Source organism: Malaclemys terrapin, chromosome 4, assembly GCF_027887155.1.
Source record: "Malaclemys terrapin pileata isolate rMalTer1 chromosome 4, rMalTer1.hap1, whole genome shotgun sequence".
Classification (NCBI taxonomy): domain Eukaryota; kingdom Metazoa; phylum Chordata; order Testudines; family Emydidae; genus Malaclemys; species Malaclemys terrapin.
The window spans coordinates 89,867,922-90,996,512 of record NC_071508.1 but is presented as its reverse complement, the minus strand read 5'-3'; the positions used below and the strand labels follow the sequence as shown (position 1 = coordinate 90,996,512).

Sequence of the window (1,128,591 nt, the reverse complement as noted above, 5' to 3'; positions counted from 1 at the left end):
CCAGCAACACCATCACAGGACCTAACCAGATCAGCTACATCATCACCAGCTCATTCACCTGCATGTCCACCAAAATATTATATATGCCATCATGTGCCAGCAATGCCCCTTTGCTATGTACATTGGCCAAACTGGACAGTCACTACGCAGAGGATAAATGGACACAAGTCAGATATCAGGAATGGCAATATACAAAAACCTGTAGGAGAACACTTCAAGCTCCCTGGCCACACAATAGCAGATGTAAAGGTAGCCATCTTACAGCAAAAAAACTTCAGGACCAGACTCCAAAGAGAAACTGCTGAGCTCCAGTTCATTTGCAAATTTGACATCGTCAGATCAGGATTAAACAAAGACTGTGAATGGCTATCCAACTACAGAAGCAGTTTCTCCTCCCTTGGTGTTCACACTTCAACTGCTAGCAGAGCACCTCACCCTCCCTGATTGAACTAACCTCGTTATCTCCATACTGATTTATACCTGCCTCTGGAGAGTTCCATTACTTGCATCTGAAGAAGTGAGGCTCTTACCCACGAAAGCTTATGCTCCCAATACTTCTGTTAGTCCTAAAGGTGCCACAGGACCCTCTGTTGCTTTAAATTATTAACGCTATTCCAGAACTCTCTTCACTTGCTTCATTTGCCTCTGTCAAACTGAATCTTGTTCTTTTTAAAGTCTATATGTTTACCTATAAATACAGGGATCAATGGGTATCCACAACAAACACATGGATATACAGATTTTAGGTATGACTGATACCAACCAGGAAGTATACAAATATTTGATGCAACACCATTGCTGCACCAAATACTTGTAACCTTCCCTGTATATAATTATCATTCCTAAAACCTGTACATCTACTTGTATATTCACCTTCATATTTATATGTAAATAAGTATGACTGGTGCAGTTGTGTATATTAGGTAAATGAAATTTTGGTGTACAATTGTTATATTCACAAGTGTTATTTATTCAGGAAATAAATAAGAGACTGACAAAATTAATGATGGGTGTAGTATGTTGCTTTATCTCAAGGATGTTTTTGTTTCATTCGTATTATAATTACTGCAGTGCATTGACTAAAGCAGAACACTTCTCAAATGGGTTTTGGGGCAGTCTAATCCAAATTGTGATCTATGCCGTATCTTGTATTTCTCATATTTTGTTTCTCTACATTATCAGTGTAGGGTTCACTCTTGTGAGTCTTATGCCGATAGGTTCATCTGCTGCTATTGTTAGTATGCTCTATAAATATTTTTGTTATGTTGTGAATTTGCAGGAGGGGCTTCAAGACCATAATAGGCTGTAGTTTTTGATGCATGTGTGACCAAAATGCCTGGATCTGTGAAGAGACCAAGGAAAATGTTTGGTTTCCTACTTGCTCATACCATCTCTAGCAGAAGCTTGAGTTGTTTAAGATGTAACTGCACACTACAACGCACAAGAACAAACCATGTTATACAATTGCAAAGAAGCCAAACAAAATAGAAGAAATACAGACTAGGGAAGAGGTCACAGCTTGGATTAGACAGTTCCAAGATTGGTGGGAGAAGTGCTGGACTTTAGCCAAATGAACAACGGGAATTGTGATTCTGAAGAAACAAACAACAATTTACCTTGCGTTAAAACAACATGCTATTGTATGTGCAAACATGTCAGTTTCCTATCTGTATAATGAAGGACCTTATGAGGATGTGCCCTTTCCTTACAATAAGAAAGGGAAAAATCAGAGGGAAAAACAAGAGAAGCTAATAATGTTTATTAGCTAGGAGAGAGGGAGATACAGCAAGCAACAACCAACTGCAAAATGCCCACTTTAGGGGAGCAAGGGCTTGTCTCTTCCAAATGTATAGGGCTAATTACCAGAAAGGCAAGCTGGGAAAGGTTGGTGACCCTATACTGCAGACAGTCAGAAGTAAGCAGGCACTCACAATGTATATAAAAGTAGCCTCTATGTGGAGGACGGACAGGGATACAGGGGCAGAGTTATGGTTAGAATCTGAACTGTAGGAGTTCCCAAAATTATAGTGTTTACTGGTTTGCTTTGCGTTTTTAAACTGGACCAGCCTGTTAAGATTGTTTTGAAGGACACAGAGGAGGGAGACAACCTTAATCTGTTTTAACAATCTTCTATCTCTGTTTCCATCTCTCACTTTCATTTTTTCCTCTTTTCCATTTTCTTTCAGCTTATACTTTTTTCTCCCATTTAATTCATCACTTCTTCATCTGTCTCTCCCACTTTGTCCTCCATTCTTTCAGTACTTACCAGGTCTTCTATATCTATCCTTTCCATTATCTCCTTTTCCAAAAGACCTTAATTTTCCACCTCTGACTCTATGCTCTCTCTCACACATCTATTTTCCTCCCCAGCCCATCTCAACCCCTTATTATTTCCCTCCATTGCCAAGTCTCCTCCATAACTCCTTTTTCAGTTGTCTTCAGGTATTGGTTATCCTTTCCCCCTCCTTCAGGTCTCCTTCCATTCTCCCCTCCATATCATTTTCTCCCTTGGGTCTTCCAAGTCTCTCTCCCTCTCTTTTTCCCCTTGCTTCTCCAAGGCAGTGGGAAACCCAGAATGTGCAAGTCTGACCAATGTGAGAGAGGCCAATGATCAAACGGTAGATTTGGAGTCATGCGCAGAGGTGACAAATGAAGTCACTAGAGTGGATGAGATCAATCAGAGATAGGATATGGTGGAAGGAAAGAAAAAGGCGCAGGACAGAACCCTATGGGATATCAGTAAAAAGGAAGAGAATTAGGTGCTGAAGGGCAAGTTGAAGGTGAGAAATCTGAGGTAACAAGAGACTTCAAAGAATGTGGTCAAAAAGGAGGAGGGAGATTGGGTGGTAGTTGGAGAGGGTTTTCTAAAGATAGGAAAGAGTATGGAATGTTTGAGGAGAGGAAAAGAAGCCACATGAGAGAGAGAAATTAAGGATGAGTAATAGGGGAAGGATGGTGTGAGGAAGATCAGGATGTGCGAGAAGATGTTACCTGTTAATCCACATACCAGAAGTTGAGAATGGGGAAGCTGCTTCTGCTGGAAGTGAGGCACTCATGCCTTCCCATGGTCATTCTTGCTCAGGTCGCACTTTGGGGTATTATATGCAGACAGATGTTTTTTAATTTTTAAAACTTTTAGTGTGAAAACAATGCATTGTTTCCGATGGCTTCTGTATGGGTGTCACAAATTCCAAATGACTCCACAGACAGGCTCAGAGCTGGGTGCTAAAACTTATGGCCCACCTCACTCTTACTGTTAATAGCCTTTCCATCATCACTCTTTTCAGTATAGAACAAGAAGGATGGAAGCAAAATGATACTATGGACCAGTGTGGATATAACTATAGTACATGTCGCTTGTAAATTTCTTTATTTTCGTCCTAGTGAGTGGCACCATAGACCTCTTGGGAGAGCATCTGCATTCCCAGGCATTTCAAGGTGTCCAAAATCTCATTGGTGGGTTTTTTGTTTTTTTTTTAGCTTCTTAGATGGTGCATCCACATGCTGAGTTCCACAGTTCTTTTGTGTAATGCACTCTTGCAATAATAGGAAATTCTGGGGAAATGCATGCTAATTCCTTCATTCATATGCAGATAATTAATTTATAAGGAGAGGCTAGGACCACATAAGACTAAAATGTGTTAAAGATTAATTATTGTTGCATTCAAGTTTACAGTTCCAGCCACCCTAGTAACTATGTGTTTTAATTAAAAAAAAAAAAAAAAAAACTACAACAAATTAATAATACCATAAATTACAAATAACACCCTTAACAATGCTTGCACTAAAACTGCCAATAGGACACAATCCTGACCCTTTCAAATTCTTCTTGTCTTCTAGCCTATTTCCTGTTCGGCAAGGTGAATTCCATTAAAAAACAATGATTTCCTGTGGGGGGGGGGGCGGGGAGGGAAGAAGACACTACCTGCAGGAAAGCAGGGGTTTCAAAGGGCCAGGACTGTAGCTCACACCAGAATGCCTTCCACACTTTAATGAAGCACAAATGTTAAAATAGAAAACAAGGCCAATTACCAACCAAAAAAACCCCAGAACAAACACCAAATCACACTTAATTGTTTGTAGTGGGAATTGCAGACACAGAATAATTATTTATTATTAAAATTTACAAAAAAGAAAAAACCTCTAATAAACATGGACTAGGATCAGTGGCAAGATGGACTCCAGAGGACTGAGCCATAACAGATGAACAGTTAACCAGAGCTGTCCTCTAGGATCTCTCACAGACTAAGAAACAAATCCCAATGAATGGACACTCCACCCCACACCCCGAGATCCTGCATGAGAGAGCCTAGAAAGTGATTAGAGGGGTGAGGGAGCATGGGCGATGGGTGAACGTGCCACTGGGGGAGACTAGCCCCCCCGCCCCGCCACCTCTGCCCAAGGTCCCGCCCCTCCCCTTCCGCTCCCTCTTCCTGGAGCGCACATACTCCCCTCCGTGGCCGCCCCTCCTCTCCCCCCCGCATCCCTAGCATGCTGGGTGGGCAGCATGGCCGGAGTGCCTCCAGCCCCAGAGTGCCCAAAGTCCCAGAGTGCTGGGTGGGTGGCATGGTCCCAGTGCCCCCAGCGCCGGGTGGACAGACAGGTGGCATGGCGTGGCCGCAGCCCCAGCGTCCCAGGCCTGCAAGCAGTGGCCCCAGCCTGCCTGCGCCATCCTCTTGGCCACAGAAGAACAGGAAGGGAACTGGAAGCAGGCAGGAGGGGGCCTGGGGACGGAGCATGGGTGGGGCCACACCAGGCTGTTTGTGGAGGCACAGCCTTCCCATGCCTATGCTACCCGCTGCCTATGTGAGGGAGCCTGGCACAGCCAGGGGAAAAAGCCGGGGGGTGGTATCAGGTGCAGGAGGAGTCTGCAGGGCTGCTGAGTGGGAACCTGGAGCAGCCTCCCTTTAGTCCCAATCTCCCCACTAGCTTCCATGGGTCTGTTCCCCATTCTGTCTCCCTTTCGCCCAGCATCTCCATTCGCTTTCCCCTTTCAGTGCCCCCTACTCTGTCCCTCACCTCCCAAGTTCCCACACCACCATCTTCTGGTAGCAACATTCATTGACTGCCTTCTCTTCTCCAGTGTCTGGGCACCAGAAGGAACAGAGATAATGGAGGCAGCCAGGCCACCTCAGATTTGGTGCCACAATGGTCCCTGAGAGATGGGAGGCCTGCCAGATGCCTGAAATTGCAGCTGGGGCACAGGCGCAAGATGCATGACACTTGTCAGCCCTGAGTGTGTGCCTCTACACTGAGACCTCCCTAGCCATTACTATGCTCTTCCTGTCATTTGGCCAAGCCCCTGCCTCATCAATCACTGCAGCTCTCGGCAGGCAGGCAGATGGTTGGTATCTGTTCCCTCTTGGTCACGTTCCCTGATACTTCGTTCTACCCTCAGCTTGACTCTCAGCAATCCCCCCAGGCTCTCTGGTGTGATTGGGTCCTATGATAGTGTCGCTAGAGTAGATATGGGGACAGAGTAGGCAACGGGGTTTGTTGCAGGGATTGGTTTCTGTGGTGTGGTGTGTAGTTGCTGGTGAGTATTTGCTTCAGGCTTGGGGGCTGTCTGTAAGTGAGGACTGGCCTGCCTCCCAAAGCTTGTGAGAGTGGGGGATCGTTTTCCAGAATAGGTTGTAGATCGTTGATGATGAGCTGGAGAGATTTTAGCTGGGGGCTGTACATGATGGCCAGTGGTGTTCTGTTATTTTCCTGGTTGGGCCTATCCTGTAGTAAGTGACTTCTGGGTACCCATCTCACTCTGTCAATCTGTTTCCTCACTTCCCCAGGTGGGTATTGTAGTTTTAAGAATGCTTGATAGAGATCTTGTAGGTGTTTGTCTCTGTCTGAGAGATTGGAGCAAATGTGGTTGCATCTTAAGGGTTGGCTGTAGACGATGGATCATCTAATGTGTCCTGGATGGAAGCTGGAGGCATGTAGGTAAGTATAGCAGTCAGTAGGTTTCTGGTATAGAGTGGTGTTTATGTAACCATCACTTATTTTCACTGTAGTGTCCAGGAAGTGGATCTCTTGTGTGGACTGGTCCAGGCTCAGGTTGATGGTGCGGTGGAAATTGTTGAAATCCTGGTGGAATTCTTCAAGGGTCTCCTTCCTGTGGGTCCATATGATGAAGATGTCATCAATGTAGCGCAAGTTGAGGAGGGGCGCTAGGGGAAGAGAGCTGAGGAAGTGTTGTTCTAAGTCAACCATAAAAATGTTGGCATACTGCAGGTCCATGCGGATACCCATAGCAGTGCTGCTGACTTGAAGTTATAGGTCATCCCCAAATCTGAAATGGTTGTGGGTGAGGATAAAGTCACAAAGCTCAGCCACCAGGTGTGCTGTGCTTACATCAGGGATACTGTTCCTGACAGCTTGTAGTCCATCCTTGTGTGGAATATTGGTGTAAAGAACTTCTACATCCTGAAAACACCATCCTGGCCACCATGGAAGATCACAAATGCATTGTAGTTTCCTCAGGAAGTCAGTGGTGTCTCGAAGATAGCTAGGAGTGCTGGTAGCATAGGGTCTGAGGAGAAAGTCCAAATAGCCAGATAAGAGTGGCAATGCTTGAGATGATATGGCGTCCAGGATTTCCAGATTTATGGATCTTGGGTAGCAGATAGAATACTCCTGATCGGGGCTCTGGGGGTGTGTCCGTGTAGATTTGTTCCTGTTCTATAGCAGGGAGTTTCTTGAGCAGATGGTGTCATTTCTTTTGGTACTCCTCAGTAGGATGGGAGGATAGTGACCTGTAGAATGAAGTGTTGGAGAGTTGTCTGGCAGCCTCCTATTCATAATCCGACCTGTTCATGATGACTACAACACCTCCTTTGTCAGCCCTTTTGATTTTAATGTCAGAGTTGTTTTGAGGCTGTGGATGGCATTGCGTTCTGTACAGCTGAGGTTATGGGGCAAGTGATGCTGTTTGTTCACAATTTCAGCCTGTGCACATCTGCAGAAGCACTCTATATAGAAGTCCAGTCTGTTGTGACAAGTCTGTCAACAACTTGTCAGCTGTTGGGAATGGGCCACATCCACCCTAATTGAATTAGCCTTGTTAGCACTGACCCCCCACTTAGTAAGGCAACTCCCATATTTTCATGTGCAGTATATTTATACCTGCTTACTGTATTTTCCACTCAATGCATCTGATGAAGTGGATTATAGCCCAGGAAAGCTAATGCCCAAATAAATTTGTTAGTCTCTAAAGTGCCACAAGGACTCCTCGTGGTTTTTACTGATACAGACTAACACGGCTACCCCTCTGAAATCACTCTCCAAATGGATAGAGATCAGATGCTGAATATGCTGAGAGGGAGGAGACAGAGGACAGCCTCATTCTGGGTTAGATTGTGCTCTGAGGGAGCATGTGTAGCCTGGCTACAGAGGAAGTAAAGCTTTCCCAACTCTTCTGTGTGGCTATGTTAGACCAGCCTGGATTGTGGATAATGAAGAGGGGCTGTGTGCCTGAAGCTCCTCTTGCCAGCAAATGGGTGGAGAGAAGATGGAGCCACAGCTCCACATGCCCCCCCCCCCCATGCCATGACCCATGCAGCTAATTGGATGCAAAGGGGTGAGGACACTGTACCCTGTAAAGGACTGTAGCAGATTACTGCCCACACACAGTGTGGAAAACACCAGAATAGCTGTGTCTCAAAGGCAGGGTGACCAGACGTTTTTAAAGGGACAATCCCGTATTTAAGCCCTCTTGCAAGTGTTCTGACTTTTTCTTAAAAACGGGGAAATTGTCCCGTATTTTCTGTCCCCCCCCGCCCCAATCAGTTCTGGTGGGTCTTGCAACTGGCCAGATCCTTGCTCACCAGCCACCCACCCACCAGCGGTGAGTTGGGGGGTCCAGTGGCTGACGATGGGGGTGGGTGTGCAAGGCTGGTGGCGGGGCAAAGATGCAGCGCACAGGACTGACAGATCACCCTGTTGGTCCGTCAGCACAGCCCCCGCTGCATGCTGGCTCTGGGCCAGCAGGGCTCTGCCCCCCCCCATCCTATTTCCAGCTAGCACTGGCTGTGCACTGCGAGCTGCAGTGACTGGTAAGTGCAGGCAGGTGGTGGCTGGTTACGTGTTGCCTATGCTGCCCACCCATCGGCCCTTTACTTGCTGCCCCTCTCAGTATCCTCTCCCTGCTTTGCCCCTTCTCCCCCCTTGCCCCACTACTCCTCCCTATCCCCCCCGGCAGGGCACATCCTGCTCCCAGCGCTGTGCGGAGAACCAGCCCCTAGTTGGAGCGCTCAGCTCACCAACAGCCTGGCGGCAGGCTTCTTCCTTCCCCACTGCCTCTGGCTAGGCCAGCGCCCTGGAAAAGGCCCAAGATCCTCCGGACCATGGCGCTGACCAGGAGGAGCTGACCCCTGTATGTGCTAAAGCCCTGCACAGTGCTGGCACGGGGGCTAAGCTCTGGAGTGGCAGGGGTGGAAGCGATTTGCAGCCTGTTTATGCCCCAAACCTGCAGGCTTCACAGCAGCCCCAGGGGCAGAGGCTTATCACCCTCTTCACCCACCCACCCCCACCCTGAGTCCTGCCCCCAGGGAGCGCGGGGCTGCTCCGTCCCCTAGGTACCCTCCCCTGCTGAGCCACCTCTCTGGCTGGATTCAATGAAGCCCTTTCAGTCAGGTTCCTTGGGCCCTGGTGCACAATGCAGCCTTAGGGCTTGACCCCTTCATACCTATCTGTAGCCAGAGGCGGCTGGGTTATGTCGGTGGCCAGCAGCAGCCTGGAGGTGTTCGCTGACTTTTGACACGGTGTGGGCAGGAAGGAACAAGCTGCTTCCAGCCACACGGGGAGGGGGGAAGATGAGTTCTGCAAAGACATGGGCCAGGTCATCCCTTCCCCCTCTCCTCCTTCCCTGCAGCTGGAAGCAGCTCCTGTCCCTTCCCTTCTGCATGGTGCTGAAAGGCTGCTTCTGGTCACATTCTGGTGTGACTCCTGGCAGAAATCTGGCATGTGACCCTGCATGCCCCCTCACCCCATGTGTTGCCTCAGGAAGACATGGCCCCAGGTACCAGAAGAGGCAGGTCCATCCCAGGGGCCCAGGCAGGCATGGAGGGTGGAAAGCACCGGGCAGGAAGGGTTGGATCGGTTGGTCACTCCCAGGCATGAGAGAAGTGTACAGGGGTGTGTGTGTGTGTGTGTGTGTGTGTCACCTCTCCCCACGTGTGTGTGCAGGGGATAGGTGTGTGTGTGCACATCACCCCTCCCCTTGTAAACCCTAAAGATTTGTAGTTAGCAATACCAGTTCGTAAGCACCCAGGTATCGTGGTGCTGGGTTCTGTTCTGAATAGAACAGAAATAACGTCAACCTTTTAAAATGTTCATTTTCATTACTCCTGACCTAGATAACTGGCCATCCCCCTAAGCTCTCCCTCTTTCCAGAACCTTGAAATGGCTGGTTGTATCCCTTCTGTTGGTAATTTATTCTGGGTCCATTGTTTATGATGTCATGCTTTGGTTCCTAATTTCTGATCCTGTGCTCTCGCCTTTAGGAAGCTACATACATTGGGATAGTGAGAGGGATGCAATAACTTGCCCAGATGTCCTTGATAATATCTTGATTTTTTTCCTTTAGCGATTTGGAGGCCAATCACACTTTGATACCATGTTCATTACCCGACCTTGGCAATATACCCAGTGGTAGCCTGGAATCTAGTGCATGTGACAAAGTCATAGAGTTTAAGGCTAGAAGGGACCCCTAGACCATCTAGTCTAACCTCCTGCATATCACAAGCCACCAGCTCCACCCAGCACCCACATACTAAACCAAACAACCCAAATTAGACCAAAGTATTACAGTTCACAGGAAACTAGACTATTATGTCTTGTCTAGTTATGTCTGTCAGCTTAGAAAGCACCAGCCACAAGAGTGATTGGTCAGAACTCAGTATTTCCCTACTTACTGAACACATCTGCTTTCTGCTGAGCATGTATTGACGGCATACCTGTGAGGCGGAGAACTCTCATCCTCATATGGGAGTTCTCTGCCTCACAGAGCTCAAGAGTCACGATCCTGGCTTATATTAGCACACTATTCTAATGCTTCTCTTGCCATCCAGTTACCTACAACTGTTCTCCCACAGAGGATAGTTAGCACTGAGGTGGTTGTGGCATCATCGCATATTGGACGATGAGCCTCTACTATTTCTCAAGGTCCACCTCCCTCTTTTGGCTTTTAAATATCAACTTTGGGCTTTCATTGAGTTCTTTAAGTGTCATTCCTAGTCCACGTTGTGCTGTGCCCTATGCCCACTCAAGACAGCATGTCTATCTGCTGATATTTCAGCCTTTGCATTCATGAAGGGGCATAGTGCAAAAGAAGACAGTCCCACACTCATTGTGAAATATTGTAAAAAGCATACCAATAAAATCTCAGGACTGGCTGACTTCTCTCCTTTCTGTCTGCAATTGTGATGCGGGGGCAATTTGCATATCTTTTAGCTCATCCCACTCATGAGGTATGTATGTGCTGAATTTCTTCTGCCTGACTGCCAATGCAGTGCTGCCTGCTGCCCATCTTCTAGCCACTTCCAGTCACATACTTCTGTCACTGTTGTGCCATCCTTAATATGGATTCCCCCTGTATCTTTGCCACTATTCTCATGAAGGAGACACTTGTAATTTATAAAACTAGAACAATGCTCACTTCTCTTGCACTTTGCCTTTTCTTGTGCCTTCTTACTCCCCTGCCCATCACCCCTCAGTTTTAGCCTTTTTAGTTCCAGATTTAAGTTTCTCCTAAGATTCCTGAATATCTTCCTAATAATGGCATTCCCGGAGACCTGATCATCATCTGATTATTAAAATACTCACTTCTATAATGCCTGCTTTCACGGATGGAGCCCTGTTACATTTTACCTGTAATATAAGCAGTGATATGAGTGTTATAACCCTGAACTGTCATAAGGTGGCAGCTGTCCCCTGTCTTGCTGCCTCATCTACTCTAAATCTCTCTCCAAAACTGATTTGGAATTCTCTCCCACCCCAATTTCTTTCCTATTCCTCTTAATTTCTCTGTTCTATTTGCCATTCATTTCTGTAAGAGTTTTGTATGCAATATGTATGAAAATCAGTTGCATTTTTAAAGACCATTACTGTTGTGCTTAATCATGCTGATGTGCATTCACCTGCACTTTAATGCTAAATAGCTACTACTCAGGGTTAGAAATTGGCAGTAGGAGGGTTATAATGTAAGTAAGCATCTTAAATCCAGAGACCTGGGATATGAAAGGGTGTGGTGGCAACTCCGGCATTATGCAATATCAAATCAAGCCGAGCTGCATTAAAATACAGCAGCCGCCTTTCATCTTTTACTGGCAGTTGCCTGCTTTACCAGATGCCAAAACAACTGATTTCATCACAGTAACAAGATTAAAAATGCAAATGAATCATAAGACTATGCAAAATATTTTCAATAAATAGTGAAACTACTCAAAATTTACATATTTTGTAACAATGTCAATGATTTTGTGCTTTAAAATACAGTAGGCCCATTCAGAGTTAAGCTTGACTTTGAAATTTCAAGGTTCCAAATTTGACTGATTATGTTTCAGATGTGAAAATACATTAAGTTGGGGGGGGGGGCTTGGGGAGGGTGAGAAACAAACGTCATAGGTCAGAATTGCCTGAAATGACGAGTGAAAAATGTTGTTTGAAATGTAATTTAAATATTTTTCACCATTTAGCACAGCCTTAAGCACTATTTGCAAAAACTTTGATGACATTGCAAATGTTTGATATTTTTAAAGTTTATGCTATTTTTAAAAAAAACGGTATACAGTTTTCATGAAAACTTTTGGCAACAATATTTAATCTACATATTGATCATTTTTGAGCAGCTCTATAAATTGGTAATACTGAAGGGGCCAGACTCCTTGCCTTTTGAACTGGGATCAGTGGGCAGGGTTACAGCCCCTTCCCTGTACAATTGCCAGAGCTGATTGAAAGCAGGGAAACAGGCTACATCACCCTCTACTCACGCACACCCACTTACCATCAGTAAATAGACAAGAAGGATTTTAATAGAGCTTTCAGATTCCTTTGTTAAAGATTCAAGTCAGGAAATGAAAAATATCAAACTTCTCATAATAGTGTTGACTTAAATCTGGTCTACACACAAAGTTGCACTGGTTTAACTAAAGATGTGATGTTAAACCAGTTTAGTTAAAACTTGTCAACTTTGTGTGTGGGCACTCACATTTTCAGTTTGTTATGTATTGCAGAGTTCTGTATTGACAAAGCATAACTTTTCCAGTGACAGTTTCTCTGAGGCAACTAGGTTTCAGCAGGTGGGGAGGCGTGGGATGGAGCTGTTGGAAAGTGAGAAGGTATGGTAGGCAGTTTGAAACTGTGAAATAAACTCTTTAGTTTGATGTTTCTGCTTAAAATGGTCAGTATTAACAATGCTATTATTAATATTAACAATAGTAATACCATTAATAATGACATTTAAAAGTAATCTATATACAGTATATCAGAGTTAGTACCTCATCACCTTGAGATGAATAGAGTGGTTCATACTTCTCAAAGCTATCATTTCAGGCTGTCTGAAGACTCAGGGCTAGTCTTCACATATAGTTGTGCCTGATTAACTCCACGTGTAGACACTCTTATTCCAGATTATGAGTGTGACACATTAGGAGTTGAGCAAATCATTGGTTTTTCAGTTCAGTTGCCAAATTGGGGTGGGGGCGGGAGTGGGAGGAAAACAGGAAAAAAAAAGTCTTTTAGAACTGAAAGTGTGTCTTTGTTTTTGTTTTAAAGTTTTCTTGCCACAGCAAAAAACAGAATTTACTTGTCAAATATTTTACTTGTCACAGATCTAGCAAGTGCTTTTATAAGTCTGCAAATGGCTAGAAAGTTTAATTATTGTTTCACAGGCATTTCTGCAGGCCAAGAAAAGAAATACAAGAGAAGAGGGTATTCTTGTTGGGTCTGTAACTACTCTTTGCCAAATACTTCTTCTCTCACTTCACTTCAAATCTTTCCACAGCAGATATTACTTTGCTGATTGCTAAACTGATTTCTGCTGTAGCTTCCCAGGTTAATATTGATTTCACGAGAGGAGAAGTTCTTTATCAAAAATCTTTGTCTCTTTTCCTCCATTTGCCTCTTGGTCTTTTCCCATTCCATGATTTCTTTAGGAACCTATTATCCATGTGAAGATGAAACTGTGCTTCCATAGAGATTTCTTCAAGTTGTTTGAGCAACCTCTTTATGCATGATTTTATCTGGCCATTTTATGTGAATAATAGCTTGAAGCAGCCATTGGTGAAATATTTTCCAGTTCTTCAATGTGCAGGTGCTAACTTGCCTGAATTTTGTAAAGAAAGGCAAGAATGACTATAGTATGACAAACATACACCTTAGTAATGTTTTCAGTGATATTCTTCTGTGTCTAACCCAGATGGCACAATTTTCAGAATGAAAAATAGGTCATGAGAAATCCCAAAATGTTGGGGAGGGGGATTCTGTTTTAGAACAAAAAATAAAAAAGTTTTGAAATTTCCTGTGGCAGGAAATTAAAAAAAAATCATTTTGAAATAATCAAAAGGAAATTTCCTCTGGGAGCCCAAGCTCCAAGGCTCCCGGCTCAGCAGTGGCTCCCAGGGCTTCCACATTCCCAACTCCACAGCAGGACATTCCAAGGCCAGAAGGGACCACTATGACCATCTAACCTGACCTCCTGTATAGAACTTCACCAATATAATTCTTAGAGTAGATCTTTTAGAAAAAATCCAATCTTGATTTAAAAATAGCCAGTGATGGCAAATCCATCACAACCCTTGGTAAATTGTTCCAGGGGTAAGTATGGCCTACATTCTTTCTTCCTAGATGTATATATTTAGTCATATTAAAAAGTATATTATTTGCTTGTGACCGGCTTACCAAGCAATCCAGATACGCTGTAGCAGTGACTTGTCCACTTCATTATTTAACACTCCCCCAATTTTTGTGTCATCTGCAAAAGTTATCAGTGACAGTTTCATGTTTTCTTTCAGGTCATTAATAAAAATGTTAAATAGAGTGGGGCCAAGAACAGATCCCTGCAGGAACCCACTAGAAACATTCATCCAATGATGATTCTGTTTACGATTACATTTTAAGATTTATCAGTTAGCCAACTTTTAATCCATTTAATGTGTGCCATGTTAATGTTATATATATATTTTTTAAATCAGAATGTCATGCAGTACCACTTCAAATGCCTTCCAGAAGTCTAAGTATATTACACCAGCGCTATTGCCTTCATCAGGCAAACTGTAATTTCATCAAAAACAATATCAAGTTAGTTTGACAGAATCGGTTATGCAGGACCAGCTCTAAGCACCAGCAAACCAAGCATGTGCTTGGGGCAGCACAATTTCAGGGTCAGCATTCCGGGCGCTCTCTGAGGGTTTTGTTCTTTTGCGCTCTTGGATATGCATAAACGTATGTTGACTGGCATTAATTCCATTGCCCATCTTTTAATTCTTGATTAATGGAGTCCTGTATCAGACATTCCATTTTCTTCCCCGGGATCAATGTCAGACTGTCATGCCTATGATTAGCCAGGTCATCCCATTTACTGTGCTTAAATATTAGCACAACATGAGCTTCTTCCAGTCTTCTGGAACTTTCCCAGTGCTCCAAGGCTTATTGAAAAAAATCAACATTTATGGTGCAGTGAGCTCCTCAGCCAGCTCTTCTAAAACTATTGGATGCAAGTTATCTGGGCCTGCTGATTTCAAAATGGCTAACTTTAGTAGTTGCTGTTTAACATCCTCCTAATACACTAATAAAAAGAACAGGAGAACTTGTGGCACCTTAGAGACTAACAAATTTATTAGAGCATAAGCTTTCGTGGACTACAGCCCACTTCTTCGGATGCGTTAGTCCACAAAAGCTTATGCTCTAATAAATTTGTTAGTCTCTAAGGTGCCACAAGTACTCCTGTTCTTTTTGCGGATACAGACTAACACGGCTGCTACTCTGAAACCTAATATACTAATGGAATGGAAAGTGTGTTATCATCATCATATGATATGAGGCTGGAAGCCCTGGAACTCCTGGAGCCTCTGACCCTGGGGTAGAGCACATGGCCACTTGCCATGGACCCTGGAGTCTCAGATCAAAGGCAATCTACCAGGCAGGCTGCCAAGGAGCCAGGCAGGTGAGCTGGCAGGAAATCAGGCGGATTTCAATACCTGCCTGTGTTCCATTGGAAGAGTCATTGAAGTCTTCACATTCCCGCAAAAGTTTGATTTCAATGAATCAGCATTTTCAGATGAAAAAATGTTCTGTTGGAAAGTTTCTGACCAGCTCTAAAAACAGGTCTTATATAACTGTAGGTAACACTACCTTGATCAACGAGACACTCATATTCCATGGTTATGAGGCACATCCTTTTTTGGGCATCAGAGGCAAAGCCATTGCCTCTCTGTCCTCAGTACTTCCTATTACACTTTGTCTGACATCAATTATACAAAAGTTAAAATAAAATATGAATTTACATAGTTACATTCTTCTGAAAAAGCTCAAGAAGCAGATCAGACAAGAGAGAATATGCATTAATATCTACCACAGATCCTGTTTTGTAATAGCTGAAGCCCTGAATCTCAACTTTGTCCAGGAAAAAAAATGCAGCTCCATACACAAGCCGACTGTTTTAAAAACAGCACATCAGAGATGTACAGGCAAGCTACACTGCAGCAAGACTGACTGGATAGTTTATATATCTAGCCCAGATTCTGCTAACTGTTGCACCAGTTCCCAAATATATGCCACTAAGTATATGTATGGGAGACAGGCTTTGTCATGGAGATATATTACCGCTTACACAATCAGATCTGCAAATAGGAGGCAATATGCAAGTGCAGTTACCAGGCACAAAAGTCAGGAGGCAAGTCTATGAAAGGGCTGTTGTCACCCAGCAAGGGACTGGTTGGAAACCAATTGTTTAATGTTCCTACAATTTTCGTACTAACAAACAGCTGTGGTTAACAGCAGGGTACATTCTTGCCATGCAGTGAGGCACTCACATAACATGGCCACTTAGCACAAAGTTCTACAAGATGATAGACCATTATCACAGGAGGCTTGTGTCAGCAACCAGTGCATAAATGTGTGCATATTCAGTTCCTATTACACACACCCTTGCTAGTATGTCCACCTGGAATTACCATGCTAACATCACCAATGAATACATGGACTTCACAGAAAACAAAGAGATGACCGGTGGAAAGAAATAGTCACAGTAGTGGGCCTAGAACTTAGGCACCTAAGCCACCTTATTACCAAAGAGAGGTTCCCAGTTGTGAGTCACAAGAAAAGCTAAGCGTCCCCCGACAGCCTAGACTTAGGCGCCTACCTCTGCAAGAGGGGCTCAGCTTAGGATACAGCCCCCTCAGTGCTGTCTCTCATTGACTAGTTTAGGTGGCTTCCCTACTACTGTGCTGAGTTTTGTGGATCACACTCTAAGGTGCCTAAGTAATTTTTTGTGAAAATGAGAGAGGCGTGTGCCTCACTCCACGCAAAGTGATGGTGGTGCCAATGTCCATCTTGTAACTTTTAGTTCAGAGTCTAGGGCACTCGCCTGGGATATGGAAGACCTTGGTTCAATTCTCTCCTCGGCCTGATGGGGAGAAAGGAATTCACAAGCGTCGACTTTCCAAAGTGCTGGGGGGGTGCTTGACATTCAGCTCTGCCCCAGACCTCACCCCCAACTCCACTCCTTCCCCCAAGGCCCCACTCCCAAGCCACCTCTTCCCACTCCACCCTCACCCAACCTCTTCCCACCCCCGCTCTGCCTCTTCCCACCCCGTTCCACCCTCTCCCCCGAGCGCACTGTGTTCTCGCTCCTCCCTCTCCCCCCAGAGTCTCCTGCACACCGCGAAACAGCTGATTGCAGTGGGGGAGATGCGCAAGGAGGAAGCGCTGATTGGCTGAGCCCACCGGCGGGCAGGAGGTGCTGGGGGGAGGGAGAGATTCTGATAAGGGAACTGCCAGTGGGTGCTGAGCACCCAACGTTTTATTTCCCGTGGTTGCTCCAGCCCCACAGCAGTGCTCTAATCACTGAGCTGTGGGATATTCTGATTTGGGGGTGGAGGGCTCCCTGAATTGCACCTGTTGATGCTGTGGATAAATAGTAAAAGAGTGATTGGCTCCCAGAAGTTATAGTTCAGGTGCCTCGTGTACTCATTCTCCTTTATGGGCTAGGTTCCTCAGCCAGGCTGCATCTCCCATGATACACCACAGCGGCTCAGTAGGAGGGTAAATCATAGTGCATCATGGGAGCTGTAGCCTGGCAGGAAACATGGCCAATTGAGAAGAATGGAGGCATGAGGCACTGCAGTGGCATTTCTCAGTTGAAATTTTCAGTTTTCAGCCAAAAAGTCAAAATATTCTGTGGGAACAAAAAGGCCATCTTCTGACCAGCTCCACTTTCAAGTGACATTTGAGGCTGCATGTGTGGCTACCAAAGAACAGAAGTTCATCAACACTGATATAAATGAAACCAGCTGACTGGCAGTGAGAGCTCTAATACTTCCAGGTTTGGTGAGGCTTCCTCCTCCATAAGATTAAATTAAATAAATAATTGATGTGTTGAGTTGGGCTGAATTTATCCAAAAATCTCATGCATGAACTAATCAGCTCTGAAGGTCCACAGGAGTTGAATATGGATTAAAAAAACTCAAAAAACTACAAAACCAAATATAGCTGGAAGCAAATGCACTTTGTTTCTCTCAGTAAGCCTTGGAAGAGCTATTTAGGAGGAATTGGGAGGACAGGAGAGGTCACATCATTACTTAAGCATATAATTATATAATAGCAGACTATCATCAGGCTTCCATGGTCATCACTGGAGGCAGCACCACACAGTAGCTAGTGCTGACTGATCTGGAGGAAAAAGTCAAATCACTCATGGATGCCAATCTGGTGATGTGATCAGAGAAGCTTGGACGTATATTGGGACTGATTTTCATTTACACCAACACCCTTTCCACCATTATGACAGTATAAAGTGGCATAAGTGTGCCTGAGAAGTCAGCCCAAAACCAATAGGTGCTAATCGTGCAATGAACCAAAAATTGCACTTACACCTGCGACAAAGTTCCTCCTCTATCTTGGTGGGTCCTGCGCTTATTGGCGGATTTTCTTGCCACAGAGATTCACCATGTGGGTTGGGGAACAGCCAGAGACCTTCCCCTCTGGGTGAACCCGCAGTCCAGGTCAATTGGGAGGTTTGGGGGGAGCCCAGGCCTGCCCTCTACTCCGGGTTCCAGCCCAGGGCTCTTTGGACTGCAGCTGTCTATAGTGCCTCCTGTAACAGCTGCATGATAGCTACAACTCCGTGGGCTACTTCCCCATGGCCTCCTCCAAACACCTTCCTTATTCTCACCACAGGACCTTCCTCCTGGTGTCTGATCATGCTTGTGCTCCTCGGTCCTACAGCAACATACCCTCTCACTCTCAGCTCCTTACGCTTCTTGCTCCCAGCTCCTCACACTACCACCACAAACTGAAGTGAGCTCCTTTTTAAAACCCAGGTGCCCTGATTAGCCTGCCTTAATTGATTCTAGAAGCTTCTTCTTAATTGGCTCCAGGTGTCCTAATTAGCCTGCCTGCCTTAACTGGTTCTAGCAGGTTCCTGATTACTCTAGTGCAGCCCCTGCTCTGGTCACTCAGGGAACAGAAAACTACTCATCCTGTGACCAGTATATTTGCCCTCTACCACACTCCTGTACCCCATTGGTCTGGGTCTGTCACATACCCCATACCACACCTAGTCAGGGGCAGGGCACAATTTGGACCTTGGTTGATTAACCCATCAGTTTAATTGGAGATATCTAGAGTTCATTCACTCTGGGCTAAAAGCATAGAATTTAGTGGATTACAAGAACTGTTCATTCCGATTTAAATATATTTATTTAGATGTATTTTCAAGATGTTCTTTGGTACCCAGAGCTAACACTTCAAATGTTGGGTCTATTGCATCCACCAAGATGTTGACAGCAGCCAGAGTTGCTGAAAGGACTGCAAGAGGGGGAAGATTGGCCCAGACAGCCCTTCATGGTGGGGGCGACAGCCAGGCCAAATTTGAGTGAGTGGCGGTGCAAGCTGGTGCATAGGGTCACTATGCCACACAAATTTGGCCAGGCCACCCTCCATCATGAAGGAGGAGTGGCCAGGTGAAGGGAAAGGGCTCCGTTATGCCACTTAGTTCCAGTAACAGGTTACAAAATGGCTTCTAAAATACATAGGCCTGTTAACAATTGTCTCCTATTTGAGGCCTTCTAACGATCCACATATCTATTTCTCCCCTCTTCCCCCCCAGACTCTTATTTCTGAGTGCTCCTTGGACATTTCCCTTTGGATTTCCCTCTACCAGCTCAACCTCAGCGTGTCTAAGCAGCCACTGGTTTGGGGTAACACATGAGATGCATTGCAAGTCAGCACACCATCAAAGTTCAGTTTCAAAGGCTTGTGCCCTTCCCTTCCTGACCATGAGACAGGCTGTGGAATGCTCAGGGTGAACTCCTATCTCACTTCAAGTTAATGGCAAATATCCCCTTCACTCTAATGGGACCAAGATTTCACTCTTGTCTACGGGCGCTACTGGTATCTAGCCAACAGTGACTCTTCTCTATTAATGTTGCCACAATGCCTAGTACTGCTGCTTCCCACTATTAGGGTAGTGCTACTGCAGGTCAGGGACAGTAACCAGAATGGACTAAGATGTACTTGGAGCTTTTTCATGTGCATTTCCCTTCCTTCGTAGCGGAGTTACTTCTGGCCGCAGGATGCTGAGAAGAATTTGTTATTGTGGTGGAGAGGTAGAGGCTGACATTTTTAAAGCATATTAAAAACAAGGTGTGTAATAATAAAACCCAGGATTTGGCTGGTATAAGAGCATGTTAAAAATCAGCCACCCTGCCTTGTTCTTACTGAAGCCAATGGAAATACTTCTATTGGGAGTTTTGGTATGGACTTCAATAGGAGCAAAAAGTTAGTTTTAGCTAATAAAAAAGCTTATTATAAAATAAGTCTGTCACATTAAAAAAAACCCTCGGGATTTGACTAATAAGAAGCCTATAAGAGTTCAGGCATTACCAAATGTAACACAAAGAGGCAAGTGTGATTTCTTTTTAAAAGTCATCTTTGACTCCTAAAATGAAAATCTTTTTCTCAGGAAAAAGGATTGCTAAATACATAAAAGATTATGTGAAAGAGACTGCTATATGTTTCATTTGTAGCTTTTTTTATTTGTAGTTGTCAGATGAAGGTTTACTTCCATGAACTAAGACAGTGATCAGATGAGAAGTCCCAGCTGAAGTTCCCAGTATTAGCAGAAGTATAGTTATTGCCTCCAATAATTCCATGTCTCAATCAGAAACAACCAAAATGAAAACAACAAGGAGTCTGGTGGCACCTTAAAGACTAACAGATTTATTTGGGCATAAGCTTTCGTGAGTAAAAACCTCACTTCTTCGGATGCCTCCGAAGAAGTGAGGTTTTTACTCACGAAAGCTTATGCCCAAATAAATCTGTTAGTCTTTAAGGTGCCACCAGACTCCTTGTTGTTTTTGTAGATACAGACTAACACGGCTACCCCCTGATACTTGAAACCAAAATGAAATTAGCCTAAAGGAGAACATCCCACACTCATTAGCTGAATGACTTGGCTGCACTTTAATGCAAATGAAAATAAAATTACATGTACACTACGCAAACTCCTCGGGAGTAATAATGCCTTATTGCAAAAAGAAAATCTTCCCATACCCAAACTAAACTCTCAGATTTGTTTGTGAGGAGGTGTGTGTTGGGATTCTGAACTAAACTACCTAAAACATTAACCCACAGGAAACAAGCTTGCAATCTTCAGAAATTGTGGACCACATTCTTCTTTCTGATCAGCGCCTTTGTGCCACTCAGGTAGCGCAAAGGAGCTGAAATCTCTCTATAACTGGCCAACAGAGAATTCCCTTAGTGGTGGAGAATTCTTAGGCCTGGTCTACACTACGGGTTTAGGTCGACTTTAGCAGCGTTAAACCGAATTAAGCCTGGACACGTCCACACAACGAGGCCCTTTCTTTCGACTTAAAGGGCCCTTTAAACCGGTTTCTTTACACCACCTCCGACGAGGGGATTAGCGATAAAACCGGCCTTTGCGGGTCGGAATTGGGGTAGTGTGGACGGAATTCGATGTTATTGGCCTCCGGGAGCTATCCCACAGTGCTTCATTGTGACCGCTCTGGACAGCGCTCTCAACTCAGATGCACTGACCAGGTAGACAGGAAAAGACCCGCGAAGGTTTGAATTTCATTTCCTGTTTGCCCAGCGTGGAGAGCACAGGTGACCACGCAGAGCTCATCAGCACAGGTAACCGTCATGGAGTCCTCCCAGGATCGCAAAAGAGCTCCAGCATGGACCGAACGGGAGGTACGAGATCTGCTCGCCATATGGGGAGATGAAGCAGTGATAGCTGAACTCCGTAGCAGTAAAAGAAATGGAAAAGTATTAGAAAAGATCTCCAAGGCCATGAAGGACCGAGGCCATAACAGGGACACACAGCAGTGCCGCGTGAAAATTAAGGAGCTACGGCAAGCCTACCACAAAGCCAGAGAAGCAAACGGAAGGTCCGGGGCAGAGCCGCAAACTTGCCGCTACTACGCGGAGCTGCATGCGATCCTAGGGGGTGCAGCCACCACTACCCCAACCGTGTGCTATGACTCTCTCACTGGAGAAACACACAGGGAAGACGGTTCGGGGAACGAGGAAGATGACGATGGAGGTACTGTAGGTAGCTCACAGCAGCAAGGAAGCGGAGAAACCGGTTTCCCCAACAGCCAGGATATGTTTGTGACCCTGGACCTGGAACCAGTAACCCCCGAACTCACCCAAGACCCTCAGGGCACACAGGAGACCTCTGGTGAGTGTAACTTTGTAACTATTTGTAAACATTACAAAAAAAAAGCAAGCGTGTTTAATGATTAATTTGCCCTGGCAATCGCGGCCAGTACATCTACTGGAAAAGTCTGTTAACGTGTATGGGGATGGAGCGGAAATCCTCCAGGGACATCTCCAGAAAGCTCTCCTGGTTGAAATGGGGTGATTTTATTAAGGGGGACATTCAGAGGCGCCCGTTCCTGCTATTCTGACCAGAAATGTTCCCCGCTGTTAACCACGCGGTGGGGGGGAGGGGTGAAGTGATCATCCCAGAGAATCGTGTGTGGGGGGGTGGTTTACTTGTGTTTGTGCCGCATGTTAACCAGGAAACCGCAGCCCCCTCCTTTTACATTGAAACCCCATTTTAAATGGACAACCCAATTCATCCTTGATATGGGAAATGCGCTGCTGTTTGCAACCTTTCCCGCATGTTAAGAAGGTTAAAAAAGCCAAAACACTGTGGCCTACGATGGCTGCCTGCAAGCCGAAATATGCGACCTTGTAATGAAAGACTGTACCCATTGTTCCCTAAAATGTGTCTTTTTTAACCACCTCTCCCTTCTCCTCCACCAGCTGCAAATGTTTCTCCTTCGCAGAGGCTTGTGAACATTAGAAAGAGAAAACGTAAGACGAGGGACGAGATGTTCACGGAGCTGCAGATGTCCGCCCAGGCTGATAGAGCACAGCAGAATGCGTGGAGGCAGTCAATGTCGGAGATGAGAAAAGCCCAACATGAACGAGAGGAGAGGTGGCGGGCTGAAGACGATAGGTGGCGTCAGCTTGCAGACAGACGGCAAGAGGCAATGCTCCGTCTGCTGGAGCATCAAACTGATATGCTCGAGCGTATGGTTGAGTTGCAGGAAAGGCAGCAGGAGCAGAGACCGCCGCTACAGCCCCTGTGTAACCAACAGCCCTCCTCCCCAAGTTCCATAGCCTCCTCACCCAGACGCCCAAGAACACGGTGGGGGGGCCTCCGTCCACCCAGTCACTCCACCCCAGATGATCGCCCAAGCATCAGAAGGCTGGGCTTCAATAAGAGTTAAAGTTTTAAAATGCAGTGTGTCCTTTTCCATCCCTCCTCCCCCACCCATCCCAGCTACCTTGGCAATTATCCCCCTACCTCTGTAAGGAACTAATAAAGAATGCATGAATGTGAAAAAACAATGACTTTATTGCCTCTGCAAGGGGGAGGGGAGGGTGGGGTTGGGTGGTTGGTTGGTTTACAGGGAAGTAGAGTGAACCGGGTCGGGGGGGGGGGTTGGAGGGTTCATCAAGGAGAAACAAACAGAAGTTTCACACAGTAGCCTGGCCAGTCACAAAACTCGTTTTCAAAGCTTCTCTGATGTGGAGCGCACAGCAAGCAGCAATAACAATGGGGATATTCTTTTCGCTGAGGTCTGAGCGAGTCAGTAAGCTGCGCCAGCGCGCTTTTAAACGTCCAAATGCACATTCCACCACCATTCGGCACTTGCTCAGCCTGTAGTTGAACAGGTCCTGACTCCTGTCCAGGCTGCCTGTGTACGGCTTCATGAGCCATGGCATTAAGGGGTAGGCTGGGTCCCCAAGGATCACGATAGGCATTTCAACATCCCCAATGGTCACTTTCTGGTCCGGGAAGAAAGTCCCTTCCTCCAGCTTTCGAAACAGAGCAGAGTTCCTGAAGACGCGAGCATCATGTACCTTTCCCGGCCATCCCACGTTGATGTTGGTGAAACGTCCCTTGTGATCCACCAGGGCTTGCAGCAGCATTGAAAAGTACCCCTTGCGGTTTACGTAGTCGGTGGCTTGGTGCTCTGGTGACAAGATAGGGATATGGGTTCCGTCTATCGCCCCGCCACAGTTTGGGAATCCCATTTCAGCAAAACCATCCACTATTGACTGCACGTTGCCCAGAGTCACTACCCTTGCTATCACCAGGTCTTTCATTGCCCTGGCAAATTGGATCACAGCAGCCCCCACAGTAGATTTGCCCACTCCAAATTGATTCCCGACTGACCGGTAGCTGTCTGGCGTTGCAAGCTTCCACAGGGCTATCGCCACTCGCTTCTCAACTGTGAGGGCTGCTCTCATCTTGGTATCCTGGCGTTTCAGGGCAGGGGAAAGCAAGTCACAAAGTTCCATGAAAGTGCCCTTACGCATGCGAAAGTTTCGCAGCCACTGGGAATCGTCCCATACCTGCAGCACGATGCGGTCCCACCAGTCTGTGCTTGTTTCCCGGGCCCAGAATCGGCGTTCCACGGTATCAACCTGCCCCAGTGACACCATGATTTCCACATTGCTGGGGCCTGTGCCTTGTGAGAGGTCTATGGCCATGTCAATTTCCTCATCACTCTCGTCGCCGTGCTGCAATCGCCTCCTCGCCTGGTCCGGGTTTCGCCTTGGCATGTTCTGGCTCTGCATATACTCCAGGACAATGCGCGTGGTGTTCATAGTGCTCATAATTGCCGCGGTGATCTGAGCGGGCTCCATGATCCCAGTGCTAGCTATGGCGCCTGGTCAGAAAAAAGGCGCGAAAGTAGTATCTGATGGACCAGGAGAAGGAGGGCGGGAGGGAGGGAGGGAGGGAGGGCCGAGTGACGACATGGCGTACAGGTACAGGAACAGGGAGAAACACAAACAACTGTCACACAGAATGGCCCCCCCAAAGATTAAACTGGAAACCCTGGGCTTAGCAGGCCGTTGATTTCACGGAGGAAGGGGAAGCAAATGAACACAGAACAAATCTATTTTTTACATCTTAAGGTGGCAGCCGACGCTGCAGCATGAGTGACAGCCATACCAGTATGATGATGATGGGTACCAATCATAATATACCATCATCTGCCAAAAGGCAAGGGGCTGCTGCTGTGTAGCAATGCAGCCCCACGTCTGCCAGCCCCACGTCCGCCAGCACCCAGCATTGCCCTCGGCCTCTTCTGGGTGCTTAGCAGACAATATTGGGCAATTGGCAGAAAATAGTATATTATGACTGGTAACCGTCATCATCAAAACAGTAGCATGTCTGCCCAGGTGGCCATGATTGACAGCCATACCAGTATGACGACGACGGGTACCAGTCATAATATACCATCGCCTGCAAGGGGCTGGTGCAATGCAGCCCTACGGCTGCCAGCCCCACGACTATCACTCATGCTACACCGTCTACCGCCAAAAGGCAGTTAGCAGCTGCTGCTGTGTAGCAATGCAGTCCCACGTCTGCCGGCACCCAGAGGACATATGGTGACGGTGAGCTCAGCTGAGCTGAGCGGGCTCCATGCTTGCCGTGGTATGTTGTCTGCACAGGTAACCCAGGTAAAAAGGCGCGAATCTATTGTCTGCCGTTGCTGTGACGAGGGGGGAGGGGCCTGACGACATGTACCCAGAACCGCCCGCGACACTGTTTTGCATCATCCGGGCATTGGGATCTCAACCCAGAATTCAAAGAAAAGGCGCGAACCGCTTCTCGGCTCGAGCTGTGGCGCAAACGTAGTATCTGACGGCCTAGGGGAAGGAGGGAGGGGGGCCGAGTGACGACATGGCGTACAGGCACAGGGAATTAAAATAAAGAAAGGTTGCTGTGCATCAGGGAGAGACACAAACAACTGTCACAGACTGGTCCCCCCCAAAGATTAAACTGAAAACCCTGGGTTTAGCAGGCCGTTGATTTGACCGAGGGAGGGGGAAGCAAATGAATACAGAGAAAATCTATTTTTTTACATCTTAAGACGACGGTGCAGCGTGACTGATAGCCTTCGGCATCTTTCTGGGTGCTTGGCAGCAAATACGGGGCAGTGTATGACGATGGTCTTCAGGCCTATTGCACGAGCTGCTGCTCAGGGAAGACTCTGCTAATGTGCGATGACCCGACTTGTAATAGGCCGGCTAACAGTCATAATACACCATTTACTGCCAAAAGGCAAGCCCCACGGCTGCCAGCACCCAGATCGCCGATGAAGGCTACCAGTCTACTGCACCGTCTACCGCCAAAAGGCAGTTAGCAGCTGCTGCTGTGTAGCAATGCAGTCCCACGTCTGCCGGCACCAAGAGGACATATGGTGACGGTGAGCTCAGCTGTGCTGAGCGGGCTCCATGTTGTCTGCACAGGTAACCCAGGTAACCCAGATAAAAAGGCGCGAATCTATTGTCTGCCATTGCTGTGACGGGGGAGGGAGGGGCCTGACGACATGTACCCAGAACCGCCCGCGACACTGTTTTGCATCATCCGGGCATTGGGATCTCAACCCAGAATTCCAAGGGGCGGCGGAGACTGCGGGAACTGTGGGATAGCTGTGGGATAGCTACCCATAGTGCAATGCTCCGGAAGTCGACGCTAGCCTCGTACTGTGGACGCGGTCTGCCGACTAGAGCACCTAGAGCATTTTATTGTGTGGACATACACAATCGGCTGTATACAACCGATTTCAATAAAACCTGCTTCTATAAATTCGAACTAATTTCGTAGTGTAGACATACCCTTAGCTGATGCCTCATCAGAGGTGCTGACTCCTGCACCAATAGCGTTCAGTATAAAGGAGTCTGAGGAGAGGGAGGGGCTATGCTCCACTCCACTGATCCTGAGCTGGCATATGGCTCCTTATCAAACAGCTTTGACAGGCTTTTTCTGTTATGTTAAATCTCTCCAAACGTTGGGGGAAATTGCGTGAAATTCAGGTTTCACTAGATGAACTATCATTGAAAGCTCAGGGGGAGTATACTGGCTGGCAAAGTATCAAGTGCAAACTAAGGGCTGGTCTACAGTGGGTGGGGGATCGATCCAAGATACGCAATGTCGAAGTATCTTGGATCGAATTACCTGGGGTCCACACGGCGCGGGATCGACGGCCGCGGCTCCCCCGTCGACTGCGCTACCGCTGCTCACTCTGGTGGAGTTCTGGAGTCGACGGTCAGCGCATCTTAATGAGACGCGATATATTGATCCCGGATAAATCGATTGCTACTCGCCGATACAGCGGGTAGTGAAGATGTACCCTAAGGGTCCCCGAATCGACACACGTACTCCACCAGCACAGGTAGGAGTAAGCGCCATCGACGGGGGAGCCACGGCGGTCAATTTGCCGCCGTCCTCACAGTGGGGTAAGTCAGCTTGGATATTCGCGTAGCTGAATTTGCTTATCTTAAATCGATCCCGCCCCCAGTGTAGACCTAGCCTAAGTTTGAATTTCCAAACTCTCCAATCATTTATTTTAACCTGGGGTCCACAACAGATCAAGTAGTTTTGAAAAGAAACTGTCGTGCCCCAGGCAGATTTTGTAGGAACAGCACATATGCTTATGAATGTCTTGGCACTGTCCTGTGCCTTGTAAATCAAAAGTATCTAATGGCAATTGTATGGGTGTCAATAAATCAGTTTGTAAGATCTAGAGAAAATTTAAGGTGGCAATTATCTCAGAACAGGGGACAGTGTCCCATCTCCGGCCGTTAGAGTCGCAGTCACAGATCGGCTACATGCCATTATAGGCAGTCCCATCATACCGTCCCCTCCAAAAACGTAACAAGCTCAGTCTTGAAACAATTTAGGTTTTTTGTCCCCACTGCTCCCCTTGGAAGGTTGTTCCAGAACTTCACCCCTTGGATGGTTAGAAACCATCATCTACTTTCAAGCCTAAATTTTTTGATGGCCGGTTTATATCTACGTGTTCTTGTGTCGACACTGGTGCTCTTAACTTAAATAATTCCTCTCCCTCCCTGGTATATATCCGTCTGATGTATTTATAGAGAGCAATCATATCTCCCCTCAGCCTTCGTTTGGTTAGGCTAAACAAGTCAAGCTCTTTGAGGTTTCTTATAAGGTAGGTTTTCCATTCCCCTGATCATTCTAGTAGCCCTTCTCTGTATTTTTCATATTGGAAGCATGTAAAGGTGGTGTAAAGCCAACTTTGCAATGCCTTCTTGAGACATGTTGTGTAATCCTGTGGCTCAAGCATCACTCTCTGTATTAGATGCAATAGATGAAAAAGAAACTTTTGAATAATAATCTATATTGAAATATATGTATTTGCTAAATGTAGATGCTTTTACTTTAATTACACACACACACACACACACACACACACACACACTTCTTCAAGTGCTGCGTGAAAATGACCTCCCTACAGCTCAGCCTTGTCCTTCCTCTCTGTGCCAGATTCTTTTCTTGAGTTGGCCAGTACCATCCTCCAAACATATACAGCTCCTGTGGGTTATCCCTCTCCCCTACACTATGTAGCCACTGAGCAATTCCCACTTGGCTCCTGCTTCCAGCCATTCCCCCAAGCCTTCAGAAATACTTTAATTATTTTGCCTGGAAAATCCAGTTAATTTTTCAAAACAAATTCTAGTAAATATTTTACAGGGGGAAAAAGCTGTTTCCCAATGTGCCACATTGCAGTCGGTGTTCTCCTGCACAAAGAGGTCCGTAGGCACATCCGTTGTAAGTAAAAAGGGTTTTGCAGGAGCATACAGAGGAAAGAAGGCAATACAATGTACTCCTGTGTTACCTTGTAGTGCTATTGGCATCAGCAATTCCTCTCTGCTACAAGTGAGAATTAGGGGGCATGGCATGGATCCTGGAACATTGGGTCAGAGTTGGAGAATAGCCACTGAGGAGCAAAATGCTGAATATATAGTTTGATGCTAGTGTAGTTCAGATAATCTGCAGTGCATATATATGTATACACACACACACACACACATATATATGTATAGTATTCAGTTATACTCATTACTTTCAGAGCTACAAGAAACCTCTAAGGAACAACTGAGATACACTGCTCTACCTTTTGCAGATTTCTTATTCTAATTATTTTTACAGAGAGCAAGCTGCAAGGGGAGTTCTTCTGTCTGTAGCACAATGACAAACAAAGTGCCAGAATGAATACTGAGCTGTGCACACTTATATAATAGATACACTTGCATATGCATTTGTGACTATGGTGTCTATATACGTACTGGCTGCGGTGTTCAAAACAGTACAGTAAAACTAATAGAAGATGTGTAGTTGAATCCCCTGAACTGATTTGAAAATCTGAATCTGTATTTGCATATGTGTATTGAAAGCAAAGAGGCAGAGACTGTGAGAAAAATTAATGTATGCCTGGGAATGCCGCAGAGTAAAAAAATTAAGGTTACAAAGTTGTTTTGAATCAAATATTTCTGCTTTTGGTCACTGGTTTGATTTTTAGTTAAACAAATCCTTACTAATAACTTCAACTGGAGAAATAAATAGGTAAAGCATGTGTATGCATGCATGAAAACTCCCAAATTTAAAAGTTTTCAGTAAAAAAAAAAACAAAAAAAGTTTTCAGTTTTCGAGTAAAAGGCAAAATTTTCCATGAAAAGCAGATACTTTCCATGGACAATGTGACAATTGCAATCCCAGTTTTCCATTGCAAAACAGCTTCAGCAGAAAATTTGTTAGTCCTTATCTGTCTGTTTTAAAAATTTCCAGGCATTCAGTGAAGAGAGGAAGGATGGTCCCATGGTTAGGGCAGTAGCCTAGGATACAGGAGTTCTGGTCTCTGCTCCACAGACTTCCTGTGTGGCCTGGGCAAGTCACATAGCCTTTCGGTGCCTCAGTTCCCCTTTTATAAATGGGAATAAGAGCACTTCCCTACCTCCCAAGGGTATTCTGAGGACAACTAAACTGAAAATTGTGAGGTGCTCAGATACTACAGTAGTGGGAGCCATATAAAAACCTGAAACAATCAGGAAGCAGAAACAATTTCACGTAACTTAGGTGACCACAATGCCAAAAATAGCAAAAATGCTAAGAGCCAGATTCTGATACCTTCCATGATCAGTCCTGTCACAAGGTGGCCACTTCCCAGGTGCCCCCTCATGTCCTCAGGTTGGCTCTGCCTCAATTTCTCTCTTCCAGAGTCCCCAGTAACTCCTAGCAAGCTTTCCAAGTAAATTAACCCCTCAAGGGCTATTTATAGAATTATAAAAGTCTCACAATCATAATCCAGAATTCTCTAGCACCCTCCATCTTCCAAGTCCCAACAGTCCATCAACACAAAAGTATGCCTCTGGCATCTCTCACTCCATTTAGATGTTCATATAGGCCTCCAGCATCTCTCACCACACCTCACCTGTATGGCTCTGATGTCTTTCACCACTTGTCAATTCCCTAATCTCGCAGGGTCTTGGGCATTGGTGCACCTCGGCCCCTTCTATTCTCTGCCTATGGCACATAATAGTTTAGTCACCTGAGGACTGTAATAGTTTGGTTTGATGTGTGGGTGTTGAGTGGTGCTGGCGGCCTAGGATGTACAAGAGATCAGACTGAATAATCTGGTGACCCATTCCGGCCTTAAATTCTATGATTCGATAACCATTACACTTGCTGTCAGGGCCCTAGTGCCACCCCACAAAAGCAGGCAGAGATCCACACACACACCCTTCTGCAGATGATGTCCCCAGACATTTTAGGGTGTAAAAACCTAGCTGAGAGATACCATAGGTGATGCTAATATTGTCAGAGCTCACACAGCTGATCAACTGTTAGCCCATGAATTATAAACAGGTACGGTGCTGGTCCTATGCTTTTTCAGTGTGAGTACAAGCATCTCCTGGGGGCGAGAGACCTGAAAGTGTCTTGCCCAGGTCCACTCACTCCCCTTTTCCGCCACTCCACTGCATGAGGCACCATGCGCGACACCATGCCATTCCCTAGTCCACAAAGAGAAACAAATTAGTGGGCTCAACAGAGGGGTAAATGGATGAAATGTAATGGCCTGTGCTACGCAGGAGGTCAGGACAGAGGATCTAATGATCCTTCCAGCCTTAAAAATCTATTAATTGTCATGAAACCGGAAAGCACCTTTATTACCTTTTCCCTGGCAGGAGCCTGAGTGGTTGCAGCTTCAAGGCTGAGCGTTCCAGTCTGAGTCCAGGGTAAGTGGGACAATCGTCATCACGACCTGTCAGAAAGCTTTACCAATGAAATAAGTCAGGAACCTTGTGCTGTGAGTAGGAAGATGGAAATGGGTAGCAAGGACCCAGTCTGGGGAAGAGGAGGCTGGAGTTAGGATTGGATAAGTTAGCCTGTCATCTGAAGAGGTGGGGGCCAGTCAGCAAAAGCCAGGAAAAGCATAATGTGGAACTGCAGGAAAAGGCATGAGTTTATGTGCTATCTGTTGGATTGTTGCCATCTTGGTGGAGGCTGCAGCCTCATGGTACGTGGCATGCAATTTTATGTCCATCACATTCATATTTTGGTTACAATTATCATTTAATCAGAGTTCATTGTACACTAGATGTATGCATCAGTATGTGATGTTTGATTATTAGTACCTTCTTTTCTTGAAGCACTTTTGTTGCTTGTGAATAATACTTGAGTGTTTACAGAGATAGATAAATGATCTCATGTATAACTCAGATTCATGTGTCTCATCATAGCTGCTTTTTGATTTTTCAAGTGTGGTCTATCTCCTATTTCATGCTTACACACACACATCATTTAGTGTACTCACAGGAAGGGTATCAACTCAATTGTTCTTTGCTAAATGCAGTTTAATTGTGGACCACAGTTTAACATGCATTGTTTTGACAGTGTTATGAAAATTAATTGGCACTGCTTTTATTTTACAGAAGTCTCCTCCACTGTTTCATTGCACATGCTCTGTGTCAGTGTACTGGATCATCAGCTAGTCAATAGCATATAGGACAGCATAATTACCACGTTGTTATTTAATTATATACCAGTGCACCTAGTAGCTGCGTTTGATATTATGTGATTGTATAGCAGCTAACCCTCCGGTGCAGTCCACAGCATATTAGTATTTTACTCCTTTCCCCTCTTGTGTATATGCATTAAGATATGATCTTGAAGTATATGAACACATACTAGTTGTTGCCATAAGATTCCTGCTTCACTCACTGTGTTGAACAAGAGCTAAGATGAGGTTGATCAAATTTCACTTTGGGTGGATAACTTCAGCTCACACCCACATGAACAGGAAAAAAGAGACACTGTTGGAGGCTGATGGTCTACTTCAAACATCACAAGACTGGTCTGACTAATAAGCGCATGGGCGTAATTATAAACTTAAAGGCCACCATCAAACAAAACATTTATAAAAACAACAGGTGAAAGGCAACGTGTTAATGCTGATGAAACTGTGAGGAAAGTGAATCTCCTTGATACTCTATGCTACATTGAGCATAGCAATTCATGAAAGAATACACTTGACCAAGCTGTTTTTAAAAGGCTAGATATTATTTAATTAATGTGATCGTGAGAACAAAACCAAAATAAATGACTTTAATCAATAATGTCATATGATCCTCTTATGAGTGGCGAGGATTTTATGGATTTTGTTAACATGGATGCCAATGAAACAACAGGAGATTTTATAGATGAAAAGGTACTAGGCACTCTACAGAGAACAGTTGCTGAAAATAAACAGATAGCTGAGGAGGAGTTACACTGATTGCCCTATGCACACAGCAGTATCCTTGCATTTTCTCCACAACAGTGAAATGGAGCCAGAAAAGTAGACTAGTCAGTGTGTGAGTAAAACTATTAGACAGAGAGTCAATTCACAGAGCAGACATTCCTGACTTAAACCAGAATTACTGAGGTTTTAAAAGATTATTTACATGCTCGTTTACTGTGCTGTCATTTTTATTATGGCTTTTAAATATGTATATTATGTATAGTATTTCATAAAATACCATGAACTGTCCTTTACTTAAAACAAATACCTAGGTCATGACTCAATTAACTTTATTTCCTGGGATGGCTACTTAATTGGAATGAATCAGAATCCACCAAAGCATCCCAAGTTAAACATCTATTGGTCTGGCCAAACATGAGAAAGCTTTAGTCACTTCCAAGTGGTAGAAGATAGAGCATTCAGGAGGATTAGAGCAACAAGGTGGGTTAGGTAATATTTTTTACTGGACTGACTTCTGAGAGACAAGTTTTCAAGCTTATACAGAGCTCTTCTTCGGGTCTGGGAAAAGTACTTAGGGCATGGCTACCCTTGCAGATGTAGAGCGCTGTAAGTTAAACTTGCCTTCGGAGATCGCAGTAGGGAAAGCGCTGCAGTCTGTCCACACTGACAGCTGCTTGCGCACTGGTGTGGCCACATTTGTGGCACTTGCAGCGGCATTGGGAGCGGTGCATTATGGGCAGCTATCCCAGCATGCAAGTGACTGCAACATGCTCTTCAAATGGGCGGGGGGTGTGGAGTGTGACAGGGAGTGTGTTATGTGTATGTGGCGGGAAGAGAGTGGGTTTTTGGGGGGCTGAGAGCATGTCAGCATGCTGTCTTGTAAGTTCAGACAGCAGCAGACCCCTCCTCCCCCCCCGTCTCGCTCTCTCACACACAGCATTCCACACTAATGGCTTGCATGCCGGCTGTCAGAAATGGAGCTTTGAAAGGGCATTTCCACACTCCTACAGGAGTTCAAAACAATGACAAGAGTGGCCACTTAACTTAAGGAGATTATGGGACGTTTCCAGAGGCCGATCAGAGCGCAGTAACCCAACACCTCATTCATACTGATGCCCGTGCGTTGTAGCCAAGGCGCAGCAAACGTTATTCCTCTCACCGAGGTGGAGTACCAGCAGCGCTGTAGCTGTGGAGACAGAGCGCTCTACGTGCCTTGCCAGTGTGGATGGGAAGTGAGCTAGTGCGCCCGGGGCTCCTTTATTGGGCTGTAACTTGCAAGTGTAGCCAAGCCCTTAGTATCACAGCTAAATACAAGGCGGAACAGATTGTTTAGCATAAATAGTTGACACATATTTCAAGGGATCATTCAAGGTAAAGTAGCCTGTTAGCACCTTACCAGTCAGAGGGGGAAAGGGTGGGGGAAAGATGGAGTGGGGAGGGATAGTGAGTTATAGATTGTTGTAATAAGCCATAAATCCAGCATTTCTGTTCAGTCCATGACTTTACTGTCTAGCAAAGTTATGAATTTAAGCTCCCAGGCACATCTTTTAAAGGAATTGTGCAGGTTTCCTTTGAGGATGACAGCTGAGAGATCAGATATGGAGTGATCGCTTTGTGAAAAGCGTTCAGCACAAGTGATAGGGTATTTTTGTCTTTATCATTTTTCTGTGTGAGCTCATTCAAAAGTATAGTGATTGTCTGGTTTCACCCACATAGTTGTTATTGGGGCATTTAGTGCACTGGATGAGGTACATGACATGTTGCAATAGGCATGTGTAGAACCCATGTTTCTTGAAAGAAGTGTTGAGTGGGGCATTGATCATTGGAGATATGTCTGCAGGTTTTCCATCTGTTGTTCTGGCAGGGTCTGATGCCGCTTTGAGTTAGTGTGTCCTTGTCTGTGAGGATGATGATCTGGGAGAGATTGGGAGGTTGTTTGAAGGCCAGAAGAGGGGTTTCAGGAAAGATTTCTTTCAGGAGGATGACTGTGCTTGGGATGGGGACTGGGTCTGAGATTGTTTTCTCCGCCTCACAGCTGCATGCAAGGCCTGAAGAATCAAGTTTTCATTATTCTGGATGTTGTAATTAGTTAGTTTCAGCAGCTTGTTGAAATCTTGTGCCTTCAGTGAGACCTCCCTTGTAGAATATGGAGAATAGAAACTGGAGACATCAACTTTGCCCAGTTCTATTTCTGATGCACTGCGTTCCACACCTGGGGAATGAAAAAAACAGAAACAATGGGATTCACTACTGAGGCCCTGTTATACGCTGTGGTACATATCCATCTAATACACTGTGTCAAGAACAGCCCAGAGGGTGCTGACAGATTTAATTACCAATCCAGTACTTTGATCTATGGAACGTCAGTCTCAAATCTGAACCCTAATGTGATGAGTGTGAGGATGAAGGAGACTGCATTGCTGTCAGCACCTCCTACTGTCCAGACCTCCAGTCATTTATAGAGGTCTTACAGAGGACTGCATGTCTACCACCCAGTCTGGAGAGGAAGAGGGTTCAATGACAGTGAGGAAAAAATAAAACGGGACGTTGAGAGCAGGAAGAAGTAGAAAACTGGTATCTCCAGAAATGATCATAAAAAGAAAAAACTCTGATTCATCCAGTAGTTTTGCAACATAAACAACCACCTGGCCCACAGTATAAAGTACAAACAGCCTCCTCTCATGTCTGCTTCACCCCATCAGAAAAACCTTCCCAACAATCATCTGAAATCAAACAACTGCTCAACTTAAAAGATATGCTTTGCACTGCACTCTAAAGGCTGTTAAACTTGGACTTTGGAAGATGTCAACAAGGAGCACTTTTTCTCCAGACCTCAGTTGTGTGTAGAACCCATAGCCAGATCCTAAAGTCCTCAAGGTTTTATAAATGAAACCCCGCACCTTGAATTTCTCCCACAGTACACAGGAAGTCAGTACAATTCACAGACCACAGGTATAATGTGCAAATGTGAGCTCACTCCACTGAGCAGATGGCCCACTACATTTTGTACTCGCTGAAGTTTTTAAGTGGTCTGCAAAAGTATCCCCAAGCACAGCACAGTGCATTAGACTGAGAAGGAAGAGACAAAGTCATGAATGATGGTGGCTGACTCCATATCATCAGAGAAAGGCCATGTCATCTTAGCTAACTACAGACACAAAAAATAGTGGCACATACCCACATTCATATGATTAACATATCCTTTTTCAACATGACACAGTTACCATTACTCCCTCATAATCCATGAGTAGATGACAGTCCAAAAGTATCTAAAACTGTAAATCATTGTGGCCAATAGAAGGAGCAGTGGAGATTTGTATAGGAACAGAATTTTGTTTCAGGGAAAAAATTGTGAAGGCGTACAATTGTTTTCTATGTCATCAATTGACACTTAATACCAGTTATACAGCAAGGTGAACAAAAAATTCTTTTCAGATGCTTAATCAAGTCTAATGATTGTGAATTTGCTCTGAAATTCTGCTCTGCTCCTTGGATTTATTGCAAAGTCTGCTAATCAGTTTCACCTCCTCCTTATCCAGATCCCTGTCTGAGGTAAACCCTGGAAAAACAAGAAAACTGCAGTACCCAAATCTGATGAAAAAAGTTACGTAAAGCTGAGTAACACCAACATATGGAGAGAATTACAACCTCAAATGCCTCACCTTTTCCCACAGCTGCCTCAAGTAACTTACATGTTGAACACATGATTTATATTGAAAGCCTAGCTCTCAGCCATCCAAGACTTAAATAATTTGTTGTGGCCTTCCGAATTGTTCAACAAAGGCCTAAAAAACAAGTCATGGAATAAAAAAATATTGTAAAGGTGTCTGAACCTATATTAAACCGAATGTTTTCTATAACCTCAATGTTAAACTTTTGTGGTCTTGGGCTGGTCCACACTAACCCCCCACTTCGAACTAAGATACGCAACTTCAGCTACGTGAATAACGTAGCTGAAGTCGAAGTATCTTAGTTCGAACTTACCGCGGGTCCACACGCGGCAGGCAGGCTGCCCCGTCAACTCTGCGTACTCCTCTCGCAAAGCAGGAGTACCGGCGTCAACGGCAAGCACGTCCGGGATCAATTTATCGCGTCTAGACAAGACGCGATAAATCGATCCCAGAAGATCGATTGCTTACCACTGGACCCGGAGGTAAGTATAGACGTACCCCTTGATTAATTTACACTAATACTTGGTGCGATAACACCAAGTTTGAGTCAGACTAAGGCTACATCTACACTGCAGGGGGGAGTCGATTTAAGATACGCAAATTCAGCTACGTGAATAGCGTAGCTGAATTCGACGTATCGCAGCCGACTTACCCCGCTGTGAGGACGGCGGCAAAATCGACCTCTGCGGCTTCCCGTCGACGGCACTTACTCTCACCTCCGCTGGTGGAGTAAGAGCGTCGATTCGGGGATTGATTGTCGCGTCCCAACGGGACGCGATAAATCGATCCCCGGGAGGTCGATTTCTACCCGCCGATTCAGGCGGGTAGTGTAGACCCCGCCTCAGGTAAATGTGAGACTAAAATAAGGGCTGTCATACAGAACAAATGAGTAGAGCTGGGTGAAATTTTTCAAACAGAATCTTTTTTTCAGTGAAAAATTCAGACTCTGCAACACAGAAACATTTTATGAATTCACATAAAATTCTCTGAAATGTTCATATTGAGGGAAAAGTTTTGATATTTTTGAACTGAAACATTTTGATTTTTTGATTCAAAACCATTTTTATTTTAAATGTCCTTTATTTTCACGTTTTAAAATTTAAAAATGAAAAAAGCTTGAACTTGAAACAAAACATTTCATTTCAGATGAAACATTTCATTCAGCTTGAATTTTTAATAAAAAACTTTTCAATTCGTCACAAATTTTGAAAAAAATTGGTTTTGGCTGAATCCAAAACAAATTTTTATTTTCGAGTTTTTGGGAGTTGCCAGAAAACTGAAAATTTTTGCCCAAACTCTATAAATGAGTGATATTACTGGCTGAAAGTGGTCATTTAGAAGTCAGTCATGTTGAAAGTAGAAAAAGGGACCCAGACAAGAGAAATGTTTATTGGCATGAAATAAAACACAAAGCTCTAGAGAGTGAGCAAGCTGCTCATGCTGACTGTAATGCAACGACTGACTGCTGTTTACTTACCAGGCGCTATGTATCTTTGGAAGCTGTCATTCACAAGTGGGAAATAAAGCAGTATGGGAGCACCTGGGTTCTCTCCATCTTCAAACATATAACACTCCTTTAGATTCTTCCTTTCTTCCTCATTCAACACAGGCTTAGGAAATGGGATTCCTTGCTCTGAGAAGTACGTGGAGGCCCGGTCCAGAGGCTAGATCACCGTAGAACAGAACAAACATTAGAACCAACAAATAGACAAAAGTCAGGATGGGATTGTACTGGGATGCCAATAGGAATGCAAGCGACTGGCGACACATGGGTTACATTAAAAGGGTTTAAGGTGACCAGACGTCCCGATAAATTTGTCCAGATATCCGCCGGCAGCGCTGGTTTCTTTTTTGCTCAACCGGTGGGACTGACTCAGCTTTTTTTTTTTTGCACCTTCCCCCGCCCATGTGTTCCGATATTTTCTTTCCCTCATCTGGTCACCCTAAAAAGGTGTTGTTCCGTGAAGGGCTGTCCAAAAATAATCTTACTGCACAAAACAGGAAAACACTTAGTACAGATTGCAAAGACAGTTCAAAATTATACTATTCATTTAAAGACACAAGTGGCCAAGAGAGTTGTAAAACAGGAATTGGACTGGGAACAACACAGCAAGAATTCAAAGGAAAGAATGGTGTTACTGAAGATAATGTCTGCATTTAAATATAGATGGGTCAGGGAGGTGGCCGGCAGATCTGGTTTAGACTCCGTTTTAGGGTTTGTGTTTGAGGACAAATCAGAAGTAGAACTCTCAGTCAAAATCTGACTCTAATGCACTGAAATCTAGTGAGCTGTTCTCATAAAACAAGTCTGACATTTAAATGGGAACACCAACAAGCATGTGAAGAATATTTTCATTCATTAAATCACACTTGGATAACTCAGGAAGTAAATAAATAAAAAAGACCAATTAAAGTTTTATCAAACTTTTTTTTCAATCACATGTGGACTGAAAATGAACATTCAAACCCTAATGGCTGTCAGAGAGTTGAATTTGTTCCTTAAAATATGGGACAGGTTTCTAATGGAAGTGGCATTTCAACCATCACTACTGCTTAGTGCCACGCCACACAATGCTTTAATTAAATGTAGTGCATAGACCAGTGTTCCCAAAACAGGGATACATGCCACTATCTACAAAGTAGTTCAAATTAGATCAAGATTTTTCCTCCTGGAATCACTTTTTTCTTCTAATATTTAAAAGTAGGAAGTTACTAACACTGGCTAATAAAGACTTACAGACAACTGGCCATTACTGAAGAAAACAAAGGAGAAGCTGACCACTCTTACCATTGTCTGTGATCCTCCACTGTAGTTCAAATGCAGGATGACATCCACTTTCCTCTCTGGTCTCATAAGTGGTGGGTAACTGGTATCAAAGAAGAATGCAGTATCTACCAGCTCCAGATGCTCTGCAGTGTGTCTCAGTTGATTAGGCAAAGAGTCTAGCATAGTGTCTGAAAGGTAAGTATTTCTTATAAATGAACCATTGCAGGAGCAGATCTGCTACCTCTTGAATTTCAAGGGTCAGACAGAAAAGAGAAGTACAGCTTCCCTCCCGCCCAAGGCATGCACAATTTCCTTTGCTTTGTGACAGCTATACCACTATAGCTTGCCCGTGCCATACAGCAGTGGTTCTCAACATTTTTTGCACTGATATCCCATGTTACAAGAGGGGAGAGTTTCAGGACCCCACCTCCTATCATTTGGGGATCCCTTTTTATCTAGGTGAAAAGGAAAGTTGTTAAAATCTAGCTGGAGCTATGGAATTCCCTTTCTCACTCCCCCGGAGGGCCATGACCCTCAGGCTGAGAATCCATGCCTTGACATGGGTCCTCTCTGATATAGATGGTCATTCCATTTCTGGTATCCTCCTATTACTTCACCCCAGGCACTGGCTCTAGTAGCCAGCCTCTCCTAGGTTGAGAAGGCATTTCTTCTGACCGTCCATTCAGTCTCTTCTGTCTGTTCATCAAAATCTATGAATCATGCCAAACCTGAGAGAGCTTTTCCATGTGACCTACAGCAAAATGAGTGGGGTCCCACTAACACAATTCTACTAAGCACTTTCAGCTCCAAACAATTCAATAGATGAATCAAATAGTTCTGTTAAAAATTAGCTTCAAGTTTTGCGATTTGGGGTGAACGGATTTTAAAAAATGAAGCTAATTCATTCTCCCTGTCCTATTCAGGATGCATGAGTTAAACATAAAGTCCATTCAGTTCTCTCTAAGACATACAAGTTTCCCTAACTAAATTCCAGACCCCCAAATTATCTCAAAGGAAGCCACTCAAAACTGAGTGGCAGAACTATACCTTTCCATTTAGAAAACTGCTCATGCTGTGTGTACTCGTTGTGCATCTGAAAACCCCTTAAGAAACTGTGGTACTTTGATACCGCTGGGCGATCCGTTAAAATATCTCGAAGTGCATTGGAAATGCCTCCTGCAGGAGTGTACATACAAGTAGCCATCTCATGTGGCCTCTCAGGTAGATCAGGCTCTTCCTCTGAAGAAAGGTGGTAGAAATATCATAAATTATCCATGTCGTAGGGGCAGGTAGGGGGGAGGTGTGGAATAGTCTTCTGCAATAGTAGTAATAATAATGATTTATTATTTATATAATTTTCTAAACATGCGCCTAAGGTCTGGATTCAAAGCCCGCTGAAGTCAATGGGAGTCTTTCAACAGACAAGAATGGGCTTTAGATCAGGACCTTAATGCACCTTCAGAATGAGGGCTGAGATTCAAATTAGACAATGTTGTCATATTCTTTTCCTTGGGGGAAGCAATTGGAAGAACTGGCCCAGACTATTTCATCTCCCTTGATCTGGGTTTTCTGAAGACCATTTGTGACACAATTTCACTGCCTGTGTGGTATATTGGATACATGCACTCAAAACTGTAGAAGGGCTCATTTGTAAAGGTCCAAATAAAATAAATATGTATACATTACAAAAAATAAAACAACAACATTCAAATCCAGTAGGCCTAAAGCCGATATTAATAGTTTCCTGGTCCCAGCAAAACTAACATTTCCCTCCCCTGCTCTACTTACTCCCACAGAGCCCCAACAGTAAGGGCAAGTCTACACTTAAAACACTGGACCAGCGCAGCTGTAGCACTTCAGTGAAGACACTACTGACACCAATGGGAGAGGTTCTCCTATTGGCATAGGTACTTCACCTCCAACTTCACAAGAGGTAGTAGCTATGTCAACAGGAGAAGCCCTCCTATCAACATAGCACTGTCTTCACCAGGGGGTCATGTCAGTTTAATTGGATCGCTCAAGGGTGGATTTCATATACTCATAAACAACATAGTTATAACGACATAATTCCCTAGTGTAAGACCTAGCTTAGGAAAACTGGGGAAATAGACTGACTTTGTAACGTGACCTCAAAGTCAGCAAATGCAGAGAAAAGGGGAGGCAAATTGTAGCGTCAAAGACCCCTCATTGAAAATGCCCTGCTATCAGCCCCACCCATTTACACCCAAAGGTGTTAGTTTGTGCAGTCCAGCTGACCTTAGTTGCCGCTGTTTCACACAAGGAATAAGGGAGTGTCCAACGTAGTCCAGGGGAAATGTTTAGAGTAAAAAGCAACATTTTGAATTGCATCTGGAAACAAACTGGGGGGTTAGCAGAGATTCCAGAACACAGGCAAAATATGCTTTATGTGGGAAGCAACACTAAGTGCTTTCCTGCATGAACACTAAGTTCAGTAGAGGAAATTCTTCTTCACGGTCCTTATGAGACAACATCTTGAGACTACCTCATTTTTCCTCAGCTCCTTTTCATTAGGCCCCACACTATGGCAACTCTCCTTCACTAAAGAGTATCTTATTATTGCTGCTTCAAGATCAATCAAAGAGAGTGCTGTTCAGCAACACAGGGATTGCTTACCTTTCCTGGCCCTGAGAATGAGCACACTGCCAAGGTATAGTTCTCACATCAGATGAGCATACAGGAGCAATCAAAACAAAATGGAAGGGAAAGCCAGATTTACCTATTTCAGTCACTCTGTCTTGGGTCCATCTGTGCCAGAAGTCCTCTGAATTGTCAGCTGCATGCCATGCATCCAAGAGATTCTTGGAAAATACACTACTCCACATTCCTATCAAGGGGAAGAGATTTAATAGCAACATATGAGTCCAAGTGAAGACTGATGCATTTGTAGTGAACATGACCTTTTGTCCCGCCCCACAAATCTGTTTCACGTTTCTTTCTAATTTTAACATATAGCCCAGGCTTCTACAACTAGATTCCTGGAGCAGGAAAAGAAGGCTGTAAAGCAAGTCTCTCCTGAGGGTGCAATGTCTATAGATCTTATATGAATTAAATTTGCAAAGCTGATTTACACCCATATTTATAATCACTGTAAATTATCAAAATAAGAGACCTCTGAAATTGGACTGTCACCTAGATCCAAATATTGGCAGATTCCTCAATCCAGCTTTTGCTCCTCAGCTGTTGGAACTCTGTATTTCAATGAGAGAGGTAGTTCAAAAATGGTAAAAACTTCAGAGGATATTTCAAAGTTGTTTCCATTTCCTAGTGTTTAACCTGGAACAATTTGTTTTTCTTTTTCCCTGAAATATGTCTTTGACAATTTTGAATTTTAATTTGTCCCCTTTCTCTTTTTTCCCTCCCTTTTTGTCATTGAATGCAGTAGAATAAAAAAAATCTCCAAAGTCAGGCTCCCCCATTCCCAACTTATTTTGTTTTTTTTCCTTTTGCCATTCTGTAACTTTTCCAAAGTGGAAAAAGTCTTGAAAAGTTACAGAGTGGCCGAAGGAAACAGAGAAAAGAAAAGTAAAAAAGTGTGGGGGGTGAGGGAGAACCCTAGATATCATTCATTCTACTGCATTCAGTAGCAAACAGGAATGGAAGGGTGGAAAAGTGGAAGGGAACACAGTTCAAAATATTTAGTTTGATAAAAACCCAGAACATTAAAAATACATAAATAACCTTTTTCAAAAGTCTTTGTTTTAATAGAAAGGTATTTTAATAAAAAAAAATTCAAATTAAATCTCTCTCTAATCAGCACGAATTCAGGGAATCAGCCACAGAGGTTATCATTAGAGGTGGATGGGACACAGTTTTCCCATCCCACAAATATTTTTGAGAGTTCACATTTTTCTGCCCATTTCTGAAAGTCAAAAATCTCAAAAATATTTGCAAATTAAAATTCCAATTTTTCCCCCACTTCAGGTCAATTGAAACATTTTGTTTTGATAATTTTGAAATTTTGCATTTTGATTTCAACTTTTTTCTTTTATTAGACCCTTTCCCCCATCCAATTAGATTACATTTCAAAACAAAAATCATTTTGAAGCAGAAAACCAACATGACAATATACTTTCCCATTTTGACAATTTCCAACTTTTTTTTTCCGTTAAGTCAGGAAATTTCACAGTTTCAGTTTGGACAAATCAGCATTATTCAATGAAAACAATTTGTCAAAAAAAATTCTGAGGTGCTCTAGTTCTTATCTCTCTAACAGCCAGAAGATATCAGACTTTTCTATATCTCTATTTATTCTCTTTTTTCAAATTTCTGTGGATATATAATTTTCTTTTATACCAGAGGGGTAGCCGTGTTAGTCTGAATCTGTAAAAAGCAACAGAGGGTCCTGTGGCACCTTTGAGACTAACAGAAGTACTGGGAGCATAAGCTTTCGTGGGTAAGAACCTCACTTCTTCAGATGCAAGTCTTGCATCTGAAGAAGTGAGGTTCTTACCCACGAAAGCTTATGCTCCCAGTACTTCTGTTAGTCTCAAAGGTGCCACAGGACCCTCTGTTGCTTTCTTTTATACGTTGCTTCTCCAGCTTCTTTCATAACCCCCCGTTTGCTACTATATATTGTTTATACATGTAACTATTCTTTAAATCCTTGAAGAGATGTTGGCATACAGTATGAATGAAAGACATTATTACTGGGCTTAGACATGCTGCTATTTATTGGGCTAAATTTTCAATGTTATCGTGCTGTATTCCTCAGGGTTCTAAATTAACAGTAGAGCTACGCCTAAGGGGCTGAACTGCAGAGATTTGGAATATAAAAGTGTGTGATGTTTTCTGCAAACTCAGGTGTTAAAGGTGTATAAAATCTCATATCTGCTCTGAATCTATCATTTGGAATCACAAGAAAATGAAACCAAGTGCAACTGTTTAGAACAATTAGGAAGATTTAGAATCACATTTAACTTTATCTGCTGCTCATTAAGGTATAGAAACATTTTCTGCAATTAATACTGCACCACTACAACCAGTCACAGAACAGTGGCTTGCCAGGCACTGGTTTCCATTGCTATTAGTGTTCTTATTAGGTAAACACTTTCCCAAATGAATAAGACACCTTGCATGAAGCAGATCCGAGATTCTGGGAGCTTCTTCATCAGCCGGCCCATGAAGAACTCGCTTCCAAAATCCTCCACACGAATAAAGGCTCCATATTTCAGGAATCCCACCTCATAGGGGGTGAACTCCACCCACTCTGCAAACAGAGCCACAAAAAACTATTTAACTGCATTGGGTAACTAGACATGGTGTTAGCCAACAGGTAAAGAGAGTTAAAAGTAGAATAAACCTTCTGAGTTTCAGCTTTTTCAGGTTATAACATAGTTCACCTTGGTCCACCCAGTCTGGGGGTTGTGGCGGCTCAAGGAACCCCAAACCCCTCCATGGGGGAGCCTGCAGCCAATCAACCAAAGTAGCAGAAGAGGGGCAAGGCTAGGAGCAATGGGGAGGAGTAATGAGTCAGCATGTCCCCATGGCAACCTATAGTGACAGGGCTCCTATGCAGCCCCAAATGACAATTCAAGTAGCTCTCCCCTGACAGGACCTAAAGGTGGGCAGCATTGCAAACACTGGGGAGCATCTCCTGGGGCATAGCCACTCTTGCAAAGAGAATGGATGGGAACTCTCAGTGGAATGGGATTAGTGCTCTGTGGATATAAACATTTTATTTCAAATGGGTAAAAGGTATATTTACAATTAATCTGACAATGGTCAGAACACTCATGTACCAAAGTAAATGTAAGCGATACATATAGGGTGATATTTGTCCCTATGCAAGGGCCAGCAAGAGGTCTATGCATCACTTCAATCCCATGTACACCCTCTAAATCAGAATTATGAATGTGTCAAATGAAGACCGAGAATAGTGTAACACCACTTTGTTTTCCACTTCCTGTCCATTTCAGATTCATTGATGGAGCAATATTGGGTCTGAAAGAGAACATAGATTCAACTTCCTTCTCATTGAGGAAAGGGTTCGTTCCTCCAATGAAAGGGAGACCAGGATGTAATTTGACTTCTATTCCTTTTGATTTGTCATGCAAAAGAAGCACTGAACTAGTGGTGAGTGATCTCCAAAAGGTTCAGAGAATTAGTTTCTTTAAGGGCCTATAAGTTCAGATACTTAACTGAATATCTAGACCTCTAAGGTCTGCAAGATGTGTCTGGAAATCTCATGAGAATGGGCTCTTACAAGATGTCCACAATCCCTGCTTCCAATCAGGCTGATGGAGTAATACTGGGAGAACAACCTATTTCACCATAATTCTGCACATTTAACTTCAGGCCCTGGCTAGATCCCAGTGTATATGTGCACACACATAAGGAAACACAATAATATATGTATGCTAAAGTATGCAAACTTTGTTAACCCTCCTAATAGGATTGTTTCAGTCACAGGGTGAAAGTTTGGAAGGTTCCCGTGTTATCCCATCGGTGTGTCCAAGCCTAAGTAGGAACTTCTTAGATTTAAACTCAGCTGTAACTCTGAAATATAATCATTACCTCTAAAATCTTTAGTGGTAATGTTGTCCTTGACATTGAGAGCCAGGTAGATGGGCAGTGGGTTCTGACCCCAATTCACTGCCCGTTGCTGATCTGAGAGTTTATGTTCATCTTTCTGTTTTTGAAGAAAAAATGGTTAACTGAGAAACAACAGCAATGACACAAGAATCTACTGTAATACTTGCTTATAGAATCACAGAGTTCTATTGGGCTACTGCAGGTACCGACTCCAGCACACACTGACAGGACTGAACTTTCTGCTAACCCCCACTCCTCCCTCAGGTCAGATCAACAACATAACACACAAGACAACAACTTAACACTAAAATAAGGATATAGCTCCATGTACTGGTGGAGGTGCTGCATACACTAATCATTGCACTACCACAACATCTGAGTTTGGAAGTCACTGAAATGTCTGAATTCCCTCCTAGGTTCTCCTCTATGTACTTCACTCACAGGAAGAGAGATTTGGGTAGAAGTCAGGGGCCTCTGAGTGGTCTTGGTTAAGATGGATCCTATTAACCAGCCTACACTCTATTTCAATGTGTGATACTAGAATTTGCAGACTAAACAGTATATCCTTAGCATTGCATTTTCATGTATTGTGCAAAAAATAGGATAGACAATGCTATTTCTACTGTTCTCCTATATTTGAATGTCATCTTTTTAAAATATGATTTTGTCAAGCCACCATGTCAATGACACTCCTCCCAAATTAATTCCAAAGTTTGTTTTTTTTAGAAAAAGCGAATATTGAGATACAGTAGAACCTCAACATTATGAACACCAGAGTTATGAACTGACAAGTCAACCACACACCTCATTTGGAACCGGAAGTACACAATCAGGCAGCACCAGAGACAAAAATAAAAAGCAAATACAGTACAATATTGTGTTAAACATAAACTACTAAGAAATAAAGGGATAGCAGCACTTTTCTTCTGCATAGTAAAGTTTCAAAGCTGTATTAAGTCAATGTTTAGTTGTGAGCTTTTGAAAGAACAACCATAACGTTTTGTTCAGAGTTACAAATATTTCAGTTACAAACAACCTCCGTTTCCAAGGTGTTCGTAACTCTAAGGTTCTACTGTATCTATAGTGGGGAAAAAAATCTGAAATGAAATATTTTTTAAAAACAATCTCTCAAAACAGCGAAACAGAATTTTATCAAATTTTACAAAATAACTTCTGGCCCGAGAATAAGAAAGAAAAATATCACATGAAAAAGGGGTTTGGCTTTGCCCATAAAATTTGAAAGGGCTTCTTTCACCATTAGTGTGGCAATACCACTGAGACACTATCATTTTTCAAGCTTTGCTTGTGCACATCTTACAATAACTTTCAAAGTTAGCCACAGAAACACCTGCTTGAGATAAAATCCAAAACAGCTGCCACAAGCTGATGAACAGCAATTTTAAAGGTCCTGTAAGTTTAAGGTCTGACAGAGCCATAGATCCACTATATATTTTTAATGATTGCATTGAACATACAATGTACTTTAATACAGTTGAACCTCACTAAGGTACACCTTGCTGAATGACACCCCTTATAACCACCACAAAAATTGACAGTCTCCAGTTCTCAGCAAAGATTTAGTAGCTGATGCTCTAGGGGAGCTTCAGCACACTAAGATTTGGTTATTTTTTTACAAAATATGCTACACAACATTTACTAGTATATGCCATGTTGTGGCTGTGTCGATCCCAGGATATTTGAAAGGCAAGATGGGTGAGATAATATGTTTTATTGGACCAACTTCTGTTAGTGAGCTCTGGCTAACTGTCTCACTAATCCAATAAAAGATATTACCTCCCCCACCTTATCTCTTTAATTTACTAATATACTCTGGATTACAGATGCTCTCCGGGTTACGCAAACGCGACTTATGCAAATCCGCACTTACGGAAAAAAATCCGTAAGCTAGAAAGTTTGTGGTTTTTTTTTTTTTTTTTTGCATAATGGTCAGGTATACGTTCCCGATTTATGCAAAATTCGAGTTATGCAAGGCATTCCGGAACAGAACGCTTGCGTAAATTGGGGAGCGTCCATATTAACTTATCAGTGGTTCTCAATCTTCTCCATACTGATACCCCTTTTCCATAACAAAAACTTGCCCACACACATCTGAATTCCCCTTTCATTTACCGGTAGTCAGGATCTAGCCAGGTTCCCCTCTGCCATTTCACTCTGTGAGAAGGGCAAGAGGGTTGCAACCCTTCACATTGTGAACCTCTGTCCTAAATAATTAGCCTGAAACTACAGTTGAGAAAATACATGAAAATGCAGTACGTGTTTCATTGCCCTTGATTTGTTTCTCTTCTGTTGTTCATTTATTCACTAAGTCACAAAATTTAGTAACTCTCTCTGTATCTCACTATCATTAGCATGTGATCATAAGGTCCTATTCTGATATTGATTTGCCATCAACACAGTGGAATTTCTTTGAGTGAATAACTCTATAAAGATATTGTATGGGTCTCTCTTCCTAGGGTTTAATTCTCTTTTAATTTTTAGAAAGAGACCATAATCCTTAGTGAAAAGAGGGATGTATACAGTACCCCATCATTCAACATGGATTCAATCATGAGCCCCCAGAGATCTATAAAAGATGTCTTGTATCCTGCTTGGGTGCGTTGACTGAGCTCCCTATGATAATTCTTCAGACTTTCCAAGGAAAAAGCACTCATTTTGGATTTGGATGCTTGCTTCCGAGCTTCAATGATTAGCTCCCCTAGATCCTTATGTGACCAATCATCATCTTCATACAAGTTTGTCATGGTCCTGGGAACAGAAAATACTATGTTAAAGACAACAGTGAATTAGAATTAGGAGCCTGTGAAACTCAAAGAATCTATGTGGCAAAGCTTCATGCAAACTTTTTTCAGATTCCCTTCACTTAAACTAAACTCACTCCACCTATGTTTTGTTTAGAGTTTCAGAGATGAACAAATTCCAAAGCCCAGAGGGAAACTCATCTGACAACATTGGGTTTGGGGTCAAAGATGTGCAAATCCACATGATTTCCAAGTTTCAACATGGTTTCCACTCCAACGCAAAAAAATTCAATCTAGGTTCACTTCAAAACTCAGCTTGAAACCTTACCCAGGATTGAGGAAATGTTCACAAATCTCAGGTAAACTCTCCTTGTTTCATTTAGTAATTTTTACACCACTCCATTCAGAATACATACTGTATGGAATGCTATCCAATGACTCCCCACTGGTATTCATGAATGGGGTTAAATTACCTAAAATAATGATTATTTTTGCTAGCTGAAATCTAAGTGCCAGGAAAAGAACTATTAGCTAGAAAATAAGAAAAAATTAGGTTTAGGTGAAAATGTTCTGAAGTACCTAAGTGATATAGGAGCCTAAGTCTCATTTTCAAAAGTGACATGGGAGCCTAAATCTCATTGATTTTCAATGAGACTTAAGGTCCCAAGTGCCTAAATCACTTTTTAAAATGGAACTTAGGCAACTTTGAAAATTTTACCCTTAGGCCGTGTCTACGGGGACTGTAGCTGAATAGCTAGGATGCTGTAGCTATGCTGGCATAACCCTGTAATGTATTTCCAAGCAGGATAACACATTCCTTGAGCACTTCTCTCATTCCCAGAAGCTTAGAGAAGGATCAAATAAAACCTTATAAAATGACCTCCTTACCATGTTGTGCCAGATGAGCCAGTGATGTATGAAACACAGTCCAGAACATTCAGTTTCTGAAGACCCAAAATGCTGCCATACATGGCTGTCAAAGCTCTTATCCCACCTCCTGTTGTTGTCACAGCCACAACTGGCACCTGTTCAACACACACGAAAGCAGAAAGTTGGTGACAAACAACGAGGAGCATTAACAGTTAAAAAGGAGAAAGATAAGCAAAAGGTGAGCAAAAAATGTGAGTGGTTACAGCATTCCCATAAACTCTGGCACAGCAAAATAATACAAGGGCGGCACTGCATATGCTTCATTCTAAATTGTTTGATACTCTCCTTGCTGCTGAATACAGTGAAGTTCAGATTCTTCCATTGTCAAAGTGGGTTTTTTTTTAAATATGTATGGTAATTGGGATCAAACTCAGCTTTGGGATTCTCCTAAACAGGGTATTCACCTGGAGGCCAACATAGGACTAGCCAGTCCAGACTAGAACATTGGTCTGTCAAACTTGAGATCTCCTTGGCCTGAACAGGACCTGGAGAGAAGACTTCTTCATGGAACACCCTTCTCCTGAGCCAAATGGGGGCCTGAAGGGGGTAGAACACTCATGTGCCTATTGTCCTGGCCTGGGGAAAGGAGAGAAAAGGATCCCCTGGGTATCGCCTTTCTACACAGGACACACCCTACTTCCTCAGTCCCCCTCCAACAACACACCACTCATCATAACTAGCACCAGCAGTGACTCCCACTGAAACACCATGAAAGATCTCCAATTGATTTCAATGGGCTTTGGACCAGCCTTTTTGTACCCAATAGGCTGAGCATTCATCTGGGGCAATACAAGACACAAGATTCTTCTGCCTCAACTACCTCATGGTCCTTCAGATCCTCTTCTAGCTGAAGAACCTTCTTCAGAGCACCAGCAACCACTTTCTTCCGACTCTTCAGGAAATTCTGTTCCTCTGTGCACAGGTCAAATCCCAAACGTACATCTAGTTTTCTTGAGCTGTTAAACAGGCCCTGAGTCCTGAAGCCAAGGCAAAACCCAATTATTACCTGTTGTAGTCAACTCTCTCTCTCTCCATATCTATATATCTATATAGATATATAGATAGATATAGATATATATATATAAAATCTTGGATATGTTTACAGAAAAGACATTCCAACACCTCTGTATAGACAGACTAATGTAAGAAATGAGAGAGAGAGAGAAAGCAATATGTGCTTAAATTTAATTCCATGAATGGTCAATGGGACTAGGAGCATGTTTAAAGCTAAGCATGGGTTTATGTGCTTTGCTGGATCGGCACCAAAAAGCTCAGCCCCTTGCGGGGTAGAGCCCTAAATTGCGTACCGTAGAAGAACAAGGCTATGGAAAGGGCGATGACACCAGACCAGCCAGTGTGTGTACAGATTTTTAATTGCTAGTTTGACTGGTGCTTCTATGGCATCTAATGAAAGAGTTTCATTAAAATGATTAGCCTATTCGCAATGTGTTGTGTTTCATTACATATTCTCATCTGCTGTTGAAATCAATTACAGATTATTATGTTTTGTTAAATGATTGCAGCAAGACATTATTCCCCGGCAAGAGCTCTGCTGACATTATCCACTTTTAAAGAACAAATGGCCTTCTCTTACAACTGACAGACCCCCATGCCTGTACAGAGCTCTGTTGATTTCAGTTGGGCTCTGCCGGGGTCCATCCACACAGATCCAAAAGCAAGATTGGGACTCTCTTACCATTCTTTTGTCTTCACATGCAAATCAAACGTTCTGGTCTGAAAATCGAGAATGGGAAAATTATAAGAGCCATCATATTTTTAAGCTTGTGTGTCCTCTCAGCCTTGGTATGAGTTTTACCTGCTCCACAATTAGCACTGAAGCCACAGAGCCTGACCATAAATAATTCGAGAAAGATAGTTATAGACAGACTCAAAACAAGAGCTGTGCGAATAACTGATTTTTTGGTTTATTGAACAATGAAAAAAATGGGGGGGGAGGAATTGTTTCAAATAGACCCAAAATGAATTTTTTTCCAATTTTTTGGCTAACCGAAAAGTTTTAAAAAATTGTTTTGGGTTGAATTAAATGTTTCAGTCAACACAAAATAAAATGTTTTACTTTCAAGTTTTTAAATCTTTATTACATTTCGAAACAAAGTTATTTTGAATTGAAAAATCAAAAGCCTTTCATTTAAAAAATAAGGTTTTTCATTTTTTTAATTTATTGGGGGTTTTTTTCAACTGAAACAACACAGCAAATTCAACACAAATTTGTGAAAAGTCTTCATCAACTCGAATCTGTATTTTTCATAAAAAAGTTTCATCTGAAAACTTTCACACAGTTCTATTCAACACCACTAGTTAATTCTCAGTCTAATATTTTAACTCAATGTTTCCAATGTTTTCAGGCACCTGTACCAGTTTAAAAGACTTAAGGCCTCAGCCAGTAATTGCTACCTTTAATTAAGCTATGGCATACCAATATATGCTCTAAATCCCAGGCTAATTAGTCATGGACATGAGTTAATAATGGGCCAGAACCTCAGCTATTATAAATCAGCATAGTTCCATTGAGGTCAATAAGAATATGCTAATTTAGACCATCTGAGATTCCAACCCTCTGGGTGCAAACTGATTTTTTACATGCATTTATCCTACATGTTTGTGTGGATTTCACTCTGGTTTGTTGTTGTTATTTTAATTTGGACTCCATTTCTTATCTTCCCTGATGAAAAAGGAAGACATGGAAGAAGTAAATCCCTCCCCAAAGCAGGCAGAGCTAGGCTGATGCACAGAGCACAAAGAAATTCTCCTATTATAGGAAAGTCTGGTAACACCACCTTTTATTAAGGTTGCCCGAAATTCCCATTATAGACCCTGTGTTTTCAATTGTTTGTAACTTTGCCAGGCTTTAATGTTTGGGCTAAAATTTTCCATGCTGGGTTTCTGCCTCAGGATGAATATTTTTGGAAAGTTTCAGACAATATGTTCAGTCATTTCCGGGAATGAGTTTAAGGAAAAATTAATTTTTTTGTTCATGTTAGAAAAATTCTTACAACATTTTCATTGGAAATTGCAGTGCCCCAATGCTTTGGAGCAGGGACTTGAAATTTGGCCTTTCTGTCAAGGATGTGCCATTTGTTATTCCCATGAAAATCCACCCAAATTTGACTAAATTGTAATTCTGTGAAACAAAAGCCAGACCAAAAGAAAAACAAAATTAGATTGGGATAAGGAGCTGGGGTGACAGGGTGAAACTGGGACTCGAAACTGTGAGGGAGGTAAAAAAGGAACAGAGTGGGATTTGGGACAGGGGTGAGACTAAAACTGACGGGGGGAAGGATACTGGGACTGGAAGGTGCGGGGGGAGACTGGGAGGCAGTGGGACACACACTGCAGGAAGATTGGGATTGAAGCTCTGAGTGGGTGGAGAATGGATCTGAGAGTTGGAGTGACGACTGGGACTGGCTAGGCAAGGAGATTGGGATTGAAATGTGAAGACGGTGTGGAAAAGAGGGCACTAAGCCATGGACAGGTGGAAAGAGATGAAGGAGAAGGGATCAATCTTGGTGGCAATGGACAGAAGGATCTTTGACCACTAGATGTGCTAACCTCCAGAGCTTGGAATGGGACCCAGTATTCCTGAATCTCTAAATTCCTCTGCTGTCAGCAAATATCTGTGAAACCCACTAGCAAAGGGCATGTGTCACATCCCCTTCTAGTGCTGCTCCATATAGAGAATGACAACCTACTACTGCTGTCAGTTACTCCATTAGCTCAAGAGGCAGATGTCTGGACAGTGAATGTAAAAGTTCCAATCTGATGATGATCCATATGGGTGTCAATATGATGCCATATGATGGAATTTCTGTTTTTTTCAGTTTGCCATTTTTAAAACATCAGAAATAACAATTACAAAAAAAACATTAAAAGAATATTAAGTTTTCACTGTCAAGCACTCACAAGTTAGGACATGCCACAATTAAGGTTACCGGTGCAACCTTAATTTGGCCTTTTGTGCATCCACATGATGATACAGTCTTAAATTTTTGATTACAAACTATTTTTCCTTACAGGACCCTGGTTCATTCAGTGCTCAGAATTGATCTGTTCTGAGGATGCATCTGGGTTGTATAGTAAAGAAGTCTTTTGTCTATGGGATCCCTGTCTCATTTGTTGCAGAAGTTGGAAGGTGTGTAGTGAATGGTGTGCAGAGAATTACAGGAAGAGAAAGGATGGTCTCATGATTAAGGCAGTTGAATGCTGTCCTGAAGAACTGGCCACTGCAGAAGTCATGGAGTTCTTGGAAAGTCACGGAATCCATGACTTCCATGACCTCCATGACAAACTCGCAGCCTTAGTGATGAGCACCATACAAAATCCCATGAGGAAATTAATAATTTTGTCTGTGGAGCAGGGTTTGAATAGTGGGCAGTAAAGGCTTGAGGCCACAAATTTAACAATGAGGAGATATCAAAATACTGAACAGCTGCTTATTAAATGAGCACCATCCATCCTGTGAGCTGAATGAGGCAAAGGTCCTGTGGAAAAAATAGCATGTAGTCGTATAATTAAAAACTGTATTATAATGCATATGCTTAAGGGAACCGAACTGAAGTTATACAGGCAATTTCCTAACTTTCAAGTGCTTGACTTTGCAACCTTCATGTTCTTTTAACATGTGTATGTGTCTGTGTGTATGCAACAACATATAAACTGACTGGAGTTTAGCAACAATGCAAAGTTGTTTCTCTGTAAGTTGAAAACATCCTGGTTTGGTATTTATTCTATCAAGACTGGTGAGTTGACACTCACCTCTCCTATTGTTACTTTATCTTGAATGGGAAGTGAATTCAGAGCTAGAGTCAGGGACTCACTTTCATCTTGACTTGAGGAAGTCTAAAAAGAAAATGGTAGGGGAGGTTAATTGTAATACAACAAGGAGGAAATGGTTAAACATTTCGCCCCCACACTTCCAAGTCCCCAGAAAAGATAAATGAATGAGCTGTGTTCATAAAGGTCCGTGATGATAACGTACCACAGAGAGCTGTCTCATCTTTGGTAGTGCAATGCCCAGTTCTGAGTGATTATACTTGATATAGTGGAATCTGGCAGGAGAAGCAGGACAAAGGCAGGAGCTCAGTGAAAGGTTCTGGGTTCCTTCATAGGATCCTTCCACTGTAAAAGCGAATTTTCTTTCTAAACAGGTGACAAAACAAACATTGAACCCATGATTATCACATCTTTAACTAATTTAAAACAACATTTCAGAGTTCTCTACATTGAGTTCATAATGTGGATGCTGCTTAATAAGCCAATAATGTTCCAAGACACCATATAAACCATGTATCCATAATTTTTTATAGCCATAATAAACATTGTCTAGGGGCCCAGTCCTGTGAGCACCATCAACTCCCAGTGAAGTCAATGAGGGGACTTGGCATCTCTCACAGTCAGGCCATAAGGCATTTACCCTGTAGAATACAAGGGAGTTCCGGATAAAAGGGATTCAGGTAATTGGGAGGATTGCCCTATAAGAGAGACATTCATTTAGTTATATTATACTCCAATACAGAAAAGCTCTTGTACTTTATGTTATATTAATTTTGACAGTCAGTGGTTTAGGTTACATAAATAATTATACTGATTTATATGTGCATCTTGGCTTCAGCTTTAGTTCCTTTATAAAACAAATCTCATTATATTCTAATGATCTGCACTATAATTCTTGCTCGGAGTGTTAGAGCATTGCAGTAGCAATTCTTTCACTGCTGGTGAGATAACACACATTCAAAACCACTGGTTTCAGTTGATTATAACTTTCTCTGGAAATTCCTGTTTCTGGAAGGGTGGGATTTTCAAACCAGCTCAGTGAAATCAATGAGAATCCAACCCTTCATCTACTTGATTATTCTTTAGTTAGCAAGGGAGTGTTAAAACATTTTTAGCTCTTATGCAATGTTTTAGACACTTTTTGCACTCAGAGAATTCAAAAGTTTGTCCATATAAACTTAAAATTGGTATTTACAATAGATAGGTTAGGTTTGGTTTGGGCCCACCTCTCCCCTCTCTATGAACAACAGGAAAAGTACCTCATCAATCCACATATTTAAGGCTATATAGGCCAACCATGAAATCCCTAAAAGGATTTTCTCAGTCAAGGAACTTGGGCTCTGATCTAGCATGAAAGCAAGCGTCCCTGACTTCAATGTGGTGAGCCGCGTGCTTACATGTTCTGCTGGATCAGGGATCAACACAGAATATTTTAAAAGTTGCATTGCAAATCCATAAGGCTATGGATGTAGAGGAAACAAAATGGCTATGCACAGCCCAAGATGTGTAATGAGTATCTTGGGTAATATAGAGTATATTTCAGGTTTCAAACTGCTGGTATTTGTGTCTGAAAAAGGGCAATTAGAAATTTTTAAATTGAGAAAAGAGTTTTGTTTCTCACCCCACTTACTCCCATCTTCTCTGAACTCAAACACCTGGAGACATTTCACTCCAACTCTTGGAATAGATCAGGCATGGAAAATTTCCTCTCCGTATATGAATGTTTCAGAAAGCTATGAGCATCCAACAACAACTGTTTAATTAACTACAGTTGGTGTTCAACTGTGAATGATGTAATGCTCCCTATATGTTGTCTGATCAATTAGAACCTGATCCAAAGCCCATAGGAAAGGTTGAGAGTTTCTCCTTTCCTTTAAAGCACGGAATGCCCTTACTGTAATGCATAGAAACAAATCACCCCAGAAATGGCAGATATTTTTCTGTTGAAATTTTGCTATAAAATTTTAACCAGTTTCATCCAACTCTACCAGTTAAGGAAGTACTAACCTGTGGGTTCCTTCTTCATCCTCCCCTCATTCACCTGAACTTCCAAACAGGAAACTTCACGAGACTGTAACAGAGACAATGAATAAAAGATAGATAAAATGAGACAGACAAAACTAAGTGTGATTCCCCTGCTAGTCTCTTGCTATAAGAACATAAGAACGCATATATTCTATCCAGATGGAAAGGAGGCGGGAGTGTTGTGCAGACCGCAAGATCAGCCCTTGGGAGGACTAATTACTTCATGATGCTCTGCAACAGCTTCCAATGAAAGTCTTTGGAGAGATTCATGTCTAGTCCTTGGCTGAAAGGATGGTGGGCTGAGACTTACTATATGACTTCTAGGATGGGTTTATACGGATGGAGAAAACAGAAGTATCCTCAGGCCTGCACCAAGGAGACAATAGATTCTCCAGGGGGAAAAATGAGAGAAAGCTACTGAAATAACAGCTGTAATTGAAAGGACCAGCCATAGAAGAAGCTTTACAGTTATATAGATATATTGCTACCTCATACCAGCCACACTGTAGGTAATGGTGTATGGGAAATTTTACAGCTATTCCAATTTTAGCTTGTCCCAACAGGAGTCACTCTAGATAATGGTGCGGGAACACTGGCTGTGAGGATGCTCACAGCTGTACCACTTCTAGTCTTTGCCATCCGGTGACACTCTGTGGGACTTTGGAGGAGCACAGCTTGGGACAGTTCACAGCTCTTCCAGTTCAGTTTCTCCTAACATGGGAGATGCGTGGGAGAGCTGACTGTCATGTTCACTGGGATCCAGTGCCAGCCTATTCCTCAGAAGAGATTTTGTGTTGGAAGGATAATTGTGGGGCAACTCATTCTCTGTTCAAAGCAGTATGATGTGCATTACTATACAGTAGAGCAGGGGTTGGCAACCTTTGGTGGTGTGCCAACTCTTCATTTATTCACTCTAATTTAAGGTTTCGCGTGCCAGTAATACATTTTAACATTTTTAGAAGGGCTCTTTCTATAAGTCTATAATATATAACTAAACTATTATTGTATGTAAAATAAATAAGGTTTTTAAAATGCTGAAGAAGCTTGATTTAAAATTAAATTAAAATGCAGAGCCCCCCGGACCGGTGGCCAGGACTCAGGCAGTGTGGGTGCCACTGAAAATCAGCTTGTGTGCCGCCTTTGGCACGCGTGCCATAGGTTGCCTACCCCTGCAGTAGAGGAAAGATAATAGAAAATAAAAATTACCACTAATACACCATTCGTAGCAATGTTTTCAGGAAGATCTGGACTAAAAATAAAAAGAAACATACTCAGTTCGTAACTAGTATTTAAATAATTTAAGGATATGAATTGCCATTTTTGTTCTTTATTTGTATTTTGCTTATTTTAATTTTTTTGTCACTTTTGGAAGTGTTGGGTCTGACAGTACAGGCTAGCAACAGGAGTAATTCTCAATGTATTTTCCAGTTTTCCTCACATTCCTGGGAAACGCTAAATAAATCTGCTTTTTAATGCTCCTACTATTCCAGTACTAGAGCTCTGCTGAGCAGAGACTGCTCATTGTGCCAAAACAGGGTAGTTTTCAAATGCATATCAAGCTGAGTTTGCTGACAGATAGAAACCACTGAATTTATTCCATTGGCCAAAAATATCCATACTTGACCCTGGAGTTCCAGAGCTGAAAGGCTAATGAATTAGTCCAACATGGCATAATAAGCATAAGGAGACAATTTTCCCCCATTCACTTTGAACATCAATAACAAAACTAATTTAAAACCGAGATATACATGCCCATATTATTTCACAGAAATGGGTTAGAATCTTTTTTAGTACTTAAATCTATGTTAAATCCATATACAGACCAACTGGTGGGGGAAATCAGCAGACTTCCTGCACTTCACTCAATTTTCATTTTAGCTTTAAAATTCACCTGGATGCCTAAGTGTGACCTCATAAAAACAACATTGCCAACTATTCCGCTACTCAATGCCATACAGAAACATCCAGCTAGTGTCCAGTGAGGCTGAACATACACTATCAACTACATCCACATAGGTCTGGCCATGTTGCTTTAGGTGGGAGCAGGTGTACGAATCATGTTCCTTGTTGTTAATTAATCTCTAACACCTCTAACAATTACGTTATTTGACAACGCTTGGATTTTACTCACCTGCTTTCCATTGTGAACTCAACCTCTAGCTCCTCCTTTCCCTAAAAATGAAAATGAATTAAGTCACTACATCATTACTCTTCTCCATAAAGGTACTGTGTAAACCTGACCCCTTGATATGCATAGAACTCCTGCAAAATAACTTTCCCCTCTCCTTGGTGCAAATGCAGGGTGCTTCATTTTCTTCAGTTTCAATCTAAATTATATTATATCCATTATATTATTCTGCTTCCCAGTAGCTGATTTTCCCATGACAAGGAGAGGTTTTTGAGAGAAGTCATACTTGTCACTCTCTTTTCCCTCTTTGGGAAACGATGAAGAGAGAGAAATATTTCTGAATGAGCAATAGACAGCTTCACCTGTCCTTGAAAATGTTCCTTACCTTAGCAGCAACAGTACCTAACCTGCTTGGTCACAAGACACCCTATAAGTCAACAGACATTAAACTTTCCTTTTAACTGACCTTACATTCTATTGACAATAATTTGTCACTTAAGAAAACATGAAATACGGGCCCAATTTTCCAATATATGTACCCAAATCTGAATTTGGAGACTTAAATCATAAAATTGGCATTAACATTCCTCAATGTTGATCTGAGCACCCCAGCATAGAATCAGTTTGTATTTACCAAAAAGACGTGAATTTAAGTCCTATTTAGACATTCATGTTTGAACATTGGGCTCACAGTACATAACTGCAGCATCAGTTGTTTCTGTGTCAGGGCAAAATAATACCTCATCCACAGATCAGAACCACTAGCTCCAACTGCAAAAGAACCTCTAATACCATTGGGGGGTGATACTATAGTCTTTGGCTGGTTCAGCCTTGCTATGAAGATCAGCAATAAGACAGACTTGGTCAACAGTGTCAAATTCACACCAACGTCCTTTGAAAAACTGTGTGAAGGTGCTTGCCCACACTTTAATTTTAAATACAGAAACAATGTTGAGATGTCTTACAATGAAGTAAGCTGAGAAGTTGATATGGGGAGATGGCTAATACCGTAAGTACACAGCAAGGAAAAAGCAAGTTCTGTATTACGAACATTTATGAGGAAAACTGAGACAAGTGTAAACTTCTCAGCAAGTTCTGCATTTGATTTCAATCCTCACCTGTGGATTCACCTGAAAGTTCAGCCGAACTGTTTCTCCAAGTTGGATTTTAGATAAATCAAAGAAAACAGTGAGGAGATGGTCATCTGGGGTGTGATCATCTTCATCACAGACTTTCAGCTCCAGGATGTTCTAGAAACAAAAGTAAAATCATGCGTAAAAGTATAGGAAGCAAAAGTTCCAGCCCTCACATGTGGGGAAATGAGCTGCAGAATTAAAAGGTGCGTGATAAAATAAATTATAAATAAATTAATGGAGATATCCTATCTCCTAGAACTGGAAGGGACCTTGAAAGGTCATCGAGTCCAGCCCCCTGCCTTCACTAGCAGGACCAAGTACTGATTTTGCCCCAGATCCCTAAGTGGCCCCCTCAAGGATTGAACTCACAACCCTGGGTTTAGCAGGCCAATGCTCAAACCACTGAGCTATCCCTCCCCCCACGACAGAGATGAGACAGAGAAAACAGGAAAGGGGATGTTTGGCAGTGACCCAACTGTGAATAAGTATATTTAAAATCTAAATAAAAGATTGCTTTGTTGCCTGCCCAGTTTTAGTGTCAAAAGCTAGAAGTGTGGTCAAATAATACGCAGCTGCCTATACATGAATTAAGACATGCAACCTCTACTGAATTGGCTCAAAGATTTATCTACAGTAATCCCTGCTATCCAAAAAACTCTATTCTTATCCCCTCTGTGAGAAAGAAATGGAAGATGTAATGTTATATATTATACATATTATAGTAACCATTATATGGTCATTGCCAAGTATATCCATCCCAAGTACTATAGTGGGGCAGGGAAATTACTGTTAAGCTCCTGGTGATTACAGGATCAATCCATATTCATTTATTTCCAGTAATCCACACTGCAGGTCAGCTGGTGGTTATTTTTGTACCCAATAAATGTAATAGCATATAATATAAAAGGAACTAGTATAATTACTGCATAATTATATACGCCCTATGTTCCCTCCTACTATGAGATGAAGAGGAGAACAAAACTGCACAAAAATGTGTGATGGGGCTGTGCAGAGGGGAAAATAGTTACCCTAAATATTCTCCTCTTCTGCAAACAATGTGAGGCTTGCTAACCAGTTTGGAAGTGTAATTCAATTTGCCATCAGCGAGCAATGGTAGGTAGGTGGAGATACATGTCCTCACATCTTGCATATAAAGGTATAAAAAACTCTGTAGTGGCAGCAAAGCATCTGCGTAGAAATGTGACATCTTGTGCAATACTAGTTGCTGCTCAATTGTGTCCACCCATCTTTTCCAGTATAACCAGCCCTTCCACATTATTCTGTTTGGTGTTCATGTACTACATGGGTTGTAGTGTGCACAGTTCACCAGCCTAGACCCTACAGCTCAGCATCCAGGTTGGGCTGAGAGGTTTCCTACCTTGAGGCTGCAGCACGCAGCTAGGATACAAAGCAGCACTTTCATAGCTGTGAAAAGTCTAATTTTACTATTTCAGAAATTGTAAGAGTACGAGTGTCATTTGAGGAGTTTTGCCTGTGGTATTTTTATCATCTAGGAAGAAAGGAGTTTGTAGAGTGCAGGGGGCAGAAAACTTGAACAACCTGACTCAGTCTGCTTGGCAGGACTAGAGATCTACCAGCCCATGACAGCAAGCTGTTCACAGTGCCTTACCTTGACCTGACTCTGAATCCTGAAGTGGAAGGTTTCATTCCATACTGGGTTTTTGGAGTTGACGACAGTTTTGGTCCGGGCCTTTTTGACTGAAGCAGTTGGTAGCCATAGGCTCACATAACAATCAGACTGGGTTACTGTGTAAGAAAGGTACAGATTAAATGGCAATGAAGTAATCTACTATATGTAGTATTAACTTATTTACCAAATTTACTCTATGTATACATGGAGATATAGAGAATTCAGTACACTACAGTAGCTGATTTTCCATCATGTCTGTCCAGTATGACACCCATTGCCCCAACCAATTTTCTTTTTTATCAAAACTATTAGCATTTTTAATTATTGGAAAAATAATGAATTAACTAAAACCTGTTCAAAATGCATAGCTATATTGTACTCTCTATAAAGGAGACAGAGAATCCGTTTTTATGCTTTGCATTATTTGGGGCTTCAAGGCTGAATCCCGACTCTGTCACTCCGAGTGCAGAAGGTCGAGGCCCGCAAGGATTCTAAAAATTAATACTGGCCACTCCAGGCTTGTATTAAACTCCCAAGGTTACAGCTTTTCCCTGACCTTGGCTTGGTAAATGCTGCCACCACCTAAATGCAAAAAAAAAAAAAAAAACCTTGGACCCAGGAAGGCGCACTAGGGAATTCCTCCCTGTGGGTTACCCTCAAGCCCTTTCACACACACCCTCTGGGGAAGAGCTGAGAAAGAAAACAAAGGAAATCAGCTGTTGCCACCAGCTAATCAAACAACATATGCACAAACCTCTTAGGACATCAAAAACCCAATTTTGTTCTTAAAAAAGGTAAATTTTATTAAAAACAAAAAGAAAGGAAATACATCTGGAACTTAGGCTTTTTGCTAGATCTTAAAAAAAAACAATTACAAAAATTAAGCATCAAGATAGCTCTCTTGAGGTTCATCTTAAAGGTTACAAGCAAAACAAAAGCATCTGGGGTTAGCACAAAGGAGATCCACAAACCAATATAAAGAAATAAACCTAATTGCATCTATTTAAACATGCCCTGTCCAATGATTTTTTCTTGGTATGGAAGATGAATTTTATACCTGGTTCAAACCTTACACGGCATTCATACTTATAGCATTTCTGCTCCGTGTCTCCTTCTCCGGAGAACAGACAGACAAAGGGAAAGCTTCTTTCCAAATTTTAAAAAGTTCTACTTTCCCATTAGCTCTTTTGGTCAGGTTCCCACTTCCTTTTCTTTACCTGGGGGACTTTTAACCCTTTACAGGTAAAGCAAGCAGAGAACAGCTACCAAGGCCTGGTCTACACTACGGGTTTAGGTCGACTTTAGCAGCGTTAAACCGAATTAAGCCTGGACACGTCCACACAACGAGGCCCTTTCTTTCGAATTAAAGGGCCCTTTAAACCGGTTTCTTTACACCACCTCCGACGAGGGGATTAGCGATAAAACCGGCCTTTGCGGGTCGGAATTGGGGTAGTGTGGACGGAATTCGATGTTATTGGCCTCCGGGAGCTATCCCACAGTGCTTCATTGTGACCGCTCTGGACAGCGCTCTCAACTCAGATGCACTGACCAGGTAGACAGGAAAAGACCCGCGAAGGTTTGAATTTCATTTCCTGTTTGCCCAGCGTGGAGAGCACAGGTGACCACGCAGAGCTCATCAGCACAGGTAACCGTCATGGAGTCCTCCCAGGATCGCAAAAGAGCTCCAGCATGGACCGAACGGGAGGTACGAGATCTGCTCGCCATATGGGGAGATGAAGCAGTGATAGCTGAACTCCGTAGCAGTAAAAGAAATGGAAAAGTATTAGAAAAGATCTCCAAGGCCATGAAGGACCGAGGCCATAACAGGGACACACAGCAGTGCCGCGTGAAAATTAAGGAGCTAAGGCAAGCCTACCACAAAGCCAGAGAAGCAAACGGAAGGTCCGGGGCAGAGCCGCAAACTTGCCGCTACTACGCGGAGCTGCATGCGATCCTAGGGGGTGCAGCCACCACTACCCCAACCGTGTGCTATGACTCTCTCACTGGAGAAACACACAGGGAAGACGGTTCGGGGAACGAGGAAGATGACGATGGAGGTACTGTAGGTAGCTCACAGCAGCAAGGAAGCGGAGAAACCGGTTTCCCCAACAGCCAGGATATGTTTGTGACCCTGGACCTGGAACCAGTAACCCCCGAACTCACCCAAGACCCTCAGGGCACACAGGAGACCTCTGGTGAGTGTAACTTTGTAAATATTTGTAAACATTACAAAAAAAAAGCAAGCAAGTCTGTTAACGTGTATGGGGATGGAGCGGAAATCCTCCAGGGACATCTCCAGAAAGCTCTCCTGGTTGAAATGGGGTGATTTTATTAAGGGGGACATTCAGAGGCGCCCGTTCCTGCTCTTCTGACCAGAAATGTTCCCCGCTGTTAACCACGCGGTGGGGGGGAGGGGTGAAGTGATCATCCCAGAGAATCGTGTGTGTGTGTGGGGGGGGGGGGTGGTTTACTTGTGTTTGTGCCGCATGTTAACCGGGAAACCGCAGCCCCCTCCTTTTACATTGAAACCCCATTTTAAATGGACAACCCAATTCATCCTTGATATGGGAAATGCGCTGCTGTTTGCAACCTTTCCCGCATGTTAAGAAGGTTAAAAAAGCCAAAACACTGTGGCCTACGATGGCTGCCTGCAAGCCGAAATATGCGACCTTGTAATGAAAGAGTGTACCCATTGTTCCCTAAAATGTGTCTTTTTTAACCACCTCTCCCTTCTCCTCCACCAGCTGCAAATGTTTCTCCTTCGCAGAGGCTCGTGAACATTAGAAAGAGAAAACGTAAGACGAGGGACGAGATGTTCACGGAGCTGCAGATGTCCGCCCAGGCTGATAGAGCACAGCAGAATGCGTGGAGGCAGTCAATGACGGAGATGAGAAAAGCCCAATATGAACGAGAGGAGAGGTGGCGGGCTGAATCGCGGGAAGAACAGAGCAAGTGGCGGGCTGAAGACGATAGGTGGCGTCAGCTTGCAGACAGACGGCAAGAGGCAATGCTCCGTCTGCTGGAGCATCAAAGTGATATGCTCGAGCGTATGGTTGAGTTGCAGGAAAGGCAGCAGGAGCAGAGACCGCCGCTACAGCCCCTGTGTAACCAACAGCCCTCCTCCCCAAGTTCCATAGCCTCCTCACCCAGACGCCCAAGAACACGGTGGGGGGGCCTCCGTCCACCCAGTCACTCCACCCCAGATGATCGCCAAAGCATCAGAAGGCTGGCCTTCAATAAGAGTTAAAGTTTTAAAATGCAGTGTGTCCTTTTCCATCCCTCCTCCCCCACCCATCCCAGGCTACCTTGGCAATTATCCCCCTACCTCTGTAAGGAACTAATAAAGAATGCATGAATGTGAAAAAACAATGACTTTATTGCCTCTGCAAGGGGGAGGGGAGGGTGGGGTGGGGTGGTTGGTTTACAGGGAAGTAGAGTGAACCGGGTCGGGGGGGGGGGTTGCAGGGTTCATCAAGGAGAAACAAACAGAAGTTTCACACAGTAGCCTGGCCAGTCACAAAACTCGTTTTCAAAGCTTCTCTGATGCGCACCGCGCCCTGCTGTGCTCCTCTAACCGCCCTGGTGTCTGGCTGCGCGTAATCAGCGGCCAGGCGAGTTGCCTCAACCTCCCACCCCGCCATAAAGGTCTCCCCCTTACTCTCACAGATATTGTGGAGCGCACAGCAAGCAGCAATAACAATAGGGATATTCTTTTCGCTGAGGTCTGAGCGAGTCAGTAAGCTGCACCAGCGCACTTTTAAACGTCCAAATGCACATTCCACCACCATTCGGCACTTGCTCAGCCTGTAGTTGAACAGGTCCTGACTCCTGTCCAGGCTGCCTGTGTACGGCTTCATGAGCCATGGCATTAAGGGGTAGGCTGGGTCCCCAAGGATCACGATAGGCATTTCAACATCCCCAACAGTCACTTTCTGGTCCGGGAAGAAAGTCCCTTCCTCCAGCTTTCGAAACAGAGCAGAGTTCCTGAAGATGCGAGCATCATGTACCTTTCCCGGCCATCCCACGTTGATGTTGGTGAAACGTCCCTTGTGATCCACCAGGGCTTGCAGCAGCATTGAAAAGTACCCCTTGCGGTTTACGTAGTCGGTGGCTTGGTGCTCCGGTGACAAGATAGGGATATGGGTTCCGTCTATGGCCCCGCCACAGTTTGGGAATCCCATTTCAGCAAAACCATCCACTATTGACTGCACGTTGCCCAGAGTCACTACCCTTGCTATCACCAGGTCTTTCATTGCCCTGGCAAATTGGATCACAGCAGCCCCCACCGTAGATTTGCCCACTCCAAATTGATTCCCGACTGACCGGTAGCTGTCTGGCATTGCAAGCTTCCACAGGGCTATCGCCACTCGCTTCTCAACTGTGAGGGCTGCTCTCATCTTGGTATTCTGGCGCTTCAGGGCAGGGGAAAGCAAGTCACAAAGTTCCATGAAAGTGGCCTTACGCATGCGAAAGTTTCGCAGCCACTGGGAATCGTCCCATACCTGCAGCACGATGCGATCCCACCAGTCTGTGCTTGTTTCCCGGGCCCAGAATCGGCGTTCCACGGTATCAACCTGCCCCAGTGACACCATGATTTCCACATTGCTGGGGCCTGTGCCTTGTGAGAGGTCTATGGCCATGTCAATTTCCTCATCACTCTCGTCGCCGTGCTGCAATCGCCTCCTCGCCTGGTCCGGGTTTCGCCTTGGCATGTTCTGGCTCTGCATATACTCCAGGACAATGCGCGTGGTGTTCATAGTGCTCATAATTGCCGCGGTGATCTGAGCGGGCTCCATGATCCCAGTGCTAGCTATGGCGCCTGGTCAGAAAAAAGGCGCGAAAGTAGTATCTGATGGACCAGGAGAAGGAGGGAGGGAGGGAGGGAGAGCCGAGTGACGACATGGCGTACAGGTACAGGAACAGGGAGAAACACAAACAACTGTCACACAGAATGGTCCCCCCAAAGATTAAACTGGAAACCCTGGGCTTAGCAGGCCGTTGATTTCACGGAGGAAGGGGAAGCAAATGAACACAGAACAAATCTATTTTTTACATCTTAAGGTGGCAGCCGACGCTGCAGCATGAGTGACAGCCATACCAGTACGATGATGATGGGTACCAATCATAATATACCATCATCTGCCAAAAGGCAAGGGGCTGCTGCTGTGTAGCAATGCAGTCCCACGTCTGCCGGCACCAAGAGGACATATGGTGACGGTGAGCTCAGCTGTGCTGAGCGGGCTCCATGTTGTCTGCACAGGTAACCCAGGTAACCCAGGTAAAAAGGCGCGAATCTATTGTCTGCCGTTGCTGTGACGGGGGAGGGAGGGGCCTGACGACATGTACCCAGAACCGCCCGCGACACTGTTTTGCATCATCCGGGCATTGGGATCTCAACCCAGAATTCCAAGGGGCGGCGGAGACTGCGGGAACTGTGGGATAGCTGTGGGATAGCTACCCATAGTGCAATGCTCCGGAAGTCGACGCTAGCCTCGTACTGTGGACGCGGTCTGCCGACTAGAGCACCTAGAGCATTTTATTGTGTGGACATACACAATCGGCTGTATACAACCGATTTCAATAAAACCGACTTCTATAAATTCGAACTAATTTCGTAGTGTAGACATACCCTTGGGATTTTACAGCTAACTGGCTTGCTGGGTGTCCATCAAAGGGAGCTATCCCTCCCCCACTTCATTTATCACAGGGGCTTCAGAAAGGGTTAATAGTCTACAAATCATTATGTATCAGAAAAGATTTGCCCTGAACTGATCAAGGAACCATCTAGTGTTTGGCTCTCACTCTGAAGGAGAAAGGAGGGTATAAGGATCCTCTTTTCTTGAACCAGCCACATGGCAGGATTTCTCCCTAGTGCTTACCAGAACTGGGAGGAAATGCCTTGGCAGCATGGCATATATGCACCATGCCCCCACCCCACAAAAAAATGTGCTCTGCTCTCTAAGGGGGTGCTCATCTTGTCAGCCAGCTAGCATATTTTCTGCTGTCAGCAGTGTGCGCTACTTGGGGGTACATTCTGTTCCTAATCAAAGAAATAGCAGGTACACTTGGCAGTATACTTCACTAGCCCCCTCTGCAACTATAGGATGCACGAACAGTGCCACTACCACCATTCCCCTAAGATCAGGGCAGGATTGTGACTAAGAATCTCCCAATGCCAACTGGCAAGGGGATTACAAAAATATCCTGGTCCTGGTACGTACATTCTTGTGCATTAACAAATATCATGAGAGATCTTAAATGAAAGCCAGGGTCACACTGGTCATTAATATTGCTGTAAAATGTAAGGAGTTATGTATGTATATGGAAAACATGTTCCTAAAGTCTGTTTCAGGGCATAGTTGACAAACAGGTTTCCTGCCAGACAAAAGATGTGTATTCACTTGTCTCTGCTGACATGTAAATTAAGTGTTGTAAGCCAACAAAATGGAAGCTCCATTTACATACAAAGTCAACAGGGGGATGTGAAATCAACAGGGAGACAGTACACCAGAGAATAGGCTGCAGGGGGTTATTTGATTCTGGGTACAAACAATGAACTCTGGGGGGAAACGAGGAGAAGGCAAGGAAGACATCACTTTATCCTGTATCTAGGAAGTAATCAGGCAGTTCAATTAGAAATGGGATCACAAGCTGCCCCGGTTGAAATGCTGCAAAGGTCATTTGGGGTGAGATAAACTTCTTTGATAGGAGGCTAGCCTGTTAAGTTTAGTCTCTAGAAATCGTATTATGCCTTTGTTTGATACATAACATTTTGTTGCACTTTGCACGTGGCTTTATTAATCTTCATCTTGTTGATTTCAGACCAATTCTCTAATTTGTCAAGGTCCTTTTGAATTCTAATCCTACCCTCCAAAGTGCTTACAACCACTCTCAGCTTGGTGTCATCCGCAAATTGCATAAGCTTCTCTCCACTCCATTATCCAAGTCATTAATGAAAATCTTGAATAGTACCTGATCCAGGAAAGATGCCTGGGGGAGCCCACTAGATGCTTTCTTCTAAGCTGAACTTCATCAGGCCCTGCTGATTTGAATAAATTAAATGTATCTAAATATTTTGTAACCTCGTCTTTCTATTTTGGTTTGCATACTTTCCCCCTGGTTGTTAATATTATGTGTTAAGTATCTGGTTCACAATTAACTTTTTTAGTGTAGACTGAAGCAAAATAGGCATTAAACACTTCATGCTTCCTAATGTCATCTGCTATTAGCATTTCTTCTCTGCTAAGTAGAGGACTTACACTTCCCTTCATCTTTTGCCTGTACCTCTCTGGTGCAAAGAGAATTCTAAAAAAATGTGCTAATGTCTCAACAGTTTGATGCCTATTCTTAATCCAAAATGCTTTACCTTTGCTTCCACTATTTTATGTCTGGAAAAATCAGTCCTTCTTCCAAAATCAAAGAAGACAGCATATGCAATATGCCTTCAACCACTGAATAGTGTCCATACAGGCAGCACACCTAATACTGTAGAAGGCTACTGCAGTATTGTATTACCTAAGCAAGGACTGTTTCATGCCTGTCAAAGGCATCAGAATTGTTTTGGATGCTTAGTGCTGGGTGCAGGAACCTGTTGCTTTTTTGGGCGGGGGCGGTATTTGGAGGAATGGCTGGTGTTGTATGTTGAGGTGGCTTTTCCTCTTCCTCTGCCCCTGTCTGCCTGGATAGTGCAGTGAAGCTCTGAGATGGTGCAATGTGACCCAGTGGGTGAGCCCTTATGGCCCACTTGAGGGTCACGGCCCATAGGCTGGGAAGAACTGATCTATAGTTTTGTTGTGAATCAGCTGAGCATTGGTAGGTCAGCAGAGGGAAGTTTGGTGAGTCTATTGATGGTAACTCTATAGCTGCTCTTTTCTCCCTGCTCAGGGAGGTGATGGGGGGCCAACAGGGGAGAATCCAGGGCAGTTGGGAGAAGTGCATCACAGAGGCAGGATTTCTGGGGCTGTTGGCAGGAGCAAAACATTTCAAGATAGTTGGAGGGTGTTATTGGAACCTACCAAGGTTCTACAACCCAAAGAGCTGTGACAGCTGAAGCCTGTATAGGGCTTGCCTGGGTTGGGGTGCACCCAGGATGGTACCAGGGAGGTCAGACTTTGCATTGCTACTCATTGAGGGGAAAAGGATTAAGTTTACTCTCAGGGCAGACTAAGGGCAGAGCTATACTACAGACCTATGTCAGTATAACTACATCACTCAACTGCATCATAACATCTTAACATAGCATCTTAACCTCCCATGTAAACAGCAGTATATTGGCAGGAGAGCTTCTCCCCCTAACATAGCTACCATCTCTTGAGGAGGTGGATTAACTATGCCAGCAGGAGAGCTCTCTCCCATCTGCATAGGAGCATCTTTACTTAAGTGCTACACTGATGCAATGTTTTTAGTGTAGACCAGCCCCAAGAGTCTCCATGTCTGGATGAAATGAACAGAGTCATTAAGGAACTGCTTGAAACTGATCCAGATCAACAGGGTGTCCAGAGAGACAATGCAAACTCCAAATGACTCATGAATTGACACTCTCAGCAGGGAAGCTGAGCAGAGACCCCAGCTCAAGAACAAAGGATTGAGAGGTGTGAGATGGGGTAATAAGAGTGGGCTCTGGAAGAACCATGCAGCTCTCCCCTGGAACTAATGAAATCAGAGAGAGACAGAGCCTGAAAATGGAACTCACTACAGGTTGGCTGATGAATTGTGGCTTGACAATAATGGACTATGCTTTAAGCTTTATTTCTCTATAAGGCTACCATAAGGACTTTAGTGCTGTGGTCCAGTTGACTAAGAAATCCTACTCTGTTTTGAAAACACTGCTTGGGTGTTGCTGCAAATACCTAGGGTTCATTGGTCCCTGAAGACTGTCCAAGTCACCACTAGGAACTTATCTCAGTCGCACTTGCTGAGTGTGAAGCAGGAGTGCTGAAGTCCACTCAGTCTAGGAGGCAGGGTGTGCCCTACCCTAAAGGAAGGTTGAGACCCCTTGGGGATCTGCCACACTGAAGGGGTTGCTCCAAGAGATTGTTTAGAAGCTTGGGCATAGCACTGATCCTATGGATCTGTGACAACAGCATAGACAGCTTATCCGCTTTTGTTTCAAGAGTACAAGATGACTGGTTTAGCAAGACAAAGAATCCAATTCTAGATTGATAGAGTTTTCCACAGGTTGGCAAGGAAATGCGTTAGTACTTGGTATGGTAATTGTGACTGATTCCTGCTCCTTTTGCTTGCTGAATATCCTCTTTTCTTACTAATACATCTGGCTTCACAACTTTCTGCAATGGGAACTCGTCAAACTGATGTATTTGCTTCTGTAGGGTCTGTCAGAATGGAGAAGGCCCTTGTTCAGGACAGCTTTGAATCTTTACCTCTGCCTACTCTTCATTTTTTACAAAAATTTTAAAAATACTACAGCATAGACCTGGTCAACATATTTTGCCCAAGTTTTGAATTTTTTGGGGGAAAAATTACCACGCCCTAAGCTGGTCAAAATAAACAGCAACCAAAAAACCCCACCAAAGTCATTGCAATTTTGAACATTCTTGAACAGTTTGACTGTGGAACATTTGCCTTGGGAACCTGCTGCCCTCGTCAGCAAAAGTACACTTTTATAAGCCAAGTTTTATTACGGTTTGCGTAATTTCATTGTTTGCAATTTTATCTTGTCATGTGATTTCCATATGAGCCCAAAAGTGCGGCTGATGAAATTTGTAAAACTCTTTGCTATGCGAGTGAAAATGTGCCTAAGTTTCAAAGCAGCAGAGTAAAATGAGGGTGCTCTTTTGCATGACATTGTGTTGGTTTCAGTCTGGTTGTTTTAATTAGAAATGGGCTGACGCCACAACCTTCACATCTGGATTTGAATTTGCCCCAAAGTCAGGGGTATTTGGTGTGGGGTTTTGCTTCAGTCAGTTATAGAATTATAGGCTAGCTATGAAATTTGGCTTCAGAACTGAGCTCCTTTATAGCTGAGGTATGTTCAGATCCGGGATTTCAGTATGGGATGATTTCTAGCACTACGCTGCTATATCGGATCATTCCCGAGCACTTTAGCTTCTTCAGGAGTGATGAGGTCTCTCTCTCTCTACCTGGTAAAAGAATTACAATTATTTTTTGATTGGGTTTATTTGCACAGCACTTTGCAAATATGACTTTGGCCCTTTTCACCATCATGACCATCCCAGGTCTTTTCCTAAAAGCAGCTGTATGCATGTTAAAGCAGCTGTATGCATGACACAATCTAAGGGAAGTTATATATGGATAAGAATAATCCTGTGGCAAACTTATACCCAAGTGTGAATGCACTTTGTTTCAGGCAATAGGACACAAAGGATAAATGTGAATCATAGGATTACACCACCCATTGTGCCCCACCCCTAAAACTGTATGAAGTGTACCCTAAAAAATGAAGGTCTATTACTAATGTATGACTAGCCAGCGAAAACTGCTGCAAGTGGCATGGAGAAAACGGGTCCTCAGTGCAAATCACTATATAGTGTTTATGAAGCTATTTGGAAAACTTTTCCATTTGAAATACACACCTACTCAAACATTTAAGCTACAGTACAATGGACACACCCAAATCTGGATATGCTGCGTCTTGACTTGTCCCATTTGGTTTTGCTTGTGCCTTTACACTGTACATTCTATGGGTAGCCCTGACCTTGGGAATCACAAAGTCAATGGTTTTACTCTTCCTTTCCTCAATATTTGGAACTTGGAAGTGACAAAGCTATCTCGGGTCTGTTTGGTGGTTTGATTTTTGTTTGCTGTCCTTTCCCTCATACAGATAGACAGGAAAGTGTAAACCCATTGCTACGGTTTAACATTTCTGCGTAAGACTCCTGCATTCTAAACCCTGCTCTGATTCCCTCTGTGACTCTTAGTCAAGTCATGTAACCTCTCTGCCTCAGTTCCCCATCTGTAAAATGGGAAGAATAATGTTTATCTCTCTTCCCCGTAGGGATGGAGGAGGTTGTGATGATGAATATGTCAGTGCTTTAAAATCTCACACATAACCACCACCTCCTCCAATGGTCCTAGTAACTACCATACCAAGAAAAACATTTTTAAATATTGGAAACAGCACAGAGGTTCCAGCACAAGTAGCTAAGCTCCTTACACCCTGCAGCAGGAGACGTGGAAGGGATGGGGGGAAGCTGTCCTTGCCCCCTTTTTAATATAAAATGAGACATTTCATTTCTGTGTGACCCAACAGATCACTTCATTGACCCTCCCCAAAATTCTCAGACCAGGCTTGTGTACAGTGGAGTGATCCCGCTTGGAGTTTGTGGAGAGCAACATATTGATTCACAGGCCCACCCAAAAATATTTAGGAGCACAGTCCTGTTATCTGTGTGGTCTTTACAGGCTACTGTACAGTACTGTGCATGTCTACAGCTTTGTATTCATGATAAATAATAGTAAATACATATAATTAAGACAAGGGTCAGGAGATCTAGGTTCTATTCTTAGCTCTACCACAGTCCCTCTGGGTGACTTTAGACAAGTCACTAAACCTCTTTGTATTTCATTTCCCATCTGTAAAATATATCTCATAATACTTCCTAGGAGTGTTGCGAGGCTTAATTCATTCATGTTTGTGAGGTACTTTGAGATCCTCAGGTGGAAGGCACTATAGAAATGCCAAGAATTGCTGTTATTACATTTTCTGCATAGCTTTCTTTTGTATTCTACCATGCTAGATACACGTACACACCAAAATGAAAAATCACTCAGTACTCACTTATTCACTCAGCTCTAATCATGGTATAGCCAGTCCCTAAAAGTGTGTATGATGTGTCAGCCCTAGGATCAGTGTTGGGCAATATACTAGAAAAAATAAAGTAGCATCCATATATAGGATCCAGGCCACTTTATTAGGCTATTACACAAGTTACTAATTATCTTTTGGTATAGAAGCAGGGTTGGGTCTTAATTGCACAGTACCATCAGAGATCATTACAGCAACATGATCCAAGTCTGAAAATACCACGGCCACACCGACACATATTGCTCAAGACAATAATACCGATACCAGAGCAAGGAACCAAGTTTGATGTCCCCATAATAGGTATCACACAAAAACATACCTCATCAACAAATCATGATAAATAATAGTACTTGGCACTTTTATATCTTTCATTCAAGGATCTCAAAGCACTTGCCATAGTAGGTCCACAAACCCCCTTTTTACAGATGGGGAACCCGAGGCAGAGTCATGAATAGAAACCAGGCTTCCAAGCTTCCATATATCCCTACGAGCAGATATCTGTGCAATGTCATAACACCTCAAGCACAGCATGCACCACAGGAAACAATGTATACCACTTTGGAATCTTACGTTTTTATAACACTACAACAGTTTATCTGACCAGCATGTAAATTGGAAAAAAAATCAAACATTGGAGGCCATATTTCTTCAAAGATTTCCAGTCACTCTGTAATTTTAAATTGGAGGTGATTCAGCTGCTGGTCTAGACATGTGATGGTTACAATCATGGCAACACATTATTATTATTTTAGAGTGGTAGCTGTGTTAGTCTGTATCAGCAAAAACAACGAGTCCTCTAAGATGCCACAAGGACTCCTCGTTGTTTTTATTATTATTGGTGACCTTAGGCAATAATGTATTGCACATTGTATGAACCAGTACATAATGGTGGACAGCAGGACATTCCCACAGTATGGGATGGATCAAGTGAAATTATAACGTGTATATATATTTCCATTTAATCTTCCATAGTGCTAATTTGCATGGATGCTATAAATAAGCAAATAGTGAATGTGCCTAAACACCCCAAAGTCAACTATCAGACACAAAGGGAATGGTGCACCCAGCCCCTAATCAAGATCATGTGCCATTGTACAACCACTTGCTTTAAAACCAGATCAATTTTATTGTGTCCAGATAACCACACTCTCACCCTCTTCCTGCTCCTAATCCCATGTGATCAATGAGCTGATGGAGAAATATTGAAATGTCAGTGATTTGCTGTATAAGTGATGTGCTTACTACTTGTGGTTGCACAAACCCAGAGTGTCCAAAGTTCACTGCCCTAGGATGATTCAAACAGCATGACAGACAGCTACGTCTTTATACTACACAACTTTGTGTGCTGTGCATAAGAGCTGATTGTTAATCCTATGGCTAATATGGTGGAGAACCATTCGAGGAGCAATAATGTGTGCCAGTGCATGCCATTAGTATGGAATCATAGAAATATTGGGCTGGAAGGGACTTGGAGAATTCCTCAAGTCCAGCCCCCAGTGCTGAGTCAGGACCAAATAAACCAAAACCATCCATGACAGGTGTTTGCATAGGCACCGACTCCGTGGGTGCTCCGGGGCTGAAGCACCCATGGGGAAAAATTGGTGGGTGCTCTGCACCCACCGGCATCTCCCCTGCCCCAGCTCACCTCCGCTCCACCTCCTCCCCTGAGCATGCTGCATCCCCACTTTTCCTCCCAGCGTGTGACGCCACGAAAGGGCTGTTTCGTGGCAGCACGCACTGGGAGGGAGCGGGAGGAGGGGGAACATGGCGCGCTCTGGGAAGAGACAGGGAGGGGGATTTGGGAGGGGGTGGAGTTGGGGCGGGGACTTTGGGGAAGGGGTTGGAATGGGGGCAGGGCAGGGGTGGGAGTGGTTGGGACAGGGGTGGAGTCAGGTCGGAGCCGGAGGCGAGCACCCACCAACTCTGGGAAAAGTTGGCGCCAATGGGTGTTTGTCTAGACTGTTCTTCAAAAATCTCCCATGATGGGCATTCCACAACCTCCCTTGGAAGCCCATTCCAGAAACCCTTAGAAAGTTTTTCCTAATATCTAACCTAAATCTCCCTTGCTGCAAATTAAGTACATTATTTTTTGTCCTACCTTCAGGGGACATGGAGAACAACTGATCACGGTCATCTTTATAACAGCCCTTAACGTATTTGAAGACTTATCAGGTCTTCTTTTTTCCGGACTAAACATGCACCGTTTTTTTAACCTTTCCGCATAGGTCAGGTTTTCTAAACTTTTTATCATTTTCATTATTCTCCTCTGGACTTTCTCCAATTTGTCCACATCTTTCTTAAAGTGTGGTGCCCAGAACTGGACACAGGACTCCAGTCAAGGTATCATCACTGCCGATTAGAGTACTTTCCATGTCTTACATAAGACGCTCCTTTTAATACACTCCAGGATAATATTAGCTTTTTTTTTTTTTTTTTTTTGTAACTGCACCATATTGTTGTCTCATATTCAATTTGTGGTCCACTATAAATCCCGGATTCTTTCCAGCAGTACTACGGCCTAGTCAGTTGTTCCCCATTCTGTAGCTGTGCCCCTCATTTTTCCTTCCTAACTTTCTGTTCTCCAAAATGTAGCAATCCCACCCAGTTTGGTGCCATCTACAGATTTTATAAGCACACTCCCATTCCATTATACAAGTCATTAATAAAAATATTGAATAGTGCTAGTCCCAGGGCAGACTCCTACAAGCACCCAACAGATAGGCCCTGCCAGACTGACAGCAAACCACTGATAACTATTCTTTGAGTATGGTCTTTCAAGCAGTTGTGCACCCACCTGATAGTAATTTCTCTAAACCATATATCCCTAGCTTGCTTATGAGAATGTCATCTCGGACTCTGTCAAAAGCTTTACTAAAATCAAGATATATCATGTTTACTGCTGCCCCCAGCCTCCCATCCACTAGGTCAGTAACTTTGTCAAAGAAGAAAATTAGGTTGGTTTGGTATGATTTGTTCTTGACAAATCTATGCTGGCTATTCCTTATAAACCTGTTGCCATCTACAAATTGATTGTTCAGTAATTTGTTCCAGTATCTTTTCAGCGTCAAAGTTGGGCTGACTAGTCTATAATTCCCTGGTTCTTTTTTCTTCCCCTTTTAAAAGATTTGTACTAATATGCCAGTATATCTATGTATTGTTTATTATACCGCCAGTAATTGGGTCTCTGATTTTCCTGAACACTAACACCACTGGCAATAACAGCAGTGTTGTTTTTGTGATATTTCCTGGGCAATGTTTATAGTGAGGTCTGGAAGGTCAGTGAGTTTGATAAGGATTAAAATAATCTGCATTAGTATCTAGTTATAAGCAACCAAGCCCCAGACATGGTCTAAAAAGAGTTGTATGGCTGTAGTGTGGGAGCAGAGAGTATCTAGGGCACACACAATGGGCCAAATTCACAGATGACCAATGGTGTTGTCAATTATATATTGGTAAAAAGATGCAAATAGGTATAAATAGGTGTATCTTACATACTAATGGGACAGTGGAGGGTGAGAAGGAGTAGCAAGAGAGGGTATGAAGATGCAAGATAAAAAGTCTTTAAATAAAGACTTCAGATTGTCTTGGACAAAAACTCTTCCATGCCGAATGAACGCTCACTAAAACAACCATAAAGAAATAGCGATGATAATTGCAATGTATCTACTTGGTGGGAGTTGCTAGTGAGATATTGAGGGAGTGGTGGTAGGAAAGGCCTTATTTAACATCTTCATTAATAATCTGGAAGAAGGAGTAATCAGATATTATATTGGGAGGCGTTCTAAACACGAGCTGAGACAGATAAATGATACAAAGAGATTAGAAACCTGAGCTGAAAATAACAAAATGAGGTTCATTATGGAAAAATGAAGAGTAAAATACCTGCAGAAAAATAACCTTAAATACAGATATTCAGTGGGAGAAAATAGGCTGGAAAGCTCTGGTGGACAAAGCCACCTGTGGGTGATAATAGACTGAACAGGAGAAGTTGCAGTCCCTCACCGTCTGGCTCTTGAGCAATGACCTCTGGAATAGTCTGTTCACTTCTGGGCACCACATTTCCCAAAAGATACCAACAAACTGAAGGGTGTTCCGAGAAGAGGAACAAAAATGGAGAAAGGGGGCAAGGACTGATTTATGAAGAATGATTTAAAAAGCTATGAACATACAGGTTGGTTCAGCAATAAGTAAGATAGATGTTCTATCTACAAGTATCCATAGGAGAGAGAATTACTTATAGTCATACACCAGGATTTGACTTGGACTAATGAGATGAAACTAAGAGAAGAAAATGTAATCTCAATATTAGGAAAGTGACACTATGGAGAAATCTCCCATGAACAGTGGTGGAGGCTCATCTTTCCAGAATGTCAAAACTAGACCAAACAAAACACTAGGGAAAGGTTCTGTAGGTAGATGACTTGGTGATCTAATGAAGTCTTCCATCTTTCTATGATTCTATGAAAACTGGTGAGGCTTGGGTTATTTTACACCTTTCTATTAAGTTACTTATCCACCTACACCCTTCCCTTTTGTTTCTTCACAGCATAAGTTACACCCAGCTGCCAACATGTAATTTACACCACCCTTTGTCACCTCTGAATTTGGCCCAAAGGGTTTAAACATTTTTTTTAAAAGACAGACATGTTAGTTAAAACTTGTTCAATTATAATATTCTACCAATTTTTATGTATTTCATGGGGGCAGTTGTATTTTTGTCATAAGAGATCCCGTTAGTACATACAAATTAGATGCAGTGAATTACAAATATTACTGAAATTAAACAGCAGTCATTTAGGCCCTGATCCTGCAGCTTGATCCATGCAGGTGAACCCATGGATTTAGTAGGAGCCCCAAGAACTTCAACAAGGCTCTGCACAGGGTCCATCCTCATTGTTTTAGTTGCAAGATTGGGGCTCAATACAGAAATACTTCATAGAGGATTTTTTCAGGGCAATGTTTGTAGTATTGAGTACTAGGTATGGTGAGTGAGGAGTTCTGCGAATGTGGGCATGGAAGTCAGAATCACAAGTGCCACCATTTGTACTGTCCACATTTCAACCCTGTGGATTAGTCACTTTTACTCACTCATCAGTAAACACAGATTATCTGCAACTCCTACTTGCAAAATGCTCTCAATTAATCTCAAAACATCCTGAATCAGATACCAAAGGATGTCAAACTAATTTGTTTACAGCACTAGCTTCCTGCATATTAATATCTGCCTCAGAAGGGGTGATACACTTTGTTTTCAAAACTTTGTTTATTTTCCTTCTTGATCTTTTGCACCTTGGAATTTTTTCTCTGGGAGCCTGGTGTTCACCAATTGAAGGATGTACCCAAGTCCACCAAAGCTCTCCTTTCACAAGCATTGTTTCAATGTTGTTTGTGCAACTTCTCATTATTCATGATTTTATCTTGCCACTTTGTGTGAATAATAGCTTAGAGGTGTTGTTGATGAAATGCTTTCAGCATTTATTTGCAGGCAATAACTTGTCTATGTTTCACAGAGTAAGGTAGAAAGGCTGCAACATGGTAAACACACCTTTTGTCCAATACTGTTTCGGTTCCAGACTCCAGATTGCATTCTATTATAGTGTGAATATGCCTTTTATATTCAAGCAATGACTTTAACAGGCAGCATGATCTAATAGAATAAGTATAGGACTGGAAACTTGGAACTTCTGACTTCTAATCCTGGCTCTTCCACTGCCTAGGCCTTTATCCAAAGATCTTCTTGAATTAGGAAGGGTAGTAATCCAATTGTAGGCAACTCCCACAAAAAAAGAAAATCAAATGCGAGGAAAGGATAAAGAGCATTGGCTTCCCTCCCTGAAGACATTTACGGAAAGAAAAGGAAAAGAGCTGGTGAAGGAATATGGTAAAGTCAATTTCAGGCAAGTGGCCAGGGCCCATTAGAGGGGAATTGTGTGGTGATAAGGACCCAGAATTAGCTTGACAGGGTGAGATATTCTTCAGGCCCATAGGCCATTTTAATCTCCTCAAACAGAATTGAGATGAGGGAGGAACCTCCTTTTCTGCTCTGGGAGAGGTCCTGAAGGCATCTATTCAGACTCCTGCACTGGGCCATTGGGAGAAGGGGCCTGGGCACTCACTTAGGGGTCCTCTCCCTTTACACTCAGCAACAGGAAAGGGATCTTTAGGTAAAATTTCATGTTCCTGATTACTTCACTCCCCTTCCACAGTGAGAGGGGAATCAGAAGGCTCTTCTTCGCATCATTTGTCAGTGGGGAAGCCCATAGGGGACCCAAACAAAACACCAGTATCAGGAAACTAAAACTTCTAGATGGTTGCAATTCTGCTCATTTTATCTGAACCAAGGTAGTTCGGGCTGGTTCATGTAAAGGCATTTTGGTTTCAGCCTCTCTATTTAAAATAGATTCACTGATACAAGACAAATGACCACCTACTGTGTTCTGAAGAAGAGAGATCATCATTGTTGACAGCACTTTCTACTGTACTATGAATTTCATGTATTGTTTAAGAGTATCATTAAAGTACTAATTTGCATACTTCTGGGGCTTCTATGAGAGTAACTGGGAATAAAAACAATTAGCCAAGTGAGGGCTCAATTATGCCTTGAAGGCACAGACTGCATTGGGGGAGGGGCAGTGCCACACTGCCCAGTGGGCACTGCGGGAGGTAGTGTGTTTCCTAAAGAGACTGGTGCCTTTTCACTGCAGGTGACCAAAAAGTCCTGGAGATTGTCATTATGGATAGCAGAAACTGTCTCCTCAGAACATAAACAAACAAATTTACACCAAGTGCTGGACTCTTTGAGAAAACACAACACATAATACTGGAAGAAATGTGAAATTAAAGCTTGGCATTTTTCATTTAGTCATATAACCTGTCTTAACCTATTTTGAGAAATGCACCAGCTTCCATAATAGCAAGGTAAAGCACAAGATGCTGTTTTTATTAAAGCCGTAAGTAAAATTATTACTACACATTTGCAGTAAGAAAATCCCATAAGAGAACAGATGTGAATTAGATTTCTTTTCCTTCCCCTCTGGCATAGTATCATCTATTCTCTTTAAACTAAGGTTATCTCAGAGAGAGATAATGCCTCTGGGCAGAAACAACTATGTAGGGACCAGAAAGCTCTTCAAGGCTCCCCTCATTATTTTCCTCTGCATTATTTTGTCAAAGTTTGGGATTTGCCCCCCTGAGGAAGATACTGGAGGTCTGACCCGTATACCCCACCAATCCCCTGGGATCTACTGTGGGCACATATCTATCCACATGAAGGCCTTGTGCCCAGGGCCAGCGCAACCCATTAGGCGACCTAGGCGGTCGCCTATGACACTACAATTTGCAGGGCGGCGACCGTGGCAGTATTTCGACGGCAGGACCTTCCGCCGCCTTTGTGGGGGGCAGCATTTCGGGGCGGGACCTTCCACCACCTAGGGCGGCAGAAAAGCTGGCGGTGCTCCTGCTTGTGCCTCTGCATTGGCTTTGGATTCCGTGAAGCTCCACCTTGGCTTCCTGACATTGTGTTTCCTTGGAAGCCACAAAGCCAGGAACCCTGGGGCTGGTGCCTCTCCGTCTGACCCCCACCTTCCTTAAAAGGAGTTCCTCAGTCCAAAGAGCTCTTCACAGGAAGGGAAATAATGCCTTTGGCTGTATTATATTTCACAGTACACAGGAGAAGATGAACATCCCCCCTCTCGACTCATGAATCCCTAGACCTGCAGACACCACTCTGTGCTCTTCAGAGGAATGGGGGACAGGGAGAGACAGCATTGTGAGGGTGCTTGACCCTTCAACCATCTGCCTGGGGAGAGCCACACAGAGAAGTTCCTGTCAGTGCATGGATCCTAAGGGCAGACTCTGAACTTTGGTTCTCTGGAGTGTTCCAAGGTACTTTTGAATCTGACAGTGCTATATGGTTTCGGTGGGACAAGACACTCTGCCAAAGCTTCTTGTGTACAATGTGGTAATTGGATTTTAGAATTTCACTGACAAAGGCTCTTATAATATACAAGCATGCATCTGACGAAGTGAGTATTCACCCACGAAAGCTTATGCTCCAATACATCTGTTAGTCTATAAGGTGCCACAGGACTCTTTGTCGCATAATATACAATGTCCTCTAAGTGTACACCTGGGATCTAGGTACAGCATAGGGATTCCTCTTTTCTTTTTGGTAACCTCTATTGTGTTTATGTTGCTTAGTTATACAGCCAGTAGTTTCACATCTCTGAGGAAGCTCTGGGAACTGGAGAGATACTCACACAGGTCGGCCTTCCGCAGATTTTTCATTCTGATAATTTTTACACTGAGCAAGTTGCAAGGAGAGGGCTCCATCTGCTGAACAATGACAAACAAAGGACATGGAATGAACATACGCAGAGAGAGAGAAATAAACTCCAGAGTAAGCTGAGTCAGCTATTGTGTCCTCTTAAATATTTCAATACTAATCACCAAAGAGTTTCTGGATGAAATTCTTCCCTGTGACATGTTCAGCTTCTTTCTCTGTGCAGGTTTATGGCCATGTAGATCTGTGCTGTGCCTGGAACCACTGGTCAAGCCTCCAATTTGCCCAGATTCTTCTCTTTTTTTTATTCTGGGTGAGCTAGGGGAGACTCCACTTTAGAGGTGTGAGGTTATTTATTATAACTTATTCCACTCACTAATAGTCAATAAAAAGAGCTGGGGAGAAGATTGTATTAACCAATCAATATGACAGGTGTGACTTAACATCTTATGATCCAATGGCATGGAGATATATGGTGGCTCATAAATGTATTTTGTTTTATCAATACCAGTTAATATATATAAAATAAAGACACCAGTTCCACTGATCTGTGCAAATTCAAAGGAAGTCATTTCGCATCCACCATTATTTTATTAAATTAAATTTCAGCAGACTCTTATTACTAACTCACTGAACAGCATTCCTTTTGGTTTGGGTTTTATATAATCATTCGCAGCTAATCTGGTGAATTCCATGCAGAAGCAGCATATTCTGTATAGGAATGAGCAATATGTCTTTTCCTTATTAAATCTTAAGTGATATTTCAAATACACTCTATATGGAGCTACAACTGAAAACCACATGAAAATTTCAACTATTTGAAAAATCTGCTGCCTCTCTTTTAGTTGAGCCTCTTCTAAGAAACATATTGCATATCCTTCAGAGTCTGCAATGGCTGGCAATTCATACCTAGATGCAGCAATTCCAGGGACCTCCAAAGCTGAAAGCATTTTAATCTAAAGCTCTGACGCTAGGAACTGTAAAAACTCTCATTCTCTGTGGATTGGCACAGAAGAGGGAACTGTAACACTCACTAACCAGTGGGCTACACACAAGTAGAGAATCTCCACAGAAACCATCACATTCTGACATGATGTGACTATTTTGCATATTGTACAGTCAACAGGAGATAATGAAGCAGGACAAAAAATGCTAATATCAATACTGTTGACATTCTGCACCAGAGCCTCAGCTGATTCAAATCACCATAACTCCACTGATTTCAATAAAGCTATGCCAACTCACACCCTCTGAGGATCTGGCCCAGAATATCAACAAAAGTGGGTCTCAAAGACTCAGACCGCTGTAGAACACAGGAAGTGAAACTGACATCTTTAGAATTCTCTCCCTCAGTATCCTTGGTTGGGCAACTTTTCCTTCAAAGAAGGAGCCAGAAAGAATATGTATTCTGGAAACATAGGGAAATCATTGGAAAACTGAAGGGCACTTAACAATCCTGTCAGGAATGTGAGACATAAGGCTGACTCGGGCAAAACTCTTATCTTGGGTAAGGATCAGAGAAACATGGCACATGTCCACAAGCATGGGGGGGTGGAGGGTAGGGCGTTCCGTAAATGAATTTCCATTTAAAGGAATTAAGATAGAAAATAATAAAAGTTCCATGCTCCAATCCACACACACAAAAAAAGAAGCGGAACTACACAGTGAAGAAAAGCTAGAGGAAGGGATTCAAAGCAGAAACAAAAGGACATTTCACCTATGAAGCAGGGAATGTTGCTATCACTAATTAATTATTCAACTTTTTGGTGATGAGCAAATTCAATCCCACCTTCCACCCCCACTAAAAACACACAAAAACCTAAGCTAGTTTGTTCTCCTGGTACTTTTTGCATAAGATCAGTTTTTTGCACTGCATTGTGCACGGATTCATCTGATGTCTATCTACATTTCACAATGGATTTCTTTGCATGCTTCATTTTGAAAGGAAGCAAGAGGGGGCAGTGGTAACATTTAAAAGGAAACATCTTTTCAGTTTCAGTTGTTGGTATAAATCATTATTGCAGGGTCACATGTGGACCCCCCAAATTTAGAGGAGTTCATTAACCCCTTAAGTGTTTTAACCTTTCCCACAGTTCCCCCTGTGTATCACCTCAGATGCATGAAAAATGAGGTCATTTTTGATTACATCATTTCTTATACTGTGTCCATCACCATGTCATCTGACTAGCTATTTGACACAGAGTTACGGTATTAATTGATCAAGCTGAAGGTATAGAGCAAACAAAACCCATCCAAGTGCCTTCACTGCTATGAAAGATGGTGTGGTAGGACAAAGGCTTCTCACAGCCGTAGCTAGAGAACAAATAGCAAGTCTACCTACTATAGATTGCTTCTGTAGTTAAAGCAGAACTCTGAAAACAGCACAAACTGCAGAAGCTGCCTGCACATCTGAATCTCAAATACTCTTATTTTGTTCTTTCTTACCTGGTACGAACTGGTAGATATCCCCATTGTGATCTTTGCTGCATTCAAGTCAGAGGCTAAAAGTGGTCCTTGAGCGTAGGTCACAGAGCTGACAGTGACTCCCAAAGCAGGTTTATACTCTTTAAACAGGTAGAAGTGAATGAGCAGGTGCTTTATAAACTGACTCAGAGCCCCACCCTTCCATGACTTCCAAAAATTAAGTAATTCCCGTCTCCTTTCTCTCATTAGGTGTGGGAACTGGAAAGATTTTCTTTGTAGGTTTAGTGATTGGGGGGAAGGGACAATACAGCAAAAGGGGCCCTATCCTTCCAATTATGGGTGCATAGCATATAAATAATTAATTAGATTTTATATTTATATAACCCCTTTCATTATAAATGATGCCAGAGTGCTTTTCAAACTAAAAAAGGGGGGGGAGGTGAAATGTCATGATAGGGGGCCACTATAGACCACCAAAAGTGGAGGGGGTGGAGAATGAGGCATTTCTGGAAGAGAAAACAAAAATAACCAAAACACAAGACCTGGTAGTAATGGGGGACTCTAACTACACAGGTATCTGTAGGAAAAATAATATGGCAAAACACAAAATGCCCAATAAGTTCTGATAATGTACTGGGAACAACTTCTTGTTTCAGAAGGTGCAGGAAGTAACCAAAGGGATAGCCATTTTAGACTTGATTCGACTAATAGGGAGGAATGCACTGAGAATCTGAAGGCTGAAGGCAATTTGGGTCAAAGTAATCATAAAATGATAAAATTCTTGATCCTAAAGAAAAGACGGAGGGAGAGCACCAGAATAAAGGCAATGGACTTAAAAAAAAACAGACAAACTCAGAGAACGGGTAGGTAAGGTCCAATGAGAAGAAAATCTATGGGATAAAGGAGTTCAGAAGAGCTGGCAGCTTCTCAAAGAGACAATATTAAAGGTGTCAAGGTTCCTTCCCCATTCTGAAATTTAGGGTACAGATGTAGGGACCTTCATGAAAACCTCTAAGCTTCTCTACCAGCTTAGCTCTGCTTTTGCTGCCACCGCTCCCAATGTGCTAACTCCCTTCCCTGGGTAGCCTTGAGAGACTCCTCCACCAATTCCCTGGTGAACACTGATCCAAAACCCCTTGGATCTTAAAACAAGGAAAAATCAATCAGGTTCTTAAAAAGAAGGCTTTTAATTAAAGAAAGAAAGGTAAAAATCATCTCTGTAAAATCAGGATGGAAAATAACTTTAGAGGGTAATCAAAGTTAAAGAGCCCAGAGGACCCCCCTCTAGCCTTAGGTTCAAAGTACAGCAAACAGAGATAAACACTCTAGCAAAAGGAACATTTACTAGTTGAGAAAACAAAGATAAAATTAACACGCCTTGCCTGGCTGTTACTTACAAGTTTGAAATATGAGAGACTTGTTCAGAAAGATTTGGAGAGCATGGATTGATGTCTGGTCCCTCTTAGTCCCAAGAGCGAACAACCCCCAAAACAAAAGAGCACAAACAAAAGCCTTCCCCCCCACTAAGATTTGAAAGTATCTTGTCCCCCTATTGGTCCTTTGGATCAGGTGTCAGCCAGGTTACCTGAGCTTCTTAACCCTTTACAGGTAAAAGGATTTTGGTGTCTCTGGCCAGGAGAGATTATAGTATTGTACACAGGAGGGCTGTTACCCTTCCCTTTTAGTTATGACAAAAGGTATAACAGGAAACTATCCCACATAAAGTAGAAACATGGACAAAATGCTAAGGAAGAATACAAAATAATATAACAAGCATTTAGGGACAAAATCAGAGAGGCTAAAGCACAGAAAGAGTTACACCTGGCAAGGGACATGAAAGGAAATAAGGAGAAGTTCTATTCAAAGAAAAATGTAGGTCCTCTACTTAGGGGGAAAGGAGAGCTAATAACTGATAGCATTAAGAAGCCTGAGGTATTTAATGCCTATTTTGCTTCAGTCTTCACTAAAAAAGTAAGTTGTGACCAGATACTTAAGGCAATTATTAACAGCAACAAGGGGGAAAGAGTACAAGCCAAAATAGAGAAAGAACAGGTTAAAGAATATTTAGATAAAGTCAGATGTAGGCAAGTCAGCAGGACTTGATGAAATTTACGCTAGTCTAGGGTACAAAAGGAACTAGCTAAAGTAATCTCAGAACTGCTAGTGATTATCTTTGAGAACTTATGGGTGAGGTCCCAGAGGACTGGAGAAGGGCAAACTAACCTACCTACTTCTAAAACAGGGAACAAAAAGGAACCAGGGAACTATAGGCCAGTCAATCTCACTTCCAGATCTGGAAAGATATTGGAACAAATTATTAAACAATTAATTTGTAAGAACCTATAGGTTAATAGGGTTATAAATAATCGGTTTGCCATGATTTGTTCTTGACAAATCCATGGTAGCTATCTAATTTCCTTCTTTGATAAGGTTACTGGGCTAATGGATAGGGAGGAAGTTGCAGACATGATCTATCTTGATTTTAGTAAGGCTTTTGGCACAGTCCCGAGTGACTTTCTCTTAACCAAAATAGGGAAATATGGTCAAGGTGAAATAACTATAAGGGGAGGATAAAACAGGTTGGAAGACTATCTCAAATAGTAGTTATCAATGGTTCGCTGTCAAATTGGAAGGGTGTATCTAGGGGAGGCCCTGCAGGGGTCTGTCCTGGGTCCAGTATGTAGTGTGAGGACAGAAACACAGAGACATGCTGTGAGCAGCAACTAGAGCACTTCCTAACTAAGACGTTCCTATTTTTATTAAGCTCCTCGCTGCAACACATCTTCGTCTTCTCTGGGAATTGCGAAGGACTAGGAACTCTCTAACCACTCCACACCTCTCTTTCTTTATATTAAAAGATTAAAACTTAATTGTACACCAATGGATATACACACAACAATTCAAAATAAACTTCAAATTCTTTAACACTATTTACACTACTATGTCCCTTTATCAACTGCATTTAAATAGTCTTGAACAGTATTCTAAAGACCAAGTCTTTGAGGGGAATCTGATCAGTCTTCTACACCATGTTCTCACTTCTCTTGAGTTTGTGCATGGAGTTCCTCACAGAGGGGGCTCACTTCCTGATAGAGTACCTGCAGGACCCAGATCCTCTTTTCATTGTGTTTGGAAAACATTGAAGATGAACCCAATTCCTCCAAAGAAATCCTCTTGGAATCTCCACTAGGTAGGATCTGGGAGTTTCCACCAACTTCTGAACAGTTCCAAATGTCTGGGAGCTCTTGAGCCAAACTTTGTTCCCTGGTTTCAGTTCAGATGGGGCTTTTGTTCTGTGTGGAGCACTGAAGTTTTGTTGTGGCAGGATTTTTATTTCAGCATCCTGTTTTCAAAATTCCTTCAGATCAGGCCATTTAGGTTTAAGCTGTATTGGCACCACATATAAAAGTGTCCTTAGTCATCCCAAGGGATCTAGGGGTTATAGTGGACCACAAGCTAAATATGAGTCAACAGTGTGATGCTGTTGCAAAAAAAGCAAACATGATTCTGGGATGTATTAACAGGTGTGTTGTGAGCAAGACACGAGAAGTCATTCTTCCGCTCTACTCTACTCTGGTTAGGCCTCAGCTGGAGTATTGTGTCCAGTTCTGGGCACCGCATTTTTAAAAAGATGTGGAGAAATTGGAAAGGGTCCAGAGAAGAGCAACAAGAATGATTAAAGGTCTTGAGAACATGACCTATGAAGGAAGGCTGAAAGAATTGGGTTTGTTTAGTTTGGGAAAGAGAAGACTGAGAGGGGACATGATAGCAGTTTTCAGGTATTTAAAAGGGTGTCATAAGGAGGAGGGAGAAAACTTGTTCACCTTAGCTGCTAAGGATAGAACCAGAAGCAATGGGTTTAAACTGCAGCAAGGGAGGTCTAGGTTGGACATTAGGAAAAAGTTCCTAACTGTCAGGGTGGTTAAACACTGGAATAAATTGCCTAGGGAGGTTGTGGAATCTCCATCTCTTGAGATATTTAAGAGTAGGTTAGATAAATGTCTATCAGGGATGGTCTAGATGGTATTTGGTCCTGCCATGCGGGCAGGGGACTGGACTCGATGACCTCTCGAGGTCCCTTCCAGTCCTAGAATCTATGAATCTTCCTGTCAGAATTCTGTTGGAGATGGTCTAGACACAAGCAGCATTAACTGATATGACAGGGGTACTTTATTGGGGTCCACTGATTTTTGCAGAAGTCTTTTTAAAGTTTGCCCTGCTCTCTCCGCCTCCCCGTTGCTCTGTAGGTAATATGGTCTACTAGTACAATGATCAAAATCAAAGTCCTATGAAAACGCTAGGAATATTTCAGAAGTAAATTGAGGTGCATTATCAGATACGGTAACTACAGAAATTCCATGTCTTGCAAATATTTTATTTAGTTTCTGTATGACTTGTGCTGATTAAGTCTGTGTAAGTAAAGCCAATTCAATACATCTGGAGAAGTAACTAACTACAATAATGTATGTGTGTCCTTTCCAGAAAAACAAATCTGTGGTTTTACACTGCCAAGAGTGTGCCGTCCTTTCAGAAGCAGGCCATCACCCATTTGAATGTCATTCTGGTCCTGTCGATATGGTAATAGGTCTCTTGGAAGTTGACTCCTTCACTCCCTCCCTCTTTGGCAGAGTTGAGTCAGTTTCTGGCAAGTATCATCCTTTAGTTGTTCATTTCTAATTTGCTGAAGGCAGCTGTCAATTCATGCTGATATTGCTGCAACAACAAAGTAAACACAGACTGACATCTTTCTCTAAAGCCTTTGCTTCTTCCATTCATGTCTGAACTATTGGAGGTCTAAATAGAATGTCTACTGTGCTCTCCCTAGTATGAGTGCTCTCCCTAGTACGCTCAATGTTCAAGGAAATTTCATCAGACGCAGTTGAAATCTTTGAATCCTAGGTGGAAGATCATCCAGCTTTTGAATCCAATAATGCCACTAAGGGCTTGTTTCTGTGTTAAAATTCCAGTCAGACAGACATGCAGTGAACCATTCACAGGCGCAAGTGACTGCTACACCTTTCTTTTCCACTCAAGAATATAGCTGCCTGGTTTCTGTGAGGCTTCTTGATATGAACGCAACAGGTCTACTTTTGTGTGAGTACTGCTCCTGAACCCTGTAAAAATATGTCCACTGCTATCATTGTGGAATGGTTTAACAAATATTGTCCCAAAATAGATGGAGATGTCAGTAGTTCTTTTATCTTATTAAATATGTTTTGTTGTGGACTAGCCCAGAGCCACATATTGTGACCATTAAAGAAATATCTTAAGATTTCTTGGTAAGAATCTCGCAAAATTATTTGTCATGCCCAGAAACATTTTTGGGTTCAGGTAAGGCAAGTAATGCTTTCAGTTTGCCTGAATCTGGCTGAAGTACCTGTTTGCTAATTATCGCTCTGACAAATTTTATCTGCTCCTTTCCAAATTCACATTTCTCATTCAGAGTGAGGCCAGCTTGTTGGACGCATGTCAAAACTGCATGTAATCATTTTCCTCTCTCCCATATATCAACACATCATCTGCATAGCAAAGGATGCCAGGCAAACCTGACATGATCTGAGAGATTCTCTTTTGGAAATGTTCTGGTGCTGAAGACATGCCAAATGGAAGATGATTGAAACAGTACCTTCCAAATGGGGTGATGAACGTAGTTAATGATATAGATTCTTTAGCCAGAGTGATTTGCCAGAAGATGTTGTAGCATCTAACTTTGAGAAAATTTTGGCTTCTGGTAACTGAGTTATTGTCTGGTCAACTGTAGGAAGCACGTCTTTCTCTGTACATGCTTTTATTAAGTTGTGCAAAATCCACACAAATTTGGATTTTGCCATGGTGCATTGGTATTACAACCATCCCTGCACACCAGTCAGTAGGTTCTCCTATCTGGGAAATAATCACCATATCTTCCATTCTCTTTAATTTTTCTTTTACTTTCCCTAGCAAGGATATAGGGATGTAGCATGGGCTATGAGAGCAAAGGGAGTCACTGATGGAACCAGTTTTATTTTGTATTCTCCTGGCGGCTTTGCTAGGCCTGTGAAAAGGTGTGGCTACATCTCCAGTACAGCTTGTGGTGGTGGTTTTGTGTGTGGGTTTTGGTTGTTGTTTTGTTTTGGTTTTGCCATTAATGCTTTCCAGTTTCTCTGCTAGGTGTAGTCCTTGTATTGCTGGCAATCCTAGTACAGGAGTTGTTAGTCCTTGTATTACATATTATTTTCCACTTTCCCCACTCACCCTCCACTCTGCTAGTCTGGGTGGAGGGGGTTTCTTTTCTTTCCTTTATTCCTTTAGAGAAAGGAATTCACTCACTTCTGACACCATGTAGTGTGAGGATATAAACACAAAAGGCCATGCTTTAAGCAGCAACTATAAAACTTCCTAACCAGAAAATTACCACATTTATTAAGTACTTTTGGGAAATTGGACTGGTTGGGGTTTTGTTATCTTTTGTTTTGGGAGGAGGGATGGTCCACTCATAACTCAAAATTAAATTAATCCAAAAATGTCAGATTTATTCTACATACTAAACTCCATCAGGACTAGTGGACAGGACTGTTTACACTAAATTGGTGTGCAAAAAGTTATCTTATTAGAGGGCGTCTCTAAATGTATTAGAACTTCCACAAGAGGTCTGGTGAATGTTACAAGCTCTTCCACGTCTTTGATTTTTGACTCCTTTTGCCTTTAAGATTGTCTCAGTGAATTATCTGAAAAAATCATGATTCCTCCCACCTTCATTTCCACCTGCCAACCTTGTAAGTTGCCAGCCACCAGAGCTCTTCCTTTGAGTTCTGGCTCCTGAAAGCTTCACCCTCCCATGCATTCCATCTGGAATCACTGCTCTCAGCCTCAGCAGGGACACCCTCACTGCCAAGGGGAAGTAAATGGTAGTCCCCCTGACCTCTGCCCGTGAACAACAATTGTTTGCCACCATAACCGCTACTGGAACCTGGGTCCAAACTGAAGCAGCTCCTGTGTCCATGTGCTTGCCCTCACGCTGGTGCAGGGATGAATTCTACAAGCCGTGGTGGATACAGCAACTTTGTCTGGACAGAGTCCCCTCAGAGGTAGCAGTGACTGAAAGGTACTGTGATTCTTTCTTCCAGCAGTGAAATCTTCACCCTTTCACAAGGGAACACAGCACTACAGGAAATGCCATACTGGATTCTATTTTCAACAGTGGCCAGTACCTGAAGTTTATGGGGGCATTGTAAAATAGAACTGGGTGAGGAAAGAGGTTCTGTTTTGTAGAAGATTTTGATATTTCAAAATCTGGATTCATTCTGAATGAAAACCAAAAACTTAATCATTCTCCACAAAAGAGAATACAACCCCAGGGCTGTCCTGCTGTAGGGCTGCCCCAGAGTCGCACTAGAAGCACTAAGGTTGCCCTGTCTGTGGTAGTCTCCTGGTGGGCTACCCTAGGGCCATAGACCCTGCAAGCACTGGAATTCATGACCCCAAGGCAGTCTTGATGAGAGTTGAGCTGACACAAAGCCATGGACCCTGGTGGTCCAAGCTGCCAAGGAGCTGGACTGGTAAGCATCTAGTAAAATGGTCAGGTTTCCAACAGACCCATCGGAACTTCAGCCAAATTGAACCTTCTCCACAAAATGGTTCAATTTTGCTGAATCAACAAATTCAGACAAAAAATATTGTAGCAAAATTTTCCCAGTGTAAAACCCCCATATAGTCCAATTTTGCAATAGTGTGCTTGTGGGAAAAGATCCTTCCTAATTCCAGGCAGTGATATATTGTCTTGTGCCCTGAAGCATGAGAATTGCTATCTGCATATGTTTATTCTATCTAGTATAACAGTGGATGATATTCTTAGTATTCATGTAAACGTCCAACCCCTTTCTAACACCTAATAAGCATTTTGTCTCAACATCATCTGTGGGAATAAGCTCCACGGGTTATTTGTGAGTTTTGTAAGGTTCCCCTTGCTCTTGTGTTATGAAAAGGATAAATAGGAGTGCCCAACTGATCTCTATATTGTACCATTTATTAATTTATATTCCTCTATGATGCATTCTCTTATTCATCTGCTCTCTAAATTAGAAATCTCTTTTAATAGCTGTAACTAAGAATTGAAAGGTAGCTGGCAAAATGATATAATAATAAATGAAGAGCATTCTGCCTATGCCATTGAAATCACTTCAAACCTGAATCTTTTTGTAGTCTGTATTTCCCCATATGCAAAGAGAAAATCATGTACCTCTAGTCTGAATGTGTTTTATTTCCAATTAAGAAACAACAAAAGTACATATATAGATTTCCATGATAGAGTGAGCAACTGTTGCTGACTCTGTTACGTACCGAGTCTGACCTGAAACATACAATTATGGCTGTCTCACAACTGTCCCTGTCATAGGCAGGGAGACTTCTCTACGTTTAAAGGTGCAGAACACAACGAAAAAACAGGATTACATCATATCCTTTCAAGTCCATACCTACTGCATAATAGGTAAAAATGGTGGCCCACTTCTCTTCATCCAATATTCAAGTAGTTCCGATTGACTGCCCCCCTAACACTGTTTCTCTGAGGGAACAGACTTATTTTTTGCTCCCACCCATGTCCAGAAAAGTCTTCCAGATGAGCTAGAAGTATCCTGTCCATCCTGCCTGAGCATGAGCAAAATACACTCCCATTCTCAATGTCAGTTCTGATTCACTGGCTCTGGGTTGTAAATAGGTAGCAAGAGTATGAGCCCGTTAGCTTCAGCTAGAAAATGCCTGGGGTTTCCTTAGAGGCTGCTGCAAGGCCTGACGGGCACCTCAGCCGTGTTGTCTAGTGTTAGTACTGGCTGCAGGAATAATTCATGATCTAGCTGCTGCAGGATTGTGGGAAGGTCGTCACAAGCAACTATCAACCCACAAAATGTTTCTAAGATAGGTGAGAGAGAGAGAGGAACCACCCAGGGCAGCCCCCTAGAAGAACATTTATATCAAGGGTTGTGGCTACTTACCACCTCCTGAAGATCAGGGAGAAGTTGAAGGGCCATCCAACTCCAAAAGAGATTAGACTGGTGGGGAGGGGTATTTTAGGCCACTTGGGGAAGGGGAAGGAAGGTGTTTCTACCTGAAGGCTGGGCAAGTTGAACACTTGTGACCCACATATTTCTAGTCAACATTTGGTCACACAAATAACATATCTTGAAAATCACTATCGAAGTTGCACATTCCTAATAATCTGCATGCTGCCTTATGCATGGCACCCTATGAAAAGATACACCTTGAAGTACTCCATTAATAATGTGTTATTTATCAATTTGTGTGGCAGTGAAAATGAGTTGTAACAAAAATTACTGAACCCTGTGATATTGTTTATGGACAGTGACAACTTTACAGATTTTTTTTAAGAATGCCAAAGAGTCATCAAACTGAAGTGCTAAGGGCAGCAGAGAGAGCCAATTGAAAATAACAGAGACAAGAGACAAATAATCAGATCAATGACGACAGACTCTTCTCCTGTGTGTCCGCGACAATGAAATAGTGCCAGCAAAATGGATTAGCTATGTGCTATAAAGACTCCAATTCACAAAGCAGCATTTCTGGCAGAAAACAAAGCAGAATTACTGACTTTTTAAAAGGATGATTTAGACACAGTTGTATTTTTGTGTGAGCATGTTAAAATACTTTTTAATGGATTGTATATTTTATTAACACAACAAGGTGCACTTCTTTAACTTAAAATGAATGTATATCTATGGATAAACTGATAAGGTAAGAAAATCTAAAATTTAACCTTGATGGTGTGAAGTTTGGTTGCAATTGAACCATCTGTAAAGTCTTAGTCATGACGTGATTTAGCAAACTCTGTTTATTTGAACCTTCACTTAACTGGGATGAACTGGAGTCCATGGAGGCATGATGATGAGGCTACTATTAGATATACAATATTAGCAAGCCATCAGAAGGCTTTGGTCTCTCTACATAGTAGAAGACACAAGAAATAGAATCCCAGGAGATTAAGTCTATTGGATAGTGACTATTTTATTTGGTGTTTCCTCCATTCCACTACTGTGCGCAAGGCCTGAACAATCAAGTTTTCATTATTCAGGATATTGTAGTCAATCATTTTCACCGGATTGTCAAAATTCTCTTCACTGAATGAGAGCTCCCTTGTAGTATATGGGAGCTTGCTGTTTCCTCCGTTCCACTGCTGTGCGCAAGGCCTGAACAATCAAGTTTTCATTATTCAGGATATTGTAGTCAGTCATTTTCACCAGATTGTCAAAATTCTCTTCACTGAATGAGAGCTCCCTTGTAGTATACGGGGAAAGGGGACTGGAGACATCAACTTTCCCCTCCTCCATCTCTGTGGGGCTGCGTTCCACACCTAAGAAAAAAATGTAGCAAGTTTTACCAGTGAAACATTACTGCAGTTTGGAGCTTATATCAATTAACAAGGCAATAATTGGCCAGGGAGGGAGATTTCTCTCTAGCAAGATAGCTTGCAAAGTTAATTGTCATAGGGATGTACAAGTATCTCTAGCAAAATCAATTTTTTCAATCTCTACATCACCACTCTCCAGAACTGATGAAAACCAGATTGCTGATAGGGTCAGGATGGGGAAGAACCCATTGTAACAACACTTACTACAGGTCAGCCCTCTGAGTATCATTTACAGGGGACCTACATGATCTGCATATCTGCTTCCCCAATCTAGAAAGAAAGATGCCTCAATGGTAGTGAGCAAAAACAAAATGGAATACTGAGAGCAGGAGAAAATGTAAAAGACAGGGGGCCACTCAAAAATGTATTATAATCAGTGAAACAATGACCCAGCCGATACAGGCTAGCCATACTGAAGGGAAAATGATGACCCATTCAGTGAGCAGATTGTTGATACCATTGACTAATATATGCTGGATAGCATATATAAATCTATTATTAATAGGTATTAGTAAGTGTTCAGCACAAATATCATTAAGCACAAATATAGCAGTTATATGGCCTAAATTCGCCTATGTTTTTTATATAATGCTGCTCACTTATTCTAAGTATCTCATAACCCGTTGCATCCCCTGAAGTAAGTTTTGGCTTGAGCAATTAAGAAAGCTGTCAAGATCAGGACAGATGAGTGCTTTACCATAGCAACAGAAAGGGAGTTACTCTCACAGGCCTGTATTGGAATGTCCCAAAGAAAAGAGGACAAGACATATGATTCTTCTACCCTAGTACAAACCTAGGAGATGCTTTCATGCCTGTTGGTGCCTGAAATGCAGGTGTTCAGAACAGAGAGAGAGAGAAGTACATCATAGTACCAGAAAAACAAGGTAGAAAGCTGATCGTTTAAATCTCGTTTCAGATGATGTACACAGTATCTTTTGCTTGTAAACTGGCAGGGTATAAAAACATGGCTCATGAGGTGTAACTCTGGGAGCACATCTTCTGCGTAAGGTGAATGTAACACTGCTGCACAAGATGGCTTCTCTGAGAGTGGTATCACATAGAACCTTTTTCCTGTACTATATTATTATTGAGTTATAGCAATAAACCTGACTGACATTGGTTATTTGGTCTCTTGAGTATATTTCATAACATACCAAAGTGTGGTCAAGCAATTGACTATACAATTTATCAACAAGGCTGAAAGCAAAGTTCTCAACCCATCAAGACCCAAGTGTGTGATACAGGCCATTACATGTGTGTAAAAAAACCCAAAACAGTAGATGTCAATGAAGCTTGTAGTGGTTCTAGTGTTTCTCCGACCCTCCATTTTAAGGATTTGCATGTTTGATTAAGTTAATTTTCATTTATACACAGCAAGACAACACCGTGTGTGTGAGATCAAAATAATTGTGTGGCTAAAATGAGCACTGTGCCTTTAATGATGGATGGTTGAGTGGCATTGACTCAGTGAAAATGGTAATTCTTGTCCGTGGAAAAGTTGATCGTATTGAAATGAGAAAGGAGGATACAGCCAACAGAGAGTCATCAGATATGAAATGGGCAGGACAGGCTGATCAAGGAGATAACATTACTGTCTGCTGATAACTTACCAGGAGCTTTGTATTTTTTGAAGGTGTCATTTACTAATGGGAAAAAAAGCACTATAGGAGCTCTTGGACTCTCAGCATCTTCAAACAGGTAGCACTCCTTCAGATTTTTCCTGTCTTCCTCACTCATCTCGATTCTGGGGAATGGGATTCCCTGCTCCGAGAAGTACTTCGCAATTAGGTCCAGAGGCTGAATCATCACAGAACAAAGATTTTAGAACTCAAAAAAGTGATAAAGACCAGGATTTCCTGAAACACAGCAACTAATGTTAAACTGCCTTTCTATACCTAAGGGGTTACACAGGAATTCCTATGGGCACACATGAGGTTGGAGAAAGACTACATCATAGAATACTGATGTTGCAGTTTATTTTGCTCCCTGTAGCACTTTAAACAAAATGAGAAAGCAGTTACAGTAGTATAGATACCACAGGCAGCTGAAAACTAAAGTATTAATTTAAATCTAATTTAAAGTAAAGTAAGAGGATTCCATAAATAGATTTTGAAATGGAACATCAGAGAGGAAAGCACAAAGAGTATATGTATCTTTCTAAGATACTTATATGGGCCCCATCACCAAAGTATCTGAGCACCTTACAATCTTTAATGTATTTAGCTTCACATCACACCCCTGAGGTAGGGAAGTGCAATTATCCCCATCTTCACAGATCAGAGGATGAAGCACAGAAAAGCTAAGTGATCTGCCCAATGTCACACAAAGTCTGTGGAGAAGCAGGGAATTGAACCTGGACTTTCCAAAGCCTGGGCTAGTGCTCCAACTATCAGTTCATCCTTCATCAGGATAATTTGTAACATGCAAAATTAGTTAATGAAAGACCTTGTAGAAATTTGAGTCCAAAGGTATTGAATTGTCCCATCTACCACAGAGTCAGCTGCCAGAAAACCTCATATCATCTAATCAAAAAGGAAGTAATAGCCATATAATTACATGTAATTTTGTGATGAACTAGTCAGAAAACTGAAATTTTTCCTGTAAGCAATTTTGAACGACAAAAAAAAAATCTTCATCTTAAATGTCTTAGTAAAAAAAAAAATCAGTTTTCTATTCAGAAACGTTTGAACTGATTAAAAGTGAGATTTTTTGTTTCAAATCAACATTTCAAATTGAAAGATTTTTCATTTCATTTAGACAACTTCACTCCTATGTCACAATGGAACTCTCCACAATAAGAGTAAACCTTGTCTGTGCAGGAGATATAACCTTCTCCAGGGGTGATCCAAGACAGTGAAAAGAACAACCCCACAAAGGACCATCAAAAGCCTCATCACTTTCTGCTCCAAGTCCAAGGGGAATTTCTTTGATCTTGCCTTCTCTAATAGGAATACAAATCAACAGGTACATTTATTTAACAACCACCACCTACCAAACAAGATACACCATGCACTTCTCCCTCTGGGGAGAATATGAGAGAACAAACAGCATGTGACAGATGTGTAGTCACATTGCTTAATGCAATACTAGAAGGCACTCAGATACTATGATGATGAGTTTCAAGTCACCATTTTGAAATAAAATGTTGGGGTTTTATGGTTTTTTATAAACCAAAAAGTTGAAATGACACAACTGTGTAAGTTGAAATAAAATGAAAAAAATGAGTTTCATTTCAAAATGTTGATTTGTCATTTGAGATTCAATGTAGGAAAATCTATTTTTTCTTGGAATTGACAGTTCCCCCCACAAAAAATTCAGTTTCAACACAACTGTACTTTTTGGTAGGTATATTTTCGTCATAAGAAATTTTTATCAACCTTAATAATTACTTTTTTTATTGTGTGTGCCTGTCAATTACTTTTCCTAGTTTTACTAGAAAATTACTAAGGAACACTGAGAATATCTTCATAAATTATCTTCCATGAATTTGTTGGAATAGTATAGATTCATAGATTTTAAGGGCAATTGTCATAATCTATTATCTGACCTCCTACATAACACAGGCCACAGGACTTCCCTGAATTAAGTCCTGCTTCAAGTACAATACACAGAACAGAAAGATTTATCAAACACCGCTATTTTTCAGCATTATTATTAACAATTCTACCATTTCGAACTAGTAATGGACCAATGCCGTTGTTAGGATTTCTTGTCTTTCCAATATACTTTAAAAACTCCTCCTTATTGTCCTTAATTCTGATGGCCATAGATTTCTCCCTATCCGATCAACCATTGACAGACTTAGGAATTAAAACAGAGAAGTAGAAGCATAGATAGTGTCAATTAAATAGAGAATTTAGGCCACAGTTTCTGAAACAAGGAGGTGTGCCATTGTCGAACTAGTAGTGCAAACTAAATGAAGTTTCATTCTTCTGGAATCAATTTCCACTTCTACTATTGGAAAGTTAGTAATTTTGGCCACAGGCACCGGCTTCTAATTTTCCCCAGGGGTGCTCAATACGTGCTCAGCCCCAGTTGTTGGTGATGGGGCCCACTCCGCCCATCGCCCCAATGCCCCACCCCACCTCTTCCCTCTCCCGCTCCACCCCCAACCCACCTCTTTCCCACCTCTTCCCCCCTCCCCCGAGCACGCCCCATCCCCGCTTCTCCCAGCGCCTCCTGCATGTCGCGGAACAGCTGTTCCGCAGCATGCAAGAGGCGCTGGGAGGGAGGGGAGGACTTGATCGGCGGGTGGGAGTGGGGGGTAGGAGGGAGCTTGGCTGCCAGTGTGTGCTAAGCAGCAGCTAATTTTTCTTCATGGATACTCCAGCCCTGGAGCACCCACAGAATCGGTGCCTATGATTTTGGCTACTAAATGCTAAAAGCTCTGAGGAAAATGGCCATAATGGAAAACTCTTCTCACCAATGTCTGTGATCCTCCACTGTAATTTAAATGCAGGATGACATCCACTTTCCTCTGAGGTAGCAAGAGTGGTGGGTAACTGGTATTGATAAAAAATCCAGTATCTGCCAGGGATAGAGGGTGCTGTGCTGTTTCAATTAGTTTGTTAGGGTAAGTGTCTATCACAGTGTCTGAAATACAAACATGTCCTGTTATAACTACCATAAGAATAGATGAGCTGCTTCCCTGATGATAATAATAAATGGGTCAAAGAAGAAAGGAGAATTCTGTCCCCACCCCATTGCTTTCTTTGGGTGTTGACACACTGTTGTACCACAGCAGTTCCGCCTTGACTTAGAGGAAAAAGTCTCTTGTTGTTCACTCCCTTCTTAGACTCCTCACATTGTTTTCAGCCTTTTTGTCTATCTATTTTGCCCCTCCCCCCAACTTTGCAGTCACTGTGCCTGGTGACATGCAACCCAACAAAAAATTAACTGAGACTCAACAAAGCAATTTCATTATGAACATTCAGCCCTGTACAAGCCAACAGACTGAACTTTAGTTCAAACTTCAGTGCTTGAGGAAGAGGATGTGGAATTTAAACATCAAATCCACATATTATCCATAGCACTCAGCTCTCCTCAGTGCATTCCAAACCATCTCAAAATATACCACTGCAAATCATGCTTTATTACTGTGCCTTTCCATGTAGAAAAATGCTCATTCTCCAGGTACTCATTGTGCATCTGGAAGCCCCTTAGGAAATTGGGGAATTCTGCAATTGTTGGGCGCCCTGTTAAGACATCTCGGAAAGCAGTAGAAAGGGCGCCTGCAGGAGTCAACAGGCGAGTCTGTGTCTCATGAGGCTTTATGTGCAGAACAGGATCTTCCTCTGCGGAAAGGGGGGAAAATCTAAAATTCTTAGTTTGTCTAGATTAATTTGGGGGTGGGGAGTTCTCTGCAGCAATAATAATAATAATAATTATGCAATCATTCATAAATTGAATTTCTGGCCAACCCATAAAAAGGATAACTGTAATAAGCTAAGGCCTCGAATCCAAATAAAACTCAGAGTGGGAGCAAAATGATAAAGAAACCCCACAAAAACTCAGTACATTAAATGAACTACTACCCATAAATATAACATTAAGTTTACAATTAAAACCTAATATTTTACACTTAACTAGAATGGTGTCCCATTTGTAATTTGGTGCAGAGACGCCAACTTTCTGATTTCTCAGGGGGTGCTCAACCCCTGCTCTGCTCTAGACCCCACCCCCTCTCCACTCCTTCCCCCAAGTCCCCCTCCGCCCGCCTCTTCCCGCCCCACCCTGCCTCTTCTCACCCCGTTCCACCCCCTTCACCGAATGTGCCTCCACCTCTCCCTGCCTCTGCTCCATTCTTCCTCTCCAGCACCTCCTGCTCTCTGCTGAACAGCTGTTCCGCATTCAGGAGGTGCTGGGGAGAAGGGGAAGGAACAGATTGGCAGGGCCCACTGGCGGGTGGGAGGAGCTGATCAGCAGGGCCCATTGGTGAGTGCTGAGCACCCACTATTTTTTTCTGTGGGTGCTCCAGCCCCAGAGTCCCCATGGAGTTGACACATATGATTTGGTGCAGGGTGCAGGGAATAGTATGCAGAGTCAAGGGCCCTCTATGAAGACAACACTGCTCCCTCAACTTTTGAGGCGGTAACTTGAATATTTTTCCTACTTCCTTTGCATCTCCCTTGCTCAAGGTAAAGCAGCTCCTAAATCAAGCAAAGAGATTGCTTTACAACAATAGAAGATCCTTTAATCCCTTTCCTGCCCTTCCCCCTCTGACCATGCTATCTTTGCAGTAAGGCTTTAAAATCTCTTCAAAATGAGTGTGTATTATTTATACATCAGACAAGTGTGGAGTACCAAGTATGGAAAAACAAAAACAACAGATGAATGAGATAAAAAAAGATAAACCACCCACCAATGTCTTTTACTCGGTCTCTAGTCCATCTGTACCAGAAGTCCTCTGAATCAAAGGCTAAATTCCAGAAGTACATCACGTCCAAGGAAAATATACCACTCCACATGCCTGTAAAGTGGAAGAGATTCAATAGAAACTAATTTGATGAAGTCTTGGAAGCATTTTAACTAAAAACTGCCTTTTGTCCTACCCCTTGAACATTTCCTTCCAAATTTTATAGACACCTTTGTGGGCATAGTTCCAATACTGCAAACACTTACACTTATTTGCACGAGTATTCCCATTGAAATCAAGTGTTTGCAAGCCTGGAGCCTATCTGAGCTACTGTTATAACTACTTCAGCTGTAGGAGCTTTAAATGCTAACTAGTTCCAAGTAAAGTCAGACTCAGAAAATGTTAAATTGTTTAACTACATAAGGTAGCAGTTTTCAAGTTATCTTCCCATCTCCGCTTTGCAGCTTCTTCATATTTCATCAGAAAAACATACATATTTTGTTCCTTTTTTAATATCTCAATTTCTCTTTCCCTTTGCTATTATTATTTAATTGAATAACATTATTAGCTCTCTGAAGATTGCATTAAAAAGCTGTTTTGTATTCTACTGTTTCAGAACATTACTGTTCTGTTTAATTATGTTGATGTTTATTAGGCTACGTTTCAATGCTATGTTGTTATATTCATCAGGATTCCAATAAGAGCCAAGTGGAAAAGAATAGAATAAGTCAAAACATTCTGTTTCATTTTTGGTCAAAATCTTGTATTGATTAACATTTTCTCACAAGCTATAGTTAAAAGTTAGCAATTGGACTATGCTCCAAGGTACACCCTGGCAGCCCCACCCAAACCTGATAACAAGGGTCGGTTGTGGGTCAGGTCAGATATGAAAACAACTCAAAACTCTCGGGCTCAGGTCATGTTCGGATTAGGCTTTAAAATTAGGCCCAAGTAGACCTAAGTCCGCAGAGGGCAATGCTGTAACGAGAAGACACCCTGCTTCACATTACCAAGCCAGGCCTCCTGAACCCAACCCTACTGCCACTGTGTCTCCTTTCTTCCTTCCCTCCCGGGTACTGTGCAGCAGCTGCAGGAAGCACAACTCTGCCCTTCCACCCTGCAGGCAGCTCCACACTTGGCTCAGCTGTGCAGGCTCCCCATTGTCTGTGTGGCGGCACCCGCAGGAGGTGGTGTGGGGAGCAGTGGGCTCACCCAGTGCTGCTGGGGCCCTGGGCAGGGAAGCCAAAGTGTGGAGCCGTCACAGATGGGGCATAATGCCGGAGGCCTGGCAGCCGCTGAAAGACTGAAACAGGAACTGGACCAGGCTCAGGGCAGCTGGAACTGATGCTGAAGGGGAAGCAGCCATGTCTGCTCCAGACACAGAAACTTTGCAAGTCCCCCAGTGGATGCAGTGCCCCCCACATGCACTGAGAGATCCTGGGCCCCCATGGAGATGCTCAGCGCCATGAAAGCTGAAGTAGGGGGACAAAAGATGCCAGTGATTGCGAGGCAGCAGGACTGCAAAGCCCAGCGTCGCCAGCCACTATTCCCTGGTGCTACCTGACCACCCCCAACCACCACTCCACCTACCAGCTGGAGGATCTGGAGATCCTGTTGAGTGACCAGGGCCAGCCCTACAAGACCATGTGTGCTTGGTGTGAACAAAGGAGCCAATAGGGCAAGCGAGAGCAGCAGCCACCTCCTGCCCACCCTGTCCATCTGACTGCCGCTCAGCTACTGACATACCCAGCCTGTGCTGCAGTGCAGCACCCCTGCAGCTCCAGCTACTACCACCATCCTCCCCCTGGGCACAGCTACAAGGGGTGCACTAGCTGTTGACTCTGCAGGCAGTGGCACCACTTGCCCCCTCCCATTCTCTCCCACACCTTCTCCACCCCCATTACACACGAGACCCTTGCAACCCCCGACCCAACTCCAACAGGACTTAACTGCAAGAGTTGGGTTTAGGTCGGGTATGAAAACAACTCAACGATCTCAAGCTTGGGTCAGGTTCAAATTTGTTGTGGTCTGGTCAGTTTCAAGTCAGGCTTTAAAAAGGGCTGAATTCCAAATAATTGTGACATAAAAGGTAGCAAATGCCAGTGTTGGACAAATCAACTCAAGTAAAGGTATATAGAATCTAGCCGCTGCCCTATGTTTGTGAGTTGCCTGGTTTCAGAGCACAGTTAAACCAAACATACAACAGGTTTAGTTACTCTAGGACAATTTAAATTCACATGGAAAATCATTATCTGTTAGTGACACAGGTGGTACCATACATAGATTTCTGGCAGGTGATTCCACACCAGTGTCACCAGTGATAGATCATTTGCTCACCAATGCCTAGTTATACACCCAGCTGTATTCTTATTAGCTTAACAATTGCTCTAGATAATCGTCACCTTCCATGTAGCAAATCCGGCTTTCTGGGAACTTCTTCATCAGTCTTCCCATGAAAAATTCACTTCCAAAATCTTCTGAGCGAATAAATGCTCCATATTTCCAGAATCCCACCTCATAGGGAGTGAACTCCAACCATTCTATAGTGAGAGCAACAAAAAAGGCTTTTACTGCAGTGCTAGACTGTGGGGGAAAGACACTCATATCAGATGACTAGAAAAAAAACAAGTGGAATATACCTTCCAGCATCAACTTCTTTGTGTATAATTATAGTTTTAAAACCATCAGATTTTGTTAAACTAGCTATATTTCTATTCAATACTGGTTGCAACACCGATGAGCCTAGAAAGCAAATTTTCCTCATACATCAGCAGGGGGTGGTCCCTCCATGTATGGACTGAGGTCCATTAATACAGCAATTTGGGAGGGGAAGGAGCTTGGACTGAACAAAGCCATTAGTACTCAGCTATAGTTGTTCATCTATATAGTTTTATATAGCTCAACTTACCATTGGAAAATCATGCTCTAAGAGTCTTCTAAGTGCCTATGCTCCAACAATGAACAGTACAGAACAAACAAAGGAACAGTCCAATTCTGATTTGGATGACATAATTAAATCTATACCCTCTGACGACAAGCTCATACTTCTGGGACACTAGAATGCCAGAGTTGGAAAAAATAGTGAGGTTTGGAATGGTGTAATAAAGAACAATGGAGTCAGAAAAATAAACAGCAATGGTGTGCTGAGCATGAGTTTGTTATTATCAACACAATCTTCAGGCAAGCCAACAGACATAAAACCTCTTGGATGCATCCAAGATCAAAGCACTGTCACCTGATTGATTATGCCATGATAAGGTAAAGAAGGGTCAGGGTCATCAAGATCACCAGAACAGTGCAAGGGACAAACTGTTGAACTGACCACGGGATGTTCAGAGCCATTTTTAATTTACATGCTGTTCAGCGAAACAATGCTGAACAAGATGAAATCAAAATTGAACCAAGCAAAGCTGAGACATCCATTTCATCAACAAAAACTAAGGGAAAACTTAGAGGAAAAATGTGATAACATTACATCATCACCCAATAATCTATTCAAAAAGTGGAATATATTCAAATCAGCCATTCTTCGAGCCTCAGAAGAAACTCTAAGCAAAAATCAAAGATAGCACCGGGATTGGTTATATTAAACCAATGATGAAATCAAAAAGATCCTCAAGGAAAAGAAAAGATGTGTTTGTGTCTTGGCACATAGACAAAGAATCAACATCAAAGAAAGATACATTCAAATATCTGCAAGCCAAGGATCAAAGACAGCTTTATGTTCTACAGGATAACTGGTGGGAAAAGAAAGCAGAAGAAATACAGCAATATGCCAGTACTAAGACCACAAAGTTGTTTTAGAACCATTTATGGCCCACTGAAATCCAGACTAGCTCCTTTAAAGAGTTCAGATGGATCTACCTTAATCAAGGACAAGAGGCATCTCTGAAAAATAAGTGTAGAACTTCACTGAGCTACTCAACCATCCCACTATGGGCAACCAACAGGTACTAGAGGAACCAACTCAGTACCCCATATATGAAGAAACTGACCAGCCATCTATCACCGAGGAAGTGAAAAAAGCTGTCGAACAAATGAAGTCAGGTAAATCACCAGGTTAAGACAGCATCCCAGCTGAAATCTTTGAACTTGCAGGCCCCAAAACTGTCAGCTATCTATACAAAATCATTAAGAATATCTGGGAAGCCAAGGAAATTCCTCAGGACTTCAAAGATACAATCCTAGTTAATCTATACAACAATAAAGGCTACAAATCTGACTGTGGTAACTACCAGGATATCTCCATGCTATCTATTGATAGTAAAATCTTTGTTTGCATTTTTCTCAGTCAGCTTGTGGAAACAGTATCACAGAAGTTTCTACCAGAGACCCAGTGTGAATTTGGAGCACCACAGGCCTGATATTTGTTTTGAGGCAGATTCAGGAAAAATGCACTGAGCAAAACATTGAACTGATGCTGCCTTTGTTGATCTGAACAATTTGTCTTGACAAGATGAGTAGAAATGGCCACTGGAAAATTCTAGAGGGATAGGTCATGTTATCAGAATGGGCAATGACAGTCTCCCAAAAAAAAAAAAGCTCTGTGGTGAGCTGACACTTGGAAAATGCAGGAAGGGTGGTCAACAAAAACACTTCAAAGATATCCTTAGGCAGAAACTGACCTTATGCTGCATAAATTGTTACAACTTTGAAGACATAGCCAAGGAGAGACCTGAATGGAGAGCAACTATCAGTAAAGGTTGTAAATACTTTAAGGAAGACAGATGAAAAAATAATTTTTTTAAAAGGACCAACCATCATACCAAGTCTTCAGTGGGAACTTGTGCATTCCTGTTTGAGATCTGTTCATGCTCCTCACAGATCTGAACTATACAGCCACATGACAACACACGTGATGCTGTGACGTCATCATCAGATACAACAGACATACATTATAGTTGAGGTAAAAGTTATTTCCTTCAGGCCAACACTGATAAGAAGCCCAATACTTCTATTTGCTTTCTCTCCTCTTGACTATTCATACTAAGCAAGCATAGTTAAATCAATGATAAGTGAGATGTATATTTGATTGGCATTGCACCCAAAGGTTCAAAGGTTTATCTGAGGTGTCTTGGGACTTCCTGATTCTACAAAATGTGTCTAGAAATCTCTCTGTCAAAAGATTTCTGGTACTTTTTGTAGTGAGGATAAACTCTGAACTTGACATGTCCTGTGCTAGAAATGAACTTTCATTTCTGGTCCAAGTCAGAACTCAAAAGACTACAGGCACCAAACAAAAACATTTAACATTCTTTTTTAAAACTGTATCCACAGTTTTTTGAACTTTAAAAAAGGGTTAGTTTGGGGCTAGGGACAAAGGGTTATAATGTTAGTGGAACTGGTTTATCACACAAAATGAATGAAGATTTCTTAGAATATAAATCACATACTCTAAAATATCACCATTACCTCTAAAATCTTGAGCACTATAGTTGTTTTTGAGGTTGATAGCCGTGTAAATGGGCAGCGGATTCTGGCCCTCATTTATTGCCTGTCGCTGATCCGAGAGTTTATGGTTATCTTTCTGTTTTTGAAGAAAAATAATTAATAGGAAAAAATGGATGTGCATTTGAATTTTTATAATGTAACATCTGAACTTCAGCCAGGTTTTCTTTTATGTTCTCAACTCATTGGGCTGTGTACAAATGTTTGTCTAGGCTATTCCAAACTTGCCAAAAGTCCCAGTAACAGCAGCTATTCTTTGATGCTTACATGTTACTAAGAAATGTGGTCAGTTTGATTGTAGATTCAAACAAGCACAGATAGGGGAATTCATGTGAAGAGACAGGTGACTAGAGTGCAGCAGGGACTGGAGCTGTCTAAGTTATGATCATCTTAGTCAGGTTATGCTGCAATGTTCCAGATATAGAAGTGCTGAGGTATGCATTATACTGGATCTGATGCATTAAACTTCTTTGCTTGTAAAAAGAAATTATTAGGAAATAACCTATTTTAGTCGGTTTTCAAATACAGTTATTTCTAAACAAAAAAATTTCAACCTTGTTAATGGCACTCATCCTAAGATGACATTGCCTTAAGTTTTTAAAACATTTTGGAGTTATTCCAGCACCAAATGATTTAATAAATCCATGCTTTACTTCCTTAGCTGTTCTAAAATTCTTTAGATATGCATATAAAACAGTAAGACCTGGCCAATATTTGGTGAATATATTTGACAAATTTCACCATTTTCCATCCCAAAAAAATGCATTTGTCAAATACTTTTTTTTTTAAACAGATTTAGCTAGCTGCATAGCTGATCTAATACCATTTGGCAAATACATTTCTCAGTGAGTACAAGTGAAATCCATACAATAATACATTCAAGGAATATTCTTTTCTGCAATTCAACTAGCTCTAAAAACAACACTGAAAGCATAGAAATAAGACAGTATTACAAACACACACGAAACAAGTGGTCTGTGATGTAATTAGGATTTATGTCACCTTCTTGAAGCCAATTTTACAGTGTCAATTTAGTTTTTAACCAAAAATGAATGTTTGAGCATATGCAATGTCCAAATAGGCATTGGAATTACAAAATGAATCCCAGGGATTCAGATTTTTAAAAGCAAAAAGTGGCAGCCAAAGGCTGGCATGTTGGAATTTCTTGGCTCGTTTAAGGTTCCATGGTACCCATAGGTCTGCGACATTTTTAAAGTGAGAACAGTCTTTGTATTTGAATATACAGTGGTATCTATTTGCAACAAAAGATCCTAACAAATTCTTTGCATCAATAACCCTACAGTGTTGTTGGATAGGCATCCCTTTCCGTGTTTATTTTCTGCTCATTCTTAGCGATAGAAGTTCACCAGGTTTCTGAAAATAATGGTATATTCAATACCTCATCATGTAGCATGTATTCAACCATGAGCCCCCACAAGTCTATAAAAGATGTGTTGTGTCCTTGTTGGCGCCGCTCTTTCAGCTCATTGTAATAGTACTTCAGACGGTCCAAAGTAAAACCCTTAATCTTGCATTTGGTCACTTGCTTCCGAGCTTTATTGATTGCTTCCTCCAGATACTTGTGTGACCAATTAGCATCTTCGTACAAGTTTGCCATAGTCCTGAGGAAGGGAGATAGGATATTAAACAAGAAGGGTAGGCCTACACTGGAGATGGAGATATAATTTCCAGCTTGGGCAGACATACTAGCACTAACTTTTATTGAGACAGCCTGCTAAAAATAGCAGTGTAGCTGAGGCTGCATGGCAGTGGGATGGGATAGCTGCCCTGAGTACACACGTGGGGTTTCAGATGGGATTGTTCTCATGTTGGCTAGCCCATCCTGCTGTCTGTGCAGCCATGGCTACGCTGGTCATTTTAACATGCTGAAGCTAGCGCGGGTATGTCTACCCAAACTGGAAATTACACCTCCAACTCCACTGTAGGAGGGAATGGTTAGTGTGCATGGCCGGGATGTAAAATCCCACCCCTTCATCTTCCTATCTCCAATCCTATCCCAAAGACAAGATCCTGTATGATGGATCTGGGGTATAATTGACATAATACAGACAGGTAATAGACATTTAAATAAATATACATTCTTAACAGTGATTTGAACTCTACTTCTGAGATCTAAGACACATACAGTATCCATTAGGTGGCACAGGCAGTTGGCCAGTGTGACTGCCCACCGCTTAGCTTATGGTATTTTTGTTCTCAGTGGATACAAGGGGAAATATGTGGGCTTATTTTTTATCTGTAAAGTGTCACGCAAACCAGCAGTGTTATATAACTAATAAATAAATAATAGTGGCATGCAGAAAGATCAAATAAAATCATTGCTCATGTTTAGCTTACCATGTAGTGCCCGATAAACCAGTCATGTAAGAAACACTGTCCAAGATATTCAGTTTCTGAAGACCCAACAGGCTGCCATACATTGCTGTTAATGATCTTGTCCCACCCCCTGTTGTCGTGATTGCCACCACTGGCACCTGCTCAACACACATAGGAGAAGACAGGTGAAAAACAACTGAATGTCAGAGATAAGAAATGATTTGTATGAAAGATGGAAATGGTAAAGGCATGGATAATACCAATATAAAATGATGTCAGTTTGTGAGCAATTACATGATTTATGTTAACTACTTCCATTCCTATCTCCTAACTGATGGGACAGTGAAGGCTCACATTCTGTTGCTTCAGATTTGTTTGTTTGTTTGTATTATACAATTGGAGACCAACTCACTATATTAGAATTCTCCTAATGTGCGTCATCTGGAAGTCAGCATAAAAATATAGGCATTGCCCTACTAGAACAGTTTTTTAGTCCATTATTCTGTCTCTGACACTGGTCAGGGCTTCAGAAAAATGCACAAACACCTTATAATAAGTGGAATTGTCATGGGGGCGCTTCCTGACTCCAACCTGATCATTACTTGATGTCCTTCTTAATCTTACTAAGCCATTTACTTCCATAACATCCTGTGACAGTGAGTTGCATGGCTCATTATATGTTGTGTAGAAAGATATGTTCATCTGCCTGTTTAAATTTGTTACCTTTTAATTTCATCATGTGCCCTGCTGTTCTTTTGTCATGGAAAAGAGTAAATGAGTAGAGCTGGGTGGGAAGCAGTTTTCCTGTCCCCCAAAAATTTTTGAGAGGGCAAAATTTTTTGAAAATCAATACCCCACCCTCCCACCCAAAAATCAGATTGCATTAATGGAAAACATTTAATTTCAACAACGTTGGTTTTGTTTTGATTTTGACCTTTGCAAAAAAATCATTAATTTTTTTTCAGTGTAACTTGCCTAAAAGTTCAAAATGACTTTTCATTTTGAACTAAAAAATAAAGTCAGCCAAAGATCCTCATTACAACAGACATATTCCCACCCTGCCTCCATCATACAAACTACCTCCACTCAGCAATCGCAGACACTCCTCTAGTGTCTACTACAAACCTCCTGCCTGACAAGCATCCCCCCCTTCCTTGATACAAATGAGCAGTGTACAAAAGGAAACTGTAACTCATGACATCAGGGGACTGTAGAGAGGCTATAAAGACATACATCACCTGATCTGCTCTGCCCCACCTCACTCACCATACTGCTACGGCAATTCCTATGCTCCCGGTCTCTCCGTCCAGTGATCTGGACCTGGCCTTGGGAGGTAACAGGAGGGAAAGGACTCCTGCCCTACATGGTGCTGGGGGTGGCGGTGGGTGGCTGGGACCCAGTACCCTGGACATCCTCAAACTTTTGCCTGGGGATGTGTGGAAGGGAGGAGGCACTGGCGGGCTGTACAACTCCTAGACTTGTTTCTCCCGCCAGTGGTCAGCACCTGTCCAGGGAGTGTCATCTCTGTTCAAAGCTACCAATAAATGCAGCTTAATATATCTGATTAATCCTGGAGCCACTCATTGCACTCCTTGAAAGCAAATAACCCATTGCTTACTTCTAAGGCTTCCTGTCTACTCGGAAGATGTACTGCTCCTGTAAGAAAAATGCCACCAGCTGAGCGCAGCACTACCATTGGGAAGAGGAGGGAGGGGAACACCCATAATTCAGTCCCACATACTTCATGGTCCTGCAGGTCATCCTTTAGCTGGAGCACCTTCTTCACAGCAGCAGCAACATACTTCTTCCTTTTACACAGAAAGTCCTGCTCCTCTGTGCACAAGTCAAACCCAAAGCGCACGTCCATGTCTTTTGGCCTGAAACACAAACCACAGCAAATTTTGTCTTCTTTGATTCCCATCCATCAGCTCAGCAATGACAAAAAATGTATGCACATATATTACTACTTAGGACCTATATAGAACAGACAATCAATAAACTCCATCATCAGACTTACACGACAGGCTATTTCCACATCTATATATAGACTGAGCAATGTAAAAAAGAGAGTGATATTTCTATTACTGGCACATGAGGAGCAACAATGTGGACAAAGTATAGGTCCCAGCATGCTTCAGGTTTCTTGCAAAAGGGGTCACAAAGGAAAGTATGACAATTTGGCAATTTTTCATTTGAAGGGTGATTTTTGAACTCTTAGTATTCCTTCTGTGTCAATCTATTTCTCATCAAACCACCATGAAAAATTCAAATAGCACTCCGAGTTTATAGTTTCATCTTTTGTTTTTTGCCCTTGCAATGAGGTTGTTTACAAAGAAAAGGTTTAGTGTTCCTGTTAAACTGAATTCTGCAACACAACCTTAATTGTGATACAGCTACCACTGCACCACCTGGTCAAATTCTGCCCTCAGCTAACTCATGAAACCCCATTGACTTGTGTGCAGTTGTACAGGTGTAGTTCTGTGTATAATCTGCTTCTATTAGAAAACAGCTGGATAACCCCACTCTGTGTGCACTTCTTACATTGGTTATAAACAAGTATGCTGGGCAAGGTCAATGTTCTATTTTCATTTGTTTATATTTCATTAGAACCCAAAATGTGGTAGGTGTTGCCTAGACATATGCACGGAGAGCTTGCAATCTAAGGCACAGATCCTGCAAGACCTCCCCTCCCAAGTAGACCTTCATGGCCATTCGGGCTAATCTAAGTGTCTGTCCCTGCAAACACTTAAGCACATGGACAATTCCAATGAATTTCCTCACATGAGTACAATTAAGCATGTGCTTAAGTGTTTGCAGAATTGGGACTTAGAAGACAAAAACACAAATGGTGATTCATATCTGTGTGTTTGTCTTCAAAAACTCCTACAGGATAGAATGTCAGAATTTCCCAAGAGGCTTTGGTCACATTGCCCTCTGGTGGTTGCAAACTACACAGGATATTAGCTGAAATGATAGTTCATGAGCATGGATGTTTCATGGGTGACTACTGTAATTTTCCATTCCCAGCCACTTTTGCAAAGCACACATCATTCACTTACCAAGTTTAATCTTTAAAAATAAAGTCATTTTAATGATTTTCTGAATGTAAAAATGTGTCTGAATATTTTCAGAATGGTAGGGAAAAAAACCCTCACACCCAAAAAAAGTCCCAAACAGCTGTATCTATTTTCTTCAGACTTTCTAATAAAGTTCACTTCTGGATTGAGATTAAGCACACAGCTCTTCCTCCTTTCTAGAAAGTGGAAGGGTATCGTTCATGTGGTCCTTTTTCTTTGTAAACTACAATACTGTCAAGATCTGAAAAACTTTTTCAAGGCTGCAGGGACATATGCTTTACTATGTCTTCTCTGATCAAGTCTGACTAAATAATATTCTATGAGATATTGCATTTATAGCCAGACAGGAAAAACTTTTCCCATCCTGCAAAAAAATTCAAGATTTTGAAAAAAAAATTCCCATCTTGAATCAGGATGAAAAGTCAGAATCTCAAAAAATTTCACAAAACAAAATCTGAAAAAATTTCAGTTGAAGAACTTTGTTTTGATAATTCTGAAACATTTTGTTTAGATTTTTGACCTTTAAAAAACATTTTTAACAGTACTATAATTAGCTTGAATTTTTAAACAAAAAGACATTTCACCCTGGAAAACTGGAATTTTTCATTAAGAAAATGTTGTAATGAAACATTTCAATAATTTCAAACCTTTTTTTAAAAAAAAAATCAAGTCAAAAAGTTTGCTGAAACTGAAACTTTTCATGAGAAAGGGTCCATGTCAATGAATTGACATTTTCCAGTGAAATAAGGTTTCATCAAGAATTCCCAACCAGCTCTAATTACAATATTACATGTAATATTAGTTTTACCTTGCAAGATTATTAGTTCATCTGAGGAGAAGGGAAGCATCAGTCAGTGTGTGTTTAAATTTCAGATTGCAGGCTAACCTCTGCTTTATGAGCCCCATGAAAATAATGACCATACTGAGCCAGACTTGCTTATGCAGAGGGAATCTTTGTTTAGCCAGCCACAGAAAGATTTCTCCAAGACAAGAGGATTCTACAGTGGTGTTGAGCCATCCTGGCAGTGCCTAAGCCACTCTCTCCCCTTGTCTAGAGCAAAGGGCATGGAAAGGGGAAATGGGGGATCGCCAAAAACGCCTTGCATCCCAGTGATTCCCAGCAGCCACAAGCTCCTTCAGGCCATTGGCACCTGGGGTCTGACCTAGCTTAGAGCAGCACCAGCATTGGGAGACCACATAGGTCACCTTTCCACCCTGCCCACACCCACAACTTGTGCTGGAAGACCTTCACCTGGACTCCAGAATCTGGCCAATTGTGTGTTATAATACACATAACATGTGCTCTTTTATGTTTGGTTGGTTTTTAAAGTGCAATTATTCTCCGATAAGCAACTGCAGAAATGGCAACCTGGGATTCCATGTTTACTATTTCAGTGATTCCATATCAAACATGCTAAGTTTACAAGTAAAAAGTTTTTTCCCTGACTTCTGGCTCTACAAATTCCACCTGAAAGTCAAGCTGTGTTCTTTTTCTCTTGTGCATCAGACCCAGTAATAAAGGTTCTGTCAGTCAAATTGTGCCTCAGTTACATATGTGCAACCTCATTATCTTCACATTATGCTTTCAGTGACGCCTGTGCAGATACAACTGGTTGAATCTAAGTTAACATTTCCTTTGATGATGCATGAGAAGCAATGGAACCCATCTCGCTTGTGGTCGACAAAACTTTTGTCTTTCAGGGCTGTGTGTTTTTTTAACACCTCTGAAGGACGAAAGTTTTGTCTTTCATTTGCCAGCGTAGACAATGCCTAAGAACCAAGATAAGAAATCTTACCAGTCTTTTGCCTTCACATGCAAGTCAAATGTTTTGTCCTGGAAATTAAGAAAGTAGATAAATTACCATCATATTTTTAAACCTTCCTTTCTCTTAGTCTTAGAGTGAGTTTTGCCTGCTCTCCAATTAGCGATATCTGAAATGTCTAATTATAGTATATACTCAAATAACTGCAAATGTATTTGCAGATAATGGAAAAATGCAAATGTACAATGGATAAAGTAATAAGTGGAACAGTCTCATGTTCTATTTGGAGGTTTATTGTGGCAGGATGTTAGTAATAGAATGCAATATTAATTGTTAGTTTAACAAAATACCATGTGTTAGATAGAATATAGTGGGAAAAGTATTATCAATAAATTGTGATTGTCTTCAATATAATGAAGAAAATCAACACCGAAGGCCTGATTGTAATTAAACAATGTACACTGAAATTTCATTTTATCACCAACAATAAAAGGCATTACCCCCATTTTTTATAAATGCATTCTGGTATGTGTGTGACAGAGGGATTTGTAGTCTTATAGATCATTTAAGTATAAAATCTTAAGGCTGCAGGTTTCAAATGGTTATCAGGACAAAAAAAATGATTGTTGCTATTTGGTCACTTTAATAAGTATGATGATTTTTCAGCAATTTTTATAAACCTACATAATCAGCTACACTTTGCACAACAATTATGATGTTAATAAACTTTCTCGCATTAGTAAAAACTTAAACATAGTTAAAATATTTATTCCAAAAGGTTTGCAGCACTCACCGTTGCTATGGTTATTTTCTTTTGCAAAGGGAGTGAATTTAGAGGCAGAGGCAGGGATTCTTCTTTATCTGAGGTCTGCTGAATTAAAAGAAAAGTGGAAACGATGGTGATTTCTCACAAGGAGAAAAGGGCTCACCCTCCCCAAAACACATGAATTAGATTGATGTTGCTGTTTACATTCTACTCCAAACAATATTTTCATTAAGGCTAATGATAACATACAACACAGTCATGCATCTTCTTTGGCAGTGTAACATCCAGTTTTGTTTGGTTATTCTTGACACAGTGAAACACAATGGCATCTCTACTCCTGAGGCTGGAGTCAGCATCCAATGAAATCTTCTGGGTTTCTTCATAGGATCCTTGGACTGTAAGTGTGAGCTCTTCCTCTAAAGACAAAAGAGAGTGAACAAGGAGAACCTTAACAGTAGTTGCCCAGAAATAAACTTTGCATGATTTATACACTGCATTCACTGAGGAGTTTTTTGCATTGTCCTCATAATAGTGATTGCTTAGTAAATCTAGAGACTGCCCCCAAAAGATACTAAAAATCCCATCTATCTAAAATCCCATAACAAATATTCAGGTAAATGAGGATTCAAATAATTCAGTGAGTCACTGAGTAAGTGCTTTAATTGGAGGACTCTAACCAAGATTTAGATTAGAAGGAATTTCAGATTAAAGGGGTTTTTTTTGGATAAATACGATTCAAACTAGATATGGGAGCCACTTATTCACTGCCATTCTATTCTGATATGCATTGTACTTTATGTCATACTCCTTATAAAAGCCAAAGGTGCTACTTGCAATTAAAATAGACTGATTTATCAGTGTCTTTCTGTGATAACTGCTCAGTAGCAATGGTGGGGGACATGGATCAGCATTCATGTCGCACTCCCTGTCAGTAGCCGGTCCGGCCCAGGGAAGCTAATGATCCAACCAGTGGACCAAATTCAGTGATGAATCCTGGTCACTTGCCACCTGAGGCACATTGCGCATACACTAACAAGCGGCAGCAATGGTGTTAGCAAAAAACGATCCTTCCATTCAGTGGTGCCAATTCAGATATTTCTTGGAGATGGGATGGGGGGAAAATTCCACTCCTTCCTCCCATGACAGGGGCCTGGTTCTGGGTCCCCATTCTCACAGAGACCCTAGGTCTCCTCAGCCAGAAAGTACCCTGTCTCTAATCCACACAGCACATGAGCCAAGCCAGTACTGCCAGGGGTCAAGTTCTCTGCAGACTCCCCTACACTCCGCAGTACAGAAACAGACTTCCCACACACCGGATCGCAATCTGCATCGAGGAGTGGGCAGGTGAAATTTAAGCAGCATTACAACCCCATGTGACAGGTCACAACATCACTCACTGAAATTTGGCCTGGCCACCCCTCTATCTGTACCCCAAATTTCATGGTGCCCTAGGCAGCTCCGTGCTGCATATGCAGTAGCACCAGCCCTGGCGACCAGCACTATTCCTCAGCTGTCTCCCGCTCCCCGCAAGGGGGGTGTGGGGCCCCGGACAACTCCCCCCACCCTGCCTCTTACCCTTCCCCCCGCTCCACCCCCGCCCCGCACCCATTCCACCTCTTCCCCCAGTGACCCCACACTCACCGGCAGCGGCGGGAAGCGGAGCAACCAGGCCCCAGCCCACTCTACTCCGCCAGCTCCCAGCCACAGCGCTCCACCTCCCGCCGCCAGTGAGTGCGGGGAAAGGATCGCCCCCCACACTCACCGGCGGCGGGAAGCGGAGCGCCGCGGCTGGGAGCTGGCAAAATAGAGCAGGCTGTGGCCAGGCTGCTCCGCTTCCCACCGCTGCGGGTGAGTGGGGGGATCCCTTCCCCCAAGCCCCCTCCCCCGAGCGACATGGCTGGGGCTGGGGCGAGGGGAGGGAAGGGAAGCAGAGCGGGCTTCTCCAAGCCCCCTGCTAATCCCCCGGGCCACTCTGGACCTCTGGGGCCCCCAAAAGTGCCCCCCCACAGCTCCTGCCTCCCAGACCCTGGGGGGCCTGGAGCCCTACACAGCCCCCCTGCGGTGGGGCTGCATAGGGCACCCAAATGGCTAGGGACGGCCCTGAGCAGGACCATCCCTGACAGGTGTGTGTCCAATCTTTTCTTAATAACCTCCAATGATAGGGATTCCACAACCTCCCTTGGAAGCCTAGTCCAGTGCTTAACTACCCTTACAGTTGGCAAGTGGCTCCTAATATCTAATCTAAATCTCCAAAAGTGCAGATTAAGCCCATTACTTCTTGTCCTACTGTCAGTGAGCAGGGAGAACAACTGAACACAGTCCTCTTTATAACAGCCCTTAATAATGGATTACTCATTTTCTAACTTCGATTATAACTACTGAATCATAACATATAAACAGCCAGTTCATGAAGCAATAACCTCACTTGTGGATTGTTGCTTTAGCTTCTTTGCCTGCCCATTAACTTCCAAACAGGAAACTTCACGTGACTGTAACAGAGATGACCAAATAAATGACAAAGAGTGACACAGGTGGGATTCTAAGTGAGTCACATTGTTCTCCATCAACTCCTCTGGTTGATTAAGCAGTGACAACAAAGGGAATCATATCTAGTCCTTAGATGGGGGGATGGTGACTGTGACATATTGTTTCCATGTTGGGGAGTATAAAGGAGGAGAAAATAGGAGCATCTTACAAGTATGAACAAAAAAGTAATGTACTCTTCAAGGGAGGGGGAATAATGGAATGGAAAGCTATTCAGATAACAGGTTCTTTTTAGAGAGAATAGCTTGAGGGAAGCTGCTTGTGTGTGTTTTATCACTTTTAAAAATTAAGCACTAACCACTTTAGGGAACAGCATAGGAGTAGTGGCTAGGGAAATTCTCACACTTCCATTAGGAGGTGGGAAACACTGGGTGCTCACAGCTGTACCACTTTCAGTCTTTGGCAGAAGGTGACACTCTGCTAGAGTAGCAGAGAGTTTACAGCTATCCCAGTTCCAGACTGTCTCTCCATAGGAGTGTGTGGTTCGAGCACTGGACAGCATGTTTTCCTAGTGCTAGCAGTAATACCAGTACTTGTTGTGTGGGACAGGAAAGATCTCAGGAAATAAAAAGATTACCACTAGTATTCCATTAGTAATGATGTTTTCAGGACAGTCCAGACTAAAAAACAAAATTAAAAATACAAATGTCAAGCTTAGAATTATTTAAATGACTCTAAGTATATCAGCCACAGACTTTTCCCCTCCACTTTTATATTGCTCACTTAAAAAAAAAAAAAATTAACTCAGATGTCCCAGAAGCGGGCCTGGTACTAGAAGCCAGTTCTAGCATATGGGTATTGTGCAAGTTTGCATGCACTTCTTTAACAGTGAAAAATAGAAGTTAACCTTTAAAGCCCCTGATATTCCAGCCCTGGAACTGTGCCAAGCCGAAGCTGTGCACTGTGTCAAAGCATGCAGCGATTTCTTATATACTCCATACCTAAACTGTGAAGAGGTTGAGATCATTAAATCTGTCTGAATGGTTCAAATCCAGGCCTTCATAAATGAAAACCAGATGCATTCATCTAAGATTCCATACTAGCACAATGAGGGGAGAATTTTCTACACTCATTTTAAAGGTGAACTGCAAAATGGAAATGAAACTCAAAATAATACCAGATTTTTGTGTGGGTGTGTGTGGGTGTGTATAAAAATTTCCCCCTCTCTGATAAATCAGGCAATTCCTGATCTATTCAAGACATCATATAGTGCATCATTCTTTGATATGACAGTTGCAAACTCACATTACAGCCCACGTAACTCATGTTATTAGTGAGGTATGGAACATAATCATAATAATTTAGAGTCAGATCCTCAAGTTCATGTACATTGTTGCTCCATTGACTTAAATGACTTCTACCAGTTGCGAATCTGGCCCTTAAGTATTAAATATGTAAATATGCTACCCAATATTCTTTCCTTTATCAGGCTAGCTGTTATATGGAGCTATATAGGGAACATGAGCATATAAAACCAGAGATGGATGGTACATTATTCTGGAGGGTGTGTGGAGATGCCGCAACCTGTGCCCTACACATTCGCAGTTACGCAAAGCTGATTCCAGGAAATGGACACCAAAGCTCCTGATATTTGGTTTCTGTGTTAGTAGTTAAAGTTGTAGTTAGAGAGATACTGTCATTACAGTTCTTGTTTCAGGAAGGGGTAGGCAATTATGTTGTGTTTAACAAATACAAGATAAGATGGATTCCTAGATAGATAAATATGTACTTTTTGAACTTTTTCACAGGAAGACCTGGCCTCCCTGTTTTTCAATAGCTGCCACACTGAGCTCAGTGGCCTCTTGATTCGTGAGCCTGCTGTGGACCTGATTCTGTTCTCAGAGACACTAGTATAAATCTGGAATACATGTACTGGAGACCATGAAGTTACAATGGTGTAAAACCTGGGTGAGCTCAGGATCCGGCTATAAGTCTGAGTTTTCATGTCACCTGCCTCTCATCTCCTGAAAATTCCACTGTCCTGTGAACATGGTAAAGAATCACAGGAAGTGTCACTTCTAACACTTTATTGGAATAAAGAAACAATTATGAGCCCCAAAGCTACTTTGTCTGTCCTTCTCCTTCACTTTCAAGCTTCTGTCAAGAACCTTCCCCAGTCCCACCATCATGCCTGACTTCCTGCTTCAGATGTAAAGAAACAATATACATAAAGCTTCAGAAGCCACCATCCCCTGTGCCTGTTGCTCTGATTTCCTTCTGCTGGACCCAAAACAGCTAACTAATATAATCAGCTGCTCTTAGCGCAGTAGGGGAAATGTCTAGAAATAATATAGCAGAGTTAAAGCAACTAAGGACCATTTATTTACTAAAAATTGCAAAAAACATGCTTTCACCTTTTGTGATTATTATCTTTTAACATTCACATTTTACACAACTTTTTGTACATCTATTTACATTTATTTCTTCTATTTTACATGTTTTTTAAAAATATTTTCCTTCACATATCCAAACAAGGCAGGGAGTGTGTGTGACATGAAAGCCTTTGGGAGGGGGGCTGAAGGGCCTTCTGCTGCAGTTCCTAGAAGACTGAAGCACCTCCTCAAGTTGGGACATCTGAAAGACAGTCAGAAGGAAGAAAGAATGTCAAGAGTCAACAACCCATTGGGCTCTCTAGGTCCCCGTAGCCTCTTTATTCACTGACAGTACCTTTTGGTTTGCCAGGATCTGCCACAAGTCCTTGCCTGCCCCTTGGTATCAGGGCCTAGGCTATATTAGATCACGGAGAAAGGGAATATTGGCCAAGCCAAGCCACCCAGCTAGCCTGGATCCTATCCCTTCAGCACTTCTCACAGGGTCGCCCCGTTTCTGGATCCTACCAGTGGAAACATGAAAGAGAAAGGAAACATGAGTACTGATTAAACACAAAGTTTAATACACAACAAAAATCAACACAAAAGGCACAAAACAACCACCTAAATAAAAATAACTTACCTCCTCAGTCATTGCTACCCAGGGGCAAGCAGTTGTCACCCACACACAGGCCTGGGTTATGGGCCCACAGGCAGTGGGCAATGTGTCTGCCATGGCTTGGCTCAGCTGTTGGTGCAAAGGCAGTCTGCAGGTAGGTGCATGCGCAGCTACTTGGGCTGGTCAGAACCAAAGTATCTGGTTCTTGGACCATACTATTGATATTGATACTAAGAAGTGGGGCTCTCTAGTGACAGGTATACATCTGTCAGACTGCAGGTAGTGATGTAAGGAGTGGAGGCAGAAGGCTAGAGAAGGTTTTCATCACAGTCACAGAAACCAAACCACCAAAATATTTTCTTCCCTTTAAATCAAAGTGAATTGGAATGAATGCATAAAATTAATTTCATGCTGCCGTCTGGTGATGAAATAGTATGGAAAATTCAACAAACATTTTTAGAAGTCAAAAAGCATAACTTTTCCACTGAGGTCACACTGCAGGCCAGAGTCATGAAATCAACCAATGAAAATGTTAAAGGATCACTGTACTGTGCTGCAACCACCTTCCTGGGCCTGTGATTACACTTTCTAAATAAAATTATTATTTTAAGATTTTGGTAAGAAAGTAACAGACCCATACAAATAAGCTTTTCTTAATAGCAATCAACAAGACCTTGATTTAAGCTGGGGAGACAACAGGCAATAACCACATCAGGCGAAATTTCTTTACATGAATGATGATTAAGGCTACGATTATGTCATGGAATCCGTGACTTTCATTGAGTTCCATGACATTTTCTGCCCTGGGGCTGGAGCTCCCAGCCAGCCGTGCCCCCACAACTCCCAGTCCCCGCCCTGGTGGGGGGACCTCGCAGTTGCCCAGCCAAGGCAGGCAGCAAGGGGCTGGTGGACCTTGCAGCTGCCCAGCCGCCGCAGGGGGGCGATGACTCCCCGCTGCTGCGACAGATGACGGGGGGACTCCCCGCAGCTTCTAAGCCGCGGCAGCCGGCCAAGAAACCCCGCAACTGTCCAGCAGCGGTAGTTGGGGGGGGGACTCCCTGCAGCTGCCCAGCTGCAGCGGGCCATGGGAGGACCCCCTGCAGCTGTCCAGTCATAGCCAGCAGATGGGGGACCCCCAGCTGCCACGGGGGCGAGGGGACCCTGCAGCAGCCCAGCCCCGCGGGCAGGGGGACCCCAGAGCTCCCATGCACCACAGCAGTGGAGCACCCGGGAGCCCTAGCAGCAGTGGGTGCTGAACCCACCTACCTCTTTTGTCAGGGATATTTTTAGTGAAAGTCAGGGACAGGTCACGGGCTTCTGTGAATTTTTATTTATTGCCCGTGACCTGTCCCTGACTTTCACTAAAAATATCCGGGACAAAAACTTAATCTTGATGATGATTACATTACATGACAAGCTACCATACTCAGCTATGGAAATAAGTTGTGTACATCGTTCCACTCAAGAATCCATAAGAATTTGGAAAAAAGAATTCTGGTGGGTCTGGATATTCCTTAGGCGGCAGCAGGCACATGGAACACATTCCCCATTGCCAATTTATTACTTTCCAAATTGTTTTTCTTCTACCAGTTAGAGAGTCTATAACATTCAAGGTTTTACTCACAGGTTCTGCAGTATGAACTCCACCTCCAGCTCCTCCTGTTCCTGAAAATCAAAAAGAAGTGAATGAAGTCAATATGCAATATCCCTTCCACATAAGGGTAACTTTGTTGATTGTATGAGCCTGGAACCACAGGTGTACAAGGAGACTGTATTGGCAGGAAAAAATTAGCAAAGGTTACTCTGAAAAAGCTCCCTGCACTTCAGTGGAGATGGAAATCACTGAATGAGGAAGAGACATTCTTAACTCTCCTAGCTAACATATCTAGCACCTTACCACAAATGCCATCATTGTTACCTGGAAATAAGACATTGGGCAGATCTGTTTCCTGCCAACACCCACCATCCTAGATATATTCTTCTTCTTCTATGATTCCCATCCATCAGCTAAACAGCAATGATTGGGCCAAATGAAGTCTTTCCACCACTGTCTGTCTTGTACCAGCTTCATGGCTTTCTTCATCTTTAAACCTTATTGTTCAATGTCTATCCAACACATCATCTTCTAGTCTAATTCTTCCACTCTGGTATGTATCACCATGTATGGTATCCTTTCCAAGTCCATTCTTGACACATGTTCAAACCATCGCAGTCATCTTTCTTGAATTTTCTGTACTAGCATTATTTTTTGCCCTTGGTGTTTTCTTATCACTCCATTTTTTATTTTCTGTGGTCTTGAAATTCTTGGTATGTCCTTCAGCTCCAGTCAGTTCATATCTGCTGTCAATGTCTTTCCTCATACTCCAGTGTTCTGACCCATGCAGCAGTAATGGCACAATTGTCTCATATATGCTGATTTTCATTTTTATGGAAATGTGTTTAGCTTTCCAGATCTTAGAGTTTTCCAAATGCAGTAGCAGTCAGTCTGATGCTGCTTCTTATGTCATCTTCACAATTCCCATTCTTTGATATTAGTCTTCCAATGTACACACATTTTTTCAATTGTTCTAGTTCTTTGTCTCTGACTGATCTTTTCCTCGTCTCCCAGTTGCCACAACATTTATCTTCTCTGTGCTGCTCTTCAGTCCAAATTTTCTGCTTTCCTGATCTATCTTGTCAGTTATTCCCTGTAAATCCTCCTTGATCAATGCTTTGAGGTCAATATCATCTGAGATTCTAAGATTATTCACTGTCTTCCGATATAACATGACTTCTCCCATTTCGTCTCTCAGTCCTACAGCCATTGTTGCTTCCAGTATCAAGCTGAACAAATCTGGTGATAGCATGAATCCTTGTCTTACTCTTATAGCCATCTTGAATCATTCTATCAGATTCTTGTCTACTTTCACTGCACTCATCTACATACTGTAGACCAGGGCTAATCAATAGGAGGAACACAGGCCAAATCTGGACTGCTAGACACTTTTGAATGGGCCCCAAAATCTTTTTATTTACTTATTATCTTTTTTAATTATTATTTTCTCTGGAGTCTGGACCTTGACTATATCTTGACCAAGAAATTTGGACCTTGCCAAAAAATAATAGACTACTCCCACTGTAGACGTTTTCTATCACCTTGATCAACTTTTCAGGGATGCCAGACATTTCCAAGACTTGCCATAACCCTTTCTGACACATGCAAGTTTGAAGTTTATGAAGTTGTTGTAACAGGTTTGGTTCCCAGAGAATGTTCTATTTCTCCAATACCTGTCTTATTACAAAAAGCTGATTTATTGTACTTTGTCCCAGTCTAAATCCGGCCTATTCACCTGCAAGCATCAATTCCACATAGCTCTTCATTCTCTTCTGCAAATCTTGGTGAATGCTTTTCCCAGCACAGTCTTGTTTGTGAATCTTGTTAAATAGCTGGTGCATCATCTTTACTGTGTGTTCCTCACCTACTTGCAGCAGCTCTGCAATTATTTTGTCACTTCCTGGCACCTTTTTGTTTTCAGCTTTCTATCAAAATCTTTTCTACTTCTTCTAAGAATTCTGGCATCTGCTCTCCCTCATTAGTGCCGGGAAGCTTCCCCAGCACCATTTCATCACCTGCGTTCAGCACGTACAGCTCTTCAACGTAGTCTTTTCCCAGCTATATATACTTTGTAAATTATCAGTTAGGAAAATTCTTTGAAATACTGGGCCCAACTTCCAAAACAGAGCACCTAATCTGTATGCTGAAATCATGCCCCGGATTGTGTGAATCAACATTTAGGTGCCTTGGTGCCAATGTGAGTATCCAGAGGTGGGATTTGGCTATTCTACTTAGGCTGCTCATGTTTGAACATTGAACTACCTAGGTAAAAATGATCAGCTGTTTTTATACTAGTTCAATCCAAACTGATTGGAAAGTCAGAGCTACTAACTCATGGGAAACAAGTTATGACAGAGTAATTCTGAATAGTGCTATCAGGTGCTCAGACTCTCTGGATAGTGCAACCTTTGCAAGTCAGTGGAGAGATCTGTTCCCAGAAAAAAAAAAAACCTGACCAACCATATCAAACCACAGTCAACTTCCACTGGTCAAGAATGTTGAAATTCTGGCCAAACTCTTCATTATAATAATGGCAGAATAAATTTTCAAGCAGATTTTTCCTGTAACAATCTAAGAAAGATTGATAGACGGATGGGGGCAATCCAATCCACAGGAAGGACCAATAAAATACAGTACAAGAAAATATTTAGACGGAAAACCCACAAAAGTGTCTCTTTCTTCAGTTCTCACTATGATTTCATTGCTCACCTGGGGATTCAACACGAACTTCACACGACCTTTATACCCAACGTGAAGTTTAGCTACGTCAAAAATAACTGTGCAGAGTTCATCATCTTTGCTGAATCTATCTTCATCACAGACTTTCAGCTCCAGCACGTTCTGGGAACAGAAGTAAAGGATTCTATAAATTATATAATTTCAAAGAACCCTGTTAGTAGGAAATCCTTGAGGCTATTCCTTGTTTAGTCTATGCACATAGGGCAAGTAGTAAAAGAAGGAATGGGAGAAGTGAGAGAGTAAGACAGAATGGGTGAGGACATATTACACTTATTCTGCTTTAAAGAAATAAACTGAGTAAGGGTGGGGGGTTCCATTCAGGCCATATGTATATGTATATGCATATGTATCTCTCTCTAGAGTCTGATCCTGGGCCTATGTAACTATAGGGTTCTGAATGAGAATAAAACATCGAAAAATGACCTAAAATAGTATTTCCATGCTTTAAAATGTCTCTGTTTTTAAGTCTATTATCTTGGTACCTTGTAGGACTAGAAGTAAGTTATGGGCCCCAGTAAGAAACTTAGAAACTTTCCCTTCCAATGGTATAGGATGTTCATATTTAATCCTGCAGAATTCGAAGATATAGGACTTTACATATTCATAACAATGTTATGGCTAGGAAAGCAGTCACTGGCCCAGGATTGAATTTTGCCTGTCCTAGACCTCAGATGGGGGTAATTTTCTGGGGAAGAAGGAAGAAGCATTTTTCAGATAGGTTGATTGGAAAATAAAATGGCTGCCCCTTGAAGCTTTCCAGGACTTGGGAATGTTAGAATAAGTTATTGGGGAGATGAATTAATGGGCAGAGGACAGGTGAGATATGCACACATCCATTAAGGGTCCTTCAAAGAGTTCCAGTAAATGAGTGGGTATTAATTGCAGGATGAAGTCTAAAGAAATTCTGTCTCAGTTTAGATCTGCAGGACCTATTTGGGGAACTTCAGATCCCTGACAGGAGTGGGGAGCTCTCGTGTATCATACCTTAACACGCCTGTCAATCCTGTAACAGAAGGTTTCATTCCAGACTGGATTTTTACAGTTTTTGATTGTTTTGGTCCGGACCCTTTGAGTTGAGGCAGTTGGCAGCCACAGTTCCACATAGCAATCGGACTGGCTTACTGTATAAAAGGAGATAAATTATAAGTAACAGTCTACCTGATGTGCAGTATCACTGAAGGAATTAGTGCATCAGACTCATTTAAAACTTAGTTGACATGAAAAGAGAGAGTACAGTAGTTGATTTCTTCCCAAGTCTTTCTGAGACATGCATCCCAGAAAGAGGAACAGATAGTACAATAAAGCAGTATATCCCAAAAAAGGAGAAACATCCTTGTGAAGGTATAAGGGATACCATTCCTCTGGGGTCAGCAGCCTGCAGCTGGCTGGCTGATTAGGCCCACCTACTGCACCTGAAAAAAAACTGAAACTTAATTAGCTGACCCTTATAAAGAGGACAGCAAGAAATAGAGGGGGACTGCAACATCCTCCAGAAAACTGAGGGACCAGGGCCATCTCCCAATGGACTGCTACTCGAGATATGCACTAGAGAGAGGAATTGCTCCAGAAATCAAACGGACAGAAGGGAGCGTGTGGAGTCCTTCATTGCTGAGGCTCTGAGGTAATAGCCAGGAAATATTGATTACTGAAGTTGCTGGCATGAGGGGGAGAATTGAGGGAGGGACTATTCGGCCTGCACAGACATTTGAGGGAAGTCTACAAGGTTTTGATTTGTTTGTTAAGAAGGCTTAAATAAAACAGCTAACCCTGCTGGAAACTGCTTCTCTAGATTCCTTCAGAGAGCTCAGACAGAATTAACCCAGGGAGTGAGCTGACTCAACAAGAGCAAAGCCTGGTCTGGTAGGAGGCAGGTGCTATAAGATAGGTCCCCCAACCATTTTACAATCCACAAAACACACCTCTCAGCCCTTTTCCAGCTTCTATACATCTAACTAGCTTTTTTCTTAAAACATTTATATCAGAAAAATAATTATGTGCAAACACACCTCTACATACACGTGCATTCATATTTACATAAACCACTAAGCTGTGTGTGTGGTAAAGTTGCTTTGTACATAACATACCCTTCTTTGTCCTTTACAAGATGCTAAGACTTTAGATTATTCCACCCGCATGACGTGCCTTTAAAACCTGAGAATGAGACGTGCCTGACAGTAATGTTTGACAGAGTTACATTACTAATGAGGCAAGAGGATAAGGCGATATCTTTTATTGGACTAACTGTAAGCTCGAAAGCTTGTCTCTTTCGCCCACACTAAGCAATTCTTTCAGGTCTGGGAAATGTACACAGCTAAATACAAGATGAAACAGATTGTTTAGCATAAGTAGTTAACACATATTTCAAGGGACCATTCAAGGTGAAGTGGCTAATTAACACCTCTGTGGTCATAGTGGGTTATAGATCATTGCAACAGAGACACTGGATTTATGGCTTACTAAGTCCATGACTTTTTAGTGTCTAGTGGTTGTTTTAACTATTTATGCTAAACAATCTGTTCCATCTTGTATTTAGCTGCGACATTCTCAGTACATTTTCCAGACCTGAAAAACAGCTCTGTGTAATTTTGAAAACTTGTCTCTCTTACCAACAGAAGTTGGTCCAATAAAACAGTGGTTCTGAACCAGGGGTCCAGGGCCACCTGGGGGTCACGAACAGGTTTCAGGGGAGCTGCCAAGCAGGGCCAGCATTAGACTCGCTGGGGCCCAGGGCAGAAAAGCCGAAGCCTTGCCACATGGGGCTGAAGCCCAGGTCCCTGAGCCCTGCCACTCGGGGCTGAAGCCAAAGCCTGAGCAACTTAGCTTCACCGTGGCCCCTGTGGCTTGGGGCCCCAGGCAATTGCCCTGCTTGCTATCCCCTAATGCTGGCCCTGGCTTTTATATGCAGAAAATCAGTTGTGGCACAGCTGGGCCGTGGAATTTTTATAGCATGTTGGGGGGGCCTCAGAAAGAAAAAGGTTCAGAACCCCTGCAATAAAAGATAAGACCTCACCCACTTTGTCTCTCTAACATGCTGGGCCCAACACAGCTACAAAACCCTGCAAACTACTTTACCAGTGTCATACTGTGGGCCAGGTAGGAGCAGGAAGCACAGTCACATGTGATTGCAGCAGAGGTTAGCAATAATCAGGAAGTGACCCAGCTAGTCAGCCCTACTTCTGGGTGTATTAATTACCCACAGAATTAACTCTGAGTGCCTTCTAGCACATGCCAAATCCAAAAACATTCTTCCCAAACCATGATTATTTATACTTGTTTATAATCTTAATTTATAACACATATTAATATATCAACAAGGCTGAATATAAATGTTAATGGGAGAACATGGTAAACTACCTGAACCTCCTAACCTACCAACAAGATTATTCTGAGTCATATTCAGCAGGCTCTCTAACAATGTATTACCTTTTTTTTCCTATCTTTGATTTGGGGCTCTCTCTTTTTCTTCCCTTAGTCTTTATATCTGGCATTTTTCTTTTCTTTTTTATTTTACCTCTTTCTTTCTCTAGTTTTCCACATTCTGTAGCTCAGGATTCTCTGAAGAACCTGATGCACCACTCAGAAATTCAGGAACAAAGTGACCACACAGATCATTCTCTTTTGCATCGTCACATTTACAACGGCATTTCAATAGGTCTCATTGCAGCCTGGGACTTGGGCCATGCAAAACCTGGTCTGGTGGAAAAGAAGCTCACTCCTCCTGACTTGAGCATCAGCCATCTGCAAGCTCTTCTGTGAGCTGGACCTTTTTAAACTCAGAGGGGGACCCAAATTCTTTCCTGGGAGAGTCAAATTAGTATCCACTCAGTGAGCTAACTTTACTTTCCACTTACTACAAGTTCCCTGCTTTTTAAGGCTATCAGTCTTAAATTTGCATCTAAATCCATCACTGATCTATGATCACAATCTTCAGTAAGCTACTTCTCACTAAAATGTATTGGTGAAGAAGATGGAACTTCATTCCCAATTCCAGCACTTCCATGATCAGACATCGGTAGAGCTCTGTTACCACTTCTATTGTGAAGGTCTCCTCTATCTTGGGCTCTTTTTTGCTATTATCTCTAGTGCTGTGATCAGATAGTGACAGTTCTTTAATTACCTCTGTTGTGGACATCTCCCCTTCCCTGATTCTTCTTCGTTTTGCATCATTTCCACCTATTTTTAAGGTCCACACAATGGCATATAGTGTTCTTTTTCCTGACTCTTATATTATTCGACTTTGTGGGTGGTGAACATTTTCCATGCATTTTGAGTTTTACCACATCTTCTGCATGTAGCTTTCTCTTTTTTGTTACTTGTCTCCAAAATGTTCTATATGATGAACTCAGGTGTGGTTTTCTTTGTGTTTATTTTTGAGCTTTGATGTTAAAGGAAATTGCATTAAAATTTGCATTATCAGGTTCCCCCCTTTGGGATTGTTTAGAGTTTAACATACTTTTCATTTAGAAACCTGAGGCTAGGTCTACACTACCCGCCTGAATCGGCGGGTAGAAATCGACCTCTCGGGGATCGATTTATCGCGTCCCATCGGGACACGACAATCGATCCCCGAATCGACGCTCTTACTCCACCAGCGGAGGTGGGAGTAAGCGCCGTCAACAGAAAGCCGCAGAAGTCGATTTTGCCGCCGTCCTCACAGCGGGGTAAATCGGCTGCGATACGTCGAATTCAGCTACGCTATTCACGTAGCTGAATTTGCGTATCTTAAATCGACTCTCCCCTGTAGTGTAGATGTACCCTGAGTAATCAGTTCTTCACTCTTTCATACATGTCTTTTTGATTGGGATTGAGGCCTGATATCATCATTATTTGAAAGAAAATCTGTCATAGTGAGATTTTTTTAATCCTAAAAACCACTGAATCATTTCATCCTTTTAACTTATTTTGGGTAATCTATTGTCCTTCTTGTTACAAAATATCAATCCATAAGACTAACGAGAATAAAATATATTATTTTAACACCACACAAAAAATAATTCTTGCAAGTTTGCAGCAACAAAATGCAATGCTAGCACAGATATACAATAAAGATGATTCCCTTTCCTTTCACCCCAGAAAAGTATTGTATGTTAGAATTATTTACCCTAAGATTATCTCTTTTTTCCTCCAGTTAGCTCCAAGATGCTGAAGTCTGACATTTCTGTGGGTATCCTGTAGTACATGGTACTGTTTTCTAGCACTATCATAAATACAGACTATGGTAACTCCATTTAGGATTGAAATCTGACATTACAGTCGATAAGTATGGAAGTCCATGTAGACTGTAGTGTGTCAGGTACCTTATGCTTTTTAAAATCCTAGTTATACTTGGACACCCATATGTGTACTTGTACTCTGATAATAAATAGTGTGCTATGGGAGCTCTTAGTGCTTGAGTGCATCCCAATGACAATAATACTTTTAAATACTCTCGTTGCTTTCAAGAACTATGAGAAACAGCTACCCTGTTTCCCCGAAAATAAGACAGTGTCTTATATTAATTTTTGCTCCCAAAGATGCGCTAGGTCTTATTTTCAGGGGATGTCTTATTTTTCAGAAATGAAAAATGCCTTATTATCGGTGGATGCCTTATTATCGGGGAGGTCTTATTATCGGGGGGATGCCTTATATTACAACGAGAGGCAAAACTGTAAGTAGGCCTTATTTTCGGAGGATGTCTTATTTTCGGGGAAACAGGGTAAGAACAGTAGAAATACTCACACAAGTCAGCCTTCCGGAGATTTCTCATTCTTATTATTTTTACATGGAGCAAGTTGATAGAAGTTTCTTCTGTCTGCACAAGAATGATTAACAAGACACACAGATACATATTAAGGTGTGGATTCATCAATAGACACGCATCTAATATAGAGGAATGAGACATAGGATGGTATGGCATGGTACAAAGGCTTTATTGGCCTGAGTTTGCAATAACCACATTACTCAAGAGAGGAAAAGGCATAAGCGAGATACTGATACTTAGGTCATCCGAAATAAGTGCTAATAAAATCTGTATATTTTACCATCATTTTCTCAGTATATTTAACTGAATTTTTTAAAATCTACTAGAGCTAAAAATTTTCAATTGTATACCCTCTCTACATCGGTGAAATCAATCTTACCTGTTTGTACAGGGCCTAGCACAATGGGGACCCAGCCTCATTAGCTTTGGACATTAACACAATATAAGTAATGGAACAGACCCTAGCCCCAGTTTCTCCTCTTTGAGCCACTCTGATGTTTCAAAGAAGGAGGACAGTTGTCATATGAACACAGCTTGGGATACCCATAGCATAGGTATGTAAAGCCAGCATAGTCCACCTACCCCTCTCCTGCGCACAGAATGCGGAAGAAGGCACGAAGAGGCAGAGCTGAAGCACAACGCACGCTAGCAATTCTCTGGCAGCAGAGCAGTTGCTAGGAAACGTACATAATTTAGAGCAATCCCTTTGCCCCAGCAGGAGAATTAGCTCTACATTTCCTCAGCTTGCCCAAACTCCACTCCACTGCACACTCATCCACAGAGAGCAAGATTTTGTGGCACCATGGAGTCAGAGACACCCTACATGGGCTCCAGAAATCCTACCATCCATACCCCAGTGCAGCAAAACTGCACCTGTTTTGCTGTATCCAAGGTCCTTCATGGCCACAGAAAGAACACTTTCAGTCTTTTTGTAGCAACAGTACAAACTCAAATTAAAATGGTTCAAATGACATAGTGGTCTATGCAATGCAGGGTTCAAACTGCCAAATTTAAAAGTACATCAAGTAGCTTATCATATATGCCAAAAGTTAAAGTATTTGCAAGTACATCAACAAACATGAATGCCTTAGGGAAACACTGAACAAGGTATGACTAATACCAAACATTCAGGACACTATTTATTTATTCATGTTCTGATTTACATGATACTGATTCTATTCTAATGCATATGTGGAAAACATGGAAGAAAATACTCGGAAAAAAATGCGTACAAGGAAATACTCACATAAGCATATACATCTGTGAGATAGTAAAGGGAAACAGGTTACTCATAGTTAGGGATAAGTAGAGCCAGAAAACAATTTAAAAAGTCAGGCTTGTTTGACAAAATACCACATTTTTCACAACTGCAAATGAAAAAGGGTATGGCAAGATCACTTTCTGCTAGCAGAGCTGGTCAAATATCTAAGGGACTGGCCTCTGTGCAAATTGAGCTCCTCCCAGATCCATCTCTGGCAAAGTGCTGCAGGCGGTGTCTGGCTGTATATTCTATTTATGTCCTTCACTGGCAATCTTGTGGTGCCATTGAAGTTTTGACAACCATGTGATCATTTGCCATGTAGCCACCTTCCTTGGCACATATGCTTCTGTATTTGTTGGTCTTCCATTCAAATAATATATCTATGCCAAGAAAGCCAGCAAAACTGATTCATTGCTGTTGGAGGCAATTGCTGGGTTAGGCTTCAAATATCCTCATTTCCAATCTTTTCCTGCCACTTGATATGGAGCAGTTGATGAAAACAACAAGAATCAAAAACATGAATCCATTGTTCTCCAGCCTTCCTCAGTGCCCATGTTTCACTGCCATACACTGCAGTTGGCATAAATGTAGTTCTATAAATCCACAGCTCATTAGCAAGTTTAATGACATGGCATCCCACAGAGACCTCTAAAGGGGCTGAAACATGGCAGCAGCTGTTGCTATTCAAGTGGCCACATTTTTGAGCATCCTCCAAGCACTGATTGTGACATTGCTCAAATATTTGACAGTTGCCACCTGCTCAGTGTCATGCCTGGACAAGTTAATACTGAACTGGTTGTAATCTGGAACTGGAGGCTGCTTGATGGTAATGACCAGTGACATCTTTTTATCCAGCTTAATAACCAGACCAATTCGCGCTGCTCTTTGCCTAACTAGTTCAGCCATCATCTGCAACGAAACACCAAACTGAGCTAACCTATAGCATATTTGAGATCTCAAAGCAGAATAACATTCAGCCCACGATGCCACTGTTAGCTCTTTCCTCAAGCTTATCCATCAGCCATTCAATGCCAATATTGCACTGGGTAGCAAAGGCCGGGATACTAGTGTGGCTTTAGTCCAGGTTGTTCCACTGTCAACCAGATCTGTACCTTGAGATAGCTTCTGAGAAGATGGAGGAGTTTAATAAACCCTGTGCAGCACTTTTTAGATTTCCATCAGGCCTTTGATTTGGAGCATCAAGTTTGTGGGATCTGATGAGGTGACTCAGCATCCCTGGGAAGGTAGTATCGTTGATAGAATGGAAAGCTGCATTTGAGTCAATGGCAGACATATGACATGGTTTTCTATCTCCACAGGAGTTTGGCAAGGCTTTTGTTCTGTTGTCATCATCATTCTTCAGGATTGGCACTGATTGGTTGATGGATAAGAAAGTTGAGGTGAGCTGGTCAAATAATATTGGGCAAAAAATGTACAGGGTTAATAATTTTGCCACATTTTTCAACTAAATTACTTGAGGTAAGGAAGTACTAGTTACTAAGGAAGTATTTACTGACTAGTATATTTTACAAATGGGGAACTGAGGCACAGAGTTGCTAAGTGACTTGCCCATTGACACATAGGAAGTCTGTGGTGGAGCAGTTAACTGAATGCAGGTCTCCAAAGTCAAAGACTAATGCTCTAACCATAGATAATCCTTCTTCTCTTTATCAATAACCAACAACTTTTCGGTCTTCCCTGTTAAACTCAGCAATAACCCTAGCATAGGCTAATAAGTTGGAGGCCAAAGCCTCTGAGTTCATTGGTTACAAACATCTCAGCTTTCAATCTCTGTATTTATTTTGGACATGGCTTATTACCTCATAAACAGGAAGCACGGTGTAATCACTATAATTACTACTGCCAGAATTGCTAAAAAATTAGGTTACAAACACAGGGCCTGATCATACAGTCATACTTCATGCAGTCATACCTCAAGCAAAAGTCCCATTAACATCTATGAACCTAATTGTGCAATGCTTACTTACACATTTATTCTTACTGAAGTCAATGGGACTACTCACATGCATAAGTGCTCATGTAAGAGTTGTACAATTAGGTCCTAGGAGTGTTTTGCTAACTGATGACTCCAGGCTCAGGCCCACATATTTTGGAGTCTCCCATGAACCCAGAAATTCTGTAATATTGTCTTTATCCTAATGACATTTAGTCAATGTACCCTGACTGCTCAGTACTGTCAGATATTCCATACACAATGGCCAAATAGGTTTCTTACACTCAGTTTAACAGTGGCAAAAGAATCCTTAGACAATGGACTGATATAACATGCAAAAAAAGAGGAGAAATCGATCTCAGATCCCAATAAGTCACCACTTATGAAAATATGGAGAGTCTTGTGTGAAAAATAAAATGAATCATGGGAAACCTTTCTATTATATCAAGAGAAAAAGGTAAATACCGAAGTAAAATAGCCTGCCAAATACAATACTTATGATAGAATTTTTTTCCCTCTCTTCTATATTTCAAGATCTTAAAGAGAGAGAGAGAGAGAGAGAGAGAGAGAGAGAACTAGGATATGTGCTTCTTATTTAAAATGTTATTAAAATAGAAGAGTAAAATACATTAAATGTTGATTCTGTGAAATCTGGAGCCCTTCAAGTGCAGACCACAGGCTCAGTTCTCAGCTCTGTCTGTCAGGTAGGTAGCAGCTAATAACCATTAAAGTGCATCAGAGCTTCCTGGGAGGCAGGATTTCATTTTCTTCTTTTATATGCCCCTTAACTCAAGCAAAGTCAACTGCACTTAAAGCACCTCTATTTGTATTTGCTGCTGTAACATACTTATTTCTCTCCCTTTGAAATGTCCCCTAAGGAGTTTGATTCGCTACTGTATTCAACAGAATTCAATGAAGTTACCCAGCATAAAAGTGGAGTAACACAGTGATGAATAAAGACCTGTCTCTTTTTCAGGGCTATGCAAACTACACTGGATTCAGATTGCAAGAGTTCTTGTGAAACTTTTCTTCACCTCTGATCTGCATAGGCCCACGCTCCGAGTTTCTTATTCTGATGGGTTCAAAAACGCAAAGAGAAACTGACCTAATCATTGCCATGATTCAGATGACTGTGCGTCAATACAGTGCTAATCTGCATGCTTCACATTCTTTTGACGGGGTGCAGTGCATTAAATAGCTGGATAATTATTAATTATTTTGCGTTTCAGCATGAGTACCATATTTTTTTGGGTCACAACCAACAACTTTCCATCAAATAAATATGTTTTATGTCAGCCACCTGATCCGATTTAAGTATCATCTGTACTAAAGCAAAACTGAAGTTGCCCTCAGAGTCAAGTTTTAAAGTATGGCACTTCTCTGAAAAGGTAACTGTGTAAAAATGGCATCATCTTATGTACAGATCTACCCTGTGTATCCATCTGCCAACTTCAGTGACAAAAATAAGGTTTTAACTGCTTTTTATTCCTATCAGCACTGAACAGCCAACCCACCTGAGAGAAAAGGAGTTGGATCCTAGTCCATCTTGTACATCATCAACAGAAATGTTTACTAAGTTCAAATCAGTTAACCTGTGCAAGTCCCTTGAAGACAGAAGTCATAATTTAAAGACAATGGGATTGTAGGGGTGTCATGAGAGGAAATATTTGGACTATGGATCCATTAACAAGGTGATGAAGTGCCTGGAGGATGGAACCCTGCTTGACACTGAGAGCCCAGGCTGGTAGTTAAAATAAACATGTTTTTTTACTTGTATACTGAGCACTCCTGATTGGATCATTTGATAGATAATAAAAAAGGAACCCCACTGTACCATTTTTATAGAGTCACTTTTGAGAAAACTCTGCGGTTTAAATCCTCACTGCACTCTTGTACATATACTTCAAACCCAAGAAGTAAAGCACAAAATGATTCCAGGATACAATTACTGTATTGTCAGCAGATTTTGCCACTAGCAATGAGAGTCACTTCTCCATGAGGCAAGGACCAAATCTCCACTTACTGAGGTGAGCTATAAATAGTCTCCAGGGACTCTCACACTGCAACATCACAGAAACAAGCTCTAGAAGACCTGGCTGAGACTGCCATCACCGATGACTGGAGTGACCACTCCATGCAGTAAGGAACAGAACTCTTCTTCTAAAGACATCTAACACGTAGTCCCCACAGAGCTATCACAGCTGACAGAAGCAGTATGTCCAGAAGGAATGCCCTCACATATTCCCTCACCATTATCACTGCCATCATATCCTCAGTTCCTTGTAACTTGCTCCACAACTTTACTCGTCTGCATAGTTTCCACTACACCAATCTCTCACTGAGACTACTTGGAAGCCTTTTTGTTTTTTCACTTCTTTAATTGTCTTCTCATTGTTAACGGATATATTGCCTGCCTAGTCTTTTGGATCATTTACCATACTCAGTAATTGTCTAACCTCTTTCTAATCCCATTCTCCTCACTACCATGCTTCTCTCATTCATCTCCTGGCACCTGATCCCTGATCTCCAGCCTTGTCTTGCCTTCAGCTTCTCCCATTCAGTTTTCAAATTTCACCATCCCACCCTATTTGGCATCCGTATTCTTTACTGTAAACTTTCCCCCTTGCTGGCACACCTGCTTCTCTCCCAGCTGCCCAGCATCCTCCTCACACTTCCTCCCTTTCTCACCACCACTGATCACATCTGCCCCAAAGCTGCCCCTTCTGTCATTTCCTCTACTTCTCCTTCCCTCATATGCACTTCTCCATCCTCCTCACCCCCATTGACTCCAGGCCTCCAGCCTCTTTCCATGAAGACCAATGAAACATTAATTTGTGAGAATTTTCTTCCACATATACGCAGTTAACCAAAAAACTTCCTCCTTTCTATATTACCAAATGAATGTGTGTGCAGAGTTAAACGCTTATGGCAGACACCAATTCCAAATTCCCACCCCAATTTCATGGTAAACTGTCAGGTCAAATTGAGCCCCAAGTTTAGATTTTGTGAAAAATAAGTTTTACTAAAATTTAAACCAATAGAAATGCTTCTATGATTTTTTTTAAAACACCACCAATGGCAATTAATGTAAATATTTTTTAAATAAAAATATTTTCTTTAGTGTTTGTAACCCAATTGTTATAGCATGTGGCAAACGCATCAGAGGGAAACTGACTAGAAGCTAAAGAGTAACTGACTGATCTATTTTTGTTATTCACAATTAGGAAAAAACGTCAAAAGTATAGACAGTAAATATAAACAACAAACTAAATCTGACTTCAAAATTCTTTCCATTTTAAAAAACTGAGGTGCTATTTATAACACAGGAAAGAAAATGTATATTTTCAAAAGTCATTATTTTTAACCTCAGTGTGAACATTTCAACAGTCATGTGTAATACACTGAATTGACTCAGAAAATGTGTTGTATATTTTTCCTCCCTCTATCAGAATAACCCTACTCATTCAAAAAACAATCTCACACATTCTGACAAAGACAGAAAACAAAATTTACAGTCAGCGTTCTTTCAGTGCCCATTGCAGGCTTTTCTGTTACTGGCTGCAAACAGTACTAAGTACATTCATGGCACTTAAAATAAGTAATAATAAATAAGTAGTAATAATAATAATTAATAATGATCTGGCATTGCATCCCTGATTTGAGCTGGATGGTCACCGTTTCTCTCAGTAGGCAGACAGCCTCTGCCCTGGTATATGACACTTTTGGTACATGCTACTGGTTCACGCTATAGCTCCTTTTTAGTTGCTGGATAAGTTCCTGCTGTTCTCCACTTTGACGTGGAATTGCCTCCTGAAAATGTCTGCAGTAACAATGGCTCCATCTTTTTCAAATTAAGTCTCATATATATAACGCTTTAGGCCCTGAGTCTGCACTGAGAACTGCACAGGCAGACCCTGGTACCCATGCAGAGCCCCACTGACAGCAACAAGGCTTTGCATGAGCACAGGAATAGTTTCATAGAGTTTAAGGCCAGAAGGACCATAGATACCCAAATATTAAGCACAAAGACTTTAGTTAGACCAGAACATTTCAGTTCTCAGGAGACTAAACTGTGTGCCACAGGCAGAGAACAGGAAAGACCAAGGTGGCAGAGGTCCTGTCAATGGCAGGGAACTGATTAGATGAGAGATGCTCAAAAGATCCCAGCAGGTGAACCATGCTGCCCCATGCTGTAGAGGAAGGCAAACAACCTCCAAAGACCCAGCCAATCTGACCTTGGGAGAAATTCCTTCCTGACCCCAAATGGGGTGACTGATGTGACCATGAGCACACGAGCAAGACCCACCAGCCAGGCATCTAGAAAGAAGATTCTCTGTACCACCACAGAGCACTTGGCCTCCTATACAGTGTCCCATCTCCAACAGTGGCCAGTCTCTGAAGATGTGAAAAAAACTCAGAACCTGCCCATATGGTTCTCAACGCAAACTATACAGTAGCTTCTATCTCTACTCTCTAGCAGTGGACATGTTGCCATAAACCTCGGAAAGATCCTTTCCCTCCATCCCCCCCAACTTTTTTTCCTACTGTAACTATAGGATGCAGCTTCATGCTAATTACTTCTCCAGTCTGCTCAGTGAAAATCTGAACTGCTTCTTAATAATAATCTTCAACAATGACTTTTAAAGGCATTTCTAAACATCACGGAAGGCCTTACAACAAAACTATTCCATACTCCAGGCTCCCTGGAAACCTCTGAAGACCGAGATAAAATCCCCAAATATATATCTCTTACCTTCAAATTTACAATTTATACCTGAAGAAACCTTCTCTAGAAACAATACCCCAAATACCTCAAACCTATATAAGAAATCCACATACAGGTGGAACAGGAAGTGGTTGTTTTTACTGAAGGCCAGATTTTGCTGACTAGTACCTTACTTCCTGAGTTGCACCACTGAAGTCAATGCAACTACTCTGGAGCAAGGTGCTACCCAGCATGACTAAGAGCACCAGAATCTAGCACTCAGGCACTTCTATGAGTAGAAGCACACTTTAGGACTGAATTGTGGAGCCCTTATTCACAGTGATGGGCACTTACTCAGCTAGCATCATTAGTTTCAAAGGAATTACTTGCATGACTAAGGGTTTATCAGTGTGAATAAGGAGTCCACAATCTGTCCCTTAAGAACTTCAGGAAACCCCATTTATTTAGAGGAACATTCCAGCTACAATCACTACACCCCCATCCCTCTGCAAGCCTTCTTTCCTTTGAAGCATTTCTTCTCTCGTTCACCTGCACATCTACCAATGTAATATATGCCATCATGTGCCAGCAATGCCCCTCTGCCATGTACATTGGCCAAACCGGACAGTCTCTACGTAAAAAAATAAATGGACACAAATCTGACATCAGGAATCATAACATTCAAAAACCAGTAGGAGAACACTTCAATCTCTCTGGTCACTCAATAACAGATCTCAAAGTGGCAATTCTTCAACAAAAAAACTTCAAAAACAGACTCCAACGTGAAGCTTCAGAATTGGAATTAATTTGCAAACTGGATACCATCAGATTAGGCCTGAATAAAGACTGGAAGTGGTTGGGTCATTACAAAACCTAAACTTAATTTCCCCAATACTAATTTCTCCCTACTGTTACTCACAGCTTCTTGTCAACCGTCTGTAATGGGCCACTCTCTTACCACTTCAAAAGTTATTTTTCTTCCCTTGGTATCCTGCTGTTAATTGACTTATCACGCTAGACTGACCTCACACTTGGTAAAGCAACCCCCATCCTTTCATGTATTTATGCCTGCTCCTGTATTTTTCACTTCATGCATCTGATGAAGTGGGTTCTAACCCACGAAAGCTTATGCCCAAATAAATTTGTTAGTCTCTAAGGTGCCACAAGGACTCCTTGTTGTTTTTCCTCTCATAGTGTTCCCCGTCCTGTCATTAGCCTCTAAATTCTCCAAGGGGGGAACAAATGTGTACACCTTACACCAATAGACACATTTCTGACACATTCCTTGTAGGGTATGCTTAAAATTTGTATTGCGTAGTGCACTTAAAGTGCTATGGCAAAGCACTACAACTACAAAAAGTAAATCAAATAAATTGAAATTAATAAATGACAGAGGCTCCGCTTAAATAAATCCTGTCTCTGAAGGGCTGGAGACACTGAAAGAATGCATGTTCCTGCACCAAAAAACACAGAGGAGAACAAGACATTTTAAAATGAACACAGAATAGATAGTGCCTAGATGCAGTATGACAATGATAGGCACACATTAGAAATATCATAGATAGATAGATTAGACTGGATAGATCCAACTGTTATACATACAGGTATTTCACCCCTAAAGTTAAATTGAATGGTGATTAGCAAATATGTCACTACTCTCCCGCCCACCCCAAACCTCCAGATTTTGTTCCTAACATTTTCTGTACTGAATCTTATAATCAGCACTGGACAGCATTTAATGATGTTCCATCTGTTTAGTACCCACCTGTCTCATTTTTTGTCCTGAGATGCTGCTTAGGCCCTGAAAAATCAAGAGAGCAGAAATGGTTACATTTAAAAAAATCTTCCATTTCTGCTTTTATTATAATTTCACATTTACAATCCCACATTAAAACCAAATTTAAAGATACTCAATAAGCTCTCGGAAACTATGATAGTTCCCCACTGCACTGAAGAGCAGGTTATTCTGCATACACTTGTTTTATTAATGTTGTTGGGCATACAGTTTAGTTACAACAACCACATGCAGTAGGAGGACAGCCCTTGCAACTGCGGATACCTGAGGAACAGCAGACTTGCTCTTCCCAGATCCTCCCTACAGTTCAAGCATAACTCTCGCCACTTCTTCTCATGTGAAATATCTGATTTGGAACCTCACACAATTTTGTTGAGCTTTGGTGGGGTTTTCCTTACCTGATTGGAACTTGAATTTGATCCCATTGCGCTCCCTGTTGCATACAAGTCTGCTGTTAAAGAGGGCACTTGAGTACTATGTCCCGCACAGCCGGCAGTGATTCCTGATAGAGATTTACAGTCTTTACACTGGCAGAAGTGGACAAGCAGGTGTTTTATTAACTGACTCAGAGCCCCACCCCTCTGCCATTTCCAAAAATTAAGCAATCTCTTCCTCCTTTCCTCAACCTATTAAGGCAAGTCTACTGAGTTAATGGAAGATGGGAATATTTCTTTTGCAGCTGCCTTGATTTACCGTACTGAGGACACTGAGATCAGTGGGGCCCCATCCTCTCAAGTACAGCTTTCTAGCAAAAAACAATAATAATTAATAATAATAAATAATGTAGTACAGTTATACGGCACCTGTAATCCCCAAAAGATATCAACACACATATGGCTAATTAATTTTACAGCACTGAAAAGCATACTGGACACTTTACAGTACAACTATAAAGTCCCTGCCCTGAAACTTACAATTTAATTTTAGATGTGACTAATGGAGATGATGAACAGTAGGGAGGGGACAGGATAAGGAAGGAAAAGGGTTACAGCAATAAGAACCTGCAGCTTCACAGTAAGAATTTGCTCATTTTAGTGGTTCAGTTAAAAGGAATTAATATATATAAATATAATTCATCCCAGAAGTAGTCCCTGCCAGCACCACACCTGAGAAACACCCTCTGAGGGACAATGGCTTCCCTATGTCCTCCATGCACCAGAGTGTAATAACTAGATCTACTCAGGAATTTTTCAACAAAATGACAGGTTTCAGAGTAGCAGCCGTGTTAGTCTGTATCCGCAAAAAGAACAGGAGTACTTGTGGCACCTTAGAGACATCCGAAGAAGTGGGCTGTAGTCCACGAAAGCTTATGCTCTAATAAATTTGTTAGTCTCTAAGGTGCCACAAGTACTCCTGTTCTTCTTTCAACAAAATGGTTTTTCAGTCAGAAAATGCCAATTTGTCTAAACCTAAATTTTGCATGGGAATGTGCCAGTTTCAACACAGCTCTTGTCAGGGAAGGTTTCTCAGGTCCAGGATGAAATTGCTGGTCAAAATCAAAGACAAATGGAGCACCCGTTCCCCACCCTCAGAATATCCAACAGCCTAGTCATTAGGATGCTTGCCTACAATGTAGGCGATGCAGGTTCATGTCCCTACTCTGCCTAGTTCACTCTTCCCTCCCCACCTGCTCCAGGACTTAGGAAGCCCATGCAAGGAAGTTATAGTTCCCTCCAGGGGCATGTAGTTAGTCCCAGTCACAATCTAGCTCATGCTGACTGTTATTGTTAACTCACTTATTGAGGGCACCAAAGAAAATCACTTCATAAACTATATACAACACCACTAAAATGCAGTCATCTGTAGGGTGGAGGCTAACAACCAACAGTACAGCACTTGGGAAGGGAGGAGTGGTAATTTTGTCCAATGACAACCCCTATTATTCTTACCAAAGTTTTTGGTGTATTTTTAGTGTCTGTGTAGTGCACACAGTTCATAAATAAGGCTACATTTATGTCACGGAGGTCATGGAAGTCACGGAATCTGCCTCAGCCCCGAGGCTGCGGGACTCCGGAGCTGGCAGCCAGCAGGGCCCTGGCAGGGTTCCAGTGAGAGCAGCAACAGGGGACCCCCTGTGAGGTTCCAGCGACAGGTGACAGACTCCTCAGGGTTCCAACGATGGTGACAGCCTCACACGGGGGGAGGGGGACGCCTCGGGTGAACAGCTGGGAGTGTCCCATTTTCTCTTCGGGAAATATGGTCACTCTGCAGCTCCCAGCCACCATGGACGGAGGGGCGGGGCTGCAGCTTCCAGCTGCCATGGGCAGAGGGGGGGCCCCACAGCTCCCAGCCACCAAGGTGGCAGGGGAAACCATGGAGCCGCAGCAGCAAGTCACAGACAGGTCACAGCTTCCATGAATATTTGTTTACTGCCCGTGAAAATCTGAATGTTCAGCCTCTGAAGGACTCCTTAGAAATGTATTTTTAAAGGACACTGAGCATCTGCATTGCAAAGAGAACCCAAACCTCCCCTTATCCCTGTTTCACAACACCTCCCTAAAACAAATCTATGTTAAATTATTATGAATAAATTTGGGTGGAGCACCCACAATTGAGGTGCAATTTCCTTGTGCATCTTGTAAAACTGGTTTTTCTAGTCTTTGGATGAGGAATATTTCTCTAGAGGAAATTCAAGTCACCATCAGATCTTTCACTGGTAGACTGTTTGTACTAAAAATGCCAACAGACTCATTGGACAAACCATTTATCCTGGACCAAAGGGGATATGACCCTTCTGTCCATGGCACAGCCAGAACATATTCTCACACTTGGAACAGAACTGGCACAGAACATTTATGTCATTCCACCTATTTCCCTGCCACTGCAGGAAAGTTTCCTCCATTACATTTTCCTGCACTTTTTATTTTGGGATAGCCCTTGGGTTAAGCCCTGCCTCTGACACCAGAGCTGGTTCCAGTTGTTGCTAAGTATTTGACGAATCCAGATTACCGAAGAAGAGCAATATCTCCTTTTCCCTTTTCTAACCATTCCTTGACTCTGCACTTCCTGGAGACATTTTAAATACGGAGGGCACTGACTGAATTAACAAGACCTCTGACACCTCTTTTCTCCCCACTCACTGACCTCTTTTACTCTCTGACTAAACATGTTTGGGAACCACTGTGACTTTCCACCTATTCTCCAACCTGTTCCTTAGTTCTATCCAAGGCTCTTTTTTTCCTGCCTCATTACACTTCTCACCCACACTCATTTCTTTAACCCCTAGACGAAGATCAGATGGGCTCAAACCTTGAGGATCACAATCCCTCAGTGCCCATCTCCTTCGACAATCTATGGAAGGAAATTGGAATGGTCCTACTGTCAAATTTCTTTTTAAATCTATACATTAGACCTACCCTTCCAAGACCTTTCCCTAGCTACTAGCGTGCACTCAGCTATCACCTCCCATATCAATGATCCAAACTCCCTCGGAAGCAAATATTTCTACTTGATACGCTTTGGGCCTTCATGGGCCAATGGATGAGAAATCTGTCTCCTGCACATAAGTTTCTCTGTTAAGTCTGACAGTTCCATTGTTCCAGTGGAACACAGCTGTCATAGAAGACCATGATCATGCAACGTAATGTGGTCCCTTTAAGTATCCTGGACTATTTCCATGAACACTTAAGCAAATAAGGTCTGAAACCTTGCATTTGGCCTGGTATTCCAGGGGAAACTGATGAAGAGAGAACAGCAATGGAATGATGTGGTCTCAGTGGCTGGTGCTGTTAAAGCAAACAAGTTACTGAGTTCTGAACCAATTTTTAAGCTGACTGTTTCATACTTGGGCATAGTTAATTACATCAACAGCAGGGGCGGCTCTATGTATTTTGCCGCCCCAAGCACGGCAGTCAGGCAGCTTTCGACGGCATGCCTCTGGGAGGTCCGCTGGTATCGCGGATTCGGTGACATGCCTGCAGGAGGTCCGCCGGTCCCGCAGCTTCGGCGTACCCACCGCCGAATTGCCACCAAAGCTGCGGGACTGGCGGACCTCTCACAAGCTTGCTGCCGAAGGCTCCCTGACTGCCGCCCTGATGGCGACCGGCAGGCCGCCCCCTGTGGCTTGCCGCCCCAGGTACGCACTTGGTGCGCTGGTGCCTAGAGCAGCTCCTGATCACCAGACCAGTATTCATAAATGCATGGATCACCGTGGAAAAGTCAATCTGACAGGAGGGGACACACTATTCATGCCATATGTAGATGGTGTTTTTCATGGCCATGGCTATTTGGATGTCCAGAAACACTGAGGAGTTCAAGCTGACACCATGAATGCAGGCTGTCTTAATAATCTGAAGGCAGACACCCTCCCTGGACAGCAACATTCCAACTTCCCAACTGCACACCTCAGTGCAGCTAGCTGCTCTTCATTCTGTCACTGATCTCAGCCAAGTCCTTGCATATGTGGAAGATGATGTTGTTTGTGCCTGATGGGGAGATGATATAAAGCAGGATATCATTTGCATATAGCTGATATTTTAAGTTCATGCTCATTTACAATCTCTCCAGAAGCTGCACACAGAAGTTGAACAAGATGCATCCCTCAGTGACTCCTCAGAGGAGGATTCTAGAGGCAGAGAAGCATGTGCCCATCATGACTGCCTGGGTGAGGTCTGGTAGGAACAATTGAAGCTATTTCAGTGAAGCCCCTCTAACTCCTGCTATGTCTCTAAGGTGGGAGAGCAGGATTCTCTTGTCAGTTGTATCAAATGCTGCAGAGAGATTCAACCAGAAGAGAAAGGATAAGTGGCCCTTGTCTTTGGCTAAAAAGGAGATCATCCATCTATACCACTAATGCTGTTCCATGTTCTGGCCTGAAGCCTGATTAAGTGAGCTCCAGGCTATTAGCAGTATCTGAGTGGAGTTGGGAGAGACCCTTGATGATGAGCTTCTGAATTAGGATTTGTAGGAAGGAAGGCTAGGAACTGAGTAACAGTTTGGAGAGGTCAGTTGCATTGAATGATTTATTTTTAAGTACTAGCCTAATCAGAGAATGCTTTAGAGCGGTAACAGATTTCACCTTTAGATATTCTGTTGACTAACCTCAGTTGAAAGAGGTGCATGGGCACTTGAATAGTTTTCAATTTATAAGAAGGATATAGACCTCAGTCTTTCTACTCTCCTCAAAAAGGAACATGATGTATTTTTCTCATCTGAAAATCACCTGGCCCACCAGCTCCAAATACCTGTAATACTAGCTTCATCCCTTCGCAAATGCGATTCTAGACCCAAACTTTGGCCTGGACTGGGGAAGGCTAGCTGCCATCATTTCTGACTGTCCCCACTCCATGGAATTCTGAGGTTCTTCTGGGAGGATCTCTATCTCCCTGGATGAATGGTCCAAGGTCACCTTAATTTTCTGGGTTCTCTTGTTAGTCAGTAAAAGGTACTTCATACAGCTTTCTGTTTTCCCATCTCAATCCTCAGAAGAGGCACACCACCAGCACCACCCTGTGGTCCTAGGTAGACTTCAGCAGCATCATACTAATTCCTCTGAAGTGGCTGAATCAATTCACAAAAATACTAGAAAATCTAAGATGAATCCCCATAGTTAACACTGGCAACCATAAACTAGGAAGATTCCTCATCTAAATCAGTTTGAACGGCATGTCTCTTTGTTTACATTCCAATTACACAGTCCCCTTATAGATTCCTCAGTTTCATGGCCAATCACCTTAATTTCCAGTAAAGGCTGGTTTGTGTGACATTGGGCAGGTCCCTCCAGGTAGGCACTCAGCATCGGCCTAACTTGACTTCAATGGGAGCAGAGTTAGGTAGGGTTACCATACGTCCGGATTTTCCCGGACATGTCCGGCTTTTTGGGCTCCAAATCCCCGTCCGGGGGGAAATCCCAAAAAGCCGGACATGTCCGGGAAAATCGGACATGCGGTCGGCGGCTCGGGTGCCGGGCCGGGGGCTCGGGGGCTCCGCCGGCGGTGCTCGGGGGGGGCCCGGGGCCGGGCCGGGGGCTCGGCCGGCGGTGCTCGGGGGGGCCGGGGGCCGGGCCAGGCCGGGGGGCTCGGCCGGCGGCTCGGGTGCCGGGTGCCGGGCCGGGTGCCGGCGGTGCTCGGGGGGGCCCGGTGCCGGGCCAGGCGGCTCGGCCGGCGGCTCGGGTGCCGGCGGTGCTCGGGGGGGCCAGGTGCTGGGCCGGGGGCCGGGCCGGGGGCCGGCGGTGCTCGGGGGGGGCCCGGTGCCGGGCCGGGCGGCTCGGCCGGCGGCTCGGGTGCCGGGTCGGGTGCCGGCGGTGCTCGGGGGGGCCCGGTGCCGGGCCAGGCCGGGGGGCTCGGCTGGCGTGCCGGGTGCCGGCGGTGCTCGGGGGGGCCCGGTGCCGTGCCGGGCCAGGGACTCGGGCGGCCCGGCCGGGGACTCGGGTGCCGGGTTGGGGACTCGGCCGGCGGTGCCGGGCCGGGCCAGGGGCTCGGGGGACGGGCTGGGGACCTGCGGTGCCGGGGGTGGGCCGCGCCTCCTCCCCCCCCACACACACACCCCCTGCGACTCCCACTCCCAACCCTCCCTGTTCCCCATCCCCTGACTGCCCCCCCAGAACTCCCAGCCCATCCAACCACCTCCTCCTCCCTGACTGCACACCAGATCCCCCCTGCTCCCTTGCCAGCCCCCTTACAAGCAGCAGGAGCTCGCAGCTGCGATACCCGGCCAGAGCCAGCTACGCTGCCCAGTGGCACGGCCCGTGCAGCAGTGTGACTGCGGGGGAGGAGGAACAGTGGGGGAGGGGCCAGGGACTAGGCTCCCCAGCCAGGAGCTCAGGGGCCGGGCAGGAAGGTCCCATAGGCCGGATGTGGCCCGCAGACCATAGTTTGCCCATGTCTGTTCTAGATCATCCTAATTATTCATGGCAATTGCCAAATACAAATAACACCACACCTTGAGTGGGCAAAGTACAAGGCCCAATGCCAAGTGTCAGAGTTTTGACAGAGTTCTAAATAGCTATTAGCTATTTATATTCAGTTTTAATTAAAATTAAATTTTACAGAAAAATTGCATTGCATTGCGGTTCTTCAGGGAGGATAAAAATCAATGATTTAAAAAAAAACAGATTTTTTTATTTAAATCAGATTTTTGAGGAAAAAACCTATCTACAGATTGTTTTAATTAAGATACATTATAACTCAAAGATATCTCATCATGGAATAGGGATTATAAATTCTAATTCTATAGTCTGAGACAATATATTAATAAAATGTTTAAGAAAAGTTTTGTAAATGAGTTCCAACAGTTCATGGATTAGGGACCCAATCCTATGGGGTTCCAGAGGCTTCTGTATGGATTATTTAAGTTAATCTTTCTATCTACCCAATGGGACTCAGTGCTCAGTCTAGAAGATAGAATCATAGAATCATAGAATATCAGGGTTGGAAGGGACCTCAGGAGGTCATCTAGTCCAACCCCCTGGCTCAAAGCGGCAAACAGGACCTAATCCCAACTAAAACATCCCAGCCAGGGCTTTGTCAAGCCTGACCTTAAAAACCTCTAAGGAAGAAGATTCCACCACCTCCCTAGGTAACCCATTCCAGTGCTACCATCAGATACCATCAGAGATGCTTAGTTTTGCAGTTTTCAAACTATGGATTTGTGTTTCCAGAGATAACATGCTTATTAACAGCAACAATTTTATAAATAAATAATATATAGAAGTGAGAAATAACTTCTCAACCCTATTGTCCCTTGCAAATTTGCGTACACAGAATCAATCCCTTACCTGCCTCAAAAAGTGCAAAGTTTCAAAAAGTTCAATGAATAGAAGATTGTTGGGGGCGGAATAGATCTAGACAAGAAGAAGAAGTCTGAAGATAAATGTGAGAAGGGAAGGACAGGCAGTAGAAACAAAAGTGAAACTGTTTGAGCAGCATATTCCAGAAGTCTTGATGTCTTTCTGTGTAGCCTTCATTGATTTGAGATCTACCATACCATTCTCTCACTAGAAGGGAAAACCTATAATGGCAGAAGGCCATAAAAGAGACCCAGTCTGGGAATATTTTAATGAAGCTCCTCTACTTGTGGGCAATATAGGTATGCGTGCAAAATGCAAACAGTGCAACAAAAAAATGCAAGGCCTGGTTGCCCAAACAAAACAACATAATGAGAAGTGTTCCTTCTCAGGAGGAAGCTGCATTGAAGATGATGAAAGGAACATGTCTGAACATGCAGGATCTTCAGGTTGGTAAACTTTTTTATTTCATACTTCTTTCTTAAGGACTGCCTGTCTTCCTTCTGGACTATTCTTGAATTCTCATGTTTGAGCAAAAAATATAGTTGTTACTCTATGGTACTATCAGTTTAGATGCAGTTGTGATAAAAAATAAATAGCTGAAATAGGCAGATCTTCCTTTTACAATTTCACCTTTAAAGTAGTACTGAGTGTCAGTGAATGCAATGAGTAATACTAAATGAGCAGTATGGTTATAATAATTAAATAACTGCATTGACTTATTCTGTTTAGGAGAATCCATCCTCAATATATAGGATTCTGAAGACTATCCACCTTCAAGATCACCATCATTTTCTATAGTTTCAGAGTTATCTGCCAATGATAGTGTTTTAATCACATCATGTATGTCACATAGCTAAAGTATATCACCTGTAGGAAAAAGGGGGGGAAAATCTCCATCATCCAGATACAACCATAGATAAATTTGTGATAAGAACCAGCAGATTACAAAAAGAGGTAATTGATGAAAAAATTGCCCGTTTTGTTTATGCAACAAACTATCCTTTCTGTATGATTGAGAACCCACACTTCATTAACATGGTTCAGTCATTAAGACCAGGATACAGTCCACGCCAACAGAGCAGATGTCACAGGCAAATTGCTGGATAAAGTGTAGGAAAGAGAAATTGAGCAGTGTGCAAAAGGTCTAGAGGGTAAAATTGTTAACCTGAGTCTTGATGGGTAGAGCAATGTCCACAATGATCCTGTGGTATGTGCTTGTGTGACAACAGAAGAAGGGAATATCTTCCTTCCAGAAACAATCGATACATCAGGAAATGTCCACACAGCAGAATACTTACAAGAACTAGCAGTAAAAGCTATAACAAACTGTGAAAAAATTCAAATGTCTAGTATGCAGCTTGGTCACACACAATACTGCAAATGTATGCATGATGAGAAGAAATTATTTAGAAGAGAGTCCCAAGCTAATGACATACGGTTGCAGTGCTCATTGATGCACCTCCTAGCCAAACACTTCAGTGTTCCAGAAATAAAGGCTAATGTTATTGAAATTGCAAAATACTTCTGTAACAACCACTTTGCACCAGCTGCTCTGAAAAAAGTGGGAGGAACCAAGCTAACTCTCCCACAAGACGTGCGATGGAACTCAGTAATGGACTGTTTTGAGCACTATATCAAGAACTGGCCTAATGCGATGACAGTTTGTGAACAAAATCGTGAAAAAATAGATGGCACTGTCACAGCCAAAGTTCTCAACATTGGGCTTAAGAGAAATGTTGAACACATGGTGAGTACCCTAAAGCCTATTTTTGTAGCCTTGAACAAAATGCAGGGAAATAGATGTTTTATTGCTGTTGCTGTTGAAATTTGGAAGGAACTGGGTTAGGTGGATGAGGGGAAAGCTGGGCTCTGTGGATGAGGGGAAAGCAGTGGATGTGTTATTTCTTGACTTTAGCAAAGCTTTTGATACTGTCTCCCACAGTATTCTTGCCACCAAGTTAAAGAAGTATGGGCTGGATGAATGGACTGTAAGGTGGATAGAAAGCTGGCTAGATCGTCGGGCTCAACGGGTAGTGATCAACGGCTCCATGTCTAGTTGGCAGCCGGTTTCAAGTGGAGTGCCCCAAGGGTCGGTCCTGGGGCCGGTTTTGTTTAATATCTTCATTAATGATCTGGAGGATGGTGTGGACTGCACTCTCAGCAAGTTTGCAGATGACACTAAACTAGGAGGCGCGGTAGATACACTAGAGGGTAGGGATCGGATACAGAGGGACCTAGACAAATTAGAGGATTGGGCAGAAAAAAACCTGATGAGGTTCAACAAGGACAAGTGCAGAGTCCTGCACTTAGGATGGAAGAATCCCATGCACTGCTACAGACTAGGGACCGAATGGCTAGGTAGCAGTTCTGCTGAAAAGGACCTAGGGGTCACAGTGGACGAGAAGCTGGATATGAGTCAACAGTGTGCTCTTGTTGCCAAGAAGGCTAACGGCATTTTGGGCTGTATAAGTAGGGGCATTGCCAGCAGATCGAGGAACGTGATCGTTCCCCTTTATTCGACATTGGTGAGGCCTCATCTGGAATACTGTGTCCAGTTTTGGGCCCCACACTACAAGAAGGATGTGGAAAAATTGGAAAGAGTCCAGCGGAGGGCAACAAAAATGATTAGGGGTCTGGAGCACATGACTTATGAGGAGAGGCTGAGAGAACTGGGATTGTTTAGTCTCCAGAAGAGAAGAATGAGGGGGGATTTGATAGCAGCCTTCAACTACCTGAAGGGGGGTTCCAAAGAGGATGGAGCTCGGCTGTTCTCAGTGGTGGCAGATGACAGACAAGGAGCAATGGTCTCAAGTTGCAGTTGGGGAGGTCCAGGTTGGATATCAGGAAAAACTATTTCACTAGGAGGGTGGTGAAACACTGGAATGCGTTACCTAGGGAGGTGGTGGAGTCTCCTTCCTTGGAGGTTTTTAAGGCCCGGCTTGACAAAGCCCTGGCTGGGATGATTTAGCTGGGAATTGGTCCTGCTTTGAGCAGGGGGTTGGACTAGATGACCTCTTGAGGTCCCTTCCAACTCTGATATTCTATGATTCTATGATTCTATGATAGGTCTTAAAAATAGAAATACTCAATGACAGAGTTAAATTACAAGCATTAAAAAAACAAATGGGACAAGCACTATCTCCAGCTCATTTTCCTGCAAATAGTCTTAATACTCGGTACCAGGGTCAAACATTAACGGCTGAAGCAGAGGAGTTGGCTATGACATGGACATCCAGCAATAATCCCTTCATAATGCCAACATAATAAACTTCAGAGCTAAGGGTGAACCATTCAAGAAATATATGTTTGCTGATGATGTTTTGAAGAAAGTCACACCAGTGAACTGGTAGAAGTCACTTAAGCACTTGGATTCAGAGTCTGTTGAAGTGATAATCTCACTTTTAACAGCAGTAGCTTCTTCTGCCAGTCTAGAAAGAATATTTTCTTCCTTTGGACTAATTCATTCCAAATTGAGAAATCATTTGGGACCTGAAAAAGCGGGAAAGCTTGTTTTTCTTTTCCAGATTATGAACAAACAGGAAAATGAAGGTGAAGACGACTGAGTTAGCTGCAGAAGCCAATATTTTAAGTTTCTCATGTTGACCTGGCCAACATAGTCGATTTAATTTTTTTTTAATATTTCATTTAACTATTTTAGTTAAAAACAATTTTAACAAAAACAAACCTGATTTTAAAAAACTTGAATGTTTAAGTAAATTAAAAAATTCATATGCTTGTTTTGTTAAAATATATTATATTTGCTGTTGAAGAAAAAATCCAGAGTACATAACATTGTTGTTTTAGTTAAATAAAACAATTTAAATGTCTGTCTGGTGATGTTCTCCTCCTAATATGGCATGGCAAGAAAATCCTCCAAATATTAACAGAGGGTCCTGTGGCACCTTTGAGACTAACAGAAGTACTGGGAGCATAAGCTTTCGTGGGTAAGAACCTCACTTCTTCAGGTTCTTACCCACGAAAGCTTATGCTCCCAGTACTTCTGTTAGTCTCAAAGGTGCCACAGGACCCTCTGTTGCTTTTTACAAATTCAGACTAACACGGCTACCCCTCTGATACTCCAAATATTAATGATTAACCTGTTGAATTGGAGATAATTCACCTTCCAATGACTTAATAAATATCTGCTTCAATTACCTTTGGTAAATGAAATAACCAATCATTCATTTTCTGAGATAGCTGTAAAACTAATCTGAAAAGTTTTCAAAATAAATCACTTTAAAAATGTACAGTATGTACCTTCTAACAATGAAACCTACATCTATCTCTGAGTTGTGAAGAATATGTATTAAGGTTATAACAACCAACAAGAATGCACTTTTATGTAGAAATCCATGATTAAATCAAGTCTTCCTGAGTAGTGATTTAAATCATGATTTTAATCAATTTGATTTAAATCAAATCCACCCTGCAGTTCTAGATATAAATTATTTTAAAAATAAGTATTTTTAATTATTTATTTGACGCATGTGTGTAGCAGAAGCAATAAAGCGACAACCAGTAGCGAACTGTGATGTACCCTGTACACTATCCATAGCCAAAATGTTATAAAATTGGCTCTTTGAGTTGATACTCAACTATCTACCAGGTACTTTGAACTTCCTGAAAGTATCATTCACCAATGGGAAGTGAATTACTATGGGAGCCTTTGGATTCTCTTAATCCACAAACATGTAGCACTCCTTTGGATTCTTCTTATCTTCTTTACTCAGCATAATTTTTAGGAAAGGTATCCCTAGCGCTGAGCAGTATTTCCCAGTCTGTTCCATAGACTACATCAGCACAGAAGTGGACAACATTAGAACAAACAACAAAATTAAGGCCAGGGCAGCCCTTCCTGGAGTGTAGAAAAATGCTACATTGCATTGGAACAGCGGTGGGAATACATGTAAAGTACAAGAGGAGAATATATATATATATATAATGAGAAATAAATAACAAACAACGTATATATCCTTTAAAACATCAGGTTAATAAATACTGAGAAGATTTTTCTAAACAAGAATAGCTCAACCATAGTTTGAAAGCAAGAAGCAGTAAAGACTGTTAGTAGAAATATATAAACAGGTAAAATAGCTGCTCCTGGCATTGACAGAACTAAGACATTGAGAAACCTGGCCTGAGCTAAAAAAAAATTATGTCCCTGTGTTTTATGTGACATAATGAAAAATCACATGACTCCCATAGTCTATAATTCCATACGCCTTCATATTACTTGCTATAGTATTTTAATTTCAAGTACAGACTTAAGTTATATCATGTCAAACTTGGAGAATTCTAAGTAGCAAGATGACATTAATGTTGGGTTTTTTAAAATATTATCAGAAGTAGAGCTCAGTGAATAGTGAATATATTCCTAAATATTTTACTTATTTTTGCTTTACAAAATCCAGGTACACAGGACTGGCTCTGTAAGCTAAGGAAATATTGAAAAAAAATGTTAAATAATTTAATTGAAAAATATTGTGAAATTCTTCAAATTATTTGACACATTTTCTACCAGCTATATTCAGGAGTAATGTTAGTAAATGTATTCAATCCCTTGATAATAGAAGAGCTAGGAAAAGGTTAAAGAAAAATAATTAGAAAACAGTTTGAGACACGATATTTGACAAAATAATAATATGGACAGACTTGATTGTTAACGCAATAATAGGGACCTATCCTATTCTCCTTATGCAAACAAAACTCTGCTCCAGTCAATAAGAATCTTGCATCCATGAAGTTTATGGAATCAGGCCTAAAGATATATTGCACCTAACTGTTAAACTGGAACACATATCACAATCACAAATGGTCTGAAAGTGACTTTTTACTGAAGACTTCAAATATTTTTCCTCTTAGGAGCAACTTTCCAAAATTTTCTCTGCAAGTTTAAAGGACAGAGTCAAGTTTGACAAGTACCAAACACTCCAACAGCAACAGGCTTCACTTAGAGACTGGCATCAAAGTACTGAAGAGGTTGGCCACCAACTATTCAGCAATATGATTTGCCACCAGAATCCCTATTCAGCTAGCCCCCTGAATAACAAATGTCTGACATATTGTACTTAGTCATCTATAAGACATCACTTGCACCAAGTACTAGCTTGCCTTCAGAACTTACCTCTGTTCTCCTTGACAATATATCATTTAAAAGCTAATATCTTATTACCCTCATTCATTCTCTAAATTTAGCCTACTTTCAGTAAGTGGACTGTTGACTGTCCAGCAGCCGAGAAATGTAACAGATTGCAAAAAGAATTTAAAACTAAAAACGTTTACATCTCTGACTTTTCTGTCATAGAATTTATGCATTTTTGGTGGATACATATGTCTGTTATATATCTGTCTGGTGCACTATTTTGTTTTTGATCTTTATGGGAGTTTATATAATTGATACTATAGGTCTGTCAATATTAGATAACAGGCTGTGAGCCATCTTGGTCAGATCACTGTTACAAATGCAAATGTATTCTTACGGTCCTCCTGTAATAAAAGGATTATTTTTACCCCAATACTAAAAAGATTACAAACCCAGTGAAATAAAATTTCACTGGCAGTTCCACATATGTAACAATGGCAAAACTGAGCCTTAAGTTCTTAAACTATGTCACACAACATGTCCATGAGGATTAATTTTCTATTACTTCTCTGACTAAAGAGGAAAGAATAGAGGGAGCATCATGATGCAGGAAACTCAGAACACCGGGGTGGTGTTGGGTACCCTCAGAACTTAAAATTGTAAGACAATCGCAGTCTTCATTTTTACAAGGGATACTTGTGATATAAAATGGCAGATTTAAGCATAGGGGCACATTTGGCATCTGTCAATCTTGACAGCACCCAAATAATTGTGGCCACTAGAGATGGCAGGTTTGAAAACGGGCAGTCTAGCAAAAAGATAAATCAAATTGAATAACCTCAAATGTTGTGCTCAAGGAGTATTCAAATGACAGGATGATATCCACATTCCTCTCCTTCCTCAAGGGTGGTGGACAACTGGTATTGATGAAATAGGCAGCATCAACAAGACACAGTCATCTTCTGATGGTGTCAGTTGAATAGGGAATAAGTCCAGCTGACAGTCTGAAAGGCAGATATTTCTAGTCATTAGTGCACCATTTAGAGACAGTGTCTAGGATTTTGTTCTCTAATGGAAGCAAAGGATAACAGAAACAAGGAGCTTTCCGATGTCCATATCTGATTACCCTTGAGATGCTGCTCCCTCATGGCATCTTAACGCTCCATCCTGAAAGAATCCCTTAAAGTAAAGGAGGATTTTGATCAGTGTTTTAACCTTTTAGTTCCCCCCACTGGTATACCAGCAACAAAACAACTGAGACTTAAGCCATCCTTTTCTTGGTGAATTCTTGCCACTCCCCCAATCCTCCCCTACAAAATTGGGGAGCTGTGCAAAATCCATGACGGTTTTCCCAAAATATCATGTATCCTATGAAAAGTGATTCCCACAAGAAACATTGAGGGTCTAATTTTCCCTCAGGGCTGATTAGTCAATAGCTCTCTATAATGCATTATGAGAATTAACCTTTCCTGCCTGTTTTATACATCTTTGTACTAAATTTATGGGACTATCTGATCTTAAGTACGCCTGGTGTACTTTTACAAATATTTTTTAATTTGCTAATGAAATGTCATACTCCAGCACCAGCCAAAAGGCCAAAACTTGCTCACTGAAAGCATATTAGAACATACCTGAAAGATATTATTTTAAAATTATTGGGGGGGAAGGGACAAGAAGGCAGCTATTTATACAAATTTTGGGTGTTACAATAGTTACATTTCCTATGTGGAGAGACATCTGTATTTGAAAGGTGTCCTTGGTGGGAGCAGAGAGTTCTAGCCTCTACAAGGGAGACAGAGAAAGGAGTGTCTTGTAGAAAGTAATTGTTTCAAGGAAAGGACACAAATACAGATAAGGCTGTTTTCTTATTGCTCAAAAGAGTGTGACAGAAGCGACAAAGAGGGCCACTGTGATTATAAAAAGAGAGCAAAACTATCTACATAGTTCTAAGCACTTGCAGTGGTGGCAGAGATCCTGCTAAAATAACCAAGTTAGTACAAAAAAAGCAAAGCAGAAAACTGTTTTAATTTCTCTTGGCAATTTCCTCAGTTGCCTCATTGGATCCCAGTGCTTGAACAAGGAAGCTGCTGATTGGTTGGGATTACCGTTCCACGTAGGAAATGGGCTCTGTTCATAGTAGTCTTTGTGCAGCTGGAGGCCTCTTAGGAAGTTATGGATATGATGGTGTTGTGGGCGATCAGTTAAAATATCCGTAATTATTTTAGACAGTATCCCTGTAGGATTTATCCAAGATGTTCCCAGGCAGGAAGAGTTCTTAGACAGAACATGCTTTTTCTCCGAAGAAGGGAAAACAGGAATCTTGTCAAGGACTACATTTGCTGCTTCCATGTACTTCAAAAGCATTATATAAGTAATTACATCCACAATACTACATTAAAGAACATTATTAAGATTGCAAAGTCAAGCACTCAAAAGTTACGAAATGCCAGGATTAAGGTTGCCCGGCAACCTTAGCTCAGCTTCCTTGTGTGTAAGCATTATAATATGGTCTTTAACTACATGATCACATACTGTTTTTCCCATAGCTTTGGAATTATATTCAGTGAGTATTTATTTTCTTTCATTCCTTTTCCTTTATTAGAAATGTTGATTCACCAATAATGAAGCAGCAGTTACTATAAAAATCCTACCAATATTCTTTATTTTGTCTCGGATATGTTGCTGCCAAAATTCATCTAAACTGCTCAAGACATTCCAAACATCAAGCAGATTCACAGCAAAGATGTTACTCCATAAGCCTGCAAGACCAAACACATCAGGGAAATATCAGCACCAAATCATACAAGATTTGCCCTTTAACCACCCACTAACATACAGCCCACCTGGTTGATGATCCCATTATTGACAATGGATATCAGGGTTTTTGTGATCTTATACCGGTTCCTGTAGACGGATTTTTTTTTTTTTTTTTTTTTTTGGATAATCACCTTCTAGGTAACAGATCCGGGACTCTGGGTTCTTCTTCATTAGTTGCCCCATGAAAAATTCACTTCCAAAATCTTCTGAGCAAATGAAAGCACCATATTTCAGGAATCCAACCTAATAAGGGGAAAATTGACACCATTCTAGAAACACAAAAATGAAATATTTTACCTGATCATGGAAGCAGACAATTCTGACTTCGGACAAAAAGCATCATTTGAAAAAAATGTGCTGAAGTCACTTAATTCCCAGGGGACTGTAACTCAAACTACCAATTTGTGGAAAATCTAACAGCTTCTAAAATATAGCTCATGCTGGCAGTGAACATATGGGTTGAACTCCCTATAGCAGGAGGAAACATTAAAATGCATTCATGGAGCAACCTGAAGGAAGCGCTGGACTGAGTAAAAATAGCTTCTCACACTTAAATAGGATGGTCATACTTGTCCAAGACAAGGGTCCATTGGAATCCATGGTGTTTGACAAATCATCAGATAGTTCTAACCTCACGTTTAATACACAGATGCAATTCCCAGTATGCCATGATCCAACAGAAGGCTGCTCAGGTCAAAAATGAACATTGCTAGCTAAGACCAGTAGTCAGCATCAGCCAGCTATTAGCTTATGTTTCATTAGGCATGTATTTCTGATTCCAACAGGCCTTTCTCTCTTGGCTATTAGAGCAAGAGGTACTATTTTGGACTTATGGGGTACCTTTCATCTGAGGATTTCAAAGCACTTTACAACTATTATTAAAGCCTCACAACATTCCGGTCAGATATGGTAGTGGATAAAACTGACATTCAATGTGATTTAGGCTCCTAAATGCCAAAGTCACTTTTGAAAATGAGAATTAGGCTCCTAAGTCACTTAGGAGATTTTGAAAATTCTACACGTTACTCCCATTTTATAGATGAGTAAACTGAAATTCTACAGGGATGAAGTCCAAGTTTACAGAGTTATCAGTGGCAGAGCCAGGAATAAAACCCAGAAAATTTAATTCCAAGCATCCTGTTCTAAACACTAGACAAAAATCCGTCTCTTGACTTAACCATGTGTGGTACGGATTCTCTACCATTTCTTACAAGTGGGCTTTGCAGCATCATGAAAAACCAACAAACATATAAAACATTTCTAGCCTATAAAAAAAAGTAATAACAAAGCTGTCAATCTTGTCTTAATCACTGGGTACTCAATGCCTCTCAAACTAAAACACAAGGAAATCTCTGCAATAGTTATTTTTAAAGTCAATAGTAGGTGTGTGGTTCTCTTTGACATTGAGGGCTAAGTAATACCATTTGAACCTCTAGAGAGAAATACCATTTGAACCTCTGGAGAGAAATCCTTTTCTATGCCAGAGAGCCATCAAGGAGCCAGCCCTTGAGATGTAGTGACAAGAGATTGAGCTGAGTCATGGTGCTGAATTCTTGGGTTAGAAAGTCCACTGTCAGTTAAAGTCAGTCCAGGAGGCAGTCACAGGAAAGCCAGATCTGGGAACCATACCTGTCTTGGCCATTGCAGAGCTATGAGGATGACCACCAGTCTCTCCTGTTTCTACTTGTTCAGGACCTTGAGAAGCAGCGGTGTTGGGGAGCAAGCATATAGCAGGATGTGAAACCAATGAGTAATGAGGACATCTCCCAGTGAGTTGCAACCGGGACTCCGCAAACAGAAGCACCAACACTTCATTTTAAATGGTTATAAGAAGAGATCTATCTCCAGAAAGGTTCAGGTAAGACAAATTTGCTGAATACCTCATAGTTCAGCACCCTCTCTTGGTCCTGACAGAAATACCTGCATTCTCTGTAGCCCTGGTACATAAACGGCTGAGATCGTTTTGTGGTGGGATATGCATCAGTTCCATAGTTTTATGGATTCTCCGCAGAAGGCCAGGGATCTTGTTCCTCCTTGGCAATATATATAATACATTGCAGCACCTGTTCTCCAGCATTACTCTGACTGAGTTCCCCTAATGTTGGATAGGAAGTGATAGCAAGTGTATCAGACTACTTTGAGTTCAAGAATGTTGATATGGAGAAACATCTCCTGGGGGGTCCATTTGCCTTGGGCTGAGAAGTCCTCAGAATGGGCACCCCAGCCTAACAGGGAAACATCTGTGATGATGAACTTTGTAGGGAGAGAACTTGAGACTGGAACTCCCACAGAGACCTTTTGGGGATCCTTCCAAAGATTGAGGGAGTCAAGGACCCTCTGAGGTATCCACACCTGCTTGAAAAGATTGTACTTGTTGGGTGTGTAGACAGACCTGAGCCAGGCTTGAAGACATCAGAAATGTAGTCCTGCCAGGGGAGCTACAAATGTACAGGCTGCCATGTGGCCCAAGAGTTGAAGACAAGTCCTTGCTGTAGTTTGTGGGCTCAGCTGTAGTGTGAAAATGAGGCTGGACATTGTAGCAAACCTGTGGGCAGTACGCTTTGAAGGTGGTGAAAGATGGAGAGGCTCCAATGAAGTCTCTTCATTCCATATGTATGAGTGTAGACTTCTCCACATGGAGACAGAGGCCCAAGCAGTGAAAGACGGGTGGTGCCTTGTTGGTTACTGAATGCACCTTGAGAAAGGACCAATCTTCAGGAGCCAGTCATCCAGGCAAGGGAAAATAATTATTCCCATCTGATGAAGATTCACTGCAATGGTTGAGAGGACCTTTGTAAAGACCCTTGCGGTGGTCAAAAGGCCAAAGGATGGAATAAGATATTGGTAGTGCTCCTTGTCCATGACAAATCATAGGAAAAGTTGTTGAGCAAAGTGCATAGCTATATGAAGGTACATGTCCCAGAGATCCAGGGAGATGAACCAGTCCCCCGGATCCAAATATGGAATGATCACTGCCAGGGTCACCATCCTGAACCACTGACAGAGGAGGAAGTTGTTTAAAGTCCTGAGATCCAGAATCAGTTTCCACCATCCTCTTTCCTTGGGAACCAGGAAGTATCTGTAGGAAAAGGTTTTTACTCTAAACAGCAGTGGAATGAGTTCCATCATCCCTAAGAGCAGGAGGGATTGTACTTTCTGTCTTAAGAGACCTCTGTGAGAAGGGTCCCTGAAAACGGATGGGGATGGGGGTGGGAAGGAGGGAGGGATACAGCTGAATTGCAAAAAGAAAAATTCCTGAAAATTCCCTTCTTTGACAATTAGCAAGGTTTCCCAGAATTCCTGCTAGATGGGGAAGCAGGTGGCTGGGTGAAAAATGTCATTTTTTTCACTTGGGAAAACTTCTTTTTTGCATAGTGAAAACAACTCATGAAACTGTTTGATTTTACAAATGTATGCCAAACTCATCATTTTTCACCAAAAGAATTATAGCCCAGCTCTGTTACAGTTCAGTGTTAAATCAAAGAGGATATTTCTAAGTGGCAAAAATGGTTACCTGCAGATGGGCATTCAGTTCTGGCTCCCAGTGTGTTGGGTAGTGGAAAAGGAAGGATTCCACTGAGCCAGAGTCCAAAACAGTTCTTTGTGTCTCTTCGTGTGATCCTTTCACTCTAAGCTCAAGGTCATCTTCCTCTGCAAACACAAGATGAAGAGTGTTCCCAAAACCATGATGGAAAGCGAAGAGAAATAGCCTCGTCGGCCGATCTCTTAAGTATCTCATTAGCCAGTAGTCATTTGGAGCTATGATGGAAAAGTCACACAAGGCACAACTCGCACATTGGAATTTCTTGCCATCTTCATACAGAGACAAAAAATTCCTTCTCCTGGTTTCTGGGAATTTTTCACAAGAGCTATGAAAACGGTTTTTGCAAGTTAAAATTTGACTTTTTTTTCAGTGTGTCAAAATGTGAAATTTCAGGAAAGCGATTGCAATATTTGGAGAATGATGGTGAATTCAGCACGAGGAAATTCAAGGTATTCCATCATAGATCTCCTGGAGAATGGCATTATTTGAAGGTGAAGGCACTTGCCAATCTGAAGATACAGTAAATATTTAATTTCTCATTAAACTATGTGTTGGATGTTATTCTCCAAAAGAGAACAGAGGTAATGGTTAATGTGAGGAAACAGCGTGGAAGGAATTTCACTCACACACACACACACACACACACACACATTTTACAGTCACCATGACTGCTATTCAAAAACTATGCTAAAGAAAGTTTAGGAAGCTTTTTTTTTTTGGACAAAGTGTGATTTTACTATCAGATTAACCTGCAGATGTACTTACCTTTTAAATACTTCATGCTCTTCCCCTTTGTCACACAAACTTCTAAACAGGAAATTTGATGGGCCTGTGACAAATGATTTAAAAAAAGAGAATGAACATTACTTTGAGTCATCCATTCCAAGAGAACTGCCTTTGGTGAAACTTTGCTCTTCTGCGATTAGTACCACGATCCCATTGCATTCCTTATCTAGGAACAACTCAAGAGTGTTCCTAACATATTCTTGTCTAGAATTACTTCAACTTAGTCCATATTATCTTTAACACAATCTTAATGCCCTGGTAGCTGCTGAGACCATATAATATTTCATAGGCAAATGATGATATACATCACTGGAAAAATAAATAATATGTCTGGAAAAAACATGATAAGCAAAGTCCTACATATTACTCAAAAAAGTATGTAGTAAAGTACATGGACATGGACAAAACCATTCACAAAAACTGTCTGTGATGGAAACTCATATTCCTGGAAGCGGGGTGGGACCTGCCACTATTCTTCTACTCGAGCGTTTAACCCCCTGCTCCCGTGATTGCCATTTGCACCTTCCCTCTGGGTAAAAATTTTATTCACCTTAAACTACATTTTAGAGAGAATGAGAGTAGCTGAGAAATCAACCAGAAATGTAACTATTACCACTAGGACGCCATTTGTGATGAGATTTTCTGGCTGGTCCAAGCTGAGGGGGGGGGGGAAGCACTTTTCACAACTAGTTCAATGTAATACAAATGTATGCACAATTCTTATTTTGCTTTTTGGTGAAGTGAGACGTTGTTTTCCATTTCAATAACTTTTTACAACATTAACATAAAAATCATTCCATAATGAGTTATGTTCTCATGTAAGTGGAATTTGGGAGCCTTGCCATTTTAGGGATATAAATCTATCAGGTTAGCCCTGGCCTTCCTAATGCCACTCCCTGTTCTGCTCAACAACATAGATTGAATTTAGCTGATATTTTGTGAAATAATGCAATCAAAGGCAACCAGTTTAGAAAGAGATGCAGAAGAAAGGATCTTTCTTACAGCAGACTGACTGGGACATAGGCAATGAGCCTAATTCTTCAGGCACCACAGATGAACAACTCCTACTGGCCTTCATAAGTTATATGATGCTTATATGCTGGAAAATCAGGCACCGGGTTACTCAGCTACAAGTGTAAGCATAGGTCATAGCAAAAATGCCTCTTCCCTAAACGCAGATGCTCCTCCCTCCTCTCTTGTTCCCGATCATTCCAGTCTCCCCACCATTTCAAACCACCACTTCAGGCAGACATCCATCCCCGTCCCTCTTCCAAGCCCCTTCATAGCCCGCAAGTAAAGACCCCTTTGATGGGTAGGATGCAATTCCTTTAAAAGAGGGGCCACTAATGCAGAGCCTCCATATGGTACAGACCTGCCTACCTGCTGCCGTGTAACAAACACCTCCTCTCTGCAGAGCTGAAGCCTTGGCATATGGCATCGTCAATAGAAATTCCAGCAAAGTCCATTAGAATCCTTCATCTATTGGTTTTTACTTGTCTCTGTTGGTTTCAATAGGAGGACCAGTAGCCTGCAGATTACTAGTAAAGTTGTTCAGTTTCAAAACCTAACAGGCCAACTGAAAACAGTACAAACTAATAGACAACTTTCAACTGGAATTTCCAGTAAGGATTCTCTAGCTCTATGGATCACAGGGTATCCCATATCACATTTCATAATAAATGCACTATATTCCAGCACGTCAAAGATGAACAGGCCTGTGACCAGCAGAGGAGAGCTTGTGGGTAGAAGGTAACTTTCAGAGAAACAGAAGATGTCTATGGGTTAAAATGGCTTGTATTTTTTCCTGGCTGAGTACAATTAAAAATCATGCCCAGCAAAAGCAAAGTAAAGGTCATTTCTCCAAGAAGACTTCAGCCTTGCAAACACCTTGAGCCAGTGTGTCTTCATTTGGTTCACTACATACTTGGAATCTGATTGGCGACGTCTCCTGGGCTCCTGCAGGGTATGATGTCCCTGCTCGCCCTCCCTGCCCAAGCAGAGACACCTGCCTCTCAGGGACAGTGACCATGCAGCGCGCACGGTGCCTCTGGGGCAGTTCTGTGCTGAGGGGTGGGGACGCCTGGAGGGCTCGTTCTTTTGTAGAACCCCCCCCCTCTAGTTTGGGGGCATTGCCCCCCCCCCAAACAGAGGCCAGGGGTGGTATGTGAGGGGGTGCATATGGAGTCACTGCCTCGCTCAGTCCCCCTCCCTGGCATCTGGGTCGCTACCTCTTGCAGGAGTGGAGGGGGAAAGGGATAGGGCGAGGGGGGGCCTCAGGGGAAGGGGCGAAGGAGGGGGCCTCAGGAAGGCACCCACCAGCAAAACCAAAAGTCAGTGCCTATGCGCTAAAGTCCTAGATGGCCTTGAATTTACTAGCATATTTACCTGTAGAGGAAAGAATTATAGCCCATGTTTTCAGAAGTAAATAGTGAGTCTGGATGCCTAACTTGAAATAACTCAGGACCTAATTTTCAGATAGGGTTGCAAACTTTCCAATTTCTTAAAACCAGACAATCCAGCCGCCCTCTCTCCTACTCACTCGCTCCCCCCTTCCCCCAGGACTCACCTGCCACCTGCAGAGCTGGGCTGGGAGCTGAAGTGGAGCCTGCCTACGAGATGCAGGTAGGAGTCAGCCCTGACTGAGAAGGGGCTAGCGTGGGTTGATGTCCCGGTGCCCCCTGTCCCCATGCCCTGGAACAGGCTGGTGGTGGTGTTTGCAGGCAGCCATCAAGGGGAGGATGGGAGGTGTTGTCAATCTATCTGACTGAACCAGGCCGGACTGGGAGAAATGCCCTTTCCTCCTGTTTCTGCAGTGGGGGGGAGGGGGGACAGACCCGAGGAACAGAGAGGAGGGTGGAAAACAGGACGCTATCCAAACACAATCCAGCAGCGTGGATTGGCACCCTCCTGGCTCACAGCCATGCTGCCCCCAGCTCTCTTCAAGTGCCCTGCTGCGGTCACACACACACCACCCCCACCCCCGGTTCTGGCACCCCTGCAAGCAGTAATCAGACTTTAGGTGTCCGGTCAGTACTTCTGACCGGACAGTGTACAGGTCCCCTTTCGACCAAACTTTCCGGTCAAAAACCAGACACCTGGCAACCCTATTTTCAGAGGATGCATGCTCAGCATTTTGGTCCTGATTCAGGAAAACACTTGAGCCACACGCTTAACAATCCCTACCCAGGAAAGGACTTTAGTAAATATGTCTGGCCTGTTGACATCAATCAAGGCCCTTTAAAATGTCTCAAGTTGAGCACCCAAAATCTCTGGTTACTTTTGAAAATCTGGGCCTACATATCCGGAAGGAACTCTCTTGCTCTGCAGAAGCGGAGATGATTTGTTTTCTGTTGATTCTTTGCTGGAAATGAAGAAGGTGATATTTGAGGCAAAGGATACAATTGATCCTTACTCACCAGTGCATAGGTGCACTAGCAAAACAGTTTAAGGGCTCTGAATTTTAAGTTCCATCATCAGAACACACAATGAAGAGTAGGGATTTGTTTTTCTTATTTTGAGGGGAAATGTATTTACAGTTTCATAGTAAATACTCCTACTTCACATGCAGAACCTGCAAGGTAAGCTGTATCACCCCAGGAACACAAAGACAGGAAAGCAAATGCAAGTAACATGCATCTGGGAGGGTGTCATTGCTTCTGTAGAATTAGGATTATTGTTTTGAACAAACTAAATAATGTATTTGTTAATTCAATGATCTGACATGCTATCTTAAATGACAGTGCCTAACTCATAAACATCAAAAAGGATACAGGTTATAAGACTATTTCTCTCCAGTCACTTAACTCCTATAGACAAAATATAGTTACCACCCTCTGAACATGAACTGCAGATTAAGGAGATCCTATTATAGCCAACAATGTGAGAGAAGAGACATACTGTGCATATTACTGGAATGAATGGCATCTAGTCTATGTTTTATCACATTCTTATGTCCTAAACCAGAGTAAAGTATCATGGAATCTGATGAATTATAAAGGGGTGCCAGTTAGAAGAAGCCAGAAGGTATGCCACGCTTTGTATACGCTGTATAGCGCACTCTGTACAATAAGGTTACACTGCTTCTCACACATTGATACACCTATCATCTACCTCACTAGAATCAGATGGGAGACCTGCTTCATTCTAGGCAAATACTATGTGAATATTTGTTTAATTCAATACACAGAGTGTATTTGCTTCCTTAATCTTAGTTATGTATTTGAATGGGAAGGAAAATAAATTTAATTAGATACCCCCATTAACTTAATTATATTTCTGCCTCAAAATAGTGTACCTACAGTAGTTACCGGTAACACCAAAAGGTAGTAAAAAATGAAGGAAGTTAGTGAAGAAAATATTTCTCTGATTTTTAGTGTACTGTGGGTGTCTGACAGCACGGTATGCACATGCACTGCTATTATAGCAGTGTCAGTCCCAGGATTTTAGAGAGACAAGGTGGGTGAGGTAATATCTTTTATTGGACCCAGCTTCTGGTGGTGAGAGAGACACACTTTCAAGCTACACAGAGCTCTTCCTCGGGTCTAGGAAAGGTACAGCTAAATACAAGATTGAACAGATAGTTTAACATAAGTAGTTAGCACATATTCTAAGGAATCATTCAATGTGAAGTGGCCTGTTAACAACCCTGTAGTCATAGGACAAAAAGTGGAGTTGGAGGGTTACAATGTATAAGCCATAAAATCCAATGTCTTTATTAAGACCACGATTTTTAGTGTTTTAGGCTCATCTTTTGAAAGTGTTGTGAAGGTTTCCTTTGAGGATGAGGACTGATATCTCAGCTATACAGTGATCACTTTGTGAAAAGTGGTCACCCACAGGCTATATGATGTTTTTTGTCTTGTATCATTTTCCTGTGTGAGTTCACTCGAGAGCATAGTGCTTGTCTGGTTTCACCCACATAGTTGTTACTGGGGCATTTAGTGCACTGGATGAGGTACACTAAGGCCTGGTCTACACTGGGGAGGGCGGGAGGGAGGAATTGATCTAAGTTACGCAACTTCAGCTATGTGAATAACGTAGCTAAAGTTGACGTACTGAGATCTACTTACTGCGGTGTCTTCACTGCAGTAGGTCGACTGCTGATGCTCCCCCGTCGACTCTGCCTACGCTTCTCACTCAGGTGGAGTACTGGAGTTGATGGGTGTGCGCTCAGCGGTCGATTTATCGCGTCTTCACTAGACGCAATAAATCGACCCCCGCTGGATCGATCGCTCCGGAGGTAAGTGTAGACATGCCCTAGATGTTGTGATAAGCATGTCTAGGACCCATGGATCTTGAAAGGTGTGTTGTGGGAGGTGTGTGTATTACATTCAGTTTCACTGTTTCTCCTGCACAGTCAATTTCTCCCTGGCTGAAAATAACCTTTGTAAACATCAAAGAAACAGAAAACCCTTAGTAATTTATTCAATTTTTTAAGCAAAAGCTAAACATCCTATTTAAAAGGTGCCCTATTAGAAACTGGATTTTTTTTAAATAGTTATAAAATTATAGTTGACAGCATCCTTTTAAGGCAGGGCCACCTGAGTTCAACTAGGGAATTGCAATACAATTAAGTGAATACATGTATTGTAAGTTAGGATGGAAGTCACACAAGAGAAAGAAAGAGTTTGAGTGACACTGATACTGGGCATTCTGGTTGGCTGACACAAATGTCATCTTGTGCTGGACAAGGATCCCTGGTTTTCAAATGGTTAATATGCTTTATGTTACTGAACCACATTCCCCTGTCACTGTATTACTTCTAAGGCTACATCACACCCAAGTTACATTTGTTGTTCTCTCACTTCTTTTAGGAAGCAATGACAATAATTGCTGATGCCCAGAGGCGCCTGCTGTGATATTAGAGCAGACTGCTGCTATCCACCAACTCACTAGTGCACATGGACCACCTATAAGACCAGCCTCACCAAAGTAAATCCTATGTATTATTTTGATACACACACATTTGTGCACGTGGATCTCAGATGGCCACATCCCTTACATATTTATTTAATTGAGGAAAATTAAAGTACACTGTATGCAAATATATAGTTTTTAATCAATTAGAACTTAATTACTTTTAATTAAGTATTTGAATATTTTATTAAGCCACATTTCTCAGTGGAAGCAATAGAGATGCAAATTTTTACATTTTAAAACAAAAACTGGTTTTAAGTTACAAGTACCCAACTGCAAAAAAAAAAAAAAAAAAAAAAAGGCAGCTGGTATCTTTGTCTGTTAGCATTAAAAACTTTTTTGCATTCAGACAATACAAAAGCAGCTCGGATTTACTTAAGATTTCCACAACAACAATAATCACCTTCAGCCTGAAGACAAATATGCCAAATTTTATCCCACAAGGAACATTTTTGAAAAAGATGCAAGCTACTGAAGATCTGCTCTTAGAATGGAATGGCTATTTCAAACTTAACCACAGCTTTGCTTCTGGACTGCTATTGTTAACCAACTCTGTCTGTTTGCCTTTGTATTCAGAACACTCAGGGGATAATCATTTGTACAAATTACTAGGTTTAGTGATCTCAAAATAATGAGATGAGATTAAATGAATTTAGATTAAAGAGGGGCCAGAACTGTGGAGTATGGATCCAGAATTTACCCAAACTCAGATATTTTCTGATTCTGGTGCATCTCCAATTGAGAACACTTATCTGTAATTATGCTTTCTGGAGACAGGAAAAGCAGGTGAAATAACTACATTTTTTACCACTCACTAAAACATATGTTTTCAAAGGAAAACTCTAAAGCTAAACAATGCAGAGCACTGAAGAAAGCTCATGCCCTTTTCTTTTGCAAATACATACACCCTTATTATCAACCCTAGGCACTTCTTGATGCCACCCTGACAGTACTGAATATGGAGCAAAACCCTCCTTTCCCCGAAGAATAGGCATCCTGGGGATTAGTTTACCAGCATTACATATTTATCAATGGAAAAGCATCACTGGCTTAATCCCATTGATTCACACATTGCACAGGAACACAAGAGCTCAGTAAGAACATACAGACATGCTCATACAAAAATATTTTAATGCTATTATTAAAGCTCCACTCACACACTTCACCCAGAAGTGAAGTCTAGCTGAGACATTCTGTATTTGGAGAAGCTACGAAACATAGTTGAGTTATCAGCTGTGTTGGTCATTTGCAGATACCTTAGCCCTTTGGTGTTCCTGTCTGAAGCTTTCATGTATTCAGTGTCCTGCAACCAGTCAATAGCCTAATTACAAGGCTGCATCTTATTTCCTTTTGGCATTCTTGAGCACCCTTCTTTTCATGCCCAAAGTAAGGGCTTTTAAAATAGCTTCCTTGTTGTTCATAATATTGTAGCGGCTTAATTCCAGCAGCCTATCAAATTCATTGGGTTGATATGTGAAGTTCATAGAATGGTAAGGAGATTTTTCTCCTTCAACAGGGAAGTTGCCAAAGGATTTCTCATCTTCTGTCTCACGCTCGACTCCTGCAGACAGAAAATCAGACAATAACAGTCTTCACAGATCCCCTTAACAAGATGCTCCCATGTTTGTGCAGGAGCAGAAGGAGGTACTACCATCACGGTTTATCATAAACCTGCCCACAAGTTGATGATAGATAGATAGATAGATAGATAGATAGATAGATAGATAGATAGATAGATAGATCGATCGATCATTGGCTCCACCAACTCTGCAGAAGGCTCTTTTGTCCTGTCACTGGGTGCAAGCAAGGTTCCTGACAAGGTGAAAATAGGTGTATGGTTGAAGCACTTTAACCACATAGGATTTTCAAGCCCTATACGTGGTTCCTATCTCACAGGCAGTGTGAATGGTTTTAATTCAGAACTTTTTCAGCTACAGAGGGGAACCCAGAGTCCCTTATCCCCAGTACTCCTCAGCTTTGCATTCAAACCTTTGGACAATACAATTCCATATGCCAATGTTGTTACGGTTCATAAAACCAAACACCACAGAGCCCATTGCCATTATCCTAATACAAAATTTCAGCTTAAACTCAGACTACAACATTTTAAAAATGAGGCCAAAGCTATGACAGAAGCCCCAACCCCGAGGAACCCAGAATCTCTGGTAATGGAGTAAAGAGGGCTTCTGAAAACTGAACTAACAGTACACCTGAACAAATATACTCTATATGACAAAAACTACTTTGGAATATTTGAATACATTAAAACAGTTTTAAACAGATGGTCTGTTCCACCACTGTCTGGCAGCTAGAGTAAGGAACACCCAACCTTTATATTTCTGCATTTAATATTATAAATATTTAATCACTTTAAGTAGCACATTAATCATATTTTCTTGTGATACTGAAGATGGATATTCTGGTGGCCGATGTCCAATATATATTTACTGCTCCAAATGATTCTTCTTGTAGGGCAGGTTTACACTACAAATTTGGAGCTGCGCTGCTGTAGCGTGTCTGGTGAAGATGCTGTAAGCCGACTGGATGGAGGTCTCCCACCTCTATGAGCTATGTCGGTGGGAGAAGCTCTTCTGCCCACATAGCACAGTCTACACCGGGGTTAAGGTCGGTTTAACTACATCACCCAGGGATGTGGATTTCTCACAGCCCTGAGTGACGTAGTTATGCTGCAGTAAGCATGTAGTGTAGACCAAGTCTTAGGTTCTTAGGGTTCAACGTTGTAAGGTGCTAAGTAACCCAGGACTATGGGGCTAAAAATGCTCAGCACCATGTATAATTGAACCTCGCCTACACACTTCCTTACCTGGTGCCTTGTATTTCTGGAATGTGTTGTTCACCAATGGAAAGTGAAGCACTATCGGAACTTTAGGATTGCGATCATCCACGAACATATAACACTCCTTGGGCTTCTGCTTATCTGTTTCACTCACAACAATATGTGGAAAGGGGATTTCCCGTTCTTCACAATACTTCTGGGCCTGATGCAGCACCTGAACTCAGAAGACAAAAAGTAAAGTTATTTTCTTTACTAGATGAGATCTAAAAATCAGGTGGTGCCAGATATTCAAAAGTGCTCAGCTCCCATTTAGGCATCTAAATAAAGATGAGATTTTTCAAGTGCACAGCACTCTGAAGTTCCCATTCTGACCTCATGGCCAGATTTACAGAAGAGCTCAAAAGAGTATATGTCTATATAGTGCTTAACACAGTGGGGCTTCAACCTCAGCCTCCAGGTACTATTGTAATATAAATGTTATCATCAATTATAACAATGTAGTTGTCTGATTTGGCTATTGTTATCTCTAACCACTAAAAAATGCCCCCCTCCGAAAGCCAGGGACAGAACCCAGGATTCCAGTCTCCAATATTCTATTGCTGTCTAGCCAACAGCTGGGCAACCCACTGGCAAAGTGTGCGTCGTGTCGCGTCCCCCTGTAGTGGCTGCTCCATACAGAGAAGAGCAATTATTCTTGTAACTCAAGTAAAGACTTGTGCTGGGAATGTGAAAATCCAGAGTTCAAACTCTGCTGATGATCCATATGGCAGAGGATTTTTTTTTACTGCAAGCAATAGAACTAATTTTTTCCAGTTTTCTTTTTTTTTAATTGGTTTATTTAAGTAACACAGCGAGAAAACATCCTTCAAACATGCTTTATATATATTTTTTAAATCTGTATATTATGGTGTGCCACATTTTGGTCATTTATCACACATTTTGATTGTTGGTGTCACACACTGGCAGTTTGTGGGATGAGAAATTTGCTTTGAAACTTCTCTTCCTTGTGTTTTTAAATCTATGTCAAGGGCCCTCAGAGCCCGGAATGTGCAGTGTCATGTCGAATTTCTAAATATACATAATGTTCATTTAACATGGCATTTTTAAGTATAGAAAAAATGATTCATCTCATATGGAAATGGTTATTTTTTAGACTGATATTTGTCCATCAGGAACTGGACTGAGACCATCAATTTATTTCAGGTAAATCACTAAACAGCCATCAGTTGGAAATCTACCAAATTGATCTTGGATTCAAACCAATTACTACAGGCTCATTGATTTTTAAAGCCAGAAGGGATAAATATGATTATCTAATCTGGTCTCCTGCATAACATGCCACAAAATTTCACCCAGTAATTTCTGCAGCAAGCCCCAAAACTTGACGAAAGGTCATATAATGCATTATACCCAGTAATAATTCTCTCAGTCATTGAGATATGTCTAAATAGGGCATTTGACCATTCTGATTTCATCCATGATGTCCTGGTCAGCACGCACATGTGTTTGCCTAATTCTACTCCTTTTTGTCTCTCACCTCAAATGGAGCTTCCCAAGAGTAGTTGAATGACAAGATGACATCTACATCTCTCTCTGGCTGAAGCACCAAAGGAAAGGGAGAATTGATAGAGAAAACCCCATCTATCAAGTACAGGCTGTGTTCCATTGGAGTTAGCTGGTTGGGAAAGGCATCCTGGTGAGTGCCTGAAAGACCCCAAAATCATACTGGTCACTGAAGTACACAAAACACATCAATCTAATTTCAGAGAAAAGGTGAAAATCATCTGGGACCCTAAGGAGAAATGTTTAAATACCCTGGAATTACATTAACTGTACTCCCACACCCCAACACCCAGACACCACCAAATCAAACTAAGTTACCTCCACCCTGGACTCTCAGCAAAACGAGACAAATCAAAAAAGATCTATATCTGAGCACCACAGAAAAGCTGATAAGCAAACACCACCACAGGAAACAAGCACCTCATGTGCATTAACTAATCTGTCCTCACAACACCCCTTTAAGGTAGGGAAGAGAGATTAAGTGACTTGCCCACAGAGAGTCAGTAGCAGAGCTCAAAACAGAACCCAGAGCTCTCTAATTCCTGATCCAGTACCCTAAGCACAAGCCCTTCCTTCCTTCTGGGACAGATAACTTTCATATATGGCAATTTCCAATACAGTCAAAAGGGATTTGAGATGTTTTTGCTCTGAATTATATAAGCCCAAGTCTGCTGTCATATATACAAGTACAACCCTGTCATTGCGGTTGTCTGTTTGTAAATGAAGACTGCATTTGGCCAACAGCATTTCCATTGGTGGTGTAGGTGACTTTACTCAAGGAGATCTGGTTTACACAAACCCCAGTGGCAGCAGACACAATATGTTTTAACTTGTTTAAGACAGCAACTGCATTTTGACCATCCTTCTATACTGCCAATTGAATGGTTTGCTCAGAGCAGCATCTTGCCCATTTTATAAGCTTTACAGCGGTATGTACTTAGATGACACATACTTGCACTGTCACTGCCCGGTCATCTTTCTCTTCCTAACTGTCCCCAATTCCTCTGACACACAGCCTGGTTTCTCTCACACAGAATCTTGTTACCCACCTTTCCAGGTCACAAACTCTTTGGCATTGACGTAGTCCCTGTGAAGGTACAGTCCACGCATGAAGTTAATGTTTTCCCCAGCAGAGAAGCGAGACTTAAATAAATCTTGAAATAAATGTGAGAAAGCTCCACCTGGCATGACCATTCGCTTTTCTAACTGTAAAGGGTCCAGAGTCTGGCGTCCACGAGCCTCATCTGCAAAAAGAAACAAACAAACCAGAATTCAGATCTCTTCATCCAAGCTCAAATTTCACTATTCCCTGAGCATTTTACCCTGAGTTCAAGACACCAGCCATTTTATACTGACATTTCCCCCTACAACAGCTGGGATTTTAAACACAACTGCTACTGTCTTTAGCAGGACTCATGTAGCTAACACCTCAAACAATATTTTTTAAATGACAGGTATTATTAAGCCCCCACCTACAATAGAATGTTGAGAAAACAATTAAGATAGTTGTCTCCAACCTTGTATACTAGAGTTAAAATCTCTAGTATACGTGGGGCCTACCCATGTCCCCACTTTGGACAGTGCATGGTTTTCACCTGGCTAAGTGGACACAGATAAGTACTATTTAAACTACAAACTTCAAACATATTGCAAGTGCTTCAGGGGACAACTGTGATATTGCCAAATCCTCTGACTCCATAATAGTTGTAGTGTAAATAAGTCCAGAATCTGATGCTGTCATGAAGTTTCAAAAAGTTGTGGTGCTGCCTAATTTCTCTTTTTCTTCATTATATTGGTAAGGAGAACCTGTATTATCTCTTGTATTACAAACTATTATCCTTTCTTATCTCCTCTGTCAGTCCCACACAATGTTCCCATTATCTAAACCAGGGGTCTCAAACACGCGGCCCTGCCAAACAGCTGTTTGGTGGCACTTAGGACTTTCCAGGAGGGAAGGGGGAGGAGCAGGGATGCAGCACGCTCAGGGGAGGAGGTGGAGAAGAGGCAGGGCCAGGGCAGGGATTTGGAGAAGGGGTTGGAATATGGGCAGGGAGGGGGCGGGGACTTTGGGGAAGGGGTTGGAATGGGGGTGGGGAAGGGGTGGGAAGAGGCAGAGCAGGGGTGGGGTCTCATGGAAGGAGTGGAGTGGGGGTGGGGCCGAGGGCAGGCTTTTGTATCTTTGTATGAAAAGGTTTCAGTGATGTGGCCCTCAGGCCAATGTACTAGTCCTCATGTGGCCCTCGTGGTAATTTGAGTTTGAGATCCCTGATCTAAACTAAATGGGCTACCAGTAGACAGTGCTGTTAAGACCCTCCTAAATTATCTTCTTTTATGTTGTGAGAAGGGGTTACTTCCTTGAATGGAGGAGATATTTTCAAGGCCCTTTCATATGACTAAGAAAAGCCCAGTCTCTGTCTATCCTTTACCTATAGCTTTGATGGCATCTTTCAGAGATTCTAGAAAGCCAACTTTTGAAGAAATGACCTCTTCCCAGATTTCATCTAGATTGGCAGCAAAGGCACTGGCCCATATTCCTGAAAATGGACAAGGAAAGTATTAATTTAGGTCCCCCAGACTTCTCAGGCACTGAACAGCATGACCAAACTCAATTTCACCACATCAGATATGCATCATATGCAGGACAAAATTGGGATAGGACAGATTATGTTCACAGAGTGTGGTTAGGTGCCTCAGGCCTTGACTACACTGGCGCTGTACAGCGCTGCAACTTGCTGCGCTCAGGGGTGTGAAAACGCCCCCCCTCCCCCCCGAGTGCAGCGAGTGCAGCACTGTAAAGCACCAGTGTAATCAGCGCCTGCAGCACTGCACGCTCGCTCACAGCACTGCACGCTATTCCCCTCAGAGAGGTGGAGTACTTACAGCGCTGCGAGAGAGCTCTCACAGCGCTAGCGGCGCTGTGAATTGCCAAGTGTAGCCAAGGCCTAACAGTCTCCAGGGACAACATCTTATGCAACTGTGCAGCTGTTGATATAAGTCACTAAAAATTAAATATCTGATTATTCTTAACCCTCTCATCAATGTGCATCAAGTTACAGTTGCTATAAAGCATAATAGAGTGTTTCTAGAAGCATCAGATCTTACCCTGCAGAAAACAAATTCTGGGCTCCAGATGTTTCCCAAGTAGCAGCCCATTGAAGAATTCACTGCCAAAGTCTTCTATGCGGATAAAGGCTCCATACTTGTGGGTACCAAACTCATAGGGTGTGAACTCACACCACTCTGTGAAAGGGTTAACCAAGATAATTATCTCACAAATACACTTGAATAAATGTTTTCATCCCCAGCCCATTCCTGTGAGAATGACTAAGAGAAGGGGTAGGCAACCTATGGCACTCGTGCCGAAGGTGGCACGCGAGCTGATTTTCAGTGGCACTCACACTGCCTGGGTCCTGGCCACCGGGGGGGCTCTGCATTTTCATTTAATTTTAAATGAAGCTTCTTAAACATTTTAAAAACTTTAGTTACTTTACATACAACAATAGTTTAGTTATAATATTGTAGATTTATAGAAAGAGACCTTCTAAAAACATTAAAATGTATTACTGGCACGCAAAACCTTAAATTAGAGTGAATAAATGAAGACTCGGCACACCACTTCTGAAAGGTTGCCGACCCCTGGCTAAGAGAATAATTCAGTTTCTTAACCCATACTAAAGATGTCTATTATGCATGAATAATGCATGAATGCCATAGGTGAAATTCTCCTACATACATCTTACGTATGGCGTGCGAGCAATATGATTGACAGGAGGTTTATTTAACAGAGATTCACGGGAATTCACTATTAAGACTTTTCACCAGCATCGCAAGCTGATATTTTTAATGGTGGCAAAAGGACTGAAGAATGAATGTAAAGAAGTATTATTGTGCCACTAACAGGAATAATTAAGTAATGGGATTTTCAAATCAGCCAAACAAAATTTCAATCCATCATATCAGCGTTTAAAAGCATGTTGGAGACAAAAAACAAATAAACATCAAATAAAGATGTGCATATCCCCACAGAGAGATACAGCCAAAAACAAACCATGTCTTGGCATTACAATTAGGATTGCCAAATACAATTCGAGAGAAGATGTGCTACTGAACACATCATTACACGTATTTAAAAGGCAGGGAAAGTTAGGTATACATAATGGGTGAAACCCCAATGGAGTCAATGGCAAATCTCTCATTGAGAGTTTAATGGGAACAGGATTTCACCCAGTACATTCAATGTAGCGAGGGTATGAAGGAGAATTTATGTTGCTGCCCACCATCATTACTATGCTGCAACAAGATTGGGAACAAGGACAAAAATAATTAAAACTGAGGGGGAAATGTAATTTACAGATTTTAGAGGGGGGAAAAAACACTTCACTTCATACCTGTAAATTCATGGCTACTGACATTGGGCTTCACGTTGACAGCTGCATAGATAGGGAAGGGGTTCTGTCCCCACCTGACTGCTGACTGCTGGTCAGACAACTTCGATGGATCCTGCTGGATATGGCAGGGAAATGTCATATCACTTTGGTGTTCAGTTTTGCCTTTAAATAGAAGGTTCCTCTTGCCCTTGCAATACCATGTGACTGATCTGACCAATCACACAGCATGAATAGTGAACAACTCAGAGGAAATTCTCAAGCAAATTCTCTTTAGTTTTTCATGGGCTTTTTAAAAACCTCATGGAGTAATTTGTCGAATTCATGATTTCATCTTTTGGTATTTCCACAATCCAGAAACAGAAATAACGTAAGAAAAAATTAGATCTCACAGTGTTTAGTACTCATAAATGGTTCCTTTAGGCATCAAGAGAGACAATAAAAAAACATAATAGCAAATACAAAGTACTAGACACACATACCTACTGAGGAAAATACTGTGAGCCAGGGATTCTGGATTTCTAATCCTACCCGTCTCTTATTCAGCATTTGGCCTTAGACAAGTAACATAACCTCTCTGTGTCAGAGCTACGCCATCCGCAAAAAGAGGTAATGCTTATCTATCTCAGAGGTGTTATAAAGATGAGTCAGCTCATGGTTGTGAAGCATTTTGAAAATACAAAATGTTATGTATTTATGATTATCATAGGATAATTACTATTACATTAGCATGGAATAGGTTTATGATTAACATAGGATAATCACATGGGGCTTTAATCACCGTTAGATATTATTTAAAGTTTTCATTTCTCTGTAAAATTCTGTTTCTCTCTGGGAGAAGTTTAAGAAGTGTTCCACAAGTCTGAAGAGATAAGTTGCCTGAGGCTTCAAACAGGTTTGTTAAACTCCTATTCTGAAGACAAATCATTCACAATCCAGGACTCTCATTACCTTCTGTTGTAAGAAATATTCTATGATAAGGCCCCACAAATCCGTGAGTGTGACCTTCCGTCCTTCTTTCTCCAACAAGACCAGCTGCTGGAAATAATACACCAGTCGTTCAGCAGAAAATGCCCCCACTTTGCTGCTGGTCACAAGTTTCCGAGCAACGCTAATTGCATCCTGGAGATCGTTGTGGGACCAGTGAGGGTCTTTGTAGAGTTTAGACAAACACCTAGTAAAACGTCCACCAAGTTTTTCAGTAAACAACAAATTATTACACAAGATGCCAAATGTCTGGAGAAAGATGGCTGCCCTCCCCACATTGTGATTTGAACAGAACTGAAAGTAACATCACTGTTTTTATTTAACAACATATTAAATTGTAGTCTATAGCACACCTTGGAATCTTCAAGGAATTTGCTTTCCTATTAAAAAATTTTATGATAGGTCACAGTTTGGGCCTCAAAATTGCATTCTCTTAAAGTCTTAATATCATATCTCTGTGTACACCCTCAGACTTTCAGTAACAACCTAATTAATTATTAGTATGAAGAAACTTTCCTAAAGCATTGATTACCATAGTCATCTAATGTCTGGGGCTTCCTATGTGCCCTCTTTTCTTTACCTCAGTATCTCAGACTACTTTAGGCACAAACATACCCCCTTTCCAGTGCCTTCCCTCTAACTTAATTCACATTATTTTTTCTTAATACCTAGACATACTTTGCACACCTTTCTACAGGCCAATTTATTTTAATGCTACATGGGCTTGTCCCTTGATTTTTCTGCTACAAGCCTGATATCACTAAAACCTCATTTCTTAGAAAGAAGACTTTCAGTGGCAAAGGGACTAAGGCCCCAGAGAGATGGATCTGACTCACTGAAACTGGAAGTAGTCTGAAATCTTTTGATAAGAATTATGTTAATGAAAATATTGCATGAATTGAAGAAAAATGCTCACTTAAAAAGGGGGGGGGGGCAAAGATATTATACCTTACTTTCCTGCTTCTCCTTTTTATCACTGATTCGGGGGAGGGAGGCTACTCAGATCCCCTCTCTCCCTGTGATGTACTCCCACAATGGAGATCAGCGGGGCACTTAAGCTGGAGCTCCCTCAAAATAAACAACAGGGAGCTGCCGATAGGGCATCCCCGGTGAGGGGCCCTTGATTCTGGAATTCAATTCTCCCTACTTGGTCTGCCAGAGCCCAGATTTCTTAACCTTCTGAGCATGCTACAAATCTCACCTTTTTTCTCCTTTAGTTAAGGCTGTTGAGAGGGGGTGGACCAAGGTGGGTTTATTTATGGGCAGTCCTCTGGGTATATTTATCCTGTAATTTTTAATTTATGGGAGAGGCACCCAGAGCTTGAATGGGCATCTATTGATGAACTTTAGAAATCTGAAGGATAATTAAATAAGTAACCAGATGAATAACAGACTATGGAAATATATGAGCTTATCACTGAATCATCCATGTTGATAAAAGTAAATTGTGTCAGAAGAGTATCATTCCCCAGACTATGCTGACTTGGGTTCTCAGGTCAAAGGACTATGGGGGAAAAGTTCCAGTGACATACCAGGTGGATCCTGAGATTCCACACATATACATCAGGATATCCAAGAGGTCAAGCTGCTGGAGTCCTGACAGATTGCCATAGAAAGCAGTCATGGCTCTCATCCCACCTCCTGATCCCACTACTGCCACTACAGGGATCTACAGGAATAGAAAAATGAAAGGCTATGAAAAACATGCAATTGAGTATACTGCATTACATACATATGTATTAAATTACACACACACATACAAGGTCATTTGGTTTTAGGTTTCATTTAATGGATTTTCTCATTATAAACAAAAATAAAATATGGGAGGTAGTAAGACAGATAAGTATTCCTATGAAAGGGCTCTGTTGACATGAAAAATCTGAGCCCACTATATCCAAATCTTCTGCTCATTTAGCCTCTGTAATTTTATCCAGGAGTATGAGCAGCCATTTTGGACAGAAAACAGAGACTATTAGCAGCTCAAATAGCTTTCTCCTGTTTTTTTCTGGGTTGTTTGTCCCTGTTCTGCTACTGTAAATCCAAACTGTGACTGTCTTGTATTCTGAACTGCTTTTTCAAAACCTGTGTGCTTACAATCTATTTTCCCATTAGGCTGAGGTTCACTGACAGTACAGTTATCTCCCCCTAAAACTAGTCACAAAGGACAGAGTTCTCTAAAAAAGGATTTCATACCTCATCTTTCTTGGGTTCCTCTGGCAAACCAAGTGTCTTCTTTAGGGCATGAGAAGCTATTTTCTTCCTCATGTCCAAAAATTCTCTCTCTCCTCTACAGAGGTCAAAACTGATGCGCACATCAAGATCCTGAGAGCTACTCCCACAAGCAAGAGGAGAACAAAGGAGAATAGGAATGGCAAAAAAGAGAGAGATGAACTTTCAGAGAGCCCTTATCACTTGAGACTACCTCTCTGATTTTGTATCCTGCCTCACCAGTTAAGACCAGCTGAGAAGAAATTAAATGCATTTATTTTTCCTTGGTTTTCATTCATACCTGTGTTGCATTCTTGTTTATGTTTTACTAGTATCTGATTTTAAAGAACCAAGCTGTCCAAGTGATAAGAGCCATGAAAAAAGCACAGTTTGTCCCATCTCTGGAACAGTTTTCTTACTTCAGCATTCCAGACCAAACTTCACACTTCAAGACCCTCTGAAAGGCCTCACATCATCAGGACCGCCTCACAAAAATGAAGCTTCCAAACTGCTCTCTTCCATCAGATAATTAAACATTAAAAAACAAAATAAAATATTTAAAAAATTGTACCTGACAAATCTGTTCAATCACCTATACAATTTCTCAGATGATACATGTGGAGAAAAACGTTTATACAGTCAAAAACGCATAATATACACTCTTTAGATAAATCTATTACAAATCAGGGAACAGTTAGAAGCAAGACATCAGCAAAACAACTGAAGTTAGTTCTAATGTTCTTCCACTCACAAGATTATGCAGTCAATTCACTTTTAAGCTGTATCCCTTCCCCAACCCTGCTTTCCATTTTGCCTTTTTACACCATAAGCTCTTTGAAACAGGGCTCTGACTCCTTACATATTTGCCGAATGCCCATGCATCTCAATAGAGCGATAGAAGTATTAATATGTCTAAAAGAATTGTAACAACCTCCCAGAAAAAGGCAGATATAAAATCTGGTTAGAGGAAAGTCCTAAACATTCAGCAGATTGAAAATATTTTAAATGTGTATTAATGACATGATGTGTGGTTTATACCAGACCATGCCTTAAACAGGAATCAGCTATACTTTGAAAAAAATATAATCTACCAATAATGACATACATTGTACAGGTTGGAACTGAGTGCTAGCTCTCCTGCCCATGCTCATACATGCATTAGTTTATGGATGAGTTCACATATTACCATTTGAAGCAGCTTTCATCCAGACCACATCACACAATCCATTGTCTACAGCCAAGCTCTAAGATACAACCGCATTTGCTCCAATCTCTCAGACAGAGACAAAAACCTACAGGATCTCTATCAAGCATTCTTAAAAGTACAATACCCAACTGCTGAAGTGAAGAAACAGATTGACAGAGCCAGAAGGGTACCCAGAAGTCACTTACTAAAGGACAGGCCCAACAAAGAAAGTAACAGAACGCCACTAGCTGTAACCTACAGCCCCCAACTAAAACCTCTCCAGTGCATCATCAAGGATCTACAACCTATCCTGAAGGATGATCCCTTACTCTCACAGACCTTGGGAGACAGGCCAGTCCTCACTTACAGACAGCCCCCCAACCTGAAGCAAATACTCACCGGCAACTACACACCACACAAAAACACTAACCCAGGAACCAATCCCTGCAACAAACCCTGTTGCCAACTCTATCCACATATCTATTCAAGGGACACCATCATAGGACCTAACCATATCAGCCACACCATCAGGGGCTCATTCACCTGCACATCTACCAATGTAATATATGCTATCATGTGCCAGCAATGCCTTTCTGCCATGTACATTGGCCAAACCGGACAGTCTCTACACAAAAGAATAAATGGACTCAAATCAGACATCAAGAATTGTAACATTCAAAAACCAGTAGGAGAGCACTTTAATCTCCCTGGACACTCAATAACAGACTTAAAAGTGACAATTCTTCAATAAAAAAACTTCAAAAACAGACTTCAATGATAAATTGCAGAACTGGAATTAATTTGCAAACTGGACACCATCAAATTAGGCCTCAATAATGACTGGAAGTGGCTGGGTTACTACTAAAAGTAATTCTCCCTCTGCTGATACTCACACCTTCTTGTCAACTGTTGGAAATGGGTGACATCCACTTTGATTGCATTGCCCTTGTTAGCACTACAAAAGTAATTTTCACTCTCTTGCTAGTCACCCTTTCTTGTCAACTGTTGAGAATAGGCCACTTCCACCTTAATTGAATTGACCCATTTGCACTGACCCCCCACTTGGTAAGGCAACTTCCACCTTTTCATGTGCTGTATATATATACTGCTTACAGTATTTTTCACTCAATGCATCTGATGAAGTGGGTTTTAGCCCACAAAAGCTTATGCCCAAATAAATTTGTTAGTCTCTAAGGTGCCACAAGGACTCCTTGTTGTTTTTGCTGATACAGCCTAACACAGAAAAATCCCTCTACACTAGGAACCTTTTTTCATTTGAGACAGTCAAGTAAAATGAACCGTAAGTGTGACTGAGATATGTAAAACAGTTACCAAGATAGTTTATAAATGAGAACAGTATTTGCTTATCATATGTTCTTTTAGGAATTTCTGGTATCTGACGCACCTCTCTTCAACCTTCACAGTTAGATCCACACCTTGCCCCTGGAAAAGAAGGAACAATCCTGAACCAAAGGATAGTTTTACAGACGGTCTCACCCATAAGCCATAAAGAATTCCCACAGCTTATCGTAAAGTAATTATACAAGATCTATCCAGAAGTAAAGCCAACTCAAAGACAGGCCATGTTATGTTTTCACCATACACAAAGAACAAATATATGCTTTAGTCAGAGGGAGCTTTATTGTAATTAAGAAAACAAGAAAAGCTAGCAATAAAGTCACCATAAAGGAACACAGTGGTGTACTGTGACAATGTATAGAATATGTGGGACACTATATTGTTGATACCAATATTATAAAATTGCAAGGAATCTGACCAGATACGCTGTGTGAGGTATCTGCCAAAATGTTACCATTTGCCAAGTATGATAATTTTGTTTATATGTTTGTATCACCTTTTATTAGGAGTTATAGATATGTAGGGTATTTCCAAACTTGTGCTTTGTTTCTGGGTGACACCCCCAGACAGATTGGCACCAGCACTGCTTAGCCTGTTTGATGGCCCTTCAAGGGTCATCACTTGTACAATGTATCCACTGAAAGGAGCCAGGGAATACACCTCATGAGTCAGCAGGACTTGTAGGGGCATACCTATGGACAGAGGCTTTAAGGCTTTTCCATGCCCATGGGCTGTGAAGCTTGTGTTTGGGACACAAAATACAAGCCACATAGCAATAGGAATATAAAGGGCAGCTGCATCATCTGCTTTTTGTCTTCAATCGTGCTTCTTACCTCTGGAGTAACTTTTCTACAAACTGAAGCTCTGAACAAAGGACTGAATGACCCATCCAAGCTGTGGATGTGTTCCAGAGGGATTTTCAAGCCAGCCATCTCACCAATACTACTAAGAACCTGATATATGGACTTTGAAGTCTCTGGGTGTATCTGAGCACTTTATCATTTAACAAGTCTCTTCCTGATCTTTCTTTTTTCTTTAAAATAAACCTTTAGTTTTAGGTTTCAGAGTGGTAGCCATGTTAGTCTGTATCAGCAAAATCAACGAGGAGTACTTATGCCACCTTAGAGACTAACAAATTTATTTGGGCATAAGCTTTCATGGGCTAATACCCTCTTCATCAGATGCATGTTTGTGGAAAATACTGTATTTTCCACATAAAGGGGGCTGTGTGATTTCTTTTTTAGCTTCTTGATAACCAGTATGGGGAATCAGAAGCACAGTTTGTGACTGGTTGGTAAGTTTAACTCCAGTGTTAACGAACCACCAGTTTGGGGAGTGTCTGCTCTCCCTTTTGCAGCCTGCCCTGTCCTTGGCATTTCCAGTGAGTGTTGTCCTAGGCACACCGGGTCACATGTACATCTCCTCTAAAAGTGCAAATTGAACACAGAACCTGTCACTGTAGAAAGTTCAGTCTTTAGAGATTTAATGATCTGACATCAATTTGAATTATTAAATAAATTAGTAAAAATTGTAAAGTTACTATAAGTAACGCAAGCTGGCTAGGAGAGAAGCCACTTGTTTTGGGGAGGCATTTGCAGACATCTAGCATAACCTTTGATCTGAGCAAATAAACTTTGGTCAGTTCGGTATACCACAAAGCCTGATAAGGGGAAGGATTCTCTCTCAATTTGGGGAAGTGAAATTAACTATTGTGTAAACTAGTGCATAAGTGGCAGACCATATTGTAAACACCTCTTTGTATACGCTGGTACAGCAACCCAGCACAATGGTGAGCATTCCCGGCTGGGCCCTCTGGGAACTACTGCAATAATAGATAATACAAATGTATTTCAGTGTAGGATGTTTGGTCTGAACGCTCATTGTATAAGCGTGTAGGATTTGAAATCAGATGGTATGAGGATACTTATCTGGAGCAAACCTGAAGCCATATTATGGAGGTTCTGCCAGAAGTTAAAAGTAGCATAAGGATTTTCCTTTTAATTGGCCACATTAAGTGTTAATATTTTCTCCAATTTCAATTTTTTTTTAAATTTAAAAATTACAAAATTTAGCATTTTTTTTTAAACTTAGAGAGTTTTTAAGGTGTTAGCGAGTTTGTGAAGTTACTGTGTGTTATAATAATCACTTTTTCAAGATTTTCAGGGTTGGATTTTCAACTTTTTTGTAAACCATTTTTGTGAACTACCAATACCTACAGAATCATAAAAATCCACATATGGCAAGAACATGACCGTTTTTGGTAACTGGAATGCTGGCTAGGACAATAAATACATGGATTTTGACAAATTTTAACAAAAAGAGCTAATTTAGTTCATTCACATAATCCCGTCTTCAGCATGTGAGTCAACACAGCAGAAGGTGTTGAACATGAAAGTTTATATAACAGAGGTTTTTGGACATCACAGCTCGTGTGACGTAAGATTCTGGAGGCTCCTCCTAACAGTTCACTGAAGATGACACAACACTGTGTGATGAGAAAACCCATCAATGTAACCATAGAGATTATAAGCACAAAAACATAGTCAGTACATATCTTGTGACAGATCCAAAAATCCCCTGTGTTTGACCTTGCACACTACCTTTGGGTAAAGCTCAATCTCTTCAGATGTGGAGTGATAAGATATTCTGCTAATGACTCTAAGGGGGGCCTTTGTGACTTCCCACTTTGCCACTGCGGCCAGTGAGAAGATGTAGACAACAAAGCTGCGGGGTACACCCATCAGCAAGGGCTGCCTGGTTCCTGCATGGATTTGCATAGTGCCCTTCCCTCAGCTATTGAATGGTTAAGACATTTAAACTAATATGCTTGACTTGATTGCCTATGTAGATGCAAAAAAAGCCAAGGGCCTGGAGGAGGGAGAGAGTAAGAGAATGGAAACATGAGACAAGCCACAGCCAGATAGACAGAGGGAGAAGCAGGTTTAGTTGCTGAGCTGCTGGATCTGTGCTCACCCAACACTAGCCTCTGTCTCCTCCTCTCAAGAGAGGAATAGGGCTAGCAAGAGCAATACCAGCTCTCTCTTCCAGAGTCCATGGGCATACAAAATACTTCTTGTGATTGCTCGTCTCAAGTCAACATGGACATCTCATTTCTTCCCAGCTCCATAAAGAGGTCCTTGACCAGCAAGACCAGACAGAGAAAATGCTGAACTGAACAGGGGAAAAAACAGGGCTCAATGAATTTATACACAGTTTTGCTTGTTTTATTCAATGCTTTAAATTAACCCATGAATTGTAGACAAGATTTCACTCTTTCCTCCTATTTACCACATCTGAGAGATGACCGCTCCAACTTTACTGTGAGGCAGCAATAACATGCGAGTGAGTGCTCATTAGGAGAGACAGACAGTATATAAGGGGTTAGTTACCGTGGGCTTCCGCAGTTGAATCCAGAAAATTTAGCAGAGCACATGTCTTCTCTCTAGCACCCTATCAGACAAGCCAAAGTGGATAGGATTTCTGAGCCAAACCCAATTCCAAACCGAAGGTCAGGTAAGTGTGAGAGGATGGGGTAATTAGTAAAGGGAAAATGAAAGGCACAAAGGGAGAGATAGTGGTAGGCTTATCCCTATCAGCCCCCTCATTCACTCCTACCCTTCACTTCCATTATAATATTGTCCCCCTCTGATTATCCCCTTTACATTCCTTATTTGCTCTAACAACCAACTTTCTCCTTATCTCCCTTTATTCTCAATCAAAAGCCTCTCCTCCTTCAATATTCCCCTTCCTCCATTCCTTATCTCTGACTCATGCACCCCTTTCTCTTCCCTCTTATTGTAGCACATAGCAGCTCCAGTCAGATCCAGGCATTGCTATACTAGGGTGCTATATAAACACATTGTAAAAAACAGTTTATGTCCCCAAATCCTTCTGTCTTTAAAAAACCAACGCTAACAGTAACAAAAACACAACATAGAGCTTAAAAGCACAAAGCTTAACTTAGTCCACCATTTCCATGCCCCCAAAAAACCTGTGCATAGAAAGAGAGACTATTACCTTTCCTAGTGGAATGCTAATTTCAACTTCCTGTCCAAGAGGAAGTGTTGCAAGAGGGATTGTTCCCGTCCCTAAGCGTGCAGTGTGCATTTTCAGATCCTCACTCCATCCCTCCTAGGAATTAAAATGCTTGGTTTACATACAGAGAAAAGTAACTATTTCTATATATTTATAGAAGCATCCTTCCATCACTCAAGGTGCTGTACACTTGTTATAAAAACATACTACTCAACTATGTGCTATTGACTAATAGAAAACCGTATGTACGCTGTTCAAATGAGTAAAAATGGCTGGTGGTTTAATTATCCAATAACAAAAACTTTATTATGTCACAGTTCAGATCGAGACACGCAATTCAGGAAAAGATGTACCGATAATATCTCCTTAAAATATCATTAACTTTGAAAAGTTAAAAATTACAAGCTAAAATTACATAAACAATTCTGACCTACCCAGTTCACACAAGTGGACCATTATACAGAAACATTCCCAAAGACCAGCAACTAAATAAACTTGTCCTTTGAACTGGATACATGGTAGTATATGAAGGCCCAATCCTATTTCCACTGAAATCAATAGTCCTCTTTCCTTTGACTTTAATAGGAGTTTGACTATGCCCTTTTTAACCTTTAATAAATCTATGTGGCTCATGTCAGCACCTCCCCTTCCCCCACACTCTGGCTCCATGCGCCAATCTCTTTGCCTAGACAGTCCCAGTTCTCCTCCACTCCAGCTCCTTGTCAGATCTGTTCTAGTCCAAATCTCCCCACAACTCTTCATCCAAACTCAGTTTCCCAAGCCCAACCAGTGGCTCTCAGTCCCATCTGTTTCCCTCCCTAGCTCCCAGTCTACTTGCCCAGCCAGTCCCATTCCATCCCACTCATAGTTACCCTCCTTTCAGCCTTCAGTCCCAGTTCATCCCCTAGGCTCCTTGTTCCAGTCCACTACCCCGCCTACCCCCCTACCCAGTACAGCTCTTGTCCCCTCTAAATTTGAGTAAGGTAGCTTCCTCCTCCACACTCCCTAGGCGTCAGCAGGAGGGCCATGGAGAGCCCAGGAGAGACAGGCTCCCTTGTTCCCACTTCCAGTGTCTGGCCCCAGCACAGTCTGCAATTGCAGAGATGTTCTGCTTAGCTCCAAGGTAGGGCATGCCCAATGTGGATGGAATTCTCAGGGAATTCAGCTACAAAGTTCTAGCATTTCTCTACTGACCATGTACAAACTGCAATTTTTCAATGGCTACTAAATTGGCCAAATTTGAGCCGATTTTCATAGGGATGGTGAAAGAAATATGCCTGACACAAATACCACCCTCCTGCCAAATTTCAAGTCCCTGCTCCAAGGAACAGGGGTGCTAGAGCTTCTCAAAGAAAGGGTCACCCTGGTGGGTTGTTGGGTTTTTTTTAAACATGGGCAAAACAATGTCTTTTTCCCTAGGCACATTCTCAGAAACAGCTCAATCATTTTGGCTGAAATTTTCCAATTTAAAGTTTGGTAAAGTTATAAGCAAATAAACAGCATCTTATTATGGGAAGTGTTGGGCCCTCTTAACAATAGTCGGCACTGCCAGCCCCACCCTATAATTATTTGTTGTGTATTCTCACATCCAAGAATTAATATAAATAGTTATTATTTTAACATAATGAACTTATTTTCATCAACGGGTTTAAGAGCTATGTCAACTTTGCCTCTAACACTACTTGTCCAACTGGGGTAGTACATGTAATTATTATGAATGGAACGGAAGTCAGGACCCTAGTGTAATTTTCAGGAGCCGAGGACCTGGCTTCAGAATAGATTTGCCTGGCTAGTGGATTAAGCCTCTGGCAAATGCTGTTTCTCACCTCTAGGACAGTTGTCGTTTGCAGCAGCTCCAAATGCATCTCTGGGCAGATTTCTCTGTCTACGTGGAAGAGAAATGGGATCTTCCTTCTCTCTTCTGAATCAGCACTGCAGAAAGTGGATGACCGATTCTCAAAGGCCCCTGGCACAGACAACTTGACTTGACAGTTCTCTGAATAAGGAAATGAAAGATTCAATCCACACAATTAAGAGCATAAAGACAGAAAAGGAAATCCCTAATATACTACTTTAGATTGCAATCAACTCTCCTCAAGTGACTAATGCCTCAACAAGAATCCCCTCCCAGATGCCAGAACTTCTCACATCCTCCAGAACAGATTTAACATTGATTCCCCAACACCCTGCCTGCAATGCTTCTCTGCTGATCATCTCCAGCTGTCAAACCTACATATGAACCCTTGTAACATTAAGATGGGTTTCCTGTTTTCCAGGTGGGTTCTGCTCATCCAACCGAATACAGATATGGTGGCAGCGGAGGTGTGTTAGCTGTGCCCCCAGCACTGCAGATAGCATTGAGGGACTGCATTAAGTGAAAAATGGGAATTTTGTTTGGATGGATTTTGGCAGTGAGGGGGTAGTGTTATTTTACAGAATACCTACAGAATTATCCTTGTTTGCCCCAGCTGTCATCCTCACAATCCCCCTTTTGTAGGAATGTCAGTATCTGCCCTTTGTCAGCCAGGTGAACAAAAGGTCCTGTTAAGGTCCCAAAGGTCCTGTTAAGCCCATATCAATGTTTTTTATACAACTCCATAACAAGGGGGAGTGCAGTTCCTCACCATATCCTCTGCCACTTAACTCCTGAATTGGATGTATATGTCAAAGGAAGTATATATCCATCACAGTTCAGGGCAACTGCACCTGTATTCCCCCCTCGCAGTCCCTTGAGTGCACCCATGCTAGGCTCTCAGCTCCTCAACTGTCCTCTCTTGGGCAGAGACCACATTTCTCTCCCTCTGGATCAGAGTGTTTCAAGGCTGCACAGTAGTTCCCTGCCTACACTGTGATATCCCCAGAAAGCCAGACTCCATAAACAGGCTAGCATCTGCACTTAGCTTTCTCTTTAAAGGGTATGAATAGATGTAATTGCCAGCAGTTTTAAGTTACCCCACAGCCCTTTTTAAGCAAGCACATTTATTCTTAAGGTGAAATATTACAGAGAAAACATATTAAAAACAATAAAGGAACCTATATGCATGCTAATAAACTTGCCAGAGATCACCCCTCAACTCCAGAAAGAGCTCTGTTACTAGTCAGTCCTTCAAACCCCACAAAGGGGTTTATCTGTGACCACAAGTTCATAACAGCCATGAATAGCTCAGTTTTTCCTTTACACAGCTTGGGCCTTTGATCCTGGCCTCATGGAAAAGGTGATCAGCAGACAAAGGCCCACAATAATACATAACCTTTGCATTTAACACAATGGACTCCAAAGATACTTAACTTAATTCAATAAGGTTTTTCAAGGCTATTGCAGGAAATTGCTATGTCTCTGACAAGACCTACCCTGTATTATCCATTTGGTCTTCTCATTTTTATTGATGGAGCCTTGAACACACAGGCAGGGATGAGCCTATGTGAAAAGAATGGGCTGTGAGAACTTAACTCTGACTAAGAAATTGTGTTCATTTCCTCACGGATGCTAATGCTAGTTTCTATGATGAGAAGTTGCTAGATGATTAATCCAAGGACAAAACTAAGGTCAGTTCAAGACAAATTTGTTCCTGCATCCAGAAGATCATTCCTCCTCAGCAAGACTCTCGTCGCAGTGCTCAGAATGACTCTATGGCTTGAGCACCTTCCTCCAACTTCTTATTCCTGGTTGCTTCCGACCTAAACCAGTGCCAAATAAAACTGGCCTGGAGAGATTGGCTCCTAAAATCATTTGTTATTAAGGAATGGGAATGGGAATGCACAGGAATGGGAATGCAGGAATGTGAAGAGATAGATGTACCACTATCATCTTCTATGGAAAGCAATGTGTACCTCAGCACTGGGAGAGGTCCAAAATACTCCCACCACCACACACACATTCTCCAGAAACACAGCTTTTCAAAATCTGCCCCACAGCAAACACTCTGCAATGAAAATGATCACCCCTCTGCCAGACACAGCAATTTCAAGTAATGCTTGCAGGTGACAGTGTAACATATGGAAAAAGTGGGTCATGTCATCCTTTACTGGTAGGTCCACTAGAGTATAACAGCCTACTACTGCAACCAGTAATGGAGTTATTCTTTAACTATTCTATAACTAATGGAGTTACTCTCTAGCTCATGAGGTTGAGGTCTCTTCTGTGGTATTTAAAGTCCCAGGTACATACCCAGCTGACACCCTGTGGGGAAGTGGGAGACATCACTACATTCGCAGCCAAAGAGAGAGTCTCTCTGATTTGAGAGAATGAAAGGGGAGTGTGGAAAGCAGTGCACCGCCAACAGCACAACCCACACCAAATAACAGTCCTCCAGCATGGTAAGTAAAATCACATCTTCTACTCACCACTAGAACTCCATTGGTAATGGCCTCAGTGTGGGGAGCTGTGCTGTGGAAATGAAGGGATAATATGAATGAGTTTTGGTTCCTTACCTACCTCTCTCAACTCTCTGCATTTGGGGCCTAAACTGTGATAGGCTTTTTATAAGCTATAATCTGACACTGAAGCAAATGCTTCCTTTATGTCAGACAAAAGTTTTCCACTGTCAGAGGAGAAATAGCATCTTGGTTTTATACAGCTGCTTTGGATTCTCCCACCTTGTCACAGGATAGCCAGAACCCAAGAAGGAAGGATTTGAACAGGATACCAGTCATCCCAGACATACTGCAACGAAACACTGGAATATATACTGTGAAATATCCAGCTGCATTAACCTGCCCTAGACACATCTAGGATACCAAGATTGTGACTTCCTCGGAGCAGTGCTTCAACAACCCCTTCAAACTGAGGAAGGGGCAGCTTTGTTGACACATATAATCGCATCCCCTCACATAGTGAGTGTACTGAGAAGTACTACAGTGGATTGTAAAGGGTTAATTCAAAACTAGATGTAAGTTAGCAGCACCTGGTGGGTACCTCACCTTTCTTCCAGAGAAAATTCCACATCCAACTCTTCTTTCCCCTCCTTTTCCTTGAAAGAAACCAGACACACAATGGGTCAGCTGAATATTGGAGAGCACATTTCATAGCTCCAGACCCATCCCAGTCCTTTTTTCCCCTTCCATGATAACTTCTATCCATAGAATATCTATGGATAGAAATTCCATGCTTGAATAATAAAGTATAGCAATAGGAATATACTACCAACCACCTGACCAGGATGGAGACCAGGGGAGGGGGGGAAGAATACCAAAGAAAACCCCCACAGTAGCATTTAATTTAAAAAAGGGGGAACGATACAAAAATGAGGACGCTATGAACATGAAAAGGAACAGTCACAAGAGGGAAATGCCTGCAAGCTGCATGGAAGCTTTTAAAAAAGACCATAATAGAGGTTTAAACTAAATGTATACCCCAAATAAAAAAAAACAGTAAGAGGATCAAAAAATGCCACCATGGCTAAATAACAGAGTAAAAGAGATAGTTAGAGACAAAAAGGCATCCTTTAAAAATTGGAAGTCAAATCCTACTGAGAAAAATAGAAAGGTGCATAAACTCTGGCAAGTCAAGTGTAAAAGTATAATTAGGAAAGCCAAAAAAGAATTTGAAGAGCGACTAGTATGACACACAAAAACTAACTGTGAAAAAAAATGAAATACATTAGAAGCAGGAAGTCTGCCAAAAAATCAGTGGGGCCTGTAGCCTGACCCAAAGTTGGGTAAATATAAATGTAACTTAAGGATCAATAGGTTCTTGTCCCAAGATCAGACCCAGTAAGATTATTATAAAATCATCATATAATTTGGGAACCCCGATGTGCACAGGTGCAACACTCACATGATAGGAATTCTTTATATACATACATATATGATTTATTAATAATTTAGCAAAAATTATACACACACAAACTTAACAAAGCAGATAGAGATAATACAGAAAGTACATTTGGACGTCCATACTTACACCCTTATCTTTCATACTTAACCATTATCTTTCTCATCACCGTCATCATCCTCATCTTCCCCGGTGGCCATCATTCTGGCCCCTCCCAAGGTCTACATTTCTCCAACCATTCTGCTGCCCCTGGGATGTTACTTTTATAGTAGCTTATGCTGATACTGCCATGACCAATACATATTCAATAGAGGTCCTTATTTGTATTTCCTTCCCTTAAGGTGTCCATTTTCTATAGGTTAGTATATGTATGATGTTACCCTATTAGTATACACATCAATTTGCTGTCATGGCAGCTTTGCGGTCAGAGGTCCTGTCCGGAACTTTCCGGATGCTGGTGTCAGCTATGTTCTGTGCTGGGGTCAGTGGGTGGCTTATGTAAGTCTTCTGGACAAAATTCCCCCTCTTGCATGCTACTTTCAGTTCCCTATAACTTATGAGTTACTTAAGCTTATCTATACCAAAGGTTATAGGCCTCAAGCCTCACACTATCTACTAAAGCCAAATCTTACAGGATAAAAGCCTGTAGGTTCCTTGTATTACTACTAAGCACAATAAATGAATATAATACAGGTAAGCTGGCCTACTGGGCTACAGGCCATTAGATGATTGAGGTGCTAAAGGAGACAAGGAAGACAAGGCTGTTGCAGAGAAGATAAATGAATTCTTTGCACCAGTCTTCATTTCCCAGGATGTGATGGAGATTCCCACACCTGAGCCATTCTTTTTAGGTGACAAATCTGAGGAACTCTTCCAGATTGAGGTGTCAATAGAGGAGATTTTGAAACAAATTGATAAATGGTAATAAGTCACCAGGACCAGATGATATTCAACCAAGAGTTCTGAAGGAATTCAAATATGAAACTACAGAACTACTAACTGTGGTATGTAACCTATTGCTTAAATCAGCCTCTGTATCAAATGACTGGAGGATAGCTAATTTAACACCGATTTTTTAAAAAAGCTTCAGAGGTAACCCTTGTAATTATAGGCCAGTAAGCCTAACTTCAGTACCAGGCCAATTGAAACTATAGTAAAGAATAGAATTATTAGACAGAAAGGTGAAGATAATATGTTGAGGAAGAGCCAACACAACTTTTGTAAAGGGAAATCACCAATTTATCACAATTCATTGAGAGGGTCAACAAACATATGGACAAAGGCGATCCAGTGGATATAGTATACGTGGACTTTGAGAAAGCCTTTGACAAGGTCCCTCACCAAAGGCTCTTAAGCAAAGTAAGGAGTCATGTGATAAGAGAGAAGGTCCTCCCATGGATCAGTAACTGGTTAAAAGACAGGAAACAAAGCGTAGGAATAAATGGTCAGTTTTCACAGTGGAGAGAGGTAAATAGCTGGGTCCCCCAAGGAGCTGTACTCGGGCCAGCTCTACTGCTATTCAACATATTCATCAATGATCTGGAAAAAGGGGTAAAACACTGAGATGGCAAAGTCTGCAGACAATACAAAATTGCTCAAGATAGTTACGTCCAAAGCTGACTGCAAAGACTTACAAAGAGATCTCACAAAACTGGGTAACTGGGCAACAAAAGAGCAGATGAAAATCAATGTTGACAAAAATAAAGTAACGTACATTGGAAAGCATAATCTCAACTATACATACAAAATGATGGGGTCAATTAGCTGTCACTACTCAAGAAAGATTGTGGATAGTTCTCTGAAACTGCTCAATGTGCAACAGCAGTCAAAAAAAGCTAACAATGTTAGGGACTATTAGGAAAAGGATAAATAATAAGACAAAATATCATAATTCCGCTATATAAATCCATGATATACCCACACCTGAAATACTGCATCCAGTTCTGGTCGCCTCAACTCAAGGAAGATATATTAGAATTGGAAAAAGTACAGAGAAGGACAACAAAAATTATTAACAGTATGAGGAGATAGTAAAAAGACAAACTGTTCAGCTTGGAAAAGAGACAAATTAGGGGCGATATAACAGAGGTCTATAAAATCATGAATGGTGTGGAGAACGTGAATAAGGAAGTGTTATTTACCCCTTCACATAACAAAAGAACTACGGGTCACCCAATGAAATTAATAGGCAGCAGGTTTAGAATAAACAAAAGTAGTACTTCACGCAACGCACAGTGAACCTGTGGAACTCATTGCCAGGAGATGTTGTGAAGGCCAAAAGTTTATCTGGGTTCAAAAAAGAATTAGATAAGTTAATGGGGGATAAGTTAATCAGTGGCTACTAGCCAAGATGGTCAAGGACACAACCCCATGCTCTGGGTTTTTAACCTCCCCCTGGCTGAAGCTGGGACAAGATGACAAGGATGGATCACTTGATATATTGCCCTGTTCTGTTCACTCCGTCTGAAGCATCTGTCACTGGTCACTGTAGGAAGGCAGGATACTGGGCTAGATGGACCATTGGCATGACCCAGTTTGGCCGTTCTTCTGTAACTTCTCACAAAGATATCTTTTACACTGGGCCATTACAGATATCTGAGCTGATCTGTTTCTGATACAAAGTCATGTAGCCTCTCATTTAGTCTAAATTTTTATTCTCTCCATTCTTCTTCCCCTTTCTGTGTTAAACTGCTGCCATTAGAGCACCTTTTCCAAAAAGTAAAATTATACCCAGCTTCATCAAGATAATGAGCACATATGTACCCTTAATGGCCATTTCCAACCATGGGCCTTCTGTGCCAATATTCATGCCTTGACTTCCCTCTACAGCCTGCACTCCTGCCACCTCAGATCTCCCCAGCTAAAATATGATCCAAGTCTAATCAGTGCTTAGATGGAAGACCTCTAAGAAAAATCTATATATTGCAGGACGTGGTGCTGACAATGAAGTCATATATCCCTCTGGGTCAGTAAGGATCCAGTATAGTTGAGTAGTGGTGGTTGTTCTGCTTAAAGTGCATGTTTTTACAAGAGTAGATGTGTTTGTTTCTCCCTCCTAGGAAAATTCTGCTTGAATAATTGCATTCCGTCTCCCTGAATTCCCCCCGCAATTCCTCGCTCGGGAAGAACAGACTGGTCTCTCAAGTGGGCACAGAGTTGATTGTGAATGGAGGTTGGGAGAGTACCACCATTCTTCTTCCACCAAATTGAGCACTGATTACAAATCCAAACCTCAAGTTGGGTTTGTAAAACCTGCCTGGACCAATGTATGAATTCATATAGAAACCACAAAGAATTCACTGTTTTCAGGTGAGTTTCATTCTAACCTGGAACTCAAGGAGTCTGATCCCTCACAGAGCAAAACTGAAAGAAAATTTACATGAACCCCTGCAAAACAAGACTGCAGAGTTTTGCACAACTCCATTGTTAATCAGTTCACCAGTCTCTAGTTTAGATATCAGCTGATACAGCCACCTTCTGTGCCCACTACCTCCTCTGAAGCACTGACAGCCTACAAGGCATAAACTGATGTTTCCCAAAAAGGACAGTATAGAGATTTTTTTTAAAAACACCCCAAGAAATCTCCAATACATCCTACTTCGTCAATTGCCTTCTATTTCATGAAGAAATGTGAGGAGGGATGTGGAGGCAATATGGACTTTAAATCTGAATATTTTCCTTAGGAATTTTCACCAGTGACTCAATATCAAACATCACCAATAATTTCTAAGGGTTTGTGTCATATTGTGAGTCCTGGAAGCCAAACAGGGGAGTTTGAACATGGTGCTATGGTGGAAGCTTTAAGAGCTAGTGCTTCCAAGGAATACTGGATAAAAAGCAGAACATGATTATTCAGTGTTATCTCTGAAATGTGATCCAGGACAACTGCTCAGGTTGAGACTTGTTAGCCACATTATCCTCCATTTTGGAAAGGAATATTTAATAAATCAACTCTTGCTACATACCTAATGTGGGAAGTAATCCTGGTACAACTACCAGCCTCTTCATCACATATCAATTACACATCCTACCTGCACTAGTCTTTTCCCTACTGGATAGAAAAATCTCACCTGGGGATTTAGCACAAATGTGTGGTTCAAAGTCTGCCCGGGGGTAATATTCCCCACATCAAAATGAATGGAGGCAGCATGACTCCTCAGCACAATGCCTTTGTCATAGAAGGTGAACTCCAGGATATTCTGCAATGGGAGAAGTGAGAAATCTTATCTAAACATCTTCCACAGTCAAATAATAAAATCTATCATAGCCTAATGTGGAATAAAGGGATATTCTCAATTCATTTGTTATTCTGTCCTTTGTCTTATCATAGAATCATAGGACTGGAAGGGACCTTGAGAGGTCATTTAGTCCAGTCGCCTGCACTCATGGCAGGACTAAGTATTATCTCTAGACAATTCCTTATAGGTGTTTGTCTAACCTGCTCTAAAAAATCTACAATGATGGAGATTCCACAACCTCCCTAGGCAATTTATTCCAGTGCTTAACCACCCTGACAGTTAGGAAGTTTTTCCTAATGTCCAACCTAAACCTCCCTTGCTGCAATTTTAGCCCATTGCTTCCTACCCTCAGAGGTTAAGAACAATATTTTTTCTCCCTCCTCCTTGTAACAACCTTTTATGTACTTAAAAACTGTTGTGTCCCCACTCAGTCTTCTCTTTTCCAGACTAAACAAACACAGTTTTTTCAATCTTCCCTCATAGGTCATGTTTTCTAGATCTTTAATCATTTTTGTTGCTCTTCTCTGGACTTTCTCCAATTTGTCCACATCTTTCCTGAAACGTGGCGCCCAGAACTGTACACAATACTCCAACTGAGGCCTAATCAGCGCGGAGTAGAGTGGAAGAATTACTTCTTGTGTCTTGCTTACAACACTCCTGCTAATACATCCCAGAATGATGTTTGCTTTTTTTGCAACAGCGTTACACTGTTGACTCATATTTAGCTTGTGATCCACTATGACCCCCAGATCCCTTTCCGCAGTACTCCTTCCTAGGCAGTCATTTCCCATTTTGTATGTGTGCAACTGATTGTTCCTTCCTAAGTGGAGTACTTTGCATTTGTCCTTATTGAATTTCATCCTATTTACTTCAGACCATTTCTCCAGTTTGTCCAGATCATTTTGAATTTTAATCCTATCCTCCAAAGCACTTGCAACCCCTCCCAGCTTGGTATCGTCCGCAAACTTTATAAGTGTACTCTCTATGCCATTATCTAAATCATTGATGAAGAAATTGAACAGAACTGGCCCCAGAACTGATCCTTGTGGGACCCCACTCATTATGCCCTTCCAGCATCACTATGAACCACTCTCTGGGAATGGTTTTCCAACCAGTTTTGCACCCATCTTATAGTAGCTCCATCTAGGTTGCATTTCCCTAGTTTGTTTATGAGAAGGTCATGCGAGACAGTATCGAAAGCTTTACTAAAGTCAAGATATACCACGTCTACCGCTTCCTCTCCCCTTTCCCCCCCCCCCATCCACTACCTTGTCAAAGAAAGCCATCAGGTTGGTTTGACACGATTTGTTCTTGACAAATCCATGCTGACTGTTACTTATCACCTTATTATCTTCTAGATGTTTGCAAATTGATTGCTTAATTATTTGCTCCATTATCTTTCCAGGTACAGAAGTTAAGCTGACTGGTCTGTAATTCCCCGGGTTGTCCTTATTTGCCTTTTTATAGATTGGCACTATATTTGCCCTTTTCCAGTCTTCTGGAATCTCTCGTGTCTTCCATGACTTTTCAAAGATAATCACTAATTGCTCAGATATCTCCTCAGTCAGATCCTTGAGTATTCTAGGATGCATTTCATCAGGCCCTGGTGACTTGAAGTTTTCTATCCTTTTATTTTCAAGCAACTAAAACATTTCCTCTACTAAGTTTGTGTTTTGTGACAAACCTCCACATGGATGCAACTTCTGCTGGCATGTGCCCCAGACTAGAGAATGTGGGACAGCCAATGCACCTAGGGTCAGTATGCATAACACCCTCAGTGAACATATGACACCTGAAGAGGTGAGGTAATCGATAGACACAGCAGGTATCTATGTGACATAAAGAGAGTGGCAATAGGGACTGGGGCAGTCAAATATACATCATATTCTCCCCAGTAACAGACTTGGGGTCTGGAAGGAGTGAAGGAACAAAGCAGGAGGAAGAGGCAGAACAAGAGGAAAAGTAGAGAAGGGGAGCAGACTTGAAAAGAAGGCAAGCAACTAGCATAGCCATGTGATGGTAGAATCACAAGCATAGTCCGCAGAGACCCCATTTAGTTCCACTCAATATATTAAGTTGTGAGAACAAACTCTAAGCTAGACAAGCATTTAAATGCTGCAGTACATTCCTGCTAATAGCCAACAGTAATGCTCTGGGGTAGGACACAATAAGCTTATTGGTCAGGGAGAGAACGTCAGACAGTTAGGCAAACACATTAGACAAGAACCAGTTAGCTATCAACAAATATAAGCCAGCATCCCCTGCAGTTGGGTATGAAAACTTTTCTCAGAGGTCTTGGCCTCCTTTGCTTTGTGAACGGTTTTGAATGCCATGCAATTCAGTAATCAAATGATACGTTGTGTCTTAAGTAAACGATATTATTTAGGAAGGCTCGGGGGTACATAAGTTTTTCAACATAATTCTAATGGCTGCTGCCCTAGCAAGTTTGAAAAAACAACAAGCAGCATTTTAGGCTTCCTGCAGAGTGGCTTCCTACAGAGAAAAGTTTTACAGATATTACTATGCTGTTGCTACTTGGCTATCAATAGGAAATCGATTAACTTTTGGTATAGTCTGTTGACTTCTTTTCACAGAAGGTTATGTTGTTAGCAGAGACTGATTTAATATACCTCTCTACAACACCTGTCATAAAACTCTTACAAACCAGCCCAGGACCCAAAGCCTTTCCACAAGGCAAACCAGGTTAGAGCTCAATCAGCCAATCCCACATGACATCCTGGTGAGGTACAGCATTCCCACCTTGCCTCTGTTCCTTAAACTCCTGTATGGGGATGCTGAATTTGATACCCCATCTCCAGTTATGTCTTATGGTTCTTTATTAAGGAGGAAGTGGTGTCTAATGATTTGAGCTTTGGATTGGAAACCTGATTTTTAATCCTGGCTTTGTCACAGACTTCCAGTGTGGTTTGGAGAAAAGCCACAACGCTTTTGGGCCTCAGTTTTCTCATGTATCCAACAGGAATTTGCTTACCCAACCACACTGAAATCTTGTGAGGATTAGTTCACACAGCACTTTCAGACGTACAGTTCTATATAAACAATATTATTCAACTTGCAAACACTTTCCTTTGAGAAAACTGCAAAAAGCATAATTTTTTCATCTATGCTGCCACCATCTCAAGAGTCCTTAAAAGGCACAGCGCCTACTTTTCCCTGCACCACTATTTTTCCAGACCCTTGTTTATTTAAAACAAGGCTTCACTGAAATTTACCTTGTACGTTTGTCGTCAGAAATACACCTTCTCAGTGAAGTGAAGAGCTTGATAGAGGCAGATCTTGAATCCCTACATTTTATTTCAGTATTTGTACCTCTATAATAATGACCCTTTGTTTTTTGAATGCTAAGACCCTTCCACTGCAGATGGCATAGAATAATCTAGCCAGCTCCATGTCAAAGAAACCCACCTCACCTTCACAGAACTGTGGATCCTGTATTCAAAGGTTTCATTCCACTCTGGATTACTGGAATTATAAACAACCTGTGTTCGAGATGTGACTGGAGATGCAGTTGGAAGATCCAATGCCACATAGCAGTCTGCCTTAGACACTGAAAGGGAGGACAGAAGATTGGCATCAGGAAAACCCTGAAACCATGAACCCTGAAGCTAGGGCCCTACCAAATTCACAGTACATTTTGGTCAATTTCACAGTCACAGGATTTTAAAAATCATAAATTTCATGATTTCAGCTATTTAAATCTGAAATTTCACTTTTGTAATTGTTGGGGTCCTGACTCAGAAAGGAGTTGTGGGGGGGTTGCAAAGTTATTGCAGGGGAGCTTGCAGTACTGCTACTCTTACTTCTGTGCTGCTGTGGGCAGTGGCGCTGCCTTCAGAGCTGGGCAGCTGGAGAGCGGCGGCTGCTGGCCGGAAGTCCAGCTCTGAAGGCAGAGCCACCAGCAGCAGCAGCAGCACAGAAGTAAGGATGACATGGTATGATATTGCCACCCTTATTTATGCGCTGCTGCCTGCAGAGCTGGGCCCTCAGTCAGCAGCTGCCACTCTCTGGCTGCCCAGCTCTGAAGGCAGAAACACAGAATTAAAGGGTGACATGGTTTGGTATTGCACCCTTATTTCTGCGCTGCTGCTGGCAGGGCGCTGCCTTCACAGCTGAGTGCCCAGCTAACAGCTGCTGCTCTCCAGCCACCCAGATCGGAAAGCAGCGCAGAATCAGGGTGGCAACCCCACAAGCCCCCTAAAATAACCTTGTGACACCCCCCCCCCACAGCTCCCTTTTGGGTCAGGACCCCAATTTGAGAAATGCTGGTCTCCCCTGTGAAATCTGTATAATATAGGGTAAAAGCACACAAAAGAGCAGATTTCATAGAAGGGAGACCAGATTTCATGATCCGTGATGTGTTTTTCATGGGCATGAACTGGTAGGGCCCTACTCATAGCTTTCTTCGCAACCATAGACACTGACTCCATGGCTGGAGCACCCACTGGGAAAAAATGGTGGGTGCTGAGCACCCACCGGCAGCCCCCCATCATCTCCCCCCCACCCCACCCTCAGTGCTTCCCGCCCAGTGGCAGGTCACACGAATCAGCGCCTCCCCCCTCCTCCCGCCCGCTGCAAACAGCTGTTTCATGGCGTGCAGGAGGCTGGGGGGAGGAGGGAAGGGAAGGAAAGGGGGGTGAGGACGTGGCACACTTAGGGGAGTGGGTGGAATTGGGCAGGAAGAGGTGGGGTGGGAGTGGAGCAGGGGTGGGAAGAGGAGGGGTGGGATGGGGTCTTGGGGGGGAAGAGGTAAAGTGGGGGCAGGGCCTGGGGTGGAACTGGGGGGGGGTTGAGCATCCCCTGGCACTTTGAAAAATCAGCGCCTGTGTTCAAAACCCATCATGTCTCATTATCCACTTTCTTTTCAGTCTTTAGTTCGGGCTACTGAATATCAACAACCTAACATTCAAAATGGCTGTCCAAACAAACATGTTCCTATGGAGTCAATTCCACTTAAGATGCAAAAAGCAGCCAAAGCACCAAAAATTGAGTTACTTACCTGTAACTGGAAGTTCTTTGAAACCTGTGGCTCTACTTGTATTCCACATGGGTCCAGAAATTCTAACAAGCAGTGTCCACTGGCCTGCACATGCACAGGAGCTCACCTCATGCTCCAGACTGAGGGCATAAAAGTTGATGCAGGCCTCTCCAGTGCCTCTTCATACCATGAAGACAGCAGCAGAGGGGATGGAGGACAAGTACTAGAATACACATACAGACCACACATCCAAGAACATTCAGTTACATGTAAGTAACTCCATTTCTTCTTCAAGTGCTGGTCCCTATATGTATTCCACACATGGCAAGCAGTGTTCATCCTGGAGGAGAGTGCGAGGATGCCAGCTGCAAAGATGCTTGAAGTACTGCAGCTCCCACTACTGTACCCCCAGCAGAGACCTGAACTAGCGTGCAATGTTTTGTGAACGTGTGAATAGAGCTGTAGACACAGCTTGTGCTTTCATGGAGTGTGCCCTTATCCCATCAGGCAGAGGGACAAGTGCTAATTGGTAGCACACTATGATGCACCCATAAATCCATTTAGCGATTCTTTGACAGGATATACTTTGTCCTTGTGACCTTTCTTCTACGGAAAGAAATAGCCTAGCCGATTTCTATTTGCAGGTAGAATGACCAGGCATGTCTGACATCAAAGGAATGAAGTCTCCTCTCCTCCACAGAGACACGGGGTTTCAGGAAGAAAATGGGTACGTGGATAATTTGGGTGACATGGAATTCAGAAATAACTTTGGGAAGGAATTTAGGATGGAGCAGAAGGGAGACCTTTTCTGTGTGAAAAATAACATATGTTGGGTCTGCCTGTCTTACCTTCTGGCTGAGGTAATAGCAACTAAAAATACAACTTTCATGGATAGGTGAGACACGAAGCATGTTGTCAAGGGTTCAAATGGCAGCCTGGGGAGTGCTGATAGGACGAGATGGAATCCCATTGAGATGCAGGTTTGACGACTGGCGGAAAAGTTTGAACTAGGCCTTTCATGAATCTCACTATTGTAAGGTGAGTAAAGATGGAACCTCTTTTTACTGGAAGAAGGCAAGCACTGACCCCTCCAAAATGGACCTGCAGTGAGCTAATGGAAAGTTCAGAGATATTTAAAAACAGCAGGTAAACTAACACAACTGGGATATCTCAGAACTTGGAGAAGGCTGCCTATGCTGTGCCCAGGTAGAGAGAAGCATCTCCATTTAGCTAGGTAGCAGGTCCTAGTTGAGTCTTTCCTACTTTGAATAAGAATATCTTGGATGGCTGCCAGGCAAAGATGCTCTAGTTCTGATGCCCATCCAAACACCAGGCCATGAGGTGGAGTGGGTCTGGATGGGGGTGTCTGATTATGCCCCCTTCCTGAGTAAGAAGATCCAGGAAAGAGCAGATCATGGGAGGAGGATGAACTGACATTCTCAGGAGTTCTGGGAACCAAAACTGTCTGGGCCAGTGGGTGTGAGGAGAATGGCTCTGGCCCTTTCATGGTGGATCTTTCTCAAGACCTGTGGTAATGGGAGAACAGGCAGAAAGGCATATCGGAATTTGTCCATCCATGACAACAGGAGAGCATTGCCCTGGGAGCCATGATCCGTAGCTCCTCTGGAGCACTATAAGGGAAGCTTCCTGTTTGTTTGGGACACGAAGAGATCCCATTAAGGTGTTTCCCACTGAATGAATCTCTCATTCAGGATAGAGCTGTGTATCTCCCCCTCACAGTCTGCAGAGAAGTGTCTGTTCAGGTTGTCTGCTAAAGAGTACTGAACCCTTGGAAGGTATGTGGATTGGATAATGATGTGGTTTCTGGTGCACCCGTTCCAAAGTCTGGCTGCTTCTAGGCAAAGGGGAAGAGATTTTGCTCTGTCCTGGTCATTTATGTAAAAGACCACGGTGATGTTGCCCAATATTTCTTGGACATGGAGAGAATAAATGAGCTGGAGAGAAGTCTGCATGCCACACAGTCTGCCCTCAGTACCAGTAGACTGATGTGCAGTCTGGCCTCCTGGAGTATCCAAATACCTGGTACGGTGTGGTTGTTCAGGTGAGCATCCCAACCCATAAGGGATCCATCTTTTATGATGGTGGTACTAGGGGCGGGAGTGATGAAGAGGATGCCAACTCTCATTCCATCCAGGTTTGACCACCAAATAAGAAAGGGAATGGTCACTGTTGTGTTGATGTGATCCTTGTCTGCTGCATAGACTGACCAGACCCAGGCCTGTAGGCAGCATAGATGAAGTCTGGCAATTGGTGTCACATAAATGCATGAGGCCATGTGACCTAGAAGAGAAAGGCACAGCTTGACCATTATCTTTGGTCAATAAGTAATCCGTGCTATCAGATTGCTCATTAACTGAAACCTTTTCTGTCTGCAGAAACCTGTGTGTGTGCACATACATGCATATAAACAGCCATTTGTGCATGGAGATTCAGTAAACATGCAACCGGGTAGTCAGGTACCCAGTTACCTAATTTGCACACATAAATGGCTGTTTATATGCACAAATGGTTTTTCAGGTGCAGCAAATGTGTTCATTTTTATAAATGCAACCACATTTGAAAATCAGGCTAAAGACAAACTCTAGTTAAGAATAACTTTAATTTGAAAATAAAAGCAATGTTTTCAAAGGGAGTTGACTAAAGCAACTGAACACTGTCACGTAATTTTGTTTAGTTTATTTTTTAAAATGGTCAGGAGAAGATGAATACAGTATTGAAGGTTTAAAAGTAAAAAGGGCCAGATTCACTTTGCACTCACCCTAATTTTTACACTAGTGTGACTCTGTTTACTTTGCTGGAGTTATTCCTCATTTACACCAGTTTAAGAGAGAAAAATGAAGAGCAACGTTTTTTGCCCTACCAATGTTGTCATTTTTAATTTACCAGAAATTAAACAGTTCCTCCATGTTACTAATGTAGCCGGAAACTACCATGGCTGCTTCTCTATTTTCTCAGCCTCAGTTAAAAAAAATTAAAACTAAAAACTTGTAAAAGTTAATTTAGTGTTCGTGACAGAGGCCAGACAAGTGCTATGGAAACTGAAGCGTTCTGTTCACAGAAGAACAACATTAGTTTGTATGATTTTGGTCAAGGACTTACACAGGTCTGTGCCATGAATGTTTCTAGCTCTGAGGACTTTCACTGTGAGATTGTAGTACGGGTGCTTCTCATGCTGAAAAGACAATTAACTTGAATGTTAAACTCAGCCACAATCCACCTTAAGAAAACTGCTAATATCAAACAAAAACAGGGGAACAGCCAGCCCATGGGTTGCTTAGCCTATGAAAACTAAGAACCACTTCAGACTGAGGAAGTGGAAGCTCATCAGGCTAAGCAGAGTAGAATTGGCCTACCTTTCTTTACCTACTTCAATCATCTGCCTTTATACCTCAGATTTGCTCAGGGCCGCCCGGGGGGGGCGGCAAGTGGGGCAATTTGCCCCAGGCCCCGGACCCCACAGGGGCCCCCATGAGAGTTTTTCGGGGATCCTGGAATGGGGTCCTTCACTCGCTCCGGGGGCCCCGGGACCCCAGAGCTTCTTCCGCTCCGGGTCTTCAGGGGCAATTCGGCGGCGGGGGGTCCTTCTGCCCCGGGACCCACCACCGAAGTGTCCCGTTGACCCGCAGCGGGGGGTCCTTCCACTCTGGGACCCGCCGCCGAAGTGCCCCGATGATCTGCTGCGGGGGGTCCTTCCGCTCCGGTACCCGCTGCCGATGACCCCAGACCCCCTGAATCCTCTGGACGGCCCTGGATTTGCTTACTCATCTTAAGATGTCAGTTGTCTCCATTGACTTGAGGACTATGAACCATGAGAAAGAACCAGCAAAGGGACAGGGAGTAGTTACAGTGGTCAGAATATTGCTATATAACCTGAGATTGAAGACTTTGTGATGTCTCATAGAAACATTCTATGAAAATGTTCTTTATATGCTATCCAGGAGTGCTGTGCTGCCATGCACTCATTTTAGAAAAAGCACTTCAAAACATTTATTTGCTAATAAATAACACAAATTATTGCATAGACTCAGAGATATAAAACAAGAAATGAAGTACACATTTTTTTATTCCACTGATAACAGGAGGGGTTTTCCATCGCTGTAGTAAATCCACCCCCTTGAGAGGCTGTAGATAAGTCGATGGAAGAATTCCTTCATCAACCTAGTGGTATCTACGTCGGGGTTTAGGTCATCTTAACTACATCTCTCCAGGGTGTGAATTTTTCACACCATTGAGCAATGTAGCAAGGTCAACCCAAGTTTTAGATGTAGACTAGGCCTCACTCTATATGCTGAAAGGGTCAGAGTTGGGACCTGACCCTGCAAACATACACTGGAAAATGCAGGACTTACTAATGTTAAACCTTTTACTGACATCAGTGGAACCAGCAAACCAATAAGCACTATGCTCAGGCCTGTAGTTTTACAGTTTCTTCATTCATTAGTTGCAAAATCATATAGCAAAAGAATTGCTAATGATGTGTTTACATTACCTGCCTGTCAGAGAACTCAGTATCTTTCTTCTTAAATAGCACAGCAGCCAGAAGTGGCAACTTTCGGGTTGACATCCAGCTAAGCAGCACAGCACGGAACATGAGAGACTGGGTCCAGGCACCTCCCAAGCCTGAGGTAAATGTAACAGAGAATGAAAGGTGTTTAAAACCACTGGGCTGCTCTGAGTTCATTAGCTGGTTCTGTTCTCTCCTCAATGTAGCTGTTACTCTAATATCCTTTCCTTGAAAGCATGCACACAGCACTGCTCCCATATTTCTTTAATGTTATTTCAAATCCTCCTTTTAAAACTAATTACCTGAGACAGTGACTTCAGACATTTTGAAGACGTCAGAGCACAGGAACTTCATTTGTATATTCCTAAATGGCTAGTGCCCATTTAAAAAAAAATCCCTGCACATTTCGCTGAGTGCTTCGCTGCATGTTTCTTAGTCTCTTAGCGCTGAAGAAATAGTTACATCAAATGTCCACAAAGTTCCCTAGTCCAGGGGAGCAGGTATTGAATTAAGGAATCTCAGACATCCAGCCGGATGTAACAGGAGCCAGGATATCGATGCCTGCCATATAACCCTGACCAATAGCATGTCAGGGGCCAACTAATAGTATCTTCCAGCACTCCTGGGTATCTGACCATTATTACACCAGAAGCATAATTCCTTAATACACTGTGCCATACAACTTCATACTCTCCCTTCAAATGCCTCCAGACTTGTTTTTTTCTCTTAGTTTTCAGTTGCTTACATTCATTCCCCCACTCTTGCTCTTTAGACTGAATTTGCTCCTTCAAACAGTTATATGTACACAGACTTAATAATAGCTATATGTGTCAGAGAAACAATGGTTCAGTGGTTAGGGCATTAGTCTACAAGATGGGAAACCTGGCCTCTTGTTCTACCACAGACTTCATATGTGACCTGGGGCAAGTAAATTCTCTGTCTGTAAAATGTGGATAATAATATTTTTCTCCTCACAAGGGTGTTGTGAGGACAAATACAATAAAGACTGGGCAGTGCTCAGATAGGAGGGCAATAGATAAGATATACAAAGTTAAGAAATGTAAAGAAGGAACTCACAAGATGTGAGTATCTGCTCATCCCATGATCTTTTACTGTTGGATCACTTATCTTCCCTCCACCCCTTCTCCACCTTTTGTTTCAGAGTTCATCCCAGGGGATGGGGCCACATCTTGTCTCTCTATGAAGCACCCAACACATTTTTCTACAGAAATAATAAGCAGTAGGTAAGAATGGGAGGGGAATTAACTTTAGCTATGAATTTCCTGATGTGAGTGTTATTGTCATCACAATGTTATTGACATGTATTTTTACATTAATTTCCTCATTCTTTTTCTATGCTTTAAAAATAAATCAATTCATGGAAGTTACAAAAATTTATTTTGCCTGAGACACTGAAAAGAATCTAAACAGACATTCTCCTCTCCCATATGCAAACAGAGCTTTGCTGGTGTATAAAAACACTCACTCTAGAGATTCAGTATTTAAAGGCTCATTGTTTACACAGCAGGCCATAAAGGCTTCAAAAAAAGAGGAATATGTATTACAACACACTCATTTTGAAAATGTATATGAAAGTAATGGAAGTGCCTGTCCTGCAAAAAGAATCCCCAAAAGACCCTGAAATTGAAGTCACAGAACAAATACGAAGTCCTATTGGAAATCTATGAAAAAGTATCTTTGTAGTTATTTAAGGCACAACTTTCAGCTTTAACAGACTAGGGTCCCTTGAAAATCTTCAGCTGGTTTCTACTAGGGAATTGGTGACTGCTGGTTTACACTAATCATAATCATCTCATTATTACCTTGTGCTCCCCTGTCTGTAGCATCCACGCATTGACATCTTGTCATATACTTAAAGCCTAAGCTCTTTGGGACAGAGACCTCTTTTTGATACAATGCCTAAAACAATGGGTCCACAATCCCTGAAAGAGACCTCATTACACCTCTACCTCAATATAACACGAATTCTGATATAACGCGGTAAAGCAGTGCTTGGAGGGCGGTGGGGGGGGGAGGCTGCGCACTCTGGCGTATCAAAGCAAGCTCGATATAACACGGTTTCACCTATAATGCGGTAAGATTTTTTGACTCCCGAGGACAGCGTTATATCGAGGTAGGGGTGTATTTGCATTGTGATGGCACCTACAGGTATAATAGTGACTCTAGCTAGTCAAGTAGATTCTGAAACGCTACACTGCATTTTTTTGGGCTACTGGTACCTGGGGTTCCTGTTCCTCTAACTGAAGCCAGAGACCAGTTGATGGATTCTAATGGTGCCTACTGGAATTTCCACTAGAGATTAGATTCTAATTGTCTGAGGTCAAATGTGACATCACCAGTTACATGCAGGAAAAAATGCAGCTTGAATGACATTCAGCACATTCATCAACAGCTGAGTGTCCAGGAGGAGTTTGAATATTGATCATTCATACTGACTCCCCAAATTATGTTAGAAGTTAGATGCAATTGCCCACACAGACTCATTACAATATTTCAAGCACAATGAATGGGTGTTTAGGATTTTTCTTCCAAACTTTGTTAGCCATAAAGTTTTCGGATTGCACATTAAAAAAGGAAAACAAAAGTATGAGAAGTGGGCCTTATTGCTCTGGAATAAGGATGCTTTCGAATATAAGGCCCGGGGTAGGCAGTCTAGAGACCTGGCCCATTCCCAGCTATGCCAGAGACTCACTGTGTAACTTCAGGCAAGTCAGTTAATGAATTATTAGTATCATGTTTTTTGAGATGCAGCAGTGCCTACAGGCACCAATCATAGGTCAGGGCCTCATTATGCTAGGTGCTGTACATACAACATGATAAAAAGACAGGCCCTGTCCTCAAAGCTCATAACAGAAACCTATGATGAGGCAACCCGACAAGGATTACAGCAGACACAGTAACAGTCAAAGTATCACATTTGGTACAACAGAGGCAATGCGTAGGGGTGGTATGGAGGATCAAGTGCCCTCCCAGATTGGCCTGCTGGAGGCAGGAAGAGAGAGAGGGGCTCTGTCCTTCTCTCCCTGCGCCTCCCCACTGCCACGTTCACCGCTCTCCCTGGCAGCCAAGTCGAGAGAGGGACAGAGCTGCTTCTGCCTGAGAGCACTTGGCTGGGAGGCAGCAGTGGCCCATTCCCTGCCCGAGCTTGGCTGCTAGAGACAAGGGCGGAGCAGCACGCTGGAAGGAGACAGGGGGCTCCGGCTCGCTCAGTCCCTGTCCTCAGCAGCAGGGCCTGAGTGGGGGGTGGCCCACTACCGCCCCAGCTACTGGAGACAGGGGCCAAGTGAGTCAGAAACATGTCAGGCGGGAAGAGGCAGTTCCGGTCAGCTGTGTGGTACAATAAGCTGCACTCACAGTTAAACCATCAGTAAAATGAGAACAGTAATACCTATTTACTTCTTAGGGGTGTTTTGAGGAAAAGTTTATTTATGACTGTAAAGGACTTTGAGATCATTGTATTGAAAATGCTAGAGAAGGGGCAGGACACTGGTTTTGTTCCCCATTGTTTCCCACTGTTCTAAGCAGACCTTGTGTACAACTTTTGATACTTTAAGAACTGATCCTTACACTAGGACTAAAACCACCTATAGTAAATTCTGTGAGCATGGCAGAATCATAAGGGAGAATACCGCATGGCACACGGGGTTGATACACTTGCCCTACACATTTTATACCTGCTGATCATAAGTAAGAAGTTCATGTGGTTTCCACATAGTGCCCATTTGTATGTAGGATAAAACCATCACAGTTCAGCACATCAGACATTACTGGCACTCTGCTTTCATCTACACGAGCAAGTGTTGCAGGTTAGATGCGAAGAGGAGCATTTTTCTTTCATCATAACATATCACCGCCTCCCAAAACTCAGAAGGCTATATTCCAAAGCAACACCCTTGCAACAAGTTGTAATTTGCTGTTATTTAAAGAAGGATGGTATACCTGTCAGTGAGGCATTGATGGATTACAAGAGAGATTTTTCCACACAAATCTAGCAAAAGGAAGTAGGATAATGCTTGGGAAAATTAGTAGATGCAGATTTACAAACTCAAAGGGGGTGGAAATGGACCCAAATCAGAATACCAGACAGGAATCCCCCAATTTTGGACCCACTTCCAGAGCTGAATTTTGTGACTGAGGCTCACCTCTACCAACTACAGCAGCACAAGTCAAGTTTTGTTAACAGAGATCATTTAAGCACAGACAAGTGTTTTAGCTCTCCTTCAACCAGGAATTGTGATATCAAAATGTATGCTAAATTGTTTCCTTTTGCTGGGAATAATGCAAAAGTTTACTTCACGGGGCATCAAGGGGCCTAGAAGAGAGACTGGAACTTGGAGTAGGGGTGGGAGAGATTGAAGTCAGATGAGGAATCCACAAGTGAGACCAGAACAAGAAGAGTGGGGATGGAAGATGGATTAGATGAGAAGCCTAGGGAGGGAGGAGGCGACTGGCTGGACAAGAAACCCAGGGAGGGAATCTGGGATGAAGAGCCAGGGTGGAGAGAAGACCTGGACTCCAATAGGGAGCCCTGAAGGGGATATTGGGACTGGCTGGTCAAGGAAGACTGAGATGAGGGGCTTGGGGTAGGAGACTGAGATCGTCTATGTGAGATTAGGATGAGCTGACACTGGGCATGGAAAGTGACAGATACAGGCTGGAATGGATGGGGCAAAAGGTCTATGACCATTAGATACATTCCCCACAGAACTTGGACTAGAACCCAAAATTCCTGACTTTCACCATTCCTCTGCTGTCAGCAAGCATCTGTGAAACCCACTGGCAAAGTGTGTGTCTCATCCCCCTCTAATGCTGGGCTACACGAAGAGGATGGCAATCTACTATTGCTATCAGTTACTTGGTTTGATCAGTGGCAGAGAGCTGTGCAGTGGATGTGAAGATTTCAACCATGCTGATGACCCATGTTGAGGATAATCTGCACGTTTTGCAGTTTAATTGGTTTTAAAACCTAGGAAATTACACACAAAAATCTACACTGAAATAACATTCCAATTGCAAAGCCAATCACTCAGAAGTTAGAAAATGTCCAGACTGTGCTACCTTAATTCACACCCCTTGTGCATATGCATTATGCACATTCTTTAACTACATGATCACATACTATTTTTTTCTACAAACGTTTGCCTCATCAGTGCACAGGCTAGATAGTGCTCTGAGAAAAAACCAAGTTTGTACATTAAAGCAGTGGTTCTCAACCAGGGATCCAGGTCCCACTGGGGGCGGGGATCATGAGCAGGTTTTAGGGGGTCTGCCAAACAGGGCCAGCATTAGACTTGCTGGGGCCCATGGCAGAAAGTCGAAACCCCACCTCCTGGAGCTGAAGCCGAAGCCTGAGCAACTTAGCTTCACATGTCCGCCTGTGGCGTGAGGCCTCAGGCAATTGCCCTGCTTGCTAACCCCTAATGCTGGCCCTGGCTTTTATATGCAGAAAAACAGTTGTCATGGCACAGGCGGTCTCTAGAATTTTTATAGCATGTTGGGGGGGCCTCCAAAAGAAAAAGGCTGAGAACCCCTGCAATAAAGGATGCTACTTCCCGCAGGACCCCTGCCTTGTTTGTTGCAGAAGTAGGACCATGTGTACTATTTGCTGATCTGAGACAGGCAGGTCTAAGGCCATCCAAAACTAAAGGCTTGCCCCCTTAGCTAAGGGGGAGGAACCACTAAGCCCAGACCACAAGTGAGAACGTGGGACAACAAATGAAAAAACAGGAACAGGAGTGAGGTCAAAGGTTAAAAATCAGAGGACCCTGGACAGCACCCACTGCCCCTCAAAGATGTCTTAGAAGTCAGTGGACACTGCCCAGAGGAACTCTGCCAGGAAACTTGATTGAACCATGCTTCCTCCTCCTGGTGTGATGGACAGCCATCTTAGCCAGTGCCAGGAAGAGGTTATCGAGGAGGTCCCACAATTTGTGAGGCCACGGATTGAACGTGCATCAATCAGGAGGTGCAGGGAAAAGTGCAACTAGAACCTCAGTGAGAGGTTCTGAAGAAGCCGGAAGAGGGGCTTCAACCTGACACATCCTACATATATGTATGCTAGCATTTCCCTCTCTCCACAAAAGGGACAGGTGTTAGGGGAGTTCATGAACTGCACCAAGTACATGCCCGTGCTCATGGCCACATGGAGGAACTGCCAACTAATATCTCCGGTGGGCCCTGGGACCAAAATAGACTGGCCCACCGGAGTCCCTTACCTTCCTCAGGTGGTAGCAGGTCCCACCACATGGTGTCAGGATGGGACACAAGTGTTAGCATATAAGCCTGTTTGTTAGCCTGGGATAGAATTTTGGGTTTGATTTTTTGATACTCATATCTTATACTAATGTGTGTGAACAAAGGGATTCTTACTAAAAACAAAGACAGGCACTGTAAATGTTGCTTTTGCCTAAACCAGATGGGTTTGTTAGTATAATGGAAATAGATAAGAGCAGTTAAAGTGTTACTGGGCATGGTGGGAATGTAAGATATGAGCACACACTTGAAGACTGCCTCAACTCCTTATGTCAAGATAAGGCCAAGTAACCAGTTAGGAGGGGCAAGGGAGGTTGCGGGGGAGGCATAAGAAACACTAAAAGCCGAAGAAAGGCCTGGCCTTGGCCAGAGCACAACCTCACTCCTTACCCCTCCCATGGGGTACAAAAGGGTGGGACGAAGACCCCAACTCATGACCCTCCCAAATGGAACATGACCATAAGTTGTAAGGGGTGTGACTAGGGGCGTGCACTGAAGATATATTTGGGCCTGCTAAGGAGGAGGAGGGGGGGGGAATAGGGAATGGGGAAGGGTGACATGGAATAAAGGCTCTGTGGCATCAGAGCTGGGAACGGAACACTGGAAAACAGATTCTGCCGGTCCGTAGAGCTATGGATATGTTTGCTTGGAACTAACCTCAATAAACATTGAATTGTCTGCACTTCAGACTTCTGGTCTTCTGCTTTCTGTCTGCATGACAAGAACCAGGGGAGAGGGTGAAGGGAAAGCCCTCTAATAACAAGGGCAAGGAAGGGGATGGTATGAAGCAAGATCACATACAGATGTTCTCTGGGCACAGTTCAGAGGCAGACCAGCTGGATGTTGGGCAGCTGGCACAGGTGGCCTGTTTAGGGTTGCCAGAGAGGATGGCAGGGCAGGAGCCCAATGGGGAGCTCTAGAGGGGTGGGCAGGGAGCAATCACCCACAGGACCTGCTCAAAGAAAGCAAGAGAATCAGGAGGCAAGGCTGCCCTCACCTCCTGGAGACAGGGGACATGCAAGGTGGGTAGCACCATGCGCTGACCAAGAGACGTGGGGTCCACCCAGTCCCTCAGTTCAATGCTGGCTTAGATCATTGGATTCTATTTCTGCTTCAGTCACAGAATTTTGATGCTGGGCAAATCACTTCAACCAAACTATGCACAGGTGGTCACAAATTCTGTTTCTCCTATCCTGAGTGCCTGACTGGAAACCCAGGGGTTTGATTTGCAGAAGTGCTGAACACTCACAGCTGCAACTGTAGTCAGTCAATGGGGGCTGTGCGTTGAACATATATAGTGCTAAGTTCTCTAAAAGACCAGGTCCCTAGGCATCTCAGATGAGGCACCCAATTTAGTGGACACTTTTTACTTTAATCTCTGTGCCTCAGCTCCCCACCTGTAAAATGAGGATAACAGTTGCCTTCATCTGACAGAGGTGTTGTGAAGATAAATCAAATAATGTTTGTGAAGCACTCCGATACTGCAGTGACAACCACCATAAAAAAAGCCCATGAGGAAATTCATTCTGTCTTCAGAACAGGGTTTGAATACTGTGCAGTAAATAAGATCTGATGTCACTCGTTGAATAATGAGAAAAGAAAATATTGAATAGCAGCTCATTAAATGATCACCATCCATCCAGTGCTCTGAATGAGGCAGGGGTCATGTGAGAAAAAAAATGGAATGAGATCATGTAATTAATGACTATTATAATGCACACCTATAAGGGGGCCAAATTAAGATTTCATGGGCAACCTTAATTTGGTCATTTCTTAACTCTTGAGTGCTTATCTTTACAACCTTAGTGTTCCTTTAACTTATTCTTGTATATGTGTAATACATATACATACACACACAAATAGTCTGAAACAGTTAATAAAAAAAAATAAACACAACATATTAAAACAGTTGTTGCTGTGGGTTTGATGAAACAAACACGCAACAAAGGAGCCCATACCAACAGCTTTGCTCTAATTAGCAAGGACCATCAGCAAATGAGTACCCAAATAAAATGGCTTTCCATCCCCTGGTTCCTGCAGTCTGATTCCCTACCTTGGTCCCTAGCTCTACCAAACCTGTTTATCTTCCACTGCTGTAAAGAAGGCAAGTGCATACAGAAAGGGAAAGGGGTAGTGTTGCTAGCTCAAAGCCTTTCCCAGACAGTTAAAAAAAAATTGGGATTTTCCTATTTTGTACCTCTGTATGGTTTCCTATATGCATGAGTGAGAATATTAATATGGGGTGAAAGCTCCCCTACCTTACGAATGCCAACCAGTGCTGCTTTTTCTGAGGTCTTCTGTTTTCATCGAGGAATGGGCAATCATGCAATAAACACATTAGCTGAATTAGTCTCCAGAATGAGTGAGGGGAGATAGTTAACAATGCTGATATCCAAACTGTCACAATGAGATTCCACAGCAAGTTCTGCAGCTTTAGGATCATAGAGTAAACAGAGCTCTGCCTATGGTATTTAACAGGGTACAGATCTAGTACTGCAATTTCTACTTCCTAGGGCAGCATGAGTGCTATTGGCATGCTGCCAGTATCTAACATTGAACAGCAGTGTTTTAGAACATCCCTTCCTCAAATTCCTGGGAGCAATATGAGGGGGGAGGGATAGCTCAGTCGTTTGAGCATTGGCCTGCTAAACCCAGGGTTGTAAGTTCAATCCTTGAGGGGGCCACTTAGGGATCTGGGGCAAAAATCAGTATTTGGTCCTGCTAGCGAAGGCAGAGGACTGGACTCTATGACCTTTTAAGGTCCCTTCCAACTCTATGAGATATATTAAATATGGAGATATACGAAAGGAAAATCAGGACCCTGATGCCCAAACTAGCTGTTTGTAATATACATACACTGCAGTGTATTGGCCTCTACAGAATCATAGAAATGGAGAGCAGGAAGTGACTTCAAGAAGGTAAACCTAGACCATCCCTGACAGGTGTTTGTCCAACTTGTTTTTAAAAACCTCCAGTGATGTGGATTCCACAACCTCCCTTGGAAGCCTGTTCCAGAGTTAAACTACCCTTTCAGTTAGAAAGGTTTTCCTACTCTCTAACCTAAATTTCTCTTGCTGCAGATTAAGCCCATTACTTCTTGTTTTCCATGTCCACTGAAGGTAAGGCAATTGATCACCGTCCTCTTTATAATAGCCCGTAACATATTTGAGACTTATCAGGTCCCCCCTGTATCTTCTTTTCTCAAGACTAAACATGCCCAGTTTTTGTAACCTTTCCTCCTCCATCAGGTTTTCTAAACCTTTCAACATTTTTGTTGCTCTCCTCTGGACTCTCTCTAATTTGTCCTCATCTTTCCTAAAGGGTGGAGCCCAGAAGCAGACACTGTACTCAAGTGAGTCCCCACCAGTGCCGAATATAGCAGGACAATTATCTCCAATATCTCTTATTAATACACCCGAGAATGATATTAGCCTTTTTTGCAGCTGCATCACATTTTTGACTCACATTCAATTTGTGATCCACTATAACTCCCAGATCCTTTTCAGTAATACTATTGTCTAGCCAGTTATTCCCCATTTTATAGCTGTGCATTTGCTTTTTCCTTCCTAAGTGTAGTACCTTGCACTTGGCTCCACTGAGTTTCATCATGTTGAATTCAGACCAATTCTCCAAATTGCCATGGTCCTGTTGACTTCTAATGTTGTCCCCTCCAAAGTGCTTGCAACCCCCTCCAGCTTGATGTCATCTGCAAATTTTATAAGCACACTCTCCACTCCATTATTCATGTCATTAATTAAAATATTGATTAGTAATGGACCCAGGACTGACCCCCACGGGACCCCACTAGATAAACCTTCCCAGTTTGAGAACAAACTATTGATAACTACTCTTTGACCACACTCTTTCAACCAGTTGTGCATCCACCTTATAGTAATTTCATCTAAACCACATTTTTCTAGTTTTTCTTACGAGGATGTCATGTGGGACTACGTCAAAAGCTTTACTAAAATCAAGTAATCTTCTAGGGACAGTGAGAATCATCAAGGACTGCAGGTTTCCTATGGTTATGGGAGATGTCATCAGGTGGCACTATTACGGTCTTTCAAGTTCTCTTACTTAGCGTGTGAGCAAATATTTGGTATTGGCTGTACAGTTAGTCTGGGTTATGTAAGGTTCCAGGTAGAGGGAGCTGTGTGAGCAGCAGTTTTTGCTCTCTGCCTTTATGTATAGTCAAATTCTTCTAGCAATATTGCTCTCTTGGAACTGAGCTGGTATTCCTGTGAGAAGAGATTGCTTGCATGCTCTTTGTCCCCACTCACCTGCCAGGACTAGGATGCTGGTATAAATAAAAGTTATATTTAGAACATACCCAGATGCTGCATCATAGATTCCTCCTCCCCCAGAGACAACCTACAAAGATCCAGAATTTTACACAGTACAGCTGGCCCTTTAAAATCTCTCCTGCCCTGCAGGGTGAATTCTACTGAATAACCAAGTTCCAGAGTTGCTCTTCCTGCAGAACAGGAAGCCTTTTAAAGAGACAGGGCAGCATATCAATACATGTTGCAGAGCGTTCTGCAGCCCAAGGTCCACAGAGAAGGATTTATCTTCCTACAAAAATGTGATGGAATCCTACATGAAGTGCTTATGTGCTAATTTACTGATCAGTGGGAGCATAAAGGACCCTTGCTTCAGACATGAAGTCCTGCTGCTCTGGAATGGAGAGTGGATGTGTGAAGTGTTTAGGAAGCCTAGGGAGACCTAGCTTTGAGGAGAGTACTTGTTGCCTTCCCATTTATATCAATCTAGGTTTATATATATACCCCTCACCATGGTACCTGAGCACCTGCTGGGAGAAAGGGAAAACTGCAAGAAACAGACACTGGTTTATTTAAGATTCGCAAAGGAAGAAAAAGGTCCAATTTGGAGAGGGAAGTATCCTGCCTTCCCGGGCCAAACATCACAAGGCCTAACCTGGATGTAAGGCTTTCTTAAAGCCCAGTCAAGAATATGTATAAACTTATGTAGAAAACAATAATAAAATTAATCTTCTAAAGTAATTGATGATAAAAAAACGTGATAGACTTCCCAATCCTGCAAAGAAAACCAGTCTGCATTGGAAATAATGAAAAAAGAGGTAGCACTGAATTGGTGATTCTCATCATGCCTCAGCTGGAGAAAAGGACATAAGAGTTGAGGATGCAGCCTGGCAGGAAGGAAGTTTAACAGCTCAGAACTGCAGTTATTTTGTACTCTGAACTCTAAAAAGCAAGATTCCTGGAGTGCAGATTGATTATATTTTTATAATTATATTATATTTGAGCAGTACTCCCTAGTGAATAGACAACTGGACTGAGACTAAGGAGACCCAGGTTCTAGTCCTGGTTCTGCTACTGCCTTCTGGATGATCTTGGGCAAGTCACTTCCCCTTTGTGCCTCACTTTCCCTATCTGTAAAATGGGGATAATGATACTGACCCTTCTTCATAAAGGGCCTTGAGATCTACTGATAAAAAGTATTATCGTAAGAGCTAGGTATTATTCTATTTACTGTTATTACTTACCTTTGACCAGAAGGCACTTAAGAATAGTTCTTTCTCCTCCGGTTTAAGTTGAACAAGCAACAATCAGTAAAGAAAAAACCCTCCACTTCAGCCTTGTGGCCTAAGAAGTGGCATGTTAGCAAAATTCTTTTTATTTAATTAAAAGGAAATACAGAAAATATCCTTTTCTTTATAGAAATGAAGTAGCAAAATGTTCTTGAAAAGTTACCACTACACTATGGTCTGCTTTGAATGGGGACATCAAACTTCTGTCATGACAGTTCAAATACACAATCAGTACATTCAGTTCAAAGTAAACACCATACGTGTGAATAGTGCTTATTCCCCAAAAACTTTGTTTTGATTAGACGTGCCCTGAAAGTCGCATCTTAAAAACTCTCTGCAAAATGAGGTAATTTCACCCCACAATATAACAGCAGCAGTTCACATTCATTCTATTTATTCACATTTAGTAGTTGCACCTATCACAAGCACTAGCTGCATCACACTAACAAAATAAAATTCTAAACAAGGCCTTGACCCAAATATCTTAAAATAAAATAGACTTCCCTAAATCTACCCACCTGTAGAAAAATAGCCTCCTTTCCTCCGCCCCAGGAAAAGTCTGAGGAAAACAAACTGATGAGTTCTTGCAGCATCTGAAAATGACCAATTGCAGGCTCTGGTGAGCCAAGTTGCAGCAGCAGCAGGAAGCAATTTCCAGAGTCAAAGATCCTTTCCTAAGAACTCCCAGTGCCTTCCCAATTACATTAGAGAGGAATTCGAGCAATTGCTCTGGTATCACAAGGAGAGAGACCATCTCTGAAGTTGCTAGGACCGAGCCATCAAGGTGTTTTATTGGTCAAAATCAACACTTGAAGTATTACATGCAGCAGATTTTAAAAGGAACTCTGGCATAGACTGAGTTAGGCTGTGTAGAGGAATGTGCCCACTTTATCCATGCCTTGAACCGAGGAGTCTCTGCCAACAAACCAGGATCTTTCTCCAGGACTCGGCACAGTTCCTGATTGGACTTCTACTTACAACTCACCTCTGGCAACCTGGCTTCAAATCCTAGATGGGTCACAATACAGAAGGAGTTTTGTGGCCTTAACCAATCTAGTCCCCAATGTTCACTTGTCTACATCACCCACACTTCAGCATCCTCTTCTCCCCAGAGACCCATAACTAAAAACATGTATCATCAGATCAGGATTGTTACACCTCACATAAGCATCTGTATCACCCTGCACAGCTGGAACTTTGATGCATCTGTGACTGTGCTGAATATCAAGAGAGGAACTCCTTTCCCCTCAAAACGTACACCTAGTTTGGTTTCTCGGTACTGAACATTTGGCAATGAAAGACAACTATTGTCATCTCTTTGGGTTTTACAAACTGTAGTGGAGTACAAAAGAGGTTGGGGGTTACACCATATCGGTTGTAAGTTTTCAGTGTGAAATGTAGGGAATTTAACTGTGCTCCCACTCAGATGAAAGTGGCTTGCAGCTACTTTACCCATCAGCATTCCTACTTTATTCCCGGGGAACTCTGCACCAAAAAAATTAAAAATTCTGCACACAATATTTTAAAATTCTGCAAAATTCTGCATATTTTATTTGTCATAACACAATATAATCACACCACTTTCAATTATTTTTGGTCATTTATTTCAAAATACCTGTCAGCAAGTATGTCTGTAACAATACAGACAACAAACAAAAAAGATTCAGAAAATGTTTTTTGAGAAATAGATTTCTTACTAGGGATATTAATACATAACTGAGTAATAATTCATTTAAACTACAATACATAACTGTATTTCCTGCACCCCTCAGAAGCAGAGCAAAGGCTTGGGGGAGTCGGGGGTAATGGAGGAGGTGAGGGAGAGGGAAGTAAATTGCTGGGGAGGAGCCTGCGTGTAAACTTGGAGGGTTATTGGGTATGGGTGGGAAAAGTATGGAACAGGTTTTTTGGGGAGGACAGGAATTGATTGTTAGGGAGCTTCCCCCATGCAGACCCTGGCTGACCTGTATCTTCAGGCACATCTGCCCCTGTCCCCATGTGTCCTTGCACATGCTGTGTGTGTGTGTCTCTCCTCCCCCACTCAGATGCCCACTCCCCCACGTCCCCATGTGGCCCTGCACAGCCTCCCAAGTGTCTCTGAGCCCCCAACTCAGCCATCTCCCTGTCACTATGTAGCCCTGCACTTCCCTCCCCCCGTGACCCTGCACCTGCACTTCCAGTCACCCCCTGCCCCAGTCTGTCCTCCCCCACTAACCATTATGAGCCCCTGTCTGAGCCCCAGGAGCCCCACACTGTCTGTCTCCCCATAGCCCTGTCTCCTGACCTAGCCCAACATGCGCTGTGAAGAAGGCTCTGCAGGTGCTCTCTCTTCCCTAGCTGGCCAGGAGCTGCTGCTCTGTTCTATCACCACAGCGCTCTCTAGTGAGCAAAAGGTACAACTGCAGAAACTTTCCGGCAAAAGCTGTTTTCTGCATAAAAAATTAAAACTATGCGTGGCTTATTAATTATGCATCCATAGTGGCACAGAATTCCCTCAGGAGTACTTGAACCATATGTCTTTGGTGCATTGCAGTCCATCTATGTCCTATGCCAAGAAGGTTCTCATTGCCCATTGCCCTTCTTCAGCTTCCTCCTGCTCAGAGCCAAATTTAGGGCCTTTAGGAGTATGTCCTTGTTGTTCAGAACATTGTAGCAGTTCACTTCCACCAGCCTGTCAAAGTCATAGGGCTCAAAGGTGAAGTTTAGCGTGCGGTAAGGAGAGTCTTTTCCCGCAATGACAAAATCACCAAAGGATTTCTCATCTTCTGACTCGCGTTCTATTCCTGAAACCAGAGAAAAATAAACTGTGAAAGTCTTACTAGAACCCTTTAATTGAATCACCAATGAAGGTCACAGATCAACTAAGCAGGTGTCAACTTTTGCTCACTCTCCTGGTCAGGAATTGCATGAGAAGAGATTTCAGCACTTCAGAGTAGGGTCACAATACTTTAGCTTTCAAACTTTGAGCCAAAGTACCATCTCCACTTCATACTTCCACCACCCTCCAAAAAACACAGATTAAAGAGAAAAAAATTGTTTTGTTGCAATAAATCACAGTATGGCACACTACAGGATTAAGCTATAATTTTGAGGTGAGAAATACTAACCGGACTTCAAGGTAATAAAGTTAATTCTTCCTGGAAGGGGCCGCCCACATTAGGATAACAGGTGTGTTTTTAACACCCTAATATAGACAGGGCCACTTGGGCTTTAACACGTGTTACCATAATATAGAAAAAGGCCCCCATGCCTTCTATTGTAACTAAACTTGATTTTAAAATGACTAATGGGGTTCTATGAGTAAAAAGGTGTTTCAGGTTCTCAGGTGGAAAAATGGCTGGGAATTCCTAAATTATAATCCTTGAGGCAACGCTAACTGATTGTATTTCAGACCTCTTTATAATGCAAATACAGTGACCATCACACCATCAGGATAAACCCCAGAAATATTAGTTCACATCTACATCTAGCCATTATATGTGGCAGAACTACTTGGTAAGGAAAGAGTTGGTTCATAAAGGAGCAAATAATTGTCTATTTAGATTCCCCCACACTTTACATAGCTTTTGGGACAGCCCTGTTCCTCCCTTCACCAAAATGAAACACTTCTGTTGCTCTTTCTGTAAAAAAGTAATAGAGCTCAATAGCTTACAGGGAACTAGGTAAGGGAAAGCTGTGATATTTTATGGTTAGAGAGACAAGGTGGGTGAGGTATTATCTTTTTTTCTTCAGGGCAGGTCTAAAACCCGAGGAAGAGCTCTGTGTAAGCTCAAAAGCTTGTCTCTCTCACCAACAGAAATGGGTCCAATAAAAGATTACCTCACCCACCTTGTCTCTCTAATATCCTAGGACCAACACAGCTATAACTGCATACATTTTATGGTTAGGAAAGTTCAGCCAGTCTCACATTCTAGCTGGCTAATCATACCCGAATACCTTAATCATAGGATCTTGATGCACATTCCCTTACCCGGTGCTTTGTATTTCCGGAATGTATCATTCACCAGTGGGAAGTGAAGCACTATGGGAGCTTTTGGGTTTTCATTATCCACAAACATGTAACATTCTTTTGGTTTCTTCTCATCTTCCTCACTCAAGATGATTTGTGGAAAGGGGATTTCCTGTTCTTCACAGTATTTCTGAGTCAACTGTAAAACCTGTGGTCACAGAACAAAAGTCAAATGTTAGGTCCTGTTTTACCCAGCGAAAACAGAAAAATAGAGAATATTTTTCTTCTAACGATTATATTTATGGCACTACTACAAACTATTCAATTTTCATAATTAATTTATGTTATGTAGCAAATATTTTATAAAGTAGAGGCAGCATGTTCTAAATCACAAGTTTGGGAACTTTTCCACTGGCTTCCTCTCTGACCTAGAACAAGTCATTTAACCTCTCTGCCTCGGTTTCCTCATCTGTAAAATGGGAATAAGTTACCTGACAGGGAGTTTGTGAAAAAATCAGTAAATATTTTTGAAGTGCTGCACATGTGTAGACATCCTAAGTATTATTACATTTAGCAAGTTTTTTAAAAACACTTTCGTAATATATTTCAAACAGAAAAGTTAGTCAGTCACTATCATTTTACATAGCCAAACCTACAGTTAGACTTGGAAGGATTGGACTCAGATTTCTCACTTGGCTAAAAACAAATAAAATGCTTTCATAATTAAAATTCAAAAGTTACATCGAAGAAAAGTGAACAGTATATTCTATGATGGGCTCGTAGACAAGTAATACACTGTGTTGCTGTCACCTTTTTCTGGCAATAAAATAAGGTGTTGACTAATATATGGATTGTATTACTGAATCTGATGGAGCTCAATTTCTGTAGACATATTTTGAACAGCAACTAGACTTGATGGTGCTAGGGAAAATATTAAAATCGATAAAAATAAAAATACTTGGAAATAAATTATGTCCCTTAAAATATACTACAAATTAAAATTGAATCATTTCAAGATTATATATATTGAATTTGACTAGCTGCATGTAATATTTTCTGAACATACATTTGTATACATGTATACATGAAGTTCACAGTGAATTGCCTGGTCTGACAACTGAAGCCTTGAGTGGCCTTAGAGTTACTACAACGTGTCCTACTTCAGGAGACTCCCTATTCAAACATCTTGGACTGATCCATGTTATGAAAAATGTATGTTTCCATGCTTCTTTCCCTGTCTAATGTGCTCACCTCAAATGGAGCATCCCAAGAGTAGTTAAATGACAGGATGACATCTACATCTCTTTCTGGCTGGAGCACCACGGGAAAGGGAGAGTTGATCGAAAAACCACCATCCACCAAGTACAGGCTGTCTTCCATGGGAGTCAGCTGGTTGGGAAAAGCATCAAGGTGTGTACCTAACAGACACCCCCACCCCCCAAAAAATCACCTTAGTTACCAAAAAGATGGGAAAAACGAAACAACCACTGAGACCTTAAGGAGAAACCTCTAATACATATTCTGTACTCCCACACCAAAAATCAGACCTGCACTCTGGATATTCCAGAAGCAAAGTAGAAAACAGGTCTGTATCACCAGCTGGGTGATATTATTTCATAGCCAACAAGTTCTCCGATTGTATCAAATTCTCTGCTGCTGGTGTAAATTTGGCAGCACTCCACTGACTTCAATGGAGCTGTTCCAAACTTATACTAGCAACGAATTTGGCCCAAAATGCTAAAGTTATGCATGATTTTAAAATATTAACAGAATATCCAAAACACAGTGATTTATTTCAAAATGGCTACCTTTCCAGGCTACAAAATTCCTGTTGTTGACATAATTTCTGTGAAGGTACAAGCCTTGCATGAAGTTGAAGGTTTCCCCAGAGGTGACACGGGACTTGAAGAAATCCTGAAAAATTTGTAATAAGGGTCCCCCTGGTATAACCAGACGAGTCTTTAACCGAGTGGCTTCCCGAAAATGGAATCTTTGGCAATCATCTATAACACAAGCCATGATAAAAACCAGAATATATTTAAAAGCATGCTCATTCAAACCTAGCATTTCAAGATACTAATCTTTTCACAAATGAAAGTTCAAACTAATGTCATATGACTGTTTTTCCCCCTACATATGTGGGCACTGTAAAAACGTATTAGTCTGATTTCCAAATTAACTGAGTCTTTACTGAAGTTTCGTCATTTAGGATGTCTTTCAAATCTCACTCATGAGTCATGTAGCCATTCCAAACTGATGCCAATGAAAACGATATGACATCATGGATATGCTCTCATATGGGACAACGGTCACTAGAAATACTGAACATTCACTACAATATTTCTTACGGTTACAAATGGGAAATAGCGTAGGGAAATCTAACACTGTGGTATGACAAATGCAGAGTGAGAGGAAGGATGTTCTTTCTACCTACCTATTGAAGGTACTTCTAGACCTCTCCCCATCACCACAATACCTACGCATCTCACAGTCTTTAATGTATTTATCCTCACAGCACCCCTTTGAGGTAGGGAAGTGCTATTATCCCCCTTGCACAGATGTAGAACTGAGGCCCAGTGTGACTTGTCCAACATTACAGAGAAAGTCTATGGCCAAGGGAATTGAACTCAGGTTTCTCAAGTCCCCAGCTAACACTCTAACCACTGGATCTTCCTTCTTCTCTTTGTAGTTTGGATACAGGACTGGGACTCAAGAGACATGGGTTCAATTCCCAGATCTACCATCAGCTTCCTATATGCCCTTGGACAAGTCACTTAACCTCTCTGCACTTCTGTACCACAGTTCCCTATCTGTAAAACAGGAGTAACAACACTTTCCTACCGCCCAGGGATGTCACAAAATATTGTAGTCAATGGAACCAGGTAAGGGGGTGGGGCGCGAGAGAGAAGTTAATGGTGACCATTATTATTTAGTCTACTGTGTAAATATATAGGCCATATTGTTGAGAGAAACTACATGACAGAGGAGAGTGGAATGCAGCTTTAGAGAAACTGTGTTAATGATCCAGCCCAGCTGAGGCTTGTCTGTCCTTGGACATTCCACAGGACTTCTTAAATTTTGGAGTTACATTTATGTGATCGTTCTGAAAAGAAACCTCTAGAAAACCCAGTTTTTAAACAAAAACTGACTATTTTACGGGGTACTGAATGGCCTTACCTATGACTCTGATTACATCTTTCAGAGAATCTAGAAAGCTCAGTCCTGAACCAACCATCTTCAGACAGATATCATCCAGACTTGCGGCAAAGGCACTGCCCCACATTCCTATAGGCAGAGGAAGGGGTAGTGGAGACAGAAATAAAGAAGGATTTAACACCCTCGTAGGCTTCTTAAACCCAGTGCAGTCAATAGAGGCTCTACCATCGGGTCACTGCCTGTTACCGACTGGGCTGGCCCTGTAGGAGGAGTTGAGCCCTACGCCTAATTATCCCTTTCCAAAGTGATGGGTTGGGCTTCGGGCAGTGGTTGGGTCAGGTTAGCAGGCATCAGGTAATGGTAGCTCAGGGATAGTACCATCCTGTACAAGGGAGTCTACTCTGTCAGAGAAAGGGAGATTAGGGAAGACCTAAAGGAGACATCTCTACAGAGAGGCCCAGTCTGGGGTACTCCCAAAAGAGAGATCTGGGATATGTTGTGTTAATTTTGATGGCATATATGGGCCCAAAGAGTCAAAGGTGTTAACATGACCCTGAAACTGTCCAACAATGAAGAGTTTTAAACAAGGTTCAGAGTTTAGTATAGAGAGTGCTTGCTTAGCACCATGGAAAACACAAACTGTTTAATAAAAGATTGAAATCATTAAAGATATAGAAAAAAAAAAAGGAAAAACAGGTAAAGCATTTGGAATGTAAAGTATTAACGAAGGCTTTTATTTTAACCATAACTCTTATCCCCTTTTCCTTTAGCTATAGAGAGATTTTATAAGGAAAACCCTTTGTTTGACAGTCTTTTAGATTATATTAAAGATAGTAATAACTGTCCCTTTTGGGGAAAAGAGAAGAGGTCAATTGAGATAGGCTGGAACTGTTATTGAAGTTCAATCCTGTTTGCTAAAGGCAAACACACACAAAAGGGGAGAGAAGAGAATAGCAGAGATGCAAAATACAAATTCTGTCTCTGATGTTGCATCCATTTGCAACCGCATTGCTAGAAAAACACAGGCACAGCACCTGGCCTTATCAGCCATTCCAAGTACCAGCATCAGGATGCTTAGGGAACAACTGCAGCTTTTGTCAAAGGCTCACAACAGTGTTGCAAAATATAGTCTTAGCCAGCTAAGGTGGACTCAGACAGTAGGAAAAGAGAAACGGGTAGGAAAGAAAAGAAATAAGGCAGGGAAGGAAAAGGACACGAGGGGTAGTGAGGAGACAGTCTCATATCCCAGTGTTTGGGATTCAGCCAGACCCAGTGGAGGTGGCAATGTCATTGGGGCCCCTCTCTTGGACGGTCTGGTAGAATCTCTCTGGTTCCGGACAACAAAAACCCAATGGTGTCACTGTGGACCTCAGGGTCTCTGGAGTCAATGGAGGTGGCAGGCCAGGATAGTGAAGCTCACTCCTCCTTCCCCTTCTTTCAGTTAGCAATTATGCTCATGCTCGATTTCCCCTGCCCCCCAAAGTCTTATCTTTTAAGGACCTGAAAGGGGTCAGATTCACCCCTGCGGCGCCTCCTGCTGGTTATCCTGGGAATTAGCTCAATCCAGCCTGGAGCACCCTCTGCAGGCCGGTGATCCACCTTGTCTTCAGCTGGCTCCCGTGTCCCTCCCAGGACCCCGGTGCCCCTTGCTCTGGGTGCTGCCCCTTGGCAATACCCACACATGCTGGGTCTCCCCTCCCAGGAGAACCCCCACTCACTAACCCCACCTCGCCTCAGTACCAGTAGGGTTACCATATCTAATAAATAAAAAAAGAGGACCCTCCACGGGCCCTGGCCCCACCCATTTCCCCCGGACGGGGGTTTGACTGCCGAAAAGCCGGACATGTCCAGGAAAAAGAGGACGTATGGTAACCCTAAGTACCAGGCCACTGCCAGTCACTATCAAGCCCCCGCTCCCAGTATAGGCCACTCATCACAGGCAAGGTTGGGTTTGGACCTGCTGCCTTGGCCTACCTCTGGGCTGCCCGCTGCAACCCCCAGTACCTTTGGCCTAATACTAGGCCGCAGCCTGGGGCTTTCCAGGCTGGAGCTCCCCAGCTCCTCTGCCTTTCCCCAGCCCTGCTCCACTCAGGTACCCTGTGTCTAACTCCCTGCTGAGTGCAGAGAGACTCTGTCTGAGCTTCTGGCTTCCTGCCTTTATAGGGCCAGCTGAGTCTGTTTGGGGCGTGGCCTACCTGCAGCCATTTTCCCCAAATCAGCTCAGCCTTCTCCCAGGGCAGTTCCAAACTCCTCACAGCAGGAGCGGGTATCCACCCCGCTACAGAACCCCAAAAGGAAGAGAAGGGCAGGATAGCCCATCCTTTCAGTTATTGTCCACCAATTAGGCCGAATTTCCAACACACTCATTTTGGTTCATTGATTTCCAGGCCCACATTTCTCATCTACTAGACATGATCTTAACACAGCCCTGGAGTTACATTAGGAGGCCTTTTTGTTTAGACTAAATCAGTCACAGCCAGTCTCCCTTTTACACCTTTCCCATCAACATGGATTGTTGTATGTGATTGGAACATTTCATAAACTTTTATCTGCTTTCTCACAGATGAGTTCACAATTAGTGTAAGTTTGTTGGCTCAGTTATTACAATATGTGCCGAGAGAGACCTGAAGCCATGACAGAAGGGTAAGAGGAGAGAACCTTGCAGGGAGCAGGAAGTCACAAGCAGGGGACCAGAGGAGACCCTGGTTTGAGTTCAGTGGGGAAGACACTCTCCCTATGAGCCAGAGGGAAAGGCCTACCTGGAGCAGGAGTAGGGTTGCCAGGCATCTGGTTTTCGACAGGAATGCCCGGTCAAAAAGGGCCATTAAAAGTCTGGTCGGCGGTGCAGCAGGGGCTTTCCCTAGCTCCAAACAGTTCCCGGAAGAGGCTGCCAGGTCCTTGCAGCCCCTAGACGCATGGGTGGCCAGGGAGGCTCCACGCGCTGCCTCTGCCCTGAGTGCCGGCTCCGCAGCTCCCATTGGTCAGGAACCGCAACCAATGGGAGCTGCGGGGGTGGCGCCTGTGGGTGTGAGGGCAGCGAGCTGAGCCTCCCTGGCCACCCATGCGCCTAGGGCTGCAGGGGCCTGGCATCCGCTTCCTGGGAGCTGCAGTAAGCACCACCAGGACTCCGCACCCCAACCCCCTGCCCCAGCCCAAAGTCCCCTCCCACACCCAAACTCCTCCCAGAGCCCGCACCTCACACTCCAATCCCCTGCCCTTAGCCCCCTCCTGCACCCCAAACCCCTCATCCACAGCCCCTCCCCACTACTCACACCCCCAGGCAGAGCCTGCACCCCCACACACACTCCCCAACCCCCTGCCCCAGCCCAGAGCCTCCTCCTTCACCCCAAACGCCTCATCCCTGGTGCCACCCCAGAACCCACACCCTCATCTGGAACCTGCACCCCTCCCCGCACTCCAAACCCCTTGGCCCCAGCCCCGCCCCAGATCCTACACCCCCCAGCCAGAGTCATCAAATCCCAGCACTTCAACCCCTTGCCCCAGACCAAAGCCCTCTCCTGCACCCTGGACCTCTCATTTCTGGCCCCACCCATAGTCTGCACCCACAGCCAGAACCCTCACCCCTCTCCTGCACCCGAACCCCAGTGAAAGTGAGTGAGGATAGGGGAGAGCAAACAACGGAGGGAGGGGGGAATAGAGCGAGTGGGGGCAGGGCATGGGGTGTTCAGTTTTGTGCAATTAGAAAGTTCGCAACCCTTATCAGGAGCAATACCTCAACAAGAGTATTAGGAACCCATGAGGGCATAATGGACTGCTAAGCCTTGAGAAAAAAGCTGAGAGATTCTACTTTTGAGTTAAACTGTTATTTTATATTAATAAGTCAGATCCCAAGAAGGGGTGAGTACTTCAAGAGCACCAGTTATGGTGGTTTGTTTAACTGAGCAAGGGGGAAACTGAGGCATGAGCAGGTTCTGACACTAGATGAAGCTTTCCTATTTCCCTTTCAAAGCAAGCTGCATTAGAGCATACCCTGCAGATAGCAGATCCTGAGCTCTGGATGTTTCCGGATCAGCCGCCCCATGAAGAACTCACTGTCAAAGTCTTCTGTTCGGACAAAGACTCCATACTTGCGGAATCCAACCTCATAGGGAGTGAACTCACACCACTCTGAGAGTAAGACAGCAGATCAACAGTTATCTCAGGAACACTGATGTGCAGTCTCATTATCCTATTCTTATAGGAGTGGTTAAAGAAGAGTCTCTGCTTCTTCCAGGATCACCTATCAGCAATTCCTTCCCCATAAAACCCCATATATAGTAGAACTAGTGTGGCTGTCTTGGGGGAACAGATAGTTGGATCTTCCAGAGAGGCTCTGTAGGAACTCCCTGTGCAGCAAGGTTTGGGGGACTAATCAAATCACTGGTATGCAGATCCACCAGCCATTGTCCCTTGCAGAGTAGGGGCACAAGAGCAGCAGGAATGATTGCTGTTTCAGGGTTGCAGCAGCCACCAAAGAGCTCCTCCACTTCTGCTCTATGGCCTGGGTTCGTGAATTCCTTAGCTTAGTCCCCATGAATAGTCCCTGCACCAAGCTCAGCATTAGCACGTTTGGATACAGAGGGGAAGAGAAAAAGGATTTAACATCTAGAACTGGGGAGGGGTAACCCTCTCAGATGAGAGCTCCTTAGCTATACCACAATTTAGGATTTCTCACTATATCTCACAATTATGGCAATGAGAGCAACTTGACTGTCTAGATGTTTGTCACAGAATGGGCTCCCTCACCCTGGATTTCTCTTTGCAAGCAGCCCTCTCACACTCTTATGCAAGTTCACCACAGTGTACTTTATTTACATCATCTTATGCAGCTTCATGTCCCATCACCATAAGGGACAGTTTCAAAGCACCCCTGTGGCACAGGAAAGGGAGGAGAAGGGGGAAGAAGTCTCACCTCTCTGAGATCCTGAGCTTCTTTGCCCATCCTTCCAGCCTTCCCCTCCTTTCTCCCATTTAATAGTTCCCAGCTAACATGCTGAATCCCCTTGTTAACTGGTTAACCACCCAGTCCTAATCAAATCTCTCCCTATTTGGTCCATGATGGAAACCTTACAATATAGTGAGCCAGGCCTAGGCTACTCCCACTCTGTCACATCGTTCAACGATGAAAACATTAGTTTTCATGCCTTCGGCGGCATGCCTGAGGGAGGTCCACCGGTCCCGCGGATTCGGCTGCAATTCGGCGGCAGGTACACCAAATCCACGGGACTGGCGGACCTCCCACAGGCACCCGCCAAAGGCAGCCTGCCTGCCATGCTTGGGGCAGCAAAAAAGCTAGAGCTGCCCCTGCTCATACAGTATCAAGATGATGCCTGCCTGCCTCTCCACTCAGCCAATACCAGCCTTCATCACCCACTCGTTCAATTTTCTAACGGGCACTTTTGTGCTTTCTCCCATGCTGCCCCCCAGATAGAGGCGAGGCATGCGGGGGGGCACACAGGGTTACGTGCCAGTGCCTCCCCCTCATTTCTGCAAACGCAAAGCTGCTCAGCTTGGAGGCTGCATCTCCAGCTCCGCTGACTCGGCAGCTGAACGCAGCCTCCTAGGTCCTAGTGCCAGTTGTGCTCCCCTTCTGTGTGCTGGGAGCCTTCCGGTCTTCTGTGCAACAGTGAGTGCTCGCGGTGGGGCTGGGTAAGTGGGGGTGGGGGGAGTGAGGGAAGGGGGGGAAAGGGGTTGGGGGGGGAGAGGCAGTGGGGAAGGAAGGGAGTGGAATAGGGTGGGGGAGGGGAATGTGGGACTGAGCGGAGAGGGATAGAGAAGAAAAGGGGAGGGATGGGGAATCACAGGGGAAAGTGAGAGCCCAGCATGCGGCATCCCCTCAGAAGCAGCTGGGGCTCCCCCGTTAAGCAGGCCCATCAAACCCTCACCCTGACAAGCCCTACCCGCTACACCTGGACCCTTCAGACAACCCCTCACACCCAGACCCCCACCCCACTGAGCCCCAACCAGCTACACCTGGACGCCCATCCCATCAAGCCCCAGTCCCCCAGCACCCGAACCCCCCCCCCACACACACACACACAGACCCTTGCCAAGCCACATCTCCCCACACCCAGAGCTCCCCTCCCCCGCTGAGCCCAACGACCATCATCTGGATTCCCTGCAGAGTCCCACTGCCCCTGCCCCAATGAGCCCCTGTGCATCCAGATCTCCCACTGAGCTGCCCACACCCAAATTGCCCCACACAGAAACCTCTCACCCCACACCTGGATTCCCCACACACTAAGCCCCTCCACACTTGGATCCTGCTGGGCTGAGCTTCCCTACCCACACCTGGTGGGCCTGGCACAGAGGGGCAGGGCCCCGGGGTGTTTCTGGGGCAGGCCCAGCTCTTGCACTGTGTCAGGGTCAGGTGCAGCCTCACTGCTGAGTCCCTGTACTGGGGGATCTGGGGGCTTCAGGGTGATCTCCCACCTCAATGCAGCCAGTGGCCTGTGCTCCCCACTGCTATGCAGGAGTCACATTTATTTGACAAATAAAATTTGCAGAATTTTAAAATATTGTGCGCATAATTTTTTATTTTTTTGGTGCAGAATTCCCTCAGAACTGGATCTTCAGTGATATAGCGATGAGGAGAACATAGGTGAAGGTGAACTTTGCCAAGCAGTGTCCAGTTTGACATATTAGCTATTGGGCTCCCAAATACTGGCTAATCAGCACCTCATGTCTCATGCTCATTATCCAAGCTTCAGGGAATGGTGGAGCTGCAAAGGGGATTAAGTCTCAGTGGGAGGGAGTTATTTACAAATTTTAAAATAGAAAAATAAACCTGTCTCATTTATACCTGCAAAGTCTTCATCACTAATATTGGGCCTCACATTGATTGCTGCATAGATGGGATAGGGGTTCTGTGCCCTCTTCACTGCTTCCTGTTGGTCAGACAGCTTTGACAAGTCTTTCTGGTTATAACAGGGAAAGAAAAAAAGCTTAATATTTTTGGTGCTATGCTAAAGCCATCTCGCCACCATGCTCCAGTATTCTGGAGCTCTCTCACTTTCCAACCTCAGCTATAACCATATCACAGGCTCTGAAGCTCCTCTCTCCCCAGTGTAGGGCTCATTATATTTTACTAGAATATTTACATGGCCTAGATATTTTGAATTTTACAGGCATTCTTCACTAGTTAATTGCTGTTTTAATCAGATTCCAATTTGTGATTTCATCTAACTGTATCATTTTACATTCTGTTTTTGAAAAACCATATTGCTAGACATACGCCACCATATTTTCTGAGCCTTAACATTCCAAATGGCTGTCAAATGAATGGCTTGCGAAGTAATTTCAAATAAATACCTAGCTCTTACATAGCATTTTTCATCTATAGATCTCAAAGTGCTTTATACATTAGGTAAATATCATTATCCCCATTTTATAGATAGGAAAACTGAGGCAAAAAACTCCCATGTTTCTCCCAAGACTCCTCTAATCCCAAGAACAATTCTATACAACAGGGGTCAGCAACCTTTCAGAGGTAGTGTGCCGAGTCTTCATTTATTCACTCTAAGGTTTCGCGTGCCAGTAATACATTTTAACATTTTTAGAAGGTCTCTTTCTATAAGTCTATAATATATCAACTAAACTATTGTTGTGTGTAAAGTAAATAAGGTTTTTAAAACGTTTAAGAAGCTTCATTTAAAATTAAATTAAAATGCAGAGCCCCCCGGACCGGTGACCAGGACCCGGGCAGTGTGAGTGCCACTGAAAATCAGCTCGCGTGCCACCTTCGGCACGCATGCCATAAGTTGCCTACCCCTGCTATACAATTTATGCATACACAAAGAGAAATCATTTTCCAGAGCACAAAAAGGTGGATATGTTGAGGTTCTAATTTGAAGGCAAACAGCAATACACTTCAGAGTCTAGAATTCTTTACCTTCTGATATAGAAAATACTCTATAATAAGGCCCCACAAGTCTATGAAAGAGACTTTCCGTCCATCATTCTCCATTGAGTTCAGCTCCTGGAAGTAATATTTCAATCGTTCTGACGAAAGTGCCCCTGCTTTGCTACTAGATACATTATCCCTGGCATTACTGATTGCACCTTGGAGGTCCTTACAGGACCAGTCTGTGTCTTGATACAGTGCAGACAAACACCTGAAAAACATTTACATCAAGATCAGTGAATGATATTAAACATCAAACTGCAGCTAAGTATTGTTACTATTGCAGTATTGAACTGAGAACTGTAGAACTCGGACAACTAGAAGACTAAATACTAAAGCTAACAAGCATTATGAGATGGAGTTTTAAGTTCTAAAATACGCTGGGGAACCTGAGACCAACCTTATTGTTATCACTCTGTCAGCTCATCTACCATTCAGGGTTGTTCTGGAGAGCAGATTAGCTAATGCTAATTAGTTTACAAACATTAGCTAACCCATCCTCACAACAGCCCTGCGAGCTAGGTACTGTATGGGGTTCCAAACAGAGCCAGGGTAACTGGCTTCCTTCTCTGCACAGCAGAGAATCTGGCTTTGCAAACCTCCCTACACAAGTGTATAAGCTAGAGTTTTAGATGAGGAGCAGTACATATTTATTTACATTAAGTTATTTACCATAACTTTTCCATAAAGGGGGTGAATTTTGAAGGTGCAAATGGAAGTTAAGTATCCAACCCTCACAAAACCTCAATGGGAGCTGGGCATCTACTTCCTCTTTGTGCTTTTGAAAATCTCCCCCAAAAAGTGTTTTCTTTCTGTAATGCAATTATATAGCTTCTACTAGACCCACTGCTGTAGGTATTAAAAATAGTAATGAAACTCTCTTTTTAACCACCCAGAACATGATGACTGTCAACATCTGATAGACAATAGCAATATATTGGACCTACTGTTTTTTAAAGATTATGTGCATTAAATCTAGCATCTCACTTGGAGCTACACAAACCCTATCCAGCTAGAAGTTTCAGGGCCCATCATTGCATATTACACACCAAGTAGAACCTGAAATTCCACACAGATACGTTGTGCTGTCCAAAAGGCTGAGCTGCTGAAGCCCTGACAGGCTGCCATAGAATGATGTCAGTGCTCTAGTCCCACCACCAGATCCCAAAACTGCTACCACTGGGACCTGCAGAGAGGCAAGAAACCAGGGAATTACACATTCTGAGTTAATTTTTGATCTGTTGTTTAATTTTATATTTATTTACTCTTTACTTATGTAAGGATGAGACCCTTAAAACACAGGAATAGTTATACTCCTGTTAATATACTGATTAAATTCCAGTATAAAGTTAATCATGACTGATATTTTAGTGATATAGATCATGTATTATAAAGATCGTAGTATTGTCTAGAGAGTTGTCCATTTGCTGAAAAGATGTGTGATGTATATTATGCTCCCCAAATGCTAGTCATTTAATCACACGCCTTGCAATAGCACATCAAACGTACACTGTTGTAAGCAAAAAATACTTTAATCGTTTCTGTAGCACTAGTACCTAAGACCCCCAAGCAGAGATCAGGACTATTGTACCAGGCACTGCGTACACAGACATTCCTGTGTACACAGACATTCCTTCTGCCCTTCCCTTACAACCATGAGCTTTGCTGGGTCCAAAAGCTGGCTTTATTTTAACATCCTGACAGCACATGATGCAGTAGCTTTAGATGAGAGAATCCAAAGAAATTCTGGAACCTCAAACCCCAGAAATTTTCATTGACCTTTTTGGAAAATTTTTTGGTTTTTGTTAAAATTACTTTTTGTTCCATAAAAGGAACACCTACAAAAAACAAAAAAGTCTGAAAAGATATCAAAATCTAGAACTCAAAATTCTTGGTCTCTAAAGAGAAACTCACCATAGGTGATGCTGTGAATGTTCCGTGAATGAAGGAAAGTCCTGTGGTTTACCTGCAAAGAGCCCTAAATGTTTAAATGATTACCCGTCATAGTGGCTCTACAGCCATCTCTAAACACTGTGCTTCATACCTCATCTTTCCCAGGGGCTTCTCTTAACTTAAGTGTCTTCATTAGTGCTTGAGAAACTATTTTCTTCCTCTTGTCCAAAAATTCTCTCTCTTCTTCACAGAGGTCAAAACCAAGGCGTACATCAAGATCCCAAGTGCTGATTACAGAAACAGGGGTTAAAAAGAAATTAGGAGTTTTCATAAATCTAAAGGGTTTGAAACCCCTTGAAAAAGGGTGTATGGTAATCTTCTCTAAGCAAATATTCTAGGCTTACAGTCAAATCACTGTAACAAACACAAAACTTGACAACCAATATTCAGTTAAAAAACAGAAGAGCGTTTTTTGGTTAAAGGTGAACTTCACTCATCCTCACTATTTTAGTTTGTGGTAAATTCAATCCTACAGTGTCCAAAGACCAGGATTTGATAGTTTCATACAAATGTAATTAAAGTTATGATTGGTTTAAAGAAACAGATAACTGGGCAGAGGGATGTCTTTAGCAGAGGGGAAGAGTCTCAGAGGGAGGTAGGGGGAGGATGCAGGTTGAAAGGCTGGATTCATTGTGAGAAGTACAGGGAAGGAAGGTGTCAGGATTAAGATGATAGTTTTAAAAGTATTTTAGTCGGTTTAAGAGAAGAAAACATCTTACTATGGGTTTGTAGACGAGGGTTGGATCAGAAACTAATAAATGCTATGTTAAGAGGCAATTAGGGATAGTTCTATTATATTTTTTTAAAATTGTAAGCTAACAAAACATGAATCTATCTACCCCTTACCCTGATCTGTTTTGCTTCTATGCGCTAATCCTTTCCCAATTTTTTTTTTTAAATTTTATTATCTCATTTTATTTTAGATTGTAAAGCTCTTTGTGCCAGGAGCTATATCTTCGTCTTTGTCTGTACAGCTTCCAGCACATTTTGGGCACATTAGTAGTAATAATAAAATACAAAACAGCCACTTTACGTTTGCACATTTAGCTGCTCATTTTTGAGGCCTAATCCCTAGGAATTTATGAAAAATTTGTTCAGATTTCAGGCCCTTTCCTGATATCAGTGCAGCAAAGAATAATTTCACAGTGAAAATCAAAATAGAATTTGGTTAACAGAAGAAAAATATCCAACAAGATTTTATTTTTTCATTCAAACCCAAGAAAGCCTCTACTAAAATGAATGTGCTTCGGGAGCAGTTAACACAGTCACTCAGATCATTCACTGTGAGAGTAAAGTATTTCCTCATCATAGGATCTGCAAGGAACATAGAGCCTCAGAGGCTTTGACTCACCTCTTTTCAGCCTTCACACTCAGGTCCAAACTTTGTCCCTGGAAAAATACAATAAATCCCTGAACCAAAGGTAGTTTCACAGGTGAGCCTACTAACAGGGCATGGAGAATGCCTTCACCATTATCAAATATTATGCAAGATAAGCACTTCCACCAGCAAAAGCAAATACACAGCACACCTTATTTTCTCCCTGTGGCTGTTTTAGTGCAAATAGACTTCTCTTAAAAGCTGTTACACTGGAGTTAGATAAAGTTGGAGGACAGGGGAAGAGTGCAAGTATTATTCCTCTTGTGCACTTTTGGCTTTTCCTTCCTCTCTTTCACAGTCTATTTAATTTTTCCCTTGCTTCTGCAAACTGATGGGCACTGATGCTCATTTTGTAGGAATCAGCCCTGAAAACAGCACATCTGAGAATGACTGTGTTGAACAGTCTGCAGTGATTAACTCTATGACATCATTCCAAGAAATGTCATCTTCTTGAGGTGTTAATTTTTAAAATTACAGCAAAACCTGGTAGATGTCAAGAGTTCAATTAAGTCTTCAGTTATGGCAACACTGGCTTTTAGTCCCAAACTTTAAATATGCCTACTTCTAAATGTTGGAACCTTTCTCCCAAGAGTATTAAAATACACACAAAAATATTAGTGGGTTACCTCTCCTAAAGGAACAGCCATGTCTACTTTCTGTCCAACAGGAAGTGATTTAACTGGTACAGTTCCCTGTCCCAGAAGTGTAGTGTGCTTTTCCAGATCAGAGCTTATTTCATCCTAGTAACGAGAAATAGTAATTCTACAGTCAAAGAAAAATAGTGTTCATTAAAATAGTAATTTCACCTGTGAAAATTTAGAACCAGAACTGTCACAAAGTGGAGTTATTCACATATTGCAACTCACTACAACTCTTCAGAAGAAGGTCTTATGATATCATGTACTTTTGACCACCTTACAGGCTCTCTGTCCACCAAGCCTTCTTTCTTGGGACTATTTCCATTATTCCAAACCTCTAAATTACTTCAAAAATCTAACTGCTCTCTTTTTAAAATCAACCTGTCATAAAAATGTTTCTCTTGCCCCCAAATGGGAAATTTCCCCCCAAAAGAGTTGCCCTGGTCTGAGGCCAGTAATGGGCAATATGCAGTGCTGCATTCCTAACGGGTTTAAAGTCCAATATATTGTGACATGTTTCAAATAGCACTTCATTCTAGCCCTGGAAGGTCCATTGATATCAGACTCTAAAGTCATGACATTTTGTCTAGAAAAGCTATTTTAATTCCTTTGGGGAGGTTCATTTTTTACATAGTTAGTAAAGCAAAGCTCCTTCAATTCCTACAGAATTTGATTCATGATAACTGAAGCACCTTGTTTTACAAGGGAGGGATACAAAAAACCAATCCCAATAGAAAAATATGTGTGTTTAAAAATTGTAAAATAGTTTTTCCGTAGCACGTATCACATGCCCAATATATGATAGCATAGCATAAAGGTTTGATAGTCATTTATTTGCACAACTAAATTCATGCTGATAAAAATCTTTATTCTATACCACACTAGTGTGGGTGGAGCTGGAGGGGGGGGGGCAGGTGTACGTACCCACAACGTTACAAGAACTTTATTAAGGTTGGACATTCAAGCCCTTAAAAGTTAAGGTCATTCATACAACTTTAATTCAGCCCTGTATTGCATGTGACACAGTCTTTAATAATTACACAATCACATACTATTTTTTTTTCCATTCCACCTCTGTCTCATTCACTCCCACTTTTTTCCTTCACCCATTCCAGGCCCAATCTCACCAGACTTGTTGTTCCGGTCTACTCCTTTCCCACCCACTTCCACACTGCTCCAACTTTTATCCACTCTGCATTCAAATCAGATGGCTTCCTCCTCCACATTGCCAGGGTGCCAGCAGGGAAGGAGTCACTGAGAGCATAAGGGAGAGAGGCTTCTTTGCGCTCAGTTTCAGTGATCAGACTCACTGAAAGCAGCCATTTCACACAGGATAAGTCCATTTTTGCCCCTGTAGCCTTGGGCTGTAGGGAGTATGCTCAGTCACACGGTGGGGAAGATGCATGTGCAGTCTGGTCAGCATTAGTAGCTGTGAGAGGCTTAACAAAGCTCAGTGAAGATGGAATCTCTGGAGATTTTAGCTGTTTAATATCAAAAAAGTCTCAGAGCACGTGCAAACTCTGATTTCTAAAAGGCCTATAACTTGGTCAAATTTAGGTGGATTTTCACAGGGATGGCAAAAGGCACATCCTGAGACAAAGACCATCCACTGCCAAATTTAATGTCCCTTGTGAAAAGCATGGGAGCACCACAGCTGTTCAAAGAAAAGGTCTCAAGAATTTTTTTAAATTTTTTTTTAAACATGGGCAAAAACATATTTTTCCCTTACCTTGTTCTCAGAAACAGCTGAACTGCTTTGTCTGAAATTTTCTAAAAGAATCCAGCCTAAGACTGATACCCAGCGTGGAAAATTTCAGACTGAACAATTAAAGTCTGACAAAGTTATAGGCTACTGAAAAGAGGATCTTATAATGGGAAGTGTCAGGGAACCGTCATAATAGGCAACACTACCATCCCCATCTGTAATTGCCAGTACTCCATGAGAAAATTGCTTTCAACACCAGTATCTGACTACTATACAATGGCAAACCAGAAATTGGTTTCCTCTAAAGAAATTTCTGGCATGATGATCATAACCATAAATCAGTACAAATTACTCTTCAGTCTATTTCATGGACCAGGAGACACCTTGCTTCGGAATGGATTTGTTCCAAAAGTGGTTGGTAGGCTATGTAGATGTCAGCACAGATGCTCACCTGTATGACAGTTATTGTTTGCTCCAGTTCCACCTCCAGGTCTGGACACATTTCTTTGTCTACATGAAAGACAAACGGGGTCCCAAAATCTTGTTCATTGTCTAGTGTGCAAGGAATGCACAACTGTTTCTCATAGGCCCCCGGCATTGATAGCTTGATCTGACAGCTCCCTGACAGTAGGGATGAGAGATTTAGATCAGAACAGTCACTGAAACACACATTGAAAACTAGAGAATTCTATTAGAAATGACAGCCAGACTACAGAGACAAAAACTAAAGCCCCCAAGTTTTCTTTCATATGACACTTTATGGAAAAGATGAAATAGCATTCCATTTTTATTAACAGATTTATTAAAAAGCCACTTCTTGAAAGAAAGTAGTAAACAACATGTTACATGGAAAGTGAAGCAAAGCTCCTTAGAATTGGATGGCAAGAGGCAAAATTCAGGTGAGGATCCAAACTTCCTCCAGGCTGGGATGGATGTGCTAAAGAGTGAGCAATAGAGTAGCTCTTCCTTGAAATATACAAGCAGACATACCCTTTTCACTCTGCTTTGACTTCTCATCTTTGTTGATTACACCTTGGAGACACAGGCAGGGATGAGCCTATTTGAAAAACAAAACAGCTCTGGTTATGAGATTCACTTCAATTCCCCACTGAACTATAATCCAGTGACAATAGGAAGTGGTTTAGAGCATTGATCCTGTAGCAAAACAAAGGTTTGGGGGGGGCAGATTTGTTCCTTCAAATGGACAGGGTTTGTAGGGCAGGGATTGTTGCTGTTTTTGAACTGAAAATCACTTCCCTACACCCTAACTTCCTCACACCCTATTCTACACAGCTACAGACTGTCAGGATACACAGACTTTTTTCTATTTTTTTATTTAAACTTACTAAGAATGTGCTTTATGTTCAATCTCTTTCCCCTCCAAAAATTTAGGGAAACTAAAAGCTGGCTTGATTTGTATTTAGATCCAAATCAGAATGGAACTGAAATACAAGCTGAGCAAACAGCCAGCTTTGCACAGACGGGAAAAATTGCTTGCGATCCATCCCACAATTCACAGAAACTGCCCCATTTCTGCCTATGCAAACACCTCTTACACTGTAGTCTCAAAACCCTGCCTTCGAGTGACCATGTGGAGAGAGAGGAGGTCGGTTTCCCACACCATTTAGTCCTTGGCTTCTCTGATGAGATTGGGGACAAGAGACTTCACTGATGTTAACTTTGCTCATTACATTTTATTAAAGCATCAACATTCTTCCACAACTCTACTGGTCCCCACAGAGAGGGTACATGTCTACCTTTGAGCTGGAAGGTGTGATTCCCTGCTCATGCAGAAGTATCCACTCTAGTTCTGCTCAAAATTGCATGCTGGAAATAGCAGCTCAGCCAGGGTAGCACATACCCGCCCAGCCCACCTGGGTACAAACTGAAATGGCTAGGCCAAGCCACCACTCATGCTACCCAGGCAACACTGCCATTCTTAGCATGCTAGCTTGAGCACAGCGAGTGCAGATACGTCTATGTGAGCTGGGAATCATACTTCCCTAACACATGGAACCAAGCAGTTGCTTAAAATGGAAGACTGACATGCTGGGAGGTGTAGGTCCATGCTCTTATGAAGCAGCCTATAGAATGAAAAGATTTGAGAATGACTGCACTAGGAAATGAATTGATTCCCACCCATTCAGTTCACATACAGGCTATTAGGCAGCCTCAACAGTTATTTTCAGACATGATTTACCTAGGCTGAATTACAGTCAGTGACCTAGAAGCAAAATGCTCCATATTAGAACTGTGCAGAGGATGGAAATTCCATTTTGGGAAGGATTTTGAGATTTCGGAGTTTGGCTTCATTCTAAATCACAACAAAACCCAAAAATTTCACAATTCTCCATGAAAGAAAATTCTTACAAATCCTTCATTTCTGATTGATCAAAACTTTTCTTCCCCCCACACCTTGACACCCAATTTTTCTTCAAGATGAAATTTCAGTGAAATCAGCATGATTTCACACAGCATTACATTCTCCAATAGAAAATGCTTCAGCCTAAGTTTTTTGGATCCCCTCCACTCCATATCCTCCTATCCTGTTAATTTCCTTAGCTAACCAGTCCTTCCCTCCATCCCTCATCTGCGATTGGGATTCTTCACTATATAAGATACCATTTTCATACTACCATTTTCTCTGAAGACTTAAAGAAATTGCCTGAGATCAGGCCCTCTGGCTTCAAATTTCAGATTCAGCAGCCAATGCTGCAATGATTTATCCCATTTACTATCACTAATAAGAAATGATTGGAAAGAACGTATGCTGAACTTGCATATTACAAAAGTACAAAGGAGCACAGGTAAGTGTCAAGGACTGGAGGATAGAGGGGTCCACAAAATATCCACTGACGCTCCAAAGGCATTGTTTTGAAACAGCATCCTTCCTTGGCTATGAAGCCATCTGACCTACTGGAAAAAATAACCCCCATCACAGGACAGTGCCCTAATTTCCAGAAATCCAGATTAAATATTTTTATATAAGCAAATGCAAGAAGGGACACGTGTGAGGTAGAGGAAATGAGATGCATGGATTTTGGGGACCCTCTAATTTTGAAGTGCTCATCCCCTGTTTAACCACTGAAAGCTGCATTAAGTAACAATTCTCTAATGAATAACCAATTATCTCCATTCACTCACCACAAGGACACCATTGGTGAGGATCTCAGTAGGGGCATCTGAGCTGTGAAGGTAAAGGGTAAATATGAAGGAGTTTTGATTTTAATTTCCCATTGGTCCCTCATTTTGATGCCCCTCACACCTCCCTTTCCATACTGAGTGCTTGGAGGCACCTTGTGTGCTCACGATCTGTAATCAGACACTGAGAATGGCAGCTCAGTAAACGTTTCCTTCGTAGGGCAATGGAAAAAATGTTACTATTAAAAGGAGAAACTGCTTCCTGGCTTTGTGCAGCTGTCACACGCACATGCAGATTCCCACCTCAGTTTCCAGAAAGGAGACTGGTTTCAAATGAAAAGAGACCAAACATAAAAAAGGTATTCTGGATAGGCAGGTGTAGTGTTAATTGTATTACAGGGATTATTGCAGTAACCTTCATTGTAAGCTAAGACTTCATCAACATGAGCTTCACCACAGCAATGGCAGATAGACTCCAGTACTGAGATTTCCCTTATTGGAATGCCACAGCAACAAGATTCCAGCAAAGTAATATTCCAGAGCACTGTGCCAGTGCCCTAAGGCTGAGGATGCCATAGCCTTGAAGGCATTTATACCTCAGAAATAATGCAAAGAATTGTAAGAGGTGAGAGACCAACACTTCATTCTAAAATAATGCATTAACAATGCACATTTACATTGAGCGGTGTACTTAGATGATCAGACTCACCATTTTTCTAAGTAGAACTCTACATCCAACTCCTCCTGAGCCTTTACAAAAAAAAAAAAAAAAAAAAAATATCAGACACTGAACAAGATAATCTCTGACCATTAGAAAGAATATGAAGCAGGTCCAGGTTCACCCAGCAGCTTTGCCTATAAGGCAATCTTCACATTAGGTTATATACTCTAGAGATTGTTTGGTTTTTTTTTTTTTTTTTTTAAGTGCAATTATATTCTGAAGTGACCAAGAAAAAAATGAGAGAGAAGGTGGGTGAGATAATATCTTTTACCCTATCCCCAAAAGCACATGACTAGTCCCATTGAAGTCAATTCATATAAATAACGCTCCATAACTGCGTAAGTGTTACCAACATCAAGGCTTTAATTTTCAATATACTGATCTTTGACTATAGCAGTTCTGTAGACGTCAACTAGGACACCCTACCAATAGTGGCATTTAAAAAAAAAACATTTATAATTTAACTCATTATAAAATGTAATCTAAAGTTATAATAGCACAAAATTTCAAGTAAGTTTTACTAAGCCTCAACCTCATTTAAATCAATTACTTAAAACTGCACCCCCCGCATTAAAGTCATTTGGTCCATTGGCTTAGGGTAGTCAAAAGGATCTACCAGGAGAGGACAGGAGAAAAGACAACAGACGGGAGTGTGTTGTGAAAAAAGCAGGACAGATTTATGTGGGACAGAGCTGTAAAATGCTTTGAATGGGAGAAGTTAGAAGTTTAGCCAGAGGAAGAAAGAAAGCGAGTACAGAAAGAGGCTTAGAGTGAAACTGTAGTCAAAGCAGTGGGACTGTACAAGGATTTTTTTTTTTTTTTTATGGTTTAGGAGAGGTGACATTGTCTCGCAAACTGATCATGCGACTAGGAGTTGAACTCCTGAATCCTAATCTTGATTGTTGTGTCCATGGGTATGTCACTTAGATCAACATTTTCAAAATCAGCTGCTAATTTTAGGTACCTCAATATCTGGGCATCCAGAGTCTGATTTTCAGAGGTGATGAGCACCTACAACTCCCATCAACTTTGTCTGGGTGTTCAGCACTTCTGAAAATCAGGTCCTACATGTCTCAAGCTGGGCACCCCAAAACAGAAAATCCTAGAATCAGAAGCAATTTTTGAAAATGTTTGCCTTAACCTTGCTGTGCCTGTTTCCTGATATGGCAAATAGGGATATTACTTACTAATGCATCTTACAGGTGGGACAATAGAATTATTTAGGACTTGTATAGATGAACGGCTAGTGTGTGGCAAACTGGGGTGTAAATCTACCTTGCACTAACTGTCTTTGTGGACCCTACTACTACGTGCTAAAAATTCCCCAGTGAATTTGGAGTAGGTGAAAGTGCACTAGAGAACTTACAGTGTGCTGGTAGCAGGTAGTATATACGTGGATAGTTGGTGCACAGTAGGCTAGTCTAAGGTAGTTTCACACTACAGCTTGCTGCAAACTAATAGTTTGTCTACACAAGCACCTTGCTAATGTTTAGTGCTGAACAATGCTTTGAACTTGAATATGCTAGAATATGCTAAGTACTATATACATACACAGGTTACAGGGGAACAAGGGGAACTTTGCTCTCAAATCTGTCCCTACTTTATTCAATGAAGCCCTTTTGAACTCCAATACCCATATGTAGCTATAATCAATTATGCTGCCATATGGGCTACCTATGTTTAGTTTCATTTCTTCAGCAATTTGCACTCTGAGCTCATTGCTGTCTTTAACAGCCTTCTGCAGACTTTGGCCCATCTCCCATTCACAGCACCCAGCAAGCATTCAGTAACTGATTACAAAGAACATAACTAATCAGGAAATAAATGTAGATCCTAACTCAACTGTATTTGGCACTTCTCCCTGGGGCACTAATTTTCAGTTCCAGATCCACATCAGTTTTTCAGGATCACAATTAGTGGCCAAGACCACACTAATCAGGCTCTGGGAAAAGAGGGGTAAAAGTGTTACAAAAGGCCCTCCGGGATCATGTGATCTGAGCTTCTATGTAGACAGAGCTTAGACTACTATACATCATCTAGGTTGCCTAGGTGAGGGATCGTTACTCCTCAGTAACAGTGTACACAGGTAAGTTTGCTTCTGAACTCAGCCATTCCAGCTTCTAAGTAGGATCCGTTTGAATAGTATTAAAGAAGTTAGCACACATTTCTTAAAGAAGGCTGAAATTGGTTTGTCTTTACCCAGGCCTATTGGGTATAACTTGGCTGAGGCAATGACCATGGATGGGATATCTTGTTGCAAAACAATAAGATTGGAACTAAAGTAACTGGACCAATAGTAGTTGAAGAGCGCTTACATCTCCAGCACGTGCAAAATCTGTGAATTTGACTGAATGTAGCAATTCAAGATTTTAACATGGGGACAGTGGTTATTCTTAAGTTTTGAACTTGTTAAAATTGAGAGGTAGTCTTTGCAGCAAAGAATATTTGATCCTTGCAAACTAATATATTATATATAGAGAGAGAGCCTATGTTTTCATAAGTGACTAGTGATTTTGAGTGAATCAATTTTTGGGAATCCAATTTGAGACACTTTAAAGGGACCTAATTTTCAGAAGGTGGGTGGCTCAGCACTTTTTGAAATACAGGGGCCCCTTTGAATTGTCTCTAGTTGGGCATCCAAAAAACTTAGAAACCACCAAAATCACTAGTGACTTTTGAAAATGTAGGGTGGCTGTATTTGCATGTAAACTAGCTTACTATATTTTCCCCAATATTTTGTAATTACTTCAATACACTGGGTCAATCCAAATGCTTCTTTGCCAGGGAAATTAAGATACTTTTTATAAAATGGCAGTTCTGAGCCTAGATGATAGCAGCTCTTGTAACATAAGAGATATTGCCTATGTGCTGTACTGCTTGTCTGGGCCCACAGAGGATACGAATCCTTCTATACCCAAGAGAGTCTCCTTTTATCGTAAGTAGTAGGGACTTGTGGTTTTGGACCAAAAGGTCCCTAGTTCTATCTATACAGAAGTCCACACAGATGTGGAATAACTAGTGAGCAACCTGCTCTAGAATCTGAACTCCTGGTTACACTGGATTCCACAGCACGAGTTTTAGTCAATTGGTGGAAAAGAGAAGAGTAAGTATTGTGCATGTGTAGTACTGGTGCTTAGTGAATAAATATCAGACCTGCTCAAACATGTGCAACTGTGTCACCCTCTACAGTTGGTTATAGGGGTTTTGGTTACAGCTGGACCACAGAGAACGTAAAACCTGAAGAATGAAGTGTGCATGGCCAGTGATATAACATTCAGGATACCAGTCAGCAAAGGAAGTGCGCAAAAGAGAAGTGGTCCCTTTGTTTAACATGTATGGGGAAGCATCTAATATCAGTGTTCCAAATAATGTCAACTGTCACCAAAATGGCTGCCAAGAGAAACTAAAACCCCTATAATCATAAGAGCATTATCAAAAGTACTCCACAATTTCTGCAATGCAGAGAGGTTTCTCTCAGTGTGATTGAACCTCTGTGTGGCTGTATTGAACAGATTTGTAAAGGTGCTTGGTCACAGGGTGAATGGTACCAACCTCTGGGTTTAACTTGAAAGTGCGCTTTAAAGGCTGGCCTGGCTTTATACCCCCCACATCAAAGACAATAGAAGTAAGTTCATCATTTATCAGAACGTCTTCGTCGAAGAGAGACAACTCCAGAATGTTCTAAAACAAAATAGAACAAAACAGTATTCAAGGGATGGGTTGGAATGGGGGGAAGATAGACACACTTTGTTCTCTCTTTCTGTGTGTGTGTGTGTGTGTGTGTGTGTGTGTGTGTGTGTGTGTGTGTGTGTACACATAGCTGATAAACAAAGGGCCATATTCATGTTAACAAAAGCAAGTTGATGGATGAAAGTGTTATAAATTACTTAGTATTGCTATTTGTTTTACTCTCTATTGTTTATAATACACCCTTTTAGAGGCCTGAAAAATTAACAGTCCTTCTGCAACAATTTTATCTTTCCCCATTTGTAGAATTTGCCCTGTTCCAAAGAGCTCATGACACAGTGGAGGATGTGGGCTTGTTAGCCCATACTTGGGATATTTTTTCTGAAAGAGGTTTCCTAATGTTTTGATGGTTCCTCTGGAAGAGGTTTCCTAATGTTTCCCAGTTAAAAGGAACACACAGGACCCAACTTGTTTGGAATTTCTTCTTAACTCAGCACTGGTTTGCCTGAGGAAAGATAGCAGTTTCCTCCCTTTCAGGGTGATTCAGGAGCAACCAATAACTTCCTGATCATCACTGCTACTGGGCAGAGGCAAGCCCAGCTGGGATTAACAGACAGGTGCACTAGTACACAAAGTACAGTTGCCTATAAATGGCCTGTGCAGTAGCGTCATGTTTCAAGGAGACTGCTAAACTACAGAAATGCTCCGGCGTAGCCTTAGCAGTAGCAGCCAGAATTTAAGTGTCCTCATGAATTAGGGGGAATATAAAGCTCTTTGTTATTTTATTGCTTTTATTTTGGTAATCTAACTCCTACCTGTCTGTAACTTTCTGCCTACTTGTCAGAGTCATTTATCAACCCAAATCACGCTCCCAGCAGCCACAAACAACCATGACACAAACCTGGGCCAGCTGGGAATCGGTATCTGTTAACCAATTTCTGCAGAGAGGGTTTTGGTGGGGCTTTTTTTTTTTTTTTTTTTTTAAATAAAGAGATGCCATCATCTTTTAAAAAAATAATATCCTTATTTATCTATCACTAGTGTCAACATAGAGCACTGTTGCAGACAGAATTTGAAAAGTTTTCATCATTCATGCTACACTACTGTCCAGCTTTGTCAATATGTGACAAATTTACTCTCTCTCCTCTCATGACTTTTAATTCTGTATTTCTGTAATATTGGAATTATTGCAGCCAGTAAAACAAACTCACAGTCAACTCATATATCACAAACTTATTTGAATTTAGTTGATCCCAGCATTCTTGCCCACACAGTGATATTACCCTAATGACTAGGACATTAGGCAAATACAACCATGAGAAGACAATAGCCCCAGGGTGGGAGAATGAATAGCCCAGGAAAGTTTACCTGCATTATCAAGGAATTTCCCGAAACTTTATGGGGCCAATATCAGATTGCTTGATCACGGTCTATGATGGTGACCAATATTGTCTCATTGTTTCCTTATATTCCCTGGTCTGTCTGTATTCATCTATTTTCTCTTGCTTTATGCTTTGATTATAAGCTCTTTGGGGCAGGAACTCTTTTTGTTCTGTGGTTGTATAGTGCCTAGCACAATGGGGTCCTGGTCCATGACTGGGGCTCTAAGACACTACAATAATACAAATAATATTCATAATATTCTTTTCTCCCAAAATGCATCAGACGGTACTAGAGAAAAAAAAATCCTTCTCTCTCCTTAGCTGTGATTTTCAAGGGTGTGAGCAGTTATGAATCAGCTCTTTTGGTGACTATGCAGGGACTTGGGGAACATGTTTGGGTGTTGCGAGCAAAGGGCACCTGCACGCTCATATGAGACATTTTACATGAAATGACTTTTTTTTGTAATAAAGATCCTTTAATTTTTTTTAAATTCAAGATCCTGCCACCCTTGGAATCACCAGATAATCTGATCTTCTCCATATCAAAAGGCTCTCCCTCACCTTGACAGCACTGTGGATTCTGTACTGGAAGGTTTCATTCCACTCTGGATTACTGGAGTTGTCAACAACCTGAGTTCGATAACTGACTGGAGATGCAGTTGGTAGACGCAATTTCACAAAGCAGTCTGCCTTGGACACTGGAATGAAAAGTACAGAAGAATGGTATCAGAATAATTCTAATCAGATATGTGTCATTGCTTTCTATATTCTATCATGTCACAGGATTGTGCAGAATTAATCAGAAAAAAACAGCTGGACTGGCTGGGAGAGTATTCTCATTAAGACACAAATATTTTCAACAGCAGCAAATTGAATTTCTTTTCACAGAAATAGTGCATTTTTCAGGTATGTCCCAGTGTTAAACCCCCTTCTTCAAAGGGACACTGCTGGGAAAAGGGCTAGTGCTCCAAAGAGGTTTCTTCTTCTGAAATTATTTTACTGCTATTTGGACAGTAGAGGGAAAGATCTCACTCTGCCATTCTTTAAGTATATTAGCTTATACCATGAACAGAACACCTTGCTTTCATGTGCAGTGGGATCCATGCCCCAGAAGCCTAATGCAAAAAATCAAACCACGTTTCTGAGTGCAACAAGAGTATCAGAATACGGGCACTAGAATAAATCTAATTCTAGTGTACTAAGGTAAAGTGCAACACTCAGGTTGTGTAACATGCATAGGTTTTCTGTTCTCCCTAACACAGACCATAAAGACTGCATAAAGACACTAGTGCTGAGTTCAGAGGATATTCCAAACAAGTTAGATCCTATGTGTTCCTTTTAATTGGGAAATGTTAAGAAATCTCTTCCAGAGAAACCATCGAAACATTAGGAAATCTCTTCCATAAAGTACCTACATGACAGGAAATTCTGACACTTAGATCCAAGCATGTGATCTAGTCCTGCATTCACAATCAGAATTTCATAGGTTTGTGAATTCTGGCAGAGACACACACTACTAAGAGCTGGAAAGCTCATGTGATAGAACTCAGTGGGTCATAATCTAGATAAGATACCCTCACAACTGTTTTAAATGTCTTCTTAACATATATTAAGCCATGAGGACCTACAGATTTTTTCCAGGTATCCCTGAAAACAGGATGCAGCATAGAAAGAAACTTGTTCAGGCAATACATTTTCTTTAAATTCCCACATAATCCAGCCTGGAGTAAAATTCTCTTCAGGCCTGTTCTACATGAGTCACATCTTGGCCTATTAAACCCTGCAGCTTGCCCAGGAAACATGGCTTTCATCTGAAATGCTTTTTGCTAATGTCCTTATTTCACTGTAATGGCTTCACTTTCAGGACTGTGCAACTAGCCAAGGTACAACGTCAAACAATGGAGCTTCAATGAAATACAAGCGATATTAAACTGAAGATTTGGGGGACTAATTCTTTTACCACTATACTGCCTCACCAAACCTACACAACTGCCATCTGCCTTCATCCTGTGGTTTATCCTCCACAGCAGGGCACTCCCAGATAGCTTCATGTTCCCATAGAAACTGTTTAAGGATGTGGGACTTCCCCCTTTTCCCATCCCCAAAAGGGAACGGTTCTAGTCCTCCAGCCAGAATACACCCCAGCCAGACTCCACCCCTTCCCCAATGAAGTCAAATAATTTTGGATGGCTGATTCGATCCACTTCAACAAACAATCATAATAAGGACTTGTCAAAGACAAAGAGAGAATCATACAGAGATGGGCTGAACATTTCAGTAGTCTACTCAACAGACCATCCACAGTCGATCGACGCGTCCTTGACCATTTACCTGAGAAACCCATCAAAGAGGATCTCGATCTCCCTCCATCAGTTGAGGAAGTTATAAAAGCCATCAAACAACTGAACTCTGGCAAAGCATCTGGAAAGGATAGTATCCCAGCAGAATTGTATAAAGGAGCAGGCCCAAAGGCTATCGAGGTGTTTCATGACATCCTGAGTAGCATTTGGGAGGAAGAAGAAATGCCACAAGACTTCAAAGATGCTATTATCATATCACTGTTCAAAAAACAAAGGCATCAAAGCTGACTGCGGAAACTAAAGTCATTGCTGTCCTCTGTACAGCTGGCAAAATACTAGCTCGCATTCTACTGAACAGACTCATAGCAGACATATCTGAGGAGAATCTGCCAGAAGCGCAGTGTAGTTTTAGACCAGGTCATAGCACTATGGATATGATATTTGTTGTAAGGCAGGTCTAGGAAAAATGTTTAGAGCAGAACACAGACATGTATGCAGTTTTCAATCGATTTGACCAAAGTTTTTGATTCGGTCAACACAGAGGGTCTATGGGCTATTCTACATAAACTGGGCTGCCCAAGAAGATTCATACAAATCATCTGTCTGTTCAATGTCCACACGACAGTACAAGTCCTCGCCAGTGGTGACTTTTACGAAGCATTTGAAATCTCAAATGGAGTGAAGCAAGGCTGCATACTTGCTCCAGTGCTGTTCAACTTGTTCTTTGCTTGTGTTCTCAACCATGCAACAAGGGACTTGGATCAGGGGAATATACCATCCCGCTACTGACTTGATAGCTCCCTCTTTGATCTTCGAAGACTCACTGCTAAGACCAAGACACTGGAGAGGCTTCTCATTGAGGCACTTTTTGCAGATGACTGTGCCTTGATGGCTCATAGACAAGACGACCTTCAGGTCAACGTTGATAGATTTCCTGAAGCATCCCAGCTCTTTGGCCTCACCATCAGTCTTGGAAGACAGAGGTCTTATTCCAACCAGCACCTCATTCCGATGCCCCAATGCCAGCCATCTTCATCCAAGGCACACAGTTGAAAAATGTGGATCAGTTCAAGTATCTGGGCACTACCATCTCAAGTGATGGTTCCCTTGATAAGGAAATTTCCTCTAGAATTAGTAAAGCCAGCCAGGCCCTTGTCTGACTTCGAACAACAGTTGTTAATCAACACAACATCCGTCTCCCCACCAAATTGAAGATCTACAGCGCAGTGGTTCTAACGTCTCTCCTACATGGATCGGAGACAGATTCATAGCTTTACAGACATCACATTAAACATGTGACCCTGGCTCAATAATGAGCATTCACTGTTAGAACAGAGTGACCAATATTAAGGTCCTTGAGAGAGCAAACATAATCAGCAATGAGGAAATGTTATTAGGTGGACTGGGCATGTCATCAGAATGGAAGACCACCTCTCCCAAAACAGATTTTGTATGGGGAGTTGAGTCAGGGCCAAAGAAAGAAGGGTTGTCCATATAAGCGCTTCAAAGATAATCTGAAGAGCAGACTCCAGTGGGCTGGCATCAAACTCAAAGAACTTGAGCAAATGGCTCAGAACAGGCTCATTGGAGGTCTCTGACAAGATCAGCATGTGATAAGTTTGAGCGGGATCGATGAAATTATCTCCAGGCTGCACGTGAAAGGTGCCACAGAGCTGCATCATCAAATAATAGAGATTCAGACTTCCCATGCCCTCAGTGCAGCTGATTCTGTGCATCAGGATTCGGACTGCGGAGTCATATGCGTAGCCATATATGAGAATTGCGACAATATCATCATCACCAGTGATAGACTACCAACATATGGTGTTATTACAGAATCCAGCACTTCAGCATTATCGTAGCTTTAGCTGTATAGATACTCAATATTTAAATAAATTTAGTATTGGATGTTATATATGAATCTAAAACAGACTACCTCAATCTCAAAATCCATACTAATTAAGAAAATACAGTAAACCCAAAATGGCTAAGGGGATTTTAAAAGTCATGGGGCTGTAAAAGCAAATATTAAAAAAGGGAAAGGAAAAGTAAACAAAAATGGATGGGAGGGCACAAAACAGCTTTACTTTTAGCATCATTCATGCACATTGTGTCCCCAAAGGCTTTACAGAGTTAAACAGTAAGCATAACAAAGGGAGAAAGAAAAGGGGGATTGTAGTCCAGGGAGAAGACAGATGTATAGAGGCTCGAACTAAGACGGAGAGTTGATGCAGATAGTTGCAGGAAGGCAAGAGTTGCAGGGTAGAGTTGCACTGTGGTGAGACTGTGTGAAAGAACACAGTGAAGGCCATGGCTGGATGTACACAGGGAGCAGAAACATAAGAGGTACTAATTTGAATCCTGGCTCTATTTCAGTCCTTGAAAATATATAAATACATTTTAGTAGGAAAAAGTTTTATGTAAATATATACTGAAAATGACCGATTCATAGATTCCCAGGTCAGAAGTGACCATTGTCATCACCTAGTCTGACCTCCTGTGTAACACAGGCCAGAGAACTTCCCCCAAGCAATTCCTAGAGCAGATATTTTAGAAAAACATGCAAGCTGTGGGAACGCAGTGTTACATCAACCAGAGGAAATCCGGGCTATACTACAGTTGTGCATTGTGTAAAACATGAGTCTGCACAACATTGGTCAAGTACTTACACAGATCTGTACCCTGGATGTTTCTGGCTCTGAGGACTTTTACTGTGAGGTTGTAGTAAGGATGCTTCTCACGCTGTAAAGACAAGCAGGTTCTGTGTTAAACTCAGCCTCAGCACACCTTCCACAAACATGCAAATATCAAGATAAGGGAATGACGTGGAACAACCCGCACAGGGTCCACGATAGGTAAATCTCAGTTTTGAAATATAAGAACTATCAGAAATTGAGAAAGTGAAGACATAAGGTAGTATCTCTGAATAAGGTGGGTGAAGGACAGAGACAGAGCACCTCAGTGAAGGGAGGCTGAGAATTAAATGAATTCTCATCTCACCACAGGTAAAAGTGATCTTTTTTAGGGTCAAACTGAGAGTCATAGAAGAAAGAAGAACTCTTTAGGGCTCACTGTTGTTACAGCTCAGTTTCAAATAGGTTAATTAACCCTATTACTGCTGAGCTACAAATTAGATATGTTAATTTTTAAAACCTTCCTCCTAACTTAGCGTGTCCCATTAATTTGTACAGAACACTTGAGCTACATTGACTACAAGTCAGTTGGCTTGGGTTCTGAGACTCGCTGCCATGGGTCTTTTTTATTTTATTTTATTTTTTTTGTAGTGTAGACATATCCCCATTTTACAGATGGGCACTAAGGATAAGATTCCTCCCCCAGCTTACCTCACAAGGGTGTTGTGAAAATAAGTTGTTTGTGAAGCACTCAGATACTATAGTGACGAGAATCATAGAAAAGCCTATCAGGAAATTAATAATTCTGTCTTCAGAGCAGGGTTTGAATGGGACAAATACTGAACTATGAAGATAAAACAAAATATTCAGTGCACTGAATGAGGCAGGGGTCCAGTGGAAATATACTAAGTGATCATGTAATTAAAGACTATTGCAATGCATGCAAACAAGGGGAGCAAACTAAGGTTGCACAGACAATGTTAGTAGTGACATTTCCTAAGTTTTGAGTGTTTGTCTTTGTAACCTTAACATTCTTATAATTTTCTTTTTAGTGTAATATACATCAGAGCCATAATTAGATCTTCTTCTCCCCTCTGCCATGTTAAACACATTTTGTTTTTGAAGCTTTTCTTAATAGGTTTTTCTTCTTTCAATATCCCAAACTAACCTCCCAACCTAAACCATCCGCCTCTCTACCTTCCCAATACTTGGTCTACAAATTTAAGGAATGAGATACATGGCTGTATGTAAGGTTATTTTTCCTTCCTCCCTGGTGGAAAATTGCTACTGCCCTGTAGGCTGTTAAATGCAGTAAGGATTTGGTTGCAAAAATGCCTGCCATCATGAGTGACTGAACTCTCCTGACTTGAGACATAAGGTTCCATAATATTGACATCTGGGAGATCACACAACACCAGCACCCATCCCACTCCTTCACTTCACTCTGAAGGATGTCAATGTACATCCATGTGTTGCAATCCCAATGATAATGATCCTCTCCAAGAGCCTCTGAGAAAAGATGTTTGTCAACAACAGTCACTCAGCTGAATCAACATTCTCCAAACAGAGGAACTTCCACAACATAAATTAAAGACTCAGGAGCATAGCAAAGATCTCTGCCAGCTATGAGAGCTAAGTCTGTTCCAAGTCCCATGCTTTTAAGTAAACTGGCACCTTTCTGAGTCTAATGCAGTTTTATTTCATCAGAGATAAGGTGGTGTCATAACACATTACAAGATAAGCATGCACAGTAAACCCAGAAATTAAATGTGACATCACCAAGTTTGCACTACCTGAGTCCCAGGGGCGAGACAGGCAGGGCCGGAAGAGTAGCTGGTTCCTAGCAGAGCAGCTGTTCTATATGAGGAATGAGTGTTTGTGCAACACATTCAAAGTGTGAGACAGCTCTTGGAATTGAGTTTATAGCCCATGTGCCCTTTCTCCATATTAGGCATATTGCACCCTAGGTGAAATGTACTTCCCTGAATGAGTGGCCCTTTTTTGTAGGGGACTTCACATTGCCTAGGATGGAATTCTCTTTCCCGCCCCCCACTAAGAACTGGATGCCACTTGTCCATCTGTGGACTGAAATATCTGCTGGAGCTCTTCTGCAGACCCCTAAGAGGGGCTTCCCAGCCACTGGATTAACACAGCTACAAATCTAGTGATTCTGTCTATAACAGAGCGCAGAACTCCTCGCCTTCCCCATTTTATATGGGTTCAAGGCAGAGACCCCCTTCACACACACAGTGGAGTAGCCTTTTGTAGGCCCTTGAACAATTTTCACCCCAAAATGATTCTCACTAGTGCCGAATAAAAAAATCAATTTTCAAAGGACATACCAACCTTAACTCTGCTTCATTTGGATTCAAACCTAAAGATTAAATCATCACTTTTGTTTGAGGCAATTTCAGGTCCTGCAAGTCTTACATCTTTTCAATCTGCCTCTGGATAAGCACATTTTTGGAGGGAATGAGTTTCATAACAAAACACAATGGACGGGTCCACGACCGGTCTTCTGGCTCAGTGAATTGCTAAGCGTAACAAGCACAGAAAATTGCCAGGTTTGCTATCTGAGTTTGGATGAGCTTGAAACCGCTAAGTGAAACTCAGTGGGTTTGAATCTGAATAAGCCGAAGGGACAGCATCTGTGCACCTCTAAGTCTCAACAGCAACATTTCACCTGTAAATAGTTAATGTGGCACAGAATTGCTCTGCTTCTTTATAGACAAAATAGACTATGGATGAGATTTGCAAAAGCATTTCCTCACCTTCGCTATCCAAACCCAGCCTCAGGTAGCTTCTCCCACACGTGACAAAGGCTGTGCTCACCCGGTTTTAGGGTTGCTTTTATGCATGTTTCATAACTTTTAGTTGCTTCTTTATCATGTGGGTGAGGACACAAAGGAAGGGCAAAAGTTTACATTACCTGCCAGTGAGAGAGCCCGGTATTCTTCCTCTCTTTCCTCTGGAATAGCACAGCAGCCAGAAGTGGGAACATGCGGGGTGACACCCGGCTAAGCAGCACAGCACGGAACATGGGAGACCTTCCCAAACCTTGAGGTAAACAAACAGGAGTGAAAACACCAAGTCACTGGAATGTGACCGGCTGCTTCTCCTCGGTCCTCTGAAGTGCTGTAGCTTTGTCCTGAGTTACACCCAGAGCTCTGCTCCAACAGGGAGAAGCGATCACGGGCGGCTGGGGGCGTGGCTTGGAGTTGCCGAACAATCCAGTTTACAGCCTCACTGGCAGGTTTTTCCAAACACTTTAGCAGTAGAACATAAGGGTGGCAAATAAAGTAGCTCGAGCAAGCGGAAAGAGGGTCTGACAAGAAGCACTATGTTTTCTTCCAGACTCTGCCACAAACTTGTTCTGTGACTTTGGGCAAGTCACGACTTCTCTGGGCTTCAATTTCCGGGTGTGTTGAAATCCTTATGTCACAGTTAATTAGCGTCTGCAAAGTGCTTTGAGATCCTCTGATGGAAGGCAACAAAGAAAGACTAGAGAATCCAAAGAATTAAGGGGATAAGGAAGATATTTACGTCTATTACGGGGCGCGGGGGGGGGGGGGTAATGAGGAAGGAGGCAGAGGAAATTATTAGTTAAAAATAACAGTTGTTAATAGCTGAGACACTGAAGTTTGGGATCTTAAAAAAAAACAGCAACCAAATTTACTGCAAATAAAAATCAAGAGGGGTTTGGACAATTAGAATGGGATTGAGACCTTGGGCCAAATTCTGCTTACTTTTCTCATGTAAGTAAAACTCTTTGACTTCATGAGATTACTTTGGTGGACAATGCAAGCACAATTTGGTCCCTTCTCAGTATGGACCCAGTCCAACACTCATTGCCATTGACTTCAATAAGCATTGGATTAGATGCTGTAAAAATTATTAAAAATAGGTACTAGAATACTTTGGAAAAAATATAAACAATCAATAGTTTCAGATTTTATCCCGGGGCTTTAAGGTATTCGTTAATGAATTTTCTGAACTACTGGCAATTAATTTTTAAAAGGTAGAGAGAACTGGGGAAACCTCATACATTGTAAAGCCAAACTTCAAGTCACCTGGTTATTTGTCCTGAATATAACTTAATTCCCTAGTAAAATAATAGGACAAACTGAGCAACACACATCTGAAAGTGCCTAAAAGATAATGGAAGCCTGAGCAATTAGCACCATGGCTTTGAATCATAGGACTGGAAGGGACCTTGAAAGGTCATCTAGTCCAGTCCCCTGCACTCATGGCGGGACTAAGTATTATCTAGACCATCCCTGACATGTGTTTGTCAAACCTGCTCTTAAAAATCTACAATGATGGAGATTCCACAACCTCCCTAGGCAATTTATTCCAGTGCTTAACCACCCTGGCAGGAAGTTTTTCCTAATGTCCAACCTAAACCTCCCATGCTGCAATTTAAGCCCATTGCTTCTTGTCCTATTCTCAGAGGTTAACAAGAACAATTCTTCTCCCTCCTCTTTGTAACAACCTTTTTATGTACTTGAAAACTGTTACGTCTCCTCTATCTTCTCTTTTCTAGACTAAACAAACCCAATTTTTTTTTCAATCTTTACTCATAGGTCATGTTTTCTAGACCTTTCTAGATCATTTTTGTGGCTCTTCTCTGGACTTTCTCCAATTTGTCCACATCTTTCCTGAAATGTGGTGCCCAGAACTGGACACAATACTCCAGTTGAGACCTAGTCAGAGTGGAGTAGAGCAGAAGAATCAGGGCCGGCTCCAGGGTTTTTGCCACCCCAAGCGGCGCAAAAAAAAAAAAGCCGTGATCGCGATCTGCGGCGGCAATTCTGTGGGAGGTCCTTCGCTCCGAGCGGGAGTGAGGGACTGTCCGCCAAATTGCCGCCGAATAGCTGGACGTGCCACCCCTCTCTGGAGTGGCCGCCCCAAGCACCTGCTTGGCAAGCTGGTGCCTGGAGCCGGCCCTGGGAAGAATTACCTTCATGTCTTGCTTACAACACTCTTTCTAATACATCCCAGAATTATGTTCATTTTTTTAGCAACAGTGTTACACTGTTGACTCATATTTAGCTTGTGGTCCACTATGACCCCCAGATCCCTTTCCGCAGTACTCCTTCCTAAGCAGTCATTTCCCATTTTGTATGTGTGCAACTGATTGTTCCTTCCTAAGTGGAGTACTTTGCATTTGTCCCTATTGAATTTTATCCTATTTACTTCATTTCTCCAGTTTGTCCAGATCATTTTGAATTTTAATTCTATCCTCCAAAGCACTTGCAACCCCTCCCAGCTTGGTATTGTCAACAAACTTTATAAGTGTACTCTCTATGCCATTATCTAAATCATTGATGAAAATATTGAACGGAACCAGACCCAGAACTGATCCCTACAGGACCCCACTCATTATGCCCTTCCAGCGTGACTGTGAAACACTGATAACTCTCTGGGAACAGTTTTCCAACCAGTTTTGCACCCACTTTATAGTAGCTCCATCTAGGTTGCATTTCCCTAGTTTGTTTACGAGAAGGTCACAAGAGACACTATCAAAAGTTTTACTAAAGTCAAGATATACCATGTCTACTGCTTCCCCCCATCCACAAGGCTTGTTATGCTGTCAAAGAAAGCAATCAGGTTGGTCTGACACGATTTGTTCTTGACAAATCCATGCTGTTACTTATCACCTTATCATCTTCCAGATGTTTGCAAGGAACAAATGAAAGGAACAAATCCAGCCAAATCATGATTTATTTTGATCAAATTACACAATTAGACATGAAAGGATTTGCAGTAGCTGCAATAAACAAATAGCATTGCAACAAGTTATCACTGGAGGGATTGTGTTTCAAGGAATGCTGGCATGCCTGGAAAGTTGGAATTCTTGGATAGGTGGGACCAGATAAGATGTTTGGTGGACTAGAGTGAGAGGAAGAGAAACTGGTGTGAAACTGCTTTGCTAGATAAACACTCAAACACCCCTCCCAAAATAGATGGGCTCTGCCCAATATTTTACTATGCAACAGCCACAATAAGTCCAAGAGTGGTGATTCCTATAAAAAGACCAATCTGCACAACCACTGCGAACAGAGATTGTGCATGATCAGACCCAACACTGAAAACAAATATATAAATTAGAAAGACACAAAAATGTAAGAGTAATTGTGTTGTATTATTGAAATGCCACACATAGCCCTACAGCAGGGGTAGTTAATTATTTTTGTCAAGATCCAAATTTCTTGGTCAAGGTACAGTCAAGGTCCAGACTCTAGAGCAAATAATAAAAGCAACAATAACAACAAAATAAATAATATTATCATTATTTATTATTAAGTATATAAAAAGATTTCATAGTCTGTACAAAAGCATCTGGTGGTCCTGATTTGGCCCATGGTCCACCTATGGACTATCCCTGCCCTACAGAATTCTACAGCAGACACCTGCTTTCAGCATAGGCTCCTGCAACAGCAGGCAAAGCCATTGAATCTGTCTAGGGGGTTTGACATTTATGCAGCTTCCATAGATAGTGGCGTTTCCCACTTTGTTGCAACTTATGACATTTTGGCTCTTAGACATTTTGTTTCATCTTTAAATTAACAAGACCCTATCCTGTAATTCTTACTCATACTAAGGGTATGTCTACACTACGAAATTAGTTCGAATTTATAGAAGCCGGTTTTACAGAAATCGGTTGTATACAGCCGATTGTGTGTGTCCCCACATAAAATGCTCTAAGTGCTCTAGTCGGCGGACCGCGTCCACAGTACCGAGGCTAGCGTCGACTTCCGGAGCATTGCACTATGGGTAGCTATCCCACAGCTATCCCACAGTTCCCGCAGTCTCCGCCGCCCATTGGAATTCTGGGTTGAGATCCCAATGCCCGGATGATGCAAAACAGTGTCGCGGGAGGTTCTGGGTACATGTTGTCAGGCCCCTCCCCCTCCGTCACAGCAACGGCAGACAATAGATTCGCGCCTTTTTACCTGGGTTACCTGTGCAGACAACATACCACAGCAAGCATGGAGCCCGCTCAGCTCACTGTCACCATATGTCATCTGGGTGCCGGCAGACGTGGGATTGCATTGCTACACAGCAGCAGCAGCTAACTGCCTTTTGGCGGTAGACGGTGCAGTAGACTGGTAGCCTTCATCGGCGATCTGGGTGCTGGCAGCTGTGGGGCTGGCAGCCATAGGGCTGCATTGCACCAGCCCCTTGCCTTTTGGCAGTAGATGGTGTATTACGACTGGTAACCGTCCTATTACAAGTTGGATCATCGCACATTAGCAGAATCTTCCCTGAGCAGCAGATTGTGCAATAGGCCTGAAGGCCATCGTAATACACTAACTGCCAAGCGCCCAGTATTTGCTGCCAAGCACCCAGAAAGATGCCGAGGGCTATCAGTCACGCTGCACCGTCGTCTTAAGATGTAAAAAATAGATTTGCTTTGTATTCATTTGCTTCCCCCTCCCTCCGTCAAATCAACGGCCTGCTAAACCCAGGGTTTTCAGTTTAATCTTTGGGGGGACCATTCTGTGTGTCAGTTGTTTGTGTTTCTCCCTGATGCACAGCCACCGTTCTTGATTTTAATTCCCTGTACCTGTACGCCATGTCGTCACTCGGCCCGCCCTCCCTCCCGCCCTCTCTCCTTCCCCTGGTCCGTCAGATACTAGTTTCGCGCCTTTTTTCAGACCAGGCGCCATAGCTAGCACTGGGATCATGGAGCCCGCTCAGATCACCGCGGCAATTATGAGCACTATGAACACCACGCGCATTGTCCTGGAGTATATGCAGAGCCAGGACATGCCAAGGCGAAACTCAGACCAGCCGAGGAGGCGATTGCAGCGCGGCGAAGAGCGTGATGAGGAAATTGACATGGACATAGACCTCTCACAAGGCACAGGCCCCAGCAATGTGGAAATCATGGTGTCACTGGGGCAGGTTCATGGCATGGAACGCCGATTCTGGGCCCAGGAAACAAGCACAGACTGGTGGGACCGCATCGTGTTGCAGGTGTGGGATGATTCCCAGTGGCTGCGAAACTTTCGCATGCGTAAGGGTATTTTCATGGAACTTTGTGACTTGCTTTCCCCTGCCCTGAAACGCCAGGATACCAGGATGAGAGCAGCCCTCACAGTTGAGAAGTGAGTGGCGATAGCCCTGTGGAAGCTTGCAACGCCAGACAGCTACCGGTCAGTCGGGAATCAATTTGGAGTGGGCAAATCTACAGTGGGGGCTGCTGTGATCCAAGTTGCCAGGTGTCACGGAGTATTGGGGGACTCAGGGCCCTGCACCCCCGGCTTCCTGCGATTCACCATGACTCTCAGCCAGCCAGTAAAGCAGAAGGTTTATTTGGATGACAGGAATACAGTCCAAGACAGGTCTTGCAGGCACAGACAACAGGGCCCCCCTCAGTTAGGTCCAGCTTGGGGTCCCAGGGCATCCCAGCCCACCCCCCTTTGGGGGGGGGTCAGAGCCATCTCTGCCTCCCAGCCATCTCTCCAGCCTCCTTCCAGCCTGCTTCCAGCCCTCCGCCTTCAGCGACCCCTCCCCCAGCCTTTGTTCAGTTTCCCGGGCCCCGGAGTCACCTGACCTCCAATCCCCTCCTGGGTTCTCATGTTACAAGCTCAGGTATGTTCCCTTGGGCCGACTCCCATCCCCCGATGCAGACCATCCTAGTCACACTCCCCTGTCAGCATTCCCACACCCCAGCAAGAACAGTCCCAGTTCGTCACATCTCTCCCCCCTTCGAGACCGAACTGAGCAGGGTCACTTTAGCCAGTGACCTGGGGAAGTTCGAACCTACCCCCGTTCCCACGGATGCCCCCGCATCCCTCCAGTTCCTTGGTGGGAGTTACACCAGGCCCCTTCCGTTCCACGCCCCCCCTTAGGTCGGGGGTGCTTGATGGCACTCGCAGTTCGCATGTGGGAAGGTTTATGCGGCCTGTGCCCTTTTCCCACCCCCATACCTCTGGGGTTCCAACTGGGCTGTGGTCTTCTCCCAGCGCTCCAGTCTGGAGGTCTGTGCTTTGGGCTCTCTTGGTTTAGAGCCGCCCTTTTAACCTTGGCCACCCTCTGGAAAGGATCCTTTATGCTGGGCAAGGGTCCTAAAGCTGTTTTCCCCTTGTCCCAGGCCTTCCTCCCCCTCTGACAGGGGTCACAGGATCCGCAGTACTGTCGGACAGTAACAAAGACCCCAGGCCAGTAAAAGCTCCGTAGCAGCCTCTGCTGGGTACGCCAGGTTCCCTGGTGCCCTGAGAGGGGAATATCATGGGCCCGGCACAGCAGCTGGCGGCGATACTTCTGGGGTACCACCAGCTGCCTCCTGATCCCCCCTGACTCCATTTTCCCTGGGGGAGCCCATTCTCGGTACAGAAACCCCTTCTCCCACAGGAACCTTTTCCGGCCACCTCGTCCCATGGTCTGTACCGCATTGAGGTCGGCCAGGTCCCTTATCTTCCGCAAGGAGGGATCTCTCTGCAACTCGGCCTGGAACTCAGCAGCTGGGACAGGGATGGCCACCTGCTCTTCCTTGCCCGCTGGGCCTGAAGCTGCAGCCTCCCTGAGCCGTGTCCCTGGGCGTTCCCTCCCCACCAGGTTAGGGTCCTGCGCCTCAGGCAAGGCACCCCCCCCAAGGCCAGGGCGCAGTGCCCCTCGCCGGCTCTGACTGCGGGTCACAACCAGTGCCTTTTGGGGGTTGCTTGGCCAGTTCTCCAGGTCCCCCCCCATCAATACCTCAGTGGGCAAATACGGGTGTACCCCCACATCCTTGGGGCCCTCCTTGGCCCCCCACTTCAGGTGTACCCTTGCCACGGGCACTTTGACTGGTGTTCCGCCCACCCCCGTCAGGGTCAGGTAGGAGTTGGGCACCACCTGATCTGGGGCCACCACCTCGGGCCGGGCCAGCGTCACCTCTGCGCCCGTATCCCAGTATCCATTGACCTTCCTCCCATCCACCTCCAGGGGAACAAGGTACTCTCTCCGGAGGGACAGCCCCGCGCCCACCGTATAAACCAAAAACCCTGAGTCTGGGGCATCCAGCCCCCTAGAGGAGCTGGCCTGGGGCCCTTCTCTCTCTTGAGCAGTTGATAAGCTGCCAGCCCCTCTTGCGTGAGAAGCCTGCCCCTCGTCCGTCTGGGCCTCTACCAAGTTAACCCTATGCGGGTTCGGTCTGCTCAGTCTGTCCTTGAGCTTGGGGCACTGGGCCCGAACGTGGCCTCTTCGGCCGCAGTAATAGCAGCTCATGTCCTGTGGGTCCCCTCGAGCCGGTCGGTTGTCCCTGATGCTGGGCATTCCCCGTGGGAGGGGATTCCCCATATTCCCCCTTTGGGAGGTCCCAGGGTGACTCTCTCTCTGCATCGCAGCGGGCCTGTTCCTTTGGGGCTCCTCCCTGCCACCCCCTGACCGGCTCTTTACAAACTCATCAGCCAGCTGCCCAGCGTGTCGCGGGTTCTCTGGCTTTCTGTCCACCAACCACAGCCTCAGGTCGGATGGGCACCGCTCATACAGTTGCTCCAGTACCAGCAGTTTAATCAGGTCCTCCTTCGTCTGGGCCCCACCAGCCCACTTGCTGGCGTATCTTTCCATGCGGACGGCTAGTTGCAGATATGAGATCTCAGGGGTTTTATCTTGACTCCGGAACCTTTCCCAGTACATCTCAGGAGTCAGCCCAAACTCACGTAGCAGGGCCTTTTTGAATAGTTCGTAGTCCCCTTTCTCTGCCTCTCCCAGTTGGCGGTACAATGCCACGGCTTTGGGGTCCAGTAAGGGGGTAAGGACCCGGAGTCTGTCCGCGGGATCAACCCGGTGCAGCTCGCAGGCCGTCTCAAAGGCCTCCAGGAAGTCATCCATGTCCTCCCCCTCCTTGTATGGGGCCATGATGCACTTATCAAAGCTCCGTGCAGTCCTGGGTCCCCCCTCACTCACCGCAGCCGGGGGTTCGCTGCCCTTCAATCTCGCCAGTTCCAGGTCATGCTGACGCTGTCTCTCATTCTCCTGTCTCTGTCTCTCATTCTCCTCCCGTTCCTGCTGACGCTGTCTCTCTTCACGCTGATGCTGTCTCTCTTCATGCTGTCTCTGTTGTTCACGATCCTCCAGCTCTCTCAGTTTTAGCTCTTTCTCCCATTCCAGCCAATTCCGCTCCCCGATGCCGAACGTCGCCGGGAGGATCCTCTGCTGGCCGGCGAGCTTCGCCGGGAGGGTCCCCTGCTGGCCGGGGGGGCCACGGCGCCTTCGGTATTTGCTGGGCTCCTCCCCACCCTTCCCTTAGGCATAGGAAGGAGGGGTCTCGGGAAGCCCTCAGCAGCCGGCTGACCACTCCCAGCTGGGACAGACACTGGGGCCTGCGCTGCATTTGCCAGGCTGCTTCCCTGAGACACAGGGATCAGTTCATTCGCGCGATCTTCCTCCTCCAGCCGGGCAATGAGCTGTGCTTTGGTGAGCCTCCCAATGCGCAGCCGCCTCTGCTTGCACAGCTCCACCAGGTCGCTCTTAAGCCGCTTGGCATACATCTTCCTGCTGGCCACTCACCGGCCTGTGTGCTCACAGCTCCCCACAGTTCCCAGGGGGACCCCTAGTGTGCCAGCCCTTCTCGAGGTCACCGCCTCTCTGCCAGGGTCGAGCTGCAGACTCCTCCGCCCCTGGGACCACTCGCTGCGATCCCCCCGGGGGACCCTGTTACTGCAAAAGTCCTTCTCGCTGGTCACACACTCCCAAGGGTAATAACCGTCTCTCTCCCACTCTTCAGCAGGCCTGGTCCCCGTCAATCCCCCTTCGTTTTACTGCTCCCCAGTCACTTACTGCAGGAAGCGCCGTCCACGGGGTGCAGTACATCCCACCGCTGCCACCAGTTGTCACGGAGTATTGGGGGACTCAGGGCCCTGCACCCCCGGCTTCCTGCGATTCACCATGACTCTCAGCCAGCCAGTAAAGCAGAAGGTTTATTTGGATGACAGGAATACAGTCCAAGACAGGTCTTGCAGGCACAGACAACAGGGCCCCCCTCAGTTAGGTCCAGCTTGGGGTCCCAGGGCATCCCAGCCCACCCCCCTTTGGGGGGGGGTCAGAGCCATCTCTGCCTCCCAGCCATCTCTCCAGCCTCCTTCCAGCCTGCTTCCAGCCCTCCGCCTTCAGCGACCCCGCCCCCAGCCTTTGTTCAGTTTCCCGGGCCCCGGAGTCACCTGACCTCCAATCCCCTCCTGGGTTCTCATGTTACAAGCTCAGGTATGTTCCCTTGGGCCGACTCCCATCCCCCGATGCAGACCATCCTAGTCACACTCCCCTGTCAGCATTCCCACACCCCAGCAAGAACAGTCCCAGTTCGTCACACCAGGGCAATGAAAGACCTGGTGATATCAAGGGTAGTGACTCTGGGCAACGTGCAGGCAATAGTGGATGGTTTTGCTGAAATGGGATTCCCAAACTGTGGTGGGGCCATAGACGGAACCCATATCCCTATCTTGGCACCGGAGCACCAAGCCACCGACTACATAAACCGCAAGGGGTATTTTTCAATGCTGCTGCAAGCCCTGGTGGATCACAAGGGACGTTTCACCAACATCAACGTGGGATGGCCGGGAAAGGTACATGATGCTCGCGTCTTCAGGAACTCTGGTCTGTTTCGAAAGCTGGAGGAAGGGACTTTCTTCCCGGACCAGAAAGTAACCGTTGGGGATGTTGAAATGCCTATCGTGATCCTTGGGGACCCAGACTACCCCTTAATGCCATGGCTCATGAAGCCGTACACAGGCAGCCTGGACAGTAGTCAGGACCTGTTCAACTATAGGCTGAGCAAGTGCCGAATGGTGGTGGAATGTGCATTTGGACGTTTAAAAGTGCGCTGGCGCAGCTTACTGATTCGCTCAGACCTCAGCGAAAAGAATATCCCCATTGTTATTGCTGCTTGCTGTGCGCTCCACAATATCTGTGAGAGTAAGGGGGAGACATTTATGGTGGGGTGGGAGATTGAGGCAACTCGCCTGGCCGCTGATTACACGCAGCCAGACACCAGGGCGGTTAGAGGAGCACAGCAGGGCACGGTGCGCATCAGAGAAGCTTTGAAAACGAGTTTTGTGACTGGCCAGGCTACTGTGTGAAACTTCTGTTTGTTTCTCCTTGATGAACCCTCCAAACCCCCCCCCCGACCCGGTTCACTCTACTTCCCTGTAAACTAACCACCCCATCCCACCCTCCCCTCCCCACTTTGAGCACCGCTTGCAGAGGCAATAAAGTCATTGTTGTTTCACATTCATGCATTCTTTATTAATTCCTCACAGAAGCAGGGGGATAATTGCCAAGGTAGCCTGGGATGGGTGGGGGAGGAGGGATGGAAAAGGACACACTGCATTTTAAAACTTTAACTCTTATTGAAGGCCAGCCTTCTGATGCTTGGGCGATCATCTGGGGTGGAGTGACTGGGTGGCCGGAGGCCCCCCCCCACCGTGTTCTTGGGCATCTGGGTGAGGAGGCTATGGAACTTGGAGAGGAGGGCTGTTGGTTAAATAGGGGCTGTAGCGGCGGTCTCTGCTCCTGCTGCCTTTCCTGCAGCTCAACCATACGCTGGAGCATATCAGTTTGATGCTCCAGCAGACGGAGCATTGACTCTTGCCGTCTGTCTGCAAGCTGACGCCACCTATCATCTTCAGCCCGCCACTTGCTCTTTTCATCCCGCCATTCAGCCCGCCACCTCTCCTCTCGTTCATATTGTGCTTTTCTCATGTCTGACATTGACTGCCTCCACGCATTCTGCTGTGCTCTATCAGCGTGGGGGGACATCTGGAGCTCCGTGAACATATCGTCCCACGTCCTCCGTTTTTTCTTTCTAATGTTCACTAGCCTCTACGAAGGAGAAACATTTGCAGCTGGTGGAGGAGAAGGGAGAGGTGGTTAAAAAAGACACATTTTAGAGAACAATGGGTACACTCTTTCATTACAAGGTCTCATTTTTCCTCTGCCTGCCGGTTTGGTATGAGAGATCACTCACGCAGTGCCCCAGGCAACATATTTCAGCTTGCAGGCAGCCATGGTAAGCCACAGTCTTTTGGCTTTTTTAACCTTCTTAACATGCGGGAAAGGTTTCAAACAGCAGCACATTTCCCATATCAAGGATGAATTGGGTTGGCCATTTAAAATGGGTTTTCAATGTAAAAGGAGGGGCTGCGGTTTCCGGGTTAACATGCGGCACAAACCCAAGTAAACCACCCCCCCGACACACACACACCCGATTCTCTGGGATGATCACTTCACCCCTCCCCCCACCGCGTGGTTAACAGCGGGGAACATTTCTGTTCAGAAGAGCAGGAACAGGCACCTCTGAATGTCCCCCTTAATAAAATCACCCCATTTCAACCAGGTGATCGTGAATGATATCACTCTCCTGAGGATAACAAAGAGAGATAAGGAATGGATATTGTCTGCATGCCAGCAAACACCGGGACCATACGCTGCCATGCTTTGTTATGCAATGATTCCAGACTACGTGCTACTGGCCTGGCGTGGTAAAGTGTCCTACCATGGCGGACGGGATAAGGCAGCCCTCCCCAGAAACCTTTTGCAAAGGCTTTGGGAGTACATGAAGGAGAGCTTTCTGGAGATGTCCCTGGAGGATTTCCGCTCCATCCCCATACACGTTAACAGACTTTTCCAGTAGATGTACTGGCCGCGATTGCCAGGGCAAATTAATCATTGAACACGCTTGCTTTTTTAAACCATGTGTAATATTTACAAATATTTACAAAGGTACACTCACCAGAGGTCTCCTGTGTGCCCTGAGGGTCTTGGGTGAGTTCAGGGGTTACTGGTTCCAGGTCCAGGATCACAAACATATCCTGGCTGTTGGGGAAACCGGTTTCTCCGCTTCCTTGCTGCTGTGAGCTATCTACAGTACCTCCATCCTCATCTTCCTCGTTCCCTGAACCATCTTCCCTGTGTGTTTCTCCATTGACGGAGTCATAGCACACGGTTGGGGTAGTGGAGGCTGCACCCCCTAGAATGGCATGCAGCTCCGCGTAGAAGCGGCAAGTTTGCGGCTCTGCCCCAGACCTTCCATTTGCTTCTCTGGCTTTGTGGTAAGCTTGCTGTAGCTCCTTAACTTTCACGCGGCACTGCTGTGTGTCCCTGTTATGGCCCCGGTCCTTCATGGCCTTGGAGACCTTTTCTAATACTTCGCCATTTCTTTTACTGCTACGGAGTTCAGCTAGCACTGATTCATCTCCCCATATGGCGAGCAGATCCCGTACCTCCCGTTCAGTCCATGCTGGAGCTGTTTTGCGATCCTGGAACTCCATCACGGTTACCTGTGCTGATGAGCTCTGCGTGGTCACCTGTGCTCTCCACGCTGGGCAAACAGGAAATGAAATTCAAACGTTCGCGGGTCTTTTCCTGTCTACCTGGTCAGTGCATCTGAGTTGAGAGTGCTGTCCAGAGCGGTCACAATGAAGCACTGTGGGATAGCTCCCGGAGGCCAATAGCGTCGAATTCCGTCCACACTACCCCAATTCCGACCCGCAAAGGCCGATTTTATCGCTAATCCCCTCGTCGAAGGTGGTGTAAAGAAACCGGTTTAAAGGACCCTTTAAGTCGAAAGAAAGGGCTTCATTGTGTGGACGTGTCCAGGCTTAATTCGATTTAATGCTGCTAAAGTCGACCTAAACCCGTAGTGTAGACCAGGCCTTAGTGTTCCTATAGAAGTGAATAATCTACAAAAAAAATGGGTTCTCTCTTGCTCCTCTCTTACTTTAGATAATATATTTTTATGGCAAAATCTGTTCTGCCCTTTTATATTATAGTATAAGGATACATATTACACAGGAACTGTGGATATTGATTGCAATTAATCTATTGGTTTAACCAATTTTTCATCATCTTTGGTGGTGATTACATTTTACTCTAAGATTCGAAATATTCTATTGTGAACAGAAATTTGATCAATGGTGGAGGGGAAGGAGTTTCCAAAAACATTTTTCTGGCTATTCATCAGAACTTGGAGTTTAGACTAGCCCCACACTACTTATACTGAAATCCCTGCACTGGGCTGAAAATTCACCATTCTGATTCCTCTATATCCTTAAATACCACAGTACTGGCAACAAATAGGGTCCTACCAAATTCACGGTCCATTTTGGTCAATTTCACAGTCATGGGGTTTTAAAAATCATATAATTCATCATTTCAGCTATTTAAATCTGAAATTTCATGGTGTTGTAATTTTAGGGATCCTGACCAAAAAAGGAGTTGTGTGTGTGTGGGGGGGGGGTCACAAGGTTATTGCGGGGGGCAGGGGTTGTGGTATTGCTATCCTTACTTTTGTGCCACTGCTGTTGGCGGCAATGCTGCCATCAAAGCTGGGCCCTTCACACTTCTGTAAACACAAGTCCAACGGTCAACTTTCCCACTCCAAACTGGTTAGTGACCGATCGGTAGCAGTCTGGAGTAGCCAGCTTCCACAGTGCAATTGCCATGCGCTTTTCCAATGGCAGGGCAGATCTCATTCTTGTATCCTTGCGCCATAGGGCTGGGGCAAGCTCATCATACAGTGCCATGAATGTGGCTTTCCTCATCCAAAAGTTCTGCAGCCACTGCTCATCGTCCCAGATGTGCATCACTATGTGATCCCACCACTCACTGCCTGTTTCCTGAGCCCCAAAGCGGCGTTCCACTCTGGTCAGCACCTCCGTGAATCCCACAAGCAATCTCGTGTCATAGCTACTACACCTGGCGAGATCAATGTCGCACTCCTCTTGCCTTTGTAGTTTAAGGAATAACTCCACTGCCACTCATGACGTGTTGGTCAGAGCGAGCAGCTTACTGGTCAGCAGTTCGGGACATAAGCACCAACTTTTCCAGGCACTGGTGGGTGCTTGCCCCCAACCCCACCTCGTCTCCACCCCGCCCATGCCTCCACCCCCATTCCAATCCCTTCCCAATAGTCCCCACCCCAACTCTGCCCCCTCCCTACCCCTATTGGACCCCTTCCCCAAATCTCCACCCCGGCCCTGCCTCGCCTCTTCCCCGAGCCCGCCGCGTTTCCCCCTCCCTCCCAGCGCTTGCCACCACAAAACAGCTGTTTCGCGGTGGGAAGCACTGGGAAGGAGGGGGAGAAGTGGAGCCGTGGTGTGTTCAGGGGAGGAGGTGGAGGTGGAGTGGAGGTGAGCTGGGGTGGGGGGCCGGGCGGGGAGCTGCCAGTGGGTGCAGGGCACCCACAAATTTTTCCTCTGGGTGCTCCAGCCCCAGAGCACCCATGGAGTCAGCGTCTATGGTTCAGGATCCATTCCTGCAGCCTGAAAGAGGCAGAGCGCGCAGTACACAAACCGTTGAAAGATGGCACCAAATATGGACGGAAGCACAGGGATTGCTGGAATGTGAAGCAATGCATCACGGATCACTGCAACAGGACCCAGGATGCTCTGCGACCCCCTCCGCCTTCCCACAAGGCTTAGCAGCAGAAGAAAAAGAGGTGCTCTGTGGGTTAGCTGCCCAGAGTGCACCACTCTGAATACCATTGCAAGTGCTGCAAGTGTGAACACACAACAGTGGTTTCCCTTCAGCGCTTTCTGAGCAGTGCTGTAACTGCTGGTGCTGTAACTCTGCCAGTGTGGACATGTCCTTGCATTGGTAGGAGCACCACTAGCGACTCACATAGTTCGGTGGACATAAGCTGCCTTACTTCCAGTGTAGACAATCTAACTCTGTAGTGTAGATGGGGCGTTAGTTTTTCAAAACTCTTTTGGTTTTTTTTCAGTTTCAAGTTGTTTCAGTGTCTTTCAATTAAGTCTAATGGTCCATCAGTGTCTTTTCCTGGGCTGTACAATACATGGGTACTCGAAGCTAGTTTTGTGTAAACAACTAGCTTTGGATGTAGCGCTGCCTGATTGCTTCCATGCCCAGTTGTGTGATGATGCTAAAGTTGCACCACAGTTACAATTTTCTATACATACACACCCACACATTCATAATCATGGTCTGTATACATATCTCATAATGACCATCAAGTTCAGAACATTACCATCTTTCACAAAAAAACTTATTCTACACATTTTAAACTACAGTAATACAGTATGCAATCAGTTGGTTTAACTGCTCATTTGGGAGAGGTGGGTGAGAAGCCCTGAACCTTTTGTTCTTCTCTTGGAGCATATGGACCCTGATTGTCACAGGAACCATCTAAAGACTTTGCACACCAGAGACCAGCTTGGGGTAAAAATAAACACAAAGTTTCTGTGATAGAAAAACCACAGATTCAAAGATGAAACAGTAAGCAAAAGCAAACAGAAAAGTTACACAGAAAATAAACAAAAATTCAACCTCCAGTTTTACTTTCACATTAGATAAAAATCTCTTTTCTAATACCAGTTATCAATTGCCTTTCAACAATTTCTCAGAGAACACCCGAACTATAGGAGGGATGCAATGTTCATGGACAGCCTCCTGTTGTCCCCCAAGTTCTGGATAAGAGATTTACGTCCCCAGCCTGCTTTAAAAGACTTTTTATCTTTCTGTTCTTTTTATCTTTTTTCCCCCCTCTCTCAGTCCATGGTGACTCATGGTTATTCAGAGTGGGGAAATTCTCTCTTTCCATTAATCTAATGATCCATCCTTGTCTTTTCCTTGGCTGGACAATGGGTAGTTATTTGAAGCCAGTTTTGTGTAAACACCTGGTTTGGGAGGTTTCCCTCTCCACTTGACTGCTCACAGCCCTGCTGTGAGGTGTTGTTGAAGTTGTAGTATAAATTATGAGCACAGTTTTCTATAACACAAATATACAGATTCATAAACAAAGTCTGTATCTGTATCTCATTACTCAGACTTCAAGGCCAGAAGGGACCATCATGATCATCTAGTCTGACTTCATGCATGTCACAGGCCACTCTGGCAATAGGCCCATATCCTCTGGCTGAGTTACTGAAGTTCTCAAGTCTTGATTTAAAGACTTAAAGGTAAATAGAATCCACCATTTACTCTAGTTCAAACCAGCAAGTTACCCATGTGCCCTGTGCTGCAGAGGAAAGTGACTCCCCCCCGGGGTGTCTGCCAATCTGACCTGGCGGAAAATTCCTTCATGATGCTAAAAATGGCGATCAGTTGGACCCTGAGGACGTGGGAGACCCACCAGCCTGATACCTGGGAAAGAATTCTCTGTAGTAACTCAGACCCCTCCCTATCTAGTATCCCATCTCCAGTCATTGGAGATATTTGCTAATAGCAGTCGCAGATGGCCCACTTGTCATTGTAGGCAATCTGATCATCCCATCCCCTCCATAAACTTGTCAAGCTCAGTCTTGAAACAAGTTAGGGTTTTTGCCCGCACTACTCCTCTTAGAAGCCATACCATCAAGTTCAGAACATTACAAGTTTTCATAAAAGACCTTACTCAATATGTTTTTATAATACAATACCACCATATGCAATCAGCTGGGTTAACTGCTCATTTTTGGGGTTTAAACCTTCTGCTCTCCCCGGGGGGGTGTCTGGATCCTGATTGTCACATCCCTCTTAGGAGTTTGGTGCTGGAGTTTTGTCCACGGGCCATAAAATAAGCTTCACCTCTGCCCCTCCTTTCTAGATACCTTGATCTCCCACCGCTCAATATGTTTAATCTCTATATCATACTCCTGCAAAATTATGCTTCAGCATAGCAATCTGGAGTCTGTTCCTTTTGTTCTATGGAACCATATGAATGGCAAATGGTCTGTTAACACCATGAATTAGTTATTGAATAGGTAGTATCTGGGGTGTTTTACAGTCCACACAATAGCATAACACACTTTTTCTGTGACAGAGTAATTCTGTTCAGTGAGAGACAGTTTGATCAGAAACATAATGGAGTATTCCCTGTTATCTTCCTCTGTTTGCATCAATATGGCTCCAAGATCCATGTTGGATGCACCAGTGCAGAATTCAAACATTTTCTTAAAATCTGAACTGGCCAAAATAGATTTCTTTGATAAAATTTGTTTCATTGCATCAAAACCCTTTAGACAGGTATCTGCCCAAAGCATTTTTTCTGGCACAGACTTGTGATAGCAACAATATCACTGAAACCTCCCACAACATTTTCTATAGTTAGCCAGACCTGTAAAAGATTGAACTAATTTTTTTTAGTTGTAGGAACAAGTCTGAGGTGGATTTGGCCCCCAGGTAAGGAATCTTTGCAGTGTAGACATGCCCACAATCAACGTGTCAGTGTACTGTTTGGGTAGCAAACGAACAAAACAAAAAATGCAGCAGCAAGTCCCAGAGCCCAAGTCAATTGACTCAGGCTCGCGCTTTGGGGTTAAAAATAGCAGTAGAGATGTTCCCACTCGGGCTGGAGCCTGGGCTCTGAAACCTGGTGGGAAGGGTGGGTCTCAGAGCCTGGGCTGCAGCCTAAGTAGCAATGTCTATACTGCTAGTTTTAGTCCCATAGCATGAGCACTGTGCGGCTGAGTCAATTGACCTGAACTCTGGGACTCGCTGGCACCAGATTTTTTATTTTTTGCAGTGTAGATATACCTAGTGAGGGCTGATTTCAGAGTGATAGCCGTGTTAGTCTGTATCAACAAAAAGAATGAGGAATACTTGTGGCACCTTAGAGACTAACGGATTTATTTGGGCATAAGCTTTCATGGGCTAAAACCCACTGCATCAGATGCATGCAGTGGAAAATATGGTAGGAAGATAGATACACACACACACAATATGAAAAAATGGGTATTGCTGTACCAACTCTAATGAGACTAATCAATGAAGGTGGGCTATTATCAGCAGGAGAAAAAAAACTTTTCTAGTGGTAATCAGGATAGCCCATTTCAAACAATTGACAAGAAGGTGTGAGTAACAGTAGGGGAAAAATTAGCATGGGGAAATAGTTTTTAGTTTGTGTAATGACCCATCCACTCCCAGTCTTTATTCAAGCCTAATTTAATGGTGTCCAGTTTGCAAATTAATTCCAGTTATGCAGTTTCTCATTGGAGTCTATTTTTGAAGTTTTTTTGTTGTGTGGTTGCTGGTGAGTATTTGCTTCAGTTTGGGGGGGGGGGGGGGAGGGACACGGGACTGTCTGTAAGCGAGGACTGGCCCGTCTCCCAAGATCTGAGAGAGCAAGATTGTCCTTCAGTATAGGTTGTAGATTCTTGATGCGCTGGAGAGGTTTTAGTTGGGGGCTGAAGGTGATGGCTAGTGGCGTTCTGTTACTTTCTTTGTTGGGCCTGTTCTGTAGTAGGTGACTTCTGGGTACTCTTCGGGCTCTGTGAATCTGTTTCTTCACTTCAGCAGGTGGGTAGTGTAGTTTTAAGAACACTTGACAGAAATCTTGTAGGTGTTTGTCTCTGTCTGAGGGATTGAAGCAAATGCGGTTGTATCTTAGAGCTTGGCTGTAGACAATGGATCGGGCGATGTGGTCTGGATGAAAGTGAGGGCTGCCTCCCTACAAAACCTTCCTCACATGTGTTTTGTGTTCCTCGCAGGAATTGCTAAATACAGCAATATCATGTATGTAGCTGAGAGCAAAGTCCTGGAACCCATGTAATACTCGATTAACCAGACTCTGGAATGCAGCACCTGTATTAATTAATTCAAAGAATAGCACTGTGACACAGAGGCCCATTGGTGGTTCACTACCCTGTGTCAGCAACTCTTGTCAGACCTGACGTACTCACTACATCTAACAACATGCTGTCATGATATATACTCAACAGGTGGCATGTAAAATATATCACTGGAAAACTAACAACTCACTGATGACTAATATTATTGCATCGTGTATGTACAGGTAACATATGCAAAATTACAAACATGCTGAAATTGTGTTCTTAAAATGTGGGGCAGGCAGGATATAAGGTACCCTATCCTAGGCAAAAGAATGTGGTTGGGCCTGCTTGAATGTAAGTCAGACATTGGAGATGCATTTACATAAAAGGTAAAACAAATACATCATGCTAATACAGGGAGGATCCAGCATGAAGTGTTCACCAGACTGCATGGCATCTCTTCCCAGCAGGAGAAAAGGAACCATTTGAGAATACATTTCAAACATTTACTGGTCTAAAGAAAGGGGGCCTGAACTTCAATTGATAAGCAACTGAATCTATACAATATTACTGTATTATACAAGTGTATCGTGTAAGATCTTTTGTGAAAGTCTGTGACACTGGTGATTAATATAGTTGCAAAATACATGTATTAACATTATGAGGAATAATGGATACTCACTGATATTATGCTTTAAAGCAGAGGTGGGAAAACTACGGCCTGGGAGCCACATCCAGCCCTCGAGCTCCTGCCGGGAAGTGGGGCCTGGGGCTTGCCCCGCTCCAGCCAGAGAGTGGGGTCAGGGTCTTGCCCCACTCCGCACAGCTCCCGGAAGCAGCGACACGTCCCCCCTCCAGTTCCTACACGTAGGGGCAGCCAGAGGGCTCCATACGCTGCCCCCACTCCAAGAACCACCCCCGCAGCTCCCATTGGCCAGGAACCACAGCCAAAGGGAGCTGCAGGGGCAGCACCTACAGACAGGGCAGCACGCAGAGGGGGGGACATGCCACTGTTTCTGGGAGCTGTCCACAGCCTGCCCCAGCCCTGATCCCCCTCCCACCCTCCGAGCCCCTCAGTCCCAGCCTGGAGCACCCTCCTGCATCCCCAACCCATTCCCACCTCAGAGCCCACACCCCCAGCTGGAGCCCTCCTGCCCTCCCAGACCCCAACCCCCAATTTCGTGAGCATTCATGGCCCACCATACAATTTCCATACCCAGATGTGGCCTTCAGGCCAAAAAGTTTACCTGCTTTAAAGTCTGTGTCCAATGTAGGGAGAAACAGGATCTTTTGCAGACAAGAGCGAAGGAAGCTATCTACTTGTCTCTGATGTAAATTAAGCAGTATGGAATTAAAACAAGAAAGCCCTGTTTACATATGAATCAGCAAAGGGATGGAAAGCCCACAGGAAGGGAAGAACAGCTTTCCTTCCCTGCTCTTAAAATAGAGACAATGAACTTTGGGATGATATAAGGGGGGCAAAAAGATGAGTTCGTTACTTGAGGGAATTCATGGGGTCAGGGCTTTGAAATCACAGACCACTGGGTCCTTCAATCAAGTGGCTAGAAGTCTCTGGGAACTACGTTTAGGTAAGAAACCTGCTTAGACAAAGATTGTAACTTGCCAAAATTAAGTGAAGCTTCTGTCTTTATTCCTTATTAATATCACTTAAACTAATGACTTTGTTTAATAAATTTGTTTTACTTTTACTATAAAAAATTCAATGCTGTGATTATAACAAGAGTGTTTGTCAAACACCAGTTAAATTAATGAGTTGCAGTGTACTGACTCTTTAAAGAAGCAACAAACTTAATTATTTCTAATAGTGCTCCAGGAGAGGGAGAGGCAGAGGCAGACAGTTCCAGGGAAATGCAGGATTAGGATGCTGTTGGGTCACTCTGTAAAAACTACCTGGGTGGCAAACCCAAGGTGACACCTGCATGCTTGTAGCCCAGCTGCTGGTGTCAGTGTTGTGAGTCACAGTGGCATAGCATTTAGAGCACCCACAGTTGCAGGGCAGGTGGTGACAACCTCTTACTGGTCTGGGTTGAACTTCAAAGCATCACGAGTACCGTAAACTTAAAAAGTCTAAAATTGGTAATGAATGCAGACCTTTTCTGTGACTCAGTGTCCCAAGGAATTTGCTAGTATCCTTTGGTTAAATCCACAGTAGTTAGATATGCTTAGCAGAGCTAAATATTTAACATATCTCCACACAAGGCATAGGGTAAGTAACTGGAACTATAAGAGCATTACGTTTTCTATAATCCACACAAAAACGTATGGTACAGTCTTTCTTGGGGACTAGGACAACTGGGAAAACCCAGGTGCTGTCTGACTGCTACAATTCTATGTATACGATTATATGTCTGGCATGCTTTCTTTGCACCTCCCCCTTGATCCATTCCCTCATTGTCCCTGTTGTTCTGTAAGCCCTGTTAGTTAGTGGGTGTTCCTCACTGGTATCAATGTGATGTTCTCTCAGGTGAATTTGTTAGAAAATGCCCTTTTTTGGCTTTGTAACACAGCCATGATTTCCTTTTCAGTGGGGTTAACTCTTCACTTAAAATTAAATCATCTAAAGGGGTGTCTCTCCCCCTCCCCCATTCTCAGATATTAAGTCTAGGAGAGGTGATACTTTGTGGTCATCACCTGCACAGTACATCATGTTCACTACAGCCTCCCTGTTACGGTAAGCTTTCAATCTATTAATACATACCCTTTGGGTGGGTCTTGACCATAGGGTTTCTGACTTTGTAAGTGATTTAATTTCATCACCTCAAAGAGACCCTCCCATGAGTTCTACCTTTTATGCTTTTTTACAGGGGTTCATACCAGAACCACATCATCTACATCAAAGACTCTTTCACTATGCTTTTTGTACAGCTTGACTTTCTCCAAGGTGATGCTGTTCAATAGCTCTGCCCTGAACTTAGATACAAATTCAGTCACTGGTTCCCCTTCTGAGTCAATGTTACCTTCCCACAAATCGCTGATCAGATCTAGGGGGCTTCTCACCTTCCTTCTGTATAAGAGGTCAAATGGGGCAGACCCTGTCAATTCTTAGGATACGTCTTTGTAAGCAAACAATAGGTAAAGCAATAGCACATCCCAGTTCCTTGCCTTCTTGTATACATACTGAGAGTATGTGTGGGACATGAAATTTGACCCACAATCTGACAGTATTTCTTTTGGAAAATCCACCCTAGTAAATACGTAAAGGACTTACACATTTGCCACTGTTTCTGCTTCTATATTAGCTAGAGCCGCTGCCTCTGGGTATCTAGTGGCAAACTTAACTACCACCAATATATATTTTTCACATTTTTGGATGGCTTAGGGACTGGACCAGTAATGTCCATTGCAACCCTATGGAATGCTTCTCCAATTACAGGTAATAGTTGCAATGGGGCTTTGTCATAGGTTTCACCCCCACTCTGAACTTTAGGGTACAGATGCGGGGACCTGCCTGAGAACCCCTAAGCTTAGATTAGTATGCTGCCACCACCAAATCATTTATGAGTCATTTGGAAACGGTTTCCCCCCCAAAATATCTCCCTCCCAAGTACTATAAAACTTCCCTGGGTAGCCTTGAGAGACTTCTCCACCAAGTTCCTGGTGAACACCGATCCAAACTCTTGGATCTTAAAACAAGGAGAAATTAACCATCCCCCCTCCTTTTCCCCACCAGTTACTGGTGAGTCCAGATCCAACCCCCTTGGATCTTAAAACAAGGTGAAAAAATCAATCAGGTTCTTAAAAAGAAGATTTTTAATTAAAGAAAAAAGGTGAAAGGAAAACCTCTGGGAGAGAGAACATACAAGCTTCTCTCACAGACAACAGATTCAAAACAGAGGATGTTTCCCTGGACAAAACCTTAGTTACACAAAAGAAATGCCAATTTGATTATCCCTCTAATGCACAAGACAAGTCATAAAAGAAAATAAACATAAACCTATTTATTTCTTCTCTAATACTCACTACTCTGATAGGAGGCTGATTTCTGGATCTTTTCTATCCAGCACAAAACTTAATGAACTGACTAAACAAAGGAAAACTTCCCTCCTTCCTCTTGAAAAATCTTGTCCCCCCCATTGGTTCCTCTGGTCAGGTGTCAGCTAGGCTAGGTGAACTTCTTAACCCTTTACAGGTAAAAGAGGCATTAACCCTTAACTGTCTGTTTATGACACGCCCTCCCAAATCTCAGACAGTGTTGGACCGCACTGGCTGTGATTTCTTCCTAGAACTTTAGGATAAACAGATTAATAAAACACATGCACCTTTACATATGGTACTGGTTATGCAAAAACTAACAATATTTTTCACATTTCAAGGACGATTTAACCAGTTAATTCTGGGAAACTTTCATGGGAGAGTGCATCAGCCACTTTGTTAGAAGCTATTGAAATGTGTTGCATTTCAAAATCAAAATATTGCAGAGCTAAACTCCACCAAAGAAGTTTTTTGTTTTTTCCTTTGGCAGTATGAAGCCACTTTAGCGCAGCATGGTCGGTTTGTAGCTGGAAACGCTGGCCCCAAACATATGGGCGTAAAACTGCTCCTACACCACGCTCGGATGCATCTGAGGTTACTAGGAATGGTTAGCAAAGTCGGGGGCCTTAGCACAGGGTCAGACATGAGTGTCGCCTTAAGTTTGTTAAAGGCCTGGTTAAAGACCAATAGTCTTTTTCTGCTTTTGGCACACATCACAGGTCTTAGAGCAGGGTTGCCCAGCTTATGGCCTGTGGGCTGCACATAGCCCACCAGAGCATTTCAGAAGGCCCACAGCCTGTTCAACACAATATATTAACTGCTGATTCATTAGCATTTTGTCATGTTTACACCATTTTAGTTTACACAAGTGTGTAAATAGACAATACTAAACATAGAAACAACCAAATACATACAAAACCAGTTGAATTTAAAATATAAATAAATATAGGTGACTTTAAATCTTACTACAATATGTAGAATCTGTTTGGCCCACACAAGGTTGTGCTTATATTTACATAGCTCTCCTGTATAATAAGGATGGGCGCCATGGTCAGTATTCCTTTACTACTAGATTTATACCATGCAAAAAAACATTTTCTGAAGCCTTTCAAATGTCCTCTCTACTCCTAGATGTCCAGAAAATGGACAGTCATGGGCTAAACACTAACAACTGCCCTGTATTTACTGCTCACCAAGAACGGTTTGTGGGGTTCCATATGGTCCCTGTTCTCGACCACTGGGGCTTCCCTGTATATCCTACCTGGTTCCATAAAAAAAAAAGACACCCCTATTTTCCTTTGTAAGGGCACTGCTGTGAACTGCCTTCCTAATGCACTCCCCTTGGGAAGGGTCTGTGTCCTGATCTTTAACAAATGCTACTTGTCTCCAGCTGATTTGGAGGCTCCCTCAGTAAGAGCAGCTGACCCCGTCTCCGGGAATGTGTGTCCCTGCCCTGCAATACAGGGAAAGCATTCTTCCCTGTTCCCTCTCTCTTCCTCATCTGGGGTAGACAAAGGGGATTCTGGGGTGCACACTTTCCCACTGCAGGTTACCACATCACTAAGTTTAGGCACAGATATGATACAATTTCCCTGCAAATGTTTTGGTTGAATACCATCCCAAATTCCCACTTTTCAATCATATTCCACCCCCTCCCACTGCAGCTCAAAGTGGACAAATTTATGCCACTTCTCAGGCATACCTCTGAAACTGATGCAAAAGATTTCCACCATGCATTTCACCAGATTCAGGTCCTGGAATACCTTAAAACTCATCAGCTGAGGCCAATGGTAGATGGCTTCACAGTCTCAAGTGAGGAGACAGCTATTCCAACAGGGTTTGGCTGCTCTTCTCCAGGTAGCTGTTTCTCTTCACTTCTCCTGCCTCTGAAGTTGTAACTAGACCAACACACTCATCTGAAATGGCTTTTCTTTGAGGAAGTGACCTAGCCATGGAAACAGTAGAAGCAGGCTTCCTGGAGTAAGGTTACACATCCCAGGAGGTCCAGTAATACCACAACACGAATGGGCCAGAGTAGTGGGGTCGGAGCATATGGTGGTCCCTATGAAATCCAGGCCTCTATTACCCCACATGGACTCTCTCCTAGAAAAACTCCCTGACTCCCAGTAAGGGGTTGGTAGACACGTAGAAGATTCTCTGCTGTGTTCAGCAGAAGAGGAGGAAACAGTACACATCCCCTATGGGAGGGGCAGTCCTGTCAGCTATACCCTATTTTTGTATCATGGATGTTGGTACAGAGACAACTCTCTAGCCTGGCGTGCTGGTGACTCCAAGGCTGGTGGTTTGGAAATCAACTCTTTGTTTTCACTTAGAGGTGACTCCAGTATCAGGCCTATCAGAGTCCTTCAACACCGGATAAGGTTTCAGTGCCAAGATAATATGAAGGCAGAGCATACCACAGAGCAATCAGTACTGGGACCACAATATACACACAGTGCAGAGGAGTCATTACCGAGGGCAGTGTGATCAGCTAATTTAGAGGGTACCATGTAAGCTGCCTTGGCTGTCAGTCCTGGAACTTCTCAGGCTTATAGCTCTTAGATGTATGTGCCTGAGAAATTACGCAGGTGACGACCCTTCTGTCTCTTGCTTGCATCTGAGCTCATCTTTGGCTTGGTGCTCTTTTTTGCCTGTCAGACAGACACCAATATAATGGTGGATAAATAGGGCCTGAGCGGATACAGAATGGGAGCTTGGAGGGAAATCACAGCTCTCTAAGAGACAGACCCGATGACTGAGTCCTGGTTGTAGCTCTCCTCTGCGTCTGAGAAGGTTTGCATCTGCTTCTCTAGGAGGAAAAGTTTCAGCCTCAAATCCCTTGCTCTCTGGTATGCTTGGAGAAAATGCAAGATGGAAGATCTTTCTGGGACATTAAATAAATAAATTAAATAAATAAATTAATGGAGATATCCCATCTCCTAGAACTGGAAGGGACCTTGAAAGGTCATCGAGTCCAGCCCCCTGCCTTCACTAGCAGGACCAAGTACTGATTTTGCCCCAGATCCCCAAGTGGCCCCCTCAAGGATTGAACTCACAACCCTGGGTTTAGCAGGCCAATGCTCAAACCACTGAGCTATCCCTCCCCCCCATTCTCAGAGACAAAGCAAGCATGCGGAGTGCCTGGCATTAATGGGCATCAAAGCATATAAAAGAGGCTCCTAGCTACTTAGCGTCTGCCATGATGCTAGGATACCTGTACAGGAGGGGCCTGGGTTAACTAAAACTTATCTATGTACAGTATATGAAATATATATACACACATTTGCCAAGCACAAAAAAGAACTTCATTAACTACACTGCCGCCAACTATACTAACTACATTACTATATACAAGGGTAAGTAAATTGGCAGTGTGCAAAGTAGACACTTTTACTGCTTCTAGCACTAAGATGGAACCTGTACAGGCAAATGAGGCATATTTGGACCCATTCTGGCCTTAGATGGTGGTGCATGACAGCATTTAGGGTGCAGGTTGGCCACAGACACAGCTGGCGAAAAGAATCCAATCACATGTGCCTGGGGCACATGCGCACCAAGAGTGAAATCGTTGTGGACAGGCATGTGAAGTATTAAGATTACAAGGGATACTGGCAAGTTTAAGCACCAGCACACTCAACTTTACACAAAACATGAAGACACAGAAAAGTTTCTCAGAACACATTTCTTTTACATTTCCTGACAGGACTGAGATGTATTTTTCTCTCCCAATGCCTTGACATATGTTCACCTGTAAAAACACTATACCACAGAAATATTGTCTATTTCATGTTAAAAATAGCATTATACAATCAATGTTAAGGCAGAGGGGAAGAATAGTCTTGGGGCTAGGGCATTGGAATGGGGAAGTCAGAAGATCGGGGTTCTATCTATTTCTGGCTCTGCCACAGATTTCTTGTGGGGCCTTGGAAAATATCAGCTTTAAACCTATGTTCTCAAACTGTTTTGTAGACCTCAGCAAGAGCTAAAAATATAAAGTCTTGCTCAAAGAAAATAACTTCAGTAATTAAGTTATGAATGTCTGACGTGAGCAAATGCCTCTTGAATGGGAGCAACTTTCAAAGCATAATTAAAAAAAAACAAAGGATAGAAAATATGAGCTTTAAAACATTCAAGTGAATAGTAGAGCCTCAGCTCTCTAGATGGTGCTCAAGTTCAGGAACCAACAGGCGAGAAAGATGGGCCTTGGCCCAGGTTTTTAAAAACAGGATAGTGCCACCTGCATTATTTTCAGTAACATGAAATGACTTCTGAACACTAATAGCAGGTAAATAGGAATAATACTGGGGATGTCAACTGTGTGTCACTGACTCTTATAGGAGCAAAGGAAAGAAAATATGTAAATCCAGAGCAGCTCAGCTAGTTACTATCATCCACACAATAAAATGAACAGACTGGTTCACAATATTTATTATTACAATATATTGCTTTAAACAAAACTTCCATATGGCTAGTAAATCTAAACCATGGGATGAGAACAGACAGCAGAATTGTAGCTCAAACCACACCTCTGCAAATGTATGCAAAAAAGCTGAACAGAGGCACATAAGCATTACCGTGAAAGAAGAGTACACTACAGACCCCAACTGTGAGAGAGTGCAGATTTACTGGCAGCAGATAGTCTGAATTACCTATCCTCCTTACCAATATCAGAAAGGTCTTGACTTCTGTCTGCAAAAACTCTAGGGCCTTGATACCCTTCTTTCACTGTCAACTCCCAAAACATCTTCCTCTTGTACCTGAACTAGTAGATAAACACTATAAAGAATATGTGCAAATTGAATACAAGCATGTATTAGGTTCTCTTGTTCAAATAGAAAGTTAAAAAAGTAACTCCATCTCAGCATAGGAACTCCCCTAACCTCTACAGAAAGGCACCACCAGCAGTATTACCCAAGACATCCAAGGTTATTGGCAACCATAGCCTTGAAACAAAAAACAGATGGCAGAAGGAGCAGGCTATATAACCAGGGTATATGAAGGTGAGGTAGGATCAATTATATCCTACAGAAGACCTGTTGCTAAAAGTGTTTAAAAAAAGGACTTAAACATGTAAACAGTGAAATTCAATGACATCCTGGGCAGATGGGTTTGTTTTTAAAATTTATTTTCTCGACTCCTTGTTTGGGGAGTATGATAGATTTTAAAAGAAAATGTGTATAATAATTGTGTGCCATGTTCCATATCATTTAATACTTAATTATAGAAGTATGGCTAAACTGGGATGTTATTACCCACATTCAATTACACTGAACCATGTGCTACTGCTGCCTTTATTCACTGCTGCTCAAATTCTTTGTACAGTAAGTGAACATGCAAGTACCCTTATATCAACTTTGCTACAGATTAAAGTTCATGGAAAAATAAGACAAAAGTATTACAGACTATGAAGTAGTATACCGCATCCAGTTTTGTGTATTTAGAATCCTCAGGCCAAAGGAAAAATTAAAAAAAAAAACACCACCACCACCAGCCTGGGCAGAAGGGAGTTGATCTAAAGCCCTCAGAGACATCGAAATGCAGTCTATATTTTACTTTAATGCTGGAGAGAGAACTAGAGACTGAAGAGCTATTTACATACATAGGGATCTCAAATGTGCTCTAGAAGCTCAAGCAAGAGATACATTTCAGTCCCTGTCAAAAGTGTTACTTTTAGGGAGTGTTCTTTTTGGTACAAGTGCAAGTGAGAGCTTCCCTTCTTCAGATAGTTGTTGCTGCTTCTCAAAAGCATCCACTCATGTTGGAAGTGACTGTACACAGTGCAAACAGTGTGTGAGCTAATTCATATTTACATACCTCTAACAAACTAAAGTCAAAAAGGGGAAAATAAATTCTTACCAGTGAAGCCTATAGTGTGTGACTAACTCCTATGGAACTTCTGTGTATCAGAAGGGGAGTTGATAAGCACTCTTGGCATCAAAGATAAAAGTTCCTTTGTTCAACATCTAGTTATTCCCAACATTGGGAGAAAGGTGAAATCAGACAATTGTTCAAGTATCAGGCACAAGAGCCTCTCATCCTCTTGCTTGCTCCCTCCCTCCCCCAACTTGGTGGATAAAAGTAGATTTCAATACAGTGTTAATACAGTTGCAGTGACTTTTGAAGGATTTTGCCTTTTGAGGAATATTAGAATGAGCCACAAACAAGGTCAGATCAAGAAGTTTTTACCTGAATAGAATTTTTTTTTTTTTTTTATACTTTAAAACATGCCCTCATTGGTAAACACCATAGAAGTGTTCAGAAACTAGGCTGCAAGGTTTGGAGTGCAATACAAGCTCATTGCTGATCAATTTTCCATTCTTCCTCATCTTGGTGTGTTAAGAGGTATATATAGTTGCCAGCAATTTAATAGCTAAAAAGTCAATTTTCGAATAAGTCAGTACTGCCAAGTCGTAGGTAGAGTCATTCCAGAGAGACGCTGGGTACAAGCTATTTGTAAGATGTTCCTAGCAACATGCCTCAAAACTCCAGAGCATCAATTTTCCCAAACAAGTCTTCACTTCTGTATTTCATGCGAGTGTTGTGGCTAATGCAGTCCATCTAATGTATGGCAACATGTTTCAGGTGTCTGCCGTACTGACTTCTTTGGAGCAGAAGTAGTGCACAACTACTGCATTAGGGTATCGGGCAAATGCACTGTGAAGAAACAGAATAGCACACAAGATCAAATGTCAGTATAATCAATACACAGTTTTCCCTGTTCACTATACAAGTTTGATTTTTGTTACAGTCAGAAAAGTGACTCCATAAGACTGCTATTTTCTTAATGAAGAGAATTCCTGACTAAGTTTCAATTATAGCATCAGTTTTATTGGTGATGTCCCAAGCAAAGAATTCAGCTGGACTTTGCAGCAGCGTGACTCAAAAATGCTAGTTAGCTAAGTTTGATTTGGAAGTAATTGCTATACAAACATGGAACCACAAAGTGCGATTTTAACATGATCAGTTTTCTAAGTCTGGCATGATCCAAATGACCAACTTGCCCAAAATGAAGCACATAGTCTATACTAACTGTAGAGGGGTGGCTCCAGCCCTGACACAGTTAAAACCAGCCCTGGGAGAGGGCTGGGAGAACAGCCCAAGCTGAGTGGGAAGCAGGCTCAGCTGGGGCCACGTCCCAATCAGGGCCCAGCTGGCCCTATAAAGGCTTGAATCAGGAGCTCAAGCAGATAGTCTCTCTCTGAACACAGAGAAAGACGGGCCTGGATGCAGGGAGCTTAACCAAGTGCCTAGAGTGGAGCAGGGCTGGGGAAAGGCTAAGGGAGCCTGGGAGCTCTGGCCTAGGAAAGCCCCAGGCTGCAGGCCTAGGGTAAGGCCAAGGGGGCACTTGGGTTGCAGGAGGCAGCCCTCGGGTAGGCAAGGTAGAAGCAGCAGGTGCAAACCCCCCTTGCCTGTGATGAGTGACTGATGCACTGCAGTCTGCCCCGGTGAACAGGGGCTAAGTGGTGACTAGCAGTAGCTAAGACTGAGGCGAGGTGGGGATAGAGGGTGGGGGTTCCCCTGGGAAGGGAGACCCTGAGATTTGAGGTTACTGCCAGAGGGGCAGCACCCCAGAGAAAGGGGCACCGGGGTCCTGGGAGGGACACGTGGCCAGCGGTAAGGTGGATCACTGGCCTGCAGAGGGTGCTCCGACGGCTGGAGAGCTAATTCCCGACAGAGACCAGCAGGAGGGGCTGCAGGGGTGAATCCTGCACGCTTACACTAACCCTACCTTCACCCAGTACTTCAAGATCATACTTAACAGGGAAAACTGGATCAATGCATACCAATAATTCAGTGCTCTCAGAGACAGCTGACTGTGCTCATTAAAGCAGCAAGCAGAGAGAGAGATCTATTCCTCACCAGATTCTGAATATCAGTCATGTTTTAGAGGGGATTAATCCCACCACCAGTAACAGTAGCTAAAGGTTGTTAGGTGATATATAAGATTTAGTTTGGAGCTGATGCACTGAACTGGGCGAGAGAAGGAAACATCAAAGTCTCTGCTCCACATCAGCCTGATTTCTTCCTGAAAACTCCAGGGATGAAAATGGTGGGAGGAGAATAATTATCGGAAGTTTTGACACAAATAAAACCATTGCTGCTGCTCAGATGTATTAACGTCATTGGCACATAAGGTACAGGTTGATTTTGGAGGCACAAAGTAGCCATCACCATACTTAAGGTTTCAGATTTACAAAGCCTTTATATTATATACATTATACTTTCAAAACTGAGAGACCACCTATAAAGATTTATATAAAGAAGCTATGTGCAAAACCAGGAGGCTGGTTTTGTGTATGGGATGTTTAGATGGGCTTGTTACTGGGCTGTGGACCTTTTTTCTTCTAGAAGCAGAAGTGACTAGCAATTGCTTCCCCTGCCTTTAATCTCGGGGTGACGTCCTTGTTACCTAAATAGAGAGTAGATGGATGGATGGGGGAGGGGAATTGTTTCTTGCCCTGGTGGTTGCACCAGCTACCTGGTGCAATGGAGGGAGGGATAGCTCAGTGGTTTGAGCACTGGCCTGCTAAACCTAGGGTTGTGAGTTCAATCCTTGAGAGGACCACTGAGGGATCTGAGGCAAAATCAGTACTTGGTCCTGCTAGTGAAGGCAGGGGGCTGGACTTGATGACCTTTCAAGGTCCCTTCCAGAAGATAGGATATCTCCATTAATTAAATTAACCCCAATGAGAGCCACTCCACATGGACCCAATTGTACCTGTTTACAAAGAGCTTTCAGATTCCAGGATGGAAAACAACTTTTTATAGTGCTTATCATCCACTCTGCACAGAGTTCTGAGCTCTGCAGACAACATCTCAGGTGAGGTCAGCATATCAACTACTTGCTCCATCAATCTTGGAAGAAAAGCCTCACGAAACTTGAAATTGCTTTACTGGGTCTATGCTAGAGGCTTGAAAATTCAAGAGAAGTTATTTTTGCAGTTCATTTTTTTTCGTCATAGGCATCAAGAGGTTTGGCATTTTTTCCAGCCACTCTGCTAAGATTACAGTTTCCAATTCATTGTACACTTCTGAAAGTTCTCCCTCAGTTGTTTGCTCCTGGATTTACACATACTTACTGCTCTGCAAAAATAAGCCAGACTAATTTGTTTTTGTATCACAGCCTCTTTAGGAAGAATGCTCTCCTAGGAAGTATTACTCACCTGTTTCCTATCTTCTTTTTACACACAGTGCACACTTTTTCCTCTGTGATGATACACTTCACCTGCTGATGCAAAATCCTCTCCTCCTGAACCTGTAGGAGAATGGAAATGTGGTAAGCAATGTAATGCCACACCTTTCTAGTCTGAATAGACAGAAGGATAGTATTTTTAACTACCTTTAGTTTCCCTCTATCCTGAAATGCCAGAGTTATGATTTGCTGATTACTGTGCATTTAGTAATCTTGGCTACACTACACCACCATCTAGAGGACAAGTTTCCTGTACTGGTAATGAAGAGCTCAATTTTTTACCGTCTTTCCATTTAACAGAACTTTTGAAAATTCACTCTGATAAATGAGGATGAAAGAGGTGGGTACAAACCCTCAGGAATTCTGCATGGAGAAGATTTTTGAGTACTTGGTTGAATCGCTTCTTCTGGGCATTTTCTTCAAGGACTTTTTCTAGGAAGATTCGAATCTCACTAATTTGAGTATTTGCTGGGAGCAGGTTTATAGCCTAGAAGGGACAAGGACAAGTTGTAAGAAAGACGAAGGGATATGGTAGGAAAAAGAATAAAATGAATCTCAGTCCCATTTATTTTTGGTCCAGATACTTTTAGGATCTGCTCCCAGGGCCTACCCTTAACGCCTGTTTTTCATTGTAATTCAAGATATAGCAACTATCTATCCACCACCTATAAAGGAAGGAATCCTTACCTTGGTAGTATCTAATTTGCTGTGGTGCAATTCTAAAACCTGCAGGGCAGCCTGGAGATTGGCTTGAGGCTCCAACAGTTCCATCTTGATTGGCCCCAGGCAATGAACACTAGGTGGGGATAGATACATCCGGAGCAGAGACAGATACACCTGTTTCACACAATAAAGACTGAAGTATAGCAAACAGACACCACTGAACTCTAACCGCTACAGGGCTAATTCTGCAATACACCATGGCATTGGCAAGTAGGGATTTTGATACAGATTTAAAATCTATTAGCATTAAGCAGCTTGTCTCCTGAACAAGTTTGTGCATTGATTAATTTCCAAGCCTTCAGCACAGAACAAGTTTTAGATATTAAAATTTGAAACTCCTTATTCTACAGCTCTGTTGCGTGTATTCAGACTCATCTGTTGTCTTTAGTAAGTAGCAAGTTTTACTACTTTTTATTCTTGTTAGCAGCATCAACACAGCCCAGAGGGACAGAACTGGATTCTATTCCTACTTGTAAAACAGAATTGTTGGCCAATGAAAAAGTTCAGCCATTTCCTACAACCCAGCAACATTCCAAACAGGAGAGAAGTTATGAAAAATGTACAAGTTCCTCAATAGTAGAAGATGATACAGAGGACCCTGCCCCTGAGAAGTTCTGAGCAAACATAGGTCTACTTTAAATTGGCTGAATATGGAGACAATAGTTATAATTCACGTATCACTCACATCAACAACAAGAGTATGGACATAAAGCTACTCACATCTTTGTTGCCATCTTTGCTTCTGTCATAGTGTTTATGGCAGTACCTACAACAGACGTGAAGTGAATGAAATGTGGGACTGTCTTGTAAACCAATAAATCCACACAAGCTATAAGTATTAACAATTTGGACAGCCTCAGCAATACAGAACATGTACTAAAAGTAGAGCAGAGCATTTACGAGGGGCACTTTTCATTCTCTATGTGATGCTGGTAAAAAGGGGAGATTTTAAAATTTTAAAAATACTTGTGTCAGTCCAAAATATTTAAATTTGAAATAGACAGTGAATTGAGTTCTGGGGTGTAAACACACAAAAACAAACATCTGAGAAACCTGACTTAGGTTGACTATCAATGCAGCCAAGGAAATAAACAGATAAATCCTGGGGTAACAGGCCAATGAATGGTAACGGAATTTAAAATATAAAAAAGAGGTGCCTGATCAGCACACAGCAGGGTGAATGCCTCCCAATAGGTGTTCCCTGAAGAGGAATGCACAAAGTTCGGTTTAACAGCCCCCATGTCTAGCTACAGTAACTACAATGTTAAGCGAGGAATGCAATGTGAGGAATGAGTTCCTGAAAAATGCAACTTTAAGCAAAATGATGTTAAGCGAATCCAATTTCCCCATAAGAATTAATGTAAATACAGGGGGTTAGGTTCCAGGGAAATTTTTTTCAACCAGACAAATTATATATAAATAAATAAATAAATAAATAAAAAATTATACACACACACCCCATTTTAAACAATTTAGTACTGGTACACAGCAATGATGATTGTGAAGCTTGGTTGAGGTGGTGAAGTCAGAGGGTGGGAAATTCCCAGGGAATGCCATACTGCTAAATGATGAACTAGCAATTGGCTGAGCCCTCAAGGATTAACTCGTTAACGTAGCCTCACACTCTACAAGGCAGCACGAATGGAGGGAAGGAAGATAGCATGGCAGACAGAGAGACACACCGTGTGTGAGAGAAAGAGATGCGCATTGCCCCTTTAAGTACGCTGACCCCACTCTAAGTACACTGCCTTTTTAAGTAGATCAGCAAGTTGAAATGGCAGCTGCTGCCACGAAGCTCCCTCCATCCCGAGCCCTGTCGTGTGTCCCCCCACCGCTCTGTGGAAGATGGAGTAAACTGGATGCAGGAGCAGGGGGAAGGCGAACACCCTGACATTAGCCCTCTCTTCCCCCACACCCTGCACAGCAAGCAGGAGGCTCCGGGGAGCAGCTCCAAGGCAGAGGGGAGGAGCAGCACATGGCAGTGGGGGGAGGGACAGCTGAACTGCCGGCAATTGGTAGCCTGCTGGGTGGCTGCCGCACAGGGAACTTAGGGGAGCAGGGAGCTGATGGGGGGGTGCCCATCCACCCTGGTTCCAAGCCCCAACCAGCTAGCTGCAATGGGCTGCTCTTCCTGCAAGCAGTGGACAAAGCAGGTGGCTGCCAAACAACGTTATAAGGGAGCATTGCACAACTTTAAACGAGCATGTTCCCTAACTGATCAGCAGAACAACAAAACAACGTTAACTGAGACGACTTTAAGTGAGGAGTACAAAGAAACCCTTTGAAGCACACCTGCCAATATCTAGGTGCTGGTTAGTTGTATTTTCACCCAAATGCTTTGAATTTGTTCAAAAATAGAGAGAGGAATCAGCCATCGATTCCACCTAGTAGGAGCAGCTGCAGCAGCAGACAAAGCAGGGACTACTGCACGGGAGTGAGTAAAATGTGGCCCTAGCTGGGCCACCCCTTCCACAGCACCACCTGGACTCCAATGGGGACCTCTCCCTCACCAAGAGACCCCAGGGAAAAACTGCAGAGGAACGCTGCAAGGAACTAAAGCCCACAGGAGCAACTGCAAAAGCAGCCAAGGCAGGGACCTTCAGTCATGCAGAGAACTTTCCAGTTTTGACTGAAATTTCTCTGCCATGTGCTGATTGCCTGTTTGCTCCAGCCCTCACATTTTCCCAGTCTCTTAACCTCAGTTTCACTCCATACCCGTCCCCCTCACCACCTTCCCTTTTCTTTTTATGCAACTTATCCGCCCCTCCCAACTAACCCCTCTCTCCTGCCTGCTGCCAAAAAAAATGGAACAATTATGACAGTGCTTCCTCTGCTTGTGTTGTATGCTTTCCCCTACCCTCTGTCTTTTCTATTTAGATTGTAAGATCAGAGCAGGAACTGTTTGCTGTTCTGTCTTTGTGAAGTGCTAGCACAATGGGGCCTCACTCTCAATTGGTTCTTAGGCCCCATCATAATAAACATGCTGTTTAACTACCATCAACTGCTAATGGAAAATAATCTCCTTGCTAACGTAGTTCTTTCTAATTAAGGAAGAATATTGCAGTAGAAGATTAATATTAACCCTAATGAGAGCTGTACATAGCTAAACAAAGAGAAAGCAACAAGTAATAATAGGGCACAAGCTAAGAGACAACAGGAAGTGCTTATATTACAGGGTGAAAAACTAAAAGCCTGTGAGCGACTGCTCTGCTATTCAAGACTGATGGGAGCCCAAGTAAAGAAACAGGTACTTGGCTTGAGGCACTGACAAATGCAACAGCATGGGAAGGCCAAGCCCCAAGAAATGCGGGGATGCTAGCTGTGATCAGAAGGCGCACAGGGAGAATCCTAACTAACAAGCGTGGCAGGTATGAGAGATCAAAAAGGTTACAATACCTATCATGTTCTAAGTGCACATATAACATTTAACAACCCCACCCCACCCACAGAGACATGAAGCAGCAATGGTTGGAGAAGCTATTTAAAAAAAAAAAACCTTGCAAAAAAATGGACATTGAGGGAGAGGCTTACATTTCAGCCATTTTGGTATCCTTCAGAATGTGGACATAAATAATGAGGGCTTGTTCATGCTTCCCCATACGACCCAACAGCAGGGCACGTTCTTCTAGGAGGCCTAGAGGGGAACATAAAGGAATAATCAGGCCTGCCACAGAAAAGGGAATATTCAAGCTCCACTACAACAACAGACCAAGGAACTGAATGGCATGGGGACAGGAGTGAAAAGCAGGAGAAAAATATAAATTGTGGCATGAACAGAAGGTCAGAGACTACTAACTAGATGATCTATCGGTGGTGTCTGACCAGGTCAAATACTATCACTTTACTGGCTCCTGAACTATTTTTGCCAGTGCCCCCCACCACCTTTTTTATTGAACATGCTTGGGATTCTTAGCAATGTGCATAGGATGCTTCAAGGGCCATTATTGGTCTGGAGCAATCCAAGCTCATCTACAGGTTACAGTATAAATTTAAAAGAGAAGTCAATCAGCAGCTCGTCTTATCCCACCACAGACCCAGAGGGGAATCCCACTATACCCGTCACAAAGCCCAAACAGCCAACACTGGTGCATGCAACAATGATTGGCAACTACTGACCTAATAGTTCTTTTCCATTTCAGTTACTATAAACAGGAAGGCGAGCACAGAAAGATATTGTTGTGCAACATGAAACTAAACAGACCTCAAGCTGAAGGAAGCTAGAGCATGACTAGCACTCACCATCAAAGGGGAAATCACTGATGAGACGACTAGGTTCATAGCAGCTAGAAATCTCAAGAAAACAGAGCAGCTTTCTCCGATACTCTCCCAGGTCTCCTTCCTCCTCTCCAGCAGGCACTGGAATTTTATCTGTGAGGGAGAGAAAACTGTCAGAGTTAAGTATCAGAGGGGTAGCCGGGTTAGTCTGAATCTGTAAAAAGTAACAAAGGGTCCTGTGGCACCTTTAAGACTAACAGAAGTATTGTGAGGTTCTTACCCACGAAAGCTTATGCTCCCTTCTTCAGATGCAAGGAGGGTGAGAAACCCTTGGTGTTCACACCTCAACTGTTAGCAGAGCATCTCACCCTCCCTGATTGAACTAACCTCGTTATCTCAATACTGATTTATACCTGCCTCTGGAGATTTCCACAGGACCCTCTGTCAGAGTTAGTGTCATATGAGTTCTCCCACAGTAACATAAGGGAACAGGGAGACAGAGCATTTTTCACTAAACTATTTTGCAAGAAGTCAAATGTTGTTTACAATACTCCATGCACTGGGGACCATGTGGAATAAAAGATGCATGAATAGCTCTTAGGGAGTTTCAGAGTAGCAGCCATGTTAGTCTGTATCTGCAAAAAGAACATATATGCCATCACGTGCCAGCAATGCCCCTCTGCCATGTACATTGGCCAAACTAGACAGTCTCTACGCAAAAGAATAAATGGACACAAATCTGACATCAGGAATCGTAATATTAAAAAACCAGTAGGAGAAACCTTCAACCTCTCTGGTCACTCAGTAACAGACTTAAAGGTGGCAATTTTGAAACAGAAAAGCTTCAAAAATAGATCCCAACAAGAAACTGCTGAGCTTGAATTAATATGCAAACTAGATACCATTAACTTGGGTTTGAATAGAAACTGGGACTGGCTGGGTCATTACACATATTGAATCTATTTCCCCATGTTAAGTATCCTCACACCTTCTTGTCAACTGTCTAAAATGGGCCATCTTGATTATCACTACAAAAAAGTTTTTTTCCTCCTGCTGATAATAGCTCATCTTAATTAATTAGCCTCTTACAGTTGGTATGGCTACTTCCACCTTTTCATGTTCTCTGTAGGTATATATATTTCTTACTATATGTTCCATTCTATGCATCTGATGAAGTGGGCTGTAGCCCACGAAAGCTTATGCTCAAATAAATTTGTTAGTCTCTAAGGTGCCACAAGTACTCCTGTTCTTCTTAGGGAGTTGGAGGACTATGGTCTCCTTTTTTGGACCACTTGATAATGAAGCAGAAAGCCTCTCTTTCCCAAACCCCGGAATTCAGGAAAGGGTAGTCTCAACTCCACACAACCATGAAAAGAAAAAAAAGTTTCTCATTGCTTCCTAGAATTTCCTTTACCACACGAAACTATAAGCTCCATGTAAATTCACCACTATTGTACTCCCTTCATCCCATATTAGAAGCATGCTGTGCTCTTTTCCCTAGGAAGTGCACTAACAAAGAGAACCTATAATTTAAATCATTAGTGACATGAATAATGGAGTGGACAGTTTGTTTATAAAATCTGTGGATGACACCAAGATGGGAGGGGTTGCAAGCATTTTGGAGGACAGGACTGGAATTCAGAAGGACCTGGATACATTGTAGAATTGGTCCCACACTTTAAGAATGATGTGGATAAATGGGAGAGAGTTCAGAGGAGAGCAACAAAAATGATAAAAGGTTTAGAAAACCTGACCTATGAGGAAAGCATGTTTTGTCTTGAGAAAAGCAAACTGAGGGAGAGCCTGATAACAGTCATCAAGTATGTTAAGGTCTGTTATAAAGAGGATGATAACTGTTGTCCTGCCTTTAGTGGACACGGAGAAGTAGTAATGGGCTTAATCTGCAGCAAGGGAGATTTAGGCTAGATATTGGGAAAGCTTTTAGCTGTAAGAATAGTTAAGCACTGAAACAAGGATCAAAAAAAAAAAAAAAAGGCGGAGGAATCCATCTTTGCAGGTTTTTAAAAACAGGTTAGACAAACACCTATCAGGGATGATCTAGGTATACATGATCCTGCCTCAGCAAAGAGGATGGACCAGATAACCAGTTGAGGTCCATTTCACCCCTACATTTCCAAGAGACTTCTAAGGCAACGTCTAGCCAGTGTGCTCTGCAATCTCCCCTTCCTGTGTCACTGCCTGTTGCAAGGCAAGGCAGAGCATGGTTAGAAGTACCTGCAGGGAAGGAGCTGAGATATTCCTTCATCAATCCCTGCACCTTCTCACAGTACAGCTGGATCAGACAATTGTGGAATTCTGAGCCCGTCTCCTCCCAAACATGGATGATGTGTTCCTGTGAACATAAACACACAGTTCATCAAAAAATGCTTCCTCTTCCTTCAGAAAGTGATTCAGTGCAGTCTATCAACAGTTCCACACTTTTCTCCATTGACCACCATTTAGGAATGTCAAAAATGGCTCGAGTCCCACTCGCTTTTCATCTCCTAACAACTGTATATTTTGTTTATTTCACCTCATGCTGAACTTAGTATTCTTCACAAAATTTCAGATTCAACACTCAAGAGCAGAAGCTTGATATAGACATGTTAAATTAGCAGCACTTTTTTCACTACAAGTTCTTACCAGGTAAGGGATGGCCAGGCTTTTAAAGCTTTCTATCAAGAAGTTGAGTACTTTGTCTCGAGGCAAGGATTCTACTTCAGGAAGGTCTTCTGTAAATATCTGCCAAACAAAATTTCTATTCAGAGATTGATTTTTAAAATGTAGAGTGTAATCTCATTCTTCTGAGGCATAAGGGTCAGAGGTATTGCAACACACAAGCCCTCAAATCAAATGTGGGAGCTCTCTGAAGAATGATAGCAGCAGATTCACCCACTTGGCGCTGCCTTGTATCTGGAATGAGCAGCAACACTCTCCATTGCTACCCTACGTATCACATACATCGCCTATTAAAAAGTGCACTTAAGCTTGTGTTCTACCACCAGAAGCTGCAGCAGAGAAGGAATGAAAAACAAGAGCATAAGTTATAGTTGGTATTTAAATATACCATATGAAACTATGTGCAACCACAAAATATCATTAATAGTAACATTACATAGGGCCCTTATTGCTGGTTACAGCAAAAGCCCCCTGTGCAGAGGGAACTGCATGGATGTGAAGCTTTAGTTGTAGTGAAACTATTTCCACATGCTCATCTTCAAGTAGAAGGCTATATAAGGAAACACGTAGGAATGCTTTATCTACCTCCTTCCATTACTAGAAAGATAATTTCTGCACTGAATGTAAGTGAAAAACTATACCATTGAACTCCAGTGCAATGTAATAATTGGACTCCAATCTCTACCCAGGCTTCTGAGGACATGGACAAATAACTGCTGCTATACTAATGGTATCAATAGCCAGATGAAAGATGCATCTAATGTAGCAACTCTTACCTTCAAACCATCATCAGGAAAGTCTCTGAGCACCCACGTGGAATAGAGGAACACCAAGTGCAAGTTTTCTGTGCCTGGAACAAGAACCAAAGTAATAACACTCACCACTTTCTGAATTACCAGTTCCTGCACAAGCAGTGATTTGCATAGTGAAATATTTTCACAACCTGAGATGCTAGAAGTTTGATTGAAGAAAAAACAGAGCTTGAATTAGAGAGAGCAAATTCTGTGCTAAGGCCCCAGTTTGCTATTCAGCTAGCTCCCGCTTGAAAATCAAGTCAGCCAGATACTATGGTACCATTAGACTTATACAATCACAAGAAAAACAAGATCCAATGGCTGGAAACTGAAGTAACAAAATTTAGACAAATAAGATGCTCTTTTAAAATAAAACAGAGTAATTAACTATTGGAACAACTTGCCATGGGTTGTGGTAGATTCTTCATCACTGGAAATTTTAAAATTTTTCTAAAAAAATATTGTCTACTTTAAACAGGAATTATTTCATGGAAGTCCTAAGCCCTATGCTAGATCAGACTAGATGGTCACAACGCTTCTGACCTTATAATCTCAGAGATGCCAACCTTGCTCTGAGTCTTAGGGATTTTTATGAAAAAAGTTAGGGAGGAATAGAGAAGTTGCTTGGACCTGTGCCAACTGCCAAAGTTGGGAAGCCAAATACAGACGGGAGTCTGGAGTAGCGCCTAAACGCATCTAATCCATATTAGAAGCACTTCTGTGCATATCAGAGTAATAACAGTATTCAAGATGAAGTGACATTTAGTAACAATAAACATCACTAGCCACAACCAGGTCAAACCATGATTTTGATGATATCCTCACTCATTTTTAAATCACCCACATCAGTCATTTTGATTAACAGTAGTGGCTGGTGAACTTTGGGGCGAGTCACTGCAGCATACCAAAAAACACACAACCACGCCTGCTTCCTCCCATGGCAATATTCCCCCCCCCCCCCCCCCCCCATGAAAGGTGCAACCAGAATTTTCCTGAGGGGCAACCCTCCCACCAGAGGCATGCACGTTTATATGAGGTTCCTTCCTTTGCATAGTTATGACCTCTTTCTCCCCCGTGCCTCCCTCCCAGAAACAGAGACCTCTGCCCCTACCTCCATCTGTGGCCAAAAGTTGCCTGGTTGCGTCCTTCCATCAAAACAGGCAGAAGGGGAATACTGGCCTTAAGAAAGCTGCCCTCTTACTCCGCCTAGGGCCCTTCATTATCTTGGCCAGGCCAGGCCTGGACCTTCTTTCCAGGATGACCCTCCTGTCACGTACCCTCTCTTCCTCTGCCCCTCTGGCTTCTCTCCCACAGACTGTGCAGTAAAGGTCAGCCAGAAAACAAGCCATTGTCAGGGGGTTTGGGGAACAGATTCATTACCCAAGCCTCATGTTGCACTTTAACGGCCCTATGTGGAATCCCCTGGCGCATTCTAGGTACCCAGAGCGCATTACCATAACCCAACAGCACCCTAACCCATTCAAAATTGCCACGGTTTGCTTTCTATCACGCCCTTACTGCACCACATGGGTGCTGGAGCAGAAAGCCCCTTGCAGCCATGGCACTACTTGCGGTGTTCATCTGAACGAGTGGTGGTGAGTGACTGATGCTTGCACACACTTTATATGTTATACATATAAAAATGTGTGTTTGCAAAATTCATAGATTTAAGCCAGAATTAGTAATTTTGTAACTACATGTACAAATTGGGAGGATTACAGAAAATATGGATGGTTGGCATCTCTGCAATTTATGAAAATTCACAAAAGAATCTAGGTAATGAGGGTTAGAGGCGTCCCTTTAAAAGAGAGATTCCCACTTACCCCCAGTTTGCACTCACCCAAATGCTGTAGATACTGCACTGTCCTTTCATGGCCCTTCAAAGGTGAGTTGGCTTTCTTTGATTGATCCACTAGCACCTGCAGAGCTTTTAGTAGAAGTAAGAGATCAATTCCATGGGGATTATCCTTAAATTTAGAAAGCAGCTTCCTGCATTCACTGAGAACTCGTGTTCCTGGGAGAGCAGGCCAACAAAGTGTGCTCCCCATTAGCTTAACCAATGCAGCAGAACAGGAAAAATGATTTTTACATGTCAACTTTTTGCTACACAAGCAGCTCTTGGCAAGGACATACTCAAGTATTTATCCCTGTTAATTGCCTAAAGTCAAATAATTATTTAATCAAGAGACTGCTACAATGGGTAGGCCATTCTGAAATACTGTTAGTTTAAGAATGGATAAACAGACTTGTCCGCAAGGGATGGGTTAAGACGTACAGCAGAAGTGTGCACTCCATTCACCCTTCTTCACTTACCTTTTTCATGCAGCCCTTTCTTCTCATACAGTATTATCAGCTCACTGTACTTGTGTGCCTTCTTCAGTACATGCTCACTCTCTTCTATGTGGCAGTGATTGTTCTCCAGACGTAGCAACGGTGCTACCAGAGCTACATTTGTCTGCAAGCAAGGGAAGGGCATTTAGAGGTTTCAGATTCATGAACTGTATACTCAGGCTCATAGTGTCCAACACTATAATCAAGAACACAGGAAGGGGAGGAGATCCAGAAAAGAGAAAACATCCATTATGGCACAAGAAGTGGGATTTTAACATATGAAAGCGAGTCCTCTACTCTATCCATTTTACATGCAGTTTAACTTCGGTGTTCAGTGAACAAGCAGATAGCCAGTGGCCTATATACCAGCACTTTTTTACTCACTATGGTGGAGGCCAGCTGTTGAGAAACATTAACTTCAGGTGTAATGGTCTCAGACAACTGTCTCCATCTAGTTAAGCACAGCAATAAGAGACAAGCATGCTTACAAATATGTAGGTATTTCTCTATACTTCAAAACAGAACATCGCTCTTTTTTAAGGAAAGGCAACCTTACAAATCCAGGGAAGTAAACAGATATGCTTGCCAAGTTCGGTGAAGCTGTCTGCTGCTAATGAAGAAATAAGATGAGATGAAATTAAGTTCCACAAAGCACCTTAGTCCATGAAGGACAGATGTTCACTTCAACAACCTCAAATGAAACTATTCCTTATCCCGTCTTCCAATTTTCCCCACCCCAAACTCCTAATGGAGTTTACTTTTTATAGATTTTTATAGGCTCGCTGGGTTAGGCAGGGAACTCACATGTAGGTAACACTTGAGCAAGGTGGTGTCAATGATTTGGAGCAACTTCTTTTTGGATTTGATGGTGGGTGTTCCTTCCATGAGGGGTGAGGTGCTGGACTGGTGGTCTGAGTCATTTAACTTCTTTACCAGCTGACTTCTTTTCTGCAGAACATAGAATGAGATTTTAGAAGTATTTTATTCCGCCATCCCTCTAATACAATTCCAAAGGAAAACATAGGCCAACCTAAACCCTCTTAATTATAATGCATTACACACACCCAGCAACTGTCCCTCCACAAGTATCTCAATTTAGATTTAAGAGGTGTCCATCCATAAATCTGGGTGCATTTCAAAGATTTAATTACTAAAACCCATAAAATTGGAACTAGTGTCCAGAGCGCAAGTGTCCCCACAAACAAAGTTCTGCCACCACCCACTTCTACTTGCTCTGCCAACCCTCTTGTCCGGGAAAAGCCTGGGCAAATAAGCTTCATCTGCAGTGTAATCTATTGGTCAATATATTTGTTCTCTAGTGGTCAAAGAGGAAGGGCATTACAGAACGGATGATTACTTCCTGAAAATAGCTTGCCTCCAGTCCTTCCCAGTTTATGCCAGGGAACTTTTAGCTCGAGGGCCTCAACTAATTTCACCTTCCATATCACACCATGACAGGAGTAGTCCCCAATGTATACTAATTTTACGCCACCAATTAATCTGAGAAGCCTACTGTTAATCTACATTAACCAAGTTTTATGAAAATTTAAGATTTGACATTTGTTTAAGAAAAAAGCGCAAATGTCCAGCTCCTTTTGGTGGTGTCTTTCACCATCTACCCTTAATAGGCCAGCATGTCACAAACTAGTGAGAATAAATCTATGAATAGAAAAAGTAACATTTAGTCACTACTTAATTATTTAAGTCTAGAAAAGTAAACTATCAAAGTTTGTCAGCATTGTAAGTACCTTATAGAAACCAGCCAAATTCTCAGCTGGTATAGCGCCACTGATTGCACGCTAGCTGAAGTTCTGTTTTATCATCTTTACCAAAATAGCTTGGCCCTATAAATCACAATGTAGTTAGGCTTTTTAGCTATCAACCAAAGTTATTGACAGTATGTTTAAAATTTACACTATGTACTAGGAACACCAATACTGCGGTCTGGGTCCTCTTCCAATTTTAATACACAATCTACAATTACATTAAACTGCTAAAATGCACTTCTGACCAGGCGTAAAATCATAAGAAACAGTTACTTACTGCAACTGTGGTTCTTCGAGAGGTGATGCAAATATGTATTCCACTTCAGCTCCAGTATTTTAGGTGCACATGCACACCTGAAAATTTTGCCTAGTAGTACCCATACAGGGCAGCACTCACACTTTGTGGCCATAGGCACACACTCCCCCAACCCCCCAGCTATATGAGACAGCACTGCCCCAATTCCCCTCAGTTCCTTTGCACCAAGTATTCAGAGACTAGAGTCCAATGCAGAGGGGATGGAGGGTGGGTTATGGAATGCATGCCTGCATCATATATTGAAGAACTACAGTTACAGTAAGCGTTTCTTCTTTGAGTAGATACGTCTGAAATACCTCCTTGCCTGAGGAGGTTGTGAAGGCTAGGACTATAGCAGGGTTTAAAAGAGAACTAGATAAATTCATGGAGGTTAAGTCCATTAACGGCTATTGGCCAGGATGGGTAAGGAACGGTGTCCCTAGCCTCTGTTTGTCAGAGGGTGGAGATGGATGGCAGGAGAGCGATCACTTGATTACTACCTGATAGGTTCACTCCTTCTGGGGCACCTGGCATTGGCCACTATCAGCAGGCAGGATACTGGGCTGGATGGACCTTTGGTCTGACCTAGTATGGCCTTTCTTATACAGCTGTGTGTATTCAACTTAGCTGCCTCACAAGCAGTACCCACCCCCAGGAGGCGGGGCTCAGAGTCTACCTAAATAAGAATCACCCTACCAAAACTTGCATCCGTCCTGGAAGATGCAGTAATGGCATAAAGGTTCATAAATGTATGGATGACCATGTAATAGCCTGTAAATGTCCACTATTGAGACGTCACTGAGGAATGCTATCGACGTTCCTTGTGCTCTCATTGAACCAGCTCACATCTGCTGAGGAGGCACAGCTGAAGCTATTTAATGTGAAGCCTTGATACAGGATGTTATCCATTTAGAGATAATCTGAAGAGACTGCTTGCCCTCCATACAATCTGAATATGACAAACAGGTAAGGGGAAGCACAAAATGGTTTATTCTTGTTCAGACAGAAGGCTAGACATCACCTGACATCCAATGTGTCAAGACGCTGCTCCTCCGGAGATGACCGCAGCTTAGGAAAGAAAAGAGGTAAATATACTACCTGATTCAAATGGAACTGACAAAATGTTGGATGTAGTCATAAAAAGTCACTTTGTCCTTAGAGAATTGTATATAAGTAGGCTCTACCATCAGAGCCTGCAACTCTCAAACTCTCCTTGCAGATGTTAATTGCTATCAGAAATCACAGCCTTCTGACACAAAAACAAAAGGCAAGATGCCAGGGGCTCAAATGGAGGTCTCATTAAAGCCACTAGGACCATTTTATGGTCCCATACAGGACCAAACTCACTGACTGGAAGATGGAGACGAAGCCTTATAAGAATCGTGCTATCATGGCATTGGAGAAGACTGATCTTCCCTGAGTGGAGGGATGAAATGCTGATATTGCTGCCTGAGGTACTCTCAACAAGCCAAGCACAATGCCTGAAGGTGCAGCGAGTATTCCAAGCTGGCTCCTATTCAGGATATGGTCAGTTGAATTTTGAGGGCTGACAAGCACACCAAAAACTTCTTCCATTTAGCTGAATAGGCCTTTCTGGTAGAGGGCTTTCATCTGTTGATTAGGACCTGTTCAACAGCTGCCAAATACCACACTTTCTCCTCATTCAGCAATGAAGCAGCCAAACCAGGCAATGCAGGGAGTTGAGTACAGAATCATAGGACTGGAAGGGACCTGGAGAGGTCATCTAGTCCTGTCCCCTGCTCTCATAGCAAGACTAAGTATTATCTAGATCAGTGGTTCCCAAACTTGTTCCGCCGCTTGTGCAGGGAAAGCCCCTGGCGGGCCGGGCCAGTTTGTGTACTTGCCCCGTCCGCAGCTTCGGCTGATTGCGGCTCCCAGTGGCTGCGGTTCGCTGCTCCAGACCAATGGGAGCTGCTGGAAGCGGTGCGGGCCGAGGGACGTACTGGCTGCCGCTTCCAGCGGGATAGCTCAGTGACTTGAGCATTGGCCTGCTAAACCCAGGGTTGTGAGTTCAATCCTTGAGGGGGCCATTTAGGTATCTGGGGCAAACATCTGTCTGGGGATTAGTCCTGTTTGGAGCAGGGGGTTGGACTAGATGACCTCCTGAGGTCCCTTCCAATCTTGATATTCTATGAAAGATGAGGCCTCACCAATGCTCAATAGAGGGGAATGATCATGTCCCTTGATCTGCTGGCAGTGCCCCTACTTATACAGCCCAAAATGCCATTAGCCTTCTTGGCAACAAGGGCACACTGTTGACTCATATCCAGCTTCTCATCCACTGTAATCCCCAGGTCCTTTTCTGCAGAACTGCTGCCTAGCCACTCAGTCCCTAGTCTGTAGCAGTGCATGTGATTCTTCCATCCTAATCTCCATGAATTTTTCTAGTTCTTTTTTGAACCCTGTTATAGTCTTGGCCTTCACAACATCCCCTGGTAAGGAGTTCCATGGGTTGACTGTGCTTCGTGTGAAGAAATACTTCCTTTTGTTTTAGAACTGCTGTTTATTAATTTCATTTGGTGACCCCTAGTTTGGGTGTTAACAGAAGGAGTAAATAACACTTCCCTATTTAACACTTCCTTTCTCCACATCAGTCATGATTTTATAGACCTCGATCATATCCCCCCTTAATCTCTTTTCCAAGATGAGAAGTCCCAGTCTTATTAATCTCTCCTCATACAGAAGCCATTTCATACTCCTAATCATTTTGTTGTCCTTTTCTGAATTTTTTCCAATTCCATATACTGTATCTTTTTAGAGATGGGGCGACCACATCTGGACACAGTATTCAAGATGTGGGCGTACCATGGATTTATATAGAAGCAATAGGATATTTTCTCTCTTATTATCTATCCCCTTCTTAATGGATTCCCAACATTCTGTTTGCTTTTTTGACTGCTGCTGCACATTGAGTGGATGTTTTCAGAGAACTATCCACAATGAGGCCAAGATCTCTTTCTTGAGTGGTAACAGCTACTTTAGACCCCATCACTTTATATGTGTAGTTGGGGTTATGTTTTCCCATGTGCATTACTTTGCACTTAACATTTAATTTCATCTGCCATTTTGTTGCCAAGTCACCCAGTTTTGAGAGATCCTTTTGTAGCGATTCGCAGTCTGCCTGGGATTTAACTATCTTGAGTAGTTTTGTATCATCTGCAAATTTTGTCCCCTCACTGTTTACCCCTTTTTCCAGATCATTTACGAATATGTTGAACAGGACTGATCACAGAACAGACCCCTGGGGGACACCACTATTTACCTCTTGCCATTCTGAAAACGAACCATTTATTCCCACCCTTTGTTTCCTATCTTTTAACCAGTTACCGATCCATAAGAGGACCTATCCTATGACAGTTTAAGTTAAGCCCATTGCTTCTTGCCCTATCCTTAGAGGTTAACAAGAACCATTTTTCTCCCTCCTCCTTGTAACAACCATTTATGTACTTGAAACTCTCCCCTCTCAGTCTTCTCTTCTCCAGACTAAAACCCAAATTTTTTTAATCTTCCCTCATAGGTCATATTTTCTAGACCTTTAATCATTCTTGTTGCTCTTCTCGGGACTTTCTCCAATTTGTCCACATCTTTCCGGAAATGTGGTGCCCAGAACTGGACACAATACTCCAGTTGAGACCAAGTCAGCGTGGAGTAGAGCAGAAGAATTGCCTTCATGCCCGGCTTACAACACTCCTGCTAATACATCCCAGAATGATATTTGCTTTTTTTTTTTTTTTTTTTTTGGGGGGGGGGGGGGGGGAGGAGAGGGCAACAGTGTTACACTGTTGACTCACTTAGCTTGTGGTCTATTATGACCTCCAGATGCCTTTCTGCAGTACTCCTTCCTAGGCAGTCATTTCCCATTTTGTGTGTGTGTAACTGATTGTTCCTTCCTAAGTGGAGTACTTTGCATGTCTTTATTGTACTATTTACTTCAGACCATTTCTCCAGTTCATTTTGCATTTTAATCCTATCCTCAAAAGCACTTGCAACCCCTCCCAGCTTAGTATCATCTGCAAACTTTATAAGGGTACGCTGTATGCCTTTATCTAAATCACTGATAAAGATATTGAACAGAACCAGACCCAAAACTGATCCATGCCGGACCCCATTCATTATGCCCTTCCAGCTTGACTGTGAACCACTGATAATTGGTTGAAAACCATTCCCAGACAGTAGTTATGCACCCACCTTATAGAAGCTCCATCTAGATTGTATTTTCCTACTTTGTTTATGAGAAGGTCATGAGAGATAGTATCAAAAGGCCTTAATAAAGTCAAGACATACCACGCCTACCGCTTCCTCCCTATCTACAAGGCTTGTTACCCTGTCAAAGAAAGCTATTTGGTTGGTAAGGTGTGACCATGATTCTGTCAGAGTAGGATGAGATGGAGGGGAAGGGGTATGGGAGGCTGAACTGACAGTGCAAGAAAGTTGGAGAACCAGCACTGCTTTGGCCACGCCGGAGCTATGAGGATGAGCTTGGCCAGGTCTGCCTTTAGCTTGAGGATAACCTCTGGGATGAGCAGGATCAGGGAAAGCGTACAAGAGAGACAACTGCCAGCTGAGATGGAAAGCATCAGACACTGAGCCCAGATTGAGGCTCTCTTTGAGAAAATAACAGATGTTTCCTTTCTCCCTCGTAGCAAAAAGATCAATCATCGGAATGCCCCAATCTGCGAAAATAATCACTAAAGGCAAGTATCCTCCGGGTTATTTGTGACTCAGGGAAGAATACCTGCTGAGATGGTATATCTCTATAATGGTCCAGAAAAGCATGGCATGCATTATAGATGGCCTGAAGCTCCAGCAGTGGATTCCTGCTCCAACCTCAGACCTTGAACTTGCAGCAATCCCAGATGCACTCCCCAGCCCATCAGGGAGACACGAGTGACAACAGTTTTGTTGGTAAGGGCCAGACGAAGGGAATGCCCTGAAACACTCTTGAAAAGCATCAAGCACTGCAATGAGTCCAGGACCAGTGGAGGGAGATGGACCAATCTGTCCAAGGAGTGAACAATCTGTCAGTAAGCTGTCCTGAGCTACTTTTGAAGGGGGAGAAGACACAACCTTGCAAACTGGACCACCTGTGTGCAAGCAGACACATAGCTCAAGAGCCTCAGGCACATCCAAACTGTCATGAAAGGCTGACATCGCAGACTGAGGAACAGGTGGCAAATCACCTGAAAGTGATCAGTCAGCAAAAATGCTCTGAAACTTATAGAGTCTATTAGGGTCCCAATTAACTCAATTTTCTGAGTGAGAACCAAAGATGACTTCCCGGCATTTAGGAGGAGACCAGACGGTCTAGCAAGCGCAGTGTAGTGTTGACATAAAGGATTTCCTCTCTGGACTTGCCTCTCAGTAGCCAGTTATTCAAGTATGGGGAGGTGTGGATTCCTTTCCTCCTGAGGTATGCAGTCACCACAACCATGCATTTGGTAAAAATACCTGAAGAGAGAAGAGAGGCTGAAGGGAAACACCATATACTGAAAATGGAGCTCTGCTTCGACTAATCAAAGGAATTTTCTGTGGCTCGGTAGAATTGCCACAGGAAAGCAGGCATCCTGAAGGTCCTTAGCAGCAAACCAGTCATTCTGAGACAACGCGGGGAAGATAGTCGATAGTGACCATTGAGAACCTCATGTATCTGATATTTGTCAAGGCCACAAATGTCAAGAATGGGTCTTACCTCTCCCTTGGATCTGGGCACCAGAGAGTACTGGGAATAGAAGCCCTGACTCCAGTGTTCTAGCAGAACCCCCTTCACTGTTCCCAAAGCCAGTAGAGCATCGAAGAAGGGGTGGGGGGAAATGGAAGGAACTGGATGGCACAGCCCAATCTGATCGTGCTTAGGACCCAACTGTCGGTGGTGATCAAGCCCCAAGCATTGTGAAAGCAAGCCAGCTTGTCCCCAAATCAGGGGACAGGGAGAAGGGAGCGATGACTGGAACACTGCCCCGGACTAAGGAGTCAAAATGAGTGCTTGGGGGATGCCTGGGGAAGGCATATGGACTGGCCAAACCCCTGAGCCAAATGCCTCTTCCTCTGGGACCTATGCCACTTTCTGGGGTAACTCCACTGTCTTGGAGGAGGGAAAGGCTGACCAAGTGTATATGGCAGACAATACTGCTGATGATGATCACTGAAGGGGTGCTTTTGCATTGACAGTGTGTACACCCTCACAGAACATAATGTAGCCCTACAATCCTTGAAGGAATGCAGAGTCATCCATTCAAAAAAAGCACTAGGCCACCAAAGGGCAAATCCTCTATGGCTTGTTGCACATCAGGAGTAGTGCCCAAATTCTGCAGCCACAACACCCTTCTCATGGTCACCGCTGAGGCCACTCTAGCCAAAGTAGCCACGACATTCAGCATAGACTTCAACAAAGTTTTAGCCACCAAGCATCCTTCAGTGATAAAGGCCCAAAATTCCTCTCTCAAGGCTTCGGGCAGCCGGCCTGCAACCTTAGACGCAGCCGTCCAGTTTACAAAATCATATTTGGACAGCAATGACTGCTGATTAGCAACACACATCTGCAAGGAACAGAAGGTGTAAATCTTCCTACCCATCAGGTCCATTTGTTTAGAGTCCTTATCCCTGGGAGTAGACTTAAATCTGCCCTGCTGAGCTCTATCATTCACTGCAGTTACGACCAGGGAATTTGGGGCCAGACAAGAGTAAAAACCCTCAAATCCCTGCACCAGGATGAAATAGCACTTCTCCACGTGCTCCGCAGTAGGTGCTATCAAAGTCAGCATGCTTCAGAGAACATTAGCAGGCTCTCAGAGCAAATCATTAAGAGAGAGGGTGACTTTCCCAGGGGCAGACAGATAGCCAACAGCTTATGGGTATTCGCCTGCAGGAACTCTGCTTGAATAGCTAGGGAAGCAGCCACACATCACAAGAGGCCCTGGTAGGTCTTGAAATCCTCTGGTACTGAAGGAGAGGAAGAACTAGGCACCATGGAATTGTCCAGGGACGAAGATGAAGCAGTTAAACATGCCCGAGATGGATCCAGCTCCAGGACTGACGGACCTGGACAACACTGGAGGCTTCGTGCTGGGAAGACTCCACCAATGCCTGGGCCTGTCACAGGCACAGACCTGCCCAGTGATCTTGCTTTAGAACAAGATGAAGAGCTGGACCTCTGCAGTGTCCCAGATTGCATGGAGGCCACTGGTAGAGACAGGGTATTAGTAGCCAAAGCACAGCAAGCACCGTGCATGGGGATCGTTGGAGATTGCTCCTCTGCACAATGTTTAAATCCTGGTGAGATCACCACCAGAGAAATACTTAAACGAAAGCTAACACTAATTAACTATATACAACTAGAAAAGTCACTAAGAAACAGAGGTTGCAAGGCTGGACGTCTGTGCGGTTCCTGACTCCGGCCAAAGGCGGTAAGAAGGAACTGAGACAAGTCCAGGTGGTACCACCCCCTCATATAGCCAGGGGAGGGACTATGACCATGAGGCACGAGCCCCTTCACCACTCTACAGGTACTGATAGGCAAAATTCTCCGGCTCCGGTTTACTGTGCAAACATAAAACTAAGTGGAATACACTGTTGCATCTACTCAAAGATCTGAAAACCACTCTGTAAATTAATTATATTGCAACTAAACTCAATTAATTCTCATCCCAGCACGTCTCCAAGTCCCAAGAAAACAGATGAGTTTTGCAGCATTAATTTGACTATCAGAATGCTCACTTAATAGCTCTCTTGTCCATTGCTTTAGTCCTATGTTACACAAATATCGAACAATAATTTTCAGACACATTAAAACCATCTATTTTTGGCTCCCCAGAAAGATTCAATGTGTATTTTTTAAAAATATTTACTGCCAACCTGTTCACTGTAATAAAGGGACAAATGTTCATATTTATTAAGAAATCCAGAAAAGGGCCAATTTCCCATTTGAATGTTGTAAAGTTAAGAAAAAAGTGAAGGAAACCCTCAAAATAGCAAGGATGAATGGAGACATTTTTTAAAAAGCTAGAGGCATTAAACAGCTTTCCAATTTCTTAAAATCAATAGAGAAGTTTAATTATTATTCAGCAAAAATATAAGTAGAGACACAAGCTATCCATTCAGTCTATTATACAGAAGGCTTCAAGGGAGAGAACAGTATAGTAGTCCATGGGAACCAGTGAGAGGGAAAGCATAGCTACCAGATACATTTAGGGTATGCTCCAAATCCAGCACTGTATTCTTCTGACATCTCCCTGCTATGCAATGCCCCCTTACTGAAGTTACCAGGTCAGGGCTGGGCATCAGAAGCCAAATTCCCTAGAGGTACATATTAACAGCATTTACCTGAGTTAGATAGTCTATGAGTGCTAAGTGTGCTTTCTCCAGCTCAGCCCCAGAGAGCACAGGCAGAGGATTAGGATACTGCAACTGTTTCCTGTAATCAGTGGGCAGCAAGTCAGGATACAGACCCATCACATGAGTGGGATCTAAGCAAAAAAACAACCAGTATTTGTAAGTTTCATAGCATCTTGTTTTCCAAAATACCAGTATTATATAGCTTTCCGGTAATAAGTGCAGTTGATCATAGACAAACCCCCAACACTTAGTAGTTTCATCTTCCTGGTGCTTTACAAATAATTGTCTCTACACTATTAAATCACTAATCAAATATCCCCATTTTACACACAAGGAAATGGAAGCAGAATTTAAGTGAGGCAAGGGGGAGACAGACAGAGCTGGAGCAGAACTCGTAAGTTCATGCCTTCCCCGACCCATGATAATCATTCTTTTGCTAGAGCTTAGTGCAGAATCCCAACACTAATAATGAGGTTCAATGGCAGGACTGTGAATTAATACTGCTGGTTGCAAAAGGCTCCTAAGAACAAGACACCATTATAATAAATCCAATGAGCTTCTGAACAGATTACAATGACAGATCTGACCAGCAGTTCCCTTTACTAATGAGTATCAGTTTCCACAGTTTACGAACTCTAAAGTTCATTACTTAGATTAGAATTTAGGACCCTCCTGGCTCCTGATCTGCTCCTCTGGTCCCAGGAGTAGATTTCAAAAGGTCCTAATGCCCAAAAGTGACTTAGGTGCCTAAAACTCACTGAAAGTCATGGCTTTAGCTGAAAGTTGACTATTCAGGAACTTTTGACATTCACTCCATTCATATTCCATTCCATGAAATGTCCATCAGGCAGAAAAACAGGTAGGGGCTCACTGATTTTTAGCAGTGGCTGGTGCTCAGACCTCAGAGTGAAGGCACTGGCAAGTGTACAGATGCCCCTTATACTTCTATTTCAACTTGTGACACTTTTTGTGTAGTAGTGTGGGGGGGGGGTTTCAGCATTTAACCAACAAACTAATCTTTGGGCTGCACAAGACAACACTACTTGTTCTCAAACAAAATCAAGTTCAGCACCAATGTCCATTTCAGTTGAGATTTACTGTAGTCTCCCCTCACCCACATTCTTCAACCCCAGACTATACCAAGTTACCTGTACCAAGCTTGGCAAAAACCTGCATGGATTCATCGAAGCGCTTCTGGCAGAAGAGGTTAAAGGCATAAAGGTTCTTAATGTGATGAATCTGTTGTTGCTTTTCACTATCTGAATCATCTTTCATTTCCTACACAAATACAAACCCAGGAATAATAGGAAGAATTCTTGTGTTTAAATATAAAGAGAATGGAGAAGAAAAACACTGACAGTGTTGAGCCTGAAATTCACTGCAGAGAATGGGAAAATCCAGGATTGAAGAGGTGACCAAAAGCACCTAAACTTCTAAAAACAGACAGCTTGTCAAGGATGGGCAGTACTGGATAGCAGAGTAGAACCCGGAGACAGGAAGATGTTAAATGGCTAAAGGGTTAATCAGGAGGAACTAGAGAGTTTGTGTGAAGTGGACATCAAGGAGGTTAAGACCTCAGGGCTTGCAACAGTGCTTAGTGGCAGCAGTTACCAAACAAACTAAGAGACTGGCCCATGGTTCTATACCCCAGCACTACAAATAGCGTATTCCACCTACACCACTAAAGAAGACAACTTACCGCCAACTGCAGAGCCAATTCAAACTGCTTGTCTTGGAGAAGCTGCTGGATCTGGGTTGCTATGGAGACTGGAAGGAGACGCCAAACAAAATGATTGCTGGCCACATACACAATATTCGTACTATAATTGGAAGAGAAAAGGCAGGTTACCAAGATGTAATAGTGAGGCAGGAACTCTATCCCATATTTTGCAAGAACAGTCAATCCTGGTTAACACATGTATGACTTAACCAGATATACTGAAGTGGTGAGGTTACTCAAGTTCTCCTTTCCCCTGCTCAACATGGTGGTGAAGGCAAAACAGAAAGCGATTAAACCACCACTATGAATTCCTGAGGACACTCAGGGTATGTCTACACTGCAATTAGATACCTGCAGCTGGATTGCAAGAAACAACTTCAGAAAGGAACTAAAAGGAAGAGACCCTTATCTTGGGGTGCTTACCAAAGGCTTGCTTGTGTATATTTGGGGGTACAAAGGGACACCCAGGCACCCTTCACTGAGGAAGTAAAAGGACAGTGCTTTTGCTTCATGCAAAAGGAGTCTCAACCAGGCTTGGCTGAAAACACTGAAGAGAACTTTGAGTGAGAAATTTCTTTGGACAAAAGAGTAATTTGTTAGTTAAGATTAGTTTCTAGAAAGCATATTACAATTGTGTTTTATATGTAACCATTTGTTTCCAATATTATTACTCATTATTTACTTAAATCTCTAGTCACTGATATTATATATATTTATAATGAAAACAAGTTTAAGTGTAGAAGTTTAACTCAATGTGCTCCTCTTGAGTTAAATCTTAGAAGCTGGTGTTTGGGAATAGCAGACCGGTGAGTCTGAGTATTCAACGGATAAAGGCTGGACGCTGCAGGGAACACTGAGTATTTGGGGGTTGTTGTGTGCCTGTTGCTACCTGTACAGAGAAAGTGAGCTCTGGAGAGCCTAGGAGGTAGTGCTTATGCTTTCAGAGGCTGGTGGTGGTTTCAGGGAGCTGATCACGCACACACAGACAAGACTACTTCACGCTAAGGGCAGCAGTAAAGTGCCTCACAATCCTGGGTACCCTCGTAAAGGGTCACAGTATTCCATTTCCACAAGAAGCTTGTCATCAAGACACTACTGCAGCCACCCCAATAATCAAGCTTGAAACAGGAATCAAAGGTTCTACTAGAGAGCAAGGGAACCTCCACTATGCCCTTGAAAGCCATGAGAGATCAGCTTATACATGTTCACTTTACTTTGATGACAGTAATGCTGCCTTGAATAACATCCACTTTTCATATTTAGAGCAACTTAAACACCCAATTAATCCTCAATGCCTACGCAAGGTAGGTGAGTATTACCTTTTACTTTACAGATGGAGAAACTGAGAAAGAGTGTTTAAGTGGCTTAGTCAAGGTCGGAGGGAGTCAGAACAGAATTAAGGATTTTCTAGCTTCCTGTGTTGTGCTCAGAACATGAGCCTCCCCAGCCCCCACCCCACAAGCAGACACATTTTGTTAATCTTAAGCCTTTTTAAAAATAAATTCCCAGAGAAAGTTTTGTGCAAACTTGTCAGTGCTTCTAGCTGCCTTCTACAAAAAAAAAAGGGCAGTTATACTCCCAAATCATCAGGTTAGATTAAATCAAAACAGGTTACATAACTAAGCAATAAGGATACAAGTATTCGGTCTATACTAGCCACTGCAGAGTGAAGAGAGCTGTGAGAAGTACAAAGGAATTTAGTTGCAAGAAAGCAGTAGAACACAAGAGAACAGTGTCCCTTATCCAGTAACCCTAAGGTCAACACAGCATGGTGTAGGGACAAGAGAGGCAGATTATTAAGGTTCTGGCTATGAGCTGTTGACAACTTCTGACTCCACAGGTCAGAAAAGAGACAACATGATGAACTCATGGTGTTAGTTTACCAGAGTTGTATTTCAGATTGTATGGAAGGGCACAATACACAGAAGCTGTCAAAGAAGAAAGACTAGGTATAGGGAGAGATGAAAAAGGAAGTGCTCTTGTACCCTCCGGAGGTGATGAAGCGTGGTCTTTGCAGCTCAATACTCTGCACCAGCAGCCGGGGTTCAAAAGTGCGAATCTCCACATACCTTGGTAGCACCGCAATGATGTATGGAGGCTGATGTTCTGTTTGGGAGATGGAACAAGCATGCATCAGATGGATTTCTCCAATATACCCTGGAAAGGGCCACAACTCACTACATAACTTCTTTCCAGAAATTTTCAGTACATTACGCCCTTCTCACCCATCCCCCAAATCCATCAATGAGCTTAATGCTAAAAATTAACAGCAATTCATTACTATCTCTCCTCCCCCCCCCCCGTTTTCCTTGCCACTTCTCTCTCACCACATGCAAATTCTGCAGTACTCAACTGCTCACAAAAGCCAAAAATCAGGTTTTAAATTACAAAAACAAGTGGCACATATGTAGTGTCTTATCTGTAGATCTCAAATCACTTTACAAAGGTGGGGTTATCCCCACCATACTGAAAAAGAAACTGAGGGCACAGAAGTTGAGAGCAAGGAAGTTGAGACAAAAATATAACCCATGCCGCTCTGCTCTAATCAATAGGTCATGCTAACTAGCACTCAGATGACTGTAATAAAACCAGTGCAACACAATCAAAGCCTCATACATTAAGCTAGTAAACTTAAATCTGCTCCACTCATAAGGAACAGAAAGCTGACAAATCCTGGCTTGGTTACAGCAAGGAAAAAACTTCTAGTTCTCACCCATAGCTATGGGAATGTCTGTCCAATTCAAGGCACCTTTCTGAGTACAAATCCCTTCTTCGTTAAGTACTACCGTTAGATCATCTTGACCAACTGCAACTTTTCCATCTGCTAAGGGAGCCACCAATGGTTCAAGCTGCTTCCCTGTGGGGAACAGTTCTTTGATGGACCCTTTTCCATCCACCTGTGAGAGGAAGGGGGGAGGGGAAAGGTCATTCAGCTTTCACTGTGGAGTTGTCATCTCAAAACTATGGAAGACTACTTGATGAAAAGACCGACTTTATAGCTTTTTTTTTTTTTTTTTTGGGAAAGAGTGATACAGGAGTCTCAAAATATCCACTAACACATGAAGGTAGCTTTGAAGGCTATTTGTAGGTCATCTTCTGTATGTATCAAAATATTACTTGTTAGCATTGCAATTTAAAAATAAAGTTGTGTTTTTCTCTTAATTTGAGGAAGCCTGTTCCTATTGCTAATAGACAACTGTAACTGGATGATCTTGTTATTTAGCCACCAAGGCATACAGTCTGTATAGCAAGATAATACTGATGTCAGTAAAAGTGTGCAGTAGTCCATGGATTTTCCTTGGACACCCTTCTCATTCATATATGGGCCTTATTTAAGTGACAGCACCATAGGTATGGATTCCATTTTCCTAAAATATCAGCATAAAATGATAAAGATGGAAAATTATAGATATGGTAATAGTTATGACTTTATTGTTAATGTTTCTGTCAAATTAACCAACGAATAGAAGGCACTATTTCATTTCATCCCTGCTGTGGAATCTGAAATAATTAACAGTGGATGAATTTAGATATTTAAAGGGATGTTGTCAAATTGAAGCTGTTTAATTTCAGCGAAAGGACTAAAATAATTTTGGTGAAGTTACTCTGCCTCTTGAATAACCTCGCTTAAAAAAACCCTACTGAATAGGTTATCTTTAAAATATTTTCCCCTCTTATGCTGAGGTGTAAATACACCAAACAAAAGGGAAACTATGAAACTGAGTTAAAGTGCTGCCCAGATGAAAAAATGTTTTCTTAATTTAATTCAGTTAAACTAATCTTAGGCATTACTTGCAACAGCAAGATAGTTTTTTTCTTTCAGAAAGACAGGCAATTTAAAGGAACATGCATGCTTTTGTGGAAGGAGGTGTCAGTTGAAAGACAGCATGTCAAAAATGGTACATTTTTATGATAAACAGTGTGTCTCTCACTCTGAATCCTCCCTCCCCGGGAGCAGTCTATGTACTCTCCCTAAAATTATTAACATCCCCTTACATCCTCAGTTCAAAGTCCTGTTCTTACCTTTATCAGATAATAGTCTCTCTTGAAACCTACACAGATAGAATTTTCACACCATGCCATAGACTTGGGCACATCCGGTACACTGAAGTCCCCCTGAAGGATGAAAGGAAAATAAGTCACATTGGCTGCCTTAGGAGCTAACTATGCCTTCCCCGGGCTCCTGTTAAACAAACTTTCCAGACCACAGGTTCATATTTAATTGCGGAGGAGGCAGTACAATAACACTGAGCACATAACCCTTTCTTCACTCTTACACAGTAGGAAAGGTTTCTTTTAAGATTGCAGTTCTGTAGCTAGTAGAGTCCTCAAACATTAGATATTACTGCAAAATAGTGATATGCTCATTGAATAATTCTCACTAGCATCATGTTTGCTGCAGGAAAGGGCAGGCTATATCTGTTTAAGAAGTGGAGTCTACTTTAGAATCACTCCCAACCCTTCCTGGCCAGGGAACGACAGGATTTAGCTAGAATGTCCCAACTCCAGTTTTCTGCACAGCGGCAGGGCATTCTGCAACTAGACAGTGTGACTTTTCTGAACAGTTATTTAATTGGGTCTCAAAGTGGACCAGAGCTAGAATGCAGAGGACAATCAGAATTGTATACAAATTGTATCTTTCTATCACTACACATCATCTTCAAGAAAGGAGTCAGTCTATTGGCTCCTGATGATTTTCATCCATATCTAGCTCCCAATCTATTATTTCAATGGTATCAACACTTTGCTTTCAATTGCTGCTTCTTTGTTAAACCATGCAGCACCAGCATTATCAAGAGCACTGATTCTGAATTATACTGCTGATTAAACTGGGGTATTAAAAACAATTTGATACTCTGGCAAGGGCTCTCATACAGTCTAGTGGTTCCCACACCACTATCTCACCTGTAGCTCATAGAACTCCCTGTCCTTCCAGAAATACAGCTGTAGCTTCTTCCGCACTGCCACGCACATCCTCAGCACCTCCTCCCCTGTATCAGAGTGCTGTGAAAACAGACAGCCTCACATGCATTAGGATTAGAAGGTAAATAAGATAATATAGGGCCATAAATAATCCTAAACCTATAGCACAACTGGCCAATGGAAGAGCTAAGTTGCAGCTGAGTAAACTTTCATGCTCCCATCAGGTCACCATGGACTATTTTCTCACTGGGCCAAACCCCAAGTGGATGTCAATCAAGGTGCTGAACTTGAGTTCAGATGTGCATGTGGCCAGAAGAAAGATTCTTTGAGATGCATTCTGAAATAATTAATGTAAGATAAATCCAGGCCACAATAGGTCTTTTATCAAGAACTCTACTGTTAATGAAAGCTATTAGGATAACAGCTCTGGAGACTGAATTGGGTAGCAGCAGTATAAGCTTACCCACATTTGCCACTGTACCTTAACCTTATTTTGGTGAGACTGCCTCTATACAGAAAAAGATAGGCCAAAGACTGAATGAACAGGCATAGACTGACCTTTCTGCAGAGACCAAACTTTGTGATGGTGGTTTATGCAATGAGGACACCTGTTCCATTTCCCCAAGGACAAGATGCACCAAACTCTTTCATGTAGTCAACCAGCCAGCCTTCAAGATGGTAATGGCTCAGTCACTACTACCCTGAGCTAGATCTGAAGAGGTGAAAGCCACCAATTGCCATTGCCCACTATTCAGCCATCTACTCCTACTATTTTTCCTGTAGCTCCAACAATGTGCTAGGTGCTGTACAAACAAAGAAAGGCACTGTCTTTCCCCAAGACCCTTCAGTCAACAAGAGAGAAGTTGTTTGTACCTTTTTCTCCTACTCTAAGTGGTCAATGGTGTTTTGCTGTCCCCAGTTACCCTTCCACCTCATCATTAGTTAATTAATTGCTTGACAGCATCATGGTAGGAATAGAAATATGGAGAGGGCAGTGCTTTACATATCAGCTCCAGGAGGGGTTCCACATGGAGTTGAGCAGGGTGGGAGAAAAAGATAGAGGTGGAAAATAATATTACTGGTGAAGTGGAAAGGACTGTGGCAATATGAAAAAGACAAGGACAGATAAGCATTAGAAATTGGCATTAGTCAGGATCTTGAATGTAAAGAAGAAACTAGACACTTATGTGGTGAAGGAGTGGGAAACAAGGGATTCAAAGAAAGGGAGACATGATCATATTAATGAACTATGATCTATGTTTTGTATACTAGTTAATTAGAACAGTTTGACAAGAAGCACCACTGCAAGTACACGTTAAGTCAGACACCCACACACAAAAAGTAAACCAAGACACTCTAACGCTTGGATTTGCATGTTTCATAAGATTTAGCATTAGCTGTATGTTAACACTAGAAGCCCAAGACTAAATAATTATAAGAAAATGTTTATCACTGGGCAAAAGTTTCAGCTTGCCTAATTACAAAGACCAAGCTTCCTGTGAAGAGTAAATCAAAGCACTAGAGGTACACCATCAACTTAAGTCTCCTCTAGCTATGAGCAAGGCTTGGGGACCAAAGTACAGGTAAACTAATGAACTGATTTACGTGTAAATAAGAGACCATTTTTATAAGACCGTAGGACCCGGATGAAGGACCACCTTATCCTTATGGAACATTATATAGATTGAATCAGCCATTAGTGTCTCCAAGACACTGTAGGTTAATGTAACTGTTACCAGAAACAAATCTTCAGAAAAAGATTGTGAAGTGAAAATTCAAAGAATCACTCAAATGGTGATTCCATTACCTTTGTAAGCCCCATTTTAAGTCCCAAGATGCGGATGGCTTCCAAATGAAAAAAGCACTCGAAGAACCCTTTAAAAATCTCATCACTTAGGATGAAAATTCAGTTAAGTCTTGAATCGATGGGTGAAAGGCCAAAATTACAACCAAGTATACTCTTACAAAGTGGAGGGAGGGACCAAGACCAACATTTTTAAAACTTGTATACCTGGAGTGAAGTTCTTAAGTCCATTGTTAAATATGTAAATAAGCAGCCTGATTTTCAGAAGTGCTAAACCACAACATCTCCTAATTTCTCATATAATACAATTATTTTCATTTTAAATTTAACATACCAAAACCTCTGAGAAATTTGAAAGTTAGTCCTTGTTATGAGATTTTGTCAGAACGCTTGCAACATTAACCTGCCTCCACTTACCTGTAAGTCACAGGTGAACAGAGATGCACCTTTTGCCTTAGAGACTGCGGTGATTTGTTGAAATGTCAACAGGTCGTGGACATAAATGTTATTTTCTGTTTTAGACAAAATTCCTAATTATTGTTCAATAATTTAACACATGCAACTCATTTTTAATTTACACAAACTATCACAAAACACTTTATAAATGTAAGTATGTTTACAAAGCAGATCCAAACTAGTGAGAGAAATTAAGAGTTTCAGGATAGGAAGGGGATGGGTTCCCCCCCATTTGAAAACAATCAGTGAGATAAAAAGGTTTCTGGGTTGCAGAAGACTCTCACACCAACCGTGGCAAGACTGCATGAAGGAACCAAGAATGGGTGCTAACAAGCAAACAAAGTGGAAGTAGGACAGAAGAGAAAGCAGGCCACAGCAAGTTCATGATGGAAGCTCTTATTTAAAAAAAAAAACCACCATTTTGAACTGGCTCCTGAAATTTGTGGGTGGTGAATAGAGTTGAAAGTTGGAGCTGGTGTGGTCAAGTTTTTGTACGCACGAGAACGCAGGCAGCAGCATTCTACACATGCTGGAGTCGGGATTGCTGGGACTTGGAGGTCAAAAAGGAGGGAGTTGTACCATAAGTAAAAAGAAACAAGGAAAATCATAATTCAAGAATAAGTTCACCCAACATACAGTACTCAAAATACTCAAAATTCTTGCATAAGTTATTTGAATATTAGTGGTCTGTTCCCCAGATGTCTTTACTGGCTTAAGAGTAGCCCAGCTGCTTCTTAACCTATAATGCATAACACTTCCCTGCAAATTAGAGGCCTGAATTCTAGACCCAATGACTTTTCAACAACTAGACCCTCATGCAGGTGTGAAGGACCTCCCCAAATCAAGAAGGTGGCAAACTGTTTTAAGAATAAGCCTTAGAGTAGGTGAGAGGGTGAATTATTCACTTTCCTTGGTACAACAAACAGATGTCTGTACTGCGGGCGAGGGGGGTAGAGAAGAGCGGGGTTCATGCTCAGCCAAGTAATTGCACCAAAAAAAGAACGAATTGAATACTACTAAAACATATTCTTCACTTACCTAACAAACTGACCAGAATTTTAAACTGGGAAACAACATGAATCTGAAAAGAGAATTGTATTAAAGCAACATCTCTACAAGCCAAAACACTCTTCCCTGCCCCCTGCCCCCCGCCCCTCCAACTTGGACAGGGATTTAATTAGTCTATGCAAATAGTTTTATTTACCCACATAAGGCAATGAAGATGGGGCTACTGTTACTTTCTGTGCAACATTCCTACAGCTACTGTACAATCCCACACCTATACTCATGAAATGTCTGATAAAGCTAGCTTATATTGTTTACAGGTCTGTCGCATCTTAGGCGCATTTAACATGTGCGATTTCAGCTGTACGCGGTCGGCAAAAACAAACCCTCAAAAAAGAGAAAAATAACAATTTAAATACTGTTTCTGTAGTGCGGGCGATTCCGCCCGCCATTACACTCAATGTAATTTTGACTATACGCGATTTTCGCTTTAGGCGGTGACTGCGGAACGTAACCCCAGTGTAAGAGGAGACAGACCTGTATATCCTTTCCTAGTGAGAAAGCTTAACAACGTAGATCCCTTTAACAAGATTTAACCATGTTCTGGTGCCTTACCAATAAAAGGATGTAAATGATTCCTTAAAAACTATTGTTCTTCTCCAATGAAAATGCAAGGTGCTCTACTGCAGTGATACATTCAATGTGCTCACATCTACTGAAATTAAAATGGTAATAAAACTGACAGCAAGTCAGTACACAGCTATTCTAGATTCCAGCCTCTAATAGCCAAAACAATATTTGCACTTTAATAGCATGTTTCATCTAAGGAGATCAAGTGCTTTACTTCATTAATTCTCTCACCAGGTCAGACAGCAATGTATTATCTCCATTGTACAAATATATACGATTTGCTGGAGGTCCCAGTGATTCAGTGAGTCAGGAAAAGAACCCAGAGTCCTAACTCCAAGTCATCTGCTGTAACCACCAAACCAAGTTCCTTCCTACTGTAGGAAGAGACTGTGGACAAACGCACAGTTAGGCTACTCTGTGCCACTCCCAACAAAGTTTACTGTTAAAAAAAGCCTTCTAGAGATTCCAGATTAAAGTATTTCACATTGCACCCTCTTAGTGAAAACACTAGCAATTTTCCCTAGTGTCAACAACTGCCATTTCCTACCTGCTGAATCTTTTTTGAGAAGTTCTTGTTGGATTTCTCTAGTGTCACTTCAAATCTGTTGCAACCTACCAAGCAGAGATTAACGAGTGACATAAAATCATAGTTGCCTTCAGATTTATTACTGCATAAACTTTTACTCTAAATCCCACAAAATTATAGCAGATTTCAAATTAAGCAGCTAATGCGAGAAGCTTGCATGTCTTGTAAGAAGTGTGTGCTTCCTTTTTCTTAAACCACTTTGGGGAATCTGAGGTTGTCATTGATATCTAGCTGGGGAGTCCAAAAACGTGGTTTAACTTCATGAAGTCAGCAAATCTGAAGGTCCCATCATTAGCTAAATCCTTGCCTTGTAATCTCAGATCCTAATATAATATTTAAAAACCCCAAGCTATGAAGACAGCACTAAAGCACCTTTTTTCCCAGCCAATCAAATACCAGCAACTCAGATCTCCAGGAAGCACATCACTGCAAGATGGACAAAGAATAAAATACTTCACTACAAGGGTTTAAAAGTTGTATGGATACAAACTTACAGCCACTTTCTGATGACGTAACCTCTCCTGGTATTGATGCAAAAAGGGGGAGAAATTTACCAAGTGAGACAAAAGACACTAGCAACTCAAGTCAGCATGATCTATTGAAACAGACTGCCTATGGAGGCTGGGAAAAATGAACTGGAATTAGGGTTTAGTAATCCAAGTGGCTACAATAGAAATAGCTTCCTTCTGAGAGCAGGTGTAATTTGGGACAGATGTGCCACATCTTTTTACTTTGCAATCCAATGAGCTATTAAATTAGGTACACTTAATAGTATAGCTTTCTGCACATTATAACTGGTAAATAGCTGAGATATAGATCTGTTTAACATGAGTAATTTTATATCTGATTCTAAATACAATAGGCGCTCTTTGTGGCATCACCAGAATGAACTAAGGCCACTTGTGACTGCTTCCTCAAAAGACAGAGAGGGGAATACTTTTTGGTCTAGATTAGAATGTTAAGATTCTGAACCAGGTTTAATTTTATTATGTATATTGATCAAGATGGTAGGCCTCGCGTTTTAATTAAGTTGCCCTTTTACTGCATTGCCAATCTGATCTATTCACTAGGTTCTGTTAGAGTTTATGCATGGTGGGTATTTTATTCATGCACATTACACTAATTTACTGTAAATACAAATGTGGAAACTGTTATAGTTCAGAGATTAGTATCAGCTTTGGTGGAATCGTGAGAGAAAGGGTAATTTTAAAGCAGATGGTAAACTCTATAAGACAGTAAACAGAAAAGAAGGAAAGGAAAGTAAGATCTGTACATACTGCAGTGGCCCCGTATAAACATTTTCATAAACTATAGGTGACAGTCTGCTGTTTAGTATACTAAATGTACCAGGATACCAGTATTCGAGTCACTGAAGAGTTGAGAATGATACATTGGCATAATATTGCGCAAAAGCTTGGCTTTGTTTGTACAAGCTCACCTATATCCTTCCTGATCCTGTAAAGAAGAAGGTGTCCTTGTTTGGTGCCAACGAGCAGCCATTCCTCTATAAGATAAGAGAATTTTTATCAGTACCAATAAGAATACGACTCTCAGCTAAAATTAATCTGAAAATTCTTCATCTTCTTAAACTGAAGCCCATTGTTGAATGGTCCAAAACATACTAAGGCAAATTTCAGCTGGGGAACATGCATGGCTCTTCCATTGTTTCCCTAGAGCAGGGATAGGCAAACTTTTTGGCCCAAGGGCCACATCTGCGCATGGAAATTGTATGGTGGGCCATGAATGCTCATGAAATTGGGGGTGGGGTGCAGGAGGGAGTGTGGGCTCTGGCTGCGGGTGCGGGCTCTGTGGTGCAGAAGGGTGGGATCGATGGATTTGGACGGTGAGAGGGGGTAAGGAGTACAGGCTCGGGGCAGCGCTTACCTCAAGCAACTCCCAGAAGCAGCAGCATGTCCCTCCTCTAGCTCGTACGCGGAGGCACAGCCAGGCGGCTCTGCGCACTGTCCCATATGCAGGTGCCATCCCTGCAGCTTCCATTGGCCCTGTTTGCTAGCCATTGGGAGCTGCGGTGGCAGCGCTTGGGGCAGGGGCAGTGTGTGGAGCCCCCTGGCTGCCCGTACACGTAGGAGCCGGAGGGTGAACATGTCGCTGCTTCCGTAAGTCGCACAGAGCAATCCCCCGACCCCGCTCGCTGGCAGGAGCTCGAGGGCCGGATTAAACATCTGAAGGGCCGGATGCGACCCCTGGGCTGTAGTTTGCCCACTCCTGTCCTAGAGGAAGTGCTTACATATGGAGTAACCTTTGTTTTGGGAAACAAAGGTTTCCAGGGATCAGGAAGTAAATATGAAACACAACCCCGACACAGGAGCCTACTTGCTCATAATTAGGGCCCTCCCAAATTCACAGCCATGAAAAACGTGTCCTGGACCGTGAAATCTGGTCTTGTGTGTGGAGGTCCTGACCCAAAAGGCAGTTGCAAGGGGGGGGGGGGGGGTCGCAAGGTTATTTTAGAGGGGTCATGGTATTGCCAACCTTACTTCTGCACTGCCTTCAGAGCTGGGCGGCTGGAGACTGGCGGCTGTTGACTGAGGGCCCAGCTCTGCAGGCAACAGCGCAGAAGTAAGGGTGGCAATACCATAAAGGGCGCCGTCCTTACTTCTGTGCTGGTGCTTCAGGAGGCTCTGCCTTCAGAGCTGGGATTCCAGCTAGCAGCTGCTGCTCTCCAGCTGCCCAACCCTGAAGGCGACACTGCTGCCAGCAGCAGTGCAGAAGTAAGGGTAGCAGTACCGCCACCCTCCCTACAATAACCTTGCAATTCCCCCCCCCGGACTCCTTTTCGGGTCACGACCCCTACAATTACACCACCATGAAATTTTAGATTTAAATAGTGGAAATCATGAAATTTAAGTTTTTACATCCTATGATTATGAAATTGACCAAAATGGACTGTCAATTTGGTAGGGCACTACTCATAATGAAGTACACTAAAAGGGAGAGAGCTCCACATTCTTCATAAATATACATAAACAGAAGATAAACTACTTTTCAAGCATTGGCTGCTGCATATAGATGCCTGGTCTAGACAGTGAAAAATTGGAGGGAGCAAGACAAATTTAGATACTACCATTTGTGAGTTCTGACTTTGAACACAGTAGTTAAACATTTAGAAGTCACAGTGGTCCACATGAATTATTCAGTTATGTCTGAAGTGATTACATAAGTTACAAAGAAATAGTATTTGAGTTGCGGTGACACATAAAAGTCATTTTGGATTTACAAAGGAGAACACTTGAAAAATCCACTGTTATTCCACACAAACACACTTTGGTACATTGCATATTAGAAGGCTTTGAATCTAAGTATTGCTATGCACCTCATCCACAAAAATCTTGTTAATGAAATTTCAATTAATCTTTAGCTTCATAACAGGGAAATCTTTACTTTACATATGAAATTTACCTTTCCCTTTTTCACACCATATTTTCTCAAAGCTACTTGTGATTTAACAAGATCTTGCTTCCCCTGCGCCTCCTCTTCTCCTATTTAATCAAGAATTAAGTCATAAAACTGGAAGGACATCTCTATTCCATGAGACTATGTTGCTCAAAAAATCCACAGGATTATGACTTCAATGAAACAAATACATTTGTTTTGCAATGAAGTTTCTCGATTTCAATGTTTTTCCACTGTATTAGTGCCTCTGTATGGAATATATTCAATTTAGCTACAGAATTTAAGTCTCAGTGTTTTATTTTTAAGGCTTAATCAAAAACAAACAAAGTTTCTGACAAAGTTACTCTTTTACATGAAAGAGTTTGTTCCATAATATAACATTTATTTGAAACTGCTCCAATGGTTTAGTATTAGAAAGAGTCCCAGAGAAAACTGATTAGAGCACAGACGAGGCAATCAAAGGTGCATGATAAATAAAACCTATTCACCTAGGTATCTAACAAAATTTGCTATGAACTGTCTGCTTGCTAAACTTTATTTGTTAATATCACAGCTTTGCTATAGTAACAAGCAATCTACAAATAAGAAACAATTACAGGAAGAAACTAGCTAAGCCATATTTATAAATATTGGACCATTTTATACTACTGTAAGTATTCACTGCACCATCTACAGTAATAATAGTAACTTGAATTGTCACTTAGGCCTGATCTATACTTAAAATTTGAGCCGACATAGGTTCGCATATCCCTGAGCAACATAGCTAATTCCCAGGGTAGATGCTGCTAGTTCAATGGAAAAATGTTTCCATCAATCTAGCTAACCTCACTGGGGGGGGGGGGGGGGGGGGAGGGAGGGAGGATAACCTATACCGATGGAAAATCACCTTCTGCCAGCAAAGACTGCATCTACACTATGACTTTTCATCAGCATAGCTACGGTGCTGTAGCTATGCCCGTAGATAGTCCCATAGTATAGACACAGTCTTAGGTAACAGTTCTAACCCACCAGGTCAGATTGTGTCTTAAATACAAAACAAAGTATGGGTTTATTCACAAATAAAACACACCAGGTAGGGCAAGGCAAAGTGACACTTGTTGTGCTACACAACATCACATTTTCTACCATTCAGACTCACACTTAAACAATGGAGAAAGAAAACATGGAGGATGATGCACAAGACCAGAACAAAAAAAAAAAATTCCATCCCACAAGAAACAAACCTCTTCAAGTATCAGAGACACTGATACAAACTGAGCGCAACCAGATCAGTCAGTTCACCCAAATGTTTAAAAACCAGACTCATAACCAGACCAAAGTGTGTCACTTCTACTACCCTTCAAAAAAAATAGTTTTGATGGGGGAAGGCTACAAATCCCACTGCAGCCCAATTCCAGTCCCCACTCTCTCTGTTCCCTGTAACGGGGGCTCAATCCCCGCTGGCCGTAGCCCTGGGCCACGCTCAAGGTGGGTCACACAAGTGGTTTATGGAGACCCCAAAATTCACCACAAAGTCTGGAGCGTGTGTTTTTAGAAAGAGCTTCGAGCCCTTCTTGTGGGGAACCCCGCGGACGGGAACAGCCGCAGCGAGCCGGGAGGCTGACGGCAGCGCAGTGTCACGGGGGCGTTTGGAGACGCTGGTCTCCGGGGCAGCAGGCTCAGCCACGGCGGTCAGGGCGCGGGGTCACAAGCGGGCCGCGGCTCGGAGCTGGTCCCAAGGGCAGGTGGAGTGACCAGCCCTCACCCACCCCGCCGCGGGGTCCCCAGGGGAGGGGCGAAGACCCGGGGGCCGCCCCGCCGCTCACCCCAGGCCGCCAGACAGTCTATCTGCAGCGGCAGCTTCTCCAGGATCGGCACCGGCTCGAAGGCGTCGTGCATGGCGGCGGCGGCTCTCCGCGCTCGCTCCGGGCCGGTAGCTCCGCCTCAGCCGCACCCCCGGGCCGGCCAGGCTGGAGAACGCTGCGTCTCCCGCCGCGGGGCCCCCGCGGCCCCAAGTACAGGCCCAGCTGATCCCAACCCTTCCCAGCAGCCCCCGCGCCCGGCCCGTTCCGCTTCCCTACTGGAGCCCCGCCCACACGCTCCGCCTCCTCCACAGGGTAAGCTCCGCCCCCGGCTCCTTTCCCGCCATAGGCGCCACCCCCTCCCCGAGCCAGCGGCCTCGCGCCGTGGGTGCCGCCCGCTCACAGCTCCTCCCCCCACCCGCAAGGCCTGTGCCCCTTAGAGGCACCTCCCGCGGACTCCGCTCCAGGGCCCTTCCCCCCCCCCCCCCCCCGCACGGGGCGAATCACCCCGGCTGCCTGCCCCCCTGCCTGGCACTGCCCCTCGCGATCCCCCCGCCCAGGCACTGCACAGGCACGTGGGGCCCGCCCGCTCCCCGCGGAGTAACTCAGCCCCTCTCGCTCAGAGCTAGTCTGTGCGCTGTGACTGTCACTTCTCAGCGGCATGACCACCAAGCAAACCCGCTGTTCACCACGAGTGACGTGCAACCTGCTGGCTGCAGCTGGAGGCAAGCGGCCAGGAACCCAGGCCCTGAGAGCCGTGAACGTCCCGTCCCTCTTAATAGGTATTGGGGGAGCGGGGGGTAGAAATATCGAAGGCTGCTGCCTCCTTAAATGGGTACAATGCTCGCTACTTCACTGCTGCTCAGCTTGGCAGAATCATCCAGCCACCAGCCTTGCAGCCGTTGGCTAGGAAGCAGTAAATACTGGGGCATACAGGAAGGCATCCAGTTAAAACACAAGAGCTGGCACAGGGAGTTCAAGCTGATGTTTACTTCTGACCGTTTCCCCAGTTTTTAAGGTACCAAGAGCCTTCCGGGGGGACGGGCGGGCGAAGGAGTGCATCCCACCCTGTAACAGGAGTTATTAGTCACCTGAGTAAGCATGACCCATCTCACACTAAGACCAAACTAAAATTTAAAAAAGGGCAGTTCCTTTCCAGCACTCCTAGACGTGCACATTCATGACCTCAGCATCATCTGCTTCCTTAGAGCTAAAACACCAAGGGGCAGCCTGTGTCTATGCACCAAAAGCACAATTTATCAACTTGCTAAGATCAGTTGGCCATCGAGCCTAGGATCTTTTCTCCTTTCCCTGAGACTTTAGAGTAGAAAATTAATAAAGCTTAAGAGTATCACGTTTAATAAAATGAAGCTTACATTCTGATAATGTAATCATGTCATGCCTTTGTAACCATTTGTCACCCTACTTTTTACTGCCTCTCGCAGTTAAAGTGAGAATAGTAGTGATGTTAGTGTACTGAAACAAACATATTACTCCCTTTGACTTCTGTACTATCCGTAAGGATGTATGTATCTTTATGTATCTACAGTAGTTATGATACAATTGTACCCTTTACTTCAGATGGTGGAAGCCAAACTCAGTCACTGTCACCCTCTTCAACAATTGTATGTGAGCCTTATTCATTCTCTTTCCCTCAAGAGTGGGATGGTTCTTCCCTTCACCATTTGACCCTAGTCTCTCCCTCATCTAATTCTACCAAGCTTCTACCACCTTCATCAGATCCTGACTTATACCTTCTTCGTCATGGTCACTCATTTTATGTGCTACTTTTGTCATCCACAGTGGTACCCAAACTTTTCCTATCATATCACCCACCACATTACTGCACAGTTGGCTCAGCAGAGGAGCTTGGGCTGAAGGTGGAGCTGGGGGCTGAGCTAGGGATAGGGGAGGAGCTGGGACTAGAGGCTGAGCTGGCCTGTCCTCAGAACTGATCTGGGGGCAGAATGGCGCTGCTGCTGGGGGCGCTCTCCCCCCTACCCTACCCCCACAAAAGGGGGAATGCCCTACAGTTTGGGAACTGCTGCTCTAACTGATCTATTGTTCCTCCCCATTCACTTAAATATTACTCTGTCCAATTTCTGATAACAAGAAAGCCCTCATTTTAAGGGCAGAAAAACCCTTTTTTGAAAAAAAGAGTAAGATAATATACTTGTGAACAAAGACTATTCAAATATTCTTTACTGACCTATTTAATAAATGTACTGTGCTTAAATATTATTTCCAGTTTACAAACAGGTTTAAAAAAAAAACCCAGAGCTTAAAAAGTTGCCCAACATCACAGAGGAAATCAGTTGCAAAGCTTTTAAAAAACCCATAGCAGTCCTGATTTCTACACCTTGTTCTAGCCCCTGGACCACTCTGCTCTCAGACAGCATTGGAAGAAAATGAATCTTGCATCTTCTCTCACACCCACTGTTGCCTTTTAAGTCTTCAAATTAAGCCATCTCTACCTTGTGCTTTAATCTAACCTGTATTTTTTTAAAGAGTGAATATACAGTTGGATTTTATTCACCACTGCTTTTGTGCAGTCAGAAAATGTAACTAAAGTTAATTAATCATTTTACAGGATTTTAGCTTCCTCTTTTGTGAAGTCAGTTTATATTGCACCACTTTACTCCTGGGGGAATTCTGCACCACTGTGTATGTGCACAATTTATGGCCCCCGCAGATTTCTTTGCTTCCCCCCAGAAAAATGCCTTTCTGACCAGAAAGCAAAGGGAAGCCACAAGAGCAGTCATCTGATCCTCCCCAGCAGTATGTTTTGGGGGCCCAGGGCAGCCAGCAGAGAAGTAAATCACTATGGGGCAGGAGGCAGGACTGGGAAAGACCTAGCTGGTGGCTCCTACCCTGCACTGGGTTCAGCTGCTAGTCCCGGCTGGGCTGGGGAGGATGGGACTTCCTCCTCCCCTCCAGGTCAGACCCATTCCCAGATTTCACCCCAGCTGCAGGAAGCTCTGCAAACTCCCCTTTCCTCTTCCTCACCCCCATCCACCCAACCCCTGTGCATACAGACCCCCTCATACCCAGACCCTCCCACCAAGCCTCACCCCCACCACACTCAGACCCCCCCCCCCAATGAGCTCCACACCCCCTGCAGCTGGACCACCCTGATGAGCCACTGCACCCAGCTCCTCCCCCCCACTCCCCACCCAGCTGCATCTGGATTCCCCACTGAACCCCCTACATCCATACCAAGCTCTATCCCCACAACACCCAGTGCCCTCCCCCCTGAGCCCCAACCACCTTCACCTGAACACCCCTGCAGAATCCCATTACCGTTTCACCCAGAACTCCCCCAAACCCCTGGGCATCCAGATCCCCCCCACACCCGTATCCCCCAATGAGCCACCCAGACTGCTCCACACAGAACCCTCTTAACCCACACCTGGATCCCCTCCACACTCGGATCCTGCCTTGCTGAGCCTGCCTGCCCACGGTTGGTGCATCTGGCAGAGAGGGATAGTCCCAGCGCTTGTGCTGGGTCAGGGTTAGGGGCAGCTTCACCACTGGGTCTGTGTCCCAGGGGGAGCTGCACAGGGATCTCCCACCTGTGCTCCCCAATGTCATACTGGAGCCTCCACCTTTTAACAAGTAAAATTTGCAGAATTTTAAAATACTGTGTGCAGAATTTTTATTTTTTTGGTGCAGAATTCCCTCAGGAGTAACCACTTGCACTGTGAAGTGCCCTACTGCTCATAAGACTACTCTCAAAAATAAGTTATCCAGAGTGATGGTACAGCTGAGCCCATAGCATTAAGCTATTTCATGAGAGGAAATGGATTCTCACCCCTGAAAGATATAGGAAACCCATGTCAAAACAAAAAAAGGGAAAGTAGCTGAGAGCAAGAAATTGTGTAGAATACATACTGAAACAGTGTGCATTTTGTTGATTAGGTGTAGTATCCATCCACAGGATGGAGAGACAGATTCAATATTGAATCAATCTACCACTTGAGAAGAGTCAAGTAACAGCATGGATCAAGAGCCCAGCATAGCTGTTGGCTGATAGTATGCGATCTCTGCTATATTTATTCTACTCTTAAACCTCTTGCATACCTAGCCAGTTTTACCAATTTTGAAAGTTGTTTGAAATACCTCTTATCTTAGATTCAAAACTCAAATGTGTGTCCTGGACAACCATCTCAAGAGCTTTTCAACCAGCAAGTGACATCACCATTATTGCTGAGCTTCATTTATAACAGGGAATCGGACAACTATTAGAAAGGAATCAGAGAAGAGGTAAAGAAGATAGCAGGCACCTGAGGGTTAAAAGGGAAATAGTAAACTAGAGCTTGATTATTGTTTAAAGAAGCCAAGTTCCTTGCAACTCTTCTAAAGAACGAAGAATACTTTCTGTCCATTTCCCATCACAAAGCAGAACTGCTCAGCAAAAGAAATCAAACTGAGTTAGGTCCTTCCAGTGCCCTGGCCTAGGTTTTGTTCAACAGACAGACAGACAGACACACAGACAGACAGACAGACACACACACACACCCACCCACCATGTTGCAGTTCCAGGGCACGTGATGATTCTTTGTTCCATTCACCTTTAATATCAAACACGAGTTAAAGAAAATATGAAGACTAGCACAAAAGAGCCAGTTAGCAGCAGCATAGGAGCCAGCAAACAGAGGAATTTGAGTGTAGAGCTGTTAGAGAAGGGAGGGAGGCAAGCCCCTGTTTCTTAAGGGCAGAGATTAAGTTCTTGAGAGTCTGTTTGCTTGCTAGTTTGCTGTCTGGCCTTTGATCCTAACAGAGCCCTGATTAGCAGGCCTATAAAGGCAGCCAAGCAGCCAGCCAGCAGCAGGAGATAGCAAACAGAGCAGAAAATGGAGTCTGGGAGAGGGAGTGTGGTGTTCTGAGCTTGCAGGGTTTGAATGGAGTTTAGGCGGGAACACTATGACAGACACAAAGGCAGCAGTGGTAGTGATCCAAGGAATGGAAGAAACAGTGAAGATGACTGGATGTGGACGCTGCGGGATGTACATTATCCTGGAGTGGGTACCCAAAGAGCCCAAAAACTTCATTTGTACGAAGTGCCGCCTGATAGAGCTGATGGAAGAGAAGATCCAAGGTTTGGAGATGCAGGTGTAAACCATGGTTGAGTTTCAAAGGGTATTCAAGCAGATGATGGATGGAAGGCGAGAGAAGGCAGAAGGGAAAACTCAAGACTCACAGATGGAAGCTGGACTAAAGAATTGTGAGGGTAGATGAGGAAAGTGGCCAATGAAAGCATGTGACTATGGTGTTACAAAACATGCAAACATGGTTTTCTCTCTAAGATAATCCATTTTCTAGACAAAGGAAATGCAGTAGATCGAATCTACCTGGATTTCAGTAAGGCATTTGATACAGTTCCACATGGGAAATTATAAATTAAATTGGAGAAGACCGGGATTAATATGAGAACTAAAAAGGTGGATAATTAACTGGTTAAAGGGGAGACCACAATGGGTCTCTACAAAGGAGAACTGTCAGGTTGGAGGGAGGTTACACTTGTGGAGTTCTTGAGAGATCCATCTCGGGACCAGTTTTATTTAACATTTTCATTCATGACCTTGGCATAAAAAGTGGGAGTGATCTAATAAAATTTGCGGATGGCAAAGTTGGAAGGAGGACTGGAATATCATACAAGAAGATCTGGACAACCTTGAAAACGGAAGAAAAAGAAATAGGATGAAATTTAGTAGTACAAAATGCAAGGTCATGCACTTAGGGACTAACAACAAGAATGTCTGCTGTAAGCGGAGGACTTATCAGTTGGAGGTGAAAAAGGAGAAAAAGACCTGGTTATAAGAATTGATCACAGGATGACTATGAGCTACTAACGTGAAGCGGCCATGAAAAAGGCTAATGCAAACCTAGGATGCATCAGGTAAGGCATATCCAATAGGGACAGGGAAGTGTTACTGCCATTATACAAGGCACTGGTGAGACTTCATCAGGAATACTGTGTGCAGTTCTTGTCTCCCTTGTTTAAGATGAATTCAGACCAGAACAGGTACAGAGAAGAGCTACCAGAATGATCAGAGGAAGGGAAAACCTACCTTATGAGAAGAGACTGAAAGAGCTTGGCTTATTTAGCCTAACCAAAGGCTGAGGGGAGATATGATTTCTCTCTATAAATACAATCAGAGGGATAAATACCAGGGAGGGAGAGGAGTTATTTAAGTTAAGTACCAATGTTGACAAAAGAACAAGTGGATATAAGCTGGTCATCAACAAGTTTAGGATTGAAATTAGATGATGGTTTCTAACCCTCAGAGGAGTGAAGTTCTGGAACAGCCTTCCAAGGGGAGCAGTGTGGGCAAAAAAACCTAATTAGCTTCAAAGACTGAGCTTGGTAAGTTTATGGAGGGGATGGTATGATGGGACTGCCAACAATGGCATGTGGCCCATCTGCGACTATACTAGCAAATATCCAGGGTAGGGAACACTAGATGGAGAGGGCTCTGAGGTACTACAGACAATTCTTTCCCAGTGTCTGGCAGGTGGATCTTGCTGACATGCTCAGTGTCCAACTGATTGCCGTATTTGGGGTCAGGAAGGAATTTTCCTCTTGGTCAGATTGGCAAAGACCCTGTAGGTTTTTGCTTTCCTCTGCAGCATTAGGCATGGTTTACTTGCTGATTTAAACTAGAGTAAATGGCTGATACCTTGTAACTTGAAGTCTTTAAATCATTATTTGAGGACTTCAGTAACTCAGACAGGTTATGGGTCTATTACAGGAGAGGATGGGCGAGGTTCTGTGGCCTGCAACGTGCAGGAGGTCAGACTAAGGCCAGAAGGGACCATTGTGCTCATCTAAAGTCTATGAGTTTGAGATTTTAGTGCAGTTCTCCCCCACAACGGCAGCTCTATCAAGGGCACTTTGAGCATTACATATTATCTCATCAATTTCTGAATCACAATGTGCTCAATTTACAAGTAAAAACCTGTTTAACTGCAAACTCCACATGGGATGTAAAAGTCAAGCTGTTGTTGCCTCCTGTCATTATCAGTAGTAAAGACTCTACAGGCCAAGTATAGCCTCACTCACACCCGTGCAACTTACACGTGCAAACCCGTGGCCTACAATGGGCATGCACATTTAAATTATTGCAAGTGAAACTTCCAGGCTAGAAAGTATGAAAGATGATTAAAAAACCAAAAGCAGAGACTTTTTTCCCCTGCTTTTAAAAAGTGAGAAGAGCATTCTGTACAGAATAGAAATCTGCAACTCAGACATTGATCAAATGATCAAAGAGCACCTGTTGGCCACAGGGATGGACTGGACAGAAAAACCGATCACTGAACCACTTACGTAACAGGTGACTTTTTAAACTCCCCCCGCCCCTTCTCCTTAATAGACCTCAGGAGCGGAAATATCCTAGCAGAACATATTAGCATCAAAACCTGCAAAGCTTTTGCCTGCAGGGGAAAGTAGAACTTGCTCCTTCTGGGAGGTGGTGCCAACTTCTCATGGATGAGTATGGACCTCTTGGCAGACAGGTCACTTGCACAGAGTAGAGTTCTACTGAAATATCTAGTTAATATTTGCTTAACTTCATAGTCAGACAAACATTAGCAAAGTGTTGCAGGAAAGTTTTATTAGGCCACGCAACACTTTGAAGGTATGAGTAAGTCATTTTTCAGGCATTCACCACATTGCCGGCAATGAGATGTGCCACAACAAATGCTAAAGTTATGCAACTGTTGCTCCTAGGTCAATGACATTTAAAATAGAAAATCTTTCCTACACAGTGTTAATAAAATTGCACTTGGTTTTGTTAAAAACATCAATATTGTAACTTCTTCAAATATTTCCTTTTTGGTACCTTAATTGATTTCCTTCAATTACTGGGGCTTCTTACTCAAAAACCTCCTCTCCTTCTAAGCCAGCTGTGCAGTCTCCATCTACTAGCCATTATTTCCAATTAAATGGGAAGCTTGTTTCTAAAATAACTCTTCACCAATTTCTTCTACCCTCCACCAAAAGCAGGTAGTTGACCTGTGGAAGTTAATTGTAACATTGAATTCATAGTCCCTCAGTCAGATGTTAGGACTTTTAGTTTGACAGATTCTTCAGATATTTAAAGTTACAGAAGGTGCTGGAACACACATTTAAATCACTTAAAAATCCAAACTTGCAGCAACACCATAAATTCAAACATTTTCCAAAGGTTTATCAATGTCCTTGCGAACCTCTTCCACAGTGAACTGTGTAAGATGCCCTCATTCAAATACAGTGTCCAGTTCCAAAGATGAAGATCAAGAGAGATCAGCAGGATGCACCTGATCCACTGGGGAGCCTACGGGAAACAGAACTTTCAAGAAGCTTCTTCTTCACTCCATTTTGGATCTTTCAAAGTGTGTAATCATTCTTTCCTGAAAGATTCAAAGGAAGGTCATTGAAGTTTGTAATTTTTGTCTCTGTGTTTACATCACTCAGAACTAAGAGCCCACTCTTCACATCTTTATAGATACACACATGCATTGCAAACAGTGATTATACACGGAATAAGAGATATATAAAGAGTGCTCAAATTTTGACAAGATATAAATTTGTCCAGTCAGAAATCTAACTGCACATATGGGGCAAAGTTACCTTTCTGAATATACACTGCTACTCCATCTCTGTTTCGATCAGATCATTACAACGTTAACTCTGAATGTGTGAAGATACCGGTCATACAGAACTTTGTATGCTGGTTAGAGAGAAGCACACTCAAATACTGACATAATGTGTTTCTCCCTAACTAGCAGGAGGTTTGTGTTTTGTCACTCCCAAATAGGTGAAAAGGGCACTCTTAAACAAACCTTAAAGTTTGGAACTCATCTAATACTACAAAAAGCGGAAAGAAAAATATGTGCTAAAGACAAGGAAAAAACTATTCACCAAATAATTTGTGGAGTAATCCATCATCTCTCTCATTAAGTCCTCTTAAGCAAGAACAATTTTTGCCTAGTGGTTCCAGATATAGTAGAGAGCACACATTTGTCAAGAATTCAATCAACTCATTAACATTCATAGCATTATTTAGGTGACTGATTTTATTGTAATTCAATATGGGGCATAGATTTCACATATTAACCCTTTATTTCCCCAAAAGCAACATGCAAATGAAGGTATTAACCAAAACTCAACTTCTAGAACAGTGGTGCACAAACTTTTCCAGTTGCCCCCACCCCACTTACCATTAATGCAGGGGTTCCCAAACTTGGTTTGCGGCTTGTTCAGGGTAAGCCTTTGGTGGGCTGCCATGTTTGCCTGAGCGTCCGCAGGTACGGCCGCTCGCAGCTCCCAGTGGCCACGGTTCACCGTTCCCGGCCAATGGGAGCTGCGGGAAGTAGTGGCCTGGCCCGCGCTGCTTCCTGCAACTCCCATTGGCTGGGAACGGCGAACCGCGGCCAGGGGTGCCGCTTTCCACAGTTCCCATTGGCTGGGAATGGCAAACCGCGGCCACTGGGAAGCTGCAAACAGCCGTACCTGCGGATGCTCAGGTAAACAAAGCGTCTCGCGGCCCACCAGGGGCTTACCCTAACAAGCCTTACCTGAACAAGCTGCGAACCAAGTTTGGGAACCCCTGCATTAATGGAATCGGTCTGTGCCTGCCCTCCATTACAGCACCGCCAAGGCTTTCCCAGCACCGGAGCTTGGACTAAAGGCAGAGCTGAGGGCGGAACTGTGGATGGGGGAGGAGCTGGGGCTAGAGGCAGAGCTTGGCTGGGGGCAAAGAGGAATCACAGCAGAGCGGAGCTGGAAGCGTGGCACTCCCTCCCGGCCCCCCCACGGGGGGTGGCCCAGGCCTGGAGGCAGAGTAGGACTGGGGCTGAATGAGTTTGGGAGAGAAGTGAAGCTGGAGGCGGAGTGGGGCTGGAAGCATGGTGCTCCCTCCCCACCAGGGCTGGCCGAGGTCCCACCGCACACACACCCCAAATGCTCCCCCGCCCCTCAATTTGGGGACCACTGTTCTAGAAATAGCTGCTAATTTATGTAATGGCATCTGCAAAGCCAGAAATTGAGCTGTTTTGCTACAACACACGTTACTGGAATTCACACACAAACGTGGCAGGAGATGGGGAAATGCAGCTTTACTTTGAATAAACATGCATGGCACTACTGCATGAAGGGAGAGCCTAGTATTTTAAATCATTTGCATTTAAAACAATTGTTTCATGATAAATTGCAATCTGCTGCACAGGTTCTACCATTCTTGAAAGTCTTTGGCTGAACACTAGTTTATACTGTTCATATTTAGGGCAAAATTACTGTATTTCATTCAATTATAACTTAAGTACTTCTCCTCTCCCCTTTCCTGCTGCATTTATAGGAACATAGAGCTCAGTTCTAACAGGCCAAGTCAACCTCTTTAATGAAAGACTCATGACACCCTTGGCATGTCATAAGACTTCAATTTGTGCTGAAGGCTTGTTTACTGACCTCATCTGAATCCAGAAGGGCTGGGAGAGCACTGCAGTAAAACAAACAAAGATTGTTACACAGACCCAAGGCACTAAATGACTGAAAATATCAATGTCAGTTTTAACACTGCCAGCTTTTTGACAGGGAGTAGGTTATGATGGAGAAGAGGACCAACCTTTCGCTAAAATTAGAGAACTGGAGGAAGACAGAGAAAGATATTAACAGAGTGAGATGGGACCTAAATAGTATCATCAAATACTAAAATCAGTTTCTAAGTTCTGCTTTCATTGTTCAGCTCTCAAATTCCCATTATCACTTGAAATCAGCCAGAAGGTATCAAAAACTCTCAAGTAAAATGCAAGTGTCTTTTATAGCCTCTTATTTACTTTATGTGGTGGAGAGGAGTATCTTGCCTTTTACTAGCTTTCAGTACCCTCTAATTAAGAGTGTTTTAAAAAAGAAAATCCTTACTCATTCTATAAAGACAAACTCCAGGCAAATTATGATAAATTTTCACAAGATACACCTCTTTTCCTCAGTGTAGTATTCTGAAACTTAGTATCCTATCATGTATAAACTGAATTGTATTTTTGTAAACAAAGAAGTGTATTTAAATCCAGGATCTGAGCCTTCTACTGGAATGCCAGTATCAGAATTGTAAGCTAGTATCCCCATCATGGTTTACATATGATTTAACAAAGATAAATTTTAGGCATAGAACACCAAAGTTTTTAAATTGTAAAAATCACTATATTAAGACAGAAGTGATACCGGTTGTGTACAGTGGGCTTCCATAATGCCAATGTCAAGTGTCACTAAACAGAAGGCTCAGACATTGTCTTAATTACCAAACTTAATAAAAGTTATCCACAATTTATATTATATTAGGAAAAACACTCAAGTGTACATCCAGAGCATACTATGAGGGAAACTAATCTGGTTTTAACTTCACACACAAAAAAAAAAAAAAAAAAAATAAGTCATTAGACATGGGATTCAAAACACAGGCAGCTAACACTGACTTCAGCTCATTATTCATAGTCATGAGGTGGTATACAGAAGCCAAAACAGGAACAAGTTTCTATCATACAAAGTATTACTACTCATTGTCAGAATCACACTGATTTCTCCATCTGCAGAGCACAAGAATGTGTCAGCTCTGTTCTGTATCTTTTAAATGTCTTGGTCCTTTAACTAGGACTAGGACTTTACCTATGCGTGAGACCTCTAACGATACAAATGTTGAATGCTTAAAATCAAACCAAAATATTGAACCAAAGACTTACTTGTTCTATGTAGCCTCACTTGTAGTACTGTTGATTTTCAACTTGAGGTCAAATCCTCATAAGGGACTGTTTGTACCTACCATTACCAACTTCAGTGAACATTTAAGAAGTTCCCAGTCCCCCTTTGAGCAAATACATTACATTTAAGGATAATTTCACCACAGCAGCAAGAGAAGGACAAACACCAAGATTTAAAGGAGGTGCAGTTTTGGATTTTTTTTTTAAAAAACCTTATAAACTCAATTAAGTATTACACATGGCTAAAAATTTATGCTTTGTATGCTGCGTAGACATACCCTTAAAGTCAGAGGCCAACTCCAGAAAGAGTTCAGCACTTGCCCAGACAGAGCCAGCATCAGAACTGCTGGCATTCTAACTATACTTCCAGTGCTTCTGACTCCAATGCAGCTACTACTGCTTGTCACAGTACAGATACTCACACATCAGTCACTGAAGAAGGAACATTCTCTTCTACCCACTTCAGATCATCTTCCTGCTAGAAGCACAGAAACAAAACATAAAAACCAAAAATGACAAGATTCTTTGAAGGGCTTTGCAAATGAATACATTTTCTCTAGCCTACCTGAAAAGCTCAGCATTAACTACAGTGGATGCTCACACAAGAAATGCAAATTGTTATTTTTGGATTAAGGAATCCAGTTCAGAGGATCAGGGAAGTCACAATACATTTTTTAAAAATTTTTCAGCAATTTTAAGCCAGTGCCTACTCAGCCAAGAATTAACTTAAAATGCTATGATAATTAATAAAACATTGTATTAACTCACAAAAATATGATTCATAATGTTGGATTTAAAAGATTAAAGACTACACCATATGTTAATGTAATCTTCCTAATTTTTGTTGAGACTATTAGCATTTTTATAGCACTCATAGGATTGTTGATTTATACATAAGAACGGCCGTACTGGGTCAGACCAAAGGTCCATCTAGCCCAGTATCCTGTATACCAACAGTGGCCAATGCCAGCTGCCCCAGGGGGAGTGAACCTAACAGGTAATGATCAAGTGATCTCTCTCCTGCCATCCATCTCCACCCTCTGACAAACAGAGTCTAGGAACACCATTCCTTACCCATCTTGGCTAATAGTCATTAATGGACTTAACCTCCCTGAATTTATCCAGTTCTCTTTTAAACGCTGTTATAGTCCTAGCCTTCGCAACCTCCTCAGGTAAGGAGTTCCACAAGTTGACTGTGCGCTGTGTGAAGAACTTCCTTTTATTTGTTTTAAACCTGCTGCCTATTAATTTTATTTGGTGACCCCTAGTTCTTGTATTACGAGAATAAGTAAATAATTTTTCCTTATCTACTTTCTTCACATCACTCATGATTTTATATGCCTCTATCATATCCCCCTTTAGTCTCCTCTTTTCCAAGCTGAAAAGTGCCATCCTCTTTAATGTCTCCTCATATGGGACCCGTTCCAAACCCCTAATCATTTTAGTTGCCCTTCTCTGAACCTTTCCTAGTGCCAGTATATCTTTTTTGAGATGAGGAGACCACATCTGTATGCAGTATTCGAGATGTGGGCGTACCATCGATTTATATAAGGGCAATAATATATTCTCCATCTTATTCTCTATCCCTTTTTAATGATTCCTAACATCCTGTTTGCTTTTTTGACCACTTCTGCACACTGCGTGGACATCTTCAGAGAACTATCCACGATGACTCCAAGATCTTTTTCCTGATTTGTTGTAGCTAAATTAGCCCCCATCATATTGTATGTATAGTTGGGGTTATTTTTTCCCCAATGTGCATTACTTTACATTTATCCACATGAAATTTCATTTGCCATTTTGTTGCCCAATCACTTAGTTTTGAGAGATCTTTTTGAAGTTCTTCACAGTCTGCTTTGGTCTTAGCTATCTTGAGCAGTTTAGTATCATCTGCAAACTTTGCCACAAGTTTGTATGAACTGACATTTTGGTTTACGATATATAATATTACTTAGGATGTTTGAGCACTGAATATATTTCTACTTTGCTTTGTTGCTGAACAGAAAACAATGGGCAGTTTTATCTTTATATTTAGGATATCTGTGAATTAGAAGTCATCTTTATTTGAATGTCCTTGCTGCTGACTCAAGAGTTTGAGGAACTCCTTGTTATTGCCAAAGCAGAACAGAGATTTCAGGGGGCATCAGGGTTCTACAGTTTATGCATGCTTTAGACAAAAATGAGCTCCACTCTAAAGGCTTTTGAGAAACAACTCTAATGCATTTTCTACCTCCTCAATGTGAATAAATCCTGAGTTTTACAGGGTTACATGTGGAAAATGCAGACGTCTTAAATGCACTCACAAAAGATATACATGCACCTCACGTGGTCATGCATCTGACTGAAAAGCATACAGAATTTGGAGACACAGGGTAAGTAGTGTAAATTCCCTTTGAATCCAGTTCTACTTCCACATATTTTTCTGTTTTGAAGCAATCTCAGAACCTGAGACACTAGCTACACAAAGGCTAAATTAGCCAGTTTCAGAGAACTTGGTGTAAATATGAAATTCAGTTCTGTCTCTAATGCATTATGTGCAAGTTCTCAAAGCACATACTGAATTCTGATTTACCAGAAAGCCAAGACTCAAAATCTGTTCACAAGCACCACGATTACCATGTTTTGACCCAAATCACTCACACTTCTTGGAAAGGACAAACACAGATACTTGGTCTGATCCTGTTACAGAGCTCCTATTTAAGTGGCTGCCAACTGAGTGATCTGGCATTACCTTTACCTAGTGATAGGGCCAAGGTGGGAAGAGCATACTCACGGCTTTGTTTGCTTTCATATTTCCATTTGGTTCTTGTTTTGTACTTCTCATTTTCATTCCCTCTGCAAAGGGGAGACAAGGTAGAAATGGGATGATTAAACTAGGTCAGTATGTAAACTGTAGATTGCATATCTATTAGGAATACTCCACTGAAACCAAAGATCATTATTTAGAGGAAAGGGCATGCTACCTATTTAAAAGGAGAGTCCCCTTTCCAGGTACCAAAAGTAACTTCTCAGAAAAATTCATATATGTTTTTAACAAACAATACTAAGGATTGGTCTGCATGGTGTGACAATGCTCCCTAGGTGGGTGTGGAAACAGCACTATGTTAAAGCGCTCCAGGGAACTTTAGTGCACACCACATTCACATACTTTAGAAATCACTCCCCTTAGTGTGCATTGCCACACTGTCTAGGCAAGCTCAAAGAGAAGCTCAGTGAACACCTATGATAACTATAACTCTAAGAGGGAAAGGATCTTTCTTCAGTCTACTTTATACATTATCCATTTCACTGTTCCTGTAGAACCAGCTCCCCCACCTTTTCTGTGGGCCTTTCTGAAATGCAAAATGATTAGCACTGGAGAGTTCAGGGCTTCAATCATCATTTCAAACCCATCTTAATTTGCTGTTCAGCAGTAGCATCTGAAAGTCCCCACCATCTGAAGGCTAGTTGCCTACATTAAATAAGTTGTTGAGCTCAGTCCAGTTCCTTGTAGAGACTGAACAGTTAGTGGTGGTGTTCCTCGAAGGCTAGGGTTAAGTCTAGTGACAGCGTGGAGAAGTTTACGCTGCTGGTGACAGTGCTGCTATACCTGTTCTTGATTAATTCAGCACTAAGATTCCTTTCCCACCCCCACAGAAAGGAAAATCAGAAAAATTCTGTTCCTACCTTTAGGGATAGTTATGAAATTAAAATAATTAAAAAGTTAGTTTAAGTTTGGTTGAGAAAATAATATATTTGCTTTCAGGTTTGTGGCCAGTAAGGAAGGGGCTCTCATTAGCAAGTAAAAGGCAGCCATGAGAATAATAAATAGTATTACTTGTAGTGTGGGAAGGAAGTATGGTTCAAAAACTAACTAATAAAATAAAGAGCTGCAGTAACAAGAATAAGAAAAAAAATGTCTTAAGAGAAACAAACACAAACCTTCCCACTGTTCTGCTGGTGAGCAAGGATTGGGGAAGGAGATAAAGGAAGGCCTTGGAGGAAGGAAAGAAAGAAGCAAGGAGAAACTGCTTCAAACTGGACTTTTGCTAAAACTAGCGAGTTAGCTGAAGGGTATAAAGAAAAGCTATGAATCTGAAGCTTCTTTGTCAGACCCCTACCTGATCATGCTGGAGCACACCAGGATAAGACGGTTTTCTCTAAGTCTGGCCTATTTGTAAGTATACTGATCACATGCTTATGAATACTTTGTTACTGTATTGGATGTAGTGACTGCTTACTTTTAGGCTGTTAGGTACGTTTAGAGCAACTGTATAAAACACCATTTGGCCTTTGGACTTAAAGGAATTTATGGTTAAATTAGTGTCTGGCGGTCTCCCACATTAATATTAATAATTCCAACATTACCAAAGCTTTCCTTTAACATGGGCTCTTTCTGTTCATCCTCATCTTCCTCAGACAATGGTGAGGAAGCAAACCTTTGGAGAAGAGGAAAAGAACAAAGGCACATGAGACAGACGCACAAAGTCAAAATATCTTACATAAATGTCATTTTGAAGAGACTGATTATCTTGCCATTTTTATCATTTGACTATTCTGGACAGCTCACTCTAATTGTAAGTTAGATTTTTGATCAACCACAAGCCTGAGGTAATTTAAGTACTCATACCATTCTTTTTTAAAGAAATGTCACTAAGGAGAGCCTATAAATCTACAAATGTTGCTTCCACTTTCTGAGGTCAGGAGAGAGACTACATGAACTATACTTCCTTCTCAATCCCTCTCCCTCTCCCTCTCCCCCTCCCCCTCCCTATATATATATATATATATACACACACACACACACACGGCTCACAGAGCCTGAAGAAAAGTTTAGCAAGTGACCATGTAGTACACCAGGACTGCTGGAAATGCTTTCTTTGGATAGACTTGATTTTAAGAATTCAAGATTACTTTAAGAAAGGTAAGACGCATTAAACCTTTGGCTGTTGGCAGACGGCCTCCACAGAACCATGATGACAAAAAGGATCATTGAGAACAACAGTCGCCAGATGGCATCATCCACCCACAGCTCCTGCCAGTCCTGTCAAGAAAAGTACGAGAAGTAAAACATGCCAGGAACAGAGACAATGCATGCCCTTAGTCCTCTTTTTTTTTTTTTTTTTTAAACTGGTGAACTAGAAATACCTGTGATAAGGAGTAAAGCTGCAGTTCTGTACTAAATGGCTTCACATAGGGTGTAAATTTCCATGTATTAAGACTTCACTGTATGCTCCTCTGCATGAAGGGGACTCTATAGGAAGAGCATTTGCCAGCTTCCCCAACCTCACTTCTTCTACCTCCAAATCCAGATTTTAAGAAAGGAAGTAGTAATCATGGAAACCACTTAGGTACAAGATGCAAACTCACCAACTGACAATCCACCAGCCTGAACTTCATGGTGGTCCAGATGATAAATACAATAGATGCTGAAGGCAAAAAAAAAAGAACACTTGATAAAACCGGTAAGTCAGACATGAATGCATGAAGCTTGTTACCTCTTAGATACTCTGGTGATAGAAAAACTAAGAACTAAGTAATCACTCCCCCGGGGACTTCAAAGGCAAAAGTCTTTTTAAACCATCAACAATTTACTATATCTTTTCCTGTTACATCCTTTTCTTCCAATCACAAAGGGACAATGATTCTCCAGAAGTCATCTCACATCAGTTAATTCAGCCACTGAAATTAAGAGCTGAATTCAGTGTTCTTGTTTCCCCAAAGGCATGCTTTCAACACCTTGTCCAAGACATGGCAAGGAATGATCCCCCACTACTTCCTTCTTCCCCATGGGACTATTTTTTGAAGAATTACATAACTTCCTTCTAGCAGCATTCTAGACAATGTAAGTTTAACATTTATGAAAACTAAAGTTCTTTACAAGCTACATCCACAGCAATAGTGAAGAATAGTCACCTCGAGCAAGCATACTTGCAATCAATTAGAACACAATACATTGCATGACTTACACAAAGAAAACCCCTCCATCTTATGAAAAAGGCCAAGGAATCTAATGATTGCACAGTATCAGCAGAACCTTGTTTTTAAAAGGTTTCATTCCAGAGACCTTCAGAGTGAACTGCACGTAACTCAATTTATCAGCCTTCGGAAAAAATTAAAAGTTAGGTTAACCCAGTCGGAAACTGACCTTATGACAAGAAGTCAAGATATTTCAGATCAGAGGCTTCAAATACTATATGCTATCTCTTCAAAAATGAAAAAAATATACCTCACATAAAAAAGTCTAAGCTAAACCTCAAACCTCCATTTCCCATTGTCATGTTACTTTCCTTCTTCTAGAAAGACAGATTAGGATACTGGCATTCAAAGACATCAGGCCTCTTTATCATCAATTACAAGTGCAAAATATTTTAAAGTAACCAAGCCTCCCACCCACCATTCCTGGAATTTAGATCTTATTACCCTGGACCAAAAGCAAGTTTTAATGCAGAAGCTAAGCGTTCCCCATAGTGGACTTTAAAGAATGGGTTGGGTTTTTTTATACTGGTTGTATTTTGGAGCGGCTTAGTTTCAGATGCTGCCAAGAATGTCAACCAAACCCATCTATTTAATGGGCAGATTTTGTAAAACAAGTGTCAAACATCTCAGTCCCTTATGAAAGTAGAGTTAAAAGCAATCTGCTCACTGCCTGGATAGGGTTTGTGGATGGGTGAGAAAAACTAGGAGCCTGGTAGCATTATTAGGTATGTCCTTGATGTTAACTAGATTTTATTTGATGCAAATAGGTACAAACTTTAAATTGCAATTTCCCATCCCAAAATAGCCTACCCTCTCCTTTCTAAAATGAGCAAACATTCTTTTTCCACGAAACCACTCTGCTCAAAGATTAAGCTGTCAGCATGGTGGAGCCATAACACATCTTAAAATCCCCTATTAACCAGTACAAAGTGATACTGCAGTTTTGGAGGAAGCCACTACCCATCTCAGCAGCAGCAGATTTCAGCATGGGATGTAGCTGCTAGCAAAGCATGAGGATATCTGGGGAGAGGAGGTGGGAGAGGAAAAGGGACCAAAATGAAAAACTCCAAAAAACTATTAAGCTTATTCAGATAAATGCTAATTTGAAGCTACAGTTTATGGGTAGTCAGAAAAATTTGTCAGAAGCACACCACTATGCAAGGCTGAGTGTTCAAGAGCAAACACTGAAATGCCAAAGGCCAATAAACTGACCCAAAGAAGAGCTTTAGTAAACTAAACCAGACCCATAATACCTGGAAAGTAGACTATTTAGTGAGGAATGGAATCCACAGCTCACCTGCTACTGCCAAGATAAGAGTGTTGGTGAAGTGCCGGTAAAGAGAGAGTTTCACAATGTTCCTCCGAAGTTTTAGCAGCTTCATCGTTTGAGTCAAGCTGATGAATATGTATGGCAAGTCAAGGAAAGCAAGCTTAAGAATCAAGTTCTTGATAACAAGTAGGATACAGCTTTTGTACACATCTCAAGCAACACCGTCATGCCATACAGACATAGCTCCCCTGCAACCCTTTCTAACAGCAGCACAACCACAGCGACCCAGCCCTCCCGCACAGCAGTAGGTGGTCATCCAGAGGCAGTGCTCCTGAACAGTGGTTTACTACAACAAGTTTTCCATACCCATCCTTTTACATCACCCAGCCCCATCCAGGCCTAGTACTCAGATATCACCACATCAGTAAGCTAGCCTGATGCAAAATTTCACAACTATACTACAACTAGCTCATACTCACGGGAAAACTTCACATGCATTTTGGAGAAGAGAAAAATAAGTTTAAAACCTGGTCATGAGATTAATATAAATGGACAGCACATCCATGTTTGTCTTTACCTACCTTGCCTGCAATTTTAATTGTACAATAATCGAACATGTGTTTAGACAAAAGACCGACATAATTGTAAGAGGAATAAGGGGGTTGCCCTGGCCTGGAAAGAGAAAGGTGAATTTTGGCATATCCTAATTTTTCAGGTTTGGTAGTTTCGGGAGCTTATACTAAATCTAGCCAAGACCTAAACTCAAAGGGGTCTCAGCGCAGCAGAAGACAAATGGCAAACGTGGAAGAGGAGGCTGGGAAGAGGTTTAGAAAAATGATTCAGAAAACTGCTTTAAAAGTTAACAACTCTTTCTTGTCCCCAAACTACTTTATGAGACCTGCAAGTTCTGAGAAGAAATTTTAGCACTAGTGTTGTCAAAATAAAGAGTTTTCTACCAGTTTAAAACAAAACCAAAAACCCAAAACCAAACCACCCCCAAAAAAACAAAAACACCCACAGTAAGGTCAGGACAGACCATAGTCCAAAAACTGCTGTTCTGACTACTGCTTCAGTACAACTTCAGAGTAAATTCACATCAATAATCAGAGAACACCACAACACAAAAACTACTTGTTCACTATGGTAAGGGCTAGGACCTGTTTCAAAACCAATTCACAAACCTCTGTTGGCAATTTAAAGTTTGTTACACAAGTTATGGAAATAGAGCTTACCTGAACCTTTAGGCCACAGGGCCTATGGTAGCTGTTCGACAAAAAGATGGCATGTCATTCAAGATGGCAAAAAATGTTTGCTGCGAAAAGACTCCCTGAAGACCAAACTCCAAAGAAAAAACACTGCACCAAATTAAACAGTGAAGAAGGATATCCACCAGCAGAGGGCAGTATCTAGGAAAGCCAGGGGAATAAAAGCCAAGGAGGCAAGATCATTCTGTGCCTAGAGATAAAGAAAAAGACCCAGTGAGAACAAAATGATTGGGAAAGCAAAGCACACACACCTCAAAAATCATCAAGCATTCAGTCCCAGGTTATCATTTTACCATCAGAGAACAAATACAGAACTGGAAAGCTATGAAGACCCTATGCTTTGCCGTTGAAGCAGAGGGTTTGAATTAGTGTTCACCACAAAGGACAGAGTATTTTGTAGCAGAGTTAAAAGCAGACAACGCCACACACAGTTCTGATCCCCACAAGCGACTGAGATGGCAAGAAGTAAGTTTTTAGAGTCAGGTGAGTAACTCATTGAAAAGGCACCGCTAATGAGCAGACAGCCTTGATGGTGCTGCGCTGCAATAACCCCACTTCTTACAGAAAGATTGTTATATATCTTTGCAGGTACTGTGTTGGTGCCAAAGACTACATGTTCCACTATTGAGCACTAAATTTAAACAAAATGGCACAAGTTGATGGAACCCACTAGGAGAAAACATACAAGATGCGATCAACAGTCCTCTTGCACATAAGAGAATAACATCCTGAATGAATTTGTGTAAGAAATTCACTTGTACTGGTCTCTGCACCAGGCACTGAACATTTCCTAGAAAAATTAGTCATATTGGGCAACTTCTGAAAGGATATCCACAAAATAATACAGGCATCAATCACTGATAGACCCAAGTTCGCTATCAGAGCCATAGTGCCATAGAAAAGCTGAAAGGGTATCAAATAAGAGACAAAGTCAAAATAAGCTGTCCCGAGAATTCAATCAAGTCAGGTGCAGAACCAAAGACAAAGACTCTTCTGATAAGGTAAGTTTTAGAGTGTGAAAAGCAGCAGTGCCACTGCAGGACTGATATTGTCCTAGTGAAGCCGAACTCCATCGACCTAAAAAATGACTACAATAAAAGCTTTAAGAATTAAAATAGTCTTCATCGGGCTATTAAAATACGTACCTTGAAAAATCTGCAAGAAGCACCCATTTCTATTTGCCAACGTGTTTTTTTCACTGCACAAGGCCCAGTGAAACCTCCCTTGACTAGTAGGCACAAATTCAAAACTTTGTCAATTCTGGACCCAAAAAACCCCACTTATTTTCAAGTATTCCTATTTCAAAGCACCAAAATTATTTTCCATTGCCAACAATTAAATTTTGGGGAGGAGACACGGCAAGAAATTGGGAAAATAGCTGGAAAAATAAAGCCTTCTCAACAACACTCCACAACTGTACTCTCTCCCCCCTAAGGCGCTGGGAATTTCATTCTCCAAATTTCCTTATTATAGCACAACCCAAGGATCCTTCACTACATTACAGTATATGTAATCACACAAGACCAACAATTGCTACACTGTAGCACACATGAAAACACAGGTAAGTGTCTACTGACCCCTATGACTCTAAGGACACCTTCCATGCCAGAAAATAATAAATAGAGCACTCCAGCCGTAACTACTTTGTGAAGAGTGACTCCAAGACGAGGCCTGCAGGGAAATATAAAAAAAAGTGAAAAAAGCTAACACACACACTTTGGCAAAAGGCACACGATTCAAGGTTTCTCATCACAAGTTATAGATCTAGGAAATTATTTTGTCATGGTGCGCTAGGCTCATGGTGTCATGTTAGGCTTTGTCCAGCCTTGAATTTAAAGGTGTGATTTTAAGAGTACAGTACAATGAAAGTTTCACACACTATGTGTAAGATAAAAACCACTTCAAGACCCAGACTTAATTTCAGACACAGAAAAAGTTTGTCTCACACTTCATAGGAATTTAAAATATACATACACAAGTGGTCTTCTCCAACCGCTTTTTGAACATTCAAAAGAGTTTTAGACTCTTTCATTGTGAGAGATAATGGATTAATCTCAGTCTAGTCTAAGAACCATAACATCCCCAAAATCTAGTTTAACATTTTCCTTTCTTGGCTTCCTTTAATCCTGGTTCTACCATCTTATGAAATACTTTTCTTCATTTATAGAGTTATTCTATGCCAAGCTTTGTCCCCCCATGTTCTCTCCCCTTTAGATTACACACATTTTAGTGCCTTTGGTCCTTCATCATAGGTCTTATTTAATCCTTTTGCATTTGTTGCATCCTCTCTAGTTTTTCCACATCTTTCTTAAAAAAGATCAGATCCAGAATTGCATATTCCCCCAAGTGAGTATCTAAAGTCATCCCCACCCACTCATCTCCATACTTCCTCCCATCTCAAGAAGATTCAGCAAATGCACTTAAGAACAGAGTTATCTCCACCTGTTTTAGTCCTGTTACTATCCACATTTAAAGGGTTTAAAGAAAATATTTTGAATGAATGATCACACTTCTACCATTCCCCATAACCCACCTACTTGCTGATATTCTCCCTCTCCTGGACACTGAGCACTTTGTACTCAATTATATTCACTGCATACTAGTATCTGTTCATGCATGCGCACAGCCTTCACACGCACCTAACTACATCATGGAAAGTGACAGCGTTAACAGAATCCATTACTTAGTGCTGTCAGCAACTATTTTTTTTTTTTTTTAAAACAGGGTTAATTTTTAACATTTTCAAGAAACATTTAATTAAGCTCATATGCATTACGAAATGTCATTTTTCAGTAGATAGGTCAGCTTCCTCACTGACAGTGTCTCTAATTTGCCTATTTTAAAAAGAGAAGAGTGTTGAACTACAGAAAGATTTTTGCCTTCTCTCTCTTTAAAATTCTCTTTCCATTCCTGGTTCCAATAGTTTTTGTATTTAACATTTTACTTCATTTTGTCTCACTGCAGCATCCATTTTCCAAGCTTGCTAATAACATTCAAATGTCATTTAGCCACTTTAAAGAAACATGTTCAGCCTGTAACATGAGATGAGGTTGTTACTCACTTAACTATCCCGTATCCCAGGCTCACGATGATGACCAGTGTTCGAGCCAGTGAACGTTTCACTGCAGAAAGCAGCTCTGCAAGTATCAGTGCACCTTGGACTACCAAGAACAAAGCACAAGAAACTTGGTTACTAAACATATAATTCAGGTTCTGAGTAAGTGCTGCAGGTAAGAGCAACACTACAGTGGTCAAGACTATTCCAAGAAACGCAGGCAAATTAAAATGCATCAGTATTTTTAATCTTTTTATTATCTACTGTTGGAGCAAGCTTCCAGGAAGAGCTGAATACTTCATTCAGCACCAAAGGAGTTAATGAGAAACTTTTCTCAGAAAATGTCTGTATGCGAAAGGTCTATATAAGATAAAGGTAGGTTTTATCTAATCTAAGTATCTTCTAGCAGAGAGATGAACTGAAGGTTATTTCAGTCCCATACCTCACCACAGGGTATACACAAGTCATTAAATCAGACTGAATACCTAATGATCTTAATTCAAGCAGAAACCAAAATATGGTAATGCCCTTCCCCATTCCTTCTTGCAAATACTTTGGATATAGCCCTTAAGCATCTCCTGGGCATTAATAGCATCCCAAGTAGCCAACTAACAAGATCCTCTACATTGTGGATCAGGACGTCTGCATGTAAAAATTCTGTAAGACCATGTTGTAGTTTCCACTCACTCAGATCCTTCTTTAAGATCTTGGTGCGAAGCCCTGTGCTAGTGCATCCCACCTAGAACCCAACACACTCCAATCAGCTTCAATTGCAATTGACAGTGAGTTGGTACAGTAATTAATTTTGGTTGCTACAAGCCTGAGCCAGATTATAATTAGTGATCTAGATAGGTGAAATGTCATATCCCAAAGCAAGTCACACAACCTATTAATTCACAACCCAGCTCCGTCTATAACTCAACTTGTTGCATCTAGATTTGGCATTTGTAATCTATTACCTTGTGTTTTAAGGCTTTTTGATGTACTATAGCACAAACGTCTAACTCATAAGGATGTATGGGTGAGCAAAACAGCACCAGTATCAGCTTTAAATTAGTTTAAGTCAGATCCTAAAATGTTTTTGAAATATTTTCTAAAATACTACATTATAGATTCATAGAAGTGTAGGTCTGGAAGGAACCTCAAAGTTATCTAGTCCTTCCCTCCACACTGGGGCAGGAAGAAGCATACGTATACCATCCATGACAGATATTTGTCTAATCTGTTTGTAAAAAACCTCCCATGACAGGGATCCCACAACCTCCCTAGGCAACCTGCTCCAGTGCTCAACTATCCTTATTGTTAGCAAGATTTTCCTATACAGACATAAATTCAATGTGCTATGTAGGTTAAGTCTCAGAGAATGTCAAAGCATTTTAGAAACAGGATTCAATTATCCCTATAAAGTAGGTATTATACCCTTTTTACAGATGGGACAATGAAGACTGAAGACTTCAGTTTACTAACTTTCCAGAGGTCACCCAGAGAGCCTGTGGCACAATTGGGAACAGAACCCAAAAATGTTGACTACTTATTCCTTGTTCTGAGGTGCCCAACTAATCAAATAGTTATTGAATATACATTACCTAATTAGTTATATATTAGGATGAGTCATTACCACCTTACCCTGCCCATGACAATGGGTATGACTACATTACAATCAGAGGGGTGACTGCAGAATATGTAGAGCTAGTTTTGATCTAGCTAGCTCAAACAATAATAGCGAAGCCACAGCAGCACATATTGGTTGATCAAATACATATCTAGGGTCCCGGAAGGGCTTGTACAGCTCCTAGTGCCGCAGCTCCACTGCTAGACTTATTCAACTGTCTAAATCAAAGCTACCTCAGGATGTTGACATGTGCTGAGTCACACTTCTGACAGCAATGTCAATATACCCATAATTATAAGCTGTCCTTGATACATACCAGATTCTCCCGTGTAGCGGATGTTCTGGAATTCTGCATAGAAGACTGCTTTCTCCAGCATTCCCAGGAAGATAACCGCACCAATCCAGAACTGGATCCTCAGGAGGTCCCGCCAATAACAGGCTGACCATGCAAGCCACAGAACTCCAAAGAACACATATACGATACACATCACCATGAAAAACTATTATATGAGGAGGGAAACAAGGAAGGGATTAATAGAATGGTTAGACCCAACTCCATTTCCACGGAAGGACAGTTTAAACATGGATTTAATACAGCTTTATTTTCTTGGTAAAGCTTTTGAAATGTCTATATCCAACTACTGTGGAAAGTTTAAAAAAAGTTCCACTTCACATTTCTTTCCTGGGGTTCTGTAACAATCTGGAGGCATGGTACAAATTTCTCACTGCCAGCAGATGGAATCAATGTAATTGAGTTTGAGTGATTCCATTCTTATATAAGAGGAGCTTCCCAACTTATTCTCGGCTGATTCTTCCAAAGGAGTAAAGCAAATATCACTAGCCTAAAAAAACTCCAATTAGAATCTGCGCTTGTACAAATCATCCCCCGAACACCAAGAAATATCACCCCCCTTGGACCTGTTTGTTCTTGTAGTTCCAAACTTCTCTGCCACCCTTAAGGGACATTTCAGAAACTTTCCTGAATCTATCCTGGAAAGATTTAAGGTAAGAAGCAGGCTTATTTCTCATACCATTCTGTAAAGCACAAGTTACGGGGTGATTATTGGAACCCTCCCCTCCCAGGTAGGAAAGAGGCTTGCTTTTCGTTACAGATCTGTTTGGTCATTTCCCCCAGTCCCAAAATCACCTTTTGACACATGTGGCCAGCAAACAAAGTTTTTGACCAAATCTGAGGTCATTCAAAAGAGATGAGTAAGACACAGGACCTAGAAAAAGTCTCAGAAATTAATCACAAAAGAATGTTCCAACTAACACTCTGCTGTTTTCGGTCCAAAGTGACTTAAGTATCTTAAAAAAGTCAAGTCATCAAGATCTTTCAGACAAGCATTGCATAGAAGCAAACTTGACATGTTGAAAAACAGATTTCATAAGTTATTTGATGGATTAGAAACATCAGAACACCAACCAAATCATGGTGAACTTCCAATAGATCACTGAGGTTCAATGTGCAAGAAAGATGAGGATGAAGACAATAAAGCACATAAAACAAATGGCCACTCAATATGTTCTGGCCATGTAGTTGATCCAAAGGGGGACAGCATAAGCACAACTGCAGTCTCTCCCTGCAGTGAACTGGTTTTTAAACTAGGCCATCGAGAGACAAACTGCAGAACCTCAACGCACTTCCTGATCAGGATAGGATTTTCTTCCCTATACACCTGCATGTCCAGGTTAGGCATACAATTCAAATAGAAGGACCTAGCCACAGCAGCTTCAGTCAAGGCCCTCCATCACAGGTACCTTCTAGACTTAAAGGCCCTTTTCCTGGATCTCTCACATTGGATCACTCACACAGGTTAAATGAGCCTTAGAAAATTCTGCTGGATGCTTTCTACTTCTGCAGAAAGTGAAGTGTGCAGCATCTCAATCACAACCAGAGACTACTGCTTACCCCCGCCCCGTAGCAGAGATCACTGCAATCAGCTAAAGAGACATTACTTTTTGTCAGTCTTTTTCCAAGGTCTCTATAAAGGGGATGAACATTTTGTTTAAGTCCCTTTACTTCTTCAACCAGCAGGAAATCACTTCATCTCCTGGAAAGAAACAACTAAGAACTGAGTCAGCTACAAGCTGAGTTATTCGGTCACTGTCTGGTGACAGTGAAGAACAGTAGGGGGTGGCTACCACTGAAGAGCAGAGAAAGCAATGACACACAAAATGGTAACATTAAGCAAAAAAGAACAATGAGTTTCCCCAGATGACCTAAGACAGGAGAGTATGTACTGAAAGTTGCAATTCACGAGTGGATAACTATACTAATGATATTGTTGCCTTCTGTCATGACTAGTCTACAGCAGCTATGTTATAGCACTCAGACAATAAAAAAAAATTAATACTGGAACATGCTAATTCCTGAACTTTGCAGAGTAGGGAAAATACATGAAAAATAATGTTCTTTATTCATGCTGAGCCACTAAGTCACTGTGGTTGACTACACTGCTCAAGAAAAAAAAATTTACTGGGATTTATGTCAACTCTGTAGGCGAACTAAAGAAAGCCAGTTTTACTTACAATCATAAGAGGATAGTCTGCAAGAGAGAGGTACTCATATGGACCCTTCAGTTCCACAGTCACTGTCAAAAAACAATCCAACTGGTTTGAACAGGAACCAAAACAGGGAACTAGAACAACCTAATTCTGACATCAGCACAATAACAGAGATATTCCAAATCTTTACATAGTGCAGCACCTCTTAAATGTAATTTGTACTTCAAACACAAAAGATTAAACCTTATATAAAACAATGAATGACATGCTTGTATTCAAAATGACATGCCCTGTTATATATAGGAGTCATTAGTGAAAAGTAAATTATATTAATTTGTGCTACGAAGAGCCTGTGCAGACGAGGGCTAGTTCAAGACAACATTTAAGCCTTAATTTTGAATTTCCTTATTTTTCTTAACTGCCTACGCTCTGTAGCCACTTTTAAAACAATTGTCATGCCAATAAAATTTTAATTTAAGATATGCTAAAGAGTTTATTATTTCCTCAATGGTGTGCACATGGTTCCAAGTCACTGCTAGTAGCAACTGCAAGGTGTTAATTTTGATCTTGCAATGCTACATCACTTGAGGCCTGGCTACTCTCATCTTTTCATGTTCTCTGAATGTGTATATATCTCCCCTCACTATATTTTCCATTCTATGCATCCGATGAAGTGGGCTGTAGCCCACGAAAGCTTATGCTCAAATAAATGTTAGTCTCTAAGGTGCCACAAGTACTCCTGTTCTTTCTACTTAAGAGCGTTACTATAAACAACTACATTAGTTGGGTGTTCTTCCGAGATCCTTACATGGAGGGACAATACTCAGAATTGAATTACTGACGACTCGATAGTTTCCACCATTAGTTTAACAGCTTTAGGCTTTGTCATCCTCCTGATACCACGCATGGCTCATCTATTGCCTTAGGCTGAGGGGAGCTGTAATGGAGAATGTAATTGTGTGTGAGATAGAAGATGGAAGTCTTTAAACTGACACTAGGCTGCACAGTATATATTACATAAAAGCACCTAAAGAATGTCTGATAAGAGCATTCAATATGTCAAAAATAAATAAGAGAATGAAAGATGGCTATATACAGCTTACTTGTAAAGAGACTCTCTTTTGGATCAGAGGAGGGTGCCATTATCTCCCTCCTTTTCATGTTGATACTAGACTCCTTCAAAGCTGAAATCCCAATTTGCACAATGAAGATATATGGCCCATCTTTCCGGGTTTGGATCACAGCATTTCTTGCCTGAAAAACAAGCTTCCAGATGTATGTACAGACCAACACAGAGCAAATCAGATCAATGAAAAACTAACATCTTCTGATAAGACTCCTGAAAAGATTTTAAGCAGGCACAGTATTCACAGATGAGGCTACAATCATGATGTTCTCCCCCAAAGCCCTTATGCTGGGAAATATGAATACGACTACATAACACGATGGGAGATGTCCACCTAGTGGATATATATTAATACTTTTCATTCAATCTCCAACTTGTTCTCACACTTGTAATACACTAGAGCCAGGCTCCTAAAAAAATGTGGTTTATATGCAATGCACTAAAAGTTAGTAAAGCTAATCAGACAGACTACCACAAAAGCTACAGTGATGTCAGAAAAGAGTAGCTTTCCTGGGTTCGGCTCCACTAACAAACACATTCACCAAGACTATTTTGCTTCTTACTCTCTGAAAGCAACAACAGAACTATACCGAGTTATTTGGCTTTGATAGTAGCAATTCAAATTGTATAACATGAAACAGCAAAGGTTATTGAGATGGACTAAGAACTTTCCATATTGATCATTTGCTGTAGAAATTACTATTGGCTGTGGGACATCCCTCATGCTTACAACTCAGATCTGCCAATAAATCAGATACTTGAGAAGACAAAATTATCAATGATAAAAATCTGTGAAAACGGATATAGATTATATACCAACATTAGTGTGTTAAAAATTTAAACCTAACTATTGTATTTAATTTTATTTCTGATAAAACCAGTCTGACCTTTAATAGAATCCAGAGAGAACATGGACTTAAAAGAACTAAACATTTCATATGAAGAATGTGGAACACCTAGAACTATTGCCAAATTACCTACGTTCCACATAATTATTACACTATGACAAGGCTAAAACATATCTAGCTTCCATAAAATTCAGTGTAGCAAAATTAATAGCACTACCGTTAATAGATACTAAAAAGAATTTGTGCAAATATAAACAATTTTATTTAGAGTTGCTAGATTCCACACCACCCTTTATGCCTAAAATCCTCAGATACTTACAGTTTTCTCTGCCACCATTGTGTGGTTTGTTGCATTCTCCTTATCTTTTAAGCTCTTTAAAACATAAAAAGCAGCAATTAATCAAGATTCCAAAAGCTTCCCCCCCACACACACACACACACACCACCATCAACCCCATTTTAAAATCATGTACACCAAAGAAACGTAATTACCTCTTGCTTTTCATCTGAGAGGTGTTCTAGGGGAATATACTCTTTATAGAAAATCTTTAAGATAAAAAAAAATATATATATATATATATATAAACACTTTCTTAGAAATATAAAGACAAGTTATACCAGCAGTGCTTCTGCTGTTAAAATTAGATTACAAGAAAGAAAGCACATTCTGAAACATAGCAACAGAGGGTTAATTTACAGGGAGACACCCTTCTCTCATTTCCCTAACCCAAACTCTCTCCACAGCTGGGATAAAGCTTTGTGCACTTGCTTAGACTAGCCCTTTTAGGAGACGGAATTACTAAATACAACAGGTTTCATTTTTTAGAAATGAACCGACAGATTTAATTTGAGGAGTAAAGAAGTTAATTCCCATAATAAAGTGTGCACCACTTAGAGAGTTCTAGGCACCTCCCTGTGAGAGGTAACTCATGAAGAAAAAAGTTGGACCCAAGCCGTTTTATTTCTTTATGCATAAAAGAGTCCTGAAAGGGTGGGTTTAGTTGGGTTGTATTTGCAGATTTTTTTTTTGCTGCTTGTTTTTTACATAAATTCAGATCTTGACTACCCGGAAAGACAGTACAGCGACTGGAAAACTAATGAAACTACTACTTTAGAAGACCCTGAAAGCTAAGCAACTGAGTGTGAAAGAGTCTTTGCCAGACTGTTTACAATCGTTTATTAGCTGATACACATTGGGAGAAAGGATGTCTTTGTTCAAGATTTTGGTTGTGATTTCAAAGGCGCCCAAGGAAAAGTCACATAGGGTATATGTCTACACTGCAATAATACATCCACAGCTAGTTGTGTCATCTGACTTGCGCTTGGGCTGCTTGGGCTGCGGGGCTACAAAACTGCAGTGCAGACATTCAAGCTCAGCCTCCAGCCCAAGCCTGAAGATCTACACTGCAATTTTATAACCCCAGCAGCCTGAGTCAGCTGACACAGACCAGCGATAAAGGGTTTTATTGCAGTGTAGACATACCCTTATGGTCTTTTGAAAATCCCACCCTTGCCACCTTGGCCATTCTATTAATATATGGCCTCCTAATACCTAGCTGAGATGCACAAGAGCTCTTCCAGTAAAAGCAGAGAAAACAGTTGACAGTTCTGATATTTCTAAATGTAAAAGCAGGCAACGTATTTTAAAACGTGTTTCAAGCCAGCTTTATACATCAAAGTAGTTAAAAGAGCACAAATATGATTTTTAAAATTTCCTTTTCCAGTCACCTTTAACTATGCCTCATTGCTTACTTAGTACACCAGATTCAGTAGTTAAGAGAAGTTTCCTGGTGTTCACTACAGAATGTCCTTTGTTTCAACTGGGAACAGTCTAATACAGATGCCAAGCTGCACATTTCTCCTTGAAATCTCTATGTACAAACTGTTAAACAAACAGTACGTTTACTGACATTTAGTATTAATAGAGTTGTGCAGATTCACGTGGCAAGATACAACTGGTCTAGGGCGTGTACTTGTACACGCCCCCTGGATTCCTTTCCACAAGCACATACCTCCACGTGTCACTGCCCACTTGGGCCCTCCTCTTCCCCCTCTTGTTTGGTCTTATGCTTTAAGTACTCTTTTGAAAAGGCAAAAGTTGCTTGAAGTTTCTAATTTATCGACAATGTGTTATATAATCTACCTATCCACCTAGTCTTTAAATTTATGTTTATTTAAATGTTAGTCTTGTACACTCACCTGGCAAAAAGCTGAGGGTATTATTCAGCAAGGAATGTAAACCCCAGTTTGCTGTGTACTTCCCACAGCCCTGCCAAAAGCAGCACCCATTCTGACTACATGGACACACCCACAACCTTCCCAGCAGTGAGCTCTATGCCATTCCCCAATATGAAGAAGACACGGTGTTGCCAATATGGAAAACTCCACCATTTAAGTCTGCTTTTTGGGGCCAGACTTTGAACAGTAAACATTAAATAAACCAAAACAAAGAAATCATGATTAACAAATAAATTATATACACACATAAAGATACATCTTCTCCGCTTTAAGGTAGGGGATATGTACTCATCAGCTAAGGCAGTAGTTGCAACAAGCCCCACTGTTCCAGTAGGAATCATCCCAATCCTTTCCTCTGAGTGTGGTATTAGAGAACATGGTGGGATTACAAAGCCTTCACCAACATCATACCTGTGGTTTGAAGAGCTCAGAACAGTTGGGGAAGAAGAGTGAAGCCATGGCATAGGATCCTGACCAACCCGTATGTGCTTCAGTAGTGGTTCCAAAATAAGACACTGCTTGATCATCCTGTCAGACACATAATATAAGTTATGTTTTAGCATTTGATATATAAAATGATTTTTCTCTGCAGCTAGAAAAACTGGAAAGCAACACAATTTCTCTTAACGTACAAACATCTATGAAGAGAAAAGGACATCTAAAACAAAAAAAGTATTTCCCATCCTGTCCGTACAAAATGAATCCACCCAAATTAATTACAAAGATATTCATAGCAAAAATCCTTCCATGTAAATTTAGAATGGGGATCAAAACACATCTTATAACTGAACTCTCCGTTCTCTAACCAGAGAGTGGCAACTAGTTCTGCCATGATTTTTTAAACATAATCTTACACAATTATATACATACAGAACTGAATGCAGTCTACAAAGTTATTTTCATTAAAGTTGCACTGTAAACTATAAATATACAACATGTATTATACAATACTAATAGTGAACATTTGTTACCATATAAAAGGAACCTAAGTTCAGAGCTAACTTGCTTAATAATCAACTGCACCTGAAATAAGATTGTACCACTGGTTTAAAAAAAAAAGTCAACATGGCTGTTAAGGCCTAAAGCCTGCAAACATTTACACCTGTGGTTAATTTTAAGTACATGAGTAATCGGGATGAAATCAGTGGGATTATTTATATGCTTAAATTTAGAGGAGAAGCATAAATCTGCAACATGGAAGTCTAAATTATTAAAATACCTTAGACAGAAGAGAGAATTTAATATAAAAAGTTATATTCAGTACATTTTATGAACCTGAGAATGAAAATTAAGTAAACAAGAAAACTATCACAAAGTGCCACACAAAAGTATCTAAAGTTGTATGTTCTACTGTATTTGAGAGACAGTAGCGTTTATATAACGTACAGACTTGTAAATAGCATATGCGATGGGGGAAGAATTAAGGTTGAATACAAACTCAGTTTAGGTATTTGCTGACCTTGGAGTGCTAAATTCTCTAATTTTTTTTGTACTGAATATTAAGTGTTTGAGTTTTTAATCAGAGTTGATGGGTTTGTTTGGGTTTTTCTAGTTGCTTTTTTATCCTCTGCATCTAGATGAAGAAAATTAGTGTAAACACTCAAGAGCTACTGGCCCGATCCAAAATCCACTGAAGTCAATAGAAAGACTCCCCTTGAATTCAATAAGCTTTGGGTTATGCCCTCTGCATTTCCCAGTTACCGAGGAGTCTTACCACCAGAGTACAGATGCCTTCCACAGAACAGCAGACTGACAGGAATGAGATATAAATGAAGTATCCAAGCTCAAATCCTTTAAGCCAGGGGTGGCCAACCTGAGCCCAAGGAGCCAGAATTTACCAGTGTACATTGCCAAAGAGCCACAGTAATACATCAGCAGCCCCGCATCAGCTCTACCCTCCCCCTCCCCAAGCGCCTCCCACCCACCGGCTGCCCTCCTGATCAGTGCCCTCCCTCCCCACACCTCCTGATCAGCTGTTTCTTGGCGTGCAGGAGGCTCTGGGGTAGGGGGGAGGAGCGAGGGCATGGTAGGCTCAGAGGAGGGGGCTGGATGGGGTGGAGTGGGGGCAGGGCCTGTGGTAGAGCCAGGGGTTGAGCAGTGAGCACCCCTCAGCACATTGGAAAGTTGGCGCCTGTAGCTCCAGCCCCGGAGTTGGTGCCTATACAAGGAGCCGCACATTACCTTCTGAAGAGCCGCGTGTGGCTCCGGAGCCACACCTTGGCCACCCCTGCACTAAGCCACCATGACCCAAAAAAAAACCCCAAAAAAACAACCCACCATGCAGTTCCAGATGATTCTTACCCCAAAGTTGGAGACTTCATTGTAGCAATCAGAATATCTAAAGTACCAGGTAACATTGTAACCCTGCAAGGGATCACAAGCCTTCTCGTCTCCTTCAACTACAAGGAAAACAAGACAGAAAAAAATATAACAAGCCCTCATATGCCAGGTTGACTCCTAGCTGTTAATGGACTAGTACCATATATAATGTTACTCCCCTGACCAACTACAATAAACAATGAAGAATAATAGGCTTATTCAAACAAGGGACCAGCAGCAGAAAAGCAGAAAGTGTGTTCTTCTGAGACAGTCACTATTGTTCAAAAGAACACAAAAAGTGACCCATATGGAGACTAGAATTCCATTCATTCTGATGTTACAGGATTCCATTTGGGTGACTGAAGATGTGTGAAATTATTCTTTAACACGGTGTCTTGGATTCTATTGACAGCTCTGCCACTGACCGGTTGTGTGACCATGGACAAAATTTCATTTCTATGTGCCTCTGGTTCCCCTCTGCCCTTTGCCTGCTCATTTATTTCAATTGCAAATGCTTCACAATCTGTCTTACAATCCTTACTTACAGCCCTGATTTCTACACACTACTGTAATGCAAATTAATAATTATAAGATTTATACAGAAATAAAGAGGGTCAAGTACTAAGGCTCTAGACACCCATGCCTTAAATTTTTAAAAACACCAGCCATCCCTCTCACCAACATATCAGATTTCTTTCCAAGGCTTGCCTCCACAGCAGCCTGCGTAACAGCCATCTTGCAGGGTGCTATAAAGTTCAATGGAACTTTGGGCCATTTTGGACTAGTGGGGAAAGCCTATTCCTGAGATGATGACCCCTCACAAAGAACACTATCATCAGCCACCTTGTTTAAATCAAGGTGGAGTCAGATCAAAGTGTAAATTTTTAACTGTGAGGATAATTTAACCATTGGAACAATTTACCATGGGTCATGATGGATTCTCCATCAATGACAATTTTTAAATCAAGACCGGATGTTTTTCTAACATATATGATCTGTGAATTATTATGGGGAAGTTCTATGGCCTGTGTTATACAGGAGGTCAGACCAGATAATGATGATGGTCCCTTCTGAGCTTGGAATCTATTAATCAAATGGCTCCACTGATTGCAAATGTAGCAATATGGCACAAGGAGAGGTGGTCTTCTCAAGTATCAGAGTATCAAGTCCCAATTAAGACTTGATATATCAAAACCAGCATCTTCCATCTGGAAACCAGTAGATAGCCAGGGCACATCATGGAGCACCAGTAACATGTGCTGCCACCAAGTACCACCAGTTAATAGGCAAGTTGCCGCACTCTACACAACCTTACATTCCCAGATTGACCTCAACTATAGCCTCATGCAGAGTCAACTGGAATAATCCAGTTTTGAAGTGACAAAGACAAGGATCACTACAAGAGGATTTGCATTTGAAAAGAAAAACAAAACACAAAAAAACCCCAACCACAGTCTCAGTCTCCTGGCCACACACAGATGGTAAAAAGCTCTCCTGGACACTGCTGCTATTTGATCCTCTAACAGCACCTGCAGACCCCATACTATTCCCAATGAAGGTGGGTAAACAAATGGTAGGAACACACCCACAGTCAAAAGGAGAGAAATCATCACCACCATATTACCCAATTGCTTCCCCCAACTCCCAACTGTACCCGTCTTATCTCAATTGAGCATCAGCTAGCTGGCTTCCACCACTGCCCCAATCTTCCTCTGACACTGGCCTTCCACCACTGCCCCAACTTCCTCTGACACTGGCCTATCATGGCTATATCAGGAGACAATGACAGAGCTGAATGTCATCAGCCTACTGAAAACACCGCAGCCTGTATCTTCTGACTAACCCTCCCAACAGCCCCACACATTCAACAGGAGGGGAGACAAGACAGATCCCTGCAGAAGTCCATATTATGGTACCCAAAGGAAAGAGAAGCAACTTTCCCATATCACTTTCCGGAAATATTTAGTCAAGAAAGATGGAAGCCACCCAAGAGCAGCACCATCCACTCCTACTGCAATTTGCAGCAAGTTAACACCACCTCTTAATCAGAGGTGTCAAAGGCTGCTAACAGATCTAACAGTATCAGTATGGGCACATGATTTTAATATACCAATGTAACCAGTTTAATATCTTTGGATAAGTCACAGTTTTACAAGCACTTTCATCCAAGTATTACTACAGTGTGATGACTACTAGGTTGAGTAGAGACTAGCATAACAGACTCATCCACCAAAAGCACTTACACTTCAGGAAAATTGTAGTGTTGCTGAAGAGAACCTTCTCAAAATGAAAAAACTTCTTCCCCTGCAAAGACAAACAAGTAAAGAGAAGAGGAAGACGATTGGATAGCATTAGATCATTTAAATAAGTAAACACTGCTTTCTTTCACCCAGAATTTCAAGCACAATAGTCAAGAGAACCCAAACTCTTGCAAGAAGTAGCCTGACTGATTTAGTATTTATGATTCTTCCACCCCCAATTCCAACATATCCAGCCACACCTACAAAAGAGCTCTTGCACAGGCGTTTTATTTAAAATCAGACTTTGCTTCTTTGGGAGCTATAAAAAAGGTCTAGATTTTGTTTTTTAAAAAAGCGTTTTAGCCCTAAACCTAACAGGAGCTGTGATCCTCTCTAATTTTGCTGGAAGACCTCAAGGATTTCTCAGAGGATGTGAACTGTTCGTTTTCACAGCTTGGCTGACAGTGGAGAGAAGCTGATTCTCTAAAAGAGAAGTCCTTTCACCAAGAGCTTTTAATCACTAACGTTAAACAGGTATAAAACACAGTTTAGCAGTCTGATAAGAAAGCCTTCCTCCTCCCAAATGCAGTTTTCATTTTCTAGACTCTTTTGAGGTCATTTCACTAGCACCAAAGGCAGCGGAGTGTCTTCTGGACTATACAAATGCAAAACAGGAGGGGCCAAAAATAAATAAATCTAAGTTTTCGGCCCTTCTACACAAATCGAAAGAAAAAGGGGCCCAACAAGCCCAACTTTGTTCCGTTTTGAAGGTCACCTTTAAGTCTAGGACCATATTACTGAGCAAAGACAATGGCAAGACTCTCATGCCCCAAGAAAAAACCCAACAGTGCAGCGAGCAAACGAGCAGACAACTCCGCGCACACGCTGCCCCGGGCGGGCCGGCGTCAGCCCCCGGCCACCCTAGCGGCGCTTCGCCGGGACACCCCCAGCGACACCTCCGCCTCTCCCTGCGCCGGGGCCCGCCGCACCGCAGCCCCCTCCCGCCCGGGGATAGGGCGGGGCAACGTCCCGTCCCCCTGCCTCCGCGTCCCGGATCTGCCCCGCCCCCGGGATCCGGGATGGAGCGACCCCCCGGCCCGCACTCACCATGGGCACCGGCAGCCGCCACTTGGAGTGCTGGGCGGCGCCGGCCGGGCCCGGGCCCGGGAGCAGCAGCAGCAGCAGAGCCGCCACCGGCATCAAGCGGAGTCGCCGCCACCAGCGCCGCGGAGCAGCCATCCTGCAGCAGCGAGTGAGCGCTGAGCTGGCCTCGCCCCTTCCACGCCTGGACGGCAGGGCGTGGCTGCTGGGTCGTGTCACTGCCGCCAGCGTCGGGGAGGGGAACGGGGGACGAGCTTCTCGCTCACGTAGTATTCATGCGTCATCACAACCTTGCGAGGCAGAGGGATGCTATCACTCTTGGAGCAGGTTGTGTTGATGTACTGAGGTGACATCATCTTGTTGCATCCCCGCCAGGGGCGCACAAGTAGTGTTGCATCATCCTAGTGATGTCGTGACATCAATTTGTATTGGTCCTGTCCCACCATGATAATAGTTACTATATCCCAGCAGGTGTCTAAATTGTTACAGACATACTTGCTGACAGGTATTTTGAAATAAATTATCCAAATAATTGAAACTGGCATGATGATATAGTGTTATTTTGACATAAAACATGCAGAAGTTTAAAATCATGTGTGTAGAATTTTTAGGCACAGAATTTCCCTAGGAATAAGAATCTTATAACGCCGCATACAATGCTGATACACATATTTTATCAGGACAATAATGCGCAGCAGATTGTGAGTTTTCAACTGATACCTCGCAATGCATGTCTTGTACAAAATGTATCATAGTTTTGTAAAAAGGATGAACATTGTGCTATAGACTGTCACTTTCATCTAATTGTGGCACATGATGAGGCGATGCAAAAGTTAGTCCAACTACACAAACTAAAAATAGGTTGGGCAGATTTTATCATCATACTTTCCCAGCCATTGAAGCCTCTTTCAGATTGTATTGGGGCACAGCATTGACACCATTTTGTTGCATATTTATTTACTTTTATTAGATTTCACTAAACAGTGCCTGGTTTTCTACTTTACAAAGAAGAACAAAGCTTAATAAGAAGTTAAAATATGAAATCTCCATATGCAGGTCCGTTTACAGAAAATGGTCTCCAGAAGAGTAAGGATTGCAGTTTTAGTTGTCTTAGAGTGAGGAGATGAAGTCTAATCCCATTATGAGGCTTTTGACTACATTAGAAACTGTCACAGGAGTCAGTCAAACCATTAAAAGGTGGGAGAAATTTGCCAATCACCACCACATTTTCTTTTTTAAAGTATAAACCTGATCCAGGGAACTGAGTCTAACCCAGGTCAGTGATGATCAAACTTGTTACACTCTGAAAGAGGTTTGGTGGCTTATATGAAATGAGTTGTTGGAAGGGACACAGTCCATTTCCTGGTAAACAAGTGACCACATTATAAGAACTACCACCAAATATGGAACTCACTGGTAATCACAGCAGAGATACTAATAACTGGCTGATCATGTGAACTGAATTCCCATCTGACTGTAAAGGAGGGACCTCTAGGGCAGGCAGGAAAAATTTGCCTCTAGTGAAATTGCTCTATAAATAAATTGTGGGTTTGCCCATAGGATTGTCAGCTGCAAGTCTGGTGATGCTGCCAGCACTTAAATAAAAAATGCAGGCTTGTAGATGTTTGCCAGCTGTTTGTTTTCTGAATACCTTCTCGATCCCATCCCTGATAGCAGTTCTCTGGGCACCACACTAATAAACATGTCATGCCATACTGTCATTTGCAGTTAATCTTTACAAGCAAATTGGCATTCAGATGAACTGCTGACTAAAGAAGAACTCAATTTCCCAGAATCCTTTCAGAGACTGTGGAGTCAAAGATTGTCATTGGCTGAAGGCTTCCCTCTGTGATTGGTACTGCAGGATCAGTAGTGAAGGTGAGGAGACATTTACCGACAGACAGAGATCAGATCAGAGCACTGTAGTTCAAAAAACACTGAGTTTAATGGAACCAGCTAAGGAAGAAGAAAGCAGGTAAAACACAAATAATTGTGCAATTGCTACCTACACATCTGAGCTGACAGGATAGTGCTTGCCTGGGGAGGAAGGGAGGGAGGGGAGAGAAAGGCACTTTTTCTTCCAGCACACTCTTTCCTCATTTTCAATTTTACTTTGCAGACTTAACGGCTGTCATCATTTGAGGACATCGTTCCTTTAACATACAATAAGAAAAGTTATGGGTCAAATATTTACAGAATAATATTGAGAAGGCACTGAAAATAGCAGGCAAACATTATTAGCAAACAACATAATGAGAAATAACTTGGCACTCAGATTTGTAAAAACCTACCTTTTTCCATGTTGATGTCTAAATATATTGAATATGTATAAAGTATGTTTGGTGACCAAATTGGTCTACTTTCATGGAATTGACACACAGAATGGTACAGCCCTTGCCCCAGTAGTTTATAATCTAAGGGAGAGGGGCGGCACCTGTGGCAATTCTGGGACGACAGGTCCCTCACTCCTTCTAGGAGCGAAGGACCTGCCGCGGCTTTTTTTTTTTTTTTTTTTTTTTGCTTGGGGCAGCAGAAATGCTGGAGCCGGCCCTGGTTAAGAGTGCTCTGAGCATGCCTACTGGATCTGGCTCCACAGGGAGATAAGTCGGGAAAGTCTAGTTTGAGAAGCCTGCTGGGGTTTAGGCGTGAGCTAGGGTGCTGAGCAGCTCTGCTGTGTCAGGACACAGGCAGTTTTATGTATGCCCACCAGCAGAAATTTAGGCCCCTACAGGTTTAGGTGGCAGCTGCTTGGTGGTCAGTGGTGCCTAAATTTTGGATTTAGGCACCCAAAGAAGCAGTTACATCCCAGAATCCCTTTGTGAATCTAGTCCTACAATAGCTGGCAGCAGAAGATGACTTCTTGGCAGAAAGGAGATGGGCTGCTTGAACCACCTGCCAGGCCTGGAAGTGTTTGGAAGAAGAGCAGCTAGTTTTTCTGCCACCCCCAGCTCCAGAGGTGGGGAAGCTGGACTGTTGGGGCCATTTGCTGAATCTGCAGGGGGTGTGAATGGGGGGATCCTAGGCCAAGCTCTTTCCCCACACCCCTACTACAGCTGCTGAGGCAGATCCTAGAGATTTAATTCCCAGTACAGTATGTGCTGCCCCAACTGCTTTGGTGGTGGCATGAGCCTGGCACTTTAGAATGTTTGTGTTATTTTGACATGCTGCCAGAATTTTCCTGAGGAATGAGAGCAAGAGAAGAGAAATGGTGATTTTCTAAAGTTTATATCTCAGCAAAGCCTGAATATTTCATGGCTGTCATGGAGCATCAGACCCTAGAGGAGGGAGGGCCCTTGCCCCCTCTCAGAGATTGCAGCCCTTCACCTTCTGGGAGGCAAAGCCTAGCAGCCAAAGTCAGTTGTCCAGGGCCATCGTCTCAGGTACTAGCACCCTGTATTAAGTGTATCTGGCAATAGTGCTTAATCCCTCAGGCAGCTGCCATAACCCATAGTAGGTGCTGGAAAGGGTAGGGGGACCCAGGCCCACCCTACTCTGCCGAGTCCGACCCAGGGCCCTGTAGAACCAGTAGTCCTGATTTCAGATTCAGACTCCTATCTCGACAAACAGATTCCCTGGGCCACTTCCTACCCTGGATTCTAGCTCCAGCAATTCCCCCAGGGGCAGTAGCCACCTGTCTCCAGTTGATTGGGGTCCTGCAGTGGACTTAGTGTGTTCAGCCTCTGCAGTCTGGGGACTTCCCAGCAGGCACTCACGGCCTGCATCCACTCACCTCCTCAGGCAGGCCATACTGAGCTGAGCTGCTTCCTTTTATACCCTATGACCAGCTGGAGCATGCTCAGCAAGGGTGAGGAAGCGTGGCCTCTTGAGCCCCCAGTGAGTGGTTAATCCCTGCTGGGCCAGTACGGCGTTAATACACCCAATCATAATAGGACAAAGAAAAAGCACTTCTCTACCCCGAGGTTTCTCTCCCTGTGGAAATCCAAAGACTACTGCAAAAAATGGATGTGTTCAAACTTCTCAAAAAAAGGTCAAAAGAAACTTTTATAATGAAACATTTTAAGCAGCCTAAATACAGGGGTCACTGTCAACTCTCTCTATAAAGATATAGATTAATTAATACATTTGCCATTGTATTTGTTTATTTCAACCAGCAGTTAGGGCTTGATTCAGGAATCACTTGTAGTTCTCTGGCCTATATTATGTAGTAGGTCAGACTTGATCATAATGGTCCCCTCTGATTTACAATGTATGAATCCATGTATTGACTATAATATTGTTTATGATCAGGCCATAGTTGCATATATTGCATCTATCTGCAATTTTATATGTTGCATGTATAAGCACGACCATCCTGAGTCAGACCAATGGTCCATTTAGCCTAGTATCCTGTCTCTAGTAGTGGCTATTGCTTGAGTTTCCAGGGGAGTGTACAAAACAGGGCAGTTGAAGTGATTCATCCCTGTTTTCCCCTCCCAGCTTCTGGCAGTCAGAGGTTTAGGCTCATCTCGAGTATGTGGTTGCATCCCTGACCATCTTGGCTAATAGCCATTGATGGACCTATCCTCCTTGAATTAATCTAATTATTTTTTGAACCCAGTTATACTTTTGGCCATCACAACATCATATGGCAATGAGTTCCACAGGTTAATTGTGCATTGCATGAAAAAATACTTCCTCCTATTTGTATTAAACCTGCTGCCTACTTTTTTTGCCAGGTGACCCCTGATTTTTATACTGTGGAAAAGGAAAATAACTCTACCTTTTTCCACACTATTCATAGACCTTGGTCATATTCCCCCTTAATTGTCTCTTTTTTAAGTTAAGTAACCCTAAACATTATGATATTTTCTGTCTTATTTTCTATCCCTTTCCTAATATCTCCTAGGATTCTGTTAGTCTTTTTGACCACTGCTATGCATTGAGCTGACATTTTTCAGAAATAAAATATAAATAAATATATGGAGATATACCTATCTCATAGAACTGGAAGGGAGCCTGAAAGGTCATTGAGTCCAGCCCCCTGCCTTCACTAGCAGGACCAACTACTGATTTTGCCTCAGATCCCTCAGTGATTCCCTCAAGGATTGAACTCATAACCCTGGGCTTAGTAGGCCAATACTCAAACCACTGAGCTATCCCTCCCCTACAACTAGCTGAATTTGTTGAATGTATGTTTTATAAGTGGCAGGTATTACATATTGACAACAAATGAGATCAAAATCTTTTGGAAGATGTAAGGCACTTCTGTTTTTAGAATGGTCAGAACTACTGGCCTTATTTTCCTCTGGATAACATAAGTATTTAGTTATTAATTAGCCATTAATTAAAGCACAGTACTTAATTACTAGCATCTATTTTTCTGAATTCTTTGGGCTCAGCTATGATACTTTAGAGGGCTGACTCTCACAACCCAAGTTGTGTTATCTGGGAACTTTTGGCCTGTTCTTAAAAGGGTTGATCATCTGTGAGTGAGAGTTGTATGTGCTCAGTACCTACTAGGTTCAGTTCCACTATGCCTTTGGGAAGAATAATTACTTCCGGAGATAATGGGGAAGCACACAATGGCTGAGCAGAAGAGATGTAATAAATTCTACAACAGGCATAGCCAGCACTCCCCTCACCCTGCCAGCTGTAGGGGAGGCAAGAGAAGGCATTTCTGAGTTTCTCCCTCTCCATTCCCACCTCTAGAAGTGAACCATTAACTGAGTCACTGAGACTGCTGTAGGACAACTCACCTCAAATTGCAGAACCCCCAAGTAGTTATTTGTGGTAATAGTCAGCTCTTTTAGTCACTGATTCAATGATTTTTGTCTAAATATCAAGGTATTAAATGGAAATCATTTAGTACTCAAAATCATAAGAATAATTCATTTATTTCAGTACGAAAGCTCAAAATGGTTCAGTTCCAATACTCTTTGCATTTCAGCGCTATGTAAACTGTAAGCAATTTCTTTAATCCCCCCTGCTCTTGTGCAGGGGCTGTCAATATATGATCATTTAGCAGGTGTTTAGAAAACAGACTTCTTAAACAATCTGTTTTCTTTAGTGTTCAAGATGAGGCTGTGGACAAAAGCAACTTTAAGAACTGCAACCACATTGCTTTCTACAGGTAAGGATGTGGGCTCCAACCTAAGGGTATTTTTCCACACACAGCATGATTGATTTATTTCATTATATTACATGGACATCTATAACAAGGATTCTAAATAAGGAAGGTGTTGTTGTTGTTGTTTTTTAAGCCAACAATATTAAAGTTAAAACAAAAAATAAATTACAGTTCATAACCATACCTTAGTTTAAAGCAACCAAAGAATACACAGAGTTTGAGAATGAATACGACTTTAAAGGAGAACTTTTCACTCAACAGCTATACCATTTTTGGAAATAATTAGTATATTCTAAATAGAAATGGGGTCAGACTGAAATCTCAAATGCAGCATCATCTCGTCCTCCCCCAAAATTCCAGAAAAATCTGAATTTGAATCTTTATGTCTTAACAAGCACCTATACTATTTACATTTGGATAAGACTGTAGGAGGTTGTTTTCTGGTTATTGTTCTTCTGTGGCCCAAAATGGCAGAAATCTCACAGAGATCAATTATTCTCCTGAGATTTCTGCCCTTTGGGGCCAAAGTTTTATAAGACTAACTCAGAGGATTTCAATGGTGCTGAACCTAAACTATAGCCATAGTTTAACATCAAATCTGAACTCCATGCCCTATTATTCTGATGAAATTACTCCAAATATAAATAGTCCCTTCTCCTATATCTACCTGAAATACATTTTCCAACTATTATCTGATTTTATGTGGAGAAAAGCAGTTGTACCAATTAGTCAATTACACATCTGACAAGGTTTTAATCTTACATGTTTGTTTGTCTTCTGCAGCAAATTCCATCCTAAAGGCCTAATTATGCACAGCAGGATAGCTTTTCTTGATTAGTAGTTTTTATGTTAAGTCCCCTCTTGGTTATGCTTTTAAAGACACCATTTTTAAATGAGTCTATATTTCTCCATAGTATTCTAATCTATACAAAATACAGATAAATCATGCATACATACACACAAGGGAATTGCTTCACCCACCAGTGTAATGCAGTAGCTATTTACCAGGGTATCTGAAGCCAGGAATATGACAGGAAGTGAAGTAAACTTTATCCATTTTAAACTGTCTTCAGGAGGAAGTTAAGGAGGCAGAATATGATTGCCTAACTTGGAATTTGGCCAGGGCACTTGGATTAACCCTATTATTGCAAAAACAGTTGTACTGATATTTTTAGTGATTATGAACTCAAAAAACTCCCTTTTGTAACTCATACACATGATATATTTTATAAACTTTTCAGGACAGGAACCATGTCTTTATTTATCTTTATATGGCACCTGACACAGCCCGAACTTAGTCCTGGTCAGGGCTTCCAGGTGCTATAAATAATTAATAATAATGTCTTAACATAATGAAAAATAGCAAGTATATGAAAAATGCAAGAGAGAGTTTACTCAGTAAACAATTCCTATTTAATGTAGTATTCCCTAACATCATGTAAACCATGACATTTATAGAGGCCAACAACAATTCTCTGTCTTTGCAGGCGTCAGAAACTTCTGCATCCTGGGAAGTCCTCGTATCAAGCATTGTTGGATTCGGTTACATTATGCAATGATAGTGTCAAACTCCAAATAATTAATGAGAAGAATAAGGTAAGATCTCGCACACTAAGGGAGGCAATGGTAAAAGATGAGACTGTGAATTGGGAAACTGAGTCCTTTCTCTACTGACTCTCTTTAAAATGAGACTGATAATATTTGCCCACATTTGTAAAGTCATTTGAGATCCTTGGATGTAGGTAGTGCTGTGATATAATGCAAAATATTATCATCACAAAGATGTCCTTTATTTTACAGATAATTTATATGAATATAAAGAGAGGCTCATTTAAAGAAATTAAATTTTTTTTTTGTTTTGTTTTTGTTTCAGTGACAATACAAAAAACCTAAACAGACGTCTTTTTACCTGAAAAAGGTTTTTTAGATTTAGGGCTTTCTCCCTCATTCCAAAATAACAAATTCAAGTCTGCCCAAATGGAATGAGAGCAAGGTGATTTCCTTTGTGTGCTGTAGTGCATGCCAATTGAAAAACTTTAGCTATAATGAAAACTCCTGTAGTTTTCAAAATAATAATCTTGCATCCTATAACATTTTGTCTGGAAAGTTTTCCTTCTCAAAATTTTACAAATAAGGAAGTTAAATGAGCAAAGACAATTGCTATCTCATGGTTCTAGTGATTTCCTATACAAAAGATCCAGGATCAGCCAAATTCAGCCTCTCACACTAATAGGAGCATAAGTCTAGTCTATTAAGTTAGCATTGTAAGCGGTTAGGGTGAGGAACTGCCTTACAAGAATCCCTACAGTCTGATAGAAGGAATGACAGAGACATTCCTCCATCCTAGAAGAGGTGGGGAAGGGAGGGGAGGAGGAATGCCATTGTGAAGATCTTGAATGTTCCTGCATGTAGCAGACACTACACGATGGGGAAAAAAGGAGTTATTTGGGGTGAGATAGAGTTATGTGGCTTACACTCCACTTTACATATCTCTGAATTACCAAGTTTACAAAGACCAGTTATAGACCTACTGGGTAGGTAATTCTACAACCTTTTTTTTTTTTTTTTTTTTAATTTCCCACTCTGCAGCTCTAATAGTGTAAGCACCACTGGGAGTACTACTGTAGATAGGGCATTGACATTTTTAACACCATGTCACCTAACCCTGCCTACAGCAGTTCTCAACGACTGAGCCTCGAGCCTTGTCGACACTAGTCAGGGCTGGCTCCAGGCACCAGCTTGGCAAGCAGGTGCTTGGGACGGCCACTCCGGAGAGGGGCGGCCGATCCAGCTATTCGGCGGCAATTCAGCAGACGGTCCCTCACTCCCGCTCGGAGTGAAGGACCTTCCACCGAATTGCTGCCGCAGATCGCGATTGCGGCTTTTTTTTTTTTTTTTTTTTGGCTGCTTGGGGCGGCCAAAACTCTGGAGCCGGCCCTCACACTAGTGCTCTGGCTGTTGTTGGTATTGGTGGAGACAGTAGTGGCAATTTCCTGCAAAATGCTAAACAAAGCCTCCGGTTTGGCTGTTTGTAAAAAATTCAGTCCAGTTTCACTTACAAACTAAGAAAATTTGTTTCTTAAAAACAGTGAAATAGACCTATCTGGTGAAAATTCAAATACATAGTGACTGTGTGCAGTTTTGGGCCTACTAAACTATGTTGGATCAGAAGGCAGACATAGATTTTTTTCAAAAAATAAATGTCTGATGATATGAGATCCAGAATTTCTAAATCAAAATATAAATCGATGCCTTTATCACAGTGTAGCACTAGCTGCTACTGTACCTGTTTGTTTATTCCCAGGTTCCTCTCCTAGTGGAAATTTATGCAATAGAAGGCAACATTTTCAGGCTTAAAATTAATGAGGTATCTCCTCTCAAATCAAGGTATGAAGTCCCTGATGTTCTCATAAAAGAACCTACCACTCAGAGGTAAGCTCTGGAAGGTGATATAGTCTCTTAATTGCTTATACCCCGTTCCCCTCAACTGTGTGTTCTCGTCCCTCTCATTTGAGTACAATTGTATTTACCCTCATGAATATCAGGAAGTTATAGGAATAGAAAAAAAGCAATTGGCTTATGAAGGTGAATTTGTGCCTAAGGATAAATGTTGCACATTGAGAAAGATGATATAGCCTCATATGTGAAACCTGTAACTATATGAGCCAGCCTGAAAGTGGGCTAGAGATCTTAGTATGCATCATTTTGACCTAATGTGTAGTCTAGTTGTATTGAGAAAATAAAAACTATTGAGAATGTTGAAGGAAACTTTGTAGCCAGCTATTGCACTGTTCAGTCTGTGGGCCAGATCCAGGAGTCCTTAGTGCTTATTCAGAACCCACAGTTATTTAAGAGAATGGAGTTTTGCTTCAATAGCAGTTTCAAGATTTGGCTTTATGTTACACAATTATCCTTAAATTATCTTTTGTCTAATTTGTCTAATTTTTTGTTTATCTACAATTATCTAAAACCTATGGAAATCCATTACCCCCCCCCTTTTTTTTTTTTAATTTGCCAGGCTCTCTATAGCCCAGAAGGAGGCAGGTATTCTGGTACTGACATGTGCCAGTGAGGACCGCAAGCTTCATATCACAGCAAATCCATTCCAGATAGAACTAGAGTCCAAGGGTGAGACCGTACTGAGCGTGAACACCAATGGCCTGTTGTACTTTGAGCATCTACAACCACCACCCCAAAACAGGTGTGAAATCTCCATATCCCACAGTGCAGTGTTTGTGATGCTGCTGAAAATAAACCAACAAGAATTCAGATCAGCAAAAATATGCAGTGCCACCATTTGTAATGCTACTATCTACATGCAATACTCTTGGCTTTGACATTCAGAAAAGTACCAGCACAACAACTAAGGACAGACTCTGCTCTGACTTACTCCCTGCGAGACCCCACTGAAGTCAGGACAGAATTTGATCCTGTGAGGACACATCCATCCTCTCGCTGATTGAGGGCACCCCAAATATTGAAGCCTGGGTTCTCCCTTTGCTCACTCAACTAGAGCAGTGGTTCTCAACCAGGGGTATGTGTACCCTTGGGGGTACGTAAAGGTCTTCCGGGGGTACATCAGCTGATCTTGATATTTGCCTAGTTTTATTACAGGCTACATGAAAAGTGTTCGCGAAATCAGTACAAACTAAAATTTCATACAGACAATGACTTGTTTATACTGCTCTATATACCAGGGGTGGCCAAACTGCGGCTCTGCGTAAAAGTACGGTTCTTGGAGCCCCCGACAACCTCCCCCCGCCCATTCTTCACCTACCAGACTGTTTGGGGGGAGCTTGGCGCTTCTGACCTGTGGTGAGGCTCGGGGCTTCTGCCCAGCAGGGAGGGGGCTCTTGGGGCTTCAGCCCCGCAGGAGGCACCTGTTGTGGGGCTGAAGCCCTGAGACCCCCCCAATCCCGCAGGGCAGAAGCCCCGAGCCCCACCACCCCGCCACAGGGCAGAAGCCCCGAGCCCCAGCAGGCCCAGCCCGGCTGTCAGTCTTTTGAAGATTGTCGTATTCGGCTCAGAAAGTTTGGCCACCTTTGCTACATACTATACACTGAAATGTAAGTACAATATTTATATTCCAATTGATTTATTTTATAATTATACAGTAAAAATGAGAAAGTGAGAAATTTTTCAGTCATAGTGTGCGGTGACACTTTTGAATTTTTATGTCTCATTTTGTAAGCAAGTAGTTTTTAAGTGAGGTGTAACCTGGGGGTATACAAGACAAATCAGACTCCTGAACAGGGTACAGTAGTCTGGAAAGGTTGAGAGCCACGCAACAAGATCATTTGCCAAAGGGGCTTTCATCTCCTTGAATCTTTGATGAAGGGATTCTGGACCAGTTTAACTTAAAGCTGTTTGAACCCATTCATTCTGCCTCTTTATCCTATTTATGGGCCAATTCTATAAGATGCTGAGCACCCTTAGTTCCCCTTGACTTTACTGGGGATTTGAGGGTGCCCACTATCTCATTTGATCAGGTCCTTAATTTTATCTACTTATCCTCATTATAGCTGAACCTGCTCTTTATGAAGGCATCATTCATCATATAGCTGCAATATTTAGCACTCCAGCCCTGTTGCAAAATACTGGAAGAATGAGGGGTAATAAAGTAGGGGAGTTGGGAATGTGGGGCCATTCCGCAGAGCTGAGAAAGCAACCTGGTAGGTAACTCTACCATAGGGAAAATAATTACTTTAAAAAAATACTTGTAATTGACAGAGAGCCCTCTGCATGACAGAACACACACAAATATCTAGTCTGAAAAGCTTCTCTGCGGGGATAAAGAGGGGAAAATGCTGACATTATTAGAAGTGACTGTAGAAACCCCAGGAACCAGTTGAACAGAATAACCCAAACTAGATCTGGTTTGGAAAGAAGATCACTGTAAGAAATTAAATACCAAAATCACTTGTCAACTACAGATCTCAACACACGATTGCTTTTCAGAAAAGTCAAAAACTAAAAGTTCCAGATATTGTAGGAGGTGGTGTAGTTTTTAAAGTTTTCTATCTGAAATCCTCTCAATTAACTGGTTATTTCTGCTCATTTGTTTTCATTAGCAAAACTACAGCACAAAAGAAAGAGGACACATCAGTTGGCTCCTCTCAGGTAACCCAAGCTTGGTTTGATTCTGGCATTAGTACCCTGTGGGAAGGATGGATCAGTTGTCATGATTACAAACTCTGTGTTTGTATGGCATGGGCTAGTGTTATGGCAGGGATTTCCAAACAGCCAAACTGAGGCCACACTGGCAACTTGCCAGGAGCCTGAGACCCACGTTTCACCTGTGTTAAATAGGCCAGAGGCATATTCTCAGGCACATACATCCCTGGTATTGTTGCAGGATTCTCTTTGAAGAGAGACTTAGTATTGGCAGTGGATAAAGACACACATCTTTTTCTGAGTAGGCTGTTAGTACAATGTGTGCAGATTCATAGATTCTAGGACCGGAAGGGACCTCGAGAGGCCATCCAGTCCAGTCCCCTGCCCTCATGGCAGGACCAAATACTGTCTAGACCATCCCTGATAGACATTTATCTAACCTACTCTTAAATAGATGGGTGTTTGCTCCACCATGTTGTTATAATTGACAAGAGGAGAGGCTAGAGGAAGTTCTACCTGTATTCTACCCTGGAACCCATTCCAGGTCAACCTTGGATGTAGACCAATAAGAGGGCTCCTAGGATGTCATAGGAGGTCAGAATTGGTGTTGGAGGGTGTGACATTACCCAGAGTACAAATCTGGACTGATGAACAGCTGTGTCCCCTCAATTCTCCAACTTGGGGTGTCTTTTATACTGCTTTGCTGTGACAGCTACCACTCTTGGTCTGCTCAACACAGCCTCCAGCATGTAAATCACTCCCACCTATATTGTATGAGTGCTATGGCCAGCCACTCTTGAATCAAACTGCAGAGCAACACCAGCAAATTTCCAGTCCCAGACTTACCCCAGAAATGTGCATCTTGTACTGCCCAGTACACTCCTGGACAATACACGCTCATATGAAGTCTGTCATTTATTAATAGAAAATGATATGCCCAAATCTTATTACCCCAAATGAAGTTTCCCAAACACACTGGTTTAGGTAAAACAACAAAACAAATTTATTAAGTACAGAAAGATAGATTGTAGGTGATTACAAGTAATAAGGAATAAAAGTCAGAAATGGTTACAAGGAAATAAAAGGTAAAATGCAACTAACATCTAACTTAACAAGTTAAGTGAATACAAAGCAAAAGTCTCCCACCCCATGTTCCAGCAGCCTTACTGGCTGAACCTCTTTCAGTCAGGATCTCTTCCCCAGTCCAATGACACTTCCTTTGTTTTTTCAGGTGTTGATGATGCCCTGGGTAGAGAGCAAGGGAGAGATGATTTGAGAGAGATGATCTCCCCTTATAGCCTTTTCTCTTGTGCAACAGTCATCTCCAGTTGAGTTTCAGTAGACAGAAAGTCTGTGGGGGCAGGAACCTCAGGATGCTTCTTTGTCAAAATGTAGGGTTTTTTAGCCCACATCCCCTCTCCTGCCAAAGAGTGTCCACTCAGGTGATGGTCCACTTAATCTCATTGACACCTGGCCGAGGACTTGACTAGCCTTTTGTCTCTGGGGAACTGGTTTCTGACTGCCCTCCAGAACATGTTAGAACCTATCTTAATATCATGCAGTAGAATCTTACAACTGTATATACAATGTTGCCATGCATATTTTACCAAGACAATAATCAGCAAAGCATGAGTTTTCAAATGATACCTTACAACGTATGCTTTGTACAAAATTTATCATAGTCTTTTAAAAGGGGTGAACATAAGGGAACAAACTGTCACAGAGGGCAAGCTCATTTTATGCTGAAGTGAGTGTGAAAAAGAAAATCAGAAAGAATATTGCAAAAAGATTAAATTCAAGGAGATTGGATAGTAGGGCACAGGGCTCAAGAATTGAGGGAGGCCATTAACAAGCTCAAGACTCCTATAAGGGTTGGAGACTCTCATTGCCTGGCTTGTCCTGGGAGCTCAGGATCAAATATGCTGAAATAGTATCTGTATTGCTTTGTGAGTTTTCAAGATCTTTTATTGCAGTACCAAGTCAAGTGTTGTCCTTATGTAAGGCATTTGACATGGTACCGCACATTTTGATTAAAAAACTAGAATGTAGAATTAACTTGGCACATATTAAATGGATTAAAAGCTGGCTAACTGATAGGTCTCAAAATGTAACTGTAAATGGGGAATCATGATCAAGCAGCTGTGTTTCCAGTGGGTTCCTGCAAGGCTAGGTTCTTGGCTCTACATTATTTAATGGCCTTACCTTCAATGACCTGGAAAAAAACTCAGGTCATCACCAATAAAGTTTGCAGATGATGCACAAATTGAGAAAGTGGCAAATAATGAAGAGGGCAGGTCACTGGATCAGAGCAATCTGGATCACTTGGTAAACTGGGCATAAGCCAGCTACATGTTTTTAATACGGCTAAATGTATATATTTAGGAACAAAGAACATAGGCCATATTTAGAGGATGGGGGACTCCATCCTGGGAAGCAGTGACTCTGAAAAAGATTTGGGGTGGGGGAATGGTGGATAATCAGCTGAACATGAACTCCCAGTGTGACAGAGTGGCCCAAGATGCTAATGCAATCCTGGAGATGCATAAACAGGGTGATCTTGCATAGGAGCACAGAGGTTATTTTACCCCTATGTTTGGCACTGGTGCGACTGGAATACTGTGTCCGGTTCTGGTGTCCATAATTCAAGACGAATAAACAGGAGAGGATTCAGAGAGGAGCCACAAGAATGATTAAAGGATTAGAAAACTTGTCTTATAGTGATAGACTCAAAGAGGACAATCTAGCTTAACAAGGAACAGGTTAAGGTGGTGACTTGATTAGTCTATAAGTATCTAGACAGGGAACAAATATTTAACAGGCTTTTCAATCTAGCAGAGAAAGGTATAACATGATCCAATGGCTGGAAGCTGAAGCTAGACACATTCAGACAGGTAATCAGGTGGACATTTTTAACAATGAGAGTAATTAACCATTGGAACAATTTACGGAGGGTTGTGGTGGATGTATTTTTTTAAAGCTATGCTCAAGGCATTATTTCAGGCCTGTGTTGCATCAGGAGCTCAGACTAGATGATTACAATTGTCCCTTCTGGCCTTGGAATCTATGCTGCTCTTCTGTGCTGCAGCGGAGCACAGTAGTGTTCCACCAGCGCATCCGTTCTTCAAGGTTCACAGGCCTGGCCCAAACCTGAAGTGTTTTTTGGCCCACATTCCACCTATGTTCAACAACATATCAAGTAAATAATGCATCTCAAGAGAATATATGTGTATCACTCATAAATAAAATGTTCTGTAAACAAGCACAGTTGGCTAAGTTAGATTTGCTTATTTTTGTACATGTAGGAAAATCAAGAGGATCTGGGTCTCTGGCAGGAGGAATTTGGCAGTTTTTTAGACATCAAAGCTAATGGTAAGATTAAGCCTAGACTTGAAAACAACTTTACCAGTTTGCATAAGTATGTGCTCATTCATATTTCTATCTGCCTTTTTGTTTAACTACTTAATGGTTATCCATCTCTCTTTCTCCTACTGGAAGGCTCAAAGAATACATTAATAATAAATATTTATTAATGGACTATAGACCTCTCTAGGTCACTGTTCATTACTAATTTAGGCTGGAATTGAACTAAATTCATAACAACCTGTTGTGTTCTACATGAAATGAATGGGTTAACTCAATCCATTTCCTAATGGGCCAGGCTCTGCATGACATAAAACATTATCACATAAACCTTTATCACAGTGGGCACTAAGTTAACAGACCCAATAGAGAGGCCAACAATTGATTGGGCCTGCGGTGCAATCCACAAAGGTACTTAGGTGCCCAAGTCCTATTTTTAGGCACCACTGTGATCCACAAAACTCTCACTTAGGCCTTGGCTACACTTGAGAATTCACAGTGCTGCCGCGGCAGCGCTGTGAAGTGCGAGTGTAGTCGCGCTGCAAGTACTCCACCTCTCCGAGGGGAATAGCGTGCAGCGCTGCAGGTGCTGATTACACTGGTGCTTTACAGCGCTGCACTCGCTGCACTCGGGGGGGGGGAGGGGCGTTTTCACACCCCTGAGCGCAGCAAGTTGCAGCGCTGTACAGCGCCAGTGTAGCCAAGGCCTCAGCTGCCACCTATCCCTGTGGATGCCTAAGTTTTTGCCTCTGGGCATGCATGCTGAAGCCTAACACTAGGGGCCGGGTGCCTATCTTCTGCCTGAGTATGCACACTGCTGCCTCATGATAGCCATCCAGATGTCTGTCTCCTGTGTAAGCCCCAGAGCAATTCACAAACTGGGAAAGAGAGATATTCAGCTGTCTAAGTCCTGTACAGGAGCCCAGATCCAGTAGGCATGCTCAGAGGCTGCGGGATTGGGCTCCTCCACTGAGTTCACACAAAACAGCTGGGAGGGAGGGGAAGAAAAGGAAGAGGAAAGGTAGTTCCCTTATAACTGTTAGCCTGGTGGATAGAGTACTCATCCGGGCTATAGCTAACCTCTGGTTCAAGCTCCCCTTCCTCCTGTGGGGGAGAAGGAATTTGAACAGTGGGGAGGGCCCTAGGCAATGGAATATTCTGATGTAGGGCTCCTTCAGTCTCACCTATTTAAGTTGTTCGACTTTAATTGAACAATTATATATAAATTGGGCCAGAGAAAGAGTTAGAATGACTGTATGGCCTAGTGATTAGAGCACTCACCTGAAAGCGGACAATCCCTGGTCAAATTCCTTCTCTCGCTTAGGAGGAGAGGGAACTCAAACCAGGGATCTTTTACATCCTGAGTGAGCACCCTATCTACTAGGCTAAAGGTTGTAAGGGAGATCTTGCAACCAGCTGTTTTGTTGTGGGCCCCACACACGACTTACAGGGATGAATACCTATCTTCCCTGGTTTGTGGATTACTAGCAGGGCAAGGCACCTCCCTGCAGCCCAGACTTAGGTGCCTATCTCCATGAGAGGGGCAGGACTTAGGACAGCCCCCACCTTTGGCCTCATCTCCCATTGGCTAGGTTAGGCAGCTCCCCACCTACCACACTGGCTTTGTGGACTGCAGACTAAGGTGCTTATCTTTCATTCACTGTATAGGAGCCCAGGCTCCTAACTCATGCTTTGTGGATTGCAGTGTTGTTCCTGTGATTTGCCAGGCCCTTAAAAGTTAGGAGCCATGATGCTCAGCATCACAATGTCTAAGTCCTTTTGTGGATCTGGGCCATGGAAACTAAATTGCTGTAACCTCCCTTCTCTAGAAGTTGTCTAGATCATGGTTGAGGAGGCACACAGGTGGCACAGGGTGAGGAAGCTCTCACTCCTGTTGCCTGTGCTGTACCTGTTCTGTGGACAGAAAGAGAATTTCAGTCTCCAGGACTTGCAACCCAAAATCTTTCAAAAGGCACAAAGATCAATATACAATGATTTTGTTTGGTTGGCTAAAGCTCTTCTAAGAAGTGATTAAAGTCCCATATCTTTTCCTTGGTGAAATGTAAAACCTGTGATCTAAAGAATGTTGCATGAACTGGTATAAAATACTTAAGGCTGTATTTCTGTAACAACTGCCACTGAAGTCACGGATTCCCTAGGGAATAAAGTCCATACGGTCAGATTTTTGTGTGTGTGTCAGTCTGAAGTAACCCCATTTACTTCGTTGGGGTTGCTCGGGATTTACACCGATAAAAGAAAATGATTTAGCTGACAGAGTTGATATGCCTTGTTTAAGACGTGTGTGCTCTGCTGCTGCCTCTCCTGAGGCTGAAACAGGAAAGCAGGGCTGGAAAAGAGGCTTTCTTACTTCACCTTGTTGCACTGCTTCTGCCGCAGGGCAGAGCTTGCAGGAATTGAGATAGAAATTGTAAACCGTTTTATTACATAATAAAGAATAGTTTGATAAAAATAAAGTAACCTGCAAGTTTGGGCATTTTTTACTATAAATGCATTCTTTTTGCCCTTCATGATTAGATCAAAATTTATAAACAACAAATTTACAAACAAGTGCCCCTAGAAAACTTTCCCATATAGTAAGTATATAATAATGGAGGTGAATCTCAAATCAAGTTTGAAGCAATAGGTAAACAGAACATTTTTATAATTAGTATGTTCTGATCTATTTCTTAAAGTTAGGCCATGATAAGACCAGAACTCAGGGCTGTTGTATTTCAATACTGTTCCTACAGGTCCCAGTTCCATAGGCTTGGATTTTTCTTTGCATGGATGTGAACATGTCTATGGAATACCAGAGCATGCAGAAACACTTCTCCTCAAAAACACCAGGTAAAAGAGTAGCAGATTTGCTTCTAAAGAGGGCTGTAATTCTGACTTTGGGGATAATTAGGCGGGGTAGCCAGGGCCAGCTCCAGGCACCAGCCCAGCAAGCAGGTGCTTGGGACGGCCAAGGGGAAGGGGTTGCACGTCAGGCTCTTCGGCAGCAATTCAGCAGCGGGTCCTTCAGTCCCTATCAGAGGGAAGGACCTGCCGCCAAAGAAGAAAGCGGCACGGTGGAGCCGATCGTGATCACGGCTTTTTTTTTTTTTTTTTTTCCCCCGCCGCTTGGGGCGGCAAAAACCCTGGAGCCGGCTCTGGGGGTAGCACATCTGAAATTTGATGATCCAATGGGAACAAGTGCTGGTGATCTTTGTCCTGATGTCACCTTTGAACATTTAGATTTGCACAACAGTTTAACTGAGCACGCCGGATTGTTGTTCGGATGGCCATTGCGAGTCACAACAGACATATCAGTGGTGTGATGTGAGGAAATCCAAGACTGAATGAGCACAAGGAGTGGTTACTGCAGCTTAGGTGTTAAGTGGATTGGTGAATAACTAAAGAAAACTTTATAATGGAGAAGCCATAAAGTGTTCCAGATGATTTAATTCAAACAAGGCTTGAGATGTGTATGACGATACATTTTGTATTTTGTTCTAATAGCAGCAACACATAAAATGATGGCATCTGTCCCCAAGGAATAGGCTGCTCTGCTTCCAACTCCACAGTGCTGCCACTGACTCTTCCTGTTCTCTATTATGTTTCTGTGCAGCCAATTCTGCATGAGTATTTCTCAGGTTTAAGTAGAATATACTTTACTGAAATGCATAAAAGAGCAGCTCCAGACGGCTCTATGGGATTTAAGCAGAAAAATGGGGAAGGGGAGTGTTAATAGTGTAAGGATAAGACCACATCAGAGGCAGTGTCATTGATAGCAAGAGATATAATTTGATACAGCTAGCTTTGAGCAAAGTGATAGAAATGGTCACACATGCCACATGTCGTATCTTGCTGATAAATGATAGACCGTAATAAAGAATACACCATATTAATCCCTGCTGTAACACCTTTGAGTTCAGTGGCCCAGTGAGTAATTATGACAAGTAATGTTTGTTTGTTCGTTCCAGTGACGATGATGCCTACCGGCTTTTTAACTTGGATGTCTATGGGCACAAGATTCATGACAAAATGGGCATTTATGGTTCAGTGCCCTTTCTGTTAGCACATAAACCTAACAGAACTTCTGGGATCTTCTGGCTGAATTCTTCAGAAACTCTAGTGGAGATTAATACAAAAGCTGTAATGGAGGTGAGAGATGCATGGTATTGTGCCCAGGAGTTCAATAAGAAATTAAAATACTCCTGCACAGGGCAATCTGATAGTGTAACTTCATGTTCACCTTTTGCCTCAGTGAATCAGGAATTGTAACTCTCTTTTCTCTCCCTCCTCATTTATTTTAGTGAACTTTAGACATGATCACAAGGATGCATTTTTCAGAAGACAAGATGCAGGAATCACATAATAAATTTCATATGAGGAAAAAAAAATTTTTTAAGTATTTCAAATCCTGCAAGAAAAATTCACAAAAATAAATATCCAACACAATCAAGTGCAGAAAACATAATGAGCATTTTTTAAGCTAGGATTTATCAAACCATGGAATTTAGAAGTTCTTGGTATTTTTCCCCTCCCCAGTACTTCATGTGACTATATTGCTGATATTCAGGGAACAAGGATATAGCTGTGATTTCACACCCAATATTAGTTTTGCTTATTAAAATGAGACCATAAAATAAAATATTGCATTATCATGGTCAAAAATACACTATTTAGATTAAATTATATAAAAAAATCAGAGAGAAATATTGAGGTCTGGACAATCAATGGAGAGATTGTAAAATTAATCTTTGGTAGAGAGAGGGCTTCAGATTCTACTTTCTGTTTCTTTCAAAGCATGTACCATCCAGATCCCCTCCAGACATAACTAAGCAGAGAGTGGTGCCTCAAACTGATGTGCGCTGGATGTCAGAAAGTGGAATAATTGATGTTTTCCTCCTAATGGGACCCACTCCTTTTGATATCTTCAAGCAATATGCACAATTGACAGGTATTATCTTGTATCAGTGAAGAAACAGCATTGTACATTCCTCACTGAGGTTCCCTGTCATCACCTAAATAATGTGGAACAATTACCTGCTGGACATATTGTATCAAAAAGGGGACTAATGTTTACTTATCTCATTGAATGCAGTAGGACAGCCAGTCCCAAAATGTAGTTCACAAAGCACTTACTGGTGTTCTGTGGAGAGATGGCTTTCATCCTTGTTTTCAGCAGCATCTACGGGTGTTCAGGCTTGGCCTCTAAAAGTAGCTGGAAATGTGAAGCCAATCTATTTGTTACTACTTGAGGCTGCTCTTTCATGAGGGAAGAGAGGAAACAGGAGAAAATCCTAGCAAGTGGCGCTACCAAGCACCAGTGGGAGAAAGGAATGAAGCAACTGGATAGTACCTGTAAGGGAGCAGGAAGAGGAGATGGTAGCTGGCCAGTGAGTCCATGAGAGAAGGTAGCAAAGTGACAGGAAAGCAAGTGCAGGGCGATAGGAGAAGTAAGAGGCCAGGTGGCAAAGAGTCATAGGCAAGGGGAGACAAAAGAGCAAAAGTGCAGAGTGTGACTAACTTTTTTTATAAAGGAAATATTACCTACTACTCTATAGGCAGTGTTGTTGTAGCCATGTTGGTGCCTGGATATTAGAGAGACAAGATGAATGAGGTAATATGTTTTATTGGAACAACTTCAGTTGGTGGAAAAAGAGCTTTGTGGGGTAAGCTCAAAAGCTTGGTGAAAGAGACAACAGAAGTTGGTCCAATAAAAGGTATAACCTCACCCACCTTGTCTTACTACATTTAAGACAGTTAAGAGCACACAAGCTTTCCTATTACTTTTCCACATAAGCAATTGCCACGGGGATATTATTGGATCATGAATAGGAGGAGAAGTGGTCCATTTGGTCATGAATGGAGGGCAAATAGTTTACAAGACTGTCTCTCAAAGCTGAGGCCCACACTATGAAAAAGTTTCAAAAAAATCTGACCCCCTGGTCTCGCTGTATTGTTGCACCTAAGGAACCCGGTTTTATTTTCTATTACTAAGCAAATATTAGTTTCTGCTCAAGTGCCAGAGTAAGAGGAATTACAAATCATTCTTGAGGTGTACTGGCAGGAAGATTACAATGGCCTTCTCCACTAAGCCTGATCTTGTTAGTTATTCATGTCAATGAATATTAAATTCACCCTCAATATTTTTAAAACATCAACAAAAATTTTAGCAAGGAGAGTAATAATGATCACTAGAATAACACTGCATCATTATGCCACCCTGTAACAGTCGTTTTCTCACCCATATGATATAATAATTACAGCAGCTTCTGCTAAATTTAAGCCTGTCCATAATTTTTGTTATGATCTTAGTTTCTGGTGTTACAAACTCAAAATGTGAAAATTGTGCTCTGGACTGAACCTTAGGTAAGTATGCTTCAATTTCAAACAGTTGCATATGATTTCAGCCATGCCACTCCCATTGACTTTTCCAAAGATTCAAGGTAACCCTGAAAGGCAATACCATTATTATGCTTATTGGCTTAGTTTCTAACTTCATATCTGTTCCTAGGCACTCAAGCCCTGCCTCCACTCTTCTCCTTGGGCTACCACCAATGCCGCTGGAACTATGAGGATGAGCAGGATGTAAAAACAGTAGACACTGGCTTTGATGAGCATGACATCCCCTATGATGTTATATGGCTGGACATAGAGCACACAGAAGGCAAGAGGTACTTCACCTGGGACAAGAAAAAATTTCAGCACCCCAAAAGGATGCAGGAACTGCTCATGAGGAAAAAACGCAAGGTACATTATACAGAGGGAGGAAGGAAAATGTCATAGTACAGCATAATTTAGGGAGGCCCTAAATACTTGAGCAAACATATCTCATTCCATGTCCCCACCAGCAATTACTAGTGGCTGTGGTGGGTCAGTTCTTACTCATGTTTTGCTTAGTTAGCATAAGGCGGAGGACAAAGCTTTCTTGGTCTAGGCTCCACCTATGTGAAACTCCATCTTACAGGAGGTTTCACTGCAGTCCTTATTGGCTGCATTTAGGTCATAAAGGAAGGTCTGTTTATTTCAATAGGGTGACCTTTACCCATTGTTAAGCCCCCTTCTCTGTTTTTGCTTTTCTTTTTTATATTGACAATCCATTTTCTCCCCTATCTATGTTAATTGGGAATTGTTCCTTCTTGTTTGGTGGGATTGGTTGCCTAAGGGCTACTGCGTTTGCCCTTGTATCAGATCCTTTGGCTGTAGTTAGCAGTGTATTCTGGTTGGTTAATCTTTATTTCTGCTTTTATTGTATAGTCCTTAGCTGTATGGACTTATAAATATATTATATATTCAAGTGCAGAATCTATAGATTATGTAACCAACTAATGAACTCATACAATAGTTGATCTCAGCCAAAAACCAATGATTATTGGAGCAATGTTAAAGTAGTGAAGTCATAGTAAGTTACATAGTAGCACCTCTTCTGACCGTGGAATTAATGGCTGCAGAAGGCAACTAAGCAAAATACAATGGTCAATTTTTTTAAAAGGTCAGGAAAATTTTATAACTGATATTTATTATGCATGTTAAGATAGGAGTGTGACGTCCCCCAAAGTACAATCCAGCTCATAAGATAGCTGTGCCCCCTTAATGCTCCAGTCTGATGTACACTGTGCGCCGCTTTGCTGTATGAGTTGCCACTCTGCCCACTCACCCAGCCTCTAGTATGCAGCTCACCCCCAGACAACTACCAGAGTTTTATGCCCAGCCACTCTTACATATAGAATAACACCGTTTATCTCTAGTCCCAGCCTTGCACCCCAGAAATGTGCGTCTTACACGCTCAAGACCCCCTTGGACAGTGCAAACTCTTAAGTTAATCATTTTATCAAAGAAAATGAATATGCACTGGCCCTTGCTAATCTGAGTAGATTCCCCAAACTCTTCAGCCAAAAACACACTGGTTTAGATAAAACATTAAAATGGAAAGATGGATTTTAGGTGATTACTAGTGGGGTTGGCATTGAAGATCAGACTTGGTTACAAAAAGAAATAAAAGATAAAAACTGCAAGCTGTTTCCTAAACTTTACCAAAGCTAAATTTGAAGCAAACAGTTATTCTCACCCCTCTGGATGTTGCAGGCAGTTCAGTTCTGAGTACACAGGCTGGTTTCCTTTCCCAGCCTGGGATCAATCTTCCCCAGTTCCAAGTCTTACAATCAATCTTGTTTTAGTAAAGATGGAAGAGAAGAGAGGTGGCCAGGGGCCTTTGTTCCCTCTTTTTATATTGTGACCGGGTGCCTGGATGGGCTACACTGAGAATGCTATACTCAGGGCAGACTGTCTGCCCTATTCCTTGCAATCTCCCAAACTGGTGGTTTATTCTATAATTAGATTCACCAAGCCAGTAACAAAACAGTTTCGGCAATATCACACTGGTTACCAAGAAGCCTGAGAGAGCCTGGCTGGGAGTCAGCAGTGACCCGCTCTCTGCCTGGGCTCGGCTGCTGAACATGCAGAGGGGAGATACAGGGAGAGAAGGACAGAGCCCCTCTCTGCCCCTGCCCGCCCCCCCCCCAAGCAGGTAATGTGCGGCAGGGAGAGCGTGGTGGCCCCAGGCTGGGAGGAGGGTAGGGGGGTCACTGGGCAGAGGAGACATGTGGGACAGTCATATGCAATGTTCCCTCAAAATTCCCTCAAAATTCATTCTACATGAATGGGAAAAATTAGTTATGTGCACCAATATGGAGATAATGTGTGGTGGGGGTGGGGCCGAGGGGTCTGGCATGTGGGAAGGGGCTCAGGACTGGGGCAGAGGGTTGGGGTGTAGGGGTTGAGGGCTCTGGCTGGGCATGCAGGCTCTGGGGAGAGGCTGGGGATGAGGGGTTCCGGGTGAGGGAGGGGGCTGAGGGGTAGGGCAAAGGATTGGGGTGTGGGAGGGGGTGAGGGCTCTGGCTGGGGTGCAGGCTCTGGGGTGGGGCTGGGAATGAGGGGTTCAGGATGTGGGATGGGGCAGAGGGTTGGGGTGCGGGAGGGGGCGAGGACTCTGGCTGGGAGTGCAGGCTCTGGGGTGGGGCCGAGGATGAGGGGTTTGAGGTGCAGGATGCCCTGGGGCTGTGGCATGTAGAAAGGACTCCCCCTAGCCCTCTCCCTGCTGCAGCAGCTCTGAGGCCGGGGCCAGGGCCGAGAGAGAAGCGCTTCTCCCCGCCGCAGCAGCTCCAGGGCTGGGGGAGTTAAGTGTGTGGCTCTTGGTGGCCTCCTGCGTGTCTATGCAAGTGTGCACCTTGGAGTCACATGTCCTCCCCTTTAGATTGTGCCCCCCCCCCCCCCAGTATGGGGAGGCAGGAGCCCTCTATGGTCTCTTTTTAAGATATGGATCATACCCAACTTGACCAGTCAGTCAGTTTCACATGTATCTTGACCCTTTTTACTGGAAAAGTTCTTGCTGTGTCATGAGGTCAGGCAACTCCATGCCTATGTGCTGTGCACTCAGATTTCCATATGAATTGCAAATTCTTGCTTGCACCTTCAGTATGCATGCAGGTGTCTCTGGGGATGACATGACAGTCCTTTGTTTATAGTTCTTTTGTTATTTCTAAAGAGCTAGACTGTGGGCATTCCCCAGACTCACAACATGTTTCAGTAGCAAACATATAGCAAAATCTCATAACTCCATATGCAGTGTTGATACACACATTTTAACAGGGCAATAATATTCAGCAGACTATAACTTTTCCCAATGATACCTCACAAGGCATTTGTACAAGATTGATCATAATAAGTGGTGTCCATAATAGCATATGCTGTCACAATGTGTAATGTGGCAGGGCACTTCTTCCATCTCACCAAGCTTAGTGCTTCCCCCTCAGATGATGGTGGGGTCTGAAGTAAATCAGCACCACTCTGGGGAGTGTTGGGCTTCCCATTCTGGATTTATTTGTCAATATTTTCAAGGCAGGCCCAAGGAGTACTCCTCTACCGAAACAAATTCACAACACAAAATATAGGGGGAATGTCTTTTCCTACCCCCTCTTGAAAGGGGTGGTGTTGCCTTGTTATTGGCCACCAGGGTGTCCATCCTTCTCCTAAATAGGCAGTGAGTTTGGTGGTTTCCGCTGGAGGTAGAAGAGCACCCTCTCACCCTGGAGAAGCCTTTTTCCCTGATGCCATTAACCCTGCAGCAGCTTGTCTCTCCTCCCTCTCTCCCACCAGGAGAGGGGTTTTTAAATGTCCAGGTGTCCTTAGTTGACCTCTTTTCAGTTTGTAGGCAAAAGGGCCTTTTTCATTCTTGGGCTAATAGCCCTGCCTTCCATCACTCCGATTGCAGCGGTCCAGCCTGACTTTGTCACGGTAATTAAATGTTATGGTTTAGGGAAGAAACTAGTCACCACAACAGTCAGTGAGAAATTTATTTTCCCACCTCATCAATTGGGTAATGTTGTATTATATTGGTTTTAGGGGAGGTTACTTTCTTTTGAAGCATATGATATAGTACTGACCCTTATTTCAGGTAGACAAGCAAGCACTGCTACTTGTCTTGTGAAATCAGCTAGTTTACATATGTATAGTAAGTATGCACAAGGGCCAGTAACTCCTTTTTCAAAAATGTGACTGCCCGTGCCTTAACCTGAATCAGGATTGAGCTCTTTCTGTAATATGCTGAACAGTTGATGCTAATGGATTCTTCTCATCTCTTATGCTGGCAGCTTGTTGTCATTATAGATCCTCACATTAAGGTTGATCCCATGTACACCCTATACTCTCAGGCCAAAAAGAAGGGGTATTTTGTGAAAAATAGGACAGGCCAAGACTTTGAGGGCATCTGTTGGCCAGGTAAGAAAACCCACTGCTTATAGTCTATACATTAGAATTTGTTTATTTGTAATGTGTAGCAGAATAACATGAGTCAAAAGTGGATAGTCATGTGGATAGAACTAGCATCTCAAAAGGAAAAAAAATGTTGGTGTAATTCTTGGATATTCATGATTCCAAGTCTTATAGTTCTTTTGACAGTTCTAATGCATCTCCTAGTCTTCCCAGCTCTAATTCCCCTACCATTAGTTCTATTATCTCTGCATACATGGGCGCTGACTCTGTGGGTGCTCCAAAAATAGTGGGTGCTCAGCACCCACTGGCAGCCCCCCCCCAATCAGCTCCGTCACCTCCTGCCCACCAGCGGCCTTGCTAATCAGCTCCTCCCCCTCCCTCCCAGTGCCTCCCACCTGCCATGGATCAGCTGTTCAGCAGCGTGCAGGAGTCACTGGGGAAAAGGGGGAGGAGCTAGGGTGGGGCACGCTCAGGGGAGGGGGCAGAATGGGGCAGGGCAGGGGCAGAGGGGGTGGGAAGAGGTGGGGAGGCTTGGGGGAAAGGATGGAGTGGGGAAAGGGCCTGGGGCGGAGCGGGAGTTAAGCACCCCCTGGCAACTTAGAAAGACAGTGCCTCTGTCTGCATATAATCTAGGTGCATGGCACCATAAAGTTACTGAACTTGTGCAAAGATCAGTACTCTTAAGTTGTCCAATGTTACATAAATCGTACTCGGCCTGTTACATGAAATTGTTTATAAAAGTAAGCAAAAGTTGAGTCAAATAGACTGGTACAAACTGAATTGTTAAAAGAACTGTAATAAGAGGTCTTCAAGGTTCCTGCTGAAGTCACTGGTTGGTATAACAACAAGCGGAAAGATTCTAGAAATAGGAGGAATTGTTAATAGTTTAAATCACTGAACTGTGTTAATTTTAGTGAGAGGAGATTGCTATTCCTTCTTGGATTTTTAATGGTGATTGTTACAATGGGAGTAAGCCAGTGATAACATAAAACCCAAGACCACACTTCACGGTTTAATGTTGTAACAGTGAACAAGGGTTTCATTTACATTTTCTCCTTCAAACTTCATGGAGTGGGGCTTGTATTCTTCACTGTATAGTGTGTGGCTAGAGGAATCCTTTCCACTTGAAGTTTGTGAGGCCACGCAGGGAGAGACAGTGGTCACGGCGCTGTGAGAATGAAACAGTACCATAAAGATCCTTTTCAGCAAAGGTGGGAACAGCAAAATTGGAAAAGGGTTAGATCAGATGTGGGGGGGGGAAAGTCTGAGAAGGGAAAAGGGAAAGTGAGATAAGAGTTAATAGGATTTGGATACCATTAAGGTTGGTAAGCCCCAATTTTATATTTTAAAATATCCATCTAATTCCAGAAAACATGACTTTTGTAGAAGTTGCCAGTCTTAAAATTCTAGCTTCAAGCCGGACAGCCTAGCAACAAATAACAGGGAGTCATGACATGGGTGCGGCTCTGAAATAAGTATATAGATGCATTTTGTTTCATTCCTGACTATACTTGGGAGTGCCTGCACTCCAAAACTCCGGTAGCATCTCACAACACGCTGTTGGTGAATACTGCACTACTGGTGCATGGGGAGTAGACGTCTCTGTAAGCAAGGAAATATATGAGGATCAATGGGGTTCCAGCAGGGACGTAAACTGACAGCAAATCAGCTGTCTGTGTACAATATTGAATCACTGTGGCTCTATACTATGTAATGAACGTAGTACAACCATTGCAGAACACAGTTACCCACCTCCTGAGTGACACTCCCTGTAACATCAAGGCTTCGATTCCTTCACTGGCTTTCAGTTTGCTTCTGGGTGCCATTCAAAATGCTGGTCACGATCTTTAAATGGTGTGGAATTTAGCCCACCACAACCCAAGCTTCGTGGTCTTAAGATGTACTTGTTTAGTTTAGCACTTGGTTACACTTTGCTTAGGTTTTTGTTCCTGGCATTTTGGGTTACGTATTAAGATTACAGCAAAGGCAGAAGTCTCGGTGCTACCCATTGTAGAGATCGTTGTATCAACATGTCACAGTGCTTGAATGCCAAAGCAATAAATGCTATAAAAGTTAAAATAATAAATGTGGTGGTCCATACCTGCAGGTTCCTCTTCTTACCTGGATTTTACCAATCCTGAAGTCCGAGAATGGTATGCAGATCAGTTTGCCTTCAAATCATATAAGGTTTGTGTTTCTTCTCTTTGGATCCTACAGAGCACATCGAAAACCAGGAAATGGGGAAGAGAGAGTCAGAGGAGATAAACTACTAGATAAGTAAGGTAGTGGGGCTTTGTATTTGTAGATGGTCATTAGACTGTAGAGGCAAATATCCTGAATATAATGATAACCATATAGACTGCAGAAGGAGCCTCACCGTGGCCTTGTCAACACTAAGAAAAATAGGAGCCTAATTCACCACTGATGCAATTCCCCCCCTGATAGCAACAGTGGAGACTTTGGTGTGGACAGGGAAAAGGCATTTTACCACCATGTCATCTAATGCAGCTGTCCCGTTCCCAGCTTCTCTCAATAGGAGTCCACATAGGAGACGATGTGAGAGTGCTGCCTCTGAGGAGCTCACAGTTGCTCTCAAGTCATCCTCCCCCACAATGAGTCCTTTAAGCGAGGAGAATAGTGTGGAAGTACTGGCTGTTCATAGCCTATAGTCACATCACTTCTAGCCCCTTCCAGGCTGTACTCAATATTAGACGTGTGTGTCACTGAAACACTGCCCAGCTCCCAGTCATTTTTTTGTTGGAGCACCACTTTGCAAGGGGCAGGTAAACTCATGCTACTTACGGCCCCTCACTTCATGTCCCAAGGCAACTTTTTCTCCCCAGTTTCTTTTTCCTGTCCTTTTCTGCAGTTTTCCTCTGGGCTTTTTAATATTTTAAAATTCTCTTATGAACTTTTATGCTCCCCTGCCTCCTTCCCACCATCACTCACGAGAAGACAACATTCTGCTTGCTGTGAGGCTTGAGGCATCTATTGGTTGCACATGTATGTGCACTTGGCCCCGCAGGGCCATTTCAGCTGAGTGCTATGAGAGCTGAAAAGCTCAAATAAGCTTGTGAACTGCAACCCTGTACACATAAGCTGCTTCTGTGGCCAGATGAATTAGGGGCGGTCAGGAGAGAAGAGAGGGAAGACAGACAGCTTTCAATAAGTTACCCTCAGCTGTACCTGGAGCCATGGGAGCATATTTGCAGTGACACTGTTTTGTTCCTTCTCTTCCTGTGCATCCCCTACACGAGCACCACCCAGCACTGCAGTTTGGGTAACACTGGATTAACCTAATGACTTAAATGTACCCTAAATGCTACTTTGTATCACAGGGCTCTACTGACATCCTGTTTGTATGGAATGATATGAATGAGCCTTCAGTCTTCAAAGCGGCAGAACTAACCATGCAGAGAGATGCTGTCCACCATGGCAACTGGGAGCACCGGGAGGTTCACAATCTCTATGGCTTTTACCAGGTAGGGCACCTAAAGACAAAAATCTACTGCCAGAGATACTCTGTCCTGGATGATTATGGTTTTTATTATGTACTGTGGTAGCGCCCAGATGGTCCCATCAAGATTGAGGCCCTGTTGTACTAGGTGCCAGTATTTTGGAATCAGCTTCTCCATGATAAATCAGACCTGTAACAGTGATAGCATTCATGCATATCTTTCTACTGCAACAATGTAATGACATCGATCTATTACATATGCAAAGTTAGTATTTCTATATTTTTCCCTGTTCTAGTATCTTCCAACAAATTGTGAGTACTTAACTAATAATAATTATTATTATTTCTAGACATATATTTCATATAGTTCCTGCCTTTAATTGTCTACAACAGGAGTGTGGTATATACTGTTTGTAATTAGGTTATCTCCTTGTCAGTTATTCTTATGCTTTGCAGCAAATGGCAACTGCAGAAGGACTTATCAAACGCTCTGGGGGACAGAAGAGGCCATTTGTCCTCACGCGATCTTTCTTTGCCGGATCACAGAAGTATGGTAAGCATGGACAAGCTTCATGAAATCATGTTTTTCTGTAATGCTTTGTTTATTTATTTATGCATGCTAGGCCTGGTATTAGGGCTGTCAAACAATTAAAAAATAATTGCAATTAATCACAATATTAAAAAAAGTTGTGATTAATTGCAGTTTTAATCACACTGTTAAACAATATAGAATACCGATTTAAATTCAGCAGAGTACTCGAAGCAGATTTATTAGCTTGCCACTTTTTTCTTTCTTTCCCCCTAATTGCAAGTATAAATTGACCTAGGGGCCTGAATTCAGTGTGTAAACTTCAAACCATGCTACTGGTATTTCCAGGTGCGGTATGGACAGGAGACAACGTAGCAGAGTGGAGTTACTTAAAAATCTCCATTCCAATGTTGCTCACAATCAGCATTGCAGGAATTTCATTCTGTGGAGGTAAGGCGTTTAACTGGATTCTTCACTAAATGTAGGCCACCAGACTTACTGAGCTTGAGTCTCAAGATAGATTTAAACACACAACCACCAGAACAACCCACTTCTTTCCTACACTCCAATCTGTTTCAAAACAGTTTCCTATATTTAGTCCATTTACAGCTCCCAGTAGCATTCTTCTCTCCTTCCTTTTGCATATTCATCTTTGGTAGCATGTGAGTCCCTTGAACTGACAGCTTGGAGTTGTCTTCCATGAGCATCAGTATAATTTTCCCCTGTGACAAGGAAAACCACTCACTGTGTCTCTAAATGCTATCAACCTGTTTCATCAACAAATGAGTCTGATAATTTTTTTCACTTTGTATGGCCAAGCAGCTGCCTTTCAGCAGGATAGGAGGTACCATATTACATTAATGTATTTATAGATTTGTAATGTTTGTAATAAGAGAAATTCATGTTTTTGCAGAACACTTTCATAAACCAATTAATGTGTCTTTAAATTTTAGCTGATGTGGGCGGGTTTATTGGGGACCCAGAACCAGAGCTACTTGTTCGCTGGTATCAGGCTGGTGCGTACCAACCATTCTTCAGAGGCCATGCCAATATCGAAAGCAAACGGCGTGAACCATGGCTATTTGGGGATGAGAACACACGGATCATCAGGGAAGCCATTAGAGAGCGCTACACCCTTCTGCCCTACTTGTATTCACTGTTCTACCGGGCACACACCACTGCTGAACCAGTCATGAGGTAAGATCACAAGGGGCTACATTAAAACTACTTGTATTGCTCTTTATATAAAAGCCCTTCTTATGAGCCAGGAAATTTTATAATTGTGTCAAGATGGGTGTTTAAGAGGGGGAAATTAAATTACTCTTCTTTACTTTTGTGACTTTCAATTTGAATTTTTAAAAGCAAATAATATATACATTAATTTTCTAAAAGAGAGCAATTGAGCACATCAGTTAAATAAACCATTACCAGTCTTAGATAAATTTCTAAAATACAGTAGACCCCAAGAAGAATGTTATCACAATTCTTATTCATATCTAAATACTGCCAGTGGATCCCTACGCTGACCTGAAAGTTTCAAAGTCTGCCTTTTCTCTCTCTCCGGTAAATGCTTTTTGTTCATTTGAAGAAACTGGGCCAACTGGGTTACCTTTCCCAGAGTTCATTTCATATAGATAATTCAAGTATGAAGTATTGCCACATTTCCTATAATCATTTTTTCTTTAGTAATGTAATATAGACATTAAATTAGTAAACTAGTTTCCATTGTGCTCCTTTCCAATCTATAATGAGAGCTCTCAGTGGAGCTGCGTGCAACAGTCCCATCAGTAGAAGATAAATATTACTAATCTCTCTTGTATTTTTGTCTCTTACAAATGGCACTAGAATTGCTGTCCTTTTTTCAAATTTCTCTTCACTAGTTGTAATGCAAATGCATTTAAAGATCAGGACTAACTTTTAACAGGGCAGAAGCTCTGGGCTGCACTCAGTTGTGAACCTGATTTGTGCATGCAGGCACTACAAGAGCCTGTGAGGGCATCTGTCTGGCCCTTTACATATACAAATGTCCTATTTGTATATACTGTCCAGCACCTAACCATGCCCTGGGCTTCTACCTTTCTAAAAATCAGGCCCATGTTGACTATATACAATAATAAATACTGCCATGGTTAGCATTGTTAGCATAGCTAGCATTGTGGCAAATTCAGAAACTAAAAAGGAAGTGTGGTATTTTCTTCACTGGTTTATGAAGGCAAGCAGAATGTAAAATCTGCAAGTACGCCTGTTCTTTTTGCCAATAAACAGTGCTGTTGTAGCATTCAACAGTATGCCTATTAGTAAGCAGGTCAGGCAGGCATTGTTTGTGAGGGAATCCACAGAATTGTTCCAGTTCTTGTCTCTAACTAGAAAGAGCTATTGTTATCATAACATTTGGAATTATAAATAAGCAAAAGAAGGCCTGTGCGATGACCACGTGATTAGCATACCACATTACTATGCAATTCATCTTCTGAGTCAGGTTTCTCAGTCCCTGACCAACAGGACCCAGGATTGCTGTAAAACCAGCACAGTCAGCTGCTGAGAAGAAAAGAGACTGTCCCCCAGAAACAAGCCAGTGTAGGAGCAATGCTGATGGTCTCTGAAGGAAAGTCCTGTCCAGACAGACCATCTCCCCTCTGCTAGAAGAAAGGTTGATGCTATATGGGTTCATAAGGAAATGGGGGGGGATTCCCAGGGTTGCCAAGGGCAAAACAGACATACATGCCAAAACCAGAGCAAAAAGAAAAACAAACAGTAGTTTGACTGAGTACACACATTGAGTAGCCCAAATACTGTGATCTGGCCTGCAAGAGCCTGCGGACGAGGCTGGGTTAGACCAGCTTTTTGCTTGCAGTAGATACACTGGGAAGTGCCTTAACTCTCGTTCAGCTAGGAAACATAATGATTGTAGAAGAAGTGGCATTTAAAGGGACAGATGAGAAATGTGTCCAGTCTTCCTTGGTTGGATGGCGGTAGTCACGAAATGGGCCTTGTAGGAGAGCGGGAACGTAGAAAATGGTGGGGAGCCTGTGGACTCCAGCTGAGTCACAGAGGTGTCCAGTGGAAAAGAAGAAACTGACAAGACTCCACCTTGCTTTCTACAGGCCTCTCTGGGTAGAGTTCCCCAAGGAACAAGAAACTTTTGGTGTGGAAGATGAATACATGCTGGGTAAGTAAACCATTTCCTAAACACCAGCTGGTGTCTGGATTTAAGTTTCAAAGTTAAGCACTTCTGCATATTATAGTAGCAAAAAGTATGAAAACCCTGGCCAAGATTTTTAAAAGTGAGAGATATTTTAAAGAGGCCTGATTTTCAGAGGGTGAATGCTCAACACTTCTGAAAATCAGACCCCTTTAAAGATGTCTCACGTTGAGGTGAAAAAATTGAGGCACTCATCATTAGTCGCTTTTGAAAATCTTGGCTCTCATTTCTATATGGCAGAGATGGAACTTGGTTTCAGCATCTAAAACCACAACCTGCATCAGGTGTGGCAACATCTAATAACTAATTATCCAGAGCTGATGGAGAGATTAGAGTGATTTCAGTGCCTCTGATGAAATTCACCTTCTCTGTGGATTCTAATAAACCATCCCTGCCAGGGTTGAGTTACCTATAGAGCTAGAAAAATACATCTTTAAGAGCAAATGTTTAGCCTTTTTGAATGTTTCAAGTATTAGAACTTCAGAAACTTTTTTCCCACACACCCTTGTCAGTTACACATCTTTGAACACTGTACTATGCAATCAACCTACTCAATATATTTTTCAGAAAAAAAGTGTAAACATTTCCAATGAAGTGCATTGAAAAGGAGTTTGTTTGCCAAATGGGGTTGCCTTCTTCCTTGCTTCTGGTTGTAAGAAAGTGTTGTTTTTTTTAAATATGAAAATATATTAATAGATTCCCCAGTCCCTCACCAGTCCTGTGTGCAAGCACATTAACCCATAGGACCCTGGATTTTATCACCTGTGAAGAGGGAACATTTTTGTGGGAGTTCATTGTTAACATATTGGTAACATACCATAGTTTTGGATTCTATGCTGGTGTTTAACATTGCATGGTCATAACTCTTACAGACACTGAGTACTACTTTCAAAAGCACCTAAATGAATTAGGCACCAGCCTAACTCACATTGCGTTTCAAAGAGATTTGAACATCTGATTCCCTTAGGTGCTTTTGAAAATCTTATCCAATAAGTCTGTAGTCTTCAACCTTAAATATTAGCCCCACAATGGAATCTTTAGGTAAAGGCAAAACAATTATACAAGAGTTAGATATTATTATTAATTTATACAGCACGTTTCATTAGTAGATCGCACAGTGCTATCTTTACAAAGGAGGTCAGTATCATCCCCTTTTTACAGATGGGGTAACTGAGGCACAGAGAGGTGAAGTGACTTGCCAGAGGTCACCCAGCAGGCCAGTAGCCGAGCCACGAATAGAGCCCAGGTTTCCTTGATTCTCAGTCCAGTGCCCTATTCACAGGCTATGCTGCATCTTCTCATTTCCTTTTGTATCTCTTATTCCAGGAAACGCTTTACTGGTGCATCCAGTCATTGAACAAGAGGCCACTACAGTGAACGTTTTACTGCCTGGGTCAGATGAGGTAAGGGTAACGAAGAACCTACTCTGATTCTTGTTTGAATCAAAGAAAGTGCATTAACTCCATTCTCATGAGTCCTCTTCCGTCACAGCATAACCAATAAGTGATATTGCTACCACTTGGCAACCCAAGTCCCCTTCTCAAGGCCACTCTTCCCCATTTGTCCGTCTCTTGCACAGCAATCTCTGTACTTTCTACACATACACTACCCTCCCCGGGCCAGCACCCCGAGCTATTACTCTCTTCTAATTTAAATCCTCCTCAAGCCCCACTCCTTCCATGACACCTTGTTGGAATTATTAATATGGGAAACCACCAAACACAAATTTAATCATAAATTCCTTTATTAAATCCAAAGGCCAAATGATACTTATACAATTGCTCTAAACATGCCTACAAACCCTAACTAATAAGCAATTTACTATATCCAAACAGCAACAAAAAATGGATAAGTATTTGATCAAGATACTCACAAATGGGCTACGCCCAGGGGTATTTAGATCCGTATTGGCTGGCTCCAACATGGTCAGGCAGGTATTAGCAATGAATCCTTTAAGAGTTTACTTTTTATGCCCTTTTACAAACAAGTGATGTCATTGCCAATTGCTGACTTCAGCTAAACACCAATTTGAGACAGTTCACCCTTATTTCCAGTCTTAATCCAGATAAGATTTAGCACCTCCTTTCTTCCCAAGGCTTTTCCTCCCTTCCCTCTAGCTGTCCAACAGTTTCCCCATTGCACCTAGGTTTACACAGGCTTTAACACTGGTGTGTGAGTTGGGGAAGGGCCATGTTGGCTCATTTTACGACAGATTCTCTTTATTTTATTTAAAACCATCTGCAGTCATCCCTTTCAGTCAGAGGCCTTCTTTTTAGAAACTTCCCCTTATCTCATTAGTTATTTGAACCAGACATCCTCCCTACTTCATTCCTTCTGGCCTTATTACTTATTATTTTCAAGGACTTCATTCTACTTGCTAGTCTGGGCCTTTCTTTACAACAAATATATATTTCCTTAACCAAACTTAAGCTAAATTTAGTTCTTTAATTTTATACTTATCCTACATTTCTGCAACACTCTAGCTGACTTAAGTTGTCTGCTTATTTATTTAATTTCCTTTTCCTAGGGTTAGTTTCTCATTTATGTTGCAGGAAGGGGTCAAATGTTGGGACGGAGGATAGGAAGGACATTTGAGTTGAACCTGGGGGAAAAGACATGGGGGATGGATGGTAGAGGAAATATGAAAGGAGAGGAACTTCAACAATTTTTTCTTATAATCTTGCTGTGTGCCTGTCACCGTGATCACTTTGCTTGTATGTTATATTCTTTTTACCCAAGACTGCATGCTCTTCAGAGCAGGTATTGTCATTTCAGCAACTAACACATTTTGGCCACTGCCTCAGTCTGAGTAATAATAATGCAAGTGCTGCAGTGCAGATTGTTGTTCTGTGATTAGGTGCCCCAGTTAAGCACAGCAAACACTCTCATACACTTATAAAAAGTCAGTGCCTCTCTGAAGAGAAAGTTGTTCATCCACATGATGGCAGTGCAATGTGCTTCTACATAGAAGACTTGGTTTCAGAATCAGAGATTGTGGAGGTGGTACTTTGGGAAGAGAGATTTCTTCAGCTTCCATGGCTAAGTGTTGACTAAAATTTTCTCAGCATCTCAAGTAACTAGATTTCCCACATGTCATGGGAATCAGCTCTGATTGCACTGAGTAGGAGCTTGAGATCTAATTTTGGAGGCAGGTGAATGGGAAGACAGGTAGAAAAGGAGAGGACGGAATAGCCTTGAGTATGAAAGGTCAAGTAAAAGCCTGTGGCTCTCCCCAATGTGTCTCAGGAACTAGGAGTTCTTTGATCATTGTGCTTGAGATAAGGCAGAGTATAGAAATATGGGAAAGATTGCTTAGGAATCTCTGACAAACACTTTTTTTTTTTTTTTAGTGAAGATTTGTATAGGAATTCACTGCCTGCCATGGCTGTAACAGCTAATCCTGTCAGGGACTATGGTGCAGAGGCACAGGGTGCTTTGTATGGTCATTTTCAATGATCTGCTCTTGCAGCATGCTTTGGAATATCCCAATAAGTTCAGTCAAGTCTGACTTCTAGGTTGTAGTTATTTTGTTTGCCTTATTTTAGTTCCCAGGTAATAGAGAAAAGTCCACATTGACCTGCTTTATACAGTTTACAGCATTTACTCAGACAATATCAAAAACTGAATAACCTTACACTGGGGGCATGATCTCTCAAGGACAATGTGAAAATCACATGCTGTTGTGGGTGCCTAGAAATGCATTTGGCTTTTGGTGCACAAGAAGGTTTCAGTTGTCAGACCAGCCTAAATTTAACCCTTCACATGTACTAAGCACTGAACTGAAAAGCCCTTTTACTTAACATAAAAAGACTGAAAATTCATGAGAAATAGACAATGTGTTCCTGTTGTGTCTCATACTCATTCCAAAGGCCCTAGAGTCAAAGCAGTGTGTACTAAAGAGGTTTGGTCCATAGCACATATCTCAGAACACAAGTTGGAGGCCTGTGGAAAACTTAGATTATTTTAAGGTACAAATGTGCTTACACTGGATTTGTTTCTTGAAGTATTTTTTAAAAGTTTCATCATTTTGTGAACGACACTGTTGCTTAGCACCTGCAGCAGCTTTGAAACCTATTAGAGCAAATGCAACTTCTAGAAAAGGTCATTCTCCATTTTGTGTTTCTGTGTAATGCACATTTACTAAGTCTCTCAGAAAGGTCTTTGGACTCAGCACACTAAATGCTATTCCTTGCATCACAAGAATACAGTAAAAGACAGTGACAGCCAGAGATGAATTCACAAAGCAAATGTCCCTGCAGAGGTATCCGATCTTTTCTTAAATATATATCTTATGTTTGTTTCTTCTGCCTTTTTCCCTGATGCAGGTTTGGTATGACTTCAGAAGATTTAGACGACTGGACTATCCAGGAACTCTGAAGATCCCAGTAACACTGGAGAGTGTATGTTTTTGTTTTGTAACATTGCTTTTATTGGGTTGACAGATTAAAATAGATTTTCTCTCAAACACTCATAAATCCGAATAGTGACATTAGGCTGCAGTCCTGCAAGGAGAATTAAAATAGCTTCTGTGGAGAAAAAAAAAGATGCTGTCTTAACTCTAGGCAACATGGTTCAAACTAAGAAACAGCAAAGTGATAATATGAGCACAGCAGTCTCAGATAGACAAAGAAGGGGCTAATTATGGCAGAAGAGAACTCCACAGTGAACCCCCTTCCACCTCCAATTCACCTCCCACTTAGAGGGAGTATTTAGTAGAAATGCTGAAAGTGCAGAAAGTATTTCAACAGTATTTATAGCGAAGGAGGGGTTCACTTGGACAGCCTCACATTTCTAGGTGAGACTTAGTACTGTTCAAGCACTACATGAACGTCAGCACTGGACTCTCAGTGCCCATTGTCCATGTAAGTTATAGCAACTGTTGTACCAGAGGAGGGCAATGGACCGTCTTTGTCAGTATCCCATGTCCTTCATTCAGATGGACCCAGTTACACCATGGCCCCCAATATATGCTGCTGTTTGAGAAGACAGACACCGTACAGGGTGGGCACTCTGAGCAAATGTTGTTGGGATGATTTTGAGACAGGAAAAGCATATGGGAAGATGACTTGTAAGCAGAATAGAGTTTATTCATCAACGTGCTGTCTGCTGAAGTTCCCTATGGGTGATAAGAAACAGCTGCAATTTTTCCCCAATAAGCTAAAATTAAATGATCAGAGAATAGCACTAAGATTTCCACACTTGAATTCTTCTACCCTGGCTTTGTTATTGGCAGATTCCAGTGTTCCAGCGAGGGGGGTGTGTGGTGCCCCTTAAGACCACCGTAGGAAGATCCACTGAATGGATGACAGATATTTCTTACGAACTCCGTGTTGCTCTGGACTCCAAGGTACTCTGGGATTACATTTAGTTTATACACCTGTCTTTTTATCCCTTCTTCCTGTCTCTTTTGGTCTCATCATGTCCCTGCTCCTCTTTGCCCTCTAGCAGTAGGACCTGCTTTATAGGGAACAGGAGGTCTCCTTCTGCCTGTTCAACCAGCACAGTATGGTCCTTGCCTACACACCAGCTAGAAGAGCCAGTCTCCTCCAGATTGCTGTGGAGAAACTTGGCCCTCTTCTCACTTGCCTGGGCTCCACTCTTTGTGCTGGGGTTCATGCCAGAGCACACAAACTGTTCGTTTAACATGAGACTAGGATTTCTACACAAGTAGAGCATTTTCTGACCTTCCCCTTGCCCTTCCTCTCCTTGTCAGCCACCCTCCAGCAGCTTGGAGGAAGGAGAGGATTGCTTCAGGCCACAAACTTCCTCTTCAGACCCAGAGAGAATGAATTCAGCAACTGTCTTTTTAAATACAAGCCAATAGCGGAAAGTACTGCACAGACACCACAATGAATTTACAAAACCATAACATCCAGAATGTTCTTTTAGTAATGCTGGATTGTTCTTCAAGGATGTGTTTTAACCTACTAGAGATCATAACGGTTCTAGTGGCTTCTAACTGTTAACTTCAGCATATAGTGATGCTTATTTTCAGTTTCATTGTCCAAAACTCAGGCTTCTGTTAACTTTGTTCTACATCTGATGTGTCCCATAGGACTTTGCAGTAGGTGAGCTCTATCTAGATGATGGGCATTCATTTCAGTACCTCCATAAGAAGCAATTCCTGCACAGGAAATTCACTTTCCACAAGAATGTTTTCTCTTCCAGGTAATGGCAGCTGTTGCAGGTAAAATCCCCATAAAAGGAAATCCCTTTTATAATTCATTTTACCTAGCAACAAATGTGTAAGTGTTATTCTTGTCCATTGCTCAAGAACCCCCAGGGATAGAGAGTTTCACATGCAAAATTGGAGAGGTAAGTGTTGCTCTACACAGTCAGACCTGGACTGTGTAGAGCATCTGGAATACTGAGTGCAACTCTAGTTCACACTGTTTCAGAAGGATACAGATTTACTAAATTAAATATAACAAAGGACAGCAACAGGGATCCAAGGATTAGATAATAAGGTATATGGGAAAGACTGAGGAAGCTAAATTTAGAGTTTTGCAAACGGAAGATACGTAGGGGATACAATCATTTTATGGATAGCTTCGGGGTAACCATATCAATAAAGACTATGTTCTAAGATTACAAATAATGGGGGGACAAATACTTATTAGCAATGAAGCCAAGGAAGGAAATGTTGAAACATAATCAGAAAATGTATGTCAAGAGAATAGTAACATAGAAAAACAAAGAGGGTGGTCAGGCATGCTAAATACCAAAAATATCCACAGCTGTTTGTAAGTAGGCAGATGTCTCAAATATGTCACTCCCAGACTTCCACCCACTACTGTAACAAAATTTGTTCTCCAAATGGATATGTAGCATCATCATTAACCTACAGGTTTTTTTCTTGCTCCTTCAGCTCTTAAGTGTGAGTTAGAGATCATCTGTACTACGAAACTTACCTTAAAGCAGGATCATAGAATGGCTTGGGTAACATGACTAAAACACAGATTAGTCGCCTCAGTGCAGGCACGACTGAATCACATAGACAGGCCCTTCACCGTTTGTATCTATTTAAATTATTTTCAGACGCCATCTAGGTAACCAGGAGCTTGTGAAACCCACTTACACACCCATTAGGCAGTTGGTGATGGAGGGGAAAAAATATCGCACCTGCATCAAGAAAAAGTATGTTAGGGAAAATAAACTGTGTTTTGGATCATGAAGTAAGAGACTGTAGTAGTGGTTTGTCCCTCCAAGTTTTATGCCTGGGTTGGCTCTCCAACCACAGGTAGAAACTACTGTGTCTGAGACTGTTTGTTTGTTTGTTTTCTTTTTCAGCTCTGCTGATGAAATTGGGCAGTACCACACAAAATGTGTAGTTGAACGGGTACTAATTCTGGGAGTTCAAAAGCCACCCACATCTGTGACAGTCAGTCTCCAGGGTAAGAGAGGCAAGTATTTTATACTTCACTTCAGTTTTTTAAAATCTTACTGTAATGGTAGCACTAATTAAAGGTGGCAGATGACAACACTGAAAAGAAAACTATAAGCATGGGGAACAATAGTACAAGCTTCCCAGTGCTGTCCCTCCAGTATATCCCACCCTGTTCTTGAGGGACCGTCACTGTGGATAAGAGGGTAGTTCAGTTTGCAAGCCTAGTTAATCCTTGGCCCCTCTACTGAAGGTGTCGACTAAAGCACCAGTTGTTGCAACTAGTGTGTAAACTGGTGGCTTAATTGGGCAGAAACCACAGCAAACGGCTGTAAGGTTCATTCATTAGGAGAAAGTCTCGATAAACACAAAGCAAAACAAGGTAACAAAGCTGCCTCAGCCTGGGGATCAACCTAGCTCTCCGAGCCCAGGGAGGAGCCCAGGATTAACAAATTTAGATAACCTTGTTTTACAGAGCATGCAGCTGGAGGTACATCTTAATAATAACACTCTTAGACCCTCAAATAGGGTGGGTCAGACTGGTCCAAGAAAGGAAATTTGCAGGCAAGAACAAAAGTTTCTATTCTCGCTCATGCAGGAGGGTTCACAGATTCTGACAGTGTGGAACCCACTGAACTATATAAGGACCTGCCAAGGGAAAGCTAGTGAAATTTGCACAGAGGACCTGTCCCTCCAGGCCTCCCTTTCCCCTTTGGGAATCATAATGTCATTGTTCTTGCCTACACCTGTCTCGACCCCTGCTAAGGCACAAAAAGTGACAATTAATGCAGAAACAAGCATTCACTTCTGCTGTAATTTCTGCAGGAAAATCCTTGGATATAAGAGAAGATAAGGGTTCAGAATGGTAGCTTCCCCCAAAAAACCATGGAGCCCCAAGCACATGTTTGCAGAGTTGGAGTAAAAGAAGAAGTGATACCGTAGAATCTGGTGCACCCTTATGAGCATACTGGAGATTTGGCCAGTAATTGCTCTCCTTTTATCACCTCCATGCCTAACAGAGGAGATAATCTGACCCAATAAGAGTGAGAGAAATAAGGCAGTCATGTATAACTTTGTTCAGAAGAGGTTTTCTTAGAGTGCATCATAAACTCTCTCTTGTCCTATTGCAATTCAGATGGGAAAGACAAAGAAGTGGTTTTCACATATGATGCCAAGTCCTCCATGTTGACCCTGGAAAAACTATTATTAAATGTTGGTGCTGACTGGGAAATTCACATCAAGTGAGAGGAGAAACTGCATCTTCAGAGAACTGGATGGAAAGTTGAAAGGAAATGGTTTTGAAGGACTTAAATTTCTCTCTTGAATCTGACTAGTTTGAAATAATGTAGGCAGAACTATAGCAGCCCCAGGCTAATCTTTCTTAACATTTTCTTTTAAAAGATTGATTTAACTTAGACTTGACAAGCTCTTCCCTAGTCAGTAGCTGGCAAAAGTAATAGTAATGCAATCATATCACTGGAAAAGGCTCATCGCTGTCCTGCCAAGGCTGGTTTCATTTTGGCAAACAGGATTCTGCAGGCAGTGAGCTAAATTCTGCCCTCCCTTGCACCCAGGGCCGGCTCCAGGCATCAGCATTCCAAGTAGGTGCTTGGGGCGGCAATCTGCAAGGGGCGGCAGTCCGTGTGTTTTTGCCGCCCCAAACAGCGCCCCAAATTGCCGCCGCGGATGGCGGGGACAGTCCGTTTGCCGTTAGGGCGGCACGTGCGTTTCCGCGGCGACGGCAATTCGGCGCGCTGCTTGGGGCAGCAAAAACAGTAGAGCCGGCCCTGCTTGCACCCATGTAATAAAGTCCTCCATTAGGCTGTGGAAGAGATTGGGCCTGGTTTTCAAGGTCTTTAACCCAAGAATTTCTAGTTTTTAAATTGCAGGCACTTTTCTAAGTGTCTGCAAATCTTGACTGTTCAGCGAATAGGGCATTTCAGAGAGGGAGGAGGGGAGAAGCCCTGAATCAGCTTGTTCAAACAGCATTGATGAATCTATGCAAAATGAAAAGGACTAAAATGTATGTCTAGGACACTGTGTGCAAACTACCTTGGGCAGAACCGACTTGAATGAGTGTGATTTACTTCTGTTACAAGCATTCTCTTTCTGTCCCCCAGCCCTAGCCTACAAGACAAGGAACAACCCTACAGTCTGTTTATAGGAAAGTAAATAACAGCTGGGTGAACAGTTCAGCAGTTGAATCTGAACTCAGCCCAAAGTTAAGGTTTGGGAGGGTAGTATGTACCAGGTGATGTGAGTGAATAAAGGATAATACGGGAATGGGGAAATCACATTGAATATTTATTTCTAGACTTTATAACATTTAGATTTTTATAAAGGATAATATTGGGTTTGGGTATTAGCTGGATTCCCATAAACACTTTCTATCACAACGCTTTTTCCCACCCTGCCCACCCCCAATGTGTTTTGGTTGTGGCGACTGCCCAAGGTTTTATTTGAATGAGTACCAACTGTTTAAATAGAAGGTTTGCACAAGAGAAGCTCTGCTCTTACAGATCTTATAAGATGTGCTATAGCACGGCTTTCTTCCTCCAGACTTTAGCCAGGGGTGGGCAAACTATGGCCCGTGGGCCACATCCGACCCTCTAGCCAGTTTAATCTGGCCCTCAAGCTCCCCGCTGGGGAGTGGGGCCTGGGGTTTGCCCTGCTCCCGCACTCCAGCCAGGGAGCGGGGTCGGAGGCCGCTCTGTGCGCGCATGCTGAGGCTCCCGGAAGCAGCAGCATATCCCCCCTCCAGCTCCTACGTTTAGAGGCAGCCAGGGGGCTCCGCACATTGCCCCCACCCCAAGTGCCGCTCCCATTGGCCGGGAACTGTAGTTAATGGGAGCTGCAGGGGCAGGGCCTGCGGACGGGACAGCACACAGAGATGCCTGGCTGCACTCCGCATAGGAGCAGGAGGGGGACATGCTGCTGCTTCCAGGAGCTGCTTGAGGTAAGCGCCACCCAGAGCCTGCACCCCATAACTCCTGTTCCCCAGCCCAAGCCTGGAGCCCCCTGTTGTACCCTGAACTCCTCATTTCTGGCCCCACCCCAGAGCCCGCACCCCCAGCCAGTGTCTTTACCCTCTCCTGCACCCCAACCCCAATTTCGTGAGCATTCATGGCTCACCATACAATTTCCATACCCCGATGTGGCCCTCGGGCCAAAAAGTTTGCCCACCCCTGCTTTAGCCAGTCCTTGGGATGGGGGGTGCTCATGCATGCCTGAATGCATGCAGTGGGGACATGGTGCTTTTACCTTAGTGAGCTGAGGCTGGAAGATGGGAATGGAGGTTACTGTTCCACACTGAAAACTTTAAAATGCTTATATATAATATAAAAATGTTTAAAAGACTCTGCTTTTACCTGTCCTCTTCAATGCTCCCTCCCCAATTCCCTAGACCTCCTCCTATTGCCATTATAGTCTCCTGCTCCCACCCCTTCTGCACCCTTTGCTCCTGCCTTCCAGAATCCCCTCTTCCAAGACCAGGTTACACAGCTCCATGCCACCGTACCCCCAGTCTATGTCTCTCCCAGCCCACTGTCACTGTTCAATAGTTAGTTTAAACTGTTTGCCCAGCTCTATTTAATAATATCCGTGCTATAAATCATATGTTATTTTAAAAAAAACAAGCCAAAGTCAGCTCTGATGCAAACCTGTGAATGATGTTATTATAGCACAGTTGGTTATATGGATGGAAGCGAGCAGAATTCACTCCATTCTTTTAGTAAAATGAAGAGAATAGTAAATAGTTTACTTGCCTCTTCAGATAGTCTCTTGTTACATGTGTGTGGGTGGTGGGGAATATAGAGAGGATCTCTAATTCGGAGGTGGGCAAACTATGGCCCATGGGCCCGTCCTGCCCGGCCCCTGAGCTCCTGGCCCAGGAGGTTAGCTCCTGGCCCGGGAGGTTAGCCCCCGGCCCCTCCCCTGCTGTCCCCCCTCCCTCGCAGCCTCAACTCGCTCACTCCGCCGCCAATGCAATGCTCTGGGCGGTGGGGCTGTGAGCTCCTGGGGCAGCGCAGCTGCAGAGCCCGGTCTGACCCGCTACTCTGTGCTGCGCGGTGGCAGCAGCATGGCCCAGCTTCAGCACCGCCAGCCACGGGTGCTCCAGGCAGCACAGTAAGGGAGCGGGGGGGTTGGATAGAGGTCAGGGGAGTTCAGGGGTAGTGCTCAGGCGGCGGGGGGGGGGGGTCGGGGTGATCGGGGGGGAACAGGGGGTTGGATGGGGCAGGGGTCCCGGGGGGGCCATCAGGAATGGGAGGAGGGGTTGGATGGGGCAGCGTGGGTCCAGGGGCGGTCAGGGGACAGAGAGTGGGGGTGTGTGGATGGGGCAGGGGTCCCAGAGGGACCGTCAGGGAACAGGGGGTTGGATGGGGCAGGAGTCCCGGGGCAGGGGGGGGAGGGGAGTAGGTAGGAGGTGGGGGCTGGGCCACGACCCACTCCCCTAACCAGCCCTCCGTACAATTTACGAAACCCGATGCGGCCCTCAGGCCAAAAAGTTTGCCCCCTCCTGCTCTAACTCCACACTGGCCAGCAAATACCAACAAGCTTGTACATGTGCCAGCTTTTCCCACTAAGCCTACACAGTGCTCAGTCAATCAGTTCCACCTGCTGCAGTTTATTCTCTGTAGGGGATTTCTGGGAGTGCCAAGTTTCAACACACAGCATTAGCTGTTACCATTATATTCTAAATGAATGACTGCAACTTATTCAAGCAAGCCCATTCCTCCTGGGACCCTGAGGATCTCCCTACCCTTTATTCTGAGGAACTATCTTTACTCTCCTCCCCCTTTAAAATTATATACTCCCTTCAAGCAGATGTGATCAGTGAGACTTTGATTCAAGCACTAAACACTGGGGACCTGAAGATTTCTGTTTAAATCACAGTTGAACCAATCCATGTTGGGTGAGCTGAGGTGAATCCTTTGTCTCCTTGAGCCTCAAATAGTCCAGTCTGAAAACAAAAGGATTTCACTGCTCTGAACATTCCAAGGGACAGAAATGACAAAAACAGAACCAAATTCTGGCCTTAGTTATGCCAATGTAACCTTTAAGAGAGGGCAAAATTTTGTCTATGCTAAGAAAATTATCTTCCTACCTCAAAAATGAGGTTAAAAAGTACTGGTTCTCCTCTTCAAGGACACAAAGGGCCTGTCTCTGCTCACACTGATTTTACATGGTGTAACTCCACTGATGTAAATCACGAGTGACTCTATTGAAACCACATAAGTGAGAAGAGAATCGGGCCCTAGCTTTCTACCAGTTTGTGAGTTTTATATAAAACCTATCTCTAACAGAGTTCAGTATTGCTTCCTGCTTCAGAACATGACTTGATTGCTGTTGCAGGTGTGAGGTTAACATTCCATTAGAATGCTACACACATTTTATCTTGATCTTATGAAGTGTGAAGGAAGATATAATAAATGAACAAAGATTGTTTTCATCTTTAAATAAGTCTTATGCCTTATTTCTTCCATCCTTCTTCCCACCATGGAGATCCACAAATAAGCATCCTTTGAAATGCACCATTTTAGTACAAAGTGGAGGCTGTAGCTGTCGACTGATAGTTAGACTGTGCCCCTCCCTGTGATATCTGAACACCTAGCAAATAATTTGCTACATTTACAAGCAGCAAAATCTTTACATCTGAGGACTTAGCTAAACTATGGTTCCAGGAGCAAAATTCACATTATGTTTTTGTAACAGCTATTACTGTTTTCTGTATATTAATATAATAGTGCGGGCAAGGCAAATAATGAACATTTTTACATGTTGACTCATGCTGTTAACAACTGAAAATGATAAATAATTCAATTAAGATATTAAAATAAAACAATTGGCGATCAAATGTAATGAAAATTAAATAGAAACATTATTATAGGTGTATCTGATTTAGTTGGTTCTTTGCTTGAGCAGTACATTTATTTTATTCTGCCTGACGTGTGTGTGTGTGTGCACGCACACACACACTCACACACACCCCTATCCCTATATTTTAACCAAGGTTGGATATTATGGTATTTCTGTTTGCAAAGAAAACCTGTTGCAAAAGCTTCCTTGGTTCCAAATGATACTAATTCATATTTGTGTGCAAAATTCCCCCCAAACATTTCAAATACCAGAATCCTTTCTGAATATTTGTATTAGCATACATAGAAATCAGCATTCAGCGAAGGACAAACAAAACTTCCATTGGTTCCGGAACACTGACACCAGCACCGCTATGATAGGGCAGTAATCTTGGCATAGCAATGAGCTCATCAAGTGTCAGACACTGCTTCTAGTACACCTCTACCCCAATATAACACTGTCCTCGGGAGCCAAAAAATCTTACCGCATTATAGGTGAAACCACGTTATATTGAACTTGCTTTGATCCACCGGAGTGCTCAGTCCCACCCCCTACCCCCCCGGAGCGCTGCTTTACCGCGTTATATCCGAATTCGTGTTATATTGGGTCGCATTATATCGGGGTAGAGGCGTATTTCCATTTGTTTTACTGCCAGGACATGGCTCTGTGTGTGTGATGATAGTTAAGTGAATTTTTGTACTGGAGGAAAACACAACCTGAACACAAACATACCCACAGAAAAGTCAGTGTTTCAAAGCAATAAGAGGTGTCTGCAATCTGATTATTTTGAATCACTCTTGAAAATATCCTGGAAAGAGAGAGACACATCTTCTGCCAAGCTCTCCTGCAAAGCCATGTTGGTTATGAGACTTACAAGACTCATGACCAAATATAAGGAGGAAATGACCAATGCTGCAGATGGACAGCCCATCTTGAGAAAGCTGCTTTCAGGAGATTTCCAAAGGCAACTGACGTTTTCAGATTCCCCTCTCTATTTTGTGAAAGCATCTTAAGTACTTCTTAACTGGGGGAAAAGGAATCACGTGACTATACACCTACTGTTAGTAACTTGGGGATTAATACTTAATTATCTGGATGATGGGATGGATTGCACCCACAGCACGTTCGCAGATGACACTAAGCTGGGGGGAGAGGTAGATACGCTGGAGGGTAGAGACCTAGACAAATTGGAGGATTGGGGCAAAAGAAATCTGATGAGGTTCAACAAGGACAAGTGCAGAGTCCTGCACTTAGGATGGAAGAATCCCGCTACAGGCTGTGGACCGACTGGCTAAGCAGCAGTTCTGCAGAAAAGGACCCGGGATTACAGTGCACAAGAAGCTGGATATGTCAGCAGTGTGCCCTTGTTGCCAAGAAGGCTAACGGCATATTGGGCTGTATTAGTAGGAGAATTGCCAGCAGATCGAAGGAAGTGATTATTCCCCTCTATTTGGCACTGGTGAGGCCACATCTGGAGTATTGTGTACAGTTTTGGACCCCCACTATAGAAAGGATGTGGACAAATTGGAGAGAGTCCAGCAGAGGGCAACGAAAATGATCAGAGGGCTGGGGAACATGACTTATGAGGAGAGACTGCGGGAACTGGGCTTGTTTAGTCTGTAGAAGAGAAGAGTGAGGGGGGGATTTGATAGCAGCCTTCAATTACCTGAAGGGGGGTTCCAAAGAGGACAGAGCTAGGCTGTTCTCAGTGGGGGCAGATGAGAGAACAAGGAGCAATAGTCTCAAGTTGCAGTGGGAGAGGTCTAGGATGGATATTAGGAAACACTATTTCACTAGGAGGATGGTGAAGCACTGGAATGGGTTACCTAGGGAGGTGGTAGAATCTCCATGCTTAGAGGTTTTTTAAGGCCCGGCTTGACAAAGCCCTTGGCTAGGATGATTTAGTTGGGTTGGTCCTGCTTTGAGCAGGGGTTGGACTAGATGACCTCCTGAGGTCTCTTCATAGAATCATAGAAGATTAGGGTTGGAAGAGTTATTCAGACTTACAGACTGCATTAGTTATATGTCATGCAGCCTACAAGTCCCTTGAGCTTCAAAGATCATTTGCATCTACATGACTTGATGCAAGTAATCCAAGTGAACTAAGAACCATACCTGAAAAACCACTGTTTTGGCAAACAAACTTTAGTACACATGAGTTGAAGACATATAAATGAGCTACAGTCCAGCCCCTAGTGTCACTGGCCATAAATAAAACATATGCTGTCATATGATTTAAGACTTCTTGATTAAAGAAAACCTTGACGGGTATAGGGCTTATCCACCTGCAGATGTACAGGTTGCCATTTAAACAGCTAGAGCTATAGAAACCAGCCAGGAATGACAATACATGTTTAAAGATAAAGAGTCTAGTTCTCATTTCACTTAATGCCAGCAATGGAGTGTGCCAAGAAATATGTGTGAGCGATTTCTCATTATACGCACACAAAGTATTAACTGGCAATTTGGGACGGAGACAAAGGCTAGAAATAAACATGATTTTAAAACAATAATAGAGCACTTTTCATCCATAGATCCCAAAGCATTTTCAAAGAGAAGGGCGAGTATCATTTTCCATATGGGGAAATGGAGGCACAGAAGTGAAATGACTTGATCAAATTCAGTAGTAAACCTGGGAACCCGTGTCTGCTGATTCTCAATCCAGTGTCCTATCCATTAGATCACACTGCCTGCCAAAAACATAGCTTGACTTTTTGTTTGAATACAAAAGTTTATCTTGAAAGCTGACATCTTGCAGCACAACTTTCACATGAACAATTGTGTTTGTCATCAAGCAAGCTGTTCCAATTTCCACATGCATCTGCAAAGGGAAACCCATTTTCCACTCATTCACTGGAAAAGTTGAAGTGTGGACATTTAAAATTAAAATCAATAATATAAAATATGCTTAAGTAGAAAAAAATGCTGCATCATCTTTCATTGCCAATTAATCTAATTATATAATTTGGGGAATCTGATCTATCTGGCTGTGCAGAATTCATTAATGGTTGAACACTCATTCCTCTAAGAAATTCAAAGTCCTGCTATATTTAATGTATGTCACTAGGAATATGTTTTTTTCCTAGATTTAGAGTATAGTCTTAGATTTGACTTATGACTTCTCCAATTTTATCAAGACATTGAATTGTCAAACTTGAACTCCTCCTACACTATCAGAACTTCAAGAGTAATGTAAAGTGTCCATTCAAAGGGTTATTTTGCCATAAGGTCTTTGGCTAGACATACGGTATGACAGCTGTGCCATGATAATTTTCTAAATATACCCTTGTCTCAAGTAGGTACCCAAGAGTGAACTATTAAAAACCTGCAGCTCATTCGCCTATAATCTTAATATTTTAGCCTCTAATCCTGCAAATATTTACATATGTGCTTAACTCTATATACTGTAAATAATCCTATTGAAGCTAATGCCTGTGCCTTCACTGCAAAAAAAAAAAAAAAAAAGTGTGTTTTATATCAAGTTAGCTATCTCAATGTAAAATCTAAGTGGAAACAAGGCACTGTAGCTTGACATACCTAGTCAAGATAAGCCTGACAGTTGCGGGGAGGGTATAAGGTTGACCTCAGCTAGCTACATCATGGTAAAAATTACCTGTGCCTTGTCCCCACTAGGACTTTAAGTCGAGTTGGCTATCTCAGTGTAAAGGCACACGTTTTTGTTTTTTGTTTTTTTTTTGCAAAAGAAGATAGGGCCAATGAGTAAAGTTAAACAGATACATAAATCTTTGTAACATCAGGACCCATCATAATGATAAGGAACATGCTATAAAATGCTGCTTAAAACCAATATGTAAATATAACTTGCAGTTTCACTATTTTTTGCAATTGAAAAAAAAAAAACTATTTGGCATTGGGAATCAGCCTAGCCATGTCAATCCTTCTCCGAGAACAAGCCCTGAATAGGAAGAAACTACACGTCAAATTGACACATTCTCTCTCGCTCTTTCTCTCCATGTTTATTTTTAGTTTTCCTTGTTGAAATCTCTACAGGACACAGACATGCTCTCACACACATGCTGTAGACACACCAACCCTAGACAGAAAAGTTACTCAACAATTTCTCTTGTTTCCTGTCACGGAACAAATTTTGATTGCTGATAAAATTACCACAGCAAGAAGCTCAGGATGACATACAAATTGCTCTATCCCGTGACACTTTATTACTTTTAATGTGACTTGGACACTTGCAGTCAAAGGAGAGAGCTGTTAAACTGTTTTTTTGCAGTGACTTCCTCTTTTCTCTAGTTTTCGTACAGGTTGCAAGAGCTTCCTTTTTATTTTCCTTTCTTTTTTAATTTTGTTTAAATCTGATTTCCATGCCGTCGGCCATAAATGCTGTGGTGGCTCAACAGACAGAGACTGGGTCAGTTCCTAGCACCAACATTAGCACAACAGCTGAAACAGGAGGAGGTTCAGGGGGTATCTACTCTGCTATCATCAGTCGCAACCAGCCCATTATTGGAGTGCGGGAAAAGACCTTTGAAGAACTCTACAAGAAATGCCTGGAAAAGAAGATTCTTTATGTGGATCCTGATTTCCCACCTAATGAGAGCTCCCTCTTCTACAGCCAGAAACTACCCATCAAGTTTGAGTGGAAAAGACCCACAGTGAGTAACTTGTCGGTCTAATTAAAACACTGAATGCCCTTTTCTATTTATAACTATAATCAATGCAGTTATCTGTATTGAGCACATTCCCTGGTGGAAAATATACACTGGAAACATATTTCTTTAGTTGTTTTCTAGGATTGGGAAATTACTGTCTAGGATCTGTGGGGATAGGGAAGTGTAGAGAGAATATAAATAATCACCTGAAAATCAATAAGACCTTGGATTGATTACTTGGAACTTTCTTTATTTTTTTGAAACATATTTTAATTGGCTTTGACTTGCTCTGATTTGTTTGTCTGAATTTTCTCATCTGAAGACACCAAACAAAACAAATTTAAAACCCTCTCCTCTTTCACCAACACCCATATTGGGACCTGCATAGATTTATTTTTTCAACACTACTTTATTTTACTGGTGGGTTTCTTAATTTTATTTTACTACAAATAGCCCCCTGGGCCCATCTTTTCATTTTCAGAAGTACCTTTGGAAGTACAGCTCTGAGTTATACCCATGTCACTCCAGTTAAGTCAAAAAAGTTGCATGGATGTAACAGAGCAGAATCTGGACCACTTTCTTTTATTTTATCATCTCATCATTGATTTCCAGTATCACTTGTTCCTAAATGCAAAGCTGGTTATCCCATTATCTGTCTGCCATGGACTGGGGGGTTATAATAATTACCAAGGTGGATTAATGTTTACTGGGTCCCAAATTCACCAATATTTCTGCCCTTCCTGACAGACTTCTCCCTACCCAGCCTTCCCCTCAGAGTGAATCCTCCCTCCAAGGTCCTGAATCCCAATCCTAGATGGACTCTTGTTTTTCCTCTCACTCCTAATATTTCCTTCCAAGTGAGGCAACCCAGCTCATCCAACAGGCAGCTGACAAGCTGTACATTGTGCTGCTGCCTGTTATTGTTTCACTATTTCACCTGGGCCCCTCTAACTGTGAAAGCCAAATTTTGAGGATTTTGCTTTTATCCATCCCTGATTATTATGGGCTTCCTTTTACATATGTGCAGCATTATCCCATACTTTTGTGCCATAATGAAACATCATAGATTGAGCTGATGATAGCATAAAGCTAGAAGGCCAGTGGCCTTGGAATGTGGGTATTACAGAACCAAAAGATGACTGTAAAGGTCCATTACAGTTATTGCTCCACAGAGTGAGAAAATGAAGGGCAGGAAGATATTTAGTCCCAACCTATAATGATATTTTATGCAGGAGTAATCCATACAGTCTGGGATAAGAGCTGCATTGATTTACATCTCATGCAACATCACTGAAGTTTGTCTCTCTATGTATTGACAGAGCATGAGGCAGAACCAATCTTTAAAATGCAGGACAGTTCAATCAAAACTAGAAGGAGAATTTATATTGGAGTGAGTTAAAAACATTTCTGTTTAGCCTATCTACTGCCCCAGGGTTTCTATAGAAATATCTGGTTATCAGTTAAGTGGAGCAGCAATTGAATTGACTGGCAAGGGAGATGCTTTCTCAGACTTCCACAGGAGGTAAAGTGATACAGCAGCATGTAGTGGCATAGTCAGTGGATATCAGAGGAGAACTGAATAAAGGTATGCGGATAAATGGAAGTGTTAAACTGTAAAGGGTTGCATTTAACGCCTACGTTGCACAGGTATAAATGATTGCACAAGGTGGAGGATTAAGCCTTTGGTTTCTAGGACACCTCAGATTTTTGGGCCCCTATCCCAGTGATCTTTAATCCGTCCTTATAGAATCATCTTTGATGCAATTTGAGAGCTGTATAATAAATATTATGTGCCAACAGTGTGCACAGGGTTGTACAATACACAGAAATGCAACCTAAAAATCTAAATATCAGATCCTAAATTATTTTCCACACTAACAAAAACAACAAGGAATCTGGAGAATTGAGGTTTTTACCCACGAAAGTTTATGCCCAAATAAATCTGTTAGTCTTTAAGGTGCCACCAGACTCCTTGTTGTTTTTGTAGATACAGACTAACACGGCTACCCGCTGATACTATTTTCAACACTGTTTGAATGCTAATTTTCATTGATATAAAGGAGACAGCATAGTCTAGAGGTTAGAGCAGGGCACTAGAAGTCAGGAGATCTGGATTCTAATCCTGGCTCTGGCACTGTGCTGTGTGATGCGGGGCTAGTCAGTAAGGCCCAAATTCTAAAATGCGTCCACTAATTTGGAGCGGCAGTGTTTGGATGACCAACTTGAGGCTCATTGGAGCTGTTGAGCAGACTCAGCTGTAAATATGCAGATGTGGGTGCTGAGCACCTCTGAAAATCAGGTCGTCATTGTCTCAAATTAGATACCTAAAGATAAGGAACTTTAAATTAGCTCACACTTTTTGAAAAATTATGCCTTCCCCTCTCTATGCCTGTTTCCTTAACTGTTAAAGGTAGAACACCCACCTTTGTAATGTGCTTTGAGATCTTGAAAAGTGCATATAAATGCAAAATATTGTATAGTGAGAGGATCCTTTCTCTCTATGTGAACTTTCAAAAGCAGATACATCTGCAGCTTCTCTTATAATCCATTCCTCCTCCTCCCATAAACTGAAGCTAGAGTTTCTTGTATTTGTTGCTTCAGTCTGCAGATTGACCCAAGACTTTGCTTCACTGGTATTTAGAACTACATCTCAAATGTGCTGCCCTGCTAGGAGAAGAACTTGTCTGATAATGTTACAGTCAGGAATAGCAGTAATATGCTAATAATAGGACACCATAAAGACAAATTAATATGATGCAGTAATACTGCCGTCAAGGGTATTCTGCTAAAGGATTAAAGCATACATCAAATCACCAGAAGTTCAAGGCTAAACTACAGAAATACATATCCATTCCATAAAGATATTGACATCTTCCATTCTTACTTAAATGCTAGGGAGAAAAAAAACTTTGTTAAAATAGAGTTAAGATTGTAAATAGATAAATTTACAACAGTATTCTTAGAACATTGTAGTTATTTTAAAAATAGTTTAAGAATCAGGTAATTCAAAAGCTGTAGTTTAAAACAAAACAAAAAATGCCGGACAGTTTGGAAGTACCGAGAGACCATTCTAATACCACCGTTAACTGTGCTGCCTTTCCCTGACATGGTTATATACATGGTGTTCTCCCAGAAGGAATAAATGTACATTTTAAATGGAGCAAGGTCTATAGATTAAAGTACAAGACTGGGAGATATGGGTTCTATTCCTCGCTGCCACTGACTTGCTGAGTTACCTCATGCAAGTCACTTAACCTTTTTGGGCCTCAGTTTCCCCCTCTGTAGGATTGGAATTAGGGTGACCAGATGTCCAGATTTTATAGGGACAGCCCGATTTTTCTTATATAGGCTCTTATTAACCCCTCCCCATTCCCGTCCCGATTTTTCACACTTGCTGTCTGGTCACCCTAATGGGAATTGACTAAATAACATACTTGTAAGTATTATTTTTACTAATTATTATGCTAAGCCCTTTGAGATTCTTGAATGGAAGGTGCTATGTAAGTGTCAAGTATTATTATTCTGGCAACAATGAAGGAATTAAAAAAATTAATAAGATAGCGGATGCTGTGCAGCATGTACACGTTGTTGCATCTCTAGTATTATTAATCATAAATAATAATAGTGCTCTACACCACTGGCTCTCAACCTTTCCAGACTACTGTACCCCTTTCAGGAGTCTGATTTGTCTTGTGTTTCACCTCACTTAAAAACTACTTGCTTGCAAAATCAGACATAAAAATACAAGTGTCACAGCACAGTATTACTATTGCTTACTTTCTCATTTTACCATATAATTATAAATCAACTGGAATATAAATATTGTACTTACATTTCAGTGTATAGTATATAGAGCAGTATAAATAAGTCATTGTCTGGGAGGGATTGCTCAGTGGTTTGAGCATTGGCCTGCTTAAACCCAGGGTTGTGCGCTCAATCCTTGAGGGTGCCATTTAGCAAACTGGGGTAAAAATCTGTCTGGGGATTGGTCCTGCTTTGAGCAGGGAGTTGGACTAGATGACCACCTGATGTCCCTTCCAACCCGGATATTCTATGATTCTATAAAATTTTAGTTTGTATTGACTTCACTAGTGGCTTTTATGTAGCCTGTTGTAAAACTAGGCAACTAGCTAAATGAGTTGATGTACCCCCTGGAAGGTCTCTGCATACCCCCTGGATACGTGCACCCCTGGTTGAGAACCACTGCTCTACACCTAATTAGCGCTTCTCATCTGTAGATCTCAAAGTGCTTTACAAAGCACATTATTAGCCCTGTTCTTCGGATGGGTAATCTGAGGTTTAGAGATGAAGTGATTGACCCAAGGTCCCACAGGGAGTCAGTGATAGAAACAGGAATAGAATTTAGGCTTCCTGATTTCCAGCCCTAAGATCAATCCACTAGATGACTATAGCCCTATATTGCATGTGCAGGATGCTCAGAATTTTGGTAACTCTCCACTTAGGCTGGGAATATAGAACTGCAATTTGAGGAAGGGTTTCTCCGTGACAGTCTCACTGCATTAATGTTGCAATGAAATAGTTCTTGTAGCTGAGACAGGAGGTTCACAGCCTAGGAACCAATCCGCTCTCAGATATTTGGCCCCAAAGCCACTTATCTCAGGAACCACTAACAACGTAAAGAAATCTGATCCCCCACTTTGTACCTCTTAAATAATTGCCTATGCTGTGAAGGAATGGGGACTGGTCTTTGGGTTACTGTCAGAAGGACAGACTGCCATATAGAGCAGCAGTGAACTTTGTCAGAGGGACAGGGGAACAGAAGCATGTAATTCTAGTCAGCTAGCGACTGCCATAACATGATTTGAATACACACAGGCTTTACTCAGGCAAAACTTCAGTTGACATCTGTGAAAGTTTTGCCTGAGTAAGGATTGCAGGATCCCACACAGTATTTATGTTCAAACTATACTTTACATTGGTTTACATGACTAGTGTATAATTAATACCTCACAGTTACTGCATAAGATCAAATCATCTAATTGAGAGTGTAAGACAAGAGAAACTCAAGGGCCAGATTCTCTACTGCACCTCTCTCTTCTACTCAGTGCAGAACTGGATCAAGACCATTAGGGAGCTGCTTTCAGCTCTCTGATTCTCAAGCTGTCCTGGTCCTAATGCAAATTAGAACATTTAGGAGTTGTTCTAACTTAAAACATCTAGCACTGCTTCCTAAGTGACCATATGCTGGCAGAGAATTGGAGCGCTCTGCTCCATCCCATCTGCACCCCATCACACCTCCTCACTTCCCCCTCCTGGTCCCCACTCCCCCAGTGGCTGGGGGAGCCTGATAGAGGAGCTGGTTCCAATGACTTTTCACGAACTGAGTATTCCCTTCTGCTGGCGGATTCTCAACTGGCCAGCTGCAGCTACATAAAATACCCTTTGTACTGCTCAAGTGCCACAAAGGGAACAGAACTGAGGCCGAGAATCTGGCCCAGGACCTTGAAGAGACTATACAAAAACCCCAAAGGAACCTGAGACCTATCTTCAGAAAATAAACTTTACAGCAGAGTGCTCTGAAGTTAATACTTAAATTATCTTGTACATTAGAACAATGGTCCAGTTAACGTACTTCTTTGGTGGGCGGGTGTCCTTACTTATTTTTGGAGTCTTTATGATCGTTAACTAATTAATTCTCATAACACACTTGTAAGGTAGGTAAGTATTATCCCTATTTTACAGATGGGAAAACTGAGGCACCAATGTGGTTAAGTGACTTGCCCAACGCTATACAACAAGCTAGTGACAGAGCTGGGATTAGAGGTCAGGAATTCCTGATTTCGAGTCTTCAGCTCAGCCTACTAAACCATGCTGCCTTTCTAAACTTGAAGTGACTCAACAAAAATACATCTGCATCTCTATACAGGCTTCAAGCATCTGGCAATAGGGATTTCAACAGAAGAGCCCTGCATTCCTGTGCAGAACCACAGAATGTGCCACCTTCTTACAGATATATTACGTAGATTGTAAACTCTTCAAGGCAGAGATCATCTCTTTGTTATAGGCTTGTAAAGTGCCTGAAGTCTTGTTCACAATGGAACTGGGGCCTCTAAGCACTACCACAGTACACATAATAAATAATAATTGCACCACAAGGGAGCATAGGTTATCACAGTACAAGATACTAACTATATCATGGGGTTGCAGAGAAGATCCCATTGCAATACATTATGCCATCAGTATACCCAGGGATGTGCCTTGAAGGCACAGTATGCCCAGTAAAATATGATGTGCCTTGAAGGCACTAATGGGATTATATTGCTATTCACCGTGCCACAAGTGTGCAGAGGGAATTGCACAACAATCCATCATACAAGGAGGATGCTAACGGGATTGTATTACAATACCTCACATGATGAGGCTGCTATGATGACTACATTATGATACATCACCTGGTGAGGACAGTGTGGGGACTTTGCTAAAGTCTCGTTATGGTACGTTGCAATGTGCCATTAGCGAGGGGTGGGCATCTGATTGCAAAATGAGGTTACTAAATGCTCCCTTTTAAATTACACAACAGTGTGAAATTACCAGAGAGATTACAATAGCATTCAGACATGAGAAATGGACTTCATTACATTACAATGAAAGATTGAAAAGGGGGCCTGCTACAATCCTGTTTTGATACATTAACACTGACAGATTAATAGGAAGACTCCCTGGCAGTACTGTACTCTTACATACCCATTTATCATACCCTTTGCTCATTGATTCATTAAAGATTATTAAGAGGTCTTTCTAAGGCAGTACTACTGTAATGCAAAATGCTATCTGTGAAGTTTAATGGACATGTGTGGCAGATATTGCAAACTCAGGCAGGATCTTGGGGGTGGGGGGAGAATATGATAATTAACTTTCTGAAGGTTATCTGTATCTTTGTGATCCTATTGTATCACCCTTGTAAAAAGTTATCTATCTGCATAAACCAGGAACTAAAATCAGTGATAACTATGACTCCTGGGGTGGATAAGCAACTCCAGAGAAGTTGCACCCGTAGAGAGAATTAGATTAACTGGTTCAGACTGGGTCCCAGAGGCCTAATGAGACAAAGAAAGGGCTTTTGGTATAAAAGGCTGAGTATAAACTGACCAAGAGGCCCTCATTTTAATCCAACAAATGGATTTGACCAAGGGGAGCCAAACCCTGCTAATAGATTGGAAGGACTGGAAGCTACCAGGGTCTCCATAGGTTTGAGGGGGAACCACCAGTACAGTATGTGTTTATACTTTTTATTGTTTGATACGTTTTCTCTAAATTGTTTTTGTCCTAAAATATATGTACTCTGCTTTGGAAGAGTGGTTTGGTGACTTGTAACCACTGGCATACAGTCCTCTGAGAGAAAGCAAAGCACAGGCACTGGACTCCGGTCAGGCCTGCTGGGACATCACAGTGAAGTGCAAGGGAGCACAGCCCCTAAACCAGTCAGAAGGGACGGGGATGCAAGTTTCATCCCAGAAAGAGGTGATGGCTAGAGGCCTGAGACCTAACAAGGGAGTGCTTGAGCAGACCACAGAAGGGGTCAAGAATAGGTGCTGTCTTTATGAGTTGCCGGGGCTGCTTGACCCCCGTTATGCCCCCGGCCCCATCCCCACTCCACACCTTCCCCCAAGCCTCCATCCCTGCCCACCTCTTCCCACCCCCTCCCCCAAGCATGCCCCCCTCACTCCTCCTCCTCCCCCTCCAGCACCTCCTGCACGCCGCTGAACAGCTGTTCCACGGTGGGTGGGAGGCGCTGGGAGGGAGGGAGAGGGAGGAGCAGATGGGCAGGGCTGCTGGCGGGCGGGAGGTACTGGGTGGAGTGGGAGGAGCAGATCGGGGAGCGGTGGGGGGGCTGCGGTGGGTGCTGAGTACCCACTATTTTTTTTCCGTGCCACTGGCATTTTACATACCATGCCAGTGAGTTCTGCTCTGATCATCTTTTAGATGCCATGATACTTAAAACACCAGCAACTGGTCTGCACTAGGGATGGCAGCATTACTATTACCATAGGAGTTGAACTGGTACAAGCAATGATATGCAATTTTACAAAATTTCCCTATGGGGGATGGGAGGCCTCTGAGAGTAGTAAGGAAAATGAGATGGCTTGCAGAATATTGCCTTTGTCTTCAGCTCAGAAATATATTTATATTATACCTGCATCTGTCCACATGACCACTGTATGATTCCTGCCTTTTGTTTTGTGTATAATTTGTAGTTGAATATGATCCCATGCGAAATTACACAGTGGGTGGTTGTGACACTCTGTACCTCGGGAGAACACCCAGCACCCCCATGTTCATCCTTGTAAAATGATTGTGTGGTATCCAATGCAAAGTTTGTCATATCAGGTGTCTTCGGAAGGCTCATGATGTACTGAGCATTGTTGTTATAGTGATGTTATAGTTATGTTTATGGATTATAATTTCATGTATATAGTTACCAGGTTGAAAATGTATCCCCATGGCTTAAAACAAGCCCAGACAAAAACTCTCCCAGAGCAGAGAGGCAGTTCACACCTCATCAGGGCAGGTATGGGACAAACCCAACCCAGCCTCACAGGAACAAAAGACACTGGCCTAGGCAGCAACAAAAGCATCTGTTAGACTCTCAAGGGAGTCACCCCCCTTCCTTTGGTCAGTTTGGAACTGCGATGAGGTAATGCTCACCTGACTCTGAAGGGGTGAGGGGGGCAAAGCCAAAAGGGAAGAAAGGACATGATAAAAGGGAGAGACATTTGCCATGCTCTCTCTCTCTTCCACCTACACACACCACATCAAGCGACTGAAGCGCTGATCAAAGGGGAGAGCCTGGCTGAAGAGCAACCAGCCAGCCTGTGGTGAGAAGCATCTAAGTTTGTAAGGGCATTGAAAGTGTTAAGATCAGCTTAGAATGTGTTTTGTTTTTATTTCATTTGACTAAATCTGACTTATGTTGTGACTTATTAACACTTAAAATCTATCTTTACAGTTAATAAATCTGTTTGTTTATTCTACCTGAAGCAGTGCATTTGATTTGAAGCATGTTAGAGACTCCCCTTGGAATAACAAGCCTGGTACACATCAATTTCTTTGTTAAATTGACGAACTTATATAAGCTTGCAGCGTCCAGTGGGCATAACTGGACACTGCAAGACAGAGGTTCCTAGGGTTGTGTCTGGGACCAGAGATATTGGCTAGTGCCATTCAGTTGCAAGTAACTGGGAGCAGCTTACCTGCCAGAGGCTGTGCGTGAACAGCCCAGGAGTGGGGGTTCTCACAACAGAGCAGGGTAAGGCTGGCTCACAGAGTCAAGGATTGGAGTGACCTAGCAGATCACTGGTCCAGATAACACCAGAGGGGAACGTCACAGTGGTGTGTTTATGTTTCTTTTTTAACTGGCAACTTTGGAAGTATTTAAATATCCAGCTACATTTAACTAAAAGACAATGTGCCAAATCCTGAAGTCTGTACTCTGAGTCTAATTTCGTTCTTTCTGAAGTCAATGATAGTTTCACCATTGACTTCAGTGGGAGCAGGAGTCGGTTGAAGTACATTGGCTGGGTTAGAAAATGTACTCCTATAATCTGAAACTTCCCACAGGACACTATGCCAATTTTCAAGACAAAAATGACAGCAGTGTCAGGCAGAACGTTTCCAACAAATCAAGTGGATGGAGAGAAGTTATAAGATATCTCAAACATCTGACTTTACAGAATTTAATCCCCCAGCCAGCTGACTAAGGCATGAAAATAAAGGCCACTTTCTCCTTTCCCAACAGTCGGCAGAATGAGATGACTGTTGTAGAGGGCCAGAAATTTGTCGTTATTGGACACTTGTTTCAATTCTGCGATGGGGATAACCCAGATAGTTACATCAAAATTAATGCATCCCTGAGCCAACTACTGGGGAGGAGAAAAAATGGTCTCATACCAAAGAAATAATTAGACCTGAAATATGAGCTTCAGAAAGTCCATCACTGTGCTGTTCATATTGAAAAAGCTTCAGGCTGCAGCTACAGTACCTAAGACCTGTCTCCTGACTTTCTATATAGCTGTACCCACTGTTGCTGGTCTCTCTTCTTCCCTGCACCTAAAAAATGGGGTTCCTGGAGGAGCTTGTCTTCTCTCCCCACCCTTGCTGCTTCCCAGGAAACGGGGTCCTGAGGTGTGGTTTCTTTTTTACCCCCCTCCAGCACAGGAGATGGGGTCATTAAGTAGATCTCTCTCTTTATCCCCATCTCAGGAGTTTGGGTACCTGGTTGGAAGTTCCTTCCCTGCCACCATCTCTTTGCCTGGGAGATGGGCTCTGCTTGGGGGTCTCTCTTTTTCTTCCAACCTTGCATATGGGTTCCCAAGGTTGGCGTATGTCCCTTTTCCCCCTAACCTGGGCTATGAAGTTCACGGATGAAGGCTGCTAAGAAGTAGGGGAGGCTCTTCCCAAGTGGGGCTGGCTGTCCTCTCTTCCCTCCTCCTCCAGCCTGGGTTGCACCATACCATGGTTCCTTGCCCAGCTTAGGGAACAAACAGTTACCGCATATGAAAATGTTTCTACCTGAATTGCGTTACAGTCTAGGTTCAATTCTGAGATAAGTTACACTGATTTCTGCCTCTGCAACCATTTATTGAAGCATTTTTAAATGTAGATGCAAGCTGCTTTTCAATCAACCGAAAAGGCACCAATTGGTTTAGCTTCTCTAATGTAGACAAGCCATTAGTAATTTACACCTGTGCAGAGTGGGTGTAAAATATTAATGTTCTGATCTGGGAGCCCTTTACACCCACTTTGCACAGGTGTAAAAGACTATGTTAGGGGCAGGCCAGAGGAGAATCATGCCCTGAAGGGGCAGATTGTAGCAGCATTGCCTTTTTCAAGTGTAAAAAAGGGAAAAAAGTAGAAAATCTTTAACAAAAATGAAGGAAAGCTCAACTCATGAAGCGAGGACTCAAAGAGCAGACTAGTGGGGAGAGGGAATTAAAGAGGGATCATTACAGGGATCCTTTCTTCCCAAAATGGCATCAGTGCTCTCTCCACCCTGGCAGTTCAACTTCACCTAGTTGTCTCAAGTTGGGCACCTACAAACTGAAGCACTCAAAACCTGTGGCCACTTTTGAAAATGTGAGCCTTATCCCCCACAAGTGACCTGCCCCAGTGACGTTTACAGTTTTCTGGGAAAATGCATCTCCGCCTTTGTCAGTGAGAGTCCTAGGGTCTGTAGACCTAAATTTTACTGAACTGCACTGGATTCCCAGCCCTGACTTGCCATCCTGCCTTTCCTCATCCCACCCCAATTTTAACTCCCCCACACACACTTTGAACAAAATTCTTCTATCTGATCCCCTCAAAATGTTAATGTATTTGCAACTATACCCTGTGCAGCTGGCCCAGAAGAGGTCTCTCCAATTCCAGATACCAAACCCTTCTGGATGGAGGCTATACTTTATCTGAAGTTCTGCACATCTGACCTCACAGTGCTCCAAAAAGCACCTCTGAAAGGAAACTGCAATCAAACCCCTACAGCAGATGGTTTTTCTGTAGGTTCTGTGGCCATCACATTGACATAACTCCCATTTCATTTCTATAGCAAATAGATGCAGTGACTCAGGCCTCAGATAGGCTATGCCTCCTGTGAGGCTTGTAAGAGGCAAACCGGTACAATGGAGATAACCTTCCATTTTAAACTTTATAATGGAAAACCCAGAAATTTGGCAAGAACATAAAGAACATGAAGTAACAACAAATACGCACTTCAGAAAATGATTACATGTAAATTGCCATCACCGTAAAATTAATTTGTCAGCAACATGCTCTGTCATCCCAAGACGGAATCCTGCTCTCCCTGGATGAAGTCGAGCTTCACCCCTGCTGTCCCGCCTATGCCTCTCTCTAGCTTGTGATGCTCCTTTGATTGGCTGCTGCAATGATTGCCCCTCTTTCCAACAGGTTTGCCCAGGAATGACAGCTCCTCACCTGGAGAGCCACACCCATTGCCCACACACCCAAACTGCATTCCCTGTCAGTGTCCCAATGGTCAACCTCACCAGTCACACGCTCTGTACCCTCGCAGCTGGGCTCCTTGCACACTGCCCTTCAAGATCCAGCTTCCTCTGGCAAATCCCCTTTTACCTCAGTGCCGCCTCTTTTCACCTCCTTCTTCTCTAACCACTTTCCAGCTGCCCCCTCCCCTGCTGGAGCTGCCCTCTCATGGGCTGTCTCTCACCACAGGACAGCATTCTATGGTGACGCATCACAGTTGCAGGCCCTGACATTACCCTTCTTAGTCGAAACTACAGCAGGTGCTAGTGCAGGGGCCAGGCTTACTATACAGTGAGCACAAAGCACATTTTTCCTGCTCATATGTTTGTTTGTATCTTACAGGAAATCTGTGAGAATCCACGCTTTATAATTGGTGGAGCCAACCGAACTGATATTTGTCAAGGAGAATTAGGTATGACATTTTGTCTCCTGTACTGTGTTTTGGATTTCTTATATAGTCCCAGATAATTGCATCACAGTTTATCTTTAGCTTTTACTTGCTCGATAGGAGTTTAAAACATCTGTGTTTCCGTGCCATAGTTCTTCTCAACCAAGCCACCCTGTCCTGCAGGGTTGTAGATGAGGAGTGTGAGAGAGAAGCTGCTCAGTGTGCATGGACTTTGCTATTCATATTGTGAAGTTTATTGCAGGGCAGCATTTTGCAAGGCCTCTTTTCTCCCAGGCTTTCAAGAACAGAGTGACTTAAGGAGACAGAGTCTAAGTGAGCTAAAGAGGAGGCAATTGTTTGTAGTGGGAGGCTGAATGGATGAGGAAGAGTCTAATCTAAAATCAGTTTATTCTGTCAGAATTTTAATTGATTTTATTATTTACATTATAATGGCTCCTAGACACCTCCAGCATGTCACACAGCTCCACTGAGCTAAATACTGTGCAGATGTACACTAAAGGACAGTCTCTGCTCCAAAGAACTTATAGTCTGAAAGGCAAGAGGTAGCACAAGCGGATTAAAAGGAAAAAGCAAGGAGGGAGGAAGGGAGGATAAGGCAACAGCAACAGGAAATGTTAACATAGACTAGCTCTGTGCATGGATCATAATCAATCAGAGGCAGTAATCATATACCTTGAGCAAAGGATAGGTGCATTTTGAAAGCAAGAAAGCTAGTTATGCCCGTTATACTAGATATACAGAAAGCCTACAGCAGGAGTATACAGAAACAATGAAAATGGCAACTGTGCACATTTACATGCTCAGGACTGCACATAAGCTATTCTGATCTGATGATACCCTGTCCCTCTGGTGCACTCACTTTTCCCATTAGTGGTCAATTCATTTTGGACTAGATGTTTGTGTCTGTTACTAAGCACATTTCTTGGCACTATACAAAAGCCTGTATTTGCAAATACCAAACAAATCCAGAGCACTCAGAGTTAGCGCTTTATCTCTGCACCGCTTTTAACCATTTTATAAGACAGTAAAGCTCATCTACATTGAGTTTTCAAACCATGTATGTTAACTCTTCAAATGTAAACAAGTGAGCTAACTACAGTGACTTTAACTGGATCAGAGCAACAATAATAAATCAAGTTAGCACAATGATTGGGTCCTTATTTACAAGATATATGCAGCTCCACTTCATTCTGGGGATCCAGCTTTAGCTGCAACTGCTGCCAGCTGTGATCTCTGCCAGACCACGCAATCTTAAAGGTGCAGTGACCACACACAGTCGCCACAGTGCTTAAAACTCCAAACACTGCAGTATAAGCAACATTTGTTAAAACTGAAAATGAAAACAAACTATTTAAACTTTTTCTATAAAGGTGCTACTATGGCTGTAAATCCTACTTTAGATGGCCCATGGCTCTGAGTTGGCTGTACTTCAAACCACAGGGCTTGCCCAGAGGTCTGTGTGCAACTACCACAGAATGGCACAAACAGACAAGCATCAACCTGTGAAAGTAATTTTTAGTGGCTTTCAAATACAAACCTACTTCCACACTACAGGCAGGTCTACACTTAAAACACTGCAGCGGCACAACTGTGCTGCTTCAGTGAAGATGCTACTTCGCTGATGGGAGAGCTTCTCCCGTCATCTCCATGAGAGGCAGTAGGTATGGCAATGGGAGAAGCACTCCCGTCAACATAGCACTGTCTACACTGGGGTTAGGTCAGTATAACTGCATCACCCAGGGGTGTGGATTTTTCACTCCCCGGAGTAATGCAGCTATACTGATGTAAGTTTATGGCATAGATCTGGCCCAACACAATTAAATACAGAATAGCCATCAACTCTCTTTCCCTTTCAGTTGATGAGGAGGCAGGGGGTCGTCAAATACCCACACCCACACTGCAAATCACCATTCGGGTGAAAGAGGAAGTATAAGAACTAGGACAGTTCAGGCAGCATTTCTCTTCGAAATGCTTCAGTTTCTGCCTCACCCCTTCATCACTTCACACAACACAGACAAAGGTTAGGCCAAGTGATCCTACCTCTACCCTCTCCATGGCTCCCAACACGCATTGTTCCAAAGGCACCATGTTTTCCTTTCACAAGCTCACAGATTCAATTCAGCAAAATCAGAAGCCAATGCTCTGTGAGTTTTCCACAGCCCTGACAACATCAGCTGTGACTCCACAGTTTTGATAAATTTGTAAGATCAACATTGTTTGCTTGTTTTAAATTGTTGGTGATGTAATAACCCACCAGCCCATTATATTAAATAATCCCCTACTATTCTGCAGGACTTCAGGGACAATTGCTCCAGAGAGGACAAAATGAACCCAATGTGTATTTTATTCCTATGTTTTCTACAATAACAGACAGCTGTTTGTTATTTTTACATGCTGATAGTATGCTCAGTCCTGAACAGGACCAATTTTAAAAAACACCAAGTCCCTATCCCCAAGACCTTACAATTTACACAGACAACACAATATGTATAGAGGTTACAGGATGGTTCTAGCTGTGTGTGTGTATTTTCTTTAATGTAATGGTCTGATGGGTTAGAGTTTTGGGGCTTGATGGAAGAGTAAGTTTTGAGGAGGAAAAAGAAGGAAGTGAGAGCCTGGTGCCCTGGGACAGAGAGTTTGTTAAAGGAGTACGGGCAGCATGAAAGAATTGGAGATAATGTGTGTGTGTGTGCGTGCGCGCGCAAATTTACCTGGCATTGCAGTTTATATTACAGTAATGCCTAAGGATTTTAATCAAAGATTAGGGTCCACTGTGCTAGGGGTTGTACACACAAGTAGTTTGAAAATAGTTGCTGCCCCATGGAGCTCACCATTGAGGTAGTAAACCTGAGCATAAAGTTTATTATTTTAAAATGTAACTTTCAAAAACCATAAGATTAGAATTGTGCAAACATGGACACAGGCTTGAAATGAGAAGAGTTTTTTCAGTATGATAATACAGCAAATAAACCTCACAATAATAGGATAAGCAGAACTGGAATGTTGCCCTGAGAATGGGAAATCAAAACATAAAACATAGCCAGAAATGCACCAATGTCAGATTGAGGGACAGATCCTCTACCCTGCTCTGTCTTAGCACAGAAGGCTGTCTTTAACAGTCAGCTGGGAATTCAATTTGGATTGGTGATTTACCAGTCGTTGTAAAGCCAACATAGTCAGCTGTATTTCACCTACTCCTGCCCCCTAGCATGGCCCAGCAGGCATTCTAGTGCAATAAGGTATGACTGGAGCACTTTGTGGTCTGGCAGTTCTGAGTTCGGACATTGCAGCCAGTGTAGGCTAGAACAACTTCACAGAATAAAGGAGTACTAGACGCTAAGGATTTGTGCATTTGTGTAACAAATTCTGAGCAAGCCAGAGGAAAGTGTAAATTATACCAACTCAGACTCCTCTCAGTCCTTTGGGGCAGGGATCATACCCCTTCTATGTTTGTAGAGTGTTTAGCAAGTGGAGCGCCAATCCTGATTCGTGCTAATGGGCACTTCCCTAATACAATAATATTAATGTGCTATACATGTACTAAAATACATCACAATACACACAAAACACTCTAGTGGCTGGAGGAGATGGACCACTGGTCTCATAGGATTTTGCCCTAATGCCTTTGACCCTTCATTTTGTCTGCTGCTTCTGCTTGTTTACAGGTGACTGCTGGTTCCTAGCTGCCATTGCTTGCCTGACGCTGAATGAAAAGCTACTCTGCCGAGTCATACCTCACGATCAGACCTTCATAAAAAACTATGCTGGGATCTTTCACTTCCAGGTGAGTCCTTTCCAAGAGCCGCATGTAAAGTGGTGGTGGCATTATCCAGGGAGGTAGATGGAGCACTTGTTGCTCTGACAGTCCAGGAAGAAAGCGTTCCCTTTGTCTCATCTATCCGATGACAGTGCAAGTGATGGGGGGGGGGGGAGAGATGTAGGAAATAAATTCCTCCATGCCAGATTATTCTAAGAGAATCACAGAACAAGCAACCTGCCACAGTAATTGAGGAGCATTAAATCACCATTGAAACATTTGCAAATTAATATGCCCTATCAGTAAGAGAGAGCAACAGGTGTTCCCTCTCATTGCTCAGCTGTCCCCTGCTGCCCACTACATGGACTATAGATAAACTGTTAGCTGGAAAGGGACCTATTTTTAGTCCCTCAAATAGCTGGTCTCTGTTGGAGACATATTGTAAAAGAATTGATTATTTACTGTTTGATTTATTGTTTTCTACATTACCTGTAATCCTACCTCTGAAAAGACTCTATGCAGGGCTGTGTATGTTGCATGAGTGAACTCAGTCCAGCTACCACACTTGCAGCTGTCATTGCAGTTTTACAATGTCTTTTCTCAACCTCTCCCCTCACCTTCCTGTTTGCAATCTGGATGGATGGGTGATTACTGTGAAAGTGTGAGGGACTACAGGAAACTGAAGTTCTTTATTCTATCACAACACAAGGCCAGTGCAGCACAAGGTCCTCTGTGCTGCTCCACATGGCCGAAAATCCAACCCAGCAATCCTGGCAGTGTTTGGGGGTCTGCAAGTTACAGGGCCACACAGAAGCCATTGCTGCTACTCAGGGAAGACTCAGACTCCCAGGAGAAGAGGAGGTAGACACTTCAGAAATTAGGGTAGGAAGGTAAAGAGAGGGTAGTGTGGATTAAGATGGACATTTTGGGTGCGTGGCCAAAGGGGCATGGTGCAGGAAGGAGAGCCTCACTTTGAATTTGCGCTTGGTGACCATCTAAATATTATGTCTCTTAGTCTTCTAAAACCAAGGTTGAGCTCCCACTGACATAAATTAGGGTTGTAGGTACTCAGCACTTCTGGAAATCAGGCCTCAAATGCATAGCAGAGATCTCCAAAAATGTTTAGGAAATGGACCAAATTTATAACAGTACTTAGTTACTGGACTTCCCTTGCCCCATGGCTTTTCTAACCCTTAAGCCAGATTTCCCTCCCACCATACTCACTAATACATTTTTCTGTCTGCTTTTATTTAGTTCTGGCGCTATGGAAACTGGGTGGAGGTTGTCATTGATGACTGTTTACCAACATATAACAACCAGCTGGTCTTCACCAAATCCTCCCAGCGCAATGAATTCTGGAGTGCTCTGCTGGAAAAGGCCTATGCAAAGTAAAGGAATGCTTTAGAATTGCAATGCACCTTCACTAGCCTTATGTTATATGCTGTGTGTGGGGAGGTGATGATCTGTCTATATACCAGAGTTAACATAATTCTCTTCCAAGTAGCCATGGAAACAAGCCATAACGAAGAAATTTTGTTGAATTTTTCTTGAAGAAGTCCCTCTTTGAAAATCTATACATGTAAACAATATTTTCCCGTGGTTTTAATGTAGTTAACTCTAGTGGGTTAGACTTGGGGCAGGATGTAATAAGCTGTAGAGTAGTTTCCAAAGTTTGGCCTACCACTTAACCAGATGTCAGCAATTAGTTCTAAAAAAACAAACAACTTACTTTTGTAGGTGTGTGGATGACCCACATTAAAATTATTAAAAATTTTCAACATGACTTTTACCAAACTGATGAAGTAGAACCAGGATTGTTTATAGCATAACTTTTTTTTCTCCTTTCCAAGACTCCACGGGTCCTATGAGGCTTTGAAAGGAGGCAATACCACAGAGGCCATGGAGGATTTCACAGGAGGAGTGACAGAGTTCTATGAGATAAAAGATGCACCCAAAGATATATACAAGATCATGAAACATGCCAAGGACAGAGGATCACTCATGGCCAGCTCCATTGATGTAAGTCCATATGAACATTGTGGATAAGGCATATTAGATTGCAAAGGAGTGGGGTTTCTAAATCAGGGGACAATCACAGATGTCTTTGTAAGTGCTTTGCTAAACTGACATAGCGCAAGTCTATTTCTAGGACCAGAGGATCTCTGTTAGGTCTGACTTAGAAACTTCACCAGGAAGGGTGGGAACTTCCTGTATGTTATTCATAGATTCATAGATTCAAAGATTATAGGACTGGAAGGGACCTCGAGAGGTCATCGAGTCCAGTCCCCTGCCCGCATGGCAGGACCAAATACTGCCTAGACCATCCCTAATAGACATTTATCTAACCTACTCTTAAATATCTCCAGAGACGGAGATTCCACAACCTCCCTAGGCAATTTGTTCCAGTGTTTAACCACCCTGACAGTTAGGAACTTTTTCCTAATGTCCAATCTAGACCTCCCTTGCTGCAGTTTAAACCCGTTGTTTCTGGTTCTATCCTTAGAGGCTAAGGTGAACAAGTTCTCTCCCTCCTCCTTATGACACCCTTTTATATACCTGAAAACTGCTATCATGTCCCCTCTCAGTCTTCTCTTTTCCAAACTAAACAAACCCAATTCTTTCAGCCTTCCTTCATAGGTCATGTTCTCAAGACCTTTAATCATTCTTGTTGCTCTTCTTTGGACCCTTTCCAGTTTCTCCACATCTTTTTTAAAATGCGGCGCCCAGAACTGGACACAATACTCCAGCTGAGGCCTAACCAGAGCAGAGTAGAGCGGAAGAATGACTTCTCGTGTCTTGCTCACAACACACCTGTTAATGCATCCCAGAATCATGTTTGCTTTTTTTGCAACAGCATCACACTGTTGACTCATATTTAGCTTGTGGTCCACTATAACCCCTAGATCCCTTTCTGCCGTACTCCTTCCTAGACAGTCTTTTCCCATTCTGTATGTGTGAAATTGATTTTTCCTTCCTAAGTGGAGCACTTTGCATTTGTCTTTGTTAAACTTCATCCTGTTTAACTCAGACCATTTCTCCAATTTGTCCAGATCATTTTGAATTATGACCCTGTCCTCCAAAGTAGTTGCAATCCCTCCCAGTTTGGTATCATCCGCAAACTTAATAAGCGTACTTTCTATGCCAATATCTAAGTCGTTGATGAAGATATTGAACAGAGCCGGTCCCAAAACAGACCCCTGCGGTACCCCACTCGTTACGCCTTTCCAGCAGGATTGGGAACCATTAATAACAACTCTCTGAGTACGATTATCCAGCCAGTTATGCACCCACCTTATAGTAGCCCCATCTAATTTGTATTTGCCTAGTTTATCGATAAGAATATCATGCGAGACCGTATCAAATGCCTTACTAAAGTCTAGGTATACCACATCCACCGCTTCACCCTTATCCACAAGGCTCGTTATCCTATCAAAGAAAGCTATCAGATTGGTTTGACATGATTTGTTCTTCACAAATCCATGCTGGCTATTCCCTATCACCTTACCACCTTCCAAGTGTTGGCAGATGATTTCCTTAATTACTTGCTCCATTATCTTCCCTGGCACAGAAGTTAAACTAACTGGTCTGTAGTTACCTGGGTTGTTTTTATTTCCCTTTTTATAGATGGGCACTATATTTGCCCTTTTCCAGTCTTCTGGAATCTCTCCCGTCTCCCATGACTTTCCAAAGATGACTGGCTTTTGGAAAAGTTGACAGAAGGTGTCCATACCCAAAGAAGAACATGGGATGTTCAAAAGATGTCCCCTTTGCCTCAGGCTTCACAAAAAAACCTAAAATGTTCTATTGGAAACGTTTAGCTTTATTATAGCTTATAAACAATAGGGACCTAAATCCTGAGGTCTTTACTCAGTTTTCATTCAGTCCATATGCAGACCAACTCCCACTGCAGTAATTGGAAGTTGCCTTAAATATGGACTAAATTAAGGCCTCAAGATTTGTCCCACAAGGAGTAAGGAAAGAAGCCCGGTTTTGTGGTCCAAGCAAGGGACTGTGAGCTAGGAGACATCGACTCTGTTCCCAACTCTGTGACTTCAGGCCCTGATCCTGTGTGTTGCTCTGCACTAGTGGATTCCTACACCCACACGGAACCCCACTGACTTCAGTGGGTTCCACAGTGGCAGAAGAGTCTGCTGTGCACAACGGCTTGCAGGAGAGGCCCAGCTGTGTGATTTGGGGCAAGTCACTTAATCCCTTGTGCCTCCGTTTGCCCATCTGTAAAACAGATGTAAGACTATCTATGTGGTGGGGATGTTGCGGGGATAAACGTATTAATGTTAGTAATACTAACACCTAGCTCTTATATAGCACATTGCATCCCTAGATCTCAAAGTGCTTTACAAAAGATGTCAGTATCATCATCCCCATTTTACAGATGGGAAACTGAGACACGGGGATTTGCCCAGGGTCACCCAGCAGGCCAGTGGCATAGTTGGAAATAGAATCTGAGACTCCTGAGTCATGTCTATCCTTTAGAATACACTGCCTTCGTACACTGCTTGAGAGAGAGAGAGAGAGAGAGAGAGCGCGCGCTAGCTAGCTAGCTATAGAAGTTTAAAGCAATATTAATCAGCACAGTATTTATTAAGCATTAATTTTCTTAAAGCCTAAAAAGATCAAATCCATACTCTGGCCCTGATGCCAGAGGAAATAGATCCAATGGGGAAGGGGGCATATTAATGCACTGCCACTGGTATTGATTTATCTTCCAGAAAAGTGATGCTGAAACAAGAACAAAAATAAACAAAACGTATAAGTGAAAGAATTACAATTGCAAGCTAAGTACATACAAATGGAGGGGGCGGAGAAAGAAAGAAAGAGGAGTCAAATTAATTACTTTATAAAATCCACTTGACTTTTTCTGCAAGGTTCCCGACTATCTCATGAAGTTCTGATTTTCCAGAACCATTAGTTGCAGAGGTTAAAACAGAAAAAAAGAGGGAAAAGTACACATTTCAGTGGGCTTGGGTTCTGAAGCATCTTCTGGAGCAGATTCTCAGGACTTTAACCTTTTGTTGCACCACACTGCCATATTGCCTCATGTAGTCATTTGTGGCCATGACTTTATTGCCTAATGTGACATAATTGCATGGTGACATAGTATCTCCCACACAAATGAAGGTAAGCATATGGGGTGCTGCCATGTCTTTTTGGAAGGAAGTGCTCTCACTGAGGTGGAACAGAAGTGGGGGGGCAACGTATGGCTTTTGTGAAGTAAGTAGAGCGATGTGCCCTCTAATTACAAGTCTCCCATTTCTCTTTGACCTTTGTGCGGAACTGAGTCTATCACAGTAGTTAGAGGCACAGCTCATTTCAATGCGAGTTTAGGACTATGGAGCTACCGTAGTAGCACGAGAGCTCTAGTGTCATTGAGCCCTACAGATAAAAGAGCAGAACCTCTGGTATGTAATGAAGGAGAATGGAAGTTCTCTAATTAAGCTTCTCTTCTTCCATTTCTTTCTCGTTTTTCTTTCATTTTCCCTTTTCTCCTACTCTCTTTCTTCACTGATTCACTTCCCATGTACCACTTCTTTCTCCCATTTTCTGTACCAGGACAATATGGGCTTCTCATACGGGACTGCTCCTCAAAGTGATCTTGGGGAATTAATTGCCCGAATGGTGAAGAATGTGAATAGCATGCCGAGGACTGACTCAACTCTAGATTTCCAAGGCTCAGAGGAAAGGCCAGCCTGGGTTTGTATGCCTCAAGCAATGACTGTCCCCGGCCTCATAACTCTTCTCCCTGTAATCATACCAATTAGAAAACCACAGCAACTGTGTTTCGAAATCCCTTACACATTGCATTGAGTTATACCATATCAGCTGAAGAGAACTAAAAAATTGTTCTAAAAAGCGTTGGGCGTCTGTGTGTTCTTAGGAACTAAATGATTTCAATCCTCTCAAGATGCAGCAACAGGTATAATTCTCCCAAAAGACTATGTTAGCATCCAGAGAGGCAGCTGTCAGTTAAGATCACAGCTTAGAACTTGTGTGAACAACTTGCTCCTAGTAGAGAAGCAGCAACAAAAAGTGTCAGGAAGTGTGCACTCAACTTCTCCCTCCTAATAACAGTACTATGTCACTGTTTAACCCTTTGTTAACTACACAACACTTAGGCACAAATTTTCAGCAGGCTTCCATTAATGCACCCACAAAATGTGCAGATGCATTAATTTGCTTGTGCAAAAATCCACATTTTTGCATGAAAAATAGGTAATAATTCAGTTAATGAAATGTTTTACTTGTGGAATTGGATGGCTGATGCCTATAAAATGATAAGTGCACAACATCTGCAGATTCATTAATGAAGTCCTTTGCTTGGGAGGGATGGTGGAATGGAAAACGTAAAGAAAGAAAGATTCGAGGGACACAAGATCTCCACCTTTACCAAAGTAAAGGCTCTAGAGGGCCCTCAATCATAAGTAAGAGCTCCTATATACCTCATTTTAATATGTGGAATATTAAGGGAGTTCTGTGAACAGATGTGTAAGGTCCTCAGAAACAGCTGGAGTAAGGAAATACCACAGAGACAGACAGAGGGCTGCTTGGAACAATTCAGCCTTATAAAAACCACTGGAGGGCAAGGGAGAAACACATCAAAGACTACATGAGTGATGAAAAAATTCAGAACATGGAAATCCATTTGGGTGATAAAAGGTTGGGGGATTTCAAGAAAAATAGAGTGAGGAATGCTAGAAAGGTTTAAGATAGAATCATCCAACTACTGGGTAAAAGAGAGACTTGCTGTCCTTCCCCATTTCGCTGTTAAACAGTACCAATACTCACTCCTCAGGGCTACAGATAAAAGAGCAGAACCTCTGGCATGTAATGAAGGAGAATGGAAGTTCCCTAATTAAGCTTCTCTTCTTCCATCTCTTTCTTTTTTTTTCATTTTCTGCTGCCTTTCAGTGATAAAGTAAATGATGCTTGTCCATTTATATAATATTATAGAACCTAAAACTTTCATTTGTAATACTTCTGTTTTGACTGTAAAAGAGACAGATTAATTTAGAAGTTAATAGAAGGAGGACAGAAGAAGAAATAAAACTTTTCCTGTTTGACATCAGTTTTGAGTCTTGCAAAATGATATAATTCCTTGGGGAAGTACACAAATGTATACAAATTATGCAATTCCTTGCAAGTATTCTTGGCTCCTGTACAAATGACCCTCCTAGTTTCCAAGCACAGGCTGTCGAAACTGCACCTATTCATCTGGGCACTGTACCAGTGTTCCTCCTCTGGTACCACACACTAGTAGAAGTTCACAAAATTATTCCGGAAGTTGCCATTCCTGTTGCTATATTGTTTGGCTGGGTGCTACACTGCTGAGCCACCACCATCCAAAGCCGTGATACTGGGAAGTCACTGGCTGAAAGCGCTGTCTCCTAAAGAGTCAATTTAGCAGAGATGGGAACTAGAGGCAGGAGCAACATGAGAATTTAAAAATTGTAAAAGGCGGGGATTGCCGAGGGGAGGAAAACAAAAAAAATTAAGGGGATAGAGAAATGAAAAGAGGAGAGCTGGAGAGGAAGCTAGATGGGAATAATATTAAAGTTAAAAAAAGGGAAGAGGGAAAGAGGAAATGGACACAGAAGGGAAATAATGGAAAATAATTTTGACAGCCAGGTTCGTTCTATTCTATCTTGTTATTTGTATCAGACACGTTATCGTAGTACCTGACTCAACGAATTCTCCATTTCTACCTCTCCATGTCTTATCTATCATTGGAAATGCATGAATGGCTTTTGGCATGTGCATGCAATCCTTATGCATCATATATTGTTATACTACTGTGATTTCAGGTTCCTTTCCAGTGACAAAAATAGTGGAGGAGGAGGGGAAAGTTTCATATTTCATTTCATACATATGAATTTGATCACCTGGCCTTTGTTTTTGTTGCTTATATCCACTATAACCCTCTCTTCAATTCTCTCTCTTTCCAATACATGAATATCCTCAGCTTTAGGAATAAAAACATGTCAGGTACCTGAATTGCTGGTTAATGCCTCAAAGTATCTCTCAGGAGACCTAAGCATCTGTAGGTTGAAACTCTACCCCTGAGCACATCACTCTTGAAACTCAATTGGTCTGACTTTTTTTAAAGCATGGCTGTTATAAATCATTTTGAAATATAATGTATATCTACAAAGAAAATGAGAATACATGTTAATATACGTAAGTGGGAACAGAATATAACATAAGACATTTTAATACCGTCAGTATAAGAGCACAGGACGGTATAAAGTTAAGAGAATTCTAATATGTAGAGTATTGACTCTGATGTTTCTAATGGTTCTGATGTTACTAATGGATATGCAGTAGAAACCTGCTAATCCAATAAAAAAATTGCCACTTTGTCACCTCTCAGCAAAGACTGAATAGCAGAAACTGTAGAGAAACTTCGTATTGATTAGATTTAATTATTTTGAGTAAATATACTGTAGGAAAAATACTAGTGCATTATGAGGTGTTCCCATAAACCAGTAAACTAAACTAAAAATAAAGGAGCAAAGTAACATTTTGTGATTTAATTATTAATGGTCTCCATTGTTTTCATTCACTTATCTTACTAGATGGCAAAATTCACAGTGAGTCTTGCAGTTACCAGTACAAATTAGTGAGGTAACTCTTTGCCCCAGGAGGTGGCTGAGCACAATCAGGTATTGCTTGGCAGGGACAGACGTGCTCAATCGCCAGATCCAGAGTGACAGTGCTACCTTTTGACACTACCAAATGTATATTCAGACTAGTGATGGCCCCGAGCCACAAAGTTCAGATCAGAATATGAGCTTTACCAAAGTTTGTGATGTGGTTAGATCTGGGATTTTGGTTTAGATCCCTCATTAATTCATATATAGTGTTAATGAACAAGACTCCCTGCATGAATATGCATTAAAATGCATAGTCAGTTGTCTTCAGAGATGGAGAGAAGAGCTTCCAGATGTGCGCACTCTGCCCAATCACACACTGGACTGTGGGAATTATTAGTATACATTTATTAACCTTAATTTGGGAAGATTATATGTATTTTATGACTTTTAAAACCAAACTTTGTACTTTGGGATAATTTAAGCATTATACCCAGATATGTAGAAACCCTTAACCTGTGTATTAGATCATTTTAACATTAGCTTTGATAAAAAAAAATCAGTTTATTCTGTTTCATAAATTCATTGACTTTTGAGTGCAGAAGGGATCACTAGTCTGACCTCCTGTATGACACAGGTCAAAGAATTTTATCCAGTAATTCCTCCAAAAAGCTCATCTTTTATGATTGAGTTACAACATTATTTAAGAAAGACTTCCATTCTTGATTTGAAGACTTCAGGTGAGGGATAATCCACCACGTCCTTTGGTACATTGGTCTGTATCTGATACAGCCTCTCTTAGGGATAGATTATAACCTAACCTTGCAGTTAGATGAACTCTATGACTTCTGGGTCTCCTCCCACTCTAACATCTATGATCCTACGAAATAGAAGCAAATGGTCATTGTCCCAATTTCCAAGTGACATATTTGGTGACCTAGTGTGGTGCAGAGGGAGAACATGGCTGCCTTAAGTATAGGAATGGGTGTTATGTACTGCTTACTGTTTTTATTCCATATTTTACAGACTATAATCCCAATGCAGTTTGAGACACGCATGACTTGTGGGCTAGTCAAAGGACATGCCTATTCAGTTACTGCAGTGGAAGAGGTATGTATGGATTTATTCTTTCCTACAGCTAGGAAGAAGCTGTTGTTTAGGACAGCCAAGCAATATGTCAAAACAGGGAGAAAATAAAAGTTATGAGTTTTTGTAAACAAAATAAACATTAAAATTATACAAGTTTTCTTGAAAAGGAAGAATTAGAAACCCATTGGGATCTTGGCTGGGAGGTGGGGGAAGGAAAGTGTAGATAATGCACAGCAAGTTTAAACCAAGGGATATTGGCGCAAAGAGAACTCCAGTGTGCCCCCAGCCATGCTGCCTGTGCTGGGAGTGTGTCAGATCACTGGAGGGGTAGGAGACCTCTAAGGAATACATAAGTGCTGCAGGAAGTGAGCATGAGTGATTCAACAGGGAGTACATTTCCCTCTGAGCCCATACGAGACTAATTAATTTATTCAATCGTGTTTTCTTTTTCAACAAGACATCATTTAAAGCGGGAAAAATAAAGCTAGTGCGGCTAAGGAACCCCTGGGGACAGGTGGAATGGAAAGGAGCCTGGAGTGACAAGTAGGTGAAAAGCAAACCTAGGAGTCTGTAGGGTGGGGTTAAAAAAGTCATTCCACTTTAAACGCATTGTGCTTGTTCTGTGATTGCATCCTAAGACTAAAATGAGGTATATGCAGTGTCTGTGCTCTAGTACTGACACCTGTACTTGGAATATGAACACATCTATTTTTCTGGAGGCTGCACTGAGTGCTTAGCTGGGGGATTACTTTAGGCAAGACAGGATTTTAAGAAAATACGAAATCTACTAGGGAAGGGGAATCTTGATGACAGGGAGAGAGGAAAGAGCATGGCTTAATAGTTCAGCCAAGAGCTTCTCCTGTTGCAGACATAGACAAGACTGTGACCTGGAATGGGAGGTAATCTTCTAATGCACTCATGGGCAACGGGCATCCCAGGTGAGGAGAGGCTAAGCCTCCCCAAACAGCCAGGCATGGCCCCACCCACACTCCGCCCCGAGGCCGCTTTCTGCTTCCCGCTCTTCCCCCATGGCCCCAGCCCAGGCTGCTCCTCTTCCCCGAAGTGAGCTGTGGCCAGGGCTAGGGTGGGCCGGCCAGCGGCCTGGGACTTGGGGCGGCTGGGGCCGGTGCTTGGGCTGCCCAGTGCTGGGGCCACCCACCTAGTGCTCTTGAGCTGGGGGCGCTGGGGAGGGCAGGTTGGGGCGGCCCAGGGCTGGGGCAGGGGGGCCAGCAGTCGCAGAGGGGGGCTTGGGGTTCTGGCAGGGGAAGGGGGGCCCTCAGGCAGAAGTGGCGCGGGTGGGGGCTAGCCTCCCCAAATGGGCGGTTCATGTGCTGCCCATGAATGCACTGAATAGCAGGAGGAAAGGGGATCTGAGAGAGTGAGAGTGTGTGTGTGTGTGTGTGTGTGTGTGTGTGTGTGTGTGTGAAAGAAGAAATGAGATTTCTCACTGAGTTTTGCAAATAGGAGCCTCTGTAGCTCTTAAAATAGGACTGGAGTTTGCAACACTTTCCATCTCTGACCCAAACAGAATAACGACAGTACAGCAGATTGCTGAGTGCTATACGCATGAAATGGAAACTAAAACCTGAAGTGTGTGTGCACTTGCCTACCTGTGGGGGAGTGGTAAGGTGGTGTTTGTGGTAAAGTCAATAGCACACAATAAGAAAAGCGAATCAAACTTGTCTGTGGTATCAGCATTAATGGGAGTAGGAAGAGGGAAACTGACTAGGATGGCTGCAGATATAGTAACAAAAAAACCTGTCATTCATGGCTGTAACATGATTAAGGATTAGGACATTTTTGTGCCAGCTGTTGGCTTTGTACACCGTAGGGCTTATAATAAAGTATTAACAATTTCTTAAATAACTGTGTATTGCAAAGTGCAAGAGATTCCTGTTTGTTCTTTTGCAGTTCAGACGAATGGAACTTAATTGACAAAGCAGAGAAAATCCGACTACAGTACAGAATTGAAGAGGATGGGGAGTTCTGGTGAGGATACACCTTTTTCCATCTCAGAAGTTGTGTTTTCCCTGAAGTTCTTCCGTGTCTATGCTTGACTGATTGGGTACACATGAGAGTTCCTAGAGATGCTAAAAAGAACTGTAGCTCCACGAGTTAAGGTTGCACAGACATTCTTGCTACCAGTGCTCTGATGAGCATGTGCAAACTGAGATTTTTCAAAGACTTACAATTTGGCCAAATGGGGGTGTTTTTTCCAAGGCACACCACTGACCCCAGCCTAACAAGCCTTTTCCCCTGCTGCCAAATTTCAAGTTCCAAAATAAAGAGGTGCTAGAGTTTCTAACTAAAAGGATGTCAGATTGTTGTTGTTTTTTTAAACATAGGCAAAACAACTTTTTTCCATAATCTCATTCTTGGAACCAGCTGAACCATTTTTGCCAAAATTTTCCAACTAAATTCAGCCTGAGGCATGGAAAACTTCAGCTTGAATGAATATAGTTTGGCAAAGTTATAAGCAACTGAAAACAGTCTTATAAATGGGAAGTGACAGGCAACCTTAACAATAGGTGATGCTACCAACTCTGCCCATAATTCAGAGACCACCAAAAAGAGTAAGATCTGCTTTTTATGGACTTGGTTTTTCAAAATAGTGAGCACCCACAAACCCTACTGAAGTCAATGCAGGCACTGAGCATTTTTGAAAACCAGGACCTTAGGATATGTCTGTGCTTCAGCTGGAAGGTGTGATGCAGTGTAGGGTGGGTTTGGGAGATATGTCTACACTGCGGATAGGTGTGATTCCCAGCACGGGTAGCCAGACTCACACCAGCTCAGCTCGAGCTAGTGCACTAAAAATATCAGTGTGGACATTGCAGCCCCTGAGGGCAAGCCTGCCCAACCTCCTGCCTCTAAGCTCAGGCAACTAGTCTGAGCCACCACCAGTGCCACAACATCCACACTGCTATTTTGAGCATGCTAGCTTGAGCTGACTTAGCACAAGCCTGGCTACACGCACTGGGAATCACACACACACACACACAGCTGATCTGTAGACAGAAACTAAGGAGCAAACCTTCAGCCTAGTACCTTACCCAGCATAGCTATTTGGACACAGGATGGATTTGTGGAGGAATAAAGGGGAAGGAATCCTCCCCACTAGAACATTAATTGGCTACAGAATCATATCTGGCCACTACTGCTGACTTGATGCTGCAAGTGCCCCTAAATCTTCTCCTTCATTGGGCTGTCACGATAGGAAAATCTGAATGGCAAGAGATTCTCTGGATTCACCACCACCTACACCCTGCATACGGACTGATAGGAAGCCATCTCCATTGCGCAATGGAACATGAATAAAGGGACAGGAATTGCCCCCACACTAAATTAACCTAAATAGGGAGACAATATTTTAGCTGCTTTTCAGCTTTGTTTTTCTATCCAATAAGCACCACAAACCTTTGACAGCAAGCAACAATAAACGTTATTTGCGGTGTGCGAGCACAGATTGAGATACCATGTTGTGATATGGTTTGTGACAAAAGGACATTTGGGTCTTCATGTTGTAACAGTGCAATATAATGATTCTCCATCTTCATGCTGTGACACATCATCATTATATATTTATGCACCGTCAGTTAGCCTCCAAATTTCATCTCCTTATGACTGCAGTGACTCAGGAAACAAAGTTCTGACTACAGAGAAATGTCAGAGCAGCAGTAAATATCAAACAATAAGATCACAGAATGTTTTAATGCTATTTTATAATTAAGATGAGATCAGTCATTTAAATCTGTTTCTGTAGATAAACAAATGATTACCAAGATTTATGTACTGAGCAATATTTCCCTATATGAACCTAGTATGTTCTGGCCCAGAAAACCGTATCTGCTGTCCCCTACAATAATAAACTTAATTTCAGAGGGATTATTCTCTGTACTTCAGGATTATTGGCAGATAAAAGATACTGAAATAATCAGTATAAAATCTCTAGGGCAACCAATATCTCTCTGTCTCCTGCACCTCCAGAAGGCATTCACTAGAAGGCTACATCTACACCTGGAGCAGGAGGTGTGATTCGCAGTTTGAGCAGACATATTTGCACGAGCTCTCATCAAGCTAGCATGCTAAAAATAGAAGTATAGCCACGGTAGCTCAGGCAGCGGCAAGCAGCAGCATGGGCAAGCTGCCTTGAGTATGTACCGATAAGGTCTGGAGGGGAGGGGATGTACTCAGGACAGCTAGCCTGTGCCGCCAGTCGCTGCTGCCCATGCTACTGCAGCTACATTGCTATTTTTAGAGCATTAGCTCAAAGAGAGATAGCATGAGTATGCCTACTCAAGCTGGGAATCGTACCCCCCAGTTCCAAGTGTCGATGGAGCCTGTAGGTGACACAGAGGAGGCATATTCAAAGAGAATATCATGTGAGGAAACACTGTGTATCACAAATCTTTTGTATCTTTAGAAGAAAAAAATAAGCGATTGACTTTGTGTAGGATTTTTTTTTTTTTTAATAAATCCAAGTAAATAAATAAATGGGAGATGATGTCAAGCCACAAAATCCAGAAGCAGATCTGGATCTAGATTTCAAACGTCTCAAAATTGTGGGTGTCCTAATCCAGTTTTTGGCTTGACTCATTTGCAAAATTTAATCCAAGTTTAGATTTCAAATACCCCAACAAATGAGAATGAGTAGATAGAGACTTTTGATTCAGGCCCTTCTCTAATACAAAAGTAAAAGTGACATAATAGACAGACATCAGCATTAAGTTTCACAAAGTACCACACAGTCAGAAACTCAAACTGACAACTGTATTTAAAAACAAACTGAATATTAAAACATTGAAGCATCCCTTAAATTTCAGGCAGGCTACAGAAGCACAACATCGCAGAGTGAAATCAAATCAAACCACAGCATTGGTGCTTGTATCACTTCCATAGCAGCTTTGTCTAGGAAATAAAATAATGTTCTCAGACTGTACAGAGTGGCTTGTTAGCAAAGAAAAATTATGTTGTTAAAATTGTCTGACCAGTTCTACTGTACAGTAAATTCTTGGAGTCTGTTTTTCCACATCACTTGTGTTTATCAGTCTAGGTCACCCTTAGATTTATAATGCAATTGACTACTTGAACTAAAGCTTTTGATTCCTACACAGTCATACTGTCAATGTCCAAGCCAACCTGGTCATGCCCTTCCAGCAGTGGGACAAGAGGGGAAGGAAATTCAGTTGGATTTTCCATACACAGCATTTTAGGACACCATAAATCTAATTAGTCTGCCCTTGTCAAACAGTGATCAGGGTGGAACCAGGAAGAAAAAAGGACTGCTGAATTTCCATATTAATAGGAATGACAGAGTGTCTATTATATGGACAATTTCAAAGTGGTGCACAAGGTGGGCACAGAAATTGACATGATCTTTAATCTTTATTAACTTAATTCCCTACATGTGGTTTTGTATGATTGAGATTTTTGGGTGGGGAAATTGGTTTTATGGGATCCATTTTCAATATGAACCCAGAATCCAAGTTTTCTTATCTGTCCAGTCCTATTCTTTGGATACTCATTATTTTCTCCTTTCCCCCTCCCTGCTTCTCTAGGATGTCATTTGACGATTTCATGAGGTACTTCACAAAGCTGGAGATCTGTAACCTCACACCTGATACTTTGGAATCTGATAAGCTCCAAACTTGGACTGTTTCAGTCAATGAAGGGCGTTGGGTGAGAGGCTGCTCCGGAGGAGGTTGTCGCAATTATCCAGGTGAATAAAATCTCTTCTAGTAGAACCAAACTCCCTTGGCCTGTGATTGTGTCAGATTTCACAGGCTATGCGGAATCATGCAGCAGCCTAATCAGCACTTGATGTAGGAAAAAAATCCAGATTCTACAAAAATGGTGTTGATTTGGTAGTTGACACATTCCTGAGTCTGTAGTGAGGTAACACCACAGTATGGTGTAAAGAAACACTGTACTCCAGGAAGTACCATTTTACCAAAAGAGATGTAAACCCAAAAGGCCCTAACTATTTTTTGTTGTTCAAATATTCCATAGCACCTGTTGTGAGAGAACAGATGTTAACTTCCGTGTGCTTGCCTAATTTCATTGTAGATATCTACATTCTCCCAACTTCAGTTTCCTCAGGAGTTTCAGTGAGATATATATCCTTCTTCATTTTCTGTCCTCAGTTGTTGTACACATTTGCAATGTTGCTATAAAACAACTGCAGCATTTCACATAGGGGTAGCTGCATCTCAGGCTGGGTCTACACTACCCACCTGAATCGGCGGGTAGAAATCGACCTCTCGGGGATCGATTTATCGCGTCCCGTTGGGACGCGACAATCGATCCCCAAATCGACGCTCTTACTCCACCAGCAGAGGTGGGAGTAAGCGCCGTCAATGGGAAGCCGCAGAGGTCGATTTTGCCGCCGTCCTCACAGCGGGGTAAGTCGGCTGCGATACATCGAATTCAGCTACGCTATTCGCGTAGCTGAATTTGCGTATCTTAAATCGACCCCCCCCGTAGTGTAGATGTAGCCTCAGTGTTGGCTGAAGTTATAGAAATATGATAGGGTTTCTAAAGCTACATCTACACTACAGGCGGGGGTCGATTTAAGATACGCAAATTCAGCTACGCGAATAGCGTAGCTGAATTCGACGTATCGCAGCCGACTTACCCCGCTGTGAGGACGGCGGCAAAATCGACCTCTGCAGCTTCCCGTTGACGGCGCTTACTCCCACCTCTGCTGGTGGAGTAAGAGCATCGATTCGGGGATCGATTGTCGCGTCCCAACGGGACGCGATAAATCGATCCCCGAGAGGTCGATTTCTACCCGCCGATTCAGGCGGGTAGTGTAGACCCAGCCTAAGTTAGTGGTGGTTTCAATTTTACAATGTGAAGCTTGTAAATCAGCAAGGGCTGAAGGATGCAAAATTCTCTAAATACTATAAATGCAAGATACTCTTATTTGCCTTGCAGATTGTTTGTTGGGAAGGAGTGGATGTTCTGGAATAGGGCAGTGCCAATCTTCACTAGAATGTGAAATGAGCCATTAAATCAATTATTTTCTGAGCCAGCAAAGGTAACAACAGAGAGTAGAATGGATACTTTGGCTTATCTGGCAGAAGTTTCTCTTTGCATGGAAATGGAGAAAAAACAGAAAGAGTACACCAGATTCTTCTTTTGTTAGCTCATCTTACTGCAAGTCTAGGCTTCCCAACCACAAGTTAAGCAAGACACATACTGGAGAGGTGAGGAGTCTTAGCAATTAGGTTTGGCATTCCCAAAAAAATTTCTAATGTAAAGCCATAATGTACTAAGATAAATAAGACGTGATGACTGGGGTGTCTGTAATACTTCTTACTGGAAACAGGGGTCTTCTTTCAAACAGGTTGGGAAGCCTTGCTGTATGGAATACAGTAGAATGGCTACTACACAAGGTAAACGAAACTATGCACCATCAGTAACAGCACTAATGTCAGTGACTATATAAAATATGAATATAGCCCCATAAAGGAGTCACATGGTGAAGAGTCACTTGTTGTATAGGCCAGCTTCCATCCTTGGTTGCAGAAATCAACTTCTGCACAAGGAATGTGTAAAAAAGGAGATTAACTCAGTTTTTGACCTGTCTACCAAGAACTGCAAACCAGGAGTGAATATAGGAGATAAATAGAAGATAAAACAGGTTCTTTAAGATGATACTCCAGTGAATATCCTCTTAAGGACTGAAGTTATATATTAATTTGGGGGGGGGGTGGCATCTGGGGTTTTGCAGATACATTTTGGACCAATCCGCAGTATCGCTTGGAGCTCCTGGAGGAGGACGATGATCCTGAAGATAATGAGGTTGTCTGCAGCTTCCTGGTTGCACTGATGCAGAAAAACAGGAGAAAAGAGCGCAAACTCGGAGCCAACCTCCTCACTATTGGCTTTGCCATTTATGAGGTACCACTACTGCCCAGATGCTGTTCATTGCAGCAGTGCCACATAGTTAAGCTGATCCCAAATTGCAGCCCAACAGTACAAATCCTCCATGGACAGTAGCTAATTTTATAATGTAGCCTCGTTTACATGAACTGTAGATTTTGCCTTTAAACACAAAGATTTTCAAGGGTTCCAGCAAGAAGTTGATTTCCACTACTTTAAAAAAAAATATCCCTGTGGTAAGCATGCGTATCCTATCTTCAGCAGAGAAGATGCAAGAAAACAGGAAGAAAGTATTATCTTAGGCCTGGTCCCCACTAAGCCCCCACTTCGGACTAAGGTACGCAAATTCAGCTACGTTAATAACGTAGCTGAATTCGAAGTACCTTAGTCCGAACTTACCGCGGGTCCAGACGCGGCAGGAAGCTCCCCCGTCGATGCCGCGTACTCCTCTCGGCGAGCTGGAGTACCGGCGTCGACAGCGAGCACTTCTGGGATCGATCCGGGATCGATTTATCGGATCTTAACCAGACGCGATAAATCGATCCCAGAACATCGATTGCCTGCCGCCGGACCCTCCGGTAAGTGAAGACGTACCCTAATAGTTACTAGTAGGTCTGTTATGGCAGGCCTTTCATGGTAAAGATTGGTCTAAAACCAAACCAGAAATTGTATCAGTAATGCCTATCAGTAAATGGGACTAAGCGGTCTCATAACAGTACTGAAAGAATGAGGAGTGGCAGCTTTTACTATTCAGTGGCTGGAGAGAGAATGTGGTACCTGAAAGAAACTCTTCTAGAGTGGATGGAACTAAGAGAGTAGGGAAATTCAGGTCTCTGTATTCATTTAGTCCGTATTAATTTACAGATAAGGACTGTTGACTGTAATAGGAAATGGTGTTGTTCAGCACCTCCCAAAGCCATGTTTTAGTGTTAATCTTGATTTACTTTGCAGGGGACCCAAGAGGGTTTGAAGGGAGGTTGGGTTTTTTTTTACGTAAAGGAGTGAGGTTGGTTAGAATGTTTATGTGATTTGAGGACTTTATAATTGATTGCAGTGTGCCTAGAAACTAGAACAAACACTTTTTATCTGTTCTTCTAAAGCTAGATAAAATAAATAAGTGCACTCCCCCTGCATCCCTAACAGTTGCCCTGCTTTGTTTCTCTCTAAGGTGCCGAAAGAGGTATGAGCTGAACGGAAGAAGAATTGACATCTTGGTGTCAAGTTCTCAGATAACATAACTTTTGTGCCGTCGGCGTAAGCCGGCTGGGCTTGTTTTCAGTGGTTTAGCACAAGTGACAGTCTTACCCTTTGAGTATCAATTAGCGACATTGTGAGTTCACATCTTCTCTTCTTATTTCTCATTTTATATTCTTTCCTTTCCTTTCCCCTTGCCTCAATATTCATCTGTTAAGTATGGATCCCATTCATGTCTTTTACAGTCTGGTACCATGGACCACAGCTAGCAATGACACCCATCATCTGGCTATTGTGTTCCATGCAGCTAAACCCTATAAAACCTGCAGACTGCTTTCTTTACCTCCTAAAGATATGCCAGGTTCCTGTGTATTCTGCAGCATGGAGCTTGCTATAGAGTTGCAGAATTCACTCCTTGCTGCAGAATAATCTTCTGGAATATAGGGCTATGTCTACATTAGACCTTACAGCGGCTGCAGCTGCACCACTGTAAGGTCTCCTGTGTAGCTGCTTTATCCCATCAGGAGAGAACTCTCCCACCAGCATAATTAAACCATCCCACAGACACGCTCCCACAGACATAGAATCATAGAATATCAGGGTTGGAAGGGACGTCAGGAGGTCATTTAGTCCAACCCTCTGCTCAAAGTGGGACCAATCCCCAGACAGAGCATTGTTACAGTGCCCACAACCCTGGAGGTAGACTCTTTGCAAGCAGACATAGAGCTATCCACACCAGCGCTTTTGTCAGGGAAAATTATGTCAGTTGGGGGGGGGGTTTCACACCCCTGACTGACTAAAGTTTGGCAGACAAGTGCTAGTGTAGCCAAAGCCTTAGCTTTCATTAAAAAAACCCCAAAAAACAGTATGTTCCCAGCCATTACAATTGCAAATAAACCTGAGCCTTCAGATAGCACCAAGGGAGGTGTGAACTGCCTATCTTGATGGTGTGTTAACTGTGAAATTTCAGGATCACCTTTTGAATATTGTCATTGCTGATTGTTTTACAGCTGATCATTTCAGCAAAAAACAGCTAGCAAATGTGCTTAGCTCAGAATCCCAAACAATCTCTCAATCTCTTCCCAAAAGCCCTACTGTCCCTACCAAGCTACTAAATCCTCCACCTTTCCCCCATCAATTATGATGCAATTATGCCTTGCCAATAACAAAAAAATCTGGAGCACACTGAAAAACTGAGACACTACATAGAGAAAGGTAAACTGGATGTAAAATCAGAATATTTAATATGAGCATACTGTACTTATAGAGTCAGACTTTAAGGCCAGAAAGGACCATCATCTAGTCTGACCTCCTGCACACTGCAGGCCACAGAACCTCATCGACCCACTCCTGTAATAGATCCGTAACCTCAAGCTCAGTTACTGAAGTCCTCAAATCATGATTTAAAGACTTCATATTACAGAGAATCCACCATTTTTACTGATTGCATTATTTTCATAGTTAATTACATTAGGGTTACCATATTTAACAAATAAAAAAGAGGACCCTCCACGGGGCCCTGGCCCCGCCCCAACCCCGCCCCCTCCTGCCTCCCACTCCCAGCTACGCGAAAAGGGCTGCCCGAGCGCTACCAGCTTCACGGTTTGCCGGGCAGCCCCGAGACCCTGCGCCCCCAGACGGCGCTTCCCCAGCACAGCTGGAGCCCGGGAGGGGAAGCGCCCAGCCAGGGGTGCAGGGTCTGGAGGCTGCCCGGCAAACCGTGAAGTCGGTAGTGCTTGGGCTTCGGGCAGCCCCTATGCCTCCGGACCCTGCGCCCCCGGCCGGGCACTTCCCCTCCCAGGCTCCGGCAGCACAGGGTCCGGAGGCATGGGGGCTGCCCAAAGCCCGTAGCGCGCGGCTCTTAAACTGAGCTGAAGAGTCAGGGGAGGAGCAGAGCAGCCGCGGGAGGGGAAGTGCCCAGCCGGCATTTTCCCAGACATGTTCGGCTTTTTGGCAATTCCCCCCGGACGGGGGTTTGATTGCCAAAAAGCCGGACATGTCCGGGAAAAACCGGACGTATGGTAACCCTAATTACATTAACAATTGAAGTTTTTATTTATCTGGTGCAGAATTTCCATTTTGCCCACCAGGCTGCTACAGAAGTTAGGTGGTTTTGCATCTTCCATCATGCCCACCACCAAAGAGCAGTGTCTTAATTTTATATTATGTGTAACGTAATCAGCCTAGTTTATTACAAATATATCTCTCTATATTTATCTTGTTAACTGGGCTGTTAAACCTTGCCTCCTCCATTCTAAATCCCATCATGTTTTCTTGTTTTGCCATCCTGATACTTGCTGATGAGGGAAGAGTCATTCAGCAAGTTCAGCTCAAAGTACAGGCTATATTAGCCTGCAGCCTTGCAGGGATACTGGAAGTAACAGAGCATTGTTACAGTGCCCACAACCCTGGAGGTAGACTCTGCAAGCAGCATTAATAAAGAGAAACGGATCTCTCACTTGGAGACTGAAAACAGCAGGGGACAAACACTGACCCTGTAAAACAGCCAGACTCTTTTGGATCTGATCTCTTTATCAGCACAATAGTATTGCTAAATTCTACCCACAACTAGCTTAATTTTGCAAGAGTTATTGGAAATTTAATTCTCAAAGATGATTTGAGAATTCTCTTTTCATTCAAATTAGATTTTAAATTGAATTTAGTGCTAGTAAAAGACATCCATCTGACAGCCCTGGACAATGAAATCTTCAGTTTATTCAGAGAACATATATGGCAGTGGCAGTGCACCAATGACCCTTATCAGCATGCTTCAACCCTTTCTGGAGGGACAATCCATAGAGGTTAAGAGGGTAGTTTATTCTCCAGGCTCATTCAGTCCTGGCCTCTGTGCTGATAATTCCAAGAAGTTAACAGTTAGTGCCATTTGTGACTGTGGCTTCTGTGATATGGATACCATCATCTTAGCAACACAAATGAGACCACCAACTCATTTCAGGTAGGCCATACAGCAGCCATCAAATGCTAACAACTTCCAGTTAGAGGGACCTAGTTGGTGACTTGAGGTAAAATGGCCTATATCTATTACCAGCCTCCTGAGCCATCAAGCCTCCTGTACCTTGTATTTCAAAGAAAAGTTTTAATTTCACAGTCATTTTCTGCCAAGGTGATGTGTTGTCTGTGTTGGATCTGCCTGTGAGCTATGTAAGATCTTGCTGAAGATGGGATGTTTGATTCTTTTGTTTACAGATGCATGGTAACAAGCAGCACTTACAAAAGGATTTTTTCCTTTACAATGCCTCCAAAGCTAGAAGTAAGTCATATATAAACATGCGAGAAATCTCTGAACGCTTCCGGCTGCCTCCCAACGAGTATGTCATCGTCCCATCGACATATGAACCTCACCAGGAGGGAGAGTTCATCCTGAGGGTCTTCTCAGAAAAAAGAAGTCTTTCAGAGTAAGTTCAAGGGCCAGTTATTTGACTCTAAAGAAGAGGATGAACCACATGGCCCCCCATTCCCCCACAAACATACATACTCCCTTGTGCGCGCGCACACACACACACAGGGGTCTTCTCTATTTAGGTTTCTAGGTCTTTTATGAAAAAGAAGCCGTTTCTTATGCCTTGGAAGAAGAATAGTTTTTGCCTGCCTGCATTTGTGAGCTGGATCTAACTTTGGCCATCAGGGAAACATCATGGAATTAAGCAATTATTTCTTTTCTGTCGTTCATCCCTCACTCCCCAGATAGGTTATACTCCCTGGGTGGTCCTGTCTTCCTCCAAAGATGAGTAAACTTGGTAACTGGTTTCACTTTGCTCAGAGCTAATTAGCTTGTTTTGTTTTCCCAAGCTGACAAAACTCACTGGCAGTGCCAAGCTCAGATTTAGCAGGATGCATGCCAAGCCGTGGCACACTCTCATAGACAGTATTTGGGTACACAGCTCAGTTTGTTAACAGAGAGCTGTGTCTAGGCTTTGTCACTATAGAAGGAGAAGCCAATTCGAATCATAACTCAAGTTCTCATTTCAAAGTTCAAGTGGCTCTCTCCAAACCAGCTACAGAAACAAACCATGTAGGAGGATGGCCCTTTTCTTCTTTTTTTTTTCCCCAAAACAATTTTTCCTCTTTCTAGGGAAGTTGAAAACAAGATAGAAGCAGAACGTCCTTCCGTAAGTATTGTGACAAAGTTCCTCCTCTATCTTGGTGGGTCCTGCACTTATTGGCGGATTTTCTTGCCTCAGAGATTCACCATGTGGGTTGGGGAACAGCCCAAAGACCTTCCCCTCTGGAAGAACCCACAGTCCAGGTCAATTGGGAGGTTTGGGGGGAACCCGGGCCCGCTCTCTACTCCGGGTTCCAGCCCAGGGCCCTGTGGACTGCAGCTGTCTATAGTGCCTCCTGTAACAGCTGTATTACAGCTACAACTCCCTGGGCTACTTCCCCATGGCCTCCTCCAAACACCTTCTTTATTCTCACCACAGGACCTTCCTCCTGGTGTCTGATAACGCTTGTGCTCCTCAGTCCTCCAGCAACACACCCACACCCACACCCTCTCAGCTCCTTGCACCTCTTGCTCCCAGCTCCTCACACTCACACCACAAACTGACGTGAGCTCCTTTTAAAACCCAGGTGCCCTGATTAGCCTGCCTTAATTGATTCTAGAAGCTTCTTCTTAATTGGCTCCAGGTGTCCTAATTAGCCTGCCTGCCTTAACTGGTTCTAGCAGGTTCCTGATTACTCTAGTGCAGCCCCTGCTCTGGTCACTCAGGGAACAGAAAACTACTCATCCAGTGACCAGTATATTTGCCCTCTACCACACTGGTCTGGGTCTGTCACAGTATATTTTGCTTTCAGTTTATTACATGCAATGTTTTACTGTCTGATGTCATACAAACAGTATACTGGGTCACTATCCCTGGTTCCTTCTGTGTGTGAAAGTAGGAAAGAGTGTCACAGCTAAGAAAATAAGTAACAAGAGGCCAAGGACAGGCACCTCATGCTCCCATTAACTCTAATTGAGCAGCTATCTTATCATTTAGCTCTACAGTCCACCTGTGGAACTCATTGCCACAGGACACTGTGAAGGCCAAAAGTACAACTGGGTTCAAAAAAGAACTAGATAAGTTAATGGAGGATAGATCCAACACTGGCTATTAGCCAAGATGGTCAGGGACATAACACCATGCTTGGGTGCCCCTAAACCTCTGGCTGCCAGAAGCTGGGACTGGACGACAGAGGATGGATCACTCAATAACTGCTCTGTTTTTGTTCGTTCCCTATGAAGCATCTGGCACTGGCTGGTGTCAGAGACAGGATACTGGGTTAGATGGACCATTGGTCTGACCCAGTATAGCCATTCTTATGTTTTATGTATGGTGGCCTTATGATATGGACAGACCACATCATATGATGTAAGACTTCATGCCAGACCTGAAACCTACTTTCAGTAATGGAAGGCTAGTGCTTTAGGCACTAACCAGCCCCGGAAATTTCGCCATTACATCTGTCCTCACCAACTTCATTTTGCTTTGTGACTGAATGTACAATAAAGGCCTTGCAGAAAACCTCTTAATCTGTGAACTGAGAATGCTAGTTTACTGTAGAAAGTCTAGATTGTGCTGTAGGGTATTTAGTGTGAAAGTGACTTCTTGTCTGATAAAATCAGAACAATACTTCTTTGTAGCTCCTTTTGAATAGGTGTGTGATGATAAATACCAGTATTCTGCAAACGTCTCCAAACGGTAGCAGTGATTTTAATGAATATCAATTACACCTACAAACTGTTAACTCTTTTATTTGGGCTAGCTGCAACATGTTCAGAAGGGGGAAGACAAGGACTGATTTAATAAAATGGAAGGGATGGTGGGTACTCAGTTCAACTCAGGCAAAACATAATTTAATTGACCCTTGCCCACCACTATGTCGACCCTTTCATTTTCTGTAATGTTAAATGAACACTTTCAAGACTGGTAGGCTTAAAATAGACCCACCATCTGGATATTGGTGTGTGGACACGGGTGTATCAATCTCCGGTACCCTGCTTACTGTAAAGAGTGGAACACTTAGAGCTGAGGTGAAGGTTTCTCAATTCGGGCAGGGCAGTGAGATGAACCCACTGGTCTGATCTCGTATGGCAATTCCTACCTTCCTATATTTGACTCCATGGAGCTCAGATGTATGAATGTAGCTAAATGGCAAAAATAAACAAGAGAGAGCAAGAATGACATTGCACAGTATAACTTTATACAATTTGTATTAAATTTACAACTATGTTTACTAAATATCGCTTTTTTTTTGGTTCAGAAAAAGAAAAAAGGCAAGGTGGGTCTCTGCTTCAATAGACCTGAAAAGTGCTGGACTTGAGTAGGGTAACGAGCATGCAGCTATATTAAAGTGGTGCTGCTGTAAACAGTACTCTTGTTAAATGCCTGATGATATCACAGAAGCTTGATTTTTTTGCCAATGTCAGAGTGCGTTATCTGCAATATGAGAATTTATTGGTGTTAGAGCTAGTTTTCTGCAGCTTTCTGCAATTACACTCTACCATAGGCAGTGATGGCTTTGTCTTCCTATTGTATAGCTAATAAGAGCTTTGCAGGATAGTGTACTCAGCTCACACAGAGAAGCTGGCACCTCTGAAACTTTCCATCCCTATAGCCTGATCCAGATGCTGATCACCCAGGACTCCCATTGTTTTCAGTGGCAGTTGAAGGTGTCCAGCAGCTCATGGAATTGGGTCTTGTTTCTGACCTGTTACCCTACCATGCCACGAACCCTCTCCTTCACTCCCAGCTCCACTCCCTTCTCCACCCTTATCTCCCTTTCCAACACAACACAACCCTGCTCCAGACAAATGTCCTAGTATCCACGTTCTACTGTCAAATGCTGCCACTCTTCCTGCCACAAATTCCTGCTCCCCAAACTCCCACCAGCTGTCTAACCCAGCTGCCATCCCCCTTCTCTAGTAAGCTATGGGTTTCTCCCGCCCATCCCTTACAACACACTTTGCTGCAAAGTATCCTCTACCTTGAAATTAGGTAGTGATGTGAGGATTATGCCACTTGTTCCATTTGGGGGATGCAAAAATAAACCCCATTGAAACAAGTTATAAGAATTAATTCGGTAAACTCCTGTTTGAACTGTTATTTGCAAATTACCATTTACATCCTAGTCCATAAAACATCCAAAATCAGGTGAGCACATAAAAAATATATGGCATGTCTGGCAAGGGCAGAGCAATCTTTTCTGTCTTTGAAAACATTAAAGAAAAGCAAAGAAAGCAATTGCACTCTGCGCCTGAATGCCTCACAAGTCAGTACTGGGAAGGGATCAAACACATGCACTGTACAAAGTTAAAACGTTTCCATACTAACAACTCAGCTCATTTTCTGCATGAGAATTACTGTAGTGCAGGTGGCCTTTATTGCTATTGCTGTGCTGCCACCCTTTCTGTGTGAGGGCTATTAAAGTTAGGGTGACCAGACAGCAAGTGTGAAAAATCAGGATGGGGGAGATGGGGTGAAGGGGGGGGTAATAGGCGCCTATATAAGACAAAGCCCCAAATATCAGGACTGTCCTTATAAAATCGGGACATCTGGTCACACTAATTAAAGTACAACAAAGAACCTGGCTGGCCTCTTTTTTGCTCCTAAAATCGGGGAGTGTTTACTGCATAAATGGCTTTCCTGTACAAGGAGAACTAATACCTATTTTTGCACAAGAAGTATTAACAGCATCAGTATCACTTTTTAGCATGATGAGAACAGTAACTTCAGAGCCACCTTTGGTGCAGTCTCAGCTGTGCCCTTTCTGTGATGGGAGCTGTTGCAGCATGAGCATGGTCACAGAATGGATTTTCTCAAACACTTTGTCCTCCTCTATTATGTAACTTCCACTCCTCTTCTCTTCCCTTTGCCCTCTTCCTCCTCTCTCTAGCCAATCATCTTTGTTTCTGACAGAGCAAACAGCAATAAGGAGTTGAAAGTTGATGAAGCATCTGGCAAGGAGAAGAAAAAAACGAGCAGAGATGAGAAAAAGAAAAGCGATGAGGTTTCTGTACCAGTTGGCATGAAGAAAATGGAGCTTGGTCTGGCTAGCATGGGGAAGTGGCTGGGTGGGGGCAAGGAAACTGAGAATTATGAGATGAGGAAAGCCCTTTTAAAGCTGATAATTTTGTCTGATTTAGAAATTTCAGAGCAAAAAGGTGGGTGAGTAATATCTTTTGTTGGACCTTCTGCTGTGAGAGACAGTTAGGTAAATAAAATATATTACCTCATCCACCTGGTCTCTCTAATATCCTGGGACTAGCACAGCTACAACTACACTGCATTAGAACTTTCAGTCAAGTAGGTGGATATATTGAATTTGAGAGGGAAGAGATCGTCCCTTCAATGATTTTATGCCTATATTGGAGAGAGTGATTAGTTTCATAGGAAACATGTTGAACTTTTGTGAACTAGACCGGGGTAGTCAATTATTTTTTTGTCAAGGTCCAATTTCTTGGTCCAGGTATAGTCAAGGTCCAGACTCCAGAGAAACATTTTTCACACTGCAATAACAATAATAATGATAATGAATACATAAAAAGATGTCATGGTCCATTCAAAAGTGTCTGGTGGTCTGGATTTGGCCCACAGTTTGTCTATTGACTATCCTGATCTAGACTGTGCAAGATGACACCTTTACAATTAGAAAAGTAATTCAATCAATTGCTGATCAATCTCCCTGTAACAGCACCTGTTGTATAGGCAGGGTGTAGCAAATCAACTCATGTAGACTTCAAGAAGCTCCTATTGATTACCATGGCCTGTCAACAGCACAATTTCTACTGTGATTGTGTCAGCATTGTATTTTATAATGCAGTAGTGCTCTAACACCATTATAAATTGTGCAGAGGGGATCAAATTGTGTTATAATCATGGTACAGCCCTGTAAAGACCTGACCTTTCTCCAATATGATTTATATGTAGTTGGTGCTAGCACAGTCTGAAAAGACTTGCTGCTAGCAAGGTCTGAGTATAGTTTTCCTGCCCCCTGTTTTCAAGGATTGTTTTCCTGAAAAGTGTGCTAGCCAAACTATTCTCTAGTATCCCTCTGAGTAGCCTGTACCCTTGATTCTCTTGCATGGTTACATAATAGTTTAAAATTCTCTTCACAATGGTCACAAAAAAGCATGCTAGATGCTGCTACTAATAACCACATTTAAATAGTTGTTGGAAGGAGAACGTCAATCATAGGCTCTGGGTCCTGTCTATGCTGTAGCAATTACTATGATGGTGGGGACCCAATTACAATACAGTTGTTTTCTGACATATATGAAGTTACACTGTAGAAGTGAAAACACTGTTTTAAACTGTATCTCCGAATCATCCTACAGCCTTGGACTTGACAGGGTTCCAGTACAGTTCATGAACATAATACAACACAGTTTAGTTCTAGCTATACCACAGGACTACACTATCTGTTAGCTAAGTTGGGGGGTTACCAAGTTGCAATCTGGTCACCCAAACCTGCAGTTTTTACAGCGTGGTTAGGTTCTAAATTGGGCTGTTTCTAAAAATAACCCCAGTATAAATATTTATTAAAAAGTTCAAAGAAATGTTAAAATAAAATCTATATTTTATTTTCCTCTGACTTATTTTTCCCCTTTCCAGCACTAATGTATTAGTAGGATTTTGTGTACTGAAAAAGTGAATCCCACCCAGGCTGTCCTGGGGACAGGTGGGAAAAGATTGAGTAGAACCAGTTATACGTGTATTTCCTTTTCCTTTCTCTGGCTGTTAGAGAAAGAAACCTTGGAGAATGCGGAGTTTACCCCTAGAGAATTACTCAAATTTCAGTCTCCATAAAGCATTAGAGAAGCAAAGCACCTAAGCAACAATGCTCAGGCACTGAACCAAAGTCGGGGTTGTTCAGAGTCAGAGTTTTGCTTTCTCTGCATGGAAAATGGGGCTGTTTTGCTGTGGGATTTTCAGAGAATGCCTGTGGCTGAAAGGTAGCCATATACTATCTTTCTTTTGTTTTTAACTACCACAAGGAAAGTCGCATTTTAATATGTAATTAGCATTATTCAAAAGTAGGCAAAATTATATCTAAAATGTGGAGCTTTCTTTTTAAGGACATGTGAGTAATTTTCCCTTAGTAATACTCAGACTTGTTTGCATGTTCAAGAAAAAGAGGGAGTCCATCAAATAGAGAGGCTGCCTTATGGGCTATTCTGCTTGGGGGAAAAGGCTGCTGCAGGCAATCTACAATCTATGCATCTGAACATCGCTGCAATTCCTCTAGTCAGTAGATAGGTAAAGGGGCATTGTCATTACCAGAACTTGTCAAAGTAAAGTGTACTTGACCCAAGAGCAGATCTCCCCACAACGGTGCATGCTCCATGCCTGCCAATGGGGGGAGGGGAGGGAGTGTGGGCAGCAAGTTTCAGCAGATGTTACTGAGCATGCTCGTCTGTGGGAGCATGCTCAGTACAATCCACGCAGCAAATGTGGGGGAGGCATGCATGTTGCCTCTGCTCCAAATATCTCCTTTATAGGAGATTAAATCAAATATTTGAAGATAAACAGCAAGGAGTGAGAGTAATTGTTCAAAGGGATAAACAAGAGCAATGGGATAAAGTTAAGCAAGTAAAACTACATGATGGTTATTAAGAAACATTTTGAAATATTTTGAAATCTACTAGTCATTAGAAAAATTTCTAACAGCCCTCTTAAACTGTGGAATAGTCTCCTGAGAGGAAGGCCTGTCACTTGACATGCTTCAAACTAGACTGGACAAAGTACTACAAAATCTGCTGTTGAAACAAACTACTTGCTTCTGGTGAATGGATTGAATGGCTGGTAGATATTTTTTTATCTGTAACGTATGTGATATTAGCACAACTTTCTTCAGAAGGCCTTACAGAAAAGTGGTACATCCTGTCAGCTCTGCAAAGGCTATCAGGAAAATGTAACAAGCACTATAACAGTTCCTTGCTGTAGGGCATTCTGCTCTCCAGAGCAGTTCCCAAAGGAATGATCCTGAAATAGGAAAAGTTCTACTCTGTTGGGGAGGGAAAAGAGAGTTGAAATGTTATTCCAAATTCATTAAGGATTTTCAGACAGTCACAAGTGAGTGATTGATCCAACCCTGGAGATCCCCTTCTCTCTCCCAAAGGCCCTCACACCAGCCATCAACATTTATATTTGTGTCTTTGCAGCCCACTCCAACAAATGCTGACAAGGATAGTGAAGAAGAGAAGCAGTTCAGGAATATATTCCAGCAGATTGCTGGAGATGTGAGTACACAGTCCAAGTCTCTACCTTTCACAACAGACTAACCTTGAGAGCAGTTAAATCAACAGCCATTCCAAAGAGGATGGAGCTCGGCTGTTCTCAGTGGTGGCAGATGACAGAACAAGGAGCAATGGTCTCAAGGTGCAGTGGGGGAGGTTTAGGTTGGATATTAGGAAACACTGTTTCACTAGGAGGGTGGTGAAGCACTGGAATGGGTTACCTAGGGAGGTGGTGGAATCTCCATCCTTAGAGGTTTTTAAGGCCCAGCTTGACAAAGCCCTGGCTGGGATGATTTAGTTAGAGTTGGTCCTGCTTTGAGCAGGTGGTTGGACTAGATGACCTCTGGAAGTCTCTTCCAATCCTAATATTCTATGATTCCATGCAGAATCGAAACACACTTGAAACTCTCTCTGATCTCCTGAAAGGTCTCAAGCCAAGCAAATCACAGTACAGTAATACACTGAAGCCCTGAGGCCTAAATGTAGTTTTGGAATCATATCTTATCAGTGTTTAGTCTTTTTGCCAAATAAGAGGGAGTTTTATTTAAAGCTGGCTTTGTGCTTCATTGCTAGTATGTGGAGTTTCTTGACCGACTTCACTTAACATGTATAAACAGGCTAAAAATAAAATATTCCTCAGTAGATGCTTAATTGTGGAAATTAAAAATGGAAACAGATCAACAACTGCAGTGCTTGGTGGCCTGGTAATAGGATAGAAAACCTTTTACCTTTAGATCAGGTGTGACCCATGGTGTTTTTGACATGAATTTACTGGCTGTTCATCTAATGACTGTTCAATAGCCTGTATGAAATGAGTTGTTGGTTCCCAGAGGACAGGGGACCACTTAATTAGCATTGTTTGTCACCTGGTTCCATGTTTCAGCAGTGAGGTGACGGTTTGAATGGGCACAGAATAAACTGCACTCTCTTTCACCCCTATAGACAGGTCTCTCCGGAGCGGAGCTATGGAAAAGAAACTTTCACTGCCACTTCTGATTCTGTATCTGTTCTGTAGCTAGAGAATCAGTCTCTGTACAGAACCAGAATGAAACTGACTTTAAAAGTTCAGAAAAATGAAATCATATACTTCTGCTTGACAGAAAAATAACACTGGGAAGCCAGAAGTTCTAGAACTTGCAGGGGAAACTGATTATGGTCTGAGTAATTTTAAATAATATATTTTTTTCCACTACAAGTTTACACTTATTCCTCTAGTACGAAGGAGAGTTAGAGACAAGACAAAAAACAAAAAAGAGAATGCCTACATTTGTGTACATGCACACACACATACCCACAACCTATCCCAGCATTAAGGTGGATCCCCTGGGTTTTACAAGGTTTGAACTCAGTATAACTCAAGGATAGAGTGGTTCTAGACCATTAACATGACCCCATCTAAACTAGCTGGCAAAGCATCCTTCCAGCAAACCACATTTAAATAGTTCTTGTTGGAAGGATGTCAGCAGTTTCCCTGGCCAATGTACAGAGTGCTAATGGCCCTGATGGGTCTTTCGTGCACTGATTTACACCAGTGTAACTTCACTGACTTCCATGGAGTTACTTCTGATTTTAGACTTATAAAAGTAAAAAGACAATCAGGCGCAATGAGTTGTTTTCCTCTTAGTTTAACTCTCCATGAATAGCTCAGATCTGTACAGTCCACTAAGGAAAACACTGCACAACTTGGACGATCCCCTGATCTTGGGCCAGCTGTGAGGCTGATCCAGTCCCCTACTTAAGAAATGCTTTAATTTGGATCCCCGGGGTGCAAGCAAGCCTTGATAACTGTGCTCCCATGCCAACAGGTGGATGTGCAGGGTGGCACAGCAGTTGATAAGGCAGCTCATCTCTAGTGCAGGGGGATCCTTTAAATTGCCCTTTAATCTTTTAATCTTCCTATGGCCAGCTACACCAGCTTTTTATTAATTATTATTATTTTACCAGTGATATGAGCAACAGTCCAGCCAAAGATTTGGGTCAGTATTTGTACTGTGTATGAACTGGGACTTCTTTCTCTGCTGCCAGCATATTGCAGCACCTAAAAATCACCAAGAAAAAAAAACTTAGCATTATTAAGAAAGCCATGCTCTGCAACCCTTTCTGCTCCATACTGAATGTTATAATTTGTGGCATTCTCCGCACCTTTGTGTCCAGGACATGGAGATCAGTGCTGACGAACTCAGAAGTGTTCTGAATAACGTTCTAAAAAAACGTGAGTTTGAGCTTTTTTCTACCTCCTCATCAGTCTTTGAATATTATTGAGCAAGGAACTCTCTAGCTGTGACATTGCCTGTAGTGTCATCTTCACACTGTTGCCCTCTTGATGTCAGTTATGGCTTAAGGTTTAAGAACTTCCTACTATCACTGTAGTGGGATTCCCAGTTGGGACTCCAGCAGGCTGAACTTGCTCACAGCAGTGTCCTTTCCATTTAGTCTAGGACTGAGTTCTCACATCACTGCTGTGTTTGTTCAAGGACTAAAGAAAGTGAGATTCACTCAAAGCACTGTGTGGGGTAATCTAGCTTATGTGAGGTGAAGAAAGTTCAGCCAGAATTTGGAACAGTAATAGCCCTGAGTACCGGTCAGTTTCTCTGTCGCACATTTTTTGGAAGGTGTCAGAGATAGATTTAGGGTTTGTACTTTGAATGGAGTCACATCAGTTAGGAAGAGATACTTGCTGACTTGTACAGTTTCTTCATTTGGGATTATTTCTTTCAGACAAAGACCTGAAGACAGAAGGGTTTGTGCTGGAGTCCTGCCGCAGCATGATTGCCTTAATGGACGTATCCTTCTCAAATCATAGATGATTATTTGATATACTAGATTTCTTGCACAACTGGCTGTAGAAGCACCTGAAATACAGCTTTGTAAATTAGGGAATATAACCGTACCTTTGTGAGACACGAATGAGAATACCAAATTCAGGAGAAACTGCTGCAGAAATAGGGCAGATACACCCCAGACTGGCAGTTATTCTCCTTAAGATATACCAAACCAGCAACAAAAGTAAACTTCTGTTTCACCACACTAGCTAACAAGAAGTCAGAAAAGCTGTTTCCTTAGGCATTCCAGTCCTTATATCACCACCGAAAACACTAGGCTTAAAGATGAGTGGTTCTTTAAAACCCATTTAATTAAATAAAAGGGTTCTTCTGATCCCAAAGAATCAGCCACATACCCAGGTCAAGATATAACTCATATCTGACCCCAAAATCGTGCTGTTGCTAATCCTTTAGTATCTAAAGTCTAAACGTTTATTTATGAAAAAGAAAGAAAGGTGAGAGTTAAAATTGGTTAAAGGAATCAAATACATACAATAATTGCAAAGTTCTTGGTTCAGGCTTGTTGCGGTGATGGAATAAACTGCTGGCTTAAGTCATGTCTCTGGTTGCTTCCAACTCATTGGAAGGTCGTCAGTCCCTTGGTTAGAATGCTCCCATCAGTATAAGTCCATGGTCCAGAGGCTTGAGCAGGAAAGAGGCAAAAATGGAGAGGTTTCCAGTGCTTTTTATAGCTTCTGCCATATGGAGGGAAATTCATTGTTTCAAACAAAGCCCTCAGCACAGCTGGTGGAAAATTACAGGTATCAAGATGGAGTTTGAAATCACATGGGCAAACCACATGTCCCTGCATAATTTCGCTTATTCATAGCAGGAAAGTCCATTATCTGTAGATAGGCTTCTTGTCTCCCATGGTCCATTGTGAGTTAAATGTTCCTGGATGAGCCACTTAATTTGAATATTCCCTTCAAGATGTACAGGCTAAATACCTTGTGGGCGTTACCCCAGGAGCAAACATATTTGAAATATAGGTATAGAGCCAATGCTCATAACTTCAAATACAAAAATGATACATGCACACAAATAGCATAATTATATTCAGCAAATCATAAATTATATTCAGCAAACCTTTCCATAGACACCTTACTTGACAACCTTTGTACAAGATTTGTTGCAATTATATAACAGTGGTAGCAACAATGATCTACGTGGTCATATTTTATCAAATAATGTGACAGGGAAGCAGAACAATACTTTATATTCTGTACATTACTATTTCCTGACAGTGGCCAGTATCACATGCTTCAGTTGAAAGCAGAAGAAACTCCAGAGTGGACAATTATGGAACAACCAGCTCATTGCAGATGTTTCTTCCTAACCTGGCAGTTAGTTAGCTTTTAGTCCTAAAGCATAAAGATTAGATCTTTTCTTTAAAAATCATATCTAATGTAGCTATAGTTTATGCAGCAAAATTTCACTATTTCTCTGTTACCCTTAATTTGTAATATGTTAAGTACATCTTACTGTGTACTTTTTATATAAAAGTATTTTTATAATCTCAGAGCATGCAGTATAATATACAGTAGTTCAGGATGGTACATGTTCATTTTAGGTAGAAAAACTGTATAATATGTTGTATTTGATATATAATGGGTGATCAAGTAATTAAAGAAGATTGTTATGCACATGCATAAGAGGACAGAGTGAAATTTGCAAATGCAACCTGAGTGCATAACTATGCAACCTGAATAGAATGTTGTATAGGATTTCTTAGGTTGTTTTGGTGGATTTTTTAGGAGAGATGAAAAATATAAAACAGAAGGAGCTCTATTCTTCAGGATGAAACTTAGCTGGCAAGTTAAATCAGCAACTTCATGTGTAAATTTCCACATTTGAAACTATTTGAAAAGACACCACTAGAACACCTCAATCCTACACGCTTTAAAAGATCTCTAGGAGGGACCGCCTCTCCTTCCAAATGCAGGAGCTCTGTACCTAGTGACAACATTTTATGAACATGGAATTAAATGCAATTCAGAATGAACAAAAGGGTTCATAAAGTACTTTTCAGTACTATTCACCCACCTCTAATAATAAGGGAAATCCTGAATAGGATTTATATCCTCTTGAAGTGGACTCTGACCTGAGTTTTGATAACTTTCTCTTAAAACATTTTTTTTACCTGAACTCTCACATCACAGACAGATGGTTCAGGGAAAATAAACTTCGAGGAGTTTCGACACCTCTGGGATAAACTGAAAAGCTGGCAGGTATTGTTGAGAATTTCTTGTGTTTTTCTTATTCTGTACTTCTTCCATAGAGGCAATGTTCACGTAACAATTCCACCAAAACAGTTCTCTTTCTGAATCCCACAAAGCATCTACTCACAGTATAATACAGTGGTTCTCAACCTTTCCAGACTATTGTACCCCTTTCAGGAGTATGATTTTTCTTGCATGCCCCACGTTTCACCTCATTTAAAAAATTATTTGATTACAAAATCAGACATAAAATATACAGCACACTTACTGAAAAATTGCTCAGTTTCCCATTTTTTACCATATAATTATAAAATAAATTGATTGGAATATGAATATTGTACTTACATTTCCATGTATAGTATACAGAGCAGTATAAACAAGTACTTGTCTGTATGAAATTTTAGTTTGTGCTTGCTTGGCTAGTGCTTTTTATATAGCCTGTTGTAAAACTAGGTGAATATCTAAATGAGTTGATGTGCCCCCTGGAAGACCTCTGTGTACCCCAGGGGTACACATACCCCTGGTTGAGAATCATTGCTATAATAAACAAAAGTACAATACCAATCATTAAAAAGAAATTGACCAGCCCCAACACTGTATACAATCTGACAAAGCAAAGAACACAAAGAAATCAAATGGTCCCAAAGACTACCCAACCCATAAATTAAAGGGATTTTTCCCAAATACAGAATGACAGTGTGTGAGGTAAGGAGGGAGAAGAAAAGAGTGGAAAAGCCAGAGTTACACCTCAAAAGTATCAGAGATAGGATAACCAAGAGAGATGGAGCTTTAATTATAATTAAGGCTAAGATTTAGTCATGTGTATTTTTAGTAAAAGTCATGGACAAGTCTCGGGCAATAAACAAAAATTCACATTCTGTGACCTGTCCATGACTTGTACTATGAATACCCCTGATTAAATTTTAGGTGCTCGGGGGAAGGAGGGCGGCCCGGGGCCAGGTTTCTGGGGCTGCCTGAGCAGCAGCAGGTGTGGCTGGACCCACGGCCACCTGAGCAGCAGCTGGTGCGGCTGGCCTCGGGCCCATCCCAGCTGCTTGGGTGGCCCTGGGGTCAGCTGCACTGGCAGCTGCAGAAATCACGGAGGTCCTGGAAAGTCACTAAATCTGTAACCTGCATGACAGACTCGCAGCCTTAATTGGCTACAATTTTGTCACGGAAGTCCCGGAATCCGTGACTTCCAGGGTCCTCCATGACATTTTCTGCTTCAGCCCCAGGTCCGTGGGGCTGGAACCGTCAGCCAGCGAGGGCCCCAGAGCTCTTAGCTGCTGCACACGGTGCCCCTACACCCAGCTCCCAGTCCCAGAGCTCCAAGCCGCAGTGGGGGGTCCCCGCAGCTCCCAGACCCCGAAGCGGGAGGGGTGACCCCACAGTTCCCAGCCGACACGGACGCTGGGGAACTCTGGAGCCACAGCAGCAGTGGGTGCTGGAACCCCCACTCCCCATTTTGTCACAGGTTTTTTTTTTGGTAAAAGTAATGGACACGTCACAGTGTTCCATTAATTTTTGTTTATTGCCCATGACCGTGACTTCTGTCCCTAAAAATAACTGTGACAAAACCTTAGCCTTAGTTATAATCTAAGGGCAGTCAATGAGGAGCTGTGGTAGACCTCTAGAGGGGAGTTCCACAGCCTCCCTCTAGCCTGGAGCTGACTTAACCGAATTTAGGCTATGTCTACACAGCCCACAGCAACGAGCCTCCCATCCTCCTCCGTGCTAGTATTCAGGGACTGAGAGCAGACCCACCTGACAACCCTGACAAGATGTGAATATTGAGCAAAAGGCAACTCATCAAGTGTTAAAAGTCTAGATTATAAATAGCTTCTATATATCAAAATTAAGACACTGAATTGTTTACTGGCAGCCAATGCAGTTTATTCAGGAATTTGAGTTATGCAGTACTGAGAAAAATAGGTTTGTTTGTTTTTTCAGCGCCTCTCATGTGCTAGATATTCCAAAGTGTTTGCAAAGCAGTGAGGTAGATCAGTGGTTTTCAACCTCTTTTCATTTGTGGACCCCTAAAATTTTTTGAATGGAAGTGCGGACCCCTTTGGAAATTTTAGACATAGTCTGCAGACCCCTAGGGTTGAAAAACCACTGAGTTAGATGATAATACAGTGATTGTATAAGCAAATGTAACTATCATTATGTACTCTGTAATGGCTCACCCAGAGACTTGGGAATTGCAACCTGATTTATACAGAGAAAGGGTCTATTAGTCAGGACACTGGGATTATTTCCAACTTTTTTTAGTAAAGGGCCCTGGATCTTCAATTTCTAACTGGGCAGCCAAAAGACATAAGAAAGAAGAGCCTTAGTACAACATCTCATCAGAGCGATAGCCCCTACAATAATGCAGCACCCCTTACAACTGCGCTGCAGCGTCACCATTCTTTACCTCAATGTGTGTGTGGAGGGAAACACACAACTTTCACAGACAGTCATTATTCTTCAACTAATCACCACTCTACTCTGTATGGAACTCGTCTAGCCTTTGAAGCCTAGATACCAGAGTGCTAGGGTGAAAATCATAGCCCTGCTCAGCGGCCAGCCTTCCTCAATCAGCATTGTTTTTCTACAAAATGACCAAACTTTATTCCTGATATTTATTTTTTTCTTTTCCAGAAAATTTTCAAACGTTATGACACAGATCATTCTGGCACCATTAATAGTTACGAGATGCGTAATGCAGTCAAAGATGCAGGTATTGCACAGTACTCAATGCCAGGGATTCATCTGAATCCACTCCCTCTTGCTTTCCTCTTGTTCCTACCCTTCCTGTACCCATGTAGGGAAAATGAGAAGTACAGTGCAGCCTTTTAAAGGAATACACCCTAGAAAAACCTGGATACTGAGCTGTTGCCCTGGACAAATTTTCACATGTCCAAGCTGCAAGGAAAACACTTCGGGTTTTGAAGACTGAATCTTCTATTCAGTCAGTTCTACCTTTCAGTGGTAAACAATATTTTGCCTTCCCTGTGCACCCTGCATCAAGGATCTCAGGGAGCTTTACAAGCATTAATTAATTGCCTGGCACAGCTACCGAGCTTTGTGCAGCTCCATGCGTGACATTTCTCAAGAGGTGGAAGTCACCTATTTCCCCCAGGGTTCCCACCAATTAGTGGCAGCTGGTGTGAGGGAGGCAGGGACCTGTTCCCAACACACCTCATAAGCATGGGAAGGGAGGAGGCAAGGAGCAGCAGTGAGCATTACTGAGCCAGTGGGGGGACGTTCCTGGGCCATTGACACAGCAAGCCTGGAGTAGCCTGGGAGGGTTGTTGATGGTGGAATCTGGGGCAGCCTCCCTTATTCAGCCCTCCCCATCCCTGCCCCATTTTGTCCACTTCACCCCCTGTCCCCACCTTCTGTCCCCTCTTATCCCCCACCCTGCCCCCCTCCTCCCTTCACCTGCCTACCTGCTCCTGCTGATAGTGCTGCCACAGCCCCTTTCCCCTCCTCTAAGTCTGGGCTGGGGGCTCCCTCCTGGCTGGCCAGATACTGACAGGCAAGAGAGGTCACCTGGCTGCTTCTAGCCACAGTGGCCCCTGGTGACCAGGAGGAACTATAGTAGCTCTTTGCCTACAGCTTGCTCACAGCCCAGCTAAGCACAGGGGATGCCTGCTGAGCTGCAGGCAGGTGGGACTAGGGTTGCCAATTTTAGTTGGATGTATTCCTGGAGGGTTCCTCAAGTGACATCATCTTTAATTAAAGATTAATCTTTAATTCCTGGAGACCACAGGACAATCCTGGAGGGTTGGCAACCCTAGGTGGGATGGGGTGGCAAGATGCATGACACTTGGTAGCCCTGCCCCTGTGAGGTAGGGAAGTGTTATTGGGGAACTCAGCATCTCCCACCTGCTTTATATCAAGGGAGGAGATGGTTTGCTCTTTAGCCTTTCATTGCTTATATCAGTGCTGTCCAGTCTTAGTAAATGAAGCCTGGCCACTTCCATAACCCTCATCCACTCAGTGTGGTATTCTGTCCCACTCAGTGGGGGTTGGGTCACATAAACGTTGATGAGCTGGTTGCAGGCTAAGTTCCCTCTAAGCTGCGCGGCCACACAGCAGGCTATCAAGGGCTGTGTAGGGGCCTGGACTGGTGAGGAGAGAGATAGGGGGTATGCAGGGCTGCGACAGGGAGAGTTGCCTGGCTCCTGGCCCCAGCCCAGGGCTGCTACAGTGAGAGAAGGCTGGGGGCAGTCCTTTCTCCCTGCCACAGCCCCCGGGGCAGCCTGCACGCCAAACCCCTCATCCCCAGCCCCACCCCAGAGCCTGCACCCACCCCCAGCTGGAGCCCCCTGCACTTCAACCCTGTGCCCCACTCCAAACCCCTTGGCCCCACTCCCACCACCCATCACCTCCATATTGGTGCACATAACAAAATTCATTCCGCACATGAACTGTCCTTGCCCACCCCCAACATAATTAAATATGCAACATAATTAAATAGAATTCACCCTGCAGTCCAGGTGGCTGCTTTATCTCTCCCAAACTCATTAGCATACCTGCTTCTAGAGAGACTATACAGGCCTGACACATTCCATTGCCAGTGACTGCTGCTAAGGGAGGGAGGATATTTCATCATTCAGAAACTCATGAGCCTTGTTATGAACCTTAATGTGAAGACGTTGGTAAATTATCTACATCAACGTTTTGTGCATTGTTCAGGCAGCTATATTTCGGTTTCGGCAAAACCTCAATCATGGAATTTTGGTTTTACCAGGACAAATAAAAAAACTACACCTGGGTTTTGCTTTACATGCTGCAGGAATACGGTACATTTTACAGGTTTCTCATTCTTGCTAGTAAAATGATTAGCCTAAAATAATATTCTTTCTTCTTTAAATAATTCTGGCCTGACTTCTTAAACTAGGAGAGGAATAAAATGTAAAATAAACTATAAACCCATGCTTAATATTGACAGCTCACATATTCTGTATGAATATGCATTTAGCCAGCCCCCAGCAATGCCCAAATCCATGTAAACGCCTCTAAAAAGCCAATCTGCAGCGCTGGTTGACTAACTGCACATTCCTATACAGTATGTAGATGGGTAATATTGAGGCTGGGGGTTGTATGTTTTAGTCATTTATTTTTTGCCACTGTACAGTTTTGTTGTTGTAACACCTAGTTTCCTCACTGATCCCTGTCTGAATTTTTGTTACTCCAGCCCCTTATTTCATCAGGTCTAAATTAGATTTTAAACTCTTTAGGGCAAGGACCTTCTCTTCACAGCGATAATGGGAGGTAATGAGCACACTTTTGCCACTTGAAACAGTAATTTCAAAATGCTGTTTCCTATTAAGAGAGTAACCTGACACAATAAAGCTTCCTGCATTTTTATTTTTCTTGAGTCACTCAGCTTGGACCTTTGGTATATGGTTAGGCCCAGGAACTGATGACTCCATACAAAGCTTTTTCTCAGTGTCAGTCTGGTACCGGAACCGTGCCAAGAGCTGAAGAACAGCTGTCTTCTGTTTCTCTTCCTTCTCAGGTTTCTGCCTTAACAAGCAGCTCTATGACATCATTACAATGCGCTATGCTGACAAAAACATGAACATTGACTTCGACAGCTTTATCTGCTGCTTTGTGCGACTGGAAGGAATGTTCAGTAAGTGCCTGTCCAATTTTTACTGTCCTTCTTCTTGTGCTATTCCTCTCTCACACAGGAGCACGTGGTCCCTCCCAAGCAAAAATTGCTCTAAAGCTCTACTGAAAGCTTAATATCAGTGACCATTATGAAAATTAGCTGATTTCAATAATGAATGTCATCTGTTCTGCTGCAGTGCTTCTCTGTTGTTGTAAGCTATGAGTCTCAGGCTCGGTAAGCTCCCTCAGAGCAGTGGCTGTTTTAATGGGGTGATCAGATGACCTGTTTTTAAAGGGATAGTCCCGTATTTAAACCCTCCTGCAGGTGTCCTGACTGTTTCAGGCAAAGTCAGGCAAATTATCCTGGATTTTCTGCCTCCCCCCATCAGTACTGGTAGGTCCTGCTGCTGGCCAGATCCCTGCTCGCCAGCCGCCCACCCACCCCCAACAGTGAGTGGGGGGAGGAGGTCCAGTGGCTGATGATGGGGGTGGGTATGCAAGGCTGGTGGCAGGGTGAAGCCGCAGTGCATGGGGCTGGCTGCTTCCCCTGCTGGTCCATCAGCGCATCCCTCCCCGCGTGCCAGCTCTCGGCCACCAGAGCCCACCCCCTGCCCTGTTTCTGGCCGGTCCTGGCTGCATGCTGCGGCAGCTGATAACTACAGGCAGGTGCCAGGCAGCGGCCAGTTACGTGTCGCCTCTGCTGCCCACCCATCGGCCCTTTACATATGCCTCCTCTCACGGTCCTCTCCCTGCTTTGCCCTTTCGCCCCCTAGCCCCGCTGCTCCTCTGTATCCCTAGCCCCCCAACGGGGCACATCCTGCTCCCAGCGCTGTGTGGAGAACCAGCCCCCGGTCGGAGCACTCAGCTCACCAGCAGCCTGGCCTGCAGGCTCCTTCCTCCCCCAGGTGCCTCTGGCTGGGCTGGCACCCCAGGAAAATCCAAGACCCTCTGGCCCAAGGCACTGGCCAGGAGGCGCCAAGCCCTGCATGTGCCAATGCCCTGTGTAGTGCGGCACAGTCTCCAGTCTCCGCCCCTCAGCTAAGCTCTGGAGTTGGGGGAGGGAGTGATTTCCAGCCTGTTCCTGCCCTGAACCTGCAGGCTCCACAGCAGCCCCCCGGGCAGGGGCTTAGCACCCTCTTCACCCCCCACCCCCAACCGCCTGGGGTCCTGCCCCCAGGGAGCGTGGGGCTGCTCTGTCCCCTAGGCACTCTCCCCTGCTGAGCCACCTCTCTGGCTGGTTCGCTGAAGCCCCTGCAGTCAGGGTCCCTGGCCCCTGGTGCACAATCCATCCTGAGGGCTTAACCCCTTTGTGCTTGTACTATAGGTAGGGGACAGGAGGCAGCTGGGTTATGTCAGGGGGCCAGCAGCAGCCTAAAGGTGTTAGCTACCTTTTGACACTGTGCAGGCAGGAAGGGATAAGCTGCTTCTAGTCATGGGGGCTGGGGGAGGAAGGGAGGAAGAGATGAGTTCTGCAAAGACACAGGCCAGGTCATCCCTTCCTCCTCCCCTGCGGTTGGAAGCAGCTCCCATCCCTTCCATCCTGCACAATGCCAAAAGGCTGCTGCTGGCCATGTTTTGGTGTGAACCCTGGCAGAAATTGGGGGGGAAGCATGTGACCCCCATCTCCCCCCCCCTCCACACCCCCACATTGCCTCGGGAAGATGCAGCACCAGGTACTGGGAAAGGCGGGTCCATCCCAGGGCCCCAGCCAGGCATAGAGGATGGAGAGCACGGGGTAGGGAGAGTCGGGTTGGTTGGTCACCCCCGCCCCTGTGTGAGAGAAGGGTATGGGTGTGTGGGTGTGGAGATAGGGGTGTGTGTGTGTCACCTCTTTCCCTGTGAACCCTAAAACCTTAAAGATAAGAAGGTAAATAAAAAAGAATCCAAGTATGCAGTATTTCTTTTTAATTGGGGTTCAGTCAATGTTGATGTTAATTTGAACATTTGTACTGCATTTCTGACTGATTGCCATAAACTCATTTGAATACGAGTAATTTTACCAGGTGTCCCGTATTGAGCATAGGGAAATATGGTCACCCTATTCATTAGTACTCCAGCAATGTAAAATATCCCATAAATAAAGCTACTATTGAAGGCTATTTGGTAGCTACAACTGCAGTGAAATACAGCTGCTTAATATCATTAGCCATAGGGAACAGAGTTTTTCAGCATCTTCACCTCTCTTTCTTTCCAGCTGCATATATTATTTGGATACATTATTATTGGGTATTTCCTCTCACTCCTGTGTGCCACAAAAGCATGGTCATCCTTGCTCATAACGAACTGGCCCTGTATAAATCCAGCTACTAAAGGCAGGAGGGCCCTCAACTATGCATTTTGGTTCCTTCACTGCTCTGACCATTTGAATCTGTTGTGCTACAGTATGTGGTGTGAAGCTGATATATTATCTCAGTGTTTCACTTGAAGGATGTGATTATGGGGTTATATGTGAGGTGGGTTAATGTGTTGTTTTAATAATTTCACATATGGGCTCAAGGACTATGTGACATGACAGGCACAGTGTATAAATCCAAAAGAAAATAAGTAACTGGGCCTTGTTGACTACAGCTGAGGAACAAGCGAGCAAGGACACTTAACAAGCCCTGTAGCTGAATAACTATCAGCACAATTCTATACAAGAGATTGGGACTGTAGGTTGGTTTGTTATACACAGGATGGCCTTTACTTTATCCATAGTAATTGTATGTACTTTGTATTGATTTGTCTTTCCTTAGGGGCATTCCACGCCTTTGATAAAGATGGAGATGGTATCATTAAACTCAACGTCTTGGAGGTAAATAATTTTACTCAGGTATTTTTCTTGGGTTATGGTCAGGTTGCGCAATTTTGTTCTTCTTCGAGTGATTGTTCACGTCCATTACACATTAGGTGTGCGCGCGTCACGTGCACGGACGTTGGAAACTTTTTCCCTCAGCGGCTCCTGTCGGGCCGGCAGGGTCCCCTCCCTCCCTCCTGCCAGAGTGGCGCCCTGCTCTAGCATATATATAACCCTGCAGTCCCGACCCTCCCTCAGTTCCTTCTTGCCGCGTTGGAACAACTCTGTCTCTCGCTTGAGAGTGTCCCTTAGCGTTAGTAGTTAGTGTTACTCTTAGCAGTTATCAGTTCTTTAGTAGCTAGTGTTAATCTTAGCAGTTATCAGTTCTTTAGTAGTAGTTAAGATCCTTTGTTTTAGGTGTTTGGTCAATCCCGACACCGGCCCTGGGCAGCGGTGCATGCTGCACGCCCAAGGCTTCAAGGCTTGTGCCATGTGCCGCAAGCCTATGCCGATAAGCAATCCCCACGACTCGTACCTCCGTTGCCTGGGGGAAGCACACCAAAAAGAGCGCTGCAAGATCTGTAAGGCCTTCAAGCCCAGGACTAAGAAAGAGAGAGACTTTCGCTTTAAGCAGCTGCTCATGGAGGCTGCATTACAGCCCTCCACTTTGACGCATCAGGCCGCGGCACCGTCTACTTCGGTGCGGAGTGCCCTGGCATCGGTTCGTAATCTGGCACCAGCGGGGCACCCTAAGCCTACGGCACCGACACAGCAGGACCACCCCCGGCACCGGTCATCTTCGCTGGCAAAATCGAAGGGCCAACCCAAGGCCCGAGGACGCTCCCCACATAAGAGGGTAGTGCCTGCGAAGACCTCGAGTGCGCCTAAGGGTGTGGCGGCCCCAGGACAGATCCCAGTGCCAGTGGCTCCGGCGCCTAAAGGCCCGTCGAGCAGCGGGATAGGCGCATCGAGTGAGGAGGAAGGGCTGGAGGAGCTTTTGGAACAGCCCTCCACCCCGAACACATTTGAGGCAGCAAAGGACCTCATCGAATTGTCCACTGAGGGCCCCCTCCAAGCCAAAGATAATCCACCAAGACTGCCATCCAGAGGCAAGCCAGCAATGGTGCGCCCATCACGGTCACCATCTCGACACCATTCATGGCGCCGATCCCGGTCGAGCTCCACCTCGGTCGACTCCTGGCTACCCTCGGCGCAGAGGGCCGCACAGCCGTCGGGCCCCAATAAGCACCTGGCACCGACCCAGCAGCCCTACTCGAGTAGGCACCGGGACGTGTCAGCCACGCGATCCCCAAGACCGACCACTCGCAGTCGTTCCCGGTCCCGAGGTCACTGGTACCGGTCCAGGTCTAGGTCGGCAAGACGCTACTCCCAGTCCCGGTCACAGAGGTACTACTCTCCGACCCCGGACCAGCACCGTCCCATGGCACCACTGTGGCATCCAGGTCACCGTCCGTGGTTTCGGAGGCAGACTCGGGCCAGTCCAGCAGATTTACCCACAGGGAACAGGAAGCTGCTTGGCACCCACAGTGGGGCCAGCCAGGACAATAGCCATTCTGGACCCCTTGGGCCTACCACCAGCAAGGCCCCCCCGTCCAGGACCTTGAGATCTGGCTCCTGGGGACACCGGTCCCGCTTCCCGCAGGGGCGCCCCTCCTCTCGCACCCTTCAGTTCTCCTCGCCCCCTCCCTCCCATCCCCGTCCCTCTTCAGGGACCCCTCTCACGAGCAACTCCTTATGCAGGAGGTGCGGGCCCCCCTCAAAGTAGGAGCGGTGGAAGAGGTCCCTCCGGACCTAAGGGGGAAAGGGTTTTACTCCAGATATTTCCTTATTCCCAAAGCAAAAGGGGGCCTCCGTCCTATTTTGGACCTCCGCAAACTAAACAAATTTTTGGTCAAGGCACGTTTTCGTATGGTCTCCCTTGGCGCTATTATCCCATCCCTGGATCCGGGGGATTGGTACGCTGCCCTCAATATGAAAGATGCGTACTTTCACATCGCCATCCACCCTGCCCACCAGCGGTTCCTGCGCTTCACCATCAACCAACACCAATTTGCGGACTTACCCTTCGGCCTAGCAACGGCCCCACAAGTGTTCACGAAATGCATGTCCGTGGTGGCAGCTTTTCTTCGAAAAAGAAAGATGCGGGTATACCCGTACTTGGACAACGGGCTCCTCGCGGACAGGTCAGAGGACGAGGTCCGCTCCCATGTGGCACTGGCGTTACAGGTGTTCCGCAAGCTCGGTCTACTGGTCAATGTACCCAAGTCCTCACTGATCCCCCCGCAGAAACTGGATTTCATAGGAGCAGTCCTGGACTCGGTGGTGGCATGGACAAGTCTTCCAGTTTCCTGGCCATTCAAAGGGTCGTAAGCTCCATCCAACAATTTCCCACGACAATGGCCAGATGCTGCATGCACATGGTGGCTTGCACACACGTAGTCAGACATGCCTACCTAAGACTCAGTTACAGTTATGGCTAGCCCAAACGTATCGCCCCAACAGAGACTCCTTGGACCTAGTAGTGACAATCGCAGCTCGGGTGTCAAACTCCCTCCGCTGGTGGCTCGATCAGCAGCAAGTTTGCGAAGGGGTCCCTTTCGCCACACACAACCCGCCCTGACGTTAGTGACAGATGCATCGGACCTGGGCTGGGGGGCACACCTACGGAACCTGCAGACCCAGGGCTTATGGTCCAGGGAAGAAAAGTTGCTCCACATCAATCTGAAGGAGTTAAGGGCAGTTCACCTCGCCTGCCAGACCTTTCACGCTACCGTAGAAGGCCACAGCGTGTCAGTTCTGACGGACAACACTACCGCCATGTTCTACATAAACAAGCAGGGCGGGTCCCGATCCTCTCCCCTCTGTCACGAGGGGCTCCTCCTATGGGACTTCTGTATAGCCCATTCAGTCCAACTACTGGCAGCATATCTCCCAGGGGTCCAAAACGGGTTAGCAGACCGCCTCAGCAGGTTGTACCACATTCACGAATGGACGCTGAGAAAGGACGTCCTGCATTCAATCTTCCAAAGGTGGGGGTTTCCCCAGGTGGATCTCTTCGCCACCAAGGACAACAGCCAATGCCCTCAGTTTTGTTCATTCCAGAACCTCAGCCCAGGCTCCTTGGCAGATGCCTTCGCGATTCAGTGGGGCGGGAGCCTGAGGTATGCCTTCACACCATTCCCACTCATCCACAGGGTCCTGCTCAAGACCTGCAGGGACAAGGCGACAGTCATCCTCATCGCACCAGCGTGGCCACGCCAGCATTGGTTCATGACCCTGCTGGAACTGTCCTTGACCGCCCCGATTACCCTACCCCTCCATTGCGACCTCATCACACAGAACCGGGGTTGCCTACTCCACCCGAACCTACCGTCGCTACATCTCACGGCGTGGTATCTCTCTGGCTAAATGATACGGAGCATAGGTGCTCCCAGCAGGTCCAGCAAATTCTTCTTGGTAGTAGGAAGCCCTCCACAAGAGCAACCTACCTTGCCAAATGGAAAAGATTCTCTCTCTGGTGCGAGCATAATCTCATACAGCCTCTCCGGGCCTCCATCCCATCAATACTGGACTACTTGCTGCACCTCAAGCATCAAGGGCTCGTCCCCGCCTCAATTAAAGTGCATCTGGCCGTCATATCGGCGCTCCACCCGGGAGAGTTGGGGTTTTCGGTATTCTCCAAGCCCACGGTAGTTAGATTCCTCAAGGGGCTGGAGAGGGTGTTTCCCTACTCACGCCCACCGGTCCCTGCATGGAACCTTAACCTGGTCTTAACTAAACTCATGGGACCGCCCTTTGAATCCTTAGCCTCTTGCTCCCTCATGCACCTCTCATGGAAGGTAGCATTTCTAGCGGCCATCACATCGGCTAGGAGGGTATCGGAATTGAGAGCCCTCACTTCGGAACCCCCTTATACAGTTTTTTATAAGGATAAGATGCAACTGAGGCCGCACCCCAAATTCCTTCCTAAGGTGGTCATGGAATTTCATATGGGGCAGGACGTTTGTTTACCGGTGTTCTTCCCCAAGCCCCATATGGACCCAAGCCACTGCAGCCTGCATACCCTCGATGTCCGTAGAGCCTTGGCGTTCTATCTGGAACGGACCAGGCCATTCTGCAAGTCGACACAACTGTTCATTGCCATTGCGGAGAGAATGAAAGGCCAGCCTATCTCGGCTCAACGCTTGTCAGCATGGATTGTGCTTTGCATCCGCACATGCTATGAGCTCACCAACGTACCAGCCCCGGCGATCAGGGCTCACTCGACTAGGGCCCAAGCGTCCTCGGCGGCTTTCTTGGCGCAGGTTCCACTCCAGGAAATCTGTAAAGCGGCCACCTGGTTGTCAGTGCATACGTTCACAGCCCATTACGCAATCCATCATCAGACCAGAGAGGACGTGGTGGTCGGCAGGGCTGTGCTTGAATCAATTGTTCCTTGACTCCTACCCTCTTCCAATGGTAAGCTTGTGAGTCACCTAATGTGTAATGGACGTAAACAATCACTTGAAGAAGAAAAAATGGTTACCTACCTTCTGTAACTGTTGTTCTTCAAGATGTGTTGTTCACATCCATTACACTTCCCACCCTCCTTCCCCTCTGTCGGAGTCACCGGCAAGAAGGAACCGAGGGAGGGTCGGGCCCGCAGGATTATATATATGCTAGAGCGGGGCGCCGCTTTGGCGGGAGGGAAGGGACCCTGTCGGCCCGACGGGAGCCACTGAGGGAAAAAGTTTCCGACGTCCGTGCACGCAACGCGCGCACACCTAATGTGTAATGGACGTGAACAACACATCTCGAAGAACAACAGTTACAGAAGGTAGGTAACTGTTTTTTCTTATTCTTTGTCACCCTTATGCTTAAGGGAGTCTTGTCAGAGTTAAGCTGACATTACTGTCCAAATGGTAAGATAAGAGACTCCATGATGTCTGCTAGAGAGTTTGCTATTGCTATCAATTTTATGTGGAAGATGCTCAGCTACACAGTAACGTATGGCAGTATAAAACCATTAGATCGATAAGGTAAATTAGACTATCAGAATGCAACCTAAATCTCTTACAATTTGTCATTTAAAGTGCATCCAAGAACTTTAGAGGTTTACGAAACAATTTAAAACTAAAAACACCATTTAAAATATTTTGGACAATAATCTCCTACCCCAATAATCCTACCCTAAGGTGGTGCCTCTCCCTAGTTCTCAAATAAGACCTCACTATCAGGGCCAGCTTTAGGCCAATTCCACCAATTCCCCCGAATTGGGCCCTGCGCCTAAGAGGGCCCCGCACCCAGTGGCAGGGCCAAAAAAAGTTATAGTGCAATTACTCCAAGGACTTTTAAGAGCCTGTCTGAAAGCACGGTTTCAGTCTAAACTTCTAGCTTGAAACACCTAGACTCCCTGTAATTACTGTCTCAGATGGCAGCAGGGTGAATTTAGCCCTTCACCCTTTAACGATATGTGAACTGAGGTCCATGCATTCTTACTCCATGCAAGTCAATTGAGTAAGATTTAAAAAAAAAAAAAAAAAAAAAAACAGAGGTGGATCTGCCTTGGGTAGACATGGGGATCCCCTGAGACATTGCATTAGGAGAGGTGTTTGAGCAAGTAGCATGGGACAAAATTCAGACCATTGCCACTGCCCACAATGCTGCATAATGTAATGAGTGTTCCTATTGGGTACGGGAAAGCAGGCAGGTGCAAGCCCACCCATTGCTAAAGGACCCTCCCCCAGCCTTAGGGGAGGATCCACAAGGTTCAGGAACTCAAATAATTACAGGGGACAACCAAAAATGTAACAGGGGCAGGTGTGAAGGTCAAAGGGTCCAACAAAGGGAACCTGAGGGGGACACTGAACAGAGAACCCCGGACAGCGCCCACTGCTCCTTGAAGGTGTCAAGGGAGCCAGCAGACGTCGCCCAGAGGAACTGTGCTGGGATGCGTGAATAGAGGGAGGACCGGAAATAGGACCCACACTCGCAAAGAACCTCCTCAGCCAACATCCTCTCCCTGGTGACGTAGTGAGTGTTAGCAGGCGGCTATCCTCCAACTCTAGGAATGGCTGCATTTCTGTGGCTCCAGTTGTCTTCTGTACCATTTATGAAGTATTCTGGGGTGAAAGCTGCTAGATACCTATAAATATATCCCATTTACATTACTTCATTTTATAACCCTGTTTTTGATTTAAATTGCGAGGGGAAGGAGGTGGGGGATGCACTCTACTCTTAGGTTTTGGAAGTCACTATTATACTGAGTGCAACTGTAACCTCTCATTCCCAGTCTTGATATCACCATAGAACCACCTAAGATGCATTTGTCTTCATCCCTTTTGGGTTCCTGGGGAGATAGATGGGCCTAGTGGGGATCAGAAACTTCTATGTGATGAGGGTCCAGCCAAATGGGCCAGATATAAACATGATTCTCTATGGCATGGGCCTAAATCTAGTCCCACTATTATTTGGAATTCATGTGTTTATGAGCCCTTCTAGAAGTGATTGCTATCACAGGGCATGTTTGGGGAAAGGAGACAGGCTCCAAAGAATGTTCTCCCTGCAGGTTGGCATTTTTGAGAGAGAGAGAGAGAGAGAGGGTATGTGTATTTTTTATATATATATATATATATATATATATATATATAAGAACAGCAGGGGGAGTTACCAAATCCCATCCTCACTGCTAGAAGTTCAGCTGTTGTCAGGGATCAAGAAAACTAGTTAACTCCTTTGCCTTCCCATCTGTGCATTTACATCACAAAATTCTTGGTGCAGTTCCTTATAAGCAGCTGGCTCTGGGAACAACACATGGGGAAAAAGCAGCCAGTCCCAAAGGAACAGCAGACATGTGGATAAAAAGTGAAAGGACGGGGGCCACTTCAGCTGTGTGTAATGAGGAACTATCTGAACATTATTACATGGCTGGCTAGTGCAGCAGAGGCAGGAGGGCCATACCCATGAAAGGACAATTGCTGAGAGTGAATCTTGGTGTGGGAGGAACTAGGCTCTAAGTCTTACGTAGCTGTGAATCACCACCAAGCACTAGAGAGATTCTACAGACCGTGCCAAAGTCATAATCATCAACATTCTTAGTTTAAAATGTGGGGTCTCTCTCAGCAGTTTCATGTTACAGTTCATAGAAACAAGAACTGGTAGTAACAGAAGGATCATCAGTTCTGAGTTTTGTTATGTGAATGATGAGAATGGCAATGGTCTACTGTTCTCCCGTCACGTTGAAATCACTTCTGTTGCTACTTAACTTTCACTCTTCTTTCAGTGGCTGCAGCTCACCATGTATGCTTAAATTGACCTGGCCTCCCTCTCCTTGTGCATGAACACTGCCCACGACTCTCAGGATTTCTGTTGGAAGCAACCAGCTTCAGAATATGAAGGACTTCCCAACACAGCTGCCTCCCCTGCTTGGAGCCATAGAGCAAAGAACGATTGTTACCCAAGGCAACTTGCACGTTCCAATGCTGAACTCGAGGAAGGCACAATATAAAAACAGATGGCAATACCCTTTAGGAAAGTGACTAGAGCTCACTACCTAAAAACTAATCTATTAATGCCTCCCTGGCATTTTCCTTTTGCAACAAAGGTTTAACTTACTGATGACCAAACGTAAGCATTTTTGGCATGGTAAGGTTACCATCAGTCACTCCCCACACAATGCACATGCCTTTCCACTACTATGCTGGCATGTGGAAAATATTTTCCCTACCTCTCCAGGGCTAGTAATTCCAAGTCAACCGTTAGTCCTTATACAGGACTAAGTCTGTATCTGAACTGGGTCTCATAGGCACCACTGCCATCTTCTCACTCTTCGGTTTCTCTGTTCTAATTCTGGTTTCAGTATTGCTAGTGTTGCTTCTTCACAACAGCGTACTCAACCATAAATCACACTGATCCTGTGTTTTTTTCCTGTGATGAACCATCTAGTATTTTTCATATAATGGCTCAGTGGGCCAGTGTTGATGTTGTTCAAGAACACAAGTGATGAAGACATTATGGAGATGTCTACAATGCAATAGAAGGTGAATAAATAAAATGTGTTCTTAACCTGGATTATCTACATGGGTTAAAATAGCTGTGAAGACACCACAGTGTGGCTTTTAACTTGAGTTAGCAGCTACAGTTCAAGCCAGTGGAGCAGCCTGGGGCTGACCTCCAGCTGCTAACCTGAGTTAAAAGGTGAATTGCTGTGTCTTCACTGCTATTTTAACCCATGTAGATAATCCAGGTTAAGAACACATTTCTGCCCTCCTCCCCCCCACCCTTAAGTGTAGCTGTACCTTGTGTGCTGACAAGGGCTTGCTACCTGTTGAAAACAAGACAATTAAATGAGGCACCAACAAAATATGGAGTTTAACTCCCCTCCATTTTCAATGGGAACTGAGTGACTAACTCCCTTAATCTCTTCTGAAAATCTGACCTGTAACTACCTTGATATTTGGATATGAAGATGCCTTATGACTATCTAGAACAGAGACACCCTTCTAGTACTACACAAACAAGTGAGCACTTCCTGTTATTTTATACATTGCCCCATTGTGTACCATTGTATTATTTTAAACCCTTCCTCATCAGACTGAGATAACGCTATCAGTGGAACTGAATCCAGCAACTAATTGCAAGTTTGCCTAGCTCCCATCTCCAATGGAAACTGCACCCTTCAGCTTTTAAGCTTACAAAACTGCACTTTAATACAAGCAACTTCTGGTCTTTTAGTCTCAACTTTGTTTTTACAAAAGTCACTTTGTGAATGTAAATTTTATCTGACATACTAGTATTAATCTAGAACAACTCTGCTGTATCAACTGTTTGCTCCTCATACCGGCCTAGAGTGTTAGCTTTGGATCTGTACTAGTTTATAAACCAGCCTTAATCTCAGCACTGAGTTGTTAGATGGAAAGGAGCTTCCATGATTTGAAGCTCTTTTTAAAAGGGCAATTTATCAATTACTTAGCATCAACTTACCCTGTTGTCTTGAGGTGTTCCCCCACCCCCCCGCGTGCATTGGCTTGTGGGTTTAAGTTAAGCAGAGAGAAAAGCAAGCTTACCAGAAACCTCAAACTCCTTTCTCCAAAGCAAGGAGAGGCCAAAACATTAGGATTATCTATGTGCATAGCTACTACTGGAATCAGCAAAGTGGGAGGCTTCTGTGATTGACAGCATGCCCAAGATGGAGATTTAAAAAGAGACTACTTTGCAACCCCACAACAAACGAACGGTAAATGTGGGTTTATCTTGGAAGGTGACTCCAAGTCCATTTGTAAATTAAGAGGTTCCTAGGCACCTTCATTGAATGTGACTATTTTGGGAAAAAAGAATTTGGTGCAATTCAGATACAAGAGTTCTACTTATGCAATCTAATAAATACTTGTGCTTGTGGTTTGATTCATTGTCATTTTTGCAGGAATGAAGAGGCAAAATGAAAAAGACTGGAAAGTACTTAATTATGCTGTACACAGGATGCCTTGAGGCTACTTATATGGCAAAGGTGTTGGGTTTTTATATCCATTTCCCTCTAACTGAAAGGCATCTGTAAATTAACCCTTTAAAATCAACATATAAAGTCTCCAGAACAGACAGATGGAGCAAATACAGAGAAGAACAAATTCTAAAGACATTAGGTTCTGTCATGATTACAGCCTCTTTGTTTCTGTGGTGTGGTATCAGTATTCATGGACAATACAGCAGAACAGAGACACCAGAACATTTTAATACAATTAGCCCCAAAATTTGATGTGCATTCAACCATGGCAGAGCTTCCAGGGGAAAGAAAGAAAAAAAAAAAAAAAAAAGTTAAGCTTCTGATATTCTCAGACACTGAAAAATATTTTAAGTTGTGAAAATAATTCTGAGATGTGCCATCCAGGCAATTTACTCCCTTAAAATTACTCCTAAGAAGAAATTAGAGACTCTAAATAACTAGATATTAAGCCAGGCACGTTTCAGGCAGTCATGCTCCTTATTGCGCCACATGCTGCCTTGATATAGCAGGATTCTCAAAATAATAGTGCCACAATACACAAGAGCAAAAAGATGCACATGTTGGGGGAATGTGTGTTAGTCCAACTTCCAATTTAGGGGAGTCTGGAGATCAGTCTGATTTTTATGGGTATGAATGATTTCTTCACATCATTTAGCCAATACACTCTACCATGGCAGTCAAAACACTGGTTTGTTTGGGTCTTTTTAGTGCAGTTTCCACACAAGGCAGTTAGTCTAATTTAAGTTTGTTTTTCATGCTTCTAAATGACAAACAATTGCTTCTCAGGGTCTGAATTTTACCATTCAGCACCACTGGAAAAAAATATGTAGATGCCTACCTAGTTACAAGCCTAACTTTAGGCACCCACGTTTGAAACTGTTGGCCTTTATGTTCAAAATGCTGTAAGAACATTTACTAATCCTCACCATCCACATGAGGTACTTAAATATTAGAGAAAGGTTAAGTAACTTGCCTAAGGTGACATGGCAGCTCTAGCAAGGCAGGCTAGAACACAAGGGTATCTGTATTCCAGTCCAGTGGTAAATCCACAGTCTTTATCTCCCAATGGGAAGCACACATGAATGTTACACTTTCTGGTCATTCCATATAAAAGCTATCACACACAGCTGATAGATTAAATCATTCTAAATTATCCAGTGAAGGAATTAATTCCATTCAGAATGTATTAAACTGAGACAGAACACCTTAGTATAAAGAACTTTTATTTTTTCCTTTTTTTTGTTTGTTTTGCTTTATAAAGTTCCATTAATATGTTCACAGCTTTGCACCAAAATGAAAGAGGAAAGACCAAGTCATTCTGTGCACATGATCCACACAGCTTTACTTATGAAATACTAAAAAGCCACATTGTTTTATCCCACTTTCATTCTTCCAAAGACTAGGTTTAACATTTGTAACAAAATGAAGTTGGAGAAGCTGGCAGGCACATATTAAAAAAACACTTTACCTATACAGTTTGCTTTTTATTTTTACTAATAAATATTTTACAAACAATAACTGAAACAATTTCAATAATCTTGCTTGCATATTCTACAATTTGGGACTATCTAGACTATGTCCAGGCGGTAGTACCATACATACCTGAAAACATCTTAAATTTCATCTAGTATTTGTGTTTAGTCACAAAAGGGAAGTCATCCTGTCATGACCACAGATTTATCCACAGGAATCCAATGTTTGCTAGAACTTGATTTGCATTTATAGGTTTTGTTGTTTTCTTTGTTTGTTTTGATCCAGCAGTGTTGCAGTGTGAAGGTCTGCAAATATGCACAGAAAACTTTGCAGCCAAACTTGTGCTGTTTAGCAACAGGCTTTTACAACAAATTCCATTTATCATCTTCTATTTTGACCACACATTTTTGAAGTCTGCATTCTAAACACTTGTCACAAGAAGGCAAACAGAAGCTGGGGTATTTAATGCATTTTTATATCAATGAACTGAAAAATCCCCCATCTACCTCGAAAATGGTCCTTGCTGACCACAGCTCAGTAATTAAGGCATCTTGGAGGGCGGGGGTGAGAAATACTAAATCATCATCAACTAGCTACCATTTCTCCCATTAAGGCCCTGCAATTGGGAGGGAAAAAGATGACTGAAAAGCAACAATATTGATAATGTATCTACCAATTCAACTGCTGTTTTCTGAGAACAAATAAATTGTAATTTGGGATATAGCTAGAAGATGGTAACACCTTTTAGAGCTACTCCATTTATTCTCTCCTCCTTGTGATTGGAGGTGGAGTAGGCGAACATCATGTGGAATTCCCAGATTCTTAAAAAAAAAAAAAAAAAAAGATTTACAATGGAAAGGTTTCCTGAAGATTATCTTCTGTGATACATAACCTATTTCCTATGTTACCACAACACGATCATGTTCTGAACACTTACACCCACTAAACATGGTCATGGCATAAGCAAAATATCAGTATTGTTGGGGGTAAGGGGGGGGCGGCGGCGGCAGCAGGGAGTGGTGCTATGCACTCCATTAAGACCATCATATTTTAGTTATACACCATACACAGCCCTTAGCCAATATATAAGAAAAAATAAAAATAAAGCCCCACTTTCCTCTAGTTACTTTATTTTTAACTCTTTCCTTTCAAGAAAAGCCAAATACAAACAGTCTTGAACACTGCTTCAGATGTGTAGTGTTGCTTTCCTAGAGACATCTATTCTTCCAACAAATATTCCCCTTTCCCAAGACAAATTTCTAGTAGTTCTTTGAGTGGAGGAATGCCAGATATCAGACTCCTGTGTGGGTTCAGGGATGGGGGACCAAATTTGCCTAATAAATCCAGATTTTAAATTTAAAGAACTACTGTCACTGCAATTTTTTTAGTGCCTGGAAGAACCAAGTGGTCATTAATTAAATCCACACAGATTTCCAGTTGAACAGGTAGGAAAGTGGATAATACAGATGGGCCCAAAACTGAACCCCATATCCAAATGCCCCTCAACTTTGGGGAAGTTCAGATCTTCATGGCAGCTTTGTGGCTTAGGGCTCTCTCATGGAAATTTGCGATGCAGCAAAATGGTATAACCTTTTTCTCTGAACCCCAAAAGTAACTACAGACAACTTATGAATATGCTGCTAAAACTTTTGTAAAGCTCATCCACCTACATAATTTCCCCTGACCACCACTAATTCTAATATTTAATCAACATCTGTTTCTTTGTAAGCTACCAAACTTAGGCACCCAGATGGGAATCAGTTAGTTCTCTCCTTCTGGCATAATAGAAGGCTACATTTCATCAATTCCAACTACACTGGGAGGATAGTTTAAAAAGGTTAACCAAAGAAAAGATTTCAGATGTCTTGAAATTAACTAAAAAGAGTTGGAAATCTTTGTTCACTCTCATCTAACTTTAAGCCCCCCCTCCCGCCCCTTATAAAAGTAGTCAGGAACACAAATGAAAAGTGTGAGAACGGCATATCTTGCAATACTTAATATAGTGCAAAGAACATTCACACATTCTTGCAAACACAGTCATTGACAGTTTCCCAACATATTAAAGAAATGGGGAAACAGTGCAAAGTACCACAAGGAAAAGTCATAAAATGCACACGCACACCAGTCCTCAAAATGCACTCCACAAGCTTGTCCTTATACACATGACTCTGTACCTTCGCTTCAAATCACATTCTGCTAAGAATATCCTAAAAAATTCACATTGTTTCTTCCAGACCTTTGCATGCCACTTTCCTATTGTGTGAAAGCTCCTGAATGTCAGTGGTTTAGGAGGTGTTTTGTAAGCCTTCCACAGCCTTCTGCTTTAAGATTGAGTTGCCAAAAAATCCCACCGCGCGCACACAAAAATTACACTGCTCAGAGAGCTCCTTGAATTAGACTGGCACTTAAAGTACTCCATTCATAGGCCACAGCAAGTGAGAACTCTTACTTTCCTGTACTGAGCTGGTATTAAAAGGGAGGGAAGATCACCCTTTGCTACCTTCACTTAGTCTCATGACCTAGAAGGTGTGTGGGGAATAGGGAAAGGATGGGGGCGGGGAGGGACCAATCCCGCAAACAGCCCTTTCTATTTTGCAGTTCCTGCTGGACAAATGAGATTTCAGTCCCCCTCAGGAGTAAGTAAGGAGCAAATCAGACCACTGGAAACAATAAGCATGGCCTTCCCTTTATGGCAGTTTGCGGTATCTTAAAAGCATTCGTAGAATGAAGTCTTCTACAGATTATATGCACTTTGTACCCTCAGCTTCTGCTTGAGATCCTTGGACTCTAAAATCCTGCTCCACACCCAGCAGCTCTCTGTTGCACACTTCCATGATAAACTCGAGTGTCTGCGAAGCTGATGCAAGTAAAGTCAGTTTACACTGGAAACAGAGCAACACCAAAATGGCTGTGTTCAGACATGTGGTGCCTGTGCATCTGCTCAGTAAACTGACTTTCATAAAGAGACAGGATTGCAATGCCAGTCAACAAAATTCTATGTGAGATCTCAACTAAAATAAGTTATGAAATCTACCAAAATAAACTACCAAAAATCAGGAATCCAGCTCTTGTGTATCAAAGACTAAGGTCCCTAGTCTTTTAATTTGTTAGAGATCACTAAGGGGGTGTATGAAGGAAGAAGTCAGGCTGCTTTGCGGCTGCAACACCTCTTAAAAAAGTGTCTGCCCTCATCACAAATCTCCTTAGAGAATGTAATGTGCAGGACAGTGAAATCCAGTCAGTCACTGTGCATTTTACCAATCAGAGCAACCTTTAAACAAAGAATAATCAAAATGTCAAAGCATAAATTGCAGTCAACATTAAAAAAAAAAAAAAAGGAACCACTTCATTCCAGTTTCCCATTAAAATACTATATAGTTTTATGAGGACAGCCAACATTTGTAATGGAAATTCAGTGCTAACTTTCTGTGGAACTTGTGTCTTTCTAGTTAGAAATATTTTATTAAAATTGGCTAAAAAATGAAAGCATGTGTGGGATTTGCATACAACATGAAACAGTTGAACACTACTCGCCTTGGTTAAATCCTTGCACATTTGAAGGTGTTATTGAATGCTGGCACCTAGTTTTATCTCAGTCAGAATAACCCTCTGAATGCCCAATCTTAGATGCACAGAATGCACTTCAAATGGGCACACAAGAGGGGATGCTCATAGTGTCTTCTGATGAATAAAAACTGAACACAGTTTGGTCTGAAAGTTAATGGGCCGCTCCCATTTCTACAGAGTTGCATGTGAAATGCAGTCTCTGTAGTACGGCAGTTAGGCTCCACTCCCTTTTTCCACTCCAAGGAGGAAAAGGAGGAGGAAAGAGGACGGGACAAGAGGTGAATGATGTATGGAATAGTTCTGATGTATAAAATTACTTCCCAATATGGGAGGTGAAAAGCTTCATGAGTCGATTCTGCTGTCATCCTTGGCATGTCTTTCAATGTGTCCTGCAGCATCCTGGAGGGAGAGGAACAGAGAACAAGTCATTAAAGAATGAGTGCAAAGGGTTCTAGAAGCCACGGTGCACAGCATTCTGAACACATTAAGAAATCACTGGCTTGCAGAAGATATTAACACCCGGCAATCCATATCAAGGTGCCTAGCAAGCAAGACATGAACTATGGTAGAACAGCATTATAAAAACTATGCTAAAAGCTTTGGGGGGGAGGAGAGGGTGTTTCTAGAAAATTTAACTAGTAAGGTTCTCAGATAATCCCTGTCCATACTATTTGGGGGGAAATTAATAGAATGCTGCAAGCAACTGCTAATTTAAACATAATTGTAACCATCACAAATCTGACTACAGTCGCCAAGGGGAATGGAGATATATACCTATCTCATAGAACTGCAAGGGACCTTGAAAGGTCATCGAGTCCAGTCCCCTGCCTTCACTAGCAGGACCAAGTACTGATTTTGCCCCAGATCCCTAAATGGCCCCCTCAAGGATTGAACTCACAATGCTGGGTTTAGCAGGCCACTGAAATGGAAGTGTCTAGTGCAGGGGTGGGCAAACTTTTTGGGCCGAGGGCCACATCTGGGTGGGGAAATTGTATGCAGGGCCGGGGCAGGGGGTTGGGGTGTGGGAGGGGGTGCGGTGTGCAGGAAGGGGCTCAGGGCAAGGGATTGGGGTAGAGGAGAGTGCAGAGTTCAGGAGCGGGCTCAGGGCAGGGGTGCAGACTGCGGGAGGGAGCTCAGGGCAGGGGGTTGGAGTGCAGGAGGGCTGCGAGGTGCAGGCAGGGGGTTTAGGGCAGAGAGTTGGGGGGCGGGGTGCAGGCGGGGTTCAGGCTCTGGCCTGGCATCGCTTACCTAAAGCGGCTCCGGGTTGGCAGCAACGCGCACCGGGGCCAGGGCAGGCTCCTTGTATGCCTGCCCTGGCCCCACGCCGCGCCGCTCCAGGAAGAGCTGCGGCCCCTGGGGGCGGGTGGGGATGGGGGGAGAGAAGGGGAGGGCTCCGCGTGCGCTGCTCTTGCTGCGCCTCCAGGTACCTCCCCTGAAGCTCCCATTGGAGCAGTGCCTGGAGGCAAGGGCAACGCACAGAGCCCTCTGCCCCACCCTCCCCCCCCCCGCCCAGGGGCCGCAGGGAAGTGATGCTGACTGCTTCTGAGAGCAGTGTGTGGCCAACGGCATCACAGGGGGCAATCCCGTGGGCCAGATCCCGTGAGGGGCCTGCTCAGGCCCACGGGCCATAATTTGCCCACCCCTGGTCTAGTGATATACTGTAGGGATCAGCTTTGTCTTATTTATCATCTTCCCTGGGATGCTATATTGAGGGAAGTGGTCACTTGCTAGGCACTGTATAAATATAAAACTCATGGGGGGATTCTGTGCCCCTGCACGGATGCAGAATTCGTATGGCTCACATTTTTCTGTGCCCCCTGCGCAGAAAAACGCAAAAAAAAAATCTGCCGGGTGCATGTGCCTCTTCCCCGGCAGCCCATCTGTTCCAGCGTGCCTGGAGGGGCTGGGTGTACATGTGTGCCAACGAGAGAGAGAGACAGACACCCTGTCCCTCTCCCTTGCTACTGCAGCTCACTGGTATGGAAGGGTAGGACTTTTTATTATGCACAAGGCAGGCTAGAGGCACAAATGTAGCAGCCATGCCTGAGTTAATTGATTCATTCTCTGATGCACTAGCAGCGTGCAGATTATGTATTCCTCATGGCACCTTATCTCAAACCAAACTTTGCACCCTCGATAATCTGTATGTTATTCCCTGATAACCAGAAACTTCTATGCTCAAACTCTGTTCACAATTTATTTTTATCATCTTAGTAACATTGTTAAAGTTGCTGTTGATGGTTAACTGATCTCATTCTCCAAGGCAGAAATGTAGCAGCCTGACTGTTAACGTTATAGGTTGTTAATGTTGCTATTGTTAGTTTACTGTTCCCAGTCTCAGTTAATTCCCCTAGGAGCATAAAACCTGTGAAAGTTTGAAGTTCCCTACATTGCCAAGAGCCTTATGATAAATGACAGTAAGGGAATCAGCTAGGAAGATGTATGTGCTTTCTCACTTTTTTCCTGTGCCAAAGTGGCACAATGGGGTTAGATTACAGCTCAGGATTTATTTTACTTACCCATTCAAAAAAAAAAAAAAAAAAAAAAAAAGAGTTTGAGGGCAAATAAAACATTTACCAAGCAGTCAATAAAAAGTCAGGACAATCAGAAGCAAGTACTTCCCAAAGTCCCCAGCCAGGTCCAGGACAATGATTAGTAAAACTGTACAACTTCCATGTGTGGAAGTCTGAGCAATTTAAAAAGTATGGAGAATTTCACAGAATTTTTTGGTGCAGAATCCCCCCAGGAGTAAAATATGTAGGAGACATGATTCCAGCCCCAAAGAGCTTATAGTAGAATTAAAGATGCAACAAGGGAATGTAAACAGTACGTGGGAATGGGGGAGGGAGAACAGTGGAGAGAGAAGGAGGGTAATTGGTAAGATCACATGATTACAAATACTAGTTACATGCACAATTTGATAGCCATTAATAAGGCTCGGTGTTTGTCACAGAGATCATGGATTCTGTTACTTTCCGTCTGCAGTGGCATGTGCTATTGATCTGGGAGCTGTCTGAGCAGCTCGGGCAGCCCTTGGGCCAGTCGCACCAGACACTGCTGGGACAGTCTTGTGCTTGCGCCCTCCCCCCCCGCAGCAGGAGTTTAAGTGGGGGGGGGGCTCAGGGCTGGGGGGTCTTATCTGGGGGGGGGCTCCCCAGAAGGGGCACAGGAACTCCCCTCCCTCATCTCTTAGCTCTGTGTGCTGCCCCTGCCCACAGGCACTGCCCCCGCAGCTCCCATTGGCTGCGGTTCCCAGCCAATGGGAGATGCAGAACTGGGGGTTGGGGCAGAGCGGAGGCAGCACATGGAGCTAGGAGCTGGAGCTTGCAGCTTCCCAGGAGCTGGGTAGGGAATCTGTCCCAGCCCCACCAACCCTCCCCCCCACATACCTGCAGCACCCCTCCTGAGCATCCACAGCACCCCCAGTCCCTTCCCCCTAGCATCTGCACCCCAACCCTAACACACATACACCCTCATTTTAGTCAGGGGTATATAGTAAAAGTCATGGACAGGTCACAGGCCGTGAATTTTTGTTTACTGCCCGTGACTGATCCATGACTTTTACTAAAAATACCAATGACTAAAACACAGCCTTACCCATGAATACTTTTAGAGGCCAATTCCCTTCCCTTTCTGAAGTATAAAATATAAAAAGTACATCAGTAATCTCAATGGACATCCAGCTATTATCAGTTTTCACACAACTAATTTGGATTACATTCTGCCACCCCACTCATGTTGAATGGTATGCAGTTCAGTGAACAATCCTATCCTTAAAGAAAAAAGGAAGGTGGCAAAGTCTGGCCCTATGATTATATATTCCTTCTCATCTCCAAGCCACAATTTAATTTAGAATTTTTGAGATTTGCTCTTGGTGGGCTGTTTTCACTGTATATAGATTTTAGAAGAATGATGAAAGACTTCAGATCTGCTTTTCAGTCCTCAAACAAACCTCTTCATTGTGTACTTTTTATAGCATTCAACAAAAATAAGGCAGACTAACAGCTTAAACTGCTTAGAATCAGAATGGTTTCATTGTTAAGCATGGCAGATTTTCCTTTATACTTTAATCCAGGTAACGTCAGGCTCTCGTACTCCCTTTTTCTAGTTCTGTCCAATGAAAACCACAATTCTTCCCAGATGTGCTAACACTGACTCAGCAATCTCTTTGCATCATCTGTATTTAATTTGTTAAAGAAAACCAGCCATGTTCATTTTAGGTCTGTTCCAAGAAGGAACCCTTCTGAAAAATGGAGAAAAACAACATCCGGGAAAAAGAAAATATTATTATTTTCCACTTAAAAGACAGCAAATCATGGAATAAAAACCCAGTTAAAAAGGAAACAGTTACGCTTTTCTTTAAAAGGCAAGTTTCCATTCCTCGGCACAAGTACAGTGGCTTCTTTAATATTTGGAAAATGCCAACCACATTGTGGGAACTATCAGCAACAAATTGTGTGTCTTATTTTACACAGTTTTAAAATGACCATGTGTCTTAGAATAGACTAAGGCTGTACTGGGAATTCTATATTGAGGGTCAAGTCCTGCTGAACTTACTTATATAAATATTTTTACTGAATTCAATTAAACTATCTGCATGACTGAGGCTATCAGGATTTGACCATTAGTAGGGTCCTACATGGAAAATAAGCAAGTCCGAATTATGGTAACATAATCTGTACTTTATATTCAAGATTCTATCATCCTGTATACTTTCTTACTCCGCTTTTCGCCAGACGACCATGCAAATCCAATTTCTTCACCACATACCTGCTTGGAACCTTTCCTGGAAGTGAAAAAGGCATCGCAGTTCTTCCAGCGACATTTTAGGGTCTGAAAATGTGGGTTGGTATGATCTGTTAGCAAGTGTTGTTTCAGGTGGTCCACAACTCCAAATATCAGTGAACATCCATGCCACTGGTGGGAGAGTGTATCATAATAAGCCGGGGGGGAAAAGGGGGAGGCGCGGGGGCGAGGTGAGGGAGGAGGGGAAGAGAAAGAGAAGTCAGATAATGCTTTCATTCCTGCTGCCCAACAATATTCCACCAAAAAGAGTTTCTCACACACTGTCTCCAAACTTCATCCTTCCTCATATCAAACTACAGAGCCCACATCTCCAAACTGCTTCGGGAGGTTGTGGAAGCTTCTTAACTGGAGGTTTTCAAAGGAAGGGTGAGTGGTTTAGCCGCAACAACATCTTGGCAGGGGTTTAAACTAGATGACTCTTGCTGTCCCTTCGAACGGTATGATTCTATGGTTCCATTAGCACCAGTTTTAGGGAGGAATGAAATTGGTGCAACAGTAGCATGAAGCCCTGTTTTGTCTTTTCTAGTCAAGCTAAGTCTAGAACAAATGGGCTCTCAATGGAGCTTTACAGCCATTAAACTTGCCAGCATAAAAATTCATCAGAAACAAAAGTGCACTTCTTTGGCACTACAACATCATTGTCCAACTGGAAATATCTAGTGGGCCAGAAAAACAGGAGGTAAGAGGTTTTTCTTTTTAAAGAAAACAAAACAAGATTTAGATACAAGACTAATGTTGCTAACATTAGTGCAACTGTTTCTGTGCACAGTGGATGCAGTAAAGTAAAAGCTTTTTGTTTCATAAGTTGGCATGTGCCACACACTCAGCTTGAAACAGTCAATATAAGAGAAAGATTTTTAAAAACGATCACTTATCTACCTCAAAACTCAGCACCTGCCATCTACTACAGGGTTCCTGGCAAGGCAGCTGTTCCCAGAGGTTAAACTATTTTCACAGTGGAGCTTAAAAGATGTGTGACTGGCTAAACCAAAAGAGTGCTCTAAAAAAATCATGAAAATGAATCTGTTCCATCCCTTGATTTCTGTCCAGACACAGGAGATTGGTCTACAAACTATAATAAAGAAGGATAAAGAACTGAACACTAGAAATGCTTTGTTCTTTACCCAGCAACGGTAATTCTGCATCAGGTTAAGCCGCACAGCTTGGACGCTGCCATCGTAGCAGCCAGTGTAGATCTGTGAAGAAAAAATTACAAAAGAGAAAAAAAAAATAAAGATGTGTTTTTAAAAGAGATAATAGGCAAAAAGACCAAGTATGAAACATATGAAGTGGAAAGCCTATGCACTTAAGGCTTCCAATTTTGAAACACTTCTTAGATCCAACATTTAAAAATATTGTTTTTTGAACAAAGTAATTGAAAGAGTTTTGTTTCAGAAACCCCGCTGCACACCTGAAACATGTAGAGAACCAAAATGAGAAATTAACTCGTCTATTTCCATATACAAACTAAATGCAAAACAATTTTTTTTTTGCTGTTTATAGTGTAAATTAGATTGTAAAAATCCTTTCAATTTTAGTAGTGTTATTAACAGGTAAGTTAAAAAATTATTCTTCAACCTGACAGAGTCCCTTAAAGACATTTCCATGACTTGGTCTGTAAACCAGTTAGATACTGGTTTACAGACCATCTAGAAGTATGCTGTTTCTGATCTCTAATAAACAGCAGTAAACTGATGGTTAATAGTTCAATTTGTAATTTTGGAGAAATGTGAAGCTAACAGATAGTTGAGAATATGACATGTTATTTCTTATTTCCACTATCAGAAGATATCAATTATCTATCTGCTGCAGGGAAGGGACTATACCCTAGTGTTCAAACAGATACAGAAGGAGTGAGAGAATGTCCATTGTATAGTACACTTCACTGACTGCTAATCTGAAGCTTCATTTGTGTCTAGATGCCTAAAGCATCTCAGAAATATGGTACAGCATAAATCTTGGACCACAATCACACAGTTTGGGCAGTTAAATCTCAACTTCAGCCCCCTGAGAAGCGGGGCTAGGAAAAAAATATGCATTTCCCATAGTGCATTGGTTCTCAGTTTTCCTACACTTTACTCTTTTGTTATTACAAATTTGAAAATCAGAAATATTAAGCACTTCTCATTTTATCAAAGTTCAGGAACAAATTTTCAACTGCACATTCACAAGAGGTTTTTAAAGGTGTCCAGCTTAAGCAGGCAAGTACTCAGATCTTTGTGTATACTATAAACCCTAACAACCTCATGTGCATCAGGGTATTTGTATACCTAAGTCAGTCAAAAAAATGTTCATGCACTTCAGCATGTGTTAATTTGAAAGTATGGTCCTAAAAGTTGGAAGTGGTTTGACTGAGTGAAGTCCTACTAAATCTAGTCATATAGCTGCTAGAGGAAATGTCTGAAACAGGACGGAGACACTTCAGTAATTACTTAGGGTTTTAATACTTTAACTGTTCTGATTATAGTAACGATGCACACTATGAAGATTAAATTAATGCCTTATGTCTAGCTGATAGAGCTATAGTCATGAAATTATGATACAATATTAGCAATCAAACAGCTCAATTTTCCCAACACAATTTAGCATATGAACTATTTTCCAGAATTGCTACATTGGTATATAAACAGCTTTTCTTTATTATTTTTTATTATTAATTATTATTATTTTGACTGCCATTTTAAATGGTCCTCTCTCTAGTTCAGTCGGGAAAGTTAAAATAATTAAATCATCTACCACAGATATCAATAAACTCTGAAACCAACACTATCATCAGCTAACAAACAAGACTTTCTATTTTAGATCAATGAAAGGAGGAGAGTTACCATGCTCTTATGAATAGTCATGCACATGATCATATCTGTGTGTCCTCCGTAGACTTGCAAACGGTCATGAGACTTGGGAAGAAAAGAAAACGAAATGTTGGGCATGTAATAGTTTGTCATTTTGCAGGCATTTTTTATTGGCTTGCATAATCAACAGTGACTTTTTAAGAGTTAGGAGCACTGACTATTACACGAGACTTGTAAGGGCCTCGTGGGTAGGGTGACCAGACATCCCGATTTTATCGGGACTGTCCCGATATTTCCTTGTTTGTCCCGCGTCCCGACCGAAGTGCGATCGGGACACTGGACAAACAAGGAAATGCGCCGGAGCCTGGAGCCCGGAAGTGCTCGCACCCCCCCCTCCGACTCCGCCCCCTCCTCCCCCGATTGGCTCCCTCCCCGAATCCCCGCCTCTTCCCCGGGCTCACCATTCCCCCTCCCTCCGCAAGCGCTGGAGGGAGGCCCGGGAGACTCAGGGGAAGCGCAGGGCCGGGGTGAGTAAGAGTCCGGCCTGGTCCCGAGCAGGCAGGACTCAGTTGGGTGGTAGGGCGAGGAGGGGGGCGGCCCGCGGGGCCAGGCAGCGGCTGTTGTTGTCCCCCCGGGCAGCGGGACTTGGGAGCAGCCGCTGCTGCAGCTCCCACTGCCGCGGGGGAGGAAGCAGCCATGGCGCTCCGCGGCTGCGGCGCCTCCGAATCCCCCGAGCCGGGGCCTGCTGCAGCCTGCAGGGACCCAGCAGCGCGCACGCTGGGCCCAGCCCCTGGCCAGTCGCGTCTGGGCTACTGCCCAGCTGGTACTATCCCGCGGCGGCCCCGGGGCGGAGGCATCGGCAGCCCAGCCCCATTCGTTCCCCTGCGGGACCGAGCGGGACGGGGGAGCTGGGGCCTGCTGCCCCCACTCCGGGGCCGCCGCGGGATAGTACCAGCTGGGCAGCAGCCCAGACGCGACTGGCCAGGGGCTGGGCCCAGCGTGCGCGCTGCTGGGTCCCCGCAGCAGGCCCCAGCTCGGGGAGTTCGGGGGCGCCAGAGCCGCAGCCGCGGAGCACCATGGCCGCTTCCTCCCCCGCGGCAGTGGGAGCTGCAGCAGCGGCTGCTCCCGAGTCCCGCTGGCCGGGGGTGAGAACAGCTGCCGCCTGGCCCCGCGGGCCGCCCCCCCTCCTCGCCCTACCACCCAACTGAGTCCTGCCTGCTCGGGACCAGGCCGGACTCTTACTCACCCCGGCCCTGCGCTTCCCCTGAGTCTCCCGGGCCTCCCTCCAGCGCTTGCGGAGGAAGGGGTGTTTTTTTTTTTGGCCCCGCCCCCCGCCACGCCCCCTCCCCCCGCGTCCCGATATTTGTCTTGGGTGATCTGGTCACCCTACTCGTGGGTGCCACACACTGCAATCACATTGTACTATGTGCTATTAATTTCTTAATTAATGGCAAGGATTCCACCATTTTTCCTCTGTCTACTCTTTCAGGCCTACTGAATGGCTAGATTGGACTCCTTTCAGAACCTAACACCACTAATCAGCTGGAGGAATTGTTCAGCAATAAAAAGCATTTGTTCTTCAGGGGCTGAGAATATTGCCTCCCTGGTCCTCCCAGCTCCTGCCAAGTCAACATGCAGAATCTATGAGAATCCAACTATGAGAATCCAACCCCTGTTTTTCGCATGAGAGTACTGACAACTAGGGAGTGGCTGTTAAACTGATCCAGTTTACAGGGACAGACTACATGCCACTCAGCCTTTCAAAGAACAGAAAACTAATTGTCCAGAATCATTTGGGAAAAAAAAAAAAAGGTTAATTTCTTCTATAGTTAAAATGACTGCAACCAGAGAACCAGCCTGGCTGATGCAAGTGATTATCTGTTGAATTATTTTAAAAGAAGAGGGAGGGGCTGGAAACTAGGAAGATAATTAATATGGTATTTTGCTTGGGAGCTTCTGAAATATACAAAAAATGGAATAGATAAGAAAATAAATGATGTCCAGGAACAGAACTTACCTGTAGCTCATAAACACGGACAAATTTATCTAAGCAAGCAGTCACCATCACCTTCCCTAAGATGTTCACAACAGTTACTGCATGATTATGGCCTTTATAGATTCGTACCAACTCTCCTGTCTGTGCCAAGACAAGGAAGAAAGAACACCCATTAGATCATGAAAACAGATGCAAACAGCAAGTCTGCAGGTTTCTCATTGAAATAATAGTTTTATTATTCATTATATTACAGAAGTGCTTAGGGGATAACAAAGAACAAGGCCCCATTGTATATAGCACCACACAAACAAATCGTAAGACAAATACCCTATCCCAAAGAGCTTACAATCTAAATAGATACAACAGGAAAAGGGATACAACATACAAGCAGAGTAATAGTATGCAACATCATGTTAGTGCCATGATTATTTGTATTTATTGTTTGTTATTTAAATCCTTTGTTTTTTTGTTTTTGTTTTTTCTTTAATGGAGGGAACTTGTTAAACAGAAAAACAAAAGAAGGGCAGGGGAGACACGAACAGCCAAACACCACAGGAGAAAGAATGTTCAGTGTGAAAACTGCGGAAAGCAGTGTGATGACCTTAGCAGCATCTGACACTCCCTGGTCAAACTGCTTCTGCAACTGCTCTGCTGGCTTCAGTCTCAGGCCAACTCCTCCCTGCAGTTTCTTTTCCCACAGCCACATGGTTGGGAGGGAAAGAGAGAGAACCCTTATTCCTGGGGCAATTCTGTGCCACTGCGGAATGCAGAATTTCTGGCCGCCATTGGACTCTGCAGAGCCCAACTCGCAGTGAGCAAATTGCCCAGCCCTGGTGGGGCTGGAGGCTACACGCTCTTTGATACTCATTCTTCCGGAAAGGAGAGGGCCTAGAAGACCCAGCCAACTCTGGCAAAAGATGAGGAAGGGCAGGGCCACACACCACGTGCCCTGGCAGGACAGTAAAGAAGTTGGGGGGAGGAAAGGCTCTGGGGGTGCTGGTTTCTGGGCCGGGATCTGCCCCACAGCTGGGGTCCGTGGGGGAGAAGACGGGGACTGGTGTCCGGGGGCTGCCTTGCAGCTGGGCTCTGGCAGGAGGGATATAGGGGCTGAGGGATGCCCTGTGGATATAGGGGCTGAGGGATGCCCTGTGTCTGGACTCTGGGGGGATGCTGGTGTCTTGGCCAGGGGGTGCTCTGCAGCTAGGCTCTGGGGGATGGGAGTGCAGGTGTCTGGGCTCTGGGGTCTCCACCCAGCTGGAACTGGGTTGTTGTAGGGGTTTCTTTAAACTTTCTTTTTTGCTGCTGTCTGTATTGTTGACATACTTGTTGATGGGTATTTTGAAATAAATTACCAAAATAATTGAAACTGGAGTGATTATATTGTGTTATTTTGACAAATAAAATATGCAGAATTTTAAAATATTGTGTGTAGAATTGTCAATTTTTGGTGCAGAATTCCCCGAGGAGTAGGCAGCCATATGGGTCCTACTGCCCCCAGATGAGGGTCTCCCCTTCACTGCTCTGGGTCCAAGGGATTCTGGAGGAAGGGATAGTCCCCATCTTTCTCCTGCCCCTTCCAAGCAAGTACAGCAGTACCTATTTAAACTGCCTTTGCAACTGCTGTGCTAACTTTAGTTTTGGGCAAGCTCCTTTTAAAAGTTTTAAATGCTTAGTCATGCCCACCTGATAAATTTAATTGAACATTATATATTTCTCAGGTATGTATCTCACTTAAAAAGTAATTGCAGTAGTTTTTATCTTGCTTATAGAAACCCCAAAAGTGACGAAGTTACCAGCTGCGGTTTCCTAGACGTCCTATAGCTTCCTCATTTCCAACCTTCTGCCCCATTTGGTAAAGCATAATTTGTGACAAAGTACACTTGCAACCATATTACCACAACCACTCGGAACTGGTACTTGCCCCCCACGAAGTTTAAGAGGCAGAACCAGCAGTTGCTAAACAGAATTAACCACATTACCAGTGGCACCAAATACATCACCAGACTAATTATTCTGTGTCCATCACTTTGCATCATGGCTTTTGGAATTTTTAATTTATCTGTGATATTGTTTCAAAGCAAGGCAGCATTTTCAAAAGAGAGAAGGGAGTAATCCTATTGGTGTGAGTTGGGGATTGGAAGTCAGGATTTCTGATTTCTAGTTCTAGCTCTGCAGTTGACCCATCGACATCTAGTCACACCTCCTGAATAATACAGGACATCAGACTTTCCTGAATTAGTTCCTGTTTGAACTAGAGCACATCTTTTAGAAAAACATCTTATCTTGATTAAAGAATTTCTAGTGAGAAAAAACCTACTACAACCCTTGGTAAGTTGTACTAATAGTTAATTACTCACTGCTGAAAATGCATGCCTTACTTTTTAGTCTAAATTCGTCTAACTTCAACTTTCAGCCACTGGATCTTGTAATACAGTTGTTTGCTAAACTAAAGAGCCTTCTGTTCCATATGTAGGTACTTATAGGCTGTGAACAAATCACCCCTTAACCTTCTCTTTGATAAGTTAAATATATTGAACTCCTTGAATCTCTCATTAAAAGGCACATTTTCAAATCCTTTTATCATTCTTGTGGCTCTTTTCTGAACCCTCTCCAATTTTTCAATATCCTAGGAATGAAGGATAATGTTTACAAAGTGCTCTGAGTTCCTCAGATAGAAAGGTGCTATACAACATAGTGTAAGAGTCACCATATCCTCTTAAGCATATGGGCTTCCAAAGAAATTCTCATTGCTTTTATCACCTCAACAATAAAAGCTATTTAGGGTTTCAAAGATCTGAATGACTTACATGTATATTGTGGGCGTGGACCGATTGGTCACTGGAGCCACTGAACACCAGATCATTCACAACCTTTTAAAGAGGACAACAGAACAGTTAGTTTTGACTTCTGTATCATTTTTAATATATGAGTGAAACATGTACACACTACTTGAGTAAGGAATTGCTTACTTTAAAGTAGCAATATATTTCACCAAGAGGTATTGACTTCACCAACACTTCCTCCTGTATCCTCGACCCCCTCCAATCTTTTAATCTAGTGTGAAGAACCCCTTAAAAATTAATTATTCAATGTCTAGCTACAACATTAGGAAACACATTAAGCTGCCCAAATGGTAAACGGTCATTTATGCACTATATATTATACATACACACACGGGATGTCAATTAATCATAGTTAACTCACGATTAACTCAAAAAAATTAATTGCAATTAATCACACTTACAACAATACAATACCAATTGAAATGTATTAAATATTTTTGGACTTTTTTCTACATTTTCAATATTGATTTCAATTACAACACAGAATACAAAATGCACAGTGCCCACTTTATATTATTTTTGATTAAAAATACGTGCACTCTAAAAATGATAAACAAAAGATATAGTATTTTTCAATTCACCTCATACAAGTGCTGAAGTGCAATCTCTTTATTGTGAAAGTGTAACTTACAAATGCAGATTTTTTTTTGGTTACATAACTGCACTCAAAAACAAAACAGTGTAAAACTTTACAGCCTACAAGTCCACTCAGTCCTATGTCTTATTCTGCCAATCGCTCAGACAAACAAGTGTGTTTACTTCTTAGTTACAATGTCACCTGAAAGTGAGAACAAGTGCTCACACGTCACTTTTGTAGCTGGCGTTGCAAGGTATTTACATACCAGATATGCTAAACATTTGTATGCCCCTACCATTCTTCGGCCACCATTCCAGAAGACATGCTTCCATGCTGATGATGCTCGTTAAAAAAATAATGTGTTAATTACATTTGTGACTGTACTCCTTGGGGAGAGAATTGTATGTCTCCTGCTCTATTTTACCTGCATTCTGCATATATTTCATGTTATAGCAGTCTCAGATGATGACCCAGCACATGTTCGTTTTAAGAACACTTCCACAGCAGATTTGACAAAACGCAAAGAAGGTACTGGTGTGATATTTCTAAAAATATCTACAGCACTCGACCCAAGGTTTAAGAATCTGAAGTGCCGTCCAAAACCGACAAGGTGTGGAGCATGCTTTTAGAAGTCTTAAAAGAGCAACACTCTGATGCGGAAACTAGAGAATCCAAATCACAAAAAAGAACCTTCTGCTGGTGGCATCTGACTCAGATGATGAAAATGAACATGCTTCAGTCCGCACTGCTTTGGATCGTTATCAAGCAGAATCCCTCATCAGCATGGAAGCATGTTCTCTGGAATGGTGGTTGAAGCATGAAGGGACACATGAATCTTTAGCGCATCTGGCAACGCCAGCTACAACAGTGGCATGCAAACGCCTGTTCTCACTTTTAGGTTACATTGTTAACAAGAAGCTGACAGCATTATCTCCTGCAAATTGTAACCAACCTTGTTTGTCTGAATGATTAGCTGACCAAGAAGTAGGATTGAGTGGACTTGCAGGCTCTAAAATTTTAACAGTTTTATTTTTGAATGCAGTTTTTTTGGTTCATAATTCTACATTTGTAAGTTCAACTTTCATGGTAAAGAGATTGCACTACAGTACTTGTGTGAGGTGAATTGAAAAATAATTTTTTTTTTGTTTTTTACAGCACAAATATTTGTAATAAAAAATAAATATAAAGTGAGCACTGTACACTTTGTATTGTGTTGTAATTGAAATTAATATATTTGAAAATGTAGTAAACATCCAAAAATATTCAAAATAAATGGTATTCTATTGTTCTTTAATTGTGATTAATTTTTTTAATCGTTTGACAGCTCTAATATATACATACATCCAAAACATTGCAATTTTTATTTAAAAAGATTCATCCTACATCCCGGGCAAAGACATAATTGTGTGTGTTTGGGTCAAATAAAATGCTTACTTATCAGCTTTATTTGTAAAATCCATTGTCTTCTTTAGAGGTTAGGGGACCAGCAAAATCTGTTCTGAACAGGACAATAAAACTCACCCAGTACAAGTACTTAAGCTTCAGACTGTTTAAGCAGTAGATAGGCTTCTATGACAATCTGCACCCTTATGTTTACTCCTTTTACAATACTTATAAGTTTTGTAGAAAATATGCCTTATGAAGTGTATCATTTGAAAACTCAATTTGCTGATCATTATTGTCCTGGTAAAATGTGTCTGGCAACACTGTATGTAATGTTATAAGTCTACTGTATGATATTACTGAGACATATTCCAAGTCTGCAAAAAAAGCCACAAATCAGTTCCTCAGAAACAAAAAACAAACCCACACCTCAGCCAGGTGTCAACAAGATCAAATGGACTATCATCTGGTCAAGTGACCATTTTTGGCAGGAAAAAGGAGGAGAGTGAGAAATTTACATCTTGGCAAAGAAACAGCTGAGTCGCCATAGACTTTCTTGGAGATGATTTTCAAAGAAAAAGAAAACTATAAGGGGAACAGACACCCCAAGAGACTCCCCCCTTTCTGTCTGCCCAGGGCATCACCACCACCTGAAGGACAAGGAAAGTAACACTGAACTGGGGGAGGGGTCCTGGCCAAAAGGAATCCAGCCAGAAAGATTGCTGAAGCATGTGGTGAGAGAGACCTTTGCTTTGAATTCATTTAGCTTGTTAAAAAGTAAAACGCAACTAATATCTTACTTTTATGCCTCATTACTTATAAATCGCTTAAAATCCATCTTTCTGTAGTTAATAAACTTGTTTTGTTTTATCTTAAACCAGTGTGCTTGGATTGAAGTGTCTGGGAAACTCCATTTGAGATAAACAGGATTTGTACACATTTTCTATTAATGAAATGGTGGACTTTATATAAGCTTGTATTTTCCACGAGAGTACTGGGCAGTATAAGACGCACATTTCTGGGGGAAAGTCTGGGACTGGGAATTTGCTGGTGTTGCTCTGCAGTGCAATTCAGGAGTGCCTGGCTATAGCATTCGTACAATATAACAGAGTAATTTACATGCTGGAGGCTGTGTGTAAACAGACCAGCAGTGGTTGCTCTTACAGCAAAGCAGTGTAACAGGCACCTCAGGTTGGAGACTTGAGGGGACACAGCTGTTCAACGGTCCAGATTGTACCCTGGGTAATGTCACAGCTTCATACCAGACTACCAAGCCCAGAACCATCCAGGCTTTCACCCCTCAATAACTAGTTAAAATCCAGCTCCAGCTAGTAGCAAGTGAAACGAGTTAGTAATCTCAGTTCAGTTCCTAGGAAACAGATCTCAGTGTTCACAATACCAAAACCATCACACACACACAAATTGACCTGGAATCTCAGAATCCTAGGAATGAACGGGCAGAAAGATTAAACTAGATTTTACCCATTAAAAAAAGTATTCACTTCAGTTCGGGATTAAGACAGTGAGGCTATGTGGGGAAAAATGTGCTTTGCATCTGCAACTCTGCTTTGTGGACACAAGACATGAACACCCTACACTGCTACCTATCTGGCACTTTTTAAGCACACAAAATTAAGCAAAAAAACTTTGAAGACTACATAAATGTGCTCCAATATGTGTGTAGATGGCAGGAGCAAGTTAATGTGAAAAAAGAGCAGGTCAGGGCCAGACCTGGCAAGTAATGCAGAAAACATATGCATCATGCTTTATGTTAGAGTGGGCACATTATTATCGATCATTAAAGGTATGTCTACACAAAAGAAGTCGTGCCACTTTATCTATATACTTAAAGTGATACAGCCCCATCCTAGGGTGGATGCAGTTATACCAGTACAGCTATTCCCAAACAGAAAAGTCTAAGGCTGCTATTCCCATTCACCAGTCTAAGGCAGCTTTCCACTGGTATATCAGCATCCACATTAGAAGTGGGATTGAATCAATACAACTATTTCCATCACAAAAATCACATTTCTAACCACAGTTAGTTATACCAGTATAAACTGAATATAGAGAAGGCTTTTGGAGGGAGGGGATACGTCTAAAGGGACATTGTGAGTATTTTCTCCATAGAGTTAATCTTTTCAAAATTTCCAGAGTGAATTACAGGCAAAATAGGCAAGAGTTTCCTTTCTTCCTTCTGGCAAGATGATTGTTCCACCACCCCCTTGGGCTTCTGAAATCAACATCCCTCTTGCATACACTAGTACTATGAAGTGCAATAGCAGCAGCACTAGAAAAGGCATCAATTGTGGTAGCAAGGCCAGCAGAAAGTGCTCAAAGTTGGGGAATCTTTTCACAAATGAATGGATTTTTATTTTTAGTCAAAATACAGATAAAATTTCCTATGGCAGCAATTCTTAACCAGGGGTACAGGGCCGCAAGCAGGTTTCAGGGGGTCTGCCAAAATAAATCAGAGAGCAGGGCCGGCGTTAGACATGCTGGGGTCCAGGGCAGAAAGTCCGAGCACTGCCACCTGGGGCTGAAGCCCAAACCCCACCACCTGGGGCTGAAGTTGAAGCCGAAGCTCGAGCAACTTCGCTTTGCGGGGCCCCCTATGGCATGGGGCCTCAGGCAATAGCCCTGCTTGCTACCCTCCAACGCCAGCCCTGGCTTTAATATTCTGGGTATGCAGAAAAACAGCTGTTGTGGCACACGTGGGGTGCGGAATTTTTATAGCATGTTGGGGGGAGGAGGGGTGCCTCAGAAAGAAAAAGGTTGAGAACCCCTGTCTATGGGAATATCAAAATGCTAAAGTACCTGAAATATCAGACGGAAGTAAATAGTCTCCTTAACATATAGTGATTACATCATTTGTCAAAAACTGTTAATTCCCAAGGTACTTGCCTTCATACAGAGTATTGTTTTGCTATGACCTTCAAGAGTTCGGAGAAGCAGTCCATTTCGAGCATCCCGCACACTGATGGTACAGTCATAGGACCCCACTACCAACAACTTGCGTGCTCCTTCCTGAGCTGTGGCTAGACAGCTGACTGCTCTAGGGCCATGGCATTCAAAGGTATCAATTTGCTTGTTGTTCTGCAAAATAAAGAAGTCAAAAGATTGAAAGGAATGTAGACCACTGAATCCATCCTTCTTCAAGGATATGATTCCTCAGACTGAAGATATATCTGATATTACTCTTCTACATACCTAAAAAGACAAAAAGGTGCAACTACCACTACTGATGGAATACTGTTTAAGATTAAAATGTAATCTAAAAATCTAAAGCTAATTCTTCATTCCCTCTGAGAACCCCTAAACAAGTATTCCTAATTTATCATAACGGAGTTTGTTTTGCATTACAAATTCATTTAGCCTCTTTCCAGTGAGCTGCGCTTACAATATGACCAGTAGAAAGAAATAGTCTTTATTCTTCAGTGGTAGAAGAACAGAATTGCTAGATGAGGCATGTGAACTTAGATATTTCATTATTCATTAAGTACCACATGATTATGAAGTATGTTTCTTCACATTTAGTGTGAAAATAATTTGAGGTTCACTGGCATGATACTTCTGCTCTTGAGCTCTCAGAACAAGCCCTCTTTTTAGATCTCCTTAAAATATGAGCTTATTTTGCTAGGATAGTTTTGAGCAATGAGCCTGGAGTCAATCTAAGCCAGGGGTGGCCAACCTGACCCTCAGAAGGAGCCAGAATTTACCAATGTACCTTGCCAAAGAGCCACAGTAATACATCAACAGCTCCTCCCCCATCAGCTCCCCTCCCCCCCCCCCGCTCCCAGCGCCTCCCACCCACCGGCAGCTCCACCAATCAGCACCTCCCCCTCCCTCCCCGTACCTCCCAATCAGCTGTTTTGTGGCGTGCAGGAGGCTGGGGGGGTGGGGGGACGAGCAAGGGCACTGCAGGCTGAGGAGGGGGTGGGAAGGGGTGGAGTGGGGACAGGGCCCTTGGCAGAGCCAGGGGTTGAGCAGTGAGCACCCCCTGGCACATTGGAAAGTTGGCACCTGTAGCTCCAGCCCCAGAGTTGGTGCCTATACAAGGAGCCGCATACTAACTTCTGAAGAGTCGCATGTGGCTCCGGATCTAAGCAAATAATGAGATAAGTTTGTGTTTTTATTTAAAAAACATTCTGTGGCCTTAAAGTTAGTTTTCTGTTAAACAAGAGGCCTGTTTGGATACCTCTCTCCTAGGTTTGTATCTCGTACAATCTGCAGTGACCCCATTCGTGTTTTAGTGAGGAGTCATAGCACACAGAAAAGCCAGTGCCATTAAGCCTTTATCAACCACAAAAGTTCAGTTCCAGGGAACCGTGCGGTAGGCAGGGGAATTCCTGTGAGGACACATGGGGTAGCTGGAAGGAGGTGAAGGGGAGAAAGTTCATCCAGGGACATATAAATCCGAAACAGAAAATGACTTAACTACTATCTTGATATGCAATAGTTATGAATATCCTTGCTATTCAAGAGACAAAATGGAATTGGAAATGGGAATGGGAAGAAAAGAGAATAATACCTGCTAAAAAACTGTTTCAATATGGGTTGACATTCCAGTTTTCAAATACACTGACCTTTATGGTGAAAGTGACCACATTGCCATTTGCCAGGCCTGCATACAGGATTCGCCATCTACTATGCAGACAGAGCACCCGGTCTTCCAATTTCAATTGCTCCGTGCACTCCCTGGTCTGACAAGAAACAAATACTTACCGCTTTTGTCATTAGTGGAAAAATTGGGAGACTATTTTTAGATAACTGGGAAACATTGAAATGACTCATTTGTCTTGCCTATGAATTGTGTTGCTTCTCTCCAGTAATGGAAAAGTTCTTCTGCCCATGTGAAGCTCTTGTTCCAAGAGCTCACTCCCACCCCAACTCAACTGGCATTAGCTTAGCACTTCCCCATGGGGGGAGTGGCATGAATGATACCCAACTGGTATTATCTTTCCATATAGATCAGTGACCCAAAACAATTTGTCCATAGGAAGCAGGCATCTACTCCATAATCCTTCAAGGTCAAGAACCACCCTGACTCTCAATTTCAGCAGGACAGACCTTCCTTTCATTGATCCCTGACAGAGGCCACATTAAGCAGCTCTCTTCCAACTTGCTCCTTTGCCTCTGGTATGAGAAGCTCAGCTTCATCCCCTCAGAACACCGCTGACTCCCACGAGAGCTGTATTGCCTATACTCCCAAGTGAAATGCACTTTTCATAGACTACTGAGAAAGTCAGAAAAAAATACAATAAGTTAACTGAGATGTGCACTTCCAAGTGGTTGTCTTCCACCTCAATTACCTCTGCTTACCTCATTTAACTTGCCATTACCCTCTATGCCTGAGCAAAGAGCCTACTGAATTCAAAAACTGGCCAGTAGAATGGGGCAGCACAGTGAAATTGTTCAGGAACCAGCCATTATTAAGTTATTGTAAAACAGATACAGGAACTTTGAAGAATACTGGGTCAGTCATAGAAACAATATATCAGAATTTATCCAAATGCATGATAAATACAATTTATCCCCTTTGACTAGCTCACCTGCACCTAGCCCACTAATTCATCTTTGGCCAGGACTATTAATATTCTAAACATTTAGAATGCCCTCCAGGGAATGTGCAACCTTTCCCTCAATTACATTAGCCAGAAGCCTACAAAAGGTTTGTCCTGGACAACCTGACATCTCACAATTTATTTGGGAAATAAACCTGACGTCAAATAGTATACAGCCCTTCCACAACGTAAGATACTGATCTAACTACTGAAAGCCTGTACAGTTAAGACTCACTGCATCAAAGAACTTGACTTTAAAAAGTAAAAGAATACCAAAAACTGTACCTGTTCTTAAACTCAAACATTTCTAAAGTAGTATCTATAAAATATGTAGCACACAAAATATGATAATGTGGTAATAAGTTTTTATTGGCACTTGTCTGGGATAATTTGAATAACTTACCAGTTACTTTGACCATACCAACTCATACTGTTCAAATCTTGTATCACAACACATACACTGTTTAAACACAGAACTGGGAGTCAGAAGATAACTTAGTTATATTTCTGTTTCTGCCGTTAACTTGATCTGTGACTTTGGGCAGGTCACTTTGTTTCATCATGTGTAGAATAGGGATATCATATAGCTCATGGGGACTTGAAAGATTTGGTTCATTTATATTTGAAAAGCCCCTTGAGATTCTCACACAAAGGTGCAAAGTTTAACTCATTAATATCATGTTTATGAGTACCTTGATATTGTAACAGTTGATTGTGTGGTCACTAGAGCCAGTGTAGAGAGCTGCATTCTTCCCACTTGTTTGAGTAACCAGGAGACAGTTCACTTTGGAAGTGTGTCCTTCAAAGACACCCACACATTTCCTGTTCTAAAAGTAGAACACAAAGTCTGTTAACATGTAGACTACAATATAGGTTAATTTTTCTCCCTCTACCTAATGTTTACACAAACCTACACATACTCTCAGATCCCAGTAAAGCAACAGAATTCTGTGACCCAAGGAACTCTTGATGCTAGCTGGCAGGGGGCACAGGGTGCATAAGGGTTACAGCGATTCCCTGGGTGTGGTAGTTCACCAAAGAATGTCATGTGAGATCCCTACTGAAAGCCTGCATCATACTGATCATCATCATCTTTGCAAAATGTATGTGCAGATAATATATAAGGAGATAACTTCCTATATATCTATATCTATACACACACACACACACACTTAAAGCCTGGAGGTAAAGGCAGATCACTCAGAGGTGGCATACCTTAAGACAGATTCCTCCAGAAAGGAGGTAGCAGATACTTATATCCCTGCCTGAGCATAGTTAATTGTGCGTCTTACACTGGAAGTATATTTGGATACTGAATCAAATGCTAATGAAGAGAGTGAAAGGACTTCAAGAGAAGAAATGAACAGGAAGAGGTAAACAGCAAGGGAGGGAAACCTGTTTACCGGTAAAAAAAACAAAAAAACAAAAGGACTGTTCCAATATATGTGTGTGTGCAGAAAGATGCCCTGGCATCCTTCATCTGGGAAGACGAGCTGCCAATGGGTTTGGTCTCATGAAAGGAGGGTCTCAGCCACCCTAGTTGAAAAATGCGGTGACAATAACTTTGGATAAACAGTACCTTATTTAACAAGATGCCCTCTTGTTAAATATGTTTAGGCTCTAGAATTAAGTGTTATGATTTTATTTTATATGTAAATCTTTGGGTCCACTAACCCTACTTGCTTCTTCTCAAATCTCTATGCTTTGTTAAATAAACTTAATTCTTGTTTTCACTATAAAAAAATTAAGTGTGAGGTGTTTAGTGGAACTGTGATCCAGGTTGCAACTGGTAAACTAGGGTGTACTATTCCTTTGGGAGCAGAGGATCTGGTAATTATGTGAGGGTCCAGTGATTAGCGGGCTGAGGACTGCAGGGCGACACCTAGGGGTTGGAGTATATCTATTGCTAACCTGCAAAGGGATGGCAGAGTCTGCATCAGCTGAGAGGAGAATGCTTGTGCTGTCTGTGGCTGGAAGAGCTGGGGAGCTGACCTTGACAGGAAAACACAAGGTTTCCTCATGCTCAGGGCAGGTGGTAGCAAGATGCCTCACAACCCCCCATACATTTCCTGTTACAGTGGTGTTTATTTCAGCACAAGAAAGATGTAATGAGGGACACCAGATTTTTATCCAGATTTCATAATAAACAATACACTCTTGTAATTCTCTTGTAATTCTAGTCCCACAGAAATCCCAGCACACTTGCACAATCTATACAGTGTAAGTACTGTCAGGCTAAAAAGTCTAGAAAGGCAGCATAGTTCAAAGCAGTGATACTCAACCAGGGGTATGCATACCCCTGGGGGAACACAGAGGTCTTCCAGGGGGTACATCAACTCATCTAGATCAGTGTTTCTCAACCTAGAGGTCACAATCCCAAGGGGGGTTGTAGGATGGGTATAGGAGAGGTTGCAAGTACAGGGCCAGCATTAGGAGGTAGCAAACAGGGCAATTACCCGGGGCCCCATGCCACAGGGGACCCCGTGAAACTAAGTTACATGCTTGAGCCCCGGGCAGCAGAGCTCAGGCTTCAGATTCCTGAAAGGGGTATAGTAATTGGGAAAGGTTAAGAACCACTGGTCCAGAGCACCAGGAATCAGGAAACCAAAGGTCTAGTTCAGTGGTCAACAACCGGTTGATCGCGATCTCTGGCTTTGCAGTGGGGCTGCCGTTAAGACAGGCTCCCCACCTGCCCCAGCCCCATGCCGCTCCCAGAAGCGGCCAGCGCGGCCCGGGAAGGGGCAGAGGTCTCCCACAACACACTGCTCCTGCCTGTAAGCACCGCCCCTGCAGCTCCCATTGGCTGTGAATGGGGAGCTGTGGCCAATGGGAGTTGCGAGGGCAGTGCTTGCAGAGAGGGGCAGCATACAGAGCCACATGCCGCCGCCCCCCTCATTCCCCTCCCAGGGGCCACAGGGGCACGTTGGCCCTTTCCAGGAGTGGCGTGGGGCCAAGGTAGGCAGGGAGTCTGCCTTAGTGGCAGCCGCGCTGCACCACAGGCCAGGAGCGGTTGGAGCTAAGTGCTGCCTGGCGGGAGGCCACACCACAACCCCCAGCCCTGAGCCCTCTCCTGGAGCCAGCACCCGAACCCCCTCCTGCACCCCCAAACCCCAGCCCTGACCCCCCTCCCAGAGCTAGCACCCTGTACCGCCTCCTGCACCCCAACACTCTGCCCCAGTCCAGAGCCCCCTCCTGCACCCAAACTCCCTCCCAGAGCTTGCACCCCTCACCCTTTCCTGCACCCCAACCCCCTGCCCCAGGCTCAGCCCAGAGCCCCCTCCCATACTGCAAACCCCTCATCCCCAACCCATAGCCCGCACCCCCTCCCAAACCCAACCCCCCTAACTCCAGCCCAGTGAAAGTGCGTGAGGGTGGAGGAGAGCGAGTGACAGAAGGGGGGGGGGATGGAATGAGTGGGGCGGGGCTTTGGGAAAGGGACAGGGCCTCGGGGAAGGGGTGGGGTAGGTCCTAGGTTGCCCTTAAATTCAAAAAGTGATCTTGGGCATAAAAAGGTTGGAGACCATTGGTCTAGTCCCATTCTTGTGAAGCACTTTGGAGATCTATGGATGAAAAACTATTATCAAGTATTATTAATTCACTGGATTAAAGAACAAGATCTGAAGATCCTTGGTGGTGTGATTTTACTTTAAAATGTTATGCCTTTTTATGTCTGAATGCACTACCTATATAGTTTTGCATCTTTGGCAGTTTTCTTGAACTCTGATTGCTTATCATTCATAAGAATTGTGTACTAGCAACAGGACTATATTAAGCTTTGGTCAGTCAGTATTTCAGTAGATCTCCCTACTAAAAATATATCCTATAAGAAATGTAAAGAAGGCTTTTTGTTTAAGGTTTGTTGGTTTTGTGGTGGTCATGGTCACAAACTCAGGCCTCTGCGAAAGGATTAGAGACCAATTCTCATTTGGATAATATACCTTCTCCAATCCCAATGGGCAATAGGGAATGACTGAACTTCCTCTAGTCTAGAATGGTACTTGCTAGCTAACTGACATCCTTAAAAAGGCAGTGGAAACCAAGCTTCTCTTTAAAGAGAAAAATATATCAAATTTCTCTTCAAGAACATTTTCTACATAAAATCTTTCACCAAGCCTTAATTCTCATGCTGAAAGCAAGCATACAAAAGCCCTAATGGGGTTAGCTTGGACTATTAGAGTTCCCAAACTTTGTGTATAGCAGGGGTCGGCAACCTTTCAGAAGTGGTGTGCCGAGTCTTCATTTATTCACTCTAATTTAAGGTTTCGCGTACATTTTAACATTTTTAGAAGGTCTCTTTCTCTAAGTCTATAATATATAACTAAACTATTGTATGTAAAGTAAATAAGGTTTTTAGAATGTTTAAGAAACTTAATTTCAAATTAAATTAAAATGCAAAGCTCCCCGGATTGGTGGCCAGGACCCAGGCAGTGAGAGTGCCACTGAAAATAAGCTTGTGTGCCGCCTTCGGCACGCGCACCACAGGTTGCCTACCCCTGGTGTATAGAGTTTAAAAAAAAAAACACAAGCTATAAATGATTCCTTAAGAAGATTTTTTCTAAACACAAAAAGGGACTTTACAAAAATCTAAAGACTGCAAAATATTACTAGTACATTGTCTCCATCATGACCCTACTTACAACCAGATTGTAGGCACGGACACTTTTGTCTGCTGAGCAGGTGTAAAGCACACTCCCAAATATCTGAATAGCATTCACTGCAGCTTGGTGTCCCTCAAAGCTCCCCTCCGTAGGTTCTTCATCCTCACCTGGCTCTGAAGACACTTCTGCAGAATGGAGAGTTATCAAAGCTTGCGCTTTAACAATCGGAATGTTTTATTCACACAAACTTTGCATAAGTAATAAGACTGTCCGTACTATTGACTATCATCACCTTTAGCAAAAAAGTCCACAAGTAAAACAAAATAAAAAAATATGTAACAGACCTCTAGCCCTTTAAGAGCAGGGGTCGTCAGCATGCCTGTTATGGGGCCTCAGTCCCTTTAAAGTCAGGGACTAAGAGTTGTAGTTCTCAGTGGAGCACATGAACGACCAAGGGGTCATGTGACTGCCTAATGAGCTATAAAAGCAGACAGCCTTCTCTCAGTATGAGGTGATGCCCAGAAGGTGCAAGATGTGCTGAGAAATGTCTCCAAAATGGCCCAGAGAAGAGGTCTGGAAATGAAGCTGGAAACAGGGCTTGACCTGGAAAGGCCAGCAGCAGAGAAATCCAGGGCATAGAACAGCTTGCTGGGGAAGCTCATCAGAAGAGAGACAGGAAATAGTTCCCTGTGGGAACAGGAAAAGGAGCTGGGTAGGGAATGGCAAAGGGCTGTTTAAAGAGACCGGGGGAAAGGCCTACACAGACATCTCCAGAAAGACCCTGGAAAGTAGTGGAGCAGAGCAGTCTTGGGCTTAGAGCTGGCCACTCTCCACAATTTAAGGACTGTGGCTGTAGCTCAGGTGAGTGAGCAACATGTGCACTAAAAGGACTAATGGACCCTAAGAAGAAGCTGCAAAGACTACTGAACTCAGGGGAGGGGCAAAATCTGGTATCTACCCCAGCAATCAGGGACATGAACTGGTGAACTCTTATGACCACCGAGGCAGCTGTTTGAACCCTAGGAGGAAGGAGGGCCTTGTATGTATTTTAGCATTTGGACTAGTTTATTCCCAGAAGAGGGACTTTCTACATAGCCAAACAGTTACATTACCCAAGTTACTAAAATTCACCTCACCACCCAAGAGTGGCTGTGGATCAGAAGGGAAACAGGCACAGTGCACCTGATGAGGAATAGGGTAAGTGACCCATGCTGACGATTGTTATGCAGTGTCTTCCACTCTTATTTTGAGCTTAAGTTCTGAAGATCAAAAAGAACAGCAATATTTTGAAAGCACATTTGGACTGTACTTTAACTCAAATTTCCAGAAGATACCCTAAACCCATTTAAAGTAGCAAAGCACACCAATAATATACCTGAAGAGTTCTTTGAACATCTCATTGGTGATCTAGAAGGGAGAGTCTCAGCCATACTGGAAAAAAAAAAAAAAAAAAAAAAAAAGAGTAGAGAGATTTGACTTTGCCTGTTGGTATTCAGGAAAGCTAGTGAAATGTACTTCAGTAAAGAATTTCAGTCATACTCCAAAATAGGATATTTTATCAGAAGTATTGTAGGGAAAGTATAGGAGTCCTCTGTGGGCTATGAAAGCACTCACTCCTAACAGCCCTATGCAATTTTCCTTTTAAAAAAAAAAAAAAAAAAAAAAAAAAAAAAGCACTTCTCTCTGAAGGGGGCCTTACTTTAGTTACTGCAGAAGTTAGTATGGAACAGTGCAGGAGTACTGTCGAGAAGAGTTTCAGACGGTTTAACTAGCAGCATGTATAGGCATAAATATTAATCTTTTCTCATTTCAGTGCTGGAAGCCTTGAGGAATGAGATTTGCTCCCACTTCCCCATGTTTTAAGCTTTTCACACAAGGAAAAAAGGGCCATTGAATGAAAATTTTGGAAGACCTTTTTTACGTGAGAAATCTGTCCTGATCTATTTATAATCCCACTTTCCACCTTACCTGCTATTGATGCCTTCCCTATAATTTGTGCCAATCTCACTGGTGGAGCTCACTTCATCATAACCAGAGCGAGATGCCTCCATTAAAGTTTGCTCCGAGGATTTCATGGTGTCCCTCTTAGATGGGCTGTCTGGTTTCTCATCTCCTGACTCTGATGAGTTGATGGCCACCACCTCAAACTGGGGGTTTGCAGTTTCTACTAATTCCAGAGAGGCATCACTCTCATTATCATCTTTGTTCCTGTCTACTTCATGAGTGCCCCCATCCTCCTGTCTTAGAAGGGTGGATGTAGTAACCTTTCCCCCAGTGGGCACCTTCCCGCTCTTGACTTTCCGAATAGGTTTAGAGTCAATAACATCCTGTTCTGTGTCACTGTTCTCAGGCACATGGGCTGCTCGCAATGTTTTCTTTTTCCTTAGCTTTTTCCTTCTCTTTTTTCCTTTGTTCTCTGCAGAGACCAGAGTGGATTCTGCCGGATGCTCAGGCTGTTCTGCTGGTAGTTTGGGATCTTTGTCCAAAGGTGTTTCTAAAGAGAGAGACTGATTTGCAAGGGAGCTGCTACGCTGTTCTGGTAAAGTGATTTCAGTCACGGTTTCAATCGCTCCTTTTTGTTTGTTGAGAACAGATGGTGATTGTGAAGGGGAAGGGTTCCCAGATACTATGGTCCGCCCCTTATCTGTAGCAGACTTGTGAACATCTTGATTAGTCTGTTGGAAACAAGTAGTCAGCTCTGACAAGGACATGATTGCGGAGATAACTGGATACACAGAAGTTTTCTGGCTGATATCTACTGAAGAAAAGAGATGAACAATGTGTTCACTCTGCAGTAATTAATATTTATGCATAAGAACCCCTTGGTTTATTAATAATGAGCTGGAAGAATTATTACAATCTATTTGAAAATTTACATCCATAACATAGCTGTATGTTTAAAAGTAGAATGTTTTCTTAATACCAAAAGAAGTGCACATACATCTTGTGTTCATTATGCAAGCCTTGTCTGTTTCTTAATAGCTGATTGGCCTTAATTTGAAATAACACTTTTTTAAAAAGTGTCATTAGCATGTCAAGTGGAATTCACCTTAAGAACAAACTTACCCGGAAGCAAAGTGCACTTGCAACAGCAAGTGGGCTCTAATATTTTTAGATACCTGGTGGGGTAGGGATGCATAAAACTGTACCTTACTCATACTCCCTTAAAGTATCTTTTGTCTGGTAAAATCAAAAATGGTACAGTGTCTATACCTAGGCTAGTGGCCCTTGCTGCTGGAAGACCACCAAACTGAAGTCTGTCCTCTCAAACATCGCTCACCCTTACCAACAGGAATATTAATTGTGGTACTCCACACAATGTCCTGGAGAAATTTTCTCTAAGAAGGGGGCCCTAACCCTTTTATGCGACATGCAGCACATAATTTAAATTCTGAAGGGCTGTACACTGAGGATATGGCAATATATACGTTATGGGGTTGTTCTATCACCAAAAAGGGACTGTAGTCACAGGATTTGCTGTTTGGGCTCCCCCCATTCAGGCTGAACCTGTGCAGTACATATGTAAAAATGTTAAAGCTAATGTTAAAAAAATATATAACCCATAGGTTGGGAAAAGAGTGCCTGTACATCTGGGTATAGTGCTTAGATTATCCACGAATAAAAAGTTAGTTTTTTAAAAGTCATATGATACATAGAGTATATAATCAGCAACAACCCAAATTTAGGTGAATAGATTTAACAATACAGTTTAGATATTAGAATCCGAATACTCGGGTACATCACTCAAGAAAGGTTGTACAGAGATTTGGTTGTGGAAAGCAAAATATATCAATGAGTGTAGACTGTCCCTCAGTAACAGAGAATTAGGTTGGTTGTCCATTTAGAAAATACAATCCATGAGGAAAGTATTTGTTACTTTCCTGACTGCGCTTCTCATCGAGTACACACTCATTCAGCCAGGTATGCTGAATTGGCTTCTGTGGCAGAGGCATTATCTCTGTGTAATAAAGGACAAGTACTGGCTGGTGTAATATGTTCAGACTCTCAAGGGATCGGATGCCTTGACAACATACCTCCCTTGGTGGAATATGAATTAATTTTGTAGTACGCAAATCACAAGCCTGTATGCTTATCAAGCCCTTTTGTCCTATGAATATACGGAAATTAGTAGATAAATTGGATAACTCAGTGATAGATGTGGTTAAGATAAAAGCTCATTCCAGATATGGGGAATTGAGCAAGAAAAATAAGAGTGAATGAAGCTGCTGCTAGTGAGGCTCCAGTAGGGGTCCTGTCCCCTGATTATGCAGTCCTTGCTATTACCACCTGAGCACAAGCAGAAAACACTGAATATATCGCCTGGTTCAGATGAAACAGAGGCCACTATGGATAGAAAATTTGGGTGTGGTTGCAAAGTTACCTTGTCTTTGGAGAACTGCGTTTAAGGTGGCCCTGCCATCAGAGCCTGCAACTCTCTCACCCTCCTTGCAGGCATAATGGCAACCAGGAACTCAGTTTTCTGAAACAAGAGGCCCAGTGGACAGGATGCTAGGGTCCCGAATGGAGGGCCCATTAGAGCCACCAAAACAGTGTTTAAGTCCCACAAGGGGACCGGTTCTTGCATCGGAAGGAATAAACAGAGAAGCCCTTTCTAGGTATCTCATGACCATAGCGTTGGCGAAGAGCAATTTCCCCTGAATAGGGAGATGAAACTCTGATACTGTGGCCAGATACACTCCGTCAACTGAGTGTAAGCCCAAATTTCTGGAGGTGTAGCAGGTACTCCAAGATGTCCTGAATAGAAGTCCACGTTGGTTGGAGTCCTCAGGATAAGGACCACACCAAAAACCGCTTTCACTTAGCTAAGTAGGCTATCCTGTGAGAGGATTTGCTACTGATGAATAGGACTTCTTGGTCAGCTGCCGGACACCACTCTTCTTCACTCAACCAAGCAGCAGCCATGCTGCGAGATGCAGGGAGTTGAGCATTGGAGGGCAAGTGCAGCCGTGGTTCTGAGTGAGCAGGTTGCGATGAGGAGGAAGTGGTATGAGAGGCTGAATCGATAGCGCGAGAAGGTGGGAGAAACAACATTGTCTCAGACATGCCAGGGCTATGAGGATAAGTTTGGCCTCATCAGCCTTGGGCTTCAGGATGACCTGGGGAATGGACTAGGATTGGGGGAAAGATGTACAGAAGAGTCGACTGCCAGCTGCACTATAAGGTGTCAGAGAGGGAGCCCCCCTGAGCAGATCACACAACATTTCCTGTTTTCGCTTGTGGCAAACTTGTCAATTGTGGGAATGTCCTACACGGCGAAGATGACCTGGAAGACACTCATCTTCAGGTGCCACTCATGACTCAGTGAAAAGTACTGGGTCCATAAGATGATTCTGCACTCCACGGAAGTGGACATCTATCAAAGTAATGTCCTCCTTGATGTAAAATTGCCACAGATTGATCGTCTCTAGGCAGAGCAACCTGAAACATGCTCCCCCTGCTCGTTTACGTAATACATCATGTTGGTATTGTCGGTGAGTATGTGGCAGAAGAGTCACCTCAAGACCTGGAGTGATCTCAATTGGTCTTATGTGACCTTTTCCTTGGTGCAGTTGACGAGGAATGGCTCCTCAACCTCTTTGGAGGTGTGCCTGTTCCCAAAAGTGAAGTGGCTGCACTCAGAGCAAGAGGGTGATCGTTGGCTGGATGAGGACATTGGTACCAGATCAGGCCACATGGCCTGTTTGAGCAGGTGCTTCTTGAGGTGAAGGTCCTGGGCCACCTCAGTCCTTTTCTTGAATGATCTACAGATTGAACTATGCTCTCTGAGGTGGGCCTCACCAAGACAAAGCAGGCACCGTATGTGGGGACTTTGCTCAGGGTCGCTCCCCCACACAAAAGACAGTGTTTGAACCCCAGTGAGGGCATCACCAGGGGAAAAGCTACTAAAACGAACATGAACACTAAACTACTAACACTAATACAAACTATATACAATAAAAAAATCAGGCTAAGACTGAACTACACAGAGCTCCAACTCCACCCACAGGTGGTGAGAAGGCACCACTGAGGAGGGTTGGGGAAGTGCTGCCTCATATCAACAGGGGAGGGGCCAGAGCCATGGGTGCTGCCCCTCTACGGGTACTGCTAGGCAAAATATCTGACTCAGGTGTGTGCATGCCCAGCGCACTGAAGTGTTTCTTCAGGTAGATGCAGACATGTATTTCAAGGTCACTGGATATCACATACAATTCTGCAATTGTTTATTTATTTTTATTTTATTTATATTTTATCTAAGTGGCCTGACAACAAGTGAAAACATGGTGATTGTGAATCCCTATTTAAGGAATATATATAGGCTAGGCATGAGGGGCATTATACATTTTGTGTTTGATTAAATTTTACAAGAAATGGGCATATCAATATGTACCCTTTTGGAAATCAAGGAGGGTAGGAATAAGGGTGGCACAAATACCACATATAGAGAAGGAAATGCCAGAATGCTCCAGGGTGGAGGCAGATCCCAGGAAATTAAGCAGTATTAAGGCCCCTCAAAGAAGTGTTGTACAATGATGTTCAGTTTATTTATGTGCCAATGATACTGCACGTACTGCAGTTATCTAATGGATTGTGCCCACCGGAGTTTGATGGCATATGGTTAAGAACTGTTGAAAGGACTTTCTGGTTAAAAGTGTATTAAAATGCATAAGCCTGCCAAGGTGGGGCAGCAATGAAACACGAAGCAGCTCCGGAGAAAAGGCCTGGGATATAAACTGTCTGGGATTGGTATGTCACTCTGAAACCAAACTGAGAGAGACGTTTTGGGAACATGACCAAGCATTTAAAAAGAAGCTTGCAGCAAATGTACCTCATTCAGTGGATGCACAATACCAAGGACTCATTAGAGAAACTTTCTTCATGGTATAGAATATACACATAATTGCTTTTAAAGGAAGTATGGGATTGTCAATGTGTTCTAATGATAACATGGGCAGTATGTGGGGGATACCTGCTATATAAAGTAAATGCAGCCTTAAGTGATATGGAGCATGAAAACTTGCCCTTTTATCACCACAGAAAAAAGTTAAATTTGATACATACAAGAAAGGTGATATCAGTTTGTTTTCCCTTCTCAAATACAGTTGCAAGACAATGACAAGATCTGAAAAGCCCCAGACTTGTACTACTGTTTAAGGGATACACTTACATGTGTAGGTTTAATGTCTCACAGTCAGAATTGCTGGCATGGGGGCTTACAAGGGGGAGAACTGTCTATAAATTGCGCAGTACAGTTGAGATGTGGAAATCTGGTAAAGAAAACTATCTATACTGAGAATATATTGTGTGATGGGTGAAGGGGACCACATCCGGTATGGACCCAGGGCATGTTATTTTAATTGCCCTATGTGCTGTTTCACACCTGAATTTCATGTGATAAATAAAAACATATCCACTGCCAGTTTTTTCATAATGTAACTGAAATATAGGCAAAGTTAAAATTGCAGAAGGATGCTTTAAAGACAGTACCTGAGTTTGGACATTCCATTCCTTCTTTAAGCTTGGCTCTTAAAAGTTTAGTGGCCAGAACCTCTGAACACCTTGTTGAAATGCAACAACAAAACAGGAAAGTAACGGAATTGGCTAGCCCCTCCTGGGCGGAACAAGCATTCAATGTGTGATTATATCCATGGTAGCAACTATCATTCCAATTTTGTTCATTTATCAATGTAATTTAAACACTTAATATAGTAAAACCTATATAGGTGTGCAGGTTTTAAGTTGGGGAATGTAGGGATAATTATGAAATTTAATTAACCATACTTATGCTAAGAAAATAATATATATTTTGTTTGTGACTGGTACAGAGAAGGGCACAATCAGCAAGTAAAAGAAGGCTATGAGAATAAGTAATATTACTTAGTGTTGGGGAAAATGTATGGTTCAAAAAGTAACTCATCAAATGAAAAGCTGCAGTAACAAGACAAAGAAAAACTGTCTCAAAGAAAAACAAAAACCTCCCCACTGTTCTGTTGGTAAGCAAAGAGGGGGAGGCGATGAGGAAGGAAAATAACAAGGATAAACTGCTTCAAACTGGGTTTTTGCTAAAGCTAACAAGTTAGCTGAATGGTAGAGAGAACCTTCAGATTCATGGTTCTTTGTCAGACCCTATTTGATCATGCTGGAGCACACCAGGATGAGACAGTTTTCCCCACGTCTGGCCTATCTGTAAGAATACTGATCATATGCTCATGAATACTTTGTTATTGTATTGTGTGTAGTGACTGCTTATTCTTAGAGCAACTGTATAAAATACCATATGACCTTTGGATTTAATAAAGGAATTTATGGTTAAATCAGAGTCTGCTAGTCTCCCACATTAATAATGTCAAATACACTATTAATTCCAACAATCCCTATTCATGCCACATGGGACAGGCTCTTGACAGAAAGGAGATGCTAACAACAGTACAAAAATATTTCTCTTTAGAAATCTCTTGGAAAAAGGTGAGTTAAAGCTTCTGCAACCTTCCTGAAAAGTTGATAGTTTTCAGTCAGACACAAGAGGGTACACATCTGATTCTCTGGGATGACCCTTTAAATTATTCTACTTTAAATGTGCTCCAATTGGCCATCCCAGGCTTTCTAATTTTATAATTAAGGCTTCCCTTCAGGCAATTGCTGAGAAGAGAGCATATTTATCAAAATTAATGAAAAGCTATTTTTCTGAGCAATTTAAGTTATTTTTGATCACTGCCGATATACACATGGATGCTCTTAGATCCACAGCTAGGCAGAACAAACAAATATTTAAACAAGCTTTAAACAGTTGTGACCATATCAAATTAGAACATTGGGATGGCAGGAATGCATGCAAACGGTTAAATTCACATCCTAGATATAATTGGTAGAAGCTAAGGTGCCTACTCCCATTCAACCACCCCAGTGGGGAAAAAACCTCAGCTGGTTTTATCAGTGTTCTGATTCCTGCCATTTTTTTTTTTTTAACCTTTTGTCACTACATATTTAACATCATTGAAAGGTTTTTTTGTTTTTTTAAACAGAAACAGTTTTCTAATTTACACTGTGAATAAAAAACTAGCTATTTTAAAATGGGGCTTGAGGAAATCAAGGTTCTTGCTATCCCTATTAGGAAAATACAGGTGTTAGAGAACTTCCTAAAGAGGAGGTGAAGGGAGGTTGGAGAGAAGTGCATAGCTGAGTGGAATCAACTCAACTCATCTGCATGTTAAAGAGACAAGGATGTGGAGCTGAATTTTGGGGGAATTTGGAATGCTAGATATAAGTCTACGGAAAGTGGGCAAGATTTCCACTGGCGAATCTCTATAAAATGGGTTAGCTCATTGCATTTTGCCAGTGTTAAATTCACGAGGTGGCCGTTGCTCATTTTAAGAGTGTGTGCGCGCGTGTGTGTGTGTGAGAGAGTGTGTGTGTGCGTGTGAGTAAGAGAGAGAGAGATCTGAAAACTAATCAATATTGCAAACAGAAATTAATTTGGACTCTCAAATACCAACCCACAGTTTAGACTTAATGTACCAAAAAAGAAAGTAGTAGGAAGCATACAACTGAATGGACTGAAGTTATGAAAACAATTCTTCTAAAGTTAAATGTAAGCATTGCAACGAGTCAAGTAGCAAGATTCATGCTCATCTCAAAATGTAGAAAATTAGTTTAATCCAATTCTTTAACTTGAATTGTGCCACTAAACAAGTCATTGAAGCTCATAATAAGAGCACTGAGTTTGAAGATTCTGCAAGAGAGACATTATGCCATTGCAGCCGCAGCAATCACTTAAGTCTCTGTTCCATACCCTTCAGCAGCTCCTCAACATTAGCTTCATGCAGGAGCAGTCCTCTGTTCATCTTTGATGCCCCCCAAAATGACAAAAATCACTAACTGCTTAAGCCATTAAAAATGGAAAGGCAAATACTTAACTTGGTAAGGCAGTTGGCACCCTTGTTTTAGGCTGACCACCACATTCAGAATAAAACAATATAAGCAATTTAAAGTAACAATTGCAATACTTTACCTTGGATACATTTTTTCTATCTATCTTTAGACCTACATGTTCCCTACTAGATGCTAGAATTGAAAAAGGAAAAGTATAATGAATTAAATATATCCACATTAATGCAACATAGTTGAACATAAGAAATTTAATGGCTGCAAGAATCCATACTAGGAAAAAATAATCTGAAAGTGCAAAAAAATTAGACCATGGACTTTTCTGTTTTATATACAAAACTGTAAGCTTTACTTTGGACAATGTATGGTTTATGTTTGAGAAATAAATATGGTTATGAAGTACAACATAGAGTATGTTTAATTTAACAAAAAAACTTGTGTTTTTTCTCTCTGTTTCTTTCACTGATATTTCCCTAGGTTGGGAGAAGAAAGGTCAAACACTGGTTCAGTGTGTGTTTCACCCCAGCCTAGCCCAGGTAGATACTGAGGGTAAGATTTGCAGAAAAGTGCCTACATTTCATTGGGGAAAAACAAAATGAGTGGGATTTCGGTTCCTTTGGCTTAAATTCTTTTCAAAAGTAAACTGGAGCTCAGGAGCTTTTATGCATCTATTTTGTTTTAAAAACTTTAAAAACAATTTATCACAGTAATTCCAGCTACACTCCAGATTTCAATTTCACAAACATGACCTTTATCCTGCTAGCACTTAAACACTTGCTTAACTTTACTCAATTTAGTAGTCCCATTCATTTCAATGAGAGCACTCACAGAAGTAAATTTAAGCATATATGTTGGCAGGATAAAGGCTATATAGAGAATAATGAAAATAATTTAATACCACTCACGGTAATTCAGATTTCAAGCAATGGAAAGAGGGTAGTATTAACGATGTGATCTCTGAATCTAGTTATTAAATCCCACTTGCAACTCAAGAGTAATAGAGGATTTTTTGTTTTTTTAATCCCATTTGAACCCATCCAGAAAGCCCAGAAGATCCTTAATTTAGTTTGGCCAAAAGTGTGTTTAAATCTCTTGCTTAAGCACTTTTTGCCTTGTGTAGGTGGCTACCAGTGCTGTACTGCTTCCAGTTACAATATGGACTAGAAGCAAATACAATCTCACTAGCCAACATATTATATATGCACACACCATTTTTAAGAGACTGTTGCATGCAAATCCTGGCCTTTTATTTTTTTTCTTTTGAAGCAAAAGTATAAGCCTTTAGTTTTAGAAGCTGTGATATGCATTTAAACCAATCAATAAAATTAAAAAGGGGTAACTTAAGTCTGTTACAAATTAAGGCCCCAATTCTGCAAGATGATTACCGTGGCTGAAGTCAATGGGGGTTCACCCATGCAGAGTAGCTTACAGGTTTGAAGCCTAAATAACTTTTACTCTTTCAACAAAGTGGTTTTCCACATTCTCACAAAGCTAGTCTTTAAAAGGAAGATAAACCAACATACCATCCTTCTGCTGCAGTTCTGCTTGTGGAGTGCACACAGAGCCATGGAGGACGGTATTCACACTTTCTTCTCCACGCTCTGGAGACATAGGTTCTTGTTTAATTTGCATTGATGAATCAGGAACAATGCTGGCTGTGATAGTACTAGGGGTTTGGAACACAGGTGGGGTGCTCACTCGGAGAGAGGCTCCCAAGGGAGTACCAGAAGGGGATGTGTGGGAGGAGAGACATGAAGAAGTCTCCAAAAGGGGGAAGAAGTGACCTGAAGGAGGAAGAGCTAGATCAGCTGTTGTCATGGATCTGCTAATTCTTCTTTCATCTGAGATGCTACAGGTGAGCTGTTCTGATCTCTCAGGAGGTTCATAGGTTTCTAGAGAAAGAAGGAGCAAATGCCCATACATTAACTGTTTGGGGAAGTTTGGTTTTAACAGCTCAAGAGGAAATAAATGGAGACAAGAAGGAAAAAAATTCAATCAAGAGTTTACTGGGCCCACTACATGACACTCTTGAAAAGCCATCCAATCTGAATAGTAGAAAGCTTTACAGTGCAACACAGGAATGGCCTAACAAAACTGGACATGGGAAGCTTTCTAAGTTGTACCAACCTATCCTGAACTTTCATGAGCAAATTCGAAGTTAAACTGAATACAAGATCAGCACACAAGCTTAAGCTTACAGAATACAGGTCAGAATGCTAGCACTGCAATATTGTTAAATCTCAGTACCTTGTAGCCCCTGCAGGATCTGAATTCTCTGACTCCTCAAAGCGCTCATCTCCATTGTTATCTGTGGGGGGGGAGGGGGGAGGAGAGAAAGTGATTCAATCAGCCCTATCAAGCACAACTGAAGGCTGTTAATTTCTAGTTCAGACAGCACAAAAAGCCTGCAGTTACCTGCTGTTTCAATACAAGGAATCGTTGAACTTCAACATAGGCTGCCTGCAGAGCAGCCCGGGCCTGCAAGAGGCGGTCATCCACACAATGCAGTGACTTGTTCAACTCTTCTTCTCTCAGGGAAATGGACAACAACTGATCTACCTGAGAACGCTCTGTAAGAGAAATAAGCACAATTTAGAGTGCAGCTCATGTTTTACAATTCATTTTAACAGGTCACTTTTGTGGAGACATCTTCGTAGACTTTTTTGTATCACAGTATTAAGCAATGAACTCAATAAATCTCATATGATGAGTTGGAAGTGTCAGTCAGTACTCCAATAGGAGGGGAAGCAGGATTCGAAGAACAGAGAGACCATCAAAAGGCTGCAGGAGAATGCAACAGAAGGGGCATTTTTGGCCCTATTTCCCTGGAATTTTTCTGGGAGAAAGTCTTATTTGTCCTCCAGGTCTCTGCAACAGGGAACAAAGCAGATGCTTCACTAGACAGGCATCAGCTGCATCTGCTTCTTAGCAAGATGGACGAAGTGGGGAAGTCTGACTATATATCAGCATGAGGATGATGATGAACTGGATCCAAAAATCCTGTAATCAGAATTGGCTACCATCTCCCTGACATGACGACAAAAAAAAAAAAGAGCACCCATTTAGCCATATGGGCAGCAGCCATATCATGGAAACTGATTTTATCTTTTGAGGAATGCAGGACGGTGAGAAGAACAAAATTTCTTGCTGGTAGGCTACAATCATTATTATCCATTTGATGAAATCAACATTCTTTACAAACAATTTGGTCTCAACACTCATGCAAGGAAAGTCTCATCTGCTTCTTACAGTTGAGAAAATTGTGGCAAAGAAAAATTAAGTGATATGTCCCAAAAATCACAAAGAAAATGTGCAGGACCAGGAATAGAACTCTGATATCCTGACTCCAAGTCATATGCCTTAACAAAGCCATCCGTCCTCTCAGTGAAATGGAAAATGTCATTCAGTTGTTGGAACAAGATTCCAAAGGAACAGAAAAATGTTTTACAAAAATACTTCTTAATTTTGCTTTTGCTAGCACTCAGCCCAGTAACACTTATTTCCTTTGTATATAATGTGTAATGAAGTATCAGAAAAGCTTCAAAAGTAGATTATAGCTCACATTTTAAGATTGTGTGAGAGCAAGAACAGACTAAGGAAGCCATCTTACACAATGAGGTGGAATAGAACAAGAATACTCTCACTTTCTTGCTCTGCTCCCAACATTACCTACCTGTCAATATCCAGTTACAGCTTGGCTGACATCTTCACAGGCACCCTTTTGTATGCCTTTAGTGAGCACAATGTCCCACTCAGCCACAGAACTGCAGTGTTCATGTAGGATAAGCAGAGTATCACAAGCCTTGCAGTGTTCAGCCATGACACTGGGGGAGAGGAGGAGGGGGAAGTGCAAACCGAAAATCACAATGAAGGGGAGAGAAGCCTCAAACCAACTTTTGTTAACAACCAATTGTTATCAAGGCAGCATTGGCATATACTCATAACCTCTTCATGCTGTGTCCTCCCACACACACCTGGTATCACTGACCTTTTTTGCCTTTAATTTTCCTTCTTTTATTCTTTGTTTCTAGACTTGGGATTTCAGGAGATGATCCCTCCTAAAAGTTATAAATAGAAAAGTTCATTCATTAAAGTTAGAACAATACAATTAAAAAGCTTAAGTCTACATCTTACAAATGTCTAGGGCTACAATAAGAATTTAAATATCTACCATGTCTTTCCCAGGCAAGTCTAGATTATAGCCAGAGGAGAGAACATATGCAGATGAATTTTGTTATAACACCATTCACTCATACTTTATTGCCTCTCCTCTCAAAAGAGAGAGGAGCTAAAAATAAATTTCCTGCTTCCACCAGAGGCAATGAAATACTACAGCAGACAGCACTCTAGGTACTCAGGTGCCAAGTCGATCAAGTAGACTTGGCCAAGATGTTCTCCTTCATGTCTGTCTAATGTTGTTTACTGTGATAAGACCATGCATGGGGAAATAAGACCAGTTATAATCTAGAAAGGGATAAATACCATGCTAAATAAAGTTTCAAATGAAAAAGGGACATACACAGAAAGAGTCATTAGGCCCAACACAGACAAGATTACTGGAGCATACGGTTAAAAAAAAAAAAAAAAAAAAAAAAAAGATGTCCAGGTATTTTTTCTTCCACTGGATAATTTTAAAGACAACCATTACTGCAAAAGTGTATTTCTCTTTTTAATGTTTAGCCACAAAACCAGGCATTACCAAAAAACCAATTGTTCCATGGTTGCTTAACATTCCTAGTAGGTCCTGAAACATGATCAGCATTCTATTGAAGACACTCATTTCCAGAGGCAGGAGGCCAAGTCTAGAAGTTCTGGGCAGTGGCAGTTTTCTATTCTTTAAACCACAGGAAATCTTAAAAAGAGCTAGAAGTATCATGAAGGCATCTTTCATCCACCTTGTCTAATTTTTTTTTTTTAAGTCAGTTAAAACAAACACTGAATCTAAGAGGACAAAAAATATTTGCAATTATATAGTACTGGATATCTATCCTGGGTCAAACCACCACAAAGGTCCAGTGAACACAATCCTTGTTGGTTGTCATTAAGATTAGGATTTAATCACTGGTATTTTTAATAAAAGTCATCGACGGGTCATGAGCCATGATTTTTTGTTTCTTGCCTGTGACCTGTCCATGACTTTTATTAAAAATACCAGTGATTAAATCCTAATCTTAATGACAACCAACAAGAGAAACATTTCTATTGCTAATATCCTGAAGATATGCAGAACTACACTTACTCCAGTTGCTCTTCTTTTCTTTCCAATTCCCTGGCTGTCATTCTGCTCAGTACCAGATGTACAGCTGCTGTCTGTAGCTGCATCTACAGAGTTTGATCCTGCATGCACTGAAGCTCCATTTGAAGCCAAAATGTTTCCTTCTCCTGTGAGCTCTAATGCATTTTTGTTTTCAAGAAATGGTATTCTACATTCTGGGCTCTCCTTATCTTGTTTAGTGGTAAATACTGTGAGGCTTGTAACATCAGAGGGCATATGTAGGCTGTGTCTCCTTCCGTTGATAAGAGTTTCAGTTCTTTCAGACATGAATGGTGATGAAGGGAGAGAGGATGTCTCTTGTTTGAAGTCGGCCACATTATCAGCACTTGTTTTATATATAGGTGCTATAAAATGTGAATGGCAGGCTGGAATGATTTGCTTTTGCTCACTTCCCTTTGTTGTGGCTTGGTCACTGAAGAATCCATAAACAGAAGCAGTCCTGTCCACAACAACGCTGCTTTCGGAGAGGCTGCGTTTCCTAGCTGATCCAGATACTGCAATGGAAATCCCTTCCCATTGGAATCCTTCTAGGCTGGACAGCTCAGGTTCTTCACCCAAATCAAGACCTTCCTGTTCGTTCTGAACAAGGGGTACCATCTCTATGCCAAACCTAAAAACAAACAAAAAACATTGCAAATGTATAAGAGCAGAAGACAGGCACTGAAAGAAATCTAGGGGGAGAAAAAAATCTGTTTTAAATATATAGCCAGGTATACACTGATGGACTAAAAGATGACAACACTAGTGTTGTTCTGCCTTTTGTGTAATCTAAAAAGGAAGGACCCTAGCTGCATAACTTCATTATTGAGCTAGTGCTTAGCCATGACATTATTTTCAAACACAAAAGCAGGATTTTCATTAGCTCTAGGGTGAAGTGAAGATCAATTTGGCCCTCTTAGTTTGATGTCAGAAACCTGTACAGAAGTTCTTGTCGAAGTTGTAATGCAGCACGCTACCCTCTTACACATGGTAGATCGGAAACAGAATTTTAAAACAGATAAGTAAACCTATTATAATTTTCAGACACTCATTACAGAATTACTTGCTTCTAAGACTGATGAGACAATAAGATGTTGCATTTACAAGATAGACTGAAAATACTTGTCTTCACATTAAGTTTAAAGGCAGTTTCAATGTATACGATATTGAGACTCACTATCTAGATTTTTTTTTTTTAAATGTACAAATTGCTAATAATTAAAAAAAATAGAATTACTACAGCAAGGGATGCATTCAACTTGCCTGTGATGATGCAAGTACTTCTCAGTATTTGATCTCATGCAAAAAAAATCAAGTAATGGTCTTGCAATATATTTAAAGTATTGTTCATATTATACCTATACATGTTTGTAGTTAACAGAACTTTAAAATACAATCTAATGTTACCAGTGTCATATGTATTGAATTGTTAGTCACAAACTATGATCACAATCAACTTCTTGCTTGAAGTAGCAGGAAAGTGTGTGCGCATGTGTGTCTTTATAGACAGACACAAATATGGTATGGTAGAATTAATCTCTGCAGTTCTTCAAATGGTAGTCTTTAGAGTCTAGTGATTCAGATATAACAAGATCCATGTTTGAAAGTTAAAAGGTTACAAACCTTGGTAAACCCTTGCCAAGCTCCTGTTTCTTCTTTGTTACTTGCTGGATGACCTGTTCCCAGTTTATGTTTCTTCGGGATGCACTAAGAATCTGCCTCAGGGTTGGTTTAAGTCCAGACTCCTTCTCAGTCTCATTCTTTCGATGACCACTAACATTTCGAATACGTCGTGCATTATTGAGGTTGGGCTCAGGAAGATGTGCCCCAACTTTACTCTTCAAACTGATATGTCGTGTCAGATCTCTTTGGAGGGAAGCAGGGAGGCCAAGTTTACTTAATTCAGGAAGGAGAGGGCCTGAAGGTTGGCCACCACCTCCTTTTTGCAGTTCATGATCTAAACTGTTTTCAAAGCCTTCCATATCAAAATGATGACTTGATTTGATAGGATCTTCACCTTTCCCTTCCTGAGAGGTTTTCAGCTCATCACTTAAATTGTTTTGAAGGCTTGATGGGTTCACTGACTCCATTTGAAATTCAGAATCTTTTTGCTTCTCAGTTATAATACTTGAATCGGGAAGTTTGCCTGATGCTTCTGTGTCACCTTCCTTTCTGGTGGTAGCATGTTCACACTCCTGAGGGTCACACGGTGAACAAGTATTAATAAAAGGACGTAGCTTTTCAACCCTTGCTTCAGCCTTTTCACACTCTTCACTTACATCCTCTAATGTATCAACTCTAAGCTCATTAGTCTTTGAAGAACCTTTCCTGGGTTCCTCTATATTCCGACCACCATTTAGATCACTCTCTGTATCTCTGTATGAACTTAAGTAAGGATTTTGCAGAGAAAGATTGGATTGCAACTCTTCTTTGGCTTTTCGTAGTTCTTCACTTAGGCTATCAATAGGCTGTCTCTGATTTCTGTCAAGCACATCTCTGCTACCTCTTAAGCTACAAGCACTGCGCAACTTGGATACATAAGAAGAGGAACGGATAGTTTCTAAGTTTAGTGCATTCGAATGGTTCTGGAGTTCTCCAGGGGATGAGGATAATAGAAGCTTGACATTTTTCAAGAGATCCTTTGGATCTTGCTTTTGGGAAGATAACTTCATGTCTGGAATAACCAGGAGAGGGGATTTCAGTGATGGCATCCTGTTACTTCTGCCCTCCTCTTGGTCAGATCTTCCTCCACTGGGGCAGTCTGCATTCACCTTGCAAGATTCATGTTGGTCAGCAGTGGCCTTGTAACAGGGGTGGTTTAAAAGGGTCTCTTCCCACGTTATCAGTTTTGGGAGGCTTGTTGCATCTATTTCAAGATCCATCCCTTTCATGGGTGTCTCGAGAAAAGGTAGAGATACAGAATCTTTTTTCTCTGAAGTTTTAGGAACATTCTCTTCAGACCATGGCTGCTGGTCTGTAGCTTTCTGGGAGGGGTAAGGAGTCCAGCGATGAATTTTATCTTTGGAAGTGCTGCCACTCTTTCCATTCATCTTGGACATTTTACTCTCTGGTTGTTCAGAAATACTGAAATCCAGTGCCCCCACTGGAGGGAGTTTATCACTAGTAAAATCCAATTGGTCATTTGCCTGCCACTGCCGTGTATACCTTTCCTGGTTATATTTAATGGGGTTTTTTTTCCATGCAACACTCCCATCTTCTGTGTGTGAACTAGAATTTGCAGTCCTATTTCTTTCCAGTGGATGTGTGTCCCCTGTGCCACCAAAATTCCAGCCATCGGCACCCTGAGGATTGGATTTCCAGTTTCTTGCTGAGTTTTTAGAATGCCAAATAGAAAAGTCACCTGTTCCTTCAGAATGCCAGTTGGAATTTCTTCCTTTGACATCTTGATACCATTTTGATATTTCTCCTCCTGCACTTGGATGCCAAACACCTCCAGAATTCCCATGGTTATCATGTTGACCTGAAAGGCCTGCAGAACCATTTTGATGCCATCCCGAGCATCCCCTGGGACCACTGAAGTGCCGGTCTGCATTAGGGTTCTTTATAGAATGTGGGAATTTGCCTTGCCTAGGATTCATAAAGCCATCATTTTCCCATTTCCAGTCCCTCTGAGATGGGCCATGATGGTGCCACAAGGATGGATCATAAGTTTCTCTGTCTTTATAAACAGCTCTTTCTTCTCGCCTTCTCTGTGGTCTCCTATCATCGGGTTCTATTTCTTGGTTTCTACAGCAAGCTTCAACTTGCCTAGAAGACATAAGGAAATATGTCTGTTCAGTGACTGAAAAGTATATCCCAATCTATTCCAGTTTTGTAAAAGAGGTAACAAGCCTCAAACTATTCAAAATGATCTAAAAATCTGCCAGAATAAATATATACATATTAAGCCTTAGATGTAAAGCAGGCTGGTAGGTAACAATACCACCACATAGGATAGCAAGTTCAGGTTGTTTGGCAGGACACTGGTTTCCCAAACTACTAACATCTGGAAATGGCTATGCACTTTGCCTCTGGCGCAGAAAACATAGTTCTTACTGGTTTCCTAATCCATTCTAGCAATGATGTCTGCTTAAGACAGCCAACTTCTCTTGTTTTTTCCACAAAGCCTGCATCGAGTGAAAACACTGACAATACCTCTCCAAAAAGCCCTTGCACCTCTATTGGGTACAGTTAAAAAACAAAGCAAACAAGCAAAAAACAAAAAAAAAAACAATTTTAAGTTAAGACCAGATGTGAAGAGTAGCAAAATAAATCAGTATTTTAAGTGTCATCCAGCTATACCATGACCAAAAAAAAGTTTCATTCACATAAGGCCTCTCCAAACAGTCAGTTATCATGCCGTCATTTGGATCATTTACTTATTTGTAATTACAACATCACCTACATGCTCCAACCAAGATTGGGGTCACATTGTGCTAGGCACAGTATAAACATGTAAGAGATTTTAAGCACTTCAGGGAAGGAACAAAGGAAGAGGGGGAAAAAAAGATGCAGCATGGCCTCTGATTTTGCTTTGGACCTCTAGGGGCTTCTGTAATACAAATACAAAATACAAGGCATGCAATGGTTAGCAAGTGTCAGATTAGTTTCATTTTGGGGGGGGGAGGGGGGGACGACTGTGGGGTGTATTTTTCCCATATGTAAATGTGGGAACACAAATTTGATGTATTGTGGTGTAGATATGGGTTGAGGAGGAAATGCAGGAAGTGATGAGTTAACAGGAAAAAAGGAAGGTGCAAATGCACTGAGGGGAGGTCAAATGCGACGCTTTCCCTGGCATTTCAAGAGTCACAATTTATTAATAGGCAGAAAACACTGTAATAAGAATTTGGTAGGTTACAAAAATAGCTAACCAATACTTAGCAAAGTTGCTTGCAGAAAAGATGACCTAAGATAGACAACTTCTTCCTTTCAAGTCCCATCACATGGCAGTCTCAACCTATACTGTACTATTTAATCTGTAATTAATTTGATTTGTTATCTTTTGGGATCGGATTGGGGAAAATGAGGTGGCACTCTCCAAATCTTCACCCTTTGGTGGAACCAAAAATGAGACAGCACTCAGATTGCCCAGATCAGGGGTAGGCAACCTTTCAGAAGTGGTGTGCCGAGTCTTCATTTATTCACTCTAATTTAAGGTTTCGCATGCCGGTAATACATTTTAACGTTTTTAGAAGGTCTCTTTCTATAAGTCTACATTATATAACTAAACTATTGTATGTAAAGTAAACAAGGTTTTCAAAATGTTTAAGAAGCGTCATTTAAAATTAAATTAAAATGCTAATCTTACGCCACCAGCCTGCTCAGCTCGCTGCCAGCCTGGAGTTCTGTTCACCTAGGGCGGCAGCGGGCTGAGCAGGGCCTATGGCTGGGACCCCAGACCTTGGGGGGGGGGGGGGTGAGAGTTCAGGGGACAGGGCACAGGGCTGGGGGAGGGGTTCAGGGCAGAAGGCTGGGGTGTGGGGGGGATCAGGGCAAAGGGCTGGGGTGTGGGGGGGTGTAGGGCAGAAGGCTGGGTGTGGGGAGGGGTTCAAGGGTCAGGGCAGAGGGCTGGGGGCGTGGGAGGAGTGCAAGGCAGAAGGCTGAGTGTGTGGGGGGGATTCAGGGCAGAAGGCTGGGGTGCTCAGCTCGTGGGGGTGCTCCCAGCCCCCTACCCTGAGCTGCTCATGGCAGGGGGCTGGAAGGGATATGCCCTGTTCCATCCCCTTCCCTCAGGCTCCGTCCCTACCTCTCTCTGCGTCCTCTACGGAGCTGTGTGCACGCTGCCGCTCTTCCCCCTCCCCGTCGCTAGGGCCATCAGCTGATTGACGCAGGGACGGAGAGGAGGAGGGGCAGGAAAGCACCACGCTGGGGGAAGAAGCGGGAGAGGAGGGTAGCTTGGCTGCTGCAGAACCAAGCTTCTGCCTCCTGCCCCCGCAGGGGAGAGCGGTGGGCGGGGGGGCTGAGTGCCGGGACCGCGGCAGGGAGCTGCGTGCCACTCAAAATCTGTTCGCGTGCCATGTTTGGCACGCGTGCCATAGGTTGCCGACCCGTGGCCCAGATCATAAACACAATTATACCTCTCTCTTATGTACTCTGATCAGCAGTGACATTTTATAACGTGGCCATTTAAATCAGCATGAGGCTTCATGGTCAAAACACCTCTGAAATAAATGGGGCCATCTGATATGTGTCAGGATTATTGTTTCATGATGTTTTCACCACTTAGCTTTCAAAACATGAACAGTGTTTCTTTGTAACCTGAAGAGCTACAGACTTAATTTTCTATTTAAAGCTTAAAGTACTAGATTAAACATCCATGATCTGCACCAATCTGATTCCTAATTCTCTTAAACTGGCATCAAACAGCACCCCAGCATATTATTTTATTTGCAATGAAAAAGCTACTCTAAATACATCAAATGGAAGTGATTAATTTAGTTGCTAGGTTCCATTTCTCTCTCTACTGGTTCTCTCCAAGCTTGGAGAACAAACATGCTGTGGAAGGTTGCATAATGTTCTCTTATTCAAAACTCAGCTTCCAGGTTGGTAAAATACATATTTGTTTTTCCACTCCCATGAAAGGAAAGCTGATATTTTTTAATTTAGCTTTGTAAAACTGTCATGAACATTTGTCAGGTTAAGTGCAAGATCCTCTCCCCACACTTACCATTACATCCCGAAATTGCTGTGTAAGTGTGAGTGTGAGTGAGAGAGAGACTTGCCCCTGGCAAGCAGAATTTCACAAAGCTGCTTTAAATTTTTAACCAATGTATTGTAATTAAGCTTTTTCCTTGCACTTCCAATTACATCATTCCACCACCCATGAGATGTTTTTACTCCACTCCAGAAGAATGACTAAGCAATGACTTTCACTTTAATTAAGGGAAGTCTACAAAGTGAAAATGAGACAATATTTCTTTCAATTTGCTAGTGATTTGGACTGTAAAAGAAGTTAAGACCATAAGACAAGATATTCCCTATTGTACAAGCTCTTTCCCCAACCTATGTGTCTCAAAGTGTGACTGAGCAATTTATTTGAGCAGAATATTGGTAAATTCATTCTCTCCCTACCTGGCAATCAAGATCTTTTTAATGAAGATTATATATCCTGTAAGTGCAAGGTATTACTGTTAGGATGAACTGGTAAAGATTAGAAGGAAAGTTAGGCTGAGGAAAGAAGTTATTCAAATTGCTGGAGAAAACAATAATGAGACTCTTTCTTGATTTTTAGAGTTCCTGTAGGACAGTTAGGTATTAAAGACCTAAGCAAGCTTGGTTTCAGACATGAGACAAAAACATTTTGTCTAGTTTTGAAACGAGGCCTCAGCCTGTCCTTGAAATGTGCAATAAGAGGCCTAGAAAGACTTTCCCTTGAGCACATAGCTATTGCCCTTTGGTAGTCTGCTAGCAGGCAGATATAAACGAAGATTATATTTGGGCTTGGCAGGATATCAAGAACAAAGTGGATCTATAACACATGCATTCAAAGATAAATGCTGCCTTAATGCTAGTGGTGCAGTTCTCAAGGTCAGCAATCTGAACACTAGGACTATTTATCCTGCAAAAATGGAATTTAAGTGAAAGATCCTTGTTAACTGGCCTAAGAGAGAATGGATCCTTGTAGGTCACAGGAAGGGTAGGACAGGGAAGTTTAATATCACAACATTTGCCTCTGCAACACCTGGTTGTGGATAAATTGAGAACTTTACATTCCATCTCCCTTTTTTAAGCTTTCAGCACGCATTAAAGTGACTTCTGCCTCCTATGAAATGGATGTGAAGTTGTCATATGGATTACTGCATAAGGAAAAGTGAGCTCTAATATAAGAAGCCAGGACAGGAATGGTGTCTAAATAATAGCGTCTTTGAGTCTAATAGCTGACAACAACATTCTGTTTGGAGGGAAAGAATTTTGTTGTGGACATCATTACCTTAACACTCCCATCTACCCAATGCTCCCCTCACCCCCGAGCTACTTCCAACAGGGAAATTTTAAAAGATTTTAAGTGGGCTAAGAACACTAAATGCAGAAGACCCCATTTCTGTGGCCAGTGTAGCCAAGGAATGTAATAACTCTAAAACAACGTTGAGTATCATAGCACAAAAGTGGGTACCATGCAACACAGTTATTGGCTAGAATGAAGGGACCGGTGGAAAGTCTAAAAACCTTCCTAGTCCTGGCTGGTATCCAAAGAGTCTAGACTGGGCAGGCAATGACCTCATTTTTATGTGCTCTTGGTCAGGTCAAAGGAGAGCTCAAACTTATTGCATGCTATGGTTGGGGTCCCGAGCCATAAAATAAAATTAAAAAAGGAATAACCTATGCCCACCCTTATAGTGTTACAGTAACAGTTCTTACTCTGTAAACTTTATATTATAAAATTAACATGGCGCTAGCAATGCACACTCACAAAAGTGTCAGATGCAGGCTAAATGCTGAAACAGAAATCTTATACACTGTGTAGCCTAACTTTACCCATTCACACCGAACAGTAATGTTTAGCTAATGCTAAACAAAACAAACGAACAAACAAAAAAAGCATTTCATTTAAGACTTCAGTGCATTTCAGGAGGACATTTAGATTGTTACCCAAAATATGAGATACTAATTCATTTTAGAGCTCATAAATAAGAGCTGTAAAATAAAAGCATCAAGTTATACCCAACAACAGTTTGTGACAGGGTAATTTTGTAGGGCAAGGAAGTGATATGCTGCTAAAATTATTGGAACATTTTATTCAACTGTATGCTGATGAGAATATAAAATATTTGCATAGAGATGTTGAATGCTCTTGAATCCTTAAGCAGCACACAAGCAATTCCAGTTCAAGGCCTTGTGATGCTACAGGTTTCACCTCTGCTGTGGACTAGGCTGAGTTTTATTTTCCAAGCACTGCAGTAAACCTCACAACTATCAGAACTGAAAATGATAAATGAAAGGTTTGTGTTTAGACACACAAGCTGCATCCTACAGGTAGTTACCGTAAACTGGTCTTATGATCAGTATACTGGTTGCATGCAGACTGCACTTCAAACATAATTCTATCTTGGCAGCATTTCTCCATACCCAGAACAGCTTTAAAGGAATTCGTAAGAGAAGAAGAAGAATACTCACCGGTTCTGTTCCTTCCTTTGTTTGATTAGTTGAATTAGTTCCTTGTCAAAGTACTCTTCATCAGCCTCTTCTTTCCCTTCATCTTCCTCTCTGTCGTGGGCATCGATATTGTCTTTGTGCAGCTGGCTGGAGATGTGCTTGGCATATGCCGACAAGCCCACCACTGTCACCCTGCACACCTGGCACTTGTGGTTGCTGTCCCTGGGGAAAGAGGGAGAGGATGGACATTCAATCCTTCCCACGGGCATGGTAGACAACTCAGATCTTACTCTGTTTCCTCTGAATATGCCAGCTTTCTGAATCAATTGCTTGTGCAGTAGGCACTATAATTTTGCTCAATACACTAAAACTGTTTGAATTTTCTGGCTTTTCTTTTTTCCTATTGCAATTTTCCCCAACTTTGGGGGCTTTTTGTGATCAATTTTTAGAGATTTTTTTCCAACAATCAAGAGGTAAAAAACTTGGGAATAGAGCAGAATAAATGTGTGGGGGGCAGGGAATTCTTCTTGGATTGCTGTACTCAAAATCTTATCAGAGGAAACATAGTGAGAGGAGGCAGAGTGGAGGGCTTACAGAGCTAGCAGGAGCTGCTCTGAAGCACACCCATGGTGCCAGCTGCACTGGAGAAGCCTGGTGACAGCTTCTACATTTAATCTCTGCCTCATGCTTTCCCCCAGTGAAAGCTAGAAGAGGGAGGAGGGGGTATACTGCTACAGCCAATCCTAATAGTGTAACCTAAACTGGGACAGCTGAGACCTCTGCTTGGAATTCAAAGACTCCATAGCACAGCAAGTGATGGGAGGGGTCTTCAGTTCACTGTACTTTATTTGGTTCAAATGATGCATGAGGTCTGCTTTCTACTTTAGAAGGCTTATCTTAAAAAATAAGAAATTATTTCAGTTGCAGGAAGTTGACAGCTGTGTCAGACAAATAGTTTTACTAAAGTGTCAGTGAACACTACAGTAAAACTGCTATTAAAAACAATCAAATCAATATTTAATGTTTATTAAAAAGCCTACCATACAGTGCTTGACCAATCCTTTAGTTAGTCTAATGGTTAAAAAAGTCAGAGAGAAAATAAGTCCATTGGTAAGTTAAGTAAAATTGATCAGAAAATAAGCATGTGTTCTGAACCAAGCAAATAGTGTGGGGGGACCAACATAGGGCCCACTGCCTGCCTCACTGATGCTTTCTTGCACCCCACTGTCTTGTTTATAGAAGCAGCACTGAATGCTCCTATGTCTCAAATATAGAGATTATGTACTATAATACCCAAACATATGAATGGAAATAAAGTGGGAAGTGGTGAGGAACCTGGGGTCCATGTAACGATTAAAAGCTGCATTTAGACTAGTCATTGGGACAGGTGAATTCTCCTGCCTTTTCCCAAAACAGCAATATAAGTGACTGGAGCTCAGTTCATTAGCTCACATCTAATATATTTAGAAAATGCAACTTGTACATCAAAAGGTCAATACCAAATTAATTAAAAAAAAAAAAAAAAACTTGCTTTGTATTAAAGCTTTATTCCACTTCATATTCTAATTGCCCTTACTGAAGTGATGAAAAATCCCCATCTCATGGATCGGAAACATCTTCATTATTCAGTTAAATGTTTCCATCAAAGGAACCAGAGGCTCAAGAATCTTGCCTCCACCTCTGCACTTTCTAAAAGTATGAAAGAAATCCAGAAGAAAAAAATTTACCACCCACAAGATTTTAAGCCAGCATCCTTATCTGGGCCATGCTTAACGAAGGGTCACCAGCTGGCTGTTAAATAAAGGTCTGTGCCTTTCAAAAAGGCTCTGAAATGAACAAGTGTTTTAAAAAGACATTTTTCTCTTTTTTTCCTACTAGTAAAAATGTGACTAGTAACACGGTAAAAGTATTTAAACAGTCATATCAGTCAAAAAGGCCATATGTTTAGGAAGTTTAATTAATAGAAACACCACTTTATACACTTAAATTGAGGGTCTCAGTTTCAAATAATGTGCAGAACAAGTGTGCCGTTATACATAAAATACATATTGTTCTTCCAGTCAGCCCTACAAACTCAACCTGGGATTTGTGCACCAGACTGTGTTCTTTCTTTTGCACACATTACCAACAGTAATAAAGATTCTGCAGGTCACATTATGCTGTATGACATCTGTATTACCTCATCTTCAGTGGCTTAGCACAAGCTTAACCAACTGAAAGTTGGTTAACAATTTTGCTAATGCACAGGCAGGTATAGAATACAGCTCACTCTCCTAACTGTGTTAGCTATGAATTGCCAGGAATAAAATATAGTAAAGCTTACTTTTTGCTAAAATTGTCAAAAGAGACCAGACATACGAACAGGGAGCGTGTCTAAATGGATGTCATTTTTACATACTCAATTTATCATAGTAGAGTTATACTTTAAATGTAAGGACCTTTTAACTGGACATAAAAAAAAAGAAAAAAAAGAAAAAGAAAAACCTAATGGTACCTATTATAATACTTGACATTTCTAGGAAATCTCAAAGCCCTTCACAAATACAGGTTTCAATTCCTCTGAAAGGTAAATATTATTCCATTTTACTGATTGGTAAATTGAAGCAGAGTTAGAGTTACTTTGGGCAAGGTTGGTGTAGCAGGGCTGGGGACTGAATCTCCTCCACTCCTTTACCCTCTCCAACTTCCAAAGCAGTAGTTCCCAAACAGTGGCTCTTGAACCACTTGCTCAGTGGTTCTCAAACTTTTGTATTGGTGACCCCTTTCACACTGCAAGCCTCCAAGTGTGACCCCCCCCCCCATATAAGTTAAAAACATTATTTTTTTTTATATTTAACACTATTATAAATGCTGGAGGTGAAGAGGGGCTGGGGGTAAGGCTGACAGCTCATGACCCCCCATGTAATAGCCTCATGACTCTGAGGGATCATGACCCCCAGTTTGAGAACCCCTGCACTCGATGGTCTGTGGAGAAATGGCTAATCACATGGTTATGACTCCCCTTGTTTTCAGCTGGTAAGCTTCAATAAAAGTCTAAAATACATTTAATACTTTCCTAATGCTACTTTTCCACGAAATGAAGCTCTAGTAGCCAAAGGAATATTGTTTGCTCAACTTTAACAGGGGAGGTAGTTGACACTATTATGACTAGGACAAAAGTGGTCCACACTATGAAAGTGTGGGAGAACCTTACTAATTTCTGCTGTGTATTTCAGTATGTACATTGGATAATCTCTGTCCAAACTGAAGTGCCGTTGCATTTTCAATTTTAGCTGGAAAAGAGTCTTTTTGTAAGACTTTGGCCTCATTCCAATTGCTGTTATGAAGTCACTCATGGACTAGACATCATGTGTATCATAATACTTAAGATGACTGCTGAAGTTTCATGCCCATTATATATAGCTGAGACCGCTAAACAGAAATGCAAGTCAAGGGCAAGAGCCATATACCTGAGGACTTAACAGTCTCCATGTAAATGTGACTTTTCTCCAGAATTTACATTTTCATTATAAAGTAAAGTAGTTGTTTCAAGAAGAGAGAGAAAGGTAGTGGCAGCTTAACGCTCAGTAGTCCTAAAGAGAGGCAGCACAAGAATACGATGGAACCATATGCATCTTTTGGCAAGCATAAGATCCTGGGTCCCAGATATGCCGAAGGGAAGACCTTGTTTAAAGACTGAGAATTTTGTGGAAAATCTGAAGTTAGAAGAATACACGCGTTAAGTGACAAAATGCTAAAACAACCCACCAACCCAAATGAAGAGACTTAGTTTTCAGAGGCAAGATGTGAAGGCTCAAGCCAAGTCTCTTTGAGTGAGGCAGACACCACTCTGAGTTTTCTGAATTACTGTCCAAAACAGAATTCTTACAAAATATGATGGTCTCACTGAAAAGTGAAGTTATAACCAGGGTCCCACGTACTCCGTTGGGGCAACATAACTTACAGAATTCACCTCTGGCCACACAATTGTGCTTAAGAATTTAAGTTTTCACTTACAATTTTAGCCCTCACGGTTACAAAGTTAACTTAAAAAAATGCAGACAAAGTTTAAACCAATGCAGTTATGTCTTCCTCTGCAGACAAACTCAGAGTATGAACTGACTCATGCCAATGGGGTGTTAACCCTGAAACCTATAGATAATATAAATGTTAATGTAACTCATGCTAACAGTGTAGCTCTTTGTCCCCTCTAGTAGCTAGTCCACATACTGAGGTTTATGAGGCTACTGCTGCAAGTCTCCTTCCTGGAGACTACCCCTTGTCTTTTTCATAAATTGTGAAATTCCATGTAGATTTCTAGTACTCCAAATTGCGAAAGAGAAAGAAGGATAGTAAATTGTTTAGTTTACAACCTATTTTGATTCTCAAGTATAAGAACTAGGTCTGCCAGAGCACAGATGCCTTTCTTGTAGGAAGAAATCCGAATCAAAGTGATGGAAATACTTCGACAGCAGAATGAAACACACATTAAAATCACTCTCTTTCATCTCTGATACTAAGAAAATGGAAAACTACAGTTACTAAATCTTTTGAAATTTCACAATATCAGATACAATGGAAATCTGAAATTTTCCTTTTCATCTAAAACCAGGATTTCACAAAGAATACAACAGGATAAAAATACAGAGTTAAATACTGAATTCAATAGATGATCTAATCTCCAGATGGTAAAAGTGATGAAAGGCACTTAGTTTAAAAAAAAAAAAAAAAAAAAAAACGTGAAAAAAACCCAAACCCACACCTCCCCCGGGCCTAAGCTGAAGAATATTGAGATAAGTCTGTTTGATGAGGGGGAAGTTTATTGCACAATGTGGATGATCCATTTTGAAGCAGTTCTAGCTCCAGTGTGTGTATGTGTATATTATATATAATTTGTAAAGAATTAAACTGATAGCTAGTGTTAGGTGAAATGTGGCAGGACTTTAACATTCAACAGTAGCTGAGAGAGGAGTTGTCAGCTGGGGGGAAACCGTGCCCTAGAAATCCAAACACAAAATGGAAGACTAAGACTTTAAGCTGCCATCTGCACCATCTTTAGCTCTTGAATCTATCCCAGCCTCAGCAATTGTTAAAGTATTCAGAATCATTACCATGTGCTGTAAGAAAAGATACACTAAAGGGAATGCTTTAAAAATTAGCCAGAATATAGACGCTTGAGACAAACTGCTAAAGTTAATGTTGATGACACAGGGGTATCTGAGCAACCACTTCTCAGCTGTTCACCAACAGAACAGATGTCCTCTACTGCTAAGAATCAGAACAGATGAGAGGCAGAAATAAGGTGCTTTTGATTCCAGGCACAATTTCAGGCCCTTCCTATTCCCAAAGAGACATGGGGCACAGTGGGGAAAGACAACAGAGTGAGGAAGTGCTTTTTAAAAGCATCACTGATGATTTAGAAGGGTAACAGAATAGAGAGATTAGAAAAAAAAAGAATGAACAGAGGAGAGAACAAGGAAGATAGAGAAGGATGAGAAAAAGAAGAGGGTAGTGAGCAAACACCATTTTCCTCTGCACTACACCTTTTACTGTTAAGTGTCCTTTTCTCATCTAAATGGTGGGCTGAAGAAGTAATCAACCTTCCCCAAAGAGTCATCAAAAGTCCTCTCAGGCACATTTTCCCCAACTGGCAAGATGTCAGTTTTGTCATTGAAAGTCTGGACACCTTACATTTATTCACCACCACAGTAGTAGTTTACTCCTGAGGGCATTTTGTGCCAAAAAATTTAAATTCTGCACACAATATTTTAAAATTCTACAAAATTTTGCAAATTTTATTTGTCAAATAAATGTAGAGACTCCAACATGGCATTGGGGAGCACAGGCCACTGGCTGCACAGAGGTGGGAGATCATTGTGTAGCTCCCCCCAGGACACGGACTCAGTGGTGAGACTGCACCCAACCCTGACACAGTGCAAGGACCCAGCTGGCCCCAGAAACACCCCAGGGCCCTGCCCCTCTCTGTGGGCTGGCAGGCTCAGCAAGGCAGGATTCAAGAGTGGAGGGGCTTAGTGTGGGAGGATCCAAGTGTGGGTTAAGAGGGTTCTGTATGGGGCAATCTGGATGCAGGTGACTCAGTGGGGGATGCAGGTGTGGCTCTGGATCCACAGGGGCTTACTGGGGGGGGGGGGGGGGTGTTCTGGGTGCAACAGTAATGGGACTCTGCAGGGGGGTCCAGGTGAAGTGGTTAGGGATCAGCGGGGGGGGGGGGGGGGGAGGGAGGGAGGTGTCTGGGTGTGCGGCTCAGTGCGGTGGGGATCCAGGTGCAGCTGCTTGGGGGGGGGGGGGGGGGGGGAGAGGATCCGGGTGGCTTGTCGGGATGGTGCAGGGGGAGTGGGGCTTATTGGGGGGCTGAGGAGAGGTTCTAAGTGTGGGGAGGAAGGGGGAAGGTTTGGTGGGAGGGTCTGGGTATGAGGGGGTCTGGATGCAAAAGAGTTGGACATATTGGGGAGCAGCAACCTGTACAGGAATCCCTCACCCTGCAGCTGAGGAGCAATGGGTGCAGGAAGCGGGGGGAGTTTGCAGAGCTTCCTGCAGCTGGGGGAGAAATCTGGGGTGGGTCTGACCTGGCCCCAGATGCTGTGCAGAGGAAGAGGAAGTTCCATCTTCCCCAGCCCAGCTGGGGCTAGCAGCTGAGCCTGGCGCAGGAAATGAGCCACCAGCCAGGTCTTCCCCAGTCCTGTCTCCTGCCCCACAGTGATTTACCTCTCTGTCAGCTGCCCTGGGCACCCAAAACATACTGCAGGGGAAGGTCGTTTGTCTGCAGGGAAGCAAAGAGATCTGTGGGAGACAAATTCTGTGCATGTGCAGTGACGCAGAATTCCCCCTTTTCCACTCAGCTTATCCAGAACATCATTAGCATTTGAGAGTGAAGGATCATTTGGATTTTAGGGGAGTTATTTTTTAAATATACTGTAGGCCTGGCTTGACACAAGTAACTCGCCTAATTTCTTAGTGGGCATAATTGGGAAGGTGAATGGAATGTTAAGTTGTAAATAGGGGCTTGACAGGAAGTCTGTGCTAACTAAGATAAGCAGCAATACCTTGATGGAGACTATGGACAAAATAAACCTGGAATGTAAAGATCAGTTTCCACGTGGACAGCACATGGCTAGAGAATGATGTACACCGATTGGTTCCTGCAAAGTAAGCAAGCCAATCCAAAACATTTGTGATTTCATGTATAGCAAATGCAACATATTGTGTAAAGGCATACAAAGGAAGAGGTTTTCTGTGTAACTTTGGATGTGTGGTACACCCTATACCCCCTGCGATCAACTCAGCGTAGCTTTGCTATATGTCAAATAGAGGAATGTGAGTGATGAAATCCAGAGTCAAACCGAGTGTTTTGAATCCCAGGGAACTGGCTGAAGTGTTCTCCCAGAACTGGACAAGGTGTAGTGGAAAAGGTCTCAGAGGAAATCCCAATATAAACTTTTAAAAAAATTCATATGGTATAAATACTTTATTTGAAGGTCAGAGGCTGTATGGTACAGTAAACAGGACACTGGGTGGGGACTTAGGAGAGCTAGGTTCTACTCCCAGCTCGGAAATTAACCTGCTGTGCAACCTTGAGCAAGTCATTTCAACTATGCCCATTTCCCCTCCTGTCCATCATTCTAATTTAATCAGATTGTAAATTCTTCAGGTAGGGAATGTCTCTTATTATGCGCATATACAGCTCCCATCACAATGGGGCACTATTCAGAGTTGGAGCCTCTATGTACTAAATATCTGTGCATTTCAGACTAAACGTGGGGTTGGGTACAAATTGGAATGTCTATCTCTAAACTTGCAAAGTCTTAATCATCCTGCACAACAATTTTTTTTTTAAATAAAAAGGATTTTATTTATGATTCCTATGATTTGGATTTTCCAGATGATTTAGCCCACCAGCATATTAGGCATTTGAATTTAAACTAACTAAAGCAACAGATATTTTGTAAGAAAGTAGAAAAAAACCAAACTACAGCCCAAGCTAATAGTTGCAGCAAACTGTACAGATTTAGGGAGAAATCCCATGCTCCTAATAGGGATATGTCCTCATGGCTATTAAGATCTTTAGTATCTATTAGAAAGGCACAAAGAAATGTGCTTTATAAAAATAGTTAATTCTTAATCTATCTTCTCCCTTTAAATTGAATTTAGCTTGCATGGGAAATAAGGCTATTTAGTTCCCAAAAAGTGTGACATGTAAACTGCACTGAAAGGCAGTTTGCATGATCATTCGCATACCTTCCTTTCAGATTTTCAAGTTCTCTGTGGTGAAGCATGCTTCTCATGTGTTCATCCATCTCCTACAAAAGAAAAAAAGAAAAAAGCATAACTCATGATTCATTTTACTCTGCATGAGGATATATTCTGCTCTAATAGGTCTTTTCTATCACTTTTGAAGGTGGTGTCACCCTGAGGAATTACCCACTAAGCTTCCTTCCATAGGATTGATCTTTGGGATTCATATAGAAGGAGGGCAGAGCTCTAGAAGGTGGATATAGAAAAGCGTACATAGAATGAGGCAAGGGCTCTGACTTCAACGTGTTCCACTCCTTGCTAGAAAATAACTGTACAACAATTATTTCTTTAAGACTGTTTATGTTGTGGAATGTTTTTTTAGTTTGGCTTTTTTTAACATCCCCCCAAAAAATCAGAATATTTGCAACATTAGGGCTGCTTGTGAGTGTATATGCATTATGATACAGTGTTACTTTACATCAACACACACTGCTTTGCTCTGCAGGACCGGTTTCATTCGGTGCGCATTCTAGACAGAACTGAGACATGCATAGTGAATTGGTTTTGGATTTAAAACAGTTTTGACTCATTCACTGCAGTCATTGTATAACGTTGCAAATGAGGCAGATGTCTGCTAAAAGAGGAAGAACACTCATGTTAAGGAACAGGAATGGGACTAGGCGCTCCATTTTCTTTTCCTGCCTAGAACAGACACACTTGGAAAAATGGCCACCCTTCTCTCTCTGCTCTCAGATCCTCATTAATAAAATGGGAATAGCACTTTGTCCTCACTAAAATGTTATGAAAATAAAAGTAATTACTGTTTGTGAGATACTCTGATACTGCATTGATAAGCACTACAAGAAAGTCTAAGGAAAAGAAAAATTCCATCTGCAGTGCAGGGTTTGGAAGACATGCCGTAAACAAGCCACAGCAAATACTAAACAAGGATGATGAGAAAATGAGCTGCCTCAATTGATAAACAATGTCCTTCTGACATATTGAAAGATGTAGGGACCCATCACAAAAACCAAAATATGATTATGTCATAAGACACTCTGAATGCACAAGGGAACAGAATTAAGGCTGAGGGGGCTTCTGAGTGCTTGACTTACAACTTTCATACACTTTTTAATATAATCATACAAAAGATGACATTAAAACTTGAAAGCCATGGATATTTTTAATACTTAATGAGAATGTATATCCAGTACATGGTCACACTGAGGAAGAGGCTATCAGGAAGTACTGAAACAATTCTATTTCATTCAATAAACCTGAAGATCTCTATCAGTTTCTGATACAAAAAGTTATCTTTACAGTTTCTTTTTTAAAAGAAAGGACATATTTCTCCCATGCAGATCGCCACATACAAAGATATTAGCCTTGCAAATTCATTTTATTTTTTACCTTTTTTGAGCTGTACACGATGTGACATAGTATGCATTTTCGTTCTCGAGCCATGACTACATTGGACAGTTCTTACCCCAAACCTGAAAATAGAAAAAGAGATCCTGGACACTGTTTCTTATCAGTCCAATTGTCTTGAAGATATTAAAAATAAGAGCTCCTTCTTACAAGGACCATACTGAAATGTCCCTGTGTCTCCTCCCGCCTTTTAAAAAGCACCTCTAACATCTATGTATGGCTTACATTTTCAACTGGCACATAAGTTATTTTAAGTAGTCATCTAAAGACTACAAAAAAAAAAAAAAAAAAAAAAAAAGGATTGAGAAATCAGATTCTTGTCAAGCGGGGTTTGAAGCACTGAAAGCAGTCATGCAATTAGCTTGGCAAAGAAGAAAGTCTATCATAGTCTGGATGGTCACAAGAGAGATACTTAAGGAATTATCCTAAAGAGCTAAATGTACATAAACAAAGGCAACTACAGATTGAAGAAAAATGCTACGTGTTTTTAAATATAGTAAATGAACTTCCATGATAAAATAAAATGTCTTTAATAACTAATTCGATCAGATATCATGCTCATAACAATCTAGGTTATAACAGATGGTGATAGATTTATTTATGTAATGGGATAAAACATTGTTCTCTTCTTCTCACAAGTCATTAAGTAACACTAAGCAACAGGGGAAAAAAAAAATAGACAGACACCTATAATTATTGCCCATTTCTAGATCAATGACTGGCAAAAAGTATCCCTCACCTTAAAGTGAAGAGAAATAGGGGAAAGAAAATATATCATGTAATGTTGTGCTAATGCTGTCAGACATACATAAATCTTGCGAACAAGACATTATTCAGCCATCTTTGAAATGTTGCTATTTTACAGATCAGCATTTCTATAAGGGCTAGTTTAGCCAAGGTTGCAAAATTCATAGTCATAAGTGACCCCAATTTAACAAGGAATCTCCATCCACTATTCCCCAAACTCTCTCGACAAATACACAGTACAGTTCAGAAATTATTATTTAATCTTACCCGATGACAACATTAAACCCTCATATCTGGTATGGCTTAGAAGTTTCAGGCACATAGTTGGTGGGGATAGGATGCACAATGAATCTTGGCTTTTGTAGTTGTGGGGCCCAATCAAATGGCTTTGCAGGTGGAGCCCATATATGCCCGAACCAGCCCTGAGCAATAACTGCATTCTAATTCAGCATTTCATGAAATGACAGGAAATTCAAAATAGGGTTCCTTAACAAATTCCTCCCAATTTAGTATTTTTCAGTATATAACTGTCATTGTCACTAACAGCTATTCAGCGTAACCAAAACTCAGAATTGTCTCCCCATCGGTCATTTCAACCCTCAGTCATCATAATGTAAAATGACTTTCCCTCTAAAAAAGAAAAACTTGGTCTGATCATACTGAAATACATCCATGCATGTATTTAAACATGTGAAACTCAATCATGAAGAGTACCAGGTATACCAGCTAGTCAGTGTGCATTACTGGTGTGCCACTCTTGCCTTTACTGAAATGTACATTTGCTTCACAAGGAAATGTAACACATATATGAAAACACTATCAGGTACATAACCACTTTATTTGAATGATTAATGACAAAGATATTTATATCTGGGATACTCGGTGTTGAAATATGTACTGAAGCATGATCAGGTCTAGAGTTTAGCATCTCCATATGGCAAAGTTTAGTGGAAAGTCAAACTGAATATGACTACTAGATGCTTGCATGCCAAATGCACTTGCCTTCATTAGAGCTCAAAGTGAACTTTCAGAACCAAGTATTTGGGGTTATTCGAAGACACTTTTAAAAAAACTGTTCAAATTTTGTAAGTAACTAAAATAGCTAAACAAAATGTTACCACACTTCTCAAAAGAAATTCAGATTTGGGCTGAGAACAATCATGAAAAATTTTGGACTGAAGCATAATTCTATGGCATGTTAATAAGCACATGAGAACAGGAGCTCAGAATGGAAGTGCCTGATCAGCACACTTTCTACTACTGATGAGGCATTATTCATTGTAAGATCCAAGTGACAAAAATACAAACATCTCTTTAAAATTCAAGAAACTTATGTTAATGTGATTAATATAAGGATATTATTGAAAAGCAGGAGGTGCTAATCCTTATACTGATTACAGATGGCTTCCTTCTGTGCAAGGATCTGTTCTGCTGTCACAATATTCTTTACCAGTTCTACTTTGTAGTTTAATAGACTAATGTCCACATGTGTTTAGGATATTGCTTCAAATTAGCAGAGCATTATGGAATTTGTCAGACATTTGTGCAAAAGGGTGGCATGGGACTTAATAGGGACAAAGAGGTCAGTGGAGTATATGTGACTATTGGCCCCAGGTAAGTGTGTAACATTAAAATGACTTTTAACAAGTAGAGCTAAAATTGCACCTGCTTTGGCTAATTAAAACACATCATGGTAACTATACACGATTACAGGAAGAGTTTAAGGCTCCCTCTAACTGCCCAATCAACTGGGCATTGCTTATTAGAGTACTAAAAATACTAACTGATTTCAATTGCTATTGGCTGTTGCTATGCAAGCACAAACAGTTTTGTCTTTGCAGAGAGAGACAGACTCTTGGAGCTGGAGCATTCAGAGAGGCTCCAGGGTCTAGGAGACATTGTAGGTGACTAGGAGACAGGAGGCCCAACTTTTATTTCCAGCTCAGCCACTGACTCACTGTACAAACTGGGGAAAGTCACTTTCTTTCTCTTGCTTAATTTTCAACCATCTCCTCCAGCAGAACCTTTGCAAGACTCACCTTTCTAAAGTGCTTTGAAGTTGTGCAAAAGGTACAATAAGTTCAAAGTATTATCTACAATAGTTTCCTTAGGCTTGGTCTACACTTAAATGTTAGTGTGACATAGCTATGGCACTCATGAATGTGACAAACCCATATGCCTGAGCACCATAGCTATGCCAACTTAACCCCTAGCATAGATACAGCTGAGTCAACGAAAAAATGCTTCCATCGACCTAGCTATCATCGTTTGAGGAAGTGGAGTTCCTACAGCAATGGGAAAAATCCCTTCCATCATCGTAGGACACGCTTATACTATGGTGCCACAGACGCATAGATATAGTGCCATAGCGCAAACTTGGCCTTATTGGTTACATAACAGTGTTGAGATCCAGGGAGAGCTTGGGTACAAATCTTAGCTAAGCCATTTACTCCATGTGTAACTTCAGTCAAGACAGTTGACCTTCTTTGTACCCAAGTCAGCTCAGCTGTAAAGCAGTTAAAATAAAGAATCAGGTGCTCACTACTCCGGCACAAGCAGAACTTACATAGAAAGTATGCTAATTTTTTTTTTTTTTAAAAGGGAAAAAGATAACAGATACATTTTCAATACTAGATAACCTCCAGGCTTAGCCAGAGTCAATCATTTTTGCCTTGGACACCAGCAATCTACCAAATGGCTTCAGATATAAGATTATAAGAGTGGAAAATGTGTTATGATAATATAAATAAAAGTCAATCAACCATGACCAAAAAGAAATCTGAGATACATTTTTGTGAGTACTACCTGGGAAGGCTGGCTGTTTCAATAGCAGGAGGTAGTGCTCCTTTGCTCCATACACTTGGATTTTAGGGAAATAATGTTCCCAAACTGTGGTTTAAAGAGGGAAAATATGCATTTTACCATCATCTGGGGCCATCTTAATGGTGATAAGCTGGTTCTGACGTGCCTGTGGCTTGCAAGTTTAAAAAGTGAGAGTGTGTATGAGAAATACAAACTTACTGAATCAACTAAAGCAACTTGTAGGGAATAAATCTCTTACATGAAGAGTCTGGAAAACATTTCTGGCAAACAAAAACTGTCTAAATAGAAAATATAAGGCATTAAATTACTTCCTGCCATAATATTCATTAGCCTATAACTACTGCTCAGATGTCCAACCTTGGCAGATAGCATACGTTAAAAATGTATGTCAAAGCTAAATTTGCTACAGATCAATGGCTGAGTATTCGGACTATATAAAGCCAAAGCTGAAGTGGAGTGTGAGGACTGCCTAACATACCAGCTGCTTGGAAATCCTCAAAGAGATCTTTAGTTCAAGCTCCCACATAAGGACATTCATCTTTTACAGTCCTAGCAGATAGAACATATGTTCCATCTCTTGAAAAACCTTGGAGGCCTAAAACTTCATCTCTGCAATGCAGACTGCCTTGGTGGTGTTCTCAGCTTATGGTAGGAAGGCGCAGGGTGCTTTTGCTAAATTAGTGACCCCACTCTCCCCCAGCAACTGATCACACAAGTTCTGTAGTCCAGCTAGAGTCCCATTGCCTTCCCATCTTTAAGGCAACTGTAGTATTTGCAGGTACCACAAGAAATGGGAAGGGTCAGGATTACAAAGAGGTAATCCACAACAAAGGGCTTCGGTAAAAGTCTTAGGGAGGGAAGGGGGTGGGGGTCACTGCTGACCTTAGCAGTACTGTCAGCCTATTTGAGCAAGAGACTGTGAAAAGGGCTGAGCTCTAATAAAGCACTGCAAAGAACTACTGCTCTGCTGCACCATATTTAGTTTAAAAGATTGCTGATCATCCAATTTCAGGTCACTCTGCCCAGCTGCTCAGTGTCACATAGAAGATTCTGTGAAGTAACACTCAGCCTTCAAAAATTTTACACTTCCACCTAAAATAGTATGGCAAAAGGGACATTGCCGGGCACCATAGACCCAAAATTCAGGTCCCTATAATTAAGAATTTATGATGCTTAATATTAATAGAGGTAGGCTTTTTTTGTTTGTTTGTTTTAACTTAAGGAAGATGTTTGTTCGTATTTAAATATTCCTCTGCAGAGTATGCAGCATCAACACTGAACTACAGAGTTTTGTATAGCACTTTGAATACGCAAACAAATGAAAACCAAAAAGTGAAAACAGCTATACAAAATTGAAACTGATCATTTTATTTTCATTCTCCAAGCTGTCTGAAATGCAAAAAGAAAACAGATAGCATAACAGAATGTAAATTAGTGTTTCAAAGATTTCTGTTTGTCATCTAAACTGTTACTAGCATAAATTTTCTTGCTTATCTAACAATATTTTAACCAGCATGTCTGTTTAATAATACCAATTATTTAAGTATTGTAGATTGTGCTCTTCACCAACTCAGCTCTGAAACTCTGCATAGAGCAGTTTTTCTGTATACAGCAAGGCTCACTTTCAGAAATTTTTTTTTTAATTCCTAGGGACTCAAAATCTGAAACCTCCAACTGGACAACAAAAGCTATGCATTCATTTTTTAACTGAACCTTAAAGAAGTGTCCTCTAAATATACACTTTTGCCCAGGTTGCTGTGGAAATAGAGTACAAATTTAGATTTTTGAAGCCCTGATGCAAAGGTAATGGACAAAAGAAAAGTGAATATTTTTTGTCAGGGGTGGATGTAAAAGTTTAATAACTTCAGTGTTAAAGAAATTCTTTTAAAACATTTCACCCCTAGCATCCAAGCCTCAATTTTTTTTTTTTTTTTTTTGTAATATATTTATCCTTACACAACCCCTTGTAGGGAAGAATTATTATACCCATTTTACTACTTAAGAACTGAGACACACAGATTAAGTGATTTGCCCAAAGTCACAAAGGAAGCCTGTTGTGGAGCAGGGAAATAAATCCAGGTATCCTGAGTTCTAGGCATTCCAAGTTCCAGGCTAGCAACCTAATTACTGGATCATCCCATCCTTCCTCTAGTATATATACACATGTAACATTTTAATTACTTTCCACGTATCACAACTGTATAACTCATGAAACAATGAGCACCAAAAACCAAGATGCTCAAGTTGTTTTGGTAGTTCTTTTCAACTTTCCCTTACGGTACTTGTTGACTATCAGTCTCGTGCCGGTATTTAGCCTTAGATGGAGTTTACCACCGGCTTTGGGCTGCATTCCCAAGCAACCCGACTCCAAGAAGACCCGGGCCCGGCGCACCGGGGGCCGCTACCGGCCTCACACCGTCCATGGGCACCTCTTAACAGTTTCACACCCTCGAGGCCGGTAGTGGCCCCCGGCGCGCCGGAACCGGGTCTTCTTGGAGTCAGGTTGCTTGGGAATGCAGCCCAAAGCTGGTGGTAAACTCCATCTAAGGCTAAATACCGGCACGAGACCGATAGTCAACAAGTACCGTAAGAGAAAGTTGAAAAGAAAGATGTTTTGGAGAACTATTGTTTTATCAGATAACTGATATTCACCTATAAGTTAGACTGATTATGCCAGCATGCACTCAACTTGCTATATGTTGGCATTTGATAATGTGTTTTTCAATAGGTGACCATCTGTGAAAACTAATATTGGGGAGTTTGATGCTTCTGAAAAGAGGTCTGCCAGTCCTTATTGTGAGGATTTCAATTATCCCTTCAGTCACAAATGAAGGCCGCATTATAATGGGCAAAATGGTGTAACATGCATCCATCCACACCAGCTTTTCCAGGCACTCAAGTTAGAGTTAAACACATGCTCAAGTACCTTGTTGAACTGGGATTTAGACGCACTATTCCACTGCAAGGAAAAGGACCAGGTAGCCATTTCATGCTATGGGTGCTTCGGCAAAGGTTCCCCTTATTTATTACAGATACACTTCAAGATCCCAGAAGTTGCAACACAAAAGTTAATATCCATTAGTTACTGGCAAGGGTCCCTATGACTTTCCCTCAGCTGAAACTGAGAACATCTTAACAACTAGAGTGGATGGACTTTTCCAACATCAAAAGAAAACAAAAGCAAGATAAAGTGTGACAGAAGCCTGGTGCAATATGATAGACATCTCATGTCTATCACACTTTCCACTACATCTGAAAAATGTTTCTCATCTATGTGAGAAGTTAAACCATTTTTCAACACCAGTTTTCAAGAAAACCTTTGAACAGGATTTCTTCTGATCTGTTCCTAGCAATAGCTGTTTAGTGAAGAGGGATCTTGTATTTGGAGCAAAAAAATTAGTAAAATTTAATGGAAAAAATCAGTTACAACATACAAGAGGGGGAAAATGTCTATAAAATTGAGAAATTCCTTGCAATGTACAATATTTTCTTCTATAATTTTCCTGTTGCCCTGCTAAAACTGGTTATAAAAACAAGTAAAACCCTGTATCACCACCTGGTGGCAGAATTAATCATAGAAGCTTCCAACTACTTGATGCTAAGAGACTTTTATGAATTTAAATTTGGCCCAAATATTCAATTTTGCAAAGACAAACTTTAATAAAACATAAGATCAAGGTAAATTGACTAAATTTATCAATCTGTTAAATGGAGATTACAACATTTCTATAAAGCAGATAAATTAAGATCAACATTTGTACAGCACTTTGAATATGAAAAGCAATACATAAGCGCTAAGTATTATTCTCAGTGCTGGATATGGGAGTCTGATATAAATTAAGATAGTTTGGTGGCCGCATAAGAGAAATACGGACTATAAAGTGAAAAATATTTTGCTCGGAGTGATTCAGATATTAAGATACCATTAGTTTACAGCCAGCCACTGGTTTGATTCATTCTTGGCCTCTGAACTGGAAGTATGAGACTGGAACACCTCTTATTAATGAAATCTAACATTTGAAGTTAGTCTATATTGAAGAGGGGGAGTCATGTGGCAATGCTTAAAGAAGTTGTCTTTCACCCTTGTTAGCAGTTCCAGCAGAGAGGCCATGAAAACTGAGTTACCCTCTCATAATCCTTCCAGTTCAGAGTTGAGGCATATTTGTGATGTGCAGGCATCCTAGAAATCCATTTGCCATGGAAAAAAGAGGAATTTGCATTTTTCTGTTTTTAAAAAAAAAGTTTTTAGATTTTGTGGAAAAAAAACATATTAACTAAATTTTACTGAAAGTACCAGTTTTGCTTATTCAATGTATGCAACCTCCCATTCCTGGGGTTGATTTTTGAATGTGCTTTACATTTACATAGCTAACCATACGCCAATAAATTGCTTCTGGTTACTCAATGGCATATAGGGATTCATGTTTTAATGCATCTCAAATTTCACGTCAGCCTCCAGACATGAGTAGTGAAAGTTATGAAAAGATGCCAAAAACTTGAAAAATCACCCCTAAAGACTGAATTTGGCAAGGACAAATTTCACATTGATGGTAATGTGCTGTTTTGTACTGTATGCAGCACATCTGTAGATTACATTCAAAATCAGACAACTGTAGAACACATGAAAAGCGCTAAACATAAACTGAATGCAAAGAAATGAAAACGAGGCTGCAACAGCAGGACCATGGACAACAGTAAACAATGCGCTGTGACTGGTTCATTCTGTTAATTTTATTTTGTAATAATGACTGATGGCACTGGTAGGCTTCGAACTTGCTTAAAAATTGTAATTATATCAATAAAACATTGTGTTCAATTGATGCCTATATATATTGTGGCTAGGGAAACTAAATTTCAGCGTTTCATTTTAATCATGGAAAAACACTGATTCTTCTGTTTTTTTAATTGGAGAATTTTGGGCTTTTTAAAAGCAGAAAACTAGAATCCCTGGTGATACAGGGAACTACACTGTGCTGCCCATGCTGCACCTGTTATGTAAACAGAGGTCATGCCATATCCAGGGCTGACAAGTCAGAAGCAATCCCTTCAGCAGCACTAAGTTCGGGTGAGGGGAGGAGGTGGAAGAAGGGGGAAGAGGAGGAGGGGAGAGAAGGGTAAATAATAGCCAGACTAAAAGCAAAGTTGTTTAAAATGAAATATAACAGTGACAGCAAATTGCGGGCCCAAAATGACAAACACTTAAGTAAATATTAGGACTGTCAAGTGATTAAAAATATTAATCGTGATTAATCGCACAATTAATCACACTGTTAAACAATAACAGAATACCATTTATTTAAATATTTTGGATGTTTTCTACATTTTCAAATATATTGATTTCAATTACAACACAGAATACGAAGTGTACAGTGCTCATGCTATAGTTATTTTCAATTACAAATATTGGCACTGTAAAAAACAAATAGTATTTTTCAATTCACCTAATAAAAGTACTGTAGTGCAATCTCTTTACCATGAAAGTTGAACTTACAAATGTAGAATTGTTAAAAAAACTGCATTCCAAAACAAAACAATGTAAAACTTTGGAGCCTACAAGTCCATTCAGTCCTACTTCTTGTTCAGCCAATCACTAAAACAAGTTTGTTTACATTAGCAGGAGATAATGCTGCCCTCTTCTTGTTTACAATGTCACCTGAAAAGGAGAACAGGCGTTCGCCTGGCACCCTTGTAGCTGGAGTTGCAAGATACTTACGTGCCAGATGCGCTAAAGATTCTTATGTCCCTTCATGCTTCAAACACCATTCCAGAGGACATGCATCCATGCTGATGACGGGTTCTGCTTGATAACTATCCAAAGCAGTACGGACCGAAGGACATTCATTTTCATCATCTGAGTCAGATGTCACCAACAGAAAGTTGATTTTCTTTTTTGGTGGTTCGGGTTCTCTAGCTTCTGCATCGGAGTGTTGCTCTTTTAAGATTTTTGAAAGCATGCTCCACACCTCATCCCTCTCAGATTCTGGAAGGCACTTCAGATTCTGGAACCTTGGGTTGAGTGATGTAGCTATCTTTAGAAATCTCACATTGGTATCTTCTTTGTGTTTTGTCAAATCTGCAGTGAAAGTATTCTTAAAATGAACAACATGTGCTGTGTCATCATCCGAGACTGCTATAACATGAAATATATGGCAGAATGCGGGTAAAACAGAGCAGAGGACATACAATTCTCCCCCAAGGAGTTTAGTCACTAAGTAATTATCGCATTTTTTTTTAAACAAGCATCATCAGCATGGAAGCATGTCCTCTGGAATGGTGGCTGAAGCATGAAGGGGCATATGAATGTTTAGAATTTCTGGCACATAAATACCTCGCAATGCTGGCTACAAAAATGCCATGCAAATGCCTGTTCTCACTTTCAGATGATGTAAATAAGAAGTAGGAAGCATTATCTTCTGTAAATGTAAACAAACTTGTTTGTCTTAGCGATTGGCTGAACAAGAAGTAGGACTGAGTGGACTTGTAAAACTTTAGAGCTGTGGAAGCAGAGAAAGAACTGACAGGAAGGGGATGCAATGCATGACAGTTCGTTAGCAAGAGTTAGGCTAACTGTAACCCTAATAACGCGAGATTTGTAGAAGCGAGGAATGCGTGAGGCGAGTGGGAAAGAACTGTGTGAGAAGTTGTTGCGACCTTGTGTAGATAATGTGTAGATAATATGGAATGTAGACTAAGAGTCTACATTAGTGAGCAAAACAAGATATCAGAATGACCTATGTATAAACAAAATGCAGCTGTTGCTCATTATTGTCTGTAACAAAAGGTATAAATGCTTGCTGAAATTGTTTACCTGTTGAGAGACCTGCTTAGCTCTTTCCCTCTATGCAATTGATAGAAAGAAAATAAAGTATCTGATTTGCTGTACCCAAACAAAAAGTTAGAACTCTGTTATTCTCCGACAGAGCCTACATCATTTTGTATTCGACTTCAGTTATGTAACAAAAAAAAAAAAAAAAAAAAATCTACATTTGTAAGTTGCACTTTCACGATAAAAAGAGATCACACTACAGTACTTGTATGAGGCGAATTGAAAAATACTATTTCTTTTGTTTATTTTTACAGTTCATATATGTGTAATAAATATAAAGTGAGCACTGTACAATTTGTATTCTCTGTTTAATTGAAATCAATATATTTAAAAATGTAGAAAAACATCAAAAAATATTTAATAAATTTCCATTGGTATTCTACTGTTTAACAGTGCAATTAAAACTGTGATTAATTTTTTTAAATAGTGATTAATTTTTGAGTTAATCGCGTGAGTTAACTGCAATTAATCGACAGCCCTAGTAAATATACAACTTTATTCATGCAAGTGGGTCCACATGAATCACTTACAATAATAAAGATACTTAAATGCCTTAGTGTTTACAGGACAGGGATCTACAGTGCAAGCAAAAAAAAAATAAATAAATCCCCACAGCAGCAAGTCTCAGAGCCCAGGTCAATTGACTTGGGCTTGCATTATGGAGCTAAACATAGCTGTGTAGGGGTTCCTGCTGGGGCTAAAGCCCAGAGCCCAAGCTCCAGTGCAAGCAAGAATGTCTACACTGCTACTTTTAGGCCTTGTCTACACTACAAAGTTTTGTCAGCAAAAGCTGCCTTTTGCGGACAAAACAGGGGAGGTGTACCCGCTAAAAAGCTACTTTTGATGACAAAATAAAACCACCTATCAAGAGACACAAACCTTTTTGTGGCCAAGTTAAAGTAACAAAGCACCAGCGTGGACACTTTGTTTTGTTGACATAACTGGCTTCCACCAGTATCCCACAATGCCCGCTATGACAGCTGTGCTCACTGCTTTGATCTCTGCTGCCCTGCAGGCATGTACTCCTCACCTTTCAAAGCTCCAGGAAATATCTGACAGATGAGTATGCTGCTTCCATTTGGGGAACAAAGAGCAAATCATTAACGTAGAATTCTCCTGTTCTTACCTGCACTAGGAACACAGTGGCAGGCAGGCAGGAAGGGGAGGCGTGGGACTGTTGTGAGACTTTGACATTCCTCACAGTGGAGAGCTCACAGAGCTGCTCAGGATGCCACTCCTGGCAGCTGAGGAGGCTGTGGGAATCACAGAACCAGAGGCAGGTAGGCAGAGCGGGCTGCTTCAGGAGAGACTGCTGTGCTGAGTAGAGTTGGGGGCTGATGTGGGAGGGTGTGTGTCCCCCTCCCCAAGCCTCAGGATAGGTCTGTCAGCCTGCTGTCTCCCACGCTGCAACACACCATTCTCCTCTCCTTCTCCACCCCACACTTCAGTTGAAAAAGCACTGACAATCTACTAGGATGCCCTGGAAGATGGGATTGCTACCACAGTGCACTGCTCTGTCGATGCAAGAGCTGTTAGAGTGGATGCACTCTGCTGAGACAAGGAGCCAGTGTAGACATGCAACAGTAGTTTTAATTAAAACAGCATAAATTTTGCTGACAAAACTTTGTAGTGTAGACAAGGCCTTAGACTGGGGTGGGCAAATTTTTAGGCCCGAGGGCCACATCTGGGAATAGAAATTGTATATCGGGCCATGAATGCTCACAAAATTGGGGTTGGCATACAGGAGGTGGTGAGGGCTCTGGGGTGGGGCCAGAAATGAGGATTTCAGGGTGCAGGAGGGGGATCAGGGCTGCGGCAGGGGGTTGGGGTGCATGGAGAGGCTCAGGGGTGCAGGCTCTGGGCGGCCCTTACCTCAAGTGGCTCCCGGAAGCAGAGGCATGTCCCTTCTCCGGCTCCTACATGGAGGTGCGGCCAGGCGGCTCTGCTCGCTGCCCCATCTGCAGACACTGCCCCTGCAGCTCCCATTGGCTGCAGTTCCTGATCAACGGGAGCTGCAGGGCCAGCGCTTGAGGCAGTGTGCAGAGCGGAGCTCCCTGGCTGCCGCTACGCGTAGGAGCCAGAGAGGGGCCATGACGCTGCTTCCGGGAGCCGCGGGGAGCGGCCCCCGATCCTGCTCCCCAGCTGGAGCACCAGAGCAGGGTAAGACCCAGGCCCTGCTCCCCAGCAGGAGCTCGAGGGCCGGATTAAAACAGCTGGCGGGCCGCATCCAGCCTGTGGGCCATAGTTTGCCCACCCCTGCCTTAGACACATAGAGCTCATCTGAGACAGTTGACCCAGGCTTTAAGACTCACTGCCACAGGATTTTGGATTTATTTTCTTTTTGCAGTGCAGGCATACCATAAGAATTTATCTGTATTGGTATTTAGAAGAGGGACTCAAAGGAGCTGTGAATGGAGGAATGACAGACATTTTCAGGAAGGTCCAACAGGAGCCCAGAATCCACTTCCGAACATCATACATCATACCTCAATCCCCTTCTCCTTCAAGCCATTCCTCAGAACATATCTGGTCCATGAAGACCACAAATCCTAGACCTCCTCTGAAGGAAACAGTATCTCACGTGAAATAAAAAAAATTCATGAAAGAAAAGAAGCCAATTAGCCAGAGAATAAATGGTCAGTTATAATTTCTTTCAAAACTACACTTAAAAGGATTGTTTGGTAGGGCAACTCCCACCTTTTCATGTTCTCAGCATGTGTATATATATCTCCTTACTATATGTTCCATTCTATGCATCCGATGAAGTGGGCTGTAGCCCATGAAACTTTATGCTCAAATAAATTTGTTAGTCTCTAAGGTGCCACAAGTACTCCTGTTCTTTTTGTGGATACAGACTTACACAGCTGCTACTCTGAAACTTTTACCCACAGTTCATATGTTTTTGAAGTTGAAATTCAGAAATATGCTGAAGGGTTCATAACAGAAATCAGACGAGAAGAGTTCATGTAACATTTTTAAAAAAGGAAAATTTTGTGGGTTAACATATTCATAAGTGTAAGTGATTACTTTAAAATGCAAAATCTTCCAAAATGCATACTAGTCATATTTTGGCATGTTACAAGAACAAATTAACATTTGCACACTAACGAGCTCACTCACTGGACATATTTAGATGCAAGTTCACACCAGTTTTCAGATATGTGCCTACTTTAACTTAATATACCTGTGTGACAGACTGAGTGAGGATGGGCATAAAGCGGGGCGGATACTACTGGCAGAGTTCAGCACCCAGCATGGCTCTCAATGAGGAGTTAAAGACCTGTAAATGGGTGTTTGCTTTAAAACAAGATAAATTCTACTCAACCCAATGGCAAAAGATCAAGAGGCTCGGCGTTAGGAAGAACACACTCTCTCGCTCTACGGTGCAAGAGCCGTCCCGCCCGCCTTCCCACAGTCACGGAGCCCACTACCACCTCCTATGCCTGTCTGCCCCGACATTCCCAGCGCCCTACCGGATCTCCATAACCCTGAGCCACACTCCTGAGCCATTGCCCATCCCAGCCCCTCGAGCCCCTGCCCGCCGCACAGCCGCGAGGCGAGGAGCCCGACAGAGCCCCCTACTCACAGGCCGCGTCCTCCTGGTTCCACAACAGCGCAGCAGCCCCGCCGCCCATCACGCGGCCCGGACCGAGCAGGCCCCACCACCTCCCCGGGGCCCGCCGCGGCTCCCACAGGAAAACAGCGGAGGCGAGTCGCGCTCGCGACCTGAAAGGGAACCGCGGCGCAGGACAAGAGGAGCGTGCGTTCCCGCAGCCAATCAGCGAGCCCTGCAAACGCCTTGCATTCTGGGAACTGGTCATTTCAGTGCCGCGCGGCTCTAGCCAATTGCTCGCGCTCTCTCCGCTCTGCTGGGCGGCGATTCGCAAGAATGAGTCCAGTCGCCATGCTGGGTGTGGCCGACGAGGTGCCTGTCTCTCCGCCATGTTGAAAGTGGCTCTCCCCCCGCTGTGTTGTCAGGTGGGCGGCGCTGGTTTCCGGTTCCGGTGGGGTTGGTGGCTCTGCCTGCCGGGCAGGTGTCGGTGGTGCGGGGAGACCCGGGATGGGGCATTAAAGCGGCGGTTCCGCTCGCGCTCTGGACTCGTGAGCGGTGGTGGCGGCTGTGGGAGGCGCGGACCGAAGGGCGGCTGCTGCTGCTGCTGCAGGTGGGAGGAGGCGGAAATCTCCGGGTGCGGCGGCGGCCCGTGTTGCCGGCTCTAGGTGGAAGTGGGAGCAGGGCAGAGTCCGGGCCAGGTGCGCTGGGCTGGAGAGCGCTCTGGGCTGCCCCACGCGTGGGCTCGCTCCGAGCCGTGGGCTGGCTCCCTTTGCCCATGAGTCTGGCCTTAGTGCGGCCTCCAGGCGTGAGGCCGGGACGGGGCGGTGAGTTACAGGGAATGGATTTCAGAGTCCTGAGTTCCTGTCCAGTGATCCGGCCTGGAGGCTCTCCCCATCCTGCGGAGCTGTGCCGTGCTGCCCTCTCCCGGGGAGGCGCCATCTGTGCTAAAAGGCTTCACCAATTACTAGCAGCAAAGGTAGTGGAGAATTGGAGATACCTCCAGTTCAAATCACTGTGGTGACTTAGCTGTGTGTGTTCACTCATGTGCTTATTATCTCCTGATAAATTTGTTTAAAATGTGTGTTTATAATGTATTCGGTGAGTGCTGTTTAGCATGTGTAAGAGAGAAGTACTGAGCTCTAGGAAATGATGCTGGGTGGTAGATATGTACCTAGATAGAGAAGGAAAATGTAAGTGTTTAAGCATTAGAAATAAGAATGGCCCACAACATAAGAATGGCCATTTTGGGTCAGACCAATGGTCTATCTAGCCCAGTAGCCTGTCTTCCAACCGTGGCCAATGCCAGGTGCTTCAGAGGGAATGAACGGAACAGGTAATCATCAACTGATCCATGCCTTGTTGTCACTCCCAGCTTCTGGTAAACAGAGACTAGGGACACTTAGAGCATGTTACTGCATCCCTGACAATCCTGACTAACAATCATTGGTGGACCTATCCTGCATAAACTTGTAGGGTTTTTTTTGTTTTGTTTTTGATCACTGTTACAGTTTTGGCCTTCACAGCATCCCTTGACAAAAGAGTTCCACCAGTTAATTGTGCGTTGTGTGAAGAAGGACTGCCTTTTGTTTGTTTAAAACCTGCTGCCTATTAATTTCATTGGGTGTCTTAGTTCTTGTGTTATGTGGAGGAGTAAATACATTTCCTTATTCCCTTTGTCCACACCAGTCAAGATTTTATAGACTGCTATCATGTCCCCCTTAGTCATCTCTTTTCCAAGCTGAAAAGTCCTAATCTTTTTAATCTCGCCTCATATGGAAGCTGTTCCATCCCCTAATCATTTTGTTCCCCTTCTCTGTACCTTTTCCAGTTCTAATATATCTTTTTTTTGAGATGGGGGTGACCAGATCTGCATGCAGTATTCAAGATGTGGGCGTACCATGGATTTATATAGAGGCATTATAGTATTTTCTGTCTTATTTATCCCTTTCCTAATGGTTCCTAACCATTGGCACTTCACACTGAAGAATGTCAGCTGCTCTCTTCAAGATGCTTTTAGAAGAGCAGTTTGTTTCTGTATCCTTATAGAGCCCCTCGTCTCTGCAGAAAGAGTTTGTGAAAGTCTCTAGACTAGATGATGGCTGAAAGAAAGGTTCTTAGGGACGTGGAACCCTTATGCTACTCATTGCCTTTGCAGCATAGGCAAACCATGCTTCTATTGTTTGTTTATCAAACCTTTGTGCAGATCTAGAATATATGATAAATGGCATGAATCTTGTTCTATGTTGGGTTTTAAACCTCTAATTTGATATTTTTTTTCTTCCTGGCCTTAAGGGAGAGATCCTGTTATCTGCTTTCTGTGTGAACTCACAGTACCTAAGAAATGCTATCCGGTAGTTTAAAAGAAATAAAATTTCTGTTTTTAGTGGTTTAGAATGTAAAACTGGTAGGTCCTGCCTCCCCGTCATCAAACTGACAAGGCAGCAACCCCCAGTAAGCTACATAGATTATTTAACAACTCTTCCCTAGTTCTTATCCAAATGTCTTGAGGTGCTTTATAAACTTTTAGTTATCTGAGCCTTGTAGCATTGTCTGAGAGGTACATAAAGAATACTGGATCACTTCACCCATCTGCTGTAGCCTCATCTGGGATGGAACACAATTACTGTTTAATAGCACACAGCAACAGTATAGCCAAATGAATAATCTACCAAGTAGAATTTGCAAGGGAAACTTAGGAAGGTGTAATGTATTTACATGGGGCTGTGAAAGTCTAGTACCCCAGGGTTTAACACCCCTTCTGTCATGAAAAGTGACATTGGCTATTTCATGAATCTGAGTGAGCATATTCCCTAATTTTGCAGATTACACATAATATCATGCCTTCAGCAATATGATGCCCACTGATAATCATATTGGGATATTAGTTCAGTATTCAGCTGGAAGAAACCTGTTTTACATCTATTCTGCTCCTCACAACGCTTCAGGGGTTGGAGCAGCAGTTTAGGAAGGCTCTTCAGGGGACAAAGAAGCAGGCCGTCCCCAGTGCTGATGAGGGGGCTCTTTGGCTCATTAGGGGCTGGCAAGTGGATTCTGAGAGAGGCCCAGTGGTGGTGATCTGGAAATTCATCCCTTTGAGTACCTCACCCTTTTGTAAGTCCAGGCACAGTTATCAAAGGTGCTTTTCAATGCTATGCGTCTGACGAAGTGGGCATTCACCCACGAAAGCTTATGCTTTCCAATACATCTGTTAGTCTTAAAGGTGCCACAGGACCCTCTGTTGCTTTTTTTTTTTAATGCATTTGGGACAGAAACCGACTGTACAGTAATAAATGGTCTTCTAGCCAATCATGGGAGGGCTCTTATACCCCGGTCATGGGGTTTTCCCAGAGGCAAAAAGCTGGCTCAGCTTGGACAAGTAAAAAGCTGAACATACTACAAGAAGATACAGCTGGAAGAATAGGAACTGTTCATCTCATCTTTGCAATGTGTTCAGGAAGTTGATAAGAGAAGCCAGGAAGGGTGCAGAATGGTATCTTTGTTTGTTTTTTGTTCTCCCCTCTTCCCCCCCACCCCCACACAGTTGCTTTGTTCGTTTGGATATGAGACAGACGGGGGGAGAGGTTCTGGTGCTGATACTTCATATTATCCTGCAGCAGGAGTCTGCTGTGCGTATAACATAAATAGGCTTATTCTCCTTTCAGCTAATGAAGGGGTTTTAAAAAAGCACATATGTTTCTTCCATGCACTCTTTCATATAAAAGATTTAGTAGGCCTGAGCCAGCTCTTCTAAATCACCTAATTTCAAATTTATGATAGTACCACTCATCATTTTTTATCTTCAAACCTCTGTGCAAACATCAGTATATTAAATCCCTACATTCCTTTGGGGATAGCCATCCTCTCTCTTACAGTTGTGAAAACTGAGGCACAGAATAGTTATGACGTGACTGAGGCCACACACAGTCACTGTCAGAGCTGAGATTACAGCTCAGGAGTCCCACTTTGTTGCTGAAACGATTAGATCATGTTTGTCTCTTACTTCCTGCCTTTGTTTCTTTGGAAATATCTCATACCTGTAGATGCTCCTGTCAGCCGCCGACAGTTTGGTGTTACCCTGTTTTCAGTCAAGTGTGATTGTGCATACTCGTGTTCTTCACTGGTGCTTGCACAGAATTTCACAAGAAACGAATGAGCTAGTGAATGAGTTTCTTTTGAGAGTTTTTTTTTTTTTTTTTTAATCTTATTCACTTCTTCTGGTAAACGCACCAGATTAAACAAAGGGTAAGTCAGGTTAGTTATTTGTATAGTCATCTGACAAGATTTAATGCAATAATTCAACACAAACATTTTATTCTGCAACACATGATATCCTTAAACCTATTCTCTGGAAAAACTACTCTTTTCTTTCCCTTGATTAAGGGACAGGGCCACATACACCTATTTACTATCATTACCATAGTTCAGCAGTTTTGTGCTCCTTAGAATTTTTCTCTGTCTAGACATAAAATTAATGTCCAAAGGGACACAGTCCACTGAATTATCACACTAAGAATTTCTTGCCTTATATTGTCAGAAGTAACATCTGCCATTAGTCTAATGGCAAGATCACATAGAAAACACTGACTGGATTTATAGACTTTAAGGCCAGAAGGGTCTATTATGATCTGTTCCGACCTTCAGAAGAACATAAGTAGTAGAACTTCAACCAATGATTCTTGAGTCAAATCCATGATGTCTGGTTTAACTAAGCATATTTTTTAGGTATACACCAACTTTTAATGTAAAGACTCCAAGTGATGGAGAACTAAATGCTTAAGTAATCTGTTCTGCTTGTTAATTACCCTCATCTTAAAGTTCTGATTTATTTCTAGTCTGAATTTGTCTAGCTTTAACTTCCAACCTTGGATCTTGTTATGCCTTTGTATACTAAATTCAAAGAGCTATCGGAAAATCTTCTTCCCATGCAGGTATTTACAAACCACGATCCAGTCTTATCTTTATCTTCTCTTGGATAAACTAAGCTTCTTTAATCTTGTGCTGTAAGGCACGTTTTTCAGACCTTGAATATTCTTCTGGCTCTCTGCTGAACCCTTTCCAATTTCATATCTTGAAAGCTGGACATGGTATTATCTGTGTTTAGGGCAACAGACACCATTGCTGGAATACTATGTCCCTATTTTTACTTGAGTTCCCTACTTGATATCCCAGTATTTCTGGTGCACAGGAGCTGTTCACTAATAATAAGGGCTCTTTGGTAACTTTTCTGAAATAATTGGGTGATCACTTGCATATAGAAGTAGGTATTTGTCACAGCCATGACTGGGCATCCAGTTGCACAGTGGAGTCTAAAAAGACCTCAGGACTTCAGACTGACGTATTAATCTCAGTAGAGATGCCCTTTACAATGGGGGATGTTCTAGAAGAAGCAAGTTCTGTGAAGCATTTCCCATTTCATAACCACATTCTCTGTCTTGTTGGGGTAAAGCTTTAGCCAACTGCTCTTTATCCAAGTGCTGCTTTTGGCAGCTTGCAGTAGCTGTGTGGTGGCTGTTTGTTAGATGATGCCCAGCTCTACATACATGCGGTGCTGGCACTTCAGCCTGGGTTGCTTCATCAGGCCTCCCAGCAGCTTCTTAGAGATGTTGATTAATATGAGGGGCAGGACTGACCCTTGTGGGACTCTGCAGATGAGGGTTTGGCAGTGGAGGAATGGTTGCCCTCTGAGTCTGCTCTGAAAGGAAGGATATAAACTATTTCAGTGTGGTTTTTATTCACCCCACAAGCTTCTTGTGGGGAGACAGGAGTATTCAGTGATCAAAGGTATCGACTATTGCACTACATCAGACTTTTGTATAGTCCAGTATTTTTCAACTTCTCTGGCTGGTGGCTTTTTTTTTTTTATTCAGACAAAAAAATTTTGTGGACCCACCCCCCTGGTAAAAAAAGATCAGTAACAAGCCTATGTAATACAGTATCTCCTCACTTACCGTCCTCCTGCTTAATGTTGTTTTGAAGTTATGTCGCTGCTCCATTAGGGAACATTCTCGTTTAAAGTTGTGCAATGCTCCCTTATAACGTCGCTTGGCTGACTTTTTACACAAGGGAGCATTGCACAAGTTCCTCTTCTCCATCTCCTCCCCCTCCCTTCCTCCCTCCCAGCACTTTTTGGCGGTGCTTAGGACTTTCTGGGAGGGAGCGAGCGAGCGGGGAAGCTGTCGCGTCCTATTCCCCCCACACACACACACACACGGAATGCAGGGGCTTTAGGCACTTCTCTCCAGCCGCTGGCTGCGTGGCTGCCCATGTTCCTCCTGAGTCCTCCAACCCATGCTTGCAGGGCCGCATTCCAAAAGGGGCTTTAGAGCTGCAGGCCGGGGCCCCCTTAGCCCAGGGCCCTGCAGCCCCTAAAGCCCCTGTGTTCCGGGTGGCCCTGCCTGCTGGGGAGGAGTAGGGGGCAGCTCCCAGAATCGCGGCCATGGGGCGGTACTGTGCCACTTGCACACCTTCTGCACCAAACAGGAGCTGCCCCAGGTAAGTGCTCTGCACCAGGGCCGCCCAGAGGGGGGGACAAATGGGGCAGTTTGCCCCAGGCCCCACAGGGGCCCCCACGAGAGTTCTTCGGGGCCCCTGGAGTGGGGTCCTTCACTCACTCTGGGGCCCGGACCCCCGGAGTGTCTTCCGCTCCGGGTCTTTGGCGGCAGGTCCCGGGGCGGAAGGACCCCTCCGCCACCGAACTGCCAGATCTTCGGTGGCAATTTGGCAGCGGGGGCCCCCTGCCGCCGAAGACCCCAGGCTCCCAAATCCTCTGGGCGGCCCTGCTCTGCACTTCCTGCCTGCCCCACCCCTGAGCCTCCTCCCGCACCCCCACCCTGAGTGTCTTCCCGCACCCTAACTCCCTCCCAGACCCTGCACCCCCCAGCCCTGAGCCCCAGGGGTAAGCCGGGGCACCTCCCCACCACAGTACAGTACTGTACAATATATAATGCCTTTTGTCTGCCCCCAAAAAATTTCCTTGGAACCTAACCCCACGCATTTTCATTAAATCTTATGGGGAAAATTGGATTAGTTTAACATTGTTTTACTTAAAGTTGCATTTTTCAGGAACATAACTACAACATTAAGTGAGGAGTTACTGTACAACTATTACTGCATTTGACCTCACAAACACAGAAGATTTTTGGTTCGCTGCCCTGAAATTATTCTGGAAATCTTGTTTTCATTGCTTGAGAGTTGTAATAAAAATTTCAATGCTTCACAACCCTCTGACTGTCTTTTGTGATCTCCCCTGTCCCCTTTCTGGAGAAGAGGTGGAGGATCACAACACACCAGCCAAGAAACACAGGAATAGTCTAAATGCTTTCCATATTCTATGGAATGTACACCTTTTTTCTTTTTTTTCCTTTTCTGGAAGGCATGAGGGTACAACATACAAAAGAAGGGAAATACTAGTAACTTAGTGAATGAGACACTTTAACAAATATCATATTTAGGAGGAAAAAGGAAGTGCTAGAGTGGGGACAATTACTGGAAAAAGGCACTGCCTGTAGACTTAAAATGAATTGTGTTGTAATTTTTTTTTAGCCTAGATAATGAGCCAAGTTATGAGATAACTTACAAGGTTGAGACATAAAAGATCTGAAAACTTGCACCATGATTTGTTAATAGTGATGAGCTATTTGCTTTGTATTGTTGCTCAGTCTTGATGTTCAGAAATATTTTATTTCCTCGTTATTTCAGAAATCTTTAAATTGAACTAATGTAAATCTGGCTACATGAGGGGAAATTAGAATAAGGGGGGGAATCAAATTTAACTGGATGTGATGCTTATTAAATGCACATCACTCTTAAACTGTAAATTGTGCAAATGAATGACTTCTATTAAACTTTGCTTTGTTGTGTGGCTAATGCATTTAAAGCTAGTTGACCTTCTAACACATTAGGTTGTTAACATGAGAGAACAGAGTGCTAAATGGCCTTGTGATTCTTGGGACTCTACCTGCAGTCCAAAAAATGTGACTGGTTGGATGATACTAAGCAAATACCTCCAGCAATCCTGTTGGATTAAAGAATAAGATTTAGAGCTAGTACAGCGTTTGGTATCTATTAAAGTCAAAATGATTTCTGTGAGTGCCAGTAAAGTAGAAGGAAGTGGAGAGAACTTTAAGTGTTAGTGATGGGATCTCTTCCCAATCATCGGGGTACTAGTGTTCTTAGCAACTGAATCTCATTCAATATGATACTAAAAATAGATGAAGAACAGCAAGAGTGCTTCCCAGAGCTGAGATGGGTCCTGCTGATGATTTCCTTGTTTGTGTACTTCTGTAGTTATATCCTGTATATTCTAAAAGCATGAGATATGTACACTGCAATAAAACATCCGTGGCTGGCCCATGTCAGCTGACTTGGGCTCAGGCTGCTGCAGGGCTATAAAATTGCAGTGTAGATGTCTGGGCCTGCGCTGGAGCCTGGGTCTGGAACCGGAACCCTCGCATGGTGTCTTATTGCATTGTAGGGAGATCCACAGGGCTCAAAATAAGTATCTGCCAAACATGGAGTGGAGGAAGAACAAAACTGGCAAAGTGAAATAATCTTAGATTTCCTAACAGAGGAATTAAAACTACTTTATTTTAAAAATTTTATTTTTAAATCTCCATAGCATTGGTTGTGGCCACAGCTGCCTGAGGAGAAGCAGCAGAGGGGAGAGTGCTGGTACAGAGAGCCATTGGGAAAAGCAAAAAGTCAATAGTGGGGACTGGCCAGAGCTGGGGAACCCCTGCTGAGTTAGAGGAGAGCTTGTGTAGAGGCCCCCAGAAAGGAGGGGAAGAACCAGCCTAGTTAGGAGAAGCTGATTCCAAGACAAGAGGGTTGATGCTCAAGGGTAGATTCCAGAAGCAGGGGTAGGACTTGCAGGCAGGGACACCTTGGTGAATGGAACACTATGGGAACATAACGGCCGTACCGGGTCAGACCAAAGGTCCATCTAGCCCAGAATCCTGTCTACCGACAGTGGCCAATACCAGGTGCCCCAGAGGGAGTGGACCTAACAGGCAATGATCAAGTGATCTCTCTCCTGCCATCCATCTCCAGCCTCTGACAGAGGCTAGGGACGCCATTCTCTTGTTGCAGGAAGCCAAGCCCAGAACAAGGAGCAAGTCTGGAGGGATGTTGCCTGAGCAGGGGGAGCACTCAGGTCTGAAGGCCTGTCTTGAGTGCAGTACTGTAGGGAGTTCTGTGGCAGGAAACCTGAGTTGGGGCAATGAAAGAAGACTTGCAGGAGAGGAATGAGTTTTGGAGCTCTCAGGCAGCCTGGAGAGTGGGGCTAAAGGAACTTTGAGGGGTGGGTGACCTGGGAATGGTGACCTTTGAAAGGGTTTGAAGAGCTACTGTGTTGCAGTCTTGTCTGTCTCTGGGGATTTGAGAGGAGCTGTTTTTACTATGAGCGATATGTGAACTGTGACATTTCATACGAGTATGGGGTTTGAATTTGCACTGAGATATAATATTCCTTTGTGTGGGTGGATTTCATGGAGAAACTGAGACAGGCCTGACTATTGTGCTATGGTCTGCTGCAGGAGGGTGCCCCAGGTGGGGCTCATCAGATCAGTGTTGCATAAAGTCTTTTTTAAAAGCAAAATATTACCTTTGCACCAAAGTAACCCTGTGATTTGCAGAAAGTATAAAAATGAGTGTGCAGTGTTTTCCTCTTGCTCCCCTGCCAATGTTCTTCAAATGTAATCAGTGCGAACTAGCTCTTGAGATGAGTCTTCACGTTCATTTAGTCTTTTCTTACAGTGCCAATTATACTTTTCATTATTTTCCCCAGGAATATGACAATCACCAGTACAGACCACTGAACAGACATTAGATGCTAACAACTTTTGATTACTAATAATTTGGAAGTATGAAGTGGGAAAACTAGAGATGAAAGTGTTCCATAGCCAAACATTGGGTGTGGAGTTTCTTACTGCCAAATCAGTCTATAAGATTCTTCCAGTTTTGTTCACAAATTGGAAATCAATTTCTCCCCCCCCCCCCCAAAAAAAGTACAGTTATTGTACAAGGCAAACATATGCAATGTTGGAATCATAAGATGTAGTAAGATGCTGGCTTTGTCATCATTCTCTATACCTCAGCAGTAACTATCCTCCTTGGCTGACAGATGACTTCATTTTCTTTTCCCTCACCCATTTTATTGGTTACACCCAAGAGAAAAGGGGGAACTCTTATCTGCCAGGAAAAGCCCTTTATCTGTTTTTGAGGAACAAGCATCAAGGCATAGCTTATTCTCTGATACTGGTGAGGAAGGAAGAAAATTTGTGAAGGTGAATTATTAGCTCAGCAATAGGAGAACAGGAGGGAGGGCAAACAGGGGTATGGTGGAGGGGGACATTTCTGGGAGGGAGGGGATATTGTGGGAGGCATGTCTGGGGAGAGAAGGGACTTCGCTAGAGGATGAAGTTGATTGAACTGTCACCCCATCTGAATCTCTGAACTGTGGAAATCCAAAACTGTTGTATGTCAAGCCAACATGGAAGTACAGACCTAACACTGATTCAGAGTGGGTAGTGTAGACACAGGTGGTGGTAGAATAATTGTTGACTATAATACCAGTTGTCCTCTCTGAAACAGACCAACATTTAGTCACTGGTTTCATTACATCCTTGAAAGCTGAAGAGAATGATGTCATTGTTTCCACCACTGCTTTTGTACAAAACGCACAAACCCTTTCACAACAATGTCATAGCCTGTTACTTCTATATTGGCTAAGTTTTGTAAAACTACTGTAGACAGATTCTTCGTTGCCATAATGTCCACTCCAGACATGATTGAAATGAATAATTGCAGTTCATAAAACAGCCTAATAATAAAATGGCTTTCTGTAGCCTGGCACTGAATACAAATTCACAAGTGTATATACGGAGGCAGAATGTTCCCAAAATGTTGACATTCCTATTCTGACATATAGTACAGGTTTTTTAGGTTTTTCTAGCGTGCCCAGCAAAACTGGCACAGAAATGAACTTTGAAATTCCAGCAAGTGTTAGGAATTATTACATGCCATGACCATACTGGGCAGTGCAACTTGAGTATACTGTAAAATGGTTTTAGAGGCAAGGGATAGCTGTTCTGTGTGTTTGTGTTTTGGAAAGAGGAGGCATTCTAAGGTGTGCTTACTATATTGTTATTGAACAGTCCAATTTAAATCTTGTTTGAACACACCTACCCTTAGCAACATTTTTCTTAAGTATGGAAATCTATAATAGTGAGGTTGTTTTTGTTACATAATGAATCTATAATAATTCAGGAGGACTATACAAATTCCCTATTGCAGACCACAGCTTGAAATCCACTACAAAATACTTGTAGGTGATCAGAACTGCTTATGTTAGAGGCTCGAGTGATCATTGTTAGATGTATCCTTGGTGTAAATTTAACTGTGATAAAATTTACAGTTGACACAAATTGAAGTGGTTGGAAATATACAGGAGGATAGGACCAAATGGCAGTGATTTGGACAAATTAGAGTAGTGGAAGTTGCAGGCAATGAGGGAAGATGTAATTAATGTAAAGATCTACACATGGGAGACAGAATAATAACTAAAGTACCATATTTATTGCAGTCAAAGAAATTTCTCCTCTTTCTTGCCTTAACTGGTTTAAGATTACTTTGTTGTCTCAGCAAACACCATTTGCTTCAGGGAAGGCTTGGGACAAGAGCTTGAAGGGGAGGTGTCTACAAGATGTCTGTTAGAAAGTGAGAACTGTTGCTGAAATGGATGAACAGTGTTTTCTGTTTAGTTACATGTTTAGAACGTCTTGTATTTTGGATCTCTTGACACTAGAATTCAGTCTTTGTACATTTTTTGTAGGTCATAAAATTTACGATAGCTGCTGGTGGTAATATATTACTTGCCATTCATGTTCTGTTTGCCCTGGAGACATGGATTTTGTTTTTAGGGCGTTACTCTTCAATTATTGACTTTCTTCTAATTTAAACTGCTATGTTCAAGTATCTGTGACTAATATTTTCCAGTGAGGACATCTGAAATCTTTCCCTATGGAGGAATCGATAGTTTTTTTTTTTGTTTTGTTTTTTTTTTTTGTAGAAATACCTTTCTTTGAATAAAAAATGTGCAGTGAAGGGCTACTAGGATGATCCAAGGAATAAGAGGAGACTCAGAGCTTGGCTTATTTAGCTTAACTGAAAGAAGCTATGGGGAGATATGATTGCTGTCTATAAATACATCAGAGGGATAAATACCAGGGAGGGAGAGGAGTTATTTAAGTTAAACGCCAGTGTGGACACAAGAATAAATAGATATAAACTGGCCATCAACAAGTTTAGGCTTGAATTAGACGAAGGTTTCTAACCATCAAAGGAGTGAAGTTCCAAAACCACTTTCCAAGGGGAGTGGTGCGGGCAAAAAACCTAACTGGCTTCAAGACTGAGCTTGATAAGTTTATGATGAGACTGCGTATAATGGCATGTAGCTGATCTGTGACTGCAAGCAGCAAATATCTCCAGTGGCTGGTGATGGGACACTGGATAGGGAAGGCTCTGAGTTAGTATAGAGACTTATTTCCCAGATGTTTGGCTAGTGAGTCTTGCCCATATGCTCAGGGTCTAACTGATCACCATATTTGGGGTTGGGAAGGAATTTTCCCCCAGGTCAGATTGGCAGAGACCCTGGGAGTTTTTTGTCTTCCTCTGCAGCATGGGGCAGGAGTCACTTGAAGGTGTAAACTAGTGTAAATGGTGGATTCTTTGTAACTTGAAGTCTTTAAATCAAGATTTGAGGACTTGAGTAACTCAGCCAGAGTTTAGGGGTCTATTACAGGAGTGGGTGGATGCAGTTCTGTGGCCTGCAATGTGCAGGAGGTCAGATTAGATTATCATGATGGTCCCTTCTGACCTTAAAGTCTGAGTCTATGCCAGCGCTTGGAGTTCAATTCATAATCCCCTTATGTCGAAACTGCATCATACAGTTCAGTATGTTTCTCAGTAGTCTTGGCTGTAAGATAAAGGAATTTATTCAGAAATTAAAAGGGTGCTTTAAAATAGTCTTGGTGTCTGATCTAGGTTTTTATTCCTTTTTTAAAAAGCGGATTTGCATACCTTATTGCACACATTTTTGCAACTTGGTTAATTTCATTGGCATTTTAATATGCCCATTCAGTTTTGCAAACAGTGCTGTGCTAGTGCATTAAAATCAGAAAGTGAAACAGACTACTCTAGTTTAACTCACCAAATTGAGTGAAACGAATGTTCCTCTAGATACTAAAATACTTCTATTTACTGGATCAAGACATAGAAGTGCCAGTGCAGAGTCTCTTGAAGTCAGATATGCTTTGCATTGGTGTGGGGGACCATATTATTATTTCTGTTTATGGGATCAGGGACAGTGCCTCTAATTTCCCTTAGTTTTTCAAGACACAGATGCCTAGGGACTGCATCTAGTTTGGGATTCAAAATCTTCTGCGAAATCTGCTTTATTCTGTTCTTTCAACTTCTTAGTGAACTAGGAAATAGATGTGGGGGAAAAAGTACATCCACCTTCTGCATGAGGCTCCAAAAGTTCTGAAAAATCAGCATGCTTGGAATCTCGGGGCATATTGGTGCTGAATCCAGCCTATAGAAAAGGAGGTATTCCAGTTCTGATAACTGAAAACACAAATCCTTTTTCCAGAGTGTGGATGCCTATCTAAAATTCACAAACTTGTCTTTACTCAAAGCAATATACTTTTGTTCCAAATGTGGAATGTTAAATTTTATTTTTGAAAAGTTTGTGAAAGCCAAATATTCCTGTCCACTTTTTAAAGCAAACTGTAGCTAATAAAAAGCTCAGGCCAGATGCAGCATCTACCTTTCAGTGAGGTCTTTCTTTTACCCATTTGTTTTAAACAGGGTTGTCTGAGGCCTAGAAGCTGTGACTTACCCAAGTTCTATTTTAGCTGACTTACAGACCTTAAGATCTTCTTGGCTCCTTGTGCTTTGGCTAACAGCCGTGTGACCTCTGAACAGCTACTTTGGAAATAAGGCGCTATATATTAACTCCTGTCATTTTGCTGGTGAAATTCACCTATTTCACAAGTATGAAACTGGTACTACAGTAGAACCTCAAAGATACAAACACCAGAGTTAAGGACTGACTGGTCAACCGGACACCATGTGGAACCAGAAGTAAGCAATCAGGCAGCAGCGGAGACAAAAAAAACCACATGCTGTACTGTGCCTGTATTGCTGCTTAAAGGTAGGCACATCGGGGCTGCTTGTCCCCACCCCACCACCTACTTGCTATGTGGGAGGCAGCCACGTACAGGTAGGAGGTGAAGTTGCTAAGTTTCACAGGCACGGCTGTGAGCCCACGAGCAGGCGGAGTAGGAGCAGTGCTGGGATCTGCAGCTTTCTTGTAAGCTACAAGCACAGTTTCTTTCCTGCCCTCTCCAGAAAAGAAACTTCCCGAGTTCCTACTGGAACCTGGCCTGGAGTGTTTGCTGCTGGAGCCCAAGCTCCTGCCTGCACGCTGCACTCTGGAGGAGCAGCTCGGTTTTAAAGGGCCACAGCCTGCATCATGTACCTACTGACACCGCAGTGCCCCAGGGTGTCTCACTCATCATCCTTGCAGCAGGGGCTAGAACCAGCCGCCTGTGCACACCCCCATTCGCTGGGCAGCCACTTACGGGTAGGAGGTGAAGACGCTGAAGTTCATGGGCACAGCTGTGAGCTCCCACTCTGAGCAGTCCGCCCTGAGGAGCATCCCATAACATCTTGTTCAGAGTTACGAATAACCTCCATTCCCGAGGTGTCCATAACTCTGAGGTTCTACTGTATGCCAAAAACAATTGTTGAATAAAACTTGTGGTCAAATTTGTAACCTTCATACTGTAAATAGAACTTGTTTTTCCATGGCATCCCCAAACCATGGCCGGTTGTGGCCATTATGATTTGCAGGCCATGTGGTGGTGTCTCCCATCAATTTGGCACTGACCCTTTACAAGGGAGCCCTCTTCTTTGCAGGGTAGCAGTAAAGTTGATACCAAGACCTGATGTTACTCCTTCAATTGATGCCATTGCTAATATTTAAAGCAGTGTCCTGCAACTCCCCACCCTCTAGCTACATCTAGGCTGCACCTCACTGGTGGCAGCATGTAGGGTATATGTAGCTACACACAGCAGTCAAAAGCAAGCTGCATGCACACTGTGGTGTGTAGCTACACACATCAGTGAAAGGCTTCAGCAGAGGGAGGCAGCAGGGAAAGGTTCTAGCACAGGGGAGGGCAAACTACAGTCCGCGGGCTGGATCTGGCCCGTCAGGGCTTTCAGTCTGGCCCGCGGGATTGCCAGCCCCATAGTGCAGCGGGGCTAAGGCAGGCTCCCTCCCTGCCCCGCGCCGCTCCCGGGAGTGGCCGGCACCACATCCCTGGGGTGGGGGGCGGCAGAGGGCTCTGTGAGCTGCCCTCACCTGCAGGCACTGGTGTTCCCCCCCTCCCCCCATTCCTATTAGCTGGGAAAGGGGAGCTGCAACCAATGGGAGCTTCGGGGGTAATACCCAGAGGTGAGGGTAGCGCGTGGCAGAGCTGCCTGCCCTGCCCCGCCCTGCCCCACCCCACCCCCAGGAGCCACTGCCGTACCTGCTGGCCACTTCCAGGAGTGGCACAGGGCCAGGGCAGGCAGGGAGCCTACCTTAGCCCCCGCTGCATGCTGCTGCCACCTCCGAGCCGCTCGAGGTAAGCAGTGCTGGGCTGGAGCCTGCACCCTGAACCCCCCCTGCTCCCCTCCCTTGAGCCCCCTCACCCCATCCTGGAGCCCCTTGCCCTGAGCCCCTTCCTGCACACAGCACCCCCTCCCACACCCCACACACTCCCTCCTGCACCCCAACCCCCTGCCCCAGCCCACCATTCATGGCCTGCATACAATTTCCCCACCCAGATGTGGCCCTCGAGCCAAAAGTTTGCCCACCCCTGTTCTAGCAGCTCCCTATGGCTAGGAAACACTCTAGCAGCGGGGAGCTGTCAGAACCTTTGCCTGCTGCCTCCTCCTGCAGGAGCCTTTCCAGCAGGGCACTACACTGCTAAAAATGGCAGTGTAGACTGGGAGGCACTGCTTGGGTGTGTCGAGAACCACGTAGGGTACATAGCCCCTGGGTTCAGGCATGTCTTATTCACCTAAACAGTGCCTCACTGTATACACTATTTATACCTATGCTGGGGGCATGCAGTATATGCACTCTGCTTGATGCCATAAGGAGTATGCAGTGTAGAGGTACTCTTAATGATGGTTTCAACAGTTACAGGATAAATAGATCAATTAAGACTGGTACTGGTAAATAAAAAAACTTACTACTTTTTATGATGGATTTAAATGAATTCCTAGGAAAATCTTACTTTGTGCTTAAATGTATACACCTGATTTGCTTATGGGTGTAATGAAACCAGGCAAGTTTCCCAAGGATTAATCATTCCAATTTTCAGAGTAAGTGTTCTGAGAAACAGTGGGTTTGGGTTGGCGGTGAGATACTGTGCAACAAAGGGATGTCTATGTGGTTTGTTTCTGCTTCCTTTTTTTTATTATTTTTTTTATTTTGTTTTGGCAATGATTACGTTGTGTGGGGGAGCTGTAAGATAAGCGGCTCAGAAAATAGATGAATATTGGGTATCGGCATTGCAAGAGTAGTTAACTGCTTGGCTAACCAAACAAATTAAGTAAACTGGCATGAACTGTCTGTTTGCTTTCATTGTCATGTGTACCTGAAGAGATGAACTGTAAACTCTGAGCACCTACATGGCTGGAGCTCTGGGAAAGGGTGTGCTTAGGCTGCTGGAGACTCTGGGTTAGCATTGGTCCTGGGGGTGGGGGTCTAAGGCAGGTGGGTCACTAGAACCATTTCTGTAAAGGGAGAACAGACAGAACCTGTGACCAGAAGTTTGCCAGAGATGCGAAGGAAAGAGACTATGCTACAACCTACCCTCAGACCAACAGAAGCTTAAGAGCACACAGGCCCAGTGTGGTAGGACACAAACACAGCAGCCTGATCAGCTCTAGCAGAGGGAGCCTTACAAGGGCTGTGTAGCAGAAGTTAAGTAAAAGCAAACTCTAACCTATAAGTTAGTGTTCTGATAATGCATTTGTTTGTCTCTTATTCTAAGAGAGCCAAACTTGACCCCTGGGAGTGGTGATCTCGCTTGTGCTAACCATGATACGGGTTCCTTAAACAATAAGGAAAGTACCAGCTACATATTGCTGGCCCTGACGAGATTTGTGGTTGACAAAATGAGCATTGGACACTCAACAAATAAATCAGTTGAGATTCTGTATAGTCTATTTCTAAATTTTTATTTATTTATTTATTTTTGGAGGAGGGTGGGGTGGGGAGGGAAGGAAGTGACTGGGAGTAGAAACATGGATTCCACGAAATGTCATGTATGGTGAGGAAACTCTTCCTGTATGGCTTTCTGGGTAATACCCTTTCTCTTCCTTTCCAGTATCTGTCAAAATTGTATTTTGTCCAATGTTACTGTTGGGACATAGTTTTATTCCCTGAATTTGTCAGGGATGATCTTGTACACCAAGTAAAATGATGATAGCTTTAAAAAGACGATGAAAATTATCTAAACTGATTGCATTCATAGACTATCTTCTTGTGACGCTTCCCTTAAAATGTACTTCATTGTAAGGCTATCTAAGAAACTTGTACTCCTGTTCTAGTTCACTATAATGGTAATGTTGGCTTCAAGAGGAAAAAGGGGGAAAATCCCTTTCAGCCTTAGAAAAACAAAGTTGTAAAGATCCTTAATTTTTGTTTAGCTTTGACTGGAAAGGACTTGCAGCCAGCAGAACCACTTCCTCTCATAAATTAGTACATGCCTTTTGGGGTTCTTTCTTCAGGCATGTCATTTTTGCTGGGAGTTGTGTGGGTGAAAATTGAAGTGAAAATGAGGCATTGTTACCTTGTGACTTCCTTATGCTTTAAGTGAAACTCCAATGTCTGTGCACTGTAGAAGACTTCTTAACAAAAAAAAGTCCATTAGTCACAATGTGGAAAAAATTGCTATATGGGTTTAGTTTTTCTTCTGCTTAAACAACTTTGCTAGCCCTTTGGGAATTCTCTCTGAATAGTTACATGAGATAAGAACACCTCAGATTCTAAGGAATCCTGGAAGCAACTTGGCTGGTTAAGGGTATAAAAGCTGAGTGAATAATTTTGATTTTTCAGTTTAGGGACCGAACCAAAAAAATCCCCTGGGGGAAAAAAAGTCAGTTTGAACTAAAACTGATTCTCTTCAGTTTTTCTCACCAAAAAGGAAAATACACTCTTCTTCCCTCCTACCCACCCCTGATTTTGGGTAAAACAAAAATGTCTTGCTTAATTGAAACTTTTTCCATTTTTTTTTTTGTTGGGGTAGGTTTCAAGTGTTCACATTTTTTTGTTTTGAAATTTAGTTATTTTTCTAAATAAAATACCATTTCAAAGTGAAATGCTGAAACGCTTTGTTTCAAAATGGTTGAAATAGAATGTTTGGGTTTTTTTAATTTTTTTCAAATTTGTTTTGCCAAAACTTACACAAATTTGGGTCAAATTCTGTATAGTTGTGGTGCTTTGGAAAAAAAATGCATTGCTAGCAAATTTACTATTGCTGGAAAAGAAAAATTCCCCTAGTTTTAGTACAATGTATAATTCTTTTTCAGGGGTCATGGCTGTCTCCTCTAAAGAGTAGAAAAACAGTATCTTCTGCAGATGACTTCAAATTGGGTGTCCTTGGTTTCAAATTTATGCTGGCTCAGTTTTAAATTCTTTGTTCTTACTATGGAATAATTGTTAGCCATTCCCCCTTCCCTGCACCCAGTGCACATACATGCATTTTTGCATTCTGTCTAAAACTCTGCATGTAGATACTGTAGGTTAATATTGAGGAACTTGGTGCTTCAGTATCAAGGCAGTGCTGAGGAAAGCTGTAAAGTGTAAACAAAGTCCTTTCTCAATTGTTCTGGCTGAAAGAGGAAATGAAGATTGTCGAAAAGGTGCTAGAAGGCTGATACTTTCAAACCATTGTCTAGTATCCAGTGTTCTTCTTGGCTTTTTTCTGGTATTGATGCATTATGACTATTTCACACACTTTTATAAACTGAAACCAGTTTTTTTATGCATGATAAATAGAGAAGTGGATGGAGAGGAATAACTTTCAGGTTGCTAGTCTGACTAGAACCTTCAATGAAGTTCTGACTGGGGGTTGCCACATCTTTAAATCCATATAATGGATTGCTTTTCGCTCTCCAAATGGTATTGTCTTGTATTACGTATTGCAACACCAAGGCACAAAAGCATGAGATTAGGATGATGCAGTAACCTCAACTCAAGCCTTATTTATTTTTATGGATCTATGGATTAACTTTAACTCTTAACCTTTTAGAGTACGTGTCCTTAAAGAGCCATTTTATTTCATATATTGAAGTGCTAATGTTATTGTGCCCACTCTTCCTTCCCTTCTCTCCTCTTCCTTAACCTGTTGCTTTCTGATCTGTCAATCATATATAGAAGACCTCTCTTTAAGCTGGAGGTAGAAGTGCATTAGTGGCAGTATGATCAGGTTATTAAAAATGGAGTGCCTTGGACTTATCAAAAACACTGACTTTTTCTCCAGGTAGACAAGCTTCATTGAGTTTAGATGTTGAGGGCTCTGTGATGCGGGAAGTGGTACCAGAACCTGTTCATAAACAAAGCTTTCCAAATGATCGAGATCCTTCTTAGCATTAGGCAATTAATGTTCTTCATAAAGCAAATCTAATTCATGCAAACTGTAGAAAATATTGCTCATTGTAGTACATTTAGTTCACAAGCAGAAATCTGGGAAGATATTAACAGTAATTAACGTTGGCCATTACCCAATAGCAGTGGTTCTCTACCAGTGGTATGCATACCTCCTGGGGGTATGCAGAGGTCTTCCGTGGGTACATCAACTCATCTAGATATTTGCCTAATTTTACAACACACTACATAAAAAGCACTAGTGAAGTCAGTACAAACTAAAATTTCATACAGACAATGACTTGTTTATACTGCTCTATATACTATACACTGAAATGTAAATAAATATTTATATTACAATTGATTTATAATTATATGGCAAAAATGAAAGTAAGCAATTTTTCAGTGTGATGTGACACTTCTGTATTTTTGTCTGACTTTGTAAGCAAGTAGTTTTTAAATAAGGTGAAACTTGGGGGTACATAAGACAAATCAGACTCCTGAAAGGGGTACAGTAGTCTGGAAACGTTGAGAGCCACTGCCCTACAGTTACAGCAATCTGGACTATAAAGCTCTTGCTCTTACCAAAGTGAAATCAATATTCTAGAGCAGGGGTGGGCAAACTTTTTGGCCCAAGGGCAACATCTGGGTATGGAAATTGTATGGCAAGCCATGAATGCTCATGAAATTGGGGGTAAGGGCTCTGTGGTGGGGCCAGAAATGAAGAGTTGAGAGTGTGGGAGGAGGGTCCAGGCTGGGGTGCGGGGGGGGGTGAGAGCTCCAGCTGGGGGGAGTGGACTCTGAGGTGGGTCTGGGGATGAGGGTTTGGGGTGCAGGAGGGTGCTCTAGGCTGGGACCAAGGGGTTGAGAGGGAAGGAGGGGGGATCAGGGCTGGGGCAGGGAGTTGAGGGGTGCAGTCTCAGGGTGGTGTTTACCTCAAGCAGCTCCCAGAAGCAGTGGCATGTCCCCTCTCCGGCTCCTAGGCAGAGGCTCAGCTAGGCAGCTCTACACGCTGCCCCATCCGCAGGCACTGCCCCTGAAGCTCCCATTGACTGTGGTTCCCAGCCAATGGGAGTTTCAGGGGCAGCGTACAGAGCCCGGTGGCTGCCCTATGTGTAGGAGCGGGGGGGGGGGTGGCGGACGACATGACGCTGCTTCTGAGACCACCGGCTGGAGTGGGGAAAGCCCCAGACCCTGCTCCCCAGCTGGAGCTCGAGGGCCAGATTAAAATGTCCAAAGGGCTGGATGTGGCCCCTTGGCCGTAGTTTGCCCATCCCTGCTATAGAGGCAGGATTCAAATGGAACTAATATTAACTTGAAATACTTACAAAAGGACAATCTTGTTGGACAAATAGCCTTTTCCTTTGACTAATCTCTTAAGAAGAAAAATATTCTGCAGTTTCTCTTCCATTTTTTTCTGCCATTACATAAATTCAAATTGACCGTCTTAAAAACCGGTCCAAATTCAGAACCAGAACAGAGTTTTAATAAACTTTTGATGAGGAGGTTGTTGAGAGAGCCAGTGTACAAAAGTATAAAATGCAGTGATTAAATGGTCAACTCAGACCATTGCAAATTCAGCTACCAGAATGGTCATGTGAGTGGTGCACATCTTAGATTAAAAGCCAATCTGGTGCTATGCAGACAACTGTTTCAAGAAAGTTTATACTGGGTTAGTTTCTAACAAATATTGTAATTGAAAGGAGTTGAGTTTTCAGTTGACTCCAGGAAATGCTATCTCAGAATAGAATCTGTGCATACTTGGATGCTGTGTATATAACTAAACATTATTTTCAAGTACATTACACACTTCATGTTGAAAAGTGATACCTGCAATTTGTACTTTCAGACTATTGGGTACAATGGCTAGTGTTTTCCCTGACTCAAAAATCATCAGTCTGATTTCTGTTTTTGTTTGTGAGGTTTTTTTACTTAAGACTTTCTGATCTAGGAAGAACTCAGGAAATGACCAGTAGCTAGAATTTCCCATGAAATGTAAATATCCTTTCTAGGACGGGGATTTAACAATAGCAGAAAGAAAACAAACATTAAAATACTTTATTTGCTGGTTCCTTCATGAGTTTGTTTGTTTTTTTTACTCATACCTCAGTTTTGTAACACACAGGTGAATAGCTCTGTTAAATAACCCCTAGTACTATACAAGCATTGTACTGTGCAGAAGGAAGTAGGTATGCTCTTATACTCTTTGAGTTCAGTGTGTTGCCTTCCAATCATCTTTTCAGTTGAAAAGTGTCATCTGTAGCAGCCTTTACAGACTAATGCACACCATCTCCAGAACTTATTATGGGTTAATGTTCTGTTTCGATTTTTTACAGGAGACTAGACCTTACTTCCTTTTGATCAACTCCTTTTAAAGCAGCATCTCATCATGGCTGAACTGTCACCTGAAGAAATTCAATTGAGGGCCCACCAAGTCACTGATGAGGTAAACTTTCCCCCAAGGCTCATTCAGAATCCTAATATATAAGTTATCCTAACTTGTGGAGAATAGGAAGGTAGGGGGAGCCTAGGAAGAAGACTGCAAGGGCAAAGTTGAATATCCCGAACTTCTGTATCTTCACCTGGTAGCTACTGGGGCCGGGTTTTGTTTTTGTTTTTTTTTAAATAGGAGCCTGAAATTTTACTCCTAAAGTGGCACCTGCCTGATTTTAAAAGTGCTGAGCTCCTACAGCTCCCACTGAGACCAATGAAATTGGTGGGGTGCTCACCCTCTTAAAAATCAGGCAGGTGCTTAAACACTCATTTTAGGATCCTGAAGTTACGCTCCTATTTTTTCTGATCTTTGCCTAGCTATAGTAATTGTCCCTGAGATATCAGAGCAGTTTTTTCTAGTATCCGAGGAGCACTTGAAGTATCAACTTTATTTTGTTGACCTTAGTGTGTACTGAGAAATATGAATAATAGCCAATGGAAAAGAATCCTAGATCATTGTAGCTCTGATATATAGGTGTGGATAGTTGCTTATCCCTTATTTCCAGGTTATTAAAGCTTTGTGTACTAGCTATTTTATTATATTGAACTCTTAGTGTTTGAGAGTCTTACTGATTCTCTTACAACATGTGCTTCACTATGTTAAATCTTCTCTTTCTAGTCTTTGGAAAGCACAAGGAGGATTCTTGGCCTGGCTGTTGAGGTAAGGGAGCGCTTACTAAATCTTTGGAAATGCACCAACTTGGTGAAGCAGTGTTGTCAAACAGTTTCAGAATAAATTGACTATACAGGGGAGACAGTGAAATTGACTATACTTTGACTATACAGGTCTGACCTGCCTTGGGACTTCTCATCCTTATTGACTGCTATCAGTGAGCCAGGAGTTGGATGGGGATTGGCATTACCAGCAATCTGAGAGGCATCTTTGGCAAAGGCTGTCACTGAAGACTTGAGCTTTTACTTGCTCTTAGAGTTAAGGACAGCTGAAGATGGCAAAGATGCATCCTCAAAATAAAAGATTTGATTGAGGCTGTGCTTGACTGCCTTGTGCTGTGGCACATACTATTTTAGGAACTGAAAGAGATCCTGGCACTAATGGGGTACCACATCAGCTAATTCTAATTTAACAAAGCTCTTCGATACTGGAATCTCTGGTAGTGATCTACTTAATACGGGCTTCTTCAGTACTTGAGAAATTGTGAGCGCCTTTAAACTCCCCACACTTTAAAGGATCCTTAGACAAAATCTGCGTTGGAACAGAAAGTTCTGCCCTTGTAGGCTCAATAGTTGGACCCAGTGGTCTCGGTACTGATGTGGCCTCAGTGCCAATTTGAAAACTTGAGCACTTCAGCCCTGACTAAGCTTTGGGATTGATTTCCCCAGTGCCAGAGTTGCTGTTGACTTTGACTCGCCTAAAATTGAATGTAGGCTACTTTGTTCCTTCAAAGGGAAAATGGCTGATCTGGTGTAGGGTCTAGAGACTGGGCTCATAAGGCTTCCTCCAGGAGGAAGTCCTACCACTTTCCGGCCATCCTATGTGAAGGTCTTATCCACTGGGCAGTGACTTAGGTGGTGAGGTTGGGACTTGATTTCTCATTGATTTGTCCATGCCAAGTTTGATCTGTGTTTGAATATCTGAGTTCAGCAAATCACTTGAAATACCTTTCCCTGTTTAGATAACTCAAAAGGGATTCCTACCAACTTTTAATTGCTTCTGCACTGAGACTAAGCAAAATTGTCAGTCCAAAAAAGTCTCAGAACACTAAGTTTCTAAAAAGGATATTAATAGTGCCATTTCAACCAGAATTGCAGTATTGTCACTATGTACTAACTTTTTTTTTTTTTTTTTTTTACAGTATCCTATCACATGTGAAACTAAGAGCTGGTCTACACTACCACTTAAGTTGATGTAACTTACATTGCTGAGGGGTGTGAAAATGACACCTCCCCCCTCCCCCCCACCTCCGAGTGATGCAAGTTACATCGACTTAAAAACGGCGTCCTCACTGGCGCTATGTCTGTGGGAGACACTCTCCTGCCGACATAGCTTCTGCCTCTCAGGGAGGTGGAGTAATTATGCTGATGGGAGTGCGTTCTCCTGTCGACATAGCGTGTCTTCACCAGACACACTACAGTGCAGTAGTGTATACTTGCTCTTAGTGGTGGTCTGCAGTGCAAGCTTCCATTATTCCAATATTGTAGTTCAGAGCAGGTGGTGGTCTAGCTAGAGCCTTTGACTGTGTACTGAAAACAGTGTCATTTCTGCAAACCTCCTTTTTCTCTTTACAGTCCCAGGATGCAGGAATCAAGACGATCACCATGCTGGATGAACAAGGAGGTGAATTCTACCTGTGTGCAAAGCAGAGTTGTGAATATTAAATCTTAATGGTCTGCAGTAATATCTGTGCTTATGTTTGGTGTCCTAATTTATCAGTCTTTGGCCTCAGTAACTCATTTTGGTATAGAAATGAGGTTGCTTCACTAGTCAGATGTTCCTATGTTTGGGCAATTATAGTATTTAAGATTTAGCTCTGGTTCATGTCACTAGACATTTGCAGGCTGTGCAGTTAAATGTGCTATTGAGCCTCCATCCCCATCCCCCTGACAAAATAATGTTTCTTTAAAAGAAGCTAGTAACATCTAAACACCCAGACAACATAACTATTACACTATAAGGGAGGAAAAAGCTTTTAATTTTTGATTGCTGGAAATGTATAATCAAAAATTCTATTGCAGCATATGCCACTGTTTGCTTTTGCTACAAAAAGTCTCTTTAGGGGACGAGTGGCTTGAGTATACAGATCTAATTTATGGCTTAGATGTTAACATTTCAGATAAAAGCTTCCCCTCTAATAAGGTCTAATCTCTCAAACTTTTGTATGTTTTGTAACTACTTTTTTTAGAACAACTAACCCGTATAGAAGAAGGCATGGACCAAATAAACAAGGACATGAAAGAAGCTGAAAAGACCTTGACAGAGCTCAACAAGTGTTGTGGCCTCTGTGTCTGTCCTTGCAACAGGTCAGTTAACAAATCCAGACTCAGGTCTGAATTTCTGGGATCCCACAAAAAGAGTACCATATTGGGGAACATTCAGAGGTGAAATAACTAAAAAACAATCTTTCCACTTGCTGTTGGAATAAAAACTATACTGATAATAGTCAACTTGCCCTAAGTGCTTTTTAGGGAAATTGATAACTGCAGCTTGCTGAAGAGTGTACCATTTAGATAGGGATTAGTAGCTAAAACACACTCTCAGTAACCACCTTTTAGATTTGTAAATAATGGGATCCCAACCTGAAGCTTATATGCAGTAAAGCAATATTAGTGTTCAAAAATAACTTCAGTTTCAACTTTTTCTTCTCCTTCTTTATTATAAAGATCCATTGGAATCTGAAATTTTCTTCCCAAATGATTTTCTCTATTGCTGGGACACTGGCTTATTAAGACTGGTAATATGTGCTTGGCTACTCTGTTATTTTTCTTGGCATAGGGTGAGAGGAAGGTGAACATATTATGGCACTTATTTTTTGGAGAGGACAAATAAGATCTAGCATTGAGTAGAACTTACAGATTAGTATATGTGGAGGTCAGAGTGGGAAAAGGAAAACCAGAATAGGCCTTGGTCTTACCAGCTTTAAAAATCTCACATTACTTATTACATTCTCTATTTTTATTTATTTATTTATTTTGCAAGTTTTTGTCATAGTGCCTTAACTGTAATCAGTGTCACCACTGGCCTCTCGGAAAATGTCAATTAAAAGGCTTTTAGATCCTGCTGGATGGCATTTCTGGTGTAGTTTCAAACATTTGTAGCAAAAAGACAGATAAAGCAGACGGAGCAGAGAGGGATGTGTTGTACTCTCTAGGCAGTTTTACCATTGAGAGCTACCACTAGTTGTCATCTCTAAGCTTCTCTAAAGTATTAAATGAATTTGTGGGAATCTTACAAAGAAAATGGCTAAACAGGCCCCTCTCTCTTAGGGTGGTAGGGGAAGGAAAGGAGACTCTGTATGTATACTTGCCAAAGTGAATTGTGTTTGCAAGTTTTTATTGTGGGTTCAATCAGTGGGCCAAAAAGAGAGCCTGGATCTCTTCAATGATTGAAGTGGAAGTGAGGTAGTTAAACTGTACATTCAAGTCCCTTACATGAGGGTCTCATTCAGAACAACATAATGCTATGTGATCATCCTGAATTAAAATGAGCATGAGGTTTTCAGGTCTAAAAGTTCAGACTTCTGTTACAACAGTTTGACAAATAAATAGCTCTGATCTGGCCTGTAGCTCAACACAAAGTTGTTGTACCAATGTGCGATTTCATTTTTCTTAACATAACTTGAATCCTGTCAGTATCTCAGATTACAATCCTGTCCAGGTTTCTGAATTTGTCACATTGGCCACTTCCAATAAGTGATTCACTTTGGGCAAAAAACCTGCAATCTAGTGCCATTGAATCTGAGCAGACTCACTCTGTATTTGTGATGGAGTTTGTGGCACTTCCAAATATGTTAATTCTGGTAGGTGACTTTCAGAGTGAAGTGCCTTGGGAAGTTTTGGCGTGTGCTGAGGTGTATTAGGGAAGCAGTGATGAGGTCAAGAGCAGGAAAAACTGTACTGAGTGGATCTGAAAAATGCTGACCGTCCTCTCACCCCAATGTCCCACTTATGAGGGTATCTTACATAAATGTTCAGCACTAGGATAGCCAGTCTTCCACACACAGGCTGAATTTAAACACCAGAGTGCACATAAGTAAATGTTTGTCTTTTTCTTCCCCTACTTTATTCAGATTACTTAAAGCTACTTTGTTTTGAAAGCAAAGGACTTCAGCTGAAAAAAAACTGTCACTAACCACTTGCTTGCATGTTTGATGGTTTTTTACTGTTTTTTCCATTCTCTCCTAACATACCCACCTTCCACTTACTTAATAAAAATGAAGACTAAACACTAGAAGCTGGATTCAATTAACTGGTGAAACCGGACTTTAGGACAAGGTCAATCTTGTGACACAGCCTATACTGTTAACCATCTGTCTAAGGTGATGTTCTAAATGGATATGTGTTTGCATGGGCATGCTGTTTGCATGCAAGACATGTTGTGACTGTCTGTGGTTTTGTGGTGTTCCAGTGTAAAATTCATGTCTATAGATAGCACATTATAGAATGGATTAGGCATGGGAGCCTATTAACTCTGACCCAGCTCCTTGAGGAGAGGCTGTACCAGTTGTTGATGTTCAGGATCTTAAACTTATTGGCTTCCTTTTCAGGAAGGTGTCTAACTTCCCCTAGTTAGACAAACATGGAGTAATAGTTTGGAAAATTACTTTAAAAATAGCAACGTGGCAGTCATGTTTGTATTTCAGTGACTCACTCAAACTTATAGAAATAAAAAACTGATCTTTCTTATTGTCCAGCACCATAAAACTCCACCTGGGGTGGGTGTAAAAGTAAAGTTGCATGTTCAGACTTGTGCATCATTCTTTATGGCAAATTCTACTTTTACTTACAACTGTGCCACCCCATTGAAGAACTGCAATCTTTATTAATCCTGCACAAACCAAAATAGAATCCGTATGCTCTCCCAGAATTGTGTTGCTTCAGTGCTAACAAGTGAAAAGTAGTAGAAATGAATTTTTCTTACTAAAGCAAGTTCCTTTGAGTGAATAAACAAAAGGGATCAGATCTGAGTAAGCCCCATACTAGAAATGTGACTGAATGCACCAGTTTGTTAGTATTTGTAGAGTTCTGCTGAGGGTGGTATTACATGGGCTCTGACCAAAGACTAAGGCATTCTTCTAAGCTAGAGTTGTCTGCCCTTTTCCTCATTCCCAGAAAATAAATGTGAAATTACCTGTATTTTTGCAGCTAAAACTTGGGCAGAGATTCTAATGAGAGCATCAGTCTTCATCTGATACTATTATCATTTTTCTTAGAACACATTTCTTTTATATCACAACATTTTAAATAGGTGCTGCAAAATTTTAAACTTTAACTTAATGTTCTTGAAAGGTGCCACACTGACAAAGGTCCTGTAGTTACAGCATAGGTATAGTGCCAGTGAAAGCTTCCCCATACTACCCTGCAAATGTTTTGGCCCAATGGAGAAATAGAAGGAAAAGAGTAGTTCAGGCTTAATGGCCGGTTTAATCCTTGGTCTCACAAGTGAGACCACCAACAAACAAGCGTAGTACGTATGGGGTGGTTACAAAACCTCTTTATTAAAATTTAAAAAAATTACACCTGTGTAAAATTTCAGAAACCTCTCTAACTTGGCTATAGAGCTACTTGCCTTTTTAACTTTTATTTCATAGCTCCTTGTCACTGCTGCATAAGAGATACTTGGTTATAATAGGGCTTTCGCTATATCAGGCCATCTTTTTGCTTTTTCTTGGATCATGCACTAAAATCATAATGGTGTAAGTATGACTTAAGTTGTCCTGTGTTTAACACGTCAATCTATTGCTGGAAAACTACCTGAAGAATCAAGGAGAGATGGCATCAGGAAATCATCTCTTGAATATATCTGAAATGCTAGTTAAGTACATAAATGTTTCCCAAGGTTGCTTCAACCTCAAGGTACCTCTTGCTCATCCCCTGTTGAGGATTGTGTCCAAATCAAAATAATTATGCTTCCCTGTTCATCTGTAGTCTTGTATCTAAGATGTTGCATAAAATGACAATTAAAATCTGATTTTTAAAAGCATTAAGGCCTGGTCTAAATACAGCTTTTGTACCAGCATAACCTTTTTGGTTAGGGGGTAACTTTTTCCTCTCAAAATATTTATAGTGGTACAGCTCCTACTGTGAATGAAGTTATACTGCTACAAAGGTGCTTTATACTGGTATAACTTATTTCCATACTAAAAGGAGAATACAGAATCATAGAATATCAGGGTTGGAAGGGACTTCAGGAGGTCATCTAAGCCAACTTCCTTCCCAAGGCAGGACCAGTCCTACTATACTGATATAACTGTGTGTTCACATTAGGATAGTTGTAGTATTTTGTACTGTTTTAACTATACTGGCATAGTTAAAGCAGTAAAGCATTTGTATGTACACTGCAGAGTTTTGTTGCCAAAAGTTATGCTGTTTTAATTGAAGTGCTTTAATTAAAACCGCTGTTGCATGTCCACACTAGCTTCTTGTGTCGGCCGAGTACGTCCACGCTAGCAGCTCTTGCATTGACACAGAGAGCAGTGCACTGTGGTAGCTATCCCACTGTGCAACTGGCCGCAGGGTGCTTTGGGAAGAGTTTGCAATGCCTCATGGGGCAGGTACAGCATCACATGATGCAGGTTTCTCAATCCCATCCTTCCATGGGCATCCTACTAGATTGCCAGCTGCTTTTCAACTGAAGTGTGTAGGGAGGGAAGTGGGGTGTAAACACTGCAATGCCACTGGGAGAGAGTGTGGTGGGGAGTGTGAGAGTTTTGAGTGTCAGCATGCAGTCTCCAAGTTCAGACAGCCACCAAAAGCAACCAGCCCTGAGGCAGGGAGTGGGGGGGAACCCCTGACATCAGCCCCCACCTCCCTCCCTGGCTCTGCACAGCAGTATCTCTCACTTGTGTGCGCACCTTCCCTTCCCCCCCCCCCCCCCCCGCCTGCTTCTGAGTTCATAGTATGGGAGAGAGCAGCATTCCACATTAATGATTTGCTCTTTGTTGCCGGAGCTGAGTGGCATGCTTAGCTTCAGACCTTCATGGAGCTTTAACAGGGGAGGAGCACAGGCTTGTGTAGCAGGAATGCAGGGCAGCTGAGTTCAAAACAGTGAGCAGAGTGGTCATGGCAGGCATTGTGGGATACTGGGGGAGGCCAGTTATGGCAATATAACGAATGACAGTATCCACAGTGATGCTTTGTTGCTTTAAGTTTGCCGCAAAAAGCCCTGTGCCTCTCATCAAAGTGGTTTTATTTTGTTGCCGAATGTGGCATTGCAATGTGTACACCTCCACTGTTTTGCTGCCAAAAGCTGCCTTTGGGTGACAAAACTCTGCAGTATAGACAAGGCGGTAGTGATTTAGCAGCACAACTGAAAGTCACTGGTCTTTTTACTTTCAAGAGGACTTGTGCTCAAGAAGAGGATATGCCCATTACTCAATTCGGGGGGGGGGAGAGAGACAATAACAGAAAATGTGGAAGTGCTAAATGCCTGCCTTGTTTTCACCGAAAAGGTTGGTTAGCGATAACATGTTTAATATAGTGAATGCCAATGAAAATTAGGTAACATCTGAGGCTAAAATAGGGAAAGAACAAATTTTAAAATTGCTTAGACAAGTTAGATGTCTTCAAATCGGCAGGGCCTGATGAAATGCATCCTAGAATACTCAAGGAGCTGACTGAAGAGATACGAGTCATTAGCAATTACCTTCAAAAACTCATGGAAGACAGGAGAGATTCCAGAGGGCAGAGTGCCAATTTATAAAAAGGGGAATAAGGACAACCCAGGGAATTATAGACCAGTCAGCCTCAGTACCCGGAAAGATAATAGAACAAATAATCAGGCAATCCATATGCAGACACCTAAAAGATAAGGTGATAAGTAATAGTCAACATGGATTTGTCAAGAATAAATCATGACAGACCAACCTAATAGCTTTCTTTGATAGTGTAGCAAGCCTCATGGATAGGGGGGAAGCAGTAAACATGGTATATCTTGACTTAAGTAAGGCCTTTGATACTGTCCTGCATGACTACCTCATAAACAAACTAAAGAAATATAGCCTAGATGGAGCTAGGTGGGTGCAGAACTGGTGGGAAAACCATTCCCACAGAGTAGTTATCAGTCGTTCATTGTCAAGCTGAAGGGGAAGTTCCAATGGGGTCCCACAGGGATCATTCCTGGGTCTGGTTCTGGTCAATATCTTCATAAATTATTTAGATAATGACAGAGAGAGTACACTTACAAAGTTTTTAGATGATACCAAGATGGGAGGGGTTGCAGGTACTTTGGAGGATAGGATTAAAATTCAAAATGATCTGGACAAACTGGAGAAATAGCCTGAAGTAAAAAGAATGAAATTCAATAAGGACAAATGCAGAGTACTGCACTTGGGAAGGAACAAACAATTGCACGCATACAAAATGGGAAATAACTGCTTAGGAAGGAATACTGCAGAAAAAGATCTGGGGGTTATAGTGGATCACAAACTAAAGAGTCAGCAATGTGATACCGTTGCAAAAATAAACCTGAACATCATTCTGGGATGTATTAGCAGGAGCATTGTAAGCAAGACATGAGAAGTAATTCTTCCACACTACTCCATGCTGATAAGGCCTCATCTGGAGTATTGTGTCCGGTTCTGGGCACCACATTTCAGTAAAGATGTGGACAAATTGGAGAGAGTCCAGAGAACAACAACAAAAATAGTCTGGAAAATATGTCCTGTGAGGAAAGACTGGAAAAACTGAGTTTGTTTCTTCTGAAGAAGACTGAGGGGGGACATGTCTTCAAGTACATAAAACAACATAAAAGGTTGTTACATGGAGGAGGCTGAAAAATTGTTCTTCTTAACCTCTGATGACCGGTCAAGAAACAATGGGCTTAAATTGCAGCAAGGGAGGTTTAGGTTGGACATTAGGAGAAACTTCTCAACTGTCAGGCTAGTTGAGCACTGCAACAAATTGCCTAGGGAGGTTGTAGAATCTCAGTCATTGGAGGTTTTTAAGAACAGGTTAGACAAACACCTGTCAGGAATGGTCTAGTTATTCCTTAGTCCTGCCTTGAGTGCTGGGGACTGGACTAGATGTCCTATGGAGGTCCCTTCCAGTCCTACACTTCTATGAAATCACTTGGGTGCCTTTGAAAATCCCACCCTGAAAGAAATAATTCTCTCCCTCCCTTGCCACCTGGGGGAAAAAATCTGGTGTCCTCTCTTTTCCCTCTATTAATCTAGCATATATTTGGGTTTATCTCTTTTTGGTAGAACAAAGAACTTTGAGTCTGGTAAGGCATACAAGTCAACCTGGGGTGATGGTGTGGAGAACTCAACAGACCGTGTTGTAGCCAGCCAGCCAGGACGTGTAATAAATAATCAGCCACAGACCACTGGAGGAGCAAGTGGGGGATATATTACACGGTATGTTTGTCCATCTTCCCCCAAACATGTATGCCATTAAGATACCTTTTAAGTGAGTTTCTTCCTTCCAGAATGCATTCAACTAGAGTGGCTATATATATTAAATCCTTACTGTCAATTGGGAAGGAAGCCCTTTGGTGAATTGCTTTCATTTGTGGATTTATATCTGCAGTTTCACTCCTTATAGCATGCAGTGCTGGGAGTAATTACTACACTTGATTAGCCCCTGGATCATATGAGCTTGGTGCTCAAATTATTGTGGTGAATGTTGCATTAGGATTTGCTCTGTCACATAATGAAAGGGCATCTGACACAGAATTTGAATCCCTCTCTAATACAGTAGAGCATAATCTGCCAATGGTTATCTTTTTGAATTTTGAGGCCATTTTAACGAAACCGCTTGGTCCAGTTTTTCAGCAAAATGAATTTAAGGACCGATAGTAGCAGACTGCTTGCTTGAATAGATGATATTAAAGTGAAATAGCCACCCTACTCTGAAAATGTGGGTTGTGATGAAATATGTTTTAGTGGGAGTTTATTGAACAACATTTTGGCAGTGGGGAAGCAACTTTCTGGTTCCTGAACACAGGGGTCTCCTGATACTTTCAACAGGATAACAAACGATGCCAGAGAGGATGAGATGGATGAAAATCTTGCTCAGGTGGGAAGTATCCTGGGGAACTTGAAAAACCTGGCTTTGGATATGGGCAATGAGATTGATTCACAAAACAAGAAAATAGACCGGATAAATGAGAAGGTAAGAGCCAAATAATCCTGTTCTTGCCATTTCCATCTTGGATATAGTGAAACGAGAAGCATTATGGAATACTCTTAAATTAATGGGTTCACCATGCTGCCTTTATGAGCATTTGCAGTGATCAGGTGCATCAGAAGTATGCAATCATACCATACTAAACTTTTACTACCAGTTCCTGAGCATATTCAGTATCTTTATTGTTCAAATCATTGCATGTCCTTGGTATCCTCTGTCTACACAATTCAGAAGCACAGGACCTGGAATGCTTATGGATTAGTGTTGTAACTGACAAATCACAAGATTGGGTACTGGTGGGAGTCTGTTATAGACCACTAAATCAGATTAGAGAGCAGGATGGCTCTTTCAACATCTATCTACAAAGTGTGTGTATGGAGGGGAGGGGTAACTGTAACTGTAGGGGAGTTCTATCTGGGGGACGTATGAAGGAGGTCTTTATGTTGCCACTTTTATGACTAGAAAGGGAAGGTGATGTGGGTAACTTTTCCTTTTTGTCCTTTAATAGTGTTAGATGGGATCTTCTGGGTGAGAGTGAATAGGTTGTAAAAGGAGGTGAAGAACTTCTACATTTCAGCAGCTGTGGGGTTGGCAGAGTAAAGATGTGTGATAACAGGGCATATTGGGGCATTGCTGAAAGAGGACAGAGTAAAGGTTGCATGGCAATCTTAACTGTGCATTTCCTGGTTTTCAGACGTTTGAGTTTTGCTCAACTCAGTGGTATGTTATCACATTGCAGAACAGCAAGCAACCTTACTTCTGCATTAACACAGGTTTTTTTGCTATTGAATATACAATAGAATGGTGGTGTTGCCAATGTATGGCTTTAGACTGTTACTAGAACACTGTGTCCAATTCTTATACCTGCACTTTAAAAAGATTCTAGGCAAATTGGAAAATGTGCAGAAAAGAACTACAAGAATGATTCGAGGTCAGGAAAACCTGCCTTACCAGCCTAAAGAAACTCAACCTCCTCTCTGCTAAACTAATAATAGGTTAATGGGTGACTTGACCAGTCTGCAAGTATCTACAGGGGGACAACGTTCTGACAGTAAAATACTTTTTAATCTAGTGGATAAAGACATAAGATTAAATGGCTAGAAACTCAGCCTAGACAAAATCAGACTAGAAATAAAGTACAAATTTTTAATAATGAGGATAATTAACCATTGGAATTACTTATCTAAGGGTGTAGTGCAGTCTCCAGAGTTCAATGTTTTTTTTTTTAAACCAAGATTGGATGTCTGTCTAAAAGACGCTTTGGCTCAACCAGACACTATGGGCTTAATGCTGAAATTACTGGGTCAGGTTCTGTGGCCTGTGTTATGAAAGTCAGACTAGATGATCATAATGGTCCATTCTTGTCTCAAAATCTATGGAGCTTGGATCTTTCCTTAAGAGAGATGTAAGAACACTGCCAGTCGCCTGATGGGATTGGCTGATTCTTGGATGCTTTAGTTTAATTATAGGTGTTTGCGATCTTACTGTAATTTTTTTTGCCAAGGCCATATTGTTATGACAACAGTACATTCAAAAGACTCATGGGAGTCTGTTTTATACAAAATACTTTACCAATTCTCTTTCCTTAGTGTTTTAGATTAATCATTTTCAGTTGGCAGTGCATCATTTTGCTCATTTTTGCATAAATGGTGAATGGCTTAATTTATCCTATATTCTAAGGGCTGAGTACTGTGGTATATTTTTAATGTTGAGAAGTTGTACCACAGGAGCTCTAAGGATTACTATTTTCTATGAAAGAAATTAAGTAGGAGGGGAAAATCCTATTTTTGTTTTGGTGGTGGATTCTCCTCCACACCCTCAAATCTCTTCCCTTAATTCCTCCAATTCACTGAAGCCAGTCATTTTATTTATTGAGTTGCATTGAGGGGCTCGCTAGAGAGATTCAACTTCTTCCCTCTGATCATTCTGCCTTTGCAAAACTACCAGCCCCTGCTGAGCCAATCAGTAAGAGCTCTTGTCTCCCTTCTACCTATCCCAATGGTAGCATCTTGTACTTCTGTGGTCAAGCCCACAAAGAAATTTTGACATAGTTTTTGACTTTTTTTTAAACCAACCTTTGTACTTTTGGACAATTTAAGTATTATACCCAGATGTATAAAAATTTTCCTTAAGATATGTATTCAAATTTATCTAACAGACTAAAAATGTTTGTTTGTTAAAGCTTTCTTAGTATCTAGTCTTCAGTCACCTGCAATTTTTACACATGCTTTTTCCTTTTTCAGGCGGATACCAACAAAGATCGTATTGAGCAAGCCAATGTCCGAGCCAAGAAACTCATTGATAGTTAATGAGCGTTCTGCCATTGTCCAGTGTCTTTCTCCAGCTGCAAGTCACCATTTTTATATCTGTGAAATTTTCTGTATTTCAAAACAGGGGTAGCGGAGTCGGGAAGCGAGTGCAGCAGGTTGCTTTTTATAGTACTTGTTTTCCTATCCTTGTGTGCAGATTTTGCTTTGACTCCATCAGAGCAGCAACAGAGCTCCTAATCATCTGCCCTACCTTCTTAAACCTGCTCAGGGCTTAGTTTTACAGCTTTGAGAATGTTCTTTCTCTTTCTCCCTCACAACACAAAGTATTCTATTAAAATGGAATAAACAGGGTGGTATAATTGTGGAAAGGTTGGAGAGGAGACTTTACAAATTTTGGGGTTTTTTAATTACTTCACTTAGAGTTGTGCGTTCTCACTAAAATAGGAACTCGGTGATGCTTATTACCTGTATTTCTTAGTTTAGCAGGATAACCATAGTTTTACGGACACTTAATTTAATTTCCAATACATATATGAAATCCATATATAAACTACCAAATTTAAGAAGTTCTGGCTCACTGGCTACTTGTGGGTTGAGGGCTTTAAAACAATACACACTGTAATTTGAAGGAAATGGGGGGAGGGGGGAACACATGCATTTTCATTCTTTGAATGTGAAGTGATGTTGATGTAGAGACTGTGGTTAACAAATTATGCTGCATTTTCTGGTAATACTTGTATTGTGTATATAATTGATTTTTAAACACCATGCACCTATTTTACTGTTGAACAGAAGAAAATAACTCGGTTCCCATATTTATGCAATGGAAAAGATTTTATATCAAGCTTCTAAATATTTCCTTTAAAAGTAGGCTCAACAAAGCTTTAGATAAAAATGTAAGATTAATTGAAAACTTAAGTCTCCAGAAAAACATCAGACAGACTCTGAATCTGATCACCTATAGTAAGCATGCAAATTTCCCATCTGGATTCCATATCAAATTCAACCTTTGTCAGTTCTCCCTGGAATTTGGGTTGTGCCTTTCTCCACTGCAGTACCACAAATCTCACCAAGTTCTGTTCTCCCACCGTGTGTTAGGGGCAGCTTTTTTAAACCTCTGAATGGATGTTAAATAACGAATGAGGGAGAACAAATTTCTTCACACATTTGAGTACAGTTTTTCTCAGTCTTTTAGTTTTTAAACCATGTATACACCATAATTCACCCTCTATTCTGCATGATACTTCTGAACTATGCATGTGCTACTTTCCCACCTAATCTGAATTTAAATTAAGATGTATACCAGATAACTTTTTGAATAAGTGGACAGCAGCTATGTTTCATGAAGTTAAATTTTTGCTTGGCAACATGTCACAATAAGTAGAACATTTAAAATACTATCTTGCTATAATGAATGCTTCATATGAAGGAACTACTTCTGTTCCTCCCTTCTTACCCTGTTCTGGGAATAAGATGCTTGCTCTATCTTTACTATAATCAGTTTATGTAATGTAAAATGTTCCAAATCCAAGTTGTTTGTGGTGGTAATGCTGAGGTTCCTACTCATAATGGCGAATACCCCAATCAGCTAGAATCAAAAAACAAAATTGTTCACAGGGAAAATGGATGTGGATTCATGTTTTGTCTTCCAATAAACTTAGCCAATCTTATTCCCAAGATTCTAATGGTTTCTATTTGAGAGGTGGAGTGAAGTAGTTATGAGTTTTGTGTAGGCTAAAAGGGAAAGTGATGATTTCAAATAACGTAAGCTGTGATATTTGAATGTTTAGTTTGGAATCCCCCCCCCCCCCAGTGATTTAGTTGAGGAATGACCAAATTAATCACATTCAAGCTTATTTAGTCTTTGCAGAGTAGTTGTCCAACATTCTTCATATAGATAATTTTTTTTTTTTTTTTTTTTTTTTTTTTTTTTTGGTAGAAAATCCTGGGGCAGAGGGATGGGACCTGCAAAGATTTAGATGAGTAATTTTGGTAATTCCTTAAATGATGGGAGTGCAACACAACTACATATCCCAGTTATCAGTGCACTCCAGGGGCTACTATAAATGAATTCTGACTATGACAACAAAAAAAAAGACTGCGATATACAATAAGCAGAAAGCCAGGTCAAATTTTATGGAAAATCTAGTCTGAATAAGGCTTAAATGAAGCAACCTTTTGTGGGTGATGGAAATTTCTCTGGGGTTGCATGTTGTCCTCTGTGGCTTCCAAAACAGCTGGAAGGAAAATTAATTTAATAAAATTAACTGTACATTAATCCTATTAGTAGCTAAAGATGTATACACAAAACATGAGTAGCAAAGAAGCATTTGTGGTGCCATTACCTACTGGTACAATAAAACCCCCAGCATGTGAAAGCTTACGGGATTCCAGTACCCAATAAGACTTTCTTATACCAACTTAAGAGGCTTACGTGAAAGAACCTTTGTACAGAGCATGCCTTTTGCTTCTTTTTTTTTTTTTTTTTAACTTAAAGGTAGTGATGTACTGCTGGGAATGGAATACTTAAACTGTTTTCTTGTTGTTCCACGTATAACATTGCAGAACTCCTCTGCTGTATTTCCTTGGAACTCTTTTCACCCTCCCTTTCATTATTACAACATCTTACCTCATGTCTGATTCCCCAAGCTATTACAACAGATACTAGGTACATTGGCTAAGAGGATGCTGCGTTGAGTACATGGAAGATTAATATCACAGCTTAAAATTGTGCCCTGCATGTTTATGTAGCTTATCTGGGATTCACCTACAATTCTTGTGTGCCAATGTGACAGCACTGGGATATAGCTTGGTTATTAAATGAATATTAACATTTGTTTTATAACGGACACCGATCTGGGCCCTTGAGGGAGTCAGTGCCTTAATGTTCCAGAGCAAACTGCACAGCAATACTGTCTTTTGGCGTTGCCTGTTAGAAGCATTTATCCTATTACACATCATACTTTCTTGTTCTTCGTACTTGCCGGACAGAATAAACAATTTATATGCATTTTTCTCACAGCAAATCTGATTCTTAATATTAAAAATGAAGGTTATTTCAGTTGCTGCTTGTAGTCACTGTTAAACTGTTCTGTATTTTTTCCATACACAATACATAACTCTATAACTCACTGTAGTTCGTTTACTATAAAGTACTTGCCATTAATTAATCTTGTTTTAACCTATACACAGTCCAATCTCCTGCCTTTGGACAATTTGACAGAACTAAGTAGTTACCACTAAGTTTTCACTTCCTGCAATTTTAACCTTTCATCTTACTTGGAGGTCCCGGTACTGAAAAGTGGAGAACTCAAGTGGTGAGAGCAGGTTCAGAAATTGTTACTTTTTAAAATAGTTCTCCATTCGTACCCTGGCATACTCCTTACCTAAAGTGTTGCATAAAGTTGTAATTAGTAGCAAGCAGTTGCATATGTGAAGTGTCTCCATCTTTCTGTCTATTCTCTCAAAGCTGATTTTGAAAGATCCAGCTTTCCCTATCATAGGATGACAAAGCAGAAGCAGCAGCCCTGAACCTTTTTTTGAAAATTTTGCCAAAATGTCCACCAATTCATCCTCAATCCACTCTAAGTGAACTCTAAGGATTTACCCTTTTTCCTATACTACACCACCTTTAAATACCACTCTATTATACAAAGCCTGACCTGTGAGCTGTATCTCTGCATAGCCCAACTTGTTGTGCTATCAAAAGTACTCCAGTTTTTGTTCTGTATCTGTCACAACAAAACTCTAGTTTGTGAAGTGCCTTTTATGTAAATATATCCTAAAATATTATGCAAATACAGCTGGGGAGAGAAAGTAAGAGGCTTGATAAAAAGTGGTGGATAATTGTAGATAAGATTGCAACCGCTTTGAGATGGGAGGAAGACAGTAAGGGTGGGCAAGAATAATTTACATGTGTAAATTACTCCTATAGAAGAGTAATACACTATACTAATGGAGTCTCTCTACTTGTCCATAAAATGACTATGCAGTTGTTTCATCGTTCCATCTTTTGTCTTCTGACACTCCCAGTAAATGCCAATTGTGGACATGTGGCCAGTAGACACTATACTTTGAAGCTGCCAGCCTCGTTTTACATATGCAGTTAGTTGCAGTCAATACTAATTTAGGCTGAATTTGAAGAAGCAGAAGTTAAATGTTGCCTATGTGGGTACAGGTGAGGGGGAAACAGGTGCAGAAGAATTGGAAGGGACTGTGAGGCATCATACAGACGGGAATACAGCAAAAAGGACAAGTGAACTGTGTCTGAAAGAAGTGAGTGGGAGGCGTGTATAAGGAAAATACAAGATGACTTCTGAAGCATATACAGGTTACGTTTTAGTTAGTGTAGTCAAATGTGGTATGTATCCTGTACCTCAGAAATCTTTAGCAGAAGCAATGTATATTAATACAAGGATATACATTATAGAACACTGCTAGGTTTATGTAGCTATTGTTTGAAAAGATACCTATCCATCCAAAAGGCTAGAGCTGCTGACCAGCTCAAAGTGACAGAGGTGAAAGGGCTCCTCTATGCCTTGCATGCCTTTTTCCCTGTTTTGCCTTTAGTCTAACAAGTGCTTGGTTGTCCTGCAGGAGGTAAAAGAAGGCTGCATCAATATCCTCTAATGGAGCTACTCCCATCTTGATCAGAATTAATGGTGACCCTGAGGATGTGGGATCTGCTCAAAGACCTTTTCACTGTTTTTTTTTTTTCCTGATGATCCCTTGCATGCTATTTTCCTTTAAACTGCTTTATAAAGCTGATGTCATTCTGCCTGGCTGGTATGTGACAGTGACCCACTGCAAGGGAAAGTTGCCTTTGAGCCTGAATAGCACTTCTGGTGTAAGAGTCAAACTGTCCGCTACAAAGGCTGAGGTTTTTTCTAATTTCTGAAAAAGATTGCCAGAAAGTGTTTTTGGGGAATCAACTGCCATTCACCTATTGAAGGAGATCACACTTTCTACAAGAGATAACAGGCCCAGTTCCTGCCTAAGATAAACAAAACACTTTCCTACCACGTATGCCAGAGAAAAGCATTATTCAGGAAAGAATGTCACAAACAAATAGAAGTGGGAGGAGCTTGTGGACTTTGCTATAGCTGAGGGAAAAGGACGGAAGGAAGGAATCTTCCCTTTTTTCCCCTGCTCATCTAGTAAGGCCACCCACAACTTAAAGTGGTGAATAAATACACCACCAAGAATGTAAGACGCTTGCCCATGTGCAAGCCCTAAAGAAGGGAGGAATGTTACTGCTTTAATATGGACTACTTACTTGTGTGGGAGAAAGTGGAAGATTGTGTGTCTGTGATCAGTACATCAGTAGCTAGTGAACAGCTTCGTAGGATTGGTGGTCTGCACTGCCTGAAGTATAATGTAGCATTGACCATTCATTGGTGCTTCTGTTCCTCAGCTGTTACTTAAACAAACTATCAATTTTTTTCAGGTTAGAGAGGGTAAGAGCATGTTTTGTTCCTCCAGGTCTGGTTTTAAAAGGCAGTACTGTACTTAGTTCACTGGCCCCATTACATTGTCTAGTTTCTGGATGCCAGAATCTGAAATATTCTTGCAGGTACTGTTGCCTTCAACAGGCTAATTTGATAGAGGGTGCTGCCACTAGACAAGCTTCAGCCTTCTAGTACATACTGAAGACTCAAACAACATGCACATTTAAACTACCTCCCTTTCAAGGGCTGAACTCCTGTACTAACCTACTTTCCACATGGGAGAATTTACATGTTTGTTCCACTCCCATCAAGCAGCATGATGAAGGTGGACTCCTTTTAAAGTTACACGACAGTGTATGTATCTGATGAAGTGGGTATTCACCTCCGAAAGCTTATGCTCCAATACATCTGTTAGTCTATAAGGTGCCACAGGACTCTTTGTTGCTTAAGACAGTAATTTATCTAGTTCTATAATACTGCACTAGGTGGAAGGTACACAATCACTTACTTACATAATCCTTATTGACCTGTGCTTTACAAAAAGTAGGTGTTAAGCCTAGTCTACCTTGGAGGGTAGAGGCAGTGGGTATCATAAGCTGGGGGAGGCTATGCTTCCCCAAACAGCCAGGTGCAGTGCTGCCCATGCTCTGCTCCCAGACCCTCCCTCCTGCTTAGTGCTCAGCCCAGCTCCAGTCTCCTTGTGGATGGTCCCAGCTTAGGCTGTGCCACCCACCCTCCCTGTGCTCTGGGGCTAGGGAGGCTGCAGCTGTGCTGCCCACCCTCCTGTTGCTCCAGGGCTAGGGGGCAGTCTGGGGCTAGAGGCAAAAGGTGGATGGGGGGCACAGCCTCCCCCAGCTTGTGGTTCACACACTACACGTGCTATGGGGCTAAGTCGACCTAAGTTACACAACTCCAGTTACATTAATAACTCTCCCATCAACTTACTTTACACTTCTCATTCCGGTGGAGTACCGGAATCGACGGGAGAGCAATCTGTGGTCGACTTAGCTGGTCTTCACTAGACCCTAAATTGACTCCTGGTGGATTAATTGGCACAGTGTGGAGCCCCAGTAAGTGTAGACATACTTAGTGTTTAGCTACTTGAGATACAGGTAAAATTCAGTACTCACTTGAAGGATAGGAAATTAATACATTATCTATGTGGTTTCAAAATTCTACATTGTTTCTTGAATGAACTGAGCGCATGTTTAAGGATGGCTAGAACTTTACCTGTGCTAATGATGGTACTGCTCTGTCCCTAGAGCCACCACACAAGCAGAGGTGGTGGATTTCAGTGAAAAAGAATAGAAACCAAATCAAGTCCAACATGTAGGAAGTTGTCCCTCAAAAGCAAATGCTCCCACATGCTGGGATTTCCCAGAGCAAAGCAGTCCTGAGGAACTTAAGTATGTGCAGAGCTTTTCAAGCTATGGCTGTTGTTGTGAGTTCAGCCAGATAGTTCCTTGCCTGTCTGACATTGCTTTAGGCACATATTGTATATACCACTCTACCATTCTTGTAGAGAAAGTTAAATGCCAGTCTGTTCAACATTTCTCTTTACTTTGCAACTTCAGCTATTATATCTGACTCTTATTAAACCTTCTATATAACAACTTCCTCTCCATGATCTACCTTTCCCAACAGCTTTGAAAGGTTTTACATCTTACTCTGCATTTACATCTTGGGTACAGCCATCCATGGAACTAACTAAGCATTTGAGCAGTTTACAGCTGATGAATTAGGAACTGCTCTTATTAGAAATCCCAGAGGACTGGTATTTTACTTTGCAAGTTTTTCTAATAGAATTTCTACATAATCATTTTTGAACAGGTAGTAGCATTTAGCTAACTTGTCACTCAAAGGCTTACTATCTACCAGCCATTTTCTCTCTTCAAAAGTAGTGTCTTTATTTTTAGATTGTCACAAGTAGTTTTATACAAAAAAACTCTAATATAGATTGGTAAAATAAACCCTTTAGGTAAGCTTAATAATACAATCACATTGAAGTGGCAGAAAGATGGTTAGAATTGAGACATTTAAACTACAGTTTTAAAGTGTTTTAGTAAAATAAATACACAAGTTAAATCTATTACAATTAATCTATTTTAGTACCTGTTACATAATTGCATACATTTTTAGCTCTTGCTGGGTGCTTTTGGTAGTAAGGCAGCTGTAATAAGGTGAAAAAGTTTTAGATGTGGCTCTGCAGATGTGAGGACTCATCAGTGCAAGGATAACAGTTTTTCCAGCAAACTACATTTTACTGAAGACAGAGAAAAAAACCTGTCAAGTAGTCCATTAAATAGTATGTTCAAGCAGAAGGGAATAGTGCATTTCTCCATCAACTAGAAGACATCCTGTAAATTGTACTGTGAATTGATACAACTGGTAAGAGAAAAGATGATAGAAACAAGCTTTGATTCCTAAAGCAGTTAATATAACATAGACAAGATAAATTAACCATGTGAGCTCATTTAACTATTTGTGCTTTATGAAGTGTACACAATTTTTAGTATTACAACAGATCTATGTGGAAGTTAACCTCCATGCTAGAGGACATTTACAGGAAGTAGTATAACTTAATGTTTTGGAATTATTGTGGTAGCAGAACTGCAGTACACTACCAGGCAAACATGTTAGATGCAAGTAACCCACTCTAAACAATAGTCAACTTCCCTTTATAAGGATGTAGTAGCATCTGTTGTGAAAAAAGCTTATGTCCTCTACCTCATCAACTACTGAGGATTATATACCCCTTTCTCCCACATAAGTCATCCTGAAAAGGGAGAATAAAATGAAGTGAGGAAGCTAGCCAGAAGTATAAGCAGTTTCTAGCCAAATTTAACAGTTCAATGCCTAGGCTGCAATTTCCCAATGTCAGATTTTTATTTGAAGTGGTAGTGGCAGCAACATAGCAGACTTATGAAACGAATATTGTCAGTTTCTTCATCGCCATCATCAAGCCCAAAACTTTCAATCTTGGTTTAAATTGTCATTCCAAGCAGACAGTGCTGCTGATTATGCTGCTTTGGTCACTATCTTTTACGTCCAATGATACAGACTCAGAACAGCAGTCTATCATGTAAACTTCTTCTTGGTGGCTGTGAACCGCTCCATGTACTAAAAAGCAGAGAGCAAAGAGAAAGTTGGTTGTTCTGAAACTGGAAAGTTGGTAATACAAAAGCCATACTGGAACCGGCCATTCCTAACTTCACACAGAAAAGAAGTCATTTGGAGGTTTTATTGCTGGTGAACTGCAGCAGCATCCCATTCATGCAGCAAGGAAGCTTTATAGTCATCAACATCTGTTTAATGAAGTTGTAGATTTACATAAATAGGTACTACCTACAGCCTCCAAGCCAATACAGTAATTTGTCTCACAGAGACCAAGCACCCCATTGTCAGGTTTAGAGGATGCTGTGTGAATTAAAAAGTAAATACTGTAGACAACTCCCCTTCTATTATATTCCTAGCCTCTACCCTGTCTCATTCAATGGAGGTGCTTTGGTGCCTTATGATGATCAAGTGATGCACCACCATCTTAGCGCCAGCTTTCTTCCACTCTCGTCACCCTAAATAGACAAGATAAACATCCACAAGAATACATTTCTCATTGAAGCATTTTTTTAAGCTTTCCCAGAACAATTTGGAGTAGGGGAGAAGCAGGGATAGATGCTGTCTTAGTCTATTGTGATAAAACAGTTGAGTTAAAAATAATAATAATAATAATGGCCAATACTTACTTCTAAATACAAGTGATTTTTCTTGAAAATATTAATAAAATCCTAGCTATATTCTACACACATCTAGGGGAGGACCCAGGCCCATAAATCTATGTGACTAACACGCAATTAGAGTTTCCCTATTATTTATTTTGTATCAAAGCAACTTAGATTCCTTGCCCTTCTCCCCACTATTAAAAGAAAAGGAATATTTCCATCCTCACCTACTATGCAGTGGGGATTATGTAAACAGAGAATGACTATGACAAGGCTACCACATGACCTGTCACTGCAGGCAAGATCATGAGAGAGCCAATGCAGGCACAACCTACTAGAGTCAGGGTGAAAGTACAAACAGGACAATGACGGGGAAGCTGTCCTATAAAGCATTTTCTCCAATACAACCATCATGCTAGAGATCAACAACCTGAACTCTCCCCCAAGCAAAGGGCCATGAAGTCTATGGCTAATTAAACAGCCAGATAGCTCCTCTATAATTTTTCCAGTCTTACCTCTTAATTCCAATTTCTTCTATGTAGGGATAGTTGGGAAATGGAACCACAACCACTAATAATGCTCAATAAAATAAAGCACTAACTAGGAATATCATTGCTCCAAATGTGATTAAGGTCCATCTCTCTCTTTAGGGTACTGTCTAATAGTGCTGTACCATCAAAATAAGTTTGCTTGTAAGCATGGGCTGCAATCCAGTCTGACATATGCCAGGGAGAAAAGGATACGCATCACTAAGGCAAAAAGGACAGTTAGAGAGGAAAGCTGCAAGATGTTCATCTTACAAGTAGTTCCTGAACCACAGACAGGTCCTTTGTTGTTATCTAATGGGCAAGGCAGAAGGTCATTCTAGGAAGGTCATCTACTGCCAATGGCTGCAAAGATACTTGTGGACTGTTGCAAGTCTCATCCACCAGCAGAACTCTGATCCCCCAGTAGTCTGAGATGCATTCATGAGCAGGAAAGCAAAAAACATTCACTGGCAACAGTTTTCTACAAACCTTGTCATAGCCCTCCAGTTCTCTGAGGTTCTTGATTTCAAAGAGATTACCCTCCACTGCAAGCAATGAGATCTGGGAATCACTGAGTATGCTCTGAGGAAGCATGCTGAGGTCTAGACAGTTCTCTTCCAAACGCAGGACTTTGAGGCGTGGACAGTGAGAGATCTGCACTGAGATCTGGGAAATCTGACATGGTCCAAAAGGAGAAAGTGGAAAAAAGCTTGAAGCTGTACATTTTTACTGATAATTGGTTATTTATAAGTACACCGATCTGTGTTTCACAACTACTACACAATCTGACTTCAGTTTACTCAGCCACTTTAACAACACTGTCGCTTGTTTTGTAGATTAACTGGGTTAATGACAGGAAACGAGAACTACTTATTTTCCTAGCATGACTGGCATCGAGCAACTTTATATAATTTTAATTTTGAGGAAACATCATACCTGCTGACTTTAACCATATAAAGAGTTTGAGTATTTCTAAAATGAGACCCTGGAAGTGAAGCTGTCCTTAATTCTAATACTGTACATGTGATGTGCAGTGGTGACGAGTTCAAATCAATTTGACATTAGACATGCAATTTTCCCAACAACTGGCATCTGGATACCTCCCCTCAAAGCAGGGTCCACCTGGGAACTTGAATAAAGGGCTTAGTGCTACAATGCATGTGGTGGAATGGGAGAATAGAACAGAGTGGGCATGTCTGAGGCATTAATCTCACAACAGGAAAGTTACTGTTTAACAAAGCGAGCCTGATCCTATAAAGGCTATCCTAGAAAGTCAAATCAGACAATAGAAGGCATCACAGTAGATGAAAACTAGCTAGGTATTTATATGGATCCTCCACCTCTGTCATACCCAAAAGGCATTTCTCTCACACTGAAGTGGTAACTGCCTGTCCTGACTTTTGTGGCTCAGAGAGAACTAACTCTTTAAGATTCAATCATGCCTTAAGTTCACATGCCTCTAAAGCCTCAGTTTCCAGACCTGGTTCTGATTCAAATTGAGTTCAATGGCCTGCAGGTCCCCTACTGTGTCTGGCACGCTCTGGATCTGGTTTCTTGAGAGATCCACCACATCTAGGTGACGAAGACTGCAGAGTTGGGTGGGCACAGTCCGAAGCTGGTTTCCAGAAAGGCTCAGGGTCTTGAGAGCCAAGAGTTGTCCAAAGGTGGCAGGCAGCTGCGTCAGATGGTTGCCATTCAGATGCAAGGTCTCGAGTTTTTTCAGCTTACACAGCTCCTCAGGTAGAGCAGCTAGCAATAAAATTACGAACAAAGAAATTACCCAATCTAGTCAGAGGAAACTGCGAGTTTTCATATCCATTAAAAGCCAAGTCTGCTCCTGTGTGGAATATACAACACTATTCTGATAGGATTTTCCAAGACAAAATTCCTCTCTCCCAAACCACTAGGCTAAACACATTTTGCAACATTTGAAGTTTGGGAATGAAGTACTAGTTTAAATTTGTTCATCCCATCCTAATGAACCCAAAAAGCTATAAAATGCTTATAGCAAACAGTTCACCAGTCTCTGAAGTTCAGACATCTGTGGTGAAACACAGCAGCTTTTCACCACCGCACAAACAGAAAAATTTGGAGACAAGAAGAATACTTCCCTAATAAGCTGCAAGGGAAATTTTAGGTAAGCAGAATATAAATAGAGTTGGAATTTGGCCAAAAGTTTAGGCATAATGCTTTACTTCCATAAAGGATGCTATGGCATTGTTAATGACTACAAGTGGTAAAGAACTTAATGTTATCACTCACCCAAAAGACGACACCTCTAGTAGCACAGCACCCCCTAATTCTAGTTGCTAGCTTTGCCGGTCTTCGGGACACTGGCCCAACAGGAGTGACACCCACTGAATCACCAGCACTGTTTTCTGCAGGACACCATCTTCAGAGGTTTTCCATGCAAGTACTAAACTATCTGACTTTCCTCAGCTTTTAGATCAGACAGGTTCACAGCACACAGTTATGTGGTTTTAAGTACTTACACATTATTGCAAGGGTGAAAATATAACAAAACTGCTAACTAGTTTTGAACAAATCTAATTTTCTCCTGATCATGAATTCCAAGAGATTGTAGTCTAAGCAACCAGTGTTTCCCTTTGCATTTTGTAAGAGTCAAGTTATCACATTTAATGTCAGACCAACAACAAAGAAGTCTAATTATTTTTAGAAATCTGTGACAATATTAAAAACTCATACTCAGTTTGTTGTTGTTTAAAGCAAGACTCTTCAGAACAGAAAACTTTCCCATCAGTGGTGGCAGGATCTCAATTTTGTTGTTTGACAAATCTATTGTCCTTAAGTTGCTGGCTAGCTTCTGCAGGTCTTCAGGAAACTGTGGGGGGGGGGGGGGGGGGGGGGGAATAAACAACATTAAAACAGCTGGTTTAACTTCATAATAGACAATATAATTTCATGGTATCAGTCTTTCAGTTATTTACACTGCAGTTCAAGATTATATTAGTCCATATAATGCACAGTGTCTCACCAGCACCAAAAGTGAGATTTACCAAATTCAAGCAAAAACAATACATTAAGTTAATTTTTTTCAGTGGCACAAAAAAAATAAAAAATGCAAGGGACATTTTACAGACTCATAGGAAAACTAATTCCTAGTCCAGAATTCAGTCTAAATAAACAGGATAAAAAATAAAGAAAAAAAGGGCAAGGATAGGAATACAGCACAATACTGTTTACAGAACTTTTCATTTTTATGTTCTCTTTAATGCCTATTAATAACCTTTGCTATTTGATTATCTCCCCCACACACACACTTTTAAGCATGATGGAAGCTAAATAAAACCCCTTCTTCCTTCAGTTCTCTGTTTTATTTTATATAGATTACAAAAAACATTTCCTTCCATCTTAAAGTAACACTTGTCTGCTCTTTGGAACTCACCCCCTCTCTTAGTCACATACCTGCCATCATAAAGCATATGTAACATTGTTACATCATTCACTTGTGGATTTATTATTTTTTTTTAAATCATTTACTCTCACAGTCAGCAACAGCACCAAATATCTGCAAATATCTCCTAGTCCAGGGGTAGTCAAATCCAGACCACCAGACACTTTTGAACAGATCCCAACATTTATTTACTTGTTATTATTGATTGTTTTATTATTTTATCTGGAGTGTGGACCTTGATCAAGAAATTTGGACCGGTTCTAGTTTCTAGTCCTTGAGCCAGTAATGGGGGGGAAAACACACTCATGTTTTAGCTTTTCCCTGCAAATTATAGCAGCAACTTATCATATCCCCCCCCTTGCCAGAAAGGGAGAAGTGAAATGGAAGATTAAACATATGAGAGAGGTATTTAACCCCCCCCACCGCCCCATGCACAACAACAAAGTAACATGGTGCAGTGTTAAACTTGGACATCATACAAACAGCAGCTAGACCAGGGATCTCCAACGCGCGGCCCGCGTGGTTATTTTCTGTGGCCTGCGAGCTCCTCGCGGCCCTCCCCCAGCATTTACCTAGAGCGGCTCCGGCCCGACGCGCACCAGGGGCAGAGCAGGGCAGGTCCCTGCCTGCCCTGCCCCCGCGCCATTCTAGGAAGCGGCCGGAACCTGGGGAAGGGGGAGGCACATGGGTCTGTGTGTTGCTCTTGCTTCAGGCAGCGCCCCCAGCGCCTTCCATTGGCCACGGTTCCCCGTTCCCGGCCAATGGGAGCTGCTGGGGGAGGTGCCTGAAGCAACAGCAACACACAGACCCTGGTGCCCCTCCTCCCACAGGTTCCAGCCACTTCCCGGAGCGGGGGCAGGGCAGGCAGGCAGGGAGCCTGCCCTGCCCTCGGTGCGCGCCGGGCCAGAGTCCGCCCCCCGAACTCCTCTTGCACCCCAACCCCCTGCCCTGAACCCGCTGCCGCACCTCACACCCCGATACCCTGCCCTGAATCCCCTGCTGCCCCCCTCCTGCACCCCGACCCCCTGCTATACCCCGCACCCCTCCTGCACCCTGACCCCTTGCCCTGAGCCCCCTGCCACACCCTGCCCCCTGAACCCCTGCCCTGAACCCCCTGCCACACCCTGCATCCTGACCCCCTGCTGCATCCCTCACCCCTCCTACACCCCACACCCCAACTCCCTGCCCTGAGCCCCTGCCACACCCCACACCCCTTCTGTACCCCGTGGGGGCAGGGAAGGGGCGGAATTGGGGTGGGGATTGCGAGGAAGGGGTTGGAATGGGGACAGGGAAGGGGTGGGAAGAGGCGGGACAGGAGCAGGAACCTCATGGAAGGGGTGGAGTGGGGGCAGGGCCGAGGGCGGCCTGAGGGAGGTGTCAGTTAATGCGGCCCTCAGGCCAATGTACTAGTCCTCATGTGGCCCTCGTGGTCATTTGAGTTTGAGACCCCTGAGCTAGACCCAACAGCAATTGTTCAAGTCTGATTTGGATTTTTCTGGGAATTGATCAAACAAAATCAAGTCAATCTCAGATAATGTGTTAAAACCACAGGCACTTATGGATATGCTTTACATTTGTCACTTGAGCAGTTCCAATCACATGACTAAGGTTAAGCATGTGAATAAGTGCGTGCAGGATTGGGGCCTTAAAGTATTTCACAAATTTGAGAGTATCTTGCATAAATATACAGTTATAAAACTTATCTTGTGCTCTCAAGTTAAGATATTCTATTGAAAGCCACCTTTTTGTTGCATAAACTTTTAAGACTCCTGGATTTAATATATTTGTTTTAAATATAAAACCAGAAATTATAAAGAAATACAAGTTTCCAGGTAAGTGGAGCATCACTGATTGCTAGAGCAAAGATGCATGCAAGAGTGTTTTCCTTAAAAGGGGGACAGTGAGGTGCCTGAAGCATTATTTATACAGTACTATTAATGCCCATGGCACTTTACAAAACAGAAAGATAGAGTTCCTGCCTAAGACAATTAGTCATGTACACGTGTAGCCAAAGAGTTCTACTACCTCAGAGAGACCCTTTCCAGTTAGCTGGAACACGCCTGTTTTCTGGGCTGTCTCCAAGTGAGCTTTTAAGGCACTATTTCCCATCTTGCTGGTCTTGTGTCAAGTATACAGATTTTGTTTAAGGCACAAACCCAGTCCAGTCTCTCTCAATCACGATGCACTGGATTACATGAACCCAATTTTCCTGTTAAAAAGCAAATTTACAAAGTCATTTTGTGCATAAGAGTCTTCTTCCATTATGGCTCACCTGGACATGTTGAATGGTATGCTTAATGTATCAGGCTATATTTCTTATCCCTAGTTAACAAAATATAGGTCTTAATAAGATTAACCCAATTTATCATACTAAGATGCCTCCATTTAGAGTTGTCTGAATGCTAAATTAATGGCATGGAAGTTGGGAAGCATGCAACAGTGGAAGGCAAGATCAAAGTGTCAGACTAAGGCCATGTGTACACTACAAACTTTAGTCAAGACAAGTGATAGTGGGGTAATGCCACAGCAGTTACTATATTGCTCATGTGTGTGCATACTTGTCTGCTAGCATTGGTGCTTCATGAACTCGATATGTTAGCCTTGGTCTGCACTTAAAACTTAGGTCGACATGGCTACAGCACTCAGGGATGTGAAAAATCCACGGCTAGGTGCTACAGCTATGCCAACCTAACCCCCGGGTTGGCCAGTTTAAAGGTCAATGGAAGAATGCTCCCATCAACCTAGTTACCGTAGCTCTAGGAGGTGGAGTTGATGGAAAAACCCCTTCTTTCGCTGTAGTCTGGCTACAGCAGCATAACTAGGGGGGCGCTGTGGCTATACCACTGTAGTGCCCATAGTGAAGACATGGCCTTAGAGCCCTCAGTCTTCTAGAGGGGTTCAAATAATTTGGTTACATAAATGTAGGAATTCATACAGTTCAGCACCTTATAGGGACAGTGTCAAGTTAAAATCCACAGAACAGCAGCCCTGCGGGAAGGGGAGTGACTGATTAAGCTAATTACCGCCCCACCCCCGGGAGCTCTAGCAGCTCCAACCAGTCCGGGCTCCCAGCCCGGCCCCTCGCACAGCCCAGCTCTTGGGGGAGGCCCAAAGGCGGCCCCACTTCGGGCTGCGTAACAGAGTCAGAGACACCTCACATCGCCGCCCCCAGCCAGAGCCCATCGGCCGCCCGCGGCGCTGCCACCCCTCTCGCCCGGCCAGCCGAGCCGCCACTCGGGGCAGGGGCACCCCAGGGCAGCCTCCCCCTACCCGGGCTGCGGCCCCGGCGACTAACAGGCCAGAGACCTCCCCCACCTACCGCCCTTTCTCCAGCCGCGGCTCTAACTCCCCATCGCGAGTCTCCACCCACCCACGGACCAGCTCTGGCTCCAGCTGGGGGTGCGAAGTCACCCACCCGCGCCAGCCCCGGAACCGGAAACGAGGCCAGCGCCGCTCTACAGCACACATCCAACATGGCGGAGACACAAAGCCACACCCGCCAGCGCGGCTGCGGGCCTGTCACACACAGCATGGCGAGGGGGCGTGGCCTCGCCCCCCCTAGCGTGAGCAACGCGTGGGCGGAGCTTCCTGCGCGAGGGCGGGCGCGCGGCAGGTTTAGAGGCGAAGGCGGCGATGGCCTGTTCGAACCCTTGGGACCCGGCGCAGCCCACGGCCGCGGGGCTGGTGCTGGCCAAGTGCCTGGCGGCGGGTGTGGTGACCCAGGTAAGGAGCGGCGGGGCCGGGCTATGGCTCCTCCCCCGGGGAACCGCGCGGCCCTTCCGGGAACGCGCCCGTGGGGGACCCTCGCGCCCGGGAGAGCAGCTGCTGTGCCGCCTCCCCGCTTTCCAGCTGCGGGTGTCCGGCCTCCCCGTTCGGGCGCCGACCGCCACCGTCAGCGCCCCGAGTAGGAGCCATCTCAACAGCGGGCAGCGTAGCAGGCTCTGCCCGGCCGGCTGGATGATAGACACTCTCCAGGCTGGAGCAGGCCCCCCTCTGGCATGGTTGTTCCCCATTCCCTAAAGAGCATTCTAGCCAGTGCTTAATTTGTGGAAGGACTCAAGTCCTTGCGCCTCTAGGCTTGGCCGTTCATAGCCCCAGCACCTCTGGGCTTGCTGTATTAGTTATGAATGTAAAAAATTGCTTGAGCTCCCGCACCTCTTGCATTACAAATTAAGCACTGATTACACTCCGGATTGCCTGTGGCCAAGGTAGACGCCTGCTCTAAAAAAAACGGATTGCTATTACAGGCTTTGGGAGAGCTAACTTTAGTTAGGTTTCAGAGTAGCAGCAGTGTTAGTCTGTATCTGCAAAAAGAAGAACAGGAGTACTTGTGGCACCTTAGAGACTAACAAATTTATTAGAGCATAAGCTTTTCGTGGACTACAGCCCACTTCTTCGGATGCATATAGAATGGAACATATATTGAGGAGATATATACACACACATACAGAGAGCATATGCTCTCTGTATGTGTGTATATATATCTCCTCAATATATGTTCCACTCTATATGCATCCGAAGAAGTGGGCTGTAGTCCACGAAAAGCTTATGCTCTAACTTTAGTTAGACTTTGTTCTGTAGTTCTTGATCTTCTTTAGCTCCTTAGATCTTTTTTAAAATAAAAATTAATGTTTTTCAGCTGCCGAGTTAGAACACACTTCTCACTGTGGTTGTCTGCTGTGCCCCCGGGTATTTGCTTCTTCTGGATGACTTTCTGCTACTAGGGTTTCAGATTACACAATGAGTGTCAACAGAAGGTGCTAGATTTAAATGGGCAGCATTGATTCTGCTCTTGGAACTTGGGGATAAAGTGTAAAAGTTCCGTTTATTCCTGTATCTGTACTGTCAAAATAGTCTAATAGAACTATGCCTCCACTTTCAAGTACTCCTGTTAAATTTCATCTTCCTATCAGTCCTGTACAGAAAGTCATGTTGACAGATCCTTGCACAGAGGTTCATGTTCAGGGTCACTATTTGTAGCTAAGGCCCTTTGTTTTCAGTTTTTACAAAAACATTCCTGGCTTTTACAAAAGCTATTGCATATGTTTTTCCAATTTTCACCTGAATTTTGGACCATTTGAATACATAGACTAATTTATTTTAACAATCAATATTTCCAAGTGTAAATGTGAGGCTGTCTGTTAAAGTAAGACAATTGTAGTGGAAGATACACATAGGTGTGTACATACTGTTAATGTACAGTTCATGAAATAAACTACAGCATTAAACTGCTTTTACTTTAAATACTTTTACTTTTCTCTTTGTTCCTTTTTTCTGTTCTCCCTTCCCCCAATATTAACCCTGATATTTTCCTAGAAAACTGAAGTTAATTTTGCACAGATTTTCACCTGTGTGTTTATTTTTTTGTAATAAACACTGATACATTTTTGGGAAATTTTAAACAAAAAACAAAGGGCCTTGTTTGTAGCATAATCTTGCCTGTTGCATAAGTCCTTTCACAATCACTTTATTGAATTATTTTTATTATTTGACTTATAATAGCACCTGGAAACTCCAACCAAGTTGGGGGCCCTACTGCACTAAGAGCTGTGCAGATAGTAGAGACCATCCCTAAAGAGCTTAGCCCTTGTCTATACTACAAACTTATGTTGGTATAACTGTTGCTCAGGAATGTGGAAAATCCACACCCCTCAGTGACAGAGTTATACCAACCTAACCCTTGGTGCAGGCAGCGCTATATCCATGGAAGGGCTTCTCCTCTCCTCAGCCTCTCTGGGAACTGGAGTACCTATGCTGACAGGAGAAGGTCTCCTGTCAGCATAGTAGTGTCTTCACTAAGCACCACAGTGGTAGAGCTGCACTGGTGCTGCTGTAGCACTGTAAGTGTAGACAAGCCCTTGCAATCAGACTGAGTATTCTTGGTGGTTGACCCAAGGTTGTGGAATGAACTCCCCACAGGAACTGCAGACCATCCCAAACCTTACCACCTTTCACACCTTGCAAGAAACATTTCTCTGACCTTGTCATCTCTAATACAAACACAGAGGTGTGTGTGAATGTGAATATATAAATTCAAAAGGGAACACAGCATACACTTCTTCCCCTGGGAGAGAAAATGAAAGAACAAACCTGTGACACATTAGTCACATTACTTAATACACTCCTGGAAGTCGCTCAGATGCTATGGTGAAGAGCATGGTATAAGAAATCATATAGAATAGAATCTAAATAGACAAGAAAGACAAAAGGAGGAAGGGGAAACGGAGATATTGAGAGATGAAGTGCTTTGCCCAAGGTGATGCAGCACATCAGTGGCATAGCTGGAATTGAACTCTGGTCTCCTGATTCAGTGCCTTATCCACTAGCCATGCTACTTCCTAGTACATTGGTTGGGGGCGGGTGAGGGGGGCTTAGTTATTTTTTCCCCTTAAAGTACTATGTGTGTCTTCAAATAAGATGCTATTTATCATAAATCCATGTTTATGCTGATAGAAACAATGTTAAAATTGAAATGGAGGAGAAGAGAGAAATCCCTCCCGGCTGTGCCTGATTAATTTCATTCAATTTTGGATGTTAACTGTCCATGCCAGGGATGACTGTATCCCTTCCTCTTGTTTATACTTCTAAAGAGTAAATTCCTGTCTTTAAATCTATGCCATTGGAATGCACCTAAACAACAAATCTTTAAGGAGGGTGCTCCCAGACTCTTCTATAAGGACTTTGTCTTTGGAGAAGTTTTATTTTTGTAAGCCCATTTTTGTCCTTCTGAAATGTTTCCTCAGCTGCCTATGCAAGATTTATGTTTCCCAAATCATTAATGTTAGGAGAAACTTAATGCAACACCTAGAAAGACACTACCAGTTGCACTAATGTTCTTGCTAACCTTGAAAATGTTCTAATTGCTTGTGACTTCTTATTGCTACTGACCCGGTACCACCCTCTCTTGTTGTTCCTTAATAGGAGATGCTGGATTTATCTGCTAAACAAGACCGTTGCTTTGTGCACCTCACCGAGGTGGAGAAAATTGCAGACATCCGAGCTGAAATAAACCAGGTAAATCCATCAGTACAAGGGTGCATATTTCTATATGATGGGTAAGACAACATACTAACTGCTCGTGACCTTTGCACTGCCCCCTCCATGTAGAAAGCATATTTTTATGCTGTGTTTTTACCATTATATAGTAGAAAACATAAAGCAGGCTGGAGAAGAAAAAGAATATGTAAAATATAATGGCAGGTGGTGTTAATTTGTAATTTAGTTTTTAACGGTAGCTTTGTCACAATTTAATGAATTATCACAAAGGAAAGAGAGACACATATATCAAATTCCTTTCTTTCGTAATAACTGCAAAGATGCAACCCGTTGTATCTGGTGAACAAACTTTTTATCTAAATCTTCTTGAAGAAACTGGGGAAACAGATCTGAACAGCTGTTCTCCTTAGATCAGCAAACAACTATTGTTTTTTCATGAGCTGTTGTATTTATAGGCAACCGGACCACTTCCACTTTAACAAGATAAGGGCTTGTCTACACAGGGAGCTATTCTTGGTTAGCTCCATGTGTGGATACTTTTATTCTGGAATAAGAGTGCCTTATTCTGAATTACTTTAGTCCTTTTTGGGTGTGGTTTAAAATAATTCAGAATAAGACTCTCTATCCACACAGAGTTAATCTTAAAATAATCTTCTTTACATTCACACCCTACCTTATTCTGGATTAATTTTCATGTGTATACATCCCCTAACAGTACCTTTCTTACAGTTCCATTCTTTAGGCTCCCACTACTATCTAAACTGGCTGTTAGATTTAAGTTCTATGAGATGTATTCTGAATTTCTCTGTTATTGCTATTGTCTGGTGATAATGCTTACCTACTGAATTATCCAATGCATACATTAACATTGGCAAAGTCCATGCCATCAAACAGCATTGCAGACAGTGAAATGCCCATTGGCTTAGCTGAAGAAGAGGTTAGACCAGTGGTTCTCAACCTATTTACACTTGTGACCGCCTGGCTCACATACTGCAATTAATATCTAGGAATTAAACCTGAAAACTGGTACAACTGGTACAATATGCAGCAGTCCATCTGTTTAGTAACACAGGGCATGAGAAGACATTAACCACATTCTGGACTGGCTCCCCATTGAATAAATCAAATTAAAGGTCTGTCCAAGATCACCCCTATGACAGCAGCTGTGTTCCCCTGGAGCCAGGGAATTGTTTGCCACTAGGGAGAGACTTGTGAGTGTGAGCGCCTACTTTTGTAGGAACTGGATTTAGACAATGGAACTCATTCCCAGAAGAAATAAAAATGATCACAAGCTTCACTGCATTAAGAACAAAATGCAAAACTCAGCTCTTCATGCACACATACTCAACACAACCATACAAACTAATCTGTTTTTAAAAAGTTTCTTAGACATGGAAGGATGAATGTGGTATTCTTATTTTGAATACATACATGCTGAGGAGGTGGGGAATATCCACAGGTATATAGGTAAATAGAAACTAAACTGTATGAAAATCAAGTGTAGCTGTTTTTTATGCCTTTTGTAGAAGAGCCTGGAAACCGAAATCCTGGGACTGGAAAAGGAAACTGCAGATATTGCTCACCCATACTTCCTGAGTAAGTGGTTTTGTTCAGGGGAACAATTATTAGTTTTAGGCTCTTTGACCTGGACGTCATCAAATGTGTTTCACCTTCATTGAGTTCCCTGTTTCTCATCACCGCCATTGCACTTGTCATCCACTGGTGGGTAGTGGCCCATGAGGCTATGATGGGTGATCAGCCAATAAAGAGTGCTAGCACAGCAATGCAACTAGAACCCTCCATGTCACTAGTGACCATGTGCATATTCTTTGTGGTATTCCACTTAATAGCTTGGACCCCAGGGGGCAGAAGTTCTGGGAGCATTCATAAGCGATTGTGCCTCAGCAGTGCTGCATATAAACCTGTTGTTTTCCAAATAAGTCAACAGATGTATGTACTTTTTTCATATGTAATGTCACTCAGAAGAACTTTTGGGATTTTATTTTGGTAAGTTGGGGGGAATGGATTAATTCCCTCAGTATTTCTCCACTTCTTTGCTTTGTCTTTATAGGTCTTTTCTTCTTGTCCACCACAACATAACCCTGAAGGAAATTCTTATTACTAAAATACTGTAGGGTGCAGGTGTAAGTCATATAGGGATTTTTAGATGGAGCTACCAGATCCCTTAAAACCATGCTTGTTAGTAAAGTGATACCTTTTTAAGGAGTACATGTGCTGAGCCTCTTTGGAACATATCCTAGTACTACTTCCTAAATCATTCAACAGAGACTAGTCTTGTTACTGCTGTTCTTCCAGAGCCTGAGCCCATCACTTGCACAGTGAAAAACTACTGGAAAACCTGAGTCAACTGCAATCCAGAATGAGTTTCTGCTCTTGCTCCATTGGTCAAACAATTTCCAGTCAGCATTCCTTTGATATTTACCTCTATTGTGTAGCTCAGAAATGCCAAGCTCTGCAAATTATGAATAAGCACTTGGAAGCAGTGCTGAAAGAGAAGAGGACTCTCCGGCAGAGGTTAATGAAGCCCTTGTGTCAAGAGAATTTGCCTATTGAAGCCATATTCCACAGGTGAGTTCTTAGAAAATAGCTCTTAGCATGTAGCCTGCACATGTATTCATGTCCAAATAAGCTACTTTTGCCTGACAATCACTCCTGGTAGGGGGAGCACAACTGTGGTATCAAAAAGTTGCTGAAGTAAACTCATGCTGCTAGTCCATGTGATGGGTTGCACCTCCCCCCCCATCCCACTGTCTGGGATGCCACCTGATGTACTGGGGTTTCACTGAGCCCGCCTGCTCCACTAGCCTGGACTCCCTCTCCCTGTTTTCCTGAATTAGGCTCTCTGGCCTCTGGCAGCGTGCATGCGTGCACACACGCTGTAGAATCACACAGTCTGCAAGCAGCTCTCTATGGGAAGATTCAGCTAGGAAATTGCCCAGCACTCAAATGCACACCCCCTTTGGGGAGTAAACCCAAAATAATATTGTTTTGCATGGTATAGAAAAGTCTGCACAGCGCAAGCTCATAAAAATTCATTCTCTCCGTCAATGTGGAGAGAGAGCTGCACAGCTTCCCTCCTTCCCCCCCCCTTCCCCAGATATGAATTGCACAAACTGGATTATGTTATAAACAAGAAAAAAGTTTATTATCTATAAAAGGTACATTTTAAGTGATTTAAAGGGATAGCAAACAGAACAAAGCAGATTACTAAGCAGATAAAACAAAACACACATACTAAGCTTAAGATATTGGACTAGTTGCAAGAAGTAATTTCTCACCCTACATTTTTATTTTGGGCAGGTTGCCGAAATTCTTGAAGGTTAGCTACCTTGCCTGCAGCTTAAATCTTCAGGTGTCTTATTCACAGACCAGATCCCTTTTCCAGCCTGGGTTTAGTACTCCTCCCCCTTTCCCTTTGTCCTTGTTCCTTAGGTGTTTCCAGTAGTCATCCTGGATGGGGATTCAGAGAAGAGTGAACCAAGATCAACTTGCTCTCCAGCCTTAAATAAGATTTACATAAGGCAGGAATCTTTTGTTTCCCAGTCTTGACCTCCCCTTCCTTTTAGTGGAAATGTACTAGAAGTCCAAGATGGTGTTCAGTACCAGATGACATGACCTAGTAGTGTCACAGCAATGCCTCTCGGGAAGGAGAGAGATTAGTATCTTCCCAATCTTATTGTTTCTGGCTGATGGCCTGTTGTCTGGTGGGTGTTTCCTAAGTACACACCCAGTTGTAATTGTTACATAGTCAATATTCATAACTTTAGATACAGAATTGATACATCCATACCGATTGGATAATCACCAGGTGCATAACTGGTTGGAAAATGGTTCCCAGAGAGTAATCAGTGGGTCAGAGTGGTGCTGGAAGGGCATATTGAGTGGGGTTCCGCAGGGATCTGTTCTGGGTCCAGTTCTGTTCAATATCTTCATCAGTGATGTAGATAATGGCATAGAGAATACACTTATAAAGTTTGCGGACGATGTCAAATTGGGAGGGGTTGCAAGTGCCTTGGACGATAGGATTAAAATTCAAAATGACTGGACAAACTGGAGAAATGGTCTGAAGTAAATAGAATGAAATTCAATAAGGACAGATGCCATAGGCGTTGACTCCGTGGGTGCTGCGGGGCTGGAGCACCCCTGGGGAAAAATTAGCAGGTGCTCTGCACCCACCGGCAGCCAACCTCCCCCACCCCCTCCTTGCCGCCTCCTCCCCTGAGCGCGCTGCATCCCCGCTCTCCCCCCCCCCCCATGCTTCCTGCCTGCCACCTAACAGCTGTTTGGCGGCGCTTACGACTTTCCAGGAGGGAGGGGGAGGAGTGGGGACGCGGCGCACTTGGGGGAGAAGGCGATATAGAGGTGTGGCAGAGGCGGGGACTTGGGGGAAGAGGGTGGAAGTGGGGCGGGGTGAGAGTGGGGCAGGGCCAGGAGTGAGCGGGGGGTGGGGTCGAGCACCCACAAGGCAGAGGGGAAGTCAGCACCTATGACAAATGCAAAGTACTCCACTTAGGAAGGAACAATCAGTTGCACACATACAAAATGGGAAATGACTGCCTAGGAAGAAGTATTGCAGAAAGGGATCTGGGGATCATAGTGGATCACAAGCTAAATATGAGTCAACAGTGTAACGCTGTTGCAAAAAAAGCAAAATCATTTTGGGATGTATTAGGAGGAATATTGTAAGCAAGACACAAGAAGTAATTCTTCCGCTCTATTCCACGCTGATTAGTCCTCAACTGGAGTATTGTCTAGTTCTGGGCGCCACATTTCAGGAAAGATGTGGACAAATTGGAAAAAGTGTAGAGAAGACAACAAATTATCAAAGGTCTCGATAACATGACCTATGAGGGAAGATTGAAAAAAATTAGGTTTGTTTAGTCTGGAGAAGAGATGACTGAGTGGGGACATAAGTTTTCAAGTACATAAAAGGTTGTTACAAGGAGGAGGGAGAAAAATTGTTCTTCTTAACCCCTGAGGTTAGGACAAGAAGCAATGGGCTCAAATTGCAACAAGGGAGGTTTAGGTTGGACATCAGGAAAAACTTCCTAACTGTCAGAGTGGTTAAGGACTGGAATAAATTGCCTAGGGAGGTGATGGAATCTCCATCATTAGTGATTTTTAAGAGCAGGTTGGACAAAGCTGTCAGGGATGGTCTAGATAATACTTAGTCCTACCTTGAATGCAGGGGACTGGACCAGATGACCTCTCAAGATCCCTTCCAGTTCTATGATTCAGTACATTATAATCTTTTAATGATACCTTACTAGACCCATCTTTCATAAAATGTATCTTATTCCATATCCCTACCATAAGCTTATTTCCATAAAGAATATATGGGGTGTAATGTCTCAGTCCAATCCACAGAAACTCTTTTATATACACACATGCAGCAATTTTTCCAGTGTTTTTTGTTTTGGACCGCCTTATTGGAGACATTGTCAGTAATGAGCTATATGGTGAAAACTTAGAAATGTCAAGTACATTATTATTCTAGAGAGGCCACAAAATGCTAGAAAACTGGTTTAGAAAGTATTTTTAAAAGACCCATTTATGAAAATTTAATCTATTAAATGAAACCACTCAAACTTTCATAAAAATCATGTATGGACCACTTTAAGTTGTGAGTTTGGGAAGGAAGAATTTTGTTGTTTGTTCCAAAGTGCAATGGAATAAGACCTCAGTTTAACTGCATTTTTCAAAATAGTATTAGCAATATAGTTGACTAGTTTCTCCATAATGTAGCAGCTGGCAGTAGGCTGCTCTTAGCTAATGCTAGTTGACTTGAGACTTGATCTGAACCAATCTGAAGAACAGTATTGGTGGTATACAGCAGTAACTGAATAACCTTAACCAGGATAACAAGGAGTCTGGTGGCACCTTAAAGACTAACAGATTTATTTGGGCATAAGCTTTCGTGAGTAAAAACCTCACTTCTTCTATGCCCTTGTTGTTTTTGTAGATACAGACTAACACGGCTACCCTCTGATACTTAACCAGGATAACTCCCATATCTGAGAGATTTATTTTGAGCTATAGGTAACAATTATTCTATGCATTACTGAGAAGGATGGAGGCGGGGGTGGGGTGGAATTGATAGTAACAGAACTACTTCTAAAAGCTAGCAATTCACTTTGGGGGGGGGGGGGGAGTTTGTCACTGTAAAAGACACAAAGATAGTAATGTCTCTGTCATATGGTGATTGGTCCCTTTAAGAGCCTTATAAATTAAATAAATTAATGGAGATATCCCATCTCCTAGAACTGGAAGGGACCTTGAAAGGTCATCGAGTCCAGCCCCCTGCCTTCACTAGCAGGACCAAGTACTGATTTTGCCCCAGATCCCTAAGTGGCCTCCTCAAGGATTGAACTCACAACCCTGGGTTTAGCAGGCCAATGCTCAAACCACTGAGCTATCCCCTCCCCCTCTTATGAAAGAGCTGAGTGAGATCAGACTGAGGTGGAACCACGTGGTTTGGGCAGGTTCCAGTGGAAGGCCCTCAGTCAGGGTTTGCAGGAGACTAGGTACTCCAAAGGAACCTATGTGAGGGCCCAATGCTATATACCAGAGCAGGGAAGGACACAGAAAAGCCGTACAGGAGCTGAGAATGGTACTATAAGGGAACCAGCTGCGGGAGGGGCGGGGGGGGGGGTTGAGAGCTCTATTCCAGAGCCAGAAAGACTCTCAAAGGCAGCCCAGATGGGCTGGGAACGTGGCCCAAAGGGAGCATTGAAGAGAAGTCCCCGAAGAGCAGAAGAACCTTCTTGTTTGTTGGGACTTCTCACTTGGATTTTTGCTATTTTGGAAGGGGTTAAAGTTGTTTGTGACTTGACCGGAGATCTAAGCCACATGTCCAGCACAGAGCAGTGTGTGGAGTGGGAGAAGACCCTCACTGAGGAAGGGAGTGCCAGCATTGTCTTGTTTGACCAGCAGGGGTACTGTGGGGTGGCCATGTCCCATGACACTCTTGCACACTGAACCTTTGTGCATGTGTTCTGACTTTCCTCCAGCAGATCACATAACAGCTTTTCTTGTACCTTTCAAACAGATGTTTAAATTCTGGGTTTATATAACACTTCTCCAAAACCAAATAACACTCTAGTGAAGTACCAAGTCTCCTTTCTTCTGTGGAGCTTGTTCACCATCCACACATGAATAAGCCCATTGATATATGGTATGTATTCTTCGTAACTAGCCCTGTCTTTCACTGACATGTATTTAATTTACTGAGTGCCATCAAAGAGAGCATTTGCTGACAAGCAAAGATGATGGTGATGCTCCTGCAGCCTATGCCCTCATTCAATTGTATTGTTTCTGCTGAGATTTCCTCTCCAGGCAGGCGGTCAGGAATTCCCACAATTATTGTGGAAGGGGTTTAGAGGAAAAAGTCAAGGAAAGACAGGAACAAGAGGCTTAAGATTAAATTGTGCATCATTTTGAACAGCCTGTTTCTGGATTTCTTCCCAAATTAAAGGTATGTAGCAGAGTTATTGACATTAGCAGTGGTCTTCATTGAGAAACTGGAAAGCCACTTGCAGACCATAAAGAGCATCCCTCAGATACCCCTGACCATGAAAAACATGGTGAGTAGTGAAGATGGTTCCCTTTCCTATCCTCTGTAATGCTCTTCCCCTCAAAATGCAACATTTAATTATTTAACCCACCTTTTAGTATCTCCTAACTTCTGAAACTCCCATCTTGTATTCCAGGACAATGCTCTGGCAAAAATTAACTTGCTTGTGACAGAGACTGAAGAGCTGGCAGAGCAGATACTGAGGTGGAGAGAACTGCAAAAAGGAATCCATTATGACAACTCCAAGATCACTAACGAATCAGATTCTAGCTTCAGAATTTAGTTCCACCATAAAACATCTTATTTGTGCCGAAGGAAAGATGACCAGTTGAAAGTTCTGTTTTTTACCAGTCCTGTGTGATAGTGGCAGTATATGTGTACCTTAGTCTAACTAGAGACTTTATGGTCGGATATCTCCCCTGTTCTAGAAGGGATATTTTAGTTGGCAACGAGTGACGATTAAAATTGGACAATGATCTGTAAATGACAAAACTTATTGTTTAGGTGTAATTCCTCTTTGGAGTGTCCTGATATGTTCACACATACCTCCTTGAAGCAATCAGAGGGAGCTGTCATACATACATTTAAAGCTGGAATGCAAAAGGTCTGTTGCAGTATGGCTGGCTAAAGCACATGATGTAAAGACTAAGCTTGTTTCTGCAAGTATTTTGAGATCATATACTAGATTTTCTTTGGAAGTATAGGAATTTTAAAAAATATATAGTAGACTATAAAATGGGAGACTTAAGCTTTTATATGCAATTTTTATTACAAAAGAGACAAAACTACAGTAGCACAATCTGGAGGAATAATTCAATGCTCCCTCATTTTCAAAGCAGCTTCTGTCAAATGCTTTGAAAGTGGAGGAAGGTACCTATGAGATCCAGCTTTCTCTTGAAGGAGAGTGTTCCTAGTGCCTCCCACAAAATACTCAGTTAATCCATAACAAGTTGTTCTTTAATGATTATTTAATTTCTTGTCTATATAATAAGATTCCAAGAATTTCATTCTCAAGCCTAAAATTTTACTTTGTCAGTATAAAGCAGTTGAACCACCTAGAAGTGTGGTTGAGGGTTCGTTATGTTCAGAATATCCCCAGATTTGAATAATCAGTGGGATTTGCTGTCTGTTGCCATCCAGTTTTTAATTTCTCAGCCATTTTGACTTTACGAATTACACCTCTACTACAGCAACACATGGTGTAGCACCTAGGGTTCCCAATCATGGCCCAAGACCCCTTTGTACATTCTGTACAAACCCAGAACAAAAAAAATCGCAAAGAACTTACAAACTAAGGAAGATCTGACAATCTTTGATTCTTGCAAAGTTACAAACATGTTTGTGCTTCCGGTAACTTAAACTTTCCAGTATATATGCCACTCTTCCCTCCAGTTCTTTAAAGGTGTTGTCAGCGGAGCTCTGCAGCAAATATGTGACTGCTAGGTCTTCAGTTCTTCTGTAGGGCTCACCCTCTGCACAGAATGTAAAACTTAACCAGCTGTAGCTCAGATGAACATCTAGGTATTCCATTTGATTTGTTGTCTGCCACTGTGCCCCTCTTTTTTTTTTTTTTTTTTTTTTTTTTTTAAGGATTCTGTTTGAAAGATTAGAGCAATGCATTTGAAAGTATCATTTCCACCATTCAGATTTCACCTTCAAAAGGTGCTTAGTTTGAAACTCCTAGACATCTGAAAGGCAGTTAAGCATTGTGCAGGTGCAATTTGCCTTGTCACTGGTCTTGTCCTCACTAGTAATAAAGGAATATAGTAGATTGGAAAAACAGATTTTTAGCCTTGTAGAGTGAAACCTCCTATTTACCTCCAGAATCAGCCCAATTAACGCTAGCATCCTCTTCTCCACCTACTCCTGGGGGAATTTTGTGCCACTGCACGTGCTCAGAAGTCATGCCCCCTGTAGATTTCTTTCCTTCCCTGCAGAAAAATGACTTTCTGACAGGGAAGCTGCAAAAGCAGTGACGCATAACTCCCTAGCGGGGCAGGTACATCATTTCAGGCATCCGGAGCAGCCAGCAAAGAGGTAAATCACCACGGGGCTGGGGACACCCCCATCCACTGGCTCCTACCCTGAGCTGAGATCAGCTGCTAGTCCTGGCTGAGCTGGAGGCAGGAGAGGATGGGACTTCCTCTTCCCCTGCAAGGAGTGTCTGGGGCTGTGTCGGACCCACCCCCAGAAACCTCCCCCCCACCTGCAGGAAGCTCAGCATCCTCCCCTGCTTCCTCCACAGCTGTGGGGGGAGGGGTCACTGTACAGGAAGCTACTCCTCCATATACCCAACCCACATGCACATGGACCTCCCATATCCAGACACCCCTGCCAAGTCTCACCTGGTACATCCAGAACCCCCATAACCCTCCATACCCAAACCCCACCCCACTCATCCTCAACCCCTGCCTCTAGAACCCCCCTGCACCCAAACCCCCTGCCTCTGGACACCCCGCACCCAGGCCACCCCTGACTGAGCTCCCTGCACTCAAACCTCCACTCTCATGAGCCCCCCTGCACCACCCTGAGCTGCCACATCCAGAACCCCATGCCACTGACCCCTAACTAGCTGCACCCAGACCCCCACCCCACCAAGCCCCACTCCCCCAGCACCAAAACCCCCCGGCTGAGCCCCCCATACCCATCTGCTGAGCCCCTCCCACCTTCACCTGGAAACCCCTGCAGAGTCCCATTGCACCTGGAACCCCCCCCCCCATGAGCCTCTATTCATCTAGGGACCCCCCACACCGAGCTGCCTGCACCCAGATTGTCCCCCACAAAATCCTCTCACCCCACACCTGGATCCCTCTACACTGAGCCCCTCCACACTTGAGTTCAGCCTGCCTGCCCCATACCTGGCACAGAGGGGAGTGTTTCTGGGGCAGGCCCAGGCCTTGTTTTGTGTCAGCGTCAGGTGCAGCCTCAACAGTGAGTCCATGTCCTGGGGGTGGGGAGGCTGCAGAGTGATCCCCCACCTTCGTGCAGCCAGTGGCCTGTGCTCCCCACTGCCATGCTGGAGCCTCTGCATTTATTTATTGACAAATAAAACTTGCAGAATTTTTAAACTAAGGGGGGGGGGGGGGAAGCTGATTGCTGCAGAGGAGCATGTGGATCAGACAGAGACTTCTCTTAGAGGAGAACCTATTGATAGAGATTCTCTAGGTTTTAGTCAGGAGGAGAGGATGGAAGAGGATAAAGTATGGGCCGGACCAGAGGAGAAACATTCACATAAAAAAGAATCTGACACATCAGAAAAGGGTAGACAAATAAACAGTGACAAGTTTTTAAAGTGCTTGTACACAAATGGTAGAAGTCTAAATAATAAGATGGGTGAACTAGAGTGACTCATGTTAAAGGAGGATATTGATATAATAGGCATCACAGAAACCTGATGGAGTGGGGATAATCAATGGGACACAATCATTCTGGGGTACAAAATACATCGGAAGGACAGAACAGGTCATGTGGGGTGGGAGAGGGGAGTGGCACTATATGTAAAAGAAAATGTAGAATCAAATGAAGTAAAAATCTTAAATTAATCCACATGTTCCATAGAACCTCTCTGGATAGTAATTCCATGCTCTAATAAGAATGTAACAGTAGGGATCTATTCTTGACCACGTGACCAGACAAGTGATAGTGACGATGAAATGCTAAGGGAGATTAGAGAGGTTATCAAAATGGTGTGCTATTTATATATTTTCCTCCTGTTGGAATTAATATTTGAAATTATTAATATTGATATGGGAAATCACCAAATACTAATTTAACCATAAATTCCTTTATTAAATCCAAAGGCTAAAATGTACTTATTCAATTGCTCTAAAAGTGCCTAAAAAGCCTAAATAATAAGCAATTTACTACTCCCAAACAGTAACAAAACTCCTACAAGCATTTGATCAAGATATGTACAAACTGGCTAAACCTAGGGATGCTTAGATCCGTATTGGCTGGCTCCAATGGTGTCTGGCATGTATTAGCAATGAACCGTTTAAGTGTTTACTTTTTTATATCCTTTAACAAACAAGTGATGTCATTGCCAATTACTGACTTCAGCTAAAAAACAATTTGAGACAGGTCACCCTTATTTCCAGTCTTAATCCAGATAAGATTTATAACTTCCTTTCTTCCCAAGGCCTGTCCTTTCCTCCTTCTTGCTGCCCAATAGCTTTCCATTGCACCTAGATTCACACAGTCTCTAACACTAGTTAGTTTGTGGGTTGGGAAGGGCCATATTGACTCATTTTAAGACATTCCTTTTGTCTTATCTAAAATCATCTGCAATCACCCCTATTGGTCAGAGGTCTTCTTTGTAGAAACTTCCCCTTATCTCACTATTCTTTGAACAAGACATCCTTCCTACTTCATTCCTTCTGGCCTTGTAATTTATAATTTTCAAGGCCTTCCATCTACTTGCTAGTCAGGACCTTTGTTTACAACACATATATATTTCCTCACCAAACTAAGATAGCTCTACAAAAACAACAAGGAGTCTGGTGGCACCTTAAAGACTAATAGATTTATTTGGGCTTAAGCTTTCGTGGGTAAAAACCTCACTTCTTCAGATGCATAGAGTGAAAGTTACAGAACTAAGATAACTAATTATTTAATTTCATATTTAATATTTATCCTACACCTCCTGTCCATGTTGTTGTTAGTTTGTACGTGTAAAGTGCTTTGAATTTATAAAGCTCCATGTGGTGTTACCTCACATAGCTTATTAAGTGAGAAATAAACTGGGGATGCACATTAGTAGAAGAGGTGTATAATTGCAATATACTAAATTAGTTTTTAAAGAACAGTATCACCAAGTATTTAGCCTCTTCTCATATTATAGAGTAACAATTAGAAGTGTAAGCAGAGTCAGGATGAGCTCTACCCTGACATCTGGTGGTGAATTGTGGCGAGTGTGGAAAAGAACTTCAAGGGCTGATCTTGTTTGTATAGGCACACCCACCCCGCCTAGCATGAGCCCAGGGCAGCCCAAAATGGTCACTTTGGCTGCTGTGTGATCCCCAGTTTCTCTGTTATTGGGGCAGGAGGAATAAAGTGTTGTTACCCTGATTATGTGAATCAAGGACAATGTAACTGTTTTATGACAGAGGGTCTCATCATCACCTAAGAAGCATTCGCTAGACAAGGAACATGGGTTCCAAAACCCAGTGAATTGAGAGAGGTTGGGGGCAGGTATGTGCCCCCTCTTAAGGGTCTGGAACACCAATTGCACTACTCCCCCTCTCTCCACTGTTGAATAGCAGAGCTAAATTTGCTTCCATTAGGAGTCTAGCTAGAGATTGCTGAGCTGAATTCACTTTGGGCCAATGGTGCACCAGCACTGGGGCTCCCCTACTACAAGCTGAAATTGCTAAAGTTGCTGAGCTGAGATCACTGAGTGCTGTGTTAACTAGTGGGGGAGCCTAAGCAGCTGGCAGAGTGGAGCAGTCTGCGGAACAGTGAGCTGAGCAGGTTGCTGGAGCTGTTCATGGGATGGCTGGTGGAGTGGAGTGGAGTGGCGAGCCGAGCAGTTTGTGGGATGATTGGAGCGGCCCACAGAATGCAGAGCAGAGCAGTTTATGGGGACAGGAAGAGGAAGAGGAGCGGAGCCATTCGTGGTGAAGGCTGCAGCAGAACTTCACAGAGAGGTGGGGCAGTCAGCCTCGGACCATGTAAGGTGCCCCGTGTGTGCAAACCCCCCCCCCCATTTCCACCCAGGCTGGGGGGGTGGGTAAAAGCTCTGTAGATAAACTTTTGAACTCTGGGGCGGCACTGACCAGGGACAGAGACTTTTGGGTTGTTGGACTTTGGGGTGATTGGACTTAAGACCCTGGGGGGAAAAGGACACTGTCAAACTTACTTGGAGGTTGGTCTTTTGCTCATGGTTTGTGTTATGAATCCTGTTTGTGGTGTTTCCCCAACATAATGCCTCATTGTTTCCCTCCTTTATTAAAAGGCTTTTGCTACACTCAGACTCTGTGCTTGCAAGAGGGGAAGTATTGCCTCCTAGAGGCACCTGGGGGGTGGTATGTAATTGTGCCAGGTCACCGGTTTTGCATTGCGTTATTGAAACGGAACCCCTAGACATTGAACCTGGCCCTTGTTGCTGCCAACTCAGAGGGGCAGAAGGGTTACAGAAGTAATCATAGTTTAATGACTATTCATGGATTAACTGAGATGGAAAAAGCATGCTGACTAAGATTCCATAAGGAACAGATGACTTGGAGATAGAACTTTTTTCTTTACAAAATAATTATCATGCTGCATTACAATTAGAATAATAAATCCTTTTTTACTCTGTTTTATGACTAGCATAAATAGAGATTATGTTAACATTGTCCCTGGATATCACTAGTAGGAGATGCCTAACTATGATGAGCTTTATAATATATTATTTCACCCCTTTTGATGTTGGATAAATGGATTACATCTTTAAGGTGTGATCAACACGTGCAGAAGAACCTAAAGCTAATAGTAGATTATTTGTTCCAGAAATTGCCACATTAGAGTAGGAGAAATAGAACTGACCTAATCCCCCTAAGATATCACAATGACATCTCCATGTTTACAACCTGACCCCGAATTCCACTGTACAGTCACCAGTCTGTTGCAAGTGGACCCAATCACTGGGTCCCATATGCTTTCATGACAACTGGGTTTGGGTCTGGTCTAGTCACTGTTGCTAGATCTGAAACAGTAGGGAACACTCCCATGCTCAGACATCTTGTATGACACTCTTCTTTAGGATGTGGGGCACTGCCAACTAGTCACACTAGACTCCAAAATCAATGTCTGAGACCTTCCAAGGTGCTTCCCCTGAGCTCCATTTAGACTGTGGGCACTCAGGGCGTTTAGTTTAACCTCTTTGGAGACAACATGCCAGAAGGCAAAGATTAGTGCCTTAGTAAAGGAATTTCTTAATCACAGTAACAATACTCTTAAAGCACTTGAGAGTCACAGCTCTTTGAAAACAAGAAATGTCTTGAGATGCATCCTCCCCATGTCTGATCTCACCCCTTTTGTGAGTTTGAAGTTTGTTACCATTTGAGCCTGGGCAGAGTCCCCCCTTCTCTGAAAGTCCTTCTTCTTTTGGTGATGGTCAGATACATCTGCATAAAGCAGAGCCCTGCTCTTAAATAGGGTGTCTCCTTTGTGTTATGTGCTTAGATGAGAAGCTCTAGCCTCCCCACACCCCCTCTTCCAATATTGCCATGTTTTCCCCATCTATGGGGTCCCTGTGTAGAAAATTGTTGTTTGGCAGAAGTAGGCCAGCGATTGAGAGGCAGTCAAAGTTGATGGCTCCAGATTGCTGTCTTGATGGCATCTCAGTGATAGTCCTTCAGTGAGGTCAAGCATGTTTCCTGGGCAACAGAGCTGTCTGGTATGCAGTACAATAGGTTGACTGAGGGCTTGTGTTCAACACATAGTACAAACTGGAGTTCATAATTAAATACAGACCTATCCCACTCTGTCACATGAGGCTCAGAATCCTTCATGGCAAATCAGATTCTTTCTTTTATTCAGCTTGTTTGTGCTTTTATTATTATTATTATTTTATTTGTTTTAAACAAACTGCATGAATTATTAAATCAAACCCCTTAATTTCTTGAAAGTCAGCCACTAGGTGGCTCAAGACCACAGATATTTCATTCTTCCAGAGCTGTTAACTGCCAGTAAATATACTGTATCCTGCAGAAATACACAAACTACATGGAAACATTTATACAATTTAAAAATAAAACCAGAAAAAATTTAGAAGTCAGGTGGTCCATAGGTGAATAATAGTGAATGTGTTCAGATCCAAATCTAAGGAAGTTGCTTGTTATAGCTGGTCCACCACAGAATAAAATGGTTAAAATCCTGAAGTGTCTATGTAGCTGTTATTCATAGATAGTACCAGTGTACTGTAAATGTGATTTTGGCAGGAAGGGCAGCTATAATTAGAATTGTTCAAATTATTGGTTAATAAATTTTCAAATTGGTTGCAAACAGAAGATAATTTCTGCTAATGTATTAATTACTTTTAAGTATTCACCAGTGTTCAACCTATGGGTTATTCATAAAGTATTAATTTAAACTATTCCCTATTCATGTGGTGTGAATTGTCACCCAGCTACATTGTATGTATTGGTCCATGACTAGATGGCAGAAATTTAAAACAGAATGACAAACAGCTGGCTCCAAAATGTTCTGGTTAGTGCAGTAATACACTGGTTCACATCTGAACAGGAGTATTAATATTAGCCATCTCCAAGCATTCTCAATTCTCAGCTTTAATCAAATGTTTGAACATGCCTGAATTAAACAGTACTTTGGAATTTGAGAACAGTTTTGCAGTACTCAACTAGTTCTAGCTGTGATATAATAATTTGAGCATAGAACATGAGAAGGTATGTATTCTGTCTTAACTACTTTCAAAGGAGATGTAAAACCAAGGTCCTGACAACTTATAGCCACTAAAAGGCCCATGGAACTGCTTCCAAGGGTGGGGGTGATAACTTCTCAATCATGGCCAAATTCCATGTCTGTCTGCTACAATTTCCCCAGCAATTTTAACTGGATACAGTGTTCTTAGTTTTCATTTACAGTTCTAAACTGTTGTGTAGAGTGCATGTTTTGCACTGTTCAATAACTGCATCTCACTCCAGCTAGATTTTGGTGATGGGTAATGTGAGCTCTTTGTCCCTTAACTCTATCTCAGAGCAATTTGTGAGGCTTAATAACGGTAATATTTTGCACTTAGCACTTTTTATCCTTGCATCTAAAAAAAACCCACCTTCTTCACAAGGGTGGATAATTATTTCCATTTTACAGCTGAGGAAACTGAAGTAGAATAGATAGAAGAGACTTACCTAAAGTTGAGCACAATGTCAGTTGTAGAGCTGGGAAAGAACCTGTATCTCCTGTCTCCTATCAGATGGCCTACACTGTCTCCCTGCAATTACATAAGCACAGGTGGAGATCCCCTGTGCTTGTGCAGAATCTCCATTGAAGTCAGTGGTTTTCTATATAGGCACAGGGGTCCATGTGTCCACATCTCATTGTATGATTGAAGTCTTAAACCCCACAGTGTGTCTGTGAGATAGGTAAGCATCATAGCTATTTCATAGGTGAGGAAAGAGGCACAAGCGGGGAAATCCTGGCCCCCTTGAAGTCAATGAGGTCAGGATTTCACTCAACATTTGTGACTTTCCCTACGGTCACACATGCAGTCTGTAGCATATACAGGAACAGAATCCAAATGTCTTGTCTTGCAGACCTGTGCCACAATCTCAGGACTGTCCTTTGCGTCTGCTGTTTCTTTCTGTATTGATGCTTTAGCTAGAAGTTTAGGCTAAATTGATTTGCTGTACTTCATCCTTATTCTGAATGTCTTGAAAACAGCCATGGGCTGTCCTTCATTTACTATAATTATTTTATTTGTAAACAATTAAAAAACCATTAAATGTCTACTTTCATGCCTCAAACAGTTAAATCAGTTATTTTCCCAGTTTATTATTGGATATGGGACAATAAGTCATTGAATAGTATAGCTGCATTGTCCCATTTGTCATCAGCATTGACATAAAAAGAACAGGAGTACTTGTGGCACCTTAGAATGGAATATATGGAACATATATTGAGGAGATATATATACATATACAGAGAGCATGAAAATGTGGCAGTTGTCTATGCATCCGAAGAAGTGGGCTGTAGCCCATGAAAGCTTATGCTCAAATAAATTTGTTAGTCTCTAAGGTGCCACAAGTACTCCTGTTCTTTTTGCAGATATAGACTAACACGGCTGCTACTCTGAAACCTAGCATTGACATACTAATTCATTGTTTTGATAACTCAAGGATACTGGAGAGAGAGGTAGCAGCAAATATTTGTGGACAGCAAGTTTTACAACTCTAGTTTGGATGATAATCCAGAAACACCTGTTGAACCTATGTGACAGACCCATAAGCCTCTAAAGCCAATTGTTTGTATTATGATCTTACTTTTTCAGTATGTTAAACACATTTTTAGGAGGTGCTTTGTTAGCAGCTTGTGGCAGTGTGCCTGGGACAGAAGCTTCAATGAGAGAACACTCCCCCTTTTACAATACAAATAAGACTGTAATTTAGTTAAATGACAAAATGCATGAATAACATGGTTAAACTGAATAAAATAACATCCTTATAATTTGCAATAAGTACATAAGTGATGGCAATCATTGGAAAGGCAGAGATGACATTAACTTGGAATCTCAGCCCAATGCTCCTAGAGCAAAATTTTGAATAGGAAAATCAGGGAAAAAATTCATTAAGAGAATTACTGACTCCTTAGACAGATTATATATGCATCCGAAGAAGTGGGCTGTAGTCCACGAAAGCTTATGCTCTAATAAATTTGTTAGTCTCTAAGGTGCCACAAGTACTCCTGTTCTTTTTGCGGATACAGACTAACATGGCTGCTACTCTGAAACCTGTATAAAGAGGAATTGCCATACCAGAATAGACTAATGGTCTAGCTACTCCTGAATCCTATCTCAAAAAGTGACCAATGACAGATGCTCTGTATCCCCATAATAATGCAGGTAATTGTGATGACCTAGGACATTTTCTTCCTGATTTCAGCTGGGGTTAAAAGAAAACCTAAAATGCCGAAATTTACATTAATGGAATACTTTGGTTGAGGCTGAAATCTCACATAGAATTGCAAAGTTATATTCCCCACAATAATTGATGCATGTATCAAGGCTAGGATTTTTAAAGAAGTTAGATGCCCAAGTAAATTCCACTCGCCCTTGCAGTCATGCCTACAAAAAAACTTGACAACAGTTAGGCTACTGGTGTGCTGAGGCCACTGGCAATCATACTGACCCCTGTCTCTTGTATGCTTAGATTGTAAACTACTTGGGGCTGGGACTTTGTTTCAGAGTAGCAGCCGTGTTAGTCTGTATCCGCAAAAAGAACAGGAGTACTTGTGGCACCTTAGAGACTAACAAATTTAAATTTGTTAGTTTCTAAGGTGCCACAAGTACTCCTGTTCTTTTTGTTTTGTGTTTGTATAGTAACTAGCACCATGGGTCCTGATCCATGATTAGGATATCTCATTACTATGGTAATACAAATAATAAAAATAAAAGGAGTTGGATACTTAACTCAATTAAGTTCCTTTAAGAATCCTATCCTAAAGAATTAAATAAATGCAAAGAATGCTCTGAGGACCATAACTTGGCTCCCCCTGACTTTCTTTATTTAATCCCAGTGTTGAGGACTTTTTAAAATGTAACTGCTAGAAAAGGGACTGTGAACATGGCATCTTGTTCACAGTCCCTTATAATAGCCTTATACATGACCTGAAGAAGAACTCTGGGGTTGTCTACACCATGCAGCTTTAAAAGTCAGCATGTGTAAACACTCTGTTGGTACTTTGTTGGCAGTTTTGCAGACAAAATACTTCCAGCCTCGACAACTTTGCAGTGTAGACATACCCTCTGTATAAACTCAAAAGCTGTCCCCCTGACCAACAGCATTTAGTCCATTAAAAATATTACGCGTTTCTCTTATAAATGCACAGGCAGATACAGGATTAGGTTGGTATTTTTAATTTCTAAATGGAACCAATAGAGAGACAAAGGTAGGTGAGATAATCTCTTTTATTGGACCAACATCTGTTGGTGAAAGACAAAGCTTTCCAGCCTACAGAGCTCTTCTTTCAGGTCTGTCTGGGAAACATATTCAGAGCATCACAGGTAAACTCAAGGTGGAACAGATTGTTTAGCAAAATAGTTAACACATATTTCAAGGGACCATTCAAAGTGAAGTGGCCCATTAACACCCCGCCAATTGTAGGTGGAAAAGTTAGGGGAGAAGGCAGTTGGAGGGCGGGTGGTTAGGGGGATATGGAACAAATGTTATGTGGAGGACAATGAAGAATAATTATGGAATACTCAGATGCCATTGTTATAGTGTCACTTGTCTGATCACCACACTTCGAATTGTTATGCAGCAGTAGCTGCCTGTTACAAACTGTTGCTGGGAGAGGCAGACATACAATCAGTGCTGGTGCTAGCTCACTGGGGGCCCTAAACACGACTATTCTGTCCCACCCCCAACACATGCTAATACCGGACGCCCTTCAGCTGTTCAGGGCCTAAGCAATTACAGTACTTAATCTGCTTATGTCTGGTGCCCGCTCTGCATACAATTGCCTATGGTAGCAGGGAGGTCTGTAGCAATCCGAAATGTGTACAGGTGCTAGCAGCCTTGGTGTCCTGTCCACGATTCACCCCTCACAATACATAAGCGGACCTGTTCTCACACGCAGCGTGATCACTGCCACAGCAGGTACAGGTCGCCAGCAAGAACAGCAGGGTCATAAAAGACCTGCCTGGAAACGAAAGCCGTAGCCCCTGCGGTGGAAAGGCACTTGCCAGCGAGGCCTGGCCCACCTCCCCACGCCATCGAGCCGCAGCGCCTGGTTTATTTTATACCCACACGCAGCGGCACGGTTCATGCAGTCCTGTGCAGTGGGCCCCGGGGAATCCCCGCTCCGACCTCGGCAAGAACCATGGGCGGGGCTGCGCTAGCCAGTGACGGAGGGGACCGGCCCAGCTGCCCTTGTTTTCCCATCGCTCTCAACAGCGGCCACACAACGCCCCAGCCTTGTCCCGCTCGGGGCAGGGGAAGCCGAGCTCGCCCCGCCCCGCCTCATCTCCTGCCCCGGGGCGGGACGCGCGAGGTCCCTCCCGCGCGGGGGCTGCGCTGGGCGGCGGGACCGCGCCCGCCAATCCTATGGCTCTGGGGACAGCGGGGAGCCCCGGTAGCCAAGGAGCAGCGAGAGCGCGGGGTGGCCGGCTGGCCGCGGGCAGCGATGTGACCCGGGGCGCGGGCGGCGGCGGCGGCGGTGTCTCCCCCTCGGGGCTGAGGCGGGACATGGCGAATGTCAAGGTGGCCGTTCGGGTTCGGCCTCTGAGCAAAAGGTACTGGGGGCTCAGGGGCTGTGGGGCTGGGCTGGACTCCGGGTGCACCGCGGGCGCCCCAGGGCGGTGCTGGGGCTGGGCTGCACGCGTGAGCCGCGGCATTGTACCTGTCACAAGCAGGTGTGCTCTACGTGGGCATTGCGTGGGTGGCCCGTCTGTCCTCAGTGTTCTCTAACGGGGTAAGCCTCGGCCGTACTACTTGTACCGGCGGAGACCGATTGGGGCCCCGTACCAAGGGGAGAGATTTGTCGGAGGCACTTCAGCCGTGTAGGTGTGTACGCTATGTCTCTCTGTGTGTGTATGCATAGGTGTGTGTTTGTGTGCTGCTTAAGTGCTTACGAACAGTGGATGTATATGGTGTGTGTACGTATCTATACACAGTACTGTATAAATAGCAGAGTGAAGCAACCATATAGATCCAACAAGTTAAGAAGGGTCCACGGGGAAGCATGAGAGTGTTTGAGAGATACTGTGCAACTGAATGTCCAAATAATACTGCTTGAGGCTGGTAGGAAGGGGGATGATGAGTTGGAAGGTGAAGGTGGAGTCCATTTCTTCCACTCCCCCCCGCTGTCTTCTTCCCTGGCTGTAAAGCCCTGCTAGCCAGTCCAACTCATGAAATGCGTGTCCCGCCCCTCCCGTTTATATGTGCTGTATTGTATTTCTTTTCCGTTGTACTGTTTGCTAGTTATCCAGTGACATGGCAGCTCGGTAGCTTTTCTGGTTTTTGGAACTTTGAGGATGTGAACAGATAAATCACTGATATTTTATATTCAGTATGGGTAGTGGCTGAAGGGGCAGTATTAGACTATGATTCATTTGCTTGTGTCTGAAGAAAAGAAATCCGTTTTTGAAAAGTTTCATGTAAGGCGACAAGGAAGATGACTGAAATAGCCCTGTTCAGATCACCAGGTCCCTGAAGGTCGTCTTAAACAAACAAACAAAAAGTGTTGCTGTTTATTTGACTTGTTCCCAACAGAAATGGGGCAATTGTCAGTCTCTGTAAGACGCCTCCCTCTTCCATTCCTTCCCCCCACCCCGCTTTGTTGTTGCTCTCCTCCCGCATCCCCCCAGGCTGAAGCCGGATGTTCAGAATGTCACTCGTTCCCTAGGGCTTGTTTGCTTCCAGAAGAATTCTTATAACCTCACTCAATACTGTGATTGCAAGTTCGTTTCCCACAAACGTGAAGATGCTGTAGTTAGAACAGATTCTAACGTGACCTATGTGTATAATACACTGTATAATCAAAACCATGTGTACTGTGGACATTTTGGGAGGAGGGGAAAGAGAGCAAGAAAGCACTGAAGCTGTGTGAAGTATGGGTGGCTGGTAACTTACTCTGTGTCAGAGGAAGGGGGAAAAGCAATATAGCATAGCAGAAAAATGGAAAAGTGCCATGAGCTCCCTCTCTGAGCTCCCTCTCTTTGTTTTGATGCTTTTTTTTTTAACTTGTCTTTCATGTTGTCTCTTGGCTTCATTGACTTGCAATAAATAACCCTTTTATGTTGTAGACAAGATGTTTCTGGAAGAGTTTCCCATCCTGAGAACTAATCCATTCATTTTACCAACAATATAGTAATACATCTTGCACGCTTAAATTCATGGAAGTGTTGCCATGGCCTTGATAAATTTCATTTGAGTTTATAACTTAATTAACTTGCTCTCAATTTCAGCTAATGCAAAAGAAAGTCCTTTCTCTACATCAGTGATGTTTGAGGGAGGGGAAAGGTAGGTAAAAATAAGATTTGATGAACAAAACCACTAACCCAGGAACCTATCCTTGTAACAAACCCCGATGCCAACTCTGTCCACATATCTATTCAAGTGACATCATCATAGGACCTAATCACATCAGCCATACCATCAGGGGCTCGTTCACCTGCACATCTACCAATGTGATCTATGCCATCATGTGCCAGCAATGCCCCTCTGCCATGTACATTGGCCAAACCGGACAGTCTCTACGCAAAAGAATTAATGGACACAAATCTGACATCAGGAATCAAAATACTCAAAAACCAGTGGGAGAACACTTTAACCTGTCTGGTCATTCAGTGACAGACCTGCGGGTGGCTATATTACAACAGAAAAACTTCAAAAACAGACTCCAAAGAGAGACTACAGAGCTAGAATTGATATGCAAACTAGACACAATCAACTCCGGTTTGAATAAGGACTGGGAATGGCTGAGCCATTACAAACGTTGACTATCTCCCCTTGTAAGTACTCTCACACTTCTTATCACACTGTCTGTACTCGGCTAGCTTGATTATCACTTCAAAAGTTTGTTTTTTTTTTTTTTTTCCTCTTAATTAATTGGCCTCTCAGAGTTGGTAAGACAACTCCCACCTGTTTATGCTCTCTGTATGTGTGTATATATATCTCCTCATTATATGTTCCATTCTATATGCATCCGAAGAAGTGGGCTGTAGTCCACGAAAGCTTATGCTCTAATAAATTTGTTAGTCTCTAAGGTGCCACAAGTACTCCTGTTCTTCTTTTAATAAGATTTGAATAAAACAAGTTTAGCAGTTTTTGTTTAAGTTGTAAGTCTGTGCAAGGGGGGAGGGAAGAAGCAAGGGGGGAGGGAAGCAGCTATACATTTTTTGGATGCATTTTTGTCTTTATCTCAAAAGCAACTGTCATGTGAAATCCTTCCTGTTTAAAATAAAATTAAAATAAAAGTCCAAATAACATTATAATCCTGACATTAATTCATGCTGTTATACTGTGGGGAAAACTGCAGTAGCAGGAGAAGGCCAATTATGACTTTGAATAATTTAGTATTGTTTTAATGTTACTGACTGATTCTTTGTATTTGCTATTTCTTTGGTGTTCAGACACTTTCCAAAAATGAAAAGTAAGGGCCAAGTAATAGTAGGCAGTTGGTAATGACTGAAAGGCTCCAGTCCGTAAGATTTTAGGTAAATCTTGCCCAGATTGTTTGGAAACTATTTTCACTCTGCATCTGACCATATCTGTCATTGTACTTCATTGTGTGATATATATCACACATTTGTATCTTGCATAATGAATATTCCACAAAGACTGCCAAACCTCTGTTATGATTTGGTGTTATCCCAGCTTCTTGTGGATATCAGTGACAATTAGCACCATTGTTAGTAGTTTGGAAAGAGAGACCAAGGAATGGATGGGCAGGGACTGTGATCTTCCCCTCTTACCAGGGTGTAGCAATGTGAGGAATCTTGCACTTTCCTTGTCTGTGCTGTTTCTGACTTTATGGGAGGAGGATTTAATTCAGTTGTGCTCTTGATCTGGTATCTTCCCCAAACCCTACATTCATTTAGGAAAAATAATTCTATCGGAGTGTACAAGGATTTTTTTTCAGGTATTCCTTAATGCAGGGGTTCGTGAGGTTATTACATGGGGGGTCATGAGCTGTCAGCCTCCACTCCAAACCCCGCTTTGCCTCCTGCATTTATAATGGTATTAAATATATTTAAAAGTGTTTTTAATTTATAAGGGGGTGGGGGTCGCACTCAGAGGCTTGCTATGTGAAATGGGTAACCAGTACAAAAGTTTGAGAGCCACTGCCTTAATGCAAGTTGAGTTGTGGTTTTTACCAGTTCATCTATCATTACTCTCATGAAATAATTGCAAAGTCTTCCTTTGGGAGATCTGTCATAAATTAATTATAGTTCCTCTCCCATCCTCCCAGTTTTTAAGGCAAAGATAGTGGAGGTGAACAGATAATGCATGCTAAAAGTGGGAGGAATTTGGAATTCATATACAATGTAAATGACTTTTTGTATGTGTTTTAGAGTAACTTTAAAGGTTCGGAAAAGCTCCTAGTGAGGGGAATACATGAAGATGTAAAGTAAAAGGAGAAAGTGAGTCTGCAACCCTTAAGGGGGAAAGAAAACCATGATAAAAATTCACTTATTTCAAAGCCACCTGTTTAAACAGTATTACTTAGAGTATGTCTACACTGGCAGAGTTTCAGCACTGGGAGTTAGAGCACCGCTCAGACAGTGCTGAAGGGAAACCGGTGTTGTGTGTTCATACTGGCAGCTGCCTGCGCAATAGCGTATTCACATTTGCGGCACTTGCAACTGTATTTGGAGCGGTGCACTCTGGGGAGCTATCCCACAGAGCATTTCTTCCTCTTCTGCCGCTAAGAGTTGTAGGAAGATCAAGGGAGTTATGGGGCATCCTGGGTCCTGTCACAAAGCCCATGATGCATTGCTTTGCATCCCAGCAATCCCCGTGCTTCCATCTGCATTTGGCACCATCTTTCAATGGATTGTGTACTGCGTGCTCTGCCTCTTCGGGCTGCAGGAATAGATCCCGAACTGTTGACCAGTATGCGGCTTGCTCTGACCAATACATCATGAGTGGCAGTGGAGTTATTCCTTAAACTACAAGGCAAGAGGAGTGCGACATTGATCTCACCACACATAGTAGCTACAAAATGAGATTGCTGTGGCATTCACGGAGGTGCTGACCACAGTGGAATGCTGCTTTTGGGCTCGGGAAACGAGCACTGAGTGGTGGGATCACATCAGGATGCATGTCTGGGATGACGAGCAGAGGCTGCAGAACTTTCGGATGAGGAAAGCCACATTCATGGGACTGTGTGATGAGCTCGCTCCAGCCCTGTGGTGCAAGGACACGAGAATGAGAGCTGCCCTGTTGTTGGAGAAGTGTGTGGCGATTGCACTGGAAGCTGGCTAGTCCAGACTGCTCCAAGAGGGGGATTGCCTGGTGCGTGGAGCAGGCATGGCCACCTGAAAAGATGCGCTGAGACCACTGCATGCATCACTGAGCAAACAGGAAGGGGACTTTCAAAATTCCAAAGGAATTTATGGGGTGGGGATGACGATTGGTCACTTGAGGACAGAGCAGTAGAGTTCAAACCGATGACCAGAGAGGTGAGAACAGGCATTATGGGACACCTCCCAGAGGCCAGTTGCAGTGCTGTAATTGACCACAGTGTCTACACTGGCACCACAGCACTGTAGCCCTGGCGCAGAAAGCTCTGTCTCTCGGGGTGTGGTTTTTTTTGTTTTTTGTTTTTGTTAAGAGCGCTGCAACTGCGCAGTTTCTGCGTACTAAGTGGCTTGGCAGTGTGTACACCTTGGGCGTTACAGCACAGAAATCTGCTTTACTGTGCAGAAACTTGCCAGTGTAGACAGGGCCTTAATGAATAAAGGCAGATCCTGTGGAAGCCTTGTCTGATGTCCTACTCTATACACAGGAGATTATGTAGCATATACAAATCAAACAAATGTATGAGAAGCAATTTATTATTGCCCTCATGAGGTTTGGCTTGTACAGTATATGGCTGCATATTCCCACACACCAACATGTAATTTTAAAATATCAGTGTTCAAAGTTTTAATGCTTTTAAGTATAATATAGTGAAAGCAAAGAAGCTGCATTACACTTAAAAAACATTTTATTGGCACTTTTGGAAAACTTCAGTGAGACCATAAACCAGGGGTCGGCAACCTTTCAGAAGTGGTGTGCCGAGTCTTCATTTATTCACTCTAATTTAAGGTTTCACGTGCCAGTAATACATTTTAATGTTTTTAGAAGGGTTCTTTCTATAAGTCTATAATATATAACTATTGTTGTATGTAAAGTAAATAAGGTTTTTAAAATGTTTAAGGAGCTTCATTTACAATTAAATTAAAATGCAGAGCCCCCCGGACCGGTGGCCAGGACCTGGGCAGTGTGAGTGCCACTAAAAATCAGCTCGCATGCCAAAGGCCATAGGTTGCCTACCACTGCCATAAACTATGTGGAGGAATTATTTTGTACTGTGAGGTCTGGAGAGACCTAATATGAAATGAGTAGATTCCTTTTACTAGTCTCTGGAATTTAGGTCTCTGAAGCATCCGCAGTAGATGAGTCCCTCATTTTTCTTCAGGTAGCCTCTGCTGCTACAGCTGGCTCATTCATTATGGTGATATAGAGGAATCAAGAAGAAAAATGAGACAGTCATCTGGGGCAGGACTCTGAACTTCCAAAACCAGCTAAGTAAAATAATTGCTGTTTTTTAAGACCAAGATTGATCTTCCCTAAAAACTGAGGGTCAAGGTGACTAAACGAGTGAATGTTAGTAATAAGTAAACAAACAAAACCACAATGATAAGATATCTCTCCCATCCTGCTCCCTTCTCAACTGTATGAAGCAAACCATCATTTGTCTGCATTTGCCTTGTGGCGATGGGGGTGTTTCAAACTGCAGCAATTTCCAGTCTAGTTCTCCATACATTATGCAATGGCAGAGAAATAATCTGATCAGAGGTGTGTTTACATACAATGGCAGGACACAGTATTTTTTGTTTTTGTTCTGTTTTTCCTTTGGGGGTTGGGTGACTTGAGTTTCTTTGTGCCCTTTCCTGTTACCTGTGGCTACACTGTGGGCCATACCTGTACAGCCTTTATGTATGTATGTATGTATGTATGTATGCAGAGCAACATGTACACTTATTTTAAAAAGTTTACAAAGTTAATCTGGCCTGCTGCTGATTTCGGGCTGAGTTGCTGCAGCAGTTGATTGAGCCAAAGGTGTAGGGGTGTAGATGAAGAGGGTAGGAAATGTGGTGATAAGGACATCAGGAGGGACGTGGACTGGATGTAGACTTCTCAAGTGTCTCAGATTTTGTGGTACATCTCAAACGTTAGAAGACTCAGACTGCCTGTTGTACAGTACCACCAAGCCAAGAGATGTTCCCAGCTGGCAGGAGTAGTAAGAGATTCACTGTCCAAATACTCTTTGGCTGAGGGGAGGGTGCCAGGAAGTCATGTATTCTAATTTCACCCCTTCCACTGTTTATATTTCTATGTATTTCAAAACCTGTACTATTGAGTAAGGCTTCAGACTCCACACCATCGGAGAAAGGTAAGTTTCATCCCCTGCCCTCTTCCATTTTGCAAATAGATAAGAAATTGCCTGAAGTCATTTGTAGCAGAAATGAGAATGAAACCCAGGTCTCTGATATGACCGATCCAAGTCTCAGCCACACTGCTTTCAGATTGAATATGCCAAATTTATGTACTCGGTTACCCCATCTGTAATCACTAGACCAGGGGTTCTTAAACTTCATTGCACCGTGACCCCCTTCTGACAACAAAAATTACTACACAACCCCAGGAGGGGGGACTGAAGCCTGAGCCCACCCAAGCCCCCTCTGCCCTGGGTGGGGTGGGCCAAAGCCCAAGCCCCACCACCTTCGGCAGGGAGTCCAAAGCCCAAGCCCCAGGGCTTCAGCCCCAGGCAGGGGGCCTGTAACCTGAGACCCACCACCCAGGGAAGAAACCCTTGGGCTTTGGTGGAACAGAATCCAGGAATCCTAATCCTAACATTCTATTGCTGTCTAGCAAATAGTTGGGTAACCATTTGGCAAAGTGTGTTACTGGTTGGTCTAGTACTCTGGATCCATGTCCTTCCTGGCTGGTGAAGGCTAGTATGGAAGTACTAGCCTTTTACTTGAAGAAACTGTCAACACCTTAAAGGGCAGACTGCATTTTGCTTTGAAGGAATCAATTGTGTGGCCTTGCTCATTAAATCATTGCTGGATGCTGACGGTCTTGCAAATTATCTACCTGTGTTGAATCTTTCCCTTTTTTTGGGAAAGAATGTGGTGAGAAACTAAGTGTCTAGATGCTATTGATCTCCCTTGTCCATCTGTGTATAGACCTGACTATGGCACTGACACTGCATACATCAATGATCTCCTGACAGTGGATGAAGACCAGGTGTCTGTGCTGGTATTATTAGGTCTATTTGCGATCTTCAGTACTATTAATCATAAGGTGCTGGTGATTTGCCTGCAAACCATGGCTGGAGTATATGGGTCTGCTCTTCTGTGTCATTATCTTCTCTTGGAGAGATCTCAATAGATAGTTGTGGGGAATTGCTTCTCTTCCTAAAAGAGCTCTCAAGTGTGCAGTGCCAGAGGATGCCATTCTGTCACCCCTCCTGATAAACTTGTATATGGGGCCGGTAGGAGGGTTAATAAGGAGGCATGGGGTGCAGTGTTGTCAGCATGTTGAGTACAACCAACTGTATATTTATATCCAGTGTTTAGTTGAGATTGGGGTAAGATGAGAGTGAGGTAGCTGAAGCTCAACTCTGATAAGAGTGATGTAGTGATGGTGGGCTGGGAGAAGCAACTGGAGGAGATGGCAGAGGTAGTATTGAATCCTTTGATTGTATGAGTACATCTGCTATTAGTTAATAGTGTTTGCAATTTATGGTGATTTTAGACCCACAGCTGCTGTTTGACAATCATATTACAGCAGTGATCCAGTCAGCTTTTTACCATCTGTATCTGGTTAGGAGTTTGCAACCAGATTAGACTACTGCAATGCACACACTACATGGGGCTACACCATTGGAGATTGAAGTTGGTGCAGAAATTTTGCACCTTAAAATTCACAAAATATTCGAAGTTAAAAAAATAAAGTACTGGGAGATCATAAGATCCTGCTTGGTATTCAAAACATTGATTTTAAATATAGTATAATATTAACCTGCTACTATTTTTTTTTTAAATGTTAGTTCCTAAATAGTAGCTTTTTTTGGGCCAGGGACCATCTTTTTGTCATGTTTGTAAAGTGCCTAGCTCAATGGGATCCTTGGGGCTCCTAAGCACTTCCACAATACTACTAATAATTAAATAGTGAGTATACCGTATATACTCGTTCATAAGCCGAATTTTTGTAGTAAAAAAGGGGAGCACCAGAGAAGGGGGTCGGCTTATGAACAGGTATAGACAGGGAGAAGTGGGACACAGCCCCTCCCCCCAACAGCGGGAGCAAGGAGAGGCAGCAGAGCCAGAAAGGAAGAGGCGGAGCCAGAGTCTCGCTGCTTCTGGCCATGCTGCTCTCCCCCCAGCCTCCGAAGCAGCTGCAGCTCCGGGGCTGGCAGGCTGCAGCTGTGCCGCTTGGCTCCGCCCCCCAGAGCAGGCTGTGGCCCCGCTGCCCAGCCCGCTGGAACATGCTGCGGCCGCGCCACCTGGTCTGGCCCACCGGAGCAGGCTGCGGCCGCACTGCCCAGCCTGCCGGAGCAGCTCCAGCCAGGCCAGAGACATCCTCTCCTGGCCCTCCCCATATAAGGGGGGAAGGGATGGGATGGGGAGAGTGTGGGGGTCCCGGGCCAGGGGTGGGGTCATGTGGGGGGTGGTCACAGGGGTAGGGTGACCAGACGTCCCGATTTTATCGGGACAGTCCCGATATTTCCTTCTTTGTCCCGCGTCCCGACCGATGTTCGGTCGGGACACTGGACAAAAAAGCAATTTTGCCCTCCGCTCCGGCGCTCACGCCCCCCCCACCCCGACTCCGTCCCCCTCCTTCCCCCATTGGATCTCTCCATGGAGGGAGGAGGTTAGGAGGAGGGTCGGGAAACTACTAGGAGCGTGGGAGGGGAAGGGAAAGTTGCCGCGGCCCCGCCGGGAAGGAGCCGTTGGAGCGCAGCCGAGCGGGAGAGGTGCGGGGCTCCCTGCCGGCGGCGGACGCGCCGCATGTGCCCACGGCGGGCTGGGGGGCGGGAGGCTCTGCAGGGCTGGGAAAAGCCCTGGCTCCTGTCCGTTGCCCAGCCTGGAGCCCCTCAGGTGACCGGCCGCTGCTGTGGCTCGGCTGTGCCAGCCCTGGCCCCTTGCACGCCCGCGCCGCGGCCAGCCCCAGACTTTGCTTCTTGTCCCCCCCCATGCCCTCTTTATCCCTAGCCCCTTCTGCATCGGGGCCAGCTTTTGCCCTGGGGTGGGCAGCACGTGCGCCCGGCGCGGCTGGGGCCTGCTAATGCCCCCCGCCCCTGCGAAACTGCTTTTTTTTTTTTTTTTTTGCTCCGCCCCCCCCTCCGCCCCTCTCCACGTCCCGATATTTCATCCCTGTGATCTGGTCACGCTATCACAGGGGTTACTCCCCTGACCCCCAGCTTCTCCCCCCCTAAAAACATTTCCCCACCAATTGCTGTCCTGGCCCGTCAGGGTAAGCAGCTGGCGCGCCGGGACACTTTATTTACTTAGGTTTACCTCCGTGCCTGCAGATGCTCGAGGTAAACAAACCATCTTGGCCCACCGGCGGCTTATCCTGATGGTCCGGGAGCCAAAGTTTGCTGACTCCTGAATTATAGGGTTAGCTTATGAATGAGTCATAAAAAATTTCCATTTTTACTTATCCATCTTAGGGATGTTTTTTCACACCCCTGAGCCAGAGAGTTGCAGTGCTGTAAATGGCCAGTGTAGACAAGCTCTCAGCGTGCAGCCTGGTAACTCAAGCAGTGGGCTGAGAAGAGGACTTGGCCTTAGTGAATAATTCAATAGGGAGGCTGCAATTTCCCCAGCATATTAAAGTGTAGCAGATAGCTTAATGTAGTATAAATTACCATGATCGGTGTGATCCATGATGTCTTCATTATCATGTCTTTTTAAAAAGTAATATATAAAAATACATTATAGAATGAATGTTTGTTTAGTAGTAGAATGGCTTTTTTGTTGGGTTCTGCGTTGTTAAACCATTTAATAAATGACCTCATTAATGAATGCACTAAACATAGTGCTATGTTCCATCCCATTCATTCTTTTTAATCATGCGCTGCGATATGTAAATAGAAAGGATGTTGTGGGGGCCTCTGGAATAGTTTTGTAAGCACTAGTTATTGCTATTTTGGGAACTGCCACTAATGAGTACTACATGCAAAAGAACCACCAAAACTTGGACCTTTGCATCAAAACAGTATTTCTGTTGTTGACTATAGTAATGATAACTTCTAGCAGGCTAAGTTACAATTGCAGTGGAAACCATTCCCTGACTTTTATGCATGAGAAATCTCAAATGTTGCATTAATGTAATTAATCTTTGGTGTTATTTATAACAATAGTAGGTAATTTTTCAGACATATATGTAGTTTTGTTTAATTGAGAAAAGGTGAGTGAAGTGATATCTTTTATTGGACCAACTTCTGTTGGTGAAAGTCACACACTTTCGAGCTATACTAAGCTCAGATCTGGGAAGGATACTCAGAATGTCACAGCTAAATACAAGTTGGAACAGATTGTTTAGCATAAGTACAAGTTTCAGAGTAACAGCCGTGTTAGTCTGTATCCGCAAAAAGAAGAACAGGAGTACTTGTGGCACCTTAGAGACTAACAAATTTATTAGAGCATAAGCTTTCGTGGACTACAGCCACGGATATGCATCCGAAGAAGTGGGCTGTAGTCCACGAAAGCTTATGCTCTAATAAATTTGTTAGTCTCTAAGGTGCCACAAGTACTCCTGTTCTTCTTTTAGCATAAGTAGTTAGCACATATTTCAAGGGACCATTCAAGGTGAAGTGGCCTTTTAGTATTTCACCAGTTATAGAGGGGAAAGTGGGAGGAGGGCGGAAACGGGGATGGGGGGACAGTGAGTTATAGACCTTGGCTACACTTGCAGCTGTACAGCACTGTGAGTTAAACCTGTCTTCGTACAGCTGTGTAGGGAAAGCGCTGCAGTTTGTCCACACTGATAGCTGCCCAGCACACTGTCGTGGCCACATTTGCAGCATTTGCTGCACCATTGGGAGCGGTGCATTATGGGCAGCTATCCCACAGAGCACCTCTTCCCATTCTGGCGCCCTGGGTTGTGGGAAGGGGGCGTAGGTGCGGGACATTCTGGGTCCTGTCCCAATGCCCCGTGATGCATTGCTTCGCATCCCAGAAATCCCTTTGTTTCCGTCCACCTTTGGCACCATCTTTCAACGGTTTCTGTGCAGCGCGATCTGTCTGCGGGAAATGGAGCCCAAACTGCTGAGGCGTATGCTGACTTATCTCGCCAGCATGTCACGTTTGGCTGTCGAACTATTCCTTAAGATCCAAAGTGACAGTGAGTGTGAGGAGTTCGACGATGCTAGCGAGCCGCCTAATGCGTACGACACGAAATTGCTTGTGGCATTCATGGACATGCTTAGCACCGTGGAACACCGCTTTTGGGCTCGGGAAACAAGCACTGAGTGGTGGGATCCCATCGTCATGGAAGTCTGGGATGACGAGCAGTGGCTACATAACTTTCGGATGAGAAAAGCCACTTTCATGGGACTGTGTGAGGAGCTCGCCCCCACCCTGGGCGCAAAGTCACAAGATTTAGAGCTGCCCTGCCAGCGGAGAAGTGGGTGCCTATTGCAATCTGGAAGCTGGCAACTCCAGACAGCTACCGGTCGGTCGCAAACCAGTTTGGAGTTGGAAAGTCGACTGTTGGAATCATGTTGATGTAAGTTTGCAGGGCCATTAATCACATCCTACTCAGAAGAACCGTAACTCTGGGTAACGTGCAGGACATAGTGGATGGCTTTGCACAAATGGGGTTCCCTAACTGTGGAGGGGCGATAGATGGGATGCACATTCCTATTCTGGCACCACCCCATCTAGGATCCGAGTACGTTAATCGGAAGGGGTATTTCTCTATGATTCTCCAGGCGCTTGTGGATCACCGTGGGCATTTCATTGACATTAACACAGGCTGGCCCGGAAAGGTGCACGATGCACGCATCTTTCGGAACACTTGGCTGTTCAGGAAGATGCAGGCCGGGACTTTTTTCCCAGAGCGGAAGATCACGGTAGGGGAAGTTGAAATGCCCATTGTGATCCTTGGAGATCCCGCTTACCCATTAATGCCATGGCTCATGAAACCCTACACGGGGAGCCTTGACAGCAGCAAGGATCGGTTCAACTACAGGCTGAGCCGGTGCCAAATGACTGTGGAGTGTGCCTTTGGCCGTTTAAAGGCCCGCTGGTGATCTCTGTATGGGAAGCTGGACTTGGCCGAAAACAACAACCCCACGGTTATATCCGTGTGCTGTACCCTCCATAATATTTGTGAAGGGAAGGGTGAAAGCTTCACTCAGGCATGGATCTCCGAGGTTCAACACCTGGAGGCTGAATTTGCACAGCCAGAGAGCAGGGCTATTACAGGGCCCCAGCGTGGGGCTGCAAGGATTAGGGATGCCTCGAGGGAGCAATTTGAGGCTGAAAACCAGCAGTGATATCTGGTGCCCTGCACGGGAGTGAAGTGCAGTAGTTCCAATCTTTAGGAATCAGTGTTTGCTAAGCAGACTTGCAGTGCCTGTTTATTTCCTGGGCTAAGGAGTCTTTTACTTTATGCATTAATAAAGAATGTTTTCAAAGCCAAAAAATCCATTTATTGAAAAGAAAAATAATTTATACATTGAAAAGAAACAAGGGGGTGGAGTGGGAAATGGTACAATCACAGATTCGCGTATGTCCTGTCTGGCGTGCTGTGCAGTGAGGGCTGCACTTCAGGATAGCTATACTCCATGGTGATGGGGGTTGAGTGCAGAGGGTAAGGGTCGTGGTTTTCAGGTCTGGGTGGTGAAGATACTGGTATTGGAGGCAGCTGGTGGCGTGAAGAACCCAGAAGTTGGGGAAAGTAGGTTGGAGGTAACAGTGGGGCACAAGGGAAAGAGTTTTGGGACAAGGGCTGGGGGGGGCACGGGGCATTTGTGTTTGCGATACTGCTCCTTCTGCATGGCTACGAGTTCCTGGATAGCGTCTGCGTGGCGCTCCAGGATGCTTATGAGCCTATCCGTGCTTTGCTGCCGGTGCTCCGTGCTTTGCCGCCGGTGCGCTGCGTTTTCCTGGCGGATCCTGCTTTCTCTCTCCCTCCAGTTCTGTGCTTTCTCATTCTCTTTAATAGATTGCCGCATCACTTCTTGCAGCATGTCTTCTTTGTGTTTTTGCGGTCTCTTCCTGAGTCTTTGCAGTCTCTGAGCAGGCGATAAGAGGGACGGCTGAGGTCTCAAGGTTGTTGCAGCTATATAGGCAAAATGCAACATTTAACAGAGGCAGCATTGTTTATACCAGACAGAGTAATGATTTCTCTCGCACTTAAGGAGGGCACACACAGGGTCTACACAATAGCATAATTTTTCCGTCCGAAACAGAGCACACATATCCCACGGGAGCCTCAAAATGGTGAGTAAGGGGACTGATTGTTTCAGGGCTGTACTGTCCTCTGGGTTTTGTGCTTTGAGGAGAGCCAACAGCTGCAGGGGGCACCTACATTGAACACTGTCCCAACATTTTCCACAGGAGTTCGTCCTGGCCGATATCTCGCTGCTGAGGGTGACCTGGGAAGCAAGGGAGGGTCTTCTACTGCAATGCGGCTTCTGCTCTGGCCCATATGCAGCTTGCCTGTGTGCAGCAATGGTCCCCCCGCCCCTCGTGGCACAGTGGCGCGGACACGTTAGCCTGGCTGGGACAAGGACCACGGTGGCTCTCCCGATAAACATGCGCAAGCGCTTGGCACACGTTCTGGATGAGATATTCGAAGAGATTACCGAGGCCGATTACCGCGATGTGATAAACCATATCAATGCACTATTCCGCATCAAGGCATGCATGCCTAACCCTCCTCCCCCAAAGAGCCCGCACCGAAAAAATTCCTTCCCCCCCAAAAAAAAACACTTACCAGGAACCTGCTCTTCTGTTTGTCCTCCGCCAAGTACCGGCCGCTGCGACTGGCTACCTTCCTCCTGGCTCGAGAAGAGCTCCTGGCTGCATGCCTCCAGGGATTCCGCCCCACCACTAGGGTGACCAGATCACCCAAGTCAAATATTGGGATGCAGGGGGCGGGGGAGGGGGACGGGGCAAAAAAACCCCACCCTTCCTCCACAAGCTCTGGAGCGAGGCCCCAGAGATGCAGGGGGAGCGCGGGGCCAGGGTGAGTGAGAGTCCGGCCTGGCCCCGAGCAGGCAGGACTCAGTCGGGTGGTAGGGAAAGTAGGGGGGCGGCCTGTGGGGCCAGGCTGCGGTTGTTCTCCCCCCCTGGGCAGCGGGACTCGGGAGCAGCCGCTGCTGCAGCTCCCACGGCCACGGGGGGAGGAAGTGGCCGATGGCCAAACTTGGCAGCTGCGGCTCTGGCACCCGGGCCGGAACCCCCCGAGCCTGGGCCTGCTGCGGGGACCTAGCAGCGCGCATGCTGCGCCCAGCCCCTGGCCAGTCACATCTGGGATGCTGCCCAGCTGGTGCTCTCCCGCTGTGGCCCCGGAGTGGGGGCAGCAGGCCCCAGCCTCCCCGTCCCGCTCGTGTCCCGCAGGGGAACAAACGGGCCTGGGCTGCCAATGCTTTGGGGGGGTGCCAATCGTTGTTGCAGTGAAGATATGTTTACAGGTTTTGCATCTATTATGGCAGGTTCTGGTGCCATTTTGAGTTGGTGAGCCCTGGTCTGAGAGGAGCTTGTGTCTGTTGATGAGATTGGTGAGGCTGGGAGGTTGTTGGAAGGCTAGAAGAGGGGGTTTGAGAGAGATTTTTTTCAAGGTGTGGTCCCCATTGAGTATGGGTTGTAGTTGTTTTGATGATACCCCATATGGGTTCCAGTGTGTGATGGTAGATGACAATGAGGGGTGTGCGGTCGGAGGGCTTTTTATTCCCATATCGAAGCAAGTTCTCTCAGGGTATTTGGGTGGCCCATTCCATGATACAATGTACTTTTCTGGTGGAGTATCCTTGTTTGGTAAAGGTGGTTTTAAATGTGTTAAGTGTGTATTCCTGACTTTCTCCTCTGAGCTTGTTCTGTGATATCTGACTGTACATAAAGGTTTCTCTTTTACCAGTAGAAGTTGGTTCAATAAAAGATTACCTCACCCACCTTCTCTCTCTAATGTCCTGGGACCAATACGGCTGCCACAATACATTTTATTTAATTGACAATAGCCATATAAAACACTTGTTTTGCATTGGTTGTTCACAAAGACCCCAATCCTGCAAAAGTTTGTGTGCAGGAATAATGGTGTGAACCAGGGCCAGCTCCAGGGTTTTGGCCGCCCCAAGCAGCCAAACAAAAAAACAACAACAAACAACAACAACAAAAAAGCCACGATTGTGATCTGCGGCGGCAATTCGGCGGGAGGTCCTTCGCTCTGAGCAGGAGTGAGGGACCGTCCACCGAACAGCTGGACGTGCCACCCCTCTCCAAAGTGGCCACCCTAAGCACCTGCTTGGTAAGCTGGTGCCTGGAGCCGGCTTTGGTGTGAACTCCTCTGGGACCTAAATCGGCTAGTTCAGAGTTTTCATGCCTTGAGACAAGACTCCCTGTCTCACAGCTTCAGAACACATTTGTTTAGAGGAAGGTGTATCATTCTCAGAAAAGGTACCCATAGAGATTTTGGGTAAAAATTTTCAAAAGTGCCTCAAATCCTGTTTTCAAAAGTTTGAGTTGAGTTTAGAAAACAGGCTGTTTTACACAAATTGTTGTGATAGACTACTTTCAATCCATTAGCTGTTCTCACTATTACCTTTCAAATATATAATCTAGGGTTACCATATTTCAGCAAGCAAAAAAGAGGACGGGAGGAGCCCCGCCCTAGCCCCGCCCCTGCCCCTCCCACTTCCCGCCCCCCCAGAACCCCCAACCCTCCCCCCGTTCCTTGTCCCCTGACTGCCCCCTCCTGGGACCCCTGCCCCTAACTGCCCCCCAGGACTCCACTCCCTATCTAAGCCTCCCTGCCTCTTGTCCCCTGACTGCCCCAACCCTTATCCACACCCCCACCCCCAGACAGACCCCTGGGACTCCCACGCCCCATCCAACCAGTCCCCACCCCCTGACAGCCCCCCCCAGAACTCCCAACCCATCTAAACCCCTCTGCTCCCTGTCCCCTGACTGCTCCGATCCCTCTCCGCACTCCTGCCCCCTGACAGCCCCCCCCAGAACTCCCAACCCATCTAAACCCCTCTGCTCCCTGTCCCCTGACTGCTCCGATCCCTCTCCCCACTCCTGCCCCCTGACAGCTCCCCCCCAGAACTCTCAGCCCCCCACCCTGCTCCTTGTCCCCTGACTGCCCCCTCCTGGGACCCCTGCTCCTAACTGCCCTCCAGAACCCCACCCCCTACCTAAGACTCCCTGTTCCTTGTCCCCTAACTGCCCCCTCCTAAGACCCCCCCCAACTGCCCCCCAGGACCCTACCCCCTACCTGTACCCTGACTGCCCAAAACTTTCTCCACTCCCCCCAAAAAGCCCCCCCCCGTTTCTTGACTGCCACCTCCAGAGCCTTCCTGCCCCCTGGCCCCCTTACCCTGCTGCTCAGAACAGGGTGTTGGGCTCTGTGCGAGCCAGACACGTGGCTGAGCTCCCCAGCACAACAAAACCCGGTCCCTGGCCCTGCACAACAAAACCCGGTCCCTGGCCTGGACCGGGCTGCAGGGGAGAGCTGCCCTTGTATCAGCACAAAGTGCTCTCACTCCCGTTTTGCTAAGCTGCATGGCAGAAACCGCTCCCAGTTGCAAAAGGGGAGGGCTGCACTTTGTGCTGATACACTTGCTCAGAATGCAGGGCGGATCCGGCTCCTCTACAGCTGCTCCGGAGTCCAGCCCGGGACTTTCCTGCAGCCCTCCCAGCCGCTCGCTCTGCTCTGCCGGGGGAGGGGGGAAATCCCGGACATTGTGAGTGCTTTACAAATTCCCCCCGGACGCTATTTTTAGTACAAAAAAGAGGACATGTCTGGGTAAATCCGGACGAATGGTAACCCTATAATAATCTTAATCATTTTTACGATTGGAACTCTTCATGCCTAAATTTGTTTTTCTGTTACTTAACATAGTGTAGAAAGAGCCTATCTCCATATTTTTAAGGCTGTTTTGAAGGAAAAATCCTCCACTTCCTGGTGGTTTTTCCCTTCAGGGTATGTTGACAAGAAACAGAACTCTCTGAACCTACCACAGTTTGGAATTAGAAAGAGATTAAGGGCACGTCTTCACTGGCGGTGCTTTAATGCGGCTCGTGTAGTCGTGGCATAGCGCTGGGAAAAAAAACATCTCCATGGGGGTGCAGCTACCAGTGTTGGTGCACTGTCTATACTGGCACATTACAACGCTGAAACTTGCAGCGCTCAGGGGTGGTTGTTTTTTTTTCCCACACCCCTGAGTGAGAAAGTTGCAGTTCTGTAAAGTGCCAGTGTAGACAAGCCCTAAAAAGATGCAGCATTCATTGCCTCAAGATGTTTTTTATAAAGAAAACAGTGTGGGTGGGGGATTGTAATAGTTTCCTCTAGTTTGTTCTCCTCCCCCCCCCCCCCTGTTTACATACAGCATGCTGGATAACTTGAGTGCTTGTTTGGATGGTAAATTAGCTCACTGTCCACATTTAAAAATCACATACTCTAAGAGAACTACTACATGCAAAATCCACACCTGGGTGTAAATGGGTATATCTCCCACTGAAGTCTCTTGCTGAATTCTGCAGTAGTGTTCAATATATTGGGGTGCAAATTGAATAGAAAATGGGTGTAAAGGGTAAAGAAGTGTAAATTGCACTGATTTAGTGTTCAATGCACATACAAAATGAGTGCCGTTAACACACAGGGTGAAATTCTGGTCCCATTGAAGTCACTGGCAAAACTCCCTTAAATGTATATGTAGCAGGAAAAGCAACCAATGATTGGGTGTTTAAAGCAAGCTCTTGTACCTTATTTATTTTCCTGTTAGCTGCTTTTCTGCTATAGCCAGGGCTAGATGAGGACAATTTGGGGCCCTCATAGGTGCCGACTCCATGGGTGCTCTGGAGCTGGAGCACCTATGGGGAAAAAAATAGTGGGTGCTCAGCTCCCACCAGCCACAGCTGTTTGGTGGTGCCCCAGATCAGCTGATCAGGGGTGCGGCTTGGGGAGAGGCTTGGGGGAAGGTGAAGATCAGCAAGCAGCAGGCAGGCAGAGGCCTCAGGGATGGAGCAGAGTGGGGCGGGCCTCGGGGGAGGGGGCAAGGCGGGGATGGGAAAAGATGGAGCGAGGGCAGGGCCTTTGGGGGGAGGGGTGAAGTGAGGAAGGAGCCTTGGGGTGGAGCGCCCCCTGGGAAAAGTAAAAGTCCGCACCTATGTTAGCCAAATGGGCTCGTTTCCCCCTGGAGCTGCCCAATTACCCCAAGGAGGCACGGGAGTCTAGAAGACGGCTTCAAGTTCTTTATTGATCAGTCAGCTGAGCGGGTGTCCCCCTCGACTCATGCCAGAGGGAGGAGCACACCTTACAAGCGTAGAGCAAGCCTTTTTATACCCAGTAACAAATGACTTAACGTGCATACATTCTGCTGACCTATGGAATTTTTAAATTCCCTTTTAGGGGTATATAGAATACATCTGTTGGGGCCGTAAATAGGATACATTTGTTGAGCCTCTTTGATTGATTGTCTTGCTATATGTTCATATATGGGAAAGGGAGTTTATGGCCATGGGGAACAGCTGAAATAATAGGCGAGTATTTGGCCTTTGTTCTAACAAGGTTCTCCCCCCTTAAAAGCATTTTGAGAGCCCTATGGCCCCCAATCCTCAACTTTAACCGGTTGATATAGTGCCATCATGCGTTGGCGTACAATTTGATTAGCCATTCGTCGGACTAATGCAACTACACAGGGAGCCACTCTTGAGCCCCCCACTTTTGGGAGCTTCCAGCAGTTAATGCGGAATCAACGGACTGCCTCTTCCTAATCAAGTCGTCATATACCTTAATTCCTAATTTATTTCCCTGGATTTGGGGTAGTAGAAAGAATAAGTGCCTAATGTACCCATCATAACAAATTCCTGACCAATTTGGAGGCAATCTTCGATAAACATATTGCCCACATATCCAGTAATGGCCTTTTAGGGCCCATTGTCCATTCGCAAAGGGGCCATCCCAGGTTTCGGGATAGTCCTTGGGGCCTGGTTCTTCGTAATACAAAGAGTTACCCATCTCCAGGGGTCCCCCTAATACAATAGATGTACCGTCAGGATTACAATAGTCACATTTCCAAGGCCCAGCCCCTTCCTTCCAAGCGCAATTACAACCAAATTTAGGGCTATTGGTAGTAGACCAAAAATGATTAAAATGGGTTACCCGAGTTCCATTAGAATGTTGCATGCCCACTGATACCAGCGTACCACGTGATCCTTACTGTCGGTATTATCTCGCTGGCAACTTAGAAAGAGGGCATCAAAGAACCCATCTTGTCCAACTGCCTTACAGCCCTCGCCGGTATGCTGTTGGTAGGAACAACTTACCCAGCTATGATTAGTGAGTTTTACGTGGGTATGGTTCCACCGTCCTTGATATTTAGAACAGTCATACGTATGGCAACTAGGGTGATCATAGCAGTCAAATCCTAGAGATAGGGTCCAGTCACATCGGCTTTTGCCCACATATACCCCTTCTTGTTTTGTTCGGTTTAGACAAAGGATCCCCATCTCAGAGGAATAGAGTCACCAAGGGCTACTATCCTCATCCCAAACTTCTGTTCCTTTGTGGACTATACTTAAATTACTGATCCACCATTTAGCTTGCACTGGCTGGGCTACCCAAGGCCATTCATTCCAATCCCCTGGACCTCCACAAACCCAGCAGCTACTAAGATTGAAGGAACTCGCTATTATTTCTCCCAGTTGTATAAACCTATTCTCCCAACCATAGCCGTGATAGACACCTATGAACAGAAATATCAATAATGAGTTCATTATTGCTTTTTCCTAAACAGTCCTTTTAGCCCATCGAGTCCTTGATACTCCCAGACGGTGTCTTCGCCCGTGCCACCCCGGGCTTCCAGGGCCGGGGTGGGCAGAGGGCCGGTGTCCTCTTCCGTGGGATTGGTTCCCTGGTCAGGATTCAGAAACCGCTTTACCCGGGTGTGATGTGTCCATTTGTCGCTCCCGAGAATTTTAACTGCGGCCTGGCTGATGAGCGAAACGGTGTGTGGACCGTCCCACCTTGGCGTAAGGGGGTCGCGTTTCCACTTCTTGACAAGGACCTGGTCACCGATCCGGAACGGATGCACGGTCTGGTCCAAGGGGAGAGCCTGGAATGGCACCGCGTCGATGCAGCTGTAACAAAACAGATTGCAACCCGGAAACCTGTTTCCATAGTAAGTCATTTCCCACTTCCCAGGTTACATCCTCCCGGAATCCTGGGATAAGTATTCGGGGAGGGAACCCAAAGACCAGTTCAAATGGTGAAAGCTTAAGACCCTTACGTGGGGCCCTTCGAATGCAGTTAAGGGCGAGTGGTAATGCATCAAGCCACTTTAAACTAGACTCTGTTCATAGTTTAGTGAGGGTATCCTTGAGAGTTCTATTCACTCTTTCCACCTGACCCGAGCTTTGCGGCCTCCAGGGTGTATGCAACTTCCATTGTATACTGAGTGCCTGGGACACCTGTTGCAAGACTTCAATACAGTCATGAGTGGGGCTAGTCTCATGGGAAACCTCAGGATCAGGCAGCAGGGTAGCTGGGTTTATGGAGCTAACTGTCCTAAAGGTTAGGTTAGGGGCTAGCAAGAGCCCTACCTCATATCTGGTATGTCAACTGGGATTTAAATGCTTTTCCCCAGCGCCTGTCCCCAGTATTTGAAGCACCCCGTGGGGGACCACAACCTCAGTGTCCCCCCCCAGGGTCAACTTTTCAGCCTCCTGTACGAGGAGAGCGGTCGCTGCAACGGCCCGTAAACAGGCAGGCCACCCCTTGGCGACAGGGTCCAACACCTTTGAGTAGTATCCAATGGGTCGCCAGGTTGGCCCCGACCTTTGGCATAGAACTCCAGCAGCCACCCCTCCCCTCTCATGAACATATAGAGTGAACGGCCTCCGAGGGTCGGGGAGGGCTAGAGCGGGAGGCTGAACCAAGGCTTCTTTTAGCTCTCGAAATGCTTTTTCCATCTCTTTAGTCCATGTCCAATGAAGCAGACCCTCTTTAGTTAAGGATTCATACAGTGGTTTGGCTCTTCCCCCGTAGTCAGGGATCCAGCGTCGACAAAACCCAGTCAACCCCAGGAAAGCCCTCAACTCTCGGGGGTTTTGAGGTCGAGGGTTATTGAGTATCACCTGGATTCTTTCTTTACCTAGACTACGACTTCCCTGGCACAAATGATACCCAAGAAAAGTGACCTGTCGCCTAACCAATTGTGCTTTTTCCCTTGAGACCTTATACCCCTGTGCCCCAAGGTAATTAAGGAGCTTTACAGTCTGCTCTTTACAAGCTGCCTCTGTTTCAGTACTTAAGAGCAAATCATCGCAATACTGGACTATGTTACATGAGGGGTGTCTAGCCAGGAATGGGGCAAGGTCCCTTCTCAACTGGCTGCCAAAAATCTCAGGTGCACAGGTAAGTCCCTGTGGGACCACGGTCCAAAGGTATTGGGCCTTATAATGAGTATCTGGGTCCTCCCACTCGAAGGCAAACAGTTTTTGAGATTCCAAATCAAGGGGGATAGAAAAGAAGGCATCTTTTAAGTCTATTACAGAGAACCAACTGTGCTCTTTGGGAACTTGGCCCAAAATAGTATGGGGATTTGGGACGACTGGATAGGGAGCCTCTATTAACTTGTTAACCTGTCTCAGGTCCTGGACCAACCGATACTGCCCATTAGGCTTAGGCACTCCCATTATCGGAGTGTTGTACGGGGACGTGCCTTCCCTGATCCACCCACACTGCAGAAACTTTTGAATCAGAGGTTTTAACCCGATTCTAGTGGTCAGCTTAAGAGGGTATTGTCGAATTCGGACCGGGCTGCTTCCTTCCTTAAGGGAAATATGCACTGGTGAAGCATTCCGGGCTCGAGCGACACCTCCCTCCTCTGCCCAAACCTCAAGGTTAACCCCTGACAGCTGGCTTTCTTCATTCCTCCCCAGCATTCCGGGAGGTGATTTCCAGCGCTTATCAGGGTCATCTGGTAATTTGAAGACTGCTGCTTAGGAAGTCTAACTTCCATAGTCCCTTTATCAAACGAGATTTCTGCCTGTAGTTTAGTAAGAATATCTCGTCCAAGCAGTGCGATGGGGCAAGAGGGGCTGCAAACAAATTGGTGGGAAATTTGGTGGTCCCCTACCTTTACTAGGAGAGGCAAAGTTTTTTCCAAAGCTGTAGTTTGTCCCTCTATCCCCTGTACCATGGCACATTCCCGAGCTCTACCTCGGGGAGCCTTACTAAGGGGGAGCAAACTAAGAGTGGCCCCAGTGTCAATAAGGGCTTCAATTGGGCGGCCCTCCACATTAATTTTTACCGTGGGATCCAGACTGGCAGCTTGCGCAGCCAGGAGGGGCCGCTGGGTCCCTCGGCTTCCCTATGGGGAAGATCCCTCCCCTGAACGTCCCGTGTTGTTGTAAAGGATGGGAAGGGACGGGGTTTTGTTTTTACGTTCCTTTCCCATGGCCTGTCGCCGGGGGCATTCATTCTTCCAGTGCCCCTCTTCCCTACAGATAGCGCACTGGTTTTGACCCAGGCGGGGGTCCCGTCCCCTCCCAGGTGGCCCTGGCTTCTCCTTAACCTTGTCCCCCCTTTCTGCATATCCTTCTCTCAGGGCCATGGCCAAAACACGGGCCCCTTTCTTTCGCTCCTCATCATCCCTCCGATCATAAACCTTCATGGCTATTTCTAAAAGTTCCTCTATATTCTTGCCCGAAGCCCCTTCCAATTATATAGCTCACTAGTGGTAAAGGGAACATATACCATAGTGAGATTACCCTCAGGGGCTACAGTTTCCTGCAGTGGACACAAATAATTCTGTTGCAGGGGCCCTTGGAGTACCGGGCCACCCTTGCTCCTGGTGTGGTTAGACACCGGGGAGCTCAGAGAGATCGGAGGGGGCTCCCGTTTGGAAAAATCCTGGTTGCTTGGCTCACCCCTTTCAGCTGAGGCATTATCCTCAGAGATGTGGGGGGGGGGGATTTCAATTGAGGGTACCGGAGCCGGGAGGCCAGGATACAAAGGGGGAGGGGGCATAGGATCAGGGGCAGAGGGAATCACAGCCCGCAGACAAGATTTCTTAACAGGGAAACAGGGTTTCCTAACAGGGGCACGGGCCATTAAGGTTTTAATAGTTTGTGATCTACATTTTTGCAACCATGGGGGATGATTGGCCACAAGGTCCTGCCAAATATCTATATAGGGATATTGGTCCCAATGCCCATCCCAGGTCACAATGCTATGTACTGCTTGTACAACCCCTGGTTTGAGCGTCCCTCCCTCGGGCCATTCCACCCCGAATGTCATCCATTCGAGAGTACAGAATTTTACAAGCTTGTCTTTACATAATACAATTCCATAATTAGCCTGGCGTCTAAACGCCTTCCAGTTTTCCAGCATACACCCCAGGGGCGTACTGGAGAAGGTGCTTTGTCCGGACCCCATTATGTTCTACCCAGGGGTTTGTTCAAGACAAAGATATCAAGGGGTTTTTAGGGATCTAGTTTTAACTCAGATATCCGCTGGGCCACGAGGTTCGGCTGACCCCCCTTGCAATCAAGATATCCTGGTCACCGGGTTTCCCCTCGCAGGAGTCTTGGGGCGGCTGAAGTCAGCTTAAGCCTCAGACCTGTCAGCAGCACTCATTCATCTTTCACACAGATCCTTTAATCAGTTACAATCTCTGTTTCCAACACACCATTAAGAGGAGAAACAAGATTACCCTTCCTATAAACAAGAGTGATCCCTGAGGTTGCTCCAAGTCCCAATAATTGTTAAAAACGGCCCATGGACTTGTGGAGTTAGTTACGTTACTCATTGGCTGTTATTTGCTTACCCTTTAACCAAAAACACAACAACAAGACATTTACAAAGCTACAATAATGTTAACATACCTTCCCGTATACAGGCTGCCTAGGGGATTTCCACTGTCCAACCCACACCTCGGGGGCGTTATTCCTCAAACCCAGGAGGTAAACGCACTTACCGCCCGAAGTGGCCGCGTCCGGCAGTCAGACTTCCCCTCCTTCTGAAGCCGTCTTGCTTCCGTGTCCTTCAGAGTTCTCTTTAGAGAGGACACAGCCGCCCCGGCCGATTGTGACGATCCGAGGCCCGAGCAAAGCAACAGCTCGAGGTGGCCACTCCTCGGAATCGCCCTCGGCCGTCGGTCAGTGCCCTCTACAGGGAGAGAAGTCCCGGCGGAGTCGCCATTTGTTAGCCAAATGGGCTCGTTTCCCCCTGGAGCTGCCCAATTACCCCAAGGAGGCACGGGAGTCTAGAAGACGGCTTCAAGTTCTTTATTGATCAGTCAGCTGAGCGGGTGTCCCCCTCGACTCATGCCAGAGGGAGGAGCACACCTTACAAGCGTAGAGCAAGCCTTTTTATACCCAGTAACAAATGACTTAACGTGCATACATTCTGCTGACCTATGGAATTTTTAAATTCCCTTTTAGGGGTATATAGAATACATCTGTTGGGGCCGTAAATAGGATACATTTGTTGAGCCTCTTTGATTGATTGTCTTGCTATATGTTCATATATGGGAAAGGGAGTTTATGGCCATGGGGAACAGCTGAAATAATAGGCGAGTATTTGGCCTTTGTTCTAACACCTATGCTAGGCATAGCATGACATAGGCCTCCCATGACTGCCTCAGAATCACCTCTCAGCCCTCAAGCCCTACCCTCAGACTTGGCGTGATAGTAGCAGGGCCTCCCTTTCCTGTCTTCATGCAGGTTTAACTCAACTTTTAGCATGCCCAGCTTGGAGTATAGTTTAAAGCCTGGATTTCACTGTAATGTGAGCCCTACCCTTACCTGCTTACTTTGCATTGTGGCTGCAGCTGAAGCCTGGATTGCAGAGCTCAGGTTTCCATAGTCCTCCAAAGCCACCCCACAGTTCCCTGGGCCTGTATTTTCCAGCCCTTCTACTTACTCACTTCCTATTCACCTCCTATGCACTGGAAACTATTGTGATGGTTCTTGTTGTACCCAGGGCTGTGAATCACCTTGTTACCCCCTATCTCTAGTGACAGGAAGTCTTGCCTGTGGTAGCTGGGTGTCAGCTCCCTAACATCACCGGCCTGTTATCCACTCATGCACTCTCCTCCAGGCTATGCCAGCCCTGTCTTTGCTTTTCAAGTTAACAAAAAGTGCACCCCAGTCCCCTTAAATTGTTCCCCTGTGATATCCAGTCCCTGACACTGGCTACTCACACAAATCCCAGATCCTCTGCTCCCAAAGGAGCAGCGTACCCCAGTTTGCCAGTTTTACTTTAAATCACTATTCCTGTGTAATCCACAGCACTTGTGAGCACTTTCAATAAAACAAAAAGTTTATTTAAGAAAGAATAAAGATTCCACTAGAAACAAGAGAGAGTAATGGAAATTATTACAATACAAAACAAAATGATGAAATGTTAACTGGGATCTATACTTATTGGTAGTTACCTTTCCTGTCTAATAAAGTAGGTTCCCCCATCAGAGTTCAGTCTGCTATAGAGCTGGCTTCCTTCCCAGTAACCAGGATCCAATCTTTCATGAAACACCCCCAATCTAGAAGATGTTGCCTCAGTGAATGGATGCGGAGTGTCTTTCTCCACCCTGTGATATATTGAATCAGTCTTTTGAATTTATTTGGGGACAGGGCGATCCCCTGTCTGTTATAATGTTACTTTTTACCTCCAAGTTGTTTTGATTAGTTGCAGTTGTCTTTGATGGTTTCCTATTGCCTGTTCTGGGATGGGGCCAGGATAATACAATTGAACCTTGTATTACATCTCTGGTTAACCAGGAAGGGATGACAACGTCTTCCTGCTTGAATGGACCATCACCGAGACACGGATTCCCTGGTGATTAACTTTTATTCCAAGACCATAAGGCATAGTTTTCAATATAATTGTTATTCCTTATATATTACCCTTACATGCATCTCACAATAATTATGAGTATTGATAAATTACAAGCTTTCAGTAGAGACATCATATGCTACCTTTCATGGATAAATATCATTAAAGTGGTAGTGAGTAATAAGGTGTAGTGAGTTTTTGTCAGGCCTAAGACAGGAGTTACTTGTGAGGAACAGTGAACCCTTTGCCAGTTGGCACCAACAGGCCTGTGTCACAGCTACCCCACTACTGCTTTATATAAACTTGGTTGGTGTTTAACTCATCATTTCACACGGCCTGGACCCTTTTTCACTGCTCAGTGCAGCTCAGCTGCACAGTGAGAGAAGATGCCATCCTAGCATGCTGCTAGCTGCCAGAGGATTACACCAGGGGTTTGGATGCCTTCCGGTATGAGTAAAGCAAAAAACATGATTTTGGAAGATGCATCTGAAATCAGCATCTCTACAAGATGCTTGAGAATTTTTCATACCTGAGATATTCAAGACAGTTGGTGAGATTCCTGTAGCTTACTAGCTCTCTCCCATCTATTGATAGGCTGATTAGCCACCAGGTCACTGGAGGGAACAACTTTTTCATCAGAGGTCTCCAAACAATTAACATCCTCCAAAGCTTCCCAGGCCTGATGTAATGTTAAAACCAATGCTGGTAACAGGCCCCTGGTCTGATTACCTTAGCCCCCCAAACATGCCCTCAATTTTTTAAATTAATTAAATCTGAAATTCATACCATTATATTTATTTCTCTTGCTCATTTTGACCCAGCTCCAGAGATGACAGGCACACTTTCTGGTTGCTTGTACTGAGTCTGCAAACCATGTATGTCTTGAATTGAATCCTGGTGAAAGTTCTCACCTTTAGCCTCACAGATGTTGTGCAGGGTACAGCACACCACAATAATACAGATGGCACTGGGCACACTGGCATCCAAACAGGTTTGTAGGCCATGCCATCTTGCCTTCAGCCAAATGTGCACACTGTCACCATCCTGCAAGTGCTCAGTGCGTGGTTAAACCTTCTGCCAGGTTCTCGGATATCAGAGTAGGGCTTCGTGAACCAGGGCAGTAGCTGTGTTTCCTAAAATAACAGCGGGCACAAGCACCCTGTTGATAAGCGTGTTATTTGGAGAGAATAAGATCCCTTTCTGTCCAAACAAGTAAATGCCAGGTCTCCTCAGCACCATGATATCATGCACCCTGCTGGTGCATCCAACGCTGGTGATTGTAAACTTTGCCTTTATGGTCATCCAAGGCTGCATAATGCTTGAGTGGTATCCTTTGCCATTGACCTATTCATGTGCTCCTCGTGGTGGGCAAACAATAGGCACGTAGCCGCCATCAGTGGTCACAGTGCAGTTTGGTAACCCCATTCTCTCAAATCCTGCTTTTATTTCAGGCACATAGTAGGTATGTTCAACGCCTGGGGATAGATCAAAGCAGTCATTGCCTCACAAACCTCCACTACTACTACAGTACTGACAGTTAACTTGCTACCATCAAACTGATTAGCTACAGACCTGTAGCAATCGGGTGTAGCCAGTTTCCAGATGGCAATAGCAAATAGCTTCTGGACTGGTATGGCCTCCCTCATTTGTGGGTCCTTATGCTGAAGGGTTGGGGCTAGCTCCTCATACAGCACTGGTGGCCTTCCTCATGTGGAAGTTCTGAAGCCACTGCTGGTCATCCCAGTTCTGTAAGATGAGTCCCACCATGCTGTGCTAGTTGTCCTGCACCAGAAGCACCAGTTTTCATGTAGGGAACCTGCAGTAATTGTAGCATGCATCCCCTGTCTTCCCCACTGCCATGTCAGCATCCAGCCTGCATGATCTCCTCCTTACCAAGACCCACTGCTGCCTTCTGAGGGTCACAAACTACAGCTGAAATTCCCTCCACAGTGTCCCGTACACTGTCTCTGCATCCTGATGCAATAACAATGCAAACAAAAGCAGGAATAGTTCCAGCACCTGTGCTGGGTTTATGTCTTGGTACTGGCTGGAAACTACAGAAGGGAGGAGCGTGCAGAGCTAGAAGTGCCTCAGTTAAATGTGTCGGTGGGCTAAGAACACTTCCATCCAGGTATTTGGGCAGAACAGACAAGTTCCCACTATACACTCCAAAACAATTCCCATTAGCTCAAGTTAGCGAGGTGCTAACAATCCTGGGACAGACCTCAGAAATCCTAGCGCCTAGTGCGGCACCATGTGGATGCACCTGTATGGGTATGAGTCAAGAACAGGCAGCTCTGCAATGTGGATGCTTACAGGTGGGCTTGGCATACGTGAGTGCCCAGACTCAGGTAAACTATTCAGTGAAGATATACCTCCCCAGAGAAGAATGGGCATTAGCATGGGGGCTCCTTTCTGCTGCATAGGAGTAGCAGCAGGTCCCTCACTTCCCTCCAGAGCAGCAAGTGTGGCATCAGGGATCCCCTCTTTCACTCCTGAGGCATGTCTATACAGCAACTGAGAGGTGCAAGTCCCAGTGCAGGTAGACAGACATGCTAGCTCCACTCTAGTTCAGGGCCGGCTTTAGGCCGATTCCACTGATTCCCCTGAATCGGGCCCCGCGCCTAAGAAAGCCCCGCGCCCTAAAGAAGAGCGCCTTTTTAATTTTTTTTACTCACCTGGCGGCGGTCTGGGTCTTCGGCGGCACTTCGGTGGCGGGGGGTCCTTCACTCGCTCTGGGTCTTTGGCGGCATTTCGGCAGCGGGGGGTCCGCGGAAGACCCAGAGCGAGTGAAGGACCCCCCTGCTGCCGAAGTGCCGCCGAAGACCCGGCCCACCGTCGGGTATTCGAATCGGGCCCCGCAGTGCCTAAAGCCGGCCCTGCTCTAGTTGGTATCTAAATATAGGAGTGTGGCCACAGGGGGCATGGGTGATGACCCAGGTATTTGTGGCAAGCTGGAGTGTAAACCTACCCTGTGCTAGCCAGCCATGCACTAAGGGTATGTCTACACTAGAAACACTACAGTGGCACAGCTGCAGGCTGTAGCGTAGACACTGACTACAGTGACAGAAGGGATTAGTAAATCAAGGAGGCGGTTGCTAGATCAACAGAAGAATTTCTCTGTCAACCTAGCGGTGTCTACAGCGGTCCCTAGATCAGCTTGCTTACTTCGCACAGGTTGTGAAATTTTTCACAGTGTGTCTGGGTGGACACTGCTGCTGTGCACTAAATGTGCCCTCATGCTCTTTAAGCTACTCTCATTTTAAAGCAAAGTGCACTATGGAACTTTCAGTGTGCGGCAGCAGGGTCCACGTGGATGCTTTGTGCGCAGCAAGCTGGTACGGGGTAGGTTTATGACCCAGCTTGCTGCAAACTAAGCATTTGTTTAGACAAGCCCTTTGTATTTATCCCAGCTGCTGGGGTAGTTGGATGAGTAGGGCCTGCTGCACATCTCTCCTGCGGCAGAGTCTTCTGCTGAGGTGGTTTTGGTGGGACTCCCAAACCAGTGGATTTTGGAGTTCACACCCCATGTGGATGGAAGGGGTAGCTCAACCCTCTGAAAGTTATGATTTCATGCTGTCTACAGGCACAGGGAGACATCACTGTATTGATTATGCTGAGTTAACATTTTCAAGCTTTTTTCCACTACCATGAGGCTAGACACTTTTTTTTTTTTTTTTAATGAAAACCGAGAGTCTGATGTAATTACATAACTGTAGGAGCTGGGGGCTTAGGCATGAGCCTGTAGTCTCTGTGTCTTATTCTAGCCTTGCTCCCACCCTTTTCTGTGTCCTCAGTGTGTAAAATAAACCCTTTTCCACATGTGCTGGATGTCAGACTAGTGCAAATTACAGTACTGTGCCATTTTCTAGCTAATTTACACCACCATTTACACTACTGCAGAATTTGATCATGTGTGTCTTGGTTTGCCTCCTGTATCTTCTTATCAGAACTCTACCTACTGATTTGTTAAGCAAATGTTTGCCATATGATCTTATCAGAATCAATAAATTCAAGTGTTTGGTCTGACCCTGGGATGGGCAAACTCTTTGGCCTGAGGGCCACATCAGGAAATTGTATGGCGGGCCATGAATGTTCATGAAATTTGGGGTAGGGGTGTGAGAGGGGGTGAGGGCTCTGGCTAGGGATGCAGGCTCTTGGGTGAGGCCAGAAATGATATCACTTCCCTGAATGACTGCGCAAGAATAGTTAAACTATGGCCCTTAAAGTGCAAATATAAAGAATGTTTTAAAAAATCATTTAGAAACTTTCATATTAATAGTATTTTTGTACTTCCATGTATTACCTTTCCTCCAATGATCAGAAAAGTCATTACAAACATTGAGTTGCAATATCCTTGTGTGTTAGGTCTCAGTTTATAGATAAGAGAAAAAACTGAGGCATAGAGAAGTGAAATGATTTGTCCAAGGTTGTGACATAGATCTCTTGCTTGTTCCTCCCATCCTTCAGCTACTAAGGCATGCTTCCTTTAACAATGTTCATCAGCTTATGCCTAAATAGAAGCATATCATCTAGCAAATGTTTACAGGATTAGACTGTGTGGTGGGTAGAGAATAGGATTTAGAGTTAAAGGAACTTGGGTTCTATTCCTGATTGCAAATGACTTGCCATGTGACTTTGGACAAAGTTGCTTAACCCATTTGTACTTCAGTTTCTTCATCTGTGGAATGGGGATAATTACCCACCAATGAAAGGCACTATTTTATGTAAATGCAATCTGCTTTAGTTTTAAATTTTCTCCTTTGTCCTGTTTTTTTTTGTTTTCTTATACTTTACTGTAGTTTGAAGAGTCTTTATTTGGAAAGAGAATAAAATCACTTCTGCTTTATCTAAACAGCGTTGCTTTGGTACCAGAGAGTATGTCACGGGTTTCAGCTTACTAGACAATTTGTCTGTTCTTAGGGCTATATACAACCCTTGTGGAATGGGAACAATGAATTTCACTTATTACTGGTAATTATTATTTTGATTACATATTTATATTACAGCAGTGCCCAGTCAGGATCAGGGTCCCATTGTCCTAGGCACAATACAAACACATGTAGAGAAACTGAGGAACTCCTGGTCTAAGCATAGTTTGTGTAGCTTTTCTGTCTTCCTCCCTGTGACGAGGTGTGGGACCCCCAAGCCCTGACAGGACGCTGGCCCTGTCATCGCTGGCCGCCCGGCGCCCGGAGCCACCCCTCCTCCTCCCCAGCCCACCACTGCTCCCACTCAGGTGCTGGGGGCACCTCCCCCAGTGTGCCCAAACGAGTGGGAGAGCCCCACTCCGCTGCATGTAGTCTGGCGGGGCCTATGGAGGAGGGTGCGGTGGGATTACTGCCGGGTGTGGGAAAGGGCTCGCCCCAGGGCGAATCTTCCCTCCCCCATGCTGTTGCACCACTAGCTCCCCGAGCTCCAGTGCCACCGCCCTTGCCCGACCCCTGTCCACCAGCCCAGAGATGATGCCATGGAGGGCTGGGTCCAAGTACAGGGGAAGTGGGGCAAGCGGAAGGCTCGAGCTTCACTCCTCCCATCTGATGTGGAGGCCCCCGGAAAGACCAGGAAGTGGGCCACCGACATCGAGCTTTCTGCCTTGCCCCCAGGTGAATCCCAGCCGCCGGAGGTGGCTGGGGATGACATGGTAGCAATGGAGGGTAGCACTGCCCCTCCTCCAGAGTCCCTCCCTGGGGTGACCCCTGATGGAGCCCCTCCCGCCCTCTTGCCACCTGAACTCCCTGCATGCTCCGAGGCGAGAGTCGCTTCGGGCACTGGTGAGGAGGTCCCCGGGGTGGTGGGTGGTGATTTCCCCTCCATCTTTGAGGAGATCGAGGCCCTGGGTCTGACCCCAGGCACCCAAGGGGAGGACAACCCTCTGCCAGCGGGCCTCAATCTGGGTGACCTTACCCTGGCCCCCCCTTCCCCATGCTCTCTCCGCCAAACCGCTGCCTCTGCTCCCGCCACCGAGGAACCGCTGGACTCTTCCACCAGCCCGGCCGCAGATGGCACCCTGCTAAAGGCCGCCGAGCCTATTGAGGCAACGGCCAGTGCCACGCGGCTGGGACCTGAGTCATCAGGGGCATCCCTTGTTGATGCAGGGCAGCCGACCTCCTTCCCAGGTGGGGGCCCCACTGCTGCTTCCCCACCTATCGATGCCGTGGCCACAACACTCGCCTTGGAGCGTGAGCCCGGTATCGTCGAGGGCCCCTTTCCCACTCCATGGACCCCTGAGCCTGACCGAGAGGTGCCACTCCCCGGTAGCTCGGCTGGCAGGGCCCTCGGTTCCAACTCTGCCCCTCTCTCCAACCCTGCTCCAGACCCCTGCCCCTGATGCCGACCCCAGCCCCCTCCCCTCCACCTCCTGTGCTGCTATTGCCTCCCCTGGGGCTGTCTCCTTCCCCTTCCTGGAGGATGACCCCCAGGGAGTGGCCTTCGTGTTCCTCTGTCCCAACCCCCTAGGGGCTGCTATTTTCCCTCTGCTGCCCCCCACTGAGCCAGGGTCTCAGGCGGGCACATACGGCCCGAGGTGCTGGGGGTCGCCAAGGCTGTGCTGGGTCGCCTGCTGCACCTCCGGGTCCGTATGGAGGGGCTAGTGGTCAACCTCATCAATGTTTACATTCCGACATCGGGCCCGGAGTGGCTGTGCTTTTATCAGCAGGCGTCTGCCTTCCTCGGCTCTTTGGATCCTTGCGAGTGCCTGGTCCTGGGTGGGGACTTTTAACAGCATCCGCGAAGAGCGGGACCTCTCGGGGACCGAGCAGCACTCAGCCACCGCAGACGTCCTCCAGGAGATTGTCAACCATCACTCCCTGGTGAACGTCTGGCGTGACCACCACCCGGACGATGTCTCGACGTTCACCTTTGTCTGGGTGTAGGCCCATCGGTCACGCCACTCCCGGTTGAACCGCATTTACTTCTCACGCTTTCATGGGCCCACTCCTCCAGCATCCGGCCGGCCCCGTTCTTGGATCACCACCTAGCGACCGTGACGGCTTCTCTCTGCGCGGAGAGGCCGGGGCCAGCCTGTTGGCATTTTAATAACAGCTTGTTGGAGGATGTAGTTGCAGAAATTCAGTTTTAATGTAGAATAATTGCAGTTTCGTTTTTCACATTCTAATATCTTTAAAATGGCTGTCTGGAATGTTGCAAACAAAACAGAATCCCCCTCACCTCCCCGATACCCTACCTCTGAAAAGGGTAAACAGTGAGGTGGCAAAGTTTCTAGATGATACTAAACTGCTCAAGATAGTAAAGATCAAAGCAGACTGAAGAACTTCAAAAAGATTTCACAAAACAGAGTGATTAGGCAACAAAATGGCAAATGAAATTTAATGTGGATAAATGTAAAGTAATGCACATTGGAAAAAATAACCCCAACTATACATACACTATGCTGGGGGCTAATTTAGCTACAGCTAATCAGGAAAGAGATCTTGGAGTCATCGTGGATAGTTCTCTGAAGACGTCCATGCGGTGTGTAGCGGCAGTCAAAAAAGCAAACAGGATGTTAGGAATCATTAAAAAGGGATAGAGAATAAGACAGAGAATATCTTATTGCCCTTATATAAATCTGTGGTACGCCCACATCCTGAATACTGCGTACAGATGTGGTCTTCTCATCTCAAAGAAGATATACAGGCATTAGAAAAAGTTCAGAAAAGGGCAACTAAAATGATTAGGGGTTTGGAACGGGTCCCATATGAGGAGAGATTAAAGAGGCTAGAATTTTTCAGCTTGGAAAAGAGGAGACTAAAGGGGGATATGATAGAGGTATATAAAATCATAAGTGGTGTGGAGAAAGTGAATAAGGAAAAGTTATTTACTTGTTCCCATAATATAAGAACTAGAGGCCACCAAATGAAATTAATGGGCAGCAGGTTTAAAACAAATAAAAGGAAGTTCTTCTTCCCACAGCGCAGTCAACCTGTGGAACTCCTTGCCTAAGGAGGTTGTGAAGGCTAGGACTATAACAGGGTTTAAAAAAGAACTAGATAAATTCATGGAGGTTAAGTCAGGATGGGTAAGGAATGGTGTCCCTAGCCTCTGTTTGTCAGAGGGTGGAGATGGATGGCAGGAGAGAGACCACTTGATCATTATCTGTTAGGTTCACTCCCTCGGGGCACCTGGCATTGGCCACTGTCGGTAGACAGCATAGTGGGCTGGATGGATCTTTGGTCTGACCCAGTATGGCCGTTTTTATGTGAACAAACATGAGAAAGCAGGCACAGGCTGACTTTTTTAGAAGTGCCTGAAACATGGGGTCTGAAAAAACCTTCTTAACTTCAACTAGTAATCCTACTAGGTGCACAGAAATAGTGATTTCGCTCTAACCCCACAACCTTTTTAATTCTACAATAGTAGTAACTTAAGGATGGCAGAAGTTGGCTGTCCTTGAACACAACTCCCATTGAAGTGAATGGGAGTTTTCCTTGAGTATTAAACAGCTGTGTTTGACCCCTAGCAATTTAAAATGTTTCTCCCTGATGAAGCATCCTAACCCGTGAAACAAAGAAGTCCTGAAATGTAATGTAAATGACCTTTTGGACACAGCTGTCAACTTGGGATTGTACGGTAAAAATAAAACCGTGCAATAACTCTCTCAAAATACAATTGAATCAACTTTTATAAGAACACCTGATCTACAGATACTCTGGCCATAAAACTTTCAATGTATTGATACATGACTGCATTTTTCAGTGGATCTTTCAGCAGTTATATGAAGTGCCTGCTTATAATTTAAAAACAAAAAATATTAAATTTATCAACTTTTTTGCTTCTAAAGTAAGGTTCTCTTTTTCTAGTAACCGTCCAGTTATGTGAGCTGTGGATTGTCACTTTAAAAAAAAAAAAAAAAAGGAAATGAACTAAATTCCAAACAGTGTAAAATACTTATTTCCTTAGTTGTGGTTTTTAAGATTTATGCTGAAACTTTTTCATGAGTCTGGTGCTCTTTGCTACTTTTTCTGACTGTAAAGACACTAGACTACAGAGCTACAAACATTTCTTGCTGCCATGAGGGAGTTTTTATAAACTGGATTGTCTGTCAGTGTTAGAATCAATCATACAAGTTGCTCTTAAGATTTTGTATTTAATATTAGATTTATGGGCTTGCTCTACTACAATTTAGTCTTTTTCATATTTTAACTGAATGTTTTAATCTGTTTCCAGAGAGAATGCAGAAGGGGGAAGAATAATTGTAGAAGTTGATGAAAAAGTGGCAAAAGTCAGAAACATAAAGGTAAGTTTCATTTGTTTCTTCTGCTTCTCAAACTCTGATGGTTCTAGAACAGGGGTGAGCAAACTTTTTGGCCTGAGGGCCACATTGGGGAATAGAAATTGTATGGCGGGCCATGAATGCTCACAAAATTGGGGTTAGGGTGTGGGAGGGGGTGAGGGTTCTGATTGGGGATGCAGGCTCTAGGGTGGAGCTGGGGATGAGAAGTTTGGGGTGTAGAAGGGTGCTCTGGGCTGGGACTGAGGGGTTCAGAGCGGGATCAGGGCTGAGGCAGGGGTGCGGGAAGCGGTGCAGGTTCTGGCTGAGGGTGTGGGCTCTGGGGTGGGGCTGGGGATGAGAGGTTTGGGATGCAGGAGGGTGCTCCGGGCTGGGATCAAGGGGTTTGAAGAGCAGGAGGGGGATCAGGGCTGGGGCCGTGGGGAGAGACTCAGGGGTGCAGGCTCCGAGCAGCGCTTACCTCAAGCAGCTCCCAGTATCAGTGGCATGTCCCTTCCCTGGCCCTTACACATGGAGTGGCCCCGACCCCTGGAATGGGGCCATGCCATGGCTTCCGGGAGCCACATGGTGCAGCCCCCGAGCCGGCACCGTGGCTGGAGCGCCAGAGTGGGGCCATGCCGCATGGTGCAGCCCCTGATCTGGTGCCCCGGCTGGAGTGCTGGAGCGGGGCCAAGCTGCGTGGTACGGCCCCCCACTGGTGTCCCGGCTGGAGCTCACAGGCAGGCTTAAAATGGCCGATCCGGCCCGCGGACCGTAGTTTGCCCACCCCTGTTCTAGAATAATGATGAAATTTTGTGGGAATGTATAGCTGTATTTTTATTTGGCCATTGGATCATCCAGAAAGCAAGCTTAAAAATAAAACAGGAAGGAAATATTAAGAAACTGCGTTGTCTTAGAATTGCCATGAACATCTGTGTTTTTTGTAAGATAAACAAAGAACATCTAGCTGTGCTTCTCTTACTTTCTGTTTTCTGTATCTATCAAAGCCTCAGTACTGTGGCTGCATGCCATCGTTCAAGGCTGTCAGTAAATTGTTAGTAACAGTAAGATAATCACAAAATCCCAAACATCTGGATAAGTTTCTCTCTTTCCTTTTCTCCTTTCTCCCACCATTTGCAGTCAGATGCAATTGCAACTAATGTGTGAAATTGAGCAAAATGTATTCAGCCACAGTTAAGGCTTTGATGGGTGACTGCGAACACTGAGAATTGACTTACTGCACCCTCCTTCCTTTCCCTTTGGGATTCTTGGAGGCTACCTGCATGGGACATGAGAACCAGAGCTGTGTTTAAGACACTGAGGCTCTTTAATGCTGCTATGCTACTCAGTAAATTAGTAAAATGGGACCAAAGTCTGTGTTTCCATGCTCTTTCCGCTTCAAAAGGCAAATGAATGAAATGTAGAATAGTCTAGATAACTGTGGGAATTCTAAAGGACTCATGTTTTCTTTATTTCTTGATTGCTTTTTTGTTTATATCTGCATGTCAGCCTAATTATTTTAGATGACTTGTTCAAGAGAATTAGTATTTTAAATTTCTTAGGAGGAAGCTTGGCACAGATAAGATTAATAGACTTGTGCCTTTTCCCTCTTGTTCTGGTTGGTAATCTGGGCTCTGTCCTGTTAGGATAGCAGTTGATAGTGCTCAGCAATGCCAGAGATGCTTTTTTCTTCTCTCTCGCAGGTGTGAAGGGGGATGGTACTGCTCACCTGCTGTATAATTCCTTCCTTTTTCATGTATAATATTATGGCCCCAATCCTGTAAATTGTTCCGTATGGGCCAACCTTGAGTCAGTTTGGCTCTGTGCAGGTACAGGGCTCTCCTCATATGGAACAGTTTGCATGATTAGGGCCTAGGGACCTATGAAAGTATTTCCTTTTTCAGCACTTTAAAGCTTTGCACCTAAAACTGACATAGGAGAAGACAGTAGGACTGTAATTCTAATTTAAATATTTGAATAACCATTGCTCCTCTACCCTCTAAAATAAATAAGGTCAGATTAAGATTCCCTGGTCTATTTACCTAGGGACACAGGGACCTAGAACTGAAGCAAATTGAGCCAATGTCAGTAGTCCAACATTTGTTTCAACAATAGAGCTTCTGGTACCTTATAAAGATTTGGTTCCCTTCGTCATGCCCATAAGTGAGAAATTATACTGGTAATTTCATAAGGTAATTAAAGTAGATGTATGGACAGAGCAAATCTGAGGTCACAATAAGATGACAGAAATGTTGAGGAGTTTGCAGAAACCAGGTGGCTCTTGGTAGTTTTTTTGCATTTTAATTGTTTTTCTAATGGTTATATGCATCAAAGATATTCCAAAGTCTCCTTACAGTTCCATCTTCAAGAAGGACCTGAAGTGTGTGTCACAAGTTTAGAGTCTTAGCGAAAGGATTCCTCTGGAATAAGCCTAGAGCATAGATAGATCGTAAAATGGATGAAAAGTTTAGCAGGTTATAATGCTCAGCTAGGCTACAGCATAGTTAACAATCAGTATATTTAATATTAGGTCATTTTAGAGAGGTTTTCTGTATATATGTTGAGTGTATTTCTGTGTGTCAGAGAAAAGGCAGAAATGGCCTTAAAGCTTAACATGTGCACTCATAGTAATCCATGTAAACAACTTCTCTGGTACAGAATTATCTGGTGATATGAGAAGAATATATTTTGAAGGCAGAAAATATGCTACAGATCAGACAGTAAATATCACAGCAGTCAGATTAAGCTACTAGGCCAGGATTTCTAGAAGTGACTAGAGAGTTTGTGTGCCCAATTTGAAACAACCGAAAGAGGACAGATGTGCAGCATGCAGGTGCTCAGCCCTTTCTCAAGCATGCAAGAAAAATCGGAGTTTCCTCACCACGTGCCTCACTTGTGTGGTGGGTTGTTTCGATGGTCCCTTTTCTCCCCAGCCATCATGTCTTTTGCCTTCTTGGGGGAGTCTCTGACATCAGGATAGTGTTGTGGGGATTAATCTAGTCTAGATTCACTGCTTGGATTTATCAGGCCCATCTGGGAGTCCCTCTCTGAAATGATAGTAACTAGGAAGAAGCCATCTGTAGGCTTCTGATGTGCAACTGAACCTAGTTAGACTGACCTTTTGAGAGAGAGCCATGAAATAAGTACTTTGCTTAGGAACAGAGGGATAGAGGGTCTTTCTTAGCAGAAGTCTGGTAGGGAGTTCTGGAGTCATAAGAGCTGACCTGTTTATATTTTGTTTGGTATTTCAAGACTGTTAAGTTTTATGAAGGGAGAGGCGTTGCCTTGTCTACATACCAAAGTTTCACTGCTTGTAAATATACCAGTATGTTAAAGTGGTACAACCCCCAATATGGAAACAGTTATCAGTATAAGAGTGCTTTATGCCAGCAAGCTATTCCTGTACAGGAAGAGAATAAGCTATAGGTATATAAGACATATACAGCAGCATAACCATTTCCACACTAGGGTTGTACCAGTATAATAATTTAGTTTTGAAAAAAAACAAACAAACCAATGTACCCCTAATGAAAATAGTTATATCAGTGCACAAACTGTGTAGCTGAAACCTTTACATTAATAGAGATTTCTTTTGTAGCCTGTCACTTTGATTATAAAATTGAATTCGCAGAGATAAAGTACCGTATTCATTTTATCTTGTTGCAATAGGCAGTCAGGGCTCCTAGTTAGCCACAATCAGCTACTGCAGAAAACAATGGAGAGTTCTCTTTTGGGTTACATCACTTATAAGGCTTCTGAATAAACCTCATTTATTGAAGAATCCTTTTGAATTAACTGATCAATAGACTAGCTTACATTTTAACACTAGCCAAAGGAAACATCAGTTGGAGTTAATTCAACATGACTAATTTAAAATCATGTGAGTTTCTCCATACATGAGGTCCTTTTTCGTTTAAGGACAAATGTACAGGTCCGTCCCCCCACTCAGAGCAGCAAAACTGCTGTTAGCAAAGAGGCTCTTTTAGATGGCTTGTTTAACAATTTCCCCAGTAATCTCCATAAATTATGATAATACTTAGCATTTACAGTGCTTTTCATTCATAGATCTTAAAGGTAGCTAAGTGTTATCATCACCATTTTTCAGCAATAGTGGCTAAGTGGTTTGTTAATGTGATATTTAGTGTTCTAATTAATAGTGAATTTAACTATTTTCTTTTCTACTTATGTTGTTGCCAGATGTCAAGATTGCTAATTCTGTTGCTGCTAATGTCAGTGTTACATATGGATCCAGCTATTTCTGGCTCATGTGTGACTCAAGGTTTTCTCCTTTGATTTGGGAAGAGGAAGTGTTGTTTGGGTTTTTGGAAAGTGCCTTGCCCACTTGCTGGGTGCAAACAGATACAGCATCTTGTTTGGAATCAAATGACGACTTGTGTAGCAAGATCTGTTTGATTTCCTTAACTTCTTGAGTCACCTTTTATGAAAATGATTATTTTTACAAAGCCATAGGCATACATGGCACTTCGCAGCTCAAATAAAAATACAAGCTCTTGCCCTTAAACATTTACAGTCATAAATATTAGACCTGATTCTGCAGTCCTTATTCACAGGAGTAGTGTCATTGACTCTTTAATGAAACTTTACTAAATCCTTTAAACAGCTTTTTTTAATATCAAGAGACTGATCCCGCCTCCAAACTCTCCCCGGGGGGAGGGAAGTGTATTTAAAAACAGATTAAAAAATTCCAGTAGGGTGTTATCCCATTCTTTGCACAGATTAATTTAATGTATGGCATCAGATTTAGAATCAGTGATGAAAGCTGAAACCATGAACAAAGTTAAAATATGTATGTATATATTTTTAGAAATTATGTACATTCTACAGTAGCACTGGGAAATTTTTGTTCTGATTACTTGATGGCTGTTTAAACTAGAGCTGTATAGACCAATATTGGGTATGTCTTCACTGCAGAGTTAGCCTTCCCCAACTCCCTTCCTGTCTACACACAAACTTCTCACCTGTATTTAGTGGTGCTTTCAACCTGGATTAATTGGCATGTCTGTGGGTATGGATTAAAACTTTATAGTGAGGACTCTAAGCTAAACCACTCGGGAGTTGATAGTTCTCCACTGCCTTCCCAAAATTCCCCATGTGTGCCTAGAAGGGACAGACAGGTTCTTCTACAACTTAATATGAAAGAATTGTAGAGAAGCTCAGCTTACTGCAGCCCAAAAGAGCCATGGGATATGCCCCTACAAATCCTAATGACACATACAGATGAGTGTAGCACTAGTGAGGTTGTAGTAATTCAGGTATGGCTTTGCAGTGTGGCTACTCACACGTGGGCTAGGCTAACTTAGGTGCTCAGACCTGAATGCCAGTCACCCAAGCTACATTTTTAGTGAAGACATATATCCTAAGTGAAATACTTGAGTAACGAAAAGAAGTAGCTCCAACCTATGCTATGTCTGGAGAGTTTGGTCATGATTACTGGTTAATCAAAACTCAGGATTTGCTATGGGCACTTTGTAATCCATAACACACTGAGGGAGGAGAACTGATAAACTGTTAATACAACAAGGTACAGAAGGAGAGTAGATAGACTTGTGGTTAAAGCGTAATACTAGGAGTTGCGAGGTGTGGTTCGTATTTCTGGCTCTACTATAAACATAGTCATTTAACCTCTGAGATTCAGTTTCTCCATCTGTAAAATGGGGATAATGCTTTCCCACCTAAAATGGATGTTGAGGATTAACTCAGTAATGCTTGTAAAATGCTTGGAGATCGTTGGATGGAAAACTCTTAAGTGCATTGTACTTTTTTTTAAGTAGGAGAGAAGTGGTGAACGAACTGCTCAGTGAAAGTTTTACCTTAGCAGCTTTGTGATGGATCCATCCATATTTTTTCTTTGACTTTTGTGCAAAAAATTAAAACAGTATGAACTTGGAGCCATGAATATTTGTGTTGTGAGAAGGGGAAAAGTATATCCCGGACAAACATTTAAAATGATGCTCTTTGGTAATCCTCAAATTCAAGTGCTCTTTCTATCTTCCCCCACTATTCAGGTAGACAATAGGCTTGAGGGCCCATGGGACACAAGAGAGAAGATTGTGGCTTTTGGCTTTGATTTCTGCTATTGGTCAGTTGATCCTGAAGATCCTAAATGTGCATCTCAGGAAGTGGTGAGTAATGTTTCAATTCTCCGTGTGTGTCCTGTTTTGTCCTTTATTATTGTGTTTGGTGAGAAGGTGGGGAGGATATAAACCCTCAGTAACCAAGTTTGAGAGTCTAGTATTTGATTTATTTTTCCTAGGACCATCTTTTTCTTATCCTGTTGATGATATATCAGTACTGTATCCCCACTGTGGTAACATCACAGTCCTTAATTTAAAATAAAAGTACTGGAGTACTCTTTGTACTAGTTGATAGACATCACTTTGACTGTGTCATCAGCTTTCTGATAAGCGCTCATGATCTGAAAAGACAAGAAGCCTGAGGGACTCCAGTTAAAGCAATGAAAAATAATTGGGGGTCAGATTCTAGAGGGAAAAAAATATGGTACTTTATATAAGTGCTGACCACAATCCCAAACTTAGTCCACAGAATCAGAGTAGCTCGATGTTTCTACTGAAATTATCAGCAATGAAGTGACATTTTAAACGGCAGCATTAAACTTCAATGTTAACACCACATTGTTCTGAACAATACCAGATTAACTCTGAGCATTTAATTAGAGAATCAGAAATCTCTCATACCAACCAGCACTCTTCCTAGTTTGATAGTCCAAGATTTGTTTGGTTAAATACAAAGGTCATAGGGATATGTGTATTCAAAAAACCCAAAAATGATAAGGTTCACTTTCTTTTTTTCAGTAACCCAGAGGTTCTTGTAAAATGACAAGTAATTATGGGAAAACAGCCCCTACTTTCTCCAGACATATCCTATCTGTGTGCATTCAGTGCTATCTGCTGACAGTAGTGATTAAAACATGTTTTTACTGCTCTTTGCTACTGATAGACTTGAAGAGCCAACACATCTAACAGGTTGCTGTATCTATTTGATCTTGTCCATCAGTAGAATTGTTTACTAAATTCCAATCATTATACCTGTGCAGGCCTGTTGCAGACAATGGAGTCACACAGGTATCACTGAGGACCAAATTCGCCCTGCAGAACCTGTTCTATTGGTGATGATGTGCACAGTACCTAGCTTTATTCTGAGTCTATGCTGGGGCTAAAGTTCTGAGCCCGGCACCCCCCATGGGGCTGAAGCGAGAAATGCAGGGCTGAAGCCCTGAGCCCTGGCATCTCAGAGGGGCTGAAGCTGGGAGCATACCATAGGGCTGAAACCCAGAGCCCTGGTGCTCTTGTGAGTCTAAAGCCCAGAGTCCCAGCACCCTGCAGGGCAGAAGCCTTAGCTCCCCCCAGCCCTGGCACCCTTTGAGGCTGGAGCCCTGAGCTCCCCTCTGCCCCCAGCACCCCGTGGGACTGAAGCTCTCAGCTCCTCCCCACAGCCCTGTCACCTCCCACTCAGTGGCTGAAGTCCAGAACTCTGAGGCCTCCCTCCCCCTTTGGCTGAAGCCATGAGTCCTAAGGTTTCCCCCCCAGCCCTGAAATGTAACCCCTGATCTAGACCATTCCTGACATGTGTTTGGAAATTTTTAAGAGCAGGTTAGACAATGACAGAGATTGCACAACCTCCTTAGGCAATTTATTCCAGTAGTTAACCACCCTGACAGCTAGGAAGTTTTTCGTAATGTCCAACCCAAACTGTCCTTGCTGCAATTTAAGCCCATTGTTTCTTGTCCTCAGAAGTTAAGGAGAACAATTTATCTCCCTCCTCCTTGTAACAACCTTTTATGTGCTTGAAAACTGTTATGTCCCCTCTTAGTTTTCTGTTCTCCAGACTAAACAAACCCAATTTTTTCAATATTCCCTCATAGGTCATGTTTTCTAGGCCTTTAATAATTTTTGTTGCTCTTCTCTGGACTTTCTCCAATTTGTCCACATCTTTCCTGAAATGTGGCACCCAGAACTGGACACACTATTCCAGGTGAGGCCTGAGTAAAGCGGAAGAATTACTTCTTGTGTCTTGCTTACAACACTCCTGTTAATACATCCCAGAATGATGTTTGCTTTTTTTGCCAGTGTTATACTCTTGACTCATATTTAGCTTGTGATTCAATATGACCCCCAGATCCCTTTCTGCAGTACTCCTTCCTAGACAGTCATTTCCCATTTTGTATGTGTGCAACTGGAGGTTCCTTCCTAAGTGGAATACTTTGCATTTGCCCTTATTGAATTTCATCCTGTTTACTTCAGAACATTTCTCCAGTTTGTCTAGATAATTTTTAATATTAATCCTATCTTCCAAAGCACCTGCAATCCCTCCTGGTATCGTCCGTAAACTTTATAAGTGTACTGTACTTACCTAAATCAATGGGGGTAAGTGGTGAGGTGGAGCAAGAGCTGGGTCAGCTGGCCACATGCCACTACTTTCCAGGGTGTTTGCACTATCAGAGCATTGTTGATGGGCAGGAATGCACCAGAGAATCTGACTCTTAATCTTTTTATGTTTGAATTGAACACTTGATATAGATAGATGGTAAACAAAGAATCCAGGATGCCTTTTTACAAGGTCCCTCTTCAGAATAGAGCCGCACTTTAATTATTGTTAAGGGAAAGATTTAAATATGAAGGAATTTAGAACTGATAGAGTGTTGTCTGGGTTATAGTCCCTAGATCTGACCCTTGGCAGAGCTGCTTTAATGTAGTACTCTTAATATATTCTCATATTAGTTCCTAATATAATTGGGGTTGGGAGTCTATCTGTGGGCTCACTGAGCAAAGAAACTTTGCCCTTACTTGCAAATGGAATGGGAGATGGAGTCAGTCCAACATGCCTTCCCACAGATAGGGAAATTAAGCCATTAAGAGTCCACTTACTCTTTCTCCTGAGTGGCTGGGTGTTGAAGGCAGCTACCATTCTGCTCCTAAAGAGGAGAAAGCCCAGTCAAAGGTTTCTACTGAAGATCTGTAATCAAAGTAGGGCATTTTGGCAGCTGAGGAACTGTGAAGACAGTAAAAGCAAAAGGTCTTCTACATCTGCCCTTTTCTCTAAAATGGGTTTTAAGTGACCTTTGCTTCTACTTTAAAAGTTAAAATTTGATGAGATATGTCTCATTTGTCAGTGTTGTTTTCCCCCCTTAAAAGTGACCTCTCCAACAATTAAATTGGGCGGGAAGGAGCTTCTTTTCTGTGTGCCTTGCTGTGAACACTGACTTCTGTTTCCTCTCATCTTTATAACAATACAATAAGAAACATTTTCTTGCGTAGAGCTGTTATCAATGTAGTTGGCTTTACAGCTAGGATGCTTTTGCATAAGCATTGATAAATACAACCCACTATGTCCTCTTTATCTCCACTGATGAAAGTTTGCCACATGAATTCAGCATTGGCTAGGGCAATGAAGTACTCTTCATACTTCTAAAACAATATTACAAATAAAGGAGAGTTTAAAATGTACCATAAAGTGGCCTTGTGTAGTCACTGAATGTACCTGGTACACTTCCTTCTCCTCCCCACCCCCCCCACCCAGCAGGCCGAGGCATAGGACGGGTCGCCGGAGCTGATGCTGCCACATATGCTGCATATGCCTAAAGACGGCCTTGGATATTGGGTGCTGCGCCATGTACCTGTTAGTGTTACTTGCAAGCCAGTGGAATGTCTGGCTTTTAAAAGAACAACATTGTATTCAGCAGCAAGGAAATGTAAAATGAACAGGTTTAAAGATGGGTTGGTGCTCTGAGGGACTTGGGACAGTGAGTGAATTTCTGTCACTAATTTCCCCAATGGTTTTAGGATTTTTATAGCAGATGTAATATGTAGTTCATAAGCGGATGCTGGAGAAATGTGCTTGCTTTTGTGAGTTTCAGACCCCTAATATTGTTTGAATGAAGTTCTTTGTGTTTAATTCCATGTTTTAAATCAATACTCTATCACTGAGTACATACAGATTCAGTTTCCTAGCAGCTTCCTTATTTTAGTGATATTATCAGCGACTAAAGGAATTAAATAACACTGCCATACAGTAAAGCTTTCTTTTATAAGTTTGCCTGCAATCACTGTATTTCCTTACAGTGAAGTCTTGTTGTGCCAACTGTTATCGCAGGGGCTTGGTTTATTAGCTGAATGATGAAAATACTCTACCTTCAGGCATCTTTCTTGAGAATACTGTCTCTAAAAAAGCTGTGTCCCTTCTTGTCTTCCGGATGAGATGTCAAAACAAGTTCCTAACAGCTTCTAGTCATTATAGAGATCCAGTGGCAATGATAAGAGTAGGGGTATACATCCCTTTATCTAGGCCAAATTCCAACTCTTTCAATTTATAATCTGCCTCTGTAAACTTCTCCTGCAGTTACCCTTGTATGTGGTATTCATTTCAGGTTCTGTAGTATTAAACAGTTGCTGTGTTGTGCTCCAGAGATGGCTACACTTCATAATATTATTATATATTCCTGTATCCCTTTCAAAACCACCTGTGAAGTAAGTGAGACTTAAGGTGTGTCTACACTTCCATCTAGGGTGTGTGATTCCTAGCGTGAGGAGACGTACTCATGCTAGCTTTCATGGAGCTAGCGTGCTAAAAATAGAATGCAGCTGCAGTAGCATGAGCTGTAGGAGGGGTAGCTGCCCCAAGTGCATTCCCATCAGAGATGCTAGGTATGAATTTAAGGTGACTAGCCCCTTCTGCTGCTTGTTCTGCCACAGCCACATTCTATTTTAAGGTGTCAGAGTGGTAGCCATGTTAGTCTGTATCAGCAAAAACAACAAAGAGTCCTTGTGGCAGCTTAGAGACTAACAAATTTATTTGGGCATAAGCTTTCGTGGGCTAGAACCCACTTCATCAGATGCACGGAGTGGAAAATACAGTAGCAGGTATAAATACACAGCACATGAAAAGATGGGAGTTGCCTTACCAAGTGGGAGGTCAGTCTAACGAGACAATTCAATTAACAGCAGAATACCAAGGGAGGAAAAATCACTTTTGTAGTGGGAATGAGAGTGGCCCATTTCAAACAGTTGACAAGAAGGTGTGAATAACTTGCTTATTATTTCTAGCATGCTAGCACAGGGTTGGTCAAACATCCAGCTCGTCAGACCTTTCAATCCGGCCCTCAGCTCACACCAAGGAGTGGAGTCAGGGGCTTGCCCTGCTCTGCGCGGCTCCCAGGAAGCAGCCGGCATGACCCCCCTCCGGTTCCTACGTAATACGCAGAGGTGTGGCCAGGCGGCTCTGTGCACTGCCCTGTCCACAGGTGCCGCCCCCGCGGCTCCAGGCCAATGGGAGCTATGGGGGCAGCACCTGTGGACAGGGCAGCGTGCACAGAGCCACCTGGCCGTGCCTTTGTGTAGGAGCCAGAGTTGGAACATGGTTCCAGGAGGTGCTTGAGGTATGCGCTGCCCAGAGCCTGCCCCACTGCGACCCAGTCCCCAGCCCTGATTTTCCCCCCCCCAGCTCTCTGAACCCCTCAATCCCAGCCCAGAGCCCCCTCTTGTACCCCGGCCCCACCCAAAGCCTGCACCCCCAGGCAAAGCCCTCACCCCTCCCCCCATGCCCCAACACCCTGACCCATCCCAATCCCCCTCCTGCCCTCTGAGCCCCTCGGTGCTGGCCCGGAGCACCCTCCTGCACCCCAAACCCCTCATCTCCAGCCCCATCCCAGAGCCTGCACCCCCAGCTGGAACCCTCACACACACACACTCCCCTGCACCTCAACTCCCTGCCCCAGCCCTGATCCCCCTCCCATCCTCCGAACCCCTCGGTCCCAGCCTGGAATATTCTCCTGCACCCCAAACCCCTCATCCTCAGCCCAGGGCCGGCTCCAGGTTTTTTGCCGCCACAAGCAAAAAAAAAAAGAAAAGGGGGGGGGGCAGGAGTGCTGCCGCCAAAGCAAAAAAAAAAAGCCGGAGTGAGTGCCGCCCCTTGAAAAGGGCTGCCCCAAGCACATGCTTGGAACACTGGTGCCTAGAGCCAGCCCTGCCCCATCCCCATCCCAGAGCCCGCACCCTCAGCCAGAGCCCTCCCCCACGCCCCAACCCCCTGTCCTAGCCTGGAGCCCCCTCCCTCACTCTAAACTCCTCATTTCTGGCTCCACCCCAGAGCCCGCACCCCCAGCCGGAGCCCTCACCCCCTCCTGCACCCCACCCCCAATTTCATGAACATTCATGGCCCGCCATACAATTTCCATATCCTGATGTGACCCTCAGGCCAAAAAGTTTTCCCACCCCTGTGCTAGCTCGATGAAAGCTATCTCCGGTGTCTCCTCAAGCTAGGAATCGCCTCCCCCAAGCTCCAAGTGTAGACATACCCTTAATTAGATAATGCTTATGTAAAGTGCTGTAAAAACCTTGGATGACAGTTACTAGGAAGTGTAAACTTGTTATTTGAAAAACACTCTCAGTTGTGTTCCTTTCCTGACTTGCATTTGTTAAACTGTGAACAGTTGCCACCACAGTAGAATCTAAACCACAATATTTATTACTCTTAATATGTTTGTGTTAATGTTCCCTTCATCTTTTTTTAATTTAAGAGATGGGGAAAAGTATGATATGTTTTGTTTTTTCTCCCTTGGTTGAGGGGTGAATAGCTTATACTGTTTGTAACGTGATACATAAACCTGAAGAGAAGTTAAACGACACAAGGGAGAAAACACTCAATATCCACATAACATACTTTATGCACTCATTTAACAAAAAGAAAAATGACACCACATCTGCAAGTGCTTATGCCTTTTAAAAACATAAAATGTGTGGTTCTTAAATGTAATTTTATTTTTAATATAGTGCTCTGTATTTTTATTTTTCAAGGTGCTGTTCAAATAGTAATTATTCTTCTGAGCTGAGACTAGATCTCAGTTTTCCTGAGTTGCACTCTTGTGCTCTGACTATAAACTATCTTACCTTTCTGAAAGATGGCGAGGTTGCTCATCATTGTCCCAGTGGCAGCTCCCCGCCCCACCTTGCCTCCGCCTCCTCCTCCTCCCCCTCCCCTGAGCGTGCTGCGTGCCTGCTTTTTCCCCCTAGCTCCCAGCTCTTGCACCACGAAACAGCTGTTTAGCGCGGCAAGCACTGGGAGGGAGGAGGGAGGAGGGGGACCGTGGGAAGAGGCGTGGCTGGGGCGGGGATTTGGGGAAGGGGTCCAATAGGAGCAGGGAAGGGGTGGAGTTGGGGCGGGGACTTTGGGGAAGGGGTTGGAATGGGGGCGGGGCAGGAGTAGGGAAAGGGTGGAGTCAGGGCAGGGCCGGGATGTGGGGGCACAAGCACCCACCAGCGCCAGGGAAAGTTGATGCCTATGAACCCAGAGAGACAAAGGATTCCCACCTTGGGCCAAAGCTATAAAAGGGGGTGGAGCAGAACAAGGGGGCTGCCAGTCATGAGAAATCCCCTAATTACCACCTGACCTGGAACTAAAGGATTGTACCAAGGGAAAGGATTGGGCCCAGACAAAGAAGGAGTCTAGTCTGTGAAAGAAGCTTATTGGAACATCTCTGAGGGTGAGATTTACCTGTATTCAGTTTCTTAAATGTATTAGGCTTAGACTTGCATCTTTTATTTTATTTTGCTTGGTAACTTACTTTGTTCTGTCTGTTATTACTTGAAGCTACTTAAATCCTATTTTTTATACTTAATAAAATCACTTTTGTTTATTAATTAACCCAGAGTAAGTGATTAATACCTGGGGGAGCAAATGGCTGTGCGTATCTCTCTATCAGTGTTATAGAGGGTGGACAATTTATGAGTTTACCCCATATAAGCTTTATACAGAGTAAAACAGATTTATTTGGGGTTTGGATCCCATTGGGAACTGGGTGTCTGGGTGCTGGAGATAGGTGACTTGCTGAGCAGTTTTTGGTTAAAGTATGCAGCTTTGGGGGCGTGGACCAGACCTGGGTCTGTGTTGCAGCAGACTAGCGTGTCTGGCTCAACAAGGCAGGGTTCTGGAGTCCCAAGCTGACAGGGAAAACAAGCTCAGTGGTAGTTTCAGCACATCAGGTAATAGTCCTAAGGGGGTCTCTGTGACTGAACCCGTCACAATGGGGAAAGACTAAACTATAATTTCTTCAGTGATTGGGCATCACTTGTGGATTTGATAGTAATATTTTGAACTCTGTAGCTCGCTCCTCCTTTAGGAGGATATCAAAGTGCTTTACAAAAAATAAGCTTCACAAAAGTCCTTTGAGGTATATCAATATTGTGTTCCCTTTACAGATGGTTTAACAATCAAAAGTCTCCAATTTTGGTTGCTTCAGTTTTTGGGTGGCCAATTTGAGGCCTGATTTTTCAGAGGTACTGAGTGCCTGCAGCCACCATTGACTTCGGATTGAGTTGAAGGTTTCCAGCTGCTTTTACAGGTGGTTAAGGCACAGGTTCAATCCTTGTTGCTGCCTTAGACATTGCAAAGAAGAGTCAGAATGCCCGGAAAAGCAGGACCTACGGTGACTACTACTTCTAGGGACTGTTCCTGTGTAAGAGGAGGAGAAAATCCAAGAACTATTCTCTGAGATGAGCTATCAGTGGGGAGCAGGAAAGGAGACATCCCTATGCCCATTATGCTGGGGGGTATCTGGAGAAAAGGACCAGGTGTCTGGGCAGCATGTCCAGGGAAGAGTCTGTCAATAGTGTATCTGGGAGTAACCCTCCCCACCCAGGGCCACAGACTCAGTGGGGCTTGCCCTGGTATGCTAAAAATAGCTGTGTAGATACTGCTTTGATGTTGCAACTAAGGTTGGCGGTCAGGCTCTTAAATCCAGGGGCTGCGCTCAGTAGCTTGCTCCCAGATTTAGTGTAGACGTACTCTAAAGGTCAGGGAAGCATGTACAGGGGGAGAGGAGGACCAGAAATTAAGTGAAATGAAGAATAAAGGGAAACCCATTTTTCTTTTTCAAAAAATGTAATAAAAACAGCTAAAATACATGCATACTTTCCTCATCTTACATGGCCATATAAACAATTGCTGTAGCTGCCACAGGGAAATTGTGCAGTTGTAAGTGGGAGGTGTCTTTTGAGATGTGGTTATACTGTGGAAAAAGTTTGAGAACCCCCTTTCTAACCACTGTACCACATTCCTTCACCTTCTATGCCTATTCTGATATTGCTCACCTGGGGCAAACCATGTTCTCTCTTCTCTGTGGGCTCAGTAAGCCTTGATAGCTGCAGAACTAGTGTGATTGCACGTGGGAGGAGCCTACACAGAGGATCGGCACCCCTGGGTAGAGAAGCATAGTTCCACAAGGTCTCCCTGCATTCCCATGTGAAGGAGTTCTTTGGGGATAGTCCAAGGATGGTGATCCATGACTATGTGGATCCAACAGCCAAAGCCCCTTCCAGCCTAGGGGGAAGTAACAGCTGGAGCAGCTACTGCCCATTCTTTGTCAACCTCTGTGAACCTCCCAAGCTTGCAACTTGAATAAACAGGTTGTGCCTTGCATTCAGGTTTTGACTATTGGAGTGAGAGAGGAAATAAGCTAACTGATAGAGAACTCTTTAGAAAGAGGTAAAAGGTGTTCTCAGAAAACTCTCATCCTTGCACCCCGTTCCAAACAAGGAAGAACAAGGAGGGGGTGAGGTTTTTAGGCTCTTTTGTGGTGGATAACACCAAAAATTCAGCCATCATTGGTCACTGTGTAATGATTAGGGTTGTCACTTAATTGGAACAAATGATGTACTGTACCTTCCATTTTCTAATGAAAACATATGCAGCCCTATGTACCAATAACTTACTGTTTACTTTCTGATGTCTTTGTAAAGGAGTCTGACAAGTATTATGGACAAATGCTGGTATTGCCTCATTGTCCAATACACCTCTACCCCGATATAATGCGACCGGATATAACGCGGTAAAGCAGTGCTCCGAGGGGGGGGGGGGGGGGGGGGGGCTGTGCACTCCGGTGGATCAAAGCAAGTTCAATATAACGCGGTTTCACCTATAATGCGGTAAGATTTTTTGGCTTCTGAGGACAGTGTTATATCGGGGTAGAGGTGTACTTTACACAAGCAAGTTCAGGCTTGCTGCTTAATTTGTATTGTTTAGCAATCGGTACTTCCAGACCTAAATTTTAAATATTTGTTTACAAGACATCTTTTTAACTGTGGTATTTAAATTGTAATGGATGTCTATGCTAGTAGAGAGAACGGTGCTTAAGTCTCATGGCTTTGATTTAAAGCTCTAGCAATGAGGATTAATGAATGTTTCCTCAAATGCATCAAAGCTCAGTGAGGGCAGGGAAAAACACTTAACAGTTGGGTAACTTCTGTAAATGCCTATTTATGCACAGACTGCAGAAAGTGACATCCAGCTTGATCATATCCCAGGACATTTTTTTCGGTTTAAAGAAACAACAGGATTATACTAAAGACATGTTGTAGACGTGCAAGGGGATAAGAAGCAGTTTCTCTTAGATATTCCTGGGAATTGGGAAGCTCTAGATCAGGGGTCTCAAACACACGGCCCAGGGGCCGCATGCGGCCCGCGGGGTTGTTTTCTGCAGCCCCCTCCCAGCGTTTACCTAGAGTGGCTCCAGCCTGACACGCACTGGGGGAAGGGCAGGCTCCCTGCCTGCCCTGCCCCCTCCTGCTCCGGGAAGCGGCCGGAACGTGGGGAAGAGGGGGCACAGGGCTCTGTGTGTTGCTCTTGCTTCAGGCAGCGCCCCCAGCAGCTCCCATTGGCCGCAGTTCCCTGTTCCCGGCCAATGGGAGCTGCTGGGGGTGGTGCCTGAAGCAACAGCAACACACAGACCCCTGTGCCCCTCCTCCCCTAGGTTCCAGCCACTTCCCGGAGCGGTGCGGGGACAGGCAGACAGGCGGCCTGCCCTGCCCCCAGTGCGTGTCGGGCCGGAGCCCGCCTCCTGAGCCCCTCCTGCAGCCCAACCCCCTGCTGTACCCTGCACCCCTCCTGCAGCCCAACCCCCTGCTGTACCCCACTCCCCTCCTGCACCCCACACTCCAACTCCCTGCCCTGAGCCCCCACCACACCCCACACTCCTCCTGCCCTCCCTCATGGGTGCTGTGGGGGAGGCAGGCTACAGCATGCAGCCCAGGATCCCTGCTGGAACTGGTGGGGTTGGAGGGGTGTGGGCGGTGGCATGCAGCCTGGGTCCCCTGTTCATGCTGGGGTGGGGAGGAGGGCGTGGACCCCTGCTGTTGCTGGGGCTGGCAGGTTCCCTACCTGGCTTCGACCAGCATGTCCCTGCAGCTCCTGGGGGGGTGGGAGGGGCAAGGGGGCTCTACACGCTGCTCCCACCGCAAGCGCTGGCTCCGTAGCTCCCAGTGGCTGGGAACCGCAGCCAATGGGAGCTGTGGGGGTGGCGTGCAGAGCCCCCTGGCCCCTCCACCTTGGAGCTGTAGGGATATGCTGGTGGGAGCTGGGGGCAGCCAGCACCGGCTGCTGCAGAGGTCACGGCAAGTCACGGAATCCATGACTTCTGTGACCGACACGCAGCCTTAATTATAGGCCATATTCTTGTTATTGTGAATTAACCGCTCCCCAAACCTGTGTACTACTACACTACAAAACCTGTGCTAATGTGCAGCTATAATCTGTATGGAGGGTAACTGAAACAAGATTATTCCTGCTAGGAGCTAGAATATCTGTGAGCTTCTGCACAGGGTTCTTTGTCCTCATGTGACATATACTAACAAATGTGTCATTTGTCATTTGATTGGTAGCCCCTGCTCTCTCAGTTGCAGCTGTACAGGAGTGTTTGAGGTGTCGTCTCTTTTTGGGTTTGAGGGAGCCAGAATTTGGAAGACTAGCTTCCCCCCTGTGCACTTGCAACTACTGGTGGGCATCCCTAAACAGCATGTGCCAAAATATAGTCCTACACTTGTAAAGCAGCTCTGCTAGAATCCTGTTAACTAGCTGTCATTAGTAAAATTTACTGTTAGAAAATGTTGCCTCATGTTTTGGTTTCTAATAATTGTCTTTCAACTCATAAAAATATACACATGAAACACCCAGTAGTGACTTGACTTGTGTTAAGACAATAATGAAAACACTACAGTTAAAAGAGCGAAGGAAGCCATGTTTAATTTTTAATGTGACACTAATTTGGCAGTTTATACTATCTGTCCTTTTTAAGTTGGCGGGGGGGGAGGGGGGCAGAAAAGCACCCTGTGACACACAACCACCTATCTAATGGAGTACATTATTGATGTTTTTGTTTTTAAATTGTCCATTGAGGATTTGTTTTATTTTGCACCCTAAGGACAGAAATGGCCATTACTGAAGACAGGCACATAGTGACTCAACACAGATTATATATGAAAACAAAGAAATCATACGAACATTTGTGAAAGTTAGTTTCTGAGATTTTTACGCTCCCCATTCTGTTTTAAAATGATTGTGCTAGTTTTGACCAAAACTTCACATGCCCAAAAAGCACAGCTTGGTTTTGTGTCCTAATTCCAGCTAAGCAAGTGGTGGGGGCAGGAGGGAAGATAATTCTGCCCCCTTCCCTCCAACGCATAATTGAAGCCTGAACAGAAGAGATGCTGTTTGCCTCACAAACCATCCTATTTGAAGCCATGTACAAGGCCTTCATTGATAATTTTACACTGATACAGTTTAGATATAACTTGCATATTGAAAGAATGTAGAAAGTTACAAACAATATCTGGAAAACACATTGATTTGTTTAATATTATTTTCTATCCTTAATAATAGGTCACTATTCAGTTTTTTTCATGACACCACACTCATGTTTATATGGAACTCTCATTGAGAAATTTTTCACTTCTAAATAAGTTACGAGTTTTTTCCTCCATCCCTTCATTGTGTGAAATGCACCTTTGTAGTTCTTGTAAAATCTTAAGGTTAAAATGCATCTCCTCTCTGATTTGTGCTTTTAAAACAACAAATTGTATCAGAAATCAAGAGCTTTCAAATCCTTCTGTTTTGGGGAGTGGAGAGGGGGAGAGAGGAAAGAGCAGACTGTGGGTGTAAATGGCATTTTCTCATGAAATATTTGCAAAGCAGTGAGCATTCTATCCTTGGCATAGTTTTGGTTGGAGGGAAACAAACAGAAGTGAAAAGGAGACCATGATTTAAGAAAAAGGCTTTTTGTGGAATAATTGGATCAGTATGTAATGAATTGCACTGGAGGGAGGGAAATCACCACCATGAGCATTTTAGTTCTCTTATGTCTCCTCTGCCAACAACACAGCTGCTGCTTTCAATAGTCATTTAAATGGGTTGGATTTTAGAGGAATACGGTCAATCTTCTGGCTATATCAAGCTGTCTTCCCTCTCCAGAAAATTTAATTGGGAATTTTAATAAATAATCTTGAAATTCAGAGAAGATTTCATTAAGGCCAAAAAAAGCCTTTTGTAATTTAGTATCAGGGTGACAGTGTTTAGGGGTTATGAAAGGAGGAAGAAATACAAATGGAAAAACATTAGTTGCAAACAATTAGTTTATGAAGCTATTAAAGGAGGAAACAATCACATGTAAGTTTGCATACAAATATAAATAAAATGCATACATTTCAAAATATGAAGTATAAAAAGGAGAAATGGGGGTATGGAGTATAAAAGGGGAACAAATAGCAGAGAATCAAACTGTCACATAATCAGTGATATGAATATTCAGAAAAAATGGTCTAATGCTGCAGTATTTGCATACAAATACAAGTATTTACAGGCACTGACTATTGATTATTGGATGCCTAGATTAAGCCAGATGCATAGATTATGCGTAGAAGAAAAAGCCAATAATGGAGTTTTTCCTGCTGCTTCCAGTTCTAGACAAATCACCTTACCTCCCTATGCCTCAGTTTCTCATCTGGAAAACACTGACAAACACTTATATCATGGGTGTTGTGAAGATGAATTAGTTAATATTTACAGAACACTTTGAACTTGTGAAGCACTATAAGTGCTATATGTTGTTAGTAACTTTTTTTAGCAGCTGTACATTACAATATTGTCCACAGATGTGAAAGGGTTGCTTTTGTCATCAACCTCCACATTTTGAAAAGTGTGGGTGGTAGTTGTTTATGTTGCTGTAATATATGAGGGTTGAGGCAACATTGTAGTAGGGCCTGTAAAAGCTTATAACAAAATCATGATTCTTGCCTCATAGAATCATAGAATATCAGGGTTGGAAGGGACCTCAAGAGATCATCTAGTCCAACCCCCTGCTCAAAGCAGGACCAATTCCCAACTAAATCATCCCAGCCAGGGCTTTGTCAAGCCGGGCCTTAAAAACCTCCATGGAAGGAGACTCCACCACCTCCCTAGGTAACGCATTCCAGTGCTTCACCACCCTCCTAGTGAAATAGTGTTTCCTAATATCCAACCTGGACCTCCCCAACTGCAACTTGAGACCATTGCTCCTTGTCTGTCATCTGCCACCACTGAGAACAGCTGAGCTCCATCCTCTTTGGAACCCCCCTTCAGGTAGTTGAAGGCTGCTATCAAATCCCCCCCTCATTCTTCTCTTCTGGAGACTAAACAATCCCAGTTCCCTCAGCCTCTCCTCATAAGTCATGTGCTCCAGACCCCGAATCATTTTTGTTGCCCTCCGCTGGACTCTTTCCAATTTTTCCACATCCTTCTTGTAGTGTGGGGCCCAAAACTGGACACAGTATTCTAGATGAGGCCTCACCAATGTCGAATAAAGGGGAATGATCACGTTCCTCGATCTGCTGGCAATGCCCCTACTTATACAGCCCAAAATGCCGTTAGCCTTCTTGGCAACAAGAGCACATTGTTGACTCATATCCAGCTTCTCGTCCACTGTGACCCCTAGGTCCTTTTCTGCAGAACTGCTACTTAGCCATTTGGTCCCTAGTCTGTAGCAGTGCATGGGATTCTTCCGTCCTAAGTGCAGGACTCTGCACTTGTCCTTGTTGAACCTCATCAGGTTTTTTTTTTGGCCCAGTCCTCTAATTTGTCTAGGTCCCTCTGTATCTGATCCCTACCCTCTAGTGTATCTACCACGCCTCCTAGTTTAGTGTCATCTGCAAACTTGCTGAGAGTGCAGTCCACACCATCCTCCAGATCATTAATAAAGATATTAAACAAAACCAGCCCCAGGACCGACCCTTGGGGCACTCCGCTTGAAACCGGCTGCCAACTAGACATGGAGCCATTGATCACTACCCGCTGAGCCCGACGATCTAGCCAGCTTTCTATCCACCTTACAGTCCATTCATCCAGCCCATACTTCTTTAACTTGGCGGCAAGAATACTGTGGGAGACCGTATCAAAAGCTTCGCTAAAGTCAAGGAATAACACATCCACTGCTTTCCCCTCATCCACAGAGCCAGTTATCTCATCATAGAAGGCACTTAGGTTAGTCAGGCACGACTTCCCCTTGGTGAATCCATGCTGACTGTTCCTGATCACTTTCCTCTCTTCTAAGTGTTTCATAATTGATTCCTTGAGGACCTGCTCCATGATTTTTCCAGGGACTGAGGTGAGGCTGACTGGCCTGTAGTTCCCCGGATCCTCCTCCTTCCCTTTTTTAAAGATGGGCACTACATTAGCCTTTTTCCAGTCATCCGGGACCTCCCCCGATCGCCATGAGTTTTCAAAAATAATGGCTAATGGCTCTGCAATCTCATCCGCCAACTCCTTTAGCACCCTTGGATGCAGCGCATCCGGCCCCATGGACTTGTGCATGTCCAGTTTTTGTAAATAGTCCCGAACCACTTCTTTCTCCACAGAGGGCTGGTCACCTCTTCCCCATATTGTGCTGCCCAGTGCAGTAGTCTGGGAGCTGACCTTGTTTGTGAAGACAGAGGCAAAAAAAGCATTGAGTACATTAGCTTTTTCCACATCCTCGGTCATTAGGTTGCCTCCCTCATTCAGGAAGGGGCCCACACTTTCCTTGACTTTCTTCTTGTTGCTAACATACCTGAAGAAACCCTTCTTGTTACTCTTAACATCTCCTGCTAGCTGTAACTCTAAGTGTGATTTGGCCTTCCTGATTTCACTCCTGCATGCCTGAGCAATATTTTTATACTCCTCCCTGGTCATTTGTCCAATCTTCCACTTCTTGTAAGCTTCTTTTTTGCGTTTAAGATCAGCAAGGATTTCACTGTTTAGCCAAGCTGGTCGCCTGCCATATTTACTATTCTTTCTACACATCGGGATGGTTTGTTCCTGCAACCGCAATAAGGATTCTTTAAAATACAGCCAGCTCTCCTGGACCCCTTTGCCCTTCATGTTATTCTCCCAGGGGATCCTGCCCATCTGTTCCCTGAGGGAGTCAAAGTCTGCTTTTCTGAAGTCCAGGGTCCGTATTCTGCTGCTCTCCTTTCTTCCTTGTGTCAGGATCCTGAACTTGACCATCTCATGGTCACTGCCTCCCAGGTTCCCATCCACTTTTGCTTCCCCTACTAATTCTTCCCTGTTTGTGAGCAGCAGGTCAAGAAAAGCTCTGTCCCTAGTTGGTTCCTCCAGCACTTGCACCAGGAAATTGTCCCCTACACTTTCCAAAAACTTCCTGGATTGTCTGTGCACCGCTGTATTGCTCTCCCAGCAGATATCAGGGTGATTAAAGTCTCCCATGAGAACCAAGGCCTGCGATCTAGCAACTTCTGCTAGTTGCCAGAAGAAAGCCTCGTCCACCTCATCCCCCTGGTCTGGTGGTCTATAGCAGACTCCAACCACAACATCACCCTTGTTGCTCAAACTTCTCAACTTTATCCAGAGACTCTCAGGTTTTTCTGCAGTTTCATACCGGAGCTCTGAGCAGTCATACTCTTCTCTTACATACAGAGCAACTCCCCCACCTTTTCTGCCCTGCCTGTCCTTCCTGACAGTTTATATCCATCCATGACAGTACTCCAGTCATGTGAGTTATCCCACCAAGTCTCTGTTATTCCAATCACATCATAGTTCCCTGACTGTGCCAGGACTTCCAGTTCTCCCTGCTTGTTTCCCAGGCTTCTTGCATTTGTGTATAGGCACTTAAGATAACTCATCAATTGTCCCTCTTTCTCAGTATGAGACAGGTGTCCTCCCCTCTTGCGCTCTCCTGCTTGTGCTTCCTCCCAGGATCCCATTTCCCCACTTACCTCAGGGCTTTGGTCTCCTTCCCCCGGTGAACCTAGTTTAAAGCCCTCCTCCCTAGGTTAGCCAGCCTGCTGGTGAAGATGCTCTTCCCTCTCTTCGTTAGGTGGAGCCCGTCTCTGCCTAGCACTCCTCCTTCTTGGAACACCACCCCATGGTCGAAGAATCCAAAGCCTTCTCTCCGACTCATTACATTAGTACCTGTTGAGAGAACATAGAAACGGTTGCTCACCTGTATCTCCATTGCTGGTGCATGGACGCTCCTCTTTCTCCTTCTGGAGGTCACATGCTGCCAAACCTCTTCACAATCCTTCTGTCCCTGCTGCGCCTGCTCTGAATCTTCAGAACATTGTGGCCGTAGAAGCATCTCCTGACGTCTGTCCAAGAAATCTTCATTTTCCCTTATGCAACGCAGAGTCGAACCTTCTCTTCCAATATGGAGACCAGCTTGCACTTTGTACAGACAAAGTCGCTTCTGTCCTGTGGAAGAAAGACAAACATGGCACAACCTCTGCAGGTTACAACAGCTGATCGCTCACCTTCCATATCACCGTCCTCTTAAGAGCTTCTTCAACTGTTGCAGGACTACTCAGAGAAACCTGCGGATGAAAGCTTCAGTGAGCTCTCCCCAGGCGAACTCCCTCTGTTAGCCTCTGCTGTTCGCCGCTCAGCTGGTTCACTGCTGACTGCCTTTATATACCAGTCAGGCCCACTCAAGGCCCACCTGGAACAAAGCACTCCCAATTCACACTTTTGAAACAAACAAACAAGCAAGCAATCAAGCACACGGTCAAACTGACCAACTGTCCCAGCAGCAGACACTCAGATACTCACCAACACAGCCCCCCTAATGCAGCACTTAGTGTACCTCCTCTCGGACAGCTCCCAGGCAAACTCCCTCTGTTAGCATCTGCTGTTCGCCGCTCAGCTGGTTCGCTGCTGACTGCCCTTATATACCAGTCAGGCCCACTCAAGGCCCACCTGGAACAAAGCACGCCCAATTCACACTTTTCAAACAAACAAGCAAGCAATCAAGCTTATAGTCTAAGTATCAGCATTCAGCTGACTGAGAGAGAGACAGAGCAGAAAAAGAGTACCTAAGAAGGAAATCAGATGAGGAGAAGGCACAGAGAGGTGGAAATAGGTGAAGAAGGGGGGCATCAGTTTAATGAAATCTACATCTTCTTGTCTGTCCATAACAGGTAGGTGCATAATAGAACAATCCTACTGAAACTAACTTCTGCAGCCTGACCAATTTACAGTCTGAATAGGTCAGTGGAAAAACTGGAGAAACCTGCTCCCTAAAAGGCACAACATTACTGGGACTAGAACTTGAAGTAATTACACCTCTACCCCAATATAACGCAGTCCTCGGGAGACAAAAAATCTCGCCACGTTATAGGTGAGACCGCGTTATATCGAACTTGCTTTGGCCCCCCCGGTTCCTTGTTCCCTGACTGCCGCCTCCAGAGACCCCTGTCCCTAATCACCCCCAGGACCACACCCCCTACCCAATCCCGTCCCTTGACTGCTCTGACCCCTATCCACACCCCCGTCCCCTGACAGGCACTCACCGGCAGTGGCGGAAAGCGTAGCAATGTGGCCCCAGCCTGCTCCACTTCGCCATCTCCCAGCCGTGGCGCTCCGCTTCCCGCCGCCGGTGAGTGTGGGGAGGTAGGGGAAAGGATGCCCCCCGTACTCACCTTCGGCGGGAAGCTGAGCGCCGCGGCTGGGAGGTGGCAGAGTGGAGCGGGCTGGGGCCGGGCTGCTCCGCTTCCCGCCGCTGGTGAGTGCAGGGAGGTTGGTGAAAGGACGCCCTCCGCACTCACCAGCGGCGGGAAGCGGAGTGATGCAGCCCCAGCCCACTCCACTTTCCTTGCTCCAGCCACAGCACCAGCTGTGTTGCTGGGGGGTGGGGGGTTGGGGAAAGGTCCCGCACTCATCTGTAGCGCAAAGTGGAGCGCCACGGCTGGGAGCTGGCGGAGTGGAGCAGGCTGGGGCTGGGCTTCTCCGCTTCTGCCACTACCGGTGAGTGCGGGGGGTATCCCTTCCCCCAAACCCTCTCCCCCGAGCGAGACGGCTGGGGCCGGGGCAAGGGAAGCGGAGCGGGCTGCTCCCGGCCCCCCGCTAATCCCCCGGGCCACTCTGGGACTGTGGGGCCCCCAAAATTGCCCCCCACAGCTCCTGCCTCCTTAGACCCTGGAAGGGGGGAGCCCCTGACCACTCCCGAGACCCTCTGCCCCTTATCCAACCCCTCGGCCCTGGCCCGGCACTCTTAACACGCTGCTCAGAGCAGCATGTCAGAGCTTTACTGCATTGTATGCGAACCCGTGTTCTATCGGGTCGCGTTATATTGGCGTAGAGGTGTAGGTATTTGGCTTCCTCACCTAAAGTTGTATTCCAGACAAAGTATATATAAGATTCAAGACAGGTTACAGTGAGTACATTTCTGTAAAATACCAGAAGAGATTCCTCATCCCAGATTTCTGTGTATGATACATTCCCTGTAACAGGATGGCAGGATTGTTTTGTTGACCCAACCTGTTACCAGGTAGTAGAACCCTGCATAAAGCTGTAGGAGTTCTGCTGACACATTGTGGCCCATGTGGTGTATTAAGTCTACCCTGACATAAAGGAGGTGTGAGAATGGCTGTCTACACAGAGAGAGCAAGCAAGCTAGCATAAGAGGTTGTGGAGGAAAATCCAAGTTCAGCCACGCTTGCGGAAGGTTGTGTGTGATGAAACTGAGTTTTTTGTGTTGTGATGATATTTTGAGTTTCCAGTCAAGCTAAACTCCAGAAAGGAGATGAGCTGGACATCACAGTGGGGCTGTGCACTCTATTGAGGAGTGGATAGGGACTAGGTCTATTCATAATGACTAGCCTTGATTAGTAATTTCTCTTTAAAATAGCTTCCTGAATTCTACCCTCTTCCTTCCCAGGTAGTTTTCATTTACAAATATAACCCAGGGGCAGGGGGAGGGTGAAGCCAACAGTACCAACTGAAGGTAAGTCTGCTACTGCTTCAAACATGAGAAGCCTGAAGAAGATGAGAGCGGTGGGAGAGGGAGAAGTGGCACCCATTCCCTTTACTAGGCATCTGTTAGCCTACAGGTCAGGGAGAAAGCACTGTGACTCTTCCAAAATAAATGGAAAGTTGGGGGAGAGGAACAGGGTAGCAGACTGATAATAAAAGTAGCCAATTGCTAAGCTCTCTCCCAATCCCCTTGCAGAGATTGGAGCAGTTGCCAGGGCTGACTCTGCTTTTCCTGTGCAGCCCTTTGATCTGCTGCCAGTAGGGAACCCTAGCAATCCCTTCCCTCACACAGTGTAAAACTGGAAATGGCTTTGGGATATTCAGCCAAGCACATCACCTGCCTACTACTGAAGAGTTTTCTGTCTGCCTGTGGGTACATGAAATGAGAGAGACTAGAGAAGGAATTGTAGGATTTCTTTATTGCAAGTTGTTTTGTATGTTGGAGTGATCTATAAAGTGACAATCGGACATGTTTTGTAGTGACTGTGAATATTGCAGTGTCTTGAAAGTAAAAATGAAAACTTTGCATTGGTGACCCTCCTCGTTCAATGGCCCACTTTCTGAAGTTGTTGTGAAGCATAAAACTAATTAAAAGGGTGACCTTGTTAGTTTGCAGTCAGGGTTTTTGTTTTGTTCTGCTTTTTAGTGGTCTCAACGATACAGATTGCACTCTGTTCCTTTGGCTGATCTTTCATAGTTGGACTTCATTGTCTAGACAGGTAGGATTTTGACTTCTTTCATTCATGCTCCTCAAGTAATGAGGTTCTTGCCTCCCTGAGGTAATGATGCTTATAGGACTGACTAGTTTTGGATGAGAAGATCCTCCAGTTTGTCATTCCTTTCAATCTGTATGGTGTTCCCCATAGTAGTCCTAAATCCCCTATGTTCTCCTTCTACTTCCGTATATACTCATTCATAAGCCGAATATTTTTGGTAAAAAAGTGACGCATCAAAGAGCGGGGGTCAGCTTATAAATGGGTCTACATCAAAATTTGATGATTTTAAACTCTATGGAATCATTGAATTGAATATCTAATACATTGTCGTTTCATTTACCTGGAGCCACTTCCCCCAGCTCCCATTGGCTGGGAATGGTGAACCACGGCCACAGGGAGCGGAGGGGCTCCATGCCTGCAGACGCTCCAAGTAAACAAAACGTCCTGACCTGCCAGTGCTTCACCCTGATGGCCGGGAGCCAAAGTTTGCCAACCCCTGAAATATAGGGTCATACAGTTTTTTTTGCTATTTTTACCTAACCATCTTGGGGGGGGCAGCTTATAAACGAATGGGCTAATGAACGAGTATATATGGTAACTATAATCCACTCTTGATCTTCTGCAGGGCGTTTCTAGGGGGATACACGTAGGATGGAAAGTCATCTCCACAGTGCTTCCAAATCCTTGCCCAACCAAGAAGCAGTTGTCCTGAGGTCACATTTAACCCGAAATTGTTCTCTTCCCCAACCCCATTGTGGTGTATGGCTCTGATAACTGAACCATTAGACTTCCCTTCTGGGAGTAAGATTTGTTGAGACAAATCACATTGAACTTCAGCTATATCACTAAGCCCCATAAATATCTGCCTATGCTAGTTACTGGTTAGTATTTTAAAAGTACTTTATAAAGTACTGTTCTTGAATGTAGAGTTAATTGCATGAGCCTTCTAGCCTTTTGGGGATGCAGTACTGATGGGATTTTACAAGTAAACTGCCAATCTTTTTTCTTTTTTTCCTTTTTGGGCAGCTGGCTTATGAAAGGTCCTATTGGACAGGGCTATGTTAACATTGAATAATGGAATACATTTATTGTAACAGCTGCAGTCTAGTTCAACACAGCCATTTTGTTCAATTCTGAAAATGTGTGGTGTTTCTGGCATGTTGCAGACATGAGATTGGACTTGAATGAATAAGTAATCAAAACTGTAAAAACCCAGATGGTGCTACAGATATTGTATGACTGCTATCAAAGTGTCAGGGTATGAACAGCAAATATTTGAATATATTAAAAAAAAAAAAAGCCCTCACTTTTACAGTTCCTTGCACTTATTTTTTTCCCAGTAGCTATTTCCCTGCACACCTTATCTTTGACTAAAATTGTTTTGTCTCTGACTGAAGTGTGTGTGTGGCCTTGGAGACTGAGTGAATCATCTTTTTTGGCTGTGAGGCTTTACATTGTGACCCAAGTCCATGGTGTTTCTGATCCAACAAAAGTTTACCTGGGATAGATCATTGGTAAAAAGTAAAATTGACTTCTCTATTTAGCTGTCTCTTTTTTGTGAAAATTGATTCTGTTTGATGCCTCTGAATAGCATAGAAAGGGAGAAGTGAAGATGGATAAAATTCATTCTTTTAAGTGTCCAATTACAGTAGAGAGGTTAACTGTATGGACTAGCATTTTATAACTTCAAATTTTTGAATGTAGTGTTTCCTGATAAATGTTTTTTTTCTAAATTTGCTTTCTATTATGGAAAGCACTCACTGTTTAATATTGGAAAAGTGAGGAATTCGTTATTTGTGTTAATAAGTTAATAGATTCTAAGACCAGCAAGCACCACAGTGATCATCTAGTTTGATCTCTTGCATAACATAGGCCATAGAACGGGGGTGGGCAAACTTTTTGGCCTGATGGCCGCATCGGGCTATGGAAATTGTATGGTGGGCCATGAATGCTCACAAAATTGGGGGTTGGGATGCAAGGAGGGTGTGAGGGCTCCGGCTGGGGGTGCGGGCTCTGGGGTGGGGCTAAAAATGAGGAGTTCAGGGTGTGGGAGAGAGCTCCGGGCTGGGGCAGGGGGTTGGGATGCAGGAGGAGGTGAGGGCTGTGGCTGGAGGTGCGGGCTTTGGGGTGGGGCTAGGGATGAGGGGTGCAGAAGGGGGAAGCGGGCTGGGGATGGAGCAGAGGAGTTCGGAGTATGGGAAGGGGCTCCGGGCTGAGGCAAGTGGTTGGGATGTGGGCTCTGGGCTGGGGATGCGGATTCCAGGGTGGGGCCAGATATGAGAGGTTCAGGGTGCAGGTGGGGGCTCCGGGCTGGGACAGGGGGTCGGGATGCAGGGTTGTGTGTGAGGGCTCTGGCTGGGGGTGCAAGCTTGGGGGTGCAGGAGGGTGCTCCAGGCTGGGACTGAGAGGTTCAGAGGGCAGGAGGGGGATCAGGGCTGGGGCAGGGGATTGGGGTGTGGAGGAGGGCTCAGGGGTGCAGGCTCCAGGCGGAGCTTCCCTCAAGCAGCTTCCGGAAGCAGCAGCATGTCCCCCATCCGGCTCCTACGCGGCGGTGCGGCCAGGTGGCTCTGGTCACTGCCCTGTCCTGAGGCGCCGCCTGTGCAGCTCCCGTTGGCCATGGTTCCCAGCCCATGGGAGCTGCAGTGCCAGTGTTTGGGGTGGGAGCAGCATGTGGAGCCCCCTGGCTGCCCCTATGCGTAGGAGCTAGAGGGGGAAAATGCCACTGCTTCTGGAGCCGTGTGAAGTGGGGCAAACCTCTGACCATACTCCCTGGCTGGAGTGCCGGAGTGGGGCAAGCCCCTGACCCTGCTCCTCGGCAGGAGCTCAAGGGCAGGATTAAAAGGACTGATGGGCTGGAGGTGGCTCACGGGCCATAGTTTGCCCACCCCTGCTATAGAATGTCCCTGCAATGATTCTTGTTTGAATATAGCATATCTTTTAGAAAAAACATCCAATCTTGATTTAAACATTGCCAGTGGTGGAGAATGTGCCATAACCCTTGGTTATTTTTTCCAATGATTAATTACCCTTACTGTTAAAAATGTAGGCCATATTTCCAGTCTGAATTTGTATAACTTCAACTGACAGCCATGAGATCTTGTCTGTTGATTGATCAGCCCATTATCGAATGTTTCTTCCCCAAGTAGGCACTTACAGACTGCGATTAAGTCAACCCTTAACCCTGTCTTCATTAAACTAAATAGATTGAGCTCCTTGAATGTCTCACTATGTGGCTTGTCTGCCAATCCTTTAATTATTTTCCTGACTCTTCTCTGAAACCTCCAAATCAACATCTTTGAATTATGTACACAAGAACTGGACACAGTACTCTCGCAGTGGTTGCACCTGAGACAGACAGACACTCAACAACCTTATTCTGTAATGCACTCTATTCACTAGTCTGAAATATAAAATATACTACTTTACTTAGGGTTGTCGAGTCTCTTTGGAGGTTCACACATCTGTTGTATACTGTTCAATAATTTAAGAAGAACCATTATTGTTTAGGAATCTACTTGATAATCATGCTTTGGTTGATTAGTTTGTACTTCTGAGATGCTGCCAAAGAAAAGGGAAAATCTTGCTGGCCACTTTGTGGCCTCCTTTCTTAGGGAAAGATCTCTGCAGAGAGATGTCTTGCCTTGTAGTCTAAAGGTGAGATGTGAACTCATTCCGATCTCTGCTCCAAGGGAGTTCTAAGATCAAAGGTTCTCCAATGAAAATGTCTTTCTTCCAAAGTTTGAGAACATAATTAGGTTATGTCAGCAGAAGCACTCTGTGCTCATAGTATTCTTTGTGGGTTTTGTGTGGAGAGGAGTCTCTGAGGTAGCCAGGTCCTAGTCCTTTAGAGGGACCTGAAAATGAAAACTAGGGCCCTGTGACAGTGTGGACTAAGCCCAGAGGCCCACTGCTGGAAGCCTCAGTGCCTGCCACATTCATCCCAGAGAGGAGCAGAAGAGAAGTTCTCCAAGTGGCCCAGAATGGGTGCAGGGAAAGCAGCCAATGAGGACCCAGGAGGGCCCTGTAAAAATGAGCTGCAGAGCCAGCGACAGGCAGTTCCTTCTGGAGCTAGAGGACTGCAGGTCTGGGCTCTTGACTGGCCAAAGGGAACTCCAGCCAGTAGGGCCTGGGGGAGCAAGGAAGAGCTACTGGCTGCTGGGCCTGAGCTTAGAAGAACCCTGAGCTAAGGGTAAGACATTGGTGAAGGCTGGGGCCGCAGGGAAGTGGCCCAGTGAACTGAAGGCACCTTTGCTAAAGAGACATGGCAGTGTGTGGCTGCTATTCTTATGGTCCCTGGGCTGGGACCCAGAATGGTGGGTTGGTCCATGTCCCCCCCCATAGGCAATTGGGGAATGGCATATAATTGGACAGCAATGTTCCCTCTAATTTTTTACATCCATGTGTGGAATGAATTTTGTTATGTGCACCAACATGGAGGTAAATGTAGGGTTACCATATTTTAAGTGTCCAAAAAGAGGACACTCCACGGGGCCCCAGCCCTGCTCCAATTCCGCCCCCATCCTGCCCCTTCCGGGCCCCGCCCCAACTCCGTCCCCTCCCCTGAATGCTTCGGCCCCTGCCTCTCCCCCTCCCCTGCTTCCCGCAAACATTTGATTCACGGGAAGCCTGAAGCAGGCAGGGAGCAGATAAGCTGGGGCTGGAGCGGGGGGTGGGGGTGGGGGGAAGGGCGCAAGGCGGCGCGGCCCAGTCCGGCCCCCCCCCGGCCGAGCGGCTCCTTCCGGCCCCCGGCCGAGCACCACCAGTCCCTCCCTCCCTATTTTCCCGGACATGTCTGGCTTTTTGGGATTTCCTCCCGGACGGGGATTTGAGGCCCAAAAAGCCGGACATGTCCGGGAAAATGCGGACGTATGGTAACCCTAGGTAAATGATCTGGAGAAAGTGAGGTGGCAAAGTTTGCAGATGATACCAAACTGCTCAAGATAGTTAAGACCAAAGCAGACTGTGAAGAACTTCAAAAAGATTTCACAAAACTAAGTGACTGGGCAACAAAATGGCAAATAAAATTTAATGTGGATAAATGTAAAGTAATGCACATTGGGGAAAAATAACCCCAACTATACATACAATATGATGGGGGCTAATTTAGCTACAACAATTCAGGAAAAAGATCTTGGAGTCATCGTGGATAGTTCTCTGAAGACATCCACGCAGTGTGCAGTCAAAAAAGCAAACAGGATGTTAGGAATCATTAAAAAGGGGTTAGAGAATAAGACTGAGAATATTTTATTGCCCTTATATAAATCCGTGGTATGCCCACATCTTGAATACTGCTTACAGATGTGGTCTCCTCATCTCAAAAAAGATATGCTGGCATTCAAAAAGGTTCAGAGAAGGGCAACTAAAATGATTAGGGGTTTGGAACGGGTCCCATATGAGGAGAGATTAAAGAGGCTAGGATTTTTCAGCTTGGAAAAGAGGAGACTAAGGGGGGATATGATAGAGGTATATAAAATCATGAGTGATGTGGAGAAAGTGAATAAGGAAAAGTTATTTACTGGTTCCCATAATATAAGAACTAGAGGACACCAAATGAAATTAATGGGCAGCAGGTTTAAAACAAATAAAAGGAAGTTCTTCTTCACACAGCGCACAGTCAACTTGTGGAACTCCTTGCCTGAGGAGGTTGTGAAGTCCAAGACTATAACAGGGTTCAAAAAAGAACTAGATAAATTCATGGAGGTTAAGTCCATTAATGGCTATTAGACAGGATGGGTAAGGAATGGTGTCCCTAGCCTCTGTTTCTCAGAGGGTGGTGATGAATGGCAGGAGAGAGATCACTTGATCGTTACCTGTTAGGTTCACTCCCTCTGGGGCACCTGGCATTGGCCACCGTCAGTAGACAGGATACTGGGATGGATTGACCTTTGGTCTGACCCGGTACGGCCATTCTTATGTTCTTATGATGTGTGGCAGGGGTGGGTCTGAGAGGTTTGGTGTGTGAGAGGGGGCTCAGGACTGGGGTAGAGTTGGGGTGAGGGCTCTGGCTGGGAGTGCGGACTCTGGGGGTGGGACTGGCGGTTTGGGGTGCAGCAGGGGGCTCAGGGCTGGGGCAGAGTGTTGGGGTGGGGGGGGGGGAGAGCTCCGGCTGAGGGGTTTTGGGTGCAGGCTGCCCCAGGGCTGCGGTGGGGAGTGAGGACTCGCTGTAGCCCTCTCGCTGCAGCAGCCCGGGGCCGGGAGAGAGATGCCTCTCCCTGCCTGCGCAGCCCTTGGTAGACTGCTGTGTAGCAGTGCAGCCACACAGCTTAGAGGGAACTTAGTTGGACAGCAGTAAATCCCCAGAAGGGGACTGAACTGTCAGGAGGCCCAGCTGGAGAACAGACTAAGAGGGTGAAACCATTGCCTCCAGGCAGGAATCCTTGGGGGTATGACCCGATATCAGATGGGACTGGTTTAAAGACTGTAGACACCCAATTAGAAGAGGGCACTCACGAAAAGTGGGTGACACACCACTACAGGACCTAAAGTGAATCTTACATTGTGTGGGTACGCAGTACAGAGCACTGGTGTGGTGTCCTGTTGCTGATCTGTTCCAGTCAGGAGATGAACTTTTTCATATGGACCGTCTCAGCACAAGGGAATGGACACAACACACAGTCAACCTGTGGAACTCCTTGCCAGAGGATGTTGTGAAGGCCAAGACTATAACAGGATTCAAAAAAGAATTAGATAAATTCATGGAGGATAGGTCCATCAATGGCTATTAGCCAGGATGGGCAGGAATGGTGTTCCTAGACTCTGTTTGCCAGAATCTGGGAATGGGCAACAGGGGATGGATCACTTGATGATGACCTATTCTGTTCATTCCCTCTGGGGCATCTGGCATGGCCGCTGTCAGAAGACAGGATACTGAGCTAGATGGACCTTTGGTCTGACCCAGTATGGCTGTTCTTATGTTCTTGAGGTCCCTTCCATCTCTACAGTTCTATAATTCTATATTCAACCAATAGAAGTTTTCATGTTGCCCTATGGTTCCTGTTTTCGAGGTAATTGTCATAATTTATCCCTGAGGTGGTAACAGAGTCTGTTGTAGCTAAATGGACATTAGTCCTTTATCACAAAAAGAGGCATAGTTTCTTTAATAGCAGATGGAAGAACGTATCCCTGGGAAGTGCTGCTATCTGGAAATCTAATTGTAGAGATAAATTAAGGAGGACTCCAGAACTGTTACTTTTTAATCAAAGAGCATTAGATGCCCGGGGAGGGGGGGGAGGAGGGGAGTCATGGTTTCTGCTAATTAATCAGAATGCTTTCCCTTTTCTCCCATCTTTACCCCAGTCTGCCTTAGGCCTGGTCCCCACTAAGTCCCCACTTCAGACTAAGGTACGCAAATTCAGCTACGTTAATAACATAGCTGAATTCGAAGTACCTTAGTCCGAACTTACCGCGGGTCCAGACGTGGCACGGAGGCTCCCCCGTCGATGCCGCGTACTCCTCTCGCCGAGCTGGAGTACCGGCGTCGATGGCGAGCACTTCCGGGATCGATCCCAGAACATCGATTGCCTGCCGCCGGACCCTCCGGTAAGTGAAGACGTACCCTTAGTTAGGCCTGCTTTTTACCTGTGCTTTTATTTATTTATTTATTTATTTGGACAGTGGGGTAACTGGGTGACACCATTAGGCAAATAGTATGTTTATGCCAATTGTATTCATTTTAGGCATATCCTTACTGTGTTTCTGCCGAAGTTTTGTCTTAGCATTTGCATCTCCCAGCCTCAGTTAAGATTAAAGGCGTTAAAATCAAGCTATAATTGGCTAAAATCAAGGATAGTCTCAATTCTGATTCATTCTTTCTGGAGATTATATATATTGCATATTTGAAAAGGAACTGCTGTCCACTCTTCCTCAACTTTTAATTATCAGTCTTACGTTTTGGTTTTGGAATATGACTAAAAAAGAAGAGGAGCTCAACCTATTACTGCAATGTTTTGGGTTTTGTTGGTTTTTTTAATGCTTTTTTGATTAGTAGCTTAAATCTTCTAGGATCATGGATTTCTTGAGGATCCTGACAGATCTGTTAACTTGAACAGAGGATCCCTTACAATGTATTTGGATTGCATCTCATTGAAACGACATGCAGGAAAGAGATTACTGCTTTGAAAGTGGTACAGCAGGTGGCTTTTCTTGTATTCCGTTGGCTCATGTCATCTCTGGTGCTGGCAATAAATGGACTTTGTCAACTACCGACAGGAATATAAGTTGACAGACTTTATTTTTTTTCAGTGAGTCAAAAGTATGAAAAGAACAAAAACTTCATAAATTAATATTCCTTCTCTTCCTCTGCTCTGGAAGAGAGATCTTTCCCAGCTGACCACTTTACCTCCAGAAGCCAAAGAGCAAGAGGAAAATCATTATCATCTTATGCCATTTCTTTTGCATGCACAGGCTCTTGAAAGACTGTGAGGTATCTGGGCAGGAATTGTCTCTCTCTCTAGACCACTGAATACACTGCTGGTATTTAACAATTAAGAATAAGGGCTACAGTAATTTGTGTGTGACTTATTCTTCTTCCTGTGTTTTTGTTTTATTGCATGTTCTATCTTGTTTTCTAATATCATACCAGTTCCACTTCTGAGCTGTCGGTTACCTGAATTCACTAACCAGTTGATTGGTTAAAAGTATTTTCAAACATTTTTTCTCTTACCCGTCATATTTTTCTTTTAGTTCTGGTGGTGGTTTTTAACCAAGAATATTTTTGCAAAGTTACTTTGGAACAAAAACTCTGGTAGTCTGATGTCTTTCATCCAGAATGCTAATGAATATGAATATAAGTAGCGGATTTCTGTCTGGTCTGCAGGACAATCCTTTTTTTTTTTTTTTTTTTTTTTTTTTTTAATTAATTGATAGTGATCACTGGAACCTAGCCAGAATTTTAAAGCCAAAATCCTGTCACTTCTGTAATCAGGAAATCTCCTTTTCATCTGTAGAGTAGAAATAACTGATATTTTACCTTTTTGTTTGGCCCATGAATTCTAAGCAATCTTTACCCCTTTAATCAGTGTGTTTCTATATAAGACATATCATAAAAACAAGAAAATGATAGGTTTCAGAGTGTTAATCTGCATCAGCAAAAACAACGAGGAGTCCTTGTGGCACCTTAGAGACTAACACATTTATTTGGGCATAAGCTTTCGTGGGCTAGAGCCCACTTCATCAGATGCATGAAGTGAAAAATACAGGCGCAGTTATAAATACATGAAAGGATAGGGTCTGCTTTACCAAGTGTGAGGTCAGTCTAACGAGATCCATCAGTTAACAGCAGGATACCAAGGGAGGAAAATAACTTTTGAAGTGGTAAGAGAGTGACCCATTACAGACAGTTGACAAGAAGGTGTGAGTAACAGTAGGGAGAAATTAGTATTGGGGAAATTAAGTTTAGGTTTTGTAATGACCCAACCACTCCTAGTCTTTATTCAGGCCTAATCTGATGGTATCCAGTTTGCAAATTAATTCCAGTTCTGCAGCTTCACATTGTAGTCTGTTTTTGAAGTTTTTGTTGTTGAAGAATTGCCACTTTGAGGTCTGTTATTGAGTGACCAGAGAGATTGAAGTGTTCTCCTACTGGTTTTTGAATGTTATAGTTCCTGATGTCAGATTTGTGTCCATTTATTCTTTTGCGTAGAGACTTCCGGTTTGGCCAATGTACATGGCAGAGGGTCATTGCTGGCACATGATAGCGAGCCTTCAAGTAATATTGTATTTGAGCAACATATGGTATTTCTTCTGATAAATTTCCTTCGAAATTTCTTTCAAATCCTCTGGAATATAGAAATAGAAACTTGGGTGATTTAAGTGGCTTTTATATCTTCAAGTCTATCAATCCAATAGTAGCTCAAAAGAACTACTAAAAAATGTAGCTGCATTTACTGAACAGCATAAAGATTTCAGACTATAAAACTAGGCTTGTTTCAGTTCTTCCCATTGCCTTCCTTCACTCTTAGCCTTGCCATTTCTGTCTCTCTGACTTATTTTTTTTTTGCTCAGCATAGCACAATGCAGTAATTGTTTCACGTCCTACTGTGTATAATTTGCATAAATTTATTCCCTGATTACAGTATATGGAATGTAATCTTTTCTATTCCATCGGTTATGAATTTGAAAGGCTTTCTGCAATTGAATGTCATGGGGAAGGAGGGGGTGGGAAATGCAGCAAAAATGTCAAAAGATCCTTCTTTACCCCTCAGCTCACTATTTTGGAATTAATAGGTGTTTCCTTTCCTCAATTGAAGGATTATTTTTGTAATAAAATAATAATAATAATAATAATTAATAATAAATAGTGGTTCTGTATCACAGCTCATCATTGATCTCAGATTATTTTTAAAAACAAACCTCATAATGCCTCTTTTGGAGGTACTTAAGAGGTCTTTAGGCCTGATTTTGCTGACCACTGCAATGCATGCCAATGTGGGGTGGAATACAGCTGCTGTTCAGCAGTGCACAATGCTACGTAATATTTTAGGGACAGGAAGTGCAGAAGAATAGTGTACCCAAATGACACATCAGAGGGAATTTAGATGGACAGAATGTAACTATCCAAATTGGAATGTGGCCTTGACACAGAGGTAAAACTCTTACTCAGAAAAGCACCATTGTTTTTGTTTTTGTTTTTTAAAATAACAAGGCCTTGTTTTTTTTTTTTATATATCATCCAAAAAACAGCATCTCTATCAGCAGAGTGCGTCCAAACATTGCACTGGTGCACTGAACTCACAGGAATTAAGGGCTTGTCTACACGAACAATTAGTTTGCAGCAAACTGGGTGTAAATCTACCCCATGCTAGCCTGCCATGTGCTGTCTGACCAGCCTACATAGTCTCTGTCATTGTGGACAGAAACTGGAGAAAATCAGCAATGATTGCAGCGTCTGTTTTTATTTGTAGAGCCCATAAGTAGTTGCATTGTGACTAAGAATTGCAGCCTATAAGAACCATTCATTAATATGTTAGGTTCACAATTCTTTCATGTTGAGAATGCAAGGAAGCAGCTGATCTGGCTAAGGAGTAGGATTAGCAGTTTACTAAAACATTGGTTCTGGCAAACTTTGTTGTGCATTAAATTACTGAGAATAAAAAAACCAAAAGTTCTTTTCATGAACTCACAAGTGACCTCGAATTACTTCTTGTTTTGACTCAGATTCTACAAGAAACTGCTGAAATCGTATTAGTTAGAAAGGTCCTTATTTTCAAGAGCCTAGAGAGCTTCAAAGCAATTTTTCATTAAGCATGTGGGAAATATTATGGAATGTTTGCTTTTTTACATAGTAACAACAGTGAACGGCAAAACTGTAATATAACAAAAGCTTTAAAGTGTTAAACCAGACTGCAAAAGAATATCCTGCTCAGTGGCTTGGCTGCTGCTTCTATTGACTAGATGTTGGATGTCTCTTGAACCAGGGACAATGGATTCTTCCTAAAAGCGTGGGGGGGATGAGGCCCTGCCCACAGCCAAGCTGATGCCTGGCTGGAGAGCCCAGGTCCCTCCACCTTCCTGGCTGGGGGGCTTAAGAGCAGCCTCTGGCCCGTGTCCCTTCCCTACAATCCTCCCACCCAGCAGAGGGAGAGGGTGGGCCGCTCCCCACAGCTGCTCGGGCAGCTCTTACCAGGCCAGGCTGGAAACTGGAGCCACATCAGGGTAAGAGCCGTGTGTGCAGCTGTGGGAGCTGCAGACCCTCCACCTGCCCTGGGTGGAGGGTCTGGAGGACAGGGACATGGGTCAGGGGGCTGCTCTCGGGCCCTCCTACCCCAGGCTTGTGGAGGGTCTGCACTCCCCATAGCTGCCTGGGCTCCCCCAGCCTCTCTTACCTGGGCCAGGCTCCAACTTCTGGCCTGGACAGGGGGCGGGACCTTGGGGGAAGAGGTGGGGCAGGGGGTGGGCCCATGGTAAAAGTGGATGGGCTAGGCTGTTTATCAATTCATGTTCCTCCCCCATTCCAACCCTCCTTCCCTATACCCCTTCAGGGATCCTTCTCATGAGAACCTACTTCATCAGGAAATATATCATTTGTTATGCGTTGGGGTCATTGAACCAGTCCTGGTGCAACTCAGGAGCAAGGAGTTTTACTTTCATTATTTCCTGATCCCCCTAGGCGAAGTGAGGTTGCAGGCCCATTCTGGATCTATGGCCATTAAACAAATACAGGAAGACGCAGACATTCAAGATGGTCACACTAGCAGCCATTATTCCAGCTCTAGAGCAAGGAGATTGATTTCCAGCCCTCGACCTAGAAGATGTCTACTTCCATATCTCAATACAACCATTGTACAGGAGATTTCCTACGGTTTACCTTTGGGGCAGGATCATTATCAGTACAGACTGCTCCACCCAGGGTATTCTCCAAGGTTTTCTTCATTGTAGCGACGCACTAACCCCAGTACAGCAACTGGAGTTTATCAGCACCAACCCTAACGGAGTACAAGCGAGAGTATTCCTCTGGCTATACAGACTCAGCACCCTGGGGCAGATGCCTCCCTAATAGGCTGGGGAGCTCACCTACACAACCACAAGGTTCAGGGCAAATGGCCTTCCACAGAAAGTGACCTTCCATATCACTCTTTTGGCGCTACCTGGCTATCTGGGAGGGAGTTGGGGTGTGGGAGGGGGCTCAGGACTATAGTCACTTAGTTCTGCACTGTTTGGGTTATTACAGTCTGCAGAGGAATGTTTATTTGTTTATTAACAACTTTTTACTGGAATTAAAAAAATATTGAACACTTCTGTTTGTTTTAGCTTGCTATTTTACATTTTGGGCCAAGTTTAGGTTATGCTAATGCTATTTTACATTTTGGGCTGACATTTTCCACATTCATTCTGTTTAACGATTTGAGATTTTAATCAATTGTTTTAATTTTAAAAAGCTTTTCAATTCGCTGTTGGTACTGAGGGGATAGGGAAGGAAGGCAGAAGATGTTGAATTTGAAGAAGTGAGGTTTTTACCCACGAAAGCTTATGCCCAAATAAATCTGTTAGTCTTTAAGGTGCCACCAGACTCCTTGTTGTTTTTGTAGATACAGACTAACACGGCTACCCCCGATACTTGATATTGGATTTTTTAGTAGCTCATATTTGAAGGAAGTAAATACTTCATCTATGACCCAGAGAAATCAAGTGTCTAGATTTCCAGTTGTTTGCATCTGTAAGGGTGAGGTAATTTATGCTGGTTTGTAATAGGAACTGGAGCATTGTCAGGAAATTACAAAGGACAGTCTCGGGCAGCTGAACCTATAGGCTTGTTCTGCAGACTATAGTGGTTGTATTGATGAAGTTTGCTCAGTTTTTAAGATATTCCCCCATTTTCTGTATAGGGCATGTTTCTCTAGCTGGCTTCTTTTACATTGGAGTAAATGTTTTAAGTGTGACCACTGCGTAATGTGACAGCTTCCCTCTTCTTTCTTTTAAAAATTATATGGAGAATAGGAATCTAAAGCTAGTAATAAAACTCAGACAAGAATCAGAGTAAGTTAATTTTGTTTATCAACATAGTTACTTTCTATACCTCCCTCAGTCTATTGGCACAGTTGGGGTATGCCAAAGAGTAGAACTTGATGTGCATTCGAGTTCTTGTGAAGAATGTGCAGTACCCTCAAGAGGCCCATTCAGACTAAACAATGCCAAATTCAGGAAATTCACTTCCAGCAGTGTGAGCTGGAGCAAATTTGTTTCTACTCCAAATAGACAAGAACTGTGCTACAACAATTACATTTAAAAATGGAAACCCTGTCTCATAGGACTTCCTTACTATTGTTTAAGACTTGTTTACATGACAGGTTTTTTTTGTAATCCTCTCCTCTCCTTTTTCTACATCTTACATATCTTGTTTCTTTACAGCAGTGCCAGCTGATCTCGTTTGAAGGGGCAGAAGCCAGTTTGTAACTATGAATGTATATTTTATAGGGTTAAGAGGTGTTTTCCAGTGCGGTGATCTTTTAGATCTGATGACCTAGTAGCCAGAGTGTCAACTTGCATCATCTGAGTAAGAAAAAAACAACCATTGACAACTGAAGTAAAAAAAAGCTAAAATGGGGTTATTAATTTGATGATGATATGCTGAATGGTGCTACGCTGTTGCTTGAGGATTACAAATTGTTCAGATATTTATCCTTTGTAAATATCTGAACAGTTTGGATTAGTACATTTTTGTAACAAAGTCAAGGAATTATTAGTTTTTCAAACAAAAGTAGCACACAGTGATTTAATTATGGTGTTTAAAAAATTTTGGGGACCCCCAAAGCCCTCTGCTCAGTCCCAGGCCCGCCCCCACTCCACCCCTTCCTCCAAGGCCCCACTCCTTCCTGCTCCCTGCTCGCTCCATCCCCCCTCCCTCCATCACTCGCTCTCCCCCATTCTCACTCACTTTCACCAGGCTGGGACAGGGGGCTGGTGCAGGAGGGGATGAGGGCTCTGGGAGAAAGTTTGGGTGCAGGCTCTGGGCTGGGGCAGGGGTGTGGGAGGGGAGAAGGGGTGCGGGCTCCAGCCAGGCGACACTTACCTTAGGCGGCTCCCGAAAGTGACCAGCACATCTCTCTGGCAGTGGCTCCTAGGTGGGTGGGCCAGGGTGCCTCAATATGCTGCCCCTGCAGCTCCCACTGGCTGCAGTTCCCAGCCAATAGGAGCTGCGGAGTCGGCACTTGAGGCGCAGGCAGCATGCGGAGACCCCTGTCCCCCCAGGGCCATAGGGACATGCCGGCTGCTTCCAGGACTGGTGCTGGGCCAGGGCAGGTAGGGAGCCTGCCTTAGCCCTGCTGCGCCGCCAGACTTTTAGCCCCTAAAATCTCCCAATTTGGTTCAGTAGCCTCTGAGAGATAGAAGGAGAGGGAGAAGTTGAGGGAGGGGGAGGACTTGATCAGTGAGGCCCGCAGACAACCCTGTAGTACCCTCGGGGACCCCCAGGGGTCCGCAGACCCCAGTTTGAGAAACGCCGATCTATAACCGATCTAGAATATAATACTTTGCACATATTAAAAGCACATTTTTGAGGCAAAAATCTCCTTCCAGGGGCCATTTCCCAAACACTAATGAGAACAACAGATGCTGATGTCAGCCAATCATTAAAGCTAAATCAAATCCTATGTCACTGCTTATCTTGAATTCTGACTAGCTAATGTGCCTGGAAACTCCTTTTCACATATATGCAAGAGAATCTTAGAGACATCTAAAAGGACAATTTTAACCTCTCTTACTTTCAGGCATGCAGTAACTACCTCTTGGTCCAGTTAATCAAAATATCATCAGCAGACTTTTAAAGGAATTTTCTTGAAGACAGAAAAGTTAGGCTCCAACTCCTCTTTGCGCCTTTTAAAATTGCCTCTTAATATGTTTGTCTCCCTTTTATACATAAGTAACCTGACACTAAGACTCTTTTGTATTACTCAATAGTATTGTAAAATATCTTAAATACATTGCCATACAGAGACTAGATTAATTATTTTGCATGTGAAATGACTGCTTGATCACATGGGTTTTGTGTAGCTTGGATTTCTCTCCTAATTGCCTTGATTGCTTTGTCATTTGGCACTCACCCATGTGACACAATTGGATCATACACTGTACTGATGCATCTGAGATAACAGTTAGAAACAGTACAATAGAATAGAGGGTACCCCAAAAACAAAATCAGGCAAAAGTGAACAACAGGCAGTGAAAAAAATAAAAAATGATATTTTTACTTTTTCTTTTAAAACTTTTACACGATAAAGAGGTATGAAAGCAAGATACTTCATCTCATGAGGTTATCCTGAGAAGCAACTTTTAAGAACTCCCCATTTATGCATGCAAAACACCTAATGTCGTCATTGAAATTTTAACCTGATCTGTGACTGCAGGAACTGGCCCTAAATATTTCATATGTGCCTCCTCTTTCTGATGCCTATTAATCTATTTTTTTCAGTTCCTCTTTGTACTCTTTTTATGCCAGGGTTTCCTAGGGCTTTGGTTGGTTGGTTTTGGTGCATTATAAATACATTTTGCCCTGACACATTTAATTCACCTGCCCAAATAATGAAGGAAAACCATGCAAGGAAGTTCACATGAATATTTGAGCTGTAAACATATTGTTCACTGATGAACATAATTCATGTATATAATTCATATTCAAAGAACAGAGGATAAATCATCCCAAAACTATAGAACTTTCTGTTTGTATTTAAACAATTAATTAAAATGGGGCAAATACAGGCTTCGATTGCTGTTCTTTCTGCAAATTAATTTTAAAAAATGACTAATTCGATGGGGCCTAATGATACACTGCTGAGCTACTTCTTTTTAAAAGGGAAGGCTAAAAAATGCATTGCACTGTATGCAGAAAGCCATCCTTCTGAATACAAACATACTGCAAGTCTGTATGATGCTCCATTATAAAAAGGATGCCTAAATCTCTGCTGAGTCTGAAATGAGGGACTACAAAATGCAATGAAACTTGGAACACAAATCAGAATCTGAGCATGACTGATCTTCTCACATCAAACTGGTCTCGATAAAAGGATGTGGATTTGTTAACAGTACTACTTGAAAAGTAAAAATTAAATTGAAGAAATAGAACAAAAATTGAAACAAAGTTTTGGGAACCTTTTCAAAGCAAAGGCAAGAGTTTTAGAGGGTAGAGAGAGACAAAGATTGTTCTTTCTAAATGCGGTGGGGAACAGTGCAAGTTAAAAATTCAATCCACACTCTTGAGTGATGTAATTATACGGACCTAACTCCTATATGATCTAACAGAAGGGCTTCTCCCATCAACATAGCTACTGCCTCTTGGGGAGGTAGAGTATCTATTACACCCACAAGAGAAGCTTTCCTGTAGGCGTAGGTAGCATCTTCACTGAAGTGCTATAGTGGTCCAGCTATGCTGCTGCAGCGTTGCAAGTATAGACAAGCCATTAGTTAAACTGATGCAGATCCCTAATGTAAACACACTTATACTGCTTAAACAAGGTGTAAATAGATTTAAGTTTGAAATGGTATATCTTTCTAGCATAAACAAGGACTATTACTTATAACTGTCTCTTACAGCAGATGGTTAGTGTGGCCCTGTTTCTGGTTGTATGCTAAGTTAACAGCTAAGAAGACTGGTGGCTGCTTTAAGCCTTCGTATGTAATAGAGTTTGTGCGTCAGGTTGTCTTTTTGTTTTCTTAAGGGCTGTTGCAGTCTTACTCCTTGTTCCTTGGGAACAGTACAATTTCAAACATAAGCTTTCATAGTGTGGATCACAAGATTTACCTGGTGTTCAAATATTTAAAGTTTCACCCTGTTTTGTACACTCGAATAGGGCATGGAGGCTTTTGAGATGTTTAGATGATCAATTCTTATGCCAGTCAGTAAAACATCAACAACTCTTAGTTCAGCTCTCAACCCTGGGTATCTTCAGATTTTGACAGGGCCTTGACATTGCTGTAGAAGCAGCACACTCAACCCCTAGGCAGGAGAATATCATTTTTGACCAACACTTTGGTCTTCCCCAGGCCATGTACACCATTCCTTGTTTGGAAGGACATATTTCCCCTAAGCTAGACCTCAAAATGGGGGTGGGCAAGAGCAGATCCAGAAGAAGAAAAAGATGGGGCGGGGAGAGAGGAATCCCAAAAGATCTGTTCTTTTACCCCTCAACAAAAAAACAAACCAGACCCGTATTTCCATTAGCAAGGATTTGGAGGATTGCTAAATGTGACGGGCAAGAGTGGAAATAGGGTGTGCTTCCCCAATACTTTAACCCTTGGTCAGTGTATAACTTCAGTACAAAGGGTTAAGCACATTTTGATCTTGTGAGATTGATCTATATAGGCCCTGTCACATCAAGGAGCCTGCATTAATTTCCTACCATGATGACTCAGGCCAAGAATCACAAATATAATGGTTTGACTTGTGATCATTAAAACTCAGATGCTTTTCCAAATAATTGTAACTTTTTAGGGAAAAAATGGCCTAATTTGTATTGTGCTGATGTAATGAGTCTACAGACACGGGGCCAATTTCTTCCTTCAGTGCTCCACAGAAATAATGGGATTACAACAGAGCATCTTAGAGGAGAATTTGGTTTACTGACTTTTTTAGTCAGTGTTTTTAATAAATAGCCTGCCTGAGATTGATCACTGTACTCTAAAGCAGAGGTAGCTAATAGTAAATCAAACATTCTTTGCTGCCATGATCCCAGGTCAGTTACTTCCAAGTGCTTCTTTAATTAAAACACTGTTGGAGCTGTTGCTGAGCAATTAGACCTAAATACAGTGATTCTCAGTTCAGAAAACACTTTGGTGAAATCCAGAACTATTTTAGAACACAATAGGGATACATTTCGGATTGGCCACTTTCTAAGCTGCAACAGCACTGTGGTTAAAGAAACAAAAACATGTCACAGTTGCCAAAGCACAGCAGGACCACCAGTCAGCAACTATTGCTATATCAGAGTTTTGGGAGACTTGAAGTACTTTTCTATTAGTAAACTTTTGTTCCCTGAAGCACGTACAGGGCTCAGTTCTGCATTCCTTACTCTTGAGCAGTCCCCTTGAAGTCCATAGAACTGACTGTGCAAGGTAAGAACTGCAGGATCAGGCCCATATTCTGATTTGCTATCTATTCAATTATTTTTAAAAGAGCATTGCCTTTTCCATAGAAACCAATGAGTTAAATAAAAAACAGATGTTGAAACACTACTACAAAGCAACTTCCAAGAATAGTTTAACCCCAAACCAAATCCCTCCCGTTATATTTTCCCACAGCTCAAAGAAGGCCTCATGGGCAAAATACTGCCTGTGATTACAAGGAGCAAATTTTTGAAAAGCCTAGTGGTGTCTGGGTGCTTTTAGGAGAGAACAGTGCTACAGGAGAACAGTTTCCCAGTGCCCTGAGAGAATATGAAGTTGTAACTGCATTCTGCTGGGCAGAAAGAAAATATATTTTTAATAGAGGAAAGGATAATCATTAATAACATTTATTCATCAGTGTTTTTACAGACATCAACATAATACATTCTCTGCCCCAAATAATTTACAATCTTTATTTAATAAAAAAAAAAGTGCAGGATAGGAGACAGGACAGCAGTACATGAGTGGGTGAAATCCTGGCCTCAATTAAGTCACTGGGTAAAATGTCCATTGACTTCAATGGCGCCAGGATCTCACCTTCTAAGCAGGAAGAAGACATGGAGCAGAGACTGGAAAAGGAGGCTAAGGGAATGGAATATTGAACAAGCAGGGAAGGAAGAAAAAATTAGGACAGAGATTACAGAGGGTCTTGTAGGTGAGGATGAGGAGTTTGCATTTGATGTGGCAATGGTTAAAAAAACACGCAGTTTCAGCCTTCTGGATGACGGCAACCTGTTCAGCATAGCTCTCTTGTCCATCATATTAAAGTGTCTGCCTGTATTTTCATTGTGCTTGGTCGGTATATGTTGGTAAAGGTGTTATATATTGTTAGGCAGGTCTGTCTTCCTATTTACATTGTACCCTGTTTGAACCTTCCAGCGGCTGTCATTCCTGACACAGAATACTTTTGTTAGACATGCTACCACTGAGCCACCAACGATGAGCTGACATTTGACTTCTGGCTCAGATGGTTTATTATCAGAACACAAATAGCCAAGTTGTCCTTGATTAATGAAATGTGTGTATAGTCTCAGCCTTCAGTGGAGTTGGAACTATAATGAATTTCCTGCTAAAAATTGGCACCTGTTGTGATTTGAACTGTAATATGACCTGCAAATTAAGTCTCAAGAGTTTATTTTTGATAGCTCTGATTATTACCCTTGATTGGGATTTGGATAAATTGATGTTTTCCCTGCAGTATATTTGTTTTCTTTATCCACCATTGCTAAGTTTAGTACATTTACCTGTCTGTAAAAGCAACAAAAGTTGGCTGAATCTTTGCAGAGTATGGTATGTAACTGTGTGTCTATACAGGTTAACTTTTTACATGAATAGAAAATATGTTTATACTTAAAATATTTTCTTTGAAAGACTTCAACCGTACTGAGTTCATTTATCCTGTGCTGGAGGGCTTAGCAGTTGACAGCCAGCACAGAGGGGACTCCATACTCCAGTGTACTCAGCAGAGGAGACGACTACTCTTTACACTGCCGTGGAGTGGGGGTTTGGTATGTTGGAGATGGGGTCAGTGGGTTTGGGCACAGTCCAGTCCATACAGGAAAAAAACAAAGTAGGACCCGAGCAACAGGTCAACATCTGCTACTTTCTGCCATGCCTAGCAGTAGCCAGCTTTGGGCCTTGAGAATTGTGATGCCCAGCTCCTTTATTAATTTTATTAATTATTTGTATTGCTGTAGCGCCTTGGAGCTCTAGTCATGATCCAGGACACCATTGTGCCAGGATTCTTCACAAACACAGCACAAAAAGACAGTCCCTGTCCCAAACAGCTTACAATCTAAGTATAAAACAAGAAATGACAGATTGGGGAAACAAGGAAAGTTCAGCCTTACCCAAAGAGCAGTTAGCAATGGTTCACTGTCGCACTGGTTGGGTCCTGCAGGGATCTGTCCTGGGTCTCGTACTATTCAATATTTTTACTAATGACTTTGATAGTGGAGTGGAGAGTATGGTTGTAAAATCTGCGGATGACACCAAGCTAGGAGCAGTTGCAAGCACTTTGGAGGTCAGGATTAGAATTCAAAATGATTGTGACAAATTGGTCAGAAATAAGAGACAAAATTCAGTAAAGACAAGTGCAAAGTACTACACTTAGGAAGGAAGAATCAAATGCACAATTACAAACTGTCTCAGTGGTAATACTACAGAAAACGATCTGAGGTTAGTGGATCACAAGTTGAATGAGTCAATGTGACACAGTTGCGAAAAAGGCTAATATTCTGGGGCATGTTAACAGGAGTGTCATATGTAGAACATGGGATGTAATTGTCCCGCTCTGTTTGTCACTGGTGAGGCCTCGGCTGGAGTATTGTATCCAGTTTTGGGCACCACACTTTAAGAAAGATTTGGGCAAATTGGAGAGAATCCAGAGGAGAGCAACAAAAATGTTTTAGAAAACGTTTAGAAAACCTATCCTGTGAGGAAAGGTTAAAATAAGTTGGCATGTTTAGTTTTGAGAAAAGGAGACGGGGGTGGGGGCGGGGCGGGGGGCTGGTTACAGTCTACCTTTTTTATCTTGTCCAATTTCCACATGTTTATTAGTCCCATGAAATAAGTCGATAGGCAAATGGGATGGAACTTATCATTTTAGACTTGTGAAAAATAGACTAAATGATGTTTGAATGGCAGTGAGTGTTTCCAAGGAGGGAATGACTCACTGAGTGCATTTTTTCTTTCAATCGTTCCAGGTTTTCCAGGACCTCGGCACCTCAGTGCTATCTGGTGCTTTTAAGGGGTACAATATCTGTCTTTTTGCATATGGACAGACGGGTTCAGGAAAAACGTACACGATGATGGGAACTCCAGTGAGTCATAGCCTTCATTACACTCTTTTTTTTTATCTGTTTATTAAATTGAAGTTTATGATTAAGATTGATCCTAATTAAGCAAAATGTTTAAGCATGTTTTACTAGGGATTACTTGTGCTTAAAATTAAGCACATGCTTAAGTACATAGCTAAATAATGTAGCACAAGCTAAAATCATAAAAGTGTGTGTGTATATATATATATATATATATATATATATATATATATATATATATATATATATATATATATATATTAAAAAAAAAAATTCCTTTTGTAGACTGTGCTCTTTGGGTGTTGCATATGTGTGGTTTACCTTTTAGTCTAAAGAAAACAAGTTTTCTACCATGAACACTTATTGTTCTTCGTAGTAGTCAGCCTGTGCCTCAGCAAAATAGTTTAATGTCACTTTCTTTGACAAGCAGACAGCCATGCTGAAGTTAAATTACTTTTGCTAATTAAAATTTGGAATAATTGTTTGTGCAATATTTTCTGCTGCATTTTTGTGAGAAAACTTTGCTGTCCATTAGGGCACAGTCTGAGGTGACCATACTTGCTTCATTTCCAATTACTAAGTGAATTTGAATGGAAGCTTTGGGGGTGAAACATTAGCATATGCTCCTCAAAGCTAGTCAGTTCTAAGATATTTGATTTATGGGGCCCCACTTAGTGTGCCTTTATGTGTTAAAGCACCCAAACCAGTGAGTCCAGTGGAAGGGTTACTGGCTTTGCTGATCCAGAGGGAAAGGTAGATCATCTCTCTGAAAATCTATATAAATCGAATTGTCTGTAAAGTAGTGGTTCTCAACCTATTTACCATTGTGGGCCGCATATGTGTTATGTGGGCTGCATCCAATACTACCTGTATGGCCCTAAGGATGTCACATGGGCCACAGCTCTGTGCTGAATTGGCTGCAGTCTGAGAATCACTGCAAAAGAGAGAACCATTTTTCAAGGAGACAGCAAGAGCAAGCCTCCTGAGAGGACCACTGCTTCAGGTAAAGGATAGGGGAGAGACACCCACTCTTCAAATAAAATGTTTTTAACCTATAAAAATGGTTCAGGGTTGGTATGAATTTTGGTTGCAGTTTCTATTTGGTTCTTATTTTTATTGAACTGGTTCTGCTGTCCCTAGAATGACTGCATTAGCTTACTAAAGGCACCACCTGACAGGCATCTGCAGGGAGATTTTGCCCATCTGATACCTAAGACCTGATTATCTTCCTGTTTTAAATCAAGACTAGCGCCATGGAAGTCAGAAGAATTATACTGATGTAAAACTAATGTAAGTGAGAGGAGAATCAGGTCACTAGTGGTTGATTATCTTGGAAGTATAATAGCAGTTTACAATGACCATATCTTAAAAATCGTTACTAATTCCTATGGCACTTTCATTGTAGTAATGTTGCTGCTGGATTCGTTGGTGAGAGAGTGAATTGTGCATCAGGAAGAGTCCCACTTTGATCCAATATTTAATAATTTGCATGTATTGTAATACATTATTAGCATTGTTAATAGCTAGAACATCAGCCTGCTTGGTCTGTAGAGAACTTTCACATTTACAAAAATGCATTTATTTAGAGAAAGCTGTTTTTTTCCCCTTAATTTGTTCCATTTCAAATATACCTTCTAAAAATCTTTGCATCCTACTGTAAAAGATTCCGAGTGGTAAGCCATGTGCTGTAGCAAGTGGAGTCATCTTAGCCTTAAACTTTTGAGCAACTACTGCCTATGAAAAATGCCCTAAGATGACTTCCAGTGAGGGCAAGATTGACAGTTATGGGTACAGCCACCATTCTAGCCAGAGTATATCGTCCCTTTAAATCAGGGGTTCTCAAACTGGGGGTCGGGATCCCTCAGGGGGTCGCGAGGTTATTACATGGGGGGTCTAGAGCTGTCACTCTCCATCCCAAACCCTGCTTTGCCTCCAGCATTTATAATGGTGTTAAATATATAAAAAAGTGTTTTTAATGCATAAGGGGGTGTCGCACTCAGAGGCTTGCTATGTGAAAGGGGTCACCAGTACAAAGTCTGAGAACCCCTGCTTTAAGTGATTACTTCTAGAGATGCCATAACTGGAATAGCTATGAGTTGTCACAGATCTAACACGGAGAATGCTCCAAGACAGATTGTGTTGTGATCTCCACAATCACTGCTTGTTTTAGTGGGAAGTTGATGCTGGAATAGTTGTGAATTCCCCATAGTTTTGTTTATATTTATTAAAATGACTTCTTACAAGAGAAACTGGGACTGTGATCATATCATGTAATTGTTTTTCTTTTGTTTGTTTTTGTTTTATTTAAAGGCATCCATTGGGTTGACACCTCGTATATGTGAGGTATTTGTTTTTTTTATGAACTTGAAATTGTTTAAACTGTTCTTAATTTTCTTTTCTTTTTATTTTTTTAAGAGAAAAATGTAAACTTTTGGTTTGTGCAGGGCCTTTTCTCAAGGGAGGATGATTATTCAGAGCAGCCAGCATCTTGCAGAATAGAAGTCAGGTAGGAGTGTCTCATTACTTTTGGTCATATGTTTCTAAATACTTTCAAATGTGTATTTCCATAGTCCAAGCACACAAATGTTATTTGATAAGTTTATTTCTCTTTCTCAGGGCTGTCAATCATTTTGTTGGGGTGGGAAAATCTTGCAGTTCAGTTTTCAATCCAAGTATAGTTCCTTGGATGCTGTTTGTTCACTGTTAGATCCCAAAGAATATGCATCTAAATAACAGTGGGTTAAGAGTCCATGTCTTGCTTGTTTAACTCTTCAAAATTTGGACCCTATACTGCATTCAGTTCTTATTCATAAACACCATTAATTCTGTGGAGTTTTGTGCTCTGAACAATTGAAGAGTTGGGAACAACATTAATTAAAAGTGCAGGAAATATGCTGTGTTGGCAATGCAGATTATTTATTGTGTCAGCACTATTTCCAACCAGCCAGCAGCAGGGGACAGTTATTTTCTTTCCTCATGACAATTGATTGCTTCTCAGCTCCTTTCTAAGTGTCAGTACGCACAACATGTAAGAAGATGTCATTTGAGAGGTAATGAAGATGAATACTTTAGTTTTTGATGTGGAATGTCTGTGCCAGGCTGCAGGTGCAAATTTTCATTGTCCAAAGAACAACTTTAAATAAATTTTTTTGTGAATAGCGGATGTCAGAAAGACAACATTTTATTTGCTTTTCTTCAGTTTCCTTGAAATCTATAATGAGCGTGTCCGAGATTTGTTAAAGCAATCAAACCAGAAAAAACCTTATACGCTTCGTGTCCGAGAGCACCCTGAGACAGGTCCATATGTGCAAGGTGAGAGTGAGTTTCTGCATGGGTTACAGATGAATGCCTATGTGCCTATTCTGAATGTTCACTTGCATTCCTAACATGCTCTTTATTATTTCCACTCTTTCCAGTTATTAAACAGCCAGCATGAAATGTGTAGTTTGAGGAACTCAAAATCCTCCCAGCAAAAATATATGGCAGAACATGGAATCTAATTCTTAATATTTAAAGAGGGTGAAATTCTAGAGGAAGGACTCATTTTGTATGTGTAGTGAATGTGTTAAATAAAAATATAGAGTATAAGGTTTGCTGTACTGGATCAGGCCATTGATCTATCTAGCCTGATAATCTGCCCCCCAACGATGGCTGCAATGAATGTTTCATGAGAATGTAAAACCATACTGCTAATACCAGGAAGAAATCTCTTTCCTACTAAGCATAGCAGAAAACGGGAGTAACCCCTTTCCCCAAACTAACATGGCCTTTTAGTTGATAGCAATTTGCCTGTAAATTCTCAGAAGCTTCAGATTCCTGTCAGAAACTTTTTGTGAAACAATGTACACCGCTACCTCGATATAACGCGACCTGATATAACACGAATTCGGATATAACGCGGTAAAGCAGTGCTCCAGGGGGTGGAGGGGCTGTGCACGCCGGTGGATCAAAGCAAGTTCAATATAACGCAGTTTCACCTATAACGCGATAAGATTTTTTGGCTCCTGAGGACAGTGTTCTATCGAGGTAGAGGTGTACTTGTTTCCACTGGAATTACTAGGTTACAGACTTCTAATCTGCCGACTTTCACATGTATGTTTGCTGTAGTTATAAAAACATTCTAATGCAGTTTTACATTGTTTCCAAACTTGTATCTTTCTGTAAAATTGTTTCTTCCATTCTGTTTTCCTCTTTTCAGTCCTCATCTTTTCTCTTACCTGCTTTTGCCTTTCCAATTTTTCCTCTCCCTTTTTTCTTTCCCTTCCCTTTTGCCTCTGCCCTTTGTCAGAAGTGTAACATCATTTTAAAGTAAACTCTCTCAGCTGTTGGTGCTTAAGTCATTTGATAGTGCATTATACTAAGTTTGCCCTCTCAAAAGCAATACATTTGGTCAGTGATTGACAGAAAGTGGTTTCTACAGAATCAGCGCACTACAGGCATAGAAGTCACTGAGTAAGTGATTTAAAAACATATAAAACATATTAATGGTCAGGAATGGAAGAAGAGACCTTTCCAAACTGATGCAAACTTTAAATATGGGTGGGTTTGTCTGGAAAGTAAATACACCCATTTCCTTTTTAATGTGCTGCTAAACACTATGTCTACACAGTGGGCAAAACTCCAAATTGCCTCTGGAATTACTGACAGTACCAACTCTTGGCTATTGGCCAAGTGGATTGTAACATGTTTGACACCTACGAAGTATTCCTTTAATGTGTAAAATGCACATAAGACAGAATCATATTGGTTGTGTCATGTCAGATCAATTACTAGCTTGTTCTGCTTTTAAAACTTCTCCATCCCCCTTTGTAAATTTCCTTTGTTCTCCTCTACCCCCTCCTCCGCTGTTTGCCATTATCATGCCACCTGGCTTACACAGGTGTTTTTTTTTTAGGAGAGGGAGGGAAAGGGAAAATCAAGATAAATACTGTGACTGGATTTTTGAAAGAGCTGGATAATTTTAGAACTATTAACAAAATTTTTAGTCAATTAACTTGGCTTTATAAGATATAATAATAGTACATAACATTCTTCATCCAAGAATCTCAAAATGCTTCACAAACATAACTTAAGTCTCTCAAAATCTCTGTGAAATATATAAGTGGTATTCACAATTTACTGATAGTGAAAATGAAGAGAAGAGAGGTTAAGTGACTTGCCCAGGTTTATCCAGTGACAAAACCAAGTAAAAGAAACATGAAATCCCAATGTCTAGTTCCCTGCTAATCAATATGTCCTGTAATATTGCATTTAGCACCTGATCATTGTCATCAGTTTTCATGTCTCAGAGAATAAACTGATCACCAGCAGAGCCAATAGATTTTACACACAAACCTCCTATACACGATTGGCCAGGTAGCATTCTGGTTATTTTAACTATGTCTTTCTGTACCACCAGCATCCTACTAAATTCAGGATTGGAAAATAAATGAATTGATGGTCTGATCCAGTATGGCAAACCTGTAATCCTTTGTAAACTAGGAGAAGCGTACATATTTGGCCTTCACTCTGGCCTTTTCTGGGTTCCTTCCCTGCGTCCCTCTCCGCTGGGAACCTCATTACAGATCTGACCCAGAACCTAGTTACTGCAGAGCCCCACCAGGAGCTGCTGCTTTTTCCTGATCGTTGCCTAGATTGAGAAGAGAGCTTTAGACTGTTTCTTTCCCTATTTGCTGTGCTGTCAGGAGTACATCTCCAGTGGTTCCTAGGCTGCAAATCCCAGAGTTCTCTTGATCTGGGAGGAAACCAGGTCAGATCTGGGACATGAATCTCTTAATGTCCCAGCTCACCCTATGATACTGTGGTAGGAAGTTATGCAGTTGTTTTCCAGATAGATCCTCATGAGATAAATCTATCCTTTGTCTTCTAGTCCTGATATTTTATCTTTATTGTTAGTTCTTTAAATAAGAATTCAATACCCAGATGTTACCTAGAATATTGTTTGTAACTAGAATAGTGACTTTATAAAGTTGCAGTTTTGTTTCCCTTAAAAAATTCCCTTCCCTGAATTTTTGTTACTTTGTACTATGAGAAAAGTATAATATAAACCCATTAACAAAATCAGAAAGTGCCATTTCAGGTCACATGAGAAAATCCAACTTGGATATTCTATTAGCCCTACTCCTGCCATCTTTGTCCCATGACAAACACAAATTCCTATAAAAAAATCTCTGCAAAGAACTTGCAGCTCTGCTTATAATAAGTAACGTGATTCAAAATTTTAGAAAGAAATGGCTGGATGAGTTAAAAATGAAATAACTTCTTGTTTGAAGTGTCATGTGATAGCATTACACTGCTGTTGTTGTACCACATTGTAAACGTCCGGTGCGGGGGTCGGGCCCTCTCAGGGGCCGTCGGGGGCCAGGCCACCTCACTACACGGCCTGGATCGGTCTCAGGGTTCCGCCCCTCTGGCAGGGACTAGGCCAAAGGTACACGGCCTCTGCAATGAGCTCCTGCTCTCCGTCAGGGTCCGGCAGTAACTCAGGCCCGGGCTCCGGTCCTCACTGCCGGAGCTGGGGATTACAAAGTCAGTCAAGCCCCCGCGCTAGCTCAGGGCGGGGCAATAAACAATAGTTCGGGCGCTCAGCTCCGTGGATCCGGAGCTGAGCCCTGACAAACTCAGGACGTCCCAGGCCCTTATTCAGGGGAGGGCAACCCCCAATAGTCCAGGGCGCTCAGAACCTTCCTTCAGGCTGAGCAGTAAAGTCAGGAGTTCAGGCCCGGCCCTCAATCAGGGCGGGGCAGCACACAATAGTCCAGGGGGCTCAGAACCTTCCTTCAGGCTGAGCAGTAAAGTCAGGGGTTCAGGCCCGGCCCTCAATCAGGGCGGGGCAACAAACAATAGTCCAGGGGGCTCAGGACCTTCCTTCAGGCTGAGCAGTAAAGTCAGGGGTTCAGGCCCGGCCCTCAATCAGGGCGGGGCAGCACACAATAGTCCAGGGGGCTCAGAACCTTCCTTCAGGCTGAGCAGTAAAGTCAGGGGTTCAGGCCCGGCCCTCAGTCAGGGCGGGGCAGCACACAATAGTCCAGGGGCTCAGGACCTTCCTTCAGGCTGAGCCCAGGCAGGGTTAGTAGCCCCAGGCCCTCAGTCAGGGCGGGGCAACAAACAATAGTTCAGGGGCTCAGGACCTTCCTTCAGGCTGAGCCCAGACAAAGTTAGTAGGCCCAGGCCCTCAGTCAGGGCGGGGCAACAAACAATAGTTCAGGGGTTCGGGTTCAGGTCTGGGTATCAGGAGCTGAGCACGGACAAACTCGGGACGCCCCAGACCCTCAGTCAGGGTGGGGCAACAAGCACTCGTTCAGGGCAGCAAGCAATAGCTCAGTGGCGGTGCCAGAGCGCTGGCTGGAGGGGGAGACTGCCACCCGTTAAGTGGGGTGGCAGGGGGGACACAGGCCCACCCACTCCACTGTGTCCCAGCCCGGGGCCCTAAGAGCGGCAGTCAGTCTGCCGCTGTGTTGGTGGGGTCCTGACCGCAACACACCAACATGGGTTCGCTCTCTGTTGTAGCTAGACTGGGGTCAGCTACCCCCGGGCTGATTTCCATTTCCTCCTCCATTTGTACCTGCTCCCCGCTGGGCTCGGCAACGGGGTCCCACACCATGGGTTCCTCACTTCGCAGAGGGTCGTCCGGGTCGGGTTGCTCCTCCGGTCTCCGGTCAGGGGGGCGCTCGGGCCCCTCCTCGGGGTACCATGCTCGGGGCAAGGGTGGCCAGTCTACCTCGGGGTACCTTGCTTGGGGAAGGCTTGGCCAATCCGCGTCGGGGTACCTGGCTCTGGGGAGGTCCGGTCGGTCGGTGTCCGGGTATCTGGCTCTGGGGCAGCTCGGTCCGTCCGTGTCCGGGTACCTGGCTCTGGGAAGCCTTGGTCTCGCCGGAGCTCGCACCGGCACGTCTGGCCTCTCCGGCTGCTGGGCTCTAACTGAGGGCTGGGGCCTGGCTCTTATACTTCCTGTCCCGCCCCTTGACTTCCGGGGGGCGGGAACAGGTGGCGGTGGCTCCGCCCACTTGGGTGCCAATTCAGGCTCCTCTCCCTCAGGGGCCGTCGGGAGCCGGCTGGAGTTTTCTGTGCTCCCTTCTCCCTCCGTCCTCCCTGGCCCCTTTCTGCTGCTGCTGTTGCTGCTTTTGCTGCCGCTGCTGCTGCTGCGTGCGTGAGTGAGGAGTGCGGAGGGGGGGGCCTTGCCGGCCTGCCCCCCCCCTCGCCCTCGCCTCCGGAGGGAGAAGCATCGGCCCCCCAACGCCAACCCCGATACCATCTGGGGGCCCACCCGCCTGCTTGCTTGCCTGCCTGGCCGGTTGCCCGGCCGGCTGACTGCCGCTCGCTGCTGCTGCTGTTCCTGTGTGGGAGCCGCTGCCTCCGTCGCGGAGTGCGAAGAGACTGCGTCCCTGGTTCGGGAGATTGTGGAGGGGGTTGTTTGAGGACTGTGTTTTGAGTGACTTTGCCATCTTTGCTCCTGGGGTGGTGGTGCCCCCAGTCGCGTTAGGAGTGTGGACGGTACTGAGCCTCTCGTTTGTAATTCCTCGGACTGGAAGCCGTCGCTTGCCAGGAAGCTCCGAGGTCGACTTGGGATCCTGCTGTCCCGTCCCCCGTAGCGGACTGTTGAAGGGGGTGCGGGGGGGGTGCGGTGCCCCCCCCTTCGTTCATCTACTCCCCCTCTACCACCACCCCCACCGCCGACAGCTGCCGACAACCCCTCCACCGCCCCGCGTGCCACCTGGACCTGCTTTTCGCCCCTCGGCAGGGCTGTTTGCTCCCCCCGCCATTTCCATCGTCCGGGACTGTTTACTTGCAGCAGTGAACGGCGGAGCCTGCGCTTCGCGAACGCTGTGGGTGCACCTTTTCCTTCGCCCTGGACTTCTCCTGCCCCCCAACTACGTTTCGCTGGTGGGGTCCCCTCCCTGTAGCCCCCTTTGTATTAGTTGGCCCTACCCTACCCCCCTTCGGTTTATTTTGTTTGGTGCCCATTCCCCCCCCCCTCGGTTCCTAGCCTGCTGGCTGTGTTCCCGGCCCTGTCCTTGGGCTGCGGCTGGCTGGAGTTTTTCCTCCTACCCCTCCTTGTCCTTGGGCTGCAGCTGGCTGGACATTCCATTCTGTTTCCGAGCCGCTGCTCCGGTGCACCCCCCCCTTCGCCCCCCCCGCGCGCGCTTGTGCCCCCGTTTTGTTGCCCCCTCCCCATTTGCACTGTTCACCCCCCCCCCTTTGTGTTGTCTTTTGCCTAGAGGGGAGGAGCGGCTGCAGGTTGTGATGGCGGGGGACTCTGCCCCTGCCCCTGCCCCTGCCCCTGCCCCGTCGTCCCCGCCCACCCCAGTGGCCGGCCCCTCGGCTGGCCCTGTCCCGGATACCGCCGCTGCCACGGCTGCCCCCTCCACCGGCAGGAAGGGCCAAGGGAGGAAGAAGGGCAAGGGCCCCGCCCGTGGAGCCAGACCTCCTGCGGGCAGGGCTACGGTCCCCGCTGCGGCCCCAACACCGGCCGCGGCCCCTCCCTCTCCTGCCGTCCCTTCCACCAGCTCTGGTGGCGCTCCACCTCCGGCCCCCAGAGCATACGCCCAGGTGGCCGCTGCCTCTTTGCGTGCCGCCCCGTCGTCCGCCCCGACCGCCGCCTTTGGGCCTGTCCCTGGTGACCACGGCCCCTTCCCCTCGCTGACTAGGAGGCATGGCGTCCGTTGCCATTTGGTGCCTGCCTCGCCCCACATTGAGACCTATGTGCGGGCCTTGGCGAGGGTGGTGGGGCCTACGGCCATCGTGGCGGCCTCCAAGATGTACGGGAAGGCCGTGTTCTTCCTGGCATCGGTGGCCGCTGCGCAGGAGGCGGTGGAACGAGGCCTGGCGGTGGGAGGCGTGTTTGTGCCCTTGGAACCCCTGGAGGACCTGGGCGTACGGGTGCTCTTGACCTCCGTCCCGCCCTACCTCCCCAACGCCGCCCTGTTGCCGGCCCTCTCCACCCTGGGGAAGCCCATTTCCATTCTGAGCTCTCTCTCATTGGGCTGTAAGGACCCTGCCCTCCGGCACATCCTGTCTTTCCGCCGGCAGGTCCAGCTTCAGCTGCCACCGGCGGCGGGTGCCGGAGTGGCGCTCGAGGGGTCCTTCCTGGTGCCCTACCGGGGGGTCCATTATCGGGTCCACTATTCAACGGGGGAGGCCCGGTGCTTCCTCTGCCGGGCGCCGGGGCATGTCCGGAGGGACTGTCCCCTGGCCCGGCCTGGAGGGGCGTCCGAGACCCCCGGGGCCCGGGAGGGTGCCGGCCCTGTCATCGCCGGCAACCCTGGCGGTTCGGACGCTGCTGCTGCCGCCGCCCCTCCTCCTTCTGCCGCGGTTCCCGCTCTGGCCGCGGAGACGGCCGGGCGGGCGGGCCTTGCCGTCGCCGACCCTGGATCGGCGGGGCATGTGGAGGAGAGGGCGGGGCGGCTTCCGCCGGCCGCGGGGAAGGGCCCGCCCCAGGGGGAGGTTTCCCTCGCCCCTGCTGTCCCTCCGACCCTGCCGCCCCGAGCCCCGGAGCCATCGCCCTTGCCCTCTGGCCCTGCCCCTGCTGACCGGCCCTCCACCTCCTCTTCCACCTCGGGGGGCTGGGTGACCGTCCGGGGGAAGCGCGGTGCCCGCAGGTCGCGGGCTCTCTCCCTCCCCTCTGATGAGGAGGGAGAGCAGGCCCCCCGAAAGATGCCGCGGGGGGCCGACGTTGTTAGTTCTGTTTCCGCGCCCCCGGACGGTGCCCAGCAGGAGGTGCCGGCCATGGAGACCGTGGATGCCGTGGCAGTGGCTGGGGAAACTTCTGTCCCCTTTGTTGAGCCCACACCTGAGGAGGCTTCCGTAGCGGTTCTCCCGGCCCTTGCTCCGTCCGTGCCCCCCGCCGCCGCCGCCGATGCCGGGGCGGCCTTCGTCTCCGTGACTGGCGGGGAGGTCGCCGGGGCCGAGGGGACCGCTTTCGCCTCCATTTTCGATGAGATCGAGGCCCTGGGTCTGACCCCGGTTACCCAAGGGGAGGACGACCCTCTGCCAGCGGGCCCCGATCCGGGTGCTGGCTTAGTCCCGCCCCCTTCTCCTGCTCCCGGTTCCTCGCCCCACTCTGCCGCTCCCGACTTAGTCCTGGGAGAACCCTTAGCCCTACCCGCCAGCCCGGCCGCGACTACCATCTCGTGCACGGCCGCCGAGCCCCTCGGGGCGACGGCCGTTGCTGAGCGGCCGGTTCCTATCCCCGATCCTGCCCCTTCCATCGTTCCTGCCCCTGAGGCTTCCCCTGCCCCTGCTGCCTCCGTCCCCTCGGATGCTGACCTTGGCCGAGGGGAGCCGCAGTCTAGCGGCTTGGCAGCGGGAGATGGGGAGCCCGTTCCCGTTCCCGTCCCTGATCCTGTCCCCTCTCCTGCCCAAGTCCCTGTTCCCGTCTCGAGCCCCGCCCCTACTCCCGCCCTTGCCCCAGATCCTGTCCCCGAGGTGTCTCCTTTTGCCACCTCTGGTGTTACTGCCGCCCCCGGGGTTGTCGCATCTCCGTTGCCTGCAGACAACCCTCAGGGGGCGGTTTTCGTGTCTCCCCTTCCTGCCACTGTTGGGGCTGCGTTGTTCCCTCAGCCGCTCTCTCCTTTGCCGGGGATGGGGACGGGCTGCCCAGCGCAGCAGCGCCGGAGCTCGGCCCCTTGTTTGTCCGTCACCGTGGGCCGCGAGGACCCTTCAGGGGCCCCGCCGGAGGATGGCGGCGGCTTGGCCGCTGCCTCCCCCTCCGCGCTGCGGGATGAGCTGAGCCTCTTTCTATCGGATTCCCGTGGTTCCCAGGGTAAGGTGCAGCTCGCCCTTCAGCGCTGGGGGGACTTCCATCTCGTCCTCCGGGCCGTGAAGGCGCTTTTGGGGGAGGGGCGGGGGTCCGGTCGGCGGGACATCGCGGCCTATCGGCGGGCCCGCAGATTCCGCGACTCCCTTTTGACCTTCGGAGTCGAAACCGGGATCTTGCGGGGCCCGCTGGGGGCCGATGATCCCTCCGCCCGTGAGGATCTGCCCCAGCCCTCCGTATGACAGCTACCACCTTTGCGTCGTTGAACACCCGGGGCTGTAGGGTGGGTTTCCGCAGGAGCCAGGTGCTCTCCTTCCTTCGGGAGGGGGGGTACTCTGTGATTTTCCTGCAGGAGACCCACACGGCTCCGGCCGTCGAGGCTAGCTGGCGGCTGGAGTGGGGAGACGGGGTTTATTTTAGCCACCTCAGCGCCCATTCGGCTGGAGTGGCCACCCTGTTCTCCCCGGGGCTGCGGCCTGAGGTGCTGGGGGTCGCCGAGGTCGTGCCAGGCCGCCTGCTGCACGTCCGGGCCCGTGTGGAGGGGCTGGTTCTGAACTTGGTCAACGTCTATGCCCCGACCACGGGCTCGGAACGCGTGCCTTTCTATCAGCGGGCGGCGGCCTTCCTCGGCACTCTGGATTCTCGCGAGTGCCTGGTCCTGGGTGGGGACTTTAACACCACCCTCGAGGACCGGGACCGCTCCGGGCCTGAGTCTTCCCAGGCAGCCGCGGGCGTCCTCAGGGAGATCGTAGACCATCACTCCCTGGTGGACGTCTGGCGCGACCACCACCCGGACGACGACACCACCTTCACCTATGTCCGGGTGGAGGACGACCGGTCGCGCCACTCCCGGTTGGACCGCATTTATTTGTCCCGTTTTCATCTGGCGCGGGCCCATGCCTCCAGCGTCCGGCCGGCCCCGTTCTCAGATCACCACCTGGTGACCGTGACGGCCTCTCTCAGTTCCGAGCGGCCGGGGCCGGCCTATTGGCATTTTAATAATAGTTTGCTGGAGGACGTGGGCTTCGTGGCATCCTTCCGGGAGTTCTGGCTGGCCTGGCGGGGGCAGCGACGCGCCTTTCCCTCGGCGCGGCGGTGGTGGGATGTGGGGAAGGTCCGCGCGCGGCTCTTCTGCCGGAACTACACCCGGGGCGCCAGCCGGCGGCGGGATGCGTTGTTAGGGCAGTTGGAGCGGGAGGTTTTGGAGCTGGAGAGGCGTCTGGCCTCCGGCCCCGAGGATCCACCCCTCCGCGCGGCGTACCGGGAGAGGCGGGAGGAGCTCCGGGCCCTGGAAGACCACCGGGCCCGGGGCGCGTTTGTTCGATCCCGCATCCGTCTCCTTCGGGAGATGGATCGCGGCTCCCGCTTCTTCTACGCTCTGGAGAAACGGAGGGGGGCCAAACAGCATGTCACCTGCCTCCTGGCGGAGGACGGCGCCCCCCTCACGGATCCGGAGGAGATGCGTGGCAGGGCCAGGGCCTTCTACGCCGCTCTTTTCTCCCCAGATCCGACCGACGCCGAGGCCTGCAGGGTGCTCTGGACCGAGCTCCCGACGGTCAGCGCGGGCGGCCGAGACCGGCTGGAGCTGCCTCTTTCTCTGGCTGAGTTCTCGGCGGCCCTCCGGCTCATGCCCACTAACAAATCTCCAGGCATGGACGGGCTGACCGTGGAGTTTTACCGCGTGTTCTGGGACGTCCTCGGCCCAGACCTCGTCACCGTCTGGGCCGAGTCCTTGCAGAGCGGGGTCCTCCCTCTCTCGTGCAGGCGAGCAGTGCTCGCCCTGTTGCCGAAGAAGGGGGACCTCCGCGATTTACGAAACTGGCGTCCCATCTCGCTCCTCAGCACGGACTATAAGGTCGTAGCGAAGGCCATCTCGCTGCGGCTGGGGTCCGTGCTGGCGGACGTGGTCCACCCCGACCAGACCTGCGCCGTCCCGGGCCGGAGCATCTTTAACAACCTGTACTTGGTCCGGGACCTATTAGAGCTGGGGCGTAGGGATGGTCTGTCGTTCGCCCTCCTGTCTCTGGACCAGGAGAAGGCGTTCGACAGGATGGACCACGGGTACCTCCTGGGCACTCTGCGGGCATTCGGCTTCGGGCCCCAGTTTGTGGGCTTTCTCCAGGTGCTGTACGCTGAGGCGGAGTGTCTGGTCAGGCTCAACTGGACCCTGACCGAGCCGGTCAGCTTTGGGCGGGGAGTACGGCAGGGGTGCCCCCTCTCGGGCCAGCTGTACGCTCTGGCGATCGAGCCCTTCCTCTGCCTCCTCCGCCGGAGGTTAGCAGGGTTGGTGCTCCGGGAGCCGGAGCTGCGGCTGGTCCTGTCGGCGTACGCCGACGACGTGCTCCTCGTGGTCCAGGACCCTGAGGATCTGGTGCGGGTGGAGGCCTGCCAGGCCGTTTATTCGACCGCCTCCTCCGCCCGGGTCAACTGGGCCAAGAGCTCTGGCCTGGTGGTCGGGGACGGTTGGCAGGCGGGCTCCCTCCCACCCGCGCTTCAAGCCATTCGGTGGAGCGCGGGCCCGCTGCTCTATCTGGGCGTTTATCTTTCCGCCACGCATCCCTCTCCGCCGGAGAACTGGCTAGATTTGGAGGCCAGGGTGCGTGAGCGGTTGCGGAGATGGACGGGACTGCTCCGGTGTCTCTCCCTGCGGGGGAGGGCGCTGGTGCTGAACCAGCTTGTCCTGTCCATGCTCTGGCACCGGCTCAACACCCTGAGCCCGACCCCGGGACTCCTGGCCAGGCTCCAGAGGATAGCCCTGGAGTTCTTCTGGCCTGGACTGCACTGGGTCTCTGCGGGGGTTCTGAGTCTTCCCCTGGAGGAGGGGGGACAGGGCCTGGTCTGCCTTCGTAGCAGGGTCCATGTCTTCCGCCTCCAGGCCCTGCAGAGGCTCCTTTATGGTGAAGGTAGTCCGGCATGGAGCACGTTAGCGCACGCCTTCCTCCGCCGCCTCCGAGGGCTCCGATACGACCGGCAGCTCCTTTTTCTTCATCCGAGAGGTCTTCCGCGAGACCTCTCGGAGCTGCCGGTCTTCTACCAGGACCTTCTCCGGACCTGGAAGCTTTTCTCGGCGACCAGGTCCATTGTGGCCACCGAGGGCGCGGATCTCCTCGCGGAGCCCCTGCTGCACAATCCCGATCTTCGTGTGCAGGTGGCGGAGTCGCCCTCGGTGAGCCGGAGGTTGGTCCTGGCGGAAACCACCAGGGTCGGAGACCTCCTGGACTACACCAGAGGGGACTGGGTGGATCCCCGCGCGCTTGGTCGGCGCATGGGGCTCTCCACCCTCGCGACCCCTCTGCGTGTACTCCAGGAGGTGGGCGCTGCATTGTCACCTCCTGCTCTCAGCTTCCTGTGGCGGGCCCTGCGGGAGGGTGTTCCCCGCCCACCCCTCACCCCGGGCCCTCCGGACCTTTTTCTCGGGCCCCTGTTCCATGAGCCCCCCCGGCTCTCCCGCTCCCATAACCCGAGCCGGCTGCGCGCTTTGCAGCCGGTCCAGTTTCGAACCGCGCCTAGGGACTATCTGTACGCGCTCGTGCTTCACACGTTGCATCACCTCACCCTCGTGTCCCGCCCCGACACCAAGTGGAGGGACTATCTGTTACCTGTGGAGGGTGAGGAGCCCCGGTGGGCCAGCCTTTATTCCACCTTAGTTCCAAGGCCCGCCGGGGACATTGGTTGGCGGCTCCTTCATGGGGCCGTGAGCACGGGCGTGTACTTGGCGCGGTTCACCCCTATTCCTGAGGCCTGCCCATTTTGTGGCATTAGGGAGACCCTGGCGCACGCTTACCTTGAGTGCGCCAGGCTGCAGCCCCTTTTCCGGCTTCTCCAGAACCTCTTGTTGAGGTTCTGGCTACACTTTTCCCCGCACTTGTTTATTTATGCACACCCTGTCCGTGGCCCCACTAAGTCGCGAGACCTCCTCGTCAACCTCTTCCTGGCCCTGGCCAAACTCACCATCTATAATACCAGGGAGAAGATGTTGGACGGGGGGGTGCTTTGCGACTGTGGGGCCTACTTTTACACCTCTTTGGTTTCACGTCTCCGTGCGGAGTTTCACTGGGCAGCGTCCGCTGGCTCCCTTGCCACCTTCGAGGAGCAGTGGGCGCTGTCCGGGGTTCTCTGCTCGGTGTCCCCATCTGGTTCCCTGATTTTGAACCTTTGACCGTCACCTCGCTCCCTGTTTTTTTATTAGTTGTCCCACGTAATCATTTGGTACTGGGTCCAGTGGTCCCTCCCGCTAGGCTGGGGGAGGGGCCTTTCGTAGTGGGCGGCTAAGCCCGCCCACTTCCCGGTTTGCCAATACGGCCCCTTTCTGCTGCTGCTGTTGCTGCTTTTGCTGCCGCTGCTGCTGCTGCGTGCGTGAGTGAGGAGTGCGGAGGGGGGGGCCTTGCCGGCCTGCCCCCCCCCTCGCCCTCGCCTCCGGAGGGAGAAGCATCGGCCCCCCAACGCCAACCCCGATACCATCTGGGGGCCCACCCGCCTGCTTGCTTTTGCCTGGCCGGTTGCCCGGCCGGCTGACTGCCGCTCGCTGCTGCTGCTGTTCCTGTGTGGGAGCCGCTGCCTCTGTCGCGGAGTGCGAAGAGACTGCGTCCCTGGTTCGGGAGATTGTGGAGGGGGTTGTTTGAGGACTGTGTTTTGAGTGACTTTGCCATCTTTGCTCCTGGGGTGGTGGTGCCCCCAGTCGCGTTAGGAGTGTGGACGGTACTGAGCCTCTCGTTTGTAATTCCTCGGACTGGAAGCCGTCGCTTGCCAGGAAGCTCCGAGGTCGACTTGGGATCCTGCTGTCCCGTCCCCCGTAGCGGACTGTTGAAGGGGGTGCGGGGGGGGTGCGGTGCCCCCCCCTTCGTTCATCTACTCCCCCTCTACCACCACCCCCACCGCCGACAGCTGCCGACAACCCCTCCACCGCCCCGCGTGCCACCTGGACCTGCTTTTCGCCCCTCGGCAGGGCTGTTTGCTCCCCCCGCCATTTCCATCGTCCGGGACTGTTTACTTGCAGCAGTGAACGGCGGAGCCTGCGCTTCGCGAACGCTGTGGGTGCACCTTTTCCTTCGCCCTGGACTTCTCCTGCCCCTCAACTACGTTTCGCTGGTGGGGTCCCCTCCCTGTAGCCCCCTTTGTATTAGTTGGCCCTACCCTACCCCCCTCCTTTTGAGCCCCTTCGGTTTATTTTGTTTGGTGCCCATTCCCCCCCCCCTCGGTTCCTAGCCTGCTGGCTGTGTTCCCGGCCCTGTCCTTGGGCTGCGGCTGGCTGGAGTTTTTCCTCCTACCCCTCCTTGTCCTTGGGCTGCAGCTGGCTGGACATTCCATTCTGTTTCCGAGCCGCTGCTCCGGTGCACCCCCCCCTTCGCCCCCCCCGCGCGCGCTTGTGCCCCCGTTTTGTTGCCCCCTCCCCTTTTGCACTGTTCACCCCCCCCCTTTGTGTTGTCTTTTGCCTAGAGGGGAGGAGCGGCTGCAGGTTGTGATGGCGGGGGACTCTGCCCCTGCCCCTGCCCCTGCCCCGTCGTCCCCGCCCACCCCAGTGGCCGGCCCCTCGGCTGGCCCTGTCCCGGATACCGCCGCTGCCACGGCTGCCCCCTCCACCGGCAGGAAGGGCCAAGGGAGGAAGAAGGGCAAGGGGGAGGGGCTTTTAGTAGTGGGCGGCTAAGCCCGCCCACTTCCCGGTTTGCCAATACGGCCTCACTACACACATGCATAGAATTGATACTGATGAATCAGTGTCTTGGGGTCTGTTGTCAGATGACATAGTTCTGTATGTGTATGATACTGTTTGTGTTGTGTGTTTAACAACTGTAACCATTTATGCCATATGTATTGCATTTGTGTGTGTGGTTTGTTTGTTTTTGGGAGGTGGCATTATTTTGTTTTTTTGGTAGGAAATTGATAGAGGAGCTGATCACATGGATTCCTGCAGAAGTGTGCTTGTTAGTTAGCTCACATGTCAGATGAGGGGTGAGAGAGTCCAGACATTTTTCACACTGCAGGTCAGTACAGGCGGCTTGATTTTAAAGAACTTCTAACTCAGAAATAAAGTGGTTTACACCTCTGTGGCATATGCCCTTAAGGGCTGCTTACAGTATATTGCTGAAACCAATAATTGCTGAGTTCAATAATGTACGGTATGATCCTGCAGCCTTTCTATGTGAGCCCTTGCCCTTTGAAATCCACAGAAGTTTTGCATGTGGAGTCTCTGCAGGATCATGCCCTAGGAATCCTGTTAACTGATAGCTGGATGCACATGTTTTCTGAATTATAGCCATATAATTATAGCCTGTAGTTGCATAGGAGGATGGTTTACTTTGCACTCCTCTACCAGACAATTTGCTCCATGGAACAAATGAGTCTTGTTAAACTGATGAACATAGGCAAAGTTCAGAGATTTCCCATTATCTCACAGTACATTGCAGTATATCAAGATTTGCATCTGTACTTGTTGCGCATGAGCAGTCACCAGTTTAGGGGTAACAGAAAAATTTTACTGTTGGGAGGGGCTCCCTTGTATACTGCAGGTGTCACTTACATAATTTGTTTCAGTAGTCTCTAGTGTATAGAAGTCAATACTTGGATGAAGAATAGACAAGGAGGAGAACCAAAGAGGAAACCCTTTAGGGTTGCCTAGGTAATGCATTTTCCATTTGCAAGTCCAGTCAGGAAATCCCAGCACTAAGTATTTTGAATAGTTACATCATTTTTTCAACGTAAAGGCTGCACGTTTCTAGTGTTTAAAATGCTGAAAGTGTTTCAGTGCTTCAGATTGGAATGGTTTCAAAATTCTCTCTTACAGATGGTTGCACTGTTAAGGAATCAGCCTCTTTTTTAAATCAGGAAATGATGCAATCTATATTGTTACTCTGAGACAGATTTCTGAGGCAGATTCTGTCTTAGTTTGAGATAGATTTCTAGTCCAGACAGAGTTTTGTGATCTTTCTGTGATTCTTGAAAACAGACTTTCTTTTTCCAAGTAGCAGAGAGAGCACTTAATGGCATTCCTTCTCCAACAGCATTAATAATTTTTCTTTTGCCTTTTTATAATAAACCTTTGTGTGTTGTGATCAACTAGTTTCTATACTGGAGGCAATAGTATCAGTAATAACATAAATGTAATGAGTAAGAACTGTGGAAACTTTATAATAAATATAACTGTCTTCCCATCACATAGCTAGTTTTTTATTCACAAGATTACAAACCCTTGAAAGTGAGTTAGAGAAACTATGTAAGGCGCTTTTCCCATACTCTGTAGATTAGCAGATGCTGGTGCTGTTTGAACAGTAATTGGCTATTGTTTTTCAGACAGGAAAATGTCATTACATCTTTTGGAGTTCAATTATAGCTAATACAATGTCAAACAGTAGAATAAATGCTTTGCTTTGTAAACCATCCTGTAGTTTTGCATGTTTTTAGGCTACGGATGAGATTCTTTTAGTTGTGGGTGAATGTGATGCTGGTGTGAGAATTTGTTTTCTTTGGGTCAGGTATTAAAGGGCTAAAAACAAATCACCCATCTTTGGGCCAAATTCTGACCTCATTCACAATCTGTTTATCTACTAGTATCTAAGGACAGACTCCATCCCACTATCTCTGAAATAACCCTTTGAGTCTTGCTGAGCTTTTAAATTATTGACTAGGGTAAGCAATTGATATTAACTGGGATACTTGATAGGAAAATCATTTTAATTAGAAAAATTAGACCTTTTAGAAGGGTGTCTCTTTAGAACGTGTGGAATTAGGTGTTAATACTTATCACTGAAAGTCTGTTTCCTGCAGATAAGATGTTCCAATGGAACTATATACTGTTTGTTTTTCATGGTGCCAACAGGTGTGTATCTGTAAATTTGCTAGCGCATTTAAAATAGTCTTAAGAAACAATATTCTTACCATAAATTATTTTCTGGTAACATATTATACCTTTTCCTCATGTCATCTCCCTCTCCCCCTCCCCCCCAATACACACTCCTATGGCACATATTAAAAAGAAAACATGTTTCATGGATTGTTGTACTAGTGAAATACAACAAAAAGTATGAGGAGCACTTCACTCTACCCCATGATAAACAATTTAGGAAAATATTATTTTCTATAGCGCGTTATACGGTTGCCACCCATGATACTACAACTGCCAAAAGTAAGACAGAGCAAACATGTGAGGTCAATTTCATCCCAGGAGTAAGTCCCTTGAAGCCAGGGCCGGCTCCAGGCACCAGCCCTCCAAGCATGTGCTTGGGGCGGCACCTGGAGGGGGGCGGCGCTCACCCAGGGAGAGCCGGGCCGCCCTCCCCCGGCACTCTGGCCAGCCGGGGAGAGCGGGGCTGCGGCCGGGCTCACCGCCCTCCCTGCTGGTGTGTGGGGTGGGGAGAGGTGGCGGGAGGCTTTTTTGCCTGGGGCGGCAAAAAAGCCAGTGCCGGCCCTGCTTGAAGACAACTAAGGGCTAGTCTACACAGCAGCGCTTTAACGTGCCTCATCTGGTCACGGTGCAACACTGGGAGAGCTCTAAAAAAAAAAAAAACCCACCTCCACGAGGGGGTGTAGCTCCCAGCGTGCTCCCAGCGCTCGTGCACTGTCTACACTGGCACTTTACAGCACTGAAACTTGCAGCGCTCAGGGGGTTGTTTTTTCACACCCCTGAGCCAGAAAGTTGCAGCGCTGTAAATTGCCAGTGTAGACAAGCCCTTAGTGTGTTTGCTACAAATTTACATTTTATAAGATGCTAGTAATGAAGTTACATCATAACAGCATACTGCCCTCTAGTGGGGGCCACATTAGTCACTGCCCCTCATTTGCTCCAGTGGTTTCTGCAATGCAGCATCTCTTTCATTCCTGGCTAGTGGACTCAGGGCAGCTACATTAAAGCTTTCTAATATCATAATCCGGATGCACTTTGGCGTAGAGTAGGGCACAGAATTTTATACAGCGTTTAGTTTACAGATAAATGTCACTGGTTCACAGTATGGTATTTAGCTAATAAAGTGTGCACCAAAGACTCCAGACAGAGGACTTCCTCATTCTCTGATTCATTTGGATTGAACCTTATACTTTACAACTGCAGAATCAATGACTGAAGGATTGTCTACACACAAAAAATTCTATCACTTTAACCAGGGCCGGCTCAAGGTTTTTTGCCGCCCCAAGCAAAAAAAATTTTGGCTGCCCCCCGTCCCAGCCCTGGGCTCCTCGCCGCACCCCCCTGCTGCCCCAGCCCTGGGCTCTCCCCACCTACCCACACACACCCCCTGCCGCGCCAGCTCTGGGCTCCCTCATTCCCCCCCACCATTGCCCCCCCCCACACACACCTCCTGCCGTCCCAGCCCTGGGCTCTCCCGCCTCCCCCCCACCTGCACCCTCCTTCCACCGCAGCCCTGGGTCACTGGTAACTCGCTCCCACGGCAGGTTATTCAGAAGGAATTTTAGATGTGCACAGAACACAGACAGGATTGGTTCCCATATGGTTACAGAACTGCAGTAAAGTGGAACAATTTTCAGCTTGTGTGACTGGAGGATATCTGGATGCATATAATAAGACTGTCCTACATAAATGAGGAAAAGTTGAGGTGCCTTTATTATTCTTTTCTTCCACTCTTTCTTTCTATGGGGAATTTGCCAATGCAATATCACTGTCTTCCTTTTAAACAAACAAACAAACAAACAAACAAAAAGGCAATGGCTGTTGAAAATAGCAATTCCAGTCCTAATAACCACTGGGAAGCATTTCTTGCTCAATTTTATCCTACTTTTTCTAAAGCAAGTTACAGTGGATCAGTATATTTGATTTGGGAGAAATGAAGTAACAGCTGCCCAAACTGAGCTTGAGCACTCCTGAATTTTGAGGTGTTCAAATCTGGAAGGCAGGTACTGGGGGGGGAGGAGGGAGGAAGGGGGCTGTGGCTCTGCGGGGGAGCACGGTAGCATGTATGCAGCAGTGTGTCGGGTGCTGTGCGGAACCAGACATGCTGGTCTGAGTGGCACGGTAAGGGGGCTGGGGGATTGGATGGGGTGGAGGTTCGGGGGGGCAGTCAAGGGCAGGGAGAAGGGGGGGTTAGATGGGTCAGAGGTTGGGGGGGGCAGTCAGGGGACAGGCAGCGGTTGGATAGGCATGGAAGTCCTGGGGGTTTATCAGGGGACAGGTAGGGGGTGGGGTCCTAGAGGGGAAGTTGGGGCGGTCTCAGGAGGGGGCAGCTGGAGACAAGGAGAAGGGAGGCTTAGATAGGGGGTGGGGTCCTGGGGGGCAGTTAGGGGCAGGGATCCCGGGAGGGGGTGATCAGGGGACAGGGAGCAGGAGGGGTTGGATGGGTTGGGGTTTCTGTGGGGGGCAGTCGGAGGGAGTGGATGGGGGCAGGGTGGGGCTACCCTCCCTCCCTGTGGAGTGTCCTGCTTTTTTAATGTTAAAATATGGTGTCCCTACTCACAGTGCAGCTCTTCATTCATAGCAAACTGCAGCATGAGGTCTCAGCTACCTCACTCCCTCCCCCTCTTTCCTGTTCGTAGTGACCAAGGGAATGCTGGGAAATGTAGTTCTTTCTCTGCTCCAGGGCTGGCTCTATAGGCAGGGAGCTAACCAAGGAACTACAGCTCCCAGGGCCCCCTGTTGGTTCTCAGCTTCCAGATTGGATCCCTGCCGCCCCTGCAAATGGGCTGCCCCAAGCACGTGCTTGCTTTGCTGGTGCCTAGAGCCGCCCCTGACTTCAACTATGATTGTGTAGTTGAAGTGACAAAAAATCACCTCATGTAGATGCAGCTATATTGGTATAAAAATGTTTATGCCACTCTAAATTATTCCCATATGGGAAGAGGAATAAACTAGACTGGTATAAGACATTTTTATACCAATATAACTGCATCCACACTAGGGGTTGTACCAGTATGACTAGTTTGGTTTCAAAACAAAAACCCCACTGCTAATCAAAATAGTTAATACTGATACAAAATTTGTGTGTAGACCAGGTATAAGTCTCAGACAGAATGTTTGTACTCCCCAGTTGTGGTAGTAACCCTATTGCATAGTTGAACCAAGAGACTAGAGTGAAACAATATTTCCTGAGTAAAATTTGTTTTTTAACGGTCTCTCTTTCACTTTTTAAACCTCTGACAGGATTGTCTCAGCATTTAGTTACAGACTACAAAGAAGTCATAGGACTTCTGGAAGAAGGAATAGCCAACAGGTATTTTTTTTAATCAACCTGTTTTCTGTTTCTCCTGTTTTTCCCAGTTTTGATAGCACAGCTGCTGATTTTTCTGACAATGTTACATGTTTGCCATTTAACTTTAAACAGAAATGAAGAATGATCTATGCGATGACATCAGGTTTCCAAATTAGTCTCAGAAAAAACATTATATATCATCACGTAGCTCTTAAATGGTTGTTACAAGGGCTCATTAAAAGATTCTTTGCATAGATATTACTACAAAACGGATTGTATCCTGACTTACACATAGTATACGTATAATATTACTTTGATATAGGATCAAAAGTGAACCACAGCATTGGCCTACTAAACCCAGGGTTGTAAGTTCAATCCTTGAGGGGTCCACTTAGGGATCTGGGGCAAAAATCTGTCTGGGGATTGGTCCTGCTTTGAGCAGGGGGTTGGACTAGATGACCTCCTGAGGTCCCTTCCACCCTTGATATTCTATGATTCTATGATCTGTATGCTCCACATACTCCATTCTTCAGATGGTATAGTTTTCAATTCAGTTTCAGCATAGCTTAGTTTGTGACTACTGAAATCACAACACATTCGTGCTTTACTACAAACTGTTTGATGTGTGTTTATCATGTGATTCAGACTGACCCAGGGTAGAACTATTGTAAAAACAGGCCAGAAGCCATTTGTACCATCCTTTCCTATGGGAAAGACCTAATAAAAATAGCAGAAACTTAAAATTATGTTGGGTTAATTTCTTTAATATAAAGGAACACATTTTCAAGGATCCTTAAACTAGCCTCTAAAATTATGATGCAGTGTTTGTACACAAATCAAGCAGATTGGTGTAATTACCTGATTTGGGAGTAAACACTGGAACTTTTTCGTGCACAAAAAATAGTCATAGCAACCATTGCAAGCAAAACTGTAGGTGCACAGAATCGTGTCTGCAAAAATCCTAGGTGTATAAAAATGCACCCACAATTTCTTGCTGAAATGTTTCCATAACCTTAAGGTGAATTTCACCTCTGTGCAGAGACCACAGCTAGCCTATACACCACATAAATTGTATTTTGAGGGTTTAATTGGTGTCTAGGCTAGGAGAGGGTTCTTTGCATGCAGCTGTTTTTCACCCATAGTGCATAAATAAAACAAAGCTAAGTATTTTTGGTTTTTGCACAGGATTTTTATTTATTTATTGGGTGGGGTGCGGGGGATAAAGTAAGGTTTGGTTAATATTCTTACTTCAACTTACTGAAGTCAGTGTTTTATTAAAGTTAATTGGGCCTGGATCCAACCACAGGGCCCCCATACAGCACAAAAGTGCTTGTGACTCTCATGTTTCCTATTTGATTCTGATGCATAAACTTTCCTTTCTGAATTTAGTGAATACTCACAAACTATTAGTAAACAGACACTATATAACAATTCTGTTTTTATTTTAAAAATATTTTAAACTTTTATGCAAACCTCTCAACGTACTGTATGGAAAAAAATTAGGGAGATTATCATCCCAGTTAAATTCATGACCCGGAGAGTTATTTTTAATCCAATGATTTCGCTTTCCTCAGGTAGCATTAAGGTGAGTAAAAGGAATGTAGTTTGCAAACTTACAAATGCAGATCATAGTTTCAATATGAATATAAATCCAAACTATTCCCATTAAGGTAGAGAGGGGCTAGGGGTTCCCACAACAAAATTTTTGGTGGCCTCAGAGTGTGGCCACCAGCTTTTGCTGGTGGCCGCTCTGACAAACCCATCTCTTTGTCCATGCCTCCTATGGCCCTTCATTGAGAGCCCACTCTGGGGAAGGTGGGTCAGGAACTCACCATCGTCCGCCTGGGGAGTCCCAGGCTCACCATGCCCCAGCTGGGCGGGAGCGGGGGTGCTTCCCAGGGAGTGCCCTGGAGACTGAACACCACATTTGCCTCCGCTGATGAGAGCTGCCTCCAGCACCATGAACTTTGGCCCCATGTGTCTCCAGAGACACTGCCCGGAGCCCCCAAGGAGCTGCATGGTGCAGGGCGCCAGTCCCTGCTGGCGGTGCAAGCGCAAACAACAAGGTGACGCATCTCACTACCCTTGGTAAAAGCTATTCAGGCGCAACAGCTGGGCTCTGCAGGGAAGGGCTTTGGTCCCCCCAGTATCAACTAGGGTTGCCAACACTCCAGGATTGGCCTGGAGTCTCCCAGAATTGGCATTGATCTTCCAGTGACTATTGAAAGCAATCCGGGAGATTTTAATAGGATATTTTAAGAAAATGATATTGTCATGTTGGGGTGGGGGGAATCTCTCGGAATAGCTTCAGTCAGAGTTGGCAACCCTAATCTCCACCCATGCTTTGGAGGTTGTTGTGGCCATAAAAAAAATCCACTGGTGGCTGCATTTGAGAAACACTGGGCTAGAACGTCAAGGACATTGCACACATTTTAAGCATTGTAAACAAAAATTTTTAAAAAGTATATTACTAAGGAAAAGAATGTGCAGTGGAATTTAATTTTGCCACTCAAGTCTTGTAGTGATCATTAGATATCATTTCATGATCAAAAGGGAGTTTCCCAAATAGATCTTCAATGAAATTCCATTGTACGTATTTATCAATGCAATCAGAGCATAGTCTCACCATTGCAGAAACACAAATAAAACATTGTACTAATAATTGTACTAATAAATGTATTTAATAAATTGTACTAATAAAAATGTAACCTGAATGCAAAAGAGAAAATTTAGTGCTAAATTTAAAAAATAAAACAACTAAAATTGCCTGTCAAAAAAATTAAATGTAACAATAAGCTTATCTAAAGTCCTAAATATCTAAAATGCAATTTATAAAGTAATCAGCAGTAAAACATAATGTTCTTCTTCGAGTGGTTGTTCACGTCCATTCCAATTAGGTGTGCGCGCTGCATGCATGCATGTCAGAAACTTTTCCCTTAGCAGCTCCTGTTGGGATAACAGGGGAGCCCCCAAGAGTGGCGCCCTTATGACGGTGTATATATTAGCCTGCCGGCCCAACCCCCCTTCAGTTCCTTCTTGCCGTCCGTGGCGGCGTTGGAACGTTCTCTCTCGCTTGCAAGTGATCCCTTAGCCTTTCAGTCTTCTAGTTAGAGTTGTTCTTAGATAGTTATCAGTTAGTTAAATACCATTGTATTCAGGTGTCTGGAAGCTAGTTCCAGCACCAGCCTTGGGCTGTTGGGCATGCTGCAAGCCCAGGGTTTCAAAGCTTGCGCCATGTGCCGCAAGTCTATGCCTAACAGCAACCCCCACGACTCCTGTCTCCAGTGTCTGGGAGAGTCTCATCAGGCAGAGCGCTGCAAAATCTGCCAGGCTTTCAAGCCGCACACTAAGAAAGAAAGAGACTTTCGCCTTAAGCAGTTGCTCATGGAGGCCGCGTTACAACCACCGGCCTCATACCTACTGGCACCGGCCCCGGCTTCCTCGGTGCGAAGTGCCCCGGCATCCGTGTGTGACTTGGCACCGCCCAGGCACTGTAAATCACTGGCACCGAGACGGGATGACCAACCTCGGCGCCGGTCGACCTCTCTGGCACTGACTAAGCATCCTAAGAAAGGGGAAAGAGGGCTCTTTCCTCAACGAGCTACTAAACTGCTTAAAGAAGCTCCCAGCGCGTAAAGACAGATTGCGGGCCCGAGCCAAGAACTGGCACCGTCGATTTCGGTGCCACATGCCCCGTTGAGTCTGGTACCCAGCGGATTCTGTGACGATGAATGTCTGGAGGAGGTCCTCGAACACCCCTCCACGCCCAACACTTTCAAGGCAGCGAAAGACCTCATTGAGTTGTTGGTGCCAAACCCCCTCCCGTGCAGGGAGAAACCTCCAGCACCACCCAAAAAGGTGCCATCCGGAGGGAAGCTGGCAATAGTGCGCCGCTCGAGGTCACCATCTCGGCACCGCTCCCGTTAGAGCTCGGCGTCCTGCTATTCCCTGGCATCCACGACCCAGCATAAGGTTACGGCACCGGAGGCGAACCTGCCAGTGGCACCCGCGGCGACTGCTTGCCGGTCCATTGGTCGCCTGGCACCGGAGTACGACAGCCTCACCGGCACCGAGTGCAAGACACCGGTCCTGGTCCTGAGACTCCCGGTACTGTTCACGGTCCCGGCCAGCCAGGCACCACTCCCCGGCACCCTGTGGCCGCTCAACGTTCGGCACCACCCTGGTCCTCTCTGTCGGCATCCTCCGACTCCGAGGCCGACTCTGGTCACTCTAGCTACAGCAGACATCGAACCATAGCCAGCAGAGAATCCCAACCAGCATGGCAGCCACACTGGCCTTTTCCAGGCCAGTGGCCTTTCTGGACTCCATGGGCCTACCACCAGCAACAGGGTATCTCCTCCAGAGCCTTTAGGTCCGGGCAATCTATGCAACACCATTCCAGGTCGCCACACAGGCACGCATCAAGGACAAGGGAGGCCACTCTCTCTCCAGGCTGCCCCCGGACCCCCAAGAGCAACTGGCGCTCTCAGGCCCAATACCTGAGGCGGTGCCAAGCACTGCAACACCCCAAGAGATGTCAGCCCCGCAGGGCCCTGAAGTGACCTAGGCATATGGGGAGACACAGGAGGCTCTAGATGAGGGCAACCTACAGCACCTCACTTCCTCCTCTTCCCCAGACAAGGCGGTGGCAGGCACATCAGTCTCAGGACCGCCACCGATTGACCGCAGGGCTCACCAGGAGCTACTCTGCAGGATCACCCTCAATATGGGCTCCAGGCGGAAGAAACCGTTGAGCAGGATGATCGGATGGTGGACATCCTGATGCCCAAGGGTCCCTCCAGGGTCGCGCTCCCTCTCATAAAGACCATACAGACGAATTACAACACTATATGGAAGACCCTGGCCTCCATCATGCCAACTGCCAGGGGGGTAGAAAGGAAATACTTTGCTCCTTCCCAGGGCTATGAGTTCCTGTTCTGACATCCGACTCCCTGTTTTTTTAAACTTAGTTGTTTCAGCAGTCAATGAAAAGGAACGACAGGGCCAACAAGCCTCGGCCCCAAAAGCCAAGGAGGCCAAGCGTTCGGACCTCTTCGGTAGGAAGGTCTACTCCTCCGGGGGCCTCCAGCTACGCATAGCCATCCAGCAGGTGATCCTTAATAGACATAACTTTAACTCTTGGATGGCCATGTCCAAGTTTAAGGATCGCCTGCCCCAGGACTCTCACTCTGAGTTTGCGGCTTTAATTGAGGAAGGAAAGGCGGTGGCTAAGACTTCGCTACAAGCCTCCTTCGATTCAGCTGACTCTGCGGCCAGAACCATTGCCTTGGGGGTAGTCATGCGATGCTCAGCATGGCTCCAGGCATCGGGCCTCCCTCCAGAGGTCCAGAATACCCTCCAAGACCTTCCCTTCGAGGGCTCAGGCCTTTTCTTGGAGCAAACAGACTCCATGCTGCATGGCCTTAAGGATTCTAGGGCCACCCTGAAGTTGCTAGGGATGCATACGTCGGCAACACAGAGAAAGCCCTTCAGGCCTGAGCCTCCACAGCAGAGGGAGTATCAACCCCTCCCCAGGCAGGAGCCGCATTGTAGGCGGGGCAGAAATAACAGGCGTAGACAGCAGAATAACCTGCCTAACCAAGGCCAGAATAAACCCCAGCCTGGAAACAAGCAAGGGTTTTGAAGGCGCGCCTGAGGACAGTGTACCAACCCAGTTCCCGGATCCATCCCCACGGTTTTTAAACCAGCTATCCCACTTCTACCATGCGTGGTCCCATATAACATCGGACCGCTGGGTCCTACGCACGGTACAGGTGGGATATTCTCTCCAGTTCTCCTCCTTCCCTCCCTCCCATCCACCTTCCCCGTCCCTCTTCAGGGACCCCTCTCACGAGCAACTCCTTATGCAGGAGGTTCGTTCGCTCCTCGAGATAGGTGCGGTGGAGGAGGTTCCATAGGAGCTAAGGGGAAAGGGGTTTTACTCCCGTTACTTTCTAATCCCCAAGGCAGAGGGGGGTTTTCGACCCATTTTAGACCTTCGCGGACTCAACAAATTTATGCTCAAACTCCGGTTCTAAGCACTATCATTCCATCTTTGGATCCGGGGGGTTGATATGCTGCCCTTGACATGAAAGACTCATACTTCCATATTGCCATTCATCTGGTGCACCGACGCTTCCTCCAGTTTGTCGTAAACCCATATCACTACCAGTTCACTGTTCTCCCGTTCAGCCTGTCCACAGCCTCCCGAGTGTTCAAGAAAAGCATGGTGGTGGTGGTGGCCTTCCTGCGGAAAAGGCAAATTTGAGTGTACCTGTACCTCGACGACTGGCTACTCATTCCAAGGACAAGGTCCAGTCCCACGTGACGATTGTCATGGACACGTTTCACAGACTGGAGCTCCTCCTCAATGTACCCAAATCATCAGTCAGACCTACCCAAAGGATAGAGTTTATAAGGGCAGTCCTGGACTCGGTACGGGTGAAAGCGAGCCTTCCGGAGGTTCCAAGCCATAGAGCAGATTGTCAAATCAATGCTTCAATATCTCACCACGACAGTCAGGTGTTGCCTGCAGTTAAAAGGGCATATGGCAGCATACACGTACGTGGTCAAGCATTCCCAACTGAGACTCAGGCCCATGCAAGCGTGGCTCGCACTGTCTTACCGTCCATACCGAGACCCTCTGGACCTTGTGGTGATGATCCCGGGACAGGTTCTAGAATCCCTGCGCTGGTGGCTGGACTGACCAGTGGTCTCTGCAGGGGTCCCCTTCGCCAAGCCCCAACCTTCTCTGACCTTAGTAATAGACGCGGCAGATCTGGGCTGGGGCGCACACTTAGGAGCTCTGAGGACACAAGGCTTGTGGTTGAGGGACGAGATACCTCTCCATATCAACCTGAAGGAGCTCAGGGCAGTTCGTCTGGCCTGCCAAACGTTTCATGCCACTTTGCAAGGTCACAGCGTGACAGTCCTGACAGACAACACCACCGCCACGTTCTATATAAACAAACAAGGTGGAGCTTGCTCCTCGCCTCTCTGCTCTTCTTCTCTGGAACTTCTGTATAGCCTGATCCATTCAGCTCGAAGCATCCTACCTTCCAGGAGTACGGAACAAGTTGGCGGATCGCCTCAGCAGGTCATACCACATGCACGAGTGGTCAGTCAGCTCGGACATCATACAGTCAGTCTTCCAAAAGTGGGGTTATCCCCAAATAGAGCTCTTTGCCACCAAGAGCAACAGACAGTGCCCTCAGTTCTGTTCATTCCAATACCACAGTCTGGACTCCATTGCCAATGCGTTCTTAATAACATGGGGCAAGGATCTGAAGTATGCCTTCCCTCCTATCCCACTCGTCCACCGGGTCCTCCTCAAAATTCGCAGAGACAAGACAACGGTAATCATGATCGCCCCGTCTTGGCCCCAACAGCATTGGTATTCAACCCTCCTGGAGCTGTCCATAGATGCCCCGATTGCCCTGCCCCTCCACCTGGATCTGATCACGCAGGACCAAGGGCGCCTCCGTCACCCGAACCTGCAATCTCTACATCTCATGGCATGGAAACTCCATGGCTAAATCCATGGAGAGCCAGTGCTCTCAGTCGATGAGACAAATTCTCCTCGGCAGTTTGGAAACCTTCCACTAGGGCTACCTACCTGGCGAAATGGAAAAGGTTTTCCTGTTGGTGTGAACCCAAGCGCCTTCAACCACTCCAGGCTCCCATCCCAGTTATTTTAGACTGCTTCCTACACCTTAAGCATCAGGGTCTATCCCTTTCCTCCATCAGAGTATACCTGGCAGCCATTTCAGCTTTCCATCCAGGGGAGTCTGGGCACTCGGTGTTTTCTAATCACATCATGGGGCGATTCCTCAAAGCGCTGGAGAGGGTGTTCCTGTATTCTTGCCCACCAGTCCAACCTGGAACGTGAACCTGGTCCTCTACAAACTCATGAGCCCACCATTTGAGCCCCTGGCCACTTGTTCCTCCTCTACCTTTCTTGGAAGGTGGCGTTCCTGGTGCCATTACATCGGCAAGGAAGGTGTCCGAGCTGAGAGCCCTCACTTCCGAACCACCTTACACGGTGTTTCATAAGGATAAGGTGCAGCTTAGACCACACCCCAAATTTCTCCCCAAGGTGGTCTCCCAATTCCACATGGGTCAGGACATTTGCTTACCAGTGTTCTTTCCAAAACCACACGAGCCCGAGACACCGCAGCGTACACACGCTGGATGTCCGGAGAGCCTTGGCATTCTACAGAGAGCGCACAAAAACTTTCCGCAAGTCGACCCAATTTTTCGTCGCCATAGCTGAGAGAATGAAGGGCCTTCCTGTCTCTGCGCAACATATATTGTCCTGGATCACAGACTGCATTCGCACGTGCTATGAGCTGGCCAAGGGCCCAGCCCCAGCGATTACGGCCCATTCAACCAGAGCGCAGGCATCTTCGGCAGCCTTTCTGGCTCAAGTCCCTATCCAGGAGATCTGTAAAGCAGTCACCTGGTCTTCAGTGCACACGTTTACAGCCCACTGTGCTATTAACCAACAGGCCAGAGATGATGCAGCGGTTGGCAGACCTGTTCTTCAATCAATCGTTCCATGACGCCTACCCTCCTCCAATGGTAAGCTTGGAAGTCACCTAATTGGAATGGACGTGAACAATCACTCGAAGAAGAAAAGATGGTTACTTACCTCTCGTAACTATTGTTCTTTGAGATGTGTTGTTCACGTCCATTACAATACTCACCCCCTTCCACTCTGTTGGAGTCAACGGCAAGAAGGAACCGAAGAGGGGTCGGGCCGGCAGGGTAATATATACACTTATATAAGGGTGCCACTCTAGGGGGCTCCCCTGCCGGCCTGGTTGGACCTGCTAAGGGAAAAGTTTCTGACGTCCGTGCATGCAGCACGCACATACCTAATTGTAATGGAAGTGAACAACACATCTCAAAGAAAACAGTTCTGAGCAGTAAGTAACCGTCTTTTGCTAAAATATAGCAACTGTCAAAGCCCAGGTCAAAAAAGTTGTCACCTGTTAAAAAAAAAAAAAAAAAAAACACCAAAAAACAATACACTTCTTCAAGCTTTCATAGAGAAATAAATATTGCAGTTTAAAAATGTGAGCAACTTAAATACGTCAGCTGCTCATAACTTGCAATTAAAAAAATCCTTCAAAAGTATAAAACCAATTAAAAAAAATTCAAAAGCTCAGAAAGCAAAGCTAAGCCAAGCAACTTTAAAATATTTTAGTCTCTCATAATAAACTATTTACAACATAACAAAACCCCCACAAAATTAAGAACAATAAGAAAATGTATGAATATAATAAATTAGCTTAAAAAAAATCCACTAAAAATCCATCTAAATCTTCAATTCAAAACTGCAAAGCTAACACACATACTTTTGGGGCAGCAGCCATCATCTTGTGGCAGTCTTAACTTTATGCAGTGTAGTTGTAGCCATGTTGGCCCGAGGACATTAGAGAAGGTGAATGAGGTAATATCTTTTATTGGATCAACTTCTGTTGGTGATAGAGACAAGCTTTTGAGGGTCTGAATGTCTGACTTTTGAAGGTCTGAAGAAGAGCTCTGAGTGGTTCAAAAACTTGTCTCTCTCCAACAAATCTGGTCCAACAAGATTTTTACCTCACTCATCTTGTCAGTCTTAATTTCGTTAGTTAACCCTTTGAGTGTCTCAGTGCTTTTACAAAGTTAAAACATTAAAAAAAATTAATTATAAATATTAAATATAAATTAATAAATAAAAACCAACATACTAAAAAGCCCATCCCCTTTTCATTAATAAAACAGCTAAAAAAGCTACAAAAATATTAATATATAATTAAGTAAATGTAACTAATGTAATATTATAATGAAGGCTGTATTTGATCACTTAGCCTCATTTGCCTTAGCCCACTTAGCTATGAATTCTAGTTTCTAGTTGCCATCATTTCAGCTAGAAGAGGAGGTGAACCGGGGGCCCTTTTGGCTGATCCTCCTTGCACGATCTTCCATAGAGACAAAGTTTCCCTGAAATTATACCCAAAATTCACCCCCCAGAGTAATCTTGGAATTTCATCACAGACGACTCACTTACCTGTGTTCTTCCTGAAGTTATGTGCCACCACTGAGATTAGGAAACTTCACTCTCTGGATGTCTGTCATGCCCAGGCATTCCACCTGCAAAGGACAGAATCCTTTAGGAAACCACCTAGACTATTTGAATCCTTTGTGGAATGTATGAGAGGGGAAGAGATCTCTTCTCAGAGACTTTTCCAAATGGATTTCAGGGTGCATGTGCTTTGTTATGAGTTATCAGTGACCCCTCTCTTACAAGGTGTCAGGGCCCACTTAACTAGACCTGAGGTTGCAGCAGTAGTCTCACTTCAAGATGTCTCTCTCCTGGAAGTCTGTAAGGCAGCATCATAGGGCTCTGTTCACATTTTTGCAAGACTTAATATCCTGGTTCAAGCTTCTACAGCTGATGCATTCTTTGGAAGAGCAGCCCTCTATCATTGATCCAGCACGGTTCCTTACACCCTCCTTCTCAACGAATATTGCTCGTGAATCACCACAGTGAAATACGAATAGGGACCATCGCTTAAAGAAGAAAGGAAGACTTACCTTGTGCAGTAACTGGAACTCTTTGATATGTGTGGTCCCTATCTGTATTCTATTATGCAGCCTCCTTCTCCTCTTATGGCTATTTGTGGTAGAAAGGTAACTGGAGAGGCGATTGGTCTGCACCTCCCCTTATGCCCAGGAGGAGGAGCAGGGTGCAGGTGTGGACAGATGGATACTGCTAGCAAGAATCTTCCAGTCTCAAGCACCTGGAGCACATGCACACCTCACACTGGAACAGAGATAGGGATCACACATTTTGAAGAACACCAGTTACTGTACAGGTGAGTAACCTTGCTTTATACTTTCAAGCTGCAATCAGCTCTTATTTAACACCATAAATATGTACCTGAAGGCTGTGCTAATTTATGTCCCTCGACTGCCCCCGGATCAAAATGCAAAGGCGGATTTAATTCACCTTTGCCCTCCACCTTCTCATGTGCTGTACTGGGCACAGTTTGGCCAGATCTAAGAATCTGTCCACTGTATTTAAAGCTACAATTCTTTAGTCTTAGCCTTCGTTAATCAGTTGAATCTTGTATTTGTACTTCAGAAACATGAACTGTCCCAACTGAACTTTTTTTGTGCACTTTTGTGTAGAATCACAGCAGCTACGCATGTTCACGATGCCAGCAGCAGATCCCATGCCATCTTCACCATTCAATACACTCAGGTTAGCTAAAAATTCCAATCTCCTTTTTTTCCCCCTCCCAAAGAACATTGTTTAGAACAGAGTTTGTTCTACTTTCAGTAACCTCGGTAGAAATTATGCTACTTAATTCCTTTGGATTGTACGCCAAATTTTGTTCCACTTCCTACACCAACTTGAAGGCTTTGTACTTGTTGAAGTTACCTTGTTTCCTTGTGCCATCTTATGGTTAGGAGTGAAGCCAAAGGCTCCTTGTGAAAGGAAAAAAAATTAAATTGAAAACTGATCTTTATATTGCAATACCACTCCAACAATGTTGTGAAAATTCATGTGTGGTAATGTGTTTGCAGTTTCACTACCTTTTGTACTCTGTAGTTACTACTTACTGATTAGGATCTTAATATAAAGAGTAGCATTTTAATGCCTCCTCTGAATTTTTTGTCTTTCTGGGATTTCTGTATTCATCTCCTAAGCACCTTGGTGCATAGTGTGCTGTATCTGATATAATACATCCTTTTTCTGGGGGACTGTATCCTACACTGTCAGGAAGATGGTCTCAGTGATCTAATAGATCTTTTCCATCTCGCTCTTCTAATATCCTGTAATATTAGAACATTCAAGATATTTTTCAGTAGTTGCACAAAAGAACCTTAGAATATAGTAATAGTGATTTTGTCAGGTCTCGAAGAAAATCTTTTCATACAGTCACAAGGTAGTGAGATTTGCTCAAGAGAGAATGATCATAAGAGTGGGCTTTGCATGTAAGTTAAGAGAACTACTGGGTTGATGTTTTGACTGTACTGTATGGCCCAAGGTCACATAATAAGTAGAAGTGCCAGAAATACAACTCTTCAATAGAACACGTAGCCTCTTGTATTTTCATAAGTTTGAATTGAAAAATTTTGATTTATTTTTCCCTTCAGGCTATACTGGAGAACAATCTCCCCTCTGAAATTGCAAGCAAGATCAACCTGGTGGACCTTGCAGGCAGGTAATAATGAAGTGAGGGGAAAAAGCTCTATTAAAATATTAACTGCTGTGTTCCATACAATTGATGATACTGATGATTTAAAAAAAAGGAAATTACATTTTAAAAAACTGCATTAAAATAATGCGAAGTATGACTTCTGTATATGAAAGCAAGGAGGATATTGAGCTAAAGTTATCACTCTGTCATGTATCGTTTTGTTTTGGGAGTAGGGTTTCATTGGACCGATATCCATTACGAGCAATGCATTCACCAAAACCATATGCAATAACGGTGAACTAAGATTAGTATTCTTCCCACTACCACACAGCACAGAAGGGAGTAAAAGAGGAAGTTACTCACCTTGTGCAGTAACGAGGGTTTTCAAGATGTGTGTCCAGGGCCGGCTCTAGCTTTTTTGCCGCCCCAAGCAAAAAAAAAAGGGGCGGCCGGACTGCCGAAGCAAAAAAAAAAAAAAAACGGCAGCCGCAGGGAGCGTGTGGAGGGCGGTCAAGGCAGCTTGAGGGGAGTGAAACGCGGTGCCTTGCAGCTGGGCGAGAGGGGCTCCCCCCTCCAGCCTTGGGATGCCTCTCCCAGCCGGGCAGGCGGAGCCCCTGGGGGCTGCAGGAGGTGCTGGCTCAGCCGCTCCTTTAAAGGCGGCTCGGCTGGGCTGGGCTCAGAGCGGCACGGGAGGCGGAGGCTGGTGCAGGCAGCAGGGAGTGGCACGTCCCGGGGAGCCCGGCGGCACGGTGAGCGGTGGGGATTGCTAGTTCCTGCCTTCCTCCCCAGGCTGGGGTCCGTGCCCCTGCAGGGCTGGGCTGGGACTGGCGGAGCGCGGGGAGCCGGCCGGGGGCTCCGGAGCTGCGGACCAGGCTCCCAAAGCAAAAAAAAAAAAAAAAAAAAAAAAGAACCATGGCAGGGCGACCGGAATGTGCCACCCCAAGATTGGCCAGAATGCCATCCCTTACAATGTGCCGCCCCAGGCACGTGCTTTCTCGTCTGGTGCCTGGAGCCGGCCCTGTGTGTGTCCTGCTGTGGGTGCTCCACGTCAGGGGGTGATGTATCTCTGCACTGCAGAGGGGAGATTTTTGGTAGCAGTGCTTAGTCGGGGCATGCGTGCGCAGTAGTAGTTTCGCAGTGCCATTGGCACCTCATGTAGCACGTGCACGACCTCAACCGTCCTTGGCTGCAGATGGAGCTCAGTGGCAGTGCTGCCTCTTCGTTTTATTCTCTATAGAAATAATTAATTAGTTGTAGTTTAGTAAGTCTCGTTTTCTTAGATACTGTTTCTTCCTCCCCCACCCCAAAATTATTTAATTGTTCTCTTCTGTCCCCCTCCCCCCTTTCCCTGTTGGGAAACTTCTGTCAGACGCGATGTCTGGCTCGCCTGACTTTAAACACTGTGACTCTTGCTGTGAGGCAGTGCCGATCTCTGACAGCCACTCGTCATGTGTCTGTTGTTTGGGGGAGACTCGTATCCCTCAAAAATGTGCCTACTGTAATAATCTGAAAGCCAGGGCACGGTGTGACCAAGATCTCTGCCTCAAGATGATTTTAATAGAAAAGTCCCTTCAGCCTACTCCTCAAGGACCAAAATCACCAGCAGATGGTTCCACAAGCAAAACCTCTGCTAATGGGAGTGCTCAGTCTTCCAAAACTTCCAGGAAGCGAGCCACTACTTCCATCATAGGGACACTCAGAAAAAGACGAGGTCCCTGGCAAGGTCACTATCCTTGGTAACTGTGCTAAACAGGGTTGCAGGATGTACTGAGGGAACAAGAAAGTATGTTCTATGTTCCTCCACCACAAGCCACTTGCAGCGCCATTGTTCTGTCTCTATCTCAGCTGAGCTCTGCATTTGAAAAGGGTACATGTGGATGTGGTGAGAGTGGAACTTTGAATTGCTGCCCTTTAAGAAGTACCATAAAAGGAATGTATTTTATATAAAATGCCCAAAGCATATACTGTTTACTTCTGAGGCTTGAATTCATCGTTCTTGAACCTGAGGAGAACATGTTCTCGTTCAGGCCCGCCCTGGCATGTGTTAAATATTAAGTATAGTCACACAGTTTGTATTTTTTTTCCTGATGTGTGTCTTAGTGAAAGAGCTGATCCCAGTTATTGCAAAGATCGAATTACAGAAGGTGCCAACATTAACAAGTCATTGGTTACTCTGGGAATTGTCATCTCCACCTTAGGTATGTGTAATAAAATGAATATTTTTTATTTTGAAAGATAGTTATGCACAATGCCACAAGACCCCTTATTGTGTGCTGTATTTGGAAAGTGTGTTAGATTTAGAATACTGAGCTGAGGAGAACAGCTCTGGGGCCCCTTCATGTACTAGTTTGACATTATAGAATAATAGCCATCATTAGAAAAAATGCAGTGATATTTAAACTGATTTCTAAAAAAGCGTTTTCGAATAAACAATTGATAATGGTTTAAATACTTTGATATCAGAGGACAGCCAGTGTAAAATACAATATTAATGATATTTTTATTATCTCAGCCAATTAGTAATAAAGACACACCAAATGCAGAAGACAAGAAATTACTATCTGAGCCCATTGAAGATAATCCCTCAGAAAATGTCTATTATATTACCTACAGCACAAAACTCTCAGATGTTCAGCAGCTGCCAGAGCATAAACAGCATAACTAGTGAAGGGGACAACCACGTGAGCAGTCACTCTCCAGGCAGTGTCAGCGGAACTAGGCGTCAGGCTTACATCCCGTACCGTGACTCCATCCTCACCTGGCTTCTGAAGGACAGTCTAGGGGGCAACTCCAAGACCATCATGATCGCCAGTGAGTTCAGCTTTCTATTCGCTTTATATGTGGTATGGCGTACTGAAAAATAAGCCACTACTGTGGTGTGAGGTTCATTTGCATCATTTGGGTCCTGGTCCTGCAAAGATTTTCATCCATGCTTAATTTCATGCACAGGGAATAATCTTATTGAAGGAAGTCAGTGGAACTAAATTTAAGTTTGAACATGTGTCTTTCTAAGATTGGGGCTTTGATCAGCGTTATTATAGGATGTGTTTATAAATTAAGGGATTCTGATAAGTCATTCTCTGTGGACTTGAGATAAGTCCCTAAAGACATTTTAAGTTTTTAATAAATTTACTCTTTTTATAAAAACAGTAATCTCTTTAAATCAGTTTTTTTCTTCATTTAAAGCCATCTCTCCTGCTAGCTCCAGCTACAATGAGACCATGAGTACTTTGAGATATGCCTCAAATGCCAAAAACATTATTAACAAGCCCCGGGTGAATGAGGTGAGACACGACCTTCTGATTGTATTTAATTTTTACTATGTTTTAAATTTATTCAGCATACCTCCCTCCCCCAATAGAAATTCTGAATTTTATTTTAATGTCCTTTCTTAAGAGTTGTTTTGGAATAACCATCTGTAAGGAAAGTCTTTGTCTTCTTTTACTATATTATTATTTTTAAGTATGATTAATAATTATCTCTCAATGTTTCAGGATGCAAATGTAAAACTGATTAGAGAACTACGAGAGGAAATAGATAGATTAAAAACTATGCTGATGAGCTTTGAACTGGTATGTATGAATTCTTATCTAACTGAACCCTCAGTAATGCTTTTGCTAGCTATATAAACATATTTTTATATATTACACCTTTCTTTACATTTGTTGAATGGGACTAGGAGGGAATGAATCTATTAATTCTTTGAGTGTTTTTATAGTGGTTTTGCACCAGCTGCACCTCTGCCAGAAAGGCTACACTCTCTGGTATTGTTTCTTAATGACCCTTAAGCATAAGCTGTTAAGCAGTTATTAGAAAGGGCCTCCTCTCAATCTCTAGGATGGATAGGCTGACTTGGCTGCCTAGGCAGACCCTACGGTGAAATATACATTCCATTATACAGTACAGGAGCACCAAGCTAGTAACAAAATCAGATACAATATTAATAATTAATAAAGAGCACTCCCACACTTGTCATAGTACTTTTCTAAGAAAGTGATTAATAGGCCTTGAGTAGTTTAGGGTTAGAATGTAGCCTTCACTCCCTGAGAGACGATGGGAACGGACTCTGAGACATAATATACAGCTAGCATTCTTTGTTGTTTTCCTGCATGTTTCCTGCTTCATTTGGACCAGCTGTGAGCTTTAGCACATTTGTGTCACTACTCCTCTTGCAAGTAGAGGCCAAGACTACACTAGCCCTGAGCTTCCCCACACAGAGATGGGGTAGTGCAAAAGCAGTATTAAACTATTCTTCACAGTATCATACAAGCAGTAAGTAACTAGAAGGTATTTTCTGAGTAAATTTGGAGGATAAAATCAAATGTCTGCCTAGATTATCTTTACTTCTCTGGCTTCACTTCTCTGAAATCAGAGTGTTTAACAAAACTTGCCTGCCTGAGTTGTGAGTAAGAAAACACAGAGATGTCTATAATATTTGTTTGTACAGAGAAATTCTAGCCCTTCCTGGAGTGATGACAGAGATGGAAATCTGACAGAATTGGTTCTTCAGAATGAAATGAAGGTGGGTATACTTTATTAGTCTCCCCTCACACACACTTTGATAGGGACACTGACATATTTTTAAACAACAGTGAAAATGTTCCCATATTAATGCTTTCTTGCCTGCTGGTGGAATATTCATATTTTTCAGCAACAGTCATTCGTAAAACTTCCATTCTACTGAATGGCAGGTATAGTGCATTCAATTCACAACAAGCATTTAAAATGTCATTAATAGTACATGGCATATGTTGTCAGTAGCTACCAGTGTGGTACTCTGCTCTTGTTCGATGATAACAGTCGGCTGCGTGCGTGTTCCCTCTGTGTGCTGCCCCAGTTCTGCGCAGATAGCTGACACAGCAAACCCCCAAAGACTACAGACTCTAGTAAGGTACGAAGATTTATTGTCAAATGAGCACAGTAATAGTTTCCTATAGACTCTACAGGACATACTACGAATATGTGCCCCCTGGCAATGGACAGTCAGTGGCGGGACACTCCACTGCCCCCTAGGCTGGACAAAGATGTGCACTCCAGGACCTACTTTTATACAGTTACAGGACAGATTACTCTTCCCTACTGACGTATTGAAGTACAGCCCTGTGACTCATTGGGGGCTGTCTCCTCCTTTGATCATGTTGTTTCAAAGAGATCTATCCATCATGATGTCCTTTTGACCCTGTCTTTAAGATGCACCTGCTTCTAGCAGCCCTCTTCTTGCCAACTTCTGTGAGTGGGGCCTGCCGCTGGCTCACAGCCCAGGCTTTTGCTTCGCAATGCCTGGAAGTACTTTGGTTCAGGCTTCAGGCCTCAGACTAGGCCTCTGACACAAGAGGTTATGTTTCAGGGCCTCATCTTACTACAGTATATTTTTCATATCTGTGTAACCTGGCCATTTTAGAGTTTTCTGTAGCACTCATCACTGTAGTAACAATGTGCTTCTCAGGTAAATTAGATGTGTGAGTTGAGGTACCAAGTGGACTTCAAGGAGAGGAGTTTTCTACCCTTCTCTCTGAAGTGGTTAGGAAGACAGAAACAATGAAAAGTGAGAATTTTGTTGTTTGGGGCTGGGAAGGAGGTGGGGGGGTCGCATCCTCTCTCCCCTGCCGTGGCCGCCCCTGACCTGGGGTTGGGAAGGAGGAGGGTCTTTCCCTGGCAGCCACAGCCCTGGAACTGGGGAAAGTCACCTCTTTCTCTGTCTGCTGCAGCCCTGCACATCCCAAATTCCCTCCCCCACCTCCTATTCTCACCCCATTGCTGCCTACCCCCTATTCCTCCCAAGGCCACCGCCTCACCTTACATGTGCGTCTTCTCCAGGGTCCAAGTACCTAATTAGTGGAGCCACGCCTGCGTGGCTCCACTAATTAGATGGGTGGCACTTCATTCTCCTGTGTGCGCCAGCGCAGGCGTGCACCTTAGAGGGAACTATCTGCGGACCATCTGAATGGAGCTTGCAGACCACTGGTGGTCCACGGACCACAGTTTGAGAACCTCTGAGCTAAGTCCCAGCTTCCCCTTGGAATGGTGTAATGTGCACCTGCATTTTTGCACACATGAAATACAGGGCAGGTACAATTCTAATTGCATGTCTAGTTATGTGCTTTTCACCTAGAATTGGAAGTACCCAGGTTTGTGCCTACAAGTCAGTGAAAGATAGAAATTTTGCAAGAGTAAATTGCATTTGCAAAAGGGAAGCTGTTCTTTTGGAAAAAAATGATTTTTTGAGATATACCTAACTTGCTGTGTAAATAAAATCTTTAGTGTTAACTTCCTTTTCTGACCTTCCTTAAGATTGAACAGCTGACCAAAGACTGGAGCGATAAGTGGACTGACAGGAAAGTCATAATGGAAGAATACAGTGTGGACATCAACAAAGAAAAAGCTGGAGTGACAATAGATTCCAATTTACCTCATTTAATGGCAGTGAATGATGATATCCTCAGTACTGGAGTTGTGCTTTATCATCTCAGGGTGAGACATAATCACTTGTTTCATTTTGTCTGACTTTCAATAGGTGTCTTTCCTTTGGGAATAGAGAACCAGATTGTGTGGCATTACAACGGCAATTATCAAACAGCAAAAAGCTGTATTGCAAGTCACACACCAAAAACTCTACAAAAAGACAGTCACGTTGGTAACAGGACAACAATAAAAAACAAAGGGAAACCATCTGTTCTCCACAATCTGTACAAAACAAGATGCATTCAGCTGAATATTAAGATGACCTTTATCAGTGCATATACAAACCTTATTCAAAAGTGTGTGTGCATGCATGCAAAAGCAAACTAGGTGCCCAGTTGCCCAGATATGCAAGCAAGCAACTGTTTGCACACACAGAATGGGTGCCTGTCACTTTTTGTGGGCTCAGTCACAGTTCAGGGCAACTGCTCCTGTATTCCCCCTCCATGGTCCAGCATGGGCACCCATTCTAGGCTCCAGACTCCACAAACTGTCACCTCTCTTGGACAGAGACCCATGTCTCTCTCCCTCCTGACCAGTTTTTTTTCCAGGCTGCACAGTTCCCTGCCTACATTGTGATATCCCCAGCAATTCAGACTGCCTAAACAAGCCAACATCTGTGTTTTAGCATAATTACCAGCAGTTATAAGCTACCACACAGCCCTTTTTAAGGAGGCACTTCTATTCTTAAGGTGAAAGCATTACAGAAAAAACATATAGAAAAGCATAAAAGTTCTTGTGTGCGTGCTAAAAGCTTTCCAGAGGTTACCCATCAGTTTTATGGCACCTTAGTAGGCCAAAGTCCTTCCCGTTTTTCCCAGGGATTGGAAAATTTGCTGGATCAGAACAAAGGCCCTGAGTCAGTTTGAACTCAGGCTATTTATTCAAAAGTCTCTTCTTTGTCTATGGGTCTCTGCAGAATCAACTTTGAAATACTTTATATGCCCCTGTTCGGGTGGTGGTACTTCTCTGGAGTGAATTTGCCTAATCGCCCTCCACTGTGCTTAGTTTCTGGAAGGCAGTGGTTACCCTCCCCCATGGTATTACATACAATCCCTGGTGCACAATGATGCATAAGAGGGATAGCTCAGTGGTTTGTGCATTGGCCTGCTAAACCCAGGGTTGTGAGTTCAATCCTTGAGGGCGCCACTTAGGAATCTGGGGCAAAATCAGTACTTGGTCCTGCTAATGAAGGCAGGAGGCTGGACTTGACCTTTCAGTTCTATGAGATAGGTATATCTTCTTATATTATAAGATTTCCCTAATTTGTAGAAAATTTGCCATATCTGTCACAGGATTAATTGTTTGTGTCAAAGTATGCATGCAGAAGCTTAAAATTTGGCCAGGTGTTCTAATATAAACATGTTATTACAGCCTTTGCATGGAATGAGTGATGGGTAGTAGCCAGGAGCACCGGAATCTGTATAGAAGTGGGGGTGGGTGGTACCAGTGCCAGAACTGTGGCCCACCACCGGCACCTCCTTTTCTCTCTGAGGCCCTACCCTCTGGCCAGGCTGGAAGCCAGAGCTGGGCTGTGGTAAGAGCCGCCCAGGGAGCCCAGGACTTTGCTTAGGAGTCCTAAGCTCACTGCAAGTCCTCCCAGTAGAAACCACTTTTTAAAATGGGACTTAGGCTTCTAGGTCACTCGGGTCAGATTTTGAAAAGTATTTAGGCACCTAAACCAGCAGATAAGCTCCTGGTGGGACTTTCAACGTGCCTAGCACCTAGCTGGCATTGATTTTTATGATTTCCCATTGAAACCAATGAGAGTTATCTACCTGGCAGCTTTTGAAAATCCCACTAAGCACTTATCTGCATCTTTAGGTGCTTAAATAGCTCTAAAAATCTCATCCTTAGGCACTTCTGAAAATTTTACCCAGTCTTTTAGACACCTGGTTTTTTGGCTGCAGCATGCCACTTTGACTGTTTGATGCCACAAGCTAGTACTGGCATGCAGTGATATGGCACATCTAGCTTGCCTGCTATAGACAAAAAGCCGGTTTACAACATGCATTTGTTTCACTGACATTTATCTTTATGACACAAAATGCTGCAAACCCTCCTCCTTTTTTAGAATCCTAACTCTTTTTGTGACAGCAAATGTGACTTGGAGATCAGGTCAGCACAATGATCACAATTATTGATCAGGGCAATGCTTTTTTTCTTTGTGTGACATTGTGGAGAATATTGTCTGGGATAGTTCATCCTTAGAACAGCCTGTCAGGTTATCTGTTAACCTGGTTTTCCAGCACAAACAAAAATGTGTTTGAGGGAAATGTTACTAGCTTTCTTGTCCTTTAATGTTATCTCTGTAGTCTGAATATTTTGCTCTGTAACACTAGTTTTATGTCTCCCTCTCTTTGATTTCAACCATCTAAAACTGAAATTCAAACCCAATCATTATGGTAACTGCAATTGTTATGGTAAACAATGGTGTAGACTTTGAATTGTCATTCAAATTACTTATTTATTATTACATGATTTCTTTTCTTATTAAATGCATTAATCCAGTTGTCAAATCCAGCAACTGTTCCTGAGAGCTCCCATAAAAGAGTGCTGTATGCTAGAATTCAGTTCAGGAATGGCGTGCAATATCTGTATTAACAATTCCTATGAGCAATGTATTTTTCTTCTTCCTTTTCTAAACTAACTCCTTCATTGTCTTAAACTAGCTTGTGAGCAACAGGCCATTTCAAATGGCTAGAACATTTTGTAGAGGCAAGGTGGGTGAGGTAATATCTTTTATTGGACCAACTTCTGCTGGTGAGAAAGACAAGCTTTTGAGCCACAAAGAGCTCTTCTGAAGCTTGTGTCTCTCACCAATAAAAGATATTACCTCACCCACCTTGTCTCTCTGAGATCCTAGGACCAACACAGTTACAATTGCACCACATAGAACATTTTGTGTCATTCACATACTGAGAATGCAATTATGTTGTTCTACTATGTGTGTTAATTGCCATGGAGGAAGAATATATTGCTCCACTGGAGCAAAAACCTGCTTTAGATGCCTATGAAATCTGCTTCAGAAAACAGAAAAGCACTGTTAGTTTAAAATGTGATTTTGACTTAAAAATAGTATAGCTTTTAACTAGGGCTGTCAATTAACTGCCATTAATGTACAGCACAGTTAATGCGTTAATTTTTTTAATGCATGTTAATCTCAGACTCTCTGGGTAGGAAGGCAGCATGAGCTGCTCCGAAGAACCTGTCTGGTCAGGTGCAGTAACACAAGCCGCCACCAGAGGGCGGGAAGAGGAGGCTACAGAAAGTAAGGTAGTTCTCATCCCTGCGTTTTTAAAGTAAAAACAGGACGGCCAGGGGCTTGCTGGAGCGGCCCCCTGCCTTGCAGGGCTCACCTGAAACGCCCTCCCCATGCCTCCTGGGGCTGGAGCACGATTAATCGCGATTAATTTTTTTAATTGCTTGACGGCCCTACTTTTAACATCATCAGTGCTGTAGAAGGCATTGGGTCGCACCTCTGGTGGAGTTCCTGAGGAGTTCAAAATTTGTATTAGGTCAGATTGCAGTTGCTCAAAGCAACTGTAACTTCAGTTACTCTGGGGATAGGACAACCGAAAAAGTGGCCAGAACTGGCTAAAAAGGGAGCCTGGTCAGGGCAGCCAGTCAGTGCTCTGATTCTGCACCTCCAATCAGCTTTGCATTGATGGAGCTGTGATGGAAATTAAAGCTGCCCCATGCAGAAACCCTACAAAGGCAACAGTATAAACAGTGCTTGCACTCCACAGGGGTAAATTACCCATGAGGCACAAGGGGTATAATTGGTGCAAGGAGGTATAACTTACCCCTTTCTCTGCCAACTTTTTTTATATTTGACCCCTGATTGTAGTTGCAAGACAGTTTAGGTCAGTATGTTATTGTTCAAGGAGTCCTGAATTTAATGGCCACGCCCTCCATGCACAGTGTTCTTTGTGGAACAAATTCAGATACCAAAGACCAAATTTTTAAATTACCTTCTATATGTGAGCCTGCAAATACTGAACACATACATACAGTTCAGATAGTTACATGGAGTTTTGTATTCAATTTGCAGGTGTAGGTTTGGGGCCCATTTGAAAAATTGGTCTAGGAGATTTCTTTTTGCAAAGGTGCATCTTTCAAGAGTTCTTGCTCTTTGCTTTGACATTTTTCTTATTTGGAAATAGTAGCATTTGGAATTTGTGCTTGTAGATCTTTTTAGTGATTCATTCTCACATTTGATCTGAATGCTTTTATTTGAACTAAATATGTAGACATAACCCTCTCTTCCATCATTAAAAAAAAAAAAAAAAAAAGGTAAATTGCATATCCACAACTTTGGTGGTGCAGTCCAAAGGCAGAGTTTTATTACTACTATGAAGGTATATTACCAGTGAGGTGAATGCAACTAAAGGTCTCCTCCATTGAGCGGCATAGAATACATAGGTATTGTCACTGGCACGTAGTCTGTGGAATTATTTTTGTTAGCCATTTCAAAATAAATAATTTAAAGTATTAGTGATGCAGCTGTAAATGTCAATGTTAGTAGACATTCATATTGAATTTCGACAACATTAATTCAACTGTCACTACTACTTAAAGCACACTTTTTTTTAAAGCTAGTCCTTCCATATTATAATATTCTGATTTGCAAACAGTAAAGTATTCCACATGCTACTTTTGACGAAACCTAAAGTGGTTAACAGATCTCCATTTTAATGGAGAAAAGCTAGTCTGAAGGCTCACCAATAGGACTCATATAAGGCCTCTTATTAAGTTTGTTTCATTTACACTAACATCTTTGTCCCCTCTTTCTTTGCTCCTAGATGCTGCCTTTTCTTTTCTTTGTGCTTTGCCTCTTTTAGACTCTGGTGTCTGTTACTTCCATCTGAACAACAAGAAGGTAACATTTAGTGTTCCTTATGTTTTTGTGCTACAACATTGCACTGTCATTCTGTACTTTTTGCAGGGAAGGAAAAGGCAGCCAATTTTGAATCATATTGTGCAAGCAGTGTGTTATCCATTATTCTCTTCCTGTGTCCTACTTCATATACTTTTCATATACAGTAGATTTTACAACAGCTCAGCGACATGTTGTTAGTTGCCTTTTTTGTGAAGAGTATCTTTCCTCTTGAATTTAATATCTCCTTAGGGTCTGAAGTTTAAATTGTAGGATCTATTTGTATTGGTGTAAAAAGGATTAGTCCATTTGTGCAGTAAAGTCTTTTGAGAGATGATGTGTTTTCAAAACTGAAGTGCAAAAATATTTTCCCGAATACAGTAAAAGCTGTGTTATCTGGCACTTTACCACCAGAAAGCTCTATAAACTGGCATTTCTGATCTTCATTCAAAGTCTGGCTTATAATCTGGTTGGAATGGGGCCGGCAGGCTCCCTACCTGGTTCCACGTGGCTCCCCAAAAGTGGTGACATGTCCCTGCTGCTCCTAGACGGAGGAACGGCCACAAGGGGTTCTGAGTGCGGGGGGGCGGGATGTGGGGCATGGGCTCTTGGAGGGAGTTTGGGGGCGAGAGGGGGCTCGGGGCAAGGGCTTGGGGCAGTGTTCCCTCTAATTTTTTCCATCTATATGCGGAATGAATGTGCATCATATCGAGGTAATGTGTGGATGTGCACCACCAGTAGAAACCAAAAGCCTAGATATAATATATATTTTTTAAAAGTTACCATAGGAATAATTACTCCAGCCAGGACAGGTTAGGCATTTTAGAACTCACTATTCAAAGAATTAAATTTAAGTGTAAGAGAAATAAAAATTATGAAATGCATAGACTAGTAAAAAAACTAAAATAACACACTTTAAAAGAAGTATCAGGAAGTAAGAACAATACAAGTATGTGTTGGGAAGTGAGTGTGAAAGACAGTCTGTGCATGCGACGGAGACACGCGCTGCGGGCGCGCATGTTGCCCCTTGAAGTATACTGACCCCACTTTAAGTAGATCAGCAAGTAGATCGGATGATTGGAAAAAGGGTAATATAGTGCCCATATTTTAAAAAGAGAAGAAAGAGAACCTGGGGAGCTACAGACCTGTCAGCCTCACTTCAGTCCCCAGCAAAATCATGGACCAGGTCCTCAAGGAGTCCATTTTGAAGCACTTGGAGGAGAGGAAGGTGATCAGGAACAATCAACATGGATTCACCAAGGGCAAGTCATGCCTGACCAACCTGATATCTCCTCATAGAAGGCAAACTGGCTTTGTGGATATGGGGAAAGTGGTGGATGAGATAGATCTTGACTTTAGCAAAGCTTTTGATATGGTAGTCTACAGTATTCTTGCCAGCAAGTTAAAGAAGTATGGATTAGATGAATGGACTATAAGGTGGATAGAAAGCTGGCTAGATTGTCGGGCTCAACGGGTAGTGATCAACGGCTTGATGTCTAGTTGGCAGCCGGTATCAAGCGGAGTGCCCCAGGGGTCGTTCCTGGGGCCGGTTTTGTAAGGATCTGGATGATGGGATGAATTGCACCCTCAGCAAGTTCGCAGATGACACTAAGCTTGGGGGAGAGGTAGATATGCTTGAGGGTAGGGATAGGGTACCCCCCATCTGCGCAGCAAGTAGGAGGCTCCTGGGAGCAGCTCCAAGGCAGAAGGCAGGAGCAACACACGGCAGTGGACGGAGGGACACCTGAACTGCGCAACACTTGATAGCCTGCTTATAGCTTACAGGGAACTTAGGATTGGGCGGCTGGCCACGGGGGCTGCCCCAGCAGCAGCTGGCGTGGCTGCAAAAGTCATGGAGGTCCCGGAAAGTCACGGGATCCGTGACCTCTGTGACAGACTCTCAGCTTTGCTTATAGCTTCTTCTCACAGAAAACAAGCTGACAGGGTCACTACCCAAGTGCGCTCTTTCTTTAATGAAGGAGAGTGAGGAATGAATTTAGAGTCTTTGACCTCCAATTGTCATGCACAATGACCACTTGCTTTGAAATTAGCACTTTTCTGTTAAAATACTTCATTTGCATTCCACACAGCTTCTTTCTCGTTTGATGGGTTATTTAGTTACAGGTGTGTACACAATGTAAATGTGTACATTACATTGGGATATAAGTAAGTGAAAACAATGAAAGTAACATCCCATTTGTTTTCATGAAGTTTAAACACCTAATCATTGTCATTGCCCTTCTATGCACTTTTTCCAATTCTAATGTATCTTTTTTGAGATGGAGCAACCAGAACTGCACTCAGTATTCAAATACCATGGATTTATATAGTGCCATTATCATATTTTCTGTTGTATTATCTATCCCCTTCTTAATGATTCTATCACTCTGTTAGCTTTTGTGACTGCTGCTGCACATTGAGTGGATGTTTTCAGAGAACTATCCAGGGTGACTCCAAGATCGTTCTTGAGTGGTAACAAGTAATTTAGACCCCATCATTTTATGTGCATAGTTGGAATGATTTTTTCCAATGTGCATTACTTAGGATTTACCAACATTGAATTTCATCTGCCATTTTGTTGCCCAGTCACCCAGTTTTATGAGGCCCCTTTGTAAATCTCAGCTGTCAGTCTTGGACATTGTATCATCTATACATTTTGCCACCTTACTGTTCACTCCCTTTTACAGATCATTTATGAATATGTTGAATAGCACTGGTCCCTGTACAGATCCTTGGGGAACCTGGCTATCTGCCTCTCTCCACTGTGAAAACTGATAATTTATTCCTATCCTTTGTTTCCTGTCTTTTAACCAGATACTGATCCATGAGGGGTCCTTCCTTCTTATCCCATGACTGCTTACTTTGGTTAAGAGCCTTTGGTGAGGGACCTTGTCAAAGACTTTCAGAAAGTCCAAGTACGCTATGTCCACTGGATCACTCTTGTCCACATGTTTGTTGACCCCTTCAAAGAATTCTAATAGATTGGTGAGGCATGATTTCCTTTTATAAAAGCTGTATTGACTCAGCCCCAACATATTGTGTTTATCTAGGTGTCTGATAATTCTGTTCTTGACTATAGTTTCAACCAGTTTGCCTGGTTAGGCTTACTGTCAGTAATTGCTAGGATCAACTCTAAAGCCTTTTTAAAAAAAATTAGCATTACGTTAGCTATCCTTCAGTCATCTGGTGCAGAGGCTAGGGTGACCAGATGTCCCGATTTTATAGGGGCAGTTCTGATTTTTGGGTCTTCTTCTTATATAGGCTCCTATTATCCCCCCGCCCCCCATCTCCTGTCCCGATTTTTCACACTTGCTATCTGGTCACCCTAGCAGAGGCTGATTTAATTGATAGTTTACATACTAGAATTAGTAGTTCTACAATTTCATATTTGAGTTCCTTCAGAACTCTTGTGTGAATACCATCTGGTCTTGATGACTTATTACTATTTAGTTTATCATTTTGTTCCACCTTTACTAATGCCTCAGCCTGGAACAGTTCCTGTTATTTGTCACCTAAAAAAAATGGCTCAGGTTTGGGGATTTCTCCCACATCCCATGCAGTGAAGACAGATGCAAAGAATTAATTTAGCTTTTCCACAATGGCTTTGTCTTCCTTGAGTGTTTCCTTAGCACCTGGGTTGTCCAGTGTCCCACTTGGACTATTTGGCAAGCTTTCTGCTTCAGATGTACTTAAAATATTTTTTGCTGTTAGTTTGTGGCTTTAACTAGTTGCCCTTCACATTCTTTCTTGGCCTGCCTTATTATACTTTTACATACACTTGTTTTGCCACAGTTTGTTCCTTTATATTTCCCTCCATAGGATTTGATTTTTAAAGGGTGCCTTTTTGCCTCTAATTACCTCTTTTACTCTGTTGTTTAGCCTGGGAAGGGGGTTCTCTCACTGCAAGTAGTACCTCCTTGTGGCTTCTCTGGGGATCAGCTCAACCTGGTCTGGTGCTTCCTTCCATCAGTTACTCAAGCTGTGACCCCTCTCTCTCTCTCTTTGTGACTCAGCCCTCCAGCCAGATCACTATATAGTCCTCCCCTTCTGGGCAGCCAAGTCTCTCTAGACCAGCTGTCTGGTTGGCACCTCTCACAATCCTGCGCCACTTCCCAGTGGCTGTTAAGGGAACTCAGGCACGCCCTTTGCACTGGATTCCAGCCCAGGAACCCTGTAACAAGCACTCAGGGTCTGCCCTATCCTACCCCTTGCTGCTGTTTCCCTGGACTTCTTTCTACCTTGCTCTCTCAGGTTTCCTTTCCCTATAACTCCTCTGGGGTTAACCCTTCTTGGGCTTATTCTTTCTTGGGTTTTCTCCTCTCCTCTGCTCTGCTCTCCTCTCTGCTCCCAGGGAGTGACTGCAGCCTCTCTCCAGCAGCCTCTTTCTGCCCTGAGCTACTTGGCTTTATACAACCCCTGCCTGTTCCTACCCAGGTGAGCTCCTCCTCAAACTGCAGCCTAGATGGATAATTAGCCCAATTAGCCAACTGAGCCCCTTCAATGGCTGGTGTGGGATGAACGCCCCATCACATAGCCATAGTAGCATTTTTTGGTCCTATTACTGTTTTTTTTAATTTGGGGTATACTTTTAGTTTGAGCCTTTATTATGGTGTTTTAAAATAGTTTCTATGCAGTTTGCAGGCATTTCACCCTTGCTACTGTTCCTTTTAATTTCCATTTAACTAGCTTCCTCATTTTTGTGTAGTTCCCCTTTTTGAAGTTAAATGCTACTGTGGTGAGTTTATTTGGCATTTTTCCCCCACAAGGATGTTAAATTTAATTACATTATGGTCGCTATTACCGAGCAATCAGCTGTATTCACCTCTTGGACCAGATCCTGTGCTTCACTTAGGACTAAATTAAGAATTGCCTCTTCCCTTGTGGGTTCCGGGACAAGCTGCTCCAAGAAGCAGTCATTTATAGTATCAAGAAATTTTGTTCCTGCAGTTCTTTCTGAGGTCAATATGAGAATAGTTGAAATCCACTATGATTATTTTTTTTTTTTGCCTCTGTAGCCTGTCTAATATCACTGAGTGATTTCATAAGCACCGTCACCATACTAGTCAGGCGGTTGGTAAATATGTCTACTGCTGTATTCTTATTCTTCAAGCATGGAATTTCTTTCCATAGAGATTCTGTGGTACAGTTTGATTCTACTTTATTTGATTCTATGCTTTCTTTCACATATAGAATCACACCCCCACCAGCGCAACCTACTCTGTCATTCCTGTGTATTTTGTACCCTTGTATTACCGTGTCCCGCTGATTATCCTCATTTCACCAGGTTTCTGTGATTCCTATTATATCAATATCCTCATTTAATGCCAGGCATTTTAGTTCACCCATCGTAGTATGTAGACTTCTAGCATTTTGATATAAGCTCTTTTACTACTCACTAGCTCCTACCTGTACATTAACAACTTCTTTCCTATCATCTTTACTAGGATATACAGTTCTCCCTTTAATAAACTCATCCCTAAGGGACATCTCTGCCTGGCTGACTTTCCCCTGTCCCTTAGTTTAAAAAATCCTCTACAACCTTTCTAATCGCACATGCCAGCAATCTGATTTCATTTTGGTTTTCTTTCTTTTCCAAAAGGTTCCCCAGTTCCCAACAAACCTAAAACCGTCTTCCTTATGCCATTGGCTTATCCACGCATTGAGACCCTGAAGTTCTGCCAGTCTTCCTGGCCTGGTGCATGGAACTGGAAGCTTTTCAGAGAATGCTACCATGGAGGTCCTGGACTTTAGTGTCTTAATTGGCAGCCTAAATTTGGCGTCCGTAACCTCTCTCCTACCTTTGCCTATATCATTGGTACCCACATGCACCACAACCACTGGTTCCTCCCCAACACTGCACATAAGTCTGTTCAGATGTCTTGTGAGAACCACAACCTTTGCACCCAGCAGGCAATTGTGTGGTTCTCCAGGTCATCACAAACCCAACTATCAACACTGCTGCTAATCAAATCCTCTGTTACTATTACCTTGCTGTGTTCCTAGTAACTGGGGTTCTCTCCCCCTGGAGGTGATCTCCTCAGTACAAGAGGAAACCATGACATCATCTGGAAGGAGGGTCCCAAATATTGAATAGTTTTTTTCTCTGCTCCAGCTTGATGTTCTCTTTCCTCGAGACTTTCATCTTTCTGAAGAGAGGTTGTCAGACTGAGGGTGAAACTGCTCTGTTGTGTCCCTGAAAGTCTCCTCTGCATATCTCTCTGTCTCCCTTAGCTCCTGCATGTCAGCTACTCTGCCCTCAAGAGCCCAAACTCTCTCTGAGGGCCATGAGCTGCTTGCACCATATGCACACATATACCACCTGCCCCTGAGGCAGGTAGTCTCACATGCTGCATTCAGTGTAATAAACTGGATAGTTCCCACTCTGCAACTGAATTTCTGTCTGCACTATTTTTACTCTTGCATCTTTTTTTTAAAGTTGGTTATTTTTGATTGGTGGGGAGGGGCTGGTTTATTGGCATAAGTTTAGAGTATGTTTGTTAGATGTATTGGGTTCTCTCCTCCTCATTCTCCCTTTCTTTACTAGGGGGTTTTCTGACATTCTTCTAATAGGTTATAGTCCCTTGGCCTCCTCCCCCTGCTGCTGAACTCTCACTGAAACCAAACTCTCCTTACCTTGGTAGCTTGTGCTGTTTTATTTTGTTGTGGGACTTTCTCTGCTTGAGAGCTGGACCTCGAAGGAATGCCGCTCTCAACTCCCTCGCAAAACTCCTGTTCGCCGTTCCTCTTTGCTAGCTCCTTTGGTCACTTAGGAGCTGGCTTTTTAAACCCCTTTTCTCCCTGAGGAGAGAGCCTTCAACCTCTCAGCAGAGGGCTTTGTGTATGAGCTTCACTCCCTCTCAGTCACCCAAGTAGAAGGTTGTGCTGGGTTGGCAGTTTAGAGTTGTTACCCAACCCCTCTGTACAGGGACCCAACCTAGGGTTGTCATCTCTGCGATATAAAAACTCGGGCATTCAGGATGATCCTGGGCCTATAAAATTGGACAGCTGGCAGTGTGTACTGAGCACCTTTACAGATTTCCTGGGACAGCTAACTCAAAAAAGGGAAGTTCCTAGAAAAACTGGACAGATGGCAACCCTACCCCAGCTCCATGGGGTGAGAGCAGGGCCGGTGCTACCATTAAGGCGAACTAGGCGGTTGCCTAGGGCGCCAAGATTTGGGGGCGCCAAAAAGCAGTGCCCCCAATTTTTTTTTTTTTTTTACAGCATTCCTCCCCAAGCGCGCGGTCGCCGCTCCACCTCTCCCGCCTCCCAGGCTTGCAGCGCCAATCAGCTGTTTGGCACCGCAAGCCTGGGAGGAGAATTAGAGCAGGGGCTGCATGCTCAGGGAGGAGGCGGAGCAGAGGTGAGCTGGGGTGGGGAGGTGCCGCACGGCTCCCCGGGCCAGGGGGATGGGGAGCTGCCACGGGGGTGCCTCAGGGTGTGGGGGGGAGCTCACCTCTTCTACGCCCCCTCCCCGAGCACGCCGTTGCTGCTCCACTTCTCCCGCCTCCCAGGCTTGTGGTGCCAATCAGCTGTTTGGCGCCACAAGCCTGGGAGGGGAGGAGAATTAGAGCGGGGGCGGCGTGCTTGGGGAGGAGGCGGAGCAGAGGTGAGCTGGGGTGGGGAGCTGCTGCATGGCTCCCGGGGGGGGGGGGGCCTATCACGGGGGGGGGCGCCTCAGGGTTGGGGGGGGAGCTGCCGTGGAGAGGGCACCTCAGGGTGGGGGGTGGGGTGCAAGGTGGAAGTTTCGCCTAGGGCACGAAACTTCCTTGCACCGGCCCTGGGTGAGAGTGACAATCACCCCTTCCCATCAGATGCTGGGAAACTAGTAAGACATGCTCATGATTATATGTAATTCATTATCCCCTAAGTAACCTTGTCATCTTATTATAAACCTCATCCTTCCTTTTTCTGCCCTTATGGATCGTTGCTCTCTCGTGTTGCTTCGTGTTTAGAATTAAATTATATGCTATTTGGAGCGAGGACCATATTTTCATTTGTTCTGGTTGGACCACAAAAAACTTCAGATACTGTACAAATAATAATAATTTAATTTTTATATAATCTAAACCGCTGATTATCAAGATATGGTTGTGTTGTAATATATTTTTTAAAATAAACTTGTTAGAGAATGTGTGTGTACTAATCAGCTTACTGAACTATTGAAACATAGTGCTAGCAGTAAATAGATATTGTGCCTTGTCAGAACTAAGAAATGTCCTGACTTTGTTTTCCTAAGGAATAATACAAGGAACATAATAGACAGGATGTGAGTCTACTGCCTTTATTGCTAGTTTACATATTCAGAATATTGATTTGTGACCTTATGTTTTATTGACATTTCTTTTGTCAAAATAGAATAAATATTAGCTTGCTTCCATAACTGCCCCAAAATTTATTTTTTGAACTGGATGGCCTGAGAATTTTTTTATGTAACACTTTGTTCTTTTTTCAAAATTGTGAGTGTATATAATATTTGTTCATATATAGGGACACATAAACTTTAATAATCAACAAGAATATTGATTTATTAGAACGCATTCATCCATGGAAAATTTACATACACGGATTACTGTCTGATTGTAGTTAGTTTACTGCATCCATACTCTGTGCCTAACTCCCTTCAAGAGTTGGGATTTTCTATCTATCTATCTAATCATCAGTAAACTGCTCCTTGAAGATTTACATTCTGGGCTGTGTTTTCAAAATTGGCTTCTTATTTTGCACACACACATATTTGTGCATGCAGTTATCATAATTACCTACTCAGATTGGGTCATTGGGCATCTGAGTAGCCCGTCTGAAAAACTCAGATACCAGTGTTCATATTTAAATATAGTAATTGTGCATGAGAGCAGCCATGCAAGCAAAACATCTAACTCAAGCAACTTAAAAAAATTATCCAACTGGTTGCAGCATCTGCTTAAGTAACAACAGAGGAAGCACTAAGTGTGATTCATAGCAATTACAAAACTGAGGGCAGTTGAGGGTTAAGACTCCATACAGATTACAACTAATAGCTACAGTCTGCTCTAATCAACCCAGGCAGGGATACCTTGTCTGAAATATTTACCAAGATACTGCAGCTGAATTAATGAGAACTTTTATGCATTTTTAATTTTCAATAGATTACTTTTAATTTACCTTATTTACAATAGTGATTTCCCTCTTTTAGGAAGGAACAACCAAAATTGGAAGATGTGATTCAGACCAGGAGCAGGATATTGGTAAGAGACTGAGATTACAGAGGATTTTACAGTGTGTTCTGTCAACCCAGATGCTTTTGCTTGTCTAGCATAACAGTCTAATAGGCATTTTTTCTTTACCAGCAGTCTCCATGTGAGAAGTTGAGAAGAAAATAACTGCTTGTAGGTTTGCTATATAATGAAGTGTTAGTTAATTTTTGCTGCTATTTATTGGGTCAAGAAACACCGTGTAATTGAGTATCTACTTAAGTTTTTCCCTAGTAGGGTAAATTTACATTAGGGATTGAAAATTATTGTGGTTCAAAGCCCAGAACTTGCTCTATTCATTCCGGTTTTAATTCTCTCTCTCTCTCTCTCTCAAACTGGCTTTCCTGTGGTTCAATATATTTCTTTCCAGCTGTGCTGGGTCATGGGTGTTAGATCTTAAAATTACTTAGTTTTCATTATCTTCCTCCCCCCCCCCCTTTCATTTCTGATGTGATTTTTTTTTTTAGCAGCCACAATTTCAAGATGTACCAAAACTAGTAGAAACTGACATTTAATACTGAAATTGGAAACAGCTTGGAATGCCAGCTTTGATTAAATCACCGGTCTCTAGCTCTAGTATTTAGTGAAATATCAGCTATTAAAATAATGTCACAGTTCAAATAGAAAATATAGCATGATTACAGGTCCTGATAACTTACAACTTGCTAGGAATAGAATTTTGGAAGAACAGTACAAATACTTTCAGACCAGTAAACTTTTCCAAAAACCGATCCTGAACTAGTAATCAGAGGAGAAATTTAGGTTTCTATACGGTGCATAGGATTGTTCTTTGACTATAGTGCTGTACTTACCTGCACTGGAAGCTTTTGTTCTAAAGCAAATGTGGAAAAGAGTTTAAAATAAACCTAAAATGATCCAGTAAAAATGACCTACAATTTTTAGTTCTGCAGGGTCAATGGATTGAAAGGAACCATTGCATTATAGACAACAAGTGTGGGATTGTGACACTGCGGCCAGTCCAGGGAGCATATTGTACTGTAAATGGACAGAAAGTCACTGGTGCTTGTCGTCTGTCACAAGGTGAGTCTTGCGGTTCCTTTTTGTGACGTTGATGCTAATGATACAGGTATCAGCAGGTGAATACAGTAAAATACTGAGAGAGTAAATACTGTAAATCCATTCCTCAGCATTCCTTAGGGTGGAACAATACAACCTAATAACCCTCTGAGTTCAGAAACTAGGATCTACTGAAGTCGTACACGTCTACTAAATGGATGGGCATACGTGTTATGTTAAAATGAAACAGTTATGGTCATATTAAGATTAATTTTAGCTGCAGTAATTCTTAGCTCTCTGAAAATGGAAGGCTTTTCAGGATTGCTTCTGATCAGTAAGGTAATGGGTTAGGTAGAACCCCTCTAACATGTCCACTGCAAAAGCCATAAGAGCTTGGCTTTCTGTGGACTGTACTAGAATGGTTGAATTACCTTAGACTTCATTTCTCATTGGAATCAGATTTTTGTCAAAATTGTAGATGTTGAGCTATAGAGTACAGGGGAGTGTCTCTGAATTCAAAGTTAGGGTTAGAGATTTAAGGCCGGGTTTACAAAAGCACCTAACAAACTCTATTGATGTCAGTGAAACAGGCCCGTATTGTGGTTTCAGAGGCAAACACTGGGAAACCACTTTTCTTGGCTGCCCAGAGCTTCTGCTGTTAGGAGATGGTGCTTCTTTCACACACCACCACCAGACAGTCTTATTCAGCTTACTAGGACAAGTCTTTATCTTATTATTGACACTTTTTTTCAATTCTACTTCAAAGTTCCAAGATCATGCTGCTGTGGGATTAAAATATGGCTCTATGTAGGGGCGTTTCGAAATTCTTCTTTGAATTTTTTTTTACTTAATTTGTGCTTTAGATTTTTTCTCACTTTTTGTAGCATTTTCACTTTAAAGATTTTTTGAGTATCTTAATTACTGAGCACTGGGATTTGAAATCTTTCTCTTATGTGCTCCTTGTCATTAAGATAGAGGAGTCAGAATAAAAAGAAATTTCCAGCAGTGTATTTTCCCCTGACCTCCAGGGTTTAAGATTTTTTAAAAAGCACAGTAATGCTGGCAGTAACAGTCAGCGAAGTGTTACTACGAGTGGTTTAAATTGTATGTACCATGGATACACATCAAATTCCAGGTGTTTGATAAAATTTTATCTTCATAGTTTCCTTTTTTTGAACAGGAGGTCTTGTTGTCCTGGGCAAGGCTCATAAATTTAGGTTCAACCACCCAGCAGAGGCTGCCATTTTAAGACAAAGAAGATTGGTAAGTTTTGAGACTTTATATTTTTCTTTCCTAAATTCCTTCATGGGTGACTAACCTTATTTCATTTTAAACGCAAATATCAAATGTATAACATTTCTTCATATCTACTTATTTACTTGCATCATTTCCTCCTTCTAATGGTCTGTAGTAACACTAAACCATTGTGGATGGACACCGGTGCTGTTTGCAGAGTTGCTTAGCAAAAGAAAATGCAGATCCTCTTAAATAATTTAATATATCCTTGTTTTCTAGTCATGACTTCACTGGGGTTGAAACAATATAACTAGAGGCAGAATACTAAAGGGGAAAGACAATTTAAAAACTTTCCATGGTCAATAATATTCTGAGTTATCCTCGTTATGGTATTAGCTCACCGTTCAGCATTAAATACACTAAAAACAATTTTAGCTGGTGAAATATATATATTGAGTTCCCCAGTATTCATGTAGATATTGTTACATGCATTGGAGTTAGAGATTGAAATTAAAAATTGATAAAAGGAAATACTTTTTATGTGGTGTATAAAAAGGGAACTCACTACTGCAGGATATTATTTAGAAAATAGTTTATTCAGATTTCCAAACAGACTTAGACATCTGCAAGGTCACTGGGACAAGGGACATGCTCTATTCTGTGGCACATATTAACAGCAGCAATAATAAGTTGAAACCTGCTAGGTTGTTTTAATATTCCTTCCTCTGCTCCCATCTTGTTTTTTTTTTAATAGATTAGTGAAGTCTCCACCGTATTGAGCAGCAAATCTTTGGAATGGCTGGACTTGGATGGAGATTTCACTCCTTCCCCTCCCTATATCTTTTCTCCACTTGAAAAAGAAAGGTAAGTTTAAAAGAAGTATTCACTGGAATGGAACTTCCCTGGAACCTGGGTTCATTTCAAAGAGAAGTGGAATGCATAGGTCCCATCATATTTTATTTACTTATTTAGATTTAAATTATAATGATGAGTGGAACAGCTCCAACAGGAGAGCTTGAGAGAGAACCACGCCTGATTACCCTATGCCCTGGCGGTCAGGGCACTCACCTGGGCTATAAAAGACCCAAGTTCAAGTCCTTACTTAAAGTCAGGGAGAGTAAGGATTTAAAAACAGGTCTCCTACATTCCAGATGAGTGCCCTAAGCATGGGCTATTGGGTATCCTGGGATACACACACCACCAGTCCCCCAAAAATGCTCTATATGGTCACCCACAACAGTCTTTTGTATGAGGCCAAATCTGATATGTATACTCTGAAAACACCTACTGGACTGGGCCCTGCAGGTGAGATAGGTGGGTAAAGTCCTAAAATCTTGCTGGGGTTTAGGCATGATCTCGGGTGCTGAACTGATTAGCAGCGTCTGGACTTCAGTGATTTTGCACATGCCCAAAGCCAGAAATTTAGGCATATTTTCACTAGAAATTTAGTCTTCTAGGGAATTTAGGCACCTCCAGAGAGAGGTAGCAGCTGAGCAGAAATCTTAGTTGCTCCTAAGTTCCTTTGTGGGTCTAGCCCAAAGAGATTAAGGTCAAAAGATCCCACTGATTTTGGGTGTCCAATTTGAGATGACTAGGATCTGATTTTTCAGAATACTTAGCATAGGTTAGCACATTACATGTTCAAATCACACCTCCCATTGACTTCAGTTGCTACTGTGAGTTCTCAGCACTTCTGCAAATCAGACCCCTGCAGGGTCTTAACTCAGGCACCCAGAAAATGAGGAACACACAATTAGTGACAACCAGGGAAGAGTTTGGTTTACGTGATTTGTTCAGCATCACATAGAAACTCTGTGGCACAGGCAGGGATTGAATCCAAATTTTAGGTCATTCAACTTCCTTAACCATGAAACCATCCTTTCTTTTCCTCCAATCCCCTGCCTCATTCACCACATGCCTTCCAACTTCTGCAACAAAGGGGTCCAACAGACAGCAGCCTCCTTTACGATACAGCCTTGATTCATCCCCAGAGCAGGTCTATCATGTGCACTGAATAAAGCTGTGGAAAATATAGTATGTGATTGTGAAATTAAAGACCATAATGCATTACAAACAAGGGGGCTGAATTAATGCTGCACAGGCAACATTAATTCTGGCATTTCCTAACTTTTGAGTCCTTAACTTTGCAAACTTAATGTTCTTTGAAGCTAATTTTGGTGTGAAATTTAAGTTATAAAGAGGATGCTATTTGGTGTATTTATAAAACTGAATATAACCATTTTCTTCTTGGAGAGCTGTCATGCGATGGTGATTTGTATTTAATTGTTGGGGAAAGAACAACTGCTTCCATAGTTCACCTCAAGCATCAACCCATTTCTTTGCTAGAGTTATTCTAACGGAATAGCAAAATTCAGCATTTTTAAAATTCTCTTGGAATGTTTTTCCTTCTTATATTTATGAACATGAAGCATTCATCCTTATACAATATTTGTGCATGCTTTCTGTGTTACTGCCTCCAAGTGTGCACTGTGTGCTCTTCTTCTCTCAGGATAACATCCTTAGATCCTCTTCAGCTATTTCTTTTTAATTTTATACGGAGATACCTTTCTTTACAAAACAATATTTGGTATTTATTTGTTTTGTACAATGTATCATACCAGGTCATGTCACTTTTACCTCCATTCCCCACAGAATGGAAAAATTTACAAATAAGACGTTTGCTAATGATCTACATCATGCTAAGAGACTCACTACACAGTTTTGAATATAAAAGAGGTAGAAACTTTGTTGTAGGCTCTCAGTGATGGGTATCAGATATTTGAGACATCTCAAGGCATATAGGATTGTACATCGCTATTTTGTTTTTTTTTTAGCGAGTGTTTGAGTTGCCTTCATAAACCAGACAGGATTGAGGACTATTTCTGATTGATTTCCAGATTATGTATAGATAGTAGATTCCTTTAGGATGGGAATATGCTATATTATAGTGTATAATGTTGTTTTCCATTTTGCCATGATTATCTTAAACTGTTACTCTGAAAATGAAACTTTTTGGTGTCCTGCTCATTTGAATTTTTATTAATGACTGTCTGTTACTGAGATGAGATATAATGTGCATGTAGTTTTTATTAGCTGTGTTTTACCTGAAGAAATCCAGCAATCTTTTGTTTCTCTTCTGTAGTCTTTCCACAAAGTTAAACCAAATTGTTTTTCTTTTTCTTCCCTTGCACTAAGTGATAAGTGTGTCTCTTATTCCAGATAAGTGGATTTGCTCATGTGATTGAAATGTTTCCCCCTAAGAGGGTCAGCACAAAGGTCTATAATATAGGGATAAAATGGGACTGAAGTGGTCTGTAGATGTTGCAGAGGCAACATCAGAGCAAATCAATGTCACCTAGTAGAAGCGTATCTGATATACAGTACTGACTGTAATATATTTCTTGGTTTTTCCACAGTCAAAAGCATATAGGCCATGAAGAGTACAAACATTCGACTGAAATGATGAGGTAAGAGACTAGCTTGAAGTTAGTATATGACAGTACCTTTCATCATGAGATTTCCTGCACAGTTCTCCAATCTTTGCAAATGAGTATGCATCCTCAGGCAAACTTTGGGAATTACAGATATGTGAGGCTCAGGGAAATTGATACTGGTGCAAAGATGCAGTCAGCTCCTTCCTCTGTAATCATTAGGTCTTCATGTCCATCTCCATTCTTGACTCAGCCTGTTCAGAGCTATAACATTGTTTAATTGCTTAATTTTCTAGGCTTTCTTAGCTATGACTATCACAAGTTAGAATTATTAGGATCATGTCAAAACCATGCTGATTTTCTGGCCTCTCTAGCCCTTCCTTTCCCGATTGGCCGCTGTGGGAGGAGGCAGTCTGGACCACGATAATCCAAGTGCATTTCATCACATTGAAGTGTCAGAATGGCAGTTTGCAATCGAAGTGCAGATGAGACCCTGTTGCTTGCTGCCATGATGCTATTCTTATTTCATATTTGATGCTTTTTTGCTTTAGTGGCTTGCCAAGCTATTAAACTCAAGTCCCAAGTGAGATGAACCTAACATTCTAATGGATCCAACCTTAAAGCTGTGCTGACCAATTGTTGTGGGTTTTTTTAATGTTGTAAGTGCAATTTAACAAATGGATTGCAAATGACCCTGCAAAGCTTCTTTATCTCATCTCAGGGTCTTTTTTCAGTCAAACTGTAAGTGTGAAAATGCTGCTTTTGAGGGGATTCATAGATTCATAGATTCATAGATTCTAGGACTGGAAGGGACCTCGAGAGGTCATCGAGTCCAGTCCCCTGCCCGCATGGCAGGACCAAATACTGCCTAGACCATCCCTAGTAGACATTTATCTAACCTACCCTTAAATATCTCCAGAGACGGAGATTCCACAACCTCCCTAGGCAATTTGTTCCAGTGTTTAACCACCCTGACAGTTAGGAACTTTTTCCTAATGTCCAATCTAGACCTCCCTTGCTGCAGTTTAAACCCATTGTTTCTGGTTCTATCCTTAGAGGCTAAGGTGAACAAGTTCTCTCCCTCCTCCTTATGACACCCTTTTATATACCTGAAAACTGCTATCATGTCCCCTCTCAGTCTTCTCTTTTCCAAACTAAACAAACCCAATTCTTTCAGCCTTCCTTCATAGGTCATGTTCTCAAGACCTTTAATCATTCTTGTTGCTCTTCTTTGGACCCTTTCCAGTTTCTCCACATCTTTTTTAAAATGCGGCGCCCAGAACTGGACACAATACTCCAGCTGAGGCCTAACCAGAGCAGAGTAGAGCGGAAGAATGACTTCTCGTGTCTTGCTCACAACACACCTGTTAATGCATCCCAGAATCATGTTTGCTTTGTTTGCAACAGCATCACACTGTTGACTCATATTTAGCTTGTGGTCCACTATAACCCCTAGATCCCTTTCTGCCGTACTCCTTCCTAGACAGTCTTTTCCCATTCTGTATGTGTGAAATTGATTTTTCCTTCCTAAGTGGAGCACTTTGCATTTGTCTTTGTTAAACTTCATCCTGTTTAACTCAGACCATTTCTCCAATTTGTCCAGATCATTTTGAATTATGACCCTGTCCTCCAAAGTAGTTGCAATCCCTCCCAGTTTGGTATCATCCGCAAACTTAATAAGCGTACTTTCTATGCCAATATCTAAGTCGTTGATGAAGATATTGAACAGAGCCGGTCCCAAAACAGACCCCTGCGGTACCCCACTCGTTACGCCTTTCCAGCAGGATTGGGAACCATTAATAACAACTCTCTGAGTACGATTATCCAGCCAGTTATGCACCCACCTTATAGTAGCCCCATCTAATTTGTATTTGCCTAGTTTATCGATAAGAATATCATGCGAGACCGTATCAAATGCCTTACTAAAGTCTAGGTATACCACATCCACCGCTTCACCCTTATCCACAAGGCTCGTTATCCTATCAAAGAAAGCTATCAGATTGGTTTGACATGATTTGTTCTTCACAAATCCATGCTGGCTATTCCCTATCACCTTACCACCTTCCAAGTGTTGGCAGATGATTTCCTTAATTACTTGCTCCATTATCTTCCCTGTCACAGAAGTTAAACTAACTGGTCTGTAGTTACCTGGGTTGTTTTTAGTTCCCTTTTTATAGATGGGCACTATATTTGCCCTTTTCCAGTCTTCTGGAATCTCTCCCGTCTCCCATGACTTTCCAAAGATAATAGCTAGAGGCTCAGATACCTCCTCTATTAGCTCCTTGAGTATTCTAGGATGCATTTCATCAGGCCCGGGTGACTTGCAGGCATCTAACTTTTCTAAGTGATTTTTAACTTGTTCTTTTTTTATTTTATCCGCTAAACCTACCCCCTTCCCATTAGCATTCACTATGTTAGGCATTCCTTCAGACTTCTCGGTGAAGACCGAAACAAAGAAGTCATTAAGCATCTCTGCCATTTCCAAGTTTCCTGTTACTGTTTCTCCCTCTTCACTAAGCAGTGGGCCTACCCTGTCTTTGGTCTTCCTCTTGCTTCTAATGTATTGATAAAAAGTCTTCTTGTTTCCTTTTATTCCCGTAGCTAGTTTGAGCTCATTTTGTGCCTTTGCCTTTCTAATCTTGCCCCTGCATTCCTGTGTTGTTTGCCTATATTCATCCTTTGTAATCTGTCCTAGTTTCCATTTTTTATATGACTCCTTTTTATTTTTTAGATCGTGCAAGATCTCGTGGTTAAGCCAAGGTGGTCTTTTGCCACATTTTCTATCTTTCCTAACCAGCGGAATAGCTTGCTTTTGGGCCCTTAATAGTGTCCCTTTGAAAAACTGCCAACTCTCCTCAGTTGTTTAGAGTGCTGTAAGTCAAATGCTGCAGTTGGAAGGAGCTGTGGAGCAATTGTTGACTAACTCCCAATGTTATTCCAGCTGACATAGGACTGAATAGTGTCAAAAACGTTCAGGATGGGTGAAATTCACACCTGTGCAAAGAGTCATCACTCTTGTGCTTTCTAAGTAGGGCTTAAACATGACTCAAGCAGAACTCAAAGTGATGTGTAAGCCATATGCTGGCTGTCTGCCCAGGGCTGAATTTCACCCATTTGGAATATATAAACACATAAAGAACATCATGCCATTTTCACTTATAATTGTAATATTTTTATAGGTGTCAATTTGGTAAAGTGTTCTCATAAATTCATTTTAGACTTTTATGTGTAACCAGGTCAAGCCTGTACTTTTTGTTCCCTTGATAAGAATAGAATAAGTACAAACATTCACAGTGAAATAATATTAAGGCTCTAACTCAATCTGACAAAAGCAGGTAATTAAAATGTAATGCCAGATGTGTTTGTCTTTATGTACTGGGCCCAATTTAGCAATCTTTATTCTTGTAAGTAGTCCTTACTCACGAAAGGTAGTTCCACTGACTTGTATGGGACTAATTGCATGTGCAAGGACTAATCATATGATTAATGTTTTTTAGAATTGGGCACTATGTCTGGTGGTTCTAGGAATCTCCAAACTGTATAGGGTCTGGTACAATATCTGCTCATACTAGGTGAATACTGTGACAGGTTAGATCACAGAAACCCATTGGGAACTGCCACCTGATGTGCCAAGACTACTTCTGCTCCTGCTTTCCTGCCCTGGCAGCCTAGGACTCCAGCACCTTGTCTTGTTGAGCCGTACACGCCAGTCTGCTCCATCACAGACCCAGGGTCTGAACCATGTGCCCCAAAGCTGCAGACTTAACCTGAAAGCAGGGGAGGGATAGCTCAGTGGTTTGAGCATTGGCCTGCTAAACCCAGGGTTGTGAGTTCAATCCTTGAGGGGACCACTTAGGGATCTGGGGCACATCAGTACTTGGTCCTGCTAGTGAAGGCAGGGGGCTGGACTCAATGACCCTTCAGGATCCCTTCCAGTTCTAGGAGATCGGTATATCTCCATATATAATAATATATATTAGCACTCAGATACCCAACTCCAAATGGGGTCTAAACTCCAAATAAATCCATTTTACCTTGGATAAAACATATACAACAGTGGCTCTCAAACTTTTTTACTGGTGACCCTTTTCACATAGCAAGCCTCTGAGTGCGACCCCCCCCCCCCCTTATAAATTAAAAACACTTTTAAATATATTTAACACCATTATAAATGCTGGAGGCAAAGCGGGGTTTCGGGTGGAGATTGACAGCTCACAACCCCCGATGTAGTAACCTCGTGACCCCCTGAGGGGACCCGACCCCCAGCTTGAGAACCCCTGATATACAGGGTAAACTCATAAATTGTTCACCCTCTATAACACTGATAGAGAGAGATGCACAGCTGTTTGTCCCCCCAGGTATTAATACATGTTCTGGGTTAATTAATAAGTAAAAAGTGATTTTATTAAATACAGAAAGTAGGATTTAAGTGGTTCTAAGTAATAGCAGACAGAACAAACTGAATTACCAAGTAAAATAAAATAGAACACGCAAGTCTATGTCTAAGAAACTGAATACAAATAAAACCTCACCAGTTCCAGTAAGCTTCCTTTTACAGACTAGTCTCCTGCTAGTCTGGATCCAGCAATCTCTCACATCCCCTGTAGTTGCTGTCCTTTTGTTCCAGTTTCTTTCAGGTATCCTTGGGGGTGGAGAGGCTACCTCTTTAGCCAGATGAAGACAAAATGGAGGGGTCTCCTGGGGGTTTAAGTAGACTTTCTCTTGTGGGTGGAGACCCCCTCCTTACTCCTATGCAAAGTCCAGCTCCAAGATGGAGGTTTGGAGATTCCATGCATGACTCAGTTTTTACCAGCCAAGCCACATTCCTGGGAAGGCTCAGATGTGGATTGGCATCTTCAAGTTCATTGTTGGTTTAAGTGGTTTTTGATTGGGCACTTTATTTGCACTTTTCTCAAGCTGACCAAATGCTCTACTAGGCTAGTTAAAATCAAGGCAGTACACAGCCAATATTCATAACTTCAAATACAAAAATGATACATGCATACAAATAGGATGAATACATTCAGTAGATCATAACCTTTACATAGATATGTTACATGGCATATGTAGCCTAAAACATATTCTAGTTATGTCACATATACAATCATAAGCATATTCCATAAAGCCTTATGGGGGGACACCATCACAAATACTAGTTGAACTACCAATACAATAGGTACAAAAGTTAAATCCTGGTGCCACTGAACTCAGAGAGAGTTTTACCATTGACTTCAGTAGGGCCAGGATTTCACTGAAAGAAAAAGAAAGTATGTTACTTTATACTAAGAAAGGGCCCATAGGAAAGCAAGTCAGTCTGTTTTTAAAATCCTAATAAAAACTAGCTTCAGAATAATGCATTACATAAATACTGTGTATCAGAATTAATGGATTTAACACAAAACCTATGCTTCATCATTAGGGGTCTCAGATATTCAAATAATCACAATATATCCCAAATTTCCTTGATAAATTGTGCTCTGTTTTGATGAGGAGGGGATGGCATTATAATATAAAGTATTTAAGAAGTCCAAGTGTTTAAGATCAAAATCAGGCCCATTTAAAAAAAAATACAAAAAACTAGACACCAAAAGAAGCAGCATCCCAGAAATATACGCTGAAGTTGCATTTTAGTTTCTTGGAGAAATAATCAACTTTTATATAACACCTCCAAGCTTCCTTCTTTCTCTTCCTTCCCCTCCTCTGCCCCCTGCCTCCTTTTTTTAATTACAATGGTGGTGTTTTTTCATCCAGTTTAAAAGAATAAAAAAATCAAATGGTTTATTTATAGCTATTGGAAGACACTGTAATTCATGTTAACATACTTAATCCATTGCAATATGGTGAACATGGAGAATTTCCTCTTAATATTCTCATAATAATATTTTGAAATTCTAATAATGGCTCTCATTTGGAGATCTCAGAGCTTTATAGTTCTGAAGTACGTAATGGATCACTTCACCCACCTGTGAAATACTGTCATATCTAGGGTGGGATACAGCAGCTGAATAACAGTGCACAGCAACATTACATAGCACTTCAGCACACGAACTGAAGAATGCTATATTCAGTTGAAATCACGGGGTAGTTGAGATAGAGTGCAATTCCAACTGAGCTGGAATTTTGCAGAGACACCACTGTCTTCTACGGAGCATATGTTGTGTCTTGACTTACAGGAGTCTTGTTCTGAACTAGGGAAAGGACTGTACATTTATTCTTCTGAGGCAGTGTGTGTGTCTTGTTGCTGGCCAGAGGGGTAGGGCTGTCTTATAGAGATGCTCAGATGCGTTGTTGGTATGTCACTCCTGGCTGGTGTTATTGTGTCTGCATATTTAGGCGGTAGGAGGAGTTGGTCATATTCTTAAGAGGAGAACTTAAGACAACTGAACAGTCACACTAGTCAGCAGACATTTTTTTTCTTTAAGCACATCAGCTTGTCAAAGAACTAAATGCCTGTCTTGCAGGATGATGATTTCCCTTCTCTAACCTTTAGGGATTTCCCTTTGTGTGCTTGTTTTCAAAGATCACATATGGCTCTACTACCGTTTTTAATTCATTTTCTTTCTGCATATAATTGTGTAACTTGCAGTGTCTCAAAAGACTGGGGAAGGAGATAACACAAAATGTTCATAGCCATTTTATCACTTTTCCCTTAAGAGCTAGTAAGTTTTAAATTCTGTGATGTGAGTAGATATATATAGCTAGTTTCCTAGGGTGGTCCTGTGCAGTTGCCGTAATCCTCTACTTGCTGTGTGTTACTCTGAGGCTATGGTGTGGTGTGGGAAAGGAGCCTTCTGATTGGACAAATGTGCTGGGGAGGGAAGAAAAATGCAAATTAGTTGATGGGCTAGAAACCTGGACTTGTAGTTGCTTTTATTGCCAGCCTGTCTTGCTTTGCAAACATGCAGTGGAAAAAAAAAAATCTGCTTTGATTTTTTTTTTGGGTTTAAATAATAAAGAAAAATGTAACTGGAATCTAGATCGGCAGTAAGGAGGGGGGAAACTGTCTGATTTGAGTGATGGTTTTTCTGTTTTTAAATCAGTAAAACTGGTGTTAAGGGACAGTATTTTTTTTTTTATTTTTCTTTTGTAATACTACTTTGCTTGAGTTTCTTGTTTTGAGCCTTAATGTTATGTTGCAAGAAGCACTCTGCTTCATTACAGGGCTGTCGCTGCCATAGTTACTGAAAACTGCATTATGCTGTAGAAGCCGCCAGCCTCTGCATCAGCCTTGGAAGTATTTGGGGAAGAGGGGAGGGGAATTACACAATAGGACTCCAGAAAGCTGACGACAAAACAGGCTGGAGAAAATGCGGATCTACAGCAGGTTCATTTAGCATCCCTAATGCAAACTTTGTAGATAGAAAGATGAGATGAAAAACAATCCAGCTTTGTTACAATATGAAGATTTTCTCAGTAATTTATTACATTTAGGTTAAGGTTGGTATTTTTTTTTTTTTTTGGTCTGCTTACTTAATAGTTTTAAATGTTTACTTGGAGGAGGATGAACTGTTAATATTTCTACTGTATTTGGTAAATCTGAGATGTGTCAGTGTGTGTACAATTCTACAGAGGGAAACCGCTGTCCTTTATTCTGAGCTTGCTTTTTGACATGCTGTGCACCAGTAAATGCTGGTCTTGTCTATCTGGGTTTCTGTTTTAGAGATAGATGCTCAGCTCTGCAGAATTTAAACTGCTTACCCCATGCCTGTCCTGATGTTAAATTATTTTATTTCCTAATAGTGCTACGTGAACTGTTTGTGTGCTTGTGCATTTGGGAGAGAAGGGGGGGATGCAAGCAATAGAGGGAACTGATCCCTGCTTGAAATACATAGATTTGGAATATCTGAAACAAGATGAAATCTTACTGGAGTGTCCAGTTCAGGGTGTGTTTCAGTGGACCAATGAAACAACCACCTGTACTTACCTCTGAATGTGCTAATTTGTTTTTGTAACATAAGATGACCTTCATTTTTAGTTAATCATTCAAATGTATTTTGAAGATATTAATTGGACTTTAAATCGTCTGTTTGGAAAATTCAGCTACCAAATATGTTAGCATTTTATTTTCTTGTTTGGCTAATGTCACTCATTTGTAACTTCACTTTACTCTGTCATTTTCACAAACCAGCAAGGATAATTCGGGGTGGCTGTAAAACGTTCAGAAAGTAAATGGGAAACATTTTGGATTCATATCATTGTTTTTAATCACTGAATGCAGACTGACAGATCTGAATCCCAAATCCAAGCAAATCATATTATACTCAAGATTACTAGCCTCATTGCCAGTGGAAAAACACTCCATGTTCTGCCATACCTGTATTATGTAAGCAGCAGCCTGTGAATTTTCATTATCTCTCCTCCTCCTCCTCCTCCTCCTCGTCCTCCTCAGAGAAACTGTTGTCAAGCTGTAAATGTGTAAAGACTGGTTGGTGCTGTCCTAGCCCGTGCATAGGTTACTCAGCCCTTTCTTCATTTCCATGTCTGATTTTTTATCTTGTACTACTAAAAACCGAGAGAGAAGTCAGAGACACCGATATAGCAACAGAATTGTAACTAGCATGTGTGTCTTGCTCTTTTAGCAATAATAGGACAATATTCCCTTCCTCTGTTACAGAATCAATAACCTCAGAGAGGTAAAGAGACATAGCTATTTGTCCCCATAATGAAAACATAGGATTATAACAGTATGATAATAATTGTAGTCATGGTGTTTTCTAAGTGTTGCAAAGCATTTTTGAATGCAGTGGGGTATGGGTATACTTCTATGTACTGTGTCTTTCAAGGACATATTCCTAGTACGGAGCTTTCAATAGTGTAAGTAGGTTTGGCTAGTATTGTCCTGCTGAATGTGCAAACTCAAAATGGTTAACAATGGGGAGGATCACTAGCTTCCTGCCAATTCAGCAAAAACAAACTCTCATGTGAGGGGATATGCTAGTGCTGCTGGTATAGCAAAATTATTACTACATAAAACTTTTAAAATGTTTTCATGGGGGGGCATCAAAGGCTCTTTAAAGCTTTACAGTTTCCTTTAAAGAGAGCAAAAATGTCAATCTTAGAATCAGAAACGTAGGTCTGGCAGGGACCTTGAAAAGTCATCCAGTTCAGCCCCCTTTGCTGAGGCAGGACCAAGTAAACCTAGACAATCCCCGACAGCTGTTGTCCAACCTGTTCATACAAACCTTCTGTGATGGGAATTCTACAATCTCCCTTGGAAGCCTGTCCCAGGGCTTAACCACCCGTTATAGTCAGAAAGTTTTTTTCCTGATATCTAACCTAAATCTCCTTTGATGCTAGTCCTATATTCAGTGGGCATGGAGAACAATTGATGACAGTTCTTTTTATAACAGTCCTTAATATTTTTGAAGACCTGTTATCAGTCTCCCCCACCCCCAAGTCGTCTTTTCTCAAAACTAAACATGCCCAGTTTTTTTTAACCTTTTGTCCTAGGTCAGGTTTTCTAAACCATTGATCATTGTTCCTGAAGTGTGGTCCCCAGAATTGGACACAGCACTCCAGCTGTGGCCTCATCTGTGCTGAATAGAGCAGGACAATTACCTCCTGTCTTACATACAAGACTCCTGTTAATGTACTCCAGAATGATATTGACCCGTTTCACAACTACATCAAATTGTTGACTCATTATCAATTTGTGATCCACTATAACCTCCAGATCCTTTTTAGCTTTACTACCACCTAACCAATTATTCCTCATTTGTAGCTGTGCGTTTGATTTTTCCTTTCTAAGTGTAGAACTTTTCACTTGTCTTTATTGAATTTCATCTTGTTGATTTCAGACCAACTCTCCAATTTGTCAAGATAATTTTGAATTCTAATCCTGTCTTCCAAAGTGCTAACACCTTCCAGTTTGATGTAATCTGCAAATTTTATAAGCATACTCTCCACTTCATTATCTGAGTCATTAGTGAAAATACTGAATAGTACCAGACGCAGGCCTGACCCCTACAGAGCCCCCCTAGATACACCCTACTAATTTGACAGCAAGCCATTGGTCATCTTTGAGTATGATCTTTCAATCAGTTTTGCACACTCCTTATAGTAATTTCATCTAGAGCACATTTCCCTAGTTTGCTTTTAAGAGTGTCACATGAGACTGTCTAAAAGGTCTTACTAAAATCAAGATATATAATATCTACTGTTTTCCCCCCCAATCCACTAGGCCAGTAGCCCTGTCAAAGAAGGAAATTAGGGATGGTTTGTCATGATTTGTTCTTGACAAATACCTGTTATCTATTCCTTGTAATCCTGTTATCCTCTAGGTGCTTACAAATTGACTGTTAAATAATTTGTTCCAGTATCTTTCCAGGTATCAGAATTAGGCTGACTGGTCTATAATTCCCAGCTTCTCCTTTGTACCCCTTATTGAAAATAAGTACTATGTTTGCATTTCTCCATCACATCCTCCCAGCACCCTCAACGATAATTGTTAAAGTTCCAAGATTGCTTCAGTTAGTTCCTTAAGTGCGTTAGGATGTATTTCATGAGGCCCTGCAGACTTGAATACATCTAATTTATCTAAATATTCTTTAACCTGTTTTTTCCCTATTTTGACTTGCATTCCTTCCCCCTTGTGGCTAATATTAATTGTATTGTATCTGGTCACCATTCACCTTTTTAGTGAAGACTGAGGCAAAATAGGCATTAAACACCTCAACCTTCTTGATGTCATCAGTTATTCGCTCTCCTTCCCCATTAAGTAGAGGACCTACACTTTTCTTCATCTGTCTCTTGTTCCTAGTGTATTTAAACAATTTCATCTTAGTCCGTTTCATGTCCCTTGCTACGTGTAACTCATTTTGTGCTTTAGCCTTTCTGATTTTGTCCCTACATGCTTATGCTGTTCTTTTTTACTTCTCCTTAGCACTTTGTCCATGTTTCTACTTTTTGTAGGATTCCTTTTTGGTTTTCAGGTCATTAAAGAGCTCCTGATGGAGCCATATTGGCCTCTTACTATTCTTCCTATTGTCCTTCACATCAGGATAGTTTTCAGTTGTGCCTTTAATATTGTCCCCTTTAGAAACTGCCAGCTCTCCTGAACACATTTTTCCCATAGATTTTCTTCCCAAGGGACTTTCCCTACCAGTTCTCTGAGTTTGTTTAAAGTCTGCTTTTTTTGAAGACTATTGTCCTTATTCTGCCGCTCTCGCTCCTTCTTTTCTATCTATCTATCATTTCATGAACACTTTCACCCAAATTGCTGTCCACCTTCCTATTCACTGCCAATTCATCCCTGTTGGTCAGAATCGAGTCTAAAATGGTTAAACTAGCTATAATTTTGTAAATAAAAGTTTTGTTCTTTCCTAAAATGAATCTGTAAAAATGGCATTTTCCGTATTTATTCTTTTTCAATGTTTTACACATTTAATTTGCTAAATTTACAAGTAAAAAAACAAATGTGATTCATATATCATTCCTGTAAATATTCTGCAGTTGAACCTTTATTGTTAATTGAGTTGTTGATGGACAAACTAGAATGGAATCCAGCTCCCTCTTTCATAACTATGAGTGGCTTGACAGTATAAGTGAAAGTAGTAAAAAATTATTTTGTCATTGAAATACATGTATACATATCTTGAAATGCACTCTGGGAGAAGAACTGTTAATGTGTTTTGTTTAACATAGTCGCCTTTTTGGCCATAACTGCACTTAAAATATAGAAGAAGCAACCTTATGTAATGGTTAGAGCAGAGAATTTGGTGACAAGATCTGGGCTGTTACGTTGACTCTATTAGCGACTGATTGTGTAACCTTGGATTACTCGCTTAACCTCCCTAGGCTTCAGGGTTTTTTTGCCCTGTAACAAGAGAATAATAATAACTTGCCACTTTTGCAAAGTACTTTGAAATCTTCAGATGAAAGGCACACAACATGAAAAGTATTTTTACATATTTAAAAGAAAAGGATCTCCTTATAGGATGAGCTTAAACAAAAATGATCAGTGACAATATTAACAAATTACCTTTGCTATTAACTTTTTAAAGATGGAATTATCAGTTTTACCATGAGAAACCTCATGTGTGATAGCTTTTACTGATTTATATGGGATTGTGACATACTATGTATGACATCACATATGCAATTACCTTAGCACCATACGATCTTGACATAATTTTCTAGTCCTTGAATGTGTTTGATTGTACACACAATAGCTTGAATTTTATCTGATTTAAGGATCTAACATAAAGAAACGTGTCTTAACAAAAAAATGATTGTTTGTTTCTTGGTTTAAAATCATTGTCATTGTCTAACAGCAGAGAGAGAGATTCTGTGCATGAAGAGTACAAGCAGAAGCTGAGAGATCAGGAAGCTTTCCACAGGGAACACATTCAACAGCAGCAGCTCTACATTGAGGATTTAAAGCAGCAGATCCTGGCAGGACAGATCAAAGCAGAGCGGGAACTAGAATATGACCAGGCACTAATCAACCAGCAGATCAGAGAAAGTGGGTGTCATTCTCTCTTTCTCTCTCACTTCCCTTCTTTTACTGCATTCCTTCATTGCTGTTTTCATTTTTCTCCCCTTTTTACATTTTTGGACCATTGGTGGAGTCTTGATAGTTAACTGTCCTCATAAGGAGGACAATTATAGGAGAAAACTGGTTATCAAATTTTTGCTAACAGAGGACGAAATGGAGTTCATTAGCCCCTTGCCTGCAGCACTGGTTTATTAGCGTTGGGGTTCACTGCTGAGTGGTGGAAGTACTACTATTCCTGGGGGAATTCTACGCCCCTGTGCAATACGGAATTTGCACAGAAATTAATGTTCTGCGCAGAATTTCCTTTTCCCCCACAGAAATGGACTGCAGAGCTGCTGGCCACCATTAGGGGCCGCTGGACCCTGCAGAGCCCAGCTCGCAGATACAGTAGAAGACACTGCCTGGGGGAGGGGAAGGAAGCTGCAAGGTTCTGGGCAGCTGCAGTTCCCAGCATGTCCTGAAGGAAGGAGGCAGCATGCAGGAAACTCCACCGAAGCCCGGCACCCAGCATCAGGCTGTTCTCCCTCTTGATCTCTGGGAGGGGTGTCTAGGCTGGGGGCGGGGGTGGTGGCTGGACTCTGAGGAGTTGAGGGTGTGAGTGTCTGGGTTGGGTGGGGCACGGCTGGGCTCTGGGGGGGCTAGGAGTGCGAGTGTCTAGGCTCAAGGGGGCCTGTAGCTGGGTTTGGCCCACAGCTGGGCTCTGGGTGTAGGGGATGAGAATGTCTGGGTTCTGGGGGTGCCCCACGGCTGGGCTTTGAGGGGAGGGGATGTGGGTGTCTGCCCTATAGCTGGGCTCGGGGAGGGGGGAAGGGCAAAGAAACAGGAACTTGGTTGTCACAGGGGTTTCTTTAACTCTCTGCTCATGGGGGATCTTTTTTTTTTTTTTTTTTTGGCCTGTATTGCTGGCAGGTATTTTGAAATAAATTACCAAAATAATTGAAACTGGCATGCTTATATAGCAGTGGTGGCCAAACTGTGACTCGCAAGCCACACGCGACTCTTTTACCATTAAAGTGTGGCTTGCGGAGCCCCACACATCTCCCCCATTCTCCGCCTACCAGTCTGGGGAGGGGAGCTCGGACCTCTGCCTTCCAGCGGAGTGGTGGGGTAGCAACTTCTGCCCAGCAGGGAGGAGGGGTCTCAGGACTTCAGCCCTAGGGGTGCACCTGCCAGGGCTTGGGGCTTCAGTAGGAGTGGGGCTGAAACCCCAACCCCTGGCTCCCGGCAGGTGTGCCCTGACTCTCGAACTTCTGAAGATTGACGTATGTGGCTCGGTGGGCCAGTAATACGCAGAATTTTAAAATATTGTGTGCAGATTTTATAATTTTTTGGCACAGAATTCCCCCCAGGAGTAATACTACTTGCTTTATGACATGGAGCTCCACGCCTCTCCTGATACTCCTTGTCTGGCATGGCTCTATTTAAGTATTTAACTCAAGTGCCCCTTATGGCAGTGTGGAGTGACTTGGCTATCTGGGCTTTTTTCTTTTTTTAAACGTCTACCTATTATCTCTTGAATTTATCCTGAGAAGTTGAAACCCAAGCAGGCCTTTCAAGGCTGAGATAATTCCTGATGAAAGGCATGTGGGGAGTTGCCCTTTGGAGATAGACTGTTATACACACTAACACATACTGATGGAACAACTCATGCTTGCAACTGCAGTAAAGATCTGTGGGTGTTATATCCCTGCTCACTTTGCCAGTGGTATCACCTGTAAAATGGCATAGATCATATTCACACACTCACAGTCAATTTCACTCTCAAACTGATGTTCATAGGAAAATGTTATGTGTATAGGCTCATGGAACGGATTGAAATCTTCTGCGAATTCCATGTGAAACCTAAACAATGGAACCAATTAAATACAGAGAGAACCAAAAATGACAAGAGGGAAAAACATGAAAAGGAAGGGAGACAATTTGTTTAAAATCTAGGTCAACACATAATATATAATATGAAATTTGCAACAGACAATCGAGTTTAGGGGTAAGATCATGGCCCTGCTGAAGTAAAAGTGAGTTTTGCCATTGACTTCAGTGGGACCAGAATTTCACCTAGGTTTCAAAAATTTGCTTGATGGCAGCTCTGTACAATAATTCATTTTGTTGGCCTCTAAAATTATTAATTTTGACCTTCTCTAAATGTGATTGATGCCTTCCAGCCAAATGCTTTCATATCTTTGTCAATACTGAGCAAGAAGTGTCTTGCAGTAGTTGAAGCAGAATCTAATTAATTATAGGTTAAAACTGCAACATTACTATTACAACATGGTCTCTTCTCTGTACATTCAAATGGAAACTACAACGGAAGAACTCAGTTTTTTAGGGTGTTGATTTACAGGTCTTCAAAGATGGCATGGTGGTCTGTAATCATAGAATATCAGGGTTGGAAGGGACCTCGGGAGGTCATCTAGTCCAACCCGCTGCTCAAACAAGACCAATCCCCAGACAGATTTTTACCCCAGTTCCCTAAATGGCCCCCTCAAGGATTGAACTCACAACCTTGGGTTTAGCAGGCCAGTGCTCAAACACTGAGCTATCCCTATCCGCTCCCTACTGCATACATGGCCTATAGGCCAGCCTGAGGGAGACTCTGTTACAGGAATGTCACCATTCCTGTTCTGTTCACCAGGTGAAAGTGATTTGTTGACTGGGGAAGGATATTTTACTGATGAAACTGCTCTGAGCATATCCACAGCTATCCCTAAATGACATGGCAGTGATGTGGACTGGGAAGAAGCTGGTTGTCAAAAACAGAGTTAGGTTTTCTGACCTCAATGACCAATTAGAATAAGGGGTGGTGAAGACAAAAAAAAAAATGTTGAAAAAGGGTATTTGAAAAACAGAGATGGACAAACATTCCTGAGGTGTTCGTAACTCTGAGGTTCTGCTGTATTATCAAACACAAACCGGGTCGTGGTGATCTACCCATTTGTAAACTCCAGGGTTGATTATTGCAACTCATCATATTGGAAATGATGCCACACACCCTGAAAAAGCTTCAACTGATACAGAATGCTAAAATCCTGTCTGCTGAATAACACATCAACTCAGTGCTCTGCTTTGTTTCTTCACTGAATACAAACTTCATGATCTCTGTTCTAATATTCAAAGGCCTCTATTGGATTGTCCTCTAGCCACCTGCATGATTGCCTCTCCCTTTGCAACCATAGAATCATAGGAGTGGAAGGGAACTCGAGAGGGCTTCTCGTCCAGTCCCCTGCACTCAAGGCAGGGCTAAGTATCATTTAGACCATCCCTGATAGGTATTTCTCTAACCTGCTCTTAAAAGTCTGCAATGATGGACATTCCATAGCCTCTCTAGACAATTTATTCCGGTGCTTAACCTCCCTGACAGGAAGTTTTTCCTAATGTCCAACCTAAACTGTCCTTGCTGCAATTTAAGCCCATTGCTTCTTGTCCTATCCTCAGAAATTAGAAAACAATTTTTCTCCCTCCTCCTTGCAACAACCTTTTATGTACTTGAAAACTGTTATGTCCCCTCTGTCTTCTCTTCTCTAGACTAAACAAACCCAATTTTTTCAGTCTTCCCCCATAGGTCATGTTTAAGGCTATGATTTAGGCACGGGTATTTTTAGTAAAAGTCACAGACACGTCACGGGCAATAATCAAAAAGTCACGGCCAGTGACCTGTCCATGACTTTTACTAAAAATACCCGTGCCTAAATCTTAGGTGCTGGGGGCAGGGAGGTTCTCCGGCGGTCATTGCTGCTCCTGGGGGTGGGGGGTGGCCTAGGGCCCTGCCACCGCTGCTGCTCCAGGTGGGGGGCGGCTCATGGCCTCGCAGCCTTAGTCATGTTTTCTAGATCTTTATTCATTTTTGTTGCTCTTCTCTGGACTTTCTCCTATTTGTCCACATCTTTCCTGAAATGTGGAGCCCAGAACTGGACACAATACTCCAGCTGTGGCCTAATCAGCGCAGAATAGAATGGAAGAATCACTTGTCTTGCTTACAACATTCCTGCTAATACATCCCAGAATGATGTTTGCTTTTTTTGCAACAGTGTTACACTGTTGACTCATATTTAGCTTGTGGCTCACTATGACCCGCAGATCCCTTTCTGCTGTACTCCTTCCTAGGCAGTTATTTCCCATTTTGTATGTGTGCAACTGTTCCTTCTTAAGTGGAGTACTTTGCATTTGCCCTTACTGAATTTCATCCTATTTACTTCAGGCCATTTCTCCAGTTTGTCCAGATCATTTTGAATTTTAATCCTATCCTAAAAGCACTTGCAATCCCTCCCAGCTTGGTATCATCCACAAACTTTGTAAGGGTACTCTCTGTGCCATTTCTAAATCATTGATGAAGATATTGAACAGAACCGGATCCAGAACTGATCCCTGCGGACGTCTTATGACAGTTACGTTCCACAGGGACAATGAAGCAGTTGACTTATGAGCACAGGAGACAGAACTTTCAGATCTAGAACAGTTTATGGAACTCATAAGAGATAAGAATGACCATGGAACTAACCACTTTCAGAGCTAAATGCAAAATCCATTTTATTGACTTAGCTTTCTCTCACTTTAGATGTACATACACATCAGCATAAACGAGCAAAACAAAAACAAGAAATATAATACATACATTAAGTTGTTTCTGCTACAGGCTGGGAAAGAAGAAAGGGGAATACAGAGAACTATTATCATCTCTATTTTTAAATACTTTCAAAGCTCTCAAATACTATGGGGATATGGACTATAGATAGGGGAGCTAGAGAGTTAGGTTGTTTAAATGCATATACTTTCAATGGAGTCACTACAAATCCAGGAAATTACTAGTTAAGACAACGTCAGCATGTAGGCAAAACTCAATTCCCATATCTTACTAGCCAAAATGTAACATCCAAATGCTTTGGGCACCGTGGCTCCACAACACACTGCCTTTCAGTTCTACATAGACCTACCCACAATGCACATTTTCACTTCCTTTAAGTCACACATACAAACCATAATCTGATCTCAGAAATGTTGGTAGAAGTATAAGAAGTTTCTTCCATTTTGAAAGACAATACTGTTGGAGACATACACATTAAATGAGGAATACCAGTAGAACTTGTTCTCAAACCAGCAGGAAACGTTGGTTTTAAGGTTAAAGTTTGAATGATTTTTGAGGAATTAGATGTGTAGATGCTTATCCATATAGAAGTTACTTGCCATTGCAACTTCTTGCTAGAGAAACCTTATCCCATCAGCTCCCTTAGTTTTAAAAACAACTCCACCACTGATGCAGCATACTTGTACGCAGCTTTCCAAGTCTTATCCCAGTTGGAGGTCTCTCCATTACTAATACAGCACAATGCTGCCACTAGAGGGGATGTGACATATCCATTTTCTCTAGATTCATTGGATCACGAGTATCCTCCATTGGTATCCAGCAAGTACAAATCAGGGAATGCCTTTTGTCTGGCTGCCTGCTTCTGCCTTTAATCTGGCTACCTGCTTCTGTCCCATCTGTGTACCCTTTAGACTTCACATCCTATACCCTAGAGAAGGAAGGGATCTTAGAATTAAGAAAGGCAGTGGGGGTAGGCCAACAATATACTGAAGCAGAACAGAAGAGATGTCTGATAGCAGCCATTTTAAATATCCTGATCTGGTTTAAATAATTCATATGAAGTCTTAATGTATAATTGATTACACACTTCAGGTGGGTCTTTGCTGCTGATTGAAATTAGGAACAGGATAATAATGAAGACATTTTCTAATATTTTTCTTTTATGATTTTGCTTATAGACCAACAGTGGCTTAATGAGAAGAAACAACTTGCTTCCCTCCAGCCGCAGCAGAGGGAGTTTGCTGTACAGACAGAGTCTAAGTCATATGTAGAAGCTGAAGTGCAGAATACTGTGGATTTGGAGATCTGTCCTTCCCTGGTAGAGCAGAACAGGAAGAGACTGGTACAGCTGGAGCTTTTGCGGAGATACTCTTTAAAGAAAGCAGAAAGAAACATAAGGCGGAAAAAGGTCAAGTTCCAGTTGGAGAGGATTATCAAGAAGCAAAAATTACTGGAAGCCAAGAGAAACCTAGAGCAGCTAGAGGCTAGCTGCTGGCTCAGTGAGGATAACCTGAAACAGTCCCAAGTCCTGAACCAAAATACCACAATTACCTCCTGGGATTACAAGTTGCAAAGGAGAAGCAAGTCATTGGGTTCAAGTTCCTTGCAACACAGAAGACATTCTTTTTGTAATCCTTACCCACCACATGTACCCATTTACAGGTAAGTAAACTTTTGTAGAATTTTCCATATTTGTTCCACATTTAAGAAATATTTGCTGCCCTAGTATCAGGTAATGTACTAAAAACATTTTTATAACGGTATATTAACCCAAACTTTGTATAAGTCAAAACCCTGTTCCATCTTATAAAAGCAGCTGCACCACTCTCACTTCCCTTTAAGTCTCCAGACTTATTTTATAACACATTTTCAAGCGGTTTGTCTTTGCTTTCAAGCCACTGCACCCCGCCTAAATCTTTGACCTAGTCTCCTTTCACATCACCCCTGCCTCCCTGATACCCCTTTCACTGGCTCTCACACATGCCTCTGCACCTTTTTCATAGGTTTGGAATCTCTTTCCTGGACTCTTGGTCAGGACTCCATTTTTGCCTGATTCAAACCACTCCTAAAAACTCACTTCTGCAGTGTCATTTAAAAGATAAGCAAGGGTACCCTTAACCACTCCCAACACACCCACAACATTTGACCCACCAAAACATATATATACTTAAGTTGATTAATCGCAGTTAACTATAACGCGATTAACTCAAAACAATTAATCTTGATTTAAAAAATGTATCGTGATTAATCGCAGTTTTAATCGCACTGTTAAACGATAGAATACCAATTGAAATATATTAAATATTTTGGATGTTTTTCTACATATTCATATATATTGTATTCTGTTGAAATCAAAGTGTATATTTTTTTTAACAAATATTTGCACTGTAAAAATGATAAACGAGTATTTTTCAGTTAATCTCATACAAGTACTGTAGTGCAATCTCCTTGTCGTGAAAGTGCAACTTATAAATATAGAATTTTTTTGTTACATAACTGCACTCAAAAACAAAACAGTGTAAAACTTCAGGGCCTACAAATCGACTCAGTCCTACTTCTTGTTCAGCCAATCGCTAAGACAAACAAATTTGTTTACATTTACAGGAGATAATACTGCCCTCTTCTTATTTACAATGTTTCCAGAAAGTGAGAACAGGTATTTGCATGGCATTTTTGTAGCCAGCATTGCAAGGTATTTACATGCCAGATATGCTAAACATTTGTATGCCCCTTCATGCTTTGGTCACCATTCCAGAGGACATGCTTCCATCCTGATGATGCTCGTTAAAAAAATAATGCGTTAATTAAATTTGTGACTGAACTCTTTGGGGGAGAATTGTATGTCGCCTGCTCTGTTTTACCTGCATTCTGCCATATATTTCATGTTATAGCAGTCTTGGAGGAGGACCCAGCACATGTTGTTCATTTTAAGAACACTTTCACTGCAGATTTGACAAAACGCAAAGAAGGTACCAATGTGAGATTTCAAAAGAGAGCTACCGCACTCAACCCAAGGTTTAAGAATCTGAAGTGCCTTCCAAAATCTGAGAGGGATGAGGTGTGGAGCTTGCTTTCAGAAGTCTTAAAAGAGCAACACTCCGATGCGGAAACTACAGAACCCGAACCACCAAAAAAGAAAATTAACCTTCTCCTGGTGGCATCTGACTCAGATAATGAAAATGAACATGTATCGGTCTGCAGTGCTTTGGATTGTTATCGAGCAGAACCTGTCATCAGCATGGACGCATGTCCTCTGGAATGATGGTTAAAGCATGAAGGGACATATGAATCTTTAGTGCATCTGGCACGTAAATATCTTGCGATGCCAGCATCTATAGTGCCATGAGAACGCCTGTTCTCAGATTCAGGTGACACTGTAAACAAGAAGCGGGCAGCATTATCTCCTGGGGGCAGTCAGGGGACAAAGAACAGGGAGGCTTAGGTAGGGGATTGGGTTCTGGGGGGCAGTTAGGGGCAGGGGTCCCAGGAGGAGGCAGTCAGGGGACAAGGAGCAGGGGGGGTTGGGGGTTCTGAGGGGAGTAGTCAGGGTGGGAAGCAGGAGGGAGTGGATGGGGATGGGATTCTCCCCCCCTGGCCTCTCTTTTGATTGTTGAAATATGGTAACCCTAGACGAGGGGGAAGCCGGGGGGTGCATGGGGCCTGTCGCCCAGATGCATCCGCTGCAGCCTGCAGGAGCCCCCGGGGGGGGGGGCGCAGCCTGGGCAGGAGGGGTGGGTGGGTGCAGCTGCTCCCCACTAGCGGCGCCGCTGCCTTTGCAGGGCTGCTGCACCCCGCACCGTGCCGGCTACTCCATGGCTGGGGCTCGCTGCTGCCGCAAACGGGATGCTCTGGCTCTCTGGTGCCTCCGGAAGGTGGCTTCTCCCTGCCGAGCTGCTGCAGCGGCCCAAGCCTGGCAAACCAGTGAGTGGACTCTGGGCGGGGGCCACTGGGGTGGGGTGGGGAGGGCTCGCAGGGGTGCTGTGCACCCTCTAGGGGAGTTCAGGGGGCGGAGAGGGGGGAACCTGGTCTGGGGAGCAGCCCCTGGGCACAGCTGGCCCCTGGGGTCTATAAAGGCTCGTTGGGATTTGCCCCTCAATGAACCAATGTGCAAGGAGGGGAGGTGGAAGTTTCACCTAGGGCGCAAAATATCCTTGCACCGGACCTGCCCCAGGGGGTGTGTGCACCCCAGGTTAAGAACCACTGCACTAAACTGATAAGATCTGTATTTTCATTTAATTTTAAATGAAGCTTCTTAAACATTTTAAAAAACTTTACATACAACAATAGTTTATAGACTTATAGAGGGAGACCTTCTAAAAACATTAAAATGTATGACTGGCACGCGAAACCTTAAATTAGAGTGAATAAATGAAGACTCGGCACATCACTTCTGAAAGGTTGCCAACCCCTGCTCTAAAGCTTTACATTGTTTTATGTTTGAATGCAGTTTTTTTTTGTTTTTTTTTGTTGTTTTTTTTTGGACATAATTCTACATTTGTAAGTTCAACTTTCATGATAAAGAGATTGCACTACAGTACTTGTATTAGGTGAATTGAAAAAACACTATTTCTTCTGGGGATTTTTATACAGTGCAAGTACTTCTAATCAAAAATATAGAGTGAGCACTATACACTTTGTATTGTGTTGTAATTGAAATCAATATATTTGAAAATGTAGAAAACATCCAAAAATATGTAAATAAATGGTATTCTATTGTTTAACAGTGCGATTAATCATGATTAATTATTTTAATCACTTGACAACCCTAATATATACATATGCAATTTGATTGTACATATAACCCTGCATCATTCCCTTTTCCTTGATATTTTAACTTGATTGAGAAGTCTCTCAATAGACTGTATGCTCTAGAGTTCAGGGACTTGTCTTCTGTTTATTTTCCTATGAAGCACCTAGCACTCTTGTGGGCATTCTGAAATAATTTATTAATAGTAACAGCGTTGCTTTTTGCCTATCACTGATTAAAGTGCTGTATCTGGCTTAGATTTTGAAGTCATTACTAAACTAGCTGAGAATCTCCTCAGAGAGCTCTCTTAAATTTGGGAACCACAGGGTAAGGGTAAGGGGGCATGACTAGACTTGTGTTAAGTGGATTTCAGTGACTCAGGGCTATAGTGTGATTAATAGTGATTACAGTTACTGAGTCTCCATGGGTCAAGGACATAATATATACTTATATAGTCACGCAGTGTATGAAAGCCTCTGATTTTTTGTCTTGGATTATTTTCACAGCTCTTTCCTGAAGAGGGAGACCACCTCTGAATTATCTACCTCACCAAATACCTATAAATGCCATGAAGGCAATGCACCATGGAAAACGCTGTCTCTAGAATATCTACCCAGAACAATTAAAGACAATTCCAGGGGAGATTACCTTAATGATGAGAGGTATAGGTCCTTCGCAACACAGAGACAGCTAACTAAAAAACAAAAGACATCACTGTTTGGAAATAAAAAAGGAGCAGAAAAAGACTGTAATGGTTCAGTTATCATATTACATATCAACAAAGATAATAAAAAAATGGAAAAATTAGATGATAGACTTGTACAAACTGACCTTCAAAGCCAGACCTCTAAGAACCTCTCTTCCGATCAGCTTAAGAAGAAAGGTGAACTCGAAACCTTTATTACAGGGACACAAGTGACCAAAGTGAAGGTATTAGGAGATTCAAGTCAGCCTACAGGGAGACAGCTAGAAGAAAGTGAAGCCCAGGCATCTCATAAAAAGTCTAGAATGGATTTAAGAGGAGAGCGCCAAGATTCACTTCCAGAAAGCTTTACTAAGGAAGTGAAAAAATCAATAGTGCGTGGAAAGCCACCATCAGGTTATCTAAGTCAAACAGCAAGGAACTTGAAAAGAGAGCCAAAGTCATCCTTGCCAAGTCATGATAGGCAGTTAGTGGAAAAGCAGGAGTTTCTGATGACAGCTACTTCAGTAGGAAACCTTAATAAGATAAACATCCAGACACCACTCCGTTACATTGAAAAAAAATGGCACAGTGCTGAGGTGTTGAGTGTTGGAATCTCAAAAACAGCCACAGATCTGCTAGGGAACTGGCAAGAGGATGATGAAAATGACTTTTCTGATACTGATAGTTCCTACTCTGTGGATTCTCTCTCCTGTGCTTATGCAAAAGCCTTGACTGAGCAACTGAAACAGGAAGATTCGGACAGGAATAAATGTATCACCAACCCAGAAGATTCTGAAAGTGATGATAGTCAGATGTCTCAAGACTCTCTGGTAGAAAAAGAAAATAAAGCCAAAAAACGAAGTAAAAAACGTTTTCACAAATTAGTGGTTCACCAAGAGCCAGTTAAGTTTTACAAAGACAGATACGATCACCATATCTCACCTTTGGTGACCTCATCCACATCACGCAGTGGATTGGCAAAGACTGAAAGAAGCTTTTCTCTGGATAGCTTAGCTGATGCAGAAGAGGTGTTAGCAGAAGATCTGGTAGAAGAATCCAAATCTGATTCATCTGATGAAGTGCCTGCAGAGATATTTTGGAGGCTGCAGAGTCCTAGGTCCGCAGCCATACAGACTGAGGAATACCAGAAGCCTGGAGCCTGTGATAAAGATGTAAAAGGAACAAATTATGATCTAAAACAGAGCAGTTCTTTTTATCTGGGTACTCAAACTCCGTCAATTTGCAATAACACTTGCAAACAGCCATTAAAAGAGATGAAGGTTTGTTCTGTAGAACAAGAAGGGTCGTTTGATCAAAGACTTAATTCTACAGGTGGAAACCCTTTGATGCTCATTGATGCTTTGTCTTCATATGACTCCAAAAGTGAAATCAACAGCCCCAGAATAGCTGTACCTTCTTTTCATAAAAATTTACAATTTTGTGGTGCTCATCTGAGCAAGCTGGAATGTTGGATGAAGAAAGATGACCTAAAGCAGTCAGCTGCTGAAGTATCTTTTGTCTCTGGCTATAAGCAGTTACATAGTATTTCTCATTTATCACATGGCGTAAATGAGATAAACGCAACTTTCTCCTCTGATGGATCAGAAATACCATTACCAGAAACAACACATTTTGAGATAGATGAAAACAAAGTTCCTGAGAGTGGATCTTTATTAAGTAAGATGGTCAAAGAAAATGCAAATTCTGATGAAAATTCTGTCTTAGAATCTCAAGATGTTAGGTCATTGTTTGTCAGTTCAATAGGACCGAGTACTTCATGTGTCCCCATTTCAGCATTTTCAGCAAAACGTGGTTATTATGAAGATGTCAAGTCAGTTCATCCTAAACACAAACAGCTTACTGTATCATCTACTTATGGATCTACTGTTGAATACACACAACAGTATAGCTGTTTGAAAAAAACCTCTGTGACAGATTGTTTGTTACCAGTATCTGGAAAAGAAGAGGGCTCTCTCCCCACAATTTATCCTGAACTGCCCAAGGATCAGGATTCTAAAAAAATATCATTAATTTCAACACCATCTACATATGTTTTACAGCAGAGAAATGATCATGGAGATTCTGATTTAGAAGATAACTTCTTTAGAACTATTGAAAAAGAAGACACGGGTAATGATTGTGATAATTTGATAACGGAATCAAAACCATTAGATTCAAACTCTAGAGATGCATCTGTCAATGCAGCTGCCAGTGGATTGTCTGAAGGGCTGTGTCCTGATACAGCTTCAATACCCACAGTAGGAATATCTTCAGAAAAACAGGGAATATATGAAAAACATGGTCAGCTCTTTGCAAAAGAGGGAACATCAACATCCTGTGATGAGGGTTTCTTTCTCAGTGACATGTCAAACAAGAATAGGAATACTGGTATAAAGAAAAGTTATACACTTCAGACTTCTGTTGAACAAGGAGAAAATTCTGCTGGGAAAGTAGGTCTACTCAGTTACAGGGGGAATAATTTTAAATCTGTGCAGAAGATTGATTACCAACAGTTGTCTGCGGGAGAAATAACCATAGACAAAGATTTTTCTTCTGAAAGAAAACCCTGTCACACTGGTCCTGCAGCCTTTCCCCAGGATGCTAGTTATGACCAATTCACAACATCAATAGACACTTTTCAGAAAGAGTTGGTCTGTAATACAACAAGTAGAGATATCCTAATTGAAACTGCCTTGGAGGCCCCTTCATTCAGAGATACTGAAAAATATGAACAGAAGGAGGAAAATCTGTGTTCACAAAATAATTGTGAAATTCAAAGGAAAATTGTTTTAAAGAATGATTTTCTTGTAAATTCACAGGCTGACAATCCTGAAAGTTGCTTATCCCTACAGGTTTTGGGAAACACCACATTATGTCCTGAGACTATAAGAAAAGAAAGCAGTGAAAGTAAAGAAAAACATAATTTGAGTTCTCACCCTGTAGGCCAGGAAAGGTCTTCATCCAAATATAGAAATTTGGTGGTAGATGAATTAAGATACCTTAATGTGAATTTAAATGGAAAAAACACTGAGCTCTCAACTGCAGCTACTTGTGAAATTAGAGATGAATCCACCTCACAGGCCAACTCAAGTGAATTTTACTATGACACAGCAAAAACTAATCTTTTCCTACGTGCTTCTGAAGCTGAGAAATATAATACACAACTGCAGGATCTTACAGCGATTAATGAAATTTGTGATACTAGATCTAATCTCAGTATAGAAAACAATGTCGAAAAAAGTTGTTGTTCTGAAATGAATTCTAATTGCCTCTGCACAGTGTGCTGCTTAAAATCTGAAGAGCAGAAAAACAATATGTATAAAAAGGCTTTTGAAGGTCTTGTGGGATATGATGCAGCCGTTCTCTCTGATGATACTCAGACCAAGAACAAATCCTTTCCTGAATCAAGAGAAGAGAGTGAAACTGCTTTTTCTTGTATGGTTCATAGTGAAAGTGATTTCTCAGGAGAGGTTTTGTTTGTTGGAGGAACCAGTAATTATGTAAAACCAAACTCTGGAAAAGTGCTTGAACACAATACAATTATATCAGACACTGCTTTCCAAGAAGGGAGTCCAAGTGTGAATAACAAATCTGAATGCACAAAGAAGGCAGCTGATCCTGAAGATGAAATTATCCTGGAAGAGACTTTGGTTCCCTATCAGAGTAAAAAAGTAAACACCACTGAAGAAATTGCTAAACTGGTTAACAGTGTCATCAAGTTGGAAAGCAATATTTTGGAAATTAAAGCTAGACAGACTGAAACCTTACATAACTACTCTGTAGTTGAAGCCCAATGTGATATTGCAGAAAGGAGCAGAAATAATTTGGAAAACAAAAGTCTGGTTCAGACATCAAAAGATCCCAGTGATCTTGTGGCTTGCAAAGATCACCATGAGTTTTACAAAAAGCTGCACACAACAGTACTGCATGAAGAGGCAGAGAAAGAAGAATCGGGTGTATATAGTGTTGGAGGTGCAGGACACACTGATGAATCAAAAACAGTGGAGATTTCTGACAGCTGCATTCAGACAAGTAGCTGTCATGAAAATAAAAGGAAAGCAAACATGGAAATAAATTATCGTTCAACAGAGACTGAAGCTACTTCTAAAAGCATTCCTTCATCACTGCATTCCAGCTCATCGGATTTCTCTGAGAATACTATGGGCTTCCTTGATACTTATGAGGAGTTGAAGCAGACTAACAGAATAATAGAAAATGTGTTGAATACTGAAAGCATAGCCAGAACAATACCAGGTAGTTGTGGAGAAGAGAACTCTTTAGAAAACGGTGAAAAGGAACAAAAAAATGCTTCTAGCAATACAAGTGAAATTTGTATAACAGACTGCTTGGTGGTGGCCCATCAGAACTTTTTTCAACAAAACAGAGTTGATGAAAGCATAGCTAACTCCAAAGTGATTGGGAGTGAGGAACAAACTAATGTAAAAGACCATGAGATGTTGGTTAGCACAGGGAGAGGTGAACTGCACACAAATGTAAATGTTGTTTCATTTACACAAGAGACTCCAGCTCTAGATCAGATGTATTCTGACACAGACAACAGTGAAAAATTTATAATTGAATCTGAGATCCCAGAAAGATACTTTACAGCTTCCAAACTAGAAGAACAAGATGTTTTGTCAGTTGATACTTTAAGGTTAACAGGAGGTAGCCATGATGCAATTGAAAAGAAGGGCAAGACAGGTATAATGAATAAATTGGTGGAAGGCATCAATAACTGTGATAGGTCAGCTGATAATAGTGAGCAAAATGTAATCAGAGGAAAATCTGGAAGACTTATTAAAGAGAATAGCAATACAGATAAGAGTTCTTATACCGACTATCCCGAGTGTGGGGTGTCTGAAGATTTGGATGTAAATTTTATTGGAAGCAAACTTGATAATTTTGAATCTGATCCAATGCACTTCATAGCACAAGAGAAGGAGAAAACACATCTGATAAATCTGGTACAAATGGCTAAAGCAGATGTAATAAATGAAAGTTTGAAAACATATAATGCGTCTGTTTTTAGAACAGATAAAGAAAGGAAAGCTTTCAAAGAAAACATTGAGAGTCGAGAACTGACTGCTTCACAAAATCAAAATGAAGTTCCACCTGAAAACAAAGGCAGCCACCAACTGACAAATAATAAATTAAATGAGATCTTAAAAGAAAGTCATTGGGTATCTAAAGATTGTTCTAGAAATGATGCCAATGATTCCTCAGTACCTAATAAACAACAGCGTACCCCAGAAACTATAAAGTCTTCTGAAAAAACTCAACAGTATTTGCTTAAAGTCTTTCCATGTCAGTCTGTAAATCATCCTTTATATTTTGGAATAAATAACAGCACAGAAGTTGTGCAGGATGATCCCACTGTGTTAAGAGGACATGTAAAGTCATTTAATAGCAATGCTGGTACGGGAGTTGTTCTTCCTTATTATGAAACATTAGTGGAGAACGATGTGCATGTTGGAGCACCCAGTACGCTTAACAAAGAGAGACGAGATGAATCATTTTCTGATAAAATGCAAAATAAAGACCGTGACTTTCTGCAAACCATGATCATGCAGAACAAGCAGAGGGAAGGACACTTTGTATTAAACAACACATCTAATTATGCTGTATCTGGGCAATTTCCTGATAAGGATGACATAAATTCAACTTCCTCTATTGCAGGGTGTCATGAATCCATAATTGTTACACCTAGTCAAGGCACAAAAAATAATTCAGTTTCCCTGGGAAGGTTAGATTCTCCTGAAGATATAATTCAAAATGTGAGCAATTCTGACACAGAGCACAGCACAGGCTTAAGTGTGGGAGGAAAATCAAAAGTTCGTTTTAATTCCTTAGATGATATAGTTCAAGAAGGAAGTATGGCTGCATCAATGGCTGTGTCTGGTCCACAGACTTCAGATAATGAAAATCTGCTTTCCTCTTCAATGTTGAAAGATAATGCTATGAAAGAGAAAAGAAAGCAATCACTACCAGAGGTCTGTTCTCAGAAAGCTTTTCAAAATATTAATATAAGTCAGAAAGAATTAGCACAATGCAATCAGACAGAGAAATGTTCAGCTGCAGACTATATTAAAACAGACTGTAGAAGTAATAGTGAAAGGATTCCTGATGTATTTGGATATCAAACTGAACCCAGTGAGATTCAGGCATACAGGGCTTCTAGAGATCTTTGTGTGGGATATCCAGACAACTCTGCAGTTGCTTCTGAGACCTTTTTAGAAAGTATTAATCAACCCTTGTGGAAAAATGCTCATTATGACGAACACTCTGCAAGATATAATATGAATTCTTCTGTTTCTAAATATTCTGCTGGTCTGCTGAAGAATAGCCCTGCTACACTTGCAAATGTATTGGTAGACAACAGAGAAGACAAATGTAAAATTGATGCTGTTTGTTTTGGAAAAACAAAATACTTTGAAAGTGAATCATTAGATTTGGATGTGCCTATACTTGTTTCTGATGATCTCTCTGTAAATCAGAAAGATGATGAAAGCAAAATTTGTTCTGTAGTGGGAAAGAGAGAGAGAACAAACACACAGCATGATGAAATCACTAAAGAGGTCGTTGGAGTAGATCAAAAGCAAGAACAAAGTCAAGGTTCTTTCCAGATTTGCCAAGGTGTAAAAGAAAAAATATTGTGTTTATACCCAGAAGACTATATTGGTAGTTCTGGCATGAAACTACCAGAGAAGAGCTTGCTTACATATCAAAGTCTTGAACAAATTAGCAATAAGGAAACAAAATCTCTTACCTTATGCACTGTGGAAGATGTTCCAGCTTATACAACATTTCAAAGTTCCAACAATCTTAGTACCTTTGAAACCTCTAATTTGCCAGAAGACTCCAAATCTCTGAAATTTAGGCAGCTTGATGACTCATTGCACGACATTTCTTTGACTGACCGGTTGTCATCTACTTTTACAAATCCTCATTCTCTACAAGAAAGACAAGAGAGAGAGTTTCCTCGAGCATTTCCAAAAGTTTCTTACCCATCATTAAAAATGTTTTCAGAGTATCCTCTTACTGCTGACATTGGTTACAATGAAACTAGCAGATACGATGTTTCACATACAACTACTTCAAACTGTTCTGCATTTGATATAGTTCAAATGCAAGAGAGTCAATCTGATGATGCTGTGATATTTGACCAGCAGCCATCTGCTTCAACAAGTATTGTACTTTCTCTTACGAAAGAAAAGGGACATTTCCCAGTAGCTGATACAAAATCTACCTCTCAAGGATATCCTGCTGAAGATGGAAAATCAATACATAAAAGTAACTCTGAACAACTCAACAATGAAACAGAGGTTGATAAACAACCCTGGGATAAAGTTTCGCTACAACAAGCATTTTTAGAAAACCTAAGGAAAGTAGAAGATGATGTTTCTATGCCATCATCATTAGCTGTTGGGGATGCTAGAAGAGCAACTCTTAATAAAGAAGAAAATATGAGAGAGAGAATTAGCAGAAATGAGAAGGCACTTCCTGCAACAGACAGGAAGCAGAGAAGAACATTTTTAAGAAAAGATCCTGTTGAAAATCAAACCATAGCATCATCAGTTTTTGCTAACGAGGACCCACAAATTACAATATTGCAAAACCCATGTTCAGGAAACATTAGTGTGGATTCCAGGTACATGTACAATCTGTATGGGCGAGTATGTCCCACAGATAACAATGCTGCTGATCCCAAAGAAACATATCACGCTGCCTCAAATTTTGAAATAAATTCATGTGCACATTTACAAGACAATTGGCAGGTTGGGCATGCCAGGGAAAAGGATCAAAGTAGAGCAAATGTAAGCAGTGGAAAAGATATGGTCCATTGCAAAAATAATTCATGTTCAAATGTTGATAGTCCTGACAATTCTCGGATAGTGGCAGATAATATAATGAAGATTAAGCGAAAGACTTCAAAATCAGAAAGGCTAAATCTTTCTCAGAAAAATGAGAATACATCCTTCAAAATGTTATCAGAAAACAGTTGTTTGCCTCCACAGGAACCCAAGTTGGTATTACTTAGGAATGAAAAATCATACTTTACTGCACAAAATACAAAGCATTGCAGACAAGATGAACAAAGAAATTGTTTACAGAATCACATATTGTCAGCCCCAGCTATTTCTGCAATCTCTGATCTTGAATACACTTCAGAAGTTTCGTCTAAGGCACATCTTTCTTTGTATCCTGCCTCTAAATCTTTACAAGAATTGAATATGAGTGTTGAGCCTCCATCTCCAACTGAAGATGATCTTCATGGAATTGAAAGATTTTCAAAATTGGAGTTAGATAATTTCATACTGGCTAAATATAAACCTAGATTGCAGCAGAGATTGGTACAAACTCAGAGACTTGCTAATTATGATCCAAAAAGCTCACAAAACTATGGGGAGAGAAGCCGAGGCAGCAATTCCTTAGAGCCCTCTGCTATTCACTATTCAACTGCTTTGGCACATAGAGCTGGTCGTTCCATGGATATAGAAGTAAAAAAACATTCAGTTAATACTTCTTTACCACAGTGCAATGAAGAGACAATTGAAGAATTGAGAGATCAACCAGAAGAAACAGATTTATTTTTACAGGACAATAAAGATGCAATGCATTTTAGTTCAAGTGATATCAATCCATACATTCATCCATGGCAGCAAGATGGACTCTGCAAGATTGGTTGGAAGCAGTATGTTTTTGGTAGTGCAAGTGATGTCTCTTGCAGTCAGCCTCCTCTAAGCCTGGATAATCATAAGGTTATGAGATGCTCCAGTGTGGATAATGGACTGAACTCTCAAAACTCCCCTTTTCACTCTCATCTCAGTTCTTATGCTAATGCAAAAGTACTATCAAGCACTTTAAGCAGCATTGAAGACCCCCAGGGATGGGATGATGTGAGACAGGGCTTTGAATCTACATATTCAAGTGACAACAGCAAGCATTATGTAAATGTATCCAGTGAGATACTTGAAACAACCGCCAAAAACAGAATTTCAACATTTGAGAATCCTTCTGAGCAACCTGGAAACACTTCCATGCAAGTTGATGAAATTGTACTCCTCTACCCTTCTGAGTCAGAAACAGCCTCCAAAAAAACACAAGGCATTACTTGTGAGCAGGGAACACAAACAATGGCTACAGGAAGGTATAAAAGACAGAAAAGGCACCGGAGAAGTTATACAGATGTTTCTGCAAGAAAACAAGATGCAAGTAGGAGTTCATTTCAGCGACCTTCTTCTTGGACGAGCATGCAGAATCTGTCCATCCACCTATCGCAGCTTCTTCATAACACTTCCGAGCTGCTGGGAAACCTCTCCCAACAGAATGTTATAGATAACGAGCAGAATGCCAAAATCAATCAAAGAGGAATTGCTGAAGAGATTGTAAGGGCTGCTATGTCAGACAGTTGTACTCAAACTACAGGAGATGTAGGCATTCAAGCTGATATTTCAGAACATCCTCAAAGCAAAAACAAAGAAAATCTATTGCAGGCAAAAATTGAAAATGAATTGATGAAAGCTCAGGAAGTGAATGTGATTGTGAAAGTGGTAGGTTCAGATACTGTATGTAGGTCTCAGGAAAAGAAAGATGTAGGTCTGACTATTCAAGCGAGAACTCCAGAAAGCATTGAAATGAGAATGCAGAGCATGCCTGACTTCAGTGACTCTGCTGCTAATATTTTGGGAGATTCCTTTATGCATCTGCCTTCATTAGCCAGAGCCTCCACTCCTATTTTAGATTTTCAGAAACCACCATTCAGCACACAGCAGAATGTTGCTTTTGGCAGTCCCACAGTTTCTCCTGTTGTATCATCTTCACTGAGTTCAGGACAAGATGAATCTTCATGCACAGTAGTTAGCAGCTCTACTTCTAGTACATCTCAATCTCCAGCACATTACGTTCAGGATAAGAGAACTGTTGATGAATCTGATATTGCAGTAGTAAGGAAGCTATGTTATAAAAACACTTCATTAGTTGACAGAGCCTCTTCCCCTATTCTAACACTTAGTGCAAATCCAAGCAACCAGGTTACCTGTAGCAAGTCCATTTGGTCTATCAAGGGATCTGTGGAACATCCTCTTGATGCTTCAAGTTCCCTTAGTAATCAAAGAAAGCAAGGCTCACGTTCATGTTCTGGCTTGGGCACCTTGGAGCCTCATGTAGACAATTCTTCACAAACAGAAACAGACAATGAATCTACCACTTCTAGAAATAGCAAGGAAGTGAGCAAGAAATCTGGAAGTTTCTCAGATAAGAACACGGCTAAAGAGTTCTTAGGAATAGGTGTTTCAAAAGAATTGAAGGAAAAGCACAGATTCACTGTTGACGCGCACACTACAATTCGTGCAAAAAGACTGTATCATTCAAGTAGCACTTTAGAGGTTTCTGGCCATGGGGAATATCTAGTTGATGATCTCAAAGAGCACATTCCAATGGAACGTTCAATACATTGTATGTATGCCACCAGAAGAGGAAGAGGCTCTTCAGGAAGAATCAGATATGACAAAACCACTGGAAGTTCTGATGCCTCTTTGATTAAAAACCACTCTCAGACTTCTTATGTTGAGGAATGTAGACATTCCCCTCCAAATTCTGACTTGCTTTTTAATCAAGAAATTAGCACGGGTTGGTCAAGCAAGACAAATGCTGATGGATCTCCAGGACATCAGATAGAAGCCTCTTCTGCACAGTTCCACCATTCCTTTTGGAAAAATCAAAATAGCTGCCCTTTTCCACTTTCTAAAATGAGTGACATGCATGTACCCCTTCAAGATGATGATACAGCATCGGCTTCTGCAAGTGAATGTAATACTGAAATTCTACTAAACGAGAATGACTCCTTAGTGAATACACACAGGCCACGAAGCTATAGTCTTCGTGACTTGCCCCTACACAATAAATTTAGCAACTGGTGTGGAGTGAAGGGCAGTCCTCCATCCTCAATAATTAGCTTGACTGGCAGTGCTGCTGATTTACAAAATCAAATGGAAAAGAAGCCAGTCAGCAAACAAGCAACTGAAACAGAAGTGAAATCCCAGCCTTGGGAAAGTAGAACGAGAGAAATTGAGAGACTTCGAAGAGAGCGTGCCCAGATTATGTCTGGCATACATTTGGATATGAAGCAGCACCCTCTTACTGTAGAGCTTACTGAAGCAAAGCTGAATTATGGAATTGGGGAAACAGATGCACTGCTGAGAATTCTTCAGAATGGAACAGGGGAGGATCTGACTTCAGTTCCCATAAAGCAGCAACTTTATGAAAGGTAAATTACTTAAAATAGTTTTGTGTGGAATTTCATGCATTTTAAATACACTTTAATAATAATAATAATAAACATAACAAGTGTTAAATATTCAGTTTATTAAAAGATCTTATCTCGAGGACAGAAAAATTTGTGTGAACAAGCGTAACGTTAAGATTCTCTTACCCATAGTAAATGATAATTAAGAACAAGGCTTTTGCTGTAATAATGGAAATGGGAAGAAGTACAAGCTACAGATTATTCAGGTCTAGCGTCCTCCTTCTACTAAGTGAACCAAAATCATTAGCAGCTATGAGAATCACACGCACCAATCTCTGCCTTGTGAGCCATTGGAGTAGGATTCTGTTGATGAGTTACTGCAATGTAAAAAATTGGATGCCTCAGTATTTTTTATAACAATATTTCATTCTTGGTTCTGTTAGTAAATACTGCTATGTGAAGGTGGCAAAAACAAATAATAATAAAAAGACGATGGTGGAGAAACTAGGAAAAATTAAGCCCTTTTTATAGGATTCTTATAATAGGGTAATATTTGTATTGGAAATCAGGAAGTTATTATAACCTATAAGCTTAAGACCAGTATTGAGCTTATCTCTTGATTTCCCCCACCCCTCAGTAATTAAAAACATGAAAGGGAGTTCTAATTCTTTGTACTCATTTCCTACTATTTTAATGGTTTAGCATTTCTGAAACTCTTGTGATCATGTCACTGAGAGGGGCTGTGCAGGAGTCCTTTGTTAGATTCTTGTGAATTTCATGTTTTCATTTTACCTGGTTTTCAGGGTTTTTAGCAGTGGAATATATCACTCTGGAAAACTGAGCTTTGTAACTTTACCAGGCGCATACCTTGTAACTCTGACCTTGTACCCTTTAATAGGCACATGAAGACAATCGAAGCCCTGAGAAAGCAGAGGGAGGAAAGGCTGCAGAGCTTTAGGAGAACCCGCAGTCTCAGTCCACAAAAGCATCTGAGTCTGTTGCAGATGTTGGACACAAACCAGCGGGATCTGGATCTCCCCAGCAGACGCCGAGAGTACCTGCAGCAACTGAGAAGAAATGTAGTAGAAAATACTAGGTAGGGACGCATAAACTTCAGCTTTGGGAACCCGTGCTGCCCTCAGGTGTACATGCACAACTCCCATTTTATTCACTAAGGTGGATAGTAATGTGTGTGTTTGGTAAAATGAGCACATAGATTCTCCTATGGAATGTCAGATGTAGAAGTGGTGAACTTTGGGGCAGGAGAGTTGTTTATTATTTTGTTCTAGAGAAGGCAAAAACTTTCCGTACAAGTTTTGGTCAATTTGATTTCACTTTTCAAACTATTAACCTAGAAAAGATTCTCATGACTTAGGGAAAACTAAGGTTCCCCACTGCAAAGGAAATGCCGCATAATTCATATCTACCAAGTTTTAATTGATAGTCTAAAGTAGTAAACCATGGACTTATTTTTGCACATATACAATGTTTAGCAAAAGACTTTTTTAAAAGCAAAAGCAAGATTGCACCCCACTTATTATGAATTACTCACCAACTTCTCCTTTCACTCCCCACCCAAAAAAACAAGGAAGAGAGATGGGATTTGCATTATGCTCTAAATATCAACAAACTTGGGCTCTGTCAGACCATTGAGAGAAGTGAATTCCAGAGTCTAAGGGCTCTCTGCTGAGAACCCCAGCCCTGAGCTGTTTGAATTTAAAGACTGCCCCAGCTGAACTTTGCTGCCCTGGTGGTGGAGAGAGGCAGTCTAATAGATAATTGGGACCCTTGTTTTACTGAGCTTAATAGATCAAAATCAGCACCTTAAGTTGCTCCTGTATGTTAATAGGATGTCACAGAGGTGTAAGTATTCTCACTGTGATGAATACTAGACATGCACCCTGAATCCAATTTTCAAGCTCAGTGGATGTGAGGCCTGCAAAGGAGATGTGAATGTGGTGATTGCACAGTCTGGGAACTGGGAACAGCAGGTAGGAAAGGATAAGTGATGCAACTCATGCCAAGGCTTTCCATTTCCCTGTGAGAAGATCGTGTCAGAGGTGGTCACTGAGTTGACTCACCGTGGGAGTTCCATGCTGCCCATTAAGAGAGAGAGAGTGAGAGAATTAGAGGCATGTGTTTGGGGGAGGGGAGGGTGGGAGTGAGGGGTTAACCAAGAAGCAAGAGGGGGCATAGTGGGGTGATGAGATGGGGCTGTTGTTTCAGTAGAACATGCATTGGTGAGTTTTGTTACTGCTGCAGATACAGTTCTTCTTCACACATAATCATACATATTGAAGATTTTGTATTTAAATAAAGCCTGAGGTGACCATGTGCGCATTTTTCTTTAAATGTTCAGCAGGGTGGAGAGAAGCTAGGTAGCTATTCAGAAGCTCTTCCATGACGCAGGGAAGGAGAGTCTTTTTTAGGAATAATCCTGTTTTCCTTATTATGAAGTTCCTTGTTCAGTGTTGGAAGAAAGCAACTCTTTCTGTGATTCTTCACCATTGTCCCATGGCATTGTATCAGACATTCCTTAGTGTGTCTTTTTCCCACCCCCAATCTTTAGAGTCCAAGAACCACAGAGGAGGATTGCCCAGTATCCTTCAGAGATTGAACTACTACTCCGAGACTATCAGAGGGCACGAGAGGAGGCCAAGACTGAAATTGCAAGAGCAAGGGACAAACTTCGGGAGAGAGCTGAGCAAGAAAAGAGACGTATACGAGAGCAAATATTTTCTCATCTACAGAAGGTGAGCATTAAATTACAGTAGTTACTGAACTGTTCTGCATGGCTCAGGTTAATGCAAGTTATTTATTTTTAAGTAACCGTGATGGTGATTAAGCCCAAGGCAGATCTTTATCTTTAATTTTGCCTGTTAAGGAGGTAAAGGTAATAAGGAATAATCTTGTTAACTTGTATTTAAAAACAAATAACCCCACACTGATTTACTGGTGGTGCTTCTGGACTACCTTTGTGCAATAGTGTCATTTTATTGACAATCAGTATGCCAAGACTCCTAAGCTTCACTCACTGTATGAGAGGATGTCTTTAAGCCACAAGTGCTGGATATTAATGCATGTAGTGACTCTACTGATGCAGGCTTAATGTGGTTGAATTCTGTATGTTAAAATGACAAGATGAAAAGAAAATCTTTCGCCATCCTTTTTAGTCTGCTTCTCTCTCTTTCTCTTTAGTCTGGTGTGTGTGTCCATTTGTTTTGTATTTTGTCACCCTTACTGCGCACACGAGAGTTTTGTTGGGGTTTTTTGTCTGACTTTGGAATGGTACCATGTTACCTTCAGGTCACTCTGCCTAATTTGTGACCATATTTTTCCTATAGCAACTACTTTGTCACCTCTTCTGAGCAGAAGCTGCAGTAACCCTCTGAGATGTTCCCCAGGGTCCAATCTGGACTGTTGAACAGTGGTGTTTCCTTAATTCTCTAACCTGGGGTGCCTTTTACACTGCTTTGGGGTCAGAACAGCCACCCCTAGCCTGCTCACACATCCTTCCGCATGTAAATTCACTCCCAGCTAAATACATGAGAACTCTGACCAGTCATTCATGAATTACGTACAGGGCAACACCCACAAGCTCTCTAATCCCAGTCTTGTTCCCCTAGAAATGTGTATCTTGTACTGTCCAGCACACTACTACTGAACAACGCACACTCATAGAAAGTCCACCGTTTCATCAAAGGAAAATGGTATATGCACAAGCCTTGTTATCCCAAGTGGAGTTTCCCACACATTTGAATCCAAACGCTCTGGTTAAGATAAAACAATAAGATAAATTTATTAACTACAGAAAGATAGATTTTAAGTGATTACAAGTGATGATGCATAAAAGTCAGGATTGGTTACAAAAGAAAATAAGAGTAATATTATTCAAGCTAATACCTAACTTAACAAGCTAGGTGAACTTAAAAGCAAAGATTTTGTGTCACCATACGCTGTTGTAAATTTCATAGGCTAGGTCTCCTTTCAGCCTGGAACCACTCCCTCCTTAGTTTAGTTCTTTGAGAGTCACTGATGTCATGAGCAGAGATGAGAGGAGGAGAGGTGAAGTCAAGTGTTTTTCTCCCCCTTGATAATTCAGTTTCTTGTGCTAGAAACGTCCTTGCTGAGTCATGGTGACACACAGTTCATTGTGTATGTGAGGTTTGAATCGTCCCTGTGATGAAATGTAAATTTATTGTTTACACTTTCCCGTTGCTAGAGAAGGGCTGCTTAAGCTGGTGATAGCTCTTTAAAACCTGGCTGGGGTGCCAGTGAGTCTTTGTCTCTGACAAACTGATTTGGCCCTGCCTTTCTAACTATAGTACATGTTACATCAGTGTTACACACATTTTACCAGGACAGTAATGTTCAGCAGATTTTGAGTTTTCAAATGATATCTCACAAGGCATACTGTGTACAAAATTTATCATAGTCTTGTAAAAGTGGTGACCATAGTATAGACTGTCACAAGCTCTTCTCATATGTGACAGGTAATTCAGGAGTCTGTCACTTCATTGCCTCTGCCTCCTTTAACATGCTAAGCAGTCAGTAGATAATTGAGCATCGGCCAAATCTATCTCAGCTTCTGCATTATGGAAGTCTGTGAAAGTTCTTCATCGGAACTGGCAAACTAAACTTGCAACTGCCTTTCTGGTGAAAAAAACATCTAAGGGTTTTTAGTATTTTCTTGTCATCAGTTAATTATCTTTGCTACTTTAAGGCTCGCATAGAGTAGTTACAGCTAAAGTAAAATCTTCAGTCCTGCCAGTGAGTTATGTCAAGGCAGGGACTCACTTGAAGAGAAGCAAAGAGGAACAATTGGAATTTCAAGGAGATTGTTTGTTTATTTCCCCCCCCATCCCCCCGCCCCCTGAAAATCTGTTGCTGGTTTGACAGCCTGGAAACTTGAAATCCTTTATCTAAAAACCAGAAGCAGCACAGGTCATGACCATTCAGGGTTCCCCCAGCTTGCCACACTCTTGACCTGGAGTGGCCACATGAATGGTTTATATGAATGGTATATATCATTCAGTCTCCATGATCCATACAGTCTTGGACTTTCTGCTGAATTTGCCAACTTAAAGAGTAGTTATCAATAGTATGCTGTCAAACTGGGAAAACTGGGCGCTGCACGGGTTTGTCCTATGTCCAATACTAATCAATATTTTCATTAATGACTTGGATAATGGAGTGGAGAGTGTGCTTATAAAATTTGCTGGATGGCACCCAACTGGGAGGGATTGCTAGCTCTTTGGGGGGATAGGATTAGAATCAAAATGACCTTGACAAATTGGAGACTTGGTCTGAAATCAACTAGATGAAATTCAGTAAAGACGAGTGCAAAGTACTACACTTAGGCAGAAAAAGTCAAATTCACAGCTACAAAACAGAGACTAACTGGCTAGGTGGTAGTACTGTTGAAAAGGATCGGGGGCAGAGAGGGGGTGTTATAATGGATCACAAATTGAAAATGAGTCAACAATGTGATGCAGTTGTGAAAAAGGCCAATATCGTTCTGGGGTGTATTAAGAGGAGTGTTGTGTGTAAGACACGGGAGGTAAGTGTCCCACTCAACTCAGCACTGGTCAGGCTTGGCTGGAGTACTGTGTCCCATTTTGGGCACCACACTTTCAGAAAGATGTGAGCAAATTGGAGAGAATCAAAATAAAAGCAACAAAAATGATAAAAGGTTTAGAAAACCTGACCTGTGAGGAAAGGTTAAAAAAAACTTAGCATGTATAGTCTTGAGAAACTGACTGAAGGGGAGGGGCAGGGGTGTGTGGGGAGACCTGATAGTCTTTAAATAGGTTAAGGGCTGTTTATTAAGAGGACTGTGATCAATTGTTCTCCATGTCCAGTGCAGGTAGAACAAGAAGCAATGGGCTTAAACTGCAGCAAAGGAGATTTAGGTTAGATATTAGGAAAAACTTTTCTTAAGAACTGCCATTGCAGGGGTCTCAAACATTGGTGCACTTCCCCTCCCTTCTATTCTCTGCCTGTGGCACATAACAGTCTAGTCTCCAGTGGGCTGTAATACTGTGGTCTCATTTCAGCTGTTGAATTTACTATGTGAGTGGTGTTGGTGGCCTGTGATACACAGGAGGTCGGACTAGATGATTTAGTGGTCCCTTTTGGCCTGAAACTCTGACTGTGACACTGGAATAGGCTTCCAAGGGAGGTTGTGGAATCCCCATCATTGGAGACCAGGCTAGACCAGTGGTGGGCAACCTGTGGGCCACACACAGCTGAGCCACGAGACAGTTTGCTTACATTGACCGTCCGCAAGCACAGACGCTCACAGCTCCCAGTGGCTGCGGTTTGCCATTCCTGGCCAATGGGAGCTGCGGGAAGTGGCACGGGCCGCAGGGACATGCTTCCCGCAGCTCCCATTGGCCGGGAATGGTGAACTGCAGCAACTGGGAGCTGCGGGCGGCCGTGCCTGCAGACGGTCAATGTAAACAAACTGTCTCGCGGCCTGCCAGCGGATTACCCTGATGGGCTCCAGGTTTCCCACCACTGGGCTAGACGAACATCTGCTGCACAGGGGGTTGGACTTGATGACCTCTTGAGGTCCCTTCCAGCCTTACATTTCTATGCTTCTAAGAATCAGGGTGGTTGTTAGTGTTAGGAGTAGTGGTATTTTTTGTAATGTGAACAGCCACCCACAGAGAATTGGATTTAAATCACCAAATAAGATCACTCCTATTTCATTTCGCAGAGCTACTGTACACTCATTTATTTGGCTAGATGCTAGTGAAGGTAGATAACTCCTACTTTCTAGTATGTTTATAACACTGTGGCATCCTTCACAGGAAGAAGCAAAGCTGAAGACACTTGTAAGCACAAGCACTTTATGTACAGATTCCAGCCTAAGTCTTTCCTCTGGCCCAACATCTGGTTATAACAGCAGCAACGCTGCTACTTATGCTGCAAGTAAACTCAGCAAACAGGAAGCACTGGTAAGAGCAGATTGCTGACAGGTCATCAGTGAGGGTAATGCCTTTCTGATTTTTTGATGGTGAGAGGGATGTAATAGCAGAAGGCTTTGTTTTGGGGAAGGTTAATGGTCAATCAGGGCTCTCAACCTATCAAGGTCCAAGTGGGTGCCATGGTCCAAAGATGTTAAATGCGGGTCACCACATTATAATTGCAGAGGAAGATGTCTGAAATGATAGTCTTCACTTCTTTAACCAACTTTGAACCAAGTTTTGTATAACTTCGATTTCAAGACACTGCATTACTGTTAACAACTCTAACAATTCCACTAGCTAAAAGTTAGGTAACTAGAGCATTCTCAGAGCAAAGTGAAAGGAAAGAGTCTCCATAAACTAATACATAGATACCAGCTTTGTAAAGAAGGTTTCAGGCTATAAGCATAGCACTTGTTTGATTAGGTAGTTTAATTTCTTTCCCTAATCCTCACTCCAAACTATTTTTGCCCTCTTTTGAATAACAGATTTCTCCTGGAAGTGCAGAGCTCCCAAGAGGAGATACAAGAGGTCGCTCAGCTGTTAGAAATAGTCAACTTTATGTGTTAGAGCAACTACAAAAGAATTCAGCATGTGGTAAGTGAAAAAATATGTGCTTAAATTGGGATCCACATCATAAATCTGTGTGGATTTATTATCAATGCGATCATCCAAGTTTGAGTTGATTCTAGATTTTTGAAGCTATCTTGCTACTATGCATCTTCAGAAAAATCTGGACTACCAGTGTCCAGAGTCTAAGGTGGAATTTATTGAAAACTAAAATAGGATGTATTAGTATTACTTTATTTAATTTATTTATTTATATTTCCATAGAAGCTAGGAGCCCCAGTGATGGACCAGAATCTCATTTTGTTAGGCACTGTACAAACAGAGGTTCATATGAACCAGTTCCCATGTTACTACTTGGATATAGTTAACAAAGCAACATATTCAGATAGGAGGACCAGAGTATAAATGCCTTGAAACAAAGAAGTTTGAGGCTAGATTTTCAAGTGTAGGCTTGCAAATTGCATTACACACACACACACACACACACTTACTTGTGTGCACAGGTATTTTGCTATGTAGTGCTATCCTTTAAACCAAACTGCAACTTAATTATGAGTAGGTGGTCTTACCGGCCGAGATGATAAAAACAAGATGTGCATCAGTAGTTCTTGCAGTCCCTCCTATCGTGCCTTGCTTACATTTATGTGATTGAGTGGTTAGAGGATTAGGAGTTAAATAGGTTCTATTCTCAGTTCTGTTACTGATTTACCTCTTCTGCTTCAATCTACCTATTTGCACAATGGACCTGATAATACTTATCTTAATAATACATACTGGTATCACAAGAAGCTCAATATAAGTGAAAAGTATTAATAGCCTTTTGGTTATTTCTGAGCTATCAGCCCTTCTTGATTTTAATCTTCAGTTACTGATTTTGATTGACATTATCCAATTTAGATTTAATCCTGTCTTATTTGAAAAGCTGCAGGGAGTGAAATCTTTTTCCCTAGCATGCTGTCTTACCTTGTTAGTTTTCAGTATTCAATTGAGGTTTGAAAAAATCTGCAACTATGTTCTCCTTTAGTTGTGTAGGCCTAGCAGATGTCAACACAGTACTTCCACTGAGCTTTCATGACAGAAACAAGTATTTTAAAATAAGTGAAGTCTAATGTGGGCTAAACTTTTTGTTGTAGAATTCTGCTTCAGCGTATCTGCCAGTTCATGAGTAGCTCTACCTGCTACTTATTTCTTTAAATATTTTCAGCAGCATTAGGAGTGCATTATACACACACAGTGAAACCAGCACAAAATAGGTGAGATCATCCCAGAAAATCCTGACATATTAGGTCATAGTCTTAGGTTTGGACTAAATTAACAGAGTGCAAATCGAGTGGTGTGGAAAGGAGCCTTAATTTTTTCCTTGACCCTGCCCAGGTCCTGGTGTTGTCTCTGCATGATGACAGCCCGTGCTGTTCTAGAGCATCATGAGGGCTACTCTAATTTACATCTAACTTTAACCAGCTGCAGGTGGATCAACATACAACCCAAGATTCGAAGAGTGGCCATTAAGAATAATGTCACTGAATATATATGTGGAGTGAATCATCTGACAGATATTTCAGAACTGGATAGATGTCAAGGTAGTCAGTTTTAAGGCCCAGTTACCTTTGCAGTCTCTTAAAAAAATCAAATGAGCGTTTTTGTGACTTTCATAACTTGTAGCAAAGTATACATCCTGTTGCTATAGGAAGTGAGATGCTGAAGAACCACCACCTTCCCCATCCCTTTTGTGTTCCAAGAGTAAGATGCACTTCTTTGCCATTGCTGATATAAACACATCGCACAGCACTCAGATTATTTTGAAATATCCACATTCAAATTTCCCCTTGAGAAAGCTGCATATGATAGTAGTCACATTGCTGAATGTATTACTGTGAGGTACTTGGGTACCACGGTGATGGAGATGGTATAGTAGCCTGAATAGAATATTTTTTCTCTCCATTTCAAAGACTTCTCTTTTATTTCTTCACCCTCCACAGAGAGCAGCAGAGATCAGTCACCACTTCCATCTGCTAGCATCAGCCATAGGTTCCATCCTGGACTAACTCTTTCAGTCAGCTCCTCTCCTACAAAAGAATACCAGGATTTGTCCAAACACATTTTGGATAATGCTATCACTGAGGTGAGTAAATGAGCATGGTCATTATCTATTTCTGTATTTCCTAACAGAGTGTGCGGCAGGTTTCCAACCACACACTGTCTGGAACATCTGGTGCACTCTTTGCTCAGCTATCTAGAAAGCTGATTTGACCATGACAGCATACTGTGACCTGCCCTTTTTATTGGTCAATTGTATATAAGGAGCTCAGAGAAACTGAAATGGCAGAAGTGAAGCAAGCCAGGTTGCAGCCGTGGGGTTCTGACTGTTGTGTATTATTTAGAATTTTAAAATAACAACAACCAGATGGCCTACATTGGTGAGCACCATAATGGCGAAGGTTTGGTGAAGGCAATAGGGTGTCGTCTTACAGATTTTGTAACATGCTCATTCTCAATCATTCCAGGCAAATGTACTAGTTTACCAGACTTAAACCTTCATTGTAATACTGTAGCTGACCATTTCAGCATCACTGCGATGGGGATTTTAAACTAATGCTTTTCTCCCCAAATTTCAATTAAGTTTTAAAACCAAGTGCCATTATGGTGCAAAGGATACATACAGTATACTAGATCCAAGGAATGTCTAAGCTGTCTATCCATCTTGGGGTACATCCAGACTACCCACTGAATCGGCGGGTAGTAATCGATCTATCGGGGATCGATAATATCATGTCTCGTCTAGACGTGATATATCAATCCCTGAACGCGCTCCCATCGACTCCGGAACTCCATCAGGGTGAGCGGCAGTAGCGGAGTCGACGGGAGAGCCGCGGCCATCCATCCCACGCCGTGAGGACCTGAGGTAAGTCGAAATAAGATACGTTGACTTCAGCTACGCTGTTCCAGTAGCTGAAGTTGCGTATCTTACATCAACACCCCCGCCCCCCTCCCAAGTGTAGACCAGCCCTAGGTCTCTTCTCTGAAAGCGCTCTTTCTGCCTAATGCTTTCTGGCTTATTGACCAGGCTGTATCCAGCATGACTTGTGTGTTTGTGCATGCAGAGGGTGGGAGAGCGAAACTTGACATATCTCTGTTTTGAATCACACTGGGAGAACATCAGCTGTGCTCCAAGTGGAGGGGCAGTTTTATACTGTCCTGTCAACCCTCCCACAATAGACAATGGGGAGGTGTGGTCTTAGCACTGTGGAATGACTAGTTGCATACACTTAAATAGTTAAGGCTTGTTCTTCAGTCTGGCTGAAGCAAACTGCTGTACTGCAAGACAGGTGAACACAATTTATAGATCAGGTACTCTCCCTTGATTATATCTCTGAATTGTAATTTTTAAGGTTATGGCAGCATGTTCAAATAACCTGAGGAACTTTTACAACTGCCAGGCAGCAGCTGGTTGGAAGTAAGTATATGCCAGATGTTTTCCTTTTTGCAGTACTTGGACACACTTCTAGGTTGTCTTTAGTGCAAATACCTGAAGCATGTCTTTTTTTCTTTAGATACCAGTGTACAGAAAAAGAGGTACTGGTTTATTACAAAGTCTTCCCATCAGCAACTAAGCATGGGTTTTTGGGAGCTGGAGTGATTGAAAGACCTCTTCCCAATGTGTGGTGCATGGTGAAAGACCCTGGCAAAAGGCATCTATATGACAAAACCATTAACACAGCTCAAGTACATAAGAAAGTAACGAGCCATATTCAGCTGGGTGAGTTATCAATTGGGATTGCTGTGTGTAAGGGGAACTTTATGGCAATTGGTTCATAGCTGTCTCTGTCCTCTGAAGAATGTTATCAATTCCCACTGCTAGCCATTTTATCAGAAGAGATGAGGCTGAAAAGTCAAATAAATAAATGAATGTAACCTACTTTAGTGAAAATCCACATCATAAACTGAACAACAGACATATGAAGTGAGATGCTTTTGGTAAATACCCACTCTGACACTGTACATGTAGGGCCAGATCCTCAGATGGTGTCAATTTGACGTAGCACCATTGATTCACAGAGACCCAGGATCTTTTGACCCCACCTCTTAGAGACCATAGAAACTCAAACTATTTGAATAAATAAAGGAGACAGATTCACCCTTATCTCAGACCAGCTGTAATTAAGAATTTCAAAGCCAGAACCTAGGTGTTACTTGTATTTTAAAAAAATTATCTTATGCTCAGTGTGCCCAGAATATTCAATATTTTATTGACCCAATGTAACATACTGGCTTCGATAGAAACAATGAGCTGTTTGGCAAACAAATGTTTTGCTACTTTTAAAAATACATATCATCTCTTGGAAGATCCTTGGAACTATTATTATTAAATATTCATCTATAGTACTACTGGTGTGCATGGCTTTTGACAGAAAAAATAAAGACATGGACTTGAAAGTCATGAGAATAAATCTGTAACAATGGGCTTTTTCAATAGCTGAAGCTCATTTTTGACTTATTACCGTTTCATGTCACTGACTTCTTAAGGAGCTGGCTTTCCCCTCAGTTCTAATCCATAGATGTGTCTCAACATTTCTGTTGGACAGAGTTCTGAACTCAGTCAGCAGTGACAAACTGTAGAAATTGGGTGCAATAGGCTGTCTTTTCCACTAGTCTATGTTGCTTTTCAGCTTGGACAAGTTAATATACAGGCATTTATAAGCTTTGAAGGCAGTGAAGAATTGTACAGATGAGGAGTAAATTTCTTCTAAAGAGGAAACATTCAAAAGCAGGTAGCCATGTATAGTTGCTGTAGTGTGATTTTTTTTCTCCTCTTCCCCACCCCCTCCCCAATTTCTTTCAGTATATTTGGTGAGTGATACTTCATTGTGTTATCTAAAGCAACCACGGGATTTCTGCTGCATCACGGTAGAGGCCAAAGAGGTAACTTTATCAGTACTTTCCAACATGTAGCCTACCGGTAATCTAAATTGTTTAAGATTACTGTTCAAGAAAAAGCTGGGGTATGGGGGAGAGGGTCCACAGCTGTACACCCTTATGAATTAGGTGGGAAGAGAGATTTGCTTGTGCTCCTGGAGTCCTTATTGGTGTTGAGAGTTCAGATGCTGACTCTCAAATTCTAACCTGATTCCTTATATTACGAGGTAGATTTATCAGAACATAAGAATAAAATAACTCAGGTTGCATCCTGAAGAGCGTGTATGGCCGGTGCCTTTGAAAGTTAAGTCTGTAGAAAGGAAAATTTTCCAGACATATTTGCTGATGCACAATGTAAAATGCTTTGGCAACAAACAGCTCTGGTATTCATCTGGAAGGAGTGAGCAGAGGATGGAGGTGCTGCTTGTTGGCCCAGCACAAAGATTTTATACTTCTATTGATACGGGAACATGGTTTGTGGAATAACCCAGCATAGGGAGGATGCCAGAGCAAAGATGCAAGCAGAAGTATTGCCATTAGGATTGTTAAAGAATCGTAGTTCAAAAAGCTTGAGTATTCACACCTGAAAGTAATGTGTCCGGAAAGAGAGCAGTGTATAATATCTGGAAATACAGCAGATTATCTCTTGCACCACAGCTGGAGCGAGGAATGCCTGAAGAATGACCCTGAGGCCATTAGAATAAATAAATATGATAAAAGTAAACTAAAAACATCTAGTAATGTTTCATAGATTCCGAGGCCAGAAGGGACCATTGTGAGAATGGTTATGTGATCAGCTGCCCATAGCATGTCTCTTAGGAATTTACTGAACTTCAGGTTGTTTAGTTAAAGCATAGACTTAAGATACCTTACATTTTATTTAGTGAAAATACAATTTAAAAACACAGAAGTTTATATGATGCTGTTTACAAACTTAAATAAATGAAACTTAATACAGGTCCTTTTATCAATTAGTAAATCAAGTGTATACAAATAAGTTACTTGAATGCTAGGGCCTCAACCAAATGCAATTTTAAATTTAGGTAATGGCTTAAAATGGAAATGTCAGTTCAAAATGGCCTTCCTAGATTATTCATAGCCATAGTTCCTCTTTAAAGACTCACACACTAATACCAAGTATGCACTTAGGCTGCAGTCCAGCACCACCTTTAAGCACAGGAGCAGTCCCATCTACTTCAGTTGGGCTACTCAATGCTAAACATTAAGCATGTGCTTAGTGAGTTGCTGGACGGAGACACTAATGATTTAAACTAGCTTTACTTTCTCTGCAGATTCACCAGTAGGTATAAAAATGTAACCTCTAACCTTAACCCACTTCAAGGTTTGTCACTTTATTATTTAAAAAATTGGTTAAACTGCTCTCAAGGATCTACATGGAGGCTTAGTGTGCAACAAGTACTAGTTTGCCATGCACTAACCCGCTGTGTGGACCTTGCTTCTACGTGCCAAAAGTTCAGTAGTATACTTTGAAATATGTGGTAGCAGACTCCCTGTGGCAACTTTGCTGAGGAAGGCTAGAGCTGTATACATTCACACCCTGGCTGGCTAACACCTCTGTATGCATGCATTCAGTTTCCTGTTAAAAGTAATGCTACGCTGATCTATTATAATAAATTTTTCAACCCAGTGGACTTAACTTGTTGAAGCTGGGAATTGGCGATGGGATGGATCACTTGATGATTACCTGTTCTGTTCATTCCCTCTGAGGCTCCTGGCATTGGCCACTGTCAGAAGACAGGATACTGGGCTAGATGGACGTTTGGTCTGGCCCAGTATGGCCGTTCTTATGTACTGTGTGAGTTTTATACAGAAGACATGACATACCTAGAACTTACTCAAGTTTTGATGTTAGCTTGCATTCATAGTTAAGACAGGCACTCCTCACAGAGATAAATTTCTCTTTTCTGCTTATCACAAATTAGTCCCCTCTTCAGAATGTCTTCTCATTTTCTAGGGTGCACTCTACTCCCATCAACCTAACATATTCTTTAAACTGCACCAAGATTAGGAGCAATATGGTGTTTCAACTTGGGAAAAGGGTGTTTTTTAAATCTAGTCTAGACAAGACCCTAGCTTTTATTTTTCTTTGACGTGTATGAAACTTAGTTTTGTCCCTCCCCCCACCTCCCTCTCATCTGTATAATGAAGTCCAGGATCCATAGCTGCTTGACAGTCAGTTTTAGATAACTTGATGTTGCACATTTTTGTTTACCTGTATTTCAGCTGCAGGAGATTGTGGCATTGCACCAGTTGGTTATTATAAGTGTCTTACTGGCATTCTTGTCCAGGTTCTCCTTTCACATTCTATAAAAAACTAGGCTAAGCTAACATTTAAGTACTACAGTATTTATGTATGAATCATTGCCTCAAATAAACAACAGCACATGGTGTTGTTTTACCTTAAAATGTATCACACAACTTATATTGCTTGTGTTAAGACTGCGCCTTAACAGATTGAGCTGTCTGCACTGAGTGGTGAGTGAATTTAGCTAACTTTAGTGTAGGTGATTCAAATCAATGGTACCTTATGTTGTAAACAGATTGTCACTTTTCTTCCTTGTAGCCAGAGGGAGGTGGGATTCTTGGAGAGGATCCCATCACAGGTAACAGGACATACCTAAGAGCATTTTTTGTTTATCAAATGAATGGGCATGAGCTGGTTGAGGCATTTCCTTTGCTCAGGACTAATAGCTATTAGCATCCCTTTGGCCCAGACTCTCTCTCAGTGTACTGTGTCCAAACTATTTCATCTGTATAACTTGTACTGTGCTTTCTCTATGCTAAATAAATAACTGTTTTTGGCACTCTATTGTATGCAGGAAAACTTGTCGATTTTAGCTATTCAGTCTATCTATGATGAGTCCATGCCTCGTCCTTGTAAAGAAATGGTACGAGGGGAGATTCTACCAAGTGCTTGGCTATTGGAACCTGATCGAGTAAATGGAAAAGACATCACCAGAGTCATTTACATGGCACAGGTGAGAGATTCTATGCAAATGTTTTAATTCAGTTACACATCCAGTTGAGTTTAAGCAATTTCTGCAGTGAGAGTATTATACAACTAACATTAGTCTCAATATTCTAGCAGGAGCACTTTGACAGATTTTAAATCATACTAAATTCAGTGAGATTGCTCCTTTGTTGTGAGCACAGTGGTAGCCTGATTACAAGAAAGACTTAAGTTCCAGTCTATATTACATATTGGAACACTGTTTAAGCTAGTATGGAGACAACCTTGTTACAATCGTGTCAGGGCACCTGATTCCATATGTGCCGTAGATAGACCCCCTTTATTGATATTACAGCATCTAAAGACTGGTTTACACAAAGTGTTGTCATGTCTCCCATCTCTTAACTAAGATTTTTTAGTGAGCAAAATCTATACAGCACATACTTGCAATGTATTGAGCTCCAATAAGTGCCATTTGTCTAGGGTTCGAAAGGTAATGGTGTCTAATAAGTCCCAGAATCCAAGGTTGTAGTTTCCACTCTAATGACTGTGTCTCAGTTTCTCCAGCTGTAAAATGGGTATAATACTTACCTAGATATCAGAAGGATAATTAGCAGGTTTGAGAATCTTCCGTAAAGGTGACTTTATATGCAAACTGTAATTTTTCATTTGTGTGTTTACTTACAGTTGCAGAGCCAATCACCACAATAGTCTATGTATTTTCTTGCAGCTATTATAAACAAAATGCCAGAATGTAAAGAATGAGATTGAAAATAATACAATTCCATTGTAATACACTGCCATTATGCAAGAACTCATTGAGAGTATGATGTTCATTTCAGCCCCTATCTCAAGCAGAAGGGGACCAGAGCCAGGTGATGAAAGTGAGTACAGGAGAGAAAGTACTGGCACTGTTTTGAGAGACGACAAATTAGGGGGGTCACAGAAGGTGGTTTACAAATTAGTTAAAATAAAATTAGCCTTCACTCTCTGAGATAATACAAGAACAAGGGGGAAGTTAATGAACCTGACAGACAACAAATGTAATTTTCCATTTCACTGTTTCATTTTTACTATCATAGTCCCATCTTCCATTCTTACAATACAGGACTAGTATTATGGTGCCAGCTACAAGGAAGCAAAGAATTGTAAAACTCCATCCCCTGTTGCCAACTTGAGTAAGAAACAAACTAGGGAGTATTTAAAAGAGAAGACAGGATCCCCCTCATTTCAATGAACTGTGATACAGGAGTTTGTGTTATGCTCTTAGCATCCAAACTAATTCTGTTTTTTTCACCTGCATGTTAAAAATAAAAAGAAACTGTACTGTGTAGTAATGTTATACCCTGAGAGCTAAAATTTAATTAAGCTTATTTTTTCCTACTTAAAGAACTTTTCATCCCCATTTTTCAATTCTGTTCTATTATATAATGCTCTCCATATATTTTAAATGTAAAATCATTGTTTACAGTACTTTCAGTGACTAAGGGCTTTAGTTTGCCTACTTAATTTTCTGCAGTATAGTATACATTGAATTTGCATAGTTTGTCAGAGCAGCTTGTTCTCATGAATTTGAAGCTGACTTAGTCACAAACTATAAATCAAACCGCAAATTACATTTGCTCAAATCGTACCTAAGCACTGCAATCAACAAAGTTGACTTTCTCTCTTATACAACACCAGTATGAAGTAGGCAGACTTAATTTTAACTTCAGACGTCAATCATACCACTAAACACTATTACCTTTTATTTTGTACTTTTTCCTGACTCATCATTATTTGTGACACAGGGACTATAATGTGTTTACTGTGTACTCTTACACCATTTAGCCATTGGAAACCCACACTGGAAAAACTGCCTTGATTCAAGAGCACTTACAAAAACCCTTCTATTTTAATTTCTGCAGGTCGATCTTGGCGCCCCAGCTATCCCTGCACAGCTTCTGAGCTCCATTGTTAAGCGGCAGCCTCTGGTGATTGCTAGGCTAGCACATTTTTTTGCTAGTTAACAACAGAACCAGACACAGTTACAGTGGGAGAAAGCTGCTAAGTACCAAGGAATAGATGTGAAAGTCTTTATCCTCCTCACAGACAAAGTAAAATTTTGGCTTAGAAAACATGTCCCACTTCAGAACTGGAGATGAGAAGCAACAGGCTAACCAGCCATGGGCAAAGTTATTACTGAAACAAACAAATGGAAGACCATCAGCTCCAGGAATCACTGTTCAAAGAGTAAACATTCCTGGGGTACCTGTCCTTACCAGAGGTAGGTCCCTAACTGCACTTGCTGTTCAGTAGTGGGAAAAAGTGCTGCCTGTAGAAGTTCTGTCAGCAAAGGCAGAGAGCACTCACCTTGCAAGCAATCAACATCTATATGTAGAAATCTGCTTGGGTGCAAAAGGCAGGTTACAGCTATTTCAAAGTGCAATCCTTCCTTCTCCACTGCTTGTTTTTCTTCCAAGAAAAAAAGAAGTGATGTAAGAGTATATCATGGCCAGAGGCTTTTTACAAGCCCTTATATAGGGAAACAAATCTGTTGTAATGCTCCTTGTAGCATCTGACAAGAATGATGCTTACAGATGGAGGCTTCATAATAAACATTGTAGATAAAGTCAGCTTGCCCACCTGGAGGAGTCACTTCATCTTGGCAAGGTTATAATGTTAACAGCATGTCAAACTAATCATTCTACACCCCGCTTGAATGAAGATCTAGATCCAGTATATCAAATTGTCACTATTCAGCAACAATGGCAAAAAAAAAAACCTCCATACCTCAGGAGACAATTTATTAGTGCTCTATTACACGATCATTGTAATGTAGAATTAGGTGCTTTGAAGTGGAGAAACCAAATTGACAGTTGTAAAGCAAGACTTTTTTTTTTTTTAAATAGGGAGTAGAACTGATGATTCAAGTTGTTTATAGAATTAAAATCCTGCAAACATGAAAAGTTTAGCTTTGTCCTGATGGCTGTTCCATTCTTTTTCTCACCTGTACCAACCAGATTCTCTAGCGTGTGACATTGGCTACAATGAGACAGTTGCTGTTCACAGTTCCCTTGTAGCATTCCTAATGAGCTCATGACTGGGAGAAACTCTCCAGCTGAATTTTGTCTGAAACTCCTACTTTAAAGCTATATATACAGAAAACCCTCTTTCTATAAAATTCAGTCATGATATTCTTTTAAAAATAATTAAGGGACTAGGTTTCATTGAGCTGTATCATTATTATTTTGGGTAAAGCTCTTCAACATTGCTATAGCAGAGAACCACTTAAGGCATTTTATTGCTTGAAAGGGGTAAAGGTCCCTGCTGTCCAAGGTAGTACTGCACTTTAAATGTGATGAATGGGTATCTATATCAAGCATCTAACTTCAACATGGTACCTAAGGCTGGTTGTCTAAGTTAAGAAAAACAGCCATGATTTTTCCCCCCTAACTAGTCCAGTGCACCTTTAGAATCTGAGGGCTAAAGTCTGCTTTCAGTTTAACTCTGCAATCCACCTACTTCACTGAGGTTGCACATGCCTAACGGGGCAGAATTCAATCCTTAAGCATAGTAAATTAGACACCCATTTGTGTCAAATGGTCCAGAAAATTAGAGTAAAATATTCAGATCAAATCGTTGTTCTGGTGTGACAGGGATGAGTGATTGCTTAGCACCTACTCAACCACTGTTGCGTTTAATTCATTAATCACTCACCTGCCAGAGAAAACAAATTCCAGAAATAGCTTTCAGCAGGTGACAAACCCCCACGCTGCACTCCCCAATGTTTAAAGGGATAACAACTCATTTCCTTCTTTCCACTAAAAAAAGCCATTGTCTATTGACTTGGGGGTGGACTTGGTTCCTCCTCCTGGCTCTAAGTACCCCAGAACCCTTTGATTCAGACTTAGCAGTAGCTACAGCACATTGCAATCGGGAAAGTGCCAATAAGCTATTTTATTGCAGCTAGACAGGGAAAGGTATGAAACCTTCATATAACCCATAAAATATTTGCTGTTTAAGTGAAAGGTTTGCTTGTTTTCCATTATTTTGGACATGGCACTCTGTTAATGACAAAGCAATATTTTCAGGAACAACATCTAGGACGACTCAAGGAGGTCAACAGTGACAGTGCCTATTGAAAGATAATGTCTTATTGTACAGTGCATCAGATGTTTATTTTTATAAATGCATATGATTGTTTTTTTCTATGTTTACAAATTAAGTTATTTATATATATGCTTATTTTGAAGTTTTATATGCTGATGAAGTTAATTTTTATTTTTACTGGTATTCAATTAATAAGCTTTTTTTAAATACAATTGTCAATTGATACTAAATAGCCCTATTTATACAGATGTTTTCTTTTGCAAATATAGCAACATTTTATGATACTGTTGATGTGTGGGATTGGTTTGTTTAGAAGAAAAGTGGGACAAAATCTAGCTGATGTATTTGTTATCAAGACAAGGCAAAAACTTCCTGTCAGTATTTTACTATCATTATAGCAGTAGATTTGAATGATAGTGAATCAAATCAATCATACTGTATCTCTTATCCCATCTCGCTCAACAAGGATTGCTATTTTCATATCCATAATAAATAGTATTTTCTACATAGAGAAAACGCCCCAACTGACATTCATTGTCTTAACATGCTCTGTCTACTCAGTCCTTCACAAAATATGAGAGTTAATGGTCATTAAAATGATTTAGGAAATAACCAAAAGGCTTACTTGATGATAAAATTCTGTAGGGCATCCATATAACACCCTCAAATTATAGAAGTTAATAAGTAATTTCTCATTAATCTAATTCTCTATAAAAAATAGAAACAGCACAAGACATTTGCAGTTCCTTCAAAGCATTATTATAGCTTTTTCCATTCAATACAATGCCTAGCTGTTAATTTGGAGATACTGAAGTCAGCACTGAGTCTTGTTCAGACTTCTCAAGATGCGCTTTAGAGTATCAACCCTAACAACTTCCTAGCTGACCTCCACCTGCGGAGTTGCTAATTTTCACAATTTTTGGATGGTCACTGCCTTCTACAGAAGGGGAGGGAAGGCTTCTAGCTACTGGGATTTGGCAGGAATGAGTGCTCCCTCCCACCTCACATGACCTGATGTGACCCCTTTCCTCCCCCCCACTAGTTCCCAACCTCTCACCATCAGCAGCAGCCACTAAAGAGTAGGCACAGAGCAGGGGTCTCAAAGTCATGGCCAGAAGATGACACATGCAGACACCGCCCCCTGCAGCTCCCATTGGCTGGGGAAGAGGGACAGAGATACCATCATTAGTTGCCAGGCAGCATCACTTTTTTCCACAATGAATATAAACAAGTCAAAATACTGAACACAACTATCTGATGCAAACCTTGCGGCAATCCTGAAGGTTTCAACTGCTCAGTCACTGGGGCCAAACATCAACAAACTGACAACTGAAATGTTGCCAAGTGTCTGGCAAGCGAAGAATTGTATAAAGTTATATGACAGTTTTATTATTTCTAAGAAATTTGAAATAAAAAATACAATATGAATGTTTTCTTTTCTGAACACCATCTTCAGTGACATTATTGGCCCACTGGGAGGATTTGAGGACTGGCCCTGGCCCTAAGGTAAATGGAGTTTGAAACCCCTGGCATGGAGCCTCCAATGCCTGTGTAAGGAAAAGCGGAGAGGGAGAGAGCAGGACATTCCTGTGCTTAGCTAGACTCAAAGGAGGCAGAAGGGGTTCCTCCCAAGAGAAGCATACACTCTCTTCCCTTTCCCCCCCCATCCTATGGTAACTCACTCCAGATGGATTCATTTGAGTAGAACACCAGATTTATGAACAGACCAGTCAACCACACTTCACTGGGAACCAGAAGTATGCAATCAGGCATTAGCAGAGACACTCCCCTTTCCCTCCCAAAAGGAGGAAATACAGTGCAGTACTATTAAATGTAAGCTACTAAAAAAAACTTTCCCTTTAAAAAAAGATTTGAGAAGGTACAGGAACTGTTTCTGTACTGGTTTCGTTTCAATTAAGGTAGTTAAAAAGCAGCGTTTTCCTTCTGCATAGTAAGTTTAAGTCACTGTAACTCTGAAATGTTCTTTCAAAAGTTTACAACTGAACAAACAGCCTCCAGTCCCAGGATGTTTGTAATTGAGGTTCTATTACAACACTGAAGATGAGGGCCCTGCTTTCAACATAATGCTCAATGGGTGATTTATTTAATCTTAAGCTACAGAAGAACTAGATGTACCCCACTAGAGAGCAGACTGAAAATTGAAAGTTTGTTACCTGATTATTTCTTTTCTAGGCCAGGCCAGTCAGAGACAATTAGGCTGTGCCTGTCTTCCTGCAAATACCGGATGCACTTCAACTTCTTCATAAGGCTTGGCGCCTCCTCATAACAGCTTCTAAAACTGTATAGGAACACAGTTTTACATAAACTCCTGAAAAATACAAAGTATGATAGCTATATACACAGACTCTCAAGAAGTCATGGTATAGGTACCCAAAGAATGTACCTTGGGCAGGGAGGGTGAAATCAGTCCCAGAAAAGAAATAAGGACGTTTTGCAGAGGCCATTGGAACATGAAGAATGATGGTGGGGAGGGGAAGATGCAGGACAGGAGAGAAAATCTGCCCCATCCCTAAAGTAAGTAGTAGTCATTGATGGTGACAGTGGTGGTTGTTGGGATTAAGGGGGACCAACCCTCACACAGAGGAGGGGGTAATGGGCACACAAAAGCCCTGAGAGTGGGGGAGTTGCAGGAAGTTCCTGAAATAGAAGGGGATAAGGTGCTGGCGCACACGGTGCTTGTAGGGATGCAAGGAGTTCCTGGTATGTGGAATAAATTATCTACACAAGCTACAAGTGTGCAACACTCAAGTAAATACTTTTCTCGGACGAAGCATGCACCCTGATGCTTTCAGAGGATGAAGTTTTGGCCAGAATGAAGGAAGAATTAACTTGTCCTTGTAGTTTCATGGACCCTTCTTGCTGACAGGACTGCAAACAGGAAGCAGGTCTTCAACAGAAAAAATTGATCAGATTGAGCCATGAAAATCTGCTGTAAAACCCAGGTAGGGAAAAGGCAGGCCTGGCTGTTAGTTTGAATAGAAGTGCTGCCCAAAGGAACCTCAATACCACTAAGGGAGCCTGAGGTTGTAACACTGTTTAGTGCTGACAAGATGAGATGGTGGGAGGCCTTACACCAACATCTAGGCTATCCTGAAAGATATCCAGAAGACCTGGTTTCCTGGGTCTTTGATCCTTGTAGTTGGACACCATTAAAGGAATCGTGTCTATACTCTTATATAGGCTAATGCAGCGGAAGGCCTGTGAAAAGCAGGGGACACCCTTTAGAGGGATATTCCTTCTTGTTTAGGATTTGCCACTCAAGAGCTGATGTCAAACTCAGGTAATCTGGACTGGGACTCAGAAACAGGTTCTGGGCCAGAAAATCCTACCTGCTGGGAAAACGGAGCGGAGGGATTTGGGTCAGGTCCAATAGCTGTAAATATCATGGCTTAGGAATCTGGAATGAGAGGAACAGTTCTTCTATCATCTTTTCATAATTCTTCCCAGTAGTGGAAATGGAGAGAAAAGCATGGAGAAGCTGATATGGCCATCTGTGAACTCCACAGCATCTAATCCCATTGGTCTTTGCCTGATGAGGTAAGCTTTTCACCTTGACATTTCACCTGAACATGAATAGGTCCCATCTAAGGTGGCCTAGCTCCCTGGATATCAGCTGGAGCATTTATAGGTTCGGGGCCATAGGTGCTGACAATTTACCTAGCCTACTGTTATGTTCAGCAGCTTCATTAGGTGGATGGCCACAATGGAGGCAATATGACCTTGTGCTCAGGAAAACACCTGGACTACAGTGATATTTAGACTTCACCTCCTTATGCTCCTTTCTCACTTTATATATACCAAGGTTATTGTGTTTTATATGTCCAGCAGAGCCAGTGTGACCACTCATCTCTAGAAAGCTGATGTTCTGGAGCCTTTTTGGGCCTTTAGCATCGCCTGTGTATTGTGGTGCCCCAAGTGGGCGCCCCACCTTGAAAGGCTGGCATTGGTGTAGCTGTGTTCAGGAATGTGGAGCAAGAATCCTTCCATCACATAGGGTTCTTGTTTCCACCAACTGAGGGAATGAATCAGTGGATGGTAAACTTTCCTTTCCTTTCCATGTCTTGTTAAGGATGCCTCAAAGGCCAAGGCCTATCAGAGGAACCTCCAAAGTTCTCTCTCATGTGCAGACTCTCACACAGGACAAGAACAACTGGAAGGAATAGACAAAGATGGACTGATGCCAGGTACTGACACATCTCAGTTTCTTGATCTTGTAGTCTCTCTCTGTTTGCCAGAAGCTGAGAATGGGCAACAGGGGATGGATCACTTGATGATTCCCTGTTCTGTTCATTCCCTCTGGGGTACCTGGCACTAGCCACTGTCAGAAAACAGGATACTGGGCTAGATGGATCCTTGGTCTGACCAGTAGGGCCATTCTTATGAGGTATCCGAAGATCATGCCCTGATTAGCATGGAGTCTAAGAACAGGTATAATTAAATTCCTAGACTCCTCACCCAGGCCGGTAGCTTTGTCAATGCCCTGTGGATTAACAGATAAAAGAGAAGCATTTTGTACTGACAGGAGCAATTGTTGCAGGCAAACCAGAGAAACTGCCAATGACAGCATCTGATGGGATTATGCAGATAAACCTCTTCCTGGTCCAACAGTGGAAAAGGTCTCCTGGAGAGATTATGGAGAGATCTTTTTGAAGTCTAGGATGGCCCAGTCTTCTCCTAACCCTTCTCTCACTAGGAAGAAAGTAGAGCAGTGCCCTGAATCTCTTTCCTGGGACAGTTTTTATTGCCATTAGCTCCATCAGAATGGCTTAATGTTTTCTTATTCCTGGAGTTTGGAGAGAGGATGAAGAAAGTTGAGGAGCCTGGCACTCCAGAGAGCATCCATACTGCAATGACACTCATGTCCTCCTGTCTAAAATTGACTGGAACCATCTGTCTGGGAAATGAACCATGCAGCTCCTTAAGTTTATCTTCATATGAATGCAGGCTCTGTTGCAGTTATACTGACTGTAAAATGACTTGTGGACTTACCCAGGAGGAGCCTAGATAAAACAGAGGAGAGATGGAAAAAGAGATGTTGCTTGTTATTGCCCCAAAAGAAACTTTAAAAATCAAAGGCTAAAGGGCAAGGAAGAAAGGTGCAGCCCAACAGTTTTGGGCTGGGGAAAGTTAATAAAAAACTGATTACAAGTAATGTGAACAACACAACTCACCAGCCAGCGCAGGGACAACGTGTTGGCAAAGTCAGTGTTACACCTGAGTTGGCTGAAAGAGACCCAGCAACTTCACTATTGCAACAAAAGCCTTGCAGAGTGTTTACAGGATGAGTGCAGCTCCCCAGCCATGCTTCTTAGAGATGGGCATCCTTGTGTGCTTTAGTTTGCACCAGTTTAAAAAAAAACAATGAGCAACTCTGTGCACTTCTAGCTTTATATACTTACAGTTCAGACACAAAACAGGGCTGCATTTTGATAATCTGTTTATTATAGCAAATCTGGCAGCTTCACTGAGATATCAACAGTGAAATGGTCCTGTTATACTGAGCCCTGAAGAGTGAGCGTGCTGTAGCATGAAGCACACCTGTTCTTTCAGTTCATACTGCGGCAGCTGTTCCTGTCCACACACTTTGTTCACATGATAATGTTATTACTGAACATCAACCTGAGCACGATGACAGCAAACAAAAAACACTGAAAAGACAGATACCTGGGATCTGCAGTCTCCTTCAATCCAGCACCCACCAGTCTGAGTAGGTGACAAAACTATCCAAAAAAGTTGCAAGATGCACATTGTCCTCTTTGGTTTCCCTCATTTTCTCTCTGTCCAATAGGATTTAGTAGTAGCCAGATTTATGTAGTTACTCTGATTTTTAAAAACAATTTAACTCCTTGACATTTTATTTTCTACCCCAGGAATTCCTACCCATACCAGCAAGAGATAGGTTAATTAGCAATAGAAATGGCCATTGGCCATTAGCAAACAGCCTAGGATTCACCTTGTCTAGCTGTCTTGCTTATGTAACACAATATTTACTTTTGAATAACCTGTATTTAGTGAGGAAAAAAGACAGTCCATCAACCTGTTAGGCAAAAGAAAAAAAATCCTTCCTTATACAGGGAGGCAAATCCTATGCAAACTCTCTGATGGGGACTGGATTTTAGCAATATATTAGTCACTCAACACTTGGAACATTGTATTTTAAGATACTGGCAGTTCCCCTTTTAAGGTGGATCCGTGAGGATGGATATGCCATGAATAGGACTGCTTCCTTCCAACAGCCTAGTGATGCTACTTCATGGGAGTTCCGTTACATTTTCAATCTAGTTACTCTAGTCTGAGCTTATGACACACAAGTATTTCTATGGAAGAACCCCAAACTCAAGGCAATAAGGATTTTAAAGACAGTGAGTAACAGATACATGGCATTTATGCTCACACTACAAAAACAATGCCTCTTAAAATACTGTCAGCTCTCCCCAGTAAAAAAGATAACCAGATAATCTCCCCCTCAATTCTATAAAAAACATGAAATACAAGTGCTGCTTTTGTTAAGTGAGACACAAACATAAGCATGAATGTCTTTTAAAATAATATCTGATCCAATGCTCCAAAATATTTTTTTTTTGTGATTTTACTTTTAAAATGAGTCTTAAAAAATTTAAAAAACAAACCTTCAAGCTTGAGCTCACGGTGAAAAATAAATATCCGTTCATCTCCTTGGGCTATAGTTTGACTTATTCCCTCTCCTGGTGGCACAGTGTATTTTCTCAGAGAGTCTATAAGAAATCACACTAAGTTAAGATAAGAGATGGCACCTTGGGAAACCACCAGAAATCCCTCCAGCAACGTAGCAGATTTTGTGCATGAGAACGGATTCCAGACTCTGGTCAGAGCCTCTTGCTGCAGGAGTACGAGATGTGTTTCCACTACAAGCGTAGATCATCAGCTGTGAACCACGGTCAGGTTCTTAAGAGTTCCAAACTTAGAGAGCAACTCTTAGAAGCTTTTCCATTTGCAGATGTAAACCCCTCCAAATCCTTTGAGGGATGTGTGTTCCTGTCACACCTAGTGACCCTCCTTCAAGGGAAAGTTTGATGCAGTTTTTGCACAAGTAACCTTTCAATGCATTGTGATCCAAGCAAGGGGCTTACTGCATGGACTCAGCAGCATTATCGAATGCCACATGTCGAGTTCGCCTCAGTTCCTTAATCCATACAGAGATTATCTGCACTAGCTTTGTGCTGCCACAGTACCTCTTGGTTGTCTCACCAATTCACAAGGCCTAGTCCTGGGTTCTGCAACATGATACTCTGATATAAATATTCTAGAGATAGTTTCCAATTCTTCCAAGAAATCCTGCAACAAACAATGCAAATCAGAGACCATCTTTTAAAAGTGTGAACCAAGGGATACAAAATTCTTTTGAATAATATAAAGTTGAGATTTCACAGGCAAAAACGGAGTCAAAGTTTTGTGTTGGGATGTTACTACAATGACGCAGACTATACCAGTAAAAACAAAGTGAAAGAGACCGCAGCTGCCGAAGTGATAAGAAACACAGATTTGCATGCCAAGCCTTCCCTTTGATCCCTGTGCCCATCTTAGTTTATAGACAAATCTATCGGCAGCTAAAAATCATTGCTTGATTCTTAAAGGTGCTGAGCATCTGCAGTTTCCATTAACTGCAGTGGGATTTATGGGTGCTGAGCACATCAAAAATCAGACCACATTCGTCAGATGACTAACCTGAGGCTCCCACATTTGAAACATCTGGCCAGCAGGCTAGATTCTCTGGTGCATTCTGGTGATGGCAAACAGGCGGAAAAGCAGCTGGATCTTGCCAGCTGAGAATTTCCCCTGGCATAGAGAAGCTCTGAGCTGGAGCAGAGCCAACATACCCAGCCCCCTGTTAGCCTGGCCAGGTCAGAGGATGGCCAGAGTGTGCTGCACTTCAGCTATTCCCAGATAGTTTATGGTTTCTTGGGGACCATTGTAAGCTGGTATAGTGGCAGATTTTCTAATCTATGCTGGAGCAGGGCAGGCACAGATCCAGCCTAAGACAACCCTACACACGTTATATTCCACCAAGCAGAAACTCCACGTAGACAAGAATCTGGGCCTAGGTCTTTGAGAGAGGAGTACAAAAAATGAAAGCAAAATGCCAAACTGACACAGCATCCTCATAGTCATGCCTGAATATTAAATGAAACATAAATAAATACTTACTGAGGACCAGAGAAGTTCTTGGAGGCTATGCAAGCAGCTCTCTATCTCTGCATTTCCCATCAGATCATGGTCAACAAGACCACGAAGCATAAACAGGAACAAATCCCACTGCAGAAGAAACAAGGAGCATCAAGTTCCTCAAGATGGACTGTGGCCTGCATCTATTTACTGCTTTGTAAGAACTCTGTACAAGTTATGTTTTGAATTTACTCAAATCTGTATTATGGGGAAAAAACAAAGGTGGAAGGAGGAAGTAAACTCTGTCCCTGGGTTCTGGGGACAAGCTGCACCTGGTAGATGTCGTCTACCATTCTGAATTACGTAAACTTCCCTTGCAGCTCATCTAGTCTATTCTACAATAAAACAATCACACCATGTCAATGTTGATAAATGTAAAGTAATGCATACTGGAAAATATAATCCTAATTATACATACAAAATGATGAGGTCTAAATTAGCTACTACCTACCACTCAAGATCTTGGAGTCATTGTGAAGCATTTTATGAAAACATCTGCTCAATGTGCAAAAACACTAATAGAATGTTAGGAACCATAAGTAAAGGGATAAAAAGACAGAAAATATAATAATGCAACTATATAAATCCGTGGTATGCCCACATCTCAAATACTGAGTGCAGTTCTGGTTGCCCCATCTCAAAAAAGATACATTAGAACTGGAAAAAATACAGAGATATGGAACAGCTTCCATATGAGGAGACATTAAAAAGGCTGGGACTGTTCAGCTTGAAAAAGAGACAACTGCGGCAAGATATGATAGAGATTTATAAAATAACGAATGGTGGGGAGAAAGTGAATAAGGAAGTATTATTTATCCCTTCACAACACACAAACCAGGGGTCATCCAAAGAAATCAACAGGGAGAAGGTTTAAAACAAATATGAGGAAGTACTTCTCTTCACACAATGCACAGTCAACCAGTGAAACTCCTACTTCTCGCCTTCACAACATCCCCTGGCAATAACTGGGTTAAAAAAAAGATTCCATAAGTTCATGGAGGATAGGTCCATCTATGGCTATTAGAAAAAATGGCAGGGATGCAACCCCATGCTCCCAGGGTCCCTAAACCTCTGACTGCCAGAAGCTGGGACTGGATGACAGAGGATGGATCACTTGATAAATTGCCCTGTTCAGTTCACTCCCTCTGAAGCACCTGGCTCCGGCCATTGTCCAAAGACAGGATACAGGGCTAGATGGACCATTGGTCTGACCCAGTATGGCCATTCTTATGTTCATTTTCAGTTCTGGATTCCCAGTTGGAAATAGAGTAAGTGTTTCCTGCCCAGCTCAAGGAGAGGTTGGGAATGCCAGTCTAATTTTCAACTAAAGCTGATATCCTGGTCTGGAACTAGACAGGAAAATTCTTCAGACCCAAAGTTAACCATGGGGCCATTTACGTTTACAGTCCTATAATCTCTCAGGTTGATCAACAATTTATCATTGTTCTGGCATTAAACTGAACAAATTCTAGTGTCACTTGCATCTCCCCAAACGTAAGTATTACAGTCTGCCTTCTTGACAACACTATACACTGCTCTTACATTTCCGCTGTCCCTGAAGAAACTCATTGGCAGCTGAACAGTGAGAGCCAAATCCTTGCTGGCCTTACTCACATGATAGTCACAGAAGTCAACAGAACTCCAGTGTGAGTATGGCGAGCAGGATTGGGCAGCTGGTTCTGGAGAGCTAAGGAAGTCCCACCTCATGTCGCTCGACTTCTGCGATGTAGCCGACATTCTTCCTGCTGAACATCAGCTGAACAGGAACAGGTGTCCAAAAGTCTTCCTTCCAAACCGACAGCAGCGATTTCAGAAGGCCGTAGATAGCATTCTTCTTCCCTCGTTGTCTTTCAGGTTTCTTCTGGGTCTGAGGCTTAAGGCCCTGGATAGGAACACGATCTGAAACTATGGGACGGAGGGGATGGACCAATACAGTTTATTACTATTACATTTACAGTCATCTTGGTACGTGCAGCACATTGTTAGTGAGCTGACAGGCTTGGTTAGCACCAATACAAACACCAAGGTGAAAACACTCATGAAGAGGCAATGCAGAGCAGCCGTTACAACTGGGGATAGCTCAGTGGTTTGAGCATTGGCCTGCTAAACCCAGGGTTGTGAATTCAAACCTTGAGGGGGGTCATTTAGGGAACGGGGTAAAAATCTGTCTGGGGATTGGTCCTGCTTTGAGCAGGAAGTTAGACTAGATGACCTCCTGAGGGCCCTTCCAACCCTGATATTCTATGAATCTTGGAACATGCAAAATTCTGGGTTCTGCACCCAAAGCAGAAGACATCACAGACAAGAAATAGAAGTCTGTTCTGAAGTTGACTAATGCTACTCTACTGGCCTATTGCCCACAAAACTGGGAGAAGACAGACTAAGAACTAGCTAGTTTTATTGCTAACAGAATGGGAGGTAGTGGTCACTCCTACAAAAGGCAGTGGTTACTTTAACTGAATAGAACATTTAAATAAATAAAAATGTACACTTTACATTAATAATTTTACTGGTAGATTAGTAGATCCCAGATTTATGTGGGGCTGCTGTACTCTCACTTTATAATGGATGAACTGTTTTCTCTAAGGACAACATATTCATTTTTAATTATTCTTATTACAGTACTTCTAAATACAGCTAACCAATGAATCCTAAAAAACTCTCAGATCTTCCCTGTAGTCTCTTGTCATCTCATGGAAAGACAGAACTGCATTTTCAGACCCAGAAAAGAGTTCAGTGTAAGCATTTCATCCTTCCAAGGTACAGCAGACTGCTCTCTGAAAGGGGAACATTTCAAGGGGAGCCCTACTACCTCTGAAGGCTCTAGATAGCCGAGATTAGGAGACTGGCCAGGGGGAAAGCTCTGCACCCACATCATTAGCCAGAAGTGTGTGAGGTATAGACGCACATCAGGTATCAAAAACCATAATGACACATTTAGCAAGAGGGGAAAAAATCACACACTGTAGTTGGCTGCTGGCAAGAGACTGAGACAGTATTGCATTGGCAGCAGAGAATCTCTTGCTTAACAGTTATAAGTTATATAACAGTATTGCATTGGCTGAACCTGCACAGGGTCGTCACTGATCCACATGAAATGAGCTATTGACTCTCTCACGAGCGAGGCATGAAAATTGGAATCAAACATTACATTTAGGAAAATGTTCAATTCCAAGAATCCAGAGACAGGGAGGGATCTCAGAGCTGACTGCGTGTCTGAATGAGGGGGCCAAGAACTGGGAAGGGAAAAAAGGGTGAATGAGGTAAATATGTAGTTGAAGGAGGGCCAGCTCAAAAGACTGATGTTTGTGAGGGGTTTTAAGAAAGCAATCTCCCAGTAGTCATGCTCTGGGTTTTGCAATGGAACGTCTTTGCAGATCCAGTGGCACTTTTGTTACAAGCAGGGAAACCTAAGGGGCACTCAGAGGTGAGGGGAAAGCAGTCAGCATTAACAATGCACAGGCCTCACAAATGGCTTACCTAGGAGAGATGCCAACTCTACAGTGCACCTAGCCAGCTGCTGCTCCGATGTGGGACACATGAACTGAAAACATAAAATTGGCATGTCACCATCAGGGAACCTGCAGCCTCTGGTTCAGACTGACTGGACAGGAGCTTTGCATTAAAAATAATTAGGAAAGGCATAAGCAGCAACAGCAGGAGCCACATAGCTGCTGACTCAGGGTCATTAAAGAAGGCATTGTTGGAAAGTTCCAGGAAATTCTCCACGAAAATAATCAATCTTCACATACCCCACACATCACACGCAGATATCTAGGGTCAGAAAATGACACTTATCTTTGCCACGTCTGAGCTCAGATAAAAGGTGCCCCCGTAGCACAAGCTGAGACAGGTTCATTACACTAGCAGGTACACAGATGGCTCAGAAAGCACTGCGTACTTTTTTATTTCTACCTTTCTGCACTGAAGCGTTTGGCTCAGTCTTTTCAGCAAGCACTCCAGCTGGACATAGGGAATTCCTTCATCTTCATCCCTGGGTCCCACAGCAATACAGAGCACGTCCTAGATGAAAAGGCAACAATGGCTCATCTAATAACTCATACTTTGCATTTCTAGAGAGACCACTGGACTGAAGATTAAGTGATTTACAACCATTCCTTAATTTTCTCAAACACTAAAAGAACCCCAAACCACACAGAGACCATGAAGGAGGTTAGTATTATCCCAATTTTACAGACTAGGAAAGGGAAATAGAAATAGAAATATTGCCACCAATTTTTTCAAACCTGGGTGCCTGAAACTAGGAACCTAAATCTATATTTAGGCATGTAATAAGTGGCCTGAATTTTGCCTGTAGCTCTCACTGATGTCAATAGGGGCAACAGCTTCTCACCACCCTTGCAAATCACATCACTTATTTAGCCACCCAAATTTCAAAGTTTTGGTCTAAGTGATTTGCCAAAAGTCACAAAGAGTCAATGGCACAGCTGGTAACAGAACCCAGGTCTTCTGACCCCTGCCTCCATCCACCATCTTGTATCTCAACCATGACATCATCTTCTGCCTCTCTAGGAGACTCCACACCATTATTACAAGGAGCACTGTATCACACTCAAAACAAATTTATAGCATTAACTGTCTGGTTCCTTGGATCATATTTTTCCTGATGCTGTGTGTGGTTAACACCTAGCATCACTAGTGACTTAACAACCAATACTAGTATCCTTGAATGACAACTAAAGGGCAGAACTTCAATTAGAAGACATGGAAACAACTGTGTTTTAGAACTTCAAAAGGACTATGTCAAATCTAGTGACTCCAAATTTAAGCTGTGTAAAAAGCAAAATTAAAAAAAAAATTAAGATCTTCATATAACTTTCCATGATTTTTTTTTTTTTGTAATTCCAGTGGAAACCCCCTTTTTTTTTTTAATTTATTTAAAAACAAAAACACATTCCATTTCAGTTTTTGCAACCAAAACATTGGAGGCAGTGGCCTAGTACATATGAAACTGATAGGAATCTGACTATAGCTACTCTACTTTCACTACCCAGGTAAACAGAAATTAACTCAGAAAAACAAGCAGAATAGTGAAAAGCAGATGAGATTATTAATATTCTTTCACTTAATTTCAGGTGATGGTGAGAGAACTGTTTGGGTTTATTTTAATTATATGATTTCTAGGAGAACAACATCCATTTAAGCCTGGGACAAGAAAGGTGGGAAGGCATTTTATATCAGTTCTAATAGGAAGGCAATCTGGAAAAATCAAGCCATCCGACCACTCCCTTCTTTCTCTTTAACTTCAATTCCCCCTAAGTCCAGTTAAATGCAGAGGGAAAGGCAGGCAGGCAAACCCCTTTCCATGGATTTGCATTGATGTAGCTGACTGGAACTCAGCAAACAATTCTGTTGGTGCACAAGAAGGAACAGAATCCAGCTAGCTCTGCAGGGCTGATAGGGATAAAGATCAGGAAATACTTATTTTAGTCCCTGAAGTCAGCAGAGCTCACTGAAAAAACACACAGGGAGCAGATCTGCAGTGTAAGGAGGAACCATTTTGACATGGTCACTCTTCATAACAGAGCTGCACAAAACTCTCACTGTGGCAGGATGGCTCTTACATCCCTAAAGCAGGGACTCTGGACTTATGCAAGTGGAGTCAGATGGACATCTCCCTCTCACCCCATGGCCATGTCCCCATGAACACTGTATTTGACAGGGCAACTTGGGACCAGAATGCTGATCTCTAAGCAGCTACTGGATGGGAGTGAGAAGCAACATAGGCGCACCTGCCTCCACTCCCGCCCCACCCAGGCTCAGAGCTTGTTCCTTGGAACTGTGACAGCTTAACTGTATCCATGGGAGGAAAGTCAAAAAAGTATCAATGTAACCAATGAGACAGTGGAAGTTCTGTACTTTGATCTCATTGATGATCTGAGAGGGGAACGGAGCATGGTGCTGGCAGTTGGGGGGACAACCTTTCCTCTCCCCCTGTGCGTCCTCACTGGGTAAGGAAGACCCCTGGACTCTCAACATCCGATTAAAGGTAGTTCTCACTTCTCTTTTGATCAGTGCTGTAAGGAACAAACAGGGCTTATTACATTCATATTTTTCTCACAAGGGACATGGAGAAAACTGTTTCCAGAAACCACAATATGGGGTGTTCCCTCAAAACTCTCTCCATTGAGTGGTGTCTCAGGACCAGAATGAGGAATGTGTTAGGTTTCCAACATGCCAGCCCTCTGAGCTCCTATTCCTTCTCGTAATCACAGGGTCCCGACCCCGGGCATGGGCAGAGTCAATGCTGCACCCATAGCTCTTCTCAGAAGTGTAGGTTAGTGGTAATACCTAACCCATCTTTTGAGCCTTCTATTAGAGGATCTGTGTGTCCTGTGAACATCAATTAAGCAGGAGATAAACTAGCATCACTATTAGGTAGTGTTTACACTAGAAAGCTGACCTGGTGCGTTGTGCCAGTTTACACATCAATGCTTTAGCATGGCTGCACTAGCCATCACATCAATTCATGTTCTGAGCCCAGCATCCACGTTAGTGTTGTTCTAAACCATTTTAGCGGCAACGCCCACTGGGTACCTATCCCATAGTTCTTGGCACAACTCCCAGAAGCAATGACTTCTGCGAGATTCTGAAATGCTACCAAGGCACGATGGGACAGTAGCTGGAGAACTATCTTTGAATAATTTCATTGCCATCAATGCTAGCAGTAAGCCAGTGCAGTCTGAAATGGTTCTGATTAAACTGGCGTTCTGCTGAAAGCAATTGCAATTTGAGTGGTACCTATTCTGCAGGCAAGCCCTAAGGAGGAGTAGTTGGTGTGGACACAAGGTATTTTAAAGGAAGGTGAAGGGACCAAGCAGATTTTAGCGCTGTAAATGTCTAGTGTGGACAAGACTTTAGCCCAAGTGACAGATTAGGAGGAAGCCTCCCATATTGTAGAACCTAGCACGCCCCAGACAGACTCCTGACCTCAGATCCTGAAGTGACCTAAATGCCAAAGTCTGAGAACTCAAAACCTTGTAACATGCACTTAGGGTTGGAAACCAGATGGGTGAGGACAGCAACCCCTTCCCCTGCTTCTAAACAGGTATGGATGGGCAGGACAAACCTTTGACTACAAGAAAACCAGGAAGAGCATGTACTTCATTACACTGGAAAGACCTCTCCGATCTTACAAAAGTCCCTGCCTTCAAGTCGGGAGCAGCCACAGTGCAGAGAGCTGAGGCCTACCTGTGATGTTGGTTGACAGCCAGGTGCAGGCCTTCTCAGTAGCCAATCCCACCGCAATGTCCTCTGCACTGTTCAAAACCTTTGGAATGGATAAGCAGCAGCGTTACAGTTACTGCCATTCACAGGACAGCCCTGCCGGGCAGGGAGAGACAAAGGAACAAACTCTCTAGGAAAAAGCCTTTATTTCAACATACATCGTGTTCAGAGTCAATATGTGCATCTCTTGATAAACTCAAATGGGACGAGGCTGCTGTCATGGAAACTGGGTTCTCAAAGGACCAAAAGGGTCCCTTTACACACATTCTCTATGTGAAGCCCATTGACTCAGACAGTATTTGGTGCTAAGATGTATTATATTAATGTATAATTAATGTAATATAAATTATGATTAATGAATCACATTAATAGTAACGGGAGTTAACTGCGAAGTCAAACGATAATGATGTGAACAACAGTTAACCACTATTTTGCTGCTGGATCATTTTGACAGAAATGCCCAGTTAACCGGGGCAGGCATGAGGCTCAGAGTGATTTTACACCCATGTGTCAGTAAATTTGACCATCCTATCACGGAGGAGTTTAAAAGTGGCAGCAATGGAGATACAGGGATACCGATCAGGACTGAAAGGCAAGGCCTTTAATAGACATGGTACCTACTGCTGCTGACGTCTCTTCTGGCAGCAGCACTCTCACAGCCTCAGGCCCTTTCAACCTGCAAAATCTGCAAAGAAAAAATGGCAAAGAAAATATATTGTTGTGTCAGCTAAAGCTCTAGGGCCGGGTTCTCAAACTTGATTGCACTGAGGCGCCCCCCCGGCCTTCTGACAACAAAAATTACTACACGACCCCTAGAGGAGGGACCGAAGCCTGAGCCTGCATGAGCCCCGCTGCCCTGGGTTGGGTGGCCAAAGCCAAAGCCCAAGGGCTTCAGTCTCAGGCAGCTGGGCTGTATCCCGAGTTTCGCCACCCAAGGCCGAAGCCCTCTGGCTTCGGCCCTAGCCCCAGCAAGTCTAAGCCAGCCCTGAGGTCCTGACCCACAGTTTGGGATCCACTGCTCTAGGGTGACAGTCAGAAACGTCCCTGCGGGGACTTCCACCTGCTGTTACATTTCACCACTTGATCATCATAGTGGATCCCACAACCAGACAGAACCAAGTCAGCAAAGTTTTAATTACAGGCTCCTGCCATAGGCAGTTGAGCTGTAACACCCAGGATTCCTTCCTTCCTCTCTCAAAAGAGGGGAAAATACAACGACTGGAGCTTAAGTCAGTTTAGAGCTGAAGGCGGCTAGGGTACACAGGACTGTATCCTCCTCAATTCCTTTCCAGGAACAGGAGGCATCTGAAGGGAAACTGAGCTGAGGTTACAAGGATGCAGCTAAACACACCAGCATGTCTAAAGCAGAGGTTGGGGGTTTTAAAAATACTGGTTTAATCTCAAAGCCTGCACATCATTAAGGACTCTACAATGAAAAGGAAGAGAAATGACTAATTTAAGTAGCTTCTCCTGCTTACTCTCTGCCTTTGTGGAGAGCCTGCGCCCCTTCCTCGTACAGCTGAGCACACACCTCGTCCAGCAGTTTGCTATGATTAGCATCCTCTTCCTTTACCTTATCCTGCAGCATGACCTCTGCCCTTTTGACCAGCTCTGCTACTAGCGTTGCCCTGTTACAAGCCAATGGGACAACAGAAAGAACAAGCCAGGAAATCAGTATATAGCCCTTATATCCAGCTTCCAGAGGGGCACCATTTTCCTTTAGATCACAGATGAAAAAACACTGAGATTAAAAACGCCATCACGTTATTTTATTAATCTAACCCCTCCCTCCCCCCCCCATGAGAGTGTCTTATCATCCCAGGCTCATTGGAACTCATTGCCACAGGATGTTGTTGAGGCCAAAAACAGTGAGATTCAAAAAGGGAGTGTAGGTTTCTATGGCTAACAGGAATATCCAGAGTTCTCAGTTATAGCTAACAAATTTTGGAAGGGCCTAAGCCAATCTCTAACTATTAGGGTTTACAATGAGACCCAACATGAGGGGTAGATTATCCCCCATCTGCCTACTGTGACGTGTCTTGAATCTTCCTCTGAAACATCTGGTGCTAGCCACTATCAGAGATATGACTCTAGGCTAGAAGGACTACAGGCCTGATCCAACATGGCAATTTTTATGTTTCCATGTTCACTCCAAAGTGACAAGGGATACACAGCTTTCCCCTGAAGATGCTCACAGAAACACCCTAAGACACTAAGCTCTTTTGAGAGCGCTAGAGCAGACAGGACTTCAGGCAGCCAGTCACCAGCACCCTGCCTAGACTAGCACTCAGATTAGTTTCCACCAGGAACTCACAGTACTGAACTCAACAGGCAACTGGACACCCAAACCCTTGGCCTCAGAGATTAAAACCCAACAGGCAAGCAGGGATTTTCAGAGGTGCCCAACCCAGCACTTACTTGATGTGCTTAACACAGTTGGATCCCACCCTCTCTGCCACAAATTCCACTGTTCTCCGCAGAGATGGAGGCTGGTTGTGGAAGAAGGCCTGCTCCAGCTCCTCCTGCTCGAGAGGAAGAACAAGTGCTACAAACAGACCAGGGCACTCCACACCAATCCTCCCCTTTGCACTACAGGAATAAACAGGCCCAGGGCACATTGGCTTTGTTGTATACTGTACACAGTAAAGGCACAAAACTTGTCTATACTAGAGCATTTTATGACCACAACCCCGGCACACCCTGTAAAATGCTCATGTCCTATCTTCCGCTCACCTTTTAGCCCAAAGCTTATTCCTTTTGACTTGTGAGAAACTGCAAAACAATTGACTGATAAAGGGGGAAAAAGAGAAAGGAAAAACATGGATAGCTCTGTCCATTCTGAGAGCAGCACCTTTTCACAGCAGACTGCAACTGGGAGCACTGTATGACAATGAGCCATTCCCAGGTGGTGTTACTTTATCCCCTTTAATTATAGGATGGACAACACTGTACCACACACAGAACTCTCATATGTCCTACCATGGTTATAGGGGAGTCAGAGCAGTGTAAAAAGAAAGTCAGAGGTACACGCCAGAAAGAAGAGGCAGGAAGAAAGACTGGGTATATAAGAATCAGCTGTGCGTTTGACAGGAAAGGCTTGTGTATTCAGGTTCTCTAGAATTTAGAGCCCACCCAGTATCAGTGCTGGAACAATTAACAAGCAGACAGTATATATAACTTATAACTATTAAGCAAGAGATTCTCTGCTGCCTATGCTTGTGTTGTCCCCCCCACATCCCCCCAACTATAGTTTTATGCTAACACTGTGCATCCTGCCCTCTTGTGAACACTCCCTCCCTTTGCATATCTGCTTTGAAAAGCCACTTCACCATGCTTTGAGCTATTTCATTAGGTGGAAACAGAGTGGATCCCTAACTTGTGCAAGGAGTCAGTACACAGCTCCTCAGGTTCTCTCTACCTGCAATTTCTGCTGTGTGACACAAGGTTTAGGTGCCAAGGACTCTGCAGCAGTTGGGGTTATTTTCCTTATAAAGCCACCATTCTTAGCTCCACTGCCAGCCACAAAGGAAGCCAGCAGCTTCCGTAGTTCACCTGTAAAGAGAAAAACAGGTGTGAAGAGTAGTCCCCACATATACAGTCCTGACAGTGGGTAACAGAGCCAGACGTGCAGAGAGAAATTAACTGAACCAGGTTCTGCAATAGCAAAGGAGACTAAGTTCGCGATCCGAGGAGAGGCCAGCGCAATCCCAATATCCCACACAGGGTGGTGAGGAAAGCAGGCCGCAAGCCTCTAACCTTGCAGGGCAGCAAGGTACCCCCAGAAGCTGCACTCCCAGCAGGGAGCAGGAAGGCAGCACACTGCTTCCCAACATTCAATCCTTTCAGAAGGATTAGGGAGTACTGACTCGGACAAGGTTTTCACGACAATCCCGCCCAGTCCTCCACAGACCGCCGGATGGAAAGTGGCAGCTCTGCAAGGGCCACCAGGGTTGTGGGCGAATCAAGGACCCTTGGCACTCTGGTGTGGTTACCAAGAGAATGCCGGAGGTGAGCTCAGTGCGGGGGATTTCAACCCTTCAAATTGTGATGCACATTTCTCATGTAAGAATCATTGCACTGACTGTACAGCCTTCCCTGCAGCCACATACACAGCAGTGTAGCCCCAGGAGGTAAAGCCTCCCCCTTTCATCTTCAAAGTCAGCGCTGGCCCTCCACAATGCTAAGGTGGGCACCTCCGTTGTATGAGTGCACAGCCACCAGGAGGCAGTCTCTCAAGGAAACAATGACTGAGGGTCACTAGCAATCCCGACAGCACAAGCTTGACAGTATATGATGTCAAGGTACAAAGGGATCCCTCCCCTCTGCCTTCAATAAGTGTCAGCCTAGAGACCAGGGTAGTGTCACAATCCAAACCCTTCCCGTTTAAACGCAGCATGGGGCAGCCTGGCACTCCCCCATTCAAGTCTGACTTTCCATGGATAGCAAGGCTCCCCCTCTCCTGTGAATCACTAACTCTACACAGCCAGAACAGTCAATCTGCAGCCTCCCTGTCCCCTGAGAGGTACTTCTATCAATTGTTGTTGGAATATCCATGACTTGGTCTTTTCATCAAGGTCAGAGTTATGATATTCAAGGTTGTGGGAAGGGGTAAGAAAGATGACCTGACTCATGGGACCAAAGAATGCTGGCACGAACATCAATACAATACTCACCAAGGAAGGGACAGCAGGTATAAAGTAACTGCTGATCCACCAAAGGCACAGAATCCTGGTAAAGGAAGAAAAAGAAGCTGAAGGACAGAACAGCTGCAAAAGGGCATCATCTTTAGAGGATTAGAAATCCCTTACGTATCACGCAGATGTCTCAGGGCACCTTACCCCCCCAACAGTGGAGCTAACCACAATGCAGATCAAGTGCTTCTGAAGAGAGACATGAACTCTGAACACCCACAGAGCTCATTCCTGCCCTCAAATGTGCAGTGAACAGTGCTGCATTTCAAAAAGATCTGCCATTGCTTGAGCTTTAGTCCTGATCCCTGTCAAAACCCCACTGAGAGTGGATGGCTGTAAAAAGGGATTAGGGACCCCTGTGGAGGCGTGCTGCCCTGACTGCTGCTGACTGGGGGAGGAGCCCAAACTAGGAGAAGGGTAAAGAATACACAACTATTAAAAATTAAAGCTCTACTACTGCTTCCATCCAGACTCACAGAATCAGTCTACTTGACTTTAGACTCTAACCTATGGAGTTACAGGACCACACATATCCCCACCGCCATATTATCACCTGGCACAGCCAAGCAGGGTGGGGATCAAGGGAGGGCCTAGCATCCCATCACTGCAGGCAGTGTATATTGTACATATTTAGGAAAGGCTGCAATGGAGTTCTGCATCTCCCTTCTGCCACTGGAGGTGCGACTGGCACATACTGCACGGTAACAAGATACTCTCATACAGTGGTGAGACAGGCTGGAGGCTCCCACAGACAGCAAGGGAGGTGGGATCTGAAAACTGCCTATTTGTTGGCTTGAATTATTTTTTATCCTCTGAAGTGGTTTTGGTTCAGGTGCTAATTACCCTTTGCCAGGCCAGGTGGATTGTAGGGAAGCCCAATACAGCAGACTTCTTTAAAAAAAGATCTGAGTCACCTATTTCTGGTTTCTGTTCTGTCATCACTCCTAGCACCTGGGACAGGCTGTAACTCTCACACAGACACTGCACTGTGGATAGCCTATCAACAGTAGATCAGAGTCTGTAAATAAACATGCTTGTGTGTCCTAGAAAGGCCTCATCTCCTTGGCAAAGCACCCCCAGTTCATACTGTCCATGCTTTCTCCAGTTTAGAGTTATATTGGCAGTTTACCAAAAGCCCTGGGGGGTAATTTGCATAAAACAAGCTGATTGCAGCTGCCTGTGTTTTTCATATTGAAGTCCAGCCCATGGAGACTACAGGTCCCAATAATAAAATGCAATCTGACCAGTTGGACAAGTTGAAGCATTGCCTGCTGGAGCCTATAGTGTCTTTGTTTGACACATTTGCACTGAAGATAAGCCATTAAACACAATGCTGAAGTCCACAGGCTGCACTTGGCCTGCAGGTCACCCATGCCTCAGTCAGTCAATCAGCAGCAAATATTAAAGCAGCTACTTTTACACAAACTTACCAAAGCCTGAGCAGATGTCATAGTGTCCCTCATCAACCCCTCCTGTTTGATTTCACTGGTGAAGAACAACTCCTCTGGGACTGAGGGGACCTGGAACACAAACACTCAATAGTTGCCATGCACCGGCAATCAGTGAGTGAAATACAGTCCCAGCTACAGGGGTGGGACAGTCTTTCAATGTTCTAAAAAAATATATCCTGCCACTAAATCTTCCATACTCTGCCAGACCCACCACGCCACAGGTAGCTTCTTTCTATAAGTCAAGAGTTTATTACCCTACATTTCACATATCCCAACCTCCCACCGAAAATCTTTCATATCCCTCACCAAGCTTCAGGGGTCTCTCACTCCCACTAAAATAGGCATTATTCTCCCAGCTGAGGACAGAATGGGACTCCCTTTGGAGTCTCAATGCCATTTCTTAATCAGCTGGACAAGTTCTCTGTTGATTAATACAAAACACTGCCACCTCCCCAGAGCATTCAGCACACGTGCAAGACAATTTCCAATTTCAGTGGGAACTAATGTGTGCACTTGTAACAGACAAAGCCCTTTGCTCTTGAGGAAAAGTGCTATATGGTTTAATGAAGATGAGATCTATAGAAATAAACTAGGGAATTATACAGGAGTGTCTTCCATATCACATCACACGATCCACTGTCTACAGCCAAGCCCTAAGATACAACCGAATTTGCTCCAACCCCTCAGACAGAGGCAAACACATACAAGATCTTTATCAAGCATTCTTAAAACTACAATACCCACCTGGGGAAGCGAGGAAACAGATTGACAGAGCGAGACGGGTACCCCAAAATCACCTATTACAGGACAGGCCCAACAAGGAAAATAACAGAACACCACTGGCCATCACATATAGCCCCCAGCTAAAACCTCTCGAACGCATTATCAATGATCTACAATCTATCCTGGAAAACGATCCCTCACTCTCACAGACCTTGGGAGGCAGGCCAGTCGTCACTTACAGACAACCCCCCAACCTGAAGCAAATACTCACCAGCAACTACAAACCACACCACAGAAACACCAACCCAGGAACCAATCCCTGTAGCAAACCTCATTGCCTACTCTGTCCCCATATCTACTCTGGCAACACCATCAGAGGACCCAACCACATCAACCATCAAGGGCTCATTCACCTGTACGTGTACTAATGTTATATATGCCATCATGTGCCAGCAATGCCCCTCTGCCAGGTACACTGGCCAAACCGGACAGTCTCTACGTAAAAGAATAAATGGACACAAATCAGACATCAGGAAGGGTAAAATACAAAACCAGTAGGTGAACACTTCAATCTCCCTGGTCATTCTAACACAGATTTAAAAGTCACTATTCTTGAACAAAAAAACTTCAGAAACAAACTTCAAAGAGAAACAGCAGAACTAAAATTCATTTGCAAATTTAACACCATTAATTCGGCTTGAATAGGGACTGGGAGTGGCTGGTTCATTACAGAAGCAGCTTTGCCTCTCCTGGAATTGACACCTCCTCATCTATTATTGGGAGTGGACTACATCCACCCTGATTGAATTGGCCCCGTCAACACTGATTCTCCACTTGTGAGGTACTCCCTTCTCTTCATGTGTCATTATATGCCTGCATCTGTAACTTTCACTCCATGCATCTGAAGAAGTGAGGATTTTTACCCACAAAAGCTTATGCCCAAATAAAACTGTTAGTCTTTAAGGTACCACCGGACTCCTTGTTGTTTTTACACGAGTGTTAAACTCTCTACAGAAAGGATCTCATGTTTATTTTAGCTCACTTTATCTCATTTTCAATTGTTTTCTATTAACTTCTATCACACTTTTCCTCCAGCCACTTACATTTCCAGCTACTGTACCTGAAAAAGCCAGCCCAGCAGTGCAAGTATCAGTAGCTTGTTTAGGAAACTCATCTCCTTATCTTCAGAAAGAACCAGGCATCTGCCATGGAGAAAGGGCAGTAGAAGAGACCATTAAAACTCAGCTGCATTAATAAAAAAATATTCTCACTATACTATAACTTGTCTCCATGCTCTCCATTTCCTTGACCTGTTCCCTGCCTTGTCTACCTTAAAGCTCAGGCTCTTTTGAGCAGGGAAGGTGTCTTAGCTTGTGCATGAGGAGGTGGGGGTGTATAAAGTGCATTGTACATTTGGTCTGCGGCAGACAGTTTGGTGACCTGAGGACATGCTACAAATCCCATCTCTTTGCACTGTTTTTTATGGAGGGGAGAAGAATTGAGAATATTTGGGCAGTGGGGAACTTTGCAGAGGGACTTAAGTTTATATTTTGCAGCTACACACGGCTTGAAGACACATGGGAAGTTGTATATATTTGGTCAAACTCTGTATTTTAATCAAGTATCAAAGGTTCCCAGAGCTTGTGATGGACTCCTCTTAACATAGTATAAAATCAAAAGAAATACAAGTGATTTACAGCTGTAACAGGGACAGAAGAATTAAGCGATTTTTATAATGGTCCCACCTGAGGGCAAGCATGCAGCCTCACAGCCACCATTTTGGAAGAAGAGTGGGACGTGATTATCATTGCAAAGAAATGTTCTCAAGCAGGTGCAGGCATCCTTGCTCAGTCTCTCACCTGTACAGCTGCAGCAAGAGGGAAAATACCCTCCCGTAGTAGTCAAGGAATGGAGCAAAATGGTCCACAAGGGAGAGGAACTCTACAACCCAAGGAACGGTAAGGATAGTACGTCGGTTCAAGATAGATCGTCTCAGGAGCTTCAATACATCCAGTACAGGCAGGGTCTTGATGGGGAACACACATTAAGTCAACTTAAAGTAGTCTGAAGCTAACTTTTCACACTTACTTTAAAAAGAAAAATCCACATCTACCTTATGGTTTTTCTTTCCATGATTTAACTTTTTGTACAATTAAGTGGTAACAAAATGGCTAGGGTTTATATCTCTGTAACTTCCAGTCACTGGAGATCTATATAAATTAAATATCCTGCTAGTAATAGCTAATGGAGATCCCACTGTAGCTTTGAGAAGATGGTCTTCTGGCTAGAACCCTGACCCGGTATCAGGAGATCTGGGTTCAATTCTTCCAGACAATAAAAGGCAATTTGAATCTGGTTTGACATATTAGTGGAAGTATTTAGCAGAGGGCTGAGACACTCCTGAAAGTGTTTCTGGCAGCAGAACCTGACACAATGCAAAGGAAGTCTTTCCAGTGTATTCAGGTCTTCGATACAATGGCCATGATTCAACAGCATCAAGAAGTTCAGCACTGCACCACTTACTAACACCTCCCTCTTTCACACGCTCTTCTTCACCCAACAGGACACACGCGTAGGAGACAGGGCACAGCACAGTGTGGAATGTCATTTTGGAGTCTGTTCCACCTCTTGAAATGATGCTGCCAGAGGCAGCAGAGAAATATCTGCCTCATCTGGGGCAAAGGAAACTTACTTGCCAAGCAAAAGCACAGACTGGTTCTCCAGCAGGTTACTTACTTGGTTCCTTAATGCCACTGCAGACTCCTGCAAGTCTCTGCTTGGTGGTTCCACTGTTTGGTATGGCAGGAAAACAAGAAATCCTAGAAATTTTGCCAGGAGCCGGAGAGTCATCAGGGCTGCAGTGAAACGCTTTTTTTCATCCTGAAATGGAGAGAAGGAAAACTGGTCAGGGACAACACCACACCAAACTGGGAGGCAGTTATCTACCAGAGTTCTTTTCTTCCTGCATAGGAAATGCCTCCCAGCTTCATCCTCCCCACCACTCTCTGAAAAACTTTCCCCCCTACAACACAGAGAAGGGCACTCTGCAATATTCAAGTCTCCTTCAAAAGCGGAGTTCAGCAATCAAGTGTTTACAGGACCTGGCCCTTCTCTTCAAAGCCCTGCATGGACAGAGGCTGAGCTATGTGACCTCATGTCTCTCTACTTTTCTCCATGGTAGATGGGTTCCACAAAAACGTTTCCACTGACAGAGTCCAGGTTTCAGTTTAAGAGCGTTTTCAGCAGAGGACCCTCAATTGTGAAGCTCACTACTACAAGAGATGAACCTGAGCCCACCTCTTCCAGCCTTCAAAGTCTCACCTCTTCCAGCAGGCATTCCCTTAATCACATTGCAATACAGCCCCAGAAACATGCTCTGGGGACATGCCACTTAGACCTACAAAAGCAGCTTAGAATTGAGTGCAAGTAGAGCCCTGGCTCCTCCTCCAGAGAGACAAGTGCAGTACATTTAATCAGTATAAATGTAACTAGATATTGTGGTGATGGGTACATTTAAATTACATACATAAATGGCTGTACACAGCTCCTGTCTTCACTGTTGCACTGGCTACTCAGGGGATAGTCCCATTACTGCCATAAGCAACAAATGAATCCAAGATCTTTTTCTTAAAAAAAGAAAGAAAACAAGAAGCTGCTCAAACAGTCATACTTCCATATTACTCATCTTAACCTGATATTCCTGCACTCCTCCATCTCTGGCAATGAAGCAAGAGCAATCAGCACATAGCCAACATCAGCTGAGTAGCAGCTGCATATCTCTGAGAATTGAGAGAGCCGTTTCGTTCTGAAAAGTAACTTGGTGAAGTACTCCTGTTCTTCTTTTTGCGGATACAGACTAACACGGCTGTTACTCTGAAACTTGGTGAAGATGGCAGCCTGGGGTCCTACGTGTATTCTGTCTCAGTGACTCCAGACTGTTTGCTCATCACAGAAGCTGCCGGCACCACAAACACACCCTGGGATCTCAGCTAAACTAAATTTGTGGCTTGTGCAACATGATCAAAGATCCTGCTGGCCATATTCTGCCCTGTTAGACCTGTGCAACCCTCAGGATTTTAGTGGAGTTGCACAGGTATAACTAGGCAAAATTTGAGAACAATGGGATTGCATAGTTAGCCTTACAAACATAGGTATGCTAGCTCTACAGGGTTAACATGATTTTTTTTTAAATGTTAAAAGTTACTTTATTTGTACTGCAGTCAGACCATCACTCAACACACAGTGAACAGACCTGCTAAGACGTCTTTTAAAACACAAAACTTGACCCTTTTCAGAATAGAACCACATTTTAAGAGTTGCTAAACATCAAAAGGTGCCATAGTTTGCATAGGTACACCTGTGACCATAACTGAGCACATGTAAATGGTAGCAGGATAGAAAGGCAAAGTTAAAGTGACTACTGGAACCTTAGGGGAGAATTTCTTATCTTCCAAACATACTGATGTAACTTAAAAAAATATTCTAAAATACTATTTAAAGAGGATAATAATTGCAACTATAACTGAATTTTAAACAAGTCTTATTATTATTTATATCACTGTAGCAACTAGGAAACCCTTGTCATGAACCAGCTCTTAGACTGATCCAATGAACAAGTTCTTAGTAGGTGTCTGGAACATATTACTTACCTGTTCATCCATATCTGCCTCCCCATCACTAGGTTCATGCTCTACCAAAGTAAGGCCATCCAGCTCGAGTATCTTTAGACACAGGCTATCCATCAGGTGCTGGTTGAACTGGTAGCTTCAGCAAAAGATGAAAGTCAGACTGAAAATGGCAGTGGAATCTCAACTAACATTTAAGCCTTAATCACTGAAGTGGGGGACGGGCTGATACAAAACATCAATTCGTTTAAGGGAGGAACTCCAAGTGCATTGTGTGGCCAAGAATAGCACTGTCTAACAGCCAGACAGAGCCTGGGCAGACTCCATACAAGTCTCGCCACACAGCTCTGTCAGTGCACTAACCAACCTCAACATTGACTAACCACCTTTTCCATTCTAATCTTGGGCCTCTCTGGAACAGAGACTCCCCTTATTCTCCGACAGCGTGCTAGTTCTAATGCTGTGGCTAAACATTTACAGATGAGACTGTGAGAGCCCTAAACTCATTTCAGTTGCAGTCTAAGGGAGATCTGAATCTATGCTGTGGAACATGAAAGGCTAACCATAGAACAGCCCCATACTCCATGGCAGGGCACTGACCACCACCCTGTAAGGAACACTTCAGCTGTGCAGAGCTCCTGCTGTTCGCTGTTGCATCACCTCGTGGTATTAGGGAACCATGACCCCCCTCTGGCAAGACATTCAGTTTGATTCTGTAGTAAGCTAACTAGGAACTAGCCTGATGTAGCTCTTAGGAGGGGAAGATGGATTGTGCCAGTGGATACAAGAGCAACTTGGTAACTACACCAGCCAGGAGTACTTAATGGACAGTGCAAATGGCAACCTTCTTCAGAGTTTGAAAACGTCCCCACTTGGGCTCCACTGTCCCAAACAGCTGGAGTTCCAAGACCAGTTTCTGAGTTGACTCCCCAACTGCAGCACAAACCAGTGGTATTAGCCAACCACCATCCAAACTTAGCCGAGGCATAAGCAGTGATATGCAGCTAACCTTCCTGCACTGAGAATGAAGTCCCTGAAGAACTGCTGGCACCCTGGGAAGGCAGGGGGCGGGCAGGGCCCTCTGATGCTCTGAGGAACGACAAATCTCTCCTGTAGCCTCTTCAGCCGGCTCAGGTTATCGGAACCCAGCATATTAAGGACATCCTGGTCTGGGGTATCTCCCCAACTTGTGCCACCACCAATAGGACCTTTACACATCTTCAGGAGGGGGAAAAAGGAGGGAGATGGGAAATTTATAAGATTTTCTTTTATCTTGGATATTTTGCTCCACCCACACTCTGCCCCATAAAAAGACTTTTGGTGTAGGAGCTTTCTAACCAATGCAAGGAATTGGATGTGGCTCCCTGTAGAGCCCATGAATGCTACCTCCTTCAGCCAATCAAGGGAGGGGAGAACATATGGAAAAGCGTACAAGGCCAACAGATGCTACCCTCCCAGCCGAGTAGTCTCAGGAATGGAATCCAGATCCCACACATTGACACTAGGACCATAGGCTGCTGGGCCAGCCTGCCTTCCTGTTACACAGAGAATATAAATGCCCTGGATAACTGTACAACCGGCATGAACCAGAGTTCAGTCTTCCACGGTTTAGCCCACCGCTCAGGGATCAGGACTATTTAAAACTGTGCTATTTCTCACTGTCATCTACTGCATGTTCCTGGACCAGACTCTGTGGGGCTCCCCAGTGCTTCACAGATTTTAAGTATTACTTGCAGTAGCTCATCCACACAGAGAGCTACAGCTCAGCACTCAAAGGAAGAGGTCTTCAAGCCCTCAGAACTAATCAGGTACCTAGGCAACTCAAGGATGCAACTTTAAATCCTGGCACCACACTGAGACGTAAACTCCTTAAAATACGGTATGACGAGGTTAACATTTATTGCATCTCAATAATTCTAAACTGAACCTGCTCAAGTTTACAAAGGAAAATAATTTTACAACTGCCAACCCTGTAAACTCACCCTGGGCTCTAAGAGTCAAGTTAGATTCCTTCCTGCTCAGGTATCACAAATCACACAGGGCCAGCAGGCCAAGTCCTGGTCAGTTACACTCATACCTCATTGCAGACAAAACATTTTCAACTTAAGTCTTCAGTTACACCTATGAAACCCTACGGTCTTCAATAGGAATGCAAAGATGTAACTGAGGAAGAAATCTGGCCTTGCAATTGGAACTTGTTAACTAACACCTTTTTTGATGACCCCAGTCTCTTAGCTATGATGCAAGGCTAACAGAAGTAGAGAGCAGTAAAACCGTATTTTGCTCACTAAAGTCAGCAGATGACAACTGTGGAGACACAGGGAGCACATTTGCAGAATAAGAAGATAACATTTTTACACAGTCTCTTTTCAGATTAGAAATACACTTAAAAGGTGGGATTTTTCAAAGGTGACTAAGGGAGTTAGGTGCCCAACTTGCAAGTTGGGCACCTAATTCCCTTAGTCTCCTTTGAAAATCCCAACCTAAAGGGCCATTGATCTCAAAATATGCATTGCTTGTAGTTTCAAGTACTACACCTGACCAAGCCTCTGACAATTTTTTGTGGTTTAGATTTTTTTTTTTTTAAATATCTCTCTTTACAGTATTGTGTGAAAGGAGCCCCCTTCTCCCCCCCACAAACAAGGGAAACTGACCAACTATACAGGATCAGCAATGGAAATGATTACACACAAAGCAAACGAGTAGAAAATTCTCTCTCTCACAGTGATCTCACACATTACTTGGAACAATAGCAGGGAAAAAATTTAGATAGAATAACAATAATGCTTCAAACAGCATCGAGTCTTCTTCTGGGCATAAATAAACCAAAATCAGGGGCCATCATATCCAGACCAGGATCCAGCAGCAACAATTAATTCCACTGAGAAACACAACAAACATAACCGGGCAAGTCTGAATCAGATACACATCAACGTCTAAACATTTTTTTAAAATTTCCAAATGTGTGAATTTTTATTGCTGGTAAAATGTGCCAGGTGAACAGCTATCAAGACTAAAGCCCTCTGTAGTCACAGCTCCATACACAGCCCTATTAGTGTGCCACAAACCTGACAGAGGAATCTCCTCTAAGGTAGAACAGATTAAGTTATCCACTCTCCATCAATTAATTCCCTGGCATATTTGTCCACTGTGGTATGGATACATGTCCATTAAGAACTGTACTGGGAACAAACTTATTTTACACAGCCCATTCTACAGTCATTAGATAACGGCAGCTTCCTACCGATCTATGCTGGATTTGAACTGATAAAATTATCCTGGTGAGATATCCATTTTCCCCACCCCCTCAAATAATTCCATTCACTCAGGAAAGGGTTCAATTACAGGAAAAAGTATGTGTACATATGTATAAATACTAGGTTACATTTTGCTATAGCTTAGCAAAATTGCTCTGTTTATGGAAAATACAATAAAATTATTTACCTGGATAAGCTGTTTCTGAAAGAGCCTGGCAAAGTGGCTGTGATTATAGGCTGCTGTGAGGTGATTCATCATAGCCCTGGGAAACAAAACAAACTGCTAAAACCATAAAGAGCCAATCAAAACAGAGTCTACATACAGCTATAGCAGAAGGACAATGTGATTTCTTTAAAAAACAATGCCTTCAAATGCTATATAAATAAGAAAACAAGGAAAGAAGAAGTGGAATGAATCTGTAAATTCAAGGGTCGTACCCTACGACTGGAGAATTGCTAATATAGTTCCTATTTTTAAGAAAGAGGAAAAAAGTGATCCACGAAACTACAGGTCTCTTAGTTTGCCCTCAAATGTATGCAAGGTCTTGGAACAAATTTTGAAAGAGAAAGTAGTTAAGGACATAGAGGTGAACAGTAATCGGGATAAAACACAACATGGTTTTTATACAAAAGGTGGATCATGCCAGACCAACCTGATCTTCTTCGAGAAGATAACAGATTTTTCAGACAAAGGAAATGCAGTAGATCTAATCTACTTGGATTTCAGTATAGCATCTGATACAGTTCCAGATGGGAAATTATTGGTTAAATCAGAGACAATGAGGCTTAATACGGAACTGAAAGATGGATATGGAACTGGTTAAAGGGAAGACTACAAAGTGTCATATTGAATGGTGAACCATGAGGCTGAAGGGATGTTACTAGTGGAGTTCCTCAGGGATAAGTCTTGGGACCAATCTTATTTAACAGTTTTATTACTGATGTTGGCACAAAAAATGAGTGTGCACTAATAAAATTTGCAGATGACACAAAGTTGGGAGGTGTTGCCAATACAGAGGAGGATCAGAATATCATACCAGAAGATCTGGATGACCTTGTAAAATGGAGTAATAAAAATGGAATGAAATTTAATAGTGCAAAGTCATGCATTTAGGGACTAACAACAAGAATTTTTGCTGTAAGAGGGGGACTAATCAGTCAGAAGCAACAGAGGAGGAGAAAGACCTGGGTGTATTAGTTGGTCACTGGATGACTATGACAATGTGATGTGGCGTGAAAAGGCGAATGCGGTCCTAGGATGTATCAGGAGAGGTATTTCCAGTAGAGGCAGGGAAATGTCAGTACGATTATACAAGGCTCTTGTGAGACCTCATCAGAGTACTGTGTGCAGTTCTGTTCTCCCATGTTTAAGAAAGATGAATTCAAACTGGAAGAGGTGCAGAGAAGGGCTACTACAATGATCAGAGGAAGGGAAAACCTACCTTTTGAGAGGAGACTCAAAGAGCTTGACTTGTTTAGCCTAACAAAAAGAAGGTTGAGGGGAGATATGGTTGCTCTCTATAAATCTGTCAGAGGGATAAATACCAGGGAGGGAGAGGAGTTATTTAAGTTAAGTGCTAGTGCAGACACAAGAACAATGAATATAAACTGGCCATCAATAAGTTTAGGCTCAAAATTAGGCAAAGATTTAATCCCCAATGGCTGGAGATGGGAAACTAAATGGGGAGGACTCTGAGTTATTACAGAGAATTCTTTCCCAGGTGTCTGGTTGGTGGGTCTTGCCTACATGCTCAGGGTCTAACTGATCACCATATTTGGGGTTGGGAAGGAATTTTCCCCTGGGTCAGATTGGCAGAGACCCTGGGGTGGGGGGGTGTTGCCTTCCTCTGCAGCATGGGGCAGGGGTCACTTAAGGTGTAAACGGTGAATTCTCTGTAACTTGAAGTCTTTAAGCCATGATTTAAAGACATCAGTAACTCAGCCAGAGGTTAGGGGTCTATTTCAGAAGTGGGTGGGTGAAGTTCTGTCACCTGCCATGTGCAGGAGGTCAGTAAGACTAGATGATCACAATGGTCCCTTCTGAACTTAAAGTCTATGAGTCTATTTTGCTCCAAAACATGAGACTGTAAAACAATATCTTCTTTATAATTAGCTCTGTGCCTTCTGTACATCTACTGGCTTCAGGGACAAAAATAAGTTTTTACTGGATTTCCTATTAGCAAACCAGAGCTGCAGCACCAGTCTCCTACCTGATCCTGTTGCCCAGAACTCTTTCAAAGTCCCAGCCTGGTTTTTCATGGTTATCTTCCCACTCGCGCAACAATTCATAAAAGATGTCCCTATTGAACAAAAAATGCAAACAGGTCAAGTCCTGGGCCTTCAGCATCTGAACCAGTAGCCACTGACGCCCAGCCAACAGTTCAAAGATATCCCCTAATTGAATACACTCCAAACTGAATAAAAGTCACATCTCCAAAGCCTCATGTATCCTACCACTTTGCTGCAGTGACCATCACCACTGAGATTGTCAGTTTCAATCTGCAGCCCACCACTGACAGGTGCTCTGCCTGAGCTCAGGCATCATGACCAAAACACCCATCCCATTATTAGACAGAGTATTTTTTTTTGGGGGGGGGGGGGGGGGGGGGAAGAGAGATATCCTATCTCATAGAACTGGAAGGGACCCCGAAAGGTCACAGAGTCCAACCCCCCTGCCTTCACTAGCAGGACCAAGTACTGATTTTGCCCCAGATCCCTAAGTGGCCCCCTCAAGGACTGAACTCATAAGGTAAGGGTCAGATAAGCAGATGAACCTGTGTGGTGGATCCCCCAATGAAGCAAAGAGAATAGGAACCACATGAAATTACTTCTACGTGAAAAAGAGAACAAGTTGAGAGGAGACAAGTCGAGAGGAGACGCTCCCCTACTCTCCCACCACAAAATAGAAAAGAGACAGAAGGAGTAGCTCCAAAGGCTGAGCTGAACCAGCACTGCGTTGTGCTGTACTTCCATGTCAACAACTTCTGCAGAATTTAGACTTCCATTGTTTAAAGAGATTAAGTCCTTACTCCCTGTAAATAGTAAAGGCCTGTGTTTTTAGAGCAAAACATCCCTAAGACTATCCCCACTATGCTGTATATATACACACAGTATAGCTGGAGGTTATGGCATCCAATTATTCACGACCATGGATAGAACATACCCCACACACACTAAAACTGGAGGACATTTACCTTTGCTTCTTAAATATATGAAAAGCCCTGTCACTTGGAAAGTTAGAACGATTGTCCGTTTCTGGCTGGAAAGAAACGGACTGGACAGACGAAGGCAGCAGGAGGGACACCTATTGAACATATAACAGAGTCCATTAGTATAATGCAATTCTCTCATTTGACACATAGCCTAACAGTTGGAAGGGTAAAAAGAAATGAACGTGAACTTAGGTATTACCACATTCAAGCTGTTCAGACACTACCCATTTCCTAACCATTAATGAGTAACTGCTGGTCAGCACTAGTGCAGAAAAGGCACAGACACAGTCACTCAGTAGGATGGTAAGGGGGCATCTCCTATCACTTTTGAGGAACTCTCCTGAGACCAGGAGAACAGAGCTAGCAGGCACTTGCGCTGGGGAAAGAGCCCTGTGCAATCATTTAATGCACATCAGCTCAACACAGGGATTCTGAGAAGGTGAGAGTAACAGCTGGTGATTCCTATGTCATCATCTCTCCTCCCCTCTTCTGAAAGAGAGAGAATCCCTTCAATCAGTAAAACAGCTTCATCACAGCTGCTACCTCTATTTATACGGCCCTCATCATATAAACATTTTACAATCATCAGTTGATTTTATCCCCACAACACTGCTTTCAGGCAGGGAAGTACAACCCCATATTCTAATTTTTTTAAAACAGATTGGGGACTGAGGCACAGAGTAGATTAAGTGTTTTGCCCAAAACAACAGAGAAAGTTTGTAGCTGAGCTGTGAAATGAACCCAAGCCTCCTGAGTCGCAGCCCAGTGCCATGTCCATTAGGCCATCCTTCCTTCCTCCAGACTCACCGCAGGGAAAAGGGTAAGAGTGAAATCCTGGCCCCACTGAATTCACTGGGAGTTTGGCCACAGACTTCAATGGAGTCAGGATTTCACCCTAATTGGAATACAAGTTAAAGGAATCCCCAGCTACAGGTCACTGGCCCTAGCAATGCACAGGCTCAATCTGGACAGGAAAGGGTGGTTTTAACATAGTCTCCAAATAAATTGAAAAAATGAAGCCCCAGAGCAGGATGAACAGGGTTTGATATCAGAACCATCAAACTCGCTGCGGCCAGGGAGAGATAGGCAAGCATATTACTGGCAACCCCTTGGAATTTCATACATTCAACTTTCTAAGGACTATTCATTTTTTACCTTGGCTGTGCTGCTTTCATAAGCTTTCATAAGCCTTGCATGCAAGCCAGGGGAAAAGGATGCAATCCGCTCATTCTCAGCCAAAAGTTTCAATGTCCCCTTTTCTAAACGAGAAATAATTCTGCAAAAAGAACACACGTGGAACACAACATTGAGAGAGTAAATCTAAATAAAGTGTACATTTATTTTTTACAAAAAACATGCAGGTTTAACCACTAGCCACTTGGGATCCAGATCCCACTAGCATCAACAGGACACACTGCAAATGCCATAGTAGCATGGAGGTGACATGAAGGAAAAAGTCCACTGAGTTTTTTCTGTTGTGGTGGCATCTGAAGCAAAACACCAGTCTCACGAAATTCCAACTGCATTTTGGATGTGTTACCTCATAACCTACCATTTCCCTGTGAGGACACTTATACGGAAGCATAATGGTGTAGAGGCCACCACAAAGAAAGGTCCTAGTTTTCTAATTCAATCAAGTCATTAACTCAGTGCGTGACTTTGCACAAATTACTCAATACCATGCCCCTAAAATGACCTCAGTGAAATCCCGATGCACGCTCTCTCGCCCTCTCACACAACCACCTACACACAAAGAAAGAGAAAGGTTCAACTTACTCAAACTGACAATCCAAGACCTGCACAGCAAAATAAACACAGTTGTGTACATTTCGAAAATGCTGCCGCTGTACTGCATCTGAAAACAAACAGCATTTAACAACAATTGGGGAAAATTCAGAAGCTAAATAGAAAAATCTAATGCAATTAATTAAGAGGGATGTAGGAATTACCAAACCCAGTCACATCATTGGTCCATCAAGACCAGCATCCTCCTTCCATCAGTGCCCATTACCTGACATGTGGGGAGAGGGATAGCTCAGTGGTTTGAGCATTGGCCTACTAAACCCAGGGTTGAGAGTTTAATCCTTGAGGGGGCCATTTAGGGATCTGGGGCAAAAATCTGTATGGGGATTGGTCCTGCTTTGAGCAGGGGGTTGGACTAGATGACCTCCTGAGGTCCCTTCCAACCCGGATATTCTATGATTCTATGAAGGCAAAACACCCCATTCTAACATAGTTGGCCAATTGTGCAATGTTGCATGAGAGGGGAGGATTCTTCCTGATCTCTGTGGCAATTATCTGGAGCCTGCCCTGAAGCCTGATATTTGATTGCCATTATTCTGTGCAGATCTGGTCACCTCATCTCAAAAAAGATAACTGGAATTGGAAAAGGTACAGAAAAAGGCAACAAAAATGATTAGGGGTATGAAATGGCTTCCATATGAGGAGAGATTAATAAAACTGCGACTTTTCAGCTTTGAAAAGAGACAACTAAGCAGGGATATGATAGAGGTCTATAAAATCATGGCTGGTGTGGAGAAAGTAAATGAAGTGTTATTTACTCTTTCACATAACACAAGAATTAGGGGTCACCAAATGAAACTGATAGGTAGCAGGTTTAAAACGAACAAAAGGAAGTATTTCTTCATACAACGCAATCAACCTGTGGAACTCTTTGCCAGAGGATGTTGTTAAGGCCAAGACTATAGCAGGGCTCAAAAAAGAACTAGATAAGTTCATGGAGGATAGGTCCATCAATGGCTATTAGCCAGGATTGGCAGGGATGCAAAACCGTACTCTGAAGTGTCCTTAGCCTTTGTTTGCTGGGAATGGGCAACAGGGGATGGATCACCTGAAGCACCTGGCATTGGCCACTGTTGGAAGACAGGATACTGGGCTAGATGGACCATGGTCTGACTCAGTTTGACCGTTATTTTAATCGGTATAACTACCAGCGTTCTTGCTGGACAAAATTATCCACCTTTTCTAGTTAGCAGTGGGCAATCAACTAGATCAGAGTTCATGTTAACTCCTTAAATCTCAGCCTTGGACAAGAGGCTGCTTCTCTCTTAAGGGTCAATCCTGGAAGTAATGGAATTTCCACTGATGTCAATGGGAGTTAGACATGCATGGAGTGAGCCCTTACAAGACAGATGTGGACTCCTGGGACAGCATCAATGGGATTCTATCCATCCCCTCCTTGACGAAACAATCAATCCAAACTGATTTGGAACAGGATGAACATATTGGCAGCACTATGTCCACAGACTGCCAGCTGTGGGCCAAAACATCAAGCAAATAAACCAATTATTAGACTCCTCCAGACAGTGGCTGCGGTGCACTGTGCTACCGAAGTCAAGACCAGCCGGAGTCCTTCAGATCTGTAGGTGACAGAACAGTAAGAGCAGCCAAAAATGGAGCCTTTTCCTAACAGACAACAGGAGCTATTCTCAGCTAGAAGTCACTCTTTGCACACCTTACCCAAAAATCCATCTGACGACTAACTTAGTGTAAGGTCTAAATCTGCCAAAAAACTGTGTACAATTCCCACTGATGGGAACTGCACACGTGTCCCTAGGCAAAATTAGACCTTAAACTTACAATGGTCTTTCTGGGTTTGAAGGAAATGATGGGAGGAGGAAATCTGGTGAATCACTCTTCTCTCTGAAAATTCGTTTTAGCAGGTAAATATGGAGTTCTTAGAAAATAGCAGTGAGCTACCATAACCTGGTTTTCAATAGCCTACTAGATTATAAAACACCCATTCATTCCAAATGTCAAAGTAATTTGGTGGCCTGGTCTATAAGTTTCAGGCTAAATACCCCTGTCACTCCATAGTGGAACATCCCCCTCATATCAACAGGAGGGTTATACTAGATCAAGGGTAGACACTGGTCTTTTTGTAGTAACTAAGCTTTTAGGGTTCTTTATTTGTTCACTACCTGAATGCCATATTCCATACCACTCACTGAGATATGCTAATTCACTTAATGCAGGCCTCAGAAGTCTTCAGTGTAATGACTTTTGGTCAATAAATCCCTGAAGCTGGATTTGAACCCCTTGAATCAGAGGTGATATGCTCTGTATCCCATAACCAGGCCTGGGAACAACCTAGTCTCCATTCAAGAGCATTGCTGACCTTTACATCCTTGATTGAATTCCAGGTCATTCTCACCATCTTCCGAAGAAGTTGTGCCCTTGGATGTTAGCAGCTGCAGGACAAAGAAGAGCTCCAGGAAAATATTTGGAACCAGATTTTCTGGAAGAGGAAGTGAGATAAAATAGTTAGATACTCAGCATTAGTCTATGTTAATAAATCAAGATAACAATGAGGATAATCAAATCTCAAGCTTACAGTCTCAGCTGATCCATACAGGACTCAACAATGCTGATAAACAGCCATGCGCATTTGGGTAGGTGCATTATAGAAAGCATTTTACCTCCTTTCCCTCAAAAGTTAAACCATGGGTAACAGTTTAAAACAGCTTATTAACCACTTCAACCTAATAAGCATTGTCAGGGAAGAGTCCTGGCCTCTGGTATTCACTTTTCCAGTTGGGCCAATACAGTTCGAGTCTGCTGAGGGGTTCAGGGAATTGTGTAGGGCCCCATCTTGTTTTCTAGACTTCTGTCCAGTGAGGGGTGGATATACTCTTGAGCAGGAGGGAGATTTCTGTTTATTTTTCCAGGCAGCATTCACTTGTATTAAGTCATCCGTGCATTCTGGAAATAGTAAGTATTTAAAGAAGATATTCCATGCCATGGTCATCTCACTACTCCCAGTTCTTTACCTGCTATACAAGTTGAATAGAGCTGAGCCAGCTGTTCCAGCTGTTTCTTGCAGGAAACTTTACTGAGATCTGCACAGGTCACTAGCTGACTATCAGTAGCAAGACTTCCACTCCAACTGTAATTAGGCTTGGTAGGTGTACTGGGATCCAGAGACAGGCCTGCAGGAGAAGATGTTTGGTGCAGCAACTTGCATCTGAAATTCAAAGTCAATGACTTACAGAGGAACTGAAGATGACACACACCACATTCAACACAGGAAGATTTCTTTTCATCGTATGGTTTGCTGGGATTCCTACAAGAATTGATCACAACATTTACAGAATCTAATGCAGTTTCCATACAGGAGATGGATTAAATTACCTAATACATCTATTTTTCGCCTAATGACAAAAGATTGTCTTGTGGTTAAGGCACAGAACTGGAATTCAAGAGAACTGGGTTCGAACTCTAAATCTGCTGTGGCTCAGAGTGTGACCCTAGGCAAGTCACTCAACCTCTCTGTCCTATAGCTTTCCCTTTCCTAAAATGGGGTGATAGGCACTGCATTACACCTCTGCGCACCCTACTAGCTTTCAGTAGATTTGCATAGGTAAAACAGAGCATCATCTGAAGACAATGGTGTTACATAAGTATGCTTGAGGGTGCAGTCTGACCAACAGAACTTTACATTAATGCAATAAGGAGTAACTGAAATACAATAAATTCACGACCAATATGATGCCAGAGTTACTTTTCACTTAAAGGTGTGCTTCTACTCTGCAGAGTGAAGGCTGAATTTGAAAACTTGTTAGTCTGATACCACGTTCATTTTCATCTCATCTACTTTTAGGTCAATTTTTGATTAAACAACTAGTATCTGGTCTGGATATTTTCTGTTAATTTACAGCTTCTTATTGGCAATGTCCTAATAAAGGGAGATGTATGAACCCCTGCAGACATGTCCCCACCCCTGTTCATACTGTACCGTTCTTTCTTCAGCATCTCCCTCTCCTCTTGAAGGCTGCTCCCAGTTATGGAGGTAACGTTCCCTTCCTGGATGGCAGCAAAGGTCTCAAGACTGGTCCCAGATGGAAACCGAGCAGCTGGAGACTGGCTGACTGGCGTGGAAGTGAAACACATCTTAGGTTTTGAGTGGGAGCGCTCAGCACTCACTGGAGTTGGGTTGATTCGTCTTGATGGCTTGCTTTTGCTGCAACAATTTAAGAGAGGCTTCCACTTAAATGAAGCATAAACTGATCAAGAGAGAAAATAGTCAAATCCATCAAACTCATTCAGAGGATTTTGATGCCAGTGTAAAATTGATAAGGAAGGACAGAATCAAGATACAGTGCAACCGTAATTGCATCTGGCAGGGTGGCTGATTTTACCCCAGTCAGTAGACAAAGAGTGGGTACATCCTACAAATATAGACTTCAATGATCCTGATGAAGTACAGCGTATTTCCTACTACTACACTGCTGTGACTTAAAAGTAACTATGATCACCATGGGGGAAAATGGATGAAAAATAGATACTACTCAACTTATCTAGCAACATTGTAAGACTGTTAACCTAGGATATACCAAGTTTTGGCTGCCCATCAGTTCATCATATAGTCATCATATAGTCCCAAAATGTTCATGAAAGCATGACATAGTAGCCAAAGAGGGTCAGTAGAAGTCAGGACTCCCAGATTTCTATTTTTGCCTCTGTCACCAACCTGCTTTGTAACCTGGACAAATCCTAATCTCTCTTCACCTCTGTGATGTGAGGCATAAGATTTGTAAAGTGCTGTGAGATTCTTGGGGAAAAGGCTCCATAGAACACGAATATGTCATTTTAAATAAAATGTAGAAATTATGATAAAATCAGTGTTCTACAACTGACATCTTTTTTCCCAATGAATCTGCTGCCTACTACAATGTTAGCTGCTAGGGACCTCAAAAGACTACTTATACTGTTACTTCCAGACTTATATTTGACTGGTCTCCTCAAACTTTTCACATCAGTCACACTCTGCACAGCTTGAAACTTACTGCTTGTGATGGAAATGCATCATATCCTGCAGGCCAAAACCATCTCACAGAGCATCATAAGGATTTTCCATCTTTAAATCCCCACCCTCCATGTGGAACCCTATTTCTCAGGAGAACTAAAAGTTCTAACCAGCTCTAAAATCACTTCAATTAACTGACTTTAGAACTGCACAGACCAGGCAGCAGAAGCTTAACTCTCCCTGCAAGGTGGTTAATTGGTGTGTGTCTGTGTGTAGAGATATTACCTCAGTGTAGATGGACCAGGCCTAACAGGAATTGCTAAGTACAGATTCAATTGTAACTATATCTCCTGGAAAGAGAGGGGGTACTCCACCCCTCATGGAGAAAGAGACCACTGACTCACAGGAAGAAAACTCTGGTAGCCTACATTGTGGTATGGAGAGCTGAGTATCAGCTACTGTAGCAACTATTCGGAATTCTGAACCTATGAACTTTGAGGTCTACTAAAGGGAAGGAGAGTTAAGGTGGCTAAGATTAGTGGGGCAGACCTACATTACATTCAGCTAAGTCCAGCCGGAGAAGCTCCTGCCTTGATCTGAAGAGGCCTTTCAGAATCACACATCCTTCAGATTCTTACAGATAGCCATGACCTAAATTTTCAAAAGTGATTTTAGGTGGCAAACATGAGAGACCTTAAAGGGGCCTGATTTCTCCTTTATTGAGATCTAGCAGTGAATCTTAGCTTTCATTAAAGAGAGAGAGAGAGAGAGAGAGAGAGAGAGAGAGAGAGAGAAAAAAGGACCAACAGCTTGTATCACCAGGAAGAGCTGTGCCCCTAGCCAGCCCAGCTACAAGAGATCATTAGCAATCAGAGGAAACTCATGCACTTCAAGAAACAAACAGAACCCACATGCCAACCATCCACCCAGCCCATTACCACAGGGAACCCACTTCCCTCTCACCGCCACCACAGAGCCAGAGACATATGATGCCTCACCTGCCAATGCTGTTGCCACCAGAGGTCTCAGAATGCCTGTTTGCCATCCCAGCAGCTGTTCCAGACAGCTGCAGCAAAGTAGAGGAGCCACCTAGGATTTCATATTGAGGATAAGCCCTATCATGTTTAAATACAACTGTAAAGAGTCAAGATAATGCTGACTGACTGTGACTCACTGGTCATGGCAAACAAAGACAAAGGTGTGCTCAGCATCACATCACCACTGTCTCAACTCTTCACAACTGTGTTTAATGGTAAGATTTCCTAATGAAGATGAGCCCCTAGAGCAGGGGTAGGCAACCTATGGCACGCATGCCAAAGGCAGCACGCGAGCTGATTTTCAGTGGCACTCACACTGCCTATGTCCTGGCCACCGGTCCAGGGGGCTCTGCATTTTAATTTAATTTTAAATGAAGCTTCTTAAATATTTTAAAAACCTTATTTACTTTACATACAACAATAGTTTAGTTATATGCTATAGACTTATAGAAAGAGACCTTCTAGAAATGTTAAAATGTATGACTGGCACATGAAACCTTAAATTAGAGTGAAGAAATGAAGACTCGGCCCACCACTTCTGAAAGGTTGCCGACCCCTGTCCTAGAGGGGCCTCAGAAGGATACTGGGGAGGGGGAAGCATGGTGAGTTGAGAAACATGGGCTGCACAGCATAGCAACAGCCCCCAACCTGCAATCTATTACAAAACGTTCATAACTAAGACAGTATAAGATCACCTGTATATTATTACCTGTGAGATAACAATGTCAGCTGCTTCCAATAAATAACCTGCAGTACTCAATGCTGCCAGCACGATCAGAAAAATAAGAGTGCAACAAGGAAGACTTGCTCTTACTTTGTCAAGCCAGAAGCAGCACTCATGGGTGGGAACTCCTCCAAGTTGTTGAGGTTCAGCTGATCAGGTGGGGAATTGGCTGAGGTAGGACCCACCTCACTCCGTTTCCTCCTCCCGCCACTCAACGATGTGCTGTCACCCTTCCCATCCTCCTCTTCAGTGAGGCTTCGCCCTATGTCCCGAGCTACTTGCCGGCCAGCGGCATTGGCAGAATTGTAGCCTTTTCTTCTTCCTCGCCTCACTGGCTGGACATCTGGTGTGGGCATAAGGAAGCTGCCCAAATTGGCCTTCTGAGATGAACGTTTCTCGCTGTGGTTGAACACAGGGCTGCAACCAAAGCTTGGGCTGGTGCTGGGGAAATCACTGCCGAGGCCAGACAAGCTTGACCCAGTAAAGGCAGAAGAGCCACTTGATGCAGAAGAGGAGGGAAAACTAGCACCTGGGGTACAGGAGCTAGCAGGGGTCCTCTGGGAAAAGAGCTGCATTCGGCTGCTGCATGACCCTGCTGAGTTGCCTGCCCTTCTTTCTGACCCTGTCTTTTGACTCTCATGGCTAGCTGAGCTCCTGAGGACCTTAGAATTTGGGGTTTTAGCAGGGGTAGAGGGCCCATTGGTCAAGATCTGACTAGTCTGTTCCCTTAAAAAATTCAACAGGAAAGGCACAAAGTCTTTCTGAAGCAAACTATGAGGTACCAGCTTGTCATGGACATGGTTCTCCTGCAAGGAAAGAGAACAAAACATTAATAAAGATACCCATGGACTTACTCCAATTTGTTTCTTTCTCTCATATACTGGGCACAAATTCATCCTCATCATGGATTTTTTCTAACACTTTTAAGTTGAGGGAGTCTCCTGTAGTTACAGCAAGGAACAGATTCAGGAGTTCTTGGTTCTACAGAATTCCCAAGTCTTACAATGATTCCTCAGGCCCAAATTTTCAAAAGCAGCCACTAATTTTGGCTGCCCAGCTGGAAACAATTGGGGTCTGACAAAAATGCTTAGCACCCACCACTGCACCTAGTCATTAAGAGCTGTGGGTGATCCGAACCTCAAAATCAGACCCCTTTAAAATGTTTCAAGTAGGGTGCCAAAAATTGAGGCAAACAAAATTAGTGGACAATTTATTAAACCTGTAGCTTCTCTGTGGCTCCAGTTCCCTACTAATACCATCTACTTCCTCAGAGGGTGCTCCAAAAATAAATGATTGTTTGTATAATGCTTTGATATCCTCACGTGCAGGACACAACAGAAGAGAAAAGCTCTTACTACATATTAATGAAGTCATATTATTCACTTGTGAGATCACAGAGCTCCAAATATAGTATGCTGCAACTTTTATGATGCACAAAACTAATATTCAAGAAAGCTAAATAAAAATGCAACATTAATATATTTTAAATCTTCATGGGAACATAATCCTTAAAAGGGTAACATCTGTAAATTATCTGAGAATTCTACCATCGGCTTTTAAAAATTATTATAATACTCTAAAACCTTGTATGCAGTGTAAAAAAAGGCACTCTGCTCTTTCAGTGCATCACATTTCTATTTTCCTCACAACAGAACTAGGCAAAGTTAGACACACTGCCAGAAGAATTCTCTTGGATACTAATTCTTTTTTGTACTGAGACCTGGCAGCCACATTGTCATACTTGTGCTCTTCTCTCTTAGGCCCTATCCAAAGAGGAAAAGCTTTATTTCCCTAAGTGAGACCTTGGTGAAATGGAAAGCAGGAATTTCAGAAGACAGCAAGTACTTTATTTTTATGGAGCTTTTTCTTAAGAGAGGAGGTATCTTCCTTTGCTTCATATATATACCCTTCAAGAAGCACATGCTGGGAGATTTGGCTGAAAATGCAAATGAATTTCAGTTTCCTGCTCAAGTAAGAAAAATCTGTAAAATCTCTCTCTGCTTTTCCACTGTTCATTGTTTTCCAAAAATGTCTCTACTAATTAGAGCACAAAACTGACAGTCAACAGACCTGGATTTTATCAGCTCTGATGCAGACTTGCTAAATGCCCTTAGACTTAGATATTAAGGCCTGAAGCATCCATCGCGATCATCTAGTCTGACCTTCCGCACACCATAAGACGCTGAACCTCACCACCCACTCCCGTAATAGATCCATAACCTCTGGCTTAGTTACTGATGTTCTCAAGTAATCATTTAAAGACTTCAAGTTACAGAGAATCCACCATTTGCTCTAGTTCAAACCAGCAAGTGACCGTGCCTCATGCTGCAGAGGAAGGCAAAAACCTATCAGGGTCTCTGTCAATCTGAGCTAGGGAAAAATTCCTTCCCGACTCCAAATATGGCCGTCAGTTGAACCCTGAGCATATCAGCAAGACCTGCCAGCCGGACACTTGCAAAAGAATTCTCTGTAGCAACTGAGAGTCCTACCCATCTAGTGTCCCATCTCTGGACAACAGGGATATGTTACTAGCAGTCGCAGATGGGCCACGTGTCATTGTAGGCAGTCTCATCATACCATCTCGTCCGCCATAAACTTATGCTCAGTCTTGAAGCCAGTTAGGTTCTCTCTCTCTCTCTCGCACGGATGCACACACACCTCCCCCCCAGAAGGCCGCTTCACAACTTCACTCCTCCTTCACTTGATTTCGTGCTCTGGGGCTGGAGCATCCACAGAAAAAAATAGCAAGTGCTCAACATCCACTGGCAGCTGTGCTGATCAGCTCGTCCCCCTCCTCCACAGCGCCTCTCGCCCGCTGGTGATCAGCTGTTCAGCACCATGGAAGAGGCGCTGGGGGGTGGAGAAGCAGAGGTGGGTTGGAACAGGCAGGGTAGGGGCATGGGGTGAAGTGGGGATGGGGTCTGAGGCAGAGCGGGGGGTAGAGGGGTGTCGAGCACTCCCCAGGGAAATCACAAAGTCCGCACCTGTGCTTCATCTAATTTCAAGCCTAAACTTGTTGATGGCCAGTTTATACCCATTTGTTCTTGGGTCAACATTGACACTTAACTCCTCACCCTCCCTGGTATTTATCCCTCTGATGTATGGATAGAGAGCAATCATATCTCCTCTCAGCCTTCATTTGGTTAGGCTAAACAAGCAAAACTCCTCGAGTCTCTTCTTGTAAGGTAGGTTTTCCCTTCCTCTGATCATCCTAGTACCCCTCCTCTGCACTTGTTCGAATTCATCTTTCTTAAATATGGAAGACTAGAATTGCACACAGTATTCCAGATGAGCTGTCACCAGTGCCTTGTATAAGGATACTAACACTTCCCTATCTCTACTAGAAATACCACACCTGATGTATCCTAGGACTGCACCCTTCACCAAGACAGTTACCCTGTCAGACCATCAGGTTTCCCACCTGTAAAATGGACTCACAATGCAAAAGTAACTAGATGAAATTCTAAGGTCTGTGTTATACAGGAGATCAGACGAAATGATTGAATACTCTCTTCTGGCTTTAACATCTAAGAATATGCGAATATTACTTGTCTACCTCATAGGGAGAGTGTCTTAATGAGTGAGACAGCTGTGAGGGTTAGTTAATATTTGTAAAGCACACTGAAGTCCTTAAGCAGAAAATGCTATAAAGTGCAAAGCCTGTTTTCAAATACAATCCCAAAAACACAATCACTCACAACCGTTTATTTATTATTTGTATTACAATAGAACCGAGAGGCCCCAACCAAGACTCACTGCTAGGCACTCTACACATACAAGGAGACACAGAAAGGCAGGGGAGAGCCAGGAATAGAATCCAGGTCTCCTGATTCCCAGTCCAGTGCGCTCTCACTAGACCTCTAATCTCCCTTTTAAGCAATATTCTTCTAGCTGGCAAAGCTGCACCGACAATGACTTCACAATATATCTCAATTTTTATCTCTTTCCCTTTGCTTTTTTAATTTTTGTTTCAAAACTGCAGTTAGTGTCTTTTGATTTGACTTCTTTTCCACAGGATATAGATTTTTTCTCCCATGGTGGTACCTTTTATTTACAATCACATAATTAAACTACATTTATACAGCATTTTTCTTCCCAAAAAGATTCTAAACACATCACAAAGGTAAATGTATTTAACAATTATTATCAATTCAGCTACTCCTTGATTCACAGTAACTGTGGCATTAGAAAGTGGCACCTGCTCAGCAGCAATGCTATACAACAGTTTTAGAAAGGAAGCTAAGATAAATAGTGTAATTACCTGAGGTGGCCTTTGATAAAGATAGTGTTTACCACCTCGAACTTATGAAAAATGCCAAGGGATTTTAATGAAGCGTTTTACATCTCATGCAACAGACAGTACTGACAGCAGCACAGTACCCAAGCACTCCACTAGAGTAATTAGTCAGCACTAACTCAGAGGGATCCGTGCCATCTATTAAATTGCCACTCTCTTCCTGCAGCAACCTGGATATCTTTGGAAATCTCCTATTCAAGTAATAACCAGGCTAGATCTCACATAGCTTATCAGCTTGATAAGAATATGTTAATAGAATGTGCCTTTAAAATAGCGTTTGATAACAGCTTGCTGCAAAACCAGCAGATGGAGCTCACAAACTACAGGCATGGCCATATTTCAGGAATACAAGAGAATTGTGTGAGTATTCTGTACATACACTTGGATCTGTAGCTGATTTTATCTAGACTCCCTGCTCAGCTCTCACTCGGCCAAGCCTGCCTCAGCGGCTACAGACCAAAATAATAACCAAGCCGTTTTGTGGGTCACACCAGGGCTGGCAAACGGCCAGAAACAAAAAGCTGTATCTAATTAATGTAAAACGTAACTTTAGCTACCCTTCTCTTAACACCGCTCATAGAAACTACGGGCAGTGCTGAAAGCGGGGGGTGGGGAGGGCGCAGAGGATCACACCCACCTGGCACTTTATTTATATAGGCATTAGTGGGGCTGGGCTGCTGAGGAGGGACACACCCCAGGCACTTCTTTACCAGCGCCGCTGCTCCTCCCGTATTATTTTCCTCCTGCCCGCTGTAAGCACTCACCACCGCCAGGGCCCAGCACACAGGGTGCCAACTTCATGAGTTGCCCTGCGCCGTGGAGAGCCCCGGTCCCTGCCTTGGCCCCCTCGGCTGCCCGGGCTGCCCTCAGATCAGTGCTGAGTAGGACACGAGGTTCCCTCCCCTGCACAGGATGCCCCTCCAGTGACGCTGCGCCCGGACCCGGGGCCCGAGTGCGCAGGGAGCCCTGCAGCCCCCGGGAGCAGAGCTCCGTGCTCAGGCGAGCGGCGCCCGGCGGGCTGGGCGTGTGGCCCAGAGGCCACCCCGGCTGCAGCCCAAGACGCCAGTCTCCAGCCCCCCACGCCACAAGGACTCCTGGCCCGCCCGGGCCGGGGAGTCGGGGCTGCAGCAGGCCCAGGCCCCTCGCTGCCGGGCTGAGGGCGGAGCGGCGTCACACAGCGCTGCCGGGCTGCGCGTTACCTCGGCTGGGCGGTGGCTGGGGCCGTGGTTGAGCCACCGCACCACGGCACCGGGCGCCACCTCCTCCCGCAGCAGCAGCTCCAAAACAGCCGCCATCCCCGGCCCCGGCCGCCCGCCGAGCAGGCGCACAACGCACGTCGCGGCGCGCGGACAAGAGCGGCTGCAGCTGGGGGTGGGGGCAGACCCCGCCTGCCCCCGAGCGCGGGGCACACCAGCTGTGGGCGGGGCTAGAATGCTGTACCACGCGGGCGGGGACGGCGCCGCCACTAGCCTACTTGGGCCGGGGGCGGGGAAGAGATTGGGATCAGATTTGCGCCGTGGGGTGTGCTTGTGACGCCAGAAAGGGGCGGGGCTAGAACGCTCTGTGCCGGTGGTGCTGGGGGCCAGGTGGGGCGGCCGCGGGTCGCAGCGGGGATTCCCATTGGGGAGCGGCGCGCGCCGGCTCCCTGCGCGGGGTGGGGCCGCCAGGACACCGACTCCCGCCCTCTCCCCATGTCAACAAGCGGGGCGCGGGGCGCCTGCGCCGGGGGCTTGCGCGTCCCCCGCTCTCGTGCGCGGCGTTGGTCTCCCGAGCAGGGCCCGGGCTGTGGCCTAGCGGCGGCCGCACACCGATCGCGGCGGCCCGCGGGCCCCGCCCGCCGGGGAGGATGATGGCCGAGGACTCGCCCAAGCGGCGCAAGGCCAATTTCAACGAGGCGGAGACCGAGGTGCTGATCGAGCAGGTGCTGAAGCACGAGCAGCTGCTGTTCGCGGCGGGGCCGGGCCGCGCCTCCCCGGGTCAGAAGCGGCGGGTGTGGGAGCTGATCCGGCACAAGGTGAACCCGGTGGCCGCCTGCCCCCGCGACGTGGAGGATCTCAAGAAGCGCTGGAGGGACTTGAAGCGGCGCGACCGCAGCAAGCTCTGCCGCCTCTCGCAGGGCTGCGGCCCCGCCGGCCACCCCGGCGGGCTCGGCCTGCTGCTGTGCACGGAGGAGATGGCCCAGCCCGCCCCGCAGCCCGACCACCACCGCGCCTACGGCTCCGCGCTGGGCCCCGCCGAGGCCGTGCCTATCGTGGGCGGCATTGACACGCTGGACCTGCCCGGAGCCTCCGTGGTGGATATCGGTGAGCTCCGGGGCTGGTGAGGGGGGAGCGCAGCCCCACACGCCCCCCGCCGGGTCCCGCCTTCTGGTCCCCCCGCCCCCCATCGCCGGTCTGGGCCTCCGGCGCGGCGGGAGTCAGCGTTGCCATGGAGCCGGGGGATTAGCCCCTCCAGGTCACTTGTCTTGAGCAGAAGAGCGGATCATCCCTCCCGCAGAGGGGCCAGCTCAGCCTCTGTGCAGCGCCCGGAGGGGAGGGCTTCGCATTTGCGGGGGGGGGTACTTATTTCCCCCAGTTCAGCGCTGAAAGGGGGCGCCTGTCATTAGCTGGGAGCAGCAGCTTTGGTAAAACGCGGCTTCCTTCCAGCCCCCAGTGACCTGGTTCATTCATAATGATGATTTTTTTTTTTTTTTTGCCCTGTCGGTGACCCCGTGTGACTCCTTCCCTCACTTTAAGTACTGGTAGATGTTGGTCTGCAACCTGTCCCTGGGGTGCACCCTAAGAGACAGATCCAGAGCAGCACTGAGCACCCCCTACCACACACACACACAACTCCTGTTTACTCACATGAGACAGTTGTGTAATGTACAAATGACACAGATGTAAGAGGGACTTACCCCAGGCAGCCTTAAACTTGAAGTTTGTGTGCTTGCTTATGCCAGTCGCTATTCCAGGGAGGCGCCCCTCTTCCAGTGTTTTAGGGGCCATGATGTATATCTTGTTTGTGTGAAGAATTAATTTACATTATGGGTTTTTTTTTATTTGTGTTAAATCTGTTTCTCTCATCCTCAGCACATCTAGCTGCAAAGTGCATTGTTAGTCTCTGAACTTGCAAATACTTATTTACCTGCTTAACTTTATTCCTGTAAGGTGTCCCACTGATTTCAGTGGGATTACTCTTAATAGTCAAGGTAAGCAATGTAAGGATCAGGGTCTTAAGCAGTATCAGTTCACCTTCTCATTCTGTGCCTCAAAGAGGGGGGAAAAAACCTCATTGAACACTATCTGGCCTTATGGGTAGACTGTGTAAAGTATAAAGTCACAAGTAATTATAGTTGTCAGAAGAAAAGAACACAGCATGATTTGAGAAGCAGATCCTTGTCTTCAACAATTTAAAAAAAAAAAAAAGTCTTCAGTTACTTGCTGATTTGCTAGAGGTCCCAGTTGTGTGCAAGTTAGGGATGCTCTACTGTACAACAAACCCATTTTTTCAAAATAATTTCTGCTTATAGTGGTTTTCTCCTCTTACCTAAGTCACATAGATGCTGAACTGTTGGCAGGTTTTGCATGATAGATTGTGAAAAGTGAACAGACGTATTTTGGATGTGGTGCATTAGACCCACCTGCACATGTGCAAATTTGGATCATTCCTTCCGCTCACTTGCATTCCACCATACAAATTCCAGCCTTTGTAAACTGCAGCCAAAATTACACCCTGTTGTGCATGGGTCTGCAAGGTATGAGCTTTAGTGCAGTGAATCTTACTTCAGGCAAGGAGGAGCAATTCAGATAGGATGTCACTTTGTTTCTGCCTTGCAGATATTGGGTTTCTTGTGCTTAGCTGGGAGAGGAAAATAGGAGTTTGGAATGAACTTAATCTCTTCTGTAGCAAATGCTTTTAGCTGATCTATTGGGAAGTAAGTGATTTCAATCTGAGATTTGCATCACTCAGAGCTATGTCATTTACAGTGAGCATGTTTCAATTTTTTTCCCTATCAAAGGAGATGATACCTATGCTACAAGTGTAGGGGATAATACAGTACAAGTCTTCATTATAGGGTCTTGACAGCAGAAGTATTAACTACCACGTAAATGCCAATAGTGCTCACTGGGCAGGCAGAAGTTTGATTGACCACAGAGATAATGAAGTCTGTTGACTCCTGTTTGTTTTGTTTGTTTCCCTCCTCCATGCCCTTTTAGGGTTTACAGATGATCCTGGTCCATCCCACCAACCCTGTCTTGAGAAGATGAATTTAAAAGAGGAAATAGTAGTGAAGGTAGTGGAGCCGGAAGAAAGTTCTGAGGACATGGCTGTGGTTCCACCTAGCCAGGAGCAACTGCCCTTTCTGGGAACAGCTGGGGGTGGCTTGTCTGGGAAAGTAAAAGCCAAAACAAAAGGCCGGTCTCAGACAGACCAAAATGAAATTACTGAAGAGGACCTAATGCAGATCCAGCAGAACCAGATGCAGGTGATCCAGTCTGGCTTTGACAGTGTCAACCACAACCTTCGGCTGCTGCAGCAAGGCATGCAAGATCTCAGCAACAGCCTCAGTATTATGGCACACACACTGGTGGCTATCAAAAATGTTTATGTGAAAAACAACACTGGCCCAACCACCTATGCCACCACCTCTACTCAGACCACAGCAGGGTACCTGAGTCCTGGGTCTCCCCAGGTCTCCCCAGCTGAGGACAGAGGCAGAGCACAGGTGGCTGGAAGCAGCAGCAGAAGCAGCAGCTGCAGTTCCAGCTCTATGTCTCAAGAACCAGGCCCTTCGGAATTTCCTAGACCACCCCTGAGAACCATTAAGAAAGAACATCCAAATGGCTGCTACTATTTCTGTTTTGCAGATGTGTAAAACTTGAATATGTGTAAAGTGACTGATGTTAGAGGTGCTGTTGTATGCGCTGCTCCACCCTGTGACTATAATGGAGCAAACTGGACGTGCCTCCTGCTCTTTTTTCCCCAGTGGGGAAAGTTTCACATTAGGTGGTATTTGACACTAACTACCAATCTCCCATGTGTTAACACTAACTGTTGCAGTTGGTTAATGTCTCTCTTCGGTTTTTCTTCACCGTCTTCTTTCAAAAAAAAAATCAAATTTATTTTGACTAAGACTCTTGTCTGTATCCTCTTTGGGTTAATGTGATTTTTTTTTTTTAACATAAAAGGCATGATGGAGTGGGGTGCAAAGGTAATGTTACAGTTATTGAATAACCGAAGCAGAATCTGTTAGTTACACAAGTTGTGTATTTTTTTTAAACCCAACTGCAAAAATAGTTGACTTTATTTAGTATCTGCTATTTTTATTGTATTTTAAAAAAGACTTTTAAAAAAAATCTGGGCTGTGCAAGGTATCCCCAGGGTTTGGCAACTTTACCTCTTGGGGAGATGGGATAGAACTAGGCCACAGAGCTGCTGATCCATGAATGTGCTGCTCAGATTTCATCCAGCATTGATCTGTCTGGTCCCTGTTCATTTCCAGCTCTTCAGATGCACCTTCCCTGCAGAAGCATTTTGCTTACCTGCAATGAAAGTGGAGTCTATTCGTCACATAAGTATTTAAAAAGAGAAATACAGCAAAAAAAAATTCATTTCTGGTGAGTGATGCCTGCTCTCAATATGGAACAGTCTTTGCTGGTATAGCTTAGCACCAGGTTCTGTCTTCAACAGAGCCAGCATGCTTTCTGGGGACAAATGTCACATTGTTTGAAAGAGGTAAAAAAGAAACCCATGTTCTATATTGTCCAGAACTGACAGTAGACTTGCTACTCAAAGTATAATAGTTAGGGTTTGGTTAGGCTGGGGTAGAGCAAGTGCTCTCTCCTGGCTCTTGAAAGAATTCCATTGGCTGGGCCTCTGTTTGGGTGGTAGTGGTAGAAGATCTTCCATTTCCTTATCATTATTTATATCATAGCACTTAGGAACCCCAGTCATGGATCAGGACCACATTGTGCTAGGCACTGTACAAACATAGAAGAAAAAGATAGTTCCATACTACATCTTGGGGGCAAGGAGAGTTTGAGGAGAAAACAATTCCTAAATGCCAGCCCAGGAGCAAATAAGAGCCAAGAATAGAAAGAACAAAAGTCTGCTTTTTGCATTAATTTCTACAGATGACAATGCATTTAGTTTGAATATCAAAATAGGGGAATTGCTATTTAACAGCTCTTCTTAAATAATGGTGACTTGTACATATGCCTGCTCTGTACACATACCCACAGAGTCCAGCTCCCCCTTTCAGTGCCAGCGGAGAAAGCATGTGGCTCTGTTAAGTAAGAAGACATCATTTTTACAATCAGTTGTGACAGTAGTACTGCACTTTAAGGAGATACCTTTCTGTTAATCCTGAGGAAATGATGAAGCCCTTTGCTTTAAGCTATGATAAAGCTGAGATGATATCAACAGCTTCCAGCAGTTGGGAGTGGTGCAAGGATTTTTCCTCAGGCTCCAAAATAACATCCCCTTATTACAGCCTGTGAAACTGCTACCTCAAGGTGAGCAAAATCTCAGTCGCATAGCCTGTACAGAGTCCCCACAACCAGCATTTGGGACTAGCTGTATAGAAGAGGGCTTGATCATGTTGAGAGCTCTGTGATTTTAGCTGGCAGCTCCTCAAGTATTGCTGAAGAATGAATCTCAAACACATTATCCAGATGACTGAAAAGAAACATCTGAAAAATTTAAAATTGGCAAGAGCATACAGTGTCAAAATTAAATATTCCCACGGACATTTTTTCCAGCTAATATTATACAGAATGGGGGGGGGGCACTTAACTAACCCTCTATCCCCCACAATAGTTACTGTTGGCAGTTACTTCGCTTTCTACAGCAGGAGGAAAGAAACCAAAGGTTGAGACAAGGATGGACTGTTACCCTACACCAGCACAAAGACATGTGCTACCTGCTGACGCCATGGTTGAAGAGGTTTAGACTTTGGAGCTTGGGGGTGTTCTATCAGTATTAGATGCTAGAATCACAAATGCAAAAGTAGGGTTCTTTTGTCATCACCTTTGGAAACTATTGCGTTACTTTCTCCAACTCATTAGTTTCCCTTTACTTCTGATGAAAAGATTCCCTTTTATTCTCCTTTATATTAACTTCAGTGCCTGTATATATTTTTTTTTAATCTGGCAGCTGCTGCCTAATTAAAAGCAAACCTGCAGTAGTAATATTGCTGGTGTGTGTTCCTCATTGCCCTAGTCAGTGTACAGTATGCAAGATTATATTGTAACACAAGCATACAGTACATCTACAATGGGGGTTAATACAGGCTAGGTGCCTTCTATGAAAGAATAGTCTGGCTTCTGAGAAGTTTTACTTCACAAAAGCAGTTGCTGCAGGTGATAGGTACAACTATTTTACTAATCACTTACCAGGTTTTCTTAAACTGACCCAGTCCAAAACTAGTTTCTGAGTCCTGTGATATTAAAAGCTTCCTATTGCTTGGAAATAGCATAGGATTCCTGTTTGCCTGATGTGCACATATTAACATGCTGGGAGTTTGCATATTCAGATTCCACTCATTGAGATGTGGGCTTCATCAAGTTGTATTTTCTTTAACTGAAAAGCAGCCTTCGCCTCTCTTCTGTTCTTTTAGGACAAGTAGTCATTAATGCTTCTGTGACATTCCAGTTAGATTAGTGAAATGTTGTGCTCTAAAGCTCACCTAATCATTCTGGGCAGTGACTGCCAACTTGTCCAGACTACAGAAGCCACTTCTTAACTGTTTAACATTCTTTCAAGGCCATTTCTCCAATTGTTGAATTGCTGCATTTGCTCTGTGGCAACATTGCTTGGTAGAGCCTAGCTTGGGCCTCTATCACCCTGAAGTTTAAGTCCCTGCTATGAGCAATTGGATTTTTCAGTTCAGAAACAGCTAATGTTTGTAGGTCAAGTGCTGTGGAATTCCTGAGACTCTAGGAACAGTAGGTGGACAAGTACCTCCAATGTGATCATGATGACCGAGGCATACTGAGAGACACTATAGTAGTAGTGTGTCTACACATAAACTGCTTCAGCGACACAGCTGCATCACTGCAGCACTTCAATGAAGACATTACCTACAGTGATGGGAGGGGTTCTCCTGATGGCGTAGGTAATCTATTTCCCTAAGAGGCAGTAGGTAGGTCAACGGAAGAATTCTCCTCTCGACCTAGCACCATCTACCCTGGGGGGTTAGGTCGGTTTAACTGTGTCGCCCAGGGGTGTGGATTTTTCACACCTCTGAATGACGTAGTTATACTAACTTAACTTCCTAGTGTAGACTGGGCCTCAGAATGTCGTATTTGGAATCTGCCATATTTTTACCACACTGAACCTGATCTGTAGCAGAATCATTGCTTGGTTGGATGGAGGGCGTGGGGCAAGAAATAGAGCAAAGCTAAAGTATCTACCCTTTTTACTGTAATACAGGGTATGAGGCTGCTGAATCAGTAGGAGCACTCCAGTTTGCAACATGAACATCTCACTGTTGCTTGCTCTAGTACCAACAAATTTCCACTGTGTACTTTCTATGTAACAAAAAGAAACAAAAAAAGTATGTCATAACACAATTGGTGCTGCTTCTCTCCATTTATAAGTTCAGAGTTACAACAGTCAAGAAATAGGCTATAAAAATAATGTTAGGAGCTTTATAAACAGTAAACTCATCATTCATAGGCAGTCAAGGATTGCAGTTTTGCATGCTGAATGAATATTTTATTTAGAACCAGTTTATAAAAATAAAATACAAAATAATTTGAAAACAGAACATAAAACATTGTACAAAGCCTTGATATGGTACAAATGGGAAAAAAATAATTACACCTTTATATACAAATGACCGTTACAAGGGCATTAGCTCTTCTGCCAAAACTTATGTTCTTGGATGCCTGAGCAAAAAGAAAAAAAATGGCTTACAAGATTTCATTGGGGATTGGGGGGGGATAAGTACAGGGCAAGAGAGTCTGGAGGACTCTCAAGAATTGCCTCTCACTATGGTAACTAATAAACTCTGGGGAAAATGTAAATGAATTATACCATAGATTTTTAATCTTGAGTTGTTAAATGTCTTCTTATTGGAGTCACTGAACATTCTATCTTTAGTTCATTTACAGATTTTCATTTCTTTGTGGTATTGCTCCAAGATTTTAGATTAGCAGCCAGTGGTTCACAGATTCAGAAGTTCACTACTTGTCTCTAAGCCCTGCTGGTGATTTCCTTAATTTATTGGACTGGATACTTGTAGGAAAGCAGTTGAAAATCAGTTGCTGCCAGCGCCAGCATAACAGCTTGTGTCTGGGCTAATTCAAGGGGGAAATCAGAAGTCAGAGGAAGACTTTGGAACCTTGCTCTCTGGCCAGGGAAGGTAGCATGAATGCAGAGAAGGTTTCCAAGCAACTTACTGCTGGGATTCTGTCAGGCAGGTGGAGGCACGGGGGGTGTGAAACAGCTTTTTTAAAAAAGGCTGACCTCCCCGGTGTCAAATTATCATGACTTTGCTCTGCCATGCAGCAGATAGGGGTTTATGAGAACCCCAAACGACTCCCATTCTCCATACATGGGAAGACCAGGCCCATCCACATTGTATCTTTGGGGGACGATGCAAACTGTCCTGCTGTTAGAGCACCCTATACACTGGCCTGTTCACAGATGAACTGATCCTGAAAGGAGGCTAACACCTGCAACTCCCATTGGAGGTAGTTAAATTCCTTTTGAGAGTTGTGGGTGGTCAATCCCTCTTATGGGCAGCCTGTTTATGATATTGCTTTTGAGACCATGTGCTCTGCACCCCTGGTCACAGCAGTTGCTATAATAAATGAGGAGGGGGCATAGGTCTGCACGGTGGCCACAACACATTCATTTTCCAAATAAAATAACCAGCAACTGTAAATATCCTCACAGTGAACCCATTCCTTCAGTCCATACACAGGAAAAACCTCCACTGACTTCAATGAGAGTTTCACTTGCATGAAAATGGCTGGACCAGCCCAAGATCTAAGTTATCCATATGCAGGAGGAATGGAAGTAGTAGACAGTAAAACTTATAGATCATATAAGCCAACATTTGCACTGGATAAGGATATTGCTGAAGACCTAAGAAGCAAAACATTTGAATCATCATATACTCATTTGTATATAAGCAGGGTTTCTTTATTTCAGCATTTCAGTTAAAGCCTTTGTTATATTCAAGCTCAAGTTTGCACTGCACAGTCTCTAGCTCTAATGAGAGATGGACCCTGAACCAAAACAAAGGGTCCAGATACCATGAATCTTGGAGAACGTTCAGGTCAATATCTGAGCCTCACAGTTCAGAACACTCTCTTGTGCTAGCTTTATGCATCAGCCACATATTAATTTCTGAATATAATTTTCCCCTCCATGAACAACTTTTGCAAAGGGAGAAAGTCATTCCCACGATTATCTGGCATGCATGCTGAGCATCTTGGAAAGTGACTGGCTAACAAAAAACAGCACATACTATACAGGAAAGATTGCAAGTACTAGGTGTTTGTCATTGTTACTCTTAAGAGACACTATTGGTGACAATGAATGGAATGAAAATCAAAATATAAATTAAAACTTGAATGGAGTAGCCACTAAGTTAACATACAGTACCTAGAGATAATAAACTTCTATATATTTTTGTCTTAAAGGGAGATCTGACTCAATATTAAAATAAAGACAAATGATTTAAAGCATAAGACTATAGAGCCTGCCGTGATTGTGATTATACAAATTCCTCTGCTTTAGATAGCGTGCTGTGGGAAACCCAGGTTGTACGAGTCATTACACAATCCAAGCTCCCCCTTATTTCATTTATTTTTCCCCAAAGAGATTTGTGTGTTTGTGTTTCAGGGGAAGGGGAGTTCAGGTGGGAGGCTAGAAAAGTATAGATTGGGTGTTTATGTATATTGTGGTGACTTGTAAGTATCCCTTAAGATTCATTTGTTCACTGTCTAATTTCCTTGCATTTGCACCAAAGAGATTAGGCATTATACTAAATTATACTAGGCATTTGCACCTGAAAGGATTAGGCATTATACTAAAAGCTCCAATAACAGCCAGGGCCATCCATAGCCTTTAATAGTTAAACACAGGGACATAGTTAAGTACTACAGCTTTTATCAATATAGTAACCAGGTCCCCTGACTGTGTTACAGTGGAAGCATAGATGAACCAAAAGACATTTGGAATGACAGTGTGTACTTTATGAGCCTAATCCTGCAAGTTGCTGAGTATCCTCAACTCTAACAGAAGTCAACAGGTGTTGGCATTCAGCACTTCACAGGATCAGGCCCATAAGAAAGCAAATTGTTATTTTATACCCGAGTGACTAGAAATCAATTGGACTGTGATTGCTACTCATTCCTCCCATTCATTTTTGGAAGGTTAATTTTGTCACTGAAATGAAATGTGCAAAAATATTTTAGGTGAAACAAAAAGAAAAAAAATATTATATCAAACAGTAGTGGGAGGCATGCACCAGTTCTTTGCCACTAACTCACTTTTAAGAAATTGAAATAATTACCCTCTGGCAGCTCTTCATTCTCATGCTGATGTTGCTACTAGCATTCATGTCCTTTAGAGTTCTGGGGAAGATGTACAATTCATTATGGAAAAGGGCGCTTGCTGGCAGACAGGAAGACTGTAGTATAAGTCAGACATTGCCTAAGTTCTACTTTAGGGAGGGAGAGAAGAATGTGGTTTTATAGCACATTACAGTTCAGCCACTGCCACAAATGCTATTGCAATTATAGGGAGCATGGGCATTTTGCCCAAATTAGGACTGTAGGATTATGCCTGTAATTTGGAAGGGGGCTGGTGCGGCAATTAGGCCAGGGATAAGTACAGGGAGTTCAAGGAGGAGGTCAAACTAAATGAAAATACAGTGGGCCTCAGCTAGTTCTGGCAGCTGAATTCTAACAAAGAGGAGGCAATAGCTAAGGTAGTTCCCACACACTTTTATCCAAAAAATGGAAGGTGAACAGAACTACTCTTAAAGACCAAATTCAGTGTTTCCGTTGCTATAGTTAATGATCACAAATGCCCCAGCAGTGCATGGAATGGAGCTCTCAGAACTCAGGCCTTGAAAGATGAAAAGCCCATCAGCCCACTTTTAAACATATAGGACAAGATATAGCCCTGTGCTTCATGAATGTTCTGTGAGGTGAGGGCATAGAGAGCTTGTTTCTCACCCATGCAAACATCAAGACAGGATTTTGCTTTGTAGTTCCCAGAGAGGATATGGTTACTGGCTACAGGGAATACCCTGCCCCACCACACTCACCCAGCCAGCTAACATATATGCTGGTAGCTGGGGCTAAGTATGGCTCCTGTTTCAGAGCAGTAGCACAGTTCACCTACCAGCATGTTACCTATGCCCACCCTGATCCACCCTGCCCTGCTCTAGTGGCAGATGTATGCTTAGCATCCTTCTCTCTGCCAACTCCGGCATGTCGCATAACTCATTAAGTCAGGGACAGGATTTTGCCTATAGTTAATCAAATAAGCTGTCAGTGTACCATGAAAAGGTTTTGCCAATACCAAGATACATTTTAAAAAGCTACAAACTAAGCTCACTGTACCTTGCAAAATAGCAGCATAAAAATCTGTTATTCAGAAGTGAAATATCAAATGCTAGATTTTATTTCATTGAATACATTAAGGGATCCATACTGACAGCTGTGAACAAATGCTCTGGAGGGCTTGGCAGTCATTTAGGCAGGGGGAAATTCTGACCCTTTCCCAACTTCCCCCACTTGGCCACAAAAGACCCCTGAAAGCAGTGGAACTGCCACAGTTTCAGAACACATGGAGGATACTGAAGAGGAACTGTGCAGGAGCAGGGCCGGCTCCAGGCACCAGCCAACCAAGCACGTGCTTGGGGCGGCACCTGATAAGAGGCGGCCAATCTTGGGGTGGCGGGGGGCAGTGCGGCGCGGCGCTCGGTGGGGGGGAGGGGGTTCCAGCGGCGCGGCGCTCGGCGGGGGTTTCGGCAGCGCTCCGCGTGTGTAGGGGGGTGTTTCGGCAACGCGGCGCTCCACAGGGGGTGTTCGGCGGCACTCCGCGTGGGGGGGGGGGTTTCAGCAGCGTGGCACTCAGCGGGGGGAGTTTCGGCGGCATGACACTTGGTGGGGGGGCGGGGTGTTTCGGCGGGGCAGGGCAGCACGGGGAGGGAGGGGGGGGTTATGGCGGGGCGGCGCTTTCTTTTGCTGCTTGGGGCGGCAAAAAAGTTAGAGCCGGCCCTGTGCAGGAGGAATCTGAAAGCCCTGTATGTCTTGGCTGCATGGCAGTTCTCTCTATAGAAATGGAGATTAGGATTGAAGGAGGGTATAGCCAGTGGGTCCATGAACTAACCTTAGTGTAAGGGGAAGCTTCTGCAAACTATGCAGAATGGCTGCAGCTTCTCTGGGCCGTGGAGAAGATTCTCCCTTTTTTAAGCATGGCAGAGCTTCCCTGCACAATGCCAGTTACTTAGACTTTACACAGGAGCCACTGTCCTTTAGTGTTTTAAACAACTGGAATTAAATATATAATAATTTATATATTTACATTGCTGGGATTTATTCTTTATAGGGTCACTGATGATTACAGAGGCCCTTCTAGAAACATTACAAGGACGGCAATTAAACAGGGCTTGATTACTATATAGCTACATTTGTTGATAGTTTAGTTCATAACACTCAATTTTGTTACCTTTACAGGGCAGGCGTTATATAACCAACAAAGTAAAATAGGAAGAAAAGTACAAGAGAGGCTATAGTCTTGACCTATCCATAAATGTAAAGTTGCTTCTATTAATAACTCAGTAGTTTTCTAACCAGCTACAAAACCTGTGTTTGTCACCCAAATCTGCAGTGAGCCACCACCAGGGACATAAAGTTCTTTTGCCATCATTGCACTGAAAATGCCAAAAGCACCATCCTCTGCTTTGTGCTTTCCCCCATTCTGATGTAGTTCCTCTTTTTGTAGTGGCAAGAAGTGCAAATAGTAATATATTTCTACAAGCTCAATGTTCTCTGTTTTATTCATTAGTATGTAATATTGACAAATATGGATATATTTTAGTCTCTGGCAGAGAGAAGGAAAATATCTTGAGTTTTATGTCTCCCCTCACCTGTAAAACAACTATTCTTACAATAACAGTGATTACCTGGTTCCAGATCCTGCTATACCAGGGAGAAAATGTAAATACCTTATTTTCAATATTTCAGGGGAAGGGCACAGAGCCCAAACCTGCCCCCACTGAAGTTAATGCCAAAACTCCCAACACCTCACTCATATAGGACTTAATTCAAAGACCAAAGTGAATGCTCCTCAGAAAATTGGGAATGAAAAATTATCATAAGCTGCCACACTGCCTTAAGAGACAGTATCAGCAGAGCCTTGGGGAGAGATGTCTACAATGGGATCCAACTCTCATTAGTATATACTGCAAGGTGACAGGTAAGGAAATCAAAAAGGAAAAGACAGGGTTTGATTTTTTTTGTCATAGTCATCTATTAGGTATTCATTAACTGTCACTGCTATTGTATCATGAGCAATGTTGCAGCTTAAAAATGCACATTGTGAAATGAAAAAACAGTAATTACAAATCCTATCTTATAATCAAAGATACAGTACCTCTGAGTCTGTGCTCCTGTTTCACACACAAACAGACAAACAGACAAACACACAAAAAATATAAATAAAAGGAAAAGGCTGAGACACAAAACACTGGCTTCCTGACACATCACCAACCCTTCAGCCCTGTACTGAGGCATGAAGGCTATTTGACTTTGTGGATGCCAGGAAACTATTTTCAGGAAATGAGAGATGCAACGCCAAGAGTATTCAGACACGCAACAGAAAAAGAACTGCATCGTCTGTGGTCCATAAATTACAAATGGAGAATGAGAAAGAGTAAGTGAATTTATATAAGCATATGTATATATATATATTTATAAATATTTATATTATATAATTTACCATGAGGACATGCAATCATTAGTATAGTACCTATAATACAATATAATACAAAGGAATAAGCCTTTCCAATGGTATAGTTTCTTCAGAAAGAGCAGGTATGCCCTACCTATTGCATTCCACTGCAGTGCTTGAACCTGAATTGAACTAAGGTTCTACACTGTGCTACATTACTTATGGAAAACAGTATGCACAGGAGGAAAAAGAAAATCCCAACACACTCTGACAGAACAAGTGAAATTCAGTGCAGCTCCAGGGCAGCTGTGATGCAGCATTAGAAATGTGTTAGCTCAGAGAGGAAATATTTCCTTTTCAATCCAAAGGTACTAGAGTTTGGCAGCAAACAGAGGTTAAATAAAAAGCACAGATGCTGGCTAGAAAGGCATACGACTACAGCAAGCAGATCAGTAACTGACAGTGCTTCCACACATCCAGCACCCCTGGGACAGGTAGCATTCGGGATGCTAATGTATCCCTTTCAGACTTGTACTCCCGTGTTTTAAACTATTCTGATTCACTGTCCATTTCTGAACATTAGTAAAAGCTGCCGTACCCCTAAAGTGTCCTACAATGATCCTCTACAGCATATTAAGTGAGTACTAAAGGAAATTGTTTGGGGAAAATAGGCACCATGGACTTTATTCACAGAGAAGGAGTCTGGCTTCCCTAAGAGAAATTTGGTCAAAAGGGAAGACAAAAATCCCAACAGGGAAGTTGTCTGAGATTTGTTTTCTTTCTGGTTATATTGCCAAATATTCTCATTCAGATTCTGTAGGAAGTGGGGATGAAGGCCTTTATTCCTCATGTCTATAACCTAGCAAGTGTACAGGCTCTGCACTCAACTTTCAGCACGGAGAACACACATACAGTTCGTCTTCTAGACTTAAGCTAAATTCCAAGGTAAAAAATGAATCTGAGTTTGTAGTTCTCTCTACTCCTTCTCAGCTTTGCCATCTTGGGTTTAATGTCAAGACAGCACCATTGTGAATAAGGTCAATAAGGGTTTAAGTGGTCCATAGCTAATGATTGTTGTAACAAAGGCTCTCTTTTGCACTCAGACAAACTTTCAGACAAATAGGTTTACATACTTCTGACCAAATACACACAGCAGTATATGGTAAGTCTGCAACAACCCTCTAGCCTGAAGACTCTTCCTTCTTTCTCCCATAATTCAGATTGGAATCACTGTCTCTAGAATGTACATAATACAGGCCTGGAGAGGAGAACCATGGATCCAGAAGGAAAAAAGCAACATGACTGATGTTTAAAGGTTCTTGGATACTAACAAAAGACAAATGCCCTGCAAAATATCACTATAAAACTCAGAAAACGTTAAAACTTATTTTTAAAATGTCATCAGTGTACAGAACAGGTGAAGTGTGTAATTTTTTTTAGACAGAGGAATCTGTGCCCATTGGGGGGGGCAGTGGATGGGATGGACACTGAATGACTCAGAAAGAGATGTTCACAGCCTGGCACTGAAAAGACTCACAAATTAGAAATATCATCTTCCAAATAATGTACTTATTTAAAATTCTACAAGTAAATGCCTGAGCAGTACCTGTCTCAGAGGTGGTGGTGTCATTGTGGAAATAAAACTGGATGTTTCAGGTTCTATTACATATTCTTTGAGAAAGGCCTTAAATAATTAGGCCAAATCTCCTAAGTATACAACATAAAAACCATAAATAAATAAAAAACCCTATTAAAACACTCACTTTAGAGATAATTTTAACTTCAAATGTTCCACACAGCTTTGACTGTCCTTCTCTGGCCTCTACCACCCTCCCTGATCTGCTTGCTGCCTGTCATTAGGCAATGCCTGGCCACTCATTTACACACTATGGACTTGTCAAATAAATTATCATATGTTTACTTTCTTTTGAAAGTGAGGATTCAACACTGATATTTTTTTTTTTTTTGAGAGGGGGGGTTTGTTTAAATACACAGTACACAGACACAACATGCATCAAATTACAAGAAGGCTTTTACACCTGTCAAGGCTCAGTTCCTATCTGCTAAGTTTACTAGCCGATTTGCTCTTTCCTGTGGGGGTTTTAGTGTTTGGGGAGTGGTGGCAGGAGCTGTTGGATCCTTTTAGACCATTCTTGCTTGGTTTGCTGCAGAAGTGCTCTTGTTGGCAGGACCTCCTAGAGGATGAGGAGCCTGAATGGCTAGGAGGCGATTTACTCCTCCCAAGGTGTGGGGATGAACTCTTCTGGTCATGGTGGGGCCGTCCAGCCCGGGATGGTGAAGAACTGGCTGTACGGGGTAAGGAAGAGCTCCTAGGGGAGGCACTGGGGCTGCGTCGAGGGATGACAGGGCTTTTAGGTGGCGTTTTTGGGCTATGTGGCGATCCTGGACTCTTACACTGGGTGGAGCTCCTTGGCTTTTGAGATCCATTCTGAAGGATTTGAGCCAGACGAGAGATGAGGTCTGAGTCTGAGTTGCTGCTCCCTAGAACTCTGTACCTGCGTAATCTTAAAAAGAAATGAAGAGAGATTATTTTTCCACCATTTTATTGTGCTTTGTCCATTACAATGAATATACACAAACATAATATAAGTAGAAACTAGAGATGGGCCTTATCTGCAGAGTTCACATCTGGATCTGAACTTATCTAAAGTTCAGAGGTATCTGGATCTAGGGTTTTGGTTTGTGTCCAGTTCAAATGGACACAGTACCCATGTTTGTGTAACCCCCAACACATAACAAGAATGTGTTTATAAGTACTAGACAGAGGTGTCAAAGTGCATACAGGCATACTTATTTTACTGATAATACTGGAAGGAGCATACTGAAGGGTGGTGCTTATCAACTCCTTTTTTGGAGGGGTAGAGTACACTCCCTGTCTACCCACTGTGGCTGCAGTCTGTCAGTGTGGAAGAGGGCAAAGCCATCCTACTACACCTTCCTTCAGAGGGTATTGCATCACTGGTGACACCTACACTCCCGTTATACTTGTAGTCTACTCATACACAGAACAGGATTATGGCTGCCCATGCATAGATGTCCAGGGGTGAAGAAGAGCTTCTGGAATCCTCTCTGTGCACCTTTTCATTCCTGTGCATAATCAGCCATGATCTGATCCTAACCAATTATGTCTAAATATTGTTCATCAAAATTTTCAAACTGTTAGGCTTCTAAATAAGAGTGCTTTGGTAATGGGTTTTGTGAGTGTTCAGCACTTTTGAGAACCAGGTCATTTTTATTTAAGTGTCTAAATATAGCTATAACTTTAGGAACCCAGGTTTGAAAATTCTGGCTATCCGTATCTATTGGAGAGTTCACTGGAAGGCTGTCACATCCTTCTGTAACACTTCAAGATATTATTAATATCTAACTGACGTGTTAAAGCTAAAGCTTTTAAAAAAAAACAGTTAAGATATTTCTCAAATGCTTTTTTGTGGTCAGATCACTTAAATCCAGGATTTTTAAAAAGAAATCATTTTACAAATGACCGAAGTTTTGGACAATCCGACAATACTCTTTGCAAGCTAGATCAAAGCTATTTTAAAATAAAATACGTATTTCTAGTTTATCTGTATTACCTGGCTTCTACCCCAGGCCTAGTTGGTGGTTTTCCTGGGGGTGGACGAGGAAAGAATTGAGCTGAGGTTGAACTGGTGACTTGATCAGTGGTAGCCCAGGATACTAGCCTTGGAATCTTGCTCTTTCTGGACTGAGAGCTGCTTGGTGACAAAGAGCCATCCTCAGGTTGTTTGCCCAAATGAGTGTCCAGTGTCAATCTGGAAAAGGAGGATAAGACGTCATCCTCTGAAAATGGTACAGGAGCAGCAGCCACTTTTTCCTCCAGTGACTTGTCAGAGGCACTTGAGAGATCACCAAGGAAAGACTTGAGCTGTCTCTTTTCCACAAGTAGCCTGACCAAATCTGTCTGATGGGCCTTCTTTAGGAGAAGCTTTTCCTTTGCTGAAACAGGAGAAGTGGACTCTGATGTCAAGTCTATTTCTTGTGCTAAAACTGGTATGCGACTTTGTCTGACTACAAAGGGTGACCTAACCACGTCTTTCTTAGATTGATGAGAACTCTCATTCTCGGAAATACAATGGAACAGCTCTCCATTTTGGGGGGCATTTTTCTCTCTTTTGCCCTCCTGGTGAAAAAATGTAGCAAGGTCCATCTGGTGGCATTCCAAGTCTTCACTATAATCAATTTCTTCATTATCATGGAAACCATTTTCCTGCACTACTACTATCTGATGTTCCGGTCTATCAGCAAATAGGTCTATGACTCTTGATGGTGAAACCTCTGATGTCTCAGCTGCTGCTGACTTCAGTACCTCATAGTTTGCATCTGAATTTGGCACCAAGCAGGAAGTCCTTGGCTGTGATTCATCAGTAGATTCAATAGCAGCTGGAGGTTTCCCCTCCACTAATTTTGAGCTCCCTGGTGGAGAACAACTCTGCCCTTTGTGAGACATTTTTAGGGCATCCTCAGAAACCACTGGAAGCCTTCCTTCTTCAGTTTCTACAGCGAGATTTCCAGGTTCTTTTTCTTCCTCCCTACTGCTACATTGTTCAAGTAGGTCCTTTTGGCCACAGTCTATGAGTCTGACACATTCTTTGACGTGCCATTCCCTCTCAAGCACCTCATGGCTGATATGATTTAATTGAAGTACCAGATCTGTTCTGCTGGTACTAGTGGGAAGTGCATCCTCTGTCACTACCAATCCAGGCAAATTCTCCTTAGGAGAGGAAAATTCCACAGTGTATTCCATAGGATGAGTGTTTCTGTCCCTCTTCTCTAGCTGGTGGCCATAATGAAAGCTCTCAGAGGCAGATTGGGTGGATGCCACTGATGGTCTGGGTACTGTTATCTATATTGGAAAATTAAAGGAAAAATTAAAAGATAGGAATATCATCTTATACAGATCATATTCTTTAAAATGCAGACTTGATACTGTATGTTCAAAGTGTTATTGTTCCCATCAATCATTATGTTCATATTGGAAAAGTAACAGCTAATTTCATAAATGACATTTGATTTACAGAACTAGAAAATAAAATTCTCTACCATCCTTGGACAAAATGTATGGCATGTGAAAACAAGCATTATCTCTGCTGAAAAGGTCACATTCACCAAGAACCCTGCTGGAGAACAGAGCCAGCCTAAGGAGTAAACTACGTTTTGTTTGTTATTTTTATACAATTTTGCATATTTTTATAAAAGTTTTACACATTCAACTTCATAGTAAAAAGTAATCCTTAACAAGCTATACTATAAAAATTACAAAACCTTGCAGTCAGGGATGGAAGATGATGAACAGTATTTCATAGGCTAGGATTAAAGAAGTGAGATTTTTGGTCAAGCAGCAGATAGTTCCCACTGAGTCACCATGGTGTATAAACATATAGTCAGAGCTTGTAATGTTCATCAGCAGTGGAAATGATTATGGAATGTGAGTCTGGCCACAAAAGCCTCCTGGATTCACCTCTGCTGGAAGTTGAAGCTGATGACAGTTGCCATGGAATCTGCAATTTTATATCACAGACACTTCATTGGCACTTGCTGCAGAAATAGTCTTAAAGTGCTGGAGAGCTCAAAGGGCTTTTAGCATAATTAGCATAGTGACACCATTGGCTGGTAAAAATCAAACTCACCCATTAGATCCCAGGAACACATTTCACATTTAATACTGGTGGTATTCAATCTACTTCCATGAAAAACAAGCAAACTGGGATTTGATAGTGACATGCACCCTGTTGGGGAATCTGAATTTAACAGCTGCATGGAGACTCTCACTCCTTTTGTACATCCTCTTATTAGTCCTCATGTAACAAACATCCATCATTATAGGGTCAAACTTACTTTCATCAAATACAAACATCCAACTGATGTTGTAAATTATTCACAGGAAAAATATGGAACATTAGCCATGCTGCATCATGATACTGAAGTTACAGAAATTAATGTTATTTATGTTAAGGAAATTATTACCACATCATTCTGAGATTTATTACTCTGATTTTCTAATGTGCCTCACTTTTGGGTTTTTGTTCCATATTTGGGCTTGAGGCCGGGTTGGGCAAGCTAGACATGGGAGGTCTGGCTTGCAATGTGGTTTTTATACACCACTGTGTAGCTGGTCTCAGAGTAGCAGTGATTTGCAAAGCAGGTTCTTTGTAGTTCCACAGACAGCATGAGAGTCAAGCATTTTTTCTGTTACTTTTAGGGCAGAGAAAATGGGCTTTTCACTGAGTGCAGAGGGAGAGAAAGCAGGAAGTAGCCCAGCAAGGGAGGCATCCTAAGAATTCCCAAATGGGACTGATTAAGCTGTATCTACTGTTCTTACAGAGAATTTGCTAGGATCAACGGAGCAAGCGAAAACCCACACTCAGATGTCTGGAGTCCTTCTGCAGCAAGAGGGAAACTTTTTTCTCATTTACCTGCTAATTTACTTTCAGGGACTGGATATGCACAGTCCTGGGCTCTTCTTGTTAACTGAATCAGAATGGCATGTTGACAACCAATCAAACCAAAAAGTATTCACACCCTAGGGGACAGTCCTCACTTCTTCTCTTATCTTAGTTTGAGTCTTTAATATGAAAGAAACATTATCTCCATTTTTGAGTGAGAAGTGCTTTTTTTACTCCAGGACTCAAGGAAAAATCCAGGATCTTTCAGGTGGGAGAGGGGATTTGTGCTGTACTGATCCAATCTCAAAAACCAAAGGGGAAGTAGGAATAAAATTTGCCTTTCCATGACTGGGTCCACTACTGCACAGAACTTGCATTTTAAACAACAATACCATAGCAAGCACTCAAAGTGTAAAGGAAAAGGAAAAAAGGACATTAGGGTCAAGAAAATGAAACCATTCTTTCTCCCATTCCCTCTCTGTCTCCGACTGATCTCTCTAAGGGATCACATCTCTACGTATTCTGTGTCTGAAAACTGGAGCTGTTCAACTGAACATACAGCCCACCTTTGTAAAGGTGTGGAGGAAATACCATCTAGTCACTTTATAAAAGTTTATTTACTCTTCTCTGTCTAGGAGACCTAAAGACTGTGCAGGTTGAGTGTGATTTAATCCTGAGGAGAGAAGAGATCTCTGTTATTCTGTACACTCCTATGGAAGCAGATTTTGATCCATTTAGCTATGAAATATGAAGAAACTTGGAGGTTTTTTCTAGATCATTCAAGCAGGACCAAAAATGAATCTACTCTCTCTAAAAGAATCCAACTCAGTCACGTACATTTTCAGAACCCTCTGATGTTAGGTTTTGCCAGAATTTTCTTCCTAGAAATGAAAAAGAAGATAGGCCAAACAATGTCCTGGTCCAAATTAAATCAAATATGCAGGAGCATGAAATAGAGCTGCTGTCCCCCCTACCTTCTAAGCAAAGATGATTGCTGTCAAAGCCACTGCCTTAAGGTTCAGGAAGTGCAAGCTGAATGACAACAATGTTAAAAAGGATGCAACAGAGGCTCTCATATAATTTTTGAAAATAAGACAAACTCAAAAGGGCTACAAGACCTGGGAGGAACTAAAGAAAGGAGATTTTTGTGAGGACCAAAGATACTAGAAGAAGGACCCTCCCCTCCTCCATGCATGGAGTTCCTTAAGGCACTAAGAACTGATGTCTGTACCTCTAAGGAACTAGGAGCTAAACTCTTACGAAAACCCTCTTGAAAGAAGTCTAAGACAAATGGGACCCTAGCCTTCTTGGATGAAACCCTCTAGCCCTACACCATGCTGAGAAAATAGACTATACTAAATAGCAGGCAATGGAGGATCTGCTCTCTTGTGAGAGAGGGGCATAGTTTGACCCACCTTATCAGAAATCCTCAACACATTCAGAAGTGCCCTGTCACAAACCAGGCTGTGAGATTTAGGGCTTCTGGATTTGGGTGCAACATTTGTCCATATTTTAGCAGATCTGGACACAAGAGGAGAGGGAACTGAGCCACCTGAGAGAGAGGCTCAGAAGGTCAATAAAGAAGGTCCTACGTGGCCTCTCCAAAGCTAAAAGAATCAATTGGGTCCAGTGAAGAACTGCCTTTTTATTTTTAAGTATTTTCCAAGCAAGCAATACAGGAGGAAATCATAAACAAGGTTGGTGTTCCATGGAATGGCAAATGTGTCATACTCTAGAGGCCCTAGAAATGGATACATGCCACAGTAATGAAAACAGCTTAATATTTTATTTTGCTGAAGACAGGTCCATAGATGGGAGTCCTGAATGTTCAGAAATCTTGTGAAAAAATTCTATCTGAAGAGACCAATCCCTTGATGACATTTTTGACCTAACAAGCGGTCTCCTTCGCAATTCAAGTCACCTGGGATCCAGAGAGTTTTACTGAGTACTCTTCCATTTATCTAAGAGAAAGCCATCTTTCTCTTCAGAAGACTTGGGTTGTTTTGCCCCGTGAGAGATAACCACCACTGTGTTGTCTATTTTTATGAGAATATTCTTTCCCTTCATCGATTTCCAAAAGGACAGTAGTGATATTTTAACCATCCTTAGTTCAAGTCTGTTTATGTGAAAAAACTCTCTCTGAGTGTACTCTCTGAGTCAACAGAATTGTACTGTCAGGCTACACTGGCTGTGATGTGAAGCCTGCTTTGCCCTTGAAATGGGAAGCCTTTCAACAGATCCTATTGGTTTTGCCACCAGATAAGAGCAATATGTGACAGGATACCATCATGCTGAAAAAGGAGAGAACAGCTCTCTGGGTGACTGAGCAGGACCATAGAATTAGAACTGCTAAATGGTTTATAGCTGCACAATTCTCTCCTTGAATGGAAATATCCTTCCTTGAGCTCATTAGCAAACCCACATGGCTCAAGTGCTCAGAGGGAAAGGAAGCACTCATTTTGTGATTCACCATGAACCCAGGTCAAAAATGCCTATTGTCCCACTGACTCTCCTCAGAGCTTGGTCTTTAGACTTTATCCACATTTGCAAGTGATTTAAATAGCTGATCATGCAGAAGACTTTCCTGAACAAGGCTGCTGCAATTTCAGACATGGCTTTAATAAAATCCAAAGGAGCTTGTAATGGGGACTGGGCTTATCAGTGGTGCTGCATAGTTGTTTGGTCCCTGGGTTCCACCTCTCCTCCATTTTCAGCATCCCTCACCAGCAATCACTCCAACACTGGGGAGGTCCACTTTTGGTAGGTAGCGATTCAGCCATTCCACCTGGTCATCAGTTGAGTTCACCCCCTTCCGAGGTAACAGAGGCCAACAAAATATATATAGTTCAACTTCCCCACAAAAGAAAGGGTCTTCATCCCACCTCCAAGCCCGCCATACAATTTCCATACCCAGACGTAGCCCTCTGGTCAAAAAGGTTGACCACCCCTGTGGTATAGTGTCCACAATGTAGATGCAGCCTAGGTCTTTTGATTATTATCTAGCCACAGTAGCGAATCAACTGTAAGTCTAGGTGAGAACTACAACTGCCTAAATGACCACTAACTCCCACCAACAAGTATTTCTATTTCTGTTTTATAAAACCTAGGAAATTAAATGGCAAAAAGCTTTGTTAACATGGAGTTAAGGTTGCCAAATGACAGCTCATGCCCTTCCACAACATCTAAGTTCAGCAACTTAAACTTCTGAAAACCAGGAAATTCAGAATTAAGATAAATGCCCACACAACCTTAACGCTGCCCACGTGTCGCTGTGCACGTGGCAAGGGTATGCCCTACTGTCCTGACAGGCTCCAGAACAGCGTCATTTGTTGGCAGTGCCATTCTGGCCAGTGATGAGGTATGGAGGATATCCAGAACCTTATGCGGGTATCCTGGATCTCTTCCAGGCGAATTGGAGTTCCTCCGCAACTCTCCACAACAGTTCCTGAAATTGCCTGAAGTCATCCAGAGGAGAGGGGGATGCTGCAGTCACCGCTTTGTCCGGAGATGAGGAGGAACTGCCGGGACCAGACTAAGGAGTTCTTCCTCTAACAGTGGATCCGAATGCCTGCTAGAAGGATCCCTTAGCAGGGAGGCAGGTGAAGGTTTTCTTGCAAACTGAGCCAGTTCCAGGTGAGGGGTATTAGGAACAGGGTCCCCAGAATGACCAGTAGGTGTCAGAGGCACCCACTCTTTGCCCAGTATCAGTATCAGTCCCATGGATTTTCCCAGAACTGGTGTCAAGTATCAGAGGGGTAGCCGTGTTAGTCTGAATCTGTAAAAAGCAACAGAGGGTCCTGTGGCACCTTTAAGACTAACAGAAGTATTGGGAGCATAAGCTTTCGTGGGTAAGAACCTCACTTCTTCAGATGCAAGTCATCTGAAGAAGTGAGGTTCTTACCCACGAAAGCTTATGCTCCCAATACTTCTATTAGTCTTAAAGGTGCCACAGGACCCTCTGTTGCTTTTCCCAGAACTGGAGGATCCTACATCTTATGGGGTGCCGGTGATGACAGTACTAATGGACTGGAGCTTGGAGTCGCTGGATCCCATTATTTGTGGAATTTCTTCTTGTGCCTGTGGGCCTTAGCATGAGCTCCATCCCCAGGGCTAGAATTCGTGGAAGGTGTGTCTACTTTTTTCACTTTTCAGGAAGATTTACTCCCATGCTTATGGGTACGCTTCCTTACCTCCCGACTAGACCCCACCATAAGGTCCATGGTGGTGGTTCTGCCAGCACTGGATTTGGATGGGTAGCAGGAGGTGTGCTCCTTGCTGATTCAGGCTGACATATGAGGGGGGTTCTCTGACTTGGGTCCAAACGAGGCCTCATGGAAAGCTCCATGAGGTGCTTCCAGAAGCAGAGAGCCTAGCCTGCTTGAGTGTAGCTAGGGAAAGACTGGCAAATACTGTACTTGGACACGATGTGAGCTTCCCCCAAGCAGTAGAGCCAGCTCTCTGAGAAGGAGTGCAGGCAGGAGGCACAGCGTTTGAAGCCCAGAGGCCTGGGCATAGTCCAGTACCCATTCGTAGCTCTGGGGGACGGGAGAGGGTTGTGGTGAAGAAAAAACACACCCTCAAATTTATCTAAACTAATCACTAAAACTACAAGAAAAACTACAAGAAACTACTAAAAAATAAATTCTAACGCTACGTACAACTATCTTATTTAAAAGTGTGTCAAGACAAGGACACAAAGTTCTGATCCAGACCATTCGGTGGTAAGAAGGAACTGGAGACGCGGTTGGTCCACCCCACCCATTATCAACTTGGATGGAGGCATGAGGCGAGCCACAGTGCATGCGCAGACCCACAGACATTACTTTCAAATTCTCCTCCAACTCTGGGCACATGGTGCACATGCACAACCCTCAGTGGAATACAATAGGGACCATCACTCGAAGAACACCACTTTATGTCTTCCTCTGCTACTATATACATCTCTGAAGAGAAATTTGATGTACAGTATGAAACAGACTACACTATATAAAGTGGTATTGAACTGTGCTTTTTAATGAGACTAAAATTTTTAATGACACTAAAATACCACAGTCCCTACTGAATTTTTTTACAATCTAATCTGCCTATCTCTTATGTTCCCCTTCTATACTAATTTTTGTGGAAGAGAAGAAGTTAAATAAAAACAACTATAGATTTTCTTATCTACAAATTCCAGTGCATTCTTTCTTCGTGGAGGTGGGACTAATATGTGAAAAAGAAGGGAGCACTGTTGCTTTAATTCATGGAGTTGGGGAATAACAGAAATACCAACTACAAAACTCATTGATATAGGACCACAGGTGTGTACCACTCCTGACTCTGAGCCCCTTCTGGTCCTCATTATAGCAGAGCAAGATCTCTGTGATAGTCAAGTTTAAGACCAGCTTTCTGTTTAAAGATCAACTCTTCTAAGTGCTCCAAAATCTGTACAGTTAATCAGATTGCCTTGAAATTTGGTGTGCTTCATGGGGGCACAAGGTATGGACAGTGACCCACATTTAGGGCCATTTGACCCTGGGGTTCCCAAGATACAAATCTTTTCTTAAAGTTGTTACATTCTAACAACTTTTTTGCTCACAGAAAGTGATCAGCGATCAAACTACAGCTCAGATCATGGCACCAAGGTCTCAGATGCTCAAGGGTTACCCCAACACAGTGCATGGCACTCAAAAGTCCTTTGGGAGAAAGGAAATTAAAACCACTGATCTAATAGATTACACAGAACATGTGCAGAGAGAGATACTTACTATCCAGAAAACTACCTCTATATCACAGGACTTCAGTGGCTTTTAGGAGCTGGATAGTTAGGAATGATGGTAACACAAATTTAAACATCTGAAATCCAGAAAATGAATAGTTAAAATACACATCACCCCTATTTGGTGGTGGTGCTGGGCTCACCAGAATATGTGGGGGTGTAACCTGGTTTGGAAGAGGAGTGGACTGGAGTGCATGGACCTGGGACATACCTGGGGAAGCCTGGCTGAAGCAGGGGCAAGAGTCCCAATTGGGGGTGGACAGTGGGAGTGAGGGGCCCTGCTCAGTGTGCAGCACGGGCTACATAACCCAGGTGGCGTGCAGCCCTCCAGTAAGCTCCAGTAAGCCTATGATATGTATACACAGCAGCATGGAGCAATGTCTTACATGTTAATAGCTTCTACAGTGCCAACTAATGGCTTAATAGGATGGGAAGGGGAGGTGGAGCTGGAAATGTTGGCTGGGGGAGAGGGCTACCTGTTGCAGGGAATGGTTGGGCAGCTGGTGGAGAAGGAGAGACACACCATTCTTCTCTCACACATTTAAAGTTACTGTAACAGCCATGTAATAAAACGGTCATGCTTTTGGGACATGACTATGGATGGGAATTCTCTCACAGCCCTGTTAGCAACTACATACTGCAAACATTTCAAAGCATGACCATTATCATCATTCCATTGTAACAACAGGAGGGGGGAGGAGCACTAAGGAATCACATTAGCAACCATGTGATCTATTGGAAAAACCACTGGAATGGGAATATACTTAGCTCTGCCACTAGCCTCCTGGGTGACCTTAGGCAAGTCACCTCACCTCCCTGTATCTCAGTTTCCCATCTGTAAAATGGGATAATAAATAAAATTTGAGATCTACTGATGAAAAGCCTAGGTAAAAGCTAGGGCTTGGATTACACTTAAAAGTTAGGCTCACATAGCTGCATCGGTCAGGGGTGTGAAAAAATCACACCCCTGACTGACACAGCTATGCTGACCTAACCCCCAATGTAGAGGCAGCTGTGTTGACAGAAGAATACGTCTGTTGACGTGGCTAACCATTAGGGAGATGGAGGTCCTACACCAATGGAAAAACCCCTTCCATCAGTGTAAGCTGCGTCTATGCTATAGAGTTATGTTGGCATAGCTATGCCAACATAGCTATTCTGGTATAGCAGGGGTGGGCAAGCTACAGCCCGCGGGCCACATCCGGCCCGCCAGCAGTTTTAATCTGGACCTCGAGCTCCCGCTAGGGAGTGGAGTCTGGGGCTTGCCCCGCTTCGCTCTCCAGCTGGGGAGCGGGGTCAGGGGCCACTCTGCGCAGCAACCAGAAGCAGCAGCATGTCCTTCTTGCTCCGATGCATAGGGGCAGCCACAGGCCTCTGCTCCGCATGCTGCCCGCACCCCAAGCGCCACCCCTGCAACTCCCATTGGCCGAGAACCGTGGCAGTGCCTTGTGGATGGGGCAGTGCGCAGCAGAGCCGCCTGGCCGCGCTTCCGCATAGGAGCCAGAGCGGGGACATGCCGCTGCTTCTGAGAGCCGCTTGAGGTAAGCCCCACGTGGAGCCTGCACCCGAGACACCCTCCTGCGATTCACTCTCTGCCCCAGCCCTGATTCTCCTCCCACCCTCTGAACCCCTCAGTCCCAGCCCGGAGCACCTTCCAACACCCCAAACCCCTCATCCCCAAGCCCCACCCCAGAGCCTGCATCTCCAACCAGAGCCCTCACCCCCCTGTCCCTGTGCCCAACCCTCTGCCCCAGCCCTGATCCGCCACCCACCCTCTGAACCCCTCAGTCCCAGCCCAGAGCACCCTCCTACACCCCAAACCCCTCATCCCCAGCCCCACCCCAGAGCTCGCACCCCCAGCCGGAGCCCTCACCCCCTCTTCCCCTACCCCCCCGCCCCAGCCCCTTCTCAGTCCCTGAACTCACACATGGGAGGACTCAGATCCAGATCTTCCCATACCATAATACAGAGGTTCTCAAACTTCATTGCACCACGACCCCCTTCTGACAACAAAAATTACTACAGGACCCCAGGAGGGAGGACCTAAGCCTGAGCCCGCTGAAGCCCCGTCAGTCTGGGCAGTGGGAATTCCAAAGCCAAAGCTCCACTGCCCCATGCTGGGGGGCTGAAGCCAAAGCCCAAGCCTTCAGTCCCAGGCAGGAGGCCTGTAACCGTAGCCCCACTGCTCAGGGCTGAAGCCCTCAGGCTTTGGCCCTGGACCCCAACAAGTCTAAGCCAGCCATGGTGATCCCATTAAAATGGGGTCACAACCCACAGTTTGAGAACCACTGCCATAATCACAGCTCTGTGAAGCTCCTCAAAATATCCCCAGATCTCCTTGTATCACAAACACACCTCTATCAACCTGTCCCACCTATTGCCTCCACTGTTCTCAATATCTACATCTAAAACACTGAAAGCAACTGGAGTGCATGCAGATAATTTCCCATGGCTCTTGCCAACTCTGGGGGACAGAGTTAAGGAAGGGCTCGTGGTTTCACCAGGTAACCTTAACTCTGTGATTTTCACCATTTAAACTATATAGCACTGTCAACACTGCTGGGACAGTAGCTATGCTGGAATTGGCTGCTCCATCCCAGCTGCATGCCACTCCTCTGTTGAGATTTCAAATGCTGTGTACCGTAAATTAATGTTACTCAGAGCAGAAGTAATTTTAAACTGTAAACTGTAGGTTTATCTAGCCTCAGTTACACCTGTTTGCAGAGAGGAACATGGTATTCTGAGCAACTGTGTCCTGATTTCACCCTTCTGCCAGGTTACACCCTATTTCTGTATACATATAGTTTACATAGAGGGATCACAGAGTGAGAGGAGGGAAGGATATAAAGTCAGAGTAAAAAGTGTTTGTGATAGCTCTGAATTTCCATATTTTCTAATATATTGGGTGGTGGGAGCTAGTGGGGGGGAGGGTATTTTTATAGATTTACCTGAAGGTAAAATTTTCTGAGTTTAGAGTTGTGGTTTGAAAACAGCAATGTTCTTTTAAGGTGCTTTCTCCCTTTAGTTATTGATACAAATGTACAATCTTAACTCCTGATTAAGGAAGCTTTTTTTGTGTGACCTAATATAAATGCACTTTAAATTAAATGAAATGAGTAACTGCTTTTAGAGAATATTGGTTACATCATTATAACAAGTGGTTAATAGGTATCCATGTGACTACATGAGAAACTCACAAAATAGTGATCTTTTTCTGGAAAAATGTATTAAAAATTATAGAATGGGTACAGCATGTATTTACTGTTAATGGAGCACTGGGAAGAAGTTGCATTTATAATAATAGTATTACAGGATCTCCTCCTTTCATAGAATTATGGTAAAAGTAGCCCAGGTATTGTAATATTTTTCTTGAGTGCAGTGGACATGTCTCTAAACATGCAAGTCTGGGGTTTCACTTGACCCTAATTTCAAAAGGCCTGAAAGGATGGTATCCTAAGCTTCTTTCACCTTCAAAATTTCAACCTTCCATTTTCACCTCTATAGTTGCCAAATTCCTTTCTCCTCATGGTTGCTTTCATCCTTCTGTAACGATGACTGACGTGGAGACTATAATATAGCCAGAAGGATGGCCAAGTCATTGCTTTTCCTTCTAGAAAGTTAGAATCTACTGGCTTCATAAAAGAAGATTTTGGATTCTGTTGCAAAATCAACTGATGGGCAATTGCAGATCACACTTTTAGTAGCATATTTTATTCAGTGTTTTTAAAACTAGATTTTACAGAATAGCTAACAACTTTCAGTAAGATGTTAATTAGTTCTCAAAGGAAGGTTTTTCATAACTCTTACCTACATACTCTGCCTTTCTAATTAAGAAGCAAACCAAGTAAAATAAGACACTGAAAATGATAAAATAATATATTTTAACTCAATCACACACAGAGGCTTTATAGCTGAAATAGAAGATACTGTCAATTTGAAATTAAAAGGTTTACTTTACTTTAAATTATAAATCATTGATGCTAGTTTGCTTAAAACACATATTACTTATATAGCTGAATTTTTATCTTAAACAAGTTGAGTAGTAACTGCAGTGAATGTGGAATGTATCAATATATATTTTTTTCCTTAGTTCCGAGATGGTTTCATGATATACAAAATATACCCCTGAAGTTAAGCAATTTATTAGTTCCTTCTCCAGCAAAGAAATGTATAATTATCAGAAACATTAAAAGCATAAGATAACACTATTCAGAAAAGTTCTGATTTTCCTGTCCATGGCTATATTATAGCTCATTTCTAAAGAGCTGCACTTTTCCAAACTGGATATCTGTTTTGGAAGATTAAAAAAATTGTTCTGTTTTTTAAACCCAGAGAGGGACCCCATTAACTCTAGTTTTTCTTTGTCATGAGAGTGCACACATACCCTGGCACTCAATCACATGAAAACTGCTTTAAACATTAATAGTGCTGGTTTCAAGCAGCAAACTTGGGGTTGGATTTTGAATGCCTTCCAAAAGGTTTAAGATTTTTCAGATCTGGAGATGTGGTCAGGTCAAATATAAAGGTAGAGGCTATTTGCAAACTTCAGATCCTGGTTCAGATATTAAACACCCCAACATTTTGGTGCTCCTAAGTTTTAGTTTGAGTTCATTTTTAATTTTTGTTATTGCTCCTCTACACATCTATTTTTGTTTTATCTGTGTGTGCTACAAAAATGTAAAATATGGACCTTCAGCTGCAAAACATTAAGGGCCAAAACTTAAAAAAAAAAAAAAAAAAAAAAAAAAAAAAAAAAAAGGTCTGTAAGGCTCCAAATCCTTCAATCAGATAGCAGGCCCATTCATCTGTATTGAGCACTATTAAATTAAATGGGACTCTGCAAAGTGACACACTTTCATGGATCTAGTTGTAGGACTGGCATTAAATTTACACTTGTTGCTCACAACTACTTTGTGCCTTATAAAGAGAATTTGTGAACAGAAACAGCATTTGCAGCTATAAATTAAGATCTCAGGATATTTGATCAACATATGCAAATGCAATTTGCATACAAATTCTGTGTGTTGTAACATTAAAACTATTGTACACACAAAACTACAGGTGAAAATTAAGAATCTAGATCAAGGCTCTTTTGAAAATCTGAAGTGACACCATCTTTAGGAGCTTGTTGATATTGATAGGTTTCTCATACTCTTTTTTCCTTTTTCAAGATGTAACTTTTTCTCTTATTCTCTGTGTTTATGTATTTTTTAAATAAGCTGAACCAATGTTAGCAGGAGTGGGAGCTCTAATAAAGACAAGGCTTCAGCTGCTTCTTGCATTTTTACCACCATGTTTAGTCAATGTCCTTTTCAGAAGATGATTCAGGAGGCAGGAGTCTTGTCTACACTAGGGCTTCCACTAAATCCAAAATGGGAAGGTATTTTTGTTGTTTTCTTAACTTCTCCCCACCATTCACAAGCCTTTAGAGACGTGATTAGAGCCCAGTTCCTCCTACCTCAATGGTAAATTACTATATGGTCCAGTCTGCAATACAAAATGTGTATATATGCACAGCGCTTAAACATTTTAGAGGCCCAACTATAATGTAGCATGGCTTTGCCTCTGTGGATACAAGGCCAGGGGCAGAGCATAGCTTTTTGACATAGTTATAACATGGTTAGGTCCCAACCACACTGGAAAGATCAAGTGATATTATAACACAGGTGGTCACTAACATGTATAAAGCTCCATGTTTAAAGAGACACTGTCAACTTTCTTAGATTGCAAGCTCTTCAGGGACAGGACCGTGTCTTCAAAAATATTTATATTGTATTTAATATACAATTTAATATCAGTGGGGCTCTGATTCTGTTTTGGTCTTCTGGGTGCTACTGTAATACAAATATCAGGACTACTGTAGTGTATAGGAATAGGTAGTATCCCTCTAAATAGTTTTTGAGCCCTCTAGTGGCACTCATCATGTTCAGTGTTTTAGAAGTTATCAAAAACTGGTCAGAGCTTGTACTTAGGTCTTGAATGTTTGAGTATATGTAGTAAACAGTGTCCTTTTGGACTCAACTAAGTCCATGTATAAGAATAGGGTTGTATCCCTATACAGTACTATTATTAATAACAACTTGAAATTGAGTCAGTTTGCAAAAATTAGGTATAGTTTAAAGTACCCCTGAATTTTCCCCAACATCCCCCCACCCCCCAGTTTTGTGAACTAGTTATATGCAAAAAGCAACAGAGGGTCCTGTGGCACCTTAGAGACTAACAGAAGTATTGGGAGCATAAGCTTTCGTGGGTAAGAACCTCACTTCTTCAGATGCAAGTCTGAAGTTATATGCAGTGTTGCCAATTTTGTGATTTTGTGATTGTTTGGAAATTTCAATTGAAATTGAAACATGAATACACACTTTAAAAGCATATACAGTGTATGATAAAATACATGTATCTGAAAAAGTATAATAGATTTGAAAAGTATGAACATAGACTAGCTTCCTTATACAGCTGTTGTTTTTTATGACCATGTCAGTGCATTCAGTCCGGTGATGTTGGCCAACCTAATAATTTCAAATGATGATTTGTAAGCAAAGTCTAAATGAGCTCTCCCTGACAGTAGTGATGAGCTGGGGCTGGGGGGAAAGGCTTCAGGATCAGATTGTATTTACATTCACACCTAATCTACCTAGGTATCCAGCAAACAGAGCTGTGTTGCCCAAGTGATAGATTTTGGCTGGGGTTACAAATCACTTTGAATGGGGGGGGGAGGGGAAGGGAGTAATGAAATGTTGTTATTCTTATTGTATGAGTAAAGGGCAGTAGAAGTGTACTTAGCCTGTGCTGATTGAGGGCATCAAGAAAGGGGGTAGAGGGGGACAGGTGTTTTGCTTGATGGACTGCCTGAGTCACAAGTACTATTTGCCCTGCCCCTCTCCACTTTTTAAAGACAGGGCTGATTAGGCTCCATAGATAATCTTTTGTTTTGTTAAGTGACCACTACAGCTGAAATCACTGATAATCACTGATAATCAGGTCTAAGTGCTTAGATCTGCTGTGGGACAGTGTTTCTGTGGAAGAGACAGCCCAGTCTGCACTAGCTCACTAAGAGCTCAGCTGAAATCACTGAGAGCTGGTGGAACCTCAAGAGACCAACTCACAGAGGTCACAGTGGCAGGTGGCAGCAGAAGGTGATGGCGCAGGGCCATTGGCAACGGAGCGATGGAGTGAACGGTGGCACAATGAATAACAGTGGCCAGAGCGAACAGTGAGAAGCTGGAGGAATGAACAAGTTGCCTTCTTGCCCCCACCTGGGAGGTGAACTCATGTGAAAGCACCTCTGAACTCTGAGTCTCCACTGACCAAGGACAGCACCAGTGAGTGTTAATGAGGCTGTTAAGAATGCTGGAGACACAACACAGTTCATGTGAACAAACATGGCTGTGGCATCATACTTTCCATTTAGGCAAGAGATACCACACACTACAAATTGGAGGCCAATGTTGAATGCATTGTCACTTGTTCATCCTGAAGTTGAACACTGGTTCTGAACAAGACCAGTAAATGCTCACTCTCTTTCTGCAAGAAACTCAACTGACTGGCTAGAAGCATGTGGTGCAACAGTGAAAGACTCAACAGTTGAAAAAGTGAAGAATACATGCATACATGGCTGATGAATGCACAGTTGCAAATGGGCATCAAGTATTAAGTCATTGTGTACGTTATCTTGATGTCAGTGGTAGGCCAGTAGATGCATTTCTAGATGTTCAAGTTATAGAAGACACATCAGCTGCATCTGTGACAACCCACATCTTAGAAGAGTTAAATGCTTGTCAATTGGAGCCCAAACAGATGGCTGCTTGTGCATTTGATGGAGCTGCAAACTTCTCTGGAAGACATGGTGGAGTACAAGCTTTTCTCAGAGAAAAGTGTAACCCTAATCTCTCCTATACACACTGCAGAAGCCACCTACTCCAACTAGCACTAGTACGAGCTGCAGACTCTTTAAAAGACATTAAAAAAGATATACATTTAATGTCTTCATTATATTCTTTTTTTCAGCAAGAGTCCAAAAAGACTGAATATCTTGGAAAATATAGAAGATATACTGGGACTGAAGTTCAAATTAGTCCAACCTGGGAAAACCCTCTGGCTTTCTCATGAGCGATCCCTTGGCTGTTGTCTTAAAATTACTCCAGCCGTTATTACTGGCTTTGGAAAGTATCTACCAAGATGGGATGGATCTAAGTAGCGAGGCTGGTGGATTACATTTGCTACTATGTTCAGAGAAGACTATTGCCATTCTCTCTCTTGTAAGTCTACTGTTGAAACCACTTGGGTCATTAAACAATGCCATCCAGGCATCTGCTACAACAGTAGTAGATCTTTGTCCAGCAATAGAAGCTACATTTGGATCAATCAGAGAGCGATCCATTGAAAAAGTACTGGAAGAAGCAAAGACTTCAGTCCAGAGGTTGACTAATGAAGGCATTTATATTGAATCCTTAAGTGAAGAGGACAAGAAGTGTTTAAGACAACTGAAAAAGTACACAGACTTGATTCTTAAAAATCTACAACAGCGACTTCTAGATTCTACTCAACCTCTACGTAGCTTTTACAGATCCCTGTCCTATAAAACAAGTTTCAGAGTAACAGCCGTGTTAGTCTGTATCCGCAAAAAGAAGAACAGGAGTACTTGTGGCACCTTAGAGACTAACAAATTTATTAGAGCATATGCTCTAATAAATTTGTTAGTCTCTAAGGTGCCACAAGTACTCCTGTTCTTCTTTTTGTCCTATAAAACATCGACAGTTGAGTGGAGTGAGGCACTACCAGCAAAGGGGCTGCCATGTGCTCAGGACAGAATAGAGAATTTGAACACAGAGTGGAGTATCATATGACAAACGAATGAAGATTTGACTTATCACTAGTGGCTCGACCCAATCTTTATGCTATGTTTCCTGGGATGAAAGAAGTAGGAATTCATCTCTTGCTACTCCCAGTCACAACAGCTACAGTCAAGCGTTCTTTTTCATCACTGAATAGAAATTTGTGTTCTGAAAGTAGTGGCCTTCTGCCTGATCATGTGAATGAACTAATGAGCCTATTAATTGAAGGAATGAAAGTACCGGACACACGAGAAGCCACCAAAGATGATTGCATTCAAGAAGTTCATTAACAGAGTTGTGCAAAATTATAACAAGAAACCAAGAAGGATGTAGATGTAGTGCTTCATAGAAGGCTTGAGTAGCCAACTTTAATTTGTGTGATAATTTTAAAACATGAGTTAAATCTAATAAAATTGTCATGAAACATTTTTCAGTTTTTACCATGGTGCCATATGGCCCACCTTCACCCTTATGGTTTCACCCCTCATCGTCCGACCCCTACCCCACCCCGTAAATTCGAACACCCCCCCTAATTTCAATTCCTGAGGAAAACACGGCATTCTCCTATTTTAAAAAATGGTTTCTCACTCCTTTTGCTGTGTGAAAAACTTACACACACAACAGGGAAAGAACTTACTATGCAGAAGGTGCTGGTAAATTCATGAAGTAAACAAACTAAAAACAGAAAAAAAATTGTCTAATCTCTTTCAGTTTTAGTGATCTTAGGTGTTAATTGTAACAACAGAAGGTAAAATATTTTCAGACAGAAATGTGATTTTTTTAAGACAGTCCTTGGCAAGCTGCCAACAAGTGTATCAATCAGTAACAGGCAGAATAATGGTTTTATGATGTATTAGGCCACTAAGCACAGGACCATAACTACCTACTCATTTCACATATGTCAATAGGATTTAGGTTCCTAAATGCCTAAATCTCTTATTAAAATGAGACATGCTCCTAAATCACTTAAGCATTGCAAAGCTTACCGCTGCAATGACTAAATACCCTTATAAATCTGGGCCTAATTGAGCCATCAGATGGTAACAATTTTTGGCTACCAAGATAGACTGGCAATCTAGAGTTGAAAAGCTTCATATATAATTTCACTTCCTGGCCCAGCCTTCCCCCTACCTATAATAATGGATTTATGATGTAAAGAATATGTACCACATGACAGTTGTTTTGGAAGTGATTGGGGACTGGCATTAAAACTGATTACAATAGGGATAGATGGGATGGCTAGATGTGCAGGTGTGGAATTTTGCTCCCTCAGATACTGAGGTCTTGGAAGGACTGTGGGTTTAAGGAACTATAAATATCAGTAAAAAAATAAAACTCATTTTACATGGTGCTTATTTTTCTTTTCTTATTTTTTTTTACTCTACCACTAGGCACACATACATTTCCTCCTATATTTGGCTTGTCCTTCCACACAGAAAGCTAGTAACGGCTGTATGTAAGTGCTGTTACTTTTACTATTTACTCTGCTAATCTTCACTCTGACCTTGTGCTGCCATCAGAGAAAGCTGCAGGTTGGGTGAAATGGACCAGAGGAATTTGTCACTGAAAATGGATGCTTTCACTGCAGGTAGTACAGTACTTATTGTGACGTTTCACTCCATATTCTTTATGAAAATATGCTTATGATATAAATATGACATAACTGAGATGTACTTTATGCAAGATGGGTCTTGTAAGATATCATTGGAAAGGTTATGATTTACTGAATGTGATTATCCAATTTGTATGCCTGTATCATTTCTGTATCTGAAGTTACGAATATTGACTATATATCTGTATTTCAACTATGCTACTTTGGGTGACGCCCACTGCTAACACTTCAGGTACAACAATGGAAAAGCCAGACCTAGCAGCGAGGACAAAGGACTGTGAAAAGGCTTGGCCTTCCTGCGGCTGACCAATGAATGCTGTGATACTACAGAGTCAGGTGATCTTGTCACCTGACACTAAACATTATCTGGGACTTCTTGTAACTTTCCACTGGAAGGGAAGGGGAGAGGGGCAAGTTTGGAAAACAAAGGATTCCCACCTTATGTAAATCCTATTTAAGGGTGGGGAGGAAGGCAAACAGGACTCCTCCTCTCCCTGGCCTGTCTGCCCAAGAAGAAAGACTGCTAAAGCTAAAGCCTGTCTGCCCAAGAAGAAAGACTGCTGAAGCAAAGGCGGGGGGGAGGAGTCCAGACTGAGAAAGGGATCCAGTCTGAAAAGAAATATAACTGCAACTTTGAACCACAAAAACTTTGCAACCTGCCTAAAATAACATTTAGAGTACATTTTGTAACCTGTTTCTTAAGTATATTGAGCTTAGTTTACGTATTTTGCTTTATTTGGAAGTAAATCTGCTTTGTTCTGTTATCTCTTATACTCACTTAAAATTCACCTTTTGTAGTTAATAAATTTATTTCTTGTTTATAATATAACCCAGTTTATGTAATTTCTAGCGGGGGTGGGGGGGACAACAAGAAGTTGTGCATATTTCTCTCCACATTGAGGGAGGGGGCAAATGTAATAAAATCTTTGGGTTTGTATCCCATAAAGGGAGTGGGCACCAGAGTGTTGGAGCAAGCCCCTAGGGCTGAATCTTTCCAAGGTGGATATCTGTCTCTCTGGGGGCCCTGCTTGTGTGCTTGGCTGGAAGAGGCTTGTGAGCCTAACCTAGCAAGGCCAGGTAAAGGGGACACAGGCTGGCTGAACAGGCTGACTCAGTGGCATCCCAGCACATCAGGTGACACCCCAAAGGGCCCAAACCTGTCACACTTATAAAAAATTAACAGGCTCACACTAACTGTCTTGTTGCCCTTAATTGTTTCTTCATTAATTTACAACTTGGAAAGCCTCTATCCTGGCACAGCTAACTTAACATGCTGTAAATCTGAATTTTTCATTGCACCAAAGACAGATGTGATAAAAGTGCCTGAAGAGCTTCTCCATTTTCCAGAATTAAAAAAATAAACAATCAAAAAACAAACCCTGCAACACTACATTTCAATATGCCAAACAGTTGCATGCATCACCTGGACACATTAAACAAGCAAGAGAACTTTCTAAAAACCTATCTGCAATAGAGGACAGTTTGTTGGCCACAACTGTTTATAAAAGGATACCACCAATTTGAAACCCACTTAATTAAAAAAATAAGGTAACTGCAGGTAGGGTGACCAGATAGCAAATGTGAAAAATCGGGACAGGGGGTGAGGGGTAATAGGAGCCTATATAAGAAAAAGACCCAATAATCGGAACTGTCCCTACAAAATCAGGACATCTGGTCACCCTAATTGCAGGTATTATGTGTGTCTTTGGGTCTCCCTGCAAATGTCTGATTTTACAATCACATTTTCCTATTCTGAGAATTTTTCTCTCTCTTCTATTGCCTATCCACACAAACAGGGGAAACTGATTGATAGTTTCTTTTTCAACAAAGAAACTTTTATTGGTGAACAGACGCTAGTGGCCAGATTTTCAAAAGTGCCCAGAAGCAACCACCAATGAGAGCTGCTTTGTGCTGAGCTATTTTGAAAATCCAGTCATAAGTGTTGTCAAATGCACAAAGTAAAAAAATGAAAAAATAGAAACATATTTTTCCACTTCCTAATTTCTTTCATTTACATTAGGTGACACAGCAGATAGACAATTTTCAGACAAAAGTGTTATTTTTAAATTGGCAGTGTCTCTTTCATGAAAGGAGGTAGTTTAGTTTCAATGCACCTTTCCTGCTTTGCAAAGACTAAATCTACTCATGGACAGAAATTTACCAGCTGTGAGCTAGACTAAATCCTTACAGTTTCCAACATGATTAAACGTGGTCTACTCTTATCCAAGGAAACTATATTAGCAACTTTCTGGGAAAACCCTTATTTAAGCATAATTCTGACACCGTTTCGCTACAATCTAGAGGGAGGCCTACAACCCTGTCCACAAAGGGCTAACAACTATTTTAGCTACAAATGTGTCTAAACATAGTTGCTGCTAGCAGGACTCTAACAGAGCTTCACTGCAAGGAGAAAAGAGTTTCCTCCTTCTCCACCTGAGAGCCAGCCTGACCAATTTGCTAACTGTACTTGCAATACTTTATATCTGTGATGGAAAAAACTGAAGCTAAACTGTGCACACACATTTAAAAAAATTAGGCCAATCTACATCCTGGGATACAAACCAACTCTAAGAAACATTATAGCATTAAAGCATACTTTTTAATGAGTTTATTTCGCTGACATTTTCATATCCTAGTAAATACAGTTCAACCATCATGAGGAACTGGATATTCTGGCTTCCTATGTGTTTCACAATACCATGTATCTGGTACCGGCATTTTCTGACAGCACATTTGCCCATTTCCAAGCATCTGGGGTCCAGCTGGAAAGAGGGGCTAGCATTCTATATGGAGATGAAAAAAAGCTTGGTGCTGGAGAGAAAACACTGATTATTGGATTAGCTGACAAAATTCTGACATAATTATACCTACAACACTGTTTGTCTTGTCATCACCAGCCATCGATTCTATTAAACTACTGAGAGAAGCTAACCATTAAACAAATCAACATATTTGTGCATGCTTTATAGAAAAAAATAAACATTAGATATAAGCTATTTATAATAATAAATATGTAGAAAGCAGAAGACAATGTGGAAATTCTTTTTAGATTAGATTAAACATTTATGGTGTAATGGTGAATGATGAGATGTTTGGATCTATGTGTAATCAATGTTATGTCACACTGCTTTAATAGTCATTGCAAGCTAAAGCTGCTTGGCAAATCTCAAATCACATCTTTGTAACCACAACATAAATTAGGAGACAAAATATAATTCTGAACTCTAATCTCTTTTTTACTGGAAAGAAGCTGCAAAAATTGGACATAGCACAGAACGAAGACACAAGTTTCCCTATTAACTTTGCCCATAGCAGTTCTCATTGATTGGTCCCAACATTATTTTATCCATTGGAAGCAATGGAATGTTTTTAGATTATTAAGTGTTACAGATACCCAAAGAAAGCACACTGGTGGTTCCTGATCTTATTTTTCTCCACTGAAAGCCTTCCAGGTGGGCCAAATTGTATATTCCTCCCCCCTCAATTCATCAATGATCCCATTTTCACAAATGGAGAGTTGTTGGCTTTATTTTTTAAACCAAGAATCCACTTCTTGATTTATGCTCCCATCTTTTCCCACTGAAAATCCCTTGGAGGAACCTGAATCTATCCTCACCAGTAACAGCAGATCTACAGGATCTCCTGAACATGACTTCCCAAACAACAGATCCCTAAGTGATCTTGCCTATATCCTCTCCAGAAGAAATAACCACTAGGTGTTTCCAACTGTTCTCTGAAAGACTAGCAAGTAATTCTGACTCTACTTTTACCTCTTTAGGTGGTAATAACTTATCTTTCTCAGGAAATGTTTCTCACTCTGTTCTTTGAAGAAGTACACTGGGTGCTCCTTCAATAGATCTTCTCAATATGCTTTCACAAGATAAATTTTATAGCAGCACGATTAGCACCTCCATATTACTGTGTTTTGAAAAGCAGCTATGAACCATACAACTTAGCAAATGACTGAACTAGTGCAGTTGCTTTTATGAAGACGAAGACTTATTCACCTGTTGGAGTTGTGCTTTTGAGATGCGAATGACAGGGGGAAACTTGTTGCCACTGGGAATGACAGGAAGTTTCCTACGGCCAGTTGAGCGGGAAGAGGAGGAATGGCTCTCTGCTGATTGACTCCTGGGTAACCCAGCCTCTTTCTTAGGGTCCAAGTGGGAGGATAGATGGGCAATAGGGCTCAGGGTGCGGAGGATGGGACTTGAAATTCTCGGAGTGGAGAAATGCAGCATGTGAGATGAGTTGAGCTGTGAGAACAACATGGTGGGGGAAAAATAAGTTTTTCAAATATATTATTTTTAACAATTTATTTTTGACCTACTGCCCATGTAGCTTTCTTACAGTAACAGAATCACATCTCTCTCTCAGGCTAAAAGCTGATAATTTAAGAGAGAGATAAAATCAGAACCCTTCACATTTATCATCCATTAAAAAAATTAGTATCACAATAAGAAGTGAGCATCCTTTTTCTCTTCGGCCATCTAGTCCTCTAACTTTTCTCATATATTCAGCAAGCATACATATAGGATAGGTATAAACATTAAGCAAAGAAACTGTTGCAAAGATAATGAGTGCATGAAATTGTTGATCATCGCATTTGTCTTTTCTACTGTTTAACACAGCAACATTGTTTTTTGACCGAATGATTTTTGCAGATCCATATACACCATGCTTTACAACTGTGGTGGAACCAAAGCACAATGGGACTGCTGAAGCACCTAATTTAGAAGGATAAGCACTGAGGCTAAAAGCAGCGACTTCTGGGAAATTTCCAAATGATGGATGAAATTAAAGGAACAAACTGAAATGGTGAAGCTATAGCAATTGTGGATTCCTGTACTGCCTGGATCAGGCCTGAGCTAAAGATTTCATCCCAAATGTTGCAACCAACAGGAAAAAAACAAACCTTGGAAAGAGCTTGGATGGCTGTGGTGTGTAGAATAGGCAATGTACAGGAACTGCAAGAACAAAGCCTTCCAGCTAGCAGTTTTTTGGAACACCTTTTCACTTAGGGTAGACAAAGCTCCAATAAAACCTATAGCCCTTGGATGCACAACTCTGAAGCCAACTAAATCTTTGCAAGTCCTAATAAGCATTGAAGCAATACTGTTGAATATCTATTGCTAAAAATGATCAGATGAGATTATTATTTATCTCCTTTTTTGCAATTACTTTTAGACAAAATCAGAAAAGGGAGCGATATGGAAAAAATTCCTTTAAAGTTTCTTGGACTTGATTTCTTCTGTTACTGCTATTCTTTTCATTGGTATTTGGGAATCCCATTTGTCTTCCTATTATGATTGGATATTGAGAGTACTGTGGATGTATTGCACAGTTTCCAAGGAGAAGGTGTTAGCAGCAGCATCACTCCTAGAGCTTCAGTTCCCATAAAGTACAACTGTCATTCACTTAAAAAAAACTATGCCCACTGTTCATAAAAGCAGCATGTGAGGAGGGAAGATATATTAAAATTAAAATTAATTAAAATTAAAAGAGGAGGAACTCTAAAATAAAGGGAAGAACATTTCGAAGCCCTACTTCCTGTACTCCTCGCATTTCAAAGGCTACTACTTATGATCATGTTAGTGACATTTCTAAATAATAACAAAAACAGAAGCATGCAGACAAATCACTTTTATAATTGTTCATATATATATATATATTGAAAGTGGATTGCTAAACAAGTGTGACAAGAACAAACATCTGCTTGATTAATTTAAACTGAAAGATGAAAGTGATATTAGCTGGTACAGATTGGCCTCTTTCAATACTAATGAAAAAGTTGTACTGCTGAGAGATCTACTTGACAAATACTACATGTTGAAGACAGCTTTGTTCAGATACCATATAAAGTCTCACTGCATTTGGATACAGGTAGCCGAAATAAGAAAGAACAAGAAAATTAGTTCCCTCATCTGTAATTTTTGTTTCTTATATTGGAAGGCACCAAGAGCTCTAAATATTACTCAGGGGATAGACCTGTTCATTCCACCCCAACAGAGTCATTTTAGACTGTTTTCTTTCCTTTTTTGAGTTCAGATTTCATGTATTGGGCTGCTACAGTCCTGCATTCTGACCCAGGGAGATTAATTCTAATGCTGAAACTACATAAACTAGGCAGAAAACATTAACATCACTGTAGATGGCACAATTAGTAGAATTAACGGAATTACATCTACAAACTCAATTTTATCAATAACCTTTTATTGCAAACGGAGGGTTTACCCATACCAGTGCTTCCCTTCCATTATGAGAAATAAAAATTACAGGTTAAGTAAATTAATTTTCTCTTTCTCATACATGAGCATCCAATGGCCTGGACAGTACTTATGGCAAGTAGCAAGCAGTAAAAGCCAATTCCTAAAGAGGGAAAACACATCAAATACAAGTCAATGTAAATCCCCACAGGTAAAACAAAAATGAATAATGTATTTTATTCATTTAGTTTTTGTAATATTAACTTTATTATTTGCTTGTTTAGTTTAGGTTAAGGTAAGCCAAAAGTATCAAGGGTTGCATAATTTGAGGAGAGAATGCCAATCTAATAGAACTTGGGGAAATAACTGCAAATCTTAAGTGGCCACACAGTAAATCCTTTTATCACAAGAATCTGAGGGTATGTCTACACTGCAATTAAAAACCCATGCCTGGCCCATGCCAACTGCTCAGACTAAGGGGCTGTTTAACAGCAGTGTAGACGTTTGGGATTGGACTGAAGACCAGGCTCTAGGACCCTACCAGCTGGTAGAGTGCCAGAGCTTGGGCTGCAGCCCAAACCTGAATGTCTACACCACAATTAAACAGCCCCGCAGCCTGACCCCGGCAACCCCGAGTCAGCTGGCAAGGTGCCTGATTGCGGTGTAGACATACCCTGAGGCACTCCTAACAGAATAAACTTTGATGATCCCAGGAGGGGACTTAGTGGATGCTTTGCACACTTAATCGTAGTTTTATTTTTGAGAGATAACATACTGGGACCTTGAAGAATTTTTCGACACTTCCATGAAGGTAGAATAAGGCATCTAACTTTCTCCACTCTTTGGTCCAGTGCTGAGAGATTTTAAAACCCATTTCGCATCCAAAAAAGGTTTTTCTAGTAACAGTTGGGAAAGAAATAGACTGGTCCAACTTTCTTACTGTTATCCAAGATCAGGGGTCGGCAACGTTTGGCACGCGGCTCGCCAGGGTAAGAACCCTGGTGGGCCAGGCCAGTTTATTTACCTGCTGACACGGCAGGTTTGGCCGATCGCGGCCCCCCCTGGCCGCGGTTTGCCGTCCCGGGCCAATGGGGGCGGTGAGAAGTGGCGCGGGCGAGTGATGTGCTGGCCGCGGCTTCCCGCCGCCCCCATTGGCCCGGGACGGCGAACCGCGGCCAGTGGGGGCCGCGATCGGTCGAACCTGCCGTGTCAGCAGGTAAATAAACTGGCCTGGCCCGCCAGGGTGCTTACCCTGGCGAGCCGCGTGCAAACGTTGCCGACCCCTGTCCAAGATAGTTGTACCTCAAAAGGAGACAAACAAATACGGTGAAGCATACACTTGAGGAGTAAAAAGATAGTAAGGGGGCCGGCAGTGGTTGGAGCAGGGGGCAGGCCTTGTGGTTAGAGCAACAGTTGGTAGCCAGGAATAAGAGCTCAGGATCAGAGCTGGAGTAACAGGCCAGATGTCACAGCCAAAGTTCAGAGCCGGAGTCAGAAATCAGAGCCGAAGGTCAGAGCCGGGTTATCTGGAGTAAGGCAAATTTGGGGCCAAGGTAGGAGCAGGGCTGAATCTGAGGCAGGAACAGGGCTGGGACAAGGATGAAACAAAGCATGAGCACAGCTTGGAACAAGCAGAGTAGGGATTATCACAGCCGTGGGTGAATGCTTTCAGCAGTTGCTGAACAACTGCTTCTTTTGGGTTAAAGAGATGGTCTGCTGACTCTTCCAACCAATCAGGCAGCATAGCCAATCAAGCAGCCTACTGCAGGCCAGTTGTATGCCTCAATTTTTGCCATAAGTGCAATACTAACTCAATATGAGCAGCCCCGCAACCAACTCCACTCTGTGCCTATTATTCTTGGAAGCTAATCCCAGCAGAAAAAAATTACAATGTTTAGGACAAGGAGCTACTGGCTATCAGGGTGGCTTTTGAGGAGTGGGGCTACCTCCTAGAAGGAGCCTAGTTCCTGGTCCAAGTCCTGATGGACCACAAGAACCTGGAGTACATACAGACTGCAAGATGCCTTAACCAATGCCAGATCTGCTGGTCTCTCTTCCTCACTGACTTCGACTTTGTTGTAACCTATCAACAGGGGACAAGAAACAGCAAGGCAGATACCCTATCTCACAAAGATGAATATCTCGCACCTGGCAGTGAGCCTTCTGCTACTATGCTCAAGATGTCCAACTATGGCAATGGGACAACTGACAGCAGTCTGATGTCCTCCATCCACTTCTACTCCCCAATGACCCATTTGCAACCCAGATCTGCCAGATCCTGAACTATGAGGGTACGCAAAATGATTGAGTTCCAACTACAGAATGGCCTCTTCTGTCTTAAGGGTTGTGTTTATGTTCCAGAGGGACAATCTAGGCTTCAGGTATTGAAATTATGCCACAATTTGCCACTTGAGGGCCCTGAATTCAAGACCTGGAATCTGGTTTCAAGGAGCTTTTCATTACCTCAGAGCTCAAAAACCTTTAAGGTGGTTTGAAAACTCTGCTGCTTCTACTGTTATTTGTTAATCCAGGATCAACATGAAGAGATGGAGGAATATCCTCCACCAAAGTGAAGTATGAAATAGGAGACTGCCACGGGTGGTATAAATACTGGTGTTTGAAAACATGTAACAGGATTTCTGTAGTGACGTTATAGCTATGTCACTTTTGGCAACTCATTGTACCAACCTTTTCATTGCAGAATTACATTTAGATTGTCCACTGCTATGAGCTACTAAACCACACTCTCCTGCTTTGATTTGTGAAGAACTTCCAGTGGGACCAATAAGGTGGCAACCTAGGCTTGGATATCTTTGCACACAAACTGAGGAGCTTGAGAGAAGAAAAAAAATCAGGCATACTTTTTCCTACAGCTTCCAAGTATTTGGATGGTCTGCTGTTTGAGCAGGCCAATGGTACATGTAGACCACTTTGCTGTGTGGCTAAGGAAAGCCAGTGGCAGACAGGGCTAAATCACAATGACATACTCTGAGCCAGAAGAAATGCAGGCCTACTGACATTAACAAGTTGGTGATATAGGCCACTCTGAGTTGCTGAAGGAAGTCAGTGAAGAGTGTGGCAGGCTGAGCTAGGGGACACACTCACATACAGGGGGAGCTGATCTGCTGGCATAGGCTAGACATCTCTGCTGCACTGCTGAGAGAAGTCAGTGGAAGGTGTAGTAAAATGCATGGCAAGGCTCCACTGCATTACTCATACTCTGAATTGGAAGCCATGTATATTCAAATATACAGGATCCTCAGGCTGCCTTAAAATGAAAGGTAACAGGTTGCAATTATGCTCTCTGTATGTGTGTATATATATCTCCTCATTATATGTTCCATTCTATATGCATCCGAAGAAGTGGGCTGTAGTCCACGAAAGCTTATGCTCTAATAAATTTGTTAGTCTCTAAGGTGCCACAAGTACTCCTGTTCTTCTTTTTGCGGATACAGACTAACACGGCTGTTACTCTGAAACTACAGATATGTGACTCATCTGACATTCCCAATGGTTTGTGATAGAAAATTCTCATACTAAAGCTTTCTGCTGTGGAGAGCAGCAAACCTAAAGCTGTTCTCTCTAAGGCCTGGTCTACACTATGACTTTAATTTGGATTTAGCAGCATTAAATTGAATTAACCCTGCACCCGTCCACACAACAAAGCCATTTATTTTGAAATAAAGGGCTCTTAAAATCGATTTCTGTACTCCACCCTGACAAGCGGAGTAGCGCCAAAATCGATATTGTCATTTCGAATTAGGGTTAGTGTGGCCGCAATTCGATGGTATTGGCCTCCGGGAGCTATCCCACAGTGCACCATTGTGACCGCTCTGGACAGCAATCTGAACTGGGATGCACTGGCCAGGTAGACAGGAAAAGCCCCGCGAACATTTGAATTTTATTTCCTGTTTGCCCAGCGTGGAGAGCACAGGTGACCACAGAGAGTTCATCAGAACAGGTAACCATGCAGGCCGATAATCGAAAAAGAGCACCAGCATGGACCGTATGGGAGGTACTGGATCTGATCGCTATATGGGGAGAGGATTCAGTGCTAGCAGAACTTTGTTCGAAAAGACGAAATGCCAGAATTTTTGAAAAAATCTCCAAGGGCATGATGGAGAGAGGCCACAATAGGGACTCAGATCAGTGCCGCGTGAAAGTCAAGGAGCTCAGACAAGCCTATCAAAAAACAAAGGAGGAAAACGGTCGCTCTGGATCAGAGCCACGGACATGCCGCTTCTACGCCGAGCTGCATGCAGTTCTAGGGGGGGCCGCCACCACTACCCCACCTCTGACCTTGGATTCCGAGCCGGGGATAATCTCATCAGCTACACCTGAGGATTCTGTGGACGGGGAAGAGGAGGAGGACGAGCTTGTGGAGAGCACCCAGCACTCCGTTCCCCCCAACAGCCAGGATCTTTTTCTCAGCCTGACTGAAGTACCCTCCCAACTCTCCCAAGCCAGTATCCAAGACCATGACCTCATGGAAGGGACCTCAGGTGAGTTTATCTTTTAAAATAAAAAACTTGTTTTAAAAGCAAGCATTTTTTAATGATTACTTTGCCCTGAGGACTTGGGATGCATTCGCGGCCAGTACAGCTACTGGAAAAGTCTGTTAACGTGTCTGGGGATGGAGCGGAAATCCTCCAGGGACATCTCCATGAAGCTCTCCTGGAGGTACTCCAAAAGCCTTTGCAGAAGGTTTCTGGCCAGTGCAGCCTTATTCCATCCTCCATGGTGGGACACTTGACCACGCCATGCTTGCAGCAAGTAATCTGGTATCATTGCATGACAAAGCCTGGCAGCGTATGGTTTGCTGGCATTCAAGCAACATCCCTTCTTTATCTCGCTGTGTAATCCTCAGGAGAGTGATATCGCTCATGGTAACCTGGTTGAAATACGGGAATTTAATTAAAGGGACAGAGGTGGCTGTTCCTACTGGGCTGTTTGCCTGTGGCTGAAAAGAAATCCTTCCCTGCAGTTAGCCAAGTGCAGTGGGACGGGGGAAATTGGCCCAGAGCTTTTCGCGTTTGGCTAGCAGGGATCTTCCCTGATACCAGCCACGCGATGAGGGGAGGGGTAAAGCAATCATCCCAGAGAATTCATGGCGGGGTGGGGGGTGTTACTTTGGTTCCTGCAGGGATCTTCCCTGATACCAGCCACGCGGTGGGGGGAGGGATAAAGCGATCATCCAGAGAATTGGAGGGGGGGGGGTAGTTTGTTTTCTGCTGCTGAAGGTTAACAGGAAAACCGCAGCACTCAACGGGCTTTGCTTGGTATGTGGGAAAGGAGGGCGCAGAAGCCGAAAGACAATGGCTTACCATGGCCACATGCAAGCCGAATTCTGTTGCCCGGACATGCGTCTGTGATCTCTAGCAGCAAAGCCACAGGCACTCAATATTAAGAGGCAAAATGCGACCTTGCACAGAAATCACATGTGCTATGTAATGTGAATAGTGTTGGTCACCGTGAAAGAGTATAAGCATTGTTCTGCAAAATGTATCTTTTTAAAAAATTCTCTCCTTTTTTCCCTCCCTCCAGCAGCTGCAAATTTTTCAAGCCTCCCTCCTCCGTCCCGAAGGCTATCTCAGATCAGGCATCGGAAAAAGAAGACGTGAGACGAGATGTTAGCAGAAATCATGGAATCCACCCGCAGTGAAAGAGCTCATCTGAATGAGTGGAAGGACACGGTTTCAAAGTATAGGAAAGAAGCCAGTGAACGTGAGGACAGGAGGGACCAACGTGAGGAGAGGAGAGATGCTTGAGATGAGAGGTGGCGGCAGGAAGATCAGAGGAGGCAGGATGCAATGCTGGGGCTGCTGCGTGAGCAAACAGACATGCTCCGGCGTCTGGTGGAGCTTCAGGAACGGCAGCAGGATAACAGAGTGCCACTACAGCCCCTGTATAACCCCCCTCCCCCTTCATCACGTTCCATAGCCTCCTCACCCAGACGTGTAAGAACATGGGGGGGGGGGGGAGAGGCTCCGTACACCCTCCCATTCCACCCCAATGGACAGCCCAAGCAAAAGGCTGTCATTTTTTTAACCTTTTTTTAGTGGCCTTTTCCTTCCTGCCGATCCTCCTCCCAAACCCCACCCGGCTTCTCTCCCTCTTTTTATAATCAATTAATAAAGAATACATGATTTTTAAACGATAGTGACTTTATTTCCTTTGAAAGCAAGCTGTGATCGAAGGGGGAGGGTGGGTTGCCTACAGAGAATGAGTCAATAAAGGGGGCGGGTTTTCATTGAGAAACAAACAGAACTTTCACACGGTAGCTGGCCAGTCATGAAACTGGTTTTCAAAGCTTCTCTGATGCGCCGCGCTTCCTGGTGTGCTCTTCTAATCGCCCTGGTGTCTGGCTGCACGTAATCAGCAGCCAGGCGATTTGCCTCAGCCTCTCACCCCGCCATAAATGTCTCCCCCTTACTTTCACAGAGATTGTGGAGCACACAGCAAGCAGAAATAACAATGGAGATATTAGTTTGGCTGAGGTCTGAGCGAGTCAGTAACGATCGCCAGCGACCTTTTAAATGGCCAAATGCACATTCTACCACCATTCTGCACTTGCTCAGCCTGTAGTTGAACAGCTCCTGACTCCTGTCCAGGATTATGACTATTATTATTTGAAAAGCAACACAAAAAGGCTACATAATTTTTTCCAAATAATTTCTGATCTTTCAACTTCGCTACATGGTCCGTACCATAAAACAGATGTGGGGACAGACAGAATGATTCTTTATTCCCCAAAGCATCTCGTGTCCAATGTTCTCAGAGCGGTGTTCAGAATCATCTGGAGGAAGGAGGAAACTGAGTTGTTTCAGAACTTATATTAAATCCCCCAGACCCAATGTTTTTCCACCTACTGTACTATTTCATATTTCTAGATCCGTTTTACCCCTTTTTTACTGACACTTTATTTGGTTCTGTAGTATTATACTGAAATTGTATTCTTTGAGGCAAATTTTGCTCATAACCACAGGTGCAATATAACTGAAATCAGCATCAACAAAAGCAAAATTTGTCCCTTTGCCTGTTTGTATTTTTTCACATGGGCACACTATCTACATTAAATTAGAAAACAAATAAATATCAGTAAGTTTCATTTAAGGCTGCTATGATTACACAAACAATTCTGATACCAACCTTATCACTGATTTTATCCACACACAAAACTTTTAAATCACCAGCATTCAAACGACCTTTGCTCTACCCCTGGATTTGCTTTACTATTTTAGGGCCTGATTTAACATCTATTGGAGTTAATGTGAGTCTTTTCTTTCACTTTATTAGGAATTCGACCGGTCCCTTATGTACATTTTAAACATCATACATTTGGATAACTGAGTACGGCGCTTATTACTTGTTTTGGAGTATCAAGTTATGACATAAATAGCTCCTGTTTTAATGTACTAGACATAGTTTTTTCATCTTGCATAATAGTGATGTTTACTCTATATTCATACAGTAGCTTTTGTCTCTAATGATTTTAGTCTAATTAGGGGTACATTAAATTATTTTGCTTAGTAAAGAAAGAATGCTATCTGGATGTGCTTACATACTACAGTGATAGAGAAACCTAAAATGATATATCTGGTATTCATATGTTCTTGAGTTGTTAAAATATATTTTATTTTGTGGATTGCTTATGGTTGTATGAATAAGGTTCAGTATTAAAGTTTTTAGGTACAATTCTGAGGGAAGTTATGAGATAAACAGATAAAGGTTAATTTCTACTTTTTAGTCATTCTGAATATTTTGTTACAGATGCAGAATCCAAGTTTTTTGAGTTGCGGTGATTAATATTAAATATTAAAATGCGGTCTCTTTAATAGTCTGTGGGAACACACTGGGTATTAAGATTTTTGTCATTTTTTAAACTTTAGCTTGCAATTTCCATATTTTTTAATATTTTGAGCTTTATTAAGGATATTTAATTGCCTCGTCTTGAATTGCACACATTACAACCTTAACTATAATAAAGTTTTGTTATTTAATTTCTTATTTTTTAAAAATATTTTACAATGTTTTTGAATGTTATCAAAAGCTGGGTTAGAGACTAAGTGATAGATCCTATATGACCTACAAACACCGTTGATGCTATGTATCCTAAGCACCTTCTATACCCTATTAAACTATTTTAATCTTCAGGCTCTGTAGAATCCAAACTATAGTCACTTTACACCTTATATACCATTTTCATCTAGACTTTTAAAGGCCAAAAGCTGTGTAATCTAAATCTGGAGATGACAATCTCATTTGTCAACAAATATACAATGGTATCGCTGATGTAGAAACACAAATAACTTAAAAAAGTAAATTTTATAATGATGAAATCTGTGAAAAGAAATCACAGCATACATTACAGTGCATTATAAAGTACATTAGAATGAGTTTCCAAACTTTTTCAACCAACCAGCATTCATATATCATGGGGTTATTTTTTTCCATTGTGAAAGTCATTAATTTTTACTCTTTGCCATAAACCCAATTCGGATGCTACACTTCTGAAAACACACAATTCAGATCACTATCACCTTCACTTAAAAAGTTAGAAGGAGGGTTACAATAAGCTTTATACATGGAATACTGGCTGCAACCTTAACTATGAAAGTGCTGCTCACTATTCTTAATTATGCAAAGATGTCCATATTTTCCCTGTCTTTATTGTTTCCCTCGCCCTCTATAGTCATCTTCCTGTGTTGTGGCTGTGTAATACCGCGACATTCCTTTGTTTCCCTCCCTATGGAGCAAACAAATCCTCAACTACAATCACAACACAGGATGTATGAAAGAGAAACTTTCACAAGGAAGAGATTCAAATGAAGCCACTATGAATGAAAGTCATTGGATCTCCTCCACTCTTCCATTTTAGGATAGCATCTTACAATATATATGGGATACACTTTCTGTTTATTCCCAGATAACAATGTATGTGAATGAGATGCACTCATTCAGTGAACCTTGTTAAGGAGGAATGTAACAGTGGAGACTGAAGATACTGAAAGCCATAGTGCCTACCCTTTAGAGTCCCAGAGTTACAGTTACTATATAAATGTGCCTTGAGACAACATATTTATAATATTCCACCTAGAAATAGAGACAGCATACAACAGGGCCTGTGGACAGTGATACTGACAACTACAGAACATGCCTAAGGTTTGCTGAATAGCACAACACAAGAAGGATTCAATAAACCTGCTTGTACTTCAAAAAACTCCAATCTTGTATGAAAATAAGTTTGTTGATTTATTGCAAAATGTTACAGTCTATTGGCCTAAAAATGACAGTTTACATATGACCTAAAAGTGCTCTTTTTAAAATTAAAATAAAGCAGTTATCAGGACAGATTTCACTGCCTATTCTAACTAATGATTAAGCCAATAAAAAACTGCAATCTTTATGGATAAATACAATAAGATGCATACTCCTAAGCAAGGGGTCAAACCGTGGTTTCATGAGTTATGTAGGCACGAAAGCCAAATCCAAAGAATGTGAAGACTCACAAATAGGTGAGAAGACATGCAACCATCCTTATTAAAACCTTTTTACACTGGAGTGTGGAAGATTTAGGATTCTTGTACTAGAGAAACATATCCAGATATGGCTGCCAGATGGAATTTAACACCACTCAAAGATCGACCAGAGTATTTGAGTGATGAAAAATAGTTTAAAAGTAAGGGAACTGTAGACGTTTACTGTAATATAATAATAAATCAGAACCCTTATTAGAGACCAACAAGAAAAACCTCTTATTTTAAGGCAGAGTTCTTTTTCATGGAAGGTTTATTTTCCAGATGAATTTTCTGAACTTCTTGTAGGCGGCATAAGTCACAATTCAAAAAGAGGTCACAATCCAAGCCAGCAGAAAGTTTACCCTTCTCCTCTCCCTCCTTTTGTTCTGGTTGTTGTGTACCTTGCCAATACCTTCTGTCCCAGAAGTAGCTGCATTTCAGTGGTGCAGTTATTTATGTATTGTATGAAAGGTGCCATATAAAAGTAAAATTCTCTGTCTCACATTAAATTCAGTTACTTCAGTTCATTGTTTTCTTATTCTCCTTACATGTACGTCAGTCATCATCACTCTATTCTGTTTCTCACTACCTTTGATTTTATTTCATTCTATATCTCAGCCACTATGTGCCCATTTTTCTATCTCCTGTTCTTCATCCAAACTTCTCCCTTGTTAGTTTATTCCTCGCTGTCTTTTCCACCAGAGCTGTGATTCGTTTTAATACTTCAGCTGAAGTGGCTAGAAATTCATCTGATTCTGCTTTCTCTATTATTTCTGACAATAAGTAAGTTATAAAGCCCTTCAGCTACAGTGCCAGGATTGGCATTTCAGACCTCTAGGAGACATCTGATGAGATGAGTAATGTACAATGATAAGTGCACATTTTTGGTGGGCTGTCAAAATATTAGATTTGACTATTTTTCAGAAAGTTAGGCCCTAAGTAAGGAGGGATGGCACAGTTGTGTGGGATGCGGAAGTGAAATTACAGCATCAAGCTGAATTTTATACCTTTAACCATGAATTCTCTTCCTTTTTTTGCTTTAAGTTGGATTCTTAATATTACTTAAAATGAGATTAATTCAACCACAAAAAAAGTTTATGTACTAAAAATTTATCCAAAATGCTTATCAATAGTCCCATTCACATTAGTGGCAAAGAACTGGGGCCCTAGTCACAGACTTGATTCATCCTAGTCAAACTCTAATCTCTCTCAGCACTGCACAGAAGTTACTGTCTCCAGTTCTCCTCAGTTTACCTTCTTCCTTTAGATAATATCTAGGCTAGGTGCTCTCATACTTTTTCATAACTTGGACCAAATCTTAATAAAAAGGTATTTTAGTGGACATGTCATCTATCATTTACACTATATGTTTGTATGTCAACTAAAGCAAATGCTTACATGGAATAGTTCTATTAGGGAAGTGTGTATGCATTTCTAATTGTTTTGAATGTGATAAGCGTTTTGCCCTTTTGGAAAAATGCTAATCAAACCGTTTACTTTTCATCTCATCTTCTCCTTCTCCCCACCCCTTCCCCCCTCTTCCCCATAATATTTCTCAACCCCTTTATTTCCCTCTCTCCTTGGTCCCCCGGGCATACTATCCAATGGAGTTGTTTTCTGCTCCCTTGGACATTCCATCAATGACTTCAGACCCTGAAGACTAGTTCTATTTCTGTCTCCCTAGGAATGTGTGTGACCCCCATGATTATCAATCAGTGTTACCTCCCCTTCTCTTAAGTAGCTATGAACCCTACTGGAGGTAAACTCTTCTTGCTTGTTTCCAACTGCTTTAACAGGAATCCAGGTCTCCTTTGAAATAAAAAGCCTACCAGCTGTAAAAGCAGCTAGAAATGAGGAGGAAGAGGCAGCACCATGTTACCTACCAGGTATTTGTGGAGCAGCCTCACTTTGACCCTGATTCAAAGGCCACTGAAATAAAAGGAAGACAATCACTAACTTCAGTGGTCTTTGGGATCAGACCCTTTGAAAGGCACTGTTTGATAATCCTTTTCAAATTTACATTAAGTTACCCAAATCACCTCCACTCTTACTTCCAGTTTAATTTCCATTTTCAATTTCATACTGTTTATTCATTGTCAAGGCAGACAAGTTTCCTCCACTCACCTTCTCTGAAATGTCTCCCATTCCTGGTGCAGTTTAAATTTACCTGTACTTCTCTCTTTTTCCAGTTCAGGCCATAATCCTACCCCATTTACCATTTCAGCAAAAGTTTCTTCCTCTACATAGTCCAATTCAAAAACCTAGATTATAGCTAACTCCATTTCCCAGTGCACCTTCACTTTTCTCTCCAGAAATTCACATTGTTCACTACTATTTCAGTGAATGACAACTCCACTAGAATCAAGACAGTTTCAATTCTGCCTATACTCAGAGTTTAAGTAAGCAAACTATTACCTGTAAACTAGTACATTTGTATGAAGAAGGTCCATGCAAAATTGCAAACTGAGAAAGAACGGTTACTTACCTTCTGTAACTGTTGTTCTTCGAGATGTGTTGTTCACGTCCATTACACATTAGGTGTACGCGCGCCGCGTGCACGGACGTCGGAAACTTTTTCCCTTAGCGGCTCCCGTCGGGCCGGCAGGGCCCCCTCCTTCCCGCCAGAGCGGCGCCCCGCTCCAGGGTATATATATCCCTGCCGACCCGACCCCTCCGGTTCCTTCTTGCCGGAGACTCCGACAGAGGGGAAGGAGGGTGGGAAGTGTAATGGACGTGAACAACACATCTCGAAGAACAACAGTTACAGAAGGTAAGTAACCGTTCTTTCTTCTTCGAGTGATTGTTCACGTCCATTACACATTAGGTGATTCCCAAGCTTACCATTGGAGGTGGGTAGGAGTCAAGGTACAACTGACTGTAGCACAGCCCGACCGACCATTGCGTCCTCTCTGGTCTGATGATGGATCGCGTAGTGGGCTGTAAACGTATGTATGGACGACCAGGTGGCTGCCTTGCAGATCTCCTGGATAGGGACCTGTGCCAAGAAGGCCGTAGAGGACGCTTGGGCTCTAGTCGAGTGGGCCCGGATCTCCGGGGCCGGAACATTGGCGAGCTCATAACAGGTGCGTATACAATGCACAATCCATGCCGACAAGCGCTGTGTCGAGATAGGCAAGCCTTTCATACGTTCCGCAATCGCAATGAACAGCTGGGGTGTTCTGCGGAACGACCTGGTCCGTTCCAGGTAAAATGCCAACGCCCTTCGGACATCCAGGGTATGTAGGCTGCGTTGGTGAGGGTCCGTATGGGGTTTAGGGAAAAACACCGGTAGGCAAATGACCTGCCCCATGTGAAACTGTGATACCACCTTTGGGAGGAATTTGGGGTGCGGCCTCAGTTGCACCTTATCTTTATGGAACACTGTATAGGGTGGTTCCGAAGAGAGGGCCCTCAATTCCGATACCCTTCTGGCCGACGTGATGGCCACGAGAAACGCCACCTTCCACGAGAGGTGCGTGAGGGAGCAAGTGGCTAGGGGCTCAAAGGGAGGACTCATGAGTCTTGATAGGACTAGGTTCAGACTCCACGCCGGGACAGGCGGGCGCGAGTAGGGGAACGCCCTTTCCAGCCCTTTGAGGAATTGGGCCACTGTGGGGTTGGAGAACACTGACACGCCCAACTCTCCCGGATGGAAAGCCGAAATAGCGGCTAAGTGAACTCTAATTGAGGAGGGTGCAAGCCCTTGATTCTTGAGGTGCAGTAGGTAATCCAAGATAGACGGAACTGAGGCTTGTAAAGGCTGTATGCGTTGAGGCTCACACCAGTGGGAGAACCTTTTCCATTTTGCCAGGTAGGTCGCTCTTGTAGAGGGCTTCCTACTATTAAGGAGGATTTGCTGAACTTGGTGAGAGCACCTGTGTTCTGCATCATTCAGCCAGAGAGATACCATGCCGTGAGATGTAGTGAAGACAGGTTCGGGTGGGGTAGGCGACCTTCGTCTTGCGTGACTAGGTCGCGATGGAGGGGGAGGGTGATTGGATCGGCTATGGACAGTTCCAGCAGGGACGTGAACCAATGCTGGCGTGGCCAGGCCGGGGCGATGAGTATGATCGTCGCCCTGTCCCTGCGGGTCTTGAGGAGAACCTTGTGTATGAGTGGGAACGGAGGGAAGGCGTATCTCAGGCTCCCTCCCCATGGGATCATGAAGGCATCTGCTAATGATCCCCGGCTGAGGTTCTGGAACGAGCAGAATTGAGGGCATTGGCTGTTGTCCCTGGTGGCGAATAGATCCACCCGGGGAAAGCCCCACCTCCGGAAGATCGAATGCAGGACGTCTCGATTCAACGTCCATTCGTGCATTCGGTAGGAGTGGCTGAGGCGGTCCGCTAAGCCGTTTTGAATTCCCGGAAGATACGTCGCGATGAGGTGTATCGCATGGGCTATACAGAAGTTCCATAATTGGAGTGCTTCGTGACAGAGGGGAGAAGACCGGGACCCGCCCTGCTTGTTTATATAGAACATGGCGGTAGTGTTGTCCGTCAGGACTGCCACGCTGTGACCCTTTATGGTGGCGCGGAAGGTCTGACAGGCGAGGCGAACCGCTCTTAGCTCCTTCAGATTGATGTGAAGCAGCTTGTCTTCTCTGGACCACAACCCTTGGGTCCGCAGTTCCCCCAGGTGCGCCCCCCAGCCCAGGTCCGATGCATCTGTTACCAATGTCAGAGTGGGCTGTGGGGCAGCGAAGGGGATCCCTTCGCATACCTGTTGGCGATCGAGCCACCAGCGTAACGAGCTGAGCACCTGGTTTGGGATCGTGACTACTTGATCCAATGGGTCTCTGTTGGGGCGATGCGTGTGGGCGAACCACAACTGTAAAGGTCGGAGCCTCAGGCGGGCATGTCTGACCACGTGTGTGCAAGCTGCCATATGTCCCAGAAGCTGCATGCAACACCTTGCCGTTGTCGTGGGGAACTTTTGGACCGAGCTTACGGCTCTGTGAATAGACATGAACCGTGCCTCTGGTAGGCTCGCTTGCGCCGTTACCGAGTCCAGGGTTGCACCTATAAAGTCCAGCCTCTGTGTGGGGACTAACGTGGACTTGGGCGCATTGACCCGGAGGCCGAGCTTGTCGAACGTCTGCAAGGCCAGCTTCACGTGAGATTGGACCTCGGCCTCCGACCTGCCCGCGAGTAGCCAATCGTCCAGGTACGGGAACACACGCATCCTTCTCTTTCGAAGGAAGGCTGCCACCACGGACATGCATTTCGTGAACACTCGTGGTGCTGACGCCAGGCCGAAGGGCAGGACCGTAAATTGGAAGTGGCGCTGGTCGACCATGAAGCGCAGGAATCGCCTGTGGGCTGGATTGATAGCAATGTGAAAATAGGCATCTTTCATATCGAGGGCAGCATACCAATCCCCCGGATCCAGGGATGGGATAATAGTTCCCAGGGAGACCATACGGAAGCGAGCTTTGATCAGAAACTTGTTTAGCTCGCGCAGGTCCAAAATAGGACGGAGGCCTCCTTTTGCCTTGGGGATCAGGAAGTATCTGGAGTAGAATCCTTTTCCCCTCAGGTCTGTTGGGACCTCTTCTACTGCTCCAGCAGCGAGAAGGGTCTGAACCTCCTGCGTGAGAAGTTGCTCGTGAGAAGGGTCCCTGAAGAGGGACGGGGAAGGGGGATGGCAGGGAGGGGGCGAGGAAAACTGGAGGGTATAGCCCGCCTTCACTGTGCGCAGGACCCATCGATCCGATGTTATGCGCGACCATGCCCGGTAGAAATGGGACAGGCGGTCTTTGAAAAACAGAGGAGGATCCGGTATGTTTTTTGGATATGGTACGCTGTCCTCGGGCGTAGCTTCAAAAGCCTGGTTTATTCCCTGGCTGCGGCTTGCCCTGGCCGTGACTCTGGCCCTGGTTAGGCATATTGTTACGTCTCCGCCTGTTATCCCTGCCTCGACGGCGGTACGGCTCGTGTCGGGGGCGAGGGTGGTATTGCCTTTGCGGTGGCTGGGGTTTAAAGGGCTTACGCTGCGTTACCGGAGTGTGCATACCCAACGACTTAAGGGTCGCTCGTGAGTCCTTAAGGCTATGTAGCCTGGCGTCCGTCTGGTCGGAAAACAAGCCCGAACCTTCAAACGGGAGGTCTTGCAGCGTGGTCTGTACCTCTGGCGGGAGACCTGAAGCCTGCAACCACGCCGAACGCCTCATCACGACTCCCGACGCAATTGTTCTAGCCGCCGCGTTGGCTGAGTCTAGTGCGGCCTGCAATGAGGTCTTGGCCACTGCCATTCCCTCATCCACCAGGGCCGTGAACTCCTGATGCGCGTCAGGTGGGAGTGAAGCCTTAAACTTGGCAACTGATGCCCACGAGTTAAAATTGTGCCTGTTTAGAATCGCCTGCTGATTGGCGATCCGCAGTTAAAGGCCCCCAGATGAATAGACTTTCCTCCCGAATAAGTCCAATCTCTTAGCTTCCTTGCCTTTGGGGGCAGGAGCTTGCTGGCCATGCCGCTCCTTTTCGTTGACCGCCGAGACCACCAGCGAACAGGGGGACGGGTGAAGAAAGAGGAAGTCAAACCCTCTCTACGCCTTTTGCAGTTGGCGCACTAGAGGCCGGTGTTTGCCACACCGTCTTATAGTTGGACTGTACTGTCCGTATAATCGGGAGAGCGACTCTGGAGGGGCCCTCTGGGCTCAGGATATCGACCATGGGGTCATCCTGCTCTACAGTCTCCTCTGCTTGCAAGCCCAGATTGAGGGCTACCCGGCGAAGCAGGTCTTGGTGTGCCCGATGGTCGATCGGGGGAGGGCCGGACACCAATGTGCCCGCTACCGCCTCATCTGGCGAGGAGGAAGAGGTCGGGGCCTTCTGCCCATCCTCATTGTCCAGCAACCCAGCATCAGCCAGTTGTTCCTCTGCGGCCTGACCCGCAGCGTGGGATTGGGACGGCACCGTACTCGGTGCCGAGTCCACTCCTTCCCGCTCCGGTGGTCTAGAGACCGTTGCCTCCCTATACGATGGCGGGCGGTGCCGCGGGGAGCGGGATTGGTACCGGGAAGGCCCGGATCTCGAGGCCCTCGATGGGGGTCCTTGCTGGTGGTAGGCCCAGGGTGTCCAGAATGGCCATTGGCTCGGTTGGCCCCATTGGGACTGACCGTAGTCTCTGCTGGCCCGTGACCTATGGGCATACCCGCCGTACCGGTCTGAGTCAGCCCCCGAGACCACGGACGGCGACCTGGAAGGCCACGGTGGAGCCGTAGGATGGTGCCGGTCCGGTTCTGGGGAGTAGCGCCTCCGCGACCAGGACCTGGAATAGCGCCTCGCCGACCTGGACCTGGAACGGTACCGGTGATCGCGGGACCGGGAACGGCTACGACTGGTCGGCCTTGGGTAACGAACCGCCGATGCTTCGCGGTGCCGACTCGTGCTCGGTTGCTGAGTCAGTGCCGACCACTTGTTGAAGCCCGACTGCTGCGGTGCTTCCTGCGCCGAGGGCAACCAGGAGTCCACCGAGGCGGAGCTCGACCGGGACCGGTTCCTGGAGCGGTGCCGAGACGGCGACCGTGATGGGCGCAACATCGCCGGCTTGCCTCTACGCGGCAGCATCGGCGGAGCGCCCTCAGCGCGTGCCGGGGCCTCGACGGACAAAGCGATGAGGTCCTTAGCTGCCTCAAACGTGTCCGGAGTGGAGGGCTGTTCCACGAGCTCCTCTAGCCCTTCATCCTCACTCGACGCGCCCATCCCGGGGCTCGACGGGCCTTTCGGCGCCGGAGCCACTACCGGGGTCCGTGTTGGGGCCGTATCGGCCTTAGGGGCACTCGAGGTCTTTACCGGTGCCGGCCTCTTGTGCGGGGAGCGTCCTCAGGCCTTAGACTGGCCCTTCGCTTTCGCCGGCGAAGACGATCGGCGTCGTGCATTTCCCCGCTGGGTCGGTGCCGGTTCCCGCACCGATGCCAGGGCGCTCCGCACGGAGGCAGACGGTGCCGTCGAAGTGGAGGGCTGTAACGCCGTCTCCATGAGCAGCTGCTTAAGGCGAAAGTCCCTCTCCTTTTTAGTTCTGGGCTTAAAGGCCTTGCAGATCTTGCAGCGCTCTTTCTGGTGAGCTTCCCCCAGGCAACGGAGACACGAGGCGTGGGGGTCGCTCAATGGCATAGGCCTGCGGCACGTGGCACAAGCCTTGAAGCCTTGGGCGTGTGGCATACCCCGCCACCCAGGGCCGGTGCCGGGGTTGAACAAACAACCACGGCAGGAACTTTAAGTACCCTAATGAGCTGTTAACTACTGGCTCAACACTACTATAAACTAACTGGTAAGTGATAGATAACACTAATGACTATTGCTAAGGGACACTCTCAGACGAGAGACAGAGTTGTTCCAATGCCGCCACGGACGGTAAGAAGGAACTGGAGGGGTCGGGTCGGCAGGGATATATATACCCTGGAGCGGGGCGCCGCTCTGGCGGGAAGGAGGGGGCCCTGCCGGCCCGACGGGAGCCGCTAAGGGAAAAAGTTTCCGACGTCCGTGCACGCGGCGCGCGTACACCTAATGTGTAATGGACGTGAACAATCACTCGAAGAAGAACTGAAAATTAGCATTTTGCACAAACAATGTTACTATACATTGTCTACTATGGCTATAGTTAAAAAGCAACAGTTGAGCTGTAAATCAATGGTACATCTTTATGGGGTTCTCAACCTATTTTAAAACTGCAGTATTTTGTGTTGGTCACATTACTAATGTATGTTTCAAAATTCTTGTTCTCTTTAGCTTAGCAGCAGCTGCATATTTTAAGGTCTTTTCTGTACATTTAATCTTTCTGTAAATTACACAATTTGCATAGAATGGGTGCCTAAAAATAAATAACCATGTATAAAATATTTCTACTGTCTTTAATATTCCATGAGAACATGGGGATATTTGCATATGGGTAGAAGAGATTAAGTAGAACTATTTAATTGCGTCTCTGAATTTTCCTAAAGTAATAAAATTTCAGATTCCTGAATTATAAGTGATCGGGAGCATCAAGGGACATATATTTTTGCAGCCTGTCTTTCGGCAAAAAGGACTTTAACTTTTTAAAACTGTGGTATAAAGTAAGAGAGAAGTGAAGACAGGTTTATTAGGATTTATGAAACCAGAGTCCTTGTCTATCTGGGTTTTAACTTTGGAATTTATTTTGGAAAACAGAATATTGCTACCCACACTGAAAAGAAGTCTCTTCTAAGCAATATGCTGCTGTTAACCATAATGTAGAAAAAATAAGGAGTAGAGAGATTAAGGCAAATACTTTTAAATATGGGTACTTAAGATACTCTACACCTACAGATGCCATTGGTTTAATTTAGGTGCCTAAATATGGATTTCAATGCCTAATTTAAGGCACCCAAGTTTGAGAATACTGACCTATGTGACCCAGATGACACAGTAAGTGTAAGAGGCAAGAACTGAAATCACAAGTCCTTGAGTCCCTATACCCTGGTTTAACCACTAAACCACACTGTCACTCTAAGGAAGGAAGGGGAGAAATAAAGTCAGAGGGAGCATTATTTGGTGATGGAGACATCTGAGGGGGAAGGAAAACTATTGGGAACTGTGCAGGTGAGGGATGTATGAGACCGAAAAGAGAAACATGCCAACTGGAGAAGGAGCAGAGGAATCTGTTGAGCAATCTGTCCAGCAGAAGAGAGGCAGATGACAAGCAATTACAGAACTATTTCAGAAGTGTGAAGTAGCAGTGGAGTTAGAGAAGCCGGCAAGGAACTGTAGCTGGTGCAAAAGATATCAGGGGTTGCAGAAACATAAATATTACAGTGTCGGTGCACTAGAAGTTCCTACGATCAATAAACAAATTACAGCCAGTCAAACAGGGAAGCCAAAAAGTTGTTTCAGGGGCAGAAAGCAGCAGAGGAAATTCAGAAGGAAGAAACTAATTATAGGATGGAGGGAGCAAGGAACTTTGTTTTTTTTGGTACAATACTAGCTTCTGCCTTTTAGACTTTCTCTACAGGACATAACATACTATTGTATAGTATTTTACACATTTGTTATACTTTCTGTTTATTTACTCATAACAACATATATGTGTGTATATTTCATTGGTTAAAAGGTTCTTTTTAATGTATATTTTTTAATTAAGCCCAGTTCTGAGGGTTGTTCACTGCTGAACCAATAGCAAACCTTTCACAGACTTTAGGCACAAATTTAGCAGATCCTGGGAAATCCCTGGTGCAGAGTTAAGTCCCATATCCCATAACCTAAAACATTCCAGAACCTGCTTATACTTTAGCCACTGCCTTTTCATTTACTGTTTTATTCTCATATAGCTCTGAATAGAGAGTAAAGATATTATTACAACTGTGAGTTTTCTTACCAGAGTGAGGGCTCCTTCTGCTTGGGCCTCCATTGGACTTGAAGGTGTGGCTGCAAGAAGCTGGCCAGCAACTCCAGCCATAAATTCTAATTTATCTGAAAATTGTTCAGAAGCAGCAGTAGCATGATCAACAGGTAGATCTAACCCCACACCTAAGGCTTCATTCTTGGCATGGACGTTGTTTTCTGCCCAAGTACTCAGTCTTAGTTGTTCTTCTTGGGGGGATTCCTCTAGGACTTGTAGCACCTCAGGCTCCTCATCTGAGGGACTTCCAGTTGTTTTATGTACTAAAGCCCCATTGGTCCTGAAATCCTGCAAATCCCGTTCCTTATCCACTATCACCCATTCCTTGGAATCAACCTCCTGCCGGCAGGAGCTTAAGTTGACAGCCACAAAGTCATTACTAACAATGCCATCAACTTGTTCTGGAGAACTGGCTGAAGCAGGCTTAGAAGCATCAGGAAGATATTCTTCATCATAATGCCAGACACGGTCAGCGCGGGCAGCCACAGCAGGAACAGATATTTTCTGAGGAACAGGAGGCGCAGCAACAGCAGTTTCTTTCCCAGCATTTGAATCTTTCTGCATCTTCTGCAAGCTTAGGAGAGAAAGACGTTACATATGAATTAATTAAGAATGAACTACACTATCTGAATTCTGCCATAAGAGCCAAGCTGAATTCACTTCAGAGTCTACTATAGTGCTTCCTACCACTTTTTAGAACTAGCCTTCAACAGCTGAAACCTTCAAAATATGGGAGGGAAAACAAACCAAAAATAACCCACAGAGTTAACTCTGCAAGCGTGTGCAGCATCAGCCAAGTGGTATGACTATGGTGAGTAAGCTGGGAAATGCTGGACAATACAGAGTTCCCTGTCCCAAGACAGAGAAAGCTGGGGACATACAGGGAGAAAGAAAGGAATTATTTATTTATTTTTTATTAATTTCTACCTCCCAGTTACCAAAAGATAACTCTGGCATCTGGTGACAATGGAAGAAAGTTCTTAGGGATTCATATGTAAATTTTATGTATGTATTTAAACTGGGAAAATAAGAGAGAGCAGAGCATAGACATTGGTCAGGGTGGTATCAGATGGCCAGTGCAGTGCCAGTCATATTGTGTCTTACAGATCCAAAGATGAGCATAAGAAACAATTTTCAAGTAGCAGTTATGGAGATGCCTGCAACCAAATGTTTTGCATGTGAAAACGTAACTCCTGCCAAATAAGGGCTCTACAGCACTCTTACTGAAAAAAAGGGGAAGGAGGCAGAAAGTTGATAAAAGTCAGAGGAAAACTGGAAAGAAAAAAAGGAAACCAGCTCCTCACCTCAGCACGAATTAATGCCAAAACATTTCAGCTCGATTCAGTACTTCCCTTTTGGTATCGAATGAAAAAAGGAGATTGGGAGACCGAGGGTGACATAAAAATAACCATGTACCACATCAACTTTTTTTGTTTCATAACTTTGTTATTATTATGTAATAAGCCAGCCTAAATATATCCTTTCTATCTACCTGCAAGGATTTTCTAACTGCTGCAGTTTTGCTTTGTGAGAAACATGGACATTCATCCCATCTCTCTGCAGTACGGCATGTTCTCTTGTTTTGTCTGAAGAACACTAATGAGTTTTTATTACTCAGGAATGTAAATCTCTCCCTTTGTTGTCCACTGTGAGTGAGGGGGGGTGTTAAGGAAATGATGACATTTTAGTTCTATTACTGGTGCGAGATAGTTGCCTCTCTTTGTCCTTAATTAAGTATGATGTACAACTCTATGTCTCAGTTTTAGTTTATACATGACTCATTCTTTGAACCTCTCTTGTTTATCCAAAATACTACTAAATTCCTTTTCCTCTCTGTCTACTCTGATCATGTCTTCCTCTAACTCATATAAGCTCTGCATCAAATTCAAATTCCCTGTTCTCATGTTCAAGGCTCTGCACAGCTCTACCAACGCCTAGATCTCATCTCTCTTCTATTGCTTCCCAATTTAGCTTTATGATCTGCCAACACCCCTTTTCTCTAGCCTTCCTGTGCATTATCCTTCCATAATACTCCCTTCAGCTGGACTAAATTCCCTGATCCTGTACACTCACAACCTCCTTCTCCACCTTCAAATTCTTTCTCAAAACCCACCTCTCCTAACAAGCTTTCCAGCACTGCTGCATTCCTGACAACTTTAGAAATATAAAATAAAAGTGAAACTAATGACACATGCACTACAGAAACAAGTAAACTCATTATTTTATTTCACATAAATCCTGCTCTTCATACACATTACACTTTACCAGAGGTAATTTATGCCTATATCTAATTTAGTGCTTGATTCTGTAATGCTTATCCAAGTTAAATTGCACTGACTCCCACGAGAAGTCCCACTGAAGCCAACAGGACTATTCATGAAGTGCTAATCAACAGAAGTGTGATAGAAATGGGCCCTTAAACTAAGAATTCCTTGAGGTAAGGACTTTGTCTTTATTTGTCTATAAAACACCGTGAACATCTTTGGCTTAGTGTAAATAGTAATAAAAATTCAATAAAAATGTAATTTAAAAATGCAAAATGGGATAGAAGCCAGGGACGTTCCTCAGAGCAAATACTATGAATCCAGTAGACATTACTAGCCATTACTTGTCTCAATACAGTCTAAGCCAACAAGCCCCTAAAAGATCCAAGCATAAATGCGAGATAGAAATTTTCTCTTTACCAGGTCTCAAGAAATTTATCAGTGTCTGGCTTTGACTCTAAGGTCAGGCGTTTCTCCAGTTCGAAGCTGTGGATTGAACGTAACTTTCTCATCAGTGGGACATCCCTGTCTGGCTGGGTGGTCTCTGAGCGGACTCGAACTGGAGAACCAAGGCTTGGTGCATTAAGCATTCCGTTCACTGGTCCATGGCTGTTTTCCTCCTCTGTAGAAGCCTGTGCAAATAAAGAACAACAGAAATAAACATATAATTTTTAGGAGTGCTGAAATAGAGGAAGACACAACAGTGTATGCAGTGCACATAACCCAATGCTTCTATCCTATAACAAACCAATTCATACTGAGGATGCTCCTTCAGCAGAAGTTCATGCCATATTTCATGTAGTTTATATGTGATCATCAGCTACCAGTTTCCTAAGGCATAAGTCTAAATTAGGGATTAATTGCCAGCAACGCTGTGGTTTTCATTAAGTCTCAGGATGGAAGGAGTCAATGGAAGAAAACAATACATTACATTTCCCAGATTTTAGATGTATATTGATCCCCACTCCCATTTCTGGAATTCTCATCAATAGCAGGCCAAATCCAGAAGCCTAGGAGGTTCTTCATACTGCTTTACAGTCATAGCCTCTTTTTATTTTATTGATGAAAGGTTAATCTTCATGTTAACTCATCCTTATGCATATCTGAGGCATGCAATACCATTGCACTCAAAGTCTACAAGGTAGTTTTTTGATATGGAGCAATGTTTATTAGAAATTAAAATCAGATGTCCAACTGCATCGCACTTTGTAGATCAACTGGGTATGATTCAGTGTTGAATTCAGTGTTTCCCAGATGTAACTCCCACTGTTATCAATGAAACTTGTATCTGCTTATATCTGAGCTGAGTTTGGCCTCAAAAGAGAAAAAGTTCACCTGTCTTCTGCCATTTCCCCTTAAAAAACTAATATACATTAGCCAGGCACAAAAATAAGTATCACAGCAGTCTGGCCTCCCCCCAACACATTTTACATATACCTGGAAAAATAATACACAGCCCAGTCACTAGATAGTATTTCGGCTTAAAAAACACTTCAGTAACACCTTCTATCAGCTACTGATGACATTTTCACATCAGAGGAGCACTGGCTACAATTGTCTGAATATGAATTTTAGTGATTATGAGAGAGCGAGCGAATAATAGAAGTAATGATAGTGAGAGACTGGGATCACTGTCAAGAGCCAGCTATAATCCAGACAAGCACTGAGCAAGTTTCCCTTCCATGAATTAGTCAATGTATCTCAATTTTGACCCTTAGTACTTCTACTTTTCCAGTAATGGGATTCTACTCAACACAAACTGAGTGATATGTTACATTATGAAGACAAGCATGCAATATTGACTAAATGGAGAATACCAATCATATTTATTTTGTTGTCTGGAGAGTTAGTTCTGATCTATTTTCACCTCTTCACCCTTAATTACTACCATGGAAAGTGCAAGAAAACACTTCTGACCTTATTCAGTGACTAGGAAACAAAACCATCTTTGAACCCAATATGAATCATGGCCTTCAGAAGTGAAAAGAGCACTGACCCATTGAATTATGCAACCCTCTGCTTTGGAAAACTATTCTCTCTGGTCAAAATGCAGAATATTTAAAGTGCCAAATGAGCATTTGCTCTCCTATTACTCATCATGCCACATTATCATGTTCCTGATGATGCCAAGAAATTGCTGAAAGAGGTTTTTCCCACTGCAGTTCTATAAATACCTTACAGATCCCCAGCTTTATTTTGTTTCTGTTGGCATCCATCTCCTCCCAGACATCTTTTTCCTGAGGACGTTGATGCCCAGGGGACCCAGGCAGTTTCTCTGGTGAGACTCCAACAGGAATACCATTCTCCCCATCACTGAGCTGCTCATCTGGAAACACCTCATCCGTGTTCTCTCGCAGCAAATCTCCTGGGATAGGTGTGGCATTGGCTATTCTACAAAGGAAGAAGTGAAAAATAATGCAGTGGAAATGACTCTGGTATTCCCACTCGCTCAAGGCACATACTTCAGTATCAAAACTTCCAGTCAACATAAAATTTGAAAAATTAAATTACATCATACCATAAAACTGTATATATGTAATTCAGTTATGAGAATGAAGGAAACCTTTTAAAAGCTATTTTTCTACTGACTTTGTAGTTACTTTCTAAAGCTGAAAATCACATTCTTCCTGATTCCTTATGTCAAAGAGACCATCTGGTGAACATATATGTTATATTTTATATTATATCCTATTATATTATGTTGCGTTCATATAAGTACAATACTTTTCATCTTTGAATCTCAAAGAGATTTTCAAGTGCTCCTCATTAGTGACGATTTAAAGCCCACAGAAGGCAACGGAAGTCTCTCATTGAGTTCAATGGGCTAGGGATCAGGCCGTAGGTTCTTAACATAGGCTTTAGCAAAAGGTTGACTGGAGAATGGGAATCTAATAAAGGGATTTCTTAACCCAGACAGGTATCAACATTAGTAACTGCTGTTATTATATATAAATAAATATATATATAAATATAATTCTGTATATTTAGGACAGCAGCACCTTTTTTTTTTTTTTTTTTTTGGAGGCGAGGCTCAATAATGACCAAAGGGAGACCTAGTATCCTGCAATTCTCTATTAGTTAACACCCTGGAGAAACAGATGTGACAGATGACTTTCCCCTGGTGCTAAGTGGTTGTCTGTTTAGGTTAATATAGGAAATCCTTGAACATACCCAATTGCAGCTGGGGTCAGGCGAGTATGTAACTGAGGAGTTGTTGATGTTGTTGTCGTCGTCAGAGAGCCATCAGTTCCACTCTTCTCCCAGTCAAAAGGGTCACTTTCAATGACACCAGAAGTTTTCATACTGTTGTCAAACACAGACATGAGAAGCTAAAGATAAAGAAAAGAGTTAATTAATTCTTCTTTCTTTGAATAAGAGAAAGACAAAGCACTCCAGACTCAGTTTCCCCTCAAGACTTTTCTAACATCCTGATTCTCCTTTAAGACTTTATCTGACAATTAATGGTTAAAAAGGTAAGGTTTATCAAAAGTGCTATATCATCACTCCCCCTATCTGTGGCTCAGAATGATGCACTATTTATCTTGAAAATTATGAAATAGCTTTTTGTAATGCTTGGTAGAGAACTTCAAGCGTTGCTACCATTTAACTGCTTCCTGTGTCAGTATTTTTTAACCATTTATTTAAAAAAATAATAATCCTAAAAGAACTGAAGTTCAAAAAATTTCTAACATTCTAACTTTACTCATTATGCAAAGAGAAACTAGGACAAAATTATTTATATTACTCACATCAAGTATTACATTTTTCAATCTCCTTCAGTTCAAGACACGATATGCAGTCTTGTGTTTTGTGAAAAAAAGCTATGCTTCTTAAAGAAAAAGGAAGTAAAGGAGCACATTGGGAGGCCTATATGGGTAGTGCATAGGAAGCCATCAGTATGTGTGAAGAAGTGTAGTCATCAGGAGTCTCTATAGAGGAGTGTGGGAGTTTCAGTAATCATAGGCTTCTGTGGGAATGGGGAGACATATGAGCACACTAGGAATGTCTAAGGGGTTGCAGAAAAATAAAAAAATAATATCACTGCACATCTGTATTGCCTAATGATTAAAACTGACAGATCTACTATTTCTGTTTACACAACATATTCCATGGTGCATGAACAACATTGTAATGCTCACATGGCATAAGTGTCAACATAAAAAATCTCACTGCTTTGCGACAGCAAATCAGAAGTGATGTCTGGGTTTTTTTTTGATAACAGACATTTTTGGCAGGTGGAAGTTGCATATATTTTTATAGTGTGCGAGCAAATTACACTGTAAATGGATAAGTTTTTAAAACGTCCTCATACTAGTACTGCTAATTTTGCTGACATAGACAATGCAGAGTCAAGAAGTAAGAAACAAATGAAGAAGAGAAAGTATGACAAAAGTTATACTGATTTTGGTTTTATGGAATTTAGTGATGGACGACTGCAATGCATTGTATGCTTATGAATCCTACCAAATGAAGCAATGAAATCTGCAAAACTGAAATGACACCTCACAACAAGGTACCCGGAGTTTAAAGATAAACCCAGAGAACTTTCTTCAGTGAAAGAAAGAAGAATACAATAGACAGAAAACTCAAATGACAAACATAAAATCGGTTCCGGGAAAGGCTTTGAAAGCATCTTTCTTAACAGCGCTTCGGACTGCAAAGAGTAAAAAATCCCATACCACTGGAGAACAACTGAGTTTTCCAGCTGCTGTAGAAATGTGCAAAGTGATGGTAAGCGAAGATGCAATGAAGAAACTTAAGGCCACACCACTTTCTAACGACACAGTTAGAAGGAGAATTGAAGAGTTTTCAAAAGATGTAAAATCCCAACTAACTGAAAGACTATGTACATTTGAACAGTTTGTAATTCAGCTTGATGAGACTACTGATACTGGTAATACAGCACAATTATTAGTTTTTGTTCGTTATATCTGCCTGAGGGAAATTTTGGAGGATTTTCTTTTTTGTCAGGAGTTAGCAGAATGGACAACGGGTCAGGAAATAGTCAAATTATTGGATGATTTCATGAAAGCTGAATTGGGAGAAATGCACTGCCGTTGGCATGGATGGTGCTATCACTATGGCAGGCAATAGGAGTGGCGGTGTAGCAAGAATATGAGTCATAAATCTACAAGTAATTGTACACTATATGTTGCATCACCAGGATCTTCATAAAAGAAAATGAAACCCGAATTAAATGATGTGGTAAATGCAGCTGTGACAGTTGTGAATTTTGTGAAGTCTTGGCCTTTGAATTCATGCCTTTTTGCAAAGCTAAGTCTAGAAATTGGTGCAGGACATAACAAATTATTGTTTCATATGGAATTGGGTTGGCTATCTCACGGCAGAGTGTTGGAAAGAGTTTTTGAGCTTCGCAAACAGCTGCTTGGTTTTCTTTCTAGCACAATCCCAAGATTGCCACAAATTTTTCTGACCCGATATGGATCACAAAGCTTGCATATCTTGAAGACATTTTTAACTTGTTGAATGCACTGAACCTGTCCACAGAAGGGAGTGATAAAACCATACTTGAGACGAGTGACAAGCAGAGCATTTCAGAAGACAGTCAAGATTTGGAAAACCAGACAGAGCTGTGGAATCTCAGATACATTTCCGCTACTGACAGAATTTCTGGATACTAACAGCATAACAACTGACTATGTGAGAGACACGACTGTTGCTCATCTTTCAATTTTGGCAGAGTACTTCAGTGTTTACTTTAAAATGTAAACATGGAGGAATACGATTGGGTTCGGGATCCATTCTCAAAATACCCTGTGCCCACACACTGAAAATTAAGTTTCAGGAAATGACACCCTGCCAGTTTTGGCCAACTGTTGCTGCGTACAACCCAGTTTTAGTTACAGAAGCAATGAAAGCATTGCTACTGTTCCCAACAAAATATATATGTGAAGCATCATTCTCTGCCATGACAGCTATAAAGACAAAGTTCAGGTCCCAACTGGAAGTGGAGAATAATTTACAAGTTTGCTTGTCAACCATCACACCAAGGATAGATAGACTGCAGTAAGAAGCAAGCACACCCATCTCACTGATATCTATAAATACTCATATGTTCTTTTTCTTAAAGCATTACTAGCAGTACGTGTTTACATGACCACATATACTTTTGGAGCATGAGCTTTTGTGGGAGAATACCCACTTCGTCGGATGCATCCGTGGGTATTCACCCACGAAAGCTCATGCTCCAATACATCTGTTAGTCTATACGGTGCCACAGGACTCTTTGCTGCTTTTACAGATCCAGACTAACACGGCTACCCCTCTCATACTTGACACATATACTTTTGTCAATCAGTTTCTCAGTTGGGGGTCCATGATTAATATTGCATTTGAAAAGGGTCAGTCAACAAAGAAAGTTTGAGAACCTCTGTCCTATTGCATTGCTTCATTGCTCAGCTAGCAATGCCAACCTCTACTGCTCATTTTTGCTACAAACTTACTTTCTTTCATGCTACTCCCTAGACATTAAATGTTCTCTGAACTAATCCATAAGGTCATTTCCCTTTCCTCCTTGAAAGCCCTTCTCAAGACTCACTTCTACTGCAGTGCCTACACAATATCAACTAAATAACGATGGGTGAAGACTGAGGGAGACTAAGAGATAGCTGATATTTATTCTGATTGTTTTAAAAATCCATATGTATGTACACAAACTGCACAAATTGATGTGTTTTATGCTGTCTCTCTCCCATTGCTGTCATAAGTTGTTGATATTTTTAGACAAGGCAGGGACTGTGTCAATTTACGTGCTTGTTCAGTGCTCTTTAATAATATGAACCCAATCCTGACTGGGCCGTCTGGAAACCATCCTAACTTCATAGGATCATAGAACTGGAAGGGACCTCGAGAGGTCATCTAGTCCAGTCCTCTGCACTCAAGGCAGAACTAAGTATTATCTAGACCATCCCTGACAGGCGTTTGTCCAACCTGCTTTTAAAAACCCTCAATGAGGAAGACTCCACAACCTCCCTAGGTAATTTATTCCAGTGCTTAACCACTCTGATAGTTAGGAAGTTTTTTCCTAATGTCCAACCTAAACCGTCCTTGCTGAAATTTAAGTCCATTGCTTCTTGTCCTATCCTCAGAGGTTAAGAACAACAATTTGTCTCCCTCCTCCTTGTTATGTTTTCTAGACCTTTAATCATTTTTGTTGCTCTTCTCTGGACTTTCTCCAATTTGTTCACATCTTTCCTGAAATGTGGTGCCCAGAACTCCCAATACTCCAGTTGAGGCTTAATCAGTAGAGAGGAAGAATTACTTCTTGTGTCTTGCTTACAATACTCTTGCTAATACATCCCAGAATGATGTTTCTTTTTTTCCAACAGCGTTACACTGTTGACTCATATTTAGCTTGTGATCCACTATGACCCCCAAATCCCTTTCCGCAGTACTCCTTCCTAGGCAGTTATTTCCCATTTTGCATTTGTCCTTATTGAATTTCATCCTATTTACTTCAAACCATTTCTCCAGTTTGTCCAGATCATTTTGAATTTTAATACTAACCTCCAAAGCACTTGCAACCCCTCCCAGCTTGGTATCATCCACAAACTTTATAAGTGTACTCTCTATGCCATTATCTACATCACTGATGAAGATATTGAACAGAACTGGACCCAGAACCAATCCCTGTGGGACCCTACTCGTTATGCCCTTAATTAAATAGGGGACATAAAAGGCAATATAAAGAGGTTATATACATACACGAAAAGCAAGAAAAAGACAAAGGGAAATGTAAGTCCAGCTAATAATGGATGACACCAAGAAGGCTGAGCTGTTTAATGCCTTTTTTGCTTCAGTCTTCACTAAAAAGTTTAATGGCGGCAAAATGCTTCCACAATTAATATTAACAACAAACCAGAATAGGGAAAGATCAGTTTAAAGAATATTTAGATAAGTTACATATATTCAAGCTGGCAAGATCTGATGAAATTTATGCTAGGATAGTTAAGGAACTAGCTGAATCAATCTTGGAACAATTAGCAATTATCTTTGAGAACTCACAGAGGATGAATGAGGTCCTACAAGAATGGAGACGGGCAAATATAGTATCTATCTTTAAAATTGGGAACAAAGAGGCACCAGGGAATTATAGATCAGTCAGAAACACTTTAATACAAATCATTATACAATCTGTTGGTAGGCACCTAAAGGACAACAGGGTTATAAGTAATAGCCAATATGGATTTGTCAAGAACAAATCATGCCAAACCAACCTAATTTCCTTCTCTAACAGAGTTAATATCCTTTAAAAAACTCAAATGCACAACTACAACATGGGGAATAAATCTGCAGGCTATAGCGGATCACAAATTGAATATGTCTCAACAAGGTTATGCAGTTGCGAAAATGTCTAATATAATTCTGGGGTGTATTAACAGGAGTGTCAAATGTAAGAAATTTGAGATAATTGTTTCACTGTATTTGGCAGCTGTGAGGATTCAGTTGGAGTACTTTGTACAGTTTTGGGTACGACACTTTAAAAAAGATGTGGTCAAACTAGAGCAAGTCCAGAGGAGAGCAATAAAAATGATCAAATGTTTAAAAATCCTGACCTCTGAGGAAAGGTTAAAAAAAACTCTTGAGAAAAAAAGACTGATGGGGAACCTGATAACAATCTTCAAATATATTAAGAGCTGTTATAAAGAGAATGATGATCAATTGTCCTCCATGTCCACTAAACAAGAAACAATCAGCTTAATCTGCAGCAAGGAAGATTTAGGTTAGATATCAGAAAAAAGCTTTCTAACAATAAGGATAGTTAAGTACTGGAACAGGTTACCAAGAGAGTTTGTGGAATGTCCATCAAAGTTTTTTAAGAACAACTTAGGCAAAAACCTGTTAAGGATGATCTAGGTATACTTGTTCCTGTCTCAGCATGGGGGGATGGACTAGGTAACCTCTCCAGATTCCTTCCAGTTCTACATTTCTGTGATTCTATAAATAAATAACAACAAAGAACTATGACACAAATCCACATCCCAAAAAGTACTTTTACAACTGACACTAATTCAGGTAATCCAGGTATTGGAATGGGCATGGAAAGTACAATACACTGTTACCCCTAAAGGTATGGCCATCCAGTTCACAGTTATGGCACATGGACAGGGTGGTGTAGGGAAGCTTGCACTGTAGCTGTAAAAATTCTATGAATAATCAAAGGACATTAGTCTACAAGACTGTCATGGCTTTGCCTTGGAAGAGGTAAGATCTATAAATGTATCACTTTAATCTCTTATTGAGTTTCTGTGTCTACAACATGGTGGGCCATATAAAGAAAGGTGGGGGTGGTGTACATACAGCAGACCTACACAGACAGACAGAAAGAAAGAAATGCACTGGCAAATGAGGAACTTGATATCACTTGATACTTCCAGTTCTTATTTAAAATCCTAGATCTTGATTTATCTGTTAATGTTAGCAAGTCAAATAATCAATAGGAATTAAAAAAGGAACGGGCATTAATCTATGCTGCCTGATCAGCAATCTCAATGGTAGATAAAGGAAGTGGTTTCCAGCAGAAGAAACAGTTTTACTGCAAATAATAGCTAAAAGGCTGCAGTGAGAAAGAAACATGTTTCCCAGACAAAACTCCACAGATATCAACCTACGGCATTGGTCTCCTAGAGACAGACACAGCAAAGGTATAAGATAAATAGAACAGAATAAACTGATAAACAGATGCAATAACAGAGCTTCAGTTGCTGCTGTTTTCTTCCTTCTTAGAATAAACAGTGATGCATTAGTGGCCATCTAATGAGGTTGGCTTTGATTTGTCTGAATATGCTCTGTGAAAACAAGAGAACCAATCCACAATTTGCTAATGTTACACATAAATAGTCTCTACTTTGGAACTGCAGATGTGTGAATATGGAACAGTATGAAAGAAAATTTTTCCAGAGGAAAGCTAATTAGTTTCACATGCTCAAACATAATTTAATAGTGATGATAAATATTCTTATCTGTAGTCTTCTGGAAGTTGTAATTCCAGAATTAGTTAATATAATGCACTTATTCAGATTCATTCTCTGCAGTGTACGACTCAGCCAGTACATAGAATATCATTATCTACAAATCAATCAAGTCTATTTGAAAGGCCAGCAGGAAGGGGTTTACTGACTCTTAATCAGATCTTGATAGTTTTCCCACATCCTAGATAATGGGTGGAGAAAGTGTATGGAGGGGGCGGGAAGAAGGGGTTGGTCTCTTCTATTGCCATGGAACAAAAAATGGAAATTTACAACAGAGGACAATTATTGTAGTCACACTTATTGTTCTCCGCTTTAAACCTGTGAAGGAACCAGGGACACAATCCTGCTCCCACTCAGGTCAATGACAAAACTCCAATTGCCTTCAATCAATTAAAGGAAATGTTTACATCAGTGCCCATCTTGGTACATCCAGACCTGGCAAAACCCATTGTTGTTGAAGCAGACACTTCCAACTATGTGATCAGAGCAGCTTTGTCAAGCAGCCCAGGACCCATCACTGCATTTTATTTCCAGAAACTGACTCCCATTGAGAAAAACTATAAGATATGTGACAAAGAACTGCTGGCCATAAAGCCTGCTTTTCAAGAATGGCTTCATCACCTTTATACCACATTGCAGGTATATGCGAATTACAAGAACCTAGAAACCTGAGAACAGCAAAAGCTCTCAAACAATGTCAGATCTGTTGACCCCTTTTTTTCCTCCACGTTTGACTTCACCATGACTATTGTCCAAGTGCCAGGAATGGTAAACCCGACAAGTTGCCTCCTAAGAGTGAGTACTGGGACAAAGGAGATGGGACTCTAGAAGCAGTCACAATCCAGAAACCCTGCCATTTCACCAACATGGTGATAAACAATACAGTAACTTGCTCTCTCTTGGGAACTCCCTCCTACTCTTTGATCCATTTGCAGTGAAATTTATGTTGACCAGTAAGGACCTAGCTCCTGAATCGAAATTCTCAGTTAAGAAAATGAACCTCTTGTTTAAAGACCAGATTTATATTCCAAACAGTCAACCACGCCTACTGATGCCCCGGCTATGTCATGATTCTCCCCTTGCTGTCCATTTCAGTCACTTGAAAACATTGAGGCTGGTCTCTTGAAATTTCTGGTGGCCAAAACTGCATTTGTTCATTGGGTCCTACATTAACTCCTGTGACATGAGCGCTTGAAGAAAGACTCCCTGCGCCAAACCTCTTGGGCTCTTTGATTCCTCTATCTCTGTCTCAACCCTGATTTTCCATCTCTATGAACTTTATCACTGACTTTCCCAATTCCCATTGCCACTTGACTCTGCTAGTTGTTGTTGACCTACTTACAAAAATGTCACGTTTCATGCCATGATTTCAAATTCCCCCTGTGGAAGTAACAGCCTATGCCCTTCCAGGGTGCAATCAAGACCAGTGAGGGGCTATGTCACCTTTGCCCTGCAACCTGGGGTGCCTAACTGCTGAAGCTCCCAATTTGGGCTCCTCAAAAACAGCCAAACAGATTCAGGTCACATCCTGAGTGTCTGTTTATAGCCACAGCCTGCCAGAACACTCCAGTTTCCATTAGCCTTTGTCATAACTATAAAGGGAAGGGTAACAGCTGTCCTGTGTACAGTACTATAAAATCCCTCCTGGCCAGAGACTCCAAAATCCTTTTCCCTGTAAAGGGTTAAGAAGCTCAGGTAACCTGGCTGGCATCTGACCTAAAGGACCAATAAGGGGACAAGATACTTTCAAATCTTTGGGGGGAAAGGCTTTTGTTTGTGTTCTTTGTTTGGGAGTGTGTTCGCTCTTGGGACTGAGAGGGACCAGACATCAATCCAGGTTCTCCACATCATTCTAAACAAGTCTCTCCTATTTCAAACTTGTAAGTAAATAGCCAGGCAAGGCGTGTTAGTTTTCCTTTGTTTTCTCAACTTGTAAATGTACCTTTTACTAGAGTGTTTATCTTTGGTTGCTGTACTTTAAACCTAAGACTAGAGGGAAGTCCTCTGAGCTCTTTAAGTTTGATTACCCTGTAAGGTTAATTTCCATACTGATTTTACAGAGATGATTTTTACTTTTGTCTTTAATTAAAAGCCTTCTTTTTAAGAACCTGATTGATTTTTCCTTGTTTTTAAGATCCAAGGGGTTTGGATCTTGATTCACCAGGAGTTGGTGGGAGGAAGGAGGGGGGATGGTTAATTTCTCCTTGTTTTAAGATCCAAGGGATTTGGATCTGTATTGATGAAAGGTTTCTCAGGGCTTCCCAGGGAGGGAATCTAATTGGGAAATGGTGGCAGCGGAACCAGAGCTAAGCTGGTAGTTAAGCTTAGAAGTTTTCATGCAGGCCCCTACATTTGTACCCTAACGTTCAAAGTGGGGATACAGCCTTGACAGCCTTGGTTATCACTTTCAAGATGACCCCAGCACACTCCCGGTCCCAAATTTTCCCCCCAAAACAGATGTTCTACACTGTCCAGTCCTGTCCTGGACAATCCAGATATTTTAGGTTCATTACCCCTTTCAGAGGATCAATATCCAACAGTTTGCTGCTTTAAATGGAGTTACCCACACAATTTAGTTAAAGTACAACACTGGATTTGTTTTGATTAAAGAATAAAACAAGTTTCTTTAACTACAAAGAGATAGGTTTTAAGTGAGTAAAAGTATAATGCATTAAAGTCAAAAATGGTTACAAGCAAAAAATAAAGATAAAATGCTTCCTAGTACTAAAACTTACTAAAACTTTCAAGTTGAAATCCTTTACCACATTTCCAATAACATTGCTGACCAAATTCTCAGGCCAGGATCTGCTCCCTTAGTCCAAAGGCTGCTTCTTTTGTCTTTCTAGGTGAAAGCACGATGGATAGGGACAGATACCTTGGGGTGGTTTTGCCCCTCACTTTTACAGTCCAGTCATCCTTTGAAATGCATTTTCTTGAAGGTTATCCCTATATAATGTTTATTCCTGCTGTGAGAACGGAGACAAGGAGCCTTGTGGTGAAAGAGGTTTCATGCTGTTGTTTGCCAAGATGCAGATCTATTTGTTCCTAACCCCTTTCCTTGACAAAGAATGGACACTTGATAGGCAATTGCCCTCCAACTGAAACCTGGCTAGAAGCGTCAGCTTGTCCTTAGTCTTTGAGAAACTGATTTACCCAAACTTTTCTGATAAACACATTTCAGACCTAATTTCAGCGTATGTTTATAACTTTACATATAATGTTACTACATATATTCTATCATGAAATTATTGACCAGTGGGTTATAGGGTTGCCAACTTTCTACTCACACAAAACCAAACACCCCTGCCCCGCCTCTTCTCCAAGGCCCCGCCCCTTCTCCAAGGCCCCACCTCCTGCTAACTCCACCCCCCCCGTCGCTCACTCACTCATTTTCACCATGTTGGCTCAGAGGATTGGGGTGCAGGAGGAGCTGAAGGCTCCAGCTGGGGGTGCAGGCTGCGGGGTGAGGCCAGGAATGAGAGGCTTGGAGTGCAGGAGGGGGCTCTGGGCTGAGGGTGGAGCTGAGGGGTTCAGAGTATGGGAAGGGGCTACGGGCTGAGGCAGGGGGTTGGGGTCTTAGAGGGGGTATGGGTTCCAGGGTGGGGCCAGAAATGAGGGGTTCAGGGTGCAGGAGGGGGCTCTGAGCTGAGGAAAGGGGTTGGGGATGGGGGGAGTGAGGGCTCCAGCTGGGGGTGCGGGCTCTGTTGTGGAGCTGGGGATGAGGGTTTTGGGGTGCAGGAGGGGGCTCTGTGCTGTGGCAGAGGTATTGGGGGGGTGACGGCTATGACTGGGGGGGTGCTCTGGGCTGGGGATGAGATGAGTGGTTTAGGGTACAGGAGGGTGCTCAGGGCTGGGACTAAGGAGTTTGGAGGGCGATCAGGGCTGGGGCAGGGGGTTGGGACTCGGGAGGGGGTCAGGGGTGCAGGCTCTGGGCGGTGCTTACCTCAAGCAGCTCCCGGAAGCAGAGACATGTCCCCCCTCTGGCTCCTATGCAGAGGAGCGGCCAGGCGGCTTTGCGCGCTGTCCCGTCTGCAGGAGCCATGGTTCCCAGCCAATGGGATCTGCAGAGCCAGAGCTTGGGGCAGGAGCAGCGTGCGGAGCCCCCTGGCTGTCCCTACACATAGGAGCGGAGGCGGGACATGCTGCTGCTTCCTGGAGCCGCGCCGAGCCATGGCAGGCAGGGAGCCTGCCTTAGCTCCATTGCGCTGCCAACCGGATTTTGTAATGGCCTGACCGGTGCCGCCAGGGTCCCTTTTTGACCGGACATTCCAGTCAAAAACTGGACACCTAGTGTGTAGGGTGTGGATGCAGGGGTGTATTCCATCATATATCCCAACTGTTTTTCAACTATGTCTTCCAACTCTATGGTCAACTATCTAACATAACATCTGATCGAGAATCACAGTTCATTTCATATTTCTGGCAGGAGTTGTTCAAGCTCCTTGTCATGGGGTGACTAATGCACACTCACCCTGCAGGGTTTAATGCAGGCCAGATGGGCTAATTAACAGATTAGGCGGCTGATTAAGGAGGCTCAGCTGGGCAGAAATAGGCAGGGCCTATAAAGCCCAGGAGCTGAGAGGAGAAGAGGTGGCTGGGAAAAGGCAGACACTCCTAGGAGAAAGGGAGGAGTGAGCTGAGACTGCAGTCACTCCCTGGGAAGAGGGAGGAGGCTCTGGGAACTGGTAGGCCCAGGAAGAATAGAGGAACCAGTGGTAGGAAGAAGCCCTGGGATAGAGCAGTGAGGCCAGAGAGAGAAGGCCCAGGCTGCTGAGCTGAAAGTCCCTGGTCTGGGACCTGGAGAAGAGGGCGGGCCTTGGTTCCCCTACCAGCCCCTGGGCAAGTGGCACAGAAGAAGTGAGCAAGAGGACTGCCTACAACTACTGAGAAATTAATCTTCCCCAAAAGGGGGGGAACATGGACAGTGACAGAGCCAGAGGGCTGAGCCATGAAGAGGACGTTATGGTTCCTGAGGCTGCAAGAGGAGCTGCAGGTCGATAGAGTGACGGTGTGCAAATGGTGGACGGGGGGGCGTTGGCCTCGAGCTAATCCCCAGAGTACCAGAAGGAGGCACCAGTCCAGCATTGAGTGGTGCACCCCGTGACACTCCTGAATGTGGATCTACATGTCTCCTCATCTTATCATTCCAAGACTGATGGACAGATGGAATGAGTGAAACAAATTCTTGAGTAATACTTCTGTTGCTTTATCAGTTACCACTGGAATGACTGGGTTTCGTTTCTCTCTTTTGCCAAATTTGTATACAATTACTCTAACTACAGATCAACCCACCAGAGTCCTTTTTACACCAACTACGGTTTCCTCCACCTGTCCATGCCACAAGTCTCCCACATACTTGCACCATCCAACTTAGCTGAACACCTGCACTGCATCCAGGAGGAGTTCAAAGCCCTCCTAGAATTGGTCAAAAGAGATTACAAAGGTTTGCAGACCTCTGTCTGCAAAGAACCCCTCATATCACAGTTTTAGATAAAATATGGCTCTCCACATGGCACCCTGGCTCTACCCCACCTTCACAAAGCTAGATTATTGATACAGTGGCCCATTGCAGGTACTCCAACAGATGACCTGCAATGAACGCTGTAGCCTTCGAACTATCTTAGTATCAAACTGCCAAACTTCACCAAAGTACCTTATTGCCATTAAAATAGCTCTACAGTGGGACAGTCCATAATCATTATTGTCATGGACACAGGATCAGATCAAAGAAGGATAATTATGGTAAAATAAGACAAAACAAGATTATTTAAAAATTAGAAATACAAAAAAGTAAAAAGGCTTACCTGGTAATCGGGTTTTGTACAGTAATCTAAATTGGAGATGTGATCTAGAAAGATGTTGAATTCTTGGGGGAGATGTTTCAACATGAGCCTGTGGTCATACCTCTCTTTTATGGAGCCCACTTGCTCCTAGGAACAGTTAGCACAAAAAAGCATTAGCACACCACCATTCCCAACCGCAGAATATTCACACCATACATCACCGGCATTAAGTGCAATATTTTTGGTCAGAGTTGAAGGGTGTATGAAAAGGAGATTAATCCTTTAGGTTATAACAGGGCTAAAGATCCTGCCATTGCCCTTAGCAATGTAAAATGTTCTTTAACCAGTAACTCCTCACTTAACATCCTCCCGCTTAACGTTGTTTCAAAGTTATGTCGCGGCTCCATTAGGGAACATGCTCGTTTAAAGTTGTGCAATGTTCCCTTATAACGTCGTTTGGCTGCCTGCTCTATCCTCTGCTTGTAAGATTCTGTGGAAGAGCAGTGACTTTACAAGGAAGCATTGCACAAGTTCCTCTTCTCTGCCTCCTCCCCCTCCCACCCAGTGCTTCCCCCACCGCCAAACAGCTGTTTGGTGTCACTTAGGACTTTCTGGGAGGGCGGGGAAGGAGCGGGGAAGCAGCATGCTCTGGTGAGGAGGTGGAGTGGGGGTGGGAAGTGGTGGGCCTGGAGTGGAGCGGGGACGGGAAGAGGTGGGCCTGGAGCATCCCTCGGAAAAGATAGCACCTGTTCTTCTGGGGGGAAGCTGCCGCTGCTGCTGCACAAGGTGCTTCCTAGCATCCTTGCCTGCAGCAGGCTGTGCCTGTGTGGAGTAAGCCAGGGGCACCTACCAACCACAGTATAGTACTGTACAGTATATACTGCCTTTTGTCTGCCCCCCAAAAATTTCCTTGGAACCTAACTCTCCGCATTTACATTAAATCTTATGGGAAAACTGGATTCTTTGGAAATACCATTTCACTTAAAGTTGCATTTTTCAGGAACATAACTACAACATTAAGTGAGGCGTTACTGTATTTAAATGCTAGTCTAATTTTCTCTTTGTGTGTGTGTGTGTGTGTGTGTTTTGTTGCTGTTTGACACCACTGATTATAATTGGGCATTGCAACTCTACTAGAATCATAGACAGAGATTTAAAAGTTCTATTATGTCATCTACTTCAGTTCATTTCTGATACATAATTACTCCTCAAAGTAGACATTTTTTAGTATTTTTATTCAGTCTAATATCAATTAGTCTGTGGTTTCCAAAGTCAGAAGAATAGGAGCAGTCCTTTGTATGGCCCACCTTCATCTACCACCATAGCTAAGTTAATCAGAAAGTGCTTTTGATAATGCTATACTTTCAAAATAAGTAGAAACAAGTAGTGGACACAGGCCATCAGAGGTTGCTTTTTCTTTGCACATCTCCCATAAGACATCTGCCCAACAGCATGAGCACAGATCTACTGGGCTAACTTTGTCTAACAGCAAATACTGAATGTCTATTTCCAAGATGAAATGTCAAACTATGAAATTTTGTACAAAAGGTTTGTGAAGGCAAAAAGCACTGGTTTCAAAATAGGGCCATGAATTAATGTATGTACATTTATATTTGCCCTCTATAATGAATCTGTATAAACTGTAAGCTCTGTCTAAATTCCCTTGCAAACTAAGACCATTTGTAACACTCCACAGCACTTTAAGCCATGACATTAGCACTGTGAAGTGAGGGGGAAAAATCACTAGAAACTGCTCTAAAATGTAACATTAGAATTTTATGAACCAATGATTCTTGAGTAGATTTTTCATGAAGGTGTTTATGTGCAATGCCCATCTAAGATACTTATTTCTAGATTTTACCTTGTCTTTTATTTTTCTCCAAGGCAGCTGTCCAACCACAAACTCTACCAACATGTAAAACAGGGACCAGAGGTCATCATGCCTTCCCATTTCCTGTGAAAAAGAAAAGGGATGGAATTTTGTTACTCCTCATAACTGCTGTACTTTACCTTACTACTATGCAATCAGAGCTAATGGGCTTTGCTAGATCCTGTATTGCTCTAGAGCATGGGTGGGCAAACTACGGCCCACGGGCTGCATCTGGCCTGCCAGCCATTTTAATCCAGATCTCAAGCTCCTGCTGGGGAGCGGGGTTTGTGGCTTGCCCCACTCCAGCTGGGGAGCAGATTCGGGGGCCGCTCTGTGTGGTTTCGGAAAGCAGCAGCATGTTCTCCTTCTGGCTCCTACGCATAGGGGCAACCAGGGGCTTCGGCTCCGCACGCTGTCCCCACCCCAAGTGCTGCCCCCCCAGCTCTCATTGACCGGGAATGGCAGCCAATGGGAGCTGCATGGGTGGTGCCTGTGGACAGGGCAGCATGCAGCAGAGCCACCTGGCCATGCTTCCGCATAGGAGCCAGAGGGGGGACATGTCGCTGCTTCCAGGAGCCGCTTGAGGTAAGTGCTGCCTGGAGCCTGCACCCCTGAGACACCTCCTGCGCCTCACTCCCTGCCCCAGCCCTCATCCCCCTCCCACCCTCTGAACCCCTCGGTCCCAGTCTAGAGCACCCTCCTACACCCCAAACCCTTCATCCCCAGCCCCACCCCAGAGCCTGCACCCCCAGCCGGAGCCCTCAGTCCCCCCTCCTCAAGCCCAGCCCCCCGCTGCTCCAGACCGGAGCCCCTTCCCGTGCTCTGAACTCATCATTTCTGGCCCTACCCCGGAGCCTGCACCCCCAGCCAGAGCCCTCACCCCCTCCTGCACCCCAACCCCAATTTCATGAGCATTCATGGCCCACCATACAATTTCCATACCCAGATGTGGCCCTCAGGCCAAAACGTTTGCCCACACCTGCTCCAGAGACTTCAACTATTGTATATTCCCAATAAAACCGATTAGAAGAAAAATTGCAAAACAGATCCCTATAATACTGCAAGTAGGAAAAAACGCTTTCCTTTTCTCATCACTTCAGATGGAAGAATAAAAAGCACAGAAAAAATTAAAAGAGGAAGCATGTTAAAATATGATTGCAGGGATGTACATCATTTTACTGTGAAGTGAATGTCATCACACTGGCAATAGTGGTTTGTCCAAAATTCTCTAATACCCTGAGATCATGAAGATAAGTGGAATATACTGTAAATATAATGTTATCACCTGATAATTTCATCTTCCCTGTTCTACTCTCTTGTGGTATGATTAAAACAGTGATGGTAATAATTAAAACAACTATTATGATTTCTGCAACCAGAATACCATTATGAAGATAAGACATTCAGTTATCTACAGTAATGTAAAAGTGACCTATTCTTTCCTAAGTATTTCCCACAGTCTAACATCTTTCTATATAATAATGACAACGGGACACAGAAAATGAAGCAAGATTTATACTATACATACAATTGACAGTGTTTTTAATTACTATAAAACTCAGACAGGTGTGATGTAAGCACAGATACTCACTCTGTTTCTGTGAGCATTGATTGATGCATATCGTACTGTTCCTCGAAAACCCGCAACAGCTCGTGGCTATCAAAGAAGCACAGACACAAAAATCAAAGATTTTTCAGTATTACAGAAGATAAACCACCTGATTACACACAGCAACATGTAAAACCTACTACAGTACAGAAGATGGAGCAAAGGGAAATGTCATTTAGATCCTCTGTCTACTTTCGGTTTCCCATATTGCTGGTACAATATTACTGCAAGAGATTCATTGCGGGCTCAAATGGACATGACAAGATGGTGTGCCGCATATCCACACATGAGTTAGCTCCAGGGGAAAGTTATCCTCTACCTACATTAGCTTTTGTTTTGAAGAGTGTCAAATTCTCACAGAGAGGCCTCTTAGGAAAAACAAGATGCATGGTGGGTTTACTAATATCTTTCTCCACTGAGTCTTGGTTCTAAATCTCAGGAAGTCTGAAGTTTAAACTATGAAAGGAACAGAAGCATCTTTGAACAATCTGAAGATACTGCTAGGTCTCAACTATCTTACATCAGAGAACAGCTAGGGACAATTAGGCATCTGTTAAAATTATTTTTATTATCACAATTATTTTTCAGATCAAGAGGTTAATGATTTGAGAAATTCCAAGAGAGGGAAAACCCATATAAAAGTCTCAAAGCTGTGAGCCGAGAAATAAATAGCATGTAATGGGCACCTCGTTAGGCTAACAAAAGGCAAAATATAGCTGAAGAAAGAAATGCATTTGCTGCATCAGATGTTGTAGAATGCCAGTAAGCACAATACCAATCAACCTCTTTCCCCAGAAGCACCTTCTTTGGCAGCTTCCTGGTCCCTACTAACTCTCCACAGAACAGGGCTACTCTTTTATGGGAACTTTTTCCAGTGTGTCTTTCTGGTGCTAGTCCTTTAAACTTGGCAGAATCAAGCAACCGTAGCCCTAAAGTGGCCATCTTTGGCACTGTAACTGGCAGCATCTCTCTCTCCATCTTCTAGCTGGTGAATACCTGTCTTTCTTTCTCACTGCTGAGAAGATAGCACATTCTCACAGATCAAACTGAACTTTTAGAGCCACAGCAGATAGCTATAGAATAGTAATGACTTCCTGATGTCTCTTGCTTCCAATGAAACATTATAGGAGCAGTGTAACTAAATATTTATTTTGTAATATTTTAATCTTCATGTTTATGGTACAAAATAAGTATTATATTACATTGTCAGAAATAGACATCCTACTCATTTTAGCCACTTAACTCACCCCACATAGACACAAAAAATAACCCCTGCCTGAACTGCTAAATGTTATTTCTGTCTTTGCCTTTTTCCTGAACTTAAGATTTTCAAAAGCAATTTCTTCTTTTTGTTTCCTCTAAAAATTATGCAAGAGACTTGTATAACCTACACCAGTTCTCAGTTGATCTGAGAGGGAGTGAGGGTGAACTCTACTTGCCTGGGGATCCATGCAAGTTTTTAGAGTTTTCAAAAATAATATGATGAAAAGTTTCTATTCATACACATTTGGAGACCACCACAATATACAATTATGACTGTAATCAGGAAAAAAAATTTGATTACCCAACATGGCTATCATTAGTTCATGTCCACCAATGTGAGCAACCTTGGGAGCCCTCGTATTGGTAGGCCAGCAACTACTGTCATTGTTTGTAACACCATATGGATTAGATCTGCTCTCAAGTAGGATTCCATATCAGCGTTTAAAAAAAAAAAAGCCCACAGTAGGCAGTGGCCCTTCTAAGCAATAGTGGAGCTAAACCAGGATTAGTAAAGGTGGGGAAATCTTTTGCAAAAATTTGTAAATGTAGACAGGGTCTTTGAGTCTACTGTAAATAGACTGGGGTTTTTTTGCACTCTCACAAACAACCTTTAAATGACACTTGGAAGTAATTTGGTGGTTAGGTCTGCTAGAGAATTTAGTTTAAATTTCAGCTAGATTAGCTTTACAGTGTAAACCATCTTATAGTTTTTTATAATGAATCTTTAACTTGTATAAATAAAGGTACAAGTAGAAAACCCCTGGGAAAGGAAGTGTGGTACAGTGATTACAGGGGGGGTTCTATAAGCCTGACTCTTCCACTGATTCTCTGCATCACCTTGGGCAAATCACTTCACTTCTCTGTGCTTTGGTTTAACCTTTCTGTCAAATGGGAATAATAATCTTTAACAACCTCTCACAAAAGTGGTGGAGTATAGCCAATCTTTGTGGGTCCAAATTCTGTAGTTGCAGCACTGACCTATTGAATCCCATTAAGTGCAAAGGGTTTTTTGTCTGCATAAGAACTGTGGGATCAAAGTTCCTGCATATCCTTGGATCAAAAGCACTATGTAAGTGCAAATTGTCATGAATTATGATCATACATGAGGTTTCCTCCAAGCAGCTCCACATATTAGATATGGATCCCCTCTATCAGGCGAGTGGGTCCTCAGGATTGCTGAAGCCCAGAGTACAGCGTACTTATGTTTTGAGTCTTACATGTCCCTTGCTACCACATAAGGGAGGTATCATTATTTAGCCCCTTCTATCAAGTCTTTATAACAGACATGCCAGTGGTTGCATATTATGCATGCTCTTCTTCATCTAACACCCAGTCAGGACTCTCTGAGAGCTGGTATGCCATTGGGCTTAGATTTTACCTTGAGTAAGAGGGCCACATAATTTCATGCTGCAGAAATTCCATGCTATAGTGTAAATTTAAGTAGGGTCTTTCTGTAAGATTTCAGGAGAATCTCAGCTCCCATTTAAAAAAAATGGGTTTTTAGCCCAGCAGTCCTAATGATAAACAAATCAGTCATCCAAGAGACCTTCTTATCTTACAGCTGTTTCTAAGACTGCTATAATTTAGGTGAATTTCCACAAGGATGTAAATAGGCTGAATGGTAGCACTTTTTTGCAGGATGCTGATATATATCATATCCCTAAAATGCCAACACATCAGTGTCCTCAGTATGAGCAGAGATGCAACCTGTAAATCCCAACAGTGCAGGAACCCAGAAGGTGAAATCCAATGCACTACTGACTTCAGAGTCTCCAGTTAGAATCTAAAAGCACAGCTGCACTAGAGACTTTACAGCCACGCAGCTGCATTGATGCAGCTGTGCTGCTGTAAGCTCTCTAATGTAGCCGCTTTAAACTGACAGGAGAGAGCTCTCCCGTTGATTTAACTACTCCAACCCCCATGAGTGGCAGAAGCTCTGTCTGCGGGAGAAGCTCTCTGGCTGACATAGCGCTGTCCACATTGGCGCTTATGTCAGTGTAACTTATGTTGCTTGGGGGGTGACTTATTCACCCCCCTAAGCGACCTAAATTATGCCAACATAAGATGTAGCGTAGACATAGCCTAAATAAAGTCAGGAACATATTTACTTTTACCAACTGAAATATTTCTCTTTTCACGGGGATAATGAAATAAACATGGTGACTGGATGGGACAGGGACCCATCTTCTTCGACTAGTGACATTCATTTTCACTAGATAACTAGCACACACCAAATCATTTCCCATTTGTTTGACTTTGGGCAAGGAGATTGAACACAAAACAGTTCCTTTAGAGTTTTGATACAAATTTTAAAATGCAATCTTCTCCACGGTCTATTGAATCCATTGGTCTGTTGTATCTAAGATCTACACCAGGACAAAAGAAGTTAGTCTTTTTGATCACATCATATAAAGAAGGGAACTTCTCACTATGCCAGCCAGCTGCTTACTGAATGTTAAAACACCTATTTTAATTATACTCTAAGTTGCATCACTCACAAAACTATTGATGGTTTTGGAGGTAGAGTTAGTTGGGCCAGTTGAAAATGGGATTTACTGCCCTCTGGGCATTTACTAAGTTTCTGAAACTGCTGTATCAGAATTCTTGATGCATACCAAAAAGCTTCATGTAATAAAAGATAAGTTCTCAAACCATCCACTTGACTGGGGCTTTCAAACCCCCCTCTACCACCAACTGTGAAGCTTTTTTGTTTATAGATCCCCAAAATGGATGTGTCCAATACTGGTTCATCTACCAGCAACTCAGGATTCTCCTCATGTAAAGGACACATAGATAATTATGCAGCCACTATAAAATGACTAGTTAATTTTTTTAAAACTGGTACTTCCAAATTAAGGCATTGACAATACTTCAGAATGCTTACGGGGTGCCAGAAAGGATTGGGTTCCCAGAAGTAGGATCCACAATTTCATCTTCCAGATTCAAGCTCTAAGAAATCTGCTTCAGCAGCAGCAGAGCTTTCTGATTAAAATGGATCACATCTGTGTCTCTTTCCATAAGAGGAGAGGCTTTTATGAGACCTCATCAATGCACGGCTGCTTTTTCACTTGGGACCTTGCAGCTTGTATCTATCTAGATTGTAATTCTAGAGCATCTATCAGCATAATAGCCAAGTATCATTTACAATAAAAATTTCTCAGAGATATTCCTAGCATACTTGATAATGGGCTCTGCTCTTCATCTCTCCAAGGTTTAGCAGCTTTGCTTACTGTGTTTTTGTCTTACATTGCTGCTGCAGTTGTAATTTCTTGCCTTCGTTTATTGTAACAAAGCTTTTGCAAAGAGATGAGTCCTTCAGCTTTCTATGAAAACTGTCATACTTGGGCTAGTCTTATTTGGTCCCATAAACTACTTCAGTCAAACTCCTTTGATGAACAATAGTTTACCCCTAACTTTTGAGAACTTTACACTGGGCATTGTCAGTTACATTCTCCCAAGGGAGCCACTCTCTAAGTATGTCATGAATGGAGGAGGTGATTTTGAATGTAGCTGAGCTTCAACCCAATGAAAGCTTTAAAAGATTAAGACCAGAAACTTGAATTGGCACAAGAAGCAAAGTGAAAGAGGAGCGTATGGCCCACTTGAGTGATGCATTCTCTGCAGTTTTTCCTGCTAAGCAATGAAAGCCAATGTTGGCAAGGCTATGCTGGGGCTATTGGTATGATGTAATCCCCATCTTGTTTGATCTTGGATAAGTCCTTGGGCAGAAACAGAACTTGAGGGAAGGCATACAGCAGGCCTTTTGGAAAATTCAGGAGGAAAACATCTGACAGTGACCCTGGTCTGTGACCCGCCAGGGAACAAAAAAGACAACATTTCTTGTTTTCTTTCACTGAGAACAGGTCCCTCAGGAATACTCCACCATCAGAAAATAGTGATGGACACATCCAGATGATGGGATGATTCATGGTGGCCTGCATACAATCTGCTCAGGTGATCTGCCAGGGTGTTTTGAACCTCTGGAAGATAGGCTGCTTTCAGGTTGATGGATCTGGCTATGCAAAAGTTCCAAAGCAAGATGGGCTGTGTGCATAACTTTGTCAACTGTGGTCCTCCCTGTCTGTTTACATAAAACATGGCTGTTGTGTTGCCTGTGAGTACTAACAAACTCTGCCCCCTCATATGTGGGAGTAATGCCATACAAGCCAAATAAATGGCCTGAAGTTCTTTGTTATATGGACACCAAGGTCCTGGGACGACCAAAGCCCCTGAGTCTGAAGGGGGCCTAAGTGAGCTCCTTAACCTATATCCGATGCATCCATGGTAAGGCGAGTATCTGCTGAGGAGGCGCAAAGGGAAGTCCTATGCAAACGTTCAATGGGTCTGTCCACCAGTCCAGGGAGGACAAGACTTGAGCTGTTACCTGAACTACCCCGTCCAGGTGATTGTCAGCTGGAGAGTATACTGAGGTAAGCCAACCCTGCAGCCCTCTGAAGTGCAGTCTAGTGTGCTGGACCATGTAGGTGCATGCCGCCATGTGCCCTAGAAGTCTGAGGCACTTTCAAACCAAAGTGAGAGGATGTGCCTTTAGAACTAGAGCAATGATCCGCAGTGCACTGAACCTCATTTGCGTCAGGAACGCCCTGGCCTCTGTGGAGTCTAGCATTGCCCCAATGAACTCTATTCGCTGAACTGGCATCAGAATAGATTCTTCTGTATTGATTAGGAGCCCTGTTGTGTGAAAGGCTGACTGGATAGTGGCTATGTTGGCAAGCACTTGACATCTGAATTGGTCCCTCAATACCCAGTCATCCAGGTTAGAGAACATGTGGATTCCCAACCTGCACAGAAAAGCCACCACTGCTGCCACGCATTTCGTAAATATGAAAGGGGCTGCTGCGAGGTCAAAGGGGAGAACTGCAAATTGGTAGTGTGAATTGTTGACCATGAACCTGAGGAACTTTCTGTGGCTGCAATGAATTGCCACATGAAAGCAAGCATCCTTTAAGTCCTGAGCAGCATACTGGTCCCCAGTCTCTAAGGAAGGGATAACAGAAGCAAGAGTAACCATCCGAAATTTTGTTTTTTTCAGAAACTTGTTCAGTTGCTTTAGATCTAAAAGAGGCCTGAGCTCCCCTTGCCTTTGGCATTAGGTAATATTTGGAATAGAATCCTTTCCCTCGGAAAGGCATGGGAACTTCCTCTATGGCCCCCAAACGGAGGACAGATTGGAACTCCTGAAGTATCACACTCTCGTGAGAGTGGTCCTTAAAGAGGGATTGGGTAGGGAATGGGAAGGGGGAAGAGAAGTAACTTGGAGGGTGTAACCCAGTTCCACCTTACTTAGGACCCACTGATCTGTGGTGATGTAAGATCAAGCACTTAGGAAATGCGATAAGTGGTTGGCAAAAATAGGGGAAGAGAACGATGGTACCCAGGGAAGTGACAGGCTGCTCTCAATCAACAGGTCAAAATGAATGCGTTGAAGAACAGTCTGCCTGGATGAAGCAGGTTCTGTGGAGGAGGAAAGAGGAGTAGGCCATCTTTTATAACCTCTGCCCACTCTTTCTCAATAGATCTTGGCTATGAGGCATAAATGTGTGGAATTGCTGGGACTGTTGTGGGTAGAAAGCTCTTTCTTTGTCGCTGGTGTTTAAATCCTCAGCAACGTAAGCATTGGTCAAGTCCTTAAGGCTATGAAGCTTTTCATTCATCTTCTCAGAAGAGAGCAAAGGGCTTTTGAACAGGAGGTCTTGTATGGTTTGCTGCACCTCTGTGGGCAAACCTGATGATTGCACCCACGTTGAATGCTGCATGGAAATGGTGGAAGCCATAACACAAGCCACCGAATCTGCTGCGTCCAAGCTTGCCTCCAGGTGTGACCTGGCCTCTAATATGCCCTCATCAACCAGGGTGGTGAACACCTGGTTAGTCTCATCGGGATGCTTTCCCACAGGTTGAAACTGTACCAACCAAGCAGAGCCTGCTGTTTGTGATTCTTATTTGTTACCCTTCCGTGGAATAAATTTTCCTGCTGAAGAGGTCTAGGTTCCTTGCTTCCTTCCCCTTCAGGGTTGAGGCCTGATGTCCCTGCCTCTCCTTTTCTTTAGCAGCAGATACTACAACCCAGAGGTGGTTGATTGTAAAAATGTTCATAACCCTGCGAACTGACATAATATCTCTGTGCGACTTTTCTTGAACCCTCTCTGGCTGGATATCCAGAGCCATAGCCACTCTTCTAAACAAAGTCCTAGAGGGTTCTGACATCAACTGGGTGAAGGTAGACTCTGCAATTACTTCCTTATCTGGCAAGGAAGAGGCCACTGGTCATTGAGAGCAGCCCTCATTCAATTCTTGCACTGGAGAGTCCCAAGTAACCGATTCCCCTGACCCAGTACCAGCAAAGGGGGAATGGCAACCGTGGTGTCCATGCACCCAGTGTCTACTAGATGCTGTAGCATGTGGGGGAAGCCCCAAGGGCTCCAGAAGGGCCACTGGTATGGTGATGGTACCCAGCTGCGTGCTGGACATTGATCCCTAGGTTGGGAGCTGCACCAAAGTGGGTAAGGCTTGCTCTGGCCTGGAGGTATAAGGTCCCACCTCAGAATCTGAAGAGGAAGACAATTCCGCTTCCTCTGGCCACAGGGGAGCTGATCCCAATGGTACCAGGGAGACTGGTGGTGAATCAGAGAACAGAGACAATGGTGAGACCATTGCAGGCTTTCCCCTCGATAGAATCTGTGAAGACTCTGCAACTGTAGCGGCCACTGGTGCCAACTGGTGCATCAGTGCTGGAGTAGGCACCAAAGGATCCAACACACCCACTCCTGGTGCTGGGTGGGAATCTGGTCCCACAGGTGAAAGCAATACCAACAAGTTCAGTAGTTCCCGAGCTGTCTCCAGCACCCTCCTTCCTCCGCGCCGCCCCACCGAAACAGCAGTATTGACCCATTTGGATAGTCTTTGAGCCGATATCACAGAGCTTTTGGATCTTTCTGTGGTCAAAAGGAAGAGTTTAGGGGATTTCCTGAAGTCCTTAGTCCAATCCAAATAGAATGCTAATGTCCTTCTAATATCTAACGTATGCACAATTATCTCCCAGTTGTCACAATGTGGTTTTGGGAAAAAACAGAGAGATGGATCTGTGGATTCATATCGAAAGTGCAGAGAAAGTAGGGAGAAACTTGGGATATGGCCTTAGAGTTACTGTGTCTTAAAAAAAAAAAAAAAAAGGCTGTGAATGATGGCTGTGCCATCAGGGCCGCTATTTCTCCTATGTGCCTAGCTGAGATAATGGCAATTAGAAATGTTGTCTTCATGGACAGGTGTGAGATAGAACAAGTTGCCCTGGACTCAGAGGAAAGTCTAGTCAAAGCCCTGAGAACTAGGTTAAAGTCCCAGGCTGGAGTGGGTGGTATCACATGCGGGAAGAGATTCCCAATGCCCTTAAAGAATCTACGCATTAGTGGGTGAGCAAACACCAAGTGGGCAGCCGATTTCACAGCAAGATGAACCTTAAGAGAACTGAGGGATAGTTTAAAATGTAGTGCAAAATCAGAGGGAGGAAAGATAAGGTTGGGTCTGTGTGTTTGGAATGACACAAACTTGGAGTTGTTTCCATTTTGTAGGTAAATACGTCGAATGGTCAACTTTTGGTTGTGTTGCAACACATCTTAAACCTGGTGTTTTTCCATTTAGAAGGAGGGGTGGGGACCCAGAGAGATGAAAGATTCCCACCATGTGCCAAAGCTATATAAGGGGGTGGAACAGAACAAAGGAGGTTCCAGTCATGAGAAATCCCCTAGTTACCACGTGAGCTAGAGCTGGAGTGGGTGGTATCACATGCGGGAAGAGATTCCCAATGCCCTTAAAGAATCTACGCATTAGTGGGTGAGCAAACACCAAGTGGGCAGCCGATTTCACAGCGAGATGAACCTTAAGAGAACTGAGGGATAGTTTAAAATGTAGTGCAAAATCAGATGGAGGAAAGATAAGGTTGGGTCTGTGTGTTTGGAATGACACAAACTTGGAGTTGTTTCCATTTTGTAGGTAAATACGTCGAATGGTCAACTTTTGGTTGTGTTGCAACACATCTTAAACCTGGTGTTTTTCCATTTAGAAGGAGGGGTGGGGACCCAGAGAGACGAAAGATTCCCACCATGTGCCAAAGCTATATAAGGGGGTGGAACAGAACAAAGGAGGTTCCAGTCATGAGAAATTCCCTAGTTACCACGTGAGCTAGAGCTAACAAGAACTGTACTGGGGAAAGGATTGGGCCCAGATTAGGAAGGAGTCCAGTCTGTGAAAGAAGTTTATTGAAATATCTCTGAGGGTCAGATTTATATGTAATCACTTTCTTAATGTATTAGGCTTAGACTTGCGTGTTTTGTTTTATTTTGCTTTGTTCTGTTATTACTTGAAACCACTTAAATCCTACTTTTTATACTTAATAAAATCACTTTTGCTTATTATTAACCCAGAGTAAGTAATTAGAATCATAGAATATCAGGGTTGGAAGGGACCTCAGGAGGTCATCTAGTCCAACCCCCTGCTCAAAGCAGGACCAATTTCCAACTAAATCATCCCAGCCAGGGCTTTGTCTAGCCGGGCCTTAAAAACCTCCAAGGAAGGAGATTCCACCACCTCCCTAGGTAACGCATTCCAGTGCTTCACCCACTCCTAGTGAAATAGTGTTTCCTAATATCCAACCTAGACCTCCCCCACTCCCACTGGAGACCATTGCTCCTTGTTCTGTCATCTGCCACCACTGAAAACAGCCGAGCTCTATCCTCTTTGGAACCCCCCTTCAGGTAGTTGAAAGCAGCTATCAAATCCCCCCTCATTCTTCTCTTCTGGAGACTAAACAATTGCAGTTCCCTCAGCCTCTCCTCATAAGTCATGTGCCCCAGACCCCTAAACATTTTTGTTGCCTTCCGCTGGACTCTTTCCAATTTTTCCACATCCTTCTTGTAGTGTGGGGTCCAAAACTGAACACAGTACTCCAGATGAGGCCTCACCAATGTCGAATAGAGGGGAGTGATCACATCCCTCGATCTGCTGGCAATTCCCCTACTTATACAGCCCAAAATGCCGTTAGCCTCTTGGCAACAAAAGCACACTGTTGACTCATATCCAGCTTCTTGTCCACTGTGACCCCTACGTCCTTTTCTGCAGAACTGCTACCTAGCCATTCGGTCCCTAGTCTGTAGCAGTGCATAGGATTCTTCCGTCCTAAGTGCAGGACTCTGCACTTGTCCTTGTTGAACCTCATTAGGTTTTTTTTGGCCCAATCCTCTAATTTGTCTAGGTCCCTCTGTATCCAACCCCTACCCTCCAGGGTATCTACCAGGCCTCCCAGTTTAGTGTCATCTGCAAACTTGCTGAGAGTGCAGTCCACACCATCCTCCAGATCATTAATAAAGATATTAAACAAAACCAGCTCCAGGACCGACCCTTGTGCACTCCGCTTGAAACCGGCTGCCAATTAGACATGGAGCCGTTGATCACTAACCGTTGAGCCCGACGATCTAGCCAGCTTTCTATCCACCTTACACTCCATTCATCCAGCCCATACTTCTTTAACTTGGCGGCAAGGATACTGTGGGAGACCGTATCAAAAGCTTTGCTAAAGTCAAAGAATAACACATCCACTGCTTTCCCCTCATCCACAGAGCCAGTTATCTCATCATAGAAGGCAATTAGCTTAGTCAGGCACGAATTCCCCTTGGTGAATCCATGCTGACTGTTCCTGATCACTTTCCTCTCCTCTAAGTGTTTCATAATTGATTCCTTGAGGACCTGCTCCATGATTTTTCCAGGGACTAAGGTGAGGCTGACTGGCCTGTAGTTCCCCGTATCCCCCTTTTTCCCTTTTTTAAAGATGGGCACTACATTAGCTTTTTTCTAGTCATCCGGGACCTCCCCCGATCGCCATGAGTTTTCAAAGATGATGGTCAATGGCTCCGCAATCACATCTGCCAACTCCTTTAGCACGCCCAGTTTTTCTAAATAGTCCCGAACCACTTCTTTCTCCACGGAGGGCTGGTCACCTCCTCCCCAAACTGTGCTGCCCAGTCCAGCAGTCTGGGAGCTGACCCTGTTTGTGAAGACAGAGGAAAAAAAAGCATTGAGTACATTAGCTTTTTCCACATCCTCTGTCACTAGGTTGCCTCCCTCATTCAGTAAGGGGCCCACACTTTCCTTGACTTTCTTCTTGTTGCTAACATACCTGAAGAAACCCTTCTTGTTACTCTTAACATCTCTTGCTAGCTGCAACTCCAAGTGCAATTTGGCCTTCCTGATTTCACTCTTGCGTGCCTGAGCGATATTTTTATACTCCTCCCTGGTCATTTGTCCAATCTTCCACTTCTTGTAAGCTTCTTTTTTGCGTTTAAGGTCAGCAAGGATTTCACTGTTAAGCCAAGCTGGTCGCCTGCCATATTTACTATTCTTTCTACACATCGGGATGGTTTGTTCCTGCAACCGCAATAAGGATTCTTTAAAATACAGCCAGCTCTCCTGGACCCCTTTCCCCCTCATGTTATTCTCCCAAGGGATCCTGCCCATCTGTTCCCTGAGGGAGTCAAAGTCTGCTTTTCTGAAGTCCAGGGTCCGTATTCTGCTGCTCTCCTTTCTTCCTTGTGTCAGGACCCTGAACTCGACCATCTCATGGTCACTGCCTCCCAGGTTCCCATCCACTTTTGCTTCCCCTACTAATTCTTCCCTGTTTGTGAGCAGCAGGTCAAGAAAAGCTCTGCCCCAGTTGGTTCCTCCAGCACTTGCACCAGGAAATTGTCCCCTACACTTTCCAAAAACTTTCTGGATTGTCTGTGCACCGCTGTATTGCTCTCCCAGCACATATCAGGGTGATTAAAGTCTCCCATGAGAACCAGGGCCTGCGATCTAGCATCTTCTGTTAGTTGCTGGAAGAAAGCCTCGTCCACCTCATCCCCCTGGTCTGGTGGTCTATAGCAGACTCCGACTATGACATCACCCTTGTTGCTCACACTTCTCAACTTTATCCAGAGACTCTCAGGTTTTTCTGCAGTTTCATACCGGAGCTCTGAGCAGTCATACTCCTCTCTTACATACAACGCAACTCCCACACCTTTCCTGCCCTGCCTGTCCTTCCTGAACAGTTTATATCCATCCATGACAGTACTCCAGTCATGTGAGTTATTCCACCAAGTCTCTGTTATTCCAGTCACATCATAGTTCCCTGACAGTGCCAGGACTTCCAGTTCTTCCTGCTTGTTTCCCAGGCTTCTTGCATTTGCATATAGTCACTTAAGATAACTCATCGATTGTCCCTCATTCTCAGTATGAAACAAGAGTCCTCCCCTCTTGCGTTCTCCTGCTCGTGCTTCCTCCCAGGATCCCATATCCCCACTTACCTCAGGGCTTTGGTCTCCTTCCCCCGGTGAACCTAGTTTAAAACCCTCCTCACTAGGTTAGCCCATCTCTGCCTAGCAAAGATGCTCTTCCCTCTCTTCGTTAGGTGGAGCCCGTCTCTGCCTAGCACTCCTCCTTCTTGGAGCACCATCCCAAGGTCGAAGAATCCAAAGCCTTCTCTCCGGCACCACCTGCCATTCATTGACTTCCATGATTCGACGGTCTCTACCCAGGCCTTTTCCTTGCACAGGGAGGATGGACAAGAACACCACTTGCGCCTCGAACGCCTTTATCCTTCTTCCCAGAGCCACGTAGTCTGCTGTGATCCGCTCAAGGTCATTCTTGGCAGTATCATTGACAGTATCATTAATACCTGGGGGAGCAAAGAGCTGTGCATATCTCTCTATCAGGCTAGGTCTATACTACCCGCCTGAATCGGCGGATAGAAATCGACCTCTCGGGGATCGATTTATCGTGTCCCGTCGGGACGCGACAATCGATCCCCGAATCGGCGCTCTAACTCCACCAGCGGAGGTGGTAGTAAGCGCCGCCGACAAAAAGCCCCAGAAGTCGATTTTGCCGCCGTCCTCACAACGGGGTAAGTCGGCTGCAATACGTCGAATTCAGCTACGCTATTCACGTAGCTGAATTTGCGTATCTTAAATCGACTCCCCCCAGTAGTGTAGATGTACCCTCAGTGTTATAGAGGGCAGACAATTTATGAGTTTACCCTGTATAAGCTTTATACAGAGTAAAACAGATTTATTTGGGGTTTGGATCCAAATGGGAGCTGGTGTCTGTGTGCTGGAGACAGGAGCACTTCTTAAGCTGTTTTCATTTAAGTCTGCAGCTTTGGGGAAGCAGTGTAGAAGATCATTGATGATTTTAATGTTGTCTGTGTGCTTTGGCAAGAGAAGAGAAAAGGCACTGTGGGTAAGCAGGTAGCTATCTAGACAACTCCCCCACTTGAATTATTACAGCAATCTATTCTTGGGAGCTGTCTGCAACATAAAGATGTCAACAAGTGTCCTCCATTCCCTGGTTTCAGCACTACATATCTGCAGTCCCAGCTCTTCTCCTCCTTGGCATCTCCTGCTACTCCATGCACTCCACTCCCCATTATTTCATGAGGGCTAATCACAGACCTGAGGAAGGGATAAAAGATGATCTGAAGGAAGTTAAAGCTACAAGTTCACTTGGTCAAGACAGATGAGAAGATGGACAGAGAGGAGTCATTATAAGTGGTATAATGTTTCTAATGTCTATCTTTACTCATTTTATGTATTTTGTATTCATTTAATGTCTATGCTGACCTTCTCTCTATTCTTTGCTAGCAATACTGATTGTAGGAGAAGTTCAGATCCATAAAGTACAATTTAGTTTCTAGTACTGCCCTACTGTGAGAGGGCATCCCATTTCATTTTGGACATTTCATAATGGCAATATTTTAACCCATTTTTACATATACAATTGACATAATACACCTCTACCCCGATATAACGCGACCAGATATAACATGAATTCGGATATAACGCGGTAAAGTAGCGCTTCGGGGAGGCGGGGCTGCACGCTCCGGCAGATCAAAGCAAGTTCGATATAACGCGGTTTCACCTATAACGCGGTAAGATTTTTTGGCTCCCGAGGACAGCGTTATATCAGGGTAGAGATGTAATGTAATATAATACATGGAGATATACCTATCTCATAGAACTGGAAGGGACCTTGAAAGGTCATCGAGTCCAGTCCCCTGCCTTCACTAACAGGACCAAGTACTGATTTTTGCCCCAGATGGCCCCCTCAAGGATTGAACTCACAATGCTGGGTTTAGCAGGCCAATGCTCAAACCACTGAGCTATCCCTCCCCCCCAAATCTTTGCTTCCTAACCCACAGGGTTGAATTGTCAGGTACATCATATGCAGGTTTGATGTATGTGGTAAGGGACACAGGTAATGTTTTGCCACTTTTCTGCCCCACAAATCCTGTGGGAGGGGTCAGTTCAGCCACTGATGCAACTTAAAGCAGCCTCAGGGCTGTTCTATATTGTGCCAGTCTGCAAAAGTCCCTTCAGGTCCATTATGCTGTTGGAGATTTCAGAAAAACATCTGTTCTATGCATATCCCTTCCTATCACTTGCCATCCCTCTACACATGGAAGGAGGATCTGGGAAAGGTGGTAGAGATCTGGTGTAGTTGAGCCAGTTCTCAAAGGACTGTCCACTAGAGCAGCACAAACTCAGTTTTAAAAAGGCTGAGGATCTGGCCCATATTTATCTAACATCCTTAGAAAACATAATATCTACCTTTCAAATACACCCTAGCACAACTGCCAAGTTTTATGCAGCTCCATGTCCTATCTCTGCCACTGCTTTGAGGAAGAGTGTGCTGTACATAAAGTTGAAATTGATGGTTATATACAAAATATTGTATATGCAAGTTAAACAATTTATTTGCATAAAACACAGCTCCACAAAACTTGGCAGCTATTAAACTACTTCCTCAGTTCTGAACCATCACTCACCTAACAGTTCCAGGTTCAGAATACACCCCTCCCCCCTCCAGACTTACAAAATCTAACCTCAGAACTCTTCCACATCCTAATTAAATTTGCACAAAATGTAAAATGGACTTGCACAAAATTTGGCAGCTATGGAACCACCTCCAGCCCCAACAGGAGTCCACCAGTACCACCCTGCAGCATAACAGGCATGCTATGCTGCTGTGACATTACTAGTTGGTCCCATTAGCCCCTACTGACCATTGCCCCTGGGATGATGGGTGAAAGGAAAGCTGAAGTGGAGAAGGTTGCAGTAGTTGAGGTGGGAAATAAGTATAGTATGGATGAGCATCTTATCATCAAGGAGAGAAGAAGGGAATGAATTTTAGAGATATGTGAATGGGTAGGCTTTGGTGAGGAAGTGATATAATTTGGTGAGGACCTGGATGTAAAGGGAGATGGAAAAAAGGAACTTATATGTGTGAGTAATGGCAAGGATGTTAAGTTATGTGAACTGGACAATAGGGATAGAGAAGATGAGAGGATTTACAAGGAAAGATAAGATAAAATCCATATCAGATGTGATCATGTAATTCTGCATTACAAACACCACTGTGCTACATATTGTTGGGTTGCCAACAGAACCTTAATGACAACAGACTGCAAAAGTAAATGTCAGCAATGAGATGGTGTTTGACAAGATGTCACCAGGACAAAACGTCCACAGCAAAGTGCACACAACAAAATGGCATAGACCTCTATCTTGAAGCAAATGGCTTTCCACATTCTTGTTTAGGTTTTGAAGAACAGCCTTTTCGACTAGTTAACATCTTATAGCCAATTATTTCAGTTTAATCCAGAGCACTACCAATTGGAAGAGCTCCCCGTTACCAAGGGGTAATGCTGCTTAGTACAATCTTTCTCACATAGTGTGCTCTCAGTTTAACACTGTACTTGTAACAACCATGTGCTTATTGTCTTAGTGAATTAGTACTTCACCCTCATCTCTAAAAGTATGAGTTTAGCTTTAACCCTGTCATTCATGGCAGAAAATGCATTGGAGGCTTTTGGAGATACATAGCTTTTCTGCATTTAAAAAAAAAAAACTAACTTATATTGCTGTTTTTCTGAGCACACTAAAACACCACTGTGACTACATGCAACAATTAAAGAAAAAAATGTTTGGCCACCATTTCCTGTGACCTCCCTAAGGATTTTGTTCTTGATGTAAGCTCAATGTTTGTACATTTTGGCTATTCCGACACTTGCCGGGGCGGGTGACTTGTCTACAAAGTTTGCCTAACAAATTAAATATTTACTACAGCTGTGCTCATCAGCAAGGGAAATCCATGAGTAATTAGCTTTGCTTTCATAAATCTAAACATAGTCATGACATCTATGCTACATACTAGGGCCCCAACTTCCAGGGTTGCTGAGCACCATAGCTGGCATTCAATATTTCTGAAAGTCAGGTCCTAGGGTCTGTACAAGTCTCCAACACATGGCAATGGTTTTAGCTGACAAATTAGCATGTCATTACACTTGTATGCAATGGTGAATGTTATAAGTAAAACTGCACCCCTCCCAAGCACAAAGATCCAGTCTTAAAAACAGTTTGGAGAACTTTCCTTTGCCATAAACTACTAAGTTTTACATTCTCTAGCTTCAATCAGATCAAGATTTCATTTAAGGAAGAAATATAACTATATTATTGGGGTTAAAATCAATAGTTGCTTTAATATGAGTGAATACAAAGACCTAAGGAATTCAAAAGTCTTCCTGGGACAATTCTCCCTTGCCTCAAGTATATAAAGATAATACATCTCTAATCATTTCTTGGATCTAACAGCCTTTGCCCCATATAAATATTCTCTTTTATATTAAAAAAAAAAAGTACTTATAATGCAAGGTTAAAAGAATAAATTCAATGCTGTTTGAGTTGGGGCTGGCCCTTCCTGCTGCCTCTGCTGTGATGTCTACAAGTAAAGGCTTAGAATCGTCTCATCCAAAGCACCCAGTATGTGTGTTATCTTCTCTCATTTTTTATGTTATCATTCTAGTATTGACAGTTTTTCTGCCATAATGCCCAATGTGACTTCTGTCAGGGCTTTTTTTTTCCTTTTCTTTTCCCCCTTTTTTTGTGTGCAGGATGGGACAGGGACACAGAGTTATCTGTCCATCAGGCATTCTCAAATGCACAAGTCTATTCAAAGAGGAACAGGAAAAACAAAAATAAGCAAGGTGCAGTCCTGTGTCTTATTGCTAAATAATAAAAATCATCTGCTTTTATTCTTGAATATTCTTTAGAGAGAATTAATATAAACCCCAAAGAACTCCAGGTCATAGTAGTTTCTATATGTTAGGAAAGTGAAGTCATAGTAGAATCATAAGACTGCATATACATTTCAAGATTTTATAGTTTTGTGTTTGTGTGTTTAACTGAGTAATAAAAAGTATTGAACACAGTATTTGAAAAGTGATTATTCATAAGAATATTTAACTGGAACAGCCCTCTAATTACTATTATTTTCCATTTATCTCCTCAAGTCCATTTCTAAGTTTTTAAAGTTTAGCTAAACCTCTGTGGTTTTAATGTTATGTCTGTGTTGCACCAACACATTTCTGTGCAGTAGTCTGTGCAGGCACTTTTCGCTTTTCTTAGTATATTTCTAGGGTAGTATCTGCAGTTGCACACATGTTGAAAATTGATGATAAATGCCCCTTTGCTGGGGTACTCCAAAAGTTCAAATCCCCTGTGAGCACTGAACAAAGGTAAATGGCATTTATTTGGTTTCTTATGCAAACACCTGAGTAGAAGAACATATTCACAAATCCCATGTGCACCGATGTTAAGACTTTAATTGCTTCCATAGTGATTAAAAAGATCTAAACATTTATGTTCACAGCTGTCTTCTCATGAACCTTTTCATAAGGATCAGTATTTACAGCACTTGCTGGCAGATTCTCAGATTTAGCAGGTGTCAGAGCTGAGAATTTTGTTATTGTGGGGTTCTTCAATTCCCTGTTGAATCAGTAGAGAATCGAGAGTGGATTTTGTCTTCTGCAAGGGACTGCCCATAAGAACTTTATTAGATCATTTGTTTCCTCTGGATTTAAATGGATTTGCAATTGTTTGAGAGGTGAAATTCAGGCATTGTTAGATATTTTATGTGAACACCTCAATGCTTAGAGTCAGTATTCCTCCAAAACATGATGCTATATTTCCAGTTTGTTCTAAAAAGATGAATTCCAGCTGTGCACACTTGTAAAGATTTAATAAAATTCCCAGGCAAAAATCTGGTAGTTAAAGTACCATAAACCTACTTGGATGACACATTGTAAAAATGTATGTTTTTAAAAAGAACCCTCAAAGGCCAGAAATACAAAATTAAAGTTACACTTAAGTAAAAAGTTTCCAAACACTGGACAGTATGGAAATACTCAGTTAAGTTCAGCCAAACAATCATAACTCTGATCCCATGTCACTGCCCTGAGAACAAGCAAAAAATTAAAAACCATTTTAGCCTCAAAACAGCAAAAAGGTTTATTTAATCACTGACTCAAATTTAACACTTCTTATTAGATACTTTTACTTGCACTCTTTACAGACTTGGCTGTGACATGACAATCTGCTTTGAATAATAGGCAGGGGGTGGCTTCACTACTCCAGAAGCAAAGTGATTAGAGGGCATGTGAGAAGCTCAAAAGATGCAAAATACATATAGTTTATTACATAATTGCTGAAATATAAGAATCTTTCTCATGGATATAATTACTACAAAGATACCTGTGTATAAATACACTCTTTATATCATTTTAAAAATAGATTACATACTGGATCCTCAACTGAAGCAAACCTTTAATGAAGAAATCATTCTTCAAGTATTTACATTCTCTTTAACATATAATATTGTTTGGTGTTCAAACAAATTGACAACACTCATTACAATAATGTTCTATTAGATCTTTGTATATGTTCATATATAGAAATACATTAAACAAGACCAAAACCATACTATATAAATAATAAATCACATGTTAACAGGGGGGATACTTTTTCAAGGACCTGCAGGGATGTTGCCTTATTTTAAAAAATATATAATTCTTAAATTGAGCACAAGCTATACATGATATGGCATAAACAGGTATATTGTATACACAGTGTGAGGTTGAAAATGGAGATACTACCTAATCTTCTGCATGGCATAATATTTACATGTGCATTCTAAATAAAACTATTGACAATGATATGATTTGTCCTAATACGCTGGTGCAGGACTTCCAGTCCGTTTAGGAAAAAAGCAAGGTTTACCAAATTAGAAATAGAAATAAAAAATAGAAAATAGAACCAGGTAAGCTATTCATATGTCTGTCCTCTGCTGTAGGTGTAAGCACAGCTGATTCCATGCCATGCCAGTAATTGAGCTATCTATGTACATCTCTTCCCTTCATCTCCTCCCTCTTTCACAGCCCTACAAAAATACAATGTATGTTGATCTCTGAGTTAGGTCCTAAGTATCAGATTGATTAATTACTAACAAGCAAACAGTCCTTACTGATATTATATAAACTCAGTAAGCTATGGAGACTCTTTTCTCTTTAGAACTAAATCAACTCGCACACAAAAATCCAGGAGATTATTAAAAATTGCCCATCTCCCAATGAACGTACACTGTAATAACTAAAACAGGGATGAAGATTTTTAACTTGCTCCATTTTACCATAAATTCTTCTGTGCAAGAACAACTCTAATCTGTAACATGCAAAACAGGGTTCAAAATAGGATTCTTTAGCTGCTCTTTATTGTAAAGAGTTTTAACCTTTTTTCTTTTAAACGGAACATTAACCAGATGAGGCAGAGTATTGTAGAGATATATTACAATAATCAATAGACTGCAACCAAAACTGTTTAAATTGCAAACCTAAATGGAGGACTTGGAACAAATGAAAAAATTGTCTCCATTGATTTAATAACCTAATAATATCTAAGCATATTGAGTCCCAAGGGTGAGCACGAGAGATGCACTTCCTTTTACTGACATCTCAGACACTGAGCCTTAGACATAAATTTGAGGCTGAGTAATGAGAGAGTAGCAAAACATTTCTATTCAAGCAAGATAGCCTTTCAACCAACAACCCTCTCCATAATTTTCTAAAACTTTTACTTTTCCCTGCTCATTAGGAATATGTTAAATTTAAAGTTAAATTCAGAGAGTCCCATGGAATACAAGATCTCTTCTCTTCAATGCTGTAACACATATTTTTGAATGGTGTCTTTTCTTTTTAACAAAATCACACTTTGTAATAAATTACTGAATATACACACAAATACACAAAAACAAGATTACAAGAAGCATCTGTTCATTTAATAGAGAGTGGAATACGGAGGGCTGCAGTGAAAAATGTTTTGAGGAATGAAACAGGAAACTCATTAGGAAAATAGGATTTCATTGTTTTATGAGAAATGATTAGATGTCATAAGAAGAAAGAGGATGATCTGAAGAAATGGGGCAATAGGCACACAGAGGCTATGTCAGATACAATACGGGAGAACAATCTATCACTCCAACTCAACAGCCATAAACAGAGATGAGAGAGGTATAAATGAAAGTTTTGAGGGTCGTGAAGAAGAAGAACAAAAAAATTTATATCGGATTTTTAAACAGACAAGCATGTGAAGATTTCTGAGTATGTGGCAATATGATCCCATTTTCAAGTATGGGTAAACTCCTCAGCTATTTCAGTGTCATGTCACATTTTGTACCGAAAGTCTGAATCAGATGGAATGAATGACCCAAAGAGGAGATCAGAAGCCAGGCCTCTGAATTAGTGAGTCAGGAAAGCCTAACTAATTATCAGGATGACAAATGGATATGTCATTAATTCACTGGCCATGCAGATGGCTACATATCAGTGCATTCTGCATCAGCAGTTTATGTGAGGAACTGGTATCTGCTAACTTCCGGGGGCTAATCCCTGGGATTGTTTTGCACTGTACTAGAAAATAGACATGTGGTGGGAAGGAAGGTTGTGGATGAGGGAATATGTAGAAGGGAAGAGGGAGTTAATAATTACAGTAGTGATTTCTTGGATTCCATCAAATGTCACAGTGTTTATCCACCAAGAAATCCTCCTGGGAGTCCTCTTTTTGTAGCCCCCAGAATCATTCGGATTGGCTATTGCCTACTGTAAATGGAATGGAGGTCATTTGGGATAATCTAAACCAAAGATGAAATATCATGTTTCCTAATAGCCAATGACATTGGAGAAGCAGAGCACCAACTGTGGACATGCTCCACTGACACAAGGAACATTGTGTGAACATGCACAAACAATATAATTACAGTGGTTTATGATCATCAACATAACTTAAGTGCAATTAACTCTGTAGTGTAGACATGGACTTAAGAGAAAAGTAAGGGAGGGAATGAGAGCAGGCGCAATGAAGATAAAGATATGGGCTGGGATGGAGTCCACTGGGGCAAATGGAGGGGTTACAAGAAGAGAGCAGATGAGAAATGGGGAGGTTACTTACCTGTAACTGGAGGTCCTTCAAGATGTGTGGTCCCTATCTATATTCCACTGAGGGTTATACCCATGCGCCATGTGTCCAGAGCCAGAGAATTTGAAAGTAGTAGTGTCCATTGATCCATGCATGAACCCTTGCTCAGCCTCATGGTTTCTTCTGAGATGATAATGGGTGGGGTGGACTGACCGCACCCTCAGTTCCTTCTCCACCACAAATCAAACAGATCCACAGCAGAGGGGAGGAGGGTGGGACTGTAATAGAGATAGGAACCACACATCTCAAAGAACCTCCAATAACAGGTAAGTAATTTCTTCTTCTTCTTCTTCGAGTGGTGGTCCCTACTGTATTCCACTGAGGGTGATTAACAAGCAGTATCTAATTAGGAGGAGGGTGTGAGAAAGATGACAGAGCTGCTGAACGAAGGACAGCCACACCGAATGAGGTATCCATCACAGAGTCTTGCACCAAGGTGTAATGAACAGCAAAGGATGTACCAAGCTCCATGTGGCCACCCTACATATGTCCAAAAGCAGTACATCGTGAAGCATGGCCACAGTTGATGCTTGTGCTCTCATGGAATGGGTTCATACACCAAGGGGTAGAGACAGTCCTGACAATCAAAAGCAGAGCATAATGCGTCCCGAAATCCACTTAGAAATCCTCTGTGTAGAAATCACCTGCCCCTTAATCCATTCAGCTTTTGCAATAAACAGTTTAAGGGATTTCTTGAATGGTCTTGTCTTCTTCAGATAGAAGGCATGGGCCCTGAAGACGTCGAGGGAGTGAAGGAACTGCTCCTCCACCGAGGTGTGAGGCTTCAGGAAGAAAGCAGGTAAGTGTATGGGTTGTTTGAGGTGAAAGTGCAATATGACCTTTGGCAGAAACTTGAAATGCAGATGCAGAGAAATCTTGTCCTTATGGAACATGGTAAAAGGGGATCCACCATCATGGCCCCAGTTCACCTACCCTTCTCGCGGAAGCAATAGCTACCAGAAAGCCAACCTTCATGGAAAGGAGAGACAGGGAGCATAAGGCCAAAGGTGCAAAGGGCAAATTCATTAAGGTTAAGAGTACATGGTTGAGGTCCCACTGGGGAGCCATGGGTTGAATGGGTGGATAAGTCCAAAGGAGGTTTTCCAAAAGCTGATAGTCAATGGATGTGTAAACACAAAAGAGTGCCCTTTCACAAAAGGGTGGAAAGCACTAATAGCCGCTACATATACCTTGATGGAATTGAGAGCAAGTCCTGACACCTTCAAAGATAGAACGTAGTCCAAAAGAAGGGGAATGTCCAAGTCAGCAGGGGCAAGACCAGGGACAAGACCTGTATCAAGGGGGTACTTGATGCATTTACTGTTGGCGTGGAAGGCAAAGAGGTCCCAGGCTGGAGTCCTCCATTGGGTGAAAATGTTGCTGGCTATGGTGTCATGGAGCTCCCACTGGTGGTAGGCCACAAATTTCCTGCTCAGAGTCTGCAATCACGTTCTGAGTCCCTGGAAGATAGGTTGCTACAATATGCTCTTGTGGGTGATGCACCAATCCCATACATGAACCACTTCTGCACAAAGTGCTGGCAACTGCATGCCACCTTATTTGTTGATATAATAAAGGATGGTGGTGTTGACGGACATGACAAGAACATGACGGGAAAGAATAGATGAGAGAAACATGCACAGTGCCCTCTGTACCACCCAAAGCTCCAGAATGTTGATGTGCATTCTGGACTCGCCATCTGGCAAGTGATGCAACCGTGATGACTTTTGTGCTCGGGGAGGACAGACGGAAAGATATCCCAGTGCAGACCTGACCTGGGTCCATCCACCAGTGGAGGGAGAGGAGTACCTCTTGGGGGAACTCTCAAAGGGAAGTCCGAGATATGTCGGGAGGGAGAACAGACCCTCTGGAGCCACAGAGCTGGAGGCTGCAAAGGCTAAGATGAGCAAAGGTGGTGATATACGTGGAAGCCACCAGGTGGTCAAGGAGGGAAAGGGAAGTCCTTACCGTAACAGAAGGACTGGTGAACCATCTCGGCAATCAGCTCTTGTAGCATCTGGAACCTATCCCTTGGTAGGTAGGCTCAAGTCAAGACCGCATTGACGCAGGCTCCTATGAATTCTAGTGACTGTGTGGGATCCAAAGTCGATTTTTTAACATTTACACTCACCTCCAAGAAGGAGAGGAGTCTGAGCAGAACGGAGGTCTAGGCTCGACCCTCCCTTCTGGATCGCACTGCTAGCAGCCAGTCATCAAGGGTGGGGAATATAGGGACCCATATTCTGACGTTGGAGAAAACTTTTTAGTAAAGACCCATGGAGCAGTGGTGAGTCTGAATGGTAAGACCCTTCATTGGAAGTGTTGATGGCCTACTGCAAATATCAGGAATTTTCTGTGGGTTGGATGGATGTCTATATGAAAATAGGCATCTGCATATCAAGAGCTGTAAACCACATGCCTTTTTCCAGTGAGTGCATGATGGCTGCTAAGATAACCATATGAAACTTGGGCTTGCATATGAACTGATTGAGATGACGCAGGTCCAAGATTGGTCTCCATCCATCCTTCTTCTTGGGTACGAAGAAATACATGGAATAGAACCCTGCACCGTGGTAAGTTGTTGGACCAAGTTCTACCGCTCCCCTTTATAGAAAAGAGTTCACCTCTAGGGCAAGGACACTGTCATGAGAGTGGTCCCTGAGGCGGGACTAGAGCAGAGTCATGGGTGAAGTAGCATTGTGAACTCAATCGTATAGCCATGTTGAATGTTGTCCAGAACCCACTTGTCCATTATCACACTCCAAGCTGGTAAAAAAGAGTGCTAGGCTCCCCCCAAAGGGGGTAGATCAGGTGGTATGGTGGGAGGCAAAGTGGTTGTGGCTCTCTATGTGCACTCAGAAATATCACTTTTGCGAAGACTGAGCATGAGATGTTGAAGGCTTTGACATGGAGCCTGGAGGACAGGGCCCTTGGGTCTTCTGTCGCTTGAGAGGATGCTCATAGGACCATTGATGGAAAATTGAGGAGTTCTGAATCATGTCAGTGGCAGGCAGTAGAACTTGCGTTTGAGTGCTGGTGTGTAAAGACCCAACAATTGTAGAGTGTCTCTGGAATCTTTGACGGAGTGGAGGGAATTGTCAGTCTTCTGATTGAAGCGGTGAGACTCATCGAAAGGGAGGTCCTCTATGGTATTTCATACTTCCCGTGGGAAACCAGATGATATAAAACAGAATTATATGAGAGGTAGCACAATTCCCTCCTCATGATGATCCTCGAAGCCATTGTGTGTGAAGAGGCGTCTGCCGTGTCCACAGTGGAATTGGAGTGTCGTCCTTGCAACCATTTTGCCCTCCTCTAAGATAGCCTGGAAGCAGGCACAATACTGCTGGGGAAGCTTGTCTGCAAAGTCCTCCACCTTGTCATAAGTTAAAAAGTCATATTTAGCAAATAGCGCCAGGTAATTGGAAATCCAGAATTGAAGGCTGGCCAAGGAGAAGAGTTTGCAACCCAGAAGGTCCAGCCACTTACCCTCCTTGTGTACCACGATGAAGTGTGGGTGTTGTTGCGTGGGCCATTCCGTTGCCACATATATCAGATGTATGGAGATGGGAGTGTTCCCCAGCCTGGATATAACTGTGGCCTCATGGCAACCTCCATGAGGTGCTTCTTGAGGTGGAGAGCCCAGCCCTCCCAGGTACAGCTTGGGAAGGAGAGGCATACGGGCAGTGGGTATCATAGGCCATGCAAATAGCCCAGCATAGCCCCGCCCATGCACCGCCCCCATAACTCCTCCTGCCTGCTTCCAGTTCCTGTTCTTCTGTGGCCCAAGCTGGGGCAGGGGCAGGCTGGCCTGTCACCGGGACTTGGGGAGGCTGGGGCTGGTGCTCGCAAGGCCCGGGGCTGGGACCAGGCCATGCTGCCAGTCCACCACTTCGTGGTTGGGGTTGGGGGTGCTGGGACCGTGCTGCCTGCCCAGCACTCCAGGGCTGGGGTTGGGAGAGCTGCAGCCGCGCCACCTGCCCAGCGCTCGAGGGCTAGGGGTGCCTGGGTGGACTGGGGCAAGGGGCCGATGGCAGCCCTGGGGGTTCTCTGGGCTCTGGTGGGGGAGAAGGAGAGGGGTGGGATCTCAGGACAAAGGGGAGCGTGGGGGCTAGCCTCCCCCAACGGACAGTTCACTTACCACCCAGGGAGAGGTAGATACTGCACGTGAATGAAATGTGAAATGAAATGAATGAGCTTAGGCAGGAAGCGCAGATCTTGACCCCAGTGTTTTCAGCATAATCCAGTACCCAGGCGTGGGTCCTGGGGGAAAACTGGTAAAAACGGTGTCTGAAAGTCCTTAGTAAATATGCGGCCAAGAGATCAGATGGGTCACCAACATGGAAATTAACTCACCAAGGATCAGTGAGGGAGACTGTGAGGAGACAAAAAGAGAGCCAGGAGTTTAAGTCAGAAAGGAAGGCTGATGGGGAGGAATTTGGTGGATGGCAGATGGAATTTGGAGGACAGCAACATGGATGCCAGAATACAGATGAAGAGTGTGGGGAGAACCAAGGGTAGCTACAGAGAGACAAGATTATTTTCAAAAGGTGCAGCTTACAAATGCTGGTAAGTGGTAAACTTGTAGAATTACCAAAATCCTGCATCCTAACATCTTCCAATAAGAAACTGAGTTTTTGTTTTTTATTTTACTTTTATTGCTGAAGTATAGAATCATCCATTTATTCTGCCATTTTTCTTCGCAAAATCCCTTCTCTTGATGAAATCGTATATTTTCCATGAGAAATATGATCATCTCAGTCTTGTATCATATTGTTCTTTACTATATTTTCAAGGCAAACTGAACCAGGGTAAGTGTACTCTTAGTATTATTTATGTCATGCTCATTACTTATGCTAGGGAGCAGAAGGGAATACAACAATCACATTATACTTTGTCCTTATTTTATCTCATTATAAACCATAATATAAAAGATTAAAACATGGGTTCATTCAGTTCGATGTAGAGCACCAGTTTTAACAGGAGAAATACATTCTCCGATGGACGAAGATCAAATCAGTAATAAAAAAAACAATCTACATAAAAGATAGAAAAATTTAAATCTTATGCTCATGCTAACCACTTAGTCAGTATTAAATAGAGATTTCATGCTTTCTATGGTAAGGCAGGTTTCTAAAACATCATGGGAGCAATTTTTCCCTTAATTACTTCTCCTTACTATAGAGAGTAATTAAATTTGTTACAGAAGCTGTAGCTGCTTTTAACTTAATTCTACAACCATTTCAGGAAGGTAGAGGAGGCTGATATAAAAAAACAAACTGCACTAAACTAGAGAATGTTCAAAGCTGCTGTAAAATTTGCACAAAAAGAGTCTATGATCTCCCATTAAGACCCTGTGATTAAATTAATAGGATGGGTAGGGGAATCATTTCCAAAGAACTGGATTTGGAGCATGACAGGCAGTTAAGTGCAGCTGCAGAAGTTGACATTTAGGATTTTTGTCTTTATACACATAGAAACAGAAGGTAAAGAGGAAGGGGAGCCAAACTCACATCAGGGAGGTGACTGTGTCTTCATTCTTTGTAAGGTACCTAACACAATGACTAGGGCCTTTGCAAGCTATCACAATAACATTAGACAATAGTAAGTAGGTACTGGAAAAGATAGCTAATCAATTCCTTTGGACTGAATGAATCTCCATTTCCACTTTGCAACACAAACACTTTCTAATAGAGGTTTTCCTGAGCTTGGCCCAAAATTCCCTGCCCTTAACTGCTATAGAGCTTGCTGTGAAATGGTTTTCTGCCTGGCTGCCACCTTCAGAGCTTCATTTACAATGTATTATAGGCAGTGCAGGTAGAGACACCAACGGTAGGGTTGCCGGACACCTCCCATTACAAGCCCTTGTTTCAATTCCTTATAACTTTGCCAAACTTTAATTGTTTGGGCAGAAATTTCCCATGCCAGATGTCTACTTCAGGCTGATTGATATATTTATTAACTTCAGCAAAACTAGTTCAATCATTTTTCAGAACAAAGTGAAAAGAAATTATGTCAATTTACTCATGTTAAAAAATTCTTACAACATTTTATTAAGAGGCTCTGGTGCTTCCATGTTTTGGGGCAGGATCTTGAAATTTTTCAAGAAGTGGGTGCCACCATGGTGTCAAAGCCTTTTGCTGTTCCCAGATAATTTGGCCACATTTGGACAAGTATGAGCTTCTAAAAATCTCAGTTCACATATACCCAACAGAAAGCTGTTTGAGTTTGGCGGCTAATCTCTCCAAGGATTATATCTGTACTAAGTATGCTTCATCCTAGGGCTACGGGGCTGAGCAGGCCTTTCCTGCAATTGCTCCTCTGAGCAGCCATAGGCCACTGTAGTACCGAGCACAGGAATTGAGAACAAGGAGACTGTCTCTCCTGGACTTACAATATTCCCTCTGTTGGTACTCACGCAGGGAGGAGGAGACAGAGGAGATAGCCTCACTGGAATGCAAGGATTAGGAACTAGGCCTAGGCAAGGAGCTGGGAGGGGAGACAAGGATACTGTCTTGAACAGTCACTAGGATAGGCTGGAGGGGCTGGGTAGCAGAAAAGGTCAGGCCTGCGGGGAAGGAAAGTGGAGGGTAAAGGCAGAAGATCTATTACCACTAGAATTCATTCCCCCCATAGAATATAAACTCAGGATTCCCATGTCTCATCATTCCTCTGCTATCAGCAAATACTGTGAAACCACTGGCAAAATTCATGCCTCATCTCCTTTTAGTGATTGCCCACAGAGAAGATGACAGCCTTCCAAAAAAGAACTAGATAAATTCATGGAAGACAGGTTTAGGGTAAAGAGCAGGGATGGTGTCCCTAGCCTCTATTAGCCAGAAGCTGGGAATGGGTGACAGGGGATGGATCACTTGATGATTACCTTTTCTGTTCATTCCCTCTGGGGCACCTGGCATTGGCCACTGTAGGCAGACAGGATACTGGGCTAGATGGACCTTTGGTCTGACCCAATATGGCCATTCTTATGTTCTACTACTATCATCACTCTTTTAGCTCAAGAGGCAAAAATCTGTGCTTTGGACCTAAAGGTTTCTCTAATACTATTAATGAACCATCTGGAAGTTAATATGGTTCAACAGGATTGAATTTATGGCACTGAATGAGGAAGATATTCTATGGAAAAAAGTAATAATGATCATATAATTAAAGACTGCATGGGCAACTTTAATAATGGCATTTCCTAACTTTGGCGTTCTTGACTTTTCAGCCTTAATGTTCTTTTAATGTCTTTTTTTTTATGTAACTGTGTGTTTCTGTGAACAGAGGAGACCTGAAAACTGCAAATTTCACATGTCCTTAGGGAGGAAAAGCAAATGGTCCCCTATGAGAGGGGTGAAAAATGGAGCCGTTCAAACACAATTCCACCTATGCCTGCCAGAGTCTGCAGATGTGTCAATATCATCTCATGATCAACAGCATCAAGGCTACTGACAAGATTACAGCCAATGAGCCTTATCCTGAGGGTTCAGCATGTCCTGTGTGATTAAATAAACACAGAAGTTGTCAAACCACAGTTTTGAATTGTGGAGAGGAGACTAAGGGCTAGTCTACACTGGCAACATTAAAGTGCTGCCGTGGCAGTTCTTTAACATGGCTTGTGTAGTCGCGGCAGAACACTGGGAGAACCACCTCCATGAGGGGCACTGCTCCCAGCGCTGGGGCACTGTCTACACTGGCGCTTTACAGCGCTGAAACTTGCTGTGCTCAGGGGGTGTTTTTCACACCCCTGAGCAAGAAAGTTGCAGTGCTGTAAAGTGCCAGTGTAGACAAGCCTTCAGAGAGTCCTGTGCACTAGAAGTCATTTCAAATCTAGCGGTGCCCAATAGAAGGGGGAAAAAAATTAATCACTTGTTCAGATTATGTTAGCTATTAACAAATGGAATCAAGCTCTCCACACTAAACTCGAAGTAGCAGAATGATAAAAATTAAAGTTTCAAAAGTTTAGTTTTGTGCTAATTCTCAGGAACTGTCTTTGCTGCTGAAAATAAGCATTTCCTGTTCTATGCACTGGGGGAAAATACCTGAGAAAGGAACACTGTTAGCAAGACTTTAGTATTTGGTACTTATTTCTACATATGTGATGAAGTGGTACTGTCACAATGTGCGTTCATTCTGGCTATATGTAAAGGCAAGAGACATAGGGCCATGTGATCTAAAATATTTGTGAACTATGTCTCCTCTACCTGGTCAATGGTTTTTGACAACAAAAACAACTGACAGACTTCCCACTGACTGAGAGGGTCATATATCCCTGTAAAGTAAAATAAAGAGGCCTTTATTTTACAGGTAATTTTAATGCTAATGCAAGTTTGTAGGTAAACAAACTTCATTTAAGGCATGTAAAATTATTCAACTTTTATTGCAGCATGTTTCTCAGTTCCAAAACTGAAGGCAAATATTGCGTGGACATGAAAGCACATAAAATAGTTAAATACTAGCAGGAAATATCCCCAAATATTTTGAGGACACATAACATTTTAAAAGTGAATTTAAGAGATGGAATGTATAACAAACAAAATTGTCAGCACCTAAAATGGTGGCCATTAGTCATGCTAGGAATTCTATTACTGGATGATAGGTTCAAAAGAATCCATAAACTGAAGAACAGCAGCACTGTAGCCTTAGTGAACATTATTTTCTCATTTTGACAGTGACAGGAGCTGTACTATATTATGTAACGATAGGGTAATTCAACAAAATTCCCTCATCCCTCTGAAGAGCTAAGAATTATACTGAGTTTTAAATTTGCTCAGTCTGTTCCACTGAAGACAATACAACTAATGAAGGGAAGGGAGTTTAAAGGTCCATTAAATTCAACAATTCTACCTGCAATGTGATGAATATTTTTGTATACTCTAGAGCAATGGGTCTCAAACTTTTTTATTGGTGACCCGTTTCATACAGCAAGCCTCTGAGTGCAACCCCCCACCCCCAGTAAATTAAACACACTTTTTAATATATTTAACACCACTATAAATGCTGGAGGCAAGCAGGGTTTGGGGTGGAGGTTGACAGCTCATGACCCCCCCCATATAATAACCTCACAACCCCCTGAGGGGTCCCGACCCCCAGTTTGAGAACTCCTGCTCTAGAGTTAACTATTCTATAAAAGCCAGATGCAAGGTGTGGGAACTGCCTCTGTAGTCTTAGCAGAGGACTAAATTAATGTAAACTAGGAACCTTTTAGTTCATGCTCGCAGGGTCTACATGGGGAAGTTAAAGTGCAACACTTTGATGCACGTTGTTGTTCACATCAAACTATGGGGCAGTGTAGATATGCCCTATGTTAAATGATTATTAATAAGGCTACGAGTCTGTCACGGAGGTCACGGATTCTGTGACTTTCCAGGACCTCTGTGACTTTCGCAGTTATGGCAGCCAGTGCCGCTGACCCCAGGGCTGCCCGAGTAGCTGGGATGAACCCAGGGCCAGCTGTACCTGCTGCTGCTCAGGCGGCCCTAGGCAGCTGGCCCCAGGACCGCCTGAGCAGCGGCTGATGCAGCTGGCCCCAGGGGCCACTGAAGCAACAGCAGCCCCTACACTGTAACAGGAAGCAACTGGTTTGCAGCTGGTAAAATGGCTTTATGACCCTCAGGAATTCCCAGCCCCAGGCGCCCTCTAGGGAAGCTGTCTAGCTACTTTGCACTGCCTAAGCATCACAAAGGAGCCAGAGAGCTGAGGATGTGGCACCATAACTTTAAAAGTCCTTTTCTGATTTTTACTAAACTTCCCATTACAATTCAAGGATTCAGGGACAATACATGGCATGAGAAGTTTCAGTGAGATTGGTTTCTTTTGGGGGAAGTTAGGGGTGTTGAAAATGAGGCTTATTATAAAAAGCCAGAATCAACCTTAACTATGGAGCAGCAACCACCACTCCATAACATATGTTGACTTTTATTATCATATTTTAGATTTAAAAAAATAATACACCTCAACATTTTTGGAGAATTTTTTTTTACTATCTCCAGATTATTTGTGAAATATATTTAGGAAAACCTATAAGGAAATCTAGTGAAGATCAGAATAAGAATCACTATACGGCAGTGAAGAGACGATGTAAACACAGAGGATATTTTGCTTAAAGAAAATGCAACTCAGTTTTATTAGTAGTCATCTTGTTGATGCAACAAGAACTACTTGCTATTTAACCGAAAGACACAAGTGATTGATTATTGCAAATAAAAACTATTATGCATTTTCCTTGTTGATACTGTATCATCATTACAGTATGCATTATACCATCAGAAAAGCCTGAAAATAGACTACATTTCATTAAAGAACTACTTCAGTTATACTGCAGGGCACTACAATGAAAAACAAAGGCAACACATGGGTTTTTATAAGAGAAACAAATACACCTCTACCCTGATACAACGCGACCCGATATAACACGAATTCGGATATAACGCGGTAAAGCAGCGCTCCCTGGGGGCGGGGCTGCGCACTCCAGTGGATCAAAGCAAGTTCGATATAACGCAGTTTCACCTACAATGCAGTAAGATTTTTTGGCTCCCAAGGACAGCGTTATATTGGGGTAGAGGTGTATGTGTTAACTGCTTGCAACAGAAAATATAGTATTTCTCTTAACTTTCCTGAAAATACTACCATTGGTGGATGTATGTTTTTGAACTTACAGAATCTTAAGTATTTGTTTCATTTCAAAATTACAAGTCAGAAAAACAACCATAAACATCAGACATACAGAAAAAGACAAAAGCTTATGAAAATGAAAAACTACTTGCTCACCTTTCCAACAGCTGCAGCCACTCTGTTGGTCTCCCTTGCTCTTTGTTTTCATTGCAATGTCCAGCATTATGACTGAAGGAATAGAGTACAGCAGAACCTCGCTAATTTACTTTGCTAATCCACACACCTCAGAATTTGCACACACAAAAATAGCCATTTTGCCCCACCTCGCAGCCAAGATTGAATTGTAAATGCTATTGAGAATGTTCCTATTACTCAATTTCACTACATGTACAAAATATACTACATAATATTGACTACTACGTTATTCAATATTACCATAAACATTAAAACTAAAAACTAGTCAAACATATAAACTACATTTTATCATGTATTCTCATACATTGTGTTCACTTACTTCCCAGTTTGCAAACTTCAGGAATTCACAATGGACTCCCAATCAACAGTGAATTAGGGAGGCTCTACTGTACTTATTGCGATGTTCTTATTCAGATCCCTGTATCTATGATCCTCTCTAAATCATAGTCATTCCCCAATTCCTAATTCATATTTGAAAATTACTGTATTTCTTATGGCAATATTGTAACTAAACTTAGCTGTATTCGGTTTCATTCTACCATTCCGCCCAATTCTTTCCTCTCCAAACTACTGCACGTTTTCAATGTACTGTTTGAGTTTTTCTCCTCTATATTATTTTCCGTAATTTATTTACTACGAAAAGTTTAGCTCTGATGTAACATTTGTTATTCAGCAAGGTTCTGCTTTTTGCCTAATTTTCCAGCTGGATAGATTGATTGATATACAAGGCATTCAAGTACTGCCCAAGGGCACACAATAACTCTATATCTTAGGCCAAAGAAAGAACTCATGATTCTTCCTGGTTTCCTGTCCTTTGAACTTCCCACTAGACCATATGGCATCTCTATTCTGGAATGGAGTGAACCAAATTTAGATACTGTATCAATTCAGTCTCCAGCAAGATTTTGGTATATTATCACAGCAAATTAATAATCATTTACAATAATTGTGGAAAAAAAATTCTTACCGGTCTGACATCCCCACATGAATTTGTAAACTGTCGTGCCAAGCCAAAATCCAGCATGTAGCACTTCCTACACGTGCTAGGGAAACGTCCCATAGCAAAGTTTGACTAGAAAAAGAAACAAAAAAGTATACATTATTAATATATACATATTAATGCATGTCATTTTCCATTATTCTATCTTTCCTTCTATATCTTCACTTCTGCCCATGTTCCATTCACTTTGGAGAAAAGAACACATTATACTGGCACTGTATATGCCAAGAGAGGGATGCAGAATGCTCCATCCTCTTTTCTGGCTGCCTAGAAAAAAATCTTCAAAGACAAATGGGTTGGAGGGAGAGAGTGTGGATTTGGGAGGCAGTACATTCTGAAAAATTCAGTTAAACTCAGTGGTTCTCAAAGTGGGTCCGCCACTTGTTCAGGGAAAGCCCCTGGCAGGCCGGGCCGGTTTGTTTACCTGCCGCGTCCGTCGGTTCAGCCGATTGCGGCTCCCATTGGCTGCAGTTCGCCGCTCCAGGCCAATGGGGGCTGCTGGAAGTGGCGCGGGCTGAGGGATGTGCTGGCCACCCTTCCAGCAGCCCCCACTGGCCTCGAGCGGCGAATCGCAGCCAATGGGAGCTGCAATCGGCTGAACCCACGGATGCAGCAGGTAAACAAACCGGCCCGGCCCGCCAGGGGCTTTCCCTGAACAAGTGGCGGACCCGCTTTGAGAACCACGGAGTTAGAGTTCATTTTCTTATTCATCATCTGTCTCCACAGATTCTAATTCTTGGGTTTTGTCTACACAGCCTTTTTTCCTAAAATTTCTCAACACTGCACTGGTTCAGCTCCTCTGATGTCAGCAACGTCTCTAATATAACAGTCTGCCTATCACTTGTGTTTTAACCATATGACCTAGACTTGTTCAACAAGCCTTAAAAATTATCAATGGAAAAGAATAGGGCTAGCCCAAAGAGTTGAAACAAGAGTCTGTGCACTAAGAAAAACCCCCGTACAAGTGGGAGAACTCACCATATTGGAAATTTGGCACTGATGACTGTGGAAAAGCTACTGTTGATTTCGGATTCTCTACTGCCTGGTACTTCATGTACCCAGTTTGAATGAAACCAATGAATCCAGTAGTAGCCCTGGTCTTTATAACTTTGGCCAGGATATCCATCTTGGAGCAAAGCAGATGAAGTTCTACAAGAAAGAGACTGAACTCCTGTATCTCTGGAAAGAGACACAAGCCACAACGAATAATGCCAGAGGCAGAGCACAAGCTTATAGTTGGATCAGAGAAAGTTAGTCTAAAAGAGTCAGACAATTCTGACTCTTATAAGTTAGCTGCTTAAGTTGTCATAATTCACTGGTAAATGTTCTAGTGGCATAACTAATTACTAGAACCTAGTAATTTGCCACTCTTGTGAAAAGAGCCAAAGGAAAAAAGTGTCCATTTAGCTATTAAGCAGCCTAATATTCTATATTGTTTATTAGGCGCAGTGAGGTGGAAAATCCTTGGAATTCCAAATCTATCATTTCCTGGTCTCACTCCCAAAGAATTTAGAAGAGTCTATAAAAAAACATTAAAAACCTGCACAGGGAAGCATTTTAACCATAGACTGGACTGTTGCCAAGTGCCTCTGTAACATATTGGCAGTTTAAAATGATAGGAGGACCTACCTTCTAGTCTATGTCAGATTTAAGCTTGTTAACTGGTTGCAAGTCTTCTTCTGAATGAAGAAAGAGGATCATTTAAAGCATCTGAGAGCTGGCAAATTGTCACTTGTAAGATTTTACATCATCCATCAGAGATGAACAGATGAAACAAAAATTTGCTCTTCAGGAATGGCAGGACCTGTCAAGTTCACATTCCCACTCAAATCTAGACAGAGAATCTGAGATACTCTCACTCTGGAAATGAACAAAAGCTTGACATTAATTTAGAAGGATTCATAAAAGGCTCTTTAATGTGAATTAACTTAAGTGGTTCTGTAAACAGAAGGAATCACAGTTCACAGATGTTATAATGAAGATCCACATGGGCCATGGCCAACTTAGAAAGGCTGGGGTATGCTTACTACCTGTCTCCCTCCTTGCAGAACGGATACAAGCAGGGACAATTGGGGACATATACATTTCCTGATGATGAATTGAGACTGTTGACAAATGGATTTTTTTTTTGTACACCAAAAGATTGCACTGAGAAAGGCTTGCCTTTGAGATCAGAGGAAAAAAATTGATAAGGAATACTACGTCAAAGAAGATTACTTGGATAGTCTTGATAAATCAGACGTGGATGCTAGCAGAAATTCCACAGTAGAATTTGGCTTTGAGATATGTCAAAGATAGTACCAAAAACTTGCATTGTAAGAGCTGTACAGAGAGGGCATGGACACTTCAAATCCATTTGACAAGATAACTAAGATTTCACAACTTTGTTCTTTTCTTTTTCTGTGCTTTGACAGATCACTCATCCACAAGTGCACATATAGATTCCTTGAGTATCTAGGCTTTTGAAGTGAGACTAAGATCGGAAGACTTGGCATCAAGGCACTTACCAGGAACTAGATATTTGTTTCTGGCTTGCCATGAGAAGCAAGCAAAGAATATGGCCCATCACTTTTTACAATGCTTAAAACTTGATTTTTTTTTTTTTTATCATTTCAAAGCCAACCATTTTGAAACAAGCTTTTAGGCCTATAAGTTCTGTGTCAGGAAAAACACAAACACAAAGCCCAAATGACAAATTTAACTATCAGTTTTCTAAAAACTACAAAAAGCATTTCTGCTGAATAAACCTGAAAAAACTAAAAATATTAGAAACATATAGCAGTTTCAGGTCCAATGGGTAGATGAAAAAAATAAAAATAAAAATAAAACAGGAGCAGAAATGTATGTGTTCAGCAGTATTCTCTTTATGCAGAGAGAGTTTAAATGTCCTCTCGTTCATGTCTACAGGCCTGTATCCACCACTGGACTTACTGCTTCTGGAATGCTGAAGGTCTAAGCTCTGGGCATTTTTCTCCAGTAAATAATGTGGACTTTTATCTGTAGGTAAAGAATACTCCAAGTCAAAAGTCCACCTTATCCCTAGAAAGCGATTTAATCCTTTCATCCAGATGTGTTCTGGTGTTATGTAGCACCTCTCTTAGAAGGAAGGAATAGTTCTAATATAATTTGTGGTTCTCCTTGTTGCTCCTGCTCCTGTCCTGGCTCAATATTTAAGTTCCCAATCACTTCCCCCACCAGCAACATCTTTCACCTCCCTGTGGCTTGTACACTTCCTCAACTCCAATGGCTTCATCCAAACTCTTCTCCCTACAACTACGAGGCTGCCTCCATCCATACCTGGCCCTCCCATCACACACATATCACCTTCTGCTTCCAGCCTACCTCACGGTCTCTGCACCTTTCAAGTTTGATGCTCCACCTATCTCCCTCCAATGTATATCACTCAATCCTACCTGACTCTGGCTCCACTCACCACGCAAATGAAGTCCTGGGTGACATACCATTTTTTAAAAAATGTAATGCAAGAATGAAGGATAAAAATGAAAATTTCTTAATTCAAAAGTGTCTTCAAAGAGGACTTACATCACACCATCCTGTGAACTGGGCATTATAATTAGGGCATGAAATTCAGTGTATACTGTCAGATAACATTAAGTCAGAAGATGAAAATAATGGTGACAAAAAATAGAAGAGCTTTGCATGTATGGAATTCAATTGTACATGTTCACAGTAGAGTCTGATGACATTTTTAATGTACAGCAATATATAGTATTCATGTAGCAAATGCAGTGACAATCTCAGAGGAAACGAGAAAAATCAAATACCAAAAATAAGACCTACTTCACAGTGGAAAGTATAGTGTGTGATACTAACAAACAGATGAAAGAAAAATAATTCAGGTTCTCACTAAGTGCATGATCAAACAACACATTACAATTTATTGGGCAAGGCAGTAATTCTTATTAGTTATCACGCTAAACATTCAAAAGATAGCTCTATTTATTGTTGTTTATTAAGGGCTAACAATGCATTCATTGCTGTACAATGCACAAATGTGAAGAAAATCCCTGCATGAAGGAGCTTACAATTTTTGACATTCATAGAAAAGACAGGCCACAGTGCAATACCAAAAGAAGAGCACAAAAGAAGAGGGGCAGGGGAATTTTTTGTATTTTTTTTTTAAATATATCCCATCTCTTCTTTTCAGTAAAGTAGCAGCGGGAATGGGGCTTATTGTGGCAAAGTGTTCATAGGCTTCATGGAACAAGTGGGTCATTAGGTGGAATGTGAGAGCCTGGTGAAGTCCCATGTTGTCTCTTATGCATAGAAGAACTGCAAACATGGGAGTGTAAGAAGGGAGTAAAAGAGGGCAGTGGAATTGACATTACTGACAGTTGTGAAAGGGGAGAGGATGGACACAATAAGAAATTAGATTTGATATATAGACTGAATCTTAGCCATGCAGGACTTTGAAAGGAAGGATCAGGTGAGCAAAGGGCAACAAGCCGAAAGTTTCAAATAGAGGAGAGGTGTTCAGAGCAAAAGGCAAAGAAAAGAACTTGTTACATTTTGACAAAATTAGTCAGTGATCTGGTTATCAGGGACTCCAAAGAGAAGAAGGATGCATTAATTAAAACAGAAGTGGCCAGGGTATAGACAAGTGTTTTGACTTTCAGACAAGAGAGGAAGAGTTAGATTTTCTGTATGTTGTGAAAGAAGTAGGAACACTATTTAGTGACCCCTTGCATGTGTGGGGAGGAGAAGAAGGAGTTAAAGATAACTTAGGGGTTGTGAATCTGTGTGACAGGGATAACAGTATTTTCTTCAGCAGTATAGAACAGAAGAGACATAGAAGAAACCATAAAGAGCTCATTTCTGGCCACGTTTAGAAAATATATGGAATGCACTAAATAGCAAGGATAATACAGTCCTTTGGAAAGTCAGTGGTTATAATCTTACAAAGGAAAAAGGCATATTTAAAATCGATTATATGCTGAACGCAATACTAAATGCCTGCTATTTAACCTTAATTTAGTTCATTGTTAAAAAAAACCACTTGCTCTTCACCTTAAAACACAGGCAATGTGCCAGCTTTATAGACATCTGTAGTTTTTATACTTCTCTAAAGAAAATATATACTTTGTAATTTAGAGAAATTTAATAACAAACCGTTGGAGTAATAAATGGACAGATGGTCAGAGATAAGCAAGACTAGACAGTTGTCTAAAAAAACTTCACCAAACAATATTCACAATGGCTAATGCAAAATCTACACTTCAATAGAGGTAACTGAGAAAAAAATAAATAAAAACACTATGTAAATTAAAACAACCTATAAGGTATACCCGCACTATACAATAAGTTATTAACTTATTTAAGTAAAGTATAGCTTATTATTCATCACTTTATGTTAGTCAACTGCCAGCTTGCAAGTGGTGTAAGGGCAGTACTGTAGCTATCTTTTTTTGTGGGTGGAACAAAATGGTATTTACATGGTATTTAAAATAATACTTTAAAAAATATAATCAGGCAAATATTTAATTTTAAAGGCACTGAGACCTTCAGGAGTTAGTCTTCCCTGTTAGATCCGACAGGTCTTAAATATCCTGCTTGTTTAATACTGTATCTTTTATTTAAATTTGTTCGTGCTTTTTGAAATTGAAAACTTAGTGTCTTTGTTGGTGAATAAGACTTCCAAACAAAAACAAGCATATTACTACAGAATAATCAATTACCAGAACACCATAATAACTGCTGAGGAATTCCTTCAGAATTATGTACTGTATGTTGCTTTTCCCAAATAAAATTTCTGTACCTACACTTTACTCAAGCAACCAAAAGCTTTCTATTTTTAGTGGGTTTTATCCAAAGCTCAGGCTTTGACAACCTAGCATATCATGCTGCCTCCTGCACATAACAGTTTTCTCCCATATGCAGAGATGGTGTATATCTCTTTGTTATTCATACATTAGATTATTAAAACTCTTACAAATATTTCCTATGGTTAAAGTTCACTCCCTTTGATTTCTTACATTAAGAGTTTGCTTATATAGTCCAAATAATCTCTAATCATATTTTATTCTGTGGTGGGAGTTACTGCTATATAAGGTCTCTAGAGCTGATAGATGAAAATGCTAATTCAACATCACTTGGAGGATGACCGCCATTTATACCAGTTGCAATCTAGCACGAATTAAATAAATTTTGCACTGACATCTTGGAAGATTCATATCCAATTCTCTGCCCCTTCTAACTTTTGTAAGTTAACATCTAATACCCTGCCCTTTCTTCTTAATGCTGTCAACTGAAGCCCACATATTCATTACTGGTTTTGGCTTAAGAAGGAATTTACTGGTTTAATGTCTCTGTGCAGGAATCCCACAGAGTGAATGCTCTCAATGGACTCAAGAATCTGCTTTCCCAGGCGCAGGGTGGTACTGATGGTGAAGGTCCCTCGAGACTGGCTCCGACGCAGATCTGCCAAATTCCGACCCTAATCAAAACATAAGAACATTTTCGGGAGCAGTCCCAAAAACAGTATTCACAGATAATGTTAATAAATTATTTACTTATCTTATCTTGAACTGAGTCAAGGTGAGTGAGGTAATATCTTATATTAGACCAACTTCTGTTGGTGAGAGAGACAAGGTTTCGAGCTTACATCTCTCACACCAACAGAAATTGGTCCAATAAAAGATACTACCTTACCCACATTGTTTCTCCAATATCCTGGGACCAACACAGCTACAACACTGGATGTTTTTCTTAAACTGTTCACAACGGAAGTCTTAAGAAACGTATCCTAGGACTCGCCCCTCATCCATTGTACTCTTCAGGGACACCACATCTCATAGATGAATAGTTTCCAAGTCCAGAAGGGACCATTATGATCATGTAATTTGAGATCCTGTATAACACATGCCACAGAACTTCCCAAAAATAATTCTAGAGCATATCTTTTAGAAAAGCATCCAATCTTGATTGAAAAATTCAGTGATGGAGAAGGTGTTCTAAATTTATATGAAAAATTCTCCAAATATTTCAGACATTAAATTTAGAAGCTGTTTTTGAAAATGTGACTCACTGTCTCCGATTCCAGATAACCTGAATCACTGAATCTAGCAGAAAAGTGATTTTGGCCTATTTGTTAGTTATGATTAGAGATGGACATTTTAGGGGAGAAACTGCAGTTTCGGTCTACCTAAAACTATTCATAAATTTACATTTGAGTTTGCAGAATAGTTTTGACCAAACCAAAAAATCAAAATGTTTTGGAAATGTCCAAACAATACATTTCATTTTGACCCAACTCAACATTTCCATTTTAGATTTTGAGCATTTTGACAAAAACAAAGGAGGACTAGATTCAAAAGCGGCTGGAGGTGGAGAATGAGGAGGTGGTCTCCTTATATCTTTCAGCCCAGTGGTTAAGGCACTCACCTGGCATGTGGGAAATGCAAGTTCAGTTCCTCTCTCTTCCTGATGTGAAGTACGGCTTTGAACTTGTCTCTCCCACATTTCAGGGGAGTACCCTATCCACTTAGCTATGTGATGTTCTGGAAAGAATCTATGAATTTGCCACTATGAATTCAAATGGATAGTCTTGAGGCCAGGGAAAGAGGGTGAGAATGACTAGTCTGGTAGTTAGAGCACTGACATAGGATATGGGAGACACAAGTTCAAGTCTGTGCTCCAATGATTATTTAATTTATAAGTTTTGAAACAGCTTCAACAGGAGAGACTGTGAAGGACCCACATTGGAATATTCCATAGCCACATAGCTAAGGTACTCTACTGCACTGTGAGAGACTCAAGTTCAAATCCCTTCTCCATTTCAGAGAGAGAGAGTGGAATTGAACGTGGCCCTTTCACATCTCAGGTGAGTGCCCTAACCATTGGTGAACAATCATGAGGAAAGTGGAACCACCTCCTTTCCCTGCCATTTTGTGGAACTAGTTTTCCTTAGCTTTTTCAAATTCACTGAAATAGCAACGATAAAATCAGAGCAGGAACAAAACGCATTTTGTTTCAACTCATCTCAAAGTTTAACTTTTCAATTTGCTAAAAATTTTGAAAAAATTTGTTTTCAATTCAACCTGAAACAAAAAGATTTTTTTATTTTTTTGAATTGCCAGCAAAGCAGCTCTAGTTATGATAGAGTCTTTTATCTGTAACCTTCTGAGTGCCTGGCAGCCACAGAGAATAAAAACACAACACAAGTTTTCACAGAAATCTTTACACTCCATTCTTTTTGAATATCCAAGTAGCAGAATGACTAGCAAATGTGTATCAGAACCTACTGCTTTTTCAGATTCTTTTTAATGCCACAACATTTTTCTCTAAAGAAAAGTCACATCATTTTGAGTTTCAGAGTGGTAGCCATGTTAGTCTGTATCAGCAAAAAGAACGAGGAGTCTTGTGGCACCTTAGAGACTAACAAATTTATTTGGGCATAAGCTTTCGTGGGCTAAACCCACTTCATCAGATGCATGCAGTGGAAAATACAGTAGGAAGATATATATATATATATATATATATATATATACATATATATACACACACACACACACACACACACACACAGAGAACATGAAAAAATGGGGGTTGCCATACCAACTATAACGAGACGAATCAATTATCAGAAGGAGAAAAAAAACTTTTGTAGTGATAATCAGGATGGCCCATTTCCAACAGTTGACAAGAAGGTGTGAGTAACAGTAGGGGAAAAATTAGCATGGAGAAATAGTTTTCAGTTTGTGTAATGCCCCATTGTAGAGGTGCAGGACTCACCCCGCAGCGCCTCCCACTGGCACGCCTGGGAATTAGCTCTGTCCTCTGCAGGGCGTCCTCTGCCGGTGGTGTCCCGTCCGTCGTCTGCTCCTATTCTAGTGGCCGGCTGCAGCCTCAAAGTCTAGCCCCTTTGTCACAGGAGTCAGCCACAGCCCGTATCAGGCCACGCTCTTCCTCAGCCAAGTATAGTGCAAGGGGGAAGGGGGTGACCCAGGCCCGCCCACTACTCTGGGTCCCAACCCAGGGACCCTCTAGCGGCAGCCTCCCTGCCCTCCTTCTCTCCCCTTATCAGACTTGTCTCTGGGCCACTTCCCCTTTGGCCCTGTGCACTTGCTCAGCCCTTTGTAGCCAGGCCTGCAGCCTGGGGTTTTCCTTGGCTGGAGCTCCCCAGCTCCTTCTGCCCTTCCCCAGCACTGCTCTGTCCAAGGTGCTACCCTTCAGCCCATGAGCCAGTCCTCCTCCCTTGGCAGTCAGCCTTTTTCTCAGGGGCTGGGGCACCGCCCCACCACACCCATCCACTCCCAGTCTTTATTCAAGCCTAATTTAATGGTGTTCAGTTTGCAAATTAATTCCAGTTCTGCAGTTTCTCGTTGGAGTCTGTTTTTGAAGTTTTTTTTGTTGAAGAATTGTGACTTTTAGGTCTGTAATTGAGTGTCCAGGGAGGCTGAAGTTTTCTCCGACTGGTTTTTGAATGTTATAATTCTTGACGTCTGATTTGTGTCCATTTATTCTTTTGCGTAGAGACTGTCCTGTTTGGCCAATGTACATGGCAGAGAGGCATTGCTGGCACATGATGGCATATATCACATTGGTAGATGTGCAGGTGAACGAGCCCCTGATGGTTTGGCTGATATGATTAGGTCCTATGATATTGTCCCTTGAATAGATATGTGGACAAAGTTGGCAACAGGCTTTGTTCCACGGATAGGTTCCTGGGTTAGTGTTTTTGTTGTGTGGTTGCTGCTGAGTATTCGCTTTAGGTTGGGGGGCTGTCTGTAAGCGAGGACTGGACTGTCTCTCAAGATCTGTGAGAGTGAGGGATTGTCCTTCAGGATAGGTTGTAGATCCTTGATGATGCGCTGGAGAGGTTTTAGTTGGGGGCTGAAGGTTACGGCTAGTGGCGTTCTGTTACTTTCTTTGTTGGGCCTGTCCTGGAGTAGGTGACTTCTGGGTATTCTTCTGGCTCTGTGAATCTGTTTCTTCACTTCAGCAGGTGGTATTGTAGTTTTAAGAACGCTTGATAGAGATCTTGTAGGTGTTTGTCTCTGTCTGAGGGATTGGAGCAAATGCAGTTGTATCTTAGAGCTTGGCTGTAGACAATGGATCGTGTGATGTGGTCTGGATGAAAGCTGGAGGCATGTAGGTAAGTATAGTGGTCAGTAGGTTTCCAGTATAGGGTGGCGTTTATGTGATCATCACTTATTAGCACTGTAGTGTCCAGGAAGTGGATCTCTTGTGTGGACTGGTGCAGGCTGAGGTTGATGGTGGGATGGAAATTGTTGAAATCAGGGTGGAATTCCTCAAGGGCTTCTTTTACATGGGTCCAGATGATGAAGATGTCATCAATGTAGCACAAGTAGAGTAGGGGCGTTAGGGGACGAGAGCTGAGGAAGCGTTGTTCTAAGTCAGCCATAAAAATGTTGGCATATTGTGGGGCCATGCGGGTACCCATAGCAGTGCCGCTAACTTGAAGATATACATTGTCCCCAAATGTGAAATAGTTGTGGGTGAGGACAAAGTTTAGCCACCAGGTTTGCTGTGACATTATCGGGGATATTATTGTAGTTCATCTTTGTGTGGACTGTTGGAGTAGAGGGCTTCTATATCCATAGTGGCCAGGATGGTGTTTTCTGGAAGATCATCGATGGATTGCAGTTTCCTCAGGAAGTCAGTGGTGTCGCGAAGATAGCTAGCAGTGCTGGTAGCGTAGGGTCTGAGGAGAGAGTCTACATAGCCAGACAATCCTGCTGTTAGGGTGCCAATGCCTGAGATGATGGGGCATCCAGGATTTCCAGGTTTATGGATCTTGGGAAGCAGATAGAATACCCGTGGTTGGGGTTCTAGGTGTGTGTCTGTGCAGATTTGTTCCTGTGCTTTTTCAGGGAGTTTCTTGAGCAGATGGTGTAGTTTCTTTTGGTAACCCTCAGTGGGATCAGAGGGTAATGGCCTGTAGAATGTGGTGTTAGAGAGATGCCTAGCAACCTCTCGTTCATATTCCGACCTATTCATGATGACGACAGCACCTCCTTTGTCAGCCTTTTTGATTATGATGTCAGAGTTGTTCCTGAGGCTGTGTATGGCATTGTGTTGTGCACGGCTGAGGTAATGGGGCAAGTGATGCTGACTGGGAGTGGATGGGTCATTACACAAACTAAAAACAATTTCCCCATGCTAATTTTTCCCCTAATGTTACTCACACCTTCTTGACAACTGTTGGAAATGGGCCATCCTGATTATCACTACAGAAGTTTTTTTTCTCCTGCTGATAATAGCCCACCTTAATTGATTAGTCTCCTTAGAGTTGGTATGGCAACCCCCATTTTTTCATGTTCTCTGTGTATATATATACTGCACTGTTGCGGGATGACCCCTCATTCATTCTGCAAAGGAGACAAACGTAATTGGAAAGAGAACGAAAAGCTTTGTTCTTTCTAAATAAAAAGCCACAAAAGTTTTTTGAACATCCAGCAGGTGGAGCTTTTGTTTGCCCCTATGACTCTGTGGCATTGGAAAAAAAACTGGTAAATACATATACTGATTGAGATGAAAGTCAAACATTATTTTGGAAATAAACTTGCAACGTGGCCTAAGTTGTACCTCATCCTTGAAAAAAATAGTATATAGAGGATCCATTACTAGGCCATGCAGCTCTCCTACTCTCCTTGGAGACATGATGGCTACTAAAAAGGACACCTTAATTGAAAGATGCCACCATGAGCAAGTGGCTTACAGTTCAAAAGGGGAACCCATGAGGGCAGATAACACTAAGTTCAAATCCCACTCTGGGAAAAGGTCCCTAATATGTGAGAACAGTCTATTTAGATCTTTTAAGAACCTAGTAGTCACTGGATTAGAGAAAACAGTGCTCCCCCCCCTCTACTTGAAACACTGATCGTAGAATAGACCTGTTGAGGGACCACTCATGATCCAAGGTGAAGGACCTGCTTAGTTTGTCCACTACATCATTCTGAACCCCGGGCAGGTGTGATGCTACGAATATCAAGCAATTTTGTATACAGAAGTTCCTCAGCCTGACTGCCTCCTGGCACAGGCTGTTTGATCTGGAGGCCTCCTGATTACTGATGTAGAACACCACTGTGGTGTTGTTGGCAGGTGCTTAGACAGTTCTGCCACATATATGTGGTAACAACTGGCAATACACTCTGGAGATTGCCCTTAGCTTGAGAATGTTTATGGGTAGGCTTCATCTTTGGAGTGGACCACAAGCCTTGAACCTACATGGCTCCCAGATGCACTCATCACTCCATGTCTGAAGTGTCCATTACCAGTTATGGAAGAAAGAGGCAGGGACAAAGGAACTCCCCTGCACACCTTGTCTTGGCTCCTCCACCAACCCGAACAGGGTATGATTTTGCCAGGGATTCATATTAGACTGTCCAGGTGATGTATATGAGGGTGGTATACTGACTTAAGTCATGTTTGTAACCCCCTGAAATCCAGCCTGGCATGTGGAGTCACATACGTGCATGCTGCCATATGCCCCAGGAGCCTTACTGATGTATGAAGATGGTTCTTGAGGGATAGGCAGATGTCTCATATGGCTAGACATCTTGAAAGCAGCAGAGAGGTCCTGGCTAGAATTGAATCTAGAACTGCTCTGATGAATTCTATCCTTTGGAGGGGTACTAGAGTCAATTCCTCTATGTTCATTACCTGATGGAATGTTTGATGAATACTTTCCTATACCTGCTGACAGGAACTCCTCACAGCAGTCAGTTGTCCAGGTAAAGATATTCCTGGATGTCCCAGCAGCAGAGCCACCACAGCCATGCACTTACTGAAAACCCTCAGAGCAGATTAAATGCCAAAGGGTAGAACTGTAAATCGAAAGTAGTCCCCTCCTACTACAAACTTTAGACATTTCCTGTGGACATGGTGAATGGTCAGATGGATGTGGGAACATGCATTCTTCAAGTGAAAGGCAGCAGACCAATCTCCCAGATCTAACAAGGAATAATAATTGTGAGGGAGACCATGTGGAATCACAACTTCTTGATGTATCTGTTTAGGTTTTGAAGGTTCAGAATGTGCCTGGGACCTTCTTTTGCTTTGGGTATTGGAAAGTATCGTGAGTAGAATCCTCTTCCCTGATACTGAGAGAGCACTTCTTCTGTGGCTTCCAAAGAACATAGAGTCTGCACCTCTTGTCTCAGAACTGATTTGTTAGATGGTTCCCCAAAAAGGGACAGGGAAGGTAGGTAGGAAAGGAGGGGGAGGACAGGAATTGGAAGGTATATCCCGATTCCACTGTGCTGTAGCACCTACTTCTTGGAGATGATGGATTGCCATGCACTTAAGAAATATGACAACCGACTCCCAAAGGGAGGAAGACAGTCTGCAAGATCTTATATTGTTGGTATGCTGTCCTTGACAGAAGATTTAAATGGGCTGTTTAAAGAGGAGTGGCTGCCCGGATGATGGGGAAGTCTCCTCCTTTCCTGCTTGTATGCCCACTTATACTGATCCAGATGTCTATGCCAACCATACTGCTGACTTGGTGGAAGCTGAGAACAAAACTTCAGTCTTTTGGGGACTGGTGACTACAGACCCAGGGACTTGAACACTGCCCTATAGTTTTTTTTTTAAATGTATGCAGTTAATCATCTGTTTTCAAACAAAACAATTCACAGCCCTAAAAGGAGAGGTCTTTGATAGTCTGCTGGACTTCAGTGGGAATCCTGGAGCCAAGCTGCACGGTGCATGGTTACCACCATTGTCATGACTCTGGCAGCTGAATCTTGCTGCATCCAAGGAAGCTTGTACAGCAGACCTTGCAACTGCATAGCCTTCCACCTCTCTCTCAAAATTTTCTGACAAAGAGATCCAATTTTTGTGTGTCCTTGTCTTTAGGAATCATTTTTGCTCTACCATGGCGGTGCTTTTCATTTACAACTGCCACTGCTAAGGATCCCTATGGAATATGAAAAAACTGCTCAGATCCCTGAGATTCCTGGTATTGGGTTCTGGGTACTTTGCCACTGGCATGAGAGATGATGGAGTTTGCCACAAAGTTTTATTAGGCTGCATAACTTTCTCATTTATAGGGAGAGCAACTTTCCCTGATGTAGCCAGGTGTAAAACATCTATGAGCTTTTGTGGATTTTCTTCCACAAGCTCCATTTGTATCCCCAGGTTGTAGCCATCCTTTTCAGGAGCTCTTCATAGGTCTCTAAATCATCTGGTGCTCAGAAAGAGGGTTTCAATACCAGTGCTTCTTCCAGAGAGGAGGTAGAGTATGTATTCAAAGGGGGAAGGCTAGAACCCCCCTGGCGCTGGTCAAGAACTGTAGATGTAGGAGTCCTGTCTAAAGCCAACAACAAGCCATTCTGATCCTCACCTCATCAGTGATGGTCAGAACCAGGATCAAGAGGCCCATTGATACTATGTGGGAAGACTTCATTGCTAAGGGGATATACTTCTGTAATGTAGCAGCTGCTCTGTACTGACTTCCTGCAGTCTGTCGATAATGGGTGGAGAGGCTCATCTTCTCAAGGACTGATTTCTGCAGTGCAGCTGGGATGATTATCTAGACTCTGGAGACATCCACCACTGTACCTAGTAGGGCCAATGGTAGGGCTAGTACAGTACTGAAGGACAATCATGCCTAAACCAGGCCCTCAAATGCCTTGGTCTGCTCTTGTCAGGACAACTCCTATGAGAGGATAACAATGACTGGAGAACATCCTAGATTCCCTGTTTTGGGAGACGTAGGAGCCCACTTCAGAGTCTGAGGAGGAATATGAGTACTCTGCCGGCCAGGGAGGCGGAGTACCAAACAACATGATCAAAGATCAGGTCCAATATCTTTGACTAGACTGCAGTACCAGTGGCAACCTCAGTGACTTCTTGTCTATCTGTATTATGCACTGAGGCGGTGGTTGCTGATGGTCTCAGAACCAGCTTCACAGTAAAAGGATGTGGTACTGGACAGCAGCATCAGAAGCAACATGTGCACACTGTACGACAGCCCTGACAAGACACTACTGATCTGAATAACTGGAAAGAGCAGTACTGAAAGGCTCAGCCACATAGGCCTCCAGGTCAGTACTGAAATAAGTGTTTGCTCACTGATAATAAACCCTCTTCCTGCACCTGCTCTAAAGAAATACCCAGCCTTTAAGGTCCCAACTAGTGAACTGGAATCAATGGCTCTGCACTGATCGAGCCACCAGAATGAAATACCAAGGGCAGCAAGCTGGAGGATCCACTCTATCTTCGGTACTGGAGTGGGTCACGTCTGCAGCTAAAGAGTCCCGCAGTGAAGACTTTGATACCATGGAAACTGTTCCTTTCTTTGACTTCAGATGCTGAGAGGGCTCTGAACACTTATGCCTCTTCAAGGAGTGTCCTGGTGAAGGAGGTCTCCTCCATTCCATTCCCTGCCTTCCGGTAAGGCAGGGGAGTGCTCCTGGATGGGGAGGTGCTCCCTCTATCTGACCAAGGCAGTACCAATGCCAGCCAAATGGAGGTCTCCATGAGGATATACCTGAGGCATTCTTCTCTTAACTTCTTGGTTCTGCTCTTGAAGCCCTGGCAAACTGGACACGTGTCCTTGATGTGACCCTCATCAAAAAAATTGAGGCAGCAAGAGTGAGGGTCGCCGTCAGTTTGTAACACCCTGAACAAAGTTTAAACCCAAGGGACCTAGGCATAGGCTCCCCCGATACTGGGCGGAGCTCTGAGTTGAGAGAGAAAAGAAAAGGGAAAGAAACCCCAAAATGAGTACCATTCAGAAGCAAAACACTTACAACATGTTCACAAAGGAACAACTGGCAGCACGCTCTGACCACTGATGGTAAGAAGGAAGAGAGAGGAAGATAGGGTGGCTCCACACTCTATACCCTTGGTTTGAAGCACAAGGAGCTCAGGGCACAGGCATGGCCACCCCTATAGGTACTGCTTGGGAAAATTCACAATCACTCAGAATAGGTCTTCTGATCCTCTGGATTGAGTCTTAACCTACACAGGAAATTTATCAATGTATTTTCATTAGAGAAGTGATCAAAAACTCATATTGAAAAAAATAATCTATTCCAGAAGCAGTTGGGCACATCTTAAGCTATCTTCCAACTTGAAGTAAAATTTTCAGAGGGATGTAAACTATCTCAGAAAACATCACACCTCTCTCACTAAAATATTCAGTCTGTTCTGAAGATCTGTGAGATTTCTCCTTCTTTCTGGCAGATGACGGTAACAATATGAAATATTCCGTTTACCTTGACTCACCACCCCACTATAGCAATGGCCTGTTTTCTACTACCCACCATGCTGTAAAATTTCACTGTTATTTTTTGCTAAATACATGCTTGGGGAAAAAATAAATCCCTAAAATCTATTTAGTTCAACTCACCTGCAGCTGCATGACTACATAGTTAAATCTGTCATTCCTTCCACAGCCAATGAATCTACAGACATGGTCTTTCCCTGAGGGGAAAAAAAGAAACAAGTTAGCCAATAACAACTAATTTCTGTCTTTCTTCATTTACATGTCTAGTAAAATATGAAAAAAATGTGCCTATGTATTACTCTAAGTGCCTTTAACTAACTTTTTAAAAGACATTCACATTAAAACAGCAGTGAACCCAGTGGCAGTTCTGCCTCCAATGAAACAAAACTCCCTTCTGCCACAAACATCAGCTCCCTTAGTAGTGAGGAATGGTCTAGATATACTTAATCCTGCCTCAGTACAGGGAAAGAACTATATGACCTTTTCCAGATCAACATTTTATGATTATAAATTCTGCAGTATTTACTGCACTATGCCTACGCTTATTACCAGGACACCCGAGAGTCCACCCTCCACCCCACATGGCTACAGGCTTTGAACAGTGCCCCATATACTCACCTTCCTAAAGCAAGCATCCCTGAAGCAAGTCAGACACAGTTCATAGCTTTTATGAATATCTTTATGGGAACTTTTTAGGGAGTTTCTGACTTATCTTTTTCTATCTAGTAAGCCTTTAAATCTAACAATATCTTTCTCACTTGTTGTTTGTCAGAGGCCTAAGCCAGGGTACCATTGACAGGCACACCCTCCATCTCTCCTGAAAGACTGACCATAATCAGGAGAAAGAAGAATGGACAAGGGAGACATTTTCAGATCTTCTCAGGAGTTCTTAGGCCAACTCACAAGAGACAATGGACTGGAGGAAATGCATGCTCAAGGAAAGGCCGAAGAAATGAGACATGCATTGAGAAGCACACCAAACATAATGCAGTGCCTCAAACAAACTCAGATACTGAAAATCATTACAAAGTAAAATGCCTGAAGATTGACACCCTAAAGCCATTGCAATGTATGGACAATTCTATGTTCCCTGGCCATGTGCCATAAACACACAACCCAGGCAAGGCACCAGCATAGCCTACGCAGAAACCCTTTCCACTCAACCCCAGCAGAAAACAAGAAAAATTATTTGAGTACACTGACACGTGGTTCATATAGGAGCATTTTCACTGTGCACTTTGTAAATATTTTTAAATACTTCAATTGTTGATTACTGTTCAATAAAGTTGCATTTTGTGAAAATAATATTTATTTACTTTGTCTTACAAAACATCATTTTTGATCCCCAAAAGAAGCATCTCTCCCATCTTGGGTTTTAACAGTACATGTACAATTCATATAGAAACTAAGGAAAGTTTTTCATAAAAATACACAAAATAGCACACAGCAGCACACTTTCATGCTATGGCACACTATTCAAAGTACACTCTCAAAGCTTCCTCAGCCATACAGCATCTCAAAGTCCTCATGTGACTGCCCATGTGTCTGGCTGTTCAAAGTCAGCAGTCTTTCCACTTACCCCTTCCACCCTACAGGCAACATTTGCTCCTTTGCTTCACAAATATTATGTAAAACAGTCAAATGAAACATGCAGAAATAACAATAAGAATATTTGGCTCAATCAGAGCTAGCCTAGTCACTCAGGACATTTCCAGTATCCTTTCAATTTACCAAATGCACATTCACCAATTATCCTGCACCTGCTTAGGTGGTAGTTACATTTTTCCTTGCTTCTGTCCAATTAGTCTGTGTATGGCTTCATGAGCCAGGGAAGCAAAAAGGTAGGCTGGGTCCCCAAGAATCACTATTAGCATCGTAATCGAACACATATGAATGTGCCAATCTGAGGGAAAAGTTCTTGTTTCCATCCATTCAAAAAGTCTTGTATTCCTAAAGATGCAATCATCATACACCTTCCTGACCAGCCAACATTAATGTCAGTGAAATATCCCCAGTTATTCACCAGCACTTACATAACCATTGAAAAGTACCCCTTTCTGGGGCATAGTTAAACCAGCAAAGCAGATGGTGGTTTAATCCAGCTCTCTGCAATAAAGGGGGAATAAATGAAAGCAATTTAAGAAGATAAAAAGAACCAGACACTCTGAATCCACTGATCTGAGCCATAAATATGAATAACCACCCATGAAGCCAGCTTTGAAAAGAAAAAGAGAAGAATGAAGAGAACTTGCAGATCCCAGTCCCAGAGAGCAGCCTCAGGAGGAGAATATCCAGCAACAGAATCTAGTATCACCAGCCTGCAGAACATATTAAAAATTACTCGGCAAGCTTAGAGATGTTGAACTGGACCCTCATTATCCTGCGAAGAGAGAGTGGGTGAGTGCAATGAAGTTAAAAAAATAATTAAAATTGTACTATTGTGGCTGGGGGAGTAAGTATGGCAGCAGCCATTTGGAAAGGTCAGACAAACAAAGGGAAAGTGTGGCAGCAGCCATCCTGAGAGGGACTCAACAAGAAAAAAGGAAAGACAAGAAGATATGGATGTTCGGGAAAGGAAAGAAATCTTCCAATACAAAGATCAATCGTCCCCTGTCCGCCCTCCCCCGCCCCCAAAAAACCCCAAAGACATGGCCATGAAAGAGAGTAACTCCCCCTCCAGCAAACAAACTATGCAAGTGGATGGAGAACCACAAGTCACTAAGACTGACCTGAAAGATCTACTGTTAAAAATCGAAAAGACGAATAAGGAGATGAAGGATGAGTTCCAGACTTACATTAAAGATAAAAAAATTTAATTAATGAGATTAATGGAAAAATATCAGATGTGGAAACAGGATAAAATGAGCCACCAGACAGCACGATTAATCTAGATCAAAGAATTCAAATAACTGAAAAAAGAGAAAAAGAAATAGAATTACAGCTGGAATACATGGAAAATAGAGAATGCATGACTAACATAAGGATTAATGATATTACAAAGGAAACTGAAGGGAGAACTCTGCTGAATGCATTGGACGATATTGTCCATGAGATATTAAAACTGGGAAATAAAGATTGCATTCATACTGAACAGGCTCACAGATCCCTTTGCCCCAGGGCCTCAGCTGGTTCCTGACCAAGAAGTGTGATCATTTATCTACACTACTATCAAGACAAGGATAAAATACTGAGGGCAATGAAGAGAGAGCTGAACCATTAATGATTCTTAACCACCCCATAAAAATTTTCCCAGATCTGGAAACCTCAACCCTTAAAAAGCAAAGAGACCACCACCACAATTCTTAGAAAGAACAATCTAAGATACAAATAGAAGTTCCCATTTAGACTGTCCTTTCGATGGAAGGGAAGATATATGTCTATCTCAGATCCAAATGAAGGAAATCAGGTACTTCTGGACATGAGAATACGCAAATCAGCTCAAGAACAATCTGATGGGATCAAGGGCATCAGTCCTACAGGTCACCACGACATCACTGGGAAGCAGTGAGATCAAAGAGAGCCAGAACAGCTCAAAAAGATGCATCATTAAGACAACAGGACAATCATGAGAGTAGAAGAAACAATCCTGATCTAAAAGAATAATATTAGTATATGGGCTATGACATTATAATAGATAATGGATATTATATCCATGAGGTTATAATGATAAAAGGGTATTGTTAAATGGGAACTGGGCTGAATAGGTTGGAGGATATTTTACTCTATGTGGATACAGTATACTTAATGGGTAAATATTATAGTTAATTGAATGTTGTGATTTATATTATGAAAAAAGTTAATAACAAAATAGGAGACCCAGATCTCCTCAAGTGAAGCAAGTTTGATTTTAGAGTTGTCACAAACATTCCAAAATTAATATAAACTGGAGAAGGGTCACCTATGGTGGAAAATTTTAAGAATATATGAAATCAGAGATGGTATAATAATCGCATAATGCCCTATGTTATAAATATGTTTAATAAGATTTAGATAAAGATTGGTTCTTACGAATATATAAAAAAGACACCCTCCACAACACAACAGGGTACTAACATGTCCATGAAGGAAGTAAGGTGAGCTCAGGCTTCCACAGCTAGAGGGGACATAGTGACAATGGAGCAGTGCAAAGGAAGGGAAACAAGAGATCAGAAACAGATGATAAATGTTGTTACATGTTTTAATATAAAAGAGTATATTATAATAAAATGTTAGGGCACGGAATTTTAAAATTTACAGTAAATCAGACCTAGGGTCAGGGCACAATAATATAGGTGTTAAAGAAAGGAAAAGCAATATATGTGGTAGTGTTAAAATTATTGTGTATATGATGGGAACTATATCTAAAATGTCTTTTTTAAAGAAGAGGAGCAAATGTAATGGAGACCTGGCATCTAGCTGGAGGGTCTCACTGCCTTTAACAAAGAGTAATATACTTGGTGACAGAAGATGTGGTACTCTTGGGTGAGTTTATTAATGTCATTGCTAATGCACATTGTTAATGTGAAGGGGATGACCAATCCAACAAAAAGGAAAGAGGTATTCTGCTCACTGAAAAAAAGGATTTTCCTAGTATAGTCTATTTACAGGAAACACCCTTGAAGAAATATGATGATAAACACCCAAATACTTCTTGGACACAGCTATTGTACATCTCTCCAGGGAAATTAATAGAAGAGCAATGGCAATTCTTTTTAATAAACACTTCCCTTTTATTGTTTCAGCACAACTTATAGATATGGAGGACAGATATATTTTAATTAGGCTTGGAAGGATTAGATTTTTATTGGTAAAATATTGGTAAACATCAATTTCATTGTACCCACACAAACCAAGGGGAAAAATATTTCCATCAAGAATAATCAAAATGTACAGATAGGCAAAGTAAGAAAAATGCTGCTTGAGAACTTAGAGTTTGGTTTAAAGATATTTACTTTTCATATGTTGACAATTTGTGTTTTAATGGTTAGAAAGCTTTAACATTTTGAATCTCAACATCTATTGTCATTAAATAATTGTCTGACTCCCCCATGGTCTCATGCTCCCCGAATAATTTTCTGTAACTGTGAAAATTTACGTCAGTAAAAATCTAAAAAAAAAACCAACAACCCTAAAATCCATAATTTTGCACAATTGTGAAAATTTAATTAGATAAAAATCAGAAAAAATGCTTAAAAATAACCACAAGTATCCGTCAAAATTAAAACAAATAGAAATTGAATTCTGAGAAGCCTAATTTTAATTAAGGGGCCCTAGGAAGTTAATTAAGGGGCTCTAGGAAGTTTCAGGGAAGGGGATATTATTCTGGGGGAGAGTTTAATGAAATGCTTAATTCCACTTTGGATCAATTGAATGTACACAGAGGGCATTCAAGAGGAGCAAGTGCAAATTTGTCGTATCACTTAGAAAATGAGGATCTGGAGGATGTTTGTCAGATGAATGTGGACGTCAGGAACTATATGTATTATTCTGTTACTCACAGATCTTATGCCAGGATTGATATGATTTTAGTTCTTGCACCTTGGCTAATTTGGTCAAAAAAGCGAATCTAGGATTTATAACTTGGTCTGATTATACCCCTTCATATACACCTCTACCCCGATATAACGCGACCCGATAAAACACGAATTTGGATATAACGTGGTAAAGCAGCGCTCCGGGGGGGCGGGGCTGCACACTCCAGCGGATCAAAGAAAGTTCGATATAATGCAGTTTCACCTATAACACGGTAAGATTTTTTGGCTCCCGAGGACAGCGTTATATCGGGGTAGAGGTGTATTAGAATAAAAGACTGGATGGATAGAGTGGAAAAACAAAGGACCTTGGAAGTAGAGTAGTGCTTTTCTGTATAATCCCATTTGAATTCAAAAACTGGTAAAAAATCAGAAATATATAGAAGAAAATAATAAGGATGAGATCAATTAAAGTATTTTCTGGGAAGCTGGAAAGTTTGTAATGAGGGGGATCCTTAAAAATAAAGCACCATACCACAATACTGAGCAATAATGGAACCCCGGCCGTATCCCTCCTTCTTTCCCCTGCCCCGCCCCCCCGCCCCTTTTTTTTAAATGAGAGCCAGGGAAAAAGTCAGGTAAATCATTTTTTAAACACTGTTACCCAGAAGTATTAGTCATCTTTTTATGGCTGAAAGCATTATTCATTAAGTCCCAAAATCAATATTTATATACAATAGCTCTTTATAAGAAAAAGTTTGCAGCAAACTTCCCAAAATACAACTGTGTAGCTTCTCTGCTGCAGTTTGCAGCTAATGAGGTCTCAGCTCAAATATTTACAACTTCTTTTGTAGCAGCTGTGGCATTCTGGAGGAACATATTTGGAGATGTATTGCTGCATTTTGCTTTTTTTGCCAAGTGCAATACAGGTGTCCAAAACCTTGACTGCCCTGGGAAACCACTTTTTAACTGGAGCAATAACTCTTTCCAGCCAGTTTGACAAGTGCTTCTGAAATTAACTTTTACAACAATTTGAGGAAATGGTACAGAAGCCCTATTGACACAGTTAAAACAACTGAGTTTTACAGCCATTGTTACACTCTGATGTGGTTGAACCTGGTTCTAAAGCCTTTTTTTTTAATCAGATTAAGAAGGACCATCTGCTTTAGCAGATTTCATTTAAAAAGCAGAGATAGGTTTAAAGAGTTAAACAGCACTCTGCACGCAAAATTTAAGAGATCTTTGTTTCTTCTGATGGGAAAAGAAGTGCTTCCAAAATTATCTCGATCTTTGCTGGACTGATGGCCAATTCCAAAGGAAGATTGTAATATCTGACTCCTAGATAGTCTATAAGATTTTGTATGGAAATAAATAATTTCGAACTCAGAGACCTGGCCAGGGACTTTGTGGATTTCACCTTTTCCCAGAACTTGTTTTCTGAAGGCACAGACCCTCAGGTCTGAGTCAGACAAATTCACAATTTTAGCCTGGGCCTTCATGGTAAGACTACAACTCCTGAGCCAGGAACATCTCTTAATGGAGACAGATGTATACAAGACCATTGTGACTGAAATATCAAAGGAAGCCCTAAGGTAATGTTTGGATGCCCTCTGGTCTTCCCTGAAGAATTCCAGAAACTCCTTTTTGTTGTCCTCAGGAATGTACTAGTTTTAAGTGAAATGTTAAATCTGGCCATAACTACCCAATAATTAGAACCTCTTAAAACTAGAGCAGTCAAGGAATAACCTTTCATCAAAACAGATCCAGTCGCTTAGAATGCCTATTCATAGGAACTAAGGCAGTGGTTTTCAAACTGCAGGTTGCAACCCAGGTTGTGGCGGTTCTGGTCAGCACTGCCGACCGGGCTGTTAAAAGTCCCATCAGCATTAATTGTGATTAATCGCACTGTTAAACAATATTAGAATATAATTTATCTAAATATTTTTGGGTTTTCTATATTTTAAGATATAGGGTTAGGGCTGGGGGCTCTGGAATTCAGCCGGGTGTAGGGCTCAGGGTTTCAGTCCCCTCAGGGGCTTGGGGCTTAAGTCCAGCACAGGGCTTGGGGCTCCAGCACCTTCCCACCCCTGCCACCTGGGAAGCTGCAGGCTGGGGCTGGGGCTGCTCCAACCCCTCCGCCACCTCCAGAGCTGGGCTGCGTCACCCTCCCCGACACACACACCCCACCTCCAGAACTGAGGGCTGAGGCTTCAGCCCCCGGAGCCCATGCCTCTCACCCTACCAAACAGTATGCGATTAACGCGTTAAAAAAATCAATATGTTAATTTTGCTTTCAGTTATTCATAGGCATTAACTGTGATGAACTGACAGCCCTAAATAATAATGTTTATTACAGTAGTGCCTCAGGACCAAACAAGAATGGGGCCCTGTTTTCCTAAGCACTGTACAAACAAAAGTAACAGATTGTAAGCTATTCAAGGCAGCTACTATATAAATAGACAAGACAGACACAGGGTGGGGAAAATGGACAGAACACAAGCAGAGTGAACTTTCTGATGGCAGCAAACATCATGTTAGTCCCATCATTTTGGGGAGTGGGCTGGGGTGTTAAAGGGAATAAGTTAAATGGAAGGCAAACTGAAGGGAGAGGGGACTTTGAAGAGAAGGGAGATAAGGCGACCAGGGCAGGGCAGACGAGAATAAGAGGGGCAGGGTGGAGTGAATCTGAGGTGAAGTGACTGTGAGGGAGGGATAAGGGGAGCACTGGAGTAAGCAGCCAATCAGTACAGGACAGATAAAGTCCAGTCAAAAGCATAGAAAGTTCTATGAATGTCTGAAGGTTACTGCTTTGGCTGCTTCTGCAGCTGCCCTTACCTGAAATCTCTGACTGGTTCCTCCCAGAGTTTCCCCCCGTAATGCCACATGGTGGAAAGGAAGGGAAGCATCACATGGGTCCTAGTGCCCCATGGGAGGTGTGGGTCTCCTTTGCATAGTTCTGGGTCCGGGAATGTGCTGGAGTTAGGAGTCACCTCAGCTGGATACCATTTTTAACCTTCTCCCCCTCAGTGCAGTAGTCCTTGCTTTGGCTGCTTCTGCAGTCACTCTTACTGGTTTGCTTGATAAAGGCAAATGCATAAAGGTAATATACTTAGCCTTTTGTAAGGCATTTGACTTAGGCTCACACAACATTCTGATTACAAAATTTGCATTATATAATATCAATCAAGCACACATTAAATGGATTAAGAACTGTCAGTTCTCAAAAATAGATGTCAATGGCAAATCATCATCATCTAATGAGGGTATTTCTAGTGCGGGGTGTGCAAACTATGGCCCGTTGGTCGGATCCGGCCCGCCAGCCGTTTTGAGCCGGCCCTCAAGCTCCCATTGGGGAGTGGAGTCTGGGGCTTGCCCTGCTCCGGCACTCTGGCGCTTCAGCTGGGGAGCAGGGTCAGGGGCCACTCCACGCGGCTCCTGGAAGCAGCCACATAGCCCTGCTCCGGCACTCCAGCTGGGGTGCAGGATCAGGGGTCACTCCACGTCACTCCCGGAAGCTGTGGCATGGTCCCCCTCCGGCACTCCAATGGGAGCTGCAGGGGCAGTGCCTGCAGATGGGGCAGCAGCAGAGCCGCCTGGCCACGCCTCCGCATAGGGGCCGGAGAAGGGACATGCTGCTGCTTCCAGGAGTCGCTTGAGGTAAGCATCACCTGGAGCCTGCACCCCTGAGCCTCTCCCCAGCCCCAACTCCCTGCCCCAATCCTGATCCCCCTCCCGCTCTCCAAACTCCTCAATCCCTGCCCAGAGCACCCTCCTACACCCCATACTCCTCATCCCCAGCCCCACCCCAGAGCCTGCACCCCCAGCCGGAGCCCTTATCACCCCCCCACACACACACCCCACTCTCCCATACCCTGAACTCCTCATTTCTGGCCCCACCCCAGAGCCCGCACCCCCAACCAGAGCACTCACAATCCCCACACCACATCTCCAATTTTCTGAGCATTCATGGCCCGCCATACAATTTCTATTCCCAGATGTGGCCCTTGAGCCAAAAAGTTTGTCCACCCCTATTATAGTGGGATTCCACAGGGATCGGTATTTGGCCTGATACTATTTAACATTTTTATTAATGATCTGGAAACAAATACAAAATCACTGCTGATAAAATTTGCGGATGATATAAAGATCAGCTGAGTGGTAAATAATGATGAGAATACAACATTCATACATAGTGAACTGGATCACTTGGTAAGCTGGGCCTCTTCAAACAAAATGTGCTTTAATATAACCAAATGCAATATGATACATCTAGGAACAAAGAACGTGGGCCATTCCTACAGAATAGGCAAATGTATCCTAGAAAGCAGTGATTCTGAAAATGATTTAGGGGTCTTAGTGGACAAGCAACTCAACATGAGTTCCCAGTACAATGCTGTCGCAATAAAAGCTAAAACAATCCTTGGGTATATAAACAGGGGAATAATGAGTAGGAGTATAGAGGTGATTTTGCCTCTGTACATAGCATTGGTGAGACAGATACTAGAATACTCCACACAGCTCTGATGCGCACATTTTAAAGAGGAAGTTGAAAAACTGGAGAGGTTGCAGAAAAGGGTCATAAAATGATTTGAGGGCTGGAGAAAATGGCTTACAGTGAGATATTTAGAGAGCTCAATATGTTTAGCTTATCAAAAAGAAGACCAAGAGATGACTTGACTATAGTGTATAATGACCATCACAGAGAGAAAATACCAGGTATTAAAGAGCTCTTTAATTTAATGGAGAAAGGCTTCACAAGAAGCATTGGCTAGAAGTTAAAGCCAGACAAATTCCCATAGGAAATTAGGAACCATTTTTTTTTTTTTAAAACAGTGAGAGTGATTAATCACTGGAACAAACAATAAAGGGAAGTGGTGGATTCTCCAACTCTTGTCATCTTCAGATCAAGACCGAATGCCCTTCTAGAAGATATGCTTTAACCAAACAGAAGTTATTGGGCTCAATACAGAGGGTTAATTGACTGGGTGAAATTTAATGGCCTGTGATATACAGGAGGTCAGACGAGATGATCTAATGGTTCCTTCTGCCCCTAAAATCTATGAATGAGTTTATTCATCTAGAACAAAAAAATAATCAGGGGCTATCTGATACAAAAATATTTTTAAAAAATTAACGGTATTTCCCATATAAGCACACTTTCAGTATGTATAGTACAATTTATATTGGATTAGACTTGCTCTGGATAGTCCAAGAATGCGTTCATTTTAGAGGAAATTATTTCAAAATGTAAACCCCACCGAGTTTAGAAGAAAGGCTGAAACCATACAAAGAGGAGTAGGTTTCAGAGTGGTAGCCGTGTTAGTCTGTATCAGCAAAAAGAATGAGGAGCACTTGTGGCACCTTAGAGACTAACAAATTTATTTGGGCATAAGCTTTTGTGGGCTAAAACCCACTTCATCAGATGCATGCAGTGGAAAATACAGTAGGAAGATATATATACACAAAGAACATGAAAAAATGGGTGTTGCCATACCAACTATAACGAGACTAATCAATTAAGGTGGGCTATTATCAGCCGGAGAAAAAAACTTTTGTAGTGATAATCAGGATGGCCCATTTCCAACAGTTGACAAGAAGGTGTGAGTAACAGTAGGGGAAAAATTAGCATGGGGAAATAGTTTTTAGTTTGTGTAATAACCCATCCACTCCCAGTCTTTATTCAAGCCTAATTTAATGGAGTAAGTATAACATGTTTTCCTTCGCTGTTGGAAGTAGTGCCAAATGGAGTGTGCTGAGTATCTTCAGAAGCAGGTGGAATAATCTCAACAGCAGAAAGGAAGGGGTTGCGCCTGTAGCATCCTTACTGCTCTCTGTGACTTCCACAGATCTCAGGCTGTTTGTGAAATCTTCCAACTGAGGCCTTAAGGAAGGCAGAGGAGGAGGAAATAACTGAACTCCACAGTCAGGAGTAGTAGCACCTGGTGCAGGCTCTGGAGATTAGGGCACAATCTTGTCATTAGCATGTTACCTTTCTGGAGTCACACACCTCATGGAAAAGAAGATACCACTTGCCACTGGAGCTGGCTTCTCTGATCCTGCCTCCTTACTTTTGTTTTCTGGAAGCTGGCCAAAGGCACCCCCTGCCCATGCTGGGCTGCTGAGGAGGAAATTGCTTCCTGCCCACAGAAACAGCAAATCTCCCACTCAAGACCCAGACCTTTCCTTTTGTATTTGTTTGGCTTTTTCAGCCTTGCTTTCTCCCCGGACAGCTGTAGGAACACAGTCACTACAACATCTCAACATGGAAATAGATAAGGGAGAAAGGCTACCCAAAAGGCAGATAAAGTCCCAGCTGAAATTTAGATTGCCAAATTGTTAGCCAGAAATTTAAATAAAATTCTGGAATTTTCCTTAGAAGAGCTCTACAGCAAAGAGGCCTGGTTGAGCCTGCCTCCTGCTGCACAGCCAGAAAAAACTTGGCAAGAGCTTCACAGGGTGAAGTGTTCAACTAATGAAAGCAAATGACTAGCGTGGTTGTACTTTTCTTTAAGAAAAGTAATTTTAAAAATTCATTATTTAAGTAGATTTTTTACCACTGATTTTATTTGTGATTTAAGTTATTTGTTTTTAAATTTAAGACAATACACCCTTGTCCCATGACAATGCCTCTCATCTAACTACTTTCTTCTTCCCTCTCTGCCCCTTCCACCAACATAAGAATATCTACTGTTCCCACAGGGTTGAGCTATTAATCATAGAATCATAGAATATTAGGGTTGGAAGGGACCTCAGGAGGTCATCTAGTCCAACCCCCTGCTCAAAGCAGGACCAATTCCCAACTAAATCATCCCAGCCAGGGCTTTGTCAAGCCTGACCTTAAAAACCTCTAAGGAAGGAGAATGCACCACCTCCCTAGGTAACACATTCCAGTGCTTCACCACCCTCCTAGTGAAAAATTTTTTCCTAATATCCAACCTAAACCTCCCCCACTGCAACTTGAGACCATTACTCCTTGTTCTGTCATCAGGTACCACTGAGAACAGTCTAGATCCATCCTCTTTGGAACCCCCTGTAGTTGAAAGCAGCTATCAAATCCACCCTCATTCTTCTCTTCTAGAGACTAAATAATCCCAGTTCCCTCAGCCTCTCCTCATAAGTCATGTGCTCCAGACCCCTAATCATTTTTGTTGCCCTCCGCTGGACTCTTTCCAATATTTCCACATCCTTCTTGTAGTGTGGGGCCCAAAACTGAACACAGTACTCCAGATGAAGCCTCACCAATGTCAAATAGAGGGGAATGATCACATCCCTCGATCTGCTGGCAATTCCCCTACTTATACAGCCCAAAATGCCATTAGCCTTCTTGGCAACAAGAGCACACTGTTGACTCATATCCAGCTTCTCGTCCACTGTGATCCCTAGGTCCTTTTCTGCAGAACTGCTACCTAGCCATTCGGTCCCTAGTCTGTAGCAGTGCATAGGATTCTTCCGTCTTAAGTGCAGGACTGTGCACTGGTCCTTGTTGAACCTCATCAGGGTTTTTTTGGCCCAATCCTCTAATTTGTCTAGGTCCCTCTGTATCTGATCCCCACCCTCCAGCGTATCTAGCACGCCTCCCAGTTTAGAGTTATCTGCAAACTTGCTGAGAGTGCAGTCCACACCATCATCCAGATCATTAATAAAGATATTAAACAAAACCGGCCCCAGGACCGACCCTTGGGGCACTCCGCTTGAAACCGGCTGCCAACTAGACATGGAGCCATTGATCACTACCCGTTGAGCCCGACGATCTAGCCAGCTTTCTATCCACCTTACACTCCATTCATCCAGCCCATACTTCTTTAACTTGGCGGCAAGAATACTGTGGGAGACCGTATCAAAAGCTTTGCTAAAGTCAAGGAATAACACATTCACTGCTTTCCCCTCACCCACAGAGCCAGTTATCTCATCATAGAAGGCAATTAGGTTAGTCAGGCACGACTTCCCCTTGGTGAATCCATGCTGACTGTTCCTGATCACTTTCCTCTCCTCTAAGTGCTTCATAATTGATTCCTTGAGAACCTGCTCCATGATTTTTCCAGGGACTGAGGTGAGGCTGACTGGCCTGTAGTTCCCCGGATCCTCCTCCTTCCATTTTTTAAAGATGGGCACTACATTAGCCTTTTTCCAGTCATCCGGGACCTCCCCCGATCGCCATGAGTTTTCAAAGATGATGGCCAATGGCTCCACAATCACATCCGCCAACTCCTTTAGCACCTTCGGATGCAGCACATCCGACCCCATGGATTTGTGCTCATCCAGTTTTTCTAAATAGTCCTGAACCACTTCTTTCTCCACGGAGGGCTGGTCACCTCCTTCCCATACTGTGCTGCCCAGTCCAGCAGTCTGGGAGCTGACCTTGTTTGTGAAGACAGAGGCAAAAAAAGCATTGAGTACATTAGCTTTTTCCACATCCTCTGTCACTAGGTTGCCTCCCTCATTCAGTAAGGGGCCCACACTTTTCTTGACTTTCTTCTTGTTGCTAACATACCTGAAGAAACCCTTCTTGTTACTCTTAACATCTCTTGCTAGCTGCAACTCCAAGTGCAATTTGGCCTTCCTGATTTCACTCCTGCATGCCTGAGCGATATTTTTATACTCCTCCCTGGTCATTTGTCCAATCTTCCACTTCTTGTAAGCTTCTTTTTTGTGTTTAAGATCAGCAAGGATTTTACTGTTTAGCCAAGCTGGTCACCTGCCATATTTACTATTCTTTCTACACATCGGGATGGTTTGTTCCTGCAACCGCAATAAGGATTCTTTAAAATACAGCCAGCTCTCCTGGACCCCTTTGCCCTTCATGTTATTCTCCCAGGGGATCCTGCCCATCTGTTCCCTGAGGGAGTCAAAGTCTGCTTTTCTGAAGTCCAGGGTCCGTATTCTGCTGCTTTCCTTTCTTCCTTGTGTCAGGATCCTGAACTCTACCATCTCATGGTCACTGCCTCCCAGGTTCCCATCCACTTTTGCTTCCCCTACTAATTCTTCATGGTTTGTGAGCAGCAAGTCAAGAAAAGCTCTGCCCCTAGTTGGTTCCTCCAGCACTTGCACCAGGAAATTGTTCCCTACACTTTCCAAAAACTTCCTGGATTGTCTGTGCACCGCTGTATTGCTCTCCCAGCACATATCAGGGTGATTAAAGTCTCCCATGAGAACCAGGGCCTGCGATCTAGCATCTTCTGTTAGTTGCCAGAAGAAAGCCTTGTCCACCTCATCCCCCTGGTCTGGTGGTCTATAGCAGACTCCCACCACATCATCATCCTTGTTGCTCACACTTCGAAACTTAATAAAGAGACTCTCAGGTTTATCTGCAGTTTCATACCGGAGCTCTGAGCAGTCCTACTCCTCTCTTACATACAATGCAACTCCCCCACCTTTTCTGCCCTGCCTGTCTTTCCTGAACAGTTTATATCCATCCATGACAGTACTCCAGTCATGTGAGTTATCCCACCAAGTCTCTGTTATTCCAATCACATCATAGTTCCTTGACTGTGCCAGGACTTCCAGTTCTCCCTGCTTGTTTCCCAGGCTTCTTGCATTTGTGTATAGGCACTTAAGATAACTCGCTGATTGTCCCGCTTTCTCAGTCTGAGACAGGAGTCCTCCCCTCTTGCACTCTCCTGCTCGTGCTTCCTCCCAGTATCCCATTCCCCACTTACCTCAGGGCTTTGGTCTCCTTCCCCCGGTGAACCTAGTTTAAAGCCCTCCTCTCTAGGTTAGCCAGCCTGCTTGCAAAGATGCTCTTCCCTCTCTTCGTTAGGTGGAGCCCGTCTCTGCCTAGTACTCCTCCTTCTTGGAATACCATCCCATGGTTGAAGAATCCAAAGCCTTCGCTCCGACACCACCTACGTAGCCATTCGTTGACTTCCACAATTCGACGGTCTCTACCCAGGCCTTTTCCCTGCACAGGGAGGATGGACGAGAACACCACTTGCGCTTCAAACTCCTTTATCCTTCTTCCCAGAGCCACGTAGTCTGCAGTGATCTGCTCAAGGTCATTCTTGCAGTATCTTTGGTGCCCACATGGAGAAGCAGGAAGGGGTAGCGATCCAAGGGCTTAATGCCAGTTTGTATTCCTCAACTGTCTTTTGGATAAATATAGAATCATAGACCTGGAAGGGACCTCGAGAGGTCAGCTAGTTCAGTCCCCTGCACTCAAGGCAGGACTAAGTATTATTCTAGACCTCCCTGACAGGTGTTTGTCCAACCTGCTCTTAAAAATCCCTAATGATGGAGATTCCATGACCTCCCTAGGCAATTTATTCCAGTGCTTAACCACTCTATCAGTTAGGAAGTTTTTCCTAATGTCTAACCTAACCGCCCATGCTGCAATTTAAGCCCATTGCTTATTGTCCTAATCTGAGAGGTTAAGAAAAATGATTTTTTCTCCCTCCTCCTTGTAACAACCTTTTATGTACTTGAAAACTGTTATCATAGCCCCTCTCCGTCTTCTCTTCTCCAAACTAAACAAACCCAATTTTTTCAATCTTCCGTCATAGGTCATGTTTTCTAGACTTTTAATCATTTTTTGTTGCTCTTATCTGGTGGACTTTCTCCAACTTGTCCACATCTTTCCTGAAATGTGGTGCCCAAAACTGGACACAATACTCCAGTTGAGGCCTAATCAGCCCAGCGTAGGGTGGAAGAATTACTTCTCATGTCTTGCTTACAACACACCTGTTAATACATCCCAGAATGATGTTTTCTTTTTTTGCAACAGCGTTACACTGTTGAGTCATATTTAGCTTGTGATCCACTATGACGCCCAGATCCCTTTCCACAGTACTCCTTCCTTGGTAGTCATTTCCCATTTTGTATGAGTGCAACTGATCGTTCCTTCCTAAGTGGAGTACTTTGCATTTGTCCTTATTGAAATTCATCCTATTTACTTCAGACCATTTCTCCAGTTTGTCCAGACCATTTTGAACTTTAATTCTATCCTCCAAAGCACTTGCAATCCCTCCCAGCTTGGTATTGTCCACAAAATTTATATAATTGATAAATAAAGGGTTGCACACTTTGTAGTTTGTGTAGGCCAACCTTACTGCGCACATCAGCGGCTTCTTGCATATTTCCATTCCCCCCAGAAGTTCCCTGTGTGCCACTCTCCCATTCCTCCCTCCATTCCTCCCTTTCCCTCATTCCCACCTTCCCTCCCCAATGATAGGGATCTCTATGCCACCTATCTTCCCCAATCTCCCTCCCATGGCAGGGACTGTGTACACATCCTCCCTTCTCCTCTTGACCTCCCACCATTCTTCTTTCTGTCTGCAAGATAAATAATTTAGTGTATCAACATGTTAAACTCTATTAGGAGGATGAGCACAGGTATTATGATGTGGGAAGGCATTAATTGGTTCCATCAATCATTTGATCTTTAGACAATTGCAGATGTGCCCAAAGCTGCGGCTGTGCTAATCAAATGGCAGGGGCTCCATCTGTCTCCCATTTTCCCCCTTTCAGTTTTCCAATTTTCCTCAACTTCAATAGGGTTCGGGCCACTAATGCCTAGAACATTCCTTAATTTTTTTAATTGATTGGATGCATTGTTCAAAAGTTATGTTACATACATAAAAACAAACGAATACAGAAATGACATTGAGTTGAGTGTAAAACCTGTGCAAGCTTGGCTATACAAATGAGGCCGTTGATTAGGCATATCAGGCGCACAATTAAGTAGAGTCAGATCAGTGCTAGCAGAAGAAATTCTCTTCCCAACTAAGTAAGAACTCATCTCATAAGAAGAGTAATGGGGCTCTGACTCTGAAGTTGTTGAGTAGATTAAGGAAATGTCTATGCTACTAACTTTGGCTGACACAAGTTACATCAGTATACAACCGCCAAAGTTTGTATATTGCTCATGCGCATGCATACTTAACTGCTTGTGTTAGTGCTGCACATACTAACCAGGAGTGCTTGTGCAAAGTGCAGTGTACCACAAGTAGGTGTCCCAGTGTGACACACAGTGTCATTGGGCGCAGAGAAATTTTTGCAACATGCTATGGGATACAAATGATTTGCTCAGGGATCTCTTCGACCTATGGGTCAAGTTTCCAGCATGCAACTTTCTCTATCCCATAATGCCATCCTGAACTGAGGTGGGGCACCAGATGATACACATATCCCTATTTTGGCACAAGCACAGCTTGCCACAGAGTACATCAACAGAAAAGGCTACTGTTCTATGGTTATGCAAGTATTGGTGGATCTCTGGGGACGGTTCACTGATATCAGTATAGGCTAGCCTGGGAAGGTGCATGTTGCTTGCATTTTTAAGAACATAGGACTGTTCAGAAAGTTGCAAGCAGGGACATTCTTTCCCAATCAGCGGACTACCACTGGCAATACTGAAATGCCAATAGTGATTCCAATGGACCCAGCCTATTCCTTGCTCCCCTGGTTCATGAAGCCATATGCTGGTCACCTTGACAACACCAAGATAAGATTCAACTACCAGTTCAGCAAGTGCAAAATTACTGTTGAAAATGCTTATGGTAGATTGAAGCGATGCAAGTGGTGTTTACTCACTAGATTGGATCTCAGGGAGCTAACTATCCCAATGATTACAGCTGCCTTTTGTATGCTGAATACGATCTGTGAGGCAAAGGGTGAAATGCTGCTGTTGGGGTAGAGAACAGAGGTGGAGCAGCTGTCTTCTGACTTTGAACAGCCTGACATACGGGGACACTGTAAAAGCCCAACATGGAGCTATGACATTTTAATGGTCAGCCAGCTCTACGCTGGAAGCTTTGGGTGCTTCTAGGAATTATGCAATGCTTACTGTATACTTAGAAATATGATTGGGTGTTTTCCTGAAGCTATGAATTAGGTGGTGCTCGCTATACATTTACAAGTACTGTGTGCTTTGAGTATCTCGATGCATTCTGCAACATATTGTGAACTCAAAGATCATTTTATTCTCCAAAAATAGAAATTTATTGAGTGGCAAAAAAAAAGTGCAGAAAAACAATGTGCAAAAAAATACAGGCAATGTAATACAAACTTTTAACATAAATTAATGGAGTAGAACTTTGAAACTAGAAAAGTAGCAAACATTTCTGTTCATTTCAATGCACAAATGTAGTACATTATGACTATACATACATCAATCATGGTTCTCATAAGTCAGTGTATGTGAAGCTGTCGTTTTCCTTGCTGTTCCCCCAGCCTGGCATGGTAGGGGTAAGGATGTAGCCTGAGATGCCACATGTATAATGGCTGTAGGGAGCTGCTACCATCGAGTTCTTTAAGGACTGCAAAAGGTGAGGAGCCTGGATTTTTAGATGTGTAGGTCAACCAGGGTCTGCAGTATTTGGATTTGCTGCCTGAGAAGATGCATTATGTCCAAGTGCATCTCTCTCTCCTGCTGGGACTTTCTGCTGTGTGCTCTGTCCTTCTCCATGCTGTCAGTCATATTGACCCTCTAGGCCCTCTATTCACAGTCTGAAGCAAGACTGGCTTGCAGGATCTCAATGAACATGTCCTCCCCAGTCCTCCTCTTTCTCCTCCTCATCAGGGTCAAGCTTTCTGCAGGAGTGGAAGGGGTACCCCTCCAGGCCACCACAGCAGAATCTTCTGTTAAAAACAGACAAATGTATTACTGGATTTACAGTCACAACAAAAAGGGAAAGATAATTTTAAAAACTCCCTTCCCTTTAGAACCATAAACACTTTTCATGAGAAATGTTTATTGACATTTCAACTTTGGAACGCCTTTGCATAGCACTGCTCTCCAGCCCCTATCATGGTGAGTCTGGCTCACCATGTGCGAGGGGAGGGGAAAGATTTTCTGTTGTATGAAGCAATAAAATTTTGGTCCCTATTTCATGGGTATGAATGTAGGGAAATGGCACTGAGTATTGGCACTATTTTCCACAATGGTGGAGGTTTTAGGTGAGCTCTCGCTCCTGAGGGTCACAAGGGCACAGAGAACACAGATGCTACTGGTGTCCTGAAGCTGCCCTGGCCCTTATGCCACTAGCTTGTTTACTGCAATGGTGCTAGCTGAACTCACTGCAAAGTGGCATGGGAAAGTACCCTACCATGGAAAAAGAAATAAAGTAGCCATCCCTAGAAACCTTAAGGAGAGAATTGCGAATTACCTCCATGAAAGTTTCATTGAGATCTCTCAGGAGGATAAAAGGAATACCCATAGGTTTCTAAACAAAGCTCTCTGCATGGCCCCCCTCCTTCACCCCCGCACCCAAGTCTATAGGGGAATGAAAAGTAGACACCAACTCTACCTCTGTTTATTGTATTTCTGCCTCTTCTCATATGAGTTAAACAATGAAATGTCAATATCTGTGCTTGTTAACTTGGTGATGGGCTTGGCCCCATCTTTACATTTAAGCATTGTAAGGAAAGATGCATGCAAACACTTACCAGAGATCCCTTCCCCTTTATCCACGATCGCCTGGTGGCACTGGTTAGACTGTAATGGAGTCTCAAACAGGATTTGACTCACAGCATGGCTGGAGCCACCTGCCACATCTCCCCACTCCTCCTCTTCTCTGTTCACAGTCGGGGGGGGTTTCTTTCTCAGAGGTATCCACTGAGGTGATCCTCTGAGGTATCCACAGTGGCCTGTGGGGTCTCTGCCAAGGTTAGCATGCAGCTGGTTTTGTGGCTCAGCACCAGATCTATTGTTGGCTTCCCTGGCCTTGTAATATGCCTAGCAAAGTTCCTTGATTTTCATGTGGCACTGCTGCTGGTTCCAGTCATACTACTTTGCCTGCAACTCCCATGCAATCTGTTCATAGAGGTGCACGTTTCTATGGCTAGTCTGTAGGTGTGCTTGCGCAGCTTCTACTCCCTACAGGACCAGAAGATCCAAAACCTCCTGTCTACTCCAGGCATGGTCAGTTGTACACAACAAGTGCGAGCTCCCAGGTTTCCTCACCAAGGTGGACAATCAAGAAAGATGTATTTCAAAAACATATAGGGCTTTTTAAGATGAGAAAGCTGGTTTCCCGTCTCTGTGATCCCTAGGCAGTGGAGTTTAAAATTGTGACCAGAGTGATCACAGTCACAGGAATGGGGTATTGTGGGACAGCTGCTGGAGGACTGTTAGAACATCCAGTATCTATACTCACAAGTCGACTGACCATGGCTGGTTCTACTGCATTGCTACAATGGGGCTCTTATATCGTCCAGACACAAAGTTGAGTGTAGTCACATGCACAAATAGGTCAATTCAAGGTGACTTACACCAACTATGTTGTACAGACCAGGCCTAAGGCTACCATGAGCCTACCTTTACACCTTGTCTTGGACCTTATAAATTCTTCCTGTGGCCTTGAATTGTGCTGAGCTACTAAATCACACTAACAAATACAATCTAATAAATACAATCAGCAAATCTAAAATTAAGACGATATAACAGTTTCATAGTTTTTTAAGGCCAGAAGAGACCATTGTGATAATCTATTCTGACTTTTTGCATGATATAGGCCAAAATATTTTGAAATATTTATTTTGAAAATAAGGTGGAAATTTCTATCTGAATTTGTTTTAAACTTCCATCCATTCAATCTTGTTATGTTTTTGTTTGCTAGATTAAAGAGCTGACTACTATTGAAAAGTTCCCTGTGTAGGTGTTTATAGACTGAAAAATATAAAATGGCAAAAGCAAAAATTTGAACAGTTACTCCATCCTTATTTTCCTTTACTGTACAAAGTTTTTAGAAGGGTCCCAATGTAGACATAATTTTTTAATAATATATTTAAACAAACCAATTGTAACAGAGCATACAAACAGGACAAAATGTGTATGCGGTATAGCTTAATTCACAACAGTAGAATAGGCTAGCCCGAAAGTTCACATTTTCGTCACTCTCTCCTTCACTCACAGTAGGATCCTATTATCAAAATTATTAAAAGTGAAGCACATTTTAAGATAACGTACTACTCTGCCATTAAAGATCATATCAATGTTTTCCATTTTACTGCAAGCCACACTTGACAAAGCCACTCTATACAAACCCAGGGGTATTATCAGATCTACTGTTTAAGTGTGAGTACCTGCCTGCCAACAAAGGAGAGTTTATCCATGTCCCCAGAACTTTTCTCAATTCCATCTCACTTGACAATCCTGGAATGACAACCATAAGGTTGAATATTATAGTGTCATTTCTTATTTTACTCAGGGCAAACACATTCCCACAAAAGTAAGTCCCCTTCATAGAGGATTTTACGATCAATGAAAGCTTGTTAAGGAAAAGGGAAATTCTGCAGGGTTCTACTGTGGCTTTCTGCTGGGGAAAGGGAAAGTCTGCAGAAATCTCTCTGTTTTTCAAGAAAAACAAATTCCACCCTTTGTAAAGGTCACTAATTTGAGGAACACTGGAAACTCTAGAAAAGAGTTGTAAAGCTGCAGTCCCAGTATACAAATTTGAAAGTTCTCTTCTGGCACATGTCCATTAAGCTGGCAACTGTCTTCTTTTTTTTTTTTTTTTTTAAACTCACATCATGAAAACAAAACCAGATCCCTTCACTCTCATCGGCCATTTAACCATTACTGTTTGCATGCATGACAAAACACAGTTATAGTAATCTTAGCTGCTATTTATACCTACTATACTTAAAACATTTTCAGACAAATGTGATTTTTCAAGCTGACAGTGTCCCATTAACCTCACAAATACTTGTCTTAAGTACTCTCACTGGGACCATTCAGGAGTGCAGGTGTGCTTTGAAAGGATTGGCTGTTAATAGCTTTCTTTTTTGGTTATGTGTAGAAACATACAAAGCAAATATACTGTACATAAGCCAAATTAATTACAAGAAATAAAGCACATTGACAGGTTACAGAAGATGACATTCAAAGTGATTTTCACTCTACTGGCTAGCTCAGTGAGCCCTTCATAATAATCTAAAAAAACTAGGTCAGATTTATTGTTATTGTGACACTGCTCAAATCAATGGAATTACAAATAAGATTAATCTTGCTAACTCTAAAATGTTTTTCTGAATGCTCCCGACGAACCCCAAATTATCCTTCCAAGTTTCTCTGTGAAGAAATGCACCTCTGTATTCACACTAACACACTATTGTAATACTATTTGTACAAGGTATGCCTTGTGAAATATCATCTGAAAACTCATAATTAAGACTGCGAGTCTATCACAGAGGTCACGGATTCCATGACTTTCTGTGACTTTTGCAGTGCCTGGTGCTGGCTCAGGGGCTGCCTGGGCCAGCAGCAGCAGTTTGGGTGTGTGAGAGGAGGCTCAGGGGTAGGGGTAGGGAATTGGAAAGTGTAGGGGGGCACTGGCCTCAGGGTGGGGGGCCCCCCTACAGCTCCTAGGCGGCAGGGGAGTGTAGGGGGGTCTTCACGCCGTGCAATGCCCATGTCCACAGGCCCCACCCCTGCAGCTCCCATTGGCTGCTGTTCTTGGCCAATGGGAGCTGCGGCAGCCGGCGCTTGTGGTGGGAACAGCGGAGCCCCAGCCCTAGCACCTGCCTCCTCTGCCGGGACACAGAGCTGGGTAGGAAGCCCCTGACAGCCCTGTTAACCCCCCCAGTTTAAAGTTATGAACTTAATCTGAAATCATGACTGAAGTGTGTTTCCCAGATAAGTCTGGGACATGGCTAAACCAGTTTCTCAAAGACTAAGGGCAAGCTTACATACCGTCCAGCTGATGGGCCATCGCCTATCAAGTGGCCATTCGTTGGCAAGAAAGGGAGGCAGGGACAAAGATCTTGCATCTTAGCAAAGAAACAGCATAAGATATCCTTCCTCCATCAGACCCCCTCTCTTGCTTCTTAGCTGGAAATGCTTTTCAAAGCGGGACTGAAACTCTTAAGAGGAACAAACAGCTGAAGACCCCTCTACCTCTCTCCTTGCACATCTCATTCTCTGCAGGTAAGAAGACAAAGGAAATAGCCATTGGACTGTGTGGGAGGGATCCTGACCTGAAAGTTTGGTCAGTAATGCTGTTGGAAGTGCGGGGTGAGAAACTCTGCATTGAACCGAATATAGTTTGTTACGCTAGGGACTAGAAATGTTTATCTTTATTTCCTTGTAGCCATTTCTGACTTTTATGCCTCATTGCTTATACTCACTTAAAATCTCTCTTTGTAGTTAATAAACTGTTTTATTGTTTTATCTAATTTAGTGCGTTTAAGTTAAAGTGTCTGGGTAACTCCAGGTGGTGAGTTGTTGTGTATTATCCCCTTTAAGGAATCATGGACATAATATATTTGAACTAGCCAGGAGAGTGCTGGGCAGTACAGGACATACATTTCTGGGGGGAAATCCTGAACTGGGAATATGTTGGGGTCACCTTGCGTATAACCAAGGCTGGTGAGAGCTGGAGTGTGACTGATAGGCTACAGTTACACAAACACATCTCAGAGTGACCTGCATGCTGGAAGGCTATCCATGAGCAGCCCAAGTGGGAGCTACTTAAGCAAGGTATTGTAAGGCATCCAGCGTTGCAAGGCCAGGGTGACACCCCCCTCCCACTGGTCTGGATTGCACCTAGGTATGTCACACTCTCCCATTTACACCATATTTGAGTGCATCATGTGCAGTTCTAGACAGCTCAAAATGTCCTATCCTTCTCAGAACTGCCAAGTGTCATTTTTTGTGTAATATTCATACCGTCAGCTCTCCATCACAGCCCTTCTAGGTTCTCACACATCCAGCTGGGCTGAAAGGAAGAAGCTGGCATTTCCCCCTGCAGCAATTCCCACTAGGGCAGCGTTTCTCAAACTGGGGTCTGCAACTCCTCCCCCTCCTTCCCAGTGCCTCCTACACATTGAGAAACAGCTGTTCAGCAGCATGCAGGAGGCGCTGGGAGGGAGGGGAGGAGCGGGGACAGGAAGAGGTGGGGCAAGATGGAGCCTTGGGGGAAGGGGTGGAGTGGAGGCAGGGCCGGAGTGGAGGCGGGGCCTGAGTGGGCAGCCATGGGGGTCCCTGAAATTTTTTAAATCAAAATGGGGGTTCTCGGGTTGCTAAAGTTTGAGAACCACTGCACTAGGGGATACTTTAGTATCAACTCTGCAGGGAGATTTTCTGCCTCCCTTCTCACTACTCCCTCTGCTGGACCCTGGATAGCCAGACTCAGGAGCAGGTGGCAGCACTGGGTGACCAGTAGGGACACAAGATGAAGGAGTCAGTACTGGCCCCAAGCTGTACCAGTATCTCAGTCTCTCTCTCACTTATCTACACACACACTGCATTAGGCTTCCAACCCTCAATATGTAGCTGCCTTACTCTCCCCTCTCAACCACCAATCATGAACTTAGATACTTCATGCTTCCCTCTCATACACACATGTGATTCTGGGCATGGGAGGGGACATGTATAGGAATTTGTTTCCCAGACACACACTGGCTCCCATTGCTGATGGGGGCGGCTAAGAGAGATTGGCTTGTGCCTTTCCATTCTGCTCACTCCTGCTTTCATTCCCTTTGGGAAGGAAGGTGGGAAAATCAATGACTTTCTCTCATGAGTAAAAAAGTGTCACATAATGAATCATACAAAACTTGGTTGCAGTGCCCTTCCCATTTCCTTTCTCCTTCCCTCTTTGCAGCAGAATAAAACAAGTGGAAATGACAACACAGAGCATATTTTAAAAAAATCAACAAAAAGGTATAAAGATGGAAAAAACCTATCGGCTCCTATTACCTACTCATCTCTACACCATCAGTGAGTGATCAGGTCACACTTATCTCATGAAAATATGTTCCATAACCTCAGGACATATTTCCTTTGTACACATCTCTTGTTTACAGATACGACAATGAGCTAGAAAGACATCAGAAAAAGGAATGAAATCAGCAAGACAGATAGGCCTGTATTATCCCGATCTATCTGTATTACGAAACTTTAGGTCACAAAAATCTCTTTTCCATTCCAGTTGAATGAGCACAGTTACTTTGCCACTTGAATACTGAATACTTCCAGTATGCATTGCAAATATCGTATTACTTTGAAGCGTGAAGCTCAGTCAGTATTTTTAGGAACGTATTGATGCTACAGATCAGCATCTAGCTCCACTGTAGTATGCACAAAACAGGACATAAGATAAATAAGGTCTTAATAGTTTGCAAGCATCATAAATGCTTCTAGTTAAATTTAATACACTCATCTTCCACTTCATAATAAAGTGAAAGGATTCCAGTTTATATTCTGAGAGAATGATGGCGGGCTAGATCTAAAACTGGACATGACCACTTTGCACCAGTAGCCTTTAGCACACAGCAGATACAAAGCATCAGTCAAATGACATACCATCAAAAGCTAGCAACACTGTAATCAAGTGCTTCAACAACAATTTCACTGAAATTCAGAAGCCCAAACAAGATAAGATGTTCTGTGCTGCTTATTTTTCATACAGATTTTAATACTAATCTAGAGGTAGAGAACTGTGCATAAATTAATCTACAGCTTGCTTTAGCATTCTGTAAACAAACAAACCAGTTATCCAGAAACATCTTAAGCTTACAATCTTCTCACTTGACAGAACGGGAAGAGATGCTAGATAATATAAGACAGACATCAGACATCAATATATAGATTACTATTTTACAAAAACCAAACCCATGATACTTTTTCATTGAGTCTCAAGTATCCTGGTCGGACAAACTCATCAAGCCAAAATATAAAAAGAATGGATATATGTTACTATTGTGACTCTTGTAGATGAGCAATTGATATACACCACAGTTATATATATCACCAACATGTCCAGGGATTTTTGGATGGGAATTCATAGTACTTGTAATTCCATGAGCATAATATTGCCTCACTTCCTGTGAATTGAATTAAGTATCTCAAGTTATTTAGTAGGCTATTCTACATTACCAGCTGGATCAACAGGCAATCGATCCAGTGGGGGTCAATTTATCGCATCTAGTCTAGACGTGATAAATCAACCACCGAGTGCTCTCCCATCGACTCTGAGGTGCAGGCGGAGTCGATGGGGGAGTGACAGCTGTCGATTTACCACAGTGAAGACACCACGGTAAGTAGATCTAAGTACGTCAACTTCAGCTATGTTATTCACGTAGCTGAAGTTGCGTAACTTAGATCGATATCTTCCCCCCCCGCCCCCCAACCCCTCCAAGTGTAGACCAGACCTATGTCTAAGGAAATTCTATTTTTGATACTGTTTGTTCAAAGAAATTTTTGAGGATGAATTCCAGGACATTTTGAGGGTTCTCTGTAAAGTGTTTTGCCTAGAGGTGTGTCCTGAAGATTCTGGAGATTCATAGGAGGCAGGCCAGCCTTAGGTTTAATGGGGAGGTTCAGTCACACAATCATAGAATCATAGAATATCAGAGTTGGAAGGGACCTCAAGAGGTCATCTAGTCCAACCCCCTGCTCAAAGCAGGACCAATTCCCAGCTAAATCATCCCAGCCAGGGCTTTGTCAAGCCGGGCCTTAAAAACCTCCAAGGAAGGAGACTCCACCACCTCCCTAGGTAACGCATTCCAGTGTTTCACCACCCTTCTAGTGAAATAGTTTTTCCTGATATCCAACCTGGACCTCCCCCACTGCAACTTGAGACCATTGCTCCTTGTTCTGTCATCTGCCACCACTGAGAACAGCCGAGCTCCATCCTCTTTGGAACCCCCCTTCAGGTAGTTGAAGGCTGCTATCAAATCCCCCCTCATTCTTCTCTTCTGGAGACTAAACAATCCCAGTTCCCTCAGCCTCTCCTCATAAGTCATGTGCTCCAGACCCCTAATCATTTTTGTTGCCCTCCGCTGGACTCTTTCCAATTTTTCCACATCCTTCTTGTAGTGTGGGGCCCAAAACTGGACACAGTATTCCAGATGAGGCCTCACCAATGTCAAATAAAGGGGAACGATCACGTTCCTCGATCTGCTGGCAATGCCCCTACTTATACACCCCAAAATGCCGTTAGCCTTCTTGGCAACAAGAGCACACTGTTGACTCATATCCAGCTTCTCGTCCACTGTGACCCCTAGGTCCTTTTCAGCAGAACTGCTACCTAGCCATTCGGTCCCTAGTCTGTAGCAGTGCATGGGATTCTTCCGTCCTAAGTGCAGGACTCTGCACTTGTCCTTGTTGAACCTCATCAGGTTTTTTTCTGCCCAATCCTCTAATTTGTCTAGGTCCCTCTGTATCCGATCCCTACCCTCTAGTGTATCTACCACGCCTCCTAGTTTAGTGTCATCTGCAAACTTGCTGAGAGTGCAGTCCACACCATCCTCCAGATCATTAATAAAGATATTAAACAAAACCGGCCCCAGGACCAACCCTTGGGGCACTCCACTTGAAACCGGCTGCCAACTAGACATGGAGCCATTGATCACTACCCGTTGAGCCCGACGATCTAGCCAGCTTTCTATCCACCTTACACTCCATTCATCCAGCCCATACTTCTTTAACTTGGTGGCAAGAATACTGTGGGAGACAGTATCAAAAGCTTTGCTAAAGTCAAGAAATAACACATCCACTGCTTTCCCCTCATCCACAGAGCCAGTTATCTCATCATAGAAGGCAATTAGGTTAGTCAGGCACGACTTCCCCTTCGTGAATCCATGCTGACTGTTCCTGATCACTTTCCTCTCCTCTAAATGTTTCATAATTGATTCCTTGAGGACCTGCTCCATGATTTTTCCAGGGACTGAGGTGAGGCTGACTGGCCTGTAGTTCCCCGGATCCTCCTTCTTCCCTTTTTTAAAGATGGGCACTACATTAGCCTTTTTCCAGTCATCTGGGACCTCCCCCGATCGCCATGAGTTTTCAAAAATAATGGCTAATGGCTCTGCAATCTCACCCGCCAACTCCTTTAGCACCCTCGGATGCAGCGCATCCGGCCCCATGGACTTGTGCACGTCCAGTTTTTCTAAATAGTCCCGAACCACTTCTTTCTCCACAGAGGGTTGGTCACCTTCTCCCCATGCTGTACTGCCCAGTGCAGCAATCTGGGAGCTGACCTTGTGCGTGAAGACAGAGGCAAAAAAATCATTGAGTACATTAGCTTTTTCCACATCCTCTGTCACTAGGTTGCCTCCCTCATTCAGTAAGGGGCCCACACTTTCCTTGATTTTCTTCTTGTTGCTAACATACCTGTTCATACCATTCATTTTTATCCAAAATGGTTGTATTACTGTGCATTTTCAAAACACACATATTAATGAACCTCTTGAGACTTGGCACCAGTCAACTGGTTTGGTACGAAACAATATGATGGTGCGGATTAAAACTTTGTTTATTAAAGTGAACATTTCAGACTTACTGCTCTTAAGGGATCTATTATTTTAATAAATAATTCCAGTTTTTTATATTTTCTAGAGATTAGTTAGGACTTTCTTGTGAAGCATTATTTATAAATGTATATGTGAAATCCAGTGAACCAGATCCTAGAGCCCAGAACTGGTTTCTAAATTTAAATGTATTAGTTAATATTAAAACAAACTATAGTACAAACATTGTTCTCTAGTAAACTTTTCAAATACTCATTTAAGGACCTGGCTCAGCAAAGAATTTAGGCACTTGTATAGTCCCACTGACATCAATAGAAAAAACAGTTACATACCTCTCGTAACTGCTGTTCTTCGAGATGTGTTGCTCATGTCCATTCCAAGAAGGTGCGCATGCCATGTGCACATTTGTCAGAAGGCTTTTCCCCCCGAGGAGTACCTGTCGGGTCGGCTGTGGAGCCCCCTGAAATCGCGCCTTCATTGCAGTTTATATAAGTCGCTGATGACCCGCCGCCTCTTCAGTTCCTTCTTGCCGGATACTTCAACAAAGAGGAGGTGGGTGGGTCTTGGAAACGGACATGAGCAATACATCTCGAAGAACAACAATTATGACGGGTAGGTAACCGTCTTTCCTTCTTTGAGTGCTTGCTCATGTCAATTCCAAGTAGGTGATTCCCAAGCCTTACCTAGGAGGCGGGGTCAGAGTTAATGGAATCACTGATTGTAGTGCCGCTTTGCCAAATGTTGCATTGTCTCTGGCCTTCTGTGTAATGGTGTAGTGCGACGTAAAGGTGTGGATCGACGACCACGTCACTGCCCTGCAGATGTCTTGAATAGGAACTTGTGCCAGAAACGCTGCTGAGGATGCCTGCGCCCTTGTGGAGTGTGCCGTCAGTGCAGGGGCAGATGTCTTTGCCACATCATAGCACACCCAGGTACGGGACATGATCCAAGAAGAGATCCTTTGGGACAATACTGGAAGCCCATCCATCTGCTCTACAATTGCAATGAAGAGTTGTATTGGTTTTCAAAATGGCTTCATTCTTTCAACGTAGAAGGCTAATGCTCGCCTGACATCCACGGAGTGGAACATTCATTCCCTGTTGCTAGCTTTCAGTTTAGGAAAGAATAGAGGAAGAAAAATGTCCTGCTTCATGTGGAATTGCAAAACTACCTTTGGGAGAAAGGCCAGGTGCAGTCGCAACTGCACTTCGTCCTCATAGAAGACCATGTATTGGGGCTCCGATGTTAAGGCCTTAAGCTCAGATACTCTTCTGGCTGAAGTTATAGACACCAAGAACGCTACTTTCCAGGAAAGGTAGAGGAGAGAGCATGTTGCTGAGGGCTTAAAAGGAGGTTCCATCAGTCTAGAGAGCGCACCCGGTTGAGATCTCATGGGGAAACTGGCTGTCTTACTTGAGAGTACAGCCTATCTAATCCTTTCAGGAAGCGGCCCACCATGAGGTTTGCGAAAACTGAGTGACCGGCTGAACCAGGATGGAAAGCGGAGATAGTGGCCATGTGCACTTTTACTGTCAATATCGACAGACCTTGCTGTTTCAGATGCAGCAAATAGTCCAGGATAAAGGGAATCTATGACTGTAAGCGTGGAGTGTCTTTTTGTAATGCCCAAATGAGAGAATTTTTTTTACTTGGCCAGATAAGTGGCTCTGGTGGATGGTTTTCTGCTGCCAAGGAGGACCTCTCTAACAGGGTCTGAGCATGTGATCTCCGAGGGGTTTAGCCACAGAGTTTGATGGAGAGACTGCAAATTGGGATGCTGGAGGTGGCCATGGTCTTGCATGATCAAGTCCGGGACCAGGGCAGGGTTATTGGCATGTCCAGCGATAGGTCTAGAAGAGTGGTGAACCAGCGTGCTGGTGTGGACATGCTGGTTCTAGTCAGATGATTGATGCTCCCTCCCTTCTGACCTTCAGGAGGACCTTGTGCACAAGCGGGAAAGGTGGGAAAGCATACAGTAGATGGTCCTTCCAAGGGAGGAGAAAATCATCTGCGAGTTAGCCCAGGCTATGATTCAGGAAGGACACTTCTTGTTGTACTTTGTTGCAAACAAATCTATTTTGGGAAACTCCCACTGTTGGAAGACGTTGATCACAACATCTGGGCGGAGGGACCACTTGTGATTGTGAAATGACCTGCTGAGATGATCGGCCAGTTCATTCTGGGAACCTGAAAGATACAATGCCTCTAGATGTATCGAGTGGGCGATGCAGAAGTCCCACAGCTTGAGGGCTTCCCAGCATAGGGGAGAGGAACAAGCATCACCCTGTCTATTTATATAAAACACTGCTGTCATATTGTCGGTCAATACCAATACACATCTGCCCTCCAGATGGGCCTGGAACATCTGGCAAGCAAGGTGACTGCTCTTAGCTCCCGGACGTTGATGTGCAGTGAAAGTTCTGCCTGTGACCAGAGGCCCTGAGTCTTCCTAAGTGCTCCCCACAACCTATCGCCGACACATCGGTTACTAGAGACAGCGAGGGTTGGGGCCCAGAGAAGGGCACTCACACACACACTGCTTCCAGGTCGAGCCATCACTTGAGGGACTCGATAACTGGGGGAGTGAATGTGATCAACTTGTCTAGGTGGTCTCAGTTCAGCCTGTACACCAAGGCTAGCCAAGCCGAAGGGGATGGAGCTGCAGCCTAGTGTGCTGTACTACATGCTTGTGGCCAAATGGCCGAACAGCTTCAGGCAATTTCGTGCCTTAGTGGTGGGGTATTGCCCGAGTTCCTCTATGATGGCGCCCATGGAGAGAAATCAAGTTTCTAGAAGGAATGCCCTGGCTTGACCAGAGTCTAGGAGAGCTCCAATGAACTCTATTCTCTAAATTGGGATTAGGGTCGACTTGGCCATTCAGTATCAGGCCGAGCTTGTGGAAAGTCATCCAAACTAGGCACACAGGGACCTCCACCTGGGCCCTGGAGCGGCCTTTGATTAGCCAGTCATCAAGGTAGAGGAATACAGACATGCACTTGGTGAACATCCGAGGGGCCACCAAGAGGCCAAAGGGGAGAACCATAAACTGATAGTGAGTGTTGTTAACCACAAATGAAGGAATCGTCTGTTGGACGGGACTATGGACACATGAAAGTACGCGTCCTTCAAGTCAAGTGCAGCGTACCAGTCCTCTGGATCCAGGGAGGGGATAATAGAAGCCGAGAGACCATGCAGAACTTTATCCCTTGGCCTTCGGGATTAGGAAATACCAGGAATAGACTCCCCCTACCCGTGAATTCTAGAGGGTCCTCCTTTACCACACTGAGTTGTAGGAGCATTTGCACCTCCTGCATGAGAAGTTGCTTGTGAGAAGAGGGACAGTGAAGGAGGGTGGGAGGAAACAGAATGAGAGAGAATATCCCAATTCTACTGTCCTCAAGACCCATTGTTCCGAGGTAATTTGTGCCTAGGCATGGTGGAAATGGGATAGACTATTCAGGAAGGGAGGGGAAGGATCTGGGATCTGAACTGGTGCATCGCCCCCAGGAGTGCCTTCAAAAGTTTGGCTTGGAGGTTGAGGACTGCTTTGCTGAGCCCTGACCCTGGTTAGAGGAGGACTGAGAGGGTCTCTGTCTGTTACTCCTGCTTCGCTTCTTACTATAGTCCTGTCTAGGAGGAGCTGGGTAGAAGCGAGGGGTGGGCTGCGGTTTAAAGTGCTTCCTTTGGGGGGCTGGCATACAAAGCCCCAGGGACCCGTGAGTCCTTTAGGCTGTGGAGATTAGTGTTGGTTTGCTCCGAGATGATCCCTACACAGTCGAAATGCAAGTCCTGAATGGTTTGCTGGACCTCATGTGGGAGTCCTGACACCTGAAGCCATGAGCTCCTTCTCATGGCTATGGCTGTCACCATGGAATGGGTTACCAAGTCTGCCGAATCTAGGGAGGCCTGTAAGGAGGTCAGCAAACTCCAAGCGGGAGTCAACCGAAAGTAGCTCCTGAAATTTGGACATGTTCCAAGAATTAAAACTATAGTGGCTAAGGACTGCCTGCTGGTTGGCAATGGTTGGCAGTAGAATACACCTTCCTACCAAAGAGGTCCAGCTTCTTCGCCTCCTTGGACTTAGAAGTCGATCCCAGTTGTCCCTGCCTTTCCTTTTGGTTGGCAGCCTCCACCACCGGAGTGCCCGGCTGAAGGTGAGTGAACAGGTACTCATACCCTTTTGAAGATACAAAATAGTTCTTCTCCACCCCTTTAGCTGGGGGGGGGGGAAAGAGAGGCGGGAGTTTGCCACAATGCTTTACTAGTGTTATGGAATGGTCTTAATGAGGGGCAAAGCCACCCTCAGTGTCTTTCAAGCAGCAGAATGTTAACCATGGGGTTGGTCTCCTCCGACACTACCTCAGCCTGCATGCGCAAATTTGGAGCCACCCTTCTGATCAACTCCTGGTGGGCTCCGTTGTCCATGGCTGGCAGCATGGTGGATGTGCCCGCCACTGCTTCATCAGGGGAGGATGAGGAAGATCCGTGCGGGGGCACCAGGTCTTCCTGACCCTCTGGCTCGTGGGGATCCCCCTGCGCCAAGATGCCCTGCATGGTTTTGGTCTCCAGGCCCAGGCCCGTCTCGGTACCAGCCCCAGTGCCGGGTCCTGCTGCAGTCTCAGTGCTGGTCTGCATGCCAATCTCTTGTTCTCGCGGAGGTTCCTGGACTACAAATGTTGATGATGGAGGGGCCCATGCCTCCGAAACTACTGACAAGGATCTGGACCCTGGCCCTTGGGCTTAGTGGTAGGCCCATGAGGTCCGGAAGGGCCATTGAGCTTGCACCTGCCACTTCAGAGGGCATGACATCATAGGCAACGGCTGCCCTTCCTCTTGTCTGGAGCAGTGCAGAAAGCAGCGCCGGCTTCGCCTAGAGGCATACGATTCCACCTCCAAGTCCAAAGAGGATTTGGACCCTGGCAACCAAGGCAGTGCGTAGCGAGACAGTGCCCGGGAGCAGTGCCGAGGTGAGGGCGAGCGGTGCCGCATCATCGCCGGCTTGCCCCTAGAGAGCAGGGTGCCTCTTTGCGGTGCTGGTGCCCATGCAGAAGACTTCACCATCATCGCTATGAGGTACCTATCCGTCTCAAAGGTGTCCGGCATGGAGGGAAGGTCTAGGTCCTCTTCCTGACACTCCCGCACCAGGGAGTCCACTACAACCAGACTCGACGGACCTCCCTGTGAGGCCAGAGTTGACGGTGCCAGCTGAGTCGGAGACCGAGCAGAGTGTCCCGGTGCAGGACGCACCCCACTGGTGCCTTCTCACTCCACTGCTTTAGTGGGAGAGCGACCTCTGTTAGTCTTCCTTCTTTTGTGCGGCACTGGCAAATGGGAACAGTGTTAGGCACCAAGGAATGGTGGTGCTGAGAGTCCTGGAGCCAGAGTCCTTTCTTGGTGCTGCAGCCTCCTTTACTAAGGCCAGTGCGATCTGCACTGAAGTGCTGGGCTTATGGTCAGATGCCGCCTGTACCAGCTGGGGATGAAGGGCTGACTCCATGAGGAGTCATTTCAGCTTAAAGTCCCTCTCCTTCTTAGTCCCTGGGCGGAAGCCTCTACAGATTTTGTATTTCTCAGTCTGATGGGGCTTCCCCCAAACACTTTAAGCAGGAGTTGTGGGTCTCCCTTTGGCATAGGCTTCAGACAAGACCCGCAAGGTTTGAACCGAGGCATGCTCCTGGTCCCCAGGAAGGGAACCTGATGGGGGAAACCCCCAACTGAAACTTATCTAAACTAATTAAAAACTACTTGAACTAACTAATACAAAATTTTCAACTATTTACAGGTACAACAAGAAAGAGTCCACTAGGGGATCACTTCCCATAGCAAGAGAAGAGCTGCTCCAACGACCGTCACTGGTAGTAAAAAGGAACTGAAGAGGCAGCGGGTCAAGCAGGGACCTATATACACCGCCATGAAGGTGCATCCAGGAGGCTCCACAGCTGACCAGATGGGTACCACTAGGGGAAAAACCTTCTGACGACTGTGCACGTGGCAGGCACACACCTACTTGGAATCAACATGAGCAAGCACTTGAAGAACTACTCATACTTAAGCATGTGGATAACTGCTTTGCTGAATTAGGACTATAAAACAGTTTCTTTGCAGCTCTCCATTACTTACTGTACTTTATACCGATGATACTACTACTTTCACTTCATTATTGTAGTGTATGAAACATGTCCATTGTATTACTGAAAAATTCTAACAATAGAACATTAAAAATACTGATTTTGCACTCTAGAACCTTTCTTCAAGGATCTGCATATCTTCTTATTCCTGTTCCATTTCTTATTTCCCTTCTCACTCACTTCACTATTCCTCCCTCACCACTCCCTTTGAAACCTTCTCATGTATTTTCATTTTTTTCCCATGCCAAGTTCTGTGCTTGGAATAGTTTCTCACTTCTTGTGCAATAAGGCCCTGATCCAGTAAAGTACTTTGGAACCAATGTAATTTTAAGCATGTAAGTAATCTCACTGAAATTATTTGGACTATGTGTGTGATTAAAGTTATACATGTGCCTATATGTTTTGCTGGATTGAGGCCAAACTGCCACCTTCTGTTCTTTCAAAGCATTCCTTAAAGCTTACAACTTCCACAAATCCCCCGAGAATTAATTTACCAATGAAATATATATTTAAAAGAACAAAATAAAACAAAAAAACCCCTAAAAACTGTCCTCCAGAGCATTCTGTATGGTACTATCAGTGCTGTGGCAATCACTGTGTCTTCCTTTATGTATTAATTCAGCAGCAAACAGACAACACTCAACAACAACAAAATCAGAATCCTGCAATTAGTAGCCCAAGTCTACTTTCTAGGGGCACATGACACAGCAGACAGGACAAAAATATTCTGCAATAAATAGCTGTAACACTGTTTTGCAAATAGCATTTTCTGTCCATTTTACTTACTTTTTTTCCTATTTGAAACCTTTAGTCTGTGCATACTGAAAACCTGTGAGGTAGAAAAATGAGTGGAGATCCTTGCTGCTAGGAGCTAGACAGCAAAAACATTTTCTGGCATTTGTCTAATTTCTTGTCTGTCAAGCAAAAAGTAATCCTATCAACTTAGATCCAAAAAATGGTCGTGTGTTTATATGTCAATCCATAGTATGGATCCCCTATAGTAAAAAAATATTATAATGCTCTAACCTCTGGGTTAAAATTTATAAGGGCACCTTCTTCTTCTCCTCTCTGTTTCTCAAAGTAGTACTGATCTGGCTTTGGCACCTAACTCTGGGACAGGGTTTGTAACTGTGAATTCTGAGTGGAAACAGGTGCTTAACTTCCTCCACACGGCAGGGTTTAGGCCAGCGGTGGGCAAACTTTTTGGTCCAAGGGCCACATTGGGATTGTGAAACTGTATGGAGGGCCGGGTAGGGAAGGCTGTGCCTCCCCAAACAGTCTGGCCCCTACCTCCTCCCACTTCCTGCCCCCTGACTGCCCCCCTCAGAACACCTGACCCATCCAACCCCCCCGCTCCTTGTCCCCTGATTGCCCCCTCCCGGGACTCCCCGCCCCAACTGCCCCCCCCGCCCCGCTCCCTGTCCCCTGACTGCCCCGACCCCTATCCACACCCCCAGCCCCTGACAGGCTCCCCAGGACTCCCACACCTATCCAACCGCTCCCCTGCTGCCTGTCCCCTGACTGCCCCCCTCAGAACTCCCAACCCATCCAACTCCCCTGCTCCCTGACTGCCCCCCAGGACTCCCTGCCCCTTATCCAGCCCTCCCCTCCCCCCCGCTCCCTTACCATGCCGCTCAGAGTGGCAGGACTGGCAGCCTTGCCGCCAGGCTGGAGACAGCCGCATGGCAGCATAGCTGTAGGGGAGGTGGGACAGCAGGGGAGAGGCTGGGGGCTAGCCTCCCAGGCCGGGAGCTTAAGGGCCGGGCAGGACAGTCCCGCGGGCCAGATGTGGCCCACAGGTCATAGTTTGCCCACCTCTGGTTTAGGCCAAACCTCTCTGCTTGTTATTTCCTACTGGCATGCTTAGGCGGCTCCCCAGTCAGACTGCTGGCTTTTGTGGATCCCATTCTTAGGTGCCTAATTCTCCCTTTCATTGTATCAAGAGCCTGGGCACCTAAGTCGGCATTCTGAATTCTACTAGCTGGATAAGTGCCTAGAAGATAGGGACTGCAATACTCAATATTGCAGTGCCTAAATCCCCCTTGTGAATTACACCCTTGGAATGAAATGGCCTATTAAAGTACTTGTATAATTGCATGAGCGTGCTTGGTGTATTAAATCTATATGGAGCAGAGGCTGCTATTGCTCCTGCAATGTGACCTTGTCAGCAGATTGGATAACACCATATGTCTTGCAGTTTTTGTTTTGTCCAAACTAAGAATCTAAAAACGGCAAGAGAGATTGGCAGCTGCACAGATTAATATTGGAGCAGTCTCCAGTTTTTTTTGTTTTCTTAAAGAAAATTGTATTGTTTAAAAAAATAAGGTAATGTTTTAAATTTCACTGCTCTGAATAATAATAATAAAGAGAAGCCATTACATTTCTCTCTGTACCAGTAGCCTGCTTTTGCCTTTAAAAAGTTTGAATGTTACACTAATGAGGTGATCTAATTATTGAACATGCAGGAATCACCAGTCAATCAAACTCTGTAGTTCTGAATGCTCAGCTAATTGAGTTCTAACTGGCTGACCATCCAAAAGTGCTTCAGAATTCTAAATATCATTACTTCTGTCTCTCTTACTAAAGTGGAAATAGCCATAAAGAATATAGATGTGCTCTAACCAGTATCACAGAATCCATTGAGAAATCCTCCCTTTGAGAAGACAGAAACTATGAAATACTGGTAAAAGTATTCCAGTGCTGGATGTCAGCTGGAGGCCCTCAACCAAAGAGGCAGACTTAAGCAAAAGTTTAAAAAACTAAACAAAAACAAAAACACAACCCTAGGACAGAGTCTCTAACAACAAAGAGACAGGATCCAGAAAGAAGCTAAAATAGGAGATTAAGAGAACTTCCGCTTTCTAAAACAATTGAACCTTTCTGCTAATTTTCTCTTATCCTATTCGGATCATAAGGGCACCTCCATCATAAGCTTCCACATACTAGAAGTGAATGATTTCCCTGCCCAGTATGCCAAGAACTAGAAGCTTCTGCTCACCATTGCTGAAAATCAATATACACAAAGGGCCAGATTCACCCTTACCTTGATTAGCCCCATTGAGTTCAATGGTACTATTTACAGAATAAGGAAAAGGTGGCAGAATATGGACCCGAGTGACTGGGAATGCAGTTGTGGCTCTTAGCCACCTACCATTCACTAGCTTTTTGGTATATCATGGAAACCACCTTACCTTGCAGTTTCTTCAAAACAGCCACTTCCATTTTCAGGACTTGCTTTGGTTGCTGAGCTGACTCGACCTTTAGTGCAACATTTTCCCGGGTGAGCAAGTCCAGAGCATCATAAATTTCTCCAAACCCCCCACCTCCTATCTTCCTCAGCTGCATTAAAAAGAAGCATATAGGGGAGACAAAAAGACAAAGGAAACAAAATATATTAATATTTCTATGCATTGTTCTCCTAGTAGGAAACTATATCATGTTACTACCATTTTTTAACTAACATGATTTCACCTTTAGTGTGGGCAAGAGGAGTCATGTTTAAAAATGTGTCAGCTCATTGTGGTACCATAAGAGGACCCTAAGGTTAACTACTATCAGCTAAACCACCTTGTCCCACACATCTACGCTAGGTTTTACATAGTGTTTACCATTATGTTAGTTAAAATGTTTTAAAGTAACATAATAACATTTCTTAATGTAGAGATAGCCAAAGAAAGGACTCCACAGTATACCCAATATATTCACTCCTCATATACTAAAATAGCACCTAAACCCCAAAACAAACAAAAAAATTCATAGATCAATGTACTGTGAAATATTAAAAAAAAATGCCCTCTTTTTCTTCTTCAGGAATATATACTTTGAATATACACACACTTACAAGTTCCTTGGGTCTCTGAACAGAACCAGCATAGCATTTTCTATTGTGTGCAATGTCCTTTGCATAATAGTTAAAAATAAAACCACAATTTAGAAAAGATCTTTAAATTTGAATTTTTACAACTGCTCACAGTACTTTCCTCCCCTAATTCCACTCATATTAACATAAGGCATATTACAAAAATTTCAACAATACACAATACAAAATCTCATAAAGAACATAATGGCCATACTGGGTCAGACCAAGCTATCTAGATCAGCATGCGATCTTCCAACAATGAATGGTGCCAGATGCTTCAAAGGGAGTGAACAGAACAGAGCAATTTATCAAGTGATCCATCCCCTGTTGTCCAGCCCCAGCTTCTGGCAGGCAGAGGTTTAGGGACGCCCAAAGCACTGAGTTACATCCATGATCATCTTGGCTACTAATCATTGATGTACCTATTCCTTCCAGGAATTTAACTAATTATTTTTTGAACATAGATATACTTTGGGCCCTCACATCTCCTGGCAATGAGTACCCCATGTTGACTGTTCATTGTGTGACAAAGTATTTCCTTATGTTTGTTTTAGATCTGCTGCCTATTAATTTCATTGGATGACCCCTGTTTCTTGTGTTATGCGAAGAGATAATCAACACTTCTTTATTTACTTTCACCACATCATTCAGGATCTTATTGACCTCTATCATATTCCCCCCCTCAGTCATCTCTTTTCCAAGCTGAACAGTTCCAGCCTTTTAAATCTCTCCTCATATGGAAGCTGTTCCAAACCCCTAATCATTTTTGTTGCCCTTCTCTGTAACTTTTCCAATTTTAATACACCTTTTTTTGAGATGGGGCAATCAGAACTGCATGAAGTATTCAAGGGATGGGTGTATGGATTTACATAATAGCATTATGATATTTTCTGTCTTACCAGTGTTAGGAGGAAGTAACAAGAAGTGTCACAAAATATTTAGCTGACACGTGATATGTTCAGCAACAATATTAGAGGGTAGTCTTTCAGCCCCTGCTTTGGAGTTCACAATGGGCAAGTCTGTTCTTTGGTATGGTAAAAATTAGATTTGTTTCAGCCAGTGATTTGATTGATTTTGTACAACTATCTCCTTCCACCCCTACTGTTCCAAAGCTGTTAAAGTAGGAATGCAGTGAAGAAGGGTGCCGGGGGGGGGGGGGGGGGGGGGCAGGGGGGAGGGGTCACATTAAGAAATATACCCTATTGCATTTTTACCACTTTTGCTCTGAAAGGGCTGCCATTATTTTCTAAGCACTATTTGCTGGGGTCACCCGACTACATTATCCTGAATGCCATCTAAGTATTCTGTGAATCTGGAAATCATCCAGATAGAAATCCACCCAGCACATTAGCCTCTCTTTAGGATTTGAAGATGGAGCTAACAAGATCTACTGTATGTGATTAACCTGATGGAGAAGGGCAGAGTAATTTTTTTAAATAACCTAAGTTCCTACTAAGAAGGAAGAATCTGATGATACATGAAATATTATTTATTCAGAAATTTTACTTATTTTTTTTGCTCATATACTGTAGCACCCCACCCCAATACTTCTGTCTGTATTGAGTATCAAAAAATGAGGACATGAAATGCCAGATATGGAATTTCTGGGAGTTTCACATCATAGCACCTTTCAGAAGACAGGTTTATTAGGTCACTTTTTTGCAGTCCATAGCAACCGTCTCCTTTACTATAAAGAATAAAGTACACCAAAAATCTCCAGATAGGGACCTTCAGAAGTCACATGAATCTTTATCAAATAAATACTTTATGTTCTTCCTTGCTAAGAGCATATCATTTTGAGTAAAATGTGTTACTGGTTGCCTGGGCTCTGTCCAGTTTGCATACATTTATAATATGCCAGAGCTTACTGAATAGAAGAAGCAGTTCATTTCTGTAATTAAGGAGGGTACTGCTAAGTCAGTAGCTTGAATATGACCTGCAAAGGGTTCGTTTAAAAAAAAAAAAAACACACAACACAACAAAACTGAGTTTGGACTATTTTTCAGATGAATAAAAGTGGCATGAAATATTGAAAACTGAGCATTTTGGAAGGGAAAAGATTTTTAGCCAGACTGTTCATAACTATTTTAACACCTATTTAACTTCAATAACAAGTTAACATTAGGAGAAAAAAAAAGTCTATTAAAGGGACTCTGTCACCTTGAAATGAAATAAAAATAAAAAAAAAAAAAAAAAAACCATCTGAAAATATTGTACCTACTATGATTACAAGAACACCCCCCCCCAAAAAACAAACAAATATTTTCTTTTTTCCTGCTTTATTTTATTCATTTAACAGTGCTTTGTATTTAGTCAATTGGTTTCTCACTCGTTCTCCCGTGCAGAAAGGCCCCGGATAATCATCAGCAGAGTAACAAAAAAATCCGTTAAATATAAAGGAGTTATACACACACACAAATCAGGACATAACGGTGCTCTGAGACATTGGAACCTTTTAAAAATGTCAACACCCCTTTCTTTTTTATTTAAAATGTACACAATGTACAGTAACTCCTCACTTAAAGTCATCCCAGTTAACGTTGTTTCATTGTTACGTTGCTGATCAATTAGGGAACATGCTCGTTTAAAGTTGCGCAATGCTCCCTTATAAAGTTGTTTGGCAGCCGCCAGCTTTGACCACTGCCTGTTGCAGCAAGCTGGTGGGGGCTTGGAACCAGAGTGGACTGGCAACCCCCCTAAGTTCCCTGTGCAGCAGCTGCCCAGCAGGCTACCAATTGCTGGCAGTTCAGCTGTCCCTCCCGCCACTGCCAAGAGCTGCTTCCCAGAGCCTCCTGTCCTTTGCCTTGGAGCTGCTCCCCAGAGCCTCCTGCTTGCTGTACAGGGGAGGGGTGAAGAGGGGGACTAATGTCAGGGTGTCCCCTCCCTCCTACTCCTGCCCCCCCCCCCCCGCTTACCCCTTCTCCATATAGAGCAAGGGGGAGACACAACAGGGCTCAGGCCGGAGAGAGCTGGCGGCAGCTGCTGTCTCAACTTCCTGATCTTTTTAAAGGCAATGTACTTAGAATGTGGTGTCAGCATACTTAAAGGGGCAACGCGCATATCTCTCTCTCTCTCCCCCACACACAGGGTGTGTGTGTCTGTCCGCCATGCTATCGCCCCTCCCTCCATTCGTGTTGCCTTGTAGAGTGTGAGGCTACATTAACAACAATGTGTTAACCCTTGAGGGCTCAGCCGAATGCTAGTTCATCGTTTAGCAGTAAGGCATTCCCTGGGAAATATCACACCCTCTTCCACCCTCTAACTTCATCACCTCAGCCAAGCTTCACAATCATTATTGCTGTGTACAGTATTAAATTGTTTGTTTTAAAACTTATACTGTGTGTGTGTATGTTATATATAACATAGTTTTTTGTCTGGTGAAAAAAATTTCCCTGGAACCTACCCTCCCCTCCATTTACATTAATTCTTACGCGGAAATTGGATTTGCTTAACATCATTTCGCTTAAAGTCGCATTTTCCAGGAAAATAACTACAATGTTAAGTGAGGAATTACTGTATACTCATATGTATATCATGTATGTGCATACATGAAACATGTGTATGCATAAGAGCCTTGAGGGGAGAGAGGAGAGGGAGGACTAAAGAGAAGACCAATACTGATACTTTAAAGGCGAAAAGACAAAGAAAAACAGTTATTCAGAAACCAAAAGACAAGTCCAATTTTAAAAAAAGAAGTCCTTCACAGGTCACTTTTAAGATGGAAATCACAGAGACTAAAGATCAAACTAATAACAAAAGGGCAAGGTAAAAAGAAGGAAGATCGAGCACACAGCACAAAATCATGATCCAATGGCTGAAAGTTGAAGCTAGACAAATTCAGACTAAGTAAGGCAGAAATTTATGACAGTGAAGGTAATTAACTATTGGAACAATTTACGAAGGGGCGTGGTAGATTCTCCATCACTGACAATTTTTAAATCAAGATTGGATGTTTTTCTAAAAGATATGCTCTAGGAATTATTTGGGGAAATTCTATGGCCTATGTTATACAAAAGGTCAGACTGGATGATCACAATTGTCCCTTCTGGCCTTGAAGCCTATGAAACATGAGCAGGGAAAATATACACGGGGGAGCTAACAATGGCTTCATAAGGGTGTAGGTTTGACTAGGAGCTATATCTGCCTATAGGCCTGAAATCCAAAGTCCACTGAAGTCAACGGAATGGGCTTTGGGTCATGCCCTATATGTCCTTTTTATAACCTGACCTGGTTCCCCACCTAGAAATGTTCCCAAGTTATAAAGAGACAGCTTGCCAATAGCAGTCATAGGAAGCTAGGGAAGCCAATCACTGAAAAAGAAATAGAGAGAGAATTACAACTGTAGAGAGATAATTACAAAAATAGCACTTAGTTGTGCAGGTTTGTTCAGCTTTTCTTTTAAGCTCTAAGAACTCAAAATTGGTTGCTTTTTAGAACTTCAAACCTGGCATGTGGCTAGCTGTCAATATGGAAGTTGTTTAGATAAGCTTGAAGTTCTCCTATGCTTAATATTTATGAAATGTAACAAAGTTATAAAAATGATGCACAGTGTGATAGATATTATGAAAAAAGCAATATCTTTAAAACTATTGCATCAACTTTATAAATGTTATCTGTATATTTGTGAGCCAGGGATTGTAGGCTGGCTCCATAGGGAAGAGTTACAAAGCTTCCTACGGGCACTAAAATCAATGGAAGTTAATGACTGCTGACCCCGGGACAAGTAAAACATTCCAAAGAAGTACCATTGGTCCATACTGGGTTCAAGAAGCAAGGGAGACAAAGGAAGAACTTGAGATATAAAGGGCCAGCCTGGACAGGCGGAGAAGCTCTCATTTTGATCCAACAACTGACACAAGATAATAACCAGGAGGGCAAACCCTGCTATAAAAGTTTGGAACCTAACACAGTCCCCAGGTGGAAAATGGGTGACATCAGGTAAGCCTTAGCATTCATATAACCCCCTTTTTTTTTAAAAAATTACGTTTTTGCTGTAATGCTTTCCATAGAATCATAGAAATGTAGAGGTGGAAGGGACCTCGAGAGGTCATCTAGTCCAGCCCCTGTGCAGAAGCAGAACCAAAGAAAAATAAATGTACTGTGCTTTATGAAAGCTGGTTAGTCACCTGTACGACATGCTCATGGCCCATGAGAGCATGCAAAACTGCAGATCCTGATCTAAGGTCACACCCGTTGAGATAAAGTGATGTGCAGGGAGACTGAAAGCCTAAATTCCTTGTCTGGAGGGAGAGGGATGTGAGTCACGGCCAATGGAAAGGAGATGGCTAGAGGCCTGAGACCTAAGGGAGCATCTCTCAAGCAGATCAAGGAGGGGTCAGACTGTGCAGTTACCCCCACACAATATGTAAGTTTTCTTTACCAATTAAAATGGTACAAAAGTCAGCCTCAACAATCCTCTCCACATTCAGCCTAATGACCATAAAAACCCCACTCTACCAGCATCCTCCTTACACAACTGGAATATGATGGCTGTGTGGAGAATGTTAGGAAATGTGTTCAGTTAATATTAGTTTATGCATGGTGGTATAATGGAAGTAAAACCTGTGACTGGAACTGAGACAGTGATGTAACATCTTAAGTCTCTGTAAAGGCCCTTTCAGTTGCTAGGAGCCAACATGCAATGTATGTTTGAATTCTAGCCACTGAGTGAGGATGGTTGGAAGGGAAAGTTGAGGCTGGCTGGCGGGAGGTTGTTCTGGGAACTGTCTGAAGGTGTCAGGAAGGAACTCTAAATTACTTCATCCCTGAGTTTACATGAAATTAAAGAAGTAAGATGTTGTTAATCAAGTCTGGAGTGCAGCTGTGGAGACTGGGTTTCCTGCAGCGGACTTTGATGAGCATCTGCCATATTTTTCAGCGAGCTCCTCACTTGTCAGGACAGTGTCCTTTGAATAAAAGACCCTACTGAGGGATGACAAGAGGTAAAATTTCCAAGTGCAAATCCTGGTGGTGGCAGCTGTTACCTGAGCGCATGGCATAGGATATCCAGAATCCCGACAGGGGGCAACAGCAATAATCAAGCAAACCCCTGACAAGCAATACACCTGGTTATGTAGTGATGCAGACCACTCGCCAACTACTACTATTATTATTATTATTATTAAAGTGAGGGCAAAGGTGGTCTGGCATCATTTTGACTGTTTACCCATCCCACTTCTCCCTAGCTACTTCAAATTTTGCACATGCTGGAGAGCACACTTGGCACCCTTGGGCCTTGCAGTCCTAAAGCATGTGAAATTTGATTACAGTGTTTCACCCAATAATCACATATTCATATAAACATCCATTTCTAACAAGCACCCAAGATGCTACTAACTGCCAAACTCTCCCTTTCCTTTCCCCACAGTGACAAACCTGTTACCCCCTCTGAACCTGAATCAACACTGCAGAGCGCTCACATAGCAGCTTGAGTGTAAGTAGCACTCAGCCATTAGCGTATACCACAACACCCCAACTAGCTTAGTTGTAAAGCATTATCACACTAGAGCCATTAAGATTATATTCTTTATTCTGACCATGTCATCCATCTCAGAATCCCTTCCCTAACTCCTCCTCCTCTACTCCATCGAGTTCAAGCTTCTGGTCTCTGCCTTCAAGGTCCTGGATAACTCTAGACCTCTCTCTCTCGCTCACTTCTTATACATCCTGGTTTCTTTTTGCATCTCCTTCACGCTCTAATGGCAAGATAGCTAGATTATTTGTCCATTTTCTCCCCAATCATCACCATGCTTTCTTCCATGTCATTCCTTAAGCAATGAACGATCTCCCTGAGCTGGTCCAAAAGGCCATTATCACTTCTGCTTTAAAGTGCCTCTGGAACACACACTTCTACTGAGCCTATGTGATATCGCCTTCAGTGGCTGGGCAGCCTAGTGGCTAGATCGTTGGTCAGAGGGAGTGGTAGGGGGACCCGGGCCTTCCCTCTCCACAGAGTCCTAGGCCAGGGCCCTGTGTAATTCAACTCCTAAACAGTGGAGATGGGTCTCCCTTCCTGTATGTGTGTGTGTGTGGGGGGGGGGGTGTCAAGACCAGTTTCTCTGGGTTACTTCCGATTCTTTAGTTTGGGGTGTGGCCCTGCTAGTCCAACTGCTCCGCAGCTGGGGCTTATCTGCAGGCTCCCCTTGGCAAGAGAAGGCATATTTGCCTCCAGTGGCTGTGCTGGTTGGCAGGTCGCTGATCAGTCCCTTCAGGCAGGCAGGCAGGCAAAGAGCTCCTGCCTCCTCACCTGTCAGCCCCCAACTGAGCCCATCTCCCTTCTTTTCTCCTCCCTCCAGGCCTGGCATTGGCTGCAGGTTTCCTTTAACCCCTGCTGTACCAGGCAGCAGTTTCTCTGCTCCCTCACAGACTACAAGAAACTGAAGATATGTCTAACTTTTTAAAACTTCTTATCAGAACCAATCTCCCACTTCATTTGTATACTGTACCCCTTTCTTCTCCCCTTTGTCTACTTCTCTTAGACAGGAAGCTCTTTGAGGCAGGGAATCTTGCTTCCATTTATGTTTGCACAGGGCAGAACACATCATGGGAGCCACCAGAAAACAAATAATTCCTGGGTAAAATCCATGTTAAACTGGAGTTACGGCGGAGAATACAGTTCAGTAATTTAAGGGGAGAAAACATTACAAGAAGGTTGCAATTATCCCAAAAGCCACATAAACCCATAAAATGAAGAGTTAAGATTAAATTTAAAACTAACTCTAATATGTTAAGATATGCACATTTTAAAGGGGAATCCAAGTTCATATGCCAGGAGATAGAGTGTATGAGAGCTGAAGAGGTCATGGATGGTAGTGATATTTTAAAGACCACGCAGGCACTTTTCCAGATGAAAATGGGAAGGTGGTAAATGGAGTGAGGTTAGAGAAGGAGTATCCAGAAGAACAGAGGAGGTGACAGGGAAGGCTCAGGGAAGTGAAAACTTTGGAGATGGATAGAGGGGCAGAGTTGGAGTAAATGTCACCAGAAGTGAAGAGGCAACAGACATGGGAGAACAGGTCTTAATTCTGTGCAATTCACAAAACTATTTAATGATGTACAATTGTTCCCCACTTCTCAGAAGCCAAGAGATTTCTCAGAAGCTAAGGAGCCTGAGCTTCTCTGTAGGGCACTACCCTCTGGATCCCAAGGGACAACCTCTCCTCATCTTTCATAGTGGCTTCTAGTAGTACTGCTTGGCAAACTTTTCAAGACCTCCATGCAAGCAATTAAGTTTCATTATACTGTCTATTTATGTAATGTCTATAATAGTGAGCTAATTTAAAATAATTAAGAACGCAGTTTTATTTGTTCTGATTACCGTTAAAAGGCAGCACGCGGTAACATCGGTTAGATCAATACCTGCATTTAAGGTAGAATTTACTAAGTTTGTACTATCAGGGTTAACTCTTTACTTGCCGGTGATTAGACAAATCTCTGATGGGAAGTTATAAATATTTATTTGCTCTAAAGCTTCTGCTTTGAAACAGGACAGTTATCCCTCAGTCACATGGATCTTTCCATTAACTAATGAGAGTTGCATGAGGCCTCTAATGATCAGCATTATAATATAAGCATTTGCTTAATTATTCCACCAATATTCATAGCTTAGGCACAATATGTCAAAGCAGGACTATTATTTGCTTCAGGGGAAACTTCACTTCTTAAAAGATCTTTCCAATATTACTCAACTGCCATCTGGTTTCCTTCTGTTTCTTGGCTCCTACCAGAATCCTGGCAGCAAAAATAGTGGGGCATCCAAAACTTGATAGTAGACCATCTTGCTATTAGTAAATAATAGTCTATAATAGCCTACAAGCGAATAATTCCACTAAGTGGTTTTCATGCCATCAAAACCAATAGAGGAGACCAGTTCAATGGATGTGCTAGTCAATATCCTAGGAGAAAAGGCAAAACTCATGTTCAATTACAGCCTGAAATGCAAGGTCTAAAGGCAACAAGATCTGTCTATGGAAATTTAATCATGCCATCTGGTACTGACAAATTTTGCGAAGGGCCACTTGTGCCCTAATGAACTATCCTTACAGTTTAACTGTACACTGACTATACACTGGCATCAGGGCCCATAATGGGGTGGTCTGACCTATCAGTCTGAGCCTGGTCGGAGCCGGGATGGAGTTCGGGTCTCAGTTGGAAGTCACACCCTAAGGTCAAGCCAGAGTCAGAGTCTGAAACTATGCCAACGGTCAAGCCAGAGTGGAAGCCACACCCAGGGTCAGAGCCAAGGTCAGAATTGGAAGACATTCCAAGGGGTAAGCAACAGTTGGAGTCAGAAATCACGCTGTAGTCAAAGATGGAGTCAGCAACAGGGGTTAGGGTGAGGAACCAGGAACAAGGTGTCGTAACAGCAGCAGGGACAAGGTGTGGTAGCAGGAATAGGGAGAAAGGTGAAACAACAGGAACCAGGGACAAGGAGTAGGAACTAGGTGAGGAGGCAGGGATTTGGTCTCAGAGTCAGAGCAGCAACAGAAGCAGTGGCACAGGAGCCAGCAAACAGAGTTGGAAACTGGGGAGTTTGAGTGGAGATTGGTTGGAGGAGAAGGGAGGCAAGCCCCTGTTCCTTAGGAGCAGTGAGTGAGTTTGGTTGTTGGCTTGCTGTTTTTTATATTGGGTTTTTTTTTTAGTTTGCAGAACTAGAGGGGTGTGGTGTGCTGTGAGAGAAGCAGTCTTTGATCACAGCAAAGCCCTGATTAGGATGCAGGGCTTCCCTTATTAGTTGGGCTATAAAAGCAGCCAAGCAGCCAACCAGCAGCACAGGAGCCAGCAAACAGAGCTGGAAACAGGACAGTTTGAGTGAGAATCTGTAAGGGAAGTTTGGGGGAGGGGTATATGGTGTTCAGTTTTTGGTTTGTGTGTGGAGGGTTTTTTTTTCCTTAACCCCTTGTCAGGCGCTTAGGTGGGAAGGCTATAACAGCTACAGAGGCAGCAGTGGTAGTGACCCAAGGAATAGTGTTGGGGTTACTATGCCTGCCTAAGCCAGAGTTCTTCCATGTTTAAACTCTGTCCTTCCATGTTTAACTCTGATCGGCCTTAACAGCCAAGGACAGGAATTGGAATGTGTAAATAGCTAGTTAGCAATTAAGACCTTGTTCATTTCAGGTACCAAACAATAATGATGAGGTTTGCATGTTTCTAGCTGGGGAAGGGGTAATAAACTAAGGGTAAACAGGACCAAATAACTGTTTAGAGAGAAGTTACTAACAAGCTAGATTTATAGCCCTAGAATGATTTAGTTGCTTAAATGTATAAACATGCCTTCGGTAGAGAGGGGAGGGGGAGTAGAGGGGAGGTGGTAGGAAGGGGGGGAGAGGGGCGGCTTAGTTGTAAAATGTATAAAGAAGAGAGAAACTGTTTTTGCTGGTGTGCTCGATTTGAGACTTGCCTGTCTCCTTGCACCACTTTGAGATCTCAAATAAACTTTGATTGTTTCTCCACCCCGGTATGTTTATTGGCGTGAAGCACTCCGGGCAACGAACCTCACTGTTGCTGTCCTCGGGCCCCTGTGCCAGCAACAATAGGAGACAGTGAAGATGACTGGAAATAGAAGCTGCAGCATGTACATGATCCTGGAGCAGGTACCTGAAAAGCAGTTCGTTTGTAAGAAGTGCCACCTGATAGAGCTGATGGAAGAGAACGTCTAAGGACTGGAGATGCAGGTAGAAACTACGGTTGAGTTGCAAAGAAGATTCAAGCAGATGATGGAGGAAAGGCGACAGGAGGTAAAAGGGAAAGCTCAAGATTCGCAGATGCAAGCTAGACTGGAGAACTGTGACTATAGACTACTGGATGAGGAAAGTGGCCCATGGAAGCATGTGACTATGAGAACCAGAAAGAGGAAAAGACCAACTAGTGAAGTAGAAATAAAGCTCAGCAACAGGTTTGCTGAGTTGGAAAATGAAGATGAGGCACAGCAAGCAGTAACAGAAGGTGGGAGGGCAAGGAAGAAGAGAAGAGCAGCTAGTCCTACAGAAAAAGGGAAAGAGTCAATAGAGATAGCAAAAGTTCAGAGGCCAAGGATGATAGAAAACTGCAGAAAATTCCACATGAGAACAAAAGACAAGAGGACTTGCAGCCAGAAAGAACAGAAGGGGAAAGGCTGGAGAATCGCACCAACACCAGGAAGAGGCAGGTCTATGACTGGGGACTTCCTATTAAGAAGAACGGACAAGCCTGTCACCAGAGCTGATCTAGAGAACAAAAGGATGTGCTGTCTGCCGAGAGCTAAGATATGGGATGTTGACCTGAGGCTGAAGAGGTTCTTAATAGGAGCTGGAAAGGGTCCACTGATTGTCCTTCTTCACATGGGAACAAATGATACAGCTAGATTCTCACTGAAACGCATCAAGGGAGACTATGCCAGGCTGAGGAAGATGCTTAAAGAAATGGAGGCTAATGGGACCTGGATGGAAAGCTGAAATGGCTGCCAGATATACTCTGATGGAGGAAAAGGATAGACCCTGTTGCTTAAGGTGTAGGAAGCAGTCTAAAATAACTGGGATAGGAGCCTGGAGCGGTTGAAGGCGCTTGGGTTCACACCAACAGGAAAACCTTTTCCATTTCGCCAGGTAGGTAGCCCTAGGGGATTGTTTCCTACTGCCGAGGAGAATTTGTCTCACCGACTGAGAGCACTGGCTCTCCATGGGATTTAGCCATGGAATTTCCATGCCATGAAATGTAGAGATTCCAGGTTCGGGTGAAGGAGGCACCCGTGGTCCTGCGTGATCAGACCCAGGTGGAGGGGCAGGGCTATCGGGGCGTCTACGGACAGCTCTAAGAGGGTTATGTACCAATGCTGCCAGGACCAAGACGGGGCGATCATGATTACCGTTGCCCTGTCCCTGCGAATTTTGAGGAGGACCCGGTGGACGAGCGGGATAGGAGGAAAGGCATACTTCAGACCCTTGTCCCATGGTATTAGAAATGCATCAGCAATGGACCCCGGACTGTGGTTTTGGAATGAACAGAACTGGGGGTACTGTCTGTTGCTCTTGTTGGCAAAGAGGTCTACTTGGGGATAACCCCACTTTTGGAAGACTGACTGTATGATGTCCAAGCTGATTGACCACTCATGCACGTGGTAGGACCTGCTGAGGCGATCTGCCAGCTCGTTCCGTACCTCTGGAAGGTATGCTTCAAGCTGAATGGATTGGGCTATACAGAAGTCCCAGAGAAGAAGAGCCTCGTGGCAGAGAGGTGAGGAGCGGGCTCCGCCTTGCTTGTTTATATAGAACATGGCCGTGGTGTTGTCGGTCAGGACTGTCACACTGTGACCTTGCAAAGTGGCATGAAACGTTTGGCAGGCCAGATGAACAGCCCTGAGCTCCATCAGGTTGATATGGAGAGGTATCTTGTCCCTCGACCACAAGCCTTGTGTCCTCAGATCCCCTAAGTGTGCGCCCCAGCCCAGATCTGTCGCATCTGTTACTAAAGTCAGAGAAGGTTGGGGCTTGGCGAAGGGGACCCCTGCACAGACCACGGGTCAGTCCAGCCACCAATGCAGGGATTATAGAACCTGTCCCAGGATCATCACCACAAGGTCCAGGGGGTCTTGGTATGGACGGTAAGACAGTGCGAGCCACGCTTGCATGGGCCTGAGTCTCAGTCGGGAATGCTTGACCATGTACGTGCATGCTGCCATTTGCCCTTTTAGCTGCAGGCAACACCTGACTGTCATGGTGGGATATTGAAGCATTGATTTGACAATCAGCTCTATGGCTTGGAACCTGGGCTCTGGAGGGCTCGCTTTCGCCCGTACCGAGTCCAAGACTGCCCTTATAAACTGTATCCTTTGGGTAGGTACGACTGACGATTTGGGTACATTGAAAAGAAGCCCCAGTCTGTGAAACGTGTCCATGACCATCGTCACATGGGACTGGACCTCGTCCTTGGAATGACCTGTCAGTAGCCAGTCGTCGAGGTACGGGTACACTCGAATTTGCCTTTTCTGCAGGAAGGCACCCACCACCAACATGCATTTTGTGAACACTCAGAGGGCTGTGGACAGGCCGAACAGGAGAACTGTGAACTGGTAGTGATATTGGTTTACGACAAACCAGAGGAAGCATCGGTGCGCCGGATGAATGGCGATATGGAAGTATGTGTCTCTCATGTCGAGGGCAGCGTACGAATCCCCTGGATCCAACAATGGAATGATAGTACTTAGGGAGACCATGAGGAACCAGAGTTTGACCATAAATCTATTGAATCCGCGAAGATCTAAAATGGGTCAAAGACCCCCCTTTGCCTTGGGAATTAGAAAGTAACAGGAGTAAAACCCCTTTCCCCTTAGCTCCTGTGGAACCTCCTCCACCGCACCTACTCGAGGAGCGAACGAGCCTCCTGCATAAGGAGTTGCTTGTGAGAGGGGTCCCTGAAGAGGAACGGGGAAGGTGGATGGGAGGGAGAGAAGGAAGGAGAAGAACTGGAGGGAGTATCCCACCTGTACCGTGCGTAGGACCCAGCGGTCTGATGTTATAAGGGACCATGCACGGTAGAAATGGGATAGCCGGTTTAAAAACCATGGGAATAGATCCGGGAACTGGGTTGGTACACTGCCCTCGGGCACGCCTTCAAAACCCTTGCTTGTTTCCGGGCTGGGGTTTATTCTGGCCTTGGTTAGGCGCATTGTTCTGCAGTCTACGCCTGTTATTTCTGCCTCGCCTGCAATATGGCTCCTGCCTGGGGCGGGGTTGATACTGCCTCTGCTGCGGAGGCTGAGGCCTGAAGGGCTTTCTCTGGGTTGCCGGCGTATGCATCCCTAGCGACTTCAGGGTGGCCCTAGAATCCTTAAGACCATGCAGCATGGAGTCTGTTTGCTCCAAGAAAAGGCCCAAGCCCTCAAAGGGAAGGTCTTGGAGAGTATTCTGGACCTCTGGAGGGAGGCCCAATGCCTGGAGCCACGCTGAGCATCGCATGACTACCCCCAAGGCAATGGTTCTGGCCGCAGAGTCAGCTGAATCGAAGGAGGCTTGTAGCGAAGTCTTAGCCACCACCTTTCCTTCCTCGATTAACGCCGCAAACTCAGTGTGAGTCCTGGGGCAGGCAATCCTTAAACTTGGACACGGCCATCCAAGAGTTGAAGTTATGTCTATTAAGGATCGCCTGCTGGTTGGCTATGCGTAGCTGGAGGCCCCCAGAGGAGTAGACCTGCCTACTGAAGAGGTCCAAACACTTGGCCTCCTTGGCCTTTGGGGCCGAGGCTTGTTGGCCCTGTCGTTCCTTCTCATTGACTGCTGAAACAACTAGGGAACCGGGAGTTGGATGGCAGAACAGGAACTCGTGGCCCTTGGAAGGGGCAAAGTATTTCCTTTCTACCCCCCTAGCCGTCGGCGTGATGGAGACCGGGGTCTGCCATATAGTGTTGTAATTCGTCTGTATGGTCTTTATGAGAGGGAGCGCAACTCTGAAGGGACCCTCAGGCGTCAGGATGTCCACCATCGGATCCTCCTGCTCAACCGTTTCTTCCGCCTGGAGGCCCATATTGAGGGTGATCCTGCAGAGTAGCTCCTGGTGAGCCCTGTGGTCGATCAGTGGCGGGCACATCAGTTTCAGGACCACCACCACCTCGTCTGGGGAAGAGGAGGAAGTGAGATGCTGCCGGTTGCCCTCATCTAGACCCTCCTGTGTCCCGTCCCCCTCCCCCCCCCGCCACCCCATATGCCTGGGCCCGGCGGGGCTGACACCTCTCGAGGTGTCACAGTGCTTGGCACCACCTCAGGTATTGGGCCTGTGAGCGTCGGTTGCTCTTGGGGGTCCGGGGGCAGCCTGGAGAGAGTGGCCTCCCTTGTCCTTGATGCATCCCTGTGTGGCAACCTGGAATGGTGTTGCATAGATTGCCTGGACCTAGAGGCTCTGGAAGTGATGCCCTGCTGCTGATGGTAGGCCCATGGGGTCCAGAAGGGTCACTGACCCAGAGGAAGCATTGTGGCTGCCATACTGATTGGGATTCTCTGCTGACTACGGTTCGATGTCTGCTATAGCTAGAGCGACCGGAGTTGGCCTTGGGGTGCTGTGGAGCCAGGGAGCAGTGCCTGGCTGACTGGGACCACTAATGGTACCGGGAGTCTCAGGACTGGGACCGGTGCCTCTCACTCGGTGCTGGTGAGGTTGTCGGTGCCGTACTCCAGTGCCGGGTGACCGATGGTGTCGTGGACTGGTGTGCAGCTGCTGCAGGTGGGTTCGCCTCCGGTGCCGTAACCTCACGTTGAGTTGCAGGTGCCAGGATATTAGCAGGACACCGAGCTTGAACAGGAGCGGTGCCGAGATGGTGACCTCGAGCGGCTCACCATTGCCGGCTTCCCTCTGGACAGCACCCTCTTGGGTGGTACCGGAGGCTTCTCCCTGCATGGACGGGGATTTGGCACCAACGACTCAATGAGGTCTTTCGGTGCCTCGAAAGTGTCGGGTGTGGAGAGGTGTTGGAGGACCTCCTCCAGACATTCGTTGGCACTGAATCCGCTGGATACCGGACTCAACAGGGCCTGGGGGGGCCAGAGTCGACGGTGCCAGTTCTTGGCTCGGGCCCGCAATCTGTCTCTGTCTGCCGGGAGCTTTTTTAAGCGGCTTAGTAGCTCTTTGGGGAGAGAGCCCTCTTTCCCCTTTCTTGTGACGCTTAGTCGGTGCCAGAGAGGTCGACCGGCGCCGAGGTTGGTCATCCCGTCTCGGTGGCGGTAATTTACGGTGCCTGGGCAGTGCCAGGTCGCGCACAGATGCTGGGGCACTTCGCACTGAGGAAGCCGGGGCTGGTGGTTGTAACGCGGCCTCCATGAGCAACTTCTTAAGGCGAGAGTCTCTTTCTTTCTTAGTGCGCAGCTTGAAGGCCTGGCAGATTTTGCAGCACTCTCCCTGATGACACTCTCCCAGACACCGGAGACAGGAGTCATGGGGATCGCTGTTAGGCATAGATTTGCGGCACGTAGCGCAAGCTTTGAAACCCTGGGCTTGCGGCATGCCCCACAGCCCAAGACTGGTGCTGGAACTAGCTTCCAGACACCTGAATACAATGATATTTAACTATTTAAGAACAACTCTAACTAGAAGACTGAAAGGCTAAGGGATCACTCGCAAGCGAGAGAGAGAACACGTTCCAATGCTGCAACGACGGTAAGAAGGAACTGAAGAGGGGCTGGCTGGCAGGGTAATATATACACCGCCATAAGAGCGCCACTCTAGGGGGCTCCCCTGCCGTCCCAACGGGAGCTGCTAAGGGAAAAAGTTTCCGACGTCTGTGCACATGACGCGCACACACCTAATTGGAATGGACGTGAACAATCACTCGAAGAAGAATCTGTTGTGTGGAAGCGAGGCTCTGGTTTGAATTGAGGCCAGGTGAGCTCCAATGAACTCTATCTGCTGTGTAGGTATCAGGGTGGATTTTTGGAAATTTATTTGCAAGCCTAGAGTGCGGAAGAAGGACATGGTAAAGTTCATCGCTTTTAATGTCTTGTCATAGGAGCTGGCTTTGATAAGGCAGTCGTCTAAGTAGGGGGAAAGTATAATTCCGTGTTTGTGGAGGTGGGCTACAACTACAGCTAGGGTCTTGGAAAGACCGAATGGAAGTACTCTGTATTGAAAATGGTCGTGTCCGTGTGTGAATCGCAGGAAGCATCTGTGCGCTGGATGAATGGATATATGGAAATAGACATCTTGTAGGTCGAGGGCTGTGAATCAGTCCCCTTGTTCCATCGCAGGTATTATTGTGCCCAATGTAACCATCTTGAATGTTTGTACATGTACAAGCTTGTTCAGTTGGCATAGGTCTAAAATAGGTTTCCCCGCCCCGCCTTTCTTTTGGGTCAGAAAGTAGTGGGAGTAGAACCCTTTTCCCCGATGTTGCATCAGTACATGTTCCACTGCACCTAGGTGGAGAAGATGAGCCACCTCTGCATGAAGGAGATGCTGGTGAAAGGGGTCCCTGAAGGGAGACAGGGAAGGGTGGGCGGGGAAGATAGGAAACGGATGAAGTAACCTGATTGAACTATTTCCAGGACCCAGCAGTCCGAGTGATCTGTTGCCAGACATGGTGGAAAGCCTGGAGGCGGTGGCCAAATGGGCAAATAGGCGGCAGAGTCAAGGGGTGGTCGTGCAGACCCCCAACCAGCACTTCATAATTGTTGTTTGTTTCCTGATGACTGGGAAGTAGTTGGTTGCGCCTGCTTTTGCCTGCGCCTAGGAGGTCTGTTGTGGTTACTTCCAGTCTGGACTGGAGTCGGTGATATTGTTGTTCACGGGGCCTTTGATAAGGTTGATACCGCTGTCTCCTGGGGATGGATGGGTAATATGCCCAATGTGCACAAAGTGGCCCTGGAGTCTTTCATAGTGTGAAAGACTTCATCAGATTTTTTTTTTTGGAAAAGAGTTCATCTTTGTCAAAAGGAAGATCCTCCACTTTGGTCTGCAAATCTTTGGGGATACTGGATGCAGACAGCCAGGAAGACCGGCGCATCACCACTGCAGTGGCAGTGGTGCGGGCTGCTGTATCTGCCATGTCCATCGATGCTTGTAGGGCTATCCTAGACACCAATTGACCTTTGATGAGGACTGACTTAAAGTCCGCTTTCCTGTCCTTTGGGATATGGGAGGCAAATACAAAGAGCTTGTTGTAGTTGTCATAGTCATAGCTTGCAAGGAGGGCAGAATAATTTGCAATCCTAAATTGTAGACTGGAAGAGGTATAAACCTTGCGGCCCAGGAGGTCAAGGCATTTGAGGTCCTTGTCTTGCGAAGTGGGCCGATAGTGTGGCTACTTTGTTGTGTGTGTCACTGCATCCACCACAAGAGAATTGGGTTGTGGGTAGGAAAATAAGAAATCAACGTCCTTCGCGGGCACGTAGTATTTATGTTCAGCTTTCTTGCATGTTGGTGGGATGGATGCACAGGTCTGCCAAAGATTATCAGCTGGTTCTAGGAGAGCTTCGTTTATGGGTAGTGCAATCTTTGAGGGTGCAGAGGGTTGGAGGATTTTGAGGAGTCTATGTTGTGTCTCCTGGACTTCCTCCAAAGGGATGTCGTAGCTGAGTGCCACTCTCTTGAAAAGTTCCTGGAATTGCTTAAAGTCGTCCACATTTTGTGTAGGTGGAGGCATGAGGGTTTCCTCTGCAGCTGATGGCGAGGCAGGAGCCGGTAAATCCGGGAAGAGTTCATAGTTCTCTTCAAGAGGGGGTTCAGGAGCTCTAGATGTTGATGAAGCTGGGGATATAGGCGTAGGACGAGCTTTCAGTCTGGTAGAAGGGGCACAAAAAGGAGCAGTGGCAGGAGCCGACCACGGGTACCACTGAAGCCAGGACACTGGGTAGGAAAAGTTGGGTCCCAGCCACTGGGGGGACACAGTACAGAAACTGAGACTGGTTCTTATGATGTGCCGTGTCCTAGGATATGTATGGCTCCGGTGGAGGGGGAGACTCAGGCGGGAAGAACGCTGCCTGCTGCTGTATGTCATTCTCACTGTCAGTGAAAGTAGCCAGGTCAAGTGGCGAGAGCTGCTGTTCAAACAGTGAGTGCTCCATGTCTAGGAGCGGAGAGTCAGGTTCAGGGACCACAAATATATCCTGCTGGTGCAGGAATTGTTGCTGCTCCCTAGGCTGGTGCGCTGCGGAGCATGATGTGTGAGCGGCAGCCCGGAGTGATTTTTGCTTGGCTTTAGTAGGAGCCACGAGACGTTTGTAAGAGCCCCGCAGAAGGTCTGAATCTGCTCCGGCGGGGGTGGTGAGCAGGCTCAGTGCCAACGTTTTTGTTGGCACCGGGGTGGAATGCGCTGCCGGCACCGGGTCCATCATCGGTGCCGGCAGGACCGGTGCTGAGGAAAGCTTCCCGCTGCGAGAAGTCGGGTCCCTGCTTTTGCGCCCCACGTAGTTGCTGCTGAGGAGCTGGGGCGGTCAGAGTTGCCTGCTCTCGGCGCTGTCAGCACCAAGGGTAAAGACTTTGCAGGAGATCCTTTACCCTTTTGAGTGTCTCTGAGAGGAGACATTAGGGCTTCCTGCCTCTTCATGTGAGAGGGTGAAGCCACACTCCCGGTCGGTTCTGACTTGGCAGGGGAGCATGAGGGAGAGGGTTTACTGCCCTTCTCCATAGGCGGCTGGAGAGCTTTCTCCACGAGAAGCATTTTTAGCCGCAAATCTGTCATGGCAAACTCTAATTTTTAAGTTGGTACAGTGGAGACACTTTGCAGGGACGTGTGTCTCAACGAGGCATTTGACGCAGAGTGAGTGCTTGTCAGATTGCGGCATAGACTCCTTGCAGGAGCCACATTTCTTAAAGCCTGGAGACTCCAGCATAATGAAAGTATGAGCGGCCAGGGAAGTCTCAATGAGAGACTAACTTGAGGGGGGAACTTTTTTTTTTAAACTAACAAACTATGCTAAAGGAAAGGGAGAACTGGGAAATGACTAGCTAAATATTTTTATTTTTCTCTGCTTATTTCCTACAGTAACCAGGGAAGAGATGAGCACTGCCCCAAGTCCCGCCTTCAGCCAAGGATGGTTGCGAAGGAACTGAGGGGGGTGCAGGACGTGCGCGCTCAGGCAGACCCTAACGACACCATGAGACAGCAGCTGAGCGTGTGCAGCCAGACCAGACACTGCTACCAAAGATCTCGGATCAACGGCGCCAGGACACACCATCACCTGGATTGGAGCACCCACCGGGACAGCACTTGAAGAAGAACCAGCTTGACCTTCACATCTCATATTGTGTTTTCAAAGCAGGCAATTAGATACGATGTGATTGAAAACACTGAAAACATCATTTTATAGCCACTTCTCAAAATATAGCCACACTTAGAAATGTTCTCCCCTGCCTTCATTGATTAAAAACAAAACAAATGGAATTTAAACAAGTTTTTTTAAAATCGGTGACCTTCTGAAATTCCATATAATTATGATGGTGCAGCAGCACCATTCTAGTTAAGGTTGTATCATATCTTCTGTTTAAAGGTCAACCTTTCTAAGTCCTCCAAAATCAACATGCTTAGTCAGATTCCTTTGAAATTTGGTGTGCCTCTGGAGGGTACAGGGTAGGATTAGTAACCCAAAGATGGGGTCACTTGAGCCAGGGGTTAAGGAGATATAAGCCTTAAAAAAAAAAAAAAAAAACATTTTCCAAAAAGTTTCTAGGTGAAGGTTTTTTTGTAGAGATCTAACTACTGATGTGATCAAGGTCAAAATAGTCTCAATCTGTTGAGTTTTACCCAATGTAGTACATGGTATCCACTAAATTTTTGGGGACACAAACTGAGAAAGGTATTTAAGAACACGTTCACTTCTTTACTCGTATAGATGTGCACTCTTGAAGGATTCCGCCCTTTCATGCTTGCCTAGGTAGTTCAAGAGAACGTACCAATGCCATTGTGCCAGTGATCCCGGCCACTGACCTTTCTAGTTCAAGCTTTTGTACACCTATGCAATAAAGATTTAACTCATGTTCCTTGCTACAAGTTGTCACTGATAAAATACAACTTGTTTTCATTTTATGGGGAGATTTACTGTGAACACAGCATAATAGTCAGCAGGTGAATTAACCAACATTTTGGTTCTATTGGATGGGCAAGAGCTGAAAATAGAGGACTTGGGGAGAGTGAGGGACAAGAAGAGGTGTTGCAGGTACAGAGGGGACAGGAAATTAGGGCAGTTGGTAGGCAAGATTTGAATTGGTTGTTTGAGAATATTATTTTATTTGCCCCGAGGGGGGGGGGGAGCAAGTGGCCACTTCCTGATCAAAGGGCAGATTAACATGATGTTTCCAAAGACATATAACACGTAGGTTTAGAACTGACAGTGCAGGTCCCTTGTTCTCTGAGGGAAAAGAAGGTGTGTGCTGCCAAGGTTGCCACAACACGTGGATTCTGGGTGATTCTTGGATCACGAGAGTGCAGAAGTTTGCAGGACAGCAAGGAGTACACTAGGACATGGAGATTGCTGACTACAGACTGATTTGGGTGGAAAGAGGTGGCGGGCGTTGGCATCATGTTTTGCCTAGTCTGCAGCACGTAACCAGTAACTTAAGACATTGTGATCTACCAGACATTGCTGTGATTCCATTAGGCAGAAATGATCTGGGTGTACACCTCACACAGTGTATGAGAGCAGACTGGGACCACATCACAAATTTGTATTTATGAAATGCTATTGTTTTCTGTGATATGGCTAAGTGTCCGCACAACTGGTACAGTGTCAATATGAAAATCATTAATAAGTATTGGAAGAACATTAATCAGGAAATGGGAGTGTTCACTGTTGACCAAAAAATGTGTAGTGTGTCACAGAAAAATTACAAGCTCTGACACCTCGCTGTTTTTCAGATATGTAGTCAATCTATTGGATAGGTGTCAGAAGAACTTTCTGCCAAACATAAAACTGTCAGTATTTTGGAACAGAAACCCTGTCTGTGATTTCTCTTGCCGGCCCTGACACAAACTCCACCCTCCAACCATTCTGAAACACAACCAGGAATACCATTCCACTGTAACATGTTGTCTTTAACTCCAGGCTCTCCATGTGAGTTGGGTTATTGTGAGTGGGATGGGGGAATAACTGCAACGGAAACAATTTGTATATCAGGGAGTAAAGACTTCAGGAAGATGCATTTCCTGCTTAAGGCAGGGGGTGGATAGGTACAGTAGTGGGAAGGGGGCCAGGTTGGAGGGGGGAATTAAGAGAATGGGCAGGGGCATGGCTGGAAAGATGTGCCAAAACAGGGCTGGTGTGGCCCAGCTGATCGGGGGGGATGGGAGATGGGGGAAGGAAGAGGGGGCTGGTTGGCTCAGTATGCAAATTGCAGGACATGATGCGTATAAGATTACTAACTCCTACCAACAATATATCTTTGCCATTGATTTCCTGTATTTTTGAACCAGAAAAGAACTCACTAATGCAGAGTTAAATTTGTTTGATGGTGTCATCCCCTCGCAGAAAGCTGAGTTGAGCAGAATTAAAATTTCTGAAAACCAGGAAATGCAGAGGTAAGGTTGGCCATGCCCTGGCTTTTAGAAATTCGGGTTTTGCTCAACTCAACTTTTTGCAAGTGGACAACACACTAACAAGCAACCTGAACTCTGAATTAACATAGGTTTTTGCCTCTGAATTACACATAAGTTTGTGACTACTCTATGTGATTAAAAAGAGCAAAATACAGTCATCAAAAATTCTGATAAAATGCACTTCTACTGCAAATCTTTACCTAACTCCCAGATGTATCATTTTCTACATGTTTAGAGATACACAATGAATTATTTAACACAGCAAATTCTGGGATTTTCCAAAGGGAAAGAAAAGCATTGAATTGGGAACACTCCTCCTCACTCCCCAAACAAATAAAAAATCAGGAACAGCATTTATTTTGCCACCATAAATGTAAAAACCAGGCTTCCCTCCACCTCCTAGAAGTACAATTATTAAAAATTAAAAACTGCATTTCCACAGCAAAAAAATGTCAGTTCCTACTAGACAAGTAAAGAATTCTACATCACAGGCAGTCTGGTAAATCTGAAATTCTTCATTACTTCTTAATTACTGCCTTTTTCACTGGCACATTTTGCAAGGAAATCCTGAGTGCAAAGAGTTAATTAGCTGAATTTCCTACCCCAAAACATGAATATTAGCAGCTACAGGGAGGAGTTGCCCACAAGAAACTTTAGGGCTTTAGGCAGTCCTGATGTCATAATTATATCTGTGTCACAGGACTGGCCTTTAAGGGGTGGGTCAGGTGCCCAGCCTACCTGTGGCAGGCTGAAGGGAAGGATCCAACCCAGCTTCACCTGGGGATCATTAACTAAGTAGCTTGAAGGCAGTTAAGTAAGGAGCTCCTGGGCCTAATAAAAGGCTTGGGAGTTTTCAGCTGGAGACAAGGCTCCTCAGAAGAAAGGAAGCTCAGGAGGAGAGGAGAGGCGCGATTAGGGAGATTAAGCCAGGCAGAAACTGTGCTCCTAAAGCAGGGAGAGTGAGCAGATTACAAAACTCTCTAGGCAGCGTGGCCTGTGAGAGACCCTAAACAAGCAGGGGAAATACTGAAAAAAAAAAAAAAAAAAAACAAACTCTAGGACAGTGTTTTTCAAACTTCGGGTCACGACCCAGTACTGGGTCGCAGCATGTCAGGCACTGGGTCACTCTGGTCAGCACTGCCAATGGGGATGTTAAAAGTCCGTCGGCGGTGCTGCCCAGCTAAGGCAGGCTAGTGCCTACCTGTTTCAACACCACTCTGAGCCCTGGAAGTAGCCAACAGTGGGTCTGGCTTCTAGGCAGGGGGCCACAGGGCTCCGCGCACTGCCCAAGCACCGGCTCTGCACTCCCATTGAGTTTTGTCTGAGCTTTGAAATAAGAGCCTATAAAACCACCATACAAGTGCTCCTTTCAGAAGGCTTTATTAAAGGAAGAGATATTGCTGTAAAGTCCAGCGTTTGGCTTCTCTTTGACCAGACAGTTGAAGTGACCTCATTGTTGCTTCACCAAGGGGGAAATTGAGGCAGGACACACTCTTTTATAGCATATGATCTGATTTTAAAACTACTGCTAGAGTTTCTACCTACATTAAATTGCTCTCTTTCTTAATAATGCTTCTTTACAACGTTAAATGTATTTGTCTTAGGCCCCATTTATACTGGGTAAACAATCCATCTTAGATGGAACTTGGTTATAAAACCAGAATCAGCGTTACTGAGATTTAAGGTACTTTTCCTCGTCAGTGTGGACTAGACACAGATTGTTGGAAATATTTTTCCATGATGGACTGAAACTAACTATGAATTTATCATCACCTTCCGTGCTCAGTGCTCAGTGACCGTTTTAAAACTGCGCTAAAACAATGGAGGTAACCGGAGTTCACTCAGGATTTAAACCTTTTTAACTGAGCTCAGAATCTGGACCTTTGGTGATAAATGGTTTTTGCAGTTAGGTTTAAACAAGCTTTTTCAGATCCTAATCAACCAGCAAAAACCTCTTAAATCCATGCAAAACTGAACTTCATTTTAAAATGAGATCAGGTAATTCAATGCATTTTTCCATTACAGACTGGGGCTTTGTGATAGTGCAGTGTAAGCATTAGTGAAGAAGTCCAATAAAAGGGAAGGGAATCAGACTTATGAGGAATTTGGTACGGGCAGATAAATATACATTTTGGTACTAAGCAAAAAAAAATTGTAATTGAAGAAATGAAAGCAAGACATACTTACCACTTTCCATCTTTCTTTGACCAAGATTCCCACACTGAGGATGTCTGGCTGCTCCCCTCCCCCACTCATTGCAATCTCCAGATGTGGTGGAGCTGCTATGATGAGTCTCTGTCAGTACAGATCACCCAGCTCCCAGAGGTGGATTCCATTTAACCTGAGGCTAGAGAAACAAATAGCAGCACATCAGATGTCATTAATTAATGCAAGGGCCCCTAAGCATCAGTTGTATTCCTAATATAACAGATTTGAGCTAGGCCATTCTGCTGTAGAAAAACTAAATTTAGAAAACTTCCAATTAACAGAAGTTTGACTAAAAAAATCTCCCCCTTTTTTTTTAAAATGGGTTTCAGCCAACTCTACCTGGAACTAACCCAAGTCTAGCTCTAAAATGATATTTAATGGACAGAAACCATTTTAAAGGTGCAAAGAGCCAAAAACAAAAGCTATATTCTGTAGCAATCAGAATACACTGGGAGTTTGAAATGGTTATAAGTCACCATTAAATGCAAAAAAATTGCATTTAAATGCAACTTTAAAGTTGCACAATTAAAAGTCACACACAAAAAAATGGGGAAATTAAAGAAGTTAAAATTAAAATTAAGAAGTTACAGTACCTACATTGTTGGACATTATGTATATTATGCCTCTGATGGGTGTGTGTGTGTGTATTTTTTTCATACTTTTATTTTTCTGGCTAAATGTGCAGTTCAATTTGTACTGTTTAATATTATACATACACACACACACATATATATATATTATTAAACAGTACAAATTAAACTGCACATTTAGCCAGAAAAATACAAGTATGAAAAAAATTCTAAGCATGAACAAGGCAGCCAGTTTAATTTATGAATTTACTGACTTTTGGTGATCTTATCTTAGATTTTTATACAGTGATATAAATGTGGTATCTTGAAGCCCAGTCCAATTCCCAATTAAATCAATGGCTCCCGATATGATTAACCACGATGGGCTAATACAGTGGTTCTCAAACTTTTGTACTGGTGCCCCCTTTCACATGCCTGTGAGTACAACTCCTCTCATAAATTTAAAAAAAAAAATTTTTTTTTAAATATTTAACACTATTATAAATGCTGGAGGTGAAGCGGGGTTCAGGCTGGAGGCTGACAGCTCGCAACCCCCCACGTAATAACCTCGTGACCCCCAATTTGAGAACTCTTGAGCTAATATGTTTTTAAAGTTGATAAATTATGGGCTTGTCTACATAGTTATAGTATAGTTATACCAGTTTAACTCCCCCAGTGGACACACCTATTCCAGAATAAGAATCACACTTTTTTTTTTTGTTTAGTTTAAACCCTTCCAAAGATCATCCATAAGCTAAAATAAAAAAAGGCCCTCTTATATCAGAATAACTGTGTCAACATGTGGAGTTACACCAATATAGTTCTGTGGTTTAAATTCACACCTTCGCTTACACCAATATTACTTTCCTTTGTAGACAAGCCCTCTGTCTACCTGAGGTGCAAAATTATGTTTACAATTTTTAAGCACAACCTATTTCATAGTCTAAACTTGCCACTCCTATATATTGTTAGGAATGAAGAACTTCAAAAAGCCCTCACAAAACTAAGTGATTGGGCAACAAAATGGCAAATGAAATTTAATGTGGATAAATGTAAAGTAATGCACATTAGAAAAAATAACCCCAATTATACATACAATATGATGAGGGGGGGGCTAATTTAGATACAGGAAAGAGATCTTGGAATCATCGTGGATACTTCTCTGAAGACATCCACACAGTATGCAGTGGCAGTCAAAAAAGCAAAGAGGATGTTAGGAATCATTAAAAAAGGGATAGAGAATAAGACGGAGAATATCTTATTGCCATTATATAAATCCATGGTACGCCCACATCCTGAATACTGCATATAGATGTGGTCTCCTCATCTCAAAAAAGATATACTGGCATTAGAAAAGGTTCAGAGAAGGGCAACTAAAATGATTAGGTGTTTGGAATGGGTCCCATATGAGGAGAGATTAAAGAGGCTAGGACTTTTCAGCTTGGAAAAGAGGAGACTAAGGGCGGGATATGATAGAGGTATATAAAATCATGAGTGGTGTGGAGAAAGTGGATAAGGAAAAGTTATTTACTTGTTCCCATAATATAAGAACTAGGGGCCACCAAATGAAATTAATGGGCAGCAGGTTTAAAACAAATAAAAGGAAGTTCTTCTTCACACAGTGCACAGTCAACCTGTGGAACTCCTTGCCTGAGGAGGTTGGAGGCAAGGACTATAACCGGGTTTAAAAGAGAACTAGATAAATTTATGGAGATTAAGTCCATTAATGGCTATTAGCCAGGATGGGTAAGGAATGGTGTCCCTCGCCTCTGTTTGTTAGAGGGTGGAGATGGATGGCAGGAGAGAGATAACTTGATCATTACCTGTTAGGTTCACTCCCTCTGGGGCACCTGGCATTGACCACTGTAGTCAGACAAGATACTGGGCTGGATGGACCTTTGGTCTGACCCAGTATGGCCATTCTTATGTTCTAACACATGTTGTTGTTGTGCACATTTAACTTCTTAGTATTTGTTTGAGGTTTTGATTTTTTGTTTGTTTGTTCTTAATAGAACAATGGTAATGTTCCCAATTAGGCTTTGAAGTTAACTCCTCATTCAGATGAATGGGCACATGAGAGCCAGTTCCCACATTTGCTGCTACTATGGTTTGGCAAGAGAATTTTTTTAAAAGGTTACAGAAAAAAGATGGAATTTTTTAAACCCCTTCCTTGTTCATTACAAGCTTAGAATTTTACTCCTGGGGGAATTCTGCACCACTGCACGTGGGCAGAATTCATGTCCCCCAGAGATTTATTTGCTTCCCTGCAGAAAAATGATTTTCTGACAGGGAAGCAGTGGGAAGCAGCAAGAGCAGTCACGCACCACTCCCTAGCTGTGCGGGTACATGGTTTCAGGCACCCAGAGCAGCTGGCAGAGAGGTAAATCACTGCAGGGCTGGGGACACCCCAGCCAGTGGCTACTACCCTGAGCCGGAATCAGCTGCTAGTCCCGGATGGGCTGGAGAGGACAGGACTTCCTCTTCCCCTGCAAGGAGTGGCTGGGGCTGTGTCAGACCCACCCCCAGAAACCTCCCCCAGCTGCAGGAAGCTCAGCATCCTCCCCTGCTTCCTGCCCCCGTCGCTCCTCAGCTGCAGGGGGAAGGGTCATTATGCACGGGAGTTGCTCACCCATCCGCCCAACCTCCATGCATCTGGACCTCCCAGATATGCCCACCAAGCCTCATTCCGTACACCCAGAACCCCCCTAGCCCTCCATACCTAAATCCCACCCCACTGAATCTCAACCCCTGCATCTGGAGCCCCCCTGCACCCAGACCCCCCCACCGTCTCCAGATCACCACCCTGACAAGCCCCACACTCAAACCCTCATACCACTGAGCCCCCAACTAGCTGCACCCAGACCCCTACCCCACCAAGCCCCACTCCCTCAGCACTGAGACTCGCCTGCTGAGACCCCCCACAACCAGACCCCTCTGCTGAACCCCAACCACTTCCACCTAGAAGCTCCTCCAGAGTCCCATTGCCCCTGCATCTGGAACCCCCCCCCCCCAACAAGCCTCTGTGCATCCAGATCCCCCCACACCTAGACCCCCTCAATGAGCTGCCTGCACCCAGATTGTCCCACACAGAATCCTCCCACCCCACCCCTGGATCCCCCCCCCCCCCACACTGAGCCCTTCCACACTTGGATCCTGACTAGTTGAGCCTGTCTGCCCCACACCTGGTGCACCTAGTGCAGAGGGGCAGGACTCCTGGGTGTTTCTGGGGCAGGTCCAGGCCTTGTGCTGTGTCACGGTCGGGTGCAGCCTCACCTCTGAATCTGTGTCCCAGGGGTAGGGAGGCTGCAGTGTGATCTCTCACCTTCATACTGTCAGTTGCATGTGCCTCCCTGATTCAAGTGGTCTTTTCAACAGCCCCAATAGCCTTGTCTACATAAGGAACCTTTTACAAAAATTTTCCACCACTGCTAACATGTTTTCAACCGTACTTGTACAAGCAACCTTGAGACCCTAGCATGGAGCTTTTTGCTTTCAACACTGTCAGTTAAACTTACTCTAAACAAGTCTAAGGCTTTGTCTACACTGGAATATGTCTGGATTAACAAAAAGTATGAATTTAAACAGGATTAAGTCCCTGTGTGGATGCTCTCACTCAGAAAAAAGTAGTCTTAATTTTGTTTAATTTAATTCAAGTGAATTAAGATAAAACGAATGAAGGCTACTTTTATTCAGGAGTATCCCCACACAGTGATTTAATCTGGTATTACACCCACAGAGTAATGCCAGTAAATTTTCTACTCCCCCATTAGAAAAGGTCATACTGAAGTTATGTTGAAAAAGGATGCCAGAGCCAGAGAGTCATTTGTACTAAGGCTCCAATGTTACTAACCAATGTTACAAACAATGGATTTTTTTTTTTTTTTTTTTTTTTTAATAAAAGCTCCATAATGTAGACAAGGACTAAACAGGTCAGGGCTGGGCAGAGAAAACTTGTAATAATGTCATAAAAGGGGCAGCGCTCCATTAAATTCTTCTCAAATTAGATGCCCACTGAGCAGTCTCAGTGATTTTTCATTAACTTTAAATCTTTATTCTTCCCCCTTCAACACACGAAGCAAAGTAAATTATCCTTACTACGCAACATGCCCATGCCCAGTTTGAGGCTTCAGTTTTGCTGTCTGCCCTGTTCAAAAAGGCGTAGTTCAAATTTCTTTACAATGGGGAAAGTATTCCATTCACTGTCCCGATAACCCCAAAATAGCAGTAAGTATTTTGCTCAAACTTGCAAATAAAAATTACTACTTGACAGACACCAACCATGTCAGCCTAAAATTACTAAACTGTGAAATTAAGGTGTTATGAAGCAAGCAGTTTTACAGTTTTATATGAATACTGCTACCAATCCTGACTGAATACCATATTTCAATTACAATTTACCATATGTATGATAATTAAGGCTACATTTATGTCACGAGGTCATGGAAGTCACAAAGAACCCGTCGCGCCGAATTACTCACCAGCGAAGACCTGGAGCTGCCTGTGGGAAACCCATGCTGGAGCCGCAAGGTAGCAGGCGCCCCCCAGCGGGCACAGGGAGGAGCGTCACCTGGCCGCCACAAAACGAGGGTGGGGGGAGCAGGAGCTGCCACTGCAAGATGCACGCAGCGGAGCCCGAACACCCGGACGTGCTGGAAAGAGCCGAGTGAGTGCTCAGGGGAGCGGCCGCTCCCCCCCAGGCACGCTACTGCGTGACTTTTACTAAAAATAACCATGACAAAAATCTTAGCCTTAATGACAATGAACCTTTCTGAGTGCTGAACTCTGTTCACACTCTGGATCCTGACTGCATTTAATGCAGCATCATTAATTTGCATCAAATGCACCACCACCAATATGTACAGCCATAGAACTATACACGGTACACCTTTATATTGCTGCAGATACATTTGGTGTTACTCCTGATCTGTCAAATACAATGGTATTAAGTTGTCTATTTTATGGCCAACAGCAATAGAAGTTTTTCCACATGTATAGAATACCTCAACACTGTTTTGATAGGACTAATTCTATGGGCAAGAGGTCTCTTTTCAACTGATTTAATGATAAAGTAATAACTAGGGCCCTACCAAATTCATGGCCATGAAAAACAAACACCTCACACACTGTGAAATCTGGTCTTTTGTGTGATTTTACTCTATACTATACAGATTTCACAGGGGAGACCAGCGTTTCTCAAACTGGGGGTCCTGATCCAAAAGAGTTGTGGGGGACAGGGGGTTTGAAGGTTATTTTAAGGGGGTCGTGGTATTGCCACTCTTACTTCTGCACTGCATTCAAAGCTGGGTGGTCGGAGAGTGGCGGCTTTTGGTCAGGCACCCAGCTCTGAAGGTAGCACCCCACCAGCAGCAGCGCAGAACTAAGGGTAGCAATACTTCAACCCCCCTACAATAACCTTGCGACCACCCCACAACTTCTTTTTGGGTCAGGACCCCTACGATTACAACACCATGAAATTTCAGATTTCAATAGCTGAAATCATGAAATTAACAATTTTTAAAATCCTATGACCGGGAAACTGACCAAAATGGACTGTGAATTTGGTAAGGCCCTAGTAATAACACTGTTCAGTATTAAAATTCTCTTGAAGTATAAGATGACCTCTGATAAATCTTGTAAGTGAATGAGCCAAATGCAATGCAACATATGACTATGCAATGAACAACAACTTTCCTCTAACACACTATTTAGACTGCAGAATAAATTTAACTTGGGAATACATGAATTTGTACAAAAATGCAATGTGCATAAGGACTCAAGATTTCCATCCACCTTTTGAAACCAGAATTGCATTAGTCATTCCAAAAAGGTAGGATATACGTCTTTATTATATCATCATCATAGTGGTCCTGATTTTAGTCTTATATTTTAACTCTGAATTACAAGCCCTAATGGTTGTGAAGAAAACCTTCTAAATGAGAACAAAACATAATTAATGCAATCTTGTGTCTTCCTTCCTCAAGCTCACGGGTGCAAAAAGCTCCAACTGTCTCCTATTCAGCTGCCAAAACCTCCAGCTTCCCTTTTGGCAACTTCTGCATTACAGTTATGTTGTCACTACAAGAGTCTGTCGCACTTTCACAGTTTGAGGACAAAGTTAAATACATTGAATTTAGTATCAAAACAACACTAATTTAAAAAAATAAACAAGAAAGCACAACATACACTTGAAGCCACCACACAATTTCCAGTTTGAAATAGAATTCAGCAACAAAATGTTCCAAACCCCCCCCCCCCCCCCCCACACACACACACAGAAGGAATCCTTCTAAAGCAGGAGTTCTCAACCCTTTTAGAATCATGCCCCCCAACCTTTAAAAAGACACAACAAAAAACAATCTTGAAGTCCCTCTCTCCCCCTTACAAAACGGGACTTTTCCCGGTAATCTAGCTGGAACTGGAGCCATTAATACATTGATTCCAATACAGGGGATTCTACTTTAAATAAATTAGTCCTTTGATCTTGCTGTCTAACTGTGCACAGGCTAGGATTTAAAAGCACATACCTTAATATCCAAAAAGTTTTCAGGGCAGTATTTCTCAATTTCAGCATCAAAGAGTGATAGTTGGTGTTGTGACTCCAAGCACCAATGCCTCACTCAAATTTAGCTCGGCCTCTCCACCTTGGTCATGACAGAGTGGTGGCCAGACCAAATTAGAGTGAGTGAGAAGGCTTGCCACTTAGAAACTCTTAGAAACTTTGATTTACGCCTTCCCCCAGGTTGAGAACTGCTGTTCTAAAGAACTCAGGTTCTGAGTACTGCTTGACAGAGTCAATTGCTTGCTCATAAATATAAAAAAAACCAAAACAACTGAATCTGGATTTACTTACAACCAAGAGTTACTTCCAAATCAAGCAAACTAACGTGATTACTTATTAATCCCAAAAATCCACCTAAAGAGCAAAACAAAACAAAAATTAGGGCTCTCAAGTGATTACAATTTTTTATCACAATTAAAAAAATTTATTGTGCTTAATTGCACAGTTAAACAATAATAAAATACCATTTAAACATTTTTGGATGTTTTCTACATTTTCAAATATATTGATTTCAATTACAACACAAAATACAAAGTGTACAGTGCTCAATTTATATTTATTATAAACATCTGTACTGCAAAAAAGCAACTTCAGTTCACCTCATTGAAGTACTGTAGTGCAATCTCTTTATCATGAAAGTTGGGCTTACAAATGTAGAATTATGTTAAAAAAAGAATAACTGCATTGTTATTGACTTTTGAATAAAACAATGTAAAACTTTAGAGCCTACAAGTCCACTCATCCTACTTCTTGTTCAGCCAATCACTCAGACAAATAAGCATTCAGTGTTGGGGGAGGACAGGGAAGGGAGAAGTAAGCAATGACTTGTGCAGGAGGAGGGTGACGAAGGTGTCTTGCTGCTGCTTCTGGAAGGATGGTTTCTGGTACTGGGCTCACCAGGCTTGCCTCCTTTTATTGAGCTAGCTGAAGGGAGCCCACCTGAGTGAGCCCTTTTTTGCAAGGGAGGGTGGATTTTACCTCAGGGACTCCTATTGCAGGGGAGGAGAGGCTGGTGCACGGAGGTTGAGCTCGCCAGGCCATGTTCTTTATGGGGTACTCCCGGAGTGAGCGGCCAGCTAGGGGCAATGGGGCACGACGCAGAGGGGTTGGTCCCGGGAGTGAGGGGCCGGCTGGAAACAATAGGGCCCGAGTTGGCTAGGGTGCCGATACTTCCTGTTTTGGCCAGGATAGTCCCCTTTTTCAGCTCTGTCCCGGCCGTCCCTACTTCTTTGCCAAAACTGGGCATTTGTCCCGGCTGCAAGGCAGAGCAAAGTGGAGAGAGGTGGCTGCTGCCTGGGAATCAGCTGAAGGCAGCAATGCCCGCTAGCAGGAAAGTGGAGAAATTTGTTCCTGGTGGGCAGTGACGGCTTCAGAGGTGACCCCTGGGCAGAGCAGAGCTGGGGGGGGGGGGGGGGGGGGGGAAATCAGCCTCAGCCAGGGAGGCATGGAGCTCGGGGGCGGGGAGATCAGCCTCCGCTGTGGGCAGCACAGGACTGGGGGGGGGGTGAGGATTGAGCCCCAGCCATGGGCAGTGTGGAGCTGAGGGGGGACAGGTTCAACCCCAGCTGCAGGCGACATGGGGCTTGGGGTCAGCCCCAGCTGCGGATGGCACAGGAGGCTTAGCTCCAGCCCTGGGTGGCACAGGAGGGAGAGGTCAGCCCCAGCTGCGGGAGACAGGAGGCTCGGGGGTGGGGGTCTACCCTTGAGTTTGGGATGGGAGTCAGTCCTAGGGTTACCATACGTCCTCTTTTTCCCCGGACATGTCCGGCTTTTCGGCACTCAAACCCCCGTCCAGGGGGAATTGCCAAAAAGCCGAACATGTCTGGGAAAATGGCGGCTCTGCTCCTCCCCGACTCTTCGGCTCTGTTTAAGAGCCGGGCTGCCCGAGCGCTACCGGCTTCGGGCAGCCCCCATGCCTCCGGACCCTGCGCCGCCAGAACCCGGGAGGGGAAGTGCCCAGTTGGGGGCGCAGGGTCTGGAGGCAAGGGGGCTGCCCGAAGCCCAAGCGCTACCGGCTTCACGGTTTGCCGGGCAGCCTCCAAACCCTGCGCCCCCGGCTGGGCGCTTCCCCTCCCGGGCTCCAGCTGTGCTGGGCAAGTGCCGGCCGGGGGCGCAGGGTCTGGGGGCTGCCCGGCAAACCGTGAAGCCGGTAGCCTGGGGCAGCCCTTTCCGCGTGGCTGGGAGTGGGAGGGAGGAGGGGGCGGAGTTAGGGCGGGGAAGTGGCGGAGTTGGGGCGGGGCGGGGGTGGGGAAATGGGCGGGGCCAGGGCCCATGGAGGGTCCTCTTTTTTTATTTAATAGATATGGTAACCCTAGTCAGTCCCAGTCCTAGGTGGCACAGGGGGAGAGGTCAGCCCCAGCTGAGGGCGGCACGGTGTTCATCCCAAGCTGTGGGCAGCACAGGGAGGGCGGTTTGGGTGAGATCTGCAAGGGGGGGGCCCTGCTCCGGCGAGCTCCTGGCCATCTTGTTTTTACTTTTAAAATGCAGGGATGAGAACTGACTTACTTTCTGTAGCCTCCTCTTCCTGTCCTCTGGTGGCGGCTTGTGTTACTGCGCCTGACCAGATCGGTTTTTCGGAGCAGCTCATGCTGCCCTCCGGCCCACAGGTCTGCGATTAACGCACATTAAAAAAAATTAACGCATTAATTGTGCTGTGCATTAATCGCAGATGTTAAAGGCAGTTAATTGACAGCCCTATTTTTTGTTACAAATATCTGCACTGTAAAAAACAAGAAATTGTATTTTTCAATTCACCTAATACAAGTACTGTAGTGCAATCTCTATCACGAAAGTTGAACTTACAAATCATAGAATATTAGGGTTGGAAGGGACCTCAGGAGGTCATGTAGTCCAACCCCCTGCTCAAAGCAGGGCCAATTCCCAACTAAGTCATCCCAGCCAGGGCTTTGTCAAGCCTGACCTTAAAAATCTCTAAGGAAGGAGATTCCACCACCTCCCTAGGTAACCCATTCCAATGCTTCGCCACCCTCCTAGTGAAAAAGTTTTTCTTAATATCCAACCTAAACCTCCCCCACTACAACTTGAGACCTTACTCCTTGTTCTATCATCTGCTAACCACTGAGAACAGTCTAGATCCATCCTCTTTGGAACCCCCTTTCAGGTAGTTGAAAGCAACTATTAAATCCACCCTCATTCTTCTCTTCTGCAGACTAAACAATTCCAGTTCCCTCAGCCTCTCATAAGTCATGTGCACCAGCCCCTAATCATTTTTGTTGCCCTCTGCTGGACTCTTTCCAATTTTTCCACATCCTTCTTGTAGTGTGGGGCCCAAAACTGGACACAGTACTCCAGATGAGGCCTCACCAATGTCGAACAGAGGGGAGTGATCACATCCCTCGATCTGCTGGCAATGCCCCTACTTATACAGCCCAAAATGCTGTTAGCCTTCTTGGCAACAACGGGACACTGTTGACTCATATCCAGCTTCTCGTCCACTGTAACCCCTAAGTCCTTGTAGAATTATGTACAAAAAAAAAAAAAAAAACCCTGCATTCAAAAATAAAACCATGTAAAACTTTAGAGCCTACAAGTCCACTCAGTCCTACTTCAGCCAATCACTCAGATAAACAAGTTTGGTTACAATTTGCAGGAAATAATGCTGCCCACTTCTTGTTTACAATGTCACTTGAAAGTGAGAACAGGCGTTTGCATGGCACTGTTGAAGCCAGTGTCGCAAGATATTTACATGCCAGATGCGCTAAAGATTCATATGTCCCTTCATGCTTCAACTACCATTCCAGAGGACATGGGTCCTTGCTGATGACAGATTCTGCTTGATAATGATCCAAAGCAGAGCTGATTGACGCATGTTCATTTTCATCATCCAAGTCAGATGCCACCAGCAGAAGGTTGATTTTCTTTTTTGGTGGTTCAGGTTCTGTACTTTCCACATCGGAGTGTTGCTCTTTTAAGACTTCTGAAAGCAAGCTCCACACCTTCATCCCTCTCAGATTTTGGAAGGCACTTCAGAGTCTTAAACCTGGGGTTGAGTGCGGTAGCTATTTTTAGAAATCTCAGATTGGTAGCTTCTTTGCGTTGTATCAAATCTGCTGTGAAAGTGTTCTTAAAACAAACATGTGCTGGGTCATCATCTGAGACTGCTATAACATGAAATATATGGCAGAATGCGGGTAAAACAGAGCAGGAGGCATACAATTCTCCCCCAAGGAGTTCAGTCACAAATGTAATTAATGCATTATTTTTTTAATGAGCATGATCATCATGGAAGTATGTCTTCTGGAATGGTGGCCGAAGCATGAAGGGGCAAACAAATGTTTAGCATATCTGACACGTAAATACCTTGCAATGCTGGCTACAAAAGTGACATGCGAATGCCCGTTCTCATTTTCAGGGGACATTGTAAATAAGAAGCAGGCAGCAGTATCTCCCGTCAATGTAAACAAACTTGTTTGTCTTAACGAGTGGCTGAACAAGAAGTAGGACTGAGTGGACTTGTAGGCTCTGAAGTTTTACATAGTTATGTGACAAAAAAAAAAAATCTATATTTGTAAGTTGCACTTTCACGATAAAGAGATTGCACTACAGTACTTGTATGAGGTGAACTGAAAAATACTATTTTATCATTTTTACAGTGAAAATATTTGTAATAAAAAATATAAAGTGAGCACTTACACTTTGTATTCTGTGTTGTAATAGAAATCAATATTTTTGAAAATGTAGAAGAACATCCAAAAATATTTAATACATTTCAATTGGTATTCTATTGTTTAACAGTACGATTAATCGTGATGCATTTTTTTGAGTTAATCATGTGAGTTAACTGCAATTAATCGACAGCCATAAAATAAATAAATCTTACTGGCCAGGAAGCTATGTTTCGGTGTATTGTTATCTACTAAGCTAGAAGAGGATAGCTCAATTTTTATCATACAGTTTTTATTCTAATTTATCTCCCATGGAAGCTTTCCGTAAAGAAACCATTTCTTTGCTTGTTTACATTGAGCATGCACTTTCCAACATTTGAAGCATAGACCAATTTTACCAGTTCCTAAAATAAACAGTATTACAATAACTAATATTTCTAGAGCTCTTTGAAAACATGCAGCATAAGAGAAGGGTTAAGTGTTATCAAAACATGATGTAAACACCAGTAGTCCTAAGATACATTTTCATTGGCTGATTGGCCCTTTTTTGATGATGACGCAACCGTGCAACAACTTCTAATGGTTCAGAACTGGGACCATATAATCAGAATAACATTTCTTACATCCATAACAATTTTACATATTGGAGGAGTCGATTCTGTTGGAGATAAAAGTCAGAGACTGAGTCATTTTTCATGAACCCTAGGAACTCCAAAAAGATTGATGTTTTGACACACTATAATGTACTGTCCTTACTAGTACTACTATTTATTTGTATTACTTGATCTGTCAATTGTCCAACAAGGGAACATGTTCTCCCAGCCTTTACAGTTAAGCAATGCTGATGGCTAGGCTTTTTGGGAAAATACATTGAACCAACACAGTCCAAAATCACAAGCTCTTGGACAAGCCTCTTAAGTAATCTGTGTTTCTCTCAAGGGGGGGGGGGGGGAGAAATCAACTAATCTGGAAGATTTCTCCACAGCTCCATGTGAACGTTGGCAGTGAAGACCTAATAGTACACAGATAGAGGGTTGCAGCTGTGGACTGGTTTGCCCAGTGAAGTGAGGTTCTACACTCAACTTGGCGGAATTTCTGTCTGTTGGCTATAACGTGATAATTTTTGACCACCACATCCAATCTATTCCAATTTTTCAGGAAACTTTCCAGGCAACAGTGGGCAGAATACTATTGATTTTAATGAAAATCTGAAAACCAGAGTGGGGAAACAGAGAATACACGAAGTCCCCTGCATCTGGTTAGCACACCCAGCAGTTTCAACCACTTCTGTAACTGTTTATAGATCAAAGAACCAGTTGATGGCAGCCATTAACACCTTCCAGCATAACAATATCCTGCATCTCAGATCCGCTGATCCTCCCAATAGAGTTTAAAATATTGACACCCTAAATGAGTTCTATCCCAGACAGAAAAAAAGGAATAAGAACGGCAGGACTCAGACTCATAGACTTTAAGGTCAGAAGGGACCATTATGATCATTTAGTCTGACCTCCTGCACAATGCAAGCCACAGAATCTCACCCACCCACTCCTGTAACAAACCCCTAACCTATGCCTGAGTTACTGAAGTCCTCAAATCGTGGTTTAAAGACTTCAAGGTGCAAAGAATCCTCCAGCAAGTGACTCACACTGCAGAGGAAGGCGAAAAACCTCTAGGGCCTCCGCCAATCTGCCCTAGAGGAAAATTCCTTCCCAACCCCAACTATGGCGATCAGTTAAACCCTGAGCATGTGGGTAAGACTCACCAGCCAGCAGCCAGGAAAGAATTCTCTGTAGTAACTCAGATCCCACCCCATCTAACATCCCATCACAGGCCATTGGGAATATTTACCTGTTAATAATCAAAGATCAATTAATTGCCAAAATTAGGCTATCACAGTTCCTTTAATATTCTTGGATGAAGATTATCTGGGCCCCCCTATTTAGTCCCATTAAACTGTTCAAATTTGGCTTCTACCTCGGATGTGGTAATATTTACCTCTATATCCTCATTCCCATTTGTCATCCTACCATTATCCCTAAGCTCCTCATTGCCTCATTAAAGACTGAGGCAAAGTATTTGTTTAGATATTGGGCCATGCCTAGATTATCCTTAACCTCCACTCTATCCTCAGCGTTTAGCGGTCCCACTTCTTCCTTTGTTTTCTTATTTATATGGCTATAGAACCTTTTACTATTGGTTTTAATTGCAGTATCTGACTGTAAGGCTTCAGTAATAACTTCATGTGTTATAAACATGTTACCAGAACTCCAAGTGGCTGCTTTATATGTAATATCCAAAATATACATATTCTTCAGTGATGCTGCTGAGGGAGAGAAAATTCAGTGTGGCAGGAAGGTTTACTTTGCCCACCTCATAAGTTCTCACACTATCAAAAGTCCATCTCCATAGTTTCTGAGATGAGATGGTTTTTACTTTCATTTTCTCTGCGATGGAGACAAAGAAATCCCGGCAGAGATCTAAAAGGGTTTGTTCTTTGCAGATAAAATGTTAGGACATGCCTGACATTTACAGAGTGCATCATAGCCTCTACTTTGGTAGCATGAAGCTTAGGGGGGAAAATGTAGGTAGGTTAATTTGCTGGTTCAGATGAAACTCTGGGATTGCCTTTGGCAAAAATTTAGAAGGTGTCCTCAGAGACACCTTGTCTGGATAAAAAATGGTATATAAGGCAGGCCAACCATTAAAGCTTTGATTTCTCTGACATCCAGAGAGGCAATAGCGATCAAGAATGATGTTTTCATTGATAAGTGTAATGGTGAACACAACACCGTCAGTTCAGAGAGTAGGTCTCTCAGTGCCAAGAAAACCAAGTTACAGTCCCATAGTGGGATTGGTTCTTTAACAGATGAGAACACCTTAGCAAGACTTTTCAAACATCTGATCATAGCTATATGAGAAAAAATTGTGTGTCCATCCACTGCAGGATGAGCAGAAATAGTCACAAGGTGAACTTGATGGAACTAAATGACAGGTTATGCTTTTTCAAGTCAAGCACATAGTCTGACTCTAAGATCTTGGATGCAGAAGCTTCTTGCAGAGACAGGGACTTTTGGAGACACCAACAGGAAAACATCATCCATTTCATCAGGTAAGTTTGTCTTAAAGGCTCTCTTTCTTACTGTTTACTAAGATATTCCAGACAGACCAGGAGCATGATTGCTATACCTTTGATATGCATCCAGTGGCCAAGATGTGAGATGAAGGGACTACAGATCTAGATGCATAATCTTCCCCTCCCTTCATTCTGTGATAGCAGGTCCAGAAGGAGAGGCAAGGTCCTTGGCTGGCAGGTCAACAGAATGTCTGGGAACCAAACCTGCCTTAGTCACACACAGAGCTATTGATATTAGCTTGTCTGAGTCCTCTCTGATCTTGCAAAGCACTCTGGGAATCAATAGGACCGGTGGGTAAATGTACATCAGGATTCCTGACCAAGAGATTAAGAGGGTATCAAGCAGGGAGTCTGAGTTCCCCTACCCCCAGCAGAAAATCTGACACTTCTTGTTTTGTGTCACAAATGTCTATCCATGGATAACCATAATTCAAAGAAAGGTCCTGGAGGATAGAGTCCTTGATCTTCCACTGTAACTGGATGAGAAATGTTTACTCAGATTATCTGCTGTGCTGTTCTGCAGACCACATAAGCATACTGCTGAGAGGGAGATTTGGTATCTGATGCACCAGTTCCACAGTCTAACCACACCTCAAAGCGGGGAAGATCTTGCCCCACCCTGTTTCCTGGTGTAGAACGAAGTGGCTGTATTGTCCATTATTATTTGGACAGACTATCCTCAAATGTGATGGAGAAAGAACTCGCAAATACTATGCAGTGCCCCAAGTTCTAGCACGCTGATGTGCATCCGTGCTATTGTGTGGTCCAAAGGCCTTGTGCCTGTAGATCACTCATGCATGCTTCTCCCCTAGATTGAGGCAACTGTCACTATTGTTTTGGATCAGAGAAGAGATGCAAGAGTTTGCAAGCATTCCTGGGGTCTGTTTTGACAACTGGGCTTACAAATTTACCCAAATTGTGAGCTCAACTGCAAAAAGTATGTAAAAGTTCTTAAGACATTACAATAATCTATAACAAATGTTAATGGGAAAAGGTATGAAAGGGAGTTAAAATACCTGAATCTAAAACAAAAAAAATCAAGTTGATGTGATTCAAGGACTGCATTAAAATCATGCTTGTTAAAGACAGAATATTTGAAGCTGAAAATTATAGCTGACAAGCTAAAACTGGGATGTCAGATATTAGGCCTAATAAATATTAGGCCCATTAATGATGGACACAGCACCCTCACATGAGGGGCAGTATTTGAATCTGGATACTGGACTGAGGCCATCGTGATGGCAGCAGAATTTTAATTTTGGAAAAATAAAGCACCAACAGGCAACTAACTAAACTACACAATCATAATGATTCTATGGATAGACTTGGCAGAATTAAATTTTTATTTTTTATAATTTCAATGGATAATATCTGTTTATTTTTAACTATTTTTTCAATTTTTATCAATTTAAATTTTCACAGTTGTGCAAAATTCTGGGTTTTAAGCATTTCTATTTGAATCTATTTAAATGTTCATAGTTACAAGAAAATATTGGGGGTGGAGGGCTCAGACAATAGGGAGACCAGATAATAATTCAATGACAGTAGATGTTGAGATTCAAAAAGTCAAAGCTTCAACACTGTTAAAACACAAACTGCCAACATCATATGTCAAAATATACCAAGTAAATATCCTTAAATCAAACTCTAGTAAGTTCTCAAGCAGCATTTTTCTTACTCTGCATATCTGCACATTTCTATTATTACTGATGTAAATATTTTTCATCAGTTTGAAAGTGTATAGTGAAATTGACATTTACCAACATTTACTGATAAAAAACTAATCTTTCCAAGCCTAACTATATACAAGTTTGAAAAAGGTGCTAGCAGTTCATGAACCACAGACTGCAAGCTGTTCCTTCTTGAAGCCAAGAGATAGTAAGAGGAACTGAGTGGTGGTTGTTGCACTCCACCTTTTCATATGAGGAGAGGCTGAGGGAACTGGGATTGTTTAGTCTCCAGAAGAGAAGAATGACGGTGGATTTGATAGCTGCTTTCAACTACCTGAAAGGGGGTTATGGATCTAGACTGTTCTCAGTGGTAGCAGATGACAGAACAAGGAGTAATGGTCTCAAGTTGCAGTTGGGAAGGTTTAGGTTGGATATTAGGAAAAACTTTTTCACTAGGAGGGTGGTGAAGCACTGGAATGGGTTACCTAGGGAGGTGGTGGAATCTCCTTCCTTAGAGATTTTTAAGGTCAGGCTTGACAAAGCCCTGGCTGGGATGATTTAGTTGGGAATTGGTCCTGCTTTGAGCAGGGGGTTGAACTAGATGACCTCCCAAGGTCCCTTCCAACCCTGATATTTTATGTCCTTGACACAAGCCACAGAGAACACTCAGGGCACATATGCGGTCATACAGACACTGATAGCAAAAAGACTCAGAATTTGAGCACATAGGGCACATGCGCATCATTAGTGGAATGTACTTATGGACAATCACTCAATGGAGAAACATAATATACCCTGTCACAGATCTGTTTCATACACTGGTGGGGAAAAAGTGGCCTTCTAAAGCTCGAACAAACAAGTTTGATAAAATTCAACTGAAAACTAAGAAGCCATATTTTAACAGTATCAAACCACACCAGGACACCCATTTGTAGGTTATTGGTGCACGTCTCAGGCAGCTGATGGCTCACAAAACACCACAAACATCCACCAATATCCAGTTAATGCACAATCTGGGATGATTTATTATCATATTCTTTAGCACCAACCAGAGAGTTCTGTCAGCAGCACTATGATGTCAGCCTACTCCTCAGAGACAGTGGAATTTTCATTAAGATTGCAGTCGAATAAACTTCTCTCCAATGCTAATGGCATATATAAGGTATTTTCTTTTATGACAAATGAAGTCCTTCATTATAGTGAAGTAACACTTATTTCAAGCAAAAATTTAAAAATATCTGGCTTAATGAATAGCCAACCAAATTAACTTATTAATGTACTAAACTGGGGCATGAGGGACCCCCTCAAGACTTTGCTTCTTAGGGTCAGCTTTCTGTCTTTGGTTGGAAAAAACTAAAGCTTGTGGAGTGATGGTACTAAGCCTCTGCTGAAGCCACATGCCCACCCTTCCAATCACACATTAAGTGTATACATCTGACAAGATTATAAGGGTGAGGAAGACAAAGGAATCCAGAAAGAATGGGTATAGCAACATTCTACAAACTTCACTCAGACAGGCTCAGATGTATTGAGCCACTGCCTCAAGAGAATAGCTTCTTTATATGTATTCTAATTGGGGTCAGGCAGGGTAAATGAAAACTGCACTACTGATGCACAGTGCGTGACAAATACAGAGTGCATTATTTAAGAAACCCAGTACTGGAACTTGATCAAAATCCTGACATGCAAAATCCTGACATTCAAAATCACTAACACTGCATCACTGCTCTATGTTGTGTGCGCTGACACACAGCACTTCACAGCTATTTATTTCCCCAAAGATCATTTATTGGAGCGATGTCAGAGAAGCCTGGCAAATCCCTCATTGCAGGGATATGAAAAGAAAGGTGGGATGGCAGGATGACTGAAAGGGGGAATATAATTAATGGGGTATACTGTCAGGATTTTGACTAGTTGGAAATGTAATTTATAAAGATTTTGACTCTTTTTTGATCCTTTCAGGATTATGTACTAGATTACCAAAATACTATCTTGACAATAGTTTCTGCAAGTACAAGGCAGTAAACCAGCCTAATGATAACATTCCAATATGCCCAAATCTATTTAGAGTTCCCTTAAGTACATACAACGGAACTTTAGTTTCTCTCTCATTCAGAGCGTATGAGTGGCAACAGTTTCAACCTCTCAGTATCAAAAATATTTAAAGAATAGCATATGCTAGGTCAGGGGTGGCCAACCTGTGGCTCTGCAGCCACATGCGGCTCTTCAGAAGTTAATATGCGGCTCCTTGTATAGGCACCAACTCCAGGGCTGGAGCTACAGGCACCAACTTTCCAATGTGACGGGGTGCTCACTGTTCAATTCCTGGCTCTGCCACAGACCCTGCCCCCACTCCACCCCTTCCCGCCCCCTCCCCTGAGTGTCCCGTGCCCTCACTCCTCCCCCCACCCCTCCCAGAGCCTCCTGCATGCCACAAAACTGCTGATTGGGAGGTGTGTGGAGGGAGGGGGAGGCACTGATCGGCAGGCTGCCGGTGGGTGGGAGGCGCTGGGAGCTGATGGGGGGCTGCTGACATAATACTGTGGCTCTTTGGCAATGCACACTGGTAAATTTGGGCTCTTTCTCAGGCTCGCCACCCCTGTGCTAGGTTATTTATCCAAGTCCTTGGTCTGACAGGTTAGGATCATCTCTTTGATTGAAAACCCTAGCAAAGGGGAAAACACTTGCTACAAATAGTTCATAAGGCTGGGCCTGAATGTCAGCCACTCTACTAAAAGATCGCTTCTTGGCAACAGTGACCAAGCCTCTCTCATCTCTACCTACTTATTTTACCATATGATTTTCATGCCATTCAGAAAGTTTTTTTTAAACTGTCAATGTCTAAGAAGCCTAATTCACCAGCAGTTTAGCAGCCGAGGTGAAGGCTTGCAAAGCCTAAAAACTCAGCAGTGTTATGATCAGTGTAACTAGTATAATATTATGCCAAACAAGAAATATGGACCAGGAGAGAGTTACTTACTATACAAAAATGTTGAACATAAATAGTCAAAAGTAATTTTAATCAGATATTGGTGGTTCAAATATAAGACCCACTAAAATGATGTGCAATACTAATGTATGGAAGAGCCATAAACTACCCTCACTGTGATTAGTGATATCTAATATTCATGCACTATTAGCAGCTGAGGTATGTGATTCATCCAGTATACGTAAGCTTGATTTAATCTCAAATTAAAAAATTAATAGAGAAAACACTGGAAACCACTCTCTTAAAATAATACACTGCTGAGCTTTGAAGAGATGCTCAGAAATTGTAGTGATGGGGGCCATATATGTATCTTGACAGACCCAATATTATATGCAACTGAAAGCCAAACATTTTGGAAAAGGTGTCTCAGCAGAACATACTTGTTTAAAAAAGCTCAGAAATCTCCTCTGACAAGGCAGAAATTATGCTGGAGATTTAAAACAAATAATAAATACACACTCTAGAAACTAAGCATGTGCCTAGATTGATTAGAGGACCCAAATCTTTTGAAGTTCTCTAAATAGACAACATTATTTTGATTTACATCTGAACACTGAATGAAAAGCTCCTCAGAACCAAGGTATACCTGAGATTAGAGGCAGAGATAAAAGGAAACTTCTTAGGTTAGAAAAATTGCAAGCCTTAGTATCTGTGGCATTCCTTCCAGATTCTGCAATATAGCAATGATAGAGGTAGTGGAAAAGAAAAAAAAAGTCAAAGAAAAATACAGAGAGCGAGAGAGAGCGATCCTTGCAGAATAGAATTTGGGTAACCACACAGGAGAGGAAGAGATCAGGCTGGGCTGCTCAAAGCATCATATATATCGGTGTCAACAGAGAAAGACTCAGCACTTAGAGCTGCAATAGAATACCAGACAGTACCCAATATTTGAGAGGTAAGGGATGTAGATGGACAGTAAGTCAGTAACCAAGGATATATATCAAGATTAAGCTCTAGACCACTGCATCAAAAGTTTTACAGTTACAAGCTGTAAATGGAGTACTGTTTGAAGATATCTGGTAGAATATTGTTCTATTCTGTGTTACCAGAAGTGGTTTCTAATAGCCCCACAACACTGCCACTGTCATAAGCATTCACTTCTGACTCCGTAACAGCTGTGGATTTGTATGACTGGAGGCAACTCAAATAATATGAAAACAGAAGAATGGTATGAAAATGAATAAAAGGAAATGTGGAAGGGAAAAAGAGAAAAGATGATTGGCTTGTTTACCTCTCACATCACAATACCATTTACCAACAATAGGAGCAGAAGAGGGGAGAGGCAAGGAGATAGCAACTCCTTTGTCACAATATTAACATCCTACCCAAAGTCTCCAAAATACAACAGGCAGAAAGTAGTTATCATAGACCTTTCCTTGCCTGGAGACAGTACAAGAGGTGTACAAACCAGGCTCCAGAGAAGTTAACTCTGTCCTTGGTGGAGCATTCTAACAGGGCACAGAGAAGGGTATGTGACAGTGGCCTTGTCTACACTGGAAAGTTTCTGCACAGTAAAGCTTTCTGCGGTGTAACTCCTGAGGTGTACACATTGCCAAGCCACTTAGTGCACAGAAAGTGCACAGTTGCAGCACTGTAAAAAAAAAAAAAAAACACACCACACCCCGATGAGAGGCGTACAGCTTTCTGCGCCAGGGTTACAGTGCCGTGGTGCCAGTGTAGACCCCCTGCTCGATTACAGCGCTGCGATTGGCCTCCGGGAGGTGTGCCACAATGCCTGTTCTCACCTCTCTGGTCATCGGTTAGAACTCTACTGCCCTGCCCTCAGGTGACCAACTGTGAGCCCCACCCCTTAAATTCCTTGGGAATTTTGAAAGCCCCTTCTTGTTTGATCGGTGACACGTGCAATGGTCTCAGCACATCTTTCCAGGTGACTATGCCTTCTCCTCGGACCAGGTGATCCCCCGCTTGGAGCAATGCCAAGCTGTTGGACCTAGTCAGCATTTGGGGAGAGAAGGCTATCCAGTCCCAGCTGCACTCCAGCCACAGGAATGAGGATACCTATGGACAGATTTCACAATGCATGACAGAAAGGGGCCATGAGGACACATTGCAGTGCAGGGTCAAAGTGAAGGAGCTGCGGAATGCCTACCACGAGGTGCAGGAGGCAAACCACCACTCCAGTGCTGCGCCCATGAGCTTCCGGTTCCACAAAGAGCTGGATGCAATACTCGGTGGTGACCCCACCTCCACTGTGAAGGCCACTGTGGATACTTTGGTGGCTCACGTGCCAGTTCAGTGTGGACCAAGCCAGGAGAAGGAAATCTTGGAGGAGGATGTGGAGGGGGAGGGAGACCCAGAGGCAGAAGACGACTCAGAGGTCAGAGATGCATGCAGCCAGGAGCTCTTTTCTACCCCAGAGGAGGCTAGCCAGTCACAGCAGTCAGAGCTTGGTGAAGCACAAACAGGAGTGGAGGCCTCTGGTAAGTGGCTTTGATTTTGGAAATCACTGAAGCAAGTTGTTGGGGGCAGGAGGGTTGCAGAAAGCAGGATTGTGTCTGTATGATGCCCATACCACCACATGCCAAGTCTGAGCGGCACAACAGGGTGTTGATTGACTCCCTCACTTCACTTCCCTCTCCTCAGAGATCTCCACAAAACTCCCATGGAGATACTGGGAAATCTGCTGCCACAGGTTCTTTGACAGAGCTGCTTTGTTTCTTGCCCCATTAAGAGTAACTTTCCTGCACCACTCTACTGTCACTGGGGAAGGGACGGGGGACGGACCATTGCTGCACACAGGCAAGCCGCATAAGGGCCAGGGCAGAAACCCCAGTCTTGGAGAAGACCCTCCCTTGATTTCCTGCTCACCCTCAGCAGCGAGAGATTTTCCATAATTAACAAAGCCTGTGGAAAATGTGGAGACAGTAATGATTATCAGGCCCCCCCTACAGTGCTGACTCTCCCCATTAGCCATATGCCCAGTGTACAGTACAGTCCTGGAACACTGATTTCCCCTGCCTCTGTAGTTACTCACCATTTTGGGGTCCTGTGGCTCATGTGCGCTTGCCTGGGGTCAGCCAGTTAGTGACAGGTATGTGAATAGTGGCTGTGTTTTAAATCACTCAATCAGTGGCCTGTGTGTTGCAACAATACTGCTTCTATAAAATGTTGCATTTTGGCTTCACAGATATGACCTTGGGAACCCAGCCTCCCTCTTTGTTATCGGCGGCTGAATGGCTGCGCAGAATTAGAAAGCGGCCACAAAGAACTAAAAAGAGGACTTTCTGCATGATGTCATGATGCACTTCACGGACGAAAAACAAGAATTGAAGGAGTGGCGGGACAGCGAGAAGAGGGACCGAAAGAAGAACACGGCACGCCAGAATGAACCCACGGAGCAGCTCTTAAAAGTTATGGAGCGTCAAGCGGACACGCTCCAGGCGCTACTAGCACTACAAACCAAACAGCTCCACGCCCACCCTCCCCTGCAGCCACTGTCGCAAAACTCTTTCCCATGCGCCCCCCAGACACTGCCAACACATTCTTATCAACCTCCTGGCTCCAGTCTGTACCCGCTGCATTCTACTCCTCCCCCTTCACAGTCCAGCCCTGCAGACTCCCAGTACCCACTGCACTCAACACCCGTCCCTCTGCAGTTTAGCCCTGCTGAAGTGCATTACCCGCTGCACTGTACTCCAAAGGACAACGTTGCATATGATACCTGGACATACACAAATCTTTAACTGTCCCGGGACCCCACCTTCTCCTGGGATCCTCCTTTCCCCCATCCCAACAGGGCTGATGTGGTTTTTTTTTGTCTCTCTCCTTCAGTTGTTTTTTAATAAAAGAATTGTTCTGGTTTGAAATCAACCTTTATCCCATTAATTGAAAGCAAACAGAGCTCTGCAAAGCAACAGGCAATTTTCTTAAACCTTCACAGTGCATCATCTGCACTAATCAATCACCTCCTAGCTTTACAGCGCACTGGACACTACAAATATTAGTGTATTTCAGCTTCAAATTGCTGCCTCAAGGCATCCCTGATCCTTATGGCCCCACACTGCGCCCCTCTAATAGCCCTGGTCTCTGGCTGTTCAAATTCAGCCTCCAGGTGCTGAACCTCAGCGGTCCAGCCCTGAGTGAAGCTTTCACACATCCCTTCACAAATATTATGGAGCATACAGCACGCTAGAAGCATAGGAATATTGTCATCGGCCAGGTCCAGCCTCCCATATAGGCAGTGCCAGTGGGCCTTTAAAACAGGCAAAAGCACACTCAGTCATTCTGCACTTGCTCAGCCTGTTATTGAACCACTCCTTGCTGCTGTCAAGGTGCCCCATGTATGGCTTCATAAGCTACAGTATTAAGGGGTAGGCAGGATCACAATGGGCATTTTGACTTCCCCTACGGTGATCTTCTGGTCCAGGAAGAAAGTCCCTGCTTGCAGTTTCCAGAACAGGCCAGGCGAGCGTCATGCATCTTTCTGGACCAGCCTGCGTTAATGTCTGTGAAAGGCCCATGTGATCCACAAGCACCTGGAGAACCATAGAGAAATACCCCTTCCGATTAATGTACTCGGTGGCTAGATGGTCTGGTGCCAGAATTGGAATATGCGTACCATCTATCGCCCCTCCACAGTTAGGGAAGCCCATTTGTGCAAAGCCATCCACAATGTCATGCACGTTGCCCAGAGTCACGGTCTTTCGGAGCAGGATGCAATTAATGGCCCTGCACACTTCCATCAACATGAGTCCAACGGTCAACTTCCCCACTCCAAACTGGTCAGCGACTGATCAGTAGCAGTCTGGAGTAGCCAGCTTCCACAGTGCAATCACCAAGCGCTTTGCCAATGACAGGGCAGCTCTCATTCTCATGTCCTTGTGCCGCAGGGCTGGGGCGAGCTCATCACACAGTCCCATGAATGTGGCTTTCTTCATCTGAAAGTTCTGCAGCCACTGCTCATCATCCCAGATGTGCATGACTATGTGATCCCACCACTCAGTGCTTGCTTCCCGAGCCCAAAAGTGGTGTTCCACTTTGCAGTCACGGAGGTGCTGACTAATCTTATGTCATAGCCGCTACGCATGGCAAGATCAATGTCGAATTCCTCTTGCCTCTGTAGTTTAAGGAATAACTCCACTGCCACTCGTGACGTGTTGGTCAGAGCAAGTAGCATATTGGTCAACAGTGCAAGATCCATTCCTGCAGATCGAAGAGGCAGACAGAGCATGCAGTACACAAACCGTTGAAAGATGGCGCCAAATGCAGATGGAAGCACAGGGATTGCTGAGATGCGAAGCAATGCATCATGGGGCATTGGGACTGGACCCAGGATGCCCCGCAACCCCCTCCGCCTTCCCACAACTCTTAGTGCCAGAAGAGGAAGAGATGATCTATTGGATAGCTGCCCAGAGTGCACCGCTCCAAATACCGCTGTAAGTGTGAACATGCTATTGCACAGGCAGCTGACAGTGTGAACACACAACAGCAGTTTCCTTTCAGCGCTCTCTGAGCAGCACTGTAACTGCCGGTGATGTAACTTTGCCAGTGTAGACATACCCAGTGACTGTTACTGTAGATGTCCAAAAATGTAATAAAGACTAGAATTCAGCACATATTTGAGGTAACACAGCCATGTGTGATCCCTGCAGCCAAAAGTCTTATACTCAAATAGTTCTCTTTTCTCAGGAACTGTTAGAAACATAGCTTGAAATATAATCTCCAGTGTAAGTGTGAGAAAGATGTCATTAATCCAGACGTCAGTATTGAAGTACGCAGATATATTAAAGGTTTTATAAGCATACTGCCATCTTAATATATGCTCAACTCCTTTTAAGGAGATGGCAAAGGACATTCTCCACATCATCTGCCCTACAGAAAATAAAAATGCTCTCCTTGTGGCAGATGGGATCTTTTTTTTTTTTTTTTTTTTTTGGGGGGGGGGGTGGGGTAAGAATAGAAACATGCTGTAGCCAAGTTACCAGTACCTTGACTGAGATTATGATGTCATAATTTTTCAGAGATATCTGGTGAAACTCCCCTCCTCCCCCAGGGCTTTTAAAAAACGAACAAACAAAATGCCTGCATTAACAGGATATTAGGCAAAACAACAATTTTTCTTTAGACAACTTAGCAAATAACACAAATATTCAGGGAGGATCAAGTCAGGCTAGTAAATTTTTACTGCTGTGAGAAATCAGAAATATTTGTAAATTATTACATGACCCTGTCAAGAAAATCCTACCTGATTCAAGGCAGGACATGTCTATTGTTTACCTCCTGAGAGTTAGGAACAATGCTAACAAATAGGATTTCCACATATTGTGGGTTCAGACATTCAAGCCAGAAATGGCACAAAGTGGCTTTCAACCAGCTAGAGATAGCCATTATAGAACTCCTCACCAATGGCAGAAAGCTAGTGGAGGCAGTGTAAATTAGAGCTGCAAGGAAGCAGTACTAACTTACACTGGAGTTGTATTATGAAATCACCTAATATCACATACTATCTTCCATTTCAAACTTGATAGTAAGTGCATCAACAAGAATCTGTGAAGGGACAGTAGCAACAGCTGACTCCTATTGGAATAAGATTGACAACTATCACAGCTCTATTCCAACATCAGATATCTCCAACAAGGAAAGATTCAACTTGGAAATAAATTTAGATTAATTTCAGAGCATGAAAAAAAAAAAAGTTACAATAATTTAGAAAACAAAGAACAGCTTTAGCAATGCTGGTAAAGCAACAAAAAAGATTTGATTAAACTGTGCACAGACAGACACCAACCCTACCTCCACTCTCTATAAAGTAATCCATTATATAAATGAGAACTTAGTATGTGTTCCAAATTTCCTGGCAATCAGGCCACTTTTTATATAAAATATTATATAGTGTCTCCCATACCAAAAGACCCAATGTGTTTTACAGAAGTCGCTTCACCCACCTCTGAAAAGCTGGTACGGAAACATGGTAGCCGTTCTGCGGTGGTTTTGAGGCGGGTGGGGCAGAGCAAAGTTTACTAACTGAATCTATACTCCGCCTTACAAATTTCCATTCACCTGCTCACTTGGGACCAGTAAATTCTGGGGCAGACAATAGGAGACTAAGGTTTTCAGTCTCGTAACACAAAACCACAACCTGTAGCATATTTTGGAACCAGTTCAGAATTCATAGTGTTCTATAGCGGTGTCGTGGATGCCTTATAGAGCACTGTTCCATCCTGTGTAAAACAAAAGGGGAGAATGCAAGGGACTGTGCGATGCAGAGGACAGAGAGAAGCTAGCAAGAGTGGATCCCCTTTCCCACACCTTTTTTCCCTCACAGCACAATATCCCACAAACATACAGACAGTCTTCACCCTTCTTCCCCATAGATGTGCACAAATTAGGATAGATGGGCCAGACTGCATTGTCACTGGCATGATTCAGACAGCCTAGTAGATTTTCACCTGAACTTATATATGTGATAATTTTGCAAGATTGGCATAATATGTTATGAAGTCATCCTAGCAGCTCCACAACTAAGGTTGCAATGACTTGTATAATTAAACCCAGGAGTACATTCTTTTATTAAAGAACATGAAAATGCATACAAGCAATTTTCCAAAGTGGCCTATTTCAAACTTTAGATGTCTGTAAATCTGTATATAACATATCTGAGCAATACTTAGAAAATGAAAGGCTTAACAATCATTGCATTTTTGAAATTTCCAGACAGTATACGGTATCTCAGGCTTCTATATAAATAATCCATATGAAAGCTAGTATACTTTTCCACAAAGCTTCAGTTCCTGAACTGTACACAACACAGAAGTAAATTAAAAAAAGAAAGGAGCCTACTAATGTATTTGTGACACAGATATGCCCAGTTTTGTCCTGGCAGGTATATTACATCAGCAGTTCTCAACCGGGGGTCCATGCGGGGCTGAAGCCGGGAGGCGCGAGGCTGAATCCTGGCCCCCCGAGCCCTGATGCTCCCCGTGGGGCAGAAGCCCTGAGTGCATGGGCAGAGTTGGGGGTATGGAGGGCATTGCCCCCCCCCCCAACTGCAGCACAAGATCATGGCAGTCCTGGGGGCAGCTGAAAGAAGTAACCATTGAGTGAGAAGTATTTTATAAGACAGAAGAATAACTTGTTAATAAATATAAGCTATAGAATGTGTTTTATGTTTTTCTTTTACCTGTAACCTTTTGTTTTAAAACTCTTATTCTTGCTTTATTTGAATCTTTATCCCAAGCTCTATTAAATAAACTTCCATTTGGTTTTACCTGTCAAAGCACCTCGTGCTAAGGAGAGTGAAACCAGAAAACTAGGGTGCACTGTTTCCAGAGGCTGCAGACATCAGGAGTCCACTGGGGTGTCAAGACGATAGGGAATGGGGGACTCCAGTGTAACAGAGTAGAATGTGTAAATTGCTAGCCTGCAAAGAGAAAGAGCAGGGCTCATGGAGCCTGGAGCAGAGTGCTTGCATTGCCAGTAGCTAGAGAGAGTTTCACCTGGTGGGCACAGACAGGCCTCCCTGCCACTGTGAGCAGATGTTAGCGATTCATTAGGGACACTTCAGCTAACCCTGAAATGTGTCACAGTAGCATTGTCAACAGGATCTACACCCAATTTATGAGCTAACCAAAGTTCACACTCAAGGCACTTACAAAGTATACTGATATACACCTCCTAAATATTCATAAGTAATAAGGTTGGACAGGAAAGAAAAAGGTTGTTTTGTTGTTTTCTGCTTGTTTATTTCAAGAGAGGGCAATAGAACAAAAAGCAGCACAAAATAAGCAAACAAGAAACATATGCCAAACTGACCAAAGCTCAGTTTGAGCATCTGTGCACAGAACACGGCTTAATTGCAGCAGAAAAGAAACATACAGGAGATGAGAATTATGCTCATGGCACAAGGTAAGTAACATATAGAGCAGTCATACCCCTCAGAAAGAAATAAGGGTGTGAGGAATGCAGCGGTACAATTCCCCTAGGAACAGTGGGGATCAGCCTGGCATAATCCTCAATAAAGCAGCTGTTCAGTTGGAGTTGGCTGAATTGGGGCTGAGGAAATTGAAACAAGAACAAGAGTACCAAATGTGGAGAGCTGCAGAGAATGGGCAGTGGAGAAAATAACCTCTGAGAGAGGAGCTGGAAATAGCCACAGAAAAATGGGCAGCAGCTGGATAGAAAAACAATTAAGAGTTGCAATCCTACTCAAATATTTGTTACTACTAATGTATCTCTTTAGTATTAAAAACATCACCTTACATAAAGGGAAGTGGAAGGAAACATGGCTTGAATAGTCAAGTAGTCATGAGCTCCATAACATAATTTTAAAAATAGTAGGAGGTAAACTGTTCACAAGATACTAAACAGGTCTTAGGTTTTGGTGACATCATAAGCACTGACTCATTAGGTCACCAAAACATCTTACTGTTTTTATATCCATAAGTAAATATCGGATATCGCCCTGTAACATTACCAGTTTTTCAACCTTGTAGAGGGTAGTGTGATATAACATATTAATGATAAATTATTCCATACTGTTACAGAAAATGGTCAAATGCAAAATACTTCAATTTACTATATTATAGCAAAAGGGTTTTCAAAAGTTCAGAAATGTACATTTCATCAGGAGAAGTATATAAACTAACATTTACAGGAACACAATCAGTCATTTTTAAATACAAATTAATACATGTGCTACTAATAACTCATGAAATTATAAAAAATTGAAGTAGTTTAATATACTATAGTTTTCATTTTTCAGTATTTATGGAGTTTACTTCTTGCATTTCCTTATAATCAGAAGTGAAACCAGACTGGTCAGTTTCACTTTCTTATCTATATACATTAGCCCAAAGACATGGCGTACATGGCAGATGATGCAGGGGAAAGTTTTTTGTTTTTTAGTATTGTAACTCTACTTTTTAAACAATTCCTTAAATACATTCTAACAAAAAAGGACGAAGTAACTAAAAAATGTCCACACACACACTCAGGAGCATGGATTGTAACGTTGTTTAAGCAACTTGATAATCCATGCACTTGAGTGCATTTGTGGACATGTTGGAGGGGGAAAAAAAACCCAATGCTTTTGGTATGTACACACAACCTGAGCTCCATGAGGACAGCCCTCAATTTCCCAGGGGATTCTGAGTCCTTGCACAGGTTGATATATGCTCCTTTGAATTCTTACTGAGGTCATTAATCTTTACCTTCCAACCTAAAAGAAAAATTACTTCAGTATTTTAAATTAAATTTTTCCACTGAAAGGTAGCATTAGGTCTGCAAGTCTGAAGTAAGTGAGGTGTCAACAGACCACTTTTAAAAATCAGATGGTAGTATCCCCAAAACCAAGGGAGAATTAATATTGTTAGCAATAGAATCTGCATTAAAAAAAAAAAAAAAAAAAAAAAAAAAAAGATACTGGAGGTAGTACCTGAACTTGGGGCTGAGAGGAAGCGCCACAAAGTCAGATTCACTCAGCAACATTAAACTATAGCATTTTTCTGGCAAAGAACACTGGAGCAGAATAATGCAACACAATATCTTCTCTTTGAAATACAAAATTTGGAGAATATCTGCTAAATGAGAAGCCAGGATTTAAAAAAAAAAAAATTAAAGGGTGCAGAACTTGGACAGCATAATAAAATTAACTAGGGTGACTAGACAGCAAGTGTGAAAAATCAGGACGGAGGGGGAGGGTGTAATAGGAGCCTATATAAGAAAAAGACCCAAAAATCGGGACTGTCCCTATAAAATCAGGACTTCTGGTCACCCTAAAATTAACTGAAACCAAGGGCAGATTCCAACACTAATGCAGGACACTATGGCTACAGATTGTCAACTGGAATATTGGGGAGAGGGGGAAAGAGAGAGACGAGGAAGAGCCAGAAATGTAGGAGTGCAAGTTTCCCTTGAGGGAAAGTCTATTCAGACCTACTTTCTTGTATCAAAGTTCTGAACCTAGATGTGAAAGAAGATCCTAGCTACCTATAAAATAGGTATCACATTCCCATAAGGAAAGAGCCATAAAAATTTGCATGGACGAATCATCGTTGTCGTCATACTATATGATTAGGATAACCAACACAATTCTGCTCGCTGCACATAGTATAAAGGAAACAGAATTGAAAGGGGCCAAAATACTATTTTTGAGATCTCAGGCCAGCGACAAAGGCTAAGAGAAGGGACTCCACTATTCTGAAATAAAAAATGTGAAGAAAAGATCAGAACACTTTTCTCTCCATCATAATTCAAGGCCACTTTTGATGGGAAATGAGAATTATTCTGGGATTTGACATCAGTGACCCTCATACTTAATACATTCAAAGATAGTGCTTCAGGCAAGGACTTTGACACAGATGAAACTAAGGACTGAAACAGTATTCACTCCCTACAATATCAACCTCCCCACTTTATTGACATAGGCCCTTTCTTTCTTCCATAACTGGAGAACTTTTTCTGTGTATTTTGCAACACATCATTTTTAAACAAAATGTAACCTTGGGTTATGTATTACTCGTGTGAATTTGTATAAATACTTAAAGAAAGTAATTAAACTAGTGCGGGTTTGTGCCATGACACCACACAGTAATAATTCATCAATCCATTAGCACATGTTTTGGATAGGAACTGTAGGCTTGAGCTCATGCTGCCCGGCAGGTTATGGTATTAATGGTTTAAGTATCCACTGAAGACTTAAGGGGCTCAGGACCATGCTTGAATGGTACAATGTTTGTAATGTACTGGGCTGTAACAACTGGTCTGGCACATCTTTAATAATGGGATATTATTTCTGATGTGTTTGAGCACACCCCCCCCCTCAATCCAGGAGTCTCAGTTAGTGCTAGAAAAACCAGTGCCTGCACCCACTCAAGGAGAGAGTCTGATTTCAAATTGTAGCAGTACATAAGTGAAGTTTTCTAAAGGTCAGTTACTGGAGGCTGACCTCATAAGAGGATGTCCACAACATCCCTTAAGCAGGGGATTGGACTAGATGACTTCCTGAGGTCTCTTCTAACACTAATATTCTATGATTCTATGATTAAGCAGGGGTTCTCATATTAGGGTCAGGACTCCTGGGGGATCGCGAGGTTATTACATGGGGGTTCGCAATGTCAGCCTCCACCCCAAACCCCACTTTGCCCACAGCATTTATAATGGTGTTAAATATGTAAAAATTGTTTTTAATTTATAGGGGGGGGGGTCGCACTCAGGCTTCCTATGTGAAAGGGGTCACCGTACAAAAGTTTGAGAACCACTACTCTTAGGGATAGGATTGTAATCAGCGTTGCTAACAACACTGCTAATTTTTCTTTTCCTGTTGCCAATGAGAAAAGGTTTTGGTAGTTGCTCCAGAAAAGAGGTTGGTCACTACAGCAAGGAGTAGCCATGGACCTGGTGTGCAAGAGGTTTAGCAACGGCAACTCACTCTGAGACCCTGAACATTTCACGACCGTAAGTAGGTTTTGCATGCTTCTTCCCAAGCCCTGATCAGAGATCCATTAGTCCTTACCACAGGAAACAAATAGTAGCAGGATATCTTAAGCCACTGGAAATTGTTTCCATGATCAACAGGTGGCAGAAGACTTGGTCTAGGTATCAGGGCATGTAGATGCTCCCATGCTCTTCCATTTTACCATTCCCGTACTGTGCTACTTTTAGGAGATATCCAGATTCAATAAAGTTGAAGTCAATTGGCCAGAAAATATTATTTGTCTCTTTCCTCATTGGCCCCTACCATCTGCAATAAGAATTTAGAACACGATGGAGGCACTTGTTAGCAAATCCAGTTAGGAATGTTGACCACTCTCTCGGTCTTTAACATTTTTTACCTACTCAAATTGGTAAAGAAATGGATCCTGATTAGTTCTGATGCATTGGGTAGTTGTTTTATATATTAAAAAAAAAAGTTAGATTTATATTAGTTTTTACTGCCGTTCATATTCTAACCAAAAAGTTTATGTGCCACACATACATACCCAATTAGTTGACAGTGGTCAGATGCATGTAAAACTGACTGATGGGGGAGGAGGGGGGTGACAAGCCTCACCTGAATCCTTCTCTTTTGGATCACTATTTTCCGGTCAGATTTTATCCTATAACAAAGAATGATTAATGCACAGCTGCTGACAGATAAAATTCTCCATCAGCATCTGCATTTTTACCTCCAACAATCCCCCCTTCTCCAATCCCCGCATCAAGTATTTAAAATAACCTAGGAAATTAATATGCAAAAAAAAAATTACCTGTGAAGTAGTTAAGGTTGCTCTACATGCTCAACACAAATCCACAAAGGAAACAAAAAGTTAGCACACATAATTGTAAATAACTCTTCCACCTACAAGCACACAAATTACTATTACTACTACCACAACTATTAAACTTTAATTCTGCCACTCTAGGGTGCCACTCTGCCACCCTTCTACCACCCATCACCAAATTATCCTTTCCCTACAAAATCGACTACTAGTGTTGGGGGGAAATAATCTGGTACAGTGGTGTGTGTAGAAGGATGAAAGGGAGGGGGGGGGGTGTTAAATTGCACTGCCTGGGCTCCCCTCCGGTATACAGAAATTGTGGTAATGGTAAGGTGTGAGCTTGTAGATAGAAGATTATTTACCATTAGGTGACTTACCTTTTCATTTCCTTGATTTTGTGGGTCATACGCTGTATGAGTAGAAAGCCCAATTACTTTATAATTTTTGTGTGTGTATTTATTATATTTTCAGGAGCAAATCTACCATCATTGCCCTCCCTCCCAAAACAATGGACACTGACTATTTGTTGCAGAATGATCTTTATTTGCTAAAAGTGCAGACTAATTTTTATGAGCAAGTCTTACAATAGGAATTTTTCGTCTTTTCTTGGATTGCACTGATGTTGACCTTTTTATTAAAAAAATGAAAAAGCTGATTATAACTCTGATTTCTACAAGCTTGCATCATGCTGCCTGTATTTTTGGATGCCTACTCAAACACCAAAAATGTGGCTTCTTCATGATTTCCTTACACAATTTTTTTTTTTAAACCCAAGGAAGAAGACTGATTATAGCGATGCAACTGAAACATCTCTAGGGACAGAAAAACAAAGCCTAAAATGAGGGAAAAGAAAGTGAATGAGAGGAAATGGGAGACTCAGTCCTAGATCTATTACAGGAGAGAATTATTAAACGCATTCGCCAGTTAAAAGAGCTGCAAATTCACCATATTAGAGAGCCATTACAAAATTGAGGAGTTAAGAATGGACACAAATGTTAAAAAGCCGCTGAGCATAAAACTCTATAAAAGAAATATAAAGCTGTTGCATAAGTGAAAAATACATTTAATCCTTATAATAAAAAGATTGTGCTAAAAATACTCAGATCAGATTTTCTTTCAACGGCACTCAAAGCAATAAACAAGTTATCCCAACATGATGCTTCACAGAGAATCAAGGTGGAGTAAGGGAACTCCAGACAGTGACCAAAAGTGAACTTTGTCTAATATTGACAAAAAGGAATTAGAGCCTGAGTCTTTTTGGTAAAACAGAAGAAAGACATAGAACAAGCAGCTAAAATTTGAGTTAAAAGAATTAAGATTGAGCTTTTTGAAGTTTAATTGTCCTTAGTATTGGGGAAGTACTTTTATAAAAAGAAATCTGAAAATAAATCAAATTATAGTCCAAAAGAGGGAATTTTGTAGATAAGGCATCCACAGAACACTCGTCATTAAAAAAAAAAAAAAAAAAAAAAATCTAGACAGTAGCCAAATGAGAGAATGACTTCAAAAAATTCTGTCAAACTGAAGAACTCAAGAAAATGCATTTAAACACAAGTGACTGAAGGCATATTATGTGAACTTAAAAAAAAAAAAAAAAAAAAATCACCCAGAACAAGCAAAGGGCTACCAACAACAATCAAAATATGGAAGGTCACTCATCACATTCATGTACGTAATCAGCCAGTGGGTGCAGGGGCTTCTGCATAACTGCTACCCTAAGACTGAGAAGAAAAATAATTTTCCTCCATGGCATTCAGATATAAAGGAAGCATATGTAATGGTCTCTGGTAGAGACTGGACAGGTTAATCGGGGTCAAATATAAACCAACACCATACCATCCCTAACTTGCAGCCTAAGAGAATGCAAAAGTAATATATACAAACCATTTTTTTTTTAATGAGTCTTAAAGACAGTATCCACAGTTGGCATTTTTAATGCAGCCACTTCAGTGGCATTTAGAGGTTGTATTCACAAGTATCATTGTCATCTGAAAGAAAACTAATCTCCATCACTCATATCACTTTCTTCTGTGAAATGTTCTTGCTTTGTCTCCTCGATGGACCACATCAGCTATTCTGTAGCCATCATTATTGAGGGAACAAATAGATGCATCTTGCTTTGTATTTCAAGGTGGTAAGATCCAGGCTCAACCTGGCCTTCTTTGGTAAGGAATTCCACAATTGAGGACTTCAACTAAGAACATCTAGGATCTAAAATGTCAGAGTGAACCCTGGAGTAAGAAACAGTTTCTAAGAAAGCCTGACTACAACTGATTGAAAACATTACAGTAATATAAGGACACCTCAAAGAAGATCTGGAACTGGATGGGGAGCTGGTATACACAAAAAAGATGTGAGGTGCTCATCAGTTTACATTGCACAAATGAGCCTTTTCATGATGGACCATCTGCCATTGCTGCATGGTCTGTGACTTGGCTACCAGAAGCAGTATGTTGCAGCAGTTCAGCATGGAGGCAATAAAGACATGGATCGCTGTGGCTACATCTGGATCCAAAGAACGAGATGCAAAAAAGGCTGAAAAAGGTAAAATGCATTCCTGACTACAGCTTCTATTTGAATGCCAAGGATTTAAGATGATTACCCAGGTCTTCTCATCACCTTAACCACAGGAAAGCAAATAAATACCCTCTATAGAAGATGAGGCAAGAGCTCTTGCTAGTCCCTCAAAGCTAGTTCCTTTCATCCAGCAATGCTTCCATCCTTGAGCTTGAGCCAACTATTTTTCATTCTCATACTTCTCTCATTCAGCCACTGGAACATCCAAGTATTAGTGCTGGCTATGTCTGATGAAGATGAGATCTGGAACTGGGTATCAACTTACTGAAGTCCACACATTCTCATGATCTCCCTTGATATTCAGACCTATACAGAATAGAGAATGTGAGAGAACTGAACTCTGAGTGACACCAAAGGTCAGAGATCTTGGGGAGAAGGAGGAGCCCATCGTGATTTTAGGTTACCTAATCAAAAGAAACCAGGAAAGCCAGCTTTGTGCAACTCATCCCATTCCTGATAGGTCTCTTGAAGGCAAATCAACAGCAACATGTGACTAATGATATTGAAGACACATACATCTAGTATCAACAATTAAATTTGTCCTCTGTCCATGAGATTAAGGAGATACCTTCCAATTCTATCCCCATATCATAACCTGGTCTGATAAATACTAGCCAAAGCAGAAGAGAGGCGCTGCTGAAATCAGTTTGCTACCAGCTCTTTAATAACTTTACTCACACTCAGATAGTGAAGCTTAGATATATTGCAGTAGTTGACAAGATAATTATCAATAAACCCATCCTTCAATGCAATTTTTTTTACTAGCAATAGTTTATTTAATGAACAATTCAGTCTTTAAAAAATAAACAGATGCAAGATAGCAGATCATATCTACATAACTTTGCTAAAAGATTATCAGTGAGAAAAAGGCTGCTTTTTGGAGGTCAACTATAGGACACTGATCAAAGCAGCACAGAAAAAAAAAACCTATGGTCAGCAGAATTAATGACAATAAAAAGGAATCATATGTATATCAGGAAAAAAGGAACACTAGCAATAGTATTGGTCAATAATAAGCTTGAAATGGTAGAACTGTTGATAATAATGCAGAAAAGGTAGAAGAGTTCAATAAATATTTCTGGTCTGTTTTGGGGAAAAAGCTACCACATCATACCACATGATGATGATTGAAAAATATCTTGCTGATAATGAAATATCAGTAAGTCCGGATAATTTGCATCCAAGAGTTTTAAAAAGAGCTGGCCTGATTTTTAATAAGACTTGGAACATCAGAGAAATTCCAGAGGACTTGAAAAAAGCTAACGCTGTCTTACTAGTTCAAAAGTGTCAACAAGATGACCAAAGTAATTATAGGTCTGTCAGACTGACAATTTCTGGCTAAATAATGGAACAGTTGATACCAGCCTTGATTAACAAAGAATTAAAAAAAGAGGGTAATTTAGTGAATGCCAATCAACACAAGATTATGTAAAATAGATCTTGTCAACATAACATGTGATCTTCTTGATGAGATTATGAGTTTGGTTGATAAAAGTATAGTCTTGATGCAATATACTTAGACTCCACATAAGGCATTTGAATAAGAAACTAACATGATTCAAAATTAACATGGTGAATATTAAACAGATTCAAAACTGGCTAACAATAGGTCTCAAAATGTAACTGTAAATGTGGAATCATCAAGTGGGTTTGTTTCTAGTGGGGTCCTATACAGATCAGTCCTTTGCCCTATGATATTTAAAATTTTACTTAATAACTTACATTTGTGCCATCTCCAAAGATTGGGAGGACGTGGTTTATTAAAAAAATAAATAAAAATACACAAAAACCCTTGACCAACAGAATCTGAAGGGGCCCAGAGTCACTTCACTCTACACCTCTCCCTCTGCTCCAGGGCCAGTCACAGAAGCCAAACTGCCTCCTACAGTTTCCTTGCCAAGTGAGCTTTCAGTCCTTCCCGGGCATAACCTGAACACTTCCCAGCTGAGTCTGATAACTGAACAGTGCTAGCTGGCCCCAGGTCCTTAAAGGAGCAGAGCATCCTGTTACCATGTATTAACAGAGGAATATGAAGTTATATTATAGGGGTGGCCAAACTTACTGACCCTCTGAGATGCACATGACAATCTTCAGAAGTTTGAGAGCCAGGGCAGCCTGTCAGGGTGAGGCGGGGGGTGGTCCTCAGGGCTTCGGCCGCATGGGAGACACCTGCGGGGGTTTGGGGCTTCTGCCCTCTGCCCTGCTCCTGCTGAAACTCTGTGCCCCAGCAGACACACCCCATGGGGCTCTGAAAGCCCCAAGACTCAGCAGACATGCCCCACAGGGCTGAAGTCCCCAGTCCCCCTTCTCTGCTAAGCAGAGGTGGGGCATGGGGGGGGGGGGGTCATATACCCACCAAATTTTTGCCAGGGTTTGCTTGCCCCACTCGATCACATGGTGCCACAGGGCTCCCTCCCTGCATGGCAGCTGCTGGAGCAGGCAAGCTGGGAGTTGCAGCAGTGGGGCGAGGCAGTGGCAGAGAGCTGGGAGTTCCAGGGAGAGCCTCTGCTTTTGCTGCTGCCTCTCTCCACAGAGCTAAAGCAGTAGCCCCTTCCCGCAGCTCCCGGCTGTTTGTGGCTGCCTCCCCATGGAGCTAGCACTTGGGAACTGCAGGGAGGGCCGCTGAGGATCAGAGGGGGGGCATTCCTGGGGGGGGGGCATAACTCAAGCTGTTGGGGGGGACGACAAACCTTTAAATTGTGTCCCCCCACTCTCAACAGGCACTAGTCATCTCTGTCAGAAGCTCCTAGTCCCACCACCCTGCAGGGCAGAAACCCTGAGCCCTCCCCCCCCCCCCAGTCTGATAGGCAGAGAATGAGAGGGGCCACCCCGTTATATTACTTCTTTGTTTGGCACTGGTGCGACCGCTGCTGTAATACTATGTCTAGTTCTGGTGTCCACACTCCAAGAAGGATGTTGAAAAATTGGAGAGGATTCAAAAGAGCCATGAGAATGTTTAAAGAATTGAAGACATGCCTTATAGTGAGAGACTCAAGGAGCTCAATCTATTTAGTTTAAAGAGAAAATTAAGCCGTGACTTGACTACAAACTGTATGTTCTTAAATGGGGAATCGAAATGTAATGATGGAGGGCTCTTCAATTTAGCATGTTTGGAACCAGGATATAGGCAGTCTTGTCTAACAATCAGAGCAAGAGTCAGCATCAGGAGTCAAACCAAGAGGTCAGAGCTGGAGTCAGAGTCAAGAATCAAGCCAGGGTCAGAGTCAGATTTCAGAGCTGATGGTCAAAAGTGAAGCATAGCAGCAGGAACCAGATATGAGTCAAGGAGCAGCAGTAAGGCAGGAACTGGGATTGGGTGCTGGAGTAAGGCAGGAGGAACCAAGAACAGGACTGGATGCAGATCACAGGAGACAAGCAAAGAGTGGGGTCCAATGTGGCAGCAATAGGAAGTCTGCTCAGTTGTTTGGACAATCCAACCAGGTCACTTCCTAGCTTAAGTCATGAGTGCAAGCCAATCAGGCACTCTAGGCCTTGGATGTACTGACAGGACTTCCTCTATGACCCGACCTTTCAAGATTAGCGAGGTGCTGCTTCATCGGTCTCTGCTGGTGGTGACAAGGGAGTGTCAGTGACCAAGGGTCCTCAAAGCCCCAGATTCTAGGCCCACCTCTTTACATAGCAGACATAAGGTATAACAAGATCCAATGCCTGGAAGTTGAAGATAGACAAAGTCAGGACTACAAACAAGATGCAAATAATTTTAACAGTGAGGGTAATTAACCATTGGAACAACTTGCTAAGGGTTATGGTGGATTCTCCATCACTGGAAATTTTTAAAATCAAGATCAGATGTTTTTCTAAAAGATATATTCTAGTTCAACCACAGTTATTGGACCTGAAGCAAGAATTAATTCAGGGAAGTCCCATGACTTGCTTTATGCAGCTCAAACTAGATGATCACAATGGTCTCCTTCTGGCCTTTTTAAAAAATATATGAATGAATAGTGAGAAAGTGTTTAGGATGAGATGGGTGAAGAGTCTGTATCCATCATCAAAAGTTGACTACAAAGTAGCACTAGTAATCAAATAATAATCTTCCCATGTAAATTTAATTTGTCACAATACTGCTCCTAGACCACAACAGTATACCTAATAGTCAAGCTGTTAGATGACCAAAAGATATGCAAGTCTTTTGGTGACCTTCTCAGTAGTTCAATTTGTATATTGCAAACATACTGTTCAAAATGCCAACGAAGTCATGTCACACAATTTCTTACATAATAGAAGAGTCCTGGTCTAAGCAGAGATGCTCTTTTTCACCAGCTGAGCTGCCAAATAAAACACACAAACAAACCTATTCCCATTATTAATCTAACAGACAGGAAGAGTTTCCTCAAAGTCATTACAGCCTTTCATGCAATCTATATTTAGAAAATAAACAATAAATATTAAATATTCATACTACATTTTAAAGTGTGTATTGTATTGTATTGTGCTGCCACCACCAGCAGTGCAGAAGTAAGAATGGCATGGTATGGTATTGCCAGCCTTACTTCTGCACTGCTGCTGGCAGAGTGCTGCCTTCAGAGCTCGGTGCCAAGCCAACAGCCGCCACTCTCTAGCTGCCCAGCTCTTAAGGCAGCGCAGAAGTAACGGTTGCAATATCACGATCCCGCTAAAATAGTTTTGTGACCCAGCCCCCCTCACCCAACTCTCTTTTGGGTCAGGACCCCCAATTTGAGAAACACTGATTTCCCCCATGAAAGCTATATAGTATAGGGTAAAAGCACACAAAAGACCAGACTTCACAGGGGGAGACAAGATCGCACAGTCCATGACGCGTTTTCCATGGTCATGGATTTGGTAAGGCCCTACGTATAACGACAATATATTTTAAAAGTCAAAGTAAAAAGGCTAAAAGCAATAAAAAAAAAAAAATTAAGTCAAAACAAGAGTGACTGAACAGAGTTTTTTTCATTTGTAAATTTAAAAAAATCTAAGGTAGCTTTTATGGGATAGTGAATCAGTTTAAAAAAAAGTTTGCATAATGATGACACAACCCTAATAGTAGTACAGCATTTTATAATTTCTGAAGTTACCTATAGCAATGAGTGCTCCACCAGCAAAAATCACAAGTAATCTTAACAAATTTTTCACCCTTTTGAAAGCATTATGCAGAAAGGAGGATGCCAAAACTGGCATGAACTGAATTTCTACTGCAGAGAGAACATGCTCAGGAGAAGACTATCACAAGGCAAACAAGGTCATGTGATTCTGTGGTGACAATCATATCAATAAACAGTTTCACATCTAAGAGGATATATTAAATATAATAAATAGACAAACTCCTCACAAAAGTCACCAATACTATTTAAAAGGTAGAGGAGGTTATTTAAAACAAAAACAAAAAAAAAGTAATGATATCCACGTTTAAGACCCAGAACAATCCAACTACCCTGGATAAGTTATATCATTCTCTGGCATCCACCCTTCTGCGATTCCAGATCTTATTATTCAGAACCAGACATAATGTGAGAATAGGAGATCCAAACATCAAATATCATTAGTGGTGTTGTCCCTTTTGAACTGTAGCAGCTCATCAAAGTCCAAGGCCATGGGAATGTTCTAATTGGGGGCAGAAATTGACAATAGAGTCCCATATTTTCTTTGATGCAATCTTATTTATTTACAAGTAATGTGCAAAGTCCTACTTCTCCAAATGCAGGAGGAACCAGAAACACAAGAATAGTTTCTTAGCTTATAGTCCCAAACCTCTTAAACCTTTCCTCCCGCACACACACTACCCCAAAACAATACTCAAGCAAAAGCCCCTCAACCCACCTAGCCTAAAACTCCTTTTTAGTTGGGGATTTGTGATTAACTTCTCCCTACAGTTATGCTAACTGATGTGTGCATTCAAACCCATCACCCTCTCTGAGGTTTTTTAAACTCAACCCACAACAAAGTTTCATCCAGCTCTGTCATAATATGTATTGTGTTCTCTTATGAGCATACCACACTCCATACCTAGCTCAGGATGAAAAGTGTAATGGAGTTCAGCACATACCACAAATTTTTAATAAACGGGGTGGAAGAAGCTGTCAAATGGAAAATGTATACATATATCAAAAGACAATTTATAAAAAACAAACAAAAAAAAAAAAAACAGTAGGGTTTGATTATAAACTTAGACCAAGTAAAAGGTTGGGTGATGTTTTGAGAGAAGGGATATGTTGGGGCATCACAAGGCATGGTGTAAAAACCTGTCTAGGCCTAAATTTTGTTTTTAAAAAACTATTTACATTATGTGGTGTTCAAGATTTTCAATGAAGACCTTTGTTAAATGTTGTCCTGTAGCATACACAGTCCAACCAATAAAGAACAGGGTGGGTGTGTAAGAATTTAAATTATCCTGTCTAGTTTCACTTTCTAAACTGAGTGAAATGCAATAGATTAAAAAAAAATATGAAAGATAAATCAGAAATTTAATTCCTATGTTAATATTCTAACAAGTCAAAAAGAGGTAAATATATATATTTCATTTTAATCTGATGAACAAATCTCTTTCACTACTAATGCCAAGAAGAAATAAATACATTATCTGGTTGATGACAAGTCATTTTTAACCAAATCATAATCTACAGTTCTTGGATATTTTATTGTGCAATCTGTAATAATCTGATTCTGCAAACTTTAACTCTTGTATGATTAGTACATTGTCTATTAAACATGATAAATTCTGAATGATCTGTTAGGTTCCTGGTTTATCTGTCACTGGAGGAGAGGGTGTTTCAAGAGTTGGGAAGGGGAGGGGGAATAGTGGCTAGCTGGCCCATATACCAGGCATTCCTCTGAGATTGCAAAGAATAGTATTGTCTTAAATTGAATAGGCAGCTGTCTCTCTGCCCCTTTAGCCAGATTCTACAGTTTTAAATAGTGGTTTAAAAGAGCAGAAGGTGACAATGATGCAGAAAATGGGAATACACAGAAACTATATAGAACACCAGCTTTAGAATTGTCAGTGTATTCTTACAGTAGGATCAAGTCTTAGTTTAACAGGAGATATAAAAAGAATATTGTTGATTGTCTTATACTGTACTTTGCACATTCCAAATTGATGTTTAATATTGTATATACAATAATAAAAATAATTGGCTGTCTTGGGGCTCTCTATAATTTGCTTGCTATAAAAGTTAAAATATGGTTATGGATAAGGAAAAGTGTATTCCTTTTAGAAAACAATCCAACTTTTATTTTAGTATACATATAACCCTACGATATGCATCCGAAGAAGTGGGCTGTAGTCCACGAAAGCTTATGCTCTAATAAATTTGTTAGTCTCTAAGGTGCCACAAGTACTCCTGTTCTTTTTGCATAACCCTTGGTGGCCTGAAAACTGCAGTGTTCGCAATTTAACAGAAAATGCAACATGCAGTACTATATAACTCCATCAGACCTGATTAATGTCTCATGGGCTTCCACTCTCACACATTTTCCATCAATCTGAATTTCTCTGCCTAATCCCCTATTGCTTCCAAAATACCACAAAGAGGTTCAAGACACAGTGGCTACCAAGTACACAGTAGCAGATCTGAAGCAAATCAAAATAAAAATGGAAATGTTTTCTGAAGAAAGCTAATAATACATTTCCATTGTAACACAGTATTTAGATATACTGTGCCAAAAATAACTTTATGAAAGCCAAATAAAAAGCATTAGCAAAAAGTACATAGTCACTTTTTTATACACATCACAAATCACTTTGCTCATCCTTTACAAATCAAACTGATGTTAACAAGACTACCTCTAGAATAATACTTTAACTTTAAGACTTAGTACTTTGCTTACTCAAATACATTACTAGGACATTTCACTGTATAATCCTGAGAAGTCATTGTCAAGAGGTGAAAAGATTCTGTACTGAGCTACCCAGAATATTGAATACATTTGTCCCACATTTCACTGTTGAGAGTCAATGCTACTACGGACACAAAAAAATTTGCAGGATCATATCACCTTTAACCTCTTGTTCTCTCAATTATTGTAGCAAAAATGAATTAACACACATCCAGATACACCCCAACAAAGAGACAGCATTGCCTACAGAGGATTTATAACAAAAACTAAGCTTTTGGCAGATCTGCAACATAGAATTCATTCATTCATTTCAATGCTAACTATATTTAAGAGGTACTAACTAACCAATAAGCAGTACAATGTTCTTTGCATCCCCCACCCCAATAATCAATATATCTTATTGGCTTTAAATTATTATTCTGATACTGCAACTTCACCGCTCAACTTCAGAATCTCCACTCGTTCTGAGGTTTTTACAGGACCTCATTTCTTAATATTAAAAAATGTATATAGCAACAAATGTATCATGGCACTTAATAAATTTCTCTCACTTAAAATAAAAGCAGCTTGTTAATTTTAAATACTGTTTCTCCATGTACATTGTCTGCATAAGAAATGTCTTCACTATAATCCATTTCACACATTCCCTTTCACCTTCAGCATAAATACCTTCAGCATAAATACTATGCATTGCATAGAAGATGTTAAGCTATAACCATGCCACTTCTTTTGTTCTTCTAATTGACATACAATAGTTGATCAGAATTTGTAAGTCCATCCCTGTCTACACTAAAGAGTGTTTCTTATTTCCACAGCATATACCGTCAAGGTTAGAAATTCCATACCAATCTTTGTCCTCTCACTGCTTTTGCTCTCGTGATAACAGAAGTGCAAGGATGCTGTAACACAGTTTTCAACCCTCATTCTATACATTCAGAAATAATATATTCTCTTACATCCTTAAATACTACCAGTGGTGGATAAAATCGTATTTTTAAAAGGCCCTTCCCATATTAGATTTGTTTATTTGTTACAACTATGGCCTACCGAGGCATGTCTCATATCTGTATTCATATATTGATGCAACTGCTGTTAATGTCTCCAGTGCTTAATGTGACAGACACCAGACAGATTCTCCATCCATCCTTGCCCATACATGTATATAATATACAAATATGATATGGACGTGTGTATAAGAAAAGAAAACAAAAATCTATTATAAACTTTGCTGTTTCAACATCAAGTGACAAATATCTGCTAATAATATTGTGTATCCTCTTCTAGTAAGAGAAACTAAAAAGCATAATCATGTGCCTATAAATTTAACTTCAGAGTAGAAAAGCCAAGGTGGAGAGTAAGACTGCTGGATTCCAGCATTGAACAGCACCTCTCATCCGACCGACCCAAAGTGCTTTTATGCAGCAAAACCCATCTGTCACTGGTAGTCCGTCTGCCACCAATCGGGGAATTATCTAGCAACGGGATCTTATCTTACTGTAGCCCGGAAGGTTCCTCCCTTGCTCCTTAGCGCTCATCACCCTTATGTCGCTGGTTATTACCCGTTAACGGGCAGACACAAATTACACTTCTCCCCTAGCTCCGGCGCCACCAATCCCGAATGGTCCCACTCGCTTTCCGGCCCCAGTCGCCATCCGCTAAGGGACGCGCCGGCGAAGAATGCCTGGATATTTCTAGCTCCCCTGGCATCCCGCCCGCCCTAGGCCCCCGTCCCCAGTGCCCCGCGTGGAGACAAAGGACCAGCCATAAATAACAACAACACAATAGTAAGGCGGCGGGGCCCGGCGGGGGGCAGGTCTAGACCACCTGAGCCTCGCGGGTGGCTCTCACCTGGAACGTGGCCGAGCCGGCGGCGGCTCCTCCCCGACGGGGCGAGTCAGACGGCGGGGGCCGGGTTAACGCCTGCGGAGAGAGCGCCCCTGCGGCCCCTCAGCTGCAGTCAGGGCTAGCGCCGCGGGGCCCGGCTCAGCCGGCTGCCCATCGCGTGCGGTCTCTATGGTGACTGCCGGCCTGGGAGGGAGCCCGCCGGAAGGGGTGACTAGTGCCGAGGGGCAAGGAGTGCTAATGGGGTACTGCGGGGCCCGTGCCCCACCCCAGCAGGGTTAACCCCTTCTCTGCCGCCTCTCCCATGCCTGCTGCAGTGCCCGCTGGACCCGACTGGTCTCGCTACCGTCGCAATAAACTCCCCCCGCTCCGAGCGCTAACTAGCCTGCCGTCTCTGAGAGCACCGCCCATCTGCAGTCATGCTGGACGCTGATTTGACGGCTACCGAGCTTCTCGCCCGCCGATTGGCTGACAGGATTATCACTGATGATGAAAGGAGGACGTGCCTTGGAAATACCGCTGTCTTCAGGTTTGCTTGAGAGCAGCGGTAACCAGTTAACAGAGTCACAATGGTCTGCACGCATGCGCATGGCAGAAATGCTTTCTGGGTATTGTAGTTTCCCGGCTGCCGCTGCGGAAGCGGTGGGTGGCCGAGAGACGTTTCTTCTCCTGCGCTGTTAAAGGAGGCGGGAGATGATAGTTAAAGCCCAGGGCTAGGAGCCGGGACAACTGATTTCCTGTGACTTACCCAGGCGGAGTGAGGTGCCCTCTGTTCCGTGCAGGGTCACATTCTGCACTCATCACCGCAGCGTCCAAGCGCCTTCCCGGGATGCATTTGGAGCATCTCGCCTCTGCAGCCCGGGCTCTGGTTCCCCTCGCTCGAGTGAGAGCAGCAGCAAAACAACAGTGGAGCAGCAGAGTAACTGCGTCCCCACTGCATTGCTAGCTCCACCCTCAGCAGCACTCCAGCTCCAGCCTGCACTCCCCGAGCAGCCGGCGAGCTGAGTGTAACCTCTGCTAGAGGTGCGTGTGGGTGCACAGGAGTGGGGTTAGGTGCAACCGTCGAATGATGCTTCGTGCTGACACTACCGTGAAGACAGGCTCTAAGAGACGTGACTTCCAGGTGTTACATGTAGTTTATTCTCCATCTCCACCTGCGTCTGCCGGAGTGGGGGTTAGGGTTTGTTTTCTCTAGCTACAGGCTGCTGTGTGTGTATAGTAAAAGGAAGGTTCAAGAAGAGTGCCACCTTGCACTCTCTGGTGAAGTTTGTGACAGTTCTTCGCTCCTATAGGAGTTCCGTCTGTATTTTTGGCCCAGCCTCGAAGAAGGCTCCATCTTTCCAGCACCAATGAGCCCTTATCCTTATCATAGAAAGTTCCATAGGTGAGGCGGGGAGGGACATGCAGGGTCAAGTGTGCTGCCTGGCATGCCCGAGGGTGAGGGAGAGAGGGGAAGAGAGAGGGGCTCTGTCCTTCTCCCACTGCGTTTGCCCCCGGGCACCCTATGCCACTCTCCCTGGCAACCAGGCCCAGGCATGGAGTGAAAGGGGCGGGATCCCGGGAGCAGCCGCTTTTCGCGCTGGCTGCTCTGGGTCGCTGCTCTGTGCAGCACAGCAGCTGCCTGAGAGAGCCTGGCTGGGAGGCGACTGAGTCAGGGACAAGGGCCAAGCAAGCCAGTATCCCTTCTTTCTCCCCCCTCCCCCCCCCTGCATGGTTCTGGCTTGCTCAGCTCCTGTGTCCAGCAGCCAGGCCTGGGCAGAGAGCAGAAGGGGTGGCCCGCTCCTGCTGCGACCACCTCCCCAGCCTGGGAGAAGGACAGTCTCCCACCCCCACACAGCCCCGCAGGTAACTCTGGTGGGGCAGAGGCAGCGTGGCGGCCCCTAGCTGGGCACGGAGGGGTGGTGGTGCTGGACAGAAGAGACGGGGGGGGTCACATATGCTCCCCTTTAGATTGTGCCCACCCCCCCCCATATAGGGAGGCTGGAGTCACCTGCTTCTTACCTCTTCTCGGATGTCAAACCACCAATTTCTCTCCAAATTCCTCCCAAAAATATATATAGTAGTCTTTCCAAAATTACTTCCATTCATTTCCAGGATCAATCCCACTTACTCCCCCATGCACACTATTCATATCTATACTATATGGTGCACATATGCTACTCAGTTTAGAGATTCTAACCTTTCTATCTGAGGGTTTTATATTGCCACCCATCACTACAGTACTTGCACACCTCCACGTAAAATCAATAATAGCAGAGTGAAAAATTCTGCTGGGGGGGGGAGGGGGATTTTTATATTTAATTTTTGTATATTTAATTTTCCTCTACACATTTGTATTTTTATTTATATTTACATGACATTACTGAAGCACAGAGACTGATAGCACTCACTACCTCATACAGCAATTGGCAATTGTGTGGTCAAATAAGTTGTGTCTTTAACAATAATACTTCACACTGTTCTATAGGAAGGATTTCAAAACACTTTACATACATTAATTTAGCCTCACAACTCTCCTGAATGCTAGGTCAGTATGATCCCCATTCTACAGGTGGGAAAACTGAATGGTTTAAGTGACTTGAGTAGTGTTTCAGATTGCAGGAGACTTGAAAGTAGAACCTAGGTCTCCTAAATCCCTTAAAGAGAAGGAAGATAAATGGACTTGTTTTGAAAATTCCAGTTGAAAATTGTTCTAAAGTTTAAAACTGGGTTTAGAATAGAGTGAGTAAATATGTTGGTCTACTAGTCCTCCAGAAAAATAGACACTGAAATCAATAAATGGATTGCTCAAGAGATGCCCAAGCTACTGAAGTAGCAGGTCAAGATTAAAGTGTTTAAAAAGAGCCATGCGGGGCCCAGGATTAGAATAGCAGAGTGTAATTCGACTTAGTTATCTTGATGTAAAAACGTACCTCTTTTTGCAGTGAAAACATAGATGTAGTCTGATGTTCAGTCACAGCAATGTGCACTACTGCCCTAGTCTGGTTATTGTATGCTGCATATGCAAGTTTGTCATGCAGCCTTTGAAATTAATAAATCAAAGATAATTGAGATAAGTGCCACTTCTGTATCTATTTGCCAGAAGTGATGAGTTGTTTAAACAGAAAGATCTTAAGCTGCACCTATTGAAATCTGTGTCTGAAGGCCCCTCCCCCAGCCTGAAGGAGAAGCCTGAGGGTGAGGGACCCAGAGTTCAAATAATTACAGGGGACAACTAATGAATAACAGGATCAGGAGTGAGTGTCACAGGTACAAAATCAGGAATCAGGAAAGAGACACTGAGCAAAGAACCTTGAACAACACCCACTGCTCCTCAAAGGTGTCTAGGGAGCCAGCAGATGCGGCCCAGAGGACCTCTGCCCGGATGCATGAGCTAAGAGAGGAACAGAGGTAGGCCCCATAGTCGCAGAGCACCCCCTCGTCCAGCATCCTCCTCCTGGTATTTTACATGGACATTTTGGCCAGCACCAGGAGGAGGTTGATGAGGAGGTCTCACAACTTTGTGGAGCTACAGACAGGGTGTACATAGATCAGAAGATGTGGGGAAAAGTGTAGCTAGAACCTTAGGAGAAGGTTCTGGAGGAGCCAGAAAAGGGGGATCTTAAGCTGCAGTGAAGGAGTCAGTAGCACAGATATCAAGCCACTGGTTAGCAAGTTAACTCTAGCTAACTCTAACTTGGCTGTGAATTCATCACGTCACTTTACCTAACCTTAACTAGTACTAGTCCATGCAAAGAAAAGATAATCCAGTTTCCAATGCTGCTATTCATCCATATTTGAACTTTCTTTTACTACCTACTGATTTTACATTTGACAGAGATTCTAAAACAAGAAAAACTAGATACAAACTTCTCAATTTATTAATTTGTGCAAGAAGTCAAAAATCATAGAATATCGGGGTTGGAAGGGACCTCAGGAGGTCATCTAGTCCAACCCCCTGCTCAAAGAAGGACCAATCCCCAACTAAATCATCCCAGCCAGGGCTTTGTCAAGCCTGACCTTAAAAACCTCTAAGGAAGGAGATTGCACCACCTCCCTAGGTAATCCATTCCAGTACTTCACCACCCTCCTAGTGAAAAAGTTTTTCCTAATAGCCAACCTAAACCTCCCCCACTGCAACTTGAGACCATTACTCCTCATTCTGTCATCTGCTACCACTGAGAACAGTCTAGATCCATAACCCCCTTTCAGGTAGTTGAAAGCAGATATCAAATCCACCGTCATTCTTCTCTTCTGCAAACTAAATAATCCCAGTTCCCTCAGCCTCTCCTCATAAGTCATGTGCTCCAGCCCCCTAATCATTTTTGTCTTTCCAATTTTTCCACATCCTTCTTGTAATTTGGGGTCCAAAACTGGACACAGTACGCCAGATGAGGCTTCACCATGCCAAATAGAGGGGAATGATCACGTCCCTCGATCTGCTGGCAATGCTTCTACTTATACAGCCCAAAATCCTGTTAGCCTTTTTGGCAACAAGGGCACACTGTTAACTCAAATCCAGCTTCTCGTCAACTGCAATCCCTACATCCTTTTCTGCAAAACTGCTGCCTAGCTACTCGATCCCTAGTCTGTAGCAGTGCATAGGATTCTTCTGTCCTAAGTGAAGGATTGTAGTTGTCTTTCTAGATTCTAATTTCAGATGTATTGCGGGTCTCAGAGTCTATTACTGCTATGAACATTTATGCAAACTATAGTGGATTTTACTGTGCACATTTGTAATTTACTCCCCCTCTGCTTGTAAACATTTAGGAATGTCTTTTCTTCCTACAACCATTATATCAGTTTTATTGTTCCAAAACATTGTCCAAAACACTGAATTGTTTTGTTTATATTTTTAATTCTAGATTATTCCTCAAATGTCATGTTTTTGTATAAAAACTTGTATATCAAGTTCACTCTGCTTGGCACAAAAAGAGCAAATTGCACTTCTGGCTCAGCGAAGGCCGAGATCAGGGGTTGGCAACCTCTGGCACACGGCTCGCCAGGGTAAGCACCTGGCGGGCCGGGCCAGTTTATTTACCTGCTGACACGGCAGGTTCGGCCAATCGCGGCCCCCACTGGCTGCGGTTCGCCGTCCCAGGCCAATAGGGGCGGCGGGAAGCGGTGCGGGTGAGGGATGTGCTGGCCGCGGCTTCCCACCGCCCCTATTGGCCTGGAACGGCGAACCGCGGCCAGTGGGGGCCGTGATCGGCCGAACCTGCCATGTCAGCAGGTAAATAAACTGGCCCGGCCCACCAGGTGCTTAGGTTGCCGACCCCTTGCCTAGATGCTTGGTGGGGAGAATTTCACCTGGGGAGGAAAGATAGGCAGTGGCCTAAATCTTTGCTGGTGTAATTCCTCACAAGTCAATGAAATTAAGCCAGGAGAGAAGGTGGCCTAGTTTTCCAACAGGGAGGGGAACTGTCACAATTGTTGGGGGTTTCATAATAGCATCACCCAGTGGATGAAGACTATCAAAATAGAAGGAGGTGGAGCTCACCTGTGTTGGTAGTTGTATGTCACTATGGGTGTTGATGTCCTGTGATGTGTCATTGTATTATCTTGTGTGGTGGGATATGGCCTAGGGAAGAGAACTGAGACAAGGCAATAAACATCTGAAAGGAGTCTGTGTCCCTAAACATACCCACAGCCAGCCAGACTTAAGAGAATAAGTGTGTATGTACACATATACAGAACACGAAAGAGGTAAAAGAACAAGGTTTGTGCTCCCAACCATCCAGCCCTCCCACAAACCTCGCTAGAGAGCTCCAAGAAGTGAGAGAAAATTGCGCTAGTGGATGGATGTGATATTCTCTCCCTCTTTTTCCTCTGTGCCACATTGGCAGAGAGGGGAATGTACTGGAAACAGAAGAAAAGAGATAGAAGCTTGGATCATTCTTCTTCCATCAGGTGCCAGTGTAGCTCCATCTACAATCAGGAAGGCTTGGAACCCCACAAACTCCCTTCCCACCCATCAGCTCCCACTTCAGAATTTCCTGCCTAATGAGTTTCCATTTCATGGCCAGTAAAGAGGCAAGAAGTGGGTGCAGTCTCTCCACAGGTTGACCTACTAAAATCAAGCTAAAGGCATTGAACTGTGCCTACCTCGCTGTTAAGTGGAATTTCAATCAAGTTAAGCTTGCACCATTGAAAAAAGCATCTTTTTACCTGTCTAGACTGGGTGGCTGTGGTCATCAGCTCAGCACTTCCAACTTTGTGGACTGATTTCAAGGCACCGATTTTTGTTAGGTTCAGCATCTGTAGTTTATTATGATGAATGCAAGGGGCAGGCCTTTGTGGGGTTACGTGTTCAGCCAATGTAGCTTTTCTTTCTGCCATACTTTCTCTCCATAATAACCCTTAGTCACCACCACCACCACAAAATTGTGCTCAAGCAGGGAAGCACTTTACAGATATAGCCACCTGCAAAGATAAAACTCATTGGGAAGGAGGATTGGATAGAAGAGCCAAACCCAAGTAAGAAAGATAGAGGGAGAGGCAAACACACAACAAACAGAAACAACAATGGTGATCTTAACACTGGTGTCCCACATTTTTCCCCGAGAGAATTATGTAGGCCACAAACTTAATTGTGAGCTACCAACATATGGATGTTGGTAGATCAGTAGACTATCATTCAGAGAACCATCCTTGCTGCATAATCTAAAAGGATTTAAACATACAGCAACATCTCACAAGGGAATCCTGCCTTTGAGCCCTTCAGATATTTCTTTGTATTGTGCTAGCATGGCATTACCCCTACCCTAATTCCCGCCAAAAGTGGTGGAGAACAGAAAACAGCATGATGACATCTAAATATAGCAATATAGAAAGGAATGAAATTAATGGACTTAACTTTAAGACATTTGGAGGGAAAGCTCTTAAAATTCAAGGTGAGACCCAAGTGGGGCATACATGCAGGGAAATGCTCAGGTACTGCCAGGAATACAACTATTTTACAAAGAGAAGTCCAAAAATGTAAAGTGCACTTCTCTGAAAACTGACTCTCTGAAAAAGACACCCTCTTATTCAGTAGATCAGCTCCTTCTATCACATCTGCTGACTTTAGTGACAAAACTAATTTTTAACTGCACTTTACTCCTGTTAGCGCTACAAAGCCAATAAACACAGCTAAGTGAGAGGGAGAGCTGGATTCTGTTCCTGTTTGTGCATGATCAACAAAATTGATTACTAAGTACCAAATCAATTACACCTGTGCAAACCTATTGGCAGTACTGAGGTTGCTCAAATGTCACCGAGGGTATAATATGAAGAGAATCGAGTTACGCCGATTTAACAGAGGACAACATTTGACCTGCTTAATCTTTAGTCCATGCTATGATGTTTAGGAATAAGAGAATCTAGCTTGACTTTCAAATCTCAAAAGGAGCTGGCAGGGCTGGCAACAAAACAAGGCATCTTTTGACTTGCAAACTGAGTGCCAAAAACAAACAAATCCCATCACCACCTCTGCTATTTTTCCTCATTCCCCTCTTTGTTAGGAAAGGTGTACTCAAAAACAAGAGATTCTATTTACATTATTTTTGTATTAAATGTTCTAAGATGTGGTAGTCCTATAACAGCAACCTTGAGGCACAACTGGGAATGTTTTATTAGTTAATGTTTGTAAAACACTTTAAAGATGGAAAACCTGTATATGTGCTGAAGATTAATAAATGTCTCTGGTGGCCAAAGGCATGAAATAGACTAATAAAACATGCCTTGTCATGTCTTAATGCTATATTCACGAGCTCACTTGGCTACAAATTGAAAGGAGAGGGAAGTCAAGTGCTGAGGATCAGAGCTTCAGGTGGAGAGCCAAGAGGATAGATGCCATTAATTATAGCAAATGCCCAAAGGTTCATCTATCAAAACTTCATTGTAACATATGTTACTATTGAAAGTTATAAGCAGAGGAAGGAATAAAAAGTTTAGGAGGGCTAGTGTGTGAGAAGGCAATATACGTTACTAGTTTGTGCAACTGTGAGAAATAAGCCCAATATTGCAAATAGGTCCTTACACTT

The 1,128,591-nt window shown here is 43.3% G+C and overlaps 17 protein-coding genes across 41 annotated transcripts; 7 read left to right on the top strand and 10 right to left on the bottom strand.

Moving 5' to 3' along the window:
- Nucleotides 1–33,521: 33,521 nt before the first annotated feature.
- LOC128836592 (cytosolic phospholipase A2 epsilon-like) lies at nt 33,522–83,318 on the bottom strand. Of its 2 annotated transcripts, none has more exons than XM_054026995.1 (20): nt 83,234–83,318; nt 80,766–80,841; nt 60,702–60,838; nt 59,054–59,185; nt 57,939–57,979; nt 57,014–57,056; nt 55,790–55,853; nt 53,988–54,148; nt 53,765–53,848; nt 50,688–50,725; nt 49,812–49,968; nt 48,950–49,086; nt 47,846–48,068; nt 45,285–45,399; nt 43,840–43,977; nt 41,488–41,595; nt 39,798–39,989; nt 38,772–38,938; nt 37,461–37,647; nt 33,522–34,524 (listed from the first exon to the last, which is right to left on the bottom strand). In XM_054026995.1, the coding sequence occupies exons 1-20, from the start codon at nt 83,258–83,260 to the stop codon at nt 34,286–34,288; spliced, it is 2,466 nt and encodes an 821-aa protein (XP_053882970.1). In that variant the 5' UTR covers nt 83,261–83,318; the 3' UTR covers nt 33,522–34,285. The 2 variants fall into 2 exon arrangements, with proteins under 2 accessions (XP_053882970.1, XP_053882971.1); XM_054026996.1 differs by having other exon boundaries at nt 80,766–80,838; nt 83,234–83,295.
- Nucleotides 83,319–92,901: 9,583 nt separating this feature from the next.
- LOC128836661 (cytosolic phospholipase A2 epsilon-like) lies at nt 92,902–139,094 on the bottom strand. The gene is made up of 21 exons (XM_054027138.1): nt 139,016–139,094; nt 138,588–138,623; nt 128,881–128,953; nt 124,147–124,283; nt 123,133–123,264; nt 120,454–120,494; nt 116,479–116,521; nt 115,783–115,846; nt 113,607–113,773; nt 113,385–113,462; nt 112,625–112,662; nt 109,493–109,628; nt 107,773–107,909; nt 106,814–107,036; nt 105,379–105,493; nt 102,369–102,506; nt 99,973–100,080; nt 98,714–98,905; nt 98,035–98,204; nt 95,222–95,408; nt 92,902–93,554 (listed from the first exon to the last, which is right to left on the bottom strand). The coding sequence occupies exons 1-21, from the start codon at nt 139,040–139,042 to the stop codon at nt 93,319–93,321; spliced, it is 2,478 nt and encodes an 825-aa protein (XP_053883113.1). The 5' UTR covers nt 139,043–139,094; the 3' UTR covers nt 92,902–93,318.
- A 27,508-nt stretch (nt 139,095–166,602) lies between these two features.
- LOC128835453 (cytosolic phospholipase A2 zeta-like) lies at nt 166,603–189,997 on the bottom strand. 3 transcript variants are annotated; one of them, XM_054024949.1, is made up of 17 exons: nt 189,933–189,997; nt 188,929–188,978; nt 188,353–188,395; nt 187,360–187,426; nt 185,835–186,004; nt 183,991–184,104; nt 180,020–180,057; nt 177,414–177,549; nt 176,753–176,889; nt 175,185–175,407; nt 174,237–174,351; nt 172,951–173,088; nt 172,275–172,382; nt 170,898–171,092; nt 169,823–169,989; nt 168,313–168,499; nt 166,603–167,049 (listed from the first exon to the last, which is right to left on the bottom strand). In XM_054024949.1, exons 1-17 carry the CDS (start codon nt 189,963–189,965, stop codon nt 166,829–166,831), a joined length of 2,142 nt encoding a protein of 713 aa, XP_053880924.1. In that variant the 5' UTR covers nt 189,966–189,997; the 3' UTR covers nt 166,603–166,828. The 3 variants fall into 3 exon arrangements, with proteins under 3 accessions (XP_053880924.1, XP_053880925.1, XP_053880926.1); XM_054024950.1 differs by having other exon boundaries at nt 189,911–189,989; XM_054024951.1 differs by lacking the exon at nt 187,360–187,426.
- A 26,911-nt stretch (nt 189,998–216,908) lies between these two features.
- On the bottom strand, nt 216,909–253,279 carry PLA2G4F (phospholipase A2 group IVF). 2 transcript variants are annotated; one of them, XM_054028594.1, is made up of 20 exons: nt 252,858–253,278; nt 249,965–250,037; nt 245,557–245,693; nt 243,479–243,607; nt 239,915–239,955; nt 239,209–239,251; nt 237,055–237,121; nt 236,516–236,685; nt 234,348–234,461; nt 233,695–233,732; nt 232,435–232,570; nt 231,440–231,576; nt 230,379–230,601; nt 229,290–229,404; nt 226,478–226,615; nt 222,509–222,616; nt 221,140–221,334; nt 220,583–220,749; nt 219,353–219,539; nt 216,909–218,165 (listed from the first exon to the last, which is right to left on the bottom strand). In XM_054028594.1, the coding sequence occupies exons 1-20, from the start codon at nt 252,966–252,968 to the stop codon at nt 217,945–217,947; spliced, it is 2,550 nt and encodes an 849-aa protein (XP_053884569.1). In that variant the 5' UTR covers nt 252,969–253,278; the 3' UTR covers nt 216,909–217,944. The 2 variants fall into 2 exon arrangements, with proteins under 2 accessions (XP_053884569.1, XP_053884570.1); XM_054028595.1 differs by lacking the exon at nt 226,478–226,615 and having other exon boundaries at nt 252,858–253,279.
- Nucleotides 253,280–279,806: 26,527 nt separating this feature from the next.
- VPS39 (VPS39 subunit of HOPS complex) lies at nt 279,807–322,300 on the bottom strand. Of its 3 annotated transcripts, XM_054025552.1 has the most exons (26): nt 322,086–322,300; nt 318,305–318,370; nt 317,361–317,387; nt 316,828–316,892; nt 315,684–315,726; nt 314,607–314,701; nt 312,368–312,466; nt 311,486–311,578; nt 310,176–310,359; nt 309,448–309,568; nt 307,442–307,562; nt 306,891–307,020; nt 305,731–305,873; nt 296,134–296,277; nt 295,312–295,453; nt 294,839–294,925; nt 292,981–293,054; nt 292,169–292,267; nt 291,761–291,878; nt 289,550–289,678; nt 288,842–288,944; nt 286,031–286,076; nt 285,275–285,424; nt 284,940–285,074; nt 284,559–284,650; nt 279,807–282,048 (listed from the first exon to the last, which is right to left on the bottom strand). In XM_054025552.1, the coding sequence occupies exons 1-26, from the start codon at nt 322,156–322,158 to the stop codon at nt 281,973–281,975; spliced, it is 2,655 nt and encodes an 884-aa protein (XP_053881527.1). In that variant the 5' UTR covers nt 322,159–322,300; the 3' UTR covers nt 279,807–281,972. The 3 variants fall into 3 exon arrangements, with proteins under 3 accessions (XP_053881527.1, XP_053881528.1, XP_053881529.1); XM_054025553.1 differs by lacking the exon at nt 317,361–317,387; XM_054025554.1 differs by adding an exon at nt 320,287–320,366 and having other exon boundaries at nt 316,828–318,370; nt 322,086–322,170.
- Nucleotides 322,301–329,657: 7,357 nt separating this feature from the next.
- TMEM87A (transmembrane protein 87A) lies at nt 329,658–359,536 on the bottom strand. 5 transcript variants are annotated; one of them, XM_054024798.1, is made up of 20 exons: nt 359,341–359,536; nt 358,237–358,297; nt 355,976–356,073; nt 354,086–354,202; nt 351,929–351,982; nt 351,756–351,809; nt 350,566–350,716; nt 349,487–349,548; nt 347,271–347,454; nt 345,349–345,448; nt 343,865–343,958; nt 343,119–343,190; nt 341,050–341,158; nt 339,144–339,202; nt 338,714–338,817; nt 338,142–338,212; nt 336,568–336,629; nt 334,217–334,272; nt 332,509–332,539; nt 329,658–330,452 (listed from the first exon to the last, which is right to left on the bottom strand). In XM_054024798.1, exons 1-20 carry the CDS (start codon nt 359,470–359,472, stop codon nt 330,411–330,413), a joined length of 1,713 nt encoding a protein of 570 aa, XP_053880773.1. In that variant the 5' UTR covers nt 359,473–359,536; the 3' UTR covers nt 329,658–330,410. The 5 variants fall into 5 exon arrangements, with proteins under 5 accessions (XP_053880773.1, XP_053880775.1, XP_053880774.1 ...); XM_054024800.1 differs by having other exon boundaries at nt 334,217–334,269; nt 359,341–359,534; XM_054024799.1 differs by lacking the exon at nt 343,119–343,190 and adding an exon at nt 342,409–342,477 and having other exon boundaries at nt 359,341–359,532.
- A 1,689-nt stretch (nt 359,537–361,225) lies between these two features.
- On the top strand, nt 361,226–403,960 carry GANC (glucosidase alpha, neutral C). Of its 2 annotated transcripts, none has more exons than XM_054028542.1 (24): nt 361,226–361,309; nt 365,342–365,404; nt 366,889–366,997; nt 368,706–368,833; nt 369,420–369,602; nt 371,473–371,521; nt 374,818–374,884; nt 377,626–377,722; nt 378,841–379,021; nt 379,667–379,820; nt 381,381–381,616; nt 385,516–385,642; nt 387,744–387,823; nt 388,975–389,118; nt 389,550–389,646; nt 389,971–390,072; nt 390,576–390,819; nt 392,727–392,791; nt 394,151–394,227; nt 397,150–397,224; nt 398,058–398,171; nt 398,880–398,992; nt 400,115–400,218; nt 401,344–403,960. In XM_054028542.1, the coding sequence occupies exons 1-24, from the start codon at nt 361,281–361,283 to the stop codon at nt 401,451–401,453; spliced, it is 2,748 nt and encodes a 915-aa protein (XP_053884517.1). In that variant the 5' UTR covers nt 361,226–361,280; the 3' UTR covers nt 401,454–403,960. The 2 variants fall into 2 exon arrangements, with proteins under 2 accessions (XP_053884517.1, XP_053884516.1); XM_054028541.1 differs by having other exon boundaries at nt 400,115–400,227.
- Nucleotides 403,961–410,097: 6,137 nt separating this feature from the next.
- On the top strand, nt 410,098–478,561 carry CAPN3 (calpain 3). 3 transcript variants are annotated; one of them, XM_054028247.1, is made up of 24 exons: nt 410,098–410,692; nt 423,044–423,113; nt 426,776–426,894; nt 428,122–428,255; nt 428,718–428,886; nt 432,439–432,579; nt 436,500–436,583; nt 437,020–437,105; nt 438,474–438,551; nt 442,121–442,281; nt 444,298–444,467; nt 445,618–445,629; nt 448,851–449,059; nt 449,737–449,773; nt 451,908–451,925; nt 453,540–453,653; nt 456,808–456,885; nt 459,037–459,094; nt 459,601–459,665; nt 461,864–461,932; nt 464,567–464,645; nt 467,436–467,552; nt 470,266–470,324; nt 477,589–478,561. In XM_054028247.1, the coding sequence occupies exons 1-24, from the start codon at nt 410,402–410,404 to the stop codon at nt 477,613–477,615; spliced, it is 2,445 nt and encodes an 814-aa protein (XP_053884222.1). In that variant the 5' UTR covers nt 410,098–410,401; the 3' UTR covers nt 477,616–478,561. The 3 variants fall into 3 exon arrangements, with proteins under 3 accessions (XP_053884222.1, XP_053884223.1, XP_053884225.1); XM_054028248.1 differs by lacking the exons at nt 451,908–451,925; nt 453,540–453,653; XM_054028250.1 differs by lacking the exons at nt 410,098–410,692; nt 423,044–423,113; nt 426,776–426,894; ... (7 more) ...; nt 444,298–444,467; nt 445,618–445,629 and adding an exon at nt 445,716–445,779.
- A 2,450-nt stretch (nt 478,562–481,011) lies between these two features.
- ZNF106 (zinc finger protein 106) lies at nt 481,012–557,428 on the bottom strand. Of its 5 annotated transcripts, none has more exons than XM_054025679.1 (22): nt 557,279–557,428; nt 543,279–543,361; nt 541,872–541,933; nt 533,658–533,858; nt 526,164–528,308; nt 524,526–525,171; nt 523,275–523,344; nt 521,702–521,856; nt 521,534–521,594; nt 520,810–521,178; nt 511,373–512,162; nt 510,780–510,835; nt 509,444–509,589; nt 505,499–505,633; nt 503,829–503,945; nt 502,147–502,338; nt 497,247–497,309; nt 494,461–494,580; nt 492,477–492,548; nt 490,776–490,847; nt 489,616–489,762; nt 481,012–485,244 (listed from the first exon to the last, which is right to left on the bottom strand). In XM_054025679.1, exons 2-22 carry the CDS (start codon nt 543,330–543,332, stop codon nt 485,188–485,190), a joined length of 5,730 nt encoding a protein of 1,909 aa, XP_053881654.1. In that variant the 5' UTR covers nt 543,333–543,361; nt 557,279–557,428; the 3' UTR covers nt 481,012–485,187. The 5 variants fall into 5 exon arrangements, with proteins under 5 accessions (XP_053881654.1, XP_053881657.1, XP_053881656.1 ...); XM_054025682.1 differs by having other exon boundaries at nt 489,616–489,678; XM_054025681.1 differs by having other exon boundaries at nt 511,373–512,159.
- A 257-nt stretch (nt 557,429–557,685) lies between these two features.
- Nucleotides 557,686–594,186, top strand: SNAP23 (synaptosome associated protein 23). Its single transcript, XM_054027136.1, has 8 exons — nt 557,686–557,855; nt 579,287–579,396; nt 580,063–580,104; nt 581,691–581,739; nt 582,305–582,422; nt 589,322–589,474; nt 590,087–590,231; nt 592,490–594,186. The coding sequence occupies exons 2-8, from the start codon at nt 579,340–579,342 to the stop codon at nt 592,553–592,555; spliced, it is 630 nt and encodes a 209-aa protein (XP_053883111.1). The 5' UTR covers nt 557,686–557,855; nt 579,287–579,339; the 3' UTR covers nt 592,556–594,186.
- A 5,819-nt stretch (nt 594,187–600,005) lies between these two features.
- On the bottom strand, nt 600,006–609,092 carry LRRC57 (leucine rich repeat containing 57). 2 transcript variants are annotated; one of them, XM_054027134.1, is made up of 6 exons: nt 608,995–609,091; nt 607,650–607,833; nt 604,916–605,051; nt 603,690–603,958; nt 602,699–602,884; nt 600,006–601,083 (listed from the first exon to the last, which is right to left on the bottom strand). In XM_054027134.1, exons 2-6 carry the CDS (start codon nt 607,731–607,733, stop codon nt 601,042–601,044), a joined length of 717 nt encoding a protein of 238 aa, XP_053883109.1. In that variant the 5' UTR covers nt 607,734–607,833; nt 608,995–609,091; the 3' UTR covers nt 600,006–601,041. The 2 variants fall into 2 exon arrangements, with proteins under 2 accessions (XP_053883109.1, XP_053883108.1); XM_054027133.1 differs by lacking the exon at nt 600,006–601,083 and adding an exon at nt 601,090–601,535 and having other exon boundaries at nt 608,995–609,092.
- Nucleotides 609,093–609,198: 106 nt separating this feature from the next.
- Nucleotides 609,199–629,663, top strand: HAUS2 (HAUS augmin like complex subunit 2). Its single transcript, XM_054027135.1, has 6 exons — nt 609,199–609,347; nt 612,546–612,638; nt 614,147–614,216; nt 615,077–615,209; nt 620,116–620,224; nt 620,351–629,663. Exons 1-6 carry the CDS (start codon nt 609,258–609,260, stop codon nt 620,495–620,497), a joined length of 642 nt encoding a protein of 213 aa, XP_053883110.1. The 5' UTR covers nt 609,199–609,257; the 3' UTR covers nt 620,498–629,663.
- Nucleotides 629,664–633,036: 3,373 nt separating this feature from the next.
- On the top strand, nt 633,037–797,304 carry LOC128836249 (stAR-related lipid transfer protein 9-like). The gene is made up of 23 exons (XM_054026341.1): nt 633,037–633,163; nt 668,835–668,904; nt 674,904–675,020; nt 716,966–717,082; nt 719,390–719,422; nt 719,524–719,585; nt 720,279–720,391; nt 739,915–739,984; nt 751,142–751,214; nt 752,114–752,181; nt 754,258–754,355; nt 754,771–754,968; nt 755,344–755,441; nt 755,652–755,729; nt 756,605–756,679; nt 758,449–758,628; nt 772,671–772,722; nt 773,632–773,769; nt 774,926–775,008; nt 775,736–775,845; nt 778,398–778,448; nt 790,685–790,875; nt 796,666–797,304. Exons 1-23 carry the CDS (start codon nt 633,117–633,119, stop codon nt 797,151–797,153), a joined length of 2,610 nt encoding a protein of 869 aa, XP_053882316.1. The 5' UTR covers nt 633,037–633,116; the 3' UTR covers nt 797,154–797,304.
- Nucleotides 797,305–807,877: 10,573 nt separating this feature from the next.
- LOC128836246 (stAR-related lipid transfer protein 9-like) lies at nt 807,878–829,589 on the top strand. Of its 3 annotated transcripts, XR_008444754.1 has the most exons (12): nt 807,878–812,185; nt 813,063–813,260; nt 814,734–814,917; nt 818,980–819,126; nt 819,624–819,732; nt 821,685–821,827; nt 823,095–823,159; nt 823,257–823,462; nt 824,546–824,625; nt 827,460–827,618; nt 828,278–828,474; nt 829,498–829,583. XR_008444754.1 is itself a non-coding variant. In XM_054026336.1 (11 exons), the coding sequence occupies exons 1-11, from the start codon at nt 807,936–807,938 to the stop codon at nt 828,327–828,329; spliced, it is 5,550 nt and encodes a 1,849-aa protein (XP_053882311.1). In that variant the 5' UTR covers nt 807,878–807,935; the 3' UTR covers nt 828,330–829,589. The 3 variants fall into 3 exon arrangements, 2 of the variants coding, with proteins under 2 accessions (XP_053882311.1, XP_053882310.1); XM_054026336.1 differs by having other exon boundaries at nt 828,321–829,589; XM_054026335.1 differs by having other exon boundaries at nt 828,278–829,589.
- A 7,534-nt stretch (nt 829,590–837,123) lies between these two features.
- Nucleotides 837,124–879,299, bottom strand: CDAN1 (codanin 1). 4 transcript variants are annotated; one of them, XM_054026337.1, is made up of 28 exons: nt 879,136–879,299; nt 873,730–874,445; nt 870,868–871,092; nt 869,903–870,096; nt 869,251–869,370; nt 866,889–866,967; nt 866,268–866,388; nt 865,095–865,204; nt 864,111–864,200; nt 862,088–862,163; nt 859,653–859,861; nt 858,668–858,782; nt 856,755–856,898; nt 855,878–856,044; nt 855,139–855,220; nt 853,275–853,364; nt 851,827–851,881; nt 850,572–850,705; nt 849,572–849,678; nt 848,632–848,781; nt 847,775–847,838; nt 847,118–847,196; nt 845,786–845,943; nt 843,821–843,928; nt 843,386–843,449; nt 841,608–841,810; nt 839,888–839,995; nt 837,124–839,017 (listed from the first exon to the last, which is right to left on the bottom strand). In XM_054026337.1, exons 1-28 carry the CDS (start codon nt 879,229–879,231, stop codon nt 838,892–838,894), a joined length of 3,990 nt encoding a protein of 1,329 aa, XP_053882312.1. In that variant the 5' UTR covers nt 879,232–879,299; the 3' UTR covers nt 837,124–838,891. The 4 variants fall into 4 exon arrangements, with proteins under 4 accessions (XP_053882312.1, XP_053882315.1, XP_053882313.1 ...); XM_054026340.1 differs by having other exon boundaries at nt 849,572–849,675; XM_054026338.1 differs by lacking the exon at nt 879,136–879,299 and having other exon boundaries at nt 849,572–849,675; nt 873,730–874,544.
- Nucleotides 879,300–879,556: 257 nt separating this feature from the next.
- Nucleotides 879,557–885,108, top strand: LOC128836250 (uncharacterized). Its single transcript, XM_054026342.1, has 2 exons — nt 879,557–880,239; nt 882,136–885,108. Exons 1-2 carry the CDS (start codon nt 879,783–879,785, stop codon nt 882,792–882,794), a joined length of 1,116 nt encoding a protein of 371 aa, XP_053882317.1. The 5' UTR covers nt 879,557–879,782; the 3' UTR covers nt 882,795–885,108.
- Nucleotides 885,109–891,109: 6,001 nt separating this feature from the next.
- Nucleotides 891,110–1,121,111, bottom strand: TTBK2 (tau tubulin kinase 2). Of its 2 annotated transcripts, XM_054028672.1 has the most exons (16): nt 1,120,595–1,121,111; nt 1,075,566–1,075,725; nt 1,050,723–1,050,870; nt 1,012,893–1,012,966; nt 1,002,864–1,003,004; nt 996,518–996,622; nt 963,053–963,118; nt 961,453–961,545; nt 959,613–959,738; nt 946,988–947,145; nt 945,991–946,207; nt 944,237–944,448; nt 941,529–942,126; nt 919,477–919,725; nt 896,437–897,725; nt 891,110–895,365 (listed from the first exon to the last, which is right to left on the bottom strand). In XM_054028672.1, exons 2-16 carry the CDS (start codon nt 1,075,632–1,075,634, stop codon nt 894,897–894,899), a joined length of 4,014 nt encoding a protein of 1,337 aa, XP_053884647.1. In that variant the 5' UTR covers nt 1,075,635–1,075,725; nt 1,120,595–1,121,111; the 3' UTR covers nt 891,110–894,896. The 2 variants fall into 2 exon arrangements, with proteins under 2 accessions (XP_053884647.1, XP_053884648.1); XM_054028673.1 differs by lacking the exon at nt 919,477–919,725.
- Nucleotides 1,121,112–1,128,591: the final 7,480 nt, after the last annotated feature.

Excerpts from the sequence above, each read along its gene's own strand:
- CDAN1 (XM_054026337.1), bottom strand. The coding sequence starts at position 879,231 with ATGGCGGCTGTTTTGGAGCTGCTGCTGCGGGAGGAGGTGGCGCCCGGT. Across the intron at positions 870,097-870,867 it reads GAGATGCTGAAGAAAGAACG|ATGCAAGTTGCTGCACCAAA; the intron begins GTACAGTATGAA and ends TTTGAATTTCAG. Across the intron at positions 869,371-869,902 it reads CTATTCAACTTGTATAGCAG|AAAATCTGGTTCCAAATATT; the intron begins GTAAAGAACTGG and ends TTCCTCTTCCAG.
- TMEM87A (XM_054024798.1), bottom strand. The coding sequence starts at position 359,472 with ATGGCTGCTCCGCGGCGCTGGTGGCGGCGACTCCGCTTGATGCCGGTG. Across the intron at positions 350,717-351,755 it reads CAATGGTGGCAGAGAAAACT|GCAAGAAATGCTGTGATCCA; the intron begins GTAAGTATCTGA and ends CTTGTTTTTCAG. Across the intron at positions 336,630-338,141 it reads CATGTTAAAGGAAAGCTTTG|AGGGAATGAAAATGAGAAGT; the intron begins GTAATGTTGGAA and ends TCCCCTTTGCAG.
- CAPN3 (XM_054028247.1), top strand. The coding sequence starts at position 410,402 with ATGCCGTCGGCCATAAATGCTGTGGTGGCTCAACAGACAGAGACTGGG. Across the intron at positions 453,654-456,807 it reads AGAAAAAGAAAAGCGATGAG|CCCACTCCAACAAATGCTGA; the intron begins GTTTCTGTACCA and ends GTGTCTTTGCAG. Across the intron at positions 459,666-461,863 it reads GCATGATTGCCTTAATGGAC|ACAGATGGTTCAGGGAAAAT; the intron begins GTATCCTTCTCA and ends CTCACATCACAG.
- VPS39 (XM_054025552.1), bottom strand. The coding sequence starts at position 322,158 with ATGCACGACGCCTTCGAGCCGGTGCCGATCCTGGAGAAGCTGCCGCTG. Across the intron at positions 310,360-311,485 it reads GAGACTATTATCTGATAAAG|GTGGATGGAAAAGGGTCCAT; the intron begins GTAAGAACAGGA and ends TTCCTCTCACAG. Across the intron at positions 293,055-294,838 it reads GCAGTATCTACAGCATTTGG|GCACAGAAAACTTGCACTTG; the intron begins GTGAGTGCAAAC and ends TTCTTGTTCCAG.
- LOC128836246 (XM_054026335.1), top strand. The coding sequence starts at position 807,936 with ATGTTTTCAGAGTATCCTCTTACTGCTGACATTGGTTACAATGAAACT. Across the intron at positions 821,828-823,094 it reads TGGATAATGCTATCACTGAG|GTTATGGCAGCATGTTCAAA; the intron begins GTGAGTAAATGA and ends GTAATTTTTAAG. Across the intron at positions 824,626-827,459 it reads TCACGGTAGAGGCCAAAGAG|GAAAACTTGTCGATTTTAGC; the intron begins GTAACTTTATCA and ends TATTGTATGCAG.
- ZNF106 (XM_054025679.1), bottom strand. The coding sequence starts at position 543,332 with ATGGCTCGAGAACGAAAATGCATACTATGTCACATCGTGTACAGCTCA. Across the intron at positions 528,309-533,657 it reads CAAAGGAAGGAACAGAACCG|GCAAGTTGAAGCTTGCTGTA; the intron begins GTGAGTATTCTT and ends TATGTCTTCTAG. Across the intron at positions 523,345-524,525 it reads AGAAAAGAAGAGCAACTGGA|GAGGGATCATCTCCTGAAAT; the intron begins GTAAGTGTAGTT and ends TATAACTTTTAG.
- LOC128836249 (XM_054026341.1), top strand. The coding sequence starts at position 633,117 with ATGGCGAATGTCAAGGTGGCCGTTCGGGTTCGGCCTCTGAGCAAAAG. Across the intron at positions 755,442-755,651 it reads ACAAGCCCCGGGTGAATGAG|GATGCAAATGTAAAACTGAT; the intron begins GTGAGACACGAC and ends TCAATGTTTCAG. Across the intron at positions 775,009-775,735 it reads TTTTAAGACAAAGAAGATTG|ATTAGTGAAGTCTCCACCGT; the intron begins GTAAGTTTTGAG and ends TTTTTTTAATAG.
- GANC (XM_054028541.1), top strand. The coding sequence starts at position 361,281 with ATGGAACCAGCTAAGGAAGAAGAAAGCAG. Across the intron at positions 369,603-371,472 it reads CAACCACCACCCCAAAACAG|CAAAACTACAGCACAAAAGA; the intron begins GTGTGAAATCTC and ends TGTTTTCATTAG. Across the intron at positions 398,172-398,879 it reads GTGTTGCTCTGGACTCCAAG|GACTTTGCAGTAGGTGAGCT; the intron begins GTACTCTGGGAT and ends TGTGTCCCATAG.
- TTBK2 (XM_054028672.1), bottom strand. The coding sequence starts at position 1,075,634 with ATGAGTGGGGGAGGGGAGCAGCCAGACATCCTCAGTGTGGGAATCTTG. Across the intron at positions 942,127-944,236 it reads GATAAATTTCTTGAGACCTG|CTTGCAGAAGATGCAGAAAG; the intron begins GTAAAGAGAAAA and ends TTCTCTCCTAAG. Across the intron at positions 919,726-941,528 it reads CAGAAGGAGCCCTCACTCTG|CTCAACTCATCTCACATGCT; the intron begins GTAAGAAAACTC and ends TTGTTCTCACAG.
- HAUS2 (XM_054027135.1), top strand. The coding sequence starts at position 609,258 with ATGGCCTGTTCGAACCCTTGGGACCCGGCGCAGCCCACGGCCGCGGGG. Across the intron at positions 614,217-615,076 it reads TGCTCACCCATACTTCCTGA|CTCAGAAATGCCAAGCTCTG; the intron begins GTAAGTGGTTTT and ends TCTATTGTGTAG. Across the intron at positions 620,225-620,350 it reads CCCTGACCATGAAAAACATG|GACAATGCTCTGGCAAAAAT; the intron begins GTGAGTAGTGAA and ends CTTGTATTCCAG.
- LOC128836661 (XM_054027138.1), bottom strand. The coding sequence starts at position 139,042 with ATGGGATCAAATTCAAGTTCCAATCAG. Across the intron at positions 123,265-124,146 it reads GGATTGACAGGCGTGTTAAG|AACGTGCTGGAGCTGAAAGT; the intron begins GTATGATACACG and ends TTCTGTTCCCAG. Across the intron at positions 109,629-112,624 it reads CATGTGAAGGCAAAAGACTG|GCCAAAAGACATGGACGTGC; the intron begins GTAAGATTTCTT and ends TTTGTGTTTCAG.
- LRRC57 (XM_054027133.1), bottom strand. The coding sequence starts at position 607,733 with ATGGGAAATAGTGCCTTAAAAGCTCACTTGGAGACAGCCCAGAAAACA. Across the intron at positions 605,052-607,649 it reads CTGGAAAGGGTCTCTCTGAG|TTTCCTGAAGACCTGCAGAA; the intron begins GTAGTAGAACTC and ends CCCCCCCCACAG. Across the intron at positions 603,959-604,915 it reads TTTAAACAACAACAAACTGA|CTGCTCTACCTGAGGAGCTG; the intron begins GTATGAGTTTTT and ends TTTTATTGCTAG.
- SNAP23 (XM_054027136.1), top strand. The coding sequence starts at position 579,340 with ATGGCTGAACTGTCACCTGAAGAAATTCAATTGAGGGCCCACCAAGTC. Across the intron at positions 581,740-582,304 it reads CATGCTGGATGAACAAGGAG|AACAACTAACCCGTATAGAA; the intron begins GTGAATTCTACC and ends TACTTTTTTTAG. Across the intron at positions 590,232-592,489 it reads TAGACCGGATAAATGAGAAG|GCGGATACCAACAAAGATCG; the intron begins GTAAGAGCCAAA and ends TTCCTTTTTCAG.
- PLA2G4F (XM_054028594.1), bottom strand. The coding sequence starts at position 252,968 with ATGTTCCGTGCTGTGCTGCTTAGCCGGGTGTCACCCCGCATGTTCCCA. Across the intron at positions 245,694-249,964 it reads CATCCAGGGTACAGATCTGT|TGTCCAAGGCAGACTGCTTT; the intron begins GTAAGTACTTGA and ends TTTTCATTCCAG. Across the intron at positions 221,335-222,508 it reads AGATGTAATCAGAGTCATAG|ATGATTGCCAAAGATTCCAT; the intron begins GTAAGGCCATTC and ends CTTGTGTTATAG.
- LOC128836250 (XM_054026342.1), top strand. The coding sequence starts at position 879,783 with ATGATGGCCGAGGACTCGCCCAAGCGGCGCAAGGCCAATTTCAACGAG. Across the intron at positions 880,240-882,135 it reads AGCCTCCGTGGTGGATATCG|GGTTTACAGATGATCCTGGT; the intron begins GTGAGCTCCGGG and ends ATGCCCTTTTAG.
- LOC128835453 (XM_054024949.1), bottom strand. The coding sequence starts at position 189,965 with ATGAGGATGATGACGGTGATGAGAAAGATAATG. Across the intron at positions 188,979-189,932 it reads CGGTGATGAGAAAGATAATG|GAAAAGGAGGGGAAAGAAGA; the intron begins GTTAAGTATGAA and ends GTTTCTTTCAAG. Across the intron at positions 167,050-168,312 it reads CCAGAAATACAAGGCACCAG|GAGTCGAGCGTGAGACAGAA; the intron begins GTAAGGAAGTGT and ends TTCTGTCTGCAG.
- LOC128836592 (XM_054026995.1), bottom strand. The coding sequence starts at position 83,260 with ATGGGGATATCTACCAGTTCGTACCAG. Across the intron at positions 60,839-80,765 it reads TCTGCGGAAGGCCGACCTGT|TAACCCAGTCTGATTGTTAT; the intron begins GTGAGTATCTCT and ends TTTCTTACACAG. Across the intron at positions 49,969-50,687 it reads CATGTGAAGACAAAAGAATG|GACTCAGGGCCTGTTTAACA; the intron begins GTAAGAGAGTCC and ends CCTTGGCTTCAG.